The sequence below is a fragment of the Lissotriton vulgaris genome, chromosome 3_1, assembly GCF_964263255.1.
Source record: "Lissotriton vulgaris chromosome 3_1, aLisVul1.2, whole genome shotgun sequence".
NCBI lineage: Eukaryota > Metazoa > Chordata > Amphibia > Caudata > Salamandridae > Lissotriton > Lissotriton vulgaris.
The window spans coordinates 904,019,527-905,172,959 of NC_141689.1; the positions used below are offsets into that span (position 1 = coordinate 904,019,527).

At 44.6% G+C, this 1,153,433-nt stretch overlaps 2 protein-coding genes across 2 annotated transcripts; one reads left to right on the forward strand and one right to left on the reverse strand.

Annotated features, from left to right (window-relative positions):
- The first annotated feature begins 133,805 nt into the window (after nucleotides 1–133,805).
- On the forward strand, nucleotides 133,806–966,559 carry PGM5 (phosphoglucomutase 5). Its single transcript, XM_086961233.1, has 11 exons — nucleotides 133,806–134,691; nucleotides 286,992–287,154; nucleotides 344,033–344,179; nucleotides 391,232–391,357; nucleotides 395,823–396,013; nucleotides 411,006–411,160; nucleotides 599,313–599,428; nucleotides 741,533–741,668; nucleotides 772,103–772,286; nucleotides 889,931–890,065; nucleotides 966,080–966,559. Exons 1-11 carry the CDS (start codon nucleotides 134,434–134,436, stop codon nucleotides 966,167–966,169), a joined length of 1,701 nt encoding a protein of 566 aa, XP_086817359.1. The 5' UTR covers nucleotides 133,806–134,433; the 3' UTR covers nucleotides 966,170–966,559.
- A 128,563-nt stretch (nucleotides 966,560–1,095,122) lies between these two features.
- On the reverse strand, nucleotides 1,095,123–1,097,629 carry TMEM252 (transmembrane protein 252). The gene is made up of 2 exons (XM_086963068.1): nucleotides 1,097,321–1,097,629; nucleotides 1,095,123–1,095,883 (listed from the first exon to the last, which is right to left on the reverse strand). The coding sequence occupies exons 1-2, from the start codon at nucleotides 1,097,599–1,097,601 to the stop codon at nucleotides 1,095,601–1,095,603; spliced, it is 564 nt and encodes a 187-aa protein (XP_086819194.1). The 5' UTR covers nucleotides 1,097,602–1,097,629; the 3' UTR covers nucleotides 1,095,123–1,095,600.
- Nucleotides 1,097,630–1,153,433: the final 55,804 nt, after the last annotated feature.

Genomic DNA, 1,153,433 nt, shown 5'->3' on the forward strand with positions numbered 1-1,153,433 from the left:
CGCTCCGAACTGTTTCGAATGTTTACAGACACCCGAGAGCCAATCAGCTTAATGTGCGCACATCACGTGGCGCGCCCGGTGCGCGTACCGGGGCGCGGCCATAGATATATATATTTTTTTTAACCTAAATTACTCATCAACTGGAGCACATATCTTGAGACATAGCAAAGGCACATCGGGCTACCATTCCCTACAATTTTGCCAAGTTTGGTGGAAATCCATTCAGCCATTCGGGCTAAAAGTGAGGTCGACCGCCCTATTGAAATTAACATGGGGAAAACACGTTTTGGGACCCCCCTTTTATCTCGGCCCCCGCTTGACGAATCCCCCCCCCCAAACTTTCAGGGAAGGACCGGAGCGACGCGAGGCAAATTTGAGGAAATTTTCAGGCAGATTCCTCAACCGGCGCCAAAGTTATTCACAATAGAATGTTGAGATTTTGCATTGAAAATAATCCTAACTATAACTACCCACTGGCGACCAGTAGGTAATATATATGCTACACCTACATATCTAGGCTAGGTACATTTAGGCAGATTACGTAGGGTGCGCATTATATGAGTATGCACTATGGTAGAAATGTATCTGCTGTTTACTATATTGGTACTTGCAATTTATTTTGTATGCTTCTGTCTCCTGATTGTCGCAGCAAATATGTTTTACAAAAGACTGACGCTGGACCAATAAATACTTATTGGAACGTCCTAACCGCCATCTTGTGTATTTTCTTAGAATAAGCAAGCACAAGTGACTGAGCGAAAACTACTAAACCCTGATTCCTCAGGGATCGTGGAAAACAGTAGTCAAGTTTAGTGGTTGCCTAAAGCTACCTACAACACTGTAAAGTATAGGGATTGGTAGTGGCACTGTAGGGAGGTGTCCGGAAGAGGTTTGGACACTAAGGCCTCAGTTTAGGTCATCCAAAACGCACAGGTCCTGGGGATTCCTCGGACAGGTGCTGGTGTGTGTTGTGGTTCGGCAGACCTGTCCCCTTCCTCATCAATGTGTGTGTGCTGCAGCAAGTGGGATGTCTAGCGTTGCATGTGTCTACTCTCTTTCAGGCACCTTTATACAGACCCTCCAGGATTTCGCGATTTCGCGGTTTGCCGCGAAATCGGCACTTTTGTAAAAATGCCTCAATTTTTTACAAAAGTGCGTACGAAATCGGTTGGGCACTGAAGGAGGCACCGTTGACGTAGGTAAGATTTGACCCAATGTAGTTATTGTTTTCAAGAATCAGTGAGTTGCATCGGCAACAGACAAAAGGCTCACAATCCATCGAGTCTCAAAGACTACCTACCATACGGGTTTCCTTCAGCAGCCAGAGTTTGCACCAACATCCTGTTCCCAACTGTCTCAGATGATCACACAGACTAGAATTGGGAAGAACCCTAGATGGTTACAGTGTGAGACAGATACATTACCTCAAGCAGACAACACTGTTTCTTTCTTTGCAACCACACTTTATGTTCAGTCGAACAGGGGCTGACGGTTGAGAAAGCGACTCTTGGTAGAGGTGGTGAGACGGAGGTGTCAATCTTGATTGAGAATTAAGGAAACACAACTTTATCTTTTTTGCCGGTCGGAAGAAGCCAGCATAATAAGATATGCTGTTTAGTTCTTAGAAAGTATTGAGTATGTGGAATAGTTCTCTTGAATGACGGGGACCTTCCTTGTACTGCATTAATATGTAGCATATCCCCTTGAATATCTGTGTAGTAAGTTGCTCTCTTGGGCCATTTTGGCCGTTTTGTAGACATGTAATGGGGCCTCTTACATGGAACAGGAAAGTGGGTGTGCTTTATGTATGTTGAGAGCCGGGACATAGTGCGACATCGGCTCTTAGCAGCAAAAAATGCAGATGTAACACTGCATCTCAAACTGTGCAAATAAACGTGCATTCCTGTTCCATGTACAAGACACCGTAACATGCCTCCTATGTCAGCATGTTTCTGTCCTGATAGTTATATCCAAGTATTTTCATAAGCTATAGAACCATGTGTTTATATACATATATATGTATATGGGTGTGTAAATGTGTCTGTATGTGTATACATATGGTCAGTATGAGTATACATACGTGTCTGTATGTGTATACATATGTGTAGATGTGTATATATACATATATATAGATATTCTGATAGATTAGTGATCAATGACGTGGAGCTGAGCGCCTCGCCTCGTTGCACAAGAACTCTGCTCCATGCATTTTGTTCGGGGAGAGTTGTATACTATACATGCAACTAGACATAGTGGTTGCTAAGTGACCAGTGTTTTCGTCACACGCAAACACATTAGAGCCACTTTACAGAGGAGGCCAGTTAAGAGTGCTTTCAACTCTTTACTTGAACAGCATTGTAGTTGGAAGAGAGGGTGAGGAGATGATGTCTCCATGACCAGGGGTGTCTCCGACATCTCCATGGTCTGGGGTGTCTGACGTCTTCATGGTCAGTGGGGTCTCTGACTTCTCTAGGGTCAAGGGTGTCTCTGGGGTCTCCCTGTGCTATTGTGCTTGGCTGAACCTATGCTTCAGAATGTTACCACAAAGGAGGATATAGCAAGAAAAACTCCCTTGGACAGTTTATAATGCCTATTTCAAAGTTAAATACTCTACTAAGTCAGTTTACAATGATTAATGGCTGAAAAGGAATGATTAGGAGTATAATAAAGTGCCTCAAAAATGCCGCTAAATTTCCATATTTGTGCCGGTAAATTTCCATATTTGTGCCGGTAAATTTGCTAATCCATGCCGCTATATCCTGGGGGGTCTGTTTATATGTGGGTTTCGCATGCAGTTGCATGTGTAGTTTGCTTCTGTTATGTGCACACGCACCTGTGCAGTCTGCAGGAATCCCTTGTCTAGCTAGCACCGCGACAGAGCCTCTTCTGACACTGTAGGCCTAGGCAGGGGCAGGCACTGGTTACACCGCTCCCTGGCAAGGCAGCGATGATTCCTGCAGGAATCTGCTAGGGCAGATGAGGCAAAAAGACCCACTCTCAGGGGTTCATGCCGAGTAGGCACTTCTGGCAGTAGCATGCAAGCGCTTTGTCTCCTGCGCGGGACGGTGCATGAGCCTGCATGCAGGTTTCAGGGTTGCGGTACTGCAGGTGGCGCTGCAACCTTGTGGCCAACCGATGCACTGCACAGCGGTAGTGAGTGAGCTCCACGGACAGCGGAGGGCTGTGTCGCAAGAGATATCGGGTACAGGAGCAGTGGCGTCGTGAGGGCGCAGGTAACCACCCTTGCAGTAGCGGGCACAGCTCCAAGAATCACAGAAGGGCACTTTACTCCCAATAGGGGGCCCTGTACTGCCCCTGGTACAGCAGCATGTAAGCCGAGTCGGGAGTTGAAGGATGAGGTGCCAATGGGGAGAGAGCTTCCCAGCATGGGTGACTAACATTCCGGCTTCGTGGTCAGTGTGAGGTCTGTGCTTTCCTTGTAGTGTAGGCTGCACCTCTGGACAATGAAGACACAGGCGCACAGTGTTACTGGGATCACTGAGTTAACCATAAGCGTTCACTACGCTTTTATTTATACCTTCTGGCTGCGCCGGGCTCTCCGGTTGTGTAGGTGCAACTTTATATAGTACAGACCGGGTGGCACTCTACATTGCCCAGTTCACCAGGGTAGGTTGAATTCAGAAAGTAGGGGAGGAGTTCACATATTTTGCAATTGGATGGCTGAATTCGAAAGAGGTAACAAGGGCAGCGAGTTAAGTGATTTTAGGTATATATATATATATATATATATATATATATATATATATATATATATATATATATATATATATATATATATATATATATATATATATATATATATATATATATATATATATATATATATATATATATATATATATATATACACAAATAGCCCTTGAGGTTCAAGCTGGAGGACAAGGCACAGGCAGCTCCTTTTGTGGTTTACAGATTGATCTACCCACTGTGGATTTATTGTGACATTATCTGAACAATCAGCAAGCATCCACTTGGCTTTTATTGGTTGAACACTACATGTACCAGAATCCTTAGCGCTCATCAGGCGCATGAACACGCCCACTGGGGAGGAACTTTGAATAAAATTGTATCAGATGTTCAACTCAGCTGCTGTTTTGTTTTTATCGTCCGGCTCGTGAACAAGAACAGAAGGTTTGAAACGTGTCGAGCCACAAGTATTTTTTTCAAGTCAAATCAGCTTTATTTCGATAGGAAAAATATCTTAAAAGCATTACATAAAACAACAATTAAAAACCATGACGTATACAGTCCATTAGGTAGTCATTTAAAAATATGTACTTTCCAATAAATTAAATAAAAAGGTCTAAATACATGACACCAATTAAACAATTACTTTTAGCCGTTTGCATCTGATTGACCAAGCCCAGCCGAGATATTTAGCCACACCACAAGCATACAGGGGCCTGGTGTCAGACATCAAAATTCGCAAAGCTATTATATGATGTCTGGTACCTAGCTCCCTGCATAGGGATTTTAGCCACCTAGACCTTGGGGTTTTGTAAGCCGGACATTCAAATAAAAAGTGGGCAACAGACTCCACTCTGGAAATACAAAATATACAAAAGGGAGAGGTTTGTGCCGGGATATTCCAGCGAGCAGACAATTCTCTCAATGGTAACAAACCCACCCTAAACTTAAAATACAAGGCCCTATCAAAGGATTTTGAAATAAAGTCCAAATAAGGTTCACAGAGGGCCACATCCTTGATCCTAAGAAACTCGGTGGTTGTCCTGGGTTGCTTGGGATTAGAGTTTAATTTGTTGCCTACCCACTGCCAATACATATTTTTAAGAACAGCTGTAGGAGGAGCACTTCTGGATACCCAAGCGTCCCGAGCCCCAGATCATCAAGCAATGTTTTAACATCATTGAGCCACCTAATTTTAGACCAGCCGGGTATTGACAATATTTCCAACAGCCCTTCTGCATAACTGGCGAGTTCAGGAATCCTCCACAAACGAGCCCACAATACTAATGGGCGAAGTTGGGCCTGGTCTCTGATCGAACGGCAACTCATATCGAGCAACAGAGGCAGCGTAGAGGTACTCTGGGGGAGGGACATCAAATCCTTCAAAAATGTATTCTCCGATTTCGAGAGATGATCCCCAGAGTTCTGCCCCATAAAGGGCTGCACTAACTCCTTTTGCTCTGTAGATGTCTAATACTGGGGCAATAGGTCTAAATGAGGACGATCACTGCTCTTTGAGTAAAGCGCCCACGACCCTTTTATGGCCCAACAACATTTTCTGAAGGTGAGGACCCCACTGCATAGAATGAGATAGACGGATACCCAAGTAGTCAAGTTCCTTAACCCTTTCCAGGGGCACGAGCCACAAGTATATGATTGACTGTGGATACCGCTGGTGCTGCAGGTCCCCTGAATCTGAGGATAACCTTCTCTGTGGACATTCCTACAGGGGCAACCTTTTGATTTGGATATTGTGCGGCTTTGCTCGGCCGCGGGAATGGCCCGCTGCTGTGGCGGATCTGGGGCGCTCAGACTGCTGCTTGCCCATTCAGAATTGAAGGCTCGAGCTGGAGGACAAGGCACAGGCAGCTCCTTTGGTGGTTTACAGATTGATCTACCCACTGTGAATTTTTTTGTGACATTATCTGAAAAATCAGCAAGCATCCACTTGGATATTATTGGTTGAACACTATATGTTCCAGAATCCTTAGCGCTTATCAGGCGCATGAACATGCCCACTGGGGCGCAACTTTGAATAGAATTGTATCAGATGTTCAACTCATCTGCTGTTTTGTTTTTATGGTCAGGCTCGTGAACAAGAACGGAAGGTTCGAAACCATCCAGATTGAGAATAACGGACAGACACGGAAGTAGAGTCTTTGAGGAACCCAGCGACCTACGCAGATACTTACAAGGCCCGGCACCAGAGGAAATGGAGCTACAGAGCCCAGGAGCAAAGCGAAGAGCATCGTCGGACGGAGCTGAGGGAGAGGAAGAATGAAGCAAGAACAAAGAGTGATACAACACCAGCAAAGCCTGCGGAAACCCGAGTGGGACTACAACCCCAACTAACGCTATGCACTGACAATCGAGAAGACGTAAGGATAGCAGAACTCGCAACAACGCAAAGCAAGGCACGATATGAACCAAACTACCTCAGACAAACGCACAGTGGTGCACGCACACGGACACAACCGCATCTACCTCTGGGGGGAAAGGGCACAGCTGCCGAAGAAGAAGACAACCTGCTACAACCAGCTATAGCCTTTTTCACACCCTGTTACCCATGCTGATCCAGAACAACAACTAACAGTCGCTAACTGAACTAAGTGTACCACCACTATGCAAAGACACAAGGGCATGAGCGCTACGCCTTCCCAGCAGACATAGACTTGGGGGGGGGGGGGGGAGAGAGCGGGAGGACCCTTGCTGTCGCACACCCACAATTCCACAGGCGGAGGGTGGGGGGAGGGAGGGAGGGGGGAGGACGAGGGAGACGGGAGGGACATGTGGACCGGAAGGCGAATGGTACAGTACGTAAATGTGTAACTAGACTATCTTTTTCTTCTTATATCTTTTTCCCACCTATCATCCCACACCCCACACTCCACTGCCCGGGGGAGGCTCTTAGGGAGATCCAAGGAGGACAGACGGATCGACCAGCAATGCACCAGGGGAGGAACAAAGAACACAGCGATAACACAAAACCACCATGAGTAATGCACCAAGAACCAAACTAACTACAAACCTCAAGGTGGTGTCCATGAATGTTAAAGGCCTCAACCACCCAATCAAACGAAGGAAAGTACTCGACCACCTAGCCAAACTAAAAGGCGACATCTACACACTGCAAGAAACTAAACTCACAGAAGGAGAAGCTAAGCTTCTGAAAGCGAGATGGATAGGGGAAGTCCTCTGCTCGCCGGCGAACGGGAAGAAACGAGGGGTAATCACCATACTGAGCAAGAGGGCAAACCTAACCATAAAAAACTCAAGCGCTGACGAGGATGGGCGGATACTAATAACGAGCTTACTGAAAGGAGAAGAACGAATACACATAGCCAACATTTATGGGCCGAACTCCGAAGACAAAAAATTCTGGCAGGAGGTGGACACGAATCTATCCAATATACCTCAAGACGACCTCAGGCTGGTAGCCGGGGACATGAACAAGGTCATGGACCAAGCCACAGACAGACACCCGCACAGAACAAGCCACGAATCTCACAACACCAATACCCTGAAAGACCTGTGTACCAAACTACACCTTGCCGACCGGTGGAGGCTACAACACCCAAACGCACGCGAATACACCTTCTCGCACCCACACAACTCCTACAGTAGGATAGATTATATACTGATGTCCAATACACAGACACACCTAATTGAAGAAACCGAAATCGCACCAATAACCATCTCGGACCACGCGCTCATCACACTTTCATTAAACGGAAGACACAATGAAAGTCCGACAAGAAGATGGCGACTGAATGACGACATCCTGCGGAACAAAGAAAACGTGAAGGAAATTGAGGACGCTTTAAAGGACTACCTAAAACACAACGACAATGGGGAGATAGGGAAAAGCACCATCTGGGATGCCCTCAAAGCGACCCTAAGAGGGAAGTTGATTAACATCAAAGCAAGAATGAACCGGGGGAGGAACAAAAAGATCAGCGAACTAGAAGAGGAAATAACACAGCTGGAAAAGGGGCATTGCGCTAACATAACGGACAAGAACACCCTCACTACGCTAACAAAGAAGAAATACGAGCTGAACAAGATTCTAAGTGAAAGAGCGGGCACGTCGCTGACAAAATTCAAATCTGTAAACTAATGTGCCGCCAACAAAGCAGGGAAACAACTGGCGTCCTACCTGAAAGCAAAACAAAGGCAACACACAATCGCAGCGATAACAGACAAAACAAATAAGTCCCAAACGACAAACAAAGGTATACTCGAGGTATTCAGACAGTTCTACCCGGAACTATACACCGAAGACAAGAACTTAAGAGAGGAGGGCGGCGTTACCCTACTCAAGAACACCAACTGCCAGAACTAAACATAGACGAAAGAACATCGCTTGAAGCGGACATAACAGACACAGAAATCGAAGCAGCAATCACCCAGCTCAAACCAAACAAAGCACCAGGTCCAGACGGATACACGGCGAAGTTCTACAAGACCTTCTGCCAGCAACTAAAACCACTAATGGCGGAAGCATACACTCACTGTATACAGAGAGGCAAGATGACGGAGTCCATGAGCGAAGCAAACATCACAATAATCCCCAAGGAAGGGAAAGACCCACAATACCCGCAGAACTACAGACCAATCTCGCTCATACATGTTGACTGTAGGATATACGCGAAGATATTGGCCAACAGACTGAACAAGGTCCTACCAAATATCATCCACAACTCACAAGTATGATACATCAAAAACAGACTAGCGCAAGACAATACACGCCTACTGTGCCATCTCATCAACCACACAACACACAGCAGCGAGCAGGCAGTGATGATAGCACAAGATGCGGAAAAGGCGTTCGGCAGAGTCTCCTGGCCATTCCTTAACAATTGTATGAGCAGGTTTGGGCTAGGGGCCAAATACAGATCCATGGTGATGGCCCTATACAACGAACCAAAAGCGAAAGTGGTGGTAAATGGAAGCACATCGGAAATGCTCACACTGGGTAGAGGCACCAGGTAAGGTTGCCCCCTCTCACCAGGCCTCTTCCTTCTGGCGCTAGAACCACTACTAGCCAGAATAAGAGACAATAATGAAATAACAGGCGTCAACATCAAAGAAAAAACCATCAAACTGGCAGCATATGCGGACGACATCCTCATCACGACCACCAATCCGTCAAAGTCAATAACGGCACTAATGGACACAATAGGAGAATATGCGGAAGCCTCAGGATACAAGCTCAATAAAGACAAATCAGAGTGTAAGCCAATGAACATCCACACCACCAGAGAGGTGCTTGGTGACTCAGGACTGACACGGCAGACGAAACCACTCAAATATCTAGGTCTGCTTTTTGGGAAAGACCTCACATCCACACTACAACACAACGAGGACTCAACCCTGAAGAGGATAAAGGAAAGACTAGACCTATGGTCACCAAAATACATAAGCTGGTGGGGCAGGATAGAAACAATAAAGATGATGGTAACGCCAGCTATCAACTACACGCTCAGCATGCTGCCACTCCCGATGACAGACGCATTCCACAAAAAACTAGACAAGCTCATAAATAGCTTCATATGGAGAAACAAAAAACCGCGAATCAACATACAGAAACTGAGATTAACGAAAGACCTTGGGGGACTCAATCTAGTTAACTTCAAAACCTTTCAGACAGCCTGCCTAGCGAGGCAAGGAATCTCCTGGCTAGACAACACCCAAACCTACAAACCTGTTTGGTTAGAGGTGGAAAAGGACATTCTGGGGGGGCTAAACCCAGTAGCGCCTCTAACAGCAAACAGACACCCCCAAAGAACAAACCCGATACTGAGATACACCAAGGACGCACTGATGAAAATAGACAGGCGTATGGCACGGAAACTGAAGGGCACGACATGGGAGTCGATCTGGTTCAACACAAAGATAACCTATCAAGGAGCAACAATGCATAAATGGATCGAGAAAGGAATAAGCCTTCCAAACCAGCTAGAAATCAGACCGCTACCACTAACCTTCCAAAACCTGCAACAACTACACGAACTCCATAACCGAGAACTCTACAACTTCCTAAAAATCAAAACAGCCATAACCAAAGCAAACCTATGCAAGGAAGAACCCACCATCATCAAATACATGCAAACCCTCAACTCAGCAGGCCACCAAATGGCAAAGATATACAGGCTTCTCAGCCCATCCACGTTGTCACTGAACAAGAAAACAACAAACACATGGGAACAACTCCTAGGCAGTCAGTTAAACGACAGCGAACGATGCAAACTGTGGCGCTCAGCAGCAACAAACAAAATAACCCCACAACTAGCCCAGACAAAATTCTGGCTCCTCCACAGGGCCTACTGGACGCCATCAAGACTCCATAAAATTGGCATCACAGAATCTGGCAACTGCTGGAACTGCCGGATAGAGGAAGGAACTCTAGAACACCTTATTTTCAACTGCACGAAGGTCAAGAAGTTTTGGATGCAGGTCAATAGCTTTCTGAACGAGATTTTCAACACAGACCTAACAATCAGCTTTGTAAGCCTGGCCACAGAACATATGACAGCGGACCTAAACAGCAAAGAAGAGAGAGAGACCTACTAGACCTACTACTCACAGCTGCCCTAAAAATAATCCTGATGAACTGGAAAAACACGACCAAAGCAAACTTTAAAACGTGGATGAACTGGATCACCTTTCTCAGAGGGGCAGACAACATCACGGGGAAATTCTCAAAGGAACACAACTCGAAAAGGGACATGTGGGAGCTACTGGATGCACAGCTGACGAGAACCCAGCAAAAGACGCATAACTAAGGCCCCCCCCTCTTTTTTCTCTCTCTCTCCTCTTTCTCCCTCCTCTTTGGGAAAGATGAAGGCGAAGCGTACCACATTCTGTACTGTATATAAGAATTGCCAAATGTATATTCCACTTCTTTTATATTTTAATAAAAAACTTTTAAATAAAAAAAGAACATTCCACTTGCTGAGGTTCTAATGTTCTAAATTAAAAAGGGAGAAACAGAAAGGCAAAGATTCAAATCTTGGAGCAGAAGGCATATACCAGAAAGTATTACCCATGAGACACTTCAGTGTCTTCAATGAAACTCTCAACGTTCCAAAGTTCTTCTTTTTTTTAATTTTTTTTGCATTCTTTTTATTTCAAATGATTTTTATTAAGACAAGAGTTTTATATACAGAGTACAGTATATAGGGGTACAGTATGGGTAACCTGCGGGCAAAAATTGGTAACTAATATAAATAATACATTTCTAAGTTTCCTGCTATTTGCTTACATTTTCGTTTGTCACACAGAACATTTAAACACGTGCTTTTTTTATACCAGGAGGCGGCGCTGTTCGATAACTTAAACGCTTAGAGCAGCTTTATAGTCCAGCGCTGAAAAAGAGATCCCTCAAACACCCAAATAAGGGAATTAAGAAAACAACATTCCTTCTGCATCTCTCTCTTTGGTGCACACAAACTATCCCCTGGCACAGTCTGTCGACCTCATTTCTTGCTGGCTGCCGGCTCGTGTCGATGGCTGCGCTCTCTGTGGTTCAGCCTAAATATTATTGAATAGTTCCAATCTATCTCAGTTGTGTCAGTCTGAAAGACGTGAGGCAAGGAGCTCGGAGCGCGCGCTGGAGTTAGGTAATGTCTGACTGCGATACATTTCATGACATAGACGAGACAAAAACATGCCAGAAATTGATCACATCAGTTGGACATCAGAGACAGCTACTGTTGTCTCTCTTATTTCACAAGACACTTCAGAGCAAATACTGCTTCAAAAGTTAAATAAAAATAGAACAGGGAACAGATTCATTTGATCAAATGAGCACCGCAGCACTGGCATTTGTCGAAAATACCGCAACGTGCTGCGCGAAGAAAGGTCTTTTTAAACCGCTGGTTTTTGGGGAGCGTTACCTATTTTTCCTCAGCAGACGTTGATCCGTCAGATAAGGGCTTTAGGTATATATTTCTATAGGTTAATCCGCAGTATTTGGCTATCTCCACGTACCAATAAAGGGATAACCATAATCTGTACCAAATTCTGACTTATTGCTCTACCCTTTATTTAAAATATAAGCTTCATTCATAGAGCTTCCTTTCTACTACTCTTCCTTGAAGTCCCTCAACACATCAGGGCTAATGTCAACACTCACTATCCACTACCGCGTATCATCATTCGAAACCAATGACACACACCCATATCACATTCCTGTTCACAGCGTCACATCTTCATAGTCGCCACAAGAAACCTTGAGCCTCATTTATGAAAAGTGTCACATTGCTAGACAAAAACAGCTATGCTACACTTTTCAGTGCGCCCTCCTTGCGACACCTTGGATGTGCCATATTTCATCGACAGCGCTCCATGTCGCAAGGATTGAACAGATACCTCCGGAATCCTGACGTATCTGTTGGTGCAGTAATGACACATTGCTGGAGTGTGTTGCAAAACAGATGCAACTCCAGCAATGTGTCATTACACATGGGCGAGTCCCATGTAAAAGGGCCTACGTCACTCCTTACGCCTGCTGTGCAGCAGGTGTAAGGATTTGATGCAGTGAAGTCGTAGAAGTGGCCCAGTGAAATCTCATAGATTTTACTGCGCCACTTCTACGAGCCTTTTTTGTGTGGGAATGCCCACCCTGCACACATTATACCTGACGCTGGTATAATGTAGCCCAGAGCTTTACAAAGCGACGCATCTGCCTAGATGCGTCACTTTGTAAATAGGGCGCAGTGTGCTGCATTTTTTACGCCCCTGCAGTGTCACAAAAAAGTGACGCAACAACAGCGTAAGACCTCAAAAATAAGGCACCTTATCTCTCCCCAAAAGGGAATACAAAGCATTGAGCTCAGTCTTTATACCCATGACACATTTGTGGCAATTTGTAGCATCATCATGCCTATGAGAAGTCCATTCTGTTTGCAACACAGTGTCCTTCCCTAGTGATCACTTTGACTTCCACAACCCTCGCTGCACTACCTCGGTATCACTGAGACAGAATAGTCCCTTAAGATTCAGCAACACCGATCATGCCACCTTCTCCTACACACAATGGCTACTCATTAATGCCCTGCGGTCTATTATGGATCAAGGCAGACCTTTCCGTATTTCCAAAAGGTTAGAGACCTTTCTCATTACAGGATTAACATTATTATGAAAACTCCCCTGCTCCTCTGAATAGCAAATCCCCATATACAATTGGGGGCCTGCTCTATAATTTTCCTTCAAAGCTGGCTAGAGGGATTCAGGGGCGGCATTAAACCATAAGTATTCTGCCTAAGGCCTCCTTGATCTATTGCCCCCCCCCCCCCCCCATCCCAAACAAAACAAGCATTTACAATGCAATGGTCTCGGCAATATTATAAGTAGAGCTATTGGCATTGCTCAGATTTTTTTATTTTTTTTGTATCCCTAAATAAATGACATTGTCCTTTATATTGGCAATAGCTTAATTGCTTGCATATGCAAGACCTATTGCATTAGCAGAGAGAGAGTGAGGTAGTGAGATAGAGTAAGCTAGTTAGAGAGAGTGAGGTAGTGAGAGAGAGTGAGGTAGTGAGAGAGAGTGAGGTAGTGAGAGAGAGAGTGAGGTAGATAGAGAGTGAGGTAGTGAGAGACCGAGAGAATGAGGTAGTGAGGGAGAGGGATGTTCTGAGGTAGTGAGATAGAAACAGAGAGTGAGGTTGTGAGGTAGTGAGATAGAGAGAGTGAGGTAGTGAAAGAGAGAGTGAAAGTGAGTTAGTGAGATAGAAAATGAGAGGGTGAGGTAGAAACGCTATCTACCAACACACAAAAATGTAGCACTTACCTGTATATCTTAAACCAACAAATAGCAATTGTTTACTAGTATCAGTCCCTAACACCCCCCCCCCCTATTACCATATTATTATTCGTTGCTCAAATCCCTTGTTGCAAGAAGACCTGTTCAACTATAACTGTAGGCCTGGCTATCAGGTAGTGCTGTTGTACTATGGAGTGCTCTAACACCTATGCGGAAGGGCAGCATCATATAACAAGTTCAGCGCTCCTCGTTTTCCACGTAAGCCCTGCCTCCACCCCCTGCTGTCTTTGAATCGATGTCAGGGAATCTTAACGGACTTGATCCCACGGCATCCTGGGAAGTAGTAAAAGAACAAGTGGGCACATGTTAGTATGAACAGCACGGTTGACACAGGTGTAAGTTTCCAGGTGAGCACTGCCCAGGGGAGAGGGTGCACGCTGACTGCACCGCACAGCACAGTGGACGCCGACCATCACTCTGCCCTGGCGCTTCCTGCTCGAACACACAACTCGGTGCCCTTCATGGAAGCAATCTGACGGGGAGGTGACAGAGAACATACAGCTGCTTCCTTCCCATCTTATCGCCGAATTAGCTCCTGCACCAACGGTTGCCAAGTCCTACTCGAACCGAAGGACAGGTGCCACCGTCTGCCCGTCAAGGGCCCGGCCTCACACAAAACAGACGGAGGGGCAAACTTCACGGAGCATCTGCCCCAAGGAAATATTTCGGAGCAAAGGAGGACAACTAGAAAGAAGGAGGGAGGGGGGAAAACGCAAAGAAAGGAAAATTAATGTGTAGCTGCCTGGCGGCTCAGCAGATGTCGAAGCATGTTGTACGAGGCTCCAATAAGCTGTCGGAGCCCCACTACCAGGTGGCGCTAAGTGATTACGGCCTCTCCGGCTCTAAGCGCCATATTTAGAGTCTGTGGGTGGGGGCCGGCGGAGGGGGACACGGACCCCCGCTTGTGCCTCCGTTGTGCCTCCAGATGTTGGCAACTGGTCCAGGCGCTACCAGTCGCCGTGCATGGGTGGCAGCAGTTGGTGGCCAATCTGGGCCTGCTTCCGAATCCGGAGGTGCGTGGGGCGCCAGCAGCGGCTCCTGCTGGCCGCCGCTTGGGAGACGGCTGAGGCGAGCTTGGGCCTGGCCGCCCCATTTGTTTCACTCAGGTGTTACCAGTGCCTCCCACAAACTCTATTACTTCAAGTTTTAATTTAGATTAACCCGGGCACATAGGCTGTAGAATTCTGCTCCCTATTACTGGGAAGGGGGGGGGGGGGGTCCGATCCATACATATCCCGGGTGACACAATGTATTCTCGGAAATTTCTCAGTGAGTGTAGAACTGCTGCTTCGACTATACATTGCCGATTTAGGGCTTCTACAACATTTAATCCTCGTTCCCCTTTTAGAATCATTGCGGCCGCCATCTTAGGTGTGGGCGACGATAGCGCTCTAGTGTTCGGCCGATTGGGGGCCAGAACACGATAAAAGAGCCTCTGCCTTCCCTCTTTCCACCTAATATCGTGACTCCTGAGGCGGAAGCCCGGAGTAAGGCACTAGAAATTTATTAATGCTGATTACTAGCTTGTGTAAATTTTAAAATTGTCACTTTTGTATTTTAGAAATCGATCACTCAAAAACATTTCAAACACTGCTTACTTCTCCACGCCGCTTTCCCCTCCTGCTGGGCGCTATTTGCAGGGAATATTAGGCTGTATGAAGAGCCGATTTAGGGCTTCTATAACATTTAATCCTTGTTCCCCTTTTAGAATCATTGCGGCTGCCAGCTTAGGTGTGGGCGACGACAGCGATCTAGTGTTCGGCCGATTGGGGGCCAGAACACGATATAATGGATCCCCCTTCTCGCTCGCGCAGTGGGTGGGCGCGCCGATGGCGTGCCGGAGGCAAGTCCGTCTGGGCCCGTCCGGGCCTGGGCCGGGACCAGGGCTACGCACCCTGATCCTGTTCATACCCACACCATTCTCACCCGATACTCGGCATCTCGGCTGCGAGCACTAAACATCCCTACTACTAACTCATGCTGTCAGACCCTGTCACCCCCCAGCTGCCTCATGTCCATCCCTGTTTCATGCTCTGGATGTAAATACACTCTACCCCGCCCTACCCAGTCTACCCTTAACATCTGTCCCAGACCCAAGCTTAACTACCGCTTGGCCCTTCTTAATGCCCGCTCCCTCCCGAAACATAGCCTAGATATTAGAGACTTAATCGGGAGTCAGGAGCTGGACATTCCATTTATAACTGAAACGTGGGGTGACGAGGCTTCTGGCCCGGATTTCTGTGCAGCCACTCCGGAAGGTTATTGCGTGGTAAGACAGGACAGAACCACGGGAAGAGGAGGCGGATTAGCCGTTATCTATAGAATGACCTTCCAAACTAAAATCGAAGTTATTCCCAGAACCAACTGTGAAGCATGTACTTTTTCCATCATACTGAATCACAAACAAGTCTTCAAGGGAATTCTTATTTATCGCCCCCCCCGGTCCACACAGCGTTTTTTTGTCGACCCTTGGTGATCTTACGGAACTCTATTTGAGTTATCCGGATTATACCATGTTGGGGGATTTCAACTTCCATCTGGAAGCCCTAGGGGAGAAAGATACGGCCCAATTGATCACTGATTTACACTCTGTAGGTCTACAGCAGCTGGTTGCAACTCCTACTCATCAGGCAGGACACATACTCGATGGCCTCTTCACCAATAACCCTACTATTTCACTGATCACAGTTCTCCCGGTAGTCTGGTCAGACCATGCGGCAATCATCTTGACCATTCTGGCCCACAATCCTAACCCCCCCGCAAGATACTTCTCGCAACTCCATTACTATGAGAGCCTGGAAAAATGTAGATCTTCCGCTCTTGGCCAAAACCCTGGCTAATTCCTCTTATGAGCCATCACTAAATCCTATCCTGTTATCTAGTAGATATCAGGACTGGATTCTGGACGCCATCAATAAAGAAGCCCCGGTTAAATCTTTCAACCCCAACCGAGCTAAGCCATCTGCCCAATGGTTCACTGAGGATCTTCGGCTACAACGCCAATACTGTAGAAACTTGGAAAGGCGATGGCGCAAACATTATACCATCGCAGATAAACAAACTTATAAAGAGGCGCTTGCATTATACAAAAAAGCAATCGTCAGGCACAAGAGCGCTTTCTTTTGTGATCAGATTGAATCTGCTCAGAATTCGTCTAGAAGGCTTTTTCAAGTCGTTGAAGCCCTCTCCAATCCCCCAGTAGGCCTTTTAAACAAACCATCTCAAGACCTTTGCAATACGCTGGCTAACTTTTTCCTTACCAAGGTTACGAACATCTACTCATCTTTCTCCCCTGCAACGAGGTCCGATCATGCTGAACCTCTATCTCAGCCTCTCCCCCTCACTCCCTTCTTTTCTAATTTCCTTCCGACTATGGCAGATCAGATTACTATCCTAATCAATTCTACTAAATCTGGGTCACCTCTAGATCCATGTCCCACTTCTATCCTGTGCGCCTTAAAAGAGGTTATTACTTCCCCTCTTACAGACCTGTGCAATTCCATCTTCCAAACAGGTATATACCCTGAAACCTGGAAAACTGCGATCATCAAGCCCTTATTAAAGAAACCTTCCCTGGACCCCTCTGATTCAGTCAACTACAGACCGATTGCCTGCCTCCCCTTCCCGGCTAAAATCTTCGAATCCATCATGAATAAACAACTGGCGAATTTCATCGATGACCATCAGCTCCTGGATGACCCCCAGTTTGGTTTCAGGAAGGGCCATGGGACTGAGACGGCTTTGATAAAGGCCTCAGATGAGATCAGGACTATACTGGACCAGGGCGGGGCAGCGATCCTGGTTCTTTTAGATCTCTCTGCCGCCTTTGACACGGTCGATCATTCCATCCTGATCGACCGTGTCACCTCCCTGGGAGTGACCCATCATGCCAGGGACCTCATTGCCTCCTTTTTGGCTAATCGTACCCAGGCAGTAAAGCTAGGCTCCTTCTACTCTCCAACATTTACCCTACCGTGTGGGGTGCCTCAGGGCTCTGCACTAAGTCCCACTTTATTTAATATATATGTGGCAGACTTGGCGAGAGTCATTAAAGCTCAGGGTCTCCGCTTAACCACCTATGCGGATGATACCCAATTGGTGTTGGCAATACACAAAGATGGGCCAGCTGTGGCTGCAAGATTTCAGGAAGGAATGAGGACCATCAGTTCATGGATGTCTAGTAATTGCTTGAAGCTAAACTCTGACAAGACCGAGGTTATGACCTTTGGCAACCTTGCACCAGAATGGTCCTCCAGTGAAATGGGCCCACCCCCAACCCTGGTTGCCAAGGTCAGGAACCTCGGCGTTGTGTTCGACGATAAGCTGCTGTTCAAACACCATGTGAACAACGTGGTCTCTTCATCATTTTTCATGCTAAGAAAAATTAGAAAACTGCTGCCATACCTCCCGGCAGGAGCTGGGAAAACTTTGATTACCACCCTTGTCTTCTCAAATTGGACTATGGCAATGCCCTTTTTCTTGGCACACAGGAACAAATTCTAGCTAAAATGCAGTCCGTGCAAAATGCAGCGGCCAGAATTCTGCTTAATATCCCCAGCTCAACCACCATGGCCATACACCATTTGCATTGGCTAAAAGTCAAGAATCGCATAAAATGTAAAGCTCTTTGCATTGCTTACAAAGCTATTCATGACTCCGGACCAAGGTTCCTCAAAGATGCCTTTCGAGTTTATGCCCCACAAAGACACCTTCGCTCTGCTAGTACCTATTTGCTTGCTGTCCCGCGTACCAGAACTGCCAGCTGGGGAGATAGGCGTTTTCTAGTAGCCACCCCCAAGCTATGGAACTCCCTTCCTCTGCCCATTAAAACCAGTCCAACCCTCACTATTTTTCGAAAACTCCTGAAAACTTGGTTATTTGACCAATAATTTTAAGGTAGCTTCATCTCAGGAGTCCGATCTGCGCAGAGACACCCTCGGGTATTTGCGCGCAATAAAAATCTCAAAAACATAAAGATAAACATGTTTTTTTTGCTTGAATCAACAGTGCGATGGGGTGGGGGGTATTATATGCTTATTGTTTATATTGGTTTTGTTTTATTTGCAAGGCCTTTCATTATTCTGTTTTATTTCATAATTTGAGAAAAATGTCAACTCATGATACTGTACATTGATGCTACGGAAGTCTCTGGGTTACAGAGCTCCGCTAAAATGTGCATTTGACCAATAAAAAAATGTTTTAAAAAAAAAATCTTAGTGCCACAAACAGCGCAACAAAAGGTCTTGGCCTTACAAGGACAGGTTTGTTTATTAGAACTGCTCAAGATCTACTATCTTATTAATCATTTAAATGTTAAATATTCTCTATCTGCTAATATATTTTCAGCTAGACTGGAGAAGCTACTACCATACCAAAAACACCTTGACTGAGCAGGATTTTTCATAGGAAGGTAAACATGATAAACACAAAAAACACTGCTCATAATCAACGTGGTAAGAAAAGGAGGTAAGACACTGGTTTTGTTATCACTAGATGACGAAAAGCCATTATATCAGGCAGACTGGGGCTTCCTGTAGGATGTCCTTGAGAGGGTTCGATTGGACTTGCGCTTTATTCAGGGTATCATGGCACATTTTAGCTTGACTCATATTCTGAGTTATGGTAATGTCAGCCTACTTCATAAAATCGATATAAGAAGAAGGAAGAGTCAGTGGCTCCTTAAATCTCACCTGTTCTTCGTGCTAGTTCCATTTATACTGGTTCCATTTCAGCCGGACCACGATCCTCGTAGCCACATTGCACTATCCCGCTTCGTTACTGTAGCAGCCAACATTACACGCACTCGGCGGTTTCTCTCTGCCGGACAACGATCATCGCAGCCACATTGTAAGCTTCTCATCCATTCGGCTAACTACCCTGACCTCGCTCTCCCGAACACCTAACGTGCAATCACGCATTGCCAGCAATTATCCCGACCCATTCACGGATCCAGTAGGGGTTGATACCTTGCTCTCCCCTATGAATGCATCCGGTATTTCGGACCCCTGCCACGCACATACTAGCCGCCCTGGACGGGTCATTGTTCCTCTCCTCGTGACCTTCATTGGCAGTCTACCCCAAATTTCCAGTCCTCGCTGAACCTTCAGCCTTGGTTGGGACACCGTTCCTTTCCAATAGTTAATGGTCTCACTCCTGGTATCTTTAGCAACTTCTCAGGCATTTTTATTCGTCCCGCTTTTGTTCTCCGCTTGCATTATGAAGCTGCTCCCCACAATCAAGTGCTCAGAGGAAGGAAGGCAGGGCTGTTGTTGATTGGAAACTTCAGTAATGTCTGAAATGGCTAACCCGATTAAACCCAAAAAACAAGGAACGCACTTCTAACACATCAAGGTGCAATTCCTCTAAGTACCTTTGAGGCAGCAACCGCCTGGCTTGTTGTAAACTGCTAAAAACACATTTATGATGTAATCCTGTTTCCTTTTTTTAATTGAGTCAGTATTAATCAGATCAAACACACCATTGGGAGTGCAATGGGTACATTTAACTTTCTGCGGGAGACAAAGGAGAGCCCCGGAGATCAGTGGCAGAGGCGCGGCCGCCGGCGAGGCCCCAGAGGAGGGGAGCCCCGCTCTCGGCACCAGAGGAGATGTCCAGTAAGGCCCAGAGGAAGAGAAGCCCCGTGCCAAGTACCGGTGAGTGCAGCGACCCGGGTGGGGGCCTCGCAGTGTGAGGGTAGAGCGGCCCCAGCAGTCAGCGGGCCGCTCCCCTATCTCAAGGCGGCATTTGGTGATTTGGAGCCCCGAGGCTCCCTGGGGGACTCCACAGTGACGGCGGCATTTCTGTAGAGCCCAGGAGGGCTCAGGGGGCAAAGTGCGTGGCAGAGCCCCGAGAGGCTCAAGAGCAGTCTTCTTTCTCCCCCAAGCGGCCCCATGTGTTCACAAGCGCACTAAGAACGGCACAAACAGGGCGACAGAGGCTTACCTCATGTCCTGGTAGACGCTGCTCGAGCAGCAAAATGGCGTCCGGCAAGCTTCTGAATTTTTCGGAATTGGGGGCGTGGTTTTGTGGTTCTGAGTGACAGACTACGTCACTGTCTAAAGAACAGCAAAACTTATGCCCCCAAATCCGAAAAAGACGGAGCCTATTCGGAGGGACGACTCTCTCCTCCAATGGCTGGCCTCCGTTTAGGAAGCCAGCCAATGGAGGGAGAGACAAAAAGAGGGAGGGATAAAGCAACCCTCCTACTGACAATAAATCTCGGACTTCGGATATTACCTCGACCAAACGCAAAAAGGGTTTAATCAGCTGCATTTGACATCGTAGGAGTTAAAATAAAGCAACATAATTCGTGTACTGAAGCTTAAGTCCCCTGCACCCACCAGTCTTATCATCCTTCTTGGCGACGTCAATGTGAACTTTTCTTATCACTCTACCGGCACACTTCACACCAATGTAGAGCCTCCAGAAACCAATGTGTGTCCTACTACCATCCAACACACGATGTCTCCACCTGCTATTGACTCCTTCCCATCTGGTAACGTGATGTTACTCATTCATCGTAATGCTCCTTCTGTGGACCTTCCTTCCACTCATTTCCTCATCCTCAAAAGGAAACACTCTACAGATTTTATCCCACCATTCCTGAAAAAATACTTCATTGCTTCACACTGTACATCATTTGGTGTATTCAGAACAGTCTAGAAGAAGCCTCTGGAGCACACACCCCTTTGCACACCTCCTCCCTTCTTGCTTCACATCCACATTCACATCCTGGATCTCATCTAAAATTCACAACTTGAAACCCTGAGCTAAGCGCTCCTATGCAAATGCTCCGAGAAAAAGGTAAGTCAAAGTTTAAGACACACAGAGAATCTCTGATGACTAGATAATGCCACATCCTCATACTTCCCAGATGTTATCACCTCTCTTCAGCCCCACTCGCAACATATTGCATTAACTATGAGCAATCTTACTCCACCACCCTTACTCAACACATGCTTCTTCGTCAGCTAATGATTGAGCATCATGCTACTCAAAACCACAATAAGAGAAATCCATGCTTCAATGGCCACGTTTCTAACTCCACCCATTTACTCTCTCTACTGCCCTCCAACTTGACTCGGGTACACAGTCGCATTTAATCACACCCTCTGCCTATGAGCTAATGTAATTCATTAAATCCACCAATGTTTCCGGTGTTCCTGCTCACACGCTCCTCCCACAGATCATTAACCCTCTGTTTCTCTTCTTCACTAAATACCACACTGTTTGGTCTTCACTTAGACCAGGGTTGTGGAAAAAGCAATAGGCAGTTTTTGAAACATACTTGCCAACTGGTTGTTTTTTCTTGTGTGTCTGTGTTCTTTTTTTTACATGTGTCATTAGTATTATTTTTTAATTTTTATGTGGAACCCTAACTCACCAATGGGTTGTGTATTTAATGCTGAGTTTTGTCAAATTATATGTGCACACACTACATGTAATTGATACCATGTTTGTATCGTTATTTGTTGTGGTCTATGAAATTAATGAATAGACTTGAATGAAAAATAATAGGATTGGGAACGTTAAAAAAATGAGTTCTCAATTCTCTTTTGAACCAAATAGGAAAAAATAGATTAGTTTTTTTCAATCATAATGAGTCTCACATGTGATTTGAGCAAGTAAATTGTGAATTTTGATTCAGTACTGGCATGTGTGTTGTTGATAGTTTACTTTTAGAAATGGGCATTTCTGTGTGCTTATGTGTCTTTGTGCCTGCCTGATGTGTATTGACCATCTGGTTCTGACTTACAGGAGAGAGGGGATGTGCATTCACTGCAGCCTGTCCCTGGTGGGGGTTGAAGTGTGTCCTGCCCTGCTTGGGTGACTCAGTACTTGGCTGAAAACACCATGGCTGAATTTAGAGCAGCGGGAGGGGTTTCAACTTGCACCTGAATAGGCCTGGTCCTCATTCGGAGTGGTGGGAGGAGTAGCACCTGCACCTGAATAGGGCTGTGCCTGCTTTCCACAATGATGGCTCCACCCCCTGTGGTGTGTCTGGGGCCAAGGCTTACACTAACAATGGGGGTTGTTCTGCACTTGTAAAGATATTTTATTGTGCCCCTAGAACTGGTTTGGACTGGGCTCCGAGCCCTATGCCAGGGAAGAACAAAAACATATTGACTATAAGTACTGGGGCTGTGACCCCATGTCTGTTGAACTGGAACTGAAGAAGACACTGCATGGGACTTGTGGCCGGCAGGCTGCTGGACTGTCAGGAGGAACTGCCTAGGGACTGGACTCTTCTGGGAGTTGAAAGAAGGACTGTCCCTCTGTGCTGAGGCCCCTTGTGCTGGCCTGCCTGGCTGCCCTGCCTGGCTGCCCTGCCTGGCTGCCCTGCTGGCATGTCCCCAGCACTCTTCCAGGGTTGCTGCTGTGCCCTTGGTCCGGGCAGATCGAGTGCTTTGTTTTTTTTCGGCTCCTGGCCCTGGACCTGGGCTTGGAGTGTGCTGCGAGTTGCCTGAGCCACAAGCATGAGCTCCTGCTGCAGAAAAGCATGTGGAGTGCTTAATTGTATCTGTGCCCACCCACCAAAAGCACATGGTGGGCACTTCCAGCTTTTTTTCCTGTGCTCAAGAAGTGGACTCAATACCCCATGGGTGGCGGGCACAAAGGGTGTTGGGCCTTGAGGAGGCGCTGCGCCTGGTTGTGTGCGGGGCTCCCACAAGGGAGAAAGAAGCATCTGGAAGCCAGGCAGAGGCTGAGTCAAGTTATGGACGCGGCCTGACAGCAAGTGGAAGCAGAGCCTCATGGGCTCCCATTACCTATGAGCCTCCCAAGATGTGGTGCGGGCCCAGGAGCCTCAGGGGACCTCTGAAGCTGCCCCTGTCAAAGAGCTACGCCGAGAGTGAGGGCGGAGAAGCCAGCTTGGGTTGCCTACCGTGAAGCGCCAGACCTCGGAGTGGCCACCAGTGCCAGTGCTGATTTTCCTCAAGGGAGGGAGGGTAGGGAGACTGCCCTTGTAAAGAGAGGAGGTGCCTCAGGCAAGTGGGAGGTCGCAGAGACCAGCCTTTAGGGAGAGGGGGGCTCCCGCCTGGCAGTGCAGGTGCCTCCCTCCTTTGCTTACTTATACCGGAGGCATCGTGAGAGATCTCCCACGTATTTGGTGCCAGCAGCTGCACCACAAAGAATTGTGGCAGCTGGTGATTGTGTGCCCTGTTAAGGGCTTCCTCTTGCCCCTGTGGCCATCGCGGGTAAGCCCAAGATGGGCCCCTGCCGTAGTTATCTCTGTAGCTGCACCACGGGTCTGTGGGCAGCTGCCTCTCACTGTTGGGGGGGCTAGTTTGGAGGCCTTGTGCTGGGGAGGTCATAAGGATCACCGCCACCCTACGGGGGAGTGGCTGCACGGCCAGGAGGGTTCCTGGTACTTTGGGGACTACTGGATTGTGGCATCCATTTTCCCTTGCACATTGCCATTAGGCTCAGTGAACATGGTTATGCCTAATGTCTGATGTTCAGATGCATGTTGGGCTATTTGCCAAGGTAGGCATCCTATGCACCCTAATGGTGATCTCCATATGTCTAAAGTAGGCATGATGTATTTATGATGTATGCCCTGCTGCAAGTGTGTACTAAGGTGCACTGATGATTATGTGTATGCATAACGTATTATGCTAAGTGCGATCTTACCAGTAGTAACTGGTCAGCATAACTGTGATGATTATGACAATGGCCCGATTGGCCTAGTGATTGATGTAAATCCCTGTGAAGTCTTGACGAATGCCTGGTGGCACAGTGTAATATATGTGATTGCCCTCTAATGTGTTTTTATGGTTAATATTACGGCTAATTTTTTATATAATCTTGTGTGGAGTTTATTTTGTATGCCACTGCTGTGTGAATGTGTTGCGCAAGTGATTTACACATTGCCTATGGGATAAGCCTGACTGCTCTGCCAAGCTACCAAGGGGGTGAACAGGGGTTATATTCGGTGTGTAAGTCCCTTGCCCTGACTAGAGTGGTGGGTTCTGCCTGGCTTAGGTGCATACCCTGGCCAACCAGTAACCCCATTTCTAACAGACATTATCTTGTCATTTGGGTTCATACTACCAACATAGGGATGACACAAAATAATTTTCCGCAAAATTCCTAAAAGCGTCCACATTGTTTTTACTAAAAATAACACATATGGCTTAGTACAAAATCTGAATATTTATAATCGAAGTTGGCTTGCTGTGAAAGAGAACCTGCTGGTCGGAGTTGACTTAAATGTGCAGAAAATTGGGGGGGATCTCTCACTGTCCTATCTCATGCATAGAAATTACAAACAGCAAAGTCAGCAGTACACCAGGAAAATAAAAGTACACCAACTTTCTTAAATTACTTTGACTTAAATTTTAATTACATGCCTTAAGTTTCGACTGGAGTTAATGTGCTCATTGGAAATGTATATATAAGCTCATGGGAATCCATTCACATCTTAAAAATGCTTCAGTGCATTTTTGACAAATGTTAGTACCCTTCTTTAGGAGGCGCCTCAAATAGTGACTTGGGACGCACCCAGTCGCATATTATAAATAAATTATGTAGCCACTCATCTGTAACAACTTATTACAGTTGAGTTCTGACATCAGCAGAGTGCATGGCAAGTCAGGTCATGGAACATAATTAAAGCAGCTGTTTAAAGAATGACAATTAAACGGTGCTTTTCTTTGTTCTGCTAGAATTTTCTTGCTGTACAGTGAGAAGCAGAAAGGAGACTTTTATAGCAACATATGTATTTTGACACTCCTGACTGTATGTGTCTACACATTCTAAGCCATGGCACCTTTTAAAAAGAAATATATATTTTTGCAACAAATATCTAAGGGCTTTTATGATGTGTTTAATTGTGCAATAGAGTTTCTATTTTTATTCTTCATGTTTGCTAACAAGCTCTCTTTTTCAAATGAAAGAGCTATGCACCAAGGATTTAAGTGTGTTTTTTGGGAAAGGTGTTTATGTATTATAAGGAATAATCTACCCCCTGCCGTACATGATGAGGATTTTTCAAGTCACCTTAGAGTTCCTTAACCTTACAAAGGGTGGTCATGGAAGTCCTCAATTACTTGGAATATCGTTATATTGCATGTCAGGGGGTATTTTATCCCATATACAGTGGAAGGTATGATATGTGATATAATCTTGGATGGTAAAATCTTTTCCAGAGCGTCACTTTATTACACCTCATAACTGAACTACAATGTCCACAGTTAAGGCATGTAAATAGGTCCTAGGACCTTCAAGGGGAAATACTATAGCTTTGGAAACACTCTCCTATCTCCCTCAGCTCTCTTTGCCAGATATGCCAGAAGTTTTTGAGGGGCGGTTTCACGACAGACACAGCTTAAGGCACTTTCTTCTGGTATTAGCTATATTACATGCCTAACAGGCTTGCTTTAACTGTATTGATAAATGTTACAGCATGAACGTAGGGTCCTGAAAAAGAGGGAGGTCTGGGGAATAATAACACGCCTTCTGACGGTGCTGCTCGGAGGTTACTTTCCGATGGCATAACGTGATATTCAGATAGTCAATGTATTTCCTAACACCTCGTAAACGGTATCCACAGAGGCAAATCTATCTTTCCATGCAGGGGGTTTCCAGGAGAAGCAAACACTGGAATTCAAGGAGTCGTCATTCCATGCATTCACGTGCCACCACACCTGGTCACCGAAGTGATTTGTTTTCAGGACCTGGTGACATGCCTGCTCTTGACCAGTCTTGCTTTGTCGTATCGCAGTGGTGTCTGTTGTTATATCTCCGGGACTGTGTGTGGTGACTTGAAGGCATCTCAGATTCAGAAATGCATTGCTCGCAATGAGGTGCATTTTACGGGGTACACATTCTTTTGTAGCGTACGCAATTCTTTCCAGTTCATCTCTGGGGGGAGGGGAGGTCTCCTGAACAAGAGCACATCACTCACACATTGGTACCTCCATGCTAATTCGAGCACAACGTTCAGGGTCGCTTGAGGCCACAGATAAGACACTGCGTGCTTCCTCTGAGTGAAGAGAGCCGTGTGTAATGTATCTCCACTGCGGCCGTGAATGGGCTGGAAAGTCTCACAGAACAGTCACCAGATAGTACAAATGGTGCTGCAGAGAAGAAAATCTGCCAAAAACTGTGAATATCGTTAAACAAAGAGAGAGTAAAAAACTGTGAATAGACAACTAGAAAACGTCCCTGCTTGGTTATGCTTGCACAACCAGGGTCCGATTTCCAAAGTTACAGGATAAAACATGCAACTTGTACAAAATGTCTTTCCCTCCTACATGTATTTACTTTACAGTGCTGTGGACATGGTTGTATATCGGAACTACGTAAGCCATTACAAAGCATGACTTTACAATGCTGTCTTTACTGTGACCCGTCTTTACAACAAACAATCAGTTTGACTTAGGGGATAGCATTGGACTTTGGAGAGGTATAAATTACTATTCCAACTCCAGTCTGCGCATCAATCAATCAAGCAATTTATAAAGCGCGCTACATACTCGCGAGGGTCCCAAGGCGCTGGGGGGAGGGGGGCTGCAGCTAGTGGTCGAAGAGCCAGGTCTTGAGTAGTCTCCTGAAGGTCTGAGGGTCTTCTGTGTGCCGTAGGTGGAGAGGGAGGGAGTTCCATGTCTTGGCGGCGCGGTAGGAGAAGGACCTGCCTCCGAAGGTGGTTCTGTGGATGCGTGGGAAGGCGGCCAGGGAGAGGTCGGCGGAGCGGAGTCTCCTGTTTGGTGCGTAGAATGATAGTCAGTTGTTGAGGTATGCCGGGCTGGTGTTGTGGAGTGTCTTGTGTGTGTGGGTAAGGAGCGTGAGTAAGGCGCATCAGTGGAGAAAGCGTTGGAGTTCAAAGTCCAACATGGCTTCCCCTACTGCAAGTCGTTGTAAAGTCTTGCGTGGTAAAGGAATGCAGTGGTGAAGGTGGGTCATTGTAATGCCCATGTTGTACAGTCAGTACGTGGTTTAGACTTTGTTGTAAATGCTGTTTCCCCTTGGACATTAATGCATGAGCCTAAAGTATGCTTTTGGCACTGAAAGAGGCTGAAAATAATATAACTTAAAGGGAGAGTGGGAGAGGTATAATTCGATATACCACCCTCCCAACTAAGCACCGAACACAAAGTTGGAAAGCAGATAAAACAAAGAGTTCTAATGAGTTCTCCTTCCCTTGTGATGCCGTATATAACTACAATAGATGGGAAACCTCACCCATGTTTTGTGGCACGGGTCATCATCAGTGTCCTGTTTTCACCCGAAATAGTTTGTCAGGGTGGGCTCAACATGATGTGGGAGTTCTTGAGATGGAAAAGTACATGGGATAAAGGATCCAAGTATGTTTTTTAAATGATTTCTTGGAATCTCCAGATACATTTACTTTATTGTGGGTTCCAAGAATAAGGTTAGAAAACGGTGGTGGTGTCGGGTAATTATTTTTATTCCACTGCGGGGAATGAGATTTTGATACCCTTTTTGATCACTTAGATACTAATCTCATTCATCAATTTGGATCGATTGTTTTCTGTCATTGAGTAAAAGACCAACCCCGCATAGGTTAAATTAACCCCATAAACTGACGCAACTCTGAAGGACCACTTACGACTGATGAAGTTTTAAAAGTTTAATATAAAATCAGAATTAAGTGCATATACAATCCTCTCAGGATAAGATTCAACAAGTATACAGGAACTAGAAGGAACATAAATTCCCTAAAGAACCTCAGTCTACAAAAGAATACGATTAAAGTCAATTCAAGAATCAACAGATTAAAAAGCATAGACACAATGTGGTTCCGTTGCGTCATCTACAAAAAGAATAAACAAGTTAATTCTGTCCCTACTCTGTACTAGGTGACATCCCTACTTCGCAAGTTCCTTACCTAAAAAGGTGTCAGCAGTTTGACTTCCAAAGAAGTTCAAACTCTCTTAACCCCTAATGGTAACTTATGTTGAAAAGCAGTACCCTCTCTGCCTACCCATCCGCTCTCTAAGGGTCCTCGGCCTACTGCTCTCTCGCGCTCTGTTCTTTCTCTCTGACTTCTCAGGCCATCTGCTCAAGTCATCTGCGCTATCTTCTCCCCGGGGTACTGTCCCTAAAATACACAATCACAGTATGGGTGGAACGCCCCTTCGACGCCCACCACGTATTTTCCCCATGATGTCATTCTTTGCTCTTTCCATAGCTTCATCTCTTCACGCCGTCCGTTAAGTTGACCCTTCTCCTTAGACGCCATCTTCGTCTTCTTGCTGGTGACTTCATTTGACATTTCATTTGACACTTTCGGAGCAAAGTCTATCACCTCAACAGACCTTTATTCTTTACGACTATATTCTTAACCTTCTTTGGTCCTGTGAACGGTCATTTCTAAACAAAACTCAAATTCCAAGCGTCTCTTATCACATTTAGGCCATAAACTTCGTCCAGCATTGTCACCTTAAATCTAGCAAGACCTTTGACTCTTGTCTCGCACATTCAGATCAAGGCTATTCACGACTCCTGTGAGCCCACTAAATTACATACAGCGGACTACACTCCTGCGAACTCTTGGTCAGTTAGGTTAAAATCACACATGACCAAACCTTTTCTAACATTCCTACAAAAAGCTTTCTACACAGTATAACCTTTAACACACATTTATATATAATCGAATTCAGCAAAGCAATGATTACAAGTGAATACATTCTACATATAACGCAACATTTATATTCTCGTGCTTACACCATTTTATACATTCTCTGCACATTTCTTCGCTTTATGTTTTCGCCGTCTTTCTCCGTTTCATGATTACACACGTATATTCAGTTTTACACGTTCTACTGTTCGTAAGCATTTCTATACATTTCTATATTAGCCCACTATGTATACGGGCCTTTCTAATTCTAATACTCTTTATAGAATAGATACAGATACATTTCCTATTACATTGGTTACATCGGCTAATTTTACTACAAGTGTTAACTTCACGTTATAACTCCTACGTTATGCGATATGCTTGTAAATATCGTTCATACATATTTTTTATTCAAATTGCGCTCTCTCAGTTCCCCCCTTTGATGACCTCTAGGAGTCATCACTAAATGCAATTTGAATAACACCTTACACAGAACTAGTTACAATATTCCCTCTTTTTATCGTTTCGAGAGCTCTTAAACTCTTGTACTGTTGATCTTGCAAAGCAGCTAATCTCCTTTCTTGCTCTCTCATGGATCTTTGTAACCGGTTCGACCTATACCATTTGTACAGTTTCACTAACCCCAACAATGTGATTATGCAAATCAATACTATCAATATAGGTTTTAGTAAATACCACACAATGCTTTTACCAAGGTTGGCAAACCAACTTCCAACCTTTCCTTCTCCATGACCTACTTTCTCCCAAACATTTGTTTTTGATAAATCTTCGATTTCTTGATGTATCTCTGTAATGTTTTGTATGACTTTCTCAAGTGGTTTTGAATTGTCTGGAATGTAAGTACAACATTCTTGGACCTTCAAAGCCTTGCAGACTCCGCCCTCTTTTGCTAGCAGTACATCTAAAGCAAGTCGGTTCTGAAGAACCATTGCTCTAATCGACTGCATCTCTCCTTCTAGCATTAATGACCTTGCAGTACTTGCAGATAATCTATCTACAACTGTAGCCAGTCTCCTGATCTTAACATCGTTAAGTATTAAACCTAACATAGGAAACATTGCTCCAAATATGTCTCCAACTACTTCTGCATCTCCTATTTCCCTTTTCGCCCTTGTCGAAGCCTTTCCTTCTATGATCGCTAAATCCTTCGCATGATATATTTTGGGGAAGACAATTGCCAAATAACACGAACCATACCAATTGTCAGGCAGTTTTACATAGGCATTTCTTCCACATACAAAATATACATTAGGAATCGCTTGCATCCCTTTCATAAAATCTTTCGTATAGTACTCTAATCTAAAAGCATGTTCGCAATTTACTTCACCTACAAATACACTCTCATAATACGTCTTGCTTCGAGTTAAACATGACTTTCCTTTCTGCGTTCTATCCAAAGCTATTGGACCATTGCTACCTTTCTTCTTGTGTGCTTTTTCTTCTTCGGTCCAATCTGTTTTCCACTGTCCTGACACTTTCAGAATCTTCTGTCTTCTTTATCTGTCGTCTACTTGACCTATGAACTTTTTCTCTACTTCTGACACTTTGCAAGTCAGATTATTTCTACGTGCATATGAAGTATCTAGTGTATCCCAAGGAAGAAAGAACTTGGCTAATCGATCTTCCTTTTTATAATAGTCCCACTTATTCATTTGTTTATAATTCGGGACTTCAGGCAGTACCGAATCATAATTTGAAAAGTAGTACCCGAACCCTTCTCTACCATAAAATATACTGAGCAATAAACTACATGTTATCCCATATGTCATTGGGAGATGATGATATCTGATGCCTTCATCTACGGAAGCCGGCAATTGCATACATACATAGCATTCTTTGGCCTCCATGGCATCGATATACTCATACAATAGCTTGGCATATGCATTTGACCTAAAGTTTCCCTGTGACTCATCTACGTGTAACCTACGAGCTTCATTTGCCAGTAACGCCTTTTCACGGATGACATTGTTCTCCTCCTTCTTCCCAACAAGAGCAGGTTTCAAAGTCGTTACAGGCTTTACATCTGTTGTCTCTTTTTCACTTGCATGTCCTACCATGTATGATGTGGTAACTACTGTAATAATAAGAAAAATTACTACCGCTATTAGTGTACCTATTATGCATTTGGCTCTTCGGTTTGGGTTGCCATTCTCCATGTTATCAAAAACAGCGTAGCTCTTCTTTTGCGAAGAAAAGTTTTCCTTGCAAGTCTTTATTTTCTTTATTTGCCTCTCAGTCTGTAAAGTGCTCTTTATCAACAAAAAGTCTCTTTTCACAACAATGTCTTTTTATCTTCAGCAATAGACAACCCTAACCCTTCTCCGTCCTCTAAATGTAATCCCTAATTTTATTCTTCTTTCCACTCGGCGCTAGGTTATCTTCTTCTTTATAGCTTAAACACAAAAGTCTTTATGCATCTACAATTATTCTCGTACCTGCAGCTTTAATAACATGTTCCAATAATTCAAAACGAATGACTTTTTCTTCTTGTTCTGGTATTTGATGACCAAAAGTCGGAAACTGTAATCGATTTAGCACTAGATCTTTGATCCGACTTAGGTATGGGGGTATGGGAAGTGTGAAAGTCAGTAACCCCTCAGTCTCGAGTCCAGGCGTCAACATCCATATCTCCACTGCCATAAATGGATCGAGATCGATCACTTTCACTTCTTTCACTCTCCCAGATTTCTGTCCCCAAGACATCTGCTAGATAAGTCCACTCTGGGGTGGCGTACCTTCTGCAGGGCACACGTACCCTTCTTGATCTTCTCGGACTCTCAGAACCCGAATCTGTAGTTTCTTCTTCTTGATCTGACTCTTCAGAAATCGGGACAAGGGTTCTTTCTTGATTTTGTTTTTAAACTTGGCCTTCTCCTTCTCTCCGGCCAACTAGCTTCGTCACTCCTTGTCCTCCTGCTCCTTGTTCTTGGACTTGTCTCTTGATCACTCACAGCTTGTTCGGTATCTGATTCGAACTCCCATGTACTCTCTTCTTCTGAGACGACTTCGGTCCCACTGGTGTCCTGACCATCGTCGGTAGCCTGCTCCGACACAGGCTCAGCCTCTTTGATCACCTCTACAGCTTGGCTTTCCCCCTCTGTGGCTTCTCCGCTTTCTGCTGGATTCTCATCCGAGAGAGGAGCTGTTTCTTCCAGAGGTGTTGGCACTCTTCGGGTGTGTGAGGCGTGTATCCAGTTGGGCAAACCTCCACACTTTACTGCAGTGTTCGTAACTAGTATGACTTGGAACGGTCCTCTCCAGCGCACGTCTAGACAGTTCTTCCTGACGTGCTTCTTCACCAGGACCCAGTCCCCCGGACACAGGTCATGGCACAAGTCTTGTGCTGATGGAACCTCTGCAGCCTGGACCTGGAGGGACACAGAATTAATGGCATCAGATAGTCCCTTGCAGTAGTCCAAGATCAAATCGTCTGTGATGTTCAATAGCGCTGCAGTCGGAACCGATGGCAATCTCATAGCTCTTCCCATTAGCACCTCGTGTGGAGACAGACCGGTTTTCCTATCTGGTGTGCTACGTATGCTCATAAGAACCAATGGAAGTGCATCAGGCCAATTCAGGGATGTCGATGAACAAACTTTAGCAAGTCTGGACTTGATTGTACTGTTGATTTGTTCTACAATCCCTGAAGCTTCTGGTCGATAACTGCAATGGAGCTTCTGATCAATACTCAAAGCTGAACATAGCATCTTCACTACTTCGCTATTGAAATGAGTTCCTCTGTCCGATTCCAAAGAGGATGGCACCCCGAACCTCGGTATCAACTCTCTAAGTAACAATTTCGCTACTGTAAGTGTATCACACCTACGTGTCGGGTAAGCTTCAACCCATCTAGAAAATATACAGACAATCACTAAAACGTATCTGAGTCTATTGCATTGAGGCATTTCAATGAAATCAAGCTGCATTATATTGAAAGGCCCCCCAGACCTCCCAATGTGACTCAGTGTGACTGGTGTTCTCTTTCCTACGTTTAGTTGCTGACAGATCGCACAACGCTGACATACTGCTTCTGCCGCTACTCTAAACTTCGGATTAAACCACGTTTGTCTGAATACTCTCACCATGGCATCTCTACCTATGTGTGCTGATCCATGCAATTTCCTTGCCATTGGACTAACAAGTTCGTTTGGTAAAACTGCTCTCCCATCTGCAGAAATCCAAAAGTTCATTTCACTTTTAGTACATCCAGCTGTTTCCCAGCTCTTTTTCTCATCATCTGGTGCATTTTCCTGAACACATTTCAACTCATCCCATGTATCTACAGTGTCTAACAACATTGTCAATTCAATTCTTTCCTGTATTCCTCCCACTTCTACACTGGTGTGAGAATAACCTTGTTCTGCACAGTAACGTGCTACCTCATCAGCATAACGATTGCCTTGCGACACAAAGTCTACATTCTTCGTGTGCGCAGCGCATTTGACAACTGCTATGGCTGACGGACCTTGTAATGCCTCTAACAATAATCTCACGAATTCTCCATTCCTAATTGGAGAACCCGAGGAGGTCATGTAACCTCTTTGAGACCATAACTGCCCATAGTCGTGAACTACCCCGAAACCATACTGGCTATCGGTGTATATGGTGACTCGAATTTTGTTACCCGCCAAACAGGCACGGGTCAAAGCAATAATTTCAGCTACCTGAGCGGAGTGTACTCCTTCCAGGCAGGCGGCTTCCACAACTCTGGTAATTGTACAAACTGCATATGCTGCTCTCAGCTGACCAATATCGTCTCTTACGCATGAACCATCAACAAAGAATATTTCATCGGGGTCAGTCAATGGCTCATCTACGATATCTGGTCTCGGTTTGGTGCATAGTTCAGTCACATCAAGGCAGTCATGATCTGTACAAATTTCATCATCAATCTCATTTGGAAGTGGCATCAACGTAGCAGGATTCAAGACGGAGCATCTTTTTAGGGTCACATTCTCGGCAGCCAATATGACTTGCTCGTAGCGTGTGAGCCTGCTATTCGTCAGATGCTGAGTCTTAGTCCTGGTCATTAACAATTCCACAGAATGCGGTACGTACACCACTAACTGATGTCCCATTACCACACTTTCACATCGCTCAATGCTGACACCCGTTGCAGCTACGGATTTGAGACATCCGGGCTACGCTGCGGCTACTGGATCTAATGTAGCCGAAAAATAAGCAACTGGCCTACGCGCATCTCCGTGTATCTGGGCCAAAACTGCTAAAGCGCATCCTTCTCTTTCGCAGCAGTAAAGCAAGAATGGTTTTGTGTAATCAGGCATTCCTAAAGCCGGGGCACGACATAAGTCCTCCCTCAGCTGCAAAAACGCCATCAAACAATCTTTGTCCCATGGTACCGGATCACTTACTCCTTTGTGCGTCAGTTGTAGTAAAGGTTTTGCCTTCAGTGAAAAGTTGGCTATCAACTGTCGACAGTAACCGACCATGCCTAAAAACATCCTGACTTCTCTTTGTGTTTTAGGCGCGTTCATTTTCATGATCGCCTCTATTCTGTCTGGAGACACCTTCCGTTTTCCCTTTTCAATCCTGTGGCCCAAGTATTGCACTTCGGTCAGACAATACTGCAATTTACTTGGAGACACCTTGTGTCCGTTCTCGGCCAAGTGATTTAGTAAGGTAATGGTGTCTACCTTGCAAGCTTCCTCAGTTTCTGACGCAACTAGGAGGTCGTCTATGTACTGGACTAGAACCGAGTTCTTGGGCAGTACTAGACTTTCAAGATTTTTCTTCAGCAGCTGGTTAAAAATCGATGGGCTTTCTGTATACCCCTGAGGGATACGACACCATGTTAAAACGCGATTTTCCAGCTTAAAAGCGAACAAATACTGGCTCTCCTCATCCAAAGGAATCGAAAAGAAAGCCTGGCATAAGTCTATCACGGTGAACCATTCAGCTTGGAACGGTATCTGAAACAATATCACTGATGGATTCGGTACCACTGGACAACATGAAACAACGATATTATTAATCTTTCGAAGGTCCTGCACTATTCTGTATTTTCCACTAGGCTTCTGCAAACCCATAATCGGGGAGTTACATGGACTTCCCACGATCTCCTTCAGTATTCCCTGTTTAATCATGGATTCGATCACAGGCTTTATTCCTGCAATCGTCTCCGGTGTCAACGTATATTGTGGTATTCTCGGATACTCGGCATTGGGTCTTACCATGATCTTTACTGGCTCTACCCCTTTGATCAATCCTATTTCTTCTCCAGTAAAATCCCACACCTCAGCTGACACTGTCTCCTTCAAGTCCTGTGGAAGCTCCTCCACCGTTAGGGTAGGGTATAGTTCCACGCATTCCTGCGAGTTTACAACCTTAAAATCGGCATCCTCATCGTTGGTCTGCACTTCTACTCCTTCAGGTGTGCAATGTATTGTGCAATTTAGTTTACACAACAGATCTCTTCCTAACAGACATACAGGGCTAGAATCACAGATTACAAACTGATGTTCATCACTGTAATTCCCTATCTTTACTGACACTGGTTCTGTTAGAGGATTCGTCATCCTCCTGTTTGCGACTCCTACCACCTGGATCGTCTCTCCCGACATTGGCAAACCTGGGACTACCGCTGATCTCAAAGTGGATCGAGTGGCCCCCGTGTCTACCAAAAAGGTCGTAGAACATCCAGACACCTCAGCTTCTACGTATGGTCCTCTCTGATCTACCTCCAGGGCTGCTCCTAGAGTACAGTCTTCTTCCCTATTCACTCGTTGCCCTGTAAGAGGATCAACGTAGTAGCATTCTTCTCCTCCTACGAACAATGGCATTTGTCTATAGGTTTTTCCTCCATTTGTAATGCGAGGCGGTTGAGGGAACGGCGCTCGAGGAGTCTGATTCCCCCCTTTGATAAACTTTCCCTTCGGGACTGCTGTTCCCTTTACCATGCTGGGTTGAACCTCATCCTCCTCCTGTTCTAACTCCCCCGTCTCGACATTATAGGGACACTGGCGTCTCCAATGTCCCACCTCGTTACACTGATGGCACCTCGTTGTCTTTTTAAGTGTCGCGATATCTATTCTCGGTCTCGGTCTTTCTTCCTCATCTCTGTTTTGATTATTCTGTTTCTTTGCTGGTGTTCCTGTTCCCTGTTGCCGCTGTCCACCCTTTCCAGCTGATTGCATCTGCACCAACATCAGCTTTTCTTTAAGTTTCTTTGCTTTTGAGTCTATTTCGTCGCTACAGTACCTCGCATACCTCAGAATCTCATCTAACGGTTTGTTCTGCCAACAAATCAAATGCTGTTGAATCATTAGGCTTATGTCTGGTCTCAATCCTAGAACGAACTTCGACACAAACTGTCCTATGTCTTTGGGATCCATGACATCTAACCCACTGTACTGTTTGAATGCTTTCAGCAATCTCTCATAGAACTCGTGAACTGTCTCTTTAGGCTCCTGAGTTGTTCGATCTATCTTAACCCAGTCTATGTCCTGCACTGGCACTTTCTCCTTTAGCCATGCTATTACTCTCTCGTACTTTTCCATGACCCTATCTGATGGACCATTCGTCCTGGCATCTCTCGGAGGCTCACAAGCGGGCCATTCGACACTAAGCTTGCATGCCGTCCACAAATCTCCGGGTACTACGATATCAAACAGGATGTTCAAATCGATCCACAGTACCTTAGAGATCTTCACGAACCTCTCTACCTGCTTGTACCACTCCACGGGGTTCTCTCTTAACTTGGGGAAAGAATTAGTAAATGCCGCTAAATCCCCCCCTACTCCAGGGCACATGGACGTAGTTTCCGTTTGCGATTTCTCGCAAAGGGAAAGCTTCCATTCGCATTAGCTCTCCATCTTGGGACTTCGCAAGTGTACTCCTTCTGACGGACCCCCTCTTGGACCATCTTTCCTCCCATCTATCCAGATCCCTCCATATTCTGATACACATGATTAGTTCCCTTATGTGTACTCTTAGCCCAATCGTCCTACGCTCATCTAGATCCTGATCCGTGCAATTTAGCCTATGGTTGGCCTGTAAAGCTTTGGTCCGTGACATGTCTATCATATACCTGTCTGCTAATTCAGATAATTTTTCATGAGCTGATCTTGCTTTCCGAGTAACATCCTTTGATAAAAACAGTATTTCATCCGGTTCGTACAGCTCTAACCTTTCTATTGCCACTGTGCCGTCAATTATCTCATCCAAGTCTGATTTTAAACTCATTACATCAAGCCGTCTTGCTTTTATGTCAGCTCTCAGTACGTCAGTCCTAGGTGGTTCACTTACACCCCTCTCACCTCCACTATGCGCCCTCCGTCTAAGCACAGGTGAATTATGAGGAGTTCTTCTTCCATCTCTTTGTTCCCACCTCTCTAGATCCCAAGCTTTTCCATCTTCCCTTGGGGTATGGTGGAACGTTAATCCATTCCCCATCACTACATTCCGTCTTTTCGGCTCGGTTTCTCTAGATACAATATAAGATCCTCCGTGCTGCTCTGTATCACTGCAAACCCCTTGCTGTCTGGTGTCGCTCAATAAAATAAAGGGTCCTCCACGGTCCTCCATGTTCCCGCGATCTCGTTCGTGATCACCGGATGCATGGCGAGACGTTTCGCGACTCCCTATATTCCCCTGACTTCGTCCGTGATCACCGGATGCATGGCGAGACGTTTCGCGACTCTCCATGTTCCCGTGATTCCAATGTCGCACATTTTTGTCCGGGGCATGGTGAGTGCACTTGAAACTATTTCGGTACTCCTGCGTCTTTCGTTCCCCCTCACTAAGGATGACGCGAGGCACTCCCCCACACCCTGCATTCCTGTCGTCGCACATTTGCCTATTGCCACTGGCAGTATGGCAAGTATCTCCTCTGCTTCCTTGACTCCCTCCCTCCCACTCAGGGCTGCTTTCGCCAGCTCCGCAGTGAGAGAGGATCCTGTTATCCTGGTCACTCCATTCTGCTCCTGTTTCTAATCTTTTATTCTGAGTCTCTTCGGCAGCATCCCATTCTCTCAAATACTCCCTTAATTCCTTATAGGATTTCGGTTTCGGTCCCCTCAGATCCATCTGTCCTCTTTGGCCCCCCTGTTCTATCCAGGGACCCGTTGCGGAATCTAGTGGGGTACTCCGACTCATTCGTCCTAGCAACTGCCTCTGGGAATTGATCGTATTATTCCTTCCCTCTATCTCTGCCCTCTCTCTGTCCCATCGTGCCTGTTCCTCCTGCTGGACCCCCTCTGGGTTGTAGATTGACACTATAGGGCCTATGGTAACAGGAACTTGTAAAGCGTCGGGCATTTGATACGACCTTGCATGCTGTGTTTCTGGCACCTTCTGGACCACGAATCTTCCCACTACTCTCTGTTCGGGACTAGATTGAGGTACTTCCTCGCCTTTCTTGGCATCCCACTCTGTTACTGGGAGTGATTTATATTCCCCCCATCTAGCTCCGTCCCCTTGCTGTAATGCGGGACTTTCGGCATCTCTGTTGTACGGAGGTGGTCTATCTGTTAATAGTCTCTCTATCAGATCCTCATCTGGCTCGCTATCCTCATCTTCTTCTAGAGGTTTCTTTTCTCCCGTAGCTTCTAGCATTGTGAACAGTTTGTCTGCTTCTATCTTTTGCACCCTCAGCACCGTCTTCGGCAGGGATTCTTCTTCTGGTCGTCGATGACTAGGGACCTTGGGGTAATCTAGACCTGACCTAGGTTGTCTTCCTCAAGAAGAAAACCATCTTTCTCTGCTATCAACTGCGGGGAATGAGATTTTGATACCCTTTTTGATCACTTAGATACTAATCTCATTCATCAATTTGGATCGATTGTTTTCTGTCATTGAGTAAAAGACCAACCCCGCATAGGTTAAATTAACCCCATAAACTGACGCAACTCTGAAGGACCACTTACGACTGATGAAGTTTTAAAAGTTTAATATAAAATCAGAATTAAGTGCATATACAATCCTCTCAGGATAAGATTCAACAAGTATACAGGAACTAGAAGGAACATAAATTCCCTAAAGAACCTCAGTCTACAAAAGAATACGATTAAAGTCAATTCAAGAATCAACAGATTAAAAAGCATAGACACAATGTGGTTCCGTTGCGTCATCTACAAAAAGAATAAACAAGTTAATTCTGTCCCTACTCTGTACTAGGTGACATCCCTACTTCGCAAGTTCCTTACCTAAAAAGGTGTCAGCAGTTTGACTTCCAAAGAAGTTCAAACTCTCTTAACCCCTAATGGTAACTTATGTTGAAAAGCAGTACCCTCTCTGCCTACCCATCCGCTCTCTAAGGGTCCTCGGCCTACTGCTCTCTCGCGCTCTGTTCTTTCTCTCTGACTTCTCAGGCCATCTGCTCAAGTCATCTGCGCTATCTTCTCCCCGGGGTACTGTCCCTAAAATACACAATCACAGTATGGGTGGAACGCCCCTTCGACGCCCACCACGTATTTTCCCCATGATGTCATTCTTTGCTCTTTCCATAGCTTCATCTCTTCACGTCGTCCGTTAAGTTGACCCTTCTCCTTAGACGCCATCTTCGTCTTCTTGCTGGTGACTTCATTTGACATTTCATTTGACACTTTCGGAGCAAAGTCTATCACCTCAACAGACCTTTATTCTTTACGACTATATTCTTAACCTTCTTTGGTCCTGTGAACGGTCATTTCTAAACAAAACTCAAATTCCAAGCGTCTCTTATCACATTTAGGCCATAAACTTCGTCCAGCATTGTCACCTTAAATCTAGCAAGACCTTTGACTCTTGTCTCGCACATTCAGATCAAGGCTATTCACGACTCCTGTGAGCCCACTAAATTACATACAGCGGACTACACTCCTGCGAACTCTTGGTCAGTTAGGTTAAAATCACACATGACCAAACCTTTTCTAACATTCCTACAAAAAGCTTTCTACACAGTATAACCTTTAACACACATTTATATATAATCGAATTCAGCAAAGCAATGATTACAAGTGAATACATTCTACATATAACGCAACATTTATATTCTCGTGCTTACACCATTTTATACATTCTCTGCACATTTCTTCGCTTTATGTTTTCGCCGTCTTTCTCCGTTTCATGATTACACACGTATATTCAGTTTTACACGTTCTACTGTTCGTAAGCATTTCTATACATTTCTATATTAGCCCACTATGTATACGGGCCTTTCTAATTCTAATACTCTTTATAGAATAGATACAGATACATTTCCTATTACATTGGTTACATCGGCTAATTTTACTACAAGTGTTAACTTCACGTTATAACTCCTACGTTATGCGATATGCTTTTAAATATGGTTCATACATATTTTTTATTCAAATTGCGCTCTCTCACCTACATAGAGAAAGGTCTACCTTATCCTTGGGACCCACAAAAAAGAGCACACGTGTACATTACTCGATTGCCAGGCACACATCTGACATGCCTGAGAACCCTCTTGGAGGTTGGGCTCTTAAACTCAGGGTTGGCATGTTGCATGGTAGATTGTACCTTACTGAATTTGAGTTTGGCATCCGTTTCTTTGGACAGATATATTTCTGTTGGCTACAGTGTATCCTGCACATTAACATCTTAAAATAGTCCTTTTCGTGTGGTAAAATGATGCACTAGTGCTGAGACCATATGAGTTAGTGTAAATGTGGATCACAATGCATAAGAAGTTGTGTTGTCAAAGACATTCCTTTCGATTTCTTTTCCATTATGGACACACCCGCACTTTGGACTGTGGTGGATTACAATCTACTTGCATTGATCATTCTGAATACTGAGCAAACTCTACTCTAAATAGAAGGAGTGAACTTCAGCCCAGAGAATAACATGCCTGCCAAGTACCTGACACATGCCAAAACAAGGCCAAGTGGGCACACATTTCTGGCACACTCTGCAATGCAGTTCTGTGTCAATATTGTGGTCTGGTTGCAGAACGTGATACCATGAGCCTCAGTATCTGCAGAGCCGTGAAAAGAGGTAATGTCAGGATCTCTCTGTCATGGTTACCGTGCCCTGTAGCACTCAGTCGTACAGTGCTATCTTTGCCATGGGAGACACAGCAACTATATAGGGAGGTAAAGGCCTTCGCCTCGCAGCGGGGGACTCACTAGCTAAATCAGACCCTGGAGGTATGTGAATTTCCTGGCATCAGAGCATTGCCAGGTGTCTGTTGCAGAGTCTTATGTGCACGGGTAAGAGAGACCCAGACATGTCCTGTAACTGCTTCATGAGTAGCTATCATTTGGTCACAATGAATTAAATATTTCTCCTTGTTACGCCAGCCTGGTGTAGATGCACCATTTTGGCGCATGCTCAGTTTTACGGACTTTAGAAAATCTGGGCTTGCGCCAAAATACGTGGGTGGATGCACGGGAATACCTATGCTCCACCCATGTAATACCTCCCAGACGCTGGGCAATGCAATGCAGCGCAAGGCACTGGGTTGCATTACTTTTTGGGTAGAAGCCCTTGCTAAGGCAAGCAAATCTTGATTATGGGAGGCTTAGTAAATCCTGAATTACATTTTATGTTGGGCCTGAGCGGCACAATTATGACCCATGTTAGTAAACCTGGGCCAAAGTACCTAACCCTCTACTGGAAATCAGCAAATGAGCACCTTACACCCCCATATCCATAAAGAAAACCCTTGTCAAATACAGTATACATCTGAGCACACCTAACAGAGAATAAATGCACAAATCCTTAAGGTACAACAGATATTTGTGGATGTTGCACCCCGTGGCAAACACCGACGCACTCTAGGCTGGAGTTTTGCTCCACAGTGATTACCCCATGCAATCTTTTTTATTTTTGGGGCATACCCCTCAAAACCCTACTCCCCCTTCCCACCCAGCTGACAGGCATTTTGCCACCTGCATCTACCACGTTGTTTATTTATGCAGTGCAGTACAAGTGGCAATATGCCCATTGGCAAGAATGACGAGGCACAAACACTTTCTTTGTAGACTCTATCACAACATTTCAGAACGTACAATCCCAAAACCTTCTATGCTACAGACAAAAATCCAATTTTCTAAGGACATCCCAAAACAACCTCAGATCCATGAACTCATTAACATTCATAAAGCAAACGTAACACCTCTAAAATCAACTTGGAAGCTCTACAAGTGTGTGTACACAAACACTTCAAAGAAAATCTGCTCACCCATCATATCTCAGATCCTCTGCAGCTGCTGTAAAACTGCCTGGCACATACATACCCGAGAACGCTCACACACAAGGAGATACTTCAAGTCAGTATTGATCACACGATCAATCTATTGTATGTTAAAAAGATCATTTTGGCTTCCCACCAAACTTATGAAGGCTGGCCTTTCAAGCAATGATGCTCGATGGCATTGCCAGACAGAAAATGCCACCTATCAGCATATGTTGTTCTACAGCCCTTAATTCTGCAGTACAGACTGCTATTATAATGTTAACATCATCACAGCAGATTCAATCTTGCCTCTGAATGAACTTCTTTCTTTCCTCACGCCAGAATACGTTAACCTGAGACCAAACAAAACGTCTGGACTTCTCACTGCAGTTGCACTTCAAAGGATCAGGTGCATGATGACCTAGCACTTCTACAGATTTGAAAACAACTTGGCTGATAATGATTCAACTCAGTAATCATTAAGTCATGTATAGGCACCACTGGTACACTGTTTAAAGAGGACCACCCCCAACTGTCACATCAGTCGTCAGACTCAAGAAGTAAAAGGAGGCCTCTATGAAGACTAGAAGAAAATCTGTTCCTCTGTACCCCCATACATTCACCCCCTACAACAATGGCTCAGATGAAAGTCTTCTCTCCTAACCCTTCTCTCACCAACCTTTGCCTTACTGTGCTACACGTCACACTTCCTGGATGTCTCTATACACCTTCACCCCTCTTCACTACATGCTGAGCAGAAGAACACCCTTTGCTTAAAGCTCAATAACATTCAGGGACTCATTACACATGTCAGCAATGAGGCCCCTAACTTAACCTACCATCCTCAGACCAAAAACAACTGCCTAATACTATCCACACACACCCAGCACCAGCAACCAACATAACTATGGGCCTCATTATGATGGCTGTGGGTTGCTACTGTCAGCCTGTCCGTGGCGGTAAAAAAATAATGAATACTATTATAATAAAAATAAAAATAGATTAAATTACTTTAAAAAGAATATAACAATTATTAATATTTCAAAAAAGTAAAACGCATATATATTATTATATATTTTTATATACATATATGTAATCTAATAACATTACATTGATATTTTTAATTTATATTATATTTGCAAACTGTCTTAAATGTAATATGAAAAATAAATATATATACAAATAGCTAATAACAAAATATTGAAAAAAAACATTTTAAATCCCAAATAACAAACCCAATCGAAATTACATTTTTGACTTTACTGAAAATAAACAAAAATAAATAAAATATTAATGATTATAAATATTATAATTTTAAATAACCAAAAACATATTTATATAAATGTAAACAATATAAATGACAGTAATAAAAAAAATTAATACATGTACTATTCCCACTACAACAATGGGGCCTATTTGGATGTCGGTTGGGAAGCTGCTGACCTCTGGAAATCTCAGGTTTGAAATCCGACTGCCTTATTACAATGAAGGCTGTCGGATTTGAAACCAGCCGGTAATTCCTGCTGGCTACCGGCAGGCTTAAGGAACCAGTCAGCCAGTCGGAACTGGCAGATAATCCCTTAAGAACGGTGTTTTTGCCGTAGGGATTACAATGTCAGTTTCCAACAGGCTTTTCATGTTGGGCTTTCTGACATGTAAAGCCTGTCAAAGTGACTTTGGTGACCCCAGAAGGGCCCCCTGCAACAGTGCCCTACAGTTGAGGGCCTGGGGGGCACAGATTGTGCCCCCCTGTCAAACTCTGGACCTTTTCGCAGGTACCATTGTGGTGCCTGTCACGAGGTGCACAGATTAACAAAAACTCCCATTTCTTTATGGGAGCTTCTGCTGCGGCCTGTTTCCGACCGCAGCAAAAGCTCCCTTAGAGAAATGGGAATGTGCTACCGCACCATGGTGCCAATTACGATGTTGGTCGGAAAGCCTTCGACTGACAGTCGGATTCCCCTAGACCGTGTCGGAACCCATCTGCCCGAGTCGGTCAGAATCCATTCCGCCCAACCGATTATGAAGCTTGTGGTCGGAGTCATTCTGAATCAGTGCAATAGGAGAATCAATCAATCACAATCAATCAATCAATCAATCAATTTGGTCAGAGGCGTACCATACAGCTCTAGGGTCAACGATTCCGAACAACCGGTTACGATGTCTGATTCGGACAGCCTTTCTGACTCAGTCTGTCTGACACGAAAAGGCTGTTGGAAACTGACTTTGGGAGCCCCTTGCAGGCCCCCCACATCCTGGGGCATCCGGTTGGGGGCCGCGTGGGTACCCAAGGTACCCCTGTAAGACCATGAACTGTGTGGCAGGCACCCTGGGGTGCCTGCCATAGGGTGCAAGGTTTTCCGCAGACACCCCTTTTCCCCATAGGAGCCTGTGTTTTATGTCGGAACAAAGGCTGCCATAGACATCAATGGGAGTCCTTCCGGAAAGTGGCGGCTCCTCCACTAGGGTGAAGGAGCGTCACGCCATTGCTTTCTCGCAATGCGAGAAAGCCAAAACATAAAATGTTAATAACATTTGGTTATTACCATTTTATGTTTCTTTACGCATTGCGGGCGGGCTAGTGGGTGGAGCTGCCAGGGCAGTGCAGGAGTGGTTAGCCCACTCCTGTGCGCGCAATGACTGTTTGGTTGGCCCTCTGGGGCAGCCCAAACCAATCCTGCACACTCTTGCAATCCAACATGGAGAAAATGCCGACCCCTACAGACCCTGGCTGGGCAACGTCCCGACCAATCACAACGCTCCACTGGAGCGTTGTGATTGGCTTAGGGGAGGGAGGTTGCCTGCTTCCTGTTCCTGTAGGAGGAAGCAGAGCAGGAACAATGAAGATGCACGAACCAGGCGGCAGAAAGGTAGTTTACATTTTTTTTTTATTATTGCCGCCCACCCCTTCCAGCATGACCACCCTCCCAGCTCGACCCCACATCCGCCCACCCTCCCGTGAGCCATGCCGGCCGCTACTGCTGCTGAACGGTATTCAGAAGTATCATAATCGGTCTGGAGGAACCGCCGACTGCGAGTCGGTCACATTCTAAATCCGAGACACTGTAATGAGGCACCATGTGCTGTTGCATCCTAATACTGTGGGCGGGACAGCCAACGGAGATTGGTCGGTCCTGATTCTGCAACTGTCCACCCAACAACGTAATGAGGTTTAAGTGTCACACTCAGGAGGTGGAAAATTTACAAATCCCACTACAGTCACTGCAATAGTAGGGAAAGTGTTGGATTGCGGAGGAGTACAATTTACTATTCCCACTCTAATGAGTGCAACAGTAGGTAAAGTGTTGGATTGCAGAAAGAAAACATTTAATATTCCAACTGCAGATAGTACTACATAAGAAACAAACAAATTCTCTGCACAACTATAAAATAATTGCAAAAACTAAAAACTAAATTTAAATATAAATATTTAATAAAAAGCAAATATATTTCATGTAAAAATATTTAGAATAAATACATATTATGTTAAAAACATATCCTAAATATTTACAAACATTATTAAATTTTAAATCCAAAAATAAGTTTCATGTAAAAACTATTTTTATTTAAAAATCCTTTATTAAAATTATTTAATAATTACTTTTTATTTTATTTAAATCCCACCACCCTACAATACATACAAGCAACACCCTCAACCTTACCTAAAAAAACTATTTATTGACACTATTAATATATATATTTATCAACAAACTAATTATCAAGAAATAACATTTAATTAATATTTAATTAAATGTAATTTACATTACACCACATACCCCCAAAATATGCAACACACTCCTACATTTTGAAAAATACATTATTTGAACAATTAACATAATACATTTTAAATTAAAAAAACAATTAAAAATTAATTGTAGCCTAATTAAAAAATTATTTACTTCCAACCACATACCCCAACAAAACCCAAACCCATGCATAACATTCTAGTTGAAAAAATGTATTACACAGATAACATAATTAATTATAAATTAAATATTTATTATTAAATAAAAAGTAAAATATTAATTACTTAGAATTAATTTACTTTACCACCCTGTACCCCTTTAAACCCCACCTAAAATGAAAATTAAATAATTACACAATAAAAAGTTATTTATCAAATAAATAAATAACATCACTTAACAATTAAATATTAATTAATAAAAATTAGATGACTTCCCACCCTCTCTCCAATAAACCCCACAACCCACACATAGAATGTAAATTTAAAAACAATTATTTTCATTATTAACATAATTAATTATCAATTCATTGATGAATAGGAATTAACAATGAATTAATTAAAATGAATGAATCCCCACCCTATACCACTATAAGCCACTCTTAAAATGTAAATTATATATTTTTTTATTTTACCATTAACATAATGAATTAGTGATTAAAAATAATCTTAATTAAAAATGAATCATTAATTCATTATAATTAAATCACTTCCCACCCTGTGCCCATAAAAACCGAAATCCAGTGACAGTACTAAACATAACAAAAACTGCTTAAATTAAATTGAATACCTATTAAATGTTTTACAAATACATAATAAAATAAACAATTCTAGAAAATAGTACATCATATACATTTAAAATGTATATCAAAATACATAACAATAATTAAAAAGCAAAATTAAAACCAAATACATTTTTTGTAAGCTATGTTAATAACTTACATATTTAAAAAATTGCTATTACCTTAAAATCGATATTCATGACAAAAATATTTTTGCTATTTTGCAAGTCGATTTTTTCGTATTCACTATTTTGCCCCAGAACCGGCTGTCACTAAGGGACCCATTAGGATGTCGGGCAGATCGCCACTGCCATGCTGGTGGTGGCGATCCGCCCGACATCTTTGTCCGCCCGTCACCCGCCCGCCACCCATTTCTCCCCGCTATATTACTATGGCAGGGGGGGGGGGACCGCGGCGACCGGGGCGGAAAAGATTTAATATGGTGGCGGTGTCTATCAGACACCACCAGCCATATTAGTATGAGCTTTGGTGAATGCCTTTCGTCAGGTGGTCTTCACTTTGGGGCCCCCCTGCGGGCCCCTATGGTGAAGGTGAGGTGGGGAATGCACATGGCATTTGCATACACAATGCGGCAGGCACCGCACGGTACCTGCCGCTTTGTGTATGCAAATGCATCACATGCATTTTTAGCATTGTGGTGGGCGGTGCTGAGAGCACCGCCCGCCACAATGTTAAAAATGCAGTATGCGCCCGCCACTATGGCAGGCGCCTCCTAATACCCCCCACGGGACCCCGCCCTTACGGCGGGCGATCCCATAATCCGATGGGATGGCGGGCGGACTAAGTCCGCCCGTCATCCTAATGACCCCCTAAGAATCTATATTTCTGTAACAGTGGGAATCCAACCAATACACATATTATCTTTTGGAAGCTCCAAGGAACTGCTGAGTCCCAGTAAGGACTGCCGAAGTGCTAGTAATTACTCTAAGTGCATAGGAAATCCAGAATTTTCTAAATGTGAGGATCTGTTCTCACATGAACATTATAGTTGTGTGTTTAAATATTATGAAGGCATCTTGTGTGCTAGAAATGTTTCAAATAATTGATGGATTTTGGTAAATTTAGTTTACTGGCCCAGGCCTCATACACAGAACTGTCCCAAACGTTACACAGATCCACATTTTGTGGCTTTAGAACGCAGTTGCATCCTTCATGAGACACAGGACGGACCGGTTCAAGTATCACTTGGCAGGCTATTCCTCATGTGACCCAGAACTCAGGTTTCACAGATATTTGGGGCATTACCTTTAGACAGCAAACTACTCCTCATGTTTCACATATTTTGTAGGGATTAGCGTTGTAGCATCTTCCCCAGCCCGGGAGCATGCAAATGAATGCGACACACAAGGAGCTCTGTAACAGACGCCATCTTTATTCCTCCATGCACGATCACACACTGCATGCATTACATCATAACGTTTATAACTACGCCTGAACACCTTTCAGCAGACTACATAATTTCCTGTTTAGAGTCCTCCCAGGCCCACAAGGATCCTAACGCTCATAGAATCAAGACAGTACATCTCCCCCTTTATTAAATAAAAGTACAGACAGCATTAGCATCGCAGTTCCTCAATGAATCGTGGAGATGTTACCACTGGTCAGCCAGATTGAGTGGTATGAAGTAGTAAGGTGCACCTTCACTGTGCAACAATGACATAGGCTCAGGTGCTTGATCTGGACATTTAGGCAAAGTCACCTCACTCATGACATCAGTAGCTGATGAGCGTTGAGGTAGGTGTTTAAAGTGTGGAAAGTCCTTTGGAATGGACTTTACGGGACGATGCGCTGTCACCATGAGTCTTTCGCATGTTACAACCCTCAAAGGGTCGAAAGCAAACGGAGTGTCTGTTTACTGATTCCTTTTCTATTTGACCTGTAACCAGTACCCTTTGTTGAAGACTGTTTCCTGGGAGTGTCACCGCTGATCAGCATAAGTTTTCACTTTGCACTTTCGAGAAGTGTCTATGACACAAACATTATCGGCATCCAACGATTGGTCTGATGTCCATTGTGGCAGTTTGGCTCTGATGGCTCTCCCAAATAGCAAGGTGACAGACCTCTCACCAGTTTGGTAGAAAGGAGTTGATTGATATGCATGAAGGGTTTGACACAGGGCTTGGTGCAGATTGATTCCTTCCATCGGTGCTCGTTGAATTACTCTCTTGAGAGTGCCCCCGAAGCGTTCAACACCATTGGCTTAGGACCAAAGAGGTGTACTCTTTTGATGCTTGACATTTAGTCAAACAAGAAACTCCTTGAATTCTTCTTGATTGATAGGTGGGCTATTTAAAGATTTGAGAATAGCAAAGATGCACCATGCTGCAAAGATGTTGTGTGTGAGAAATTGGCCTGGTATATGATGCTCACTAGTTCTAGTGATCACCTCGTACCATGCCAAGCAACCCTTATGATGATCGGTTGTAAGTCAACCTTATAGACCAGTTATCCTAGTGGTAACGTGGACAAAGCAGTCTTAGGCTAAACTCTGAAAGGCATGTGAAGCCAGCTGTATTACCATACCCAACCCCCTTGAATACCAAATGAAAGGACACCACACAGATATATATTGAAAATATATATATATATTTATTAACTACAAATATCCCTGAACTCTTTATGAGCACAGAAGCACAAGCGTTAAACAAAACACAGTTTAAAATACACAAAAGTTGCACAATATGGATAAGCCCTAGGGGCCACCTAAACCATATACTAAAAAAGTGGTATAAGAGATGCCAATCGAAAAGGAAACAGGCCTAGGGCCTTGGGAATCGCTGGAGCTGATCGGGACTAGCAGTGACTAAGTCGGGAAAGGCCCGGGGGACTCTGGTGCAGTGTTTAAAGTGCACGCACTCACCAATGCAATGTCTATGGTGCGTAAAAGTTATAAAGTTAGTTAGGAACCTTCCGAGTGACCTAGAAAGCTGAAACTTAAGACACGGGCCCTAGAGGTGTGTACCAGTGTGGGAACACCGGCGTTGCTGAGTTACCTCACCCACAGGACGCGGGTGCATAGGGTCGAAGTAGTGTCGGGTTTCCTCACGCTGGTCGATGGTGCTTGGAGCTGAAGATGCTGCAGGCGGCTCGATGTGAAGAGTTCCGGTGGATCCAAGGGTGGATCTGAAGTTGTGAAGACCTGAAAGCAGAGGGGACAATGTTCAAAGTCACTAGCCAGTGACTACCGTGGAACCAGGATGGAACCAGGCGATGTCGGGTGCAAATAGGCGATGAGGTGTAGCTTCTCTCTGCAGCCACGTGGACACGAGGGGTCGAGGACATCCAGGAGTCAATCACAAGCTGTCCCACGCAGGCTTCTCGCTGTTGGTGGTGTTGGCAACTTGATTGGAGCAAACAGGCCTTGGCTAATGCCAGCCATGCAGGAGTCAAAAAAGGCTTATCACTCGGACCAGCAAGGTCAGAGCGGGTGCTCCCTTTTACAAGAGCGAGGGCAAGTCTGGAGCAACCAGACCCGCAGTGTAGTTTGTAGGTTTTGTTGCCAAGATGGCCGCTGACCACGTGGCAAGTGGCCGGGATGGCGCATCGAGTGGCACAATGCAAAAGGGCCCCAAGCAGATCGTGGAGATGCTGGGGGGCTGATCTTCAGTGCAAGGGCTGCTCGGTGGTAGGGCTTTTCAGTCCCCAAAGCACAACGTCGAGGGTGCCTCGGATGCTGCGCAGTCAGCTTCTCGGGGGTCTTTCAAGAGGTCCGGTCCCACGTCTCTCGGTGCCTCCACGGGTCCCTTCTTTGCAGGGACTGTGGATCGGGCTGTGAGAAGTCTGGGAGTCTGGGTTTTGTCAGGCTCTGGGCTCGGGCTCTGGCGGGAGGCGGCGGCAAAGCAGACGTCGAGTTGCTGGATGGTGCCTGTGTTCACAGGGTGGCCACTCCTAGACCACAAGGGAGATGCTCTTCAGTCTTCTGTGCAGCAGAATCTCGAAGTCCAGTCATCTTCTTAGTTTCAAGTTGATTCAGGATGATCTGAGGTGCTATGGCACTGCTCCCACTCTTATTCCCAATCTGAGGGGTGGATCACCTGCTAGGTCCCTCCTCTGGGTGGGACCAGGAAGGGGGGCGGTTACACCCCCTTTCCTTTGTCCAGCTCCTTGCCAGGCCTGGGTCTGGAAAGCCCCAGGACCGGTTTGGACTGGCTTATGCACGGGGACACATTGTGTGCCCCGGGCATGTATCAATCTATTCAGCCCTGTCCTACCCAATACACAAAATCCTGTCTGGGGTGGTGCTTGCACCTCCCAAGGCAGGAAACCCTTTGTCCAAGCCTCCCTCGCTGGAAGGAATCCCAGCAGCAGGAGGTCAGACTTGTGTCTGTGGTGGCAGCATCCATTTTGTGATGCTGAGGCTCTGGTTAACTTTTTTTGTAACATTTTTATTTTGCAGTATATCAGATAAAACAGTAAGGGGGTAGGGAGACAGTAAGAAGGGAATCAGGAAGAAAGTGAGAAGGACAGGCGACATACCGCCACAAAACCCCACACAGGGGGCGCAAAAATAGGGAGGGAATCATTCGCAGAAGAAGGGCAGCAAGGCTCCAAAGTCCACAAAGAGCTGGCAATAGTCCAAAAAAAGCAACGGAGGAGCGTCCGCTCAGTTCAGGCCCTTGTTCAGGACAGATATCCCAACAGTGGACGCGGCATCCTCGGATAGAAAGAGCAGCCCGGACTCCACCCAAAGCCAGTGGCCATCCCCACTCAGAGCTAGTCGCACCCAAAGAAAGAACAAAGAAGAAAGAAACAATTTCCCCAACGACCCCCCTCCCTCATCCCTCCCCAACATCGCCCTCCCCCCAGTGGCGGCAACCAGCAAGCATACAAAGCACTACAGACACTCTTGAAATCAAATTTGGAAGAGATGAAGGGACCGCAGCGCTGATGGACACACTGCTGAAGGCAGACCCCGGGACAGAAACCTCACAAGCGGGCCCCAGTGGCACATAAAGTTCTTGAAATTCCCTAGGAAAATGTCAGAGAGGCGTTCCATGCTCAGCAGACGCCACAATCGGGCATGCCACAAGGAAACAGCGGGGGGAGATGGTGACTTCCACGCAGCTGCTAGAGTCATCTTAGCCGCACCCAGACACAGCCACATAACATGCTTATCCGCCCTAGTCTGGTGCTCGAGCAGCGAGTCCCTAAGCCCTAATAAGACAAAGGCCATGGAGTCCGGGATCGGGTAACCCAAGATGTCCTTTATATGGGATAGGATCTCAGCCCAGAATGGCTTGATGGTGGGGCACTCCCACCATATATGGCTAAAGTCTCCCAACATCCCACAGCCCCTCCAACATTTATCAGAAGCAGTGGGGAAGATGCGGTGCAATTTAGAGGGATATAGGTACCAATCAAAGATGAGTTTCATATGTGCCTCCCTGAGGTCTGTAGAGTGATTATGTGCCGTCACGTCCCTCCATAGGCCCTGCCACTCACTAGTAGAGATGTCCCTCCCCAATGTGGCCTCCCAATGGTCTTGGTATCGCGGTCGTGGAGACACGGCAGAGTCCAGCAACAATTTGTAAAGGAAGGAAATCGCTCCCTTCATGGTGGAGGTGCGGAGGAGGAAGGATTCAAATGTCGACAAGGGTCTGGTGGCCGCATCGACCACCGCAGGCGACGTCGCCCAATGCAGAAGCTGGAGATTTCTGAAGCGTTCCGTTGGAAGAACACCATAATCCCGCATGCAGTTGTGGAAAGTGAGGGGTTCGACGCCATGGAACAAATGGGTGAGGGCTCTACAGCCACCCTCCCTCCAAGCGTCAAAGGGACCTTCTGTCTGAGCAGGGGGGAAGGCCGGGTTGAAATGAATCGGGGTGAACGGGGACGGGAAGGTGGTCCAGCGGTCGTCGCCGCTCACCGTGTCCCAGACCTTCAGCACTGTGCTCGTGGGAGTGCTAATGTAAGCGTTTTCGGGCCGGTCTGCCTTAGGTTTCCAGGCCAGATCCCAAATGGAGCGGCCTGCCACGCTCCGATCCATGTGGAGCCAATGCTTCTCCGACATCTGTTGGGACCACTCCACGATGATTCTCAGCTGGGCAGCTTTGTAGTACAAATGCATGTCCGGAAAGCCAACCCCCCCTCCAAGCGTGGGCGCCGCAGAACCGCAAACGGAAGCCGTGCTCGGCCCCCCTGCCAGACATATCGCAGCATCACGGTCTTCAATCGGCGAAAATAGTCGAGCCCGATCGGGATAGGCAAAGCCTGAAACAGGTATAACAGTTTGGGAAGGAGCACCATTTTAAGGGGGTGCACCCTGCCTAGCCACGAAATGAATTTAGGCTTCCACCGTTCCAGTTCAGTCTTAACGGAAGATAACATCGGGGGGAAGTTAGCGTGGAACAGAGCACCCACGGTGGAAGTCAACCGTACGCCCAAGTAGAGCAAGGACGCTGATGCCCATGCGAGCGGAGTAAGCAGCCGGGTTAGTTGCACCTCCCCCGCCGACAGGGTCAGGTTTAGGATGTAGGATTTATCGAAATTAACTTTGAAGCCCGCCACCTCCTCGTAGGCAGAGAGTACCGAGTGGACATGGGGTAGCGACAAGGCCGGGTCTCTGATGGACAACAGGACGTCGTCAGCAAAGAGCGAAATCTTATGCTGTTCGCCTGTGAAAGGAAGGCCCAGAATCCGCTCGTCCTCCCGCACCGCCAACGCCAATGGTTCTATACTAAGGGCGAAAAGTAGTGGCGAGAGGGGACACCCCTGGCGCGTCCCTCGAGAATGACGAAAACTCTCCGATCTATGGCCGTTGACCAGCACACGAGAGGTAGGGCTACTGTAATTGGCTTCAATCATCCTTATGAAAAGGGGCGAGAATCCGAAGGCCACCAACGTCTGACGTAAAAAACCCCAGTCGACGCGGTCGAAAGCCTTCTCCGCGTCAAGCCCCACTAGCACCACAGGTATGCGAAATCGTTCCGCCTTTTCGATGAGGTGGACGACGCTGCGCAGGTTATCATGAGTCTGCCTGCCCTTAATGAACCCGGATTGGTCGGGATGGATCAAGGCAGGCATCAGATCCTGCAGTCTACCCGCCAGTATAGAAGAGTACAGTTTGGCGTCCAAATTGAGAAGCGCAATCGGGCGATAGGATGTACAAGCAGCGGGGTCCTTCCCCGGCTTAGGGATAATGGTGATCAATGCTTCGGCCATAGAGTCCGTGGTCCTACCATCCACCGCCATCGCGTTAAAGAGAGAGACTAAGTAGTCACAGATGTTAGAGGCGAACGTTTTGTAGAAGAGGGCCGTATAGCCGTCAGGCCCAGGGGCCTTGTGCAACTTCAGGGCTTTAATGGCATCTAGGACCTCCTCCCGGGTGATGGGGGAGGACAGTAAGTCATTCCATTCGTTAGAGACTTTCGGGAGAGGTAGGCCTTCCAGGAATCTGGACTGAGCCTCCGGATCGAGAGCGTCACCCGAGTAGAGCGCCGCGTAAAAGCGCCCGAATATGGCTGCTTTGTCCGTATCTTTATGCTGAACAGAGCCCGCCCGGTCGCGAATCCCCCCTATATAATCTTTCTCACGTTTGTCCCGGAGTTGTCGGGCAAGATGGCGCCCGATCTTGTTGCCCTGGGAGTAGGAGGTGCGCCGAAGGCGCAAAAGAGTAAACTCCGCCCTGTTATTATAATGGGCACTCAGTTTCCCTCGTACCGCCGTCAGGGGGCGCAGTGTCACCCTGGAGGGGTTCGCCTTGTGGGCCTGTTCCAAAGAGGCCAGCTCCTTTTCAAGAGCCTCCCTCTCCTCGCGCCTTAGCTTATTCAAGTTCGCGTTGAGAGCGAGGCACGTGCCCCGCAGAGAGGCCTTGCACGCGTCCCACGTGGTATACACCGATGTGTCCGCCGGGGGATGGAGGAGAAAAAACTCATCAATAGCCTTGCGCAAGGCCTTACAGGACACCTCATCCCGCACCAGAGCTGCCGGGAAATACCACTTACGCCAACCATCCCCCCCAGTGGCCCAATGTAGTCCCAGAACCACGAGGCTATGATCCGATAGTGAGAGTGGAAAAATAGTAGCCAATTGAATGTCCCCCCGAAGAGCCTGGCTAGTCAAGATATAGTCTATGCGGGAGTATGATCTATGAACGTTGGAAAAAAAGGTGTAATCCCTAGTTTGTGCATGGAGAAAGCGCCAACTGTCGATTAGTCCCATATCACCCAACTGACGTTTAGTTTCATCTGAGAAGACACCAGTGTCCGCCCTGCGGGCCCCAGAACTATCCAAACCCCTGTCCCACACCATATTGAAATCACCCAGCAAGAGTAAGTGACCCTCCACAAAGTCCCCCATTTTGTCCAGTAGACCCTGCAAAAAGCCATTCTGACCCGCATTGGGGGCATACAATACAGCAAAAGTACACAGGCGGCCACGCAACACACCTTTCACCAGTAGCCAACGGCCTTCCTTATCCAAACTCACTCCCAGGGGCTGAAAATGCAGGGAAGCCCGGAAGAGCAGGGCCACCCCCCTATGTTTCGTGGGCGCAGATGCCCTGTAGATAAGAGGGAACTGTCTGTGGCGAAGCCTCAACTTGTCCTTCCTAGCCAGGTGGGTCTCCTGGAGGGCGACTACATCTAGGTGGTGATCTACAATATACTTCCAGAGCTTCTGCCGTTTCTGCGGGGAGTTAAGGCCCTTCACATTCCAAGTTCCTACGCTGATATGCAGAAGGGAAAGTTAAAACACCACGCCATGCATACCTCCATACAGCCCCATTGCTCGTACCGGTCTCGCACGTGAACCAGAAGCCGCATCCAAGGGTGACGAGCAGGCACAAGCATTCGAGGGGAAGAACCCATCCACAATCATCCCAAAGAGATCGCAAGTTCACCTCCCCATCCACGAGAGGCATCCACGCTGTCAGAGCACAGGGGGGCCATAGGAGTCACACCACAGAGCGATGTCCAAAAGACAGGAGTGAACATCAAAAAAATTGTTGTCAGCACGCATTCAGCACACACGGTCGCCGCCACTACCCCCCCAGTCCCCATCCCCAACCCAAACCGCCCTGTCATGACATCCACACGAAGAGCATTAACAAACCCACCCTCCCGCAACAACCCAAGAACCAAAAAAACAGGGCACAGGGCCCGCAACCTGTAATGTACAGTCGACAGTTCCAATGGGCCACAGGTCACACGGTCCACATCAGACTGGAAATGGGGTGGGGGCACCAGATCAGGGGCCCCCAGGACCAAGGCCTGGGGTGGCTTCTCCAAAAGTACCATAGTACCCCAGGGCCTCAGGAGTAGAGGCGCTCCGGCGCCCAACCATCACAGAAAGCAGGGATCATGCCGCTCCAGAGGTCTGCTGGGAATCCGCAAGGGTGGCCGAGGCCACCGACGCCACAGCCGATCCTCTTTCCTGCAAGCTCACAGAGTGGTCCGGGCGCAGCCGCTCCGGGGAAGCCCCAACCCGGTGCCAAGAGGACGAGCGACGTCGTCGCCGCGAAGGTGAGGACTGGGACGCTTGCGATGATGGGTCCTCCTCCAGTCCCAACAGCTCCCTCGCAGACTTCAGAGAGCGGATCTGCACCAACCTGTCCTGCCAGCGAAAAATAATCCGGAAGGGGTGACCCCAGGAGTAGGAGATGCCGTGCTCCCTCAGATAGGCAGTTACCGGCCGGAATTCCCTTCGTTTTTGAAGCGTGGACGCTGCCAAGTCTTGGAAGAGCTGGGGTCGATGGCCCCGAAAGTCCAAGTCGGAGAGTGTTCTGGCTTTCTGGAGAATGCGTTCCTTAGTCTGGAAGTCATGCACACACGCAAGAATGTCTGGAGGGGGACCCCCTCGCCTGGGCAGGCCCACCCTGTGCACCCTGTCCAGTTTGATCTCCCGGACGTCTTCATCGTCCAGAACCTGTATGAAGAGGGCCTGTACGTAGCCCCTCAGATCTCCAGCCTCACCGTCCCAGGGGACCGCTCTGATACGAATGTTATTTCTCCTGGAGCGGTTTTCCAGGTCCTCGGCATATGCTTGCAGGTTCAAGTTCTGGTCCGTAAGGCGAAGAACATCTTGCTGCAGCTGGTGCACGTCATTGGCCATACTTAAATCGTGGTCTTCCAGCACGGCCACCCGTTCCCCGATGCCATCCACGTCCCTCCGGACCTCACGTAGATCTGAAGCCAGTTGAGCGCGGAGCTCGGAGATGTCCTCCTTGATCGAGGCAAAGAGTTCAGACATGAAGGCCTTAGTGGCCGGAGCGTCTTCATCTGATTGTCTAGTCGAGCCACTTGCCCCAGGGGAATTCGGTGGTTGCGATGTTTTGGAGGTCCCCTCCTTCACCGTCCTCCCCTTACGCTGCTGTTGCGACATCGCGGCGGAGCAGCGGAGGCAGGGCCGCCTAGGATGCAGGCCGTGCTGGGGCACCCGCGTTACCAGCGGCAGCCGCCCAAGAAAATGGCGGCACAGGGCCTCCCGCCGAGGATGCCGAATTCTCCGCAGCACGGGGTCAGGCCTGGGGGGAGGACACCCGGGGAAGCCGGGCGGAATGCACCGCTCCTGGGCCGCGTGAGTCTGAAAAACAGTCCGTGGGACAGAGCGAAGACCTTACGTAGCACGTGTCCAGTCGCAGGCGATCTCACAAGACCACCACCGCAAGCCGCAGGGAAGCTGTAGGAAACGCCGGTGATGGGCCTCCCAAGGCCGAGCGATGTTCACACTGGAGGGGACCGGTGGGGTCGTCTCTCCGGTGGGCAGAGGCCATCAAGGGCACCGATGCAAGGGGCAGGCAGAACCACTCCCAGTTCGTCCGGGCCCGCTAGAGTTCCACCGTCCAGGCGCACGTGGCCAGCCGGCCGACAAGGCGTCCAACCGCGCAGGACACGCCACAAAACAATCAACTCGCTGCAGCAGGGGGGGTTGACGGCTGAGAAGGGCAGATGACACCCTCCGGTCCGCGAGGCCCCACCAAGTCGATGCCGTGCAGCTGCGTCCCACCGCGGCTTCACGTTCACGCTAGGCCGGTGCTCCGTAGGCCTCAAGCTGAAGAGCTCCCGGCGGCGTCGCTGAACCACTCCGGGACACACCGATGGTACCAGACCACTCCGCACAGAGCCGTTGATGTCTGCGGCTGCTCCAGAGCGGACGGAAGCCCCGCAGGCGGTGCTGAACAATGCTTAGCAGGTCGGGCGCCGGAGCGACTCGAAAGCACGTCTTACTCCGACGCCATCTTGGCCACGCCCCGCTCTGGTTAACTTTAACCGGGGTTAAGGCTACACACATGTCGTGTCCCTCTAGAAGGGTGGAATGCTATCCCCGTCGACAGAACTGTTGAGGGGATAGTATTCCAAATCGTATGACACCTTACTCGACATGTTTTGATATAGCCAAACCAAAGTTAGCATATAACCGCGAGGATTATAATGCACTTATGAGTATATGGTATGGCAATATCCCGGAACAGCTAAGGGAGTCATTCCCGACAGCTGCAGACAGGCTCAGCTCATGCTAGAGCATCATCTCGCATATTTCCAAGCACTCTGCCTCCAGGATTGATGAGGCCTTCCATAGGAGTGGCTGATAGGAACATATGTATCCAGTTAAGGTTAGATATAGGGATACTATATCTAAGTAAGAGGTGATTACACCAACTTACCCCAGCTGAGTGATCAGCCAGTTGTGTCAAATATGGAGGCCAGGCCAGGGGTGGGACAGTACATGCTGCAGCCCCTGATAGGCCTTGGAAACACCTATGCCCGGGGTACCTAGGGTACACTGTTACAGGGGCCAATAAGGTGAACCAGTTCCAATTCGTAATGCTTCTAGGGTGCATTGGCAGTAATTTAGAGAGAGAACAGCAGGCTGTGGGTCTGATTAGCAGGCCCACAGCCACATTAAGTCATAAACCAGTGAAGCAAAAAGCAAAACTTTGGGGTGACCATAGGATAGCAGACCCTACTCTCCTACATTGTGAAGCTGTTCAATGGCTTTGTTATAAGTTGTCAAGGATAGGTCTTCCACCAATGTAAAACACAACTATTCATCAAGACTACCATGAGATGATTCCATTTCATAGAGGCCAAAAGAAATCAACTGGAGCTTTCTCCGAGCCATGCGCAGGAAGGTTAGACATTGTCAGTGAATACGCTTCATCTTGGGGGATAAACAGTTCCAAACAAAGGTGGCACATTTTGGCTCCTTAACGGGTTGATCTAGTCGAGGAAACTACACTCAGTCTCTTAGAGCTCTTTTGGTGGCAACAATGTCACAATGTCCTTCATGGGCCAGCTCAATGACTTGCTGTCTCAGGTATGAAGATTCTCGAGCCTCTCAATATGATACCTTCTCGGGGAACGGATAGGTCATCCTGAGTTTTTTTAAATTCAACTTCATTAGCCAACGGTTGAATACTTTTTTCCAAGATTGCTTTGTAATGAGGTCTTTGTGGATGACAATGTCTTTATGTGCTTTGGGAGCAGCAATAATCCATTAAATTGACAGAGCTGCTGGCATACTAGATAGTTAAGTTGGGGTACTCTTCGGCCACTTTGGAAGTCAAACTGTGGCACTGTAAAGGCACTCATGAAAAGTAATCTGTAGGGTTTTGATCTTTCCCTGGCTAGTGTACAATCACATAGTCCTACTCGCAACCCCCACCTCTCGATGCAAGGAGGCATCTTAGCTTTTGGGTTTCCAAAGATAGTCAGCAATGCCTGGTGGTCTGTGATGACATTAAAATGTTTTCCATATAGAAGCACATGAAAATGTTCATAGGCCCACACTACGGCCAGACTCTCCAATTCTGTCTGAGAATAGACCCGTTCTGTTTCAGACAGTCATCTGCTGTCATAGGCCTCAATGGGTCTCTGAGCATTTGGATGGCCATTGTGTTGAGCAAGAATTCCCCTAAGCCCCACTGGGCTCATCTGATGTGATCTCAATATGTAACTTGGGATCAAAAAAGACCATTTCTGTTGCATTCTCAATCACATGTATTTTTTCTCTGAAACTGTGGTCGCATTCAGATGACTACAGGAATGGGACATTTCATTTTGCGAAGTCTCTCAATGGGGCACTCACTGTAACAATGTGGTGAATGTATCTTGAGCAATGACTGGCCATTTTACCTGGCTCGTAGTGCCCGGGTGTTGAATTGTCCTGGCTGTCCCTGGTGCTGAAACGTGAGCCACAGGTTTGCTGGTTTTACCGCTTAGACTATGCTGATGAGGAAACAGGTGCAAAATGTCGGCAACAGGCCCCTGAGGCATTGGGAGGAAGATACTGTGGGGTTCCCACAAGGCACAGCGTCGAACAAAGGTAGTGGTAGCCAGACTGGCCATCAACAAGCCTCAGCAGTGGTAAGCTGGTTATTTTGATGTCATGGAGCTGGGAGAAAATGATAGCCATTTGAAACTTCCTGGAGATTGGGGCTACTTTTCTCACTATGCACTAGCCCATTTACTTTTGGGCCATCCACTAAAACAAGAAGGTGGTCTGGTGGGCTAGTGCAAAGAGTGTGCACCATCAGGTGGTGTACAGGCACTGTATTATCCACTGCAGAAAACGGTAGAAGAACATTCAGCCTTGGACATACCCCATTGCCCATAAACAGCTTGGAGTGTCCTCCCTGCAGAAAAGTAGATGTAGCAACCACTGGGCTCTATGATGTGGCACATTCTTTCTGTGGCCTGTTCTGATTTGGATGGGAGCTTAAGGCCATGGAGAAGCGACAAAGGGGGTAAGTTTCATCACCTTTGAAAAAATTGATGTTGCTCATAACCCCTGTATTCAGCTTGATTGATGGAATCCTGCACCACAAACATGACAGATATTCTGCCCTCTCCGATTATGATGGCAGTGGGACTGCCAATGTCAGACATTCGGTGGTAGTCCTACCACCATTGCTCCATGCAGAATGGTGGGCGGGTGGAGAGACTATCCTCCTCAAGGAGCCTGTCGGACTGTCAAATGGTCTGCAATGCTTACAATGGTGGCGGTGCCTGCTCAGGCACTGCCGTAGGGATTAAAATGTCCCTTTCCGCCGGCTGTTTCATGGCAGTTAACCCACAAAAGGCTGGAGAACGTGACTTTTAGGCCCCTAGCGGGCCCCTTGGCCCTTCACTTTGGGCCCTGGGAGGCATCTATGGTGCTCCCCTAAACATCCCTCCACCATGTGTCAGGCACCTCAAGGAGGCCACATCTCCATCAGACTTTTAGGCCTCTGGTTTTAGCTAACCCCTTATGGTGGCTTTAGAAACAGAATAGGTCGCAATAGCTGCTCTTGTGACCACTATCACAACTAGCACCAGCTCCACCCTTACTCCTGCCCCCCACACTGAGCCAACACCCAGTCCTAAAATGGACGGTCGTCTCCTTCACCCCTGGCACGACTTTCCCTGTTCTTGTCCCACCAGCACTGGGTCAGATGAGGCACTGGAAGTTCTTAGGAATCTCTCTGTGGGGCAGATAGCATTGCTGTATGCCTTTCACTGTGTCAGTCAGCAACTATCAAAAATGATTGATATCCCGGAGGTCATGCACTCTGCCCTATCTAACTCAGAGGTCCTGTCTATGCTAGTGGTTTCTTGGATTCCAGTGCTGAGGGACACCTGCCCCTATTCCTCAACCTGCTGAAATTCCGTCTCCTGCCGCAATCCCACTATCTGCCACAATTACACCACTTATCTAAAATCTACTACCTATTCCAAATTTATCAGCGAACCAAATTCCTCAAACTTCCTCAATTATTCAACCTGTTTTAAGACTTCAACATGTCACAAGAATTTCCTCTCCAGAACACCTATGCCCTGCCCCTCCCATTTACATCTTAAAACCCCATCCTGTTCAAAAAAAGAAGTGCCCAGATTAACACTTAGGGGCTGATTATGATGTCTGTCGGAAGCTAGTCAGAAACTTTCTGACTGCGGTCAGAGGCTTTCTGACTCAGTCAGTTTGCGGTCCGACTGTCTGATTGCGATGTCGACATTCGGAGAGTAAACTGCCGTTGGGATAACAATGTCAGTTTCCCGCAACCTTTCCATGCCGGCCTGTCTGGCACAGAAAGAATGTCGGAAAGCAACTTTGGGGGCCTATGGTATCCCCATGTAAAATCCTGCACTGTGGTACTGCAAACGGAGAGGGTTAATAGAAGCATATCCAATCCTCTTCCACATTCAGCCAGTATCAGGGGCAATCAGACTCGTCCTGGATCTGAAATGAGTATGTTCTTGTGAAAGGTGACTTTGTAGTTCATAATCCCCTTTGATAAAAAAGGAGATTGTTTGACATCAGTATGTTTACAGGATGCTTATTTGCATGTTTCTATTAGAAAATCACATCAAACAGTTTTGCATCTCACAGTGGAAGAGGGCCAGTATTACTTCTAAGTTCTTCATTTTGGGATATTGTTCACTCCTAGGGTCTTCACCAAAGTTTTAGTATCCCTGGCCGCACTTCTAAATTCAGAGGGAACATTTGTCCATCCATACCGGCTCCATCAAAAGGCCTGCTGCTGTCACATACAAACAGGGTTCTGAAGGTGCTTCCGAAACAGGAAAATATCAAATGTAAGGCCATCTCGAGACTTAACCTTCATAGGAGCATGCTTCCAAACTCTGCAGGGAAAAGTTATGATGAAATCGTGTTGGATTGCCAAGATTCAGAGCCATATTCCAGACTTGTTGCCAAAAGAGACTCTAAGGGTGTCCTCATGGCTTGGAATACAGGGGTATCTTGTATCTATGATCTTTCTGGTAGACTGGGTGAAGCTCAATCCACACAAATTAGTTACATGAATTCTGGGACCCGAGTGCTCAAGGCCCGACACTCAGAATCACATTGCCTTAACCTGTGAATTCTGGGACCCGAGTTCTCAAGGCCCGACACTCAGAATCACATTGCCTTAACCTGTGAAAGGCAATCTGGCATGGTGGATGGAGTCAGATAATCTGATGCCTGTAGTTCTTCTAGGTCCTCCAGCTCTGGTGATAATCATGCTGGAGGCCAGCCTTTTAGGTTGGGGAACATAGTTGGAGTCACTACAAGTGCACAGATTCTGGCCTCTCACTGAAGTACAGAGGTCATCGAACTGGAGGGATTTGAAGCAGTGAGACAAGCTCTTCTGTTTTTTGAATTCCAAGTGAAGAGGAAAGCTGTATTGAATCAGACAGACAACATCACTGCCAAAGCTTAGATGAACAAGCATGGGTTGACAAGATCCAGGTAACTGAAGGAAATCACTCGCAAAATGTTTCACCGGGCACAGGGCTTCCTGATATCCCTGACAGCAATTCATATACAGGGAGGTGCCAATATGGCATCGGAATCTCAGCAGGGAAACTCCATCCTTCCAACACTTTTCTATGAGCCCAGACATATTCAGTCTCTTGTATTGTCGCTGGGGTCTGGCAGTGCTGGAATGTTTTTGCCTCAGCACTCCACGCCAATGCTCGGAGGTTCTATAAAAGGGAAAGGGACAATCCAGCTTGGGCAATAGATGCACTGTTGTGCCAGAAACCAAAGCGTCTGTTGTATGTTTTACATCCATTTCCCCTTATCAGATCCTTTCTAGTGAGAGTGAGAAGAGAGTAAGCTTATGTGGTTTTGATTGTCCCTCGCTGGTCCCCGTCCAATTGGTTCCCTCTCTCAATGATCATGAAAGTGTCTTCAAAATCGAAGCTTCCCATGATTCCGTCCACTCTGGACTTCCTAGTATTAAGGATAGACAACCAAAAGAAGCTTAACATAACAGTTTAAAGGTTGACAGGAGACAGTTAAAAGTACAGGGAGTACCATATGTGCTAATAGTTACTTTGCAAGCTTCCAGGAAATTGTCAACTTTGAGATCGTACAATAGGCACTGGGGATCTTTTTCATGCTGGTGTGATAGAAGGCACTTGTATCCTACCTCTGTCAGTTTAATTCTGATCATGGAGTTTTTGCGGGAAAGGTCAAGGTTGGGAAAAACTGTGGCTACCCTTACGGTGCCATGGGAAGCAATCCAGGCCTTCAGAGGTCCCTAGAAGAATCTGACAGATGAGGAGGGTTTGATTTTAGTTTCTTGAAAGGTTTATTGAATACTTGCCCTAGACCGTTTAAGACCTTTCCAACATGGGATTTGAATATAATTTTCGGAGCGTTAACAAAAACACCTTTTGAACCTAACTTGTGTATTGGCTCGGATTCAATTTCTTGCCATCAACATGTTCTCTCTGGCAAGGAGTTTAGGGGAATTAAGAGCATTGTTCTGTAAATTTCCATTTTGCAGAATCTTCCAGGACAGGGTGAATTTGGTTCCGGCATGTTCCTTTGTTCCAAAGATAAATCCTACCTCTCACAAGGACCAGGAGGTGTGTGGCTGCCAGAATTATTTTCCTTTTTCTGCTTTGTATGAGGAATGGAGGTTGCATTCTTTAGATATCAGGAAAGCTCTCCACACCCACTTACAGAAAGTTCAGTCTTTAAGAGGGTGGAGTCTCTATTTGTTAACTGTGGTCTGACAAAAAAGGGAAGATCAGCAAATCAAAATTGAGAGCGAGGACTAAATAAGCCAGTCCGGATCCCCTGGTTTATATGTAGTATCAATAAAGGACTAGCTTAGTTGTGTTTCGGGAGACTCACTGTGTACGTATGTCGGCAAACCAATTGGTTTGGTTGTTAGCCCTCACCCACCTGGCTACATCTGGCTTTCCTCAGGACCAATGAGTATGTGTGGGTGAAAAAATAAATTATATTAAGTGATGAGTGTTGTTAATAAAAGTGTCGCACTCGCTAAGGTGCTATACGTGTATAGAGGGGGATTCCCTCTGCTTTACTGTACACATAACATAAAGACACAAACAGACGTACAAGGTAGAGTCAATGAGAAAGGTATTCTTATAACACAACATGATGCCGGCTACTAAGGTGTGTGAACGACCTAGACCGGCAGGTAGAACGTGGCCATGTGAGTTGCATGGCAATTGTGAACATATAGCGATTAACACGGGGTGGGGGTGGTGGGATAAATAGCGAGGTAAGCATAGGGTGAGGAAAGCCAGATGTAAATAAAAGGCCTGGCGGAAACATGTAGACCACATAGGACGTGGGAGCCCATAACTTACTCCACTGCGTCCGACTGCCTTTTTATCTGCTAGCAGGGGCCCAGATATTAAAGTTATCCATATACCCTCGGGAACTGGGACCCACTGCATAGCTTTTAAATCACTTTCACACCCCCCACACAGCACACTCAGCAAGTATAACAGCTCCTCAGTAATCTGGAGTCGAAGCACACCCGGGACACATTCGGTGTCACTGTGATGGGCCCGATGATGAAGCATGCCACCAACTAGGTTGGTGGGTGAGGGCTTAACAACCAAACCAATTGGTTTGCCAACATACGTGCACACTGAGTCTCCCGAAACACAACGAAGCTAGTCCTTTATTGATACACACAAAAAAGGGAAGATACCAGCAACTTCTACCTTAAGCAGATGGATCAGATCCCTCACTGGAAAAGCATATGAGATTAAAGTTCAAGTTCCTCCATTAGGAAATCAAGGGAGGTGGACTCGTAGCATGTATTCTAATGTAGCGGAGTTACAAGGAGCTTCAATATCGGAATTATGTAGGATGCTACATGGTTTGATTATTCCACCTTAACCAGACATTATAGAATTTCAGAAGTAAATCACATTAATGATATGATATGAATTGGCTTTTATAGAGCGCAACTTACACTCCATGGAGCATCTTGGCGCTAGTCATCACGTGTCACAGATGAGAAAGAGGGAGAGCTGCCTAAGACAGACCAGAGGAGGGGGGAAGTATGTGAGTCGGAAGTAGAGAGTGAAGTTAAATTAACGCTAGACAGAGTGTGTCAGTGGCCTTGAAAATCCATGTTTTAAGGGCTTTTCGAAACAGGTTCTCTGATCAGACACATCTGGGGTGGGAGCTTGTTCCAGGCTCTGGCTCCTAGCACTCCGATGGATTTTCCACCTTTTGTGGTTAGTCTGAATTTGGGGACTGCCAATAGGTTTAGATTGGATGATCTGAGTGACCGGGAGGGAGTATATCTTCCAAACCTTTGAGACAGGTATGTGGGGCCCGACTGGTGGTAAGCTCTGAAAGTGATGAGTAGGATTTTGAATAACACTCTCTTGTGGATGGGTAACCAATGCAGGGTTTTAACTGCTGTTGAAGCAGATGATTTCCTGGGTAGTCTTAGCACTAGGCGGGCGGCAGCGTTCTGAACCATCTGCAATTTGTGCAGAACAGCTTTGTTGGAACCTGCATAGATGCTGTTGCAGTAATCTAGACGGGATGTGATGAGGGCCACTGCTACCGTCTTTCTGGCTGTCAGGGGGAGGAGGTCAAAGAACCTTCTGAGGCCTCTGATAATGTTGAAGCAGGACCCTGCCACAGTGCCTGCTTGTTGTTTGAAGGATAGGGCTTCATCAAACCTTATCCCGAGGTTGCGGGCCGACGTGATGGTGTTGGGTGGGACTTCGGCGTCTTGGGGCCACCAGTTATTAGGGGAAAAAAGGTTGTTTTGGCCAAAAGGGAGGATTTCAGTTTTGCCTGAATTGCATTTAAGGTGGTGAGTTCTCATCCATTCAAAGGTTGCGGTGGGACAGTCTCTCAGATTTTCTTCTGCTTTAGTTGAGTTGTTGTCCAATACAAGGATGAGCTGGGTGTCATCCGCGTAGGATATCGTACTGATGTTGAAGGATGTGATGAGTTCAATCAAAGGGGACATGTAAAGGTTAAAGAGAACCGGGCTCAGGCTTGAGCCTTGTGGTACCCCTGTTTTTAGAGTTTTTTCATCTGAGCAGTAGCTTCCTAATATGGTGACTTGTTTCCTATGGCTTAGGAAGTTTTTCAGCCATTAGAAAGTGGTTCCTGCTAGTCCCGATTCTGCCAGGCGGCCAATTAATACGGGGTGTGAGACCGTATCAAAGGCCGCCGATAGATCGAGCAGGATCAGGACAGCCTTTTTTCCTTGATCCAGTGCCATCTTAAGTGTCTCTACTGTATGTAGAAGGGCCGACTCCGTGGAGTGTTTTGCCCTGAAACCTGCCTGGTTGGGGTGTAGGAGGTGGTTTTCCTCCAGATGTTTGGTCAGCTGTTTATTTACTGCTGCTTCAGTAAGTTTGAACAGCAGTGGAAGCAGCGAGATTGGGCGAAGGTTAGAGAGCGTGGTGGGATCAGCTAGGGGCTTTTTCTGCAGCGGTTTTACAGCAGCAAGCTTCCATTCAGATGGAATGGCGGCAGTGGCCAGAGAGGAGTTTATGATAGAATTTATAGTTGGGTTTACCGTGTCCACCAAAGTGTGGAGCAGCAGTGGGGGGCACGGGTCGAAAGGGGAGCCTGATTTGCTGGAGAGAATGGCTTGTCGAGTTTCATCGAGGCTGATGGGGGTAAAGTTTTTTAGCTGAGGTTTACTGTTGGTTAGTCGTAAATTATCATAAGGGGGGGGGTTCTGGAGAGTCTGGGAAGTCTTTGGTGAGATTTAGTATTTTCTGTTCAAAGTAGTTTGCTATGGAGTTACAGAGTGCCAGTGAGGGTGGTATCTCTTGCCTGAGGATTCTGGGATTCATAAACTCATCAACTATTTTGAAGATTTCTTTCTGTTTGTTGTTGGACAGATTGATGACTTCTAGGAAATGGTCTTTTTTGGCGTTTTTTATCATTGAATGATATTGTTTCCTAGCGGTTTTATAGGCAAGAACTTCCATTGTATCATAGTTATGGCGCCATTTCTTTTCAAGGGTTCTGACCTCTGTACGTTTGTTTTTTAGAGCGGGGGAGAACCAGGGTGCTGACTTTTTATTCTGTTTTTTCCGTACTTTTTCCGAGTTGGCAGGACCGCAGAAGTCTGTGACCCATTTACAGAAATTGTTATAGTCGGTTTCAGTGCACCCGGTCAGGGACGGTTTAGATTCCTCTGCGATGAGGTGCAGATTGGGTGAGTTGGCAAGTTTTTTCCAGTCTTTCTGTATCGAGACATCGATTTTTAAGTTGGCAGTATTAGGTCTTTTCTTTTTGGTGGTTAGTTTGAAGGGGATTAACCAGTGGTCGGTCCATGTTTGGATCAGGGGAGTTTCGACGGTTAGGGTTTTGATGTTGGTACAGATGCAGTCTAATATATGGCCTGCTTTGTGTGTGGGCATTTTGGTCAGTATTTCCAGCCCCAGGATATCAGTTAAGTCGTTAAGCCATATTGCATTGGGGTCGTTGGGTTTATCTAGATGGGAATTTAGGTCGCCTAAAACTGTAAAATTAGCGTATTTCAGGGTTAGCGTGCTGAGTGCATCTTCGAAGCTTTCGAAGAAGCCGCTCTGAGGTCCTGGGGGCGATAGATTAGGGCTCCGGCGAAGGTGTTCTCCTCATTTATCTGAAAGCAGAATCCCATGCTTTCTGCCCCTTTTACGTCCGAGAGTTCGAACGTTAATGAAGTCGTTGGTTTAGTTGAATCCTCTATGAGGGAATAGAGGAGGGTTGAATTTCTGTTTTGGTAAAAGCCTGGATTTGTTATGCATACAATATCAGTTGTCCGGTGTTGTTGGCTTGCTAAATCTAATTTGTGATTAATTCAAGCAAGGGTGGGACTTATGGGTAATGCTCCAATTACTTACCGCTAATTGCATTACTCTGAGTCCTACTTCCTCTCTTTAATTCATACTCCTTCCCACCCTCCCAGTGAGAAACAACTGATGATTGTGTGTTGGTTGTGAGCTTTGTTATGGACAGAAAAAGTTGGGAATTAAGAGGCTTTTATAGTGGAAAATATATTGTGATTGCTGCCTGAGTGAGGCTTTATTTGTGCTGAATTAAAGCGGTGGAATAGGACTCTATGTAATACAATTACTGGTAAGTAATTGGAGCATTTCTGGGCATTAGAATGATGAATACCTGCACCCCATTCCTGGGGAGGCAGGTTTTCAAGCTCTCAAAAGTCGAAGGAATACATATACAGGCACTAAACACTTGATCGTACACTAGATCTTGAGCAGGGTACATTACATTATCAAACAGCAAATCCTGAACACGCCCTGACTGTCAATATCAGACATTCTCTGCAAGCAACGCCCTCAGTTGTCTAATGAAACCAGCTCTGCTTAACAAACAGTTTCAATTGTAGTTTGTTTTACAAGTAATCCATTGAATATATGATGGAGTGAAAAATAAAAACACGAATGCGAGCTTGCCGTAGTCTGAAAACACAATGACTTCCTGAAAAATCCTGGTGCTGAAGTAAGATAAAACGAATTGCTCAAGACACTTAAACGTGTTGCAATTGTTAATCTGCAGACGTTTGTGTGCTCAACTATGGTTCAGCTCCAATGTATTTACTACAATGCTTAGAAATTGTGCATGTACCCCAAACTTTCAAACGGTGACAAAATGAAATATCCCTTTGGCATGCCCACCAATGCCACATCTTCAAAGTGACCTGCAATCATCACATTGTAACCCCTGTGTTACATCATTCAGCATACATGGGCTAGATTCCCCAATTCGGCACTCTTAGTACATGCTTGCACAGGTAATGTTCACACTCCCTGTCAGCCAATCAACAAGTAATCACAATATTAACAGAGTATATATATATATATATATATATATATATATATATATATATATATATATATATATATATGTATGTATTACCTACTGGCGGTCGCCAGTAGGTATATATAGTTAGGATTTTTTTCCTATGGGATTTTTGAAAATTCTATGTTCAATAACTTTGGCACTTGTGGACGGAATTGGCTGAAGTTTTCAGGAAAATGGCACATTTTGTATCTGAGCAGCCCCTTAAAATTTGGGGGGGTTTCGTCAAGGGGGGGGCCGAGAAAAAAGGGGGGTCCCAAAACGCGTTTTTCCCATTCATTTTTCCATAGGGCGGTTGGAATCACTTTTAGCTCGAACGGCTGAATGGATTTACACGAAACTTTGCAGAATTGTAGATATGGTTTGCCCGACGTGCCTTTGCTATGTCTCAATATATGTGCTCCAGTGGATTTTGAGAAATTAACGTTTTAAAAAACAGATATATCTGTAACAGCGCTCCGGTTCGCGTACCTGACGCGTAACGGAACTTCGCGAAGCTGATTGGCTGTCGGGTGTCTGTCAACATTCGAAACAGTCCGGAGAGGCCGCCATCTTGTGTCAAAGGGGGAAATGAGCATAAGGGGGCAGAGTACATCCTCCCTGACCCCCTAGGTTTGATGAGGGGGCTTTAAAAGGGCCTCGCGGGGTTAAAAAATAATAATTTTTATATCTTTTTTTTTGCGGGGGGAGCGCTCGGTACGCGCACCGGGAAGCGGTCCGGGAAGCGTAATATTGGGAAAATAGGATGAAAGAATGTTCAAATATTGTATGTTTATTGACTGTTCTTTTTTTAATTTTTTTTTATTTAAGTACCAACATGTAGGTACCAATGCAGAGTCTAAAAATAAAAATACATTGTTTCCTTTGTAGTTATCTTGCATGTTGTTTCATAAGTTATTGTGGTATATGGAATTCATAGCGCAGTATGTCAGGAAAGCAGAAACACCATGAAGGCAGGAGATTATTATTATTATTATTATTCTGAGTTTTATATAGCGCCTGGTTACCATTAGGCATCCCAACGCTCACCAGAGAATGAAACTACCAGAGTAATGCGGGGGTTAAGCAGAGAACAAAAAGGTTTTTAAAAGTTTGCGGAACCGAAGAAGACTAGCTTCCGAACGTAGATGTAGGGGAAGAGAGTTCCACAAGGTGGCCACATTTATCGAAAACCTTCTGCCACCAGTTCTTGCCTTCTTCACCCTCCCTACCTGCAGAAGATGTTGGTGGTCAGACCGGAGATGATAAAGAGATGTTAAATACACATTGGAGATGATATAGTGGAAGAAAGGAAGTAACTATGAGCAAACTTAAAGTTGCACAGTATATTTAAAGTCTAATTTTACATTATGATCAATTTGCTACTAGTTTAAAAAATACATATAAAAATGAATAATGTCTCAAACAATTTTTGAATTATTATATATAAATTTATTTTTCTGATTTGTTTTCAAAATTAAAAAGAACTTCTAATAATTCTTTGTCAGAATTTGTCTCATTTTCAATTAGGAAATCCACAGATTCAACACATTGCAGAAGTTCTATGTCCAGTGATTCATCAAAGAATTCTGATTCATTTTCTGTATCTTGGTTGCATTCTGCAACAATATCCACGTTATTTTTTTTCTCTCCTTCCATTTTTGTGCTGTAAAATGAATTAAAAAAAAATATATCAGTACAGATAGGGCACTGTTGGGTTTAAGTACAGACAGGTAGTTTGGTTTTTTAAACAGTGATTTTTTCTTTGGGCAGTGTATGGTATCCGGCTGGAAGTAGAAATATCAAAAAATGTATGTGATAAAGTCTAAGTCAATTCTTAATTATACAAGACAAGCCTAACTCCATCCATAACTAAAACCGAGAAGTCTATCTTATTCTATAAGTATTACAGAGGGATAGTATATAACTATCAGAAAATGTTTTCCTAATTAACTTAAAGTGCAGAACATACTTCAGTTTTTAAAATAACATCTTACCTTTCAAATAGAAGTTTAAGTTCTCAGTTGAAATGCACTTGATATGTACTTCAGGAAGTAGTAGTCAAAATGGCTGTGTTTCTCTCTCTTTCTTTATATATATTCAGGTACATAACCAATCAAATGTCATGAAATAATAGAAGATATTGAAAGTAGCATTTTGATTTGTTGTCAATTCTAACAATGTATAAGTGTTTTTGTTAGGTAATTTACCTCAGGATATTTAGTGAGGCTTACAGCATAATTTTCTCAATGGAATTCCATCAAATTTGGGGAAATGGTAGGGACTGCTATGTAGTAGGGGCTATTCTATATTTGATGAAAGTGTCCGTAGTGGTTTTTCTGTAAATTACTTTCCCACCTTTTTTTATCGAGCTCTTACCGGTGCGCTCCCCGGTACGCGAACCGGCAGCGTTACGGGAGTCCTCCATTTTGAGTATCGGTAGAATTGAGACACAAGATGGAGGATAAACAATGTTCGGAATGGGTAGAAGGGGGCACGGTAGACACTTTGTGACCCTCTAGGTTTTCAGAGGGGGGATTAGGATGCTGATACATGCAAAAATAACAAAATTTAAATTTTGCGGGGGGGGGAGCGCCTGGTACGCGCACCGGTAAACGAACCGGGGAGCATACTTTGGTGGAAAAAAAATCAAAAATTTAAAAAAAGATAAACGTTTTGAATAATCAGAGGTAGGGTAGCTCTGAAAAGAGCTATTGGGTTCTGTCGCTAATTTAGGTACCTACAAGTATGTTCCAATGCACACTTTTAAATAAAGGACGAATATTCTATTCCCTTCATCGGGGAAGTGCACACCATCTCTTCTGAAGATGTCTTGAATGTTGTAACGCAATAATATTTACTATTAAAAAACCATTGAAATTCACTGAAAAAAACATAGGTTATAGAGCATATATAGCTAGGAATTAGCATTTACAAAACCACTGACCATGTCATGAATGATGTAATATGTGACATCATCAGCAGTGGATTGCGGGTGCGCGATATATAGTTAGTGCAACTAACTATATATGCGAATTTCAATGGTTTTGTGCGAGTAAAATAAGGTTTTGTAAATGCTAATCCCAAACTATATATGGTCTATAACCTATGGTTTTTTCAGTGAATTTTTATGGTTATGTAAATGCTAATTCCTAACTATATATGCTCTATAACCTATGGTTTTTTCAGTGAATATATATATATATATGTATATATATATATATATATGTATATATATATATATATATATATACATATATATATATATATATGTTCTAATGAAGTGATTGGATCATGGCTGTCAGTCCTGGTGCTTTCTCTAAGTCCAGTTAATAACCATACTCAATGTTTCCATCCAGAGCTGGATAAGCCCTAAAGTGAACTTCAGTTTCTCTGACAACAACAACCCAGCTTTACCGATGCAGGGCATTAAGTCCATGTTTTAATCATGGTTACTTATATCAATACTTGACATTGATATTGCAGAATTCTGCTACTTATATGACTTCGTGACACCGAACCTTGTATGTTTTTATTACAGGCTAGAAGATGTATGCACGGATGCAAGTGTGTATAGTGAGCTATTAGGGAAGATGTTTGTTTAATTTGTAATGTAAGTGGTGCTTCAATTTATAATTATTCAGGATACACTTAAGTTTCCGTATTTTTGGAAATGTGTGAAATCTGTGTAATCATTCTGAGCATTATTACAGCCCCACATGGCTTAACAAATAGATTTCAGTTCCAAAATCTGTTTTTTAGGTCGAGCCTATGTAGTTCATGCGCTGCTTAGCGAGGCATGCTATATCTAGAATATAGCCTTCAAACCCCGCAATTTGTTCCTCTTTCTCTCCTTCGTAAATGCCGGCTTTAGATTGGTTAAATAGCTTACTAGTCCCTCCTTATGGGCTTTTGTAATCTCCCATAGGGATTGCCCTGTTACATGTGCTCTTCCTTTTATCTATTTATTTATTTATTTATGTTGGATTTGTAATGCGCATGGCTGCCTAAGCGACGAGGCGTCCCACCGCAACCAGAGAGGATAGACAAGAGCATGAGAGAACAACCTAGGGATTAAACATCAAGAGTGGGGAAAAGCCAGGTCTTTAAGGCCTTTCGAAATGCCAGAAGGTTTAAGATGGCTCTAAGCGGGCGAGTTCCAGAGTTTTGCCACCAAAAAGCAGAAAGAACGTCCCCCAGCCCTCGCTCTCCAGACTCGAGGTGCACAGTCGAGCGCGAGGTCGGCAGATCTCAGCGAGCGCCCAGGCACACAGGGCACCAACAAATGGAATAACCCTAATGGGGCCTGGTGTGTCAAGATCTTATGTGAAATACACAGCGCCTTGAACTGAATGCACTTTTCGACGGGCAGCCAGTGGAGTTTAGGGAGCACATGCGCCACCGAGCAGGATCTAGGTAGTGCCACCAAAAGCAGCGCCGCCGCATTCTGAACCCTCTGTAGGCGCTTAATGCTTGCCTTATTAGCGCCCAGGTAGAGGGAATTGCCATAGTTTAGTCTGGACAAAATGGACGCCTGCACAATGGTCTGGCGTACTTTAGAAGGGAAGAAACCAAGCAAAGGTTTCAAGCCTTGCAGCAGCCCGAAGCAGACCGCTGTAATAGCTTTCGTTTGTTTCTCAAATGTCAATCCATTATCAAACCACACGCCCAAGTTCTTCACAGCCTCCTTAGGGAGAGGGGCGGGTTTGAGGCGGACCGGCCAGCACTGCTCGGACCATAACTCCCGATCCTTACTGAACAGCAAAATCTCTGAATTACTGGCATTACGTTTGCTGCCATCCAATCAGAGATGACCAGGAGATCCTCCTTGAACTTGTCCAGGTTGGCATTGCAATTCTTTGAAAATGCAATTTCCAATTGGATGTCGTCGGCATACGACACCAGGGACAGCCCCCTGCCTTTTGCCACCTCCGCTAGAGGTCTCACATATAGATTGAACAAAAGTGGGCTTAAGATGGAACCCTGTGGTACCCCCTGGTGCGGGCAAACTCCTGAGAGTAGAAAGGGGGTACTGAGACCTGGAAGGACCATTCTTCTAAGAAAGACCGGATCCAGTCCAAGGCCCCATCCCTGATCCCAACTTCCAGTAGGCGTTCAAGAAGAATCTCATGGGACCCGGTTTCGAATGCGCCGCTTAGGTCCAACAGGACGAAGGCCGTCGAATCTCCTACATCCAGCCTACTCTGAATGGTTTCTGACACTGCCAGAAGCACAGACTCAGTACTATGCCGTGGTCGAAAGCTATGCTGTGAAGGAATAAAAATGTTATTCTGCTCAATGAATTTAGATCGAATAGAATTCACATGCGCTTCCACCAGCTTAGCCAAAAAAGGCACCTGGGAAATGGGCCGATAATTACCGGGTTCTTCCGGATCCAGAGAAGGTTGTTTTATCAAGGGGATAACTTTGGGGTGTTTCAATGCCCGAGGTACGGAAGCTGACCTCAAAAACAGGTTGGCCAACTCTAAACTCACAGGGGAGATCGGTGAGTGAAACTAGCGATAGTGGGCAGGTGACATGGGGTCAGCTGGGGAACCTGATTTGATTTTTTGGCACAAGGCCTCAAATTCCGGGGGCGTCAAGGGAGGGAATGATGACAGGCAGTTGCCCCCCATGATAGCCCGCACTCCAGGCGCCACCCTCTCCATAGGAGGAGTCGCCTTAGAAAGACCCCGATAGATCTGCTCAACTTTGTTAACAAAGTGCTGCGCTAGTTCGTCGCACTGACGATTAGAAGCAATGATACTCTTTGAGCAATGTTTCTTTTTTGTGGCTTATCTTCTCTGGTTTATTTTTGTGGCTTCTACTGTGTATGCAGTCGGAGTCTGTTGTCAGTGCAGCACATTCACCCATCTCCACAACCCGCCCCCACCAACCCTTCCAGGTCACGGCTTACCAGTTGAAGATTAGATTAAAAAGGCATGTAAAGGGGAAAGCACAGGGCTATTATATAATATTCCATAGCATTGACACCAGCCTACATATGAAGCAATGCCCTGGGGCATACGGGCCCTGACTGTGCAGACACTGGCATCTCCAGTGGTAAACACTGCGGAGGACCCGGCGGCCTGCTGCTACTTTCAGAATTCTCCGTAGCACAGCTTCCCTCTTCCTCCTTCGTCTCTCTCTCCCGTCCTTCTCAGCCCTCCTCCTTCTCTGCCCTCCTCCTTCTCCCTGGTATCCAATGAGAATGTGTTATCGTACAGCTTCTACACTGGTATCCAATGAGAGTGTGTGGTTGGACAGCTCGAGAGTAGTCTGGCTCCACAAACATGTATCGTTCTTGCTCAAGTCAATGTTCCACATTTATTCCATGTAAAACAGACATTTAAATTGAGTCAATCTGGATCCAGTGCTGTAGCTGCTTCTCTGGTCTCATCTGTAATTTCGCCATTGTAAGTCCTTCAGACACTGCTATGCTAAAAGCGCTTTCTTTGTTCTCATCGGTAACTCCTTCTTTCAAAGTCCTCTAGTCAGTGCTGATAGCTGCTTCTCTGGTCTTGTTGGTATATTTTCCATTCTAAGTGCTCTAGGTAGTGCTGATTCTCTGGTTCTAGTGCTAGTTCCTCATCCTTAGTCCTCTGGACAGTGTTGCTAGGTGCTTCTCTGGTCCAGTGGTAATTCCTCATTCTGAGTCCTCTAGAGAGTGCTGCATCTGCTTCTCTGATCCCATGGGTAATTCCTCATTCTAAGTTCTCCAGACAGTGCTGCTAGCTGCTTCACTGGTCCCAGTGGTAATTCATTTCCTCATTATTAGTCCTCGAGACAGTGCTGCAGCTGCCTGGCCCGAGTGGAAATTCCTTATTATAAGTCCTCTAGACAGTGCTGTTAGCTGCTACCCTCGTCTTGTAGGTAATTTCTCATTCTAAGTCCTCTAGGCAGTGCTGCAGCTGTGTCTCTGGTCACAGTTGTAATTCCTCATTCTTAGTCCTCTACGCAGTGCTGCAAGCTGCTTCTCTGGTCCAATTGGTAATTCCTCATTTTAAGTCCTCTAGACATTGCTGAAGCTGTTACTCTGGTCCCGTCGATAAATCTGTATTCTACGTCTGGTAGACAGCAGCGCTGCTCGCTGCTTCTATGGTCCTATCAGTAATTTCTCATTCTAAGTCGCCTAGGCAGTGCTGCTAGCTGCCTCTCTGGTCCAAGTGGAAATAACGTATTCTAAATCATCTAGATAGCGGTGCAGCTGCTTCTCTGGTCCCGTCAGTAATTCCCACATTTTAAGTCATCTATCCAGCGCTGCAGCTGTGTCTCCTTTCCCAGTGATAATTCCGAATTCTTAGTACTCTAGGCAGGGCTTCTTGCGGCTTCTCTGGACTCATTGGTAATTCCTCATTCTAATTCCTCTAAACAGTTTTGCAGCTGCCTCTCTGGTCCAGTATGTAATTCCTCATTCTTAGTCCTCTAGACAGTGCTGCTAGTTGCTTCTTTGCTCCCATCAGTAACTCCCCCATTCTAAATCCTCTAGGCAGTGCTGTAGATGTGTCTCTGGTCACACTGGTAATTCCTCATTCTTCGTCCTCTAAGCAATACTACTAGCTGCTTCTCTGGTCCATTTGGTAATTCCTCATTCTAAGTCCTCTAGACAGTGCTGCGAGCTGCTTCTCTGGTTTCACCAGTAATTTCTCAGTGTAAGTACAATACTGCAGCTGCTTTTCTGGTTCTGTTGGTAATTCCCATATTTTAAGTCCTCTAGGCAGGGCTGCAGCTGCTTCTTTGGTCCTGTCAGTAATGCCTAATTTTAAGTCCTCTAGATGGTGCTGCTAGCTGCTTCTCTTAGTCGGTGGGTCGGTAATTCCTCATTTTAAATCCTCTAGACAGTACTACTACCTGCTTCTCTTCTCTCATTGGTAATTTCTCAGGCCCCAGTGGTGATTCCTCATTCCAAGTCCTCTAGACAGTGCTGCTAGCTGCTTCTCTGGTCTTGTCAGTAACTCCCCATTTTAAGTTCTCTAGGTAGTGCTGCAGCTGTGTTTCTGTTCATAGGGGCAATTCCTCATTCTAATTCCTCCCAACAGTGCTGCTTGCTGCTTCTCTGGTCTTATCAGTATTTCTCTCATTCTATGTCCTCTAGACAGTGCTATTAGCTGCTTGTTTGGATCCTGTGGTAATTCCTCATTCTAAGTAGTCCAAATAGTACTGCAGCTGCGCCTCTGCTCCCAGTGGTAATTCCTCATTCTCAGTCCTCTAGACAGTGCTGCTAGCTGCTAGCTGCTTCTCTGGTCCCTTTAGTAACTTCCCCATTCTAAGTCCTCTAGGCACTGCTGCAGCTGTGTCTCTGGTCACAGTGATAATTCCTCATTCAGTCCTCTAGACAGCTGCTTCTCTGGTCCCGTCAGTAACTCCTCCATTCTAAGTCCTCTAGGGAGTGCTGCAGCTGTGTCTCTGTTTTCTGTGGTAATTATTCATTCTTAGTCCCCTAAACAGTGCTTCTAGCTGCTTTTCTGGTTCGGTCAGTAACTCCCCCATTCTAAGTCCTCTAGGTAATGCAGTTTTCAGTTTTTTCAGTTTTTTAACATCTTTATTTAGAAGTTTTTCTTCATAAAAGACAAGCATATAAAATATGTACAAAAAACGCACAACAAGTATATACAAGCTTATACAAGCAATTAAAATTATCATGGATCTTGTTTAAAAAAATCAATTAAATAGCATAGAAAGACGATTTTACAAGAATTAATACAAATATAAAAAGACAATTCAGAAATGCTATCCAAGAGGCATAGGTTAAGAACAACACATTCGGCATTCAGCTATTGGCTCCTTGTAAACACCTTGCTCTGATAATCCAGGCCCACCCAAGATATTTTGCCACCCCTATAGACAGCCATTCAGCTGTGTTATATCTTTGGATTGACATTGCTTCATTGCTCACCCGGGTGTTTAATCTTTTACATATTGGTTTTAGCCATTTATGGCGTGGTGCACAGTAGGCTGGGCAGGCAAACAGGAAGTGCCCTAAGGATTCCTTTCGCTCATGACACCAGGGACAGAACAAGGACGGGTGGTTATGCCACTTATTAGTAAATTCTCTTAGTGGCAGCGTCCCTACGCGAAACTGATGATATAGTTTCCTATCGGTACTTTTAAGGATAGTGTCCCAATAGGTTTCTGTGTGTGGAACCACTTTATAGATCAGAAACGTACTTGTCAGGTTAGATTTCTCAGAAAGCGCAACCTGTTCCTCTTTAACTAAGGACCAGAAGAGTAGTTTAAAATCTTTTTTTGACGTGAAGATGTGGTCTCCCGGCTCTGTCCATAGTATATGGAGACCCATTCTAAATAGGGTGTTCTTAATAGATTTAAACCAGGGTATATCCCCTGCCCCTTGTATCGATCTCACATCCTGTATCTCTTTGGCAAACATGGATAATTCCGGAGTAGACCAGATACGTCTCCATAACGCAACCATCCTATATTGGGCATGATGTTTAATAGAATGGAAGCCCATATCTAGCATGAGTGGGAGTGATGGTGTCGATGGTGGAAGACTCACTAGATTACGAAAGAATTTGTTCTGGATTTTATCCAGAGCAGCCAAATCTACATTCCCCCATAGGTCAGCCCCATAAAGTATGGCGGTACTAATTTTGGCACTATAGATTTTGAGCGCCGGTAAAACTCTTTTGGTCAGGGAACAACGTTGTTCTTTCACAAGACACCCTGATAATCGTGCAAATTTTAGACTGAGTGCCTCAATTTGTTCCTTCCAGCGTAACCTGTAGTCGATAACAACTCCTAAGTATGTCATTACCTCTACTTGTTCTAAGCTAGTCCCATTCATGGTTACATGACCCCTCTGGAGTTTGTTCTTTGTCAGGACCATAAACTTTGTCTTAGAAACATTAATTTCGAGGTCATTTTGGCTACAAAAGTCCACAAACTTATTAATTGCTAACTGGAGGCCCATCTGCGTTTTTGCCAAGATTAGGGTGTCATCAGCAAAAATTAAAAGGGAAAATTTGGTCCCACCCAAGGTTGGCGCGTCTGTTGGAGTTGCTGAGAGGAACTGGACAACCTGGTTAATAAAGAGTAAGAATAGGGTAGGGGCCAGAACACAGCCCTGCCTCACTCCACGGGTCACAGGGAAAGAGTCGGTCACCTGTCCCTGGCAACCCCACCTTACTCTGGCAAAGTTTTCCTCGTGCAACCTAATTGTAAACTCGAGAAGGTCAGATGGTATACCCATTCTCCTTAATGCTGCCCACATCTTTCCTCTGGGGACCAGATCGAACGCAGATTTAAGATTCACGAACGCTGCGTATATTGTGCCTCCTCTTAAAAACATAGTCTTCCAATAAATCATGAAAAAATCTGAGTGCTTGGTCGACTGTGCTTATATTAGCCCTGAAGCCAGCCTGCAATGGAGACAGGATGTTTTCTTCTGTCATCCAAGACTGGATTCTACCCAGCAGCATTCTGGCAATTACCTTCTGCAGGGCGTCGATAAGACTGATGGGGCGATAATTTCCCGCATCAGTCTTATCGCCTTTTTTATACACAGGTAGGATCTCCGCCCCTTTCCAGGAATCAGGAATTCTGACACCTCTAGCTATGGCATTGGCTAATGTGGTTATATAGGGGACCCAATTTTCTTGATCAAACTTAAAAAGGTCCGCTGGGACACAGTCCATTTCGGGAGCTTTCCCATTCTGGACTAGTTTTAGAGCATTTGCAGCCTCCAATTCCATGAAGACTATCTGGTCACGAGATAGAACTACAGTCAGAGCACAGATAGTCTCTCCTGTGTTATAGGAGCTCAATTCTGTGTTACTAAACTGCGCCGAGAAATGCTTAACCCATGTCTCAGCCGGAACATGGTTGGCTGGGGTTTGCAGGTCCCCTGTCCCTCCCCATTTCACTACTTGCCAACATTTTTGCTGGTTAGTGGAAAGGCTGGCCTTATATAAATCTAACCAACGTTGTTCGTCCCAATTTATCTTTGCCTGTTTAAGCACCTTCTTATAATTTGCCCTTTCTTTCTTAATGTCTTTTGCTAGTCTAGTTTTAATAGCAGCTATCAAGGAGCTATGGGCAAGGCGGCAGGTCTTGTCATACCATTTAGCTCCTGTTTGAAACGAGCCAGTTTTCCTCCCTCTAGCTGGTTTAATAAAAAAAGTTTTAATTTTGTTGAAAAGGGACTCGTGGATCACCCCAATTTGTTCCAGTGACCCCGCATCATCTAGTAGAGGCGCCATCAGCTTAGTCGCTGCCGATACCTCTTTCGAAACATTATCAATGATGCCAGGATCTTCCAGAAACCTAGCCCAGCGTACCCTTCTGCAATCATTCGTAAGGACAGCCTCAGCTGTAATTAAATTTGTTGCACTGTTTCTCTGTAAGTGGCCATTTGCTGATAAGTTTATTACTAGGGGATTATGATCACTTTCTGACCTTGCGACTATTTCCATATCCTCTAGTAAACTCCAGAACTCCATCTTGATTAAAAAGTAATCAATACGGCTCGAGCTATGACAATTGTCGAAAGTGACATTTCCCACCAGGTCAGATTTTGTCCTCCCATTCGCCGCTCGTAGATCCCATTCTAGGCAAAGACCAAGCCACTGCATAACAGCCTCTGTTACTTTTTAACAGGTGGGATGGTCAAGTAGGCAATATTCCAAAACTGATCAGCTTCGCCATAGCACCCGTTATCCAGATTGGGGACAGGTTCAAATGTACAATTAAAGTCCCCAGCCACCAATACACATTTGTCTCTACCAATGGTGTTCAATAAGGGATCTAGGTCATCAGCAGTTTTAGATGACTTCCCTCCTGGTCGCCCCTGGCATATATATTAATTAAGAAGAGATCTTGGCTGGTTTCACTACTCAGTTTTAACCCTAGGATATCATTACTCAATGTGGGTAGGTCAGAAATCTTATAGCCTAGAGATTGTCTGATCCAAATAACAAGACCCCCAAATGGACGACCTTTTGGGCCTTTGCAGGCTGGTTTATAAAAGTTCAAATAACCAACCCGATATATAGCATCCACTGACCAACTTTCTTGAAATACAATTATATCATGATGTTCTACAAAGGACCCCCAGTCGGCTTCTACCAGTTTCCCCTTAAGCCCAGCAATATTCCAGGATAATATCTTAAGGGTAGGTACAGATGACTTAAGCGGTATATCAACAGAACTAGCATTCCCCCCACTATTCTCAAGTGTAAGAATATAACTTGAAGATTCCTCCGTCCCTTTCCTTCCATGGGGGACGTTTCCGAACTCGGACTCTAACGTATCCACTATATTTATAGTATGGTTTATTGAACAGTTTTCTGTAGCCCCAGGCGATCTGGGGACCAAGGGCCCATTGTTAAGTCAATCCACTCCATCTAGTCCCAATAGTGGGGCAAACCGGTTAGAGAGATGGGGCAGAAACATTGGATAGATTGGTGTTTCAGGATAATATCTATCTCTAGGTCTATAATTTTGAGAGTGGGGATGAGTTGTTTGGGCTCTGATAGAGTTAAGTGTAGGATAGAAATAATGCAGGGACAAAGTTTTTACATCGCTCAGTCTTCCATATCTAGGTTCCCTGCTGATATAATCAGCCACCCATGGCTCCCTAAAACTGATTACCACACAATCCCCCTCAAGATCTTTTTTACTGTACCCCACCCAGTCCACCCTCCTAACGTTGAGGATCTCTGTTTCAGACGATGGAGGGAGTGGACGGTTTTTGTTTAACCAAAATGTTACTTTGTTGTACAGATCTCTGTGTGTTTCCCTCTTACCCCTCCTAATAGGGCCACTCCAGTTAAAATGATGGTATAAGGAAGTGACTCAGGGGGGAGGTTCACACATTGTTTCCTGGGTACAGGTTTAGTCCTAGTCCGTATGCTTTGGTCAAAATGGCCAGTAGGTTTGGGTGATTTTCTAAGTGGGGGCTGTGGATTAGAAACAGTGGCAACCTTTTGCAATGGTGTACTCTCAATCGTCTTTTTTTTTTTATTAACAGGAACGGGTTTCTGCTGAGAGACTTTTGTGGTAGATGGTCCTGTTTTGGCTCTATTTTCCCTGTCCCTGATATTCACTGAGTTGTTCTGGAAAAGTGTCAAATCTGTACCCTTGGGAGCTGAGTGTATATGGATTCTTTTTGTTACAGCTATGTTCTCTTTTACTAGTAAGTCCAAAGAATCCATCTTGGTATTTAATAGCCTGGTCCGTTCAAATAGCGGTAGGAGTAAAGATTTGATCAGTAATTCTATTTTGGCCAAAAGAATACTTTCTACAATATTTACAGTAACATTATGTTCCTCAGGAGGGATGACTACAGTGGGTGTGGTTGTCTGTATGGGGGATACGTTATTAGCTCTCTGCCCCTTATTATGTCCCCCCATATCGGACGAATCTACACTTTTCCTTTTGCCTGGATTTTGCGTAGGCGAGCACTGGGAATTAGAAGATAAATTTGCTTGCTCCGTGCTTTGGGTAAGGTTAGGAGAATCAGAAAGACCAGTGTCATTGCGGGATAAGTCATGGTAAGTGGGACTACTATCAACTATACTATCTTGAGCAGTATTTATAACAACCCCCTCTGAGTCCAGATTTTGACTGATAGGTGCAGTTGCTCCTACTAAGTCCATATTTACTTTAGTAGAAACATTAGACAATTGGGTTAGTGAAACGGGGGAGACAACCTCATTAATTTTACCAAGTGAAGAACGTTTGCCCGTGATCAAGTCAAGTGATAAGCGTTTTTCAGCAAGAGCTATATCTTTCTCCAATATACAGGTGGTACGTTTAAAGAACTGATCAATAGTACCTGTAAAGGTGCCATTGGAGGTAGAAACCTGGACCTGCCTTTCCCTACCTGAGCATAGAGGCATTATGATACAGGACACCAAAGTATTCTTTCGCGTCCCACAGAATACAAAGCAATAAAGAGTACAACCCAAGTTAAATACAAAATTAAACCAACGATATGGCAGCACCAGTGTCCAAATAATGCAATAGATAAGCAAATACGTGTACGTAACAATAATCAGGAAATCAAAATGAAAGGTGGGTTGCCCGACCCGACCCTTACCGGCCCCTGACGGCCACAGACGGTTCCGCCCTTGTCCCGGGCTTCTCCCGGTCGCTCCTGCGTGCTCTCGCGCAGCGGGACTAGTCCAATGTGTTTATAGGTTCAGTGTGGGAAGGGGAGGAGCCTGCAGGGAGAGCGGCCCAGGTGGTTGCGATAGAGGCGGGCGGGCGCTCCTGGGACTGGTAGTCTTGCGCCTACGCTCGCTCGCAGCCCTGCAGTTTCAAACGCCAAATGTCACCACCACTGACGTAGCGTTTATTCAATCCTCATCAAACGTCGAGATGTTGCAGAAAATGACAACCCACACGATGCGGGACCCGCGAATCGGGTTCCGCGAGTTGCTGACTAAGACGAGGGAAAGGAAAGTTCCGCTTCTGCCGATAGGTCAGGCCACAGAGTATCCCAGCGAGGGTCCAAGGGTGCTGCCTTTTCTGATCCTTCAAAAGGGGAGGAGCCTGCAGGGAGAGCGGCCCAGGTGGTTGCGATAGAGGCGGGCGGGCGCTCCTGGGACTGGTAGTCCTGCGCCTACGCTCGCTCGCAGCCCTGCAGTTTCAAACGCGAAATGTCACCACCACTGGCGTAGCGTTTATTCAATCCTCATCAAACGTCGAGATGTTGCAGAAAATGACAACCCACACGATGCGGACCCGCGAAGCGGGTTCCACGAGTTGCTGGCTAAGACGAGGGAAAGGAAAGTTCCGCTTCTGCCGATAGGTCAGGCCACAGAGTATCCCTAGGTAATGCTGCAGCTGTGTCTCTTGTTCCCAGTGGTAATTCCTGATTCGTAGTCCTCTAAACAGTGCTGCAAATGTCTCTTCATACATCCACTACACTCCAAACAAAATAACACATAGGTAAAACACATTGTCATTTAAAAAGCCAATAGCTCTAACTTTCACAAATGTGAGACATATTGATTTGCAAATGCTTGTTGTATGAGATATTTTCAAAATTCATGGTGTTGACACTAGATGGAGAACTTCAGGGCATATCATGATGGGCTGAGTCAGTTCAGAGCAGAGCTGAGAACTTGTTTTTACGTGCCTGCAGTGTCTAAAATGAATCCATTTAATCTGATATTTCCCCAAGTTACCACATTATTTCAGACAGCGCATCTCTGAAACTGAAAGAATCAAACCCAGCTAACTGTTTCTAATATCTACTATCTAAAACATAAACTCTAACTTGGAGAAACATTGGCCTAAATGAATTCACTTTACACGCTGTAAGTGCACAAAAACAGACACCCTCTTTGCCCCTCGACAAATGTGTGCATTTGTAGCATGCATGTTGCCCATGTGTGGCAGTAGACCTCTGTGTGCATATGAGACTACGTACTAAAACAAGTGGAATCCATTTTGGAGACACCTGGTTTACCATGGGACAAGGTGGAGAAGTAGGACAGCTTTTCCAGACAGTGGAAATATATTTCCAGCATTCCTGTGGTTGGAGGGTAGAGGCGGTGGTGCTATAGTAATGAGAATATACAGAACTATCTTTAGAAATTCTGTGTCGACTTTGTTAGCAAGGGTTTACTATTTAGTTTCTTCTGTGCAGTACCATTTGGTAGGTGGTAGGGGTGAAGTGTGGGACTGCAATTTCTATTGTTCAAGGTAAGGAAGTTTCTAGGTCGGGCCTGTCCTTTTGTCTATTCCTGATTACTACTTCAGAGAGGCTGATGAAGCCAAGAGCAGAAACCTCCCACTTCATTGTGTTGTGCCCATGTTGTGTGGGTGCTCCAGTCTGGAGACAGCCCCAGTGTAACTGCTATGAGTAATATCATTTATCACAAAGGCTACTTGAAGAGCAGCCTGATAAGGACATATGACATTAATCAACTCCAAACTGGTTCTGCATTTAGAGACTGTCTAGAAAATAAGTATGAGTGGTACTCTAAATAACCCAATTGGGTCTGGTTCCAAGCTCTTTAATCAAGGGAGGAGTGCTCCATAGAGTACTTGAAGGACTGCTGTGTGACCAGGGCTGGTGTCTGCCTGACAGCCAGTCTCCTAGAGGTGAAAGGTCATCACCTGAAGTCTATAAGTTCTGCTGGAGAAGCTGTGGTTTGACCTAATTTTACCCAATACCCAGAAGTCTGCCTGCTAAGGGAGGAAAATAGTGTGCCCGACTTTCCAAGGGGAGAGAGTGCCCTGGTGGAGAAGCCCAGCATTTCCGAAGCCTGAGGAATACCCAGAGAAAGCCAACTGACCAACACAGCGAATTCAGGAGTGACCAGTGTCACAGAGGGTCTCCCAGTTTCTCACCAATTCCTGTCAAGAACCGCAAAAGTCTACATACAGCGGCACGCCAGCATACTGCAAGCTGCATCTACCTGGCAGTGTCTTGGTCCAGGTGGGGGATGGATTTACCCTGTCTTGTATATCAGGACCTATGTCTGAGCTGCCTCTACCTTGCCGTGTATCTGCCCAGGTCGAGGCTACATCTCTAAGGCCATTTTTCAGGTTGGGCTTCAACTGCCTCAAAATGAGCATTGCCTCAAGTCGAGGCTGCAATGTCGGTGACAAGCATTCACATCAGCCCAGAAATGGACTCTGACTGCCCAGAGTGCCCACACGATGCAACGGTATGCCAAGCGACAGCAGAAAAAGCATGGTGACTGGGCTAAGACAAGCCACTTCCGACTCCTTCATTGGCTGCCACTGAAAGTGCAGGCAATCATATCGGCCTCCGCCTGCAGTGAGACAGAGCTGCTAAGCTCTTGATGAAGGCCTAAAGACTGATTTCCTATCCACTATGACACTAGGATAAAAACCTGAGTAAAGAGTGACTGATTTATATTAGACTTAAGGGGAAATGTAATCTTCACCTTAAACTCATTCTTTCTGCTGTCATAGTTTTGGTGGTGGGCTGATCCAACTAGGGTTGCCAGGGTGGGAAAAAAAATGAAGAGGGACCACTCTGTATGCTGTATTGAGAATTGCTGTTTAATTTTAAAGAACTACCTCTTTTCAAAAGACATGCGCTGAAATGATAGTGAAATTATAGTGTCAGTCGGTTGATTATTGAGTTCCGAGCCCATTCCCCACACACTTCTCTCCAGAGAAGCCTGTCGCTGCTCGCCCTCGCTACCCTCCGAGTGAAGTGCGGAAAGGATTGTACTTATCTCAGTTTGCAGAGCCATAGTAAGATGGATCACAAGACACCAGTGGTAGGTAAACAACATCAGACCCCACAGTGGGGGCCCAATTGCCCCACCTAGCGAATACACCCACCAAACAGGGTGTGACAGTGGGTCTGTAATGTGAAGGTAGGAGGATATCCATGGCCACAAGTCCAGTAGAGCCCAAAATGTTATCCGGGACCAGCCTTTTCCCCTAAAATGGATAATAGCCACATCCCCTGCTTACTAAATGCTGATGACCTAGTTATCCTGGACTATACAGCTATTGGACTTTGGCACAAACTAACTGGGCTTAGCAAATACTTTAACAAAAACAGCTTTACAATTAATGCAGATAATACTAAGACAGTGTGGTCTTTTCCACTACGCAAAGAGTAGTGCGCGCATGGAGCATGCGGGTACATCCCAAGGAGGCACACCTGGGTGGTTCAAAAACAATGATTCCACTGTGAGGTTGATAGTTTTATTTTCATTCAAATTATATTTTTAGAAGTTGATGATATTTGTATTCATATCAATGACATTTGATCTGTAATCCAAAATTCATTTCAAGCATGTAGCTCCGATGCATTTCGGGCTAAAACGCCCTTTTTCAAGGAGCGCTGAAAGAAGAAGAAAGAAACTGTCGTTGGAAAAATGCAAGCGGGCTGCATAACGAAAATAACTTAAGTGGTGGGGACTAAGTGAAATAATGATAAGGTAAATTATCACATGCGTAAGAGTTGTAAAAGGAACGTGAAAAGTGAAGGTGACGAAAAAGAAGCTAAAATGAGTGAAATGTGCGCTTTAAAAACAAGTTGGAAATGGACGTTCAGAAACTGAGCACAAGTGTGACCAAAGTCGGACCATGCTGCCGTGATGGCGTGCACCGGAAAAATACGAGTGTCAACGCTGAACGCGTTGGTGCAGGTTAACAGATGAGGCGGTATAAACTTACTTCATGCGGGAAAACATGCGTCTCGCGGTTAACGGTGCTGGCGTTCTAGACGAGTGTGAGCTATGGGTGGTGTTTGTATAAAGGCGGAAGTGTGGTGAACATAGAAGAGGGGTGGGGTGTATAACGGTGGTGGCCATCTTGGAAAGGGAATCGTAAAGTGAAATAACCATTGGGAAGAATGCAAGTAACAACATCAAGATACTGTAATGTAATCACAAAAAACAACTATATTCGACACGGTCATTGAGTCCATTAGGTTTAAGGGTCTGCAGTCTATAAATCCATTCTAATTCTCTTTTTAAGAGAAATTTGCGAATGTCGGTGCCCTCTTTTTTAGAGACAGTCTCTAGCACAATGAACTGAAGTTGAGCGATGGTATGGCGAAATTCATTAAAATGTACGGCTATGTTAGACTTTTCATTTCTGGTACGAATGTTTGACTTATGTTCATTCATGCGTGTTTTGACTTTTCTCTCAGTTTTACCAACGTATAGTTGGCCGCATGGGCATTTGATAGCATAGATTAGGTTCATGGAATCACAGGTAGCGTTGACTTGTAATTTGATAGAGTTGCCTTTCATCGGGTGTGGTATGATGTTGCCCTTAATGATGCAGTTGCAGTTGTTGCAATTTTTACATGGTATAGTTCCTTTGTATTCAACATGACTGTCAGGTGTTTTTGAGAGAATTTCTTTTAGATTGTTGCTGCGAGAATAAGCAAAAAGTGGTGGATCTTGAAAGCATTCCCTGAAGTCAGGTTCCATTTGGAGAATAGGCCAGTATTTGAGAATGATTTTTTTGAAGGTATGGCTGATGGTTGAATATTTAGATACTAATACCATACGTGAGGTGGTATTCACAGGTTTTTTTTGCAGGCTTTCTTGTCTGTTTATGGCTGTGACTCGTGTGAAAGCATCATTAAGGATAGTGTGTGGGTAACCTCTTTCGCTGAAACGATTTTGCATTTCTCTCAATCTGATGTTACATGTGTTTTCATCTGAAACAATTCGTTTTACGCGTAGCATTTGGGAAAAAGGTAGGTATTTTTTAAGGGATTCTTGGTGGAAGCTGGAATAATGCAATGAGTTATTACGGTCTGTGCTTTTTCGATGTAGGTCTGTGATGATTTTCTTGTTGATTATCTTAACGTTGACATCCAGAAACGAAATTTCAGTGTCGCTCATTAGCCACGTAAGTTTGATTCGTTCACCTTTGGTGTTAAGTGTATTCAGGGATGCGTTGAGAGACTCCTTAGTGTCAGTCCACATACAAAACAGGTCGTCAATGTACCGGACGTACATTTTGATTTTGTCAAGAAAGTTGGGGTTGTCGTAGATGTATAGCTGTTCAAAGTTGTGCATGCATATATTAGCGTACGTGGGAGCCGCACAATTCGCCATCGCCATTCCTGAAAGTTGTAAGTACCATTTGTTGTCATGCTGGAAGTAACTGTGGTATAGGGTATATACCATAAGTTCCATTAAGAACGATTGCATAGATGGTTCAATGTCACTCTGTAGTAAGGCTTGTTCAATTGCTTCAATACCTCCTTGGTGTGGTATGGAAGTGTACAACGCACTGACATCAGCAGTGCACAGTATGATTGATTCAAGGATATTAGTGTCCACTTGTTGCAATTTCAGAAGAAATTCGGTAGTGTCCCTGATGTAACTCGTCATATTAATGACTAAAGGTTGTAGGTATATGTCGATATATTTGCCAACTGGTTCGTGTAGTGATCCTTTTGTAGATACAATGGGTCTGAAGGGAGGGTCTCGGAGATTTTTATGTATTTTCGGTGACATGTGTATGACCGGGCTTTTGGGGTGATTCCATGAACCTAATCTATGCTATCAAATGCCCATGCGGCCAACTATACGTTGGTAAAACTGAGAGAAAAGTCAAAACACGCATGAATGAACATAAGTCAAACATTCGTACCAGAAATGAAAAGTCTAACATAGCCGTACATTTTAATGAATTTCGCCATACCATCGCTCAACTTCAGTTCATTGTGCTAGAGACTGTCTCTAAAAAAGAGGGCACCGACATTCGCAAATTTCTCTTAAAAAGAGAATTAGAATGGATTTATAGACTGCAGACCCTTAAACCTAATGGACTCAATGACCGTGTCGAACATAGTTGTTTTTTGTGATTACATTACAGTATCTTGATGTTGTTACTTGCATTCTTCCCAATGGTTATTTCACTTTACGATTCCCTTTCCAAGATGGCCACCACCGTTATACACCCCACCCCTCTTCTATGTTCACCACACTTCCGCCTTCATACAAACACCACCCATAGCTCACACTCGTCTAGAACGCCAGCACCGTTAACCGCGAGACGCATGTTTTCCCGCATGAAGTAAGTTTATACCGCCTCATCTGTTAACCTGCACCAATGCGTTCAGCTTTGACACTCGTATTTTTCCGGTGCACGCCATCACGGCAGCATGATCCGACTTTGGTCACACTTGTGCTCAGTTTCTGAACGTCCATTTCCAACTTGTTTTTAAAGTGCACATTTCACTCATTTTAGCTTCTTTTTCATCACCTTCACTTTTCACGTTCCTTTCACAACTCTTACGCATGTGATAATTTACCTTATCATTATTTCACTTAGTCCCCACCACTTAAGTTATTTTCGTTATGCAGCCCGCTCGCATTTTTCCAACGACAGTTTCTTTCTTCTTCTTTCAGCGCTCCTTGAAAAAGGGCGTTTTAGCCCGAAATGCATCGGAGCTACATGCTTGAAATGAATTTTGGATTACAGATCAAATGTCATTGATATGAATACAAATATCATCAACTTCTAAAAATATAATTTGAATGAAAATAAAACTATCAACCTCACAGTGGAATCATTGTTTTTGAACCACCCAGGTGTGCCTCCTTGGGATGTACCCGCATGCTCCATGCGCACACTACTCTTTGTGATTTAAATTGGCGTTTCGACGGAAACGCATCCAAGGAGTGCACCCCACAGAGAAAACTACTTTCTTGAATAATTTTTCAACCTACAGCTGTGCACCCTCCACATACTACTTTTGTCAATTCCTCTATCCGCCGCGATTGAGGGTAGCACGCCACAACCATGCAGTTTGATGAAATCAGCAAATCTACCGACGCAAAAGCTCACACCCTTGCATACAATGAAGAAGAATGCCAAAGAATTTATTCTCTGATTGAAGAAGACATTAACCCGAGCACAGCTTCACGAACCAAGGAACAATGCCTGAAACAACTAATATACCTTTCAAAAAGACACATCAATCAGAAGCTCCACGCGAGCACACTACTGAGGTACCACAGAGCCCACAGAATCCAACGAGGACTTAGAATCTCCCTCAAACCTTCACTATGTAAGAATTCTAAAACATTTAAAGAAAAATGGGAAGGTATACTCAACAAATGCAGCCTTGATTTAATTTTACTTATTGTAGAAGAACTGTCAAGCATCCTCAAAGACCTTGAAAAAGAAATCACCGAAATAGACTCTGAACTGAAAGACCTTTTAACTACAGAGGAACTGAATACCACTTTGCAAGACATCAAAGACATGCTTGATAAACATACTAAAGAGATCAACGATCGTAAGATAAGAAAGTATCGACGAGATACTTTAGACTACAAACTAGACGAAGTATATTCTTGGGCTGAGGTATACGCCCAAAGACGCCGTAACCGACCTTTCAACACTCAAACTGACACATCATCATCAGGCAGTGATTCTACCTACCGACCTGTACGAAAAACTATTCCAAGCACTAACATCGATACTACTGAAAGTGCTCCGAACACTCAAACCAGCACATCTACCACTGACGTACAAACTCCATCCCAGGTTCATTTTTAGCGTCAGGCCCAGAAGTCACCAAAGACTCAGGAGGAGCAAGAAAAAAAAGACACGGAGAAAAGTCCACCATTAACCAGAAGTACAGTATCCAAGAAGGACACCAAACCGAAAAAAGTCACTTAGTTATTAACATTTCTGACACTCAGTTGACTCAACATCAAATCAACCTGTTAGAGAAAGGTACATCTTTCATTCCAGTAACACACACTAATCTACTTGAACTGGAAGTGTCCACTTTCAAACTTACGCGCAAGCTTCGTTTACGACACTTTTTCGATAATATCCTCACCAGAGACCCCAATCAAAAACCTGATCAACTAAGAGGATTACGACCATCAAGTACATACCAAGCCCCCAACAGTCACAAAAGTATTGACCTTTTCGAAAATCTTGTCCGACAAGAACTATCTAAAATCAATTTCAAAAGAAGATCTAAACACATCAATCTTACACAAAAGGATAAAAACACCTTAAAAAACCTAGCCAACAATACACAAATCAAATGTGTAAAAGCCGACAAGGGCGGAGCAATCATCATTCTGAACACCAGCCTCTACAACAAACGCCTACTTGAACATATTCAAGATGATAACATCTATCTGCAATTGGATTATAATCCGACTAACGAATTTCAAACTACCCTCTGGAACTTAGTCACCAAAGCTCATGAAGCTGGCATTATTGAAGACTGCACCAAAAATTACTTGCTCTGCAACCACCCCAAAAGCCTGGTCATACACATGTCACCGAAAATACATAAAAATCTCCGAGACCCTCCCTTCAGACCCATTGTATCTACAAAAGGATCACTACATGAACCAGTTGGCAAATATATCGACAGATACCTACAACCTTTAGTCATTAACATGACGAGTTACATCAGGGACACTACCGAATTTCTTCTGAAATTGCAACAAGTGGACACTAATATCCTTGAATCAATCATACTGTGCACTGCTGATGTCAGTGCGTTGTACACTTCCATACCACACCAAGGAGGTATTGAAGCAATTGAACAAGCCTTACTACAGAGTGACATTGAACCATCTATGCAATCGTTATTAATGGAACTTATGGTATATACCCTATACCACAGTTACTTCCAGCATGACAACAAATGGTACTTACAACTTTCAGGAATGGCGATGGGGAATTGTGCGGCTCCCACGTACGCTAATATATACATGCACAACTTTGAACAGCTATACATCTACGACAACCCCAACTTTCTTGACAAAATCAAAATGTACGTCCGGTTCATTGACGACCTGTTTTTTATGTGGACTGACACTAAGGATTCTCTCAACGCAGCCCTGAATACACTTAACACCAAAGATGAACGAATCAAACTTACGTGGCTAATGAGCGACACTGAAATTTCGTTTCTGGATGTCAACGTTAAGATAATCAACAAGAAAATCATCACAGACCTACATCGAAAAAGCACAGACCGTAATAACTCATTGCATTATTCCAGCTTCCACCAAGAATCCCTTAAAAAACACCTACCTTTTTCCTAAATGCTACGCGTAAAACGAATTGTTTCAGATGAAAACACATGTAACATCAGATTGAGAGAAATGCAAAATCGTTTCAGCGAAAGAGGTTACCCATACACTATCCTTAATGATGCTTTCACACGAGTCACAGCCATAAACAGACAAAGCCTGCAAAAAAAACCTGTGAATACCACCTCACGTATGGTATTAGTATCTAAATATTCAACCATCAGCCATACCTTCAAAAAAATCATTCTCAAATACTGGCCTATTCTCCAAATGGAACCGGACTTCAGGGAATGCTTTCAAGATCCACCACTTTTTGCTTATTCTCGCAGCAACAATCTAAAAGAAATTCTCTCAAAAACACCTGACAGTCATGTTGAATACAAAGGAACTATACCATGTAAAAATTGCAACAACTGCAACTGCATCATTAAGGGCAACGTCATACCACACCCGATGAAAGGCAACTCTATCAAATTACAAGTCAACGCTACCTGTGATTCCATGAACCTAATCTATGCTATCAAATGCCCATGCGGCCAACTATACGTTGGTAAAACTGAGAGAAAAGTCAAAACACGCATGAATGAACATAAGTCAAACATTCGTACCAGAAATTAAAAGTCTAACATAGCCGTACATTTTAATGAATTTCGCCATACCATCGCTCAACATCAGTTCATTGTGCTAGAGACTGTCTCTAAAAAAGAGGGCACCGACATTCGCAAATTTCTCTTAAAAAGAGAATTAGAATGGATTTATAGACTGCAGACCCTTAAACCTAATGGACTCAATGACCGTGTCGAATATAGTTGTTTTTTGTGATTACATTACAGTATCTTGATGTTGTTACTTGCATTCTTCCCAATGGTTATTTCACTTTACGATTCCCTTTCCAAGATATCCACCACCGTTATACACCCCACCCCTCTTCTATGTTCACCACACTTACGCCTTTATACAAACACCACCCATAGCTCACACTCGTCTAGAACGCCAGCACCGTTAACCGCGAGACGCATGTTTTCCCGCATGAAGTAAGTTTATACCGCCTCATCTGTTAACCTGCACCAACGCGTTCAGCGTTGACACTCGTATTTTTCCGGTGCACGCCATCACGGCAGCATGGTCCGACTTTGGTCACACTTGTGCTCAGTTTCTGAACGTCCATTTCCAACTTGTTTTTAAAGCGCACATTTCACTCATTTTAGCTTCTTTTTCATCACCTTCACTTTTCACGTTCCTTTCACAACTCTTACGCATGTGATAATTTACCTTATCATTATTTCACTTAGTCCCCACCACTTAAGTTATTTTCGTTATGCAGCCCGCTCGCATTTTTCCAACGACAGTTTCTTTCTTCTTCCTTCAGCGCTCCTTGAAAAAGGGCGTTTTAGCCCGAAATGCATCGGAGCTACATGCTTGAAATGAATTTTGGATTACAGATCAAATGTCATTGATATGAATACAAATATCATCAACTTCTAAAAATATAATTTGAATGAAAATAAAACTATCAACCTCACAGTGGAATCATTGTTTTTGAACCACCCAGGTGTGCCTCCTTGGGATGTACCCGCATGCTCCATGCGCACACTACTCTTTGTGATTTAAATTGGCGTTTCGACGGAAACGCATCCAAGGAGTGCACCCCACAGAGAAAACTACTTTCTTGAATAATTTTTCAACCTACAGCTGTGCACCCTCCACACCCTACTTTTGTCTATTCCACTACGCCCATTCAGCTTGCCAAAACCAAGATAGAGCAGGTGAATTCTTATAAATATCTAAAAATCTGTGCTTGAGTGGCCACTTTTCTTCCCTAAAAATAAAACTTCTACCCAGAGTTTAACGTGCTTCTGCAATTTGACTCTCACTTGGGGGGCCTATGTACCGAGCTGCTCTTAAATGCTTACAATGGAATTAAATGAGATTCATTCACTTTTTGAAGGTCTGCAAAGAGCAACACAGGATCTCTTAAATATATTGGGATTATCTGATGAAGAAAAGGAGTTTATCTGCCTCCCAGGTTAAAAATATTGAAAAGCCTTCTTGCTGGTGGGCAGGCATGCTTGTTGTTAATATGTCAATTGCATCCCTGCAGTCTGCCTTAAGAGAACACGTCACTGAAATAAACAGGACACGAGATTAAATGTACTTTAGTAAAAAAAACAATCAATTGCGAGCATTCGTCTCTGGCTTGGACATAGTGAAGCATTCCTCTATATGTCTAAATTACTAGAAAGAAGGAAACGAGATCAACTATTTTGATTAATCGGCTTAGCAGTTTAAAGGGCTGATGGTAGTGATTAAGACGAATGGCGGAACATTGGTATGTACACTCGATAAACTTTGATGCTAGGCATCTGGTTATGGGTTGCATATTATTTTAAGCTCAGTGAAAACAAATATTGCACGCTCTTTTTAAAAAGATGGAGTCGGAAATCGCTCTGATGCTTTGATGGTTATGCATGAAAAGCAATCTATAGATGTGGTTAAAGCGGTAGCACTTTTTAAAAACTGTACAGAAAATAAAGCGGCTTTCCTGATTTTACTGAATTTTAAGGCTCACCTTGTGATTTTATTGATTGTCTATTTCCGGTTTCTCTAAAACCGTTTCTAAAACAATGGTTTTTGATCAGAAGCATGCTCTCGGTCTGAATACAGAGCTTTCTTCTGCAGGAAGAGAAAGCCAATGTTATTGGCAACCCAGATTTTGATCCAAAGAACCATGAATAGTCAAGTCAAGTCAAGTCAGAAATTTATATAGCGCGCTACATACCCATAGGGTCTCAAGGCGCTTGAGGAAGGGGGGAAATTACTTGTCAAATATCCAGGTTTTAAGTTGCTTTCTGAATGCTAGGTGGTTCTGAGTAAGGCGAAGGTGAGTGGGAAGAGAGTTCCAGGTTTTGGCTGCCAGGTAGGAGAAGGATCTACCTCCCATGGTGGTTTTGTTGATGCGAGGAACAGTGGCAAGGGATTGGTTGGAGGATCGTAGCTGACGGGAGGGGGTGTAGAAGGACAGTCGTGTGTTGAGGCATACGGGTCCAAGTTCGTAAAGTGCTTTGTGTGCGTGGGTTAAGAGGCGGAAGTTAATCCTCTTATTTACGGGGAGCCAGTGGAGGTTTTTCAGGTGACCAGAGATGTGTTCTTTACGCGGGATATCAAATATGAGCCTGGCTGAAGCGTTCTGGATGCGTTGGAGTTTTTTCTGGAGTTTTGCGGTGGAACCGGCGTATAGGGTGTTTCCGTAGTCCAGGCGACTCGTGACCAGTGCGTGAGTGACCGTTTTTCTAGTTTCGGTGGGGATCCAGCGAAATGTTTTTTTGAGCATGCGAAGAATGTTGAAGCAGGATGATGAGACAGCGTTGACTTGTCTGGTCATTGAGAGTGAGGAGTCCAGGATGACGCCCAGGTTCTGTGCGTGGTCCGTCGGGATGGGTGCTTTTCCCAGGGCCTCTGGCCACCAAGAGTCGTCCCAGGCGGAGGGGGAGGTACCTAAGATAAGGACTTCTGTTTTGTCTGAATTCAGTTTCAGACGGCTGTGCTTCATCCACTCGGCTACTTCTTTCATTCCTTCGTGTAAGTTGTTTTTGGCGGTGTTGGGGTTCTTGGTGAGTGAGAGGATCAGTTGGGTGTTGTCAGCGTAGGAGATGATGTTGAGATTGTGTTGGCGAACGATGGCTGCGAGGGGGCTCATGTACACGTTGAAGAGGGTGGGGCTGAGTGACGATCCTTGCGGCACGCCGCAGATGACTTCAGAGGCCTCTGATTTGAATGGAGGGAGGCGGACTCTCTGAGTTCTTCCGGTGAGGAACGAGGTGATCCATTCCAGTGCTTTTCCTTGGATTCCGATGTTACTGAGGCGCTGTAATAGGGTGCTATGGCAGACTGTGTCGAAGGCTGCGGAGAGGTCAAGGAGGATGAGGGCGACTGTTTCTCCATTGTCCAGTAGGGTTCGAATGTCATCTGTTGCTGCGATGAGTGCGGTCTCAGTACTGTGTTTGGCTCGGAATCCGGACTGTGAGGGGTCGAGGGATTTGTTGCTTTCGAGAAAGGCGGCAAGCTGGTTGTTGACAGCTTTTTCGATGACTTTGGCCGGGAAAGGAAGGAGCGAGATGGGGCGGTAGTTTTTGAGTTTGGTGGGGTCAGCTGTGGGTTTTTTCAGAAGGGCGCTGAGTTCTGCGTGTTTCCAGCTGAATGAGATTTTCCCGGAAACTAGGGGTACGCGAAGAGACTTTAAATCCAGAGTCATGTGCTCAAAGGGTCTCAATGTGTGCTCGGCTTAATGGAAAGTGGTTTCTGTGCTCTACATATTTATCCACCTTTATGGAGAATGTCTTCATCGGATTTTTTCTCTTACATTGATTAGTCAGTTTCCTCAAACCATTTTGAAGGAGTGTCTTTTTTTCTCGAAATTACATTGTAATGAAATGTTTTTAATATTTCGTAACGTTTTTTCCAAAATATTTTTTTTAAAATGTACCTGCTTAACGTTTTCTACTAGTTGTTTAATATAATCAGGGTCATTCAATTATGTGATTGTATCGCCGTAATGGCATTTTGCGCATAATAATAGATTGTATGCTGGTGCCATATAATACATCATCTGATGCATAATCTTCAGATATTAACCGAACAAAATTTGTTTCCAGCTCAAACGTCTCAAAGTTTACTAAAAAGGTAGCAACACAAGTTTTTGAGCAGTGGAAACCCCTTTGCAAAGCTTACCTGGGCACCTTCCTATTGCTTATTGCTATATATCAGTGTTAAACTTGTAGTATTGAGGTGCAAGCAATGCCCAGACAGTGTTATCAAGTTAAAAACTTGCAAAATAATGAAGTAATACTATCAAAATATACAATATCGGCCACATCATTTTCCTTTTCTTGCTGCATAATTTACTCAATTCTGCTGCCTAATTCCAGTGGCTAAGATTACAATGAAGTATTTAAATTAGTGATAAGAGTAACTCACGCATTTCAGTTTAGCGTAATTAAATGGAATTACCTAAGAATTCCACAAGATTACACATAACTGTGTGACAAGAGTAGTTTTGCGATTAGCTCGCGGTCGCAAAATGTGCTCCTGATGTAGGATTTTCACCCAAGTAACTCCCCATCATCTAGCCCTATTTTCTTCTAGCAAAATGGACCCTCACGTCCAAAATAGACACGAGGATGCATTTTGTCCTGTGAAAAGAGCTAAATGCGGCAAAACATGAATAGAGAGCGTGAACGACTGCTCACACTCGCTAAATGATCTCTTCTAAAATGGACGCAAGGATGCATTTTGTGCTAAGAAGTAGCGCTATATGGAGCAGAAGACGAATAGCAAGCGCTATTCCGACCATGCCTAATTTAAATGTGAGGTGGCAAAATCATAGGCGGAATTTCCGGCAGGTTAACTGTCAGTGCTCAAGAAAAGCAGAAGAGTTGGCAGCACATCACACACTGCTGGCGGCTTTTAACTCTGTGTGTGGCTTAAATGGTAAGTTTAACTCCTGGGGGGCGTGGCTTCCGCCCGGAGAAGATGGCGGTTCTTCCTTGACTCTCCCGTGAGGCGGGGACGTAGACCCGACCAATGCGACTTTTCTTCATGTGACACAGAGTTTTCTCTGAGGTTTCTGCCTTAGGAGGGTTTCCTGCACCCGCTGAACTGCTTTTAGGTTTAAAGTATTTTATTAAGGCATAAAAACAAACACGGGGAGGGGATCAGGAAGTCAGGTAAACATACAGTATAAAAAGCAAATTATTGCAACGAGTCAGAAGAAAAAGAAGGAGGCAGGATGCCCCAGAGGGTAGCAGGCAAAGACGTAAGGCGATAAGGCATCGTGAACGACCCCCCTGTAGGCCCCCACTCCCTAGGCAAGGCCAAGCCAGAATAGGACTCCGCGACACAGTAAAAGAGAAGCATACCGTTCCACCAGCCCCCTGACCCCAGAAAAGAAGGAGAAAGAAAAGCAAAGAAGGAGAGGAAAGAAAACAACACCCCAACATCCCCGTCCGAAAGTCAGCATTAAAAGCATATAACTCCACTTCCCACCCCGACCCTCGGCCCCCAATCCGCACATTCACTCCGCCGCTGGCGCCGGCGGTGTCAGCCTAAGGAGGCGCAAGTACCGTGGACACGTAAGCTCGCGGAATTCCGTGGACAGCAGTGCCAAAAAGGGATGCCAGAGCTCCTCAAACTGGTCAACATTCCCAGCCACCGTCAGCGACATCTTCTCCATGCCCAGTACCTGCCAGAGCCTATGCAACCAACCAGTGACAGAGGGGGCAGTGGGGGTGCGCCAAAGTACAAGTATGTTCTGAACGGCGGAGCCTAGCGCAATCGCAATCTGCCTGCCTCTGCGGGATTTCAACGGGTACATCAGGTCATTGGGGAGGCCAAGCAAGACATACGCGGGGAAGCTCGATCTCAAAATGCCTATCCACCTCATCTAAGACTTCCTTCCAGTAGGCCGACAGCACCGGGCACTCCCAGAGAATGTGCGTGAGGGTGCCCTCCTGTCCGCAGCCGCGCCAGCAACCCTTATCGCCTATCTTGCGCATCTCGTAGAGCCGCTCCGGGGTGTAGTACCAATAGGTGGATACTTTAGTGAAGGTTTCCGTCAGCCCGGTGTGGTACGCAGAGTGCCTCGCCCGATATGCAATCTTGTCCCACTCCTTGTGGCTCAGGGTCCTGCCCAGTTCCCTGTGCCAGCGCTCCCTCCCTGGGTTATGGTAATGAAACGGCGGGGGTTGGAGAAACTTATACAAATCCGTGATGAGTTTGGCGTCCGAGGCCCGGGTTACCAACCATCGCTCATAGGGCGTAATCGAACGGGCAGCGACATCACGCACTGGGGGTTGAAGAGCCCAGTGGCGGACTTGCATATAACGCAGTCTGTCCCCTTCCGTCAGGCCAAACTCCTGTCGGAGCTGCTGGAAGGGGAGCACGCCCTCCGGCCCGTAGATCTGGAAAAGCGCTCTGCATCCCGCACTCACCCAGTGGGAAAATGCCCCCGGCTCCAGACCCGGAGTGAAGTCCGGGTTGCCAGCAATGGGAGTGAACGGCGATGGAAAAGTGGTGAGCTCCCGAAGCTCGCACACCGCGTCCCACACTCTTAGCGGGACCCGGGTGATAAAGGAGGCATAGAGATTAGGCGGGCGATGTATGCGCCGCAGGAACGGGACCTCCTGGAGGGTACGGCCTGCAACTGCCTGGTCTTGAAAGAGCCATTGTTTGTCCGACTCCCACCGGCTCCACTCCACCAGATACCGGAGCTGCGCCGCCTGAAAGTACTTCCGGAGGTCCGGGACTTCGAGACCTCCCGCCTCCGGGGCAAGCGTGGAGAGGACCCGCTTCATCCGAGGCCGACGGCCCTGCCACACAAAGCGGGAGATGTCTGCCTGCGTCTGCCGTATCCAACCCACAGGAGGCTGAAGAGGTAGAGCGCGAAAAAGATACAGGATCTGGGGCAGTATCGTCATCTTCACCGCTGCGATACGGCCCAGCCACGAGAGTAGGCCCTTGCTCCAGCGGTTGAGTTCCTCTTTGATCTTTTTGCCCAGAGAGGAATAGTTAGCTGCAACCATGGCAGGCAGGGAGGGAGCAAGCAAAATGCCCAGGTAAGGCACCGTGGAGGAGGACCACTGCAAAGGGAAGAGACTTTGAAGGTCCCGCCTGGCGTCGGCAGAGAGCGACACATCCAGTGCAGCCGACTTAGCCATGTTCATTTTAAAGCCCGCGACGCGGGCAAAAGCGTTCAGTTCCTGGACGCAGGCAGGGAGTGACCGCCTGGGGTCATCTAGGGTCAGCAAGACATCGTCCGCGTATAAGCTGACAGTATGAGTGTATTGCCCCATCTTCACCCCAACAGCGTCCGGGTTGTCGCGGATCCTCTGCGCAAACGGCTCCATATAAAGGGCAAAGAGGAGCGGTGAGAGGGGGCAACCCTGTCTCGTGCCGCGCTCAATGGCGAAGCTGCTGGAGCTGTGTCCATTGACACGCACTGACGCTGACGGTCTCCTATAGCAGTTAAAGACCATAGTGCGGAACTTCTCGCCGATCCCCAGTTTCCCAAGAACCAGCTCGAGGTAGGGCCAATGAACCCTATCAAAGGCCTTCTCCGCGTCGACCGATAGCAGCATCCGCTCCCCCAGGACGCGTGAGGCCTTTTCCAGCACGTGCGTCACCCTCTTCGTGTTGTCGACCGTCTGCCTACCGGGTACAAAGCCGGCCTGATCCGCCTCCACCAAACCCGGTAGATGTAGACCCAGTCTGGCCGCCAAGATTCCGGTGTAAAGCTTGAGGTCCACATTTAGGAGCGAAATGGGCCGGTACGAGCCGCACAAGGTCCGGTCCTTCCCCGGCTTGGGGATAACCGACACAGTCGCCGAGAGGAGGTCCGGTGGGATGGCACCGGGTTCGGAGAAGGAATTAAACAAGCGAGCCAGGAGAGGAGCGACAGTGGGACAGAAGGTCTTGTAGAACAAGGCCGTGTAGCCATCCGGGCCCGGAGCTTTACCATGCTTCAGCCGTGCGATCGCGGAGATGACCAAGGGGTCCAAGGCCGGGAGGGTCACGGATTCCAAATAGGCCTCAGCCTCTCCCGGTGGGGAAGGTTCTGAAGCGTACAGTGCCTCGTAAAAGGAGCGAAAGGTGTCTGCCACCTCTGCGTCACCGGAAACCGGGATCCCGTCCACTCCCACCAGCTCCTTCACCACATTGCGTTGCTGCGCAGCCCTGAGCCTATGGGCCAGGAGCTTACCGCACCTGTCTCCGCCGGTGTAAAAGGCGTGTTTCAGGCGCAGCGCTGCGTACTCTGCCCGATCTAGATCCAACGCAGAGAGGAGTTTCCGTGCCGCCTTCAGTTGCTTCCAAACACGAGGAGCCCCCGTTCTGCGGTGGACCTGCTCAAGCTCCCTAACCTGCGCCGTCAGGTCCTCCCTCTTGCGCTGGCGTTCCTTGTTTTCCGCCGAGGAAATGGAGATAAACTCTCCCCTGACGACTGTCTTCAAAGCCGCCCGCTGCGTAGCCAGGGACGTGTCAGAGTTGTTATTGTGGGTCAGGTAGTCCTGGATGACTTCCTCCACTCGCTTCACTACCGATTTCTTATGGAGAAGCGTGTCCCGAAGCCGCCACATCCCTCTGGAGGGGGGGGCCGCCGGCCAAGCAAAGACCCCTGAAACCGGCGCGTGATCGGACAGGGACAAGACCCCTATGTCCGCCGCTGTGGCGGCCGAGCGGAGCGGGCCGCTCACCAAAAGATAATCTAACCGCGAATAAGTGCGGTGTGCGTGGGAAAAATATGAGTAGTCTCTAACGGTGGGATGCATGGTGCGCCAGAGGTCATGCAGGTCCATCTCCGCAATCCGGTCCTGTACCGCCTTAGAAAGCTCCCCTGTCTGCGGAAAGCGCTGGGCAGACCTATCTAGAGTAGAGTCGAAGACCATATTCAGGTCACCCCCCAAGATAATATGGCGATCGGGCGAGGCAGTAACGTCCACCAACACCGATTCCAGGAAACGATCCTGGTGGTCGTTGGGGCTGTAAACCGAACCAACCGTAAGGGTAACACCTCCGAAGCGCATGCGATACACCAAAAGCCTCCCCTTCTGCTCAGCATGTTTATACAACACCTCCCCCCTAAAGGAGCTGGCTAAAAGAATGGCCACCCCAGCGGTTTTAGTCGCAGCAGAGGAAAAGAGTTGCGTGGGGAACTTGGCAGAGGGCAACCTATGGCAATCTCTGGGAAGCAAATGGGTCTCCTGCAGGAGGCAGATGTCCGCCTGCGACCCCTCCAACAGGGAGAGGATCGCCCTATGCTTCACGGGGTTATTCAGACCCTTAACATTAAGGGTCACTACTTTCAGGGGTGGCATCGCCTCCAGGGAAACAACGCGCTATGCAGCAGGCGGGGGATCAGCGGAGGGGGCGCGCGGGGCAGGGGCACAGGGAAGGCCAGAAGCGGCATTGCACATGTTCGGACAGTTTCGGACGGGACCCCCCCCACAACAAACCAACAGTGAAACCCCCCCAAAACCCACTCATGGCAACCAGCCAAAACAAAAAGCAGAAAACAGCACCCCATAGTCTCAGTCTAGCCCAAATGGGCGAGTCTGCAGAAAACAGTCAAGTGGACCTCCGGCCACACACCCCCCCCCTCGCCCCCCCAGCCCAGCATCGTTAAAGCTAATAGCCTCTCCCCCCGGAGAAAAGTTAGGCCGTCAAGGCCACACCAGTAGTTTCAGGCAAGTTCCTGGCTGCAGTCCTCAGGGCCTCCGCCATTTCAGCTCTGATGGTGGGCGAGTCTGGACGACTCGTTGGCGCTGACGATGGGCGCCTTCTCGACCTCCGTCGGCCCCGCCGCTCGGGACGCCGCTATGCGGGTGTAGCCCCTTCCTCCTCCGTAGCAGTAAGGCCCAGCACTCCGCAGACATCTTGTAAGGAGCGCAGCTGATGCAGCACCCCATTCCATCGAAAGATAAGACGGAAGGGGTGACCCCAGGAATAGGCTGTCTCGTGCTCCCGCAGAAAGTCCGTAGCGATGCGGAAAGACCTGCGCTTCTGCAGTGTGATAGCGGACAGGTCCTGATAGAGCGCCACAGGTCTTTCTCGGAAGGTCAGTGGTTGTTTCCTGCGGGCCTCCGCCATGATGCGCTCCTTTAGGGGGAAGTCCGGCAAGAATGCCAGGATATCAGGCGGGGGTGCCGATGACTGGCGTTGGCGGCCCACCCTGTGTGCTCTGTCAATGCGGATTGGGAAATCCGCTCCTTCCTCCAAGATGTCGCGGAACAGGTCCTGCAGATAAGCCACTAGGTCCGTACCTTCATCCGCGGATGGAACACCCCGCACCCGGATGTTGTTCCGCCTGGACCTGTTCTCGAGGTCCTCCGAGTGGGCCTGGAGCTCGACACATTGCTCCCGGAGGCGGAGGACGTCCTGCTGGAGATGGGTTATCTCCTCATCGCGACGTTGAGCCGCCGTCTCCACAGCATCGACCCGCTCGCCCAGGCCCTCGACCTCCCTGCGCACCTCCCGGACCTCTCCAGCCACCTCGGTCTTAAGAGTTTGAAATTCCTCCTTGAGGGAGCTGAACAAGTCCTCCATGAAGGACCGCGTGACTGGCGGCTCACCCACAGTTGCGTCCGTTGATGCCCGGGAGGCCCCCGGGGACGGCTGCGTCCTGTCGCGTAGTTGCTGGGTCCTGCCGAGCATTTCCGGCAAAGTGCGATCTCCTCGCGCCGCGCCACGTCTTCCAGTCATCTTGGGGCCCGGCAAAGCCCAGGATCAGTTGCTGGGGGCGAGCGCCGCCGCTCGCGGGCACCAGATGTGAGGCCCTCGCCGAGGACAAGGGTAGTGCGTCACAGGCGACAAGATGGCGGTCTGAGCCTGGGCAAGACGGCCTCCGGGCCAGTAGGGCAGGCAGCAACTCGCCCCATGTTCCCAGGGGGGGCAGCAGATGAGTTGGTGCCAGGACTAGCCGAGGTGCCCGTGTGAGAAGGGCGCGGGTCGGGGTCACTGGGCTCAGCCACACAAAGACAAGATGGCGGGAGGGTGGGACCCAAGAAGGCAGCCGGGCCAGCAAGTCCGTGGGCGACTCTCAAATGGTAACGAGTCCGGAAAATAGAAAACCGATGCCTCCCTACACCTCCAGTGGACTTGCCCGGCTCGGGCACCGCTCGAACTCCGCCATCCAGTGCCTCCAGGTTCGCAAGTCGTCACCCTTCGAGACCCCGGGAGGGGGGAGACCGCCGGTGCAGGGCTAAGGTCCGTCGCCCAGCAATGGTGCCCGTCACCAGGGCACCGGCCAGGAAGCCACCTCACTCCGCGGAGTCCGTCCAGTCCGCTCCCTCGGGATCTCCGGCTCTCCGCTTTTCAGCACTCGGGCCAGCCGAGGCGCGCGGACAGCGCCGCACTACGCTCCGCCTCCAGGCTCTTCTCCTCGGGGCGACCCGGGCTCTACTCCTCGGAGCGATCTCTGAATAAACTTTTCGGGAACTTCCCCCGGGGCCACAGAAATCAAAGTGGCACCAAAATGTGCCCCTCGAGCTCCGGCACAGTCCTCTCACCCGCGGTGCAGCCGCGGGGGGAGAGAAGCGCAGAAATCAGGGCTCAGGCCGAGCTGGGCCGGAGGAGCTACGGGAGGAAGCGTCCGCTCACCCCGCCATCTTGGCCACGCCCCCTGAACTGCTTTTAGAGGCTCTGCTGCCATGCTAAGAACTTTCGCCGCAATGTGAGTGTCTCCCGTACTACTGTGGCACAAACCGCCATTTTGCACTGACCGCCGACGGAGCACTGCTTCTAGCGGTTTAATCTCCTCTGCCCAAGCTGCTTCACGTTTGCCATTATTGGGTTCCCTCACATGGCGCTGTGCTCCGGTTTATAATTAGCGAGCCCGGAAAGCCTCATTTCACTGACAGCCTTTTTTGTGACTGAGTCACCCACGGATTGCCGCCACTTTCTTCAGGGTTGCTGTTATAGACGTTGCTCAGCTGTGTTCAGCTCACAATAATGATGCAGTGTTGGAGCATTTCTCACGTATTTCTCCCAGCTTTCTATACATTCGTGGCAATGTTTGATGCATTTTATGGCTTTCCCATTATTTTCAACTCAACATATGAGGTGCTAACTGCCGGCCTCTCCTCAGCTACAGCTTCATATTACCAACTGTCGCTACTTTTACTATTGTGACTCACCTTCAATGCTTTTTTACTACAATGAACCTTCGCTCTGCTTTCAAGACTGCCAACGTTTATCTTTTTGCATAAGTGTCTGCCTAAATGCCTTCACACTTAATGGTATATTTTACATTTACTGTTTCAATGTGCTACTGTACCTGTGCTATTTAGACGGCCTTATCAACAGTATTAGGTTTACTTTGGCTTTGTTTCTTGCATAGACCTGTCTCATTTAATTGTGCTTAGTGCTCTATTGTTTTTATTATCTAATGGTAACCTGCACATATTATATTCTCTATTCCTTGACCTTGCTTTTACTGCTGGTCTCGTATGTTGTGGATTCATATCCATTATTGTTATTGCTCTATCTTTTTTTTGATCTATATTGTCACTAGTAACTTTCGTGATTTTTCCGCTACTACGCATTTATGCTCCTTTCCTTCAGCAGACATTAATGTTGTTTTATGCCCTTAGAGTTTTGTTTTCTTCTTCTCACTGAACTTCATTTCTTCATGTGAATCTACCATTTACATGGGGAGACTCTCTAAGGAATTACATAAACCTTCCCCCTCTGCACGGGAATTTTTGGTTCACACAGGCTCTCGCTATCAGTGTTTATCAATGGAGGATGCACCTGACATGCCGTCTTCTAAGGCCTCATCAACATCATCTACTTCGTCAATGTCTAACACTAACAATGGTTCCATCAAGAGACTGAAGAAAGATCCTCCCCCTCAAAGCAGCCTACTTCAACTACAATGGATTTCTTATTGGACAAAATAAGGGCCTTGCATCCTTTCGTTGAGGAAACTAAATCCACCCTTCAAATGCTCTCTGATAAATGGTCAAATGTGGACAATCGGGTTACTGCTTTGGAACAAAATGTTGCTTCACTTGAATCTTCTGTATCCAAAGTGGATCCATTTTGTGTACAAATTTCAGTCCTTCACAAACCGGTTGAAATTTTGGAAAATAGGACCAGAAGGAACAATCTACGCATTTATGGCCTTGAGGAAATTTCAGGAGGGTCTGATCCTATTGCTTTTTTCAAGTCCTTTTTTCCAAAACTCCTTCACTTGCCGGAAGATACTAACTCAACATATAAAGAGCACATCGTTTAGGCTCACTCTCTGGTGGAATATCTTCTTCGGCTGCGAGCAGACCAAGAGGTGTTATCCTTTATTTCCTTGAAAACACCGACCTACTTCTGGTCCTATCCGCTGCAAAAGCCATGAATCGTATCACTTGGTCAGGCAACCCTCTTTACTTTTCACAGGACTATGCCAAGTCAACAGCAGATCGTCGTAAAGAATTTTTGTCTCTTGACCTCAATTATGTTCTATGGCAGCACATTTCCGGCTTTTTCACCCCTGCCTTTTTAAAGTGACTCTCAATAACAAAACCACTACTTATTAGGATCCGATGAAGTTGAAAAGCTTTCTTTATTCCCACAATGCTGACGGAATGGACTTTACCCTGCTTTGAGTTCTAAATAGTTTGCCTTTCTGCAACATTTTTCACTTTTTATAATTCTGTAGTTATAATTCTGGCCTGATGTTCATTGGTATTTTGTTATGATATTTACAGAATTTATGTTGATGTTTCCTCTTCCTGTTTTACCTCACTGTACTTTTTTATCCACGCAGGTATCCTCCCTGGGCGTCACCTCCTTTCCTTGTGTTTTCCGTCGGAGCCGTCCTCCCCTCCTGTCCTTCCCTCTGAGTTTTGGACACGTCATTGTTCTATGTGGCTTCCACCCTCCCACCTCTCCTATTTTCCAGATGTTATGTAAGTTACGTTTTCTTGATATAATCTTCTTACTTTTTGTCACTTCTCTTCTCCTTCTTACTTCTTGCTTATTTCTCTTCATTGCTTCTCCTTCTCTTCTGCCACTGGTTCATGCAGCGGATATTGGTTTCGTTCCATTCTGATATCTGATCATGCGCTGGTCACCATACACTTAGATGTATTGCACAAACCCACTCTTTCTCGGAAATGGCGCTTCAATAATTCCCTTCTTCTGGACTCGTCCTTCACATCCTCCTTCACCACCTTTTTCCATGAATTCTTCCTGTTGAACCAATCTAATGATGTTTCTTTTCCTGTAGTTTGGGATGCATTTAAGGCATCTGCCAGGGATTTTATTCTCAGATTCGTTTCGCGCAAACGGAAAAAAGCACAACAAATAACTAATGACCTTTTATCTAAAATAAAACGACTAAAACATTCTTATTACAGTTCACGGTCACAGGAATGTCTAACTGAGCTTATCAAGGCTAAATTTCAATTTAACAAGGACACCACGAACAATGCCTCAAATTTCTTATTACGGTCTAGTGATAAATTTTATGGTGGCCAGAATAAAGCTGGGAAATTATTGGCTAATTACCTAAAAGTGAAACGAAATAAAAACAACATACATTCCATTTTTGGTCAAGACAGTTTACTGAAGCATAATGATGATGAAATCCTGAATGAATTTCTCAACTTTTACAATTCTCTATACTCCTCTGAAACTTCTTCCTCTGATCAATCCATATCCCAATTCTTATCCACGATACACCTTCCTTCGGGTAATCTTCCCGATTTATCCCTGTTGGAAACAGACCTTACACAGAAATAACTTCTCCATGCCCTGAGTACTCTTAAAATGGAAAAGGCCACAGGACCTGATGGCTTTACAGTGGAATTCTTTACTGACTTCTCAAATTTACTTATACCCAAATTACATACCCTTTTGTCTACTTTTTTGACATCTGGCACTTCTTCTGGCTCTTTTTCGGACGCTCTTATATGCATTATTCCTGAAGATGGTAAAGACCCGCAATATTGCAAAACATATCGACCCATTTCTTTAGTAAATATTGATTACAAATTTTTTTCGAAAGCTTTAGCCCTTCGTTTGGAATCCTATTTACCTGATCTATTAGGACAGGAGTAATCTGGCTTCCTTAAGGGCAGATTACTTTCAGATAATACCAGGTTATTTTTTGACATTCTCTCCAAAACTTCACTCTTCTCATTCCCTAGCAGATATTGCTTTGGACCCAGAAAAGGCATTCAATAGGGTTGAATGGCCTTATCTTTTTCATACCTTGAAATGGTTTGGTTTTGGTCCCAAAATCTCTACTTTGATCTCACTTCTATATTCTCCTCCAAGAGCAGCGGTTTCGGCAAAAGGTGGTATCTCTCCATATTTTTCACTCGACAGAGGTGTAAGACAGGGATGCCCATTATCTCCATTTTTGTTTAATCTTGCTTTAGAACCTTTTTTATTGGGGATTCGCCAAAATGATGACATTCATGGTTTTACTTCCCAACAAACAAATATTAAGATGGCAGCATATGCTGATGATGTTCTATTGTTTATATCTCAACCTGAATTATCTCTTCCTGCCTTTTTTGGTGAGGTTCAGGCTTTTGCACACAACTCTGGTTACAAGCTTAACAAAGATAAGTGTGAAATTCTACCCCTTACTAAATTTACTTTTAAGAATCACTTTACTGATTCGGGTTTCGCATGGAACCCCAAATCTATTAAATACTTAGGTCTCCATTTTACACCCTCCCTCTTAGGCACAGTTACTCGTTGTATGGAAGATTGTATACAGAAAATTTCTACTCGGACTACGAGATGGCACCCGTTATATTTATCCTGGTGGGGTAGATTAGATATCATCAAAATGATGCTTTCTCCTATAATTCTATATACCATTTCTAATATTCCATTTTCTATCCCTTTGAAACATTTTAAGAAACTCATTCCATCATTTCTACTTTTCTTTGGGGACACAAAAAATCACGAATGTCTATTTCAAAATTGATTCGCCCCAAGTCAGAGGGTGGAGTGAATTATCCGGACTTTCCCCTATATCATAAGTCCTTTCTATTAAACCAAGCATCAAGGTGGTTGTCTGATCCCTCTATGCCTTCTCCTCTTTGGACTACTCTTGAACAGTCTTTTTATTTCACCTTTTTCTTTCAAAGAATAGCTCTCTTTTTCTCGTAAGCCACAATCTTTATCTACTCCTATCCTCAAACATACATATAAAATCCTCCCCTCGTATCTTTTTTCCTCTTTTATTGACCAGCTTATTTGTCATAACACTTTATTTTAATAAATAACATATTGTTCTTCTGGAAATCTTGGAGAAAACGATGTCTTATCTGGGTTCACCAACTGTTTGACCAAGGACAGATTCTTTCTTATTCACGTGCTGCTACCTCCTTTCATTTTCCTTCTATATTTCGTTCGAAATTCTCTATGTTGAACCTTGCTATTCAACTCGCCTACACTAAATACACTAGTTCCCCTACTACCTCTTGTCCTGACTCTTTCACTGTTTCTGCATTACGACCCTTGTTACTCCATGGCACCAGAGCTTCCAGAATTTATGCAATTTTACACGCTGCATCTCAACCACGTGTTAAAACTAAGACTGAAGTTGCTTGGGAAACTGCTTTGGATGTTTCCTGGTCTGTAGATCTATGGGACAAAATATGGATTAAACTACGTAAATCCTCCAGAGCTGCAAATACTAACCAAACACTCTAACTTATTTATTATCGCCTACTACTATCACCACTCACCCTCAGTGAGAGACATCCTGACACCTCAGATAAATGTTGGACTTGCTCCTCATCACATGCAGATTTACTTCACATGCTTTTTAAATGCACCTCAGTTCACAACTTTTGGATTAAAGTATGGTCCCAGATCAACCTTATCTTCTCCTCAAATCACCCTTTTTCTATTCCACACATTTTCTTAGGTAGTATTTCACTCATCTGGGAACATTGTACCTTTAATACGAGAATAATAGACCTGTTATTGGCAGTGGCCTTTCAGCAGATAACCACACATTGGAAAGATTCTACCAAAATATCGTTCTAGGCATGGTGGTATGCTGTCTGTAACAATCATAGACTAGACACAACTTTCGTTTACCCAATACATTTAGCCTCAAAACTGAGAGAAATATGGGATCCAGTTACATTATTTCTTGATATCAGTGCTAGGCGTTCTTTGTCTCGTACTCCCTTTCAAGAAGAAGTTGCCAAACCTCCATACCTTCCTCTAGATTGATATCTCTTTTTCTTTTTATTCTTACTTTTCTCATTTTACTCAAATGTTTCCTATTTGCTTAATTGTTATATGATTATAACTCACCAATTAGCTCTGCATTTTGTTTTGCTCTATTCAACTGTCTATTTTGATGCCACTTTCAAATGTTACACTGTATGTTTCTTTACATGCTTTATATTTTTATTTTTATCATATTTGCATTAATAAACTTGTCTTGAACTGAAAAAAAAAGTTTAACTGCTCTTGAAACCATCTTCGAGAAACCCACACAATAGTGTGGAACCACCATGATCCGTGTGCTGTGCTTGCGCAGTAGAGGTTATGTTTCTTTCGGCATCTTCAGTACATACATTAACTTAAAAAATCTTAGAGTTAATGAACATATTACTTATTGGTCATCTTCCATACCCTTAGGCACGTCCTCCTCATAGTAATCATTTTGGCACCCAGCATCAGACAGAGCCACTATCAAGTATTACTTTTATTGTTATTTACATCACAACCTTAAAAGCACCCCTCCTCCTTCCTTCTTTGCTGAGCTGAGCTGATGTAATTGAATTTCAGGGGCTATTAATAATACATTCAGGAGATAGGCAGGGAGGAAGTCATACCGCGATGTGGAGGACTAGCCTGAGGGTAATGAAGATTACTGGTAGTAAGTAGAAGGTTCATTCCCAACACATCAATCCTCCTCATCACATTAATAACTTGTAAGAATACACCTGAAATTTAAATGCACCACATTTCAATCATATGCTGCAATAATAAATAAAAAAACTTTCAATTTTAACAATTACTAGATTGCTGATTTTAATACAAAGTACCAACATTTTCAGATTTGTTGGAAAATAAATGCAACCGATAATGAGAAAAACAAATACCAGGGGGCTTATCTACAAGCCGCTTGAGCCACCGGTGAGTACTTTTTGTGACGCACCGCTGGCGCAACCTCCTGCCCCAGATTTACAAGGACACGTAAAGCCACCCTGCGTGGCTTTTCCTGTTCTTGTAAATATGTACCCCTTCTCACGTAACACTTTACGCAAAAGGGGCATGACATGGGTGTTGCTGTGGGTGTTCCCACGCAACATCCATGTATTCTGCAGCATTTCCAGATTTACGAGAATTCATAATGTTTACATTTCTCCTTGTTTTTTCCTCTTTCTAGGGGTGCTGAATTCTGCAGCACACATAGGAATTTCATTTTTTTGTTGTTCTTTTTTTTTGGAAGGTACCCCTTCCTGCACAAAAACAATCTCCCCAGCCTTGCACCACGGCGCAAGAGGGCCTGTGTGGCGAATGGCAGTCGATTGTGCACCAACGTAGGGGAATGCAAAGGGATACGTCACACTGTTATAAATATGACGCATCCCTGTGCTTTGAAAGAGCAGCAGCATGGCGCAGCCAAAGGGCTTGCGGGGCGGCAATGCAGCACTTTCTTGTAAATAAGGCCCCCAGTTTCTTGCTCAGTGGTTCCTGCCTCACCTTCCTTCTACTACTCCGATGCATCCTCCCTCGTCCCACATCTGCAGTCAATCCTAGAATACACACTCTACCTCTCTCCTACGCTCACTCATAACCTCACTCATCTGCAGGCAATAAAATGAAGTTACCCTAAATATTCCCCTGCCTCTCACCCCAGCATTGTCTACACGCCCATATTTCTAATCCACTCCAATCCTTTCTTCTGATCCCTCTACCTCCTCCTCATCTTTCAACTCTTCTTCTTTCGACTTACAACTATCCCATCAACTTGACTGACCATCGTGTAATCCCATTGAATCATTCCATTCTGTTGGCACTGTAAAGTAGTGTTCCACAAAAGACTTATTAATCATCAGACTATTCAAGAAAATGCAACTGTCTTCCATTTACTCTCAATTATACTGCTCCTTAATTACAAACCTGGCAAAAACAGAATAACAATTCTACCTCGGACATCTGTTCTAGACAACTTGTTTTCTCATTAAATCCATGGCAGCCACTGAGTCACTTAGGAAATACTGGTGTCTGACACCTGGAGGAATATAGAAGAATTATTGGAAGACTCTTGGAGCAACAAAAATAAGCAATTGCACCCATACAACATTCCAACATCTATACAGCCATCATCATGAAGGTGAAACGATTTCACTACTTAGGCCACATCTCAGAAGCCTCCTGCCTATCAAGAGAATTACTTAATATAGAGAAATTTGAAGCCTGAATGTATTGCTGAAATAGGAATTTATTTCAGGAAGTATGGAGCTGTCTAGCTGTCCAATTTGTGAGTGAAATTAAAGATGTCTAACTTACAAGAAAAAAGACAAGGTCATCTCCTTTTCAATCTCTTAACCTTTGAAGACATTATCAGTAACAGGAAAGCCGGTCTCAAACTGAAACACCCCTGGCCAATGCTTGGGTTGTCAACCACTTCTTGATTACTGGAGCTTTCTCAAGTGAACTCAATGTGACATACATAAAAATCATTCTAAAAGAAATGTGGCATTGATGCTACACCTTCTTCCAACTATAGGCCAGTATCATATGGCCAGTTCTTAGGCGAACTGATTGGAAGATCTGCTTTCAGTCAAATATCTGGATTCAGTGAAGAAATATTCTATGTTTGAACTGTAAAACTGCATTCCGCCCTGGCCGTGTTACTGCAGCAACATTAATTGTAACATTGGATGTTATCAAAACTACATTTGATACAATTGAGAAGTAGTACTTCTCCTTCTTCAACTTTCAGTGGCTTTGCTATGGTTCATCACTGCAAGCTCCTACATAGACATGATAACATAAAAGTACAATGAATGTCCCTTAAATGACAGTCCTCTCATCATTCAAACATGAATCCTGCGTACCCTAACACTCAAGCTTTTTTCTACCTCAGCTCATCTACTCATTCAATTTAATCAATGACTATGCCGGTGACAGATCATACTGAAGCTGTAAAGACCACCCTTTGAATCTAAGGCCCTAAAACACTGAACTGTGAGTTTGCTACAAATGAGCCTTTTAACCACATGTTGTCAACAGATAAGACCTTCACCATCATATGCAGTCAAACTTAGGTTTTTCTGGGTGATTATGGACTCAAATCTCTTGCATGTACTGCTAGTAAGTCATGTCTCCCAACAATGCTTCTATGTGTTGAGATGTCTTTTGCCAAATCTGTAATTAACAACAAGGAGCTTAGAGGGAAAATTAGGTCATAGGTCGCCCTCCACTCAATACTACCATCACAAATATGACCTAGACCGACAAGGCACCTAAAAATTATTTAGTTTCATGCTGTACCATACGGTGCAAAACTTTTGCAACTAACTCCTCTATTTTAATTAGTGAGGTAGGAGGCACAATGGCTGCGGCGTAGAAGAGCTCCGGGGAAGCGTTAGCCTTCCAAGCTGATCCGTTCATTAATCCGCATATAAATTGTACCTCAAAGACTCTCTCTGGTGCAGGGATACAGGCGACGGCCGCGGGCGAAATCCCCACCCGTACAAACATCGCGAATCACGGGCTGTGGAGGCTCGAGCTGCGGCAGCCTGCGGACCTCATGGGAGCCGGGGCCTCGATTGACAAGGTACGCCCGCAGGGGTGGACAGAGGTGACAGGGGCGCGGGCCTGGTGGTGTGTGGCCCGGAGAGGACAGCAGCTGTGAGGCTCCCTAGAGTTGCACCGGTGGCGGACGTTGCCTCGGTGCCCCCCCCCCCCTTCTGGCGTTTCATCCTCCCCCCTCTGGGGGCTGCATATTGGTGCATTTAGAAACAGCGTGACTGGTCAGTGCCGGGAGGAGCTGCCTTTGGCGGTGCTGTCGGCAGGTGCTAGGACTGACTCGGCGGGGCCCACAAGGGATCCGCAGCGCATTTGCCCAAGTTTGCTGCCCCAAAAAGAACAAGATAGAGGGACAACGATCTGCGAGTGCGCAGCCTGATCCTGATTGCCACTAAAGGCCGGATCGCGAACCGATGGTAGCGCCGGGGGGGCCTTTCCCAGACTTGGCCCATCAACCGGAGGGGGAACAAGTAAAGTAGGCGATTGTGGAGGACAGGGAGCCCAGGAGAGCTTCCCCCCCTTCGTCGCCGCTTGCACGCTTGGCAGTGAAACAACGTTGGTGCGCTTGGCTGCATGTGGCCTGCCAGTACACAGCTCCACCACCTGATTCAGTCGCAGTAATATTCGGTGGAGCACCCAGGACGCGAAGCCACAGGGGCACGGAGACTCGGTGGAGCTGACGAGGCAGTGACCCATCCCCCCTCCAATAAACCATCTGGTGGCAGTACAACGGGTGCAAGGGGCGCTCAGAGCGCACCGTCGGGCCACGTGGGCGTGGGTTTCCACGGCAGTTAGCATACCGAAAGTACCCACATAGTTTGGTGAAGAGATGGCGGGCAGATGCCCACGGACATCGCCCGCTCAGTCAAAGTTGGACAAGTATGCCTATAATAAAGATTTCCCACCACTGTCTGAGCGACCGGAGCAGGCAGGGAAGACCCAGGGGGGAGATGGCGCGCAGAAAGTTGCAGTGGAGGACATTATGGTCGCCCTCACCAATGTTCAATCCACAGTGGGGATAATATCAACGGATGTTTCGTTTCTCCGGGCTGACTTCCAAAAAATGACGGCCAGAGTTACAGAAGTAGAGCAGGCCACCAAAACTCTTGTCAAGGACCCAACAGCCTTGCAAAAAACAGTGTCTCGGATGGAGGCGGAGAACAAAATAATGGCGGCAAAACTGGACGATCAAGAAGGGCGCTCCCGCCGGAATAACATCCAAACTACTGGAATTCCGGAAAGTGAAGGGAACCCGGTGATGGATCTTTGTCAAGGATCTCATTAAAGCAAGGCTCCAGCCCAGGGGCCTCTCAACCTTTTTTTCAGTTGAAAGAGCACACAGAGTTCCTGGGGGAAAGCCTAAACCTGGGGAACCCCTAGACCTGTGCTGACCCGCATCTTCAACTTTTGCGATAGGACACCATACTGCAAACCGCCAGAGTGGTTCCACCTCTCCGAATCCAGAACTCTACAGTATCCTTCTTCCCAAACTACACGATGGCGGTCTCTAGACGCCAAAGGAGCTTTATGGAGGTTAAAAAGGAATTGAGGGCTAGGGAATTCCCTTACTCTGTTATTCCTGGCAAAGCTACGAGTAGTAGCGGACTGAAAAACATGGTTCTTCGACACGCCGGAGGAAGAGCATGACTGGCTTGAGGGCTGGAGACAGGTGAATGGAAACAAATGCAGGGAGAGGATGAGACCGAGGGCCAGGAACACCAGCGGGACGAGGGAGATCGACCGCAGCAGGATGCAGTTGAAGAATGAAACTCAACAACGCCTGTAATCGTACGTGCTGCACACTGACTGTGGGCATAGACCGGACATGGCCTACAGCGGACCTTGACTTGGACACTAAGCAGAAGACGTCTTTGGGAGAAGGGAAGGGCTACGCCTGTCCTTGGACTTCTCACCCCGACACGCTAGTACTTTTGGGGTTGGGACTAGGCACTCTGCTAAGTTAGGGAGGCGGGTAGTTCTGAGACCGTCTGGCAAGGAGGCAGGGAGGGGGGGGGGAATGGGTTGGTATCTTCAGATTTTTGTGTTCTTCGTTTTCTTTTCTATAGTGCAGTGGATGCCGGTCTGGGATGAAAGGGAAGTTCTATTTCTTCCACAATGTTTGCTATTTGTACTATTGTTCTGCAAGGTTTTCAGGTATAAGGCCTTGTTTTACTTTTTCCAGCACCTGAGGTACACACTACATTCCGTACTCTGTCGCGCATACTCCACCCACCATGGCAGCACAGGTTTCAGCCATCCCTGATCCTATAGGGCAACCCACAACTCAAGTGACTCCTCTATCAATGCTTACGTGGAATGTTCATGGTCTGGGAGACAAAATAAAGAGGGGTCTAGTTTTGCAGTGCCTGAAACGACATTTACCAATGGTGGCCCTACTGCAGGAAACACACCTTACAGGCGCAGCTTGCAAAGCTATGGACATATGGGAGTTTAGAATGGTGGTACACTCTGAGTTTTCGACTGGCTCCAGGGGGGTGGGTATTTTGATCAAAAAGCAATCCCCGTTCACAGTGCAAAACACAAAATCGGACGACAGCGGCCACTTTGCAGCCGTTATAGGTCAATGGGAAGGGCGGTCCCTTAACATTGTCTCTGTATACGCTTCCCCTGCCATACACGCAGTCACACTCCCAGCACTCAGTAAGTTCCTACTTGACCTTCCTGATGGGGAACTGTTGATCGGGGGGGATCTTAATGCACTTGTGGACAACACCCTTGACTGCCACCCAGCAATGGCACATGTCCATGGGGGGGCTCGTCTTGGGAGCTTTATGGAGGCAATGGGGCTCACAGATGTATGGAGATGGCACAACCCCACAGCGCGGCAATTCACCTTTTACTCAGGGGCCCATAACAGCTTGTCCCGCATCGACTATTTTTTAGCTACAGCGGGCTGCCTGCAAAAACACGATGGATTTAGGCCCAGATCTCTGTACTGGGGTGAATGTATGACATTGTTCTGCATTCTGTCCATCACCTGTGGTTTTTGCATTTGTCACCCCGAGTGGGATGGGTATGCTCAGACGTGAGTCCCATGCACTCCACACCACTGGATTCAAGCAAGCCGGGCTGAAGACTGCGCGAATGCCAGAAAACGGTCCTCGGAAGCTTGTTTCCGGTCCAGGGAAGGCATGGCTTGGCAGTTCGGGCTGGACTGTTCCCATGAGGCACAGGGTCAGACTGATTTGCATATGGCCATGTCTGAACTGGGGTGGTGTGGAGTGCAAAAAAACGATGGATTTAGGCCCAGATCTCTGTACTGGGGTGAATGTATGACATTGTTCTGCATTCTGTCCATCACCTGTGGTTTTTGCATTTGCCACCCAGAGAGGGCTGGGTATGCTCAGACGTGAGTCCCATGCACTCCACACCACTGGATTCAAGCAAGCCGGGCTGAAGACAGCTGGAATGCCAGAAACCGGTCCTCGGAAGCTTGTTTCTGGTCCACGGAAGGCATGGCTTGGCAGTTCGGGCTGGACTGTTCCCATGAGGCACTGGGTCAGACTGATTTGCATATGGCCATGTCTGAACTCGGGTGGTGTGGAGTGCAAAAAAACGATGGATTTAGGCCCAGATCTCTGTACTGGGGTGAATGTATGACATTGTTCTGCATTCTGTCCATCACCTGTGGTTTTTTCATTTGTCCCCCCCGAGTGGGATGGGGATGCTCAGACGTGAGTCCCATGCACTCCACACCGCTAGATTCAAGCAAGCCGGGCTGAAGACGGCTGGAATGTCAGAAACCGGTCCTCGGAAGCTTGTTTCCGGTCCAGGGAAGGCATGGCTTGGCAGTTCGGGCTGGACTGTTCCATGAGGCACAGGGTCAGACTGATTTGCTTATGGCCCTGTCTAAACTTTGGTGGTGTGGAGTGCAAAAAAACAATGGATTTAGGCCCAGATCTCTGTACTGGGGTGAATGTATGACATTGTTCTGCATTCTGTCCATCACCTGTGGTTTTTGCATTTGTCACCCCGAGTTGGATGGGTATGCTCAGACGTGAGTCCCATGCACTCCACACCACTGGATTCAAGCAAGCTTGGCTGAAGACACGCGAATGCCAGAAACCAGTCCTCGGAAGCTTGTTTCCGGTCCAGGGAAGGCATGGCTTGGCAGTTCGGGCTGGACTGTTCCCATGAGGCACAGGGTCAGACTGATTTGCATATGGCCATGTCTGAACTGGGGTGGTGTGGAGTGCAAAAAAACGATGGATTTAGGCCCAGATCTCTGTACTGGGGTGAATGTATGACATTGTTCTGCATTCTGTCCATCACCTGTGGTTTTTGCAATAGTGAGAACTAGAGCCTCTCGATCTGACTGGCATATATGTCTTTTACTGAGCAAGGTAAGGAGCTTTTCCTGCACTTGATAGAGTACACGTGGGCAGGAGTATGGTGGGGGGACAGAATAAATGCACAGTTGGCGCCAGATTCACTCCTACGTTGGAACATGCTGTATTGGGCTTTGCAGCAACTTCTTAGGGCTTCAATAAATCGGTGTTTATACAAAATCAGTACCAAAAGCATAAAGAAATAAAAGCTTATAGCAGTACGACATTTTAGTCCTGAAATGACTTTTTATGCATTTCGTGACTCTACATTAGAAAACTCTATATCCGGTGCTGGAATTGGAAAAAAAAAACATTTCTCTCAAGACCCACAAAGTGGGGGTGAGGGGGGTTAAGGTGTGGCAGAGGAAAGGGGGGGATTGCTCAGTGCGGAGCTTCAAAAGAAGTGGCTGACATTCAATTTATACAATAATAATGCAAAAAATCTCCTGCAAAGAGCTTGGCAACAAGGACATATAGGGCAGTAAATGTGCTCTGAATTACTTAATTGGTCACAAGGAGGCCGCATATAAAAATATAACCTACAGTCTGCGGAGATTATTGAAGGCCCAACAATTTGAGGGGCTTATCATACCTGTAAAATAGCTCTAGTGGTTAGCACAGTTCTCAGAGATTTCTGTTTTTTTGTCCAGTCACAGTTTTGACTCATAAACTAACATAGAGGGTTAATGCGCCTGCTGGAAAGCAGATTGTGTAATATGCATATCACAGATTTGTGTTTTATTTAGATAGGTGGGCTACTTTTTTCTCTAGTTCATATGTTGCAAACCTTCTAATAATGCAAGTGATCTATTTACCAGCATCAAGAAGTTGCCTGAAAACTGTAAGTCATGGGGAGGGCCACTTAAATTATGTGGTAGTGTAGCTCCAATTTATGTGGCAAGGTTTACTAAATTATGCTTTGCAAAGGGCCCTCCACTGCACACCAACATGTCGCCACGTTCTCAGTAAGTTTTGATGTGTTTGAGCTAGAAAAAAAAGAATTTCGGTTAAAATCTGCAGACTATGCAGCAGATGATGGATTATGTGGCAAAATGCGGCAAAACCATAACTATGCAAAAAAGCTGTGTCCACTGACTCACAAAATTCCAGTGGGTCTGTTCATGAGATTAAATCCTTATTTTTTTATGAATCCGTTTGTTTTTAAGATTACAAAGAAGGGTTCATCTGAGATGGAATATAGTTTTGTTAGTAATGACAAACGCAATCAATGTGTTATGTTTTATATGCTGCCTTTGTGGCCCTGATACAGAAAGAGAGTGCGTTCTTGTGGAGGAGGCCCTGCAGTTGTAGCGGGGGACCTGCACTCGTGAAGGGACCTCAGTGCTTCAGTTACCAATTGTGAAGGTTGAGCCATGAGTGCAGGACCCCCACCACGACTGCCGGGCCTCCGCCATGAGTGCGGGGACAGTTTGTGAATCGACCCCTGTGTTTCTACTGACCGTTTACTCTTAATATACAATGCGTACAAACATGGATGTTATACAGTTTCTACACCTCATAACCCTGATTGTCTGATGTACCTGTAAAGTGAGTTACTACTTGCGCATTTGATTGTGCCTGTATGTCTGATGTAAAGTACTCTAACATCCTACACTGGGATGAATAGAGGCATGAAAGAATTAAATAAGAAAAATTAGAAGGTGCAGTTTAGATCAATATTTGTGTAACTACTCATACAGATAGATAAATCTTGCATTCTTACAGTGCAAATGCATCTTTTACTTAGGGAGTTGAACAAAGTTAAATGCCTGCCAGCAAATCATAGTTTCTTTTAAGTATGTGCATCTTTGTTTTCCTTCCATTGCATCAGAGTCTAGGTGTTAGGCTCCAGATGGATCCCACCCAGGACGATGTTGAATAAAATGAGGGCTGGTGGCTCCTAAAATCAGGCCTTTGTTTTGGATTCAGATGGGTCATAAACTAAGAACTCCCCCCCCCCACCCCCCCTACTGCTTGCAGGTTACTGCTATGAACTGAATACAGGTAAACTTCACGCGCTGCTAAATTATTTGTTGGAGTCAAAAAATGACACCAGGACAAATTCAACATGTTTACCGGGTTCTACCAGATATCAGATCCGGCTCAAAAATAGCTGACCTAACTGGGATTCGGCAGGAACCCATTAGTTTCCAGCACTGTCTATACTGCTCTGATTTCAATTGCCTGTGCATCAAATCAAGTTTCTGCATTGTCCTCCTCTGTATGTCTAATGAAGCTAGCACATCCGATTGCTGTACTTTGGCTTCTCTGTGAGGGAAACAGACACTGCTGTTCCACACACCTGCTGTGTGAGGAAAGAAACATTTCCTTTTCTGCCTGTGATGTGCCTTTGTGTGTGTATGAGAAAAACGTCTGTGCTTGTGGCCATATTGTAGCCATTCATGTGGGTTAGAGGCTCTTGAGAAAATCTTTCCATTTTACAAAGCAGAAAACTGTTATCTTTGTCAATTGTTGAATTATAATGAGATATCCTTTTGTTTTTCTTTCCCTAAACCAAATGATAAACACAACACGGGATGGGGCACATGACACAATTGTTCACCCATGACTGAGAAGACCCATGTTGAAGCTGACATCCCTGGCATGATTTTCCCCTAAAGTGTTGCCTTCTATCCTCCTGTTTCTGCTCACTTCATTTTTGTCGGTTACAAGACTCTGCACACTTTACCACTGCTAAGTAGTGCTAATGTGCTCGTGCTCTCTCCCTGAACCATGGTAGCATTAGCTTAAACCCAACTAGCACATTATATTTACTGATAAGTCCCTAGTACACTGGCACTACAGGCACCCAGGCCTGTAAATGAAATGCTATTAGCAGACCTGTAGCACTAATTGTGCCACCCACCTAAGTAGCCTTTATTTTAAACATGACTCAGACCTGTCATTGCAACCTGCGAGTGCAGTTTTAAACTGCCAATTCGACCTGGCAAAATAAACGTTTTGCGAGGCCTAAAACTTCCTTTTTAATATATTTTTCATACATATAAGTCACTTCTATGGTAAGCACTAAATTGCCCATAGGGCAGGATGCAGGGTATATAAAAATGTGGACATATACTTTAAAATTGTACATATCCTGGTAGAGAAAACACTTACATTTATTTTTCTCTACTGCCAGGCCTACCTCTCCCATAGGATAACATTGGGGTCCCTTATTACATTTATTAAGTGCTAACTGTCGATTGAGAGCAAGTAGGAATTTCGAGTTTGGTATCTAAAAAATTCTATTTAAAACCCTGTTAATGGTAATGTCGGATTTAAAGTTGCCATTTTCTTGCCCTAGCCTGTATGCTGGGTGACATGACTAGACATTGCTGGCAGCTGGTCTTTGTGTATTACTTCTAGACTGTGAGACATGGGAAAAATAGGTGTTGGCAGAATGGGCCGTTACTGACTTGATGAGGAGGAGTAGCTGTCAACTACCACGCTTACACTCACAAAGTTTGACACTTGTCTTTTGTGACCCAGACGAGCTTGGGCAAAGGGCAGGGAGGCATGAAATTCCAAGCAGCTCTCTGGGGGGAAGCCTCCAAAACTTTCTCCTACTTCAAAGTGGTCACCAGACATAAATTATGGACCCTCAGGCCCAACTCTTCAGTACACCTCTGGAGCTGTGGAAGACTCAGAAGGACTGCTGTGCTGCTCTGCAGCAAGGGCTGTTTATCTAAACTGGTATAGAAGTTTTTGTTTGTTGTGTATTACTGTTTCAAGTGCTGCATAAATACATTACACATTACCTCTAAGTTAAGCCTGACTGCTTTGTGCCAAGCTACCAGAGGGTACAGCACAGGTTAATTTGGGGTTTGCTTGTGTTCCACTCTGACAGAGATTGTGGTTGCTGCTTGGGAAGGGTTTCACTCCCTTCACCCAGTAACCTAATTTCCTACTACCCAGTATTAGATAAGCACTGGCAATGCCAATGAGTCTGGTTTTTAAAGGAATGCTGTAGAGTAACATGAAGCATTACAAGTAAATAGTATGGGAATAGATATGTATTTGTGTGGATTTAAGAACGATAAAATAATATTGGTGAAGGTTAAAGGTCAAGTGACAGTTGTACTGTCAAGCCAGACCTAAACTTTCATGTAGGATAATGGCTGCCCTCTTACGATCTGCGCTGCTGTCAGAGAAAAACAACCTATATTCCACAGTTATCTAAGATAACCTTAATAGTATTCCAGTGTCATGTGTGTGCCCCCAAAGTTTACACTTAGGTAACAGGATAAATAAACAAAATGATCACAGCTGGAGGGCAAGCACTTTGTTTGTGAAAATACGCAACTTCTGCCCAATCACAACATGTACTCCTGGCTCCCAACAGGATGCTCAAATACTTGTCTGGCGCTGTCAAGCCAGATCATACAAAATAGTGGACAACAAATGTTTCTGTTCTAGCAAATAAAGAGCTATTACCTTCTGATTCTGTTGTGCTTACTCATGTGTCAGACAGATGTCTTTGTTCAGTGTAGCATGACATCGGCATAGATGAGTTGAGGAAAGTAAGATGCCATTATTGCTAAGTGCTTCACTAACCTCATTCAGGGCAAGCTATCTTGCCAGAAATTGATGCCCAAAAGTAATATTCAAAGAGCTCCAGGCTTTTTGTGACAGTAATCTAGAATGTTTCATTGACCTATATAAATGGGTGTTTATTCTTTATGAAGAAAGATACTGGTACTGCATTATCTTCAGCAGTCACTTGAATTGTGTGTTGCAAACATGTAATGGGATTATACCAAGCAGCAGTAGGCCGCAATGTACTTGGCAGTACTGGCTGGGTTATATCACACAGTGTAATTCATTTCAACATTATCTTTAGCTTTTCGGAATTTCATGTGCTAAGTGATACATTCCTGGTATTAAAAAAAACCCTGGGAGTTTGATTGCAGGGGCTTAATGTATTGTAGTATTTGTATAGCCTTACTATCCCTTTGTAGGGGCCCCAAAGTTCTTCCGTGAGTATTATCCTTTTCATTGCAAAATTGCAAAAGTAACTTCATATAAAGTGCAAGATACCCAGGCTGACGTGTTTCGACTTCCGCCTGCTACTGGGCCTCAAGTTACACCACTGTGAGACTGAGCAACCCTTTTTAAATGTCCATTTGCTATTTTCATGCCCAGCCGGGTGCTGGCAACGTCAACTCTTCTACCAGCTTGACTTGTTTTCCCCTTCATGAAACATAGGACCATTTTACTTATTTCACACCCCACTGTTTCATTTTCCGATTGAGCATATAAACATAACCATTGTGTTAACATTCCTGTTCGTTATGAAAGCCCGCAGAGTGTTGTTTAATGCAGGTACCCTGGTGTGAAACTTTTCAATGTGCGTTTTTTTCTTTCTTAAAGTGACTCGTGCTTGACTAGTCCTAATTATTTTGCTTCTTCCAATCATTCTGTTCTCTTTTTTATTAATGTTTCTGATTCATGTGTTGTGCATAATATGCGAAGGTCAGCACTCAATAAGGTTATTTATGGTACAATGGTGAAAAACTGGACTTATACACTTCACTAATAAGATATCATTTTGTATACTTCTCTTTATAGTGACCAGTGCTACAGTACTCTTCAATGTTTTCAGTATAGTGTTAAATGTTTGTACAGCTCAATATATTGCACATATAATAGCTGCACCCAATGAGTTACTAGTACTTACTTACAATGGGTAAGAGGGAGGTCTTACTCAATTAATTGATAACATATAATATTGCCTTATTCTCCATAAAGTGTCATGTGCTACAGTACTTGTTTGAATTTATTCTAATTCAACATTGCCAAATTTTAATTCATTTTATATATTAATCAATCTATTGCACCCGCTCTGGTATTATGGTCCTCTAAAAAAGTTCAAGTGCCTGATGGATCCAATAAAGTGCCACTGCATACACTGGTCAGATCGTTTTTCCCCTAGTTACAGCCACTTCAAAAGTTGGAGTTCCCCACATTATTGAAAAATCTTATCAATCTTTTTCCATAGCCTAATATGGGATCTTCAATAAGGTGCTAGGGCCTATGCATGATGTAATAATTTAAATAAAGTGTTAGTGCATACACTGATCATAAAAATAATCATTTCAAATGTCCACATTATGAGTCCCACACCTCATAAAAAATCATCTTATAGGGGATATCATCTTTCCACTCCATAATCTATGAGTAAAATATACTTTTCATGATAATTCATGTGATCACGACTGCAGCTCGAATGTTATTTAAATTTCATATTTTATGCCCCCAGTCCGCGTTCTCTCTAGGACTTCAGTCCCCAATTTCTATGATTAAAATGATCTTTGTTTAATATGATTCATTATATGTCAAGAAGAGTAAATCCTCTTCAACCAAATTACTCTTGATTATTAAAGATGCACATAAAGCTCAGCATCTGTGTTATGGCCTTCGGGACCTCTGTGCCCATTGAGACGATCAATTTATACTCCTCTCTTCTCAATTCTGTCTCTCTGTTCTCTCCTCTTACATGTGTTGGTATGTGTTTAATACCAAAATATTCAAATCCTTTCAGGAATCAATTATGTTCTCTTTCAAAGTGATTAGCCATGGGGTAGCTCCTATCTCCATTTCTAGTGGCTCGCACATGTTGTAGTAGTCATAGTTTCAGTTTATTGATTGTACTACATACATAATATTTGTTGCAGCCACCTTTGAATGTGTATACTACAAACTCAGGTTTGCATGTAATTCTCTCCTGTATGGTCCTTTCTCCATCTAGTGTTGTGAATGTTTTTTGATTGATTCCAAACTGACATGCTCTGCAAGAGCCACATTTTCTAAAAACCCTTGTTGGCCAATTCCTGTCTCCGATTGGTTCCAAATGACTTCTTGTTAGGATATCTTCCAAGAATTTGGTTTTCTTGGAGGTTATCCTAGGACTTTGGAGCACTTCATTTTTTATTAGATTCTCCTTCCGCAAAATGTGCCAGCTTTTCTGTAATGTTTTCCTTATGGTGGCTGGTGCTTAATTGTATTCCAAAAAGATTCTTTTGATTTTGTCCTTCTTTGATTCCTCCTTGTTTGGATGGAGTGCCTGCACTCTAGTTTTCTGCCTAACTCTCTCTTCAGCATCTCGCAGCACACTCATGGGATACCCCTGTTAGACAAACTTCTCTGCCATCTTTTTCATTTCATTTTCAAATTGTTCTTCCTTTGAGCAAATTATTTAAGCTAGCAGCATTTGGCTGAATGGAATACTCAACTTCAAAGCCAATGGATGCCCACTGATGGTTTGTAAGATGGAGTTAGAGGCTGTTGCCTTTCTATGGATGGTGGAGACCAAACCCTGCTTTGCCACATCCAAATTGACATCCAGGGATTCACCATGTGTCTTATTATTGTTGTAGGTAATTTGATGTTAACATCATTGTTAAGTATTTGGATGAAATCCTCCAGTAATGATATCTCTCCATCCCACAGGATGAATGTTAGATTTTAAACACACGTTCTGGGACTGCCCCACACTCCAGGGGGTACTGGAATACAGTCTATCGGACCCTTGAGGAGGTGACTGCCATCACCACTATGTCTACATGGGAGGCATGCGCACCCTGCATCTTCCGCAGGCGGAAAACTGAGAAAGTGCCATACTGGTTCCTACCTCTAGCCATCCTCCTGGCAAAGAGGGGTATAGCTATGCACTGGAGGACCCCCGTGGGACCACCGGAGGCAGCCTGGATAGGCGCCGACAAAAAATGGGGAAAGGTGGAGGAGGAAATACTTCGAGAGGAGGAAGTAAAAGGGCACCACAAACATCCTACCACCATAGACTAGGCCCAGTTGATGCACGCATTCACGCAGGTAACGCTTCCACCAAAGTCACAGGTGGCCTCATAACCCCAGAATCAGGTGGCCCCCTATGCCTCACTGACACGGCCACTGAAGGACTGGGCTTTTCTAAGACCCAGCGGTGCCAGGGGACAACACCTGAAACCTTCGTGGGTTACCTGTTCCGGCGTACAAATGACAGAGACACGGGACACTTCCTTCGGCGTCAAAGATCGAGGTTTATTTACTGCAGGGAACACAGAAGTCACAAGAAGTACAACACGTGTAGGTTCTAGGAGACTGCTTCAAATTACAACTGTGCATCGCTCCTTTTATACATATTTCTGTCATAGAACAACATGGCGAACAAAAGGTTACAACTTAGTTCCCACAGTAAACTTCAAAATGGTCGCTTTCATGTATTCAGGGTCCCGGAACATAATTACAGTAGCATCGCCGGTTCCCAACTGTAAAAGTACATTATCCCACCATTTGGTACAGTCCATTCCGACTGTAAACGAGTTAAGGAAGAAGTCAGAAACAGGTGCAAGGGAAGACAAAGATAGTCAACAGATTGAAAAGAGTGTAGGGGGGTGATATCGGAAACACGATTGCAGGATCAAAGGAGACATGCCTAATGAATGCACGGCTGAAACAATAGACCGGCACGGCAAGATGAGCCTCGAGCGGGGCCATCTGCCTTTACAGTGTCATCCCCCTCGTCATAAAGACACCCTCAAAGGAACACGTGTCTTCCGCAGGAGCTTGGGAATCCCAGGGTCACGAAGCGGACTGTGTCCGTTCGCTGGCTACTTGAGGGCAAGAGACAAAATGGCTGCTGTATCTAAAATGGAACCCGTGGGTTCAGATGAAGAAACCCACGAAACGGACGAACGGTTTAGGTCAGCATAGCGAAAACGCGTACACCCACTAAACTCGTCATTTGCGGTTCATAGATACCAAACTCGTCCATATTCGAACGAGTCGAAAACTCCACTTACAATTGTCACAGAACCTCACCACGACGCTTCTCAGTTGTCACAGAGCCTGCTCCCCCATCACCCATACTACCGGCCCAGCAGAGCGGTATCCTCCCATGTTCTGCTGCCCTATACCTTAGGACCAAAAAAAACCCTACTCCAATGCAAATAGACCGTCCCCCCGCTTCCCCCACCCCCCAAGTTTGTCCCAACAGTTACAACAGTTAGTAGTTGTTTTTGGGCGGGAGAAGATCTACCCTCCACCACTAGTTTATGGACGGACCCACTGATCTGTGGGCCCTGACGACACATACAGCTATGCTTCAGATTGACCTCGTTGGCGCTCTATAGAACAACTGCATGATAGATTGACGCGTCACAGGGTCACCACACCAACATACATAATGTGTCATATAACGCAGCAGATCTATGCCTGCCCTGTGGGTAGGCCACGGACCCTCCCGGGATCTCTCGATGTCTTCTACCGAACTGAACGATTTGCATCAACCACTCGGCCCATGCCTATCTGTATGATGAAAATCACTTGGTCTGTATTGATGCTGTATTCCTGTGGACATATACGAATGTACTGTATAACTACTTTCATGTTGATTGCATAATGTAAACTAAAACCCAATAAACACATTTAAACAAAAAAATCCCACAGGATGAATGTCATCTATGAAATGACACCAGAGCATGACCTTCTCTATAAAGACATTATTATCCTCAATCCACGCCACCTGATTCTCCCACCACCCTATGAATAAATTTGCATTGCAGGGATGAAGGAGGTGCCCATTGCTGTGCCCTGTCATTGGACGTAAAATTGTCCATTAACAAAGAACACATTGTGAGTAAGGCCATACTCCCAACATATCAATCACCATTTGGGTGTGCTCCAAGAACTTAATGGGTCTGGTCTTCAAGAGGTATTTGCATGCCGAGATGAGATCTTTATGATTGATAGATGTATAAAGAGAAATTACATCAAGAGTCCGCATAACATGCTCTGTTTTCCATGGTATGCCATCCAGTTTTTGTAAAAAAAAAACCATTGAGTCCCTTAGATATGAGGGTAACAATGTAACATAAGGTTGTAAGAATAAATCAATCAATTGTGAGCAGTTTTCTAATAGTGAGCCTATGGAGCATACCACAGGGCTACCAGTGGAGCTTCTATATTCTAATGGACTTTCGGTAGGAAATAAAAAGTGGCTACTCTGGCATATTCTGTTTTGAAATATTTATTCTTCTCCCATTCCAATAGATTTTCGTCATACCACATCTGGAGCTTTAGATGGAATTCCTTGTCCATTCCCTTCAGTGGATTGCATGAGAGACATTGGCAATGGACAGAGTTATTAAGTTATCTCCTAGCCTCCCTCAAATATAGTTCTCGGTCCATTAAAACAATATTTTCTCCCTTATCAGACGATTTTATGATAAGGGGGGATCTTTCTTCAGTGCCATAATATCCTGCCAATCTTTAAAAAAGTAGTTCCCCTGATCCTTTAGATTGCACCATGTATGTCTCAATGTATTCAAATCATTAATGCTTAGTTCATAAAACCAATCAATTTTATTGCCGGAGGTAGCTGTTGGCAACATTTTTCTTTTGTCTTATATCCACTCGGGTCTGGTTCATCTGTGATGAAGCCCATCTGATTCAATTTTTCGGCGTTAGTCATAGTTCTCTCCTAAGTGTTTTCCATGTGTTGTACCACTTCTCTGGTTTATTCTTCGACTACCTTGTTTTTCGGCTGTGACATGATTTCGGATTTCTGATCTGATCCATTCACCAGGTCTTAGATTTCCAATAGATCCGATATATCACTTAATTTAAAGGAGGAGGATTTCTGTTCCTGAGTTTTCCCGCTTTTATCTCTTTGGTCTCACTGAAAGAATGCATGTAATTTTAACTTCCTAATGTATTTATACAACTCTATTTGTGTATCAGAAAAATCGGAAACTGCTGTGGGGCAAAAGGTGAGTGCTAGATTTTAAATCCTTTCCTGATTGGGGCTGAGCTGGTTTTTCATAAGTTGATCACTGTAGATTTCATGCTCAATAAATTATTCATTTATATTTTTACCTCTCGGAGCTTGTTGTTAAGGTCACCAGCTGCCCTTCCAACAACACCCACAACAGCAAGGAACTCTTCAGCATCGTTAAAGAGCTCTCCAACCGCAGCGCCTGAAACAACGACATCACACCCTCGCAAAACCTCTGCGACTCCCTCGCCTCGTTCTTTCACCGCAAGATCGTCGACATACATGACAGCTGCGGCGCACAGACCAACCACCCGACCATCGAACCAGCGCACCCAACCGCCACCCTCTGCACCTGGAACCCGGTCATCACCGAAGATACTGCCTGCACGATGAGCGCCATCCACTCCGGCTCCCCCACCGACCCATGCCCACACCATATCTTTAACAAAGCCGACTCCATCATCGCACCCCAACTCCGCGATGTCATCAACAGCTCCTTCGCATCAGCCACCTTCCCGGAGAGCTGGAAGCACGCCGAACTCAGTGCCCTTCTGAAAAAACGCACTGCGGACCCCACGGACCTCAAGAACTTTTGGCCCATCTCGCTCCTCCCGTGTCCCGCCAAAGTCATCGAGAAGACTGTCAACCAACAACTCTCCGCCTTCCTCGAGACCAACGGATCCCTCAACCCGTCACAGTCCAGATTCAGAGCAAACCACAGCACCGAGACCGCCTTTATCGCAGCCACCGACGACATCAGGTCTATGCTCGACAACGGGGAAACCACCGCACTCATCCTCCTGGATCTCTCAGCAGCCTTCGACACGGTATGCCACCGCACCCTGATACGACGCCTCAGCGACACCGGAATCCAAGGCGCGGCCTTGGAATGGATCATCTCGTTCCTCGCCGGTAGAACCCAGAGAGTCCGCCTCACCCCATTCCAGTCCGCGGCTACCGAAGTCATCTGCGGCGTCCCACAAGGATCCTCACTCAGCCCCACCCTCTTCAAAGTCTACATGAGCCCCCTCGCGGCCATTGCACGGAAACACAACCTCAACATAATCTCCTACGCCGACGACACACAGCTGATCCTCTCCCCTACCAACAACCCGGACACCGCCAGAGCCAGCCTCCAGGAAGGAATGAAGGACGTCGCGGAATGGATGAAGCTCAGCCGCCTGAAACTGAATTCAGACAAGACGGAAGTCCTCATCCTGGGACCGTCCCCCTCGGCCTGGAACGACTCCTGGTGGCCACCTGCCCTGGGCACCGCCCCCAAACCCACAGACCACGCACGCAACCTGGGCTTTATCCTGGACTCCTCCCTCACGATAACCAAGCAAGTCAATGCCGTCTCATCGTCCTGCTTCAACACCCTGCGCATGCTCCGTAAAATCTTCCGATGGATCCCCACCGCAACCAGGAAGACGGTCACCCAGGCCCTCGTCACCAGTCGCCTAGACTAAGGAAACACCCTCTACGCCGGAACCACAGTCAAGCTCCAGAATAGGCTACAGCGCATAGAGAACGCCTCGGCAAGACTCATCCTGGGCGTCCCCCGCCACAGCCACTTCTCCGCCCATCTGAAGAATCTGCACTGGCTCCCCGTCAGCAAGAGATTCACATTCCGACTCCTCACACACAAGGCTCTCCACGACGCGGGCCCCAGGTACCTCAACAACCGCCTCGCTTTCTACACACCAACTCGCCAGCTCCGCTCCGCCAGCCTCACCCTTGCCACCGTCCCACGTGTCCGCAAAGCGACCGCCGGAGGAAGATCCTTCTCCTACCTGGCAGCCAAGACATGGAACTCCCTCCCCACCCACCTCCGGCTGACACAGGACCATCTCGCCTTCAGGAAGCAACTCAAGACCTGGCTGTTCGAGCAGTAGCAACCACCCCCCAGCGCCTTGAGACCCTAACGGGTGAGTAGCGCGCTATACAAATTCCCTGATTGATTGATTGATTGATTGATTGATTGATTGATTGGTTCCCTCTGCCTTTTGTCCCTCCTTGTTCTGCTCCCTTTTTTTACATTTCGTGTTCCTTGGTGTCCTCCCACTTGTCGCACCGACATCCATAATAATCGTAGTTACTGGAGAAAATACAATTGTTCTGCAGAAGCTTCATCTGTACTTGAGCCTGCCTTTGAACTCATTTCACTTTCACTGGGTCTTTCACCACAGGGTCTTTCCACTTTCTCTTTTATTCTCAGATAATCAAATCTTTTCGCGAAAGGGAATATTCGGCCATGTTGGTAATCCAGCCTGTCTCTAGTGAATTTCCATGCTTTTCTTTCCGTGGTCTGTGCCTCATCATAATTCTGTATGTTCTTTTCCATCTTCATCAGCAGATTCTTTATTAATGTATTCTTTTTCTGCATTTCGAACTCCTTCATGATCCGATCAATAATCGCGGTCTGCTGTTTCATCTTTATCTTGGCATGTTTAATCAGGGTATGCATTAACTTAATGGAACATTTACCCGTATTTTCACACCATTCTTGAATTAGGTCTTTAAGTGCAGTGTCCCATCCTGTTCACGAGATAGATGGGAATGTGGAAATAACACAACCACTAATCTGAGTTTGATTGGGAAACAAGATACCCAATAATCACTGAAAAATGAATCTACAGTCAATAATGCATGCTTGCGCATGGACACTCCACAAGCGAGAGTGATTAATCACGCAGTATGATACAGGCACATACAGAGACACTCCAAAAACTGTTCTTTATTTTCAGGTTGAACACCATAAAACAAGAGAAGAACCAGACTAAGGGCAAGTATATACCTGCTCGTTTTAGGTGCAGATTCCTGCACATCATCCTTAAAAATAGGTAGAACCTCAAACCACTGGGGAGGAATATTCAATTGCCCTGACGAAAGACATGTTGGCTTTAGGGTCATAGGACCATAATATCCTCAATACCCTATTTCCCCTCTTTTTTTTAATATCCCCAGTAACTCCACGAATAAAGGGATACCTTGGAGTTAAAGGAGGATTTTTAATCTTTAAACCCTCTGGTCTACCTTTCTTAAGTACTCCCTGAAATATGGTTGAGCCCACCCTGACCTTTAGGAGTAAGGGTGAACCCGATGATGAAGCATGACACTACTAGAGTGTGTGAGGGTTATATAACAAAGAGGATTTTTTTTCCATTCCTGCCCTTAAACCGATGGTGTACCACCTGAGGAGAGTAGTGCCCCACTTTTCATACACATACAGGGCTAGATACTTTGTTTGACTGGTATTAAGTAGGGAGGACGTATCCCTCCAGCACGTCTTCCAGCCAGTGGAAGAACCTCTCCATCCTCCTGACTTGGTAGAGGGTTTTCCACCCTTCTCCAGGTCTAAATGTATCAACTTTAAGTGTAGTGACCTCAAATATAAGAAGACTTACATCTGTTGTGAGGAGTGCAAGCACCAGCTAACCGGGTGCAATTGCAGGCCTGCAGTCACAGTGTAAGTGGTGTCAAATGGGGATATGTAACGTTACAATGCATGCCAATACATCGCATGCCATTGCAACCCCAAACTTAACCCCGATTTTCTGTGGGGGAGCGCTGGATGTTGGAATAGATACATTTTCTATTCCACCTCCAGTGTGTGCAACAGAAGGGAAGGTGTTGGAGTGAAATCCAACACCTTCTACCCACTGCTGCACACCTTTTGAGTTGCAACGGCATGCGTTGTAACAGTTGTGTTATAAAGGCTGCTTCCCATCTAATGGATGGCACAATAAATGCTGCGACCCATGGGAGAACCTGGTGTACCTATGCCCTGGGTACCTTAGTACAGCATACTAGGGACTTACAAGGGTACACCAGTGTTCAATTGTGGATGTACAGAAGTACTAACCATGGTCAATTTAGGGAAGAACACAGTGATTGAGGTCCTGATTAGTAGGATCCCAGTCAGACTAGTCAAAAACATACTGACACCAAGCAAAAAATGGGGGTAGCGATTAAAGCAAAGCCTACTTTTCTACAGGAAGCACACACTTTTAACGGGTCGAGCTCCAGGCTCTTTTGTTTCATTTGTGTTTAATGTGGAAGTCAATCATGTCTTCCAATACACAGGCGTGGGTGGAGTCTGCAGAAAGTTAATGGCAGCTCGTAATAGCATAATGTAAAATAGTGCGCTAGTGGAATGCAGTAGCCAAACAAATTAGTTTCATTGGCAAGGAATGGAAAAAAAACTGGATTATCTAATTTCTCCAGGAGACGTTGTGGCAGATCAAATATATATATATTACCGCCACATGACTAATAAACAGTACTTCGCATCATGGTGTACCTGGTAAAAGAACAGGACCTCATGTTTTTTAGTAAATCAAATCTCACATTTTGAGAATGACTTATTTGCAGTACTGGTCTGCTGTGTGAAGGGAGAATGGTTGACAGCATTTGATATCAGTGAACAAATGTTTAATGCACACAAAACCGCATCAGATTACACGACTCTGGCAGCGCAGGACAACAATTCACAGCCTCTCTTCGGCAGGGCTATTTTTGGGCCGCACCGCTGTCAGTGGCAGAGGGGGCCCGGCTCTGCGCCCTTTCTGGCAGCTCCTGCCCTCTTGTTCGAAGGTTCGCATTTGTTTAGGAGAGAGGGCCCGCTGCCCGCTTACCGGGGAGGGGGCATGGCGGGGTGGTAACTCGGCAGGGAAGGCAGCCTGCACACAGGGAAACTCCCACAGCTGAGGGGAAGGGAGTGTCGAGAGGAGTTTGACAGTCCGAGGAGCCTCGGCAGCCTAGAGGACATGAAAACGCACTTCGCCTCCACATTACGATAATTTCTCCTCAGTGGCTGTTCAAACAACTTGAGTTGTTTTAGGTACTACGCTCACTATTCGTAGGATAATATTTTACAACAGTGCATTGGTGCGAGAGGGAAGACCTTCAGAGACTGTGTGGGATCACTCGAGTGCCCGGAACAGAGGAACAATTAAGAACATTTTTTCTGTGGCTTCGGGACATCAGAAGTGCCGCCGCCCTCAGAGGAATAAACTTGTTTAATCGCTGGAAGCCTTGTACAGGCTTGGGAGGGACTAGCCCGGCAGTGGCAAGACCGCTTTCCTCAGAGCACAGAGGTGCAGCTGGGCAGGGCAAGTCGGCGAGCCCCCCGCAAGAGGCAGGCGCAGGAAGGCACCCGAGCCTGGCCATGGAAGGCACCCCCATCCCCGTGCTGACCGTGCCCACCGTGCCCTACGAGGACCAGAAGCCGGGCGCTGGCGGGCTGCGGCAGCCGGTCGCCCTCTTCGAGGGCCGCAGGAACTACCTGCAGAACTACATCCAGTGCGTGCTGTCCTCCATCGACCTGCGCGACCGCCAGGGCTGCACCATGGTGGTCGGCGGAGACGGCAGGTACCTGGGCAGGGCGGCCACCGAGACCGTGGTGCAGATGGCGGCGGCCAACGGGGTGAGAACCTGGGAAGCGAGGCATAGGTGGGGCGGGCACGGGGTGGGGCGTTTTGAAAGCGGGTCCGAGTTCGAGGGGAACGGGCTTGTTGATTCTCACAGGTGGGTGAAGTCAGATCTGATGTCTGGGAGGGAGAGTGCACTGGAATAATAATAATAACCTGATTTGTATTTAGCGCTGTATATCACACTTCTGTCGTTTCAAAGCACTGCAAAACAGATGGGATTATTGCCCAGTTTATGGTCCTTAATTTACCTACCTCGGCAGGATGGAAGACTGAGTCTGCCTTGCTGGGATTCAAACTCATGATGGTGAATGTTTAGCTCCCCTCAGAAGTGAATGTAGTTGATCTGTTTTGTGCTGTGCTATAGCTTTGCCAGGAGCATTGTCTCATAGAAGTCAACAGAAGTGATATGTTTTAGGAGTGTGCTGCAGATATGCTCGGGTGGTCCAATTGATATCCACAGAGGTGATCCATTTTTGGGAGCATGGTGCACATCTGTCTGAAATGGCGATCTATTGAAGTGAATGCGGGGGCTCTGTCTTGGTGTATTGTGTAATTCTTCTGGGCAGGGGAACCCCACTGAAGTCAGTAGAAGTGATCCCTTTGGAGAGAATTATACAGATTTGTTGGGAGGGTAATCCCATGGAAGTCAATGGATTTTATCCATTTTTGGGAGAGGGATACATGTTTCTCTAGAGGATAGCACCCAACTAAGCCGACCCATTCTTAGGAATGTGCTAAAAGTTTGTGGCTGCAGTTATGCCACTGAGATTAATTTAGGTGATCTGTTTTTAGGTGGGGTGTAATTTAGCTGGGAAAGGGATCTCACTGAAGTAAACTTAAGTGATTTATGGCAGGAGAAGGATGCATCTTTGCTGGAGATAGGTATGATCCACTTGAAGCCGATATTGATGTTTCATTTTTGTGAGCGGGGTCAGGATTGCTGGTAGGGTATTCCACTGAACTCAACAAAGATGATCCCTTATGGGGCCTTTAAACAGGTTTACAAGGTGAAACTGAGCCCAGTGGTGGTGTACTGTTTTAGGCAGCACGATGCAGGTTTAGTGGCAAGGTGATTCTATTGAAGTTGCTGAAGGGGTTCCAATTTTATTAGTGAGAAACCGGTTCTCTGGCAGGATGATCCCATAAAAGTGTAAAGAACTGATCAATTTTTTGGAGCCTGTTGCAGGTTTCCAAGGGTCTTGATTCTATCAAGGTTAGTAGAGCTGATCCATTTTGCCTTGTGACAAACCATTGTTGGGACTGTCACCCCCATTAAAAGGGAAGTAAAAGGAAATGATCAATTTTAGTGGCATGGCACAAGTTTGCTGGGACGATGAACACGCTGAAGTCAAAGTGATTTAGTGGGTGAATGGAAGCAAATTTGTTTGGAAGATGATCCCCTTGAAGGTAGTGGAGATGATATATCTTTTCGATGTGTGATGCAGATTTGATAGGTGGGTGAACTCACTGAAGTTAATGTAGGTGATAGGTTGTTTTGGTGTGCGATGCAAGTTTTCTGGGTGATCTCATCAAAGTTAATATAGGTGATGCATTGTTTCAGTGTGTGATGCAGGCTTCCTGGGTATGCAATCTCAGTGAAGTTGATGGAGGTGATCTATTTTTAGAACCATAATGCAGAGTTTCAGGCATCACAAACCCATGGAAGTTGATGAAAGTGATCTATCATTAGAGGTGTAGTGCAGGGTTCCAGGGATAGTGATCCACTTGAAATCAATTGAATTGATGCATTTTGGGCCATGAAATTCAGGTCTGCTGAACTTTAATCCAATAGAATTTTAGGGTAGTGTGCCTTGTTGTGTGAGTTCAAGGGGGGGTCATAGTCCTACATAACTCCCATAGTTTCCTACTATGAGCAGGAGTGACTTAGTCCTGAAAATTCCCGAGTAATTCAGAAATCAAGAGTAAGTCACACCCAGGCAAATCTTAGTGAATCAGGGCTCACTGAGGGCGAGTCCGGTCCAATTTCTGCCAACGCTCATAATTTCAGTCTGAACATATACAATAAAACACATCTACCCATTGTGGAGTGAGACTTACGTTTTTGTAGGCAACCTACATTTTCATATTTCTTAACAAGTTACTGTGCACTGTTGAAGTATTCCCTGCTACAATGCCAGTCAATGGGTTAATACAGTTTCTCTTGTTGCCCCAAAATCTCACTTGTGGACTTTTCCTAATGTTGCTGTGTGCTTAACTACAATAGTGTTTGGATAGTACACAAACACCCTATTAGGAGTGCCAGCACAGATTTTGAGACGCATAATTATCACTTAAATGTTGTTGCTTTTTTAAGAGAACTACTTTAGAAATTGATTTTGCATGATGCATGTCCTGTGCTGCTCACTCTAATTGGTGTTCTTCTCTCTCCCATGCCCCTGTTGCTATCTCCTATGTGCACTTCTCCCTCCATCTCAAGTGTATCTCCACCTCGCTTGCTTCTCCCCGCCCCATGTTGTCCTTACTCTCTCTTGCTCTTCTCCCCCTTGTTTCTCTCTCCCTCCTCCTTCACCTTCTCCTCTCACTAGTTATTCAGTTGCACCTTCAAATCCCAGCCTTTTTTGTATTTATGTTTTGCTTTTGTGCAAAAAAGTCTTAATTTTGTATGTACTGATCCAAGTGGTGTCTAATGTCTTGCATCAGAAAACAAAAAAAGCAAAGCAAATGATGCCCTCGCCATTCTGCTTGCGTGCGTTTACCTGTGACTCATGCATGTGCATGTGCTTTTTCATGCATGCACACAGCAGCCAAATGACGCAACCACAAGCAGTGGTTGCATCACTGCACCTTGTTTCTTTTTCTTTGTTTGCTGATGCCCCACAACATTGGAAAACGCATTTTGCCTTTTTTCTTAACACTGTGTAGCAGGGATCTTCAACGGGTAGCTCGGGGGCTACTGGTAGCTTGACGGTACTCTGGAAGTAGCCCCTGTAGTGCAGCCCAGGACAGTTCATAATTCAGAGGGTCTAGCTATATTAAAGAAGGCAAAGCTGCACATCTCTGTTTCCTTTGGAGTGGCCACAAGCCAAACTGATATCTGGGCCACAAACTTACACACAAATATTCAGTGTGAGAACCTGCAGTTCTTGCAACATGACTATCTGTCTTCCCTCTCAATTTAGCAAAGCCACAAGGAGAAAGGTCGCTTTGCAATCCCCACTCTAGCAGTCATAGCATACATGTTATGTGGGGCCATAAAATAAGTGCCAACAATAGCCAGAGTAGAGTCACTAAAATGCATGACTGCTGGAGACATAGTTGAAGTATGTGAGAAATCATCAACAGTCCTGTATGCAAGGAGAGCAGAGGCTGGATTGATATTGGAGACAGGTAACAAGCATGTTTGTTTCAGATGGTGGTAGCGGAGTGTGCATGTATTTATTTGCATTTGTTTATATGTTATTGCGTGCATGTGTACATATATGTGCAGTAGCATGGATGTGTGGTCTTTGATGTTGGCATCATGTCTCTCCTGGAAAGATTGTCTCCCTGGAAACCGTTCCTTGTTGGAGCGAACACCAAATGTGCCCAGTGCCTCCACAATAAAGGTTTAATATTGGAAAAAAGTGTAACTATTCCTGAAATAATGTTGACACTGACATAATATTGGTAAATCTAGACATGTGTTGGGCATCCCTGGACCATATTAGCAACTATCCAAGCCAAACTGTGTGAATGATTGGCCTAACTGTAGCCTTGTGTCAAATAATCATGACCATCTTTCGATCATTAATGTACATGACTGGCAAAATTGTGTCCTAGACATAATGAATGGCACTCTTGGGAAAATGTGGGCATCTTTGGCAATATGATGGGCAATACTAGCGGAGGCTCCTCCGCTAAGGCGGAGATCGTGTTTTCATTGCCTTTGAGCAGCAAAAGAAAGGAAAAAGAAAAGATTATAATTAATGTTATCATTTTATTTTGCCCACCTGCTGCGGCAGCTTGCGTGAGGGGGTCGGGCTGAAGAGCAGGGGATGAGGGTACAACCTTCCTAATTGCGCAATGACTGTTTGGTTGGCCCTCTCAGACCGCCCAAACCAGTCATGTGCACTTCCTCCCTTCTCCATGCAGGCTGTAAACATGCCCACCCCTATAGCCCCTGGCTGAGCGCCATGTCACAGCGCTCAGATCGCAATGCTGCATTGCAGCGTTATGATTGGCTGTGGGGAGCGTTGGAGCCCTGGTGCTTCTTCCTTCCTGTTCCTTACAAGAAGCCAGGAAGAGATCGCAGGAGAGGCTGCGGTGGCCGGCCAGCTGGCCGGCCAGAAGGTACCTGATTTTCTTTTTTACAGTGATAGTCCTCTGTCCTGCCCCTTCCCTTCCCTCTACACCAACCCACCCTCCGCTGCTGGTTCCAGGTTGCAGCCGTGACTGGGTAATACCTGAGTAGTTGGTACAGAATCTGTCATTGTAATGCATTTGTAATAGGGAACTCACACCCTGACACGTGGGCACCATGCATGAAAACTTTTTTTTGAGGAAAACATTGAGGTTTTTTTCTACAAGATTTTCTATGAGTGTGTTAACTCAAAATGGAAAGTGAATATCCGTATCATGTATTCTGAGAAACTGATATGCTGATGTTTGGAAATAAAATCATTGAACCACTGAGACATACTTCAAGCTGCTCTTTCAATGATAGTTCATACAGAGTTGGTCGAGATTTATGACTGTATTTCCTTTGTTCTAGTGCACACTTGCTACTGTGGCTGTTATTTCATTAGTCAAGTGTTGGTATTTGAAATTGATTAGGATTTCGCTGCCTTGGTATTAGTAACTCTGTCTTATGTGCTGGAGTGTTTGGTGTTCCAAGTAAGCATAGTTTTTTTTACATTCTAATCTTCACATTTGTTTAGCTTGAAGATATATATGGTCAAGATACGTAGATATGAAGTTAAGAATATGAAACATTTTTTTTATATGTATAAAATGCCATGATATTGTATTAATCAGTATTCTGAATATGATGTTTTGGTATGATGATCTTTTGTCACTCGATATTGTGACATAAATCGGGTTGGTCATTACCAGTAATCTTGCAAAGTGTGGTCATTATTTTGATACCTGACATGGTCACCACTGCCACCCTGTTGAAACAGATTAGTACCCAAGGATTATTTTTTTCTTCATCATGAGTAGCTCCCTATATAGAAAATATTGGGGACCACTGCTGTATAGCATTTCTAAAAGGCGTTGGCAGAGCCAGTGTGTCCCAAAGGGGAGACCTATTGGCTTTGCCAATGCTCGATATCTTCTTGTTGTGGAAAATGTTTGTTTTCACATCCACATGTGACCTGGATTTGTCATGTAAAGAAGTGTATGAAAGAAATAGGTACACAAGCAGACAGAGGAGGAGAAAGAGAGTGAGAAAGTGACGAGTTTAGTGAGAGTGAGTGAGAGAGTATAATGAGAAAGTGAGGGGGACAGAGTACACAGAGAAAGAGAGAGAAGAGAGATTATGACTAAATTATGGGGACAGTGGAAAAGGAAGGTAGTGAAGAGAGTAAAAGAATGAGGGGGCAAATAAACAGAGAATTGTGTATTTGTGGGAGAATATGACACTGACAATGGCAGAGAGAGTGAGCCCGAAAGAGGGAGGGAGGGAGAGAGTGATAGAGATAAACTGATAGTGTGTGAGAGAGAAAAGGACACTTAGAGTAGGGGGAAGAGACAGAAAATGAGAGGGAGAGAGAGAGAGAGAGAGATAAGAAAGAGGGAGAGAAAGAGACACAGAAGGAGATACAGCAAGCATTGGTAAATGTTTTTTTTGTAAGTTGTAGCTTGCTGAGTAGTTGTAAAATATAAGTTACAGAAAGTCTGTTAAAGTTATGTCTTATTTATGTACAAAATGGCAATATATTGTGCTGCTACTAGTGGTATAGTACAAGTAAGTAATAGCAACATTTTGAAAAATGAAATGAGACCGGAAAAAATAGAATCAATTGATGTAATAGTAAGTTTGTGTTTAGAAGAGCTCTGAAACTTTTGGGCCTGGTGTCACTGCACCTGCTACACCATTACAATCATGTCCCTTGTGCCTGCAAAATAACTGCACTTGTGACTGCCTGTATAGTAGTAAAACATGGTAATATTTGGTGTTTAAAGGGGTTCCTAGAGCTTTTGGCCCCAGTGTCACAGCACCTGCTGCTACATTGAAATCATGACCCTAGTGCCTGCAAAGTAACTGCACTTGTGACTGCTTGTTTAGTAGTTACATATAGCAATAATTGGCGTTTAGAGGAGTACTGGCAACTTTTGGCCCTGGTGCCACTGCATCTGCAGCACCATTCAAATAATTGCCATATTGCCTGCTAGATAACTGCACTTGTGACTGCCTGTTTAGTAGTAACACTTAGCAATATTCTGCGTTTAGTGGAGTCCCTAGAGCTTCCCAATGCCACTGCACCTGCTGAACCATTCAAAGCAAGCTCCTTTTAATTTCAAGATAACTGCAATTGTGGCCGCCTGCATAGCAGTAAAATATAGCATTATTCGGTGTTTAGAGGAGTTCTGACAACGTTTAGGCCCAGTGCCACTGCACCTGCTGCACCATTGAAATATTGACCCTGTAGCCAGCAAGATAACTGCACTTGTGACTGCCTGTTTAGTAGTAAAATATAACAATATTTGGTGTTTAGTGGAGTTCTGACAACTTTTGGGCCTGGTGCCTCTGCTTCTGCTGCACCATTTAAATCAGGCTCTTTTCAACTGCAAGGTAACCACAATTGTGACTGCCTGTTTAGTAGTAAAATATAGCAATATTGGGTGTTTAGAGGAATTCTGACAGCTTTTGGGCCTGGTGCCACTGCACCTGCTTTACCATTGAAACCATGACCCTGTTGTCTGCAAGGTAACTCCACTTGTTGTGGCTCGGTTAGTAGTAAAATATAGCATAGCTCTTGTATATAAACGTTATTTGTAGCATTCAATATTTATTACAACATTTAGAATTTGATCATTATGACCAAATTCATTAAGTTGAAAAAATCAATCCGATAATGCCTACAAAGTGCAAAGAAAGGTACTGAGGCATGAATAGGAAATGCCACAAACGTTTGAAGGCTAAAGCATCTGCTTTACACAACTAAGTAATAAAAAGCAAGCATTCCAGCATACTGGTAGAAGCTGTCTGCCTTTTCCGTGGCAAGAGATCCTGGGGCATATGTATTAAAACATTGTTTTGCAAGTCCTTAATAGCGATTTTTTGCGAATCGCTATTAAGGACTCGCAAAATGCAATGTATGTCGTAATCACATAGCTATCATATACCGAGACAAATACCTAGTCAAAACAGAGATACTCCCCTCCTTGTCCTGCGAAGCAGTCACTTTCACCATAATACTCAATCACTCACAATCCCGCGCAAAATTATCTTCCGATATGGGCACTTTAATAGAACCTATAGCAGGAGAAGATGCCTTCACCATCTTAGGTGATTTCAACTTCCACTTAGAATCCCATGAGGACCTTGAGATCAATCAATCAATCAATCGCGGCATTTATATAGCGCACTACTCACCCAGAGGGTCTCAAGGCGCTAGGGGGGGGGTCTGCTACTGCTCGAACAGCCAGGTCTTGAGTTGCTTCCTGAAGGCGAGGTGGTCCTGGGTCAGGCGGAGGTGGGTCGGGAGGGAGTTCCAAGTTTTGGCGGCGAGGTAGGAGAAGGACCGTCCCCCTGTGGTGGCTCTTCGGACGTGGGGGACGGCGGCGAGAGCGTGGCCTGTCGATCAAAGCTGGCATTTGGGAGCGTAGAAGTTGATGCGGCTGTTGAGGTATCCTGGGCCTTGGTTGTGTAGGGCTTTGTGTGCGTGGGTGAGGAGACGGAAGGTGATTCTCTTGTTGACCGGGAGCCAGTGCAGGCCTCTCAGGTGTCCGGAGATGTGGCTGCGACGGGGGATGTCCAGGATGAGTCGTGCTGAGGCGTTCTGGATCCGTTGGAGTCTCTTCTGGAGTTTGGCGGTGGTTCCGGCGTAGAGGGAGTTGCCGTAGTCCAGACGGCTGGTGACGAGGGCCTGGGTGACCGTCTTCCTGGTCTCGGTGGGGATCCACCGGAAGATCTTACGTAGCATGCGCAGGATGTTGAAGCACGACGAGGACACAGCGTTGACTTGTCTGGTCATGGAGAGGGAGGAGTCCAGGATGAAGCCCAGGTTGCGTGCGTGGTCTGTCGGTTTGGGTGCGCGGCCTAGGGCGGGGGGCCACCAGGAGTCGTCCCAGGCGGAGGGCGAGGATCCCAGGATGAGGACTTCCGTCTTGTCCGAGTTCAGTTTCAGGCGGCTGTTCTTCATCCATTCGGCTACCTCTTTCATCCCTTCGTGAAGGTTGGCCCTGGCTGTGGCCGGGTCGTTGGTGAGGGAGAGGATCAGCTGGGTGTCGTCGGCGTAGGAGATGATTTTGAGGTTGTGCTGACGTGCGATGTCCGCGAGGGGGCTCATGTAGACGTTGAAGAGGGTTGGGCTGAGCGAGGAGCCTTGAGGAACGCCGCAGATGACTTCGGTGGCTTCTGATCTGAACGGGGGGAGGCGGACTCTGTGTCCTTCCGGCGAGGAAGGAGATGATCCAATCCAGTGCCTTCCCCTGGATTCCGACGTTGCTGAGGCGCTGAACTAGTGTACGGTGGCAGACAGTGTCGAAGGCCGCGGAGAGGTCTAGGAGGATGAGGGCTACTGTTTCTCCGTTGTCGAGCAGGGCTCGGATGTCATCGGTGGCTGCGATCAGGGCGGTCCACAAGGATCTCCACTATCATTACCGAATTGGAGGCAGCGAACCTACTACAATTGGTGACCACCTCTACCCACAAAGCTGGGCACACACTAGATGGACTCTTCTCGAACAACAGTCTCATATCTATAAAAAAAAACTTACCTCTGATATGGACTGATCATTGGGCTATATTCTTTGACATCCAGAATAAAACCACCCTTTTACTGACAGCGCCATCCCCGCCTTCACAATTTAAATCTTGGAGCTGCCTGGACAAAGAGATCCTCCAAACACATCTTTCTTCCACCAACTATAACCCATCTCCAGACCCCACACTGGCTTCAGCCAATTACTCTAAATGGCTGAACAATGCCTTCAACGCCTTAGTACCTCGGAAAAAAATCTGTAAAAATTAGAATCCCCCCGACAGCCCTCTGGTTCTCCGAGTCCCTTAGAATGGAAAAACAACGCTGTAGGAACCTTGAGAGACGCTGGTGTAGAAACTACAACTGTAGAGAGAAGACCCTTTACAAGGAAGCTATATCCAACTACAAGCATCTCACTAACCTAGAGAAGAGTAAATACTACATTAGTCATATTTAGTCTTTCCTGTTTTCAGTTTCTATTTTTGGTAAATTCTGGTGGGGTTTTTTCAGTGTTATCCAGTGATTTCGATATCTAAAAAAACAGTGGTTATCAGTGTTTACACATTTTCGCGCCATTAAAAACAACAGAAACAGTGTTCTTCCGGTGTTTATGGAACTTTTTGCTTTTATTATTGCTTGCTTTCTGCACTGATATTGCATGGTATATAGACAGTGTACGTAAAGCATATAGGAGGTCCAAATGCATTTTTACAAATAAAACTTATCATAGTACACCATACAACACTTCTACAGTGAATCTTTCGTCATGCACGCTCGCTCTTTCCTTCTCATGTCAACTTTTATCTGTGAAAAGGCCCTCTCAAAATTGGCACTTGCAACAGGCAAGCCAAAATAGCCAGTACACAATTTGCTTTCTCTGGCCACTGGCATAGCTTTCCATGCCGATACTGGTGCATCTGAAGATTGTGATTCTATGTGTTGAACTGTGCGCATATGTCCTCTGAGGTATTGAAGCAATCAAAAATGAGGCAGCACTTTTGACACTCTGGAGAAAATTTCCCTTTACGGAAGGGATCTATAACTTGTGCAGAGTACCACAGTGAGGCTTCATTGACTGCCAATGCCATGATTGGTGAAGGGCTATTTCTCATACATTGTAAAATAAAAGTTCTTGAATTGCTACTCAACATTTCATTGCTTTCCGAGTGGCAGACACTCTAACATCAAACGTGTTGCAGTGCAAAAGTCACTAAAAGTGTCACCCAGCTTACTCTCAAGGAGATGTTTCACATCTACACAAATTATGCTGAACACTTGGCAGACAAGGGTGTTTACAGACCTTAGTTTTTTGTATTATGTCCACTACTGCAGTCATGCTTTCCTGTAAAAATAAGAATGCAGTAGAGTGTACTTTTTTTTAAATCGCCATCAATATGTGAACAAAGATCCTCACATTTCTTGCCGCTTGCATCATCACTCAGCAAAAGTTCTGTAAACGGTTACCACATGGATAATCTAGTATTCACGGCCTCTGGGACTGAGAACCACTGGCTAAGTGACACAGTTGGGATGAATATTTCTTTGATGCCACACAAAGCAAACAATTAGAAATATTTGTGTTTTAGTTCCCAAGCATAACAAAACAGGGCACCAGAATGGACTAAAAAGTCAATAGCGTTCTTCATTAACTCTGAAGATTGTAAAGATACTTACAGATTGCCATCTAACAAATGGCAAGGATCTCTTACTGGTTAGCACTTCAGCTCAGGTATCGATTTTGACAGGTCATCACACAACTTTTTCATATACGTAGCCAAATCACTGCAAATACAAGCAATATCACTCGAATCTTTGTTGAACTTGGTAAGAACCTTTTGCAGCAGCATTCCAAGTGACGCTGCATTCCCTGTTTTCCAAAAGTCTAGTGTCATGTATTCACCAGTATCCCAGATGCTCTGCGACTGCACTCTTTTCACATATATCGGTCACTATACCTTGCATTGAATATTTAAAGCCGGGTTGTTTGGCAATCCTCCTACTATCAATACTGACTCACTAGAAAAGGGGGCTGATGTATCAAGGGTTTTTATCCATTCTTGGTGGGTAAATGTGATGGTACATAATGGGAAATATTCTTATGAAACAGGGATGTGGAATTCCTATAGCCCGACGCCCAGGACATATTGTTTGGGGTCAAGGGCAACAAGTTTTTATGTGTATTTTGTCCTTGGAAGAAGTAGGCTCAGCCCCTTGCAGCACAAACCCTTTGGCTGCTAGTGTGCAGAACCACATTATGGATCAGGGAAGGGCACTGTCTGCAGTTACGGTAATATTTTTGTCCATATGTGAATGCTATTCAAACTTGCATTTATGGTTCATTAATTGAAAACCTTTATTAGGCCCTCTACGTAAATGTTGCAAGCTCTGACTGCACCTCACTCACAATGGTTCCAGTATAAAATGTGTACACACGTTTCAAAGTTTAGCAATACGAGACTATATCTAATGCTCCCAGCATGCTCTCCGATATGATGGAAATATTTGCAGAAGCTTGAAACCAAGTTTGATGATTCTTTGCTTTCAAAATATAATGTTGATAAAAAAATGAAAGCAGGAAAAAAAAGCAGGAAAAAAGAACATTTAGCTAAACTTTCTTTGCAGCATCATTTAGTAACGTGTTGGTGCATGCTAGTGTTTCCCAAAAATATTCATAATGGAAAATCAGTGTAACCATTTTCAATAAGATTATGGGAAACAAAAATAAAAAAGCATTGGCAAAGTCAGTAGGTCTGAAATTGGTGGTCAGCTTTTTGGTTTTGTTAATGTGTTACTTGTTTTGGCATGGTTTTTGTAAATCCTTATTGGTTTTAGGGCTGCCGGGCCCCTCACAATTATAACAAACATTGGCAAAAGCAAAAATTGTTTTTAGTGTGAAAAAACACACACACTGCTACACTAGTTACTGGCACTGAACAAAACTACTTTGTGTGCCGATATGCTCCTTGTGAAAGAGCGGAATGCTGTCCTTCACAGTGAAGTCAGTTGATACAGAGAATAACAGAATTTTAATAAACGCAAAAGGACTAAATTTGGAGCCCAATTATTAAATAAAGTCTCAAAAGTGCACCCATACTATATATCCTTGCATTACGTGCTGCTATACGGCTTTTGTGTATTCCCAAGAATTTACAAAAGTAGGACAAGAAATAGTACTTGAAGAAAATATTTGTGAACTGCATTTTAGCATGAGAAGATATGCATGTGTAGATTTTCTCATGTGAAAATCTGAGTGTTTGCAAATTCACTTTTCATCCAACCGCTTTTTTCCCCAACTCTGGAAGAAGGCTTACGTCTGCCTTTCCCAGGAGTACATTTCCAACTTTTCTCAGTATGGGAAAAAGATTAGAGAAGAGTTGTTGAAAACCCTTAAAACATGCAAGTTAGTAGGTTTGCACAGACTCAAAAGGGCATTCTAACCCTGGAACTATTCCTTACCACTACCTTCAGCCCCAGTATGTAGATCTGTGGAAACGTGGCAACATAAGGGCATTGCAAGTATTGAAACACTACTTTAGTATGAGCCCTTTCATAATCAGAGAAGCTATATCAGAGCTCTTATATAATGGGATTGCTGACATAATTTGTTGCCGCACTACATGGTACTAAAAGGACAAGTGGATTTTGTTACAGGACAAGTAGATTTATGAAGCAACCTGCCCGTTGGACAAGTAGATATATTAATAAATTCCACACCCCTGCATGAAACCTAAATTTTTCCTATCAGTGAAAGACTCAAACATAGCCAACAAATCAAATATGATTTAGATATTTCCTGATTCTCTACGGTTTATAAAATAAATAAACAACACTTAAAACATGCTTCTAACCCCTGTATCTTTAGACCAAAGACCGCAAAACTGAAAAAAGGATGAAGAAACAATATTTTAGTGACAACCCTAGACAACAAAACTCAAGCAGAGTAATGTTAGCCCAGTCTTTCTTACTGCTACCATATATAACAAAGTAACACTGTATTGGCCCATTCAGGAAAAAATAAAAACGACTCTTTCACTATGCTTTCCCTTTCTTTGAACGGCATTTAGTTTTGGTAATGCAGGTTTTTTTTTCAGTGTTTATATGTTTACACTGGTGAGGGCTATTTCCCTTCCGGTGGGGTTTTATCGGTTATTATAGGTTTAAACCTAAAACCGGACAGCCTAGTCATATTGAATCGGCTCAAGACTCTACAAAAAAACAATTTCAAGTCGTCACCAAATTATCAGGGTCAGAGACTAACCCTCCCCTAGCCCCCACTCAAGAAATTTGTTCCGCCTTGGCCCGCTTCTTCCTAGATAAAGTCAGCAACATCTACAACAACTTCACTTCTCACCCTAAAGCAGATCAGTCCGTCGCAACTTCACACAAAAGTGATACTCAGCCTTCCTTCACAAATTTCAGCCAATACGCCACAAAACAGATTATAGACCTCATTCTATCCACCAAATCAGGCTCCCCGCTGGACCCTTGTCCGGTCTCCATCTTAAAACTATTCCCTGACTTATTAGCATCAAATTTAACCGACATATGCAATGCCATGTTCATGACCGGCACTTACCCCGACACTTGGAAAAAGGCCATCATCAAACCGTTGCTGAAGAAACAACATCTTGATACTTTAGATCTCAAAAACTATAGACCTATCACAAGTCTACCATTCCTGGCAAAAATCTTCGAAAAACGAATGAACCAGCAACTAACCAAATTTATCGAAGACAACAGTCTCCTAAATGAAATGCAATTTGGCTTCAGGAAGGGCCATGGCACAGAAACCGCCCTCATTAAAGCTGCCGACGAAGTAAGATCCATCCTAGATCAGGGGGGCATGGCAGTCCTGGTGCTGCTGGACCTATCCACAGCCTTTGGCATGGTCGATCACGCCACACTGATCGATCGTGTCTCAAACATAGGTGTGACACACAAGGCTAAAGAGTTACTGGCCTCGTTTCTCTTCAATTGAAAACAAGCAGTTGCCCATGGCCCCTTAAAATCAGCACCTTTCTCCCTCCCATGCGGTGTGCCACAGGGTTAATTCCTGAGTCAGACATTCTTCAACATTTATGTGTCGGACCTGGCCAGGGTCAACAAAGCCCACGGGATTGGACTCACTACCTACCGGACGACACACAACTGGTGCTTACTATTCACAATGATGGAGGAGCAATTGCGGCCAGCTTCCAAGATAGAATGTGTGCGATCAGCACCTGGATGGCCGATAACTGCCTAAAGTTAAACTCCGACAAGACGGAAGTCTTGATTTTCAGAAAGCTATACCAGGTTTGGTCTCCGACATGGTGGCCAACCATCTTAGGCCCACCACCGCTGCCGGTAACCAAAGTGAGAAACCTAGGTGTCATGTTCGATGACAAACTCACCTTTCTATCACACGCCAACACAATTGTTTCCTCAGCACTTTTACACTCTCAGAATGATAAAAACTCCTCCCATTTCTACCTCCCAGTGCTAGAAAAACCCTAATCAGTACATTAGTAATGTCAAAAATTGGTTACGGCAATGGCCGGTTCCTTAACGTGCAGAAAAAGGTCACCAACAAATTTCAGATGGTAAGGAATGCCGCAGCCAGATTGATAACAGATACTCCCAAGTACCAGTCAATCGCATTGCAAGTTAGGAAACTCCACTGGTTACCAATAACAAGCCATATCAAATTCAAAGCACAGTGCATCGCCTTTAAGGCCTTTCACAAAACAGGCCCTCATTCCCTAAAGATGGCATTCTGCATCTACACTCCCAATAGAGCCCTGTTCTCTTTAATGGCCAACCTATTGAAGGTCCCCCGGACAAAGAAGGTTTCCCGGGGGGACAGAAGATTCGTTGCTGCCACTGCCAAACTATGGAACACCCATCCCACGCACATCAAAACTTGTCAAAATCTGTTATCCTTCAGGAAACTGTTAAAGACATTGCTTTTCGACCAATAAACCTACATCACTGGTCTCGTCCTCTAGACACTCCATAGCGCAGAGACACCCACGGGTATTTGTGCGCTCTATAAATGGCATAAAATAGAAAATAATATTAATTGCAATTCCTACATATTCCTTAATTGCAACTCGCAAATTGTGAATCACAATTAAGGAATACCTTCTCATTCATTCCTATAGACCTAGAGGCCCATAGGAATGAATGAGTAGATATTCGCAATTTTTGAGTACCTATTAGGTGCTTGCAAATTGCGAATGCAATTTCAAGGGGGCAAGGGTGTTAAAAGGACACCATTTTGCACCCCTGAAATATGTATGTGCGCAACATGGCACTTTGAAATTTTTTTAAAACTGAATTTTCAAAGAAATCGCTAATTACCACCAACCTGAAGTTGGTGGTAATTTGCGATTTCTTAAGCCCCAAAATCGCACAACTTTAGTGCTTCCTACATTGCATTTAAGGAATCGCAATTTGCGATTCCGTGATTCCTTTTTTGCTAGGGCATTTTGGGATGATACATCCCACAGGCTTTTTCCTTATAGTTAGGGATGTATAGAGGACAAGTGGCAGTGGAAACGTACATATGTGAAAACACCAGAAGGTACATGAACTAGAAAAATAGATATGTGAATAGAAGAACGTTGTTACACAGTAAGAGGCTTCCACGTAGTTGAAAGGGGCAGCAAAAGGTGCTAAAGGTTTGAGATTAAGAATAGTGGAAAGTTGAATCAGGATAAATACAGTGAGCTCTGGAGCTAGAGGTTTTGGGTTCACATGCAATAACTCTAAACATGTCACAGTCTGACATTGTGATTCATTACAGATAAAACTGAACATTTTAACTGAAAGTTGAATTAAAATAAGAATCAAATCTCCCAAAAGGAGGGACTTCTAAAAACGATCGTGGGTGAACATGAAGACGTCCATGTCCACGGAGAAGTCCACATCCACTTTTGCCAAGGTAAAAGTAGGTCAATGGAGGAGAGCTCTTATCAGTGGAAAAAAGGGCTCTGATGAAAAAAGAAACATCACAGCTTGGTGAGGAACAAATCATCAGCATGAAGCTCTTCCAATACTACCACCAACTGAATCACTCCCTCGTATCCTTTATAACATCACTGCCACTGAAGTGGCACACTTCAGAAGGTGCTGGAATGGGACTAATCTGGGGGGGTTGGACATTATGTGGAGTACTACACTCACCCATCTTCTGCTTTTATCATCAGCCCAGGGTGCACATCCTTTTACTGGGTTTGTCTACATCCAGTCTCAGCAGTCCATTCGGGGTCACTACTGCCTACATTTCAGAAGTCAATATTTCTGGCCTCCCATTCATGTAAAGTAGTTGTAGGTCACACACTTTCTCTTCCTGAATTTTAACGTGTATTGTGGTGCCCACTTTCTTCAGGCTTTGTAACTGACTTCCACTGCAACCCCATTCCCTCTTTTGTACTAAATTATCCTATTTCTGTCATCTTTGTTATGTCATTTATGAAATAGTTTGTTTTCTTTACTAGGCATGTAAGTATATGCTTTTGAAATGATACATTAAGATGTTCATCATTCTAAAAAATTTTGGGATTTGAGACTCAAAAGCACTACAGAAAGACATCATTTTCATAATCAAGTTGCTTAAAATTAATTATGCAAAAAATTACATTAAAAAGTGGCAGAGCTTCCTGGACTTCGGGAGGGGTATGTCTCTGAGGAACTCTAGTATGACCCCCATGCTGAAGTCAGTCGGGAAGGGGAACTACGTTGTGGGGAAGCATTTCTCGCAACCCTAGTTGCCAAAACCAATGGAGGTCCACTTGCAGCACACCAGGGCTGTAAGGTGCCACAGTGTGCCTTTCACATGATACAATTGATTAAACAGGACCGCTCAATTTGTAGGTCATGTCTAAACACACCTTTTAGCTGTGTGTTGTTGAGGAACTTATTATGACTATATCAATACTTTCAGTAGGCTTTGGGTCCGCCCATTGATTACCATTGGTTGGCTTTCTTGTGAATCTCATTTGAATGCATCTTATTGTAAGGCATTACTTACTCAGCTTTGCTTCATCTTCTTGTGCTTGTTCGTCCTCAGAGCATAGCTCCTTTATCACCCTTCTGATTGGATGAGTTGTATACTTCCCAGAGTCACACCAGGGAACTACGTGCTCTTTTATTTTCAGTACGCTCTCCAAGTGTGTTCGTTTTCTTGTTCTCGTCTCCATTTCTTTCGGTTTTAGCACTCAAAAGAAGCATGTGTGTTTTTGTGAACTTTCCTCTAACATACCTCCATGCTCTCCATGTTGTCCCTGTCCCAGAACTTAGCATCAGGTACTCCTCATTCCTGCTTGTAATTTGTATTTATTATTTCTTTCATACAACCCCACTACTAACTTCCTGTCGAACACCCAAATGTTACTTCACCCACCACGTTCCTTTTGCTTTTTAGTTCATGGTTTTTTAGGTTTCGCCTGTCGAAAGCTGCGCAAGCAGCGTTTCGCACAGGCGAAATCTTTTGTGTAGAGTATGTGTGTGTAGTCCCGCCCCTCTGTGAGTAGTGAGTAGTAGAGAGTAGTAGCGGGTGAGTAGTAGAGCGTTAGTAGAGAGCGAGTAGAAGAGAGTGAGTAGTAGAGAGTGAGTAGTAGAGTAATAGAGAGTAGTAATAGAGAGTAGTAGTAGAGAGTAGTAGTAGCGAGTGAGTAGTAGCGAGTGAGTAGTAGCGAGTGAGTAGTAGCAAGTGAGTAGTAGCGCGTGAGTAGTAGAGCGTGAGTAGTAGTGAACGAGTAGAAGAGAGTGAGTAGTAGAGAGTGAATAGTAGAGTAATAGAGAGTGAGTAGTAGAGAGATAGTAGTAGAGAGTGAGTAGTAGAGAGTGAGTAGTAGAGAGTGAGTAGTAGAGAGTGAGTAGTAGAGAGTGAGTAGTAGAGAGTGAGTAGTTGAGTAATAGAGAGTGAGTAGTAGAGAGTAGTAGAGAAGTAGAGAGTCTCCCTCTGGAGCAACTCTGCTGACCTGGTTCTCTCCCTCTAAAGCAGCTTTACTGACCTAGTTTCTCTGGCTCTACAGCAGCTCTGCTGACCTGGTTCTCTTACTCTAGAGCAGCTTTGCTGACCTGGTTCCTAGGCTCTAGAGCAGCTCTGCTGACCTGGTTCTCTGGCTCTAAAGCAGTTCTGCTGACATGGTTCTCTGGCTCTTAAGCTGCTCTGCTGACCTGATTCTCTGTCTCTAAAGCAGCTGTTCTGGCCTGGTTCTCTGGCTCTAAAGCACCCCTGCTGACCTGGTTCTCCCTCTAAAACAGCTCTGCTGACATGGTTTCTCTGCCTCTGCAGCATCTCTGCTGACCTGGCTCTTGATCACCTCTGCTGACCTAGTTCTTAGGCTCTAGAGCAGCTTTGCTGACCTGGTTCTCTGGCTCCACAACAGCTCTGCTGACCTGGCTCTAAAGCAGCTCTGCTGACTCGGTTCTAGGGCTCTAAAGCAGTTCTGCTGACCTGGTTCTATGGTTCTAGAGCAGCTCTGCTGACCTTGCCCCTTGGCTCTAAAGCAGCTCTGCTGACCAGGTTCTCTCGCTCTAAAGCAGCTCTACTGACCTGGTTTCTCTGGCTTTAAAGCCGCTCTGCTAACCTGGTTCTCTGGCTCTAGAGCAGCTCTGCTGACCTGGTTCTTAAGCTCTAGAGCAGCTTTGCTGACCTGGTTCTCTGGCTCTAAAGCAGCTCTGCTGACCTGGTTCTATGGCTCTAAAGCAGCTCTGCTCACCTGATTCTCTGGCTCTAGAGCAGCTCTGCTGACCTGGTTCTATGGCTCTAAATCAGCTCTGCTGACCGGGTCTATGGCTCTAAAGCAGCTCTGCTGACCTGGTTCTCTGGCTCTAGAGTAGCTCTCCTGACCGGGTTCTATGGCTCTAAAGCAGCTCTGCTGACCGGGTTCTATGGCTCTAAAGCAGCTCTGCTGACCTGGTTCTCTGGCTCTAGAGCAGCTCTGCTGACCTGGGTCTCTAGTTCTAGCGCAGCTCTGCTGACCTGGTTCCTAGGCTCTAGAGCAGCTCTGCTGACCAGGTTCTCTGGCTCTAAAGCAGCTCTGCTGACCTGGTTCTATGGCTCTAAAGCAGCTCTGCTCACCTGATTCTCTGGCTCTTGAGCAGCTCTGCTGACCTGGTTCTATGGCTCTAAATCAGCTCTGCTGACCGGGTTCTATGGCTCTAAAGCAGCTCTGCTGACCTGGTTCTCTGGCTCTAGAGCAGCTCTGCTGACCTGGGTCTCTAGTTCTAGCGCAGCTCTGCTGACCTGCTTCTTAGGCTCTAAAGCAGCTCTGCTGACCGGGTTCTATGGCTCTAAAGCAGCTCTGCTGACCGGGTTCTATGGCTCTAAAGCAGCTCTGCTGACCTGGTTCTCTGGCTCTAGGGCAGCTCTGCTGACCTGGGTCTCTAGTTCTAGCGCAGCTCTGCTGACCTGGTTCCTAGGCTCTAGAGCAGCTCTGCTGACCAGGTTCTCTGGCTCTAAAGCAGTTCTGCTGACATGGTTCTCTGGCTCTTAAGCTGCTCTGCTGACCTGATTCTCTGGCTCTAAAGCAGCTCTGCTGGCCTGGTTCTCTGGCTCTAAAGCACCCCTGCTGACCTGGTTCTTCCTCTAAAACAGCTCTGCTGACCTGGTTTCTCTGCCTCCACAGCATCTCTGCTGACCTGGTTCTCTGCCTCTACCGCATCTCTGCTGACCTGGCTCTCTGGCTCTTGAGCAGCTCTGCTGACCTAGTTCTTAGGCTCTAGAGCAGCTCTGCTGACCTGGTTCTCTGGCTCCACAACAGCTCTGCTGACCTGGCTCTAAAGCAGCTCTGCTGAGCTGGTTCTATGGCTCTAAAGCAGTTCTGCTGACCTGGTTCTATGGCTCTAGAGCAGCTCTGCTGACCTGGCCCCTTGGCTCTAAAGCAGCTCTGCTGACCAGGTTCTCTCGCTCTAAAGCAGCTCTACTGACCTGGTTTCTCTGGCTTTAAAGCCGCTCTGCTGACCTGGTTCTCTGGCTCTAGAGCAGCTCTGCTGACCTGCTTCTTAGGCTCTAAAGCAGCTCTGCTGACCGGGTTCTATGGCTCTAAAGCAGCTCTGCTGACCGGGTTCTATGGCTCTAAAGCAGCTCTGCTGACCTGGTTCTCTGGCTCTAGAGCAGCTCTGCTGACCTGGGTCTCTAGTTCTAGCGCAGCTCTGCTGACCCGGTTCCTAGGCTCTAGAGCAGCTCTGCTGACCAGGTTCTCTGGCTCTAAAGCAGTTCTGCTGACATGGTTCTCTGGCTCTTAAGCTGCTCTGCTGACCTGATTCTCTGGCTCTAAAGCAGCTCTGCTGGCCTGGTTCTCTGGCTCTAAAGTACCCCTGCTGACCTGGTTCTCCCTCTAAAACAGCTCTGCTGACCTGGTTTCTCTGCCTCCACAGCATCTCTGCTGACCTGGTTCTCTGCCTCTATAGCATCTCTGCTGACCTGGCTCTCTGGCTCTTGAGCAGCTCTGCTGACCTAGTTCTTAGGCTATAGAGCAGCTCTACTGACCTGGTTCTCTGGCTCCACAACAGCTCTCCTGACCTGGCTCTAAAGCAGCTCTGCTGAGCTGGTTCTATGGCTCTAAAACAGTTCTGCTGACCTGGTTCAATGGCTCTAGAGCAGCTCTGCTGACCTGGCCCCTTGGCTCTAAAGCAGCTCTGCTGACCAGGTTCTCTCGCTCTAAAGCAGCTCTACTGACCTGGTTTCTCTGGCTTTAAAGCCGCTCTGCTGACCTGGTTCTCTGGCTCTAGAGCAGCTCTGCTGACCTGGTTCTTAGGCTCTAGAGCAGCTTTGATGACCTGGTTCTCTGGCTCTAAAGCAGCTCTGCTGACCTGGTTCTATGGCTCTAAAGCAGCTCTGCTGACCTGATTCTCTGGCTCTAGAGCAGCTCTGCTGACCTGGTTCTATGGCTCTAAAGCAGCTCTGCTGACCGGGTTCTATGGCTCTAAAGCAGCTCTGCTGACCTGGTTCTCTGGCTCTAGAGCAGCTCTGCTGACCTGGGTCTCTAGTTCTAGTGCAGCTCTGCTGACTGCTTCTTAGGCTCTAAAGCAGCTCTGCTGACCGGGTTCTATGGCTCTAAAGCAGCTCTGCTGACCGGGTTCTATGGCTCTAAAGCAGCTCTGCTGACCTGGTTCTCTATCTCTAGAGCAGCTCTGCTGACCTGGGTCTCTAGTTCTAGCGCAGCTCTGCTGACCTGCTTCTTAGGCTCTAGAGCAGCTCTGCTGACCTGGTTCTCTGGCTCTACAACGGTTCTGCTGACCTGGTTCTCTGGCTCTAAAGCAGCTCTGTCCACTCCTGCAATCATCCTGACAGAAGAATGTCCTTATCTAATCACACTGCTGAAACATACGTGCTTGTAAACATATCCTGCTGTCAACTACTAGCACTCTAGGAACCCATTCACTGTCTATGCACTAGCAGAATGACTAAGGCATTGAGACAATACCTAAGCACTTATAAATTTACTGAGCACTCTGTATGCAGCATTGTCATCATTCTAGGTACTAGTTATGTTCTTATAGAATGACCTACGCACCAACACAAGTACACGAACAATATTCTGTGCACAATCCCTACAAACCTCTTAGCAGATAAATACTATTGGTACACTCCACTAAATACTGAAGTAGTACTCATGCAGCCCAGGATACCTCCTGTCAGTCTCATGCAGTTCATCAATCAGCCATCCAGCACTTTGTTCTTATTGTATCACTCTGCCAATACCTAAGCATTTATGGGGCAGATTTACAAGCCCCCTCCACCACCAGTAAGTCACTTTTTGTAAAGTAGTGATGGCGCTGGGGACTCCTCCATATTTACATGGAGAAGAAAAGCCACCCTGCATGGCTTTTCCTCTCCTTCAACATACGACCCGTTCAAACGCAGCACTTTGTGTTGAAAGGGCGTTCCATTAGTGTTGCTGCGTCTGTTCACACACAACACCCATGTACTAACACATCTCAAGTCTTACGAGAAATTGTAAATATGTAGAGACATGTGAATGGTGCGCCAACCTAGAGGTGGTGTAGCGAGGCATAACAAGGAGACATGTTTTAATTTCTCCTCGTTTTTTCCTCTTTCAATGCATGCTGCATTCCACAGCACACATTGAAGGAGGAAAATGCCTTTAGTGATTGTTTTTGTGTAGGAAGTAGACCCTTCCTACACAAAAACAATCTCCCCACGACACAGATATCCTTGCACCATGACCCAAGGGTGCCTGTGTCACTGCATGACTGCAGTTTGTGTGCTAGTGCAGAGAGAACACATAATGGCGACATATTCATGTAAATAGGTCACATCCCTGTGCTTCAGAAGTGCCGCAGTGCGGTGCAGCTAGAGAGCTTGCAGCATCACGCTGCAGCACTTCCTCATAGATCTACCCCTATAAATTCACCATACAGTACTGAGGCATTCTTTCAGTCAATCATGCTCTACACATACATTCAACCAAACTTTCAGGGCCCGATTCACAGAATTAACTTAAGACAAAATCCTAAACGTACTACTTTTGGTAGTCACAGAATGCACTTACTACTTTTGGTATTCACAGAATGCATACTACTTTTGGTATTCACAGAATGTATTTACGACTACTAACTTTACGTCCGCACTCGGGCCAGACCTTCTGGCCCGGAGGCGGAGCTTCTGGCCCGGAGGCGGAGCTTCTGGCCCGGAGGTGGAGCTTCTGGCCCAGGGGCGGAGCTTCTGGCGGGCAGTCGAGATTTAGCCGTGGCCGAAATCTCCACCTCCGGGTCGGAAACTCTGCCTTCAAGCCGAAAGCTTCGCCTCCAAGCTAAAAGCTCCTCCTCTGGTCTGGAAGCTCCACCTCCAAGCCATAAGCTCCGCCTCTGGGCCGGAAGCTCCACCTCCGTAAATCCATTCTGTGAATACCAAAAGTAGTAAGTGCATTCTGTGAATACCAAAAGTAGTAAGTGCATTCTGCGAATACCAAAAGTAGTAAGTGCATTCTGCGAATACCAAAAGTAGTACGTTTAGGATTTTATCTTAAGTTAATTCTGTGAAACGGGCCTCAGACATTACCGTGGAATTATGTTTTTTTTTTTTAAACCAGATAAGGTAGTTCTGAACTTTTTTTTTCTTCTGTTTTTTGTTTTCTATTATTTTGTAGTTTTTTACCAATGTTGTACTTTTTGGGTGTTTAAAAAAATTTAACAAAAAAGGAACTAGGTAAACCGTTACTGTGAGAAGTTGGCCTGGTATATAATGCTCACTAATTCTTAGTGATCACTTTGTACCATGCCAAGCAACCCTTATGATAATGGTTGTAATTCAACCTTGTAGACCAGTTATCCTAGTGGTAACGTGGACAAAGCAGTCTTAGGCTAAACTCTGAAAGGCATGTGAAGCCAGCTGTTATACCATACACAACCCCCTTGAATACCAAATGAAAGGGACACCACACAGATATATATTGAAAATATATATTGATTTATTAACTATAAAATCCCCTGGACTCTTTATGAGCACAGAAGCACAAGCGTTAAATCACAAGACAGTTTAAAATACACAAAAGTTGCACAATATGGATGAGCCCTAGGGGCCACCTAAACCATATACTAAGAAAGTGGTATAAGGAATACCAAGAGGAAAATGAAGAGGCCTAGGGCCTTGGGAATCGCTGGAGCTATTCGAGACTGGCAATGACTAAGTCGGGAAAGGCCCACGGGACTCGGGTGCAGTGTTCAAAGTGCACGCACTTTTCAATACAAAGTCTATGGTGCGTAAAAAGCACAAAGTTAGAAAGTTAGGAACCTTCCGAGTGACCTACGGAGTTAAAACTTAAGACACAGGCCCTTGAGATGTGTACCAATGCAGGAGCACTGGCGGAGCTGAGTTACCTCACCCACAGGAAGCGGGTGCACAGGGTCGAAGTAGTGTCGGGTTTCGTCACGCCGGTCGATGGTGCTTGGAGCTGAAGATGCTGCAGGCGGCTCGATGAGAAGAGTTCCGGTGGATCCAAGGGTGGATCTGAAGATGTGAAGACCTGAAAGCAGAGGGGACAATGTTCAAAGTCACTAGCCAGTGACTACCGTGGAACCAGATTGGAACCAGGCGATGTCGGGTGCAAACAGGCGTTGTCGGGTAGCTTCTTTCTGCAGCCACGTGGATACCCGGGGTCGAGGACGTCCAGGAGTCGGTCACGAGCTGTCCCACGTAGGCTTCTCGCTGTTGGCGGTGTCGGCGACCTGATCGGAGCAAACAGGCCTTGGCAAATGCAAGCCACGCAGAAGTTGAAAGATGCTGTTCACTCGGACCAGCAAGGTCAGAGCGGGTGCTCCTTTTCACAGGAGTTTGGGTAGGTCTGGAGCAACCAGACCTGCTGTGTAAATCTTCGGGTTTGTCGCCAAGATGGCCGCTGACCACGTGGCTAGTGGCCGGGATGGCGCGTCGAGTGGCACAATGCAAAAGGGCCCCACGCAGATCGTGGAGATGCTGGAGGGCTGCTCTTCGGTGCAAGGGCTGCTCGGTGGTGGGGGTTCTCAATCCCCAAAGCACAACGTCGAGGAGGCCTCAGAAGCTGCGCAGTCAGCTTTTCGAGTGTCTTTCAAGAGGTCCGGTCCCACGTCACTCGGTGCCTCCACGGGTCCCTTCTTTGCAGGGACTGTGGATCGGGCTCTGAGAGGTCTGGGAGTCTGGTTCTTGTCGGGCTCTGGGCTCGGTCTCCGGCGGGAGGCGGCGGCAAAGCAGACGTCGAGTTGCTGGTTGGTACCTGTGTTCACAGGGTGGCCACTCCTAGGCCACAAGGGAGATTCTCTTCAGTCTTCTGTGCAGCAGAATGTCGAAGTCCAGTCTTCTTCTTCGTGTAAAGTTGATTCAGGATGATCTGCTGTGCAATGGCACTGCTCCCTCTCTTATTCCCAATCTGAGGGGTGGATCACCTACTAGGTCCCTCCTCTGGGAGGAACCAGGAAGGGGGGCGGTTACACCCCCTTTCCTTTGTCCAGCTCCTCGCCAGGACTGGGGCTGGAAGGCCCCAGAACCGGTTTGGACTGGCCTATGCACGGGGACACCTTGTGTGCCCCGGGCATGTCTGATTCTATTCAGCCCTGTCCTACCCAATACACAAAACCCTGTCTGGGGAGGTGCTCGCACCTCCCAAGGCAGGAAACCCTTTGTCCAGGCCACCATCTGCCGAGTTTCGGTCAGCAGCAGGAGGCCAGACTCGTGTCTGTGGTGGCAGCATCCATTTTGTGATGCTGAGGCTCTGTTTAACTTTAACCGGGGTTAAGGCTACACACATGTCGTGTCCCTCTAGAGGGGTGGAATGCTATCCCCGTCACCAGAATTGGCGAGGGGATAGTATTCCAATTCGTATGACACCTTACTCAACATGTTTTGATAAAGCCAAACCAAAGATAGCAAATAACCGCGAGGATTATAATGCACTTAAGAGTATATGGTATGGCAATATCCCGGAACAGCTTAGGGAGTGGTTCCCGACAGCTGCAGACAGGCTCAGCTCATGCTAGAGCACCATCTCACATATTTCCAAGCACTCTGCCTCCAGGATTGATGAGGCCTTCCATAGGAGTGGCTGATAGGAACATATGTGTCCAGTTTAGGGTTAGGCACATACATACTGTACCCAAGTAAGAGGTGGTTACACCAACTTACCCCAGCTGAGTGTTCAGCCAGTTGTGTCAAATATGGAGGCCAGGCCAGGGGTGGCATAATACATGCTGCAGCCCCTGGTAGGCCTTGGATACACCTATGCCCTGGGCACCTAGGGTGCACTATTACAGGGGCTCATAAGGTGAACCAGTTCCAATTCGTAATGCACCTAGAGTGCATTGGCAGTAATTTAGAGAGAGAACAGCAGGCTGTGGGTCTGATTAGCAGGCCCACAGCCACATTAAGTCAGAAACCAGTGAAGCAAAAAGCAAAAATTTGGGGTGACCATAGGATAGCAGACCCTACTCTCCTACAGTTACCTTTTGAAATTCCTTCAAGAAAAGGGAGCAACTCTTCTGCCCAAGAGAAGGGGTACCACAGGTAAACAAAAAAGAGCGAAATTCTCTTGGGAAGATCAGAAAATTCACAAAAACTACTGATATTATCTAGTCCCTCATGTTCAACGCAACACACCATCTGTACACACTCAATCAAAAACCAAGGACCCTACTAGGCAATTATAATATCCACATATAATACTACAGAAAGAGTAATCCACTATTTCACAGTACATTAAAAACACGATATTATATACATATAGTAATGAGAGACACAAACAAATAAAAGTGCAAGCTGTTAATTACTTCTTATTTTGGTTGTTCCACATGGAAATCGTTCTATTATTTGTTCATATGTCCATAACCCTTATCCTGTATTGGACATAAACCAGTTCCTTGAATACAACCATGTATAAAACCCCAAAGGCGTTGACGCGTTTCGGTGGTCTTTTTCTTCATGTAAACCATCTTCTTCAAGACAAAAAATATATAATGGTCTCTCTTGTATTAAACCACGAAAACATCCTTTTTGATTCCAGGGATAGATCAGAGATTTGTGTCCTTCAGTTTTTTTGAGAGCGGGGCACTTTAGGGCTCCAAGTGCAAACTTACACAATCTTTAATTGGTGGGTAAAGCCCTACACCTCAGATATTTTAATGACGGAGGTCCAATCCTATCCAATCCCTTTCTAGTTGATCCTTTTCAGGTATCCAGAGTTTCTTTTGAATTTGAAGAGTTTCGGTATTGGATTAAATCCATGAACTGATTTGTTCAAATAAATGGGATCCCCTGTTGCCTCCACTTAGGGTGGGACCTCTCTAATTCTAACTGGCGTGTGCAGTACCTCTGGAATCAGGTGATTTCTTGTATAAAAGGCTATGGACATATAAACAAATAATAGATCGAATTCCATGGGAGCGGGAGTCGCGGACCAGTTGCGCACACCACGTAACATTGTACGTATATAACATAACTGAAAAAAACCACGCACTTTTCGCTCACCATACGCGGATCCTTCATGACCTTTCCAAAATGGCAGCTAGAATACGTGGACCCGGTGCGGTAGGTACGCTTTGGGTGCGCAACTCTCTAAAAAATGTTTTAAAGAAAATTATATAAATGTATTAAAATACAAAAAAAAACAAAATAACAATTTTCAGAAAAATATATAATGTTTAATAAATAAAATATTTATAAATAAACAGTTAAAAAACTGTAGAAATTCCGTACAAAAAATAGGTATAACTACTATTGCACTTAAAAATCAGCATTTAAAATTTTTTGAAATTCACAGAAAAAACCATAGGTTTCAGAGACGTTATATTTAGAAATTAGCATTTAAAAAACCTTTGAAATTCACTGAAAAAACCATAGGTTTCATGAGTGGTATAGTTAGCTGGACATTTCACTCGTGCCTCCATTATAGTTAGTTATGACCAAGGGCCCACGGGTCCGAAACGCGTCGTGCTGTTGTTGCCTCACCTGCACATTAAAATCTATTGAAGCCAGATCCTGTGGTCCATCTCTCCTTTGCTTCGCCGATCTGGATGATTTGAGGTGGCGCGTGGAGTTTATCTTTTGTATATATATATATATATATATATATATATATATATATATATATATATCGAAGAACGACCACTCCAGGTAAGGAAGGATCAGAGGACACAGCGGGGTCTGTTGGAAGCTTCCATTTAATTGTATGTGGACATAATGCTTTTCGGCACCAGCGTGCCTTCCTCAGACGTCCATGCCAAAGTTGAGAACTGCACCACCCCTTCATGATTCACGCTGCAGCCTTTGTAGTCAGGAAGTCAGCTACTCCTCCAAATCGCATGCAGCTGTGGTTCCGTGTGTGATGACCACAGCTCCCATAGTGCAACAGTTCGGTAAGTACCGAGGTGGAGTGGGGTTTTGGAAAGTCCTAGGTGAGTTCGTGCAAATTAAAATTATTGGAGTCTTCCTCGGGTCCCTGGTCGTTCTGCCACCGTCCCTCAGGATGAACGTAGCCATGCAGCTTCGGATACTGTGACCCTGCTGCCCCGTGCAGTCACGAGCCGCTCGTGCGGTGGACACAGGTCAGCCTGAAGTCTTGTGGCGGGACTGCGGCGTACCGATAACTCGGTGCAAGGAAAGCCCAGCGTTGCCACTGGAACCAGCAAAGACGCAGCCCTGCTTATAGAACGGGTCCTCCAAACGCGGTTGCCAGCTACCGCGTGAAAACATCGAAGAACGACCACTCCAGGTAAGGAAGGATCAGAGGACACAGCGGGGTCTGTTGGAAGCTTCCATTTAATTGTATGTGGACATAATGCATTTCGGCACCAGCGTGCCTTCCTCAGACGTCCATGCCAAAGTTGAGAACTGCACCACCCCTTCATGATTCACGCTGCAGCCTTTGTAGTCAGGAAGTCAGCTACTCCTCCAAATCGCATGCAGCTGTGGTTCCGTGTGTGATGACCACAGCTCCCATAGTGCAACAGTTCGGTAAGTACCGAGGTGGAGTGGGGTTTTGGAAAGTCCTAGGTGAGTTCGTGCAAATTAAAATTATTGGAGTCTTCCTCGGGTCCCCGGTCGTTCTGCCACCGTCCCTCAGGATGAACGTAGCCATGCAGCTTCGGATACTGTGACCCTGCTGCCCCGTGCAGTCACGAGCCGCTCGTGCGGTGGACACAGGTCAGCCTGAAGTCTTGTGGCGGGACTGCGGCGTACCAATAACTCGGTGCAAGGAAAGCCCAGCGTTGCCACTGGAACCAGCAAAGACGCAGCCCTGCTTATAGAACGGGTCCTCCAAGCGCGGTTGCCAGCTACCGCGTGAAAACATCGAAGAACGACCACTCCAGGTAAGGAAGGATCAGAGGACACAGCGGGGTCTGTTGGAAGCTTCCATTTAATTGTATGTGGACATAATGCATTTCGGCACCAGCGTGCCTTCCTCAGACGTCCATGCCAAAGTTGAGAACTGCACCACCCCTTCATGATTCACGCTGCAGCCTTTGTAGTCAGGAAGTCAGCTACTCCTCCAAATCGCATGCAGCTGTGGTTCCGTGTGTGATGACCACAGCTCCCATAGTGCAACAGTTCGGTAAGTACCGAGGTGGAGTGGGGTTTTGGAAAGTCCTAGGTGAGTTCGTGCAAATTAAAATTATATATATATCACAAAGTAATCCATACTAAAGAAAGAAACAGCACTCTAGGATGAAGATGATCTTAAGTCAGTTTAATTAAGACAGGCCTCTCTGGACAGAAGGACGCATTTCGGCTGTGCAGCAGCCTTAATCATATATCTATATATCTATATATATCTATATGCCTATCTATATATACCACCGCTACCCGAATGGTGATGGAAGTTGCTGATGAGTTAAGACCATTATTTCATGTGAAGCCGCTGTTTACTGAAACTGCGCCCTAAATCTCCAAAAGCTATCGGGATTTGTGGAGGATGTAGGAGCCTGCGGGGACATGCTTTAATATTTCTTGCCATTGACCATGGTGGTTAAAGATCCAACGTTTCCAGTGAGGGGAATTCTGGGATATTGAGTCATTTTTTAAGATCAAAAGGTTTCCTCCAATGGGAGTAAAGCAGCAGGCTCATTTTTAACATGCAGTGCGAGCACCTGAATGATCGGCATTTGAAAAAGTCAGTGTAGCTGAAACGCATCATGCCTCAAGAAATAAATCAGTAATCCCTGCAGACCTGCTGTGTTCCTAGTTTGTTCTGGGAAGAGAATGAATTTCGGAGGCATATATATGTCGGGAACAAAACAGGCTATGGTAAAAGCCGAGACCAAGAGACCCTGTGTCAGGAGGAATGGAGCAACCTGGTGATAGATGAACTAAACCTCCTTAGGGATTTGAATGCTTTGGGGACAACTAATGAGGATCTGAATACAGAAGCATCTTTGAAAGACATTGCTGATAGATTGGGCATAGACATTAACAGAACCACCAAAATGGAATTTAAAAAGAAATCATCTTTTGTCCCACTGCTTCCAAAAGATGCAATTGATTTGTTCTCTGATTGGGTCATCAAAGATCTAAAAGAAATCTCAATAGAATCAAATAAAAACTATGGAATGGGCACTATGGATAAAGAAAGAGACTATACTAGAATCATGGACAAACTGAAAAAAAGGACAGATATAGTAATAAGACAATCAGATAAAGGGGGTAATTTAGTTCTTTGGCCCTTTAACAAATATAACAACAAAGCCAAATCATAACTTAGAGACACTGTATGTTATCAATGGGTACCACAAAGCAATCTTGTGGAGGTGAAAAAAAGTACCATAAGGAACTATCAAGATGGAGGGGAAGAATATAACTATCTAGATTAAATAATCCTGTTACACCAGTATTGTATTTAATACTGAAAGTCCACAAGGATATGGTATCCCCCCAGGCAGACCAATAATTTCGGTCATTGGGAGTCTCTTTGAGACCTCATCTAGATACATAGATTATTTTTACAGGATGTTGTAAAGTCACTACCGTCCTATATACAGGACACAGGATTTTTTAAGAAAATTGCATGTGGTCCATTGGGAAGAGTCAGACCTCTTGATAACTTTAGATCTAGCCTCGTTGTATAAGAGTATTGCACATCAAGATGGACTAAGGGCTCTTAGACATTTTTTGGGAACTAGACCCATAAAAGTTTACTAACACTCAGAAATGCTGATCAAAATGGCCAAATTGTGTCTTGAGAACAATATTTTCCTTTTTGGGAATGATACATACAGGAAGCTAAGGGGTACAGCCATGGGCACCTGCTTCGCCCCCAGCTATGTGAATTTACACATGGGCTGGTGGGAGGACCAGGTAGTGATGGTCGATTCTAAAACAGAATGGCAAGAGAACATTAAGGTTGGGTGTTGTTTTATCAATGATTTATTTATTGTGTGGAGAGGGCCATTTGAAAAGGTCAGAGACTTTATAACAGATCTAAATAACAATGAGTTCAATTTAACCTTTACTAGCACCATCAGTAAATCCCAAATATATTTTTTAGATCTGAAAGTTTTTATTGAAGATGGGAAATTGCACACACGTACTTTTAGAAAACCGCCTGCGGGAAACTCCATCCTCCATTCAAGTAGCTTCGATCCTCAAAAATTAGAACAGAGTATCTCCTATGTGGAACTACTCCATATGAAGAGAAACTGTAGTGAGGTCAGCCCTCTAGAACTAGCTCAAACAGACTTAACAACAAGATTTAAGGAGAGAGGCTACTGTCAGAAAGTTCTAAACCAAGCATTAGTGAAAGTAGACGGGCTACCCAGAGAAGATATTTTATTCAAAAAAGTAAGAAAAACAAAAGGAAACAAAACACAGGAAGTGAGGATGATAACTGGTTACAATGCCTACCATGCAAGAGTGAGAGACTTCATGAGTAGGCATTGGCACCTGATTAAAGGGGATTCAGTGTTGAGTAGTCTGGTTCTGCGCAAAACCATTATTACATTCAGATGAGCCACTACGATGAGGCAGCAATTGGTGAAATACAGTCCAGAAATAATTGAGACAGAGAGCTATTTGAGGGCGAACCCAGGTTTTAACAGATGTATTAAGTGCAAGGAGTGCAAACATGGAGTAAACAAGAAAGAAATTAAATTGCCCTTTTTTAACAAACCTTGGAAAATTCAATGATTTTTTAACTGCAAAAGTGATTGTTATTTAAGTCCTCCTATGCTCTTGCAACAAGTACTATGTCGGAAGTACGATCCACATGGTTCATGTTAGGGTCCTAAGTATCTCCGGGCAGTGAAAAACGGAGACAAGACATACCCTGTAGCCCGACACATTAACAATGCCCTTGCAGGAAAAATAGAAAAATGTACGTATTTCGTAGTAGATTCAGTCCCCAAAAGTAGACGAGGTGGAAACCGCTAAGGCAAGCTTAGGCAGCTAGAATCTCGGTATATACTTATGTTTTATTGCAAAACACATGGAGGCCTAATTGCTGATGAGGATATGTATGTCCACATCGAATGAGATTCATATGATGATGACTGACCAAAGATTAGAAAAAATAAATTAATGAAGTCATTCTTGTGTAAATTATGAAGTGTAATTCTTGTGTAAATTATGTCAAGTTTGCCTGTGTACCATTTTAATGTTTTATGCCAGTCAGTCAGTCAATTTTCTTTATTCGATTATTTAAAATCATAAAAGAGCAAGCATTTTGCGTAACCTGGTTACAATACATTTCATTGAAGCACAAAACAATTTAACAAATCTAAAACATTCAATCAGTATTATTATAAAAACAGATAAGCTGGAATGCAGCACATAAATATCTAAAAAAGCTAAAAAAGAAGGGTTTATTAAGCACAATTCATTTAAGAAATGAGAAAGAGAGGGAATTCATTTGTCAAAGATAAAGTGCCTGTGCCTTGTGCGGTGCTTGTTTTTTCGTGCGCCTGCAACCAGAAAACTAGCCACTGAAAAAGCTACATGTACATTGGGGAGGAGCTGCAGGAACAACAGGGCTGGTTTAACCTGGATGAAGCCCTGATGGCGTAAAATAGGGAGCAGATAACTTTTCCTGAGCTCAGTGTAATGTCCGCAGAACATAATAAAGTGCATCGTGTCCTGTGTCGAGAAGTGATCACAGTCGCATGGATCGGCATCCTCGGGTCGCGACCAAGTTTTGAAGTTACCCAGTACAAAATGAATTAGTTCAAAGCGGAATCTCGTTAAGAGAAAGCGATGGTAGGAATTTGTAGTAAAAAAGAGGTAAGGTTCCATTCCTGGAGCTAAGGAAAGCGTGCAATGTTTCCTCACCATAGTCTTTTTTAGCTCTACTTCTTCCCTTTCCATGGCGTATAAAAGTGTCAGGGTGTTTTTGACTAATTTTATATCGCCATAAGTAATTCCTTCTGGAGAAGAAAAAAGCTCCGTTTTATGCAATTTATCACAGTGGTGGAGACAATCTTTTATGTAAGTGATCTAATTGTAGGATTAGGCCCCATGTTATTCATCCTTTTATGAAATATTTGAGGAAATAAGCCTTGAGACAGTTGAGCAAATTGAATATATATGAGAGATTATCATTGTTATGTGTAGATGAAGACTATATTACACTGACAGACAGCATTAAAAATTGATCTAATGCACTTGCACTTTACTAAATCCTAAGAAGTATCTTTCTGTCCTATACGTTCACCTTAAATTGCGATATTGTATGGAAGCACTAACACTTTATTATACACGAAACCACCATTTTTGAATATGCACTTTGCAGCAATAAGTGGTTTTATATATTTTATTGTTTTTAAGGTAATAGCATTTGCACTTTATCTAACAAATTCAATTTGCACGGAAGCATGTGCACTTTGAGAATTAGGAAAAGGAAAAAGAAATACTTCACATGGAATGGAGAATGGGTTCCATGCATAAGTAAGAATTTAGACCCTCAGCAAAATAGAATAGCTCTTGCACTTAGCACTTTGTACATTCTTTTATATTTGCACACTTTGAAGCAACGGCAGTTGAGACAACTGTATTTTCAATTTGTGCACTTACACTTCAAATGAAAAAAACGAAAAAAATACGAGTTAAATGCATCTTATATTTATAAGAGAAATGGATGCAGACATAGAAGTGACCTCTAAAATTAGGTACAGAAAAGATTGATTACACATGAGGGATATCCTTTGATACACACATGCACCTTAATTCACATATAAGGTACAAACCTAAAGTTTGTAATAAACACACACAAAATTCAGTAAAAAAGAAAAAATGTAAAATCAATACAACATTTGAATTTAAAAAAATGAAATGAATTGTAACTATTTGAATGATAGTAATTCAAAATATGTGTATATAATGAGAGTATTAAGAAGAAAGAAATAATGAAACCCGTTCCGTGTAGAGCAAAGCATGTTTATTTTAAAGTTTTTTGTCTATGTCCATGGGATCATGTGACAGGGTGTTTTTTGCAATAACTTTAAAAATTATCGCAGTATGTCAGCTCGCTGTGTGAACAAGGCAGTGGATCCTGCCGAAACACGTTACAGCCCTGTAAATGGAAAAATAAAAGCTTACTTGTATACTGGAATGGTGGTGTCGTAGTCTATAATTTCGTGTATCAGACGTGTTTGGATATATATATACATATCCACACTGCAATACAATGCATAACACTCCTTTGAACAGAGAAAAACACTGAAACCGCGGCCACGGATTTCAAGTGTGTTTAATGACACCACTAGGTGTTCAAAGGAGTGTTACGCATTGGATTGCTGTGTGGATATTTGGGGGTGGCTACCCCTGCCATTCCATGCTTAATTCATGTGCCGCTTCACCCCATACAGAACGCCCAAGCGTTTCGGTTTACGCCTTCAACTGGGCAACCCCGTTACCACAACCAACGTGATATTTAAAAAAAATTAATTCGACAAAACATGAACCTCTCAAATTTCCTGTTTGTTTGATCTAGACCACGTCCCATAATTATTCACTTCGTCACAATTCCCTGCCATATTGAATTATAGAATCCTAGTTCTTCAGCTCTCTTTTAGTATGAGAGTCTACATAGTCATTTCATATGCAAACAAGCATCCGTATTACTCCATAAGCATCTCGGACCTTTAGACATCTCAGACCTTTGAAACTCATTTCAATCCATATGCCCGGCCATCTCTTTCACATTATGAATTGCACATACATTGTTTTTATCAATCCATTAACCCCTTAAGTGCTGCTGACGGCCAATGGTCGTCAGCAGCGCTACCTCCCCAGTGCTGCGCACGACCATTGAACGTCCATTCAGCACTAGTTCTAATGGACAGCGCAGCACTGGGGAGAAATGTTTACACGCAGCTAAGGTGTTAAATATCCACACTGTACACATTGATGTTTTTTAAGGTGCAAATACATATTCAAGTGTTACATTAATAATCATTCAAGATTAAAACACCTGCATCAAATAGGATACTCTAATGTGATTGGGTTGTAAGGTCACTTCCCAAAATATAAAGATACGAATACCTCACAAAGTGCACATACAAAATGCGAACAAAGCACTACATTGGCCTGCGGTCCACATGTCATATATAGTAAAAAGACATCAACAAAAAAAGTAGATGTTGGTGCATAACAATTAGTACCTTAAGCAAACAGCATCATTCTACCACCATATATATATATATATATATATATATATATACATATATATATATATATATATATATATATATATATATATATATATATATATATATATATATATATATATATATATATATATCTTTACCCTAAGATGCCTCTGACATAAAGACGCCACTCCGTGACGGACGCTTGGCGCAGTTTTGCAAATAAAGAAGGTTGTACCTGTTCAGTCACGGAGTGGCGTCTTTATGTCAGAGGCATCTTAGGGTAAAAAAAAATATATATATATATATATATATATATATATATATATATATATATATTGCCAAAGAAGCTTTAGTTTCCCAAAGCAGAGAGGGTCGCACTCACCAAGGATGTTCAGTTTCAAAATTTATTTCATGTGGTATTCCATTGTTATGCTCCAAACCAGACAGCAAAACAAAGCGCCGACGCGTTTCGCAGCAGCCGCTGCTTGATCACGGCAATACCAATAATTTTCAGTTACTTGCATATAACATGTTTGAAAAACCAAAAGCATTACATCACTTCCTGACATGTGATCCACACACCCCTTGGGCTTATGGGACTTGTAGTCAAAATTATTTTCATAGTCTGTTATGTATTACACCATACACTTTAGGGGATTTTTTCTGTGATTGGCAACGAACCCATCCGACACATAACTATTTTTGGTATCTCAGTGTGTTACATCGTGCATTATCTTATTATATCCTATTAATACATATTTTTAATTTATGCAGTTATTATTATCGTACTCTTATATGTCTCTATTGAGTCTTGGATTATTTGATATGCACATATAATTCTTCGGACTGATTCAGCCCAAACGGGGTCATAGTCCTGAAGTTTAAAATGTGTCGGGATTCTTTTTGACGTAGTGTTCTCTCCAGATTTCCTCCTCGTTTGTTCTCTGATACTTGGTCAATGCCATAGAACTTTAGTAGTTTCCAGTACCCGTTATGGCTTGTTTCCATATGTTTGGCAATGGCATTATTTTTGTCTTTATTGGTGGTTGCACGTGTATGTTCAAGAATCCTTTTCTTTAATTCACATGTTGTGCTCCCTATGTATTTTTTCTTACAGGGGCATTCAACCACGTACTCCACATATCTGCTCTTGCATGTGATTAGTTTCTCAATTTTCCACATTTTATTGTTTGCCATTTGGACCTCAGATGTTGGCTTTGCTATTTGGCACGTCTTGCAATTATAGCATTTTACAAATCCCTTTGTTTTCAACCAGTCACTGTTTTTGTTTTCAGGATTGAAATGACTTTGTATAAGCCGATCTTTTAAGTTTGTAGCACGACGATATGTTATTGTGGGGTCTATATATATATAGATATATAGATATATATAGATATAGATATATATATAGATATAGATATATATAGATATAGATATAGATATAGATATAGATATATATATATATAGATATATATATAGGTATATTCGTGATCAAGGGAGCTTGACTCACGAAACGCGTTGATGGTACAGACTTAAATAAATAAGCTTTTGATAAAAACCTGCTCGTGAGTGCCTGGATGCTTTCAGTGTTAAAGACTGTGGAATCTGGAATCTTATCCTGAATATATATATATATATATATATATATATATATATATATATATATATATATATATATATATATATATATATATATATATAATTTTCCAAAAGCATTCTTCGAATGAAAGCGCACTCAAGCACCAGCTTAATTTCAGGGCAGGACTGCATTTATTCATGTAAAAGGTTAAAATCCATAGCCTTACACGTTTCGGGGCTCCAGTCCCCTTGGTCACAGGCAATTGACATGAAATTGGGCAGATTTATGAAAGCAGGCATGCGCAGCACGCGACTTTTAAAAGCTCTTCAATTGGCCACATTCAATTACAACGCAATGCTGCATGCTGGTAATGGAAGTTCATGACGTTTTAGTAAGGTTTCTCATGTCTTGCTTTTAGTATTACCTTTAGTGGGCTCTGTCCCATTGCAAATATATATATATATATATATATATATATATATATATATATATATATATATATATATATATATATATATATATATATATATATGTAGATCCAGCCCGTCTACGATAGTGCTTCACTGCACAGAAAGGCACACAGACCAGGAATCAGCACGCCCATGCAAAAGTCAGGTATCCAATGTTGTTTATTTAAATCATAGTGCGGTGGAAAAAGCTGCCATCAGACGCGTTTCGGGCACGCCTGTGCCCTTGCTCACTGACAAATGGCTAAAGTGAAGCAACACTATACATACAAGATGTTTCAAATTGCGCGCCAAACAAATTCATTGACATAGTTAACAGACTGCTTGCACATCAGTGACATATCTAAGCAACTGTGGACGCCATCTTAAAATGGTCCTTGAGACATAACGTTGCGCCTGATTTAAGTAGTGTGTTACGTCTTTTACTTGTTCATAAATAATAAAGTTTTCTGTTTCCAACATAAAAATTAATTATAGGAAAACGGCTTCAATCTTGTGCCACAATATACCACGTTATGTAAGTTGCATGTCACTTGTGTAACAGATAGTTGACCTCTCATGTGAAAAAAAAGAGATGCACCCTGCATATGTATACACACTCTTATAGAATTTAAACAGAATCAATAATTTGAATATTATATAACATTGCTTCGGATATTATTCGTACCAATACATGAAATAAAGCATGTATATATTTTTAAATCATTTCCGTTATCCAGTTATTGTTAGTACAAATACATTATTTCCAAATATATAATCCTGTAAACAAACTCAATGTTAGGATATATTCGAGAGGTATTACATACAGGGTTATGTTGGGATTTAAAACGAAGATATACAATTTTTTCTGTTGTAAATTCAACCCGATTTGAATATTCATGCCCAGATGGAGCTATCTAAAAAAGACCCATAAGGTCCATTCTATATACAATGATCTGATTCATGATTTGTTAAATGGTACAAATACATTGTGATTGTAACTTATAGATAAATCGTCATCCGAGTATAATACATGTCATGGATATTATGGTATAACTTCCCCAACTCACATGCTAAGGTCAACATCATGGTTTGACGTCCCAAATGACTGTGCCAGTCGTTATTTAAGATTGTTCACCCTAAGGTTAGCTCATTATTTGTTTGTGTCTATGTAACAGGCGCTGATTGTGTTGCTTGCGTCAAGAGTGCGTGAAATTTACAAACACAAAAGTGCAATAATTGAGGATCAATAAACTTATACATAAATAAGTGAAATAAAGTGTCGTGCTCTAATGCTTATGTGATAATTTTACATATAGTTTCAGTTAGTTACTCTCATATCCAAAAGGTCTAATTTATCACAGTGGGTTGTAGGCATTCACACATCGATATTAATGTATATATCTGCATAGATTTGTCCAGAATGTCAAAAACACCTATCTAAATTAACTAGTTAGTATACATAGATAGATAAATAATATGGAGAGCTACAGGAAATTATGCAAATCTTCCCCCATGTTTAGGCCCCCAGGGCTTTTGCTGTTCAGCAAAACTATGTACTGGGACTCAAGCTGCCTCAGTTTCTTTTCATAATTGCCACCTCTTTTACTTGTTACTACAGCATCAATGACATAATACTTTAGATGTGCTAAGTTTTTGTTGTGCACCATCTGAAAATGTCGGGCAACCGGATAACTTTGGTCTGCATGTAGGATCGCACGGAGGTGTTGCAATATGCGCTGGTGTACTGGTAATTTAGTGCTGCCCACATACTGCAAATTGCAGCTGCAGGTCAAAACGTATATTGCCAACTCAGTACGGCCGGTATAGTGGTCCCGTAGGGGGACGGGGTTGATGTCAAAAGGGGTGATGTATGATCTCGTATTGACCCCAAATTTGCAAGCTCTGCATGAGCTGCAACGGTAGAAACCTTTCCGTGGGGACAGCCATTTGCTGGTTTTGATGGTCTCAGGGCTGCTTCTGACTAAATCGTCTCTCATGGTATATGCACGCCTAAATGTAACAGTTGGCGTAGATGGCAAAATATCTTTGAGCACTTGGTCTGATAGGACAATTGGCCACTGCCGTTTGATGATTTTCGTGATCTGTCTGGACTGGCGACTATAACCAGTAACTAGTCTTGCCATGTTAGAATCTTCTAACTGTGTTGTCTGAACTTGATCTTCTCTATCTGGTTGTAGAAGATCTGTTCGTATCAGTTGGTTTGCTCTTTTAATAGCTGAATCTAACAAATTGGTCTTGTACCCCCGACAGATAAGGCGTGCCCTTGCTTCTTGTTGACATTTGTCTCTTGTCAACGGACAACTACAAGCTCTGTGGATGCGTAGGAACTCCCCATAGGGGATGCTCCTGATGGTGTGGTCAGGATGGAAGCTTGCTGCGTGAAGGATTGAGTTGCCGGAAGTTGCTTTCCTAAATAAGCTAGTAACAATCCCATTGTTTTTTGCCTTAATTTTCACATCTAGAAAACTAGCTTCATGGCGGCTGATATGGGATGTAAAATGTAAATTTAAATGATTCACATTTATGTCTTCAACAAATTGCTTCGCCATTTCCTCAGACCCTCTCCAAATGATGAAAATGTCATCGATATACCTCCAATACCTGTACACATTATTGGACCACATTGTTTTGTGTTGCACCCTGAGCACGTGTTCCTCCCACCAGCCAACGTGGAGCCCCGCGTAGCTGGGGGAGAAACACGAACCCATGGCGACACCTCTGGTTTGTCGAAACACTTCATTGTTAAACGTAAAGGTATTATTGTTTAAACAGATTTCAGTCATTTTAACTAGCATCAAGCTGTGTTCCAACAATTCAACCGGGCGCTTGTCCAAATAAAACTTCATAGCACGTAACCCATCCTTATGTGCTATGCTGGTGTACAAGGTAGAAATGTCAAGGGTGATGAACAAAAAATCATCCGACCAGTTAGATTGTCCCAATTGATAAAGGAAGTCAGTGCTGTCTTTAATGTACGCTGGCAGGCTGACCACAAACTCCTGTAAAAAAAAGTCAATGTACTTAGACGTGTTCTCAAAGACACTGTTAATAGCAGACACTATAAGTCTGCCCGGTACTGGTGTTTGTTGCTTGTGTACTTTGGGTATTAAGTACAGATTTGGTAGTACAGGGTGTTCCTTGTAGAGGTATTTGAATTCGTCCCTACTTAAGAGACCTTCTCTCTTCCATTTGAACAGATTTTGACGGTAAGTTTCATTGATTTTCTTGGTAGTGGCAACATCAATTTTGGAGTAACAAGCATTATCCCCCAATTGTCTATTTGCCTCTTCTACATAGTCTTTTTTGTTCCACAAAACCAAATTGCCCCCTTTGTCTGAGTTGTTAATTATGATGTTCTGTTCATTTTTCAGTTTTTTCATCAGGGTGACATATGGTCGCAGTTTGTAGTTAGGGTTTGAAACACTTTTCATTGTCTTTTTTTGCTGTTTTTTGATTTCATCAACCACTATATCCGAAAATACATCGATTGCATCTCGAGGCATAATGGGGTTAAAAGTGGAAGGTGGCTTAAATGGAGTCATGACCGATTGGTTGGTGGTATAGCCTTCATCTTGTGCCAATTCCTGAGTGCTAATGTCTTCAGTATTTTCGCCTTCCAGATTGTGCAGATTGCGCAGTAATCCCAGATCTCTTGTTTGTATTCCTGATGTTGTGGTCGATGTAATTTCTGCTTGTTGCTTTGTTGTCAAACCGGTTTTAACAGCAAAATATTTTTTCAACTTGATTTTTCGAATAAATTTAAAAATATCTATTCTGGTGTTGACATAGTTGAAATTGCTTTCAGGGGCATAGGATAATCCCAAAGCTAAGATTTGTTGTTCTGCTTTGTTTAGGTCTATCCCTGTTAAATTGATGATTGTATTGTCTGTTACTGCTTGTTTTTGTTCCTCCAAAATTTCTTTTTTCTCTGTGTCTTTCCTTTTGGTGGTTGCGCGTCGCCGTCGCTGTTTCCTGCGCTGGTTGCGCCTTTGTCTTGCATGATGTTTTGATTGCGTGGACGGAGTGATGCCTTGCGTTGTAGTCTCACATATTCTATTTCCTCTCCCAATGTCATTTGCCCCATATCCCCTTCTTTTGAACCAGAGGCGCCTTCTTCTGATTCTTCTTCATTTGGTACCAAACTCGCATCTGAAAGTGTGGTTTCTGGTTCACTGACACCAACTTCAACATTCCGTGTTGTTGTTATACTCTTTGTGATGTTAGAATTGCGCTGACTCCTCATTTGGTCAAATTTACGCGCAAAGGTATAGATTCGTCCTTGTTGGTAGTCTTCTTGATCCCTAGCAAATTTATACGCTTTGCGAGCTTTGATTACATTCTCTTGTTTTTTCAATCTTTCCTTCATTTCTCCAATTGTTTTTTTGATCAAATTTCTATCTTTATTGTATGACTCTTTAGATAGCTCCTCATTAATTCGTGATATTTCATCCAGATTTGCTTGTCTATCTATTCGAGCATATTTAACCAACAAGCATAGTAGGCGCATTGAGGCTTCAAGGTTAGATTCTGCCCAGTCTTTGAGCAATAGGGGATTGGGGTTCTCAAAACTTGGTACTAACATGATGCGCAATCCACGTGGTACTCGCCCCACTTCCTTATATTTTTCAAGGGATCGTATTTCCCACCACTTTGTTAGCTCCCCACGGCTATTTTTTTCTAAGGCTTTTAGTAGCGCTTTGACATTCGCATTGTCTTCAGTTTCTTTCTTTTTGTTGTGTGTTTTTGCCTGCCCTCCCACTGGAGGTAAATTTTGGAATAATTCCTCAAAAGCTTCCTCGCGCTCTCTTTCTTCTGACATTTTCGACCGCACAAGTTATATGAATGTTTAAATTGGTTGGAAATAAACAGGGTGTTCGGTAGTTCAAAACTCCCTTCGTTACGCCTTTGCCTGCGTGTACCTCCCCGACCTGGTCAGATATACGAAAAACAAATCACCGGCTCCTCTCACCGTTATAGCGGCTGCTCCCAGAAAGAATCCTCCGATTCTTCGGTGCTCCCACCTCGGTTACGCAGATATGCCGTGTTCTTGTATAGTTGCTCGTTGACCAGGGGGCTGACGATAGTTGCTCCACACCGAGCAGAAACTCCCAAACGGTCCGTTGAATTCGTCAGCCAACTTTAAGCGGAGGGGTCTGTGTAGAAACAGGAAACCGACCACGTATATATATACGCACATACTGCTGGGGTTAAGATCTGTCTCATTTTCCACCTACACCGTCTTACATACCCACCTATCTACAGGGAGGCACAAGGTTGTAGTAAAGTGCAAACACTTATTACAAATATGAACATTTGTTTAATTATAACCTGCAGTACATTCCACATCCAATTACCTGCCAGAGGACTCCAGGATCTAAGAAAGTAAAAGTGGCAGACATGTATATATATGTCAATTGACTCAATATCCCAATTCTATACAATGTCCTATGTTCCAAATTAATATAGATGTTAAAGTGCAAATGCAAATAAATATATATATGTAAAGTGCAAGTGCATATGTACATTCCAAAGTGATATGATTACATGCAAGCTCTCATAGTCATATAAAGCCTTTTATATGGCTGTTATTCCTCATCCGATTATCTGCCGGAGGGTTCAAGGATATAATAAAGTGCAACCCATTATATGGTTATTATTCCTAATATGGGAAAGTAGATAAAGTGCCATCGCAGAGATATGGGTTACATCTCCTTCCCTAGTAAAGTGCTAATATCAATATAAAGTGCTAATCTAATAATTATGCATAATTGTTCCTAATGCTTTGTAACAGATATTTATGTCTCAAGTAATATTTCATGTTGCTCAAATTATTTAAATAGGATTAAAATGTCAGTGCAGATGCCATGTGCAAATCACAAATATAAAATCTATCCAACATATATGATCATAATCTCCCCCTGGTAAGTTGTTTCAATGCAGTATGTCATCACCAGATTCACATATCAAGGACACAGCAATAATTTCATAAGAGATGAACATGCAGTTCTGCATCAAGGGTATGCCCCCCGGTTATATATACCTATATTACCTACTGGCGGTTGCCAGTATGTAGTTATGGTTAGGACCAACGTTTTCAATTGTCCATAGGAAAAGCATTTTCTGTTTTGCCAATAATTTTGGCACCACTTAACGAATCTTCAGCAAAATTAAAAAAAACACTTCCCCTTTTTGATTCAGCTCTGTGTTGAAAGTTTCGGGGTGATCCGTCAAGTAGGGGCTGGGAAAAAAAGGGGGACCAAACGGGTTTTCCCTATGTTAAGCCTATGGGGATTTTTCATTTTTTGAACATGACTATAGTCCGAACCACTGAACAGAATGACACTAAATGTGGCAGAAAGCTAGATGTTGGTCCAAAAAGTGTGCTTTTTGTGATTTGGTGAAAATTTGGTGGATCCACAAATTCATGGCAAATAAAAAAAAAACGTGGGCTCCCGTGCTTCTTTGATATCAAGTCCCAGGGTGGGCCAAATCCCAGGGGCATGTTTTATAATAATGTGGGGGTGCCCATGTGGCACCCCCATGCCCTGGGACTGCCTCCTCCCCGGGCCAAATAAATGAAGTGTTGCGAGGGGCCTCGTACAGCACCCCCGCTGCCCCAAGAACTGCCACCTCTCCTAGTGATGAAAATAGGCATGGCGGCGATGCATATGGCCTCCCCCGCAGCTCCGGGGACAACCACCTCCCCGAGGCTAACATTGTATTTATGGGGGTCCCAGCTAGGCTCTCCATAGCCCCAGGGTACACCACCTTACCTGGGCAATGAATAAAAAAAAATGCGGGGGCCTGTGTGCCCCCATCAGCCCTGGGGACTGCCACCTCCCCAGGTCAATGAATAATAAAAATGTGGGAGCTCTCTAGGCCCCACTGCGGCCCCAGGGACTGCCACCTCCCCAGAGCTAATGCTGTATTAATGCAGGGGGCCTGCTAGGCCACCCTGCAGCCGCAGGGTCAGCCTCCTCCCCGCGGCAATGAATAAAAAATTTAAATGCTGGATGGCCTGTGCTTCCCCTCCGCAGCCCCAAGGGGGCGGCCACCGCCCAGGGCCAATGGATAGTAAGAAATACAGGAGGCCCACTGGGCCCCCACAGCACCGGGGACCACCCTCTCCCTGGGGTAATGCATAATATAATTCAGGCATTCTGTTGCGGACCTCCGACCCTGGGGACCACCATCTCCCTGTAGCTGTGTCCTGTAATGGAGTGGCCCCCAACCTGGGGCCAAAGATGGCCCTGGGAACCACCACCACACAGGGCCAGCTCCTGGAATGTACCGGGTGCCCACCCGTGGGACATTGCAGTTTCCTACGACTTAGTGGAAGCATTGGCACTCCGTTAAAGCCATAGCACACTCTGCTCTGCTTTTAGTATGCTGGGGCAACAAAATGCTCTCTCTGACTAGAAGAGGAGCATAATTGCTTTTTGACAGAGGGAGCTGCATATTCAGCAACAAAGTGTCTGGATGCACTGGATGGGACCAGGGCACCCAGACTAGAGGCCGGACCTGGGGGAATGGGGTCCTGAAAATCGGCCTAAGAAGGGGGGCATGTGGCCCTCTCTCTTTATTGTTTTCAATTTAAAAATAAATGAATATGCCGGGCCCCAGGGATGGTATACCTGGGGCTGAAATTGGATTGGTATGGGTGATGCTCGTCCCCCCTCCCTTTTAGTTAAAACTAAATAAATAAAAATGAAAGCTGGGCCCAGGGGGGTGGGGTCCCCTGGGCAGAAATGGGCCCAGGGGAGGGGGGCACTCAGCCCCCCCTTAAAAAAATTAAAATTAAAAAATGCTGGCTTGGCATCTTGCCATAGGCCCTGGCGTCTTTCTCCACTGCTCTGCAAACATGCCTCCTGGCACACTGCTGGTTGGGGGAAGAAGTCTCCTTGAATGCTGAGGGTCCTTGGGGTACATCAACCCCTTCTATTACCGCCAGAAGTCCAAGACTGCGGGCTTGCTGAGAGGTCTTCGAAGGCCCCCCTTTCCCTGGAAACACCCACAGCAACACCCATGGAGCACCCCTACCATGCAGAGTAAGCCATTGCCTTGCTCAATATTTACAAGGCCATGAAAAGCCAAGTAGGGTGACTTTCTGTGGCCTTCTTAATAGGGACCCTCACACTGTGCCTTCGGAGTGGCACAACAGTGACACTCTGGTGGCATAAAAGTGCTGCAAGGGCATTGTAATTATGCCTCTTGGTTTCACCGTGGGCACCATACTTCTACTCAAGAAACCCATTGCCAAAAAACAAAGACTCCTGGTAACAACACTCTCTTTTATATAAAGTGAATTTGTTTATTCCAGAAAGTGAATTCAGAATTGCTGTTTAAGTCCTTATAATCTCGCATCTGAATGGTGGGAACACCCAGCACCATGGCCTTCCTGACTCCACACTGGTACCATTTAAGGGCATTATACATGCAGCACATCTCATTGAGGGCCTGTAGAAATAAAATCCATCACCCTCACACTGATGGAACTTCATTGGCTCACCTTGCAGGCCCACAACATCTTCAAAAGCAGGCATTTGAAAATGACCAACACTCCTGCGTATCATGCAGATAAGCTCAAGCAGGCTTTTTACATCTATGCACATGGGATCTGGAACAACCTCTCAATATCCATCATATCAATAAAAGGCTGCTCCATTTTAAGAAAGAGTTGAAGACACGCCTCATCAATCAACAATACAGCTCTGTGCATTAACCATCCATCACCTAGTTACCTTGCCTATCACTCCACTGCTTGTGACTGGGTTCCAGCTTTAGAAGTACCACATTTACACATACTTATAAAGCTCTGTGCTTAGTTCACAAGGCTTTTTAAAATTGTAGTTGGAATCCTTTATCTCGGAAACTCTTAATGCATAAACTGAGTCGCCGCCTTATATCCGAGAAAGCTTTTCTAGCCCTTCTTCCCAGATTTTGTCAAGCACTCTGGAAGGAAGAGTATTCTCAGTAACAATGAGAAGACTAAGGAATACCATCCCAACAATCTTACTCACAGAATCATCTCTGACTTTATTCAGGAGACGCCTGTAGACATGAGTTTTTACCACATTATAGCCTCCATCTTGTGGTTCATTATCAGAAACAGGTTTTTCTCACCATTTGCTGAGAAGATGTGAACGCTAATATACATTTGGGTAAACGCTGCATTGCATAACTACATGACCTTTGAAAAAAAGTACAAATCTTTTTTTTTTTTACATTTTGTTTGATGGATTCTGTGTGGTTGTTTCCTGCTGGCCCTAGTTATTCCTATATGCTATCAAAACATTTTCCTTCTTTAAGGTTTGGCTAAAGAGAAGTTTAAATCGTTCATAGAAGGAACACATTTGGAAGAAAGGATATCGCTGTTTTCATTTCTACATTGCATCCTAGCTGTCCAACCGGTCAGACTGGATGCTGCACCATGTGTGCACCCACCAATCATGAGAAGACAGTATCCAGTGAAGGCTTATATATTGAGCGCTGTTATAGGGACTAACAGCATTCAGGTGGCTAATTTCGAGCTGGTCCATGTGTCTAACCCCTTCAAGGCTCCTGCAATTGACAGGTGTTGAGTTGGTATTTTATTTTATCTTTAAACAAAATCTTAGGCAGTCATTGGGTCTGCCTGTTCATTTGTATTTAGGGAAATTTAATTTATTTCTACCACTTTTTGTCCACCCAACATGGTAAAACCTTGAAACCGGTTCCAGGATGCATGTTTCTGGTCCAGCGACGACCAGGCTTGGCAGTTCAGTCTGGACTGTTCCCATCTGGAGCAGGGTCAAGACTGATTTGCATATGGCTGGGTCTAAACTGTGGTGGCATGGTGAGCAAAAGAATTATGGATTTAACCCAGATCTCTTGACTGGGGTCAATGTTTTGATTTTTTCCGCATTCCGTCCATCATTTGTGTGTCTTTTGCTTTCTTGCCCTAAGTGCGCCGGGTATACCCAGACGTGGGTCCTGGGCTTACTCTGCCACTGGATTCAAGTTAGCCTGGTTGATTAGGAGTGAAACTCCGAAACCAGTTCCAGGATGATTGTTTCTGGTCCAGGGAGGACCTGGTTTGGCAGTTCGGGCTGGACTGTTTCCATGAGGGGCAGGGTCAAGATTGATTTATATATGGCTGGGGCGAAACTGGGGTGGCATGGTGAGCGAAAGAAAGATGGATTTAACCCAGATCTCTTGACTGGGGGTGAATGTTTTGTTATGCATTCCGTCCATCATTTGTGGGTCTTTTGCTTTCTCAGAAAAATTGTAGCAGCATGCCTGCTACAGGCAGTCAGAGCCCAGAAACAATATTCACCAATGCTATGTGCTTGTCCCTTTTAAAGTGGCACTATGCTATCATTACATTTGTAGATCAAATCAAGTCACAATTTGATATGCTGTCCTCAGGTGCCTGGGCTCCTGCTCACCTAATATCTCTTGGAACAATTCATGGTCATAACCTAGTGCCTGGCATTCTGTCTGCAAGGCAGCTTTGCCGTGGTTCAGTGTTCCTCTGATCTACGGTAATGCATGATCCTCCAATGGCAGTGAACCTGATATTTGGCACTCCCAACAATGTTTTCTGGTGTCACGGGGACCCACTCTGCCGGGTCAGATGCCTGATGGTGTCCAGCTGCCTTTGCCATTTGCTGGCCCATCCACCGACTCATGCCAGTGCCCTACACTTAGATTGCAAATTTTCTAAACCCTTTTCCCGAAGTAAATTTCAAGCTAGCTCATATAGTACGTAACTATTTCCATGTTGTCATTTGAAAGAATCATAGGAAAGAAGGTGGCCAATTCTGCTTCCGGTCCTATCACATTTTGGCTAGGTTCCTGCTGTAGAACTACCACATGCATACATACATGCATACATACATATATACATACTTACATACATACATACATACATACATACATACATATTTACATACATACATACACATATATATAAATCTGCAGGACGCAGAGAATGGAAACCAACACAGGCAAAGGGTGGAGTAGGTGAGGAGGGGCTGTGAGGGGAATAATGGTCAGACAAAGAAATATTGGTAGGCGGGTCCAGTGACAGGGAAGGCTAAAGAATGAAGCCATCAGACTTCTTCCTTCTCTTTCCACACTGTTTACATTCTGTCCTCATATGCAGCATCTCCCTAATAAATACAATTACATATGGGTCAGCAGTTTAAGGTTAAGGTGGGTGGAGGGAGAGGGTGGGCTTTTCATTTTCCTTAGTGGTTGGGCTTCTGAGAAGGCCGAGGCATTACGTTGTATATTGTCCGGCTCTGTCACAAGCTATTTTGTGTTATTTGTATCTTGTGAAGTGCAAATGTCACAATTTTTATGGTCTTTTTTCCCTGTGATAAAACAGAAGGAAAAGGATAATGTACTGTAAGGTTTTAATCCCACAGGCAGCTAACACAGAAGAGATTATTATTAATTAAGCTGCATATTTATTAGAAAATCACACAGCTCAGCAAGTCCCTTTGCCGGAATATGCTGTATTTAACATTATACAACGCATTACTGTCTTTTTGCTGTGCTGGCTTACCGCCAACACAGGCATACTTGCACCATGGTGCAAGGGTGTCTGCAGAATTCTGCAGCACACATAGAAAGAGGAAGTAATGAGGAGAAATGAAGATATTTCTCCTTGTTACGCCTCACCTGGGGAGGTGTCATTTTGACGCAGTCCCAGGTCTACCAGTAATGGTGAATCTGGGAATGCGTAAACATCCATGGGTGGATGTGTGGGAAAACTCATGTCCACCTAAGGAATGGCTTCACAGAGCAGATTGTTGTACATAAAGAAGTTCTTGAGTCAGGTATAAGACCAGCTGGATTTAATAAAGGTTAGTTCCAAGTTCCAGTTTCAAGTAAAAGAGTTAAGAAGACAATAACCCCACCAGGAGTGGCCTCCCTGCCACTCAGCCTGCCTGCCTTCAACTGCCACTACACAGACCAGCCAGGCACCCAAGATTCTTTGACGACATCAGGCATTCCAAGACCCACACCAGCTGGGCAGCAGGGAAGTCACCAAAGGTAAATATAACATATCCCCCTTCCTTGGGAAAACAACAATTCAGAAGTAGAAGAAGGAAATGTGTACACAATAAAAATATACAATGAAAATATACCATGCATTGTGAAAAGAAAACATTTACATTGCACTCAAAAGAGAAAGACGTTAACTCCCAAATTAAGCAATGCATTTTCATACTTTAACATTTACATAGCCCATCCCCCTCCCTCAGGGAAAAAAACAAGAAAAAAAACACTAACCAAGCAAACCGAAATTCATGAGGCACTCACCACCCCAAAAATAAAAACTCACCACATAGGGCACTGAACCCCCCAAACAAACTGCACATAGCACTCACCACCCAAAAATCTCACCACCATAGGGCACGCACCATCCTAATAAACTGCACAGGGCACTCACCACCCCATAAACACACCACTACAGAGCACTAACCACCCTAAGCATACTGCATAGAACACACACCACCATAAGAAACTCACTCCCAAAGACAAACTCCACATGGCACTCACCACCCCAAAAACTCACCACCATAGGTCACTCATCACCCTCAAACAAACTGCACAAGGCACTCACCACCCCAAAACTCACCACCATAGGGCACTCACCACCCTAAAACAGACTGCACGGGACACTCATGACCGTAGGGCACTATCCACCCTAAAAACAAGTACTGGGGTACTAACCACCCCACAAACTCACCACCGTAGGGCACTAACCACCCAAAATTTGTGCAGAAATAAACGACACTACTGCAGTCAACACCAACTACTGCACAAATAAAATGAGGCACTTACCACGCCAAAACACACAGCACTGGGAAACTCTCCACCCCACCAACTCACTACTGTAGGGCACCCACCACCCTAAAATAAAGTGCATTGGCCACAAACCACCAGAAACTATTAAATTACCTCAGGACACATACACTACCATCCTGACCTCACCAAAGTACAAACAAGTCCCATGCTCCGGTGAGCGGTCCCTCCCCGAGGTCTCCAATGCAGTAAAAACGCTGTCCTAAACTTGCCAGTAGCTGCAGTATTCCAAACTAGTTGCAGAACACCAGGGAACAGTTAGTATAAGGGATAGTTCCACCGAGTTGCTGACAGGACATTCACTAGTGTCTTCCAATCGTGAACTCCTAGAAACACATGCCTTCCAAGAACAAACAGCCTCCATTGGTAGCATCAAACTCACCAACATAGAACACTCATCACCCTAAAATAAACAGCTCTGGGGCACTGACCACCCCACAAATACACCCCCATAGGGCACTACCCTCCCTAAAAATCAGCACTGGGGTACTCACCACCCCACAAACTGACCTCCATAGGGCACTCACCACCCTAAAATAAAGCAGACTTTCCACCGTAAGGCACTATACACCCTAAAACAAACACTAAGGTACTCACCACCCCACAAATTCACCTCCATAGGGCACTCACCACCCTACAAACAGCCCTGGGGCACTGACCACCCCACAAACTCACCACCGTAGGGCACTATCCACCTTAAAAACAAGCACTGGGGTACTCACCACGCTACAAACTTACTTCATAGGGCACTCACCACCCTAAAATAAACAACACTGCGACACATAATACCATCCCACAAACTCACCACCGTAGAGCACTATCCACCCTAAAAACAAACACTAGGGTACTTACCACCCACAAACTCACCTCCATCGGGCACTAACCACCCTAACCAACCACTCCAAAATACACAGCACTGGGAAACTCTCCAGCCCACCAACTCACTATCGTAGGGCACTCACCACCCTAGGGCACTAACCACCCTAACCAACCATAGCAAGCACGCAAGGTAGCCTTGCGTGGCTTACTAAATTTAACTTAAGATTTGTGTTGCTCTTGCACCCGGTTGCATGGCACCAAAGCAACCCAACTCCTAAATGAAAATGCCCAAGTGTCTTTTGCTCGGCTTATATAGAAGCAAATGTATACATTTTGCAATATGTGTGGTCAGTTTGTTTCTGAAATGTCTATTTGCCTGCAGGACAAAGGACCCCAAAGTCTCTTGTGCTTGCAGTCGCAACCCCTTCATTTGTTAACTTTCTTCTGTCCTCGAGTGAAATAGTCCATTCTACTCTAGACCACTTCGGTTTGGTGGATGAGAGAGGGGGGATGCCTTTCACCAGTTCTTTGCAAGGTCTCTCTTCGCTGCCAGGAAATCGACTCCATTCAGGATCTTCTGTGCACAAACGTCAATTCAGCCCTCCATTATACCCGATAATGTTACTTTGGGATCCATAACTGTAGGAATATGTGTAATGTTTGCTAGAGTGCTTTGAATCTCTTGTCAGTATTGCTCAATGGTAGGGCATTTCTAGACCATATGATAAAAGGAACCATTATGGTCACCACATTTTGTGCACTCTGAATTTCATGCCCTACCAATTATCATCCATAGTCTATCAGGGCTATACTAAATCCAATGGGAATAGGGGAATTGGACCACCTGAGCTTCCATCCTGGCCTCCTGCCGCTCATCATTATCCATTTCACCAATATCCCTTTCCCATGCCTTCCGTACCCTCTGTAGGGAGTCTCGGGCATTTAGCAGGAGAGATCTGTATAAGCTCGGAATTCCCTTCCTACCTAGGGTTTCCATAGTGATTTTTACTTCGAGTGGATTTTACTCTGGCATCACTTTGAGGGCCAATTGCTATGTATCTAAGGTGTGGCGTAGTTGAAGGTATTAAAAATTGTGGGATTTATGTAGCTGAAACTCTTCACCCAGTTCAAGGATAGATATAACATGATCACCTCCTGGTGGACCACTGTTGCTTTTTCCATGTAGATCCCAGTCAGATCTGGGTACTGACCTGGTTCCCTCTGTCCTCCCTGCGCCGCTGCTCCACCTTGAGCAGGATTGGGGGTCTCTCCTCCACCCACCCCCAGACCTTGTGCGAGTGAATGAAGACTGGTGCTTTTTCCTTACATTTAAACTTTAACTTAGCTGTTTACAGAAGCATCACACTGAGTTTTTGTTTAACTTCTTCAAAGGATTTCCGCTGCCTCTGCACCATCTTAGTGTCATCGGGGGAAATCAGGATCTTGTGCCAGTCATGCTGGAGTGCTCTGATTTCTCACATTGTGTGGAGGATACGGTCCCTGCCTCAGTAATTTAAAAATCGGGCGAAGTTGGATCTGGGTAGAGCCCTAGGCAGGTGCTTCTGCAAATAAGCACGGTGTGCCTGTCAAATCAAAAAGCAACAATCCTTGTCACCATTTCACCTGCAGGGATCTGCAATTCATGAAATGTTTGGCGAAGGGTTATAACTGTATCATACAGAGTGGATATGCAGGTCTCCACCTTGGTAACCAGGCCAGTTGTGCTGCACAAGGCCAAATCTGCACCCCCCACCCCCCACTGAATATTTCAAGGCCAGGCATGTGGATAAGAGAACATGAGCAAAAGTGAAAAAATATGATAGTCTGTTCAAAATTCAAAAAGTGTGTATCATTAGCATGCATAACCGTTTCACTTTAGTAGATCAGATTATATCAGTGTATTGAGAAGTTTTTTTTTCAAGTTATAGTTTTCAAACTTCAATTTAGAAAGTTTCATTCTCTCCTTCCCCCTACCCCGCCGACAACAAGGCAGGTAGTGAACTAAGGGGCAAGTCAATTCTTATGTGCACTCTTTGGGTAGCCTGGGTTTATATTATACATGAACAACATTATGGTTTATTAAATTAAACACAAGACAAAGGTTTGTACAGCACACATCCTGAAGTCATGCATTTCGAGACCATCATGTCATAATGAAAAAGGAGGGAGAGTGAAATAAAACACTTTGTTTAGTATCACACAATATAGTTAAATGGAGAAGCCTGGATTACTCCCAGGTTTTTGGTTTCACATGGTGCAATTCAAACACTAGTTGTATATGCCTTGCTTCCCCTACACCCACCTTATTGTTAATCCCCCAAGCCTCAACCGTCACCCTACTGGCACAATGCGGTCCTCCATCAAATCACAGACCAAACTTTGTTGCCCTCTGGAAAATGTTTGCGAGTACCTATGTACTTTCATGTACTCCTTCACACTCTTCATGTCTCATGTTTCCATTTCTACTATACTTTTAGGTCTAACGAGGAATAGCTTCACCTCTTCCCACAGTTCTTCATGCCTCTACCCACTGTATAGTCATACAAATAGATATGCGCAGACACCTAATCAATTAATCTATCCTCGCACATGCAATGGTACATTGTCCTATGCTCCCACACATTCATCAATCGTCATCGCCACACTCATACCTTCACATGTGTGTACGTATGCATCTCTGAGAGTGTTGTCTGTGTACTTGAATACATGCACACATAATCACACACACACACACACAGAAGTGACTTTTAATTGATATAACACAATAAATAGACTTAAATGAGACAAATCTATTAGTTATAGTAATGTTTCTCATATATTCAGTCCCCTAAAAAGTGAGGACTAGTTCCTCCCCACAAAGCGACAAGAGAAAAACTCCTAAAACCAAATATCATGACAAACTACATTGGATTCTGTGTTATTGCCATGGAAGTGGTATATACTACCCAATGCTCTGTCTATTTGGTAAGCAATGACTGTGAAACCTCCAGTCTTCAGACCTCAGGGAGGCATGAAAACTGTATTCATGGACAAAGATGCTCCCTGATTCTTCTAAGTCTGTCTCCTGCCTTCATCATAAGTGACCAAAGCACTCACATTCCCCGACTGCAGACCACATTGAGGCTGAGAGATGTTGTACTCCAATGATTTAGAACATTGGCCATGCACCTTCAGCGTTTTTTTTCTTACTGTCTTTCCTCATCAAGCATTGGCATGGCCAAAAGGTTTCGCATTTAGGACCTTATAAGCATTTAGTTAGCAGCACAATATCCTTGGTGCAACAACATCAACTGTTGCGTGGATAAACACTTATAAGGTCCCAAAGGCGAGACCTATTGGCTATGCCAATGCTTGTTATTTCTTGTTCTTGGCGGAAACCGGGCTACTAGCAGGAGGGTCAAGGGTGAGTGGCAGCAAGGTGAGGAGTGAATGCCAGGGGGGACAAGGGTGACTGTCAGGCCATGGGGGTGAAGGGTGAATGCTAGAGAGGTGAGGAGTGAGTGCCAGGGAGATGAGACGTAAGAGTCAGGAGGGTCAAGGGTGAGTGCCGGGGAGGGGAAGGGTGAGTGCCGAGAAGGGGAAGTATGAGTGCCAGGGGTGAGGGGTAGCTGCCAGGCCAGGGGGGTGAAGGGCTAGTGCCACGGAGGTGAAGGTTGAGTGCCAGGTCAGGGGGATGAAGGGTGAGTGCCTGGGAGATGAAGGTTAAGTGCCATGGAGGTGAGATGTAAGAGTCAAGAGGGTCAAAGGTGAGTGCCAGGGAGGTAAAGGGTGAGTGCAAGGGGTGAAGGGTAGCTGCCAGGCCAGGGGTATGAAGTGCTAGTGCCATGGAGGTGAAGGGTGAGTGCCAAGGGGGCGAGTAGTGAATGCCAGAAGGGACATGGGGGAGTGTCAGGGTGGTGAAGGATATGTGCCAGGGAGGGGAAGTGTGAGTACCAGGAGGGTCGAGGGTGAGTGCCAGGGAGGTGACAGTTGAGTGTCACGGAGAGTCAATGCTGAGTGCCATAGAGGGAGAAGGGTAAATGCCAGGTGCGTGGAGTGACTGCCAGGCCTGAGGGGTGAAGGTTGAGTGCCAGGGAGGTGAGGGGTTCGTGACAGACTGCAAACAGTAGTGAGCTGGGGTCTAGAAGGAGGTGCAGAGATCATCAACCAGTGTGTTCCAGGCTGGGACGCACCAGTGCAAGGCCAGACTTGGGTGGATGCAAGAACCTCTGAAAGGCGGGTGCCAAGTCACTCGTAACCGTAGTACAGGAGTTGGGTGCGCAGGAGAGAGTAAAATCTTCAAACAAGAAACTATTCAAAATCTTGAAAACTCCCCTTTATGGTCTTGCAACCTTATGTGGAAAATAATTAGCAAATGAATGGGCTTACGTAGCGGACTTGCACCTTGTTACAGCAACTTATTGAGCTAACGTTTGCATTGCAAATAAGCAAAAGGTAACACAATTTGAATTAGTAATGGTAAGATTAGCAATGAACTAGCAGCAAGTTGAAAAAGCACCCCAGAATTGAACCAAGGAAACTGAATAATAACAAACATTGGCATAGCCAATAGGTCTCGCTTTTTGGAATGTAAGTTATTTTTTATAAGAATATTTTTTGTAGTGAGTTGTATTATTGTGTTGCGTTTGTGGTATTTATTGTTTTATTAATATTGGTTATGTAATTCTATGGTTGTGGTAGAAGGGTTGAGGGGTAGTATAGGGTTAGAAGAGGGTAGAAGGGTAGAGGGTTATAACAGAGTAGAGTGTTAGAAGAGGTATAGTAGAGGGCTATAGGGTTAGTAGAGGGTTTTCTTTTGTGAGACGGGAGTATTGGGCTTGTCAGAAACAGAAGTAACTGGCCGTGCTAATTCGCCACTCACTGAACCGTCTGCTGTTTAACTTATACTGTTTACCACATTCATTTTTATTAGTTTGCTGGCCTCTCACCTCAGTTTGCCATCTGGGAAAATAATTAAAAATAATTGCAGGTGAAATGGCAAATACATGTTAGATTATGTGCCAATGGGCTTACATCGGCACAATGCCTTCCATTCTTTGCCTACGGCAAACACCAGCCGCCATAACTCCATGAATAGAGCAGTTCTGCATCCTGCTGTGAAGCCCTAGCACACAGCACGCTCACACTCTTCTCATACACATCCAACACTTGACTGCCTCAAAAGTCTCTTCTCCCGCCCTCCCGGTGTCTGTTGCCGGATGGAGCGCTTAAAGGCCTATAATTAGGCCGTCGCATGTCAGCGTATTAATGTGGAAAAAAAAAATTAGGAGGTTCGCCTGAGGCCAACGAGCGCAGACCTGGTGCACGATCAAACGGAACACCACCGGCAAACTCCATTTCATAGCTGCCCCTCACAAACACCAGAAATCCCTCCCGACATTTCAGCTGCAACAGCACCCGGGTTGGCAAGGGATACAATTCACTAGAAGGGTTCGCATGTTTAACTATTGTCGATTTGAAGCAATGGGGAAAAACAAATTAGGAGGTGCGCCTGAGGCCAACGAGCGCAGACCTGGTGCACCATCAAACAAAACACCACCAACAAACTTCATTTCATAGCTGCCCCTCACAAACGCCAGAAATCCCTCCCAACATTTCAGCTGCAGCAGCACCCGGGTTGACCAGGGATACAATTCACCAGAAGGGTTCGCACTTTTAACTGTTGTCGATTTGAAGCAACGATAACATAAATCGTTTTTTTTCTCTCTATACATGTATTTAACAAGCATTGGCCGCACGCGCGCCTCTAACATCAAGTAAAAAAAAAAAAACAAGCCCTGGAGTTGTGTGTGCGCACGCGCGCTAAAAGCAGGAGGGATGAGAGGGGGCTGCGCGATTTACTTGCGGGAGCGATTATGGCGGCGCTCGCTCCCACAAGTAAATCGCCTCACGTGCTCGAGTTGCCATTGAAGGCAATGGAACACATGCACGTTTTTGGCTGAAAAGCCATGGCGATAGCAATAGACCTTTTTGCTTATGCAGTGCATGCGCGCTGCGTAGGGGTGACTTAAAAATGGGGGCAATATTGGTCTCCTTTTCACTGCTGACAGCCAAAAAAACAGGGTGTTGTGGAGGACTCGGATTCTGGTGGAATCAGAATTTTTAAAAGTCAATTTTTCATAAAACCTTTTTTTTAACAACTCTTTTGAACACACTAGTGTATAGTGCCATGCGAGTGCCACTGCCCTTCTCCTAAGACACAACCTCTGTGAAATAAACCGATTGGAATAACTGTTTGCTGTTTTAAACTAAGTGGGGCTTGAATGCAGTTTAGTATTCTGGTTATTGCTTGAAGAAGGCATAAGAAACCTGGTTTCCTTTGTCTGTACTACTGATATCTATGTGGATCGGAGAAAATGCATGGAGTGGTATGGTTGACAGGAGACGTGCAGGCTGCTTAAATATTGTAGAGATTGGATTGTCAAGCACTAGGAAACAAGAGTGAATGCCGAATAAAGCTAGAAACACGAACATTTTCACGGCGGACGCGGCTGTGAAAGTAAAACTGATCGCATGAAAGTGAAACTGATCGTGATCGCGCTACCTGGCTGAGAGGATGCTGATAGGCAGTGTGTGGCTGGGGGTGGGGTGTGTGTGGTTGTGGTTGTGGGTGTGGTTGTCGTTGTGGGTGTGGTTGTGGGTGTCGTTGATTGTGTGTGTGTATTGTGTGTGTGGTTGTGGTTTTGTGTGTGTGTGGGGTTGTGTGTGGGGTTGTGTGTGTGGTTGTGTGTGTGGTTGTGTGTCTGTGGTTGTGTGTTTGTGGTTGTGTGTTTGTGGTTGTGTGGGTGAGATTGTGTGTGTGGTTATGTGTGTTTATGTGTGTGGGGTTGTGTGTGTGGTTGTTTGTGTGTGGTTGTGTGTGGTTGTGTGTGGTTGTGTGTGGGTGAGATTGTGTGTGTGGCTATGTGTGTTTATGTGTGTGTGGTTGTGGTTGTGTGTGTGGTTGTGTGTGTGTGGTTGTGTGTGTGTGGTTGGCTGGTTGTGTGTGTGTGGTTGGCTGGTTGTGTGTGTGTGTGGTTGGCTGGTTGTGTATGTGGTTGTGTGTGTTGTGCGGTTGTGTGTGTGGGGGTGGTTGTGTGGTTGTGTGTGGTTGTGTGTGTGGTTGTGTGTGTGGTTGTGTGTGTATGGTTTTGTTGTGTGGTTGTGTGTGGTTTTGTTGTGTGGTTGTGTGTGTGGTTGTGTGTGTGGTTGTGTGTGTGTGGTTGTGTGTGTGGTTGTGTGTGTGGTTGTGTGTGTGGTTGTGTGTGTGTGGTTGTGTGTGTGGTTGTGTGTTTGGTTGTGAGTGTGTGTGGTTGCGTGTGTGTGCATGGTTGTGTGTGTGGTTGTGTGTGTGGTTGTGGTTGTGTGTGTGGTTGTGTGTGTGGTTGTGGTTGTGTGTGTGTGGTTGTGTGTGTTGTTGTGGTTGTGTGTGTGTGGTTGTGTGTGTTGTTGTGGTTGTGTGTGTGGTTGTGTCTGTGATTTGTGGGTGTGTGGTTTTGAGTGTGCTTGGTTGTGTGTATGTGTGTTGTAGTGTGTGTGGTTGTGTGTGTGTGGTTGTATGTGTGGTTGTGGGTGTGGTTGTGTGTGTGGTTGGGGGTTGTGTGTGCTTGTGGTTGTGTGTGGGGTTGTTTGTGTGTGTGTGGTTGTGTACAGGGGGAGGGGCAGAGGCAGGGAGCAAGCAAGAGGAAAGACAGATGGCCCAAAGGCTGTCGGTTCGCGCATGAACGCAAGCTTGTCACCTGCCAGCAGCACTTTGGGAACTCACCTACTAAAGTCTCTCCGAGCAGCGCATGCGCGCTGAATCAGCGAGACCTAAAATGACATGGATCCCCATGCATCATTCTGCAACACCCACAATTGGCTATCATATTATTGGCTATGGCTTCCAAATACATTATTATTCTGAAAGAATCAGAAAACAAAAGTGAAGCGAATGATTGCCTCGAACACGTGCAAAAATGGATGACAGATAATTGGCTGTGCATGCATGGTGCAAAACTTGACATCCTGGAAATCCTGAAACCCTTGCTACTATCTGGCCTCTTTGCCCGGAATTCCCTCTAATTTAATCGTAAATCGTTTGATTTATGAAAAAAACGTGCCTTGCTTCGAAACTTCGCCTTTACACTGATTCTTATGAGAGGTTAATACTGGTGTCCTGACATATTTTTTATCCTCACCTATATTTTTAATAGCCTGGTATTTGTATCGCCTGTTACTACTGCGTTTGAAAGGACAAGTAATAGCATGTAATAACAAGCATTTGCAATGCAATAGGTCTCGCATTAGGAAAGTTTGAGCTATTGGTATTGTAAATGGCACATTTTATTATTTGTGTTGGTTTTGAAAATAGCGAATTTAATAGCTTTGTCATTTACAATGCCAATAGTTTTAACTTCTGTAAATGTGACACCTATAGCATTTGTAACGCAATATGTGTTTTATTTAGGTGACTTAGATGTATTGATATTACAAATAGAAATAGTTTTACAAACAATTTAATAATTAATACTTAAATAAAAGTTATTGTAATTTATAATGACAGTAGCTTAAACTTTTGTAAATAACTTTTGTGAAGATTCTGTTCATTGTATTTTATTGTGACAAAAATCCAGGAACAGAAGTGAAATATTAACATATTTTTGTGACATTTGTAATCAAGCTTGAAACATTGAGAGAAAATTTGAACCAGTTGTTGAATGGTTGCGCAGATTGATGCTGTGGTGGCGCAGAGTGATGTTTTGGTGGCGACGAGTGATGCTGTGGTGGTGCTGAGTGATACTGTGGTGGTGCGATAGAGTGAGTGCGATAGATAGAGGGAGGGAGGGTGTGAGGGCGATAGATAGACAGAGTGTATTTATGTTGCATTGAGTAGAGTGTAAGTATGAGGTGTGTAATTATATGGCACGGAGTTGCATTATGTGTATTGAGAAGAGTGTAATTATGTGGCGTGTAATTATGTGGCACTGAGTGGTAATATGGGGAGTGTATGTTGTATTCCGTAGAGTGTAATTATGTGGCGTGTAATTATCTGGCACTGAGTGGTATTTGAAGTGTATGTTGCATTGAGTGCAGTGTAATTATGTGGCGTGTAATTATGTGGCACTGAGTGGTATTAGGAGTGTATGTTGCATTGAGTGCAGTGTAATTATTTAGCGTGTAATTATGTGGCACTGAGTGGTATTTGGAGTGTATGTTGCATTGAGTGCAGTGTAATTATGTAGAATATAATTATGTGGCACTGAGTGGTATTGTGTGGAGTGAGTGTTGTATTCAGTAGAGTGTAATTGTGTGGTGTGTAATTATCTGGCACTGAGTGGTATTAGGAGTGTATGTTGCATTGAGTGCAGTGTAATTATTTAGCATGTAATTATGTGGCACTGAGTGGTATTGTGTGGAGTGTATGTTGTATTCAGTAGAGTGTAATTGTGTGGCGTGTAATTATGTGGCACTGAGTGGTATTAGGAGTGTATGTTGCATTGAGTGCAGTGTAATTATTTAGCGTGTAATTATGTGGCACTGAGTGGTATTTGGAGTGTATGTTGCATTGAGTGCAGTGTAATTATGTAGAATATAATTATGTGGCACTGAGTGGTATTGTGTGGAGTGTATGTTGTATTTAGTAGAGTGTAATTGTGTGGTGTGTAATTATCTGGCACTGAGTGGTGTTAGGAGTGCATGTTGCATTGAGTGCAGTGTAATTATTTAGCGTGTAATTATGTGGCACTGAGTGGTATTAGGAGTGTATGTTTCCTTGAGTGCAGTGTAATTATGCGGAGTGTAATTATGTGGCACTGAGTGGTATTTGGAGAGTATGTTTCCTTGAGTGCAGTGTAAGTGTGTGGTTGGAGGGTGGTATTTGTGTGTGCGGGTGTGAGGGGGTGTGTGAAGGGGGTGTGTGAAGGGGGGAGTGTGAGTGGGAGGTGTGTGAGTGGGGGGGGAGTGTGAGTGGGGGAGGAGTGTGAGTGGGGGAGGAGTGTGAGTGGGGGAGGAGTGTGAGTGGGGGAGGGGAGTGTGAGTGGGGGAGGGGAGTGTGTGTGGGGGAGGGGAGTGTGAGTGGGGGGAGGGGAGTGTGTGTGGGGGGAGGGGAGTGTGTGTGGGGGGAGGGGAGTGTGTGTGGGGGGGGAGTGTGTGTGGGGGGAGGGGAGTGTGTGTGCAGGGGGAGGGGAGTGTGTGTGGGGGGAGGGGAGTTTGGGGGAAGGGGAGTGTGGGGGAGGGGAGTGTGTGTGTGGGGGGAGGGGAGTGTGTGTGGGGGGAGGGGAGTGTGTGTGGGGGGAGGGGAGTGTGTGTGCGGGGGGTGGGGAGTGTGTGTGGGGGGAGGGGAGTTTGGGGGGAGGGGAGTGTGGGGGAGGGGAGTGTGTGTGTGGGGGGAGGGGAGTGTGTGTGGGGGGAGGGGAGTGTGTGTGGGGGGAGGGGAGTGTGTGTGGGGGGGAGTGTGTGTGGGGGAGGGGAGTGTGTGTGCGGGGGGTGGGGAGTGTGTGTGGGGGGAGGGGAGTTGGGGGGAGGGGAGTGTGGGGGAGGGGAGTGTGTGTGTGGGGGGAGGGGAGTGTGTGTGTGGGGGGAGGGGAGTGTGTGTGTGGGGGGAGGGGAGTGTGTGTGTATGGGGGGAGGGGAGTGTGTGTGTGGGGGGAGGGGAGTGTGTGTGTGGGGGGAGGGGAGTGTGTGTGTGGGGGGAGGGGAGTGTGTGTGTGGGGGGGAGGGACAGTGTGTGTGGGGGGAGGGGAGTGTGTGTGGGGGGGAGGGACAGTGTGTGTGTGGGGGAAGAGGAGTGTGTGTGTGTGGGGGGAGGGGAGTTTGTGTGTGTGGGGGGAGGGGAGTTTGTGTGTTTGGGGGGAGGGGAGTGTGTGTGGGGGGGAGGATAGTGTGTGTGTGGGGGGGAGGGGAGTGTGTGTGTGGGGGAGGGGAGTGTGTGTGTGGGGGGAGGGGAGTGTGTGTGGGGGAGGGGAGTGTGTGTGGGGGGAGGGGAGTCTGTGTGGGGGGGAGGGGAGTCTGTGTGGGGGAGGGGAGTCTGTGTGTGGGGGGGAGTCAGCAAAGCAACTATAAGATTAAGTACACTAACTGTTAGCAATAAATCTTCCTTAACAGTGCGTAGGGCACGAAAAAAGAAAGGGTTAAATGCCAAAACCAGAAAGGAATAAAAAAGGTGACCTTTTTAAACTGTTGAGAATAGCGGCGCTACAGCAGCATGACGCAAAAATGCATTCCAGATATGCAGTTGTAATTTTAATTAGTGAAAAGTACTGTAGAGACCCATCTAGTTCTGGAGTCATCCAAAGTCCCAAGACCTTAGTCCAACTTTGCATGAGCATCAGGTGGCTTTTTATCCCGGCAAGGAATCCTTTCCTCTTATGTTGTCTCACAATTCTAGGGTCTTCCCAGCTGTCTCTCCCTTATGCAGGGGTTTTAAGTTAGGGGTGGAAAGTTTTATGGGCCAGGCATCCCTGGCCGATCCTAAGATGCCACATCATCTATCCACCCATGAAATGAAAAGGTGCATTTGTGGAGCACAACACTTGACCATAAAAGAGCATCACAACGCTACGAAATTCCACTTTCAGACACCAGCACTAAAACAAACCGAAATTGGGATATAACAAAAGGAAATATTCCAGAGGGGAGAGAGACTAAAATTATGTGTAAAGCGCTAAAGTTTCAGCTGTTTCCGCAAAAGAGCATGATTAGAAGAGGCTTGCAGAGAAAGAGGCAAGTTGTTCCAAAGCGTGGCCCCTATAACCGCTGCTAAAGAACCGCCACGTTTCTTAAGACAAAACCTTGAAGCTTGTACATCCCTGCCAAGTACCAGGCGTTAGACTAGCGCATTCTAGTGCATTGTCACGCATTACAGGTGCTTTGAGAATGTGTAAATATTAAATATAAGGTGCTGCAGGATTGAAGAATGAAAGCAGCACAGGTGTGCTGTTCTGCTGCTTTCTATGGAATGAATGTCATTACATCATGTAATAACAACGCGTAATAAAAGTTGCGTTGTAATGGCTGTTCAGCCTTTCTATGCTGCCTGCCCCAATCAATGTATTCACTTGGCCGCTCTCGGCGTGTACTTGTTACTATGGCAACCACGCTATGTGTTTAATTAAAGATAAATTGTGCTTTGGTGGCGCAAGGCTTTATTAAACTAATCTGCTCCCCATTGATTGGTTGGATGGTGCCTTGTCATTGAGTTGTCCGGAACATCTCACTGCTTGCTTGTAATTGGCTGTTTGGATACTTTACTGTGGCTGGAGACTGGCTGAGGGAAAGTTTGCAAGTTGTTTATTGGTTGGCCTGCTATATCACTGAGCGAATGTACGTCTTTTGGCAGTGGGCGGGGCTATGTTGATCCTGCTTATGCAGTTGGAGGCCTGGCCTGTGCACTAGAAGACCCCGATCATCTTTGATATGAGGCCATATCATGGGCGGTGAGTTTATAGGCTTTACTGTGACCCTCTGCACCTAGCGCTGCAGGACGGAGCTACTTCTCAGTATTCACCAAAAGCTTGGGGTTAAAACACCTTCCGAAATAGTCTTTGCACAACCTTGCTTGTGGGGCTCCTGTAAACAGCCCTTTGCAAGTGTACACGAGGGGGCATGCTCAACATATATTTGGGACAGTTACCGATTTCATAATTCTAGTGTTCTTAATGAATTCGCTCACCCTCCTATCCGTCCTGGAGAAAGTAACATCCATCCAAAAATTAAACAAGAAAGATCGTGATATATAAAAATACACATGGAAAAATCTCCTTTAAAATCCGAATGAAAGCAACCATTAACGTGGACACCCCTCCCTTTTATACGAAAAACATCAGCTGGAGACCTCGCTACCACAGGAAAAATACACGTTGACAGATTCTGAACCAGGAAGTCAGGCATTCTTGCCCGTGACATGGGCGGGGCCTGTGACGCGGCCGGAAGAGGCCGGTGATGCTCGTTGTTGCGGGGCTCCCATCAAGGACCGAGCCCCCCGCGGTAGCGTGAAAATCCAGAGAAGTGCCCCGCGTGTGGAGATGCGCCGGAAAAGAGCACGATGAGTGGAGGGGGGGGTCTGTGTGTGCGCGCGTGTGTGTGTGCGTGTGAGCCCCGTGAGTGGTGGGGGAGGGGGGTGAGTGCATGCGTGTGTGTGCCTGCCTGCCTGTGTGTATGCCTGGGGGGGGGTGAGTGTGTGCGCGTGGGAATGTGTGTGCGCATGCGTGACTTTGCCTGTGTGTGTACGCGTTTGATGGCCAGAAGCTGACTTGCGGTGAATGTTGAGAACAGGAGATGTGCACGGCGCCGGGCTGGGCGTGCGCGCCCACGAGGTGAAATCGCCGATGGAAAGCGCGTGCACATCCCCTGTCTCACATTCATCGGAACACGCCAACAAAAGATGTCTTTCTGCTCGACCTAAAAAGGTGTCAATGCCTACCCCATCGTTGAACCCACTCTGAGCCTCATTAAAGAGTGATCACCTGTGCAGTCTCAGAAATCAAATCCGTCTGGATACTGGGGCTATACAAGTACAGTAGAGTTTTTCCACTGTTCATTGAAGTGAAGACTTAACTTTTTTTTAAGCACGCGCAGGCTGATCTCAAACTTGGCACTATCTTCTGACAGCTGGAGCCCAGCTCTGAGTCCCTGCCATAGATGGCCGTTTTTGCACACGGTTCATTATTTCACACGAGGAATAAAGCCTGGTAATACATCAAGCGGGGATCTGTGGGGTGTCGGGTTTCACTCACCTCTGTGCTGTGTAAGGACAGTGAACGCTAATTAGCTGTCTTGTGGAGTCAGCACGAGTTTGCGGCTGGACAATTTGGGTGTTTGTCCGTGCAATGTTTTCTTTCACTCCTGCTGCAGCTTGGCAGCTGGGGTTTGTGTGACAGGAGCAGTGTAAGCATCCACTGGGGACCACAACTCTTCCCAAAACAGATGTACGCGCATAAATAGATCCTTAGAAGGACTTGCACTGGTGTGAATTGACATTTTTGGTCATAATTATTTATTATTTATCAAAATGTAAGGAACATTCACTTCATCCAGGGTTACCTCACACAAAGAGAACAGGATGTATTATTCACAAAATGAAAGCGTTAATTACTTTGTGCCACTCAAGGCCCCTTTACTGGAAAAAGGGCTCGTGCTTGCTGGTAGTATGATATGCATTAAAAACACAAGTGATCAGTCAAGAGAAATTAGGTACTCTTCGGAGAACAACCAAGTAGCCAAGAGGCCTTCTGGTAGTAACGCGCTTTATAAAACCCACTTTCATTTCATTTCAAGTCTTGGAACGTTAAAGTTACACTGCTTAATGAAATAACATCAGTGGATGAATAAATCCACCAAGAGTGAAATCCGTCCTCCACATAGAATGTGAGATCGGAGCGAACGAAAACCCGTTTTAGGGTGGGGAAGTCTTAGATGCTTCAGAACCCCAATAATGGTGTCTGGAGCACCGGGCAATACATATTTGGGCCACCTGTCCAGAGTTTGAATGTAATATCCATTTTGAGCTTATTCAAGCCCTAGTGATGCCAAACATTCTTAAATTATAGGATGAACTTTCGGAAACATGAAACCACCTAAAACCGCTGATATCTCAAACTGCCCCACAGCTGCCAGCCAATTATGCAAAGACGAAGCTGAACAAGCATTGATAAAGCTAATTCTTCTTGGGCATGGATCTAGATTGTTTTGTCTTGCTACAATAGTATTTTACAGGGAATTCAGTGTCTAAACAGCCAGTTTCTTCTAGTGTAGGAAGGACACAGTAAGAGTATTTGGCAGATTTTTTGTCTATTAGTGCATTTTCTAAAAATATGAGGGGAACATAGCTCTTAAAATTCAAACTTTAATTGCTGGAGATTCGTAACCACAAATTCATCACAGAGGGAAGAAAATTTAGAACGTAATTGACGAATGTCTGTAGAACAAGAGGAGAGGTAAAGAGAGATATAGGGCCAGATCCACAAAGGTAAACTTACACTGTTGAGTAAGTTTACAATTGTTTGCTATTCACAAAGTTATTTTACTAACGCTATCTTTACAACTACGCAGTCTCCTCACTTAAAAAGATAGCACTGTCTTATCTTTTTATGTGCGGAGATGCTCCAGTCGTAACTATCCTACTAGTAAAATACCTTTGTGAATAACAAGTAATTGTAAACGTACTCAAATCAATTCAAATCAAAACGAGTTTTCTTTGATTTCAGGTAACAAAATCATAAAAGCATACATACAGAAAGTGTAAGTTTACCTTTGTGAATCAGGCCCATAAAGTGGAAAGAGAGAGGAGTTAAAGAGAAGTAGAGGCAGAGAGAGGTTCAGAGGTGAGGTATAGAGAGATGCAAATTAGAGGGAGAGCAGCGAGGCAGAAAGAGAAGCAAAATAAGAAGAGGTATAGAAAAACCTGTCAGGTAAAGAGAGCAGTAAGGAAAACAGAGGTAGAAAGAGAGTGGTGAAGAGTGGAAAGTGACTTGAGGTGTACAGAGAAAAGAGAAAAGAGGTGAAGTAGATGACCCGCTCGAAGTAGAGAAGAGAGATGAGGTTAATGCAGAGCTGGTGGGACAGAGTGGGAAAGAAAGAGAAATCTGTGTGAGGTAGAATGAGAGGCAGAACCAGAGGTGAGGTAGAGTTACAAAGAGATTGCTAGCATGAGGTGAGAGAAGGAGAATCAGGTGGAGAGTGATATTGAGAGAGGGAGAGAGAGGAAGTGATAAAGAAAAAGAATAGAGGTAGAGACAGAGAGGTAGGTTTAGACCTATTGCTGCTGTGCACCGGGTTTAAGTCACTTTTGTGATGCAAACTCAGCACATAGGGCCTATTTATGATGGCGGTGGGACAGCCACGTTAGCCTGTCGGTGGCGGTCTCACTGCCGGATCACTAACAAAATGTCGAATACAAAAATATAGAATTACCAAAATATCGATGACAAAATATAGAATGCAAACATATCGAAGTCCTATCTACAAACAGGTAAGTACAAAAATATCGAATCAAAAATATCCTTAAAAAAATATAGTTAGTCAAAATATCGATATTTTTTTAACTGTCTTAAAAGTAATTTAAAATTAATGAAATATTAAATATAATTAACTAAAACAATCTTAAAATACTTAAATAACCTTAACATTTGAAAATAATTAACTTAAGGAAAAAAAAATAAACATACATTTTTAAAAATACCTATATATATTAACGTAATATTAATAAAACATATATAATATTTTTACTGTAGGATAGCAGGAAGGTAACATTTACTATTACCACTTCAGTGAGTGCAACAGTAGGGAAAGCGTTGGAAAGCGTATGGATAATAATTACTATTCCCACTCCAGTGAGTGCAACAGTAGGGAATGCGTTGGATAGCGGGAGGGTAAACATTACTATTCCCACTCCAGAGAGTGCAAGAGTAGGGAAAGCGTTGGATAGCGTAGGGTTAAAATGTACTATTCTCACTCCAGAGAGTGCAACAGTAGGGAAAACGTTGGAAAGCGAAGGGGTAAACATTACTATTCCCACTCCAGAGAGTGCAGCAGCAGGGAAAGCTTTGGATAGCGGGAGGGTAAATATTACTATTCCCACCCAGAGAGTGCGACAGTAGGAAAAGCGTTGGATAGCGGGAGGGTAAAAATTACTATTCCCACTCCAGAGAGTGCAACAGTAGGGAAAGCGTTGGATAGCGTAGGGTTAAAAATTACTATTCCCACTCCAGAGAGTGCAACAGTAGGGAAAGCGTTGGATAGCGTAGGGGTAAAAATTACTATTCCCACTCCAGTGAATTTAACAGTAGGGAAAGTAATGATTTAATATATTAATAAAAATAAATTAAATATCAATACCAATAAAACATTTACAATTAATTACCAATTTAATATGTAATAATTAATTAATTAGACATACAAATAAATATTAGTTATTACAAATTAATTACCTATTCATAATTAACTAAATAATTTTCAATAACAAAAACAAATTAATAATAAGATCTAATACCAATTAATAATTAACAGTAAATTAATTATCAATACACAAAAAGTATTTTTATTATGTAATTAATTACAATTAAATTACTTCCCACCTTATTCCCCTATAAACCCACAATCCGCAACAGAAAATACATTAATATAATTATCATAATTATTAATTAATCAATTAATACAAATTAAATACCAATTAAGAAAAATTAATTACCAATAAAAAATAATTAACAATAAATAAAAAACCAAGACCAATAAATAAACACAAATGATTTACTTAATTACAATTACATTATTTCCCACCCTATTCTCCTATAAACCCACAACCCGCTACAGAAAATAAATTAATAAAATTAACATAATTATCAATTAATCCATTAATAAAAATGAATTACTAATTAAAAATTATTAACAATAAATTCTAAATTAATACCAATAAATATATATATTTTTTAATAATTACGATTAAATTACTTCCCACCCTATTCCTCTATAAACCCACACACCCCGCTACAGAACTAAAACGCAAAATTAAATAACATATAATTCATCACTTAAAATAAATTACAAAAATAATATACGCTTTTCACACATATACTAACATACAAAACACTTTAACCCCTTGCATGCTTGTGACGGAACCGTTCCGTCACAAGCCTCGGGTGAGCTGCGCTTGTGACGGAACGGTTCCGTCACGGCCCACTCGCCGCGCCTGCGCGGCGCGAATTCCGCGCCTGCGCGGCGCGAATTCCGCGCCTGCGCTGACGATTTAATAGGCGGGCGGGTTCGTGACGGAACCGTTCCGTCACAAGCACAGCTCACCCGCGAGCCGTGACGGTGCGGAATCGCCGCGCGGCCGCCCCACCCCCTTAGCGCTGCGGCGGAATAGCCACCGCAGCGAAGGGGTTAAAACATGCGATATTATTAAAAATTCAATATATTTTAATACCTATATTATATACTTTGATATTTTGACTTTCTAAATTTTGAAAATCGATATTATATTACTTACCTTCTATTCAAAATTTTTCACCACTATATTGTGTCCATTCGATATTTTGTCCATTCTATATTTTCACTTCGATATTATGGCTATTCTATATTTTAAATTGGATAATTTGTCTAGTTACCCCCACTGCCATCAGGCCTTGGAGGTCCGCCCGACACATTACAATGGCGGGTGAATGGTTAGCGGTCGGGAAGAGCGATCGCCCCGCAACCGACGGGCTGAAGGAGCCCGTCGGTGCATTGGAGGGACTTGAATCCCTACAACAGTGGCGATGCCTGCTCAGACACGACCATAGGGATTACAATTTCCCTTTCCTTTTCTTCTCATTTTTCAACTTTCCATGTGCTCTGCATTGTAAGGAACACACGCAAAGTGAGAAAAGTATTAAAGGACAGTTTTTGTACTACAAGGCTCACTTTCCAGTACAAAACTTATGCTTTAGAGAAGCACACACCCTTGCACTATGGCACAAGGGTGTGCTGGTTGGCACGTGGCAGACGAATGTGTGCCAGCGTGGGTGAAAGAAAAATGCACCATATCTTGTAGACATGGCAATTTTTTTTTTCTCTATCTTTGGTGCAAGGCAGCGCAGCAACTTTGGCTACTGCACTGCCTTGCATCAAATATTAGTAAATCTGTGCCTTAGTAAGATAGCGAGGCAGAGGTAGAGAGAGTCGAGGGGAAGTAGTGAATGAATGGTGGGGTAAATTGAAAGTTGGCACTGAGAGAAAGTTGGAGTAGTGAGGCATGAGATAGTAAGGGAAATATGGTGAAAGGTGTATGTTTTGTGAGATCACGCAGATGAGGGAGAGAAAGTTGAGAGAGCGAGAGAACAGCAGGTACATTGAGATAAAGTGGTAGATAGAGGCAAATAGAAAAGGGTGAGTTAGAACAGGTGAGGTACTGAGAGGCATAAGATGAAAAAACTCTGATTTAATATAAATGCCACCAGCTGACTTCGAGCACAAGGGAGAAGACCAGGCATGCCCAGCAATCAAATGTAAAATTATCAAGTTTCCCATGGGCACATTGTAATGTTAGGGTTCTCTCATCAGCAATGAGGAGGAGCCAAAAAGGAGTCTGGAGAAGTATGTTTAGTCTTCACACCTCAGCACAGCCAGGCAACTGTATCACCTTACCAGTTACCTCTGGAGGCTGACATGGAACCTTGGGGGCCAATCCCAACTTCTGTGGATGCCAGGCCTGGGCCAACCCCCAGTGACCACGGGCCGGACAATGCTCCGCCACCTATGACAGAATGTCACACACATTTATTAAGGTTGGAATTAAGAAGAAACGTACTAGTGGCCCCACCCTCAAGGTCGGGCCCCCGACAATTGCCCCATTTGCACATGCTTAAAAGTTCTGAATTGTATATAACTACATGAACAACACCTAACCTTGAGATTATTATCAACATGGAACGGATATTATGGAAATTGGGGAACGTGGCCCGTGAGGTCTTGTGTGCAATCAGAACCATTGGCCAGTAGTACCATCCATTCGTAAACTGTACTTCCCACACATTAGACTACATACATTGTGCACTGATTTTATTCCGCTATATTTTTGTCATTCTTTCCTGTTTTCTAGGAATCTTCAGTGGTTAATTCTAGCTCAGATGTTTGATGTGTTTTATGCTAAATGGAGCAGAGGGGTAACAAAGGCTCACACTTGTAATGATGTGTGCATTCTAGTAGTTGGGCGTGGGTGGAGCTAAGGGGTTGGAGGAAGAGGAGGAGCAAGGACAGGAAAGGGGCAGTTAGAGTAGGGACAGGGACGAGTAAGGAGGCGCCGAATAAAGCTCCAAAAAACACAAGTAAGTGTCTCTCATTATTGTGCACGACGCTACAGCTGGTGACGAGGGTGGGATCCTGCAACCTGCCACCCCTGAACTAATGAGAAGAAACGTCCTGTCCCGGGCAGCACGAGAAAAGTAGTCGCCGTCGCAACACCTGTGCCCTACTGAAGCCGCCGCCTAAAGCCAGAGGCCAGCGGTAATTACCTCAGCTCCCCGATTCATCGATCGTGTGGAGCCCTGCCTGATCAGCGTGGTTGAGCGCTGAAAATAACTGAAGCCGTTCGCTGCTTCGCGCCAAAGTCGGGAGCTCACCCCGGATGCGTGTGACATGGCACACAGTTGCTGAAATGGCCAGAGATTAAAGAAATGAAGTCGGGAGCCCACCCCGATCCTACCTGGATGTTCCAGTAGCTCAAGAGTGTGGGAGGCGTCGATAAAGTGCTGCTGCCTGCAGGGCCGGCTGCCGGTGAGTCCTGGTGAACGAATCGGCCTGAAAGGAATGAATGAAGTTGAAATCTCGCGGGAACTGAGATTTCCTTAGCGGCAACCATCTTCTAATCAGGCAACCAATGAGACATCCCATATGTGCAGATTGCAAGCGGCCATTTTGAGGTCAGGCAGTGTAAGGGATCAACAAGCATTGGAAAAGAGTATAAACAAGCATTGGAAAGGCAAGCAAACAAGCATTGGCAAAGACCAAACAAGCAGTGGCAAAGACAAGAGGCAAGCAAACAAGCCTTGGCAATTACAAAACAAGCATTGGAAAAGCAAGCAAACAAGCATTGGCAAAGATCAAACAAGCATTGGCGAAGACAAGAGGCAAGCAAACAAGGAGTGGCAAATACAAAACAAGCATTGGAAAAAGCAAGCAAACAAGCATTGGCAGAGATCAAACAAGCATTGGCAAATATAAGAGGCAAGCAAACAAGCATTGGCAAATACAAAACAAGCATTGGCAAAAGCAAGGAGCAAGCAAAGAAGCAGTTGCAAAGAACAAACAAGCACGAGCTAGTGCAAAAGGGAACTAACAACAAGCACAAGCAAGTGGAACAGTGTTACCAGTACACACGTGCAAGAAAATGTCAAATTCGTCACACCGGAATAATGACGGTGCCGCAGCGACCGCACCAAGTGCGACTGGAGTTTCGCATCTGCACCCCCCCTGGAACCACTGACTCTGGTAGCTGGAGGGAGCATGGGAACCAGATGGCAGGAGTGGTTTGAGGACTTTGAGGACTATATTGAAGGATCAAAAGTCCCGGTAAACAGAGATAAATTAATCGCACTGCACAATTTTGTTGGGAAAGAAGTCAGCAAATTGATCAAAGAATTGCCGACAGAAGATTCAGGATCATATGACAAAGTTCGAGACGCGTTAAACAAAAAGTTTTTACACAAAAGAAATGTGGATTATGAAAGATGCATCTTTTGCCAAGCCCGTCAAGAAAAGGAGGAAATGATGAGCACATTCATAACAAGACTACTCCGACTATCTCGGTATTGCAACTTTGACACATTTTCAACGGAGGATGCCATCCGACTACGAATCATTGATAGTTGTCACTCGGAGACACTCCGAAGGCGGTTGCTAAGTAAAAGCCATAATCTCGATGAGATTGAAGAGATGACCCGGGTGCATGATCAAGCGGAGGAACATGCCAAAAGAATGGAGACAGGGCGTAGTGAAAGAAGAGAACAAGCATATCGGATGCAAGCCAACAGCACTCGCAGACGCTCGAAAGAACGACAGAGAAGGTCCCGGCCGGCGTCCCGTCACCAATATACAGGACGCAGATGCTATGAGTCTGGCCGGAGAGACAAGAAACAAGATCGCTCAAGAAAATGCTATCGATGTGGATATGACTTCCCACACATAGATGCGTGTCCAGCAATGGGTCAACAGTGTCGAAAGTGTGGACGGAAAAAACACTTTGAGGTGATGTGTGGAGAATATCGCAAGGAAAGAATGAATGAAGCAACAAGGTCATCTCGCCCTGACACAAGGCGACGTCATGCAAAAGCAGTGCAGGATTGAGCAAAGTCATCCTCCGGCTCTTCCCACTCCAGCCGAGAGTCTCAAAAGTCACAATGGATGAGAAGGTCGCCGTCGAGAGAATCTAGATCAGCATCTCTGGAATCGGAGTACACAGATGAGTATGTCAGCATGGTAGCTGATCCGGATCAATTGAAGAAATATCCTCGACTAGATATAAGCGTGGGAAAGCATGCAACCAAGTTTGTATTAGACAGCGGGGTGTCACTGAACTATATCTCCGTGACTGAATACAACAAAATGAAGCCACCACCCCCCTTGAGCCCGGCACATGTTAGTGTTCACCTGGATGTCGAAGAAGCCCCTTCCATGTCTCGGCAAATTTGCAACGACACTCAAACACAAATCCACCTCTGTGCCGGCATACATTCATGTTATTGAAGGCCCGGAGGCTGATTGTCTCCTCAGTTTACCTACTGCGTAGCGTCTCCGGTTGGTCGAGATTTTATACAGAGACAGTGATGATCCAGACATTATACACAAGTTCCCCAAATTGTTCACTGGGCTTGGAAAAATGAACAAGTGCCTGATCCGACTACATATTAACGAGCAAGTGCGTCCTGTGGCACAACATCCCTGACGAGTACCTTTTCATCTTCAGCAAGCGGTGGAGGATGAAATTCAGGAGTTATTAAAAACAGACATTATTGAACAAACGGACGGTCCCACACCCTGGGTGTCACCTGTAGTCATCGTGCCAAAGAAAGGCACGCCTATGTGTGGACATGAGGTTTCCCAACACGCCCATAGAGAGAGAGCGTCACCCAGGACCTCACTTGAGTGACATGATATCATCATTGAATGGAGCAAGAGTCTTCTCCAAACTAGATTTAAATAAAGGGTACCATCAGCTGGAACTACATGAGAAGTTGCGATATATAACAACATTCGCTACTCATTTGGGTTCATTTCTATATAAACTGCTGAGTTTTGGTATCTCCTCTGCTGCGGAAATATTTCAAGAAGTAATTCGTCAGACCATCCGGCACATACCCAACACGCTGAACTATAGTGACAACATTTTGGTGTATGGGTCAAATACCGAGGAACATGACAAAGCACTGGATCGGGGATGCCATGCTCTCCTGGAGGCTAACCTTACCCTCAACAAGGACAAGTGTGAGTTCCATCAATCCACCCTTAAATTCTTTGGACATGTATTCTCTGGAGCCGGGATGAAACCCGACCTCGAGAAAGTGACAGCACTCAATGACACCAAGAGCCCACAAGATGTGAGTGACATTCGATCTTTTCTGGGCATGGCGAGTTATTGTGCCAGATACATAAAAGATTACGCCACCATCAGTCACCTGCTACGAGCCCTTACCAAGCAAGGGCAACCATTCGTTTGGACCCCCCAGTGTGAGCCGGCATTTCAAGAAATTAAACGAGCTGTTGAATCAGCGGACAATTTAGTCCCAAGAGGAAGACGGAGATAACGGTGGATGCTAGCCCGGTGGGACTGGGTGCAATCCTGGCTCAGTATGACAATGACACAGATCAACGACACATTGTGGCTTACGCCAGTCGCAGCTTATCGGACACTGAGAAGGCCTATTCCCAACCCGAAAAAGAGAGCCTCGTGGTTGTATGGGCCTGCGAACATTTTCATGTATTCATCTATGGCAAACATTTTACCATGGTGACTGATCACCAGGTGCTTGTCACCATCTTTGGAAACCCCAGAGCCAAGATGCCACCTCGAATCAAACGGTGGGGTTTGCGTCTGCAGGAATACACCTACACAATAATACACAAACCGGGAAAATCAGGGAATCCCGCGCATTATATGTCAAGACACCCTCAAGCATCCCAGGCCTCACATCCATCGATAGCTGAAGAATATATAAACTTTGTAGTGCACCTAGCCCGGCCACCGGCGGTTCCCTTGGAAGCAATACCGGAAGCCACTGCGCAAGATGACATCCTTCAGAAAGTGGTGCGCCGACTGCGGACACATCACTGGAGACATGACAGTGAGGAAGAAAGGAGTGATCCTCAAGTCCGCCAAGAGATGCAGGCCTTCAGGCATATCAATGAAGAATTATCTGCCACCTCAGAGGGGCTCCTACTGAGAGATCATCGGATCATCATCCAGAGGCAGTTACGCCAAGGTGTCATCAACTTAGCCCACAAGGGCCACTGTGGAGTGGTCGCGACAAAAAGAGCTTTCCAAGAACGAGTATGGTTTCCACTGTTTGATCAAATGGTGGAGCTCACCCTAAAGGACTGTCCCCAGTGCCAACTGGTCAATCACGGAGATCCTCCAGCTCCTCTACAAATGACCAAGCTACCCAGTGGGGTATGGCAAGAACTTGCCATGGACTTTTATGGACCCTTTCAGTCAGGCAAATGTGTCTTAGCAGTAATGGATGAATATTCGAGGTTTCCAATAGCACAGTTTGTATCCTCCACCAATGCCTCCAGTACTATTGCCGTGCTAGATGAGGAATTCGCTGCTTGGGGCATCCCCAAGGAACTCAAGACAGATAGTGGTCCTCCTTTTAACGGGCACGAGTTTGGTGAGTTTGCGAAGCATCTCAACTTCAGACATCGCAAAGTTACGCCTCTGTGGCTCAGGCCAACGGTACTATTGAAAGATTCATGTAAACTTTAAAAAAGACATTTCAACAAGCTACCCTGGACAAAAAGGATTTTCAAGTGGCTCTCAATGAGGTCCTGAGTGCGTATCGAATGACACCCCATGTCACCACAGGCAAGTGTCCTGCCACGCTTATGCTGGGGTGACCAGTCAGAGAATAGACGGATTACCCGAAATGTTTCGCATTTTCAAAAGTGTACTCCTGCCATGAAAGAGGCTCTCAACAAAACAATGGACCAACGAAATGCAGAGAGACCTGATCAGGTGGTTGCAGTACAGAGACCTGAGACCCAGGCAGAAGCTGAGTCTGAAGATGCAGGTGTGAGTCTCCGCCCTCAACGGAACATTCAAAGCCCAGGCGGCTAATTGAAGAACTCTGATCAAGTCAGTTATTTCATTTGTGAACAAAGGGGGAGATGTAATGTTTGCATTCTAGTAGTTGGGCGTGGGTGGAGCTAAGGGGTTGGAGGAAGAGGAGGAGCAAGGACAGGAAAGGGGCAGGTAGAGTAGGGACAGGGACGAGTAAGGAGGCACCGAATAAAGCTGCATAAAACACAAGTAAGTGTCTCTCATTATTGTGCACGACACTACAACACCCTGATGGCACTTCACACATACTTAAGAGCAGCAGCGTTCCACTTTGTTCAGTCCTTGTTTAGGAGATATGCGTGCACTGTAAGAATGTCAGATGTGTTGATCTTTCCTGGTATTTACACAGAAATAAATAGTATTTATATAGTGCTTACTAGCCCTGAGTTGGTGTTGTAATAATTTAAATATCACAATTTTTTCCTGTAAAGCACTATGGGTAGAGGAAGTTTACGCTGACAAAAGGCAACATTGTTTTATGTGTAGCTTACAAAAGTGTGAATCTTCAGGAGGGTTTACCTGTATACTGAAAATGTGCTCCAATGTGCTCCAATGTACTCATGATAGACATGTTAAACATATATGTGAGGGTTTAAGATGCTACTTCCTGTGATGTCACGTGCCGTGATGTCATTTGCATACTGATTAACTAGATTAGTCCCCCACTTCTTTTTTTAGGACTTGTGCCCTGGATAAATTATATAACCCCGGGCAGCTAAACGTGTGGTGTGGTTTAGTTGTGGTAAAAAGACAAAGATTTTTTTCATTACATGCATTTGTTAGTTTCAGACCATGAATGCGGATGTCCAGCTGATAGACATGCCCAGGAGCAATTTGGACTTGTACACCAATCTAAATCAGATTTCCATTGCGCTATATGATGAGGGGGATGCCACACCCCAGCATCTGGCTATGTTTCATTTACCTCCATTGATGCCAGGGTCAGCCAGGTTTAGGCTTGTCTAGGCCAAGTTTCCTCGCCTGAGATATGTAAAAGAAGCCACCTGGGTTCAAGTAGGACCTCACTTCCCAAAACTTTGGCCATGATCCTCCCCATCCTTTGCCAGTAGTCTTGTACAATCAGGCGATCCCACAATATATGATGGATCATCCCTTCTTGGTCGCAGCCCCTCTGGCACTGCTCTGTCTCCGTCCGACTCATGCGATATAGTTTCTTTTTAGATGAGTGTGTCTGGTGTAGGATTTTCAGTTGGACCAATCTGAATCTGGATCTTATTACTACTTCCTTCAGGCTCTGTATCGCTTCCACCTGATTGTCATCATCAAGAGTTCCTAGGTCACCCTCCCATGTCTTCCTCAGTGGTCTGAGCAAGTCTATGAAGTTGTTTATTAGCTTTTTGTATATTAGTAATATCGCCTTGGAGGTCAGGGGGTCATTTAGATGATCTTCCAGGGGGATGCCTCCCCCAAGGTGATGTGTTTCCTAAGGGCATGGCCCAGCTGTACGCAATTTAACCATTCACCTTTTCCCATTATGCAATCCTATTGTAATGTGTTAAATTTAATGTATGCCTGGTCTCTCCAGATGTCCCCTAGCAACTCCAATCCCAGATGTTTCCATTTATCAAAGTTATTTAACTCCTTCACATGGCAAAGCAAGCTACAGTACCAGAGTGGGATCATTTTTGTGAGTTTCCCTTCCTAACCCAGTTATTTTTTTGCTGCGTTCCACTTTTACTACCATATGTGTGTGGGTTGGGAGCCCTTTAAGTCGCAATGCGTCATACAACAGGGGAAGACACCCTCTTTCTACCATGGCTACCCAAACTACCCTCAACGCCGGGCCCGACCAGTCCCCGAACATACAGTCATTAATGGTAACCAATTGTGAGGCCCAATAGTAGCTTTTGACATCTGAGATGGCTAAGCCTCCTTCAGACACCCCTTTTTCCAGTTTGTGAAGGACTATGCATGGGGTACCACTGTTCCAGATTAATGAGTGTAGTGCTGTCTCCACCCTTTGAAAAAATCCATGAGAGATCTGGTATGGAGTATTTTTAAGGACATATATGAGATGGGGGAGTGTCATCATTTAGTATAGTGTTGCTCGACCCATTAGTCTGAATGGGAGTGTTCGCCAACGCCTCGCATCTTTTATGGATCTCTCTATTTGAGGCAGCAAATTTCTATGGTAGACGTCTCGTGGGTCTCTGGTCACATAAATTCCTAGGTACCTAAAGCCTTGTGTCTCCACAGGGACCTTGCATCTGGTGGTAAGGTCAGGGACCCCGCCCATCAAAACGAACAGCAGGGATTTATCCCAGTTAATTCTGTATCCTGAGTAATTACCCAAAGATACAGAAAATCTGGAGTATCCTATCTACCGATTGACATGGCTTGAGGACGCATAGTAATATATTGTCTGCGTAGAGGGAAACACGTTCGTCCCATTCATCACTCGCTGGAATACCCCAAATCAAGGGGGTCTTGACTTATCCAGGCCTCTAGTGGCTCCAGAGCCTGGGCAAATAACAGGGGTGAGGGGGCAATCCTGTCTTGTCCCCTTCCACATAGGAAACTCTCTGGACTCCGTGCCTTTGACACGTACTCTCGCCAAAGGTTGGTGGTAAAGTCATTTCACCCAGTCTATGAATTTCTTACTTGGCCCCAAGTGACTCAGCACTGCGAAGAGATAGTCCCATTCCACACTGTCAAAAGCCATACAGGGTCAGGAGGGCCACGGGATCTGTTCCACCTCCTAAGGTTGAGCCTGATGCCCCTAAGGGGCATGAATCCCGATTGATCCAGGTGTACAAGAGAGGTGATAACTTAACACAGGTGTGTAGCTAAGATCTTGGATAGTAGCTTCACCGTATAGTTGAGTAGGGAAATTGGCCTGCAGGGGCTGCGACTTGTCCACTATTAGTGCTGTTCTCTGGTCGCAGGGCAGTGCACCCTTCTCTCCTGCCTCCCTTTGCATAGCCAGTAAATAAGTCGATGTTTTGCTCAGTGTACATTTAAACTTTCCACCGGTATGCCATTTGGGCCCACCGCTTTTCCTGATTGTACGGATCGAGTTGCTGTACCAATTTCATCTACAGTCAGGTCACCCTCTAGCATTTCCATATTGTCTGCAGTAGGCTTTGGTAAACGTATAGCTTTCAGGATTTCTGTACATTCCTCCTCCGTTTTATTGGTCCCTGGAGTATATAGCTCCTCATAGTAAGTAGCGAATGCTTCTGTTATCACTTCCCCAGTCTGGTGGTGTTGCCCCTCTGCATCTATAATCTCTGGGACCCATCTATTAACTGCCCTGCTAGGACTTTGCTGGCCTTGTCTCCCACCTCATATAGTCTGTGCTGGGTGGCCAAGGCTTGCGCCCCTGCACTGTCTTCCAGTATGTCCCTCAGCTCTTTTTGTCGCAGTTGGAGCTGGTGCTTCAAATCTGGTGTTCTCTCCTTTTTGCACTATACTAGCTTCTATATTGGATATCTCAGACTCTAGAGCTACTTTTTAGCTTTGCCTCTTTCCTGGATGCCCCAATCATGGCCTATGCAGATCCCCAAATGTAAATGTAAATGTGAATGTAAATGTAAATTTAGTGTTGCTTGTATAGCGCACGTATCACCCCAGACGTGGCATCAAGGCGCTGTAAGAATACCGCTGAGGAACCCTTCCTGGCCTCTCCCTGTGAATTGCCCACTCCTGGGCACCCCCACGGTGAAAACCAGGCATCCAAGTGCTGTTGGGGCCGTTGTGGAGATTAAGCAAGCTATTGCCCAGAGTTGCAGCGTGGGACCCATGATTAAATTAGGCACAGAGGCGAGAATTATCAGGTCCGAGGAAATTGAGCCCAAGACCCGCCGAGGCGGGAATTGAACCCTGGTCCCGGCCAGACCTCTGCATCAGGGTCTGCCGCTCTAACCATTGAGCCACACTTCTCCAGTTTGGCGACACTACCTTAAATGCCCCAATAGTGTGACCTTGGAGTACATTGAAGCCCTTTTTTTGGTGAAGAAGGGGTCAACTCCTTTCCTCATATCTGCTGACAATTGTTTGTCCGTTAGGTACCATGGATCTATCCTATGGGTAGGGCATAGTCCTTCCGGGAACATATTTCTACATCTCTCATTCTGTTTTCATGGGCCATTTTGGTGTGGGCCCATTCTGTCTCCCATCCTCCCCACATGGTTTTCTGCAGCTTCCAGTGTACTATGGGACTTGTGTGATGCATGGTGTTCTCCTCAATTTCACATGAGCGCTAAGTTTGAAAAATATGACATTATAACCGAAACCCCATATCCCCCAACTATAACCTGCCTTTCCCCTCCCTGCTAACCTGCTAACTCGACAATTTTCCCCCAACTTCCCGACTTGCAGAGAGCTTGTCGCCTATTACAGTTCACACTAATTACACTACTGGGGGGTGCCTAATCCACGCTGAGTAGTTATAAGCAAAAAAGCTTGTCTAAGACCCTTTCTTAATTCAACCTGTGGTTTACCATCTAGACCTCCACCCTGGAGCATTCACTAATTGCAGATAGGGGCCTATTCGCTTAGTGTCATTGTCCCCATTTGTAACAGTATCGAACTAGAGTCCTTTGCCTTCTACATGCGGTATCTCTTGGGTGTCTCTCACTTATCACAGCATGCCCTCATTCTACTCCCTGGGTCTTGTCAGCGTTGTGTCAGGCATCCGGCAAGGCTCCCAGTTTTCTTGTTGCAGTTGTGTCTTCCCTTTGTGGTTTAATTCTCTTCCCCCCCCACGTCGGGGGCCCGTACACCAACTCTCCAGCCACTCCCATTCTTCCTCAGGTATTGAGAAAGTGCCATGTCTTGCACTCTGATATTATATGGAGTCTGGCAGGGGAGAGCATCATGTATTTTATGTCTCTTGCAATTCAAGCTTAACGGCTTCAAAGCTCCTCTGTTCTTTTTGTACTTGTAGTGTAAAATCTGGAAAGAAGTGGATTTGTGTATTTTCAAAACGTATGTCACCTCTAGTCCTAACAGCTTGAAGGATCGCGTCAAGGTCGGGATAGTTAAAGATTTTGGTGATTGTTGTTCGTGGAGGAGCATCCGGCTTGGGCGGGGTCACCGCCATTCAGTGCACCCGCTCAATAAAGAAAAATTTGGCCAGTCTTGTCCACACTCGGACCCTCTGCCCCCTCTGGGACCACCCCCACACAGATGTTGTTTCTTCTCGCTCTCTCTTCTTGATCTTCTAGTTTAGCCACCAGTGTCCTGGCCTGCTGCGTCACGAACTTAGCTGGGCCTCCAACCGTTTGGATGTGTACACTGGAGTTGAAGTATTTACGGTCTCTGCTGTTGTGACCTTTTAGGTTAGTTTATGTAGATCTGCTCTAATCAGGGTGACCTCCATTGTCACCAAATCTATCTTTGGTTGTAGGGTGCATTTAAGGTCTACTATTGCTGCCATGATTTCTCCCAATGAGGGTTCTGCCACTGCTTCTCCTTCTGCTATTGTGGGGGTTTCAGAACTGCATAGTTGTCCATTTTATTAGACTGACAAGCCCCTGACCCCTTTGGTTTCACCACTTACTCTTGCTGTGTGTTTGCAGGCTCAATCTCCTCTGATATGTCCCAGATTCACAAGGCCAGTCCTCTGGTGGGTTTCCCCGGAAGCGTGGCTTAGGTGTGCTATGGTGTTGTACTCTAGTAGCCTGGTCTGTTGCCCTGCCTCTTGGGGGAGGGTGGGGTTTTTGGAGGAATGGCTGTTCCCCTCCACTGGGGGTCGCGGTCCTTGCACTTTCTTGGGCGCCAGAACTGGCAACCTTCCCTCAATGGGCACTATGGCATCTGTGGATATTTACCCTTTTTAAATCCAGGAGATTTTTTTTTGTAAGCCCCTCTGATTTGGAGTATAGCTGATGCCTGGGGCTACTTGGGTTTCGATCGCCATCTTGTTTATATCGGGTGGGAAAAGGGCGGCTCATCTGATTATTATTTAGTCTGGGGAACAGAGACCGATGCAGGTCCCAACCTTCCGGTAGTCCCTTAAGCCCTGTAGCTGGGCAGGGTGTTAGCAGATGCGTCCGGCGTGCCACTCGTTGCCTGGAACTTTGTCCTTATCTGTTCTTCGGTGCCCTCTGCTCCTGTTATGGCATCTCTGGGGGCCGAGCAGAGGTTCTCTGTAAGGCCAGATCCGGGCACCGCCCACTTCACCACTACAGCCTCACTCCAATCCTCATGGGTGCTGCCTTCTCCCCCTGCTGTTGATTTCTAACCACCTTCGGTTTCGCTGGGGTAGGTGATGCCTGGGCTCCCTCTCCGCCACTCAGAGCGGACGATTTTGGGTGCCAGATGTCTCGATTCTCCTCTCGGGTCACTCGTTTCCATAGCTGTGACACACCATCTTTCCTGGCAGGCCGCTGCCCTCCGTAGCCACCATACACAGAGAACCAATTTGTTTGGATTCCGTTGGTGCTTCATTGTCGGATTTCACCTCAAGGTGATCACGCCTGTCTCCGCTATTCTTTGTCGCAGGGCAGACGTCGGCATGTCCAGATGGAGTATGGATTACTGTGTCCTCTCCCTGCTTTAGCAGAGCTCTCCTACAATGCAGCCATGTTCGGTCGCGGCCATTCCACGCCCCCTAAAATAATTACATTTAATGTTCCATTATTTCCTATGGTGTTTTATTTTAACTCCCTTTCTCTTTTATTTTCTAAGGGAGGGTCCTGCAGTGTCAGTGGCAGGCCCTGTGTGGTGGTAGACATGTACCAGTACTGAGTTGGAGTAATATACTACTGTTTTGGGTCCCCTTTTGGCTGTAGTAATGTTATTGCAGTTTGTCAATAACAATAGGCTTACTCTTACGTAAGTGGGCGTGGGCCCCTCCCTAACCCTCTCTAAGCCTCTCTGTACTTTTCCCTACACCCCACCTGTTTAGTAGTAAATATGCGACATTTCCCAAGCTATCCCTCAGGTCCCTCCTACATTTACTACTAAGGGGCTGATTACGATGCGTAATAAACTGCTCCAACCCTTGGTCGGAGCCTTTCCTACCGCATCATAATCAGTAGTTTAGATTTATATCCGACTGGGAGAGCCTGTCTGCCATTGGGAAATCCTTCTTTAACCCCAAGGGCAGCTCTTTCCGCCCAAGGAATTACAATGACGGATTCTGACAGACTTTCTGTGCTGGCCTTTCCGACACAGAAAGGCTGTTGAAAGTCAAATTTGAGGGCCCCCAGTAGGGCCCCATGGGTGCAAGGCCTCCGGATGGCATATGAGGGGGCACCGATGGTGCTCCCTTGTTGATCCCTGCACCCTGTGGCAGGCACCTAAAGGTGCAGGGATGAACTGCACCTCTTCTCTTTACAATGAGAGCATGCATTCCGGTCCGAATGCATGCTCCATTGTAAAGAATAGGATTGCAACCGAACAGTGTTCAGTCGCATACTAATTTCTGGGTTGGGACCACCGACAGGAGGTCGCTCAGCTCCCAGTACCCAATCAATGTTGGATGGACTCAGGTCTGTCGGACATCGAAATCGGCCCCTTAGTAGTAAACATGTATGTGTGAGGATCTTCCCATAGCAAGATAGGAGAGATGAAGGTCGAGAATTACATTTGTATATATAGCATTTTGTAGACTTTAGTAGTACTGTTGTACTACGAAATGGAGTTTGTGACTAGGCCCCTTTGTGTGCATTCACAAAATTGGTATTGCACATACTTGACATCTCATCTTATGCTAATCACTGTTCCACTCCTTGGAATTCTGTCTCCATCACACATACTCACAATCTAATTATTAAAAATTGCACAAGTAACTTAGAGCCTGGTCCATGAAACCTTTGTTATTCATAAATTATACATATTATTTCAAAGTGTTGTATTTCGGGTCAGAATTCTCGACTTGGATTTGCACAACCAGAGTTGGAAGACACTTCTGACCCTACATCCCACTTTTGGAATCCTGTTTATAACAAAAGATGTACTACTTAATGTCCTGGAAAATTATGATAACTTTAGGTGGTATAATAATTGGGGTCAGAAGAACAGCGCTATGAGAGAGTATAGACAAGTTAGAACACCAGAATGTAGAGGAAGTTTTAAAAAAGTGATCATTCATTTGCACTAACATACTAACATTGACATTTTGAAATACAGCAGTTTTAGATTAGGGCTTGGATTTCAAATTAATAATAAAGGTGGAAGAATGTTGCTTTCACTTATTTTATTGGGTTATCATCTATATTACAAGAGAGGTGTCAAGTGCGCTAAAGGACTATAATCCTATTCTGATTCAATAATTCTCTGCTTGAATAAGACATGCATGTTGATTTCAACAAAATATTTATTCATTCTGGTTTTTTTCATTTTTATTTTTTTTAAATTTCAATTATGCATTTTATTGAGAATAATTAATTTTCACCATGTCATTTCATCATATGACAATCCATAATCTGTAACTGATGTCAAAAAAATAAATTCAGGATCTTTTCTCACCTAAATCTCAATGTTGACAAAAAAACTTCATGAAAAAGTAAAATCACACGTACCTGGATCCGGCAATTATCTCTACAAATCAATGAATTAATGTCCCTCTAAATGCAAATGCATTCTATAGCAATTTAAATCCCCTCACTATGTGATATTATCAGAATCAATAACCTAATGAGGCAAATTCCAGTTTAATCAATGCTCGTGATATTATCATGCATCAAAGCAAATTTTGCAGCACAAATTGAAAAATATTGACATTGGGTTCTTTTCCTGTGGTGAACCTTACTCTGTTTGTAGACAAAGAAGGGGGTTCCCCGAGGGTAGCTTTAGGATGTAGGCAGGTAGTAGGGGGAAAAAACCAATGTAAATAGAAAAGGAGAACACCCTGCCTTAGGATATAAAGGCCCTAACAAAAGGGTCCAACAAATATATGTAAAGGGGTGATTAGCCTAGGGGTTGACACAACACATAATAATCACATGGTCAAATCAAGAATGGACAATACAGTTCATATTTATAAATATATATATTTTTTTATTTTTAAGGATAACAACGATATAAATATAGAGTTTTTAGGTATCATATGTATATATAAGTCATAAATAAGACAAACATAGATAGGCAAACAACATAATTAGGGGAATTCTATCCTACCCAGTAACGGCCACACTTCACACACTCTTTCTCTTTTACTTCAATCTCTACCCACTCTTTCTCATTTAGTATCATTCACCATTCATACTACATTCATTCTTCTAGTCCTGGCGAGTACAACACAAGGATGGTTTAGCGTGTTGTATAAATCGGGGTGTTTAATCCAGGGAGATGGTTTTGACTACGGGTCCTGATGTAATAAGGACAATAGCCATTTTCCTGGAGACACAAGCCGACGCGCGTTTCGGTGACAGGCCAATGAGGCCGCACCTTCGTCAGGGCAAAGGGCAGTATACTGGGAGGGGGCACAGGTGAAAAAATCTGAAAGATAGAGAGCGAAAACAAATTTCATTTTACTTTTAGATATATGCATATGTTTTTCAAAGAATACTTCTGTGCTAACAACATATATTCTTTGCGATTTAGTATGCAATAAAACATTTTAAACATCTGAGATCACTGAGATTCAAGAAAATTAATTTTAACCATCTGATAAACATTGGAGCAAGGTTCCTACACTTGACCGGTGATTGCTATGCAATGTCAGACCCTCTAGATACACTCCCTAGGAGAGATTCCCTATTACGTGGAATCTAAAGAGGCATCAAGATAGCCTTCACTAAATGGACCATAGAGCACAATTCACAACAACACTGAATCTTCACTTTCAAACAGATATAAAAAAACTTTTTTTAGTATCAACCACATTCACATAGTTCATGGTACATACCAGAACTATTTTCTTTTGTACACACATGATCCTATAAATGAGGACAGGAGCGCGGTCCTGGAAAGGCAGATAGTTATGCTAATCCTGGTTTAGTCAATGGAGGTCTTAGTTAAAGGCTAAACCATTATTTACTATCTCTTTTTATCTCCATATTTTACCTGTAGGTGTATTTCATTCAGTTATTCAAGAGATGTCGGAGCACAGCTGTGGCTAGTTTTTGTAGGCAAAACTTCCGGTCGGTTCGGGTCCTGTAAGGGGGATAAATTAATATCATACTAGTTCAGACTGCTAAGGTGCTTCTAATTGGGCCAGGAATTTAATCGGTAACCCATACCCCTACTCAGCTTAAGGGTTATAGGTATGTTAAAACCCTTTTCTACATCCCTCTAGTTTTAAAAGGAAATCAGGGCTCCTGCATATGATCTGGTAGGAGGGAGTTGGTCTTTTACAAACTGAGCATGATATTGCGCTTTCATGATTAAGGGTACCTACTGTTATCACCAGCACCTCAGCGTCGTATTTTTTCTTTCAAGTGTCACAGAGATCATGCACACTTTAAACAATGATGTGCATGGTTCGAAATCAGAAAGCAAATCATTGCCCAAAAATGTATTGTGGAATCAAAAATTTGCTAGCATTCGCAACAAGAATTTTCAATTCTATTAAGGACATGGAGGCGAGGATTATGCTTCTCAATCTTTACTGCACAAACACAGCAGCCAAGGAAAATGCATATTTTCATAATAACAATATAACAAAACTACATCTCCCATGGTGCACATATGTATAGGCACGCCCCCACAGTCCATAAGAACCCTTAGCGTGCTGCCATCTTCCTCTTTCTTTGAAGCGAACAATAAGTCCCAACATGAACTTGGATAATTGCGTAACTCCTCCAACGTGGAAGAAACTGGTCTTCAAGCATAAGATCTTGTCAGCCGTCTTCGTCTAGTCAGACTTCTTGTCTGATCCTGAAACAAAGGAAATGAAACAACCGTAACCACTGAATATATGGGTGGATAAGCTTGTTACACTTAACCAAGACGGGTGGGATAATCCTTGCCTCCGTGTCCTTACTAGAATTGAAAATTCTTGTCGCGAATGCTAGCAAATTTTTGATTCTATTACAGGACCGGAGGCTTCAGATTATGCTAGTTTAACGCTCTTTAAAAACCACAGAAGTAATATCTCCCACCGGCTTACAATAAAAAGTCTTAAATGTCGATTCAGAGGACCAATCTGCACAACGCATAATGTCCTGAATGGTGGAACCTAACATGAACGTTTTTGACGCCATTGCGCCTCTCACAGAATGAGCACCAAAAATGTGTGTGTCAATGCCAGCTTCTTGCATTTGCGAAGCCACCTGGCAATGAGGGCGGCCGCCACAGGTTTAAAAGGTTTCTGCAGTGCAATCAACAATTGACGACAACCTTGAGGACTTAAGGCCCTCGTGCATTCCTCATATGTCTTTAAACATTGTACCACACATAATTTTTCATTTTCCAGAAAAGCATTATAATCAATATGCCTTGACAATGTTTTAGTACGACCTGTAATATGAAATGAAACCCCCTCAGGGGTAAATACTCTACCTGTAACGTCGAGTGCTCTCACATCCGAGGAAAGTCGCATGACGACAGCATCTGTTGCCTTCGCCAATGGATCCGGCCTCCAGCTGAAAAACTGGGGAATTCGATAAGTGAGTCTAGAGGCAAAGAGGTCCGTCTGGAATGGACCCCAAATCTTCTGAAGCCACCGGAAGACTTTGGGATGCAGCCTCCAATCACTGGCATCCCTTGTCTGGAATTCCAATCCGCCACCTGATTGGACCGGCCTGGGATATATTCTGCCATCATCGAGATCTGATTGGTGAGACAAAAATTCCAAAAATCTTTGGGTATCTGCACAAGAAGAGACGATCTCGTGCCGCCCAACTTGTTAATGTACCTCACCGCTGACACATTGTCCATGCGGAGGAGGATGCAACATGAGGTCTGCTTTGGGGATAGTGTCCGAATTGCGAATGACCCTGCAAGCAGTTCTAAGCAATTTATGTGCAATGAAAGTTCTTGCGGAGACCACCTGCTGCCCATTCAGATGTCCCTGCAGCATGCGCCCCAGCCCCATCGGCTGGCGTCTGACTCTATTATCACCTCTGGCAGGGATCCGAAGATTGCTCTGCCGTTCCAGGCGTCCACATGGCCTAGCCACCACTGTAGATCTGACCTGACCTCCTGAGACCGTGGAATGACGTCCGCATAAGACAGTCCCTTCTGAAGGTGTCTGATCTTTAGGCGTTGAAGGGCCCTGTAATGAAGAGGGCCCGGAATATCACTTGGATGGATGAGGCTAATATCCCCACTACTCTTGCAATCGCCCTGAGCGTGACTGTTTGACTGTTCAATAACTTTAGGATCTCCCTCTTGAGGTCCTTTAATTTAATTTCGTCTTTGGAAGGCATAGTTGTGCCGACTGCGAGTCTATCGTGAATCCGAGGAAGTCTATCACTTGAGTTGGAATAATCACCGATTTCTTCGGATTGATAACAAAACCTAGGTTCTGAAGCAGCGTTGTCGTAAGGACGAGGTGCTGCCTGAGTTGTTCCTGAGTCTGCGCCATGAACAAGATGTCGTCGAGGTATATTATGAGCCTTATACCCCTTTCTCTGAGATGGGCCACCACTGGTTTCATCACCTTGGTGAAGCACCAAGGAGCTGAGGAGAGCCTGAAAGGAAGAGCCAAATATTCGTAGTATCGGCCGTTCCAGCTGAACTGGAGGAACCTGAGATGCGAGAGGAAGATTTAAATGGATAGATATGCATCTTTGAGGTCTAGCCTGACCATCCAATCTCCTTCCTGCAGCAAATCCGCTAGAAGATGAATACCCTCCATCTTGAAATGGTTGTACGTTAGGAACTGATTGAACTCTTTGAGATTCAGAACTAGCCTGTTCCCACCTCCTTTCTTCTGTACAAGAAATATGTTGCTGCAGAAGCTGTGAGGCCCCTTGGAAGGTGCTATTGCATGCTTCTGTAGCAACTCTGCAATCTCCTCGTCTATAAAACTGTGATCTTGTCAGGAAAAATGGAGATTTGCTGTGGGACCTGACTGAAAAGGACAAGAGTTAAACTCTAACTGAAAACCCTGTACGGTTTGCAACACCCAGGAGTCCTGAGTTAGAGCTTGCCACTGACGAAGACAGTGTTGAGTGCGACCCCCCAAAGGAAGAAAGGAAAAGTCTACAACGCTCACCTGTGTGCTGCTGGGCCTTGAAGTTCGCCGTGTTGTTGCCGGACTGGAAACGCCCTCGGTTGAACCTCCTGCGGGATGGGTAAAAGGTACCTCCACGAGTGGAATCATAGTCATTTCTTCCGCGACCGGAGTCACCTCTCTGGGAACCTTGATATCCTCCACGGCCGGACGAGCAGCCCCCGCTTCGTCCGACCTGATTAAAAACATCCTGGTTGAACATTCTTTTTATCCCCGACTGCGCTTTGTCCAGTGTAGTAAAGGTACCGACGTACTATGCAACGTCCTTGACTAAGCGCTCCCCAAAGAGCTGTCCCGCCATAAGGGGACCGGGTCCCGCATCTGCCAGCTCCGTAAGATTGCTGTCCATCCTTATCAGGAGTGACTTCCACCGTTCTGAAGAAATAGCGCAATTCGCGTTGTCAATGAGGCATGTGGCCCGTTGGGTCCAACCTGCCAATATATCAGGGTCAACCGGGATGGAGAATTCCTTGGCCGCCAAGGCCATTTCCAGGATTTTGGCCAATGGACCCACAACATCCAGTACCTTATCCTGGCATCCCCGCCAGGCGCGGTCGATGCCGCGTTTGGGGTCCTTCGAGAACTTCCGTAGGAATGCCAACAGGCTTGCATCGATTTCGGGCATCTCCGCCACTTTGTCCGGCAGCTCAGGGCGCGGACATTCAGATTTCAGGCGATTGCGTACTTCCCTAGGGAAGCTTTTCCTCAGGTTGTCGTGGAGGTAGGCCGAGACAGCGGGGGTAGGCACCCAGTCTGGCGATCGGGGGTGCATGATATCAGAAGGATCAAAGCAGAAAGGGGTAGAAGGAGGATCCGCACCTGACAGCGGAGTTGTCTTCGCCTTCTTAGGAGGGGGAGGTTCCATCGAGGTGTCGGTGTCTGTATCTGTATTGGTAGTGGCAGTGTCGGTGTCAGTTTACATGTAGGTCTTAGACTTGGCTTTGGCCTTGGTACCTGAATAGGCGTGTTCCATCGTCCCACCAGCGGATAACGTGGAAAGAGCCTGTGCATGTGGCCACTGCACTGGTTTGCAAGAGCCCTGTTCGGATGTAGAAGCCTCCGACTTCTTCTTCTGCAGCTTTTTGTCGTAGCCGTGCCTCTTGGCGAATCCCTCAAGCGGTTTCCTGATAGGGCGCAGCGCCGCCGCTAAAGCCTGTTGAACAGTCTGGGGGACCGTGGTCTCCATAGCCCTGTTCACCGAGGACTAGACTGAGGCGCCCAATGCATTCACTAGGTTGTCCTCCAAAACAGCTTCCTGCTGTTGTTCATAAGTTTCCTCCTCAGCATATTCCTCAGGATATTGCTCCCACTCAGCCATTTGTAGGGTGGGGTGAAGCTACCATTGGTTCTTTACCAACAAATCAGTTGAAAGTCTATGAGTCTGTCACAACCACAAGGAGGGTAATGGGGGGGGGGTCAGCCCACCAGCACACAAAATATCTTACTTCACGACCCCCTCAGCAAAGCTGTAGTCAGAAGGGCCAGAGACCCAGGCCAATAATACAGTCCACAGAGCGTGTGCTCACTCTTTTGGCCAAGATTTTACTACCTGCAGCAGGCGATCACTAAGGCAGAGCAATGATCGTTCTGAAACACACGTTTTAATTCAGGGGATTTTTGCGCTGCTAGCGCGCCGCCCAAACGCGACCGAAAATAGCCCAAAAGAAGCCTAATTTAGTCAATTGAGGAGCGCGTTGCCGCCGAGAGCCACCCGGTGCCTACAGCGTCATAGGGTGATAAGGGGAACCCTTGCGCATGCGTGAGGTGCGCGCTTGTAACGGGGAATGCTTCCAACTGGGAACCAGGCTCAGTAAACAAGAAGCGGTATCAGTCTGCCCCCGGTCAACGACCGTTACATCTACATGCCCGAACCGGCGTGAATCTAGCCACAAGGAATGCGAATGACAGCGGGTGAAGCGCCGCTCTAGCTATAACGCGCTTTCCCGCTAAAGCACAAATTCCTTCAAATGTAGAAACACACCAGGCATACAACGGATTAACCTGACATTATCAATCGACTGAAATCATCATTTTACACAGTTTTCTCAATATATATCCACAACATGCAAAACAGCAGATGGAGGGAACAAAGTGCACTTATCTCGCTGTGAGCAGCAAAGAAAGAGGAAGATGGCAGCACGCTAAGGGTTCTTATGGACTGTGGGGGCGTGCCTATACATATGTGCACCATGGGAAATGTCGTTTTGTTATATTGTTATTATGAAAATATGCATTTTCATTGGCTGTTGTGTTTTTGCAGTAAAGATTGAGAAGCATAATCTGAAGCATCCGGTCCTGTAATAGAATCGAACTGCAGCTTTAAATTACGCTGTGCTCTCATGCAATGTACATACTAGCTAAGATGTAAGGTGCACTCCCTGGATGCCAAGCTGATAAAGTTAAAAAAACATAAGTAAGAAATCACTTACCAAAGTTTAAATCATAAATAAGTTAAGAAATAACTGCCCAGATGAAACCCAAAGTAAAATTGTAATATATTGGGCGGAAGTCAATTGTCACAGAAGCAATTTTGTTATTGACAGTTGCTACATCCTCAAATTAAGCAACATGTCAGTTAACACGGTATGTGAAAGTGAGGAGGAGGCAGAACAGATGTTTAGCAAGCAAAATATGCAAGGAACAAAGCAGGATCAACCAATGGATCTCCTACAAATGTTAAAAACTTTGGAGAAACTAAACCGTAAGGAAATTACGAAATGATGGGAGGTCAAGTCCCTGAAAAAATATTTGGAGGTGAACCGCGTTCCTCGTGGATTAGGAGTACTTATCGAACCAAGCTTTGAGAATATGGATCCAGATATGCCCAAGGAATGGGCAGCCAGCAATTTGGAGGCATCAACAAGACTAGTACATATCTTGATTAAGTATGCTGAAAAAGACAGACAGAGGATTCTGCAAGAAATTGAATTGCCTGAAATTTACCTCAAAACTAGATCGGAGAAAGAGGTGGTAGAGAAATTTAAAACCAATATGAAAAAAACACCAAAAAAACATGAGGACATTATCAAAGAAATAAAGTTGCAAAAATTCACCAGAGATAGAATTGACTCCAAGAGTGGGCCAGTGGCGTAGCAAGGTCAGGTGATACCTGGGGCGGAAAATTTCTTGCCACCCCTGGCTTGACAAAATGGCAAAAATAAGTGTTTAAAACACATCATGTTGCCATGTTGTCACTTGCCATTTTGTCACCCCTCAGTGATGACACTTGTCACCCCTAGCTTGACAAACTGGTAAAAATTTGTGTTTAAAAAACATTTGTGCCATGTTGTCACCCTCCCTCAGTGATGACACCTAGGGGCGGCACACACCCACCACACCTCCCTTCCTACGCCACTGGAGTGGGCAAATCTTCATGTTTGCCAGAAGATTTGACCGCCTGAGAAAACAGCGCCAGGAGGAAGGAAACAGAATACAACAGGAGAGAAGATTGACTGACACAGAAACAGAGTTGAGATCTGAAATTGAGACGGATAATGAAGATTTGAACAAGGGACAAGGGCAAGATGGAGCTATACCATTGAGAAAAATAACAATTTCAGATTAATTGGATTTGTTACGTTTAGACCAGCACCTGACGCTCAGACCATGAATACCAAGGTCTCAAAAGCAATCAGACGGAGGTACCGGCGGAACAAACAGCAACAAATAATCAGAAAGGCAAAACAAACATCAAAAAGTTATGGAAACAAAAGTAATGAGCTCAGAAACAGGCAGAGGGGGATCTATTGTAAACCACTCTAACTTGATGTTAACTAAAGCGGAGTAAGATATTCTATAATAGTGACTTTCATACTGCCCAAGAAACACATCTGATTAACCCCACACAAGATTCAATACTTTTAAATTCCTAAGGAAGCACAAACCTCTAAAAATACACACGTTATTGAAAGTCTAATCGCAACAATTTGGGCGGAGGAAAATACACCTAAAGCTCCAATGGAAATTGCTACTATCTCAGACCTGTCCCTATTGCAGACTCTTAAACAGTTACACATTGAGAGCGGATATTCTAGCTTGGAAACCAGCAGTCAGTACATTATACAAGAGCATAACATAGAGGTGGGAAAAGCTGCATCTACACTGTTCTGACCACGCTCTTGAGCAATGCCAGACACAAGAAGGACAATATAGATAGTTTTCACAAACTGATTACCGAAGGCCTAAAAAAGATTTGTAGAGAGACCAATGAGGGCAATGCTAAAAGAACTCCCAATCAATGGAAATTCTATGGGCTAGTGGAAAAGTTAAGAAAGAACAAAAATGTGGTGGTACGGAATGCCGACAAATGTGGGAACATAGTTTTATGGCCTCTCAGCATCTACCTCTAGGAAGCTCAAAATCAACTTGGGCAAAGAGACAGAATATGTAAACAAACAACTTTAACCTTGGCTCATTCCGAATACAGACAAGAGTTGGAACATTAGATGACTAATGGTCTGTTATCCCATGATGAATACCTGTACCTCAGGAATGATACTTCCAAGACTCCAATTATGTATCTATTTCCCAAACTCCATATAAATGCTATTTGCCCCCAGGGACGTCCAATAATTTCTGCAATTTGAAGAATGATGCAAAATACTCCCAAATACATCGTTTCTTCTTGCCAAACTATGTAAAAAATATTCCATCTTATATTAAGGATAGTGGTGACTTTCTGAAAATTATCTATAATGTATCCATTGATGATGACTTTGTTCTGATGGCATTGGACATAACAACTCTCTACACGGGCATAGCCCACTAGGATGACCTACAAGCCATTCAATTTTTCTTACGAGATAGGCCTGTTGGCCTTTATAACCATACCCAAATGTTGATTACCATAGCAAGGAGATGTCTAGAAAATAATTTCTTTCTGTGTGGGTGTGAACTATACCACCAACAGCGTGGAACTGCAATGGGCACCTGTTTTGCCCCCAGTTATGCCTGTTTACATGTAGGCTGGTGGGAGGAACAGGTGCTCTGCAGAGAACGTGCACAAATTTGGGATGAACACACAGATGTGGGCGAGATACATAGAGGATCTCTTTGTGGTTTGGAGGGGCTTGACTAGTTCTGCAGAACAATTAGTTAAGGTCATCAACAATAATTAATTCAAGTTAAGGTTTACACATGACATAAGTAAGAACAGCGTAACATTTCTAGATATAGAAGTTTATGTTCAGGAGGGTAAGCTGAAAACCAGGCTACTAAGAAAAAAGACAGCTGGAAATACAACGCTTCATGCTTCCAGCTTCCATCCTAATCATACCAAATTCAGCAATCCCTACGGCGAGATGCTGCGGGCGAAGAGAAATTGCAGCATGGGAAGATGCATGAAAAAAGTGCCAGGATGAGATGACTAATAGGTTCCTCCAGAGGGGTGGAGTTCTGGACTTTTTGGTTCCGTCCAGAGGTGTCAGGGAACAACACCCGAAGACCCCGGAGTTCCACCTGTCTTGGTGCACGAATAAACAGAAACACGGGCTTCTCGATGGTGGCGTCAAAGACCAAAGGTTTATTACTGCAGGGACACAGAAGTCACAGAAACTACGCATGGGCAGTATCTAGGAGCCTGTTCGATTTGTACAAAGAGGGCTGCTCCTTATATACTGAAAATTGGGCTTCGGGCAAATTCTTCACATGTTACTACATTCCCAAACCTTTGTGTCCTAAACAATAAATATTTGGCGTTGCACAGGAATCGTCGACAATATCTGATGATACAACATTACGAATGAGAGGTTCCCACTTTTCCATCATAATCTCATGTCAACTTTTCATTCAGGACCCGGACCGCCTCATCGTAAATTTCGTTACCTCCCCCTAATAAAGGCCCAGAAGCAAAGGAGCAGAGCCAGGTGCAGAAGATAGAAAAGCAGGATAAGAGATGTTTGTGGGTTGTAAATGGGCAAGGCTACCAGCTTCGGCCGCCTAATCGTGATCAGGCCAATGGACACGAGAACCAGTTCAGCAGGGCTGGCCTCGGGCAGAGGAGGCAGCCTTTTGCCGAGTCATGCAGCTACAGCGTGATCTGGTCTAAGGTGCACGTGTCACTAGAGAGGTGAATCGCCGGCTAAAGCTACGTGTCCTTAATCGAAATGAAGTAATCAAAGGTTATTGCGTATGTGAGGGCAAGAAACACAAAATGGCTGCCATGATCTAAGATGGATGCCATGGGTAGATCAGAAATGTGTTTGTTACAGGAGTACTCTTGCTCGTAGCGTAGCGAAAACACCAGGATATGCTAAATGGATCATTTGCGGTTCGCTGATACCAATATTATGTATTTCCGACAATATTGAAAACACGGGTTCAAATCGTCACGGAACCTCAGACCCTCCTTTTGCCCTTACATAGGCAATTACTCAGTCTATGTCAGAGTCTAATTCTATGTTCATCAGGTCAGTGACATGTTGTTGTATCATCATCCTTTCTCGCGCCTTTTCTCCAAACGCAGGTGGTTTTCTAAAACAGGTTGCAGCGCAAAGACTACACAGAGCTGGACCACACTGGATAATCAGGCAGCATGAGAATAGGAATACTAAGATGACACCAATGACCATCAGAACCTTCCATCCCCACGCTGAGATCAGAGTCCAAAACCACTCCATGAAGGACCAGTTTCCCTTGTCTACGTGTATAGAGTCGGAAATCTTGTGTAGCTTAGAGATCGCCTCATAGACTGTTGGAGCATTATTGGGAATAAAGACACAGCAGCTCGATTGGATCATTCTGCATACCCCACCTCGATCTGCAAGTATTACGTCTAGAACCATACGGTTCTGCAACGTCATGAGTCTATCCGCCTGAAGCTCAGCTGTCAAATTGCTAAGGGCACCAGCAGTTTCGGTAATAGTAGATTCAACTACCCGTGTTAGCTGTCGTATGTTTCTACTATTGGCCATAGGCCCCCAGAACGGAAGGAAACCTTTGAAGAAGTCTCCAGCTTCCTGACCAGCGGTATCTTCCTTGCTGAAGACACCTCTTGCTACTCTGGTCTTGTGGTAGTCAGACGAAGCAGTGTATGTTGGAGGCAACAATCGAGCAATATAACATGATCCTGAAAAGTCAGCAGGCAACCATGTATATGCCCTGTCTCGACAGATGAAGTAGGTACCCCTAGCAGTAAGAAAAGCAGGGGAAGAGTTAGACGGAAACACGTAAGTCTCTACGCACTCACTCCTCCCTAGCTGAGCTCTCGGATTTCTCCCATTTCCTCGCAAACAGACTTGACCTCGGTGAGGTACGACCCAGATTGGAGTGGAGCTTTTCCGTTTCCTTTCTCCCAAACTAAGGCGATACTCTGAAGAGTTCCAACTCAAATATACTCGTAATTCGTCTCTAGGGTAAGATGGAGTATTATTGACGTCCTTGATCATGTCAATAATTCCCTGGACTAAAGCTTTGTTGGCAGAGTTATATTTAGTGGAACGTGGTGGACGTGGAGGATAGGTTTCAAGGGCATAAGCAAAGATGGTTTGAAGGGCCTGAAATGATCCATTATAGCTGAAAGGCAAAACCAGATAGGGAATACCTTTATCCATAGTGTGGGGTATCAAGCCACACACCCAGCAGTCTGTAGTGTTAACTACCAGTTGGTGTTGGTGCACGAGTTGTACAAAAGTGTTATTGATAAATTCTGAGCGTCGAGCTTGCTCATGTTCAGGAAATGAGTGAAAAGAGTGTATGGAAGAGACAGTAGAAGTAGCAGGATCAAGGGGAGGTACTGTAGTTACTGGTACAAAAATCAAACTCATACCAAAGACGATTCCACCCACCAACGTTATCAAAACAATCAAAAATGTAATGGCACATTGTATCAAAAAGCATTTGCTGTGAAGAATTCTGTAAAGTCTGTTTCTGCGAACATAAATCACATTTTCTCGTTGCAGCGCAGGAAGCTCCATCTTCTACAATCCGCTCGCGACCACTGATGATGTGTACGTAGATGAAAATGCCTCTATCAGCCCTGGGAGTTCCCAGAACCAACAGAAAGATCGACCTTGTGTCAGACCCCTGCAGATTCAACTAGGCACACAGCCACGACCCTACGGCTACCCAGACGGCAAGGCAATTTTAAAAACAATAAAACAATAGCAAACTTCCTGGCTGAAGGCAAAAGTTCAGAATTTCAAAATATCACAATAGGCAGTTGCCTGCTTTATTTGTCCATATTACGAGGTCGTAAGTTGTATTTTAGTTTTGCAGGAACTGTTTGATCGGCAAATAACGTATCACTAGTAGCTGTTGAAATGTTCAGGTTCGCAGATGACAGAGTTTTCTCTGATGCAGAGGACAAATGTTCAGAGTTCAAAGGAGTCTTTTCAGGAGGAGAGTCAGAGTTCGGAGTGTCAGTTACCAATTCGGCATCGCTGAAAGGGATAAACTTGGGCGTTTGCTCGCATTCAGAGGCACCAATTCCCTTCTTCACCCAGTCGTCGTAAGGAAGTGGCAAAGGTACACGTTTGACATGAGTTGCGTGTATCCAGTGCTTACGTCCAGCCACACGAACGGCAGTTCTTGTTGCAAGCAGCACTTGGAAGGGTCCGACAAACTTGGGCTGAAGGTTCTTTGTCCTCGCGAAATTTCGGACCACAACGTGGTCGCCGGGTTTCAGCTGATGCCCTGGACTCTCCGGAGGCTTTGGCAATGCATCGAAAACCTGTTGGTGAATAAGACTCAATTTAGCAGTCAAGTCGTAAAGGTAATCGATCAACATAGGATATTCTAGAGAACAAAACTCCTTTGGCCTAGGCACTCCCCAAACATTTGCCGGACGGCCAAAAACAATTTCGTAAGGACTAAGCCCTACTCTAGAATGCACAGTTGCTCTCGTTGATAACAAAGCCAAGGGTAGTGCGTCTGGCCAGGACAAACCCGTGGATGCCTGTATTTTAGCTAGTTTTAGTTTGAGGGTGCCATTGTAACCCTCAACTAAACCAGCAGACTGAGGATGGTTTGCACTGTGAAATTTCTGTTTAATGCCCAAACCGGCACACACACTCTGCATAACTTTCCCTATAAACTCACTTCCGTTATCTGGACCATACAATCCGTGGCATTCCATACCTAGGGAAATATTCTTTGAGAAGAATTTTGGCAGTAGATAGGGCAGTATTGTCCTTTAGTGGATATGCTTCGATCCATCTGGAAAAAGCACAAACTACCACCAGGACGTATTTTAGATTATTACAGCGATCCATGTGTATGAAATCTAGCTGAATCTCTTCAAAGGGGCAGGAAGGAGGAGCGAAGTGACCAGCAGGAGTTGGGGTTCCCTTGCCAGGATTATGCATCAGGCATACCATACAATTTTTCACCACTCTCTCTGCACATTTACTGATCCCATCATTCTTCCAAACCGGAGCCAACATCTTACAGATTTCTTTAGAACTTATATGCGCTACTCCATGCGCCATTGTCACCACTGCAAGCACATACGCATCAGGCAACATCCACCGCTGTTGTTCTGACAAATCAATCCAACACCCACTCGAATCCAACTTGCCCGTACTTTCTTTCCATGCACGTTTTTCCTCCTCAGTTGCCTCTTTCTGAATCTCTTTCACACTTTCCACTGTATCCTCACACATTCCAGACTCGGAAATCCATCTTGCAGACGTAGCAACATACATTCTACTCATCATAACTCTAGCTGTCTGTTTAGCGTTCTCATCAGCAAAAGCATTCCCACAACCAACATCATCCGTGATTGCTTTATGAGCACTGCACTTCACAATTGCAACTTCAGTCGGCAAGGTTAGAGATTCCAACAAGTCGTTAACTAGCTGACCATGTTGAATCTTAGTCCCATGGGACGTAATGAAACCTCTTTCTTTCCACAAACGGCCAAAACTATGGGCCACGGCAAATGCGTACTGACTATCTGTAAACACATTCACTCTCTTTCCCTTAGCTAAAACACACGCTCTTGTTAGAGCTATTAATTCTGCAGCTTGGGCAGAATTCTCACTTACTCTTGCAGTCTCCACAATCGTACTCAAAGTCGTTACCGCATAGGCAGCAGTCACATCACCATTCTCCAATTTAAAGCATGACCCATCAACATACAACGTGCCATCTGGATCTGACAATGGGGTGTCTTTTAAATCAATTCGTCCTTTTGTCTCTTCCTCGGTTCTAAAACAGCAATCATGGGGTTCGGAATCACTCTACTCTTGATTAGTCGGCAACAATGTTGCTGGATTCAATACATTGCATCTTTTGATCTGAATATGACTTGCTAGCAGTGTCAGCTCGTAGCCAGATAATCTCGCACTGGTAAGGTGTTGTGTCTTGGTTCTGTTCATGAGTGTATCCACAGCATGAGGAACCATGACCACTAGCATATTGTTCATCACCAAACCAGCAGATTGTCGAATGGAAGCCGCAGCTGCCGCTGTAGCTCTCAAACAACTAGGTAACGCTCTGGCTACCGGATCTAATGTTGATGAAAAATACGCACAAGGGCGTTGTTTATCACCAAATTTCTGTGTCAGAACACTCAACGCACAACCTTCTCTCTCGTGAACATAGAGCGTGAATGGCTTGCTGTAATCAGGTGTGCCCAATACAGGAGCTGAACACAATGCTTTTCGTAACTCAGAAAAACTCTCCTGACATTCATCAGACCATGGCACCGGACTCGGAACATTTTTCCCAGTCAAAGCTACCAACGGTTTTGCTAAAAGAGAAAAATTTGGGATCCACTGCCTACAGTAAGAGGTAATACCTAAAAAGGCACGTACTTCTCTCTGTGTGCGGGGAACACTCATCTGCGTAATTGCTTTTATTCTCTCTGGGGTCAACTTCCTTCCCTCCTTTGACAAGAGATGACCTAGGTAGGTCACTTCTTGGCAGCAGTATTGCATTTTCGAAGGTGACACCTTGTGATTCAAATTAGACAAATGATGCAATAAGGAAATTGTAGCTGCTTTGCAAGTTTCCTTGTCATCGGCAGCCACTAGAAGATCGTCTACATACTGCACTAGAGCAGAACCTTGAGGAAGTACAAAAGAATCTAACTGACTTTTTAATGCCTGACTGTAAATGGATGGACTCTCACAATAGCCTTGTGGAGCGCGTTTAAACCTGAAGCTTCGACCTCCTAGACAGAAGCCGAAAATATCTCTGCTTTCTTCGGCTATCGGAATGCTGAAAAAGGCATTTTTCAAGTCGATGACTGAAAACCATGTGGCTGTAGCAGGAATCAATGTTAACAATGCAGTAATGTCTGGAACTACAGGAAACTGCGGGACCACAATCTTATTAACTTCTCTGAGGTCAATGACAAACCTATACACTGGAGGTTTTGTAGGATCAGTTCGTTTCAAAATCGGTAATACAGGACTGTTACAGACATTTCCTCTAGTTTCTTCAACCACACCTTTCTTAATCAAATCTTGTACAATCAATAAAAGTGCACGTTCACCTTCACTAGATATTTTGTATTGAGGAATTCGTGGAAATTTTACATTTGCTTTCAAAGTGACTACATATGGTGGAATTTCCAAAAGGCCTACATCATTAGGACCAGTCGCCCAAAGAGTATCAGGGAGTGAACGCAGCTCTGGCGGGAGTGCATCCATTGACAAATACATCGGAGAGGTGATTCTTTTACCCAATGTAAGCTGTACTCCTTCCGGAGAACAGTACAATGTCGCATATAGTCGTTTTAACAAGTCTAAACCAAGCAGATTTTCATTACAACCTGTCGTCAAAATCAGAGGTGCTTTCAATTGACACGGTCCAACAGAAATAGATAAAGGACCAGATATGGGGTTGTAAACAGGGGCGCCTGAAAAACCTACAGAAACATTTGTTGAGCCGGACAAAGGTGCGCCAGGGAGTTTCGCATGAATGATAGAACTTTTTGCTGCACCAGTATCCAACAGAAACGGTTCGACTACACCTGATGTTGCTACTGCGACATAAGGCCCACTCTGATCCACTGGAACTGATACTACTCCCTCTCTCTGTCCATGGCTGTCCTAGTACCCATTTTGCTGAAATCCCTCATCCACTTCACAATAGTCTTCAACATGATACTGTTGAGATCTATTTTGCTGAGCAGACTGTCCATTTCGTTGATCAAAGTGATTGGAAGGGCGGTCGTTCGTCTGTGGAGGCATAGCACCTCGTCCTCGACCTCTAGAATTTTGCACAAAACCACCACGACCTCTCTGAGCTGCGGCTGCATTATTTAGCGCTAGGACTGGACATTCATTTTTATAATGACCTTCTTTCTTACAGTACGCACACTGATTCCACTGATATTGAGGTCTTGGTGAACTATAATCTGTCCTTTGATACGATCCTTGCTGCGTATTAGTCTGATTCATACGAGGCGGATACGCCTGTTGCAAGAGAACTTTAGTCTTTAAATCTTTCGTTTTCTTATCTGATTTCTCTTTCTCCTCTTTATCCCTATTTTCATAATACTGTGCAGTTGCAAGTATTTGCGCAGTTGTAGAAACAGCCCACGCACTCTCGGAATCTTTTAATTTATTGCATAGTTCAGGTAACAAATTATGTACGAATTTATCGACAAACAGTCTCTGTCCTCCTTCTGTGCTCATATCCTGACCACTATGATCTACAAAAGTCTCTTCGAACCTCGTGAAAAAGTCGGAGACACTTTCGTCTTTCTTTTGCCTGCATGCGGACAACTTGTCCCAATTAACACGCAATGCGGGCATCAGAGTCTTCATTAAGTCGATTATCCTACCTGGAAGATTAGCAATTAGAGGTTCGGGTTTGGAACCACCTATTTGCTGACCATCCGCTGCAATGATAGCTGCCCAATCACCACCTAGGGCAACTGGATGATTCTCTTTACGTATTTTAGCCCAAATTGGTTGCGGAACTACATTCCCAAATAACATGTCGATGTCCGCCAGATTCATCACACAGGCCTCTACTGTCTGTGCTAATTCCTTATAGTATCCAGCAGGATTCTTACGCGGGTCTGGCAAGGCCTGCTTTACTGCTAACACTTCAGCTCGCTTCCACGGAATGTGTATCCACACTCTCTGGAATTGCGCCGGAGCGGCTGGAATACCATTAATAGCATCAGCTTGCACAGCTTCGCGCCAAATTGGAGGAACCTCCCTCATTGGATATTGGCGAGTCTGCTTCGTAATGCCTTTCTCTAAGTCTCTCGGTGAACGAAGTGATGGATCATTTCTATAACTTAAAATCAGTCCCATCGCTTCTTTTATATTTTGACCTACTATCATTCCTGCAGCAAACTCTTTCTGAACCTTAATTAAGTCTTCTAAATTCGATTCAGAGTCATCTTCTTCTAGTTCCTCACGTAAAAGAGAGCACATCTCGTCAAAAACATATCGTTGCGTTGGTTCATTCCATTGCATAAATGTATCTAGTACATCTCTCGTGCTATATCTCCTACTCTTCGAAATCCATCTGAGAGCCGTGGAATCTAATATTCCCCGTTCCTCAGTACTTGGAAGCTGACTACGTCTTTGTACAGAGTCAGAAGTAGGAGTCTTAATTAAAGTTTTATAGAGGGGAGACAGAATACTAGAGACAGAATCAGTGATTCTTCGACGAACAGAGAGCGGAGTCAACATACTGGCAGATGCAGAGAACACAGTAGCAGTTGGAATAGATAGCGGGACAGTAGGAGTATCGAGGAAGATAGCTTGTGGAACAGTAGGTGTAAGCGACATAGATATAGGTAAAGAAGTCGGCAACCCAGGAAGAGGAGGTGCCGTAGGAACATTCACATTGACCACAGGGGGTACAGGAGCTTGATTCTGAGGGACAGGAGCAGGAATACCAGGTTGTCCAGCAACCGGCAATTGAACATTCGGTACAGGTGGAGCCGTAGCACCTTGTGCATACGGTGGAGGTGACCGTAACAAATAAGACAACAGAGGATCGTTTTCGGGGTCCTCTAGTATCTTAGTTGTTTTCGATGGCAAGGCAGGATAGCACTTGTCAATCGCTAAGTTATGCTCTCTAATGGCCACCTCTATAGCCTTCTCAGACTCGTTAACTTGCAGCTGTTTAGCCGCTTGTTCTAAAGTCAACTCTTCTTGCTCTTTCTGTTCTTTCTTCAACTTTTTAATTTTTCTCCGTTTAGATTCTTTTCGCCAGTAACGGAAAGAATCAAACATTGCCGGCCGGGCTTTCTTCCTAAACAATTTCGCTTCTAAATTATCAAGGATTTCGGGTTCAAAACTACCATGCAGTGGCCAACTAAGGACACCGTCCTTTTCCGTGTAGCGGACCCATACCTCATTATAAGATATAGGACCCACACCATGCTTACAGTACAGATCATATAAGGGAGTCCCAATCGGAGGAACCAGACATGAGTCCTCCAACCGTGAATCACTTTTGCAACCAAAACAGGACAACATACAATTTCTCCGACTTACCATTTTGCAATCCGGAACACAGAACGAACAAAACAAGAAACAGATATGTGCACCTGAACCAAGAACTTAGGCCTACCAAAAACGAACTGATGTATCGATACCCAAACCAAACCAAATAGATTATCGTAACCAGAACAACCAGTGACAATCTTACGAAACCAAACCAAACCAAGAACCAAAAAGGATTTTAACAACCCTCACGAAGTAACCAGCTAGCAACCACTAAATACTTAACTGAGGCACTGAAGACGTCACCAAGGAGAAACTCGTCACGTTTCGCCATACTAAGGACTGCACCTCGGGTCCAAGACAGGGCGACGGTCAAGGCAACGGCCCACTGCAGCCGTCCTGAACGGGAACCCTCGTTGAAGAGAACTTCGGGCCACTTTTGCGATATGCCGGGATCGATGAAGTGGGGCGCCTCCCTCAGGAATCTTCACACGAAGCTTCTCGAACTCTTCAGGCTTTTGGACCGGTACCGAATGACGTCGCCCCACGTTGGGCGCCAATTGGAGTTCTGGACTTTTTGGTTCCGTCCAGAGGTGTCAGGGAACAACACCCGAAGACCCCGGAGTTCCACCTGTCTTGGTGCACGAATAAACAGAAACACGGGCTTCTCGATGGTGGCGTCAAAGACCAAAGGTTTATTACTGCAGGGACACAGAAGTCACAGAAACTACGCATGGGCAGTATCTAGGAGCCTGTTCGATTTGTACAAAGAGGGCTGCTCCTTATATACTGAAAATTGGGCTTCGGGCAAATTCTTCACATGTTACTACATTCCCAAACCTTTGTGTCCTAAACAATAAATATTTGGCGTTGCACAGGAATCGTCGACAATATCTGATGATACAACATTACGAATGAGAGGTTCCCACTTTTCCATCATAATCTCATGTCAACTTTTCATTCAGGACCCGGACCGCCTCATCGTAAATTTCGTTACCTCCCCCTAATAAAGGCCCAGAAGCAAAGGAGCAGAGCCAGGTGCAGAAGATAGAAAAGCAGGATAAGAGATGTTTGTGGGTTGTAAATGGGCAAGGCTACCAGCTTCGGCCGCCTAATCGTGATCAGGCCAACGGACACGAGAACCAGTTCAGCAGGGCTGGCCTCGGGCAGAGGAGGCAGCCTTTTGCCGAGTCATGCAGCTACAGCGTGATCTGGTCTAAGGTGCACGTGTCACTAGAGAGGTGAATCGCCGGCTAAAGCTACGTGTCCTTAATCGAAATGAAGTAATCAAAGGTTATTGCGTATGTGAGGGCAAGAAACACAAAATGGCTGCCATGATCTAAGATGGATGCCATGGGTAGATCAGAAATGTGTTTGTTACAGGAGTACTCTTGCTCGTAGCGTAGCGAAAACACCAGGATATGCTAAATGGATCATTTGCGGTTCGCTGATACCAATATTATGTATTTCCGACAATATTGAAAACACGGGTTCAAATCGTCACGGAACCTCAGGGGGTACAGTAAACTACTAATCGATGATGCCAGGCAGTCGGCTAATAAAAGGAAAAAAGAAGCGGTTATATTTCCTACTAGAGACCCAAAAGAAAGAAAACCTCAATCTTTTAATAACCTATAAAACACAGGATAAAGCACGTAGGGATCTAATGAACAAAAACTGGCACATACTGAAATCCAGATCCAGTCATAGGGATGACACTCCCTAAACAACCCCCCCCCCCAAAAAACATACCGTAGAGCACCGTCTTTGAGAGATTCAATTGTAAAGGAAGTCCTGAGATGAATCATGATCAAAGCTGGCTAAGACCATCCCGTAGTTTTAAGAAATGCACTCAATCTAAAGCTTGCAGAACAGGTAAAAACACAACTTCTTACCGTACTCCTTTCAGAAGAGAGGAGTTGCCGATCAAAGGAGCATATAAGTGCAAGACAGATTTTGCGATTTATATACGAACCTGCTCTTGTAATCTAAGATATGTTGGTAGCACAACCCTGCAAGTTCACAAGAGAATCTTAGAGCACATGAAGGCAATAACCAATGGGGATTGTTCTTATCTGGTAGCACGACACTGTGAGCTGGTACATCAGATGAATCCAGTGTGCATTCATTATTTTTTCATTGATGCAGTACCAGAAAGTAGGCGAGGGGTGGACCCACACGAAAACACTATGGGAACTGCAAACTAGATATATTATGATGCTCAACAGCCGTGTTCCAAATGGGTTAAACCATGATGAAGAACTGCATTTGTGTCTGTAAACCTTAAGTATGATAGTCATGTACAAACCATTTGGGTGTATAATCTGATGAGAGAAGAGCAGTAGATTGGCTTTGAATTTGTGTTTTTTGTTCTTTGCTTAACCTATACACTTTACCCCCACTCAGTTGATTGGGAAAAGGCAACTAGATGTTAAGAGGGTGGAAGTTAAGCAAATCAGCACTTGCCAAATTTGATATTGCACTTAGCACTTTTTCACCATCACTAGAATCAACTTTTTAACTTCAATTTGAATAAGTTATCTCCTCATTGAAAAAGGATGGAAATATGTTTATTGAAACAGGCACTAGCCCACTTTTTGCACACCCACCGTAATTAGATGAGTTAGTTGACATAGATGTAATCTCTCATTGGGCACTTGCATGGGAAGGTGTGATCAATCATGTCCATCTATTTTTATTTAAAATATGACGAAAAGTTGTTCATAATAATCGTGTTGCCTCTAATCATGATGTTATACAATACATTTTTAATTGTTATCTATACTGACATTGCGAGGTTTAAGTCTTTTATTAATGTCTACTTGAAAACCGAAAGTAAATAGCAGGTAGTAACACATATGTGTCATGTGACCAAGGCCGTTGCAGCAACCAAAACGCATTATGGCTGATTAAAGAAGAATGTGAAAATCCGCATTTAAGTGTGCTCCATTTGTCTCTAATAATCGCGAAGGCGAGGTTGATTGCAGAGTGGTGGAGGACGTCCTTGTGGCCCAACTATTAATAGTTAGGGGAAATAGCCCCTTTGGCTGCTGTTGGTGTCCTTGGAGGCGAGTAACCCCCCTATTACTTCCAGTCAGTTCCACACAGCAGGACTGCTAAGAGGTCTTTGGAGGCCATACCACCTTTCTCCACCATTCTGCAAATGCATCACCTGATGCACTACTGGTTGGGGAATGAAGTCCTCTTGTATGTTGAAGGACCTTAGGGCCAAGAAGCCCTCCTGGTACTTTCTGTAAGTCCTACACAGTGGGATGTCTGAGAGCTAGTCAGAGGCCCCACCCCCTTTCTCCACCACTCTGCAAACACCATTACTGCTTAAAAAACCATAGACATACACTGAAAAAAACCAAACCAAAGGTTACAGAGCATTTAGTTAGGAATTAGCATTTTGAAAACCTTAGAAATTTACCAACAAAAACAGTACCAGGGACGTTATAGTTAGGTAATGGAATAAAAAAAGAAAGTTAGAAATTCACTGTAAAAAAACAACAGACCGAGATGTCATAATTAGACAGGCTTCTCTCGTACAAAACTAGTGAAATTCAGCAGTTATAGTTAGCTGAGCTAATTTTATCTCACGCCCCCGCAATGCACTGCTTTTAATTCGCATTTTACATCACTCATGACGTGGTCTGTGACATCCCTAATGACATTACTGATGACATCTCAAATGACTTCACTGATGACATCATCCACAGAATGACTGACACACCCACTCACACCCCTATATTACCATTCATACAACCAATCCAACTTCTACACTACCATTCTCAAACTTATTCACACACCCATACTAGTACTTACACACCCACTCCCTTATTCATAGGTGTGCACACACTTCCACTCAGTCACCCATACAGTCACTCATACAACCACTCACTTAGTAATACAGCCACTGACATATCTACTCATACAACCATACAGCCACTCACACACTGAGTCAGTCACCCATAGAGCTATTCACACACCTACTCACTTATGTATACAATGAATCACAAAGTCACTTAATCACCAACACAGTTAAAAACACACCCATTCATCTATACCATCACCGACACAAGCATGTCCTCACCCATACAGCCACTCTCACATTCACTCACACACCCTAATGCTCACTCGTACACCCCATCACTCAGCTACACAGTCTTTCACATACCCAATTATTCACCCATATACCACTGACACATGCACTAAGTCACCGACACAACCATAAACACTCATTCACCCATACAGCCCCTGGCAAATGTACTCACTAACCCTTAAAGCCACTGACTCATCCATACAAGCAGTCACATGCCCCCTTACCCACCCACACAGGCACTCAGACACTTGTACAGGTACTCAGACAACCACTCACCCATACAGCAACTTATGTACCTACTCACACACCCATTGAGCAACTTACACACCAACTAACACACTGATACAGACCTTCACACAACCAGTCACTCACCCATCTATTTACTGAGACACCTAATTACTTACTTATGCAGCAGGTAACACAACCACTAAATCATTCATACAGGCACTCATACACTCACTAATTCGCCAATACACCTTGGTATATATGTTTAACAATTAGTAACTGCTTAAAATCAGTCATAGTCACTGGATGATGCCATCAGTGATGTAATCAGTGATGTCATTTGAGATGTTATCCATGATGTCTTCAGTGATGTCACTGACCATGTCATGAGTGATGTGATATGTGAGGTCATAAGCAGTGCATTGAGGGGGAGCGAGTTACAGTTAGCTCAGCTAACTATATACTGAATTTCTGTGGTTTGTATGAGTGAAACCTGAGCCTAACTATTAGGGGTGGGCGGAATTTGCGTAATCGCGTTACGCAAATCTCCGCGAAACGGTAAAAAATCTCCGCGAACAAGCCGAAATTCCACGCACACGCGGAATTGCTTGTTCGCGATACTTTTTTACTGTTCGCAATCGCTGGTTGCGTGCTCGAGGAGAAATATCTTGCAAACATGCATTCTGAGAACGCGAACAAGCAAACATTTCGCGAAGTTGCGGAACGCTGAATTTTGGGCAATTTTGCGTTGTCCGCGGAACGCGAAATTACCCAATTTCCACAAATTCCGTGAGCAGAACGGAATTTGCCGCCCAGGCCTACTAACTATAATTTCTCTGTGAACTTTGTTTTTTTCAGTGAATATATATAATATACATTACCTACTGGCGGTCGCCAGTAGGTAATTATAGGTAGGACCACTTTTCCATGGGAAAAGCATTATTTGACTTCCCTATAACTTTGGTGTAGTTCAACAAATCTTAATGACATTTCCCCCAAAAGTGCTCCAATAATTCTAGTTGTGCGTGAAAAGTTTCTGGATGATCGGTTAAGCTGATAAAAGGGTGGATGGCATAAAACTTTCCAATGTTAATTCCCACAGAGATTTTAGACACGACTACGTCCCGAAACGCTGGACGTAATTACACCAAATTTGCCAGAAGGGTAGCTTTTGGTCCAGAAAGTTCCCTTTTTGGTAATTGGTGTAAATCCGTTCAGTAGTTTTGGATATATTATAGAAAATCCTAATTTGTATATCTAGGGTCACAAAGCTTTCACAAATAATGGCGATAGGCTGCCAACACTTCAACCAAAAAAAATAAAGAAAATAAAGAAAAGGGGGCAGGGTAGGAATACCCTGACCCCCTATCTCTGGTGCTGTGGTCCCACAGGGGCCCTGTCAGAGCAGAAAAGCATTCCTGAATTTTTGGTAAGAAATGTAAAAAAACAAAATGAGTGCGGTCTCCAGTGTTTGTTTGGGGGCTTAATTGTATGTTGAAAGTTATGGACGGGGTGCACAGGCCCTCTGCCTAGGTCTTCTTTTAGATCTTGGGACATTCAACTCTATATGAAATAATAGTGAAGGGCCAAAGCCGCCAAATACAGATTTAAAACTGGGATGGAGGCTGTGCGGGCCCCCTTCTTAGGCATATATGACCTCGGGACCACCACCTCACCTGTGCTGACCCCTGTACCACCACCTCCCTCGGTCCGGCCTGCGTACGCTAAAGAAGGGGGGTGTTGGCGCCCCTTCTTGAGCCACTAATGGCCTTAGGGACCCCCAGGGCTGGCACCCATTCCCCATTGCAGAAAAGGGAAAACAAAGGGCAATAAAACGAGCAGAAAAGGCAAAATGGAGGACAGAACAACCAGCAGAAAAGGCAGAACAGAAGAGGGCAAAGCAGAGTAAAGAAAAATGAGCAGTGAAGGCAAAACAGAGGGCAGAAAAATGAGCAGAAAGTCAAAACAGGGCAGAAAAGGGAAAAACAGGGAAAAAGGCAAAATAGAAGGCAGAAAAACGAGTAGAAAAGGCAAAGCAGAGGGCAGAAAATCAAGCATGAAAGGCAAAACAGGGTAGAATAGAGCAAAACAGCAAAGAAGACAAAACAGAAGGCAGAAAAATTAGCAGAAAAGACAAAACAGAGGGCAGAAAAGCAAGCAAAGATGGCAAAACAGAGAGCACAAAAATTTGCAGAAAAAGCAAAATAGAGGGAAGAAGACAAAGCGGAAAAGGCAAAACAGTGGCCAGAAAAACAAGCAAAAAAGGCAAAGTAGAGATCACAAAAATTTGCAAGAAAGGCAAAATAGAGGGAAGAAGAACACGCAGAAAAGGCAAAACAAAGGGCAGAAAACAAGCAGAAAAGGCAAAACAGAAGGCAGATAAACAAGCAGAAAAGGCAAAATGGAAGGCAGAAAAAACAAGCGGAAGAGGCAGAGCAGAGTGTAGAAAACAAGCATGAAAGGCAAAAAAGAGCAGAAGAGGGCAACACAGAGGGCAGAAAAACGAGCAATGAAGACAATTCGGAGGGCAGACAAATGAGCAGCAGGGGCAAAGCAGAGAGTAGAAAAACAAGCAGCAAAGTAAAACAGAGCAGAAGAGGGCAAAACAGAGGGCAGAAAAGTGAGCAGAAAAGGAAAAACATAGCAAGAAACGAGCAGAGGAGGCACAATCAGAGGGCAGCAGGTAGACAGGCAGCAGAAGAGAGTGAACTGTGGGCAAGCTGGACAAGAGAACTGTCACAGAGGGACCTGGCACGAGGACCTCTTTAATGTTTAAAGAAATTAAACCACAATGGGAAACATTTACATATATAAGCATAGCAGATGCCCCAATTGAAGCTCCACTTCTGTACAGGACAAATTATCCTGACCTCCTGGGCTTGACAAAGCAAATCAAAGTTTGCTTTCTCGGCAATTCCACATTGAAAGACGATCTGAAATCCTTTGTGGAGGTGAATGCATCAGTGATCTACTGGACCACAATGTATAGTGACTGTGACGTTTGGGTTCTTTCTTGCCCTTAACTGGTGAGAGCAGAGTTCATGGTTCCTTTAAATGACTATGAGTATACAAATGTGCAAAATCACCTGAAGTTTCACCTGTTTCGCCCCGCCCCGTCCACTTCAGTAGTATGCAATGGTCTTGCTGCCTTTTGCCAGGATTATGGGCAGATTACCAAAAGGCCCTGAGTGATTTTCCCGCCGATTTTGGTGACCCGTTTTTTATGCTGAGAAATATGAGTAATCGCCACCAAACAAAGAAGCACCTACTTCATATAGTTAAGAGGAAGAACCTTGATTGGTGGAGATATACCTCTTTGTACTCTCATCGTCTTCTCTATAGGAAGATTCATTTTATCACAAATTTCTGGATAAAGACACAGCTGTACTATATAATATGCACTGGACATTTACCCAAGGAGGTAGCACTTAGTAATTGACCTGTGGACTCTTTTTGGCTAAAGGGCAGGTGTGGTTCCATTGTGGCCCAGTCATTGACAAGCTACTGACACTCCCACACAGACACTTAAACATCCACTTACATACTCATGCACTCACACACCCACTTACAAACCCACTCAGACACTAATACAACCACTCACAGACCTTGTTAGACACTCACATACCCACTTACAGACTTACTCACACACCCACTTGCAGACCTGATTGTTTGTTATCTATTCATCTATCATTTCTAGATCCGGTTTTTGGAACGTGGAAGTAATGAAAATGCGGAGACCTCAGGGTATACTCCCTACTTCAATTTATTGTTGGAATGCGGTGGCTTCCCACCATTCAGACTGCTTTTTAAAAAATGATTTCTATAAATTGTCCCACATTTTGCGTTTATTATCCTCTGTGTTACCGGCAGTTGGTTCGACTGGATTTGTACTTAGCGAAGCTGTGGCTTTTGTAAACAGTTTACTAGCTGCTTCCCGCTTCTTAATGTCTCTTGCTGTTGCCATATTTTTAATTGCAGCTCCATCTGAGTTGAATTTAGGCAGAGTTCTTAACTGCTGACATGTATGTCTTTCGAGGGAAACGGAGTATGTAGCTCCTTTGCGCTGCAATCCGTTTAGCTCCCCACGCTTACTTCTAAGACCTGAAATCGGAAAACACTGACAACGTTAGCTCACCTGTAGTGCTGCATCCTCAGGAAAAGAGAAAGTCCTCTGACTCTTCCTTAACCTCTTCCGCAGTCAATACATCGGCAGCTTCCATCCGGAGCGATCCCTTCATTTCAGCCAAAGTTGCAGGGGGCGGGCACAGGCTCACTTTTCGAAATTCCACCAAAAGATCAGCATCAGCCCAAGCCTCTTGTTACGGCGGGCAACACGGAAGGGTCGCCACTCCTAATATTTCCACACAATCCAGTGACAAAACTCTCTTCGTAAGAAAGACACCGGTGCCGTGGCCTCAATTAATAGACGTGTTTATTCGCAACACAAAGTCCCAACGCATTTCGGAGTTTACGTCACTCCTTTCTCACGGGCAAGGTTCAGTGCATTTTTTAGGTTTTGACTAGCGATGCATGCGTACGAAGTACGCATGTGCTAGAAAAAATCTTATGCTCTGTGTGTGGAGTCGGGTCTACGCCCCCTCCTCTCATTGGCTAGCTCCATAAATGGAGGCTAACGATTGGGAGTTGGCTCTGTCCGTCAATGCCGGACCAGATTTGGGGGCTTTCCCGAGAATTTTTGGCTTTTGGCTACGTCAGCCGAAAGCCTGTCCTCGGGAACGCCCCCGAATCTGGTCCGGCATTGAAGGCACCGGCTCCCGTTCCCGCCCCCCTACCGCTGCCTCTGTAGTTCGCCCCTAGCGCTTTGGGGCGCTTCATTGTCCTCGTAGCGCTTGGGAGCGCTTTTTGATGCCAATCCACGAGAGCCCACCTCGCTTTATTATTTACGACTTGATCGAGAGCCCACCTCGATTTCATCCCCGTGATCGCCGCCCACCTGCCTGTCTGAATCGGGCCGCCGCGCTGCCCGCGGTGACCCGGAAGTGCTCGGCCGGCCGGCCAATTGCAGCGCGGCCGGCCCTTTGTCCCGCCCCTGAGCTCGGGGGAAGCATGGCGGCGGTTACGGGGCTCCTCTGACCTGAGGGAGCCCCGGAGAAGGAGGAGGAGGCGCGCCTGGAGGAGCGGTAGCGGAGGGGGCGCGAGGCACATTGTCGGTGCCTGCCCCCGCCGCGGAGAAAGGAAGAGAGGACGAGTGTGGCCGGCCTCTGGGGCTCCCGTGTGCAGAGGGAGCCCCGAGTGAGGAGAGGAGCGGCAGGCGGAGACTTGCGGCGGGGGCGCGAGGCACATTGTCGGTGCCTGCCCCCACCGCCAGCGGAGAAGAGCCACCGCCCGGAGGAGCCGCCCCTGAGGCCCGGTGAGTCTGGGCTGGGGCCAAGACGCCTCCTGTGTTACTTGTTTTTATTGTTATTGACCTCAGACACGCGGCCCCTTTCTGCTCGGCTCCTGCCTCAGGTAGAAGTCACCATGTCCCCTGCGCCTCTGTCCCGTGCATCCCCGTGCGCCTCCTCCTTCCCTCTTGTCCTGCTCCTCTGCCTCCTTTCCCTCTGCACCTGTCCCATGCCCCTGTTTCGAGGGTGTCAGTCCCTCGTGCCCTTGCCCAGGTGCCCCCTGCCTCAGTGCCACGTGTCTCTGTTCCCTTTGCCTCCGTTGACAGTTCTCCGGTCCCCGACCCGGTGATTCAGCCCTGGTGCTCCTGTCCCTCCCCCTTGCCTGTCTCGTATGCCCATGTCCCGTGTGACTTTCCCGTGTGCCCCTGTCCCATGTGCCACCCCTGACCTGTGTTCCTCTGTTCCGTTTGCCTGTCCCATGTGCCAATGTCCCTTGAGACTCTGTCTGTGTGCCTACCTCATGTGCCCCAGCCCTGTTTACCTGTCCCGTGTTCCTCTGTTCAGTTTCCCTGTCCCTTGAGCCTGTCTGTGTGCCTGTCCCATGTGCTCCTGTCCCGTGATCCTCTGCCTGTGTGCCTGTCCCATGTGCCCCTTTCCCGTGAGCCTCTGTCTGTGTGCCTGTCCCATGTGCCTTTGTCCCGTTTGTCTGTCCCGTGTGCCCATGTCCCGTGAGACTCTGCCTGTGTTCCTTGTGTGCCCCTCCCCACGTGCGCCCGGTTCTCCCAGCTCCACCGTGCCTGCAGGGTGCCAGGCTGCCTACCTGGGGTTGCTGCCGGCCGGTCCCGGTGCGCTCCGGCAGGGGGCTGCTCCGATGGCCGTGTGTATCCGATGGCCGTGTGTGCTGAGTCCAGACTCCACGCCCCTGACCCCGCGGCTTGAGGTTCTTATCCCCTTTCGTTCCTGTCCCTGCTCTGTTTCCCTTTTCTCGTGTGCTTTATCACTGAACCATTTCTGCTTTAACTCTGAATTTTCTATTCTGCCGCCTCTCCCAGACCCCTGTCTTTACTGCCCTCTGTCCATCCTCTCGGCCTCACAGTGTTTGTCCGGGGAGTCACTCTCTGCCCGCTGTCCCTCTGTCTCTCTGTCTCTCTGTATTCTTGTATTCTTGTCATCTGCTCTGTGTCTCTCTCGATCTCTGCTCCCAGCCCTCATCTACTTCCTTCTCCCTTTGTTTTTGTTGACTCTCACTTTCCTTCTGTCTCTGATTTGTCTCTTCCCCTGGCCTTCCCTGTCTCAGCTCTCAGCGCTCATCTGTCCCTGCTGTCCGTCTCCTCTCTCTCTCTCTCTCTGCTTTCAGCCTCCCTCTCCCCTGGCCCTGCTCTCCTCTCTGTTTTGCCCGGCACTTGCCTTTATATAATCTCGCTGTAATTGCTTTTAATCGGATTATTGGCGGCTCTCTCCTCTCTGCTCCTGGATAGGTCTCCAGGCCCCACTCAGGCTCCGCCTGACGAGAAACATAATTTCTCAGCAAAACGCCCGTGTGTTTTACCCTCTCTCGGTTTCCCTCCGGCGTGTTCTGCCCCCCACCTGCTCCCAGATACTGGCCCAGTGGCACGGGCCCTGGTGCCAACCAGGAAAAGTGCCTCTGGTGACCCGGTTGGGAATTAAAATCTGAATGCAGTGGGCCTCTGGGAGCACTGGTGCCGCTGCACCTGCTGCACAGTGATAGCCACGCCGCTGCTAGTTCTCATGCACTGGGATGCCCCCTGATCCCTAGGCCGCACGGCTCCCTGCTCCCGCGGGCCCAGTCTCATGCAGGCCTCTCTCCTACAGACCTGAAATTCCTTCATGACCTGTGCGGTTCTGTACCCACCCTGGCATGGATGCCTCTTCCTCGTGCAAGCCCGCGCCATCTTATGCAGATCGCCACTCTACCCTTCTTCTCCCGAAGGTTCACTGCCCTCTCACCCTGCATCTCTTGCAGGGCTCTTGTATCTTCCCTGCTTCTCCCTGAAGGGTTACTGCCCTCTCGCCCTGCATCTCTTGCATCTTCCCTGCTTCCCCTGAAGGGTTACTGCCCTCTCGCCCTGCATCTCTACCATCTTCCCTGCTTCGCCCGAAGGTTTACTGCCCTCTTGCCCAGCATCTCTTGCAAGGCTCCTGCATGGCTCTGTGAGGGTGTGTGGAGGGCTCTGTGTGGCTGTGTGTGTGGGGAGCTTTGTGTGGCTGTGTGTGGGGGGGGCTTTGTGTGGCTGTGTGTGTGGGGGACTTTGTGTGGCTGTGTGTGTGGGGGGCTCTGTGTGGCTGTGTGTGTGGGGGGCTCTGTGTGGGTGTGTGTGTGGGGGGGCTCTGTGTGTGTTTGTGTGTGTCATTTGCGAGAGATAAAGCTAGTGGCATTGTAAATGACAATGCCATTTATTTATGTTAAAAAAACCATTAATAAAAATAATGTCAAGAGCAATGCCAATAGCTCTAACTTTAACAAAGGCAAAACCATTGCATTGTAAATGCTTGTTCTTTCTTTTAAAGTGACAAATGCTCCTTTTCAGTGCAACTTAATAAACATAGAAAACGTACTATTTTGGTTTACATGTGCTTATACCGATAAAGTTACGTTCAAAACTTTAACTATTGCAGACATTGCATCAAAATTAAGCTCATACGTTAATAACATGTGAGTTAATCGTAGCGACATTTTTAAATGACATTTTTAACACAAGCTATAAATCGCTTAAATAGATCATTCTCAATGTCGTGAGAGAGCAATGTTGCGCGCTAAGCTTTTAACAATTCCAAAATGGCCATTTCATTCATTGACCAAATACACAAAAAACACAATTCAACCCTAGTGGGTAAAGTCCTTATCATTATAAGTCATTTCCATTAATTCTGGAACAGTGATTGTCTCACTTCTTCAGAGGCTCGTTGTAACAGCCATCACGCTACCACAGGTGCTACTACCTTTTAAGCACAATATCCAGTCCTCATATGTGTATATATATATATATATATATTACCTACTGGCAGTCGCCAGTAGCTAGTTATAGATCGGATTGGCTACCATAGGAAATCCGCAACATTCTATTGGGAATACCTCTGGCGCCGGTTGAGGAATTTGTGTGTAATTTTCCACAATTTTGGCCAGCTCCGCTGCGCTCCTTCCCTGAAAGTTTCGGGGGGATTCGTGAAGTGGAGGCTGAGAAAAAAGGGGGGTCCCAAAACGTGTTTTCTCTATGTTAATTTCCATAGGACGGTCTGACAAGTCTACAGCCCGAACCGCTGAACGGAATTACGCCAAACTTGGCAAAATTGTAGGGACTGGTACGCAGATGTGCCTTTGCTATGTTTGGTGAAAATTGTTTCTGTGGTTTTTACGAAATTTAACTTCAAAAACACATATATATCTATAGGCGCGCTCCGAGCGCTCACCGGTGCGCGTACCGGGGAGCGCACCCAGCGCGCTACAGGAGTGCGCGAACGGTAGCTGATTGGCTGTCGGGTGTCTGTCAACATTCTAAACAGTCCAGAGAGTCCGCCATCTTGTGTCTCGGTAGAATCGAGACACAAGAGGTGAAAAAGAAAGGGGGAAATAATTAAAAGTGGGCAGAGTAGACACCCCCTGACACCCTAGGTTTTCTGAGGGATGCCTAGAAGGAACCTGAAGGGTAAAAAAAACTTTTTTTTTTGTGAAACTTTCGCGGGGAAAGCGCTGGGTGCGTTCCCGGGTACGCTCTCCGGTTCGCGCACCCTGAGCGTACCACGGGGAAAAACAGTGTAAAAAAAATTGAGTAAAAAAATAAAGTAGAGTGTTTAGAGGAAAGTGATGCATTGCTGGAGTGTGTCACAAAAATGATGCAACTCCAGCAATGTATCCTTTCAAATGGGGCTAGTCCCATGTGAAAGAGTCTGCGTCAGTCTTACGCCTGCTGTGAGGCAGGCGCAAGAAAATTGACGCAGTGAAATCTCATAGATTTCACTGCGTCACTTCTACGACCCTTTCTTGCGTCAATACGCCCCCTTTGCATACATTACACCTGTATAATGTGGCGCAGGGGTTTACAAAGTGATGCATTTACCTATACGCGTCACTTTGTAAATATGACTCAACAAGGTGCATTTTTTACACCACTGGTGCATCACAAAAAGTGACGCACCGGTGGCGTAAAAGTGACGTATGGCCTCATAAATGAGGCCTTCAGACTTCTACTCATGCGTTATATTTAATGTATGACGCATTATGTCGCAAGGAGTTCCAGATACATCAGTATTTCTGACGTATCTGTAAGCTCAAAAGTGATGCATTGCTGGAGTGTGTCACAAAAGTGACGCAACTCCAGCAATGCACCCTTTCACATGGGGCCAGCCCCATGTGAAAGGGCCTGTGCCAGTCTTACGCGTGCTGTGAGGCAGGCGCAGGATTTTGACGCAAAAGTGTCGTAAAAGTGATGCAGTGAAATCTCATAGATTTCACTGCGTCACTTCTACGACCCTTTCTTGCGACAATACGCCCCCTTTGCATACATTACACCTGGCGCAGGTATAATGTGGCGTGGGGGTTTACAAAGTGACGCATCTACCTCGATGCGTCACTTTGTAAATATGACTCAACAAGGTGCATTTTTTACACCACTGGTACGTCACAAAAAGTGACGCACCGGTGGCGTAAAAGTGACGCATGGCCTCATAAATGTGGCCTTCAGTCTTCTACTCTAACTTTTTCTTTCACTTTCTCTGTTTCTTCACTGCCTTACTCACCTTGTCTCACGCTCAATTCTCTTTATCAAGTCTGTATCTCCACTCTTTCCTAAAAATCATTGGTCTTTTCTTACCCTTCCACAACACCGTTCTTTTACTACATTTTCTTCACTTATCCACATTCCCTATGTTCACTCTCCTTCTCCTCACTCTCGTTCCCCACACTCACCTTCTTTCAGTCCCCCTACTTCACTTCCCTTCCCGTCCCTTTCTTGGTTTTCTCACTCATTTTCCTCTCTTCTCTCACTGCATTCCACTTCAGGTACTCTTTTTCATTTTTTTAAGAATACAGCTCTTTGATGAGAATTTGAGGTAGTTCTGAAAAGAACTTTTTTTTTCTTCTTTTTTCCTTTTTTTTCAATAGAAACAAAAACAGGGAATGGGAAACTGTTCAACAGAAGCAAAAAAAAAAAATCAAAATTAGGACGGGTTGGCAGCGGTGGTTGTCTATTGCTCGAACCATGAGCATAACGCTTTGTTCCCCATGACAAAGTAGCTGATCACATTTTTTGCATTTAATTATGGCTTCATTAAATGCAGGTTGAATGTTAGGGATCAGCTCTTCTGGTCGCCCCCTCACCGATGTAGTTGGTCCTCCGGTTGAAATAGAGGCAAAATCCCTGGGAGCCTCTTGTGCCAGAGCTCTGACACTCTCCCGGGCAAAGTTCTGGGGGTGCCTCCTCTCGACGTGGCGAATCATCGTGGAGTTCCCAAATTAATTTTTTTTGGTAGGGGTCACCCCGTGAGAGGACTGTATGACAAATCCGGCACCCCACCTTTGGAACATTTACTTTTTTTTAATCATCAGGAATGGAAAAAACTTCCATATGAAGTGTTCTTTTACCCGGGGCGGAGGAACCTCTTCATCAATAAATGTCTCTGTGTCATCTTCACTGCTGGATCTTCTGGCAGCCATGGTAATCCAAGAAAGATACAAGAGCAAAAAGTCAGGTCTTGCAGTCACAAAAGTGAAAGAAGAAGTGAAGGAAATGGGTGGGGACTTCATTCTTTGTAAAAAAAAACTGTTAGCAACCAATGAAAAGAGTTATTTTAAGGTCACATGACTTGACGCGCTTACGCTGCGATCACCGGAGCGCTTCCGGGGGCGCTTACGCGGCGCGAACGCAGGCGCTTCCGGGGGCGCTTACGCAGCGCGCCTGAGTGACGTTTTGATAGCTTTATGGAAATGTAAATTCATTTTCATTTCGTAAATCAAAAATACTGCTTTTATAAGTATGGTACTAAATGTCTTGCGTTAATATTTACTTTTCATTAAAAAAATGTTACCAAACGTAGAAATAGCGCTCTTGGTGCGCTCTCCGGAGAGCTTACCGGTGCGCGCACCCTGAGCGCCCCAGGAAAAAATTATAAAAATAAAAAAAACGTTGGAAAAATATTTTTCAAAAATACACAAAACAGCAAATAAAAAAAAAATCGTAGGTTACAAACTCAATATAGAAAGAATTAGCTTTTAAAAAACCTTTGAAATTCAGTGAAAAAATCAGAGGTTTTACAATCGTTATAGTTAGGAATTAGCATTTAAAAAACCATTGAAATTCACTAAAAAAGCCATAGGTTTCACATTTGTTATAGTTAGGAATTAGCATTTAAAAAACCTTTGAAATTCATTAAAAAAACCATAGGTTTCACACCAGTTATAGTTAGCTGAACATTTTACTCATACAAAACCATTGAAATTCCCACGTTATAGTTAGTTGGACTCACTATAACTTGCGCGCCCGCAATCCACTGCTGATGGTGTCACATTACATCATTCATGACATGGTCAGTGACATCACTGATGACATCACTGATGACATCTCAAATGACATCAATGATGACATCCTCTATGTGATAATATAATGCACCTCCTCACACTCTAATCTAATCTTTGATACATCCAGTATTGAATACAGACTACCATTCCTGAAACCATTGACACACCAATACTAGTTACTACATACACACTCACTGAGTCCTAGGTTTACACACACATCCACTCATTCACCCATACAATCACTCATACATACAGTCACTCATCAATACAAAACTATCATATGCACTCATACACCTATACAGACACTGACACACTACCACTCAACCATGGACTTACTTACAAACCTAGTTAGTCATGCAAAGAATCAATCACACTCTCATTTCCTCTTCTATACAGTCATACACACAACACCTTACTTATTCAAACATATACTAACACATACTTACTCTCTTTTACAATCACTGATACAAGTACACATTGATCCATACAGTCACTTACGCAATCACAGACTTTCATGTATAGTCATTGATATATGCCAACTCTCAAATGCACTGTGTTTTACATATGTACTTACTTGGACATGTAACACTGAGATATCCATTCACTCACCAACACATCAATGCACACAGTCAACCGTCCATACAGCTATTTCCACATGCACTCCTGAACCCATACACCAAGTGAATCGACTGCTCACACATCTATGCACAGTCACACACCTCCCAGCCACTCCCACACACACTCACCCTCACATACAAATACTAGGGCAACCAATCAATAACCCATATAGCCACTTATATAGCTGCTAATCAACACATGCAGCACCTTACACAACTACAGGCATAATAATGCACACATACAGACAGTTTAGTCACTAACCCATGTATTCAGTAAGACACATTTAATCACTCACTCATACAGACAGTCACGCACCAACTAAATCCTTCATCCAGACACTTATACACCCACTCATTCTTGAGTATGTAAAACATATTTAAACTTTACAGTAACACACAAATGATGTATAGAACTTTACAGAAACACAAAGGCACTGGATGATGTCATCAGTGATGTCATTTGAGATGTCATCAGTGATGTCACTGACCATGTCATGAATTATGTAATATGTGACATCATCAGCAGTGGATTGCGGGCGCGCGAGTTATAGTGAGTCCAACTAACTATAACGTGGGAATTTCAATGGTTTTGTATGAGTAAAATGTTCAGCTAACTATAACTGGTGTGAAACCTATGGTTTTTCCAATGAATTTCAAAGATTTTTTAAATGCTAATTCCTAACTATAACAAATGTGAAACCTATGTTTTTTTTTAGTGAATTTCAATGGTTTTTTAAATGCTAATTCCTAACTATAGCGATTGTAAAACCTCTGGTTTTTTCACTGAATATATATATATATATATATATATACACACACACAAACATACATATATATGTGTATATATATATATATATATATATATATATATATATATATATATACATTTATATATAGATATATAAATATCCCACAAAAGTATTGTTCCAACTTCCTACGAACAACATACCACTGCCCAAGTTCTTTTTAGCGTGTTTTTTATTTTAGAAATACAACTCTACCCTTTTCGGAGCAATCCGCTCCTTGCTGATGAGTAAAATTGTTGCAATTACATGCTGTCTTTAATACATTATCAGACCCACATCCGTGTGATATACAATGAAAACAGACTACTCCAAGAACTGCAATAACGAACTGCAAAGGGATTACATGTTAATACATTAATCCTTTTGATGCATTCATATCTTTTGCAAGAGTGGCACCTTAATATTTAAGACCTATACCTTCTTAATGGATTGCGGAGTAAACACGGTTTTATACTGTGAACCTTGCGTGTTATGTTGATAAAGCTTTGAATCACACAGCTTTATACAGTTTGCACCTTTCAGTTAACGCAAGGGATTGAATTATTGACCAACAATTTATTCGATAGTGTCAATACGTGCATTGTTGCAAAATCATGTGCCAACAATGCTTCCGAAGACAGTAGTACGCAGTGCGCTAAATTTGTGCATGCCGCAGACTTGACAATTGGAAATATAGTGCACACTAACAATTGTACCCCAGTGGGCATTTGACTCCCTATTTTCAAATATTACTTTGCACTAACCACCAAGAAGTCCACTTGCTCATCAACAGAAACTACAATTTTGCCCAAGTGGATTTCATAATTCATTTACATGAGGATTCAGATGTGTCAACATTTCATAATAACCCATTAATCGGTGCGATCTCTAAAGTGTTTCAATTCCATTTTCAGTTAAAGGTATATTCCTTATTTTGCCTTCCACTTGCATCACAATAAACTCTGGAGATCTGTTAAATTTATAAAATATGAAAAGATACATTGGACATAAAGTGAACCACCACATAATAAGGTTAACAACATATTTCTAAACCAACTGAGAACTCCCAGTACTTAGGGGTTGGAAAATACCAAAGCTTTCATGTGCAGAACTTTGTAAGTGTCCGTCAGAAATTTCAGAAATCTTGTGGTTAGCGGAGAGTGTGTCCCACTTAGGCATGCTGCAATTGCCTTTTGACATGTTTTTTCTTTTTCACAAATCCGTTTTTCGCCACAACACTCGCCAGTTTCTTTCACTTCCGGAGTGAATACGAGTAGATACTAGTGGGTTCTTTTGCGGTGGGTCTTCTCAGCTGCTTAAATTCACGCACTCTTCTGACAGCATGAACTCCGCTCCAACCATGTTCTTTATTCTTCTGGTCAGCAGTCAATCGTCGCCATAAATGTAGTAAATGAACTCTACAGCATAGTAACTTAATAAGGTGGTTTATTCTGGAGCACAGCATAGAATGACCCAACGCCTGCTGACCAGTCTGCAAACTGCCAACAAGAGAACACGGAGTGTAGAGATGCAAGGAATACAAATTCTGGAATGTGAGAAGTAAATAGAGAACAAATACCGTAGAGATGTGAGATACAGATAGTATTTACAAAATCCTGATTCCTAAAATACAAAATACAGGGGTACACCAATAACGCCTCAGTCCATTTAGTTCTTTCCATACCATACTACATGTAACAGGGATTCAAATTTGTAGTTACATAGCTTACAGTTCAGGGCCTCATTGCCAATCAGAAAGCCTTATTTGTAGGCTTTTAGGGGTATAATGCTGCATCTTAGCCTGATTAGGTCTTTTTTCAGTTCGCTGCTGGCAGGATAGATAAGAGGCCCTTCCATCAGACTGGTGAAAAGAAGTGCATAAATCCGCACCCACCTTTGTAGATGGATCCTGTTGATCCTCATCGGCGGATCTCAACCTTGAATTTCTCATAAGCAGCTTAGCACGTGATCTTGGTGGAAGGTTCAGAATAACAATTTCTTGTACACCCACGGCATTGCTGGGATTTGTGGCATATGCTTTCCATGCAAGCTTACTATTCTCCATGTTTGACCATATCAAGCCCCTCAGTGTTCGTGGGGAGGGGGCTGCTTTGAGCTTGAGATAGCAGTTTAGGTATCTGTTTTTCCCCATGATAGCTTGTTTAGTTAGGTTGAATTCCAGGTGAATTTGTGAAGACGCGGTGGGATCCGGCTGCTGAATTAGACTTCGGTAACAACGGCACTGCGCCTTGTCAAGCCGGGGATTATTAAGAACAAACTAACTCTCCTCTGCCATTGGTTTGATTCATGACTGATCATAAAAACCGTTTGACAAAGTACACTTTACATAAGTCATTTACCCTTGCAAATTATTACACTAGAAAGCGACCATATGGTTTCTCCAAACAGCACTAAGATTGTGACTATTAGCTTGTTTATTGTCCTCACCATGGCAACAAGGTGAGCCCTGTTAGCTGTCTGCAAACCACAAGCCTGCACATGAAGCTCTCATGCATACTGGACATATGCAGATTCTCATTACCACATTTATGGGTGATAGTTGTATGCCATTCGCAATTAAGAAAATTTGTTCTTAAGAAGGGCTTGCCATCATAAATGTGTTTGCCGCACGTTGCACATGGTGGTTGGTTTATTCTACGTAAGGCAAAGATGGCATGCTGTTCTTACTGGCCTTTGGAGCAAAGAGGTATTTTAAAGGGCTAACCCATGCGATAGGCCGTATTTTAGCTGTGTTTTAGAAAGGTTTTTACAATTGCTTTTCATTTTATTAACTACTTGTCACTGAAAATCCAAATATCTGCCTTGATCACATCTCTGTCCAAATCTAATTTCCTTTGATCTGACCTTAATATTCTGTCTAGGTACACATGATTTGTGCTGTCCGTTTTTCATGCATCTACACTGTTCCCACATTTGAATAGTTGTGTACTCTTTCCATTTCACATTTTACTTCTTTTTTTTACTTTTGTTGCAGCTATACCCCAACACAGGGTTTTGTGTTAAACACACAATTTGCTAATAATTTGTCAAACATATTTGATTGTATGAATAGGAACATAAAGTGCTAAAAAAAGATATACACCGTCTCGTGTTGATTCACAAATATTTTACTGTTTGCAATGCCAGAGTAAGTATTTCCACGAGAGCACCTATAGATGATACCCTTGTAAAAACTGCTACTGCTAATGTTTTCTTCACACAGTTGCAATGCCAGATTTAGCGATTTGTTTTACATCTTCATCTTAGTTTGGTTTAAAGTCATCTATCTTTTGTAAGTGTTTCATTCAATCTGTCTACCGAATTCTGTCTTGTTTATTGGTACCAATTAGTTTGTAGTGCTTTTCTGTTTTTTGAGCTGTTCTGTTGTACTCCGAACTAGGCACAACTTACTCTCGAATTTCAAGATGTAAGGCATTGCTACTCACTGACTGTTTCACTCGGCATTTTTTTAATGAATTATCATTTTTTGCTACTGGAAATTCACAAGTAAGTCACATCTAAGTCTAAATTAGGACACACATACTCACAGAAAGTGCCTTGGTATGGAAATTCAGGAGTAATCCAACCTAGGAGAGGAGTAGAGCACAGCTACACATAGAAAAATCCAAGTCAAATTTGACTCATATATCTCAACGTGCTGCTTTCAATTACGCTTAAGGCAGTATAAAAAGAATGTGATACATGAATATATTCTTTGATTTATGCATTCCTTTACTTATAACATTACCCTGTGCAATACATCCAGTTACATAAGTTCCACTGGTACAGCACAGATACTATGAAGTATAAAAATACAATGGCATAATGTGCAAAAGGCACAAACGATCAAGTACATGTGTGCCACTTGTAGCCAATTTACGTAATTTTTTTGATTTTCAAGCTGCCTACAGGATATGTGAATACTTTAAATATATATATATTTATGACATTTATTTATATATATTTTTGAAAATATTTAATATTAAATAGTCAAAATCTAAAAGTTAGACCCACTGGCTCGTAGGAAATATACTGAGGAGGACGCGGCGGTGCTATCTCTCGACGCCTCAATGGCATTCGATTCTATCGAATGGCCGTATCTGTTTGAGGTCCTAAATAAGGTGGGACTGGGCCCTAAATTCATAGCCTGGGTAAAGCTTCTATATACCGGTGTGCTGGGACAGATGAGGGTCAACAACTATACCTCCCGGACATTCGAGTTACGAAGGGGTACTAGGCAGGGATGCCAGCTCTCCCCACTGATACTTTCTCTTATGCTGGAGCCTCTTGAGGCCTGGGTGTGCAGGAACGTGAGGGTGCGAGGGATGCGCTGAGAGGCTGAAGTGGAGGATCGCATATCCTTGTATGTGGACGATATACTGTTATATCTAGCATCCCCGTACAAATCGATCAGACATAGTCACAAGTTTTGGCAAATATTCGGGATATGCGATTAACTGGCACAAGTCCGTATTATATATGTTGAGGTGGCCAGTCCCCCGACTTGCGGCAGACTGCACTATAGCAGTGGCGACAGAGGGGTTTCGTTATCTGGGGATCTTTGTCACATCAGACCCAGCTTGTTTTTACAGCTCCAATCTGGCCCCCCCTTTGGCTAGGCTACGAGCAGATATGAAGCACTGGCGGTCTCTGCCTTTAACACTGTTGGGGCGTGCTGCACACTTTAGAATGCTGGCCCTCCCTTGTTTTCTTTATATACTACATTACTGTCCACATAGAGTCCCAGACTCGTATTTTAGAGCAGTGAAGGTGAGATTCGTACGCTGATGTGGGATGGGAGGGCTTCCAGGATCGCACTACAAAAATTGACAAAAGGCTGGTACGACAGAGACATAGCACTCCCTGACCTTCAGTGTTACTATTGGGCGGCGCAATTGGTGACTGTTAACCACTGGGTGTATCATACCCCAGAAGACCGAGCATATGCCCTTGACCGTTACCAACCTGATCGCTCCGGATATCTGGGGGCCCTGTACACTACTGATAGGAAGAATAGGGGGAGGTACTTCGGACCTACCCAACATACACTGGAAATTTGGCGCATAGTTAATTCCCGGTTAGGGTGGACAGGCGTCCTTTCACAGGCCACACCGTTGTGGTTCACCCAGAAGCTGGGTATGCTGTGCTATCAGCCCGGGTTTGATAAGTGGGACCTCATCGGAATCTCAGCGGTAAGAGACCTGGTCCAGAAGGGAGCACTACTTACATTCGATGACCTCTAGAGGCAATACCATCTGGCGCAAGGAGAAGTCTACAGGTATTTGCAGATTAGACATGCGGTACGGGCGGCGTTCCCGTCTCTCAGCGATATACCATAATCGTCGCCACTGGAAGACTGTCTATTAGACGGGCCTCTCAACTCGAAGGCAATCTCTCTAACTTACAAGAAGTTGAGCAATAACCTAGCAGACACCTTTCCGAAGCTCAGGGAGCGGTGGCAAGATGACTTAGGTCCTTTACATGTTGTGGACTGGCAAACGGCTCTCATGTCCCCTCGAGAAGCTGCCATCACACAGAGATTCAGGCTGATTCAGCTTAGGATACTCCACCAATCATACATCACAGGGAAAGTGTTGGCGAGAATAGGAACCAGACCTGACGACCTGTGTATGAAGGGGTGTGGGCAACATGCCACATTTTATCATACCCTGTGGAGTTGCCCAAAGGTACGTGCCCTATGGGAGGGAGCCTCAGAACACATACAAACAGCCCTGGGAAAGGACATAGTATTAAAATCACAACTGGGACCGTTGAACATAAGGGAGGCGACTGACCTCACGGACAGAAATTTACAACACTGGGATACACGTTGGTGAAACGAGAGCTGGCTAGAGGATGGGGTGAGCGAACTCACCATTTGTCACCCTGTGGGCTAAAGAAATGGATAGATGCATGCTGGCAGAGACCCAGGTTTTTATTTCTCGGGGGTGCCTCAAGAAATGGGATAGGAAGCGGTCACATTGGAATACATATCGAGGGGATCCCTGTGTGTCGGCTACTGTTTAAATGGAGATGTATAGACAAGCGGGACGTGGGGAAATGTTAAATATGTAATGAGAATTAATGGCTGCTCAGTTTTTATGTTGACTATCTTGAACATGTCGTCCAATGATGTATGTATGGCTGTGATTGAAACCAATAAACAAATTTAATTTAAAAAAAAGTTACACCCACAATAAGGGAGTAAACACTGAAGATTAGGGGGAAATCTTCAAGGGGACAATTATGAAACAGCCTTTTCTATTTTACTTTGTAAAAACCTATGTTAGAAATTCAGCTTAACTCTTCCCATCAGTTTTCATGGTCCAGTTTCTCCATCATAGATAAGCTGGTGGGAATTTGGCCCATAGAAGTTTTAATTCTGGAGTTACTTGCATTGAACCGCGCATTCCATTGGGTAATGTATGAGATACAAAGGAAATATTTTTTAAGGTTTGTTGAAATACAACAAGAGAAACAAACTAAATAAATGATCACTGCAGGGTGTGGATAAGAATTATTTTTCTAGTAACTGCTTCCTTTTACAGACTAATGGTGTTGAAACCATGGGGTGCACTTCCTGGAGAGGTGAGGAAGCGAGCACAAACGCATGTCAGCTTGGCAGCAATAGCCATATTTTAAAGACCATTCTGTGTCTCCTGAGGTGTCATCTCCTTCAGCCAATGAATGCACTGGCTTTAGTTCTACTCTAATGAAATTTAACATGTGCCTGTGGACACCGTCCCAGACTGCTTGAATATTAAGGACTTATTCTAACAACTAACTGTATTTGTAATCTCATATAGAGGCAACTAGCAGTTGCAGCTGCTAGATGTAGTTTGCCCTCTGGTACCCTTGACACTTTCTCATGATCTCAGGGTCTGGATGACAGTGGCAGAAAGGGAAAGTGAACAGAATCCAAGAGGCCCTCACCCGGCATGTGTCAGGATGATTCCTATCATTTGTAAAGAATAGATCACATTCAAATGATCACCATCCGTAGGTTTGTCTACAACAGAGGCGGCTGGCACAGGTGAATAGTGGGGCAGTTGGGCGGGTGGGTAGACAGATGACGGGATAGGTAAAATTAAAACAGAATAAAACCACTTACCTTGCACTCACTGTTTTGTACATCCTATCCCAGGGGCAGAATGTACCAAAGCCTTTTTAAGTAGATGAATATCAGCAAACTTGCATGTTTGTGAGTTGTCGCAGCCATTTGAGAGGCTCATTTCTATCTTGGATATTGTTGGAGAAACTCTTGTCAAGAACGGGAATAAGTCCCTCTCTCGGGCAGTAATGGGAATAGCCACCTCCAAATTTGTTGGGTATTAAGAGGAGGGAGTTTCTCCTCACATGTTGATAGCACATTTATGCATGCTCAAATCTACACTTTTTACAACTGTACATGCAAACTTTCTTTTTCATGTGTGTAACATGGAATTTACAAAGAACTACTTCTGGGAATCTGCAACAACTGCAGCTTCCACAGCTAAAAGAAAATCAGAAATTTACAACAAAAGCATGAGAAGCAATTTTTAATGCCCTTGAGAGTGATTTGTTTGTTGGGAACTTTACATTAGCTCCAAGAGAAGGGATTTAAAAAGAATGACTTAACGGCTGATTTGGAGTTTGGCAGGCAGAGTTTACTCTATCAGGACGGCAGAGGACATTACATCTCGAGGGACGTCTGCACAATAAACTTTGAGATATCCGCTGGCTCTACAGACAGCTTTCTACATTGACAAGAACCAATGTCATTATGAGTCCTGTCAGTGCAGGAAAAGTTTGACTTACAGTACCATCAGCCATTACGGCCTCCCACTTTTGGAGTTTAAAAAAAAAGAAAAAAAAAATGCCCCCTCATCCGGGAGTTTGGGAATCATTTGTTTTTTTCCTTTTCCTCATTGTCAGTTTTTTCTTGGTTGTGACGAGCAGGAAATAAGGCATTACTTGCTGTCATCAATGCGTGTCCGCCCTAAACAAATACTTCCTTTTACAGCTCGACAGAGTAGGGGCCATGGAAACAAGATGGATGGTGTAATTCCCTTTTTTCCAATGGCCCCTAATGAGGTGGATGGACCGAAGTGTGGGGGCCAGGTACTCCATCTGCCAAACTCTTACCTCTGGCCCTAAATAGTTTCCAAAATCCCATTAATTCTGGCTACATTTTATGGACATCCAGTTAAATCTGTGAAAACTTAGTAGTTTATACATCAGCGTTATTGGGGATGAATAGTAGTCTAAAATTCATTCACTATCTCAGAAATTGAAGCTAGGAGTGATGGTAACCAATGCCATTTTCAAGGGTTCCGGTATTATGTATTACTGCCCTAATTTTTTTTTTAATCTTCAATTGACAGGGAATCTACAACAGCATTTCTGAACTTTTTGAATAGAACTCTGCTAGAAAGCCATCTGTTTCTGTAAGGTCAATTTTGTTTACCAGTTTTTTCGTTGCGCCTTGAACTCCTTTTTTAGGTCTCAGCTACAGGCAGCTGTTGCCTGGAGATCTGTTGTTTCCAATACATCACATACAGTGAACTATTGCTCAGCCTTATGCATTTGATTGGATAGTTTTAATATTTATTTCACTTACCTGCTCCTGATTCAATAGCTTTCATCCCTATTCTTATGTTTATTCCACCCATGAGTCTTTCAATCTAGCAGTGTCTTGATTGGTTGATGTGGTCACTCACTTGTGATGCCAGACCTGTATTGCAGTTGAAATGAGAAATTATTTTGCTTCCCTGGCCCCTCTTTCCCCTCTTTTTGTAACCAATTGTCCTCTCTTTTAAACCCCCCTGCATGCCCCACATCCCACCCAGTGACATCTACCCCCTCAATCCACTTATAATTTTCCACTACCCATGGCTCTATCAGCGCGCAGGGGGCGTGAAATGTTTTGTTTTTACCATTCCAAGATGGTAGCCAATGCATGCGCATGCATACACGGTGGGCATCTTCAAATTAATGTTTTATCTTAAAAGGTTCCGTTCATAGATGGCTTGTGCTAGGATCCACTGGGGCCTTCTTTGAATGGTGTTTCTTTAAATATCACAAAATGCTTTCAAAGACAGCCACAGTGTACACACACATGTGGTGTCCATCTTTGAATGCATTTTTAATATTTAACTAATGTAACCAATTTTCCTTCAACTTGTAAGTGTGTAGACAAGAGTGAGGAGAAAAAAATATAACTGTCCTATCCTTTTATGTGCAGTGTACTCCACCCCGAATACAGAGTTTCCACAGTCGTAAAATTATTGAAATAAAATTTAACTCGTAGTTTGTGAATATCCCAAAAAATAGTTACTTGGCACAAAAACAGGTTTACCATTGCGGCTCCTGCCGTCAGCATGTTTAAGGTATATTTTGACACTGCAGGGCCTTCAACACTCATACATTTGAGCATCTATTGACTCTCTATGCACTTAAAAATTTTAATCATATATGCATATCCCACCTGAAGAGGCTATGAGCTGTCCCTCTGGAAAAAGGTAATGGAAAGGCGTGGTTAGACAAAAGAGCAATGGTGACAGGTGCGGTAAGGGGTATGGTAAGGGAGGCAGCCTATTGGAAGAGGCTAGAGGTACATTAGAGATAAGAGACGAGAGATTGAGGGTATAATGTACCTGTTTAATGCCATCAGCGAAAATGTTCTGCTCTGTTAATGGAAGGCTGAATACACATCACACTTCACTGATTTGATGCTGCTGCTGTATGTCTTGAAGAGCTTTAAGTGAAATGTTACTGTTTTATTTACAATGTAGAAAACAATAACAGTATTTTTAAAAGATAATATACTGATCAACATTGAATCTGCTTGTACAGGGTAAAAAGTATATGAGGGATAAAGTACCCACGCCGTACATGGTAAGGATATTGCAAGTCACAGAGAAGTTCCATAAGCACTTATAGTATGTCAACTGATAGGTAATTAATCTTTACTAGTTGCATCACACATATTTTAACATATATCCTGAGCGGCCAATAATAAAATTAAGGCAAGGATTCTCAGAGGTATTTTTAGCGGTAGAACTTCACATCCCATTTACGCACCATTACCCACTCCGCTGTAATCAGGTGTCGTAGCACAACTGGGAGGCATTTGGCCTCCCGGTTGGGACACCGATGATGAAGCAAGACACCAACCAGGTTGGTGAGTGAGGGGTCTTTTAACAACACCCAATAGGTCTTCGCTCATGCCACAAACAGTGACTACAAGTATTGACACAGACATAGTGGGCCCGCCCACATTGTTTAAGTATTATAGGGTGTACTTTATCCCATATAATACATGGTCACACTATCTCCTTTCCCTCAAAACCCTTGGTGTGTAGCTCTTTTGTATGAAAAAGAGAGCATGTTTACATATATGAAGACTAACAATATAACCTCTAGTGCAAAATTACACATACCAAACTCCTGTTAGATATTTGTTTAAAAAAGATATTAGAAATAGTTCAATACAAGTCATTTAAAAAAAATAAAAAACAGCTGCAGTAGCTTGGAATGTTTAGAAACATGCAGAAAGATTTTAACTCTTCTATAATTACCTAAGGAGTGCAAAAAAATAAACATGTTCTGTCTGCTTTTCATTGTAAGGAAGAAAAATAGCCCTGAAGTAAAAAGCAACATTGCATTTTTGTTGCTTTGAACAGCCGCTCCGTAACCTGACCTGCCTTTCAACTCAGCTGCTGGCTCTGGCAGCAGCCATTGTGACATCAGAACTCGACTGTAGTAATTTATTACAGTTGAGTTCTGACATATTTTCTTTATATTCGGTGAATGGATACATCACAAGTTGCCAATTATACCGAAATTAGAAACAGGCGTTTACAAAGGGATTGCAAATTCCCATGTATTAGAAATCACTAAGGGCCATATGTAATATTTACTGGACACAAAATAGTGTTTGTAATTTATGGCCAGTATTTTTGCCACCAGTAAAGAATGTTAAGATCCAACCTATGTATGGTTCTTAAACTTTTGTATTGTAGTATTGTAAGTGGCAAATTCCTACTCACCATGATTGAAGGTCATCACAGGAATGATGGACTGCTGGTGTCAACAGACCACCATGTCAGTGATTGCTTTAAAAAAAAAGCAAACTTCTTTTATGAAATGCTGTTCAATTTTCTTTTTTCCTAAAAGAAATGGGATAGCATTTAAAAAGAAACGTTCTTTGTTTGTTTAACTGCCTCGTCTTAACCCGTTGACCGCAGTGCGAATTCCTCCGCGGTGCCGGCAAATTTCTGAGTGAGCGCAGTTCGGATGGCCCCTGACCGACCTCTGCACATGCCCACTGTGACGTCAGACGGCCGGTGGCTGTCCGATGCATGGAATGGGTTAAGGAATCTTTTTTTCACATTCACAAAGGGACCTTTCCTTTTTGAGAATGGGTTACCACCTCCTTTGTGATATCAGTAAAATATCAATGTTTTGCAACTGGAATTCACTCACAGAATGTTGATATGTTAGATACCAATTTGGTATTTGAAAGGGATGCCTACAATATGCCCCTTATAGATACCTAATTGGTATCCATTCAGAATCCTATTGTAGGAGTCATAAAAACTTTCTCACTCCTAAAATACGATTAGCAGAAAGGGAAAAAGCATTTTAAGTGTTGCAAACACTGAATTGAAGTGTTTGCAACTTTTAAAATGCTTAGTACTACTGGCCCTAAATGTTTTGTGTACTATTTTGGTAATCTATTCATAACCTGGGTTATTTTCTCTGCTGCGCAGTGACGGCATTGTGACACACAGTGAATGTGACACCAAAGGGCTTAGCATGGGGGATAAGTGAGGATATGATTGGTTTATATTTGTCTGTGGGTGAGCTCGACATTTCAGAAGAAGTTCCTGAATGCGTGCCTATGATTGCTTACACTGGATAATTCAGCTATGCGAGTCAGCATTTATTATAGGTACTCCAAACCGCTCTAATGTTCTTCAGTCTCTCACTTATTTAAGGTGAAGAATTATCATTCCATAGGACACCCCTGGAGATAAATGTTTTTCACCCTTGTTGTTTTAAATGAAAGTATTATCAGTCCATGCTCTGTGTTAGACCGGGCATCTTTGGCATGTTTTTCTCCTGTCTTTTTGATTTTGACTTCCTTTTTTTTGACTGTGTGCTGCATTTCGTTTTTGCTGGTTATAGAACTCTGGGTACTTTTCCATTGCTGTTCAGTGCTAAAATGCAAGTGATCCCTGTGTAAACTGTGATTGTGATTGTTTATCCATGATTGGCATATTTGATTTACTGGTAAGTCCCTAGTAAAGGGCACTGTGTGTGCCCAGGGCCTGTATGTTAACTGCTACTAGTGGGCTTGCAGCACTAATTGTGCCACCCACATGAGTAGGCCTGCAAACGTCTCAGGCCTGCCACTGCAGTGTCTATAAATGCAGTTTATAAACTGCCATGTCGACCTGGCAAGTGCACCCAATCACCAGTCCTAAACCTTCCCTTTTTCTACATGTAAGGCACCCCTAAGGAAGGCCCAAAGTAGTCCCATGGGCAGGGTGCAGTGTATTTAAAAGGTAGGACATGTACTGGTATGTTTTACATGTCCTGATAGTGAAGTACTGCCAATTTCGTTTTTCAATATTGCAAGGATTGCCTCTCCCATAGGTTATCTTTGGAGCTGCCTTGTAACCTCTTACAAGTGTAACTTTCAATTGTTAAGAGATCGAGATTTGGAGTTTGGGGTCCCTGAACTCACATCCATCTTATAGTGAAGTTGTTTTTTTAGATTTTTGCTTGAAAATGCCACTTTTAGAAAGTGGCATTTTCTTGATGTACCATTCTGTGCCTCTGCCTGCCTGTGGAATATACGTATGGTTTATACTGACAATTGGCCTGTTTGTGCATTCACTCTAGACAGCCACACAAAGGGAGCTGAGGTGTGCCCTGCATATCCTGATGGCCCATCATCAGGCTGATGGGTCTTCCTGAGCTAGAGTGGTGGGAGGAGTTGTCACTCACACAAAACTGTCTCTACCCCCCCAGTAGTGTTTCTGGAGCCAGGTTGGGTAAAGGCAGGGTCTCGAGCTGTGACACCATAACTTCAAAACACTTCTGGACTAAGAGAAGATTCTGTCAAGAATAACAGCTGGAGAAGGTGTAGGAGGGGAACTCCTACTGTGCTTGTTGCTGTGCTGATCTACTGCTTGCTGCTTCTGTCTTGGAGAGTGAAAGGACTGGACTTTGTTTTCAGCATCCTGCTTACCAAGGTTCTCCAAGGGCTTATCTGTGCTTGTCTCCTGTTAAGAAGTCTCAGGGCGATCAAGGACTTAACCTGAAGCCCCTGACCCACTCTGCTGGGATTTCTGACCTGCCAAGTGGTGCCAGTTCCAGTTCTGGGCACTTAGAGGTGGCTTCTGCTGATAGAAGAGAAGAAAATCCATGCACCGGTCTTCAGTAGCTGTTTTTTTTCACCGTAAGCATTCCATGCAGTTGAAAAACCAACACATTGCCGCAGCGCTGCAAAAGAATCGGCGCAGCGCCTGTCATGCAGCTCCAAGGTCACCACAGCCCAAATCCCGAGCACCATGTCTCTGGCGTCCGAGACACCCACTCCAACTCCGATGGGGCCCTGCTGTGCGGCTGAAGATTAGATGCATCACCTGTGCACAGCTAGGAAAATTGATGCAGCACCTATTGCGCTGCCACCGTATGGACCACAGCGCATCTGGATTTTCTGCGCATCGCACCTGTGCGCCAAGTTCTTCATCACTGTTGCCCAGCAGTGAGGAACGTAGGTCGCTTGTCTGGATATCGACTCATCACCTCCCCTGACAGTAATGAATTGATGCATTCCTTCCCCTGACAGTAAGGAACCAACGCATCATCTCCCCTGTGCTGCAATAAGGAACCAACGCATCACCTCCCCTGAAAGTAAGGAACCAATGCATCACCTCACCTCGGAGTAAGGAACTGATGCATCTCTTTGTGTTCCAGCACCTCACCTCCCCTGTGCCTGTTTTCTTCTTAACATTTTTATACAGCCCATGCACTTTGTGCTAAAAGTGACGCAAACAATGTTTTCTATGACTGAACGATTTTGAGCCATTTAAAAAGTGATACCTTTTCTGATGTATGCTGGATTTTTGTTGGTTCGGTCTTCTTTTACTTATATAAATATTGATTATTCATCTAAACTGGAGTGGTGTCTATTTGTGGTGTTTTTCCTGTATTACTGTGTATTTATGTAAAAATGCTTTAAACATTGCAACTGAGATAGTTCTGACAGTTCATGCCAAGCCACCCGGGGGGGAGCAGGAGTTATCTTAGGTGTGCAACTCCCTTACTCTAACTAGAAGGAATGGTCCCTACATGGACAGGGTGCAAGCCACTGCCAGCTAGAGAACCACATTTCTAACATTCTTGGAGCAGACTGTTGCCTTCAGCAAAAGTACTGTTTGCTAGAAAATTGTCCTCTCTTGTGAAAGGCTAACTAGTAGTGTAAAACATACCTTTCCTGGCACTCCTCCCCACAAATGTGGTGAGGGTCTGTAAAATTACTGCTATCCACAATTTAGATGTCCTCATTCCAAAATTGAGGCCTCTGTAAGTACAACCCAACATGTAGACAGGCTACAAGCCACCCTTACCTCCTGAGTGATGGAGTCCTCAGACAGTACTGATGCTCCAAGGAACATGCATATCTTTCCAATAAGATAACTGTTATTTCAATTTGTGACCGGTCGTGTTCTTATTTGTGGACATCAAATTTCTATTTTAACTTGAGTCGATTATGTTTACAAAATGAAGTGTTTCTGCATTATGGTAACCATGTGATTATTTGCGGTAGATGCAGAGGTCTATGCTGCTCTACATTTCCCTTCATCTGGACCTCGCCAGGCCCCTACTTTTTGTCACTATTATTCATTAACTAAAAACTTTGTAAAGCCAATTTTCTCGATCATGCTAGTATTGACATGTTGCACACTGAAAAATGTCATGGTCAGAATACAATATATAATATTATAACATAATATAATGTATATATTACACTCAGCCAAAGTTGCTGTGGAGCGTTGTATTTAACGGGAGTGATGTTACTTGAGTGCTCATATGGTGGTTTCACCATTTTTATGGATCTCCAGGCACTTCTGGATTAAACAGGGGGCCACTGATGCTCCCAAGGCCCCCTTCTATAGTACATATTGCACTGATGCACATTTGGCCCCTGTGCAATTTCAACAGATGTTGCCACATTTCATTAGAGACAGGGCCACAAGCTAGTGAGCAAATGCATTCACCGTTGTACCAACACCAAATCAATAATGTGCATCCAGGTGCAAAGAGAATCTTGAAAGACGCACTAAAGGTGCACTATCCAGAAAGTGGGCGCAGGTAGGACACACCTAAGGATGCATTTTTAGGAGCAGGCTCAGCAGGTCCAAGCATGGTCGCCAGGGATTGCAACGTTGACCCCTGACTTGCTCCTTACTACCCAGGCACTGCTTTTGCAACCCCTGGCCTCACAGGTGGCAACATCAGTGCCTGGAACACACAAGAGCTACACTTCATAATGGACGCTGTTTGGAGCTCCACTTGCCTGGTTTCTGTCAATTTATGTAAAAATAGTCAATAATATTATTCACTATTGGTGTAATACAAAATGGAGTACATTTGCTGGAATATGACCCTATCTTATTTTATTTTAAAAGTTTTATATAGCTCGAACATGACCCTTGCGGGTATCAAAACGCTTTATAGGGAAGATAGTTGAACAAAAGAACATTGTAAGTCAAAATTATGTCCTACGGTACAAGCAACTATTATGAGAGATACATACATTGCTCATGTGAATTTAGTCATGAGAAGAGATTTTACTTATTTTTTGAAGGAGGCAGTCGAGGGATTCAGTGTACTTTCTGGGGAAAATGCATTCCATATCCTAGGAGCGATTGCAGAGAAAGCATGGTTGTATGTTTTCTTTTTAACAAATCGTGGTTTCAGAAGAAGGTTAGTGGAGCTCCTGGAGGACCTGTTGCCACATGAGAGCAAAGGCTTCTGGGCCAGATAACTCGGAGTGTTGTGATGTAGGGCTTTGTGTGTCAGACAGGCGATTTTTAGTTGAATTCTTGCTTCAAAAGGTAGCCAGTTAGGAGCTCTAAGGTCAGGGGAAATGTAGCAGTTTCTTTTGGAGCTTATGATGAGTCTGGTTAATTGATGATTGTAGATGGGCCGTCTTAGATCTGGCAAGTCCACAGAGAGAAGCACTCCCATATTCAAGTCTTGGGATTACTAGTGCTTGAACTGCCAGTTTGAAATCGTTGGCAGGAAGAAAGGGTTTTAATTTTCTCAAGGTGTTTATCTGAAATTTAGGTCTTTTTGTTGCGGCAATAATGTGTTTCTGCATGTTTAGATTTCTGTCAAGAGTTATCTCCAGCGATTTCACTGAGTTGATAATAAGATGTTGGCAGTTGAGTGCTGTTAGATGTTTAAGCCATTCTTGAATGTTGGTAGATTGGTTGGGTGGAGCGATTATGAGGAATTCAGTTTTGAGAGTGTTTAGTTTCAGGTGGTTTTTGGCCAGCCATGTCTGAGTTTTTTTGTAGTGTTAAGTTGAGAGATTTGATGTCCTCCAGAGAATTGATCTTTAAATATATTTGTGTATCGTCTGCGTACATGTGATAAGGAATGTTTGAGGAGCTGAGAATTTCGGAGAGCGGTTCAATGAATAGGTTGAAAAGTGTAGGTGAGAGGGATGAGCCTTGCAGGACTCCTAACCTGACTAGAACGGTCAGGGACAAGGATTGATTAACATAGAATCTTTGTGATTTGTTTTGGACGAAAAAGGTGATTTAGTACTGACCCTGATAAGCCCATTCTATGTTTCAGGAGGTCTAGCAAATTGTCATGTCTGACGGTGTCAAAGGCCGACGATAGGTTGAGCAGGATTAGCAAACAGCCTTCGTTTTGGTCAAGGGTGTAGTGTGGCATCTACTATGTGGGTCATGGCTGTTATAGTACTGTGCCCTGCACGAAAGCCGTATTGGTATTGGTTGAGCCGGTTTAAATGGTCTATGTGGTTGTCCAGCTGGATGTGTACACATTTTTCTAAGAGTTTAGCCAGAGTTGGGATGTTGGAGATCAGGCGGTAATTATTTAAGTCCATGAGGTCAGCCGTTGGCTTCTTTAGGATGGGGGATACCTGCCCAAATTTAAGGCTTTCTGCAATGATTCCTTGAAGTGAAGAGGTATTGATAATCTTAGTCCATAGTGGCAGTAGCAGCGGTATGAAGTCTTTTAAGTAATTTGCAGGAAGAGGGTCTGTGAAGTGGTTGGAGGGGTTCAAAGCCATGACCGCCTTTAATATTGCATCTTCACTATAAGTTTTGAAGGAGGACCATGCAGCATCATTTTTGAGGGCGAACTTAGGTGTGCATCCGATTGGGGTTGCTGGAGGGGGAGATGAAGTGTCCATTTGAGTGTCAGTATGAGTTACTAGGGCGTTAAGCAGGTCCATCCTTATGTTTTCTTATCTGGAAACTAAGGTAAGTAAAAAAGGTTGTTAAGTGTATATTGTATGCATGTTTGCAGGTGAGAGTGTGTCTATGGTGGTAAGCGTGTGTGAATGTGATAGTATGTGTAAGCATCTGTGTGAGTCAATTAAAGGTCAAATGGTGTGCGATGTCACTTCCACTACCCCAGGCTTTTTGGAGAATTGACTTCTAAGGGTCTCCGCATGCAACCGATGCAAGGGAGTGGGTACAGTTACACATTGCACCTGCTTGCAAGGGAGTCTTGCTCCCCACTCCCCTCCAAAGGCAGGTTTGGACTTCCACTGACAATAGACAGACAGTCGGTGCTAGAACTGCTACTCGGAGAGCGCATTTTTATGTAATGAGACCCATAGTTACAGTATGGACTGGAGCAGTACCTGCTCTTGAATACCCTCTGAATTTCCCTAATTACACCCTGAACCCTGAGACCCCATCCCAGACCCCTTAAACCAGTGCTACAGAGTTATGTGACTGAAACTTCTTTGACAAATTTATTTTTTCAGTAGGTCAGTAAGTATTCAGTAGATTAGTTGTTATTTGGTGTGAGTCACTATAAACGGTCTGCAAACAGAGTGCAGTCATTTGGGTGAATTGTGTTCCTTTGACAAAATAATGACTTTCATGTGGGTTCTGAGCTTCTTGCAAGACAGACATCTGCTTTCATACTAACTCCCTGTAAACTGTACCCAGAGTGTAAACTGTATGCAGTACTTTCTTGAATTAACAACAAACCTGTATGCCCAGTGTTGTACAGCCTGCGGTGTGTGGAGGTGAGCTTCAAGCTTGTGAATGGCTATTACAAAAGTCGTGAACTGGAGAAACAATTTCACATTGTCTTTTTATTAAAAATCCTCCATTTTAATATCAGAAAGTGTAAAGATAATAGCTTGTTTGGACATGTCATATACAATGGAGCTACTGTCTCTTAAGGTGTGTGCCTTGTGATTTGTTGCTGCTCTGTCTCTTCATGTTGTGACAAGCAAGGGAGTAGCCAGAAAATGAAAATACCCTTACTTCAAGCTAAAGCTTTTATGGCATTAAGAAAATGAAGCAAGTTATCAAGACCTCCTCAGAAGAGCTCTCTTGTCGCTTAAATCCAACCATCTATCCATTCATCCACTCATCCTTCCATCCATCTGCTTATATCCATAATTTCACCTTTACATTCTGTCAGACATTCATTTTTTCTTCTATCATTTAGACTTTCACCATTCTGTCCGCCCATCCAGATCTAAACCTATCAATCCATCTCTAAAGCTATCTAGCCATCCATCCACTTTCCCACTTATCCATCTCTTCATCCTCCCTCTCACTCATGCATCCATCCTTTCAGTCATTCATTTATCATCCAATTTTTGACTCCATCCATCTATCCATCCACCCTTTGCCTCCATCCACCCACTCTATCACTTATCCTTCAACTCTTCCACCCATCCACTCATCCATCCATACTTTCATTCATACCTCCCTTTTACTCTTCCAGCCATTCTTTCACTCATACATCCATCTTTTCACTCATACATCCATCTTTTCACTCATACATCCATCTTTTCACCCATCCACAATCTTTTTTACTCATCCATCCTCCCTTTCATCCATCTATCCACCCACCCTCCCTTTCATTCATCCATCCATCCTTTCAAGTATCCATTCAGCCTTTCACTAATTCATCCATTCACTCTTTCACTCCACTCATCCTTTCACTCAGCCATTCATCCTTTGACTCACTAATCCATCCTCTCATCATCATCCACCCTTCCTTTAACACAGCCATCCATCCTTTCACGCACTCATCTATCATTCCGCTCATCGTCCATCCACTCTTTCCACTCAACCATCAATCAATTAACCCTCCATTTCCCTCATCCATCCATTCTTTCACTCTATCTGTCTGTGTCTGTCTGTCTGTCTATCTATCTATCTATCTATCTATCTATCTATCTATCTATCTATCTATCTATCTATCTATCTATCTATCTATCTATCCACCATCCCTTTCACTCATCCATCCATTCTTTCACGTATCCATCCTTACAGCCACCCTTTCTCTTATTCATCTATCTACTCATTCATCCATCCTTTCACGCACACATCCATCCATCCATCCTTTCGCTTACTCATTCACCTATGTCTGCACCGTTGCAGACAGAAGAGACCCATTAAGAATTCCACCCCAGCTGTAGCTGCTAAAGTTGAGGGTTTGCGACCTCCCGGTTCCATTATTTCACTCATCCTTTCATCCTTTCACTCATCTATCTATCCTTTCATCTATCTACCATACATTTAATTCATACGTCCATTCTTTCACTCACTCACCCACCCATCCATCCTTTCTTATTATCCATCCACCCTTTCATCCATCCATCCATCCACCCTCCCTTTCATTCATTCATCCATTCTTTTACTTATAGATCCACCCACCCTTTCATCCATCCATCCACCTTCCTTTCACTAATCCATTCATTCATTCACCCATCCATCTATCCATCCACCCTTTCACGTTATCTACGAGTCTTTGTCTGCCAAGATTCAAACATAAGAAGCCCATCAATAATTCCATCCCACGGCAGCTGCTAAAGTGGGTGGCATTGCCAACACCCCTGGCATGGATTAAACTCCTTAAATTACCTTTATAGCTTTATCACTGTGGTGATGCAGTTCAATGACAGTCAGCTCTATGTTATGATGAGACTAAGAAGCCTGTAAACTAATGTTGTTGATTTAGAACTATTCTGAATGTGTGTGCTGCCTGGAGGCCTCTGAAAATACTGTGAACTTACATTTATGATACTCATAAAATCTCATGAGACATGCTTCTGACAGCTCTCCAGACGGAGGGTAATACGTAGGCAATCCTTCATAAAAATTGGCTACCCTATGCAAGTTATGATTTGAAAAGATAATCCTTGCCTCACCATGCATTGCATTTGCTCCATTAACCAGCTTCCATGGACATTTGTTGCTGCACAACCTTGCACTAAAACATACTAAATTCTTGCTACTTCCTACATCTTGTTATACTCCTATGGTATTTTCTTTCCACCATCATTGCTGTCCTTTACCACTCAGTGCTGCAAAAAACTTTCTGGAATTCATCTCTCTCTACCTATGAGGTCTATACAGTTGTTTGGGGAACCAGTGAGATTTTCCACAGATAATTCCTAAGTGGAGTTGTATCTTGTCCCTTTGGAAATCACAGGCCTCAACATGTGTTTCGTCGTTCATCCTTGAATTGACCATGTGAGTGCCATTTCTAATATGCTAGGAGAACAGCGACAGGAGAGGGGGTGAGACATTCTTTCAAAACCTGTTTTACAAGGGTGTCCTCTGTGAAGCATAGGCAAGCTGTTCGCCGAGATTTCACCCAGCGGTGGCCGCTCATGTACAGTGAAGCGCTCTCCAGCCTCAGCTGCATTGGTAGGGCTGGAGAGAGCAGGCACAGACTCCCAGTCTGGCTGGGAGTGCAAGTTGCCAGCTCTCAGACCAATCCTGAAGCTGCTCTCATGCGAGAGAAGGCGGCCGCAACCTGGTCCGCCCCCTCCCACTACTTTGGCAGGGGACAGGCCGCTGCTGAGTTCACTAACATCATCAAGCCATTATCATTGTAGGATTATTAAGTATTTATGGACTATAGGACCAGCTACCTTACCCTGCGGCCATAGGTTATTCTTCAGCCTTCCACACACCAGCACTGCTGGGGCTGTAGAGTCTGAGCCACAGTTCCTAGACTCTTGGAACGCAGTCAAGGCCCCATAAGAAAAATGGGTAGGTAAGTACAAGAGCATTCCGACAGAATCTGTGGCCAGAGGCAATCGACAGTAGTGGGATAGAGTTGCTCTTCAACGATGTCCATTCAGCAGGCATGATCATGAAGCAGTGGAGAACTATGCCACGGCTGATGTTTCACAATCCTATATTCTATCCCTTAGCATCCTGGCACTTGTGAGTTCTTGGTCTTTCACATGGAAAAAGGCTACATTCTTCACATGCCTGAGGTCATTACTCAAAATAATTAAAACCGAATGAAATCATCCTCTGTGACTTTTCCCTCTGTTCCCACACTTTCTTTTCCGACACACATAAACATGGCCCTCAAGAAATACAGAGCTATGTAGTCTGTCCATTTTTCATTCTAAAATCAGACTCTGCATGGTTTGCACCTTTTTGTATACTTTCCTACTGAAAAGGTAGCAATGGACAATATTTAATTAAATTCCTTAAAGGAACACTGTAGGAAGAATGTACATTGAAGTACTTCACTAGTGCTTAGATTGGTGGACACCCAGATCTAGAAATAGATTTACATAAATGGCAAGTATTCAAGTGAACAGTGCATTACAAGAGAAAGACCAAAATCCATTAGTGATAGTATTCTGCTAATGAGAAAAAATATCAACAATACATTGAGTAACATTTCCTTATTAGTCAAGAATGAAAGTCAGAGATTCAAAGACATTACCTACCTCTTCCGTCTGGAGTACCGGGTTTTTATGGACCCGGCGGTGCCAGGGAACACACCTGAAAACTCCGAGTCCTTCCCGTTTCGGACTACAGAAACAGAGTCTTCTAGGTGAAGTCAAAGATCGTATTTCTTGGCTGCAGCCAGTAACAGGTATCCTAGAAGTACAACGGCATGTATGTTCTCAGGAGACTGCTCTCTTTTACGAAGCCAGCCCTTTTCTTTTATACAAAATAATGTGCTTTCGGCAAACATTCCTTATTTTACAGTTGACCATCCAAATGTTTTCACTACAAAGGAAAAGCAGAGTCATGATGACAAGCCCACATTTCTGTTTGTCCAGCTCATAATTAATTACCCGGCAAGGTCCAGTATTTCCATCAGATATCGACGGACCCCCAATAAAATCGGGCACCTCCTCCTCGTAAAGCAAGTCATAAAGCAAGAAACAGGGACAGGTGTGTGCAAGATTAGGCATGGTTTGTGTGCGATGAAAGGTTTATGATATGTTGTGCCTTGATACGAATCTAGCTCGGCCGCTGGGAGGGGACCTGGCTGAACAGGTTTGGCTTTGGGCAGTGGAGTCAGCTTGCCCAAGTCACAGTGGAGTCAGCTAAGGTGTACGTGTCCTTCGGACCAGGTTTTGGCTTCTAGTCATTTGGCTATGTGAGGGCAATCACAAAATGGATGCCGTTCACAAGATGGAACACGAGGGTTTGGAACGGAAATGCTGATTTCAGGGTGATTTCGTCACTCGATCATGGCGGAAATGCTCACGTATAGTATATGACTCATTACCGGTCTGTTGACACCACAATCGTCATGATGCGACGATGTTTATAACACAGGTCCAGAATTTTCAGTACCACACGTCTCCCTCGTCACAGTAACCATGGAGCACCCAGTGATCCAGACACAGCATTCACCCAATCAAAAAGGTCCTCACCCAAGATGGTCGCCCGGCAGGAAGTACCTGCCACCTGACCTATAAGGGTGGGACCTATGCAGGAAACATCCTGTTTTTTTCTCTGTGTTCCGCTGGAACACCATTTCCTTCTATGCGCGAGCGGTTTCGATTTCACCGGCTCGGTATGTATTAATTTTTTTTATAGTCATTTCGGGGAGTGCTATAGTGTCCCCGTTTTTGTGCGCCTCTGCTCTGGGGCGGCGATTGCTGGACGCTGCTCCCGCGCTGAGCGAGGGGAGCGGTTGCCTTCTTCGCTTTTATATTGCTGCTTTCCTTTCATTACCGCTGCTGCTCCCACGCTGTGCGCAGTGGTATTCTTTTTTTTTTTAACTGGCTGCTCCCTCGCTCAGCGCTGGGCCCAACGATGTTCTCTTTTTGCTGCTGCTCCTCCACTGGGTGCTGGGCGCAGCGTTGTTCTTTTGCCAGCTTTTTGCCGCTTCCCCGCGTTGAGCGCCTGGGGTGCGGCTGTGGGGCCTCTTGTTAGTGAGTGAGATGGGCTTACCTGCTCTCCTTGGTTTCCTGCTCCTGGCGTCCTCTCGGGCGGTTACTGTGATGCTTTGTAGGTTAGGGATGGGGCCTGTTGCTGGGCATCAATGTTCCCTCCCTATTTAAGGTTTTCCCCTCCTTCTTCTGGTTGTGTTTTATTCAAGATGAAGGGTTAACACTCTGGAAAGCGTCCTCGTCAGTCTTCTGGCTCAGATTCGGATCCTGTAGCTCAGCGCCCAGTGGGTGTGGACCTTGATGTGCTCCAGTCCATGATTGATAAGGCTGTGTCTTCTGCCTTAGGGGCTCGTGATGCACTGGTGCCTTTGCTACCTGCTGGTTCTTCTCTGCCTGTCCCCGATTCTGATGGCTTGGATGATGAGAAGCATGGCCGTTTTGTTAAAGTCGCTGAGTTGAAGGAGGTCCTGACGCACTTAAAGGACAATTTGGCTTTCCCTTCTGTTGCTCCACTGGCTGAGGATGAGGATTATTTCTCCCAGTACCACCGTAGGGAGCCTGACGCCCTTCCTGTTCACAAGGCGGTCAGGGGTCTTCTGTCTCGTGAGTGGGTGATGTTGAAAAGGCTGGTTTCCCAAGGTTCCTTGCTAAGAAATATCCTCTCCAGGTCTTTCTGTCCGAATTTCCTCCTAGTGTTAAGGTGGATTCTCTCATGGTGTTGCTGGTCCGGCTTTGTCTGGAGTCTCATGGGTTCCTGGTGAATGTCAGCAAGTCCCATCTTGTCCCATCGCAGCAGCTTCAGTTCATCGGTGCTCTCTTCAACACCAGGTTGGGGTTGGTGTTTCTGCCTCCAGATTGCTAGCTCCGTCTCCAGTCTCATCTGAACTCCCTCCAATCGAGCTCTTCAGCTTTCCCATGGACCTGGTTGCGGGTTCAGGGGGTCATGTTTGCCTCTCTCTTCCTGGTCCCTTGGGCTCGCAGACAACTCTACCATCTGGTGTATCACCTTCTAGCCCACTGGGATCCGATGTCCCTGGACTACGAGGCCTCTGTTCCTGTGACTCCTGCTGTGTCTCTCCTGCTGCAGTGGTGGTTGGTGCCAGAAAACCTGGCGAGGGGTGTTCTCCTGGATCCTCCCTTCCCTGTACCCTGACCATCGATGCCATCCCTTGGGGTCGGGGGGCCACCCTCGGTTCTATCTCTGCCCAGGGTGCTTGGTCCCCCGCAGAGAGCTGGATGTCCTCAAACTGGAAAGAACTGGCTGCTGTCTTCAGGGATCTCGTACACTTTGCTCCTCACCTGCGAGACTTGTGGGTTCGGGTCAGGATGGACAATCAGGTGGCTCGTGCCTACTTGAACCATTTGGGGGGCACTTGTGTGGTGGCTTGTGCAATGGTTTGTAGCCTACAGGTGCTTTGATGAGAATTGGGCACTAGGAGGCTCCTCCACCACGGAGGTTCCGACCAACACACGAGTGCCCTGGTGCACGTGGCCCGGGGCTCTCATTCCAGGTGCCGCATAGGCAAGCGCTCCAGTGTCATCTGCAGGTAGAAGAGTGTGGCAAGGGATCCTGGCTTCTGAGCACAACATAACAGAAAGCCCTCTAAAGACAGAACCCACACTCACCCAGCATGACCCTGGGTAATAGTGTCACAATGCCTTCTTGGGTTGGGCCCAAGAGAGACTAGGCCACCTGGGACCACCTTGGCCCTCCCATGCTTCATCACAGCACATCCGAGTTTGAGGGCCGAAGAGCGGCTCACCATGGCTTGCAAGGCTGCCTAGATGAGAAGGAGCTGTGTCAACAAGGGAATCTGTCTTCTTTCCTCAGAGCTCAAAGCATCCACGGATGCAAATCCCAGCAGACGCATGCACTTGTCACTTTGAGAGGTGAGAGGGGAGCTGACACCAGTTGCTTGGGCTTCCACTTGTGCACCCCGGTAGTCTTCGTGTGAGTCACTCTGCAAGGGGGGAAAAAATTAGGCTCTTTCTTTCTCTGTGGGTGGGGGGGGGGGGGCGCTCCTGCCAGTATGGCTCAGGGCTTCCGCCTAGGCAGGGGATGCTCAATGCGCACAAATCAAACCCAAGCTCTTTCTGGCAGTAGCAGGTGGCATATGGCCGATTTACAGGTGAGATGACCCTCTCTTATGACCAGGTACCACCTGGTTGCCTGGCCCGTAATGCTGGGTTGGGGGTTTGAAGGTTTGTGCGGCCTTGCCCCTGCATCCTGATGGCCCAACTGCGAAACTGCTTGTCTCCGCTACCACGGGAGCTGCTCATCTGCCCAGTGCTGTGGGTGGGGCTCCTGGGCCGAGAGTCTGGAAATTCTTTGTTTTAATCCTGGAGGCCTACTGACTTAGGGGAAGAAATTAAAGCCTCTGTGATCAGCTGACTTTTAATTTTTTCAGATTACATTGTACTTTCATGGATAAATACAGCTTCAAAGCTGTGAGATATTTCAGTTTTCTTGAAGTAAACCTTCTACCCTGGAACTCCCTACATCAGTAGAACACAGCTACTGGGTGATCTTCCGGTCCATATGATAGACTCAAACCTGTATAGGCAGTTAAATGAAAGTCAATTCTCTGCTGCGTCGAGAACACTGAGAAGCTGTCCAAAGTAGTTGTCTTTTAAACTAATCTTTTATGCTTATCTAAGAGTCCCTAAATCAGGGTACAGCAAAGTAGGTAAAGTACATAATCTGCAAAAAAATGTGTCTTGATCCAGTAACTGATGAGCAATTGTAAGCACCTACAGAACTGGAATGAAGGACATTCTAGTTGGTTCTAGTTGTATCTTAAATCTGGGCATTGATGTCTAGCAGTGACATGAGTTTCCCCTTAACACCATACACTAGGGCCTATCCCATCTTCAGAAGCATAACAAGTGATGTGGTCCTAATCACCTAGACATTGCTGCCTATGATAGAACAATACATCTATGGTATTCCCAAAAGTCTAACTTATTTTCTCTGCTACCTGTTCCTCTTCTTTCATCATGTTGTCCAGGCCTATGCCTTTTAACATACTGAATTCATGCTTGCATGTATTTGAACATTTCATGCTTAGGGCCCCATTAGGATGGCGGGCGGATCGCCCCCGCCAGCCTGGCAGGGGCGATCCGCCCTCCATCCAGGAATGACCCCCGCCATATTATAATGGCTGGGGGGTCCGCGGAGGGCGGAAAGACCGTCAACCGCTTTTCCACCCAGTCGACATGTCGACCGGGCGGAAAAGGGTTCTATATGGTGGTGGTGTCTTTCAGACACTGCCAGCCATATTATAATGTGCTAATATGAATGAGGCATGCAGAGTCTTCTTTGGGGGACCCCTGTGGGCCCCCATGGACTCCGGAGGGGGTGGCAGTTGCACATGGGGAGTACCTATGGTACCCCCCTGCCTTTCAAAGAACAACATGGCAGGTACAGCGCGGTGCCTGTCACGTTGCGTTTTGAAATGCACAACATATATTTTTAGCATTGCGGCGGGCGGTGCTTTCAGCACCGCGCGCCGCAATGTTAAAAATACGGTAAGCGCCCACCACTGTGATGGGCACATCCTAATTCCCCCCACGAGACCCCCGCCCGTATGGCGGGCGGTCCCTTTCACTGAGAGGATGGTGGGCGGACAAAGTCCGCCCACCATCCTAATGGGGCCCTTAGTGTGGAAACCATGAGACAAAGCAAGGCTTGTGTGTTGAATTTACAGTTCTGTCGATCTGTAGTCAGCTTTTCTTGGTTCTTTAGCTTACCTTCTCCAGTGTGGGTTCCTCTTTTAAGACAGTACATAAAAAACAACGGATGAAGATGATTGAGGATGTATTGGTAGGTATGTGTGGACGAACGCAGAATATAAATAACATGGACACTTTTACTTCATAGGCAGGACTGCCTTTTTTAGCCTTACTCATAGTGTTGATTTATGATGCATCCAGACATTCTGTGGGGCAATCATGCAGCCCTTCCAACGCGCACAGAAGGCCAATATTTCTGGACTAATCTCTTCATTAGGTAAAGTCTATTTTACTTATTTATTTATTTGTTTTAGTTCATTTATTGAGGGTTTTGAGAAACACTTCTCTCCACCCCCATGTGACCATAACACTTTAGGGGGTGGGCACATGTGAACTTTAGCAGGTGCAGGATAGTATACCTTATACACCCTGGAAATGGGAAACATAGTCCGTCTTCTAAAAATGAGTTATGCCAGTGATGTAAGCCAATGTATATGCCCCATAAGATGACAACGCATTTGGATTAGAGTATACCCCTGAGAGCATGGATGGAGAAGACATGCCAGCCTTAAGTATCTCAGCAGCCAAATCTTTAAAGACCAGTTGAGAAGGAATGTCACGAATAGGAATTAGATTACCCACATGCCAAGGAGAATAGGTGAGTCTTCAGGGATCGTCTTAATTTGGTAATTTGACAAAGTAATTTTCCAATCTCCAATGTAGTAGTAAGTCATTTTACAAAGAGGATCTCTAAAAGAAAAGTTCAGCCATTAAGGCCCAGTTTTAATAAGCAAATGTTTCAGTAATATTTACAAAGCCAACGCAAGGGGTGATTTGCAACACTTTGCATGACTTGGTAAAGAAATGTAACACAATGCAGCGGCATGCACCACGCTGCGTTGCATTTCATAGTGGTAGGCATTCCATGGGTGAGCATGGGCGTTCCCATGTATCCACCCATAGAATTTGGTCCAATCCCAGAGTTACTGAAATTAGTAAACCTGGGATTGTGCCAAAATGGTATGCCACCCAGATCTTGGAGTAATGAGGAGAAATAAGTTTACTTCTCCTTGCTAATTGCTCTTTCCATGTGCTTTGCTTTCTTAAGCACACGTAGAAAGAGGAAATTGCCAGTTAGGATTATTTTGGTGCATGGAGGGGTTGCTTTCTGCGCCAAAACAATCCTGGCTGTAATACAGGTACCCTTGCAGCACAATGCTAGGGTGCTTGTGTTGACGTTAGACAACACACAGAACGCCAGCACAGGAGGAGCAGGAGTGTGCCATATCTTAGTAGCTATGGTGCATTTCTGCACTTTCCATTTCTTGCAATGCAGTGTAGCAAAGTTTGCGAGCTGCTTTGCGTTGCATGAAACATTAGTAAATATGCACCTCCAACTCTCTAGTTAGTCAAGTTATTAAGAGGCATCTGTTGATGCACTTGTGGCTTCTGGTGAGTAGGTCAGGGATGAAATCTTCTGTGATGTAGTTTGCCTTATGCACAAAACAGTGAGTCCCAGATTTACTAAGGGATTGCGTCATGCAAGGCGACTCAAGCCCTTAAGTCAGATGTACTATGCCACACAGAGCCACCTACACAGCACAGTAATTTGGAGTCAAGCAGGGTAGCGCAAGTCCAGTGCTTAATTTGTTAAAAAAATAAGTGCAAGGGCTCTCATCAGCAGGCCAAGGCAGCTTGCACCACACATTGCCCTTGCCATGCTGCCTGCGGATGATAGTAACAACGACTAAGCATCATGCTCCTATACGTGTGACAATTCTGACTATTTCAGGCCCCCAAAGCTATGAGAATGGGTTGAGTAGCAGGTATTAGTCATTTTTAATGTATAGTGAATTAATAATCAACTTTTGTTGTGGTCATCACTAAATTAGCCCAGACGGTATACACCTGTTACAACGCAACTTTTACAACTACCTACTGTTACAACGCAACTTTTACAACGCATACCATTACAACGCATTGCGCTGGGGGGCGCTCTAGGATAGGGAATAAGTATAATTTACTATCCAACACCTTCCCTAGTGTCCACGGGGACTGGAATTAGAATAGTAAATTATACTTACCACTATCCAGCACCTCAAAGCGCTATGCGTTGTAATGGTATGCGTTGTAATGGTCGCGTTGTAACAGTAGGTAGTCGTAATGGTATGCGTTGTAACATGGTACATCCAGCCAGACACCACCATCTTGTGGCAGACTCACAAGTGTGGACAGTAAAGTGACAATGCCAAGCTCCGGAAACCACCAGCTCAAATTAAGCACCGTGCAAGTTACTCGCTTGCATTCCTTTAAAGTGGCAAGGCATCCCATGAGCGGAGCGTAGGTGTCCCTACAAATCTACCCATGTTTTTAGCACATTCCCAGATTTACTAACACTATTAAACCTGATAATGCGTCAAAATGCTTTGCCAATTTCTCCGATTTTTTCCTCATTGTATATGTGCTGAATTTTTCAGTACACGTAGAAAGAGAAAAATGCAGCGGAGTATTGTTTTTGTGCAGGAAAGTGCCCCTTCCTGCACAAAAACAATCCTGACTGTAGCTTAGGCACCTTTGCAGCATGGCGCAAGAGTGCCTGTGTTATTTCTTGGCTTTTTCTCTTCAAACCTTTACTCTGGATACTCCTTAGTGGCTGCTAAGTCCCCTTCATAGCCGAGGAAAGACCGCTGGCTGCAGCAAGTGAAGGGTCCATTCTTCTCAGTACACAGAAATGCCAAAACTAAAACCCAAATTATTTTATTTTTTAAAAGCATTCTCAAATTTAACATGTAAGAAGATGCATGTGTGATGGTGAGACTCAAAATTACTTCGATAACTTTAAATGTACCTGTGTAAAGAAGTTACAACTCTTTAAGACTGCTTTAAGCCATGTGTACATTTCCATGACAATGATCATCAGCTGGTGTAGTTATTTAGGCGAAAAAATATATAATTATTTATTTTAATTATTCATAGTCATGTGGAGGTGAAAAAGTTGAATTGTTAATTAAAATTTCCTACAAGTATTTGCTGCCAGTAACCGTTGTAAGAAAAGCATGATCTTTCCTAGGAAAAATCTTGCCTGCAGGAAGCAGATATTTTAAAGGCACTTTTCTTTTCTCCTAAAGGCAGATAGTGTCGAAAATATGTAAGTTTGCTTCTTGACAATTTTTTTGCCTTCCTCTACTGCTGAGATGTGGAAAAAATAAGAATGAGTGCCATTAATCATTAGAGTTCTTCGTTGTAGTAATTGCTTCACGCACAACAAGCATTGCAGGAGACAAAGGATCGGCTTTTAATGTCCTCCTACACCCACGCCATGCACTGCGACTCACTGTGGCAACCTGCTCACATTTACCACCTTCTGGAAGCAGGTGGTAAATGTTAATGGAATGGTTCATTGAATCAGGAAAAATCCAGGTTCGAAAGGTTGTTCCCAGTACCTTGAACCCTCATGGTACCCAGAATTGCAGACGAATTCAGAATTCAGTGTCTCCAACACCAGTATCTCCAACCCGTCATTTCAGCCGTCTCATAATAAGGGTTTCTGTGTAGGCTCAGTCCAGAAGTGGGTCAGAATTTTAGAACTATGGCTTTGCTAAAGCTGTAGTCGCAGCAGCTTCTCTCATTGTGAAGGGGCAAAGGGCTGTCATGAGGAAGTATTCAGTAGGATACTGCATCCACAACATTGCAGACATATTAGTGTCTCTTTAACCCCTTAACTGCGGAGACTATTCCGCCGCAGTGCTAAAGGGGAGGGGGGCCACGCGGCGCTCCCGTACTCGTGACAGAACCGCTCCGTCACGAGCCTCGGGTGGGCTGTGCTTGTGACGGAACGGTTCTGTTATGGCCCCGCCCGCCTAATAGAACCTTCAGCGAAGGCGTGGAATTAGCGCCGCGCAGGCGCGGCGAGCAGGCCGTGACGGAACCGTTTCGTCACCAGCACAGCCCACCCGAGGCTCGTGAGGGAGCGGTTCCGTCACGAGCACGCAAGGGGTTAAAAGGCTTGGGGATTGGTGACATATATACATTTGCAGCTATGTCTCTGATATACTTTGTATATTGTTTCCTGTACACGGAGCAGTTTTAACTTAGTGTTATGTGAATTAGATATTTGCCCCTTTGTTGGGGCAGCTGTTGCGCTTAATAAATTTAGTAACATAACATAACATAACATATAGTCCCTACAGCTAAAATTATTTATAAGCTGTCTTGACAGTGCAGCTGTCACCAGACAATTATGCGTGTATCACCAAGAGGGGGGCGTTGGCTCCACCCACATGTTGGGAGCCAGAAATGCCTATTTTAATTGGGCAGAATTTGTGTGTTTCCACAAAATAAAAGTGCTTGCCCTTCACACTGCTGTGATCATTTTGTTTATTTATCCAGCTTTATTTATCTGACCTTGAACTTTTAAGGGCACACACATGCCATTTCAATGCTATTAAAGTAACTTAGATAACTGGATACTTTATGGTGTTTCTCTCAGGCAGCAGCACAGATGGGAAGAAGGCAATCAACGCACATGGATTTTTAGGACCAGCTTGAAGGTGCATTCATAAGCCAGACTATTGGCATTTATTTGGGAGACCATTAGGGCAGTTGTTAAGAAGTTCACATAGCACTGTGAGCATGTACTATTAATAGATTAAAGGAAACAGAGCCTAATCTATTTTGTTTGCTAATTTAGATTGGCCGGTTGGTGATTGGTCAGAATGGAATCTTATCCACTCCTGCAGTTTCGTGTATCATCAGAAAAATCAAAGCTATTGGTGGAATTATTCTAACAGCAAGTCACCTTCCTGGAGGGCCAGGAGGCTATTTCGGAGTCAAATTTAATCTCGCCAATGGAGGTAGGTGTACTTACCGTAATTTTGTTTTCAGAATTTTAAAAACAGTTCTTCTGTTGAACATGTATATTAAAAGAGTGGACCTTTAGTAGAAGGTCTTATAGATGTTCTATGAATTAAGTTAGTATATGTTTTATACATCAAAAAGTCAGAACACTACTGCCATTGATAAGAATATTTCCCCCATGGCCCCACATTTGGTGGTATTAGAGGAAATTGAGCTCCACCTTATTAGAAACCTTTAGGTGATTTATATTATTACCTTCCTGTGTCCCGTGCTCTGGGTACCACCACTCAATAAGACAGTGGAAGAAACAAGCATATCCATTGCACGCAACGGTGTGTCAGAGCCACAGAGCACTGCTGAGCTGGAGTTCTTGGGTCACTCAAAAGAGGACCTAGCGGTGAGTCTAGAATCTAGACTCTAGATCCTGATGTTAGCCACTTGAATTTAGAACAGTGTTTTGGCCCTGGAATACCAACAGCCTGTGATTGTCATAGACTCACTCACGATGTACCTGCAGTTCTCCAGCATTGAGTCTTTACAGATCTATATGATTGAGCTGCTGCTGCTTTGATTGAATATTGAACATATTGGTGCTCTATATTTTTTTAATGCTTAGCACTACCACCTGTAATTCTGCAGGTGTTGTCATCATCTTTCACCCCTCTTATCACTCACAATCCAACAGAGGGACTGATTCTTCCTTAGTTGCTCCTTAAAGTCATATTTAAAGCACTGTTGTTCCACTGAGGACACTAAGGCAGTGTTTCCCAAACTGTGGGTCAGGTTGCAAGCCGATTCTTGGTGGGTCAGAAGTCCGAGCAATTAATAAAGATGCCTTTAATTTCTATATTTATCTACTCGTGTTTGTCGTGCTTCAAAGACTTCTGACAAATGGCTCCTTATTCTTTTGACATGGATTTGGTGTTTTCCTTCTCTGACTGCAAAGTGCGACGAGATTTTAAAGTGATTTATGTGGCAATCTTTTTGGAGTACAGGGAGTGAGAAAGGAAAGTAGGGATGTTGTTTTTTGCAATATACAACAAAATGTAAATATCTTTAATTTAATATTTTTTTATAAATGAATAGTTTTTTTTATTCAGCTGGTAGGAAAGCAAAAATGAAGCACAGTTTTGTAATTCTCAAGTATGCCATGAAAAATAGATTTTAATAGGATCAAAACAATCACAGCATTTTATTTGGTGATGCACAAATGATAAATATTCACAAAAACCCAATTTCTACACAGTATTATTTGAGTGCTTCATAGTTTCAGCAACAAAACTTGCATTTCTGTGCAAAGTTAGTGACAATTTCGTTAAAAAATGTGTTGTCTGTAAATGACAATACGCTACCACGCGATGCTTTAGTTACATTAAAACATCTCCATTCCTCATGTCCATTAAATATAGGTGGGTTGCAAACATCTTTTAGTTCTAAAAAGTAAAAGTGTGGTTCTAAACCACACGGCATTAAAAGATCAAATATCTTAGCAGACCTGTCCGACCGTACATAGAACTGGGAAATGTCGTCCCATGGAGAATCTGGATGTGGCGGTGTTTTAACGTATCATCTCCTCATCCTGGCGACTGAATTCTTCATCTTGGTCATTCTCCAAGACCTCTCCTTCCTCCTCCCAAGGTCGAAGTCTCGATCACTGTTCTGTGGATCTTCTTTGCTCATGTATCAAGGGATTGAAGTACAGGGTGCAGCACCCACGGTGGCACAGGTGTGTTTTTTTGTGGTGGTGATAACTGAGGTTTGGTGGAGGTGGTACATGAGAATTCTGTTGAGGTGCCCTGGGTGTGGCTCTTGCGGTGCATACAGATGTGTGGCTGAGGGGCTAGCTTCTTGACCACCTACATCATTTGATGTAAGGTGTTCATTAAGGTGATTACGATCTGCATCATAGGACGTTCTCGTGCATCTGGGATCATAGGGGTGCTCAAATTCCCATTCACAACTCTTTGGTGGAGGACCCTACAGAGCACAATTTTCATAGCCTTGCATGTAGTGGCAATGATCTTTGGTGTCTTTTCCTCATGGTGGCCTCCCATAATCCTTTTCCTCATACTGTGCCTTAAACATCCAGCTAAGTAGGGTATTAAACAATATTCACGACTTGATTGCTGACATCCGCCTCCAACTTCAAGTGCTGTATGTGGATTAGTAGATGAGTTGAGACCTTCAGTGGCATGATGAGAATAAGAGATTAGAACATTCATTGAGGAATGAAGGTAAGGCCAGATGTCTTTGAGGGCTGTTGGCGGAATCATAGACGGAATCACCGCCTGTATTGTATACAGTGGTGTGGTGCTTTCATAGTCAACATGGTCGATGTGGTAGTGATCAATGAGTTTCTTTGTGGTGAAAGAGTTCTCATCTGGATCATTGTTAATGGGCCTTTCTTGCTCAACATGGTAATGGCTGTCAGTGGGGTGGCTGAGGTCCTGCAAGTAATGTAGCCACCAGCAATGAAATTGACATTGTCCCTTGTGGGTTGCCAACATTAAGCCTTCTGTCAAAGAAAATTAAAGTAGGAGCAATGACTGCTCAGGGTGGCTGTTTTTGCCTTGTGCACATGTTCATCCTCAGACTTTTTCTAGGCATTCTTTGCAGAAGGTTTGGATTGCCCTTCATAGAGAGGAAGGTGGGAGAATTTTCTGATGAGCCAAGTTCTGAGAGCTTAGAGGAGCACTTTACATGGAACCATCCTCAGACGAACTGTCGTCCTCATTAGAGGGGATAATCATCTTCATTTTGAGGAGCTATAAAGCCAGCCTCCTTTTCCTGTCCTACAAAGTTCTTGAAGAAAATACCTTTCAGATGTCTCAATAAGACACTTATGGAACAGATATAGACATTAAATACATTGTAAGTGCAGATCATCTCCATAGATATGACTTGGTCTGCACGCTGAGCAAGATTTCAAGAGAGATCTCTTCCCTTTACTTGCCTTGATAGCAGCTGAAAAGGTTTCCCAGGGGTGAGACTATATCAAGGAAATAACCCAGAAGCAACAAAATGTTGGTTGAAACTGAAACTGGTACTGACTGTAGTCCTGGAAAGATCTGGTAGATGATAAAAATGAAGAAAAAAATTGGATTTAAGGTATCAATGAGTCGAGGTGTTAGTGTTTCTCACACATGACGCGGTAGAAATCTGTGCAACTGTGGCCTCTATGAGGAGTAGAGAGCATGGGACTTCCACTTCATTGGCTGATGTTTAATTGTTTGAAATGTGGATGTGTTAATAAAAAACACTGTTGTTGGGTCAGCTATTTTAGCTCTTATCTATTGCTATTTTCAAGTTCTTGGGATTCCAAGCCTGATAGTGGAGAATGATTCAAGCATGTCAATATTTGAAGGTTATCAGATCAGGGGGCACCTGGACACCTAACTTGCCACTTGTTGTTGGCCTCCAGTTCCTGATTGTTTAAGCCTCATCCAGCTGCCGCCTTTTGAGGAAGTGACACCCCTCTGCCCAGGTTTTCCTGCCCTTTTTTTTCCCACCCACCATACTTCTCGCCAACAGAAGCCCTGCCCATCGAAGGACCTACTTAATGCATGCTGCAGCACGACCGCATCAGTAGGCACCTGGACACCAAGATAGCCACTTGCCAGTGGGCTCCAGCTTGTTTCAGCCTGATCCCGTTGCGCCTTTTGACCAAGTGACACCGCTGCTGCCCAGATTTTTCCTGATCACTGTTCTTCCGGCTAACAGAAGCCCCGCCCACCCCAGAACCTACTTAATGCATGCATGCATCGTGACTGCACAGCGGATGCATGCAGCAAACGTGTGAGCCAGGCATGCTGCTGGTCTGCAAAGGCACGTTTGTCTGCACCTGTCCATGCCTGGAACTTCCCAAGTGCCAGGAACCATGGACCCATGATCAGCCGACACAACACCACAACCACAGCTGCCACCGAAGCCAATGAATGTTGCCACTACTCCTCCGCGACTATAACAACACACACTGACAAACATGCTGATTCCATGCACCCACAGCACCACGGTAGGACCTTTCCCCTGTACCCATTGTGATTTCACCTGCAACACCACAGACACTGAAACCACCACCTCCACTGTCCACCATGATCCTCTGGAAACACTCCAGCGAAATCTGGAACCTCCTAAACAGCAATATACCCTACCTTCTCTTCCTGCCCAAAGCATGGGTTAAACCAGCCTCTAACTTGGACATCGCCACAGCCAACCCTCCCACCCACAATATCATACACCAAGACTGACCCACAAACCAGGCGGAGAAATCATGATCATCTACAAGAACACGATTGACTGCACCACCTCCACAGACTCGGACACCAACCTCATGGAACACCTGCACTTAAATATGAATGGACTACAATGCCACCCTTAAGAGTCCACTGGGTCCCTGAACGGAATTCTGCAACTACAATCCAGACTTCATCCCGCGCCTCTGCATCAGATCAACCAACTACATCCTCCCCAGGGACCTCAATTTCCACATGAAAGACACCACAGAACCTAACATGCCCTCCTTGACAGCCTCAGCAACCTCAGACTCACGCAGCTCGTCCTAGGACCAACCCATAAAGCAGGCCACATCGTTGACCCTATTTTCTCCTCCAACAACAGGATCACCGCCACCACACAAACTCGCCCACATGGTCCGACCACTACATCATACATTTCAAGATACCTGCCCACCAATCCAACCCACCAGAAAAACCCAAAGCACCCTCTAGACACTGGGGCAACTCCCACCCAAACACAATGGGAACTTCGATGTCAACACCAAGCTCTTCAATAAATGCCTTGCCAACTGTGCCAACCACACCGCTCTCACCAGAAACAGTACCTACAGAAACAACAAGTGACCCAGCTGGTACACCAATAACCTCAGGGAGTCCAAGCACCACTGCAAACAACTTGAGAGAAAATGGAGACTCGACAAAAACACCACAGAAAGATCCACATCACCGGCATCATCAAGCCCACGGCATCAACACAGTATCCTACACTGATGACACACAGCTCATACTCTCCCTTGCTGACTCAACCAGCACTGCCAAAGGCAAACTTCGCCAACTGCCTGAGCAACATCTCTACTTGGATCAAAAATACCTATGTTCATCTCAACACAGATGATTTTGGAGCAACATGTTCTGATGTCCTTGTCATCTTTCTTGAAGTCACACCATCTTCTCCACGAACGTCAAGCAGGTTTTCGGGCGCATCATAGCACCGAATTGGTGATGCTTTTGGTGCTTGATGAGCTCAGAGGTATGGCTGACAGTAAAAAACCGAGTGCCCTGATATTATTAGATCTGTCAGCGGCATTTGATACTGTCAGCCATACCCTGCTTTTGGACAGATTGGCCGCGTTTGGGATACAAGATGTAGCCTATAAATGGCTGAAATCCTTTCTTTCTGAAAGATCTCAGAGGATTCAATTGGAGGATTGTACATCAAACCTGGGTACCCTGAAGTGTGGAGTCCCCCAGGGATCTTCCCTGTCCCCACTTCTTTTTAATCTTTACCTGCAGCCCCTTATGGACTCTTTAGTAGGCATGGGCTGTAAAACCTTTAACTATGCGGATGACACTCAGCTGTTACTCAGCATTGATAACACTGCATCCGCACAGACCCATGCTCAAAAAATACTTAGCTATACGGTGAATTGGATGACAGCAAATTCGCTGAAGATCAATCCCGACAAAACGGAGGTCCTGGTGGTTTCATCTGAAGCGTCTCCTTGGGGTGATTTGTTTTGGCTGCAAGGTCTTGGCCCGACCCCTAAATCCTGCACCAATGTTAAAAGTCTTGGCATTAAGATCGACCATGAGCTGTCAATGGTCAGCCAGATCTCCTCAGTGGTTGGGACCTGTACTAACTTAATTAGACAGCTACGTAAGTTAGTCCCTTTGCTTTCCCCCTCCACGCTCCGGACAATTGTCTCTGCCACAATCATCTCGAGACTTGACTGCGGGAATGCCCTGTATTTGGGTCTCCCCCAAACACTGATAAATAGACTGCAAGTAGTCCTGAACGATACAGCCAGGCTGATCTTTCGGCTACCTAGACGCCATTGTTATGTAAGCTACATTGGCTCCCCATAAAACAACGGGTGGAGTTTAAAAGTTTGTGCATTGCTCATAAGGCAATCTATGGTCAAGCACCGGCTTGCATTAAAGAACGTCTTGGAGTCTATAGACCGACACGATCACTAAGGTCTTCAGACACTCAGCTGCTGTCCTGCCCTTGCTATAAACTAGCTACGAAGGGTGGTAGATCTTTCTCTGTGGTTGTCCCACAGGTCTGGAACAAACTTCCTGAATTCCTTCGTAAATAATATCACTTGTTGCAGTTCAGGAAATCCTTAAAAACCCTCCTGTTCAGAGAAGCTTTAAGCTCTACTTAGTGGTATAGCTCTATGCATCTGTTTCTTTGTTAGCTTAGCTTCCTTCTGTCAAAAAGCGCCTTGAGACCTGTAGGTGATTTGGCATTATACAAGCTGTAGTTAATAATAACAATAACAATAACAGATAATACCGAAGTCCTAATCTTGTGCAACAACCACTCCCCCAGGGATGCCTCTTGGTGGCCCTCTGAACTTGGCCTCCGACCCACCTCCGCTGACCATGCCAATAACTTCGCAACCTCTCCATGAGCAGATAGATCAATGACATCTCCTCATCATGCTTGCACATCCTGTAAATGCTACACAAGATTTTCAGGTGAATCCCACTGAACACCAGACAAACAGTCACCCAGGCTCTTATCACAAGTAGACTTGATTACGGAAACGCCCTCTACATAGAAATCCCAGCCCATGTCTTACGCTGACTCCAAAGTACCTAGAACGCCATCGCCAGACTCATCCAGAACATCCCGCAAAATAACCACATCTCTCCCCACCTCAACAATCTTCACTGGCTCCCAGTCCAGGAAATATGTACGTTCAAGCTACTCATCAATGCCTACAAAGCTCTCCACAACACCAGCCCACCTTACCTCAACCACTGCCTCAACTTCTACCAACCCACCAGACACCTTTGAACTGCATCCCAGGCAAGAGCACAGCTCTCTTGCATCAAGAAGGCTAGAAGCAGAGGACGCTCTTTCTCATACCTCACAGCAAAGACCTGGAACGACCTCCCAAAACATCTCAGAACCTCTCCCTCCCTCATGGACTTCTGAAAAAACCTCAAGACATGGTTATTCAAGACAAAACAGGCATGATCTACTTCTCCCCCCTTGGGCCTGCCCTACTCGGTTCCTGGATACCCTCACGGGTGATTAGTCGAACTCTACAAATTCACATAACATAGCACAACATCATCACTGGTAGAAGGTGAGTTAAACATGTCAGTCTTTGAAGGTTATCAACACTGCTGAACTGGAGTTAGAGGTAAATAATTAAGGGCTAGGTGTAGTAAAAATGCTGCCGGTAAAACTGGTCCCAATTTGTGCACCAATTTTTACCAACTGCATTGGTATTTTACAAACTGCCCTACAGATTAATAGGTCGGTGAAGTACAGAATCATTGTGGATCACAAGTCAACCTACCTCATCAGCCTTCTTCATGAATAATAATGAGGTAGGTCGCAAAGTGGCACCCTTTGCTTTTCAGTATCATCACAGGGATGTGGCCTGCGTGGGTCAGTATGCCACCCTGTCCGTGATTGCTTTTAAATAAAGAAATCTATGTTTTCAAATGCAGCTTATTTTCCTTTTCATTTGCAAATGGGTTACCATAAAGAATCAGTGTTTGGGAGGGATGTCCTACACATGATCCTTCCAAATACCAATTTGGTATTGCTTCCTACACCTACCAATGATTCAGAAAACCTTTTCTGAATCGTTAAATGGGTTTAGTACATTTGAAAAAAGGTTTTTCTGTTCACAAACACTCTGATTTACTGAATCAGAAGTTTGTGAATGCTAAAACCCTTGGTACATCTTATCCCAAATTATTTATCTTGCTAAATGGAAATGGGTCAAATGAAGCAAGACAACTTTTGGAAATGTGCATTTTGACCCACACTGTCAAACCCTGAAAATATGCTCCAGATAAGAATTACAGAGAAAAAAAACAAATACAAATTGCAAAAGGGCGAAATGATTTTACACATTTTCTGAAAGGACATACCTTTAAAACCTGATATCGATTTTAGTGAAATAGTCAGAATTATAATCTGCCTATGATTTCGATATTGTAACTAATTTGTTGGCTTTCATGGAAGTGAATAGGGCTATGATAGAAAACCTGTGAAAATCATTAATATTTGAGCGTAGGCCTAAACATAAAGTGCAGATTTCTTGGTAGTGGAAATTTCATGGTTTACGATTAAGGTTAAGGTGCAAAATAAAAGCAAAATACATTTTTCCTTTTTTTTCTCCACAAAGAAAATCGTTTTATATATAGAGAAACGTCATCACATTCATCCCGTGAAATAAATTGGTGTGTTAAAGAATTGTTCATGCCCGCCTATTTCACGGCAATTGCTCGATTCTGATAATTGTGCTCCTACAATGAGTAATTGTGATATTACCATGAATTTAAAACTTTGTTTCTCCACATTTTACACAATAATTAGTTTGAAATCAGCCATGCAGAGAAGCAATACTACAGTATTGTATCACGCGATAACACCAATTTTATGCAAATAGTAAAACTGTGTTTAATATAGGAAAAATCACTTTACGCCCATTTAGCATGATTTTTCCCACATCCCGACCATCTCTAAATGAGGGACTAACGGTAGGTGTTCAAATAATTCCTCACAAAGTTTTGACTACGAATGTGTTCACCACTTTCTCAAAGTCTTCCCTCTAACACTTCTCTGGGAATGTATAAAACTGGGAAAAATCCTTCACTGTAACCAAGCTTTCTGCACTTAATAGGATCATCATTAATTGAATCCCCACCAAGCCTGATAACAATAATAGCAACGTCACAGACCTCACTGAACGGTCTCTTGAGAGGCATGGCCTTCATACTATGCATCCAATAGACAAACATATATGGCAGCCCTTGCAACATTGTATGGACTCTGTGACGTATGTAAATAGTGTCATCTATCAGATCATAGCTGTATCTTTTTGTCTAGACTCCATAGATTCTTTACCCAGTTCGACCACTTTTTACCCCAATAACTGATCTGAGCAGAGTAATGGAGGCAAGCACGTATGCCTGTGACATGCCAGACCATGCCCCTCTGGAAGTCACAATATCATGCCTCTTTTCCTGGTGGTTGACAAAACAAGAGTGTTGGAAAGTCTTAGGGGATGAGATTGAATGATACCTGCAAATAAATACAACTTCTTTTGACTCCCACTGTGGGAGGCGTTTAAGTTCGTGGCGCAGGGTACAGGACTGGGATTTACACTTCAAATGCAAATACGATAAGCAGGATTAGCTCTCTAGATCTGAATAAGTTCTAGAATCAAAAGTGACATATAGCAATGATGAATCAGACAAGCACCTCCATACCCTAAATCAAGCATGTATTACTTACCAAGAATGCTTGATGGATGAATCCAAGAATAGCTGGTTAGCTTCCCAAAGCAGAATCTATGTGCAAGAAGAAAAAGCAAACTCACACAATTCTACATTGGCTGAGCTGGAAAGGGAAAGAGAGCAGACACACAGGTAGTATATTGAATGAAGAAAGAAACTCACTGACCTGGTAATAACTCTAAAGCCTAGAGTACGAAGTACCTGATGCATTTAGCTCCACATTCAGGGATTCCCTCTTGTATGCCAAACAAGACACCCCAGATAGCTAATTAACTTGAGGAATAAATATCTGAATCCATTGCCTAGTTCCCAACGTATAGCCCTGGGTCCTGATGGTCCACCAGGTGAACTATATAAGTGATATTCCAGTCTTCTTACAAACCTCTTAGTAGAGCCACTTATTATAATAATAAAAAGGAAATTTTGCAAAGAGTGAGTTGAAGCATTTATAACTGCCCTTCTGGTACCAGGCAAGCCTACAATAAATTAGAGTCCTATAGGCAAATCTCACTCATAAATGTTGAAATCAATGTCTTGGCAAAAGCACTTGCATACAGTCTCTTAATGGTCATACAAGACCTAGGGCATTGAGACGAAAGTGACTTTATGCCACTGAGATCTACAGGCTACAATATCAGGTGCTTATTCAACACTGACAAAATTGATCAGGGAGGAGATCCTTTTTATTCAGTTTCAATGGGCATTCACTCTTGGGAATGTATACATGGTCAGCCTTCTTCACAAGATGAATTTTGGACTGAACTTCATCTCTTGTATATGGTTAATATAGAGCTGACCCACTGCTGGAGTTAGAATAAATGGTTTGCTGTTGGATCCTTTCCGAAAAATGAAGTGGCATACTGCATATGTGCCTGCTGTCATAGCTGCTTTGTGCACTGGCAATTGGGCAGTTTATCACTGAGAAGATCATTGGCTTCTGTTGGTGCTCAGACTTGGAGAATAAGGTCTTAGTTATATGCTGATGAACTCCTTATATACCTCAGATGATCTAGTGTGTTGGACTGCATTTCCAGCAATTGCTAAATGAGTTTCATGCATGCTCAGTCCTTACTGTAAATTTGACAATTTCAAATATCTTTTCTGTTCACCAGGCCAAAGATGCTTAGGTGTCGCTGAAGAAGTCGCCCATTGAGTTGTCACCCTGTTGTGTTAGAGACTTGGGTATAAACATAGCAAGCAGGAAAACAAGGTGTCTGCTGTAAACATCGCTCCTGTGATTGAAGGAGTGAAGGACATGCTCCATTGGAACCCTCTGTCCTTATCCCTGAAGGGGATGGAGTGACTCATTAGAATTGTGGTACTGCCTAAGTCTCTGTATATATTGCAAACCATTCCATATAAGATTCCCGCCTCATATCCATTCTAGGGAAATTTTTATAGAACAACAGAGTCTATGGCAAAGTGCTATAAGTTAATGTTTATCGGGGTTTGGGAGTGGCAGACTTTCTTTCTTCCATGCCGCACACCTTGGAGTCATTAATGACTGGATTATGTCTCAAGCTCCCACTCAGCTTATAGATTGGAACAAGGGGCCAAGGGCAATAACTCCTCCGTACACTTGTTGAGTGGTATATGCTCACCCGAATACCTTCTGCCAGCAACTAAAGTAGCACCCAAGGTATGGAGAGATGCATTGCCTTACATGTATGGAATGTAATCATTGATTTAGGAGATCCTGTTGTAGGAGAGCACTAGGCACTATACTGTGTTTTGATTGCTGGAACAGAGTGGGCATCACCATCCTGGTTTAAATGATGGTACACAATGCCATGAAGTAATTTATCTATCACCAGGATGAGCTCACGCTCATCCAAACACAGTTCTACTGATACCTTCAGATTCGACATGTCCTTAACCCATACCTTGACAAATTAGACAACCTGTCTGTTCATACCCCAGAGAAGATGAAACTGACCATGGCCACATTATCAGTCTAAATGAAAATCTCTAGAATATACAAGACATTAGCCATCAATACACTGATGTGTTCCACAAACTTTCAGACAATCATGGGAAGCTGATATTGGTCCCTTGTAAAATAAAGCATGGTGATCAGCCTATATGGCTCCAAGGGAAATTGTGATTTCTTCAAGATACCAGCTTAATCAATTCAAGTACCTGCACTGCTTTTACAATACCAGAAAAATATCCATGCAGTGCAGGAACTGTACAAAATTAAGGGGTTTTGGATGGCAGTTGAGAGAGTGCCTCGAGAGACCTTTGACCATCTCACCGCTCTAACCTCTTAAATTGCTCTTCTGAATATCGTGGATGATGTTGAGGCAGCCAGTATGCGGAAGCGTTGCTTGGATTGAGTCTAGTGATAGCCATAAGGGACATAGCACAGAACTGGAGACAATTGGAAGCACTGGCCACTAGTAAGTAAGTTGTAAGTATAAAACACTACCCATATATGCTGCCTGGTGATGCCCCCAGAGGTTTCAGAGAATATAGGGACAGTGTGAACAATCTTTTGATATTGGAGAAATGGATGAGGGTCATTACCCTCGATCTAGGGAGAAAAATTCCATTCTAAAGACAGGATACAGTGCGCTAAATTAATTGCTAGAGAATCGCTATTTTTTTTAAAGTTTATTTAAGTTCGAAAAAAAAGGTCAGATCAATGCAACTTATTCAGTTATGGAAAATTGTGAAAGTGCTATATTTTGATCATATGGATTCAATGATTATCATTTCCGGTGATTTTAATACACATCTTGTTTCGTACAAAAAGCGGGCAATTCATTCAGAACTCCTGTCTCAATGGTCCAATTGTGAGTTTATAAAATATATTCTAACGATTATGCATGATGGAAATCGCATACCAACATTTAACAAAACTGGTAGCACCTCTATAATTGACTATACAATACTTTCAGAGAAACTTTTTGATTTATTCCAAAGTTATGAGGTAGTCCCAAGGATTGAGAGTGATCACAATCCCCAAGTTATCTCTTTTAATTTTCCTTTAGATCATTTGCCTGAATCCAGGATTTTTAGAATTGTCCCCATCCCTTTTAACCTTAAAAGGCTGATATGGAACGATAAAACTGAGAAAGATATCTTGGAATTCCTTTTGTCGTCGAATTCTTGATGCACAAGTAGCTAATATCAAAGGGAATTCGATGGTTGCTCTCTGGCCCTGCCTGTGTGATGCTCTTTTGAATACATTTTCTAATCAGAAACCCTCTGGGGGTATTACCGTAAACCCTAAGAACCCAGGGTGGTTTTCCCACTGCTTACTGTACCTGAAAAGAACTCTTAATAAAACAATAAGATCATTGTATAGAAAAGCAAAAGGGACATCCTATTTTTCGATGTCCCTTAAAATTAGAGATTTGAATAAGGGCTATAAGAACGAAATCTGGAGGGCCAAACAAGCGTACTATGAAGAGACTTGGTCTAAACTACATTATGCTTCAAGTCTAAAGACTCGCGGCTATTCTGGGGTATTATTAATAACCTTGAAAATGGCAATTTTAGAAGTAATAGTGCCAATATTGATGAATTAAGTTGGGTAAACTTTTTTAATAATTTGAAAACAGTTTCTCAATGCCCACAGTGCGATGATGGTAAATGCTATCGACATCATTGCCAACCGGAGTCAGTAGATGGGGGTCCTCACCCTAGTGCCTGTGATTCACTATGTTCCCTTGACATTGAGTCATGGTCGGTTGATAAAGTTAAAAAAGTCCTAACCAAGAGTAGATCTAACGGAGCGCCTGGCCCCAATGGAATCCCAAATGCCATTTTTAAAGCTAAGATAACGAATTGGCCAGAGTTATTAACGCTCCTTTTTAATGATGTTCTTAAATCCGGCTGTATCCCGGAATCATGGCAGGGAAGCATTATTCAGCCAATTTATAAAATCAGCCCCCAGGACAATCCTATAAATTATCGCTTAATAACACTTACAGATGTGTATGCAAAAATATTTGCAAGTTGTTTGTTAGACGAACTGGAATCGTGGGCTCTAAGATAAGAACTGATTCCAAATTTACAAACCGGTTTTAGAAAGGGAGAATCAACTCTCACTAATTTGATTTTATTGACAAAATTAGGCGAAAGAGCAAAATGTAGGAAACAAAAATTGTACATCTGTTTCATAGATTTAATAGCCGCTTTTGATTCTGTCCCCAGAAACATTCTTTAGTTGAAGTTAATCAATTGGGGTATATCAGAAACACTTTTAAAAATGATCCAATTATTATACTCCGACACTTGGGTACAGATCAAAATTGGCGACGGTAGACATACGACCCGTCGCCTTGAAACTAATGTCGGCTTGAAACAAGGATGTGTTTTGGCTCCTTGCCTTTTTAATCTTTTTATGTCTGATCTCCCAGCCCATTTTAATGATGTCAATGCACACGCCTCTTCTGTGTTGGGTAAAGAGATCAAATATTTACAGTATGCAGATGACACCATTTTATTAAGCCAAACTGTTATAGGGTTAAAAAGATTAATAAATTCCTTTAATATATATGTTACACAAAATGGTTTAACAATTAACACAAAAAACTAAAATAATGACAATTGGAAAAGGTAAACCGGGAGTAAAGGAATGGAATATTAATGGTTTGGCTATAGAATGTGTAAAAACATATAAATATTTGGGAATCACATTTGATGATGGGTTGTTATTTAGGCCGCATTTTAATAATTTAGAGGCCAAAGGTACTTCACTTGCCTTTGCCTCTAGAAAACTGAGGGATAAGGTATCATGCCCCAATTACGATCACTTGCTGAAGGTCATGAGAGTAAAGCTAATTCCATCCTTGGACTACAATGGTTCAATAATCTTTCGAGGCAAGGATGCGAAACTGCTTGATGACATAGAAGTAAGGACGTATAAATCCACTTTCAGGATTCCCAGACAGATTACTCGTGCCAATTTAAGACTGGAATTTGGTCTAAAGAAACAGTTATTGGTCCAACAATCGACATATTTAAAAACTTTATTGGCACTGTCTCGAGCTGAAGAGGGCACGTTAGCATATGAGATTTTGAAGGGCGAATACTCGAGTATTGGCAGGATTATTTTTCTGAGTGTTTATGCAATTTTGAATGCCCACATTTAGTAGATGAAGTGAGGAGTAAAACGGTTTATAAAAAATCAATTAACCAACCTGTTGCTCTGCTGTCTGAAATAACAGATAAAGACTAACTGAGGAAAATAAATCACTTCTGGTCCACAGCTAACTCTTTTGATAAATTGTTAGTCCAACCTTATTTGCTTTTTCATTTAAAACCTCTGATTAAAAATAAATTCATGCTACTAAGGTTTGGCATGTATCCAACTAAAGAAGGAACCCCAAAATTGGAGAATAAATGGTCGTCGAATATTTGTAGGCTTTGCGGGCTTTGTGATGAAACCTTACAGCACATTGTAACTTTATGTCCAAAAATGTTACATGAGCAGAAGACTGTTTTAAAGCCTATTTTTAAAGAATTGGGAGTTAGAACTTGTAGGACTGCAATTATATTTTGTTTAAGAGGTGGCAATATTCGCATTATACACCAATTTGTTAAATTTATCTTTATAGCTGAAAATAAATTACTTAGAGTAGACATTTTAAGCAAATGATATATCCGTTATGGTAATGATATAAGGATTTCTATTGTTTTTAGGGAGTAGGTGGGCTATTTTATTGTATTTTTAATGTATTTTGAATCTGTGTAATTTTTGCAGTTCACACAAATTATTTTTAACTTATGTTGTAGTTTACCTTTTGTAATGTTCTACTTTAAAGGTAATTTAATAACTGTGGATGGCACTTTATGTATGATCAAATTCTATGATCTTGGAGGTCAGCACATGTGCACTTTATTTCCGGTAGGAGCATTGTATATTATACATCATTTTTCAACTAATACAGTCATTCGTAACTTATTGCTGCAAGCATAAGGCACTTTAGCTTTGTTGTTAAAAATCGAATGCACTCTTTATTCCGCTGCTAATTGTTACTGACAATCCGTAAAAATTGTCATTAATTGCACTTTCCTTTTGCTGCTAATTGTTATTGAAAAACTGTTAATATTTGCTGCTAGCACAATGCACTTTGGTTTTGGTGCCGTGAGCACATCACACTTTATTTTTTTGTTGTTAACTGTTATTGACAAATCAGAAAAAACTGTTAATATTTGCTGCTAGCATAATGCACTTTAGTCTTGTACTGGAAAATGGTTAAACTAATGTTGATCAACTCATGTTAAGGCTATCTGTATATGTTCACTCAGATTTTGCTCTAGATATGTACTTTTTTGTAATGATTTTAATCAATCAAAAAATACAATTTATGTACTTACCATTCTAAAGACATAGTATTTTTCCTTCCTCCTCAGTGCTTAAATTGAGCTGGTGGTTTCCAGTGCTCAGCACCAGCACCTAATTGTCAACACCAGCACTTATGACAGTCTGCCACATGGTGGCAATGTTTGTCTAATTTAGAGATAAGTACAACAGTTGTTTGTTAATACAATATGCATTGAGAATGACTAATATCTGGCACCTAAGACATTCTTATAGCTTTGGTGGCCTAAAACAGTCTGAATTGTCAGACTTGAAGAAGTGTGATGGATAGAAGTTGTGTAGGTACTGTCATTGGCAGTGCTGGCCAGGGCAACAGGTGGTGCAAGCTGCAACATACTTGCCGGTGTTCTGTGTTGGTAAGTTCTATTTGGGGGAACATAAATATCCACAGATCTTGATTTTCTGACTTAGGGTCTGTCATTTGCGCTAATTTGCTAAATTTTTTAGGGACCTAAGGGCAACATAGATATACTAAAACGGTTTGGAACACTTTCTAAGAGGCCACATCATTTATATATTTAGGGACTCAATTTTACAAAAAATTTATGTTGTGCAGCCTTGCAAGTCTTTTTGCTGTGCAGCCCTACCCCAATTTGAAAGGGCAGGAACCGTATTTACGAGATACGGTGCATTCCTGTCCTTTCCCACTGGGCGGGCGCCATTTTGGCTGCCTTTGCTAAAAGGTGCAAGGGTGTCTGTGCTGTTGACTTGATTATTTTTGAGCAGGAAGGGGCATCTTACCACACAAAAACAACCATGAGAGGCTTTTCCCTCGTCCTATGTGTGCTGCAGAAAGCAGCCTGCATGGAAAGAGGGAAATAAGGAGAAATTAAAGCACTTCTCCTCGTTTCGCCTGCTCTGGGGAGGCGTAACGTTTTGGCTCTGCCCAGGTTTACGTGATTTTGTAAATCTAGGGCAGTGTCAAAACCTATGGATGTTGCGTGGGAATACCCACCTCAACACCCATGGAATGCCTCCATGACGCAGATGAAGGCAAGGCATATCTACTAGGCCATGCAGAGCCTCGCAGGGTGCCTTTGCGTTGCCTCATAGATATGATTGATAGGCTTGCGCTACCGGAGCATCAAAAAAGGTGACGCTCTAGCAGTGCAGGCCTCCTGTAAATGAGTTTTTCTATGTATGACTTGTCGCTGTGTTAAGCAGAGTATCAGAAATTGGCGTATTATATGTGATCACATATAATTTTCTGTTCCTGTACAAACCGCAGAAAAAATTAGGACAAAAGTTACTAGCCGGAAGCCACACGTGTGTCTTCATAAGAAAGAACTTGTGATAAAAGGTCCTCGTTAGTGTACTCCTGCAGGCGCAGTCTAGCTGGAAGAAGAATAAGGGGGAGGGGCAGGGAAGGCGTTTCCTGTCCGTCTGCAGGAACTCACTGTACACCGGGGTGACAGGCAAACTGGACCCAGGGTTCACCGCTGTTATTGTAATCCGACTTCTGTTTGGCTGAAAGGATGGGTTGCTATGGTGAAATGTGTTTGTTTTTGCCGTGTCATGTATGCTCTGGCCGTTAGACCCACAGCAGCTTGGACAGTTATCAGGGAGATTATTGGAGAGAAGTCTTGGAGTTCTGGCGTGAGGTCATTATTTACAAATGAGATATTAGGAAGAGTTCCAAGGGGGTCATTGCTAAAATAGATAACATGGGGAAAGGAAGGCCTTGACATTAAAGCGAATGAAGTTACTGCACATACCAAGGGAAACCACACCAGCAGCAATGTAGTACAAAAGAGAGTAAAAAAGAAGGGAAAAAAACACTGTACGAACGACTAAAAACAGGACAGCAACATCATGCATCGAAATACAATGCTGATGACGTATTCAGAAATGTTTTAAGTATTGCATCACCAAACCCAATGACTGCATTTGGGGTTATATGCGTTTTTCTTCATCATTGCACATACTGACTGCCAGAATGTGTGTGTAAATTTATCAATAGTATGTTAGTGCGTCTTGACCGAGTATTAGGCTCCCTTAAGGGGGTGTAAACTACTGTTAATTGCCCGCATCTTAATCATGAGCCTAAGCTAAAACCTGTCAGCAGGTCTGCAGTAAAGTTATAACCAACCGCCCCCTGATGTGACCCAACACAGAAACATAAATGCATACGATAGTTCCGATTTAGCAAGACTTTGCTGTGAGCTACTCTCAGTGCTTTAAATGGAAAAAGATAAGTGCAGGTACTCAATAAAATGAGCTAGAGGTGGAGTGAGTGGACGGGACTAGGGGCGGGCTAAGGGCATGATGAAACTTAACGACTTCTATAATAGTTGCAGCACACACCAAAACACATGATAAATGTGTTTATATGAACAAAGCAGATGAACTCATTACACAAAATGAAAGAGAAATGCGATATGTCAACATTTCCTTTTGTTGAAATAGTTGCACCTTCTTAATGTCATGCTGTTAATTGCTGTTGTTTGGCACAATTCTATATATTTTTGAGCACGTGAGTAAGAAGAAACTGAAAATACCCCCACTACGAACCAACGCTATTATGGCAACAAGCAAATGAAGCAAATCATCATGACCCTCCCCAGAAGTTATCTCTTGTCTCTCCCATCAATCTATCCATTCAGCCTTTCATCCTATCATTTACCTGCTGGTGTCCACCATTTACCCTTTACATTCTGTAGTCTATTCAGTTTTTCATCCATCAATCAGTTTTTCACCATTCTGTCTGTTCACCCTTCATATCCAAACATATCCACCCATCCATCTTTAAAACTATCCATTCATCCTTTCACTCGTCCATCTCTTTATCCACCCTTTCACTCATCCAATAATCCTTTCGCTCATCTATCCATATACCCTTTCACTTCTTTATACCATCCACCCTTTCATTTCATCCACCCTTTCATTCCATCCACCCTTTCACTCAATCCCTCCTTCTACTCATCCATCATCCACCCTTTCATCCAACCACCCTCACTTTCATTCATCCAGCCAATCTTTCACTTATCCACCAATCATCTGTCCTTTTATCCAATCATCCACCCTTGTTCACCCTTCCATCCATTCACTCATCCATCCATTCATCCATCTATACATCCACCCTTGCTCACTCATCATCCACTCACTCACCCACCAACCCTCTCTACTGCGTTATTTATGAACCTTTGTTGCCGAGCAGATAAATGTACGCACAAAGTGCCACCCATTTTATTTAACATACCTCCTACGATTGTCTTGAATCTCTCTCTCTCTCGCTTTTTTCTTACAATAAACAGGCATACAAATGCAGGCAAACACACAAACATAAGCAGACACACAAAAGACTCCAATATGTTAAAAGCCATGTTATACGCTTCACCATAACAACAAAACGGAACAAGTGCCAGTACTGAGTACTATTAGCTAAATCATTTAATGTTTAGACCCCTGAAACTAAATCAACAGGTCCACACTGTTTAAAGTGCCATTGTTCATTTTTTTTGGCAGCAAGCTTTTTAATTGCTTATCAAAACCACTCTATACAAAATTTATATTTACAAAAAAACATCAATAACATACCTAGTGGAAATCACTACACACCAAGACACCCACAATCATTGAATACATCCCTTGATTCATTCCCTCACTCACTCAAACCCATTCAACCCACAAACCCACAAACCACACATACGCCTCACTAGGTCAGGCCAAACCAAGCTACTAAAATTTGAAGATGGCCACTTACCTGGCCTACTAAATAAAAGGTCAAACAACCATACAATAGCACTACAATCTCACAGTGGCGCACACCTGAATCAAAACTTTCACAGTCTACAATGTCCAACAATTATTTACAGTGCACCAGTGGACGGCCTAAGTGACAACTCGGTTGTTTGACAAAAACCAACAAAAAAGGGTCGACCCGTTTCGAACCCAACAAGTTGCAGGGTTCTCATCAGGACCGCATAATCTACAATAAAGAGAGAAACAAATGCTCTTATTTAGTTGGAAAGCATCTACATCTAACGAGTCAAGAAAACACCAACCACGGTGCATGCCAACTACCTGAGTCATGCGGCAGAATGAATCTGCTGTATCACAAATGCAGAAATGAGGAAGTGTCTAAAGGAAACAAATTGACAGAAAGACAGTCTTACAAAACATTGTTCACACACAAAATCAGTCCTCTCTAGTCACACTAAAAGAAGTTGGAAAGACTTACAGGGAGGTGTCTCCAGCTAATCTTCACACAAGTTTGAGTTGCTGAAATGCATGTACCTGTCAAACAAGGACCAGCGTTTTAAAATTGTCATAATCCAATCCAAAACGCATGGTACTACAATCAAAAAGACACATTCTTGTGGAGAAAAGTCACCAAGGCATACCTTATTAATGCAAAATTCCCGAGTATTTAGGGCGATCCTCGTTTGCTGTGTCCAAAAAAATATTCAACCCAAAACTGGAAAAGAAAGCACAGCGACTTTTTATTCTTTGGTGTACGTTACATCCGTTGAAATAATTGTTTAGTCAATCGTACCGCAATAATCACCTGAATTAGCCGATTTCAGAGCTTTAGAAAAACCGTCTGTGCATCTCACTCGACTTCAGCGTGTGACGCGAAGCATCGCAATGCCTTCTGGGATGACGCTAGCTGATGGGAAATGAAGTTTTAGACAGCTTACACCGCTGAACTTTATCGCCCAGAACAGCCCAGACCCCAACTGAAACAGACAACATCACCTGTAGCATAAAAGGCCACTTTATTCATAAGATCAGGCAATTTTCTAATATCAACTTATTAACTCTATATTTTATATATATAATATCGAAACCATACAATTTTGCACTTTAAGCCAAAACCATACATTTCTTTTAATGTTTATTCCTTGTAACTGTTATTTTCCAAAACCAAAACATAAGCATCATTTTCTGAATTCACCCCATATGTGAACATATTTCCATTTCCTTGTTTTTCCTTCCTTTTTCCCCCATCCTGATCCTCCCCCCACCCTCTCTCATGAAGGACGGTCAAGTCCGCTCTAGACATTGACCCCCCCTATTCCGCCTATGCACTATAACAGAGTAAATTGCCTGTCCTATTAGTGGCAGATAGACTTTTATAGACTCCTGGTCTGTTTATTGTTTTTTTTGTTTTTTAAAAGGGGTTGGGTGGGTGGGCCTCGCAAAAGACCCTCTCTGACTCCTGTCAAACTGCACAACAATGCGCTCGCGCCTTCTTAATTATCGCCCTGCCTGTCTCGCGCTCTGCTCCTTGCCCTTGACCAATCACGTTGATTGGTCTGGACCATCCGGGCGAAAATCCCCGGTGGGGGAAACACTTCGCGTTCGCCCCCCCGAGGATCCCATCGCCCAGAACAGCCCAGACCCCAACTGAAACAGACAACATCACCTGTAGCATAAAAGGCCACTTTATTCATAAGATCAGGCAATTTTCTAATATCAACTTATTAACTCTATATTTTATATATATAATATCGAAACCATACAATTTTGCACTTTAAGCCAAAACCATACATTTCTTTTAATCTTTATTCCTTGTAACTGTTATTTTCCAAAACCAAAACATAAGCGTCATTTTCTGAATTCACCCCATATTTGAACATATTTCCATTTCCTTGTTTTTCCTTCCTTTTTCCCCCATCCTGATCCTCCCCCCACCCTCTCTCATGAAGGACGGTCAAGTCCGCTCTAGACATTGACCCCCCCTATTCCGCCACTCAGGAAAAACCAAGGATTTTTCCTGACCCCACCCCAACTTGCACTTATCCTGTTTTTTTTGTTTTTTTGTTTTTTATTCTGCCCACCCCTCTTGCAGAGACCCATAAATCCACCTTCAACTCCTTAGATAACATGTCTCATATTTCAAGAATATAATAAGCCATTCCCAATTGAGTCAGATGCACGCCATCATCCCTAAGTAAATGGCCTTCTCTACCCGTGATGTTGTCATGCAAAATGGTCTGAATACCCATGGCCACCCAAAAAAATGTCATGTCCCTATTCAGTGTTTTCCTGGCTTTCTCCATTGCCGCTTGGTTTCTCACATTCCTACAGTGTTTTCTGAACGCAAATTCAGACTATACAATTCTAGTACCCCAGCCAGTTGTTATTTAGCACCGCTAGATCCAGCTGCATCTTCTTTATTAATGCTAAACCAGACAATGCTACTAAGTCATTTTCTCCCAAATGTAGGAGCAAACAGATGTAGGTCGCCTCCATCATATCTGATTTTTTCCAAGCAAAGGGAATAAATGTTCCAACCTCATTCCAACTTTACCGCACCAGTAAAGTTCGTGTCCAGCACTGGGGATGCCCAGATTTCGCTCGCAAATCTGGTGTGCAGCAAAAATCGCGGCCTACTTGATAAATGAAAGGCCTATAATCCATATTCTTTGTTTACTCGTACTCAAGCCCCTTATGTCACCTAAATGAAAGAAAATGAGTGTTGACACATGAACCTTTAATTAAACCACGTTTTTTTTTTTTTTTTTTAAAGTTCCGGACATATCTCGTACAGCACGCTGAACGCCATCTGCCTATCTTTTTAAATGCTCCCCAACCCAAAATCAATCTCGCCGCTTTCGAAGCTGCACAAATCCTGAATGAGTGAGTAGCAAATTCGGATGGGTCCCTACCTAGGAGTAACAGAGCTCTTCGTAGTACTTACAGCAGCTGATGGCTAGAAATCTTGTCCCTTGACTTGTGCACAAAAATCAGTCCATCCACAAAAAACTTGTGCAGGCTTAAAAACCCTCCACTCACCCACATGACAGCACCCTTCTGTGTGGCTAGTATGCAAATGTATCCGCGTAACCCGCCCTAGCTAATCTGTTGTTCACTTCTTCAACCAGATTTTAAAAACCTGCCCTTCCCAGAAAAACGTCAGAGCTCTCTAAAACAGCCCCCCCCCCTTAAACCTAACAATTCAGAAACCCGGAATGCTCCAAAAATTAACCATATCCTGCATAATCTGAACAATCTGACTACGTGGGAGTCATAACAAGAGCCCGGTAATTGAAACAGCACGTGCTGCACAACTCAGACGATATGGGAGCTCTTACATTAATCTGTTTGGAACCTCCTCTCTGCAAACCTTTAAGCATATATATATATATATATATATATATATATATATATATATATATATATATATATATATATATATATATATATATATATTTTTTTTGTTTTTTTTTTGTTGCTATGACACTGTTGACTGGGTCAAAACCCCAAAAGTTGCCCATAAAAGGGGACCCCGCTAAGTTCCCTGCTATCGACGTATGTAAAAACCCTTTATTAACTAACTCCAATATGAAGCCTAAAAGAAAAGGGGTAAACATCGGATCATTGTGTATGTGCTGGAAAGATATGCCATTAACTTATGAATTCATGCCATGCGAACCTGTAGCTTCGTTGAGTGGCCGCTGCACCTCTCGTTCCTGGTCCCCCAGGTGTGCACCCCCCACCGTATTCTTCCCCACACCCCAAGCCCCCCACCACTGCAGCTTACCCTTTGTAATTGCTCTGCTCTCCTCCGGAGATCCGCTTGAGATATCCGCTCGTGATTCTCTTGCTGATCCGGGGGTGCCGCTTCATGCAGATCGACCTGAAAAGATTTCGCAGATTTCGTTGACCCACTCCCCCACCCCCTTCCCGCTTCCTTACGTGTGACCACCTCCCAAGATCCCCAAGCACCTTCCGCACTTTCCTCTTCCCCACATTCACTTCAACTTCATTGTCTCTGTTCCACGCACTCTGAGGGTAAATAACTTGTTGGCTTCCTTCTATACGCTCGCCATGCCCCCCACCCCCCATCATATGCTCTCCAAATTTAAAAACAGGCCTTCGCTCTAAAAACCTGTCCGCCTGAGAGGAATCCGCTGAAAATTCCACATTTTAGCCACTGTGCGCAGCAGCCGCCCTGTTATTGTCCGCTGCTCCACTATCTGCTCCTACAATACCAACCTTCTTCTTCTTCTTCCTGGGATCAGTAAGCCTGTGCAGGGCACTCCCTTCCCAACTCCCCACTACCCCCTCTCTGCTATCCATGCCCCCCTTGTTGCTGTTGCCACGATGTTTGTCCTGCACCCGGGTGTGCTCAATCCACCATTTGTCCACTCTCACTGGAATAATCAACTAATGGTAACGCCTGCGGCACCTCCGTGCCAGCCTCCATTCTAACCTCCACCTGCTTAACAGCCTCCGGAGGGTGCACCGTGCTCGTAAACTGGGGAAGACTGAAAAATGCCACTGGCCTGGGCCATCCAGTCATATCCCTTCCCTATGTATATAGAGATAACTCTAATCACTAGTATATGCAGTAGACTGTTGTGCTCTCTACCATTCCTATGTGACTCTTAGAGTATATCCATTTGTATCCCTCCCCTATGTATATGGAGATGGCTCTAGTCACTAGTATATGCAGTGGACCTTTGTGCTGTCTGCCATTCCTGTGTGGCTCTTGGAGTATATCCATTTGTATCTCCTAGTGTGACTTTACATCTTGTACATTTGCAATGTTTTTCTGTTTGTATCCTTTATGTAACGCATGTAATCCTAAATCCTTATGTTTTTCAACTGGTCCTTATGTAAAGCGCTCTGACACCTTCGGTAAAGTTCGGGCTATATAAAATCGCATAAATAAAATAAATAATAAATACCGGCCTATCTGTGCCTGCAAAACAGTTTGGCTGTACTCCTGTACAGGCCACTGTCGCAGGCAACCCGCCCCTCCCAGAGACAGCCCTGAAACTCGCCCGGCAGCCTCGTGGACCAGCCAGGCCCCCTCAGATAACCTGAGGAAAGCGAACGCGCACTCCGGCTCCCCAACGCAGTCAGCTGGTTGCCTCTCAACGTCGGCGCCTTCCTTCCTCTCGCTGCACGCGCCCTCAGAGGCCCTCTGCTCTCCGCCGGCGGCACCCTGCAAGCGACCACTGCTTGCAGTGCTCCTTTCGCCCCATTCCTTCTCGGCGGCCTGATAGAGGGGGGGGGGGCGACTGCATCCACAGTTCCTGCCACCAAGAGGTCATTTCTGCCAGTTTCCGCTATCACTCGAAGCGCCTCTCTAAGCCCCTCGTGCGACACCATTTTCCCTGCTCCTCGGGAAAAGCTTCGGGTATCCCTCGCAAAAGACCCTCTCTGACTCCTGTCAAACTGCGCAACAATGCGCTTGCGCCTTCTTAATTATCACCCTGCCTGTCTCGCGCTCTGCTCCTTGCCCTTGACCAATCACGTTGATTGGTCTGGACCATCCGGGCGAAAATCCCCGGGGGGGGGAACACTTCGCGTTCGCCCCCCGAGGATCCCATTGGCAACCACAGTGCCGCACACATAGCGGCATGCTTGTCTTGTTTAGACAACTTGTGCATGAATCGGACAGTATTTGGAATCCCTGCAAATCTTAAGACAGCATTTTCGCTGACCTATATTGGCAACCACAGTCCCGGACACAAAGCGGCACGCTTATCTCATATAGACAACTTGTGGGAGAATCAGAACGCGCTCATTATTTACAACAATCACATTTTCCGCAAGTCCGACCAACATATTTCTGGTCACATTCTTCTCAAAACCGCTGTGGCAACAACTATCTGCCAGAGCCACTATGACCCATCACGAGGTTTGCTGAGAAAACACCGGGCGCTGGACAATAAAGTTTTTAATGGCCTTATTCTTTTGCACATTGGGCTTTCTTGCAGCATTGATACATCAACCCATATCCCGAAGTGCAAGATGATGTGCTGTAATTATCAATTATCGTGCCTAAGGCCAACGACCTGTCTATTACCTGCCTATCTATTACCAAATGCAGACCACATAATCACTACAGTTCAATGGAGCTAGACCCAAAGGTCTTATTCAAAACAATAATAATTCATGAACGAGTATTACAATAAATGGAGCATAGCCACATGCAGTTTGACCCAATGTCTGAGATAACAACTCTTCTGGCATACTAGTTATAGGACCTCTCTCTCATTCAGCTTAGCAATACCACACCATACATGACCTGATTGCAGTTTAAATATTTTGGAGACTTCATTCAGTCCATGGATGGCTGTATTGAACTTCATAATTAGTAGAGCTTCCTGTTGGGCAAGCCGGGCCTCAGCCGGGCATCAGTATCACCACCCGAGCATCTACTTCAATTTTAGATATTAAAGTCATTTCAGATCTCTTTCAGAATGACCTTTTAATTTCCAATGGTTCACCAGAGGACCATTTTCAATGTTTCTCCTGATTCTTGACTTGTGTTGTGTCACTCTTTGGCGAATCTCCTGGCTGTTTTTTTCCACATATAGTTTAGGGCACAGACACAGAATTCCATACACCAAGTTTTTTGATTTACAATTTGTAAATGTTTCATGTCTCCAATTTGTACCCTAGTGCGAAAACACTGCACCTTGCAGTGTCTGATCACAACATGAACAAGAACCACATTTGTGGTGTCCAATAATAGGGGCTAATCCCACCAGAAGAGTCACTCTTTCGGGTTTCGGCAGCTCTGTGCGTGCAATGTGGTTGGCAATGCCTTTCTCCTTTTTGAATGCAAAAAGCGGGGCTTGCATCAATGCTTTATCAAGATTTTTAACTAGATGCCAGTTTTGATTGATAGTTTTCTTCAACTGGTTGGCATTCGGGCAGAATGTCGTGACACACACTAGCCACTCTGTCTGTGGTTTCACTTTTTTCTCCAGTAATGTCTCTCTAGGCACCCACCATGCACGACACAACGCTTTCTTCAATAGTTTTTTAGGATATCCTCTGTCAGCCAAGCGGTCCCTCAGTTTATAAGCATGGAAGAAGTATTCATCTTTGAAGGAACAATTGTGACGAATTCTAAGAAACTGACCAAAGGGCAGATTTTGTTTCAGACCCCTTGGGTGATTACTTGAGTAATGTAGAGCCTTACTCCTGTCCGTTGGCTTCCTGAACAAAGTGGTAGCCAAACCACCCTCAGAGGGATATACTTGAACGTCTAGAAAAGTAATCCGGTTCTTTGAGGAGTTACAACTGAACTTTATGTCCTCGGTCCTGGCATTTAGCCAGCAGCAACAATCACTAAGTTGTTCCGGTGTCCCAGACCATATCAAAAACACATCGTCTATATAGCGCATCCAGTTGGAAATGCACTCTTGAAAGGGGTTGTTCTTATAGACTCATTTCTCTTCATATAGTCCCATGAATACCACTGCTAATTATGGCGCAAAAAGAGAACCCTATGGCGACTCGCTTTATTTGATAAAAGAAGTCTGAGTCAAAACTAAAGTAATTCTTTTGTAATGCGAACTTAGCCAATTCAATGATAAAATTTGTGGGTACTCTAGTAGGTCTCGCTCTTGTTTCCAGAAAATATGTCAGTACCCCTAAGGCATCTTCCTGAGGGATTTGAGTATATAGCTATACTACATCCATTGTTACAATGATGTCCTTAGTATCATCAAATTCAACTGTAGATAGCCTGTAGATGAAGGCTGTGGTGTCCCGTAAGTGTGCCGGAATATTCTGAATTAAAGGTTTTAGAAACAGACCAATATATTTAGAAATGGGTTCAATGAAGGAGTCGCACCCCGAAACTATTGGCCTCCCAGGTGGACTTTTTTCATCTTTATAAACTTTCGGCAGAACGTAGAAAACTGGGACCTTTGGATGTTTATTCTGTAAAAAGGGATATTCTTTTGGTCACAATATCCCTTGCTCAAAACCATTTCGAAGGATGTCAAGCAATTGTCCTTGAAGTTCCATAGTGGGATTCTTGCCCACCTTCTTATATCATCTATTGTCATCCAGTTGCCTCCTGACTTCGGTTGTATACTTCGAGGTGTCCCAAAGGACCACCGAGCCCCCTTTATCCACTTGCTTAATTACTAGCGAGGTGTCATTTTTCAGGGAGAAAATAGCTTCCTTTTGAATCTTGGTAAGATTGTATTTCACATATTGTCTGCGATTTTCAATTTTGACAATTTTGCTGACAAGACTGTTTTTTCAAAAGTCACCACTTCCTTAAGGATTTTGTTTGAAGGAGGACAAAATACAGATTTTTTCCGTAGGCCTGTAACTTCCGAATTACTAGGAATGAGGTTTTCATTGAAAAATGTTTTAGGCGGATCTTTCGGCAGACACCTCCCTGTAAGTCTTTTCAACTTCTTTTAGTGTGACTAGAGAGGACTGATTTCGTGTGTGGACAATGTTTTGTGAGACTATCTTTCTGTCAATTTGTTTCCTTTAGACACTCCCTCATTCCTGCATTTGTCATACAGCAGATTCATTCTGCCGCATGACTCAGGTAGGTGGCATGCACCGTGGTTGGTGTTTTCTTGACCTGTTAGATGTAGATGCTTTCCATCTAAATAAGAGTATTTGTTTCTCTCTTTATTGTAGATTCTGTGGTCCTGATGAGAACCCTACAACTTGTTGGGTTCGAAACGCGTCAACCCTTTTTTGTTGTTTTTTGTCAAACAAACCTAGTTGTCAATTAGGTCGTCCACTGGTGCACTGTAAATAATTGTTGGACATTGTTGACTGTGGAAGTTTTAATTTAGGTGTGCGCCACTGTAAGATTGTTGTGCTATTGTATGGTTGTTTGACCTTTTGTTTAGTAGGACTCCCTGGTACGTGGTCATCTTCAAATTTTAGTAACTTGGTTTGGCCCGACCCGTTGAGGCGTATGTGTGGTTTGTGGGTTGAATGGGTTTGAGTGAGTGAGGGAATGAATCAAGGGATGTATTGAATGATTGTGGGTGTCTTGGTGTGCAGTGATTTCCACTAAGCATGTTATTGATGTTTTTTTATAAATATACATTTTGTATAGAGTGGTTTTGATAAGAAATTAAAAAGCTTGCTGCCAAATAAAATGAATAATGGCACTTTAAACAGTGTGGACCTGTTGATTTAGTTTCAGGTGTCTAAACATTAAATGATTTAGCGAATAGTAGTCAATACTGGCACTTGTTCCGTTTTGTTGTTATTTTGACTCCGCCTTACTGAGTAGAGTCAAGGCCCTTTGGTGTTCTTTGATACTTTTCACCATTGCTTTTTTAATTGCCACTGCCAGGGGACTACCAGGATTCCTGCGTTTGCCCAAATACAGAGGATAGTGTGAATGTGGGTGACAGCACTGTACCTGAACGGACCCTGCGGTGTCGAGCACAGCGTGTAGGTGAGCACCGGACATTATTCAAATGAGCCCTGCTGAATAGCTCAGCTGGGGCTCAGATTGGGGCTACAGAAGCGGGTGCCTTGGCTGCCAGACAGGCTCCACTCCTGCTCATTAGCACTCTCAGCCAATGAGCCTACCTTTTCATGAGTACCGGTACTCTCCTTGGCAGTAGAGAAATGCCGGTACTCAGAGTGATAAATTTAAGAAGTGATGGTACTCCGGCCCATTTAAAGCCTTGCTACTCTTGTAGTTCCGGATTACTCATGAATTCCAGGAGTAATCCATGACTCCTGACTCACTACTGTAATTCAAGAGTAGACCAGAGGTATTACAATGGTAAGTCGCATCCATCTCACAGAAAAATCTTTGTGAGTGCTCACTGTCTCTTCCTGCGTCTGGTGCATACCAGTAAGCCTCAGCATTCTAAGCATTTTCCTTGCTGAGTCTATGCCAGCTTTTCTAGTCTCAGTATTATGTTGTGAACATTAGGTAAACTGACACTATATATTTCATAGATGGATTGTGCAAAGATTCATTACCCGGCATGCATTTTATTTAAAATTCGATATGCTTTCTATTTTGTAATATGAACTCAAGATAACGAGCAGTAGGCATGGCTGGTATTTCAATAGAGTGAAGTAAGGCACAGTATTATCCTCAAGGCCCCACTTATTGGCAGTGGAACAATTATATATATAATATATATATTATATATATCCAATCCAAAAGACAGTCAATAATCACACGCTCTCAGGGGTCTAGATACCAATACCAGGAGTTTATTTCAACGTCTGCGCATTTCAACACACGAAGTGTCATTATCACACAATTTGGTAGCTTCAAACAGACGTGCATATGTATACAAAACGTAATAGACATAGATGTTCAGAGTTATGTGACTTGCTTAATGCGGTAAACATTGCGGCCATTTTGTAACGTGAGTTTTGTGCATGAATTATGAACACATCCTCCTCAAATCTTTCTAAATGAACATTATTAAGGATATTTGTTACATTGTTGAAAATTGCAGCTTTCTGCCCCCGGCTTTTAGGTAATTTACATCATTGTAGCAGTGATACAGTACAACGTTTTACTTGCAATATTTACATAGTGTTTCAGAGATGTGCGCTACTATTCCAGGACAGTGCCAAGATCGTACCTTGTACACACGAGTATTTAAGAATGCATAAGACTCGCGTTTCACCATGATATAGACGTGATTTGGTTCAGGGGGGTGTGATTTCGTAGTTTCTATCCCCTGTTACATCATAGGGGATTACGGGCATGCTCTACATGAGGTAACACAGTGTTGCAGGTATTTATTTCAGGCGGACTAGTGCCTTTGAGTTTGCTTCAACTAGTGAAGGATGTGAATTGTGTAAGTGTATTTCCATAAGTCTGTTAGTAAAATAAGATATATTATTTTGAGGTACATATATTTTGGATGCAACTTCTACATGTGTTTAATGTGATCATTTCCTACAATGACATCCTTTCAATTATTTTTAAAACTGATTTAACATGTTCATATTCCTATATTCAGTGCCTGCTTTGTAAAAGAATAAGTGTTGGAGTCAAAAGTTTTACTCATGAGCCTGTGGCTGGTTCTCTTGAATGTTGAGGGTACAGAATACCAAAGCTGTGGAGTCTAGATTCAACCTCTTGCCTATTTCATCAACCACCAGACCTCCCTATCTTGTTATTTCACTCCTTCAGGTCTTTTTCATCCATGTTCTTTTTTCTTTGCCACTGAGTTTCTGTATTTCTCCTCCTTCTTCTTTCTCCTTTTCAAGTTTTTCTCTCTCTGGGTTAAAGTGTGATATTGAAATATAAGTGCCAGTCCCCAAAAATGAGTGCAATGGGCGACACCTGCAACTACCTGTTCAAATTGTCTATATAATGCATTATCATCATTCATGTTTAGTTGGAATTGTCAAACACACAAAAGGTGATGGGAGGCTGCTTACAATTTGTGTAACCACTGGCAATCACTCCGGGCAGCATTCCAACCTGTCCTTAATTGCCACCATGGCACCTTAGATTGGACCCAGCCATATGGAAACCAGTATTGACCCTGCTTTAATAGGAACAGTCCAGCCCCAACAGCCGGGCCTGGTCTTTGTTGAGCTGGAACACAAACAACCCAGGAAAGGTTTCACCTTTGTTAGGGCTCCTCAGTGGGGTATAGCTTGGTTCCAGTGGCAAAGTGCGCATAGGACTCACGTCTGGGCCTTGCCACATTTGGAATTGTTACATAGTCCATCAATGGTAAATAAAATACATCTAGCAGTCGAAACAATGCAATCATTTGTAGTGTCGTGGGCAAAATAGATGTTTCCCCACTGGAGCACTCGCCTTAAAATTATAACCCACCGCAGGAAACACGATTCTGCATGCAAATAACTCTCATTTGTAGTATACCTTTTGGTGAGTTCTATAGGGCGAGGCGAACATGCAGAACACTACAGGAATATGACATAGTGGCAAAACAAATGACCAGTAGATTCGCACAGAGAGGGTACTCCCCTATAGCCCTACAAAAAGCCTCTGAAAAGGCTAAAAGACTGAGTAGAGAAAAAGTGTTATTTGAGCCTTCGAAAATGACCAAAAAGAAGGAGAATAAAGAAGAAAGCAAAACACAAAGGTTCATACCTACCTATAACACCATACATGGAGAAATCAGATACATTTTAAAAAAGCACTGGCACCTTATTAGAGCAGATCCCCAAGTGAAAACATATCCAGAGATAACGTATAGAAAATCAAAATCCTTGAGAGACCATACAGTTAAAAGTGAATATCAAGAGAAGACGGGCACTCAAACATCAGAGAGAGGGATTTAGGAAATGTCTAAAATGCAAGCCATGCCAACATGGGGAGAACCTAACAGAATTGAAAACAGTATTTAATAAAACTATAGAGATACAAGGTTGCTTAAATTCTAAATCAAGTTTTGTTGTATATATTTTGAAATGGCAGTGTAAGAAGGTCTACATAGGAGTACAGCACTACCAGCCCACAAGAGAATATTACAGCACAGAAGGGCTATCATTAACAAATATAGAAGTTACCCGGTAGCCAGGCATTTTGAAAGAAACCATGAGAGTAATCCGAACTTGATGCGCTATAGCTGCATAACAGAAATTCCTACAAAAAATAGGGGAGGTAATAGAGAGAAAGAACTGCAAACATTAGAAGACATATTTTATACTTGAATTCGATAGCAAAGAGCTGAATGGACTAAATATTGATGATGACCTGTTTATATGCCTGCATTAATTACTGTTTTAGAGTTTGCACATTCAGGAAAAACATTTTTTTAGTTAGAATCTTAGGAGAAGGACAATGGTCACCAGCACTTCATTATCAAGCACTTTAAGAGTGTTGTATAAACACTAGTTTGAGCAATAGCATTTTAGAAAAAACGTTTTTTCTTAGAAAAATAAAATAAAAATGAATAAGCACTAAGCACTTATAACAAGAAGGCAGGAAAGTGAAGGCACATGTTGAATTTATGTATGTAAAATGGCAACTAAAAAACAATAGGCACTTGCACTTTAATTGTAAAAGGGAACTTTCCTTTTTGAGTGTAATTACATTTGTCTGTCATTCATTTATTCATCTTGAGGTACCGGGTTTTTAGGGACCCGGCGGTGCCAGGGGGAACACCCAAAGACCTCTTGAGTCCTTCCTGTTTGGACCACAGAAACACAGAGTCTTCTCCGAGATGTCAAGGATCGAGTTTTATTGGCTGCAACCAAGTAACAAGCGTCCTAGAAGTACAACAGCACGGTGTGTATATTCTCAGGAGACTGTTCGTTTTTACAGAACCAGCCTTCTCTTTTTATACACAAATATCAGCTTCAGGCAAGAATTCCTAGTTTTTTTTTTTCACAACAGCTTTTATTGAAAGTTTAGGCAGAGTATAAGTACAGTTCTCCACAGTCAGGAGGTCACTGTCATCAGTAAACAGGTAGCAGAAGGAATATACGGCCTAGACTTTTGGAATCACCCCCCTCCCAGCCCCCAACACTCTGCTAACCACCCCAACAGTAACCCCCCCCACTACCCACCCCTTATCCCACCCTAACCCAGTGCACGTGTTCACGTTCCGCCATAGTATACAAGTATTGCACAGTAGGCATCTGATGCCGTTCTAGGTCCCAAGGTCCCCTTCCGGGGGCTGTACATCATCCAAATCAACTGGTGGTTCCAAAGTCAACCCCCTGTAATCCGCCCACCACTTCCAGATCTTGTAATGCTTCCTGGGGCATCCCCTGGCCTCAAACACAGGCAATTCAAGCCCCATAAGAAAGTCCAGGCCTGATTTCCAGGCGCTAAGTGGGGGAGCACGGTCGCTCTTCCTGGCTCTCGCCAAGTCCCTTTTAGCCACAACTAGACCCAGCAACAGGAGGTGACGCTTGTAAATGTTTCCACCTACATTCTCTAGGACGTGAAGGAGACCCAGCCTGGGTGTACGAGGAAGGTCCCACCCCAGTACCTCCGACAGACAACTCCACACCCCATTCCAGAATCGGGTGAGACCCACACAAGCCCACACCGTGTGCAGCAGCGTACCTCGTTCAGTCCCACAGCGCAAGCATTCCGGGGTAGCAATGAGACCCGCCCTCCACAGTCTCTCCCTCGTATAGTAGGCCCTGTGTAGGTATTTAAACTGTATGAACCGGAGCCGCACAGCAATGGCGGCCCCACGGGGGGACTCAAGGGCCTCCCTCCAGTCGTCCTCATTCAAAGAACCAATATCAGTCTCCCAGGAGGCCTTCAATGACAGGAGAGAAGAGGAGCAGTGGGTGACTAACGTTTGGTATATTTTGGAGACTTTCTTATCTCCCAGGTCCCCCATGAAGAGCTTGGCCTCCACAGGGCTAAATTCGAGAAGTTGGTCCAGCCCCACCAGACTTGGTGCTAGCGCATGGCGGAACTGTAGGTATTTGAAGAATTGGGTCTTGGACATGCTGAATTCGGTGCTGAGGTCCTGAAAGGACTTGAGGGTAGTCCCTGCGAGGACGTGGCCAAGTGAGGAAATCCCGATGGCGTCCCAGCCACTAAACCCCGACAAGGAAGCCAGTGCGGGAAGCTGTCCGTTATTCCACAGTGGAGTTTCCGCCGTCAGCCTACCCCACCAACCCATGTGGCGCAGCGCCTGTCTCCAGATTACAAAAACTACCTGTGTGACCCGCGGCAATTTCTTCCGCCGCCTGGCCGAGAACAACAGTGTATGGAGCGTGGCATCGCCCATCAAGAAGTGTTCTAGTGCATAGGCCGGGTCGCTGTGGTCGCCGTACCACCACTCATTTAGAACTAGTAGGTGAGAGGCCTGATAGTAGGACAGGAGATCAGAAGTAGCCAGACCTCCACAGTACGTGGATAGGAAGCAGGTCCGCAGCGCCACTCTAGAGACGCCACCAGCCCATAGAAAGCGGCCCAGCACCGAGTTCACGCGACGGAACCACTGTGGATCAATTCTATACGGATGGTTCTGTAATTGATATAAGAGCCGCGGGAGGGCGACCATCTTAAAGATTGCGGATCTGCCGTAGATGTTAAGGGGCATGCGAGACCAGGTTTTGATGTCTGATTGGACTTTGTCCCATACCGGCAGCACGTTACGCTCCCATGCAATTACGGCGGACTCGGATAGAAAGACCCCCAAGTATTTTAGACCACCGACTGCCATCTGTAGGGCCGAAGCCCAGGGGTACGTCTCAAACTCTCCACCCAGCACCCACAGGGTCGACTTGCGCGGGTTGAGGAAGAGTCCCGATACTTCGGCAAAGACCTGCATTATTTCCAATATTCGAGGGCCGGAGCGGTGGAGGTCCGTCATAAAGAAGAGGACATCGTCCGCATACAGCGCAATTCTATCTGAGAGTTCCTCCCCCCACACAAAGCCACGATACTGCGTATCAGCGCGTACCCATGCGGCCAGGGGCTCCATGGCCAGAGAGAAGAGATAAGGGGATAGTGGGCATCCCTGCCGGGTCCCCCTGGCAATTGGGAACTTCTCTGAAATCGCCCCGGAGATGCGTACCGAGGCAGTGATGTCCGTATATAGCAGCCTAACATATGAGATGAACACCGGGCCCAGGTTGAGACGCGGCAAGAGGGCGAAGAGTAGGCCCAGCTGACCGAATCGAACGCCCTGTCAATATCAGCCAGCAACAGTGCTGCCCGCTCCCCGGTCACCCCTACAGCGTCCACCGCCGCCTGTGCACGCCTGATGTTGTGTTGCGTCGCTCGATGCGGCATGAAGCCCGCCTGATCCGGGTGGACCAGATCCGTGACATAAGGGAGAAGACGGTTCGCCAGCGCCTTGGCCAGTAATTTGGCTTCGAAGTTGAGCAGGGATATGGGACGATATGAGTCATGTCGATCTGGGGGTCTACCCGGCTTCTGGAACACCACAATTTCGGCCTGACGCCAGTCCGACGGCAGGCTACCACGCTCCCGCGCCACTTCTAACGCCCGTCTATAGTGCGGCCCAAGCTGCAGGTGGAATTTCTTGTAGAATTCGCTGGGGAACCCACTCGGTCCCGGCGCCTTACCCACGTTGAGTTGGCCCAGCGCATCCCCTAGCTCCTCCGCCGACAGGGGGAGGTCCAAGGCCTTCCTGGCTTCATCCGAAATTGCGCGGGGGGGGAGGTCAGCAATAAACTTATCAACAGCATCTGACGGAAGGCTGTCTCGGGGAGCATACTGTTCTGCATAGTAGGTGGCAAAGCTCGCTGCAAGGGTCGCGGCGTCCGTAATGGCGACGCCCTCCCCGTCCGTAAGGCCTGGTAATGTGAGTGGTTGCACCGTTTGTTGACATAGTCTGTGGAGCATAGTGCAAGACTTATCACCCCACTGGTATACTCTGCTCCGCGTAGCCAGCCAAGCTTGTCTGGCCTCGTCCATTAATACCGAGGCATAGGACTGCTGCGCCTGCAGGAGCAGCCGTATCGCCATTGTATCCCCTTCCCTCCGACACCGATTCTCCAACACTTCCACGCGCCCCGCAGCCGCGACAATAGCTTCCCGTCGGGTACGCCGGGCAGCAGCGCACCAAGCAATGTCTATGCTCCTCAGGGTGGGCTTCATGGCTTCCCAGACCGTCACTCCATCAACCCCTTCAACCAGATTCTCCTGCCAATATTGGGCAATCGCACCACGCATATGTTGTGTGTAGTCTGCCTGCTGGAGATGCCACGAGGACATCCTCCACCGAAACGGCCGGCGCGTCTTGTGCAAGTCAATCCGTACCGCGACAGGGGAGTGGTCCGACAGCCCGGGGCTGAATCACAGCTCGTTTCACCCTGTCAAGGAAGGCCCCCGGCGCAAACACACAATCCAGCCTTGAGAAGGAGCCATGTGCAGCGGACACATACGTGTACTCACGCGTCCTGGCATGCAAGTGTCTCCAGGCATCCACCCAGCCCAACCCCTCAATCATTGCTTTCAGCCGTGTGTGGGAGGTCGCCGCCAAAGCCCCCTGCGACGTCTGCCGATCCAGGTATACATCCACAACATCATTCCAGTCACCCCCTATCACAGCCAAGGAGTCCGGGATATCGGCCCACAATTCAAACAGTCTCTCTGCCAAGGACCATTGCAGAGGGGGAGGGGCATACACACTGCTAAACACCACTGGCTCCGCCCCAATCAGGCCTTTCACAAAGACATACCGACCCTGGGGATCAATCCAATGGCGTTCATGGGTATACGACAGCCTACGGTGGATAAGAATAGCCACCCCTCTCGAGCCCCTGGAGAACCCCGCATGGAACACTTGATGGAAACCAAACCGCTGTAGACTCAGCGCCTTCGTACCCAGCATATGCGTTTTTTGAAGTAGCATCACATCAGCTGAGCTTCTCTTACCCCAGCGCAAGACTGCCCCACGTTTGATTTTGTCTAACATCCCCCTGACATTCCAACTCAGAATCTGCATAGAGTCACTAGCTAGTTCCTGCCCTTGGGTGTCAACCATTGTCTCGATGGGAAAGTTTCTGAGGCCCCAGGGACCCGGCCTTGGCACCCAATACCATATACCTCAATACAGTAGAAAACACGTGCACCCCTTCAAACCCCCCACTACCCCCCCGTTACCAACCATCAACCCTGCCCCCTCAACAACCCAACTCCAATACTCCACCCCCCACCCCTATACCTCATGGAACACTGAAGTACCTGTCGCGGCATGGGGAGCTTCGGGCCCAAAACAGAGCGCCCAAAGCCCACCATACCAATGGATCCCAACTACTCCCCCCAAGTACCAGAACCGTCCCCAAGGGCCACCCCCCAACCGTGGGAGGATGAGGCCGCCCATGAGGTTAGTACCCCGAACCCTTTAGTACCACAATGTTTGGACCACAGGAAGAACGAGGCAGCCAGATGCCTCTCGGACCATGTCCCGTGCGCCATACCAGGGACCACTCCACCGCTGAAACCTCCACACCAGGCCCTCCGCAGAGACCACCAGCGGACGGGGTTAAACTAAGACGGCTGAAGACACACGGTGTTTAGTGTTCTTTCCCCGATTGGTCAGTGTCAGGTTGCGTCCCATCCAGAAGGCCATCACGGTACAGGGAGCGTCGTCTTGATCTGGATTTCCGATGTCGTTTGCCTTTGCCGGTGGAGTCGCCCCTCTCCTGCGACGACCCGCGCGATGGTCCAGAGCCCAGCCCCGGCTGGGCGTTTGGTCGGATCCTGACCGTCTCATCCGTCCACCTGAACACTTCTTCCGGGGAGTCGAAAAAGTGAGTTTTGGAGTTGAAGACAACGCGAAGGCGGGCTGGGTACAGCAGTGAATATTGAATTTTTAGGCCACGCAGTTTGGCCTTCGCCGCCAGGAAGGAATGGCGCTGCTGTTGTACTTGCCTGGTATAATCCGGAAAGATCATAATCTTATGATTGTCATACAGCAATGTCTCTTTGGCCCTCGCTTCCCTGAGTATAGTGTCTCGGTCGTGGAAGTTCAGGATTTTGGCTATAACAGGCCGAGGCCGTTCCCCCACCGGCGGTTTCTGCGTTAGGGCTCTGTGTGCGCGCTCGACTACGAAGCAGGGTGACAGGACATCTGGGGGAAGCCAGCTCTCCAGCCACCCTGTGAGGAAGGCATCCATGGGCCCCTTCTCGCAATCCTCCGGAAAGCCCACGAAGCGTAGGTTATTCCTTCGCGCTCTCCCCTCCGCGTCCTCCACGCGGAGAGCCAGCCCCTTCTGGATCTTGTCCATCTCCGCCACTTTCTGTTTGAGGGCTCCGACATCTCCCTCCACTGCTGTAATCCTGGTCTCGGTCTCTGCAATGCGGGCGACGGCGTTGCGGAGGTCTTGTCGCAACAGCATAACGTCAGCACCCACCGCGCCAATTTTTGCATCAAGCATGTCCCTCGATTGTGTGATGGCCGCCATCAAGGCCGCGTTATCCGGGCCAGTGTTCTGACTACCTCCGGTGGCCCCCGATCCCCCGCTGGGTCCAGTGAATTTGTCTATCGGCCCCTGCTTGGCGGGGCCAGTACCACCTCCGCCCCTGGTCATGGTTGGGATAGTTCAAGCGGGCTGTTCCATGCCCATGGCAGACCCTCCTCTTACTGCCTCGCAGGATTAAGGATGACCCACGGGGTGCCCCGCCGCGCTAGGTTGCCACTACAGGGGACCAGCAAGCAGCTATCGCCAATGTCACTCTGGGCCACCGCAGAGCCCCCAATCCCGGGCCCCCAGGCAGGGCACCCCACACCCAGAGGAAACGCTGCAAGGCACCCGGCTCCTCACCTTCACGGGACCGCAGCCTCCCAGGCCCCGCTCCGGCCACTACAGTTCTCTCCGGTCCAGCCCTCCACCACAGCTGCAGGCTAGGACGGGCACAGGCGATCACTCGTGGCCAGGGTAAGCAGGCGACACTGTGTCTCTGGGCCACACCAGCTACCAGTCCGGGCCAGCGCAGGATACATGCAGAATAAAGGCGCCCCAAGAAATGGCGCGGGCGCCGCACTGCTCCACTCCGCCGGTCTCTTCCGTGGTCAGGGGCCACACCGCAGGGGTCCACACACGTAGGCAATCGGGCGGAACGTGCCCTCTCCGCTACTGATGGTCCGGCTCCAGCCCCGACACTGCCACATCCTCCAGCCGCCCGAGGGGGCCCGACCTGCCCCGACCTGCCCCGAGGCCCGTGCAGCTCTTTACAACACCGCTCTCCCGCAGCCTCCCGCGGCGCCGGTAGCTCTCCAGGCGGTAGGGGACGCCGCAGCCCCCACTCCGGCTGCCAAAAGCCAACTGTCCCAGGGCCCACGGGCGGGGCCCGCCGGCGAGCACGCCGGCCGGCGCTCAGGGCCGTCCGCCGGGCCCAGCGTCTAATCGAGGCCCCGGCTCTCCACGCGGCAGGTAGGCCCAGTGGGTGTCGCTGCCAAAAGTTCCGCCAGCCAGGGACCAGGGATCTTGAACGCTGCACCGGAGGGTGCCCCTTGTTGTAAATAGCCGCTGTTGTTCCAGAGTGGCCAGTAGTGGGTTCGGGGATAGGATAAATGATAGGATTAATCACGGGCCGGCGGGAGCTCTAGAAAGCCACGTCCGCCATTGTCGCCCTCGAAGCCACGCCCCCAGAATTCCTAGTTTTACAGTTTGGCCATATACATATTTTCACAATAAAGAAAAAGCAGAGTCATGATGACAAGCCCATATTTTCGTTTGTCCAGTTCGTGATGGATTACCCAGCAAGGCCCAGAACTTCCATCAGATATCGATGAACCCCCAATAAAATCGGGCACCTCCTCCTTGTAAAACTAGTCATAAAGAAGAAACAGGGACAGGTGTGTGTGTGATTAGCCATGGTTTGTATGCGATGATCGGTTTATGACATGTTGTGCTTTGATGCTAATCTCGCTCGGCCATTGGGATGGGGACTGCCCGAACAGGTTTGGCTGGAGGCAGTGGAGTCAGCTCGCCCAGGTCACAGAGGAGTCAGCAAAGGTGTACGTGTCCTTTCAGATCGGATTCGGCCTTGGTCATTTTGACTATGTAGGGGCAATCACAAAATGGATGCCGCTCACAAAATGGAACCCGAGGGTTCAAGACAGAAACTACGATTTAAGGGTGATTTTGTCACTCAATCATGACGCAAATGCATAGGTATAATGTCCCAATCATTACCGGTCTGCCGATACCAAATTCGTCATGGTATGATGATATTTTCTGACACGAGTGTAGAGCTTCGGTACCATACAATAGCAGGGTCCAGAATTTTCAGTACCACAGATCCTCCTTTTGCCCTTATATAGGCAATAACCTATACTCATGCTAATCTGAGTCCAGGTCTGTGTGCATAAAGTCATTGAGATGCTGCTGTAGCATCATCCTGTTACTTAGTTCATCCCTTCATACAGGCTTCCTTACACATGATGTAGCACAGAGGCCACATATTGCAGGAGCGCACTGTACACACAGGCAGAACATGAACAGAATGGCTAAGACCATTCCAATGACTATTAGAATTTTCCATCCCCAGGCATATATCAGTTCCCAGAATCACCCCAGCAAGGACCAGTCTCCTTTGTCCACATGAATGGACTCCGAGATCTTATGCAGTTTGGAGATGGCCTGGTATACTGTCGTAGCGTTATCTGGGATAAAAATGCAGCAACTGGATTGGATCACTTTACATACCCCACCACGGTCTGCAAGTATGACAGGGCAACCCTGTTCTGAAGAGTCATAAGGCGGTCCGACTGGAGCTCCGCAGTCAAGTTACTAAGGGCACCCGCCGTTTCAATCGCGGCGGATTCAACTACCCTCGTCAATTGGCGAATGTTCCTGCTGTTCACCATAGGCCCCCAAAACGGCAGAAAACCTTTTGCGAAATCTCCAAACTCCTGTTCCGCAGTGTCGTCTTTACTCACAATACCCCTAACTGTCCTTGTCCGATGGTAATCTGCCTCGGCCGTGTAGGTGGGTGGCAACAGAAACGAGATAAAACATGTGCCCGAAAAGTCAGGGGGCAACCATGTGTATGCTCTATCATGGCAGACGAAGTAAGTACCCTTAGCTGTTAAGAATGAAGGAGATGTCTGAGACGAGAAGACATAAGTTTCGGTACAGACACTCTTCCCTAGCTGAGCTCTGGGGTTTTTGCCATTTCCCTGCAGACATAGGTGACCTTGGTGGGGTACTATCCAGATTGGGGAGGATTTCTTTGCTCGCTGGCTCTCACTCAAGGAAATTCCATATTTAGTTATATTCCATCTACTGTATGCCTTAAATTCATCTTTGGGAATAGTTCTAAACGTGTCGATATCCCTGCTCATATTTCTGATTCCCGCCACTAGTGCCTTGTTGCTCGAGTTTCTTCCTGTGGGACGTGGGGGGTATGGTTCTATGGCAAATAGGAACATGGTTTGAAATGCGGACAGAGAACCATAGTAGCTAAATGGCAGGACAAAATACGGGATACCCTTATCTGTCGTGTGTGGCATAAGTCCACATACCCAACAATTTGTTGTGTTCATTACAACCTGGTGCTGGTGTAGGAGCTGAACGAATGAGTTATTTATGAATTCTAATCTTCTGGCAGACTCGTGTTCAGGCAGAGGGTGAAAAGAGTGCGTGGAAACAGTAGGAGGAGGTGTGGGCTGTGTAGTGTATGCAAATGAAACTCGAAAGGTGAATAAAGCATAGCCCACCAAAAACATCATTATGCTACACAACATAAAAATGCATATTATTAAAAATCGCGTTTTTGCCATCACAGTGCATATTCTCGTTTCAAAGTTTGTTGATCTGGCAGGTCTCTCCATCTTGGGAAACTCCATCCTCTAAGTTGCTGCCCGCGGTGGGAGATTGATTCTGCTGAGAAGTGCTTCTGTCAATCCAGGGTAACTCCCTTGAACCAACAGAACTGTCGACCTAACCGTCTCCAGCTGCACTCCAAAGACTGTGACAACCGCGACCCTAGCAGCAGAACCGGATGGCGGTTCGAAAATCAAAAATGAGCAAGTTTCCTGGATGAGAGAGCTGCACAATCAAAAAGAAAAAACTTTTTATTTGTCCTTAGTCATAGGTCTTGGCCTCAAGTTATAGCGATTTCGACCAGGTGCTGTGTGGTCTTGAAACAGGAGTTCAGGCTCAGTAGTGTCCAATTGCATTGACGGTGGCACAGATCCTTGCAGAATGTTATCGCTTTCCCTTTCAGAAGTAGTTCCTTTCAAACGTGCATCACTGAAGGGTAAGAAACGAGGCACAGTCTCAGCCTCAGAGTCAGCAATTCCCTCCTGGACCCACCGGTCATAAGGAAGGGGTAACGGGACCCTCTTGCAGTGGGCGCCGTGCACCCAGTTCTTCTTGCCGTGGACACGTACTGCAGAGCGGGTAGCCAGCAACACTTGGAAGGGTCCGGACCAGCGAGGCTGCTCGTTCTTTGTTCGTTGGAAGTTGCGCACCAGGACCCAGGTGCCAGGTTCAATTGCGTGGCCTGGATCATCAGATGCTGGCGGGGAAGAACTGTGGACCTGTTGGTGTAAAACACGCAATTTAGTCGTCAATTCGTGCAAATAGTCAAGCAGTACAGGATGCTCAATTTCACTGAACCTGGTGGGCCTTGGCACTCCCCATATGTTGGCCGGGCGGCCGAACACAATTTCATGCGGACTAAGTCCCACTCTAGAGTGGACAGTCATTCTTGTAGATAGGAGCGCCAAAGGCAGGGCGTCAGGCCATTTAAGACCTGTGCTTGCTTGAATCTTGGCCAGTTTCAACTTTAGAGTGCCGTTATAGCACTCTCCTAATCCAGCTGATTGGGGGTGATTTGCAGCGTGGAACTTCTGGTGTATGCCTAGCCCCTCACACACTCTCTTCATCACTCGTCCCACGAATTCACTCCCATTATCACTCCAGACCATTCTAGGCATTCCAAATCTAGGGAAGAACTCTTTGACAAGGGCTTTGGCTGTGGACAAGGCAGTATTGTCCTTAAGGGGATACGCCTCCACCCACCTGGAAAAGGCACAAACAACAATGAGTACGTATTTCAGATTGTTGCACCTTTCCATGTGGATGAAATCTAGCTGCAAAACCTCGAATGGATACGTTGGAGGCGCAAAATGACCAGCTGGAGTTGGAGTTCCCTTACCAGGATTGTCCTTCAAACACACCATACAATTCTTGACCACATTCTCTGCACATTTAGGGATTCCACTATTCTGCCATACTGGAGCCAACAACTTACAGATCCCTTTCACACTGATGTGAGCCATTCCATGAGCCATTGTCACCACTGCAAGCACATACAAATCGGGTAACAGCCATCTCTGATGCTCTGACAATTCAATCCAACAACCATTCGCATCCAATTTACCCTTGCTTTCTCTCCATTCATTCACCTCTTTCTCTGTGGCTTCGGATTGGATAGACTTCACACTCTCAATCGTGTCTTCACACATGCCAACATCACCAATCCATCTCGCAGGGCCTGCAACATACATTCGACTCATCACATTCCTTGCAGTTCCTTTTGCAACTTCATCTGCAAACGCATTTCCACGACCAACATCATCCGTCACCTTTTTGTGTGCACTACATTTCACAATCGCAACTTGTAGTGGCAAGGTCAGTGACTCGAGAAGCTCATTTACTAACTGACCATGTTGGATCTTTGTACCATGCAACGTCAGGAACCCACGTTCACGCCACAATCGTCCAAAACTGTGAGCCACGCCAAAGGCGTATTGGCTGTCCGTGTACACATTCACTCGTTTTCCTTTTGCCAACACACACGCTCTTGTAAGTGCAATCAATTCTGCTGCTTGCGCAGAATTGTGTGGGATACGTGCAGCTTCAACAATCGTGTGCAATGTTGTCACAGCATATGCTGCAGTCGTATCACCATTCGGCAATTTGAAACACAAACCATCAACCCATAAAGTATCATTACATTCAGGAAGAGGAGTATCCTGCAAGTCTACTCTCCCTTTTGTCTCTTCTTCTGTCCTAAAACAGCAGTCATGTTGTTCGACCTCATCTGTGTCTTCTGGAATGGGCAATAACGTTGCTGGGTTGAGTGTGTCACACCTCTTTATGTGTACATGACTCGCTAACAGTGTCAGCTCATAACTTGACAATCGAGCACTAGTTAAGTGCTGTGTCCTTGTTCTGTTTAGCAAAATGTCTACTGCATGTGGGACCATAACGACTAGTGTATTATTCATTACTAACCCAGCAGACTGTCGAATACAGACAGCTGCTGCCGCACTGGCCCTCAAGCAACTTGGCAATGCCTTAGCTACCGGGTCTCAAGTTGCTGAAAAGTACGCGCATGGACGCTGTTTGCCCCCAAAAGACTGTGTCAGGACTGATAATGCACAACCTTCCTTCTTGTGGACATATAACGTAAAAGGCTTACTGTAGTCGGGGGTACCCAACACAGGAGCCGAACACAATGCATCACGCAATTCGTGAAAACTTTTCTGACACTCTTCAGACCACGGAATGGGTTTTGGTGTATCCTTGCAAGTTAATGCCACCAAAGGTTTGGCCAACAAGGAGAAATTTGGTATCCATTGTCTGCAATATGATGTAATGCCCAAGAAAGCACTCACTTCTCTCTGTGTCCTCGGGACACTCAATTTTGCAATTGCCTGTATTCTTTCTGGGGTCAACTTCCTTCCCTCCTTCGATAAGATGTGACCTAAGTAGGTCACTTCTTGTCGACAATATTGTAATTTCGAAAGAGAGACTTTGTGGCGTAGATCACATAAATGTCGCAACAATGACAAAGTGGCTTGCTTGCAAATCTCCTCAGTATCTGCAGCGACCAGTAAATCATCTACATACTGAATAAGGGTCGCGCCATCAGGTAGAACAATCGTGTCAAGCTGTGATTTCCGAGCCTGACTGAATATCAATGGACTTTCACAGTAGCCCTGAGCAGCGCGTTTGAAGCGGAAGCTTCGGCCTCCTAAATTGAAGCCAAAAATATCCCTACTCTCCTCGGCAATCGGGATGCTGAAGAAAGCATTCTTCAAGTCAATCACCGAGAACCAAGTGGCTGAAGCTGGAACCATAGTCAATAGGGCAGTGATATCAGGAACAACTGGAAACTGTGGCACAACAATCTTGTTCACTTCTCTAAAATCAATCACAAATCTATACACAGGTGGTTGGGAAGGATCCGTACTCTTTAAAACCGGCAGAAGAGGACTATTACAGATGTTGCCTCTCGTCTCCTCAATTACATCCTTCTCAATCAGATCGTAAATGATTGCTAACAACGCCTTTTCACCTTCGCTAGAGATCTTGTATTGGGGAATGCGTGGCAACCTTACATTGGCTTTCAATGTTATGACATATGGCGCTATTTCCAAAAGACCCACATCATTAGAACCAGTAGGCCAAAGTATATCTGGAAGAGAAGACAATTCTGTTGGAATATTTTCCCTTGACAAATGCATTGGAGAAACCACTTTCTTACCTAGGGTAAGTTGTACTCCCGAAGGAGAACAGTACAAAGTCGCATATAGTCTTTTTAACAGATCCAATCCCAACAAGTTTTCACCACAACCTGTTGTAAGAATGAGGGGTGCTTCTAATTCACATGGCCCAACAGAAAGGGACATAGGACTAGAAATCGGGTTCCTAACCGGGGCGCCAGAAAAACCTACTGAAACATTCATTTCGCCAGACAAAGGTGCGCCAGGGAGCTTTGAGTGCATAATAGAACTCTTTGTAGCACCAGTATCCAACAGGAAAGGCTCTGACACACCTGATGTAATCACCTCAACATAAGGTCCATTCTGATCTACTGGAACTGAAACAACTCCCTCTCTTTGTCCATGGCTGTCCTAGCAATCATTACCCTCATTCTCGTTCTCTGCATAGTAGTCATCAGCATAGTACTGAGCTGTCCTAGAAAATGCATTACTCTGTTGGTCAATGCTGTTCATAGAATTCTGAGGCGGAAAGGGACGAGCGTTCTGGGGGAAATTTCCACGACCCCTACCTCTAGGGGCTTGCTGAACACCTCTACCTCTTGCACCAGAAACACCATTCATACGTCGTAACAAAGCCGGACAACTATTCTTGAAATGACCCTCTTCCTTGCAATACGCACACTGATTCGGACCATACGGTAAACGCTGTTGAGAAGACTTGTTTCTTTGCGAGTTTCTCGAATACTGCTGAGGTTGCTGATAATCGTGCTGACTAGCAGTACGAGGTGGATAAGCTTGCTGGAGAAGGACTTTAGTTTTCAATTCTTTAGTCTTTTTATCTGCCTTCTCTAGCTCGTCTTTGCGTCTATTCTCATAGTACTGGGCTGTGGCTAATATCTGTGCTGACGTGGAAACAGCCCAAGCACTCTCAGAATCCTTCAACTTATTACACAGATCAGGAAGCAAATTATGTACAAATTTGTCTACAAACAATCTCTGGCCACCCTCAGTAGCCATATCCTGACCACTATGATCGACGAAAGTCTCTTCAAACCTTGTGAAAAAGTCAGACACATTCTCATCCTTCTTCTGTTTGCACGCAGACAACTTGTCCCCATTCACACGCAATTCGGGCATTAAAGTCTTCATATACGTGATAATTCTACCCGGAAGTTCTGCTACCAAAGGCTCGGGCTTAGAGCCACCAACTTGTCTAGCATCAGCAGCAGCAATATTAACCCACGTATCACCTAACTCTTGGTCATGATCTGCATGACGAATCTTTCCCCATAAAGGCTGTGGAACAACATTTCCAAACAACATGTCTACATCGGCTAAATTCATGATACAGGAGCTGGCAGTCTGTGATAACTCCTTATAATACCCTGCAGGATTTTTACGGGGATCAGGCAATGTCTGCTTTAGAGCCAAAACCTCAGATCTTTTCCAAGGGACATGTACCCATACACGCTGGAAATGTGGCGGAATTGCTGGATTCGCATTTGCATCACCTTTCCTCCAAACTGGAGGAACCTCTCTCATGGGATACTGTCGCACCTTTTTCCTACCTGGCATGTCATGCTCAGACAGTGATCGGGAATTGCTTCCCTTACTTCTATAAGACAATAACATCTCAATTGCTTGTTCAACATCGGCACCCACAATCATGCCTTCTGCGAACTTGAATCGCACATGGAATAATTCATTCATGTTGTACTCTCGATCATTTCCCTCCAAATCTTCAGAGAGGAATATACACATTTGTTCAAAAACATATCTCTGTGTGGATGCTTCCCACCGACGGAAGACTTCCATGACGGACTGAACGTCATACTTTACGGTATTGGTAACCCATTTACGTGCTAACTTATTCAGTACTTCTCCCTCTTGATAGTCAGGCAGTCGACTCCGCAACTGTCTACGCTCTGTTATAGGGGTCGTATTAGGCAACCCAAAGAAAGGTGAGAAAAGACCAGTGACAGTGTTTGCTACTCTCTGTCGAACAGAGGGAGAAACTGACGGAAAGGCAGAAACGCCAGAAAAGACAGGCTGATGTAAAGCAGAAGTCGAGGCAGTAGCAGAAAGAGTATTAGGATAGGCAGTTGGAGCAGTAGGCGAAATCGTAGAAAAAGTAGATGGAGTATGTAGCAAAGGCAGCGGCCCTTGAGAGGGCTGCGTCGGAGGAGTAGAAACCAGCTGAAGAGGAGCTGGTGATTGTATTAGGACCTGTTGTCCGACAATAGGGGGTTGTACAACCAAAGGTTGTTGCGGTGCTGTAGCACTTTGCGCATATGGAGGTGGAGAACTCAGTAGATGAGACTTTAAAGGATCCTTTTCAGGTGTCTCTTTTGATCCTTGTCCTTTACGTGGCAACACTGGGTAGCATTTATCTACTGCTAACTTCCTACTTCTAAGCGTTTGTTCATTCTCTTGCTCTTCCTCATTATCCCTGAATGCAATGGCAGCTTGTACCATTGACATACCTCTTTTATTTTTCTTTGCCAATTTCATTTCTTTCTGTTTGGCTTCTTTGCGCCATAGGCGAAAGGAGTCAAACATCGCCGGCCGGGCTTTCTTCTTGAAAAGTTTTACCTCTAGATTATCTAAAATCTCTGTGTCAAAGCTACCATATTGTGGCCATTTTAAAACACTGTTGTTTCTGGTGTATCTGATCCACACTTCATTGTACGTGATAGGGCCTACTCCATGCTTCACGTAAAGCTCATATGTTGGAATTCCAATCAGAGGAACCGACACGAGTCCTCCAATCGGGAGTCCCTACTACAACCAAGACAAAACAAGTGTCTAAGTCTGCTAAGACCAGACATCTTAGCTCTCTAGTCTAGCTTCAAACTTCAAAGGATTATCGAATACAATAGTCTCGTGAATACACGAGTCCCTCGGCTTTGGCGCTTGCAAGTTCCAAACCAAAGCGTATCTCAAGGATACCAAAACTAAGAATCAAACTAAGGACTGGGAGACGCTCCACTTATACTTAACTGAAGTGTTGATGATCGATGACGTCACTAGAAGACTCGTCTATCGTTTCGCTCTACCAAGCATCAATGGGTCCAAAACAGGGCGATAGTCAGGGCAGCAGTCCTTCGTAGCCATCGGGACGCGGGGAACCTCGCAGCAAAGACCTTCGGAACCACGTCGACATACAGGGGTCGCTGAAGTGGCTGGCTGTCCTCTGGAATTTTCACACGAAGCTCCTCACGAACATCTGGCTTGGACCGACACCGCTTGATACCGCCCCGAGTTGAGCGCCAACTGAGGTACCGGGTTTTTAGGGACCCGGCGGTGCCAGGGGGAACACCCAAAGACCTCTTGAGTCCTTCCTGTTTTGGACCACAGAAACACAGAGTCTTCTAGGTGATGTCAAGGATCGAGTTTTATTGGCTGCAACCAAGTAACAAGCGTCCTAGAAGTACAACAGCACGGTGTGTATATTCTCAGGAGACTGTTCGTTTTTACAGAACCAGCCTTCTCTTTTTATACACAAATATCAGCTTCAGGCAAGAATTCCTAGTTTTACAGTTTGGCCATATACATATTTTCACAATAAAGAAAAAGCAGAGTCATGATGACAAGCCCATATTTTCGTTTGTCCAGTTCGTGATGGATTACCCAGCAAGGCCCAGAACTTCCATCAGATATCGATGAACCCCCAATAAAATCGAGCACCTCCTCCTTGTAAAACTAGTAATAAAGAAGAAACAGGGACAGGTGTGTGTGTGATTAACCATGGTTTGTATGCGATGATCGGTTTATGACATGTTGTGCTTTGATGCTAATCGCGCTAGGCCATTGGGATGGGGACTGCCCGAACAGGTTTGGCTGGAGGCAGTGTAGTCAGCTCACCCAGGTCACAGAGGAGTCAGCAAAGGTGTACGTGTCCTTTCAGATCGGATTCGGCCTTGGTCATTTTGAGTATGTAAGGGCAATCACAAAATGGATGCCGCTCACAAAATGGAACCCGAGGGTTCAAGACAGAAACTACGATTTAAGGGTGATTTTGTCACTCAATCATGACGCAAATGCATAGGTATAATGTCCCAATCATTACCGGTCTGCCGATACCAAATTAGTCATGGTATGATGATATTTTCTGACACGAGTGTAGAGCTTCGGTACCATACAATAGCAGGGTCCAGAATTTTCAGTACCACAATCTATTTATTCAGAACTATTGGTTTTAATGGTACCATATTGATGAATTTATGCATTAGCATTGAATAATGACAATACAATATGTAAAACTAAACCTGTTTCAAAATGCCACCCACATTTGCCAAAATTTATGGCCTTGGGTGGAAAATGAATTGTCCTTTGTCTGTTAATCTACGGGATGGTAGATTATGTGTATTTAAAGGAGAGAAAGACCACTCTGCTCAAAACCATTACACTCTACACCACTGCACTCTGCTTCAATCTACTCTGCACCACTGCACTGACGCTACTATACTCTACTCTAAGCCTCTGCACACTAAGCCACTATCTCAGCACTATTGCACCATACGTCACTTTACTCTACACCACGGGATGCCACTGCAAACTACACCAATACACTTGATGCCACTCAACTCTACTGCACTGTACGACACTCTACTCGGCAGCACTGAACTCTCTGCCACTCTGCACCACTCTTCTCTGTGCTACTCTACTCTACGCCATTCTACTCTGCACCTCTCTACTCTGTGCTACTGCACTTTACTCTGCACCACTCTACACCACTATTCTGCCTTCTACACTAATGAATTCTACACTACTCTAATCTACTGTGCACTATTGCACTGGATGTATGACGTTACAACGCATACTTTTACAAAGCCTACCTTTACAACGCAATTTTTACACCGCAACATCCATTACAACGCATACCATTACAACGCATGCCATTACAACAAATTCTTTGAAACTACCTTTACAACGCATTCCACTACAACGCATACTACCTTTACAACGCGTACCATTACAACGCATAACACCAATTGCATGTAAGGTAAGTGTTGGATAGTGTAGGGGTTAAAATTACTATTCTAATTCCAGGGGGTGCAACAGTAGGGTAAGTGTTGGATAGTGTAAGGGTACTATGTGTTGTAATGCTATGCGTTGTAATGGTATGCATTGTAATGACTGCGTTGTAATGGCATGCGTTGTAGTGGTGTGCGTTGTAGTGTCATGCGGTGTAATGGTTGCGTTGTAAATGCATGCGTTGTAATGGATGTTGCGTTGTAAAAGTTTCGTTGTAATGGTAATGCGGTGTAAAAGTTGCGTTGTAAAGGTTGTTTCCCTATTGCACAGACACTGCACTCTATGCCATTTCACTTCATGCCTCTCTACTCTGCATCACTCTAGTCTATGCCAATGCACTCTACTACTCACCACTGCACTCTTTGCCACTGTACTTTACACAACTCTACACCACTCCACTCTTTAACACTGCACTCTATGCCAATGCCCTCCACACCACTGCTTTGTAACACTCCACTCTACCCTGCACTACTCCACTTTGCACCACTTCACTCTACTAACAATCTATGCCATGCACTCTATGCTACTGCACTTTACACCACTCGACTCCACTCTGCTCCACTCCACTCTACACCACTGCAATCATGCTGCACCACTCTATTCAATGCCACTCTACTCTACGCCTCTTCGCTCGATGCCACTATGCTTTACGCCACTACTTTATGCCACTTGCACTCTATCCTGCACCACTGTACTCTACCCTGCACCACTCCACTTCAATCTACTCTGAAACAATCTACTCTACGCCTCCGCACTCTATGCCACTCTGTGTCACTCCACATCTCTGCACTCTACGCTGTGCCACTCTATTCTAAACCACTGCACTCTACGCCTATTCACTCTACACCACTTTACTCAAAACCAATGCACCCTATGCCACTCTACCTCTGCCAACTACTTTGCACCACTTCACTTTATGCCCCTATACTCTACAACTTTCTACTATATGTCACAGCACTCTATTCTCACTACACGCCATGTCATTTTAAACCATTGCGCTCTGTCACTGCACTCTATTCTACACTGTACTCTACATCACTGTTCTCTGCACCACTCTACACTGCACCACTTTGTGACCCTGCACTCTACGACGCTGCACTCTGACACGCATGACTGCACTCTATGCTGCTGCACTCTATACGACGTTACAAATAAAGGGTTAAGCCAAAGGTACTGGGACCTGGGTAGTTCAATGTTACATGTAGGAATTGGTCCCAGTTGCTAAACAATCAATTCTAGTATAATGATTTGCGAATTTTTCAAAAAAATCGAAGAAAATCTTTGAGAGGAATGTTGTTTATTCACATCCTCTTCATAAGTTGATTATGCATACATTTAATCATAAATAATCACAGTTCTTTCAATGCCCAAAGAGAGGCGTGGGTGAAAGGAGTAAAGGGAAGGGGTAAGGTAAGTGATTGGTGAGGATCAAGGTAGTGAGAGAAAGTTTTACTGAGGTCACATGTGGTCACAAAGATACATTTTATAGTTGGACAGCACATGGGCATGTTAATATCGCCATAGTACAATTCTATACAAATGCCATCATATCCCAATAGTAAAAACACAGTCAAAGATTTCCTGTTGAGCTTGGGTAGGATATGTAAATGGAAGTAAGTCGACGTTTCGACCCCTGGTGGTGTAGGTTCACTTGCACCTTACTGTGGGGTCTTCATCAGGACAGGTGAGGTAGTGGGTCTGGGGGTGTGTAGGGACCAGGCTAGGGCACCAGAAACGCCCCTACATATAGTGTGGCATCTTGAAGAAGAAAAATCAAATAGGCCCGTGGGCTCCAATCAACCGAGCGAGCATCAACCTGGGGATCTGTAAAGGCCTCCCCAATCGTGCCTGGATATGAATCCTCAAATAACAAACTGCGGGGCTAAATCGTCTCGTGCTTTAATCGCGGACGTGTCTGATGGCTGCAGCTCACCACTTCCTCTGTCTATTTGATTTTTCTTCTTCAAGATGCCACACTATATGTAGTGACGTTTCTGGTGCCCTAGCCTGGTCCCTACACACCCCCAGACCCACTACCTCACCTGTCCTGATGAAGACCCCACAGTAAGGTGCAAGTGAACCTACACCACCAGGGGTCAAAACGTCGACTTACTTCCATTTACATATCCTACCCAAGCTCAACAGGAAATCTTTGACTGTGTTTTTACTATTGGGATATGATGGCATTTGTATAGAATTGTACTATGGCGATATTAACATGCCCATGTGCTGTCCAACTATAAAATGTATCTTTGTGACCACATGTGACCTCAGTAAAACTTTCTCTCACTACCTTGATTCTCACCAATCACTTACCTTACCCCTTCCCTTTACTCCTTTCACCCACGCCTCTTTGGGCATTGAAAGAACTGTGATTATTTATGATTAAATGTATGCATAATCAACTTATGAAGAGGATGTGAATAAACAACATTCCTCTCAAAGATTTTCGTCAATTTTTTTGAAAAATTCGCAAATCATTATACTAGAATTGATTGTTTAGCAACTGGGACCCCTTCCTACATGTAGCACTCTATACGACTGCACTCTACTCTGCACCACTCAACTCTATACCACTCTACTGCACACACAACTACACTCTACGTCACTACACTCTATACCACTGCACTGTGTCACTCCGGTCTATGCCACTGCACTCTATGCCACTGCACTATATGCCACTGCACTCTACACCACTGCACTCTACACCACTGCACTCTACACCTCTGCACTCTACCCTGCCCTGCCCTACTCTATGCCACTGCACTCTAAGCTACTCTGTGTCACTGCACTGTACACTAATATACTCTCCACCACTTTAGTCTAAACCAGTGCACTCTACATCACTGCTCTCTATGCCAATCTACTCTGCACCACTATGGGGAACATGTGTGCCCAGCCATGGGTCCCTTGCTTACTGTACCAGAGAACACAAATTGTACTTCAGCAATTAGGCCCAACATGCTAAAACTGGTCTGGGATTGCTTTTGTTTCTGTTCAGAGGGGAATGACTTAGCAGTTCAAACTGGACTTTTCTTATTGGATAGTAAACAAGGATGATTTTCATATGCGTGGTATCTAACTAACCTGCCACAGTGAGCCAAAAAATGAAGCACTGGAATGAGGCCCTCGGAATTTATCAGTGGCAGAGGTTATTTGGAGCATTCCACTAATCACCATTCTGTATTTCTCAGTGTTTACAGCTCTGTTCGCCATCATATTAGCAGTTGTAGTGGTAGCCTTCATCACTTCTGTGGTTTCTGCTGTTGTGGCTGCTGTTGTTGTACCTGTTGTTCCTGGGGTGGTAACAATTGTGATAAAAGATGCCATTCCTCCCGGGGTGACAGCAGGAGTTCCTGTTATTTTCCCTGATATTGTAGCTATTGTTATCATTGCCTGTTCCTGTACTGGTCATTGCAATTGTAGCAACTGGGGTTGCTGTTATTGTGGCTGTTGTTGTTGCTACCATTTTCAATGCTGTGGTACAAGATGTGGTTGCTGCTGTGATGCCTGCTCAAATTGCATCTATTGTTGCTGCTGTAGTCCCTGGTGTTGTGGCAGCAGTTGGTGCTGCTCTGGTCTCTGCTGTGGTGAAAGCTATTGCTGCTTCCATGGTCCATTTTATGATGGCAGTGGGGGTTTATAGTGCACCTACAGCTGTGTTGGATGCTATCATCTCTGCTGTGGTCCCTGCTGTGCTTCGAACTACTCTCCTGTTACTGCAACAGTGGTGGGTGTGGGCCCTACCGTGGTTGGAGCTGTGGCATTGCTCTGGTCTGTGCTGGCATTACATCTGTGGTCCCCGCTGTTATTACAGGTGTGGTCTCTTCTGTGGTACCTGCTGTGCTGATAGCTGTTTCTGCTGCAATGGCAACTGATGTTGCTGCTTTGGCCTCAGCTGCGAGGGTAGCTGTTGCTGGTGCTAGTGTTCCTGCTATCGTGGAAGCTGTGGTTCCTACTTTGTCTACTATGGTTACAGTTGTGTTCACTGTTGTTGTCCTTGAGCTACTGTTGCTGATGTTGTCCTTTCCATGGTAGCAGGCGTGGTCACTGCTGTAGGTCCTGGCTTCATTACAGAAGTGTTTGCTGCTATGCCCCTGCTGTAGTTACAGTTGTGGTTGCTACTCTAAGGCACAGTTGACTCTGTGCTTGGCCGTTCAGCAACAGATCAACAGGTATTATCTCCCCACAACTGACAATAGAGAGCATATATCCGGGATTCCAGTCTAGTTCAATCACAAGTATTATTTTGATTCAGTTGCTACTTTCACCTGTTCTGTGTGCTAGTGCTTGCTGACATCCCTTTGTGCTGTTTCGTGTTTTCTTATGCATTCTCTTTGGATTGTTACTGTCTCAAACGATGCTTTTTAGTGTGCATTTTCTGTAGTTTTTGTGTGTTGAGGGCATGTCTTGATTTTTTGACTATTATTAGGGTCAGCATCTTATTGCTCTCTGAGGTTAGGTTAATCTTAAAAGGAGCTAATATGGCTTGGTGGCAATTCATGTTCTACTCGTGAGCAGCAGAATTAATTCAACAATGTATTTATTTAGTACTTTCCATTGTGCATCTATGGCTATTGTTATTGAGCATTTAAAAAGATGTACACGGCACATTAGTTGTGTCTTCATGTATGAGATCATTTGTGTTTTGTCATTCTTTATCAAATGCAATGTGTTTCCTCCATATCATGTTGAAGAGACTGTGTGTGTGTCCGTGAGCACACCCATCAGACTAAAATATAGTTTACTTATTAAAAGGAACCTCTCAGATATATAATTTTTTGGGTGGACTCGCTTCTCTTTTCTGGTACAATAATTGGTGAGAGTTCCCCAAGTCTAACTATTACTGGGAGCTGGAAACTGACAGACAATACCACCGTGCTCTCCCTGAACTAATTTGTGGCCTGCATGAGGGTTCTCTGAACTCGGTGTACAGAGGAGGTTTACACTTAATTAGGAATCAAACCTAACTCTAATTTTGATTAATGAATTTACATAAGTTGAAGAATGATGGTTGTATAGCTTGAATGAATTGATAAAAGACAATCAGTTTGCAAGTAATTTTTATCAATATAAGTTGCATAACAGACTTGTGAGTACATTTTCAAACATTTTGTACTGGGTTAGCATCACAAAAGTGACGCAAACCAGCACAAATTCTTTTTTTACCAATTTACTTTCCAGTGCGAACCTTGTTTAGTAATGCAAAGGAGTGTGAAACTTTGCTTTGTGTTACGTAGCAGCAAGGGGGTGTTACATAGGTGGAACATGGGCGTTCCCATGGAACCACCCATGCCTTTTGATGCAAAACCTTATTTATAAACAATTGTAGAAAGAGTTTAGCTCCAAAAGTTAATTCCATTTGAAAGGAGGTGTTAAGGAGAAATGATTTTATTTCTACTTTCTTTTCCTACTTAGCATGCGTGCTCCACTGGGCAGCACACATACAAAGTGGGAAAAGCTTTTAAACTTGTCTAGGCATGGTATTTTGTACAGGAAGGATACCTTTCCTGTACAAAACTATGCTAGACTCACACACACACTAGAGCTTTGGCACTAAGGTGTGTTGCTCGTGCATGGCAGCGGAAATCAGTGCTGGTGCTGGGGAGAGGGGAAGAGAGAGCCATATCTCTGTGACATTTTGGAAAATATGGTGCTATATTTCAGGGTTTTAGATATCCCAGTGGACATCTCTAAAGCCAAATGTTTCTTCCACAAGAGCTGTGACTTGTGCTGTTATTTCAGTACTTTTTGTTCTGACTGTAATTACAGATTTCCTGATGATAGCAACTTTCCTAAATAGCTGCCTTTATTCAGTAGGGGATTTCTTAGAAGACCTATAAAACAGTATAAACCTTCCATAAACATTCCCTAATGCACTAACGTGTCTGCATATTTTTGTTTATGATAAGCACTCTGTCTAATTAATATTTTTAAATAATTACTATATTCTGATAAGGTCATTCATATTAGTGTGAGATGAAATAATGAAGTTACCTTCTAAGATGTAAACCCGTTTCACACCCGAAGGTGGCAGTTACTAGAGCATGTACATTAGTGCTTTCTTGTAACATATATACTGAGTACTTTTAAGCAGAATCACAATGTGACTTGAAAATGCACATACTTAACTGCAATGTCTTCTGTCTTCGTGCAATAGAGCTATTTATTTTTATTTTAGGTTTAAAAATTTGTCTGAATCAGCAGCTGGCTTTACGTTGATAGACTACATTTGCATAGTTGTATTACAGTACAACAAAAATGAATATGCAGTTGAAAAATATTTTAATGCAAAATTATTTTGATTCTGTAGTTCTACACAAAAATTGAAGAGAAGGCAAATTAATGAATTTTTACTTTAGATATTAATTAGCATGTTATTTACTTGCTTTACTTTAACTAATTGTCATGTACTATAAATAATTAAATTTTTTTAATCTTTCAGGCCCTGCCTCCGATGCAGTTGCTGACAAGATTTTTCAGATCAGCAAAACACTTGAAGAATATGCCATCTGTCCTGATCTCAGAATTGACCTGTCCCGGCTAGGACGACAAGACTTTGATTTGGAGAATAAATTCAAGCCCTTCCGAGGTGAGACGTTCATTTTTCTTTTTTTTTCTTTCTTTTTTTTATTGAAATCAGACAGAATACAGTAGGATATTTGGTAAAGGAAAAATAAAGCACAAAAAACAGAAGCGTAAAGGAACAGAAAAGCGATAAGCATATCCCGCCTGTGGAGCTCATCCTAGTCAAACATATTTCTTACTATTGAATCTGCACTTAAGTTAGCTTTGTTCTCCCTTTTCTCCAGAACGTTCATCAAAATTTCCACCATTAAATTTTCGATATCATTGGTTACGGGCACAATGCGGTCTATTCCTTTTACCCAACCCTGTGTCTATTTTGCTCCTCCATCCAGACAATAAGTGGCTTCCAGACTCTCATACCTTTTTTCATCGTTTTTGACCCTTTGCATTTATACAGAACGATTTCCTGCCTCCCAATGAATATTAGCCTGTTCAGCCATTGATGGAATGTAAGTGGTTCCTAATCCTTCCATACTGTGGCTATCAGGAGACGTGCTATTGATATAATTAAAAACACAAAATCCCTCTGTAGCGCATCAAATTGCAGCCTTGAATCATAGCCCAATAGCATCAATGTGGAGGACATCTTTATATTTCTCCCCAATGTCTGTAGCATAAAAGATTCAATCCCCTCTTTTAAATTACCTAGTTTTGCACGTGAATAAAACATGTGTACCATGTCAGCTGGTCCTATTTGACATCTAGGGCAACCATCCAATTCTCTTTTTCCCCATTTAAAGAGTTTCCATGGTGTGTAGTACAGACTATACACCGTTTTCTATTGTTGAGCCTTTAAGTTGGATGACATCAAGACATGTTTTTCCCACCTCCAACACCTTATGTATATCAACCTCCCCATCGTTTAATTTGCTTATCCAATTTACTTCTATTTTTTCCAAATCATCGGGCATGGATTTTAACAGCTCTTGATAGAAATCTTTAATTCTGTTCCTATAATTGCTCATAAGCTGCAGAATTGGTATCGGCCCCAAATTAATACTCTCTTTAGAGATTCCTCTTATGCAATTAGGAATTAGCAGATATTTAAAACACGAGTCCCGCTGCAGGCTGAACTTTTGTGCAATTTCAATAAAAACCACCATTTCTTGATCTGCCAAAGTAACAATCCCCATATGCTCCCATTTTCTGGCCATATCATCATATATAATTGGACGTAGGAGATCAGAGTGCCAAAGTGATGAGTACTTAGTAGACCTGCTTATCCTACAAATTTTCACACTCAATACATTTGTAGCCTTTCTCTTGATATTTTTTTATGTCGTCTTGACGTTGAAATATTCCACCTGCAGCTTCCCCAATCGCCAATTGGTAAATACTTGGCACTTCAGCCATATCATTTTGCACATTCTCGTAATAATAAAGAGTACCTAGATGTTGCAGGGCCATAGCCCAATAATACAGCTGGATATTAGGAGCATTCCACCCCCGATCGATTAGCTGAGTCAGATATTTGTAAGCACGTCAAGTTTTATTATAACTCCAAATAAAGGGTTTCCAGTAAGATGGCGGACGGACGGACAAAGTCCGTCCGCCACCCTGTAGGGGGCCGTACCGTCCGCCACAAGGGCGGAGGAACCATGTCCCCAATTAGGATGCACCCGCCACAGTGGCGGGAGCATCCCACATTTTTAACATTGCGGCGGACGGTGCTTAAAGCACCGGCCGCCGTAATGTGGAAAATGCTTGTTGTGCATTTTACAGCACAACATGACAGGCACCGCGTGGTGCCTGCCATGTTGTGCTGTGAAACGCAGGGGGGTACCATAGGTACCCCCCATGTGCACACCTCTTCACCCTGGGGGCCCTCACCCGGCCCCAAAGAAGGAACTGTATGCCTTTTAGTGGCGGCAATGGCCACGGAAAGTCATTCCTCCCAGGCCATCCTAATATGGCTGGCGGTGTCTGATAGACACTGCCACCATATCAGGCCTTTTCTGCCGCGGTCGCAAGGCGACCCCTGCAGAAAAGAGGCGGACGGTCTTCCCCTCCGCCATGGTCCCCCCCGCCATTGTAATATGACGGGGGGAAGAAAGGTGGCAGACGGGCAAAGATGGCGGGCGGATCGCCACCGCCTGCATGGCGGTGGCGATCTGTCCGCCATCCTAATGGACCCCTAAATTAGAGAACATCCCCTCAATTTTACGTATTTTTTTTTACCGCTAACTCTAGTAGGATAGCCCGGATTAAATATAAAATTTTAGCAAAGATTTCATTTTAATTACATTTATCCTTCCAATAATTGTGAGGTGTAAATGGTCTAACCATTTCAGCTCCCTATTAATTGTGCCCATCACTAGATTTATGTTTATTGCCCATAGATCAGTAATTTTAGATGTTAATATGACTCCTAAATATGTTGCTGACTCCACCACTCTAGAGTCTTGTAATATACAATGAGAAGAGCAAATAATTTGTGTCTTTGAGCTGTTTAAAAGATATCCCGATCTCCCCCCAAATTTTTCTGACAGCTTTTCTACTTCTGTAATTGCCTCTTGTGGAGCTGATGTTAGCAGGGCAATGTCATCAGCATATGCCACTGTTTTTGTCTCATATCTATGAGAAACTACAGGTTGAATTAAAGGATTATTCAAAATTAGGGAGATAAATGGGTCCAAATAAAATGCAAACAGGATTGGGGAACAAGGGCAGCCTTGATGAGTACCCCTTTCTATCTTCAGCCTCCTAGATGTATATCCCATTATTGTAATCTTGGCGTGAGGCTTGTAGTACAAAGCCTGTATTGCTCGAATAAGTCCTAGACTTAAACCTCTCTCAGCCAGTTTATCCCACAGATCACCCCAGGCCACCCGATCAAATGCTTTCTCTGCGTCCAGGAGGACCACAGCCACCGCTCTTTTCTCTACCATGGCGATGTCTAGTATTGATATTACTCGCCACGTGTGGTCTGTGGTCCCCGGCCAGTGACAAAGCCATGTTGCCATGGTGAAATAATTTCAACTATATTCTTTTGTAGTCGGGTGCCCATAATTTTGGAATATATTTTTGCGTCCGTATTCATGAGAGAAATCGGGCGATATGACGAGGGGAGCTCTGGAGGTTTACCTTTCTTTAAAAACACTATAACGTCTGTATCCTGCAATGACCTTGGGGGTATTCCATGATATTGAACATCTAAAAATAAGTCTTGCATAAGAGATACTATTTGTCCTGCAAGCATTTTACACATCTAAATAGGGCATTTGTCTGCACTTCTTCTACCGTAATTTCCTGCTCTAATTCTTGAGAGGTTTCAGCATTTATCCTAGGAAGTGGTATCGCACTGTTATTAGTATCTTCCAAATCCTCTTGATCCCCTTGGTCCCCTGTCAAAGGTTCTGCTTGATAAAGTTTATTATAAAATTCCTCGAAGATTCTAATGATCTTTTCTGGGTCTGATACCAATGCACCATTCGCATCTTGCATTTTTGATATATTATTTCTAACACTTTTTTTGTCTCGTTCTTGGAGCCAATATTCTCCCAGTTGTCTCTCCATATTCATACAATTCCTTACGATACATCTGAAATTTCTGGGCCACTTTCTCTTGAAAATATTGGTTAGTTTCAGCTTTAGCCAGTGTTATTTTACATAGATGTTGTAATAATATATTTTCCGCATTCTATATCTATTACACTCAAAGAACGCTTGAGTCCAGTGTTTGATATGGGTACAAAACTCATTGTCTAATAATAGTTTTTTATCAAAAGTCCAGGTAGTTTGCCTGTTCAAACCCTGAACCTCCTTTATTTCTAAAATTAACGGATTATGATCTGAATATAGCTGTGGGAGTTTTATTATATCCACAGTGTCCAACCATTGTGTAGGGGCAAAGAAGTAGTCTAAGCGAACACATTTTTTATGGGGATGTGAGTAGTATGTAAAACCAGGGTCGTTTTGTTGTTTGTCTACCCAAACATCACTTAGCCTGTGGGTATTTTTGAGTGAGCAAAGTGCTTTGAATACTTTAGGCTTCCTTCCTGCATATAGGTTTACAGCACAGCCCCCATCCAAATGCATATTGAAATCGCCACAAATAATCAAAGAGCATTACCAATGTGCTAGCTCAACCTCTAGCTCTTCCCAAATATGAGGATCGTCCAAGTTTGACCCGTATATATTTACCACAGTAAAACCCAAAGATAGCTCCATTATGGCTCATCGACCCCATTTATCTGACTTTGTTCGAAGGGCCGTACCACTACGATGTTTAGTATATATAGCCACGCCTCTCGTTGCTGTTGTTTTGGAGGAGCACACAGCTAAATTAATAACCTCTGATCTCCGGACATGTTTTATTACCCCATGCAATGTGTGTCTCCTGTAGGCACTGGACGTCAGGATTCAGCATAGTGATTAGTTCAAACACCTTCAGCCGTTTTACCTTATCATTCAGACCTCTGACATTTGATGAGCAGATCATATATTTACCCATATTTTCCTAGTAAGAATACCTTATATAACCATTTTCAGTAATTTTGAAATCTTTTCATAGTGCAGTACATCTCATTACACATCCAGCTGCATATATCTGATTTCTGTTTTTTTCTCTTGCTACCCGCCCACCCCCTGCCCCGGCTACCCCTATTACCCTCCCTCGCTTTCCACCCTTCCGTGACCCCAACACTCACCACCCCCTCCACCCCTGTGACTTCCCTCCCCTTCTCCCCCCACCCTCCCCCCTACGTCTAAGGAAAAAGGGCTTATGGCCCTAGCGATGGGGAGAGACTTCACTCCAGTCTCCGCTCTGCTCCAACATTTTAATCCTTAGCTACCACTTTCGGATGACAGCATACTAACATATTCATGTTCCATCTTCTGTATTTGCTCATTATCTTACCTAAGCTAGGCATATGAATAACCTTATTCTGAAATTTATTCTATGCTCTTATTTTAAAAATTCTATTTTAAATACATTGAAATTTCACATTTCAAAGAGTGTTCATATATTCCTGAGCTTGTATCTCAGATATAAAGAAGCGTATACGTCCCTTATATAGCACTTTCAGAGTTGCCGGGTTCAGCAAAAAGGCCTGTTCGCCTTTGTTTTGAAAGGGGGTGATTAGTTGTCTTAAGTGCCACCTCCTCTCCACTGTGTGGTGGCAAAAGTCTGGCCTTACGAAAAATTGAAATCCTTTGCCCTGTCGTTTCCTATCGGGTCTTGCCAGATCATATAGAGCCTCCCGGGCTAGAAAATTATTCAGATTGATCAAAATTGCTCTGGGAGGCTTTCCTGCTGATCTGTTTTTCCCCTCGGGCAGTTTAAATGGAAATCTATGGGCTCTCTGTATCTCATTAGCCCAATTCCACATTGTTAGCTCCGGGAAGGCTTCAAGAAAAAGTTCCTGTACAAACTTGCGGACATCCGTCCCTTCCACCCCCTCCGGTATTCCTAATATCCTAAGATTATTTCGCCAGAGCTGATTTTCTAAGTCCACTATCTTTAGTTGCATATCCTCTCGATCGGATGAGATCATATCTATATCGGCCTTTTTAACCAGCATTTGATCCTCTATGGCTGATATTCTCCCTTCTGCTACTTGCAATTCTCCTAACTGAGTTCTGCAGTTTACGGCAGGCCATGTGTGTCTTCTGGCCTTCCGAGCGTGTCTTTGCTCTATGTTCCACTATTAGCTGATACATTTCGGACAAAGATCTCATTTGGATTATTGGGTGTTGCTGTTGTTTCTGCCGTGGCTCCCACTGTTGCTCCTGGGGTGAGTTCTACATCAGCTTGATCTTCAGGTGAGGATTGCGGAGAGATAGATATTTGCCACGCTATGCTCTTGCCGGTCCCGGCTTGCAGTATGTCTGTATTTGTAGCCCTTTGTACCGCCGTTTTATTGAAAACCATAATGACATTTGTGGTCCTCTCCTCTGATGTAAAATCCATGATTGAGTCATTATGCCCACTTGCCAGACTAGTTATCGAACCTTATAAGGACTCCTCCTTCTGTCCTTCATCTTGGTCCTCATCCGAACTGTCTGAACGATTTGATAATGAGAGGATGGGTTCACTTGAATCACTCTTGCCGGTGAGTTTTGACCCCTTTTCTAGACTCAGCCCAGGCTTTGAGGTCTTACTATATTACAAGAGTCCAGAGCTTCAATGGGTTGCGCAATTGGTCTTGTCATCTGACTCCCCGTTCCTGCTTGATTTCCAGATTGATCCTTCTCTATTAAGTTTACAACATTCATTTGATTTTTTAGTTCCGGTTGGAGCTTTTGTTGACTCTCCATATTTTGCGCTGCTTTAATTTTATCCTTCCTAGTGGAAAACATTTGTGGGACTTTCTTGTTTTTTCCATCATTCAGATCACTTTTAGTATTCAGGCAATTTAGCTCTCCGACCACACCTTCCAAGGCTCTTTTTTTACTGCTGCCTCCTATCTGGGGGTCTTGAAGTCAACTGCCCAGTGGGGTATCAGACGATTCTAAGGCCTCGCTCTGCCTGCCGTGTCTGCTATCAGCTGCCGTACACTGTGAAGTGGGGACGTCAGAACTGCTCACCGCGGTATCGCCTCAGTATCCTCCGTTATTGTGCCCGCAGCTCGCTCCAGCTGCCACGCGGTCAGTTGTAGTCCAGCACATCCGTGGGACCACAATGCTTCAAATGAAATTTGCCACGACACTCCTGCTCTGCCTGGCGTGTCTTCTGCTGTCAGCTGGCGTACACACTCCGTCAGCCTCACACCTGTGATGCCCCTAACGCTGCTCCAGTTGCTGCGGCTCCATTGCACTGTGGAGTGGGGTGACAAAGCTGCTCACCACGGTATCCGTGCCCGCAGCTCGCTCCACAACACTCTGTCGGCTCCAATGGTTCCGTCGGGACCCAATCCAGCTCTTTCAGCAGCCGTCTCAAACAAACAAGTCATAAGGTAAGAATCTAGCTTCTTTCATTGTAGTTTCCTCAGTGCGACATCTTCCAATTTTGATTTCCTTTGTCGAGCAGAGAGGAGACACAGCGGAGCTAACCTCTCACACGTCTATCACGGACGCCATCTTTTTCCAAAAACAATAATAATAAATAAAAATTAGACATTCATTTTTCAGTGTATTTTGGAGGCACAGGGGAGAGACTGCGTTTGAAACAGTTGTATAGTTTGGCACAAAATGCACATGGCAAACAAATGAAACCCAAACCCACCCCTAAGCATGTGTATGAAATGGACATAGAGTGGACTCACAAAGACATTGCGGAGTATGTGAAGGTGTACTCCTGTAGTATTCTTTTATGTAGTACTGCATGTGAATTGACCTCAAATCATTTAAAATGGGAATATTCAGAGACTATTCATTTACAGTTAGTTTAAAAAGAAAGGACACTGCCCTCTGTGTAATTTTACTTATAGACTGTTTTTTTGGGACCTAATCACAATAGCATGTAAGAGTATGTAAAAGAGTACACCTGAATTGGTAGTTACCGTACATATAAATGGCTTTGCAAATTGTCTCCATTATATTTGCTTCAGAGACCAATGGAAATCCAAACTCAAAATCATAGGTTATTTTTGCTGCATTTTAACTTAATGTGTAAAGTTTCACCACATCATCAAAAGTAAAATGTAGGTCTCACTCGTGTTTGCATACAACTGTTTATTTTTTTTAATGAAAATCCACATTTACAGTTTAGTTTATTCACCACCTGCAAGTTACAAGTATAAGTAGGTTCAAAGTAAGACACTTCATGGGACCTCCAGGAATTTTTAATTTAACCTGTCAACTGAGACACTACAGTTGTCGCTAGAGAAACTCCTGGGAAAGACAACTCAAAGTACATCCATTTCGAACACAACAAGGGGTGAAGTATATGTACATAACTCAGACACGCTGGGTACTCACAAACAGTATATCTCCCATTTGTCACCAAACAACAGTGACAATCAGGAGAAACACGAAGCAAACATCGCCAAGAATCAATAACACCTCTTATGAAGGTCAACTAACATAAGCACCTTTTGCTTGTACTGTTTTATGGCACTTGGAAGAATGAAAGCCCGAGTTTACGTGGCAAGACTACAACTTGTGACCATGATGTCAAATACAATTCATCACCAGTTCATCCATTATTCTAGATTCAACTACCTTTACAACACCACATACCCACTGAGTGACTGACATCATTGTATCCTTCAATGATTTTTAGGTCGAGTCTAGAGCCAGCACGCATGCGCTGCTCTGCGAGACTTGCTGTGGTGGAGTAGCGAATGTAAGCCCGCCCAAGCTCCACCCATATTTGTCATTGGCTGTGTCATTGTCTGTTCTAAATGCTGGCTTCTGATTCGTAAATAGGATTGATAGTCCCCCCTTAGCACTGCCTCCTCATCATTAGTCACCTCCCATGTTGTTACATGGTACAAGTTATTTGGACTATGAGCACTATTTTCTTTAATGAGGTTCTCTTACTGCAGGCACGACATGTTTTGGTGCCTTCTGTACCTTCCACCTTCCCTCCTGTTGTCGTGCCTTCTTCCCACCGCCTGCCATCCCTCCCGTTGTCCGTGCCTTCTCCCATCCCTCCCGTTGTCTGTGCCTTCTCCCACGCCCGCCTTCCCATCGTCCGTGCCTTCTACTTCCCCCCCACCTGCCCTCTCTCTCATTGTCCGTGATGCCTTGCATGTGCAATGCAATAGGTCTTGCGTAAATGCGAAACCTATTACATTGCAATGCTTGTAACTGCTGCGATTACCAAACAAATCACTCAACTCAGGTGTGGTAATGGCTCATAACACTACCACATAGGTCATGAGTGCAAAGCATGAAATGCTAAAACTTCCCTCTTACAATATGAGTTGAACATTTCAAAGCCTTTCATGAAAATGATAGGCCTTTGCTTCTTTTCAGAGCACCCTAAACTAAATCACAGAGCAGGATGCACAGGAAAGGCACGCGTGCAGAAGAATATCACACAACGTTACTTTGTGCACATTTACAGTTCTTCCTTTGTTTCAGCATTACAACATAGAGTTTAAACATTTCTTTGAACAAAAGTACAATTGTTGCTTTATTTCAACACTAGAACATAAAACAAGTATTTATTTGCACAAATATGTATTTAAACTTTTTTCTGTATAACAGCACAGCCGATGAACCCCGGCTCAATCAATCCTCAATACATGACTTTAGTGCCCTGCTTCTCCCCCCTCTCTGCATAAGAGTCCAACAGCTCCTTCAGTCAGTACATTAGTGCCCCAGGGTAACCACTAACAGTATTTTCCTAATGTAAACGCACAAGATCTTTATCTAGAGTCACCGTTAAAGTAACAACATTGTTATCGCTTGGATGTCATTATCTCTGGTGTTATTGTTAAGCATCACGAGACTCACCAAACAGCTGGTGCCATGAGATGGATTTGTTTAAATAAAAAGGACCCATAAGAGGCTGGTTACAGCCGGTGGAGTGCTCCACACAGAAAATATACCCTCGGTAGCATTGTAGATTCGTGTGACATGTTCTTCATTGGACATGCTCTAGTTCTTAGCAGTACAGGGTCTCTTGCTTCACATCCCTCTCAAGACAGGTAGTATTTGTCAGTACGTCAGCTGCGTGTCCCTCACTACACTGTAGTATTCCCTTCAGGGCACTTCTCCCCAGGCACCCTCTTGACTAAATGCCACTTATTGCCTGAACATTTTTCACTCTTAATTTTTCTTCTGCACAACTTGTTTCCACTGGGACACTTCATCCACTGGAGCTAGCCTCTCCTCCAGCTGCTAAGCAGGTCTTGGTACAGCTTATACCGTTCTCAATTTTGTTAAAAAGATTCGGAAATTGGACTGATTGGTTTCATTTCATAATGCTCCTCACATTTCTCTGAGAAACAGCCTGAAGGTCTGTGCCATAGCTGCCAGGCCTAAACCCAGTTTTTCTCAAACCTGGCAAGGCACTGATTTAACTGCTAATCCAAGGTACTAATCCAAGATATCATAGTACCTTGCTCCCTTAGTTCAGCTCATCGCCGTTGCTACTTTGAAAACTGTTCATGTGCTAGGTATGCTTTATCCTTAGGATGCAAGTTGCAGGGATAATATACGCAGTTTCCAAGTAACACCCCACCTCAAGAAGCTTTTATCAGCTCATCTTTTGTACTGAGACACTCCGACTGTTACTCCAGGAACAATGCCTGGGACGGAGCTATCACAGCCCATCAATTTCAATCCTTCCACAGGAAGGGATGGAGAACATAAGAGCATACAAAACTATGTCAAATAATGTGAACTTCATCACACACAAAACTTGCATCAGTCCGTACAAGATACTCTTCATTTAAAAATAGGTCAGTTTTCTTCAATTTCTAAGAAGTTTTTTTTGAGTGGAATAATTATTTGATGATGTCTTAGCATTCCCTTACTTCTGAAGCAAAACGCAATTTCACATGAGCAATATGAAAAATAGTTAAAACAGAATATTAAATAATATGTAATTCCATATAAAAATAGGGGAAAAAACAGTAGATAGTGGTGAAGACGTTCCAACATCTGTGTGAAGAGTAACTGAACAGGAGAGGGAATTTACACTGGCTATGATTCTGAGACAGGCAGAGCAAAAAACCACACAGAATTTCGCACCGCCTGATTCATAGTGGGTGGGGGTTTCCCCACCCAGGTTTTATGGATATGGGAGGACAATTCCAATTTTTCTAGCTGGAAATTCCGCCTCGAAAAATTGTTTAAGGTTTTGGCTGCATCAGTAGCCAGGCTTCATTACCTCATGCCATGGGATTTTACTGGTATCTGCGTGCTATTGGATCAGACCTACTTACCACATGTGATTTTTACCATCGCTCCAGTATGCGTTTTGCCATCACTCAGGCCCATTGTATGATTTGGGTTCTATAGTAAAAGACAGTGCTGTACAAGAGAATACTACATTTAAATGCAATAAGGAATGTGTCGTTTTAAACAATGGAGCCTAGAAAGCAGTATAGACTAGCATACTTATTTTTTATTTTTTTTTATTTTACGGAGTGTTTTATAGCGCAGACTAGACCCAAATCGGGTATCGGAGAACTTTATATAGCACCAGTTGCATTACATGAGGACACATTCATTTTTTTTGTTAGGCACGGGGAGATTAAGTGATTTACCCAGAATCACAGGATGTTCAGCCTCATTGCTGAGACTCAAACACTGTTCCCCAGATTCAAGGTCCACCGCCCTAGCCATTAGGCTAACTTAAAATGCGGTGCAAGTATTATGTGGAGTGGTAGTAATGTTAAAAAGGGCATGAAGTACTATTAATGCCAAATGTAAACAAAAATAATGCAAGACACCAATTTTATCCATGAATGAAACGGGCATTATTGCCAGATGATCTCTACAGAATCTCCTTTCTGAATAGTGCCTGCAACCAGAGTAACACGATAGGCATAGTATTATATCTTCTAGTCAACACAAGGCCCTGCAGCACCTAGCTGGAAACAACTGTATTCAGTTTGGCAAGAGAAGAATTTATATTTCCCTAGTTTAAAAGTTTTATTGAATAAATATTAACAGCAATAGTAGATGTTAATAAATACAACAAAGAAAGCTGATAATGCATTGTAGCATTTCTTAACAATAGCACAATAAACCAAAAAGTAAATTGACCAATTATCATGCCATAATCAATAAATAAAACCGTTTTGTAAAGGGGTAAGACCAACATTGTTCTGTATTTAAGGAGTCAAAGAAGATACAATGTTTCTAATATTTCCCATATGTTAATTGGCCAAGATATGTGAGATCTTCCTCCCATATTAGCTACATTTTCGATCTTTCCCTTCCAATCATTATTATAATTGAAATGGTATATATCTTTGAGGCATTGGCTGGATCTGTCCCCTGGTTGAGATAGAAACTAATGTCCACAGAGACATTTGCCACACCAAAGGAAAATCTGGAAAGTTCTCAGAAAACTTGAACAAGCTGATTATTCTGAACTTCTAAATATTTGGGTACGCCAAAATATTTGTCTAACCTAGAAAAGGATATTCTGATATTCAGCCACGGCCCGTGCAGGTAAGAGCGGTGTGGCCGGGTGGGGGGATTTCGACTGATGACCACGTGGGGAAATTAAATAATCGATTTTCCTCCCTAGTCGTCAGTCAAAATACACCCCCCCCCCCCCACCCGGCTCCACTGGCCACCGCTCTTACCTACACAGGCCGCGGCTGCTGATATTGCTCTCAATAGGTATATTCAGATGATTTCCTTTTCATTCTAACTTTTCCATCTGTGAGCTTTAAAACTCTTATTGTACCATGTGAGAAATGCTATTAATCCCTCTCTTTTGACAGATTATTAAATCATTCCGGATGTAATATGTATAGGATCTGGAGGGATACCAATCTTGACTTTTGGGACATAGATAGATATTCATTGAAAGAGAAAAGTGATGTAGACGTTTTTGTCATATTTGCAGAGAAAGGTATTTCTTCTTCTTCATAAGAAAAGAATGATAAAATGGAAAGTTGGGAAATTGTACAACACAATTTCCCTTAGGAGGTTAAATAACAAAACTCTTGCCTGTCTTGAATGCCATAAAATGTTAATAATAAACTATCAATATTTCAAAAACGGATTTGGGTATTTTATTGGCAATTTTGTTTTGTTTCCTATCAGTGAAAGTATCTAATATCTGTTTACGGCCCCAACAAAAATGTAATTATCTCCACACACATTATATTATTTTACACTAATCTTATCCCAAAAGTTAACATCAAAACTATTAAATCTATACACATTTATAATTGATAAAGGAACATAATTTATTTATAAGTCAAGAAAGAATCATCTGCCTCCTAAGGGCCTGATTTACAGTTTGATGGATTGAACTCCATCTGTCAGGGTGGCAAAGAATATAACCTCTGCCATCTAGAAAGACAACTGCCATCAAATTTAGAGGTGACCACCCGCCCAGTAGTCATCTCAATATTATAAATGAACTGGCATTACTGCAGTCACTTTTAAAATGTTTGGTGGATTATCACCGTCAATTGTGAGAACTGTTGACCAAACTTTAAAAAAAAAATTTTCAGTCACAAATTCCCACAGCAAGAATTTGTGTCAGAAAAACAAAAAATAATTACCTCCACGCCCTGGGAGTTTTGTCCCTTTGTGTCGGTGTCATTATGTTTTTTTTCTGTTCCTAATGGGAAAAAAGAATTTCACCATTTATCCTAATTAGGACTGGCATTCTACTGTCATTGCTCTGGCCACCTCTCCTCTGTCGGGCTAGGACAGGAAGTTTTCTATCCCCGTACTCAACAGGGACTCTGTTGATGGAAAACTTAAGGTTTGCCTGTCTCTAAATGGCACAGGTGGACTATGGGTTTAGCGAACAAGATACTCTGTAGTGTTTGCAGTGAAGACTATTGCTAAACTCTAATTAGGGCCCTCAGAAAAGGCGTCGTGATTATAAAAGAGGACATTTAGTACATCAATGGTTCAACCAAATAACGGAATAGCAGCAAGTCACTCTGTTCTACAAGGAAATAAAAAGCACAACTGTATCATAAGCTGATATAAGTTAGTTGTCTCTGCATTTCCCAAAAGATTATTTGAAGTAAAAAAAAAACCAGTGAGATAAAATGAAAACAGCAGCATAGAAAAACGTTGATAGGTTCCTCCCATCTCACTGTCAGCGAAGATTCCCCATAGCCTGCAGCACCAAGGATTACTGCAAGACCTGGCCTTCTCTACAGGGTCACCCTCAAACTTTTTGCTTTCACCCCTCCTGTTTCCTAAACCTATTTTTGTTGGCTTTTAGGACTCTGTGCACTTTACCATGGCTGACCAATGCTAAAGTGTTTGTGCTCTCCCCCCAAAACATGGTACAATTGGCTTAACCCGGATTGGTACATTTAATTTACATATAAGTCCCCTGCATATGGCACCATATGTACCTAGGGTCTTTAAATTAAATGTTACACATGGATAGCAGCACTCATTGTGCCACCCACTGAGGGTAGCCTTTTAAAACATGTCTCAGGCCTGCCATTCTAGCCTGTATTGCAGTTTTAAACTGCCAATTTGACCTGGGAAAAGAAACCTTTTGCCAGGCTTAAACATTCTTTTTTTTGTAAAATTTTTATTTATAGTTTGCAAAGGTGAAAGTAGAAAAAGAGAGGAGTAGTAAAAGAAAGAACAAGAGAAGGGAGAAGGAGAGAAAAGGAACAGGCGACATTCTGCCACATAACCCCACACAGGGGGTGTGAAAGAGCATTATTGCAAAAAAAAAGGATAAAAGGAAATCCAGATTGTGTATCAAAAGGGACGGCAACCAGCAGAGACAACAGGAGTGCTAATGATATGGGCCTGCTGTCCACATTGTCCGAAGTGCGCATTGAAGTCCCAGCGGTTGGCGCAAAGTCCCCAGCTGGAGAAGAATAATCCAAGCACGATCATAATCATAGCGTCCTCTCGCGAAGGCATATCAAGTCGTAACAAGAGAAAAACAACAACCCCAACTACCACCCCGCCTCCCCCCTTCCCTCCCCAACCCCCACCCCCCACCCAGTGGTGGCGACCAGCACTCATGCAAGACAGCAACATACACACCAGTGATTAAATTTGAAAGAGATGAAGTGCCCGTAGTGCTGAAGGGCAAACTGCCGAAGGCAAACCACGTGACAAAAATCTCACCAAGGGGCCCCAATTGAACATGAAGTTTTTAAAATTCCCCAGGAAGATATCTGAGAGTCGCTCCATACTCCATAGACGCCATAGCCGAGCATGCCATAAAGAAATGGCAGGAGCAGTCGGGCTTTTCCAAGCGGCAGCCAAAGTCAGCTTGGCCGCCCCCAAGCATAGCCACATAATGCGCTTATCAGCCCTAGTCTGGTGTTCAAGCAGCGGGTTTCTGAGGCCCAACAAGACAAAGTCCATTGAATCCGGGAGTGGGTAACCCAGCACATCTTTAATGTGGGAGAGAATCTCGGACCAAAATGGCCGGATGGTGGGGCAGTCCCACCAGATGTGACTGAAGTCGCCCTTAAACATTCTTTTTGAATACAAATAAGCCACCCTAAAGTATCCCCTAAGCAGCTCATAGGACAGCGTGTCATTGTATTTAAAAAGTAAGACCAGTTTTTACGTTTTACTTGTTTTGGTAGAGAAAAACTTAATTTATCACTACTGTAAGACCTAATTCTCCCATAGGGTAGCATTAGGTTACCTTATTACGTTTTCAAGTGCTAACCTTTGATTGGGAACAGTAAACAATTTCCTCTTTGCCCTCAAATACATTTTAATTTAAAATCCTCTTTAGCAGTAAAATTGGGTTTTAGATTACAATTTTGAAAATGCATAAGAAAGTTGGCATTTACCTGCCCAGATTTTCTAAGGCCTTCTAAGAGTTTCCAGCTACCTGGGCCTGTTAATTGCTCCTGCATCAGGAATGAGTATTGGGCCCAGACACTGAACAATAGAACCTGGGTGTAGTTTGGAGAGTGCCATGCTGCGGTATGGATGGGGTGGAGCTATTACTTGCCCCAATTACATTTAAAAAGGCTGGCTTCAGCATGCTCACAAAGGTACTTGACACCAGCCTCTTGTCACCCTAGACCTCTTGGAGCCTGGCCAGTTGAAGGAAAGGTACGGAAGGAACATTCCAGAACTAGGTGTAGGGGGTGAGCTAGAAGTTTCTTCCACTTCAAAGGGTAGTACCAAGTATAAATAATAAACCTCTTTAGTCAGTAATCAGTACACTCCTGGACCACCTGGGCTTGCCCCGAAGCGGTCGCTCCCCCACGCTCCATTTCCTGCTGCCTGATCGTGTGCCTCATTGCTGCCTGCTACCCTGCTGCCTGGACCCGTGACCGCGCGCATTGACATAGCGCCTGGTATTGTAGCCTGCACAGAGCTAATAGTGCCCATTTGCGCAGCATTGCCGATTCAAAACTAACATAGCCTGCTCATTATAAAATTGAAATTGCATCTGCTGATTAATATTGTGCACGTTAGCGCTGCATTGTTGGGAATTAAATTGCTGTAGCCTGCTATTTGTTCATTGCCGGTCCTCGGCTGTGCCCCATTTCGCTTTTCAGCTTAAATAGCCATTTTGTTGTTGTTGTGTACACCCCTGGCCCGTGTCTCCTCCCCGCTCCCGCCTCCCAGCTGACCCTCCCTCCCACAGACAGAGTAAGCTCGTCCCTTCCTTCCTAACGCTGTGACCACCTGGGCTTGCCCCGAAGCGGTCGCTCCCCCACGCTCCATTTCCTGCTGCCTGATCATGTGCCTCATTGCTGCCTGCTACCCTGCTGCCTGGACCCGTGACCGCGCGCATTGACATAGCGCCTGGTATCGTAGCCTGCACAGAGCTAATAGTGCCCATTTGCGCAGCATTGCCGATTCAAAACTAACATAGCCTGCTCATTATAAAATTGAAATTGCATCTGCTGATTAATATTGTGCACATTAGCGCTGCATTGTTGGGAATTAAATTGCCGTAGCCTGCTATTTGTTCATTGCCGGTCCTCGGCTGTGCCCCATTTCGCTTTTCAGCTTAAGTAGCCATTTTGTTGTTGTTGTGTACACCCCTGGCCCGTGTCTCCTCCCCGCTCCCACCTCCCAGCTGACCCTCCCTCGCCCCCGCCCCCTCCACCATCCATATATGACAGATGCTTTTGCGCAGCGTTCACGCGCAGCGGTCGCGCCCCATGCGCGCCGAAGGTGCGCCAAAGGTAAGCCCATCTACGCCCGTCCGCGCCTGGACCGCACCCAGCGCCAGACCCCCTGTCCCCCGCAAACCACAATCATCCCGCTTAACGTATGACGCCGCCACCCTCCTAGCCCTTAACCCTGGACGCACACCACAATGCTATTAAACTGACCCAGGACGTACCCACGGTCTCTTCGCCTGCCACTCCTGCAAGTTCGCCTGCATCAAGACCCACACCAAATCCACTAACTCCAAACACAGCTCCGACCCCAACCACCTGAAGTGCATCCTGCTGAATACCCGCTCGGCCCACAGACACGCCACTGAACTCTGGGACCTACTCGACACTGCTTCACCGGACATCGCCTTCCTTACAGAAACTTGGATGAACGCCTCTTCAGCGCCCGACATCGCCATAGCCATCCCGGACGCCTACAAGATTATCCGAAAAGACCGCACCAACCAAACAGGAGGAGGCATCGCCATCGTCCATAAGAACACCATCAGGATCACGACCAGCCTCCACGATAACCTTGCAACCGCCGAACACCTCCACTTTCAGATCCACACCGACCCCAGGACCACACTCAGAGGCACCCTCATCTACAGACCACCAGGAACCCGTAAACAATTCAGCGAAGACATCACTGACTTCATCAGCCCACATGCCCTAACCTCCGAAAACTACATTCTACTGGGAGACCTCAACTTCCACCTGGAAAAGAAAAACAACAGCAACACCACCACCCTTCTGGACAACCTGGCCAATCTTGGTCTTAAACAACTTATTGACACCCCCACCCATATAGCCGGACATACGCTCGACCCTATCTTCACCTCCAGCAAGCACATCTCCTTCAACCACACCACTGATCTCCACTGGACGGACCACAGCTGTGTTCACTTCAGCTACAAAACTACCTCGACCCACAACCCCCCACAACCTATTCCACGAAGAAACTGGAACAAAATCTCCACCGACCAACTCCTCACATCACTCAACCAAAACCCTCCCGCCCTCTCATCGGACCCAAACCAAGCGGCCACCAAACTCAAACAATGGATCATTCACAGCGCTGACGAACTAGCACCCTTGCAAAACCACCACACCAAACAGGGTAGCAAAAAAGCCCCCTGGTTCAACGAGGACCTCAAGAAATCCAAGAAATGATGCCGTACTCTCGAGAAAACATGGAGAAAAAACCCAACCACTGACAACCTAACCACATTCAAGACAGCCACCCGCAAACACCATCAATTGATCCGATCCACCAAGAAATCAGCATTCAAGAATCGACTCGACAACAACGCCCAAAACAGCAAGGAACTATTCAACATCGTCAAAGAATTTACCAACCCCACCGCAGCCTCAGACGACATTACTCCCTCCCAAGACCTCTGCGACTCGTTATCCTCTTTCTTCTACAACAAAATTGCCGACATACATAACAGCTTTGAGAACATTTCCAAAGAACAGTTCACTCCATCTACCTCCGAACCTAAACCGCCCTCTAACGCCTGGAACCCAATCACCACTGAAGACACCATCCACCTAATGAACTCCATCCATTCAGGCTCGCCAACCGACCCCTGCCCCCACCACATCTTCAACAAAGCAGACTCCACCATCGCACCCCATCTCCGTGATGTCATCAATTGCTCCTTCAACTCCGCTACCTTCCCAGAAAGCTGGAAACACGCCGAACTCAACGCCCTCTTGAAGAAACCCACAGCGGACCCCTCTGAACTTAAGAACTTCCGCCCCATCTCCCTCCTCCCATTCCCTGCCAAAGTCATTGAGAAAGCCGTCAACAGACAGCTCGCCGCCTTCCTTGAATCCAACAACTCCCTCGACTCCTCACAATCCGGCTTTCGAGCCAAACACAGCACCGAAACCGCCCTTATTGCAGCGACAGACGACATCCGAACACTCTTGGCGAACGGAGAAACAGCTGCCCTCATCCTACTCGACCTCTCCGCCGCCTTCGGCACAGTCTGTCATAGCACCCTCATACAACGTCTCAGCAACATCGGTATACAAGGAAAGGCCTTGGACTGGATCATCTCGTTCCTCGCCGGGAGAACCCAAAGAGTCCGACTCCCACCTTTCATATCAAAGGCCACGGAAGTAATCTGCGGAGTACCACAAGGATCATCACTCAGTCCAACCCTCTTCAACGTTTGCATGAGTCCCCTCGCATCCATCGCTCGACAACACAACCTTAACATCATCTCTTACGCTGACGACACCCAACTGATCCTTTCCCTTACCAAAGACCCTAACACAGCCAAAACCAATCTTCACGAAGGCATGAAAGAAGTAGCAGAATGGATGAAAAACAGCCGCCTAAAACTTAACTCAGACAAAACGGAAGTCCTCATCCTAGGATCATCCCCCTCTGCCTGGGACGACTCATGGTGGCCATCGGCCCTGGGCACAGCACCCATACCCACAGACCACGCACGTAACCTAGGATTCATCCTAGACTCCTCCCTCTCGATGACCAGACAAGTCAACGCCGTCTCATCCTCTTGCTTCAACGTACTTCGTATGCTCAAAAAAATCTTTTGTTGGATCCCCACCAAAACAAGAAAGACTGTCACCCACGCACTGGTCACCAGCCGACTAGACTATGGAAACACCCTCTACGCCGGAACCACAGCCAAATTACAGAAAAAACTCCAACGCATCCAAAACGCATCAGCCAGACTCATATTGGACATCCCGCTCCAAGCTCACATTACCGGTCACCTGAAAGACCTCCACTGGCTTCCCGTCAACAAGAGAATAACGTTCCGTCTCCTCACCCACGCACACAAGGCCCTCTACAAACTAGGACCCGAATGCCTCAACACACGACTGTCCTTCTACACACCGACCCGCCAACTAAGATCCTCCAATCAAGCCCTCGCCGCAGTCTCGCGCATCCATAGATCCACCATGGGAGGAAGATCCTTCTCCTACTTGGCGTCCAAAACCTGCGTTTCTCTCCCCTCTCACCTCCGCCTTACCCAGAACCACATTTCCTTCAGGAAGGAACTTAAAACCTGGCTATTCGATAAATAATGCACCCCTTCCCCAAGCGCCTTGAGACCCTCTGGGTGAGTAGTGCGCTATACAAATTCCTGAACTTGAACTTGAACGTGTAGACATTTAGGAAGGACTGCCCTGCTGCGTAAGGCTTGCCTTGTTCCCTAAAGGAATGTACTGCTGCTTGAGGCTTTCTTTTGCTTTTCAGAGGATTGCCCTGCTGCTTGAGGCCTGCCTTGTTCTTCAAAGGACTGCCCTGTTGCTTGAGGCCTGACCTGCCTTCTGAGAAGGAAGACTGGACCTGCTCCCTTCATCTAATGCTAACCTGCGTAATTTCAAGGGTAGTTGGCTGACCTCCTGTTTTGAGCTGAACGGATACAACAAGTTCCAGAGGTCTCCCTGAAAGTGCCCAACGGACCTTCCAACTAGACCTACCTGTACCTGCCTGAGCCATACTGACCTCTGCTAGAGTGAGTCCCTGATCCTCCAACAGGTGCTTTCACTGTTCCTGGACCCTTGGCTGGCATCAGAGTGCACTCCCCTGAACAGAAAGGAGATATCCTGAAGTTGTGGGCTCTTTGCAACTGCAAATAGGACCATCCTCGCCAAGACTTTGCCGTCAATGAGGACTACCAATGTAAAGCTCTGGTGAACCCGACACTTCATGCTACAACGAATGCCAGTGACAAACGGCAATGCGATGCTAGACCTGCGGTTTGTGCTACAGTGTCGCCCATCTGCAATGCTCTCCCTGTTCCTCGTTGCAACCTCCACTGAGATCTGCATCTGCAATGCTCTTCCTGTTCCTCGTTGTCAACTCCACCAATATCAGGCATCTTCATGCCGGGCTTTGAGAAGGTAACTTTTTCAGTGGGACTAATCTGGTCCCTGTATCCGGCCTACTCTCCATTGTGGTCGGACTGAACTTGTGACTTTGTCCCATTGTAGCATACCAGATGATTCCTAGTGGCATATCCTCAGACACACACCTTCTTTGTCCTTTTAGGCGCTATTCCTAAAACTTAGAAAATTGCATATCTCCGATTCTACTGATTGGATTTTTATTATTCTGGTATCATTTAAGTCATTAACTTTCACTTAATGGCTTAAAACCTGCCACCAATCACACCTGCAGAGCTTGAACGCACATCCGTGGCTGGGAGAGTTAAATACCATGGATCAGAAAACAAAGCACTGTCTCTGAGCCCAGGAAATGCCACTGGTCATGACTGCTAACAATTTAGCAAGGATTAGCTGTCTGGGATTGTAGAGGAACAGTTGACAGATCAAAAGGTAGCTTTAGCACTACCTTTTTTGACTTGAAGATGCCAACGAAGGCTTTTCCTATTACTATTTCAAGTTCTGCCACCTATCACACCTCCAGAGCTAGAATACACATCATTGGCCGGGTACAGTTAAAGGTTCTGGCTGAGTGGACAATGGCTTGCCTCTGGGCCAAGGAAAAGCCAATGGGTTTTAAATGCTGACCATTTAGCAGGTATTAGCTATTCGGGACCAGATAGGGACAGTTGACAGAACAAAGGACAGCCTTAGCCCTACCTCTTTTAAGGAGGCCTTCTTGTATTCATCCCCAGGACACTCCTAGATAGTTAGGTTCCAGCCCCATTAGAGGGGAAACGCATCTTTGACCCTATCAGGTAGGGAATTGCCAAGAAGCTGAAGACAGGCCTGGCAGGTGGCAGCAATCATTGATAATGTGAAGCAAAGAGAAAATGCTGCATAAGAAGTAGGAGAACTGGGAGAAAATAGTTAGGATTGGGTTGTAGATTTTCTCCAATCACCGGCTATTTCATATGATAAATCTGGCACCTCAACCACCACCTCATCAGAACGCTCCTGGACTTAGAAAGACTTTATCTGAATAAGAAGGCCCTGGTGGGAGAAGAAGGCTGAGGTTTGACCCCTGCCTCCTGCTGGAATAACAGCACTCACAAAAGAACTCAATGACTCCCCAATCCAGCTGGCACCCAGTGCCTGGTGGTGCCTCCAAAGGCAGTGGCGTAGGAAGGGGGTGCAGTGGGTGCGGGCCACCCGGAGTGTCATCACTGGGGGGGAGGGGGGAAGGTGACAAAATTGCAAAAATATTGGTTTTAAACACATATTTTTGCCATTTTGTCAAGCTGGGGGTGACCAGAAATTTTCCACACCGGGTAGAACTTGACCTTGCTACGTCAGTGACCAAGGGTCAAGTGGTTGAACTCCTTTTTCCTGCTTCAGGCACAAAAAAAGCATGTTTGACTCCAAGAAGGCCCAGATACCTAAAAGGACTAGACCTCTGACTGGAGAGATATCTGTTCTGCAGAAGCCTGACCTGAGAAGCTAGGTGCTGTGGGACTGACCAGAATAAACTTTCCCAGCAGTTGGAGACTGTGTCTGAAGATAAAACCTTTGACAAAGGACAACCCACATGGTGTATACAACATATACTCCATTTTGATTGGTGTGAAATTGTTCTGGTTGTTTTTCCATAGTGCTTGACTTTTTATAGGTGCTTTTGCCTTAAAACGTTAAAAATTCATATTTCTGGTTTCACTTAACCCACTTCGATACCTTGGTGTCTTTATGCTCATTACATTTTTATTTATTTTTGTAATTTGGTTTGGGAATGTTTTTGTGTTGTTCTTTACTTTGGAATTGCTGGTGCGGCCTAATTTTAGCAATCGCTTCTCTGGGGCGTTGCCTGCTGCTTGTGCCATAGTTACCCAGAGGTTGAGCCGAGATTCTTTCAGAACTGTGCTTTTACCAAACAAGTGTGGGTTTTTCGAATTGTTAGGTGTAGCTCTTCCGAAGGTAATAACCCTATTTCTGACATATACCTTTTCATTTTTGGTGATTTATTTTTACATTGTTTATTAAGGCTCCTCATGCCAGAAGAGCTGTTTTAGAGTGTTTCTTCCCTCAACATAATCAATCAGGACCAGGGAGACTATTTAGAGGATGTGGGTGAGAGGGTATGAGATGAAGAAAAGACAAATAGGCAAATAAGAGTGCAAGTTTTCAGATATGTGAGAGCAATAGTGACTGAGGAGGATCATTTATAATTTGGTGGATGGTCAACCAGCCAGCTTAATCATTGGAGGCTGTGACCTACCTGCTTCTCTGGTAGAGAACAACCTGTCATATTTAGATATCCCCACCAGCCTGGTTGGATCTCTTTTCTGAAAGTGTATCTACCTGTACAGCGGAAGCAGCTTTGTCACTGTTAAGGCAGAGCTGGCAGTAATGCTTTTTCAGTTTGCTGGTTATTTGTTTTTCTTTTTGAGAAACAAACCCAAAGGCAGACATTTGTTTCTTGAAAAGCTAAATGGCTTGTGCTTGGAAGTCTCTGGTTGTTTTTCCTCCCTGTGGGTACAATGCCTCCCATGGTGAATTCAGGCAAGTAAAGCCAGTGGTGGTAGCCCCCCCCTCCCCTAAAAAGCTATCTAAATAGGACGAGACAACCATCACTATGACCTGGTGGACCACTGGTGACGAGGCCAGCTGCTCATTATGTGAAATTAACTGAACACCTGAAGCTCTACTGGTGAAAACCCAGCAGCTGCCCGATCTCTAAATTTGTAGGGGAAACCACACGGTTTTGTGACTGGAAACATGCTATTTCTGGCTTCAATCAAGCTCCACCCAACTGATAAGCACTAAGAAGGGTGAAACTGGTCTTGGGTTGGTTGTGCTCTGCTTCAAGGAGGAAGTGGCATAACAGTTGGGCTGGACAGTACCTAATGGATTAGGGTAAATACTCATTTGCATTGGGCTCCTTCCAAACTGAGGAGTCATGGAGTGCACAATAACGATGGACTAAGATTAGCCCGAGTGATTACTAGTGGCTGAGACTAATTCGAGCATTCCATCCATCATCTTTTTGTATACTTATGTAATGTCCTAAGTGGGTTGGCTATACCCAGACACCGGTTCTGCGCACAGTGTGCCATTGGAACTAAGACTGATGATCTCTAATAAGGGTGAAACCGGTCTCCGGTTGCTTGTGTTCTGGTTCAGAGAGGACCCAGCCTGGCAGTTCGGGCTGGACTATTCATATAGCAGCAGGGTCAAGACTGATTTGCATGTAGCTGGAAACAGACTGAGGTCGTATGGTGTGCAAAATAACAGACTGGGTTGTGAGCTGTGTGATTACCAGTGGCTGAGAATAATTTGAGAATTCCATCTGTCACATTTTTATATACTTTAGTATGACATTTATAGAGGGATGGGTATGCCCAGACTTGGGTCCTTTGCACACTGTGCACTGGAACCAAGCTATACCTGACTGATGACCCATATTTAGGGTGAAACCGGTCTTTTGTTGCCTTTGTTCCAGTTCAGAGAGGACCTGGCCTGGCAGTTTTGTCTGGGCTGTTTCTATTGGAGCAGGGGCAACACTGACTTGAATATGTCTTGGTCCAAACTGGGGAAGAATGATGTGCAAAGTAAAAATGGGCTTGGATGCCACCCTGAGAGAATACTAGTGACTGAGATTAATTTGTGTTCCATCCATCATTCTTTTATATACTTCATTCAAACCAGAAACAAGGCCTTCTCTAGTAAGAGGCTAAGGATGAACAGGTTTGTGCTAAATGGAGCACATTCCATACGGTGGGCAGAATCAATTATGATTCCCAATTTTCTTTACTTGTTTCCAAGATGATGGGCAGTAACTAAGTAGATTGGCTGGCCACAAACTTGAAGTCTTGTTCACTTTAGAAACTGAATGACATCCTCTCTTATGAACGTGAAATATTATTATTCTAAATATCTTCTATAAGAAATTATTTTTCCATATTGTTTTTATTTCTCATCTCTGTCACCATTTAAATAAAACAATTATAATGTTAAAACTAAAAGAAGCACGTAATAGGGAGATTCACAAAACAAACCTATTAGCAGAAATAAGGGTAAAAGAATGACTCTACACTTCCAATTGAGACGAAAGGCAGGTGACTTCGGATAGTGGAATCTAGAGCAGGCTTTTGTGTGACAGTATATTTGCCCCCTTACCCCACCATTGTAAAAACCAGCTACAAAACAATTCAACATAAATATTTTAACTAACTCACTTGCACTAAAATACAAGACCTTCACAGTTAAGATCCAATTAACAAGATACTTTTGTCTTCTGTGCATGCTGTATCTGTGCCTGAGCATATATATATGGAACATAACGTGATGCATGTGCACAAGCAGCTTTGCACTTATGCATTTCACACAGTTCTAAAGTTTATGACTCTGAGCTATGCTTGGGTGTCACTGGGGCTTATCTGTACACACCCATCGGATACAGATGGACAGAATATATTTGCAGGCAGCGCACTTCCCTCTACCCTTGGCCTGTCCTACTCAGGGCTTTAAGTGGGATAAAAAAAACGGAGGGTCTCTCACAGGGGCGTGGCCGATGTAATTAGGGCGTGACTTAAAATAAGTAAGCTAAACATCTGTGCTTAGTATAGTGTTCCCGCCCGACTGGTAATTCACTGCTTCTGTCATTGCATCCAGATATGTATTACAACAAGTAGCATTACACCTACAACAAGCAAGGACTATTGGTTTTTCCAATGGTTGTTAGTTACATAAGATAAATAAGCAACTGCTATGGCTTCGTTGTATAGAACATTAAAAATGGTTCCGCTCTGAAATGATGAGACTGTGAAAGAACTATAACGAGTCTCTTTGAAGTTACATCAAAGGCAGTGATGTGTGGCACTTCTGCAGAGTTAAGATTTTTTTTCACCCTGAGGGTGAGAGCAAAAATAGAGAGCCTGATAGGGACCCGTCTCAGCACCTGCTTTTTAGAAATGCTGGTGGGAGCTCTGGCAGGACCCGGCCCACTTAAAGCCCTGGCTCAGGCTAGTTGTAAGCCCCGGTGCGCAGGAGTTCATTTTGCTTCTAATTTAGGGGTAGAAATTAAAATATTTACATTTCATTGGGTTACTAGGACATTAGGTGTTCTCCTGTGGCCGCATGGTCCTAGTTCCTGAGCATTGAGACCCATGGCCTAGATCAGAGTAATGGTACCTTCCAGTCTCCAGCAGGAGTGCACCACCCAGACCACAACACTGCAGCTGTCACATTAGAGCTCCTACAAGACACTTGACACAGGTCCACCAGCACCGCACTAGGCCATAGTCAACTCATGAGAACTGACCAGGGTGAGGCTCAGAGAAGCTACACCTGACCCCTCCTGCAAACCACCCAGGAGAGACAACTCAATGCTGTGATCTCCAATCACTATGAGTAATGACCCTTGATGTCTGCCTCATGGTGCAATGACAAGATGTGGTTTACATTTACTAATCTCCCAAATGAGCTAATCCTTATGTTGTGAAAGTTTTATAGGTTCATGATGTTTCAAATAATTGCAGAGCTGACGTTGATAAACGAGTTACCATTATTTACAACATTGTTTTTCATTCCGCAATCATGTGCAAAGACCTGTATTCTGCTTTGAACGTTCGCACACTATTCTCTCATTAATTCAAAAATGTATTTTCTAATTACGTCATGTACTTTATGCACATCTTTAGAAGTAACCCAGTATCTAACATTTCCAGTGTTTAGTTGTTAGCGAGGGAGGTCAGTCAATGTCAGGGGACATTATGATGAACGCAGAGTGCCCTGCCCATGACCTTGACTATGTTCTCCACAAAGGGTAGATTTATCTCAGTTAGCAACGGGAGTGGCTTTGTATATGGGATTGGATAAGATCCCAGAGATCAGCAGAAAACATAATACAGCTTTCTCATACCCATACAAAAATGTCAGGGGTTTTTATTCCTGTTGGTATTTCTAATAATTGCCTTTGCTAATGTTTTATTTTTATTTCTATAATTAATTGCCATAATTTATACACCAGATTAAGATATTTGAAACATGTCTAATAATCATTGTTGCAGCATTCTGTGGCGAACCCAAGTGTATAAGTTACCCTTCCTTTATCGATCTCTTGTCGGCGAAATACCACAAGGTATTTCAGTGAGACCCCTCACAGTTTAACTAAATCTACAGGCCTACAAGCAATCTACATGGACCCGAGGCTCATCGGAAATTTGGTCTGGAGGTGAGGTGGAGACACAAAATTCCTTTTGTCTCACAACACCACAAATTATGTCCCAATTGCATGGCTTACACTAGAATGTTGAACGATTATGCACCTTCTATGCAGAACCACCCACTGAGGACGCCTTGCTCCCCATGAAGAACTCCTGGTCCACTGCAGTGGCTGAAGAGCACTTGCCATACACTGTGGAAGTCAAAGGGCTACTAGCTCTACCATGGACTGTAGAGTACATCTATGTAGTAGTTGAAAACCAACGTGTGTCTGCCTAGCTGCTCTGATTACATATTGCCTATTTTAGAAGTATTACTTTTGCACTACACAGTCTTATTCATCTGCACCAATTAGGTGGACAATGATCTTTTATTAAATATCTAACTGCCTTACATGTATTAAATGGATTATATCTGACTGGCATACATGTATTATTAAATGGATTACCTAACTTTACCATGGTAATATCTTGCCTTGACCAAAAAAAGGATAGCTGGTTGTGGGGAGGTGGAACACTCTTGTGGCATCTGTTGGCGGAAGTGAGGAAGTTACGAAACTCGTAAGCATGCAAGAAGCTCGTGAGCGGCCCAGAGTGGAAATTAACGGGGTCGAAATTCAACTGGAAAGCCCACTGAAAACCCCACAGCCACAAGACTGCGGGATTCTTGTCCCACGTTGCGCCAATCCCGCTCCGTCTCAAACCTGGGAGACGGTGAGGTGCGGGCGGGTAGGCAGCGGGAAAGAGCTGGCTTGCGAGTCAGTGTGGTTGCATTGGCTTGCCTTGTTTTCTTTTGCCCGGGAGGTGCACTAGTCGTGCTACCTACAGTTTTGCAATCCCCTGGCCCCGTGTTTTTCCAGCATAGAACGGGGTGGCGGGTGGGGTAGAGGCAGGGGAGAGGCCGAGCTGGACGACAAGAGCAGCGAAGAGCTGCAAGGAGCTTCTGAGTTCAGGAGCGAAGCTGGCGCTGCATACCCGATTTGACTGAGCTCTACCCCATATATTACTTCCAATATTACTGCAATTATTCTTTAAAAAAGTCTGGACTCCCCAGTTACCAGCCTGTAAAAAAATATTTTAGAGGGAATACCGAAATCCTCAGACAGAGTAGCAGTTCGGAGCTCAGAGCTAGTAGCAGTTCGGAGCTCAGAGCTGCGGAGAGCGTGGCTAATTGGAGTGAGGGGATAGAAGCAGCAGAGCAGCAGCAATAGTGGTAAGTGGTGTGCCATAAGCCCTATCCCCTGCTCTGCCACCGCTTGTGAGTCGGTGTGGCCCCCCAAACCATCTGTTTCTGCTTCTCCACCGGCATCTCCCTTTGCTATTCAACCTGCATTAGCTGCGTTTAGCAGTAATCAAGCATTCAAGTCCGCCATCTGCCACGTGTCATCACTATCCCTTTGCAGTAACCTCACCAATCATCACTATTTCTTTGCAGCCACACCACCTGCTATTACTATCACTCTGTTTGCCACCTAGATAGTATATTCATCTGGAAGTAACTGCATTTAGCAATTACCAACCGTGCCACTACTATTCCTCCACATGTTAAGCCGCTAAGGCAGCCAAAGCAAGGGGCAGCAGAGAAAAAGTAATTTTAAAGTAAGGGAATAAATAAATAAATAACAATGAGGTCGGGAAGAATTCAAAAACAAGTGACACATAAAATGCAAAAAAAGTTACCAGGAAGCTTAAGGAGGTTCTAAAAACATTGAAAAAAATAGGACAAGCATCAACAAGTATATTAATTTCGCCAACATATTCGTTATTTGGTAAAAATGTACCTTCCTAAAGGATCCAACCACAGTTATTTATTCAGAAACAGGTGAAACAGAGGGTCTACCGAACCCATTTATACCACAAAAGATATCAATAACTGAAATCCAGGATTCCAACATCAAAAAAATCACAAAATATGGAAAAGAACCAGACAATTAGCAATCAGGGACTAATCCACACACAAGTACATGCGTCAGACGGTTCACACTCCACTCCAAAATTAGTATTCAGAGAGGGATCACTTAGAGTATTGTCAAAAGATGAAGATCCTCAACGCGATGCCTCAGACATTACCTAGGGCCCAAATGAGGAATCCAATAAATCATGGTTTCATACAATATCATTTAAAACTAATACAGACCACGTTCAGGCACTAGAGGTTAAAACTAATAATGTAATAGATAATCGGACAGAAAATGTAAGTAGTGCAACAATACAAGACTATATGCAGCCAATAATTGAAATATCTGGCACACTGGAACAGTTTTCGCAAATAGGAACACGGAAAGAGCTTAATCAGGAGGCAAACCACACAAATGAAGCAAATTTGATAGAGTTGCTTGCTAGTCCAAAGGAAACAAGAGAAACAGAAAATAAAAAACAAAGGAAAAAGTAAGGGAGAAAGATATAACCTTACAAGAACACATGGAAGATGGTCCCGCAATAAAAACTAAAATGGGGAACTATACAACTGGGTTTACCTCGATGTTAAAAATTCTTGAAACAGCAATAACTACATTTAATATGCAGTCTGACAAGTTAGATATACAGATCGATCTAATGAATATAACAGCTACATATATTGCTGGAATAAACACAAAACTGGAAAATCTGATGGGTTTAATAAATAAGGAATGAGGTCTAAATACAGTAGCAACCAGTGAGTGTGCATGTGGCCCAATAATAGACAAGTTAAGCACTGTACAGGTGATTCTAAAAAGTATTCTAAATGAAAAACAAATAAACAACAATGATCAGATAAAAATAAATAAAAATAAAGATGGAACGCAGATAGATAATCAGCAAGTTCCGCCCTCTGAGCAATTAAAATCTACAAACGAAGCGCTTAGGTTCTCCAATGGAGGACTAGGAGTGGAGAGTAACAACATACAACAAATAAAACAACCACATGTCCCGATAGTTGAACTAGATAACCCTAAAACATGCAAGCAAAGCAAGAGGCAAAAGGAACAGGCAAGGAAAGCTAGAAAGAACAACAACGGTACAAAGAAAGAAATGCAAAGTGAGAATAGATTGTTCCATATCTTCGAAACAAAAAAAGAACAACCAGTACAAGTACAGGATAGCAAGTCTACAAATTACATCATGTAAAACAAGAATGAAGCAATCCCTGACCAACCTTCTTAGTGGAACTCAATGAGTTACAGCACAAGTACGGAGGAATCAATGAACAGAAGACAAACTAATCATGAGACACCATACAAACAAAGCACAATATCTGCAAGGAAAAAAACAAAAATTGAAAAAAAGAATTCTGAAACCCAAATGAAATGTGAAATGGTAATAGAAGGAAATTCCCCAAATATAAGACAAGCAGAGTCAAACGGCAGTATTGTGTTAAAGCAGACAATACGAAAGAGCCTGATCCATAACCAAATATTCTCCAAGGACATATACAATCAAAAAACAAAAGTAGAACAAAACAAATTAGTGGTAAATACGACCCCCCAGTTGCAAAATCTGTACAACTGTAATAAACAACAATACTCTGAACAAAATTGGAGTTTGAGGGGGTCCAGCAGAGGAACAAGCAACCAGAAGGAGCTCAGAACGAAAAAAACGTGATTAAAGTTAACACACAAAAGGATGGTGAGGTGGGGGAAAATTCTAGAAAGGTGGTGAAAGAAATGCAACATATATCATCTCTAATTGATGTAAATCAGGAGGATAGTTGGAGCAAGCAAATCATTCTAATGCCCCACTGCACCTCACAGGTACAACAATATATCCTCAACAGAGGAAACATAATGAGACTAATTGGCGGAATACCTGTACTAAAAAAACTCTCTCAAACTGATTTGTTATCAATTAAATTCATTCCTTAAGAAGAAAAGAAACAGATGGAAAGAACACTCTCAACCTGTAGAAATTTGGAAATTGTGCTATCTATCATTAATGCTAGTCAACAATTTGAAGTATGGGGTATGACACTTGCAAAACCCTTAAGACCTTGTTACCCTTCACCGTTAACAAAGTTTCCTAGGAAGCATAGCCTAGACACCGAAAATATTCCAGCATATTCTGTGTTTCAAAATGCCATAGGAAAAGTGGGTGACACCATTAACTTCAATAACAGACAAACAAAGGAACAGGGCCCAAACCAATTGGAATGGATAGCTGCAACTCTTAACGCGCTGAGAAAGGAGTGACTTGCTGACCAAGATAACAGTACTCATAATGACTGCCTAAAGCTTCTCTCTTGGAACATTGCTGGGGTAAAAAGTGAAATACAGGGAAGTATCCCCTCAATAAATTGCAAGAAATATGAAATCATTGAGTTACAAGAGACTTGGCCGACCGAGCCACAGGAAGTGGCTAACTATACACTTCATTATGTTGATGCCACAAGAACAACTCGTCACGGGAGAGTAAAATGCAGCCTAGCTTTGTACATTTCAACTGCAATGGCCATTCGCTCAGAACAACTTAGCACTACAACTTCTGATATACAAGTAATTAAATTGGATAATCTGTCAAAATATGACACAACAACCATAATATTAATAAATGTTTTTCTGCAACCGAATGTTAGGAAAAAACAATTACAGTGGGACACATTACTTTCAATAATAACAGATCTTAGACTTGAGAACCCAAAGTGGGAAACAATTTTAACAGGTGAATTTAACTTTAATCTCATTTACACCCCCAAGGAAGATGAGCAAATAGCCGTGCAAAATGAGTTCTAGTCAGTACCTTTACAAACGCCCTCAGCGGTAAGAGAAAGGGATTTAATGGGATAAAAAATTGTTTTGGACCTTGGAACACATAGGACTAATAATACTAAATGGAAGAACTGAAGATGACACTCCCCCATGTTGGATTTACCAAGGGTCAAATACACAGTCTATAATAGACTATACAATTCTAACTTTACCGTTATTGAATCAAGTGAGGAAATATATTCTCAAATACACCACTCAAAGTGATCACTCATATCAGCACCTTGAAATAAGAATTAATGATGTAAAGCACCAGGCGGCACCCACAGAGGTAGGCCACTTGACAGCAACTAATCTGAAACGTTTACAATGGTCGGCAGACACTCTACCAGAGCCACCAACATTAGCAAAAGATAGATGAGAAATAAACATAGATACAGAAAGTAGTCGAGAAGCAAATTGGACAGCTTTTACCACAAATCTGATGAGGCAGGCGCCCAAAAGCGATTACGCATGGAAAAAACAAGAAGTCTATCAAAAAAGCTTTAATATTAAGAAAAGAAATTAGAAAGGCAGACAGAAAGAATAGGCGTACCAATGATTCCTGTACCTGGGAGCATATAAAAAGTCTCAAAAAGTTATCCAAATAACTAATTTGGGAGGATCAAAAAATGAACCAGGAACAGTTCTGGACAAAGCATCCTTTTTGTGTAAAACAAACAAACAACCAAGTTTTTGGGGAAATAATAAATGAGATAACTAGATCACCGCAAACCATAAATAACACATGTGTGACAGAGTCGGCCTGGGTGGTTTACCTAAGTAAAACATTCTAAAAACATAAAAATGAGTCACATGCTTTGTCAATAATAATAGTCATATTGATACAGAATCTAAGCCATCGGAACCCATCAGAAAACTGACTAAAATCCTGGATCGACAAACAACTCTGGATAGCCAACGCTATATACTTTAAAAGGTATCAAAAACAATAAAATCAGGTCAAAGGCATGGGGCTCCGGTGTATTGTAGTTCCTATATTCCCAATAGGCTCTGTGCATTGGAATAATATATTCAGCAGTGTAGACGTAGGACTGAGGTCGACTGGGTCTCTACTGACTATATTAGACTTAAGGTTTGCCAGCTAGCTCAGAGGTCACTAGAAACTTTCTCGAATAAACGAGGAGGAGTTTATTCTCCCTGGATAGACAAGAAGGGATTAGCTTCTGACAACCATATAACATGACAACTTTGCTCCCTCAGAATAAGAGTGTATCTCTAGAGTCGTGTGAAAACAATAGACAGTTATTTCACTCAGTCAGAAGTGCATACTTAGTTTCACCAGAGTGCAGAGAAAAGAGAGACGGGTGTTTTCAATAAAAAGGTGTTATTTATTGAGCAGTCTTCTTTCTCATGCAAGAGAAATGAATTGCCATAAGTGCAATACTTAATATAAAGTAAAGTGCGTACAGTAAAAGGAGTATTATGAAATAATACTGTAAAAGCATTGATATGGTTTCTTAGCCATAAGATACTTTAAAATGGATAAAATATATACATACATATATACATTGACTAACGTACTCAACTGGTGATTCTATATACGCCTACCCCGGTGTAACTGACCTAAGCCTAATACTGGGAAGGAGTAAGTAAGTAGCAGTGTAAGTTATGTAGGTTTTGCCAAGGATCTGATTCAAGAATTCTCTTTAAGGATTTAGTCAGCTCCGTAACTGGGTAATAGAATGCAGGAGGTCTGGTATCTCTCTTTCAGGACTCGATATCCCAGCAGCCCGCGAAGGCGGCTGAGAACACCGGAGCTGGATTTTCTCGGCAGGAGAAAAGACAGCGCCTCTCTCAGTGCGTCAAAAGGGAGGGGCAGCGTCCGTGGGCTCTCGCATCAGCTGGGCTCTCTGGCAAGTAGATAGCTGCTCTGCTCCAAAATCACCACAGTGTGTTTGCTTAAGGCAGCGTTGGTATATTTATGCCTGAAAGGTGCCGGGTTTGACTTAAGGGTGGACATAAGATGTCAATAAAGATGTCACTAAGAACTGGCCGTTCTTACAGTGCTTCACACGAGTTCTGGGACGAAATCAAAACAAAAGCAAACGGGGATTTCCCAGGTAGCTGGAGGTTTGGTTTGTTTAGAGAACTCGTTGTGCTTTCTAGGAGTCGATGGGAGTAGCCATGCTGTGCTTTGGATTGCATGAGCTATTACTGAATATGAATCCGATTCTTATTCCTTTGTCAGGACATTATTGATTATAACCTCACAAGGGCATAAATCGGGAATATCGAATTAGGGTTCTAGATAAGAACACGACACCGGCACCAAATGGGATACCTCAGGCCATCATTTCAAGTGACCCTGACTGCTGGTCTATCCTATTGTCTGGACTATATGTTAAAATAGAAACAACGAATAGTCTGCCCATGAGTTATAAAGGGTCAATAGTTAACCCAATATTTAATGGTGGTGATAGATTGGATTCCGTAAAACTACAGGCTTATAGCTCTAATGGATGTTGTTGCCAAATACTACGCATGATTAATCATGGGTGACCTGGTGGAATGGTCTACTAAAAACAACTTGATCTCTTTGAACCAAACAGGATTTTGTAAAGGGTTTGGAACAACAAATGTACTTGTACTGACCATGCTAGCAGAAAGGTACAAACGTTTACAGATAAAGTCACAGCTTTGTTTTATCGATTTTAAAGCAGCATAGATCTAGGACTGCTGTTGAGCAAATTAAAGAATTTGGGCCTTCCTGGATCAATATTACACGCCATAATTCAACCGTACACCGGAGCGTGTCTCCGAATACAAATAGCAGATAGCATGAGACGATCAAGAGCAAACCAGACTGAGCTAGGTCTAAAGCAAGGCTGTATATTAGCACCACATCTATTCAATCTCTTTATGGGGGACCCCTCAACAAATGAGGTAAATTTTTATCCACCATGCTTGGGTCCATTATCTATAACGCATCTCTCCTATGTCGATGACATAGTTCTACTCAGTCAAACAAGAGTCGGCTTACAAAGATCGTTAAATGAGCTATCAACGTTTGCTTATGACAATGCCTAGGAAATTAACATTAAAAAAAGACCATGGGGCACATGCATCAAAGGTTTTTGCGATCGCAAGCGGTGTGATACGCAAAAATCGTCCGTTTGCGATTGCAAATTGGCCTTTGGAGATGCATGAAAGTGTTTCCTATGCACAATTTAAGAATTCGCAAATATTTGCAAATTCCTAAATTGCAATTGCATTTAAGGAATTGCAATTTGTGGTTCCTTAAATGCAATGCTAGAAGCACTTTCAAATAGCGATTTCGCTATTTGGGACCGCAAATTACAGACAATCTGTAATTTGCAAAAACTTGGAAACATGCATTAAAATGCAATTTTTAAAGTTTTAGGCTACACACACATGCATGCACAACATAGGTGCACATCACAATTTCAGGGGTGCAACAGGGTGTCATTTTGACACCCTTGCACCCTTGAAATTGCATGAGCAATTTGCGAGTACCCACTGGTACTTGCACATGCGCATGCAATCTCCAATTCATTCCTATGGGCCTGTAGGGTGACAAAGAAAATGGCTACATCACATTCATTACCAGAGGACAAAAGAACATTTGCCAAGCGGTCTCATGCCTGGATGGTCCTGCAGTTCTATAAAATAACACATCCGGCAGAATATCTAAACACAACATACTCATTCTATTTGAAAACGGAAACTCATGGCCACCAGGTCTGGGGTCTTACCAAGTTTAGGTGATCAGCCAGCATGGAAGTACAAGGGTCCCACAATATGTAACCTATGTGGTGCACTGAAGCAAGATTTTATTCATCTAATCTGCTTATGCCCCTCTTTAGAAGCAACTCAGGTGTGGTTATTGAAAAAGACTTTTAAAGATAGAGGGATCCGGTCTTGTAGACCAGCAATTTTTAAAGGCGTGGATCCGACAGATCCCTTTTTGAACTGTAAGAAGATGAAATTTCTTATATTTTATGAACAGCTATTAATGAAAAAGGACAAACAAGCCTCAGTTTCATTGACGGAATAGTTTTTATGAGCATTTAAATGCCCAGACCCTTTTTTCCCTAAACAGTTAAGAAGATGTAGTATGAGTTAAAAAGGGATCAACAAGACAGGTTTTTTAAGTGCATTAATGGTCCTTATATCAAGATTGAAAAGTATAGTAAAAGAAGTCTGTTTCATTAATATGATAATAGGAATTGGATGATGCGGTTCATTTTTAAATATTACAGATATGATAAATGATCCAAAGTCTGGTTTTAAACGGATCCAATATATTTATATTGAGAGCAGAAACGATAGCAGCGCTGTAGATTTTGTTATGAAATTCAATTTTATACATTTTTATTGCATGGAAATAATTGTCCTTTGGAAGATTGTTATGGTTTTTATTTAGTGAAACAACAACGTTTGGATTGGATTGGATGGCTGGTTGTGTAACTAGTTCTCAGATGATCAGAAGAGTGACAACCCCACTTTAATATACATCTTGAGTTTGCCCTTTTCTTTCTCCCAACTCAGTCCCCCTGGTTTCAGGTCCAAACAACAGCTGTCTGTGGACCTTTCTCCGATCTCAGTACATTGGTGTTCTTTCTCATTTGCCTCTTGTTATTTATACTCAGGACCTTTTCCAATGTCCCATGTTCTTAGAACATGAGGGGATAACATTAATGCCTGGTGTATCTCTTTACCAGGCTGGCCATGTGATTGAAGGCTGCTGTTTGATGGTGGCTGTTGTCTTTGGGAATTTCTCTCCCCAAGGTCTGGACTGGTGGTCCTGTGAGTTGGGTGCTGCTGGGCATCATTTTCAATTTACATCTTTCATTCAAGGACTAAATTACTAGTATTATGTCCAGCTGATTTCTACTATTAAAGACTTTAAAGACAACAATTCACATCCTTTCTTAGATTTTTTGGAAAACTGTTGTCTTATCCATGATTGGTTGGGGCTGGACTACTGCAAACATTTGTATGTGGGTCTGCCGCAATATCTTGTGACCTGAATTATTCAGCACTCAGCAGCTCCCCTAATCCTTGGGCTTAATAAGGATTCACACATTTCTTCTCACATTATGGCCCTTTATTGATTGCCTTTTATGAAACTTGGCCATTATAAATCTTCTGCCTTTGCCAACAAGCCATTCAACAGTCTGCTCCTTAGTACAACCACAATGTTTTCATCCTCTGTTGCCATTTAGATCTTATCATTCTGAGCTGCCATCCTTCTGGGATCCAAGGAGAATCAGGAAAGGTGACAAGGTCTTTTCTAGTGTCCTCGCTAGAATCTATCATTCTTTATCTTCACACCACTACTGTTCTTCTTCCTTTTTGAAATAACTTGAAATCCAGTTGTTCTTTTTACCGTAGAGACTGTTCTGAACATGGTAGTCAGTGTTCTAGTGCCAGGACACCAAGGTCCCAGGTATTTGTGTACTTTATAAAACAAAAATATTCAATAAAGAATAGGGAAGCTGATCTTCTATCAATGTAGATTCATGTGTGATCTCACTGTTGTATGGGCTGTCTATGACCCTTGCCTCTGCTTCCAACTCAGACATCATCCAAGCAGGCTCTTTAATCAACTCCTGCTAATTGGGCCCTCTTATATAACTCCCACAGCAGAATCCTAAGAAGTGATGGTTTTTGGGCCTCCATTATGCTCCAGTATGCCAACTTCACCTGCAATTTTACCTTTAGGCGCCTATTCTTAGGTAGGTAGACATGGCACTCTTCAATGCTATTGAACAATAAGCCACCTAGTACCAATAGATTGTCAGGGTTGAAGGTATCAGGGTAACTTTCAGATCAGGGCAGGGCCCTGCACCTGCCAGCTGAACACCCCCCTTCCCTCCCACCGCAACAACACCTGTAGCAAACTTCACCACAGACTTTCTTGGACACACAACTAAGGCTGCCTAACAGTGATGCAGTCCTCAGGTTTTCCTTTTCCACCTCATGACACAAAGGCCATAGGTACAGTCATATGCAGCCTCAATATTGACTCCTTCTCCATTCCATATTTCTGCTGCCCTTAATCCTCACTAAGATCTGCTAGCACCTTGCTTCTGGTTTCTATCATTTTGGGCTCAGGTGTCAGCAGTGCACCCATCTTATTTTTATAGCAGCAGCACCCTTTTACAAGCACCTTCATCCATGACCTTTGTTCTATCCATTTGAGTTTACGTCTTTAAACATGACAGAGTGCAGAACATGCTGAAAATGTCAATGTCTCTGGCATTCCAAACAATGGGGGTTGGGGTTAAAGTCATCACAAATTAACCTCTGTAGTTGCTTCCACTTTCTTGAAACTCCTGGGCAAGAACAGCACTAGAGATTGCCTTTCCAGTTCCATGTCCTGGTCCAGGAGCGGCCACTCGTATCGCAAAAGTGGGGCGGGGGTAGGGGAAACACACACACAAAAAAACAGAAGTAACAATAAAGAAAAAAAAAATTACATGCTCCGACGGCCACCCCTCTCCTCCTGATCCTCCCTTCCCATCCAGGAACTGTTGCACACTGCTCGGGCTTCCAGCTTCCCATCCCAGTGCTGCCCACATGTTAGGAATAGCATTCCCAGGATGTGTGCAGTGCTGAAATTTGTCTGAGTGCCTTGGTTCGGTGCTGAGACATAGACTGAGAGCCTGTGTTGCTTTCTCCACCCAGTTGTACAACAGAGCTCGGGTTGAAAAAGGTTAAGTGCGCATGATGATTTGAGGCCGGCCAAACTGTCAGGCACACTTGGCAGTGCCCACATCTGCCTGCTTCTCCCTGGTGCTGCAGCATCAGTATGGAAGGCCACACCCCTCCCTCGGCTCGCAGCCTGCAGGGCTAATAATAAAATGTTAATAAAAATGTTTTAGCATCATTTTATTTTTGTCCTTTGCCTCTGCTGGCTTTCAGCAGAGGGGGCAACCCTCCTCCGCCATAACGGAGGAGCCACCCCTGTCCTGGTCATACCCAGACTCATAATCTTGTAAAACATATGCCTTCTTTGCTATTTTTCAACAGGTCAGCTGCAGTATTTCTTGGCTATCGGCTCTCAATGATACCTTTTATACATTTGAATCAACTGCATTTTTATTGCCTATTTGTCCTATTCACTGAAAAATACAGTTACTGCTAGGAAATGATTGCTCAGTTTGGAAGAACCGGAACCCAGAACTGCATATTGGAAGCTGTTTAACCCCTTCCACACTCATGACGAGCTGGGCTCGTCATGGTGTAGCCTCCTCGTACACTGATGACGAGCCCAGCTCGTCATGAAACAATAGAAAATAGCAATTTCCAGCACAGGAGGGGAATTGCCTTAGCAGCCATGGGGTTAAGACATAAACCTCAGTGTTTCACAGTATAACCCTTTTCTATCTTGCCTGCATTCTGTCTTGAAATGGATGTGATAGACTCAAAGAATGTATGCTTGTGAAACACAGAGAACATTAGTTTGCATTCCATTTAAAGACTTCATGACATTTCAATAGGAAAACGAGCTCTTGCAGCATCTAGTGAACATTTACTTATTGCTTGTAGATCTGCATTCTGTAGATCATGTAAACCAATCGATTGCTCTGAATAATTTGGGGAATGTATATATCTAAGCAATGGGGAAACCCAGTCTCCCTCTGAACCTGGGCGTCTGTGATACAAGTAACAATTGGTTCTGTCGGGTCAAACATTCTCTCTGTAGTATTCAATATTCAATGAAACAGAGTGATTGAATATAAACGAACAAATTGAACACAAAAGAGAATAAAAGATTTTATCTCATTCATAGAGAAAAAGGGTTTTTACTTCATATTTGCAAATCTTTAAATAAAGTCAAGAATTTTCATGACATGAGAGCTGTCCAATAACTACATTAAAAAGGCGACGCATGTGGGCGTGATTATAGTGACATGGTGAGTGAAGTGACAGTGACAGGATTAGTGTATTATACAACAAGGTGGACCAATACTGTACAAGAAATTATACAAAGAGATATTGAAAACTAGTCAAACAACCGCTGTTCTTTATGCTCGAAATATAAATGCTATTCCTAGAAGCGAAGCTTGGACGTATTAATCGTACCAATACACGGATTTCTGCCGTTAGCCAGCAGCTGCAAGCCACAATGCAGTCCTGACTCTTCACGACGCTGTGCTTGGTACGATTAATACGTCCAAGCTTTGCTGCTAGGAATAGCATTTATATTTCCAGCATAAAGAACAGCAGGTGTTTGACTGTTCAACACCAACTTCGCGGAGAAGTTTTGACTGCCAAGGAAGTTTTATTCATTATCAGGTCACCCAGCCCAACCACCAGGTGGACCAAACCCCTGGTTTACTCTCCCCAAGGCTTTGGGGTTGAGGTTTGCGTACACCACAAGAAATTCAGGAGTACCGGCTGTCCACCGTGTTTGTTTTACGTGATTTGGGGAATGGTCTACTTTGTAACTCATATTCATAATTAATTGCATTTACCTACCATCACCATTTAACAAGCCGTTTAACATGATATTGTGGTAACGAAAATTTTGCTAATCTTTTTCCATCAATTTTCAAAAACTTCTGCTTCAAAACTTTAGAAAGTGATTAGTTACAGGAAGTTAGTTCAAGGCAGTGAGTTTCATTTGCCATCAAAAACATAGTCATTCTAGTTTACTATCAGCACTGTTCCTTGTAAAGCCTCTGGTGTGACATGTAGGATTGTACCTAATTTACAGTATTAATTTATCAAATGTTCAGAGCCCTTCCTTTTTTTTTTTTTTTTGAATTTTATTGTTTTATTGCAAGGAGATACAGCAATACATAGCTCATAAAGCAATAAGGCAAATCTTTCTTAAAGTATATATAGTATTATAACTTAAATATCAATATAAGTCTAACATCTTAATCATTTAAATCCATTCGGCAATTGGTGCCCAAATTTTCTCCCCAATACTCTTTTTTTAACCCCCTTTAACTTATAAATAGCGGATTCAGTATTATACATAAACAATAGTTTTTCACGCCACATAAAGAATGACGGCGGATCCGGGCTGATCCATTCCTTAGTAATACAAGATCTAACTGCAGCCATACAAAGAAATAAAAAATAAGAAATTGATCTTGACCTAGTAACAGTATGATCAATGCCTAGCAACAACAATTCCGCCGTTATCTTAATCTCACATTTGACAATAATAGATAAGAAGTTTTCCATGTGTTGAAACAACGTAGAGAGTTTAGGGCAAAGAAAAAACATATGCAGCTCATCTGCTGCAAATAACCCACAGCGGCTGCAGTTTGTACCTGTCGTCGTACTCCACTTAACAACTTTGCTAGGGGTATAATACAAATTATGAATACACATGAAATGTTGAGATTTCATCATCCCTGTTATTAAACAATCTGCAGCCATATTAATTGAAAGCAAAATATCAGCATCAGGTATACCAAGGTTATTAGCCCAATTTTAGCTGACATTGTCCTAAATCGTCTCCATATTCCTGAATTAAACTTGAGTAAATAGCTCCTATACGGGGTTTTTTTGGAAAAGTTCTAACAATGAAACTTTAACTGGGGGGATTAGAGGATGATTCTGTAGGAAACTTCGTAGTTGGAGAAATTTAAAGAAATCATTTCTTCCCACAGAAAATGTGTTCATTAAATCCTGAAATGAAAGCATTTGGTCATTATTAAACAGATCTCCCAAGTAGCGTATTCCTTTCTGTTGCCATCTATACATAATTAGATCGCAGAAAATTTCAGGAAGAAGGCCCTTTGATATAAGGGGAGAATAAAAGTTTAGTTTACGTAATTTCAAATGTTTTCGAACTTTTTGCCAGACTCCAAAAGCCGCCTTCAGTATCTTGTATTTTGTTTTTTTATGGTAACTGGGCTCTACAATCCTCAGAAAGCTGCCTTTGACTTTCTCGCCCATAATCATTTCGTAGATTGATGGAGTCTGAAAATTCAACACTTCTACTCTGTCTCCCAATATTAAAGGGCTTATATATTGCAATGCGGCAGAAAAATAATAAAAAAGAAAATAAGGGACATTCCATCCGCCGCATTCATTACTCAATATCATTTTCTTTGATGCTTTTCTATGACGTTTATAACCCCATAAGAACCAAAAAGTACTTCTTTCTTAATTTTTAAAGCAGAGCGGTTGGAATTCAAATGGAATTGTACGATACAAATACAATACTTTTGGTAAAATCAACATTTTTAAGATATTCAGTCTGCCGTAGAGTGATAAATGTAAATGGTCTAAACGCTGTAATGAAGCATTAATTTGCGTTATTATGGGATTTATATTGCGTTCTGGTATCTTCTCTATGGGCAGGGAGATCTTAATTCCTAAATATGTAACTTCTGGAGTGGTGGAGACAGTTGAGGGTGGTTTATCTCCTGAGCAAAGAATTTGTGTTTTCTCCAAGTTAAGTTTGTAACCCGAAAAAAGGCCAAATTTCTTAGCGATATCGTCAATGGCTGGTAGTGCTGTCTGAACATCAGTGGTGGTTATAACTATATCGTCAGCATAAGCTAACACTCGATAATTAACATTGGCTAGAAAAATTGGTTTAATTTTCTGCTCTAAAAAAAAATGGTTAATTAAAGGATCAATATAAAAACAAAAAGTAAAGAGGAACAGGGGCAGCCCTGTCGGGTGCCCCTGGTAATTAAGAAGGGCGAGGAAATTTGCCCATTAATGCGAATATACGCCTTAGGAGCAATATACAACGTTTTTAAGGCTTTTGTAATACCAGGGCCTAGTCCCTTCCTAGATAGAAGATCCCAGAGATAGCCCCAAGCAACCCGGTCAAAAGCTTTTTCAGCATCTAGAAATACAAGTCCTACATTAGACCGAGTTGCTTGGGACCAATCCAGAAACGATATCACTCGCCGAATATGGTCAGCAGTGTCTCTAGCAGGAATAAAGCCATGTTGAAAAATAGAGACTAAGGAAGAGATAATATTGGATAGTCGAATGTCAAGGATTTTATAGAAAATTTTACTGTCTGCATTTATGAGGGATATAGGACGAAAAGATGAGGGTAGTAACGGGGGTTTGCCTTTTTTGAGAAACACAGTAATTATAGAATCGTGCCATGATTGAGGGGCATTTCCCTGTTGAGCTCTTAGGCACAAGTCCAACAGTTCTGTTTTAAGACAGACCTAAACTGTTTAAAAAACTCTAGAGGGATAGCATCAGGGCCCGCTGCTTTTCCTGATGCTAGAGACATTAAAGAGTTCAATTTCCTCCCAAGTAAATGGTAAATCTAATTTCTCCTTCTCCTCGCTAGATAAAGTAATATTCAAAACTGGATCAACAAACTGGGTAATCTGATCAGAACAGTCTAACCTAACATCCTCAGTATACAATTTAGAGTAAAAATCACTGAATACTTTAAGAATATCTTCTATTTTATTAACAGTCGTTCCTGTTAGGTTATTTATTTTATCAATACTGGCAAATGTCGCTTTCTGTTTAGCCCTCTTAGCCAAATGCTTGCCAACATTTTCTCCAACTTCGTAAACATCTGTCCTAAAGGCAGAGACTTGTTGAGCAAATTTTGTAGCAAATCCCTGATGAATCTTGACTTTCAGGCTCATTAGCTCCTTTGTAATATTTTCAGTAGATAATCCCTTATTACATGCCTGCATGAGCTGAATCTCTAACACTCTTAGATTTTTCATTTCTAATACTTCTCGCATTCTAGCCTCCTTTTGTTTTCTTATTGAATAGCTCAGTGTTTCTCCCCGAACCCCGCATTTAAAAGCATCCCACACTATTTCCGCAGATGCAGTGCCTCTGTTGTGTGAAAAAAATTCCGGGATCCAGTTGCTCATATGTTCAATATAGGATGACTCATACAGTAATTTGCGATCAAAAGATCATGATCGGGGGGTGACAGGCGTAACTGCTTCAAACTTAAGAGTAATGGGATTATGATCTGAAATAATTTTTGGTAGCACCTCATATTCCACTTGAATGAGCTCATTATATAAACATTTTGATACAAAGAAATAGTCCAATCTAAAGAGTCTTCGATGCGGGCAGAAAAGAAAGTATATCCACACGTAGTTCCCCTTTTGTCATACCCTACATCCAACATTCTATAATCTTGAGTTATCCCTTTAAGTGCCCCAAATACCTTCTTCTTCCTGCCTTTATATGGTGTACTGCCATAGATATCAAATGTTTCATCAGAATGTAGATTGAAATCTCCGCAAAATATGATATTGGATGACCATTGAGCTAACTCCACACTTAGATGATTAAGAGCAGTAGGATCATCCATTATAGACGCATATATTGAACAGATAGTAATAATTAATCCTCCAAATTTAATTTCAGCAATAACCCATCGTCCTAATAAATCTTCTTTAACTTTTTTAAATTCCCCCAAGCCAAATCGCTTTAGAATAGCAACTCCTCTTATTGTAGAGCTCTGACGAGAGCACCCTACGATTTCTAATCCGAAATCTCTTAACCACCCTCTATTAGACCAAGCAATATGAGTCTCCTGTATGCAGACTATATCCACCCGCATGGTTTTGAGCATCTGTGCCATTATACCCCTTTTTCTTTTATCATTTAAACCACAAACATTAATAGAACATATCGTCAATTTAGCCATTATATTCTTTTAGTGATTTAGCACAGTTGAACATATAATAAAGATAACAGAAGTTTCCAAAGTTCGACACCTGCCTTAAATGGATCATGAGCTTAGAATGAAAACATCTTTCAGCTGTATGTCCTTGCACCCCAGAACAAAAAGTTTTTTCCCACCCACAACCCCCCCACCTCAGCCCCCCCAACCCACCCTTCCCCCAACACCCCCCCATCAGAAGCGTAAGGGCAACTGCCCTCATTGATGGTAAGTGAGTATGGGCTGTTGGTTCCGCCCGAGCCAGACCGACCTGAAAAAAGAAAAAAATATATACCTCTGACATAAAGAAGATAAGAGAAAAAGACATAAGGATAGAGCACCGTTAGAAGGGCCAACCTTTCAATCTAGGTATAATTGTTATCCTTAGCCTTTATCATATGACTCATTATTGCATAGATTCTAGAAATTGTTGTGCCTTAATCTCTGATACAAAATAGACAGTTCGCCCCTTATGCACAACCTTAAGCTTGGCTGGATTTAAGAGGAAGGCTTGTCCCCCCTTAGATTGTATTGGTGTCATTAACTGCTTAAGTCTCCATCGTTGTTGCACTGTTGCAGAGCAAAAATCTGGTCGAACAAAGAATTCGTGCCCCAGACCCTTTCTAGTTTTAGATGGCCTTGCCAAGTCATATAGAATCTCACGGAGTAGATAATTCTGCAAGCTTATAAGAATGGCTCTTGGCTTCTTATTTCCTGGCTCCTGATCATGTTTTTGATTAAAAGGAAAGCGATGAGCTCTTATAACTTCTTTATCCCAATCCCATCCTTTAAGATCCTGAAAGGCATCTGAGAACATCTCTACAACAAACCGTCGAACGTCTTTTCCTTCTGCTTTTTCTGCCACTCCCAATATGCGTAAATTGTTACGCCGAGCGCGATTTTCCAAGTCGATTAATTTCCAATCCACATCTTTTCTGGTGCTTTCAAGATCTTTAATTGAGGTTTTTTGTATAATTAATTCATCCTCTGCCGCAGATATGCAGGTCTCAGTTTCCTGTACTCTCAGATTAGTGTCCGTACTGGATTTAGCCAACCGACGAACAACATTCTGGAGCTTACGCTCCTTGAGTGCGAAGCCCCTCTGCTTTGGTTTCCTTTCTATGAGTCATAATCATTCTGTACATTGATGTCTGTAGTTTATATATCGACTTCAGTGTAACCTCTTCATCTCCCTCCAATAATTCTGGAGATTCAGGATCCGTTTCTACATTCGTACCAGCCCCTTCCCATTGCGGTTGACTAATAGGGCCTAGATTTTCAGCTGTTTTAGTTTCTATGATCCTACGGACAGTATTTGGGGCTCCTTCATTCAATAAGAAATCAGACCCAAGTAGATCTTCTTCTGAGATTTGGTTACAGTCATCAGCCCAGTTTTCCACAAGAGGTTGATCCTCGCTAAGTAGCTCTTCATCAGGGTCCCCTTCAGATGTTATCGACTCATCAGACATTGAAAAAAATTGACCCCCTGATTCAACAGAGTCTGCATCGTGCTGATCATTCGGTCTAGGCGAGACTTTAACTCCCTCAACAGCTTGACAAAGTTCAGATAATGCATCGTCACTCACCTCTGCTCCTGCTCTTTCTCCAGCTCTTTCTCCTTCCTCATCTGTTATCATTGCTAGGTTTACAGGAGATTTATCTAAATGGATTGCATCAGGTTTTTTAGAAGTAACACCAGATAAAACCTTGGAAAAAGTGTGCTCATTATCGCTATTTTTAGAAAGATTAGCTGCATTCTTCTTTCTAAATAGTTCAGGTATTATGGGCTCCTTAATAATCTCATTTGCCGTTACTGACGTCGATGCTGCTGTCGTTTTTTCTGTAACTCCTATAGATCCTGGCGTGATATTTGCGGAGTTAGCTAAATTAGTGGCATTTTTTTTTTAATCCTCTACCTTTGGGGGCCATAGCTGAGCCTTCAATTATTGTCAGTCTCAAGGAGCCTAAAAAAAAAACAGATTTTATTGAGTCAAAAAAAAAAAAAGAGAGAGACTTCAGCCTTCAGCCTTCAATCTCCTTTTAAGTTGGCTCCCCTTCTTTTTTTTTCCCCCTTTAACTTTCTCTCCACACACCTTTATCCAATGTTGAGATTTTCAGATGCAACTTAGTAAGAGCGAACATGAAGAGTATGTAGAGTATGTATGAAGCGCCACACTGTATCAAGATTCAATAGTAGAGACAGCTCACCGCTTGATTTAAATGAGGATCCAAGCTCCAGACATGTAATTGATCAGTACGAGCAATCCCAACCACTGTTACCGCTGTTGCTGCTACAACGTTGCAGCGCTGGAAAACGAGAGCTCTCAACTCAGCTCCCTCGATTTTTTTTGCCGACGCCCTCCGCCTCTCCGCCTCTCCTGCAGAGACGCCACAATCGCGTCTACGCCTGCAGCAAACAAGCACCAGCCACCGCCCTCGGGCAGCAATCCACAGCAGAGACGCCGCGGTCCCGTCCTCACTCAAAGCAGGCTTGAATGCAGCAGCAGCGTCCGGCCGCCACACCTGCCACGCGGTAATCGGGCACCAGCAGCGGCTGCACCAGAAACGCCGAGTCTGCTCACCGGATCACTGCAAGCGCCATAGCACAAAAGTTCGGAAATGCAATTCAGAGCTTCCCGGCAATTACTCGAGCAGCGCTTCAGCAGCGGCAGAGGAACGAGCACTAATTCGAGCCAGGTCGGGTCGTGAATCGGGCGGAAGACGCCGCAGCTCCTCACACGGCTGCAGTAGCGGCCGCCATCTTGCTTCTATCCCTCGTTCAGAGCCCTTCCAATGAACTTAAGCATATATTTTTTAATAAACTGAAAGAAAAAGTGAAATGTCTTACTGTAAATCCACCCCTCTATATCACCAGTCCCATTTTACACTAATGTACACTTTTCTGCTGTTTGCTCCAGTGTGGATTTTGTGTAAATTACATTCGCTTTCTTTTCACAGTGGAAATTGTGGACTCGGTTGAAGTGTATCTCAGTCTGCTTCGAGGTCTGTTTGACTTCAATGAAATCAAAGGACTCCTGACGGGACCTGACCAGCTGAAAATCAAGATAGATGCCATGCATGGAGGTAAGACATTGGAACCTCTATGAATCATTGATTACCATAGAAAGATGGGAAAATACTACGAAAGCATGGTTCACAGGCACATGTAAGATCGTATGTTTATTTGGAATGGAGAAAACATGGCTTAATCACACCGTATGTAACATTCCTGTTTAGATCTTCAATGCAAGAAATTGGTTTGGGCTATAGAATGAAAGTATATGGTTAAGATTTCAAGTCATGGGCTTTACATTAAAGTGTCTCAGCAGTGTGTTTGTATATCAGGAGGAGAGGGCATTCAAAGTGCTATATTCTTTATATCTGTTTGGAAAATATTCTTAAGAGACTATGCTGTGTGTTAAGTGTAAGGGAAAAAAACTGCTAAGATGCCTAAACCTCACTGGACGCGGAAAACACTTTAATTGCTATCTATGCCTGGACCTAATAATTGTGAGAGAATGCCAAAAGGAAGCAATATTTATATTTTTCAAATACTTGCTTTACATTGTATATATGCGGCTTATACAGGCAGGCACACACAAACATTACCCATCAAAGACCAGGTATGCATACCCCTGGGTGGGTTCTGATGAATTCGTAAACTCTTTTAAAGTTCAGTCGTTTTATTAGATTTTGACAAAAGTACAAACAATAAACACAGAGAGAACAGAAAAACAAACATATGAGAAAAAACTGAAACAATACAATCCAATTCAGAAAACTTTCAGGCATATACAGAATTTACCAAATGAGGTCAGATTAGTGTAACTTGAATCAGTATTAAGTTTCCCAGTCTGAAATTGGAGTATAAGAGAAAAAAATAACACAATGGAAGGACAGTTAATTAGATGATAAAGCAGCAATATGTCTAAAGAAGAAAGTAATGTAAAACATCTAAATTGTGATTTTCATAAAGCACCTTTAATTGAAAGAGATTTATGACAGCATATGCTTAGATACAGCTGGTAGAGGCAGTGGACGGGGTGCATGTTAGTTTGTGTCAAGGTGCTTATATTTTCTGCCTGAAGCAATCCAATGTATCCCAAATGGGACTTGTGCTAGATAACATTGTACAGTGTTGTACTAATATACTTTCAGTACTCCTGGTGAAGCACAACCATGCCCACCAGATATGTACTGAAATCTTATGTGCAGATTTCCAGTTACATAGAATTGCCCTAAGACCTATAGTTAACATGAGGTCAAGTAAATGGAAGCCAGAGGTAAGCCTGTTCTCCATAGTAGCGGCTCCTTGACATATTGTTATAAAACTGAGACAGTTACATTTGAAAACTAGCTGCACAAAAGAAAGTCAAAGATCTCTAGAATTCTTACAGAAGGGGCGATGAGTCTGTGTGATGGATCACCTACTTATTTATTGCCATGCCAACTGATATTAAAAGGGATACAGCGTAGTTTCTGTAGTCTGCCGGGCATCTATGTTTTATGTATCAACATATATTCTGTTTGTGCTAGTGCAGAGCTGACATTAATTTTCAATTGCAGTTTCCAAATCGAAGGCTCACTCTTTAAAGGCAAGTACCTGACCTGCTTTATGCTCCTTTCTCCTCCACTTTGCCTAAGTGGTGGACTTACGTTTAAAGCTAGTTGGGCAAAGAAGTCTATACAACTTAGAAACAAAAGGGCAGATTGATCAAGGATTTACAACAGTGCAAATTCATGAAAAGTGATGCAAACCTGTGCAAAGTCTTGATAAAGTTTTGCTATCAGGATCAAACACTTTTTTTGCACTGGAAACTAATGAAAACTAAAGCAAATAGCAGTTTGCACAGTTTTGTTTTGCTCAGTGTCAAGGGAATGTCCCATCAGTGTACATGGGCGTTACCACCCATTTCTTACGCTACGCCCTATCGAATAAAATTGGTAGACAAGGTTATGTGCCCAAACAAAATCCCTCCTTAAGGCAGGTGTTAACAATAAGAAAAATTTCAATTTCTTTTAACTTTTCACACATTTAAAAAAAAAATGTATTGGTAAAGTTTAATATAGCGCGAACTTGAGCCCGAAGGATATCAGAGCGCTTTACAATACTTTTTATAACAACAGTTGAAACGCATTGTAACCGTTAGGAACATAATTCAAAACAAAAAGTGAGACAACAATTTGGGGTGCTAACAGCGAAAGTACGTATCCTGTTAGTCGTGCACTAGTGAGGTATTGTGTCTTTGTCTGATTCAGTAATATGTCGACTGCGTGTGGAACTAATACTGTCAATCTAGATCCCAACACAATCCCTTCACTTTGTCGGATAGAGACGGCCGCTGCTGCAACTGCTCTAAGGCAGGAGGGCAGACCTCTGGCCACAGGGTTTAGGGTGGCTGAAAAGTAGGCGCATGGGCATTGTTTGGTGCCGTGAATTTGGGTCAGGACAGAGAGAGCACATCCTGAGCGCTCATGGGTGTAGAGGCAGAAGGGTTTAGAGTAGTCAGGTGTGCCCAATACTGGTGCAGAGCAAAGAGCGGGCTGTAAGTCTTGAAAGACATTGACATTGTTTCTACTGGTATCAACATTGTTATGCTTGCATGAATTATCTCATATATTGATATGAGAGAAAGGTTGTGGGTTTGCTGATTGGTCTGCACATCTTATGACAATCCGAGTCTACTGCCCCTGCCTCCCACCCAGCAACAGGGATTTTTCTACATCAGAGGGTGCTTCTGTGAGCTGTTTAAACTGTGTTTACAAGGGCATGTGCACTTTGTTTTTTGGCCAGCAGTGGGAGTAAAGTTTTATTCAAACAGCATTGTTAGATTTCAAGTTAGTGAGGCCCTTACCGGCTGAAGTCCAAAGTATGGGTTGAGCCTGTCTGTCTCCTAGGAGATTCTGAACAGGAGAAGCAGCTTCCAACTCCCTGGCCAGCAAACCTTGTCTGAGGTCGCTGGGACCTTATAAGGTCTGCTAGTGGTTGGTACATGTCTACACTGATTGGTGGTTGTATCTGGTGTTTCTATTGGATTAGGGTTAATGCCCTTATTGGTTGGGTATTTGAGAGTTCTGATTGGTTTCTGGGTCTGTGATTCAATCATTGTAGGGCTTGCTACCGCTATTTGGGGTTTGGAAGTACTTAGCCAAAAGAATAGCAAGCAATATCATGTAGGAAGTGTGGTTTTAAGCATGCTGTTTTTGATTTTAGCCTATATGGGAAGTGCATGATCAGGGCCGGACTGGGAACCCCAAGCAGCCCTGGCAATTTAGTTGGACCAGCGGAAGGGGGCGGTGCAAGTTTGAAGCACTGCTGCTTTTGTTACTGGGGGCAGATATTGCACCACCACTGCAAAATGAGCCCCCAGTAACAAAACTGGCCCCCATGACTACAACACTGTCCCCCACCCTTCCAGCGTTCCTGGGAAATGCCCAATGCATGCTATGGCCAGTCCAGCCCTGTGCTTGATGACCACCAAGGAGTTGTTATTGTGTTATGAGACACAGTACCTGTTGCTGTGATGGGTATGTAACAGATGTGCAAATTACTATTATAATAAAGACTAGAATACGTTATGTTATTTTAACAATTTCTAGAGCGCACAAATACCCGTGGGTGTCTCGGCGCTATGGACTGTAAGGAAAAAGCGGAGGAGCCCCTTATTGCTCAAATAGCCAGGTTTTTACTTGTTTTCTGAAAGATAGCAACGTTGGAATGGTCTTAATTTGCAGGGGGATCAGATTCCATAGTTTAGTATAGGCAGCTACAGAGAATCATTCTAGCCACAGGGGCTGCAGGATGCTATGTGTACATATAGAAAAAAGGGGCGTTGATCACAGAAGGTCCAGTAAGCAGACACAGAGGGTTCTTGGTGAGTAAAAGGATGCCAAAGGAAAGGAGCAAGAATGGGAATTGGTGACATGAGCAGTAGCCACGTATCTTTTTTTTTTAATAGAAGGATACTGCCAACAATCTCTAAAAGAGTTTGGATTTTTTATTCAAAATTCAGACCAATTTGAACTTCGTTCAGCAAAAAGTAAGAACTGTCAAATGATTACAAATCAAAAGAGATCTTACAGCTTGCTAAAATATTTAGTGGTTAATTTTTTGCTCCAGCAATACACTGCTCCTACACCTTTGGAGCCTCGGTGTTAGAAAATATTTAACTTTCGTCAGCCTTTCAGATGAAGGCGATATGATGTAAATGAATTCATGGAAATATATTCACAATAATTAAAATAGTCAGGATTATTGTCAAAGGCTTTGGGGAAGGGAAGTATTTTCATAGACCTACATAACCTTTCCAGGGTCTGAAAGAAAGAGCTAGCTTCATGTCTAGTTGTGAGTAATCACGTGGTTTATTTGTATCCTAAGACCCTTCTGATGCATGAAACTCATAGCAATTCCAAAATCAATCAATCAATCAGGATTCATGTATAGCGCGAATACTCACCTGTTAGGGTCTCAAGCCGCTGAGGGTGAGGGGTTGCGGAGTTGCGGGGAAAGGCATGAACTTTTGTAAACGACGATTTATTTTTTCCTTAGTGATGGGGCCCTATGTACGGCGGGTCCTCTGCGATGAACTAGGAGCTCCCGCCAATTCTGCCCTGAACTGTGTTCCACTGGAGGATTTTGGCGGGCAGCAACCCGACCCAAATTTGACATACGCCACAACGCTGCTGGACGCTATGAAAGGAGGAGAGTACGGGTTTGGAGCTGCTTTCGATGCTGACGGTGTAAGTCACCTTTACATGTTTTCAATTCCATACATCGTTTTTATGGTAATCCTTTTTTAAGATTTGAAAAACTCATAAGTGTGCATAGCATAATGCCATAACCTTCTCTCCACTTTCCTATTTTAGCCACTGATGCAAAGAAGAAGTACACACTATATTTTGTCTGAGTTTCTTTTCACATTTAAATAACAAGTTTATTGTGAAGTGTTCATTAATCAACCGCTTTATCGAAGGTGTGCTTCCATAATAATTTACATTCTGAATTATAATCTCCAGTTCTTCCCTCAAAAAACTATTAGGCCTAGACATCGCAGTGCATTGTTCACATAGGTTGTAAAAATTACAGTCCCCACCAATCTTAAGAATTGTGAAGAGATACGAAAGAAAGGTTACTGTAAGAAATTGGCATATTAGTGGCAGAGGGGGTGAAGCCACCTCAAATAATAGTCACAATCTTAGTCAAGGTGAATCACGAAAGTCACTAAATAAACCTATGCTCAACCCCCTGGCAGCTATGGCACAGAACAGCCAGGCTTAATCTAGAGGCAATATGTAAAGTATTTATGCAGTACTTAAACAGTAATAAAGTGAAGACACCACCACTAACAAAAGCCCAACCAATTTGAAAAAATAGAGAATATTTTAAAAACTACAATGACATCAAAATTACATAAATCCAATTAGTAGACAAGAGTTATGAATTTTTAAAGTTTGGGTTTAAAAATAGTGGCGAAAAGCATTAAGCACCAACTGCAGACAACTGATTGCGCTGGACCGTCACAAGGATAAGATTTAAGGCTGATCAAGATGATGCGTGGCTCAAATAAAAGGACTAGGTTTTTTTCCAGTCACAAAGTTACCTTTTCACTCAGAAACCTTTATGGAGCTAGAAAGTCTTCAGTAGGGCACTGTAGCTAAGCTCAAGGATGGGCTCAACAATTATTGGGAACTAATGCACGAGGTCTTGGAGTCGATCAGAGGCTGCTTGGCATCGGGCCCGGTGAAGCTGTCGACGAAGGTGGTTAGGGTTGCTTGGTGCTGCTCTGTGTCAAGTCCATGGAAGGCATTGATCGAGTACTGCTCTGTGTCAAGTCAGTAGAAGCTTTCAGTTAGTCAGGGAGGAGTACACTCAAACCACAGCAAAGGGTCCAGGACCTTGGGGACAGTACTTTTGGGGAGGACTCACTGCCACAGCAGCCAGCAGAGGGTGCCATAATAGGTCCATTTGGGAATAGTCAGCTGGCAAGCAGGAACAGGCCACTGGAAGCTTGTTGTAAATCTTTAGTTCAAACAAGAGCTCGGCCAACAGACCCTTGCAGTTACTTCTGGGGTCCTTGGTTTAAGGCAAGCAGATGCAGCCTTCCTTCAGGTACTTCAGACAACAGGACAGTCCTTCTGATTCTTTTTAGGTGCTGGAGTGATCTAAAGAGTGTGCTGGGGATGCCACATTCATGCCCAGTGCAAGCCTGCAAGTGGGGGCAACTTCTGGTCACACCCTACCAGTGAGGGGAAAGTTTCCAGGTTTTAGCTTACCTACACACCTTTATATCACTGCTTTGGCAACTCAGATATGTGACAATAAAAATGGGTAAACTCTCTCCTATGGGCACTCCAAACCAGTGGGGTAGCTCTCTCTTCCACTGGGTTTGGAGCCAAGTTGCCCAGAGCAACAAAGGAAGGGGGCAGGCCTGGTGTCAGGTTCATCTGCTTGTGAGAGGGTAGGCCTCTTTGAAGTGTAACTAGTCCTGGGACACATCCCCTCGGCCACCCTGTCAAGGGGAGGTCAACATTTCCCCACACCCAAGCCGTTTGTCCACTGTCTGGGAGCAATTCACATCTCACCACAGAGGCGCCATAAGCAGTTAGGTGATGGTAGAATACTGGCAGGAAAGGCCTCCAGAGTTTTAGGCAAAAAAAGGTAACTCTTCTACAAGTACCTTTTGCAACATAGTCAAAATTCGATTTTCCCACTAAATTTGATTGTGATACCTATTAAAATAGCCACTGAATTATATTTTAACTGCTTCCAAACTGAAATTATCATTATAAGGTGTTTTAACGCAATCCAGTGTTTCGTTATGGGTCCAGCTAACTATGCTGCAGTGAAAAAGAGCTTTTGGGGCCTTTTTATTATAAGGAAATGAATATTATGTATTTCTACATGCCCCACTTTAAAATATCATGCACCCTGTCTTATCGAGCAATATGGCCTACCATAAGGATAACTTATAAATATTTAAAAGGAAGTTTTAGGCCTATCAATAGCGTGATTTCTACAGATCAAATTGGCAGTTTAAAAACTGCACAGCCAGGCTGCAGTGGCTGGCCTTCAGGCATGCTTTACTGTGCTACTGTATGTTATGCTCTGCAGATTTGTAGAATGCACTATCACCCATGAGGGTATCCTGGTGCAGAGCAGGTGTTTATCTAGCCACACTTAGAGCCTAGTGGGACTACTCAAAAAGCCAGGTCTTCAGCTTCATGTGGAATTTGAGAAATGAGGATGAGTCTCTTATGTGTAGTGGCAGGTTGTACCACGCTTTAGGAGTAATGCAGAAGGCTCGACCGCCAGATTTGGTTTTCCATATGTGTGGGATTTGTGCAAGTAGGAGTCCGGACGAGCGGAGTTGTCTAGAAGGTTTGTGAAAGCAGATGCCATTGTTGAGGTATGCTGAGCCAGTGTCATGTAGTGACTTGAAAGTGTGTGTGACGAGTTTGAATTGCGCTGTTTTGTGAATGGGGAGCTAGTGGAGCTCCTTCAGGTATGGTGCAATATGAGTGCGGTGAGGAGGTTGAGAGTAAATCTAGCCCCCAAGTTCTGAATGGTGTGCAGCCTTCTGGTGTTTTTTTTAATTGATTCCGGCATAGAGGGGGTTCATATTGTCCAGTTTGCTTGTGACTAGGGCCTGTTTGAAGGTTTTCCAGGTGTTGATTGGGAGTCATTTGCAAATCTTCCTCAACATCTTCAGGATATGGAAGCATGAGGTGGTGACAGCATTGACTTGGGTGATTATGTTGAGGTTGCTGTCAATGAGGATCCGATGATCTTGCCATGGGAGGTGGGAGTGGGTGTTGGTCCAAGCTCTGTTGGCCAACAGTTGGAGTCCCAGGTGATGGGCTCTTCCCAAAGATCACAATTTCAGTTGTGTTGGTGTTCAGCCAGTGGGTGATTTCAGTCATGTAGACATTCAACTTGGTCCAGGTACTGAGCATCCACGGTGGGTGGGACAGTGAGTGCTGCAGCTCACTTGCAGCATTACATTTACTGGCCCTGGGTACATGTAGTATCATATACTAGCAGTGGCGGCTCCTCCACTATGGCAGAAGAGCATCACCCCACTGTGTTGAAGCAGTGAAAGAAGGAAAAGTAAAATGATTATGGCATAATGTTATTATCATTTTGTTTTGTCCTGCTGCAGCAGCTTTGCGGGCGTGGTGGGGTGGGGTGGCCTGCTCTGCTCACACAGCCTAGCAGGGACGGAGTGATAGCACCCTCCTGAGTGCCCAATGCCTGTTTGGCCGGCCCCCTCGGGAAGGCCAAACAGTCATGTGCACTTCGCATGTTCTCCATGCAGGCTGCATTACAGCCTGCGTTGAGAACATGCCCATGCCCCCAGTCCCTGGATGAGCGCCGAACCAGACCAATCACAATGCTGCATTGCAGCGTTGATTGGTCAGGGTAGCCTGGGTGCTTGCTTCCTGTTACCTTTTGGAGGAGAGACACAGCTGTAATCCCCTTACCCCCCTCGCCTCCCGCCTCACCACTCTGTGCCAGCCGCTACTGTGTACTAGGGACTTATAAATAAATCAAATGTGCCAATTGAGTGTATGCCAATTTCAGTGTGTGTTAAGGGAGAGCAGAGCACTTTAGTACTGGTCAACAGGACTAAAGTGTGCAGAGTTCTAAAGCCAACAAAAACTGCTCAGGCAGAAAATCTGGAGGAACACCACTCAAAAGATGGTAATTTCCAACGGTTACCTTTGTGCATGCAAAGAAAAATAGAATATGTAGGACTCAATACATCTGGAGCAACAAAATATGTGAGATTCAATGTTACAATCCATTGTAACGGATCTCTAGTGACCAAAAAGAAAGGATAGAAGACTGCTTATATGCAATGGGAATATGTGGCAATTTAGTTGCTCTTTAAAGACGTATAATTTTGTCTGTTTGAAATTAACTTTGGATTTCGATATAAAGTGCGATTTTCAAGACAGGTGTCTGTGGCTCAGCTCGTATTCTAGTCTCCGCCCCTTTGATCATGGCCTTAGTTTCTTAAAGTTCTCTTGTAAAGGCAGAGCCCAGGCCAGGAAAAGAAACAGCCATGGTGAGAGGAGAGAGGGCGGGAAGGGTCGATAACATTGCAGAGTGGCGGTCCGGATGCGGAAGCATGAGTACACTAAAGGGCTTATTACATAACCTATCAAGAGTGGGAGGAAAACACGAACTATGAACGTTGCTGCTACAAGCCAGCACTGACTTCCTCGTTACAACAATGGAGAATATTAGCACTCTATTTAGACGAATGTAATTTGATATCACAAGCACATTATCACTGACCCACTTGATTTATGTATTCCTTCCAGAGAAGTAAAACACATTAATCATAACATCACAACTTTACATCCAGGTGACATCACAGCAATGCATCACATGCAGGTGCATAGCTACCATTAGCTACCATTAGTGCAGCAGGTGCAGTGGCACCGGCTCCAGAATGTATGGTCTGTACAATGCTCCCCAATTACAGCTGTTCTATATATTACCAAACCAGGGAATGCAGTTTATTTTTTTCTTTCTTTTGTTAAGACTCATGGTAACTTTGCTATGCTACTGATCACCAGGGGTGGCATGTACGGCAATATAGCAGTGACAGATAGGCCAGTCTGACAAGTTAATGTGTGGGATGGGTTTGTGGCTGCGTGTGGGGCGGTTTTTATAGTGTGTTGGGCTGCTGTTGTGGCTGCATGTGGGCTGGTGTTGTGAACATCCTGAAATAAAGGCAGTAGCAAGCAGCACTGTGCAAACTCCGAATGCTCTTATGTCATTGCATGCAGTGTGAATGTATCATCTACATTTTGTAAGTAAAAGAGCAGGGATGTGAAAACCTCTTTATTACTTTGTCCTACCCCCTCCTGCAGTGTGTACTTTGGGCATTTATCTGGATTCCAAGATACCTCTTGGACCTCACGCAGCAAAAGTAACAAGCTCCTGCTTCATTCAATTTAAAATACTACCCTAGATTCTTCTGATTAGAGAAAAGGGATTCCATGCTCCCCTAGTGAATGCGCTTTTACAATCTCGTTTGGTGGGATCACGGTAATGCTGTTTATTTCTCAACACCTGTAAAAGTGAACTCCAATTCATACAAACTTCAGCTGCTGGCTTGATTGTGATTTACCTATGCACCACATATCTCTTGTCATCAAAACAAACATACTGACTGCCTGTACTAAATGGAATTGTGTTTAAGTCCATCATGTTCCTCGACAGGGCTGTTTATCTAACTTTTTCGGGTCAGTTTAGCTGCCAAAAGTCAAGGGACGCGCTCCCCATTTCTCCATGTCCTGTCTCTTCTCATATCCTTTCAAAAAACTGCTAAAACACATCTACTTACTCTGTATTTCCTTTACTTTCAAGTGTGCTATGCTGCACTCATATTCTCAGCACTAGGACACCCAGATGGGTCACAGAGTGGTTTATAAAAACTACAATAAAGTCAATCATTTAATCAGTTATAAGCATGGCTTAAGATCTAACTGTCAATAGTGACTAACAATCCCCAGTGCAAAAAAAATTAACTTTTCAGTATCACGCCTTTTCTGTTGCTATCTATTACATTTGTAAATGACTCTTCAGTCAGAGCTTGATGTAACCCTTTTAAGGGAGCTCTTTAAAAAGTTACTGTTTACTAATTTGCTGATTAAGTGGTATAAGGAAACAACAGGTTATCGTAGTACCATGAAACTTTGATGAATAAATACTTTCTAAATAATCTATAACATAGCATAACACTAAGCACATAAGGTTGCCTGATGGAGTAGATACATCCATTAAAGCGGGAGACATGGAGACAGAATCAGAGTCAATCTAAAAAAAAAAGTGGCTTTACCATCTGTGCCTTGGAAAACATCTCCTTGACCCACCTCCTCTAATCCGGCAACTTCCTTTTAAGGTTGCCCTTTAGTATGCACTTCCACCCCCAATCCATTGACCTAATCTGTAAACTGATGCCACATGGCTGCCTCCTTTCCCCCCGCTGCATCATCTGCAATTTAGAATTCATAATCTATTGTAAATTATGCATCTTGTAGACAGTGATGCATGGAGGTTCACCATCTAGGCAGGTAAAAGCAGATGTCTAGATAAACTGAAAATACTGTGATTGCATGGTCTGTTATTCTGAAGGAGTACATCTCAATTGGGTATTTTTTGACAATATTTTGAATTATTTGAATGAAGTACATTCCTGAATTTATTTTAATTGCTGAAAAGAAATGGGTGAAAGCTTAGCCACTGAAGTTTTGGAACTGCAAGACATTGCCTGAATTGAAAATAGCCAAGGCTTGTATGTTAGTTTAACATGTTGCCACCCTTCAGAATAATGTCTTTCCTGCTTTAAAGGTAGGATCTGCTTTAAAGAAAATCCAAGTTAATGTTAACATTTCCTTGCCTTTGAGAAGGAAACTGAGCAAACAGAGATGTTTAGTCAATTAATATTGCCCTGAAAGATCACCCACTATCCAGCTAAATCTCACAAGTGTCTGATCAGAGATATCTCTTGGGTGTAAGGAAAGGAAAAACAACTCCACGGGAGTTTGATGTTTGGAGTGTCACCTAGTAATCTTGTGTCTTAAGCCCTTTAAAAGTTATCTTTCCTGTAGGACAAATATGTCTCTTGGTTTGAAGTATTTCAGATCTAAAATTAGATCTTTGTACTTACTGGGATGACAAAAAACATAAATGTTTTCGCTAAGAAATGTAATTCCTCATGTCAAAGACAATGAGATTTAGAATACTTGCATATTCGCAGAATTTGCCACAAAAGATTAGCCTCATCTGTCTCCCGCTTAAGGATCTAGCGAACATTGTTTGCTTTTCACCACTGCTAATTAAAGATCAGGGAACCCTGAGAACAATTCAATCCATCAGTGATGATGACATAATAAACTTTTGGAAAGGTTTTTGACTGAAGAAGTCTTCCTCCACTGTAGTCCCAAACTATATCAAGAAGATAATGTTCCACTTAAACAACATTCTCTGAAACATCAAGGTAATTGCCTCACAATTTTTATTGTTCCTTGTTTTTGCATCAAGACAGTGTGACCCTTGCTGAACCAAATGTAGGTTTTACATTCTATGCTATTATTAAGTCAACAGGTGAAAATGCAGAATTTTACACAAAGTTTAAAGATATTATAGCACTGGCATTACTAAAAGGTAGCCACCATGTCCTTGGAACTGCACCCATTCCACATACTTTCTGATGCACTAATACTGTAATTTCTCCTCCCCTGCAAACACCCAAAAAACAGTCTCCTTTAATGTGCATAATCTACTAAAATTAACTAATTGGTGAACAAGTCATCACACTTGTTTAGATTCTTTGTGACATGGCTTTTATGTTCTAGGGCAGGGCTCACCAAAGTCAGTCCTCGAGGGCCAGATCCATGCCGGATTTTTAAGGAAACTGCATTTATCTAAAGTCTGGAATGGATTCGGCCTTCCAGGACTGTTCTTGGGCATGTGTGCATCGGCCTAATACAGTATGGTCCAGGCCAGATTTTACGAATATCAATATCAGATAATTGTACATGAAAAAAATCAGAAAGGCAATCAATTACATATTCAGGAATAGCCTGATAATTTTACATAGATTTGGCCCTCATGGACTAACATTGTACACCCTTCTCAAAAGTTATCCAAAACTGTGTCCAAGGCCTTTAGTGCATCAACTACAGCACTCATACTGTTACTTCCTTAGGAACACAATTCACCTTGTTTTAGTTGAGAGAGAGAAACATATAGAGATCTCTCACACACTACAAAAAGTCTTCACTTTTTCCACTTTCTAGTTTATGGAGTCATTGCGCCATTTAAATTGACAAACGTTTTTTTCCAAAGTTTCACTTCACTCCACAGACAATTTGATTAGCGAACATAAATCCCCAATCCTGAGTCACACACCTAACATGAGTGGAAGATTACGATTGTAAAGTGCATTTACCAGCACAGTGATTCCGCCAGTTTGATGGGTTTTGTACATTTGTGAGTGCTGAAGAAGGGGTGGGAATTTGGAAATTTTTGGGATGCCTAACATGCAGATGTAAGCATCTACAAAGTCACGTAGGAATGGGTATTTACACACTTATTGCAGGTAGTTCCCTACTCTGGGTTCACATGCAATCTGGCTCCTGCGAAAGTAAATTTCCAGTGTTAGACTGGGGCGTGAGCACTATAAATGTTTAATGGAGTCATAGATTAAGGTGTTTCTATATGGCAGGGGGTGTCGGAATTCTTCCTGAGGGAAAAAATACAAATGTGCAGATCAAATTTAAGTGTAGACATTTTCTAAGTGATGAAAATTCTGTGTGCATAATTGTTCTTTATCATAATGAGTATGCCTGGAAATCTAGATTGGTGTCACTTTCCAATATTACTTCTGTTTATTTTCTAAATCCTATGAAAATGTCAAATCTATTTAAGATGTATAAGTAATTTTCCAGGAGCAAATTTCTACAATTTTTCGATGGACCTTATGATTCTGTCCATTCTGATATGGAGAAAGTCCTTAAACCCTACTGTTGAATGTGGGTTGATTCTTCCAAATACATTTCTTAATATAATGTATACAGGGCCTGATCAGCAGGGTCAAGTTAACTAAAATGTTTGTATCCTTTGACAACAATGAACCCGATTAATTTCTCAACCAAGTATTTCGGAAAGTCAATGATAGGAAGGTCCTGGAAACTTGTGGATATGGCATTTTCCTTTCTGTTTGGACCAGGGAGGTTCCTTTATATATTTATATTTGGATGCTAAACCTATCCATAGCCTTCTCTATGCTTGAGATATGTGTGAAGTATGTGAAAGCAAGTAAATGCAGTGTGTAAAGAATAAAACCGAGACTGCACCTCTTGAAAGTTGGACTTGTGTTTTTTGCACAGTCACTGCGTTAGTTAGTATGGGCCTGTTTATGTCATGGAATATATTTCCCAAATTATAATTGATTTTAAATGTGATATTACCCGAAGTGAAAATCTGGACCCTTGGGCTTTAAAGTTCAACATAGGTATATATAAAAATTAAATATTTAAATAAAATTATACAGAAACAATATCAATTAGATCACAAGGATCAAAAGCAATTCATCAGCCAAAGTTGTCCCAAAGAAAGTAAAGGGTGCAGATAGCCACGTGTTACACTATCTAACAAAGCTTCAAGTTAGTAGTTGCATAAGTCGAGTCATTCTTGAGAAGGAGCTGAAAAATCAAACCTTCGGTGATGAAGAACAGTGGAAGCTGATGGTAGGTGTCAGAAAGTATCAGTTACAAAAGCTGTCTTGCAGTACCAAACTATAGAGAAGGTTCAATGAGAGTTTCAAGTTGTAAATGTTCTCAATCAATCGGAATTTAGAGCACAGCTAATCACCTTGGAGGGTAGCCAGGCACTAATCTCAAATGCATTTATGACTCTATAAACAGAGGGAAGATGCACATTTTTCATGTCAGTTTCTCAAGCACTGAAAACTTAATACTGCATTAGTAGTCTCCTAGATCCTTGTCTGCTAGGGTCTCTTCAACACTCTCAGGCGGGCATGAAAGGAGCCGTTCAGACAGTCCGGACCTCAGGATCAGTCCACTCCAAGTGTCCTGCAGGATTCATCCAGGCAGTAACCACCTGAGGCAGACCACAGAGCTTTCAGTGCTGTTGACTCCTCTGTTCTTGGGTTCCAGTCAGGAGGCTGATTGCAAACCCATAGCATTGGTAGAAAGCTCTTCTGAATTTTCCATAAAATCCCTGCTAAAGACCAGTGTCCAGATGTACGACCATTTTTTGCGGCCGCAAACAGGAGATCCTCCCATTTGTGTCTGCAAAAAAAGGGTAATGTCATGTGCAAATGCTATTTTCGAATCACTTGCAACTCTCGCGATTAGAACGGGGTGTCACTTCCTAATAACAAGTCATCATGCCATGTACTATTGTTTTGCGACCGCATTTGAAGCCGCAAAACACTCGCAGACACAGTTGTGCATCTCACTTTGCGAGTCGCAAATGCGACTCAATTTGCGAGTCGCAAATTGGTGGGTCGTATATCTGGCCCTAGGCTCTCATTTAAGGTGATATGACACTTATTCTGCTTGGAGTGTGTCTTGTGGCTGAAAATCTCCAAGATGTTTATGTGCTACAGACAAGGCTGAGACAAGGCTTCTTTGATCAGAGGCCTTTGGAGGCCAAAAGTCCTTTTCTTCTCTTCTTACCCCTGCTCTCTGAAGAACAAATGAATTTTAAAGACTCTCTTCAAACTACCGCCAACACAAATACACACACATGCTGTCACAAAATCCAACTTACTTCATGAGGCTGAATCGGGTAGGCAGGAAAGACTAATACCCAGGGCCCAATCCACAAAAAAGGTGACATCTGCACCTACGGGTTTAACACCTTCACATGGGTGCAGAATTTTGCCTTTTCAAATTCACAAAACCTTCTGAAAGTACACCTGGAAAGCTACAGTAGTCAAAGATTTTTAGGCATACTTCAGGAAAGCTTTTGTGAATTCTTGTTTTTGCTTGTGTTTTAGTATGTCTGCTGTCAAATCTGTACGCAGTGTACAATTACACCTGCTAAAATGACAATGCTTTCATTCATGTTTTTTTTCCCACAGGATAAATATATTTTCTAATGGAGAAGCCCCTTATCCTACACTCACACAATATTTGTGGTATTCCATTACTCTTTCTCAGCCTGGAATGGAATTTACCTTTGTCTGTCATGGCGGGAAAGAGTCATTTGGGAGTTTATGAATGGCCACGCACAGACTCATATGTTTTGTGGGGTCACAAACTTTCAAGACTAAACATTCCTTGAAATGACCACCCAAACATCTTGTGTGGAATTCATTCTCAGTTAATTTTCTGCTGTTGTGAGATAACATCATGCAAAAGGAACTGGATTTGTGACTGCAATGTCAACTTTTGTTAATTCCTTGCAGTCATAAATCCTGCCATTTGTGCTTGTAAAGCTGTTTTACTAGAGCAAATGGCTTTGTGAATCGGGCCCTCAGTTTTTATATGAGCGCACAACACTGACTGGCCTCACTCCCTCTTCCCTTGGCAGGACATTATGTTTAATGGGCCTTCCTAATTGAAGGCAAATATTTTACTTAATCATTTCCTTTTATAATTAAACTCCCTTTTACCTAGACAGCACTGTAAACTCCCCTGAAAGCAGCTGACTGAAAATTGAAGTAATCGTTATTTCTCTCATACGGTCTGAGAAAGCAAAAATGGAATTTTACATTTTGGACTGTACAGGTTGAAATAGATTTTTTACCTTGGACTGATTTCCAATAACCACCACAACGACCTCCACACCAGAAAAATAATTCTGTGAAAAAACGATGCTACCCTTTATGAGAGAAGGCTTCAGTACGGCTGAAAGCCTTGCTATTAAAAATGTTAATTATATTTAGGGCTCCCGCTTTTATGGCATTTATTTATCCATATTCATTTTGGTTTTTGTGGAAAAATTAGCTGAAATTAGTATGTTTCCACATTTATTTAACCGATAAATAAGCAGTCATGCTTAAATTTCTGGCAGGTTGCAAGGCTGTGAACACCCGCAGAAGAAAAATCAGTGGACTTATATGAACATATGCAAATTTCAATATCAACCTTGTGCATATCTACTGCTGTTAAGGCCACTTTACAAAAATTCCTTTCTTCTTTAACCCCCTTGTCTATCAATCCACACATCTATTGGTCTGGCAGTCATGGCAAACAGTATTTAGAATTACTCAAAATGCAACCCAATTTCTGTTTATACAATTTAAAAAAAAATACAGACAAAAAAAATTAATGTTTTCTGTCTGTGTTTATCTATAAAAATCAGTAAAAACGGAAAACAAAGAGCCTTAATTATATTTTGTTCTTAATGGACGAGACAACCTTTTTAATTTCGCCACTCTGTGGCGGACCAATTGATAAAAACTTAAGTTAAATTGCAATATCTCATTTAGAAGTATAGTTTACCTTTCAGTACCAGCCAACTCCCTTCTCAAAAACGTTAATATTTTAAACACAGCGCACATGGTTCTGGAGCTTTTTATCAGGCCTCAGAAACAACACACAGTTGAATTCACAAAGCCATGGATGGAACCCAGCTGTACAAATTTAAAAAGTGTACTTGTTAATTAAGTGCTAGGTAACAGTACAATGCTAAGGGATAATTTACTTGGGCCTAAATCTGCCCACAGAGCCATGGAGTCGGTGGTCAATGGTGGGAATACATTGCAAAGTTGGTGAGCACCCACAAACTTGTTTTTCACAAACATTTTCCTGGCCTATTCCTGCCCTGGATACAGTGTGATGGGGAATGTGTTTGTCCACAGGGAAAACTATTTGCACCATGTAGCAAAAAAGTTATGATGTGTTTAATAATCCACTTTTGTTAAGCATATGCATATTTGGAAATGTACTTTGTGTAGATAAAAACGCATGAGAGAACTCCTGGAAAGCTACTATAGTCATTTTTGTATCTGGAGTACTCCTGGATTGATTAATCCCTTCAGTGATTGTAGGGAATATGATCCAACCAACGGGCTTGAGCCCGTCGGAAGTGTAAGTCAATCCCTCTGACCGATGCGGTTGGACCGACCACATCATTATGCAGCGGTCGAACCGCTCTGCTGGATGTTGGTTGGACAACCACTGATGGCCTGTCGGTGGCGGTACGACCAATATCCTAATGAGGCCCATATATTATCAAGGCGCTACCAAAGGGGATGATGGACGGAGCTTTTGAGCAAATCAAACACTCACCCCCAGTCAACAGTTCTGGGTTTAATCCATCACCACTCTTTAGCTCACTCCACCACCCCAGTCCAGACATGGCCATATGCAAATCAGTCTGACCCTGTGCCTCATGGGAACAGTCTAGCCCGAACTGCTAAGCCATGTCTTCGCTGGACCGGAAATAAGCCTCCTGGGACCGGTTTTGGATTCATAATCCTCATCAGCCAGGCTATCTTGAATCCAGTGGTAGGGTAAGCAAGGGACCCACGTCTGGGCATCCCCTGCCAACATAGGGCGAACAAAGCAATACCAAAGGGGATGATGGACGGAGCTTTTGAGCAAATCAAACACTCACCCCCAGTCAACTGATCTGGGTTTAATTCATCACCATTCTTTAGCTCACTCCACCACCCCAGTTCAGACATGGCCATAGGCAAATCATTCTGACCCTGTGCCTCATGGGAACAGTCCAACCCGAACTGCCAAGCCATGTCTTCCCTGGACCGGAAACAAGCATCCTGGGACCGGTTTCGGATTCATAATACTCATCAGCTGTCCATCAACTGTTGTTTTTGCATTTGTCACCCCGAGTGGGACGGGTATGATCAGACGTGAGTCCCGTGCTCCCCACGCCACTGAAGTAAAGCTAAACTGGCTGTAGACGGCTGATAGCCAGAAACCAGGCCTAGGATGCTTGATTCTGGTCCAGGGAAGACATGGCTTGGAAGCTCGGGCTGGACTGTTCCCATGAGGCACACGGTCAAGGCTGATTTGTATATGGCCATGTCTGAACTGGGGTGGTGTGGTGAGCAAAAAAGCATGGATTTAGGCCCAGATCTCCTTACTGGGGTGAATGTATGACATTGTTCTGCATTCTGTCCATCAACTTTTGTTTTTGCATTTGTCACCCCGAGTGGGACGGGTATGCTCAGACGTGAGTCCTGTGCTCTCCACGCCACTGGAGTCAAGTTATCCTAGCTGAAGACGGCTGATAGCCAGAAACCAGTCCTAGGATGCTTGATTCCGGTCCAGGGAAGACATGGCTTGGCAGTTCGGGTTGAACTGTTCCCATGAGGCACAGGGTCAAGGCTGATTTTCATATGGCCATGTCTGAACTGGGGTGGTGTGGTGAGCAAAAGAAACAATGGATTTAGGCCCAGGTCTCTGTACTGGGGTGAATGTATGACTTTGTTCTGCATTCTGTCCATCAACTGTTATTTTTGCATTTGTCACCCCGAGTGGGATGGGTATGCTCAGACGTGAGTCCCATGCTCTCCACACCACTGGAGTCAAGCTATCCTGGCTGAAGACGGCTGATAGCCAGAAATTGGTCCTAGGATGCTTGATTCCGGTCCAGGGTAGACAGGGCTTGGCAGTTCGAGCTGAACTGTTCCCATGAGGCACAGGGTCAAGGCTGATTTGCATATGGCCATGTCTGAACTGGCTGGTGTAGTGAACAAAAAAACGATGGATTTAGGCCCAGATCTCTGTACTGGGGAGAATGTATGACATTGTTCTGCATTCTGTCCATCAACTGTTGTTTTTCTATGTATTATCAAGCTATTGACTAATGAGGAATCATCCTCAATAGCCAGACTCACACTTTAAACTGTATAAAATTGCCCCCTCCTAAAAAATGAAATGATGACTGCTGACTTTGCCAGGTCCTGTCACCTCACACATCCATCTTTCCATTGCAAGTTAAAACTAGTAGGCAATTGTCAGGTTGAATTTTTCAACATTGTATAGGGTTATAGTCTAAAACTTTAAGGTAACAATCGACAGATTAATACATTTTTCGAGTGTTTAGATGTTTAGATTTGGTATGGGAAAAGTATGTATTAAAAAAAACAAGCTGCTTTTCCACCCTTTGCTGGCTAAAATTTAAAGAAAATACAAGTTGTATCTTTCAAATGCAATGCCTTGACAAAGAAAAAAAAATGGTTCACACCTCTTTCTCCCTTCTCTTTTTCAGGATCGATACATGATTCTGGGACAGAATGGTTTCTTTGTGAACCCTTCGGATTCGTTGGCGATCATTGCTGCTAATATGCCCTGCGTGCCGTACTTCCGGCAGATGGGCGTGCGCGGCTTCGGCAGGAGTATGTGCACGAGCACAGCACTTGACAAGTATGTACCTTTCCGCCATGATTTTGGTGACCTACGCCGCTTAACGATGAAAACATATTGCAAGGCACTAACATGACGTGAAGTACGTGAGTGACGTGTTATCAAAAAGTGGATGCACGGTAATTTAGCACGAAGCTTTCACAATGCTTAGTGTTTGCAGCACGAAGTCAGAGTTAACTAGTGCTGTGTTGATTGGGGAGCGGGTCTGAGGCAGACTGGGAGTTTCAACCGTCTTGGAGGTGGATATAAATATATACAGTGATTGAATGGAAAGTATTTCTTCACGAAGAGTTTCTTGTGACGTGTAAGGAGCTCTGTTTCTGAAGAGGTGCATGAATCGAGTGTCAAATGAGTCAAAGACCGTTGCAGTGCAAATGTGCAAATATGGAATTTCGTTCTTGCAAGGGTATATATCATGCTGCATATATATATATATATATATATATATAACATAACATAGGTATTTGTAAAGCGCACGTTCACCCAGAGGTCTCTTAACGCTGAATAACAGATTACTGTACTCATTTTATCGACCTCAGTTGGAAGAAAGGCTGAGTGGACCCGCCAGGATTTGAACCTGTGACCATGAGGTCGCATTAGTCCACTGAGCCACCAGACCCGGCTATATATCTATGGCTGTCTGTTTGAAATTTATAATGTGGTGTGCATATAAAAATAATTGTGTAAACTTATGTGCTGCTGTGCTTCCACAAGGACATTTTTTTGAGAGTTTTAGAGGCCTTTTTTTCCTTATTGTGCTGTCTTTCTTTGAGGAACTAATGACCTGCATATTTGTCTACTAATCATCGTAATCGTTTGGTTCTTTTTCTTTGTGCATATGTCCCTTGAACTACTTGGCCTGTGTTCATGAGCCATGATGAGAATTGAAGAGAAAGTTTTGGTCACTAGCCTTACATTAACTGCAGACTCAGTTAATCTACAATAACAATCTAATAGTACCTGAAGTTTCCTCCTCTGGCCTCATCTGCTATGACGGTGGTGTCCTTGTTTGTCTTTGTTTTTGTATTTACTGAGAGGATGGAAGCTCTTCTTCCAGAAATGATTTACTTAGTGACAGAGGTGACAGCTAACAAAAGGTGTTGTTTGGGTTGTAACATAGAAGTAACTTTGAAATGATGAGTTGTAGGTGGTGGGACATACTACAAAAAGATGCAAAACGTTTACAGCATCCTTACATGACGTACATATTTACATAAATATGCCTCAAAGAGGGGGACGATGAACTGAGGCAATGGGGGAGGGGGGTGGCAATGGTGTTTTAGAGATTAGAAAGGGACGGTTCTCTAGTGTGCATCTGATCTGAGTAAGTGGGTTTCTCAGACCTGACTAGGGATGGAGTTGCATAGGAGGGGATCTAACAGGAAAACCATTATGGAGTAGTGTGTGTAGCAGTGAATTCTTTGTTACGCTATTCAAAGTCCATCTCTATCTATAGGAAGAGATCCTGGTTTACCTGTCGACCATTACAGATAGCTAAGTAGCTCAAACGGGAGGTCATCATCTTTGGCTGCAACAGGAGTCACTTTTTATCTAGCCTGCGTTTCCAGCCTGTAGAAAAAGTCACACACCCTGTTGTTATAATTGACTTGTAAATCACATTGGTAGCCAGATTATTGCAATAGTTATGAACTGCTATTTCCATCTCGGAAAACTGAAGCCTAGTCATCTACTGTTGTGATAAAAAAAACATTGAGCACACTGCACAGCGGGCTTCCTCAGGCCCATTGTGTGAGCCCCAAAGATCCAAAAAGCGGGTGTCAGGGTAGTTAGTGACCGAATGAACATGACTATGTCACTGAAGCCTGCAGTGTGTTGAATGTGCTCCCTGTCTCACCTTAGAATGCCTCAGTTATCTGGTGCTCTTATCTCTTTCCTGGGTTACATCCTTATCTTCCTTGTCAAAACCATTCAAGTAGTTAGGAAACTCTGTCATAAGTGCCCAAGTTCCACCTCTACTTTTGTTGTGAATGTGTATAAGACCCCCACTCTGTTGAACTTGCATCTGTTGCAAAACAGATTCTCTCCCTCACTGACCACCATTAGAAAACAAGCATTTGCAATGCAATAGGTCTCGCAGCATTAAAGTTTGAGTTACTGGCATTGTAAATGACAATGCTTTGCATTACATTTTTTTTTTTGGTGTCCGTGTGTGCAGGGCAGTGGTGGTGTCTGTGTGTGCATGGCAGTGGTGGTGTCCGTGTGTGTATGGCAGTGGTGGTGTCTGTGTGTGCATGGCTGTGGTGGTGTCTGTGTGTGCATGGCAGTGGTGGTGTCCGTGTGTGTATGGCAGTGGTGGTGTCCGTGTGTGCATGGCAGTGGTGGTGTCTGTGTGTGCATGGCAGTGGTGGTTTCCGTGTGTGCATGGCAGTGGTGGTTTCCGTGTGTGCATGGCAGTGGTGGTGTCTGTGTGTGCATGGCAGTGGTGGTGTGCATGGCAGTGGTGGTGTGTATGGCAGTGGTGGTGTCCGTGTGTGCATGACAGTGGTGGTGTCTGTGTGTGCATGGCAGTGGTGGTGTCTGTGTGTGCATGGCTGTGGTGGTGTCTGTGTGTGCATGGCAGTGGTGGTGTCTGTGTGTGCATGGCAGTGGTGGTTTCCGTGTGTGTATGGCAGTGGTGGTGTCCGTGTGTGCATGACAGTGGTGGTGTCCGTGTGTGCATGACAGTGGTGGTGTCTGTGTGTGCATGGCAGTGGTGGTGTCCGTGTGTGTATGGCAGTGGTAGTGGTGGTTTCCGTGTGTGCATGGCGGTGGTGGTGTCTGTGTGTGCATGGCAGTGGTGGTGTCTGTGTGTGCATGGCAGTGGTGGTTTCCGTGTGTGTATGGTAGTGGTGGTGTCCGTGTGTGCATGACAGTGGTGGTGTCTGTGTGTGCATGGCAGTGGTGGTTTCCGTGTGTGCATGGCAGTGGTGGTTTCCGTGTGTGCATGACAGTGGTGGTGTCCGTGTGTGCATGACAGTGGTGGTGTCTGTGTGTGCATGACAGTGGTGGTGTCTGTGTGTGCATGGCTGTGGTGGTGTTTGTGTTTGCATGGCAGTGGTGGTGTCCGTGTGTGTATGGTAGTGGTGGTGTCCGTGTGTGCATGACAGTGGTGGTGTCTGTGTGTGCATGACAGTGGTGGTGTCTGTGTGTGCATGGCAGTGGTGGTTTCCGTGTGTGCATGGCAGTGGTGGTGTCTGTGTGTGCATGGCTGTGGTGGTGTCTGTGTGTGCATGGCAGTGGTGGTGTCTGTGTGTGCATGACAGTGGTGGTTTCCGTGTGTGTATGGCAGTGGTGGTGTCTGTGTGTGCATGACAGTGGTGGTGTCTGTGTGTGCATGGCAGTGGTGGTGTCCGTGTGTGCATGGCAATGGTGGTGTCTGTGTGTGCATGGCAGTGGTGGTGTCCATGTGTGCATGGCAGTGGTGGTGTCCATGTGTGCATGGCAGTGGTGGTGTCCGTGTGTGCATGGCAGTGGTGGTGTCCGTGTGTGTATGGCAGTGGTGGTGTCCATGTGTGGCAAAGAACCTCCTCCTCCACGTCACTTTCACCAGTCGCATGATCAGCAGTGAAAGGAAAACATAATGCTTTTCCCCCCACTGCCCAGGATGTGGCCTCAGGGCAGGAAGCTGCAGACTGTGGAACTGGGGGAACCGGGTTCAGGTCAACATCCTGTGATTCTGGGCAGATCACTTAATCTCCCCATGCTTATAAACAGCATGTGTGACCTTGTGTAATGTAAATTGTACTCATGTAAAGCACTCGAAATACCTTTGGTTGATTTTTTGCGCTATATTTAAAAAACAAAAAAATACACTAAAAAGTAAACAAATAAAAAAGCATTAACATAAGTGGAGTGACAAATATATACAGGTATGTGCCTTCACGATCTGGATGCTCTTGGTAAACCGAAGCTGCAAACCTCACATCCGGCACACATTTTGTTTATTTGATGAGAAAAACGTTAAACCCAGACAGACTGCCGGAACAGCACTGCTTGAGCGAAGCAGAGAAGGCAGTGTTCACGGTTTACAGGCAGGGTACACGGCTATGCAAGTGAGCGACTTTACACCAGCATCCCCCCTTGAGCAATGGTAGCAGGCACGCCATCTATTTCAGGCAAGGAAAACGTCAAGGTAAGAAGATTCAACCCGCAGATTAACTAAAAGACCTTCAAAACCACTCTATTGGATCAAAATGTCAACATTTTCTACTTTAAAAGAGACGAATCGGTCGTTCCCCCTACACGTGAATGTTCCTGCGACTAATAGCACGTTTTTGTCCAAGTTGCACAAAAGAGTTAAAACAAGCGCTAGATAAATAAAAACAAGGTTTACAATCCCGGGCGGAAGTCAGGCAGGCCGGGGGCGGGACGTCAAGACACACCGGAAGCCCGGGCGGGCTTCCGTGAGGTGAGAGCCTCGCACGCACAGAAGGATGAGACCGCTGCCGCCTGCAACGAGCCCTCGCCTGGAGACGAGTACCGGTGAGTGGGGGCCTTTGCTGAGCTGCGAGGGCGGGGGGCATGTGTGTGTGCGTGGGGCGGCGGGGGGCTCTGTATGTGTGTGAGTGTGCGTGTGTGTATGTGTCTTGGAGTCTGTGTGTATGCGTGTGTGTATGCGTGTGTGTGCTTAAAAGAGCCCGATGACTGCGGCGGGAGGGGGGGAGTGTGTGTGTGTGTGTGAGCGAGCGAGTGTCTGTCTGTGTGTATGCACACGCATGTGTGGGGATGTGCACGGTGCGGGAATTGCTGCGAATGTGGACGGAGCCGACGTGCGCGTGCACGAGGTCAAATCCACAGGTTAAAGCGCGTGGCACCCTCTTGTCCCTAATTCCCCCGAAGTCGATGACTATAGTTGTCGAACTTGGACAGCATCCTACGGATGCTAGTCCAGCTCGACCTAAAAGGGTAGGGCAATTCTTTTAGGCTAGCAGACTCTAGGACGGATGCCAAGTGACCCATTTGGCTAGTGTGTGCTATATAAATACTGTCAGTCAGTCAAGCCAACGTGCAGCTAAGTCTGTTAGGATAGTGGAGTTTGGATATGGGGAAGTACTTATTTTTGCAGTTGTATATAGTGCGAACTCGACCTAAGGGTATTGGGCGCTTTACATGAGCACCAGTTGCATTACACAAGGACACATTCATTTTGGTAGACACGGGGAGATTGTGATTTGCCCAGAAATACATGATCTTGAGCCAAAACAAAGAATTGAACTTGGTTCCCCAGCTCCAAAGTCGGCAACTCTGGCCGTTACACCGTATCCTCTCCCCTACTTGCAGGAACTTTCATTGTTGGTTATTGGCTTCTTCTGAAGTAGGATGATAATCTCTTGTTTGATGACAATGAGTGTTTAAGGAAGGCATATGTCTATCTCTTATATTAGAGTACAGCGTGGCACTGCTATCCTTGATTAAAGTGGCTCTGTCTACTTCCAATGGAAGTTAAATACTTTTTTTTCTGGGTACAACTTGACGAACATGAGGTTCTGATCATGGGTTCAACATTGTGATGTGAAAGGTCTTGAAGGTATTGCAGGACTAATCTTTATTAGGGTTATTGTTAGGGGCTGGTCCTTATCAGAGCTCTCTTTTTATCAAAGAAATATTGTATATCTTCACCGTGCTTATGAGTGGTAGCGCTTGTTCATTGATTATGCTGCTGTTGTGATCTTCTGGTAAATGTGATGAAGTAAAGGAATTCCATTATTTAAATTGTCACCTGAAGGAAATGTTAAATTATACTTGGAAAAGGGACATTCCTAAAGAAGTCTGGGATAATACTACACTCTCAAAATTGCATCGAGCGAGACCATAGAAAACTACTATAGTGCAGTTATGCTTATTCCTTAGGCACAATTGATATCCTGAAACCTATACACTAATCTATCCGTTGCTTAGCCTGAATATTTTATAAGATAATTTTTAAGGGTTTGCAGGCGCATTGTGTCTCATGACAGGGTTAGGTTGTAAGGGGTTCTGGAGTTGCAAATGGAAGAGTAATTTATTTAAAGAATACTTTGATGAGGTTATGTTTGAATGATAAAACAGAGTTTTGTTGCATAATGAATGTTGCTGATGTTTTCGTGGGTTGAACACAACTAAAAGCCAAAGAAGGTTTTGGTTAAAAAGATGTGTTTCTCATCATCCTGTAGAAGAACTCATGAAAGCATGAGTGAAGACGGGTTAGTGTTGAATGTTCTCAATGACCCACGATTGAAGGTACTTAAAGTTAATGAGAACACTCATCAGAACTCAGCAGATTGCCTGTGTGGATGAAAAGCACATTCTGGTATTTCCTCTTCAACACCTTACCAACGTTTATCCTTGTTGTCAGGGTGTGACGCACTGCCCTCCTCACTATACTTATTTATTGCATCACCTCTGATTCCTTGGTAATATTGCCATTTCCTACAAGGATGAGTAATTATGTTTTTTTCTGTATTCTATATGCTTAAATGTAAATGTCAAGGTATTTGTAGAGCGCTCTGTCACCAAGCGGTTTCCTGGCGCTATTACTCATACTGCTGTGGAACCCCTCCTGGCTTTCCCTGTGAAGTGTCCACTCCTGGGCACCCCCAGGGTGAAGCCAGGCATCCTAGCGCTGTTGGGGCCGGTGTGGAGGTTAAGCAAGCTATTGCCCAGAGTTGCAGCGTGGGACCCATGATTAGAATAGGCACCGAGGCGAGAATTATCAGGTCCGAGGAAATTGAGCCCAAGACCCGCCGAGGCGGGAATTGAACCCTGGTCCCGGGCCAGAACTCTGCATTAGGGTCTGCCGCTCTAACCATTGAGCCACACTGTAGCTGATTTACGTGTTATCCCATTACCACAATATGCAGTGAATACTTGATCTGTTTTGTGTGCCAGCCTATATGTGTCACTCTCAGACCTGTCAGATGTGATTCATGCTCTACAAAAACACCACCAAAATAAATAAAGAAACATTCAATAAACATGCAACTAAATACATAAGCCCTCCCCCACCAAATTCCAGTTCAGCATTTTTGAAGAGACAAATCCAGACTAATGATCATCAGGGGATGGGAGTAGACTCAATGCTTTGGGTTGTCAGACTAAGGTCATTATTTACGGTTTGGTGGAAATAGACAACTTCTTTAAATTCCCCGCCTCACATAGACGTTTCCAGCTACAAAGCCCCAACTGGTCTTGCCTTCAGAAACTGAGGACCCAGCTGGTCATCCAGCACAGGGCAGCTGGACCATTCTTTTGATATTCCTGTCATTCGTAAGGAGGGGCCTTCCAATGCACTTCTTCCTGCCAGGGACCATCAAATATGGCAAGAAACATGATCACTGGCCCCCCATGCAGAGAGAGACATTTCCCTATGCATTTGGACCACTGATTGTTTTGTATTTCACAAACAAACCACAATTTTAGAGGCGTGTGTGTGAAATATCAGACACGCTAGCTGGCTTTGCAATTTTGCTGAAATGCTCCTGCTGCATCAGTGGAATCACATTCATCAAAATGGCTGCCATCAAGCCAGCTGTGATCTCTGAATGCAGCAGGTAGTCCTCCTGTGGAAGTGCAGGAGTGGGGGCTCCACTGCACCCGCAGCCTGGCAGGCCACCTGTGGAACTCACAAAAAGGCCATGTAGGCATCTCCATTCTTCAATGAACACCACACAAGTATTTTTTTTTTTGTTTAAGAAATTTTTATTAAGCATTGAAAAGTGATACAAAAAGCATGTCATGAAAAATTAGAAAAAAGTACATATGAGTATAATAATAAAGGACATCAATCCAGAGGAATTTATATATGAAAAAGAAGGGTAGAAAGAAATAGAGAAAGGGAAGAAGGAAAAAGAAAGAAAGAGAGGAAAGCAGGAGGAAAGGAAAGAGTAGAGGGGAGAAAGAGGAGAAAAAGGAAGTAAACAAAGGGATCATAGGGGGGACAAGGAGCACGCGGTAAGGGAGAGGGATTAGAGGAAAGATAGGAAGTGACGGGAAGCCATAAAAAATCGGATTTAATTTTCAAAGGAACAGAGGTAGAGGAGGCTATAGAAATTCTGTGTTCATCACAAATATAATTCCACCATGTGTGGACCGAGAGTTTTGAATTGTCTTTCCAACACGATAAAATAACTTTAAATGCAAGTGCAATAAATAGGTCAAACAATTTAGCAGAAGAGGGTGTAACAATATTAATATCTTCAGATAAAGAACCTAAAAATATGCGTAAAAAAGATAATTGTGATGAAAGAGATAACATTTTCATACATATATTCCAAACATCATTCCAAAAAGATAAAACAGGGGAACATTGGTATAGTTGGTGTTGTAGAGTACCTGTAACTTTGGAACAAGACCAACATAAAGGAGAAGAGGTTGGAGAAAATTTATGAATAGTAACCGGGGTAATAACAACTCTATGATAAATAAAAAGCAAGGATTGGGTAATGCGTGCAGCAACGGAGACTTTGAAGATTCTGGACCATAAACGATCCCACAATGCAATGTCAAGAGAGACATCAAGATCGGTTTCCCAAGCAGTCTCTACTTTAGATTTAGAGCGAACAGAAGAATTGGACAGTAAAAGGGAATATACAAGAGCAGCTTTAGGTTGTTGAGTAGAAAAGAGAGGATAAAGTGGAGTGACAGGAGTGAAAGAAGAAAAAGATTCGGAGGAAGAAGATAAAGAGGATAAGTGAGATTGAATAGCAGATGTTATAATAGAATATTCAGCGAGAAATGAGGGAGGTAAACTAAACATGTTTTGTAAAGCTGGAAAAGAAATAAGAGAGGAATCAAGGAAAAACTGATGTACAAACATTATATCCTTTTCTTTCCAGTGTTTAAAATAGAATGATTTACCTTTATATCTAAGAAATTTGTTGTACCAAACTACAGAGGATAAAAAACATTGTAGAGGGGAAAGAGTAGAGGAGAAAACATTTTGCAATGTAGATTGGGAGTACTTCAGAATGGGATATTTAGATATAAAGGTACAATTTGACATAAAAGTAACATGTTGAAAGGAGAAATCTTTTAAAAGAGAGCGTTCCAGAAGAACCCACTTAGGGACAGGAGTATCAAGGAAGTTGTAAGCCAAAGAGAAGGATTGTTTGATCAAAAAGGCAGAGTGATATGAGCCAAAATCAGGGAAACGAACACCACCTTCATTTTTAGGTCGAATTAACTTATGTAACCCAATGCGGGGATGTCTATTATTCCACAAAAATTTTGTGCATATAGAATTAATACGAGAAAAATAGGATTTAGGAATTTTGAAAGGGAGCATAGAAACTGTATACAAAACATGAGGGGTAATCATCATTTTGATGGTGTCCAATCTACCCCACCAAGAGAGAAATAAGGGGGACCAAATCTGCAGAAGGGATTGAATTTTATTAGTCAACGAATCAAAGGTTATTTTAAGGGTATCTTTTAGAGAGGAAGAGAACCATATACCAAGGTACTTAATTTTAGATGGGCACCATGCAAAATCAGTATTATTAAACATGTATTGAAAACACAGTGAATTAAGGGGAAGCACTTCCGTTTTGGATAAATTGAGCTTATATCCTGATATTGAGGAATACAACTGAACTTCACTTAAAAAGGGTGGGAGGGATGATTCGGGATTGGACATGTAAATGAGGACATCGTCAGCATACGCTGACAATTTAGTTTCGACAGAGGAAAATTTTATACCAGTGATATGGGGGTTGGAACGAATGCGCTGTAGAAAGGGCTCAAGACATAAAATAAATAATAAAGGGGAAAGGGGACAACCTTGTCTCGTGCCTCTGGTCAAAGAAAAGAATCTGGAAAATTGGTTGTTAACAAAAATACTGGCACGAGGGGATGAATAAAGGAGCTTAACCAAGGATATAAAATTTGGGCCAAAACCAAACCAATTAAGGGTACGGAACATATATTGCCAATTAATACGGTCGAAAGCTTTTTCAGCATCCAGAGAAAGTGCTGCCAATGGGGTTTTGACATTTTTACTGTGAGCAAGAACATTGGAAAAAAGACGAGCATTATCGGCAGCGAGTCTACCCTTAACAAATCCCACCTGGTCTGTGTTTATTAAGCGAGGGATAATGGAGTCAAGGCGAGAGGCGAGGATTTTAGCAAACATTTTACAATCATAATTAATTAAGGATATGGGGCGGTAATTTTTACATTGGGAATGATCCTTATCAGGCTTGGGGATAATTACGATGAGAGCATCCAAAAAGGACCCAGAGGCTTTAGCCTCCAAAATAAAAGAATTAAATAACTGAAGGAGTTTAGGGGCAAAAAAGGAATGGAAGGAGGAATAAAATTCAACAGGCAGACCATCAGGGCCAGGAGCTTTTGATTTTTTGAGAGAATGAATGGCCGTGGTGATTTCCTGGAGAGTAATTTCACGTTCTAAGTGCGAAAAGTCAACAGGGAGGGATGGAGGGGAGGGAAGGCCTTCAAAAAATGTTGTTAAGTTTACATCAGAGGGGTGAGTGTCATCTGTATATAGGGCTTGGTAATAGTTGTGAAATACTTCAGCAATGTCTTCATCGGAGGTAACTAGTTTATTGAGTGAATCATTAAAAATTGGGCCGACAGCTTTGCGTTCAGACTTGATTTTCAAATAATTGGCCAACATTTTCCCTGCTTTGTTCTGGCCCCCATGAAATTTGGATTTTATTTTAAGGAGGGTGTGACAGGCTTCATTAGTGATAATTTTATTAAGTGTTGTTTTGGCAAGAATCAAGTCCTGAAGGGCAGAAGGGGATTTGGAGGTGAAATACATGTGTTCGAGAGTTTTAATCTGTTTGAGTTGATCTTCATACTTTTGCTTATTAAGCTTCTTTTTAGCAGAAACATAGGAAATCGTAAAAGCTCGAAAAGAAGCTTTAAAAGCATCCCAGGTGTTAGGAATGGAGGTATCAGCGGGGTCATTTAAGGACAAGTATTCATTAAAAAACGCAGTACATTTTTTCATAAAAGTGGCATCAGATAAAAGAAAAGATTTACATTTCCAACGACTAAATTTAGAGGGGCTAAGGGAAAGATCAAGGGTAGTATATACAGGGGCATGGTCGGAGATAAAAATAGAACCAATAACAGATTTTAGAATGGAGGGAAGAAGAGACTTACTAATCATAATATAATCAATTCTCGAACGTGTATGATGGACATTAGAAAAAAAAGTATATTCCAATAAATCAGGGTTACACACCTTCCACGAATCATATATAGGACGTGAGGCAATGGCAGATTGAAAACTCTTATGAGATTTGTCAGGTTGAAATTTAGTCGAAGACAACCGATCTGAAAAAGGGTCTAACCACTGGTTAAAAACACCAGCTACTATAAAATCAGGGCAATCTATAGATGCAATGAGCAATTTAATGTCTTTCCAAAATTTGGGATCTGGACGAACAGGGCCATATATATTTAATAAAACCATCGTCTTGTTGTGTATAACAACCTTTGCCATTGCCCAACGACCTTCATCATCATTTTGAGAGGAAATAATTTGTGCATTTAAAGCCTTATGAAATAATATAGCAACCCCTCCTTTTTTGTTAACGGCAGGAGAAAACACAACCTGACCCACCCAATGTCTCTTAAGCTTAAGAGATTCAATGTCAGAGCAATGCGTTTCCTGAAGGAAAACAACCTGTGAATGAAATTTGGTTAAGTGAGACAATACCTTCTGACGCTTGACAGGGTGACCAAGACCTCGAACATTCCAAGAGACAAAATTACACATGTTGGGAGGAGGGGAGGATGGGCGACAAATGGAGGCGACATAAGGCGAGGAGATCACTACAGAGGGGGAGACAAAAAATAACAGTTAAACAGTGGAATCGTAGGACGCTCATTTTAAGAAAGCGAAGAAGAATCAAAAAATGAGGGAAGAATAATCGGACAAATAGAGAAAACAGTAGAGGCCACTTAAGAAGAAGAAAGCAAAGAAAAAGAGAGAAGAGAGAGAGAGAGGAAAGATACGTAAATAGAGAAAGAGAAAAAGGAAACAGATCAAGGCGCAAAGGCTTGATCTGAGAAGAAGACAGTAACCAAAACATGTGAGACGAGGGTACACCAGAGAGAGGACATGTCCCACGAGCACACAGGATACGGACATTATGAAAAAGGAGAAACACAAGGATGTGAGGAAAATATTAAACGAAGATAGAGAAGGAAGATAAGTTAAGAAAAGTTAAATAGGGTAGAATAGTGGTTGTAAAAAGAGAAAACAAAGAAAGACATAAAAGCATTAGCTAGCAGTGTCCATGGTGGAAGGCGAGACACTTAGCAGATATTCGCGAAGTTTCTGTGGATCATCATAGGACCTGGTACGACCATTATGTGTGATCTTGCAGAAGCAGGGATGGAGAATTCCTTACTGAATGTTGAGTTGTCTCATCGTAGGATGAAGGTTCAGGAATTCCTTACGTCGAGCATTTGTAGCAGAAGAGAGGTCCTGGGAAATGAAAATGTTATGACCAGACCACTGGAGACGACGTTTGGCCCTGGCGGCCTTCAATACAGCCATTAACTCTGTGAACTCCAAGAATAACATGATGATTCCACGTGGTTTGGAGGCATTGGAGTTGATGCGGCCAAGACGGTGTGCTCGTTGGATGTTGAGAGGATGAGTCGATGGTTGGAGTTCCAAAAGTTCCTGGAGAAATTTCCGAATAAAAGAGACCATGTCAGACCCCTCCAAATTTTCCGGAACACCATAAACGCGTAGGTTATTGCGTCTATTGCGATTTTCCAAATCTTCGGTATGAAGTTTGAGTTTGTGGATTTCTTGTTCCAATAGTGGAATCCGAGTTGAGAGGTCTTGGACATCGCTTACACGTTGTTCTAAGCTCAAAACTTTATTTTCCATAACCACCCAGCGCTCCTCAATCTGCTGAAGTTTAGCATTGGTAGCAGACATAAAAGGCTGAAGACCACGCACCTCTTCAAGGATGGAGTCCAGAACAGGATTAGTCGAAGAGTTAATGGGGGAAGGTGGATCATTTTTAGGCCTTTTAGGTTTTGTTCCGGTTTGCGACAACTTCGGCGAAGTAGAGACATTTGCCATGGTGCAGGATAGCAAAAGGGAGATATGACCAATAAAGTTGTAGAATATGAACTGGAGTGTGGATGCACAAAGATGATAGGGGCACACAATGTGGCAAATATAGGACGATGAGAAAAGGAATCGCCTAGTAGCGCACTATTTATCAATGCGAAGACACACTAAAAGCCACACATCACCGTAAAAGAAGCATCTACCAAGAGGAGCATAAGAACATGGTGGTAGAACTTCGTGCTAATATAAAGTGCAAGGCTAGAGGAAGAAAAGCCGAAACACAATAAGGCTGGTATCAACAGGGTAATGAGAAAATGCAGGAGGCAGATGGTCACTGGATATCAGGAGAGCAAGAGTCTTGAAAAGACGGTGAGGCAGTCACCACATTGCCTTTATGTAGCAGTAAAAATCATGGCGTTCAGGAATTCAAAATGGCGGTCGTTTACCACAGAGAATAAGCTACGCATTAGATTCAAGATAGACAAAGTGCACAAATTGGAAAGGAACTCACGACAGTCAGTAAATGGCTCAGCATCATACTTTGTCTCCAGACCAAGCTAATGCCAAAATGGAAGGGTGAATGCAGATGGTGCGCAAAGAAGCATTCTCTTCGGCGGCAAACAAAATGGCGGCCGCTCGCGTTACGGAGTGAAGAGAAAGTTACCGTTGTAAATTGTCTGTAGAATAGCGCTCGTATTGGCTGCAAAAGCGCTTCATCGTATGCTGCCCACCTTCCGACACCGCTATACAGCAGGAAATCCTTCCAAAATACGGCAAGACGGGTCCTCACGGCATCCGCAGGTTTGTCCGAAGCGGAGCTCACGGGGAAGACGTCCTCAGCCGCCGGCGCGCAAGCCACGCCCCCCAACACCACACAAGTATTAACTCAGTAAATCACAGAATAGAAGTCAAATTGCTGATCAATAAAGCTGAGGAGACTGCAAGATCATCCTCAGCATACAGATCTGACCAAATCTAACCCCTGGACAGCATCCAGCATAATAGTGTCACTTTCCTTGAGTGGGTACATTTTTTATGTTTGCCCCAGTACAATGGTATAACCCATCAAACCTGTAAAGGTTCAAAGGGTTGCGGTTCCCAATACAATCTACAGGTATGGCTCTCATTACACATAGGATGGCAAATACCATTGCATCCACCCTGCGGAGACACTACAAACATCTCTGAATCGAGCAGGGTTCATAATCACATTTCCCTTAATGCCCATTTTGTCTTTCTTCACAAAGGGAACACCAGCCAACCTTCATCTATTTCCTGATGTGATGCACTGAAGCAATCCTTTACTGGTCTCCATGTCACACCCAACTCCTCAGGTTTCATGATTCCTACTTACCCCTGAAGATGTTGTCCCAAACTGTCTTTTAATAGGGCCATCTGAGCTGCATCAGACTGTCACCATGTGCTTGACACTGACAGCCTCACAAATAACAGGAAGTAGTTGAGCAAAGTACAAGCTGAGGAGTTATACTCTGTATTATATACACTTAATAAAGATATGTCTTGCTGCACACGACTTTGCTTGTTTATTTTACTGTTTATGCTGCTGTGGACTGCTCCTTCATCAAAGGGTCTTAAATGTTCATGCTTGAACCTGCTTTAGTCCAGGGACACTGGGGTGTCTGGATAGATGATTGTAAATCAATGCACAGCCACACTAAGGAGGTTCTGGATCAATAACGAGGCCGCAGTGGGTGTGCTGTTGGGTTATGGGTGTGCTATTCCAGAGTTTGCAACACGCGGTACCCACAGTGGTCAGCGAGAAGCATGTGTCAACACACTACACAAGAGCAATGAACATTCCATTCATGGGAGCTGCCTTACATTCACAGAACAATAAATAATGCTACTGTAAATATCACCACTGCCGGTTTCTGTTCTGATCTGAAGAAACCATGAATTCAAAAACCTGACACAGCGGTGCTCCAGCAAATAAAGGAAAGGGCACAATGTGTCAGTCAGTCTTTAGAAAATGATCAGTGGGTAGTTCCTGACAAGTTCTTGGTGGACAGAACAAGGAAAGAACGTGAACTGTGTGCTCACAGTTCTGGTTCAACGTTTGTCCAAGTAGTTTAAACAATCTGTATGTTTACTTGCTCCACCTCCACCCTGGCTGTTAGGAGCAGCAGGTCACGTTGCACAGATAACATCTTCTTGGTTGGAGGTGCACCTCAAACATTAGGTGCTGACTCAGGGGCCGCTTCTCTGTTATGGCGGCTGAGCGTCGCCCCTCTGCTGGAACCAGCAGCCATATGTAAAATAAAATGATAAAGCAGTTATAAAACTGCTTTATTATCATTTTATTTTACTCCCGCAGCTGAGTCTTGCTGAGCTGAGCCATCAGGAGCAGGAAGAGTGGTGGGCTCGGGACACTGCCAGTGCGCATGTCAGTTTGGTCCCGCTGTCCACGGCCGGCCACACCGACATGCACACTTGGATATCTCCAGGCTATTGCTTGAAAATATCGTCAAGCTCTGGAGCACAGGCCAGCCCGCTCTGCCCCATCCCCACGCTTCCCTCATGCTGGGTAATACCAGCATGAGAGTAGCGTCTGAATTGGCACATAGAAGTCTGGGAGCCCGTGTGAGCATCGGAGCTGAAGAGGCGGCGAGGCAGCATGAGCCAGGCTGCAGGTAAATGTTGTTTGTTTTTATTTTTAATCCCCCAGCTCGCGCTGCCCCTTATTTCCCATGCCTGTGGCCTGTACTGGGTGCTGTCAATGCTGTAAGCAGAATGGAAAAGGTTGGAGGCCTGTAAAAGGGTACTGGCCTAAGTAGAACCTTTTACAAGAGGCATGACCTGTGTTTTCAAGGTGAGGCCTAGTTCAGGTGAACTTGAAACCTGTGCTTGACAATTTCATAAACAGAGCCCTCCTTCACACATAGCTCGGTTTATGTCAATATTTTCATCTTTATACAGCACCCTTATCCTAGGCCATTAGCAATAATTCTTTTGACAGCGTGCAAATTCAAACAGTGCGGAACATTCACATATTGGCAGTTACTGTCTGGTTTCTTGATTGCAGCCCTTTGAGTGCAGGTGTGATTGCAGGTTCTTTTTCTGTGCTGCAGGATGCTGCTGTTGATCACTTGTGCCAATAATGAGACTTGAGAGAAATGAGCAGGCTGCAGCATCTCTAGACTCGATGTATATGAATGATGTACATAAAAAAGTGGCAAAGGGAAGTACTTTCCAGGCGACAGCAGGCACTGTTGCAGTCAGGGAATATGGAGAAGGGCCCATCATATTAATTTGTTTCCATAAAAGCATAAAAGCGTGTGACAGTAATGGGCAAAGTATACAAGAAATATTGTCAGTAAACCTGCACATCATCGTTACCCTAATGTACAATGTTCCGCCTTCCTTGAGGTTTTGTGTGGTAAAGAGATACCTGCTGTGTCACATGTTGTTGAATCCCAGATTCTAAGTTTGACAGGGTAGGCATGTCCAGGGGCGGCCTTAGGCATGTGCAAGCTATGCACCTGCACAGGGCCGCCAAACCCCAGGGGCCACCACGTCAATATATATCCTTAATATAATAATCCTCTGAGGATGGATACATATTAGCGTGGCGGCCCCTGGCAGGGATTTGGCAGCCTCCGGCTCTGTTCCACTTCCAAACACCCTGACCCCCCCTCTTCACTGGCCTCCGCGCCTGTGTTCCTCTGTGGCCCCCTACCTACGCTCCCTGCCCAGGGCCACCATGAGCCTAGAGTAGCCCCTGGCATGTCTGTAATCTACTTCAATTTAGTTTAAGCATATAGTAGTTTTTTGCACTTTACATGCAGCAACGTCTCTATAAAGCCTTGTGTATTGCCTGTGCCACAAGGCTGCAGCACAGGCAGTCGGGCTTGATTTACACTTCAGTACACCAGCAGGCTGGAAGTCAGTGTTTGCAGCAGGTTTTCCATGGGATATGACTGGAGCGACCCTGATTTCCTTCAGTCCAGACCCATTATCCGGCCGGTTTACATTTTTCCGGCTCTCCCTTATTTTCTAATGTGCACAGTCTGTGGGGTTCATGGTCGAACTAACACAGAAAATAGGCCCGAGCACCACATTGAAAGTGCCCCCCACTAGCCCTTCAGATAGCTAAGGAAGTGTCCCACGTTTGTTTTAAACTTGTAAAGACGCCGAATATGTGCTTTGCAAGGTATGGGAGACTGCAGGCTTATTTACAAGCCTCTTGCGCTGCCAGTGCGCCACTTTAAATATGGGAAAAAGTGATGTCCCGGCAGCGCACGGTGCTTGTAAATAAGCTCATGCATGCATTTGTTTGTGCTGCAGGCAATCTTTGTGGTAATATCTGGGAAATCAAGAGTAAAACCCGGCCACCAGATCATAAAACAGGCCCACAAACAGCCAAAACGCAACGCATCCACTGATCGGTGAGACTAGCCCTGCTCTGGTCCTGCTCTGATCCCCTCTCTGGCAGTTAGAGATGTTTGGAAATTGTCTAACCTAAGGGTGGTTAGGGTTGGGGTAACTGTAGATTTGCATATGTCTGTGTATGTGCGCATTTGTGTCTTTGTGTATCTGTGGGTGCATGCACGATTATGCACACTTGTGTCTATAGCGGCAATTTACTGTGGAAGTGTGTTTGCGACTGCAGCTATAAGCGCAGCTTAAGATACTGTGGAACAAACAAATCTGGGAAGGGTGCAGTGAAATTACAGTGCATTGTCGCCGTCTGTACAGTCTGCCTTTTCCTGTTACTCTGGGGCACACCTACTGCTCATCAGGGTCGAACTGGAACAGAAAAACTGGCCCAGTGACCACAATAAAAGTGGTCTGTATTAGTGGATTAGAATGCCTATGTTTGCAAACTTAAAAAATATGGGCTGTATAAGTATTTTGCAAGACATGGAAGTCAGTATAGAATTGAGTTAGTTGCTGCAGGCGATATTTGTTTTACTATCAGGAAAATCAACAGTAAAAACCAGCCCAGCAAACCTTAAAACAGGCCCACAAACAGGCAAAAAACTGCCCACACACTGGCCTGTCAGTCCAGTCCGTCGGTCCCTGCCTGCCTGCCCATGGGCCTGCCCGACCCTGCTGCTCATCTCTGTACCTTTTGCTTTTGCTCCTTCCAACCCTCGTTCCTTTCTTTCTACCTCCTCGTTCTTACAATTCTATTTTGTTTTCACCTATCAGAACTAGGGGGGGTGGGCAAACTATGGGAGTAATGGGAGAACATCTTCCAAAAGTAGGAGGAAGACGATTGATGGACAAACGACTAGAATCATGGCATCTCACAGTGATCTCTGTGAGATTATTTTGGGATTGTTGGTGGAGGTGACTAGGCACCAGGGGAAATCTAAAGGGCCGTGGACAACGAAATGTAGAACTCTAAGGGGTGTCAAGGAGGAAGGTGTGAGAGGAAAGTCTGTTGAGGACCACAGCATGGTGAAGGTTTTGATAGTATAGAACGTGGGCGTAGGGTGAACCAAGTGGCGGTTCAATGGCTGGTGTTGAACAGTGGTGACTGTGGGGGTGATACAGGCAGAGATCCTAATTTTGTGAATAAAGGGGCCCCAATACTGCAGGTAAATGGGTAAAGTAGAAAAACATCATTTGAACTTGAATGGTCTAGAGGAGGAGAATGTAATGTCTCTAGGTGTTGGTTGCAAGATAAAGCAGCTGACCTCTGTGTTAGCCAAGGGGCTACAACTCAAGAATTCTTTATTAAAGTACACTTAGTCACAATAAAAATATAAAAGTACCTGAAATAAGTGTGCTCTCTTTGGGTATAAGCCAGTTCAACATGTTTTAAGGAGATAGCACAAGCACTTTAACACTGATTAGCAGTGGTAAAGTGCACTGAGTCCTGAAACCAGCAAAAAAGTAGTCAGCAAAAACAGGAGGTCTTAAGGCAAAAAGTTAGTGAAAAACCATGCCAAGGATGCAAGGTCTAACATGTTTGATTAGGTAATGCTGTTCTCTCGCCATGAATCAAGCCATACCTGCAACCAGAGAGATTCTATACTCTCATTCTGAGATAGAATTTACTGTCATTGTGTGGACAAATTATTCCTTTTTACATAACCCAAGATCCAAGCAGTACATTTGGAAGGTTTCATAGAAGCTTATTTCCGTGCAAACACTGTCCCTTCCAGAGTCAGGGATGGCAAGGTAAAAAAGTGCTAATTTGCAAAAGAGCCATTGGGTCCATGGTACCACTTCTGACTCACCTCAATGTTCACAGCTGTCATTCAAAAGTGGTTACAAACCATTGAAAGGTGTCACTTCAGTACATTGTATTTCCGTCTGTCATCTTTCATACATCTAGCTACTAGTGTAGTTGGAGCAATGTGTATCTCCTCCTATTTACACAAAAGTATATTATATACTCTGTCTCAGTGGCATTAGCATCGACGGAGGAAGAAAAATATCTTTTGTTCCTCTAGATTAGATTATATATCTCAGGGTCAGTGGTGACATAATGTAACATTGGGCCATTTTGTTTTTTTTATTGGTGCAACTAGCCACTTCGCATTTTAAGATTGTGTCCAAGATTGTCTCAGAAAAAAAAGATCTCTTTCCGTCTCGCCACCAGTGTTCCTGCTTCATATGCATCTGATTTCAAGTGTGAGTGTGTTAAGTCTTCTGATCTTCATCTCGGAGGAAACTGCTCAGTTTGTTATTCAGTACTACAGAAATAAGGATACCCCTCACTCAATTTCACTCTATTTCCAATTTCCACCTTTCTGTTGCAAAGTAATACAATTCAGGATGAAGCTGACAGCTCTTTATTAGTGCAGCACAGCATCTGCTTTCAGCCAGGCTGTCAAAAAAGCGAAATTAATCTAAGCATTATACATTCTAAGAAGGAACCATGGAGACAGTTCCTCAGTTAAACATAAACAATACACAAACCACATAGCTAATTGAATGTAAACTCATTACAAAGCACCTTCCCCATTAAAATACAGAAAGACAGAAAATAACATTGACATGTAATATTCTAACAGTTATAAATAAAATACCCATATGCTATAGAAGCATGTCTGTTCCTATCCCTTTTCCTCACCCTGTAAGCCACTGAATCTCACACATGCTCACTAAAGCCATTACTCTGCTGACTCACCACTTCACCCTCATTTTGCTACCCAAAACTTCATTTCTACCAATACTCTGTTGTGTCACTTCAACTCCAGTGTCCACTCTAATGCCCTCATTACCAGAAACATTCACAACTTCCCCCTCTGGTACAATTTTGTCAACCTTTAGAAACAAATATGTCACTCCCATCACAATGCAGCACACAATCCATTTAATCTAACTTTGTCATAGTTTCGCATTTAGCTACCCTCCTAACATTCCACACTTTACCATCTTCCAATACACTGCTGTTGGTAATCACCCTAATGACCTTCATCACCTTGCCATACTTGGGCTCACCTTTGTGGAGTATATCAGGTTTGAGAATCCTTATCCAATCTCCCACAACAGGCAGGGGTTCTTTAACATTCCATTTGACATCATACATTTTTTAGTCCTCCTCAGCTTCTCTTCCACTCTCCTGCTCACACCATCTACATCTTACTCCTGTCTGCTATTATCACACCTTTTCCTGAACCACTATGGACACAACTTGGAAATAGGATCTCTTCCTTTATGTAACTTGAACGGACTAGCTTCCACAACAGTATGAAGTGTAATGTGATACATCCACAATTTTTCCCTTAACACATTCCTCCCTTGACAACCACTCTTACGTTCCTCTACCACATAATCCTTTAGAACAGGGTTGAATCTCTCTACTAATCTATTACTGTGAGGTTCATATAACACAGTAGTGGCGTGACGTATTCCACATTGTTCGAGAAAACTCTTAATTTCTCTCAACTGAGTTCCATTATCCATCATTAAAACATCAGGACTTCCTTCTCTAGCAAAAGTCTCCTTAAAAAAACTCAATTACTACTTGAGAGGTGATTTTCACAACCAATTTTACTTTGGATCACTTGGATTGACAATCTTGCATCTCTAAAACAAACCTAGCTTCTTGAGGTAAATAAGTATTAGAAATTGGGGACTCTAGTTGGCAGTATGTTGCACCCTGTCCAAGTAGGGACCCTTTCTTTTAGTCAGGATAAGAGAGTTACACACCTGGATAACCCCTGCTCACCCCCTCTGTAGCTTTGCGCAAGCAGACAGGCTTATCTCAGAGGCAATGTGTAAAGCATTTGTACCCAAACAAATAGTAACACAGTGAAAACATTACAAATGGACACCACACCAGTTTAGAAAAATAAAGTATCTTTATCGAAACAAAACAAGACCAAAATAACAAAAATCCAAAATACATTAATCAAAATATCACTTTTTAAGGGTTGTAGAAATTCTGTCCATAGAAAACTATAGATGCAGTGTTTTTCACAAAGTACCTTAGGATGCGTCACAATTCACCAACCAAAACAGGCGTAGATGAGCGAAGCACCGGAAAACACAGGAACGTGTCAATTCCTAAGTCCGTGGGTAGGCGATGTGTCAGTTCTGTGCATCAGACTTCGGAAACTCGGTGCTCGGGACTAGGGCTGTGCTTATTTCTGGGGCCGCACACAGGCGCTGCATCGATCTTTTCAGGCGCCTCTCGGCAATGCATTTGTTTTTTGGCTGCATGGCACTTTGCGGCTGGAAAAATGTAGCTGGAAGGGCGATTCGTGAATTTTCACCAGGAGAAACAGCAAAACAACCTCCAAGGGCCCACAACTGGGATTTGTCACTCCCAGTAGTGGAGTTCAAGGATGCTGTAGGTGAAGTCTTTGTGTCCCTGAGACTGCTTAACAGAAGACCAGCTCTACATCAAGCCCTTGGAGAATCTTCTCAAGCAGGGTACACAGCAAAGTCAAGTCTGTGTCCTCTCCATCAGAAGCAGCAACTGCGGGCCAACCCAGCAAAGCACCACACAGGAAAGGGGAAGTACTCTTCCTCACAGTTTTTCAGCTCTTTGCATAGCATCCTCTTGATCCAGAAGTGTTCTAAAGTTCTGGGGTCAAGGCCCCACTACTTTTACTACTTTTAGACTTTGAAGTCAGCACTTCTCAAAGAAAGTCTCTCTGGCTTACCAGATGCAGTACTGTCCTGCCCTGGCCAGGCACACTGCAGTAGGTGGAGACAGCATTGTGAAAGGCAGACACAGCCCATTCAGCTGTTAGTGAGAACTCCACTCTATCCCAGGAAGAATTATCAGGATATGTAGGACACACCTCAGCTCCCCATTATGTGACTGTCTAGAGCAAATGCGCAAACCAGCCCCTTTCAGGTACAAACCAGTCATTGATTCCACAGGCAGGCAGAGGCCAGGGATTGTTAAACAAGAAAATGCCCACTTTCTATAAGTGGCATTTTCAAACACACAATTTAAAATCCAACTTCACTAAAATATGTGTTTTTAAAATCTGAGTTCAGCGAAACTAAGCTCCAAATCTCCATCAATTCCCAATAGAAATTTACACTTGTAAGATGTTACAAGGTAGCTTCAATGATAGCCTATGGGAGAGATAGCTTTTCAATGGTAAACATCGGAATGCACAGTATTTCACTATTAGGACATGTAAAACACACCACTAGATGTCCTACCTTTCACATAAACTTCACCCTGCCAAGGGGAGTATCTTTGGCCTACCCTAGAAGTGAGTTACATGTAAGAAAAGGAAAAATTAGGGTCTGGCAGGTGGGTGCACTTGCCAGGTCGACATGGCAGTTAAAAACTGCGCACATAGACACTACAGTGGCAGGTTTGAAACACGTTTGAAAGGCTACTTGTGTGGGTGGCACGTTCAGTGCTGCAGGCCCACTAGTAACATATGATTTACAGGCCCTGGGCACACACAGTCAACTTTACTAGGGACTTAACAGTAAATCAAACATGCCAATCATGGATAAACCTATCACCAATACAATTTTATACAGAGAGCATATGCACTTTAGCACTGATCAGCAGTGGCAAAGTGCCCAAAGTCCTAAAGTTTAAAAAAAGGGTCAGAAAAATAGGTGGCAAAAGGTCTAGGGATAAACCTGCAAAAAGGGCCAGGTCCAACAAGAAGAATATGAACCAGAAATATCAAAGGCTATTTGTTCCCAAATTAATTTCAGCCATGCAAATGGTTTCAAATGTGCAGGTACAGGGTTTTCTCACCATTAACACATTGATCACACTCTCTTACTTCCCTGTCTGCCATCCTGAGTCAGTCAGCTTCCCTAAAGTGTCATTTAATACTTTTGAAAAATTCTTAGTTACGTACTATTCTTCACTCACATCCGTAATAACTGACAATGGTTCTTTACTTCTGGGATTCAAAATTATTCTCAACTTCCATTGATCCATCCATCCTAATCCATTGACTCCTTTTCCAGCCACATACAATTTTATGTTAGCACTCCTACCTTTAAATTCAATCTTGACCCATTCAAAACCAATGATATCAATAGTGGTGCCATCAAAACTTTCAGCAAGTATATCAGAACTTCGTAATTTCTTAAGATCTAAAACATGTTCAAACTTCTCCATAAAGTAGTGTTTCGTGATGATGGTCTAGGGTGAGCCAGATTCAGCCATGAGCTCCAATTCAATGCTCAAAATCATAACTTTACACTTTGAGTTTTCCTGGTTAGGAAACTCTCTTCTCCAACACAGGAATAATTGACTGTCCGCACAATATCGTAATTCTCCATTTATTTCCCACATTCACATTTGGAATCCTCATTGCTAGCAATACTTGAAACGTTCCCTCTCTGTGGGGTAACTTTTTTTTACATCCTAACACACACGGGCAAAATGACCCACACATCCACACTTATTACACTCCTTGCCTATTGCAGGACATCATGCAAGCAAAGCAATATGATTATTACTACAGCATCTGTAACATTTGCCAACCTTCTCCACTTTCTTCCCAGAGGTCCCATTATTGTAGTGAGCATTGTTCACACTACACACATCAGTTTTAATCACAGTACACACTTCTTCAGGACTGTTGACATTTACACTGTTATTATTTATCGAAGACATCCATTTTTGTGATTGCTCTAATGCATTAGCAGTGGAGATGTCATCCTGCAATTTGGGGTCACCCAGGACCCATAAATGATCCAGTATTTATATTTTACTTCTGACATGTAGAACTATTTGATCCCTAATCATCTCATCTGTCATCTGACCAAAATTTCATGTCATATAAAGAGCCCTAAATGCAGTGAGAAATTAATTAAAAGATTCCCCTTCCATCTGTGCATGGGTATAGAATTGAAATATATTCAATGCGGCACTCATAGTGGGTTCAAACCAACACTCTGTCCTCAAAAGTGCCTCCTCATAAGCATCAATAACTTCTTGACCTTCCAACGTTATAACTTGTGGTAAATTTCTGAATACAACTTGACCCTCAGACCACAAACAATGGAGTCAAATGCTTGTCTTCCTCTCTGTTCCCCTACTTTCTCCATCAATGGCCATCATTTGATTCACACATTCTTCCTTCCACCTTGTCCATGGAATGGGAGGGTCTCCCTTATTCTGTAAATATTTCAGAGGAGGCTCAAACTGCATGATGTATATTTCACTCTCCAAAGAAATAGCACACAGATAAATATGAGTCAAAGACAATGAGATGGAATAGCAATAGCCCAACAACAAGTGTAAAATGATGTCCAGTGGACATATTCCACAGTAGAGCAATCCATTTTTTTTTGTAAACAAGAAGCAGGAAATATTGTCCAATGAACACTACAATAAGACCAATTTTGGATGTTTATTCGTCTGTCTCCTGACATACAATAGAATAGTTTATAGTTTCCACCAATCAGAGCGTGCGATACCCTCGAGCTGGTCATCCAATGAAAATGCAGATCAGCGCGCTCCACTCAGGATGTAGTATGCACGAGCTGGTCCCTCTGTGCTCATGAGCATGCTCCAGGTGAAGCACTTAAAAACGCTCCTCTTGCCAATCAAAACTGTGCAATGAAGCCGGTAACTCTGTGCTCTCAAGTGATCCCAAAACTCCCAAAGGTGGAAAAGAAAAGCAAGCCAGTCTCCTGTAGTATTAGTAGTTCATAAACTGTTATCACCAAAAGGTTCCTTTAAAGCATAACCAGGCAACCATAGTCACACGTTGAAATTGAAAATGAGTCCATTAATACAGATAGTATTGTTCCAGTGCTGCTGTGATGACAGTTACACCTCTACAACTCATCGCCAATTCAGCCAGGCAGTCAAAGAAGAAATTAATCTAAACATTCTACATTGTAATAGGGAACCATTGAGACATTTCCTCTGTTAAACATAAACAATACACAAACCACATAGCGAATTGTATGTAAACTCATTACAACACTATCCTTTCTCTTCCTGAATCACTGTTCCTTAAATTTACCTATCTACTTTGGGCCTCATTAAAAGGTCCTCTGAAGATGTGTTGGGGCTAGCCCCATTAGAATTATGAGTCCTTGGGGACCACAATAGGGCAGTTGCATTGCGCAGAGAATCGGCCTGGTAAAAGCAGATGGGGTCTCCAGGTGAAGTACCATGAGAAAATGAGGAACTTTAAGGAATTGGGATCATAATGATCAATTCCCCATATAGTTCCTCATTGTCCAGATGACTTTAACAGTGACACTGGTAATCACCCAGTAATCCTCCCACTCCACTGAGGAACAGGTAGCCCAAGTATCAGTAACTCTGGGACACAAATGCCGGCTGCATTACTGTGGCACTCAGACCTTAGGAAGCATACTAGAAATGTTCTATTCCTTTCACAATACTATGCAGCCTCCCATACCATTTTCTGGTTGTCCTTTCATACTGTATGGGGGTTCAGCATAGCAAGATGGAAATATAACACTGGAGGCAGCATCTGGTTTAATTGAGATGCTTGGATGAACTCCCAAAACAAAAGACTGCAAAAGGACACTTTAATCATGTTTTGTAGGACGTTAATTGGGACAACGTGTTTGACTTTAAAGAAGAGAAATATACCAGCGTACTTATATCGCTGAACTCCATCAAATGCTGCACATAGCGTAATCAGACTGTAAAAAACACTGAAACAAAAGCAAGACCAAAAGATATCTGCCAGCTGTGATGTTATGTGGGAAATATGTACATTTAATTTGTTAAATAATTCAATGATGATAGATTTGCAATCATAGTGAGTAATATACAGAAGAAAAGAGTTCAAATTGAAGCAAAAAATAACTCAGTTTCAGAAACAAGCATTGACAAAGTGAATCATATTGGTATATGTATAGTGAAAAGTTCACTAACATTGGAGAACAGTTACAGGAGAGTCAGAAGCAATGTATTCTTCTCTTATACACAGAGCAGGTACAATAAGGAGAGCAACAATGCATGGTTTCTTAAAGGCAGAACAATGTTCAATACCTTTAGCAAAGGTGGACACTTCTGAAAAACACAGAGGGCACATTCAGCACAGGAAGCAGTCGGTGGACTGTTTCCACACCTTCCCAGAGGAGGCACACCACATCATAGGCAGCAGCAGACCTAGGTTCCCTAATGCAGAACAGTGTATATCACAGGCTTCACCTCAAGATAAAGACATGGCTAAGCCACCAATAGAATATATCTTTGGACATACATTCTTGCTTTAAACTCTTTTCTTGGTTTATAATTGTTACTTAAGTGGTGTGTTTTTGGTTGTTTACAATCAATATTTGTCATACTTCATGTGCTGCTACTGTGTTATGAAGTGTTATGGATGTGGCCAAAGGTCTTGCGGAACCAATAGGCGGTGTCTGGGTTATTTAGGCTGCTGTTGTTGCCTGGCCAGTTATTTTGAGTGATTATGTTAACTGAAAGTAGGAGTTGGGTTGGAGAGTCAGCCACAGGTATCACTGGTCTGCCTTAGGTGGATGCTAGGAGTTTTGTTTAACACATGCATTTTCAACGTGCATAGTGTTTGTATCTGAGAAATAAAGTTATGATGAAAAGCATAGACCACCCTCCTACTGGCAGTGAGGAACCTCATGCTCAAGTGAAACAGCGTACTTTTGCCTAGTCATAGCACCAGTGTGTCTTGGTTTTGGATGTGGTTGACCAAGCTGCTGAGATTCGTGAGAGAAGCAAACACTTTACTGTGACCTCTTTTCCTTCAACAGCCGCATGTCAGCGGATCCTTCTAGAATAACCACCATGTCTCTGGGAAGCAAATCTGCCATCACATCATGGTTTTCCTCAGCATCCATAGTTGAGTGTGTTGCTATGGGCTCCGTCTACTAAAATGTACATTCAATCAACAGATCAGTCCTAAGGAGAATTAATGAGATGCTCAGACGTCTCCACTTAATTCTGGCAGTTTTTAAAATATCTCCGGTCCTGAACTTTCCATTGCCTGACTGGTCATGTGACTTCTTGCTTTGATATGTAGGATGTCTTTTGGTAATGTAATGGGTATTCTTGTGATAACTAATTTGAAAACATTAGATTCCTCTGCTGTCGGCAATCAGAATTGAATAACAGCTGCAACAACTCGATTACAAGGAGGCTCTAAAAACATGAAGCAGTCTTTCATCTTGGTTGCCCTCATTGGGAGGTTTTGTAATCTATACGAAATTAACAAAGTAGGACTTGATCTGCTCTGCAAAATTCCAAAATCAACAAAAAGTACACTCTCCTCCAGTGTTCTTTGCAAGCTCCTCCATTTAGAGATCTCCACTCCCAGGGTGGACATCTGGAGTCAGGATCTCCTTGCTGTGCATGGTTAAAGAGGATGCTATGGTACAAAGCGGTTGATTCTGTTAGCTGCTGTCAAGTTCAGTGATGTGACACTGGTGTAGTGTCACGTGAAGCACAGTAGCCTGAAGGGGGGGTGAAGGAGGCGGCTTCAGTTGCTTCTGCTACTGTTTTCAGTACCTTGTCCGCTTATCTCTGGGTCTGGAGAAAACCAAGAGAAACAGGAGAGTCAGGTGTACAGCACCCCTTCACCAACAGTCCAAGGTCTCCACTGACTTAAGAGGACCAGGAGTAAGTGAGGTGATGCAAGCATTCCTGCTGGCTAGCAGAGAATCAATTGAAACTAGTACTAGGGTTGTGCTCTGCAGAGGCTCTGTCATTGTGGCAGTATTGTTGCAAGCACATTGGTTTACCTTGCCCCATGAGTGAGAGAGAGCTGGCTGAAGATGCACTAGGTCAGCATTTAGCGGAGCCACATGAGTGGCTGTGCGAGGTGTGGGAGGATGTTAAGATACCAAGAAATGTTGGTATTTCAATGGATGATGTATGTAGCGTTCTAGTGGTCCGAGGGTCTCGGCTGAGCCCCGGAACCACTTGCACACATTGTAACACCTTCAGGCCAGGCGTGGCCTGAAGGCTATAAATAAACGGTAGGAAGTCGCTCGGGACTTCCTGTCCAACCAAACCAATAGTTGTGTCAGTGTCCCCTTTTATTATTGCTCCTCAGCGATAGCAGGCCCCTACATTTTGGCGAACGAGGGTGGGATCGTACATATCCCTACCTGCAGGCGACGTATGTGGCAAGTCCGGATCCGGAACGAAGCGTGACCCGCGAAGTCTTCCTTGAGGGCGTCGAAGCTGTCCCCACACGAGGCTGTGTGGCACTCCTCAGCCCACGAAGGAAGAAGGCACGTGAGAAAGACATCCCGGTAAGCAGCGTGAGCGGGAGCTGCGTCAGGCACCGGGCGGAGGAAGAACGCGAGATCGAGGCCCAGAAACGCCTCAGGAGCCGCGCAGAGCACGCGCATGCGCAGAAGCAGGGTCCGACGCCCGACTAGGCCCCAAGCACGCAGAAACTGACAGGAACACAAGCGCAGAGCAGCGCTTTCAACAGCAAGCGGGGGAAAGCATCGGCGAAGCCGATTTTAAGTGTAAAGAAAGCCCAGCTGCCCAAGGCACATAACTAGAAGCGGAAAACGAACAGTTAAAAAAAAAACATTGGTAAAAGCAATAGAGAAAGAGGCAAAACAGACAGTTAAATTTGGCAGCCATATCTTGACAAGGAAAAAAAAAAAACAACACAACAGAGAGACATTACAGGGACACGTTAATGCCAACAAGCACTGGCAAAACCAACAAACAACCCAACAAGCATTGGTAAAACCCAAAAATAAAAGGACCATCAACACCCACAATGTCTGTCCAAACAGGGGAAAACGTGGGAGAAGGCCCTTCAGGTAATGCAGGTGATGCTGCGCTTCCACAAAATGCAGCAGTGCAGCCTCCACTCCAACAACACCTACCAGCGCCGATACCAACCCAGCATTCATCACACGCGCAGGTGCAAGCATTACCACCATTCAGTGGATTGGCAGACCCGTCGACGGCGGCACCTAGGTGGGCAATATGGCTAGGGAGGCTAAATAACTATTTTATAGCCACCAGGGAAAAAGATGAAGAAGTGAAACGTTCATTACTACTTCACTTTGGTGGCGAGGAGATATACAAAGTATTTGCACACCTCCCGAACACCGGGGAATCAAACAACTACGATGCCGCAGTGCAAGCACTCAATGCACATTTTGATCCTCAACTTAACCCACACTATGAGAGATTCAAATTTAGACAGTCCAGGCAAAGAGAAGGTGAAAGCATGGATGCATTCCACGCACGCCTACGTGAACTTGTCAGCACGTGCACAGAGGATGATTCAAATAAAGAAGTCACAGCCCAGCTCATACAAGGGTGCAGAAACAAGCCCCTAAGGACGCTGATCCTCCGCCAACCAAAGATCACCCTAGAGGAAATCCTCCTACTGGCAAGATCGTATGAATTGTCGGATGTACGCTCCTCAGCAATGGAAGCAGTTTTGAACGCCAACGCGAACAACGGAGCGACAGTTAAGGCAGAGAGGGTCGATGCAATCAGCAAGTCCAGCCGAGGTGGAAGAGGCAGATGGCCAACCAGAACACAGAGACAACCACAATGTGGCTACTGTGGGCGTGAAGCACATGAGGCAGGGAGTTGCCCAGCATGCGGGAAGACCTGCTCGAACTGCGGGATCCCGAATCACTTCTCCAGCGTTTGCCGAGGATGAGGCCGAGGAAGGGGATCGTTCAGAAAGAAATCACTATCTGGAGCGATCCGCCAGCTAGAACTTGAAGAAGAACAATCACCACGAAGTGTGAAATCAACATACCAACGGTACGACAGGCTCGACGACTCCTCAGAAGATGAAGATGGTGAGTGCTACTTCGTCTCGTTCACAAATGAGCTGAAACAAAGACGACGGCCGCAACCCAAGTGCAACATACTCATAGATGGGTCCCCGACAACCGGGGTAATTGACACAGGCGCCACAGTGAATGTCATGGGCATCCAGCACTACAAGGCTTTAGATCCTAAACCGAAACTAGTTCCATCCAAGGTTCGAATATTCACATACGGCGGGAAAGAGCCACTCCCGTTGCGAGGCAAGATGGTAGTACAGGTAAAAGCAGAAGAGCACGAAGTCACTGCAACTTTCCACGTAGTGGATAAAGAAGCCGACCTTCTTGTTGGAAGCCACACGGCCGAAGACCTACACCTAATTGCATTCGCAAATGCCGTCAAAAGCATCCAAGTGGACGAGTTACTACAGCAATTTCCATCGCTGTACAAAGGATTGGGCATGATCAAGAGACCGCCAATAAAGTTACATATTGACAGAACAATACAACCCATCGCTCTCAGACACAGAAGAATACCCTTCCATCTTAGAGCAGCAGTAAAAAAGGAGCTAGAAAACCTGGAAAAACAAGATGTAATAGAAAAAGTCACTGGCCCAACCCCATGGGTTTCACCAATGGTGATCGCCGAAAAACCCCGTCAGCCTGGGAAGATACGCATCTGCATAGACATGCGCATGCCAAACAAAGCAATTAAACGAGAGAGGCATATTACACCGACAGTCGATGACATTCTAGCTGACCTCAACGGAGCACAATGGTTTTCTAAGCTCAATCTCAATGCCGGATATCATCAACTCCGGCTGGCGGAGGAAAGCCGCTATATCACAACATTTTCCACGCATCTGGGCCTGTGACGCTACAAACGTCTGAATTTTGGCATCTCGTCAGCTGCCGAGATCTTCCAAAACACGGTGAAAGAGATTTTATCAGGGTTGCAAGGCGTACTGAACGTAAGTGATGATATTCTTATCCACTCAAAAACAAGTGAGGAACACCACCAGCGACTACGTGCAACACTTAAACGGCTATAGGAGCATGGAGTCACACTCCATCAAGAAAAGTGCAAGTTCTTCCAAAAATCGGTGGAATTCTTTGGATACATATTCGATAACAACGGAGTGAAGGTGGATCCCCGCAAGTCACACGCCATAAAACACGCACCAGCACCATCCACAGCGTCAGAGGTGAGGAGTTTTCTAGGTATGGCGCAGTATTGTGCGCGATTCATCCCCGGCCTAGCCACCATAGCAGAGCCGCTTTGCAACCTGACGAAGAAGGATGCACCGTGGAAATGGAGTACAGAAGAGGAGGAAGCATTTACAAAAATAAAGGCAGCTCTGCTAGACACAACAACGCTTGCATATTTTGACACCTCAAGAAAAACGGAGATCCTAGTCGACGCTAGCCCGGTGGGGCTCGGAGCATTATTGACGCAGGAAGCAGAGCCAGGTGTATGGACCCCATTGGCGTTTGCCAGCAAAGCGCTCACAGCCACAGAGTCCCGGCACTCACAAATTGAAAGAGAAGCACTGGCAGTAAAGTGGGCCTGCAACCATTTTCACTTATATGTGGCAGGATGCCCGTTTCGATTAGTCACTGACCACCAGCCACTGATACCACTATTCAGAGGAACCGCTCCACATCCACCCCCTAGGATAGAGAGGTGGGCAATTCAAATACAACAATATCAAATGGACTTAATCTACAGACCTGGTGAAAAGAACCCAGCTGATTTTCTGTCCCGTCATCCGGCCGCAGATGGAATGGTACCTGAAGAACAAGAGACCTTGCTTGAAGAAGAAATCAATCTCCTGGCTCAGAGCGCATGCCCGCAGGCTATGTCCATTCCGGCGATAATCGAACATTACCTTCAAGACAAAGTGTTACAAAAGGTGGCAAACACCATCCGGACAGGAACATGGAATGGATTCTTAAAGGACAACAACGACTGGTCAGAGAGTGAGCGCTCAAGGATAGGCCAGATATGGAAAGTTCACAACGAACTAAGCATGGCAAAGAATGGACTGATCCTCAGGGGACGTCGCATAGTACTACCCCTCAGCTTGCAAGAACAAGCCACCATGTTGGCGCATGCAGGACACCAAGGAACGTGGTGGATGAAGAGCCGAATGAGAGAGAAGGTGTGGTTCCCAGAGATGGAGAACAGCATCGACACCCTAGTAAATAATTGCAGACTGTGCCAACTCACCAGCACTCCTGAAAACCCTGCGCCTGTCATCACAGAGGAACATGCCCCTACACCCTGGTCTTGGGTAAGCATGGACTTTGGGAGTTTCCCAGATGGGAGAACAACAGTTGTTCTAATAGACTCATTTTCCAAATATCCCATCGTGGAGTTAGCTGAGTCCGCCAGCTTTAGAAATGTACAGCCCATATTGAGCAAAATATTCGCCATGTTTGGTCGTCCCCAAATCCTCAAGACGGACAATGGGCCTCCTTTCCAGGGGAGTGAGTTCCGCGAATTCATGAGTACACTAGGGATCAAACATCACCGCATAACACCACAGTGGCCGCAAGCCAACGGTGAGGCCGAAAGATTCATGCGAACCATCAACAAGGCATTAAGGATAGCAAGTATTGAGGAAGTCGACCCAGAATCAGCACTACAACAGTTCCTGGGAGAATATCGAAGCACGCCGCACAGCACAACACAGAGAACATCGTGGTCGTTGATGTTCGCAGGGAATCGACAAGACAGTCTCCCGATGACAGAGGGCTGGGCACCAGAACCTTACAAATCCAGTGAGACCCAGCGGAGAAGGCTGAACAATGAACGGATTGACAAAAGGAGGAGAGCACAGAGTAGAGACCTAGCGCCGGGAGATACGGTGCTGCTGCGGACACGAAGACCAGGGGGCAAGTTCAGGACACCATATGAGCCCGAACCATGGGTCATCAAGGACACCAAAGGCACTGCAGTCACTGCACACAGAGATGGAGAGGAGGTAACCCGCAATGTATCCTGGTTTAAACGCATCCCAGCGGAATTAGCAGAAGCTGAAGAAAGCCTTGAAAACCACAATGATGACCAGCCAGTGGGTCGATGTGAAGAACAACCCAGGACAACACCACATGAAGGGGGACCGACTCTACCAGCACCAGTATCACCAGTGCAATCGCCGGTGCGAACGGCAACACCAGCGAGAGGAAGACAGATGTACCATCTCCGGCCTAACCCTAAGCCCAGTCAGAGACTAGCAGAATATATGTGCTACTCGTGAACAATGTGTGAACAACAGCAAACAAGAACTAACTTGGGAAGGGATGTAGCGTTCTAGTGGTCCGAGGGTCTCGGCTGAGCCCCGGAACCACTTGCACACATTGTAACACCTTCAGGCCAGGCGTGGCCTGAAGGCTATAAATAAACGGTAGGAAGTCGCTCGGGACTTCCTGTCCAACCAAACCAATAGTTGTGTCAGTGTCCCCTTTTATTATTGCTCCTCAGCGATAGCAGGCCCCTACAATGTACATGGTGGAAAGTGTGGAGAATGGCAGGGCTCAGGTATACTTTTCAACTGTTGGGAGAGTGTGGGAAAGCTGAAGAAAATGGGGAAGATGGGGAAGGTTCCATGCGTTTTGGTACATTTTTATATTTCAAATGTGGGTTGCTGTATGCAAAGGTGATGGAGAACGACAGCAGAAAGCCAGGTACATTTTTTGAGTGAAAGCCTTAATGGAGAGTCAGGGGATGTAAGAAGCACTAGCTACAGCATGAGAAGTTGAGCATATTTAACTTAAACATATTGCTTTTGTAAGTTTCAACAAAGGGCTGCTTTCTGCTACAAAGGCCCAAGAAGTGTAGACTACTTAAGCTTCTCTCTCATGGCCTCTGATGTCCTCTTGGAAGACTGGCCTGGTATTGAAACTTTGTTAAGCACAACTTTATATGGTTGTTATAATTCTCAAAACTGTAGCTCCATGTGACCTTCTGAAAGTCACTTGAACTCCCCTTATGTGTCCTTATGAAAAACTGGCATATTACCTTACTTATCAGTGTGAATTATTTGATGGTTCTTGGTCATTTACAGCTGTAACTATTTTTTTCTGTATTGCAAAGTGAGAAAAACAGATTTTGCCGGAAACTTCTGCCAGTTCCTATTTTAACCCCTCATTATATTTGCCATAGAGAGCTAGAACTGACCTATTTGAGTGACCTTATTTGCACGAGGCCTGTAATGCTGTGGTTGTCTGTCTGGCAGTCAGAAGCACCGCCGCTCACAAAAGATAAAACTGTCAATTCCTTGGCATGTGATAAAGGATTATTAATACACTGGTTAGCTTATGTTAAAAAGCACTGGGGGAATTGATATTGGTTATGTCTTTTCAGATTCCACCTAATGTTTAGATCAGGATAAGAAATGGGTGTGCTCTTTAATGTTTGCAAAGCTAGAGGAGGTCAGGATAAAGCTGAATCTTTAAACCCAATGGTTGCAAACTACATGAAGGTAAGTGATGAAGCCAGGACTATGACAAATTATATATGGGAACCCAGGAGTAACTGGGATGGCTCTTTATTATTTCGCTTTAGGGCTAACACACCTAAATACTTATTATGCTTCCCAGTTGGCTTTCAACACAAGCGTGATCTAAGGACATGCCCTTGTAATGGTACCTCAAAACAAACTATGATCCACCTTTTGTTTTTCTGCGACTTTTATCAGCTTGTTACCAACATGTTTGTAGTCACCTTGCTGAAGGCAAGAAATGTTAGACATTGTAGCAGAGCCTATCATTTTCTTAAACAACTTGAGGATGAAGAGTCATGTGTGTTTGTGTGGGTGACCTTCCTTTGTCCAGCCGTCCACTCATAGGTATCAATGGTTGTTTTAAAAAAAAACTTGAGTGTCTTATTTAAGATAATGCTTTGGATTGGAGATTTTATAATGTTGTATGTGGTTTTATCCGGTCCACTGCTTGTTGTGCACTAGAATTTATAAAAATATTTGGATTAATGTATTTCACTGTATTATCCTGACTGATTTTGCTGTTGACGTGCTTTCGCGGCTGTTCGCAGCCAAATAAAAAAATGATGAAAGAATTGTTTTTTCATTGACAGTGGTACTAGTTAGATTGTGAAGGCAAATTCTGGTTGACATCATACCTATTTTAGGAAGCAATACTTCATTAATTTTTCAGTGCAGCATCGTTTGTAACAATCATGAGATGCCCACTAAAAATTACATTAAAATTGTTTCCCATATTCCTCCCGGCAGGTTCTAAGCGTACTATAGAAAAGATGAAGTTGGACAGACAGTAGGCAATGCAGTTGATAGAATACTGACAACATGGGGGCCCAAGGTACTGATTTAAAGAAGAAGAACTTCAAGCTAGTTTAGACTAATCTGATTTGTGATCTATGTCCACTAATTTTTATCCATGTGGCTGCAAACTACATCAGTACTTATGTAACCCTGCATTACACACACGTTGTGTCTGGCATTATGATGCAACGCAGGGCAGCATGCAAAGTTGGTGTGCTGCATTTTGTGCACTAGAGAGAGCCTAACTGTGTCATACCTCCAAATTCTGGTCTCTTCATGCACTGGTTCACTTTGTGCGACCATGCACCTGCGCTGGAAACCTTGTGCAATAATGCCAGGGTGTATGCAGTGCGGTCTGCACCGTTTTTGTTCAGGTAAGGGGGCTCCTTTCTGCCTGAAAAGTAAGCTTAAGGCTATTTCTTGTACGCTTGTGTGCAATGAGGAACAAGCATTTGCAATGCAATAGGTCTCGCATTCGAAAAGTTAGAGTTATTAGTATTGTAAATAGCAATTTGTTTATGTATGTGGTAGTTTTGAAAATATCTAACTTAATAGTTTATTTATGTAAAATGCGAATATTTTTAACTTTTGGAAATGTGACACCTATAGCATTAGTAATGCAATATGTCGTGCATTAATGTAACGTGCATCTATTGATATAACAATGGTAGCGTCACTAGATTTTGGTAGGATAGAGGCAGTTTGTGCGAGAACGCGCGCACATTTTTTTTTCATTACTGCCACGCCCACTATCACCGCCACAGCAGGCAGCTCACTACGAGAGTAAGATTGCGTCAAGTCAGCCTGCCTACTCAACCTGACTCGTAGTAATTAGTATGCGTTACACGAGGCAGGTTAAAAATGAGTAAACAAAAGGCCGTGAATGCTGTTGCAGCCCGTGTGAATGTGCCCCTGCCTCTCGTCCCACGCCTCCCGCTGTCTCAAGTGAGCCCTTGTCAGTCTGTTCCCCACAGGTATGTTTAGTACTAATTTACTCTGGTAGTAGTACTGTACTGTCACGTCAGAACAGGGCAAGGGGCATGGTGTCTAGGAGACAACAGTAGGTGGGACGGGGAGGGGGAAGGTGTTGAGGACGAGCACGAGGAAGTTAGGTGCAATGTCTGAGGAAGGCGGCCCACGGGAGGCCGCAGGCATAGGGAAGGAAAATATGAAAGCGTTTGGAGGGATTGTGGGCAAAGGGAGCCAGGAGTGAAAGGTGTGCTCTTCCATGAGGTGGAGTGGGGGCTCAAGTATATGTGGGGTGGCGGGGATGCGAACTAGGGGTCTTAGGAATTCATAGAATTGTTAATGGTGGTACTGCATTGCGTGCTACGGCAGCCTTAGACACTTGCTTGTGGTGGCCGCGGATCATAGAACACCGGACTGTAAGACACTGGGTTGGGCTGGATTTTGGTAGGATAGAGGCAGTTTGTGCGAGAACGCGCGCACATTTTTTTTTCATTACTGCCACGCCCACTATCACCGCCACAGCAGGCAGCTCACTACGAGAGTAAGATTGCGTCAAGTCAGCCTGCCTACTCAACCTGACTTCTAGTAATTAGTATGCGTAACACGAGGCAGGTTAATAATGAGTAAACAAAAGGCCATGAATGCTCTTGCAACCCGTGTGAATGTGCCCCTCGCTTCGAGTCTCACGCCTCCCTCGTCTCTCGCTGTCCCAATTGGGTCCTTGTCAGCCTGTTCGCCACAGGTAAGTTCAGTATTAACTTACTTTGGTAGTAGTACTGTACTGTCATGTCAGAACAGGGCAGGGGGCATGGTGTCCATGAAACAACAGTAGGTGGGAGGAGGAGGGGGGTGTTGAGCAACAACAAGCAAACTCACCGCCACAGCCCGGCTTTACCAGGAAGCCAGGCAACCTTTGTTGGGACGGGGGCGGGGCCAGACAAAAACAGGAAGCAGGCGCTCCTGTGCCCGCCGGAGGATTTCCATGTTAGCTAGCGGGGCTCCCGTGCTCGTGGAGAGACCCGCGGCCCCCGCCTGTTAACCTGAATGACACGCTGGCTGCCGAGGGACACAAGAAGAACCTGGTGAGTGGGGTGTGAGGGGGATGTGTGCGCGCGCGTGTGTGTGCGACGGCGGGGGTGTCTCTGTATGCGTGCGTGTGTGTATGTGCGCTCGTGTGTGTGTCTCTGGTGAGGTAAGGGGGGGGAGCGTGTGTGTATGCAGTGTGTGTGTGTGTGTGTGTGTGTGTGTATGCGACGCCAGGGGTGGGTTCTCTGTATGTATGGGTGCGTGCATGGGCGCTTGTGTGTCTGTGTATGCGCATGCGTGTGTGGTGCCGTGCGCGCCCTCGAGGAGGAATCTGAGACAGCGACGCTCGTGCTTGAGCTCTGTCTTACATTCCTCCTAACACGCCAACAAAAGATGTCTCGCAGACAGCAGGCTTCGCCTGCTTTTTACGTCTGCGAGACCTAAAAAGGAGGATTTCCTCCTCATTCTGCCAGCCTCAAGTAGGCTCAGGGTTTTGGTATAAATCAATGTCTACAAGTCTTTAATTATATGGATTTGCCTCCAAATCCATGGATGGGTGCACGAGAAGGCCCATGCACCACACATGTAAAACCTCACAGACAGGTCGTGATGCAAGGCATCGCATTCTGCTCCATTGCATTACTTTTTTATACATGCCAAACAGGATTTTGTGCCTGGTCTGGCTTCTAAAAGTAACGTTAATGCGACAAAAAAAACCTATGTAAATCTGGGCCCCAATGCTTTATTAAAGTATCTATATTTGTTTTTCCTAATGCAATTTTGATTTTGAACCAGAAGTAGCATTTTTCACACCCTGCTTTACCAACACATTGTCAAGCTTTGCAATGTGTGTACATTAGAAACTGCAAACAATTTCTCTATAAATCTGATGTATTTCCTTTAGTTGCAAACGTGCTTTTTGGTCCTTTGGCAGCAAGGCTAAGAAAGAAATGAATGCACTATAGATGGAGGCTGACCTATCTCTAACAACCACGCAGTATACTTCTGTAATATTACCCTGCTGCTAAAATAATCTGAAGTGCGTTTAAGGATTAAATTAGACGCGCCTTGTTCAGATGCTGCCCTGCTGCCAGGGTATTTCATGCTCATCAAGTGAGCGCTCTACCAGTTCGTTAATGCCACGGTAAATCAGAGTCTTTATCTTGAGCATCCAGGGCAGTCGTTGTAGGCCAGAGTATATTTACAGAACATTCTATACGTTTAGAAGGATTTTTTTTATTTTATGTTCCTAGTGTGCTACTTAGTAGGAGAGGGGATGCAGCAACACATTTTTCGCAGCTGATAAGAACACACAGTGATGCTTCATATAACTCTTGATACGGGCATTGCAAAAATAATTATTTCTTATCATTTTTTATTTCGTTTTTGTTTCACTTTAAACATAGACAGAAACACATCAGAAACCTATGCTACCTATGTTAATTTAAATCATATTAAATTAATTCCCCATACTACCTCAATATATACATCCTCTCTTCCAGTCGTGGACACCATGTCTCCAGTCATGTGCTTTTCTTTTCAAATCGTTGTTATCAAGTTAGTAGTTCTACTAGGCAGGCGTAGCTCGTGTCAGGGAAGAGAGATGTGTGGGGGTGGATGGGGGATGACAGAGAAAAAAAATTAACTTACCTGCTCCCCTCCAGCATAGTGCACTTCTGCTCCTTTCCGCTGAAGGTTCAGGCTCCCAGACTGCCCTGCGGTCAATCATGAAGCTGCTCTCATGCATGAGAGCAGCTTCAGGATTGGCCTGAGCGCTATGAATTTGCACTCCCAGACAGTCTGGGAGTCTGCATTTGTTCTCTCCTACACGAAAATGCAGCTCGGGTTGGAGAGAGTTTACAAAATGAACAGGGGGTAGTGGTGGCATAAGAAGTTGCAGTTCAGATCAAGAAGATTTTTTGGGTGTAGGTAACGTAATATTATTTTGTGTTCTATACAACAAAAGTGTCAGTGGCAATCGAGGTAACAGGACACCCCACTACCTAGGGTGTTAATGCATGAAAATCTAACCAGATTCCTGTGCTAAAGCTAAATTTAACTGTTGTACCTCGAAAATCCCATTATTTATCTTTTCATTTACACTCGTATTCTGAGCACCAGTTATGCATACATTTCAGGCAGCTCAAATCACAGGAGAACACAAATTGTTGCATTAGAGATTGCATGAATTCAATGGTTCGGACCATTGTATATAAGTGCATTCTTTGATTAAATATTTGTTGTAAACATTTATATATGAAGGACAGCATAGCCTGGAGATTAAGTAAAAAACACACAACAGCCGAGAGAGCTCTAGTCCACATGACGGGTTGGAAGTCCTGAGACGACCCCCGAAACCATCATGCGCACTGATAAGAGTGCCCACCACTCCTCCTCCAGTACTGTCACCCCCCTCGCCCCACTCCCAAGACTCGGCACACAGCCACTTAGAAGAAAAATAAAACGATAATAAAATGCTCCTTTACCTTCATCACAAAAGCATTAGTGCATTTTCGTATGGTTAACCACATGCAAAACAGACATAATGGCATTGCCAGTTCTTGCTGGAACTGTTGCCACTGGAGAACATAAGCTTAACGGCCTACCAAAGGCCTCCAGGATTGTCTTTGAAGGTTAATGTGTTTGAATACTGCATATATGTCACTCACATGTACCTATTCATCCTGCAATACTACACACAACCATTATCTTCATTGATACTATGAATTTGAGATTCAACCTGGGTTTAAAGGAAGTTACATGTACATCTGCTCAAGTTCTTTTGAAGTCCATCTTTTTTTTCTTTTTTTTTTAACTTGTTTTTATTAAAAACTGCCTCCACTGTATCCAGTACAAAGGACACGCATTTACAATTTGGGATCTTATAAGCAGTGTACAGTCTGTGGTTTCCACATATCCTATCCTGTTACCAAACAGTCTCACCATTCCTTGAGCATACTATTTGTCAATTATAACAGTGCAAATACAGTTTATATTTTTTTGTTCGTTGGACCTATACTCTACATAACAAATAAACAACACTAATGATCATCCCAACTAGGGAATTAGGTCCCCTCCCCTCCCCAATCCAACTCCCACCCCCCTCCCCCACCCTCATGACAGCGCAGGTGGCCCAACCTGGTTAACCTTAGTAGAAAAGCTGGTGGTGCACTCATAACGAGCATTTGAATCATATGTTCATGGTGTGAAAATGTGTAGGGAGCGGTGACTCTTCAGGGTGTGTTGAGACGAGTATGGTGCTCTGTGTGCCATGCGCGCTGTCCGTCTCACTCTCATTTGTTGTTGTGGACATTGCTGTTAACATTTGTCCCCATTCCAGGAGATCACTCTCCGCATTGTCATCTGTCTTAAGACAACAATCCTCGGCTACCCCCCATTCCCATAAGTCTTCATTCCATATTTCCCTGCAGGTATACCTGGTTCTACCCAGTGAATAGCTATTTGTCGTTTTGCTAGGACCAGTCCCAAGAGAGTGAACCTATAGCGCATCTTTGTCCCTTTCTTAGGTATCGGAAGTACCCCCAGTTAACAATGCTTTATGGAGACATCTATGCGCACCACAGTCACTGTGCCAAGTTGAAGAACTTTATAGTTTATGAAAGGTCTCTGTGACGGAACAAACAATCTGTAATTTCATGAGAATATCATTTTTCAATAACATAGGCATTGTAACTATGGGTGTGTCGGTAGATACCAGACTGTACTGTAAGGAGGTATAATAATATGTCTGGCTGGTAGATTGCAAAATAAAAGGTTGGAGAGGTTTGCATCTTCTTCAATGGGGAAGACAAGCCATCTGTACATCTGTGTTTTCTGACCAGAATGGCAGCAGAATGAAAGATATTTTTTTGTTTTGGTCTTTTAAATAGCTTTGACACAGTACCATACTGCTTTTTTAGGGTTTTTGAAATGCTGTTAGATTGTAGTAGCCCAAACCAAAACTACATATTCAGGCATTACCATGAGCAGTTGAAGAGACATACCCTGTATATGAAACACTCCTGATGGCCTCTGAAAGACCCAAAGGTCTCAGCCGGAACAGCCATGAGCAGCCTTGTTCCATGTGTAGATAGATTTCATGACACTAGAATTACAATCAAATAATGATGTGCTTTAGTCTGGGGGTTTTCAGGTGCAATTCTTCTGTATTGATGTCTTGTTAGATCACAAGCCAGAGTGATAGGCCAGAGATGGGCTTTTGTGAGAGTTATTCGCAAAAGCCACATAGCCGCCTTTTCCCTTTTCTGCCATTATCACTTGCTGTTCAAAGAAGCACCTTGCATGACACATAAACTGTACTATTTTTTCTTTCTCACCCTCTCAAAGCCACCCCTATATGCAGTTCAGGCTTTGCAAATATAAAAAATGTTTTTAAACACCGCAGGCCATATTTATTACTTTAGTGGCGCAGGGCAGTGCAGCAAGTCACCTTGTACGCAGCCCTGCATCACAGGCAAAAGTCCTGAATGGACCGTATTCATGCAATACAGTGCATTCCTGTCTTTTCCCCTTGAACTGGCACTGATTCGGCAGCCTAGCACCAATGCAGGCACCCTTGCACCATTGGTGCAAAGGTGTCTGTGTTGTAGGCGTGGTTGTTTTTGTGCAGTAAGGGGTACCTACCTGAACAAAATAATCCTGAGAGGCTTTCCATGTGTGCTGCTACAGCACACATGGAAAGTGGAAAAAACAAGAAGAAATATACATATTTCTCCTTGTTCGGCCCTTCCTGGGGAGCTGTATCTTTTTGGCACATTCCCAGGGTTTTCAAGTTATTGTAAATCTGGGAATGCATCAAAATCCATGGGAGGTGTGTGGGAACACCCACGCAACACCCTTGACATGTCTTACCAGGGCAGTGTAACACAATGCTGTGATTTGTACTGTGTTGCATTACTCCATATTTTTAGAGCCATGCAAAGTGGCTTTGTGTGGCTTCAAAAATATGACTTGAGGTTAGCATCACTCTTGCACCTCATTGTGGGGTGCAAGAGCGACACAACCCAGGTCATATGTAAGGCTCTGTTTCTCTAGTCATCATACAAGTCCCTTCTGGAATGAGTAAATACCGGGCCAAGCAAAGGCCACTGGTCAATCAATCATAGCATTTGTATAGCGCGCTACTCACCCGGAAGGGTCTCAAGGCGCTTGAAGGAGGGGGGTCCGCTACTGCTCGAACAGCCAGGTCTTGAGTTGTCTCCTGAAGGCGAGGTGGTCCTGGGTCAGCCGAAGGTGGATGGGGAGAGAGTTCCATGTCTTGGCCGCCAGGTAGGAGAAGGATCTGCCTCCGGCGGTTGCTCTTCGGATGCGTGGTACGGCGGCGAGGGCGAGGCTAGTAGACCGTAGCTGGCGGGTGGGCGTGTAGAAGGTCAGGCGGTCGTTCCATCCAACATAGATTTTATTTCATGTTTGGTGCTAAGGGACAGGGGCAAAATAACGGCCCCATATATGCGTGATCATCGCATCAACCAGCTACAAATGTATTGAATACAATTATTCCACATAATTATTTAGCATAAATCACTTTTTTAAACATAATACTTGAAGTGGAGAGCCCGACATTTTAGAACTTTGCCACATGAGGAGAGGAACGACAATATAAGCTTTCAGAGGGAAGGAATGCCAGGCGATCATCTTCAAATCCAGTTTCTTAGACACTCAACCAACAAGAGTTTCCCCACATGAAACGTTACCAGGGATTGCTTGTGCCTTGACTTGGGTGTTGATGTGCAGCTGTTGGTAGCAGGTGGTCGGCATAACAGGAAGCACAAACATCAATGCTGTAAATCTCCTTGGCATTCTGGGTCAGAAAGTGAAACAGTCTGCAGATGACTGCATCTGACATTTGCAATAATCACACATGAGCATATGTTTGTGCATATGTGAGGCGGATTGTGTTCAACAGAAATGCAAATAGGGTCTGAGTTCATATTTACCTAGCAACACAGGGAATACAAGCACGTGGGTGTAGTTGGGTACTTATAGTATTAGCTCACGGGTGTTCGGTACTGAAGTGTCAGCTGCTCTCACGCCAGAGGGTGTTTGCTAGATTTTCAGATAGACAGTGCTAATGAGGTACACGCTACGTATGCTTTCATGCCAGCATAGCTAACTTTTTTTTTCTACACTCTCGAATGCCCTGTAGCCAGAAAGGCACTTTTTTTTTGTCTTTTATTAAAATTATATAGTTGGGGTGTTTGAAATCTTTCGACCTGCCCACAATGTTTGCGTTAGTGAGCACATTTCTGCATCACAATGGCTTTGCGCTTTAAGGATTTTATAAACCTCATTTTTGTAGCCTGCTTTTTTGAGACAAGTAGTAACATTTTATGGCCATACCTTTTCAGCTCCCAATGCTCCTGTCCAGCCGACAGGAGTATGGGAGAAAAGCAGAGGAGGAAGTGATCTCCTGGGTCACAGTGATCAGCCCCCTGTTGAAGGGCAGTACCCTTCGCCGTACAAATGCACTCCTTTGTAACCTGTTATCGTGAAGTGTTTTAGTGATGAACTTCTAACCACCTAACCTTGGAGTCTATTCCACTTGTTAAGTACTGGATGGTTAGAATTTTGTTATATATATATATTTATTTATATTGGATTTTATAGTGCATTCAAAAACAGACGTACTGTACCGTGGAAAAGTGGTGACCACACGTCTGTATTTTTAATTTGTTTCTGGAAGATATTGACATACTCCATCACGTGTGTTGTAAGTAGGAAGAACAGTGCTTGTGTCATCTATTCACAAGGCACATGTCTCTTTTCATTGGAATCTGGAGAAGTTTAATGTTGGTGTATTCAGTCCACCAAAATATGAACTGAAAGTACTCCTTCAAGTGATTGTGGTGCATTGGACAGATGGCCTTGTCCCAATGTGACCTGTCAATCCATCAACGTCGACAGTCCACCCTTGGTTGAACTATGATTTTCTCTTCCTGGAAAAAATGGTGAAACTCATAATAGAATCCATTCTGTCTAAACGATATGAACCCTAGGTGCTCTTCAGTGTTTTACGTGATTTTGTACATATGTGTTTTCGCTTTCCTAACTGGTGCATCACCTGCACTAATATCACTTTATTTATTGCACCCATTAATTTGGCATCAAAGACAACTCTGCAAACCAGAGAAAAAGAGGCTTGGAACATTCTTTAAGTCAATCATTGTATGACTGTCATTAAAATGACACTAATCTGTTGATTATTTTCATTACCTTTCTTCTACAACATATACTGTACATCTCATGGTATCCATAACACATTAGGTATCCTTACCTGCAGAGAAAACATCACACTCTTGTAGATTATCAGAAAGTGTTTCTTTAAAATTGTTAAAAGCACTAGAACAGTTAGTAAAGTTAATACCCTTAGGGTTATATTTATGACCCGGTTTGTGTCGCTCTTACACCACGCAACGTGGTGCAAGAGCGACGCAAAGCTTAAGGCATATTTATTAAGCCACATAAAGCCACTTTGCGTGCCTTTGAATGACTTTAAAAATATGGAGTAATGCAATGCACCACAAATCGGTGTGTCGCATTACTCTGCACCAGGAAGTCGTTTCTTGGGTGTTGTGTGTGAGTGTTTCCACACAACTCCCATCATTTTTGAAGCAGTCTCAGATTTACCAAACCTGGTGGGCCGGTAAATGTGCCAAAAAGATATCCCTCACCCAGAAGAGGCGTAACGAGGAGAAATAATATTATTTCTCCTTGTTTTTTTCCTCCTGCTATGTGTCCTGCATTCTGCAGCACACATAGAAAGAGAAAAAAGCCTCTCAGGATTGTTTTTGTGCAGGAAAGTTTTCCTTCCTACACAAAAGCAATCCAGCCTAAAACACAGGCACCTTTGTACCATGTTTCAAGAGAGTCTGCATTGGCGCTCGACTGAAAAAAAACGGCGCAAGGGAATGTGCCATATTGGATAAATATGGCAAGGTGACTTGGTGCTCTTCCTTGCATCACAATTTTCATAAATATACCCTGGAGTGTACAAAACTTAGTTGGCCGCTTGTTGTCTTTGTTACAGCATTTTTCTGCTGATGACAAGTCTGGGTTTAGTGGAGTTCAAGCAGTTCATGGATCAGGCAAAATTCACCTGTGCAGTTCACTTGCACGTGCGCTATTGCTCACCTTGAAACTCATGACCTGGACAGAGTTGTGCAACTAAAGGTTCATGCATGGACCTCATTGCAGAGAGCAAAATGCAGCCTTGATCGTCTTTACTCTCTGTGCGACTTTTGGAGAACTTATGCGCAGCCAGTGTAAATCTCTGTATCAGACCCAGGAGAACAACCATAGTTTTTTGTGTGCCAGCTCGAACTACTCAGCCAAAACATTCCATAGCTCCAGAGAAACAGCTCTTGGCTTGTGAATGCACCCTTGCTGTGTGGTCTGCTTTCTTTGCCTTTGCAGCTGGACTATGCTTCCATGAGATAGTTGGAACAACTGAGGCAACTTCTTCAATCTGTGCCCTTCGCCGCTTTTAGAAAAGTGAGCACTGTGGACACTGTGGTGCATCTTAAATACTTCCTGAGCTAGATCCCCTCATGCCAAAGTGACAAAATGCGAGTCCTCAGGCTTCTCTTATGGACACAAAGTCCCCGCTATGGGAGAAGCCTCCAAAAAAGCTCACACTCCAGTAAACAGTCAGGTCCTAAACTGGAGGACTCCACCAATATTGTCACCAAATTCACCACTGTCATCACCACAATCTTATATCAAGCTCATCCTACTCGTGCTACCAATGACTGTTTGCCTCTTCCCAGGAGCTAACCAGTCATCGGTAATCCCAGTACATCATTATGCCGAGGCTTAGTCTTTACGGCTCTTTATGCTCCAACAATCTCTCACTATCATTGTTTCCATTTTCTCATCCCATCTCAGCTTTGCATGTGGCAGGATCCGTGTGTAGCGCTCTGAGCACAGATTGTCTCAAACTGTGACTATTTTCCCCTCCACGTTTTATTATTCATTCAAAGTACTTGTGACAGAGAGATCATCCAGAATCATGACAGCCATGTTTCCTGTGCTTGTCCAGATGTGTTGCACATGAGGATAAGCACTCAAGACAGGCAATGAACTTCATTCAGGACTTCTGATTATTAAAATGTTTCCACTTACTTAGGAGTGACACATAGCAAGCTAATGCTGATGTGGTCACAATTGAATGGAATAGGAAATTACTTCCTGTCCACTCTCAGATGAGTAGCAACACAATAGTAACGCAGATCGCCGGTGCACACACCACAACAAAAGCACATATTTCAGAGGCATGGCACTATAAAGGCGAGAACTATTGGCTTTACAAATGCTTGCCTAGCCTGCTCAGAGGAGAACATCTTGAAAACAAAGACAACTGCTTTTGTTCAAGAAGTGGAATTCTAGAAAACAAATCTGATGAATTGCTTGACTAAATTGTTATATGATTCGTTCAAATTGAATGTTGAGTAACTATTACTAATGCTAGGGTCCCATGAACCAGTTCAAAATGGCTTCTATAACTGTGTTTGAAACTATTAAATGCAATTTCAGAAGTTATAACGTGGGCGCAGAAGAGATAGATTCAATTTTGAATATTGTTTTGGACATTAAGGCAACACATTCTGGATCGAGGTTTTCGTAGGAATAATGTTCTTCTTCTTACTTTATTAAAAATGATATTCCTGATAATTTTAAACCAATATGAGGCCACACAGAGCTTCATTTCGGGCCAAAAGAAATTACGTTGACTTGCAACGTTAGCGAAATCTGCATTGCTATAGGAATGGCTGGGTAAATATGACTCGACGGTGTGACCGTGAAGCATTATATGCAGGATTATATACTTATTATTTTCTTTATGCATGTTTATGATTTTTCTGAATGTACATCACGATTGTTCGTTATGTTCTAAACTGTCTTTTTATCTTTCCTTCCTCTATTTTCCCAATTCTGTTAGTGTTTTTCACTTCTCATTTTATAAACAAGCACTGGCATAGCAAGTTGGTGAGATGGTTTTATTTGTTTCAGGGGCGGCTGGTAGCCTTTGAAAGTGGTGAGGTTGGTCGAAGTGCCCACCGCTTTTCTAACAAATAAACTAAACAACCCCTTCCAACAAAAACAACCCCTCCCTTCAAAAGCCCAAAATAATCATAATCACTAAATAACATGCATTACACATTTCTAATAAATATAATAAAATGGTACTTATCCACAGGATGGGGAACAGCGTTTACAACGCAACTTTTACCACGCACTACCTTTACCACGCAACTTTTACAACGCAAGTCGTTACAACGACTTGCGCTGGGGGGGGGGTGCTGTAGGATAGGGAATGGTTTAATTTACTATCCAAAACCTTCCCTACTATCCACGGGGACTGGAGTTGTAATAGTAAATTAAACTATTCACTATCCAGCGCCACCCAACGCAGGTCGTTGTAACGACTTGCGTTGGAAAAGTTGCGTGGTAAAGGCATGCGTTGTAAAAGCATGCGTAGTAACGACATACATCCCACAGGATGCATGTCCTCCTCAGTGTTCTTCTGTAGTCTGATGCACAAAGAGCTCACCTTACCAATCCAAACACTGCTCTCATGCTGTTAACCAGCATGAGAAAAGTGCCGGGATTAGATGGAGCAGGTTGGCTGAATGTTCCTTCAGGCCTTGGAGACCTGTGCTTGTTCTCCAACCAGCTATCTAAAACAGCTGAGTTGGAGAGCTGCAAAGTGCGCATGTTAGGTTGGCTGTCATAAGCCAAACTGACATGCGCACTTTGGAGCATCCTGTCAAGCCACTGCTCCAGACCTCGGTATTCCCAGCATTTCACCTTGCTGTAACGCGCCTCTGTGAAAAATAAAATGTCAATTAAATATATTTTTTACACTTAGAGTTGCTCGCAGCGGGCAACACTCTCCCACTTTCATGAAAAATCACCACTGATTGGTTTATACTTTTCATAGTAGAAAAAAGTTAAAAAAAAGAATATATGCCACCACCTATATGCAGGGGCCATTTGCATGCAGTTTTTAAATAAAAAAAAGAAAATCAGATGTAAGTAGAATGAACAGTACAGGTGCTTCTCTTTCTGTTTACTTCATATAACAGGTAAACATGATTTTTATTGGTACAAAGACAAGGCACTATTAACTGTGGATTACTGTAATCTGAAACATAGTTTAACCACACTAGGACTACAATAGGAGAGAAAAAGTATAAAGAATCTTAAAAAATTGGCAAAGGAAAGTATTTAACCATGAGCTCTGACAGTGAAGAGCACTACTTTGTAAGCGGATAGCCCCATGTCATGAGGCTAAATGACGTTACTTACAGTGCAAGAAAGTAAATGGCTGAAGAGGGCTGTCGCATTCCGCGATGCTGTCTGCTGACGTGGGAAGTAGCAAAATATGAATGACAGCAGAACAGACCAGTGGAAGAATAATTAGGCCCAAATGCCCCTCTGTAGAAATATATTTTTTCTATATAGCACCGATATAAAATAAAATAGCGCTTTGTAGATTTCGAGAAGTTTTAAGGTTAAGATCTGTTTATGATTAAAAGTATGGTCTATGTTGTGTACATAAGTCTGTAGAGGGGCATGCATTTACTTTTACACCACCATTATCCTTCGTTATTTTAAGGTTTATCCTTTGCAGATAAAATAATGTAGAACTTCTTTCTGCATACTGATGAGGTACAGTGCCTCTGAGTCACAATTAAACAGAAGCACAGACAGAATGGGTAAAACCCGTGTAGTGATATAATATCTCAATGCTCAAACGATCCAATAAACTCGTTGAAATAGGCCCTAAGAAGAAGTCCAGAGCAAGCATCCTCCTACTCAGCATGTGAATGTGAGGGAAGGTGGTACGTGGAGGCCCAAACAGTCTTTCAGAGTGCTGCTAGCAGGGAGAAGGGCAACATCGCTTCTGCTGCAAACTCGCACTGATAGTACTTTCGAATATGATAGTAGTTTCGAATACCTAAAAAAATGTTTTTATCGTATTGAATTTCCGAGGGAGGGGGGCTCTGGCTGTGCTATGTCTGTGCCTATAGATGCAACCTCAAGAGCCTCCTTTGTGTCACAGACCCGTGTTCAGTGGGCATATCTCAGGGAATGACCTGCTTTACAGCCAGTATACAATAGGCGCTTAAAGAGATACATATTTGAAGGGAAAGAGGAAATTGGCACGAAGCAAAACGGAAATGTCGAGAAAACGTAAATCTTGCGAAAACAAAACTGCCGAAAAAGATTAGAGGAGAAACTCTGGAAAAAGAGAGAAAAGGTCGAAAAAGTTGAGCAGAACTGGGAACAGAAAAGAGAGGAAATGGAACAGGAAAAGTGCAAAAAGACAACTGAAGGGTACGTGAAAAAGGAAGGAAAGTGACATGATGTCAAAGACTTTGGGAGAACAGTATTCATGTATTGCAAAGACTGAAGTACGCCCACCCGTACATAGAAAGGACACCCAGGGTGCTTTGCAGTTGCATATACTTATAAAGGTTCTCCACCTGTGGCTTTATAGTCTTGAGATAGAGACATATACACACTAAACCCTTGTGCTTGCTTGGGGAGGGAACTGGAGGCCACGGGGTGTTCAGAGTAAGCTGGCCTCCAAGTAAGACATGCACACACAAAAGAAGCTACCCTGAATAGATATCTGATTCTATATATGAAAACTGGCGCACTACGCTCACTTATGTGGGGTGCCAGGCATCTCATAAAATGTGATGGACTGTCCTCACATTGCACCAGGTGTCATGCTTCATCATTGGTGTTGTGTCCACCCAGTGGGCACCTTGTAGCACAAACGATCACAGGACACAGGTTGGTGCACTCACAATGCTTTATTACTCTCTATGTGCAGCTGGCTGTATACACGTCTACCATCTTCGTCGTCCTGGTCAGATCTGTCCTCTTCCTGTCCCCTGACCGGATGTGGTGTCCGGTGACCTGGTCACCTCCCTCACGGCCCACAGGGTCCTAGTGTCTGCTGTCCCTACTGTCCGTCATTTGTTTGTCAGGTCATGACATCTCCCCCCTTGTTGCAAACAAACAGTTCGTGGTACAGTTCTACTAATCATTCCGTGTCACCACCATTTACATCATTAACTCGCCGTTGGGGGGAGGGAACGGGGGGGGTGGGGAGGGGGGAGAGAGAGAGAGAGAGAGAGAGAGAGAGAGAGAGACTCGTCGACCCTTCTACCCAGTCTCAGTTTGCCAGTCGCTCTTTCTCTTTGTCCTTGCTCTCTCCTCTTAGTCTTCTTTCTGTTCTTCCATTGTCCTCCTTCTGCTCTCTTTTTGCCGGCCTCTCGTCGCCTTGATCGTTGTTCTCTGCCCTCCGTTTTGTTTCTTGCTCCTTTCTTTCTACGGCCGCCCTTTGTTGTATTTGTTCTCTCCATTATTCTTTTTTGTTCTCTTCCTCTTTCTTTGTTCCCTGAGTCTTCTCTTTGCTTGCTCTCAGCATAGCTGTTGTCTTTTTTATATGTCATTGTTATAAGGCCCATCGTTTGGGCGGTGCTGCTGCTCATCAGGCATGGCCCTTGGACATCGCCTTGTAGAACATGAATGTCCTCCTTATTTATTTTGTCATTGTATCTCAGTTCCTCTGTGAACTTCCCCAAGTTAGTTACTTCTTTCCTTGCCCCCCCAAGTAAAAATCTTTACCTTGGACGCTCTCAGGGTCGGCTTTACTTCCATTCTCTCATACTCCGATGCACACATGACATTGCAGGCTGCACCACTGTCCAGTACAAAGTCTGTTTCATGCACTCCTACTCTTATCTTTGCATGGTCTGTCTTTCCTCGGGTGTTTCTGTCTGCTGGCTGTGTTGTTTCTCCTGCTTCTTCTTCCTCGCTCTGCTCGGTGTGCACCTCCGACATGTGATATAGTCTTTCTACTTTCTCTACTTCCTCTTCTTCCTGACTCTCGTGATGAACTCCTCCTTTCGTTGTCAACATACCTGACATGTCTTGTCGTCGATTCCTGTTGTCTTCCTGTTCTCCCATTGTCGTCTCTTAAAGGGGCACCTTGGCACATACTGGCGTAGTGATTTCTTCCACCACATCTTCTGCACGTCTGGCCAAATGCTGGGCATTGACCTCTGTGTGGAAATTCCATTCCGCACTTGTAGCATGTTCTTTCAGGTCGTCTCCTCTCTTTTTGTTCCCTCCAGTCATTCTTTCGTTGGTCTGTGCGATATCTGTTTGTCATAAAGTGTATGTTTTCTGTTTCAATGCTCTTCCCTCTTTCCATTTCCTTGGCATGTTCCGTTGCTCTCGCCTCTGCTCTCGCTAGTGACAGGATGTTCTCCAATGAGGTTGGTTCCTTAAGTATTCTTGCTCTGAATCCTGTGTCGCGACAGCCTTCTATGATCCGTAGCCTTATGGCTTGCTCGTTATCAAATTTGCCAAACTCACAATGTGTCACCAATTTTCTCAGCCGTGTCGCAAAGTCGTTTAGTGTTTCATCGACTCGTTGACATGCAATGGTAAAAGTATATCGTTCGAAGTCAATGTTTCGTTGTGGGTCGAATTTGGCTGTTAGGCATTTCTTTAGTTGGTCATATGTTTATGTTTCTTCGGTAGGCAGTGTCACCAGGAGTTCTTCAACGTCATCTCCTGCTAAGTTCAACAGTAATCCTAGTTTCTTTCCCTCTGCTACATCTGTATCTTCTGCATATCTTTCAAACCGTCTGATCCACTTCTCCCACCTTATTCCTGTTTGTGGCTCCGATAAGTTGAATGGTAGTGGTCTCCTGTATTGTGCACTGGGCTTGGGATCTGCCATTTTTCTTCCTTTTATCTCCTCTTCCCTCTTTTATTTCCTTTTTCTTCTTCTTCTTCTGTTCTTTGACTTTGTTTTCTTTACCCTTTTGTCTCTTTAATTCTCCTTTTTCCTTTTCTTCTTCTTCTTCTGTTTTATTTTCTTTTAATCTTTGTCTAGTTTTCTTTACCCTTTTGTCTCTCTGTTATTTCTTCTTTCCTTCTTCTTATTCTGTTCTTTTGTTTTTGTTTTTGGCCTTCTCTGGGCTTTCCTTGTCCTTTTCTTTAAGTTCTTTTGCCTCTTTTCTTCCTTGCCTGGCTCTAAAATGGCCGCTCTGTTCATTCCTATGGCTGTTTTCCGATTGTCCTTTTCTTAAGATGGCCGCAGCTCTTCTCGCGAGATTTCGCGATCGAAATCTTGCTCGCCTGACTCAAAGATGGCCGCTTCCCCGATCTCGCCCCTGATTGGCCCAGCCGCCTGACCCCAAAATGGCCGCCGAGACTCTCGTGAGAGCCCGCGCCTCTATTTTGAGATCGCGCGTGTTCCTTCGCGCTTACCACGATATTTGCCGGTGACTCCTCAGAGGCGGTCGGGTGGGCTCCGATGTCGCTTCTTTTCTCCCTGTTTATCCTGCGCATCCAGGGTGGGCTCCTGGTTCTTCAGACAGCGGGTCGATGGCGTTGAGATGCGCGTCGGCTCGTTTCTCACCCTTCGTCGCCAGTTGTCGTGTCCACCCAGTGGGCACCTTGTAGCACAAACGATCACAGGACACAGGTTGGTGCACTCACAATGCTTTATTACTCTCTATGCGCAGCTGGCTGTATACACGTCTACCATCTTCGTCGTCCTGGTCAGATCTGTCCTCTTCCTGCCCCTTGACCGGATGTGGTGTCCGGTGACCTGGACACCTCCCTCACGACCCACAGTGTCCTAGTGTCTGCTGTCCCTACTGTCCTGTCGCCCTGTCCGTCATTTGTTTGTCAGGTCATGACAATTGGCAGTCCTTGCTCTCTAGAAACCGCGTTTGATAGAGAGTGGGTCTGCACCTGAAGACAGAGAGGCACTTCTAAGAATTAAATGGGGGGGCCGTGAAAAAGTGAGAGGTTAAAAATGAATGCACTCGCCAAATATTATTTATTTGTTCGGTGTTTGCTTAATATTAAAAGTAAAGTGTGGGGACCTGGGGGTCCGTGTCGTCAACATGTTTGTCGTGTAGACCTGGAGGGTCCATGGCATTCATCAGGACGAGATATTAGGGATCCTATCTAATCTCTTAGGATTAAGATGTGGCCATCATGTATGATGAACTTTGTCAATCTCTACAAAATATAGGAAATTACTGTAACAATGTTTTACCATATCTTATACATGATGGTCTAACATCATAATCACTAATTTGGCAAGACATTTATGCCTCCTAGTATGGCTTTGTGCACTATATATCACTGTGATTTCTTACTTGTCCCTTAATCAGGGCCGGACTGGGAACCAGAACCGGCCCTGGCAAAGTGCTCGGCCGGCTCCAGGCGGGGGGGGGAGGTTGGGGGTGCGATCGAGCTCTTTGCCGTTCTGCAGCCCTGTAACAAAAACGGCCCCTAGGGGCCCACAACCGGCCCCCAATCTTGCGGCGCACCGGGGGGATTGCCCAGTGCCCGCAACGGCCAGTCTTGCCCTGCCCTTAATAAATAAATATAACACTAGTAGTTTCATTCATGGGCATCAATTATTTAATCCTTTGAACTACGATTTCCCGGTAGCCTTTCAAATGAGGTGAATGCACTCAGTTGGAGGAACATAGCACCTGTTCTTCTTATGTCTTTACCATTTTTTGCGTGAACACTGGAAATTCCCATTTCAGGTAGCGCTGCCACACACATGCACGTACAAGAACCACGCCCTCCGTCTCCTGTGAGACAATCTCAACACGGGCACACGAGCGCTGGGTATGCGGGTCACTGACGCAGTGCGCAAGACGGAAGCCTTTCACTTGGCAGCTTCTGTCCTGCGCGGCCGCACAGTGTTGCATCTTGAAAACAGCTGATCCAAATCCATGCAGAGTCCAGGTAATTAAGCGGACACCGGATGCTGAGCGGCCTAATTAAGCACCGCCCACTGCTCATTGCCGCACAGTGATGCTTCCTAAAACAGCTGATTAACACACACACACGGCGTCCAGGTAATCATGCGGACACCCGATGTTGAATGACCTAATTAAGCACCGCTCTTGGACAATTTTACCTAATTGACCCTCGTTCACTTCAGCTGGGCACCTATAAAAATCAAACTTCTCCGTTCACTTCACTACCAGCAGGGAAGAGGCGAGGACCGTTTTTAGGAGATCCACGAGCGACGCACCTTGAGGCAGTAAGGGTGTGATTGTGATGGATGGTTAAGACACCAAGGGTTTCAGATCACAGAACCCAATGTTACACTTATGAACGTGTGTGCAAATTTGTGTGCAATTATGTTTCTCTAATTTTTCTCCTCCCTACTCTGGGTTCAGAGTGTGACTAAAGGGGTCCCTCAAATCACCTCTTCCCATGGGGCATCCCTACCCCTGACCTGGGGTAAGATTTTGAGCTGGTCTCACAGTACATGATTACTTGGAAATATATGTGCACCACATTTGCATTGACACATGTTTCACGTCCGCAACACTGTTGATATGCATGGTGCCATTCTTAGTCTATATAAATTGCCTGAATAGCAATTCTTGACACTTTGTTAACCTTTATTTTACAGGTTTCAAGGAAATCCCTATATTTTGTAGAGATTGACAAAGGTCATCCTACATGGTGGTCACATCTTAATCCTAAGAGATTAGATAGGAGCCCTTACATCTCGTCCTGAGGAATGCCATGGACCCTCTGGGCCTACACGGCAGAAACATGATGAAATGGAGGGGGACCCCCAGGTCCCCAAACTTTACTTTTAATACTAAGCAAACACCGAACAAATAAATCATATTTGGCATTTGCATTAATTTCTAACCTCTCACTTTTTCACGCCCCCCCACTTAGTTCTTAGAAGTGCCTCCCTGTCTTCAGCTGAAGGCCCGCTCTCTACCAAACCCGGTTTCAAGAGAGTGAGGAATGCCAATGATTAAGCATGACACAAGGTGGTGTGTGAGGACAGTCCTTCACATTTTTTGAGATGCCTAGAACCCCACATAAGTGATCATAGTGCGCCTGGTTTATATATAGAATCAGATCTCTATTCAGGGTAGCCTCTTTTGTGTGTACTTGAGATAGAGACACCCTATCACATACATCCTGAATGCAATCCCATAAAAAGGCCTTAATATGAGTGCCTATAAAATAGGACAATTACTGCCTGGGGAATTACCATGAAAGCGGGGTTCGTTTGTCCTCAAGTGTGGATTCATTACATCATTACGTTGCTTGGAGTCGGAATGGGATCGATAGTAACTTTTTTCTACCTGTTGGTGGAACGATGCTACAGTGCAATGCTGGAGGGATAGAATATAGAAAGGTTGTTATTCAGATGGGGAGAGTGTGTTGGCTTGGGGATTAGGAGCTAGAAGGTGCTCTGAGGAGGGCTACTGTTGTAACCCTGTTTCTTGAATTAACATTGACTATAACTTGGCTTGCGGAGCATCTCTCAGTTGTGTTTTATGTTTACAGGGTTTTTTTTTTTGCAGTTTTATATAACGCGAAACAAAGGTATTATATAGCTCTACATGAGCATCAGTTACATTTACACAAGATCACATTAATTTTTTTATTTTTGTTTAGGCACGATAAGAATAAGGGCCACATTTACTAATCTTTCAGTTAACGCAGTTCAGCAAGGCAATTTCTTGTGCTGCGTTGCATGAAAGGGAGAGAGTAGAAATGCTCCATGACACACTTCTACTCTCGTCTACCACTGGTGCACAGAATGCTTCCTAGCACCAATGCAGTGTGTAAGAACAACAGGAGAAAACCCATAAACCTCGTTGGGATGGGAGATATCGTGTAAGCAAAAACAATTCCCAACAGGTATTATTCGAAGACAGTTTTGGTAGTGTATGCAATATGCATTACAGACAAGGAAAAACCAAGGAGTCAATTGATTTTCAACAAAAGTGGTATTATTTACCAAGAAGCAATAGGGAAATCTCACATGACAATACAGTTAGAACAGCACTGTACAAAGTGGATCATGTGACAACCCAGTGACACTTGGTGCAAGGTGCTATATACAGTTTAGTGATGGTGAATGTGCAAGTGCTAAAAAACAGCAGCGTGGTCGACGCATGAAACAAGATATTTACATCAAATAATGGCTTCTCAAAACAGATTGTAATCACTCAAAATACAATTATTTAAATAGAAGCGCAAAACGTGATATGCGTCGTATCATTCAAGCTGTACAGTCGACGGCGTTTCGATCCCCTTTAAATCGGGATCGTCATCAGGACAGGGTTGTCGATGGGAACAGTGCTGTGGGCAGAAAGGGCAGATTGAGCGGAGGAACCCTGGTTAGGACAGGGCGGGGGACGGGGGGGAGGGAGGGGGGAAGAGTGAGGCGAGTGGATTGGTGATTAAGTTACCTACAGGATGGTGAAAGTGTGAATGAGGTGTAGTGGGAGTGGTGGCCGGACCGGGAATAGACAAGTGTAAGTAGGGGGTGACTAAGGTATGATACAAACATTAAAAAGGGCGAGGGCGGGGGTATGGTTTTAACAACTTTGAAGTCAACAAGAAGGTCAACAAAATAGAAAAAGACATTAAAAATTACAAAGTTGAGAACACGTACCCTTATCTAAACGAGGAGTTCTATAACACCCAACAGAACCCCCCAAGGACACAGAACTGGGGCCGTTACAGAAACAACCAACGCGTCACGTTCTCTGTTTCCTCTAATAGCTCTGCAGACGAAACAGACGCAACATCATCTGGACCACAGCCACTTCTACCACCTGGTTTTTTAGGACGGGGCCGAGGACGCGGCCAACAACCGCCACCACAGAACCGCCAAACCAGGGCCAAACAATATCAACCTCCAGTGCCAGGGTACCGCCAAACCCGCAACCGATACTATCAATGGGGACAACCTCAGTAATTAACAACCAGGACGCAACCATTACTGCGATGCCTATCCCCATTTTCAATTTATCAGACCACATTCTGACCCCTGAAGAAACCAGACTTCTCTCGCGTTGTCTTTCATTTGTGCCAACAGTCAGAACCAACTTCCTGGTACTGCAATCTAATCTTTTAAAATTCTTTAGAAGGATCCGACTTAAATATTTTTTTGCCGATAAACCAGACACCGGAATGAACCAAATCTCTCAGTTTCGGCCTCCTTCTACCTTTAACCCTCCATCTAACCAAATGACACCCGAAATCCTGGCTTTTGAACGACTAGTCCTAAAGGAAGTTATGGATCTCAAAACCATTCCACGCTTCATCCCCTACAATCTGCCCTTTCTGCCCACAGCACTGTTCCCATTGACAACCCTGTCCTGATGACGATCCCGATTTAAAGGGGATCGAAACGCCGTCGACTGTACAGCTTGAATGATACGACGCATATCACGTTTTGCGCTTCTATTTAAATAATTGTATTTTGAGTGATTACAATCTGTTTTGAGAAGCCATTATTTGATGTAAATATCTTGTTTCATGCGTCGACCACGCTGCTGTTTTTTAGCACTTGCACATTCACCATCACTAAACTGTATATAGCACCTTGCACCAAGTGTCACTGGGTTGTCACATGATCCACTCTGTACAGTGCTGTTCTAACTGTATTGTCATGTGAGATTTCCCTTTTGCTTCTTGGTAAATAATACCACTTTTGTTGAAAATCAATTGACTCCTTGGTTTTTCCTTGTCTGTAATGCATATTGCATACACTACCAAAACTGTCTTCGAATAATACCTGTTGGGAATTGTTTTTCCATAGCACCAATGCAGGCACCCTTGAACCACGGTGCAGAGGTTCCTACGTCACAAGGAAAGTTGTTTTTGTACAGGAAGGGAAACCTTACTGCACCAAAATAATCCTCAAGGCATGTTCCACTTTTTATGTGTGCTGCAGAATGCAGCACATATGAAAAGAGGAGATAACTGGGAGCAAAAAAGATTTGTCTTCTCGTTACACCATCCTCTGAGACGTATACCAATTTCACACAATCCCACATTTACATACCATTGTAAATCTGGGATTTCATTAAATAAATCAGTGCATGCACGGGAATGCCTATGCTCTGCCCATGGAAAGCCTCACAGAATTAATTGTAATGTAATGCAGTGCAAGCCACTGCTTTGCATTACATTTCTTACAAATCCATTCAAGGCGGCTCAAATCATTTCTGGCTCTGCTTTGTAAATTTTTACCAGCAATTTGAATTATGGCTTTGCCACAAAAGTGGCACAACCACAGCACAAAATGTTAGTAAAACTGGCCCTAATTGATTTGGCATGATTCACAGGATTTTGAGCCAACACCAAGACTCGTACCTGGTTCCCCAGTTCCAAAGTCGCTAGTTCTGACCGTAAAGCCACACCCTCGCCCTGTTACAGTAAATAAAGTGATAGTACCACCAATTTTCCTCTGTTCCAAACTGGAAAACTAGGAATATTGCATTTTACCCTGTATAAATGTCTCCTTGTGGAAATTGTTAAGAGGAAAATCGCCAGGTCTGTGTGGTAATTACACACAATTTGTTTGTCTGGGCGCAAACTCCTGTGTGCGCTGGAATCGGAGTTGATGCAGTTTTGAAAGTTATGAAATACAACAAGAGTAGACACAATGAGGGTCATTATGTCTAATTACATACCAATGTGTAACCATTACGTTCACACCTTTGGCCAAAACCCCATTCTAAATGTACTGGAAGGAAATTGCAATATATTAACAGCAGGAAATCCAGCAATTTTTCTTGGTGTTTCACCTCTGACTGTCTCATTCTTGGCAGTCTAGAGTCTGCTGAATAGATGTTTTGTTTTTGCACCGGGTTTTCTCCATAATATATCCGAATAAAATGCCTCATGACACTAATGCGTATTCTGGCAGAGCAATGGTGATGTCTATAGCTAAAGCGTTTCAAAATAAGCATTGGCAAAATCAATAATGCTGTCTAATTTGCAAACATATCTATATGCAAAAATAACTCAGGCAAACTATAAAAAACAAGCATTTTCAATGTAATAGGCCTCGCATTTGCGAGCGTTTAAGCTATTGGCATTGTAAATGATAATTCCTTTAATTTATGTGTTTTGAAAAGCAGGACATATATAAAAGGCATTGTTATTTTTAATGCCAAGAGCTCAAACTCTCGAAAATGCAAGAGAACTATAATAGTGGCTGCGCCCCTTTTTTTAGACACTGCTCATATATTCAAGGTTACAGTGAGCAGCGTCTAAACAAAGGGGAGCAGCCAATGTTAAAGTGAAATCCCGTATGGCGCTTTCACCCAAGGTGAAAAAAATTATGAATTTCAAAAGCTTCTGTGCTGCGGCCTCTAAAGTGAAAGAGGACCGCACCATATATTAAATAATTAAATAAGCACAGCCGCTAAAGTGAAAGCAGACCGCGCCGTATATTAAATAATTAGATAAGCGCGGCCGCTATATTTAAAACGGACTGCGCTGTAATCAGAATAAATACATTACTATTAAAATAAAAGCGGGCGGGTGCTGTGATGCCGTGGGTGGAATTGGGGAAGAGCATTAAAGAAAATAGTGCTCACCAACTAATAAAGCAGACAATTTAACAACACCAGTAAAAGGTCCAGTCGTTAAGGGAGGTACAAAATGCAGGCAATGCGGTACCAAGGGTCGACTAACATGCCTATTAACGATTTGGAAGCCAGAGTTTACCAAGGACAATTACTCGAGACAAATAAAAATATGGGTGGAGAGTGGGCAGGGCTTCAAAGCCATACTCCACTACTGCATGCCTCGCAGAGCACATGCGCTGCCCAGGCTCGACCTAAAAATGAACGACCTCGAACAGCTACAGCTTAAACATACAGCAGTGCTTAATTTAAGTTGGTGGTTGATGGTGGGGGAAACCAGCACTTATTTTTGGGGGGCCGGAACTTATTTTTCTGCATCGGGCACTTACTGCGAGCAAACGACGCATATGGGAAAGACTGGGAAGAGAAAGATAGAAAAGCGTCACAAAGGTAGGAAATAGAAAGCTGCAGGAGGGAGCTGAAGGGGCAGGGAGTGCCTGTAAATGGATTAAAGAGGCCAAAGTTGGCTTTAGAAAAATGAGTATTCTGTGCGCGCACATTTAATTCCAGCAGCAGCGTGTTTCAGAGGAGAGCTTTGGGCACCGGCACGCTTTTATTTACAAATTAAGCACTGCCATACAGTGGCACTCAAAGACTTCTTCAGGTCAGAGCAGTACATCAAGAGTGTACTTAATAAAATCTAACAACTACCATAACAAGGCCCAGTGGGCAGCTGGTTAATCACCTAGGATTGGGGTATCAATAGACCGAAGAGTGCCGGAACAATCCCGTCACCAACCAGGTTCTGCCCCTAGACATCCCTTCTATATCTGCCACCATGGAAATATCCCGACAGTATCGAGGCATGTCCACTCTGCGGTCAATTCTCTGAAACTATAGTCCATCAAATCTGCATAATTGTTGCAAATTTTGAGGAGCTATATTAAGAGCAGCATTGAACTCAAGGGGGTTGTACCCAGGCCGTAATGGCTTGCTTTGATACCTCAGACGCCCAGTGGAAATGTGAGCTGGTGTGCTACCTGTCAAGACTAGAACAGAAAGTAAAATACTTCACAGGCTGCACAGCACACGGCCGAATCAGGTGTCTTAAACTCAGTATTTTGCACAACTCTCCGTCAGCACAGCCACTTTATCTGGACCAAATAAAACTGACTCACAGCCACAGGATTATGCAGGGCTAACTCTGAAGAAGGCTTTGGCTGTAATGCCAGTTTTATCGCCTCCTCTCCCTCCCGCAAAGACTTTGCCTGCACTGTTGTCGATAAGACTCGTCTTGAAAGCCTACCGTCCGGCAGGCGATAACAGACGTGGACTTGATCCGGCATTCTGACTGCCTCTTCTGTGTAAGACTCTGGCTGCACTCACCCTGGTGTGACCTTGAGCACAATTAACTACCGGTCTATCGTACACTTTAAACGGACTGACTTTTCACATGATCGGGGGGCGGGGGGGCGGGGGGGGGGGAAAGTTTTCTTACGGCTAACCAGCCCGCCAGAGAAGAAACTAAGCAAAGAGCTTTATCTGGTGCAATATTTGAATAGAGTTTGTATTTCTGTATTTTACTGCTTGATATATAGCATATTGTATAATTAAGCTATTTTTTTTATCTTGAATAACTAGCTTCTTTTAGCACTTGAATGCCTTTTTATATGAATAAGCTTGTTTTTATTATGGTTAGTGCAAATGTTTTAATCAGCTATGCACGTAAATAAAAGATGGATACAAATAAAACAAGCACGAATCACGTGGTGTCCAGTTAACCAATAGGGTCTCAAGGGCGGAGTGAAACCGTTTTTCAGTAAACGGCGCTCGGTCGTTCCGGCGGCAATCAGTGACGTCAGGAGAGTACGAGAGAGCGGAGTTTCGGTGTCTGCGAACCTTGGAGCATGGCCAGCAATGACCCGTGAGTACATAGAATGGGGGTCTTGCTGAGACTGGAGTTTGGGGTCTGGTATACGTGCATGGCTACATTTCTTAGCTATTGTACAACAAGTGCGGGGCTCCCATGAGTGAGGGAAGCCCCGCGCGTGTGCCAGGTGATACGGCGGAGATACCAAGGGAGTCGCGACAAAAGAGCCAGGTGAGTGGGGGGGGGGGATGGTGGCTGTGTGTGTGTGTGTGCATGTGTGTGCGCTTGTGTGTATGCAGTGTGTGTGCCTGCGTGTGTGTGTGTGTGTGCAAGGGTGTGTTTGGCTGTGTGTGTGTGCGCGCGCGCGATTGAGAGAGGCGAGAGGCTGACTTGCGGTGAATGTTGAACAGGAGATGTGCACGGCGCCGGGCTGGGCGTACACGCCCACGAGATGAAATCGCCGAGGGAAAGCACGTACCCTTCCCCTGTCCAACATTCCCGGCAAGTGCACAAAATAAGGTCTTTCGCTGGACGCAACGATTCGCGCTGCAAACACCAGCGAGACCTAAAAAATAGAAAAATAAATGAGTGACATATCAGCCAAGTGTCCTTCTTTACTGGTGTGATCACAGTCCAAGACACAGAATACTATCTTCTGTTTATTGAAGAAGGTTACGTGGTTGAAGAGATTTTTCCTCTATGACTTAATGAGGGTTTTTCTTAAATTTTGCAATGTTTGTGAACGTTCCAGCGGGAGGAAACATCCATTAAATGTAGAATAATGGGTGGCAAATACCACAAAGATCACTGACAGAATATTGGAGCCAAAAAATATCGTGTCGACAGAGTATTGTGTCCAAAATATCGAGAATGTAAGTGCAAATAGGTAAGTATAGATGTACTATTCTTAACTCCACATTTAGGTACCTTGAAGGTATATATGTCATCAAAGTACATATATGTGGAGTTCTATATAGTAAAACATTACTTACTTATTGAAATCTACCTTCACAGAGTTTTTGTCCTCGTTTTTCTGAACACCATATTTTGTCCCACGATATATTTGGGGTTCTTATATTTTGTCTAAACAACGTCTCCTCAAAGTTCATGAAGGGTTTTCGTAATGTAGAGTAGCAGTAGTTAGTGAGATCTAAGCCATATGTCTTCCTACTCCACACTCAAATGTACATGCCTTTTAAAATCAACATGAGATTTATTTTAGGTTTGGCTTTAGTCAAGTCACTTTGATTTTACTAAACTTGTAGGTATAATATACTCAACGGGGACTTTCAGCCAGCCTATTTCATCCATTGGTCTGTTATTGTGTCAGTCACATTTTTCTTTTGCCCATTACAGGATACAGTAAGGGGGAATGGATTCGCCTGCTGCAGTCCTTGGTGACTCTTATTGTGAGGGACAGCATTCTGTTTGTTCACAAGGAGCACTTCCACACACATAGGAGGTAGGGTACATTCAGAGTCCAGGGAATACTACGGCAAAAAATATTTTTGCTTTTAGCCAATATTTTATAGAGGCTAGCCCTTCAGCTTCACCAACAATAAAGTTTTGCAAAAACCACACCAAAACAAAACAATCACTGATAAAGCCAAACGCTGGCATCGAGCGCCAGACCTATTGGGTTTGTCGAAGCTTGTTTCTTTTTCAGGTCACTTACTTGTAATCCTAGTGGTGCTTTCGATTAACGTTTCCCCGTGGCATTACCAGAAAGGCCCTTTTATCGCAATTGTTTTCTGTGACGTTTTCTGAGAAAAGGTTCTTTTTTTCCTTTCCTGTTTGAATTATTCTTGGCAAGCTGCAATTTGTTCCCTTTCTTGTGCTCAAGCTGAAAGCGCAAAAGAGGAAATTATCAAGGAAAATGTGATAATCAGTGAATGCAATTCCAATGGGGAAGCAGCAGCTAGGCATGGAAAAAAATGTGTTTTTGCATTTAGCTTCAGTCATTTCACCTTTCATAACTGAGCGCGACCGCGTTCGAGCGAATAGACGGATGAAGTAGAAGTTCACGAGGGCAGCTCGCCGGAGATTCAGAAGAGGAAACACATTGAACTGTTGTTTACACGTGACGTGTATTTGTGCAGTTACTTTTGAACAAGGAGCCAATGAGGGGGCGTGTAGCTCACTGGGTGGTAATACTTTAGAAGTTACAAAATAATGCATATTCACTGCAGTCCTAGGGTGGGTCTGTCTTTCCCATGCACCACTAGGGCCAATGGACTGGCTACAGGGTGCCGGCCTCCAGCCCTACAGACTTCAAACCCTCACACATCTTCCTTCGGAGCAGACCTGTCGATGTTTGGGGCAGACAGGTGGGCTATGGCTGCCAGAATCTATATACCATCCTTCACCCAAGGTAGTAACAAGCAGTGACACCCAGTCCCTGAGGAAGGCACTCGGCTCCAACAAATTGTGGTTATGTCCATTAAAGGACTACTCTTGACTGTATGAAGTTATCTGGGTTGTTCTGGTGATGTCACGTTAGATTAGGTGCAAATTAGTGCTGATGTCTTTATTTATTTACATATTTGTTTTTTAAGGTGTTTGGCAACGGATTCAAATGTCTCCTTGTGGCCACTTCGCAGCTATTGAGGTCCTGAGTCAAAACGGTCTCTTCAAAGTGGTTAGGAGTGGCGCACTGGGGCTGCGTCTGTGGTCTTGTGACCCTGTCCTGAGGCTAAAGAGGCTATGGGGTAATTCCATTTTTCGAAGAGGGTTGGCCCCGGAGTGCACCAGATAGGGTCTGAAGGCATCCTTGAGAAGACTGGTCTTCAGTGCTCTTTTAAAGTCCTGCAGATAGGGCTGTTTTCTCAGACTAGGACTGAGGTTGCTGCAGATATTCAGCCCTGACCTCTGATGGTTTCTTTGTAGTTTGTCTATGTGCCTTACCCACAAGCTCTTCCTGGTGATCCCCAATGTAGACCTGGGCCTTTCCTGGACCAAGAAGTCTAGAGTTGTCCTGACTGTCCAGAAACCTACCAAAGCCATCGAGCCTCATTCTCTGGAGGTGGCAACCAGAGCTTCACTACAGCTGCCAAAGGGCAGAGCGATGCCCCTCTCTGGATGTGCTGTTTGCCATTCAAGTCCATTTGAACCATAGCCATGCTGTGTTAGGAGGGAGACTTTGGTTTGAGATATCACTCTAGGTTTAAAGGAAATATGTTCTGGGCAGTTTCAAATAGCTTTGACAATCCTAGGCAGAAATAATAAAAACCTATACCACTTTTTGAAGAGGGTGTTCTGGGTTCTTTGGCATTTGAGAGAGTATTACAGCTCAGAATTTCTTGGCATAAGCTTTTTTAGCTAAAAAAAAAACAGTACTTGAAATTATATTTTAGATAATCTTTGTCAAAGGCAGTTTGGTCTTAAAAATGGACATATGTATTTGAACTTGAAAGGTAAGGGTGGGTAGAGTGGAGTGGAGTAACGTAGAGTGGAGTGGCGTGCTGTGGCATGGAGTAGAGTGACATTGGGTTTCAGAAATGTAGAGGAGATCGGTATAGGATGGAGTGAACTATAGTAGAGTTACACATAGTAGAGTTGCCTAAAGTGGGGTGGGGTGGGGTGGGATGAAGTGGAGTGGAGTGGAGTAGAGAGGCGTGGAGTACAGTGGAGTGGTGTAGAATCAAGTGGCGTAGAGTGGTGTGAAGAAGGGTAGAGGAGAGTAAAGTGGTCTAGAGTGGAGTGGCATAGAGTGGAGTGGCATAGAGTGGAGTGGCATAGAGTGGAGTGGCATAGAGTGGAGTGGCATATAGTAGAGTGGCATATAGTAGAGTGGCATACAGCAGCATACAGTACAGTAGAGTGGCATAGAACAGAGTGATGTAGAGTGGAGTGATGTAAAGTGCCATAGAGTGATACTGTGTGGAGTAGTGTGGCATGGCATAGAGTCAAGTGGCGTGCAGTAGAGTGTCATAGAGTGGCGTGACCTGGTATAGAGAGGCCAGAGTGGAGTGGTATAAGGTGTTGTAGAGTAGAGTGGCGTAGAGTTGAGAGGCATGGAGTGGAGTGGTGTAGAGTAGAGTGGCATAGAGTAGAGTAGAGTGGCGTCAAGTACAGTGATGTAGAGTGGAGTGGGGTGGCATGGCGTAGAGAGGCACAGAGTTGAGTGGTGTAGATTAACATAGAGTACAGTGATGTAGAGTATATGGGTATAGATTGGAGTGGCGTAGAATAAAGTGTCATTGAGTGGGGTGGAGTGAAGTGGAGTAGAGTGGAATGATGTAGAGTGGTGTAAACTGTCGTGGAGTGGCGTAGAGGAGAGTGGAGTGGTATACAGTAGAGTGGCGTAAAATAGAGTGAGGAAAAATAGAGTGGAGTAGAGAGGCGTAGAGTAGAGTGGCATAGAGTGGTCCAGAGTGGTATTATGTGGAGTGGCACAGAGTAGAGTGGCTTGGAATGGAGTGGAGTCGTGTAGACAGGCGTATAATGGAGTGGACTGGACTTGAGTGGCATTGAGTGCTGTAGATTAGAGTGGATTAGAGTGGCATGGAGTAGAGTGGACTGGCATAGGGTGGCATAGAATAGAGTAGCGTAGAGTCCATGAACTGGCATAGAACAGAGTGGAGTGCAGTAGAGTAGAGTGGCTAGATTAGAGCGGTATGGCATAGGGTAACTTAGAGTGGTGTGTAGTGGAGTAGAGTGGCATGGAATGGACTGGAGTGGAGTAGAGTGGTGTAGAATGGCTTGGAGTGAAGTGGTTTAGGGTGCATAGAGTAAAGTCACAGAGTACAGTGACTTAGGGTGGAGTGGTGTGATGTGCCTTAGAGTGGAATTGTGTGTAGTAGCGTAGAGTAGAATGGATTAGAGTGGCATAGAGTGCAGTCAGGTAGAGTAGAGTAGAGTAGAGAAGTGTAGACTGGAGTAGATTGGTGCACAGTGGTGTACAGTGGCAAAGAGAGGAATGGAGTGGCATAGAGGATAGTTGCCTAGAGTAGAGTGGCATAGACTGGCATAGAGTGAAGTGCCGTAGATTGGCTTACTGTGGTGTAGAGTAGAGTAGAGTGGAGTGGTGTATACCAGAGTTGCTCAGAGTGGAGTAGCATAAAGTGGAGTGGCATGAAGTGGAGTGGCATGAAGTGGAGTGGCGTGGAGTGGAGTGGAGTGGTGTAGAGTGGAGTGTAGTGGAGTAGCATGGAGTGGTGCAAAGTAGAGTGGCATAGAGTGGTGCAAAGTAGAGTGCAGTGGTGTAGATTGGTGTTGAGTGGAGTGGCCTAGAGTGAAGTTTCGTAGATTGGTGTAATGTAGTACAGTTGTGGGTGTAAGTAACTAAAGCGGCAATAGATGCGGCAGATAGGGTGAAAACATAAATGAAAAGCTGTCGTATGTATTAAAAGAAAGAAAGCACATTGCATGTCCAGGAAAAATACAGAAAAGCCATCACCAACTCTGCTATCTCCCTGCATCTAATCTTCCATAATATATAAAAAATATATCTATCTCCCTCCAGCCACGTTTTTGGTTCGGAGAATGTATATTAGTAAAGTATTGTATTTCTCATGTGTTAATCTGCTCTCCCTGCCAAATTATAGGGTTTAGAAACAATGGCTATTGTGGTTCTCTTTTACCGAACCTGAAGCACATCTATTAATATAATGCCAATGTGTCATATATATATACACGCATGATGGCAGGGGCTGCTTTAAAAGTATATCTAGCTGTCCAACTTTTATACTTTTGCCCCGTTGCGCATATGTTCCCTTACTAATCTTCGTTCCGGGACGGAAGAGAAAAATAGATGCTATTATTTAGTTGCACATTATTTTTCAGTCTCTTATTTTATGTATATTGTTGTGTATTAATGTGTTTTTAATTAATTTAATCTCTTGATGCATTGTGTTTTTATGTACATTGATATTTTGGAATATATATGACCATATAATTAAAGAAAAAGCTTTTTACTGTACCTAGTTTGTAATTTTGCATATATCATAATTGACTAGCAGGGTCCGGGGCCGCTCTGAATGATTGTGTATGACTGAGGCCTGTAATTTGTTGGTGAGAAAGGCAGTATAAAACATGTGGATGTGAACACTTCTGTATTTCCTCTCCAAGAGAATTTCGTTTTTTATTTACTTGTGGGTACCCCCTCTCTTGGACAGTGGGGTCGCTCCCTTCTTTTTCTAAACAATCAGGTATAATGTAGCACAGGGGTTTACGAAGTGACGCATCTACCTAGATGCATCACTTCGTAAATATGGCGCAACAAAGACACGCTGGTGGCGCAAAAGTGACGCAGGGGCAGGGGCTCATAAATGAGCCCCCAAGTCTTTAGTTCTTTCCTATATTGTGTTTCAGATTTATGCTTTCTCAGATGCGGTGGCAACAGGCTCCAGGCCCAGGTACCTAATGCTGTTATTGTTTTTCCTCCCCTAGTTTTGCATCTGAAACTGGGAGGTTTGAGTAGTTTGGCTAATGATGACCTGAGGGTTCTGGTTGTACTGTAGGGGGTGAAGCTTAATGCGATGTAATGCGGTCTCAGTTTGAGTGAGATTCTGTGGGTGATAAGGAGAGTCTGGAAGAGTATTCTCTTGTGTAGTGGGAGCCAGTGAAGGGTTTGACACAGCAGATCGTAAGATACTGCTGAACAACTTCAAAAAATGTTTGCACGAGACCTCTTCCTCAGATCATCTTCCCTTGTGGATTACAATTTCAAATGTATGCAGATGATTAACAAATCCACATCCTTGTGAGAGAACTTTCAAACTAGAAGTATAACAACTTGTTTGAAAAACATCTGGGGCATATTTACAATATTTTGGCATAGGGCAGTGCTGCATGCCTTCTAGCTGCACTGCCCTACTTCTAAAGAAAAGGCCAGAAATGCACTGTATCTATAAGATACAACGCATTCCTGTCCTTTCTGCCAGCGCTGGCACACCAACTGCAACCGAGCGCCAACGCAAGAACCTTTACAGCATGGTGCAAGGGTGTCTGTGTTGTTGACATGATTGTGACCCTTCCTGCACAAAAAACAATCAAAGGAGGGGTTTTTCTCGTCCTATGTGTGCTGAAGAATGCAGCACAAATGTAACGAGGAAAAAACGAAGAGCAATGTAAACATTTCTCCTCATTACACCTGATTTGGGAAGTCGTTAGTTTTGGCACTGCCCCAGATTTGCACTAGGTTGTCAATCTGGAGCAGTGTCAGATACCGTGGGTGTTGCATGGGAACACCCACAGCAACACCAATGGAATGCCCCATCCATGCAGAATAAGTAATTGCCCTACTCCATATTTGCAGGGCCATGAAAAGTCATGCAGGGGGGCTTTACGTGGCCTTGTAATTATGGGCCAGCACACTGCACCGCCGGAGCGTTACAAAAGTGATTCTCAAGCAGCATAAAGGTGCCGCATGGGCATGTTAATATGCAATCCCACTATTAGATGAGTGAGCAATATTGTCACTGAATGAAGCAAAAACAAAAATTTGCATTATTGCACAACCCTGACAAGTAGCCTATGGTTCAGATAGCTGGAGTTAAGTGTTAGGTATTTTTTAACAAAGAGTATTCCTTTGCATACCAGTTCTCATCAGTTATCAAAAGTCTCAATCATCAATTTATGATGCTAAGAAGTCTCCTACACCTTCTTCAGTTAAAACACCAGATTACACTTGCCTGGGCTTGATTTACAATTTAGGTGCACCGTCCTTATTTGTGCAGCAGCAAACCCTGACCTGTTTGCATACTGCCAGTCCAGGACAGTGCAACCGATTATACTAAAAAGGTGCAGTCCTCAGTGCAGGTGCCAACTCAGACAGTTCATGCTCATGCTGAGGAGGACTCTTTAGTGAAAGATTGGCCCATGGTTTGAAACAGGAGCTCCATCTTTCGCCAGAGGCTGACCAGTCTCTGACTAAAGAGGGAGAAGGGCATCTCCTTGCAGTGAGTGTGAGGAGTTACTGCACCTGCCTGCAGGATGACGATTGGAGGGTCCCTCTGACCCCTTTCCACTCTTGCAGAAGGCACTCTCAGCCTGTGCCCTGACTGTATGCCACCTAATTTCTGGCAATCAGCCACCTCTAGACTTCTTTGCCATTGTGCCAGCATCTCTATCATGCAATGACGAAGTGTTCCCTAATCTGTATGAGGCACCGCTCCCATATAAATGGGGGAATGCACCTCGTGATTTTGATAGTACAACTGTGCACCAGCAATATCCATGTCATAAAAAGAGCTGCACAACCATCAGATTCTCCATATATAATGCTACAGTGCCCCAAGGGCATAACAAGTGGTTGCAAATGCCCCCCGGACATTCCTATATATATAGTGCCGCACTTGGTCTCTGGATGTTGCTTGACCGCTGCAACATAATTTACTCAGGCACGCACAAGAAAGATATTCTCAAATGATAGATGTTGCATATTCAGCCTAGTAGACCGTGCATCAGCCTGAAGAGTTCTGATCGTGTTCCCTATCAGTTGCCCTGAGAATGACAATCAAACATATTTACTTGATTTCCTGAACATAAGAATTTGGGTCATATCCTGTAGCAATAACGGATCAAACAAACTAAATCAGATTGCTCAGAGCATAGTAACTCATTAAAAAAAAGGAAAATGAACAGTCAGAACCCTAAGCAACCAGTCATGGCATTCACTACGCCTGGACCTGAGAAGCCAATCAAATATACCATCATTTTGAAGAAATGTGAAAACAAACGTTTGATAGAGGCTTTCTCTGCATTAATTAATGCTACAGGGACCACCCTTCCTTCGAATTTGAACCCAAGGTCTCATGAAGGACAATACTTTCTACATGAAGAAAATCAAAGAGCATTCACCAGAGACCACCCTAGCCCGGCTGATGTTCGTGCCGTACAGACACATAAAACATGTGCTCAGCTCTGCTCTGTTCATAATAAGACCACAAGCAAAATTGACATTTGCATCACACAGTTCATCTATTTAAAAATTGCGTATATTAAGAAAATGTTGGTGGTTTTATGACCAAAACATGAAGTGTGCTGTTCTGGGACTATTATAATTTTCGGTAGCAATAGCAAGGGAAATGAGAAACTGGTGTTACTACTCACTGTTTTTGAGCACTGCAGTCTGCTGCTCAAGAAGTAACCTGGAGATATTCCGAGTTAAGTATATTTTTTTTGCTAGACAGCTCAAGCTCATAAAAAGAGGCGCACAGCTGTGCCCTGCGTGAACGCCCGCATTCTTGATTCAGCACCCCAGCTTGGAAACCGGAAGAGGAAACCACTGCTTCCTGCTTCCTAGGCATGCGATCAGTGGCTGGTGCTATAACTCTGAGAATTTCCAAGTGGTCATATGAGTTTTAGATAGTGAGAAGACTTAGAAGCAGGCACACAGCTGTGCTCTGAGGCAGTGCAGCTGCTCATGACATGGTCCCAGGTCTGTTACCCCTGGGACAAAGCAGCGGGGATCGCTGTTTCTATTTTTATGCCATTTATGGCAAGTACACTGAGACATTTCCTGGTTTAGAAATTATCTTCATTGTCTACAAAAACCCCAGTATGGCACTCTCATAGAAGTAAGGATATAGACACAACAAAGATACCCTATCACAACTGTATCATGTGTTCATAACTTTGAACTTATTAAATCTGTTTTATAATATTGCTTGCTGCAATCGTTGGCATACACTTTCCTCTTATAATCAGCTCAGCTGCAAATAAAGGAAGGGGGCTGACAAGAGGCATTTATAAATATATATATATATATATATATATATATATATATATATATATATATATATATATATATCGTTTTCTATTTTACGGAAATATATTTTCGTAAATGTCAGTGAGACCTGAGTAGCACCCTCAAGGCAATGGTTAACGTAAATATTCAATTGCCTAGTATAATTTCACAATCAGAAAACAAAGAAAGAATACTAGACATAAACATAAAGTTGATATTTATGCATTTATATGATAGCCACATTTGATGTACTTACAACGATACGGGATAGAAGACAATTACACATGCATTTCTATTTTGAAAATCGTGCCCTGGTCTGACCATCCTGTACCTACCCTGGACATCCCTGCCCGGATTAGAGAGTTCTATTTTTTGTCGCCCTCAAAGAGCTCGTGAGCCCACGCAGCCACGTTAATGGGCGGTTAGGCCGCATGAAAGTGATCCAAGAAGGGGCCGGCCTTCAGTTGTTCATGGCTCACCGAGCCAAACAGCTCCAAGCAAGCTTTCAACCCGCGCGTGCCAAAGGGCCGGATCTGACGTCATTCTCTTCAATGCGGCTTTGTGTGTGTCATCAGGCAGACTCATTGTTGATATAATACACGTGTGCGACGAAAAAATGTGCTGGTCCCAGCCAAGAAACGTTAGGATCTAGGAAATTGTTAATATCATTCGGTGATGTGCCCTCAGAAATGATATTTCGCTGTGCAAGAGGTTTTTAGATGGTGTGGTGGTTCAGTTGTCTGTTGCAGCCCTTTGGCAGATATTCTAAAGGAATTAGGTAGGTACCGAAATAGTTCGGGATCATTGGTGCTTTCCTTGTGTGTGCTTCAAACCTTAAGGCCCAGTTAAAGAAAAAGTCATACATGTATGAATAAGTCTATGCTTTCTCCTAATTTTGGAGACATTTTATTTTTGGGGAATTCATGGAGGAACTTTAGTTTCTTCATAGTAGGTCTGGAGTTATTTCTTTAGTTTCAAGTGAAAAGTTATTTTTGTTATGTAAATGTAACATCTGTATGTTTTACGTGTGAATAAACACTCCAAAATGGGGCAATTGCAGTTTAAAACTTCTTTTTTGCCTTTACCGTGGGGAAGATATTATATTTATTGTGAAACTCTTTTCCCACCAATATTGATAGTGTTCCTTACCCACTCCCATCCTGGATACAAATTTACTCCTGCCAATGACATAAGTAAATCTCCAATACGCACAGTGCGAATGTATCATGCAAACGTCGTTGAAGTCCCACAATCTTGCAAGTTTGTAGGTGTTCACTTACTTTTCAAAACAATCCCGGTCTAGTGCACCCACTCCTCACCCCTTGAAACAGATTTGTGCACACACAAAATTATGTGTGAGTAAATTGCTGTGTGTATACTAATTGCGAGTTTACAACATAAAACAATGCATGAGTGCATCTAAGTCCATCTTAAATGAGTAAATGGCTTAATGAGTTGGAGTCTGCAGTAGTTAAGTTACTGTTAAATCGCAGTTTTTGAATACCGAAAAAGAGTAAACATACACAAAAGTGTACGTTTATCTTTGTGACTCAGGCCCTTAGTTCCTATCCTTCAGATTGCATTTTAAATGTAGAATTCAGCTCATGTCACTTGTGAAGATGCTATTTCCACGAATGCACAAAGAAACCAAATATTCATAACACAAGCAGGTCAGTATCGAAGAGCTTTAATGGTGCCCTGGCTAACATCTACTACTGATATACAAGTCTGCGGCTACAATCTGTGCAACGCTTCTTTTTTGTCTGCAATGCATTTGGGGGAATATCGACCATGGTGCTCTTTTAAGGTCACCCTAACAATACTAATGAAAGTAGATCATCAGGATTAGATCCCTAGTGTTCCAGGTTGGCCTTTGTCCAATCAAGAATGGCGTCTAGCATCCAATAAATATGAGGCTACCATGCACATGCCTGTTTCTTCCTAAGAACTACAGTTTCAGCCATGCAGGCGTGTACTGCTTAGGCCTTAACCAAGAAGTGTGTGGGCCCTGTTGTTAAATCTTGGACCAGGACATTCTCCCATCTGTGCAAATGTACTGCTTTGTTTAGTCAGACGCTTGAAATCTCTAAAGTTAAAACTAACATTTGTATCTTTTTTGAGTGCTTCCATATTTTGTTTTTATAATTGCAGTGCATAAGCTAAGGATACTGCAGGAGCTATACATCGATATTAATACCAGGAAATTCTTGAATTTGCCTTTTGGGCCCCACACATTAAGATGTGTGATGTATAAACAAAACTCTAAATCACTTTTAATAAAACATTTCGGTGCAGTGATAACCTGTGATTTAGCACTTATAATGGTAGCAACTCATTTTTTACGTCTCTAGCCTCCTGTAGGAAAAAAAACATAGAAAAAAATACTTACATATACACACACATAGAGATGCTTTGGGTTAACTCTCATCTCCCTTTCAGGAAGCTGTTGAAGTCTTTCCTGTTTCCTTGATCAGTGAGTAAGGGTAGATGTCTACATGCGCTGGGATGCCTATGGGTAGTACAAATGCGTATTTATTCATTCATTCATCATTCATTAGTCTGTTCAGTTGTCACTCACATTTCCTTCCACCACAGCATGTTTAAATATTTTTAATTTTTTTTATTTTTGAGTTTTATAGAGCGCGAACCAGACCCGTGAGGGTATCAGAGCGCTTTACAGGATTGACATGTGGTTTAAACAGACATAGGATGGGTGGATACAATTGGGATAAGAACAGGTAGATGCATTATACAAGGAAAGAAATAATAGGCAGTAACATATCCCGGATACAGTTGGGATGAAAACAGGTAGATACATTATACGTGAAAACAAGCTGTCTCAAATTCCCGGCTGGGATTCCCAGAAGTGCCGTGTAGGTATCATCCCAAAGAACCATGGGTAATGCCGTAATAGAACGAGAAACAAAGTCTCTGAGGTGATTGAAATGCAAGCGTTAGGAGAGGAATTTGCCCATAAGGAAAGTTTTGGCCTCCTTTTCAAAATGTGCCAAAGATGGAAGTCGTCTGATCATGGGCGGGAGTGAGTTCCATATTCTTGGGGCGGCCCCAGAGAAGGCCCGATTGTACTTTTTTTTTTCTCCGCAAGCATGCTGGTTGGAGCCCAAGGTCTCTGACGTACTGTAAGTTTCCGGCTCCTCCGGATATCACGAGTTTCTGGGCGAGAAAAGCTGGGGAATTGGAGTATAGAGCCTTGTGAGTGATGCAAGCCATCTTAAGTTGGATTCTGTCCTCAAGAGGAAGCCAGTTTAGAGCTTTAAGGTGGGGAGAGATATGATCGAATTTCTTTGAACCTGTTAGGAGTCTGGCGGCAGCTTTGAGGCAGGCTTTCAATGGGCCCAGAGTTCTTGGGTAGATCTGCGAGGGTAGAGCATCCATATTCTGTTCTGGAGATGACTAGTGCCTGGGTTGCCATTTTTAGGTTGGGGTGTTGAGGAAAGTTTCCAGGTGTCTTAGGTAGCTCAGGTGAAATCTGGCAGTTTTGGCCATTGAGTTGATATGGCCACGCATATTCAAGTTGCGGTCTAGGGTTATTTCCAGGGATTTAGCAACGTCCACAATGGTAGGAGGGCAGTTTAACGCTGTGATAGCCTAGATCCATTCCTGAATGTCTGAATTGGTTTTGGGTAGGGAGATAAGGTGAAATTACTTTTTTTTAGTTAATTTGAGCTGGTTAGATGTGAGCCAATGCACCTTCAGCTTCAAGGCCTCATTCAGGGAGCGAATGTCCTCAGGAGAAGAGCTGTTAATGTAGATCTGTGTGTCGTCAGCATACATGTGGTAGGCGATGTTGGCGGTTGTTGGCACCTCTGTGAGTGGTTCAAGGTAAATATTGAAGAGGGTAGGGGACAGGGTTGATCCTCGGAGGACACCAACCATGATCGTAGAGGGAGCGGATAAGTTACAGTTGATTAGGATTCTCTCTGAGCGATTCTGGAGGAAGGACCTAAACCATTCAAGAACGGTGCCATCCAATCCCATCTGGAGTTTGAGGCATTCCAGGAGAGTTTTGTGGTTGACTGTTTCGAAAGCAGAGGATAAGTCTAGGAGGACTAGGAGAAAGGTTTTGCTTTGGTCAAGGGCTTGGAGGGCATCATCCACGATGTGGAGGAGGGAGGTTTCCGTGCTGTGTCCAGGTCTGAACCTGTATTGGAAGTCATCAAGTAGGTGAAAGTTGGTAATGAGTTGGCTCAACTGCTGTTGCACACATTTCTCCAGCACATTTGCTAGGAGTCGAATGTTAGATATCGATATATAGTTGTCAGGGGAAGTAGGATCCAGCGTAGGTTTTTTAAGATGGGGACAACTTGGCTGGCTTTAAGAGAGTCAGGTATCGATCCCTGTAGGAGGGATGCGTTGATTATTGCAATCCAAGAAGGGATGATCGCCTGTGAGGCGACGGTTAGGCAGTTAGAAGGGAGAGGATCATTGTAGTGATTGTTCGGGCTTAGGGAGGATAGAATTTTCGAGACAGAGTGTTCGTCATAGACTTTAAAGATGGACCAGTGCGCTAGGTTTTTGGGTGAAGTGTGGGAGGGCAGCACTGAGAGAAGAGGTAAAGCCGACGTAGTTTAGGAGTGCGTTGGAGAATTAAGTTTGTTTCCTAGGGCAGTGATTTAGGGGTTTCTTTGGAGGTTTTAGCCAGTTTGTTAGATTGATATTTGACCAGGTCGAATAGTTTGCGAGGTCTGTTCTTGGCGTTCTCCAGTTCTGTTCTGAAGAATTCTTTTTTTGCGTTTAGAATTTTCCTATTGTAGGCGTTTCTGGACTGATGGAGAAGTTTTAGATGGGCTGCTGACCGGTCCTGTTTCCAGTTACGTTCTGACTGCCGGAGGGATCTCCTCTCGATGTTGAGGGAACCATTGAACCAGCGGTTCCTGTCTTTGATCTGGGTTCTTTTTAGTTTTAGCAGAGCAATGTCCTCGAGAATGTTGGATATAGTTGTGGAATAAAGATCAGTGAGGTTGTTGACTGTAGTGAGATGAGGGGGTGGGGTCAGACTCACAGCGGGCAGCCAGTTTCCCATGGTCAATGTTCTTGGTGTCTCTAACCCAACGTTTTGGAATAATGGGCTGTGGTGTTCAAGTCTTGTGGGTGCCAGGTAGAAGGAAGGTAATAGCGTGGTGGTCAGACCAATCACTTGGGTCTATAGGGATAAGTTTGGCCGCTGAATCCTTGGTGATGATCCAGTCTAGAGTGGCACTTTTTCGAGTGAGTTGGGAGTGAGCAGGCTTGGGTAAGGGCTTGGTCGGCCAAGAAGTCTCTGATGACATTGACGTGAGGGTCCTTGGAGTCGTTCTTGTGCAAGTTGAAGTTGCCATGAAAAATGTCATTACAGTTAGGAGAGGTCCCGGCTGTGATGATTTCCATGAGGAGGTCAGTGAAGGTGTCAGTCATGCCTGGGGTTGGTAAAAGATGTGCAGTCTGCACAGCTGGGTGGTGTTGTAGCATATGGCAAGTGCAAGGTAAAATATTGGCTCAGCTGTCCTATCACATTGGCTCAACTGGCCTAGCATACAACATTGGGCAGTGGACCAGCCTCCTTCATCCATTGGCTCACGTTTGAACTCTGAGTGATGGCCCTTTACATGTCACTTGTGCATAGTATGCACCTAAAGAGAATTGTACTCAAGTGATAGGCCAACTGAGCCAATATTTTACCACTGACAGGTCTGTTTGGCCAATACTTTATCAGTGTTACGGCTGGTGCACTAATAGTTTACCAATGCTTCTGTCTTTTTACTCATTATCCTTTATTATCTGTTTTATGTCATCCTTCTGTGTTTAAACTGTGTTGTCAAGTTAATTCAAGCTTGTATACATTTTCTTTGTACCAGAAAGAATGATATTTTCCTGTGATGTGCTTTGAAACTAAAAATGGTTTCTATACCTGTTCTTAGTACACCTGCTTCACGAGAAACCCCCAAATTATTCTATTAAATCTATTAATTATACAATGGGTATTTAAAAGAATGAAAATTATGATTGCAGTTGCGTGGCTGCCACATTAGGTGGGAGCATGTTTTCAAGGTTTGTGACATATGCTGTCACTAAAAAAGTTGTAACCATTGCACCAGTTTATGAAGGCCAGCGTTTTAGATGCTGCCTCCAACTTTGTTATCCACCCCCAAAACCATTGTTGTTAAAATTGCTGAATCCTACATGCTGCTAAGGCAGCTTTCTGGCCCTAAGGCCTTTATATCAAACAGCACATTGCAGGCCCTGTTAGCATTCATGTCAAAGTACCACTCATAGCAGATGTCAAAATTCAGCCATAATTAAACATTCAGCAACGTAATGCACCTACTTAAGTTATCTTAATGCTCTGATGGATGATGTGGCCTTAAGACCAGTCACCAACAATTCAGCTTCTCTGGCACAACTACCAGTATATCTTCAGCATTTCACATTTCTTTGGCAGGACCCTCTTCTCTTCTTTAAAGCGACAGTATCTAAAAGGACACACTACAAAGGATTTGAGGAGTATTCGAGGAATACTGCACATACTCAAGCTGGATATGTAAGCCCCCAGTAAGGTTGTCATTTGTTTGCAGTTTTTCTATTGGTCAAATAAGTAGATATTTCATCTTAAAAAAACAAATCTGCTAACAACTAACCTATTACTACAGCCTTGCATTGTTGCAGAACTGAATCTGTCACATGCTTACTCCCTAACACACAGGGCAAAAGTGAAAGTAAACAAGCCCCAACAGAAATCCGAGAAGCATTCATCACCAAGTCAACTGATGCTGATCTTCTGAAACCTTAATACAAAGCAAAAATATATATTTTCTGATCATTTCTTTTCAATATTATCTCTTTTCTTTCTATTCCTATTTTACTGACCAGCCGCTGCAAAATATTTTCAGTACAGAAGATAATGTAGTCTAATGTTTCCCAATCAAAAATATTGCTATAACAATGATTTTTGTGGAAAGCAGTGCCACACTATTATAGTTGACAAAAATCACATTGTTTCCTCTGTGACCATTATTGAGAGAGACAATACGCTTTCACCAGATCTTTATTTGAAATAAATTGTTACTGCTGACTCTCATTGTGTAAAAGATCAAATGATGGAAATAGGAGTTTATTCTCATTTCTTGTTATTGTTTTATGCTTTTTTTTCCCCCCGGAGTTTTATATAGCGTGATCTTGACCAGAAGATATCAAAACGCTTTACATGAGCACCAGTTACGTTACACAAGGGCACATTCATTTTTGTTAGACACAGGGAGATTACGTGATTTGCCCAGAATCACAGGATGTTGTGTCATTGCTGAGACTCGAACCTGGTTCCCCAGATTTGACCTTGACCGCCCCAGCCCAATCGGACACATCTTCTCCCCATCAAATTTATTCCCTTGACTAAAATTAATTAAAAGTTAGGAAACAGATTAATATCATCCCAATGTATTGAAAAATTTAGCAACTGTTCAGAGATTAACAGGCAAAGACATCAAAAGGAATAGTTGAGGGAGATACATGAGGTGTTTTGGCTGCCACAGTCGGTATCCATGACACTTCAGCATAGCAAAAGTGTGTCATTGCTCAGGGTTCCAAGAAATGTTTGACATTCTCTTCTCCTGTAGCTTAATCTTACATTTGGTTAGCATGAGAATTTGGGAATTTAAAAAGAATTCAGCAGCAGTCCTGGAAATCAGGGGGAGAAAGAGATTGAGTGTGTCTGGTGTTAAGTGGCAAGAGAGACTCTGAGTAGTTGTTGTCTTGTTTTGATTTCTGTTTTTTAATATTTGGTTTTCACCTTCATGGTAGTCAGTTCGATTATACACGTTTTCATTAATATAATTTTCCTGAAAGGTTCCATTTTGATATTTTTACATTGTTGGTATGTTGTAGTCAGCAGACATGTGTTTTGCCCCCTTCGTGACTATGTAGCCTGGGTCTTTTTCAAGGCTTGTCAAATAAACTTCAGTTCTTGCAAGTACTTTTGCTTTGGCATTCAAACAATCAAATTCATACAGGTCCTTACAGTTCTGACAAAATTCTCCGTCATGGGTGGAATCCCTGCGTGTAGTGTGTCCTTCTATGTTCTAACAGGAAGGAAGTACTGGACCTTGACACACATTGAAACTCCTGGTAATCAGTGTTCCTCTGCAGCTAAAACATGTCAAAATATTATTGCTTCCCCATATCCCCTCTGAAAATGCATTTTACTAATGTACTTGATTGATGTAAAATTGTTAGCATTTTAGGGTGGGATCTACCTGCAAATGTGTAGCTACATTCTTGTGAGTTTGAGTATGACCTCAAACTCACCACCTGAGCTCCCAGTGCAAATCGGAGTACATCACAATATAGGCTGGGAGGTGAACTCCGCTCCGCCCATGGAGTTTGCAGAGTTTTCTGCACTCCGCGTTACCTGGAACATCAAGTTGGGGAGCGAGGAAATTCTACCTCCCGGGGAGATACTTCCTCGTTTGCGATCGTCAATGTCAAGTTGGCGAACGCGAGCATGGAAAATCAATCTCCCGGCGAGATTTCTCAAAGCGGGTGGTCGGATTTATCATTGCGAGTGGTTGCGTATGCTCACGATGGCTCGCATTGGGAAGCCATCCGTTCACGTTGAGAAAGCAGCTGCTCGAGTAAAAAATGTACTTGAGCGGCAGAAAGGAAGCAGCACCCACTTATACCCACTTGTGCTGTGCATGTTGCCGTTCATGATGATTGCACAGTGCGGACAAACACCCAGTGCTGAAAATCATGCGAACTGCATTTATACAACACTCTCCGCCGCTTGCAAACTCCACCCAGGCTTAATCGCAACCTCTTCAGGGGCATAAATGCTATGATACAATTAAAAAAGAGACATGGGAGCATATTTAGTCAGATGGAAATTCAACCATATTGGAAGAATTTACATGTTAGAAAATCCCATTTGAACTAACAAAACCCACTGTTCCTAACTGAGTGAATCAAGAAGCAGGAATTCTGGAATTGAAATCTGTGCGGGGATATTGAAACGGAGGAAGACAACTGTCCAGGGGCGGCTCCTCCGCAATGATGGTGGAGCGTCGCCCTCTGGTAGAGCCAGCAGCTAAAAAATTTAAAGAATATTTGTTTATCGTTTTATTTTTAAGCAGCTGGCTCAGTCAGCGTGTGCAGGGAGGGGCGGGCCGGGGCATGGGAGGAGATAGGAGGAGTCCTATGTGCACTCTCTAAGTGCACATATATGTTTGGCCGGCAGTCTCAAGCCGACCAAAACACACATGCTCACTTAGGTTTCTCCGGCTGCATTGAGCAGCTGGGCTGGAGAAGCCACACAGACTCCCTGACCTGATTGGAGGGCTTTTTAGCCCACTCATGCCAATCCCCATTGGACAGGGAGTCTGATGCAGCCCCAGTACCTGCTGGGACATGGAAGAGGAAACACGCGACTGTCAATTCAAGGTACGTTTTTTCTTTTTTATCATACCCCCCTTCGCGCTCCCAATCCCGCGCACTGCCCCTTCCTTGCCCCACTACCATTTTTATGTGACGGCCGCCACTGCAACTGTCACAAATGCAATTGGCTGCAAATCAGAGAAGAACACATACTTGACTAGTGCATAATTTGAGCCAGTGGCTGCTGGAGGGGCCCACGCACTCATTTTTTAGGACCTTCACTTAATTTTCCAAAGAGGAACACGGAAAAAATAGAGACAAAGACAGAAAGTATCGATGAAAAATAGCTTACAAGAGTGACATAAATCGAAAGGGAGAGTCTGGTGGTGAAAGAAAGAGGCATGTGGTGAAACCAAGACTAAACTGCCTTAGTATCAAAGCCGTCGAGGCGTCTGCTTGTTGTGGAAACTGTTTTGTTTGGACGCACGAGGAAAAAGGAAAACTTATAAATGCAGTGCATCAACATTGAAAAGTGCTCTAGGGAATACTTTACATGGAAATACTTTTGTGTGAGAAACAATACTAAAGTCAACACTGCCATGCTGGAACTAACACTTCTCTAGTCGGCCAATAAAGAGTGCTGTCAGTGCTGATTTAGAGTGGAGCAGTTGGTATTGTTCAGCTGCAGCAAGTCTATTCTAAAACGGGCTTTGTGCTTATAGCAGGGCCTGCATAGTTTATGAGACAGATGTGTTCAGTGTTAAGCTGTAAACGGTTTTACTCTTAAGGCAATTGGACAACATGTTCAGATGGAAAGTGTTCCTCGTAAGAACAACACCTGATGATTCCTGGACATTACGAAGCACATGAAAGATAATTAGGCACCGCGTTTGCTTTGAAGAGCATAAGCAACAGATTGATGCAAAGGGAATTAGATTAGCACGTGACCGTACTATGAAGCAAGCATATCCCTCAAAAAAAGAATTCGAATTTTTTACATCAACTTACAGAGAATGCATAAAAATGCAGTGTAAGCCTCAACATTGTGCGTTTGCCTCAAGGGGAGAGTCTATAAAAGTTACATTATCAATCTGATATCTAGAATCTCTTACACTGGATGGCGCTATCATCTCTCTCTAGCTCAGGCCAGTGGAATTATGTGGCAAGGATGAACTAGATTATTTGACATTGCTGACTAAATTATGCAACATGGAAAGGAAAATTATGTGGCATAATGCGGAACGTTCTGTAGCGAAGGTATTTCTCTATTTTCTTATCTTAATACACATCAATACAATCTGTGCAAAATCCAATTTCATAGCACCAATTTAACACATAAATACAGCAATCATCATCTGAAAGGTGGGCTTTCAAATACTGCACTTCTGGTTAGTAACTTTTGTCCATTTGAGCTACAATAATTTTTTTTATTGAAATCTCAAAATGATGTAGCACATTGTGAATTATGTAGCAAATGCAGTAAATCCGTAATTAAATATTAAAGCCTGTGACTACGGTAAGAGAAACACATCATTCCAAATACCCCATCTCTCTAGATATTGTGGGCATGGTCTAAGTTTGTCCACACACAAAGCACAGAAATCGAAATACTGGGCCCCAGAAAATGTGTATGTCTTGACTTCGGCCTTTCCATCTTCAGTTCGAGGCATGGTATCTGTTGTCTTTGACTGTTTTTCAACTCATTATGATGACACCTGAAGATCCTGTTTGGAAAGATAGTGTATCTTTCTAGAGAGTTGAAAATGTGGTGTACCTTCTTATACCCCATTCCTCGTATGAAATTGATGATTAGGTAACCTAAAACCAGAACATCCTAAGCAGATAGTGAACTTTGCAAACCTGTCATTTGCTTTAGACCTACCATTTTTTACTGCATACAATATGCTTGTGTGTCCCAGTAAAGTAGGTCACCCTCAAAGTAATCAGAATATAGACCTCCACTCTAGTGGTCTTCACCTCTTCGACTTAAGGGTACCCGTTAGTGTTTCATTGTAGGCTGAATGACCGGAAGTCCTCAAAACTCATCATTCACTGTCTGGGGGAAAGCCTTCATCTAGGAAACACTTCCACAAAATCCCCATGTATCCAAAATATGAAGGCTGGAAGGTCCTGGATTGTGTCCTTTCTCCAACTCCGGACCCAATCTGTACACTTATCTTCCTTTTCTGCTCCTTGCACTTCACTTTCCTGCGGTGTCCCCCAAGGTTCTGCTTTATCTCCCCTTCTGTTCAATCTTTATATGCAGCCTCTGTTGGTCTCCCTCCGTCACTCTTCTGTTACCACTTTTAATTATGCAGATGATCTGCAACTTATTTTCCCTATCGACTCCTCTCCTCTCTCCTGCTCTAAATTCCAAACCACCATGCTCTCCATCTACGAGTGGATGAACTTCAGCCAGCTGAAGCTCAATCCTAGCAAGACAGAGCTGGTCCTGATCGGTGGGCCTTCACATCCTTGGACTTCCAACTTCTGGCCCCCTGCCCTCGGCCCCCCCCCTGCCCAGTTGACTCCGTGAAGAGCCTAGGTGTCGTCATCTCCAGCGACCTCTCGATGCGGCCGCATATCAATGCTGTTACCTCGGCCTGCTTTTTCCACCTCCGCAGGATCGGTAAGATCCGAAGGTACCTCTCTCCAGAGGCTCTTATTCTTGTCATCTTGGCCCTGGTTACCTCACGTTTAGACTATGCCAACTGTCTATACGTGGGGATCCCAGCTTACCATCTTCAACGGCTTCAACTGGTGCAAAACCAGGCAGCCAGATTAATCTTCCAGCAACCCAAACATCAACATGTCTCCCCGCTGTTAAAAACCTTGCACTGGCTCCCGGTTGCGCAACGCTGCATTTTCAAACTTGCTTGCACTGTTTTTAAATCTCTTTTTGTTTCTGCTCCAGCTTTAATTTCTTTCTGCCTTCACCCTTATGTTCCCCCTCGACACCTCAGATCCTCTGCCCACAACCTGTTGGTCACTCCCAGGTTTAGACGCAAGAAGCACGGCGGTGCTGCCTTTTCCTTTCTTGCCCCATCCACTTGGAACTCCCTCCCCCTCCCTATTCGACTCATCTCTGACTACCCCTCCTTCCGTAAATCTTTAAAAACTTACTTGTTTCGTCTTGCCCACGGCTAGCTGCCTACACCCCCCCACGCCATAGCCTACTGTCTTTGAGCGCCAAGAAACCAATTGGTGTATGTGCGCGGTATTACATTTTTATTAACATAACATAACATAACATATAACTGAGAGATATGCAATATTATTTGCCAAGCCTGGTAGTGCTCCAGGACTCCCTTCCTTCCTCCTAAGGTGCACCTGGTCAGTGCAGACCCAGCTTCACTGTAATGACCATAATTCCAGGAACAGTTGTGGTGCACATTGTATTGACGATGAGTCCAACCAAAGCAATATCCTCTCCTGCCTTGCCTGATTTTACTCATGCTATAAGTGACCTAGACACTATTGCTTTACTTCTGTGCCTGCCTTTTTACTCATGCTATAAGTGACCTAGAAACTATTGTTTTACTTCTGTGCCTGCCTTATATCACAGCACCTTCTGTGTGCAATCATCATTTCCCTAAGATGGTCCTCTTAACTGTGGGGGGATAGGGAAGCATTTTGTGCCCCTTTTGAAGCAGCAAAAGCCTTTCATAAGTCAATATGACATGCATTTCGCTGGACTGTATTTCTGTTTTGTGTGGAAATAACTGTCCTTTGTGTTGGTTGATATGTGTCCTAATGCACAGCATAGGTCAGGTAGGCTTTTATCTGTTGGGAAGTCTAATTGGGGTAGCGTCATTATCAGTGGTGATTTTGGCATATTATATTGGTCCGAAATTACAAAGTTTAATATTACATTAAAATATCCATTAACTACAGGCTACTCATCCTGATGTTTCCTAATATGTGTGTATTTAATTATTTTGTCAGGGAATGAGGGAGTGAAGGCGTTGGCAATTTGGTTCTGATAAGCAGAGTTTACAATGGCATTCATGAATGCTGCCTTGTCAAAAGGACAAGATGTCTCCCATGAGGCGCCCCACCCTTCACTCCTGGGCCATGTAAAGGAAGCTGACAAAACTGTCAAAAGAAGAGTAAGCCCCTCATTTTGCCAGAACTTTAGGCATCTCAGCTATCCCCTCTATTGATCAAAGATAATTGGTGTTTCGTAAATGTACATCATTTCTAAAAATAAAAAAATTGGGTATCATGTCTGGGCCGTGCCAAGAACCAAACCAACTCTGCGCCCTGTGGCATCTGATGGAGAGATGCAAGTTCAGTGGCTGTTGGCCAAATTCAAGGCCATGCTCCAGGTGACTTTGAGAAGTTATGGCAATAGCACTTGACAAGGCATTGCCTGTGAACGGGCAGAACCAGATATCCCTATGTTGGAAGCGGACCAACACTGTGCAAAGACTAGCTCCAATGAAAGAAGAACCATTAATATAGAATGCTGGTGGAAATAGACCTACAAAAAGGATGGAGCGTTCAAAGTCAAATTTAGGCTGCAGAGAAAACAGAGGCAAGATAGGCTTTATGGGAATCAGTGCGAATAGGCTGTGCTGTCTTCCATAGAAGGGAGGAGATGCTCAAAACCAACCTCTACAGAGGACATGTTTGGAAGGAAAGGACAATTAAATATGTCAAAAATATTATTAAAGCAAACACATATAGACTGCTCAATTAGCGCAAGAAAATAATGACTGACTTTTTTTTCCTACCTTCTGTTCCCACAAGCAATTACAAGGGAAGGCATTGAAGAGATTGAGCAAACTTACACAAGTGAGAGCAGGGCTGAGATCCGAGCTAAAAGGTGACACAAGGCTTACATTCCTTGGAATTGTTCCTACGAGGAAATCCTAGGGGAACCCAAAGTGAACGTACTGAGAATGTAGTCAGGTGAAAGGGGCATTCATTACCCATAACTTGAAAAGCCAATGCTATAGGCATGGAAAGACTTTTAATTAACTTGGTAAATCGCCTTAAGGTTAAACAAATGTATATAAAACATTACTACTATAACACGGTCTCTTGAGGCATAAAATTGTGAAAGGAATTCCATATACAACACCCCATACACCACCTGGAGCAGTCTCCCATTTTTGGAAAGTTTAAGAGTTAGAGAGTAGAAGGAGAGATCAGATTCTGGCTCTCAGGGAAAAATGTTTTAGGCACAATAAAGGTCTTGCTTTCATCGGCTTACTAAGAAGAAGCAGGACCTTCTAGAGATAATTACAGCATATCACACCATTTAAAGTGGATCATGACACTCAGTGAAACCAGTCTAGCTGCTGTTGCACAATCTCTTTTTCTTATATGTAAGACATTTGAGTTTTAGTTTAGGGGTGTGAGAACCACCTCAAATAATAATCACAATCCTTGTCAGGGTGAACCACTAAAGTCACAAAATCAATCTGTGCTTAAATCTCTGATATTGTGGCAGAAATCGGTCAGGCTTAATTTAGGGGCATTGTGTAAAGTATTTATGCAGGACCCAAACAGCGATAAAGTGAAAACTCAGCACAAGAAAGTTTGAATTAAAAGCATCTTCAAAAAGCACAAAACACCAAGCATGGTTATCTGGCCACACTAGTCTGGGTCAAAGCAAAAAGTTGCAGCCGACCACGGTGGAGTGCGGGTCGGATACAGGGACCATATTCATCCCAGTTGAAGTGCAGGGTCTGGTGCGGTTATCAACAAAGCCTCGCTCCATCCCTGACATGAGACTAAGTCTTGCCTCCCAACTGTCAGTCATTCCCGAAATCTCTGAGGAGGAGTTTGGCAAATTAACTAGGTATATTAAATCTGGCTCTCCGGCAGATCCCCTCAAGCCTGCCCAATTCAGAGACTCTTCTCTATTATGTCTGCCCCCGCTTCATAATCTTATTAATGCCTCTTTTTCAGCTGCTACCGTCCCAGTTAAATGGAAGCAGGCATGGATCTCCCTTATACTCAAAAAACCCTCTTTAGACCCTCTGAAACCTGAAAATGTCAGGCCTATTTCCCTGCTACCCTGGGCTGCGAAGATTGCAGAGTCCCATGTTAATTCAATCCTTACTAAAGTATTGAATGCCAATAACATTCTGGATGAAACTCAGCACGGGTTCTGCGCCGGTCATAGCACAGAGACGGCGCTCCTGGCTATGACGGAGCACCTTCGTTCCACTCTTGATCACGGTCAAACTGCGGTACTGATCCTATTGGATCTTAGTGCCGCCTTTGACACGGTTTCTCATCAGATCCTGCTCCACTGGCTTGAAGAGGCAGGGATCACGGATATGGCTCTTGCCTGGTTTAGATCTTTTTTGACCGATAGATCATTCTGTGTTTCCACCCCCCCTTCCTTTCTAGGGCACATGCTGTTGAACAGGGTGTTCCTCAGGGCTCGGCATTGAGCCCCACCTTGTTCAACCTCTATGTTCAGCCACTAGCTGCGGTCGCCAAAATGTGGGAACCTAAACATCGTCTCATATGCTGACGATACGCAGCTGGTGGTCACCCTTACGGAAGGTACCACCATGAACCATGTTAAGTTCAAAGCTGGTCTGGCTGCTGTGGCAGAGTGGATGACAGCTAACTGTCTACAATTAAACACTGCTAAGACAGTGGTGTTATTGGTCGGAAGGAACACCCAGCTATGGGTAGATCATTGGTGGCCATCTACCTTGGGGAAAGCTCCTACACCTAAGACGGAAGTAAAAAATCTGGGAGTCTGGCTAGACTCAGCCCTAAACTTCAGCACCCAAACGAAAAAGGTCGCCGCTACATGTTTCGGCATACTATGCAGCTTGAAACCTGTCTTGAAATTCTTTGACCCTGCCATTAGGCAGCTGATTGTCCAGTCTACGGTGTTGTCCAAACTGGACTACGCATGTTCATTGCTGTTAGGGGCTAACTAGTCTGAAATGGCCCGATTGCAACGCATTCAAAATGCGGCTGCCAGGGCATTAGTAGGCCTGCCTCGATTTAGCCCTACCTCTGCTACCATCCGGAAACTTCACTGAGTTCCAGTGGCTCAGCGGATACAGTTTAAGACCTTATGAATTTCGTTTAAAATCTTAAAACTGGCTACCCCCCAAAATGATGGGTACACTGCTGAACATGTATGTTCCTATGCGGGCTCTACGTTCGGCTGGTCATAACCTGGTCGATGTACCCCGTTTCAATCGAAGCAGAGCTGGTGGACGCTCCTTCCGTTTTTTAGCAGCAAAATCATGGAATGCCCTACCAGCCCATATCCGGGGAATGGAAGGCCTGTTTCAATTTAGGAAAGCCATCAAAACATATTTATTTCTTTTGAAATAACTCTTTTCTGTACGCCTATCTTATTGAACCCAGTTGTTTGTTTCTTTCTACAGGATTTAGCGCCAAGACGCCCCTTCGCTGGGGCAGCTGAGCGCTTTACAAGACTTTATAACATAACATAACATAACAAAGGCAGGAAAGTTCAGAGAGGTCAAAGTCAGGCATCTGATCCCGGAAAGGCATCAAAATGGATGGGCTGCTGCTCTGTGATAGCCCTGATGAAGCCCTTTTCCTTCGGACTGATATAATTTTCTCGAAGTCAAATGTCCTTCAGTGGGGCCAACCAGCAAGCTAGGTTGACAGTCCATTTGATGTTGAATGCTCTGGCTTTGTCTGTGGTCCCAGTCTCTAAAGGTTCTGCAGACAGAAAGTTGCCAAGACGTTTCTAAGTTCCAGATCTTGCGGTTTGGGGACAGACAGGATACTCCCTAACATCACCCAAGAGTACAGGACCTTGGGGTCACCAATTGAGGGTTAGGACTCACTCCAACTGTAGCCAGCAGCAAGCCCCATGGCAGGTCCAGTTTTTTATAGTCAGCTGGGCAGTTGCAAGGTATGGGCCTCTGGAGTCTTCTTGTGCCACTGTAGCTCAAACAGGAGGTCAGCCAACTGACCCTTAGAGTAATTTCTGAGGTCCTCAATTCAAGGTAAGCAGGTCCAGTTTTCCTTCAGGCCTCAAACACCATGGCAGTCCTTTACAGCTCCCAGAATGTTTGGAGAAAGGTAATGGGATGTCACATTTAGGCCCCGTGCCTGCCTGTGGTTGACGGAAACTTCCAGTCCCTCCCTAGACAATTGGGTATGTAAATAAAATGTTTATTGAGTTTTATATAGCAGGAACATTGCCTTTTCGGTTATCAGAGCGATTTCCAACATGGATGCAAACAGATAAATATATACAAGTGACCCTTTTGGGAGTCAGAGCACTGTACACCAGTAAAAGTAGACAAATATAAGTACACAAATGTGGGAGAACAACAAAATAAGTATAAGGACGACGAAGGTTGTTGTGTTTTGGAATGGTCCTTACCTAATATATGGAGTGTCATGGGAAAGGTTGCATCTTCATTGGGGAAGTACCCTGGTCAATAGTACTTGTTTTACTCTTCATTTGAATAAGGCAGTTGAGGGGTTGGTTCTGGTCTCAGGAGAGAGTGAGTTCCATGTTTTAGGGGCAGTTCCGGAGAATACGTGATTGTAGGTTTTTTTTTTTAAATTTGTAGGGCTTCTGTAGAAGTGAGCTTGTGCTTCTTAAAGTATGTTTGTTGTCTAAAAGAATACGTTTTTTGGGCCAGGTTAGTTGGAGTGTTGTGGTGAAGAGCTTTGTGTCAGGCAAGCAATTTTTAGGTGGATCTTTGCCTCATAGGGAAGCCAGGTGAGTGTCTTGAGATCAGGGGTTATGTGATCACTTTTTTTGGAGCATATAATGATTTGAGCTGCCACGTTAAAAGTTGCCTTCAGAGGTGCCAGTTTTGCTTCTGATAGACCCACGAGGGTAACACTACCATTATCTAGTTTGGAGATGGGCGGAATTAGAGGTCAGTTTACACTGTCCGACACTGCCAGGAAAACCCCGGAGGCAAGATGCAGTGAAAACTGCCAAATGCTCCCCTTGCTATGAAAGTGGACTCCCATGGCGAGAGGAGCATTTTTTTATTTGCTAAAAGAAATTCCTGCCTATGGATTTTCTTTTTGAAAAGAAAAAAGAAATGGTTTGGTGTACAGCTCCATTATGTTAGCGGAGCTCTGCACCAAACGTCAGAAAGTATTGCTGAGAATTGCCATCACAGCAGTTCTTGTCAAGGCTTTTTGAAGTTTGGTCCAAGGATCCGCCAACATGACGCCAAACAGGCAGTCATTACTAAAGCATTGCCAGGAATGGCTGTCACAGCAGTTCCTGTCAATGCTTTACAAATGACCGCCTCCTTGTTGTTCATTTCTAATTCTGGAGGACCGCATCTCCATTAGTGTGATGGAGTTATTTACCCCATCGACCTGGCAGATAAACTGGCTGTCCACCAGGAATTTAATAATACCCTAAGTTAACTCTCCATTTAAATTTTCTCCTATCTAAAAGTATTCACAAACAGCATCTTGCTCTTTTGCTCCAATAATTTAATTAGGTACAATTTTTATTTTTAAGTACCTCAGTGCGCAGGACTCTGCCAGGTGCTGCCAACGGCTACAATCCAGGCCTTTTACAAGACTCTCTTGCTGGGCTACTTGTAGTGCCATTCTGGCCTATGCGCAAGTGGCAAGCTAGAACCTGGAATGCTAACTTCCTGCAGCTGCTCGGACCCTTGTCCCCGAGCACCGTTCCGTGCAGCATAAGATAGATAGCGTGGCACCCCATCATGACTGGATTTAGATGAGCCAGGAGCCAATGCAGGCAAGTGCTCAGCTGAAATAATGAAGAGGCCTTACAGCAAAGTAAAATACAGGTTTAAACGGTGCTGGTAAGCTTCCTGGAGAATGGTTGGAATTACCTGATTTAGAATTTTGCCTTTATCTAACCTCAAGCACGTTTGAATTAGCGGATGATTCAGTAACACTGCTTCAAACTTTTGGAGAATATATATATATATATATATATATATATATATATATATATATATATATATATATATATATATATATATTACCTACTGGCGGTCACCAGTAGGTAGTTATAGTTAGGATTGTTTTCTATAGGGAATCCGCAACATTCTATTGGGAATAACTTTGGCGCCGATTGAGGAATCTGCCTGAAATGTTCCTCAAATTTGCCTCTCTGCGCTCCGCTCCTTCCCTGAAAGTTTGGGGGGGATTCGTCAAGCGGGGGCCGAGAAAAAAAAAAGGGGGGGTCCCAAAACGTGTTTTCCCCATGTTAATTTCCATAGGGCGGTTGGACTCACTTTTAGCCCGAACGGCTGAATGGATTTCCACCAAACTTGGCAAAATTGTAGGGACTGGTAGCCCGATGTGCCTTTGCTATGTCTCAAGATATGTGCTCCAGTGGATTTTGAGTAATTTAGGTTCCAAAAAATATATATATCTATAAGCGCGCCCCGGTACGCGAGTTCGCGCGCGGAAAGCTGATTGGCTCTCGGGTGTCTGTCAACATTCCAAACAGTCCGGAGCGGCCGCCATCTTGTGTCTCGGTAGGATCAAGACACAAGAGGTGGCAAAAACAAAGGGGGAAATGACCAAAAGGGGGCAGGGTAGACCCCCCCTGACCCCCTAGGTTTGATGTGGGGGCCTTAAAAGGGCCCAGCGGGGCAAAAAAAAAAAATTTTTTTTTCGATTTGCGCGGGGGGAGCGCCCGGTACGCGCACCGGGGAGCGTACCATGGGGAAAAAAGAATGACAGATTTTTTAAAAAATGTAGCATTTTCTTTATAAATTGGAGGTAGTTCTAAAAAGAACTGTTTTTTTTATTCTTTTTGTTGTTTTATATTTTTTTATTGTTTTTTGGGAAAATTTTGTACTTTTTTTGGCTTTTATGAACAATTTTATATTCTTTTTGTTGTTTTTATGGGGACAAACAAAAAACAGGGAATTGTAAACGGCTCAACTGGAGCAAAAAAAATCAGGAAATAATTAAGGTTTTTTTGGGCAATTGTGGTTGTCACCAGCACGGTTGATGAGTTTAATGCTTTACTCACCATAGGTAATTGTTTTTCCACAAAATATACAAACAATTTTGTATTGTCTAAACTGGGTTTGTATGTTTGGGACTATCTCCCTTGTCTCTGGACCCGATGGAGTGGGTTGCTTACTTTGGCAGGTGCTGGGAGAAGATTGGGGAGGGTTTCTGGTCATTTCTCGGACCTCTACCGCAGCATAGTTAGGGTGCCGGCATTGCATGTGGCGAATCATGGTGTTATTGCCAAAAGAGAACTTTTTGTTAGGGTTCCCCCTGGAAAGTACAGTGCCACAGATTAGACAAGTAATCTTTGGAGCATTTACTTTCTTGAGTTCCTTTGGGATTGAAAAAAACTCCCAGATAATGTTCTCCTTTGGCTTATATGGGGTAGTATTGTCAGGCAGGAACCTCCTCCTCTCCTCCTCCTCCTCTTCCTCTTCTTCATCTCCACCACTGTGGTGTTGTGGTGGTCCTTGTGGTGGTGGTGGTGGTGGTGGCTGAGATGCTCCTGCTGCTGCTGCTACTGTAGCCATTTTTCAGTGCAAATTGGTACTAATAGATTTCCAAACAGTTCTTCCTCAGTCAAAGGACAAAGTGAGAATAAGGAAAAAAGGTGGGGGCTTTCATCATTTGGAAAACAAAACTGTCCTGAACCAATGAAAAGTGTTATTTTCAAGTCACATGACCCGGGCTTTCATCATTTGGAAACCAAAACTGTCCTGAACCAATGAAAAGTGTTATTTTTAGGTCACATGACCCGACGCGCTTACGCTACGCGCCCCGGGGCGCGCCCCGACGCGCTTAATCTACGCACCCCGGGGCACGCCCCAGGGCGCTTATGTAGCGGGATCGTATGGGCTCGAGTGCTTCCGGGTGCGCTTACGCCGTGCGTATCACGCGGCTACGCGATACGTCATGATGATGTTTTCGTTCGCGGCATTAGTGCTAACGGGACTCTCACCGGTACGCGCACCGGGGCGCGCCGCAAGACTGCGCTTTCCGGTGCGCTCACTGGTACGCGCACCGGGAGTGCTCCAGGGCAAAAAAAAACAAACCATGAACAATATACATAAAGAAAATAGTATTACATAAATATACAATATAGGATTAATTATAAAAAATATTACAATTCATAGTTATTGTAATTTGCTATTAAAAAACCTTTGAAATTCACTGAAAAAAACACAGGTTTGAGGCCCTATATATAGTTATGAATTAGCATTTAAAAAACCTACGAAATTCACTGAAAAAACCATAGGTTTCACACCAGTTATAGTTAGGAATTAGCATTTAAAAAACCTTTGAAATTCACTGAAAAAACATAGGTTTCACACCAGTTATAGATAGGAATTAGCATTTAAAAAACCTATTAAATTCACTGAAAAAACCATAGGTTTCACACCAGTTATAGTTAGGAATTAGCATTTAAAAAACCTTTGAAATTCACTGAAAAAACCATAGGTTTCACACCAGTTATAGTTAGGAATTAGCATTTAAAAAACCTGTTAAGTTCACTGAAAAAACCATAGGCTTCACACCAGTTACAGTTCGCTGGAAATTTTACTGACATAAAACCATTGAAATTCCCACGTTATAGTTAGTTGGACTCACTATAACTTGCGCGCCTGCAATGCACTGATAATGACGTCACATATTACATCACCCATGACATGGTCAGTGACATCACTCATGACATCACTTCTGGTGCACCAGCCTTCCGCACACATGAACAGTGCCTGCCACAGCGGGGTTGCTCCCTCTTGTAAATATCAACTCCAAACTGCCAACGGGTAATCGTACCCTACTCCGCAGAAGACAGCACTCATGGGGGGAGTTCCAACAATGTATTTATTTTTAGGAACTCTGGACGCACAACATTTGTGTTTTGGCTAATCGCCTTCTTCGATGTTTTAGCCCGAAACGCCGGCGTCGCCATTGTTTTTTAAAGCATTTTTCCGGGCTACCGCAAAGGCAACAGAAGCAGTGGACAGACTGATACGGCAAATTCCCACAATGGGAGTGCCAGGGTCTCGCCATCTTTGAATGTCAATAAACTCAAAATCACTGCAAATATTATATACATAATGCATGAAATCCCAACAGTATCATCATATACCTTGGAGGTAATCATCTTTACAATCAATAATCGTCATAACTTTTAATCAAGCCCTGGATGGGCAATTTCGTCTATTATCATAAAAAGAAAAGGTATAACATCTATAGCGCATAGCAAATATTGCCAATTCATATGGCGACTGGAGACAGCCGCTCCATGTATTGTCTAAAATATTGGAACATTTCAAACTGGAGACAAATCTTACTCATTCAATGTTGGGAGATAAATTAGCATATCTTAATACAGAAATGTGAAATGCAGACACATAAAACCATCAAAACATCATTTTTCAGTTCCCCAAGTGCATGGCCGATTCCTCAGTGGTGTGGCTCACTGGTTAGAGGCGGCAGACCCGAGAGCAGAGAACAGCCTGGGACCAGGGTTCGATTCCCGACGCGGCAGGGTCTTGGACCAGTATCAGCGGACTTGATAATTCTCGTCTCGGTGCCTACTCTAATCAGGGATCACACTCAGCAACTCTGGGCATTAAGCTTTCCTCATCTCCACAACGGCCCCTCACAAACGCCGGGGATGCCTGGTTTCACCTTGGAGACTCCCAGGAGGGACTATCTCACAGGGAAAGCCAGGACGGGTTTCCCAGCGGTCTATAGCGCTACGAGGCCTGCGGTGCGGGTAGCAGTGCGCTTTACAAGACACACACAATCACAATCACAATCACTGCTATTCAAACCACGGGGCGTTTTACTCTGTAAATCAATGATGTATCGTGACTCCAGATGTGTAAGTCTTTGAATCCTGTCTCCCCCTCTGGGATGAATTGGTACCTGATCTACACAGAAATATGTCAGTAAATCGCTGTCACGTTTATGCTATTGATTAAAATGTTGTGCGAAAGGGTATGACTCGTCTGCATTAGCAGTTGCCCTCAAATGTTCGTGAATTCGAATCTTAGCGGGATGTATAGTGCTCCCAATATAGCGGAGCCCGTACGGACAAGTCAGACAGTAAACTGTGTGTGGAGTAGTGCATGTGAGGAACTTGGTTAATCTTTTCGGATTTTTTAAACCAGGAATATGATCTGACAATACACGTTTACTCTTCCTGCATGCCTTGCATTTACCGAAAGGGTAGATTCCATTCAATGCTCCAAACGGGAACTTAGTATCTGCAGTGTTTTCATCTAACATGCTGCTCCCCATATGGAAAAGCAATTTGCTTTGCTTCATTGAAGCAAGAGCAGGTTTCCCTGCTCTCACTTCAATGAAGCAAAGCAGTTTGCAATGGCAGGGTGGGAGCCGCGAGGCTCCTGCTCTGCCATTGCAAACAGCAGTGTCCTGGGGGTGGGCACCCTGGGACACTGGGGGGTGGCGGTCCCCAGGGCCTGTAAAAGGTTCCAGGAGGGGGCTGCGTGGCCCCCTCCCACATTTTTCAGAAGCCCTGGCGGTGGCGGTCCCGAGGCTGGGGGGCCTCAGAGCCCCCCCCCCAATTTTCTTAAGCCCCGGGGGTGGCAGTCCCCGGGGCTGGGGGGGCCTCAGAGCCCCCCCACCCATTTGTTTAAAGCCCCGGGTGGTGGTCCCCAGGGCTGCGGGGGCCCATGAGCCCCCTGCATACATTTAATTCTTGCCCCAGGGGGTGGTGGTCCCAGGGGCTGGGGGGGCCTCAGAGCCCCCGGTTAACATTTTAAAGTCCCGGGGGTGGCGGTCCCCGGGGCTGCGGGGGGCCCCTGAGCCCCCCTGCATATATTAAATTAGAGTTCCGGGGGGGGGGGGTGGTCCCCGGGGCAGTGTGGGGGGGATTGGGACCTCCCACACTCAATAATGCCCCCGGGATTTGGCCCACTGGGGGCAAATTTACATATTTTCCGCGGAAGACCGCGGATCTTTTTTTTTTTAAATATCGCTAGGATTTGCGGATCCTACGCGAATCCTGCGATTTAAAAAAAAAATGTTGGCCCTGGAGGTCCTTATTGGACCCTCTGAGTAGGCCTTGGGGGTCAGGGTGTGTCTACCCTGCCCCCTTTTCGCGTTTTGCATTGTTTGTTTTTGTTTTCTTGAGCCTCGGTTCTGTTAAGGAGAGGCCGGGAAGGGGATCTGGCTGGAACATTCAGGATCAACCTGGCTGCCGTATTCTGGGCTGCCTGTAGCCTATCGAGTTGTTCTTCATTGGCAGAAAGGATCAATCCGTTACAATAATCTAATCTGCTAATTACAAGCGCTTGGACCAGCGTTTTTCTTTGACTGTCTGCCAGATACGGGAATACCCGCTTCAGGAGCCCAATGACTCTGAGACAGGTTCCTGCTACCTAGCTTACATGATCTTTTAGTAGTAAGGACTGATCTAACCGTGCCCCTAGATTTTTTACTACCTGTTTGGGACATGGAGCAGGTCCTGGGTCAGGAGGCCACCACTCAGGTGACCAAAGGAGCGGGGCTGCTCCGAAGAGCATGACCTCAGTCTTGCCCATATTACATTGCAGGCAATTGGAGGTCATCCATTTGGATACAGCTCGCTGCAAAGGTGTTTTTTAACTGCTGGCGACAGTGTCTCGAAGGGAAACAAGAGCTGGGTGTCATCAGCATACGATATTGGTGTGAACCCATATTTTCTCACGATGTCCGCCAAGGGGGCCACATACACATTAAAAAGTGTGGGGCTTAGACATGAGCCCTGTGGAACCCCCTTGGTGAGCTCCCTGGAGATGGAAAAATGGGAGCCCAATGGGACACTTTGTGAGCGGCCTGTAATGAAGCTTTCCAACCATGACAGAGCAGTTCCGCCCATCCCTACTCTCTTCAGATGACCAATTAGAATGTCATGGGACACCGTGTCGAAGGCAGCGTACAAATCCTGCAGCACCAGAAACATAGAGCCTCCTCTATCCTGTGCCATCCTGATGGTATCGGTCACGGAGAGGAGGGCTGATTCAGTGCTGTGATTAGGTCTGAACCCAGATTGTGAATGGTCCAGACCGCCCGCTGCCTCAATGTAATTAGACACATGTGTATTGACATATTTCTCGGTCATCTTACTAAGATGTGGCAAGAGGGAATCGGGCGGAAATTAGAGAGGTCTGACCATGGTAGCACCGCATTTTTCCGAATAGGGTTCACTATCGCCTTTTTCCAATCACTGGGCACTTGCCCTTGTCAAAGTGAAGCACAGGCCAACCCTAAATTAACCTCTGCTCAACACTCAGCTTGCCAGAGAGCAGGCAGACTTAACTTAGAAGCAGTGTGTAAAGTATTTGTGCAACACTTCAAACAGTAATAAAGTGACAACACCACACACAAAAAAGATCCTACACCAAGTTAAAAAAATAGAAATTTCTTTAATAAATAAAACCAGCCCAAAATGATGAAAATCCAACCAGTAGGACTGGAGACATGCAATTTTGAAGATTTCAGTAAAAATAGAGCATAAAAGCACAAAGTGCCAACTGTGGATATCTGGCCATGCCACAAGTTTCAAGCCAACCACAACTGAGCATGGGTTGACTACATGGGCCCTGAACACAGTACCTTAAACCCTGATGCACTGTCTGCGCTGTGTTGCTTTGCGAGACTGCATGTCTTCTGGCGTCAGTTCTGAGGAAGCTGTTGGATGTTGTTTTGTGGGGCTGCACCGGTTCTAGAGAGCAGTGGGGCTAAGCTTGGCAGGGCTTTGCATCACTTTGCATTGGTTCTGATGAGCTGGCAGTTATTCAGCGAGGCTTTGTGTCGCTCGGCGTCGATTCTGATGAGGCTGGCAGCAGTGTGGCAAGGCTTTGCAGGGCTTCATATCCCTTCACACTGGTTTCCATAGGGACTAGAGCTGGGCTTGGTAGCAGCACCTTCAGGCCCACTTCCAAAGGTCAAGGACTGGGTAGCACCACTTGGCAGGGCAGGACTCACAGATGGCATAGTCTAACTGCTGGGTTCAAGGTTGTTGGAAGCCTGTTATGTGCATGACGCTTCTGACGAGGAGGCTAGCCAACAAGCCCTTGTAGTCACTCTAGGCCTGGCGTTAGATTTGCAGGTCCAATCCTTCTCACACATGCAAGAGGGCAGCAGGTCAGCAGGGCAGCAGCCCTTCAGAGCAGTAGCCCTACAAAGTAGGAGTCCAGCAGAGACACAGTCCTTTCAGCAGCATAGCAGTCCTTGATCTTGGCGGAGTATCCACAGGTCCAGAATAGTATTGACGATTTAGTATATGAGGTTCGATATGTATACCCTGTTGTGTCTTTTAAGTGGGGAGAAGCTTCTAGAGGCATGCCTTTGAAGTGCACAGTTGCGCTGCCTTCCTGACCCAGGCTCCAGACTTACTACAGGGAGTATACAGCTGTTTGTGTGGTGACAAGACCCAGCCATTCAAGTCTAATTGGGTCTGGGCCTAGCTCCTTCCTCCCATCCTGCCAGTGATGGGCCATCAAGTCACACCTAAGCTCCCCATTGTGTATGTCCATCTCGGAGGAATACACAAAGCCCAACTGTAAACTACACCCAGTCATGCAACCTAGAGACAGACTGCAGGAACCAGATGGCTTAGGCAAGAAAGGACCAACTTTCTAGAAGGGGCTTTTTCAAAATTTAAGATCCAACTTCACCATAAGTTAGGATTTTTCATTACAATTCCTGAGACACCAAACATGAACTTCTTACCTGGTTCCCATTTGGAAATTACACTTATAAAATGTAATAAGAAATGTCCAATTGTATTCTATTAAATAGGTAGGCCTTGAAGTAGTGAAAAATAAATTTGAGAGTATTTCACGACCAGGACAAAGTAAAATGTACATGTTTCACTTTTGAAATACAATTCACCATGCCCTATGGGCGTCCATAGCCTACCCCAGTGGTGACTTATATGCATTAAAAAGGAAGGTTTGGTCCTGGCAAAATGTTTCTTTTGCCAGGTCCACGTAGCAGTTTAATACTGCACACACAGGTTGCAATGGCAGGCATTAGACATGTTTAAAGTGCTACTTAAGTGGGTGGCACAACCAGTGCTGCAGGCTTAATAGTAACATTTAATTTGCCGGCCCTGTGCACAGGTAATGCTAGTGTACTAGGGACTTACAAATATATTAAATATGCCAGTTGGGTATAAGCTAATTCTGTCATGTTTAAAGGACCGAGCACAAGCACTTTATTACTGGATAGCAGCGGTGAAGTGCACAAACTCCAGAAAGCCAATAAAAACATTTCCAGAAACCAGGAGGGTGAAGGCAAAACATTTGGGATGACCATGCAGAAATGGCCAAATCCAACATCAAGAAGGTCTATCTTTACATCCAATGAATTTGTATTTGAGTACTGTATCTATGTGAGATTCTGAAGTGTTTGATACCAACTGGAAGAGTTAGGATCATTCACATATGGAGCTAACTGGGTCACCTTTTGGTCATGGCTGTGTACATATGAAAGAAAGTGGCATTGAACCAGAAGGATCAGTGTCCTAGGCATGTGAAGGAGGAGTTCACTTGAAAAAATCTTCCAGGTAGTAGTTTGGGCTGCTCCAAATATATTTACTCACCACAATGAGGTAGATGTTTGAAAGTGAACATCCAACTGTGGCTGTGGGTTAAGTAGTGCTATGCACGTTTTATTAGCAGAATTTCTGCTTGTCTACTAGTGAGTATGACTAAAAATGAGTTACCATACAGTACTGATTGATACATCATTACTATGTAAGAGCTGTAAAGAGGAGGAAGGTGTAAATGCTCAGAATAGCTACTTTGGGATTTTCATTACAAAGACAAAAAAGATTACAGAGGTTCACTGCAGACTACAATTTACATGTACAAAAGGTAAAACCAAAAAATGTTCGTCTTTCATTACTCCATTAGATAATGTCAATTATGGTCAGATTGCTGAATAGTCAGCATAGATTCTCTTTATTTGGATAGCACAATTTTTAGGCCATCATTTGTGCTATTTCGTCTGACTATGAAAGCTGTTGTTAGTACTGCCAAGGTAGACTCAAATATGGCTGTTTGTGGAGGAGATAGGTTCAAGGAAAGCCTGTTCTCTTGCAGACGTTCGGGTGCTCTTAGTCCAGAAAAAGACTGCTAGCCACGTTATTTAAAGTTGATTGTCATTACTGGGCACCTTGCCTTCTTTGTTTTTTGTATTTTGCTCTCAGTCTACAATGGCTCCTGGAGGGTCTCAGTGCACTTACTAAAAAAGAAAGATGATAAATAAATACCAGGAAGGTATCTCTTAATGACTTTTCTTAGCGTTTAGGTCAAGGCTTATTTACGAGAATCTGGGTTCAGGAGAAACATCTGTTGTCACGATACTGCACAGCACTGTTGGTATTATAGACATTTCTGTGTTAATCCATCATGCTGTCCACATCACCAGGGAGCCCTTGTTTGTATGCTTTAATAATGAGAGTGCTACCTTTCACAGAGTAGACACTGGTCTGGTATGACGAAAACCGGAATTGTGGCGTATTTCCCAGGAAATGTTAAGTGCCGTTCATACGTAAGAGTTAAACTTAGATCTCGTCATTTGCTCTCGGACTGCATATATATTACCTACTGGCGGTCGCCAGTAGGTAGCTATAGTTAGGACCTATTTTCCATAGAAAATCCGCAACATTCTATTTGGAATAACTTTGGCGCCGGTTGACGAATCTTAGCGAAATTTTCAAAACTGGTGGGGCGCTCCAGTCCGCTCCTATCCTGAAAGTCTTGGGGTGATTCGTGAAGCGGGGCTGAGAAAAAAGAGGGGTCCCAAAACGTGTTTTGCCCATGCATTTTTCCATAACTACCATTCATCGCGTCTACAGCCCGAACGGCTGAACGGAATTACATCAAATTTGGCAAAGTTGTAATTCTTGGTGCCTTTTGCTTATATGGTGTACATCTGTTTAGTAGTTCCTTAGAAAATTACAATTAAAAGTTCATATATATCTATGGCCTTGGTGGATCCATGCATCTTGCGCGCACTCTAAAGTGTCGTTAAAGCGGCCATAATGGCTTAATAATAGGCTTTTGAGAATTCGTGAAAATTCCAATAAAAGCCCAGATTTACACCGGAACATTTTAACGCTGTCCTTGATAATATGCCCTCAAGTTTGCTATGATAGGGCGAGAACCTCGGCTCTCACTCTTGAATAGCAAACAGCAATGTTGAGAAAATCTTCCTGTAAGATAACAAAGGATTTTAAAGTCTATTATCGCCATTTTAGTTGTAGTTTGCTGCCGTTAAAGTGGCGACAATTTTAACGGTGTCCTTGTTAATATGCTCCTAAGTTTTGTAATGTCAACAATCCCGTCTCACATTAAAATAGGCACGAAATATTTAGTGAAGTGCATTGTGAATTGTGAAGCAACACTGTCTAATTGTGATCGATAAAGAATTCGAAGAGTTGTGTACTTCTTTTGCTTGTAATGTACATAGGGGCAGATTTACAAGTCCCTTGCGCCACTATTGCATCACTTTTAACATGGGAAAAGTGACGTGAAAGTGGCGCAAGGGGCTTGTAAATCTGCTACACAGTGTTCTGTCTTAGTTTGCTTTCCTCTCTGTCATGTAGAGATTCCTGGGTAAATATAACGGTTTCTGTACAGCCAGTACCTTTAAACCCTACCCCCAAAGTGCTTACTGCATGTTACCATTGAAACAGTTCATGGAACATTTAAGTCTGCACACAGGTTACAAGTTCACCACACAATGTTGCTAATCTAAACAGTTACTTTGTTCGAGTTTTTAAAATTTTCCATAGGAACCGCTAATCGCAGCTACAGACTGGCAAAGAGCTGGTAAAGAGTTAGCCTCCGTATTATACTTCTAGTTATAAACATCATTTCTATTTTTAATTATTTAATGTTTTCTACGCATATAATTATCACACTAAATAATAGTGAAATGTCAGAAAAAGACGTATATACATTTTTTTAATTAACTTTTATTAAAACAATAAATAACTAGAAACGTAACTTTAAGATAACAATATAATAAACAAAATGTGAGTTGGACTCCAATGGAAGGAGGGTAGGTAACCTGCAAAACAAAAATGAAAATAAATGTTTAAAATTAGATCGATGTGACTGAATGAGGTCAAAGATCACAAATTAAGGTAACACTTGGCAATATTTGGTTATTTGCACATCTGCAGTGTGTCTGATACATTCCACTTCTATTATAGGCCCGCGTTGAAGAGGTGTCTGTAGGGAACTGCCCACTGCGTCAGATTTACAGTATGGACCAACAGGTCTTTAAAATGGTTCAGAGATCAGCTAGAATTAGGTGAGAGATCATGTCATTATGCAGGACAATATCGTTTAATTTGAACGCATTTCAGTGGAGGCATTGTGTATCTAGGCCACTCTGCTTACCTTGTGTAAACACTGTCGCGAACAGAGTTCACAACTTGAATTTTGCTTTGGTTCTACACTGCAGACTGTATTAAATTCAGCCTTGATTTTTTTATCTGCAGAGTGGACAGCAGCGTCCATAACTTTAAAAGAGAAACAATGTGAGCGAGAGAGAGAGAAAGAGAGAAAAAACGACATTAAAAGTGTGAGAGAGAGAAAGTAATAGATGGAGCAGGAGAGGTAGTGTTAATACTGGAGAAAATCTTCGTAGCTCACCTTTTTGCCTCCGTTGTGTGTCCAAGCACCTGCCGGTTCATAGTGTACCCTCAAGTTTAGTGATCTGAAACATAGTATAGAGTTAGTGATAGCAGAGTACATACAACTGCACAAGTATATTTCTGCTTTGTCTTTGGACATTCAGGATACTGTATTACATCAACTTTCACTGCAAGGTGGTATCTGTATGCTCTTTTTCTCCCAGAGTACTATACCCATGCACTCCCACTGCATAGCGGTGAGTTCTCATTACTGCGTACCCAGACTGTTGCACCCCATTGACTCCCAGAGTCCGGAGGTGAGTGCTTATTTTTGCGTAGTCAGACTGTTTCAACCTATACATTCTCACTGACTGGAGGTAATTGTACATTCCTACGCATCAAGCTGCTGCACGCTATCCACCCTCTTCGCCCACAGGTGACTTCTCGTTGCTTCAGAAACCAGCTTCTTTGTTCACCTTGTGCCATTGCCGTGATTCAAAGAGGGTCCACCACGTGTCCAAGCAACCTTCTCAGGCGTTGTTACATTGGCCACGAATCATCGCAGAATCCTCAAACGTTGAGCTTTGGAGTTGTTGGGGGGATGCCAATTTGTGAAACACAACCTGTTAGATAAAAAGGAAGATAAGATTGTGCGTCATTTGTTAATCAAAGGAGAGAGGAAGTGATAGAGTGACTCTGAAAAGAATATTCGCAGCTCACCTCTCTGTCACCGGTGTGTCTTCCACCACGTGCCGGGACAAAGTGCACCCTGAAACTCCACATCCTAAAGATAGTAAAAGAAAGATGTTATGATTGGTAATTGGCACTATGTTAGTGTAGAGTAGAATAACATCGCCCTTTCACACACCTTCCCTTCCGCATCAAAAATACAACTATTTGTACAGTTCTAACTTGTTTAATGGACTTCGATTTATGAAGAATTATTAGAGTAGTAATATTTTCTATCAGGTTGTGAAAACAAGTGGTGCGCAGTGATACACGTGGTTTCAATCATCACGAGCGACAGACTTTTCACCGACTATAAAAACTTTCCTGCTATAGGAAGAAAAAATACAAATGCAATAAGATATAAGGCTGTATACGCCTAAATCGCTACGCCGCCTTTTTGTATCCAGTCTGCTGCACCCCATCTACTCCCTCCGCTGCGCACCCAGGCCTCACTGCTCACCTATTATGCGCACAGGGTACGTTCTACATCATGTACTCCTGCTCTGCCATCAAGAAGTCTCACATTTGATGCAGAGTATTGATGTCGCTATGGCAAAGAACATACTTGTGCACCTATCTTCATTGCAGGTTCCTCACCTGCTGAGTCCTTGCGGCACCACTAACTCAGTGACCAAAGAGGCCACGCTTGTGGTGGAGGGCCTCTTGTTAGGTAGTTCGGGCGTACATAAGGCGTCTGAACCAACAGGATAGGCCATCACAGCGCATGCGATGGGAGCAACTCTAAAATGGCGTAGTGCACGTGAGCCCCGTCTTTTTTATTGGTAGGGTCACGTGCATAGTGACGCATGTGGTGGATGGGTGTGGTGTGGGTGTATACCAGCCATGAGGGAGTGTGTGTGTGTGCCGTTCTGACAACTAGACCTGGAACTAAGAAATCACTACAATGGAAATCTTGGGCATGTAGCGTTGTTGTGTTTTTCTGGAAGCGTAAGCGGAGTGGGCTGGAATAACATATTACAGAACACACAAGAGAGCAGACCAGGTCTAGGGGGTGTGTACTAGCAGCGGTGACCGTGTGGCACCGTGGTGGATGCGTGAGAACATGATGTTGAAGACAAAGAGCTGTTGCAACTAAAGGCTAAGACAATTCCCATCAGACCACCCATGTGGTGGAGTTTACGTCATGTGGGACTTGCTAGTCTTACCTTCCCAAGTCCGACCATGTAGTGCCGGTGTGGGAATGAATATCAAAAGTATAATCATGATGTGCATCCTAAAGTGATGTGAAAAATGTGCAGTTCCCAAATAATAAACAGATGGATAAAATGAACTACCCTGACCTCAGAAAACGTTTCATAACGAGGTCGGGTGTCAAGATTAAAAACACGCCCAGTAGCAGGACTACCTTATGGCGCTGTGCAGTATGGTCTGTAATGTGGTCGACATGTTTCAGCCGTTAGGGCAACTAACCCCAATCTTTATCAATAGGTCCTGAAGAAAGCCGGGTTAGTTGCCCTAACGGCTGAAACATGTCGACCACATTACAGACCATACTGCACAGCGCCATAAGGTAGTCCTGCTACTGGGCGTGTTTTTAATCTTGACACCCGACCTCTTTATGAAACGTTTTCTGAGGTCAGGGTAGTTCATTTTATCCATCTGTTTATTATTTGGGCACTGCACATTTTTCACATCACTTTAGGATGCACATCATGATTATACTTTTGATATTCATTCCCACACCGGCACTACATGGTCGGACTTGGGAAGGTAAGACTAGCAAGTCCCACATGACGTAAACTCCACCACATGGGTGGTCTGATGGGAATTGTCTTAGCCTTTAGTTGCAACAGCTCTTTGTCTTCAACATCATGTTCTCACGCATCCACCACGGTGCCACACGGTCACCGCTGCTAGTACACACCCCCTAGACCTGGTCTGCTCTCTTGTGTGTTCTGTAACTTGCTGTAGGGGAGTGAGCAGACAGGTCATTAAACATTCCCCTTGACCCTCCACACACCCTTTTTGTTTCTCAGTATTTAGTGCAACCTGATGGTTGCGGGTCTATATATTTCAGATGCAAACACAGTTCAGTTTGCACTTCTTAGCTCACCCAACTCAATTGTGTTTGGTGCCCTTCTGTCGACCTCCACTGACACCCTAGGATGATAAAAACCACCTTCATCATTGTGATATTATTCTACATGGGGTCTGGTCACTTTATTACTATACAGTGACCGATGATGGTATATATACCTTTTGACTTGTTCCAGGCACCACCCTTGTCCCTTTCTCTTACTAGTCAGCCGATGCTTTATTCCCCAATGAATGTCCCTTGAGACTTTATCTGACGCTACATATGCAAGTTGTACAAGTCAATATGACACTTGATCATATCATTCACTAATATTAAAAAATCATGTACTGTACAACATATTGTTAGTCTCCACTACTAGGAGATACGTGTTTATAACTTGACCTCTTTACTTCTTCAGACTGAAAGTGTATTTAAACACGGTGCTATCTGCCGGTTTTCGATTTTAGAAGAGCAATGTCTCTTTGGTGGTTTGCACTCGTGTTCTTACTGGTGCGTGTGCCCAATTATTTTACCATCTAATCCTAACATCATTAGAACCGGCAGGATTCTTTTATGGTATTCCGCCTCCTAAATTAGATAGACGGCGATATGCAGTTCCGGAGTCTCGTAATACAATGATTGCGCATGCGCAAGAGAATTGTGGCTGTTATTCTCTGCGCATGCGCGCCCGATCAGTGATTTCACCCGCGAGTTCGCCTGCCGAGTGGTTAGTTTTTTCACCACGGAGGACTGATTATTCAATTGAGATGCACTATGTTAGAACTGGCTATTTCTGGTAGGCTATGGCTGCTGCCAAAGCCAGGCAGAAACCACCAATCTAGTCAGGGCAAGGAAGTCACACGCCAAGATAACCCCTGCTCACCCCCTTGGTAGCTTGGCACGAGCAGTCTAGGCTAAACTCGGAGGCAATGTGTAAAGCATTTGCGTCAGCGCACAATAGCAACAACATTCTAGGTACACCACAAAAGAGACTCCACACAAGGTTATTATAAAAATACCTTTTGTATTGTAAAAGCACATCAGATAAAATCACACATATACATGGTGCCAATTGGCACGGGCAATATTCACATGGGATTATTCACAAGACAGGGCCACATGGGTCACTGTCATATTCAACACTTTCCGAAATAGAAATACTTGTCAGAAATTAGAATAAGCATATAAAATCACTGTAGCACGAAGTAACAGTTATGAATCACATCCAGTAACTACTGGGAACAGGTAAGGACACACTACGCAACCCTAAACCACCTTAGGAGCATGTCACGCAGGTACCCAGGACCTCACTAGGACCACCTGTACTAGAAAGAACAACCACCTAAGGATGAAATCCACTTAGGGGTATAGCTCAAAACACACTACCCATGATGCATGAATATACATTCAGAGGAGTAGCAAAGAACGAAACACATGATGTATAGACCTACACATTCAGCGGTGTTAAGGACAGAGCACATGATGTAATCACAATACATTCAGGGGTGCAGCGCAATAAGACACATGATGACTAAACATTCAGAGGTGCAGCGCATAAAAAGAAAGACACATAATGCATAAAACATTCAGAGGTGTCAAGAGTAAAGCAATAGCGCAAAAATCACATGAGGCCTAAAAACCTTCAGAGGTGCAGGAATAACACATGATGCAAAAGATCACATTCAGAGGTGCAATAACCATACCATTGCGCAAACTCACATAAGCCACCACCTGTGGCAGTCCCTAGGCCAATGGCCTTGTTGGGGCTCAGACGCCCTGAGTCTCAGTGTCAGGGTTGCGCTGCCATGCAGCGCCAGTCTCAATGTTCAAAAAGCCTAAACGTGGCAGGTGCCCACTAAGTGCTGGGCACCTGGAGAACAATAAAACTGCGCCACCTGAGCCACACAGGCTCTCAAAACACTGAGCCAAACGTTGGAGCCACACCGGCTCTTAAAGCAATGGTGCCCCCATGAGCCTCACCGGACTCTAGCCCTCACACTCAGGGACAGGAAGGGACGAGCACCGACAATATGCCCCGAAGTCCCCCCCTTTCGAATATGGCCCTCTCGGGAGCCAAACGGGCTTGTAAACATAATGCGGCCCCTCTGAGCCTCTCTAGGCTCATGCGCGTTGGGGCGACCCACTGCCAACTGGGGCCGCCCTTGAAGGCTTGGTCATGCGTTGGGGCGACCCACTGCCAACTGGGGCCGCCCTTGAAGCCCTCGTGGCTTCGTAATGCCAACCGGCGCGCTCGCAAGAGCCCCTCGCGGGCTCTGAAGTCACGGTGGGGCGACCCACTGCCATTCGGGGCCGCCCTTCCTCAGTGCCTCGACCGGCACCACGAGAACCCCTCTGCTCCCTCACGGAGCAGCAACAGCACTGCCCCCGCCTCACCCGGTCCACACGGAGCCCCCCAGCCCTTCAACTCACCGGGCCTCAGGGGCGGCTCCTCCGGGCGGCGGCTCTCTTCTTCTGGCCAGCGCGGGGCTCCTCTTCCACCACGGAGCCCCGCCGGGCCGCTCAGACGCTCTCCTCTCGCTGCAGGGCTCCCTCGGCACACGGGAGCCCTGTTAGCCGGCCGCCATCTCTCCGCGCATTCCTCCTCTTCCTGGGCCCGGCGGTGATCACGAGCGATGGGCCAATCCCATCGCGGCTCTCGCGGCGAGCCTCCCCGTGACGTCGGAGCCTCTGCGGGCCAGACAGCCAATCCTAGCGCGACTCTCGGGGGCAGGCCTCTTGCAACGGCCAATCAGAGCGCGGCTCCTGTCGGCAAGGGACCAATCGGGTCCCGGCCCCTTCGTTCTCCTCTCCTCGGCTCCCGATCGTCTTCAGGCCCACGGGCCGCAGCGGTGACAACACGGGGCAATGCCGGGTGGGCACCGGCCTCCATTAAATGCAGCATAAAAGCGCTACTAAGCGCTTGGGCCAGATAAAGTGCTCCCAAAGCGCCAAACACGATCCACAGCGCTACGGAGCAGGAAAAGCGCTCCTAAGCGCTACCAAGTCCAGAGAAGGCGCTCTCAAGCGCTTGGGGGAAATAAAGCGCCCCAGAGCTCTAGACAGCAGGCAGAGCGCTCCCAGGCGCTTAGGGGGGGAAGCACAGTGCCTCCAGGCGCTAGAACTCCACTCCAGCGCTCTCCATAGGAAAAGGCAGCCTCTCCATGCTGCCAAGGTCCCAGAGCTTCCCCCAGGGGCAAAGCCAAGTCCCCCCTTCAGCCCAGGCAGGGCAGAAGGGTCCCCCAGGAGTCCAGGAATCCAGGCACCCAGGGGCTGGGCAGCGCCCACCCCGGGTAGATCCAAGTCAGCCACAAGAGCAAGAACAAGAACCAGTTGGAGGGAGACACAGCTCCTTCTTATAGCCAGGAATGCCTTTGAAGTACTTCGTGCAAGGGACCCCAAGTGCTGGAATGTTTCTGGTTTACGTCTTTCCTGACAGCTTCAGGGCCAGAGATGACAGTGAGCCGTCAGGAAGGAGAGCTAGCAGGGTGGCCGACAGGCACGGCCCGGCACCCCCAGACGCTCTTTCCTCCCATCCCTGACAGCAGAGGGGCCTTTCATCCACGGCTGACTCAGACCCCCTCCTCTGGGGCCTTGCAGACCCTGCAGACCCTGTCCTACTCAAAACCGGACAGTCCATCCACCAGCAGGTCCAGGCACTCCTGGGCAGACTCACCAGCCAATCACATGCTAGCACCAACTTACACAATTATGCCAACTTCCAAAAGTGGTACTTCTAGACTAGACACAGGCATGCTGCATACATCATTTTGCAGCATTCATTCTCACGAGTTCACACATATCAAACTCGACCCCTGCACTCCCCACACAACAGGATCTACCATGGGCATACATATTCCCCATTCATTCCTATGGGAGGGCAGGTCACTCACTCTTCATACAGAGAGCTCAAGCACTTTACACTGTACCACAGTGAAAAAAGTGCGCAGAGGCCTAGAATCACCAACACCAGGTTCCAGAAACAGGCTAGGAAAAAGCAAAAAGTCTAGGGGTAAACCTGCCCAAAGGGCCGGGTCCAACACACTATATAAAGAGGAAGGGCGGTATTACAACTCGCCTCCACTTCCGCTCGTTCTACTCCCGGGGCACCGACGGATAGGTGAGCAGCGAAGCTATTTTACTATTTTGCAGTTAGGCTCTGCGTGGTAGTCTGGACAAGCTGTTGTGCCACTGAGGCAGCTAGATCAGAGGAAGCTAATATGGCCTCTATCCCCTACTGAATCTGGGTGGGGGTTAGTCTGGCTTCAGTGATTCCCTCCTAGTTATCAATATACATGAGCATGAGTGGCCCAGGGAGCTACTCAAGGGTGTATTTTGTATATCCTCTACTAATTCTAAAGTGCTGTGGCCTCAAACAGGTCTCCAGCCCACCCCCATGTGTTCACATACTTTATCCATATACAGTAAGGACAGTCGTCTTTAATTGTCTTGCATAGCATGCACCCGGAGACATATAGTAGTGGTATTACAGTGCCCTGAGATATGAGCTTTATCGATGGATGTCTATATCCCTATGCGTCACCAGGGATTCCTTGTGGTTGTCAGTGTTAGGAATGACAGTTTGACCACCATCATACGTTTGTTGGGTTTAAGTGTAGAGCTATTGGCTTGGGCGCGGTAAAGCAGTGCGCTTACTGTACCTTTTTTCTACACTGCAGAGCGGGGCCTCATACTCCCGAGCGGTTGCCGGGTGAGGTGAGGTCATCACCCACACAAAGCTGGGTGAGTATCACTGTGAGGAAATGCCTCTTTGTGATCAAGCTAGTATGTTTGTTATTATGCAAAATAGAATCTATTTTTGCAGGTGTGACAGCACGGTCTCTATGTGTGTACGTTGGTGTGGGTGTGTGTAACTTGTTTGTTTTTTGACACAGTGTCTTTTTGCTTCTTATGTTTTGATAGGAAGAAGATATACCTCTTTCCCATCTGTGGACACTTAAGTATACAAGTTCCTGATATAAGTGTAACTTTTCTAGTACATTCTTGTGATTGTCATTCTCTTCACACAAATATTTAGTAGACAGTTGCAGTAGCCAATCTTTATCAATAGGTCCTGAAGAAAGCCGGGTTAGTTGCCCTAACGGCTGAAACATGTCGACCACATTACAGACCATACTGCACAGCGCCATAAGGTAGTCCTGCTACTGGGCGTGTTTTTAATCTTGACACCCGACCTCTTTATGAAACGTTTTCTGAGGTCAGGGTAGTTCATTTTATCCATCTGTTTATTATTTGGGCACTGCACATTTTTCACATCACTTTAGGATGCACATCATGATTATACTTTTGATATTCATTCCCACACCGGCACTACATGGTCGGACTTGGGAAGGTAAGACTAGCAAGTCCCACATGACGTAAACTCCACCACATGGGTGGTCTGATGGGAATTGTCTTAGCCTTTAGTTGCAACAGCTCTTTGTCTTCAACATCATGTTCTCACGCATCCACCACGGTGCCACACGGTCACCGCTGCTAGTACACACCCCCTAGACCTGGTCTGCTCTCTTGTGTGTTCTGTAACTTGCTGTAGGGGAGTGAGCAGACAGGTCATTAAACATTCCCCTTGACCCTCCACACACCCTTTTTGTTTCTCTGGAATAACATATGCCAGTGCTGCGCGAGGCTGTGAACTATGACTCCGGAGCTATGGCCGTGGTTCCGTTGTGAGCTATATGAGAAATCCAGTGATTCAGGTGTCCTTGTTTTAGTGCTGATGTTACCCGGGGCTAAAACGCAAATGTGTCATTATATCTGTAAAGTCCCACAACATGGCAAACATGGAAGGTACGAGGAATCACTGACCCTATAGTTATCCATAGTTGCACACATAAAAGATGGTGGACATGACACATTTCTGCAAATATGAATGTTTGTTGTACATTCAGTGGAGTGTTGTAGCTGTAGTAATACAGGGCTATGAAAGCTTTAGGATGTAGTTTTTAGAACATGAAGGGCAGCTAATATACATATGTGATCATTCAGGTACACTGTCAAACTTAGTGTTGGAAATCGGTGTTCGAGGCGCGTCCACATCCTGTTATTGTAGAGAAATGACGTAATCTAAGCGAGCCTGAAAATGTACTGTAAATACGGTGCTCATGTAAATTGCTGATATAGTTTTGGGTCGACTTCGCGCTATATAAATATGCTAAAAAAAAGAGAAATAGCACACACTTATAAATTTACTATACACTTTCTTTGCAGTATTGTAATGATCCAATTTGTATTTTCGTATTTGTAGAATGAGCAAGAGAAAGTTGTATGATTGAAGTTTTTGTTACTGGCAGAGGTGAGAAGGTTGCGTAGGCTGTTTACAGTACAATATAATGTGGTAGGGTGCAGGAGCAGCATTTTACAAACATAATGACTACACAGATAGATAGTTGAAATGGGTACGGGCACATGTGCTCGTCTCCATTTTATTACGTTACCGTTGGTAACAAGTAGAATTGTAATCATGATATCATACACAGATATTCAATAATTAACGGTTTATGACTTCTGCTGTACAAAGGGAGGAGCACTATATGTGAAATAATACACAGAAGATTCTATCGTATAGGGTTCATGAGCTGTGATGCACTGAGGTAGGGTCGGTTTGTGTGGAGCCTGCGATGAGGCATGGGTTCCGGCAGACCGCACTGGAAACAATGTCTTTTGGCTACTGAATTTTGTCTTAATAAGGCCACGTGGCGATTATTTATGATGCACTGAGTTAATGGTACGTATGGTGCTCAGTGTGTTGCCTACTAGACTGCATCATTTGTAATCACGATTGAAATAAAAGATGAAACATGTATGGAATCCATTGTTGAAATATGTGTGTTTCAGGGACATTATAGTTCAAGTTGTGACCTGTGGTGTCCGCAGTGTAGACTACCATTGAGTGTGCCTTTGCACTTGCAGCGCACATTTTGTTTTTCAACTAAACCTAGGACTGATATAAATGAAGTTTTTGAAGGAAGGCTACTAAAGGGATATTTTGTATTTTTTTCAGGGACCTTATACTTTGTTTGGTTCTGCACTCTATAAATAATGAATGAAGAGTCAGTTTAATTCTGCTTGAATGTCATGTGGCGATGAATTATGGTGCACTGAGTTAGTAGTACCTTTGGGACTGAGTGTGTACATAACCTGTGATGATCCCTGGTCCGGGCAGGTCGCACTAGGGGTAATGTTTTTTGACTACTGAATTTTGCCTTAATAAAGCCTTGTGGCAATTATTTATGGTGTACTGAGTTAGTGGTACGTCTGGTGTTTAGCGTGTGCTCACCCTGCGATGATGCGTGGTCTGAATGGGCTGCACTCAAAGCGTTGACTGTTGCATACTGGACTGCATGTACTTTGAGGGGGAAAAAAGAAGTACCATCAATGGTTATCAATTCTTCAGCAACAAAATGATCAGAATCAGATGATTCTTCCAGTGGTGTAGCTGTTTTTGTCTCCAAAAAAGAAATTCAGGTTTTCAATGAAGAAAAAGTGAGGTTAAAATTGTGATCTGTGCTGTCTGCAGTATAGATTGCCATTAGGTGTGGTTTTGCACTTGCAGCGTGAATTTTATTATTCAACTAAATCTATAACTGATATAAAAGAAGTTTTTTCAGGAAGCATACTAAAGGGATATTGTATAGGTTTGATAGGTGTTATACTTAGTTTGATATTGTACTCTGCAAATAAGAAATCAATAGTCTATTTAATTGTGAGCTCGGATGACTGCAGTGTAGGCAGGAGGCAGCGGTTAGCAAGAGCCCACGGCCCCGTGGCGTTGAGTAGAGCTGCACAGTATTGGTAATTTAGCGTGTGTGCAACCAGCAATGATAAGTGGTACACAGAGTTAGTGGCACCTGAAGCAACAGTGTTAATAAAATCAAGTTTTCTTATAAATACTTTTTGTCCTTTTACCGGACTAAGTTGCAGTAGATCTCCAAAAACTATGATATGTTTTTCTTTAAATAAGATATCTGAGTCAATACGGCTACAGTATAGATTTAAAGCTTAATTGAAGTTGTGAACCCTGCTATCCGCACTGTAGATCGAATACAGTAGTCAGCAGAGATATCGACGAATGATTTTTGTCTCTTATTTTAACAAAATCAGAACACATACAGTACAATTGTCTCTGCATTAAAATAAATCTAGGTTGAATTCCCTATTGTCCGTAGTGTACATGCAAAGCTGAATTCAAGTTGTGAACCCTGCTGTACGCACTGTAGATGGAAATCATTAGTCAGCACAGATATCGACAAATGATTATTGTCACTTATTTTAACTAAATTTAAATACTTATAGTTCAATTGTCTCTGCTTTAAATAAATCAAGGCTGAATTTCCTACTGTCCGTAGTGTAGATGCAAAGCTGAATTCAAGTTGTGAACCCTGCTGTCTGCAGTTTAGATCGAAGGCAGTAGTTGACACAGACATCGAGGAATGCTTTTTTTGTCACATACTTTAACAAAATCTGAGGACAAAGTACAATTCTCTCTGCCATTAATAAATTGAGACTGAACTCAATGTTGTCTGTAGTGCTGATGTGCAACTGGTATCAAGCAGTAAACTCTACTGACCGCACTGTAGATCGAAGGCAGTAGTCAGCACAGATATCGCTGAAGAATTTTTATCACTTATTTTAACAAAGTCTGAGAACATAGAGTAGAATTGTCTCTGCCTTACATAAATCAAGACTAACTTGAATGCTGTCCATAGTGTAGACCTTAAGCTGAATTCAAGTTGTGCACTCTGCTGTCCGCAGTGTAGATCGAAGGTAGTAATCAATACAGATATAAGTCTGTGGTGCTGTGGCGCTGAGTTCGCAATGAGCCTGTATCGAGGAGGCACGTGGTCATGGCGGCAGCCACGTGGCAGGGTGAGGACCTTCGCTGTGGCGGAGTCTCTTTTCTTTGCAGAAGTGACCACGCCCAAGGCATAGTCTAATTATTTATAGTCTTACGCTGATGTTGCGTACATTGGACCAGCCTACTGCACTTCTGCTTCAGGGGGGGGGGAACAACACAACTGCATGACCGAAATATTCCCCAGTGTCTGAGATAATATAGTTGCGTCCACTATGCAGTACACTACACATATCAATAGTATATCTACACACGGAAAAGTTTTTGGTTTGTGTAGTGAATTGTGTATAGCATATCACCGGTAGTGTTAGCATTTTGTACATTATTGTTGATGTGCGAGTTCCTCCCCTTATACATAGTTGGTTGCCACATCTCTGAACATTGAGCTAGTGTGCTGTTGAGGGGATATATTATTTTGGGAAGGTTCGTTGTCATGTTTTGCGCTGCCTCTGAGGTAGTAGAGGGGGAGGGTTCAGGAGGGGTGCGTTGTACTGGTGGTGGCGCTGGGTATTGTGATTTTGTTGGGTGTGGGACGTGTCTATTTAGTGCCTCTATCACATATTCCTCTTTAAATATGGGTGTGAGTTGGATGTAATTCACGCAGTACATAGTCGACGTCCTTACACTAGTTAAATGTTGATTTTAATTTGTTAGTGTTAAGTGGAACTATTGCCTGTTTTTTTAGGTAGCATTGCAGATTTGGCTTCTTGTTTCAAATATGGGGAAGAGGTGAACATTATAATTAGGAATTGTCATTTAAAAACCTTTGAAATTCACTGAAAAAACCATAGATTTCAGGCAGGTTATAGTTAGGAATTATCATTTAAAAACCTTTAAAAGTCACTGAAAAAAACATAGGTTTCAAGCAGGTTATAGTTAGGAATTATCCTTTAAAAAACCTTAGAAATTCACTAAAAAAACATAGGTTTCAGGGGTGTTATAGTTAGCTTGCCATTTCACTCATACAAAACCATTGAATTTCCTCCATTATAGTTAGTTGTACTAACTGTAACTCTCACGCCCGCAATCCACTGGTGATTATGTCACATATTACATCATTCATGACATGGTCAGTGACATCACTGATGACATCTCAAATGACATAACTGATGACATCATCCGCGTGACACTCAGATACACCTCATCATACACTAGTATAACCGTTCATCAATCACTGTAAAATACAGAGTATCATATTTGAATCCATTGACACAGCAATACAAGTATATAAAAACCCACTCAGTGATTCCTAGATCCACACACACATCTAATCAATTACCTATAGATTCACTCATACATGTTGTCCATGATCAATAGAACACTACCAAATATACTTATACACTTATATTAACATTACACACCAGCACACATCCTATTCAGTTATGCAGTCATCCTACTCACTTTTGCAAACAATGTATACTATTTACATTTACTCAGCTACACACTTATACAAATAGCACTTCATTTATTCATATACATTCATACTTAGTGTGTTATGAAATCACTATTACAAATATGCAGTTATCTATACAGTCAATCATGCAATCAATAGGTTTTATGTACACTTATTTATATACAACAACTGTCACATTCACAGTCTTTTATTGTTTCTACTTTGTTGGACATGTACCTTTGAGAAATGTTTTTGCTAATCACCACACCCATAAAGATATTCATTCACCTAAACAAGTATTATAACACGTAGTCGTAACCTAATATACGTACTGAAGTAACTATTCACATATCTTTGGGCAGTCACAGATCTCCCACCGAAGTACACATACATTCACTCTCCATTACAAATAATCAGTTAACTAATCAATAATGAATATAGTCTTTCACATAGCTAGTAACTAACTGGTACATCACTTTACACAAAAACAGAAAAAGTAATACAGATATTCTAACAGTTTAGTGAGTATCTAATATATGTAGTGAGACACTATAAATTAGTCAAATAAACAGTCAATCACACTGCTACATAAATCCTCCATCCAGATATTTATATATGCAATCCTTCTTCAATGCAGATAGCTATATATATAATACATATTTAAATAACGAACCAAACCACTTTCACTGGATGATGTAATCAGTGATGTCATCAGTGATGTCATTTGAGATGTCATCATTGATGTCACTGACCATGTCATGAATGATGTAATATGTGACATCATCACCAGTGATTTGCGGGCACGAGAGTTACAGTTAGTACAGCTAACTATAACAGAGGAATTTCAATGGTTTTGTATGAGTGAAATGTCCAGCTAACTATAACACCCCTGAAACCTATGGTTTTTTCAATGAATTTCTAAGGTTGTTTAAAGGATAATTCCTAACTATAACCCGCTTGAAACCTATGATTTTTTCAGTGAATATATATATTACCTACTGGCGGTCGCCAGTAGGTAGTTATAGTTAGGGTTTTTTTCAATGCAAATTCTCAAAATTCTATTGTGAATAACTTTGGCGCTGGTTAACGAATCTGCCTGAAAACTTCCTCAAATTTGCCTCGCGGAGCTCCGGTCCTTCCTTGAAAGTTTCGGGGGGATTCGTCAAGCGGGGGCCGAGATAAAAGGGGGGTCCCAAAACGTGTTTTCCCCATGTTAATTTCCATAGGGCGGTCAAACTCACTTTTAGCCCGAACGGCTGAATGGATTTGCACCAAACTTGGCAAAATTGTAGGGACTGGTAGCCCGATGTGCCTTTGCTATGTCTCAAGATATGTGCTCCAGTGGTTTTTGAGTAATTTAGGTTCCAAAAAATATATATATCTATGGCAGTGCCCCGGTATGTGCACTGGGGAGCGCTCTGGGCGTGGCAGGCGAGGTGCACCTGGGAAGCTGATTGGCTCTCAGGTGTCTGTAAACATTCGAAACAGTCCGGAGCGGCCGCCATCTTGTGTCTCGGTAGAATCGAGACACAAGAGGTGGAAAAAACAAAGGGGGAAATGACCATAAGGGGGCAGAGTAGATCCCCCCTGACCCCCTAGGTTTGATGTGGGGGTCATAAAAGGGCCCGCGGCGCAAAATATATATATTTTTATTTCGATTTGCGCGGGGTACGCGCACCGGGGAGCGGACCGGGGAGCGTACCATGGGAAAAAAAGAATGATAGAGTTTTCTAAAAATGTAGCATTCTTTTATAAATTGGAGGTAGTTCTGAAAAGAACTGTTTTTTTTTCTTTTTGTTGTTTTATATTTTTTTATTGTTTTTTTAACATTTTTTACATTTTTTGACTTTTCTGAACATTTTTAATTTTTTTTGTATTTTTTAAGGGGAGAAACAAAAAACAGGGACTTCTAAAGGGCTCAACAGGAGGGAAAAAAAAGCGGAAAAAATTAATGTTTCCTTGGGCACTTGTGGTTATCCCAAGCATGGTTAATAAGTGTGATGCATTGCTCTCCATAGCATATTGTTTGTCCACAAAAAATAGAAACCATTTTAAAATTGGAAAAGTTTGTTTGTATAGTGGAGCACATCTCCCTAACTTCCGGTCCCGATGGGGTGGAAACATTAGTTTGGGAGGTGCTGGCAGAAGATTTGACAGGGTTTCTGGCCAGTTCCCTGACCTCTGCCCTAGCATAGTTATTTGGATGCTTTCGTATCATATGTCTGATCATCGTGTGGTTGCCGAAGGAGTATTTTTTGTTGGGATTCCCCCTTGACAGCTCCTGATGACATATTAAGCAGGTTACCTTAGGCGCATTTACTTTTTTTTTTGTCGTTGGGGATTGAAAAAAATTGCCAGATGATGTGCTCTTTAGGTTTGTAGGTAATATTGTCCTCTCGGACAAATCTCCTCTTCTCCTCCTCTTCATCCTCCTCCTCTTCTTGATCTCCACCACTGTGAAGTTGTGGTGGTCCTTGTGGTGGTGGTGGAGGTGGTGGTCCAGAAGATCCAGCAGCTGCAGCTAATGTAGCCATTTTCTACTGAAATAACTGCAGGTCTACCTCTCTCAAAGCAGAAAGTTAGAATGAGGAAAAAAGGTGGGGTCTTTCATCATTTGGAGAAGAAAACTGTTCTGAACTAATGAAAAGTGTTATTTTCAGGTCACAAGACCAGGGGTTTCATCATTATAAAACCAAAACTGTGATGAACCAATAAAAAGTGTTATTTTCAGGTTACATGACCCGACGCGCTTACGCTACGCGCCCCAGGGCGCGTCGCGTAAGCGTGTCAGATGCTTATGTTGCGCGATCGTATTCGCTCGAGTGCTTCCGGGTGCGCTTACGCCGTGCGTATTACGCGGACGCGGCTACGCGATACGTCACGATCATGTTTTCGTTCGCGACATTGGCGCTAACGGGACGCTTCCCGGTTTACGCACCGGGGCGCTTAAAAAAAGACTGCGCTTTCCGGGGCGCTCACCGGGGCGCGCACCGGGAGCGCTCCAGGGCAAAAAAAAAGAAAACCATATACATTTAAAAAATTGTTTTAAATAGAAATATAATATAGGATTCATTTTCTAAAATATTACATTTCATAGCTATAGATATTTCCTATTTAAAAAACTTTGAAATTCACTGAAAAAAACATAGGTTCGGGGCCTTATATATAGTTAGGAATTAGCATTTAAAAAACCTATGAAATTCACTGAAAAAACCATAGGTTTCAGACCAGTTATAGTTAGGAAATAGCATTTAAAAAACCTTTGAAATTCACTGTAAAAACCATAGGTTTCACACCAGTTATAGTTAGGAATTAGCATTTAAAAAAACCTATGAAATTCACTGAAAAAAACATAGTTTTCACCAGTTATACTTAGCTGGAATTTTCACTGACATAAAACCATTGCAATTCCCACGTTATAGTTAGTTGGACTCACTTTAACTTGCGCGCCTGCAATGCACTGCTGATGACATCACATATTACATCACTCATGACATGGTCAGTGACATCACTCATGACATCACTGATGACACCATCCTTGTGACACACTGACAGACCTCCTTTCAGTGTAATGCAACCCTTGAAACACATATTCAAAAATAGAAACTAACATTTTCAATAAAATGGAGATACCCATACCAGTTACAACTACCAAAACAGTAATTCCACCATCTATATACACATCCACTCATTCACCAACAGTTTTATATAGTCACTCATACATATACGCACTCATCATATGTAGTGATACACCTATACATCCTGTTGCACACCGACAGTCATCCAAAAGTTACTCACACATGCAAATAAACTATTGAACATCCATTTATTTGCATATACAACTATACACACACTTCCACCTTACTTCTATGGAAATTTACACATACTTACTCTCTTAAACAATCACTTATAGAAACACATACTTATTTAAACAGGAACTCTTACAATCTCTCGCTCTCACATATACTCACTTATATACATCAATACTCACATATACTAGATTAAAACATATGTAGTTACTGATAAAGACACTACTGAGACAGTTATTCACTCACTAACACACACATATACACACTCATCCACCCATACAGTCCTGCACATATTCTGTCTTCAAAACACATACAAACAGTGAGTCAGTCACCAACCAATGCAGCCACTTACACACAAAGTGAAACACTGATACATATATTTCAATATTTAAAAGTTACTCGCTAATATATGTATTCACTAAGATACACTTAATAAGGCAGTTAACTAATCGTTTTTTTTTTTTAAACATCCATTTACACACTTATTTAACCATTTATTCTTCCATCGACCTTTACAAATACATATATAAAACATATTTATTTTTCAGAAAGACACACATTCACTGGATAGTGTCATCAGTGATATACTGTGGGTAGCAAGGACCCCCTGATAAGGATAAATATCCTGGGACAGGGTAAATGATATTTGAAAAAACAATCCCAGGCATAAACTGAGGAAAGTACACAATAGATTAAACAAACAGACTAGTTCAGTTAGAAAAAATATTTATAGTTTAATTTGATAAAAAAGGGGATAAAAATTAAACACATTGATCACAATTGATAAAAAGACTGATACATATGTATTCACAAATTAGATAAAAGGAAGGTTAAGTGGTCTCCAGTCAACGCGTTTCGACATATACAATATGTCTTCATCAGGACATTAACCATGAAAAAACTCTGTAAGACATAATTATTACATAAAATTATTATAGATGTAAAATTACTATCACATGATTACTACTGAACTAGATTGACGTTTGTTTGCAGATTCTATTGGTACATAGTACATTCTTCATTCCAAATTTATGGTAAACCGCTCTAAGAAGACAACAGATTTGACAAGCTACCTATATTTACAAATGGCTGTTGGAAAGATACAAACACAAAAATTGATTTGGCATACAATACACTCTGATTGATCAATTTAGTTTAAACAGGATAGGGTTGTAATATATGTTCAAAAGCTACATAGGAAGACACCTTGGGTGCAGGATGATGTACATTTGCTTAAATTGTCTAGATATCGTTTTGGACAAGTTGCAAAACAAAAGAAAGTTATACTTGTTGGATAATTTCTGTTTAAGGTGTTTCGCATTATGAACATTTACCTGTTTTCATTTCAACTTTAATTAGTATAACTGTTTTTAAAGGAGCATAAGCACATATTCACTCTCTGTCAATATATAAGTACAATATACAGGTAAAATACAAAAATAGATGATGGCATCTTTACTATAATGTGTACAGATGTCTATCACTAAACTATTTGTACAGCCAGTAGCAATAATCTACTAGAAGGAGGGGAGCGAAAAGATAAAAGAAAAGATAAGAAAAAGTAAAGTAGATAAGTGGTGTACAGTTATTATTATTATTTATATTATACCTGTCTAGCTAAATTAAAGTAACGCTCTTTTATTTAAAGAGATGGCCCATTAGCCGTACTGAAAATTATTGCATTCTTACCTATTGTACTTCAATATTAGGGGACAAGTGTTGAATCTGTTCTTTAGTATGTTCAACTTGTTGGAACAAGGTCAATAAATCCTAAAGAAAAAGATATGGTCACTCTAATGCGTAATTTAATAAAAATAGATGTCTTGGGTCAGTGGAAAGGTTTGTGTTGGCCTTTTCTTATTATTATTCCATCATTCTTACCCTAAAATTAGAGAATTATTGATCCCACACTCTCGATTCCGGACTTTAAAATTGGAGGCACAGTAGTTACTTAAAGGGCTGTTTGGGCTACCTATCAAGACAAAAAGTAGTGCACAATTTAGATTCGGATATAAATCACGAATACTCTGGTAATTATCAGAGTATGGCTACCGTAGCTTACCGTGTGAGAAAGAGGAGGTCACCTCTGGGGAGTGACAGTAGTTGTTGGTAGCAGCTATATATGAAGGCAATAGTTGCGGTAGTATGATTGGGCAGCTGCAGAGCTCCTAACTGAAAGAACAGTTGTATTTAAATTACGCTTTTAGGAACTTGGTGTATACATGATATTGAGGCTGGTGCTTCACAAATCGGTAACTTTAACATACCTTTCTAAATGTGATGTGGTAGCCCTCGCCAACACCGATAAATGTGGAAAGGCGCCGGGTTTTGAGTCAGGATACTACAGAGCGGTAAGCCCTATCACGGTGTAAAGGGGCGCACCAATACCCAAATAAGTCCTATGGGTGGAGGACAAAGAGTGATATTTTAAATAGAAGGAGGCTTCCAAAGGAGTTTGCAGAGATGGTTAAGTGCATGCTAAAGTCGCTTACCTTGAGCGTTTAAGAAAAAAGGGGGCGCCACTTCTAAATGAGGTCGCATTCACTTCTGCACGTATGTGATGCCGCCTTGATAAAAACAATTCCTGTTTAAGACAAAAGGCGCTTTAAGTATGACCTACGTTTGAGCAAAGGTTAGAAAATTTAACTAGCCTAACCGGAGATTAAAGAGGCTTACCGAGAACGCTGATGATAGCCAGCTACATCCGGGGGTCTGCCGACGAGTCAGTTTCCAAAAAGAGAGCGACTTTGGTACGTCGACTGTGGCGGGCTTTTATATGCGCGTTGTTAATTGGATAAGCTTTCCTTTGCGTGTTCTTTAAAGGGGACCGGGCTATATTATCGTGTGGTCTGTCAGTTTATTTCGCACCGGAAGCAAAACATTGGTAAGAAACACGATGCAGAAATGAAAACAAAAATGTTTCGAGGGGTAAACAATTATCTTTAAACAATGTAGTGCATATATATCGACTCCATGTTTTGATTTCCGGACGGCAAATAAACTGGATTTATACATTTAGATTCGAATAAATTTATATTTTTAGATTAGAATATATTTATTTTGAAGAAAAGGGCTATAAGGTTAGTTACCTATGTGTAACCATATATTGAAGAAAAGGGCTATAAGGTTAGTTACCTATGTGTAACCAACCCTAGGTCCTGAATGGGAAATTTCAGCAGTTTAAAGTCAGGTGATCAAAACAGAAGGTTTATAAGATAGCATTCTCCCAGGGTAATTCATTGTTGAGTCCCCGGGTGAAAGTGTTGAGGGAGAAAATCCAAAACACTTCGCGTTTCTTTCGTATCTGCTCTCCTCCCTTATTGTTAGGAGTATTAATTTTCTCAAGTATACGCCATCTCAAATCAGATGGGGCATGATTGTAGTCATTATAATGAGCAACAAGAGGTGCAGATACTTTCTTGGTTTTGATAGCGGACCTGTGCTCTGTTAGCCGGGTCTTTATAGGTCTGGAGGTTTCACCCACATACCCCAAATTACAGGGGCACAGGAGCAAATACACCACATTGCTGGTGTTGCACGTCCATAGATCACTGGCTTTGAAGTCATAACCATTTAGTTGAAATGATTCTCCTGTTAGGATGTCCTTGCAAGATTGACAAGAACCGCATCTAGAGGTGCCTTTCACTGGATTGGATCCTTGTATAGATTTCTGTATAAAGGGAGGCCTTTCTGAGGTACCTATGTGTCTTGATCTTACAATAAGATCTTTAAGGTTCTTATTTCTGCGGTGCGCAAACATAGGTTTCTTCAATTTGGGTTTTGAGTGCTCTATGTTTAACAGGTGCCAATTAGCATTTACTATCTGCCTGATGGTAGCATTCATGGTAGAGTGTCGTGTGACACACACCAATTTCTTTTCCTGGGTCTCATTTTTAGGTTTCAAAAGTGCATCCCGATCATAAAATCTAGCTCTCTTATAAGCTTGTCGGACTAATCGATGCGGATAGCCTCTATCCATAAATTTTTTCTTCATTATTTCAGATTGTGTGTCGTAGTCCTTGATGCTGGTGCAATTGCGCCTTACTCTGAGAAACTGTGAAAATGGTATTCCATCTTTTTGGCTCCTGGGATGGTAGCTCGAGAAATGGAGCAAAGTATTTCTCGAGGTGGGTTTGGTGTATAGATCTACTTCTAGTTTTTTATCTCCGTTCCTGATGTATATATCTAGGAATTCTACTTTTGTGGTGTCAAACCTAGCAGTGAAGTGTAGATTTTCATCTGCAAGGTTGATCCATTCTAAGAATTCCACAAGAGTCTGTTCCCCACTGGTCCAGATGAAAAAAATATCATCAATGTACCTGTACCAGTGGGAAACAGACTCGTAGAATGGGGCCATCTCATTGTAGATGTTACGTGCCTCAAAAAGAGCCATGTATATATTTGCTATCGAGGGGGCCATGGCCGCCCCCATGCTGACACCCTTGATCTGCTGGTACATACGATTACCAAATTGAAAAACATTCTCCTGTAGTGCTATTGACAGACACTCATAGACAAATTGTTTGTTGCACGGTATTTGGTGGAGATCAATAAACCACATGGTCGCATCTAAAGCGCCATTCTGCGGGATGTTACTGTATAGCGCTTCAACATCTAATGTAACAAGGAGGTCTTTATTTTCATTGAATGTTAAGTTTTCTACTTTCGTTATTATCTCCCCAGTGTCTTTAATGTAGGATGGAGATAAGGATATGTAGGGTCTTAAGATGTTGTCAACATACTTAGAGATTGCTTCAGTGGGGGTACCAATAGTGGACACTATTGGTCGATAAGGTGGATCATGTTGGTTCTTGTGCATCTTAGGCAAACCATAAATGCATGCTAGTTTGCCTTGAGAGGTGTTTAAAAATTCATATTCTTTTTTAGTTATAACTTTTCTGTCTAATGCTCTTTTTGTTGTTTCACGAATCTTTCTCATCACTCTATTTGTTGGGTCATTTATAACTTCCTTATAGAAAAGGTTGTCATTGAGCATCTGGAGCATGTTAGTCTCATATGTCTGGCAGTCTATAAGGACGATACCACCTCCCTTATCGCTACTTTTTATTATTAGGGATTTGTCATTTTTCAGATCACTCAAAGAGTCATGCTCTTCTTTTGTAATATTGTACCTTGGTTTAGGTATGAACCTTAAGGCCTGTTCTAATTTAGCAAGAACCACCTTCTCAAAAATGGCTACCTCAGGACCTACCTGATCCAATGATGGTGTAAATGTAGAGGGCAGGGCTACAATGTTATTCACAATTTCTTCATTTTCCATTTCAGTCCTCGCTAGAAAGAATTTTTGTAATCTTATTTTTCTAAAAAATGAATGAACATCCTGGTATAGTTCAAATAAATTGACATTCGCATGGGGTACAAAGGTCAAACCCTTTGATAGTAAGGTGATGTCTGAGATTTTGAGGTTATGTTTTGATAAATTAAATATGGGGATCACATCCATTGTCTTTGGTATTGCCTGCTTCGGGTTTCCAGATAATGTTGAGGTTGGGGTTCCATTTGATGTTGATAAGACTGATGTTGGCCCCGGGTGGTGGGTTGAAAACGTACCCTCTGTCGTCCCCGTTTCCCTCCTCGGTACCCTAAAAAAGGCTGGCGAGTGTTCCTACGGCCATTTTGGGGGTTGTAGTGACCATCGTCCGGGTAATTCTGCTCATTGTCTGATTCGGGATCCGACGAATCAGTGAAGTTATTTATTCTTTGGTGGTTATAGTTACCATCACCTTGTTGGTTATCAGGTTTATAAAAACCTTCACCTAAGTAGGGATATGCTCGTTCCAAGGTGTAGAACTTTTTATCCTTGGCGAATTTCTCTTGCTTTCTTTTGGTTAGGTACTCAGAAAAGGACAAAATATCGTTATTCAAGGATTCAAGTTGTTTATCTGCGTCTGTTAACACTGTCGACGTCTTAATTTTATTTTCTAGCTCTTCTATTTCTTTTTTGATATCTGAAGCTATTTCCTTGGAAGTAGATATAATAAGGATCATTAAGTCCCTAGAGCACCTACTAGCTATCAGGCTCCATTTGTGGATAAAGGTCTTAATGTCCACAAATAATCCAGGGATATTTCTAACACGTAAGCCTAAAGGAATGATGGCAGATTTAAGGTAATTTAACATAAACTCACCATGAGCTTCTATCCTTATTAGTTTCTTTTTTAAGTTTGACAATTTAACTAGGTCACTATTGGTTTGCGGTTTAGACATAAAGTTGGTGCCTACTGGTATACTTGTACCAACAAGGGTAGCGAATTCGTCATCAGAAAAACCAAATGTTTCCATGTGAGCCATATTATGTACTTATCTTTATAGGATATAGAAGATGGATAGACGAAAAAAAGAGAGAGAGGAGGTATGAATCAGATGGTAGATGGAGACAAGGACCTGACAAGATACATATACTGAGCGGTAACTTAATAGGCAAAAGCACAAGACAGGTCCCACACGGAAACCGTGGGTAATATACTGTGGGTAGCAAGGACCCCCTGATAAGGATAAATATCCTGGGACAGGGTAAATGATATTTGAAAAAACAATCCCAGGCATAAACTGAGGAAAGTACACAATAGATTAAACAAACAGACTAGTTCAGTTAGAAAAAATATTTATAGTTTAATTTGATAAAAAAGGGGATAAAAATTAAACACATTGATCACAATTGATAAAAAGACTGATACATATGTATTCACAAATTAGATAAAAGGAAGGTTAAGTGGTCTCCAGTCAACGCGTTTCGACATATACAATATGTCTTCATCAGGACATTAACCATGAAAAAACTCTGTAAGACATAATTATTACATAAAATTATTATAGATGTAAAATTACTATCACATGATTACTACTGAACTAGATTGACGTTTGTTTGCAGATTCTATTGGTACATAGTACATTCTTCATTCCAAATTTATGGTAAACCGCTCTAAGAAGACAACAGATTTGACAAGCTACCTATATTTACAAATGGCTGTTGGAAAGATACAAACACAAAAATTGATTTGGCATACAATACACTCTGATTGATCAATTTAGTTTAAACAGGATAGGGTTGTAATATATGTTCAAAAGCTACATAGGAAGACACCTTGGGTGCAGGATGATGTACATTTGCTTAAATTGTCTAGATATCGTTTTGGACAAGTTGCAAAACAAAAGAAAGTTATACTTGTTGGATAATTTCTGTTTAAGGTGTTTCGCATTATGAACATTTACCTGTTTTCATTTCAACTTTAATTAGTATAACTGTTTTTAAAGGAGCATAAGCACATATTCACTCTCTGTCAATATATAAGTACAATATACAGGTAAAATACAAAAATAGATGATGGCATCTTTACTATAATGTGTACAGATGTCTATCACTAAACTATTTGTACAGCCAGTAGCAATAATCTACTAGAAGGAGGGGAGCGAAAAGATAAAAGAAAAGATAAGAAAAAGTAAAGTAGATAAGTGGTGTACAGTTATTATTATTATTTATATTATACCTGTCTAGCTAAATTAAAGTAACGCTCTTTTATTTAAAGAGATGGCCCATTAGCCGTACTGAAAATTATTGCATTCTTACCTATTGTACTTCAATATTAGGGGACAAGTGTTGAATCTGTTCTTTAGTATGTTCAACTTGTTGGAACAAGGTCAATAAATCCTAAAGAAAAAGATATGGTCACTCTAATGCGTAATTTAATAAAAATAGATGTCTTGGGTCAGTGGAAAGGTTTGTGTTGGCCTTTTCTTATTATTATTCCATCATTCTTACCCTAAAATTAGAGAATTATTGATCCCACACTCTCGATTCCGGACTTTAAAATTGGAGGCACAGTAGTTACTTAAAGGGCTGTTTGGGCTACCTATCAAGACAAAAAGTAGTGCACAATTTAGATTCGGATATAAATCACGAATACTCTGGTAATTATCAGAGTATGGCTACCGTAGCTTACCGTGTGAGAAAGAGGAGGTCACCTCTGGGGAGTGACAGTAGTTGTTGGTAGCAGCTATATATGAAGGCAATAGTTGCGGTAGTATGATTGGGCAGCTGCAGAGCTCCTAACTGAAAGAACAGTTGTATTTAAATTACGCTTTTAGGAACTTGGTGTATACATGATATTGAGGCTGGTGCTTCACAAATCGGTAACTTTAACATACCTTTCTAAATGTGATGTGGTAGCCCTCGCCAACACCGATAAATGTGGAAAGGCGCCGGGTTTTGAGTCAGGATACTACAGAGCGGTAAGCCCTATCACGGTGTAAAGGGGCGCACCAATACCCAAATAAGTCCTATGGGTGGAGGACAAAGAGTGATATTTTAAATAGAAGGAGGCTTCCAAAGGAGTTTGCAGAGATGGTTAAGTGCATGCTAAAGTCGCTTACCTTGAGCGTTTAAGAAAAAAGGGGGCGCCACTTCTAAATGAGGTCGCATTCACTTCTGCACGTATGTGATGCCGCCTTGATAAAAACAATTCCTGTTTAAGACAAAAGGCGCTTTAAGTATGACCTACGTTTGAGCAAAGGTTAGAAAATTTAACTAGCCTAACCGGAGATTAAAGAGGCTTACCGAGAACGCTGATGATAGCCAGCTACATCCGGGGGTCTGCCGACGAGTCAGTTTCCAAAAAGAGAGCGACTTTGGTACGTCGACTGTGGCGGGCTTTTATATGCGCGTTGTTAATTGGATAAGCTTTCCTTTGCGTGTTCTTTAAAGGGGACCGGGCTATATTATCGTGTGGTCTGTCAGTTTATTTCGCACCGGAAGCAAAACATTGGTAAGAAACACGATGCAGAAATGAAAACAAAAATGTTTCGAGGGGTAAACAATTATCTTTAAACAATGTAGTGCATATATATCGACTCCATGTTTTGATTTCCGGACGGCAAATAAACTGGATTTATACATTTAGATTCGAATAAATTTATATTTTTAGATTAGAATATATTTATTTTGAAGAAAAGGGCTATAAGGTTAGTTACCTATGTGTAACCATATATTGAAGAAAAGGGCTATAAGGTTAGTTACCTATGTGTAACCAACCCTAGGTCCTGAATGGGAAATTTCAGCAGTTTAAAGTCAGGTGATCAAAACAGAAGGTTTATAAGATAGCATTCTCCCAGGGTAATTCATTGTTGAGTCCCCGGGTGAAAGTGTTGAGGGAGAAAATCCAAAACACTTCGCGTTTCTTTCGTATCTGCTCTCCTCCCTTATTGTTAGGAGTATTAATTTTCTCAAGTATACGCCATCTCAAATCAGATGGGGCATGATTGTAGTCATTATAATGAGCAACAAGAGGTGCAGATACTTTCTTGGTTTTGATAGCGGACCTGTGCTCTGTTAGCCGGGTCTTTATAGGTCTGGAGGTTTCACCCACATACCCCAAATTACAGGGGCACAGGAGCAAATACACCACATTGCTGGTGTTGCACGTCCATAGATCACTGGCTTTGAAGTCATAACCATTTAGTTGAAATGATTCTCCTGTTAGGATGTCCTTGCAAGATTGACAAGAACCGCATCTAGAGGTGCCTTTCACTGGATTGGATCCTTGTATAGATTTCTGTATAAAGGGAGGCCTTTCTGAGGTACCTATGTGTCTTGATCTTACAATAAGATCTTTAAGGTTCTTATTTCTGCGGTGCGCAAACATAGGTTTCTTCAATTTGGGTTTTGAGTGCTCTATGTTTAACAGGTGCCAATTAGCATTTACTATCTGCCTGATGGTAGCATTCATGGTAGAGTGTCGTGTGACACACACCAATTTCTTTTCCTGGGTCTCATTTTTAGGTTTCAAAAGTGCATCCCGATCATAAAATCTAGCTCTCTTATAAGCTTGTCGGACTAATCGATGCGGATAGCCTCTATCCATAAATTTTTTCTTCATTATTTCAGATTGTGTGTCGTAGTCCTTGATGCTGGTGCAATTGCGCCTTACTCTGAGAAACTGTGAAAATGGTATTCCATCTTTTTGGCTCCTGGGATGGTAGCTCGAGAAATGGAGCAAAGTATTTCTCGAGGTGGGTTTGGTGTATAGATCTACTTCTAGTTTTTTATCTCCGTTCCTGATGTATATATCTAGGAATTCTACTTTTGTGGTGTCAAACCTAGCAGTGAAGTGTAGATTTTCATCTGCAAGGTTGATCCATTCTAAGAATTCCACAAGAGTCTGTTCCCCACTGGTCCAGATGAAAAAAATATCATCAATGTACCTGTACCAGTGGGAAACAGACTCGTAGAATGGGGCCATCTCATTGTAGATGTTACGTGCCTCAAAAAGAGCCATGTATATATTTGCTATCGAGGGGGCCATGGCCGCCCCCATGCTGACACCCTTGATCTGCTGGTACATACGATTACCAAATTGAAAAACATTCTCCTGTAGTGCTATTGACAGACACTCATAGACAAATTGTTTGTTGCACGGTATTTGGTGGAGATCAATAAACCACATGGTCGCATCTAAAGCGCCATTCTGCGGGATGTTACTGTATAGCGCTTCAACATCTAATGTAACAAGGAGGTCTTTATTTTCATTGAATGTTAAGTTTTCTACTTTCGTTATTATCTCCCCAGTGTCTTTAATGTAGGATGGAGATAAGGATATGTAGGGTCTTAAGATGTTGTCAACATACTTAGAGATTGCTTCAGTGGGGGTACCAATAGTGGACACTATTGGTCGATAAGGTGGATCATGTTGGTTCTTGTGCATCTTAGGCAAACCATAAATGCATGCTAGTTTGCCTTGAGAGGTGTTTAAAAATTCATATTCTTTTTTAGTTATAACTTTTCTGTCTAATGCTCTTTTTGTTGTTTCACGAATCTTTCTCATCACTCTATTTGTTGGGTCATTTATAACTTCCTTATAGAAAAGGTTGTCATTGAGCATCTGGAGCATGTTAGTCTCATATGTCTGGCAGTCTATAAGGACGATACCACCTCCCTTATCGCTACTTTTTATTATTAGGGATTTGTCATTTTTCAGATCACTCAAAGAGTCATGCTCTTCTTTTGTAATATTGTACCTTGGTTTAGGTATGAACCTTAAGGCCTGTTCTAATTTAGCAAGAACCACCTTCTCAAAAATGGCTACCTCAGGACCTACCTGATCCAATGATGGTGTAAATGTAGAGGGCAGGGCTACAATGTTATTCACAATTTCTTCATTTTCCATTTCAGTCCTCTCTAGAAAGAATTTTTGTAATCTTATTTTTCTAAAAAATGAATGAACATCCTGGTATAGTTCAAATAAATTGACATTCGCATGGGGTACAAAGGTCAAACCCTTTGATAGTAAGGTGATGTCTGAGATTTTGAGGTTATGTTTTGATAAATTAAATATGGGGATCACATCCATTGTCTTTGGTATTGCCTGCTTCGGGTTTCCAGATAATGTTGAGGTTGGGGTTCCATTTGATGTTGATAAGACTGATGTTGGCCCCGGGTGGTGGGTTGAAAACGTACCCTCTGTCGTCCCCGTTTCCCTCCTCGGTACCCTAAAAAAGGCTGGCGAGTGTTCCTACGGCCATTTTGGGGGTTGTAGTGACCATCGTCCGGGTAATTCTGCTCATTGTCTGATTCGGGATCCGACGAATCAGTGAAGTTATTTATTCTTTGGTGGTTATAGTTACCATCACCTTGTTGGTTATCAGGTTTATAAAAACCTTCACCTAAGTAGGGATATGCTCGTTCCAAGGTGTAGAACTTTTTATCCTTGGCGAATTTCTCTTGCTTTCTTTTGGTTAGGTACTCAGAAAAGGACAAAATATCGTTATTCAAGGATTCAAGTTGTTTATCTGCGTCTGTTAACACTGTCGACGTCTTAATTTTATTTTCTAGCTCTTCTATTTCTTTTTTGATATCTGAAGCTATTTCCTTGGAAGTAGATATAATAAGGATCATTAAGTCCCTAGAGCACCTACTAGCTATCAGGCTCCATTTGTGGATAAAGGTCTTAATGTCCACAAATAATCCAGGGATATTTCTAACACGTAAGCCTAAAGGAACGATGGCAGATTTAAGGTAATTTAACATAAACTCACCATGAGCTTCTATCCTTATTAGTTTCTTTTTTAAGTTTGACAATTTAACTAGGTCACTATTGGTTTGCGGTTTAGACATAAAGTTGGTGCCTACTGGTATACTTGTACCAACAAGGGTAGCGAATTCGTCATCAGAAAAACCAAATGTTTCCATGTGAGCCATATTATGTACTTATCTTTATAGGATATAGAAGATGGATAGACGAAAAAAAGAGAGAGAGGAGGTATGAATCAGATGGTAGATGGAGACAAGGACCTGACAAGATACATATACTGAGCGGTAACTTAATAGGCAAAAGCACAAGACAGGTCCCACACGGAAACCGTGGGTAATATACTGTGGGTAGCAAGGACCCCCTGATAAGGATAAATATCCTGGGACAGGGTAAATGATATTTGAAAAAACAATCCCAGGCATAAACTGAGGAAAGTACACAATAGATTAAACAAACAGACTAGTTCAGTTAGAAAAAATATTTATAGTTTAATTTGATAAAAAAGGGGATAAAAATTAAACACATTGATCACAATTGATAAAAAGACTGATACATATGTATTCACAAATTAGATAAAAGGAAGGTTAAGTGGTCTCCAGTCAACGCGTTTCGACATATACAATATGTCTTCATCAGGACATTAACCATGAAAAAACTCTGTAAGACATAATTATTACATAAAATTATTATAGATGTAAAATTACTATCACATGATTACTACTGAACTAGATTGACGTTTGTTTGCAGATTCTATTGGTACATAGTACATTCTTCATTCCAAATTTATGGTAAACCGCTCTAAGAAGACAACAGATTTGACAAGCTACCTATATTTACAAATGGCTGTTGGAAAGATACAAACACAAAAATTGATTTGGCATACAATACACTCTGATTGATCAATTTAGTTTAAACAGGATAGGGTTGTAATATATGTTCAAAAGCTACATAGGAAGACACCTTGGGTGCAGGATGATGTACATTTGCTTAAATTGTCTAGATATCGTTTTGGACAAGTTGCAAAACAAAAGAAAGTTATACTTGTTGGATAATTTCTGTTTAAGGTGTTTCGCATTATGAACATTTACCTGTTTTCATTTCAACTTTAATTAGTATAACTGTTTTTAAAGGAGCATAAGCACATATTCACTCTCTGTCAATATATAAGTACAATATACAGGTAAAATACAAAAATAGATGATGGCATCTTTACTATAATGTGTACAGATGTCTATCACTAAACTATTTGTACAGCCAGTAGCAATAATCTACTAGAAGGAGGGGAGCGAAAAGATAAAAGAAAAGATAAGAAAAAGTAAAGTAGATAAGTGGTGTACAGTTATTATTATTATTTATATTATACCTGTCTAGCTAAATTAAAGTAACGCTCTTTTATTTAAAGAGATGGCCCATTAGCCGTACTGAAAATTATTGCATTCTTACCTATTGTACTTCAATATTAGGGGACAAGTGTTGAATCTGTTCTTTAGTATGTTCAACTTGTTGGAACAAGGTCAATAAATCCTAAAGAAAAAGATATGGTCACTCTAATGCGTAATTTAATAAAAATAGATGTCTTGGGTCAGTGGAAAGGTTTGTGTTGGCCTTTTCTTATTATTATTCCATCATTCTTACCCTAAAATTAGAGAATTATTGATCCCACACTCTCGATTCCGGACTTTAAAATTGGAGGCACAGTAGTTACTTAAAGGGCTGTTTGGGCTACCTATCAAGACAAAAAGTAGTGCACAATTTAGATTCGGATATAAATCACGAATACTCTGGTAATTATCAGAGTATGGCTACCGTAGCTTACCGTGTGAGAAAGAGGAGGTCACCTCTGGGGAGTGACAGTAGTTGTTGGTAGCAGCTATATATGAAGGCAATAGTTGCGGTAGTATGATTGGGCAGCTGCAGAGCTCCTAACTGAAAGAACAGTTGTATTTAAATTACGCTTTTAGGAACTTGGTGTATACATGATATTGAGGCTGGTGCTTCACAAATCGGTAACTTTAACATACCTTTCTTAATGTCCTGATGAAGACATATTGTATATGTCGAAACGCGTTGACTGGAGACCACTTAACCTTCCTTTTATCTAATTTGTGAATACATATGTATCAGTCTTTTTATCAATTGTGATCAATGTGTTTAATTTTTATCCCCTTTTTTATCAAATTAAACTATAAATATTTTTTCTAACTGAACTAGTCTGTTTGTTTAATCTATTGTGTACTTTCCTCAGTTTATGCCTGGGATTGTTTTTTCAAATATAGTGTCATCAGTGATGTCATGAGTGATGTCACTGACCATGTCATGAGTGATGTAATATGTGACGCCATCAGCAGTGCATTGCAGGCGCGCAAGTTATAGTGAGTCCAACTAACTATAATGTGGGAATTTCCATGGTTTTATGTCAGTAAAATTTCCAGCTAACTATAACTAGTGTGAAACCTATGGTTTTTTCAGTGAATTTAATAGGTTTTTTAAATGCTAATTCCTAGCTATAACTGGTGTGAAACCTATGGTTTTTTCAGTGAATATATATATATATATATATATATATATATATATATATATATATATATATATATATATATATATATATATATATATATATATATATATATATATATATATATATATATACAAGCACCCACACACCCACCAAGGGACAAATTAAGTAGGTGTGTGTTTGAGGAATCCTGCTTTTCAGTTTCTATATTGCAAGGTGATTCTGTGGTGGCGTTGAGGTAATTTCGCAAAAATTAAGTTTGCAATTTATTCTGAAGATTTTGTTCATTAATGTCGCAGCAATACCGGCTCAAACTCCGATTGGATTGGTTGAAGGTTTTAAGGGGCCAGCAGTTTACAATACTAGAAATAAGCTGACTGACACTAACGGAAAAAACTTGGGAAAATGCCATTGTGGCTCTGGAGTAGTACGATGCATCTCTATCTTGAATTATCTTGGAGTCACGCTTAGCGACTTATGTAATCTTCGATTGGGTAGGCTTGGAAAAATGGTTTGTCGCTAGCATTAGCTTTCAGGTGATTCTGTGCCAAACTTTGCAGTCAACCATGACTCAGACATTACAGGTTATTTCTGTAAAATTGTTACCATCAACAACTCACAGAATTTAGGATTACAAAGGAAGTGCTGGTTTTAAGAGAGTTTTTCGACCATCAGGAGATAAATTAAACAGACTGTAAAACAAGTTTGAAAATCACCTTCAGAAACAGGAGCTTACCTTGTAAAATAAGCTGCAAGTGTCTTCGACTGAGTTTAAAGTCTAAATGGGTTTTGATTTTACCTATGAGTTTTATTTCTGAAAATATTCGTCCACATTAAATCTGCCAGGACAACACCCACCAGTTACAGTCAGGGCAATTACACCGGGGAGAGTGCAGCTTATTTTAGTGAGGCGCAACTTCTTAACAGGGTGGACAGCGTCCACCCTCTGAAAATAGTGAGTGGACGCCGTCTACCCATGTGTATCCCCTGACTTGTGCCCTGGCTAGAGCTGACTGCTGTCAATGGCACCCTGCACAATCCTTTTGGCAAGGCCAGGCCTGGAACCTACATCTAGCTGCCTCGTTCTTTGCTTAAACAGTGGGAAAGCCGCGATAGCAGATTAATGTTGTGTGCTGTCTAGTGACAGTAGGCCTGAAGAGGCATACACTGGGGCCTGCATCTCACGCAGAGCCTCGGGTCGCATACCTCGGGAGAGGCTCCAAATACCGGGCTCTGTTTCCGACTCTTCCCAGCGCGCGCATCTTATCTGTCACACGTTAATGTCCTGGTTATCTGTGCCCCGTCAGGCTTTGAATTCCATTGCTTCCCACTCCATAAATACAGGGAAAGCCGCGCTCGTGCAACACTTGCCCATATAAGGGCCAGCCTTTGTTTGCTTCTGCTCTGATTTCTGTGTGTACACACGAGACCTTTTAAGGGCAAGCAGTGCTAGCTCAGTGAAGGTTTCCAAGTGAGAGCATCCTTTACTGCAGCTGCAGACTTCTTAGAGTGTCAGGGTTGCGAACCTAAATAAAAAAAATGCACTCACAGTACAAAGATTCTATGGTGTAACTGGCTTCTCCATGGGCTCATATTTTCCCTTGTAGAAAAAATAGAAATATATACTTTCATGTTTTTTTGTGTGTTATTTTTGCGGCGTGCAAGCTACACCCATAATTCATTGATTAAGAACGACGTATTAAATCCTGTCTAATGCTAATATGCGCATTTATGTTAATTGCAATCTTTACAAGCAGAATTTTCCTTGATTTATGCATTTGCTCACAAGAAAGTGTAATATTAAAATTTACTAGAACTATTGTGCATTTATGAGATGAGTCGGGGTTAATATCTTTTTCTAGGTCTCTCCTGAGTCAGCGCATACACTGTTGCTTGCGAGTCATTTTGTTTACATAAAGCCTGCCCATTCCTTGCCATTGGTAGGCTTTATCATCACTCTCATTCCTTGCTTCTCTTTGGTCAGCGCATGTCCGCTTCACTGCCCCTTTCTGTGTTTGTCCCTTTCCTGGAGCATGGGCCAAATACTGCTTCCTTTCCCAATATCTTTCCACTACTCTAAGGTGACCAGATTTGATAAAAACCAAAAACTGGGAAATGCTGCAAAAATAAAAGGAGGACTATAATTTTACATCAACCGAGCACAACAGAATGACAGCACTAATCAGCATAGAAACACAGAATAGGTACTAAGAAAATACATGAAATGCTATTTTTAAACCCAGTATTAAACCTGCTAATTAAACTACTTTCTTATAACATCTGCTAACTAACCCTACTTTGGAACACCAAAAATTGCCTCACGCTGTTTTCAGTCGGCCCTCTCTAAATACCAGGACCCAAGCAAAATTTGACAAAATCTGGTTGTACAGTTGGTGAAAAAACAGGACTGTCCGACCAAATCCAGGAGGTCTGGCCACCCTAAACTAGTCGCACTTTCAAAGCGACTTTTTTTATTTTAGTTGCAGCACTCTATAACAGTGATAGAGTGCTTGTGCTTTCTCAAGTTGTTGCTTCCCTAACCCTGCCTGTGTTATGCTTCTCCGCATTCTCCCTGCCTGCCGTCCCTCTTGCTTTGCCCCATCCTCCCTTCCCAACATTCATGTTGCTTTGCTTTCACCCTCCCTTACCGCTCTCTATGTTGCTTTGCCTCCATCTTCCCTGCCCGTTGTCTGTATTGCTTTGCTCCCACGCACTCTCTTTCTGCCATTGTTGTTGCTTTGCCCAACCCTCCCTTCCTGCCATATGTGTTCTTTGGCTCCACTCTCCCTCCCCGCTATCCAAGTTTCTTGGCACCCACCCTCCCTGCCCCCAGGACCCGGCAAGCATTAAGATATCAGCCCCTCTGGTTGCGTCATTGTATTTATCACCTCTCCCACCCACTCTCCGTGTTGCCTTCTTCCCCTCTGTGAGTTGCCTGCTGACCTGCCCTCCCTCTCGCCAGCAAAAAACTTGCAATATTATCAACCTTTCTATGAGTGTGTCTATGCACTCTCTGTAAAGACAGGATTGAGTGTTGTGCTTCAGTCCGTTGGACAGTGAGAATCTGAGAAAGTGTACACTCTTCAGAGGAGACTGCACACTCCTGTACCTATCTCAGCAATAGACCTGAAAATTGTTGCCAAGAGGGAAATCAAAATTGACAAGTTGATGCACCAAATTAAGTTTCAATCAGTCAAGATGGCCACTTTAGTGATGAGTAAAGTTAAAACGAGATCTATACCTGTGGACTTTTAACAATGTGTCAGAAGTTAATTCTAAGCCTAGTGTTAACCCAAACTTGTTAAACAACCAGTCTTAAGGAAGAAACCTGGCTTATCTATTGCTGTAGGTTAGTTTTTAAAACCATCATAACATCCATCAAGCAGATGGGTTCAATGCATGCCCACCCCCTTGATGATTTGGAAGTTGCCTTATTGACATCATGCCACTCTTTCCAGCTTTAGGTCTTGGCAGCCCAGTTGCACTGACCCTGACCCTCACCTGTAGTCCGAGGCTCCTCTGAAGTCTGAGCGGTGACCCACCTGCAGTTAATTGAGCAGATGGGTGGTGGGAAGAAACAGTTAAGGAAAAGCCATGAACTCAGAGCTTACAGTAACAGGAAGCAGGAGATGAATACCAATGAGCTCAACCTCATAGCAGGCCTGGCTGTATGGGGTATAGCTGCTGCAAGAATTCTGATTTCCGGGAGTGCGCTAGACTAACAACACCATATTTCCCGGTGCCGTACCCAATTCTCCTACCACACAATACATCCACACACGGATTGGCTAATAGGCCAGGTTTAAACAAGCGTTGGCAAAACCAATAGTTCTTATCAATGTAAGAGCTATGGCTTTGTCAATGTGCCTCTTTTAGTAATGTTCTACAGAAGTGCAGCTGCTGTGCAGCATAGCTGAAACAAAAAAAAAACACGTATCTTTGCCAATAATTGTTTGTGATGAAATGTGGTATTACCACATTTGAATGAATCAGTACCTCTACATTCCACTAAATAAACAGAAGGCCCAGTAGTGAGAATATTGCACATGTCCGTTTTCAAACAATGCAAAGGAGGCTCTTAACTGACTGAGTAGAGTTTTCTGGCTGAAAGATGGAATATTTTGTGTGGTCTTTTAAGGGAGTTTTTCTTTCTTGGCTAATTTGAATGAGGGGTAGAGGAATGGACATGGGTATTTTTCAGATTTTCTTAGTTTACATTTGAAACATGCTATAGTAGAATTATGATTCTTCACATTCAGTGTGATTGTTTTAAATAGCTTGTTAGAAAATTGCTTATACTCCAATATGTGTGTTTTTCAAAATGTGTGTGCACCTATTTATTTTATTACATTTACATAGGACTGGTGCTTGCTGGAGGGCGATCCAAAGTGTTATATATGTGATGATATGTGCTGGAACACACTGTTTGAATATCAGTCAGTGCTGAGTCCAGGACAGATGCAAACAGAATTTGACCATAGTCTCCTGTTGTTTCTGAGAATGGAGGCCACGCTAGAATAGACTAGATTACTGGAGCAAAGACATCTGAATCCAAAAGTATTATCTAAGAATGGCAGAATTATAACATTTGACTTAGATAATGACAATTCAACTGAGAAAGGCTCTGACTCAGAGTAATCCATAAGCGAATTTCCTTTTAAAATTCTCTTGGCTTGATACAAAGTGGGCTGGTTTTCCTACAGCCAGTTTTTCTGGTTAAGGAAATCCATACCCGATTTTTGTAGATGGTGATTCTGAGCAGACATTTTGCATGAAACTTCGGTAAACAATAAATCCCCCAATGCTTCCCCTTGTCGGAACATTTTTAGTTTCTGTTCACCCCTCTATACCTGACTCACTCTAACTTGCACTCCACATAGAGTTAAATGTAGGCATTTACATCTACAGAATTGGGAATTCTGCGTGGTTTTGTGACTGGTAATTTGTTTCACACAGTAGGTCCCCACTCCATGCGTCTTAACTAAGAACTAGATGGTACAGGGGAGTATTCATTGCATGGTAATGGTAAATCTGCAACCTAATTTACCATTACCCCATGGCCATCCAACTTGTAGTCAGGGCACAGTATGAAAACTGGAGCGATACATGACTTATAGAGACAGAGGAAGGCGGTTAAAACTGATGAAGTCAAAAGACTAGAAAGTAAAAAAAAATCCCTTTAGTTGGAAAGGGTATTAAATAAGCATGCTAAAGACATGGTAACAAAGAGATAAACACAGTAAAGAAACTTCAAATTGAAACACGAGCACACCAGATTGTCAAAATGTCATTTGCAACACAGTTGCAAATCATGTATCACTGCAAGAAATATTCTTTACTTCTTTACAGTGTTTCTAAAATGCAGTATTCCAAAGCTCACACTGCAAGGAGAACACCTTGCGTTGGCACTTGCACAGTTAAAAGAAAGACGATTTCTGCTATCTCCTGGCACCATTATCATGTGAAGGTCTTTAATCAATTCTCCATTTAACCATGATAATGAGGGGCCAGAAATAAAAGGGTTAGAGTATGAAATTACGTATTGCTGCTGAAAGGACAGAAGGATGTACATTCCCTTGTGCTGTTTGGATGTGACTGACTTCTCAATACTCTCCTCTCGCCAGTGAAAGGTCGATAGCAAACAAGGAGCATGAAGGTCAGAAGGATTCTACAAGGACTGCTCCTCAGGAACATACCTTACCAGTCTATGAACATTTGCTATTTTCCTTTCCTCCATCTTGAGTTGCATATCCTTTGTAACTCAAGCTATTCTTGCCATTTCCCCAAAAATGGAGGATGCTGGTTAGGTAGGTTTAGAGTATTCCTGACAACTGATTTTAATAGGAAAACATAGAACACTGGATGGATTTTTCCAGTCTTGAGGCAAAAGCAATTTTACTGCAATGGGTTGAATATTGTAAGGTACAAAAAGGCCCCATACACACTTGTTTTAGCTTGCCTTGTTGCATTTAAAAATGTGGTTTGCAGGTAGGAAGCAAAGATGATAAGCATAAGGATTTTAGAAAGGAGAGTTTCCTAAATTTGAATGTGTGGAATGTATACAGGCAAATTAGGCTAAATCAAGGAAGGTATGCAAAATATCTATCTGCTCACTTGTGAAGCATCATAAATTCTGTTTGAGATTCTAACTTAACGTCTCAGTCTGTCTATTAGTTTGAAGATAATAAGAGGTTAGAAGTGAAACTTGCCTTGTGTACGTAAAATATCACTTTCCAAAATTTATATATATATATATATATATATTACATATATTATTATGTTTTCCGTATCCATGAGGTCAATAAGCTGAGAGAGATAAATACCAACAAATTCTTTAGATATGGGTAGGACTAGCTACATAATGCGTCATCTTGGTAGTATAAATGATTAATACAGTACTGGTAGTCATTCCTTCAGATGAAGGTAATTGTGTCATAACCTCTAAGGGTAGTTGAAATCAAACTTGATATGGAATGTGTTGCATTAGTCTATCTTTCGTTTGACTTTTTGAAAATGGCATGAATTGCACAAGTACATGCATGAATGTACATATTTTCTTCTATTGGACGCCCAAGTCCTTTGTGACTCCAAAATTCAGCACTATGGGGCCTATTCCGATGTCGGACGGAGTCAGGTCCGTCCGACTTCAGTCAGGAGCTGTAGCCGACCGACCTGCTGTCGTTGGTTATGGCCCTGCAAGTACGATGCGACCGAACCCTGTTCAGTCGCATTCGTGTGCTTCGCAATGGAAACATGCATTCCGAGCGGAATGCATACCTGCATTGTGTAAAGCAGGGGTGCAGTTCATCCCTGCACCCTGTGTTCGGCACCCCAAGGTGCCTGCCACTGGGTGCAGGGATCAACAGAGGGGCACCGTAGGTGCCCCCATGCTGCCATTTGGCGGCCTCACACCCTGGGGGCTCTGCTGGGGACCCCCAAAGACAGTTTCCGACTGCTTTTTTGTGCCGGAAACACTGGCACGAAAAGGCAGTGAAAAACTGCCATCGTACTCCTTCGGTCGTAAAGAGGCGACCAGGGAAGGATTTCCGGACGGCAGACTGGCTCTCCGAGGCCGTTGTAAGCCATCCGGAAATCAGAGTCTGATTCCATTCCGACCGAGCCCATCAGAATGGCTCTGTCGGAAAGGAATCCGGACGGCACATACCGATGTGGTCAGTCCTTCCGACCGGAATCGGAATTGGCCCTTGTGTGTAACATGACACCATTGCAAGATTCTCTCTGTGTTGGGACAACTACTATAATCAAGGTTCTTTGATATAATAACAACTTGTGATGTATGGTGAATAATTTTCAACATTATCAGACTATAGTTTGTAGTAATTGCTCTTGCTGCAATCGATCTTGTGAGTCTCGGAGATGATATATTGCTGTCTAATAGGCATAACCTGTTGAGGACAAAAAAAATTGTTTGTTGAAGATTGGTTTAGCTGTGCTCCGTAACAACCCAATAGCTGCTACATTTGTTTCTCCTCACTGATACGTGTGTGTAAACTGAAACTATGATAATACCATTGACTAATAAACTAAACATTGATTTAAATATGTTAGATGTTGCACATTTTTAAGATTTGTATAAATGACGGTGTGTGAGATCATTCCAAAAAGTGCCTACAGTCAACGAAAGTAATTCTAATTGACTAAAGTTCCTTCCTTATGAAAATAAAATAGATTTCAGCAGATGTCAAGTACCAGGAATGAAAAACCATTTTCTGTTGTTCTTTGACACCCCTCTGTTTGCCCCTAAGCAATAGTTGAAGCATTTGTCGCCACATAAAATGAATCTCTCTCTGAGTTGAGCAAATTATATGAGCTCGGACTAATCGTTATTTTAGTTTGTTAAATAGCTGTTTATTCTCTGTATTCCATTGAAATGATTTCCCTTTCTTGGTGAGATGGGTTAAAGGCCAACATTGAACAATCTTGAATATATGTCTATAGAAATTCAGGAAATTTCGTTTTCTCTGTACTTCTTAGTCATTTTGTGGCATCACCCCATATTAAATTGCTTTAGGTTTCTGTTCCTTCATTGCAAACTCTGGCCTCTCTTGCTGTTGTGAAGTGGTAAGCTTCTGGTTGGCTGACTAAGCATTGCTCTAGGTTGACTTATACTCTGTTATACCGTAACCTATGGAGCACTTGTATTACGCATTTCAATGTTCAGTGAATGTACAGGAATACATGAGACTACATATGCTACTACATTCCTGCCTAGGAGATCTTAGAAGATCTCAATGATGAATCTTTGGAAAGATGAGGGTCCATTCCAAAGCCCAATTGGTATTACAAGGTACTCACATGGACAGAGTGGGAACAGAAACCAGCACTGGCAATTCCGCACAGCTGGCTCGGGGGAGGCGGGGCGGGTGGTTGGGGCAACAGGGGGAGTGTTTGCTAATGAGAAGTGCTGGCTGGGGTGGGAGCGAGGGAGGGTTTGCTAAATTCAAGCACTACTTCTGCTTATGTTGCAGGGGGCTGATATTGCAACACCGGCCACCAGTAACAAAACAGCCCCCCACGAGTCAAAAACCAGCCCCCCACCCTTCCGGCCCATCCGGAAAACGCCTTGTGCTCGCTACAGCTAGTCCAACCCTAGGTACTCACAGTGACCTGCAAAAGGCATAAATGTATAAACATGTTCTCATGAGCCTGGACAATGCAAACAGGAGCATGTTCAAAACCGCCCTGAGATCCTACTAACAAATTATTTGGACATCCTAACTCTCCTCTGTGTCGTACGTCATCAATGCCAGCACCAATAGAAGCAAGGACATGTTTGCCATTGTGAGATAATTCCTCCACCAGCAGATGTCTTAAACTCAATCACTCTCTTGCAGAATCTCAGAAATAATCCCTCTCTAATTTTCAGCAACAAATCTCCACCATTTACAGCAATTTCAACCTGCAACAAGACCCAACTGACCTTGCCAAATGCCTCCTGATCTATCCAAACAACCAATGCTAATCACAATCAACATCCCAGAATGAAGTCCATCCACTCAGGGCTACATGGGGCACCTTCCCTGACCAACGTTTTGTCCTGAAGATGGTCCCAAGGATCTGTGCCACCAGGGACCGAAACGTCGACGTATGAACACCGTTTCTGCCTAAATCATTTAATTTGGTTTTACACACCAATTGAATATGTGTAATGTATTCCTGAACATGGTTATTTGTTAAACTCATGTTTAATGCGAAAGGTGTTCTCTCTACCACTCAACATTGTTTGAATTAAGTGGTAGTTGATGTTGCCAGAAACCAATTGATAAAAATCTATGCATTATTAAAGAACTATATATTTTTGATAAACTTTTGTTATCATTACAAGCTCCTGTGACAATTACATAATTAAGTGTTCATTGATATGACACGATCAAATAATCAAGTTGTTGTATAAATGATTCCTTTAGGGACTCTCTCTTGTTATTGTTATTGATGATACCCAGTCCCTAGGGGATTATTGGGTGGCTCTATTGTTTTTGAAATTTTTGATATTTGGTCACAGACACCTAAACTGGAATAGCCAAAGGCTGCTGTGATTCTGAAGAAGCTGCAGTCCCTGATCTGTGAGACATGCCATACAGGAGCCTCAAAATCCAGCTGCGGAGAGCTGATTCAGTTTTTTTGCCTGCTCCAAATCCAGATGCATCTTAGACTTTAGGTGGGGAATTACAGTTGCATAACTATATTGGCTGTTAGGTAGTGCCATATTTGCCCTTTACCTCAAAGTCCTTGAATCTCTATTCACTAGTGAAGGAGATCTTTCCCCAACCTCTGTTGATGGGGGCTAGGCTAAAATCTGCAATTCTGATGTGATGGTGTTTGCTGATCTGCTGTTCTGATGAATATGTATAAAAGTGAGTGGCAACTTCTTCATCCATGGATTGTGTATCAAAGCAAATGGATTTGACTAGTTGGCTTGACTTTGAATCTTTGTGAAGATTTGTTTTGTTTGGTTCACTGATAGAATATCGATGTTAAAAATATCAATGTTCAAAATATCTAGAAAAAAAATCTAGACTACAAAAATATCAACTCCCATACCTCAACAGGTAAGTACAAAAATATTGAATGAAAAATATTGATGTGAAAAATATAGATGTAAAAAATATCAATTTCAATGTATCTAAAATAAAACAATATATTAAATATATTAAATATTAATATTCATTTTAACAAAATTAATTACATTTAATACACATTTTTAATACATATAACATATAAACTTAATAAAATAAATAAACACACAAACATAATTTATTCATATATATTTAGTTTTCAAATAATAAACATATCTTTAATTCATTTTAAAATTATATAAAAATAAAATATATATACATTATTAAAAATTAAAAATTATATATTCTAGAACAAATTAAAACATTAAACAATGAAAACATAATTAAACTTAAAATGCCCAATACAATCAGTGCAACAGTAGGGAAAGTGTTTGATAGCAAAATAATTGTTTACTAATCCAACTCCAGTGAGGGCAACAGTAGGGAAAATGTTGGATAAAGGCCCCTTGCTGTGGAATTCCCTTCCACCTCAGCTGAGACAAATTTCCAACCTCTTCTCCTTTAGGAAGAAACTAAAAACTCACCTGTTCACACAAGATTAATTTGGCCTTTCTCTCTGTCACCCCCTCAATAAAGTTTGCCCTACTTATACAGAAGCTACGCGCGGAGATACCCCTTCGGGGCTGATTCAGGCGCGCTACAAGAATATAAATAAATAAATAAATAAATAAATAGTGGAGGGGTAAAAATTACTATTCCCACTCCAGTGAGAGCAACAGTAGGGAAAGTGTTGGATAGCGGATGGGTAAAAATTACTATTCCCACTCCACTAAAAGCAACAGTAGAGAAAGTGTTGGAGAGCGCAGGGGTAAACATTACTATTCCCACTCCACTAAGAGCAACAGTAAGGAAAGTGTTGGATAACGGAGGGGTAAAAATGACTATTCCCACTCCACTGAGTGCAATAGTAGGATAAGTGTTGGATAGCGGAGAGGTAAAAATGGCTATTCCTACTCCAGTGAATGCAACAGTAGGGAAAGTGATGGATACCGGATAATGTTTTTTACTAGTCACACTCAAACACTTAAGAAATATATTATATATATATTTTTTAATAAACAATATTAAAAAATATATATATTAGACATATAAAAAGAACACATATTATAATATTAATAACATATAACAAAATCCTACAAATATTATATAAAATTAAATAATAAATACATTTACAAAAAATAATTCTTTTAATCTAGAAAATACAAAACAATTATTTAACACATACATTATTTATTTTATTTCCTACCCTATAACACCACACCAATAACAAAATGCTTCAAAAAATTTAATTTTATTTATTTACATAATTAAAATAATTAATTATAAATAAAAAAATATAAATAATAAAAAAAACGAATGCAGATTAATTGACTGTACACACTTTAACATTATAATATCCACAACACACACCTAAAATGATAAAATAATAAAGCTGAATTTAAACTTATTGTAAAATTAAAAACTATTACTATTGACAACTAATAATTAAATATTTACATTTTATATAATATCCACCCTTTACCCATTTAAAAGTAAAAACAACACACAAAAAATATACATTTACCAAAAATAAATATCAAATAATTACATTAATTAACAACTATATTTAAATTAATTAAACACAAATTACTTCCCACCCTTTACTCCTGTAAACACCACAACACACAGCTAAAATGTATAACACAATTACCATAAGTAATTACCAATTAATTAATTTAAATTTATTAACAATCAATTTTTAATTTATCAATTAAAAATAATTTACTTCCCACCCTTTGTACCCTTTACACCTATAAAACCCACAATACACAAATAAAATGAATAACACAATTACCAAAATGAATGAAAAATTAATTAATCACTTCAACCATGGAGACAAAATGCAGCTATGTGAGGAGCTTAACTGAAAAATTGTCGTTGTCAATGTTTCTAAACAGAATTGGGATATGAGAGCAGAAGACATGATTTTAAAGCCCTGGTTCTCTGTATCATTTCTGTGACTGTGTAATAGGCTGGGTAGAACCGGGTTTTAGTAGACAGGAAGTTATGGCGCTCAAGCACTATTAACGTTATTTAGTATTTAGTCAAAAGGTAAGAATGGTGCTGTCAGGAAGGGGAGACCCTAAAACCCTAAAACCCTTCAATCTGTGTAGAAAAACCACACAATCACAATTTAGCAACAGTCCGGCGCACTCATATAACATAACAAACAAATCATATGGAGGAGTGTTAAGAGCAATAGGCCCAATCCAACGCTAGAGTCTTTGTTTTTTTTCTTCTTTTTAATTGGTCATCAGACATAAGTTACATACAGCCAGCCGACACGTGTTTCGTCGTAGAAAACAGTGTTCTACAACTCTTCAGGGCTCTGTGGCTGAATCCAAACTTGGAGAACCCACATCCGGTGATAATTCCAACCTGGCAGGGTAACTAATATCTGGGTAATCAGTGTTCGAGAAAGTAATGCACGAGTGCGTGCTCTTTCCAGGCTATGTCCCGAAACAGAGACCGCTTTCTGGCGTCTTCTTTCATTACCAGGATTTATCCGGTCTTTTTCCTACTCTCTCCCTTGTTACACGTTCACTGTTACACCTATACTGGAACTATGAAGGATTATTTTTGTACTGGCGTCACTTCTTGACTGATCTACCTATCAGCTTGTACTCTTCCGTTCTTCAACAGTGTCTTGCTATCCTTGAAGAAGTGGTCAGGGGTGGTTGGAGGGCTTGACCGGCAAGGCACTGCAGTAAACTCCTTGTCTGGCCCTCGACCCTAATACTTGCCACAAAAGTACTGGCAGACCCTCCTGGCCTACGAGGTTGCAACGTTACTCACAATTGAGCAAAGACCCTTCCAGTACAATTGCTCTCACCACTGCTGCCCCTCCTGGCATACAGGGTAGCCGATCTTGACAAACACAAGTCTCACACTCCTTGCCCAAATCAGTTCAACAGTGGCCCCTCTGACATGCAGGTTACCCGCAGGATGGTGAGGCAGGGCTGCCACTTCCTGAACATCGCTCCTCACACGGCTGAAATCACTGTGGTCCTCTCTTGGTAAACTGTCTCCGAACTGTTCCTGCACACAGGGGTTGTATGACATTACAACGCAAGCTTTTACTACGCATGCCTTTACATCGCAAGTTTTACAACGCATGCTGTTACAATGCCTAGTGTTGAGGGGTGCTGGATAGTGAATATTTTAATTTACTATTCCAACTCCAGTCCCCGTGGATAGTAGGGAAGGTATTGGATAGTAAATTAAATCTATTCCCTATCCTAGAGTGCCCCCCAGCGCAATGCGTTGTAATGACATGCGTTGTAAAACTTGCGATGTAAAGGCATGCGTCGTAAAAGTTGCGTTGAAAAGGATGTTCCCCGCACACAGGCAATGACCCAAGTGGTGCTCAGCCGTTCTCCTCACACGTTGTTCAGGGAGCCCTCTTATTAGGGAGCCCAATCATACCTCGCTCCCTCTAATACTCTCCTCTTCCTCATAGGGCACGCTGGTCTAGGCTATCAAGCAGGCGCTAGTGCTGCAGGCTCCAGGGCAGGTAATCTTGTTTTTCCCTGTGTAATGTGCCCTCGCCCAGCAGGGAGACTGGCAGGGCTTTGCCCCAGTCCTGGTCACAGGCAGAAGTCTTGGAGATCTTTCCCTTCTCACACAGCCCATTGGACTACTTGGCAGATGACAACGTTTTGGGTCTCAACCTTACCTTATTATAGTCCATTCCCAGACACCAAAATGTAATTTAGAGTCCTTGATTGTTTGTGTAGGGATTCTGCTTCTTTTGAAGTGGACACTTCTCGCTTTCTTCTTTCCTCATAAGACTGTCTGTAACAGCATGGAAGGCTCTGTAAACAGTGCTTAATTTGAGCTGGTGGTTTCCAGTACTCGGCACCGGAACTCAATTGCCAGCACCGTCACTTATGATTGTCTGCCACATGGTGGTGCTGTCTGCCTAATTTAGGTATGAGCACAATAACAGCTGTTTATTGATTCAATTTACATTTACAATAATTAAAACCTGTCTCCCAAGCCATTCCTATAACGTTTGGGACCTGGAATATTATGAATTGTCACACCATTTGTAACAGTAGGTGTGTTGGCACTTTTATTGGCAGCGTTGGCAGGGGCAATGGATGGTGCAAGTGTCCTCCAAACAAGGGCCTTGGCACTAATGTTTTTTACAAAGTAAGCCCTGCTGTGAAGCTGATTGTCTCACAATACAATTGATGGGAGTGACCAGAGAGTTCACACCTGGATGTCAGCCAAAATTATATGTGAATTAAAAGGTTAGTCCCTGACTCCCAGTCCTACTCTTTATAATTTCCCATATCAGCCCCATCTCCCATCCTGAGATGTGTCCAGGCCCTTTCTTTATGATCTATCACTGAATCAAAGAGCAGTCTTTTGAAGTGTAAAGGTAGTCTCTTCCTCCTTTCCTCCGATGTGTGTCCCACCCAACTCACAGGAACGTAGCAATACGCAAATCTGTCTGGGGGATTCCTCTCTTCCTCATGTCTTCGCCAGCAAGGCCTGGGCTTCCGAGAATTGAACCCAGGGTCCTCCATGTAATGTACCATTAGTCAGTGTACATTCACAGCACACTTACCGAGCAGCACTGTTACCATCACAAGTACACATGCATTCAGCGCACACATTCAGTCTGCACGCACTGTACAGAACTGAAGCTTTTCAATACTGTACCAGGATATACTATCAGGAACCTCTCACCATGTGCGTGCCACACACTTTTAATCCTTCATGTATTGAACTTCATGCAAGCACACACACACCCAACACATGCTTTCACAGTCTGAGATTTACTCCAGCTACAGGCGGCAGTGACTTTCCTTCCAGGATGGAAAAGCGAAGGGATCACCCCACACTTGCTGTGGGTTGTAGGGGAAATATTTTCACCAAGAAGAAAATGTTTTCTTATGGAGTCAAATAAATATGTACGTTGGCACAGGAGGCTCCATTTTACCTGTGTAGCGTTCTCCATGATGGGAGAATAGGAGCCATTTAGAAAAGCCACATAAAAGTCCCAGAAGTACACCCACCTGAAAATCTTCTCTTTGCACAGCTTTCCTGATACACTATTAGGAATGCTTATAAAGCCCTAAAAAATGTAAAAACAGTTCAGGGAGAGCTCTAAATATCCGCATAACATTTTGTTTTTGAACAGGGCCCAGTAATGTTTATTTTCTTCATTTCGGGTGCTAAAGCGGCGATAATCTCTTATCGCCCTCCTTTGTAATATGCCCCAGAATTTTTCCCACATTCTCTTCCACCTCTGTCAGGAGCGTTGCCCCACTGGCTCAGAGCTAGCAAGTGAAAAATAAACAGATATTTTACTATTGTTTTATTTTTAGCTTGCCGGTTCTGAACCATCGTATGCAGGGAGGAGTGGTGCTGAGGCATGGGAGGGGAGAGGAGAAGTGCTATGTGAACTTCTAACTGCACATGTGTTTTTGGACAGCCGTCTCAGTCCGACCAAACACACACGCGCACTTGGGTTTCTCCAGCCTGGCTGCATTGGGCAGCTGGGCTGGAGAAACCCCACAGACTCTGAGTGGAGCATCTTCTCAACGCACTCAGGCCAATCCCTGCGCTTCTTTCATAGAAGAGCAGCGCAGGGATTGCACAGGGAGTCTGTGACATTGCCCCAGTGCCTGAGGGGACAAGAAAGTTCACTGAGGCACGATGGCACGCCGAAGGCGGCAAGCAGGTTTAGGGAAGTATTTTTCCCTTTCTAAATATTACCCCCCCAACCGCCCATGTTCCCCCACCCCTGCTCCCCAACGCCTCCTCCACCCGCCCCACTATCTCCTAATTGTGTCGGTCGCCGTGTCTCTCCTCTCCTCCATTCTATGTTTATACTTAACACAGAGATACAGAGGGTTCCACTTTGTTGATGATGTTTTAAAGACAGAGTAGGAGAATCCGTTCCAAGTGGAGTACCCAGTGCAAATGCTGTTTTAAAAAAAATCTAGAGACCTTCATTCATTCATTTAGGTTACTGTAGCATCATCGACAGCAGGAAAATCATATTTAAACTCAAAATGTTTGAACATTTGATGCAGAATATGAAATTGCCCTTAGGCTGATGGCTTCAATCCAAAGTTATACATATTTGGAAAACAGTCTAGTATTCTGCCATTTCTAGGATGGTAATTCAGCCCTGATGTTACTTTTGTTAGCATCTTTTTTATGCATTTAAAAACATAAAAAGCAGAGCACGTTATCTTTAAGTTGCTTAAGTTGTAAACAGAAATTGCAAAATTATAAATTAGTCTGCTGTGGTTTATTTCACTGAAGATATCACGTTACAGGTTGTTCCCGAGTTGAGACTGCAGTGAGCAAAGACCATGATTCTGTACTGGCAGCTAATGAAGATGACACGATATTTAAGCAAACACACAAACATTTCTTATTCTTAGTTTCGACCGGTTTGAACTTGTTTTAATTTAACAGAGAGAGAACTGATCCACAGCTCCACAATCACCTCTTTCTACAGACCTTGTGTTGCGCATATACCACTTACTGTAAGCTCTTCAGCACACAGCAAAGTGTGCTGTAAACATACTAAGAGTAGCCCATCTCTCATTGGCCAACAACCACGTACAGTAACCAATTATATTACAGCCATGTTTTGTATTGGTATTTATGTAGCAAAAACCTAGCTTGGAAGCAACTGAGCGCAGAATTTTACTTAGGGAAGTGAGAGATGATTTACAAGATCATTTTCATCAAGTGGGGATTGCACAAATAGAATTCACTCATCAAATTTTTCTAGTTGAATCAAGTGCAGAGGGCAGGATTCCCACCTTGTCCCCAAGTTCCATAGTTGGCAGTTCAAACCCCAGTGCTGCATCTACTCCTTACTTATAGACTCATGTAGACTTTTGCCGGTGAAATCTCTGGGGCATATTTACAAGGGGATAATACCACCGAAACGCTATATTTTGTAACGTTCCGGTGACGCTGTGCCCTGTACCATATTTACAAAGTGGCTTAAAACCACTTTTTGTGGCTTAACACCGATTTGTAAATTTGGTACCCTTTCACACAGGCATCTGCGTGAAACGGGCATGCAATGGGCTTTACTGTGGGCATTCCACCGCAATACCCATTGCTTTTTGATGCTGCCCCAGATTTACAAGGAAGTGTAAAGCTGAAGCTGCACCAAAAACGAATGCCATGCAATAGCAGGTGTTAGAATGGCACAACAAAGATAAATACTTTTATTTCTCCTCGTTTTTGCTTTTTCAGTTTGTGCTGCATTCTGCAGCACACATGAAAAGAGCAAAAGCCTTTAATGACTGTTTATGGGCAGGAAGGTGTCTAGTTTTAACACCACCGCTAGGGAAACCACAGGGGTGCGCTGTAGTCTTGTAAATACCTGCATTTTGGAAATGTCGGAGCGCGGCGCTACCAATTTTGGTGCTGCTCTGCACTCCTACATTTTCTTGTACATATGGCCCACTATCTGGCGGTTTGGTGATGGTATATCCTTTACCCTACTGGTGGTGGAAATTCTGCAACATTTTGTGTTCCTCACCATGGTAGTAGCGGTTTCTATTTTATGTTTTTAAACTTGATTTGCACCACAGCAGTACTGGTTTATGTGCACTAACTTTACCTTACTGCTGTTGGCTCCTTCCCTGGTCCGCCACAGGGGCCTTTAGCCAATTGCGCAGAAGGAAGTTGTGCTGCTGCTGCTGGCCCAATTCCAGTCAGTTAGAGGGTTAGTGTTGCAGAGATGGAATGACAATAAATACCTGATGGGTGAACGGATGTGCAGCAGATAGCCTGCTGGTAGGATGCTCCATCTGTGTGATGAGCAGTGCGATTTTATGTTTTTTAACATGATTTGCACCACAACCAGTACTGTTTTATTTGCACTAACTTTACCTTACTGCTGTTGGCTCCTTTCCTGGTCCACTGCGGTGCTTTTAGCCGATTGAGCAAAGGGGAGTGGAGATTCTCCTGATGACACACTTCCTGCCAGTTAGCAGGCTAGTAGTGTTGCGGGGAGGAATGGGCATAAATTCCTAATGTGTGCAGTGGATGCAAGCAGCGGGCGCACTGAAGGCGTGCCAAAGGCAAGCCCATCTGCGCCTGGACTGCGCCGTGCGCCAGAACCCCTGTCATTTTTACTGGGGAAAAGGCCTCTAAACTCACTTACTCCAGAGAGAAGCATTTAAGTATGTGAAATTAGGGCAATCTATCAGGTTGCCACTCCCCCATTGCTTTTAGTGAGCTTTATTACAACAGTATTAGCAAATGTCCATTGTGTAAATTTCAGGTTACCTCTTTTATGCCGACCACTAGTGAAGCCAACAAATCTCTCATGATCCTTTTTCCCAAAGAATTGACTGCTCCTAAAATGGCCAGTCATCTACGGTTTCTTATTAATACCAGATCGCTGGTCAAAAATAAAGTCGAGGCTGCAGAGTGTATTATGTCCCATGGGCTGAACAAGGTCTTTGTGACAGAGACCTGAGCAAAGGGATCATCTGGTCCTTACTTGGCAGATGCCATCCCTCCAGGGTACACCATTAGTCTACTTGACAGAACTGGCAGAGCAGGCGGAGGGATGGCAATTATGCACAAAATGACATACATGTTTCATGAAACCTTTCCACAACTGGTGCCACTGTGAAGCATTATGTTTCTCTTTAAAACTACCGCCTACCGAATCATTTACAGGGATCCTAGTTTACAGGCCTCCTGGCTCTAGGTCTACTTTCATTTCAGAGTTTTTCCACGTAATAGAATCCTATTTAGGCAAAGACAACATTACTCTTCTGGGGGACTTCAATTTCCTTTTGGAAAATGAGATATGCAAGGACTCTCGGGCCTTCAAAGACATGATGACATGCTGTGGTTTTCCGCAATAAATAAGGGCACCCACTAATGAAGCAGGCCATATTCGGGATGGCATCTTTTCCAATGATCTTAGTCTTAGGGCCTACATGCCTCTTCCCCTCACCTGGCCTGATTATGCGGTTCCCTTTTGCCTCACCTGGCCCATCACATAGGATTCTGTTCTGGGTGGAAGTAATAGGCTCCTTAAAAGAAATTGGAATGGGCTTAATGAAGAATCTTTATTCCAGGCCTTGAACAACTGCAAGTGGACAGACTATGAAGATACAGAATTGGCAGCCAGCGAATTTTTCTCTTGGCTTACTTCAGCCATTAATTACGTGACCCCATTGAAGGAAACCTATATCAAGAGGAAGACGTCTACTTCTCTGTGGTTTCCGAGAGACTTAAATTGCTTAGGCAGGCCTATTGTCATCAAGAATGAGCTCGGCAGAAGTGCTACGACTCTCATTAAAAGGGCCAGGTATTTAGCCATGTTGGCAGAATATAAAGTGTCTTTTAAGCAAGGGAAATCTCTTTGGTGTAACCACAAGTTTGCATCAGCTAAATCATCAAGAGATCACTTTACGTTAATTAATCTTCTATCTGCACCTTCAGATTCCTCCAGTGAAGAGGGTTCCCAGGCCTTTTGGAATCACATGGCAAACATTTTTCTCACCTAAATTCTTGATATTTATAAAGATCTTGACAATCTGAATTCTGAGACAACCACTCCTGCCCAACTGGACCCGTATGTTGAATCAGGTCCATCAGAGGCTATGATTACCAGAGAGAACCCTGTTGCTCTCCTGTCCAGTTTTGCTCCTTTTACTTACGAACGGAGTCATATCTCCTCAGCCTGAATTCAGCTTAGTCACTTGAACCTTGCTCACCCAGGGTTGTGCAGCTGAGAGCTAATGGTAGGTATTGTTCACCATTAAACAGCAATTCTGAATAAGGCTATTACTTCTGGTTTCCACCCCCAAATCTGGAAAAAAGCTGTTGTTAAACCTCTTCTCAAAAAGCTCAATCTGGACCGTTCTGATCTAAAACTCTATCGGCTGATTTCATTTCTGCCTGTACTCACCAGAAAATTGGTGAAACACCTGAATGTCCAGATGATGACTCATATGGAACAACATCAATTGCTGGATTTCTCTCAGTTCGGAGTCAGGAGTAACCATGGAACTGAGACTGCATTGGTATTAGCGGTCAATAATATCCATTCCTTGGTGGATGCGGGGCAGGCTGCAGCACTGATCCTTTTGGATCTATACTTAGCCTTTGATACATCTCTCCTATCCCGCTTGTTGCTCAGCTGAACAAAATGGGTCACAGATTTAGCACTGAAGCTCTTAGCATCCTTTCTGAGTGAGAGGCCTCAGACAGTTATTGTAGATCAGTTTTAGTCAGAATCCACAAATCTCCCATGTGGGGTTCTTCAGGGCTCCTCCCTGAGCCCTACAAGTCACTAAGGAAACAGAGGCAGCAGCTACCGATTTGAAAAACTGCATGCATGCAGGGTCCATATGGTTGGGAAAAACTACCATAAACTTAACAGAGACAGGACCGAGGTCTTGATCTTTGGTAGCCAACCATCCATATGGAACCATTTGTGGTGGCCGGATATGCTGGGTAAATTACCCATCCCTAAAGACTCTGCAAAGAACCTTGGGAGTTCTGGTTGGCAACAATCTATCCTTCGATCTTCAGGTTAACCGGATAGTTTCAACCTGTTTTTGGGCAATCAAGACTCTTAGGAAGTGTTTCTATGGATTTTCTTCCAGACACGTAAGCAGGTGACTTTGGCATTGGCTACATCTAGGTTGGATTATTGTAATGTTGTATATCTGGATATTAATACGACTGTCGCATCCAAAGGGCTGCTTGTCCAAAATGTGGCGGCAAGATTGATTCTTGATGTTCCCAAATTTCAATCAGCATTTGCAGGGATTAGGGAACTGCATTGGCTGCCGGTAAATAAATGAATCATCAAAGGCTCTATGCATGGACCATTTGGCACTTCATTATACGGGGCCTGATGCCATTAAACGTTTGTTCCATCCATAAAATTGTGATCTGCAGGGAAAAATGTGTTGCTTTTTCCTTAGTACTGAAAGGCTAGTTGGGGAGGCAGAGCCTTTTCCAAGGCCGCATCTAAGCTTTGCAATTCTCTTCCTCATTACATCTCCAGTTTGCAAGCTCATGTTCCTTTTCCTCAGACCTTAAAAGCCTGGCCTTTTACTATCTAGCTGATTTCCGGGGCCAGAGTTTGTGAAATTCTTCCTCCTTTCTCTTCCTAAGACTAACCGCTATCAGCGCCTTGACGCCTTCAGGCATTTGATGCGCTTTACTAATTGGGTTTCATTTCTCCTTTCATTTTTAAACATGGTACCAGATCCAGCACTGATGATGGGGTGGCAGAGCCACAGCTGCCTTTGATGGAGTTGCAGACTAAAAAGGATCGCTAGTGCAGTCTCTACCAGCTGGTTGTCCACATCTCAGCCAACTCCCAAATAGGTAGGATCTACTGCCTGAGGCGTAGACAGGAGAGCTATTATGTTTAGTTGATCCTCCATTACAACCCTTCTCTAAAACACGTTGTTCATTCTTGGAATAAAACAGTCAGGGGCTGCTTCTCTGTTTTGTTAGATGAACGTCACCCCACAAAGAAAAACCCCAGGCCAGAGATGAGAAATAAAATGGTAATACATTTTATTTATGACCATTTCAAATTTCAGCAACTGACCCGTCTCGAACTGGTTGACAGGATGGGGCGGGGCCAGTGCTGCCGAGTGGCAGCAGGGAGCTGTGCCCTTTAAAATGTGCATTTCTCTTTGGCCCGTTGTCTTGCGACAGCCAGCCATGTGCAAATTATACTTCTCTAACCTAGCGGTTAGAGAAAGCACAGCCTCCAGTGCTCTTGAGAGCAATGAGTGAGGCCGCTCCCTCAAATCCTGGTGCTGCTCTCATGCTGATGAGAGCAATGCCAGGATTGGTTAGGGAAGTTGGCTGGGTGCCACGTAGGATCCTGCCTTCAGAGAAGACCAGAAGGAGGAGGACATCGCGGAGGAATGTAAGTGTATTTTTTGTGTGTGTCCCCCGCCTCACCACCCTCGATACATGCCAGCTGCCACTGGAAACAGTATTAGGGAACACATGGCTATGTGACATATCATCCTGCCGCTGTAAACTCTGAGCACACAGAGGTCCTCATTGCTTCTGGTGCTGGGAGTGTTAATTCTGCACCTCCAGAGTTAAGGATACTGGGGATCCCATTGACTCAGAGGGTGCAGAATTAAAATGATTTACAGATTAAATTCTGAGAATCCCCTGAGTAATGAGGAATTCGGTAATTTTGGCTCCAATTCTCTCAATAACGCCTCATATTCCCCCGTGGAGATCACTGGGGGGAAACATGGCATCCCTGTGGTGTTTTCCATGGACCTCTGTTTCTCTAAGGAGTCAGGAACCTGTAATGAGATGCAGAATGTCGTGCTTCTGAGTATATGGCACATGATAAAAAATCATGAATTTCTTTGTCCTTTTTTCACAGACTCCGAAATGCAAAGACTGGCTCGATGGTCTTGCACCACCAATTGTAATTATTGTATGGAAAAATTATATGATTATTGGTGGACGAGTTTTCCTGGCAGAGGGACTTGGTTCTCGGAATGTTAATGTGTACATTGTGTTCTGCATGTAACAGACGATTAAAATGATGCACCATTGGGTAAGAAACTGGTGTTTTGAAACTCACTTCACTCACAGCATACACAGAGGCAGGTACACCTCGTCTCCAGCCACGGCCCGTGGAGGGAGTTCGGTGGGGCAGGGAGGCGGTCCAGGGGAGGGGCAGGGTGGGGGGTGGTAAACAACGGAATATGGATAATTGCAGGTAAGTAAACAATTTAATAAATAAAACGAATTTCGTAGCGCGCGCTGCATCGCATTTTGCAAACAGTAGTTCATTAGTTTAATATGCATTAAAATAATTAATACCTGCCGCACAAGCCATTCTTATAGCTTTGGGGTCCTGTTTTAGTCAGAAGTGTGATACTTTTAGGAGTGTGACAGTGAGTAGTTGTGTTGTTGCAGTCAATGGCAGCACTGACAGGGGCAATAGATGGTGCAAGCTACAGTGGCCTCCTGACGAGAGGGCCCTGGCACTCACTTTTTAATTTTGTTTTTTACAAATTAAGCACTGGCCCCAACCCCGTCACCTCTTGGTTGTTGTTCCTTCTCAATGTCAACCGATGCACTGCCTGGCACCCCAAATACATACTTGCTGCCCAGTGTACTGATCCAGATGTGCATGATGCTAGAGAAAGGCTAACAGCTTAAGGAGGCTGAACAACCTGTAGCGGCTGGTACCGGGCATCAGTGGTGAGGTGGGCATTGAGGGGAGGTGTTAAAAAGGTGGGGGGGGGGGGCGGGGGTTAAAAAATAAAAACGGAGAAAATAAAAAAATAATACACATACCTTGCCGGTGGTCACCTCTCCTCCGTTCTTCTTCCTCGAAGGCAGGAACAGGAAGCACCCCGGCTTCCAGAGTCCACTATCCAATCATGATGCTGCTGATAGCAGCGTCGTGATTGGTCTGAGTGCTGTGGATTAGTGCTCAGGTTGGGACTGGGGGCCTGGGCATGTTTCTCACCAGGCTCTGCATTGCAGCCTGTTGAGGAACATTCAGAGTGCGCATGACTGTTTGGCTGACCCAAGACGGTCCGTCAAGCAGTTATGCGCACTTGAGCAGTGCCTATCACTCCTTTCCCGCTCTTTGGGCAACGCAGCCCAGTCCCGTCCCACACCAGGAGATCCGCTAGGGAAAAATAAAATGATAATAACCTGGCTTTATTATCAATTTATTTTTCTTGTCGGGCGACGCTCCTCCATCTTAGCCACTGTGAAAAACTCCTGTTTTCTGTAAGCTGCTGCGTGGGCTGAACCAACATGTGACTGACACTCCAACTGAGAATGGCCTAAAACAACTGGACCCAAGCCTCTTAATGTATTTGAATTAAAATTAATTTAGATGTTGTATTTTGTGGTTAGAAATTACTAATAAAAAGCAGTTGTTGTCAGGCCAGACCTAAACGTAGCTGGACCTGCTGACAAAGGTTAGCAGCAGATTTAGCGTTGGACGTCAGGATACTCTGCATCTTATAGATCTGATAGCCCGGTGACCCAACGAGGTTTCAGTGGACATGTTTCACCCAAGGATGCGTACATTTGAAGTTTGTTCATGATGTCTGTTTAGACAAGACCCATAGCACTGTTCTGTGTACCGCCTCTTTGGTGTTTAGATTGTTTGGACAGATACTGTAAACCTAGATGAATCCATAGCTGCTGCTGTGCTGAGGAATGTATATGTTTATCATGACAATTCGTACTCTCTCATTGCAGATTATATGGAACAGGCATTTATTATCTTGGAATAGCCAGCCCATTGTCTTTGCCATTGCAAGGCATTTAATGTCTATGTGGAGGCTAAGACAAAAAAAGGTGTCCTCTCAATGCTGTTGTCCATTTAACGTTTTAACATATTTTATTCTGGTTTTTATTATAATATATTCAGTCAGACATTTCTTATTTGCTTGTATTTCTATCTTGGTTTTAACCCCATCGTTGCTGCCGTCGGCCAACGGCCGTCGTGAGCACTACCTTGGTAATGCTGCACACGTCCGTTGGCCGGCGTGGCCCCGCCCACACAATAGAACCCCCGCACTGCGGCAAAATTATCGCCGCGGTAAAGGGGTTAATGTATTTCTGCTTTTATGTATTTATGTTACTCTTTAATGGCCTTTTAGGCCGAAATAAAGATAATGGTTGATTTGTTATAGAAGTATTTTCCTTTATTTCTTACCAAGAGTTATATTGTAATGTTTTGTAAAGTTAGCTCAGAAACGCTGATGGTAGACTCCTGAGAATCTGCAGGGTTGTCCAATACTGTATGCATGCATGCAGGTTGGTTATTTGTGATGCAAAGTAGGCCTCACAAAGTCAGTAAATGCACGCACACAAGCGCTTAAGCACACCCATACTCATATCACACGCACACTCCCATCACGTACATTTGGCCTGTGGCTGGGTCTACAGCATCTGAAGCATGATATAATTACTAACTGATATATGAATGCACAAGTGGTTCTCAGTGAGGTTTGCCCCAGCCATCTTGTCCTCCTCGCTAGCCCCTTATGTCCGGTCCAGTGCAATGGTATGCAAAACTCGACAGGATTCACCATCATCCCTTGCTGAGCTCATCAGATTCTACAAGCTCATCTTCCCATGGCACCTGCAGACACATGCAACTCATCTTAAGCAATGCAGAATCACCCTCACCCAGTCATTCACTTGAAGCAACCTGGAGTGGCAACATGGTATCTAGCACACCCTGTTTATCTTTCTTTTATTGCCTTCCCTTGCAGCTTAAGGTGTGCGATGCAGTGGCAGTCGGCCTGAATCGTGGGTGGTGAGGCAGGCGGCGTGGTGGGGGGTTGGCATGTGCATGGGTTGCGGGGGTTTGTGCAATGGGAAGTATATATATATATATATATATATATATATATATATATATATATATATATATATATATATATATATATATGAACAAACCAATCTTCAAAAAAACCACACTCCAGTGGACATGAAGACACGGACCCAATGGTTGCAGGCAAGGAGATTTTATTTCAAACCTCTCCGGTTACGCGTTTCGAGCAACTTGTGCTCTTGGTCACACACCGCGCACCTGGTCAGCAGCAAATTTATACAAATTTTTTTCTTTGTTCGTGATGCTCCACCCAATCACGTGAGTTCCAAAGGTGTAAACATAGAAAAAACACGTATCTCATTGTACATATACGTGAACACCTCTCAACTATATATCAGAGTTGATAATAGCATGTTTGAAAAATTATATCTGCATGAATGCATTTACAATGTCATATAAAACCATAGCCATGTATAAGACATACTAAATATGTACAAATCAATTCTAATTCTATATACAGATGTATCCATGTATTTTATAGCCTCATCTCTAGAAAAATATAAATATATTTTATCTATATACACTATACCTTAATCTTACATTGTACAAAAATATATATATGTAAACAAATATACATATTCCTACTCCTATATATATATAGCATATATATATACATATGCTTCCCTTGCCGCTGTGTTCCAAGTCTCTGCTCCTGCTCGCTTTGTGGGACAGGAAGAACAGCCAGTCTCCCCTGACCAATCACAACACTGCAATGCAGCGTTGTGATTGGTAGGCACCGAGGTCCACCTGACCAATCACAAAGCAGCAATGCAGCGTTGGGATTGGTTTTGATCGTCCTGGTTCGCCGCTCTACCAGGGAATGGGGGCCTGGGCCTGTTCTCCAGGTAGGCTTGTATGCAGCCTGTATAGAGAACTGGGAAAGTGTGCATGACTCAGGCAGCTCAAACAGTCATTACGCACTTAGGAGTGGGCAAACCAAGAGCAGAGGAGTCCCTCCCACCCGCCTTCCCACCCACAAAGGAAACATAAAGTGATAATAACTAAAAGTTATTATAATTTTAATTTTTCTTTACTTTGCACTGCTCAAAAGCAGTGGGTCGATGCTCCTCCGCCGTAGCGGAGGAGCCGCCACGAGTGCGATGACAATCCAGGCGAGGCTGCTCTTGTCTTTCTCTGATTTTACACTCCCATGGGTTAAGACTGCCTGGTTCACAATGGCTTGATGACATTAGGCAGTGCTTAGCGGTGGGAGGCATGAATTCTATCAGTAGCCGCATTAGGACAAAAATATTATTTCAGTTTTCTGGGAAACTGTTTCCAGGAAACACTTGATTTTGACACTAAAGTCCTAATTTAGTCAGGCATCCAGTGCAGCTAGACAGCAGCATACTTCCCTCCTCACCTGCTCCTGTGCCCTCCACTTCTTTGGCAGAACATGCTCTGTGTCTGCACATCTAGCTCAGCTTCCTTTTTTCCTAAACAGCTTGCTCACTTATAAAATACTTTAAAAAAGGAAAGCACAAACGTCCACTGTTGTCTGAAACAGAGTTCTCTTTCTGTAACTTTTAAAAATTCTTATTTTTCTCAGTGTCTTCAAATTCATAGAAATTGTATAAGGGGCCACAGAAACGATGGCTCTAGTGCTTTCCTAGAAGCGCCATTGTCTGTTCCAGTGTTAACCCCACATGACTTTGTGGTGGTAACACCACTGTTTATGGGGAAACTACTGGATGAAGGATGTGATTTTAGATTTTAAGGATACAGCAAGACTGAATCCTGGACGTGATGTCCCCTGACATTTCCATTTAGTCCTATAGTCCCAGATAAATTAGAAACAAGTGTCGTGCTTGAAGAAAATTTGTCCTTGGACCAACTAGTCTGCTTACCTGTCTGAGGACTGTCCAGATGAAGACCTGCGCGATCTCCAAACATGCCGACAGAGCTCTCCATTGAATATCTAACCAGAAAAGGAGAAGATCTGATGAGCGGCTACAGCTTGAGCAGGCCAAGCAGGGTTTATCAGCCTGGTAAGGACACTTCATTGCACTACACCAGGGTTGCTTTAAAACAAATACACTCCTTTCATCATTTCCAGAATGTTCTAGTCCACCTGGCATGGATTTAAAGATGTGGCACGCCACCTTCCAGGTCTTGCTGCTGGGAGATGTGCCGTACTTGAGGTCTTCTCAGACTATGCCCCATCGACCAGTGGTCCAGCAACTGTTCGCAATCTTCTAGTAAGGTCACAAGTATCCTGAAATAAGGAAATTATGCTGAAAACATTGTACATGTTTTGAGTGACTACTGTGCAGTAACCAGCCTGGAATAACCAGCATAATTATGTATATTCTTTATTTACACAAGTATAGTTTCAGGAAATATCAGATTGAGTTATAGGTTACAAGTCTGAATATACAGGAAACACAAAGAGGCAATCTTTTCCTATGTTTCTAGGCCCAGCTCTCAGTAAACATATTTCAAGTTAATGTATATGCTCAAGATATCAGAAACACCACAAAGACGCTGACTCAGTGCAGAAAACACCATCATGACACAGAGCCAGGAGCATGGATCTTCCCTGCACCAGCTCTGCTCTCAAGTGGTGTAATTGTTAAGCATATACTCAAAGTGACACAACAACATGTGGTAATATTCCCATTGTCGATCAGGGACGCAGAAGAAGTGGAGACTAAAAACCAACAGTATGTTATCTTATTACTCAATGTTTAATACTTGGAATCCAGCCTTTCGTTTCTGGATTCATTTCAGCTGACTTTGTATTACATATTTAAAATAAACATTAAAAAGGTTATAGTTTTATTAATCAAAATCATTACAAATTTCATCATCTATACACTTCTTTAATTGAAGAAGACGTTGATTATAAAATTGGTAATATTGAAATGGTGTCTAAAACAAGTGCTAATAGCTTAATTGTTTTAATGCTAATATCTTTCATTCCTTCTTCCAGTAAAATATGACATATCTCATCTTGACTAAGCTGTCAAAATGTTACTGCAGCCTATGAATATTTTAAATCAAAAACATTACAAAACCACTGCTGTCACCAGATCAACAACACGCTTTGATCATTCAATTTTGCTGTCCTCAAAACAGTCAAAGGGATTTTCAAAATTATTTTACAATAGTCAAACAATTGCCCTTGACATCAAGTGATTTGCTTAAATCAGAAGTTTATTTTGACAGTCTTTTTATGTTGCAATACAAATTTACAGATGGAATTATAAATTCCTTTTTTAGATGAAAGAAAACACCAAAGTGACTGTGCTCAGCCAGTACTTCAGTCTTACTTTTTTAGCATACCTCTTTCGACAGCAATGCTTGCACTCACTCACTCACTCATCCCTCCAGAGCATGGGTACTCACAAACATTTGCCCAGGCGCTACAGAGTACGGTCTGTGGTGTGACCAAGGGCCGTCTTGGTGCCAGATGGGTGGCGGTAGGGGTCTGGGTGGGGCAGGGATTGTTGTGTAAGAAGGTAAATGCTTGCCTTTTTATTGACATATGTTTCTGAATATTGGTGTTCAGCCACTAAACAGCAGTTCGTGCTGCATTAACTGGAGGGGGAGGGAGGGGGGGCACATGTAAAGGTCAAGAGGTCCTCAAACAGCCCCTGGCCCGTACTTTGAGTATCACTGATCCAAAGGATAAATGCACGTCCTGGTAACAATGGGGAAAGTGGTCTGATCTTGGCCAATTTGGAAAAATGATTTCACCAATCCTTATCTATCTAATAATACTATTATATCTACTACTATCAAAGGTATATGTCGGTAGTCTGCCATTTTCTCTTAGAGAATCGGTTCTGAGTGAAGGAAAAGTGAGAATCATGACGGGGCATCAAGATTGGGAGGCAGCTCCAACCCTTTATTGCCCTTTGGAGGCACACGCTTCTCCTGTAGAAGTGAATTTAAAAAGTGAAGCCATTAACCAGTGCCGATTAAAGCTCTAACTTATGCGGGCGCAAGTGTAAACCAACAGAAAGTCAGCAAATTAACCTCAGGTTACAGTTGTGTAACATATAAATGCCTGATTAGTGTTATAGGAGTCTGCTCTTTTCATCATAACTTTTCTATATTAACTATTGGGCTAATCTGTAGTTTCGTGCTTTCAGATTGAATTTTAGAACTAAAACGGTCTGCTAAACGAAAATCATCATACCGTGGGAATATCATTCTTTCATTTTCTATTCCATATTAATTATCCTCGATACGTATTTTCAGTTTTTACAGGTCACCTATAGTCGTGTTTAATCTTTTCCTGATATTAACTTCTTGCGACCATTCATCTGACACCTGCTTAGTTTGCTTGCAGGCAATATTTTTTTTTTGCCTAGTTACTGTGTTTAATAAAGCAAAACAGTGGTATTGAAGTGACTCCATTTTGTTTGATTAATGAGTAGGTTTGTGCGAATTTAGATTTATTTTTTTGGGCAGTCATAACTTTTAAAGTTTGCAAAGTGTTTTGTTTTCCGCTTCAAGCAAATCCTGACCTGTGTGACCATTAAAGCTGGAGACAACACAAACGTCATGATACTACATACGATGTGGTTCGATGAACATCTAAGGTCCTGCTTGAGGAAGGGATGGTGCCCTCCAATATACTCACTCAGTCACATTATTATTTATTTGGCAGTTCTGACTGCCACAGTAAATGCTGTTATCTCCATATGTGGAGATAGTCAGCTAGATTCATGAAAGGAAATTGCGTTCGCAAAGGGCCAGATTCTGAGAATCTGGCCCTTTGCGAGCGCAATTTTTGCATTTGGGATTCATCATCCCAAATGCAAAAATCGCTATTTGCGAAATCGCATATTTGCGAGGAATTGCATTTAAGGAATCTCTATTAGAGATTCCTTAATTGCAATTCATTAACCAATTTTAAATTGCGAATTCGCAATATTTGGCCGCTATTTACCACGAAGTCTGACTTCGTGGTAAATAGCGAAAAAATAGAAAAATGCACTTTAGTGCATTTTTCTCTGTTGCATGTTACACACACACATGTCCTTTGGACATGTGTGTGCACAACACCTGTGTAAATTTGCATTTCAGGGGTGCTACAAGGTGTCCTTTGGACACCCCTGGCACCCTTGAAATTGCTATCTTATTTGCGATTAGCAAATTGCTAATCGCAAATAAGGAATACTCCCCATTAAATCCTTTTTTTTTATTTAAAACTTTTTTATTAAAATATAAAAAGAAAAAAGTAGAATATACATTTGGCATTCTTATATACAGTACAAATGTGGTACGCTTCGCTTTTATGTGCTCCCTCCCGAAGAGAGAGGGGAAAGGAAGACAAAGAAGAAAAAGAAGGGGGGGGGAGGCTTAGTTGTGTGTCCTTGGTTGGGCTCTTGTCAGCTGCGTATCTAGGAGCTCCCACATCTCTTCTTTTGAGTTATGTTCCTTTGAGTATTTCCCCATTATGTTGTCTGCTCCTCTGAGAAAAATGACCCAGTTTATCCACGTTTTAAAGTTGGCTTTGGTCGTGTTCTTCCAGTTAGTTAGGATTATTTTAAGGGCCGCTGTGAGCATTAAGTCTAGTAGGTCTCTTTCCTCTTTGCTGTTCAGGTCCGCTGTCATGTGTTCTGTGGCCAGGCTTACAAAGCTGATTGTTAAGTCTTTGTTGAACATTTCGTTTAGGAAGTCGTTCACTTTCATCCAAATCTTCCTGACCTTAGTGCAGTTGAAGATGAGGTGTTCAAGATTTCCTTCTCCTCTCCCGCAGTTCCAGCAGATGTTTGATTCTGTGATGCCAATTTTGTGGAGTCTTGATGGTGTCCAGTAAGCTCTGTGGAGGAGCCAGAATTTTGTCTGGGCTAGTTGTGGGGTTATCTTGTTTGTCGATGCCGAGCGCCAAAGTTTGCGTCGCTCGCTGTCGTTTAACTGCCTTCCCAGGAGTTGTTCCCATGTGTTCGTTGTTTTCTTATTCAGTGACGATGTGGATGGGTTGAGGAGCTTGTATATCTTTGCCGTTTCGTGGCCTGCCGAGTTTAAGGTTTGCATGTATCTGATGATAGTCGGTTCTTCCTTTCTTAGGTTTGCTTTCGTTATGGCTGTTTTGATTTCCAGAAAGGTGTAAAGTTCCCGGTTTGGGAGTTCGTGTAGTTGTTGCAGGTTTAGGAATGTTAATGGTGACTGTTTGGTTTCTAGCTGGTTTGGAAGGCTTATTCCTTTCTTTATCCATGTATCATTGTGCATTGCTGCTCCTTGGTACGTTATCTTTGTGTTGAACCAGATCGATTCCCATGTCGTGCCCCTCAGTTTCTGTGACATACGTTTGTCTATTTTCATCAGTGCCTCCTTGGTGTGTTGCAGTATCGGGTTTGTTCTTTGTGGGTGCCTGTTCGCGGTGAGGAGCGCTACGGGGTTTAGCCCCCCTAGGATATTCCTTTCCACCTCTAACCAAACAGGTTCGTAGCTTTGAGTGTTATCTAACCAGAAGATGCCTTTCCTCGCTAGGCAGGCTGTTTGAAAGTTTTTGAAGTTCGCTAAGTTGAGTCCTCCAAGGTCTTTCGTTAATCTCAGCTTCTGTAGGTTGATTCTAGGTTTTTTGTTTCTCCAAATGAAGTTGTTTATGAGCTTGTCCAGTTTTTTGTGGAATGGGTCCGTCATCTGGAGCGGTAGCATGCTGAGGGTGTAGTTGATGGCTGGTGTTACCATCATTTTTATTGTTTCGATCCTTCCCCACCAGCTTATGTATTTGGGTGACCATAGATCTAGTCTTTCCTTTATCTTCTTCAGGGTTGACTCCTCGTTGTGTTCCAGTGTGGATGCTAGGTCTCTCCCGAAGAGCAGGCCTAGATACTTGAGCGGTTTCGTCTGCCATGTCAGCCCTGAGTCGCCTAGCACCTCTCTGGTAGTGTGGATGTTCATTGGTTTACATTCCGATTTGTCCTTATTGAGCTTGTATCCCGAGGCTTCCGCGTATTCTCCTATTGCGTCCATGAGTGCTTTAATTGATGTAGACGGATTGGTGGTTGTGATGAGGATGTCATCCACGTAGGCCGCCAGTTTGACATTTTTTTCTTTGATTTTATGCCTGCTATTTCATTGTTGTCCCTTATTCTGGCTAGCAAAGGTTCTAGCGCTAGGAGGAAGAGGCCGGGTGAGAGGGGGCAGCCATGCCTGGTAACTCTACCCAGTGTGAGTGTTTATGATGTGCTGCCATTAACTACAACTTTCGCTTTCTGTTCGTTGTACAGGGCCATCACCATAGATCTGTATTTGGTCCCTAGCCCGAACTTGCTCATACAATTGTTGAGGAATGGCCAGGAGACTCTGTCGAATGACTTCTCGGCGTCTAGTGCTATCATCACCGCTTGCTCACTGCTGTGTGTTGTGTGGTTGATGAGATGGCAGAGTAGGCTTGTGTGGTCTTGCGATAGTCTGTTTTTGATGTAACCTACTTGCGAGATATGGATGAGGTTTGGCAGGACCTTGTTCAGTCTGTTGGCCAGTATCTTTGCGTAGATTTTACAGTCAACATTTATGAGTGAGATCGGTCTGTAGTTCTGCGGGTATTGTGGGTCTTTCCCCTCTTTTGGGATTATTGTGATGTTGGCCTCGCCCATGGATTCGGTCATCTTGCCTCTCTGTATGCAGTGAGAGTAAGTTTCCGCCATTAGCGGTCTTAGTTGTTGGCTGAAGGTCTTGTAGAACTTTGCCGTGTACCCGTCTGGGCCTTGTGCCTTGTTCGGCTTGAGCTGGTTGATGGCTGCTTCGATTTCTGTGTCTGTTACGTCCACTTCCAGGGCTGTTCTTTCGTCCGCAGTGCGTTCTGGTAGGGTGGTGTTATTGAGCATTGCTGCGCCGCCATCTTCTTTTAGATTCCTGTCCTCAGTGTAAAGTTCCTGGTAGAACTGCCTGAATACCTCGAGTATGCCTTTGTTTGTCATTTGGGACTTATTCGTGTTGTCTGTTATGGCTGCGATTGTGTGTTGCCTCTGTTTTGCTTTTATGTATGATGCCAGTTGTTTCCCTGCCTTGTTGGCAGCACAGAGGTTTATGGATTTGAATTTATTCAGCCACGTGCCGGCTCTTTCACTTAGGATCTTGTTCAGCTCATATTTCTTTTTCGTTAGTGTGGTGAGGGTATTCCTGTCCGTTATGTTAGAGCAGTGCCCTCTTTCCAGCTGTGTTATTTCCTCTTCCAGTTCGCTGATCTTTTTGTTCCTGCCATGGTTCATTCTTGCTTTGATGTTGATCAGCTACCCTCTTAGCGTAGCTTTGAGGGTGTCCCAGATGGTGCCTTTCCCTACCTCATCGTTGTCATTGTGTTCTAGGTACTCCTTTATTGCGTCTTCAATTTCCTTGATATTGTCCTTGTTTTGCAGGATGTCGTCGTTTAGCCACCATCTTCTCGTTGGCTTCTCATTGTGTCTTCCCTTTAGTGATAGAGTGATGTGCGCATGATCAGAGATTGTTATGGGTGCAATTTCTGTGTGGTCGATTTGGTGTGTGTGTGTGTTAGACATCAGTATATAGTCTATCCTGCTGTAGGAGTTGTGTGGGTTCGAGTAAAAGTTGTATTCACGTGCCTTTGGGTTTTGTAGCCTCCACGGGTCGGCAAGGTGTATTTCGGTGCACAGGTCTCTCAGGATGTTGGTGTTTTGTGATTCGTGGCTTATTCTGTGCGGGTGTCTGTCTGTGGCCTGATCCATTACCCTGTTCATGTCCCCTGCTACCAGCATGAGGTCATCTTGAGGGATGCTGGATAGCATCGTATTCACCTTTTGCCAGAATTTCTTATCTTCGGAGTTTGGCCCGTAAATGTTGGCTATGTGTATCTGTTCTTCACCTCTCAATAGGCTCGTTATAAGTATTCACCCTTCCTCGTCTGTTTTTTACGGTTAGGTTTGCCTTCTTGCTCAGTATGGTGATTACACCTCGTTTCTTTACGTTTGCTGGTGAGCAGAAGACTTCCCCTATCCATCTCGCTCTCAAAAGTTTCGCTTCTTCTTCTGTGAGCTTGGTTTCTTGGAGTGCGTAGATATCGCCTTTCAGTTTGGCAAGGTGGTCCAGTATTTTCCTTCGTTTGACTGGGTGGTTGAGGCCTTTTACGTTCATGGACACCACCTTGAGGTTTGTGGTTAGTTTGGTTCTAGGTACATCATTCATGGTGGTTTGGTGTTGTCGCTGTCTTCTTTTTTCCTCATTAGGTGCATGGCTGAGTGTTTTGTCTGTCTTCGTTGGATGTTCCTAAGAGCCCCCCCCCCCCGAGGACTGGCGTGTGGGGTATAGGGTGATAGATGGGAAAAAGATAATAGAAGAAAAAGATAATATAGTTACACATTTACATACTGTACCATTTGCCTTCTGGTCTGCCTGTCCCCCCTACCCCCTCGTCCTCCCCCCCACCCTCCGCCTGTAGAATTGTGGGTGTGTGACAGCAAGTGTCCTCCCGCTCTCTCCCCCTCCAAGTCTATGTCCGCTGGAAAGGAGTAGCACTCTTGCCTTTATGTCTTTGCATAGGGTTAGCACACTTAGTTCAGTAGAGGATTGTTAGATGTTATTATCAATCAGTATATAATACAGGGTGCGAAAAGGATACAGCTGGTTGTAGCTGGTTGTCTTCCGCCGGGTAGGTAATTGCCGTTCCCTTTCCCCTCTTGAGGTAGATGTGGTTTGTCTATGTGCGTGCAACAAAGTGCTTTATCTGAGGTAGTTGCTTTGTATCGTGCCTTGCGTGGCTTGAGATTTCTGCTCGCTTAAAAGTTCTCTTGATTGTCAGTGCATGTAATTGCGTGTAATTGCGGGTTCTGTGGGTGGTCTATGTGTGTTGTTCTTTTACCTTGTGTTATTCTCCTTCTCCCTCGGCTCCGTCCGACAACGCTCTTCGCTTAGCTCCCAGGCATTGTAGCTCCATCTCCTCTGGCTCCGGGCTGTGTAAGTATCTCCTTAGGTCGCTGGGGTCTTCAAAAAGTCTGCTTCCGTGTTTGTCCGTTATCCTCATTCTGGACGGGCCGGCAAAGGTGAAGGTGATGTTGTTTATGCGCAGTTGATCTCGCAGGGCTAGGAACCCTTTTCTTATTTCAACCGTGATTTTTGAAAAGTCTTGAGTGATTGTCACCTTCTTCCCATCGATCAACATTTGCTACGCCTTTCCTGGCTACAGTGAAAATCGCTTCTGTATGACTGGCTCGTAGAGGCTTGCAGATTATTGGTCTCGGGATGTTGCAGTTTGCCAGTTTCTTAGCTGGTATGCGGAAGGCTCTTTCGATCTCAAAGGGCCTATCAAAACTAAGGCCTGTGAGCTTCGGGATTATGGTCTCTAGCATCAGGGCGCATGCACCGGGGGTGTCTTCCTCTTCTAGAGGGATTCCCAGCAGTCTGATGTTCCCTTTGCGGCTTCTATCCTCTTGTTCCGCCATTGCTCTTTGCAGTGTCGACGTTCTCCTGATCACTAAGCCCAGGTCTTTGTGCATTGACCCTGTGCGATCCTCAAGATGGCTCACCCTTTTCTCCACTTCATCTAACCTTCCATTAGCTCTGCTTTGCTCGGCCCTTATTGCTATTAGTTCCATTTGGATGTTATCCACGGTCTTTTTTGTGGCCTTTGTTAGGTCATTGCCCTCCGTGATTTTCTTCAGTTGCGTGTCCAGCGTTATCGTTTCGTTGCCTTGGCCGTTTTGTTTCTTTGCTGGTGAGTCTGGAATATCATTTTTGCTCTTTTTAGGATCGTTTGTGATCTTCTTATCATCCTTCCCTGCCATGGTTTCGAAACCTCTTCTGACTTGATATGTCAGAAGTCTCCCTTCTTTCTGTTGCTGTTTGGTCGGTTCTGCTTTAGGGTCTTTTGCTGCTTTGGTGGTTTGGCTGCTAAGTGGGGGCAGGGTGCCTTCTCTGAACCTGCACGGCCACTTAATGATACGGGTCCTGGTCTTGGCCCCCGCCAGCCTCTTTGCGTTTGCGTGCCCTTGCAAGCCCCTGCTGAGTCTCGTGTCTCCTGCACAGTCTGCCGCCCGATTGTCTAGGCTCTCTTCTGTGTCTGTCCGCCCCGCACTCAGGGGGTATGCGCTGTCGTGTGAGCGCTGGTGCTCTGAGCGTCTTGTCTGGGCCCAAATTGTTATCCGTGCGCTCCCCCCCCTTGCAGCTCTGTCTCTTGGGGTTTCGCGGCCTCTCCTCACCTTCGGGTGACTGCCGCGCCTGCGCTTCCTATGCGCTTATCTGTTGGTTGTTGCGGCTATTTAGTGCATTTGCGCTTCTTTGTTCATTTGCCTTCTTGTGCCAGCGTCAGCCCACCGAGCTTCACCCACTCGGGTGTGTTGCTGGTTTGTAGTTTCCTTCGTTATGTCGCTGTTTACCACTGTATTAAGATGGCCGCCGCCAGCTTCTTTCCATCATCCAAGATGGCTGACGTTGTCTCGGCTGGTACTGCGGATTGTTTTCGCCTCTGTTCTGCGGTGCGCCTGAGTGTTGCAGCGTTAGGTCTCCGTCTGCCCTTGCTTCCTCTCTCATCTATGCCGCCGTTTCCACTCACCGCTACATTTAGATGGCCGCCGCCAGCTTCTTTCCCTTATCTAAGATGGCTGATATTGTCTCGGCTAGCCCTACGGATTGTTTTCCCTGTCGGCGGTCTCCCCCTGCTCTGCAGTGCGCCTGAGTGCTGCAGCGTTAGGTCTGCTCTTGCTTCCTCTCTCGTCCGTGCCGCCGTTCTCGCTCACCGCTGCATTTAGATGGCTGCCCCTTTCCTTCTCTCCCTTTACCAATATGGCCGTTGTGTCTCGGCTCGCCTCCCTATTGTAGCAAGATGGCCGCCCTTCGCTTCTACTCCTTTGCCAAGATGGCTATGTTTGCATTCGGTGGGCCTGCGGGTTCCGGTCGCTGCTCTGCGGCCCGTGTCGATCGTTGAGCGTTGGGCTTCCTTTCGCCGGGGGCACGCGCTTACTTGGTTGTTGCCTCCTGGCGGCGTTGCTTTTGTTCTGTCTGTCGCCTTCCGTGTTCTCCTTTCTCCTTCCAGAGTCCCGCCGCCATCTTGTGATCGCTGCTTCCTCTCCCGTCTGTTTCGCCTTCTTCACCGCCGTTGCCTCGCTCTGTTCCCTTGTGGTTCTTTGAGCCTCGCGTGTTGTGCCGCTTAGGTTCCTACACGCTCTCGTCGCTTTTGGTTGCGTTTCTTCCACGCTAACCTTCCTTGCGCGCCACTCGTTACTTTGCATTTGAGCCTTCATGGCATTTAGTTTGTACTGCTTGATTGTGAGATTTTGTAATAAAAACCTTTAACTTTGTTGGGTTTAATGTTGAGGAGGGTGCCTTTTTTAGCTGAAGAATCGCCAGAGGTAAATCTTGGAGTGTTTTGAATTATGGGGTCCTTTTTGCGGTATGGGAGTTCTACCCTCAGGCAGGGCCACTGGAATTATGCAATTCTGTGGCTACATCCTTTTCCACATAATTATGGATTTGCTGCACTTGCCACATAGTCCATCATCTTCTGCATAATTAGCAGATTTATAAAAAGGTATTTGTTTGTGGCTCAAATGGATCAAAAGTTACAACAAGCATTGGAAATGCAATAGGTCTCGCAGCATTAGAGTTAGTGCTTTTAGAATTGTTTATGGTTTTTTTTTTAAATCTTTAGCATTTTTGTTTCCTGTAGCCAATGCTAAAGAATTAAAAAAAAAAGCCATAAACATTTCTAAAAGCTCTAACTCAAATGCTCCGAGACCTATTGCACTGTGTGAGGGTGAGGGGTTGAGGGTGAGTGAGGGTGAGTGAGGGTGGGTGAGGGTGAGTGAGGGTGAGTGAGGGGTTGAGGGTGAGTGAGGGTGAGGGGTTGAGGGTGAGTGAGAGTGAGGGTGAGTGAGGGTGAGTGAGGGTGAGTGAGTGAGGGTGAGTGAGGGTGAGGGTGAGTGAGGGTGAGTGAGGGTGAGTGAGGGTGAGTGAGGGTGAGTGAGGGTGAGTGAGTGAGGGTGAGTGAGTGAGGGTGAGTGAGGGTGAGTGAGTGAGGGTGAGTGAGTGAGGGTGAGTGAGGGTGAGGGGTTGAGGGTGAGTGAGGGTGGGTGAGGGTGAGTGAGGGTGAGGGGTTGAGGGTGAGTGAGGGTGAGTGAGGGTGAGGGTGAGTGAGGGTGAGGGTGAGTGAGGGTGAGGGGTTGAGGGTGAGTGAGGGTGAGTGAGGGTGAGGGGTTGAGGGTGAGTGAGGGTGCAGGGTTGAGGGTGAGTGAGGGTGAGGGGGAGTGAGGAGTGAGAGTGAGGGTGAGTGAGGGGTTGAGGGTGAGGGGTTGAGGGTGAGTGAGGGTGAGGGTGAGGGGTTGAGGGTGAGTGAGGAGTTGAGGGTGAGTGAGGCTGAGTGAGGGTGAGGGGTTGAGGGTGAGTGAGGGTGAGTGAGGGTGAGTGAGGGTGAGTGAGGGTGAGTGAGTGAGTGTGAGTGAGGGTTCAAATCGGTATTTGGGGGGTAGCTTTGAAATCAGTAGTCTTCGATCTGAACCGGGTGTGTTGGAATGTAAGGTGTCTGGCAGTGGATTAATGAGTCATGACCTGTATTTAAGACACTCTATCACTGACGCTTTGGGAGCTTACGGGATTATTGCCCCAGCTACCATGTCAGCGAGGGAACGAGAGAAGCACCGGGAAGCCAGCAGCTCCCAGTGCAGGATATGGGCTGCCACGGTATACAAAAAGAGAATGATAGTAGGAGACTCGTAAAGTGCAAAAGGCATATACGCGCACAGACAATTATATAAAATCGGTCCACCAATGGTGCCAAAGTAGGAGATTGCGAGGGCGTTAAAGATAAAAATGCAGCTGCGACGAGGGGTGTTACTTTGAGTAAAGGATCAGGCGGTGCAAAAAAAACATCCGGGCAGGGTAACCGAGTGCTCACAGCCGAGATGCAACGCACTTTGAGGGTCGGGAACAGAGTTTAAATATTTAGCGCTGGGCGGAAGCCAGATAAATAAGAAGATGGACTATAGAGTAGCTCCTCCTCTTAGATTAACTAACAAAATATACAGAGGACAACAAGAAAAGAAACAAAGCGGGCAAAAATGGGGGCCATGATAAAATGGTGTAGAAGATTACATATGCAATGGTCGAGGCCAATACCCCATAACAAACCGGGGATGAAAACAAAAGGCATGAACAAAAATGCGACACGGCGGGAAGGGGAGGGGGCGGAGCGGTTAAAATAACAAACAAGACGGAGGGAAGAGAGGGGAGGGGGGAGGAGAAATGCGACACGGCGCAGATTGTACGAAAACTTGTATAAAATGGTGGCTTTAAGTTTAGTTGTGCTTGAATGTTACGGTAGGTGTATTGGGCACGCAGCTAACATCAGACACACAATTAAGGGGCATTTTAGCAAGGGAAAGGTGTCTTAGTAAATAACGAATTGCGTTTTTAAAGCATAGAGTAAAAAAATGCCTCTCCGTACTTACGTTGTTGACATGAAATTGCACGTCTCGGCCGGAGCAGGGGGCGGAGCAGGGAGAGCGGGCTTTGGAATGTAATTGACACGGCCGGCCGGTCGTGAAACTGAAAGCATGGCCGGCCGGCCGTGAAAGCCTTTGATGCGGCAGGGGAAATGCGAGACGGCGGGAAGGGGAGGGGGCGGAGCGGGTAAACAAAGACGGACGTGCACGCGCTTTTAAACTCAATGCGCATGCGCATTGAGCTTAAAAGTCACGGGCACTGCAAGGAATCGCCACGATTCCTTGCAGTGTGGATAAAGAGTGGATAAGTCCCAATAATCTCGCTTGCTCGATGCGCATGCGCATCGACAGGCGAGACCTAAAAACTATACTGCATGTGTTGTTGTGCAGTGGTAGGCAATCTGTTATGCAGAGGCATGCATTATACTGCATGATATGCTTTTTCTTTCTGCATAATTTAGTTAAGCTTACCACAACATTTGGCCCTCCACTATGGCATAATTTCAGCAGGCCTAGTCTCGGGCCCTTGTTTTTATTTTGAATAAAGTCCTGTTGCTACCATAAAACCAGAGAGGGGCCCTGCGTAACGGTTGTGATCCAAACCCCACAAAAGCTTCTGACCAGCCTATTCTCACAGAAGCTGAGGTTCATCTTTCTCAAGATGCTATTTCACTTGATTTGCTATGAATAATTATTCTGCACTAGAACAAAATGCAAAAGCTTAAAACTGCAGTCAACATTAGGCTCCAGATTCGTTATGGTGACTGTGCTGGTCAACCTCATATGTTTGTTAGCCAGAAGGGTATCCATTTTGGGGCTGTTGGATATGTGTATTTGTATTAGGGCCACAAGAAAAAGGTTAGCCTTCTTTGTTGAAAATTAAAGCTCTAGCTTATCCAAGGAGACAGACACAATCACTCCATCTGTATTTTTGCGGTCGATTTACCCAATTCACAGATTTGCACGTAGTCACGATATCAGTGTGACAGAATATTGAGGAAAAAATATTGAACAAAATATCAACAGATAATAAGTCTAGAGTGGTACATCTATCCTAATGATGCATTGTTATTTGGATTTGAAAATATCGAGAGACAGAAATAACTATAAAAAAATTGTGATAAAAATATATTGTGATGCAGAAATATAATTGTCTAGAATATCTGTTTTTCAGGTCAGTAATATCCTTGTTAAGTATATTGTTTTTGTTAATATCGTTTTCAATAATATCGTTGCAAAAAATATTGTTTATTTAATTATTTTGATGTGTTTTAGTTCATATATTATTTTTCTGTGTTACTGTTGTTTGTATAATTGTTACAATTTTTTTTAATATAGTTTGTCATTTTAAGTGACTTTGGGCCTGATTACAAGTGTGGTGGTCCATCAGTCGTGAAACTTGCAGTGGCATGGCGGGAACTGCCACAGTGGCATCCAAACGCCGCATTGCAAGTGCTGCAGTCCAACTGGCACAGGACCACCACAACCAACAGGGATCCATGATCCCTTTGCAGTGGCACGGAGGTCTGGCCCAGCAATATGTTGGCGGTGCTGCTGCAGTACCACCAAGCATATTATGAGTTTCCTCACAGCCACAGTTTTCATGGCGGTGAGCCCTCCATGATAACTGTGGCAATGAGGAAATTATGGGACCACCAAAGCACTGTCTGCCAGACCACGAACTAACTCGTAATCTAGCAGGCGATGTGCGGACGCGGTTTGCGGTGTGGGAGCTGGGCTGTTGCATGGCGGCCTGCTCCCACACTGCCAAAATTGTAATCCGGCCATTAGAATTTTATTTCATTGCAAATAATAATTTATAGTGTCATTGCAGGTTGTTTGATTTGTAGAGGGATAGGGTGGGAAGTTCACTAAGTAATAATTAATCATTATCTACCCCCTCCGAACTCAAACACTTTCTCTACTGTTGTGAGACTGGAGTGGAAATAGTACATTTAGCCCGTCCAAAGTCCAACGCTTTCACTACTGATGCACAGACTGGAGTGGGAATAGTAAGTCTTACCCACCTGAAGTTCAACGCTTTCCCTTCTGTTGCACAGACTGGAGTTAGAATAGTAAATGTAACCCCTCCGAAGTCAAACGCTTTCCCTACTGATGCACAGACTGGAAAAGGAATAGTACATTTAATCCCTTTGAAGTCTAGCACTTTCCCTACTGTTACACAGACTAGAAGAGTAGTAGTAAATTTAACCTCTCCGGAGTCCAAAGCTTTTCCTACCATTTGGAGTGGGAATAATATATTTAACCTTCAAAGTCCTACATTTTCTACACTGTTGCATAATTTTAAGTGGGAATAGTATATCATTTAATCCCAGTCTCCAACAGATTTCTTAATATTGGTTAAATATATTTTTTATTAATATTTGTTTAGAATTAATAATATTTGTTTATATTTTTATTTGTTTTTAAATGTTTATAATATTTGTTGTAAATGTCTTGTTTTATTTTAAAAAATGCTTTATTTCATTTGTTAGGTCATTTAGTTAATGTTTTGGAATTGAATTGTTAATATTTCTTCTGCTTCGTGTAAATGTAAATAAATAAATAAGTATGTATATATGATTTATACATATATGTATACATAATGTGCCTTTTATAGTAGTACATTTAAAGAATTAAACAAAACAAATATAATGTAAAATATATTTTTTTAATTATTGTGTTACATTATATGTGTTTGTATATGTATATAAACATACCACAACGAAGATACTCCTTCCGGACTTCCAGGGACCCACGGAGAGTGGCACGCACGCCTGCGGAGTAACCTGACTATTTAAATACCTTCTCATAACTTTTACACTTTGCGCGCTCTCAGGAAAGAAAGACCCAGCATCTCATCAGTATAACTGCTGTTTATTCACACAACACGTTTCACCTATCCCAAGGCTTTTCACGTGTAAGGAACCAACCATTATCCGCAAACATAAATAACGAATAATGAACAGTAATGAAGGACTTTCACATATCTAAGCAGCCGACATATTGGAGTGAAGGAGTGGTTCAATCTGTACATTCTAAATAATGCCATTATATTACAATTCATGTCGATAGCACTAAAGCAAACTCGATAATGTTGCATTGTAAATTATAGCAATCTAAATCATAATATTCTCATATACCATAAATATAAAAACATCTTAATGACCTTAATGTCAGTCTCAAATACATAGTGCAAATTCACAACCAACAAAATAAAGCCGCTAGTCCATTTGCGCACGAGTGTGCTGCGATCTACGCTGGGATACATGCTGTGATGGTTGTATAGATTAAACACCACCGAAACGCGTTGACGCCCTAATCTATGTTGTATTCGGAAAGGCCAACAGGGTTATGGTGATAGGGAATCAAATCTCTCGCTTTCTGTTGTCCTAATTGTATCTGAAATAACAATTTTTAAGACAAAGTTTGTCTGTTTGTCTCCTGTAGTCCTATGAAAATGTTCTCTCATTTTTTAATTTGATGTTGTATAAAACCCTCTTTGGAATAGCCTTTTTATGAATTTGTGTATTAGGGAATACTGTTGGTTTTTAATGAGTAATAAATATTGTGATACCTTTTTTGCATATTTGTTACTTTCTTTGTAAGTGCTTTATTGTTCTTGTGTGTTGAACGGCGAATTACCGGGCATGTGAGTTGATTGATGTGGCTTGACTGAATCTCCAGTAAAGTGATCCTAAAGGGAAACCTTTCTTTTTTACTATTTAGGATATTTAACTACAATAATTAATAGTCTGTCGTCTATGATTTTCCATGCCGACCAATGTCACAGATATGTTGCTTTCCTCCTTGCAGTAAAACAACATGCACGCTATATGTAGTAAACTGTAGTAAAATGCCTTCTCATTGTAACTGACATAGTAATAAGACTACTACACTCACCTGTATATATTTCCCCCATGACTTCACAGCACGCTATGTGATCAAGGCTGCATGTCTGACAGCCGAAACGTGTCATTTGGACCTTGATGCTTGAATAAATTTCTATCTACTTTCATACCAGCTACTGATGTTGCGCTGTTGTGGATGCTGATGCCTTGGGATTTTGCAGGAATATATATATATATATGTATATATAGATATAGATAGATAGATATAGATAGATAAATATAGATAGATAAATATATATAGATAGAGATAGATAGATAGAGATAGATAGATAGAGATAGATATATAGAGATAGATAGATAGAGATAGATAGATAGAGATAGATAGATAGAGATAGATTGATAGAGATAGATATAGATAGATATAGATGGTTATAGATATAGATAGATAGATATAGATAGATAGATATAGATAGATAGATAGATATAGATAGATAGATAGATATAGATAGATAGATATAGATAGATAGATATAGATATAGATAGATATAGATATAGATATAGATAGATATAGATATAGATAGATAGATATAGATAGATAGATACAAATATATTGTATATCTATATATATATATATATATATATAAGTCTTTTAACAACGTTAATGTGAAGCAATATTTGTTTGAGATTTTTGTACTTACCATTATAAGGATAGGGAAGTTATATTTTTGTAAATTATATTTTAGACTCAATATTTGTGTTACATGATATTGTTGATTCCTATATTGTGTCAGTGATCCAGTGCGTAGATGTGGAGTTAGAAATTGTAAATCTATACTTTCCTATATGTACTTACTTTCGAAATGTTGTCCCTCGATATTCTTTCACCGATATTCTTGTACTATGATATTGTTAGTATCCTTATTCAGTAGTACAACCAATGGTGTCACTCTTTGCTCATGGTTGAGCTGCAATTTTCCACAAAGGAGGTGAAGGTTATTGTTATTCCATGAGAATATATACACCTAAAAGAAATAAAGTCCATACAAAAATACCTAAACATTTCAACCTGTTAAAAATTCTTAAATCCAGCTAAGTTAATGTCCCCCAAGATTGTAGTCCTTTACTGTTCTATCTCCAGTACTGCATGTTTAGAATCAAGCACTTGATAGTTGGACTAAAGGAAAGCCCATATTTTTGTAGATAGTTATAGTTGTATGGTTATTATTTATTTGCAGTCTATCGGCAGATTTATAAAACTATTTTGGATCTAAACTTACAATAATGGTAAAAATGCCTCTATTTACGTCTATCAGTAATTCGCAAAAAAAGTAAAAGACTGTATTTTTGCACAATGCACTACATTCTCCCGGTGCCTCATCTATGCTATGTAGATGGACGTACACAGAGAATAGGAGCATATGATGTTCCTAGGAGTATGCCCACTGCTAATGTATGTGATCTGCAAAAAGTAATAAATGAGTACTTTTATGAGTAGAGGTGTACTATTTTGGGGGGGAATTTGCACATATATTTTTTTAGTATATAAATACATAACTCATCCCAAAAAAGTAATATGTTTAAGGAGAAGAGGTCATAAATAATCAAAACTATGGTGCTTCACTTATGAGTGATGATCAGAACTTTTTATAGGCCGTATTCACAAATACTTTTAAAACCCTCAACCATACAGGTTCTCCTATACACATGTAGATTTACGAGTTTTGAAAATTAAGAAACATTCCCCATAGTGTGCCTGGAATGCTGCATGGATCGCAAATTTACAAGTTTTCTACTGGGAATGCCATGTAATCCTTGCTATCTTTCCATTGCAGAACTCTGTGTTTTTTCACAGAGAAAACTGTCTACTCGTGGAGGTATCCTATCCTCTATACTCCCATGTAGTCCCTCCAACTTCATGGGTGTCCCGTCCCTTTCCCAGACTTGAAGACAAGTAAGTTGAGCCCTTTTCTGGAATAAATCTCCAATCCATTTCAGTCTTGAAAAAAGTCTCAGAGGAGTTTGTGAAAGTAAACAAACTCACGAGTTTGTGGCATCTACATGCTCTCAAGACAATCCACGCATTGATTCGCCTTTTTCCCACTCCTTTGGTTGGATTTTATGTGTAGTATGTAGTGGTAGTATATAATTGTACAATAATAAAATCATTTACACTTGCCAGGTATCCTTTTGTGGCGAAGTCACAATTGTAAATTTAGAGACATGAACAGCAGCCATGCTACAGAACAACATGGCTAAAAAAAATTGAAAAAGACAATAGCTCTCTTGCAGATGAGATTTGTTGGCTTTGTCAATGCTTGTTAGTACTTATAAGTCACCCTTAAGGTGTGTCCTAAATGCCCAAAGGACAGGGTGCATGGTATTTTAAAAGTAAAACACATATATTTAATGTAATATTTACATGTCATGTTAATGAAAAACCTATGTCAAGGCTGGCTCTCCCATAGGTTAACACTGGTTTTCAAGTCAGAAATCTGCCCTCAGGCCAACTGCTCTCAAAGATACTTTATTCTTTGATGGGAGTCACTTTGCACATTTTAATGGAGCTGCGTAAATCTAATTACTGTCATGAAAGGAGAATGAGCCTGGCAGAACCAGTTTGAGGACTGTCCAAGCTTCAGGAACAGATAAAGAACTTTTCTAAGAAATATCTTTGGGAAATAATTGCTAAAAATCAATTAAATAGATTTTTGATTCTGTATCCCTTTCCCTAGTCATATTATGAAGGTAGACCTCGGGCCACATAGAAATTCTGCTCCAGCATATTTCGTAAAATAGTTCTTTTGAATCATGTTACTTTTGAAACATGCCAATTCCATATTTAGCATATCCCAGTTATAAACGTTATGCACCCACAAATTGTGGGTACTGAAGCACCCCTTATGTTCGACTTAGTTAGCCCTGAATCCATAATGTATATCCATAAGGTATACCCTCTACCTCTACTCTCTGACTCATTCCAAACCCCATTCTTAGACTGTGATTCCCAAAATAAGCCTTTCTAGACTCTTTCCTCTTCTTCCAACACACTATGCATCATCTCAAACCTCTTTTACTATTGAGATCTCCCAAACACACCTTTCTAAACCTGTCTCTCAGACTCTTCCCTCTCCACCTCCCCTTTACTCATCCCAAACCTTCTCCTGTTGATCTCCAAATAAACACTTTCGAGATCCTCCCCTCTTCTATCCCTCCACTATACTTTTCAAACCAACTAACAGACTCACATGTCCACCACTCAAATTGATTTCATATTTCCCTATACTGATCCTTTTTGGGTTCCGGTGTAGTGTGCTACTCGCTGAAAAGTGCTTCAACACCTCATCAGGGGTAGCAAGCACTATACAAAAACAAATCTTTCCCTCTTCTATCCCTCCACTATCCTTTTGCAATCCAAATAGCAAACTTACGTGTCCACTACTCAAATAAATTTCATACTTCACTATACTAATTCACCACTAATTACTTGTGGGTTCCTGAGTAGTGTGCTACTCGCCGAAAAGCACTTTGATGCCTCGTCAGTGGTAGTAAACACTGTATAAATGCGATTACAATTACATTTGCAATAAGCATAGGCTTACTGATGTAAATTGCTTTGTGAATAAGACCCTAGGTATTTCGGATGTTTGGGGCGTTCAGAGGGCCACTTAATGAGTACAACCCTTAGCAGAATGCTGGGTTGCTGGCACATTCAGATATAAAAAAATTACCTTCCATGCTTTGGCAGCATTTAGGTTGCTTTCAGCAAACTGAACATTTAATTGTATGCCATTAACTACCCTGCTCACATTTGATGGTACATATATGCCAATAAACCTCCTGTACACATTTTACCTTGCTCAGCCTCAGCCAAACATAGAGAGAGGCGCCTACTGTCTACACTACTGCTTTATTAAAAACAAAGATGAAACTAAGAAAATCAGGGAACCTGCTGTTCCAACCTAAGGCTGTTTCCAAAACATGGCTTTATATGTACTGTTCACAAAGGGATGCTTTCTTGCTCTATCCTCTTAATAGCACCATATTAAGCATAGGGATCTTGCTGAGATGTCTCAGGCACTAAAAGGTTAGGGATCCAATTAGCAAGGATAACGTTTTGGGGTGCCCTCCCCAGCTCAGGTATATTTGAAAAGTTGCTAAAACACTATTTTTGTAAGGTTTTCTGCTGCTGACCTCTGTTCTGTAGATTTTATGGCGCAACATATTTTTTTCTTTAGCTGGTGGACTTTCCCTTCGATTGAGCACTTAGGGCCTGATTACGAGCTTGGTGGTGTAGCAGCAGGCTGCCACACCAGCACGCCACTGCCACACCACCAAACTCGTCTGCACACCACCCGCCAGATTACAAGTTCATTTGTGGTCTGGCGGGCAATGCTATGGTGGTCCCACAGCGTGCGAGCCTTTCAAAGGCTCATATCTAAGCCTTAGAAATGAACCGCAATGGGAGTGCCAAAACACGTTCCTCCGCTGCATGGACTGTGCAGTCCACGCCGTGCAGGAACAGGGAGTGCATACTGCCAGAGGGGCACAACATGTGCCCCCTGCATGCACCCACAGGCCCGGAGGCAACAGAGGGCCCCGTAGGGCCCTCTTAGTTTCCTAACCGCCACACTTTTCATGAAAACTGTGGTGGTGATGGAAACTCGAAATATGCTTGGTGGTGGTGCTATGGCACCGCCTGCATATTGCTGCCTATGACCGCTGCACAACTGCCACAGGATCACTGATCTCTGGCGGTTGCAGCGGTCCAGTGGCAGTCCAACCACCCAAGTCGTAATAGGGTGGGAGGAACGCCAGTTGTGGGGGCACAAACCGCCACCACGACTATGGCGGTCCTATGGACCGTCAAAGTCATAATAAGGCTCTAAGTAGGTCTACTGTTAATTGCTTGATGAGCCCTGGAATCATCTGATATGTTGGGTATCTGAATATTGGACCTTAAATCTTTTGGAAATGAGCTGACTAATTCAACTTGTTGTCCAGTGTATTCCTCTTGATTTATCACTCTGTCCTCCATTACTACCCATAATAACTTCATAGCCGAGATTCCTAGTTGGAATTTTCGTAAAGCTTGAAACACCCAAAACCTCCAAAAAAAAGCACTTTATGAATCAACATTCTGCCAATCATTGACAATGAATGAAGTAGCTGCTTCATTGTTCAGCCAAAAGTGCTGCGGGGCCCATCAGGGAAATGAGACACTATTCAAATGCTACACTACATTGCTAAGTGATGATGCTACAAACACACTGGACACTGAAGAGTAAAGGCTTTCAGAGCATATATTCTAATGTTGTAAAGAGATAATGGAGTAAGTCTGTTGCGTTTGACTTGGCTTAAAACCAGACTAGTGAGCAAAACCAGCTTAGTAATCAGTCGGTACACTTCATTCCAAGTGCAGCTCACCTCCCATGACCCTGAGGAAAGACTGCTAATCTTATCCTGAATTGTGCTATTGGATACCGCTACCAGGCACATGAAGCAGTTTTATGCTATGATGAGCATGTACCGTGTTCTAATTTCATATTTCCATTTATTTTATTCTGCATCCAAAATGCATTAATTTTAATGCACCCTGATAAGAGTCAACGAAAAGGATATTAAAACAATTACAAGGCTGAACAATCTTCGAGCAAGAGAGACAAATGCTAGGAGGACAGCCATTCTTTGTGAATTCAATAGTATATTGATGATGAGATCCTAGTGAAAAAGGAGATGTGAAGTTTGAATCGGAGCAAGGATCAAGAGCATGTTTCTAAGAAACCCCTAGTAACTTAGGTTGCTGTGCTGTGTTGCATGAAAAAATAGTACATTTGCCCCCTTGTCTGTACCGAAAGGTGTCGCATTGGATAGCATTTACTCTGCATCACACTATGCAGAGCATGCACCAGTACACCTACATAAGTGCTGCCCCCTCTTTGTGTGAAGCTGCTATACTCTGCATAAAAACAGTGCTACTGTGGGCAGTATTGAAATGCCCTACTAGAGCCCATAATGGATTCTATGTCAGGACCGAGGGGGGAGGATAATGCAATTCTCTCTTTACTTCATTTATTAGTTGTTACATAAATCAACACGTCAAACTACTTTTTCCATGAACCATAGGAAAAAGAACTACAACAATCCATGTCCTTCATAGAATGTAAACTTTCCTTCCTTCACGTTAGATTGGAAATGTTATATTCACCAACGTGCGGCTCCATAGCCAGAGAAGTGCTTAGATGAATGCATTGAATTCTCATTTACATAGCACTTTGAACGAACCACTGCGCATAGTAGCCGTGCTACAATAAAAATGTCAACTTAAAATATATTGCAAAATTATTTTGACGATGATGCAATGCTAGTACCATTTAAGTTTATTTAGAAATACTGCATGATCATGTATGAAAGAGAAACACTTTTCAAGGCATATGAATACAACATATTAATTCATCGCTTATCTTTATATTTTAAGACGTTGGCGCATATCCGCATTTTATTTTAAGGTTTTACTGTGCTTTGCTCTTCCCACAATTTAGAATGTATGATGCCAAATGCTTTACAAACGGCGCCTGCAGGTCTATCAAATTCTACGCCAGCTCTATCTTAGACAACCATATGGCAATCAACACTTGTTGCTAAGCAAGTAAATCAATATAATGTTTCATATGACTACAATTTATATAAATATAGAGACATTAAGAAAACATTTGCACTGTTTCCAACATTATCTTTATCACAATTCTGCCCCAGGAGCATGAATAGGGCAATATCCATGATAAAACTTCAAAGAACATATATGTATCTAAGTCTTGCATGAGTCAAATTTATGCCAGATCTTTTCCTGATTTTACTTTATCTTTTCCCATATTCAACTCATACCCAATAATCCCAGTTACAATAATTGTTCGATGCAAAAATGCATATTTCATATTGTTTATGGAAGTATCATATAATGTTGGGTGTTTAATATCTGGTAATTCAGTGTACATTACCCTCTTTCAATAGTCTGTTGTCTGTCTTTGTAGTTCTCAGCACCATTTGTAACACAACAATTCAATTTGACACATTAAGCAGCATCTTCTGGTTGCACATTCACAATCTTTTTGTCCAACATGTTTAGCACTCTAATAACATTTTCTCACTTTTCCCCTTGTTCAAATTAATTGACTGCTTCCAAGAATTGAAATCAAATGTTATGAATACCCTGATGCAAACAATTAGCCTGCACTGCCACCTGTGCTTTGGTATTATTAAACATAATTGTGAGCAGCATTGGTTAAGAAGGGGGACAATAAGGACAGAAAAAACACAAGTGTCAGTACACAATAGTGTGGTGGGACTAAAAAATCCCAATTAACTGGTGACACTACATTTCAGAGTTCAGATCAAAGCATTAACCAAAATTAGCTCTGGGTCAGCCAGAAAAGCCAGGTCTTGAGGCTCTTTCTGAAGCTGTGCAGGACAGGGGAGTGTCTGATGTTGACTGGGAGCTCTTTCCAGGCTTTGGCTGCGATGTAGGAGAAGGCCCTTTAACCTGCTCTGGCTCTGCGGATGCACGAGGTCACGACTAGGGCGAGGTCGGCGGAGTGGAGGTTTCTTTTGGGTGCGTGGAAAGAGATTCTTTCGTTGAGGTATTTGAGTCCGATGTTGTGGAGGGATTTGTAGGCGTGGGTGAGTAGCTTGAAAGTTACTCTCTTCTCGACTGGCAGCCTGTGGAGGTCTCGCAGGTGCTGTGTCATGTGCTCATGACGTAGGATGCCGAGGACTGGTCTGGCTGTGGTGTTCTGGGTGGTCTGGAGTTTGTGTAGCAGGGATTCATTGATTCCAGTGTAGAGGGCGTTTCCATAGTCCAGTCTGCTAGTTATGGGTACATGGGTGATGGTCTTTCTTGCTTCGGGGGGATCCACTTGAAGGTCTTGTGACGGATGCGGAGGGAGTTGAAACTGGTGGAAGTGGCGGGGTTGATCTGGCACATTATGGTGAGGGAGGAGTCTAGAATGATACAGAGGTTCCGGGCCTGATCTGTCGGGGTGGGTGAGTTTCCGAGGGTGGAGGGCCACCAGTTGTCCCAAGCAGTGGGGGGGGGGGGTCCAGGGATGATTACCTCTGTCTTCTCTGAGTTGAGCATTAGGCAGCTGATGCTCATCCAGGCTGCAACATCTTTCATTCATTCCTGGAAGCTGAGCCTGTCTCCAGGCATCTTCATAAGGGAGAGGATGAGCTGGGTGTCATCGGCGTAGGATACTGTGCTGAGTCCATGCTGTCTGACAATGGCAGCGAAGGAGGCCATGTAGATGTTGAAGAGTGTGGGGCTGAGCTATGATCCTTGGGGTACTACGCAGTTGATCTCTGTGGGTTCGGAGAGGAAGAGTGGGAGTCTGATCCTTTGGCTCCTGCTGGCGAGGAAGTAGCGGATCCAGTCGAGGGCGGTTCCCCGTATGCCGGTGTTGTGGAGTCTGGCGGGAGACGGTGTTGAAGGCTGCAGAGAGGTCTAGCAGGATGAGGGCAGCGGTGTGGCCCTGGTTGAGTAGCACGCAGATGTCGTCTGTGGCAGGGAGGAGGGTGTTCTCCGTGCTGTGGTTGCAGCAGAATCTGAACTGGGAGGAGTCGAGGATGGCGTTCTCTTCTATGAAGGTGGTCAGCTGGGCGTTGACGAAATTCTCAGTGACGTTTGCTGCAAAGGGAAGGAGAGACATGGGCCAGTAGTTTTTCAAGTCTGTTGGGTCAGCCGTGAGTTTCTTGAGGAGGTGCTTGACCTCAGCCCACTTCCAGTCATCAGGAAGATGCTGGATTCAAAGGTGGGCGTTGATGGTGCAGCGTAGCTCAGGCGCAATGGCGGCAGCAGCTCTGTGGAAGATGTGGGGCAGGCACAGGTCCATTGGGGCTCCTGAGTGGGTGCTTTTCATGGTCGTGGTGGTGTCTTCGGTGGTAACCGGTGTCCAGGTGGTGATGGTGGGGTGGCTGTCATTGCTGGAGGGGAGGGTGGTTTCAGGAGTCTGTTCGCTTAAGTTGTCATAGAGGGCCTTGATTTTCAGGTGGAAGTAGGAGCCGAGCTTGTTGCAGAGGTTCTGGGATGGTGTAACGTCTGTGGCTTCGCTGAGGGTTTGGTGAACTGCTGAAGAGTTCCTTTGAGGGGGCGTTGTCTGTCGGGGTGGCTTGTCTGCGCAGCTGGTGATCAAGCGGTGTAGTTCTGTGGCTGTAGAGTTGCCGTCGGTCATGGGGGAGGGGGTGGTCATGGATGAGGGTAGAGTTGAGGAGCTCCTCTGTGGCATTCCTCCAATTTCTTTGTGATGGGCACGGGGCGGGCTTGTGTGTGGTGGTGGTGCTGAAAAAGAAGTGTGTGCAGTGGTGGTCTGTCCAGAGGGGCTGTGAGGTGTGGCTGAAGTGGATGTTTGTCCCTCCTGCGAAGATGGGGATGAGGCTGTTTCCGGCTTTGTGGGTGGGAAAGGTGAGGAGCTGCTTCAGTCTGAGGTTGTCCAGGTTGTCCAGGAGGGCGGTAGAGTAGGGGCCGCTGCGGTTCTCGAGGTGGAAGTTCAGGTCTCCGATGAGTATGTAGTCAGTGGAGGCAATGGCGTGGGGTGCGATGAGGTCGGCAATGATGCTTGAAAAAGGAGCGGGAGGCCCAGGGGGTCTGTACGCGAAGGTGCCATGAAGCGTGGTTCTGGGGCTGGTCTGGATGTGTAAGTGGAGGTGTTCGGTGTTGGAGAGGGAGTCGGTTGCACAGGAGGTGGAGAGTCGAGGGAGCTCTTGTGTGTGATGTCATATGAATATTCATTTTACTAGATTTCTGAACCAGTGAAAATTACCATTGTTCTGTGTTTTATGCCAAAGACTATGCTCCTTGTTACTATGCATGTGAATATGGCAGTCATTGAACTTCCTGTTCTTCTGTATGTGCCAACAACTAGGCCCATCGTTAGAAATATCATACCAATATATACCTGTTTCATTAGATTAACTGTGGCCAGCAAAAATCAGTGCCCTATGGCCTCCTGTTGAAGTCTTCAAAGCAACATATCTCATGACTTAGAGCAATGTCATGCATTCATGTGTTGAGTGAACAGACGATACTTAGCAAAGGTGGTGATACGGAGGTTGGTACATCCCGCACTGTTGCTCCCCGTATGGGGCAAAGAGAACTTCTGTTATGCTAACAGGTGACACAGAGTTTGTGGCTGATTATAAGCATATGCTGCCGCTGTCCAGTCCTTCTCTATGCATCTACTCAGACTACCTGTGACCTAAGTATTCAGCTTAACTAAGCTAGAAAATCACTGTTGAAACAGTCACCTGGCCTCTTATTCCTCACAGTTGCACAATAGGTTCTGGGAGTGGTGAAACCAGCAACCCCGAAAATGTATTGATAGAGCTCCCAGGGATGCTAGCACGTTCAGCCTTAAGCAATAGTTAATATTTATGTCATAATGCTGATAAGTAGTTTGATCTTGAATATTCAATTATGCATTAATAAAACAATATCTTAATGAGTTAAACATCCCTGCCAAGAGCTCTATGTAATATCTTTGCTTCTTACTGGTTTCAGATTTTGCACACACAGCAATCCCTCATGACTCTCTTGATTTCATTTCCAGGGTAGCAAAGTCAATGAAAATCCCTGTCTATGAAACCCCAGCTGGATGGAGGTTCATTGCAAATCTCATGGACTCTGGGAGATGTTCCCTTTGTGGTGAAGAGAGCTTTGGAGCAGGTAATACAATATGTCACAATATAGACCATTCATGATATCAGTTCATTGAAATGTGAAAGTGCTCATTGCCTGGACTTGTGACAGGATGTAATTTATCACAGCAGGCATCAATGAGACACAGGGAGGAGCCTTGTTCCCATTCGGCATGCTCCTAGGTCCTAAAACCTTCATGTTCATAACTGTGTGAAAAACAATTGCATCAGTGGAAATGTGGCTGTTTAGGACACCTGCCAGATCTTTTTTTAAAGCATACATTTAATTTTTCAATTCTAGTTTTTTTTCCTTTTATCATTTTTAATATTTGTATCATAACACTGAACGTCTTGCTAAGTTCCACGATGTCATCGGAAAGTTCGTGATTTGTAAATGGACAGTTTGCTCTCCGTGCCCTAAACACCAGTTATTTCACGATTATCTAAGCTGCCATGAGTCTATGAAGTTAGCATAGAATGTACATATTTTGCTCTTTTCCGATTCCATCAGAAATGCTAAATATATAGAAGGTGTAACACAGTTCATTCTGACATAAAGATTACATCGCATCACAATCTATTTTTCTTAAGAATAAAAGTGCTTGTTGTTAATTTACTCTATATTTTTTTAATCTGGGTGGAGTTCATAGAGTAAAGTGCAAAAAAAGCTCTGCTGTGCTACATGGAGCTCCACAAGTGGCGGAGTGTGTTAGATAAATGGCGTTCACAATGATTTTCAGCGCCGGGTGGTTGTCCCCACTGTTGCAATCATCGCAAAACGGCACCATGCACAGCGCAAGCTGTGTGCGTACACATAGAAGTTGCAACTCGTCATTTTTATGATTTAAATTTCTTTGTTGTTACAGTTATAACATACAGTGATGGCTTGATGGCCTGAAAACCACAGGCCGCGGTGAATACATTTGTGTAGTAGCCCCATAACTTCCCCGGACCCGGGGACCTGCTTAGAAGTATGTCAGAAATGTGCCACTGTCTCCCACATTCCACTCTGAATAAGCATCCTTAAGTATGTGTTGTGTTGACCTCCAACAGGTGAAGTAGGCGTAAGTATTTAGGACATGTGAGTTCGCGAAATTCTGTTGTCAATTGTTTAAGAATGGCTTCCAGAGCTTGGGGAATGATGATCCTTCATTCATTAGTGTGAGGGTGATTTGCTCCATCCCCATTATGTACCACAGTCAGTGTAGCCATCCTGGATGATTGGGAATGTGAATGGTACCCCATGGCACTAATATATTCTGAAGGGCTGCCAGTAGTGCTAGCCCAATGTGTATGCCTCTGCTGGGAAGAAGAGTGTGTTAGGGAGACCAGAAAGGATATAAGCCGGGAATCTGGGTATTTCTGTTTCTAGGTGTGTGTCTGTCCTTAAGAACCTGTGCCCAGTACGGTGCAAGTTTTGGGATTCCCATAGTATGTGTAGTAGTGTGCCAGGAGATCCATATTGGCGCCAGCAGTCAGGTGATCTAGATGGTATGTGTTTGTGTATTCTGATGGGGTGAGATACCAATATATTATTTGCCGATTCAGTGCCTGGGACATTACAGGCTGTGTGTCGAGCACAGTAGTGGATATCTTTCCTTTCTTTTAGAGACAACTCCCTGACTCCCATCACTTCTGGCCTGGGGATTTGGTGGTTGTGCTCTCCAGGCTTAGGAGCCAATACAGATGGGTGATAAGATGTGTGCTAGGTGTGCTAGAAAGCAGCCAGCGTTCATATAGGGTAAGATGTTGTTGCGCCCCATGTCAAGTTGTGGGTTACATCACCCAGTGACGAATCTGGGTGTAGTGCAGCACTCACCTTCGGGGAGTCTGTGCTCTTGGGGAAGGAATTTAAACAGGATGGGAACCTCCATGTCGAACATGTGTCCCACCGATCTGCATCCTGCTTGGTTCCAGCGGTAGAACGTTGGGTTAGTTAGGGCCGTGTAAAATCAGAATTCCATACTATTGGTGTCGAGGGAGGGGAAGGAGGTGAGGTTCCTTTGAGTCGCCACCATGTCCCATATTGCTAGTGCTGCTTTGGTGATTGAGGAGAGCTAAAAATTGGGGGGCCGTGCGTTTTTAGGAAGGAAGGGTATTCTCCACAGGGGTCGCCCTGCACGTGCCCTTTCTATAAAGAGCCAATGTTTTCTGACTCTGTGCATGGTGCCACTCTACAAAGATTCTTAGTTGGGTGGCCAGGTAGTACCGGACTAGGTCCGAAACCCCTATGCCACTCTCCAAGGGGGCCCATAAGCTAGGTCTCTTTGGAGTCAGGGACAACTGTAGGTCCAGACAAAGCAATTGAGATTTTCCTGGAGGGAGCGAAGGGAGCCCGGTGGTTCAATTGGTAGTACATGGAATAGATGCAAGATCCAGGGTACAACTGACATTTTCATTGCGGCTGTCCTCCCAGGCCAGAAGAGTGGTTCCACCAGCAACTAAACTCGGAGTGTACCTGATGGATCAGTGCAAAATAGTTGAGCAACACTGTCTAGGAAATTGTGGGGGCGATTTGGAGTCCTAAGTATATGGAACGTGGCCCACTGAAGAAGAAAGGATTGTCGAAGGGCGACTAGGGAGTGTTACTGCAGGGTTAGGTTAAGAGCTTGTAATTTATGGATATTTATTTTAAACCCAGCTATTTGGCCAAATGCTGCAAGCTCGTCAAGGAAGGCCGCTAAGGAGGAGGCTGGATTCTCTATGGTCGCCAATACGTCGTCCGTGTGTTCTCCGGGTTTGTGACAAACCCGGAGAACACAGGGACGACATCCCATCCCCTTCGTAATGGCAACAAGCCGATAACCTAGGACAAGCGGATTGGCTTGCCTATATTTAACCGACCGCATACCCGCGTCGGACCCTGATACCCGCAACACATTACCTTGACGCTCGAAAAAGCATATCCTTCTTGCGTCTATCATTACTCACACCCGATTAGGACCGGGTTGGAATTATCACCGGTCCCACGATACTGCCTTCAGCCTAACTTCGACAGCCCTGAAGTGTCACGGGTCTACCCAGATATGGACGAAACACGTGTCCGCTGCTTTCTTGTGAAACAAATACTCTCACCGGATAAATAAAAAACAAACAAGACAATAACATTGGAGTTTGATCTTATCCTTTCATCGAATGTTACAACACCTTACCTATGAACAAACTCAGGTTGTGTGCGCTTGACTTTGCTTAGTATATAGAGGCTATTGTGATAGTTCTAGAGTCAATTTGTAGTGAGTATGCAAACATCCTCCCCCTTAGTTCGGCCTCTTTAAATAGTACTTTTCCCCTGAAGTGTCGGGAGACCAGGATGGCCACTCCCGCTGTTTAGTTCAAAATAGATGAGAAGTACTGGTGAGGGAAATGTTTGGAGCGGAGCCTATTTTCATCGTGAGGGAGGAGGTGTGTCTCCTGTAGTAGGCAAATGTGTGCCCCTGCATGCTCCAGGTATGATAAGATAGAGCTTCTTTTCAGGGGATGATTGAGGCCTTTAACATTCAGTGAGAGAACTCTCAATTGGTCTGACATTGGGCAAATGGGTGAGATTCTTTACTGAGGCCACCCTGGAGCGAACGGGAAGTCAGGCGGGAAACGTAGGTGATATGCATTGCATTAGGTGACAATGAAAGTAAAGGCTTGTGTAGGTAATTCCCGGGTCCAACCAAAAGTGAGAACAATAAAGCGCCCACATTTTCGGCAAAAAACAACAACAAATTAAAACTGGCATGAGTAAATGTAAAGTCCATTTCTGGTAAGTCGATTTTTGTTCACAATTTGAGGTTCGTGGGTGCGGCCCCCCTCCCCGCCCAGGCCCCACTACCCAAAGCTAAAGCTGTGTGGTAAGGCAGAAGTGGAGGAGAGAAAAGGAGCAGAGCAGAAAGATTGAGCGCAAGACCCCCAAAGGTAAGCCCTGCATAATTCAAGATGTTGCTGGTATTGAGGATGCTCCGGATAGTGAGTCTATGACTGCCTGCTATTCTCTGGCTATTGTTTCAGGGTTTGGGCTATACTCGGCCAGGGAGGCTCCGACGGCCCCCAGTCCCCGGTTGCTCATCCCATCCGATTCCCTTCTTTAGCTCCACTTATGCGAGTCACTCTTCAGGTCCAGTGTGCGGTGTGCTTCCTCCAATGATCGAATTTGGTGTAGTTTCCCTTCATGGTGGAAGATTGGGCAAAAGTGAATATCCCATGAGTAGCTTACTCCTGCCGCATGGAGGTGAGCAGTGATAAGAAAAAAAAACAAGAACGTAGAAGGCTTTACGCTTCTGGAGGGTCATGGCTGCGAGGTCTTGATATAGGACCGGATGGTAGCCTTGCTAAATAAGGGATGTTTATCTCTGACCCGCTGGAGGATCCGCTCCTTCAAGGGGAAATCATGTACACACGTTAGGATGTCAGGCAGTGGGGCTTTGGGCGAGCGTTTGAGGCCCACTCTGCGTGTCCTGTTGAGCTTGATTTCCACCTCAGGGGTATCCTCCAGGATGGATCTGAAGAGTTCCTTCACAAAGGAGGTGACATCTGATCCTTTGGCCTCAGATGGGACCCCTCATATGCGGATGTTACTCCGGCGTGATCTGTTCTCTCAATCTACTGTATGAACTTGGATGTCCAGGTGCTGGTCCATGAGGCGAAGAATCTCTTGTTGGAGTTGCTCTATTTCTTCCGCCCTGCTTGTTGTATGGTCTCCCAGCGTGGAGACTCTCTCGCCAAGTCAGTCTAGGTCACGCCAGGTTTCTTTCAGTTCCTGTGTGAACTCCTTCCTGAAGGACTGAAGATATTCAGACAAAGAGGTGAACAGCGATTCCAGATAAGGACTAGTGATCAGCTCATCCGGGACCCCAGCACCAGAGAGCTCTTCTAAGGGCATTGATGAAAGTGTATCACCCCCGGTTTTCCTGTTGACTTTAAGAGCAAGTCCTTAAGGTTGCGATCCTTTTTCCCCCTTGCAGCCACCATGTTTAGGATGGATGGGGTTCCAGGAAACAGTTAGGAAGGGAGTTATCAAAATGTTTAGAGGATCTGTTGTGGGTGCGAGGGTTAGCCCCGGTGCCTGGAATTGGATTCTCTGCAGGTTCAATCTGGATCTCTGCTGTGGGGCAGGCTGTGCCTTGGAGTTGCCCCAATGTGTGTGGCCCAACCCAGTCACCGCCACCGGCCCGGGCTTGCACCCAATGTGACCAGCCCTACTGTCTCATTATTCTGACACCCTTTAAATGTTTGTGGGATTTGTGGGGGGTTACTAGCTGGAGGTGATCCTCAGAAGCTGCCTGCATGTACCGCTTTGCTCCAATCGTGAGATCAGAAAGGGGGCAGCTTGTTTCCCCTCACTAGGGGCCAGGGTATTTTAGCTTACTTTGGTTCCCTCCTGGATTTAAGCTAGCCTGGCTGATGACTGCTGATAAGCCAGAAACCGGTCCCAGGATGCTTGTTTCCGGTCCAGGGTAGACATGACTTGGCAGTTCGGGCTGAACTGTTCCCATGAGACACATAGTCAGACTGATTTGCATATGGCCATATCTGAACTGGGGTGGCGGAGTGAGTTAAAGAATTATGATGGATTAAACCCAGGTCAGTTGACTGAGGGTGAGTGCTTGCAATGTTCAACACTCCGTCCATCATCCCCTTTGGGTTTTGCTTTGTTCACCCTAAGTTGGCAGAGTATGCCCAAATGTGGGTCCCTTGCTCACTTTGCCACTGAATTTAAGCTGGCCTGGCTGATGATGGCTGATTATCCAGCAACCGGTCCCAGGATGCTTGTTTTTGGTCCAGGGAAGACATGGCTTGGCAGTTCGGGCTGGACTGTTACCCTGAGGCACAGGGTCAGACTGATTTGCATATGGCCATGTCTGAACTGGGGTGGCGGAGTGAGCTAAAGAATGATGATGGATTAAACCCAGATCAGTTCACTGGGGGTAAGTGCTTGGAATGTTTAACCCTCCACCCATCATTCCCTTTGGTTTTACTTTGGTTCCCTCCCCCAGCAGCCAGAGTCAAGATTGTGGGGCCATTTAGGTTGTTTTACAGTGGGTCATCCGTGTTCCAATGCTTCAATCCCTGGTTCGAGCCTTCCCAGATAAGGCAGCCCCTTGGAGGGCCAAGCAATGCTCTTGCAGGTAGGCCTTGCTGCTTAGTTGGGGGGGGGGGGTCACCCCCAAGTGGGCAGCGACTAGCACGGGCCGGTTGCTTTTTCCTATGGTCGGGTGGGGTGATCGTGCCTTTCTCCCTTGTGGGATACTACTGCCGATGCAGGTGCACGGAATCCCTTGTGTCTGTTGTCCAGGAGGCCCCCTCCACCGGGGGCAGGATGTGGCGCCAAAGGCCTGGGGCGTTCTCTACCTTCCTCCAGGGCCACTCCTCCCAAAGACCCTCTCTCCACCTGCTGGGTCAGCCTTTCCCAATGTCGGATGGATCCCCAGTCAGGGTGCTCGTCCGGGGCACCGGGGACCCCAGGGCCTCCCTCTGGTTCACATCAGCCACGGCTCTTCCCAATTCCCTACTCACCTCGGTGCCCCCAGTGCAGTCAACCAGTCTGAGGTAGCCTAGCCTTCTCTCAGCTACGCCAATTGTGTCTGCCCCTTCAGGAGTCCGTCTGCTTTCCGCTGCTCTGCCGGTTTGGCCTGCCACCAAGATGGACACCTTCCTGCACATAAACAATCATGCATGGCATTTTGCTGTTTCCCTGTGTGCTGCACAATGCAGCACACATAGAAACAGCAAAAACAAGGAGAAATAAAGCATTTCTAATCATTTCGCCATTTTAAGACCAGGTATTTTTGGTCTTGATTTTGGTGATGCCTCCTGTTCGAAATGGGATCCCTGGCTGGCCAGGGCTTGCGCCAAAGTCAGTCAGAGACCACCACTCCTAAGTCAGGGCAAGGGAGTTACACGCCAAGATAACCCCTGCTCACCCTCTAGGTAACGTGGCGCGAGCAGCAAGGCTAAACTTGGAGGCGATGTGAGTTAAATATTTGCGCACGCACCCCAGCAACAACACCCAAGGCCCACCACAAAGGAAACTCCACACAAGGTTATATATAAAAATAGCCTTTGTATTATACCAAAACACATTAGATAAAACACACACTTTACAATGTGCCAACAGGCACGGGCAGAATTTACAGGGGATATGTACAAGACAGGGCCACAGGGACCACTGTCAGGAATAAGCACTTTAAGAACTTAGCACTAGGTAGAATTAGCACTTAGAACATAGAATATAAATCACTGTAGCACAAACATAGGACATAAAGTACACAACCAGTAACTACTGGTAACCAGAACCTCACTAGCACCACCTGTACTAGCAAGAACAACCACCTAAGTATCACAATACCTGTAGGGGTATAAGCATAGGAACATAACACATGATGCATAAACATACATTCAGCGGTGTAAGGAAGGAAAACACATGATGTATCAACAACACATTCAGAGGTGTAAGAACAAGGCACATGATGCATAAAAACACATTCAGAGGTGCAGGGAAGGAAAACACATGATGCATTAAACAACACATTCAGTGGTGTATTAAAGAACAATTGCGCCAACTCGCATAAGTCACCACCTGTGACTGTCCCTAGGCCAACTGGCCTTGTTGGGGCTAGGACGCCCTGTGTCCCAGTGTCAGGGGCCTAAACGTGGCAGTTGCCCACAAAGTGCTGGGGAACTGGTGAAAACAATGGTGGGGACAACGTTGGAGCCTTCCAGGCTCTGCACAAATAAGAGGTCCCCCTGAGCCTCTCAGGGCTCTAAACAAATGAATGGCCCCTGTGAGCCTCGCTGGGCGCTTAACCAAAAATGGTTTTCTCCCTTATGAATTACTCAATTTCTTAACTGCTTTGTGGCTCGTTGTATGATAATGGGATTGGTGAGCAGCCTGAACTTTCACCAGTTACATGCCAATAAGTGGGGAGTGAATATGCCCATGATATGTTCGTGTAAACCACACAGTATTATATTGCAAGGACTGAAAAGATGTAATTATACAATCAAACTGCATCTCTGGACATATGTTTTGTCGTGCTAAGTATAGTAATTCAAGCCTCAATGCCAAAGGGTACCATGTTCTCGAATTTTGCTGGGAGTAGGTCAAAATTATAATAGAACATACTGCATGCTAAATAATTAGAGGTGTTAGTACAAATATGTTATGCTTATACATACTACTTGGTATAACTTTAAAAATGTTGATAATGTTTAACCATACACTTTGAACTGTATATCAATTGTGCCATGCATGAGAATTTTAATAGGCAATTCGGGTACCCGAGGCTGCCTTGGGGTCCGTGTAGTGATTTTGAGCTGCACCACAAGCGTGTAAAAGTCAGACTACAATGTCCAGCATTCCATAGGAGCCGTCCCTGGGAACACCCGTTTACCCTATGACCCGGTTCTTTAAATCTCTTTGGAAGGCGCCGCGCTTAACTCACTTACAGAACTCTGCTCGTAATTGATGGATTGAATTTCCCTGACAGAAGTAAGTCCCTCACGCAAACGCTGAGCGCGTGTTTTCATGACTAAATTGCCGGTTTCAAAAACATGAAACTAACACGCTGCCGCCCCTTCCCTTTGTTGCAGCGGGCTTCGGTAAAGCTGACACCGTAGCCGGACAGAATTGGATTCTGCTTTCCGTGTGCCTCACTTTCATTTAACCCCCGGCGCTCAGGTAGGAACGTTTTCCTTTCTGTGGCTTAGGTGGCTGAGCTTCATTTTTTATAAATAACACGCGCATTTACCCTGGAATTGTTTCCATTTACTTACTTAGCCCACCACATCGGCGCGGCAAGCCATGAGAGCTGCATACCCACCCTGAATGTGTTCCGCAAGGCGGACACCACGTTTTCAGGCCATCCACGTACCAACTGCAGGTATGATCTACCCCCGTGAAGGGCGCATGTTATGTATGACTGCTCTATTTCCCCACATACAACGAGCTATTGATTGTGCTGAGTTTTCCTTATATTTCCCTATATGCCTTTTCAGAACTGATTGTTTTCTGAGAATTGCCCACACTACGGCAACGTCCGTGCCAGTGCGCAGGTAATTTTTTTCCCTTGTTTCTTTGGAGTCAGAGGATATATTTTAATGGTACTATGATATACAAACCTGAAACCAACCCTGTATGTTTCCACAGATTCATTTTTCCCAGTCCCTGTCCTGAAGAGAACCTACAACACCCTGGTTCGAAACGCGTCGACACCCCACCCTGTGGCAACTTCAAAGGGTGCCGCTAGGACACAATTAATTCCACTTTATTGGACCCCTAGCTGTGCAACCCCATTTAAATATCTGACCACAGGCTTTGGTAGACAGGCAGGCTCTCATTTCCACCTTCATCCCGCCTGTCCCCTGGGTTCATAGTTCTAAGGACTGGTTTTCTTTCTTGTTGTTTGCATCAGTATTGCACTATTCAAACCTGCAATTGAATTGAACCAATTTATGTTTTATTGTCTTGTTGTGTTATTATTTGTTTCGTTTGACTCGAGAGTTGTAAATAGTGTACATTTGTAAATTTGTATTTTTGTAGATACCGTGTATATGAACCTACTGTCTTGATGGTCTTTTGTTTGTGCCGGTGTATTTTGAAACCTTAAGAATCTGAAAAAAAGATAAATAAATGTGTTCTGGAATATAAATACAGTGGTCACGTAGTACATATAGACTGCGTGCCTGTAAGATATTGTGTTAAATTGTCCTGTCCAGCCACCCCTTTCTGTTTTTCATAACCAAAAATGGGGGCACTAAAGAGCCTTTCAGGGCTCGTCACCACTTTGCCCCCTTAGCTCCACTGGGCTTTAAGTAAAGAAACGATGCCTCGAGCGTCTCGTGGGCTTTGCAGAGCAACTCGAACTGCCCTCTGAGCCCCTCCGGGCTCTAAATTAACAATGGCCACCGTTGGAGTTCCTCTCTGGGGATTTGCACTTCACTTCTGCCCCCCAGGACGTTGGGAACTCGTCGGCTCAAGAGGCTGTGGCCTAATCCCGTGGGCGACCCCTCTCAAGGGGGCTCAGAAACAACTTATGCCCCCGGGGCCCTCTTGGGAGTCAAACAACTGTCCTTGCGATGGAGGGGAGCGGTGGGCACCGACAACGTGCCCCGACGCTCTCCTCTTCCCTAATGGGCCCCACTCACCGGCTTCTCCTGGGGTAAGAGGCAGTCTCCGCTGGACTCCCTCGGGAGCTCCTCCGGTCTTGGGGCGGCTGGCGCTTTTCTCGCCGGTCCCGTCCCCGAGCACTTCTCGCTGCCCTCTGGGGCTCTCCCTCGCTGTTGGGAGCCCCGGGGGACGTAAGGCAGCCTGGCTCCTTGTTTAGGAAACGCGGGGATCTTCTCAGACACCGGAGCGCGGGGTGGGCTCCCGTCCGCTTCCGGTTTCGAATAGAGCACTTCCGGGTGTCCCTCTGTCCCGCCCCCGGCCTGCCTGACTTCCTGCGGTGGGCCGGGCGGCGGCGGGGATGATTTTGCAGGGCAATGCTGGGTGGGCACCAGCTTTAAAGATAAATTAAGCGCTCCCAAAGCGCTCGTGAAAAATAAAGCGCTCCCTGCGCTAGGGCACAATTAAAGCGCTCACAGGCGCTTGTGAGCACAAAATATAGCGCTTCCAGGGCTAGGACAAAATAAGGTGCTCTCAAGCGCTAGAGGTCCAAATAAAGCACTCCCGGGCGCTAGGGGCCAACAAGCCCAGCAAAAGTCCTCCAGGGATGTAGCAAGGCAGGGGGGGCAAGGCAGGGCCAGGGGCCAGCTCACTGGCCCTCCAGGCAGGGAGGCAGTCCAAGTGGCGGTTCCTCCTAGCACCAGCACGGTAGCAGCCCCCCTCAAGTAGGATCAGGAAGAGAACCTTTTGTTAGGGGACACAGGCCCTTCTTATACTTCAAATTCCTTTGTCTGTAGGTGCAGGGTGGGGGAGAAACGAGTCGCAGCTGGTTTTGGAGCACCCTTGATGGCTCAATCACCCTTTTCATTCACTGGCAGGCCTAGGGTCATCAGTCGCACCACAGGGGGCGGAGCCAGCATTGTGTGGGGAAAACCCAGCCTCATTCAAGACACAGGTGCACTCCTCCCCTCACATCAGCATGCTAATCTCAGCACTCACCACTGGGCAAACCCATCCAGACATCCTGGAGCCTGGAATCCCAGCCAGCTCCAGCCAATCACACTCCAGCACCCTCACAGCACACGGACAGCCATGTCTAGAAGTGGCACTTCCCCACTAGACACATACACGCCGCACATACCATTGCGCAGCATTCACTCTCACGAATTCGCACATACCAAACTTGAGCATGCACGCCTCACGCATCAGACATTCCCCATGCATTCCTATGGGAGGGCAGGCCAACCTCACTCCACGCACTCAGAGTGCGCACGCACTTTCCACTGGGACACAGTGAAAGTGCGCAGAAACCAAAAATCACTACCACCAAGTCACCATTAAAAGCAAAACGTTCAGGGGTGAACCTGCCAGAATGGCCAAGTCCAACACCTCCTATTTACGCCACCCTTCTAAATAGGAGGCACTGTCAAAATCAATGGGTGTTGCGCCCACCGCAATACCCATAGCCCACCCCTTTCATGCTAAATATAGCGTGAAAGGGTGCCTAATTCACTAGGTGGCTTTAAGCCACATTAAGTGGCTTAACACTGCCTTGTAAATAGGACAAAACCTGTATTGCCACAGGAACGTCTTTAAAAGTGGCGTTCCTGTGGTGATAGGGGCCTGTAATTTTGCCCCTTAATTTCAAGGCAGAATTGATACCGAAGGAATTTCAAACACTGTTAGACCTGACATCCTTGGCGTGGTTTCCCCAATCGTTTTATCTCTGCGTCCTGTGATTTTTTCTGTCTGCTGGATTTAATTTTTGCTGGTCTAGATGCTTTGGGCCCTTTGCCACTGCTGATTAGTGTCAAAGTACAAGTGTGCCCTGTATAAATTGTGTTTATGGATTAGTGTTTCGTTTACATGCTGGGCTTATTTGATTTACTGGTAAGTCCCTAGTACAATGCATTGTGTGTGCTCAGGGCCTGTAAACCATATGCTACTAGTAGCCTTGCAGCACTGAGTGTGCCACCCACCTGAGTAGCCCTGTAAATGTATCTTAGACCTGCCACTGCAGTGTCTGTGCACAGTTTTAAACTGCCATGTCGACCTGGCAAATGCACGTACTTGCCAGGCCCTAACCTTCCCTTTTCTTACATGTTTGTCACCCCTAAGGTAGGCCCAAGGTACCCCCATGGGCAGGGTGCAGTGTATGTGAAAGGTAGGTCATGTACTGGTGTATGTGACATGTCCTGTTAGTGAAATACTGTGTATTTAGTTTTTCACTTTTGAAAGGCTATCTGTCCCATAGGATACCATAGGGGATACTTTGTAACAACTTACAAGTATAACTTCCCATAAGTACAAGATGGAAAGATGGAGTTCAGGTTCTCAGAACTCAGAATTTAATGACACATATTTTAGTCAAGATGGTTTTTAAATTGCGTGTTTGAAAATGCCACTTTTAGAAAGTACAAAAAGAACTATTGATGGACAGAATGCAGGACAATGTCATACATTCACCGCAGTACAAAAATCTGGTCCTAAATCCATCGTTTTTTTACTCCCCATGCCATTCCAGTTTGGACCCAGCCAGATGCAAATCAGTCTTGACCCTGCGCCCATTGGGAACAGTCCAGCCCGAACTGCCAGGCCAGGTCCTCCCTGCATTGGAAATAAGCATCCTAGGACCGGTTTCGGGCTTTTACCCCTCTTCAGCCAGAATAGCTTGATTCCAGTGGCATGGAGAGCACGGGACTCACATCTGAGCATGCCTGTCCCACTCGAGGTGACAAATGCAAAAAGAACTATTGATGGACAGAATGCAGAACAATGTCATACATTCACCCCAGTACAGAGATCTGGGCCTTGCTTGGCAATTCGGGCTGGACTGTTCCCATGAGGCACAGGGTCAAGACTGATTTGCATATGGCCAGGTCTAAACTGGGGTGGCATGGTGAGCAAAAGAATGATGGATTTAACCCAGATCTCTTGACTGATTTGTTCTACATTCCGTCTATCAATTGTGTGTCTTTTACTTTTAGAAAGGGGGCATGTTCTTGCTTAGCCATCCGGTGTGCCTCTGCTGGGTAGTGTATTGACTGTCTGGTTTTGGAATGATAGGAGCTGGGAATGTGCATTTACTGTAACAGACACTGGTGGCATTGAGGTGTGTCCTGCCTTTCCTGGATGACTCAGTGGTGGGCTGAATAGACCTGGGTTACATTTGGAGTAGTGGGAGGAGTTTTCCTTGCACCTAAATAGGCCCTGTCTCCTGTACACAATGCTGTCTCCACCTTCTGCCACGAAGCTGGACCAGAGAGTACAGAACTGGTTTGGACTAAGCTGAGAGACTCTTGCCACAAGAGAACAAAGGTATAAATATTGGAGCCCAGACCCCAGAATTTTAGAACTCACTTGGATCAAGTAACCTGCCAAGAACAAGAGCTGGGAAAGGTGTGGGGAGAGACGGACACTTTGCTGTGTGCTTTGCTGTGTTGGTCTGCAGAAGCTGCTTCTGTGTTGAGCAGAGAAGGGACTGGACTGAACTTTCTGTAACTTTTTCTACTGAGTATCTCCAATGGCTTGAAGTAAAGCTTGCCCTCTGTTCTAGAAGTCTCAGAAATAGTAAAGACGTCACCTTCCTCTGGGTACCACCTTGGGGACCGTGCGTTCCAGTTGCCACAGAGGGAAACTGCAAATCAAAGCCGTCACTGACACCGCGGCCCGCTCCATGATCTGAAGACACCGCAGAGGGCTACGCCGCACTTTGCACTGCAACCCTGGTCTCCCCAATGACGATAACTGTCGGCACGGAGTGTTGCTTGCACCGGGACCTGTAGGCACCGCACTGCCTCAGTTCATTCTGCTGCCCTGGTCTCACCAACGGCGAGGCTGCAAGCTGACATCAGCACCACTGCCTGCACTGTGGTTTGGGGGCACCGCTCGCAAGTCACACGACAAACCGCCCCTTCCCACACACTTCAGTCTGGGCCCATTGACGCCAGCTCCCTTTGACCAGCACTCCTGCCTGCACTGTGACCTGTCAGCAACGCAACAAGCAATGCCCCACTTCGCACAGCCACAGGGTCTCACTGATGCTGCTGGACATCTAGCACCTTAGCCGCTGCCTGCACCACAACCTGAGGGCACTGCACGCCACACCGCTCAACTTCACACTGCAACTGCGACGGTTGCCATAACCAGCCCGTAACAAAGCGGTCGGCCAGAACCAAAGGTACCGTTTACAAGTCTTCTGACACCGACACCAGTCTGCACTGACGTGGTTGACCAAAACTGTTGGATTTGGTTGTTTTCAGAACCGCAGTAGCACCGGACATAGCTACTGACTTAAAGGAACTACATTTTTAAGGTTATTCTTGCAAAGTGCATATTTTTTCTATGGTATTTGGATTATTTTGTCGTTTTCATCTTGTTTGGTTTAGCTAAAGATTACCTATTTTTCTAAACTGGTTTGGTGTCCATTTGTAGTGTTTTCACTGTATTACAGTATGTGTTCCCAAATGCTTTACACACTGCTCTGAGATAAGCCTGCCTGCTCATGCCAAGCTACCAAGGGGGTGAGCAGGGTTGTCTAAGGGCGTAACTCCCTTACCCTGAATAGAAGCAATTGTCCCTACATGGCCAAAGGTGCAAACCGTTGCCAACTAGAGACCACCATTTCTAACGCACACTATCCAGCTAGTGGTCAGGGGACTCATTTTCTTTGTTTTGACTAGGGCCATAGGAGACCCTGCTATACAACTACTTGGTATGCAACTATGTTTATCTGAGGTGGAGGGTATGTGCCATGCAGCACATTAAAGAGCTATTTCAAAAATATATTAAATATCAACTGATTTACAAAGGTAAACTTTCGCTTTTGTGTTAGTTTACTCTTTTGTTGGTATTCACAAACTACTATTTAATTTGACTCATAAAGTCTCGAAATTCGAAAAATTCTATTAGTAAAATTAAACTCGTAGTTTGAGAATACCAAAAAAAAATAGTAAATTTACATAAAAGTGTAAGTTTACCTTTGTGAATTAGGCCCTGCGTGTCTTCATCTTGTCTCAGCATTCATCTTACAACCAGCAGTAAAAGTGTAGGAAGACAAAATAATTAAATGCTAAACAAAATAAATATTAATTAGATGATGTAACAATGGAGAACGAAGACGTCAGAGACATCAAGCTGGGTGGTAAAGCCAACTCCAGTTGGCCACGCTCAAGCCTCTAAACTGTTTTGTTATTTCTTCAAATGATCACATATTCTATGATTTGGAGCTGTGTTATGATGAAAAGAGGGCACAGCGACTCTTTCGCATTTCAAAGGCACATTTGCACTGTCCGCTAATGTAAACCGGTTGTGGGGCCTTTCACTAGCGTGCAGCTCTGTTTCATAGCAGGCGTGTTTCGTGGCGCACTCTGTTTAATAAAGCTCTCCTTTTGCTTTATAAGGGCAGGAGGCTTCGAGACGCTCTCGCACGTTCGGCTCCTCGGATTTGCTTTTCTGGCAATCGTTTCACAGAGCGGAACAGCTGCTTTAAAGCGTTTGTAGAGAGAGAGAGACGTTCTTTGGCATTCCCTTCTTTAGTTTGCTGCTTTGCTTAACGTTTAAAAGTAAGATTCGCCGCCATTCAGAGGACAGGGGCAAGACCATGAGTGAATGAATGTTAATGCGCACGTGGCTGATAGCGGAATTTCACATGGTCAGACATATCCTAATTAATTAAAATGCATTCAAATATGGTGTAGCAAGAAAGAAAAGAGCAAAACGAAAAGCAAAAGCGTGTTGGCTTTAGCATTAAAAAAATCGCCCGTGTCAGTCTTGAACTTAAATATTCCACATTTTTCACAACTGTGAAGCCTGAAGGCTGACACTCAGAATGCTGTATTCTAGATGGCCACGCGCCAGTCAACATGTGCTGCTAAGACGTTGAATGTCATACAATTGCATGATTGTTTTTGGAGGAGCAGGAAAGTCACTTATGTGCAAAATGGAGTCAGTATAACCAGGGGGAGTTCCCCCAAGGCAAGTCTCAGCGTCTCTCAGCCTAGGAGGATGAAGGCCATTCAACCTGCATCTACCAGGATGTTTGTGTTTGTGATGTTGATATGTTTGTGTTCATATCTTTGGGAAAAGGAGCAATTGGAGAGATGCATTGAGGAGTGCCTTCTAACCTGGTGGTTTAGTTTCTACAAAGGCCTTCTCCCAGCAGTAACAGCTAAACACTCCTGCTGTCCTTCCCCAAAAGCAGCATGAACAAGCATTTACAATGCAATGGTTTCGCCTTTGGAAAAGTTAGAGCTATTGGCATTGTAACTGACAAAATTTATATTTGTGTTGGTTTTGAAAACAAATAAATGGCATTGTCATTTACATTACCTGCTCCACAGCCTTCCTCAGCGGGCTTTACATGCTCTTTTGCAGGGAGGGCCCCTACGAACTTAGAAGGTGCACAGGGCCTGCACCTGCCCAAACATCTAGTCCGCACTGCTGTTCTGCAGTAACAGCTCCTAGGTTTTCGGAAAGGGTATGGCTGTCCCCCCTCTGTTGGGAGGTTACAACCCTCGCGTTTGTGTCTGCATCTAGTATTAGATTGTAAGGAACCCACCATTTCACGCAGCAGAAGTCTGTACTCCACACTCGGGCACTTGATATTACGCGGGAAACGAACGCCCAAACAGATCTGTGAGGGGAGTAGTGCCTTTGTTCACTGTTCAGGTGAAGCCGGCCTGAGGAAGTGGGCATGTGCCTGGTGTTCAGTGATAGGTAGCAATCCCACCGTCCTGATCGGGTCTGAACCTGTTGAGTATATATTGACCTGAATCTGCTGCTCATTGGTCGGCAATACCTCCTCTTGTACGGGACTGCATACTGGCCCGAGACTGACCTGAGGCTAAGTCAAGTCAAGTCAAGTCAATAAATTTATATAGCGCGCTACATACCCAGAGGGTCTCAGGCGCTTGGAGAAGGGTGGGGAATTATTTGTCAAATATCCACGTTTTAAGTTGCTTTCTGAATGCTAGGTGGTTCTGAGTAAGGCGAAGGTGAGTGGGAAGTGAGTTCCAGGTTTTAGCTGCCAGGTAGGAGAAGGATCTACCTCCCATGGTGGTTTTGTTGATGCGAGGTACAGTGGCAAGGGCTTGGTTGGCGGATCGTAGCTGGCGGGAGGGGGTGTAGAAGGACAGTCTTGAGTTGAGGCATTCAGGTCCGATTTCGTAGAGCGCTTTGTGTGCGTGGGTTAGGAGCCGGAAAGTAATCCTCTTATTGACGGGGAGCCAGTGGAGGTTTTTCAGGTGTTCAGAGATGTGATCTTTACGCGGGATGTCTAGTATGAGCCTGGCTGAAGCGTTCTGGTTGCGTTGGAGTTTTTTCTGGAGTTTTGCGGTGGTACCGGCGTAGAGGGTGTTTCCGTAGTCCAGACGGCTCGTGACCAGAGCGTGGGTGACTGTTTTTCTAGTTTCGGTGGGGATCCAGCGAAATGTTTTTTTGAGCATGCGAAGAATGTTGAAGCAAGATGAAGAAACGGCGTTGACTTGTCTGTTCATCGAGAGTGAGGAATCCAGGATGACGCCCAGGTTCCGTGCGTGGTCCGTCGGGATGGGTGCTTTTCCAAGGTCCTCTGGCCACCAAGAGTCATCCCAGGCGGAGGGGGAGGTGCCTAGGACGAGGACTTCTGTTTTGTCTGAGTTCAGTTTCAGACGGCTGTGCTTCATCCATTCGGCTACTTCTTTCATTCCTTCATGCAGGTCGGTTTTGGCGGTGTTAGGGTCTTTGGTGAGTGAGAGGATCAGTTGAGTGTCATCAGCGTAGGAGATGATGTTGAGGTTATGTTGGCGTGCGATGGCCGCGAGGGGGCTCATGTATACGTTGAAGAGGGTGGGGCTGAGTGAAGATCCTTGTGGTACGCCGCAGATGACTTCAGTGGCCTCTGACTTGAATGGTGGAAGGCGGACTCTCTGGGTTCTTCCGGTGAGGTGATCCATTCCAGTGCTTTTCCTTGGATTCCGACGTTTCTGAGGCGTTGTAAAAGGGTGCTATGACAGACCGTGTCGAAGGCTGCGGAGAGGTCGAGGAGGATGAGGGCGACTGTGTCTCCATTGTCCAGTAGAGTTTGAATGTCGTCTGTTGCTGCGATGAGGGCGGTTTCAGTGCTGTGCTTGGCTCGGAAGCCGGATTGTGAGGAGTCGAGGGATTTGTTGGTTTCGAGGAATGCGGCGATCTGGTTGTTGACCGCTTTCTCGATGACTTTGGCCGGGAATGGAAGGAGTGAGATAGGGCGGTAGTTTTTGAGTTCGGTACGTCAGCTGTGGGTTTCTTCAGGAGGGCGCTGAGTTCGGCATGTTTCCAGCTTTCCGGGAAGGTTGCAGAGTTGAGGGAGCAGTTGATGACGTCTCGGAGGTGCGGTGCTATAATGGAGTCTGCTTTGTTAAAGATGTGGTGAGGGCATCGATCTGTGGGGGATCCGGAGTGGATAGAGTTCATCAGACGGATGGTGTCCTCAGTGGAGATTGGCTTCCAGTCATTGAGGATGTTCAGGGGGGGTGGGGGTCCTGCAGGGGGTTGGGTGGGTTGGTCTTCGGGTCGGTTGTCGAAGCTGTTGTGGATGTCAGCAATTTTGTTGTGGAAGAATGAGGCTAGGGAGTCGCAGAGGGCTTGAGAGGGGGTGATGTCGTTGGAGTTGGCTGAGGGGTTGGTGAATTCCTTGACGATGTTGAATAATTCCTTGCTGTTGTGGGCGTTGTTATCTAGTCGGTCCTTGAAGGCGGCTTTCTTGGCATTCCGGATCAGTCGGTGGTGTATGCGGGTGGCGTTTTTGAAGGCGTCCTTGGTGCTGGTGGTTGGGTCTTTTTTCCAGGCCTTCTCCAGGGATCGACATAGTTTCTTGGATTTCTTAAGATCATCGTTGAACCAGGAGGCCTTCTTGCTGCCTAGTTTGATTTGTCGTTTTTTCAGTGGTGCTAGGATGTCGGCGCTGTTGGATAACCATTGGGTGAGGTTGGTGGCTGCTTGGTCTGGGTTTGAGGAGTGGGCTGGGGGGTTTTGAAGAAGCGATGATGAGATCTGGTCGATGGTGATTTTGTTCCAGTTTCTTTGCAGAGTGGGTTGGGGGTGGTTGTTGGAAGTGAGCTTGTTGTAGGTAAAGTGAACGCAGCTGTGGTCAGTCCAAAGGAGAGCTGTGGTGTGGCTGAAGGAGACATGTTTGCTGGAGGTGAAGATAGGGTCGAGTGTGTGACCTGCGATGTGGGTGGGGGAAGTGACAAGTTGTTTAAGTCCGAGGTTGGCGAGGTTGTCCAAAAGGGAGGTGGTGTTGCGGTCGTTGTTCTTTTCAAGGTGAAAGTTGAGGTCTCCCAGAAGGATGTAATCCTCGGAGGGGAGCGCGTGTGGAGTGATGAAGTACGTGATGTCTTCACTAAATTGTGCGCGGGGTCCTGGTGGCCTGTAAAGGAGGGTGCCTCTGAGTGTGGTTTTGGGGTCGGTGTGGATCAGGAAGTGAAGGTGTTCAGAGTTGGCGAGATTGACGTCTGAGCTGGTTGAGATGCGGATGGATTTCTTATGGATGATAGCGATGCCTCCTCCTGTGTGGCCGGTACGGTCCTTGCGGATGATCTTATAGCCTTCCGGGATGGCAATGGTGATGTCTGGGGCTGATGTGGCGTTCATCCATGTTTCTGTTAGGAAGGCGACGTCCGGAGAGATGGTGTCTAGTAGATTCCAGAGGTCAATGGCGTGCCTGTGGACCGAGCGGGTGTTGAGCAGGATGCATTGTAGGTGGTTGGGGTCGGATATCTGTTGTGTGTTCGTAGATGAGGAGTTGTTCTTGGTGCCGTCGAACTTGCAGGAGTTGCAGGAGAAGGGTCCATGGGTGTGTCCAGGAGCGGCTTGGATGCAGTTGGGGGAACGGCCGGGGTTAAGGGCTAGGAGGGTGGTGGCATCGTAAGTAATGCGGGAGGGGAGGACATTACGAGGACCAGGGGCTCTGGCGCTGGTCGCGGTCCAGGCGCGGACGGGCGTAGACGGGCTTACCTTTGGCGCACCTTCGGCGCGAATGGGGCGCGATCGCTGCGCGTGACCGCTGCACGAATCTACAACTGTCATAAGTGGATGGAGAGGGGGGAGGGGCGAGGGGTGGTCAGCAGGGAGGCGGGAGTTGGGCGGAGACTGGTCGGGGAAGGCACAGGAAGCAAACAACAACAACAACAGCAATCCCAAAATGGCCTCAGCCGATATCTAACCAGAATGGGGCACAGAAGTCGAATAGCGCGATCTGACCAACAAAGGCACCGGTGAGATCAGGCAGACAACAGCGACAGCAGCGCTACAATATTCTAGATGCCAGGCGATCAACAGCAGCGTTGCAATGCAGGCGGAACGCCAAGACACACCAATGCAGCAGCGCTACAACACCCTAGATGCCAGGCGATCAACAGCAGCGCTGTAATGCAGGCAGAGCGCCAAGACACACTAATGCAGCAGCGTTACAATATTCTAGATGCCAGGCGATCAATAGCAGCGTTGTAATGCAGGCGGAGCGCTAAGACACAGCGAGGTTCCTTCCTTAAGGCAGGTAAAGTTACACTCTGTGGGTACTTGCGTAAGAGCGAGGTGGGGAAGCAGAGGCACTTCAGCAGGCAGACAGGAGCGGGGAGCAGCGTCTGGAGCGACCGTGTCTGTTGAAAACTCGGCCCGGGGCAGACGAAGATATTTGAAACTGGGTCTGTGCTGAGTGCTTATCAGCAGGGGCATACAATGGTCTGTGTCTAATCTTCAGGCGTAGGTAGCAATCCTACTCTATATGAGTCTGTGTTGAGTGGTAATCAGCTGGGTCATACACGGACCTGGGACTGTGCTGAGTGCTAATTGGCAGGGGCACACACTGGCCTGTGTCTAATGCTCAGTGGTAGTTAGCAGTCCTCTTGTATATGGGTCTGCGTTGAGTTGTAATCAGCAGGAGGGCACACTGGTCTGTGTCTATTGGTCAGGCGTAGGTAGCAATCTTGCTGTATATGGGTCTGTGCTGAGTAGTAATTGACAGGGGCACACACTGGTCTGTGTCTAATGCTCAGGGGTAATTAGCAGTCCTAGTGTATATGGGTCTGTGGTTGGGGTAATCAGCAGGGGCACGCACTGGTCTGTGTCTAATAGGCAGGCGTAGGTAGCAATCTTGCTGTACTACAGTCCGTGTTCAGAGGCTTTCTGCAGGAGCATATAATGGCCTGTGTCTAATGGTCAAGGATTGGTAGCTGACCCCGCTGTATTTGGGTCTGTATTGAATGGTAACCAGCAAAAGCATATACATACTTGTGACAGACGAAAACACTATATGCGTTTTGCAGGATATGGTGGTCTGCATACCCTGCAAAACACTTATACAGTGTCTCTTAAGGCTGCAGGCAATGTGTGAGGTAATATTAGGGGGATAGATTATGACAACCTAGGACTGTCCTAGCCATTCCAGGACGATCGTACGCCCTATTTTGGCAGCCTTGGCAATTCATCGCTCCGGCTCCATGCAGCACCGCTAGCGGGCTCCCGAAAAATACTTTGGAGCCACGCACTCAATGTGTAATAAATTAGGCCCAGACCAATGGAGCAGAAGTGTTTTACTAGAGTGCTCCCCGTAGACTAGGCCGGAGGTCAGAGAAAGCGCTTCATGCCAGCGTCCCATCCACTTTAAAGACGCTGGCAGGGGCTCACAGACTGAGAAGTGCGGAGTCAGCACTCTGGCTGTGCCGGTATCGAGCTCTTGTAAAAGGAGCTCCTTCCTGCGTGTGGTTGCATTCCCCCCCAGCCCGCCAACAATGTTTGCAGAGGCCTCCAGGGGTCACTAGCAGGCCTTGGAGTGGGTTACTCTGGATAAGGCTCTTTGGAGTGTGTGTGTCAGAAATCTTTCAAAAATAACAGACTGTAGCTCAACGCTTTCTTTCCAAAGTCGTGGGCGTTCTCTGGCTGTTGCTGTTGGAGAATACATTTGGAGTGTTTGTCTTACGAGGGTTATAGCTCATCCACCCCCTCCCACACGGAGGGACTCTATTTTCATATTATCTGACCCATGAATCCACTTCCCACATGAGTTTGTCCTGCTGTTGTAGCGCTATATACAAGGGATGTATGACGTTACAACGCATGCTTTTACCACGCATGCTGTTACAACACAAGTATTACAACGAAAACCTTTACAACGCATTACACTTGGGGGTGCTGGATAGTGAATAGTTTAATTTACTATTCCAACTCCAGTCCCCGTGGACACTAGAGAAGGTGTTGGATAGTAAATTAAAACTTTTCCTTATCCTAGAGCGCCCCCCAGTGTAATGCGTTGTAATGGTTTTTGTTGTAATACATGCGTTGTAACAGCACTGCGTGGTAAAAGATGCCTTGTAAAGGTTGCATACCATATACAAGCGTTCAGTCATGTTTAAGTACTTTCAATTGTTCGAAGTAAAGGTAGTTGGGCGCGGGGAGCATGATGAGCACATGGGGTGATACCTACTCCTCAAACTCCACAGATGGTCATTCTCCCAGCAGGCAGCGTCTGGTAACACCGCCCTGGCTTGTCACGGGGAGTCGGTCGGAGCTGGCAGGGGCCCCTCTTATCTGCCTCTTACCTGTGGATCAAGTCTCGGCTGACCGCAAGCACTTTTCTCGCCCCTCCACTAAAGGGAGTTTGTGGGACTGCCTCCTTGCCTGTACTGTTGGTCTGTACACGAAAAGGTGCTCCACTTGAGGCACGTTCTAAGATATATGTTTAAAATAGGCAAGATGCGAGGGCTCTTCCATCAATATTAAAATTACAGTTCCACTCTGAAATGATGAATATCCTAGTATGTTGTTAATAGGGCGAATACAATTGATTACTTTTCTAACCTACAAGGAGGAGTTAAGACTGCGAATGTGAGGGTGGGCATAGTTGGGGGGGGTCCTCTGTACACAAATGGGCAGTGCGGGGCACCATAAGATGAAATTCGACGCTACCTGTGAGAACAGCAGCGTGTTCCACATCCTTCAAAGTCCAGCCTGTTCTCAGTAACACCCTGCCCGGGAAACACCAATTACAGCGATGTTAATACATCGCTGTGCTATCGCACCGCGACTTTTACATCACATCATCCTTTACATCGCAGGCTTTTACTACGGATGCTACAACGGCGCAATGCCGTTAACATCGCACGCATGCGATGTTACCCGATGTTGGGAGGATGTATTTTTGACGTAAAGAAATATAAGGATGTGCCAGCAATTAGGCAGTTGGGAGGCTGTGCAAGAACATTGGAGGATAATAAAGATGTGCCAGCAATTAATTGCACGCCTTTTGAATGATGCAATGTTTTTATTGCAGGAGGCTGTGGAAATATATTTTTCTGGCATTTGGGAGGCTGTGCAAGCAGATTGGAGGATAATAAAGATGTGCCAGCAATGATTTGCACGCCTTTTGAATGATGCAATGTTTTTATTGCAGACTGTCAATATGTGGTATGACGGATAGCTCTGAATAAAGACGTGCCAGCAATTAATTGCACCCCTTCTATCAATGAACTTGAACTTTTTATATACAATTTTGAAAAGACAGTGCCTACCACTAGTGTGGTGAGTGGCTGGGTGGATGGATGGATGAATAGATGGCGGGTGAAGGAATGGATGGGTGTCTGGATGGATGCATGGATGGATGGGTGTATGGGTGGATGATGATGTGTGTGTGGTAAGTGGGTGGGTGGATGGATGGCTGGTGGATGCATGGATGGGTGCTGGGTGGGGGGTGGATGATGGATGATGGATGGCGGGTGGAGGAATGGATGGGTGTCTGGATGGATGCATGGATGGGGGCTGGGTGGGGGGTGGATGGATGGTGGATGCATGTGGTGTGCTTGAGCTGTAGTCCCCTAGGCTCGGTGTGTGGTAGGAGGGAGAGGGAGCTGTAGTCCCCTTGGCTCGGTGTTGGGTGCAAGGCTTCTCCCGTCCGTCTCTTCTCCCGGCCGCTGTCTCTCTCTCCCCCGGCCTCTGTCTTTCTCTTCCCCGGTCTCTCTGGGCCTGTCCGGCGGCCGGTCTCACTTTCCCGCCGCGGTTTGGAAGAGGCAGTGGCCCCGGTCTCCTCTTTCCTGCAGACCGATGAGGTCGGAGCGGCTGTTTCCTCTCTTTCCAACATAACGAGGCTCCTGCGGGACCGTGAGAGGGGGCGACCGTCTCTCCTGTCAGGTTGCGGGAGTGAGAGGCCCCCAATGGGCAGGGGCAGGTGTGCTGCGGTCGGGAGCCGGGGGCCCGGAAGTCACTCTAGGAACTCGCTTCTCATGGAGAGGATAATGAGTGTCTGGGACAGAGGCCCAGCAAGAAAGGCTTCAATGACAGAGAGCAAGAGCGCTGAGAAGCCAGGGGCCATCTACTGCATGCGCTACAGCGCCTCGCCACAGGGCACTAGGCGCTATATGAATGCAATTACAATACAGTGGAAGGGTGCCAGTCCAGACTTGCGAACTGGTGTAGCATTTTTCAACCATCATTCCGTTAGTGTAGCCTGTAGTGCCGCTAATAAAACAATTAGTTACTTCTTCCAGCGCCTAGATGACACGCCTCTTATAGAATCGCAATATTATCAGTGCAAGATTACCAAAGTTTACACAAGGACACGAGTGCTCTCAGATCGAAGGCTTAGAGTCGCAATGGGTCTTTTTCTTAACGAAGGTTTACCATAACAACACGTGCTTGTATAGCACAAGTCACTTCTGCTGAAGTATCTAGGCACTACACAACGTTTTGAACAAGTCATACCAGCCAGACGTGGCAGTCATTTCACTGACCTGAAGCAGATGAAAGGCTGAGTCAGGCCCACCATGTTTTCAAGCAGGTGATTTTGGTGTGTCTGCACAGATCCGCACTAATGTCAGTAATACTTTCTTTTTGTATAGCGCTTCTTACCGCATTTCTGTCGTTTCAACGGCTGGAGAGAACAGTTTACTATTATCTACAGTATTAGTAATCAATGTGTTTGAGGCGAGCCTTTGACTTGCGGCGCCATTCTGGCAGCATGTGCAGCAGGGTTGTTAACGCACTGAGCTACCTTACCACTCTGAAACTGAGCTGTTCTCCTTCCTTTTGGCCTGGGGCATTTATCCCGCGCTGGCTTCCAGCGCTGTGTGATCTATAGCTTGCTTGTACCCGGTGCCATTTCGTTTTGCTCGACGTCAAGCTGGAACAATATTTCTGTGTGTTTCATTTTGTTGCGTTTTTTAATATAGCGCGAACTTGACCCGAAGGTTTTGAATGAGAATTAGATGATGTCATCTCGAAAGGCACAATGTTTTTGCAGCAATTTGCCTGGTCACAGCTCCTAGCCTCCCTGAATAAAAAAAAGTGCACAATTGTTATTTTATTATGTCGCTGCAGCTGGGGGGGGATAGATGGTGCCCATAGGGTCACACCTAAAAAACAAAAAAATACAAAATAAAAAGAGAAGAGTTTGCGTTGGGGGGATGGGGCGGGGGAGTGGGGGCCAGAGGTTAGAGGCGGGGTTCACACGGCAAATAGCAAAAAACGCGTTGTTTTGCCATGCGATTTAATGTTCAGCAGGATAATGTGCTGGCCAATGGAAAGCTATGCAATAGCGTTGCAACTGATACCGATGTGGAAGAAGGCGATGTAATGGTCGGTGCGAGGTGATAGGCGTGGGGTAAAAGCAGGAGATGACTGTGTCCGCGATGTAACGTCACAGAGGGAAGTAGACACGAGGGTGGTGGAAAGGAGATATAGAGGAGAAAGAGGAAAGACAGGCAGAGACTGGAGAGGGGGAAACAAACAAACAAGCTACTGCCCGGCCGCCATCTTCAGAAAAACGACGAAAACAAACCGTGACGACAAAAAAAAAACTGAAACTGAGCTGTTCTCCTTCCTTTTGGCCTGGGGCATTTATCCCGCGTTGGCTTCCAGCGCTGTGTGATCTATAGCTTGCTTGTACCCGGTGCCATTTCGTTTTGCTCGACGTCAAGCTGGAACAATATTTCTGTGTGTTTCATTTTGTTGCGTTTTTTAATATAGCGCGAACTTGACCCGAAGGTTTTGAATGAGAATTAGATGATGTCATCTCGAAAGGCACAATGTTTTTGCAGCAATTTGCCTGGTCACAGCTCCTAGCCTCCCTGAATAAAAAAAAGTGCACAATTGTTATTTTATTATGTCGCTGCAGCTGGGGGGGGGATAGATGGTGCCCATAGGGTCACACCTAAAAAACAAAAAAATACAAAATAAAAAGAGAAGAGTTTGCGTTGGGGGGATGGGGCGGGGGAGTGGGGGCCAGAGGTTAGAGGCGGGGTTCACACGGCAAATAGCAAAAAACGCGTTGTTTTGCCATGCGATTTAATGTTCGGCAGGATAATGTGCTGGCCAATGGAAAGCTATGCAATAGCGTTGCAACTGATACCGATGTGGAAGAAGGCGATGTAATGGTCGGTGCGAGGTGATAGGCGTGGGGTAAAAGCAGGAGATGACTGTGTCCGCGATGTAACGTCACAGAGGGAAGTAGACACGAGGGTGGTGGAAAGGAGATATAGAGGAGAAAGAGGAAAGACAGGCAGAGACTGGAGAGGGGTAAACAAACAAACAAGCTACTGCCCGGCCGCCATCTTCAGAAAAACGACGAAAACAAACCGTGACGACAAAAAAAAACCCCGCCCACACCCGCATGACGTGGGCAAAAGCCTAAAATTCTCGGGAACGCCCCCCGAATCTGCTCCGGCTATGACGGACAGATCTCTGTTCCAATGGCTAGCCAATGGAACAGAGAGGCGGTGACCAAGCCACATACTGTTCTCATTAGATTTCGCCTGCGCCGAAAAGCTGCGCGGTGCGCAGCTTTCGACAGGCGAAACCTAAAAAGAAGATCTCTGCTGCCACATCCTTTGCTGGTGCTTCTCCCGCCCCAGCTGCAATTAAGAACCTTAAGGGAGCCTGTTTACAATATCAATCTTGTAATGTTAATGAGGGAGAAGGCCATCCCTGCTGGACAGGGCTCAGGCAAGTAGGGCAGGAACCTCAGCTTTGACTTAAGATCCAAGTTTATAAATACCTGAACATGTATTCTCACTAAGCTAGTAACTGCTGAGGTGGGAAGAGTGGCAGAACAGGTTGCTTCGTGTAGGTGTTATATTTACAAAGCTACGAACTGATTCTTTGCAAGCAGGAATATAGAGCAAGCAGATTTTTCAGTTAAAAGGCAGAAGACTCAAGAAATGTTTCATGGGTCAGAGAAAACATTGTATAGAGCTAGTCGTATAAAAGGTTTAATTCACGGAGCAGAGCAAGAACATTCTGAGTTCAGTGCTTAATTTGAGCGGGTGGTTTCCAGTGCTCAGCACCGGCACTTAATCACCCTGACCAGCACTTTTCATGAGCACCAGTTGAGGACACATCCACTTATGGGGTGATTAAGTGATTTGCTCGGAATCACAGGATGTTGAGCCGACACTGAAACTCAATGCCAGCTCCGAAGTCAGCAGCTCTGGTCATTACGCCACATCCTCTCCCCACAGTAGTCTGGTGTTGTGTTCAACTGTGAGAGGAAAACAGAGGGCATGGAGTCAGGTAGATATATTCTACTGACCTTTATTATCAATTTCCTCTTTTGTACATTTTTTCTCTACTCCTGATAGAACTTATCTTCTCCCATCTTGCCCTGCTCTGTTTCACTCTAGACTGTCTTTCTGCCTTTCATCTCTTGTCCAGTCCTTGGAACAGGAAACAGTGTTAGCTGTATTAGCGGTGGACTCAAGAGCATTCTTTGCCACAAGAGGCTTTGCTTCATGTGTTTCTGTATATTTGGTGCTGGGTCTTTCAGCGCTGGTCTCTGGAAAAGAATTTGAAAACGACCTCACAATATTTTCCTTTGCAGCACTTGCTTCATTCTTGTCCCGCCTCCCTGTGCATACCTTCATGGAGGTAGGCAGTCCACATCATTCGCAACTCCTTTTCCTCTCTTGTGCATTCTTTCTTTTGTCTTTCCCCACAGTCTCATGACAGGGACTTCTGGTTGTTCTTCTTGCAATACTTCCTTACAATGCTGTTGTATGTTGTTATCTTCTATCGTTTCTATGACTTTAATCTTTTTTGCCTGTGTCTCCCCTTTACCGTATACTTTGGTCATGTGACTGATATCCCCTAAGGCAATAACTTTGGAGCTTTCCTCTTAAAGACTCAGTTAGACATGCTTCAACTACTTTTGATCTGATGGCTTCCTCCTCTTACTACCTGTTAGATTGCCAGTGTTCAGCCGCGTAGCTAGGGGGGGGCGGGTGGGCGGTCCGCCCCAGGCGGCACCTTTTTTGAGGCGGCTGAGGCGGCCCCCGCCACGGGGGCGGGCCGGCACTCTCACTGACTGACTGGTGGAGGCCCGGCCGAGGCCCGTTGCGGCCGCGGAGGCCGGTGAGTTGTGACTAGGGCGGCGCAGTGATTTAAGCACACCATGCATTTAATTATAAATGCAGTTCGGTTGTTTCCACTTCACTTCCGATTCGAAGCAATCACACCATCATCAACACAGGGCTCCCACCTCCCAGCCTCGCTCACAGGGCCGTCAATCAGGTAGCGTGCGTGGTGCGCACAGCTGCAACCAATGACGGCCCAGTAACATTTTGGGCCAACCCTCTCGCCGCCGCACCGTAGCCAGCCAGCTGAGCCAGTGTGACCTGTGACGCGTTACGCGCTGCAGCTGCACGCTCACCGCCCCAGCCCCTCCCGTCGTGTAGAGGAGTGACTGTGGAGACCACCACCACCATTCTTCTTGCCTGGCCTGGCCAGGGCCCTGCTGCCCTGCCCTGTTCAGCACTTTACAGTACTGTGCTGTCTCTCTGTGCTGTGGGCTGTGGCTGCGGGCGGGCGGCACTCTGCGCAACACAGACACACACCAAGTGACCAAAATAATTGAGGTGAGAGAGTCGGTCGCAGCGGGGCCCGGCCGGGGGGGGAGTCGAGTCGAGTCTAATGATGGGGCAGACATACCAGGGTGGTGGGGCTTGATTGCTGAGTTTCAAATCGCTATGTGTGACTGTGACATCTTCATAATTTCAGTGTAATAATGAGTGACATTTCAACTACTATGAGTGACACTGTCTTGCAAGCAGAATATCATACAATGAAGACGCGGGAAACGTATAAATATTTGAAATTAGACTCACTTGAGCATAGAGAAAGTCTGAGAAGATCTTAAAACTGCTGCAAATGCCAGATTTGGCTGACTCACAATTACGAACTAAATTATCAAAATCATGTCACACCTACTAGCAATCTGAAACCTTGGCAGCTATGAAAGAGGGTGGGCATCACTTCACATGACAAAGCTTTGAAGACCATGCCCATACTTACATATTTCATTAAAGTGTTGATAGGAAGTATGTGTTTTATTCTATTGCTATTTAATTGCTGCCCTTGTACAATGCTGATTGTATAATAAACTCGTGAATTTTGTATAGAATAATGTATTGACTAATAAGGAAAAAGGCGACCTGCTTGTGTGGTGTCCCTTTGTAGTGTTCTTCACTGTGTTACTGTGTATGATCATAATGCTGTACACACTGCCTCTGAGATAAGCCTAGCTGCTCGTGCTACGTTACCACAGGGTTGAGCAGGGGTTATCAAAAGGTGTAGCCCCCTTACTCTGACTTAGGAAGAAGGGTCCCCACTTGGACAGTGGCCAGCCATTGCCAACTAGAGACCCCCATTTCTAACAAACAACCATTGCGATTTTGAGAGGAGTAAACCTCTCAACCCATTAGATTCCCCATGTTAGACTAATGTTCTGATTTGTTACCTTTGCCTCAAATTGTAAAGCACTCTGATATCCTTAGGGTTCAAGTTTGCGCTATATAAAACTTTATAAATAACTAAATGTAACTTTCATGATCGAGGTAACTGTTAGCAGCAATACTACGTGTCTCTCCTCGGAGACTCTGACTTCTTTCAAAGTGCTCACCGTCCTTTTTCCCCAGCACCCCCCCTCTCCCCCCTCCCAAGGGGCGGCAATCTGAGGGGTAGCCCCTGCCAGTGTTCAACTAGTCTTATTAGCTGGTAAATAAAATCTTCCATGAACTGTTGTCATGTATTGAATAGCTTAATTGAAGGTGTATCTATCATGAGCCGCATTCTGTTTGTGTATAAATATTACATTCAGAGTTACACAAAGATTTAAAATGCCTATGTCTTTGATACTGACCATTCTCTGATAAGTCTAAGATATCTTTTCCAGCTAGAATTTTCATTTATATTGATTATTGACCAACATCTGTTTTCCCTAAGGCCTTGAAGAATCATCAAATTCTTCTCTCCGGTCTTTCCATCCCAGCCTGATGCTGTTTCCTGGAGTTATTAAGAACGATTCTAGCGCCTGCAGAAATGCAGTGAATCTATGTTTTATTGAACGATCAGCTGTTGTTTGTTTATTTGTTGTGCCGTTGTTATGAATGTACTTAGGTCAATATCTTGGTGTATTCCTTTTTTTTGTAATGTGACTGCGGCCAAACATAAAACACTACTGCTGGTACAGTCTTTCTTTATTAGTAATATTCATTTTTTATATATATAGCTATATATTTTTTTCTCAACTAACAAGATGTAAAACAGAAAAAATATACCAGTCATTACCTTTGTAGGAGAATCATCGTACAGAGTCTGCTCAACAGTAGTAGAGTTGATAATAATTTTAATAAAACAGAGATATGAAAATCTATTCCCCAAAAGAATGGTATTTCCCCATCCCATGTGGGAACTGTCTTTCTTTGCCAACTATTGTATGTGTATGGCTAGGGGTCACATATTTTTCTTCTCCTTTACTTTGGTGGGCCTCTGCTGTCGGTTTCCACTTCTTCCATTTCTAAGCCATAATAGCTCAACCACGGTGCCCATATCATAGTGAACTTTTTGAGGGAAGCTTCTGGCTGCATACTTTGTCTTTTCAACCCCCATATAGAGGTCAATACTCATTCTCCACTCCTTTAGGGTGGGAATATCTGATGTTCCCCAATATTTAGCAACATCCCGTTTAGGAACTATCAACCCCAGGTTATATAGTAAAAGATTATATCTGGGGAGGGCGTCTGTGGGGATTCCGAGTAATAGATATTTAGGTTCACTGGTGATCTGCACGTCTAGTATATCATTCAGCTCTTTTATAATCTGAGCCCAGTATCTTTGGAAGGTCTGGCAGTCCCATAGGGTGTGAATGTATGTACCTCATTCAGTGCCACAACGCAGACAGTTTGGCAACTCTGCTCTCCCCATTGTATGTAGCTGGGACCTAATAGACCCTATGTAGGATTTTGTATTGAATTAGTCGAAGTCTTAGCTTAATGGCCACTTCTCTTGCATGGATCAGGGCTCCCTCCCAGTCAATATTTTCCAATGGGCCTGTAGTATCTTACTACTTGGACCGCAGGGATTTCAAATTATCAGGGATGTTGTTAATACATGTTTTGTATGTTCATGAAACTGCCTTGGAGGTGATCTCTTCTTGCAACAATCTACCCTCAAGCGGCGCATAGTCAGGGAAGTCTGTTGTGTCTATTTTCCCTGTTCTCCAGGCATGCTGCAATTGGAGGTATTTGTACATTTACATGTGTGCTAGCTGGTACTCAGTTTGAAGTGCCGAGAAGGGGATTAGGTCACCTTTTAGTAAGATATTGCCCATATTAGAAATTCCAACCATGTCCCATTTCTTAAAGCCACGTAGTTTCGGCACTTCAGGCAATTTCCTACCTTCCCAGAGTGGTGTCGCCCTCATTTCCTTTTTATTCCATTGCATCTATTTCTCTGCCCCCCTCCTCCATGCCTGTATTGCTCTTTGTGTAGCGGGTAATAATCCCTTAGTTCCTGGACCTCCATAAATATAATGTAAGTAGGTATGTTTCGGGAACTGAAGTCTTTCTAAAGCATATATTGGGTGGTATCCCACTATATGTCCCCATTCATTAATTCATTTCAAAAATCTTTATTTCGGTAAAATTTTTACCATAAAAGACGTTTAGAACATTCATTTAAAAAAGTTTTTTTTTTAAATGGAAATTTATACAGTATAAAATCAAACATTATCATTAAAAGACAGAGTTCCTTGTTACAATATCATGTCCTTGGTGCATTGAGGTCAGTTGCCAGCCCTGAGACATTTTCTTCTCAGACACCAGATAGCACCCAGGTATTTGGCCACTGCAAACACAATATAGTCAGTCAGATTAGATTTCAAAACTCTGAGGGCAGCCAAACACTCCACAAATCCCAGATTTCTGCATAGGGGAACTATCCATTTCTTACGAATCTCTCGGTAAGCCGGACAGAAAAAGAGTATGTGAAGTTCAGATTCGTCAGACGTTCTACATGCTGGGCAGATACTGGCTGATTGTTCGCTCCATTTGCTTGTGAATGCTCGAATAGGGAGAGACCCATGCCTCCACTGCAAATATAGTTTCCTGAGCGAAGGAGGATGCAGTTTATCTAGAGTTGGTTCAAAGTTGTAGGTATCCTTAAAGCATATGAAAGAATCAGTCAATGAATCAGGTTTTTGGTGGTTTAAAAGTTCCATTAATTTACTGTCATGATATGCCTTAGCTAATTTCTTTTTGGGAATAAGTGGGCAAGTAGCTAATGGATCAGACCACATCTTCGAAAGTCCCAGACCCTCCAGTTCTGATTTAATAAATTTAAGCCACTTAATTTTCCCAGCATTGGGCATGGCGAGCACCTCCTGTAATCCCTGTCTGTAGCTGGTCAATTCTGGGGTTGCCCACAGCCTGCGCCAGTAAGCCAGAGGGCGAAAAGCCAGTTCTTCGTCTAGTGGTCGCAGCCCCAGGTCCAACCTAAGAGGGACAAGGGGCGTACTAGAGGGGAGTCCTACAACCCTTCGAATAAATTTGTTCTCCTCTTTCACCAGATCTAATGTTCCTACATGGCCCCAAAGTTCACACCCATACATGGCAGCCCCCCTTGCCTGTATCTTGTAGATCTGTATCGGAGGACCTATGGGCCTGATCGATGATTTGTTATTCGCCAGAAGATTCATGATGCCCCCGAGTATTGGATCAATTTAAGGAGTGCTTTCTCCTGATGCGTGTTCCAGGACAATCTATCGTTTAACATGACACCAAGATACTCAAAAGTTTTCACCCTCTCAAGTCTGCTCTGTCCAATTTTGGGGCTGAAGCGGAATTTCGGTGGGGGGTTGAAGACCATGAATTTGGTCTTTAAGGTGTTGATTTCTAGACCTTGGTCCTCACAGAAGTCCGCAAAACCATCAAGGACACGCTGGATGCCCGTTGCAGACTTTGAAAGCAGCAGGGTGTCATCGGCGAACATGACAGCCGGCACCCTAACACCAGCTAGTTTGGGAGCGTCAGAGTTAACGACCCCGTTTAGGTGAGAGATAACCCCGTTGACGTAGAGGCAAAACAGGGTTGGTGCAAGCACACAACCCTGTCTTACCCCCCTATCAACGGGGAACCTATTAGACAGTGCCCCCATCTTGCCACACCTCACCTGTGCAAAATTGGCACTGTGAAGACGAACAATCATCTCCAACAAACCCTCAGGGACACCCAATTTGGCCAGCACCTCCCAAAGCTTTTTTCAGGGGACCAGGTCAAAGGCCGCCCTCAGGTCCACGAATACAGTGTAGAGGCTGCCACCCTCCAGCTGCACCGTTTTCCAGAAAATGAGGACAAGCCGGAAGACCTGGTCTGTGGTTGAGACCTTCTCCCTAAAGCCAGCTTGGAAAGGACTCAGGATATTACGTTCCCTCATCCAATCCAGCAGGCGGTTCAGCAACAGCCTGGCAAACAGTTTTTGTGACACGTCTATCAGGCTCATTGGCCTATAGTTGACTGGGAGTAGAGGTGACCCCTTCTTAAAGATTGGGACTATCTCTGCCCCCAGCCAAGTTGAGGGGATTGGCATGCCATTCAAGATTGAGTTAAACAGCACCCTAAGGTACGGGGCCCAAATTTTGACTTCGTGTTTGTATAGGTCCCCAGGCAGCCTATCAAGACCTGGCGCCTTTCCAGCAGCCAGGGCCGTGATTGCCATAGTAACTTCCACCACGGTGAGTCCATCCATGGGAGCTACGCTTTCGATGGGTTGGTGCATTATGTCTTCTGATGGGGTCACCAGTTGGTCCCTGTTATGTGCTTTATATAGATTTTTAAAATGTTCCTCCCAAACAGAGGGTGCTATGTTTGCTTCTACTGCCGCCAGGGGTTCAGCTGAGCCGTGCTTAACGATTTGCCAGAAAGTTCGGGCATCTCGTGATGCAAGGGCGGCTGTCATTTCGGACCAGTTCCCCTCATCCCATTCTATTTTGGCACTGCGAAGGGTTGACTTATAAGCCAATCGCTTTTCCCTGATTTTACTTGGGGTATCTCGTATTTTAAGGGACTCTAGTAATGTGGCTTTTGCTCTCCTGCAGGAAGCGTTGAACCATGTGACTCTTTTCTGCTTAGGCTTCTTCGGCCTAGCCACAGGGTTCAGCACTTCTGCCAGGTTGGTGCATAGATCAGAGTGAATAGCACCAAGCGCATTGAGCTGTGCGGAATTAGGAAGCAAAGGAATAGATACCTCGGCTTTTTCTAAAACGGAGGGCTCCGTGTCATCGACTGGGTGGTGCATGCAACCCTCAACCTTTTCTAGGGCAGGGACGACTAGCGCATACAGCCTTTGAATGTTAGACGGGTTATCCAGCAATTTTGCCCATTTAATTCTACGTCTATTGCTGGATAGTGCTAGATCTACCTGATGTGCTAAATTTTCTTCTGCCAGAACCGTGTGTGACCCCTGGATCTCAAATCTCAATGAAAGTAGATTATGGTCACTGTCGGACCTGGCAATTATTCCAAAGTCCCTCACTTTATCCCAATCCCTCGCTGAGACCAGGATGTAGTCAATACATGACTCATATCCAGGTCTGTTGAAGGTGTATTTTGGTGGGATATCCCCTTTGATTCGCCCATTGCAAGCCCTCAGCGAGTGGTAGAGCGTGAAAGATGTTATTTGGGTGGCGAGTGGTGTCCAAGCCTTTATGGGGGGGCCCACCAAAGTGGGGATGTCCCAAAGTTCATCCTCTTCACTTGTTATACCTGCCAGATGGTCCGGGAGAGGTTCGTACTGGGTATTAAAGTCTCCGCCAACAATTACAGAAGAGCAGAGAGTAGTGGAGTCTAGGAACAACGCTAGATCCTCGATTGTTCCCGAGGTGGCTGCTATCCCAACCGCTCGCGAATATACATTGATCAGTGTTACTTTTGAACCACACGTCCATTCCAGAGATACACACTGGAAATCTGCTGAATTAGTTTCCAGATATGTAGCCCTACAACCGAGATGGGAACCCACCCAAATCAAAAGGCCCCCTGATGGTCGACCCTTTCCACCCCATTTTGCCTGGATCTCAAAGGAAGCATATCCTGCACGGGGGTATTTTTCCCTGACCCACGTTTCTTGAAATAGGCATATGTCATGCCCTTCAATAAGTTCCCCCCACTCAGGAGAATCTAATTTATTAGCCAGCCCGGCGACATTCCAGGAGAGTATGGATATTACTCCAGGAGCCTCCGACGTGTCAGTGGTAGCTAGCGTCAGAGAGCACTTACGTAGGCCGGATTCGCCTTGCTGGGTAGGGGGGGGGGTATGACTGATGGCACTAACTTTGTTTTTGGCATAACCTCAGAGGAGAGGTTGTCCTTATCACTGGGATCTAGTTTAAACTTATCAGAGTTGTTGGTTTTATCCTTGGTAGGCTTGAGTGTTATAGATGCCCTACCCTTATGCCTGCCTTCCCCTGCAGTTTGATTATAATTCCCCAGCTGATGTTGTAGTGGGGGAGAAACAAATCGGCCCAATTGGGATTTTAGTGTGATAAGAGCTGGTCGGCCCAAGGGATAGATGAGACGACTGGATAGGTCAGGTACTGGTGGAGTGGTAGTGGGCCTATGTGGAAGTCAGTCCACTTCCTCGAGGCACCCATATCTGTTAAAAGTCGGTGCCCCGGTCCACCCACCATGTGTGTCTGACCAATAATTAGGTAACCCTCCCCGGCCACCTTTTCTCTCCGGGATCCAGCTCCAATTCCCTCCCAAGTTCGGATATGACACTTCGGCAGGAAACCAACTATATGAAATTCAGGAAGGCCTTAAAAACCTGGCTGTTTAATATCTAGAACCTGAACCAATCAAAGCACTGGATCACCAGCGCCGGGAAACCCTTTGTTGGGTAGCTGTTGCGCTATATAAATGAAATAAAATAAAAATAAATAAATGAGGTGGGTAGAAATAAGTAAGGGGTCTAGATGCTATAGGTGAATTTGCACTATTGTAATTCCAGGAGTATATGGCATGCGCAGTGTTGGGATTCTCAAATGAGACAATTACGCAATCGCCACAAATGGACTTATGTGAGGTGCCTACCCAGGGGTCCCTGCGCACCATGAGGATTTTACTCCTCAGATGGTTCGGTATTGGCCTGTTGACATTAAGCCAGTGGATTACTTTGTTCTTTAGTGAACCAAAGTCTTCCTGCTGGTGGTAAGTCAGTTCCGGCACCCCTGTCAGCACAACTACATAGGGTCTTACCTCAGGGGGAAGATCGACATAACCCCTGTGGCGATTTTTGTTAGTGTTTACTCTCTGGGTGGTAGGATAGTTGTTGTTGTTACCAGTAGCCCTCGGGATGGCCGATTCTGTCAGGGGTGATACAGGTTGGCCTGCCGTGGCTGGCGGGGGTGGTAAATTGTCAACCGCCGGCTGGTTTATAGCCACCGTTGCCCTGTTGGCAGAAGTATGTGTAGTAACCTTATGCCGAGGTTTTGGGATTGGTTTAGCATTCGGGGCAACAATAGGGGTAGCAGCAGCCGGTGTTATAGCAACAGGTAATGATGTGGTATTAATAGTTCCCGGGGGTTTAACCTTCGGGGCAACCGAGGGGATAGCAGCAGCTGATGTTTTAACAACAGGTAGTGATGTGGTGTTAATGGTTTCCTGTAAACAAGTTGTTTTTTTGTCATGCATGCTAATAGTTGCTAGGTTCAAAATACTTTTTTCCGTCTCCAGCAGCTGAGTTTCTATGCGTGAAAGTCTCACTTCAAGGGGGGTTAGGAGTTTTTTAAGTGTTTCCCACACAATTGTTAAAAATTCCACATCCTTCCCTTTTATAGTACAAAGTGGAACCCCACTAGTTTCACTTTCTATTACAAGATTATAATTTTCATGTGTACCTGCCGATTGTACAGAGCTGGGTTCTAATCTTAGTTCAGGTGGGTATGTACTACTCGCTGGAAAGGGATCTGGGGGTGCCTGGAGTGGTGCCTTGGTGGGTAACTGAGCCTTCGCTATCTTGGCTTTTTTTCTTGAGTATGCCGAAGTATTATTACGCTTCCTTTTGTTATATAGCCCTTTTTGTGGGGTATGGGAATTCCCCCCCCCCGCCCAGTTCCATGGATTTAGGGATTGGCGCCGTTTCTAGTGGGCCCCCCTCAACCTCCTTCTCCGGCCTGGCTGCCCCACCCAATGAAAATCTTAAGGAATTAGTGGATGCAAGTGGAGACCCCCCCTTAGGTATAGATATCGTGAGTGCTAGTGGCGGATGGATGTCTGCCTGTGTTACAATCAAGGTAGGAGCAGGACCAGTTGGGCGATCAGGTGTTTTAGCGAAGGCAATAGGCCCTAAGGAGGATTTTTTGGCCGCAGCAAGCTCCTGTGATAGCCTCCTTGCTGCATCTAGTTCGATGGATACTCTATGTTGCATTTTAGCAATCTCCGTGTCAATGGCTGTGTGGGTCCTGGTGAAAAAGTCATCTAGTGTACCGTTTTTCAGCTTGGTCTTAGCTGCCCTGTTTCTATACTCACGGGTTGACATAGTGCTTGGTCAGGGTGTTCAACAGACAGTGCGAATATTGTAGAGTGTTAGGGCCAGAGAGAATGGCCCAGTCCAGTCTCTCCCAGCCTCTAACGGCCCGCTCTTTGCCCGGTCTTCGCCCCGAGCTTCGTCCCGCGCGCGGGAAGAGGCTACAGGTGTAGAGACTGCCTCGCAGTCCCGCAGCGGTCTGGGCGGTGAGGGCGGTTCCTGGAGTTTGCGGCAGCAACTCTCTGAGGAGAGCCGCGTCCAAAGTGAAAAGCGATGAAATCCAACGACGAGTGAGTCAATCAGGATGAACAGAAGCGCCCAGCCAGGTCAGCCCCACGACTCCGCTTGTGAGTAGCACCCGCGCAGTGGGTGCTGCGAAAGTTTATGGAGCACCGGGTGGGGGGCGGGGCCGCTGCTGGAAGCGGCTACAGGTGTAGAGACTGCCTCGCAGTCCCGCAGAGGTGTGGGCGGTGAGGGCGGGTCCTGGAGTCTGCGGCAGCAACTCTCTGAGGAGAGCCGCGTCCAAAGTGAAAAGCGATGAAATCCAACGACGAGCGAGTCAATCAGGATGAGCAGAAGCGCCCAGCCAGGTCAGCCCCACGACTCCGCTTGTGAAACCAGAGATATTATGTGTCCATGTCAAACCGTCCAGTGGTTGAAAACATTCCTCAAGGTATGGGCCAAAGACGGTATTGCGATTGGTGTCAGCAGGATCAGGAAAACCGGCTAAGCAATAAGGAGTCCTCTTTGGTGAAGCGAGCCATTAATTACAATGGGATGTGCCGCTCTATAATAGGCATGTATATCTGGTAGTGCGATCCCTCCATTATATTGACTGCGTTGCAGCGGCTGAAGCGCCACTCTTGGATGATCCCCATCCCACAAGAGTGTGCGAAGTTCATCGTTAATTATGTTGATAATTGCTCCCGGGACTATATGATATGTGTTCTGCAGAATATAAAGGAGCCTGGGGAGAGAGATTATCTTGTACATGGCTGCTCTACCCAGTATTGTTAGAGGTAACCGCCGCCATCAGGCCACATCTTCTTGGAATTCCACTACTATTTTCCTAATATTTTTCTACAAGCAGTCCGCTTCATTGGTGGCAATGAAGAGCCCCTGGTATCTAAATCGCTCCCTGACTATGTGAAGATATTCTGGTAGTATGCACGTGTCAAGGTTACCTCCTGCGGGGTATAGATTTGACTTGTTCCAATTAATACTATATCCGAATAGTGACCGTATTCTTTAAACAGGTGTAGCATTTGTGAGAGGGTCTCATTTGGATTGGTTATATAGAGTAGGATGTCATCTGCATACAGAAATATCCGTTCATCTTTAAGACACCTGCCATTGTCTCAGAAAGCACTAATCTCTGGATGGGTTCTAACTACACATGCTAATGGTTCGAAAACCAGGGAAGGTTTATGTCTTTCTCTAGATGTATTAGCTTCCTCTTAAGCGTCTCCGCTTAGTGGAGTTCCTCCCACCTGTTGCTCGCTATGACATCTTATATTTTGCCTTGTATTACTGGTTTATAGGCTTCCCCTATGGTCATCGCCGTGGGGAGCTGTACCCTCATTTTCTATAAAATAGAGGAAGTTTCTGCCTTAATTGCTTCTTGAAGCATTTTGTCCCGCAATTCCCATGTATTGAGCCTCCATTCCGAGAGCTGCCCAAATCTCCTGCCCGTCTCCTCAGACCAAAGCGGCGAATGGTCGGATATTCCCCTTGCTAAGTACTCTATCTTTTTAATGTTATTTATCTCTCCCGTCGGAGCAATAGGTATTCAAGTCCAGAAAAGACTTTGTGTGCCCCAGAAAAGTATGAGTAGTTACGGGCCATTGGGTGGTTGTGACGCCAAAGGTCTGTCAGTCCCAGTGATATTGCAAATTTGGCCATCCGAGTGGGCTCGCGAGTCCAAGTATTTACACATGTACGGTCTAATCTAGGATTACTCACATCATTAAGGTCCCTCCCTATTATATGTGTGGAGGGGCCAAATTCCAAAAGTATTTTAGCCACAGGATCTAGTGTCAGACTCGGGAGTCTTGGTGGGGCATATACACTAATTAGAGTCAATTGCCGCTGTCCCCATGTTCCCTGGACTGCTACAAATGTCCCATTGGGGTCAATCCAGGCCCTTGCTGTGTGAAATAGAGGCGTTTTCTTAGTTAATATCGCGACCCCTCTGGCTCCCAAGGAAAAACCGGCATGTGCTAGCGTAATGTATGTTCCCCTACCCAAGAAAGCACAGTGCAGGCCCATTAGATGCGTCTCCTGCAAGAAGACTATATTGGGCTTAAGTCTCTTTAGATATTTCACAACCAGTCCTCTCTAAACCTTATTTCCCAATCCATTGATGTTCCATATCAATGCCATGTATCGTTCCTCACCCATCTCGCATGGAAATCTTACTTTGTCCCTTATTGGGGGGTGCCTTTCCCTATCTCATCTCCTATCGCTCTATGTATGTCTCTGAGTTCCCTACTGCTGACTGGAAAAGGAAAAGAAAAAAAAAGAACACAACCCTTAACAAATAAACTATCCCTACTTTCGAATCCCCATAACCTATCCCCACTCTCCTTCACTACCGGTACCCATCTTCTGAACTGTCAATATGACAACTCATAGGTATAGTGTGATAGGTCTGTTTCCCCGCCCTCAAACCTAAACTACTTAATTATTACAAGGAAACACAAAAAGGGGATACAAAACTGCTTAGTTCATTTCGCCCAGAAAGGCTGAGCGTATTAGTTTTCTGTGGGAGGGGGTTTGTCACCCAATTGATGCATCTTCTCTCGTGGCTAAGCCCCTATTTCAGCCTTCGACACCAGCTCCACCTGATGGCTGCTGATGCACCTCTGGGTTTTCGGTTTCAACTTCTGGTCCTTCCAAGCAGTTGATTTTTCGTAAGAGCGGGTGGTCGCTATGCGTATCAGCGAGGTAGTCATTGTTCGATATTTTGTTGTGGGGATTGTCCTGATGTCCTGAACCCCTTTTACTGGCTTTGGATTGGGTCGAATCTCCGTCTCAATCAGAAATTTGCATATTCTACTGCATGTGCATGTGTAGGGGTCCCCTTGTGAAGCGTCCCCTTGCGTGTTCTGTTCATTCCAGCCGGCAATCGTCTCCTTTTTCCTCTTTGAGTTGGAGGATCCAGCCTTTTCAGAGTATCCTTAAGTGGTGGACCAGTGCCTTTCATCTCCAATCTTAAGGAGGTGCGCTCCTCAATTCAAGTCCACACTGCTTCTGGGGTCTGGAAGAAGCAAGGCTTGCCCTGAAAGATGACTTTTAATTTGGCAGGAAAAAGTAGCTTGTACTGGAGTTGCATGTCTTGTAGCTTCATCTTTATTGAGATAAATGTGCGTCGCATCTCCTGCACATCACATGAATAATCAGGGAAGATCATTACCTTAGTATTTGTGTATTTGATTTCTCTCATCCACCGAGATTCTCTCAGGATCAGGTCTCGGAAATTTAAAAATTGAGCTATCAATGATCTAGGGGGGGGGGGCCCAGGTGGTGGCCTAGTGGCTAGCTTTCGGTGGGATCGCTCGATTATGAAACAGGGTGAGAATCTCGCAGCTGGGAGGTAGTCTTTAAGCCGGGTCAGCAGGAGGGTCTCTGGGTCTCGGCCCTCCGCTCCCTCAGGAAATCCTATGAAGTGTAGATTGCTTCTTCTTACCCTGTTTTCTGCATCATCCACCCTCCCCGTCATATCCTTCATGGGCACCTTTAGGTTAGAGACATCTGTTTTTAGTCCATGCGACGTGTCTTCTACTTCCAAAATACGTGCCTCTGCCTGGGTCACTCTGTCGGAGACATTACGCATATCTTGACGCAATAGGGTTACCTTTTTGCCAACTTCCCTTTGATGGCCTCTCTAGAGGCCTGAATCGCTTGTAGGAGGGTTGCTCTGTCTGGTGGTCCCTGTAGTTCCCCCTCTACCTCAGACGTTGGGGGCATTACTTTCGTGTATTTATCCATTTTACCTTGTTTGGAGGGTTTGGGTTCTTTATCTCTTGCCATTTTGTGATCTGTCTGGTGGGTAGGTTTTTGAAGATATCCCTCGTATTCCCTCTCATTTTACTCTGTCTTTGCTCTTAAGTGTAGTTGACAAAGCTTCAACCACTCAATGTCTACACTTGGATTACTGCCTCTGGATTTCTCTGGTTGTTATCTTTCAATCATCCCCCATTTCTACTGTAGCACTGGACTATCCTGGGCAGCACTGGGAGAGGGCACAGGAGTGTGGTTACTAGTGCGTGTGACCCGCCAAGGGGCCACTATATCGAGGAGGGGCTCTGTTGGTTTCCCAGACCGCTCACCTGTCTTCAATCAGTTGCACTATGTGTCCGGCCAGTGGGGGAATCAAAGTTCTCTAAGTGCTCCTTTTTTGCTATTCCAATTAGTGGCTTTGACAAGGGACTATGGGGTCCCCCCTATCAATTGCCTTCCACAGACTCTCTCACCAGCATGTAGTTTTGGTCTGCGAGCCACACAACTTACGTCGCTGGTCTTCTGCTTACTCCCCCAAGCACCCTGACGCCCCTCAAGGGGGGAATCCCCTCGCACTGTCAACCCTGGATCTCCAGACTTACCAATGGGGAGTCAGGCGGGGGACGCCATTGTGCCCTATTTTCCTCGCTGATCAGGCTTCTCCTGAAATGCAGAACACAACATTCAACTCTCTCCAAATATCCAAAATGGAGGCCAGGGATGGCCGCTCACTTCACTTGGCTCCCGGCGTATCTCCTGTCTACACGCTAAGCCAGGGCAGGGTTCCTCAGGTTATCTGGCCTTTTGGTCCTCGGCCAGCCATTACTCAGGGAGCCCAGGTAAGGGGCGGGCCCGAGCTTCCCCTCTGCTTTCCATCCTGGGCCCACCTGGCCTCTGCAACCTGCTTCTTTGATGGCTTTACAGACTTTCACCCCCCACTGTAAAGAGGGTGGGGATCAGTCTCTGCAGAGACATGTGCACCAACGGTATGTCTGCACTCACCACCTGGTTGATCAGGCTGGAGACTCCATCTTGACCTCTTCTTTCCGCTGGCCGGCACTTCAAGGTCCTCTTAGGATGCAACCAGTAACATCCACTCCTCCCTGGTCACATGTTATCGAGGCCGGGTATGGTCTCTTGTTCCTCGTAGTCCCTCTCATCTGCACGTTGGATTGGAGCGACGCTCCTCTGGTGATCCGGCCTCTCGGTCTTCCACCAGCCACTCCTCAGGTAGGGAGCACACCCGGAGCTCCTCCACAGTGTTCTGCCTGGGGCCTTATGGGCCGCTGTTGCCTCACTTCTCCACCGGTGTCCCACACATTTTGTTTCTCTCCTCCACACAGGGGTTTGAGAGCTGCCACTCCAGCAGCTGGTGTGTCCGTCTCTGTGAGATCACCACACTCCTGCCACCAGTCACTTTCGTCGGACATTGCAAGCTAATCCACCCGATCTGCCATTTTGCTCCGCAGCGGCTCGCAGTTGTGACTTCCTTGTTCTTCCTCCTCTACGCTGATCGGGTTACCCCGGTCAGTCCGGCGAGTATCTCTGCTTCATGTAGGGAGCTTCGGCTTTTATTCAAGAAAATATGTTATGTTTCCTTTGCGGGCGGGAGGGTGGGCTGGGCTGCTCTGGTCACAGAGCAGGGCAGGGGCAGAGTGGCTTACCCACTCAATTGTTCAATGACTGTATGGTCAGCCTTCTCGGGCCCAAAGCAGTCAAGCGCACTTCCCTATTCTCCATGCAGGCTGCATTATAGCCTGCATGGAGAACATGCCTACCCCTACAGCCCCTGGCTGAGCGCCATGTAACAGCGTTCACACCAATCACAATGCTTTCTTACATTTCTAAACCCCCGGTCAGCCCCCACGCAACTCCCCACAACCCCCCACAACACCCTGAACTTGCCTCCCCACCATGAGCCATGCGGCCGCCCCTGGACATAGTCCTTGGTGACACAGTACCTTATCTATTTCAACTTTGGCAGAGCCGGTAACACTTGTGCTATAAATCACAAGGCAGTAGCTGCTTGGTTTGGTGTGCACCGATCATGGCCCACCAAGCAAGGATGTCACTCTCCATGTCCTGGCTCATCCAACGCAGTTGCGGTCTGCAACTACTGGATCTGTATGCACTGGTTTAGATCAGTGGCCTAGCAAGGGGAGTTGATTTGGAAACTAGACAGTTTCTTGGTCACCACTGGTGTTAAAACCCCTTCTTGCACTGCTTGAAAGCAGTAGCGTGACGCTCCCCCACCATAGCGGAGGAGCCACCACCGACTATATCGTACAAAGGGATATCGTACAAAGGGGAGGAGGGGCGATATTCAACAGGGGATGGAAAAGGCGAAAGCATTGGCTCAGGCCAGATTGGGCATCCCATGGAAAATCAGTGTTCTTAACCCCCAAGGGAACGCTGGAAACCTTTCAGGACTTTTTGGACTAAAGTTGTCCCACTGGAATAGTTAAGGTTGAATCTCCCACCAGTGTCAATCATATTACAGAAGCATAGTTTAATGATTGCTGAACTCTGATATATATGAACAGTACTGAGTTGCAAGCACCTTTTTATTTTCTAAAGAAAAGCATTGCCTGGTCACATTCAGGACTATTCATGAAGGTAAATTACACTTGTGAATACATCTACATATGTAATTTGCTCTTACACTTTTGAGTAACTTTACTACTTTTAGCCAGTCACAAAATCTGAGTGTAAGGTTATTCAAAAAGTGTAACGTAGATGTATCCACCGCATTAAAAAGGCAGTGGAAGCTAACTTACATGTGTGAGTTACTACCAAAAAAAAGTAGCAAATCTAGCACCAGTCATGGTTGGTGCAGGTAAGCACGGTGGTGCAGGGGGGGAAGTCGACAGACAATGGAATAGTATTTATTTATTTATCTTATTTTCCCCATTCTGTCGTCTGTTGACTTCCCTCCACACCCCACCCCACTGCGCTTTCCTACACCGGCTGCCACTGTCTAGCACCACACATGGCCAACCCCTGGGTACTGCAACACCCTTCCATAGAAAATATTGGAGATAAGAATTCAAACTATAGGAAATACCATTAAAATAAATTTGAATTTTTAAAATAGTTAAAAATATAAATAGATATTTAATACTGAAAATTATTTGAAAAAATAGTATATATTTTTTATGAAATAATGACATATTTCAACAACTTTTTCTATTTAAATATTGTGGTAAAATTGTATTTCTTTAAAATATAATTTAACAACATTTAATAAGGTGTACACATTACTTGTAATAATAATGAATACTTTCTTTTCTTTAGGTGGGAATTTATTTTTTTGTTTAAACTTCAGAAAAATAATTTCAATATAATTTATTATATTTGCATAGGCTAAATATTGAATTCAAAACAAAGCTAATGGTGCTGTATTATATAATAATCTTACATTTGAAATACATGTATAAAGTAAATGTACACTAATATTTATTATAAAATACTCTTAGTACTTTTTATTCAAGATTAATAAGCTTTTACATTTTTCTATACTTCATCATGTGGAGATCTACAGCACATATGCAAAGTCTCCCTATAGCATGGTTTGTATTATTTATAAAGGGCATGTGTTAGAGAAGCCCCAAAAGGCAAGTATAGAAGAAAATTAATTATAAAACAGATTTTTGCAGAGACTGGTCTTTATGGATTTCTTCTATTGTTCGAGCCTCAGAATTAGTTCACGTTAAGTCGTAACAAGTTCCAAAGGTTGGAGTCCCTGACCCTAAACTTATGATCTCCATGTTCACACTTATGTTTTTAGATATGGACATAGGATCTTATTTTCTGAGCGTATTTCTCTATTTGATCAGTGATGTTTTATCCTTTACTCTGTATATTTTGGTCCTGAGTCCCAGAACCTATTCTGCTGCTGCTACAATAAGAATCATTCTTTGTTTGCTACAAACGAGCTACTTCCACATTAGAGCATTGGAGCTCCACTGAAGACAGTAGAATGGTTCAGAACTAATCATTGCTAGTATAGACCTTCTCCTCCAACATTCCAATGTTTCTTTGTGCTTCTCCCTTTTTAATTTAAAACATTCTATCCTCAGTGGGTGGAATATTTAAAAGCCTTATAGCCCTTGTGCCTCAAGATAAACCGGTTGTTAAAGGTCCTCCCTTCTTAATGGGCCAACACCTGTGATTTGAGGACATTTAACAACCAGTGTACCCCTCAGCAGTGGGCTGCAAGGCAGTTTGTAAATATCTTTTTGTGCTTACACATTTTTATTCAAGCTCATAGCTGAAATCCCACAGTACAGTCTTGATATCCCCATTCTACCACCACCCTATGCTCCACAAAAGGTGCATGCAATCAAAGCCATCTGCACTATTTTGTATATATTGATTCCAGCGGATGTCTCTCCAACCTTTCTTTACTGTGATGGCAACCTTCTATTTTAGGGTTCGCCTACTGGACATCTCAAGTTGTCTGGTGCAAAAGATATATTGTTATCTTGCAGTAGGCTAACAGCCTACCCATTGCTCACATTGGTTGGCTTTATTGTCACTTTTATTCATTTACCTCTTATTCAGTGACCTGCTCTCATCTTCTTGTGTTTGTCCCTCCGATGGAGCATTTCCATTTTACAATCCTTTTAGATTGTTTGATTTGTATTCTTCTACTCTACACATTCAAAGGAACTACTTTTTCCTTTTTCATTAGGCACTCCACGTGAGTGCATGTGTTTTCTATCTCTCATATTCATGTGCAACTCCCCACCCTCCTCAAATGCCTTTCAGACTTCTTGTTGTTTTATCTCCTCCACATTTTATATAAAAGCACAAGCTATGGTGCAGAAAGAGTTTTATGGCTCTGAGGGAAGGGCATCTGCTGCACTGACTGAGCTGGGATCTGAGGCAGAAGATGTACATCGTATTACTCGTGCCTGGGTTATTACAGAGGACCAAATGGTCAAATTGTATGCAAAGTAAGCATTGTCACTTACATTCTGACATTCCCTTGTTCTTTTGAAATTTTGTTCACTTTGCTAAGTGAAAATTATTTAAAATATAAACCATGGCATAGAAAGATAGAAAATATTGAATTCAATGTGCAGTTTTGATATACCATAATAGATAGACCCTAATCAGGCGTCTATCAAATACCATGATTGGCTTTTGGACGCACTCAATCAGGCGGTCCCCACCAAGGTAATTTTTCCAAACCGTTCTACTAAATCTGCTGGATGGTTCTCAGAGGAACTTAGACTGCAGAGGCAGCACTGCAGGAACCTTGAGAGACATTGGCGAAAACACTATAATCCTCACGACAAACTAAGCTATAAAGCTACCATAGCCATTTACAAGCGTGCCATAATCTCTCATAAAAGGGCTTATTACCTATTCCAGATAGAGCTCGCACAAAATTCCTCTAGAAAACTGTTTCAAATAGTTAACATCTTATCCACCCCTCCATCTGTTTCTGCAATTGAGACATCCCAAGACCTCTCAAACTCCCTAGCCGATTACTTCACTAGCAAAGTCACCAACATCATTGCTACCTTTTCCTCATTAGCTCATTCCAAAGGCTCTGACCCTCAACCCATTTCTACTCCGGCTACTGGTCCTACTCTTTCTCTGTTGCATCCTGTCCTCGCTGAGACAATCAACAAATACACAGCAACCATTACCTCAGGTTCCCCGCTTGACCTGTGCCCTCCATCGGTACTTAATTCACTCAGTGGACTCATTACACCTCCTCTCACTGAGATTTTCAATTCTATGTTCCTTACGGGTGAGTACCCACAGATTTTGAAGAAAACAATAATTAAACCTCTGCTAAAAAAACCTTCACTGGACCCTTCAGAACTAGCCAGTTACAGACCCATAGCCTGCCTTCCTTTCCCAGCAAAAATCTTTGAAGCACTCATGAACCACCAACTTTCAGATTTCATTGATCAACATCACTTGCTGGATGATACCCAATTTGGGTTTAGAAAGAGCCATGGGACAGAAACAGCAATGATAAAGGCGGCTGATGAGATCAGAACTATTTTAGATCATAATGGGGTGGCTGCACTCATATTGCTTGATCTCTCCGCCGCCTTTGACACGGTCGATCACTCCATCTTGATCGACCGTGTCTCAGCACTGGGAGTTAACAATCTAGCCAGAGACCTTATAGCTTCCTTTCTGGCCAACCGCTCCCAATCGGTGAAACTTGGTACTTTCTACTCGCCCACATCCACACTACCCTGTGGAGTACCCCAGGGATCCTCGCTAAGTCCAACACTATTTAACATCTATGTGTCGGACCTGGCGAGGGTCATAAAAACCTATGGGCTGAATCTGACTACCTACGCAGACGACACCCAATTGGTGTTGGCGGTCCATAAGAATGGTTTGGCAGTTGCAGCAAGATTTCAGGTGTGGTCTGACATATGGTGGCCCACTGACTTCGGCCGCCCACCAGCACCGGTTGCCAAGATCAGGAACCTGGGGGTCATATTCGACACCAAATTAACATTTATCCATCATGTTAATACTGTGACCTCATCCGCTTTCTTCACCCTCAGAAAAATCAAAAAACTACTTCCCTACTTACCTCCAGCTGCAGGAATAACACTGATAACCACCCTAATATTTTCAAAACTGGACTATTGCAATGCCCTCCTGCTAAATGCCCAACAGCAGGTTGTGGATAAACTGCAATCAGTCCAAAATGCGGCAGCTAGGGCACTTCTTTCCATCCCCAAATACCAATCAGTTTCGGCGGCCATACGTCAACTGCACTGGCTCAGTCAGAAGCCGCATAAAATTCAAGGCCCTCTGTATTGCATATAAGGCCATTCACAACTCAGGTCTTCAATTTTTAATAAATGCCTTCAGGATTTACACCCCCAGCAGATCTCTCCTCTTGGCATCCAACTTCCTTCTTCCTCTTCCTCGCACCAGAACAGTTGCTTGGGGAGACAGACGTTTCTTGGTAGCCACGGCGAGGCTATGGAACACTCTCCCTGTCTTCATCAAAACCAGTCCATCCCTTCGAATTTTCCGAAAACAGTTGAAAACGTGGCTCTTTGATCAATAATTTCACTTTTCATCTATTTCTTGCAACGTATAATCCTCTGCGCCGAGACCCCTTCGGGTATTTGTGCGCAATACAAATTTAATAAACATAAACATAAGCATATGTGTTTGTTTTTCCACGAGTATTTTGAAATATTTTTTCTTTTACCTTTTTTAAACAATACTTTACGGACAAACATTGACAAGGCCAGCACTGCACTCACATTAGAAATGTGAGACCTATTGGCTTTGACAATACCTTCAGCTTTCATCCAAAGTTATTTACAGTCGACCTTCAGGCAGACACCCACTTTTATCTGCACTGCATATAAAACAAGTTCCTTCACCATCATTTTGCATATACTTTACTTATTGTATTTTACTGTTACAATTTTACATAAATGAGGATATGTAATGAATAATAAGTGAGATAAAATAACTAAAGAAACTGACTGCCTAAAACATCACCCACATTTCTTGTATCAAAAACATGTTATTAGAAGGGGTGGGTGTTTTGCCACCTCAGCTTGGAGCACGGAGTTTGTAAAAAAAAAAACCTACAGCCAGTGGAGAGGAGTTTACTGGTATGCTCAGCACTCAAAGCAGGTAATGTGCGTTGAATTCAAATCATGATTTGTGATTTGAACTTTTTTTGAAGCCAGTCGCTGTCTATATGGGGATCAGGTGTTTTTTTGAGAGGTGAGTGACGTTCTTTGTTCATTGATCCTGGTAGCTGTAAGGACTGGAGCAGTGGTCGAAGTGGGCGGGAACGGCAGGGAACGGCGTGCCCCTACTTCTTTAATTCTGAAGATTTCGTTCCCCTACTTTTTTATTATGAACATGCGCCCCTGGACGTCAGAAATATTCTGTTCGTGGACGGGCGGGAAGCAGAAATGGAAATGTCTCCGTCTCTTACTTCCTGCCCAGACAAGACAAGGAAGGTGTCCGCTTCTGCTCTGCCGCTGGCAGCTGCCCCCTCTTTCTTACTCCTATTCCCTCTCGTTCTAACTCCTTCTCACTTTTCCGAAAACCATGAATCCAGAAATGGTTCTCACCGTCTCTTCCTGTCGTCCATTTATACCCCTGTGAAATGGATGCAAAAAAGAAAACCACTTCTGCTGGAAATGCTGTTTCGACATTTTTCTATTCCAAAGTGCAGCCTTGGAAATAAAATGTTCAAACTCAGAAAAATAATTAAATAAAGCAAGATGGAGTGTTTTTAAAGTGGCCAGATAATTTTTTTCAAACCCCAATACATTAGTGCCACTTTACTGAGTTTGCCAGTAAAGCGCTACTTTTGTTTTTTTGTCTTTCAATTAACACCTCACTTCTCCTCGTGTATGTCTGCCGATCAGAGTGAAAGAAATGCTTCACAAACGGGCTCATGGGAGGCCCCCCTCCAGGGGCGCCCCCCCCCCTCCAGGGGCCTCTAAGGAATGGTGTGGGAAGGCCATGGGGAGGGTACACCTCTCAGACAGCCAGTTCAGAGACTCGGCAGGGACCCCATTGTCAGCACTATAGCCCACACAAGTTTAACTCAGCCCCCAAGCATTCTCACACCTTCAGTTCGAAATGGGCTGTACAAGAGGTGCTTGAGGTGGCTGAGAGGAGGAACTGCGGCCCAAGGCCCAAGTGGAGTCTGCACAAAGGAGCTTCCCCGAGATCAGAAGGTGTCACTTATGAAGATTTCAGGGGCCTCCCACATTCCCTTTTGCCCAGGGCCCCGAAAATCCTAGGACTGGCCCTGCCTGGAGGTACTGCAATACCTGGTTGATGGGTGGATTAGAAAACGAAATGTGTACGGCGGCTTTGTGTTCACAAATGTGGTCTGTTTAACCATACTGCTTACGTTTTGTAAGCATATAAGCAGTGGACATTGAAATGGGTCCTTTCTGGGCCCTGTAGTTATGTCCTTAACTTTTCAGGCAAAAATACTTGTTGATTTCTGAATAATGACTGTAAAAGCGTAAAGTTCACAATGTTCCTGCTTACATTTTACATGCTTTATTAAATCTTTCATTCCTTATGAGTTTTTGCTTTTTCCAGGATGTAGTTACTTTTTTTTTTAGGCAGCATATTGCTCTTGCCTAGTGTGTAATTTGAATTTAGTCGCATCCAGTTATTTATAGCAGGTCAAATTGGATTGTTGCTGAAGGCAGTATGAGTTTCTCTCAGTGGGGCAGTATGCTGTTCAGTGAGGGAGCAGATGTAGCACTGGGGGCAGAGCTGCTAAATTTAAGAACTGGGGAACCAGGTTCAGCCTTCATGAACAGTCCCCCAGACCACTCTCCTGAGGGAGCACATTCCCATGCCAGACCCTAGAAGGTACCAGAAAAGCCCTGGTGTGTTAGCACCATCAGGTGGACCCTAGCAGTGGCAAGTTTGGGTTCACCTTAGGCTTGCCCACCACAATCCATACTGAAGTTCACCTTCAGTCTTGCGGGCAGGCCTATGAAGCAGCACACCCTAGAGCAACAATGACTCTGTCACTGAGGTCACAGGACCCCTGAGAAGAGCTGGCTCTAGGGCGGTGCGACTGGTGTGACCGCAACAGGCGCTGACTTTCAGTGGGGGCGGAGTAACTTATGGTTTTAAAAGCACTTGCTGTCTCCTTCCTGGCCGCCAGCTTTTTCCGGCAATAATATAAATGTCATAACTGATGAATAAACTTCTTCCTAGAGCGAGATCGGAGATTTGTCTAGTGGAAGTTTTGACTCATAGAAAGATAGCACAGAGGGTTAATGTGCCTGCTGCAAAGAAAATGTACCAGGCCCATCACAAAGTGCACATATTGTAAATAGGTCAGTGGGTTACTGTTTTTGTCAGTGAGATCCTTTTGCTACTTGCAGTATATAAGTTAAAATCCTAACAAAGAACAGTGAGCTACTAACTTTCATCTAAGAGCTGCATGCAAACTGCCAGGTATAAACTAGAGCTTTATGGTTTTTTAGGTCTCGTGGAGATTTACAGCGCGAAGCCCCCCACACACACCCATACTGTTAGGCACTGCTGGGAGTCATGGACACACCCCCCACACCACCCCATGCTGTTAGGCACTGCTGGGAGTCATTGCCACACCCCCCACACACAGCCATACTATTAGGCACTGCTGGGAGTCATGGACACACCCCCCACACCACCCCCATACTGTTAGGCACTGCTGGGAGTCATAGCCACCCCCCCTCATACTACGTTTTATTTACCCGCTCACTGACAGTTGGGGGCTCCTGTTATGTTCTCTGCAAGGCAAACCGAGGGCCGATTTAGGGCTCCAATCGGGCACAGATAGCCTTCCCGGGGGCGACGACGTTGGCCCCCATCTTGGGGGAAACGCAGGGTTTGCACACTAGCGTTCGGGCGAATCACGGCCCGGGCGCTATAATTTGGCATCAGCAAGAGGAACAGAGCAACTCGCTTTTAATAGAAGTACTCCTGAGGCGGAAGCCGGGAGTGAGGTTTTATTTTGTTGTGTTTAATTTTCCCTGCCTGTATGCACTAAGGATTTTATCTAAATAGGACTAATTGTGCACTCGCACTACGTTTTATTTACCCGCTCACTGACAGTTGGGGGCTCCTGTTATATTCTCTGCAAGGCAAACCGAGGGCCGATTTAGGGCTCCACTCGGTTACAGATAGCCTTCCCGGGGGCGACGACTTTGGCCGCCATCTTGGGGGAAACGCAGGGTTTGCGCACTAGCGGTCGGGCGAATCACGGCCCGGGCGCTATAAAATGAAGCCCATTTCCCGTCAGCACAGCGGGCGGGCGCAGCGAGCGCGCCGATGGCACGCCAGAGGCGCGCCAGAGGCGCGCCAGAGGCAAGCCCGTCTGGGCCCATCCGGGCCAGACCGGGCTTAGGGCCAGTCATTATGCCTGTTGCTCCTAATTGGCAGATAGTATATTCTAGGGAAGAACTCCTGCTGCTACAAGATAAGAATGGTCTGTGGTGCCGCCAGTTTGAGAGTTTTGATAGACAATTTTGTCGGTGTAAACTCTGCCCGGACTCTATCCCAGCGAGGATAAATGGCAAGGAGGTCTGTAGGGATCAGGGGATGGCATTATTGAATTGTAGATCGCTACCAAAGCACGCAGTAGAGATTAACCTACTGATGGAAGAAGGCAACCTCGATGTGCTTTTCTTAACGGAGACGTGGTTATCCTCAAACTCTGAGTTTGATATCACCACTGCTCCTCCAGGCGGATTTTTCATCCAGAGTCATCATAGGGACCGAGGGAAGGGAGGAGGGCTTGCTATAATCTACAAAGATACTTTTATTTGTAGAATTGAGGATGGTGACATCTCAGACGCAGAAAGTGTCCGTTTTAACATCCAAATAACTCCTACCAATTCCCTTTCAGGATTCCTTATTTACCACCCGCCGGGTGACATAAAACAGTTTGCAGGATCCCTGCTGGAATCCACGCTAGCGGCCGCAGCTCAGTCACCCAATTTTCTGGTTTTGGGAGATCTGAACCTGCATTTTGACGACCCTAATGATAAAGTGGCCTTAGACCTTAGTTTGGACCTTAATGCCTTCGAAATGGAACTTCTAAATAAAGAGGCTACTCACATCTGAGGACACCTGTTGGACCCTATATTCTCAAATAGTAACCAGCTTATGACTAGATCCCCACTGCCCGTGCCATGGTCTGACCATTTTGTAGTACCATTCTCATGGAAAATGTGCACAGAAGAGAGAAGTGCATCTCGCTCTCGTACACTACAGAGAGCCTGGCCTAAACTATTGGTGGAAGAACTGACACTTGCCTTAGAACAAACGGCCCCTGTGGTAGAATCAGATCCTCTGGTGGCAGACATAAGCTTCCAGAACTGGCTTAACAACTCCCTGAACTCGGTACTGCCTACAAAATGGTCACAAAAAAAAGTAGTACTATTAAATCACTGTGGTAGACTGCAGAGCTCAGAGACCTTAGAAAAGCCTGTGAAAAATTGGAGCGTAGCTGGAGGAAAGACTGGGCAGTTAACAACAAAGCCTCCTATCGGTCTGCCCTGAGACTATACAAAGCTGCCCGACAGAAAACTCAGGCAACTTTCTTCGAGAACAAAATTAACTCATTCGCCAACTCCTCGAAGGAAACTTTTAAAATTGTTAAGCAACTTCTTAAAGTCCCTGCCCCGATGATTGATCAACAATATACCGAAGCAAGGTGCAACCAATTAGCGGAGTTCTTCGACACCAAGATACAAGGAATTCTTGATAGTCTACCACAGACTATCACCTCTATTGGTGATGACACTTTTCCAGTCCCGATTACCGGCCCTCGGCTGGATGCCCTTAGTCGCGTTACCAAGGAGGATTTTTGTAAAGTGTTATCCTCCCTGAACAGTGGTTCTCCATCTGACCCGGCGCCTATGTACATCCTTCAACAAATTGCAGACACTATTGCCCCTCTTGCAACAGAGCTGTTAAACTCCTCATTTATCTGCAGGGTGGTCCCGCCCAGCTGGAAACAGGCCAGAGTCAAGACACTCCTAAAGAAACCAGGGCTTGATACCTCCGATCTATCCAATTTTCGCCCGATCTCTTTGTTACCTGGTCTGGGCAAAATTGCAGAAAAAATCGTTAATCAACAGCTCTCAGGGTTCTTAGAAAACAACGGACTGTTGAGCGATTCTCAAACAGGTTTTCGCCCGGGACAGGGCACTGACACAGCCCTTATAGCGGTGGCAGAGGAGGCAAGGTGCATCTTAGATTCAGGAGGATCCGCAGTTCTGATCCTCCTGGATCTGAGTGCCGCGTTTGATACATGGACCATGAAATATTAGTCCACCGTCTCGCTAGATTGGGCATTACAGGATCGGCCCTTAGATGGCTTGAATCCTTCTGGAATGAACCATCATTTAGGATCTGGGAAAATGGTGTTATGTCCAAATCTACTCCCCTCCAGTGTGGAGTTCCCCAGGGCTCTTCTTTGAGCCCTACCTTGTTTAACGTTTATATGGCCCCACTGGAGGAGGTGGTTGCCCCCTTCGGGATTAAATTCGTCACCTACGCAGATGACACCCAATTAGTCGTATCGTTGACTCGACAAGAGGGATGTCCGGATAATCTTTCGGCCTGCCTTACCGGAATTTTCTCTTGAATGACTGGCTCAAAGCTCAAATTGAATGGAGCAAAAACTGAGATCATGATCCTGGGCAACCAATTTACATCTCTCCCCAAAGCCCTCTGGCTTCCCTGTATGGGCAAGCTGCCTTTGCCAAAAGAAAAAATCAAAAGCCTAGGGGTGTGGTTTGAGCCCGAACTAACCTTCAGGACTCATGCTCAGAAAGTCACTGGCGTGTATTTCGGCCTGCTTCGAGCAGTGCAGAAAGTTCTCCCTCTCCTGCCTTTCCAGTCTAGGAAATTACTGATCCAGGGATTAGTCTTATCCAGACTGGAATATAGCAACGCCCTACTCCTGGCAGCTCCGGAAGCCACCATTAATATCCTGCAGCGGGTGCAGAACGCAGCAGCCAGGATGCTTTTGGGAGCTCCAAGAAGAACGTCGGCCAAACCATTGCTGAGAGCTCTCCACTGGCTTCCAGTTCGTGAGAGAATTGCCTTCAAATCAGCATGCATTGCCCATAAGACACTCCAAGGCAAAGGTCCTCCGGTTCTTAGGAGCCTGATTCGCCCCTATAGACCCTCTCGGGCCCTCTGGTCGGACTTGGAAAATCTTGCCATAGTTCCAAGAGTGAGAAAGGCCCGCACAGGAGGCCGCCGCTTTTCTGTAAATGCGGCAAAAAACTGGAACGTTCTCCCTAGGCATATTCGGACCGAAACCAGTTATCTCAAATTCCGAAAGTCGCTTAAAACTTTTCTTTTCCCTAAATTCCCTTGAGTTCCGGTTCCGCTTTGAGTTTCTTTCTGTTATTTGTTGGGTTAGCTCTGGGACGCTCTAGGGCAGCCATGCGCTTTACAAATCAAATTTCATTTCATTTTATTCATTTCATTTCATTTCGCCAGAGACCTATTGTGAGCGACGCAGCTTTCCAGGAGACCGCACCTGGCCACGCGCAATTCCTCTGCCAGAAGGCGATTTGAGCGGGCCACACACATGAGAACGCGCTTGCTGTGGCCATCTCCTGTCTCCTGGAAAGCCGTAACACACAGCCACACCTCTCCCTGCACGCATGCACACACACACAAGCGCACACACACACACGCACACACACATAGACTCCCCCCCGCCGCACACACAGAGACACACACACGAGTGCACCTATACACACGAACACGCACACACACATATAGACCCCCCCGACGCCACCAAACACATACACACAGGCGCGCGCACACACACAAGCGCACCCCCCTACAACTAAGCACCACTTACCGCCATTCTGGACTTCTACAGCCTCCGCGGGGCTCTCCCGCAGGCATGGGAGCCCCGCATCACCAGCACTGCTTCTCTCTGTGGCACTCCGTGGGCGCGTGTGCGGGCTTCTAAAGACGGAAGTCCCGCCCCATGGAAGGTTTCTGTTTCGCTCAAGTCTTGTTTGTTACAAGCATTTATTCAGACGGGAATTTCCGTGTACATTGTGAGACATTATTGTTGCTGACATGTGAGCCGCTTTTATAGCGTTTGTTAGTTTTACGGTCCCAATGCTTAATTTGAGATAAAACAGGTGCCGGGACTTCAGTTTCCTAATGCTTAATTTCAGATAAAACAAGTGCTGAGACTCTCTTTCTCTGTATCCTTCTGGGTCCTATTTCTTCTTCCTTGTTTTTAGTTTCATATAGCGCGTACATGAGCAGCAGTTCTGTTACAGACTGGACACATGCATTTTGTTAGGCACGGGAGGGGGCAGGGGTATTAAGTGATTTGCCCACTATCACAGGAGACTCGAGACCCAGTTCCCCAGTAAACCACTCTATCCGTTAGGCCACATGAAAGAGCTATGCATTATAAAACGTAAAATATGGAGAAATACCATAAACAATTAATGTTGGTCAGAGTAGAGATCAGGCGGCGGCGAGATATGAAGAGGCGACTTTGGAATGCATTTTTCGCGCGACCTCTATGAGTCGGTTCCTTCCCCCACGGCTGCCTTCCCCCGGGATTGGCGTGAGATTGCGGCATCATCCGGCTGTCTCGAGCTGTTAGTGGGGGCGCCGTGGCATGACCAGCCCTTGAATAGTACGGCCTGCTCTGCAGCGCTCGGCAAAACATGCGGGACTGGGACGTCCTCCTACAAACAGGGCAACTTAGATTAAAAAACAAAAACTCAGCCCCAGACTGCAGCATGCCGCTGCGCTGCATGAGGATCTTTTCTGAATGCCACCCTCCCTTCACCACCAAGACAAACCTACAAGGAGGGCGGTGACAGAGACCTAGCCCCCACCCCTCTGGAATAGCTTTGAGGATAAACACAGCCCTGTGTGCCTGCTAGTTTGAGAACGCTAAGCTGTTTGAAAACAGTCTACGGGTTCTCACAATCAGTGGAAATGCGAATAAGATTAGGGACCTTAAGATCGATGTTTGTTTTCGGTGTTTGCCTGGAACTTGCTTAAAGGTCATTTCATTGTGGATGGGCCTGTGGTAGGACTTGATCCCATTCCGTCTTTAAATGTCCTCCACACCTCTCAACCCACCTTGTTCCCCAAACCCCAGTGTGCTGCCCTTCCTCCTACAACTCTCCTCCAAACCTCACCACCTTCTCTTTCTTCCCTCTTCACACCAACTAACCAACCACATATTATTTCTCCAATCTAGGTTGGTTGCCCACAGTTCTCCTCCATGCTTCACCACAAAGTCTTCCCCACACTTCACTCAGCCCCACCACACCTCTCCTTCATGCCCCAACATATTGTCCTCATGCCTCTTTTATGCCTTACCACACACTCCACCACCATCGCGCACCACATTGTCCTGTTCACTCTTCGCTACACCTTTTCTCAATCCCACTTGCCTCACCTTTCTTCTATTCTTCTACCTCTCTCACCTTTCCTCAGTCCTCCTGTATTGTCTCACCTTTTTTCAATCCTCCTGTTGAGGAAATAGAAATTTTTAGGTAGTCAGTATGTCCCCCACTCGCACCCCATCCATACACACGTGCCCCATGTATGTCATATAATTCCCTTTCCGTGTCTGCCATGAAGACGCATATGCATTTGCGTCCAACGTTAACATGTCAGTTATTCAGTTCTCCAAGAAAACCACGTTAATTTGGCTTTTAGGCCTATGGTGCCAACGTCTTTACATGGTGCACTTTTAAATAAAGCACACGTTCTCCACGTTTTTCTGGCTCAGCCGAGCCAGGCCCTTAATTGAGGCTCCGAGTCTCTTCTGTCTCTGAAAGCTGCAGTTTAGGTATGCATCCCTGACCTCTACCTTACATCCTGCCCAGACGAGCGGTGCCCGGCTCGTCCTGGCCTGCCTGCCAAGACGGTATTTTGCCCATAGTTATCTGCTCAGCCTCCGTAAAAACACATTCCAGTCTAGTGAAATAGGTAAACATATTCCCGGCTGCAAAGCAAAGGGCCCTGCCTTCCTGTCTCCATGCTAGTAATTTACTGCACCCGTTACCATGGTAGGCCCATGTCCCCCGTACATTGCATGAAGAACCATATGCACGCACTAGCATTCAGTATTGAACGGCCTCTGCCCGAAAGACCTTTTACTTCAGATAATACATCCTCTAAACACAAGATATTAGATATGCTATAGGTGCAGGGCGTTCTGACATCCCAGACACCAGTCTCCTCTACTAGTGCTAAAGTCAAGCCCCAGCTCTCCCCAGTTACACGTCTACACCACGTCATGCTCGGTTGCGCGCGCATCCGTGGCAAAGGTTTCTGCTGACCCTGCAAACTTTCTCTAAGCATCCACCTACTTGTGACGTTTCTCTGACTCGTCAAGTGCACGCCTTCTTTTATGCCAATGTGTTCTTATCTTTCCCTTTTCACTTGTTACGCCTACTATATTCATTTCAATTATACGGTTTTACTATATATAATGTGTGATGTTAATAAAATGTTGAATATCCCTTCCTGAACCTTAGTGGTGATGGAACCCGATGTCCAGTGTCTCAAGATACTTAATTAAAGCCCGTATGACTCTGATACCACGGACTCTGCCTCTCATTTGATTGAGCTATCCTTATTGTCATTTAATGTATAGAAAAATAGTCCCGGTAATTTTATTTACCACATAATCTGGCGCCCGAATAGGGACCCCTCCCCTTCCCCACGCGCCGGCGATGTAACGCAGGCCCCTCACCCCTTCTACAGCCGTGACAGAATCCAGTGCACACCTGCGGGTTTTCCTGCTATCTCCCTCAGGCCCACGGAGGAGACGGAGACTGCGACCCGGCATCCAGACGAGGCGGTGAGCAATGTGGAGGATCCCGACCAGAGCCCCAAGCCGAGAGAGCAAGGTCCGAGGTATCCGGAGGCCCACCTGTTCCGAAGCGCATGCGTAGTAGCAGCCAGATGTCATAGCAGTCCAGTCCAGTCCAATGTCGAGTTTCCGAGGCCTTCAGTTTCTGCTTCCCGGTGAGTACCGTTGTTGGGAACGCATCTAGACGGGTTCATTAATTTGTGCCCGGTCAAGACGGGTCTGGGTACACAGACCCGGTCCAGACGTGTTCACTTAGGTGGATACGGTATGACGTGTCTCTTTATGGGACCGGTATGTCTGTACTGTTTTCAGCAGTGCATCTAGAAATTCAGTATTCTAGTAACATATCTCGAGATTGTCAGAATTGTGTTTTTATGTACTAGATAGCATCTGTTCTGAAAATGTTTTAATGTGTTTAATGTCGTGGTATGAATGATTGTTTGCAATCTATTACTGTGTTTATTGTGTTCACGTTCAAGTCAGTTCAAATATGCCACTGTTCTCGAAATTACGTCAGATAGGAACCAGGAAAGGTATACTCGAAGAGGCAGTTCCCGTCCCGCCTAGGGACACTCCCGGACATTTTATGTACCATAAACATGGCTTAGATGCCATACTGTATTTAGACTTATGGGTTGACTACACCAAGGATCTGGAAGAGAAGTATAGATGGCCTGTCTCAGGGACATGGGATGCTGAATGCAACATGAGAGTAGAAGAAGCATTATGGAAAAAGAAAGCCAGACAATCCCAGAAAGATGCCATAGAATTATGGCGTAAAGAAGCGCATAGAAGAACAGAGAAAGACATCAGGAAAGCAGAGAGAAGTAGAGAAGAATCCGAAAAAGCTAAAGAAAGAGATCTACTAGAAGAAGGTGAACGAGTTCACGCAGAACAATTAGACAGACAAAGAAATGCCCTTATTACAGGTCTTTATCCTGTTCTCGCCGAGGGCCTGCCTAAGGCGACCCCGGAAGTACCCCGTAACTTTCCGCCACCATTGGTCCCGACTAAACTCCGTCATAAACAGACCGCAGCAGACATTTTCCTTTCTTCCTATTTAGATGACGTTGCACCAGAGTATACCAATGCACGTGTACCACCTACTAATAATAATCTTCAGCCCCCTGTTCATGACACGATTCCCCCCATTGTTTCTTCCCCTACTGTCTCTCCTGTCACTGGTCCTGGCAATCCTTTTACTCCGCTTGCAACCCAGGGCCAACCCACATTACCTACACCTACATTACCAGCTATGACACCACCAGCGACAGCACAGCCCGTAATAGTTGACGGTCACGCTTAGGGAGGAGCAGTAGGAGGTCCCCCTATCACCCCGCCTCAAGTAAAACGAACAACACTTAGAGAAGCAGCATTACAACGCACACCAAAAGTAACTACATACGCAGCCCTTAAACAGTACCTTACTGATTGCAGATATGATCCAGTACCAGGCGAAGACCAGATGATACTATATTCAATACGTTTACGACGGGTTACAAACTATTTGACTATTTTTCCAGATATGAGAGAACATTTAGATAACATATATCACTTTATTAGAACGGGGGAGAGACCAGAAAGTATTCACGAGGCCATGGCACAAAGGAAAGTGGAGACGCAAAACATGATCTTACAGTTTTTGATAAATTGTTTGCTAAGGGAACAAGATCAGCCAGGTAAAAGTAAAGAAGAGATGAAAGTCCTGATAAAATGGAGTGACAACATAGCTGATGGTAAACATAGTAAACAAGGTTGTATCGAATCCATGTATAGAAAGATTTGTAAAGAAATTCTAGACATACACGCAAGGGAAAAAGCAGCGAGGGAAGCCGAGAAAGCGGAGAATGAAGTCTCAGAGGACGAAGATATAGAAGATATAGAAACCGAGAGCCCAGATAGAGTAGCGTATGTAGGTAGGGCAAGACCTTTTGACAGACCCATACGCCCAGAATGCAAGAAACGTTTCCTTTCTCCCATACCAGAACAATGTTCTCTTGAGCATCTATTTCAAGCCACTGATAAAGTACTGAAACAACGAATAGGTTACAGTACCATGCGTGAACAGGAACTAGCACGGTCAGCAGTACAATGGGCTGGAAATTCTACTGTATATAAAGATGATTCAGTAGCGCAAACATTTTTTAATCTTTCCCCAGACGAACAGCGATTAGCTGGTACGTACATGATCCAGCATCTCATTACACTATATGAGAGTCAGCATTCTGATCCAGGTCCCCTATATAATATATTGGACGAGTTACTCCTAGGTAGATGGAGAGGCCTAGGTACCGATTTAATTAATATCATTCTAGAACAACGACACAAATACAGAACTTTCCTGACTCCACATTTTGTTCCCGTTCCACCCCCAGTACGGAAAACATTTTACATAGACAGACAGAATCCCTTACGAGAAGTTCATCCCGTTCGGAAGACCGACAGTGAGCTTGAACGAGTATTTGTTTACACCCCTTTATCGAAAATAGAACTATTGGAAATGAAAAAATTAGTGCCCTGTCACGATAAAGATCCAGCAGTGTTCCACTGTGAATTAAAAGATATGCTCCGCATGGGGGAGTATACGTATCCCGATATTATTAAAATGTTAAAGGTACTGTTGCCAGCAGGCATTTACGAAAAATTGAAGGAAAAAGAGTGGGAGGTGGGAGAGAAAAAGATTGATTGGGCAGAATTAGAAAACGAAGACAATACACGAATCCCAGGTACTGGTCTTGGGGAAAAAGCCAAAGCATTACCCGAGTTATTAATACAGGTTTTGCCAAGATTACTAACTACGAAAAAGGAGGACTGGGATGCAATCTCAGCCTGCAAACAGAAACAAGATGAAGACACTAGTGACTTTTATTCCAGATTCGAGAAATGTTTCATTATTAATAGCGGCCTGAAAACAAGTAGTGAATCATACCCACATCTTTTTGTGACCAAATTAGTAGAGAATTCCTTACCACAAGTTAAAAATAGAGTACTGAAAGTCGAGAGTACATGGCAAGCAAATAGCCCTTCTCAAATGTTACAGATGTTACAGTATCACCAGAACCGAATTAGAGAGGAACACGAACACGAACAGAGACGTATTAAAGACACGAAAATGAAAGTACTAGTTGCTCAGTCTGTCCCAGCTGACGGTCAGAAGAAGGGTACGGCACCGCCAGGTCATTCTGCAGCTCCCGTTAAAGGGAACTGCAATTATTGTAAACAGCCAGGTCACTATATAAACGAATGTACCGTTCTGAAATACAATATTGCTACAGGCCGGACGAAAGAAAGACCGCGTCCTCCTAGACAAGAACATGTTCCGCAACATATTCCACAGAACACGCAATCTCCACAGAATACACAACAGACAGTAGCTGTACCCCAACCCATTGCTGCCACCCAACATGTCACGCAACAAATGTACCAGTATGCACAGTCAGATTACCCCGATTATCAGCAGTACTCATGAAACAGCCTAGAGAGGGAGGTTGGCTTGCCCCTTATCGAGGTTCCTGTAGATCAAGAGGGTCCCTATGTACACAGTCAGGTATTAGGGAAAGACAGAAAATTTTTGATTGACACAGGGGCGAGCAGAACTACCATCAGTCATGACGAGGTTCCAGGGGCACCCTTCTCAGGCTCACAGAATGTTTCCCTGGGTTTTTCAGGCAAGCCTATTGTTAATGAAGTGTCAAAGCCAGTTTCCCTAGAAGTTGGTCCATTGTCCCGTACTACAGACTTGTTACTTACGAAAGCGTGTCCTGAAAATCTGCTTGGTATCAAAACGTTGAAAGCACTAGGAGCAGTGATTTGTTCTCCGGAAGGAGTGAGATTGTTTTTACGTGATTTTAAAGGACATTATGTGTTGAGAGATTTTGATCCAAGATTGCAGAATGTACCACAGCATTTATGGGCACAAGGTCCGACTGATGTAGGTTGTATGCACAATACACCATATCGTGTTACTCTAAAGCAAGGAGTTGTACTACCCCGAATCCGACAATACAAATTACCACCTGAGGCTGTAGCAGCCTTACTGAAAATTATTGACGAACTCATTGCACAAGGAGTTGTTGTAGAAACCGACTCCAATGTATGTAATTCTCCGATCATTCCGATTCTTAAACGAACTGACCCAAATGCACCACCGGTCTACAGATTGATGATCAACCTTCGAGAATTAAATAAATGCATAATACCCCAGTACCCAGTGGTCCCAGACATTTCTTCCTTATTGACTGCCATTGATTCCGAGGCAGCGTTCTTTACTGTCATCGATCTCAAGAACGCCTTCTTTAGTGTCCCCATCCATCCGGAAAGCCAGTATCTTTTCGGATTCTGTTTAAATGGCCGAAGCTTCAAATTTGCACGTGCTCCTCAAGGGTTCACGGAAAGTCCTAGTATTTACAGCCAAGCTCTGAAACGACAACTAGACAGTATTCACATGCCTACTGACACTGCCCTACTCCAGTATGTTGACGATCTGTTAATAACAGCACGGACCGAACGTGACTGCGAGCGTGCGTCACTGACTGTCTTGTATTTCTTGGCCGAAAAGGGGCATAAGGTGTCCCCTTCGAAGCTACAATTCTGTGCCCAGCAAGTGGTATACCTTGGACACTTGCTGTCCAAGTGGGGTAGACAGTTGACACCAGACCGCATTCAGTTAATTGCACATCTTCCACAACCCAAGACACAAAAGGAAGTACGGGCCTTCATTGGCCTCACTTCTTACTGCAGACAATGGATCCCTCAGTATGCATATCTAGCCAAGCCACTCATACAGTTGACAACACAGGAGGCAGCGACTTCGACTGTCCTCCCTTGGACTCAGGAACATACACTTGCTTTTGATGAATTGAAGAAAGCCCTATGTCAAGCACCTGTTTTAGCGACACCATGTTACAGCAAACCTTTTACACTTTTTGTTACTGAACGCGATGGCACAGCATTATCTGTTCTCACACAAGATCAAGCAGGAAAACACAAGCCTTGTGCTTATTTTTCTAGTACATTGGATCCAGTAGCCCAGGCTCTGCCTGCGTGCCTGAAATCAGTTGCAGCAACAGCTTTAGCAATCAGACAAAGCGACCCAATAGTGTTAGGACATCCCCTGACAGTACAGGTTCCACACTCCGTGGAAGTTCTTCTGAACCGAACCCAGACACAGCACCTGACCATAGCACGACTGACAGGATATGAATTGACATTGTTTCAGCCACACATAGAGATCAGACGTTGCAACACTTTAAACCCTGCCACGTTGTTACCCTCGAGCACAACTGACCCTACACCACATGACTGCGTGGATGTCATTAATACTGTTACAAAACCAAGACAAGACTTGACAGACATTGCATTGCCCGACCCAGACCTGACACTTTACGTGGATGGTTCATGCATGAGAACAAGCACAGGAGAGTTAGTGGCCGCATATGCAGTGACCACTGAAACTGAAGTCATAGAAACACATCGTTTGACACATTGTCTGCCCAAGCAGCAGAGCTCATCGCTCTGACCCAAGCCTGCATACTAACCAAGAACCTGAAAGTAAACATATATACGGATTCACAGTACGCATTCGGAGTCGTTCACGACTTCGGTATCCTCTGGCAAGAAAGAGGTTTTTTAACTTCTCACGGCGCCAAGATACAACATGGTCCCCTCATTCAAGCTCTTTTAGAGGCAATCCACTTACCTGCATCCATTGCTATCATGAAGTGCAAAGCACATACAAAGGTTACTGACACCATTACCCAGGGTAACGACCTGGCAGATCGAACAGCTAAACTCACAGCTCAGACTCAAACAGACATACCGACTGATCCGACAAAGACTGACGTATCATCACAGACACATTGTATGACAGTTAAGGATCCCACTCTAGATGTACTCGACATACAGACACATGCCACTCCAGACGAAATCAAGAAATGGACTGAACAAGGAGGGATCCAGACAGATCAGGGATGGATGACGAAGGGAAGAGCCACATGGTTTCTCCCCGACTCTATGGTTCAAGTTATCATAAATACAGCACATAGTCCAGCACACTTAGGAGAAAAAGCCATGTTAGACAGCATACAGAATATATGGTTCAACAAGCATTTACGTGCAGCAGCAAAACAGAAAGTGCGTACCTGCATGATCTGTTGTCAGTTCAATCCAGGCAAAGGCATTCCCGTGGAGCAAGGTGGATTCCATCCTCCTGACCACCCTTTCGAAGTCCTCCAGATGGATTATATCCAGATGGATCGGTGTCGAGGATTCAAATATGTCCTCGTAGTTGTATGCGCCCTTTCCAGATGGACAGAAGCGTACCCAGTCCCAGATTATACAGCCGTGACCACTGCCAAACAGTTGGTCCGTGAATTTTTCCCGCGATACGGCTTGCCCCGTGTCGTGTACTCAGATAATGGACAGCCATTCTCGTCCGAACTCATGAAACAGGTATCACTCCTGTTAGGTTACCAGTGGAAATTTCACTGTGTACGACACCCCGAAGCAGCTGGCCTTGTCGAGAGACATAATCAGACTCTGAAAACACGGTTAGCGAAGGTCTGTGCAGAAAAAGGCGTAGATTGGATGGTAGCCCTGCCGGTTGCCCTCTTTTACATGCGTATGGTAGCTCATTCCAGAACCGGACTATCTCCCTATGAGGTAGTCTTCGGCAGACCTCCAAACATGTGGGGTACGCCTATGTCTCGTAAAATTACTGATGTTGATAGGAACATGCTGACAGATTACCTGGCTTCCTTGATGTCTGCACTACTCTCTTGTCGTTCACAGGTCGCGGCTGCCTTCCCGGACAACACCCAAGTTAAACCGCATGAAATCGTTCCGGGTGACCTGATCTGTATTAGAAATTTTGATCGCACAAGCCCACTGGAGCCCAGGTGGAGGGAACCGAAACTGGTGTTGATGACCACGAGGACCGCTGTGAAGGTGGAGGGAAGAAAAGGGTGGCTCCATTCCAGCCACATCAAACGTTTTCATGGACTGTGTCCAGAGACTTTTCCCAAGGACTGCCCTGATACAGACTCTAAACTCCCACTGTTAGAGAAAACTCCGCAACAGGAGTATAAAAGTAAACTAAGGTCTAGTAAGTCAGACAGCGTTTAATTGTTTAAGTCCCCCCCGGGTGAAGCGGTTAGACAGGTTTCTGACATGTATAAGATAGACCCAAATAGTCAGAGAGATAGGCGAATCGAAAAGAGAGAAAAATATTGCAAAAACCTACACAGCAGATGCGTCATTACTTTAATCATTATGTTTGTTCTGAGTATCTCGATTATATGCATAGGCTTGATGCTACATGTTTTCTTTCCTCCTCTTGGTTCACATGTACATACTTCCTCTAATGACACCGTAGAGCACACTTTCAGTGACCTGCCCCCTCATGAGCTGTCCTATCGATTAGCAATGCGCAACAACACTTTCATTTGTATGTTACACCATACTCACCAGACCAGCAATGCCACAAATTGCTGGGTATGTGGCCGACTCCCACCTTATCAGAAATACAAGGGAGCTCTGCCCCTCTTTCCCTACCCGTTTACACATAATGGTTCGTGCGGAGCATGGTTTGCTTTAATGTCCTCATTAGACAGTAAGTCCCAGGTTTCCAAAGGAAATTGGATATGGGGGAACCTGAATACAGTCATGAATAAAGCATGTTTCCCAGACGCAGACGGTCTTCCCCAAAGGATAGGGACCGATCTAGAAAATGAAGTGTATGAATTAGGTAATTATTCCCTCAATCTCATGATTCTGAACGTTCAGTCCGAGACTAATTCAGACTTGCCGTTCATAACAGTTTTACCAGTGAAAGGCGAATTATGCGTTAGAAAGAATGGTTCAGTACATCTAGGACACAGTGATTGTAATACTGTGGTCGAATTCAGCGATAAAGGAAAGTCTACTTTCAAAGCCTCTCGCCATTCCTATTTTATTTGTGGCCAGACAGCTTATGTACACCTGCCCCTTGATTGGGATGGAACGTGTTATATTGCGTTCCTATTACCACCTGTTTTTCTAGCCCCACCTGATTATCATCGAAATTCACGCCTTGTACATGTCAGACACAAGAGAGACCTTCCTCCTGTTATCGATTATTCCGAATCAGCATGGGATCAGTATAAGGATTATATCAAAGGATACTTCTGGTTCATAGGTCCTGTTCAGAATAGTAAAATAATCCGCAGGTTAACAAGAACCCTTGAAGCAGTAGTGAACGAAACTACGTTTGCTTTAGGTAACCTGACCGAAGAGCAGTCTGCTATGAGACTTGTTGTTCTTCAAAACCGCCTTGTTCTTGACGTCATCCTGGCCGATAGGGGCGGGGCTTGTAGAGTGATCGGATCCAGTTGTTGCGTGTTTATTCCTAATAACGCGCCGTCAGTGTATAAAGCAATAACCAGGCTTCATGGAATAGCTCACCTGATACACCAGAATCCTGGCACCTGGACATGGTCCGGTTGGCTCTGCAGTGTGATATCCGCCTGGGGATGGAAAGTACTGTCATTCCTAGGAATAATACTGCTTATTCAATTCAGTTGTTGTCTCTGTCTGCAATGTGGGCCAGCGATTTGCGGCTTGTGCGCCACAGCTTGTATTCCCCGTCCAAGTTCACGTTCCCGTTCCCGAATGAAGAAAGAAGAGCAAATGATGTTATATGAACAGATAGATGGTCTCATGAAGATAGACATATCCTAAAGGGTGAAGTAGGGACCAAAGGAGGGAATGAGGAAATAGAAATTTTTAGTTAGTCAGTATGTCCCCCACTCGCACCCCATCCATACACACGTGCCCCATGTATGTCATATAATTCCCTTTCCGTGTCTGCCATGAAGACGCATATGCATTTGCGTCCAACGTTAACATGTCAGTTATTCAGTTCTCCAAGAAAACCACGTTAATTTGGCTTTTAGGCCTATGGTGCCAACGTCTTTACATGGTGCACTTTTAAATAAAGCACACGTTCTCCACGTTTTTCTGGCTCAGCCGAGCCAGGCCCTTAATTGAGGCTCCGAGTCTTTTCTGTCTCTGAAAGCTGCAGTTTAGGTATGCATCCCTGACCTCTACCTTACATCCTGCCCAGACGAGCGGTGCCCAGCTCGGCCTGGCCTGCCTGCCAAGACGGTATTTTGCCTATAGTTATCTGCTCAGCCTCCGTAAAAACACATTCCAGTCTAGTGAAATAGGTAAACATATTCCCGGCTGCAGAGCAAAGGGCCCTGCCTTCCTGTCTCCATGCAAGTAATTTACTGCACCTGTTACCATGGTAGGCCCATGGCCCCCGTACATTGCATGAAGAACCATATGCACGCACTAGCATTCAGTATTGAACGGCCTCTGCCCGAAAGACCTTTTACTTCAGATAATACATCCTCTAAACACAAGATATTAGATATGCTATAGGTGCAGGTCGTTCTGACATCCCAGACACCAGTCTCCTCTACTAGTGCTAAAGTCAAGCCCCAGCTCTCCCCAGTTACACGTCTACACCACGTCATGCTCAGTTGCGCGCGCATCCGTGGCAAAGGTTTCTGCTGACCCTGCAAACTTTCTCTAAGCATCCACCTACTTGTGACGTTTCTCTGACTCGTCAAGTGCACGCCTACGTGTACGCCTTCTTACACGCCTTCTTTTATGCCAATGTGTTCTTATCTCTCCCTTTTCACTTGTTACGCCTACTATATTCATTTCAATTATACGGTTTTACTATATATAATGTGTGATGTTAATAAAATGTTGAATATCCCTTCCTGAACCTTAGTGGTGATGGAACCCGATGTCCAGTGTCTCGAGATACTTAATTAAAGCCCGTATGACTCTGATACCACGGACTCTGCCTCTCATTTGATTGAGCTATCCTTATTGTCATTTAATGTATAGAAAAATAGTCCCGGTAATTTTATTTACCACACTGTTTGTCTCAGCTTTCTTCTATTTTGACTTCTCTCATCTTTCCTCAGTGCTCCTGATTGTCTTGCCTTTCTTCTGTTCTTCTACTTCTCTTATCTTTCCTCAGTCCTGCTGGTCTCACCCTATCATCCCTAGGTGTTAATGAATGCTTATTGAATGGATTCATGATTACTTAGCACAAACCTACCTGAGCAGAGCCAAGCTCTGCACTTTAGTGAATGTTGCGAGATCATGCGAAATCACATACATTAAGTGGAGATTTACTTCTTTTGAATTATACAGGTGCATCACAGGCTACACATTTACAATTGTAGGCACAGGGAGATTAGTTGCAGTGCTCAGTCAGACTAGTTCTAGCCTGCGGTTCACCAAAAGTACACTGAAATAAACAGGGCACCAATATGCTAATCACTTCTAAACTCGATTTATACGTTCCCCTTCAGATTGACGAGCATGTACCACTGGTTTGATTAGTACTATATTTGGGTGTTAAGTTGGTACTAATGAGGTGCAGCCAATGCCCAGAAAGTGCTACCAAGTTTAACAAGTATTTTTTCCCCTTTTGCGTTTTGGGACTTGTCTTATTTGTGGCTCGTTTCTTCTTCGTCCTATCAACCAGACCCCTTTGGTCAGCAACCTACTACCAATCCCTCCCTACTACATCATTTAGTTCCCTGTGTTGCTTCCTCGTGTTCTCCCCCTGTGCCCTCCTTTCCACTGCCTTATCCATAAGGCGCTTGGAGGTGACATGACATGAAAGGAGTGCTAACCGCTATAGCTTCAACCAGCATCACACTGTCTGTGTAAGGTTCACTGCATGCATTGACAGCAGCGTAGCCAGTGTGTCCTGGGCCTTGGAGCAAGTTAGGAAATGGCCCCCCTGGATGCGGTTTGTGCGCACCTTCAAACCGCCCTTACAGTACAAGCACTGGGGGAGGGAGGCGGGTTAGCAGCGGGTCTCTCCACATGTCTCGGCTCGTTATGCTGGGGATATCACTGTCGGAGCACTTAAGAGATTGGTTGTAAAGAGCGCTGGCCGCCCGCTACAGTGTTTACATTCTTTCTGCTCCTGCTGCGCGGGTCCCAGCATGATGGGGCATCAAGTTGAACACAAAGTCAGATATGCTGCTACAGTCCGCTCAGTGTCCTCAGCGATTCACTGTTTCCTATAAGGGGAGTGCTGGCTAAAAAGGTAGCTAAGTATTAGGGGCAGATGTCCTTACTTGGCTGATGGTGCAGCGCTGTCGCAAGAGTCCCGCAGCTACCCCAAGTGAGTGTTCTGGCTCTGCTCTATTGAATTAGGGTATGACCCCAGGCCTCCACAATGCCGTGCTGCTACACCCGCGAGACATCCCAGTGGGTACAATCACTGTGTTACCTCAGGGGTTCTGAGGCTTCTTTGCTTCTCCGAGCTCTGCTGAGTGGATCTGGGGCACACTAGACCAGCTACTGGCCACCGTCTGACTGTTGTAGCTGCAGGCCACCCCACCGCATTGATGGCACCCACTGCCCTCCTGCCGCATGGCCTACTGCGCACTGGGGCGCCCTGGGGAAACAAGTGCTAACTGCCGATATGGCACACTCCGTGCCCGCAGTGATTCCCAGTGGTCTTAAAGGAACACCGACTGGAAGAGTATTCACCAGGGGCAACCTCCCTTATTTGGCTGGTGGAGCAGTGCTGCCATAGGAATCTGGCGGCCGGTTTCTTCCCCGCCCAGTCAAGGTGGGCCCCTAGCCCTCCGCAGTGCTGCGTCACTATCCCCAAAATATGTTCCAGCGGGAGCAGTCACTCCCCCTGGGGGCAGGGGAGTTCCACTGCCGCCTTCCCTCTCTGGTCCTCGTTGGCTGGATTGGGGGCACCCAGGTTCCCCACCCGCGGCGGGCCGTCCCCTGTCTCTGTGTGTGCCAATCTGTTCCCTGTGCCTGTGTGACACCTCTGTGCATTCTTCTGTGCCTTCGGCTGTGTGACCTCGGTGCCTCCCAATGCACTCCTCCTGGACTCTCCTGTATCCTCCTGTGTGCATCTATACACCCCCGTCTAAGTCCCTCTGTCTGCCCCAATCTGCCCCATCCCTTGTGTTGCACCTCGCAGCCTTGCTTGTGTGCGTTCCTCTCTCCCTCCGCCGTGTGACCTCTGTGCCTCCCTATGCCCTCCTGTGTCCTCCTCTACACCCCCCTGTCTCCATCCCTCTGTGTGCACCAATCTGCCCCCTCCCTCGTGTTGACCCTCTTAGCCTCTCTCGTGTGCAGTTGTCTCTGCCTCCCACTGCCATTCACAAACAATGTTTATATACCAATTGCAAATTTAAAAAAAAATTAATGCAAAGCATTGTCATTTACAATGCCAATAACTCAAACTTTAATGCTGCGAGACCTATTGCATTGCAAATGCTTGTTCCCTAAGCCTTTGCTTATCCTAATGTTGCAAAAAATGTTATTTTTGACACAAATCAATAATGATTTTTAAAGAGAACCCCCAATCATGGTATTAAGTTTTAAATTCTGAGTTTGTGTTTCTCCAGGCCAATCACTATTAAACTATACTGTCTACTAGTATGGTTATCATGTGACTCCTACACCTTGTAGTCCTTTGTCTTATGTAACATTTCCTATACAGTCATTTACACACTTAAAATTGATTATCTCTGTGTTTATTGCTGACAACAGAAACTCCATGGCTCGGAAACAAATGGCTTGGGCTTCCACGTTTAAGCATTTTTGGGACATTCTGTGATTAAAATAAATTCACAAAGTGGAATATGTTTCTAATGTCAATAGCTCATATTAATCGTTAAATAATCATGTGTATCCATTGGTTGAATTACATAACATAATAAGCTGTAACGGGTCAGTGAAATGCCACACAAATACTAAAGATTGGGATGTTTTGCGCATCCCGGCCACACCTCTAACTACGCCCACTGATCCAATCCTCAGGTTATTCTTGCCCTCTGATTCTCCGCCCACAGTTCCCCTACTTTTTTTCCCCCACTTCGACCACTGGACTGGAGGCTTTGCAGATTGTGCACAGAGGGGAAGTAAGGAACATGTTGGTGACCGGAGCAGGTTACCCACGCCCCACTTTCAGAACGGGAAGCTGTCCTGCTCCCGGCTGTTTTCCATTATCCCTGAAGATCGGAGTCCTAAAGGACGAACCCGGCACCTTCCACACCCTAAAGGATAGTGTTACCGTCAGCAGTGAGAGCCCAACCCGCGAAGAGCAGCCTGGGGCCCAGACTCACATGAGCAGGCGGGAGTAGTGGGAAGCCAGCAGATAGGGGCATTGATAGAGGGTTTGGGGAGACTGAGGAAGGGAGAGGAGGTTTACAAACCATCTAGAACCGCTCTGTGCACCACAACGACGCTTGGCTTGAGTGGAGTCAGGGATAAGTTAATTTGCCTTTTCTTGATGAATAATTCAGTCAACCCTGTTATTTAAATTGGTCCAACTCCTCTCGCATAATTCCACTTGCCTTAGCATTACGCTGCGGGATAAATTGACGGATGAGGGAGAAAGCATGTGCTTTTACCTGGACGTGAAAACCTTAGAACAGCTGATGGAAGGGTTGATGTCACACATTGCCTGGTAGCTTTCGTCACTCTCCTTTGCGGTTTCCATGTGGTATGCATAGCCAGAGAGAACAATGCCCACGGCACAGAGCAGAAGCCTGAGCTTCAAGTGCCAAGTGTGCCTCCTGGGGATAATGATGCGCTGCTGTCTCGGGTGGGCATTGTGTGCCAGTGTAAGAGTGTGTGGGTGGCTTCCTGCACAGCTCATTTGCCTTCTCCTCCCTCAAGCCTCCTCACTCAATGTCAGATATGCCATTGTAAGCCTAAATTTGTGTTGACAATGGCATATATGTGGGAGGCATGTCCTGAGTGTGGATTTTTCAAGTGTTGAACGGGCTTTCAGGAGAGGGGACAAGTGTGGCCTGGTATGAGTCCCAGTACACATTCCGTGCACAATGCACATTTAATTTACCTTGAAGGGCACTCCTGCTCATTAAACGCACGTGCTGCTCTTCCTACGCTCCACACTAAAAACTTCTCACCTTGGACCGGATATTTTTATAACTCCATAAAATTCCCTAGGACTAGAACTCTGTGACTTCCTCCCACCACTAGTTATTAAATTTCTATAAAAGAAAGACTCTGGCTCCCACATACTTTTGCCAAAGAGAGCTTTGCTTTTGAGTACTAAAACTCACCTGTAAAGTATAAAAAACACAAAAGAAAGCGCATGGACAATCTTTCATATGTTGACCTTGCAGCCCTTATTCATTCACGTTCTAGGATCTTCCTAGCAACAATTATTGCAATAAACTTAGGCCTTAAAATTAAGATGGAGCTTTCAAATTTACTTCCAGCACATTTAATTCCGCTGCATTTATAAAGTCATGCTTAATTGTCTTTTTCAGACATAAACAATTAGGGACAAGAATTTTTCCAGTTTACATTAGGTTGCAAACATATGGCTATGATCAACTGCTTGTACCCCCCAAAAAATGGCAAGCCAACAAGGTTTTTCAGCTCAAGTTGAAAAGTCTTTTTAGAATGTAAGAGAAATTAAGGATATTTTGGTAATGTTGTAATATCAAATCAGCTGCCAAAACAACTCTGTGCATCATCCAGAAAGACATCTCAAAGTATAAGTGCAGATTGTACCAGACAAGATGGCAAAGTGAGTTAAATGTTGCTTTGATATTGAGATTACAGGACTGAACCTGCCAAGGGCAACTCAGCTCTCTATTCTTCGATGGTTGGTGAGCTGATTGCTATTGTATAAAAGAAATGTATTATTAATTGATGTTATTAGACACATCAAACTTAACCCCCATTTCTCAGAAATTCAGTTGACATTTTGCAGCATTTGTGACACGAACTTTAAACATTACAGGGAAACTGGATTTTGCGCATGAATTGAGAACAAGAAATGCAAATTGTGGTGGTTGACAGTCCTAGTCCTATGAATTGTAGAAACCTGTTGCCTGATGGATTTGTATATACTTTACAAAATGCTTTCTTTGAAATGCGTTATAGACCCTGTAGGCCTGAGAATGAAACTGGTCCATTGTCAACACCTTTGTGAAAGATATCTGGAAAAGACATGCTATTCTACAGAAGTGCACATTGGAACTAACCCAGAAAACCTAATCCCTTACTAACATATTGCCAGACTCTAATCAAAATGGCAGCAGTATGGGCAGAAAAAGAAAAAAGAAAATACAGAAAATAAGAATAATTATTGTGCACTGTTTTGTTCGCATAATGTGTATTATTGTCTAGCAGGTGCTCAGGGCATATGTATATATAATCAATTGAGGCCCTAGTAGTAATGCCCAAGCTCCCGATTTCAAAGGCAGTCATAGCAGAAACAAACTGGATAACCGCCCTCTTTCCTACAGAATATATGTAGTAGTCCTCCTAGATTCTAGGTAGGTCCTTAACTGGGTATAGTTTGATGTGCCCGTGCTACATATTTTCGTTGCCAATTCAAACTTTTATGTTGTTGTAACTTAATGAAGCCTTTACAAAAAATAGTTTTGCAGAAAGACTTGGGAGGGGATTACTGCATATATTCTCAATTACAGGTAAATTAATATTTTTTATAATCCCAATTCTAGATAAATGAAGCAACATAGAAAACCTATGTTCTATGTAAAGAATTTTCATTTTGTATGGGGACAGTAGTCATTTTGAATAGGTCAATTCTAAATATCAGAGAAAGGGAGAGGTGCTATTTTTTTTTAAAGAGACACAGTACATGTTGAAGTAATGGCTTCAAATTAGATTGCCACATTTCATTATAGTTGGTCAAAAGTTTAAGCCCCAATCAGTATGAATTATTCATTCTTAGGTGAGACAAAAATGGGGGTAAATTGGCTACCAATAACTAGGAGATTAGAATTTCAAACGTAAATGTCTGGTCAAGATGGACAACTGGACTACTCATTCCTTACTCGAAAATGCAGAGTACATGGCTCATCAAGCAAAGCATATAACAAAGGAAATGTAAAACCTCCATGCGTTACTTCTCTTTGAATACCGAAAACCTAAAAAGGAAACCATAGATAAACTAATTTGCCGTTTCTACAAAGTGTAATGATTTCATCTCTGCAATAAAGGGCTTGGCAACCCACATTTTACCTGTAACTTGTCAAATCTACCAACATATGACTCTGTTGAAGGCTTCATTGTACCCAATAAGATCATAGCCAACAGACTTTCTTTTCATTGAGTGATGTGACATATATTAACAACCAAAGGCCTAATTACAATGTCGATCGGAAAGCCTTCGACTGCTGTTCGTAGGCTTTCCGACCAACATTGTAGGCTTCAACTCCAACTGCCGTATTACAATGATGGTGGTTGGAGTTTAAACTGGCTGGAAAATCCCATCCAGTTGTGACAGGCTCAAGGAGCCCGTCGGCCAGTCAGAGAGGCCTCATAATCCCTAAAGGATGGCATTTCCGCAGTCGGAATTATGATGGCACTTTCTGACAGCAGTTTCACGTTGGCCTTTCTGACATGGAACTGCTGTCGGAAAGTGTCTTTGTGGGCCCCTCACAGAGCCTCCTTCCTCCTGGCCCTTCACATTCCTGCACCTGGTGGCAAACACCGTGAGGTGTTATGTTATGTTATGTTATAGATTATTTATATAGCGCCTATCACCGCCGGTCTCTAAGCGCTTAACAGAAGAACATAACACACTGGTACCCAAAAAAACCCTCAGCTGTTCCATCGCCTAAACTGGCATCAATGTCTTTCTGAATAGATGGGTTTTCAGTTTTTTTCTAAAGGGTAGTAGCTGTGATTCTTCCTTCAGAATGGCCGGGAGCTCATTCCACAGTTGCGGGAGAAGCACAGACAGGACCCTGCCTCCTCTGGTTTTTAGTTTGAACCTGGGTTGAATCAGATTGTAGGTTTTTCCTGAGCGCAGAGGTCTCCCAGGAACATACCTCTTCAAACGTTGCTTAATGTACTCTGGGGCTTTCCCAAAGAGTGCCTTATGGGCCACACAGAGACATTTAAACTGAACTCGAAATTTCACTGGAAGCCAGTGCAACTTCTGAAGCAGGGGAGTTGCGTGCAAGTTTCTGGGCAGGGAGTGGATCAGCCTTGCTGCGTCGTTATGTACTACCTGCAGCTTCCTCAACAGCTTCTGTGGCAGGCCGAGATATAAGGCGTTGCCATAATCAAGTCTCGAGATGACTGTGGCAGATATGATCGATTGCAGGGTGGAGGCAGATAAGATGGGGACTAGCTTTCGTAAATGCCTCAACACACCTATGCAAGATCCGACCACAGCAGAAACTTGAGGGGCCATCGAGAGGTCCGCATCGATCCTCAGCCCCAGGCTTTTTACCACTGACCCAGGAGAAGGGGTGGTTCCCAACTCTGGGGGCCAATACAGGTCACTGCAGGGATTCTCTCGGTTGCTGATCACCAGCACCTCCGTTTTATCAGCATTCATTTTCAACAGATTGTTAGTCATCCAGTTGACTGTGAAACTGAGCAGGTTCCTCACTGATTCCTGGGCCTCTTTAGTGTCTTCCAGCTGGACCAATAGCTGGGTGTCTTCTGCGTAATTGAAGATTTCGCAGTTCATACGCATGAGCTCCTCCACCAGCGGTTGTAAATAGATATGCCTGCCACCTTGTCTAAGAATGTGTCAAAACTTCAATTTTACAATGGGCTCTTGTGCTGCAGTCGGTTAAGGCCCGCCGCACAAGCTCCCATTGAGAAATTGAAGTTTTGCGACCGCACCATGTGAAGTTGCATCCTAATTGCAGTGTCGGAACAGCTGACCTGAGGTCAGTCGGTTCCCCATTCGCAGCGATGTCAGTTGGAGCAACTCCGACCGACATCATAATCAGGGCCATAATTGGTATCATGATCAGGAGCAAAGGTTGCTTCTTACCTACCAAAGGGACAATGACATTGATTTAGGGGGTCACCTGAATTTTAGAATAAGGTTTTTTTCTACTGTCAATAAAGAGATAAAGTGGTGTTGGGCACAGTTTATTGAGCCTACTGATATTTTCACGTGGCCACAATGGAGGAATTAGACCAGTTATCCTGATTACTAGCAATAATGTTACCCCCCACACACAATGGTGAAATCTGCGTAGGTGGCATGGTCCAAGTTGTGGGCGAATTAGAGTTGCTTAGGTCTGACAGAGCACCTCAGGATGTAGTTAATACCAGAAAAGGTTAAGGTGGCAAACCCCAGCCCTTAGTCAGTCTTACAACCTCAAACTCTATTCTTAAGTGGAGAGTTTTTTTTTGGCTAATGTTAGATCCCTGCCTAAACAAGCAATTGAACTGTGGGATTTATTGAACTCCAATTCCCCCAATTTAGGTTTCCTCACTGAGACCTGTCTCAACACCAGCTGTTGCCCTAGCCCTCCATGAAAAGTGCAGTATGCTCAGATTGGACAGGAAGAGTAAAGAGGGTGGAGGCATTGCCATCATGTACAAAGATTCTACTCTTTGGCAGCGCTCAAACAAATTGGTGCCCGGACTGGTGGCCTGCTGTGCTGGGCCCAGCTCCTATCTTGAAGCTGATGGCAAAAAACCTGGGTGTCTGACTAGACCACTCTCTAACTATGAGATACCAAGTCATGGCCACCTCAGGCACCTGTTACCACATGCTTATCCTTCTCCGTAGAGTGTTCCAGATGCTTCCTCTATCATCCTGCAGAACCCTGATTCAAGCTTTGGTAGTCATCCGTCTTGATTACTGCAATGCTCTTCTTGCATCTGCTAACGAATCCCTCCTAAATAGATTGCAGGTGATTCAGAATTCAGCAGTTTGCCTGGCTCTCAATATGCCCCCTAGATCCTCATCCCTGTGATTGCTGAATCATCTCCACTGGCTTCCCATCCGCCAGAGAATCAAGTTCAAAAGTTGCTGTCTAGCCCACAAGGCACTTCATGGTGAAAGCCCAAGCTATCTGGCGGAAAAACGTAGGCTCTACCTTCCTGGCAGATCTCTTCGTCCCTCGCTACAGAAAACTCCAAACTGGGGGCAAAACTTTTGCCTATCTGGCTCCGAAATATTGGAACTCATTGCCCCATGAACTGCGTAAGTGCACCAATCTCCTCCTCTTTAGGAAACTCCTAAAGACAGAACTTTTCTGTTACTGATCGCTTTGCCCTGGCATACTCCTAGTCTTCAGCACATAGATACCCCTACAAGGGTGATTCCAGCGCTCTACAAATTCCTTAAAAATACAAATCACAAAAAAATCTGTAATCCAGCCCAGTGGGTATTTAACTGTTAGAGCTATTATCAACCCAGGTGGAGGAGTGGAGGGCACTGGCTGATACCCTACTTTATACAGCCTTCAGGTAGAACCCGCTTACAACATTGGCCACAGTCATAACAAAGCCAAATTTCAAGCCTTTTGTTTTCATTTGACAACCTAATGCGTCCTTGGAGTTGTAGCATTGGTTTGCTTTCGCTGAACTAACTAAACTGTTAGCAATATTTTGTATGAGGAAAGCACTGGGCTGCAATGATTTCTAATATAGAGTGACTTCTTAATCCTAACCCTGCTGCATAAGTCCTGCTTCAATGGTGCTACTTTCTCAGCCAAGACAGCCAAGCAACACTTAAGTTAGTCAGGCGGTCACAGGTGGTCAGCACTGGCACTTATTTGTCGGAGCTGGAAGTTCTTTTGACCCAGAGCAAGAGAGGCAGACAAGTTGTCATTCGCTCCAGACTGTGATGCCCGGGGACGTGGAGCCCTCCGAGGCCTCGCCGCTTGAAGATAGAATCCTAGATACCCCCCAGACAGCACAGAGGGACACCCAGGAGAACCGACGGACAGAGCGGTGTTCCACTTACCTGAGCTGCAGCCAGGTGGGGTGATGCATTATCCTCCTACCGAGTAGTCTTCTGGAGGATATTTATTATGACCTGGAACCAACAGGTGATATAATTTATATTTCTATTCAATATTGTAGTAGCAAACATACTGGTCCTGAAGAAAGCAGTGGCTAAATAGTCCCCACAAATGCTAAAACATGTCGACCTTTCCTGCAAACAGATATTTTGTTAAATCTGTTCGTATTTCACATTGTTTTTAAGTTTTGGAAGAATTGAGAGATACTATTAAAATCCCCCTTCCACTAATTTCTCTCCAATTTTATATACCTCACTTTTTCACTTTTTCACTTCTGCACTGCAAATCAGTTACCCCTCTACACACTAATTTCGGTATTCCCCACTTACACATATATCTATCAATGGTTGAGCATCAGTCACAGTAACATCCGGTGGCAGATAGCATACTCACCTGTGTATAAGGAGAACCCATATGATGATAAAGGGCGGTACCGAGCGGGAACTGATGGGAATTTTTTCCACACCCTAGAGACATTGTGTTATGCCTCTAGGACACATTGATACACCTTGTTTCACCATTACCACGTGGACATTTATTAGTTGTGTCTCGGTTGTTTTACACAGTTTTTTTCCTGACCCTTAGACACTTCCTGTTATTACAGTGTATCCTTTGGGCGTGTGTCTATTTGCTGGTCATTAAACTTGCCCTTAGACCTCATTTAAACTGTTGTTTTTGTAGAATCCTAGATGGCCATCTCCCCGAAAAAACGATTTCCCTAATTTAAGCTAATCAATCATAGAGCTAATACCCTTGAAGTATTGAGAGCTAAGTGGGTCCAGGATGGGATAGAATTAGACGATGAGGACTGGCAGATGGCAGTGTCCTCCCCAAGGGAGGTTGCTACTCCGGCTCGACTGAGGCTGGTTCAACTGAAGGTACTACATAGGGTCTATGTCACAGGACCCCGGCTGGTGCATATGGGTCCGTCAGATTCTGGTCTGTGTAGACTTCAGTGTGGTCTGACTGGTTCCTTTCACCACATCATTTGGGAATGTACGCATATTACCGAGTACTGGCGCAAAATTCACGTCACCATACATAGGGTCTTGGGGGTCTCTTTGATGCCGGAGCCAAGGATGTGCCTCCTAAATATATGGGAGCCTACTGACATAAATTCTGCACAGACACAGTGGGTCACGCTGGGCTTCATGATAGCTGAAAAAAACATTGCCCAACTATGGGGAGTCGCACAACCTCCCACCTTGGAAACATGGGAAAACAACCTAGACTGGTGTATGTTTATTGAAAAAACTGTTTATCTAGCGAGGGGACACCCTAAGAAATGGTCATTGGTATGAGGACCATGGAATCATTACAGAGGAGAGATTTGTGTGCCACCTACAACTGTTGAATTTGATGTACCCTCTTCCCCATGATGTCCCTAATCATGTACCTATGTATTCTTTTTCCCCTGAGGCGCTATCGGCGGTATTAAAAAACAAATTTCCTTTTTTGAAAAAGGAAATTTGTTTTTGAATGCTTGTTAACCATTCCTTTTCCAAGTAAAAAGGGTATCTCCCTCCACATTTAGCTATCGGTGATATGACATTACCTCTGTACTGTGGATTTTTACTGACAATGTGTTTAATAAAAAGAATTTAAAAAAAAGAGAGGCAGACAAAGGAGAAAGAAAGAGCAATTGGAAGATAGGAGGTAGTGACAAATGGAGAAGGCAGGGATGTAGAGAGGGATAAACAGACACAATTTCTACTGTGGTGAAGTGCAGGAGGTGGAATCAAGACTAGACAGCCATGATATTCAGATAACTCAGCATTTGCAAGTTTCAGTGACCAGCATCTAAGAAAACACTGGATTCCTGCTTTTATGCTATATACAATTAAGCGCATCAGCAAAAATCTGGAGCCTACTACCGACAAGAGTAAGGATAATCAAAAAACCCTATGGGGCCTATTCAATGTCAGTTGGAATTTAAAACAGCCGGTCATTCTGGCTGGATTCCGACGGGCTCAAGAAGCCCATTGGCCAGTCGGAGACCGGCCCGTAATCCCAATGGATGGCATTTCCACCGTTGGGTTTATGATACTTGGTTTCCAGCAAGCTTTCCATGCTGGGCTTTCTGACATGGAAAGCCTGTCAGAGTGCAAGATTGGGGGCCCCTAGCCGGGCCCCTTTCTTCTTGCAGCCTCTGGTTGGGAGTCGAGGGAGCACCTATTGTGCATCCCTGTTGTTCCCTGCATCGTGTGACAGGCACCCTGATGTGCCTGCCACATGGTGTAAGGATGAACACAATCTCCCATTTCCCTATGGGAGCTTGTGCCAGGGCTGGTTTACGGCCGCAGCACAAGCTCCCATAGGGATATTAGAGTATGCGACAGCACCATGTGCAGTCCCGATTCCGCGATGATGTCGGTCGGAGGCAACTCCGACCGACATCATAATCGGCCCCAAAGTATTTCAGAGAGTGGTACACCAAACACATGACAATCTCAGTCAATAGCTTGATCAAAGTAGACTAAGAAAGTACCTATTTGAAACCTGATGTTGTTTTTTAAGGCAATCAGCTACACTCCATGTAGATGCTTATTTGAAAGGCTGGTTGCAGCACTCAGATGGACCATGTACATGACTGTTTATGCCTCTCACACAGACCACACTACATATTCACACTATCAGATATGCACAAATTATGTGGAAGCCTACCCTCTTACTTCTCCGAAGGTGGTATGTAGCTGCAAGCCCAGCTCAATCAGCCTATTATCCCTTTGCGTCAGTCCATGCTAAGTTATGCCCAGCCACGTTTACCATGACACAACGTGACCACTCCACTGAACCTCACACATGACACTTCCCATGTCAGCTACACAATAGACTTACACTCTACCAACCATGCAGGCAATCTGAGTAGCCTCCTGCTAAACCTTCAGAAGTTCAGTCTATCTTTCCCTAGGTATGAAATATTATACAAATGCAACAATACAATACATTAATGGGGCATGGAAGAGCAGCATACTAGATACTCAGAGGTCAGAATAAATAAAGTGTCTGTCAAGGAAGATGATGAGCCACCTCCACCAGGGCCGACTAGGAAGAGCCTGCTGAAGCACAAGTATCTAATGTGCCCAGACTGGTTTTATCAAAAACAGTTTCTACTAGGTGTGCTGTAGAGCAAACAAACTGTGTGTAGTGTGCTCCATGAAGGAGTAATTAAGCAAAGCATGATATAAAGTACACAGCCATTTGCCAATTTGAATGAGAAAGTAGAGTTCATGGCCGAAACCTCTTAGGCATCTCTCAAATAGAACATAAACGTTAGCTTCCAGTACAGCGTTCATGGTTCCTGGCCATTTCTTTTATTTCATTTTACAAATCTTCTACAAAAGTTCTCTCTCTTAGGACTTCTGGGATTGTAAATTATTTTTCGAATTTACGAGTCAATTTTGAGACACTTTGGGGTATGAGTAAGACAAATACTAAGATATAAAAGCTTCATAACACCTTACCTTGACCTTACACGTCGATATAATATTCCATCTTAAAATTAAAAGCTGAATGCACACTACATTGGCGAAAGTACAAGAGAGAGTTGAATTTAGGAACTTACATCCATCCACATGAATTTCCCAAAAACACAATCATCATATATGCTCCAAATAAAACCGCAGTCCCTTTCGTTTAACTAGCAGGAATTTTCGGTGCCAGTAGGTCTGTTTTTTAAAGAGCTAAATCTTGCGAACACAAACATGCACAAGCGTGCATTTTTGCAGCTTGTGATTGCATATGTTAGCACTTTAAATCCAAGCCTCTTGACATTGCCACAGACATTCACTTGAGATTACTAGTCCAGCCCTTGCTGGCCAGTGTGTGACTTGATCATGCTAAGGTTTTTCTCAAGTCGTTTGCCATTTTTCGTGTCCTCGACCTCTTACATGTAACTCTTAAAGTGAAACGTAGACGAACAAGAAAGCAAGAAGGTTGTTAAAGATCCACTGTTAAATGTTCTGGAGTGACATCCCCCATCTTTCTGGAAGTCTTCGTAAACATCCGAGTGTTGGTTACCTGCTAGTATAGTTGCAAATACGACAACAGCAGACCTGGAAGAAAAGACAGGTTGGGACTGTCTAGAAAAAGAATGTTAGAGCTTCTGCAATGTTTGGAATAAGGAAGAATTTAGAACTCATTTCCTTCCTTTCAAGTGGATGTGGATGCTGAATAGGGTGACTATGCTTACAAAAGTGAAAAGAACACATTCCATTGATAGAGGGAACGGACTACAGGTTGAGTGTCAATATAGATGAAGGACTACAACATTAAATATGACAAGTTGTCAGCAAACAACAAAGTACCTGCGTTGTTCTGGGTTGCCAGAGTCTATAACTTGTATCTGTCAGTAGCCGGACAGTTTGCTGGCCCCTCAGTGTCCTTTCTAACAGTCCTCACCCCTCGGCATGTTGCTCCCAGTTCAGTAGCAGTCTTCAGCCCTTTGAGTCTCTCCCAAAGCAAGACAGAGGTGCCCCTTCCATGTTCTCTCATGCATATCTCTCAACCTATTGAGCCTCAAAAAAGTGGAAAGTGAGGCGCTTGTGGTGGCCAATACTGATTGACAATTTTTATTGAAGGATGAGAATACCTTTAAGGGCAGGTGACGACTTTAAAGTCCGGAAGCAACATGGGCGTCCGCAGGGGGGGCAAGGAGGGGCGCTTAGTCCCCCCCCCCCCCCCCCCCCCCTGGAGCTCCCCTCCTTGCCCCCCTGCGGACGCCCATGGATGCAGCCAGGCTAATGGCCTACGCTGGATAAAGGATCGCTCCCTGGGAGGGCACAGCTCCCCACAATACCTCCTGTCCACTTACCAAAAGTCTTATTTTATGTCCAGACAGCATCGTAAAAAAACGTGACATTTTGAGGTTTCCTCAGGGACTTTTGCAAGACTATGGCCTTTTTTTTCCCTCTCGTTTTCCTTCTGTTTGTGTACACTCTCTTACTTCGTACCTAAAAAACACTTTTTGTCGCCGTCAGTCAGAGATTTCAGTTCCTTCCTCAAAAAATGTAGTTTATCTCAAACTGAAAGACGCGTAATAGTGTATTTTTCTCTAACAGATATCTGTGCGATGGACGCACGTACTTTTGTTTAGAGTTGTATATTTAAAACATTTGTCTCTTGCTTTGGAAGAAAAGTGGTGATAAGTCTACAGACCTATCGTATTCTGTGCTCAAAGGAAACGAGCTAGAGCTTTTCTCCGTAATTCTGGGCCCTGCAGGGAGCAGAGGTGTTCCCTGTCAGAGGCCTCAACTCCCTGGTGGGGTGCCTCACACTCCTCCTCGCAGCCCCTCCCGCCCATTTTCATTCTGTCTGTGGTTGATTATCACATACAGAATGACAATGGCCAGTTTGAGCACTTCCCACCCTGGAACCTCTAAAGCAAAGGAAAGGAGGACCTTTATCTCGCTATGAAACTGTTAAAGAAATGTAAATCAATCTGTTTTAATTATCTTTAATGAAAGAGAGAGATAGAGAAATGTTTGTGCATGTCTGTCTGTATACAATAATAAACACAAACAGCTCCAATAAAAATACAAGAGCCATTTAGAAACATACCAGACTGACTGGAGGTAGCAGTAGAAAAGATTTGATTGTGCCAGTAAAGGTGAGCAGTAGGGGGATGTGAAAGAACAGTAGTGTGTGCATGTGTGCGCTGTCCTGGGGGTTCCCACCCTTAACACCACCAATTATGAAAGATAGATCAGTAAAAGGATGGATTGGTGAGTGAAAGGGTGGATGATGGGCGAGAATGGGTGGATGGATGAGAGAAATGATTGATGAATTAGGTGAAAGGGTGAATGAATGGATGTATGGATGACTGAATGGATGGACGGGTGGAAGAGTGGATGGATGAGTGAAAGGGTGGCTTGGGTAAAAAGGTAAATGGTTGGATGGATGAGTGAATGGAATTCATGAGTGGAAGAGTGAGTGGATGAATGAGAGGATGGATTAGGTAAAAGGGTGGATGGATGAGTGAAAGGATGGATTGGGTGGATGGTTGATGGATGGATAAGTCAAAGTGTGTCTGGATGGGTGAAAGGGTAAGTGGTTGGATGGAAGAGTGGATGGATGGCTGGAAGAGTGGATGGATGAGTGAAAGGATGGTTTGGGGGAAAGGGTAAATGGTTGGATGATTGAGTGAAAGGATGGATTCGGTGAAAGGGTGGATGGATGATGGATGGATATGCAATACCTCAAAAAGACCTGCACAATTGCTCAAAGCTGTGCGCATACTGAAAAACCATGAAGTACACAATTGTCTCAACCTAATATAAACTTATTTTGACTTGTACTTAAGTGGTTGTCTATTTGCTTATTTTTATACTATCGCGCAACTTCCTCTGAAGTGTTTGTAAAACGTACTTTTTGTTCCGATTTGTCCTCAATTTTGACCTTCTGTCCTGAATTTTCATCCTGAATTTTGACCCTTTGTCCTGAATTTTTACACTTACCGTCCTGAATTTGCAGCCATGCCGGTTGGTCTCCCTACATTAACTGGTGAGTTCACTTCGGGGCGCTGCGTTCACACATGAAGCCACCAAAAGTACAGAGTTGCCCAAATGTGTCTGCAAAGCATTCACCAACGCATCCATGGTACTTACAATGTGAAACGCTCAGATGTGCAGATCTGGACAAGACTGAAGCCCAGAAGCATGGCTGAAGCATGCACTTCCACTAGTAGGGAAAAGACACGCTGCAAGCCGCGCAGGAACCATGAGCCTCCTCCCCCATTCCACAACAGGGATTTCTCAAGAAATCTTCTGCGTGTAGGAGACGCTTTTGTTGACGATCTTCATCTCACATTGAAGCAACCCCTCAGCCAGGGCTTTAAATGGGCCAGATCCCCCAGGGTCACAGAGGACGTTGCAACAGGTCCTTATCGGGCTCTAACGTCATGCCCTTTATTCTGACATAAACAATGATCGATTTCTAAATAATGTATGTAAAAAGGCAATCCATGTCCGCGATTAAGTTCCTGTTTGTGTTTGACGTTTTACTTAATATTTCATTCCCTTAGAGTGTTAATGATTTCCCGGATGTTGTGTTTCTGTATTTTTTCTGTGTAGCATATCACGCTTGTAAAGCGCCTACTTTGATCAGAGTCTAAGAACGAGCAATGGTTGAATGCTAAGCATCCGAGAATGTGATTTTTATGACCCCTTCTTTGAGGCCCAGAACCAGCCCGCCTCTGAACGGTTTCAGCGACCCTCCCCCCCCCACCTCCTTTGTTTTCTTTTAGACTGGTACCACCGAGGTGATATCCTTGCCTGAAGGCAGGGATTTCACCTAAGCACTTGATGTGTTGTGAATGTGAGCATGAGGTGGGAGTGGGGAGGTGTGCACAGCAGGGGGAAAGGGATGGCCAGTGCAGGTGACGCTTTTCTTTTGTATAGGAATTTCCGCTGGCATCATAGCCCACGGTGTGCTGTCTGTGCACTTGTATAAATGTGTATTCCATACAAGTGCACAGACAGCAAAACCTGGGCTATGACGCAAGCAGGAATTACTTTACAAAGGAAAAGCGTCACCTGCACTGCCATCCCTTTCCCCCTGCTCTCTGCGCACTTGTATGGAATACACATCCACAGCGCTGCTCACCAGATGAATGGTGAACAGGACCATGGCTCTGTCTCCTTTTGCATCCAAGGGCACCGACGAAGAAGTAGAGGAGCCCTGGCAAGGAGAAACTAGGAGACATTTGACCCACATCTTTCTACACAGTGAGACCTTCGGGAGGGGCTGGATACCAGGACGATAGTGCTGCTGATCAGCCCGACTCCACTGAATAGTATCAGAAGAGCAGGCAGCAGTTCTTAAGTAAGTGCCAGTAACTTTAATGCACTCTACAGCATCAGCATTACCTACTGGCTGCGTATCTAGATTACTCTAAGTGAACGGTGTTCTAGACTTACATGCATGGAAACGTCAAGGAGGACAGTCCCCTCCGAATATGCAAATGCAGTGTAAGCTTGTAGTGTTCAGCTTTTGGGGTGGGTTAGGGATTGGGGTGCCAGGGGGTAATTTTAGGGTTCTGAGTGGGTATGAGTTTTGGGGTGCCAGGGAGTCATTTTAGGGTTCCAGGCGGGTATGGGTGTTGGTGTGGCAGGGGGTAATTTTAGGGTTCAGTGTGGGTATGGGGTTTAGGGTACCAGGGGGTAATTTTAGGGTTCAGAGCAGGTATGGGTTTTAAGGGGCCTGGGAGTAATTTTAGGGTCCAGGGTGGGTATGAATTTTGAGGGGACAGGGGTAATTTTATGGTTTAGGGTGGGTATGAGTTTTTGGGTGCCAGGGGAATAATTTTAGGGTTCATGGTGGGTATGGGTCTTGGGGTACTAGGGGGTAATTTTAGGGTTCCTGGTGGGTATGGTTTTTGGGGTATCGGAGGGGTAATTTTAGGGTTCCAGGTGGGTATGAGTGTTGGTACCCCAATGGGAAATGTTAGGGTTCAGTGTTGGTAATGGGTTTTGGGATACCAGGGGGGTAATTTTGGGGTTCAGGGCGGGTATAGGTTTTAAGGGGCCAGGGGGTCATTTTAGGGTTCAGGGCGGGTATGAGTTTTGGGGGGCAGGGGTAATTTTAGGGTTCAGGGTGGGTATGGGTTTTGGGGTGCCTGGGAGATAATTTTAGGGTTCATGGTGGGTATGGGTTTTGGGGTACCAGGGGGTAATTTTAGGGTTCAGGGTGGGTATGGGTTTTGGGGTGCAATGGGGGCATTTTAGGGTTCAGGGCGGGAATGGGTTTGGGGGTGCCAAGGAGACAATTTTAGGGGTCAGGGCGGGTATGGGTTAATGGTTTTGGGGTGTCAGGGGGATAATTTTAGGGATTAGGGAATGTATGAGTTTTAAGGGGCTAGGGGGGTAATTTTAGTGTTCATGTGTGCTCTAATAGTTGTCCAGTTTCAAATGCAGAATTCACCACTTTTCTTCTCAGTTCGGCCTGACCATTACCCGATCCTGATTATCTGCCATTTTAGCCCCGCCCCTATTGATTAACATTAACCACGCCCCTTCATTTGCCAGGTTTGCCCCCCCCCTGGAAAATTTTCTGCGGATGCCCATGGGAAGCAATTGGCTGGTTGAGTCATGTGAAGTAAGTCCATGGGACATTACACCCCCCACGAAAAACAGCAAGTTGAAATATATGTTTTTATCCCTCACAGTCTGCAATGTCTGTTCCTAAATCCTTTTAAAGACTGATGTGTTCCTGACAGTGTCAGCAGCACCTCCTCAGTTTTCCAGTGCTAAGACAGTGTGCTGCACATTATATGCTTTTCTCAGTAGCATAAATGACTATCCAGGAAAGACCAAGCAGCACCCCCTGAAACATAGTCCCCTCTGTTCTCCTCAGCCATTTTTCCAAGAGCCATCCCCCTCCTCCTCTGTATTATGCTCTTCTTTAGGGTGCCCTTCTCATCTTCCCTCCAGTGCTTCATTTGAGCCAGTGGTTTCCGGTGCTCAGCACCTGCACTTAATTATCAACACAGGCGCATTTCATGAACACCAACTAATGACACCTTTGTTTATGGTAGGCACAGGGAGATTAAGTGATTTGCCTAGAATCACAGGACGTTGAGCAGATGCTGAGACTCAAACCTGGTTCCCTAGTGCCGAAGTTGGCAACTCTGGCCAATATGTCACACCCTCTGCCCACTTTTATGGTTACTAGTTGCTTCTGTTTTCAGTGGCGCTAACAGGATAAATGGGCTGGTGCAATCTGCCTCCTGGCGAGAGCCTGGCACTTATTTCCTTACAAATTAACCACTGCTCCTTTTCCATAACACGAACTAAAGGAATAAGGTTGTTCTTGTATTGAAACAATGATCCAGCTTTAGATTTTCATGGAAGTGGACAAGCACTGCCAGGCACCAAGTACCTGCACTTATTTAATTTAAAAGGAAAAGTACCAGTATCTTTAAAGTAATAACTTTAATGAGGTAGTTCCTGCACTTCTTAGAAGCAAACTAGTACTCTGGCATAGTGAGTACCTGCACTTCTATATTTTCATTTTAAGCACTGTATAAATGCAATGTGTTGGGTATTCATTTAGAGAAGTTAACATAAGTAATGCTGTCTTCAGATTAAAAGACTAAATTACCCTTAACATATGGCAACCTTAAATGCAACCTATAAATGGCTCCTCCTCACATCACACGAATGTGGTGTGGCATGGGCTACAACTCCTCTAAAGAGGAGGCACTCTTCGCATGGGCGCTTCCTATGTGAACTACAGGAGTGAGTGAATACGCAGACTGCAAAGAAGGAGAAGAAAGAGTAGGGAAGAAACTCAACCCTAGCATGAGAGTGTGATCAAAATATGTTTGCTCTCTGTTGCCTACTGTACAACTAAAACAATCATACCCTAACCACATACTGACCATGAAACAGTCTGAATTTGGAAGAACTCGGCAATCTGCTTATCTCCACCTCAGTTCTGGCTATGATCAAATTTGTACAAACACACTATGGATGGCTCCAGAGAGCTTTTGATCTCTAATATCTAAGTATAACAAAAGAAATCACAACCCTTGGATGAATGCAGAATAAAAAAAGATCAAACAAGAAAATTCTAAGCTTCAACGCAACTGGCTCAAAACAAACAACACTGAAGACAAGATATGCCTGCACAGACATAACAGAATATATAAGTAAACAAACAAAAAAGAAAAAAAACAATACTATTCATACTGAAGTGAAGTAGTGTGGCTCACTGGTTAGAGGCGGCAGACCCGAGAGCAGAGGACGGCCCGGGACCAGGGTTCGATTCCCGGCGCGGCAGGTTTCTGGACCAGGGTCAGCGGACTCGATAATTCTCTCGCCTCGGTGCCCACTCTGATCAGCGATCACACTCGGCAACTCTGGGCATTAGCTTGCCTCATCTTCACTAACGGCCCCACCAGACCGCCGGGGATGCCTGGTCTCACCCTGGAGATACCCATTAAGGGATCATCTCTCAGGGAAGCCAGGAAGGGTTTCGCAGCGGTCGAAGCGCCTTGGGACCCTCCGGGTAAGTAGTGCGCTATATAAATGCCTATACATTTACATTTACATTTACATTTACTGACTCTACAATGAACAGTGTGCCAATAAAATAACTCGATAAAATACTCACTGAATTCTGTAAGCCAAAATGCACAGAAGCTACCAATCGCAGTTCTCAACATTTTAATGGTAATCTGGCTAACCATACACATCAAAAGCAAATATGGTGGATACCTACTTCAAAAACACAAAAAAACAACAGTCCAAACCTGTTTCAGAAAATACCCTCGATCCAAAGGCAAACAAAGTAACTACACTCTTTCAAAGAGCTATCAACATCTGAATTTTTGCATCTTGTCAAAGCAAGCAAGTCAGCCGGCTGTCCCTCTGAGCCAAGTCCACCTCAAATCTTCAAAAACATTCTACTATTGACTTCAGTGGTCATCCCAGTAAGAACATGTCAACAACTCCTTAATGACAGGAGTTTTCCCAGAAGACCTTAAAAGGCATACATACGCCCCTTTTAAAAAAAAAAAACCTGGACAATCGAGACCCCGACAATTACAGACCCATAGCAAATGGACAATTCCTAGGAAAACTTATACAAAGAGCAGCTTTAGTCTAGATGTCATAATTCATTGAAGACAACTTCATACTTTCTGACTTCCAAACTGGGTTATGACTAGGAAGAGACAATGAACCAGCCCTAATCTCTATCTGGTATGACTTTAAAAACAGAATGGATCGGAACAGAGTTGCTGCTCGTTTTCTCTTGGACCTTTCAGCAGATTGAGACACAGTGCATCATAATTCAAAGGCTTAAGGATGTCGGAATAGAGGGTGCAGCTCTCATTTGAATCATATCCTACATACACAACAGAACAAATATTATACACACCCTCTATTCTAGTCTAAATCATACAACATTAAAGCAGTAGTCCTCAGGGCTCACTTATATCACCCATGCTTTTCAAAATCTACATGAAATCATTACCAGATCTGACCAATGAGTTTAACATCACTTGCTGTAACTATGCATATGACACACAGATACTCCAGATATTGGAAAGCCAAAAGGAAATCAAAATATAAAAACTCTTAGAATGCCTCCGGGCTGTTGACCAATGAATGACATGGAGCCACCTCAAATTGAATGCTTCTTAAACTGATATACTCACCCCTGTGGCAACTGGAAGACATAGGACCCTCTCTGTTCCTGGTCTGAAGATCTAGGACCACCTTCAAAAATATCTCGGTAGGTAAAAAATCTTGGAATTTTCAGGGACACCAAATTGTCATTGAATCCACAAGCGGATACGGTAGCCAAATTAAGCTTTCTCACAATGAAAATACTGTGCTGCATCTTCCCGCACCTAGGATTCCCACACAAGGGTCAATCTACCATGTCTCTGGTCTATCAAAACTAGACTATGCTAATGGTCTGTATCATGACTCGACCTTGTCAACTATGAGAAGACTACCTCAAATTCAGAACACTGCTGCTAGACTCTTCCTATGGGTAAAGCCACAAGCTCAAATCTCCCGTGCTTTGAGGGTGCTACACTGGTTATCAGTTGCAAGGCAAGAAGATCCTCCTTCAAGCTGCTTTGTATCACACACAAAGCAATATATACAATAAATGCATAAAAGAAAAAATCATGGGTGGAACATCTTTCTCCGTTCAAGCACCCAAACTATGAAATTCCCTACCGTCAGACATAAGATCAACAGACAACCATCTCCACTTCAGAAGATTAGTCAAGAGCTGGCTCTTGCCCACATGACGACTACAGTCACAATTCAAGAATGTACCACAATAGTGGACTCAGACATGACAAACTATAATCCCCACAGTATGGAAAAGAGCTGCAGTTGTACAAGTACACATCATTGTACTTTGAAATATGCCTCCTGTTATAAGTAGGAACATTTATATAAGGGAAACTATATATCACATCACAAGATATATGCGTGTATCAGACCATGTCAAAATTGCTGCTTCCATGTACATACAGGTGCATATACAGAGGGTTATACCTGCTTCTAATTACTACAATAAGTGACATGCGTATATTTATGTCTAGATATGTTAACTACAGTTATCTGAAACGATAACAAATTTACCACAAGATACATGTGGACAGCAAACCATGTAAATATAACCGCTTCAATGTACATATGGGTATTTATATAAATTTATATAGAGGGGTTTAATCAAGTAAACATAACTTTAGCAACCATCATGTGCATGTATAGTTATTTACATTTTGCTATTACATTTTTTTACTTCTTCTCATTTTCTATTCCATTCCTATCATACTATTCCTACTCCAAAGCATACTAAACACGCATGAAATCAAGAGCACAAACCATCACAACTAATGCACAAGAACAAACTAAACAAAAATTGTACTAACCTACTCACTGCTAATCTTGGGTTTCAGGGTAGCGTGCTGCTTGCGGAACATGCAGTTCATTGCCTTTTCAGGGGTTGCAATTGCTACATAAATATATTCTCAATTCCAATACCAAAATAGACCACAACATGATATCTCACGGAACTGCGCAGCACAATATTCAGGACACCTCCTCATACAAGACCACAGGGCAACAGCAGATCAAATTAACACATCAGATTACACTCAAGCATTGGGCACTACAGCAAATTACATCACCTGTCATACACAAACCTAACTCAAAACAATAATGTAGTATAGCACATCACAAAAGGCACTTGACTGAAAATGCTCAAGCCTATTTGAACCTCCATGCTGTCCAAAAGGAAACAGTCAAGCTGTGAGCCAATCACAGATGAAAAACTACCGCCAATTAAAATGGCTCATACACCTCTGTAGCTTCTCCACACGCTGACAATGACACCAGACATTCGCAGGGACATGCAACATCTGCAAACTATCAGTCAAGAAGAAATCAAAGCAAAGCTTGATGTGAGGCAGCAGAAACGTATCTTCAGTATGAAATCACATTTCGTAGTTTATTTTTCTTGCATTTGGTGGCAACTAAGGTATATGGTCATAAGGGCATTGACACAGGTGGGAATTTCATAACTGGACACTTTTTTGACATAACAGTCGGAACTGATATACTTAACAGCAGTGCCTAATTTGTAAAAGAATGAGTGCCGGTGCCGAGCTCTGCTCAGAAGCCCGCGGCTGGTTCAATGAAATGCCGGGTACTGAATACCAATTCTGTGTAGCCTGACGTCCAACTCATGCCTCTTTGATCCACTACCAGACACACCCATCCCCTAAATCTTTCTCTTGCTGGTTCCTGCTTTCTCTCTTCCTGCTGGGTCTTACATCTTTCTCCTCCGTCATGTTTCTGCTTTGTACGTTTTTCCCTCTGTTGCTTGAGGCAAATGTGATGTAAAAAAAAGTGTTGTTCCTCAAAAATTAGTGCAGTGGGCCCCCAACCCCAGCAACCACCAGTGCAAATTAAGCCCTGCCTAGCAGTGTGACCCCTCTGAACCATCGCTTTACTGCATACACACAACTTTCACATTTGTCACATTGTGTTCACCTTACAAGCACCGCGCCACTTTATTGATTATTTAAGGGATTTTTACGTGTTTGTTCTGTAAATAAGTCTCTACGATTTTCACAAAAATATTGATTATAAACAGGTTCCTAGTGAACCACTGTTTTCTTTATATATAACGGATGCTAAAGAAGCATTTCTCTAATGGAATTAAAGCTACCATTGAGGTAATGATTCTTTTGCATCCTTAGCACCCCTATCACTTCGCTGAAGTCATGCCTCACCATGGAAAGGAGTTCCCGGCTGCATCCTCCTCCCTAGAAACGCATTTAAACTGTTCTTCTAAGACATTTCAAATACAGCAGTATTACACAATAACTAAATGAGCTTCCAACATAGAACATTCCAACATCCTTCTGGATTTGTCAGCGGCCTTTGACACGGTCGACCATGCCACCCTAGTCGACCGTGTCACAGCTCTGGGCATAAGCGGTCCGGCCAAGGATCTCATTTCATCTTTCCTGGCAGACCGTACCCAGACTGTAAGGCTGGGAGATTTCTACTCGCCCATCTCTGCACTCCCTTGTGGAGTTCCACAAGGTTCCTCGCTAAGTCCCATGCTATTTAACATTTATGTAGCGGACTTAGCGAGGGTAATAAAGGCACATGGAATACGGCTAACATCTTATGCAGATGATACCCAGCTGGTCCTGGGCATCCACAAGGACGGCTGCACTGTGGCAGCCAACTTCCAGAGAGCGATGCTTGAGGTCAGTACTTGGATGGCCTCTAATTGTCTTAGACTCAACTCGGACAAGACCGAGGTTATGACCTTTGGAAAACTCTCTCCAGAATGGTCTCCTAACTGGTGGCCGGAAAAGCTCGGCCATCCACCTGTCCCAGTGGAAAAAGCCAGAAACCTGGGAGTCATTTTTGACAGCAAGTTGGTCTTTGACCTTCATACAAACAAGGTTGTGTCGTCTTCATTCTTTATTCTGAAAAAGATTAAGAAGCTGCTGCCTTATCTCCCTCCCTCAGCTGGGAAGACTTTGGTTTCTACCTTAGTCTTCTCCAAAATGGATTATGGAAACGCTCTCCTTCTCCATACCCAGAAGCGTGTCATAACAAAGCTGCAATCCATCCAGAATGCGGCAGCCAGGATTCTCCTGAGCATTCCTCGCCGCAACTCCACCACTCTTGGCATTCGTCAACTCCACTGGCTGAGAGTTGAGAGCCGCATTAAATTCAAGGCCCTCTGTATTGCATATAAGGCAGTACACGACATAGGACCCAGGTTCCTGACGGAAGCCTTACAGCCATATACTCCTGGACGGCAATTAAGATCGGCCAATACCAACCTCCTCACTGTGCCACGCACAAGAACCGCCACCTGGGGAGATAGACGTTTCTTGGTGGCCACCCCAAAACTCTGGAATCTTTTGCCACATTCCATCAAATCTGCCCCGAACCTGATGAGCTTCCGCAGGCTCCTAAAAACGTGGTTATTTAACCAGTAAAAGGATGACTGACCCCTGTAGCTCCACAGCGCCGAGACACCCCAGGGTATTTGTTGCGCTATAAAAATTACGTAAATAAAATTACGTAAATAGAATACATCATTCTACAAAGGAAAGAATGCATAAAAGAGGAACTACTTTTATTTCCTGTGACTGCTTCAAGCTCCATCTTCAGACGAATGTATACATCCTCAAAATGCCTGACAAGAACCAATGGATGAAGGGGATCGGCCCAAAGCCCCTTTCTGAATAGTTTAGGTTTTATTGTAAATGATATATAATCTATTATGTGTTGTGTTTTGTGCTGACAGATAAATGTGACTCTCGTTCAGACCGGTGGGTTTGAAGGGTTATATTTTCTTGTTATTTGGCCTTGTATATTGCAGACCGTACCTTAAGCACGTTGAAACATTGTATTTCTATTTTTCAAAAAGACTTTAAAACTATTTAACACTGAGTCTTCGATATTCTGTGGCGAAAGGCCTGTTTCTGTTATTCTCAACAAACATTGAGTATTCGTGGAGTTGCCATCTTGGTAAAAAAGGGAATTACGTGTATAATAAGATCAATTCAGACTGACCAAACAGGCAGATGGATTATTGCACTATTGGAATTTGAGGGGGAGAAGTTGAGGTGTGCTTCTTATTATGGTCCCAATATAGATGATTCTTCCTGTTTGGTAAAGCTGCAGGACAAGCTAATCATGGGAGATCCACCATTTATTATAGGGGGAGATATCAATATCTTGGTTGACCCAGTGAAGGACAGATCTAATGTTAGTCGTGCTATAGGAACTCCGAGAGCCCGAAGGGTTATGAAAAATTTAATAGCAAACATTAATTTAGTCGACCTATGGAGAGCAAAGAAGGGGGACATGGAGGGATTTAGTTTTTTTTGTAAGAAGAATCACCATGCTTCCAAAATTGATTACGTCTTAGTAAATAAAGAAAATATAGAGAATGTAGTCAACATATCTGTCTCTCCAACCCATCGGTCTGACCATGCACCATTAGTGTTTTTATATTCCACTACGATAATCCTGCAACAGGTTAGATGGACCCTAAATAGGCCAGCGCTTTTGGACCCTGGAATAATCCAGGCAATTAAAGGTACCGCTTTGGAGTTTTTTCTCTATAATCTTGGGTCTGCCTCGGAGGAGCTTGTTTGGGACACCTATAAAGCGAATCTGAGGGGGTCTCTACGCAGCCTGATAAGTGTAAAGAACAAGCGTAATTTCCTAGAACTGCAGGTCTTGAGGGAAGAGTTTCTTCTTTGGAAGAAAAAAGGAGCCATACTTGCCAAGATTACGCAAAGGATTTGCAGAGTATAGAGGAAAAACTTGAGGAAGCAAGAAGAGACCTACGGTCCTATTCAGACCAGAAATGCAAGGCACAGTGGAAGGTTCGAAATATGAAAGTCTTCGAATACGGGGAGAGAGCAGGTGCTTTATTGGCATGACAGGCACTGATCGATAGGGCCAAGAATATTATAAGTGAATTGCAAATTGACAGTATAGGAACTAAATCTAGTGAATATTCAAAATTGTCTCCTATCTCGCTTCGCGAACCTTTATAAGGAAGATATCGATCCCCCAAATGAGGCAATAAGATCATGGTTGATGATTACCTCCTTAATCTTACTTTTTAGGCATTTGTACTTGCCCATTCATATCCGGAGAAATTTTGAAATAATGCTAAGACGTGGAAAACCTCACGCTGTAAGTAAGTGTACCAGAAAACGCCCGACATTACCATATGAGCCACTGCCGCATAGCGAAAGAGAGCTAATGCCCCTTTTTACCGTCATAGGATTCAAAGCCCCACTCAAAATAAGATAGAAGGATAGTCCTAGAAGACACCTCTGTAAGTAACATTAAGTCAATTTGAAAAGGTTATGCGTCTGGAAGTAGTGTGTGTTGATATTGTGCTTTGAAAACAGTTGGTTGATATAGAGTAGTAAATCTTGTTTTATTTTTGCAATATAGTCTCTGGGAGCAATTAAGCACATCAGTAATAAGGTAAGAGACTTGATTAGTCTGTCCATAAACAGATAAAAGAGGCCAAGGGCACCCCCGAGCTGACACACCTTTGTAATTTTGTTTTACAGCTATGTGATTCTGAAGAGAACTCCCCTTAATCCAGGGAGTTCGAAACGCGCAGACCAGTTCTTCATACAGCTTTAGGAATATTCATATATGATATAAACTAAAAAACTACTAAAAGTGATTCCATGGCTGTCAATATTCATGTGAAATGTATATATTGTGATGATGTATAGGAAAAATGTGTAGATAGATTGTGGTGTGAGTGTAGGAATGCATGGGAAAAGTGAGAGAAGTAGAGAGAGTGCTTGTAAAAAAAGTTGTTTTAGGATATTATAAGGTGCAAATGTAAATTCTGTGACTACAAAAATATACATAAAAAGTAAAAATTGTTTTGGATATGTGAAAAAAGAAAATAAAACAAATTGATTTATTTCAGACTGAACAAGAAGTCTATGGCACATATTGTATAAGGTTAATACGTCCCTTCTAAAAAAACAACCAAAATAGAGTGGCAGTACTTTCAGTTATTTTGTTGGATAGTTACTTGAGGCATGGCCTTACTGCTCTGAAGCCCCAGCCCAGTGTTGGTTTCTGTTCGTCTCTTGTGAGGCACTGAGCGAAATGAGATCATGACAAGGTGCTTGAGGGATGTACTTGAGTTGAGGATACAAAAATGAATACCTATTTCTGGTATCTTTTCAGCATTGATAAAATATGTGGGCACACACGTGCACAGAGTACAATCCTGACTGTTCTTGCCCTTTGTCAAGATGTATTGCCCACACTGTGCCAAGAGGTTGCAGTCTGGTATCTGTAGTGTCTGGGGAAATGCTTACTAATTCTGTTAGCGTTTATTCCATCGTAACCATGGTGATAAAAGTGGAGCCATGAGGTTCAGGAATCTGGCATGTCAATCATCGTACATATACTTATTAAATAAATATTGGCTTCCTTCTCATTCAACCTCTGTATTGTGAGCACTGCCTCATTCATATACACAAACCCAAGGGGGAGTTGCCATTGTTGCTTCTGAACGCAGGAAAGGAGCCCTCCCTTGTTTTTACTACAATTTCTGCTATGCTTGCACCAACAACATTTGACGTTTGTTTAACCTTCCTCCATAAATATTTGTCACACAAGGAGTTCTTAAAGGTATTACCAGAGTTATGCTACAAGAAGATCTGCATAACGACGACGAGATTTACATCAGATCCAGCCATTTGTGACAGCCTGAACAGGGCATGTAGAATTGTGCCACAAAGCATGTCTGCACTCTGGTTGTCATCGGGTGTTCACAGTATTCCTGAGAAGTAATACTGCGGATTAAATGTCCCAGGTTGCAGTATTACTTCTTCATTACGAGCTCCCAGGTTCAAATATGGGACAGCTCCAATGCCTAAATGCAAAACTTCTAATCCTTTTTTTATAATCTGCATCAAACATAACTATTGTATTAAAATGCACAACTGCACAAGGCAAGTGTAGCATAATTTTAAAAAGTGCTTGTCGTGTTAATAAAATATTTAACTAGATGAACTCTCCCACATAGTCATGTCAAAATGTAATGCTTTTTAAATAGGATTCTTTCTGACAGGGCTGCAGTGGGCTAAGTAAAGAGTATTCAGGCGAAAGTGATTTATTAGACAGTATCTGTTAAACAGGGACACAGCAATGTAGGAGGACAAAGTGAGGTGGCGAAGCATGAATCTGAATTTAGAGTGACTTTAACTATCAGAAACTGATGCTGTATAGAACTTTGTTGTCTCAGGCTGTATGGGTGGGTAGATCTTTGCAACCTTATTGGCCACTCACTGAGATTTTGGTACTGCATAGGTATGGGCAGCCGGGTGTTCATGCTTGCATTAACCACCTGGGAGTAGCTTTGGAGTGGAACGGATAATTAGGAAAGGCATTGGGGACCTTAGGGGTCTGGCTCAAGGAGCCCTGGAGACTTGAACTTGGTGCAATCCGAGTACTTTGTGGTTGGTGCCCCTCTGGACGCTTTACACTAGTGTTGTTCTGGATGGAGGCAGCGGCTGTTACCAGTGTCTCTATGTCCAAGAGAGGAGGTAAGCGGCTGGTGACCAGTGTTGGTTGGATCCTACCTGAATGCTATTTGAGTGTTTTATCTGTTCTTTTTAATTTCTCTGGATTACATTTGGGTATTTTATGGGTGTCTTCCCTGCCAACTGGCCATTAATACTGCCATTGCCCTTGGTTTTTTGTTGGGGTGGTACTCAATCCACCAGTGTTAGACCTGTCAGCCCTAGGTTGGTCTTACCCCATTTTTTTCACCCTTGCCTTGTTTTTCCACCATCTTTTTCGTTGGACCTAGGTCTCTGGGCGCCTTACCACTGCCAATCAGTGCTAAGGTGCAGATGCTCTCTTCTAACAAAATGGCTGCCACAGGCCCCTGCTACTGCAGAGTGGGCTTTTTAAACCCACACTAGTAGTGAAGAGCAGGCTGGGACATTAGGATACAGTAGCAATGCCATCCCGCCTTTTCTGCCCATAGCCTAGACTGTGGAAGCTCCTGGAACCTTCCGGAATAGGGAAGGGGTCACCCTTTGCAGCCTTTAGAAAGTGGGCACCTGACCTAAGGGTATTTAGGGAAAGGAGGGAAACCGGCTTATCAGTTGGGGCATCACTGGACCTGGGGGAACCTCTGCAGGAGTTTAGGCGGTAGGGCCTAGGGGAGGAACCTACACCACTGGAATTGACTGGGCCTAGGCACTGCTTTCCAAGTTAGGTGAGGGACTCTACCAAGCCCACTGATCTGGACCAGCGTTGGGGAACCCGGGGACCACCTCCAGTGAGCCAAGGGGCCCATCCTGCCTCTAAGCCACCAACTCAACCCACCTTCTTTTGCCCCCAAGAAACTACCTAAGAAGGGCGCAGAAACCATCAAGCTCCACAAGGAACCACTTACCTACAGTGAGGACTGCTGGGGGATCAACCAGGTAATAGCGCTGCACCATCCAAGCGCTTCCCTGACAGAACTGTGCCCCTCTGCGCTGTCCTGCATTAGCTGCCCAGAACTGCTGTTGAATGCCCCCAAAGCACTGTCATTCCCAAGCGCTGTACTGCTCAGAGACTGCCTGTGTCCTCCAAGCGTTGAGACTACCAAGCGCTGTGCCCTTGATGCGCCGAGCCCCTTTAAGGCGCTGTGACTGAATCGCGCTGCATGCCTGACTCCCCGCCGCAGCCCAGGTCTCATCGGTGTGCCCTTTGAAGTGCTGACCCTTCCAAGCGCTGTCACGTCCGAGCATGGTGCCCCTTGAAGGGCTATTGCCTCTGGAGGCGCTATCCTGCCCAATCACTGCTGCGACCCAGGCACCTGCACCGTTGTGGTGGGAGCCCTGAGCCTGTCTTATCACCGCCGCTGCCCGGGGCCCCTTTGTTGAGGTGCCCGCTGTTGCCTGCATTCCCGCCGCGGTCCCCGGAGACAGGAGAGGGCCGCTGCGGCATCGAGGAGGCCCGCGCCGGGCCTAGTGAAGCCGAGGAGGGTGGTATCACGTGGCTGGGGCGCCGGCCATGTCACCAATCGCGACCCGCCCGCCACGCACGGATTGGGCCTTGCCGTCGGGCCAACTGGAGGGCGCTCCCTGATTGGCGGCGGATGCTGCGCCTGCCCAGGAACCGCGCCCTGATTGGTTCCTGGGCTGTGGAGAGACCCGGAAGGCCCGGAGCCACCCAGATCTGCGTTGGACCTAGGTCTCTGGGCACCTTACCACTGCCAATCAGTGCTAAGGTGCAGGTGCTCTCTCCTAACAACATGGCTGCCACAGGCCCCTGCTACTGCGGAGTGACCTTTTTAAACCAACACTAGTAGTGAAGAGCAGGCTGGGACATTAGGATATAGTAGCAATGCCATCCTGCTTTTTTTGCCCATAGCCTAGACTGTGGAAGCTCCTGGAACCTTCCGGAATAGGGGAGGGGTCCCCCTTTGCCGCCTTTAGAGAGTGGTCACCTGACCTAGGGATATTTAGGGAAAGGAGGAAACCGGCTTGTCAGTTGGGGCATCACTGGACCTGGGGGAACCTCTGCAGGAGTTTAGGCGGTAGGACCTAGGGGAGGAACCTACACTACTGGAATTGACTGGGCCTAGGCACTGCTTTCCAAGTTAGGTGAGGTACTCTACCAAACCCACTGATCTGGCCCAGCGTTGGGGAACCCAGGGGACCACCTCCAGTGAGCCAAGGGATCCATCCTGCCTCTGAGCCACCAACTCAACCCCCTTTCTTTTGCCCCCCCCCAGAAACTGCTTAAGAAGGGCGCAGAAACCATCAAGCGCCACAAGGAACCACTTACCTACAGTGAGGACTGATGGGGGATCAACCAGGTAACAGCGCTGCACCATCCAAACGCTTCCCTGACTGAACTGTGCCCCTCTGCGCTGTCCTGCATAAGCTGCCCAGAACTGTTGTTGAATGCCCCCAAAGCGCTGTCATTCCCAAGCGCTGTACTGCTCAGAGACTGCCTGTGTCCTCCAAGCGCTGAGACTACCACGCGCTGTGCCCTTGAAGCGCCGAGGCCCCTTAAGGCGCTGTGATGAATCTCGCTGCATGCCTGACTCACCGCTGCAGCCCAGGTCTCATCTGTGTGCCCTTTAAAGCGCTGACCCTTCCAAGCGCTGTCACATCCGAGCGCGGTGCCCCTTGAAGCGCTATTGCCTCTGAAACGCTATACTGCCCAATCACTGCTGCGACCTAGGCGCCTGCATCGTTGTGGAGGGAGCGTTGAGCCTGCCTGATCATCGCCGCGGCCTGACGCCCCCTTCGTTGAGGTGCCCACTGTTGCCTGCATTCCCGCCGCGGCCCCCAGAGCCAGGAGAGGGCCGCCGAAGCATCGAGAAGGTCCACGCGGAGCCTAGTGAAGGCGAGGAGGGCGGTATCACGTGGCTGGGGTGCCCGCCACGTCACCGACCATGCCCCGCCCACTGCGCACTGATTGGGCCTTGCCGTCGCTCCCACTGGAGGGGGCACCCTGATTGGCGGCTGACGCCGCGCCTGTCAACGAACCGCGCGCTGATTGGTTCTAGGGCTGTGGAGGGACCTGGAAGGCCCGGAGCCATCCCTTATCTGCGGGGAGGCCCAGGGAAGAGCACCGAAGCCGCACGGGCCTCCCCTGACCGGCCCACCTGACAAAGGGGCCGGAATTAAGGTGACAATCCCCCCGGAGGAGGGCAACGACACCAAGGGATAGCGGGGCTGCTGTGGAGCCCCCAGGATCCCGAGAGGCAGCCCCGTGACTGCTCCTCCCCTGCTGGAGACTGCAGCTGGGCCCTGTTGGCCCTGATTAAACCTGTGTTGGCCCACCAGCGCTGAGGTGAGAGGGGAAAGTGCCACAGGTCCCCTGAACTGGGCATTAGCCCCACTGGTTGACTCTCTTTGGTGAAAAAGTTAACCCCTGGCTAGGGGAGAGTTCTCTGAAGCCTGTCCTTAAGAAGGAAACTTGGTTGATGTTATTAACATGCCATGCCAGTAGGGGTTCTTGTGTTTAATGACCCATTAAATCCTGTTTTACTGATTATGCTGAGGCTCCATGTTGTTATTTAGACCTACCTAATGAAATGTTGATTGAGTTCTCAAGAAATTACGTACCTCTACTTCTACAATGAAATGTTGCCTGAGGAATTGATGCTTGGTTATCATAATGAATTACGTACCTATACTTCTACCATGAAATGCTGCCGGAGGAATTGATGCTTGGTTATCATAATGAATTACTTACCTGCAATTTGACAAATCTAGATAAAAGCATCCTGTTTTAAAATGATTAGCTGGTGTGGTGTCACGTTACTGTGTGCGTTCCCTGTCTCAGTGTGAGTGTGTGCTGCACTGCTACTTTACACTTAGCTTTCGGGTGCCTTCTCGCTTGCGCCAAGCTACTGCAGTGGAATTGGTGTCCCCAGTTCTTACACCCAGCATGAAAACGCCCACTAGAAGCACTAGCGCACCCGCACTAGAAGCACTAACAGCAGGTCGCAGGACGGCCTGGTTCGTCATTGCCCAAGCTCCCCCTTGATTCTATTAGTCCAAAAGTATGGGGGAAGAAAGTATTAGAAGGGGAAGCTGCCCATCAATTGACCCCGAAGTTTATGTCCATAGATTGAATGCTAGAAAGGGCAATAGGGGTTGTGAGCACAGAAATAGCACTCTCTGAGAGGAATGGGAGAGGATGTGGTCTGACGGCTAGATTGCCAGCTTTGGTGCTGGAAACCAAGGCTCGAGCCTCGTGTCGCGTCCACATCCTGTGATTTTGGGCAAATCACGTAATCTCCCCGTGCCTGGATGTGTCCTTGTATAAGGTAATCGCTGCTCATGTAAAGCACTCCAATACCTTCGGGTCGAGTTTGCGCTATATAAATCTGCAAAAAATCTTTTTTTTTTTTAAATAAAGCCATCATTGAGAGCAACCCCTACCAACCAGACCCTCATCCATTGTTGACAGACATAGCAACAACAAGCACTGATTCCAGCCATTCTCTTGGCTTTGCTCCTATATCCACCATTCTACCCAATGCTTTACCCATGATTACCAGCCTCTCCGCTAATAAAAAACTGAATTCTAAGAGGACAAATTCTTTCGAAGTCAACAAAAAAAAACAGTTTCCAAACCTACACTAGCCACTCAACATAAACTCACTCATAAGAGGTCTGTCCACTTTGATGTTTTACCCAATTTCTCCTTACCACCAGAAAAAGAAGTGTCTTCCTCTGAAGGAAGTGACCCAATTAGGGTCACTCTGGTCACTCACGACCACCTCTTAGCCTTCCTCACAAATGAAGAGTCGGTCAGACAGTAGAGAATACAAACCAAAGGTATTTATTAAAGGTACACTCCAGTGGAGTCCGGTCTGACCAGCCTACTTGGATTGCTGCAGAGGGACTGGCTTCAGCCAGCATGAAGATACATCAAATACATCTCAAACCAATGAAAGCACCACCCAGAATTGAAAGTTCCAGGCTCACATAGCTAAAACAAAGAGGTACAGTAGGATAAGTTTCAACTCTAAAGCTGGGTACACGCTATCTATAATTGAAGGTCGTCATGCCCGTGCCCGCTACTGGGCTGGTGGGAGAAAGCCTCTATCTAGAGGGAAAGGTATGTGCTAACAAGGACAATGTACTCAGTGAGACAGCATTAAACCTTGAAAAAGAAAAAAACAAATGGAGACATTTCTCAGCAAGCTAGGGTTAGTTTCAATCAAGGTTCAAAATGGCGGCTCAACTTAAAATTGTGCAGCAAATGCTAACTTTACATAGAGTAATATGCAAGCAAAACAAATGCATAACATTTATGTTTCAACACCTCTTCTCAGAGTTATGACAGAGTAGTTAGCACTATGGAATGCTTCCTGGAAAAATGTAGGCATATTTTAAAAGCTGAACTTGCTCCCTTGCTTTGCTGACTGGATTTGATTAAGCATAAATTAGAGGGCATTATCAAAAAGCAGTTGCAATCCATGCCTGGGAACTGGTAGCCTTCAGCTTTAGATATAGTGCAATCAAAAGACCTAGGGCCCCAGTTAAGTAATTCCACTCTACTTCATCACCAACCACGTTGTACTCCAGAAGTTGCTCACGACCAAGCAAAAATGACCAGTCTGGAGGTGCAGTCCTGTGGCAGCATGAAAGGCCCCATGGCTAAAAAGCACACTATGGTTAACCGAGTAAGCCAAACTGGAAGGTCAATCAATCGTTATCAGCTGCTTTCCCTGGAATGTACGCCATACTTAATAATTTTAAAAGACATCCCAGTTCTTCCGCCACAGTCCAGTGAAGTAGCACTGACCTTAAAAAACAAATCAACCCATTGGCTTAAAACAAATTCAGGATGGGCAGAGGATCTATCACAGGTAGTGTTGTCTATAAGGAGGGCTCCATAGATAGAAATATATTCTAAGGACTGACCGGGAGATTGTGTCTTGATCAAATTTAAAAGACCACAAATCACTGAGTTACTATTACAACACTTACACAAGATACCCTCCCCATTGAATGGAATAAAAGCCCTTCCTTTAGGTTACTTTTGTAGACCGGCACGTTTTTTTAATGGCCCCTTGACCTCAAATTTGGCAGTGGCTCGAAATAATAATTTGGAACAGAGGCAGTACAATGCTCCCACTCAGAATTCTTTTGAAGTGCTTTCCCACCTGGATTAACAAGAGAGACTGAATATGAGCGGAATTAGTGGTGCCCCAGAAAAGCTATCAAGAGCAGAGGTTAAATTGCCCAAGACATTTGAGGCACCGGTGGCCATAGCTACTGTGGCTCCCTATAATGGGCAAAGTGCCTTTCCGAATGCCTTGTTTTAGCAGATATCGTGCCAGAATCAGTCACTGAGTGCCCCCTGGGAGATCAATCACAAGTCAACAATCCTGACTGTTTTAACTAAGAACCTTATTTTGAGCTCCAATGGACTGCCAGAGCCACGATGGCAGTGCGGTTACCGCCACAACGGTGGCCTGACTGCTCTATTACAAGTTGGGCGGTCGGACCGTCAAGGGCCCACTGATTATGCAAGGGATCCACTATCCCTGGTGGTCTTGCAGTGGTCTAAGGCCCGTATTATGGTGGTGGTGTGGGTGCGGCACTGCCAAGCATATTAGGACTTTCCTCACCACTACTGTTTTCATGGCAGTGAGAAAAGTGTAGTGGTGAGGAAACAAATGGGGACATAGAGGGCTCCCTGTTGCCTCTGCACCATGCTATGTATGCAGGAGGGCACATAGTGTACCCCTATGTATGCATGCACCACCAGATGCTGCAATGCATGAACTTGACAGTCCATGTCCTGTAGGAAAGTGCAATGGTTCTCCTATTGTTGTGCCTTGCTAAGGCTCACGTATCAGCTTAGCACTGCACTGCCATGGGCCAGCCACCACAGGACCACTCGACCTGGATTCCAGTCCAAATCCAGTGGGCTGTCTCATTATGGCTTTAGTGGTGTGGGTGGGGCACTGGGGTGGTGGTCCACTGTGACATACTGACAAAGTCATAGTAAAGCCCTTAGTATCTTGGAACATAGCTGGTCTGTATACCATGGACGTCATTTAGGGGTCACCAGCGGTCGCAGCTGTGACCCCTGGCTACCCCAGGCACTCTATTTGCGACCCCTGGTCTCAGAGGTGGTAAATTCAGTTCCTGGAAAATACAGACCGCTCTTCCTAATGGATGCTGTTTGGAGCTCCACTTGCCTGGTTTCTGCAAAAAATATTAATTATAGTATTCACTATTAGTGTGATAAAAAATGAAGTACATTAGCTGGAATATGACCCTATCTGGAGCTAAGGTAAGTAAAACATTTTGTTAAATCTATGTTGTATGCATGCTTGAGGTTGAGAGTGTGTTTATGTCCACAAGAGTGTGTGAATGTGTTAGTAAGTATATGTAAGCATGTGTGTGTGAATCAAAGTAAAGCTGAAATGGCATCCGATGTCACTTCTGCTATCCCTGGAGAACTGATGTTCATGCTGAATCTCAAAGCAGTGGCCCATGAGTGGTCAATGTATATTGCTCAATTCGATCTTTGTATGTTCAAGGAGACATGGTTGGCCCAACCACTATATACATCTGCTTATATTACCTACTATATAAATGCAATTCCTTCAACAAGTGGTAGGGCTTCTGGTGGCCTATTGACATGGATCAAAATTGATGTAAACCTTCGTACGGAGCAATTGAGTATTGACTCACCGGATATAGTTTGATTAAAAATGTAAATGTTCAATGGAATTAGTTGTATTGTTTTACTGTGTAGCTAAAACCGAGACCTAGAAATTCGGAATCCCAAACTCTATCTAAACTGTGGTGCTTCATCAGCTCAATCAAGTCCAAATGTACTATTAATGTCAGGGGAGACATGAATGTCTCTTTTGAGCCCATATATGGTCTTGATTTGGTTACAGTAGAGGGAGACGGGAGTTGGGGTATTACGTCCCTTAGTATTGTTTTGTTTTCTGTGTTCAACAGCAGCCTCCCAATTTCCACGCTTTGTCATATCAAATGGACTGTGGGCAGACAACAGTAGGTCAATTTCTGACAAAGACAGTTGCCCAATATTCAGGAGAAGGTCAACTAGATCCAGAATTGACTACCTTTTGATCTCTGTCTCAATGTGGTATACATTGATAGACTTTGAAGCAACTGACAGGGTAGGTAGTGATAACTATCCTTCACACTTAAAGCTGTAGTGTTCCTATAATTCCAGCTGTTGTGCCCATTTTGAACAACAATTGCATGTGTAATACATGACCATCAATTTTGGGGAATTTGAAGCTTTAATCCAAATGTATAACTCATTTGCCAAGGTTCTTTCACCTTTCAGTCACTTTTCATTCCTGCGGGATTCCTGTTGTCAATGTCCATGGATATCTGGTTGATATGGTAAAATTGGTGTTGTCAAAACCTGCAAGAAAGAGATTGGCTTTCACCGAGAATCAGAGTTCTGGTAGAAATACCTAGTAGTTCACAGGGGACTGTAGTAGCTCTAAGAAAGTACTTGTGAAAGCAATTAAATCAAAAGCCCCAGACGAGGTTTAAAAAGCCAGAGCCCATTATAGGGAAACATTACGGAGAGCGCAACGTAACTGGGATGACTCTAATTGGAGTGATTTAGTAGAAGCAGCTAGGTCTGGTGACAATAGATTGTTTTGGAAAATAATAGCCCATGGGAGTGAGCACTCAAATCCAAAGCTAGACTTTTACTAATACCAGACAGTCTGGGAGGATCACTTCGCTAAATTATATGAAAAGATGCCTAGTGAACCAAATGCTCCCATGCTGCCAGACCTAGCACCAGGGGATCTCCAATACACCCATGAACAGACAAAGCCCTCTATAGTTGCATTAAAATTGGGTAAGGCACCCGGGCTGGACAAAATCCTGGGCAAGTTACTGTACCATGACCTATCAGTTTGGGTACCTTACGTAAACAGCTTCTGCAATGCCATCGCCCTTGGGTGCTCTGATTCCAGAAACCTGCAATGGTGCTGAGATAATCCCTGTACACAAAAAGGGGGATCGTTTGAACCTGTGTAACTATAAACCAGTAAGTAGCTTAGATATCCTCCACAAGGTCTTTGCAAGACTTATACTGGATAAGCGTTCTGACTGGATGATTGACACCGAGATCTTGAGCTCTTTTCATTCAGGCAGGGTTTAGAGTGAAAGTTACGATAGATCAAGTCCTAAGGCTTATTTTAATAGCTTGGAAATGCACTAAATTAAGTGATGGACATCTACATATTGCTTTCGTAGACCACAGGCCTGCTTTTTACCTAGCACCTAAGGGGTTGTTATCGGCTACACTTAGGAACATGGTGGTCCCTGATGCGCTGTTTGCTTTGCTGGCAAGATTACACCATGCCAACTTTGCCCAAGTCGCATGGGGCCCACAGGGGCAACTGAATGACTGCATCCCAATATGTAGAGGGGTGAGGCTGGGATGCATTATTGTCCCTACTCTCTTCTCACTTTTTGTAAATGATGTGATAAGGTTTTTACAGAATGGTAACAAAGACACGCCCAAGCTTGATGGGGTCTGTGTTCCAGCACTCCTATTCGCAAACAATACCCTCCTAATTTCCCAGTCTGCTATGGGCCTGCAGTTATTATTGAAGAACTTCCATGAGTTTGCCTATCCAAGGTTCCAGAAATAGATGCTGTAAAGACTAACTACATTATAATCAGGCCCCATAAGTCCTTCAGGAACGCTATGTCTTTGAATTGTAGAGTCCATCTTTAATTTGGAAAATGTGGGCATTATGCTGGACAGTGGACTGTCTTGGTCCCCCCATATTAATAAGCGAAGGGCAGTCATTCAGCACCAAGCTTTGGATATCAATAAAATACATAAGACTTCCTACTCTAGAGCTTTACTCTGTGCTCTGTAAGTGTACAAGCTAAAAGCCCAATCAGCTGCACTCTATGGAGCTGAAATTTGGGGGCAAGTGAACTCTTGAGTTATTGGCTCTAAGTAAGAACATGTTTATGTGCTCTCTCCTGCATCTCCCTAAGAGAACTCTCCTTATTCCGAGGGATTCAGTTGTATCACATAAAAGGGTAGGCTGTATTGCCAGATAAAGGCCTCTCCTATACTGGGTGCGGCTTTGGACGACAGAAGAACTTTTGCCTTATAGAAATGCAGTGAAAGAACTGCTAGCCCTTGATAAGAATATTCCCTTCCCATGGTTTAGACATATTAGGCAATGGATCCTAGGGCTGGATCTTGGTTGCTTCTGGACTCACCCAGAAGAGTCAACACCTTCCTCAAAAAAGCAACTTAAAGCGTCCTATTGGGATAACACCATGGCCAATCTTTCCTATAACTGTACTTTGGGGAAACGCTATGAACCCCCTGGAACATCCCTACTTCCAGATCAACCCCAAAACAACTCTCTGCGGACCCCTCATCTACAGCCATCTGGCTTACCCGCTCCCTTCACCATCAACATAGTCAACCTCATTGCACCCCACACCTTCACTTCCACAGACTACATACTACTCTGAGACCTAAACTTCCACCTGGACAACCACGATGACCCCAACACCACTGCCCCCCTAGAGAACCTCGCCAACATAGAACTGAAACTGCTCGTCACCGCCCCCACACACACAGCAGGACACACACTCAATCCCATCTTCACAGGAGGAAACTGCGTCTCCTAAAGCTATACCATGGATCTGCTCTGGACGGACCACCACTGCATGCATTTCTCCTTTAGAAAACCCATCGTACACAAGCTCATGCACCACCCCCCTGCAGAAGCTGGAACAAAGTCACAGAAGTACAGCTCATCACCCCCCACACCAGTACCCCACCTCCAACGACACCAGACGCTAACACCCTGGCACACAACTTCCACCAATGGATCTCCAACTGCGCAGACACTATTTCTCCCCTCAAAAAAGCCACAGGGCGACACATCAAGAAAGCAAATTGGTTCACCCCAGCACTCCAAGAAACCAAGTGATCATGCCACCGGCTCGAAAAAACATGGAGGAACAGCAAAACCCCAGAAACACGCACCGTCTACAGAACAGCCACCACAGCACACCACTCATCAAATCCACAAAAAAGAATTTCCTCCAAGACAGAATCCTCACCAATGCCCACCACTCCAAAGAACTTTTCTCCATCATCCAGGAATTTGTCAAACCTGGCAGCGAAACTACAGAGATCCCAAGACCTCTGCAACGGACTGAGCACCTGATTAAACCTGTGTTGGCCCACCAGCGCTGAGGTGAGAGGGGAAAGTGCCACAGGTCCCCTGAACTGGGCATTAGCCCCACTGGTTGACTCTCTTTGGTGAAAAAGTTAACCCCTGGCTAGGGGAGAGTTCTCTGAAGCCTGTCCTTAAGAAGGAAACTTGGTTGATGTTATTAACATGCCATGCCAGTAGGGGTTCTTGTGTTTAATGACCCATGAAATCCTGTTTTACTGATTATGCTGAGGCTCCATGTTGTTATTTAGGCCTACCTAATGAAATGTTGATTGAGTTCTCAAGAAATTACGTACCTCTACTTCTACAATGAAATGTTGCCTGAGGAATTGATGCTTGGTTATCATAATGAATTACGTACCTATACTTCTACCATGAAATGCTGCCGGAGGAATTGATGCTTGGTTATCATAATGAATTACTTACCTGCAATTTGACAAATCTAGATAAAAGCATCCTGTTTTAAAATGATTAGCTGGTGTGGTGTCACGTTACTGTGTGCGTTCCCTGTCTCAGTGTGAGTGTGTGCTGCACTGCTACTTTACACTTAGCTTTCGGGTGCCTTCTCGCTTGCGCCAAGCTACTGCAGTGGAATTGGTGTCCCCAGTTCTTACACCCAGCATGAAAACGCCCACTAGAAGCACTAGCGCACCCGCACTAGAAGCACTAACAGCAGGTCGCAGGACGGCCTGGTTCGTCATTGCCCAAGCTCCCCCTTGATTCTATTAGTCCAAAAGTATGGGGGAAGAAAGTATTAGAAGGGGAAGCTGCCCATCCATTGACCCCGAAGTTTATGTCCATAGATTGAATGCTAGAAAGGGCAATAGGGGTTGTGAGCACAGAAATAGCACTCTCTGAGAGGAATGGGAGAGGATGTGGTCTGACGGCTAGATTGCCAGCTTTGGTGCTGGAAACCAAGGCTCGAGCCTCGTGTCGCGTCCACATCCTGTGATTTTGGGCAAATCACGTAATCTCCCCGTGCCTGGATGTGTCCTTGTATAAGGTAATCGCTGCTCATGTAAAGCACTCCAATACCTTCGGGTCGAGTTTGCGCTATATAAATCTGCAAAAAATCTTTTTTTTTTTAAATAAAGCCATCATTGAGAGCAACCCCTACCAACCAGACCCTCATCCATTGTTGACAGACATAGCAACAACAAGCACTGATTCCAGCCATTCTCTTGGCTTTGCTCCTATATCCACCATTCTACCCAATGCTTTACCCATGATTACCAGCCTCTCCGCTAATAAAAAACTGAATTCTAAGAGGACAAATTCTTTCGAAGTCAACAAAAAAAAACAGTTTCCAAACCTACACTAGCCACTCAACATAAACTCACTCATAAGAGGTCTGTCCACTTTGATGTTTTACCCAATTTCTCCTTACCACCAGAAAAAGAAGTGTCTTCCTCTGAAGGAAGTGACCCAATTAGGGTCACTCTGGTCACTCACGACCACCTCTTAGCCTTCCTCACAAATGAAGAGTCGGTCAGACAGTAGAGAATACAAACCAAAGGTATTTATTAAAGGTACACTCAAGTGGAGTCCGGTCTGACCAGCCTACTTGGATTGCTGCAGAGGGACTGGCTTCAGCCAGCATGAAGATACATCAAATACATCTCAAACCAATGAAAGCACCACCCAGAATTGAAAGTTCCAGGCTCACATAGCTAAAACAAAGAGGTACAGTAGGATAAGTTTCAACTCTAAAGCTGGGTACACGCTATCTATAATTGAAGGTCGTCATGCCCGTGCCCGCTACTGGGCTGGTGGGAGAAGGCCTCTATCTAGAGGGAAAGGTATGTGCTAACAAGGACAATGTACTCAGTGAGACAGCATTAAACCTTGAAAAAGAAAAAAACAAATGGAGACATTTCTCAGCAAGCTAGGGTTAGTTTCAATCAAGGTTCAAAATGGCGGCTCAACTTAAAATTGTGCAGCAAATGCTAACTTTACATAGAGTAATATGCAAGCAAAACAAATGCATAACATTTATGTTTCAACACCTCTTCTCAGAGTTATGACAGAGTAGTTAGCACTATGGAATGCTTCCTGGAAAAATGTAGGCATATTTTAAAAGCTGAACTTGCTCCCTTGCTTTGCTGACTGGATTTGATTAAGCATAAATTAGAGGGCATTATCAAAAAGCAGTTGCAATCCATGCCTGGGAACTGGTAGCCTTCAGCTTTAGATATAGTGCAATCAAAAGACCTAGGGCCCCAGTTAAGTAATTCCACTCTACTTCATCACCAACCACGTTGTACTCCAGAAGTTGCTCACGACCAAGCAAAAATGACCAGTCTGGAGGTGCAGTCCTGTGGCAGCATGAAAGGCCCCATGGCTAAAAAGCACACTATGGTTAACCGAGTAAGCCAAACTGGAAGGTCAATCAATCGTTATCAGCTGCTTTCCCTGGAATGTACGCCATACTTAATAATTTTAAAAGACATCCCAGTTCTTCCGCCACAGTCCAGTGAAGTAGCACTGACCTTAAAAAACAAATCAACCCATTGGCTTAAAACAAATTCAGGATGGGCAGAGGATCTATCACAGGTAGTGTTGTCTATAAGGAGGGCTCCATAGATAGAAATATATTCTAAGGACTGACCGGGAGATTGTGTCTTGATCAAATTTAAAAGACCACAAATCACTGAGTTACTATTACAACACTTACACAAGATACCCTCCCCATTGAATGGAATAAAAGCCCTTCCTTTAGGTTACTTTTGTAGACCGGCACGTTTTTTTAATGGCCCCTTGACCTCAAATTTGGCAGTGGCTCGAAATAATAATTTGGAACAGAGGCAGTACAATGCTCCCACTCAGAATTCTTTTGAAGTGCTTTCCCACCTGGATTAACAAGAGAGACTGAATATGAGCGGAATTAGTGGTGCCCCAGAAAAGCTATCAAGAGCAGAGGTTAAATTGCCCAAGACATTTGAGGCACCGGTGGCCATAGCTACTGTGGCTCCCTATAATGGGCAAAGTGCCTTTCCGAATGCCTTGTTTTAGCAGATATCGTGCCAGAATCAGTCACTGAGTGCCCCCTGGGAGATCAATCACAAGTCAACAATCCTGACTGTTTTAACTAAGAACCTTATTTTGAGCTCCAATGGACTGCCAGAGCCACGATGGCAGTGCGGTTACCGCCACAACGGTGGCCTGACTGCTCTATTACAAGTTGGGCGGTCGGACCGTCAAGGGCCCACTGATTATGCAAGGGATCCACTATCCCTGGTGGTCTTGCAGTGGTCTAAGGCCCGTATTATGGTGGTGGTGTGGGTGCGGCACTGCCAAGCATATTAGGACTTTCCTCACCACTACTGTTTTCATGGCAGTGAGAAAAGTGTAGTGGTGAGGAAACAAATGGGGACATAGAGGGCTCCCTGTTGCCTCTGCACCATGCTATGTATGCAGGAGGGCACATAGTGTACCCCTATGTATGCATGCACCACCAGATGCTGCAATGCATGAACTTGACAGTCCATGTCCTGTAGGAAAGTGCAATGGTTCTCCTATTGTTGTGCCTTGCTAAGGCTCACGTATCAGCTTAGCACTGCACTGCCATGGGCCAGCCACCACAGGACCACTCGACCTGGATTCCAGTCCAAATCCAGTGGGCTGTCTCATTATGGCTTTAGTGGTGTGGGTGGGGCACTGGGGTGGTGGTCCACTGTGACATACTGACAAAGTCATAGTAAAGCCCTTAGTATCTTGGAACATAGCTGGTCTGTATACCATGGACGTCATTTAGGGGTCACCAGCGGTCGCAGCTGTGACCCCTGGCTACCCCAGGCACTCTATTTGCGACCCCTGGTCTCAGAGGTGGTAAATTCAGTTCCTGGAAAATACAGACCGCTCTTCCTAATGGATGCTGTTTGGAGCTCCACTTGCCTGGTTTCTGCAAAAAATATTAATTATAGTATTCACTATTAGTGTGATAAAAAATGAAGTACATTAGCTGGAATATGACCCTATCTGGAGCTAAGGTAAGTAAAACATTTTGTTAAATCTATGTTGTATGCATGCTTGAGGTTGAGAGTGTGTTTATGTCCACAAGAGTGTGTGAATGTGTTAGTAAGTATATGTAAGCATGTGTGTGTGAATCAAAGTAAAGCTGAAATGGCATCCGATGTCACTTCTGCTATCCCTGGAGAACTGATGTTCATGCTGAATCTCAAAGCAGTGGCCCATGAGTGGTCAATGTATATTGCTCAATTCGATCTTTGTATGTTCAAGGAGACATGGTTGGCCCAACCACTATATACATCTGCTTATATTACCTACTATATAAATGCAATTCCTTCAACAAGTGGTAGGGCTTCTGGTGGCCTATTGACATGGATCAAAATTGATGTAAACCTTCGTACGGAGCAATTGAGTATTGACTCACCGGATATAGTTTGATTAAAAATGTAAATGTTCAATGGAATTAGTTGTATTGTTTTACTGTGTAGCTAAAACCGAGACCTAGAAATTCGGAATCCCAAACTCTATCTAAACTGTGGTGCTTCATCAGCTCAATCAAGTCCAAATGTACTATTAATGTCAGGGGAGACATGAATGTCTCTTTTGAGCCCATATATGGTCTTGATTTGGTTACAGTAGAGGGAGACGGGAGTTGGGGTATTACGTCCCTTAGTATTGTTTTGTTTTCTGTGTTCAACAGCAGCCTCCCAATTTCCACGCTTTGTCATATCAAATGGACTGTGGGCAGACAACAGTAGGTCAATTTCTGACAAAGACAGTTGCCCAATATTCAGGAGAAGGTCAACTAGATCCAGAATTGACTACCTTTTGATCTCTGTCTCAATGTGGTATACATTGATAGACTTTGAAGCAACTGACAGGGTAGGTAGTGATAACTATCCTTCACACTTAAAGCTGTAGTGAAGGACTGGGTTCTTTAAGACCCAGCGGTGCCAGGGGACAACACCTGAAACCTTCGTGGGTTACCTGTTCCGGCGTACGAATGACAGAGACACAGGACACTTCCTTCGGCGTCAAAGATTCAAGGTTTATTTACTGCAGGGAACACAGAAGTCACGACAAGTACAACACGTGCAACTTGGGGAGACTGCTTCAAATTGGTTCTGTGGATCGCTCCTTTTATACAGATTTTACCCATAGGACAACATGACACACAAAGGTTTACAACCCGGTTCCCATAATTATCCCCCAGAGGGGTCGCTTTGGTCACTTTGATACATACAAAGTCCGGAACATAAGTGCGGAAACATTTGGCGGTTCCCAACTGTAAAAACCCATCTTCTCAACATTAGTGCATTCCAATCGGCAGTAAAACAGATCGAAATAGGAACAGAGACAGGTGCAGAGGAAGACGGTGACAGTGGGGAAATCGGAAAGGGTGTAAAAGGGGAGGTATCGGGAAACATGAGATACAGGCATCAAAGGGACGTGCCTAATGAGATGCACGGCTGAGACAATAAGTCCGTGCGGCAAGATGAGCCTCGAGCGGCGCCATCTGCCTTACAGTATCATAAAGACACTTATAAAGAACATGTGTTTTCCGCAAATCTCTTGAGAGTCCCAGGGTCGCGAAGCGGACAGCATCCGTTCGCTGGCTACTTGAGGGCAAGAGACAAAATGGATGCCGTATCTAAGATGGAACCCGTGGGTACAGATGAAAAACCCACATAACAAACGAACGGATTAAGTTAGCACAGCGAAACTGTGTACACTTACCAAACTCGTCATTTGCGGTTCATAGATACCAGACTCGACCATATTCGTGCGAGTCGAAAACACCACTTATAATTGTCACGGAACCTCAGACGCTCCTTTTGCCCTCATGTAGGCAAGCACTAGTCAGAATCATATTCGATATTCATCAGACCATTGAGATGTTGTTGTAGCATAGCTCTGTCCAACCGAGTCCCCTTAGTAGCAGGTGGCTGTCTCGTACACGTTGTAGCACAGAGGCCACATAAGGCAGGACCGCACTGCACACAAAGGCAACACGTGAACAGGAACGCCACAACGACTCCGATGATCGTCAGAATCTTCCAACCCCAAGTCGACATCAGGCCCCAAAACCACCCAAGTAGCGTCCAATCCCCTACATCCACGTGTATGGATTCGGAGATCTTATGCAACTTCGAGATGGCTTGATAGACAGTTGGAGCGTTATCTGGAATGTAAATGCAGCAGCTCGAATGGATCACCTTACATACCCCACCTCGATCTGCTAAGATGACATCTAAAACCATACGGTTTTGTAACGTCATAAGCCTATCCGCCTGAAGTTCAGTGGTGATATTACCAAGGGCACTGGCAGTAATATTAGCTGTCGATTCTACCACTCGAGTCAACTGTCTCAGGTTCCTACTATTAACCATAGGTCCCCAAAACGGGAGGAAACCCTTGAAAAAGTCTCCTGCCTCTTGACCGGCAGTATCCTCTTCGCTAATTACGCCTCTCACAACTCTAGTCTTGTGATAATCTGCATCTACAGTGAACGTCGGAGGCAACAAGTTTGCGATAAAACATGAGCCCATGAAGTCAGAGGGCAACCATGCATACGCACGATCATGACAGATAAAGTATGTACCCTTGGCAGCCAAAAACACAGGGGACGAGACCATCGGTAGAATGTAATTTTCAGTGCAAGCACTCTCTCCAAGTCGGGCTTTCGATCTTCGGCCACGACCTATTAGACAAAAATTACCAATGTGGGGTACGACCCATATCGGAGGCGAGCTTTTAAGCTGTTTTTCACCAGTGAACACACTATATTCGCCTCTACTTAGGACCCTATAGGCTTGTACCTCTTCTTCAGGAATAAGCGAGGGATCATAGATATCGCTATCTAAATCCTCTATTGCTATAGACAAAGGTTTTTGGTATGAGGTAGGACCAGAGTAGGGGGAACGTGGTTCTCGAATGGGGTGGAAACCCAGTGCGCTTCGAAACATTGTTTGAAATGCTCGAGCAGACCCTTGGGAACTATACGGTAACACCAGATATGGAATTCCCTTATCCGTAGTATGTGGCATCAACCCACACACCCAACAATTAGTAGTGTTAACCACTAACTGATGCTGGTGAAGGAGCTGAATAAAGGAATTGTTGCGGAATTCTGCATGTCTAGCCTGCTCGTGTTCAGGTAAGATATGAAAAGAATGAGGAGATGCAGTGGAGGTAAGTTTAGGGTCAGGGGTAGGAGTAGGTATATCAGAAGGTAAGAAATAAAACATTGTGTAATACACCCCACCCGCCAGTAATGCAGAAACAGTCAAAAACAATACAAATATTTGGAATTTAAAGCATTTGGTACGACTGAGTTGCCGCAGCTTGAATCTTTGCTCTTGAGCTCCTTCCAAGTCCGTCAGCTTCGAAAATGTCATTCCCTACGACCGTCCGCAACGTTTCTTGACGCACTTCGTTCTGTGTAGCAGTAGTCAATCCCTAGGAGTTCCCAGGAACCGACGGTCTTTAACCTAGTGTCAAGACCTACTAACCAGAAGGAAGTACGCGCGCGGCCCTACGGTCTTTATTTCACAAATATATATATATATATGCGAAAACAATGTCTCTCAGCTGTGGAAGCAAAAATATGAGGAACGAAACTCAATGAATATATATACAAAATAATTACAGTAATACGAGTGTTCAAACTGATCGTGGAGAACGGGATAATGCAATTGTCAGGGGACAGAACAGGATCTTTTATTAGTCTCTGGTGCTAGATCGCAAAAAGTATCGGGTTTTCCCAGGACGTGTCTGTTCGGCAAACAAAGGATCGGTTGAAGGGACAACGTCCTGTTGATCAGCTGAATGTTCTGGTCTTGAGTCCTTTGCTGTCAAATGTTCAACGGTGTCTTTCTGCCGCGCTGAGGATTCTCCGACAGGTTGTGCGTCACTGAAAGGTACAAACGCCGGCAATCCTTCGGTTTCAGTTGATGCAATGCCTGTCCTCACCCACGAGTCTGCTGGCAACGGGATAGGGACTTTCTTCGTGTGGGTGGCGTGCACCCAATTCTTCCGCCCCTCAAGACGAACTGCAGTTCTCGTGGCAAGGAGGACCTGGTAGGGTCCAGTGAACCTCGGGTCCAAGTTGTTCTTGCGCGAAAAGTTGCGCGTCACCACCCAATCTCCGGGCTGGAGCTGGTGGCCTGGACCCTCCGTCTGCGTCGGCAATGCTTCGTGAACCTGTTGGTGAATTAACCTCAGTTTAGCAGTCAAGTCATGAAGATAATCGATCAACATTGGATACTCAAGATCACAGAAAATACCCGGTCTAGGGACCCCCCAAACATTAGCAGGACGACCGAACACTATTTCATAGGGACTGAGCCCTACTCGGGAGTGTACAGTTGCCCTTGTTGACAGTAATGCTAAAGGTAAAGCGTCAGGCCACGAGAGACCAGTCGTAGCCTGAATCTTTGCTAGTTTTAGTTTAAGAGTGCCGTTATACCCTTCAACCAAACCAGCTGACTGGGGATGATTGGCGCTATGGAATTTCTGATTAATTCCAAGGCCCTTACACACACTCTTCATCACACTACCCACAAACTCACTTCCGTTATCTGACCACACGACTCTAGGCATTCCATACCGAGGAAAATATTCCTTCAGTAGGATTTTCGCAGTAGACAAAGCAGTATTGTCTTTGAGAGGATAGGCCTCGATCCATCGGGAGAATGCGCAAACCACAACTAAGACGTATTTCAGGTTATTGCATCGCTCCATATGGATGAAGTCCAATTGGATCACTTCAAAGGGACATGAAGGGGGAGCAAAACTGCCAGGAGGAGTTGGGGTTCCCTTACCAGGATTGTACAACATACATACCATACAATTCTTAACCAAGCGTTCAGCACATTTCGTAATACCATCATTCTTCCACACAGGAGACAGTAATTTACAAATACCTTTCGCACTAATATGTGCTACCCCATGCGCCATAGTCACAACAGCCAACACATACGCATCCGGTAACATCCATCTTTTCTGATCAGACAAATCAATCCAACAACCATTCGTATCCAACTTTCCCGTACTTTCTTTCCACTTCGTCTTTTCAGTCTCGGTGGCCTCATTCTGAATTGCTTTCACACTCTCGATAGTGTCCTCACACATACTGGATTCTGTGGGCCACCTAACCGGGCTCGTCACATACATTCGTGTGCTAAGGTTCCGGGCAGTCTCCTTAGCAGTCTCATCCGCAAAAGCATTACCACGACCAACATCATCCGTCACCTTACGATGCGCACTACATTTAACAATTGCCACTTGCTTAGGCAACGTAAGCGCATCCAAAAGATCATTCACAAGCTGGCCATGCTGAATCTTCGTACCATGCGATGTTAGAAAACCTCTCTCTCTCCACAACCGTCCAAAACTATGTGCGACGCCAAAGGCATATTGGCTATCGGTAAACACATTCACACGCTTCCCTTTTGCTAACGCACATGCTCTAGTAAGAGCGATCAGCTCTGCAGCTTGGGCAGAATTCTGACGTAATCTCGCAGTCTCAACAACAGTATTCAACGTTACAACAGCATATGCAGTAGTCACATCGCCATTCGGCAACTTGAAACATGAACCATCCACATACAGTGTACCGTCTGGGTCTTCCAATGGGGTGTTTTTAAGGTCCACTCGACCTTTTGTTTCCTCCTCTGTCCTCAAATAACAATCGTGTTCTGTTATTTCATCTGACTCTGAGCTAGTTGGTAACAAAGTTGCCGGGTTCAGAACGTTACAACGTTTTATTCGAATGTGGCTTGCCAACAGCGTCAACTCGTACCCAGACAACCTCGCACTCGTCAAGTGCTGAGTTTTCGTACGATTTAAAAGAGTATCGACTGCATGCGGAACCATCACCGTAAGCATATTATCCATGACCAATCCTGCTGATTGTCGGATGGAGACCGCGGCTGCCGCCGTCGCTCGCAAACAACTCGGCAACGCTCTAGCTACCGGGTCCAAAGTCGAGGAAAAATATGCACATGGACGTTGCTTACCACCAAAAGGTTGCGTTAAAACACTCAACGCACAACCTTCCCTCTCGTGAACATATAATGTGAACGGCTTGCTATAGTCAGGAGTACCCAACACAGGAGCCGAACACAATGAATCACGTAATTCAGAAAAACTTTTCTGACATTCTTCCGTCCATGGTAAAGGAGTCGAAACATCCTTGCACGTAAGAGCCACTAATGGTTTCGCTAGCAATGAAAAATTAGGAATCCACTGCCTGCAGTACGACGTAATACCTAAAAAGGCACGCACATCTCTTTGGGTTGTTGGCACAGCCATTCGCGCAATCGCCGCAATTCTCTCTGGGGTCAACCTCCTTCCCTCCTTCGACAATAAGTGACCTAAATAGGTTACTTCTTGACAACAATATTGGAGTTTAGAAGGCGACACCTTGTGATTTAACTCGCAGAGATGTTGCAGCAGCGATACTGTAGCAATTTTGCAAATGTCCTGAGTATCGGCAGCTACCAATAGGTCATCGACGTATTGGATTAAGGCCGCACCAACCGGCAGCGTAAACGCATCCAGTTGACCCTTCAAGGCTTGACTGTAAATCGATGGACTTTCACAGTAGCCCTGAGGAGCGCGTTTAAACCGGAAGCTGCGTCCACCAAGGGAGAAACCGAAAAGGTCTCTACTCTCTTCTGCAATCGGGATGCTGAAGAACGCATTCTTCAAGTCAATCACCGAAAACCACGATGCAGAAGCTGGAATCAGAGTCAGTAGGGCCGTGATGTCAGGCACAACAGGGAACTGAGGAATCACAATTTTATTCACCTCCCGTAAATCGATAACAAAACGATAAACAGGTGGTTTCGAAGGATCAGTACGTTTTAGAATGGGTAGTACAGGGCTGTTGCACACATTTCCCCGTGTTTCCTCAATAACGTCTTTCTCGATCAAATCATAGATGATTGCTAACAGTGCTCGTTCACCATCAAGAGAGATACGATACTGGGGAATACGTGGCAACCGCACATTAGATTTCAACTGAACGACATATGGTGAGATATCAAGCAGGCCCACATCATTGGGACCTGTTGCCCACAAAGACGCAGGAAGAGAACTCAATTCCGGTGGAAGCTTATCGAGAGACAAGTACATAGGAGAGACAACTCTCTCTCCCAACGTAAGCTTTACACCCGCAGGAGAACAATGCAAAGTCGCATACAAACGTTTAAGCAAATCCAGGCCCAAAAGATTTTCACCACAACCCGTGGTTAGAATCAACGGAGCTTTGAGCTCGCGAGGCCCAATTTTAAGGGGCAAAGGGCGCGAAACTGGATTGCTAACGGGGGCGCCAGAGAATCCAACGGAAACATTTGTTAAGCCAGACAAAGGTGCGCCAGGGAGTTTTGAATGCTTTATGGAACTTTTCGCTGCACCAGTGTCCAACAGAAAAGGCTCAACGACGCCCGATGTAGCAACTGCGACGTAAGGCCCTCTCTGATCAACCGGAACTGATACAACTCCCTCTCCTTGTCTTTGGCTATCCTAGTAATTACTGTCGTCAGTTCCCTGATCGACGTAATAATCGTCTACATTGTATTGCGCAGATCGTCCTTGTGACGATCCACGTTGATCAAAACAATTATCGGAATTGGATGAGTTATCCGAGCGATCATTCTGAGCACCACGACCTCTGCCACGTGGAGCCTGCTGCGAACCACCACGACCTCCTCTAGATGGATTACCACTATTACGTTCGTTTAGAACAGGACAATTAAATTTGATATGTCCCTCCTGTCTACAATAAGCACATTGATTGTACCCTAACGAGGATCTTTGGGAAGAAGAGTCATTGCGAGATTGTGATCGGTTCGATTGCGACCGCGATCGATTTTGTTGCGAAGTAGTCTGATTAGAACGTGGAGGATACGCTTGCTGAAGCAACACTTTAGTTTTAAGCTCTTTCGTTTTTTTATCAACACGGTCGTTCTCTTCTTTCTCTCTGTTCTCATAATATTGTGCTGTGGCCAATATCTGAGCTGAAGTAGAAACGGCCCATGCACTTTCTGAATTCTTCAATTTATTGCTCAAATCGGGCAATAAGTTCGAAACGAATTTATCTACGAACAACCTTTGACCACCCTCAGTGCCCATATCCTGACCACTATGATCAATGAATGACTCCTCAAACCTCGTAAAGAAGTCGGAAACACTCTCGTCCTTCTTTTGCTTACAAGCTGACAATTTGTCCCAGTTCACCCTCATAGCTGGCATAAGAGTTTTCATTAATGTTATAATTCTTTGAGGAAGGTCAACAATCAGCTGGTCGGGTTTAGCAGCAGCCGTTTGTCCGGCATCTGCCGCTACAATGGCAGCCCAAGCACCACCTAATTCATTCGGATGGTTTTCATGACGAATCTTAGCCCATACCGGTTGCGGTACGACATTGCCGAACAACATATCGATATCGGCAAGATTCATTACCGTAGCATCTACGAGCTGCGATAATTCTTTGTAATACCCTGTAGGATTCTTGCGTGGGTCAGGCAAAGATTGCTTCACCTGCAATACTTCCGAGCGTTTCCATGGGAGATGTATCCATACTCTCTGAAAATGCGCCAATACCGGGGGTTGAGCATTAGGATCAGCTGGTATCCAAACCGGTGGAACTTCTCGCATAGGAAATTGACCAGACTCGTCTGGCTGTCTTTCAATATCCTCAACAAACAAGGCTTGAGGTATAGGAGTGGGACGAAAAGATAGCAACCGTTCAACGGCTCGTCGAACGTTGGTATCCACTATCAGTCCAGCCGAAAACTGAAGCTGTAAATCAGACAACGCGGTCAGCACCTCGTCAGGTGCGTCGGCCGATATCTGATCACGAAGGACCTTGCACATTTCCTCGAATACAAATCTCTGGGTTGGTATATTGAACTGACAAAATGTGTCGAGTACAATACGGGGTGGATTTCTAAGGGGGTGCGTCATCCAACCCATCGCCATATTATATAGCGAAGCACGTTCCCTATTACCTGGAAGCTGGCTACGTCTCTGAGGACCATCTGAACCAGCGGACCCAAGAACAGGTCCAAGCGAATGAAAGAAGCTAGCCGCAAGAGGAGAATTACGACTACGAGTAGAGGGAGAAGTATAGGACACAGGACTAACAAGTGAAGGAGTAGAAACAGAAGCAACAGCAGGAGTTAACAGAGCAGGAGCAGTAGCATGAGCAGGAGTATGTGGAAGCGGAGGAGCAGTAGGGATAGCAACAGACAAAGAAGCAGGAACAGTCGGAAAAACGGGTGCAGGTTGAGAAACAGGCGGAGGAAGAATAGGTGCAGGAACAGGTACAGGGGGAATCACAGGGGCTGTGGTACCCTGTACGTACGGAGGTGGCGACTTCATAAGATAGGACATTAAGGAATCCTCAACTGGCTCATCCTTCTTTTCCGACTCCGTAGGCAAAGTAGGATAGCATTTATCTATAGTCATACGCTGTAGTCTGTCAAACACTTCCTTTTCCCTAATCTCCTTATCATGCTGAAACTGCTCTGCTTTCTTTACAATGGTACCAGCACTATCTCTCTGATTTCGCTTAGTCTGTCTGATTTCTTTCTGTCGGGCTTCTTTACGCCACAACCGAAAGGCATCAAACATGGCCGGCCTTGACTTTTTCGCAAACAATTTACCCTCTAGATTATCTAAGATCGGGGCCTCGAAGCTACCATGTGGTGGCCAACGAAGGTCACCATCTTTCTTTGTATATTTGATCCAGTATTCATTAAAAGTAATCGGGCCTAGCCCATGTTTACTGTACAGTTCATAAGTCGGGGTTCCAACCGGAGGTATCGGACACGAGTCCTCCAGTCGGGAATCCGTACCACAAGGTCTGAAACAACTAAACAAAGTACTGCGACCGGGCATCTTGCACACTAGCCGAGTTTCACAAACTTCAAGGGTTACGGGATTTACCAAGTCCCAGCAAAGAACAAAACCCTCGGTTTTTGGCGGCTGCAGTCGTCAAATAACACAACAAAGTACGCTAGCAAAGTGTCACCGACAAAAACACTCACACAGCGTAAACAACAAAAACACCCGCTAAAGTGTCAACAACTAAGGACTCTGGGAGCGACCCACAAATACTTAACTCAAAGATCGATGGCGTCACCAGGAAGGCCCGTCAATCGTCTCGCTATACCAAGGTCTACGCCAGGCGCCAAAACAGGTTTACAGTCAGGGCAGCAGTCCGTCGCAGCCGTCAGGAGGCGGGAATCTTCGCGGAAAAGTCTTCGGGCCACTTGTTTCGACAACAGGATCGATGAAGCGGAGTGCACTTTCCCTCGGAGATTTCACACGAAGTTCCTCACGATCGTCGGGCTTGGACCGGTACCACTGATGCAGCCCTACGTTGGGCGCCAACTGAAGGACTGGGTTCTTTAAGACCCAGCGGTGCCAGGGGACAACACCTGAAACCTTCGTGGGTTACCTGTTCCGGCGTACGAATGACAGAGACACGGGACACTTCCTTCGGCGTCAAAGATTCAAGGTTTATTTACTGCAGGGAACACAGAAGTCACGACAAGTACAACACGTGCAACTTGGGGAGACTGCTTCAAATTGGTTCTGTGGATCGCTCCTTTTATACAGATTTTACCCATAGGACAACATGACACACAAAGGTTTACAACCCGGTTCCCATAATTATCCCCCAGAGGGGTCGCTTTGGTCACTTTGATACATACAAAGTCCGGAACATAAGTGCGGAAACATTTGGCGGTTCCCAACTGTAAAAACCCATCTTCTCAACATTAGTGCATTCCAATCGGCAGTAAAACAGATCGAAATAGGAACAGAGACAGGTGCAGAGGAAGACGGTGACAGTGGGGAAATCGGAAAGGGTGTAAAAGGGGAGGTATCGGGAAACATGAGATACAGGCATCAAAGGGACGTGCCTAATGAGATGCACGGCTGAGACAATAAGTCCGTGCGGCAAGATGAACCTCGAGCGGCGCCATCTGCCTTACAGTATCATAAAGACACTTATAAAGAACATGTGTTTTCCGCAAATCTCTTGAGAGTCCCAGGGTCGCGAAGCGGACAGCATCCGTTCGCTGGCTACTTGAGGGCAAGAGACAAAATGGATGCCGTATCTAAGATGGAACCCGTGGGTACAGATGAAAAACCCACATAACAAACGAACGGATTAAGTTAGCACAGCGAAACTGTGTACACTTACCAAACTCGTCATTTGCGGTTCATAGATACCAGACTCGACCATATTCGTGCGAGTCGAAAACACCACTTATAATTGTCACGGAACCTCAGAAGTGTTCCTATAATTCCAGCTGTTGTGCCCATTTTGAACAACAATTGCATGTGTAATACATGACCATCAATTTTGGGGAATTTGAAGCTTTAATCCAAATGTATAACTCATTTGCCAAGGTTCTTTCACCTTTCAGTCACTTTTCATTCCTGCGGGATTCCTGTTGTCAATGTCCATGGATATCTGGTTGATATGGTAAAATTGGTGTTGTCAAAACCTGCAAGAAAGAGATTGGCTTTCACCGAGAATCAGAGTTCTGGTAGAAATACCTAGTAGTTCACAGGGGACTGTAGTAGCTCTAAGAAAGTACTTGTGAAAGCAATTAAATCAAAAGCCCCAGACGAGGTTTAAAAAGCCAGAGCCCATTATAGGGAAACATTACGGAGAGCGCAACGTAACTGGGATGACTCTAATTGGAGTGATTTAGTAGAAGCAGCTAGGTCTGGTGACAATAGATTGTTTTGGAAAATAATAGCCCATGGGAGTGAGCACTCAAATCCAAAGCTAGACTTTTACTAATACCAGACAGTCTGGGAGGATCACTTCGCTAAATTATATGAAAAGATGCCTAGTGAACCAAATGCTCCCATGCTGCCAGACCTAGCACCAGGGGATCTCCAATACACCCATGAACAGACAAAGCCCTCTATAGTTGCATTAAAATTGGGTAAGGCACCCGGGCTGGACAAAATCCTGGGCAAGTTACTGTACCATGACCTATCAGTTTGGGTACCTTACGTAAACAGCTTCTGCAATGCCATCGCCCTTGGGTGCTCTGATTCCAGAAACCTGCAATGGTGCTGAGATAATCCCTGTACACAAAAAGGGGGATCGTTTGAACCTGTGTAACTATAAACCAGTAAGTAGCTTAGATATCCTCCACAAGGTCTTTGCAAGACTTATACTGGATAAGCGTTCTGACTGGATGATTGACACCGAGATCTTGAGCTCTTTTCATTCAGGCAGGGTTTAGAGTGAAAGTTACGATAGATCAAGTCCTAAGGCTTATTTTAATAGCTTGGAAATGCACTAAATTAAGTGATGGACATCTACATATTGCTTTCGTAGACCACAGGCCTGCTTTTTACCTAGCACCTAAGGGGTTGTTATCGGCTACACTTAGGAACATGGTGGTCCCTGATGCGCTGTTTGCTTTGCTGGCAAGATTACACCATGCCAACTTTGCCCAAGTCGCATGGGGCCCACAGGGGCAACTGAATGACTGCATCCCAATATGTAGAGGGGTGAGGCTGGGATGCATTATTGTCCCTACTCTCTTCTCACTTTTTGTAAATGATGTGATAAGGTTTTTACAGAATGGTAACAAAGACACGCCCAAGCTTGATGGGGTCTGTGTTCCAGCACTCCTATTCGCAAACAATACCCTCCTAATTTCCCAGTCTGCTATGGGCCTGCAGTTATTATTGAAGAACTTCCATGAGTTTGCCTATCCAAGGTTCCAGAAATAGATGCTGTAAAGACTAACTACATTATAATCAGGCCCCATAAGTCCTTCAGGAACGCTATGTCTTTGAATTGTAGAGTCCATCTTTAATTTGGAAAATGTGGGCATTATGCTGGACAGTGGACTGTCTTGGTCCCCCCATATTAATAAGCGAAGGGCAGTCATTCAGCACCAAGCTTTGGATATCAATAAAATACATAAGACTTCCTACTCTAGAGCTTTACTCTGTGCTCTGTAAGTGTACAAGCTAAAAGCCCAATCAGCTGCACTCTATGGAGCTGAAATTTGGGGGCAAGTGAACTCTTGAGTTATTGGCTCTAAGTAAGAACATGTTTATGTGCTCTCTCCTGCATCTCCCTAAGAGAACTCTCCTTATTCCGAGGGATTCAGTTGTATCACATAAAAGGGTAGGCTGTATTGCCAGATAAAGGCCTCTCCTATACTGGGTGCGGCTTTGGACGACAGAAGAACTTTTGCCTTATAGAAATGCAGTGAAAGAACTGCTAGCCCTTGATAAGAATATTCCCTTCCCATGGTTTAGACATATTAGGCAATGGATCCTAGGGCTGGATCTTGGTTGCTTCTGGACTCACCCAGAAGAGTCAACACCTTCCTCAAAAAAGCAACTTAAAGCGTCCTATTGGGATAACACCATGGCCAATCTTTCCTATAACTGTACTTTGGGGAAACGCTATGAACCCCCTGGAACATCCCTACTTCCAGATCAACCCCAAAACAACTCTCTGCGGACCCCTCATCTACAGCCATCTGGCTTACCCGCTCCCTTCACCATCAACATAGTCAACCTCATTGCACCCCACACCTTCACTTCCACAGACTACATACTACTCTGAGACCTAAACTTCCACCTGGACAACCACGATGACCCCAACACCACTGCCCCCCTAGAGAACCTCGCCAACATAGAACTGAAACTGCTCGTCACCGCCCCCACACACACAGCAGGACACACACTCAATCCCATCTTCACAGGAGGAAACTGCGTCTCCTAAAGCTATACCATGGATCTGCTCTGGACGGACCACCACTGCATGCATTTCTCCTTTAGAAAACCCATCGTACACAAGCTCATGCACCACCCCCCTGCAGAAGCTGGAACAAAGTCACAGAAGTACAGCTCATCACCCCCCACACCAGTACCCCACCTCCAACGACACCAGACGCTAACACCCTGGCACACAACTTCCACCAATGGATCTCCAACTGCGCAGACACTATTTCTCCCCTCAAAAAAGCCACAGGGCGACACATCAAGAAAGCAAATTGGTTCACCCCAGCACTCCAAGAATCCAAGTGATCATGCCACCGGCTCGAAAAAACATGGAGGAACAGCAAAACCCCAGAAACACGCACCGTCTACAGAACAGCCACCACAGCACACCACTCATCAAATCCACAAAAAAGAATTTCCTCCAAGACAGAATCCTCACCAATGCCCACCACTCCAAAGAACTTTTCTCCATCATCCAGGAATTTGTCAAACCTGGCAGCGAAACTACAGAGATCCCAAGACCTCTGCAACGGACTGAGCACCTTTTTCTACCTCAAGATTAAGACGCTCTACGACAACTTTGACAACCAGGAACTCTACATCACCTCAGCACCCACCCCCAGCGACTCCACCCAACAGACCATATTAACGTGGACCCCACTCATGACAGAAGACACCTTAAAGATCATGAAGAGCATCCACTCCGGAGCACCCTCAAGCCCCTGTCCCCCCCACATCTTCTACAGAGCCGTCACGGCCATCGCACCCAAACTATGCCTGACCATCAACTACTTCCTCCAGACTGCCAAATTCCCCGACAACTGGACACATGCCAAAGTCAACCCCTTCCTAAAGAAACCCTCCACAGTCACGACGGACCTCAAGAATGTCAGGCCCATCTTACTGCTTTCATTTGCAGCCAAAGTCATCGAAAAGGCCATCAACACCCAGCTAGCAAACCTCATAGAAACCAAAAACATCCTGGACATATTCCAATACAGATTCCGCAGGAACCACTACACCAAGACCGCCCTACTCGCTGCCACAGACGACATCCGCGACCTCCTCGACCAGGGACAAACGGCAGCCCTCATCCTCCTGGACCTCTCAGCTGCCCTCAACACCATCTGCCACCCCACACTAGCAACCAGACTCCATGATGCCAGCATCCGAGGAAAGACCCTGGACTAGATAAGCTATTTCTCACAGGGAGAGCTCAGCCAGTCAGACTCCCGCCCTAACTCTCAGAACCACATGTGGAGTACCCCAGGGTTCCTTCCTCAGCCCCACCCTCTTCAACATCTACATGGCCCTCCCCGCAAACATGGTCAGAAATCACAGGCTCAACATTGTCTCCCATGCTGATGACACCCAGCTCATCTTCTTCCTCACCAAGGAACCCAACATCACCAGGCACATCTTCCAAGAAGGGATGAAAGCTGTCGCCACCTGGATGAAGGACAGCTGCCTGAAACTCAACTCAGAGATAACAGAAGTCCTCATCCTTGGCTCCACCCCCTCAGCATGGGATGACACCTGATGACCCCGCCCTCGGAAACCCCACCACCCCGACAGACCATGCACAAAACCTCAGCATCATACTGGACTCATCACCCGCTATGAACAGCCAGATCAATGCCGTATACCCATCCTGCTTCAGACAGATCCCCTTCAAATCCAGAAAAAGGGTCACACAAGCCCTCATCACTAGCAGACTGGACTACGGCAACACCCTCTGTGCCGTAATCAACAAAAAACTCCTTTGAAAGCTCCAGACAGTCCAGAACGACGCAGCCAAACTGATCCTAGACATCACCCTCTGCAACCACATCACCCAATACCTCTGCGACCTCCACTGGCTACCCATCAAAAGAAGAATAACCTTTAAGCGCCTCACGCATGCATACAAGGCCCTCCAAAACATCAGACCAGCATACATAAACAACCACCTCTCCTTCCACGCACCCAAGAGAAACCTCAGATCAGCCGACCTCTCTTTGGCCACCATGTCAAGCATCTACAAGACCAGAAAGGGGGGAAGGTCCTTCTACTTCGCAGCCAAGACCTGGAACGACCTCCCCCTCCACCTCCGGCAAAGCCCTACACCTCTCAAGTTCAGGAGAGACCTCAAAATCTGGCTCTTCAGATGAAAACATCACCCTTTGAGCTCCATGCCCCCACCACCACCACCACCCCCATTGCCATGAGACCCTCACGGGTGAGTAGATGCGCTATACAAACCCCTGATTGATTGATTACATCGGTTTTGAGGCAAAGGACCGTATTTAGCACTCTTTTGTGTATACAATTGTTTAAAAACTGGTCTTTCGGAGTACAGGTTGTACAAGTTATCCACAACAGATTTTTTGAAGGGAAGCCTATGCACTTTTATTCTGAAACCTATTGCTTATGAAATGTATGTTCCTTGCCCCCCCCCAGAGTTATCTCTTGCCCTTATTGAGTTCAAACCTAACATTATTACTATTCTCTTTTTAAATATTTCCTTTCTCTTAATTTTATTGATCCAGTATTTTAGCTTGTATATTACTGTTTTTAATGTTGCTATATGCACACACATTTTTAGATCCTTAGTTCCACATTAGGCATTCGTTGGACCGCACCGGAACCGTAAGAACTATGATACGGTCTACACACCTACTATACGTTTTACGAGACATCGGCTGTACTCAGTGAACTTGTCTTGCATTTAATGCTTATATTGTATTTCTATCATATACATTAGGGAATGAAATTTCGAAATAAAAACTTTAAACTGAACGAATACTGCATAAGTCATAATCCTACATCACTCTTAAAAGTATGACAGTATGTTAGGGTTCAGTTAAAAGAATATGGCAATAGAGGCCTTCCTTACAGCCAAGTAACATGCGTTGCTCTGCATGGACCACTTGCAGAGCAAACTGAAATGACGTGAGAAGGAAATGTGCTTCTAAAACACACCTAATTGCAAAAGCAAGGACCAGCCGTTGCAGCTCAAGAATACAGATGTGAAGATTCAACAGTATTCTGTGAAAGTGGGCAACTATCATGGAGTTCTCGCTACTGATTTTACTAATATTCATGGGAGGAATTGTTCCAGCCACTGTGTGAGAAACTTGTTGTGGCGATAATTGTTCAGACCCTGGTCAGGTTATGGCTCAACCGCTCAAAACCTAGAGCAGCATCCCTCTTTGGGGCTTGATAGGGACATTAGCCACCTGAAGCACAGGAACCTCGTGCAGGGCACAACATTCACCACGTCACGACCCAGAAGTCAAACAGTAAGTGAGAGATGCAAAACAACACTCACACAGCATAGGGACAACATGGCGTAAGCCCCACAAGCAGAGGAAACACTGTACAGCAGAGCGTTAGAGACTAAAGTAACTAGTTGTAAAAGCATCATGATTACAACGAAGATATTACATACTTTCTGCAGTAACCAATTGTACCTGCGTTTGGTCGTAATAGTTCTTTTTATATTGATTTATAATCTGAAAAAAACCCATGGTGATGCAAAACTCTACAGGCGAAGATGTGACAATGGCAAGAAAACATATTTCCTGTGATTGCCTAGTCTAAGCAGTTTCCTGCCTTTCCTTTACTCTGGTTTTTTCGTTGGGACTGCAGTTAGCTGATTCTTTTCTATTTTTATACTTGACAATTTATCCTACCCCTTAAACCTTTTCATGCCGTGGACTATAGTAAAGACAATTATATCATTGAAATCTTATGTTCAAAGTAAAAAGGACCCAGAATAAGTTTCAGGGGCCTTACAATAGAGCAGGATGGGCGTGTTTTATCGTAACACTAGCACATTTTGGCTTGGAAAAATTCAGCAAACTTCGAACAGGATCTTATGGAAGTCTAAACTGCAAACTAAATAGCAGTAGAACCCAGTAAAAACGACATAAAACTAGAAATTGGAACTTATATTTAAACCTTTTATTGTTGACAGAAAACACAATGTGACCAATTCACAAAGAAATGTGAGAATCCACTCTTGTACGTTTATAAGAGTGAGCCTGGGGAGCTTAGACAGTCACAGGCTCCCAGGACTCCTGGAAAACCTTTGGAAATTGCCTTTATCGCTGGTTTAAAGGTATTTCTGCATGCACAATTATACAACAGAGTGCAGTTCAACATGTCATTGCACTTATAGATTTTTTTCTCCAGGGGAAAAATATTTCCCTACAGCCCTCCGATTCCCGGGATATTTCTTCTAAATTCCCAACCTAGAAACAGTTTTGCTTATTTCCTGGGTGGGAATGAGCAAAGAAAAATATGTTAATATCCACAAATTCACAAGTTTGTTGGTATCCACAAAGTTTAGAGGACATTTTAATCCTGGAACACCCACTCCCAACACAGTTTCACTTCCACATATTGTCATAGCATTCAGAAGTATTATTGCATGTCAGTTTAAAAATTAACGTTTCTTAAAATATAAAACAAGAATGTATACGTGCCAGTCATCGCATTTGCATGTGTAAGCTAAGCTTACACAGGTAAAAGGGCCCAGTGTTTCACTTTTATAGAAGAAAAGTGACAGGGGAAAACTATGAATGCATTTCTATTTAAACTAATTTGCCTTTACAATACCAGATATAATAGTATTTTTATTGACATGAATGTAGTATGTAGCCAACAGGCAGGCTTTGATCCCTAGAGTTCCATAAAGGCTTCATGGAAATGATGGACAGAGCAGTAAACTTGTATAGAGAACTCTGTGCATCAGTTTCTCAACTTCAGATATTTAAAACATATCTATCTTGGTTCTTGGACTCAGACCCTGCATGTATTTACAAACACATTTTTCAGATCACTTGCTTTTAGTACCGATGTCTGAACTCTTCTGTTCTTGCCACACATTGGAGCGCAATTCACAAAAACATTTTTGAGTACGGGAAGTAGAGCTACAAGAGTTCTCTTTTATGTACTTTTACGTACATTTGTGAATTGACACCCAAAAGACCAACTACGTATTAGTAATGGTGCAAAGCGGGGACCATCTCTTCTATTTGTTCTGACTGTATACAAACATTTGCTAAATATTCCATTTTAGCTGTTTTGTGGCCAATTCACAAACACAAGCAAGAGTGTGTTAATCAGTACAACAGATTGACTCATGTATGAATTCCTAAATGCCTTTGAGATGAATTTATGATGTTTTAAAGCATACATTCACCACGCATGGAATTACAATGGCCGCTTTGCTACCACGCATGCCATTACATCGCCATTACATCACAAGTCGTATCAACGACTTGATGTAGGAGGCTCTGGACTTAGAAATAGCATTAATTATTATTCCTACTCCAGTTTGTGCAACAGCAGGGAAGGTGTTGGATTTAAAATCCAACACACTCCCTGGTGTTGCACGCCCCCTACACGCAAGTTGTTGATACGACTTGCAATATAATGGCACGCGTGGTAACACCACAGTTGTTGTAACAACTGCGTTGTAAAGCCAAGCGTTGTGGAAACAGCGTTGTAAATGCTGTTTCCCCTTTGAGATAGGCCCCAATGTTATGGCATTGACATTTTCTTGTTGACAATCTCTTGTCGTGTAAGTGACTTTATCTGGGGACGACCAGTCATCCTTGCTTGCCATGTTTGTTTGTTCAGAGAAGCCATGAGTTTGTCAGTGCACTATACAAAGTATATATTGCATAACATTTTAAAGGCTTCATTGGCTAGTTTGTGCTACAGATATCATTCAAACGTTGGACAAGATTGCATCTTATAAAGTATAGGAGTTAGGAGTCTTACAGCTTTGTGGTCACAGTCCCTGGACGCATGACACACGTAGGGTGCTTGTTCAGGTGTTTAGAGAAATCTGCTGGACTAAATTATGCCTCAAGTTCAAAAAGCAGTTCCTGACAATTTCCAAAAAGTGAATGCAAAAAATAGAGGACTACATACCTGTCGCCAACTGATAATAGATTAAAGTAACTAGTATGCAGAGTGAATGTTTTGGGAAACAGTCCCGATTCACAAAGACTTTCGGTGTTCACAAAGAGCATTTACTACTTGTAAATGCCCTTTGTGAATTCTGAAAGTTGTAGAGTTCAACATTTGGTATTCACAAAGGGTATTTATGAGTAGTAAATGCCCTTTTTGAATACCAAAAGTCGTAAAGTTAGACTTTGGTCTCACTTTACCTTTGTGAATCGGGGCCTTTGATTTCTGTCAGAATTCATGGTATTGAGGCAGTTGGATAAAAAGAGGACATTTTAACAACCGTATTGGCTGCTTTAATGATAACAGGTGTCATTATGTCTGCATTTACGGTGAACCAGTTGTTGTTTGTTCTCCATCCATTCCATGCCTCCCATGAAGAAGGGCTACATGTGTTGTGTACGGGCCAATACATGTGTCAACCATATAGGTTACAGACATTCAGCTCAGATTAAGCCACGAAAAATCACAGCTAACTCCACTTTATTTTTGATGCTCACAGTGCATCAACCCAGGCAGGTTTGGGTAGCATTAGTATTTACATGACTTCTCTTCCACAGCAGTTAAAGCTGTTGTCAAGCAATTTACATTATAAATTTAAATGCAGCGGTCCCAGTTTACACAGGTTTACAAAAAATGTGAACATGTTTGCTGCAGGGTTACTCTGATGTTTGGAGCCAATTTGCAACTTTTTCAGCAAATCCTGACGTAGTCAAAGAAAGTTATGACAGTTGTAGATTTCTGCATGTGAAATTGGAACTTGTGTATTTCCAAATGCATAAATCAAATGCAAACGTGCATCTGCATTTCTAACTTTTATTTTCTTTCCTCATGGGGAACTTACTTTTCCCCATTTATACTACCTTCTCATACATGCCCAAAAGAACAGTTAATGTTGTGCTCGCCTGGAGGAATACTTTGTGGAGCTCCAGCTAAAGAGCTGCCTACACATTATTGGCTAGGTTTCATAGACATATCGTCCTCAATGGAGAAATAGATGAGGTTTCTTCATAGAAAAACCATGCCATTGGCTGGTAATCTGAACCCCTCACTAGCCTCTGTTCCACCCAGTGTAGCTTTAGATACTATTGACCAGCAGTGGTATCCAGCTTGAGATCTTTTTTGTTGGTTTTCCTGTGTTCTAAAATCTGGACAAGAGGCAGTTTTAGTCTTTACAATTACAACCTTACTTCTATGTAGTATCACTTTTTTTAGGACATCTATTTAACCTTTTGGTCATTTACATTGGTAGGCTGCGTAGGCATTGAGAAGGACAGATTGATCAAAAGAGATGGATGTCCCATCCACCGGGGCTCTCTGTCTTCCTGACTCATTTAGAGATGGGGGGGGAGGCGGGATATCTCTGTTTCTGATGATGGAGTTTGATCCTCCTCTGGCATCAGAAATACCTCTTGGCAGCATACCTGCTGGAGACCCACTGGTTACATGGCCTCAACCCTCCCACATCTATTTTGGATGCAGCCTAACACTATTGTATTCCCTGTCTTTGACCCAGACGGGTCCAAAGATGATATTGAAAAAATGTTAAGGGCACTGATTGAATAATGGCCTGCTTTGGTTGCTTGCCTATGGAGAACAAAAATTAATGACCTGTTTACCATGTCGGAATGGGATTGCTGAAAATGAGTCTCCTAATATAGCTTAGTCACAACTGTGACTTTTGATATGCCATAAGAACTTGGAGACAAGGGTGGATGATATCAAATATTATTTTTAAATGTTATTATCTTGGTCCCTGTCCCAGCCAATGAGCACTGAAACCAGCATGGATCCATTTTTATGTCTATTAATTTTAAGTCAAACTCAGGATAGTCAAGTTCGATCACAGCATGATCCTCATTTCCATATTAGAATATCCAGCGCTGACCCGTGTATGTAGCTGAGAGTGCAGTTATTCTGCTTGTTCCCCAGTCACTGAACCCCGCAGTCCATTCACATGATCTTGGCCCACGAGTATCTTCACTTAATTTTCTTCTGAAAAAGAGACAAAGAGCAATCACTTTAGGAAATGTTGTATCATTATTTTAGGGATAACCAACGCCTACAGCTTCCGTGATTCCAATGCAAGGACATCCAGTGCTCATTCTCCCTTCACCCAATGATTTGTGCTAGTTCCCATTTACTCCGTAACTTTCACTCCATTGCACACATGTTGTCTGGAGTGTTCACATCACACACCAATGTGCCTTAGGTTCCTTCTACCTTTCCCCGTCACTTGCTTGTGGCAGCGGCTCCTGCTGGAACAACAGTAGGAGAGAATTCAGCGTCTTCTTCCCTGGGTTACTTGAGTTGTTGTGTGATCCCAGTCTAGCTTCCCAGGGCTCTAGTCTATACTGTTTCCTTCCCTATTGCTGGCAGGCTACCTTTTTATCCATCCTCCTGTCTTGTTAATCCCAACTCTGCTCATTGGTCCTTCTCTTCCAGTTCCCATATCTCTGGTTCCACTCTCCACTCACATCCTCCCTTTGTCTTCTTCACCTCCATTGTGCTTCTGCGTCATCCTCTTCGCCTTCACCCCGCATCATGCTGACTCCTCCTTTTCATCCAACTACCTGGAATTAGTTTACTTCTTGCTTCCGGCGTCATCCTTGTTTGTCTCCTTCCTTAGTCCTACTTCTCTCTCACTGTCTTCCACGCTGCCAGAGCATTAAGCATACTTGTACTTGCTCGTGTACCTTTGCCACTGCACAGTGGGGACAAAGCTCCATTTTTTTCGGATACTTGGATAGCTTCACTTCCATCTTCTGGGGTTGAACCTGCTCATAATCATCTAATTTGCCTTCATTGGTGTCAAAGGTACCTGATCAGGTGGGAAGGGGCCATCCTATGGCGATTGCACTGATGCCACTGTAAATTTAAATTTATGCTTCAGCCAACTGATGTATGAAAATTACGTTTTTGAACTGGCATTCAGGACAAATCTCATTTTGCACTTGTCAAACAATACAATTGTCAGTGCACAATGACACCTGCATCAGTGTCATCTAAGGAATACAGAAATGGCTGGCTGTGAGCAGGTGGGAGTTACAGTTTGTTGTTCTGGAGTTTGACGGTGCAAAGGGCACCCTTGGAGAGGGAGAAAGCACAAGATGAGCTCGAGCTACATAAATGGTACGATGCAGAAAGCCAGTGGGCAGTGACTCTGTTTGGTCAGGTAATTTGGTATGACTGTTGTTTTTTCCTGGTGGGAGTTGAGTAACAGCAGGCATTAAAGTGTATGCTATTTCTATTGCCTAAGAATTATACGTTTGTCTGCCTTTTTAAGCCTGGCATTACATAGTTTGTTAATGTCAACTTTGGAAGCACACATCTGTGTTGACTGTGCCTTATTAGAGGTCACTGATTTTGTATCCATTTACTTGTGGTTATATTCCCTTCCTCTCTTGCTTGGCTTTCTTGCTTTACAGCAGTTTCTCTACTGCTGTGCCTCACTGTAGAGAGCATATCATTTAAGACCTCATCAGGGCTTCCGTGAAAGACAAATGCCAAATGGGTGTTAAGGAGAGCAGCTGCTGTACTGAAAGACTAAAAGACTCGACCGCGACCAGCACCAGGAACCCTAGACTTCCGAACCGCAAATGCTGCAACCCAGCTGCACTCTACGCACTCCATCCAGGCCGCAACAACAACTGCAAGCCAGCTTCACCAGCCGACACAGATGGTCCCTTCAGCTGTCACCGCTTCCGCCACACCTGCAGCTCTGCCAAGACCACAGCACTTTTTGCCCTATGTGGGATGGGTATGCCCAGAAGTGGGTCCCTAGCTCACTGTGCCACTGGATTCCAGCTTCCCTGGCTGTTGAAGGATGACATACCCTGAAACCGGTCCCAGAATGCTTGTTTCCGGTCCAGGGAGGACCTGGCTTGGCAGTTCAGTCTGGACTGTTCCCATGAGGCGCAGCATCATGACTGATTTGCATATGGCTGGGTCTAAACTGGGGTGGCATCATGTTGAGCAAAAGAACAATGGATTTAACCCAGATCTCCTGACTGGGGGTGAATGTATGATTCATTCATCATTTCGTCCATCATTTATTTGCGTAAGACCACAGACCTAGCACAACCCACCCGCAACAACGCAACAGCACCAAAAACCCTGCAATGCATCCTCCTCAATGTCAGATTCCTCCACAAACACGCCACCGAAATCTCGGAACTCCTCGACAGCACAACCCCGGACTTCGTGTTCCTCACTGAAACCTGAACTAATACCACCTCGGGACCCGATATCGCCACCACCATTCCCCAAGGATACAAGATCTCCCAGAAGGACCAACCCACCGCCTTGGGGCGGGGATTGCCATCTTCCACAAATCCACTGTCCAACTGAGCACACTTTCTGACAAGCCCACAGACCTGATGGAACACCTACCCTTCAAGATATAGGCCAGCCCTGCCACCACCCTCCGGGGAACCCTCATCTACCAACCCCCCGGACCCCGAGGACCATTCATCAACGCCATCATGGACAGCATCACCCCGCAGGCCATCGCGTCCTCCAACTACACCTTGCTGGGAGACCTCAACTTCCACCTCGACAACCAACAAGACCCCAAAACCAAATCTCTCCTGGATAACCTCCACAACATTAGCCTCCGCCAGATCGTGACACAACTCACACAGTCAGCAGGACGCACCCGCAACCCCATTTTCACAACAGGAAACTCCATCACTTTCAGCCACACCACTGAACTACCGTGGACAGTCCATCGCTGCATACATTTCTCCCTCAGTACACCCACCATCCACAAAACGCAGCACCTGCTCCCATTGAGAAATTGGACCAAAATTACAGACGACCTGCTCACCACCAAACTTGGCAACTCTACCCGAACGATCACGGACAAGGACGACCCCGAAAACCTGCACAGATGGATCTCTGACTGCGCCAACACCTTAGCCCCCCTCAAGAAGAACAACCACAAACATGCCAGGAAAGCCAGCTGGTTCACCATCGAACTCCAGGAGTCCAGACACACATACCGCCGCCTCAAGAAGGCCTGGAGAAACTCCAAATCTACAGAAGCCCACAACAACTTCAGAGCCGCCACCAACGCCCACCACCAACTCATCAGGAATACAAGAAAGAAAGCTATCGAAGACAGAATCCCAAGGAACGCGCACAACAGCTCTTCAGCGTCATCAAGGAGTTCACTCAACCCATCAGTGAATCTATAGACATCCCTCCCTCACAAGACCTCTGCGACAAACTCAGCACCTTCTTCCACCACAAAATCAAGAACATTTACAACAATTTTGACGAAGATAGCCAACACACAGAACCCACCCCAACCAACCCCGACAACTTGAAGCCAACGATTGACAGCTGGACAACTCTCACCGATGAAGACACACTGAAGATGATGAAGTCAATCCACTCCGGGGCCCCCAGGGACCCCTGCCCCGACCACATCTTCAACAGAGCCACCTACACCATCGCCCTGATGCTTCGCCACACCATCAACCTCTCCATCGCAGACACCAAACTCATCCTCTCCCTATCCAACGAACCCAACGCAGCCAAACACAACTTTCAAGAAGGCATGGAAGCAGTCACCAAATGGATGAAGAGCAGCTGTCTACAACTCAACAAGGACAAAACGGAAGTACTCATCATGGGCCCACACCCCGATGCATGGAATGACACCTGGTGGTCCCGTGCCCTAGGAAGCCTGCCCACCCCCACGGACCACGCATGCGACCTCGGAATCATCCTGGACTCCAAACTCAAAATGGATCGCCAGATCAACTCCGTCGCATCCTCCTGCTTCCACATCCTCCACCTCCTACGCAAGACCTTCAAATGGATCCCCCCTCAAACACAGAAAGACCGTCATACACACCCTAGTCACCAGCAGACTCGACTACGGCAACGCACTCTACACCGGAATCAACAAAAACCTCACCTGCAAACTTCAAAACATTCAGAACGCTGCCGCCAGACTAGTCCTCAACCTGCCACGACACTGCCACATCATCCAGCACCTGCGTACACTCCACTGGCACTCCATCGAGGCAAGAATCACCTTCAAGATTCTTACCCACGCACACAAAGCCCTCCACAACACCGAACCAGCATACCTGAATAGCCGACTCTCATCCTCGCATCCGAACCCCAAAGGACCCTACAATCAGCCCAGCTCTCCTACGACATGGTCCCACACACCAGGGAGTCAAGATCACAAGGCCGCTTCCTCAGGGCCAGAGCCTGGAACGCCCTTCCACTCCACCTCAGACACACGACCTCACTCCCCAACTTCACGAGGGCCCTCAAAACATGGCTCTTCTCTTCAATAGACGGCCTCCTTGATGTACTGAACCCGGCGCCTCGCACTCCCCCCCCCCCCCCCGCGCGCCTTGAGACCCTTACGCGTGAGTTGTTGCACTCAACAAACCCATGATTGATTGATTGATTGATGTATGAATGTGTTAGTGAATGAAAGCATGGATAGAGGAAATGGTGAGTGCATGGGTAAGTGAACTGCAGCAGGGAGTAGACAATAGCTCATATCCACCAAAATGACAGCACCCATTATGCACTTACTGATAGTCGTACCCATCCATCCATATATTTCCTCACCCATTTATCCACATACATACTCACCTCTTCAACCAGTCACCTAACTGTGCATTCAACCATCCATTCACCCATTCACTGATCTGAGCATTCCCTCATCCATTCATCCATACATCTTTACTGCACTCATCCATCTGTTCATCTACACTTTACTTTAAATTTTCATTTATCCACTCAGACGACAAAAGGGCTGGCTAGAGACTCCTGTGGGAAAACAGCGGGATAGCAACTATCACAATACAGCTATCAGAAGAGCTGAAACAAGGGAGCAGACATCCAGAGCAGGTTCTAGAGAGCTGCCAGCAGGAGAGCTGAAACGAGGGAGCAGATAGACAGAACAGGTGATTTAGAGCTAGCAGCAGGAGAGCTGAAACAAGGGAGCAGGCAGCCAAACAGGTGGTAGACAGCTGCCAGCAGGGGAGGTGAAACAAGGGAACATACAGCCAGAACAGGTGCTAGAGAGCTGGCAGCAGGAGAGCTGAAACAAGGGAGCAAACAGCCGGAAGAGGTGCTAGAGAGCTTTCAGCAGGAGAATAGAGTGAGAAAAGGAAGGATGGCAGACAGCAGTGAGCAGTGATAGTGTATGAGGCAGAAAGAAGGTGGGAAACAGAGTGCCGAAGAAGCATGTTGCAAACAGCATTCACTAGGGAAGCCTGAAGCAGGGACTATTTAGAATAAAAAGCAACAAGTAGATTTAGCTACATTACCAGACCTTCAGATGAGGCTGTGTTGGCAGAAGCAATGAAGAAATTTAGAAGTTTCCTTGACTACTTCACCCACTTCTGGTGTGTATTAAAAGATGAAACACTTTTTGCATCCCCTCAATATCCACAGCCAGTGCAGGCCACAGCAGACCATTAGTCGAGGTAGAGAAGTCCTAGTGAAAGTGCACAGCAGACCCTTAGTTGGGACCTCTATGCTGGTGGTAGAAATGTCTGAGGAACAGTCAAATGCATGGAAGTAATTTGGACCTACCGTAAGGACAACTGCATCAGAGCTGCACTTCCTGGCTCAAGGAGCCATCTATCCATATGTATGGAGTAATAAGCACATTAGAGAAGAGCTGTCTATTGTAAGTAAACATTTAGCCACCAGCTATGTGAGGGTGATGCAAAGGGTTGGGCCTGGACTGTTGGATTTCGCAGAGAATAAGAAGGAGAATATTTGAACCCTCCCAGATCCAGGGGCCATTACCGACAGAGTCCTGATGAAGGCTAAGTAGGTTTCATTTGCGGGTCTTGAGCGTTGACGAAGTTAGTAATAGGAGATACTGGGGGGATTTTGCAGTAAAGTCCTTGATCATGGGGACTATTTTCCGTAACTAAAGTTAAAATAACCCTTGTTGTACAGTGAAGGAATGTCTTCTATAAAACACTATGGAGCTCAATGATGCTTACTGGCTTGGGTAAATTTGCCACATTCTTGTCACCACAGGTTCTGACCACCTCAGAGAGAAAGATGGACTCTGGGCAGTACTCGTTTGGCTTTCCATCCTCGCATCAAGAAAACAGAGTGTGGAAGAGATTGTGAAAGACCACTGGGCAAAGTTTGGACGGCACTACTTCTGCAGGTAATGTTGCAGCCCCTTGAATATACAATTTTCAATGGATGCTAATGAAAAATAACAGCATAAAAGTGCGTTTGGTAATGTGGTAACTGTGGAACTAAGGTGCTTAAGCAGAAAAAACAAGGAGTTCAATAAATGAAACCCGTAAAGGATGTACTCTCCATGGCCACCTTTCCAATATCAGGTGAGGTTCAATTGCCTTTTTCACACCTTTCAAGTGGTGTGATTAAAAATGGTGGTGAAGGTCCACTGAGTTTCCAGCCAACTGCGATTTACCTACAGAGCAGCCAGCGCTAAGAATTCGGGGAGACCTTCTCAAAGCAATAGCAACCTCTTTGGCCAAGCTGGTGCTCCTCTAATAAGGTACAATTTCATAAATATTCCCTTTCTTCGTTACTTGCTTGTGTGACAATAAGTTGTTTACTGCCAACTGCACAATCTGTATCTCAATTTTTCACTCATAAATCATAGACAACCTGTTAGACCTGGCACTTCTTGGTGTGATTACCCCTGACTTTTTGCCTCTACCGCCGCTATTTTTGACTGGCTTAAATGTTTTGGACATTTCGCCATGCTAAACAGTGTCAAAGTGTAAGTGTTCCATGTATAAAGTAATGGTAATTGGTTGTCCATGATTAGTATGTTTGCCTTACTAAGTGAAGTCCCTAGTGAAGTGCACTATGTGTGCCAGGGCTGGTAATGCAGCTGCTACTAGTGGGCCTCCAGCACTATTTGTGCCACCCACACAAGTAGCCTTAAATAAGGAACTCAGGCCTACCGTTGTTGGGCCTGCACGCAGTTTGTTAAACAGCCATGTTGTTCTGTCAAGTGCACTCACTTGTCAGACCTTACCCTCCCCTTTCTATGCTCATCAGACACACCTATGGTAGGTCTAGGGTACCCCCTGGACAGGGTGCAGTGAATGTGAAAGGTAGGACATGTACTAAGGTGTGTGTCATGTCCTGACAGTGAAATAATCTCCATTTTCGTTTTCCACTGTTGAAAGGCCATCTTGACCATATAATAGAATGGGAAGGCTATGTAATATGTTTTCCAGCCTATCTTCCCAAGGGCTTACGATGGAAAGATGACGTTTAGTATGCCTGAACTCACAATGTAATACCACAGCTTTTTATGAAGGTTGGTTTTGCATTGTGTGTTCAGAAGCCACTCTTTTAGAAGTGGCTGAGTTTTTTGCTCTAACATTTCTGTGTGTCTCTGCCTGGCTGTAAATTGACTGTCTGGATTTAAAAACGATAGGATCTGGGAAATGACTTGACCCAGGGGAGGAGGTGAGACAGCAACAGGCTGGCCTGCATCTGGAGTGTAGGGGGAGGAGAAGCCCTTAGAGGTGAAGAAGCCTGGGTTGCTGCTATAAAACAATTGGCCCATCTCTTGCTGAGTGATTGAGAATCCAGACTCCCGCTAATCAAAAGGAGAGGTCACTGGCAGGGAGGCAACCAGAACTGGTTTGAACAGGGGGCAGTTCCCCCTGAAGCACAAAGACTTCAAAGCCATTGAGGGGTATAACTGTGCGAGCTGAAGCCCCTGTACTTTTTAGAATGGCTTGATCAAGTGTGAACAAGACTGGAGCTACTTCGTGGTAAAGAGAACCTTTGCCAAGGAAGAAACAACTGAAGAGATTGAAGGATAGGACTGGCCCTTGCTGTGTGCTCTGGGGCTGCCCTGCAGGTTGCTGTTTCAACCAAGGAAAGGCTAAAGGGACATTGATGTGTGCTGTGTCCCCCTGCTTGAAGGACTTTGCTGTGTCCTGAAGTAACTATGCCTTAGGTGAGCTGGCTCCCTGTTTGGAAACACAGGAACATAAAAGTTTCGAGGAGAGTCTCAGCGGCGCTGTGGGAGCTTGCTGTTGCAGTCTGAGACCCTCTTAAGAACTGCCTGTAATCGTGGGCGCCTGGTGTCCAAGTGAGTCTCAGTGACGCTGTGTGCTTGTGCTTTGTGCAGCACTGAGACCTTCAGGAGGATCGGCCTGCAATAGTGAGCACCTGGAATCCAAGCAAGGATCAGTGACGCTGTGTGCATGTGCTTTGTGCAACCTGAACCCCGTTGTGAGGATTGTCCAGTGATCGTGTGCACCGGAATCCAAGTGACTCTCATTGACGCTGTGAGCGTGTGCGTTGTGCACTGTGAGACCTTCGTGAGGATTTGCCTTGTTATTGTGTACACCGGAATCCAAGTGAGTCTCATCGACACTGTGAGCGTGTGCGTTTTACACTGTGAGACCTTCGTGAGGATTTGCCTTGTTATCATGTACACTGGAATCCTCGTGAGTCTCATCGCTGCTGTGTGTGGGTGCTTTGTGCACCGGAAGACTTTTGTGAGGATTCGCTGTGTTATCGTGAGCACAGGAGTAAAGAGAGTCTCAGCGGTGCTGTGCTTGTGATTTTCGTGCAGCCTGAGACCTGTGTGTGAAGTGCCCAGTGATCGTGCAACAGGAGTGAAGGAAGACTCAGCGACGCTGTGTGCGTGTGCTTTGTGGCAGCCTAAGATCTTCGTAAGTCCAGCGCCCCGGACCGCCAGTCACGGAGGAGCTGTCTTGCCGGCCCGAGCCACCGTTGTCATCTCACAAACCTGCTTGGAGGCCCAGACGCTAGATGAGGAGAGGAGAGTGGGTAAGCGTCTCCAGGTAACATCTGTCGACTCCTGGGGCGGGGCGCGGGCTCAAAGGGAGGCGCTCTCGTCCTCTCTCTCGTGTTGGCAGAGAGAGCCTCTGCTTCGGCTCGTGTCACGGGCTGTCTTGCCAAAGGGAGTGGTGGCATAGGGGCCGGAGCGCGAATCTGCTCTTTGGAATTACATTGTACTATGTTGGGGGCAACTGTGAGAGGCTGACTGAAGGTCAGAAGAGGAGGCGGTGAGACCGCCTAAGGCCCGGTGATCAGGGCCTGAGTGTACTTTGTAGTGTACCATTTCTGACAGCAGAGTACCTGACTGACTTATAACACTTTGCAATATTTCTGTATAATGAACTACTTGATTGTCGTATGACGCATTGTCTTGTTCCTGCATAATGAACTACCTGATTAGCGTATTGTGCATTGTATTATTCCTGCATAACGAATTACCTCATTAGTGTATACACATTGCCTTATTATTGCAGAACGACATTTCTGGTGGTTGGGTTACGCATTGCATTGTTTTACCTTGCAAAGTGCCTGATTGTTGCATTACACATTGCATTATTTTCATTGCAGAGTGTCTGATTACTATGTTACGCATTACTGTATTTTTACATTGCAAAAGTATCTGATTCTAGCATTATGAACTGTATGACATGTAGTTAGGAGTACAGGAGAATGTTTAGAAGTGCTCATTGACATCGCCAGAATATACAAGGCCTGGCTGGCCTAACAACCGGCCAGGAGAAATATTACACAACCGCATATGTTGGTTTTATATTGTGTGGTCTTATCATATATCTTTTTACATAAAGGTTATACTCGTTTTATAAAACTCGTGTGGAGTCTATTTGTGATGTCATCATTGGGTTATTGTGAGCGTGGTTGTGAATACTTTACAAACTTGCCTTGAAGATAAGTCTGGCTGCTCGTGCCAAGCTACCGAGGGGGTGAGCGGGGCTACATCAGAAGGTGACCTTCCTTTCCCTGACGTTGGAACGCAGGTCCCTACTTGACCTAAGGTACCTACCTCAGCTAACCAGGAATCCCGGGTCTAACACTACCTATATATTTTCTACCATGCAATTGCAAACAATGGATGTGCTGGCAATTAGCACCCAGTGCAGAAAGGCCCAATCCCAATATTGTTGTATATGATATGTAACTGAACATCTTTCAAGGTGGAAATACAATGTAATGTTAGACCTGTTGATCTCTGGCCTGAGATATTGTGGAGGACTGTATGTTGCATGTTAGCCAGCTCTATGCACTGAAGAAGCATGGATACAACTGAGAATGAAAACAACCAATGCACAGTCTGGCAGTCCAGCAGGTCTGTCCTGCTAATGTCTGCGTTGTAATGTGAGGCTGTAATCCTGGTTTTCCTACTTGGACCTGTAGTTATTGATAGAAAAGCCTTTAATGTGGCAACTGAAATGTTAAGAGCTGGTCAACTGTGCTAGACCAGAAGATTGTAGGGTGTTTGGAGAACATGCAAATTATGGTGGAGTATATTTTGCTACTTTTATTATGTTTTAGTATGTGACTAGTGAAATTGTTGTTTTTTCAGGCCTCTCCAACACATTAGAAAATCTTCTTAAAGTGTTCAGAAGATATGTCTATCTATATGCTGGAGGGACCGGTCACTATAAATTGTAAGATTGAGAAAGGGATTGGTGAATAGCTTCATAGTAAGTGATCAACAGTTAATTCTCTGGATCATACAATTGCAAGACTCTAGTTGGGTAGCATTGGGTGTGGCTTTGATTAGAATTTTGAATCATTCAAAGGGAGTTGAGGTGAGATTTCGTTCTGACTAGGAGCCAATGACGCAAACATTACTATAGGCGATAAGGGTGCTTATTTCAAATGAGCATCAAACTACAAGATTGTGAGACAGTATGAATTTTCCCAGGGTCCTCCTAGTGAGCCATATTTGGACATTGTAACAGTAGTCCTGGTGAGATGTTACTAAAGAAAGGGGCAGTTCAAGGTTATAGGGAGAAGGAGGATAGGATTGGTGTCTTCAGATGGTGCCCAGCTGGGATGGGCATTGCGACTGACCCACAAAGACCAAGCTGATGAAAGGCACAGAACTACAGTACATTGTTGTGCCCACGAGCAATATACCTCTGTCTTCTGGCTTTTTAGTCAGAACATTTTATTTGCAGCACCTGTTGATTTACTTATCACAGCTTCCTCATGATGTGTACGATTTTGTTCTTTTGATAAGCGGTATATCTGCGTGTAATCATGTAATAACCAATGTTTTGGCCATCCAAGATTTAAGATATCAGGCCCAGGAGCAATGAAAAGATCTGCCAGGCAGACTAAACTTTGAGGTATGGAATCAAGTTTGGCTCTGAATGGTTTGAGAACACCACAGTGAGATCTGTGAAGGAGATACCATTTGTTTCAACATACAATCTCAAATTTTCAAGCAAAACTGTATTGTTGATGGTGGGAAAAACTGCTTATAGGTCCAGTACTATCAGAGAACACTCTCTCTCTTTGTCACAAGTTGTGAGTCTCTCTTCTCGGATGCTCGCTGTCTTGATCTCAGTCCTGCAGCAGGAATGGACAATAGAGTGGAAGTATTTAAACTCATTGGTTTTTTTGTGTCAGGGAAAAGTGTGATCACAATTGTCTCCATTATCTTTGTGCTGCATTTTTAGTATTTAGCCCAGAATGAGTCTGTCATTAGAAAATATCTCTGGTTTGTCCTTTGGTTTATGAAAGAGGTATCAGTGCCATGTTTCGTCTTGCAAGGAACTATGCCAGCAATTTTAGATTAATTTTTAAGGTGGGTGATGATCAGAGCTGCGGCTGTGTGGCTCAGATTAACAACTGTGCATTGCACGTCATAGGTGGCGGAAGAATATTTCACTAAAAAGCATTATGATTTCTGACATTTGTGTACGACCTAACTGAAGTGTGGTGGAAAGAGGGGGTTTTACTATTCCACCTTCCCTGAAGATTAGAAAGCCTTTGAGGTAAGACCTATTCAGTTCCTACAGTATACCAAGCTAGCAGGAATTGCCCGGGAGATCTGGACAGAATTCCCACAAATTCCTGAGACACTAAAGGGATTGTTGACTATAGGGTATGCTTGTAGGCAGGACTCATTAATTAAGAAATTATTAAAATTGCATAGAGAAAAGATTGCCCTTAAAAGCAAGTTGATATCCGTGTCCAATCATGGCTGCTGAATAGGCAAAGGCTTCCTCGCAGATGTGGGCAATATTGAGCAATACTCACATTAAAATACTTAAATTTAATACTGTTGGACTTGGCCCTCTCTGAGGGGAACCTCCAAAATGTTGCCTTCACCCTCATGTGTTATGAACCTGTTTTTATTGACTTTAAGAGTAAAGTGCTTTTGCTCACTTCCTTAAACATAGTGGAATTGGCTTACAACAAATTGGCACATGTAATTTATTTATAAAGTGGTACAACATGCATCTAGGGCCTGTAAATTAAAAGCTGCTAGTGGGTCTGCAGCACTTACAGTGCCACCCACTTAAGTAGCCTCTTTAAACATGTCTCAGGTCTGCCATTGCAGCCTGTGGTGCAGTTTTAAACCGTCACTTCAACCTGGTAAGATAGACCTTTTCCTAAGCCAAAACCTTTCTTTTTATTACAACTAAATCATCCCCAGGGTGGGCCATAAGCAGATTATAGAGCAAGGTAGAGTATATGTAAAATGTTGAACATTTACTTTTGAGTCTTACATTTCCTGGCAGTGAAAAACTCTTAAATGTGTTTCTCACTTCTGAAAGGCCTACCTCTCCAATAGGATAACATTGTGTTACCTTATTGTATTTAATAGTGATAACTTTCAATAGGGAGCAGGTAGAAATGTCAAGTTTTGTTTCTAAAGAATTGTAATTTAAAACGCTCTTTAATGGAATAGTTGGATTTTAAATAACAATTCTGAAAATGGCACTTTTAGAAAGTTGGTATTTTTATGTCCCAACCATGTGGTGCTCCAAGCCTGTATCCTGGATCACATGACTAGGTGTGGCTAGTATTTAATCTTTGTGTATAACCTCCAGACTGTAAGACAAAGGGGGATTGTTGTTGGCAGGATGCCCCAACTCTGACTTGATAGAGGAGCAGAGATGTTGCCTACCACATTTGCACATAACAAAAAATCTGCCTCAACACACTCACAAAGGGTTTCACACTAGTATTTTGTGGCCCCAGACAAACAGGGAGGGAGGAAGTTGCAGACACCTTAGGGGGTGGGAGCCTGTAGTAACTTCTCCCACTTTAAAGCTAGCACAAAGGATAAATAATGGTCCTCAGACCCAACTCTTCAGATTGCCTCTGTATCTTTGGACTCTGCAAGGAAGAAGGACTACCCAGCTCTGAAGTCTGCCATGCTGGCCTGCTTGCTGAACAAGGGCTGCTTTACTACACAAGGCCTGAATGCTAATGCACCAGGACTCTCCTGCTGCTGTGAGGTGCCCAGCTGAATGTAGCCTGCCTGTGTGGACCCAAAACTCCAGTAAATCTCCAAGGGTTAGTTGTCTGACCCCCTGTTCAAAGCCACAGGGACATAAGAGGCTTCTTCGACATTGATGCATCTCCACGAAGCCCTCCATATGACTCTGGCCTAGCGTGATGTAGCTGCTCCTCGATGCATCTCAGCACAAGCCCTGGCAAGCACAAGCGGCTTTTTCAACACCGACACTGCTCAACGCTGACACCGGCCCAGTGGAAGACATCGTGTCCCCTGCGCCAACACATAATAAGTCTCCGCAAGCCTGGCTTCCTCACACAGGATCTCGCACCGCTGACCCTCATCAATGGTCATCGACTCTGGTGCTGCCCGATGCATCTCAATGCCAGACCTTCCATTGCAGCTCCTCGTCGATGGCTCCTCAATGCTGCCCTGACCATCTTGATGTAAGCACTTCACATCTTGATGGCCAGGCCCACAAAGTACTTTCCCAGCAGACTGAATTCAGTCTTATACCCGGCCCATGGTCCATTGCGGTCGGATGGAACTTGTGACTTAGACCCAGTCTACCGCGACCCGATAACTGTAGTTGGCATTTTTTACTAATTGGCCAGTGTTTTTTTGTTGTTTTGGTCTAAAATTTAGTACATTTTACTCTATTTTTTTTTATTGGTGTGGGATTTTTTTTATGGTGTGCTTTCACTATATTACTATTTAAAGTGCAGTATAAATATTTCACACATTGCTTTAAGTTAAGCCGGACTGCTTTTGTGCCAGCCTACCAGAGGATTGAGCACAGGTTAATTTGAGGTTGCTTGTGTTTCCCCCTGACAAGAATTGTGGTAGATACTTGAGCAGGGTTCCGGGTACATCCAGTATTAATGAGAGTTTCAGACAAAAATTATTTAGGGCCTTTTTCGTAAAGGTAAATTTGATGTTCAGCATATATGTAAAATAATGTACCCTTTTTCACAAAGGGATTCCTGACAGTTGCAAATCAATTGTGACTGTGCTGATTTCTCTGCGACTAGTGTGAAGAAATCCTCAGTAGTAAATCCCACTCAAGGGGTGGGAAGTGGGCAATCCAACATGTGGTTGCCTTGGAAGTGTGTGAATGTCCTCAAAGGTACATTCCCTAACTCCTTACTGACCTCTTCTCACCCGCGAAAGGGAATGAAAATTTACTCCAGCCAAGGGCTGTATAATTCCCCTCCCAGGATGGGATAGTGAAGGTATCAGGCACAGATGTGTGTGACTGTAAGGGAGACTTTTTCACAAGATAAAAATATTTCAACATGAAGATAATATGAGCACTTGAACATTCCATTCTCTCTCTGTGGAGTTTTCACTATGAACAACTTTATAATGAGAGAAGAGGAGCCTCCTCTAGAAGTACATCTCAAATCTGCTTACCAGTTGCTTGCCTGAGATAGTTTGTAGATGTTTTAGAAAGGAAAAATGTTGATGCCAACAGTGATGTAAATCTTCACCCGTACTTTGACATTTTTTTTTTACAAGGCCCCTGTGTATGATTTTTTTTAATGAATTCAATCAACACTTTGTTCCAGACAACCTTGACTCACTGAGAAAAGCAGTACATTGGATGATTTTTTTACAAAGATCTTCTTCATGTCAAATCTCACTTGTACCTTCCAGCTAGGAAGTGTCAATGTGACTGGACTGGTGCAACAATCCACATTTGGCTGGACACATAAATCAGTTAGATGGTTTTTTTGGTTCAGTATTACAATATATTGTTTACAGTCTGACGCATTCTATGTGCAAGTCTGAGCCTAGGGAACGTACAGATTCTATTGAGAACCTACCAAGATGCAAGGTGTTTTCCGCAATTTCAATATTAATAAATTCTCTGACCAAATTAGGACAGTTTATTCTGTGTAAAGGAATATGTGGTGACTTGACTTTAGTATATTTATTTCTGGGTTATTCCTGGAGAAAAGCAGCTCCATGGGATGCCCGGAGTGCTAGAGTCAGCCCACAGCAACCAGTTTACCTTGTCTTTGTGGAGAGCCTCCTGTCTAGTCAGTGTTAACGATTAATCATTGGGATATTCATTTAGAAATCCTCCACAAAAAGATGGTGACTGAACATCGTAATCAGAAAGTAGATCAATGCCTGCATTGTTACATTTCTGATGGCTACTCAAATTGTGTGGAGCTACTACAGGAGAATCAGTTTACCCATAACAACAGCTTTGGCAAGTTTCATTCAAATCACTCTTTCGCCTTTATTAATCAAGTTAATAATAATATGTGGTTATGTGTCATCTCTTCAGCATCCAGCATTAAAAGAGAGTGAGGACATTTTTAGCTACAGAATATGGGATGTCTTAGGCTTTGTTATAAGGCTTCAGTGCTGAGTAGAGTTTCAAAATTGGTGGAACTAGATGGGCGAATGAAATCTACCAACCACCATTCAATATCTGAAGTTAAATTTCCAAATACAGGTGATGGGTAGTCCCTCTTAAAAATTCTAACAATATCTTTTTCCATTAATAGTATATTAGTTTAATGAGTGAATTTGAGTTTAAAAAATGTTTCTGAAAGAATTAGGAAACAAGCTCAATTGGACTGTTGGTGGTAGTCTAACGTAAATATTTCCTGATATTGTTACCCCAAGGAATGGTTACTATTATGCTCCTCAAACTGCCACATCCTATTAACTGAGTCATCAGAGGTGTGAAATGACCATTCCAACCCACTCAGCACAACTCCACAAGATTGTTACTGCATTTTCCAATGATTGATTGTTCACTAAGATGTCCACATTGTGTAGCACTGTCTGCCCTCTGAAAGGATACAGCATATCCTGAGCCTTATTTCTTGCACATCATGTTATGCTGAATTACGCTGAAACTAGAATCTTTGCACAGTACTTTGATTATTAGTCAAAGTTAACTAATCAAAACAGATTGAAAGGGCTGCATATATATTTACATAAAGTATTGGAGTTTATCAGAGCATTATATCAGCTGGCTCTGCAGTAAAGGGAGCAGAACCATGCAAAGGTAGACTCTTATTGAGAGTATATCTTCTAAGATTTAGCAATCACTGAGTCTTTGCATTTTGATAGTCATCTGTCAGGTGCACAGAAATCGAAGTTGCTTTCTTAATGGAGCATGTCTTCTATACATTGTGAAAGCCTCCATGTAATTTCAGGATATATTTTAAATTATGGAATTAAGCAGGTTGGCAGTGATAATGGAAAATATGCATTCACTAAAAATCCCTTTGAAGTCTTTTAAGACTAAGGCCCCCTTTATGTTACCGCTATGAGTAGTTTGGTGTTTCCACACATGAAAATACTGGGTCCAGAAACACTGGAGCCGGTTTACCAGGAGTGTAGAGGTAAAATCACAGATGGAGAGTGTAGAAGGGCAAGGCACCACATGCCTGTCCATCCGTGTTGTACAGGGAAGCAAACAATGCTCCTCCAGAGAGGCCACAGGCTCGCCAGTTCCTCAAGGCACCTTCGCTTCTCCCTAAGACCCCAAACCACACCTTCTTGCCCCCAGATATTACAACTTGCCCAGAGCAGGTGGTAAACATCAGCTTTAAACTCATTAGAATCAGGAAAAACCTGTGACAAAGCACATGGTAACTTCCAGTGCAGCAGGTCAGTCATTATTCCTCGTGATACTAGTTAACTCAGAACTATCCCTTGACATTTATTATCTGGAAATAATATGACCTTCTCCATACAAGACAAACCCACCTCCTTTAAAAAACCTTTTTTTACAGTAGTTGTATTTGTTACATTGATTGAACTAAAGGGGACTTTATGGTTCAACCGGACTTCTGGGTAGTTCCTGAAGCTGACGTAAACCACATACAAGGGATCAGGGTTTTGGCAAAATGTTTCATGACCAAGAAGTGGACACATGGTTTTAAATTCTTAATGGTCACACTTCATCTGATTCCTCAGGAAATCTGAACTTTTAATGGGCCAAAAATTAAGCCTTATAGACCATATCATGATCAGTATCAAAGCATGGATGACAGGGCTGTATATGTGGATATCATTTTGACTTGATGGTTAACGTAAACTACTTATGGCACTTTGTACTGTTAACATTTTAAAATTAGGTATCCATGATAGGGTTAATAAACAATGTTTCCCTGAATTGAATCCATCCGACCCTAGAAGGGCAATTAAGCAATGTATGGAATACAGTAACATCTTTTCATTACCCGTAGAATGAGGGAATACAGTCTGACTTAGATAATCTATTATTGGCAAGTAGAGGAATTGATAAATTGGGGTAAAAACCCTGTGCGAGCTGGTAACCTTGATTGAGACTGTTGGAGCAGGAAGAGGGTGTTATCCCAATCTCTAGTACAGTACCATGAGTCTTCGGACTCATATGCAATCTTTGTAGAACTAAGACAGAATTATTGATAAATATATCAAAAAAAGTGTGTTAAACAGCAACCATATGTGAGAATATAAACAAGCCTCACTTGAGAAGAATTATAGAAAACTTAGGCACTTGTATCCTCTGAGCTTAATATCCCTAGAAATGATCTGGATTTGTGTATTGAGGCACAAGAACGGGTAATGCACTTTACAATGCTCAATGCCCCTCGCACAGTTCATTCTAAACTCCAAGAAAGCTCAAATATGACAAGAAAAAATCATCTTGAATTTGTTAGCTTGAATATAGTTGATCTGGAGATGGAGTATGTTATTATGGCCCAAAAATAGAATGGAGCTCCTGGCCCAGACTTTTCTCCAACTGATCTTATTAAAGCTGCGTCTGCTCATTGGGTCCAAGTAATCAGTAAAGTTTTTAACTCCATCTTCATGACTGACATAACTAGTTCATAGCACGCTGCAACAATTGTGCAAATACATAAGAAGGGGTTTCACTATAATCCTTCATATTTCCTCATTTGTATGTTGAATGGTGCTGGAAAGATTTATGGACCAGTCCTACTCAATCATATCCAAGAATGAGTCGATGCAAAAATATATTGGCTGATAATCAGGTAGGTTTCTGACAAGGTATCCGAACAGTTAACCATGCTATGCATTTGTTTTTAATCTGCACAACATATGTACAGTTTAGGGAAGCTCCATTTCCTTTAACATTTATTGAATTAAAGCCAGTTTTTGACTCAGTCTCTAGAAACCAATTTTGGCTCGCATCGGAACGGAAGGGTCTAAATCACTGCTTGTTAAGCTCTTTTCAGATTCTCCTTAGGAATACAATAGCGTGAGTGTGCTTTGTCCAAATGGGGAGTGCACTAAGAGCTTTTCGGTGCAGGTGTATGCTTTGGGTGTGCTGTAGTCTCTTTACATTTCTCTCTATTTTTGAATGATGTTGGTACATACGTGGAGGAACTGAATTCTGATAATCCCAAACCCTGCATCATGAGAGTTCCTATACTATTGGTCGCACATGTTGTTCTCCTTTCTTTAACAGCCCTCTCTATACATAGGCTCATTGAAGGTTTTGCTCAGTATTGCCTGCAAAAACAGCTGATAATATATGTAGCTAAAACAAAAAATTATGAAATTAAATGTTGCTTTGAAGCATTACTTTTTTTGTCAACAATGAGCTCTTTGAATGGGTAGACAAGTTTAATTATTTGCATATTCGTTTTGATATGAGGCTAATCTAGAGTCAGTGCAGAGATGAAGCAGAGGCAACCCTAAAGCAAGTCACAGCCTATATTATCAGATGCAAACAAAAGATAGGCCTTTAGTCATTAAGTACTTGTTAGACCTGTCAGCCTTGGGGTGTTCTTCAGCCAATGTTTTGCCTTCTTCCCTCCTATTTTGCTGAACTCATTTTTGCTGGCCTAATAATTCTGTGTACCTCACACCACTTTACCAGTGCTAAAGTTTTTGTGCTCACTCCCTAAAACATGGTAAAACTTGGCATATGTAATTTACTTATAGGTACCTAGTAAACTGGTATACTATTTATTCAGGGATGGAAAGTTAAATACTACTTGTCTGCCTGCATCACTTATTGTTACCCACTCAAGTACCCATAAAACATGCCCCATGTCTACGTTTGCAGCTGTTGGCAGATTTAAAACTGACAATTCAACTTGGCAAACCCCCCCTCACTTGCCAAGCATTTAACTCCTTTTATATCACATATGTTACCCCTAATTAAGGCCCTAGACAGCTCATAAGGCAGGGTGCATTGTAATTAAAAGGTTGGACATATGAGTTTAAGATTTACATAATCTGGTAGGGAAAAACTCACAAATTATTTTTTCACTACTGTGATTCCTACGTCTTTCGTAGGATTTACCTTATTACATTTAATAAGGGATAACTTTTGATTGTGGGCAGGTGTTTGGTGTCTGAGGAATTGTAATTCAAAACCCTTTTTAATGGTAACATCAGATTTTAAATCACAATTGTGAAAATGCCATTTTTAGAAAGTTAGTAATTAACCATTTGGTGCCTGCAACCTGCTCCAGGTTCTCATGACTGGTGTAGTTGACAGTTAAACTTTGTCTATTCCTCCAAGACAGTCGCACAATAGAGGGACTAGGTGTGCCTGGATGGGCCATCTTAGGCAGGATGGATGACCCAGTTCGATGCATCTTTATGCCAACTTTGGCCCAGCTTGACGTATATCGATGCAGGACCGCACCTCGCAGTTTCTGTTCAGCTGCTTCACAAGTGGCAACCCAGCATGATGCATCTCGACACCAATAACCGGCACATCTGGACTCATCTTGCCTCCGGCACCAAAGCATCCAAACAGAACTCCTTCCAGTACCAGCAGACTCACCGACCTCTAAGCAGAGCTGTCTCACATTTCTGCACTTGTTTGGCATTTCCCCTGACACTGACGCAGCGCAATGAATCTTGGTGCCGGGCAGTGCACCACAGCTCCCATTGATGGCTCCTGGATGTCAATGCATTGCAGGCCTATGCAGGACTTTGCATTTCGATGCAGAGGATACAAGGTACTTTGTCAGCAGACTGAACTGAGTCCTGTATCCAGCCCTTTCTCCATCGTGGTCAGTCTGAACTTGTGACTTTCAGACTTTCACCTGGTATCACCCAGTCAGATAACCACGAGATAGTGCTTAGTGCATCTATGTGCTAAACTTTCCTTAAATATTTGAAATTGCATATCTTCAATTCTACTGATTGTATTTTTTACATTTTTGTCTCAAATAATGTATTGAAACATACTCACTTTTTCTAAATTGGTTTGGAATTTATCTTGTGTTGTGTTTTCACTTTATTACTGTTTGAGTGCTGCATAAATACTTTACATATTGTCTCTAAGTTAAGCCTGACTGCTTTTGTGTCAAGCTACCAGAGGGTTAAGCACAGCGTAATTGAGTGACTTTTTGTCATGGAGGTCGTGGAGAAGCGTGGCTCAATGATTAGAGCGGCAGACCCTGATGCAGAGGTCTAGCCCGGGACCAGGGTTCAATTCCCCGCCTCGGCGGGTCTTGGGCTCAAAATTCCACGGACCTGATAATTCTCGCCTCGGTGCCTATTCCAATCATGGAGTCCCACTCTGCAACTCTGTGCAAAAGCTTGCTTAATCTCCACAGCGGCCCCCACAACGCTAAGGTTGCCTGGCCTCCACCTTGGGGGTGCCCAGGAGTGGACGCCTCACAGGGAAAGCCAGGATGGGTTCCACAGCGGTATTGGTAGAAGCGCCTTGAGACCCTTGCGGGTGAGTAGTGCGCTATACAAGTATCAATTTATTTACAATTTACTTTTTGTGGTTCACCTTGATAAGGAGTGTGGCTGTTGCTTGGGTAGGGGTTCACCCCCTCAAACAACAACCCAATTTCTCATGGCACTTTAGTACATGTATATACATGGAAAGCAGTAACTGCATCCATCTATGGGGCAGAACTTTGAGGTTACATGGATACTACTACCTTACCGAAGACCAAGTAGCATTGTTTGAGGTCACTAGTGCACTTGGGCCAATGAACTCCCTTGATTGCTCTTTATTTGGAATTAGGCATCACATCCATCTAAGATATTATTATTCTTATCTCAATTCTTTGTGGGGTCCACTTGCTTACAAACCATCAAGTGGGTACTAGTTTGACATCTTTGATGGAGTTGCTGTTCTATGCTGGTGCAAATGGTACAATGGTCTAGTCATGTTTGAAACACCATAAGGTTGCTTGATCTTGAGACCATCTATGATGATCCTTCCACTATGAATTCTGATACACACTTGAGAACCAAGGAAACACACTGGCAGTATAAAATTAAGGATATTAGCAGTAATGTTGGGAATGAATCACTGGCACATAGATTTGTTCTATTTAAAAGCCAGTTTAGTCTTTGAGACTTATCTAGAAAAAGTTTACCCTTAAGCACTAAACACTTTATATAATAAGTTCGGACTCTGCATGCTTTCTCGGAAGACATGTACACCTAAATGGAATAAGGAAAAAGTTGGTGGTTATTGCTGCAATTATTCAAGGGGGTATAGTGAAACTATCAAGCATTCCATGTTGTTTCACGCTAAGCGGACAACTGTACAAAATCTTAACCTTATATGGGCTTATTTACTTGCGCCGCTGCTGCATCACTTTTTCCCATACTAAAAGTGACGCACCAGTGGCACAATGGGCTTCTAAATAAGCCCCATAGTGTATTAGATTGTTCTAACGATTTAGCTATGTGCTACAGAAATGATCAATCAGCAATTTACCAAGTAGTCACTATTTATATTTGGACTGCTTGGAACATGACTGGTAGACTCATGAACAATCGCATGCTCTACTCGGCGATCATTTCTTATTAATGCTTACTTGAGAAGCTTGATTTGCTCTTTACCCCATCATTACTATTGGTACTAAGCAGCTCACTAGAGAAAATGCCCAACAGGTTTACAATTTTAAGATTGCACAAATACTAGTTAAATAAGAAAGTATCTAATATCTATCTAGATACATTTTTATTATAATTGTGCTAATGAATAACTTTAAATTGAAAAAATGCATTGGCTAAATTTTTACTGCATTGTTATGACATGCTAACTTTTTTAATGTTTTATTGAATGTATTGTTAATGCTAATGTTTGTTACTGTTGTACATGGGATCGTAGGAAAAAAACCTGTTGAGAAATATAGTGTCTTTAATGGTATTTAGCAATCTGGAAACCTTTGGGTGTCAAGAGGAAGGTGTCCCAATGTTGAGTGATTAAGATGAACATACTATACTGTACAGCTTCACACCTTGTAATGCACACTGTGAATTTCAAAATAGAAGAACAGCAGAACGCAATGTACTAATGTCAAATAAATAAATTACTTTTGGGAAGGTGGAATTTCTCCGAAGAAATGGGCATTGATTTTCTTGTCATTTAAGGCATTATAAGTGGTTGCAATATACAGAAAGTATCCCTTTTTGGGTGAATCCATTCTAAGAGTGAAAATAAGATCGTTACTCTAAAAAAAGGAAAGAAAATCAGCATTTACACCACTACAAATTGTACACTTCAATTTCAGAGTGAAAGAAGTTGGATGAGTGTTATCCTACACTATTTCCCACAGAGGCACAGTTCATAATATATTTTCTTGAAACATAATTCCCCGCCCACAGCAAAAGAAACATTGATTGAATGTGGGGAGAGCTTGCCAATGCTGCTCAAGGGAGCACTCATGTTTTTGGGAGTGTAAAGAGTTTGAGCTCAGGGTTATTTGGCAAGATTTATGGTTGCTCTGAATTGGTGAAGAGCTTATTCGTATTTGGGACCATTTGGAGGGAGAAAGAAGTCTCAGGACATTGACCCTTTCTCAGTAGTTGGCCCTTAAGGATAAAGCAAGTTGGAAAAGCTTCAGATGTTAATTGAATTGTTTAAATATAGAAGATGCTAGCCAGTAGGCAGACAAGTGGAATTTCAGGTTGCTTATGACAAGCAAATAGAAGTATCCTGTGGGATAAGGAAACAAGCATTTGCAATACAATAGGTCTCACGTTTACGTTAGTTTGAGCTATTGGCATTGTAAATGACAATTCCTTTTATATATATTTTGTTTTTTTAATTATAAATAGAAGGCATTTTCATTTACAATGCTAATAGGCTAAACTCTCGCAAATGCGAGACCTATTGCATTGTAGATGCTTGTATAAAAGTGTGTGTGTGTGGAGGGGGGTTGCAAACAGAAGGTAGCATAAGGAACACAAACGGGGAGGGTGGGGGGGAAGCAAAACTGAGGGTGCGGATGTGGGGAAGCAAAAGTGGTGGCACAGTGGGGGAAAGGGCAGGGAGGGCATAAATAGACAGAGCAATGTGGCGGGCAGGGAGAGAAATGTGTGAAGTGTTTTCTTCTGAAGCAGCATCTGCGCTTTCTTAGGAAACAAGGCAGTTCATGCCCCCCTGCCCCCCTCCACCGGGCTTACGTGCGGGGTAGAGGAGCGAACAGAGCTGAGATGAAAAAATGCCTTGACTTCTGAAGGGGGAGAGCGGAGAGCGAACAGGAGTAGTCTGCTGGGAACTTGCCTCGCCCTTTTACCAGCGTTTCTTGTGAATGGATAGCTGTTTTAAAGAATGCTGGTTAGAGAACAAGCATTTACAATGCAGTAGGTCTCGCATTTGCGATGATTTGAGCTATTGGCATTGTAAATGACTATGCCTTTTATTTATGTGTCCGTGAACCAGCAAGCAGTGTGTAGTTTAGGAGTAAGGCTCAGCACAACACATCCTGCATGCTAAAACACATCGCAACGTGAAGACACCAACTGAGAAGAAATCAATCACAATATTTCTGCCCTTTATCTTTTAACATCCTGGTTAAAACTGTGTTGAAAAACCGCAGCATGAAGTCACCAAGGGTGGGGATTCGTTGAAGCATTTTTCTCTTGAAAACATAGTGGGGGTATGCAACAGTGCAAATTGGCCATTCTTTCCTAGAAATACACATGAAAATCCCTTGGCCATAAATTTTTATCGGTAGCCTCTGCACTCCATGGGTTCGAGAGCGTAAATAGGCCAGCAGAGGGCATCCGCACAACAAATCAAAGCTAACAAATCGCACCTCTAATAGTAGTCGCATGGAGCCTGAACCGTGCCCAGCAGAGGCACAACTAGAGTCAATTCAATTCAATTCAAAGAATCTTTATTCGGTGGTTAAAAATCACCATAAAAGCATACACATATTTACATGAATAAAAAGTCATTAAACATTTTCAAGATCCTTATACAAAAGTATTAGTGTTAACATGGAACACAAACAGAAGAATATATCATTTTAAAAAAGGTAAAATCAGAAACATTTCATTCAACTCCCCTAGTTAGCCTTAGACGGACCGCTACCTTAATAAAATTCATTATACAACACAGTGTTAAGGGGTCCGATGCTTTTTGTAAAAAGACTAATGCCTCCCTTGCATGTTCCAGTTTAGCTTTTTTTAAAACATTTACAAGAAATCTGCGCCTGGGCATTGTATAAAAAGGACAGAGTAAAACAAAGTGAAGGGAGTCCTGCGGAGACCTATTGTCGCAGCCGCAGGATCCCTTCTGTTCAATTGATGTTGCAAATCCTGCTGGTGATGCCAACATAAAAGGGAGTAGGTTCAGTCTAAAACGACACATCAAAAATCTGTCCTGTGCGTTATGCATAAGGTACAAATATGGCTCCATTCCCTCAACGCTCTTCACCAGGTTGTGGGCCCTCACTGTCTTTTTAAGCCCTTCAGCCTCAGCTCTGCGTTGACTTTTCAACTCTAGGAAAGTTTTCCTTACTTGCATCTTGTGCTGGGCTACAATTGTTGCAGGGTAAGTGAAGAGATTCCCAAAGCCTATTTCCTCTAGGGCATTCTTTACATAATTGAGCCAGGGAATACGCATACATTTGTCCCTCTCTAAACAATCCGATAAAATTTCTCTGCTTAGAGACGCATCAGGATTAACCCAGATTTTTAACCAGGCCACAATTGGCCTGAGTTTTACCAAGTCATCTAGGTGTGGCCTCCCTAATTCCCTGTGTGCTATAGAGCCAGCAGTACTTGGGGGTACCCTCAGGATGGATTTTAGATATTTGTTTTCTTCCCGTTGGATTCTTGTGATATTAACAAAGCCCCATACTTCTGCCCCATAGATTACTTTAGAGCATGATACGGATCTGTACAGGTTCATCACCTGTTCCGGGCTCCATCTGCCTAACCTCCTGCCGTAGCTTGCTATTGCCCCATTAGAAGCGATCATTTTACTACAACGCTCCTCCACCAGGGAGTTAAACTGTAAGGCCCCATCAAAGGTTACACCTAGATAAGGGAACGTTTTAACCTCTTCTACTATGTGGCTTCCTATTGTGTAAGTGAATTTAGAGGAGGTTTTTCTTCCAGCCAGGAGCACATAGGATTTGCCCAGGTTGACAGAGAGATCTAGGGCCCCCATAAAGTTTACAAATCCGTCGATCAAGATTTGTAAGCTCCTGGGTGTGCGTGCAATCAGGACCGCGTCATCTGCGTAAAGCAGAACAGGAATATGACGCGACCCCACCCTTGGGCAATCTGCCTTTAAACCTAACAGATGCTGTTCCAAATTGTTAATGTAAAGGGAGAACAAAAAAGGGGCAAGAATGCAGCCTTGCCGGACTCCACTCATACAGGGAAAAGAGTCGGTCAGACCCCCCTCCCTGTTAAATCGAACCCTAGCCGTGGTGTCACTATGCAGTTCCCTAAGAATGTTAATTAGGCCACTCTCTATCCCCATACTGGACATCATGTTCCATAGTTTCTCCCTGTTGACGTGATCGAATGCCGCTGCCAAATCCATGAATCCCTTAAAGATCGATTCATCACTGGCCATGGTATATTTGGCAGTCAGCATATAAAGGTTCAGGCATTGATCACTAGTGGACCTCCCTGTCCTGAATCCATATTGGGTGTCCGAGAAGATGTTGTTTTCTTCGGTCCACTCGGACAGTCTATTGCGGATCGCCCTACCCAGGAGTTTAGCCGATACATCAATCAGGGAGATAGGGCGATAGCACTTGGGATCGTCCCTATTGCCCTTCTTAAAGATCGGCACAATTATAGCTTTGGACCAGGACGGTGGCAGACCACAGGTAATGGCAGTGTTTATGACCCTAGTCATTAAAGGGGCCCAGAGTTCTATGCTGCTCAGAAACAGGTCGGGGGATTCCGTCAGGGCCCGGGGCTTTGTTTTTGGTCAGACCCTCTATCCCAGCAGTAATCTCCTTGATAGTAAATACAACCGTTGAAACCTGGGTTGCAAATTCAGGTGGCTCTACGGGAGTACCGGGCTCATGATTATACAGACCCCTATAGTGAGTGACCCACTGTTCTGGAAGAATATTAAACCCTATCTCCGGGGTATCGTTTTCCTGGAAAGTGGGTTTGTTGATGATTCTCCAGAAACCCGCTAAATCATTTCTTTCCCCTGCTTCTCTTAGGTCTGCCCACGCTTCTGCCTGCAGAGCGAGTTTCCTCCTCTTGGTCTCTTTCTTATATTTCTCCCTGCACGCCTTGATTTTTTGGGGGTCCCTTGGTTTAAATTTAAGGCAGCTTTTGAGCTCCCTCAGTGCTTTGGAGCAATCTTTATCAAACCATCGAGGGTTACCGTGGTTCCTTGTGGGCGCACTAGTTTTAAGTAGGCCATCAATCAGATTTGCAATCTGATCGAATGCTTCCAGTAGCCTTGATCCGTGGACTTCTATGTCTAAACAGTCATTAATGGCAGTTTTGCCAGCGTCCACCAGGGCCTTATAAAACTTTTCCCCATCTATTTTGGACCACTTTAATCTCCTGCCTTGATCTGTAACCTTCTCCGTGATTGTGCGATGGTCTCTCCTTTTTGAACCCACCCTATACAACAGCTCCAAAACAAGTGGGTTGTGGTCGCTAAAACTGCTCCATTCAATCCCTACACTAATTGTCTTATTTAGCAGGGATCTTGAGACCAGGATATAGTTGATGATGGATGAGCATCCTCTACCCTTGAATGTGGGTGGGAGTGTACCATCCTTCTGTGTGCCAAACATGTTAATAGTATGTTCAAGATCATACTTGAGCCGGAGCATACTGAAAGCTAACCCTATCGGTGTATGGGAAAAATGCGGCCCCTTCTCCCTGGGGCATTGGGACCAGTCTGTGTTTGTTGGGACCAATGCCGGACAGAGGTGGCAATTAAAGTCTCCCATGACCAGCAGCGCATATGACTGCCCCTTTTTCTGGACTGTTGTTTCCTGACCCAGCCTATGATCCAATTCAGCTACAAGTGAGGTATGGTCTCCCGCTATCTCGTTATTATAAATATTGAAAATAATGAATCTTAGCCCCTTCCCGGAGAACCGAACTGCCTGAATCCTGTGGGAATTCCAGCCTGGGGAAGACCAACTGCCCGGGAGGTCTAAATCTATGTAAATGGATATTCCTCCCATGGCTCTCCCTGATCTTGATTTTTGCGCGGGTACAAAGAAACACTTATACCCCTGCAAATGAAAGTTGTTCTCCAGGGCCCATGTCTCCTGCAGGCTGATTAGGTGGAATTTTCTAATGTAATCAAGCCACTCTTTGTTGTTAAATTTGCCTGCCAAACCTGCAATGTTCCAAGAAATCATTCTCAGTACCTCACCACTCTGTTCTGTTCCCCCTTGGGGCCCCAATCGTGTCTCCCGCTCAGACCCTTGTATATCCAGCCCATGTCCCCCTCCTGTACATTCAGTATTTGTAACCCTGGGCCCGTCTACCACAGACTTCCCAACCCTGCTAGATGGAGTTTGCTGTGCCAGGAGGCTTTGCTGCTCCGGCTCCTCTACCAAGGCCCCTTTTTCCCCAACTCCTGGGGGGGCAGTATCTGTTTGTCAATCAACCCCCTCAAGACCACTCAAACAATTGAACCGGTTGAAAGTGTGAAAGGGTGGCTCTGGGCGGCTAAAGAGTGGCCTGGGGTTAAATTCATGATGTCTTCCCCTCCGACCAACCCTCTCCCAGTTATCATAGGTTTGAAACGGGTGTGCAGGGGCGGGGATAGGGGAAAGAAGAAAGAAACCTGGAGGGTTTGAATAGTTGATACCCGAGATCTATTCTTTCCTTGGCATATGTGAGAGACAGTTCCAGCATCCCTGAAGCTCACCAATATGCAGTCCCCTATTATGGATTTGTGTGTTCTCCCCACCCATGGCACCCTTCTAACCATTATTATTTCATTATTTAGATGTACCGGGAGGGGTCTGTTCATGTTTAGCCACTTGATTACCCTGCTTTTTAAGGAGCAAAAATCCTCAGCTTCACCCGCTTCAAGTGGGGGGACGCCCGCCATGACTACCGTAAAATCGTTTGCCTCTGGGGGTAGATTAGGCCTACGTGGCCTGGGGAGAGGCTTCATTAAAGGTGTCGGTGCAGCACTGTCTGCAGGCTGTGCCAGAGGGACAGGGTCTACAGGAGGAGTGGGCCTATTAGAGTTAAATGGCTTGGTTGGTACAGGATTAGTCCTCAGGGGCTGTGGAGGGGCCACAGCATTCACAGCCTGTGGGGGAGCTGAGCTCATTGCGCTATTTGGGGGCTGCTGGGGAGCGTAGGAGTGGAAGTGAGCTCCTGAGATCTTCCCTGGAGGCCATCCGGGATTTTCATGCTACTTAATGTGGCCTCCAGGATGGTGAGTCTGATCTCGACCTTTTTAATGCTTTCGCTGATTGGTAGTAGTAGCGACCTGAGGAGGAATTCCATGTTACCTAGCGGGGCAACAGAAAGGGGGACATTAGCAGTGTTATTACCTGTGTCTTTTGTCAGGGCGGGGGCCATAGCAGCCTGTACAGTGGGTTTGGGTTGTAACTCATCCGCTAATCTCTCAGTCGGTGTGAGGAGTTTTGATGACCTCCCAAACTCAGAGTGGGGGATTTTAGATTTGTTTTTGCCCTGGGCACCCCTTGACTTCCTCCTACGTTTGTTTGGGGGGGCCCATATACTCCTTGTACAGCGGCTGGCTTGGATTTGGCTTTCCTAGCTTTCGGGGCTGGGGGGGGTTGAGAAATTAAGTCAATGGTCGCTCTGCTTGGGCTGGTGGCTGGGGTTAGACTCGTAATGGGACAAGTGGGGTTTTCGTGCAATCCCTCAGCAGGAGGGGGGACATCGTCTATAGAGGTCGACTCTTCACTGAGCGAAGTAGAATATTCACCAAGGGGCCTATGTTTCAAGTTATCTATAGAACGTCTCCGCTCTGCCCTGAGTCGGATTAAGGTGCTCTCCTTATCCCCATCACCCACAGCCCGAGGAAAGTAATTATCTAAGGTCCTGTTTTTAACCCCTCCCTGCTTCATGGGGGTGCCCTCCCTTGCTGGAGACGGCATTTCAACAGAGGTTTGATGGTATTAAATGGGAGCTATATCGGCTAATAGGACCAGGACTCAAATATCTGAAGCAAGAGAGTAGGCCCAGCCCAGCCTACTCCGGCCTATGACGGCCTTAGACAGTCCCGCCCTTGTCCCGGGCTTCTCCCGGGACGCTCCTGCGCGCTCCCGCGCAGCGGGGATGACTAACACAATTTATAGGGGGAGGAGTGAAAGGGGGCGTGTCCAAACAGGGAGAGCTGCCCAGGTGACTCGCAGGTCAGCAGGGACTCCTGGGAACTGGAGTCCAGTTGCCAAACACGCTCGCAGCCCTGCAGCACTTACGCCCACAGCAATCCTTTCAGTCACCTGCACCCAAGAGTCAGAGCCCACGAAGCGGGACCCGCAGAGCGGGTCCGGCGAGGAGCAGCGTTTTTGGAGGCACACAGGGTTTCACAGCACAAGAGCACTACGCCAGCAGCAAAGGTCCAAATCCCATCAGGGGAGGCAGTAGCAAGGCGAGTCCCACGAGGTTAACAGGTCCGGTGAATTTGAGCAGGCTGATGGGGGCGTGTCCAAACAGGGAGAGCTGCCCAGGTGACTCGGGCAGGTCAGCAACAGCAGGGACTCCTGGGAACTGGAGTTCAGTTGCCAAACACGCTCGCAGCCCTGCAGCACTTACGCCCACAGCAATCCTTTCAGTCACCTGCACCCAAGAGTCAGAGCCCACGAAGCGGGACCCACGGAGCGGGTCCGGCGAGGAGCAGCGTTTATGGAGGCACACAGGGTTTCACAGCACAAGAGCACTACGCCAGCAGCAAAGGTCCAAATCCCATCAGGCGAGGCAGTAGCAAGGCGAGTCCCACGAGGTTAACAGGTCCGGTGAATTTGAGCAGGCTGATGGGGGCGTGTCCAAACAGGGAGAGCTGCCCAGGTGACTCGGGCAGGTCAGCAACAGCAGGGACTCCTGGGAACTGGAGTCCAGTTGCCAAACACGCTCGCAGCCCTGCAGCACTTACGCCCACAGCAATCCTTTCAGTCACCTGCACCCAAGAGTCAGAGCCCACGAAGCGGGACCCGCAGAGCGGGTCCGGCGAGGAGCAGTGTTTTTGGAGGCACACAGGGTTTCACAGCACAAGAGCACTACGCCAGCAGCAAAGGTCCAAATCCCATCAGGCGAGGCAGTAGCAAGGCGAGTCCCACGAGGTTAACAGGTCCGGTGAATTTGAGCAGGCTGATGGGGGCGTGTCCAAACAGGGAGAGCTGCCCAGGTGACTCGGGCAGGTCAGCAACAGCAGGGACTCCTGGGAACTGGAGTCCAGTTGCCAAACACGCTCGCAGCCCTGCAGCACTTACGCCCACAGCAATCCTTTCAGTCACCTGCACCCAAGAGTCAGAGCCCACGAAGCGGGACCCGCGGAGCGGGTCCGGCGAGGAGCAGCGTTTTTGGAGGCACACAGGGTTTCACAGCACAAGAGCACAACGCCAGCAGCAAAGGTCCAAATCCCATCAGGCGAGGCAGTAGCAAGGCGAGTCCCACGAGGTTAACAGGTCCGGTGAATTTGAGCAGGCTGATGGGGGCGTGTCCAAACAGGGAGAGCTGCCCAGGTGACTCGGGCAGGTCAGCAACAGCAGGGACTCCTGGGAACTGGAGTCCAGTTGCCAAACACGCTTGCAGCCCTGCAGCACTTACGCCCACAGCAATCCTTTCAGTCACCTGCACCCAAGAGTCGGAGCCCACGAAGCGGAACCCGCGGAGCGGGTCCGGCGAGGAGCAGCGTTTTTGGAGGCACACAGGGTTTCACAGCACAAGAGCACTACGCCAGCAGCAAAGGTCCGAATCCCATTAGGCGAGGCAGTAGCAAGGCGAGTCAAATTTCGGGGGGCTAAGAAAAAATTTCGGGGGGGCTGATTCTTCAAGAAAAAGGCAGAGTAGAGCTGCAAGGGCTTTAAGCAGGGGGGAACATCAAAGCCTCATTAACAAGCAAAAGGTATTTAAAAGACCTGCGAAGTACTCTGGTGTGGCTGTGTGTGTGCCTGAGAAGCTGTCTCATCCCGGGCTAACACACATGACAGGGGGGCTGAAGCCCTTTGAGTCCAATGGGCGTTGCGCTCCTGGTGCCCAATAACGGTGCAACCTTTTCCACCAGCTGGGCTGAGGGTGTAGGGAGAGTACAGGCCTTTCGCAGGCAGTCTGCCATGTCACCCACCAGAAGAGGGAGTCTTTTACCGCATCAGCCCGAGAGGTGTAGCTCTCAACCTCACAGCTCCTGCAGCTCAATGCGGTCTCAACGACTGCCCCAGTATTTCATTTATATGGCGGGACGGGGAGGGTGAGCTTGGTGTCAGGGAAAGCGAGAGGCAAATTTCACAGTTTATTTTGCCAACACAAGCAGTGCTCTCCAACGGAAGACAACTTCTTGAGAGGTTTCAGAACGCAAGATGTGGGTAATGTGTATATGGTTTTGTGATATTCATTTTGTTGAAGTCGCCTTAGGTACTTTTCCGCCTTACTCAGTACTGCGTACTTTAAAACAAGAATCTCCATAAGGCTAACTCAGTCTGTTATCGTACCATACTAAAACAAGCAATATTGCTTAATATAAATTAAAAAAAACATGTGTTTTTGGACGGAACACGAGCACAGAGACTTCGCAGCAGAACGACAAGAAAGATTGCCATTTTGGATAATCGAGACAGGATGCCCACGAGGAGGGATGGTGGGTTGGTGGGGTGCGAGGTGTGTTGGGGGTGAGAGCGGCGGCGCTGGTCTCTTCGGGGACTCTCTGCCTAAACAGGCACACAGCTACTTCAAACATGAGCCCTCCTGTTTCATCCCAAAACGCATGTTAAGAAAGCGTGTGCCGCAAGCATGAAATGCCTGAAGCAAAATGACCCATGTAAGAGGGCCAGTCACCATGGGCGTAACACACACGTGCAAAGGAGGGACAAATTACAAAATTCACCACAGAAAAGAAAAGCAGTTAGAAAGGCACAGGAAAAATCAATTGAAAGTGCTAGGTGTGGCCAAACTCGTAATATAGAATATTGCATGCCTCGCAGAGCAGCGCATGCACGCTGACTCTAGGCTCGACCTAAAAAGCACAGCTTTAACTCGTTCCTGACAAACACAGCAGAAGCAGCAGTTAAAATAAGGCATGAGTGGGAATCACTCCCAGGCGGTGACTCAGATTTAATAGTGTTTTATTAAGTTAGCTCGAAGCTCACCCTCCATGAAGCTTGTACTGCAGAGATGTAAAAGTGAAAGTGCAGCACTCATGGGTGCCATGCTGAGCCAGGAAAACACTGCACTGTGAAACAGAGTGGGAGGGGGGATGAAAAATTACCTTTGGCCATGTTGTCAGCTCGGAAGCGGTGATGTGTACACAACATGCGCAACCGTTTTGGGAGAGGGAATGATCTACAGGCGATGAGACAGAGTTTATTAAATGTTACTAGCTGCTCTTCACATCCCACATCCATGAAGCGTGTGCTGCAGATATGTAGCACTGGCAAATGAATTTGCCAGGAACCCTTCAGCCTGCGGCAAGTAAAGAAAGCACGTATAAGCAGAGGTGGTCACAACAGCGTACAAGCGACTCTCCTGCAATAAGAGAGGCTCACTAAAGAATATAGTGCTTTCAGACTAAAAACAACATACTTTGTAACAACCTGTTGCGATGCGCGCTGGCAGGACACGTATTTTGTGGGCCTCTTACAGTGCACAGGCATAAGCACCCCAAATCAGACACTGTGAGACTTAGTGCCTATGTTTTAAGTTATCTTTAAATCAGTGGGGGGTTGGACCACTTGTCCTGCCAACCTGGATTACTCAGGTATTCGGTACGTCCCTTTGTAAAAAACCCTCATACACTCGAGATGGAATCGTGGGTAGCGGTATATCTTGATTCTCCGCTGAATTTATCGAGTGCCTGCATAATCACAGGGTTCTTTGGTATGCAGCCTCCGCCCGGAGGTAGTCATCCAAGGTTGTGTGCAGTAGTGTCCAGTGATTAGTGAAAGTGGTGAATTTAAAATAACTCGAAGAGCCAGAGCGTGAATTTTATTATTCTGGGTTCGAGCTAGTGAAGTTGAAAATATCCATGGTACGCGATCTGAGAATTATTAGGGTTCTCTTTGCTACCTATTTTCGTGGGTTAAAAGGTCGACATGTTTCAGCCCTTATTCGTCAAAGTGATCGTCGGGCTTTCTTCAGGACCAGGTGAGGAGGTGAGAAGGGATCATTAATATCCCCTTCCTTATGAGGTCAACTTTTGTGCCTCCGCACGTGTTAATACGTGCTTCCACGGGTGCCTTGGGAGTCTGTTGGGAGGTCTTATCTGTAGATCGGGTCCTGGACGGCAGAGTCAGCACAAGTCGCAAAGGAACTGCACCCTTCTGTGGCGTAGCGCAACTGGAGCGATTGTCTTGTCGATGTGAAGCTTGATGGGGTCACATTTGATGCATCCAAGACCCTTGTAGAGCTCGGGAAATTGGTCGAGCAGCTCTTCTACTTAGTGAGTCTGGACACGCCTGGCAAACGAGACTGTGTGACTACTCAGCAGTGTGTCCACCCTAGCTGTCAATTACATGAATAGTTGTGGTGACCTTTAGGTCATCAGCTTTGACGGGGATCAATATTTTTCCCTTCAGTGGCAAAGGGGTGTCTGCTCCATATGCGTATATCCTGGTCCGTGAAGGGGTAACTGGTGGGCAGGGTCGCAGAGGTCGGTATTGTTGGAGGCCCATAACATTTACTGATGCTCCCGTGTTGATAACGGCCTTAACTTCTGTGCCTGTGATCTGGATGGTGCAGGTGGGCTGTGATTGTCTGCGTCGTTTGAGCTCCTTCGCAAAAGATATGAGGTATATTTCCCCATCATCCTCCTCTGAAGATGAGTCGACTGGTCCTTGGTGTTTGGGGCCGGTTCGTGATGTCTCTTCTGGTGGCATGGCTGTTGCTAAAGATAGTTGACGTGCCACCCACAATGGTGGTTTTTGGCTTCTGGTGTCGTGGCCTCAATTCCGTCATCAACACACGGTGGCATAGTGGTTGGGGGTTCCGCAGTAGGTGCAGATTTTGCCTTGTGTGGGGCAATCTTTGGCAGCATGTGGTTCATAACCGCAGTAGCCGCACTGCGATTTGGGCGTGTCCTATTTTGTTCTTCGTGTTGTGTCGGCTCGCGGTCTTGTTCTGAGGGCATCCGCCTGCTCTGTCTTGATTTTGTCTGTCCATCCTGGGGGCTTGATGAGTGCTTTGTCCATTTCAGTGGCCCTGTCTGCTGACAGGTCGTGGGACCTTGCTAGTATGAGGATGTCTTCCAGCGCAATTTTCCGTTGGCGTAGGATGAGTCCGCGTAATGTCTTGTCCCTGCACCCTTGAATAAGCTGCGCTCTAATTTCTTTCGGTTGATCATCTTCAGTGCACGTGCTCGCGTGTTCACTCAGATGTGCGTAGAAAACATCCATTGACTTCCCTTCTCTTTGACTGGCTTGTTGGAGTTTGAAACGTTCAAAATATGGGTTGAGTTGGGGGTCAAAATGAGCATTCAAAGCGGTGACTGCTGCGCCATAATCTGTTGCCGCCCCTGTGTTCGGTAGGTGTTTGAAGAGCTTGGAGGAGAAGTGACCGTTTCACTGCTTTGTCAGTTTCTCTGGTACCGACAGAGTAGTTGTCGAGGCGTTCGATCCATATCTTCCATCTGTGAGAAACCATGGCGGGGTCCTCCAACTCGCTGAATGGCGGCAGCACCCCTGACGCCGCATGTTGGAATGCGACATGGACCGGGGCTGGGGCATCATCTCCCATGGTGGTGCTTGGTACGTTTCCCCTTACCCAATGCTGACGCAGAGGACGGCAGGAGCAGAGAGGCGTGGGTGGTCAGAGGCTGCTACTGCTGAGTGGTCAGTGAACAGAGTGCAGGCGGTGGCTAGTGCCTTTAAATAGAGGAGACAGCAGTGTGGCATAGGTCGTTGTCCCTCCCACGCAGTGAGAAATAGCCTGTGTAGCACTGGTAAGCTACGGGGCCTGGAGCCTGGTGATGACAGACCAGAACTGCTAGTGTGCACGTCAGGGCTGGCAGCAAGATGATGTAGCGCAAGGCCAAAAGCAGACAGCAGCCAGGAGGCACTTACATTACTGGTGAGTTGCACGAGCATGGCTCCTTGCCCTGTGCAGGGTCTTGTGGCGTGATGCAGCAGAGTTGACTGATGAGGGGCCCGAGCACGGCTCTTTGCGCTGTGTGGGGTCTCGTGGTGTGGTGCCGCTGCGGGCATGCACTTACGGGCCATTAGGGAAGCCACCAGTGCAGCGTTGTTGAAAACCGCTAGCGCGTCTCCTCGCGCTCGGCAGGGCCGCGGGGCACAGTGTGGCTGCATCGGGTGAAGCCGGACAGGGGGACGAGGACTGCAGCCCCCACCCTCGTCGCCAGTGTTGCGATGTGCGCTGGCAGGACACGTATTGTGTGGGCCTCTTACAGTGCACAGGCATAAGCACCCCAAATCAGACACTGTGAGACTTAGTGCCTGTGTCGAAGTATCCCCCGAGCTGGTTCTTCCCATTTATTAACTCCCGCATGGATGACGTGGATGCGTGTCTGTATGTATGTGTTTCCGGTGCAGAGCCAGAAACGCGAGAGCGCTGACCGCTACACAACCAAAGTAAAAGGGCCGGTCCTCATGGAAGATTACAAATGAAGACACAGTGGTACTATGGAGGGATTAACAAGCCTATAAATGAATCAGAAGCCAGCATTTACGAAGGACAATGACACAAGAAAATGACGAATATGAGCGGAGAGTGGGCGGGGCTTCAAAGCCATACTTCACTACTGCATGCCTCGCTGCAGCGCATGCGCTGCCCAGTCTCGACTTAAAAAATGAGCTATGTCTGTCATTGTTACATTAATGAGCAGACATGTTGATGTGCCGCCACGCTTGATGATCTTTGTCTGCTCTTATTTTGCATGTAATTACATATATGAGGAAAGCAAACAATAGATATCAATTTTGACAGCTGGCAGGATACCTAAAATTCCATTTTGTGTTAAAATCTTTTCACATCAGATTTGATTATGAGGCGTTGGAACCCAGAGCTGCCTTCTTCATCATGAGAGACGTGGAGGCCTTGATCACAGAGAAGTCATTCCGAAGTCAGCAGTTTGCTGTTGGCAACAATGTTTACACCGTAGAAAAGGCTGACAGCTTTGAATATGTTGATCCTGTTGATGGAACCGTGTCCAAAAAGCAGGTACGGGAATTACTGATTCAGTAATTGTAAATATGTCAAGTAGAAGAGAAAGACACTTGGATTGTACTATGATATCCATGTCATCACTGTTTATGGTAAGCTTTCATTATTCAAGAGTCTGTAGAATACTGAAGAGTGCACATTTATTTTTGGACAGAGTCAAGTGGTGGCAGTAATATCTTCAATTTAATTTATCATTCTTCTGCTTAACTGAAACCTTCAATAACATCACTCTGGCCACTCTGGTATCTCTCAGTCTGCTCTTTCTAAATGTCCTCATCTTGCTGGTTTCAGTAGTGGCGTTGGAAATATTTATCATTCACCAGGGATTCCAGTCACTGACCTGCCTGATCTTACTGCTTTCCTTTCCTTTTTTACTTCCTTTCCTTTTACTTTCTTTCCTTGTCAGAGTTTAGTTCACTTTCTCTGAAGGTTATATATCTCTTTCTTTAACATCTCTCATTTTATGAGGTGACATAATTGTGCACCAAAGTTTTGCTTCCCTGTACACTATTCTCTCGTACTATGTGTTTTCCTTCTTATGACCTCTGACTCATGGTCTAGAACCCCAACCTTTAGAATATGTTTCATTGTTTTGCATAATTCATTTATATGTTATATCATGTTATATATATCATATGCTATGCAAATGTCTTCTGCTGTGATGCATCTATTTTTACAATAGTGTGCCTTAGTTTCGTACATGCACCATATAAGTATGGTTTTGTTGTGAACTAATGTTATAGTGCTGCTTTCCTTGCAATAAGGTGTATAAAACAAATACAAGAAGTTAGTAAGTCCTATAATTGAATACTAAACAAATTATCATGCTGTTGTTCTCACACTTATGATGAGGGTGGCAACACCTTCTAGTGCAAGTTGTCCTTTCTGTGAGAATCGACACAAACCCAGCACAATACTCTGACTGCAGCGAGAGAGGAGTGATTTTTCCAGTGAGTCCCATCTCCATGGCCATATGGCTTCTTATCCGGGTACTTCTCAGCACAATGGCTGGGCTGCGCATGCCTAATCCATACTCAGCCTTTGAGCAGGTATGCAACTTCAATTCTCAATATGGCAGATAATGTAGGGCATATTTGCGAATAAATATACTGCTTGTTTTTTATATTTTGTGTATTTTTCTTTATGATGACTTATATAAGTGAATCTTGCAACTGTTTTGTTACATGTGTTCTGTACAAAGTTGTCATATAATAACGTCCAGTCCCTGGGATACCCTGGTGTGGGCTAAGGTAGGTGACCAGATACCTGCAGAGATTCCAGCAGGACAGATTGTCCATCTGAATATTTGCCCTTACTCTGGTCTAGACTGAGCATAGGGTCATGGGGTACCTGTCTAATTTATTTGTTCTCCACAGCTCATATGCATAACTACATGGTCTGGGTGCCAAGAAGATTTCAAGTAGGTCTGATTAAAACCTTTGACATACATCAGTAGAATATCTTTGTTTCTCCTTGCCAATCCTAACCTTAAACTCTATTCTAATCATAACACCTCTCCTTTTCTTCTTCTTCTAAGCTCACATAAGCAAATCTATATAACTACCCCATGCCTCTTGTCTCTTGCTCTTATCTTGACATAGTCATCTACCCCAGTTACACTGGCTGTCTTGTCCCGTTTGGTGCTTTAGCTGTAGTCCTTCATCTCGTTTTCTTCTTCTCTGACCCCTCTCCTTCGTCCCTACTCAATCACCTCTACTGTCGCTCAAATTATTCTCTATTCAGTCAACATTTAAATCTTGATTTCATTCCCATTTAATGATGACACTCTTTAACCCCATCTATGCTATCTCTATTCGCTCCTAAGAGGTCTTTTCCATTCATGACTCTTAATCAATCAATCAATCATAGCATTCATAAAGCGTGAGGGTCTCAAGACGCTAGTGGGGAGGACGTTGCTACAGTTCAAAGAGCCAGGTTTTGAGGAGTCTCCGGAATGTTAGGAGGTCTTCGGTCTGCCCCAGGTGCATGGGGTGGAGGGGCTGCTACTGTTCGAAGTCTCCTGAAGGTCAGCAGGTCCTGGGTTTGTTTCAGGTTGATGGGGAGGGTGTTCCATGTCTTGGCGGCGAGGTGGGAGAATGATCTGCCACCGGCGGTCACTCTTCGATGCGGGGGACAGGTGCGAGGGTGCGGTCTGCAGATCGGAGCTGGTGGATGGGGGTGTAGAGGCTGAGTCAGCTGTTGAGGTACGCTGGTCCGGTGTTGTGGAGTGCCTTGTGTGCATGGGTGAGGAGCTTGAAGGTTATCCTCTTGTTGATGGGGAGCCAGTGCATGTCTTTCAGGTGGGGTATGATGTGGCTGCGGCAAGGGATGTCGAGGATCAGAAGTGCGGAGGTGTTCTGGATGCGTTGAAGTCGTTTCAGGAGTTTGGCCAGGGCTCCTGGGTAGAGTGCCTTTCCGTAGTCCAGTCTACTGCTGATGATGGCCTCGGTGACCGTCCTTCTGGTTTCAGTGGGGATCCACTTGAAGATCCTGCGAAGCATGCAGAGGGGTTTGAAGCAAGAGGAGGAGACGGCGTTGACCTGTTTCTCCATGGAGAGGGTGGAGTCGAGGATGTTCCCTAGGTTGCGTGCATGGGCGGTGGGTGTAGGGGTTGCTCCTAGCGTGGTCCGCCACCAGGAGTCGTCCCAGGCTGAGGGGGTGGGTCCGAGGATGAGGACCTCCGTCTTGTCCGAGTTCAGCTTCAGTCGGCTGTTTCTCATCCAGTCGGCGACGGCCTTCATTCCTTCGTGGAGTTTGGTTTTGGCGATGTGGGGGTCTTTGGTGAGGGAGAGGATCAGCTGGGTGTCGTTGGCGTATGAGATGATGTTGAGGTCGTGCTGTCATGCGACTTGGGTGAGCGGTGCCATGTAGACGTTGAACAACGTTGGGCTGAGGGATAAGCCTTGGGGTACTCCGCAGATGATCTCTGTGGCATTGGAGCAGAAGGGGTGGATGCGGAATCTCTGAGTTCTGCCAGAGAGGAAGGAGGTGGTCCAGTCCAAGGCCTTCTCTTGGATTCCGGCGTTGTGGAGGCATGTTCTTAGTGTGTGGTGGCAGACCGTGTCAAAGGCGGCTGACAGATCCAGGAGGATGAGGGCCGTGGTTTCTCCATTGTCAAGCAGGGTCCTGATGTAGTCGGTGGCGGTGATGAGGGCAGTTTCGGTGCTGTGGTTGCTGCAGAACCTGGACTGGGACTGGTCTAGGATGTTGTTCTCTTCGAGGAAGCTGGTCAGCTGTTTGGTGACGGCCTTTTCGATGACCTTTGCCGGGAACGGGAGCAGGGAGATGTGTTAGAAGTTCTTGAGGTCCTTGGGGTCCGCCTTGGGTTTCTTGAGTAAGGTGTTGATCTCTGTGTGCTTCCAGCTCTCCGGGAAGGTCGCTGTCTCGAAGGAGATATTGATGGTTTTCCGGAGATGGGGTGCAATGGTACTGCTGGCTTTGTTGAACATGTGGTGTGGGCAGGGGTCTTCCGGGGATCCGGAGTGGATGGTGTTCATGATCTTGATAGTGTTGTCGCCGTTGATGTTGGTCCAGGCGAGCAGGAGTCAAGGAGTCTTGTTGGTTGCCGGGGGTGACGGCATCAAAGCTGTCGTGGATGTCTGCAATCTTGCAATGGAAGAACGTGGCCAGCGAGTCACACAGGTTTTGTGACAGAGGGATGTCGTTGGTGTTGGAGCTGGGGTTGGAGAGTTCCTTCACGATGCTGAAGAGATCTTTGCTGTTGTGTGCGTTGTTGTCTAGGCGGTCTTTGAAGGAGGTCCTTGTGGCGGATCTGATGGGGTGGTGGTGTCTGTGGGTGGCGTTCTTGTGGGCTGTGTAGCTTTACGGTTTTCGTTCACAGATCCAGTTTTTTCCGAGTCTTTGGCAGGTTCGCTTGGAGGCCTGGAGGTCTTCGTGAACCAGCTGGCTCTCTTGCTGGTGTGGGTGCTGGGGGGTTTCTTGAGCGGGGCGAGGCTGTTGGCGCAGTCGTCGATCCATTGTCTGAGGTTGCGGGCTGCGGCGTCGGCGTCGATCTGGTCTGCGGGTGGGCTCTGGGCGAGGGCAGTGGTTAGCTGGGTGCGGTGGTGTGTGGTGGGTTTCCTGAAAGTGAAGTGGATGCAGCGGTGGTTGGTCCAGTGGAGTTCGGTGGTGCAGTTGAAGAAGACGTAGGAGCTTGCTGAGAAGATGGGGTTAAGCGTGTGGCCGACGGAGTGGGTGGGTGTTGTGACCAGTTGTCTGAGTCCGAGGTTGGCGATCAGAGAGGAGGAGTTGGAGTTGTTGTTGTTCTCGAGGTGGAAGCTCAGGTCCCCGAGGAGGATGTAGTCTGTACACTCTTAGCATTCACAAACCGACTTAGTCATATATTACTCCTACTTTTAAACTACTCCCAAAATGGTTATCAAGATAGTTAACAGATGGAAAATCTAATCAGCCCACTGTGATTTTGCTCTACTTTAATGCCTCCATCCCTCTTTATCCCCCTCTACTGTAGACCAAAATCTTGTCACTTCCATCTCTACTTATCCACACTGACTTTTAACACTATTCAACCAGCTTCTTACCCGCTGTGCTACTGATCCATCTTCTCTCATCCCACTTTCAGCTTCCAAAATGTTACCTATTCTAACTTCAAAAATTGTCAAACTGAATGTGCAGCCTGTCAGAGGATGGATGCAGGCTATCGGTTGAGAACGCCATAACCATACCCCCCTTTCCTCTTCCGATGACAGGCATGGAAAAGCAGGAGGAGAATCGCTAAGCAGCAGAAGCCGACGAAAACATCGTGAGACGCAGTGAAACGCTGTGGTCCAGGGGAAAAAAGCGAAAGACTCGCCAGCGGGACACCTTGTAACCCCGGGTAACAGGAGACAGGGGGGCTTAGGAGCAATCTATGAGCAATACGGGATCTACGGAAACACGCCAGCGGGAGCCCGGCAGAAACGGGAAACAGGGTGCCGGAGCTGGTGCAATACAGGAGCTGAGTCGAGGCTAGAAAAATTCACCAGAACGAGTTTGGAAAAACAGAGCAATTCAGGAGCTGAGTGGGGGAAGGCAAGCGCCAGAGTGCTTTTCCGTTGGTATCTACAATACTGCTTCACGGAGGCAGAGGTGCCCATTTTTTCCATATTTTCCATTTTTCCCAGCATTGCTATCAACATGTTACCATCAGTCAGGCTTAATATTACTTGGATTGGCTTACCAGCTAAAATCTTTACATTCCATGAGCCTGGACAATCTCCAGGTGCAGTCTGCTGTAGGCACCCATGCTCTGTGGAGGAACCACTCTTATGTCATTGGGACCACCAGGTTTCTCTCCAAGAGAGGGTAAGTGTACGCATTTTTCTCTTATTGGTGTATGGGAGCATCCTATGCCACTTGGCTGAGGGTCACTGGGGGTGTGTTCCAGGCATTAAGTTTGACTCTTTTTCATTTGCTGGAGCTACCTGGTAACTCCAGTTTGCGAAATCTCACCGAAGCTGCCAAAGGTACAGCAACAGCTCACGCTCTCACTGACTTTCCAAGTCTGGGCCAACGGATTAAGAAAGTAGTAGGCCAGGCTGCTGCGCAAACTCTCAGAAGGGAACTGGATCCAAATTCGAACTTGGAAATTGCTGAGTTGGCAAGCTCTGAGGCCGCCAAACAAGATCATCTAGAGAGTTTCTCTGTGGACCTTGATTCGAGTGCCAGTATTAGCCCTTTTCCTACTGCCTCTCCTAGGGTAGGTACTTTAGACTTGTCAAAGCCAAAGACAGTGACGCTGGCTGATCCTCCTGGAGAAACTAGGGATCTCAAAAAGTATCCCTTATTTTTCAACGCCAAGACCGGCATGCCCTCAGCAGTGCAGGAGGTGGCAGGAAATGTACTTTTGTCAGTGGATAACTCTTTGGTTTTAAGTAAAGATCTGAGTCTTAGGGACCCCGCAGATGACAGTCACTCTCCCCTTCCTTCGGCCTCCTTACCTAAGCCTTCCTCCGGGGTGTGTTTGTCTGCACAATCTGAACGATCAACTCCTATGAATGAAGCCCCGAAACCCCTTCCAGAAGCTAGATCTTTGGATCTGTAGGTCTCGCAGTCTGAACCCCGGCCAGAATTAATTCAAGACAATCCCTTTCAAGATAATAGATCATTCTCCATGCAACGGGATGCTAAGAGCCAGCTTGATTCTGGAGGAGATCCGAGATCTGATAGCATCACAATCTGCGGACATAGCTGTAATCCACGCCTGTTTAACCAAAATAGAAGACAATATGGCTCAGGTCCCGGCGAGTCTTCTTAAGGCAGAGACAAGAATTTCACAATTGGAAGACCAGGTTTTGACCATGAACAATGAAATTGCCACCTTCCAGAGCCAGAAGACAGCTTTGCAATATAAACTAGAAGAGTTAGAGAATCGCTCTTGATGCTCCAATCTCTGTATTCTTGGAATTCTGGAGGGCCTCAAGGGACAGCAGACCTTACCATGGGTGGATTCATTCATTAAAAAGAATTTCCTTCCGGAGTTTAATGCAGACCTAACTATTATGCGAGACCATCGGGTGCCAGCACATCTCCCCCCAACGCCAAATTCCCACGGACTATTCTGGTTAATTTTGGTGTTTTCAGGGTCAGGGAACAAATATTGAGTAAGGCCATAAAACAGCGACAGTTCACCTCAACAGAAGTCCCACTTTGTCGTATATTCCCGGATGATAAGTCGGCTTCCACAGCTAAAAAACGGAAAGAATTTGTAAAAATGTTGCATTTGTTTAAAGAACAGGGAGCGCAGGCAATGATTGCTCAACAGAGCAAGCTAAAAGTGTTAGTAAAGGTAGGTTTCATGTCTTTTGCAATGTACATGAATTACTGCAATAAATCTTGTTGGATTCAGCCTAATGGTCTATAGATTATATTATGTTAATATAATGTTAAAGTGTTGATGTTATAAGTGACCATGTATTATGGTTTCCTTTTCCTGTTGCTCTTTTCAATTCCAATTGCTAGCGCATATCCGTAGATAATTGCATATAGTTAGTTATCTTGTTTAAGCTCCTCATTTTTCCTTCATAAAAAAAAGAAAAATCTTTTTTCGAGAGGGGCTGGAGGGAGACCATTAGCACTAGGCACCAAGTCATAGTGCCAGTCAAGGGGGGTGGGTAGCATGCCAGCTGTGAGCAGGGACGGCGATCTGCTCATGGTGACGTTGGGGGTTGGGTGGGGTCACGGGGCTGGAAAAGGGAGCAAGGGGAAAAACGAAAAACATTTTTTAAATCCATATATATTCATTTTCAATCATTTATAGACTCATATTTTTTCAGATTTCAGACAGGGGCCTTTGATCATCTCTGTATCCTCCCAGCACATCTCTATTTATGGTATTAGGCTGTTCAGATATTACCTTACCTGTTAATGGATAAAAAGAGAACTTTGAAAATAGTTTCTTTTAATGTTAATGGACTTAACAACAAAAAGAAAATGCGGCCCACTGAAGCATGGATTAAGACAGAAAATTCAGCGGCCATTTTATTACAAGAGACCCACATATCAGCTGGGGAATTAGCAGATTTCTCAATCTTTAGGTCCTGGGCAGCTTATAGGGGTTTCTCTTAATCTTCGGCATCTCAAAGGGGCACGGCGATTTTTCTTAGTAAAAAACTTCCAACCAAACTTTAAATGATAAGAACGGTAGGGGGCAGACTTTTAACACTTGCCAGCGTATATACCCCAGTGGAAGATAACCCTGTGCCATATTAGGAACTTTTTCAATCATTAATCCAAGTACCTGGCAAATTGATCGTAGGGGGGGGGGGGGATTTCACTTTCTTAATGGATCCTAAAATCGACTTCTCCGCTCTGTCCAAAAAACAGTTAAAACTTAAAACATCAAGAACTCTGCTAAATTATAGCTTGACTATGGATATTTTGATCCCTGGAGGGCTGCATATCCAACTAAGATTGCCTATACTTGCTCCTCAGGTAGATTTCGTACTTCATCACGCATTGATTTTTTTCTCACTTCCAGGAGATTGATTTTTAGCCAACAGAGAATCCTACAGAATGGGTTTTTGGATCATGCAATGGTGATTCTTGAGTTAGAGCTAGGTACATACACCATGACCCCTAAAAGATGGATGTTAAATAGGCAATAATCAGATGAGAACTGGGTACTTTTTATTACATCTGAGATTATAGAATTCTTTGAGTGAAATTATGACTCAGCACCTCCACATGTGGTCTGGGACTCGTTCAATGCTATCCATCGGGAAGGATGCTGATAGTTGTAGGAAAGCCAAGGAAGAATAGCGAACATTAGAACAAAAAGTGCAAAGGTCCTTCGAAACATTCATCATCAGTCCTTCAGCTTTTAACCAACAGCAGCTGGATTAGGTTATGCGGGATCTCAGTGAAAAATATGTAATCTTTTTATCAGCATCACAGGCAAAAAAATCTATGAATAAAGTAACTATACTGGGAGGTTTCTTGCATGGCAGGCAAAAATACAGGCCGTAACTTATCAAATAACTGCATTGTAATGTCCTATAACTGCTTCTCGAATTGAAGACCCAGTAGCAATAGGGGATATAATGTTACAACATTATAGGAGCATATACGGCCAACAACAGACTATTGATATGACAACCTTGAGAAATTTTCTTCTGAAGCATGTACTTTCAGATGATGAGAAATTAAACATGGCGAGTCCTTTCACAAAAAATGAACTGGAGGATGTGATTAAAAATCTTCCAAATGGTTAAGCCTTTGGGCCATACAGCCTCCCAGCGGAATTCTTCAAAACTTTTACTAGTACCATTTCAGATTATTTTCTACTGCTGGCCAACTCAATCTTAGAGGGTGGGGTGATACCATTGTCATTTAGAAATTGGAATATAGTCAGTTTAAAAAAAAAAGGCAAGGATAGTAAAGATCCCAATTCCTATCGTCCCATCACGCTTTTAAACTCTGACTATAAAATAATCACTAAACTTTTAGCTAATCATTTTAACCGAATTGCCTCGCACTTGATTCACCCTGAACAAAATGGGTTCATTGCTGGGAAGCAGCTTGGCACTAATACGCATTATTTAGCGAAGCACTAGATTATTTTGAGACTAGGAAGATACCTGAGCTGATCCTCCTTTTAGATGCCAAAAAGGCATTTGACCTAGTTGTCAGGGAGACTTTATTTCTTATTTTGGCAAATTTCAGCATACCTCCTGAGGTTACAGGATTGGTTCAGAAATGATATCTTAACGAGAAGGCACTGTAATTATTAACCCCACAGCAGTCGGCCAAGTTAAGGTTAAATGGGGAACTAGACAAGAATGTCCATTGTCCCTTGTGCTATTTGCCTTTTTTATTGATTCATTGGCAATTGCCATCAGGAATAGTATGGATATCTGTCCTCCACTGCCAACTATGGCTAAATTGAAGTTATATGCCGACGATATCATGCTTATTATAAACCCCGAGGAGGAGGTCTAAATAACGATGTTTGACATTTTTTAACAATTCGAATTGCTTGGCGGATATGAAATTAATTAAAAAGAGACAGGAGTTATACAGTGTGGCGGAGCACCGATGGATTTCCACCCTGATATTCTTTCCTGTTTAAATACAAAACCGAAAAGATATCTTGGGGTTTATTTTTTGGCACAAATTTCTGATCTATAAGATTAGAATTTTGCCCCACTTTTACGAAAGGTCCAGGATCTATTCTCCCGATGGAATTCACTCCCATTAACCATTCTGGGCAGGGCTGCATTGATTAAAATGTCAGTTCTGTTTAATTTCCTCTTTTCAGCGATTCCCTGTGTTTTAATGAGTTCCTTTTTTAATAAAATAGTCTATGTTTACATCTTTTTTATGGGGAAAGAAAGTCCCCGAATTGCACTTAGCACTTTATATGAGGATTTGGAAAATGGTGCATATTTTGCACAATACATGTCCAGATTTAAGCCAGAACTGCAATCAGGTATTTTTATGAATTATTCCATGAATTTAATTTGTAAAGAAAATCAGATCCACTGCCCACTAACAATTGTCAAATCTCCTAAATTAGTACGATATAAGTGCATACAGTGGTTTTTCCATAGACGTCAGGCCTTTTTTAGAAGATATTCTATTCCTGTAATTAACTCTTCAACTCCTTTATCTGACCCTATTTTACAATCTGGTAAGAGAATCGTCGGTAATCACACGAAAATGGGAAAAGGCTGGATTTGGAAAAATGTCAGATTTTCTAAGGAATGATAGATGGCTGAATATAACTGAAATGTCTTACTCAATTCCAAATGATTTTCTTCTTCTTGGCTTATATAATGTCTTTAGTAGGTTTTTAAGCAAACTAGATCTGGTTCAAATCATTATCGAAAATCCTTGGTTTATGATCTATTAGAAGACATTACATTCAAGAAGCTGGGGGAATTGAAAAAGTACTTAGCCTCTATCAAAGGCATTGGTTTGGCCATAGCGAAATGGGCAAAACATGAGGAGATGGAAATTACAGCGAATATGTGGTCAGCAGTTAATAATTTGGATTTCTGTACATTGAAGGGAGCTAATTGGCATAGGATGTTGTTTTTCAGTAAATAGTTACTCTATGGAACTACACTTTTTCTATCTAAGATTTATTCCAAAACAATCTGCACAGTGTTTCCGCTGCCTTAACCATCCTTCCGCCAATTGGATACATATTATATTACAATGCCCCTTGATTCAGAGGTTCTGGAAGGACATTTTTTACAATCTGGAACACAAATGTGGAATTTTTACAAGTTTAAATACTCGGTTAATAGTATTTGGTTACCACCCAGACCTTCTTCTTTCAGATAGGCTGATTAAATTATTATATATCGCAATGGCTGGCGCAAGATCCTTTTTACTTCAGAGATGGAGAGCAGACGCCATACCATCTAAATATGAATGGATTTGGAAAATGAAGCAAGCAAAAAAAGTGAGCAAGCTTATGCATTAAGAACAGGTGGACTAAAGAAGTTTGAGAGGGTCTGGGCAGGCTATTTTCATTAAGATCTTAGTATTTAGCCTATTTCAGAGGAGGGATTCTTAATATGTTTGACTTCGATGCATAATAATACTTGTATGTTAATCAATTTTATGACATTTGATATTTTCCATACATTTTTGCCATATCAAGGAGTACAGGATCAATCAGTATTTTGAATATATTCATGGATCTGTATGTACATGTTTAAGATTTGAACAATTGTTTAGTGTGCAGTAATCATTAGCAGTGGATCCTGTTCAAGGATATAACATGTGGGTCTTCTGTATAAATTTTAGGATATACTATTTTCCACTTAATTGGTCCTATTTAACAATTCTATATTGTTTTGTTGATATATTTGATGAATGTTATGGATGTATTTATGGATAAAAATTATTTGTTGTATGGATTTCAATAAAAAAATGTAAAAACAAAATTTGTCAAACTTCCATCATTGTTTTTCCAACATGAACCCATTTCTTCGCCCAGACTACTTTATTTCTCGTCTCCGTCTGTATCTAATTCCATCACTGCTCCAACTGACTATGCTTCTTCACAACTTATATCCTTTATCAAACTTGTAGGAGTCCTTGCTTAGGCACCCTCATTAGCTTATTGCAATCTATTACCATTTTCCAGTGTAAGAGAAATTGCAATACTCAGAGTAATGTGTAGAAGTCTAATCAGGATTTGATGCAAAAATTGCCAGCAAGTATTGAAAATAAAAAAGGCAATTTTCGTTTCAACTGGCTGGAGCTACATCTTCGATCCATTAGGGTCTTTAATGCTAATCTCCATACATTTTGGTGCTACATTTTGACACTTTTTCTCAATGCAAGTGAACAGAAGTGAGAACATGTGACAGAAATGAAACTTAGTGACAGGCACTAATGAGCAGATACCAGTATCTTCTCATGGGAAGAAGGCGACAATACTTTGGCAAACAGATACAACTAAAAAGAGCTGACTCTACTATTTTTTAAACTCCTTGCTTTGTTGTGCCAACTAAAGAACCAGACTAAGCTTTGCTAGAATGGTACAGCAGAAATGTGCAGTGTACAATATGGAATAACAAAACGAGAATTAAATTGAAATGCATGTAAATGTTCAATTAGTCTAAGGCTTATGTGGTCTTCAAACAGGTCAAAAAAAGAAATCACAATTATTTAATAAGATGTACCAGTCCAAATTAAGGCACACAATGTCATTTGCATTTTCATAGTACGCACGTTAGCATTAAGGCATATATGCAGGTGAATCAACGTTTTCACCTGATGCCTTCAAACACGTTACTGTTCTACCTAAAGAAACCCAAACTTATCTCAGTTTCGTCTGCTATTTCCCACTCTAGGTGGGCCTGTGTCCAGAAAATAGGCAGGACCATCATTACTGGAATCTTTGTTAACATGTCCGTTAAAAATGAAGGAATATGGGATTGTGCTATTATTGTATTTGTTACTTCTGACCTCACGTAGGGGTGGTTTCCTCGGTCATCTATTGTTCTAGTTGTATTACTTTTATGTGATGCATTAAAGAAGTAGCTGATCTGTTTGCATGCACTTGTGCAAATAGAAAGAGCTGAAAAATGCACATTTTGGGCGAGTGGGTCAAGTAGTGTAGGCGTTTTCTGTACCTTCAGCTAGAATGAATTTGCTTTATAGAAAACTTCAACAGCAGCACTCCAGTCACTGTAGCGATCTCAGAGTCTGCTCTTTCTCATTCTCTTCATATTGCTAGTATCATCTCTGGCATTCAAATATGTATTATCCATAACGAAATTGAGCCACTTCCCATTCCACTGATTTACTCTGTCTAAGTTTTTTTGTGCTTAGTTATATAGTAGTATATACTACTAGACCTCTTACTGGAGTGACATGTTGCTCTACTAGATCCTTTCCTCCATGTTAGGGCAACTTTATTCCTTCTTGCCTATCTTTCTAGTCTACAGCTCTACCTCACCATTTCCTCCTCTTCCCTTCTCACACCAGCTAACTCACATGAATGTGTGATGCCTTTTGTCTCTTGTGTAGGTTTTGTGTAGTTCCTACCTATCCAATGAGCCTATGTATTTGTTGGACAACATAAACTGGGTGAGGTGCCTAGGCTGATTCCTGGCACACCCACAGGATATGTTGGCCTGGAGACCAGTTAGCTCACTGTGCCACCATAAACCTCCCTAACCTTACCAGGGAGAGAATAGATTCTGGCAACCACTGAACAATTCTGACCCTCAGGAATTGTGGAAACTGTTCAGTATCTTTTGCTTATCACTTGTTTTTTTCTTGTGATGAGAGAAATATACAGAATACATAGTAGGACGTTTTCAATAGTTATATAGCACCAACATTATTTTGTTATAGAATACATGTGCTGTGATAATCAGTAGACAGAAGCAGATGAAAGTGATTACAAGCACCAAAAGCAAGCATAAATAGTAGATACAGTTCTACCACTGTGCTAAAACAGTGTATATATGCAGGCATAGAAACAATGCAGTAATCAGGTGTACTCCTACTATGAAAACCCTACTCTGAGTGTACCTAGAGTGTGTGTAGGTGTTTAGGCAAAAATACCCCCAGGGGACGATCCAACCCCATTACCTGTTGGGAGAGAATGTAAGACCCCGTCTTGGTCACAAACAGGACACCCCTCATGGAGATGTCAGACCGCTGTATGGTGAAGTCTCAGCATGCAGGGACCCTCGGTGTCAGCTAAAGCTCCTCTGCAAATCTATTGGGATGCTCATTATTTATAATAGGAAGCAGCCCTGCGATGTATGTGTGAATTAGCGATGTTATGGATATGTAGATAGCCTTGTTGCCCCGTCGATGGAGATAGGATGGCATTTATTCATAGTGTGTAAAGAGGCCTAGTACATGATGTTCAAGGCATCGTGATAATGTTTTGCAAAGCCAGATGTGTAAAGTAGTTTCAGAGAAACTAACCCAACATTGTCGTGCACACAGCATATCATGAGGAAAAAACTTTTAAAAGTTAAAAACTACTCTTAAATTCATCTAAAAGCAAGCTTTCCTTTACAATATTCTTATAAAAGCCAAAAGTCATTATACCATTTGAAATCCCTACCACTCAGAAAGCCACGGTGCCTAGAAAAATAAAACAAAAACGGACTACATAAGATGGCCGACGAGTAGGAGCCCCAAGGAGCTCCCGGTTTGGGATTACCTTTTGGTAGTTATCCCCGTATAAACTGCTCCCCCGGCACCTTACCTGCTCGCACTGAAGCCGTAGTGTGCTGAAGTTTACTGAAGTTGACCGGGGCGCCTACTGAAACACGGCAGCTAAACTTAACAGCCATCCTACCTGCTGACCCATCGCTGCGGTGGCCCTGGTACTGCCTGCTTTTCCTGCTCTGCTCATTCGCCAGTGCTGACTGCCGGATCCTCCCAGGTCGGTTTTACTGCTGTGGGACCAATTGCAATATGGCGAGCCCATGACTGCCTGGCTCTGTTGTCTCCTGTGATCACGCGCAATATGGCCCTCAGAAGATCTGGATCTCAACACCTACTTCGCAGGATCTCCTCGTTGCCCAGCTGAACGGCCGCCATCTTGCAGGACCTCCCCTGTGGCTCAGCAAAGTGGCAGACAAGTCACTGCCGGCTAACGGCGATCTCCTGGATGTGGCTGAAGTTGCGGCTCTCTGCCCCCCCCCCCCCCGCAGCCTCTAGTTCTGCAGCTCCATCCTGTTTGGATCACGCTCGACGGACTGTTGTCGATGATGACAAATGCCCCCTGCTCTCTTACTGACTTCTCTCTGAGTCCTACAATCCCTACCTGGATCCCGGTGACCCGGCAATGAACACCGATCACCGGACCTCCAGGCCAGTGCGTGACCCCCGGCTGCAAGCTCTCGGCGAACTCCGCTTGGAGCTTGCGTCTCTCGGCAGCTTCCCCCATGCCAGCACTTCCGGGGATCAGATTGGGTCTAGTTCCTGCTGGACTAGAGGTGGGTGATTGAGGAATATTGTTTTTAATACTAATACTGTCTGATGGTTGCCTGGACCCAAAATGGTGGCGCCTCGCCACTTCGGGGATCCCTGTTTCCCCTCATTACTGTCGCTGCACACTAGATTGGCTCTCATTCTGGACTAGAGGTGGGTGAATGAGAAATATTGCTGTTAATGAGACTACTGGTTGATGGTTGTCTGGACCCAAAATGGCGCCTCCTCGCCATTACGAGGATCTCTGTTTCCCCTCATTACTGTCGCCTCACACTTAACAAGACAATAGTAAATACCTTATGAGTCACTAACGTTTCCCAGCCTATGTGAATGTGACACATACCCAGGACCTTGCCCCAACTAACACTACAATCGGCTCGCTGCCTAACCCTAAGATGGCAGCTTTATGAGCACCTTGTAATTGCCTGACCTTAAAATGGCAGCGTAATAAATCAACATGACTACCCTTATTCCTGCTAGGCTTTGAAATCGCCAATGTATCCAACAGCTTCTCAAGCCCAGTTAGCTGCTGAAGCCATGTACTGACTCCCAAGTCTCTTAAACCCGTCTCCCTAGTGCCTCTGCTTTACTGCCCCGGAACAGGACCCCAGAATCCCTTGTGGTCCGGTGAGCTACGACGCCTACTAGCCCTTATCCGCCTTGTCATTACCCAGGACCGAGGCCTCGCGACTGGACTAGTGTCTCAGCTCTCCACTGCAGCCCTACCCTTGCATATGGCCTCCTCCGATCATCGCTAGCACACGTGGACCTTTGCTCCTCTGATCAGACAGTGTTTCAACTGCTTAACTGACCTATGTTGCTGCTATAGTACCCACCCTAGCCAGCATGGCTGGGCCTAGCCTAAGTGCTTCTGGGGAAAACCCTCTTACTCTGGTTTCCCTCCCAATCTCTCCAAAGTCGCCGTAAAACTTTCAAGCACTCCACCCTGAAGAGTCACCCTGAGACATTGATGTCCGACCTACGTTACAGCACGGACAATGGCACAGCCATCAACTACCTAATCTTCTACTCCAGAAGAACCCCCAACTGGCGCAAAACCTTTGTGCACCTCCTCAACGTACGTGCAACCAGGAACCTTCCACATGGCACTAAGCTTGCAATAGCACCCTCCGCAACCATGCAAGCTGACCTCACAATCACCCTCTACAAAAGTGGCATTGTCTTGATCCAAGCCTCATCCAGAAACCTTAACAAATTTGCAAGCATTTTTACCAACCTCAGTAACCACGTGCACAACACTAACAGCGTAACTAACACTTGCACCGACGACCCTCTGACCAGCCTGCCTACCGTCCCTCGCCACCCACTATCCACCCCTCCTAGGGTTCCCAACCCAGATCATCCCATCCCCTCTTGCACGGCTCCTGACTGTACCAGGAGAATCATCCTTGCACCTCTGATCCTCTCCCCGCTAGCTCCCCAATCTAACTGTGAGTCTGATACACCTCCAAACACCTGCGACACAGATCGAACCTGCCCGCCCAGATCACAAACCACCTCTCTAAGAGTCTCTACCACCGCTCTTCCCAACATCGCTAACTCATCGCCTAGCCTTGCCAATAGACTAGTCTCCAGACCTTTGGTCTACTCCCCGCCAGCCCCACACGCTGACCATGAGACTGGTTTGCCGCTGGAAACCCACGGTACAGGTCGATCTACCCTTTCTACTCGGTCTCCTATGCATGCCAATACTAGGGCTCCAGAACTACTGGCCCCTGCCCTCTAACGCCTCCCCCTTACAGGGAGTCTGATAGTACTGTCCCAGAGCTACTGTCCCTGCCTGCTAATGCCTCCCTCCTGTAAGGATTTCTAAACCCTGCACTCCAGAGCTGCCAAACTAACTCAGAGTATCCATATCTCCATACTAGATCTAATGAACCTCCTTCACCTCGCTGAACTCTCCTTCGCCAACCTCAAAACCCAGTGGAACTCCACCCCCCCACACCACAGAGATCTCCAAGCACCCTCCACTGTTACCCTTGAGACATCTTCGCCCTCGCAAGCAACCAAGCCACCTCTCAGAGGAAGAAGCCCTAGCTCTCGCCCTCTCCTACAACTCTACACATGCCACCCCTAGTCCGCTAGACCTCACTGAAGAGGAAATCCTTGCCATCCCCAGGGACTACAACTCTGCCCCAATTACCCTTTACCCTTTGCCCGCTAGATATGAGAGCCGAACATGCCATCGCACACTCTCTATCAACACCAACAGATCGGCTAACCTCCGCAACAGAAGTGTGGTCAAGAGCAACTTAGCGCCTGTACACTGTCCACCGTGATTCCCAACACTCCCCCTGATTCCTCTCTGTCTGGCCTTTTAATCAACTGCCAATCTGCGTTTAAGCTCACCGTTGACATTGCTGCACTCATCCTGAACAAAAACTTCGACTTAGCAATTCTAACAGAATCATGGCTCAACGATTCTTCATCTCCTTGCCTGGACCTCTTAGTCCCTCCCGGCTATACCATTGCCAGGCAGGACAGGCAATTTAGCAAGAAAGGAGGAGGCATCGCCTGGATCTACCGCTCTAACCTCAGTGTCACAGTACTTCTGGCGGATTCCACCGACTCTTGCGAATACCTTGCACTCTCCATTTTTAGCAACCCCCCCTATTGTGCAATTTACACATCATTTATCATCCCCCTGGCACAAACAACTTCTTCACTGACCACCTCATGGAACTTATTACTTCTAAGTTTTCCTCCAATTCAAAAGATATCCTCCTGGGTGATTTCAATTTGCATTGGAATGACCCCAAGGACCCTCATGTCAACGCCATCAAAGAGCTCCTGTCCGATCAAGCCCTGACCCAAGCCTGTTCACTCCCAACACACTCGAAAGGGGCCATCCTCGACTGGATCATCTCTAAGGAATCGACAGTCAAGCTTATCTCCATAGACCAGTGCGACTGGTCTGACCACCACATCATTGCATTCCTACTACCTGGCACCCACAAGATGAGGGCACCACAACCAGTGATTCCTAAATGCTGAATTAGAGACACTAGAAACCTGTACCACAATAAACTGAAAGCTCGCTGCAAATCTGACCCCCCCCTTCGCATTTCTCAATGGTCAATGATCTCAATAATTACTACTCTGCAACTATCTCGAACATTAAGGATGACCTTGCCCCACTAAAGCTAAAAATAACCCAAACCAAAGACAGGAACCCCTGGTTCACTGGATCCCTCAACAATGAGAGGAGATGCTTTCGGCAATCTGAAAGAATCTGGAGACAGCACCCCTCCACCGCACATCTAAAACTTCTCCGCCAGGCCAGAAATGCCTACAACAAGAACATCCTTAACTCTAAAAAAGAATTTTTCAGATCCGAACTTGAGAACGCCAAGAACAGACCTTGCAAGCTTTTCGATCTGGTCAAACACCAATCCAATAATCTGGTCAAACCCTCAAAAGAAACCCCCAAGTCTTTAATATTATCTGAGGAATTCTCCTCCTTTTTCGCTGACAAAGACGCAGCCTTAGAAAATGAACTGCCGCCACATAATCTCTATCCCTTGCTGGCCTGCCCCCTCCTCCTGAGATGCCCCCACGGACTTCACCTAAAAATCAAGCACTTTGGACTGACTTCTACCTCGATGACGAAAACTATGTATCTAAAATCCTATTGTCCCTAAACCCGAATAACCATTTTAACGGCTCGCTCCCCAACTGCCTAGCGGCCATCGTCTAATCTATTATTACTAGCTGGACTGCAATAATTAATGGGTTCCATTCCTGACTCTCTGAAAGTCAGCCAAGTCCTCCCCATTTTGAAAAAAACGTCGCTGGATCCAGCCATCCCCGACAATTTCAGACCTATCTCCAAAATCCCCCTCTTAGCCAAAGTGTTGGAGAAGTGTGTACAACAGCAACTAAGTCAGCACATCAACAACTTCCACCTTCTCGATGACTTCTAATCTGGATTCAGACCTGGGCACAGGACAGAAACGACCATGCTCCACATTGTTGACGATGCCCTGCAAGCCCTGGGCCAAGGGAAAACATGCCTTCTAATCTTCCTACATCTATCCTCGGCCTTTGACACGGTCAACCACGAAAATCTAATTGAATGCATCAAACTCAGGATGGGTTCGGTTGGCTCCGTTCTAGAATGGTTTAGATCCTTTCTCCAAAACCGATCGCAGCGATTCCTAATCAATTGCAACCTGTCTGCTCCCTCGCCGGTCAAGATCGGAGTCCCTCAAGGATCAACCCTGTCCCCTACCCTCTTCAACGTTTACCTTGAACCACTTGCCGAAGCACTACGCACAGCAAATATCTCCTACCATATGTATGCTGACGACACTCAGCTCTACATCAAAGCCTCTTCTCTCTAGGATATTCTTTCCCTGAATGAGGCCCTGAAATCAACCATCCATTGGCTCACCTCCAAACAACTTAAAATCAACGCTAAAAAAACAGAATTTCTCTTAATTTCCCCTCCAAAAACCAATCCCGAGATTCAGATATGGATCAAGGCTATTACAGCCTTAGATTGCCCACCCCATCGTGGACTTAGCAAATTCTCTGGGAATAACTCTTGACTGCAATTTGAACATGCAAGACCACATCAACTCGATGGCCAAATCAGCCAGATTCCACTTGAGCTACCTCTGGAAACTGAAACCCTCCCTTGACACTACCGACCTAAAAAGTGCAGTCCAAGCGCTACTAATCTCCAGACTGGAATATGGCTGTTCCACTCTCTCAGGTTTACTCAAGATCTCCCTGGCACCCTTAAAAGCCTGCCTTAATGCTGCCGCCAGACTACTTACAAACTCAAATGAATTTGACCATATCTCTCCACACCTAAAAGCTTTGAACTGGTTTCCCCTTGAGGCCAGAATACAACTCAAACTGGCTTGCATCACACACAAGGCTTTATACTCAAACTCCCTGCTTATCTCACAGAGAAACTTGTGGTATCCGGCGGAATCAGAAACTCCTGGTCCGCCAGAGACCTCCTACTCCAACCTGCATGGTTCCCGGAAAAAAAACCTTTTAACCGGCCTTTCTCTGGATCCGCTCCAAGAATATGGAACTGTCTCCCGCCCGCCATCAGAAGAATCCCTTCTCTGGCAGGTTTCAAAAAGGAGGCCAAAACCTTCCTTATGGGTAAGTTCCTCTCCTAAATGCTGCCTCCTACCAACACATAGACCTTGACCAACTACCGACTAGCGTCTCCCTTCGGAATACCGAGCTACCTCATCAAGAAATCTGGGGCCTTATATGGAGTTACTTAAATGTGAACTCTTCTACCCTAATGTGATTCCTTGCCTATTGTACACTGCTATGATACCCTGTAAAGCGCTCTGATACCCTAACGGGTCAAGTTCGCGCTTGATAAAACAAAAACAAAAAAAAAATATATATATATATATATATATATATCTCCTTTCCTCCTTGCCTCGGAAATTAGTCACCGCCTCCAGACCAACGGGTGTCTCGTCTGATCAAAGACCTCCGATGCCGGGTCTTTTAAATAATGCCACAACGAGTAGAGAAACCACACGCTGACGAGACCATGTACCAGACAAATTAAGTTTTATTTGTCAAAACCCCGGACGCGTTTCGCCTGACCAGCAGGCTTGTTCACCTAAGGTACAATGCAAACCATCTCCATTTTAAAGTGCAAAAACAAATTGTATTGGGTCACGTGCACGGAAACAGAAAGTCAGGTATGGAAATGGAAAAAAGACTTGTAGTTCATTCCATTACGTGAATTGAAAGTTAATAATCATAGCAAAGCACAAATTAATTGACAAATTAAAAGACAGCAAATGACATATATATACATTCCAATCTAAAATAGCGATTTAAATGCAGCATATCGGGCTATATCAAAATGTTGTCAATAGTCCGTTGAATTACGCCCAAGTGGGCTTAAGTGTCATTGACGGATTTATGCAGTTTTTTATCACAGTGCTGAGTAATTCGCAAACAATAATGCCCAAGTGGGCAAATATGACATAACAGTTTCCAACGTGTACCCGCAAGAAATTGTGCCACCCTTGAAAAAAATTGTGCAAAATAAGATAAAACCTTCTTCATTGTGGGAGCGGGGATCCTGGGCCATCCTCCTTCCTCTTATGAACGAAATAATTGTACAGCAGCTTAAAAGCAAGATTACAGGTATAGACTAGATCGTACTGTCTAAACATCCTTATCTAAAGATGTGTTTTTAAATCCTCTTCCAGGTTAAGACCCCCGGGGGCCTTGGCATTGAGTTCCAGTATATACCTGGACTCAAGCCGTCTTAACTTATGCAAACGATCCCCGCCCCGTGTGCTGTTAGGGATGGAGTCAATTACAAAGTAACAGAGCCCTGTTACATCCTGATTGTGAAATGTCTCAAAATGCCGGGCTACCGGGTAGGCTGGATCAGCATGCTTAATGGCTCTCATATGTTGCAGGATACGCACATGGACTGGGTGGATTGTGCTGCCTACGTACCTAAGCCCACATGGGCACTGAAGCACGTAGACAGCATAGTCCGTTTTACAGCTAAAGAAACCTCTAATAGATTTGAGTCTCTTAGATATTCCAGTTTGATAGGTGCGGGTATTAACTCCTGCAGTGCAGGCTTTGCACTTAAGGCATTTGATAAAGCCAGGTTTCCTTTTCAGCCAATCCATCCCCTTCTTTTGTTGCTGGGTGATTGCCGGCAGCACATTAGACACCAACATTTGTTTGAACGATCTGGCTTTTCTGAAAGTAATCTCAGGTCTCTTTTGTACAAAATCTTCAAGTACCGGATCGTTGGCTATGAGATGCCAGTGTTTGCTGGTTATTTTTTATATAGATGTGGGTATCCAAGAATGTTACTTCTTTGTTGTTTATTTGGAATTCTTGCGCAATGGGTTTTTCATTTAGCCCGAATTACGAGTGTCTCACAATGGGATTCTGGGAAAAGGAAATAGCCTGGGCACCCGAAAATGATCAGTTCACATGCAAAATTAAGTGCTGGATAAGGTTTATAGATGACCTCTTGATCATCTGGGATGGAACCAAAGAAGAATTCCAAGACTATTACAAAATCATCAACAGCAGTATGACAGGGTTAACCTTTACATACGAAATAAACAACAAAGAAGTAACATTCTTGGATACCCACATCTATATCAAAAATAACCAGATCCACACGACGTTGCACAGAAAAGAAACAGCTACCAACGCAACATTAGAGGTGACAAGTTTCCACCAGACCTCCTTGATCTCAAGCATCCCATATGGGGAGTTTCTTTGCATCCGAAGAATATGCAGCGAAGACTCTGAATGGCAAAAACATAGTGCCTCAACAAAACAAAGATTCAAAAATCGCAAATATAATCAGGGAAACATTGAAAAATGTTGGAAAAGAGCTAATGAAAAACCAAGACAGGAATGCCTCAAACGATCGGAAAAGGAAAAAAGCGATCAAGAACCCATCAGACTTATCACTGATTATTCAGAAAACAGTAAAAAACTCGTTCAAATCATGAGAAAAAATTGGAAGATCCTACATTTGGATGACACTGTGGGGAAACTAGTGGGGCAACACCCAGTCGTAACATACAGGAGAGCACCGAACTTGAAAGATCAATTGATTCACAGCCATTGTAAACCCAACAAAAAGAAAGACTGGCTTAAAACCACTGGTTTCGTGAAATGTTACGGTTGCAAAATGTGCCAAATTGCCAAACAAACAAAGGAAATATCATTGCGCAACAACAAAAAATGGCAGATACGACAATTAATTTCATGCAAAACTGAATTCACAGTCTACGGAATTGAATGCCCATGCCCCCTCATGTACGTAGGCAGTACCAAAGGAGAACTAAAAAAACGAATAATGGAGCATGTGAGAGCCACAGTACATAAGGACAGAGCCAACGCAGTGGCAAAACATATGGAGCTAAAACACAACGGAGATTGGTTAAAATTGAAATTCTTTGGAATTGAAACTGTCCCAAAGAATATACGTGGAGGAGATCGCGAAAAAATCCTGAGACAAAAGGAGTCTCGCCACATCCTAAATTTTAGAACTTTAAGCCCGCACGGCCTGAACCAATCAGAAGAGTTATATATTCATCTCTAACATGGACAATTAAGAAACAATACAAGTGAACTGGTGAGGTTGAAAACCATTTCTAAAACAAGACTTGATGACTCAAAAATAAGGGGATCCTGATTGATAAACAGCTGTCAAATCCCACTAGAGGGATAGGAAAAAGTAAAAAGTGTTGACTAAAACAATGTCAGATATGATCAAACGTGTATGAAAATTACTAAATAAGGGGTCCTTATTAACAAACAGTCAACAAATCCCACTAGAGGGATATAAACGGACTAAAGATAATGATAAATCAGTACATTAGTCATAAATAAGCACAAAAAGCAATATGTTGATTGATGTCTTTTGATTTTTCTTGTTAAATGGTTTAATTTCACTTTAAAACCCTTTTTAAGTATAATTTGTCAAAAAACCACAAATACCAGAATGCCTAGCGACTAAAAACAGGATGTGATGTAACATCTAACACGGAGATTGCTTTCAATGTGTTACCAAAACTTGAGTAAGTGATCGTGAGCAAGGTGCTAGGAGCACTGAAACGCGTAGATCATGTTGTTTTCATTGCTGAAGAGATCTAAATAAATCAATTTGTGGAACTCAGAGGGAGTGCGCCCATTACTTTTGTCCAAGCGGCGAAGGAGTGTTAAATATATATATATATATATATATATATATATATATATATATATATATATATATATATATATATATATATATATATATATATATACATATATATATATATATATATATATATATATATTTTGAATCTTTTTGTTTAAAAACATGGCAAATTGTTTGCACACCAAAAGAAGCCAATTGTTTGTGTTCTGAGTGGCAGACACAACATTGCTGTTGCCCACAACCGCAGACGACAATCCCAGAAGTGCACCTTGAAGCAGGTTTATGTAGCAAAGGTGATTCTATCCAGTTCCCACAGCAGCCGCTGAGGGAGGGACTGCATCCTGTAAGCGTATCGCAGAGCCAGTATCCATTTCACTAGGAGCCAAAGCATTCCAGGGTGGCTCAAAGAATGTATTCGTCAGCAATGGAATATGCTGGATACAACAATAGTGGCGCAACCGATTGTGATCCTAGTCATAGGTCCAATACGTATTAGAGGCTACATAGTAGACAGCGGAGTACAGGTTGTTTGCTGTGAAGCCAAACGGGCCTGAAGGACAAGAACCAGTGCTCATTCAGTTTTCAAAGTTGAGGTGTGCCGAAGCAGTGTACCATATGCTCACAGCATTGCAGTGTACCATGTGCTCACTGCATCACAGCACAAACAGTGCTGTCTACATTCCAAGTTGAACTGGGACATCCATTGTGGAGCAGAAAAATGTAAATTAGGATTCCCACCCTGAGTAGCAGGACAAGCGGGAGTTCTTTAAAAATGGTTCCCAACATGGAGTGTATTCAGAATGTTATAACTCCAAAAATCATCTGAAAGGTGCTGACCAGTCCAAAGCCATTACATTTTAAAAAGTGAACTATTCCCTTTGTATCAGACATATTAAAGATACGGCGAACCAGCTCCCCAAAATGCAGCGGGAATTAGTGTGGAGTATTGTCTGTATCTCAGATGAGGACCTTGCAACTTGGAGATCAAACGTCTCTCTGGCTGAAGTTAAAGCTACATCCTTTCGAAAAAGCATGGCTTACAGTTTTCTCAGAGAATCAAAGCGTATGTTGGAAACATTTATCGAAGGCTACAGAGTTGCCTTTGATAAATGACAAATAGGACAAGCTCACAACCGAAGCATTGCATGCTCAATGAAAAGAAATGTCCTTGCAAACTAGGGACCCACTTAAGGCATCCTCACAGTTGAAACCAGTAAGGTAAACTTTCTTGTCCCCATTCCTGCATCTAAAACTGAATGATAATTCCCTATACTCGGACATATAACCTTCCCCTAGCGCTGCATCTCAGTCTACCTGTTGGTATTGGAGACAATATTGGAATTGGAAAGCCATGACCGGTAGGGTGATTTAGTCATGGATAATCCAGTCTGTGGATAGTGTCTCAGCCACAGTGACAGGTAATGGGTCTAATTTCTCAATGTGCAACATGGTATATTTAGCACCTCTGTGTGCCATTGCTATCTGCCTTTCTTTTTGATCATATTCAGAAAACAAACTATTACTATTGATATACTGCCATAGCACATGGCCAGAACGTAATGTTTGCAATGTCCAACTTAGTATTACAATTGAACGTAATTTTCCACATCTCATGGTATGTTGCAAACAAGGAGTGCTTTTGACGTGTGTTCCGGGGACCTAATAGAAAATCCCTGAGATTCATGTCATCAGAAAGAAGGGACAAGTATTGTTTCACCTGGGAAAGTGTTGAGGTTTTTAGCCAATCAAAGCACAACTTCCCAACACTATATGACATCACCAACCCATGTGTTCTATTCGTACATATTGCTGATCAGGACTATTGATTCTGCTGCTAGGGAATCTAGATTGACACCCATTTGTGTCCGAAGGCCAAACCAACTAACCCTTCCAATTAGAGTCTGATGAATTAAAAGAACCATTATGTATCATGGTATCTAGTGTATCCTCATCGAAGTGTGTTAAGTGCTGCCAGTTCTCGAAGCGGGAGAATGCAGTAATGCGAGGTGTGTTCAAATCCTTCATTTTTACTATACCCAGACATGAAGGTTGTTGCACTGTTTTGTTCAGGAAAATCATTTGATATGATACGAGGCATGCTCTAAATAAAGCCTCAGTTCCCTGAACCTGCCAAACTTTCATCCCCTAGACAAATTTTGTGTTTATGGTGTCTTCCTAAAAGTTGAAACCGTGTCTAAACAATTGGTAAATAAAGAAAGCAGAGTATATCAGCTTGGTGTTTGTTAGCACATTTTCTTTGCAGGTGGCAGGTTTAGGTGCAAGCCTATAATAATAAGAGGCTGGGTCTGATGTGTCAAAACTGGAAAAATAAGCAAACTTCTGTGTAAATGTTTCTGAACTACCTTTTGGCAGTGTTGGGCAGTGTTCCCATTGAGTGTCATTGTAAATAGTGTGTGGGATACTAGCTTTGTATAAGAAATAGTGACCATAATGTTGATAACAGAACATGTCGCCAAAATTAGATGTACCATCATAGAATTCATCATTAGAAAATGCAGCTGATTGCTCTTGATCTGCAAGCAAATTTTGCAGTTTCAATGTCCCACACATCAGAGAATGTACAAAAGGTGATGATATCATTTACATAAATCTTAAACAAATATGAAATTTGCAAAAGTTCAGTAGGACCATACACATCATATGATACCCTCTCCCATACTATTCCATCAGGAACTAGAACTGTTGTAATGTTCACCAGGGACAGGTCCCTTAGTTCACGGTGTGATGATGCATGTGATTTGAGATCCAAGTGCCTTATTCACAAGCCTATTGCACCGCCGGTGTGTCACTTTTTGTGATGCATCGGCAGCGCAACCTGCTGCCCCATATTTACAAGGACACATAAAGCCACCCTGCATGGCTTTACATGTCCTTGTAAATATCACCCCTTTGGGGGCGCTAGGTGGCGCTAAACCAAGATGGCCGCACAGTAGTGAGGCTCTTGCCAGATCGAGCCTCTGAAATATCCTTCTGACCATCCTGACCGGGAAAAACTGCCCAGACACCTTGCCATCGTGTCTGTGACATTCCACGGATCACAACGGTGCTGGAATCGTCAAAATCGACCAGCCATAGGCGGAGATATCCACCAAACTTCCGGGAAGCGGACTGAGGTAATGGTTCGAGTCCTGCCCATCGGAGGGATCAACCTACTGGGAAACTCAGAGGCTCTGAGGCCTCCTCGGAACTGCGCCGCCAACTAATGAGGGAGGATATCGACATTGTCTAGATACCTGCGCAGGCGACTTTGCTGAGTGAGGACCTTAAGGTGAGGACGTTGGGCCCTGCTTGAGGAGGGGGAGAAACAGAGAGCGCGAATTTCAGGACCGCGGGCGGGAACTGCCGGCTTGCTTCATGGACCCGACTGCTGTAAGGTATTGCGGCCGGCGCTCCACTACACGCTGAAGGAGCGGCTGGGTCGGTGCATGCGGAGACTGGGACACAGTTAATGCCAAGCGCTACACGGCACTCTGCACAGCAGCGGAAGACGAACGGACCCGCCCGCCCACCAGCTGCGGCCTCCCCGCGGCCTACAAATTGCCAGAAGCGACCTGCAATTGTCCCTGAGGCTTGGAGGCCAAGACACGGAGCCAGCGAGGCCAGAAACACAGTGAGTGCCAAAGCGCTAAAGAGCACGCCGCATTGCCTCAGCCGCCGACGGGGCCTAACCGCTCTCAAGCTGCGACCTCCTTGCCGCCTACTTACGGCCGGCAGCTGCCTGTAAATTTACCCCAAGGCTTAGAGGCCTGCAATCGACAGTGGGATTGGCCGAAGAGCACCCGGACCCACGGGCATAACTGCGGCTCAGATAGGAGATTGGGACACGGGGGGATTAATAAACATAGCGGACTGCTTCCCAGACAAATAAGGGTGCCTAACCTGCCCCTCGCACTACCCTCCCGGGCGATGCTCTGGCCCAATAACTCCACCGGCCCCTGATTAAACTGACTGCGGCTCACGGATCACCTGCTTGCCTTGTGGGGGTTACCTGCCTAGCACGACGGGAAGAAGCCTCTCCCCCCAACCTCATACCCTGGCGTGCTTCCTCCTCAAGAGGGCATTCAGAGCCCTATCAGGTCAGTAAGCTGCTGCCTGAACGTGGGGTGAAGGGAGGAGCCCTGGGACCGTTATCAGTCTATACCTGCGCCACCCAAAGTCGCATGGTGGCTTAAAAGAGAGACATACTAGCTGCAATTCGAGCATCTGCCAAGGGCTCCATCAGACTGTGGAGTGACACCTCCCTCATCTAAGCTGGCCCCCACCAGCTGTGACACTGCTTCCCCTTGCGCACACCTGCTGATGTCTGGACATAGTGCACAGAGACGCTACACGGAGTACTTCTGTCCCGTAGCCATCTCCAGCCCAGATTGAGGCTATAGGGGACGAATTGATAAGCCCGCTGTCCCCATCTATGTATCGCTGCATGTGAAGATAACCTGCACCAAGGAAGACACCACAGACCGGAACTGCGCCCCGAGCGCCACTCACGTGTGTCGCCTTCACCTCATCTTACGGAAGGAGTACTGTCTGCGGACCCATTCGGCCCCAGATCCTCCCGGACAATTGGACAGGGAGCCACCTCGCTGCGCGCTGGCTGCTACTGCCACGCCGGCCTCGCGAACGCAAAGACGCAACATGGGCCGAAACGATGCCAAACAAACTAAAATACCGTTTGAAACTAAGAAAAACCCCAAGGGTGCACTGGAGCTGGAGGGCAGCCCTACCGCCCGAGGACCCCCGGACGAGGACTGGAAAACCTTGCTGATAAGCATGCAACAGAGCTTATCTAACATCGATTCCAAAATTGACACAATAAACACTCGCATGGACAGCGTAGTCACAAAGCTGGAACAACAGGACACCAGAATCAAGGACGCGGAGGATCGGATCTCTGAATTGGAGGATGGTGCCACCTCCAATAGCAGACAAGTGACCCAAATGGACAGGCTCCTAAAAATCATTGCGGATAAGAATGAAGATTTAGAAGCGAGGTCTCGGCGCAACAACATTCGCATTTTGGGCCTTGCGGAGTCCACCAACACGGGGAAAATGGAGGTGTTTATCGAAAATTTGGTCATCGAACTCTTTGGTAAAGAATCATTCTCCTCGCACTTAATAGTAGAATGTGCCCACAGATCCTTAGCCGCACGCCCACCACCAGGGGCCCAGCCGCGCCCCATCATCGCGAGATTCCTAAATTACAGGGACCGGGACGCAGTGCTGAGACGAGCAAGAGAGATCGGCACGGTGGGATACTGCAATACTACGCTCTCCTTCTTCCCTGACTTCACCCCGGCGGTACAGGAGGCCAGGAGGAAATTCTCAGGAGTGAAGAAGAAACTTCAAGATCATGAGATGACCTACGCCATGCTATATCCGGCAAAATTGAAAGTTTCCTTCCAAGGCAAGCAACATTTCTTCCAAAACCCACAACAGGTGGAGAATTTCCTCAAACAACACAGAAAAAAAGACAACACCAGAGAAAGTGCTGAAAGACATCGTTCCAGATCCCCCTCGCCCATGAACCAGCAAGAATAACATGCGGCCATAACGTCTGCTACGCCTAAGATGAGTGTTAACGAGCAAGACTCCAAAAATCTGGTGAGGTACACTTTAAAACTTTTGCATGAACCGGATTATATAACTCTTTGTGCTCGATCGCCCACCTCCGTCCCACGCAGAGAGACCGGGTACATACCTGGCTCCTAGTGGGTGCAAGTAGGGAGGTGGATGGCAGTTTGGGTGCCCCTAGAACTGACCCCCGATGGGCAAGCCCCAATACCCCCCTTCTGCAAGAAGAGTAGGGGAATTTGTATCATTATTTCTGTTTCTAAGTTGGGGAGAGGGCGGGATGGCTGGGGATGGGTGGGTTCCAAATTCCCGGCGGGTTGGGGTTGCCGGAGTGGGAGGGGAAGTGTTCCAACACGTTGCTTGCATGAAAGCACTAATTGTCATTCATTCCTGTTATTGGGCATGCCAAGAAGGAAGTTGGGGATCACGTTACATATTTGATGCCAGATGCTATAAAAACATGGATGTTGTAGACCTTTGTTTTACATGTTTTCTGATGGACATATGGGAGACGTAGCTAGACCGCAATCTGCCTCGCAGTTCCAGATTGCCTCCTGGAATATATGTGGGTTAAATAACCCGAGGAAGAAGAGACAGATTTTGGGATATCTAGACAGACAGGGAATATCCATTGCTATGCTGCAAGAGACACACATAACTCCAAATGGATCCCCCTCATTCGCTTCAAAATGGGCAACGTGCAAGGTGTTCTCATCTTACTCTAACTACGCTAGAGGGGTGGCAATTCTTGTACGACGGGGGACGAATTTTACTCCGGCTGGAACTGAGATAGACTCCGAGGGACGTTATTGTATGATCTGGGGGAAATTACACACACATACAATATTGTTTGCATGTTATTATGGCCCTAACACTGATGACCCGACTGCCCTTTTCACATTGTGGGGGAAAATACAGACCCTGGGGATAGCTCACGTGGTACTAGGGGGGGATTTCAACACTGCTCTAATACCTGGGACGGACAGGTCATGTCCGCAAGCCTCTCACTACAGAAATACTCAACAGTCACTACTGGGTATAGTGAATGAACACCACCTGGTTGATGCGTGGCGACACCAACATCCCACCGCCAAGCAAGGCACTCACCACTCAACTTTCCACTCCACATGGGCCCGCCTAGACTATATATTCTTGTCAGCAGGTCTGTCCCCATGGTTGACCAAGGCACACCACCTGGCGCGTACGTTCTCTGACCACTCACCGGTCCTATTGTCCCTGCAGATTCCCCTCATCATGGCCCCTTACCTGAATTGGCGACTGAACCCCGCACATCTTACGGATACTGCCTTCGCTGCTGAATTAGAACAAGACATCACAGAGTTTTTCGAACGAAATGTTAATTCAGTTTCTAGTCTTACTACTGTGTGGGAGGCCTTCAAAGTGACGATAAGAGGGAGTTCTATAGCCAAAGGAGGGGGAGTTCTAAAAGCACTGCGAGAAGACTTACGCAAGTTGGAAATCGAGCTCAGACAGCTAGAGCGAGAGATAGCTCAGGGAGACAGAGGCCGCGCAGCTCAGGCTCAGCTTCGGGAAAAACTGAATGACTACTCTGACTTGGCAGATAAAGAATGCAAATTCCTGGGGAAGTCCTTCACTGCTCGATCATATGGAGAGGGAGACCGGCCAGGGAAAGCGCTTGCTTCTGCAGTTAGAGCCCCTAGGTACCAAAATTACGTCTCTACTCTACTAGACAAACACAACATACCACAACGAGATCTCAAAGAGCAGCTCCGAGTGCTAACTGAACACTACACATCGCTTTACACCTCACATAGAACTGACAACATCAACTTGCAGGAATACCTGGAAGACACCGCAATTGCCTGGTTAGGACCGTCCCAGCAAAAATTCCTTCATCATGAGCTTGAACTGGATGAGATCAAGGATGCAATCATGTCCATGAAGTCCGGGAAGGCGCCAGGATCGGATGGCCTACCGATTGACTTTTATAAAACCTTTATACACGTGCTAGCACCCATACTGAAGCAAGTCTTTTACGATGCGTTAGAGGAAGGCTCACTCCCGCCTACAATGCGAGAAGCACTAATAACGTCATTGCTGAAACCTGGTAAACCACCAGAGCACTGCGATTCATACAGGCCTCTCTCATTGCTAAATACAGACAGTAAGATTTTAGCAAAAGTTCTCGCTGCGCGTCTCAACCTCCTTATGGAGCGGCTCGTTCTTCCAGACCAGGCAGCGTTTGTCCCGAACCGCGCTACATCCCATAACTTGCGTACTCTCCAAGCGGTGTTGCAGGATATTACTCCTACCTGTAAAGCAGCTGCTGTATTCCTGGACGCCACAAAAGCGTTCGACTCCCTGGAGTGGGATTACCTTCTTGCACTGCTCGAAAGGATGGGTGTCCCCTTTACCTTCTTAGACTGGATTCGGCTGCTATATTGTAAACCCCAGGCTACGGTGTTGCTAAACGGTGCCTGCTCTGCTCCATTTGAGATTCAGAGAGGCACCCAGCAGGGCTGCCCATTGTCCCCGATACTTTTCGCGATCGCCATCGAACCCCTAGCCGCTAAACTCCGACAGCACCACAAACATCGCTCCCTCATTTACCCGGAACGGCAACTTCTAATCGCGTTATATGCAGATGACATGACCCTCTATGTGGACAAACCACAAGAAAATCTCAATCCCTTGCTACGGGAGATAACCAAATTTGGGGCAATAGCGGGGATACAGATAAACTGGGCAAAATCGGCCATGCTCCCCCTGACTGACAAGACCGAGGAATTTCCTCTAGATTACCCCCTAGTGTGGGAATCGGAGGAAATAAAATATTTAGGAATCAGAATCACAAGAAACCGGGAGACCCTTATCAGAGCCAATTACGGAACAGCACTAGACAAACTGACAGACAACGTAACCAAATGGATACACCTCCCACTGTCCATGGCAGGTCGAATTTCCCTTGTAAAAATGGTGGTCCTCCCCAAACTGTTGTATCTTTTCACTAACATTCCCTATAACCCCGGCTCATGTTTCTTTCGCGCCCTCGACTCTCAGATGTCGCGCCTTATCTGGGGAGGCAAACAGGCCAGACTCAGTCTGAAGACGCTAATGCTTCCCTACCACCAAGGAGGGTTTGAAGTCCCAGACTTCCGAAAATACTATGACTGTGCCCAAGGGCATTTCGCTGCATACTGGTTCCATCCCCTTCCATTCATGGCCCACCTGGCGGTTGAAGATGGGTACATGGGACCGGAGCAACCTTCGGGATGTCTTTACACAACAGTCAGTGTGAAGGATAGGGACCCCACTACGGTAGACTGCACTGTCAGGGCTTGAAAACGTATCGCAGAGCATATGGAAGTGCAATTCTTTTACTCACCTTTGATGGTGCTGGCACACGATCCCAGAGTGAGCGTTGCACGTGAAGAAATTGGACGCAAGTTCCTCGCAAAACTCGCTATGTACACTTGGGGAGATCTCTACCTCCAAGGTACTTTCCGCACGGTAACGCAGCTCTTTGGAGACAGCTCCCCCACGATGATGGATACTTTCCTTTATGTTCGACTCCGGCAAAACATTAAATCCATCACACCCAACTCTCCGGATGAGCCGGAAATCATGGCACCTCTGCATTCCCTACTCCAGGCAGACACCCCAAAGAATGTGGTCTCTATGTTGTACAAACACGTCCAAATAGCTCCATCACCGCCCCCCCTCAGAGCTAGACAAGATTGGGACGCTGACCTGGACGATCCTATGACGGACGAGCAATGGGAGATGAGCTGCTCTCATACACACGCCGTGACAGGCAATGCTCGCCTTAGATTGGTACACTATAAATTCTTGCACCGGCTCTACTTCACGCCTGCTAAATTGCACCGACTGGGTCTCGGAGACAACGATCGTTGTCTTAGATGCGGCAGGCCTGGAGCTGACTTCATACACCTAGCATGGAAATGCCGAGCAGTTGCCTCATACTGGATAGAAGTGTTTGAGGCTATATCGGAAATGATCGGCATACCCATGGACCCTTGCCCAAAAATAGCCTTACTCGGATACACTAACCCGGCATTAAAAACACACCGAAAATTCTTTGCACTAAGCCTCTTATTGGCTAAGCGACAAGTGGCGTGTAGATGGGGCAGGGGAAGGGCGCCCAAATTTAAGGACTGGCTTAGTACTATGTCTACGTGGCAGGAGCAACTCCACAACTACGCTGCCCTCTTACCTCATAAGTCACGCCCCAAAGACCTGTGGGGTCCCCTCACTACATATCTGCTTCAGGCACAAAATAACGACGAATCCGAAGAGGAGGACAGTGGAGGGGTGAGTGGCAATAGCCGCGCCACCGCCCCTCCCCCAGGGCCCACACCCTCGCACAACGCGGCAATATGACTCCACACACACCCCCTAAATTTCTTCCCCCTGCTAGGAAATGAGTGCCCCAGAACCCACATGAATAGGCACATGACACATTGCCCGAGACACCCTCGAACACAAGCCACCAGCTGCACAGGAGGAGCGGATTGCGAGGCGGATGCCCCCCCCCCCCCCCCCCCCTCTGTCTTGTCTTATTACAGCTTGTCTCACACCAGGAAACACTCACTACATCACATTCATGTCATGGCACAACATCGGATTCTTTGAATGGTACCAAAAAGTTATACCTTCCCTGACAATGAGTGACGTTTACGGAGTGCGTGATTGTAATACTGCGAGTGCCCGGCACTACAAACTGTTACAGGACAACATACTTGCACTCCACACTACAAGATCCACCACGCCACATACTTCGTATGGTGGCCTCATTAGGGGAAGGAAAAGTGAATAATATGTTATAAAGTTGAATTTTTTTTTTTTTTTTAAATAAAAAATAAAAAGTAACCTCAAGACTTTGTTGCTTATAAACTGCATTGTGATCATGATGTTCAGATGAAAGCTTTCTCTATGGCCCACATCTAGATACATCGCGGCCGGCCCGGTTGGGTTGTAGGCGGCATGCTGTGTTAGTGGTATACCCCCACCGAAAACGCATATACATCTTCATAGGGCATGTCATAGCTGCCGGCCTACTGACGTGGGTTGTAGGCATTAAAGCAGTGTACTATGTGTTATTGACCAATAAAGGTTTTAAAAAAAAAAAAATATCACCCCTTTACACTAAACACTTTGCCTGAAAGGGGCATGCCATGGGTGTTGCTCTGTTGCTGTGGGTGTTCCGACCCAACACCCATGGCTTTTGCCGTATTTCCAGATTTATGAGAAATCGTAAACTTGGAAATGCGTTAGAATGTTATGCCTCCCTAGGGGAGGCATATCGAGGCACAACGAGGAGAAATGCTTTCATTTCTCCTCGTTGTTTTCCTCGTTCTATGCGTGCTGCATTCTGCAGCACAAATAGGAAGAGGAGATAACCTCTTGTGATTGTTTTTGTGCAGGAAGGTGTCCCTTCCAGCACAAAAACAGTCATCCCTGTGACGCAGGCACTCTTGCACCATGGTGCAAGGGTGCCTGCATCGGCGAATGTCCGCTAATTGTGCATCAGTGCAGGGGAGAGCAAAGGAATCCATCATATTGTTGTAGATATGCTGCATTCCCTTGCTATGGAATTAACGCATTGCGGTACAGCCAAATGGCTTGTGGCACCGCCTCACGTTAATTCTCTGTATATAAGGCCCAGAGTTCACAAGATGTACTGTGGAGCATTTTAGGAGATAGTGTACATTCAGAAGTAGGAAAAAGACAGTTAACAAACCAATCCAAAGGACCAGGAAAAGTAATCCAATTGTAATCCAAAGATGTATCCATGGAGCAACAAAGTATGTCTTTTTCAGTCAAAGATAGAGATTATAAACTCACAGCTTGAAAGGGAGAGGCGGCAGTGGCAGCTCAGGATCACTGGAATCCAATGAGAAGTCGTTATAATGTACGAAGTAGCCAGGTGCTGTCCGGTCTATTTTTGGCAGCTCTGTAGGTTTTGTAGAAACAGGAGATGACTCGATCTGTGTCATATTCACAAAGATGCAGTAAATTTGTCAAATTGAGGTTTCTATACTTGCTGATTGTACGGTTGGAGTTTCAACAGGGAGAAGTAAAATTTGATTGTTGTTTACAGCTTCTCTTTGGAGAGTGGAGTCTTCAGGGATTATTAAAGCTTCCATCTGAACTTCCTGTATAGTAGGGAGAGGAGTGCGGTGACTACCCGGGAGCCCACGTGGCCTACTGTTGAGTATCGGCCACATAGTGTGGTTTGATCAGATCAATTGAGACAAACCCTTTGTCCCGGCAGCCTGCAAGGGGTGGAAGAAGTACACTTTTAGTACCTTTGACAGCCAGGAGAGGTACAGGTAAGATAAAGTCTGGGTGAGGTTCCTAGACTGATTCCGGGCACTCCCACAGGATGTATTGGCCTAGAGAACATCTAGCTCACTGTGCCACCATAGGTCCCCCTAATCGGACCAGGGAGCGAATAGTGTCTGGCAACCACTGAACATGGCAACCCTGACCCCCTCAGTGACCGTGGAAATAGATCAGAACCTTACGCTCAGTCACTCCTGCTTTCTTGTGCTCAGAGAAATATATAGAATATACAGTGGGACGTTTTTGATAGTTTATTGAACCAATGTTATTCTGTTATAGAATACATGTCTGCGATAATCAGTAGACAGAAGTAGATGAAAGTGATTACAAGCACCAAAAGGCCAAATAGCAGATACAGTTCTCCCATGGTTCTAAAACAGTGTATATACAGGCATGGAAACAATGCAGAAATCAGGCGTACTTCTACTATGTAAACCCTACCCTGAATGTACCTATTGTGTGTGTAGATGTGAAGCCAAGAATCCCCACAACAGATGATCCAACCCCATTACCAGTTGGGAGAGAATGTAAGACCCCGTCTTGGTCACGAACTGGACACCCCTCATGGAGATGGCAGACGGCTGCATGGTGAAGACTTAGCATGCGAAGGCCCTCAGTGTCAGCTGAAGTGCCTCCTCTGCTAATGTATTGGGATGCTCATTATTTATAATAGAAAGCAGCCTTGCGATGTACGCGTAGATTAGCAATGTTATGGATATGTAGATAGCCCTGTCACCCCGTGGATGAAGATAGGATGACATTTGTACATAGTGCGTAAAGGGGCCTAGTACATGATGTTCCAGGCATTGTAATAATGTTGTGCGAAGCTAGATGTGTAAACAAAGTAGTGTCAGAGAAACTAATCCAACAATGCTGTGCATGCAGATGTGTGTAACAGTTCATGGCCGAAATGTTATTGTGAGGACAATGCAAGAAATAAGCTGCTTCGCTACATGGGTCTTCCCCAGGAATATAACACAGGTAGTATTTTGTTATATTATCCTACCCTGCGCGGCCATCCTTTCTGTGGTCCCACCCTCATCTGTGTGGTGCGCCCTTTACCTTTCTGTCTTGCACCAATATCTGTACACCAAAAGTTCTGCTGCTTGACTTCACTTTTTGGACTATCAAACCAACTGTATGACCAATTTGAGAGAAACAAGGAGCTGAAATTAATTCAATGCAATATTTACATGCACCACGTGTTTTCAACAATTCCCAAAGTGACAGAAATACCCCAGGGTTACAAAAGATGGAAACTACCTAACGCGAATGAGAAGACAATCCCATGAGTGGCAGCATGGTATATTGAATTGCAGTCAATAAACACAGTTCTTGGGTCTTATAAAACCTATGATGCAATAAGCAGCATTGTGAAGATTTAGGACCTCTTTAGGGCCCTAAAACTGAAGAAGCACAAGACCCTTTGATATGGGAACAGGGCCTGTTTCCAACAGACTGGAGTTCAGCTTCTGACCGACTATCCACGTTGGAGAATGGACCTCTACACTAGTGCAGATGCCGAATAATGGGCAAGAATTATTTTACATGTGGGACAGTTTCAAGGATGTAGATTCTAGGACAGAAAAGAAAGGAATTTAGACATTTGACTGTGTGCCAAAAGGCTCATCTTCCCACCCTTGGCTGACCGAAGCGGGTCCTTGGGGACATGAACTCTTGTAGTGTACATAAAAGAAGTTAATCAGAGCAGGCTTGTCTGCATTAAGATATCTACTTGGACTCAAATGGAGAATTCGGGGAATGCAATTTAGTATTCATTAAATGCAGATATAATGTTTAAAGTGACACCAGATTGTAAATGCTTGGGATCACTGTTTCCCTCATGCATAAAACCTTAGCAGACTGTCCCATGCTCCATGATGACTCCCTTTACATCTGTTCTAAAAACATGCTGTTATTCTCTGTTTTCAACAGTATATCTTCATTGAAGCATCTTAGAAATCCTCCTAACCCATTTACCCATCCCTCGTTTTCCACTGAATGTGTGTTACTCGAATACCATTGTTCGATTCATGCTTGACATAAAGAATGTGCCCTAATTATTATTTACAAAAATATCCCTCCATCGGTGTTGTTAATAGGCAATCTAGTAGGACCATATTTTTGTCTGAGATTTTAAAGACATGATAATTATGGCAGACGAAATTTCTGTATACAATATTCTGACATACAACCCCAGTGTCAGCTTAAACCAATCACTTTACATGCACCCCTTCTTCCACAAGTCCCAATTGACATAAAATGTTGTACTACAATCCAGTTAGGTTCATGCTACATAAATGTCAATTGTGATGGACATAGAAAAAATACAAACACCTAACTGGCATGCTACTCTGTGCTAAATCTCCAGCCTGCTATTTATGCTTACATGCAGTCATTTCACACTTTGTTGCGTGAATTTCATGCTGTGCTTTATCTGCGCACGTCACCTGCACAACTCCTGTCTCCATCCTTCCATATTACCCATGAAAGTGGGGAGAGGATGCGGCGTAAAGGCCAGAGCTGCCGACTTTGAGCTGGAGAACCAAGTTCGAGTCTCAGCAGCGGCTCAACATCCTGTGATTCTTGGCAAATCACTTAATCTCCCCTTGCCTACCATAAATGAATGTGTCCTTAAATAGTTCTCATAAAAAGCGGCAGTGTTGCTGATTAAATTCTGGTGCTGAGCACCGTAACTACCTGCTCAAATTAAGCACTGCCTATGCCAAAACTGCCTTCAAATGAAATCAGATTTTACTTGTTAGAATCATTATTATGGTCACGTGGCTATATGCACGAACTGTAAATTTTGACCTAATGAAAAAAGGAAAGAAACTGACCACCCTGCAGGATAAACTAAGGTGACAGTTATTTGATGCCACAGTTCTGTTTTTCCTTTAATCCAGTATTCCCACATGGAATAAAATTCACACAAGAAGGTCCAACAATCACTGCATAAGGAACACCCAAAAGTATTTCTATGTCTTTTCCTTCTCAGGTATGGTCACTGCATGATAAAACATAGAATATCAACTCCCCAGCCATCAGCTCAGTTCCACCTGAAGTACAACTCACTGGTATAAAGAACATACAATCACATAAAATCAGATTTGCGGGTTAGAGTGGTGAAACAATGATGCACATTCCCCTCTAGTTGTCAAGATTTTCTGAAACTTTAGTCCTACTACAATTGAGAGGGAAAGGGTAGTGCCTGAGATGTTTCGCTCAGCTCTTGCTTCCTCCCAGTCCACAAGGAGGCACGGGCTGAGCCAGAGCCGGGCAGTAACCCTTATCCAGGCTCAAGACTTGCTTGGTGTGAGAAGTTGGCCTGATATATGATGTCTCCAATTCTGGGGGCACCTTGTATCAGTCCAAACAACCCTTATGGTGTCTGGTTGTAAGTCAACCTTATAGACAAGCTATCCTAATGGTAGCATGAACTAAGCAGCCTTAAAGGCTTAACTCAAGAGGTCGTGTTAAGCAAGCTGTTTTACCAATCACAATCCTGTAATATCAAATGAAAGGACACCACACAAGTTATATATTATAAAAATATATGTATTTATTACTAGAATAATCCTCTATACTCTTTTTGACTCTAGAAGCACAAGCGTTTAAACAAAAGCACAGTTAAACATACAAAGTTGCACAATTATGGATGAGGGCGGGTGGCCACTCAAACCATATATTAAGAAAGTGGTATAAGAGATACCAATCGAACAGTGGTTAGGCCTAGGGCCTAGGGAATCGCTGGGAGCAGTCGGGACTAGCAATGCTGAAGTCTGGAAAAGCCCGCGGGAATCGGGTGCAGCGCTTAAAGCACACACATGCACCAATGCAATGTCAATGGTGTGTAAAAGTTATAAAGTTACAGTTTAAGGAGACTTGCGCTTAACCTAGCAGGATGAAACTTTAGACACATACACTAGAGGTGTGTACCAGTGTAGGAACACCGGCGTTGCTGAGTTACCTCACCCACAGGAAGCGGGTGCACAGGTGCGAAGTAGTGTCGGGTTTTGCCACACTGGTTGATGGTGCTTGGAGCTGAAGATGCTGCAGGCGTCGAGACAAGAAGTGTCCGGTGTGATCCAAGGGTGGATCGAAGTTAAAGATGATCTGAAAGCAGAGGGGACAGAGTCTGGGTCACTCAGCAGTGACCAGGGTGGAACCAGGAAGGAACCAGGCAATGTCGGGCGCTTTCAGGTCGCTGTTGGGAAGCTTCTCTCTGCTGCCACGTGGACTCCGGGGCACCGAGGATGTCCAGGAGTGGATCACGAGCTGTCCCACAAAGGCTCTCGCTGTCGGCAGTGACGGCTTCCGGATTGGAGCAAACAACCCTTGGCAAGCGCAACCCACGCAGGACTCAAAGATGGCTTAATACTCGAACCAGGAGGGTCAGAGCAGGTGCTCCTTTTCAGAGGAGCAAGTGCAAGTCTGGAGCAACCAGATTCACAAGTTAGATTTCCAGGTTCGTCGGCACAGGGGCCACAAGCCAACGGGCAAGTAACCGGGCCAACGCGTTGAGCCAAAAGATGCAGAAGGGCCCCACGCAGCACTCGGTGAGTGTGGAGGTGTGAGCTTCGGTGCAAGAGAGACTCAGGGCTGGCGCTTCTCAAACCCCAATGCACAGCTTCGAGGGTCACTCGTGGGCTGCACGGTCAGCGTCTTGTGGTCTTTCCAAGATGGCGGGCCCCACGCTTCAGGTCGCCTCCACGGGTCTCAGCTCTGCAGGGACTGTGGATCGGGCTGTTAGAAGGCAGGCACGCTTGGTCTTGTCGAACTCTGTTGCTCGAGTTCCGGCGGGAACTGCAACAAAGCAAACGTTGATGTGCTGGATGGTGCCTGTTTGCACAGGGTGGTCACTCCTTGACCACAAGGGAGATTCTTCAGTCTTCTACGTCGAGTAGGATGTCGAAGTGTCATAAGTTTCAGTCAGGATAATCTGAGTGCTTTGGCACTGCTCCCATACTTATACCAATCTAGGGGGCTGGATTACCTGCTAGGTCCCTCCTATGGGTGGGACCCAGGAAGGGGGTGGTTACACCCCTTTCCCTTTGTCCAGGGTTGCGCTGAGACTGGGGCTGGTGAGCCCCAGAACCGGTTTGACCGGATTATGCAAGGGGAAGCCTTGTGCTCCCCAGGCAGTGTCTGGTTTCACCCACCCTGCCCCAATACACTATCTCCTGTCTGGAGAGGTGTAGCACCTCCCTGCGACAGGAAACCCTTTGTCCAGGCCTCCTCTGCCAAGTTTCGGTCAGCAGCAGGAGGTCAGACTCGTGTCGGTGGCAGCAGCGTCCATTTTGTGATGCTGAGGCTCTTTTAGAAATCAACCGCGTTTTAGCAAAGGAACATGTCTTCTCCCTCTAGAAGGGATGAATGCTATCCCCATCGACAGGACTGTCGAGGGGATAGTATTCCAAATCGTATGACACCTTACACGACATGTTTTGATAAAGCCAAACCAAAGTTAGCACATAACCGCGATGGATTATAATGCCCTTAAGAGTATATGGTATGGAAATATCCCGGAGCAGCTTAGGGAATTGGTCCCGACAGCTGCAGACAGGCTCAGCTCATGCTAGAGCACCATCTCACATAAAACCAAGCACTCTGCCTCCAGGATCGTTAAGGCCTGCCATAGGAGTGACTTATAGATTTATATGTGTCCAGATATAGGTTTAGATATAGGTATACTATATCTAAGCAAGAGGTGATTACACCAACTTGCCCCAGCTGAGTGATCAGCCAGTTGTGTCAATTTAAGAACCAGCCAGGTGTGGCAAAAGCTATGCTGCAGCCCCTGGTAGGCCTTGGATGCACCTATGCCCTTGGCATCTATAGTGCACTATATAGGGGCTGACAAAGTGTCCAGTACCAATTTGGTTATGGAGTCCATTTTAAGGAGAGAGCAGATAGCCTGGGGCCCTGATTAGCAGGGAACCAGGCCAACTAAGTCGAAAACCAGCTAAACACAAGGCAAAAAATCTGGGGTAACCATAGTCAGGTATCCACCTTCCTACACTTGGCTTACCCACCTCTCTGGCCTGTACAAGCCACCAATATAAAATTCAAGTAAAAGGGGCTACCTGATTAGATTTAACAGCGATGAGGCTACCAGCTGTGTTTTGAAATCAGAAAATGCTTAAACTGTTGATCTCGCGGACAAAAACCTACATTGCCATGATTTCCTTTACGTGATAAACAGAATAAAAGAGTTATTGCTCTAAAAGAAGGTTTTACCCCAGTCAACATTCCAAGAATTCATGCTTATGGAGCATTCGGGTGTTCAACCATTCTTATGATGGGGCTAGTGCGCTCACAAAGAGCTAGGCTAGGTTAACAAAGTGTTAGGCCTCAATTAACATCTGAATATTTTTTCAGAAATGGTGAACGGCAGGATCTTAGGCTGGTTGCCATTTAACTTCAGGCTGGTTTCATTGTTCCAAATCTCCAGACTGCAAATACACCTTTACATCATGCCCTCATTCACAGGGTGACTAACTAGTGATCTAACATCTGAAAGTCAAGAAGATGATCCGAGTCAGACTGGCTTGCCTTTTGTTGACATTTATGACAGTCCTTCAACATTGTTCTAGCTTGCCCTTTGTCCTCAGCTACCAAATTGGCATCACTTAACTAACAATACACCTGCAGGGCAGCCAGGAAGCAGATAAACATCAGAGCGCCTACATGCCCTTGGTAGGGGTGCAAAGTGCATGAAGTGACTACTTAGGGCCAGATGTACGACAGATATTTGCATGCGCAAACGTGTCTTAGACCCGTTTGCGCATGCAAAAATCCTTTTGGCCATGTACAAATCCTATTTTGCGAGTGGCAAAAATTAGCAACTTGCAAAATAGTGTTTTGCGACTCACTATTAGGAAGGGGTGTTCCCTTCCTAATAGTGACCCCAAATGCCATGAATGACTGGTTTCCAACCGCAATTGCCTTTGCAAAACAGTGCAGTTTACGACCCTTCACAGAAGGGTGGTAAACCACTCACAAACGGGAAAGGGTCTCCAGGGGACCCCTTCCCCTTTGTGACTGGGACCACTACCTGCCCTTAAAAAATGAAACTAAAACGTTTAATTTTTCTTTTTTTAAATTCATCCTGTTTTCCTTAAGGAAAACGGGCTGCATTAAAAAAAAAAAAACTTTATTGAAAAGCAGTCCCAGACATGGAGGTCTGCTGAACCCAGCAGTTTCTCTCAAGGAGGAATCCGCCGCTAAAACATGTATATAAGATCTAATCACCAACATTAATCAAATATTATACACACTCATTTATCACATATTTTAACACACTGAACTCATATATATGTAAAAATAGGCCAAAATGTATTATGTTGATTCCCAATACATGAACAAGAAATTGTTTAAAAGCAGTTTAGAAAACAACAGCACTGTACAATCAATGCATACATTCTCAAGTTGTCACTCACTTTTACATTAAAATGATGGATCAATATACCCTGAGAGATATGTAATGTTGCATTATACCCAAAAATATTGGTCTCCACAGAGTACAGGTATACTTGAGAAAGAGAACACAATTGCATCCAATTAGTTTCAGATACTACAAAAATTTACATAAAAATATTTTCGTGAAAGACGATTGTATATTAAAAAAGTTGTCGACGCGGCGTTTCGGTGGACGAAAATCAATACACCACCTTCTTCAGGACTGTTACTTATTGACAACAATTATCGTTTTCGTATAATTGTTCAGGCGCAGCATATTTTACATTACATGCTCCTAAGTGATAGATGAGTCAGTCCTCTAGTTGGTTCTTTTAATATGAACCTCAAATATGTATGTATAAAGAGAGTCAAATTCCTCTAAAATCAGGGAAACCTCAAATAAGAAATACCACTCCCAATAATTTTTCATTCACATGAACACAGACGCAGGGACGGGCGTTTGGTTGAAACGTAACCATCTTGATATCGGAAGGGTGTTAACTGACAAGTGAAACATCTGGTGAATATACCGTAAATGCACCCCTCATGCTTACATTTTAATGTATATACCACAATGAAATGATTGGGAGTGGATTTCTTATTTGAGGTTTCCTAGATTTTAGAGGAATTGAGTAGGGGATTCCTCCTTGCTGAAACTGTAACTTACCCTATCCCCTATGTGTAATAACAATATAAATTGTGATGTACTACTGACCCTGAAGAAGTTGCTTCAGAACGAAACATCTTGACTTCTTGGCTGCCTTTAAGAGATGATATAATAATTAAATACATTTTGTGGAACTATTTGAGGAACACTGTACCTGTATCTTTAACAACAGAGTGCTCACCAGTTCAGAACAGTAGTACTGATACCTGCAAAAAGTATGCTTAAGTGAGGAAGGGTGAATCTGGAGACTAATTGAAGTCTTAGAGCAATAAGAAACTTGGAAATTAGTTGACATTGTGACCCCATATTGAGATAGCAATAGTATTGTCAAAACCTTTCGTTAAGCTGGAGGCCACATATGATCTATCCTCAAAGACTGAGCATTAGATAGCTAGAATACTGCCAGATTTTTAAGCTGTACACATAGAGATCTCTATGAGTGTAGTCTTTCACCTTGCTGTGATGCCCTTTGTATCAAAGACCACACAGTCATTACTTGTAATCTGATCTACATCACATCAAGTGATTTTTCTTAATTGTGTGGGAAAGCATCTAGATCATGAAGGTCCCTCTATATGTAGCCTTCATCGACCTGGAAGCCACTTTTGATCTGGTTCCCAAAGGGTGTCTCTGGGACTCTCTCAGGTCAACGCGGGTTCCTCCCTACCTGGTGTATATTCTAATGACGCTCCACGAAGACAACTTTCGCCCAGTACAGTGAGTTAAGGATGGGGAGTTAACAGAGAGAATAAAAGTGACATAAGAGGTGAGGCAGGGTTGCGTTCTTACACCAACACTTTTTTCTTAACGGCACGTTTAACCATCTTCTTTACTGCACCCCTGACGCACCCAAACTCGTTAGAGTCCCCATACCCAGCCTGTAGTTTGCAGATGACATGCTGCTTATTTCAAGAATGCCTGTTGATCTCCAGAAGTTGGAAGTAGATTCCAGGATTTTTGTTACTCTATAGGGCTGGAATTTAACTAAAAAAAAAAACCTCATGATCTTTTGGCCTCACAAATCCTTCCTGAGGAATCTATTACTGGGGGCTACAATCCCGAAGAGGTGAAATCATTCGATTACCTGGGCATTAGAATTAGGAGCTAAGAAGTGTAAAGCAATTATCCTGCACAAGTCAGCTGCAATCGGGAGGAAGCAAAGGGACTCTACTCAGAAGGTGGTTACTCCGGCAATAGTAATCTATAAGGTCCCTTTCCAGTCGGCTGCCTTATACAGGGCCGGGGTTTGGGGGGATGACACCGATGGATTCCCTATCAATCAGGAAAAATCACTGTTTACTCTTCCTTCTGCAAGTCACGCCACATGTCCCTGTATAGTTGAACATAGCTTTAAATCAGAAAAATGACCTGGTATCTTTGAGACCTTTGGCCTACTGTCACACATTAAAACATTGATGTATAAATTGGGGTTGGAAGATCTGTGGATGAACCCATCTGCTATCAATTCATATATGAAAGTTCACTTGAAGAAATCCTTTTGGGGGTGCATAAATACAAACTACCTACATAATGCTGACAACAAGAGCCTTACTTGTAGGTTCTTGTCCATGAAACCCTCTCCGAGCTTTGAATTGTGTCTTAACGAGATCATGCCACAGTGGGCCAAAACACTTTTTATTAAGTTTAAGCTTTGCATGTTCTCCCTGAATAGTTTTTCTCAAAAATGGAGTAAAGAGAGTACCGTTTTAATGCAAATGAAGTGTGCCTAAAATGCTTCCGACATGTGGAAAGCATAGAACACGTTTTGTTCAGTTACCTGTTGCTCACTCTCCGAATTGTGAGTACATTTTTGATGGCAGTGGGTGTGATGAGGAGGCGAAGGAGCTTCGTGATTTAGTGAAAGTATGTGATGTGACAAGCTACTAGAAATGTGAACTTGGGTTGTTTATCATTGTATGCACATCGTAGTCATCTGTAGTGCCCTCTTGGTTAGTTTTAAATGGTGTTAAAATATAATTGAAAGTGGCAACTGCAGGTATTTTTATTTTAGTATGTCAGATTATTCGTTTTATGTATACTGTATTTACCTGCAGTGCCCAAAAGTTTAATTAATTGACACCTTAAATTTAGCTACAGGAATCAACCCCATTTTCTTTAGCATGGATTTCATTTAAACTTTATAAGTTTAGGTTGGCTCGAGAGACGATATGCACTTAGGCACACACAATAAATCTGCGTGACAGACTGACCCATTGAGAGAGGGTTTTTCTATGTATCGTAATGTTTATGCACTGAGGGTTTTGAATTATAAATGTAATGAATGCGGTTGGCCATAGTGCTCATTAATGATAATACAATGAGCGCTCATCGTCCCCTGTATATTTGCACCCACTTTTGCTCACCATCGATCTGTTATTGAGGGAGGGCACGCCAACATGCCATGAAGGATGAGGTTTTAAATTAGAAACCTAATGCGTGTACTGGTTTTAGGAATACTATGACACCATAATGAGTGGTTATAGCTCCTTCTATACTTGTACTTATCCACTGAGTTTCAAACGATTCGTGCATATGGATAATGTTGCGTAAAGTAATGGAATTTTTATAAGAGCAACTGTAGATGTTTTGTTTTAGCATGGGTTGCTGTGAGAAAGTGCCCTCTTTCTTGCATGGTATTCCCCACTTTTTGCTGAATTGCTGATGTTCTTTGACTGAGTGTACCCTGGGCTCCTGCTAATCAGGTACCCAGGGCCTATTTTACTTTCCTAAAACTGCATTGAAGCCTAAAATCCAATTGGCATCTCCGGCCACATGTCAACCCCTGGTAAATGGTTCCATATGTACCCATGGCACTGTGACCAGAGAAGGCCTCTAGAGGCTGCAGCATTTATTGTGCCACCCTTAGAGGCCCTGTACTCTGACACTCACACACTGTCTTTGCAGGCTGCATGTCTTGGTGCAGAACAAAGTGAAGAGTCACCATGGCACACATCCCTGTGTGCCATGCCCACAAATGACTGTCCTGGCATAGATGAGTCACCCCTCTAGCTGGGTGCATTATGCCAGTGGTGAGGGTACCGGTGCATGAGCCCTGTACCCCTACAGTACCCAGGGCCATTCACGGACACTGTAAGTGCAGTGCTGCCATTAAGAGTATATGGTGTTGGGAGTTTGTCGTTAAGAACTCCACAACACCATAATGGCTACATGGAAGACTGGGAAGTTTGGTATCAAACTTCTCAGCACATTAAACCCACACTGATGCCAGTGTGGCATTTAATGTAAAATGCACCACAGAGGGCATCTTAGAGGTGCCCCCTGAAACTCGACCCACCTCTAGTGACCTGACTGAGTGGCTGTTTAGGCTGCCACCACCAGACATGTTTCTGGACCCCTGGGTCGAGAGCTGCTGCTCGCGGGGGCCTGAAACAATGCACATCCTAGGACGAGGGGCCAAACCTCCTCCCCCCAGGATGGGCAGAGTTCACAAAGGAGAAGCTTCAAAGGAATGCCACCTCTGTGAGCCTCTCCAGGCCATTTGCTGCTTTCAGCAGCTGGTCCCCACTACATGTATTAGCCGTTACCAGGAGGCGGCGTTGAGGACAGGACCAACTGATGGCCTCGCTGCATAATGTAAAGAGCACAGGGGCATAGAAGATGGTGGGGGGAAGCCCTTCATGTGCCTGCCTCACACAAGCAGCGGCTGGCTGGCCTCTTTCCCCCCTCCCCCCCATACGGACCTCCGAGGCCGGGCGCCCACCAGATTCTGCTTCCGTACCTGTGAGCGAGCCGCCGCCACACGACGTCCCTAAACAGAGAACATCCCACTGCAAGCATATCTCGACTCCTGCTGTGACGTCCCGCTGCACCCCCTCCATCTGTCCCCACTTACTGCAGACAGTGGCTTGGCACTTTCATTGTGGCACCATCGATCTCTGGTGGACCCAAGCCTGCACACTCCTCCTACTCTACTGGTCCTCCGGGCGGTTAGGTGGGGAGCACTGCATTGGCACAGATAGGAACTTACCAACAGCCCTGACAGAGGCATCCGGCTGTACGGCCTAGACTACACGCTACCCATCGTGCTCTCTCCTCTCTGTTAGGCCGGCTGGGACCTGCTACATGGTCCCAACTCTCTCCTCCTCCTGCTGCTGTGCATAACTTGCCTGACTCATTGTGGTATCTGGATCTGTCAACTGCGCTATGGGCCTGTCCGTCAATCTGCATCCACACTGTACCATTGAGCTGTGGCATGGGCCTGCAAAGACCCTAAACAGAGAACCTTGCCCTTTGGGAAACTAGCAGATGAAACAACTGAAGAATCTCCCACCATGGCGGACAATGTTCAAAGTGTGGACTGAGTAGACGATCCTCCTTCACTGGCTGCACCGATGCTCCAGGAAATGAGAGCAGGTTTTAAGGCCCTCGATGGGAGATTTGACGCAGTGGATAAAAGCCTCGCTGACATGGGGGCTAAAGTCCAGGCCCACGATCGTCGCCTGGATATTGCAGATGTCCGCAACTCAGACATGGAGGACAGCGTGGCGCAGTCATTGAAGCACCTGGAGAGGGTGGAACGAATAGTTGCAATTAAAAACGAGTACCTGGAAGCGCAAAGCCGGCGTAACAACATCTGTATTTTGAGTATACAAGAGACTGCTACTACAGGGAGGATGGACTTATTCGTGTAACACTTACTATCTGAGTTGTCAGTAAATAGGCCTTCACCCGGGGATCTGTCATAGAACTTGCACACCGATCCCTTGGTCCCAGGCTTAAACCTGGCCTCCCTCCGAGACCCATTATTGGGAGGATCATGAATTTCTGTGATCGATATTCAGTTCTGCGCCTTGCCCGGTAATGGGGGGACAACATCTGGCAGGGCTCCAAACTTTCCAGTAATGGTCCAAGATGCCCGCCCGCAAGTTTAATGCGGTGAACACCGCCCTTAGAAACTTGGGATTGAAATATGGAATGCTATACCCTGCCAGGCTAAAAGTGGATGTGGAAGGCCTCTCCCACTTTTTCGACAATCCGACAGAGGCGCAGGAATTTTGCCACTCTTACAAGAGGACCAATAAAGGGGCCAGTACTGGAGAGGTAGGTCCCCCTGCTCAGCATATGGGCTTTGATGCCAGTATGGAACTCCTTTCGAATCCAGGGACTGGTTGACATGGCATTATTAACCTCTCATCTTGACTGTGTCATAGTAATGGATAATGCACGCTATTCTGTTTTGTCATACGTTGGTTGTCCGGTCGACGTGGGGTTGCCACCCCTCAAGGTGTACAACTTGATCTTGTTTCAGTTTTTGTGGAAGTGCCCTTCTAGGGGTTCTTCATACATTCGTAAAGTTTTTTGGCACTTCCAGTTGAATGTTTGGTCATGGTATTGCCTTACTTGAGTCAGGGTGAGACTGGGTGGTGGGAGGTAAGAGGGAAATTTGCACTGTTTACGCATTTTCAATTATTCTTGTAAAAGGCAGACCCCAAGGAACTTAAGAACTTCTGGCCCATCTCCCTGCTCCCATTCCCGGCTAAAGTCATTGAGAAAATCGTCAACATGCAACTGACCCGCCACCTGGAAGACAACAACATCCTAGACCTGTCCCAGTCCGGATTCAGACAAAACCACAGCACAAGACAGCCCTCATCGCCGCCACAGACGACATCAGGCGCCAACTAGACAATGGCGAAACATCAGCCCTCATCTTCCTGGACCTGTAGGCCGCCTTCGACACGGTCTGCCAACCCACTCTAAAGACACGCCTCCTAGAAGCCGGAATCCAAGAGAAGGCCCTCGACTGGACCACGTCCTTCCTCACCGGCAGTACCCAGAGGGTCCGCCTCCCACCCTTCCGATCCGAAGCCTCCGACATCATCTGCGGCATCCCCAAGGGCTCATTCCTCAGCCCGGCACTGTTCAACGTCTACATGGCCCCCCTCGCACTAGTGGCCCTCCATCACGACCTCAACATCATCTCCTACGCCGATGACACCCAGCTCATCCTCTCCCTCACCAAGGACCCACACACCACCAAAACCAACCTCTACGCGGGAATGAAGGCCGTTTCCGACTAGATGAGGACCAGCCGTCTGAAGCCAAACTCGGACATGACGGAGGTCCTCATCCTCGGATCCACCCCCTCAGCCTGGGGGGACTCCTGGTGGCCGACCACACTGGGAACAGCACCAACACCCACCGACCACGCACGCAATCTAGGATTCATCCTCGACTCCTCCCTCTCGATGTCTAAGCAGGTCAACTCCGTCTCCTCCCCCTGCTACAACACCCTCCGCATGCTCCGCAGGATCTAAAAGTGGATACCGACCGAAACAAGAAGAACGGTGACACAGGCCCTCGTCAGCAGCAGAATGGACTACAGAAACGCACTCTACGCAGGAATCCCAGCCAAACACCTACGACGACTGCAACACATCCATCGTCAACATCCCCCACCGCAGCCACATCACCCCCCACCTGAGAAACCTATACTGGCTCCCCTTCGACAAGAGGATCACCTTCAAGCTCCTCACCCACGCACACAAAGCACTCCACAACTCCGGACCAGCCTACCTGAACAGCAGACTCGGCTTCCACACCCCCACCCGCCAGCTCCGCTCTGTCAGCCTCGCCCTTGCCACTGTCCCCCACATCCAACGAACGACCTCCGGTGGCAGATCCTTCTCCTACCTCGCCTCCAAGACCTGGAACACCCTCCTTACCCACATACGGCAGACCCAAGACCTACTCACCTTCAGAAGATGCCTCAAGACCTGGCTCTTCGAGCTGTAGCAGCACACCTCCCCTCCCTTCAGCACTTTGGGACCATCACGGGTAAGTAGCGCGCTCTACAAGTACTTTGATTGATTGATAGAATGTCACACAATATTTTCTTAGTTAGCAATCCACTCACGTATTTCTTGATGTACACTCACTGTGGCACAGCTGGGTAATACTGCTGGACCCTCTGGTTTGTCCCTTATGTCCTGGAATGTATGAGACCTTAATAACACCTGCAAGCGACGCCAGGTGCTCAATTATCTATTGCGACATAATGTTCACATTGCCTGTCTACAGGAAACACATTTATCCAAAACCGATACGACCCGCATGGCAGCTAGTTGGGGGGCGCACAGATACTTAGCTAATTACAGTAGTTACGCTAGGGACGTTGCCCTCCTAATTCATAGAGAATCCTCTTCAGCCCCGGCAAAGTGGTAGAAGATGGTGAATGCCGTTTCCTTATTGTCACAGGCACACTCGTGGGTCACTTTATGGCCTTGATATTGTTAGATGCCGAGAAGGCCTTTGATTCTTTAGAATGGCAATTTTTTCTCTCTGTAATGCGCTGCATGGGGATGCCATCGGGCTTCATGGCCACTACTGCTCTGTTATAAAGCAAACCCATGGCAAGGCTCTGTATAAATGGCACACTATCTCAACCCTTTTCGCTGACACGGGGCACGCGACAGGGATGTCCTCTTTCCCCCCTTTTATTTATATTGACTATGGATCCGCTGATTCAACATTTTCAGGAGCGGCATCTCCACCAGGGATTACAATTTAACACAGGACCCTTATTAGTCTCACTCTATGCAGACGACACCATTCTTTATGTGCGACACCCGCAAGACAACCTCGAGCCGATCATCAGAGAAATACTTGGTTTGCCCGCTTTTCAGGGCTGGGCATCAATTAGCACAAATATGTAATTTTCCCGTTAACGGCTAGTACGACTCCATGGGATTGTGGCTTCCCCTTGAATGGTGCCATGATTCAGTCAAATACCTAGGTATCCATGTATACTTAGACATTGCAAGTATTATAAGCTTGAATTATGGACGTGCTGTAAACAACTTGGAAACGCAGGTGGAACGCTGGCTACGCCTACTGTTATCAATAGCAGGCAGGGTCGCTATACTCAAAATGATAGTGCTCCCCAATTTTTTTAATCTTTTTAATATCATTCCCATCCCATTCACTAAGAATTTCTTTTTATAATAACTCACACACCTCATTCGACTGGTATGGGGGGGTAAGAGGCCTTGCATCCGCTGGCAGGTACTTACTCTTCCATGTGACAGGGGGATACAGAGTTCCCGATCTCCACTTATAATATCTAGTGACCCAGTGTAGCTATATTGCGTGGTATCATCCAATTGTGCGAATTCCATTTTTGACACCAGTGGCTGACCTTGTGCTTCCTCGAAAGTTGTGCTGCCGAAGGGTGTCACTAGAGACCCGTGCGACATACAAAACGTTTCCACTACTAGTTGGGCGTGGGACAGATTACAGAGACTGCTTGGAGCTACCATGCTGTATTCACCAGCCCTACCTCTCCTGAATCCTCTCTGGCTCCCTGTTACGGGTTAAACGCTTGTACAACACACTTTAGCCAAATTTAACATTACAAGGATAGGGGATCTATATCCAAACAATCACATTTTCTCGGTGACTGACGAAGCCCGATTCCATGACCGCTCCTTTATGGATAACTTTGTAATGCAATAAATTCGCTCACAATTGAGAGCCACGTTAACCACTTACCTGATTGCACCGGAATCTATTGCCTCACTAACACTGATAATTGAGAGCAAAACAGGCACCCACCTCATTGACAAACTGTTAAGGTCCTGTTCTAGTCTGAGGCGGGTGAAAGATGATAGGGTGCGCACTGCATGGGAACAAGATCTTGGCCGTCCCATTACAGATGAACAATGGGAAAAGTGCTCCATGGTAACGAGGGAAATCTTCCTCAACAGTAGACATAAACTTATTCACTTTAAGTTCTTCCCCCAGCTCCACCATACCCCCGCCATGGCGCACAAAATAGACCCCTCCAGATCCCACCACTGTCTGAAATGTTCCGCCCCACACGCAGACTTTGCCCATCTTACATGGAGTTGTCCCAAATTACAGACATATTGTGAACAAATGCACAACATGCTGTATGCCATAACAACACTGACACTCATCCCCACACCAGAAATTGCACTCCTGGGGCACACTGTTAACTTTTCTAAAAAGATCAGGAGATTTGCGGTCCTTGGGTTACTGCTAGCTAAACGTGCAATAGCGGTACTATGGGGCCGACGAACTACACCTACCTTACAGGGGTGGTTACGTAGCCTGTTTTATTTCAATGTAAACTGTGAACTCTACGCTAACCTTATGCCTAGTTCTCTTCGCGCCCTAAGGAGATCTGGGGCCCATATAAAACATTTATTGAAAAGATGCGCCAGACTCCTGCCTCTCAAATAGAAAGTGGTATAGTCCGGGAGGGAGTGGGATGAGGAGACATGACTCCGAACATACTACTGCCTCATTGTTGAGGACAGACTAGGGGGTATACATCTACATGTTCCGATACTGTGAATATCATACCTGCCGTTGTGCCTAAGCTCCATTTTATCATATTGTATATATGTGACAATTGCTTCATTCTATGATCTCTGACAGTGTATCACTCTAATTTTCTTTCATCTATTGCTGTATAAAAAAATGTGAAAATAAAGATAAAAAAAAAAAACTTTAGCTCATGAAATCCCCCTAGCTGGACATCTGGGCCAAACCAAGACTTGGGAACGGCAAGCTAGCCACTTTTACTGGCCCCAGATGTACCAAAAGGTGAAGGAGTTTGTCAGTTCCTGTGTTAACTGTCAAGCCAGTGGCAAGACAGGTGGCCACTCAAAGGCCCCGCTGATACCACTGCCTGTGGTGGGTGTTCCCTTTGAAAGGGTAGGTGTGGACATAGTGGGTCCACTTGAACCTCTCACAGCCTCCGGGAACAAATTCATTCTGGTGGTAGTGGATCATCCCACTAGGTACCCTGAATAAATTCCACTTAGGACTACTACAGCTCCTGCAGTAGCCAAAGCCCTCATTGGTGTCTTCACCCGGGTAGGGTTTCCTAAGGCGGTGGTTTCAGACAGAGGTTCGAACTTCCTGTCTGCTTACCTCAAATACATGTGGAAAGACTGTGGAGTGCAGTACAAGTTTACTACACCCTATCACCCACAAACCAATAGCCTTGTTTTACGATTCAACAAGACATTAAAAGGCATGATTATGGGGCTCCCTCAAAAACTCAAAAGGAGATGGGATGTCCTCTTACCAGGCCTGCTTTTTGCTTACAGAGAAGCGCCACAGAAGGGAGTAGGCTTTTCCCCCTTTGAACTTCTGTTTGGCCATCCTGTGAGGGGACCACTCTGTCTTGTAAAAGAGGGTTGGGAGAGGTCTCTCCAAGAACCCAAACAAGATATTGTGGACTATGTGCTTGGCCTAAGGTCCAGAATGGCTGAGTACATGGAAAAGGCATCCAAGAATCTTGAGGCCAGCCAGGAGCTTCAGAAGCACTGGTATGACCAAAAAGCTGCACTGGTTGAATTTCAACCTTGGCAGCAGGTGTGGGTTTTGGAGCTAGTGGCACCAAGGACACCCCAGGACAGATGGAGTGGCCCTTACCCTATCCTAGAGAAAAAGAGTGAGGTCACCTACTTAGTTGACCTGGGCACAAGCAGGACACCCAAAACGGATATCCATGTGAACCGCCTCAAGCTCTACAATGACAGGGCTGGCATTACCATGTTGATGGTGACTGATGAGGAACAGGAAGCAGAGAGTGAACCTATCCCAAAGAAGTTGAGACCTACTTGTTTGGCACTTGCTTCCTAGTTCAAACTGATCACAGATCTCTCAGATGGCTAATGCAAATGAAAGGTGAAACTCCTAAACTGTTGAGGTGGTCCATCCCTCTACAGGGAATGGGCTTTTGAAGTGGAACACAGACCAGGGACTGCCCATTCCAATGCAGTGCACTTTCCAGGATTTCCACTTAGACAATGAAGACTCTCCAGGGGAAGGTTAGTCTCACCATCTTTCGTTTTTGGGGGGGTTGTGTGAGAAAGTGCCCTCTTTCTTGCATGGTATGCCCCCACATTTTGCTGAATTGCTGATGTTCTTTGACTGAGTGTGCCCTGGGCTCCTGCTAATCAGGTACCCAGGGCCCATGTCCCTTCCCTAAAACTGCATTAAAGCCTAAAACCCAATTGGCATCTCTGGCCACATGTCAACCCTGGTAAATGGTACCACAGGTACCCAGGGCACTGTGACCAGTAAAGGCCTCTAAGGGCTGCAGCACTTATTGTGCCACCCTTAGAGGCCTTGTACCCTGACACTCACACACTGAGTGGGAGGCTGCATCTCTTGGTGCAGAACAAAGTGAAGAGTTGACATGGTACACATCCCTGTGTGCCATGCCCACAAACCACTGCCCTGGCATACATGAGTCACCCCTCTAGCTGGGTGCCCTAGGCCAGTGGGAAGGGTACAGGTGCTGAGCCCTGTACCCCTACTGCACCCAGGTTCATTCCTGGGCACTGTAAGTGCAGTGCTGCTGTTGTGAACCATTTTAGGACACTATTGTAAATTTCCCGATTCATGCCCTTATATAGGTATAAATTAAGCCTGGGCAAAGCACAACGCTATGCTCGCGTAGTTTGCGCAACTTCACACTACGCAAACTGCCTGTCCCACAGTGCAAACATGCGTAGCGTAGTGCAGTCATTTTTTGCTTGCTCGCGGTCCTCAACGTCAAGTTGGCGACCGCGAGCAAGCAAAATGACATCCTCGCAAGACTTTTTCCTTGTTCGCGATCACGAGCATGGAAAATAAACTTCCCGGCGAGATTCTCAACGCGGGGAGGTCAGGTTTCACATTGCGAGTAATCGTGCATGCTCGCGACCGCTCGCGATGTGAAACTACCAGTCCGCGCTTGAGAAAGCTGCAGCTCGAGTAAAAATCTACTCGAGCGGCAGAAAAATACAGCTCGCACTGTGCAAGATGCCGTTTTCAATGATTGCACAGTGCCGGATGCTTGTCCGCACTGTGCAATCATTGAAAACGACATCTTGCACAGTGCGAACATGCTACTACGCAGTTCGCGTAGTGCTACGCGTAGCTCACGTAGTGTGAAGTGCACTTTGCGTAGCTACGCGTAGCGCTACTTCGCGAACTACGTCCACCCCTAGTATAAATCACTATGTCCTTATATAGGCATAAGAATCATAACCATATTTAGACATAGCTCATTTATTCCAAATACGGCTGGGCTACTTCCACTAGATCCGAAAATCTACAACGATTTCTTGGAAAACTCAGCTTCAACGACTAGGGACTTCCCCTTGCTCAAATACTGACTTGTCAAAGAACTCATGGTGTTTTCAAAGAACTGAGAGTATTTAATGATGTTATTATGTCCACCTTTACGTCAAAGTCGGAAACTTCAAGGTATAAATATGCCCACACTTGCCATAGCAAACACGCGGTGGTTTGGAGCAATTCGACTATCTACTTGCCCGACGCGCCCTGCTACTGCAAGTGTCAAAGGAAGCCGACCCTCCAGCAGACGCACTGAGAGAGACGCTGTCTTTTCTCCTGCCGAGATATCCATCTCCAGTGTTTCCAAGCTACCCTTGCGGGTTGTTGGGAAATCGAGTCCTGAGCCTGAACATCTTCATTCCAAATTAAGGTACGGAGCTGATTAGACCCCAAGAGAACTCTTGGACAGATTCTTGGCAAAAGAATAATCTATTTATTCTACACCTCACTTCTTCCCTTGTACTAAGATTAGGTTAGGTACACCAGGGTAGGCGTATTTTACGATTTAAGTTTTACAATTGTAGCAGTTCATTTCTTATGCTTGAGAAAGAAGACTGTTCAATAAATCCTTTTATTGAAAACACCCGTCTTTCTATTTTCTCCACACCTCTGGTGAAACGAAGCATGCACGATTGACTGAGTGAAATATCTATCTATTGTTTCCACGACTCTGAAGATCAGTTTTATCTTGGGGAAACAAAGTTGGCATGTTTATGCAGTTGTCAGAGACTAATCCCTTCTTGTCAATTCGAGAAAGCTTCTAGTGACCTCTGAGCGAGCTGGCACTCACAATTAAGTCTAATAAATTCGATAGAGACCTAGTAGACATAAGTCCTACGTCCCATCTATAGGATATATTATTCCAATGGGCAGAGCCTATTGGGAATATAGGAACTACACTACATGGTGCCCAACATTTGGTAAGGCACTAATTTAAAGCTAGATACTAGAGTAACTCAGTCGTGCTTTTCACAGAGACCCCTTTATCCCGTAAAAAATCCAATAGACATCTGGAGTGGGTTAAAGGATAAAATATCCGCCATAAACTGAGTAGGACGAACAATCCTTTGTATTAGATTTGGTTTTGTTCAACGTTGAAGGATACAGTGTTCCAAAATATTGTGCACCTTATCTTTATTTCATTGAAACTTGCTTTGCAAACTTATTAAACAAAATGTCAGACAAAGACAATCCTGGGGGCAGTGGAACTGCAGTAAATGCAAACCAATCAGGTTTTGACACTACAGGTTTCCGACATGACGATGCGGATGCTATAAACATCCCGGAAAATGTGCAGAAAGTCATAGCTATAAAGCGTATAGAAAATGGCATATCACCAAGAGGTGGTAAAGTCATATTTGTCATAGAGGCACATGAATATCGGCAGACAGAGGTATTCTATTCATGGATTATCTTTCCACAAGCAAATCCAACAACACGTGTTCCACTTTTACAAGATGGAGGAACCTCCAGCGAAATACGCTCCTTTCGAGGACGTTGAAATTCCACTAACTTACCAAAAGCATCAGCTCTGGTTTAAAGGCGCCCTACAACATCAAAATCACATTACCAGGCTCGGTCCACTAGGTAGACCAGGAGCAACATGGCCGGTACTAGCCAGCTATACACCTCATCCTGCCATAGAACAAGTGACAGGTCCAGAACTGTTAGCTCAGCTACAACAATTAATTAAAATACATAGACAATTGGTACAATATGTCATGCAGACTTTAACAGTCCAACCTGCTATAAGAATTCCACAGCACACTCTTCATCAGGGGAACACAAACAAACAGCTATTCTATTAGCTAACATTAAAGGTGAAGCAGCATCGGTGGCAATCCGCCAAAAATTGAAAGAACTCAATATTACTGAGCAACCGTATGAACTTGCCAGAATTATTGAAAAATCCTATGAAGAACTAGGAAAAGATAGTTTGGGAGGGAAACCTGTAAAGTCCGAACTAACAGAAAATTCTGAAAAAGTTTTTATCAAAAGCAATCTAACTAATCCTAAAAAGAAATGGGAAAATAGTAGGCAATCACTTCCTAAAGAGAAGCGCTCTGTCTAGAGGTAGATCTCCTCAAAAGGAGTACTCTGAAAAGAGGTATAACCTTAGAAATAGGGACAATTTACGAAAACCTGATAGATATCAAGATACTGATACACTATCCTCTCGTACCTTTCAGACTTCCTCGCAGAAATCCAAAAGAAGAGGACGATCAGAACACAAAGAAGAACGCGTGAAGTTCAAAGACGATCAACACGTTACAAAAAATAAGAAAACTCAATTCTCCAAAAAGAAGCTAGCAAGTATTAAAATCAGACCTGCCGAGGATCTTGAGGACACAACTCAAGAACGGGGAGTGGGCCCAGACAATGCTGGACAGCGCAGCAGAAGTCACCATAGCTCGCAGGATCCCTAAAGATCATCTGGAGACAGTGGATCTCAATGAATACATTCAGGTTGAAACTGCTGACACCCGGGTTAGTGTACCCCACAAGTTATACGAAGTAACACTCCGGATAGAGGGGGACATAACTAGGAAAATAAAAGCACTCTTTTGGGAAAAACTATCCAAGGGTTATGACATTCTTCTGGCTGAAAAAGACTGTCCACCTGAATTTGTCAGGGAGTGCCCACATGGCGAAGAGATCATTATGCCAGCCTTCTCTAATCATAGTCCTATTCATAAAAAAACACCTATGCCAGAAAATGGGCTGGGGCCCAGGCTCTAGCATTATATAAAAATCCTGTGGGATGGGATGAGGACTCTCCTCACCAGAAAATCCAGTTAAAAAATCAACCTACTGCTCAGACGCAGTATCGAGTAAAGCAAGAAGCTAAAAAACAGGTCAGGGAGATCTCAGATCAACTTGAATACCAAGGGGTGATTGAAACATGCACCTCGTCAATGAACAATCCTTTTTTCCTGTCTCCAAACCAGATGACACATATCGTCTAGATTTGGCTTACAGACATTTAAACTCTTGCTGAAAAACCTTTGCAGTACAAAATGCACACAGTGCAGCACTGATGAATAACATCGTGCGGAAAAAATATAAAACTACATTAGATATTTCAAACGTTTTCTTCTGTCAAAACATTGCACCTGAAAGCAGGTACTTGACCGCTTTCTCAATAATGGGGACACAACAACACTTTTGTCGTCCCCCCCCAGGGATTCAAGAACAGTCCTGGATTATTTTCAGCCAGAGTAACAGAGTTACTACAAACGTATGATGATGAGGCATTATCTTATGTTGATGACATCTATCTTACAGATGATGACTTGGACAGGCACTTGACCAGGATGTACACCATAATACTTGGATTCGCCTCTGAATGGTATAAATTCAACTTTAAAAAATCAAGAATTGCCCACCTCAACGTCCGATTCTTGGGATAAGAACTTTCAAGTGAAGGCAAAAGCTGGCAGCAAACTTTTTAGAAAAATGTGCGCTGCTCCAACCTCCAAAAACGCTGAAAAATTTACAGTCAGTACCTGAATTTCGGAAGAACTTACATTCTAAACTACGCAGAAAGGGTTAAACCTCTCTACGAACTAATCAAACCTGATTACAAGCCTACTAATTGGACTCAAAAACACACAGAAATTTTGCGTTCAGTACAAACAGACATGTTAGCGACAAAACATTTACAAACACGCGACAATGTACGCAACCTTGTAATCCGAATCATCCCAGGGAGATGCGGATTCACATACCTAACCTTTATTGAAGGTGAAAAGGTACCAATAGCTTACAAATCACACTTGTACACACAAGCTGAAATGAAATTCACTTCAACAGAAAAAAGTCTGACAGCGGTTCAAACTGCGGTAGCAAAGGAGAGAGCCCTCACAAAGGGTAAACGCATTAAAGTCGTTACACCTGTACCTGCCTTAGAGGCAGTGACAAAGGCAAGCATTCCAAATGCAAAAGCTCTACATCTGATATGGATACAATGGGTTAATTCTCTTGCTGCGACAGACGTTGAATACGTTTTCGACCCTTACTTGAAGACACAAGAATTTCTCCAATACAAACAAGAATGTCCTCTGCCTACTGAAATTCTGCCTCTAGAACATTACGGTTGTATAATATATACAGACGGATCAGCACAGCCCGCAACTGGGGGTAAACAAGCTTATAGTGCTGCATGTGTGATTGTTAAAGGTCGCTGGTGCGATGGTAAATTCAGACCTATGGTCACAAAAACTCAATCTCTCGGAGACTGTACACCTCAGCAAGCTGAACTACAGGCTTTCAAGATGGCGCTTGAAAATAACGAGCTTAGGTTGGGACTAATCTTAGCAGCACACGAAGGGCTTGCCTCTGCACACGCAGGTGTTTCTGCCACAGTTTCATTGTTAAAACAACAATACTGGTGGCCGCGCATGAGGAAAAAAAACAGAAATTATGTTTTGGAATGTGAAATCTGCCAGAAAATGAAAGTTTCAACAGTGAAACGCCTGGCGCAGACGCCCCTTCTGATTTCAGATAAATCACTGGCGTGTGTTTACCTGGTAAGAAAAGGGGGATTTCTTCCCTTGGCGGACAACTGAAGTTACACAAACATGATTGTCTAGGTCAGCTAAACACATGCAATAAATCCTGCACACTATAATGCACCCACACAATAACAGTATAGTTTTGATATTTATTAAAAAAAAGTTTTTTATATACTTCTGTATATTACACTACTTAAAAACAAGCCATTGCGCGCCTACATAAAAACAGTTTACAATTTCATTGACATCATTTTATACACATCAAAATTACAAACACATTAAATCACAAATAATTTTCAATAACATTGATTGGTTAAAAAGAGACAAATATCACATTGGGGGAGAGACAAACAGACACTTCTTATTGGTCTTTGTATTTTGCACATCTGGAAACCTGGTATTCACAAAAACTAAACCTGGACCCGTTATATATCTTGTCTACAGGATAGATTTGGTTTCTTGATTGTGCAGCAGTGGCATTGACGCGTTTCGATGGCTTTTATAGATACTCTGCCATCTTTTTCAAGACTAAATAATCAGTCTCTCCTGCTTATAGGCACTGGTTGGTTGCCACTTACAAGAAATTTCCTGCAGATAAACATATTTTTGTGAATATCTTACATAGGTGTCCTCTTATTTCTCTTACACATTATTGCTATCAGAGTCAATACATTGTTCTACCACAAGTGACTGCATCTCACTTCATTTTTGTACAAAATACTATAATGTAACATCCTAATCCTTTTGCCACAATTTGATATGGTGCTTTTGAAGAACAATGGTTCAGGGTAGGCCTCAAGGGGTCCTTAGTAGAAAGTAGAACAGGGAGCGAATACTTAATAAATCGCTTGGGAGCAGAGGTAGTAGGTACAAGTAGGAGTATTTTATTTTACTCTTTTCTCAAGGATATACATAAATAGTCATACTCTTTTTCAGGTGCTCAAGTGAATAGTGTGGTGCAGGAAGTGACATAAGTGATCAAAGTGAACGGACTGTCACACAACAACAACAACAAGGATAAAACACACAATTATATACAAATGGAGCTAGTGAAATTCCTTGGGTAGGTCGACGGCGTTTCGATCTATATAGCTTTTAGATCTTCATCAGGACAAATGAGCCTCCTGAAACTTGCCTTTGCTTGTGTAGGCAAGGGAGATTGTTTGGTGGTGCAGCTGCTTAACTGCCGTGGTTCCCAATGGGAGATTGTATTGTATTAGAAGGTCTTCTAATAGTAGAAAAACAAGTAGCGCTCAGTCACTGCTACTGGGACGAGGGTCCTACTTGAGATAAGGAATTTTTTCAAAGGATTCCGATTTAAATAGATGGGGTCCTTTTAGCGCGTTCGTCGCTATTGCATTCAAATTATCCAGATGCCTGAAACTAATTCACTCAGGTTTCCGGCAGGAGAAGGGGGGTCCGAGTACCGCTTCCGAGGTTGCTCACAATTTGATATGGGACACCTCATCAGAGTCATGTTGGCAAGTTATCAAGACTGCATATTAGACTTTGTTCTATGGCTTTTGCATTCTATATATACATAACTTTTCACCACTAACCTGATGGTATTTTATCACAGATTATTTCTACCCTCCTCCTTGTAGTGAAACACATGGTTTCTATTCCCACAGGTGACTGCATCTCACTTCATTTTTGTACAGAATACTATATTATAACATCCTGATCCTTTTGCCACAATTTGATATGGGACACCTCTCATCAGAGTCATATTGGCAAGTTCTCAAAACTGCATATTAGACTTTGTTCTATGGCTTTTGCATTCTATATATCCATAACTTGTCACCACTAAACCTGATGTTATACTATCACAGATTGTTTCTACCCTCCTCCTTGTAGTGAAACACACATGGTTTCTATTTGGGGGTAACTCTCTATAATCTCCATGGCCTCTCCGCCCTTATTACCCTGCGTAACAGTGATTTTCCAGTTCATGTATACTATCATGCCTAGTATAAGCTGGCTATATGATGTTGAAAGGGTTTTTTTGAACACTCGTATCTTTTACCTGGTTACATCACCCTTGATCGTATCTCTAGGATTTCTCTTGCGTCACCTTTTAGGTCTTAATGCATTCCTTCTATAACACAAAAAGATGCCTTCAATGTTCTACTTCATATATCTCATTGGCATTTTAACATATTGTATTAACCCAACTGTGGTCCCTTACAATCGGATGGCAACTATAAATACATCATGGTCGCAGTGGATTCATGCACAAGATTAATTTGGATGTGGCTTCAGCGATCGGCTGACGCCCAAACTGTTATAAAAGATTTGCGAGTCTTTATCGGCACATACACAATCGGCACGCTACATACTGACCAGGGTCCTGAGTTTAGCTCTAGGGCTTACAAGGAGGCCATGGCCAGCTTGGGCGTTGCATTGCGATTTTTGAGTCCATTCCATCCTGAGGGAAATTCGGTTGTGGAGAGACAAAAACGTGACATAAAGCAATCTATAACAGCTAGGGTATTAGGTTCGGGTGACGGGTGGGTCAAACATCTAATAAATGTCCAACGAAGGCTTAATAACCTGCCAAGAAATTCTCTGGGTGGAATCACTCCATATGAACTCCTTTTTGGTACTAGAATGTTGGTTGAAGACCTTGATCGTCATACTTCAGTGGTGGAACAAAAACCCTTTGACATCAAAGATCGTTTGGCTGTTTTACAGGACTTAAATGAAAAAATAAGAAGTCTAAGCAACACCAGCGAAAGGCCAACGACCACTGATGAAAAACCACCTGTCCCAGCAAGACCAGTCTGGATTCCAAAGATTGGGGATCTGGTCAGGGAAAAAATAGCGGACAAGAAGGAATTTGGGCCTTCTTACAGAAAACCAGTACCAGTTCTAGCAGTCCACGGATCAAGAGCAGTGCAACTGCTGCCCCTTGTTGGAAAAAAGGAGAACCGGTCTGTATCATTTGACCTGGTAAAACCACACCATGTGGCCGATAATAAGTAGTAGGTCCAGGGGGCTCCCACGATGTAGCAGATGACCAAATCTTGCTACTATCCAAGAGGTTCAAACTGAAAGACTCATCACCTTTGAAGATTCTAAAGTAAGAAAAGAAGGACTATGCAACAAAGCAATAGAACTTGTGCCTCTTGAAACCAAAATAAGTTTGTCAAGAAACTCCCCTCTACAATGAAACAGCGCCAAGAAACAAAACTTTCAAGGAACAATTAACAGAATTTGGTTAAGAGCTTGCAAATACATATCTGGTTTCACTAGGGGTTGAATTTTGGATTACATTAGGTGTATTTTATCTACTATGGCTCATGCTCGTTTTAAGTTTGGGAAGGCTGATAGATGGAAAACACATTGAATGGACACAGCAAGTAAGAACATCAACTTGCTACGGCAACCACACAAATCATCTCATTGTGAACAATGAGCTCTGTCATCAGTAAACCTCACAGCGGTTCCTCTACCTGGTGGAATAGCATGGGATGGGCCTGATTATAACATTTAAGGCCCTGTCGAGCTGCTGAAAATTCCATACCAATGTAAGATTTCCTTGAGTGATTTCGTTTTACCCAGCACATTTTCTGAAGATTGGGACTTTGAAACTGTTAATAAAATGATGGCAGACTTAGAAATGTCAGCAACATTTAGAAAATATGAATACTTAGGTTCATCTAATTATGAAGAAATTTATTGTTTTATTCATTTTGGTCATCATTACTTGCACAAATGTGCAAACCCTAGAAATGTTTAACTTATAATCAATGGGAACAGTGCCCAACACCTCCAAAAGGTAGTTCTAAAACATTTTAAAGAAAATTTCCATATTTTACAGGTTTTAATGTTACAAACCCAGAAAGTTTTTACTTACAAAATGTTAATAAGACAGGCATAAAAAGTATGTTGACAAATACTAAACAAATTTCTTCTGCAGCCTTTTTTGCTCAATTGTCCACCTTAGGCTTTGCCTTTTGGAAAGACAACATTGAGACAAAAACTGTTTGGGGCACAAAAGACTGGCAGGTACAAGGTTTAGAAGCATTGTTCAGAGCCTGTATCATCCCAGAACAAATGATGTTCTTAAATGACACTTGTCTTGGCCTGGCTAAGATAACAGATTTAAACAGACCGTCCATACCTAAACCCACACCTGATAGTAATTTAACTACAGATGAGGAGGTAGACGTACATTACATTTTACTACAAAACAGAACAAATCCTAAATGGGAAATTTTTTTAATCTGGCCCACAGACACGAATATCTGTCAAGATAGATTCCTGAACAAGACACAAGGGTTTACAGTAACTCGGCCAGATCCAAGATATATCCAAAGACAACATCCAGGGATAATAGCAACTTATAGTGTAGGAAAACTATGCCTTGAGGGGCTGGAGAAATCCACACTTCCAGAAATAAAACAACACGTATCTTTGCTTAAAGATAGTGTTTATTTACGAGAATTCTTACTGGGATCTCGTAATCCACGCCATAAACGTTTCATATACGCCGGTATATACGCTGCATACAATGAAGCATGGAAAGTCACGCAAATGGAAACAGCTGAAAGAATACGAGAAATTGATTGTATTAATTTAGAGAAAGTATTCTCTGTAGTTGACAATGGTTTAACAACTCTGTCGTCCAGAATGTATTCTTTGGACAGCATTGTATCCTCTGCCATTGACATAATGGAACAGGACTTGCTAATGTTACAACATGGCCGGTCTCAATTACGTTCTATAATACTGTTAGGCTGGATGTTACAAAACCTTCGTTCTGGCTATGTGCCCTGGCGTCTAATCAACACTAAGTCATTGTTTACTGTATTTAACCTTAGATAAAACAAATCTCTTTGGCAGATAGGGGAGCAGACTATACGGTGCTGAGCATAGAAAAACCTGAGAGATTACCATTGACCGTTTCTGAGAAACCTTCAGTTGAATGGATAATACAAGGCACCATCACGATACCAGTGACGATTTTCCAGTTTCAGTATTTCTTAAAACACATACCAGCAGGCCTGTATGAAAGGTTGGGTAAAGAATACATTAAGTCAACCTGGGATTTACCATACACACACAAATGTTGGAGTGGGGGAAAGGAGGTATTTTAGTGGTAAAAATTGTAAAAACTCACTAAGCGGTACACTTTAATGGCAAGGTGTTAATTTGCACGGAGCCTGCGAAGGTTCTTCCAATAAACTTCTTGCCCACCTGCAAGTTTCGCCAGCAGCGGCGATAGATCCAATTTTTAGGCAGCTTTCCAATGGTAGCTACATTATGTTAAATGATCACAGCTGTTGCGGAATGATGCCAGGAATAGTCTATCTCTTTGGTGTGTCAGCCAGGGTCACTTGTTGTATGCAAGTATTGTTTCCAAAAACCAAGACAGACGGGGAGTCAACACTATGGCCTTCACTGAACATCTCTTCTATACGAATTGATACTTTAAGCGGAATGAAAGCCATTCTTTTGCAAAACACGGTGCCACTGACCTCTCCAGAGAGACGTATGATCTGCAAGTTGCAAGGACTTCTGCAGGGATACATGAATTATCAACAAACTGCCCAGTACATTTCGCAGAAATGTTAGGTCGTATCTTAAACATGTCTGATACCAGCGGTATTGTACATGTATTTAAGATGATTTGTTCGGGACTGTTTGCACCCTTTGAAGCAGTCCTGGGCGATTTTGTTTGGTGGCCTGCCTCTGATTTTGGGACTCGTAACAGGGATCTTATTTTTATTCCTCCTGCTCTGTTATATCAAATCCGGCCACCAGCGATACCCAAGTGAGCATGGAGAATGCGCTCCGGGGCATGCGGTATCGTGACAGAATAACTTCGATTCTTGGCTTGGCTCGTTTGAGAGATCTGAATACCACATGGTTCCTGTCATTCAGACCAATCTGGCAAGATTGCATCTTACCTTTTCTACGAAGCCTGCTTTGTGGAGAGGAATGCGTGTTAGAGATCTGTCTAACACTGCCATCGGCATTGCCAACGGATGTTGACGCATTACTGGGTCCGGTAACGGCTCATGTGTTGTGTTGCGCCCAAAGGCTACCAATCCTGATGACGGCATTCATTGAGATCTCACCGGCAAATCCAACTGGATCAACAGGCACACAGGTACCACCTGCAATGAACATTGCTAATGCGGCTGACGCTGACGGCGATGCTTCACATCTGTGTACAAGTGACCTTCTTAATGAAAAGGTTGAACTTTCATCTACTGTGGTAGACGATTTCTTTGCCAGCCTTGATGATTTAATGTTTTCTCCTGACACCGAGAATAACTTATGAAATAAGTACACAGCGTTCTTATGAACTCTGCAATTCGACCTTCACTTTTTCAAAACAAAAACTTTCAAGTTTGGAACTTTATTTCACTTCGATTTAATTTTACTTTTTTCCAAAACTAACTAAACTTTGGCACAAAGTGATCTGCTTAAAGTAGAACTATTCTTAGAGAACAAGAATTCTTTGACTACTTCCTAGAAACCATATTGACCTAATGCACAAACCAAAATAGCTTGTATATTCTGCTATGGGATGGTCTTGACTTCTTTCTTTTCTGTATCTAGAGCCATTTCCTAAAATGTAAATTTCGTGATTAATTTGGTTAGCATTGCTAATATCTTATCATATGCTTACAATGAAATCATTGCTTTTAAATGCATACTGTACAAATGCTCATTTTTGTTTATGACCATTTTTTAAATACATTTCATGTATTTTTGGGTGGGATTGTAAAACCACATGCTTTAGCTTATATGTTTTAAGTACTTGGCCTTAGATGAACATGATAACGTGGAGTGGCTGTTGTGAACCATTTTAGGAAACTATTGTAAATTTCCCGATTCATGCCCTTAAATAGGTATAAATCACTATGTCCTTATATAGGCATAAGAATCATAACCATATTTAGACATAGCTCATGCAGTCCAAATACGGCAGGGCTACTTCCACTAGTTCAGAAAATCTACAACGATTTCTTGGAAAACTCAGCTTCAACGACTAGGGACTTCCCCTTGCTTGAATACTGACTTGTCCAAGAACTCATGGTGTTTTCAAAGAACTGAGAGTCTTTAATGACGTTATTATGTCCACCTTTACGTCAAACTCGGCAACTTCAAGGTATAAATATGCCCACACTTGCCATAGCAAACACAGTGGTTTGGAGCAGTTCAACCATCTACTTGCCCGACGCGCCCTGCTACTGCAAGTGCCGAAGGAAGCCGACCCTCCAGCAGACGCACTGAGAGAGACGCTGTCTTTTCTCCTGCCGAGAAATCCAGCTCCAGTGTTTCCAAGCTACCCTTGCAGGTTGTTGGAAAATCAAGTCCTGAGCCTGACCTACTTCATTCCAAATTAAGGTACGGAGCTGATTAGACCCTAAGAGAACTCTTGGACAGATTCTTGTCAAAAGAATAATCTATTTATTCTACACCTCACTTACTTCTTCCCTCGTACTAAGATTAGGTTAGGTACACCGGGGTAGGCGTATTTTAGAAGCACCAGTTGAGTACTTTTAGCCTCTGTTATTTATGTATGTATTAATTTATGGTCTAGGAACCATACAATGCTCTTAGAGTATTATTTTATTCTACTCTTTTTACTGTATGCATTATATTTTGCAACCAGTTTTACGATTGTAGCAGTTCATTTCTTATGCTTGAGAAAGAAGACTGTACAATAAATCCTTTTATTGAAAACGCCCGTCTTTCTATTTTCTCTATACCTTTGGTGAAACGAAGCATGCATGATTGACTGAGTGAAATATCTATCTATTGTTTCCACGACTCTGAAGATCAGTTTTATCTTGGGGAAACAAAGTTGTCATGTTTATGCGGTTGTCGGAGACTAATCCCTTCTTGTGCATTCAAGAAAGTTTCTAGTGACCTCTGAGCTAGCTGGCACTCACAATTAAGTCTAATATATTCGATAGAGGCCTAGTAGACATAAGACTGGTCCTACCCCCCACTTTAACCGGCAGGAAAAACAAGTGAGGAAGAGAGGTGTGTCTACCTCTGCCAACTCCACCCCTAAGGTGGGGGAGGCGAGGTGAAGCTCAACCTTGAGTCCCCGCCATCTTGAGGATGGGGAGACCCAGCCAACCAGGGACAGGCTCCTGCCCCCCTCCTACTGGAGAGTGGCAGAATAGGGGGTATACCCACCCAAGGGAAGGGCCCCATTGGTCCCTGGCTTTTACCTACCTGTAACACCCCTAAATTTTGTATTTATTGGTACCCTGAACCTTCCTTGCTCATATCCAGCAACAACAAGAAAAGAAGATAAGAAGAAGGACGAAGAGCCGTTCAGAGCTAACAAGAGGACGGCGGCCACTGACTTGACCGCAGCCCTAAAGGCCTGTCTGCCCTCGAACCTGCTCCTGTGAAATCCTGGTGTGTCTTGCAGCCAGCAACCTCAAAAACCTTGGAGGACCTGTCTGCCTTCACTTCAAAGATTGAATCTCCCGTGAACACCAGACTTGTTCAAACTGCAGCTTCTGGTGCCAGCTAACCGCGAATCCAGCCCACTCTGCTTCTGCCGAACCCGGCCCGAGCTTGAGTGGAAAACACCACGAGGAGGTCCCCCATGCGGTCCTAACTCAAGATCGCGTGACCCCTGACCTGCCTAAAGCCTCCAGACGACGCCTGCAGCCTCAAAACAGAGGACCCCCCTACCGCGACCAGAGCAGGAAAGAAAATCCAAGGTCCCAAGGCACCCCTGCACCCGACGTCCCACTGCCTTGTGTGGCCTAACCAACGGTGCCTAACCAACCCTCAACATCCCAACTTACCCTTCGAAGTGGTGGTCGCACTTGGAAGATCCTTGTCACCGAGCCTGCAGTGTTTCTTTGTCCCGGAGGTTCTTCATTGGAAACAACAGAGCACCTGAGCTCAAAACAGCACCCTGCACCCGGCCGCCCTAGTGCCCCTGAGGGTGCACCTTTGGTGCTACTTTGATCCCCATCTTGCCCTGCGCTAAACCCTAGGTGTTTTGCTCCCACAGCCTAGTGGCCTGCTTGCCAGCAGCCACCAACCGGAGACACTCTATCCTCCATAGGATAACATCGGGCCTCAACAGTCTGCACCCGGCCGCCATAGTGCTGCTGAGGGTGCAACAACAGTGCATCACTGACCCTGGAAGACCCCTGAGTCTAACCCCAGAACCTTAACTCCCACAGTTGATTACTTACCTCAGAACCGTTGACCTGTTTTTCCTCCATAGGATAACATTGACACTTTTTCTCCAAAAAGTTTCTGTGTGGAGTTTTGAAACCTAAAAATATTCTTTACAAATCGCACAAATAACCAAAAGGTGTTTACTTACCTGTTTCTAGAAAATGTCCTAGTGCTGAATCTAGGTATCCAGCACTAAGTTAGAAAAGTAACATGAAAAGTAACTTACTCGCTATATTGTAAAGCCCATTCTTTTCAATGTACTGCTCCAAAAAGTTTCTAAGTGTGGAGTTTTGAAAACTGCAAATATTCTTTAAAAATCATGCGAATAACCAAAACGTAATTCCTTACCTGTTTCTAGGAAATGTCCCAGTGCTGAATCTAGGTATTCAGCCCTGAGTTAGAAAAGTAACGTAAAAAGTAACTTATCGGGGGAGGAGCCAAGATGGCGACCTGATCGGACGTGTAGTCCCTCGGCTCCGGAGACCGTCTCCTTCTTCGTGACTATCCTGTCGGTGATCCTGTTTTTAGAAGGCACGACGTGGAAGCCGATGTGCCCAGGCATCATGCGGTGCAATCCTGAGGCTTGCGACTTTTTGCAAGTGGGAGCAGTGTCCGACTGAAGTTTGCGGCCCGCAGCGGACCCGAGTCCGGGGCCTCGAGTGGACGCTGGGGCCGGCTGCCGGGTGATCAACACCGGGCGTCAGAAGCGGCTTTGACCCGGTCGGATCATTTACGATAAACGCGGCCGAATTTGGAACGTGTGCTCCTTTGGACTGCAGGTACTGCGTTGGTTGTGCCTGGCGAACTATCCGCAGAGATTGCATGAGTGCAGTTGTCCACATAGCGACTGCGGACGAGTGCTTGACCACTACCCTGCTGGCGGCGGGAGGTCCCCGATCTTTCTACCCCCTCGATGTCGGGCGGAGCGGCTCGCTTCTGGAGCACTGTTTACGGCCTCTTTTTGGACCTGCTTACTGCCTTTCCTAGAGCTGCACGCCTTTAGCCAATATTACCGGCCCTGCATTACTTGAGGTTTTTTCCAGTGGTGTTCACGAAGTGCACAATGGAGGGCAGCTTCGGAGAGACTGTGTCATGGAGTGATGGTAGATGTGTGGTGCGAGGCGACTTGACCGGGGAGGCACATGGAACTGCTCGGGGTTATGGAGATCTATTGGCGGCTATTGTCTCCCTTCACTCCGAAGTGCTACACTCTGCTAAAATCCTGATCAACAAGGTGGACGTTCTAATAAGTGATCGTGGATGCTCTAAAATGGCCGCCTCGTTAGACAGTAGCAGGGTTCTTTGTTCTACGTCTGACCGCGACAAGATGGCGGCGTTGCGTAGCGGTGCCTGCCCAGCGACCCCAGACCCCGGGGTGCCTCTTGCTACTGCTGATTATTGCCCTGGCCGAAATGGAAAGTACGGTCTGCAATCACGACGAGTGTTCTATCCCAGCACTGTATCCCCATCTACCCGGAGATCGCTCCAGAAGGGGCCTGACACTGAGACTTTCATCCTTGGATCGACTTCGCTTTGTGCCACGGGTGTGACGTACTCCTGGCCCAGCTGGTTCTCATTGGCCTTGTATGTACGGGACATGGTTGAGTGCTCGAGTCGATGTTCCCCGTTTGGACTATCGTATACTTCTCCCTGGATTCTCTGGGTTTCCGTGGTTAGCAGTGGTGGCGGAGAAAGGACGGGACAGGGGTGAACATTTATTATTATGGTCTGGGGATCTCCTGTTGCTGACCTGGGCATGTGGGTGGTGTGTTGCTGCTTTTGACTGTGCTATGTGTTGATTCTGCATCTCTAATTTATCCTGATTTTACTGCTTCATATCACCGGGCTTTTTCCTCTGTGTTGTTGCTGGCTTTGCGGGACGGTGGGGCCGAGGGACGGGTGGTGGGCTCCTCCCCACCTTTCTTTATTTTTGAGAGTTATAGATTAGGATTCTTTTCTTACTCTCTATATTTCGGGACTCCTTTTACTGGGCGACAGGCACATTGCTAGGGGGGGTTGGGCCGTAGCCAGCTGCATTTGTGCAGGGTGGGGGGTGGATAGGGGGGGGGTTTGGTTTTTTCTTTTAGGTTCTATGGGCCCTCTATTCTTTTTCTTTTTTCTTTTTCTGGGTTTAGACGTTTTGCATGTGTGATAGGCAGCGAATCTGGCATTTTATTACAGTTCCTATTTGTCAATCCTGCTCCTACGACGCCAGATCTAACTCGTTGTTCTTCGATATCCTGCTTCTGTCTATCCTACAGGGAAAATCTTTAAAATTAGACCTCATTATTCCTGTTACATGTCCTTAGCACCCTTTTTGTTGCAATGTACTGTATTTGCTAGCCCTCGGGCTCGTTGCTGTATTGTATGTGGTTTTTGTCAATAAAGGTCTTCCAAAAATTTAAAAAAAAAAAAAGTAACTTATCTGCATTTTACTGAAAAAGCCTATTCATTTCAAAGTACTGTATTTGCGAAGTGTTGCATACTACTGCTTCCCTGTAAATCAAACAGAGTACAATTTCTATTGCATTTTCGAACAGTTCTATATCAAGTAACTTATTACTGAAAAGTATTTAATGCTTACCTGTACCAGGCAAGCTTGCTTGGTTCTAAAAATAAACAACAGTATATTTTTATACAAACGCAATTGGCCTAGAGTTCAGATCTTGTGTGTGAATTCATTTGCTGACTGAGTGTGTACATCAAATGCTTAACACTGTCCTCTGATACTGCCTTACTGCTCGACCAAGTTACCACTATTAGAGAGTAAGGTTCTATCTAACTTTAAACTCTGCCTACCTCTGGGGACACTTGGACTCTATACACCCTATACCTCATTTGGTGCAGTATAAATAGATCCAGTTTCTTACAGTTGCACTTTTATTTTTTACAACTTGTGTTTTTTCATGGCGCCAATTGGGACGGCCGTGAGATGTTAGTTTATGTTCATTTATTTATTTTTGAGTTTTATATAGCTCTAGCTAGACCTGAGGGTATCAGATCGCTTTACATGTTATGTGTAAAATGTACTCGAATTACATGCTATGATTAGTGTGGGTCAGAATAGTCAACAAAAGAGAATCAAGCAATGCAGCCTTAAGGTAGTCAGAACAGTCGCAAAGGTATATAACAATACAGCATTAATGTAACGGTGTTTGAAACAGATTGGGAGGCTTTCTTCTTCCGCTTTGGAGGTATAAGTAAAAGTGAGTTGGAGTTTCACAAGGCCTGGCCTCTCCCAGCTCTTCATAGTTTAATTTCTTGGTATTTTGGGTTCTTTGTATGAAGGGCTTTGTGAGCGGTAAAAGCTGTCTTGAAGGTGCATCTACCTTCAATGGGATGTCAATAGAGACTTTTGCGGGCAAGTGATTTGCAATTAAACCGTTTGATTCCTGTGAGGAGTATGGCCGCCACATTGACGTTTGCTCTTAAGGGAGCAAGGTGACTTTTCAGAGTTTCAGTGAGGATGGCATTGCTGTTGTCGATTTTCGAGAGGACTAGTGATTGTTCTATTCTCTTCAGCTCGTCATGGGAAATAAACGGTTTGATTTTCTTAAGATGTTTTACTGTATAGAGCGCTTCTTCAGCTGAGTTGTGTGATGTTTTTTATTGTATTATTTGCTTTGGTTCTCGAAATGAAATAGTTATACAATACAATGTGATGCAATTTCCTGAGCTGTCATTGTCAGGTTAAAGGTCCTGTGATGTCATCTTCTATGATGTCCGCATTATGCCAATTAACATGTTTGAAACCTGAAAACCCCTCTGTCTTTCTCCTCATACAATGTTTGCAAGTCACATAGAAACCAACTGGTCAATTGCAGTTTCCTGAAAACTATCTCTCCATTGTTTAGAATGACTGCAGTGCTCTACAGTTCTATCCCTTGGCCCAGGGCCTCCAGTGTTGTTGGAGTAACATGGGCTGTAAAATCCGCATTAGAGTTCGTGGAGATATTCACGGCATTTATCCTCGAAGGATTTACTCGACAAACTGCCCTTGTCCTATGCCTTTCATGTCACTTGCAAGATGAGAGAGCACAGAAATGGAAAGAGATTCCTATGACCTTACTCTACCCTACAAGGAATTCTATTAATTGCAGCCATATGTTGTTTTCATTACATAGCTTCGCTGGTTACTGGTGTGTAACAAAATATTTTTACATTGTAAATCTAAGGAGAGAAGCTAAACTGTTCTGAACAGCACTGACATCGTGTTTTCCAAGGAAAGAAAAAACTAAACGGTTCTGAACAGAGCCCCGTGCAGTTCCAATAAACCTATTCGTAGAAAAAGAGCAAAAACGCTGCATTCTGGATGTTCCATTTCATGCACATATGTCAGGAGAAACCTGGAAAGCCTTTCTCCCCTCTTGTCTTTAGCAGTGTCACTAGAGGAAATGAAGGGGAGAAGTTATGGGTGCCGGCGTCATCATGCTGTCACCTTTGCAAATGGTTTCCCCTTGGCACGCGCGCCTGTTTTTAGCCCGGGAGCCCGAAGGGGCCTTTGTAGTGGCGGCTCTGCCGCGTGCTCAGCTGTGGTCTGGCGCTTCACGAATGTCCACCTCCTGGAGATATATATCAGCTGCCGGGGCCCTCTGGTGCCGCTGCATGTGTGTGTGTGGCCGGTGGCTGGGCAGCTGTCAGCGGGAGCTGGCATCCGAAGGCGGAATAAAGATGCGAAGCAGAAGGCTGAGGGGGCAGCAGCAGAGCAGGCTTGCCCTTTGATAAGGTATCTGCAGCATTAGACACAGCGGCTGGGATGAGCAGGCGGTTCCAGCATGGCGGAGCAGGTCCCCGGACAGGCTGTGGATGCGGTTAGGGTCTGAAGTGGCATGGCATTCACGGATCATGAGTTCATGTTTCGCAGCTGGGCGGGGAGTGAGCCTCAAGGCCTCGCCTCATCAAAGAAAACAGGCACTGGGGAGCAGTTGTCTGAGGGGGAAATGCAATGCACTGAAGGCAGACAAATCAAGCTTGGGAAACGGTCGTTTTCTGTTTATTTAACCAAATGCATTAAACATAGAACATTTTCTCATGCGCACCCCCTGGCAAACAGCAAAAAATAGGACGGATGAAGGGCACAACCTCTGCAAATTTTCTAAAATGGAAACAGTCTGTGTACTCACCACAGTTTTGCCTTTGTTCATCACCCTTATCCCCCTTGCCGTCATATAGGGGCCATTGAGCCTACTTTGACAGCGCCTGTGTCTGTCCTCTTTAGCCATCTCCAATGTAACATTTGCTGGAGCTGACCATACCTCAATATGTATTTTTCCAAGACCTTAATCCGCACCCATGCACTGTAAAAACCTCTCTACCATAATAGTCATATTCTCTACCTAAATTCACAAAGTATTCTGTCACCCTTTTACAAAGTCTTCAACTTCAACACATGCATCCTCTTTTTTCTATTCCAAACCAGTATTAGCTCCTACTACCATCATCAGCCTGGCTGTCTCACAACCAAAAACAGAGCCATACTTGAGTTTTTCATCCTGCTGTGCAATGCAGTCCTTTACCTGTTGTACTTTACATCTCCAGCAATATCGTTACATGCATTCTTACTTCCAACACTGCAGCTTATGGTTCCCACCACAAACTATGCTCTCCGTCGAATTTCTCCACCTTTAATTTCAAAGGGCCTTGCATTGAATAGTACTCCAACTGGAACTGTAAGCAGTAGCCTCCCTTTTTTTCAAGAAAGCCTTGCAGGCCCGCTCTATGGAAGGCCCCCAAAAAAGATCTGTTACGCCCATATAATGTAAGGCCATTTGAAGTAGCAATATGGTCTCTTAACACCGAACGTCTGAGAAACATAGGCGCTTTAATGACAATTAGTGTATATTTATCCATTTATACATTGTTTAACTACACCACAAACTGATCTGGTGGCATGTGCTGCCTTTGAGTACTAATGTACGGTATTTTATGCTAGTATATTACTGTTAGTGAATAAATGTAAATACAATAAAAAGTAGAATCTAGAAGAATTTAAGGTAGGAAGGAGAGGACAGAAAGAAGTTTTAGCTGTGAGGGGCAAGTTGAGATTGGGGTGAAAATACAGTGAGTAGATGGTGTGGAAATATATGGTACAGCGGATGCAAGAAGACAGGGCTATAGCAACGCTTAAGACAAATATCAATTGGCTAAGGAAAATAATTGCTCTAATTATCAGCTGCTCCGGTTGGTGGTAAGAGGTGAAACTTGTGGACAGATTTGGGGATCATTACACAAGTAGGGAAGATAAAAATGTAGAATGCACATATTGGCTAAGTCAGTGGGGGAAGGTGACTATCCACCTTGAGCATGAAGAGTCTGAGAATGAGGGTGTGCACAAGGTGTTTTTTAACCCCATCGCCTCGGCGCGAATTTCGTCGTGGCGCAAATTTTGGAGTGGCACAAGGGCGTGAGCGCGATGCTCCGGTACTAATGACGGCTCCACGCAGTCAGGAGTCACGAGCGGCGTGTGCTCATGACAGCGTTGAGCCGTCATGACCCCACCCACTCACTAATTTACCCGCACAGGCAGGGAATCAGTGCCGCATGGACAGAGCGGCAGAAGCATGACGGCTCCACGCCGTCATGAGCACATGCCACCCGTGGCTCATGACGGCGTGGAGCCATCATGAGCACGCAACAGGTTAATGACTATGATCCCTCAGTTTTGAAAATATATTGTGATACGACCTTGAGGAGCGGTTCTGTACTTAGGAGTGGCTGGTGGATTGTTTTATGGCCGAAAATGCAAGCGGAGCCTGCATGCAGGATGCACTGTTCCTAGGAGAAAATATTCTCACAAAGTACACATATAATAAACTGCTAGTAAATCAAAAGATATATACCTAGATATTATCAACATAAATTTTATTTTTCACAGTGATTATTCAGTAATAATCCTGCCTTTTTAACTCATCTTCTGGTTCATACAATGATAACTTTACATAAATCTATATGATTGATAACAATAGCAAAATACAAATGTATGTGTGACTTGATGAGCCACTATAATTTCAAGTTCATCCATATGTAGAAATGACATTAAATGTAGTTGCTAGTTGTCGCCCGATGCATTTCGGGAAGCCCTGTTCCCTTCTTCAGGGGCGAGTACCTAAAACAAATATAATACAGAGAAATGTGTGTGTCAAAAAAGCTACTATTGCAAATAAATACACACTATACACAGAGAGGAAAGAAGAAATCACTTTCAAATTTTGTCATTAGGAAGATCTTCAGTCGTTGAAGCATATGAACTGTGTTGAGCTAAAAAATCATAATGCATATCCCATAGTGTAAACACGTAAAAACATTCATATTATGTTATTATACTGTAGTGTCGGTCACTAAGTATGAATAACCAACAGCGCGATTATGCTAAGTTCAATGACTACATGCGAGCAAATAGGGGAGTGATAAACCTACCAATAGAAGGATGGTGAATGGTACGTTATCTGGGTCTATCCCTGGTTTGAGTCACGTGGAAACACTGTAGAAACATGAAGTAAATGAACGACTTATGAGCTTGCGGTGTTCCATCAAAGAGGTAATCTAAATATGTTAAAAATCAATGGCTATGTGACCGACACTACAGGTTATGATATATACTTGTCTATTTCATATGGAATCTGCCTGGTTTTTTCAGTTTATCCTTAGACCACACACATTTCCGAAGTTGTATTTATATGTTACTGTTTGTGAATAATGAGCAGTGTTTTCTACTTATGTGCATTTATGTTGATTTATTAACATTCTGTTCTACCATCAGATGGACAGTATAATAACATAATATGAATGTTTTTACGTGTTTACACTATGGGATATGCATTATGATTTTTTAGCTCAACACAGTTCATATGCTTCAACGACTGAAGATCTTCCTAATGACAAAATTTGAAAGTGATTTCTTCTTTCCTCTCTGTGTATAGTGTGTATTTATTTGCAATAGTAGCTTTTTTGACACACACATTTCTCTGTATTATATTTGTTTTAGGTACTCGCCCCTGAAGAAGGGAACAGGGCTTCCCGAAATGCATCGGGCGACAACTAGCAACTACATTTAATGTCATTTCTACATATGGATGAACTTGAAATTATAGTGGCTCATCAAGTCACACATACATTTGTATTTTGCTATTGTTATCAATCATATAGATTTATGTAAAGTTATCATTGTATGAACCAGAAGATGAGTTAAAAAGGCAGGATTATTACTGAATAATCACTGTGAAAAATAAAATTTATGTTGATAATATCTAGGTATATATCTTTTGATTTACTAGCAGTTTATTATATGTGTACTTTGTGAGAATATTTTCTCCTAGGAACAGTGCATCCTGCATGCAGGCTCCGCTTGCATTTTCGGTCATTGTTTTGGTACTATGTAGCCAACATAGTCTTGCAGTTTGCACCCTTAGTTTATTTGGTTAAATTGACATAAATTTGAGTGCACCTCTTTTCTTGTAATTGGATTGTTTTATGGCAGCACCATGCTCTGCTTTCATGGTTTAAATAGCCTAGTCCATTAACCAGTGATAGGACAATGGAAACGCACACAGCCATTCATGTTCGTTTTCTCAGGAATATTAAACATATAACTGAGGTGTAGGAATTCTGCCTTCTCTGCATGGTCAGCCAGAATGTTGCACCTGTTGTTGGAACCTATATTTTTGCTGATATTTGAACACTTGCACTTTACTGCTGCTAACCCGTAGTAAAGTGCCAGCGCTGCCCCTTCAAACATGATTGGATTGGAATACTGCTAATTAGCATATTTAAGTTAGCAATATGTCACTAATATATGGTACAAAGTACACACATGGCCTGGAAGTTAAATGCCTCGAATGGATTGCAGCACCAATTATGCTATCCACTACAGTTGCAGTACAAACATAGATTCAGGCCTGCCTTATTAGCCTCACTGTACTAGGGTACAAACTACAATTCGACCTGTCAAAATAAACCCTTTGTCAAAACTTCCCTTTTAAATATTTATAAGTTCCCCCGTGTAGACCTTGCAGCCTTCAAGGCAGGGTGAGTGGTATGTAAAAGTAGGACATGTAGAAAGTTAATGTTAACATGCAGTTACAGAGACTAGCACCCAAAACCTATTTTCACTGTGGCAGGCATAGCTGTCCTATATAAAAAAAAACAAGGGTACAGATTAAAATATTGATACTGTATCTTGGGAATGGGACCAGTTAGGAAAATAATCAAACATCTATTTTAAATAGTTATTGAACTCTACTTCAATGCTGAGGTTGGATTTTTAATAAATATTTAAGAAAAGGGGAATCCCTATGGCGAAATAACACTATAACATACAAAGGTAAACCGCTGTATAATCCTTCTTGGATCAGGAAGGGAATACACTTCCCTCACCACCTCTACGAGGGCCAAACACCACTCACATTCAAGGAATTACAGGATAGATTTCAACTCGAGAACATTGACTTCTACTATTTTCTACAAGTTAAGGTGGCCCTAACCAAAGCAAACTTGGGCAACACATCCCCCTCACTCCCTGGCCTTTTATCCACCCTTAATAGACTTGGCCACCAGGTTTCCAGAATGTACAAAATGATCAAACCACAGACATCTAACCTGGTCTCTGCATTACAATCCTATTGGGAATCATACTCCTCCACTCCCACATCTGATAACGAGTGGGCCAGAATTTGGGAATCGACCACAAGACACAAAATTAGCCCAACTCTATCCCAAACTAAATTCTGGCTCCTACACAAAGCCTTTTGGACCCCCAGGAGACTTTTTCTGCACAACATCAAAGACAATGACTCCTGCTGGAACTGTTTGGAAGCGGGAGGAGACCTTGAACATCTAATATTTAAATGCCCCCGGGTTGCCACATACTGGGACAGGATATTTGACTTTGTTAACAAAGCCCTGCACGTTTCTCTCCCGAGAGAATTTGCTACTCTAGTTATGGGTTCTTCCAAAGCTGTCACTTTAAATGAAAATGACAAAGCCCTACTTGATCTTTTACTGACGGCGGCGGTTAAAGTCATAACGTCCAACTGGAAAAATACAGCCAAAGCCTCCTTCCCCCATTGGCTCAACTGGGTTTCTAATCTCAGGGGTGCCGATACCATTGCACTTGCCTCTCACCCCTGGCGCCCACAACACAGGAAAATATGGGTCTCACTTGACGCTCACTTTGATCTCTTCAAACCTCCGTGAGGCACCTAAAACATTGTTGTGGCAAGCAATTTCTCAATATGTCATTTGATGGCTGTGATTCACCCTGCTGTGCTATATGACCGATCTGCCCGCTGACATATGCCTTCGTGTTGTACGGACTTGATGCTTGATTGTCATTTTCTTTATTTACCTGGTATATTTTTCCCCCCGCATGTTATGTTTACTCCATATTATGTTACTTCACCGCCTCTCGGTTTATTATGTACGTGTACCATGGACTTTATCTGCTATTATTTGTTCTGCTCATATCAATACCAAACTCTCTCAATAAAAAACTCTGTGAAATAAAAAAAAAAAAAGAAAGTTACCTTATCCCTGCTGGAAGTTCTGGGAGGCTAATTTGCATGGCTCTCCAGTGTCTCCCAGCTGGTAGTTAGCATTAGATAGGTGTGAAATAGGTGTAAAATTCCTCTCAGGAACAAACAATAGGTTGACCTGAATGGGTAGGCATGACTCCTCTGAGTTCAGCAGAATATGCAGGGTGTGGGCCTCTTTTTAATCGTGCAATATCAAATATTGCTTTACAGGTCTGTTGAGCCACACATAACACTTGGAGCACACTTGAAGGGAGAGAACCGGATGACAAGACAATTCATGTGTATTGATTGTCTGGCTGCTGAAGAACCGGGCTTTTGTCCTACCTCTCTTATGTCTCTGGGTTTGTTATTAATACAGTGCCTGCTCCAAAGCTTTAGATGTGGGAGGACACTAGGATTACCATAGTACACTCCTCAGTCACACCCCCAGACTCAAGAGCCAAAGTTTAGTGAGCTCAATGACTTTTGACAGCTTGAACTTGCCCTAAAACAGTTGATTTTGGGCCTGTTTGCCAGAAGGCAAAAATGAAGTATTAAGAACGTTGGTAGGTCAAGGCCTAGGAATATTTGCTCCATTGGTTAGTGAGGGGCCAAGAGCCACCTCCACTAACTAGCTAGTGTGTGGCATAAATGTAGCACCTCCAGGGACCCACTTCAGAACAATTTCAGGACTTGCAGAAGATCAGAAAAGGGCTGACCTTCCTGTCTGTGACTTAAGAGGAGACCTGAAGCACTGGTTTAGCTCCCTTTTGTACCCAGGACAAAGTAATGGACTCCAAGGGTCAGTTGGGTGACCTCCTAAGTGACTAAAGGGAGACAAACAAGCAGCAGGAGGGCTCTTCTTGGAGGTATCAGCTGACCAGTGACAACTTGAACTGGACTGGAGACTGCTGTTGGCTTCTGTGGGATATCCTGTGAGTCTCTAAGAGCCACCCCTGAGGTACTAGGGCCTTATAAATGTACTACTGTGATTTGTTGGGAATTAAAAGAGTAACTCAGAAGGTAAAATCTGTGACCAGGGTGAACGTAGGTGGTGTATCGACCCATGCTGCATTGCGGCTGGCCTCAAATCGCACTTTTTGCTTTTTGGCACAATTTGTACTTAAAACTTTAAAAATTCTTATCACTTTGTCCCCTTATTGAATGTTTGTCATGCGGATGTCATGTTGTTTATTACATTTTACTCCATTTTTCTAATTCAGTTACATTTTTTATTGTTTTACATTTTGAATTTATTACTGTTTTGGTTCTGAATTAGTGCTTTACACATTTCCTAAAGTTTAGTCTGTGCCATAGCTACTAGGATGTTGACCTCAGGTTAATTTAGTGACTTTGCGGGTTAGCCCTGACAAGTCTGTGATTATTCCTTAAGGTGGGTAGTCACCCACCCCAATTAATAATCCAGTTTCTTACACAAGGCATAGCCCAATTGTGGTTTATTATATCACATAGGTTCTATTGTAGTTTAACCTCCAAAGTCAATTTTTTAGCATGCTGGGTCAGAAGACATGGTTATTTTCACCCTATGGTCCGGATACCCTCCACCTGGGAAATGAGCCAGGGGGAATCCCAGCAGCTCTCTTATATCCTGGGGTGTCTTTGGACAATGGGTACGGTTATCCTCTTCCCTGGGAGCCTTATTGGTACAACTTCCCCCTTTGGCAAGGAGGATTCCACTAACTTTGAGTAGCTGTTAATGCCAATGCCAACTCACAGCAGGTTCTGCAGTGCACACCACACTGATATAATTGAATGAAAGGAAATAAATGAAATAAAATGTATATAGCACACTCCAACATGCTCCATAGCCCCACCGGGAAAAACCCAATGCAAAAGAGAGAGTGAAGAATAATATGAAAAGAAGAGCATCTGATTTATGAGGACACAGAAGAAACTAATCTAAGTGGGAAGAAGCCACGTTTTAAAGTGTTTTCTGAATGAGGAGAAAAAATTGATCTCTGCCACGTGGATTGGAAGTGTTTCATAGCCTGGCAGCTGTGATGAAGGAGCATTTTGGAATTTAGGAACAGTAAATTTCCTGCTTGAAGATGATCTTAAGTGCCTGGTCATTCTGTACCAAGGAAAGGATGACCTAATGGTAAGTGAGCCCTAGAGGTGTAGGGCTAGGTAGGCTTTAGTTAGCAAGCCTGGCCGACGACGGCTGAAATGCCAGAAACCGGTCCCCGGTAGCTTGTCTACTTTCTGGTGAAGAATTGGCTTGGTAGTTTAGTCTGCCCTGTTCCCATGATGCACTGGGCCAGGGACAGACTTATTTGCATATAGCCAGGTTCTGAACTGGGATGGTGCAGTGAGATAAATAACGGTGATGGATCAAGCCCTGATCTTTGGACTGGGTAAGAGTGGTCTGCTTAATTCAGACACTCTGTTCATCACCACCCCCTTTTCTGAATCGTTTTTGGCCACTATAGGTGTGGCAGGGTATACTCAGACATGAGTCCCTTTCTCACTGCACCATCAGGATTCAAGCAAGCCGGGCCGACGACGGCTGAAATGCCAGAAACCGGTCCCCGGTAGCTTGTCTACTTTCTGGTGAAGAATTGGCTTGGTAGTTTAGTCTGCCCTGTTCCCATGATGCACTGGGCCAGGGACAGACTTATTTGCATATAGCCAGGTTCTGAACTGGGATGGTGCAGTGAGATAAATAACGGTGATGGATCAAGCCCTGATCTTTGGACTGGGTAAGAGTGGTCTGCTTAATTCAGACACTCTGTTCATCACCACCCCCTTTTCTGAATCGTTTTTGGCCACTATAGGTGTGGCAGGGTATACTCAGACATGAGTCCCTTTCTCACTGCACCATCAGGATTCAAGCAAGCCGGGCCGACGACGGCTGAAATGCCAGAAACCGGTCCCCGGTAGCTTGTCTACTTTCTGGTGAAGAATTGGCTTGGTAGTTTAGTCTGCCCTGTTCCCATGATGCACTGGGCCAGGGACAGACTTATTTGCATATAGCCAGGTTCTGAACTGGGATGGTGCAGTGAGATAAATAACGGTGATGGATCAAGCCCTGATCTTTGGACTGGGTAAGAGTGGTCTGCTTAATTCAGACACTCTGTTCATCACCACCCCCTTTTCTGAATCGTTTTTGGCCACTATAGGTGTGGCAGGGTATACTCAGACATGAGTCCCTTTCTCACTGCACCATCAGGATTCAAGCAAGCCGGGCCGACGACGGCTGAAATGCCAGAAACCGGTCCCCGGTAGCTTGTCTACTTTCTGGTGAAGAATTGGCTTGGTAGTTTAGTCTGCCCTGTTCCCATGATGCACTGGGCCAGGGACAGACTTATTTGCATATAGCCAGGTTCTGAACTGGGATGGTGCAGTGAGATAAATAACGGTGATGGATCAAGCCCTGATCTTTGGACTGGGTAAGAGTGGTCTGCTTAATTCAGACACTCTGTTCATCACCACCCCCTTTTCTGAATCGTTTTTGGCCACTATAGGTGTGGCAGGGTATACTCAGACATGAGTCCCTTTCTCACTGCACCATCAGGATTCAAGCAAGCCGGGCCGACGATGGCTGAAATGCCAGAAACCGGTCCCCGGTAGCTTGTCTACTTTCTGGTGAAGAATTGGCTTGGTAGTTTAGTCTGCCCTGTTCCCATGATGCACTGGGCCAGGGACAGACTTATTTGCATATAGCCAGGTTCTGAACTGGGATGGTGCAGTGAGATAAATAACGGTGATGGATCAAGCCCTGATCTTTGGACTGGGTAAGAGTGGTCTGCTTAATTCAGACACTCTGTTCATCACCACCCCCTTTTCTGAATCGTTTTTGGCCACTATAGGTGTGGCAGGGTATACTCAGACATGAGTCCCTTTCTCACTGCACCATCAGGATTCAAGCAAGCCGGGCCGACGACGGCTGAAATGCCAGAAACCGGTCCCCGGTAGCTTGTCTACTTTCTGGTGAAGAATTGGCTTGGTAGTTTAGTCTGCCCTGTTCCCATGATGCACTGGGCCAGGGACAGACTTATTTGCATATAGCCAGGTTCTGAACTGGGATGGTGCAGTGAGATAAATAACAGTGATGGATCAAGCCCTGATCTTTGGACTGAGTAAGAGTGGTCTGCTTAATTCAGACACTCTGTTCATCACCACCCCCTTTTCTGAATCGTTTTTGGCCACTATAGGTGTGGCAGGGCATACTCAGACATGAGTCCCTTTCTCACTGCACCATCAGGATTCAAGCAAGCCGGGCCGACGATGGCTGACATGCCAGAAACCGGTCCCCGGTAGCTTGTCTACTTTCTGGTGAAGAATTGGCTTGGTAGTTTAGTCTGCCCTGTTCCCATGATGCACTGGGCCAGGGACAGACTTATTTGCATATAGCCAGGTTCTGAACTGGGATGGTGCAGTGAGATAAATAACGGTGATGGATCAAGCCCTGATCTTTGGACTGGGTAAGAGTGGTCTGCTTAATTCAGACACTCTGTTCATCACCACCCCCTTTTCTGATAGGCTTTAGTTAGTGCCTTAAAAATCACCCGTTTCCCGACTGGTAGCCAGAGAAGATTTTGGAGGCCGTCTGTCACTGAAAGAAGTTTCAAAATGTTCAGTATGAGATGTGCAACCCAGTTTTGAAACATCTGCAGTTTGTTCAGGGAAGTGCTTTTGATATTGAGATAAAGAGCATTACAGTAGTCTAATCAGTAGTCTAATATTTAGATGTTCGTAGACCTACGAGCATCTGTGAAGGCATAGTTTGCCAGTTCCATCCTCCAAATTGGTTCACCGGTGGCTGCGTAGGACTGTTGGCAAAAATAGAGGTCATAAGGGATACTCTGTCTTGTACTTTTCAGATTTAAATCAGTCAGATATTGCTAAAAGAGGAAATCCTCAGACTTGCCATAGAGGTGTCTGATATCTTCGAGTCTGATTATGCTTTCACATAGACCAGTAGAATGGAAAATAGCAGAACCATTCAGTTTGTGGATGGCAGAAGTAGTAACAGATGGAATTCCACAACGGAGATTTATTCGTTTTAACAGCTAAATTCTTGATGGAGTTGATTGCCTTATAATGTTTTTTCCTGGTAACTAAACAATCATAGATGTAATACAGTTCTGTCTCATTTTGGTAATGAAACTTATTTGAGGACATCCTCAAAGGTTCTTGGTTTGTAGGCAGAAGTAATGTGCAAGCCATTTATTGTCCTTGAGTATGCAGAACCAAATTCAATTTAATTGTGCCACAGAATGCCAGTCAATATACATTGCTTGCTTATTGTGCATGAAAAATTCTTCAATGAGTGGTTTCCAATTGGTGCAAAGATCACGGATCCCTTTGTACGGGAAGATGCTAATGCTCATTTAGGGTTTTTGCATCTTTTAAAAACAAGCATTTGCAATGCAACAGGTCTCGCATTTGCCAGAGTTTAAGCTATTTGCATTGTAAATGACAATGCCTTTTATTTATGTTTTAAAACCCAACACATAAATTAAAAGCATTGTCATTTAACAATGCCAATAGCTTAAAGTCTCGCAAATGCGAGACCTATTGCATTGCAAATGCTTCTTGTGCTTCCGCTGCCGCCTGCCTCTCTCCTGTGCTGCTTCTCAGGTTTTTAGTGTGAGGGGGAGGGGTGGGGGCTGAGCCTTCTTCCAGTGCTTCTGCTCAGTTTCAGCTGCTCTGAAAGCACCACACTGAGAAGGAAAAGCAATTAATTAATTAATTAAATACAAGCTCAGGCTCGGGTGAACAAACAATGCAAAAGTCAGGAAAGTGAAAGCACGCATGGCGCACTGAATGCAAAAATCGGGAAAGTGAAAGTGCACATGGCGAATGTAAGGAAAGCACGTCCTGCCTGCAGTACGGCAAAACCCATTAAATTAAATAGTGCATACAGACTAAATAAGCCGTATCGTGTAGCATCAGAAGTAAAAGGGCCAGTCGCCATGGAAGGTTTCGAATGAAGACAAGGCGGTACTAAGGAGGCACTAACGAAGCAATGAAGGTATCAGATGCCAGCATTTAACCCCTTCCATGCTCATGACGGAACGGTTCCGTCATGAGCGTCGGTTGAGCTGTGCTCATGACGGAACGGTTCCGTCATGAGCGTCGGTTGAGCTGTGCTCATGACGGAACTGTTCCGTCATGAGCCGATAGGCTCATTAGAACCTTCAGCACAGCGCGAAAATTCGCGCCGCGCTGAAGGGGTTAAGAAGTATAACAACACAAGCCAATTAAAAATATGGGCGGAGAGTGGGCAGAGCTTCACATCCCTATCCCAATATTACATGCCTCGCGGAGCAGCGCATGCGTGCTGCCCATGCTCAACCTAAAAATAACAAAGGAAGTTTCTCTACACCTTTTTAGGCTTTAATGGGACATGGTCAGCATATTAAGTGATGGTTTTAGGATAGTAAAATGAAAGCATTGAAGTGGGTCATTTGAATATCTTACCTTCAATTTAGTGCCTGACTTAGAATCCAGTCTTTCAGTTCATTTTAAGGAAAATACAGGCCTCAGTATTAGCGACTATGTGCAATGTAAATATGGCCAATCCATTTGCAAAAGTACATTCCTAATTCATAGAATCAAGATTTGCAAAATGTTACAAAATGGGATTCGTGAATGCAAAATTGTTGCCAGATTGGTGGAATTCCTGTAGTCACAAATGTAATGTTTGGTTGATTTGTGGGCCATCTTACGTAGGTTTACTTGCAAAAGTAGTGACCACCCACAACTTGTAGGTTTGTGGTAATTCATACACCCTTACTGGTAGTTCTCCACCATGGAACTGCTTGAAAATATATTCCTGTCAAATGCAGGAGTATGTATTTTTACAGGACAGGAATAGTAAGGAAACACCCCAGTAGCCCAATGGGGCAAAAAAGAAGAGTTTCTTCATAGCGAAAATATTTTCCCCATACAGAAAATGCACACAGGCATCACATTTATGTCTTGTCAGCTTTCCAACATTTGAACATTCTTCAGGCATACATGTTAAGCATTAATATACCCAAAGGAACCTACAACTGCTTTCTTAAGTACTCTTGTGAGCCTTGTCAACATAATCTTCATAAAAGTCTGAAATGTGCGCCAAAAGAATGATATATCCTTTTGTAGAACATTTCCAAGTTTTTGAGCTGGCCTCTGGTGAATTGGGCCCTGAGTATTCATTGTTTGTATCTTCATGTTGTCAGCTTAGATTCTAAACAGAATAGATGCTCCATGTAAAGCATCAAGCTGGCCAGCATAAATCACAGCAGCAGAATAAATAGTAAGCAGTCTGTCGTAGGTGCATACAAAAGAATCCATAAAGATACTTTCATAGCAGCAGAAGTTATTCCTTGAATGAGGACAGCAAATCAAGATTAGGCCAAAACAATGAAGACTGTCTCTCTGGAAGAAAGGCGATTAAGTGTAGGCCCAAGTGAAATTTAAATTATACCAGAGTAAATTTCATAATTTTGATAATTTAGCATTATGTGAAATTGCCAAAACGATGCCATTACACCATGTTGCATGATTGCGCTGCTGTTTGTGACAAAATTATAGTGCAGGAGTGTGGGAATAACATAAACAACCAAAATGTGAGCTACTGTTGTTCAAAGCTATTGTGTTTTTCGTGCTAGTTTTTTAGTGCGAAATGCACCCTTGCATCAATAACTGACACAAAAACGCATTTTGATTGAAATAACGGGTCTTTATTTTGTATATTTACTCCTAATTTCAAGTAATCCTCCCACAATTTCATGTAATTACGCAAAAGGAAATGATGTGAATTTCACACAGTTCTAATTTAGTTTTTTCGATCTGCCATTGAAGAACATATGCAATTGAAACAAGTGGTTGGAGGAGCAAGCATTATCAATTTCTATGCTATTCTTATTTAGTAGATATAATTAAGGTCACCGAAATTATGCAATTTTGCCGCAAGTGTAGTTCCACAGAATTGTGAATTAACAGCACTTTCCACATAACCCATGTTCTGCTGCATACTTTGCACCTTTGGAAAACATTTTGGGGCATATTTACTACATAAGGCAGAGCACGGTGTTATGCCACAATTGGTAATGCCACGCTCTGACATTCTAAATACGCAGGGATGCGCTGTATTTACAACAATTCAGTGTTTCCCCTGGCGCTGGTGCTAAATTTAGCTGCCTATCTCCAACGCACGCACTCTTGCACCATAGAGCAAGGGTGCCTGCGTTGCAGAGAATGATTGTTCATGTGCAGGAAGGTGTCCCTTCCTGAAAATGAATAATCACTAATGGCCGTTTTCTCTTTCTATTCTGCAGCACACGTAGATACAGCAACAGCAAAAACGAGGAAAAATTAATCATTTTTCCTCCTTGCGACAGTTTAAAACCAGGTTTTCCCTGGTCTTATTTTTGGCGCTGCCCCATGTTTATGCGAGCCTTCTAAATAGGGGCAGTGTCAAAAAACAATTGGTGTTGCTGCAGAATGCCCACTGCAATACCCATTGCCCACCCCTTTCACGCTAAATGCTGCTTGGAAGGGGCATTATTTACAAGGTGTTGTTAACCCGTTTAGAGCGTCGAACGTTCAGCGCCCAGTGCTGAACGTTCGAATAACGGGTGGGGCCGCGTCGGCCAACGGACGTGCGCAGCACTACCAAGGTAGTGCACGCGACGACCGTTGGCCGACGGCAGCGCTTAAGGGGTTAAGCCACACTAAGTGGCTTAACACTCCTTGTAAATATGGCAAACAGGTTATCACCACCAGAACATCAAAAAAAAGGGACGTTCTTGTGGTGATAAGCCCTTACAAATGTACACCATTATTTATTATTTTTAATGTATATTGTACTTTTATGGATGTATCTACTCCGAATAAAGATCATTTGACTTTGACTTTGACATTGTTTCTACCTTATGTGGGTTAAAAGTTAGTAAAAAGCATCCAAAAAGATTATGTGCAGAGGCAAATGATTTGCAAAAGTATAATCGACAACTTTCAATTGCAGATTGCTGCATTTTTATGCTAGCCTGGTGAAACATTTGTTCAAACAGTATAAATGTGTTAAAATAATAAAAAGACTGAAATAATACTGCTACAGAATGTGCTACATCATTTTGAATAATCTGTTGCTACTTAATTTAGTCAACCCTGCAGCACAATGCGGTCCTCCATTGCCGCATAATTACAGGGACCCTCAATAGACTCCTTCTTCGAGCCTTGCACGTATATTACATGAATGATATTAATATATGGCACAAAAACGAACAAAGTGCCCCAAAAAATGTAATTATCAGTGGGTTTGCAGCTTTTGCTTGAGTTACTGAAACCTACAAAAAGAAATAAACATTCCTTGCAGGACATTAACCCCTTGCATGCTGCCGCGATTCTGCCCCTGTGCGGCAAAATCGCGAGAGGGCGGGTTCATGACGGCCCCCAGCCATCATCAGCACACGGGTGCCGTAGTTCATGACGGATGGGGGCCGTCATCAGCATGCAAGGGGTTAAGGTGTATATTTAACTATGTTTGTTGTTCATGTTGTTGACTGTAATGATTAAACACTGATTCACATTAATAAAGTTAGAGCAGTAATGCTTGGTAGTTCTTTGTTACAGTTGAAAGTGAAAGGAGGCCCAATCATCTTCCGAGATAAAAATATAAATTATAAAAATCATTAAAATTGTTATTTATGGGGGGGCGTGGCTTGAAGGGCAAAGATGGCGGACGTGGCTCTGTAGAGCTCCCGCCGGCCCGACCTTTATCCTGGTGCACTTATCCTTCCCCAAACCCGTGTTAGCCATCTACACATCGGCGGAGGCTGCTGGAGCTGGGGGGCACCCTCCGGTGGTGCTTTTGTGTCACCCGATCGCCAACGAGGGTCCCTGTCTGCGGCGAAGCCTGCTGGGCCTACTGACCACAAGTGAGGCCGGGGCCTCGATTTTGGTGGGACCCGGGCTGCAGGCGCCGGACCTCGGGCGCAGATCATCGGCGGGTCCAGGGGCTCCGGAGGACACTTCCGCTGCGGAGCGAGGTGCAGACGGGGCATTATTCTGCCAGGTGCCGCTATATGAACACAGCTGGGGGCCACACAGAGGGGGCACTGCTGAAGGGCCCTGTGGATCCCGGTATCGTCAGGACAACTGAGGTCAGTGTGGCGGCGGATTGAGGGCCTCGGCGCCGCGTTCAATCTTGTTGCGGTGAGCCCCGTGTGGTGCCCTGTGAGGTGGTTGGCCCGGAGCCCTGACCCGCGTCACCGTTGGGGGCGCCTCGTCCCCCCCGCTTTGAGGACAGTGCAGCCCGTGCTGTTTCGGCGCCTACTCAGACCCGGGAGAGGGGGCCCGGTCCGGGTGCCAGGCTGTACTCGCTGCCCGCGGAGGTGGGGTGCTCAGTACCCGCGGGGTACCGGAGGGGCCCCGTGACAGTGAAGAGCCGGACCGGCTGCCCCATTTGCTACTGGGGGCTCTGGACACTGTTAGGAGCCGTTGGCTGTGGACGGGGGCCGCTGTGGAGGTAGGCAGATCCGGTGAGGAGTCCCAGGTCCCTGGCCTTACCCTGAGTGGCGGCTGGTCTGAGGCGTCGGAGGAGGGGAGACTGCCGGGACACGGAGAGGCCCCATACAACTGCCCGAACAATGACCAGAGGTGGAGGCGGCACGGGCTCCGCCAAGCAGGGGCCGATTGATAAGTTCACTGGGCCCAGTGGAGGGTCGGGGGCTGCCGGGGGGGGCCAGAATGCCGGGCCAGACAACGCGGCGCTAATGGCGGCCATCACACAATCCAGGGACATGTTAGATGCCAAGATTGGTGCGGTGGGGGCCGATGTCATGCTCCTGCGCCAAGACCTTCGCAACGCTGTCGCCCGCATCACGGAAACCGAGACCAGGATCACAGGAGTGGAAGGTGATGTCGGTGAGCTGAAACGGAAGGTGGTGGAGATGGAGAGAATCCAGAAGGGACTGGCCCTTCGCGTGGAGGACGCGGAAGGGCGCGCAAGACGAAATAACCTGCGTTTCGTGGGCTTTCCGGAAGATTGCGAGAAAGGGCCCATGGACGCCTTCCTGACGGAGTGGCTGGAGAGCTGGCTCCCCCCGGACGCTTTGTCGCGCTGCTTCGTGGTGGAGCGAGCCCATCGGGCGTTGACGCAGAAGCCGCCGGCGGGGGAAAGGCCTCGGCCGGTCATTGCGAAAATCCTTAACTTCCACGACAGGGACACTATCCTCCGGGAGGCAAGGGCCAAAGAGACATTGCTGTTCGACAACCACAGAATCATGATTTTCCCGGATTACACCAGACTGGTACAGCAGCAGCGGCACTCCTTCCTAGCTGCGAAGGCTAAGCTGCGCGGCCTGAAGATCCAGTACTCATTACTTTATCCAGCCCGGCTTCATGTGGTCTTCAACTCTAAAACGCATTTCTTCAACTCCCCGGAGGACGTTTTCAAGTGGACGGACGAGACGGTCAGAGTTCGCCCGAACCCCCAGCCGGGTCTGGGTTCTGGGCCATCGCGTGGATCATCTCAGGAGCGGAACGATTCCGCCGGAAGGGGTAAACGATCTCGGAAGTCCCGCTCACGACGGCGTTCCCTGTCCAGGGGTGGCCCGCTGAGCGAGACGCAGCCTGATACCGACCAATCCGGAAAAGAAAACTGACTATGGTGGGCATTCATCTTTCACTGCTTTGCCCGGCTCCACCGATGGATTCTGTTGGGGGCCCTGTCCGGAGACTACAACGGCGAAGCGGACGACGACCGGTGCAGTATGACCTGGGCCATGGTGGGGCTTGAGGGCCTCCTGATGGGTAGCGTCTGACTTTCGTGCTCCTCATGTGCTTTGGATGCTTGGTACATTGGGGTTTGGGGTGCTTTCTTATGGGCTGCCTGATCCTCCCGCGACTGGGGGGTGGCCCTAAGGGAACGGCTCTGATAGTTGGGGGGGGTATTGTTGGGATCCATTGGTATGGTGGGTTTTAGGCGCTCTGTTTTGGGTCTGAAACTCCCCATGCCGCGACAGGTACTTCAATGTTTTATGAGGTATAGGGTTGGGGGGTGGGGAAGTTGGTTGTTCGGGGGACGGGGCGGGTGGTTTGGGACTGGGGGGGTGGTGGGCGTTCTTCAGGGGGTGCACGTGAATGTTGCTGATTTGGTTTGTATGGTATGGGTGGCCTGGACTGGGCTCTGGAGCCCTCAGAGACTTGCTAACTGTGACTATGGCTGACACTTCAGGGCAAGAACTTCCTAATGACTCTATGCGCATAGTGAGCTGGAATGTCCGGGGAATGTTGGACAAAATAAAACGTGGGGCGGTGCTGCGCTGGGGTAAACGACACGCAGCAGATGTGATGCTCCTTCAAGAAACTCACATGTTAGGCACAAAGACCCTAAGCTTGCAGAGATTTGGATTCCACCAGGTGTTCCATGCTGGGTTCTCCAGGGGCTCGAGGGGGGTGGCTATCCTCATCCATAGGCGGCTGTCCTACACGCACGAGCGTCACTGGCTCGATCCTCAGGGTCGGTATGTGTTTGTGAAGGGGACGATTGGCTCGGAGCCGGTGGTGTTTGGCTGTGTGTATGCCCCCCCCTCTGCAGTGGTCCCTGGCGGAGAAACTGTTCGACATATGGGCTGAGATCCCCGACTCCCTGGCTGTGATCGGTGGCGACTGGAATGATGTGGTGGATGTGGGCCTAGACAGGCAGAGTGCGCGAGGGTTGGCGGTAGCTGCTTCCCCTACGAAGCTGAAAGCAATGATTGATGGACTGGGTTGGGCGGATGCCTGGAGACACTTGCATGCCAGAGCGCGTGAATACACATATGTATCGGCTGTGCATGGCTCCTTTTCCCGGCTGGACTGTGTGTTCGTGCCGGGGGCCTTCCTGGACAGGGTGACGGGAGCTGCGATTAGGCCTCAGGGGCTGTCGGATCACTCCCCTGTTGCGGTGCAGGTCGACTTGCGCAAGTCCCGCCGGCCGTTTCGGTGGAGGATGTCCTCGTGGCACCTACAGCGAGTGGAATACACACAGCATATGCGTGGTGCGATCGCCCATTACTGGCAGGAGAATTTAACGGAGGGAGTTGACGCGGTGACTGTGTGGGAAGCCATGAAGCCCGCTATACGCGGCATAGACATTGCTTGGTGTGCAGCGACCCGTCACGCTCGCCAGGAGACCATTGCTGCGGCGGCTGACCGGGTGGACGTTCTAGAGGGACAGTGCCGGGGAGGGGGAGATGACCAGGCGGTACGACTGCTTCTGCAGGCGCAGCACTCCTACGCCTCGGTACTGCTGGACGAAGCTCGCCAAGCGTGGCTAGCCACGCGGAGCAGGGTCTACCAATGGGGGGATAAATCCTGCACCATGCTCCATAGGCTCTGCCAACACACATTACAACCGATCACCTTACCTGGCCTTACTGACGAGGAGGGGAACGCGATAACTGACCCTGGGACCTTAGCGGCGAGCTTTGCGCGATACTATGCAACGCAGTATGCCCCTCGTGAGTGTCTCCAACCGGAGGCGATCGCTGAGTTCCTTGTGGAGGTTCCCCCCCGGACGGTCTCGGACGAGGCGCGGGAGGCCCTTGACCTCCCCCTGACGGCGGAGGAACTGGGGGACGCGCTGGGCCAGCTTAATGTGGGCAAGGCACCGGGACCGAGTGGGTTTCCCAGTGAATTTTATAAGAAATTCCACCTGCAGCTTGGGCCACACTATAGACGGGCATTGGAGCTGGCGCGGGAGCGGGGCAGCCTGCCGCCGGACTGGCGTCAGGCCGAAATCGTGGTTTTTCAGAAGCCAGGTAGGCCCCCCGATAGTCACGAATCCTATCGCCCCATTTCCTTGATCAACTTCGAGGCCAAACTGCTAGCCAAGGCCCTGGCTAACCGTCTGCTCCCGTACATTGCAGATCTGGTGCACCCGGATCAGGCAGGCTTCATGCCGCACCGGGCGACGCGACACAATATTAGGCGTGCGCAGGCGGCGGTGGACGCAGTGGGGGCGACCGGGGATCGGGCGGCTTTGCTCCTAGCAGACATTGATAGGGCGTTCGACTCAGTCAGTTGGACTTACCTCTTTGCCCTTCTACCGCTTCTCAACTTGGGGCCGGTATTCGTCTCCTACGTGAGGCTGCTGTATACAAATATTACCGCCTCGGTGCGCATCTCTGGAGCGATCTCAGAGAAGTTCCCGATCGCTAGGGGTACCCGACAGGGTTGCCCCCTCTCCCCCTACCTCTTCGCTCTGGCCATGGAGCCACTGGCCGCACGGGTGCGCCTCGATGCCCAATATCGTGGCTTTGTGTGGGGAACAGGCTTCACAGACCGCATTGCATTATATGCGGATGATGTCCTTTTCTTTATGACCGATCTTCCACGCTCTGGCCCCCGGATACTAGATATGATGCGAGTGTTCGGAGAGGCTTCGGGACTTCATCTCAACCCACGTAAATCGACCTTATGGGTCCTGGGCGACGAGCCAGAGACGTACCCTTGGGCCTCGGCCTTACAGGTAGCGGTCGGCGGCCTGAAATATCTAGGTGTCTTCCTATCGGAGTCTGCTGTGGTCGCGTGGGAGCGCAACGTGCTGCCGGTGTGGGATAAGGTCCAATCGGATGTCAAGGTCTGGTCTCGCATGCCCCTCAATATATATGGCAGATCTGCCATCTTTAAGATGGTTGCCCTGCCCCGGCTCCTTTACCAACTACAGAACCACCCGTACAAGATCGACCCGCAGTGGTTCCGTCGCGTAAACTCCACACTTGGCCGGTTTCTGTGGGCGGGGGGTGCCTCTAGAGTAGCGCTGCGGACATGCTTCCTTTCCACCTATTGCGGCGGTCTGGCAACCTCTGATCTCCTTTCATACTACCAGGCTTCCCATCTACTGGTACTCAACGAGTGGTGGTATGGCGACCACAGCGACCCAGCGTACGCGTTAGAACACTTTTTAATGGGCAATGCCACGCTGCATACTCTGTTGTACTCGGCAAGACGGAGAAGGATGCTGCCGCGGGTCACCCAGGTGGTGTTCGCGATTTGGAGGCAGGCACTGCGCCGAATGGGTTGGTGGGGCAGACTGACAGCCGAAACTCCGTTGTGGAATAACGTCCGGCTTCCGGCGCTGGCCTCGTTGTCGGGGTTTGGTGGCTGGGACGCCATTGGGATTTCCTCCCTCGGCCATGTGCTCGCCGGGACCACCCTCAAATCCTTCCAGGATCTCAGATCCAAATTCAATATGCCCGCATCCCAATTCTTCAGATATTTACAATTTCGCCATGCGCTTGCGCCGAGTCTAGTAGGACTGGATCAGCTCCCTGAATTCAGTCCGGTGGAGGCCAAGCTCTTCATGGGGGACCTGGGTGATAAGAAGGTCTCAAAAATCTACCAGACGCTGGTTACTCACTGCTCTTCCTCGCTCCTGTCCCTGAAGGCCTCCTGGGAGACGGATGTTGGCCCTTTGGATGAGGATGACTGGAGGGAGGCGCTTGAATCCCCCCGTGGGGCTGCCATTGCTGTGCGTCTCAGGTTCATACAATTTAAATACTTACATAGGGCGTACTTCACCCGGGAGAGACTGTGGAGGGCGGGCCTCATTGCCACTCCGGAATGCTTGCGCTGTGGAGCTGAGAGGGGAACGTTGTTGCATACAGTGTGGTCCTGTGTGGGTCTGACTCGCTTTTGGAATGGGGTGTGGAACTGTCTATCGGAAGTGCTAGGGTGGGATCTCCCCCGTACACCCAGATTGGGCCTCCTCCATGTTCTCGAAAATGTCGGGGGTAACATATATAAACGCCACCTACTGTTGCTAGGGTTGGTTATGGCTAAACGGGATCTGGCGAGAGCCTGGAAGAGTGATCGTGCCCCCCCACTTACTGCCTGGAAGGCGGGCTTGGACTTCCTTATGGGCCTAGAATTACCTGTCTTTGAGGCCAGGGGGTGCCCGCGGAAACACTATAAGATCTGGAAGCGGTGGGCAGATTACAGGGGACTGGACTTGGAACCCCCAGTTGATATAGAGGATGTGCAGCCTCCGGATGGGGACCTGGGGCCCTAGGCCATTACCCGATACATACATTGCCTTGCTTGTATATATGTGAAATGTGGACACGTGCACGGGGCTAGGGTGGGATAAGGGGTGGGTAGTCGGGCAGGGAGTTGGGGTGTGTTTTTTGGGATGGGTGGGACATGGGATGGGGGGGGGGTTTCTTCAAATCTAGGCTTCTGTTCATCCTGCTATTTGATTAATGTGGATGGTGTCCTCCTGATTGTGGAGTACTGTGCCTATGCTCTGCCTAATGATTCAATAAAAATGGTTGTGGCCATCTGCTCTGTTTTTAGAAGCACTTTGCCAGCAGATATTCGTTGTTTCGAGGTCTTGAAAATAATGTCTTTGCTTGAGGTCAGATCTGTTTTTGTGTTGGCAAAATCCCCTACCATAAATTGTCACCCCTTCAATCTTCATCTCCCGGCTTCTCATCAGTAATTCCATCCCCCCACCCCACCCAGGGCAACGGTTGCCAAGAATTCTTTGTTTTCCACCACTCTGTTTCATTTGCCCATGATTTGTGTAGCTCTAAAACAATGCATCTATTAATCTTAGGGCACTTATGTAACAGTGGGCATCAATGGAAAAGCGCCGGGGAACACTCTGTCCATTGCCAGTTTCATGAGTGCAGAAAGTTCTACTCTTAGCTGGAAGGTAGTTACAATGTATTCTCCAACTATTCAATTTACTTTGACTTAAAACTGTAGCTTCCAGAAATGTATTCCATTTCTGTTGTCAGAGCTTTTGTGTGTTACCCTTACCATTGCCAAAATGTGGTCTCTAGATGAAAGTAAGATTGTAGTCACTTTTCTCATAATTATGCCTCTATTACAATACACAGGACGGTGTGCCAATCAAACAAGCATTGGCATAGTCCACAGGTCTCGCCTATGGGAGGTGTAAGTAGTTTTGCTGAATATGAGGACACGGTGTGGAGACAGGGAGTGCATGCCTATTAAAGAAGGGGGCAGGCAAAGGTGACCATGGTGATTAGCAACTATCAATGAAAAGTCACGTAAATCACATCATAGGTACTTGCTATGGAAATATGCGTAGGCTTAGAAAAATCTCCCAGTGGATCCACAATGACTCAAGGAAGCCACTGATTCAAGGCTTGATCATAGGTCGTATTGACTATGGTAATGCCTTGCTGGCCTCAATCAATGAAGAACTCTTTTCCAGGTTACAAGTCCTGCAGAACACAGCGGCCAGACTGGTACTGAACCTCCCTTCCAGGTCTCCATCAGCCCCTAGCCTGAAACACCTCCATTGGCTTCTCATAAGGAAACGTACTTGTTTCAAAATCCTCAGTCTAGTACATAAAACTATGCACAGAAGAGAACCCAGCTATTTGGCAAAAAAACCTTAGCTGGTACAGGCCAACGAGGATGCTTAGATCTAGCACTAAATCCTTTTTTACTTCATTCAGAGTGTGTACCACAAAAAATGGCGGGAGATCTTTTTCCTTTCTTGCCCCCACTTTCCGGAACAAACCTCAATCCCATCTGCTCTCTATCAAAGAGCATAATAAATTTCGCAGAGAATTAAAAATGGTTGTTTGATCATTAGTAACATCCCATCTTTCCCTCAGCATGTTCTGGAGTCGTACGCAAGCGCCATGAGACATTCGGGTGATCTGTGCGCTCGATAAATATACTTAACTGACATGGTGTTTATGGGAGACAGTCAGCATAGGTTACAAGTGTTTAAAATAAGGAGGAATCTGACTAAAAAGAAGACCAGGAGGAGGTCCCGTGGTGTGGGGGAAGAGGGGGCATGAAGCAAACCCGCATTGTGGCGTTAGTAGGAAGGATAGGCTGACAAAAAGAGCAACCCTGTGTTGCCTAAAACAACATTGCACACTCAACTTCACCATATTACTGTTACGAGTTCTTTGCAGCAGGCACATTAAAACCCTCTGCACTAGGGTCAAACCTGTCACTAGATAAAACTCTGATCTCTCTCCAGGCGAAAGATTATTCACCAGAGTTATCTTGACATTTTTATTGATGCCTGAAAACTGCTGGATACACAAGAAACTCCTCAGCAGATGCTTTTCAACCCATATGTTATTTCTAAACACAGTGCTCCCCCGAACTCCGTGTCAGGTGTAGTTTTACCAGTCCTACCCCCATGAAGCTGGCCTGGTGTTCTCCAGTATTATATTTGTTGAAAATGCAGAGTAAACTGGTGTAGTAAAGATTGGCGGGGAATTGAGGGTGGGGGGTGGGGGATTCTGAGTATCGGGCAACCGGTTGGTTGTGTGAAAATTTCCACATGATATGGAGGCAAAGAGTGTTGGTTCGAAGATGGATAAGGAGCTGTGATGTGTACTGGGTAGAATGTAAGGGTGTGCTAGCTGAAGTGAAAGCATTAGTCAGATAGAAAGACATGGTCATCCTATGTGCAAAATTAAATTTGCACATAGGATTTCACAGGGTCTGCAGGCGTCTCCAGATTGCCCAAGTATCAAATATAATGAATTCGTTGAAACACGAGTGGGGACATCTGTACTGTTCCAAACATTTCTTTATTTAATTGGTACAGGTTTCTGTGCAGTGCATGGGTTTTCTGTGCTACTGAAAGGCAAACAGGGCAATACAAGGATTTGTAAGGGCATCAACTAGGGTTTATGGCTTCTGGGATCCCGCACAGTCAAACCAGGACTTGCATTAAAAGAAGGCATTTATGACTTTTACAGGTAAATCTGCCCCCAGAAACTACCTCTCTACTCACTGGCTGTTTGTTCTCCTTTCACTCTGTAGAGCACTTTTCTGCTGCTAGAGTATGGTTGCACCAACACATACTCATACATACATTTATAGAAAATGGTTGCGGAAAACTGTTCTGGATTAGAATATTGTACCCATCCATATCGTCTCATGGCTGCATGATGGTACAACGCATGCTTGAACAACACATGCCTGTACCACGCGGTCTCTATCAGGCATGCCTTTACTATGCTTATGGCTCATGGTAAAGACATGATGAGTAAAGAGACATGCATGTTGAAGATCATACCCCTGTCCCCTGATCTGTCAACTGTCCCTTTTAGTCCTACCCTGAGCCCAAAACATTAACGCCGCGCCAAAGAAACTACCTCAACCCCAGCTTCCCTGCCATGAGCTCTAAAAACTGTCCCCTACATCCCTAAAGTGCCCCGCCCTGAGGCCTAAAACTGCCCCTAGACCGTAAAACTTTCCCTTTTCCCCCACCCCACCCTGAGCCCTAAAAACTGTCCCCACGTCCTAAAAACTACCCAACACCAGCCCCCCACATTGAACCCTAAAAACTGTCCCAATGCCCTAAAAACTACCCGAACCCAGCATTTAATCAACGCTGACCCCCTCCTGAGCTCTAAAAATAACACCCCACCCAGAAAAAGTACAACCCACCCCCTCACGACCCAGCCACAGCCCCACTTATTTCACTGCATCGTCTCCCAATCCTTCCTCTTCCTGTGCCAACCCATCCTATTTACAACTAGACCGCACATTGCCTTAACCATATGTGTGGTTAAGGCATATGCATGGTTAAGGTATATGCGTGGTTCGGCTTTTGCACGAAAATAGCACACGTGACAGAGCCTGTGTTGTTAAGGCTGCTTCCCTTGCCTCGAATATTGTGTACACAAATATGCTCCCATTGTGTGTAGATTTTCTATTATTAACTGCAAGGGGTCAATATTTTTCTGAAATATACTTAGGAGAGAGTTTTCTTGTCAGACGATATTTCTGAGCTCAATATTCTGATATTAAACCCTGAATACCAATCCTAGGTAAGCAAATACAAACTATAGGCGCAGGGTGATATTTTCAAAACTCTGTTCAGTGTGGTGTATGCCAGCATCTCATTAAACCAATTTATATTGTCTGTAAACCTTTAATTAATTCCGTATTCAGTACAGATTTGGAACCCCCTGTCCATTGACTTCGGACTAAGGGCCTCATTTATAAGTTGGTGGACGGTCCGTTGTTTGCCAAGGGGACAGAGTAAGTTTCTATAAACCCCTGTGGAGGGACGGCCCGCCACATCTATAATTGACAATCCAGCATTGGCAGGTTCCTGCTAATGCATTCCACTGCTTAGTGCAGGGCTACTTTAGCATGATGCAGCCCAGCACCAAACAGTTTTCTTTTTATATTTTCAAAAAGAAAATACAGAAGCGGGATTTTCATTTTGAAGATGAAAAATGTATGCTCTCTGTACGATTGGAGTCTTCTCTCCTGACGAGGGGGTGCATTATTAGCATTTTACTGTCCCTCTGGTTGTGATGGACAGTAAAAAAGATGGCTATATGCCCCTCATCCCGGTTAGTTGAGCTAACATATAGCCATTTCTCTCACGGCCTGTACTCCATTGGCCTGTTGGAGAGGTTTGGGTATGGCGGTGATGGAGTAATCACTGCTGTAGCCATACATATGGTCCACCTGCACCTCAATCGGAGGGGCGGACCATCATGTTGGTGGTATGGATTCTCCGTCACCTTCCGGACAAAGTGTCCTTACCACCAACATATAAATTAGCCCCTAATTTTGTATTTCACCCTCTTTAAGAAGGATCTGAAGATATGTCTGCTCACTGATCACCATTGACACTGATCTGACTACCATTATAACATAACACGTGCATTTCTGATAAATACATCTTACCCTTAGATTAATCAACAAGTAAATATCCCCAGGTGCCAGACTGGAATTGGTAACTCAAAATTACGTCATCCTGCATGCTGACAGATGGCGCAGTGCAGCTATTCACTGACTTAGTTCCACTCAGGAAGTGACAAACATAGTACCATGTAAGTGCCCCTCATACTTCCTTACATCAGTTTTTCTTTCTGTGTCTTTAGATGCCAATCCGGACCTTTTCTTTTTTTCTTCACTTCTTGAAAACTTTTTTACTCAATTATTATTTTCTTTAAAATTCATACAGTGCAAAAACATGTAATCCTCTACAGCAGCATGGTTAAAACCTTGTAGGCACTGTCACAAACAGATGTCTTTGACAGATTTCGACGAGGCACGCCTTTCCTGTTTGGGCTCTGTGACAACTGTACCCAGATGAATCCAAAAACCACCTGAGAGAGTAAAGAAAAGCTGCATGTGGCAAAACACCACAAGAATTTAGACAGGTCCAGCTCCCGGTCAAAGTAGAGAGTGCACACCAGCTCCCAAAGTTGTTCCGGTGGGTCATCACGGTTGAAGTCTTTGAGGAAGTACAAAAAGAAGTAGAAGTCCAGCCGGGGCTCACGTCTTACCGCCACTAAAGAAAAGTGCATGGGCGTCATTGTGCCTATCTTCTGTTCCACAAAGGAGCAGATTCAAACCTTGGCCCCGATATACCCCAGATTTCTAGGTCCATCTGTGATGTTACAGCAGATGGAAGCTTTTAGAGAGACCATGCTGAACATGCTTGGTACAATTTCACCTCTTTCTAGCGCACCTAGGGCATCTAGGCCCCAAAGTCGCACAATGGCCTGAAATTGGATTACAGTCATTGCACCATCTGTGCCCCTTGAACCAGCATTGAGTTGTTTTGGGGGAGTTTTTAGAGCACAAACTTGATCTGAAGGTATCAAGTATCAGAGCACTTTACATGACCACCAGTTTCGCTACAGACAGGCACATTAATTATTATTATTTTTTGTTAGGCACAGGGAGATTAAATGATTTGACCAGAATCACAAGATGTTGAACTTCATTGCTGAGACTCGATCCTGGTTCCCCAGATTTGAGGTTGACAGTCCTAACCATTAGGCCACATCCTCTCCCCAACACACCACAAGGGTTCTCCGCTGGCATCAATGCCGACATTGGGACGAGCACCAAAATGTTTGTCGGTCCCTTGTACGTTGACACTGGCACCAACGCCACTAGAGGAGAATCCACAACCTATTGTTGTATACGACTCTGTGCTGCATATGTTTTGACTTTGACTGAGGCTGCCCCAAACCCCATGTGGAGTAGCCAATACGCAAACCCTCTGACTCGGACTCGATACCATTACCGTGCAGCCATGCACAGATGCTGCACCAACATTTTGGCTTGAACTCTCACCTGAGTCAGCTAAATGTATGTGAAAATAGGAATGAAGGGAAAGAGTTTGCACCATCCTATGCTGAGGACAACTTGTATGTAAGTCTGCAAGATGCCAGTGGATTAGATGCTGGGTTGGTTTTCCCTTTCGTACCAGCGACTGAGGAAAGTGCAGTTTCAGAGAATTACTTCACAAACTTCCCATGATACCCGCCTATCCCAAGCCAACACCCATGCACCATAAAGAGCCTGCAGGATTAGCTTACCCGGTATAACTTTAAGCTTACCCTGTATTACTTTAAGCTTACCCTGTATATCTCCAAGTCATACATCACCATAGACCACCACTATGCGACCCCCAATTTTTTAACTCATCATCCAACCTCGGAGAATTTGGTGGTGCAAGTGTCCACCGTCCACCAGTAAGGTGAACTCCTAATGCCTTTTCAGTATCTAAGTATGTGGAAACATTTGGTATGAGAATGTTTTTACCAGCCAGCCAGCCATGCTGTTGGTCAAATCGGTACAAAAGGGGGTGGTGGTGGACGGAGCATCTGAATCAATCAAACACTCACACCCAGTCAAATGATCTGGGTTGAATCCATCACCGTTCTTTAGTCCCCTCTGTCACCCCAGTTCAGACATGGCTGTATGCAAATCAGTCTGACCCTGTGCTGTGGTGGCAGAGTGGGCTAAAGAACGGTGATGGATTAAACCCAGATCTTTTGACTGGGTGTGAGTTTTTGATTGATTCAGATGCTCCGTCCATCACCACCCCCTTTTGTACCGCTTTTGGCCGCCATAAGTGTGGCAGGGTATGCTCAGACGTGAGTCCCTTGCTCACTTTGCCACTGGATTCAAGCAAGCCGGGCTGAAGACTGCTGGAATGCCAGAAATTGGTCCTCGGAAGCTTGTTTCCGGTCCAGGGAAGACATGGCTTGGCAGTTCGGGCTGGACTGTTCCCATGAGGCACAGGATCAGACTGATTTGCATATAGCCATGTCTGAACTGGGGTGGCAGAGTGGGCTAAAGAACGGTGATGGATTAAACCCAGATCTTTTGACTGGGTGTGAGTTTTTGATTGATTCAGATGCTCCGTCCATCACCACCCCCTTTTGTACCGCTTTTAGCGCCTTAAGTGTGGCAGAGTATGCTCAGACGTGAGTCCCTTGCTCACTTTGCCACTGGATTCAAGCAAGCCGGGCTGAAGACTGCTGGAATGCCAGAAACCGGTCCTCGGAAGCTTGTTTCCGGTCCAGGGAAGACATGGCTTGGCAGTTCGGGCTGGACTGTTCCCATGAGGCACAGGGTCAGACTGATTTGCATATAGCCATTTCTGAACTGGGGTGGCAGAGTGGGCTAAAGAACGGTGATGGTTTAAACCCAGATCTTTTGACTGGGTGTGAGTTTTTGATTGATTCAGGTGCTCCGTCCATCACCACCCCCTTTTGTACCGCTTTTGGCCGCCATAAGTTTGGCAGGGTATGCTCAGACGTGAGTCTCTAGCTCGCTTTGCCACTGGATTCAAGCAAGCCGGGCTGAAGACGGCTGGAATGCCAGAAACCGGTCCTCGGAAGCTTGTTTCCAGGCCAGGAAAGACATGGCTTGGCAGTTCGGACTGGACTGTTCCCATGAGGCACAGGGTCAGACTGATTTGTATGTAGCCATGTCTGAACTGGGGTGGCCGTGTGGGCTAAAGAACGGTGATGGATTTAACCCAGATCTTTTGACTGGGTGTGAGTTTTTGATTGATTCAGATGCTCTGTCCATCACCACCCCTTTTGTACCGTTGGTCAAATCGAGCTGCCTGTTGGCTCGCTACATGCATGCACTCTGGGACATGGTTGGTGAGATCTTGCTGTGGGTGCCAAAGATTTACTGGTGTCTTTGGCTCACACCATTCAGGGTGGCTAGGATGTGGCTCAGTTTGTCATCAAATCATGTCTAGACACCACTGATTGTGTATCCATGGATATTGGGACATGTGTAATGCTTAGGAGCCATGCCTTATGTGATCCACAGTCTTCTTGGGGGCTGTGCAGGCACCTCCAGATGAGTGTGAACCTCCTGATATTGTTGGTGTTCTAAATAAACCTGACAAAGTCACACTTGACTACTTAGCAGAGGCTTTCCTTCATCAGAGCCAGCTGTGGTTTGGGGCATTATCTCCAAATTAAAAAGTCCAGGACATGCATGCTAGGATGCCCAAGTTTCAGCCTCTATAGAGGGGCTCAGGGTCTCCTGCTTACCAACCATCCCAGATGGAACATGTGAGCACTACAAGGGAATCTGAAGTCTCAGTGGGCCTAGCACCATGAGAACCTGTTAGATTCCATCCAGATTTACGGAGGAGACATTAAAATATCTGCATTGTTCGCTGATAGGCCGCAATCGGACTAGCTGCAGACCCTCTGCCAATCCCACCCAAAGTTGACAATGTGAGGGATGTGTCAATACTGGGTTAGGAAGGCCATCTAGGAGAGGTGGAGATCTGGTGTCTGGTGCACATTCTCACAGGCAACACCACAGGTGTGTAGTACTGTAACAAGCAGGGTAAGGAGAGGTCCTGGGTCTTGTGCCAGGAGGCTATGCACCTCTATAACTGGCTCATTCATCAGGGCATCTCCCTCAGGTTAACCCCCTGCAGGGATCTTCGAATGACAGGGTGGACAAACTCAGCCAGTGATGCCCTGTGGATAATAAATGGCGGCTACAACTGGCGGTGATACAGGATATCTTCAAGCAGTGAGGAAAGCCCTGGTTTGAGCTGTTTCCCAATGCTGACAACATGCAGTGTCAACACTTTTGCACATTTAAGTTCCCAAGATGGCTCTCTTTCTGAGACGCATTCTAACTAGAGTGGAGCACAGGGCTTCTGTATTCCTTTTCCCCATTATCCCTCCTGTTTTAAGTTCTTAGGAAGATCACACATGACCGGGTCTGAATCATCTTGTTGGTTTCAGATTGGCCCGGAAGATTTGGTACCCAGAGCTTCTAGGCCTATGCATGTGTTCATCAACCAGGCTGCTGCTTCGTAAGATCTTTTGTTGCAAAAGCAGGGCAGGGTCTTGCAGTTGATCTCCTTTGATTACCCCTTGAAGTCATTGATGGGCTCTTGGCAGCCAGCAACCCTTCCACAAAATCAGTGTACATCAGGAGCTGGGATAAGTTTGTAGCTTTAAGCATCACCCACCAGGCAGACCCATTGTAGGCCAAACCTTTGGCTGTCATGTTCAGTTTATCTTTGGCCCAGTACGAACTTGCAGTGGACTCTGTTAAAGGGTTACTGTCAACCCTCTCTGCCTTTTTATGCCTTCTGGACCAGCCATCCCTTTTCAAAGCACATGTTAAGAACTTGTTCTGAATTCCTAATGAAGGTAGTGACATCTTTTCATGTCATACATGTAACATAGAGGGGGAGAGAGAGAGAAAAGGTGGATTCGTTCTCCCTAAATAAATGTATCAAAAACAACATAGAATCCACCAGGGGGTTGGAAGTGGTCCCTAGTATGGTGGGGAGCACTATGTGTTTTTAAAATACCCCTCACACACCAAAAGGACCCTTGGTGTCATGCTTCATCATAGGGGTCTTCGCACCCCTCTACGGGATGAGGCTTGCTACGACCTGCGACTATGCTGGAGCACTTATACACAGATTATGTGTGGTGTGTGTGGGTTTTTGTAGTGGTCGGTGAGTAGTGAGGTTTGAAGTGTTAAGTGAAAGTTAAAAAGCACCTGGCTCGTGGGGTGACACAAAAAAAATGTATTGGCCCCCGGGCTGGGGTGCTTTTAAAAGGTGTGATTTGAGGTTATTAATGCAGTATGATGTACATTAACCTCCTATGTGCGTCAACATGTTTCGGAGTCCAAGACTCCTTCTTCAGGATGGGGGTGGCACAAATCCTCACCTTACTCACATATACTAAGAAAGTGTATTTTATAGAAAAGTGTACAATATGACTATATTGTACCTAATTAATTTGTAGTAGAGGTTGACACGATTCGCGAACCTGAAAAAAAGACATGGAAAAAGTAATGCACCGCAATCATAATGCAATATGCCCCTCCAGGTACTGTCACCTTAAGGATAAAAAAGGGGGGGTGAGGGATTGATGTGGTGGGCAGTCGATACCTAGACAAGAATTTGTCATACTATTAGGAATCGTGCCTATATAGGAAAAAAGGAAAAAAGTGGACAAAGACAAAACATACATTACACAGAACATAAAACACACACTTTCTTTTTTTTTTTTTTAAACACCATCTATGTTATACTTGTGGTTTTGGCATTGTAGTTTATGTGGTTTTTAAAAAGAAGGTTGTCTTTACAGATATTTTTTACATACTCTTTTCTACTGGTGGTTGTACCTCATGAGCCTCAATGCGTCATAGGGGACTCAATTGAGCCATTGTTGAGAGTAAGGATAACGGATCACAAGCGTGCTGCTTACAGGTTTTTTGGTTGTGTCCTTTCTAAAACTCCATTTACTCACGATTACGAAGAGCTGTTTCCGCCTGTTTCAGCCCCTGCGCGGCTCCGCTTGGTATGCGGGATTGTATTGTGCTTGAGTTTAAATACCCCTCCTCTATCTCATTAGTGCCCATCGATTGAAAGATTGAAATCGGTAAATGCCCAAATATGGGCACTCCGGTGTTCTAGCAGACACCGTGTCAGCGCATCTTTGCTTTGCGCAAGAGAGCCCGTCTTCTGATAGTGTCTCTGTAACCGCGCATGCGCATTTCCGAAGAACGTGTTGTTCTGTTTGGCTCATAGCATAGTCTGTGTATATGTGCTCCCGCGTAGTCGCAGGTCGTAGCACGCCACATCCCGTAGAGGGGTGAGAAGACCCCTATGATGAAGCATGACACCAAGGGTCCTTTTGGTGTGTGAGGGGTATTTTAAAAACACATAGTACTCCCCACCATAGTAGGGACCACTTCCAACACCCTGGTGGATTCTATTTTGTTTTTTCATGTCAGCATGCAATCACTCTTCCTACCTTCTTAGCTCTACCTCATCCCATGAAAGAGGTGGAGAAACTTCATCTCTTGGACCCTGTGCTTCCTGCGCCCATCTGATGTGAAGGGAGGGAGAGTGTATCAGCTGGGACTCTCCGGTCCTTTGCTGTGGCTGCATCGGCCGCCTGCTTGGTGATCGTGTGGGTCAGGTAGCACTGGGAGGCTGCTGGCAGCGCGGTCTCCGGGAGGATGCCTGTAAGTGCCTGAGACAGTCTGTGTGTGACCAGGTTTTCCATCCGGTCATGCCCCATCGGAGAAACCCCAATGCTCTGCTGTCTTCCCTGGCGTGAGGAGGAGAAAAGTGGCACACCTACTGGGCGTGTGCATGGCAGTGAGGCCGGTATGCTATGCAAAGGAGGACAGTGGCTGCCCCTGCACTGAATGCCCCATGTCTGCCTACTGTCTGCGCAAGGGAGGGCATGTTTTCCGGGAGTATCTGAGCAGGATCAGAGCGCAAATTTACATGGCAAGCAATTGTGGCCCACCCTCCATCTCTGCCTGTATCCTCCCCGGGACCCGTGCCCATGCTGTTATCGCCACGCCTGTGTCTCCAGTGCTGGTGTAGTGTCCTGCATACGGCCTGCAAGGAGGAACACTACGAGCCAGCTGCACTGCATCAAGGGTACATGCAGAACGGAGGAGGGGCGAATGAGTCAGCCTCCCAAGTTAAAAGCACACATTGCTTTATCTTGCCACTGTGGGGCGGTTGCAGTGCCCTGGGCTGAGTGCACATCACGCGCACTCTCAGTCAATCAACCTAGTAACATTTTGGTACACCTCACCTGTAACAGAGAAAGCTGCCTGTGTGAAACCCGGCAGCTGAAGCACAGCATCGCCTGCGAGAGTGAGACAGCCTATAGCAGAAAGAGGGTTGCTGTGGTCTGGAAGGAGGAGCGGTGACTGAATTGCCACCTAGTGGCCACTCTATATCTTCATTCTCCCAATGCTGGTTACCGAAAAGGTTCTCGCCGAATGTCATGAGGCAGAGAGGGCACGTTGGTGAACTTGGAGGTGTGGTTTGCTCATGCAAAAACTGTGGCCAGCCTGGCCATCGAAAAAGAAAACAGGAACAAGGTGACTTTAGACCAAGACTGCAGTTTGAATTAATCGCTTTGAAGAACAAACACAAGCTTGCGCGCCTTGCGCAGCAGCAGGGGTAGGGGAGAGAGGAGGGGGCCTGCACTATTCCCTTGCGGGAGCGAGCAGCAAGGTGCGATAATTGATAACATATGGCGCCAGCTGCTCACTCCTGCAAGGGAATCGCCAAACGTGCACGCGTTGCCATTGAAGGCAATGAAACGCGTGCACGTTTTTGGGCAAAAAAGGGAACTGATGGCTAAAGGTCTTTTTCCTATGCAGCGCATGCGTGCTGCGTAGGCGAGACCTAAAAGGAACCACGATACGTTCATGGTGTGAAAGATTCCTGCAGGCTTGACCATTCTCAATCTATTCTCGACTGGAAGAGATTCCAAATCATTCAGACCCACACGAGTGTGACCACTTGCAACTTAACAGTGTTTGGTGGAGAGCCCTCAGTGGAAGGCCCTTACTGATCATTTATGGGGATTATATCCCCTGGATAAAAACCAGGTTGTGTACCATGCTTTTCTACAGCCCAAAAGTCAATCCTCAAACTAAATGCAGAATCTCACAGGTAGATCAAGGTGAATGTGCAGCATGGATGTGTGACTCGGTTGAGTGTGATAGTAAACAAATGGCAAAGCCGTCTGCAGACTCCGAGCTCAATGAATGGCCTAATTCAGTCATTGAATGTGAGGCAAACTATCCAATGTCAGTGATCAAGTCCCTCCTCTGACTTTTACAACATCACCTTGGTCTTGTAATTTTAACTTTAACTTTTCCCCTTATGTCTTCACCTCCACCATGTCGTATTAACTTTGCACCGCCAATTAACAAAACTAAGACAGTGATTTAATCAAGGCAAAGGCTTTGAACTTTGATTTTGAATGCCATTCTGCACTACAATTTGTTTTGCTTTCTGTGTCACTTGTGTCCCTCCGTTTGGTTTGATCAACATGACTACTACAAGTAAAGGTAAATGTAAATCTCATGTGGGAGGTATTTCATTTTGAACTACCCCAGACATACTTCAAATTAGCTTGATCTTTTGGAGTTCCTAAACATTGGGATAGTCTCCTTCTTCCAAAAAGTTTGTAATACTTCATTTCAGAGTTTGTATGCTGCACCTACTTGATTTTGGCTTTATGACTATTAAAAGTGCCCTTTGAGACAGCTTTTTATGCCTCATCAGACCCTTGTTTTCCAACAAATTGTACTTAATATGTATAAACAAAGGGGCTTTCAGTCAGTGAGCTTTATCAATTGGCCTGTTAAATTGTCACGCAAATCTTGCTCCTGCGCCCCACAGTATACAACATGGGGCAGTGGGTCAGTCCACTTCATCCTGTCGCTCCTTTCATGCTGAGTGGCTGTACAAAGCCTGTGCACATTGTTCAGACAAAATAGTCCTTTCTCCTCAATTGCAAAGATGGTTTAATGTATGCTTTTAAAAGTAAAAATTTTTATTTTGACTTTAAAACCCGTATTTTTATTTTGCCTGCACTCCTATTTTTTCAAGTTTATGTGATAAAGATCCTGATATACAGTTTGGCAGATGTGTTACTCAATCTCATCTCATCGGCATGGCTTTCCTTTCTATCTAATTACAAGTGCATTAAATCCTAATGCACTTGTAATAAGGAGGATGGGATATCCGTCACATTTGCAACAGAATAGCTGTCTGCCAAACTCTAAAGGCCAAACATGTTTAAGTGACATTAGAACATTGGAATGTGGAGCATTCCATTGAAAACAATGGAGTGCTCCGTGCTTCTACGGGCCGGTAAAGGCCCGCAAAGCAACAACTGAATTTTGTTTTCACAAAGGCCTCTCAGATCCTGAGGGGATTTAAACACCCTCAGGCTCCGAGAGTCCTTTGTTTAATTTGTTAGAAAATTCTGCTCTCTAGTGGCAGAATGTTCTAATAGCCTTATAGCCCTTCGTGCCTGGGCTATACCGGCTATTAGAGTCCCACTCCCTTGTTAAAGGCCCTCACCATCAGCTTGGGCCTTTAACGCTGGAGGGGACCTTTAATAGCCAGTATAGTCCGCTACGGCGGGCTATATTGTAACATTGTAGTTGCCTGCAATTTGAGTAATAGGTTAAGTGGTGACTTTTTCTTTTCTCCTTCACAAATAACAATAATAATAATAATGAAAAGCATGGCTCAACTGAAAGTGATGTATGGAGTTAAACATGCTATATGTGTCCTGTGGAATGTTCTGTGGAGCTAATTTCAAAACCATGAAATCAGTTCTCCATTGAAGCAGAGTCAAGACTGATTTGCGTAGTCCAAACTGAGGTGGCATGGTGTGCAAAATAACAATGGAATTGGGTGTGTTCCAAGTGATTACCAGTGGCTGAGATTAATTTAAGCATTTCATATATCACTTTTTGTATACTTTCGATATGCTAACTAGGGTCCATCTTAAAGACTACCACTTTCTGGCCCTGCATATTCTTGACTCGCCAGATTTTGAACTGCTTCAGAGATGGTTTGCCTCTAGTTGATGAGAACAAGGGGTGTGCAAAATTTGCATTATTTGCTTTTGTGCAATTAGGCAAAAAAGTAAATGAGTGAAATGCAAATCCATTGTTTAGTGCTATATTTGAGAGAAAAATGCATTCTGGGGTACATTTTGGCAATGAGGACACCTTTTGTGCTAAACAAATAAGGTGAAAAGTTCAATGCAATCCAACTGCTGCAAACAATTTTCTCTTGTGTTCTGATTGTTTGTGTTGTTTCCACGCTCCTGTGCTATAATTGTGCCTCGAACTATGTCATAATTACTCAATGTGGTGTAATTGTGTGATTTTAGGCATTTTGAGTTACAAGTGTGGTGCAAATTTACCACAATTATGTAAATTACAATGAAGTGGTTTACATTTCTCCTGGGCCTAGTAAGGACCTACTTGCCCCTCCTTGTTCTAATTTCTAGCAATGCTGGTGCAGGTTGCAAATTGCAATTTTTTGCCCTTTGTGTTTAGAATTCAAGATTGATAATCTCCTTAATGCGTGCACGGTTGTAACAGACATTGTTGTGGTACATTGCAACAGTTTTACTCTACAACATTTCTCCTGAAGCGACCAGGCTTTGGAGTACCCCGAATTGTCTGTTGTTGAGCATTCCTCTTCAAAATTAATGTACCATGTAAATATTAATTCTCAATACCTGTTCAACCTCTATATGCAATTATCTTGGGGCTACATATTTTTTGGTAGTCCTTACATCCCCTGAAATGTAAAGGGATCATCAAAGAAGTGTGGTTTAGACTGTGAAAAAGAGCTTGTCCTTATGAAGACCACTCAAGAAACCAATGAAGCTCAAAATGTCAAGTAAGCACATGTATTGACTACAAAATGATCTGCTACCTAACACTGGTATCTAGAGTATACCACCTCCCTTTGATCAGACGTTACTTTTATCTCAAACACACAGGGCCAGATTTGGGAATCAAAATCAGCCCTGACAAAAATGCTCAATGCAGCCCATTCTTAATCACTCCACCAATATCTCCCTTTTTAAATCCACTCAGCCCTTCCCACCCTCTCCTTCTCTCCTCCTCAGTTCTCCCTCTCTGATGGCTTTCTCTTTACCTTGCCCCTCCCTATCTCTCTTTCTCGTTCTCTCTCTTGCAGCTGCCCCGTGCCTGCTACAATTAACCTCATGGAGCTAGGGAAAGTGGCTGAGGAGCCAAGAGCGACTCCTGCCCTAATAGCCAGCCTCTGGAGGCTCCAGACAACCACGTTAATACCTGGTGGAATGAAAGGCCTCATCTGCCCTGCAAACACATCCATTTATTGCTTTTTAAAATATTGTTTCAAAATTAGCACAATTTGCTGCACTACCTCACATTACACTATAGCTTTTCCTCAGCTTTTCATGTACCACAATTTACATTGATTGCTTTTTGCCTGTTTTAAATGGAGCCTCTGATTAATCTGGAAATATAGGACCTCATTAACTATATTTTGACACACTGCAGCGCAGCAAGCCTGAATGCTGTGCTGCTGTGTATGAAAATAAAAAGGGAATGCACCATATCTACAAGATATGCCGCATTCCTGTCCTTCGCCCCTGCACCTGCGCACAAACAGCAGCCGTACGCCATTGCAGACACCCTTGCGCCATGTTGCAAGCGTGCCTGCATTGCAGGGATGATTGTTGTTGTCCAGGAAAAGACACCTTCCTGCACAAAAACAATATTTAATGGCATTTTTCTCCTTCTATGTGTGATGAAGAATGCAGCAAACATAGAAAGAGCAAAACACAAGGAGAAATATGTTTTTTTCTTCATTGCGCCACTCCCAGATTTGACACTTTGTAAATCTGGAAATGTCAGATTCCATGGATGTTGCATGGGAACACCCACAGCAGCACCCATGGAATGCCCCTTTCACACAGAGTAATGATTGAAAGGGGCTTATATTTACAAGTCCATAAAGGGTCATGCAGGGTGACTGTACGTTGCCTTGTAAATATGGGCAGTCACACTGCGCCACTGGTGTGTCAAAACAAGTGGCACAATGAGCTTGTAAATAAGCTGCAAACTGTTTTAATTCAGGTAGTCCCTGATCATCATAAGATTCTAGAAAATGATGTTTTCTATTTCCCTCATAGGGTCAGAAAATATATGATCCGCTTATCTCATTGGAACATTTGTTATGATGAACTCCTTGTGCCTGATTAACAAAACTATTGGCATGTTCATGTTTAGCCTACACTCACAAATAGACTTTTTTATTTACTTATTAAATTACGATTGTGTTCACTAACCTAATTTGGCCTTTTTAAGTTCTTTATGTATTCACTGAATTCTTATTGTAGTTAGTTATCGCACATCTACCATTTACATGTCTCAGAGGAAAACCTTATTGTTTGATTCAATATTCCATGTGTAAATGAAGGCTTTTTGTCATGTTATCACTAGTGGTTTCTGATGCCTGAACATAAAAACTGCTCCAGCCAGGTTTCTGGGTTTGGATGCTTTAACATTTTTAGAAATTGAGGAATGTCATCACTGTGTGAGCAGTAAGAATTGTCTAACTCTACTGTCTTTAACTCAATCAATCAATCAGCATTTGTATAGTGTAACACTGTCACCCCTAGGGGTATCTGGGTGCAGAGGGTGCCATGTCTTTCGTAGAAAAGCCAGGTCTTCAGTTCCTTTCTGAAGTCCGCTAAGGAGGGTGCTTTTCGAAGGTGGAGTGTCAGGCCCTTCCAGGTCTTGGTGGTGATGTAGGAGAAGCCCCCACAGTGGCTGCGTCGGATGCAGGGCGTATACGAGGGCGAGAGAGGAGCGCTGGTGTCTTGCGGGTAGATGGTAGTCGAATGTTGATGTAGGATGGTCCCTGATCATGTAGATCTTTGTAGGTGTGCATGAGGACCTGCTATCTCTTCTGGATTGGGAGCCAGTTGAGGTTTTTTGAGGTGATGGTGATGTGCATTTAGGGAATCCCAGGATGAGGCTGTTGCAGTGTTCTGTATTGTCCAGAGTCTTCTGAGCAGCTGGGAGGCACAGAGAGCGTTGCAGTAGTAGAGTCGGCTGGTAACGAGTGCCTGTGTGATGGTCATTCTGGTGTTGATTGGGATCCATCTGAAGATTCTGCGGACCATGCGGAGGGTGTGGAAGCAGGAGGAGGTGACTGCGTTGACCTGTTGTTTCATGGTCAATTGGCTGTCAAGGATGATGTCAAGGTTATGCCCGCGGTATGTAGTCGACATACGATGACGAGAAAAACTTAAATAACAAAAAAAGAAAAACGCTTACCTTGCACTCGCCACATCACCAACTTTGAGCCCATGTGCGTTCTCAGTACAAAAGAACAAGTGACAGTGCTGAGAAGCAAGACCCACCCCACATAAAAGCCTGGTCTTATTTTGTTTTGGGAGCAGTGGTCATGAACATGTATGCTAATTGCTGCTTGCAATTTAGAGAAACACATTTAAGAAAAGCATGTGTGCTTAGAGCAGGAGTGGAGAGGCAGTAAGTTGTGTTTCTTCTGCAGAGTATTGTTTGTATGCAACACTTTGCTGAGCACTTTGGCTTCCCATGTACGACTTAACAGTAGTAGAAATAGAAGACGAGTACCTGATGTTTTCCGTTATTATTTATTTATTTTGTACGTGCTACAATCCACTGTTAGGTATCTTCGAAGTAGGGCTGCTTGAGTATTGACGCTTTGCTTTGGATCTGTGATGCAGATCTGGAGACACTAGCTCATTTAGGCCTAAATGTACCCAGTGTTGCGTGGGATCTCACGTCATGCTATGCAATTGTGCTCTGGGCTTGTAGGCTTTTATAATGTTAAATACATTTGTGCACTGCTTTGCGTCGCTTTGCACCACATGAGCACCTGCACATTAGTAAACAATCCCCTTGCCTGAAAAATTGTAGCGCTGAATTGAGCGAAGGACAAAAAATTGTGCAGCACTAGCTTTAGCAAATGTTGCCTGGCGGTGATGTCATAGGGGCGCTCATATGATAAATGGCTGTTCTGCATGATGCTCAGCTTTGCACTATAATTCCAAGGCGCACCATTAATGTCTAGCTTAGGATTTATACTCTGGGTACAACCTCCAAACTCAAAATCCTACATGTAGACCACCACGCCGGGTTCTGACATATAAGATGTGTGCTTAAATGTAAAGTAAGCAATTTACATTCTGTACAAAAACAATGATTAATAGTATGTTCCTCTTTCTATGTGTGCTGCAGAATACAGCAGGCATAAAAAGAGGAAATACTAGAAGAAATAAAAGTATTTCTCCTTGTTGCGCCATTCCTACACCTCCTCTGGTGAGGCATAGGATTATGATGCATTCCCGGTTGTACAAAATGTTGTAAATCTGGGAATCCATCAAATTCCATGGATATTTTCGTGGGAGCACCCACAGCAACATGCATGGATGCCCATTTCACGCAAAGTAATGCGTGAAATGGGTCAGTATTTGCAAGGCCATGAAAAGTCAAACAGGGTGGTCCTTACGTGGCCTTATAAATATAGGCAAGCCTATTGCGCCCAAAAAAGTGACACTCCAGCGGTGCAATGAGTTTGTAAATATGCTCCCCAGAGCTTGAACGATCCCAACTCGGAGTTACCAGATGAATCATATTATTCAGTTTGTCTGCTGAAAGAAGTGGATGTTATTTGGACAAAGACTGACATCTAGTGGACTAGTCTATTGTTTCAATTTAACAACGTTTTTAAACTCCAAAATTCTACAAAAAGACTCAAACCATTCTGTATTTTGTTTTTAACACCAATGTGTTAACCCCTTCGCTGCGGGGCTAATTTCCCCACAGCGCGGGGGGGAGGGGGGCCGCGCACGAAATTAGCCCCGCGTGTGAGCGTTCCACGGCTCATGACGAGCCTAGGCTCGTCACCAGCACACGAGCACCGTGCTGCATGACGAGCCTAGGCTCGTCATCAGCACAGAAGGGGTTAATGTCTGCCTAGATTGTTGCAAAATTCCACGAGTATGCTATTTTTTGTTTATTCGTATATATGTCATTAAAAAAGAAGTGTATAATCATCAAAGCAACCACGAGTTGTACACAGAGCAAATTCCACTACTATTTCCAATTTCAGCTTCGTCAAAACTATTTGTCATTGAGCAGTGGCAGCTGCTCTCAATGCCAAGTCTTGCGGCAGCGTGTTGGAAACACCCAAAAAAGTGATAACAAAATAATGAAAAGAAGTCTAAAAGAGTACTTACCTGCTGCTGATGGCCGCCACCTTATCCTCTGCTCCTGTCTCCATTCCCCACAGCAGTCCACAGGCATTGCATGGGCTCCCAGATGCCAATCCAGACACTGCTCTCATGCTGGGAATACTATTACGCAGCATGAGAGTAGCACGAGGATTGGTCTGAGCAGCTTGGTTTGGCACTCAAACTGGGCCTGGGAACCTGTTTCTGTTCTCCACCTGGCTGTGCACACAGCTCAGGTTGGAAAAAGTGCTGTACTAAGACAGCTGGCTAAACCCACATGTGCTCTTATGTTGCCCACCAAACCTCCTTGCTTCTGCTGTCCATCAGGATGGCTTAGCCCGCCCTAGCACTTGGCTGGCTCTGGATCAGTGAAAAATAAAATGATAATATTATTGTTTTATTATCATTATTTTTTTCACATTTGCCTCTACTGGCTATCAGCAGTGTGGCGATGCTCCTGCGCCATAACGGAGAAGCCGCCGCTGTCACTGAGTGCGTTAGTATCTCATAGACAGGCATTTATCTGAGCCTCTCTAAATCAACCTTGCTGTTCTTTCTTTTTTGTTTGTTATCAGTACCTCCATTGTAATTTACTTCCCTCCACATTGTACTTTTTGTTAGAAGTGGGAAAGCCACTGAAAGCTCGAGCCAGACTCGCTTTTGAATCCTGGCTGTGGCGCAGCTTGAAGTCCTGTTGGAACTCGAACCCAAAACAAACCGAGCTTTCAAGTGGCTTCTGCCTGCCACCCTGCATCTATATGGGATGTGAGATACAGTCAGAGCTGCATACTTTGGAACTGGAGAACCAAGTTCAAGTATGGGCGTGGGCTCAACATCCTATGATTTTGAGCAAATCACTTAGGACCTCATTTATGAAAATGATTGCATCGCTGCGTGAAAACAGCGATGCAACAGTTTTCACTGTACCCTCCTTGCGACAGGATGGATACGGCGTATTTAATGTACGGCACTTCATGTCACAAGGAGTTACAGATATGTCAGTATTTTTGACATCTGTAGGCGCAAAAGTGGTGCATTGCTGGGGTGTATCTGAAAACAAGCGCAACTCCAGTGATGCGTCCTTTCACATGGGGCAAGCCCCACATGAAGGGCCTGCATCAGTCTTATGCCTGCTGTGAGGCAGGCGTAAGATATTGACTCAATAGAGTCCTAGAAGTGGCGCACTGAAATCTTAGACTTCAATGTGCCACTACTACGAGGCTTTTCGCAGAGTAACGCCATTCCCGCATACATTATACCTGGCGCAGGTATAATGTGGTGCAGGGTTTACAAAATTATATGTCACTTTGTAAATAGGGGCAACATGGCACAGATGTAGGAGATTTAATCTTTTTCTTCTCCCTCCTCACTTTCTATGCACTGCTTTTCATTATAAATCAATACAATTTATTGAACACAAAAAAAAGTTAGACCAAATGTTGACACATGACCTCAAGATATGTTGAAAAGTTATTCCAGCCACAGCATACAGCTTAATGTGAATCTGAAATGTCAATAGTCAGTTATTTTAATTGAAGCTAATATAAACAGAATTGATAATGGGTCCTTAATAACATGTATCGACTATTCTGGGCCCTGGTTGTGATGGCCCAAAACATACTCTTTGATTCGCCGGAGAATAGTCAGCTGCTTATAATACACCAATGGTGTTAAAAGTGAATCTACCTTTTTGCATGAAACCCGATGTACGAACAGTACCTCAAAGCGGATCACAATAGCCATCTAACTCTTTCTTCTATGTCACTCTTGCAGGGACTACGCATATTTTTCAAGGACAGCGCCAGGATTATCTTCAGGCTCAGTTCATCTGCAAGTTTGGGCGCCACCTTCAGGATCTATGCAGAAAGTTATGAAAAGGATCCGAGCACACACGACAGGGAGCCACAGGTAAGACACCGGCAACAAACGACGCCTCTCGAGATATCCACGGTTTATTTTCAATACAGGCGCCACTGTCATTTTTCGGTGTCTAAAAGTGTTTTTTTTTTATATTTCTTGTTAAATTGAATTCTCATTGTTAAATCTGGCGTCAGGCAGCTACTTTTGTTGTGAACATGACGAAAATGGCCTTGAGCTCAGCCCCTTCAGCCATTGGTTGTTTGAAGTGTCCATCACATATTCTTTTAGCCCACAGGAGTATCGCGGAGGTTTATATTTTGAAATGGTAAAGTAGTCCGTCTCCCATATCACAGCTTTTCTTCGCAGCTGATCACACAATAAAGCCTTTGCTGCCACATTGATAGTGTGGGAGCTATGCTGTTCGATCAAGGCTGTGCTGAGTTTTCCCAGGAGCACAAGCTGAGAGCAGCTCTATTAGGACGAGCTGAGAAGCAGATGCACAGTGTACAGGTTTTCTGCTGGCACGGCAGCCGTGATTTTCACCAGCTGGGCTGTGTGACCAGAAGTGGCTCCAATACCTAGAATATAGCAATAGAGTCACTATATGCATCTTTGGCCGCCACACCTGCTGCCCCCATATTCACGCACCACCGCTGTTCAGTATCTCAAACCTCTCGCCATGCCACGTGGGTCACACACCTCTTGTTCATGGGAATTCAAGAAGCCACTCTGATACATTTGCACTAACACCTTTGTGTGCTCTCAATGCACACACACACACACAGGTTTTTGGATATCAGTCGGAAAGCCTCCGACAGGCCCGGACTCGCCGTAGCGGGCACCGGGCAATCCCCCGGTGCGCCGCACGGGTGGAGGCCGGTTTTGAGCCACTGGGGGCCGATTTTGTTACAGGGCCTTTTTTGCAGCATAGCCGCAAAATCGGCCCTGTAACAAAATCGGACGAAAACCGGCCCGGCAAAGAGCTTGGTGGCTGGCCGAGCACTTTGCCAGGGCTAGTTTTGGTTCCCAGTCCGGCCCTTCATCCAAGGTTTCAAATCCGATATCCTGACTACAATGACAACAGTTGGATTTGAAACCGGCCTGTCAATCCAACTGGCTTCCGACGGGCTCAAAGAGCCCGTTGGCCAGTTGGAACCGCCACATAATTCCATACAAACGGCATTTCCGCAGTATGGATTATGATATCCATTTTCGACTATATTTCCATGTCAAACTTTCTGACATGGAAAGCCTGTGAGCAAACAAATTTGGGGGCCCCTAGTCGGTCCCCCTTCTTACACTGCCTCCAGTTGGGGGCCGAGGGGGGACCTATGGTGACTCCCTGTAAATCCCTGCACCGTGTGACAGGCACAATGAGGTGCCTGCTACACGGTGCAGGTATTTACAGTGACTCCCTGGGCCTGACCAAAGCAGTCATGCGCACTCTCGCTTTTTCTCTATGTAGGCTGCATGCAGCCTACATAGAAAAATGGCCTCCTCATAAGCGCCCAGCTGGGCGCCGTCCCCACCAATCACAACGTTGCCACTGCTGCATTGTGATTGGCTTAGGGGAGGGGAGAGGAGGGGAGGGGAGTGGAGGCAGGCAGCCTGCTTCCTGGCATGAAAGCAGGAAAGCAGCAGGAAAACACGGGAGCAGCGGGACCCGGCCAGGAGCGGAGGCAGCACGGGACCCAGTAAGGTACGTGCTGGGTCCCCCACCTGTGAGTCATGTCGGCCGTGACTGGGCCCGACTCAGAATGTGCCGAGGGGCCCCTGCTGTAAATCTCATGTATTCATAGGTTTTCGGGTAAATGTACCCACCTACACCGCAGGCACTGCAGGGGACGGCTCCATCCATTATGCCTACCCAAAGCGTCTGCCTGTGCCTTGATTTCTGTGTAAAATAAAATGCCCAGGTTAAGGTGGGCATGGGTTTAGGGGCATGCGTAATTATGGAAATCAGAAAGGGAGAAAAAAAAGAGCCCTTTTTAGGTAGAGGTACTATCTGGTCTGCCGAAGGCAGAACCGGAAGTACCGAGATTTTATGTTTCTTAGAGTGGACTATTTGTCCCGCCTCTGTTTTTGCCTCTCTCACATTGGCTGGCTTCCTAAACGGAGGCCAGCCATTGGAGGAGAGAGCAGTCCCTCCCAATAGGCTCCGTCCTTTTCGGATTTGGAGGTGTGTTTGGTATTCTTCTTTCCACTTTTAGGCCACGCCCATTCAGAGAACACCGAACACGCCCCCGAATCTGAAAAATTTCTGAAGCTTGAGGCTGCCATTTTCCTGCTGGTAAAGTTGAGGTAGGCTGCTCTTTCCTCGTTCTCGCCGTCTTTTTTCCCGCCCCCTCCCGCTGTCCGTGTCTTTGTTCCCATAGTATCCCGCCCCCCACCCGCTGTCCGTGTCTTGGTTCCCGTTGTATCCCGCCCCCCTCCCGCTGTCCGTGTTTTTGTATCCCGCCCCCCTCCTGCTGTACCTGGATCGCCACCTACGCCGCCATGACCCGCTGCCGCTCCACTGGGTGGCTCCTCCCAGAGCTCGCTGTTGTGCTAAAAACCTCCCACCTTTCTCTTCTGAAAGGCATCTATGCTCTGACCCCGTGTGCCGCCGCTGATCGCAGCCGCCGCCACACCGTGTCCCCAAAGGACCGCCCCGCACCCTGCTTCCACCCATCTCCGAGGACGAAGTGCACCGCCCGCCTATCAGCCCCCATTGAGCTCCAGGGACCCGAGTGAGTCATTCGTACGGTGCGTGCCCTTGAGCGTTTGCTCCGCACCGTACCTTGCTGCGGAGGCCGCACCACACCAGCTGACCAGCTTGTACGAGTTGTACCCGCTGCTGGGTGCCCCCGCGCCGCCTCCCCTCCTTGCCTGCTCCCTCCAGTATCCGGCCCGTGTCCCAACGCCGGTAAAGTGCGTTGATCTGCCCCTCACCAGAGGGAATCCCGAGGCTGCACCACAGTCGGAGGAGCTGCCCTGTACACGGAGTACGGGCCGCTTTAAAGTGGCCTTCCCTGCCGAAGGATTTCCCAGAAGCTGCGCATCGAAGACGCCAGGACACAGACAGCGCCCCTGACCGCTCGCAGAGCCCATCGGAGGCCCGCTCCAGCGCCACACCTCCTAACGCCGCCACGAGCCGAGCCCCCCTCAAGGCGCCCTGCTGAGCCTGTCCCGGTCCACAGCTGTTCCCCGCATTTGTCCGTGGCAACCCCCTCCCCTTTGTGCAAGGTACTGTAACGTGTATGTTCGAGGGCGCAAGTCGCGGACTCGAAGGTCCGCCCCTCGGGGACACCCTTGCTGGCTGTGAACCCCTTGCAGGGCCGGATAAGCTGCTGGTGCCCCAGTTCACGAAGCGCACAGAGCAGCGCCTTGAAGCCAAGCCTCTTTGAGTTAAGAATCTGACCTAAAGCAAATTTTAATCAAGAATTCTGTCGCAATCGCTTTTGAGGGCATTTAAACCTGTCCCCCCTTTTTTTATGAAAGACGCTTTGCTGACAGAGCATTGTTTTAAGGAGATCTGAACCTAGAGGGTGAGCAGGGGTTATTCTTAAAGGGTAGTTCCCTTGCCCTGACTAGAGGGGAGGGTCCCTGTTTGTCACAAGTGCATACTTGCGCCAACCAGAGACCCCAAATTCCACACCACTCTCTTCCCCCACACCACTCTCTTCCCGCACACCTCTCACTACGTTACTCTCTCTCTCCCTAACTCTCTCACTAACATTCTCACTACCTCACTATCTCTCACTACCTCACTATCACTCACTATACTACACTCTCTCACTAACTCTCTAACTCACAACTCAACTCTCTCTTTCTCACAGCAACACAATATCACTACAACAGTAACTATCTCACTCTAACACACTACTCAAAATTCACTCTCTCTCTATCTCACTACCTCTCTAGCACTACATCACTCTATCTATTTCTATCTCACTCTCACTACTTCACTATATCACCACACACTCTCAAAAAATAACTACATCACTCTCTCACTACCTCACAACTTCACTCTCTTTCTAAATTACTAATTCACTCTATCTCACTACCTCACTCTCAAATACACTAAGGCCCTTACACTCTCTCTTTCACTACCTCACTATCTCACTACATCACTCTGTTTCTATCTTTATACCTCACAACATCAGTAACACTCAATACTTCACTCTCTCTTTCAATACATCAATCTTTCTCTATCTCACTACCTAACAACATCACTCTCCATCACTACCTCACTCTCTATCTGCCTCACTCTCTCACTACATCACTCACTCTCTATTTCAATACCTCTCTATCTTGTTACCTCACTCTCTCCCTGCTAATGCAATATGTCTAAGGCAATATGTAACACATATGCAAACACTTAAGCTATTGACAATAGAAATGACAATAACATTTACTTAGGGATAAAAAAAAAATAATAAGCAATGCCAATAGCTCTACCTATAATATTGCCGAGACCATTGCATTGTAAATGCTTGTTGTATATTTGTCCCAAAATTTCCTCCATTTCTAGTTCCGGAAGTGACTAAATAGTGGCTTTTGATACTGTAAAAATAATCGAGATTATGTGAGTAAACAAAATTTTGTACTGCTCCTCTTAGCAAGGGTGTTATTGGTCGTAACGCAAGCTATGTGAATGGGCCCCACCCCAAATAGTGGGCTAGTAACTGACAAACATATTTGGGGTCCCGAAGGCCTCTTACACCCCTGGGCCCTGGTGCCACTACACCTTTTGTACCATTGATACTGCGCCCGTTGCTGTTCCGGTACTGATCTAAGTTCAGGGAGATGTGGCTTAACATGGACATCGATAGTAGGGTGTAAGAGGACCCACACCTTTAGTGTTCCCCGTCAGCATAAGACTTTGCCAGCAGGTCAGAATGGCACAGGTTATTAAACGCGCCAGTCTCGGACACCGAGAAAGCCTGAACTCCACCCTTAGTAAATAAAGGCAGGTTTTGCGGGGGGCATACTTATGGCTGAGTAGTTATCTGGTGGGTGCTGGGAAATCTCTTGGGTCGGCGATGGCGGCATCATTTGATCCTGGGGACATGTGCTGGTAGAGTGGAAGCGCCTCGTTCACTCACACGGATGTCAGATACAATTAGAGGCGCAACTAGAGCCACATTTCGGGGGGCCTAAGAAAAAATTTCGGGGGGGAGGGCTGAAACTTTAAGCAATAGGCAGAGTGAAGCTGCAGGGGCTCTTGGAAGGGGTGACACAACATCAAAGCCCCATTAACATGCATATGGTCTTTTAAAGACCTGTGAAGTGCTCGGGTGCGGCTGTGTGTGCACCCGGGAGCCGTCTGAGCCCGGGCTGCCACACACGACGGGGTGTGAGGGGGTGGGGGAGGGGGGGCTGAAGCCCTTTGATTCCAATGGGTGGTGCGCGCCTGGATACAATTGATAGCATTGTTTGGGTATTGAGCTGGTTACATTTTAGAGAGTGTTTTACATTGCGACGCTTTGGCATGTTTAAATGTGTCACGTTTAAACAATGCATGATTTGGATGTGACTCGATTAATAATTATAGTCACAATCGGGAAAAGTTTGTGGATCCTTACATTCTTTTGGAATGCTTGCTCGCTAACACACTGTGGTGGTAGTGAATGCGTGTCGAAAAGTAGATGGAATTAATTTGTTTGAGCAACATCCCATATGGAAAAACACTCACCCAACGTGGGCATCCCCATACTGTATTTAAAAAAGAAACCATAATTTGTTGCGTGTGAAACGAGTGCACATTTTAGTGCATGAGAAGAGTTGTTTGATCATCGACAGATTGGATTCTTAATGTTGTAGGGGCATTCAACCGATCATGATACCACATATGGCATATTTATTCAGGTCGGACTCAAGGCACAGCACTCACCCCCCAATGTTTACACTCACCCAACTTCAAACGTCACCAGCCACCACTGGTCAGAACCCCAGTATTGATGAGTGTGTGAGGGAAACACAAGTGAAATTTGAAACAATGGGCTCCAGCAGTGAACTGTGAAGCACACATTTGCAAATATACAAGTAAAATATGGTATTAGTATGGTGCAATGAGGTCGTCTTTTACAGCAGACAATTCCCCTCTCACAATGGCATCTCACATGAGTATCAATATATCACAAGTTGCCACCCCTGGACAAATGCCTCAGGGGTGTCCTGGGACAGAGGATAGGCCTTTTTTGCTTTTCATAAATTAAGATGCTTAATTTTAAGACATCTTTACGGCTCCACACTGTGCCTGTTTACTTTCTTATATGATTGTGTGATCACTTCATTATAGAAATGAGTGTTACTTCTCCATAAGGTGCCGTTCTGTCACGTTTCACTGGAACACATGCGCATGGGCGTAGGAAGTGTGGGGGACGCGGGGGATATATCCCCCCCAGATTTTGGAGTGGGGGGACACTGGGGACAAGGGTGGGCGAGACGAGGGGACAAAAGAATTTCCCCTCTCTCTCCTGTCTGTGGCAGGGCCATTAGCGCGTGAAAGCACTACCTAATGGCCCTGCACTTGACCTGCCTGGAGTCAAAGAGGTCACCCGCCCTCTGCCCTTTGTTATGCTGCAGGAAGGCTCGGCGTCCTGGGAAGGGCAGAGAAGGGGAAAAAACTGTCTCTTTTCCTTCATAGAGAGAAAATATGAGAGGTACCCCTTAACGAAAATCAAGGGAAGTAGGGTTAGCCAACCAATGCGAAAAGGAGAGATTCACTTGAACAGAAATAAAATTTGTAAAACTTTAGGGACGAAAACAATTACAAGATTCACGTATATAAAAAAAGACCACAATTTATTGATCATACAATAATTAAAAAAGTGGACGGTTTGAAGACCACTTGACACAGATTTTTAAAACAAAGATAACAATAAAAATACCTGACATTTAATATTGACCAGCAAAATTGTTACATGGAGACAGAAAACAGTAAGATATTGAACTCATACAATACTAAGCGTATATTCAAACTCTATTTCTGACACCAATGTTGTGCACACAACAATACAGTGTATCAACAAGAATATCCGAGTCGTGAATTATACTGAAGAATGCGTCGACGCGTTTCGGTGGTTTCCCACAATTCTATCCACCTTTGTCAAGACTACAATTGGTATCTGTCGTAGTACAGGGTCAATATAATCTCCCTTTAAATCCGCTTTTCGATGCTGTCAGATATCCATTATTTTCCACGATAAAATATGGTGTAGGCAACGAAATACTGGCTTCATATGTCCGTTTTAAAATTGCGTCTCTTTATCGAGTTTCAGGTAAAGAGTCCTGTTACTAGGGTGCTTAAACGTTGGCAGTAGTCATTCCAAATAGTTAAGCCTCGTAGTACACTTTTCTTTCTTTTTAAAAAAACCAGGGGCGCTTACGTCATGTCCTTGCGACGTGAACAAGTGTTTCACTATTGGATCGCAAAGGACTGCCTGCTTCTCCGGTTGCGTGAAGTCTTCATTGGTGTCAGAAATAGAGTTTGAATATACGCTTAGTATTGTACGAGTTCAATGTCTTACTGTTTTCTGTCTCCATGTAACCATTTTGCTGGTCAATATTGAATGTCAGGTATTTTTATTGTTATCTTTGTTTTCAAAATCTGTGTCAAGTGGACTTCAAACCGTCCACTTTTTTAATTATTGTATGATCAATAAATTGTGGACTTTTTTTATATACGTGAATCTTGTAATTGTTTTCGTCCCTAAAGTTTTACAAATTTTATTTCTGTTCAAGGGAATCTTTTCCTTCATACCCATTTCTGCCTCTGTCTCGCTCCTCCTTAAGTTCTGATTTCAAGAGGTCTCATGTACTCTCGCTTGCATCTCTTTTCTTTATTTGCTCATTTACTGACCGTTTTATAATCCCAAAGAAAAACCTCGGGACGGAGAGAAAAAAAATGAAATACCTAAATTAAGCAATACAGAGTGGTCAGCAGACAGGCCAGATTGGTATTTACACCCACACATATTAAAACCACTATACAGAGTTTGCCAGTGAAAGCGCTTTCTTTTTTTTCTTCTTTCTTTGAACAACATTGTTTTCCCAGGGTGGGGAAGTGCACTATTCCTAAAGGGACTGCAATACCTGGTTGATGGGTGAAGTGGAAATGTTTAATACAATCGTTGTCAACTGTTTTAATTATTTTAGCTTATAAAATGTGTACTGCGGCTCTGTGTTCGGGGATGCGATTTTTTTTTTAAACCAAACTGCTTACATTTTGAAAGGATATAAGCAATGGACATTGAAACGGGTCCCTTCCTGGTCCTGTAGCCATGTCCTGAATTTTTCAGGAAAAATCACTTACTGATTTCTGAATAATGAGTTTAAAACTGTTAAGGTAACCATGTTGTTCCTGAATACATTTCACATGATTTGCTTATTCTTGCATTCCTTATGAGAGTTTGCTTTTTTCAGGGTGTTTTTCATTTTTTTTCAGGCAGCATTTTACTGTTGTCTAGTGCATAATTTGAATTTAGTTGCAGCACAATTCAGTTGTAGCTGAAGGCAGTGCAAGTTTCTCTCAGTGGGGCACTATGGTGTTCAGTGTGGGAGAGGATGTGGCACTCTGGCCAGAGCTGCTGAATTTGGAACTGGCGCACCATTTTCAGCCTTCATAACCAGTCCACCAGACCACACTCCTGACCAAGCTCATTCCGATGCTACACCTTAGGAGGACCGATAGACCTTAGAAGCCCTGGTGTCTTAGCACCCGCAGGTGGACCCTAACGGTGGCAAGTGTGAGTTAACCTTGAAGGCTTGTCCACCACAATCAATACTGCAGTTCACCTCCAGTCTTGTGAGCAGGCATATGAGAAACACACCCTAGATTGACAGTGACTGTCACTGAGGTCACAAGATCCTTGAGGCCAGTCCACCGCTTACATTGGTACCTCTATTGGCCTTTTTCAGCAGTAGAGGTGCAACTTACCAGGGGTTGGCAATGTAGGATTTGCATGCACACCAAACTTAGGGGGTGATTATAATGGAGGTGGAACCGCCACATCACCCCGTCAGTGGCGGTCCCACCGCCATCGGTGACTGCATCTACGCCAACCATATTACAATGGCAGGTGGTTCCCTGGTGGTTGGAAAGACCAACCGCCACGCACCCGACTGGCTCCTTGAGCCCGCCAGTGCGGCGGAGGGGCTCGTGGTTCCTACAATGCTGGTGGTACCCAACAGGCACCACAGTAAGGTTTACGATACCTCTTACCCGCCAGCCTATCCATGGCAGTTCACCCACCATGACATTTTGGTGGAAAGGGACATTGGAGGGCCATAGCGGGCCCCTTTCCCCCCGTCCCCAGACATGGGACCAGGGGGGCATCTAATAAGCCCCCCTACATATCATTGCACCATGTGGCAGGTACCGCATTGTGCCTGCCACGTAGTGCAGTGATATATGTAACATGTCAGTTTTTACATTACGGCAGATGATTCAGCCAGCAGCACCTGCTGCAATGTAAAAGATACTGCAAACAAAACAGGTGATGGATCGAATGTGGATCAATGTCACACATTCAACCCAGTCCAAAGATCTGGGCCCAAATCCATCGTTTTTTTGCACTCCACACCACCCTGGGTTAGACAATGGCGATATGCAAATCAGCTCTGACCCTGTGCCCCATGGGAACAGTCCAGTCCGAACTACAAAAGCCATGTCCTTCCCAGAACGGAATCAAGCATCCGAGGACCGGACCGGTTTCGAGGTAACACCTCTCATCAGCCCGGCTAGCTTGACTCCAGTGGTGTGGAGTGCCTGGGACCCACGTCTGAGCATCCCCAGCGCACTTATGGCGGTATTGCAAACAAAACAGGTGATGGACCGAATGTGGATCAATGTCACACATTCAACCCAGTCCAAAGATCTGGGCCCAAATCCATCGTTTTTTTGCACTCCACACCACCCTGGGTTAGACAATGGCGATATGCAAATCAGCTCTGACCCTGTGCCCCATGGGAACAGTCCAGTCCGAACTACAAAAGCCATGTCCTTCCCAGAACGGAATCAAGCATCCGAGGACCGGACCGGTTTCGAGGGAACACCTCTCATCAGCCCGGCTAGCTTGACTCCAGTGGTGTGGAGTGCCTGGGACCCACGTCTGAGCATCCCCAGCGCACTTATGGCGGTATTGCAAACAAAACAGGTGATGGACCGAATGTGGATCAATGTCACACATTCAACCCAGTCCAAAGATCTGGGCCCACATCCATCGTTTTTTTGCACTCCACACCACCCTGGGTTAGACAATGGCGATATGCAAATCAGCTCTGACCCTGTGCCCCATGGGAACAGTCCAGTCCGAACTACAAAAGCCATGTCCTTCCCAGAATGGAATCAAGCATCCGAGGACCGGACCGTTTTCGAGGTAACACCTCTCATAAGCCCGGCTAGCTTGACTCCAGTGGTGTGGAGTGCCTGGGACCCACGTCTGAGCATCCCCAGCGCACTTATGGCGGTATTGCAAACAAAACAGGTGATGGACCGAATGTGGATCAATGTCACACATTCAACCCAGTCCAAAGATCTGGGCCCAAATCCATCGTTTTTTTGCACTCCACACCACCCTGGGTTAGACAATGGCGATATGCAAATCAGCTCTGACCCTGTGCCCCATGGGAACAGTCCAGTCCGAACTACAAAAGCCATGTCCTTCCCAGAACGGAATCAAGCATCCGAGGACCGGACCGGTTTCGAGGTAACACCTCTCATCAGCCCGGCTAGCTTGACTCCAGTGGTGTGGAGTGCCTGGGACCCACGTCTGAGCATCCCCAGCGCACTTATGGCGGTATTGCAAACAAAACAGGTGATGGACCGAATGTGGATCAATGTCACACATTCAACCCAGTCCAAAGATCTGGGCCCAAATCCATCGTTTTTTTGCACTCCACACCACCCTGGGTTAGACAATGGCGATATGCAAATCAGCTCTGTCCCTGTGCCCCATGGGAACAGTCCAGTCCGTACTACAAAAACCATGTCCTTCCCAGAACGGAATCAAGCATCCGAGGACCGGACCGGTTTCGAGGTAACACCTCTCATCAGCCCGGCTAGCTTGACTCTAGTGGTGTGGAGTGCCTGGGACCCACGTCTGAGCATCCCCAGCGCACTTATGGCGGTATTGCAAACAAAACAGGTGATGGACCGAATGTGGATCAATGTCACACATTCAACCCAGTCCAAAGATCTGGGCCCAAATCCATCGTTTTTTTGCACTCCACACCACCCTGGGTTAGACAATGGCGATATGCAAATCAGCTCTGACCCTGTGCCCCATGGGAACAGTCCAGTCCGAACTACAAAAGCCATGTCCTTCCCAGAACGGAATCAAGCATCCGAGGACCGAACCGGTTTCGAGGTAACACCTCTCATCAGCCCGGCTAGCTTGACTCCAGTGGTGTGGAGTGCCTGGGACCCACGTCTGAGCATCCCCAGCGCACTTATGGCGGTATTGCAAACAAAACAGGTGATGGGCCGAATGTGGATCAATGTCACACATTCAACCCAGTCCAAAGATCTGGGCCCAAATCCATCATTTTTTTGCACTCCACACCACCCTGGGTTAGACAATGGCGATATGCAAATCAGCTCTGACCCTGTGCCCCATGGGAACAGTCCAGTCCGAACTACAAAAGCCATGTCCTTCCCAGAACGGAATCAAGCATCCGAGGACCGGACCGGTTTCGAGGTAACACCTCTCATCAGCCCGGCTAGCTTGACTCCAGAGGTGTGGAGTGCCTGGAACCCACGTCTGAGCATCCCCAGCGCACTTATGGCGGTATTGCAAACAAAACAGGTGATGGACCGAATGTGGATCAATGTCACACATTCAACCCAGTCCAAAGATCTGGGCCCAAATCCATCGTTTTTTTGCACTCCACACCACCCTGGGTTAGACAATGGCGATATGCAAATCAGCTCTGACCCTGTGCCCCATGGGAACAGTCCAGTCCGAACTACAAAAGCCATGTCCTTCCCAGAACGGAATCAAGCATCCGAGGACCGGACCGGTTTCGAGGTAACACCTCTCATCAGCCCGGCTAGCTTGACTCCAGTGGTGTGGAGTGCCTAGGACCCACGTCTGAGTATCCCCAGCGCACTTATGGCGGTATTGCAAACAAAACAGGTGATGGACCGAATGTGGATCAATGTCACACATTCAACCCAGTCCAAAGATCTGGGCCCAAATCCATCGTTTTTTTGCACTCCACATCACCCTGGGTTAGACAATGGCAATATGCAAATCAGCTCTGACCCTGTGCCCCATGGGAACAGTCCAGTCCGAACTACAAAAGCCATGTCCTTCCCAGAACGGAATCAAGCATCCGAGGACCGGACCGGTTTCGAGGTAACACCTCTCATCAGCCCGGCTAGCTTGACTCCAGTGGTGTGGAGTGCCTGGGACCCACGTCTGAGCATCCCCAGTGCACTTATGGCGGTATTGCAAACAAAACAGGTGATGGACCGAATGTGGATCAATGTCACACATTCAACCCAGTCCAAAGATCTGGGCCCAAATCCATCGTTTTTTTGCACTCCACACCACCCTGGGTTAGACAATGGCGATATGCAAATCAGCTCTGACCCTGTGCCCCATGGGAACAGTCCAGACCGAACTACAAAAGCCATGTCCTTCCCAGAACGGAATCAAGCATCCGAGGACCGGACCGGTTTCGAGGTAACACCTCTCATCAGCCCGGCTAGCTTTACTCCAGTGGTGTGGAGTGCCTGGGACCCACGTCTGAGCATCCCCAGCGCACTTATGGCGGTATTGCAAACAAAACAGGTGATGGACCGAATGTGGATCAATGTCACACATTCAACCCAGTCCAAAGATCTGGGCCCAAATCCATCGTTTTTTTGCACTCCACACCACCCTGTGTTAGACAATGGCGATATGCAAATCAGCTCTGACCCTGTGCCCCATGGGAACAGTCCAGTCCGAACTACAAAAGCCATGTCCTTCCCAGAACGGAATCAAGCATCCAAGGACCGGACCGGTTTCGAGGTAACACCTCTCATCAGCCCGGCTAGCTTGACTCCAGTGGTGTGGAGTGCCTGGGACCCACGTCTGAGCATCCCCAGCGCACTTATGGCGGTATTGCAAACAAAACAGGTGATGGACCGAATGTGGATCAATGTCACACATTCAACCCAGTCCAAAGATCTGGGCCCAAATCCATCGTTTTTTTGCACTCCACACCACCCTGGGTTAGACAATGGCGATATGCAAATCAGCTCTGACCCTGTGCCCCATGGGAACAGTCCAGTCTGGGCCCAGATCTTTGGACTGGGGTGAATGTGTGACATTGATCCACATTCTGTCCATCACCTGTTTTGTTTGCAATTGCCGCCATAAGTGCGCTGGGGATGCTCAGACGTGGGTCCCAAGCACTCCACACCACTGGAGTCAAGCTAGCCGGGCTGATGAGAGGTGTTACCTCGAAACCGGTCCGGTCCTCGGATGCTTGATTCCGTTCTGGGAAGGACATGGCTTTTGTAGTTTGGACTGGACTGTTCCCATGGGGCACAGGGTCAGAGCTGATTTGCATGTCGCCATTGTCTAACCCAGGGTGGTGTGGAGTGCAAAAAAACGGTGGATTTGGGCCCAGATCTTTGGACTGGGGTGAGTGTGTGACATTGATCCACATTCTGTCCATCACCTGTTTTGTTTGCAATTGCCGCCATAAGTGCGCTGGGGATGCTCAGACGTGGGTCCCAGGCACTCCACACCACTGGAGTCAAGCTAGCCGGGCTGATGAGGTGTTACCTCGAAACCGGTCCGGTCCTCGGATGCTTGATTCCGTTCTGGGAAGGACATGGCTTTTGTAGTTCGGACTGGACTGTTCCAATGGGGCACAGGGTCAGAGCTGATTTGCATGTCGCCATTGTCTAACCCAGGGTGGTGTGGAGTGCAAAAAAACGGTGGATTTGGGCCCAGATCTTTGGACTGGGGTGAATGTGTGACATTGATCCACATTCTGTCCATCACCTGTTTTGTTTGCAATGTAAAAGATGGGCACGGCGAACGCCATAGTGGCGGTCGCATTGTAATGCCTTTCGTGGGGCCGCCACCTTGAAGGCCAGTGGTCCCATTGCCCGATTCGATGGCGGACGGACTGAAGTCCGCCAGCCTTTGTAATCAGCCCCTAAGTTTGCAAACTTCATGGTCTCTGCTTCATGCACAAACACTTTTAACATGTGCAGCCTTCTTTCGGGCCACTGGAGTTATGCAGCAATGGGGGTCAAAATTATGTTGCAGTATTGACTAAATGATGCAACAATAAAAAGGCTGCAGTGTGATGCAGTGCATTTTATGATAATTTATTATTTTAATATATATATACATACTAACAGCCTCTGCAAAGCTTTTGCCTCATTAGTACCTGTGTAACATACAAATGCAGCAGAGGAAAAGGTGACCAGTCAACCTTTGCAAAGGGCCCTGCACTTCACAGAACATAAGTCACATACATTTTAGTAATTTTTGATCCGTTTGAGCTACAACATTGTTTTGGGTCAAATTGTTAGATTATGCAGGAGATGATGTATTATGTGGCAAATATGATACATTCTCTCACACATGGGAGGGGAGAGGGTCTACACACAACTCTACCACCCCGAACCCCGTAAAGTAAATATAATAAACACGAAGAGGGGTGGAGAGGAAAGAAAAACATATAACAAAGCGTACAAGTAGTGACACAGTTGTGTATTATGAAAAACTGCCCTCACTCACACATTATTGCAAATATGATACAGCCATAGTTCAGTAGAAAACATGTTTGCACTTAACTTAATTTTGCGCCAGCATTGTAGTTGATCAATTTATAAGTTCCATGAACCCAAAAGTCGAGTTTGGGCACAATTTGCATTTTAAAAGCAGTCCTACAACACAGGGCTACTTTTAAACTGACCTTAGGCTTCAGCAGTGCACACATGCAAACACAGAAAGGGCTGCTGGCCTCTAAGCTGCCATGCCCTATTATATTCTTGGGACTTTAAGGTAGTTCTAATCTCCCTGCCCTATTATGAACTAGGGCCTTATAGGAGAGGTCATGCCAATCATAGGGGTACCCTAATCCATAGTGCACCCTAGTGTATGTAGGTGTTTCACAGTATCTTTAATCTCTTTCAGAATAGCACTGGCCCTGTGCCTGTTCAGGCAGAGGCCAGGGTCAGTCAGAGGCAGGTACCACCAGTACCAGTCAGCAAAACGTTAGGGAGGGTTCTCTTTAATAATCAGAATTGATTTCTATCATAATGAACCCATTTTCCAACTTTAGGATAAGGAAACACTGGGGAAAAATCACAATGTTCTAATCTATACCTTGAAGTTTTCATGCAGCTCTTTGATGATGGTTAATAACTCACTGTTCAATGTTAGGATTTTAACTTATAAACTGCAAATACCAAAATAATCTCTCAGACAAAAGCAGTAACTCACTGACCAATTTACATATGCATTTTGTGATCTGCGTGCTACACATTCTTTGCAGCAGGCATATTAACCCTCTGTGTCTACCTTACCAAGAGTCAAAACTTCCACTAGACAAACCTTCGATCTCTCTCAATAAAGAACATTAATCACCAAAGTTATCTTCACATTTTTATTGTTTTCTGAAAATTGCTGGAGATCAGGAATGCAGCAGCAGGTACTTTTCAAATCATAATGCACTTGCAAACACGACGCCCTTACCCTAAGTCAGCGATCTATGTTTGCTTGGTGCAGCAAGATTCATATACATGGTTCTTTAACATTTGGTCTGATTACTATATGAATGTAAATATCAATAAAGCATACATGAAAACTGTGACAACATGCCTGCTTTTCTCAATATTTCATTTCGAAAGTATGCAATTGTATTTGTTTAACCCCTTGCATGCTGATGACGAACCCCAGCCGTCATGCACTACGGTGCTCGTGTGCTGATGACGGCTGGGGTTCGTCATGGCCCGCCCCTGTTCATTTGTTTACAGCACAGGGGCGGAAACGGGCCAGCAGTCAAGGGGTTAACGGGCGGTGATTTGTATAGGGTCACTGGAAAGTCCACAAGGTTGTCCCTGTCCCCCCCAGAATTTTAGTGTCTCCTACGCCCCTGCACATGCGCCCTTTGTCTTTGACATGCCAGTGTGTGACATGTAGCTCTCTCGATTTGTCTGTGTGTCTGCTCCACAATGTGTTTGTGTGTCCCCGCACCTTGGTTTTTTCGCGGGTCTCTGCTCTTTAACATGTTGTCTGTGGCCACTCCTCCACATGACTGAGAGTCACTGCCTCATGATGCGCCTGGTGTTCCTGTGAGTGAATCAAGTGTGCCCGTTTGCGACGCTCTACGATGTCTCGTCTGTAATGGTCCCATGACAATAATAACTTGCTTTTATCAGTGGTTTATCCCGTAGCCTTCCTTCTTTCAATAACAGGTTTAGCTATTAACCATTTCTATTCAATGTATCAGCAGAAGGAGGCATGAGGCTTGATTTGGATTTGCCGGTGTCCAGTGTGGTGACCCTGAGGGTTAAGGGTTTTCCTAATCCACGACATGCAGGTGTGCCATGGCTCGGTGTGCCCAACCCTCATGTTCCTGTGAGCGACTGGCCCATTGTGTTCTGAACGCAGTTGAACCCTGGGGTGCCCTAGTCTGCTTTGCATGAATTCAGTCGGATATGTCCATGTATGCCCGAACCCTGGTGCACGTGTTAGACTGCTCCTGCATATTCTAGTGTGCTCTATGACGTACCTTTGCGAGACTGCACCACAATGTAGTGTGTGTCACTGCTGCCTGGTATGACTGTGCAACTGACTCAGGATACGCCTGTTCACTTGTGTGCTTGTCTGTGAATGCTTGACCATGGATCAGTGTGTCGGCTCCTTGGCTCTCCTGTATCTGCCTTTGTACTGATTTCTCCGTAGACTTTTGGTTCCTGTATGACTGTCACTCGGACCTGGACCTATCGCTCTGACCTTATACACTTTCATTTCACTTCCAAAGGCAGAAGAGAAGGGACTTGGGCTTGGAAGTGCTAGTTCAACAGGTTTAATGACCTGGTACCCAGTGGCGTAACACAGCCCCCTGCAGCCCCCACGGTGCGGGAGGTCCCCAAGGCTCCAGGGCCCCCCCCCTGGGCACAGGACTCTGACCAGAGAGCTTCCATTGAGTCCGGAGGGGGCCCCTCCACGTACCTTGCAGGGGGGGGGGCCCTCAAGTTTCGTTACGCCAGTGTAAGTACCCACGGTGACATGGACTCTCTGAGAGAATCTTTATTTCCCACAATACTCCAGTGGACTGGGGCCTTAATGTGGTAACTATGGGTGTTGTAAGACTGTATTGTGAGCAGTTTGGAACGGGCAATGATAAGTGGGTTGTTTTACTACAGTGCCAGTGGAGCCAGTTAGAGACCTCACACAGATACATTCTGTGAATCAATATTCCAGATCATGGCCGTGGCCCGGAAACAGACTTCCTGTAACCGAAGGCACTAATAGACTTTTTCACTGTGCTGACCCGAGACAAAAAATCAGTTGGACTGCAACCACTCCACAATCCACTGAGCAGCATCTGAGTGAGAGCTAACAATCAATCACAGGACTAATACTATACTTTAAATCCTTATGGAAAGACACTATCAGAAACAATGAACCCCAATTCACCGAAATAGAAGGGGTAGTAGAAGTGACATCACATGTTCTTTGACCTTCAATTTAACTCACACACACATGCTTACACATGCACAGTTTCACACTCTCTCTCACTAAAAACACACACTCACCACCAAGCAAGCAAACAACATACATTGAAAAGCATTTTCTTTTACTTCCCTCAACTGTCAGGGAAGGTCATATTTCAACTAGGTTTACTCCATTTATTTCGCTAATGGTGCATAATGAAAAAAACAAATAAAACCAGCAAAAATGTTGAGATGTTTCTTTTATGTACACTTTGATATGAAGACTTTCATAACCCAATCATGAAATTGGGAATTCTGGCATCAAATTCTTACCTAATTAGTGCAGAGATGTATGTGTATACAGTTGAATTTGTGTGCTAGTTTTGTGCTAACAGTAGTCTTCAAACCCCCTTTGCACTTAAAATAAACTTCTCTTAACATTTTTGTAATTTTTATTTTTTGGGTCTGAATCCCAGAATGGGCATTTTAACCATTCGCTCCTGAGATTGATAAAATAGATATCTCGGAGTTCATGAAAATTTTCTATTTTAGCACTACAAAAATAAAAGATTTGCCACGTCAATTGATTTATAAAATATTTGTTATATAAAAATGATGAAAGTGAAGGTGAAAGGGAAAACAACAGCCAGATATGATAGCCCAGATGGATAATGTATCCACTCTAGGGATCTGTGTTTCATGCCACGGTCATGGGTTATTCATTCTGGATGAACCACTCAGCCTTTCATCCTTCGTAGGTTGATAAAATGAGTACTATTGACCTTAGAAACAATTAACATCTGTTGTTGCTCAGTAGTACTAACTGACGGACACCCCACAAATATGCCTTCCATCTCTATGTTAACAATTCAAAAAGTGTTTCCAGTACTTAAAGAGAAGCTTCTGCCACAAATAGGTGCTATGTCCCTCTGCAAAGTATTTACTCAGTGTTCTAACATTGCCTCCAATGGGTGGACACTATTGATCTACATTGGATTTTTTCATTGCACAAAAGTTGATATTTAACAGCACGCGCAATGGTATCTATTGTTCTCAACCTCTCCACTACACCTCATGCTTATGGCACTTGCCACACCTTGCTCCACCTCGAGCAAACCTCTCTCATATTCGATATAGTTCAAACTTCAAGAAAAGACCTTTCTCGCACTAGCACAACCTAAAAGCTTGGTGGAAAAGCAAGCATTACGAAGCACAAGCGAAATGTCCAGCGCCACAGCTACTTAACAAGGAAAGGCTTAATTGATGGAAGTTTATTCCAAAGCTTTATTTATCCTGGGAACCTGAAAAAGAGAATGCTGTGAGAGTTTCAGAACTCTTTGTGGATATTAGTGCTTTAGAAGGTTGCCATAGTCAGATGGGGGGTTCTTGTAGTAGATGTTATGGACAAGGCAGAGGATTTACACCTGATTCTGTAGTCCAAGGTCAGCCAGTGAAGCTTATGCCTTTCAGCCATCACATGATCATGTGTTTTTAGTTTACTGACCAGTCTGTCTTAATAGCCCTGAATATTCTGGACCCTAGCAGTTTGAGCTGCTGGTAAGCCAAGAGTTAGGGAATTAAATTATCCAACCTAGGTACAATGCAAGATCATACTACCATAGAGCCGGAATCACTTGGAAGGAATAGTCCATTTTTCCTATGTGTCTTCAGTAACCCAAAGCAGGGGGGTAACAACAAGGAAACTATGATGGATGAAGGCCATATTCTCAGAAAGAACCACACTCAATGGATGGGCCTTTGCCAAGGGGATTGATGGGTCACCCATGGATGAAGGCAGTAAACAGTTGCTCCAGGAAATTTTCTCTAAAATAAAGTAAGAGCTCTGGCTTGTCAATGTTAAGGGGTTGGAAGTTGGGCCCATCAGTTTCTGGACAGTGTCCAAGCAATCATGCACATTAGCTCAGAAGTCCAGCAGTTTTTGGTTCAGCCGGACCCGGATCTGTGTGTCATTCATATATGAAAATACTTGGCATGCAGATGAGTGGATAAGGCACAGCAGAGGTTGAACACAGATTACATTGCATCAAGGCCAATATTTGATCATAACTGGAACTTAGAGTTACCATGTAGTACTAAGGTGTACACTTCATGCATTCAGTGTGTTTGAGAGCAAGGACATCACCTTCTTATGAAAGCAAGACAGTTTTTTTCTGTTTTATATAGTGCAAATTGGAAGGTATTGGAGCACTTTACACGAGAGGTCACACAAGGAACTTTTTTTAAGGTACAGGCAAATTAAGTGATTTACCCAGAACCACAGCATGTGGAACCAAAGCCGAGACTTTAACCAGGTTCCCCAGTTCCAAAGCTGGCCACTCTGGCAGTAACGCCACATCCTCTCCCCAGTTATCTTGTGTACTAACATCACATCCTACAAATACTGTAAATGTATTGATGCTGATGGTGTATAAATATAAAATAACTAAAGAAATAACCATACATTACAGCACCGTCCAATGATTTTCAAAAACATCTGGGAAGGGTGGGGAGGGAGGCGACTTATCTCAAATATCTTGAGCTATCAACTTACAAACAGATAAAGCAGCAGGCCATTATAGTCTGATTTATGTCCAATAAAACCCCTCTGTGTGTATGCAGTGGGGCTGCAGTGTGCTGACGGTTTATAGAACAGCTGTTCATAATAAAGACAAATATACAAACAAAATACAAAAACAAGATGTGTGTATGTGTCTTAATCTCACAGCTGCTTTGTTATCTACAGCAAAGCCTGATCTCCCACTATGTGCACTGTCACACTATGACCTAACATGGCCCACGACCAGCTACCCAGACGCAAAGCATCAACACCTGGATACATTTAAATATTTCTGGTGGAAGAAGAACTGTATGTTCTATTCCTCATGAGGCAAGAGGGAGCCCTCCAACTCCCAATGCTGTGAGATGTAGAGCTTCCAACACAAATTGGCCCCATTTATGGAGACTCTGTAAACCTCGGCGTGTATAACTTATGTGTATTTATGGTGCACCTAATGCCCAAAAATAATGTGAGGTAGTAAATCACAATTATGTCAACAAAATGTTGGCACATGGCCATTTATGCGAATTCTGTATAGAGAATCCAATTTTACAGCCCTTGGGTGACACTTATGGACAGAAACAATTTGGGAACCATATCCTTTCACCCCACAAGTTCATGTTTTTATGTCATACATGAAACCTTTTTCTATTCATGCAAGGAATTTTGGTGAGATGGTCATATAACCTCTAACACTAATTCACTGTGTGGAAAACATTCAAAGTCAACAGTCCCTTTGCAGGATGTTCAAGCCAAGCTCTAGCAAAGTCAGCTTGGCTTACATAAACAGCAGTTTTTGAGGTTGCAGCGGTACCCCAAAAGAAGACAAGCTCTGCAACAACAGAGCACCCCACAATGGCAATGACGATGGGAGCGGTTTACCATAGCATTTATTTTATTTATTTATTTATTTATAGCACTCATGGCTACCCCAACAGGGTTTCCCCGCGCCGGCAGAGAAGGGAAAAACTGGGACCCAAAAGTTTAAAAAAGCCAGGTGTTAAGCATCTTCTTGAATGTCCCATAAGGGTTCGAGAGGCGGATTTGGAGGAGCAGAGAGTTCCATAGCTTAGATCCTAGAAACCTAAATGACCATCTGCCTTGTCTAGTCAATTTAACTTTAGGGATAGTGTCAAGATTTAGTTCACTTGACTGAAGCCTCCGCTTAGGGATATAAGGGCAGACCAGTGTGCGAATGCATGGTGACCTGGCTAGGCGCAGGGCTTTGTAAACATATAGTGAAGATAATTAAATGTCATGTGCTTAGTTATAGGGAGCCAGTGCAAACAATGAAGATATTGCAAAACTGAAGCATGGTGAGGAATATTGCAGAACCATGTGCCGAATTTTAAACCGTTAGCAATCACCTTATACAGGTCTTTATAGCCCCCTTCACCCACAAGTTGGCCACATTGCCATAGTCCAACCATGAGATTATTAGGGCCTGTATGATAGTTGTTTGAGACTTGGAGGGTAAGAGCCACAGTTACTTTCACAAACTTCTTAAAAGGCCAACACATTACACAACAATCTTAGTGGTTTGCTTTTCCATGTTCAACTTACTGTCCAACTAAAATCCCAAGTTTATAACTTCCTGCTTAGGGGTGGGAGAATTGCTTAATTCCTCAGGTCAACAGTGAGGGCCCGATAGCAAGGGTTGATTGCCAGAAACCAGCACATCTGTCTTGCTTCCGTTGAGTTTCAAACAAAAAAGCCTCATGCAATCTGTTTATTTATTTTATTTTATTTATAAAGTTTTATATAGCGCAAACAAGATCCTGAAGGATATCAGAGCACTTTACAAAAGGATGAAAGGAAGGTAATAAATGCAATATCGACATCAAGTAGGAATAACAAACAAGAATAATGACATGATTACAAGACAAAGGGGCCAGAGGCGAGTAATACAATCAACATGTACATAGCGGGCTACGAGGGGGGCACACGATAAGGCAAAGAAGAACAGCATCAACTGAGGGTCTAATGGTTGTTGGATCAATGACTTAGAGCAGATGATCCTAACCCAATTAAGTTAAGAACTTGTTCATTAGGAATCTTTTGGCTTCCAGTTTGAAAGCAATCGTGGAGGAGATTATGCGAACTTCCGGTGGAAGAGAGTTCCATATCTTCGGGGCAGCGCTGGAGAAGGCTCGGTGGCAGGTTCCCTTTTTTGCTAAAGATGCGTGGTTTCAAGAGGAAACAGTTAAATTCTTAAAACAGTTTACCAAATTAGAGGCAGTGCCAGTACCTGGTGAACGAGAAAATATGACAATTAGCGCGTCATCAGCGTAGAAAGGATTTGACAGTCCTTAGTTCGCCACTATGTATGTCAGAGGGTGCACATAAATACTAAATAATGTTGGGCTCAATGAGGAGATTTGAGAGACTCCATGTGGTAAGCTACAAACCAAAGATTTGCAGGATTGAGAGAAACCCTGAAATCAATGATTTTTCAGGAAAATTTGGAACCAGGCAAGAGCAGTACCTTGAATGCCAACCTCTGCTAGTCAGCTAATAAGCACCCTATGAGAACCAGTGTCAAACTCATCACTTAAGTCCAGAAGAACAAGGGTTGTGGTACCTCCTCTGTCTAGCTCCTGACTCAGGTGTTCCGTTACTCCTAGCATAGCAGACTCTGTAATATGTTCCAGTCTAAATCCAAACTGAGAGGGGTGCAGTACATCATGAGCTTCCAGATGTGCAGACAGCTGGATGTTAATGTGCTTCTTGATAATGTTTGTGAGGAGAGGTAGTCAACACATTGGGCAATAGTGTGCCCAATTTTATGCCTCTAAATTAGGTTTTTTAGTAGTGGCAAAATCAATGCATGCTTCTATGCTCTCAGAACCAAGACTCATGACAATGAAGTGTCCAGAAGATCAATTAAGATGGGAGCCAGAACATCACTTACTGACTTTAGCTGTACTGAAGTTAGAAGATCTGACGGGGCATCTGACTTAACTGCTTTTAACAAAAATTAAATCTGCACAAATTTAAAATCCTGCATGTTTCAAAGAGTATATGTAACAGTATGATATCCTGAATTTGAGCCAGTGCCTCATCTCATGTGACCTGTTTGAGGTGTCAGAGTAATGTTTCACTTAAGCATGGACACACTTACAGTACAAAATCTACTGTATGTGGACCGTATTAGCCTGTGGTTCTCACTGCTCTTCTGTCTAATGCGTGGTGCGTGCATTGTTCTAACGGGATCTATGTGAATTTAAGAAAAAAACAAAACTGAAAAATTTGGTTCTGACAACCCGTATCTATCAAACCGATTTCCTCATAATCTTCGTTTTGAACTGAATTCATAAGGCAGAAGAAACCCAGCCAGGTGCAATTCCTTTTGGATAACAATCACTATGTGGCAGGTTTGTTTTGCTGTCTTTTATTTTTGGCCCTTTTTTCTCCTGCAACAGCACATTTGTTGCATGCTCTCTCGCTTGCGAGAGAAATTGTATACAGCAAAGGAGTTGCAGCCTACCATTATTTAACATTAGTTGAGTCCATTGTCACTCTTATTTGCTGCCTTCTAGTAGGGCAGAGTGTGCTGGCTTCACTTCCTCTTCTTTCAGCTGGAGCATGGACCAAGTACTGATTGCTTTTGCTTGATTGCTGTCCTTTTGCTAATCGCACTGTAATTGAGGTACTACTTTGAATTTTTTCTTCATCCCTGTTGTCCTTGTTGAACCTCTTGCCATTTGTAGCTATGTATTACTAAGCCACAATGTTAGAAATGGGGGTCTCTAGTTGGCAAGGGTTAGCACCTTTGTCCAAATAGGGACCCTTCTTCCTAGTCAGGATAAGGGAGTTACACTCCTAAAATAACCCCTGCTCACCCCCTTGGTAGCTTGGCATGAGCAGTCAGGCTTATCTTAGAGGCAGTGTGTAAAGCATTTGCACATAACCAACAGTAATACAGTGTAAGCACTACAAAAGCACACCACACCAGCTTAGAAAAATATCCAATATTTTTATATACTTAAAAGAAGACCAAAACAATAAAAATCCACAATACAGTACTTAAAAAATAGTTTGTTTGCAAGATGTCTTTAAATTGCAAAAATATGTTGAATGCACAGTTCGTACGAGTCGGTAGCTCGGTCCGAGGATACCGCGATGCTGAAAGCAACAGAGTCTCACAGTTCCAGGTGACCGCATCGGTAGGGGCCAGCAACAGCGTGAACACTCATTAACAGTACCTTTCTTAGGGCGGGTCACATGGAGGTGTGAGTCGGTCTTGGCATCCATCGCGGTTGTGATGCAAAGTGAAAGCGGTGCAAGGCGCTGTGTCCTCTTGATGCAGTGCGAGCAACGGCTCAGTGACGATCGTCCAAACATCATTGGTGAGACCAAGGCTTGCGGTGTAGAGCGAGACGGTGCTCGATGTGGTGCTAGTAGGTTGAGATGCAAGCGACAGAGCTGGTTGGCAGGAATTGGTCTTGGCCGAGCAGGACAGCTGTGCGTGACGAGGCTTTCATGGGTGTCGAGCTAGTGGTGTCCGTGTCTGTGAGAGAAGGCCAGTGAAGTGAAGCGAGGTGGTGCGGGCTGCGGAGTCCCTGGATGCGGTGCAGGCAGCAGCTCGGTGATGATCGTGCAGACGGCGTCGGTGAGACGAAGTCTTGCGGTGCAGGGTGAGACGGTGCGGCCTGCGGTGCCTTCAGGACACAAGGCCAGCAACCGAGTCGGTGACAGTCGGTCGCAGTTCCCTCTTCTCTATGGCAACTGAAACAACGGTACCAGGAGTGGTACCCAGAGGTTTGTTAAGTCTTTGCAGTCCCTGAGACTTCTTAACAGGAGGCCAGCTCAGTTTCAGACCCTTGGAGATACTCGGCACAAGTAGAGAAAGTTCAGAAAAGTCCTTTCACTGCCCAAGGCAGAAGCAGCAGCTGCAGGCCAACCCAACAAAGCAACAACTCAGCAAAGGGGCAGTACTCATCCTGGCAGCTCTTCCAGCTCTTCAGCTTTGCAGGTGCCTTGATTCCAGCGAGTTCTTAAGTCTTGGGGTCTGAGCCCCAATATTTATGCCAGCAATTCCTTTGTCCTCTGCAGGCAGAGGGGCCTGGACCTAGTTCAAACCAGTTTTGGGTGCATCCTGCCAGTGGGCACCTTCTTCCTTTGTCAGTGTGGGTCAGGGCCCTCAGACGCACCGCAGGAGGTGGAGCCAGCATTGTGGAAGGCAGGCACAGTCCTATTCATACCCAGTTGCTACTACTCCCACCCATCTATGTGCAGATAGGTCTATTCAGCCCTGTGCTGACTCACCTTGTCTCCTGGAGTCTCCCCCAGCCCCTGTCACTCACAAACCAGACAGACAATACACAAGCTAACAGAGGCAGGCTGGATGGTTAGGTCAGAAAATACCCACTTTCTAAAAGTGGTATTTTCAAACACAGAATGTTAAAACCAACTTCACTAAATGATGTATTTTATCATTACGAGTTCAGGCATACTAAACTCTAATTTCCACCATGTTCCCTGGGTCAGCTAGGATTATAGGATGTTATAATCAAACTGCCCACTCTGGCCTATGGGGAACAGGTAGCCTTGCAATAGTGAAAAACGAAGTAGGCTGTAATTCACTATCAGGACATGCCACACACACCAGGGCATGTCCTATCTTTCTCATACAATGCACCCTGCCCAGGGGGGTACCTTGGGCCTACCTTAGGGGTGACTCACTTGTAGAAAAGGGAAGGTTTAGGGACTTGCAAGTGTGGACACTTGCCAAGTCCACATTGCATCCCCAGGCTGCGCACAGGCTCTGCAATGGCAGGCAAGAATTGCACTTTATGGGCTGTCTGCTTGGGTGGCATAATCCAGTACTGCAGCCCACCAACAGCATTTGATTTATAGGCCCTGGCACTCGCAGTGCACTTTATTAGGGACTGACACATAAATCAAATAGGCAATCATGGAAACACCAATCCATAACACATTTTATACAGGAGCACTTGCACTTTACCACTAGACAGCAGTGAGGAAAGTGTGCAGAATCATTACACTAGCAAAAACAGATGAAAAAACGGGAGGTCAGAAAGCAAAAACTCAGGGGAAACATGCCAAAAGATGCAAAGTCTAACACACATACACTACAAAGAATCTCTTTCCTTCTTTAAAATTATTGTTTATTGTGACAGCAGATGTTATCTGCTTCAGAATGCATTATCACTAAGACGTGGGCGCAATTGGTTTCTTTATGTTACTGTTCTTTTTCTTTTCCAAACATGGGGAGATTAGTTGATTTGCTCAGAATCACAGGGGTATTGTGCTGAAACCTAATAAGCATTGGGAAAGCCAATAGGCCTTGCCTTGGAGCCAATTGACTCTGCCATTACCTATTGTTCATACTGTGCACAACGAGCAATGATTTGTAGTCATTCTGTAGAGCAGTGTGGCTGCTGGGTAGAATGGCTAAAAGTAAAAATAAAGAAGCCTTTGCAAAGTCAATAGGTCTCCCTGATGGGCAAGCTATTAGCTTTGGCAGTCGGGCGTGGTTGGCTAACGGTGGGAAGGGGATTAAAGGACGATTTTAAAAAGCCCAATAATGTGGCCATCGCTGGCCCCTTCATAGCACCTTTTATGTCGAAAGTGCAGACTCTGGGGCTGCTGGCAAGACGCATGAGAAGAACCAGAGATGGGATAAGAAGAAACAGGGATGGGGTGGGCATAGATTAAAAAATATATGGGGCAGATTAGAGGGGGGAGAAGAAACAGGGCTGATGGCATGGACAGATGACATTGGAGAACCAAATTGGGAACTAAAGTATGATATCCTATCCTTTAATCTCTAAGCGCGACATGTGCAAAATACACAGTGGCACATAAGTCTTCCGTCCAAGCTGCAATGTGCTCGACTTTCCTCTGTGTTATTTGAAATTGTGCGGCTGGAGCGCCAGGTACTACCTGGATTCCATGCAAGCAGAAGATGGCCAGTATAGGGGCACTTTAACAAAGCTAATACATCTGTGCTTGGCCTGTGTACCACTGCAAGAAAAAGAAATGATACATGGCAAGCACTGCCCAATGAGAAGGCAACAAAGAAGAGTGACAATTGTGCCAACTAAACACAAGAGTCTTGCGCTAGTGCATGGCCTTGCAGTCTCAACCCAAAAAACGGACTATGACTCATTCAGAGCTACTGCACTTTAAAAAAAAGTATGTTAGCCCTGGCTGTATCATAGCTCTTTTTTAGGTCGAGCCTAGATTCAGCACTCAAGCACTGCTCTAGGGAAGATCTGTGGTAGATTGGTCTGGGAAAGAAGCCTCGCCCACAGCCCCGCCCCTACCATGCCCATACATTTAATTGGCTTGTGTCTTTGTCCTTCTTAAATGCTGGCTTCTGGTTCCTAAATAGGCTTGTTAGTCCCTCCTTAGTATGGCTATGTCGTCATTTGATTCCTCCCACGACTACTGGCCCATTTACTTCGGTTTGTACACCGTAAGCACTATATTCTTTATTGAGTTTGTCCTACTTGAGGCAAGAGGGCATGTTTTGTTTACTTTCAGCACACTGTGCGCCTTTTCAGTTTCGAAGGTGCCGGGACAATCTTGACCGATTGTTTCTATATCTCACGTCTCTTACGTAGAAGGCTTATTTTTTATCCTGCACCGAGTGAGCTATGGCTTTTCTGCGACTAATAGTTGCTCCCCACAGATTATTCATGGTAGATTGTGACGTGGATAACAGTAGCTGTCCTTGATGTTACAATATATATTGTGACTTCTCGGTCCAGTAGCCATCACCTGTAGCATCATGAAAGCCAATGACAGCTCATTCCAGTGAAGTCTTCCCCCCGCTGCCACATTAGCCGGTGACATTTTATTATAACCGCATCTGTCTTTGGTGCTGTCGCGAAAGTCTATAGTATCTGTGAACAGCAGTGGATACCCACGCTCTGCTCACGACCTTAGGCCCACCCAGCAGTAATTCATTTACTAGGTGTTTTATTCTGAAACACTGACATGCCACCTCCCTTAACCTCCACTGCATGCACAGCCCTGCCAGGGGCAAGTGCGCCTTTCCTTTAGAGACCGGTTTCTCCGTGGTGCAGGGCATGGTGAGGGCAGATCCGTGGCGTGGTAGAACAGATGTGCTATGGCGTGCACAGCAGTGAGTGAGTGGTGACTGTCGTATTGGTTCTTTCACTCCCTCCCTCCATATGAAGGGATTTCTAGCGAGCCTTTGAGAACAGCCTCGGCAAACCGACACAACAATGACGTTCAACAGGCCCACAGAAGGTGGTCCTCTCAGGACAGGATGGAGGGGGGGCACAGGGAGGGCGGGGTCAGATATCTTGAAATAAAGCGAACAAAGTAAAGGACGCTGCATTCAAGCCCTCTACTGGTAGCCACCCTCCAGGGGAGTTTACAGTCTGGCCTGTCGCTTTTTGTTGTGCGTTAATTACACAGTGACTTAAAATGTTCAGAATGCAGTGACCAAGGAGTTCTGGGAACTATCTTCTTGTTTTTTCTTGCAAGTTTGTTTGTGCTTTGTTTGTGGGCTAATAGAGGATTGAGGCATTTGGCCTGCAGAGTATCAAAAGGGAAGGCTGCAGGCGGGCACCATTGCATTATCCTTGATAATTTTGCTCATGGTGACTACCTGGTATACACACTGGCTGGTTTTATGATGTCCATTCCTTCAGATAGCTCCCTGCCACACCTGCGTGGAACCCCAGGACTATTCCATGGCTCGTATTTAATGCACATGCCTACAGGTAGCGCCTCTGAAACTCCTCTATGGATGGTTCGAGACTGCTCATCTAAGGGCTGCGTCCTTTCTCCGCCGGTCACTTTGTAGTCTCATATGCACTGCGGTTTAAATTGCACGATGCCCATCGATCCACAACTGTGCACCTGCATGAATGCACAAGCATGGCCCCTAATACACTGTTGCAATGACAGGGTATGAGCAGGGCCACTGGAATTATTGGTGACTAAATTGGTGACTAAAAAGGCCAATTTTGATTCATTATGAGGCTTGTTAGTCCCTCCTGGCTACCGCCTTGTCTCCATTTGTTACCTCCCATAATGTTTGGACCTTTTACTTGGCTGGTAACACAATGCCAATAGCTTAAACCCGCCTAAATGAGAGACCTACGTCGGCTGCACAACAGCGTTATTCAAGGGGTAGGGTTAGGACTGCATTCACCAGGCTGCAGCAGTCAAAGATCTCCTGAGCTCAAACCCAGGGCCGGACTGGAAACAATAACCAGCCCGGGAGCGGGGATGGTGTGTGTGTGGGGGGGGGGGGGGGGGGGGGGGGGGGAAGGGGGGGGGGGGTTACTGTGCTAGCTAAAAGCACTGTTCCTGCTTTTGTTACGGGCCGAAATTGTAGCTCTGCTGCAAAACCGGCCCCCAGTGACAAAACTGGCCCCAACAGGCACAAAACTAGCCCCCACCCCTCCAGCCCACCTGGGAAATGCCCGGTGCCCACTGCGGCCTGTCCGGCCCTGCTTAAACCTCCCCCTTATAGCAGCCATAATCAGATTGCTTCCCGTTTCTTGTGCCCAGCACGAGGTGTAGATAATCAACAACAAAAAGTTTTATTTTGGATATTTAGGGGGCTCAATTACAGTGAAGCCACCATTTCAGCAACCTCAAGGCAGGCCTCCACGCTCCTCATGCCGCTCAGTATCTGGAGGATGTCAGTCCTCTTTGCTCTTCTTCTGCTAATCTGTATAATTTCAGTCATTAAGATGCTGACCCTATTTACTGTATGAACCTAGGGGGAGGCATGATTATTAACATTAACAAGCATTGGACAACACGAATAGGTCTCATCTATGTGACCTATTTGCTAGAGTTTGCTAATAGTTTTATGGATTTAGCAATGCTGCACAGCATGCCTGATGCTGTACAGCATGGGTAATAAACAGGAAGAAAAGCTTACACAGTCGGCTGCGTCATTCTATAGGCACGTGCCCTAAGCATGGGTATACTTGAATGTTTCTTTTTCTTTTTCTTTGCTGACCTGAATTTAAACAATAAAAAAAGTAGTACAAGAGGCTGGGGGAAAGAATATGGGTTGAGGAAAAACCACAGGTGGGAAAAAGCTGCACACAGGGCGGAATCACGAGGATCTGTAGCAACAAGAGAGCAGGGGTAAGCCACACCAGAAGACAGGCAGAATCAACACTGTGCGGAGGGGAAAGTAACACAGAGTATTCCCCTCAGACCCCAAGCATCCTGACTCCATTTATATAGACTTCCTTTTAATATTGAGATTTTTCTCTTTTTAACTTTTGTACATTGTTTTTAATGCAATGGTTTTGAGTTAACAAGCCGTAAAATTATTCATTCATTCATTCATTCATTCATTCATTCATTCAGAGGGTGACGGTGGAGGAAAGCACCACAGATGGTGTTAGAATGGAATCAAATGGAGAGAGAGAGAGCACTGTGGACGTAGTTAGAAGCAAACAAACAAGAAAGAGCACAACGTAAAGTTAAAGTACACGGGAGAGCTGCTTGAAGGACGAAGCTGTATAAAAGTGAAAGCGTATGTAAGAGCGGCTCAAATGAAAAATGTAACTTTTAAAATGTTATGATAGGAAATGTGCTTAGAGAAGTGGGTAAACATGCTGAATGGTGAAATCACATATACTCTCATAAAATGCTTAAAAGAAATGTACTGGGAGAAGTGGGTAAACGGAAAATGCGGGAAGCACATGCACTCATTGAGTGCTCTTAGAAAAAGAGAAAAAAATATTCCCAAAAAACAGACACTGGTGGAGGGACAAATAGAGCCAACCAGAGAGATGGTCATTGGGCTACGGTCCACGGGAGGGACAAACACTAGATGGATGGGCTAAAACAAATAAAGTCATTGAATAGAAAGCAAGAAATTAAGAGTGACAAAACAAAAATCCAATGGAAAGAAATGGACGGAGTTTCTTTCCATGTTAGCTATCAACATGTCCCCAGTTAGTGTCTTTCCTTCCCATATGCTTATGTTTCTACTTTTTTCAAGAAAAACAGTGAATTAATATGTGATAGTTAACGTTTATTGAAGTTAATGTGCTAATGTAGTCTATAAAACAATACAAAACATTGCCCGTTAGTGGCTTTGCTTGGCCTCAAAGATATGGAGTAAGACAAAGTAGCGTAAGTCCCTGCCTTGCCTTACTCTGCGTCGAGGAGGCGTTTCATGGGCATTGCAGTGGGTTTGTTCATGCAGCACCCATGAATTTAGACGCTGCCCCAGATTTACGTAATCTCGGAAACCTGGGGCAATGCCAAAACCTTGCACCTCCCCAGAGCAGGTGTAACAAGGAGAAATATTTGTATTTCTCCTCATTTTTTTCTCTTTCCACGAGTGCTGCACACCTAGATGGAGGAAAAGCTTTCAGGAGTGTTTTTGTGCACAAAAACAACCCTGCCTGCAATGGAGTCACCCGGTGCAAAGGTGCCTACATTGGCGCTAGGCAGCAAATTGTGCACCAGCACAGAGGGAAAGGAATGCGCCTTATTTCATAAATATGCTGCACTCCTGCCCTTTCACACTGGTGTAGGGCAGCGCAGCAGGAAGACTTGCGGTGCTGCTCTTCGCCAATTCCCCATAAATGAGGTCCTTAGAGCAGAGCCACACCCTTGGCTGCGCTGTGGCTTGGTGCTGTCTATGTATTTACTGTCTCGCCCACCTCTGCGCTACATCTTTTGAACTCTGAGCTAGATCAGTCCTAGTTTAGGGTCTGTTCATGTAAATTACTGTAGCAGGACTAAATAAATGGTAAATATTCCAGTGTACCGCCGGTTTTTATGTTGTCTTTGACCTCTGATTACTGTTTCTGAAGGGAAAATGTACTGTTTACATTTTTTAAATAGCACTAGATTTTAATAGGATCATTTAAACTGTTGGTTCTGCATGGGTGTAGTGCTCGCCATTTCCTCTGTGTTCTCTTCTTTTGTCCTCATCTGTTAGAAGCATTTTAGGAGATGGTAGATTTTGTACTGTTTTTAGGTCTCGCCTGTCGATGCGCATGCGCATCGAGCAAGCGAGACTATAGGGGCTCATCCACTCTTTATCTAACTGCAAGGAATCGTGGCGATTCCTTGCAGTGCCCGTGACTTTTAAGGTCAATGCGCATGCGCATTAAGCTTATGCGCATGCGCATTGACCTTAAAAGTCACGGGCGCGTGCACGTCCGTGTTTGTTTACCCTTGCCTACTCTCTCTCTCCCCTCTCCGCCCCCGTTCCGCCCCCTCCCCTTCCCGCCGTGTCGCATTTCTCCTCCCCCTCCCCTCTCTTCCTTCCGTCTAACTTCCTTCCGTGTAACCTCCTCCCCCTCCCCTCTCTTCCTTCCGTCTAACTTTCCTTCCGTGTAACATCGCCGCAACGGTCACATCACTCGTCTTTCCTAACACTAAGGCTAACCCTCCGTCCTCCAAGCCCACCCCCCCCTCCCCCGGTAACACTCCACGCGGTTTGCGTCCCTCGCGCAGCTCACCCGCTCCGCCCCCTCCCCTTCCCGCCGTGTCGCAGCCTACAGCAAGACTGACGCTTTTCTTGCATGGCGTAAGTCCATCCGGTTCTGCTGTTTATGTGTGTCTGATACTTTGATTCAAACAGTTTTAATTGGAATAGGAAATGTAGGAGATTGCATAGAAAGCCATACTGGATTAATTGCACTCACAGGACGTGGGAAATACCGTGATCTTTGCACGTGGTGCTTTATTTGTCTTCGTTCTGTTGCTGCTGGTAGCCCAGCGAGTCAGTGCTCATGGCCCCTGCATGCCCCCGACCAAGAATGCAGTTGAATTGTGACACATGTCTAGGAATGTCCCTTATCTTCGGGACAAGCGAACCATAGATGGTTCTAACCGTTAAAGCTGTATCAAATCTCTCCCTCAAGCTCACTGTCTCGATGCTGCCTTTGCGTTTACTTTCCTCTGATGTGGTGCGTTTGTGTCTGTCTGCAGATATTTGTCATGTGAGTCCAGCAGATCACAGCTCTAGGCTGTGCTTGTTTTCCCAGATGTAGTATGCTTGCTTTGCACAACCTGAATCTGCTTCTCAGTGGTGTTATGTTACTTGAGAATACTATAGCGCTATATTACCATTATTATGATCTTGAAGCGCTGTCTGGCTAGGTACATTCAAGTCCCGCTTTCGATGATTCAGCCACAGGCTCTTATTTCAAGAATACTGCTGCAGTTAATATTTCGCATATATGTTTGACTATTTTACGGCTTGGTGTGTGTGATCAGAGATAGATACCTATTCTGCTGTCGTCCATCTAAAAGACCGAGCACCCCCATCAGCAACGAAACGCTGAAGTTCTCAGCCAACCCTGCCAAGATCTGGAAGTTTTACACAGTTCATGCATCAATACACAGGGGTAGATTAATGGCCTTATGGTGAGAGCCTGTGTGCGACCGGGAGAGGCTGTCTCCCCTCCCCCAACCCACTCCAAGAGCATGACTGTGCTTCTTGTCAAGCAGCTGCCTCGCCATTGACTTGTCTGCTCCGCTGAACGCATGCTTTCCAGGTTAATTACTGCCCCGTCGTTTAAAAAGCAGACATCTCATCTACGAAGGATCATCTTCCTCATTCAATCCAGTCAGTTTCTCTCAGGCCTGGTTTCTTTCACGCCTTTTTTTTGAAGTGGGTTATAATTCGTCAACAATGAAACACCTTGAGTTGTTCATAGATGTGCACACACACGGCTACATATTTGAGGATTTGCGAAAGTTAAACAAATAATTTGATGGCAGCATCAGCACCAAACACACAAAAACGGACATTTTACAGCCTTGATGTTCACTTGGAGATCGTGTGTGTATTTGCATCCTTACCGGCACAGCACTGTCTTTGATGTGGATCTGACCCAGGCTTTATTGAATGAAATTACTGCTTTCATCGCGCAGGAGTCTTGTTTCATGCATCCATTGTCAGTTCCATGGAATGCAGCCTACAGCAAGACTGACGCTTTTCTTGCATTTAAGTCCGTACACCTAGAGATGTTTGTGCGTCCCCAAAAAGTACTGACTTCAAGAACATGGTAAGCATAAACGTGGACTCATAAAGGGTGCTTTCTGTGTGAAGCTGCCCTGCGCCTGCTGTCAGGTCAGATCCCAGGGTCGAGTGTCCGTGTCCAGGGATGCTCCATGCTCGGCACAGTACTTCCAGAGCCTAGGTGATGTGTGGTCGTGTGTCAGGTAACGACGGTGGCTCTAAAAATAGATGTGATAACCGAGAGGGGCAATAGGAGCTCGCAGTGATAACTTTTCAGTGAAAGGTGAAACTAGGTCAGCAGCCCAGTTGCGTAAGCAGCTGCTCTGGATTCCCTGCCCGCATGTGAACTCGTTGTGTAACTCGCATGCTAACAAAGACATCACATGGGCCAGGCTCAGGAAACTGCCGAATTTTAATGACTACTAACTCGCATCTTCTGCTCTGCTTGTCGAGCAGTCGTCATTTCCATAGAATGACTACAGAACAGTACTAAGTATCAGGGCCCAAACTAAAATTGTTATATTTATAGTGGGCTGCGGAAATCATTACATTGCACACTTCTCTCTTGAAAACATGCATGGCCACTGCTTGCTGTGTAAGATCGCTGAATATCACCGACGAGGCCATCTCCACGGATAATGGGAAGACAGGGTGCTTCCTGGGCTAATGATCTGGTGTGAAACAGGCAGGCCCAAGCTGTAAACTCGACTTCTCAAGATCACGGAATGGTGGATCCTGATAACAAACTCTCTCTCCCTGTGCTTCTGTACTTTTGTTTGCACGGATTAATGGGACTTAACAATAGGATGCTCTATGAAATAATGGACGTTTACATGGACAGTTTAAACCCCCTATTGATTCAGTATGTGTGCTCACGACCCAACTTCTGCACCGTATGATACTTATTGCATAGTAAGCCGCAGCAGTACATTGTTTTGGATTACTAAAAAGCATTTTGATTTCGTAAACTTTGAACGTTAACTGGTAAGGATGTCTGGTAATTCACTCACCCTCACTCACCCTCACTCACACTCACCCACCCTCACTCACCCTCACCCACCCTCACCCACCCTCACCCACCCTCACTCACCTTCACCTTCACCCTCAACCCCTCACCCTCACTCACCCCCACTCACCCTCAACCCCTCACCCTCCCTCACCCTCAACCCCTCACCCTCAATCCCTCACCCACACTCACCCACACTCACCCACACTCACCCCCACTCACCCTCACTCACACTCACACTCACCCACCCTCACTCACCCTCACCCTCACTCACCCTCAACCCCTCACCCTCACTCACCCTCAACCCCTCACCCTCACCCACCCTCAACCCCTCACCCTCAACCCCTCACTCACCCTCAACCCCTCAGCCTCACCCTCACTCACCCTCAACCCCTCACCCTCACTCACCCTCACTCACCCTCACCCTCAACCCCTCACTCACCCTCACTCACCCTCACCCTCAACCCCTCACTCACCCTCACTCACCCTCAACCCCTCACTCACCCTCAACCCCTCACTCACCCTCAACCCCTCACCCACCCTCAACCCCTCACCCTCACTCACCCTCAACCCCTCACTCACCCTCACTCACCCTCAACCCCTCACTCACCCTCAACCCCTCACCCACCCTCAACCCCTCACCCACCCTCAACCCCTCACCCTCACTCACCCTCACTCACCCTCAACCCCTCACTCACCCTCAACCCCTCACTCACCCTCACTCACCCTCACCCTCAACCCCTCAGCCTCACCCTCACTCACCCTCAACCCCTCACCCTCACTCACCCTCACTCACCCTCAAGCTAAAGATTTACAAAAAAACCCATAAACAATTCTAAAAGCACTAACTCTAATGCTGCGAGACCTATTGCATTTCTAATGCTTGTTACCAATAGAGTTCCAGGGTGCCCCATTTTCCACACATGCGCAGTGTTAGATGCTTACTTTCTTTTCTCCACTCTAAACAGAAAGAAGAAAATAGAAACAAGCATTTCCAACACTAGTAGGTCGTGCATATGAGGCTTATTGGCTTTGCCAATGCCTTTTAGCGATGCTGGCAAAAAGGCAAAAAATAAAGCCATGATGATACTGCCCAAATGGCTTAATCATATTCAGATGCACACCAACAAATTGACATGGGCACCATTTAAAAATGTTTTCGTCCTGGTGCCTCCCTCCAAAAAATGTAAAAATTATAGAAAAGGACATTTAGCATGGGAGGCAAGGGAGTAGAAGGTGGGAGGAGCAATTAGAAGCGGCAGGGAAAGGGAAGAAAATGCCACACATGAAGGAGAACAACACGGTGCAAGGGAAGAACCACAGGAGCGAGAAAGCACCACAGAGAGAGCATGCACAAGAAGGAAGACAGCAACATGGAGCGCAGGGGGATGGGTATTTGCTAGAGTGGGGTGAAGTACAAGGAGAGAGCTGGAAAATACATGCAATTTCATTAAGTGCTTAAGCAAAAAGAAAAAAAGTAACTCCCCAAAGGTGTGCAGTGGAAGGAGAGAAGCTAGTCAGTCAGAGAAATGGTAAAGAGGCTATGCTTCAAGGAAGGGACAAATACAGGCAAGGCAAACCGGCACTTGGACACAAGGAAATCCATTAATCAATAAACGATCAAATGAGACTGAAAATAGAACCAACGCATTGGAAGCAATGGGCTGAATGTAAGACCCTGTAAGAACGTGGTAAGCCCACAACCAGACAGATTGTGCTCTCTGGTAAGCTCGACCCAAAAAAAGGTGATTTCTTCTTTAAACAAAGGTCTGCTCACTTTGCACTTTCTTACTCAAATATTTTCAGGGAGCAGCATCTGCAGCCACCGAGGCACATGCTGGCTTTTAACTACAGCATTTGTTCCCCCTGTGAGTGTGCAATTTGCCCTACTACACCTCACCCCACCCCGAAACCCTGAGAAAAGAGGTTTCGTGATAATTCCTGTCACAGTAATTTCTGTATCTTTTTTCCTAGAAAAATCCCCTTCCACTTGGTCAGGAAATATTAATTTCTCATCCACGAGGTGGCAGCACGTGTGTTTCTACTACAAATCACATATCGAAAGCTGTAGCCTCAAGAGGCAAAAGTGACATCAGGGTTTCGAGTGTGCAGGTTCAGCCGGACCCAGCAGTAATTAAAAACGGACTTTAAAATTGGTCCCTATTGGTCTCTGTATTCATGTCCATAACTGTACAGGCAATACACGAATTCATTTCTCAGCAATGACTGTAAAAAAAGCCCTTGATTCGGTAGTAATGTTTGTAGGAGTTAACAGTATCCAAATAAGTGTTTTTTTCTTTTATTTACAAAATAATAGGCAAGGAGGCATCGGTGGTTACTCATTGTGGTGCAGAAATCTGTGTTTAATCAGCTGGTGATAGCTTTAAATCATCACCAACTATCTTAGGGATTTAAGGTGCCTGCTGTAGAGAAGAATAAGTAACCTAGACTTAAAATATATGAACCCTACTCAGAGAGTACAGTGGATTTCAGCGTTTTTAGCAGAAATCCTTGCATAGGCAGGAAATTATTGTCAATAACCTGGTAAAGAGTTCAGCAGTTTACGCACCTTCTACCTACATAGAAACAGCTAGGCATGCATTCTTGCATGGCTAACAAAACTTTAATTTTTTCAGAGGTGAGTAAAATGAGTATTCGTAATTAAGATATATTACGTAATGCTAAAACAAATGACAGTAGACTATAAAATCGGTTTTTATTCGTATAATTAAACAAAAGAACCTCCATAACTATGTTTCATTATTCAGTTCACTGTCCAAACAATCCTTGAAACCGACCACGATTTTGAAAAATAACTCTAAAATCCACAAAAATATATTTAAAATACCAAACTGGAAACTGTTGACTTTTTCAGGACTCAGAGCTCTCAGTAACCATGCTCTGCACACTGGTTCCTATGATTAAAAATACTGGTTTTGCTACTGAAAGTAATGCCAAAAAAGTGTTTAATGCAACGTTATCACCACAATTAAAACTGTGTGCGCCACCAAAAAATAGAAGTTACTAGAATACTAACTAAAACTCTAATTACAGGTAACAGCATCACTTTTGTTTTGTAATTCATCAACCGCAGGGGTAGCAGGTCACTCCAATAGCATATCAAGGTTGAACGACCGCAAGAGAGCTTTGTTTTATTGTTCTGGATTTCTAGAGCCTCATTATTATGACTGGAGAAGCTCAGGAGCCGAATCAAAAATATTCGTACTGCATTTCCTTGCATCCCAAACTAAAGCAGCAGTGCCTGTCCTACTGTAGCACATAGAGAAAGATTCATAAACACAACCTATGTAGGGTTGTGACAATATTCTTCAACTCAACCAAACCAAATTACTGCTATTCACCAACTGAACACATTCAAACCTCCACTTTCATCCAATTCCACAACACTTGGATTCAACCTAATGAGAACATTACCAGGAGCACCAAATGGTCTAGTGCCAGCTCCACTCTGCTAAAGAAAGTGAATCCATTCCTCCCATAAAGGTGACTTGAGAACCACCGTTCAAGCCCTTGTATTTTTCCATCTGCATAGTAGAAACCCCCTGCTTGTGGTTTTCTCAGACTCCACACTGAACCTCCACTTTTACGGCTATCCTACACACTGCAGCATGCCTCATCAAATCCCTGAAGAAATAGGACCACATCACCCCCCACTCTACTGGAACCCCAGTAAATCCCCTCACCAGACTTCACATCTCCAAAACCAGCTGTATCATCCACAAATCCATTATGACCCTCGGCCAAGACTGTCTGGCTGACAACCTCACCAACTCCAGTGGCTCTCTTTACAGCTGCAATGAAAACACCATCAGTATGAAGAGGTGCAAACAAGGAAAGAAAATAAGGCAACATGCATTCTCTATCAATGCACCCAGGATTTGGAACAGCATCCCACTATCAAACAGAGCTGTCCAACTCAGCTCCAGCTGAGGAAAAAGCAGGAAAACATGTCTTTACAGACCACTACATCAAGATACAGCAACAGTACTCATCCACTAGTAGAATTCAGCAACCAAAGGGATCACTCATTGGCTATGTGTTTGCCTTTGACACTCTACAGTGCTCTTAATGACGTTCCAACTCAGTTAACATTAAGGAGGGTCAGTTTGTAGCAAAGGGAGAATGTGGTGCTCCAATAGTCAGACACCACTGATAAAGAAAAATGTGCACAAATCAGTTTCAAAAATTCTCAATTTTGCAGATGTATTCAAATATAAAAGCTATCATTACAGAAAGCAAAAGTTAATCATAATCAGGGAATTAGCATAAGTCAAACCATAATTTGTCCTAAATGCAATATGTGTGAGGAACCCTCGCTGCTTCAAATGATCATTAGTTTTCCCTGTTCGGACTTCGAAACATAGCTAGCAGAATAATAATTAGAGGAATGCCTCTCTAAAGTAAAAAAACACTACTTCTAAATGTGGAATGGTGCACTACAAAATTAAAAAAAATCAAAAATCTGAATGGGAATGACAAAAAATCTAAATATTTAAAGCAAAAAATCAAAATCCTAAAGAAATGATGTGTGCAAATCCTTTGTAATGTTTCAGACAAGGACAGCTCAAAGAATCATGACAAGTCCTTATGTAGAGAAGTGGTTGTAAAATGTTACTTTTACAGCAAACTAATCAAACTGTTAATTTCTAAACCACTGAACTTGCAAATGATTTTCATTGGACAGGAACATGAGAAATGAATTGTTCTGCAGATTCATAACGAGGAGCCTTGAACGAAGGTTTGGACATTAACCTTCAAAGCGTTTCAAATCAAATACATCTTCTCAGCTAAGGAAGTTGAAAGTAATATCTGTGCACAAAGAGGGACAGAAGCTGCTAAATATCCAGGATTTTCTGAAAAGCATATGAAAATACGCTTGTGCACATTATTTAACACAGCAAAAACCAACATAAGGTCTGGCTAATCTGCAGTAAGGCCAAGTCTCAAAGTTAGAATAACAACAACAATTGCCAATACTGCAATTCACTTAGATCAAACTTAAGTCATGAAGAACAGACTCAAACTGGTTCTTCGAAAGACTTATTCTTTTGAATCAATCCATTTATTTTAAATTAGTAATCAAAAGACACATTTTTTAACATCAACTTAATCTTCGTTATTCAAAAATCACATTAAGTATACAGGAGAGGAAGAAGAACAGGGAAAAGAATCAAACCTAAAAGTGTTTGCATTCACTAATGCCACTAAATTATAGCATTCATTCACTCGTGTGTCTACATTCATACTCGTATATACAATTTTTCAAGCATCAGGGGAAAGTGTTCAGGAGAAAGAAAAAGAAAAAAGGGAGGAGCAATCAAAAATAGCTAAAACTCTTTTCTATAGTCAGATGATACATTTAGAGGAACACATTTATACTTTTAGATAGTAGGCCATCTACATAACTGTGCATATTCAAACAGTTTATTTTGAATTCTTAAAATGATTGGCCGAACACGATGATGGTCGACGCGTTTCGAGTTCCTTATGAAAGGGAACTCTCTTCAGGACCTCAGAATGGTGCTGAAAAACATAATGGAGACCTTTGCTTACTTAGTTGTATGACAAATAGCAACCAAACACACTCCAGGACCGGAGCATTGGTCTCTTACCTCTGCACTTTCAGTTAAGTATATGATGGTCTGACTGGTGTCATTCATTCACTGCAAAGCAATCGCAAAATAAAGACGTAACGATAAGGATCTATCTAGACTGGCGCTTTCTCAAATGTGTGTGACACAAGTTGGTCTCAATCCTTACTTGTGAATGATCTCAGTGGTTTCATGAAGGGAGCTTCAGTCGTACGTGCAATTTGAAATTTGATCTGGAAATTGCTGCAATGTAAACAAATGCTTTATATAACATTTTTTAACACAAGCACCTTCAGAAATGAGGCTTAGGTCTGCTAACTAAACCAAACCTATATTAAGCATTGTTTTGTAATGGAAAAAACATTTTTCACAGCCGCACCTGCCGCTGTCTTTTAACTCATTCACATTAGAAAAGTACTACCAAGGTACATACATAATGTTTTATATGTGTGTTTTATGCCTGCACTTGACTGCAACATCTGCAGGTCAGCCATGCCAGTTCAGTGAATCATAGTACTATCTGTTGTAATTCATTTTTTTCGCCACACTTTAGAAAGCATCTCTGATGTAAATCTTAATATTATCAAGCATCCTCTTGTTGCTTTTCAGGATTTGTTACATTTGAGTGAAGCATCTTGTCTAGCTCTTACTAAAGTGTGCATGTGTTCAAGAAATATAGGAGTGTAGCGTGCTGCAGGCCTGTTTGCGCCTGAAACATTGCTCCCAGTGAACACTGAGCACACTCATCCCCAGGCCGCTATGGTGTCTCTGTGCTCATGGTCACACATACAGGAGTTCCAAAGGTCTCAGGGGGGCCAATGCATGAAAGACAACAATGGGGTCCTGGAATCCAGCGAGGAACAGGGGATGTTGAACTTATGCTTTGTAACAAGGATGTCCCATGCGTAGAGGTGATAAAGTAGACAAAGCCGAGCAGTGTCGTTGTACGTTATTTATTAAGCACATGACATCAATGATAGCAGCCCCACCAGGAGCAGCCTGCCTGCTGCTCAGCCCATCTTTCAACTGTCAACACTCACACCAGGCACCTGAGCATTCCACTCATGTCCATCACACCAACATTCCAAACAGAACACTCACACTTGCTGAGCAGCTAGGAACCAGGTAACAGGGAACATTATAAACACAACATGAAGATACAACATGCTTCTTCTTCATTCTCCTAAAAATCATTAAGACATTCTTAAAAGGAACATGGGCAAGCCTGAAAACCAACCATTCTCAGGATGGTGGTTTGACTATAGAGAGTGATTTGCAATCTCCAATCCAAGGTAGAATTAGAGTCTTTTCCAGTGATGTTAGATCCATTTTAACCATATATAAAAAAAGAGACAGTAACTGGAGGAGGATACATTGCAACACATGGTAGTTCTCAATCAAATCAAGAGGGTACCCATAATTTTAAGAGGTTAAACCAGACATCCTGCATTGATTACATACTTTTATCCTCAAGACAAGGCCACATCTGAAGGATATGACAGCCTTAGGGAGAGAGGACAGTGACCATAATGCACTAAAACTAGAGCTGAAGGGCCTTTTGCCCTCTGGACATAGTAGGGGGGAGGGGTTGTATCTAGCCCTCTGTGAGAGATAATTGTATCCAAAAACAAAAAGGCACTGGAATGGGAGTATTTAGTGGGCCATTCCGATCTATTATCATAGGTGTACTCCAAGGTGGTTCGAACCCTGAAAGCAATGAGTGACCCGGTGCACCAAGCAAATAGCCCCAATTTGATCATGGCTTCCTATGACAAATTGTTTACGTCACTGAAAGAGCTGTTTTTGAGAGAGCCTTCAAAAACAAAACTGCAAACCCCCCTCGCACCTCTGGTACAATGACCAGTGTAGAACAGCAAAAACCTCCCTACTTAACTCTCTAAAAACAAAAGGTTAGCATGATATCTCCCAAGCACTAAGGAACTATAAAGAAGCCCTTGCTCGAGCCCAAGCTAGGTGGGAGGAAGAGGTGTGAAATGGCTTGGTCGGAGCAGCTAATGAAAGAGACTCCAAGGTCTTTTGGGGCATAATGGCACACAGCAGTCGCCATGCAATCTCACTTGTGAACTTTCATGTCCAGCCCCATACTTGGTTGGACCACTTTGAGAAGCTCTATTCAGGCAGCGGAACAGGGCATAGTGATATTCCAAGACTGGGCCTTCCGGACTGCATAAAACAGGGACCCCTTGTGGGCTCTATCACCGACCCATACAAGGCCCTAAATTCTATAATGCTCAGGAAGGCACCTGGTCCTGATCTCCTACCTGCAGATATATATGCTGCTGAGACTGATGTTTATCTTGATGTAATAACAAGAGCTATCCTAGAGGGTGGCCCTATCCCAAGTTCCTGGCAGGATGCTGAGATCGTCCCACTATTTAAGAAGTGTCACTGGGATGATCCCAGTACTACATACCCTTCAGTCTCATTGATGGACTACAGAAGTTAGTCTGTCGCCAAGTCTTGGAGAAGATGCTAGACTGGGCCTCTGAGAATGAAATCCTCTCTGAGTATCGGGCAGGGTTGAGGCCGAAAACCAGTACACTTCACCAACTATTGCGCTTCAGCAGATATATACTGGAAAACGGTAGTATTGGGGAAGGGCCACTTGTATATGGCATTTGTAGATTTAAAATCTGCATTCGACCTGGTCCCGCACCACAAACTATCAGAGGTAGTAGACAGCATGGGAGTCACAACCTGAGATGTAATTATAAGGCTGCAAACAGATAATTGAGCAGGAGTCAGATATGGGAATAGAGGGGAACTCATCGACTCTCAAAATTGGAAAAAGGGTCCACCAGGGATGTGTCCTAGCCCAGCACTCTTTTCTCTGTATATTAACGACCTGGTTCACCATCTAGAGATCCTGGAAAATTATGCCCTGAAAGTTGGCACAGCCAAAATTTCCATCCTATAATTTGCGTATGACACACTCCTCATCTCAAAAACCCCTTCATGGCCGATAGGTCATATTAAATCACTTTTTAGAGTTTTGTAGTGAAAGATGGCTGAAGCAAACTATTGACAAAACTAAATGTATGGCTTTAAACTCACATAGAGAGGTGAGGTACAGGGTACGCAACTTGAACAGTTGCAAAATTGTGTTTACCTGGGAGTAAATGTGTCTCATAACTTCGGCTGGAGGGCCCAGATATCTAAGAGCATTATAAAACTGCAGCAGGAAGTTGAGGTTGTCATTAAGATGGTAAAGAGAACCATATCTAGGATTCTCTCCCCTGCAGTAAAAATCTATAAAGTTAAATTGAAAAATGCAGCCCTATATGGCCCTGACATTTGGGGTCACATAGGAGCCAATGAGCTCACCATGGTGGAAAATAAGTTCCTTAGAGCACTAGTTAATCTACCTCAAAGTATACCCTGGCTTCCACTTTTGTTGGATCTGGACCTTGCTCCAATTTCTTTTGCTGGGACCCTTACTGTTCTGGTATCGCCTTTGATCCATCGCTGAACTGGAACCCTATAGACGTCCACTCAGGGAACTTATAAGCACTAGGGGTCACTTAAGAATTGCTTGGCTGGGCTATATCAAGAACCTACGTTATACCCTAAACCTTCAGACACTCTGGGATAACCCAGATGAAGCTGCTGACACTCCAAAGCAACTGATCAAGGATAGAGTTAGAGACAACTTCTGGAGCAAAGAGCTCAAGTGGTGTACGTCAAGTAGTCTTACGGATAGATCCCTTGACCACAAAACAGGCCCAGCCTATGAGAACTCCTTTGATGCGATATTGGGTCCTCTACCGACGCAGCTGTACCTAAAGTTCAGATGTGGCTCCTTACCCATCCACAGCTACGCTGCCCCCTGCAGATGTAACCAGGGCTTGTATAGTCTCTGCCCGTCCTATAGGTTTGGCCAGAACACGCATCATTATCTCTTCTTTTGCAAGATGTACAAGCTCCCCCCGATAAAAGGTGGATACTACTACTGTGTAGAATACTAGGTATCAGGCAGCACGAGGTGGCTCTAAGAATTTTGAAGTCCGATACCAGGGAAGTAGTAGTAATTGGGGTCACCAAATATCTTCATGCTGCATGGCTCATACGGAAAAGATATTTAGAGTTTGCAGCCAGCTTGTGGAATACCACCAGAAGCCATTTGATAGCTCTGAGGAACATTTTTCATGTACTTAAGTGTGTTTGCCTTTTATTCTATACCCAAATGCAATACCATCACCAAGAAACCGTGCTCCATGCTGATCTAAAGGCCTACTTGTGTTTGCCATCTTTGCACACAAATAACTGATGCTAGAGAAAGTTTAGAACTGTGAAATTGTACTCTAAACACGATTGGCCTTTTCTTTTCCTTGATTTATAGTCTAACACATATCATTATGAAGCACTCGAGATGTACTTTTCTCGAATGGACAGTTTGCCCTTTAAATATTTTGTGTGTCAGCGCTTTGTGCATTCTATGTGTTTATTTCATATTCACCTTTCCTCCTGACAAGGGGACAGTTGGGCCCCTTTATTTGGAACTATATCACAATAACCTAATTCAGAGGAAGGTGCAGAGAACAGACAAGAAACCTTGCAATCAAATAATTTGCCATCTATTATGGTAGAACAGACTGCGCAATTTTTGAGATCTAAGAAATAATTGATGGTAAACAGTGGTTGAAGTGCATTACAAAAAAAAATATAGAAACTGTGATGCTACGCACAACGGTGGTGGGGTAAGTGAGCGTGGTGGCATGATCAAAGGCGTGACAAAAAAAACCCAATATATTCTGTACATTTTTGGGGGTTTTCACCTTTAGGTAACTCCATATAAAATAACGCACATCTTAAATGAAAATTAAATGAACATTATGTTAATCAGTGGGAAATGCACTCTCGTACATTATGAAACCTCTATTAGTTTATGCACTTCACCAGAGAGCCACAGAATTGAATCCTGGTTGATGTAGTGGAGAATTGTGACTTGCGTATGGTTAGTGCTACAAGGTCCCAGTCCGTGGCAGAAAGCATTGTGAACATGTAAGTCATTAGTTTAAACTTGCATTACATACAGTATATGAGAGGCTGCTACAAAATGTGGAAAAAGATTGAAGATTTAAAAAAGTTCTTCCAAAAAATAGATTTTAGTAATACCCAGACTGTACATAGTGCACATTTGTTTTATAATTTCCTTTTAAAAGCACACACTTCACAGCTTACCTGGTGACTCCCTTACAATGCTTCTCAAACAGAATAAATGTGTGTCATCGGGAAGCTTCAAGTGATTCCATCAATTAAAGCCAATACCGGCTTCCAAGCACCCTTTACATTTGCAGTTTGACCATTGCACACATTTCTTCCAGGAAAGCAGGGACCCTGGCAATCTGTCTTGTTTAGCTGTCTGTCCCTCCCTGGGTTTCACACTGCAGGAGGCTCAGAACCTTATTCTGTAGCTGAAGCATTTCGGCTCTCTAGGCGTTTGGGGACTCCGGTCTTTTCACAAAAAGTAGGGGAACTGTTTTTCTAAAATGAAAAGCATGGGCATGTTGTGTACCTCAGATTTCCCCCACTTCGCCCACTGATTGTAAATGAATACAGCATGCTAGCTACTGCTTGCAAAGGGAAAGACAAAACATGCTGTTGGGCTCATCAGAAATTGCATCACAGGCTTTGAATGCTGCAACAGAATGTCCTGTCTCGCGAGATTTACTTGGACAGACATGTCCCTGTTGCTAGAATGACGCAGTTCCTTCTAACCTACACAGCAACATGAGAGCACAATCAGAGTAGGCGAACATCTTGTTCCCTCACAATACATCGTCATCCCCACAACATGTTGGGAATGACGGCACAGCATCTTGTTTTTTCAATGTTCTTTCTTGTTAGTAAATATATAATATGAGTAACATATGTGAGAACACCCTGCAATGAAAGCCAATGACCTTTAGTAGGAACACCTTGGCTGCGGTTAATAGGTAAGAGAAATTGCTGCCAGCAGATACGTCACAGAGGATGTTGCTGGTGTCCAATTCCAGAGCTTAGGAGCCACCACTCCCCCTTCTATATGAATACTTCCTTCCTTATTCCAGTGACATAGTAACCTGTCAGTAAATCAGTGACATGCATCAACGCTAGTGCGTCTGAGAAGGTCCAGCACACACAGAACACTTACATGACGATTAGGAACACTGGACACGTGGCGGGTTTGTTCAATCATGCGTTACCGCCATTAGGCCCTGTAAGGTGGATTGGTATTAGCCAGAAGCCCGACTCCCTTGAGAACCCTTAACCCCTTGCCTGCGGGGCTAATACCCCCACTGTGCAGGGGTGGGGGGCGTGCACAGCCCCCCGGTGCTCATGACGAGCTCAGCTCGTCATGGCCACGGTGACCGTGTGCTCCTGACAAGCCCAGCTCATCACGGCCATACCCGTTTCTTTAGAACGCTCAGCACAGCGGGGGAATTAGCCCCGCGTGCGAGCGTTGAGGCCGTTATGACGATCTCAGCTCCACGCGGCCACCGTGGCTCATGACGAGCTGAGCTCGTCATGAGCATGGGAGGGGTTAATCAGTGATTACTTCATACATGTGTTCTGCACTGGCACTCATTTTTTGGGGGACTGTGATTTATGTTTCATCATCAGACTTTGACCCAGAGCACGAGAGAGAAAACCAGAAAAAGGAGCAATAAGAAGGAAGCAAACAATGGGAAAACCATTGCAAAAGGATAAAGCAGAGATGGTAAAGACTCTGCAACAATTATATAAAGAGAAAGAAAGTGTAGGGTGGGTGATGAAAGAAGATAAGGTAAAATCAAAACTAGGCAGCTGTACTATTTGCCAACCCAGCATCCAGCACCACTGGAAGGGACTCCTAAGAAAAACTTTGGGGCCCTGCAATTATATTTTTGCAGTTTACGAACAGTCCGAGACTGCAGCACATGTTCAAGGATTGTTTTGCAATAGGATGCCACAGCATCACCCTCCATCAGCAGACAACAATCTGCCAGTTGGTGTCATTGGAGGCACTTGACAAGAGTTGGGAACCTATTCCCTTGAGTCCGGCTCAGCATTGACTGTTTTGTCACAAGCTTATTACTCCCTCTCCACCTTTACTGATTCCCAGGCTTGTGTTTGTGTACATTTTGTGTGTGTGCTTGGTGCTGTGCAGTGAGGCATACAACAATTCTATTTTAAACAACCCAGGCTATGTTTTTGTTTTTCCATGGCCCGGTAATGGTAAACAGAACAAGCATTTGCAATGCAATAGGTCTCGCATTTACACGAGTTTGAGCTATTGGCATTGTAAATGACAATGCCTTTTATTTATGTTTTGGTTTTTAAAACATAAATAAAAGGCATTGTAATTTACAATGCCCATAGTTTAAACTTGCGTAAATGCGAGACCTATTGCATTTCAAATGCTTGTTATATCCAGAGCTCAGTTATAGTAGTTGCTGTATATATGAATGTAAATACGTGTACACAAGGTATGTATTCCTATGTAAACCAAACCTACATGTACGTCAACTTGGTGTCTGGAAATGCAAAGCAGTGAATTCTAATGACAATAAATAAGTCTGCATTGAAAGCATACATTTAATCATTTGTATTGCAAGAAACAATGGGCAAATATGGAAGGTTCGAAACAGCGTCATTTGTAGAGACTCGATGTACCTATCGCCAGGGCAACTCTACCAGTCTGTGACAGGTTATTCAAAGAAACAAGCTTGCCCACATACCTGTCGCTCGTAACTACACTGCTGGGCCTTCACAAAGGTGCTTGACAACATTTTTTATGGTACATGGACAATTAAAAGTTGTAAAGGCAGCAGGAATTAACCTCTGAAAGCATCAAAATGGAGTTTTACCTATAAGAAACAAAAAGATTGCACCATCATCAGGTCTGGTACTGGGCTCCAGAGCAGTCCATCAGGCCACATGCAAGCTAACTGATTGCTGACAAAGTCTGAAAAACTGCCTTTGGTAAAAGAAGGTGATTAAAGGCTTATACCAGAGATGTATACATGTTTTGCAGATGGTCTCGCTCAGGAGAGTTCACCTGGATAGAAACGTTGGGAAACAAAACCCCACATGCATCATTGTTTCATTTTGCACTTCCTAATTTGCGATTTTTAGGGAATCGCAAATTAGGAAATGCAAAATGGGATGCATGTACATTTGTGCAAAATATTTGAGAATCGGTAAAAATCGCAATTTTTACCGATTCTCAAATATTATGCGAATTCCAAAGTGCGAATTCGCACTTCCCAATGTTTCCTATGGGCCAAGGGATCAATGGGAAGGCTTTAACAAATTGCGATTTTCATTTTGAAAATCGCAATTTGTTAATGCATTTCATGGGTGCAGAGGGGGGTCCAAAGGACCCCCCCCCTGCACCCCTGAAATGTATTTTTCGCATCATGTAACCAAAACACACATGTCCTAAGGACATGTGTGTCCGTAACATGACTGCTTAAAAAAAGCATTTTTAAGCATTTTTACACCTTTTTCCAAATTTACCGAGTGGTTCAACCACTCGGTAAATTTAACCCCCTAATTGCGAATTCGCAATTTGAAAAATATTCATGCATTTGCTTTTAAGAAATCGCATATTTGCGATTTCTTAAAAGCAAATGCAATTTTAGAAATCGCAAAAATGATGCAAATTCTAAAATTGAATGATGCATTCCAAAAAGCTATTTTGGAGTCGCAAACGGCCGATTTTAAGGAATCGCACCGTTTGCGATTCCAAAATACTTTGATGCATGTGGGGGAAAGTGTGGAAGAGACTTAATCGATAGGGGGAGGAGATATATTTGATGTCTCAGTGAAGTGAGCTGCAGGAAAAGAAGCCATGATGGAAACCACAACGTACTGGTCACAAACACACCTGTCAAAGTGCACAGGTAGGGTTCACAGAGGTGGGATGATTATCCCAGAGGATGCGACAATGTAGCACATTGACACTGGATAAAGGTAGTTGATGTGACTGATAAAATGTTTAACACCGATACTCCCCCTTCTCCCTGTCTTCATTCTACATCCGTCAAACTATCAACCATATCCTCTACATTCCAAAAGGGGTAAACTAACCTCATTAGCACTCTGGGCCATATGTATGAAACGTAGGTTTTGCGATTCTCAAATAGCGATTTTTAGAGAATTGCTATTTGAGAATTGCAAAATGCTATGTATGTAGGATTTGCAAATAATTTAGCGAATCCTAAATATTCCTTAATTGCGAATCGCAAACTGAGATTCGCAATTAATAAATACCTCCCCATTCATTCCTATGGGCCTAGAGGCCCATAGTAATGACTGGTAAGACATTCTCAATTTGCGATTCTCAATTAGAGAATCGCAAATTGAGAATGCAATTTCAAGGGTGCCTGGGTGTCAAAAGGACACCCTGTTGCACCCCTGAAATGTGCATGTGTGCACATGTGGCACACATACATGCCCTAAGGGCATGTATGTGTGCCACATGACACTTTGAAAAATGCAAAAGTGTGCATTTTTCCCAACGTGAAGTTGGTAGTAATTTGCGATTTCTTAAGGCCAAATTGCAATTTTTCTGTGCTTCTTACATTGCATTTAAGGAATAGCAATTTGCGATTCCTTAAATGCAATTGCAAAATAAGGAGTCGCAAATTTTGCGATTCCTTATTTTGCGAGGCAATTTTGCTTTCATACATACCATTAAGCCTAATTGCGCTTGCAAACGCCGAAATTCTGCGAATTCCAGCATTTGCGATCGCAATTTGGAATGATACATATGGCCCTAAGGCAGCTAGGCGGGCAACTACCGCACCGAGGGCACGACTCGAGTCCCCAAACCCAGAGACTTGATGTATAGTACACTGGAACTGTGCAGCGGCTTTACTTGATGGTAGGAGAAACAAGTCACAAGTATACATGAAAGCAAAGGTTCCGACACTGACACAGGGTGAATGGACACATTTGCACAAATGTGGTAATAATTACATTGGTGTCCCGGCCAGTCCTCGAAATGCTTGTGTCCAACGTAAATACACATCTTCACCACACTTAGAGAATAACATGTCAGTGGAAGAAATTGTACTCGTTGCAGTCGCCGCCTCTCTGCTTCACAAAGAAAACATTGATGTGTGCTCCAGTTTACCTACTCCGGGTAGGGGTAATGGACTGCCTTATCCTCCTACTGTTTCTCCCGCACTGAGCAGACAGTGGAGCACTCCAGGCAGGTGTTAGCACATAGCGAGGCCTGCAGAGAGGAGCTGCGGATGGAGAAGTAGAGTAGGGCGCCTTCTCTTGAGTGAACACGCAATACTGCCGGGCCATTACTCACTCCCCGCCAACATATATCAGCAGGGAGGCACTGAAGCCCCATTGCTTGTAATTGCATTCAGCCACCGACGCCGCCACTTGTAAAACCTACCGCCTTGAAGTAAAATATGATTAGAGTGCTCATGCTGCCGCGGTTGATGTCAGACTGCGCATGGCTCACTATATATGTTACAACCGCTCACAGCAGTGCAGGCTGAACTGAGGCAGCAAAACGAGCACTTCATTGTGCTGCTGTTACCTGTGCTGCTTCAAACTGTGCACTGCAGTGCCACACTTCCGTACTGCCGCCGGCCCACCTATTGTAGCGTCTGTATGACGCAAGTCTATATCCTCCTTGTTTCAGCAGTAACTATTGAGCAAAATCAGACTGACTCATGACATGAGTGCTGAATGCCATGGTGTCTGAGTACCAAGTAACTCAACCGACCCAGACCGTAAGCCTAATCATACTTAAAGAAGATCAGTGCAGATAAGGAATGTGCAAATAACGCTGCATTTTTGTGGCATGTCTAAATAAGAAATAACGAAAGCAACCACATACAGCCATGCAAGAGACATCGTTTCGGGAAAAGGGTCGTCTGCTAGCCCGTCGCTGCTTTCCCAACAAGCATTTGCAATGGAATTGGACTCGCAATTACTTGAGACCTATTGGATTGCAAACAGGAGTGCGGGCGGGCAACAAGGCACGAACGGGGGGCAGGCGAAAAAGGCATCGGACTGCGGGGGGCATGGGAAGAAAGTAGTCTGTGCAGTAAAGGGGCCAGTAGCCATGCAAGGACATAAATGAAGACATGGCCGTCATAAGGAGGGGCTAACAAGCCTACAACCAATTGGAAGGCAGCATTTAAGACACAAGCCAAATAGATGAGCGGAGAGTGGGCGGAGCTTCCACACTAAACTTAATACTGCATGCCACGCAAAGAGAGCAGTAGCCTGATGAACTGCTCAAGAGATCAGTGCCAGACCTGATGATGGTGAAATCTTTCTGTTTTTTATAGGTCAGACTCCATTTTGATGCTTTCAGAGGTTAATTCCCGCTGCCTTTTTAAACACATAACCTACTCTTGTACAAATGTTAATTGTCCATGTACCATAATAATTTTTGTCAAGCACCTTTGTGAAGGCTCAGCTGTGTAGTTACGAGCAACAGGTACGTGGCCAAGCTTGTTTCTTTGAATAACCTGTCACAGACTGGTAGAGTTGCCTTAGCAATAGGTACGTCGAGTCTCTACAAAATACGCTGTTTCAAGCCAAAGAACCTTCCATATTTGCCCATTGTTTCTTGCAATACAAATTATTTAATGTATGCTTTCAATGCAGACGTATTTATTGTCATTAGAATTCACTGCTTTGCAGACACCAAGTTCACGTACATGTTGGTTTGGTTAACATAGGAATACATAGATTGTGTACACGTATTTACATTCATATATGCAGCAACTACTATAACTGAGCTCGACAATGAGTGTTAATTTGCCATTTATTCACCAAACATTCAATATTAACACCTTGACTGATAGCGGTTATCCCGCTGTGTGCTGGGATTTCGAAAATCCCGATTAACATGACGAGCTGAGCTCGTCATCAGCATACGATCGCCGTAGCTGATGACGAGCTGAGCTCGTCATCAGCATCGAAGGGGCTAAACATGCACCATCTACTCATGATTTGTGAGGCCTTTCCTCTTGGTAGGGATGTGATTAGGGCTTAGTTGGTGTTATGTAAAGAAGCTGCTAATATTTTCATCAGTGCGCAGGGGCCTCAGATTGTATTGTACCCCTACAACTGGATAACCAAGTTACCCACTTTGCGTTGTTTGTTCTCCAAGGGTTTCTAAGTTGAGCAGTCAAGAATCACTTCAAGAGATCGTATTAGTACGTTTTTTAAGTTGTAAAGAGTATATTTATTATAAGAAATGTGCTATAACCAAAAGATACTTAAGAAATAATACATTAGAATAAAAAAGCAACTGAGTAATGGGAAAGAGGAAAGAAAGGAAAAAAAGGGGAAGTGCGTACACAATTCATATGAACTATTGTCTTATTATAAGCATAATATAAATACTGAAATATATAACAAAAGGTACATATTAGAAAAATAATATGGTCAGGAGTGGGAAGTCAGAGAAGTTGAAGAACTTCTTGCGTTCTGGGTGAAGGTGCAAAGGATGAGTTTGCAGAGTTATCAAGGAACTGTGTAACTGGTGTCCAAAGGTGCTTATCGTATTACAACAAGACATAATGGGTGTATTAAAGCAGTATCTAATCGATGATTATGACAGACTACATACCAACACACTTTAGATGATAATTGTAGAACATCTTTCCAATTTCGAGCAATTTGCTGAAAGGCAATTGCTAATAATAGTTCCAATATTTTCACATTGAATGAACCATTTACCCATACATCAGATAAACTTCGTAAAAATACATTAGGAACAGAGTAAGATATATTGTAATGAAATATAGAGGTAATCTGGTCCCAAACTTGTTTCCAAAAAGCAAAAAACGGAAAGACATGTGCATAGTAAGTGCTTCAAATAAACTTGTTGAACTAAACAATTCCAGCAAGTATCCAAAATATCTTGGTTAATATTATGTAAGAATTCTGGTGTCATAAAAAGCCTATTGTTTATGAAAAAAAGTATTTGTGTTGTGTTTGCCACTCTAGAGGATTTCCTCATTTTAAGTAGTAGCAATTTCGAACAAAGCACACAGCATGACACAGCATCCACAAAAAATGTATTCTAAATGTCGAGTCTCAGCTATATCTTTTGAAAATAAGAGACCTTTATTTACAGAATTGAATTGTACTCCAATGCAAAATGGAATAATAAAGAAAATTAGAAGAGTATACCACCTTCAGGGGCTTAGAGTCCATGTTTTATGAGATCACGTAATTCATTTAAATTATGCATCTCTGGGTGGTGTTATCTTATGTAGAGAGGCTGTCAGTTGTTGACAGTCACCAGAAACCTCAAGGTATCAATACATTTACTATACTTTGGTTATATTCCCCTGTTCAGTCGAAAATGGTCCCAAACAAAATGCTACAATGTATAAATGATACTGTGCCCTTTGTTCAAGTCTCTCATCGGTCCTAGGTGCAAGAGAAGAGCAATGAATTGGGCTTGACCCCAGAAAGTTGTTCATCTGTCACAAATTGCGTGAAGGACTACAGTGTTTTGAAACCACAACACACTCTGCCCAAAGTGAAATAAGGTATCCATATACAAAAAAAACCTATGGTTTTATGTTGGCAATAATTGAGTCAAAAATCGTGCTACCAGTGTTAATAGAGCTACCGATGGTCAGTGGCAATGGGGACACTGGACACAACTCAATTCAGTTGGTGCTCTATTGGTGCTGTAAATAGGCTAGCATTCACAATAGGTGACCTGGCACTCTCTTACTTTAAGAGCCTGAATCCTATGAAAGCTTTGTCATAGTTAAACTTTTCAAGTGGTGGTGACATACGCTGTATGTAGCTGGGCATCCCATGGGACTAGAAGGTTTCCAGCTGGAACCAGAAAGCCAGAACGTCAACCAAAATTCCAGGATAGAAAGTACAGTTGTCCATACACCATTTGTTTAGTGTTCGCCATTGATTTTTAACCATCCGTTGAAGTCACCATCCAAAAACTGGCTCTGCCCTCGAGAACAGGATGTAGACAAGTCACAAGTACCAGATGCAGTAGAAAATGGTGGCCTTGACATTGGTATACAGTATAGCAGAATTGATGTCTTATGGTAAGATCCATTCATCAGAAGAGGCATCAAAAACAAGAAATCATAATCCAGGCTGTAAGCTCTTGACACTGTGACTAAGATGAGACCTTCAGAACTGGAGGACACTCTTAATTAGGCCTCCAATTTGAGGCAAAATATGCCAGAGGCAACCTATAAAGTTAACAGCATATCTCCAGGTGAGAACTCGAGATCTTGATGCAGAGTTCCAGATGAGACTACAGAGCTGTCTGTATATGTCGGACCAAAGGAGGCCTTGCTGGTAATGTTTGTACTGTACAGACATAACAAAGCTTTCCTTTTCTGCTGATTTTATTTTGAGTCCTTGTTCACCTTAACATTCCTTTTCCTCCTTCTCTGACCTTGTCATATTGTTTATCCACGTTGATAGTATCCAACACATATGGAAAGTGAACAGTGCTAAAGGACAATGGAAGCTTGCACTGTTGCTGCTCTCATGTAACCTTTATGTGCGGAAGTGTAAGAGAAACTTGCACTGATGCTGCTCTCCTGGAAACCTTATGTATGCGGGTGTAAGAGAAGCTTGCACTGTGTGTGTGTGTGTACGGGAAGCTTGCACCCTGGAACCCTTAAGTGTGTGATTGTAAGAGAAGCTTGCACTGCTGCTGACTCATGGAAGTTTTATGTGTGCAAGTGTAAGGGAAGCTTGTACTGCTGCTTCTCTTCTGGTACTCTTCTTTGTGCCAGTGTAAGGGAAGCATGCCCTGCTGCTGCTCTCCTGGAACCCTTCTGTGTGCAAGTGTAAGGAAAGTTTGCACTTCTGTTGCTCTCCTGTGACACGTATGTGTCTTAGTGTAAGGGAAGCTTGCACTGCTGCTTCTTTGTGCCAGTGTGTGGGAAGCATGCCCTGCTGCTGCTCCCCTGTAACCCTTATGTATGCAAGTGTAAGGGAAGCTTGCACTGCTGATGCTCTCCTGGTGCTCTTCTTTGTGCCAGTGTAAGGAAGCTTGTCCTGCTGCTGTTCTCCTGGAAACCTTATGTGTGCAAGTGTAAGGGAAGCTTGCACTTCTGTTGCTCTCCTGTGACACGTATGTGTCTGAGTGTAAGGGAAGCTTGCACTGCTGCTTCTATGTGCCAGTGTAAGGGAAGCATGCCCTGCTCCCCTGTAACCCTTATGTATGCAAGTGTAAGGGAAGCTTGCACTGCTGATGCTCTCGTAACTGTTCTGTATAAAAATGTGAGGGAAGCTTGCACTGTTGCTGCTCTCCTGACACCTGTATGTGCACGAGTGTAAGGGAAGCTTGCACTGCTGCTTCTTTGTGCCAGTGTGTGGGAAGCATGCCCTGCTGCTGCTCCCCTGTAACCCTTATGTATGCAAGTGTAAGGGAAGCTTGCACTGCTGCTTCTCTCCTGGTACTCTTCTTTGTGCCAGTGTAAGGAAGCTTGTCCTGCTGCTGTTCTCCTGGAAACCTTATGTGTGTGAGTGTAAGGGAAGCATGTCCTGCTGCTACTCTCCCGGAACACTTCTGTGTGCAAGTGTAAGGGAAGCTTGCACTTCTGTTGCTCTGCTGTGACACGTATGTGTCTGAGTGTAAGGGAAGCTTGCACTGCTGCTTCTATGTGCCAGTGTAAGGGAAGCATGCCCTGCTCCCCTGTAACCCTTATGTATGCAAGTGTAAGGGAAGCTTGCACTGCTGATGCTCTCGTAACTGTTCTGTATAAAAATGTGAGGGAAGCTTGCACTGTTGCTGCTCTCCTGACACCTGTATGTGCACGAGTGTAAGGGAAGGTTGCACAGCTGCTGCTCTCCATTAACCCGTATGTGTGTGAATGTAAGGGAAGCTTGCACATCTACGGCGGGTGCAGTGGCTTTTTTAAAAATGCTAAGGATATTTTCCTGGATGTTATGCCATGGCCATTCATGTTAAGTTTTCACTGCTCTCACTCTTCTTTTGTTTCATGGTGTTTATTCGAACATAAATGTTAATGGGCTTTGAGCTTTTAGAAAAATAAGTATAAGGTTCTGTAATATTTAAATGGGGTTAACCCTTTTTTGTGTGTGTGTTTTTGTGTGCGTGCGCACATGTGCATGTGTGTGTGTGTGTAGGTGCGTGTGTGTGACATGTATTTGTGAATGTGTCAACACAGAATTTCTGACAAAAATTGGCTGATGGAGCAGTGAGAAGGGGCTTTGCTATTTCGGAGCAGGTGATCAGGGTGTAGGGTCTTACAGTCAAATATTGACACTAATGGCAGATACCTGCAATCGCAGTTGGAGACAACTATTTTGAATAGGTCAGTCTCTAACAAAGTTGCCCCATTACCGCACACTACACAAGGTTCAAGGTTTTTATTAGAGATTTAGAACTTACAGTGAGATCTACAATATATAAAATTCACAAAATACATTAATTAATTAATACAGCTATAAGAAAGAGCTAAAACTTTAAAAAATATTACAGCACCTTAATTCATTGACTGGACAGTTTATCATCCCCATGGCAGTTTTGGCAGTTGTAATTCCAATATTTCAAAAAAATTATTTTTTTATAAATCTCTGGTGGTAGACCCTTAAAACGGGACAGATAAATATAACATGTTTGATAGTCTGAACCCCATTATAACAGAAAGGGCAAAGTCTTTCCTCCCAAACTACATTCTGCCATGCATCCGTCACAGTTTTTAACGGTAAACATTTGAACCTGCAAAGTATTATACACCTTCGCACACTGTGTGCCAGGTTCCAACTCGACTATTGATGGAATAAGAGGATTCCAAGTTGCCTTTATGATAGGTTCGGTTGCTTTGGTCGCCCTATTACTTACAGACAGTCAATACCAAAATAACATGAGTGTTTGTTAAGTGAATTTTAGTGAGCTTAATAATGTATGCGTGTAGACACAGTTATAGGTAGAAGTTATAAAAATATGTATGTTTTTTTCGATGTATTGACGTAAAAGTGAAGTCTAAAAGCGTTCAAATGCTACTTTTGAATTTGATTTCCTCTCTCCTGGTCTGGTTCTCGAGATTTGTCTCTGCAAGCCTTATAACCATTTTCTCTCTGCTCTGTCGCCGTTAGGTAGAAAAGCGAGAGCCTGGCTCTTGCAAGGTTTCGTTATCCTTCACAGGGCCGGCCCTAGGCATGTGCAAACTGTGCACCTGCACAGGGCCGCCAAACCCCAGGGGCCGCCACGACGAGGATCGGATCGGAAGAATCATTCACTGGAGTGGCGGCCCCCTCAGGGGCGTAACACAGGCCCCAGCGTTGCGGGGAGGGGGGCGGGGCGTGCTCCAGGGGGCCCCTTAGTGAAAGCAGCATATTTTGGTAATTATTACACCGCCCCCGGTAGTTGCACCTAGCTTTGGCCTCTTTATATTGGTGCGCAGATGTCATCGCCTCCGCGGTTGCGCGGTCTTCACCCTTAGGGTGGGGCTGGCCTGGTGAACGTAGGCATGCGCATCGCGCAAATAAAAGTGCGTGCATGACTGGTGAGGTGAGGAATCACAGAAACCGGAGATCATTGATAGGGACCGGGCTGCCGCCGGACATAATTAATTAGTTCTAGCGCCGCCGCCTGGCTCGCCTTGCAGTCTTCCCTGTCTTCTGCCGCCCGCAGGTGAGTTTCCGACGCCTCCGAGCCAGGAACAAGAAGTCCGTGTCAGAGGGTGGGGGTTGAAATTGGATCGGATGCATCATGGTGCGGGCGGCCGGGGTTAAATAAGTACAATGTAGTATAGGCCCTCGTTCCGTTCTGTGCAATGCAGACCCCGATGATTGCTCAAGTTTGAGAGAGGGGGGGAAGATGGTTGCAGCTTGTGCACCATCGCGTGGCTGCAATAAATCAAACATTTTATTCATGACGATTGTCACCTTTGCAATCATCATTATAAAAATGTTGGACTTATTGCAGCCACGCGATGGTGCACAAGCTGCAACCATCATCCCCGCTCTCCTCTCAGTCTCAGAAACTGCACCCCAGCGCCGTGAATTGCAGAGGGAGTGGCATATTTCAGGACTGGAATCTGAGGAGGCAGGCGACCGGTCGGTCAGCCCGCCCCCGCGGTAATTAACCCATCGCTACAACTCGCGGCCTGGCAAGCTGCAGTAAGGTCAATCTCCCTGGGCATGTATGCAGGCTCGAGGTTGCCAGTGTCTAGTTTTGAGTGTCCATGTTGGTGCTGTACAGGAGGCGGGCACATTAAAAAGTAAGGAGAGGCTTAGGAGACCGAGATTATTTAGCCGGTGGTGTGCATCCCACTACTAGGTTTCTGTAAACCAGGCAGAAATGCGTGCGCGGAGCTCCGTAGAAAAGTTTCATAATTTAAAAAGCGGCAGAAAAATCTGGTCTTAATGTTGTTTTTGTTTAATAGAGAACCACATATTTACTACTGAACTAGACTTATGCAAATCCCATTTGATGTATTTATTGTTTCTCATAACACTGTGCATCGCCTTTCGGTTACTTCAAAGAACTAGGTATTTCCGAAATTTACATATTTGTAATAACCTAAGAAATAGCTAACTAATGTGTCTCTCATAAAGGATGATGAAATGAAAGACATGTTATCCCAATTCATTTACTGCCAGTTACTACCTGGAGGTCGAATTCACCCATTAAAAAAAATCACTGCTGCTTCCTTATTTTTGCCCTCTTCTCTGCGCTAGGATACCTGTATAGTTAGCAGTGCATTACTAAAACTGTTACTATATTGTAAACCGAACGTGAGCTACCCCTAACACAGCTGCATCAGGCTTATAGAGTGAAAGTGCTATCTGAAGGACCTCGAATGGGGGCCCAAATTTGCTGCATCTCAATGTCCGGCCATTATCTTGCATTTAGATAAAACCACACACCTGTGTAGGTGTGTGCCTCAAAGAGCCTGAAACTGCCTTGTCGGTGGGCTCTGTAGTTTGGCGCCATAACGAAGGCCATGAATCCAGCTCCACTAAAGAAGTTCCTGTAGACTACAGTTTTTAAATTATAGAGCAATGATACCATAAGCACTCTTCATTAAGATGTTATGGAGGCTACACTGCTGTAGTGTAGCCTCCATAACATCTTAATGAAGAGTGCTTAATGTATTATTTCTCTATGATTTAAATACCTAATAAGAAAGGCCTTTGGTGCCTCGGTGGGCACTATGATTGCAATCACAATTAAAATGACGCACATAAGCAATGTAAAAAACTTGGCAGCAATGCCGCAGGTATGTGCGCACATTATTTCAAGTGCTTGTTGGTAAATGCAGTCGGCTTTTTGGCATCCGTGCTCCGTTTGCATCTTGGGGGTAATATTTTAAGTGGGTCTCTTCTGACACTCATACTAGCTGTTGGTTTTGCTGTGAGATTACTTCACAGCTCCTGCCTCAGCCTGAGGATAATGCAGTATAGTGCCTGTCCTTGCGTGAGTCAGTGTCACACATAGGCAGCTAAGATGGATCCATGTGTTGTAACTGTTCATATTGCGGCTGCCTCACATCCTGTTGGGTCGGAGGGTCCTGGAGTCCTCGTGCTCTCCTGATTGATTACTGGCAGGGAGGGGGCCCAGTGTGGGCAAAGGCTGGCGCTCTTAGGGACGCCTCTGCAGCAGGCAGCAAACTTGTATTTCGTCTCTCCAGCAGTGTAATGTACTGCCCTTGTATGTCGGGGTGAGTACGTTTGGACAGGAGGTGTCGCTGCCATCTAAGAATCATATGTAATGGAAATTAAGAGAAAGTGAATAATGCTAAAATATCTAATTACTTGGCTTAACTAGTGTCACCTTCCTGAGCTCCTCCCCGTCCAGACCCCCTCTTCCGGGGCCCCCACCTACGCTCCCTGCACAGGGCCACCATGAGCCTAGAGCCGGCCCTGTCCTTCAGTTTGGTCTGACGTTGCACTCCTAAGGATGTGCCTTATTCCCTATCAACCATTTGGTGTTATTTTCACCAAAAAGTACAATTTATTTAATGCTGCGAGTGTAAATGTTATTTTCGGAAACAATCTTTGTGCTTCCTGCCTGACTGCACATTAACAGCAATATTGGCTACTTAAGTAGCGCGGGTCACTGAGGTTTGCCGAGCTAAAGTTACTGGAGGCGAAATCACTATTTCACGTGAGTTCAAACTTGTCTTGCAAGGGAGGTTGACTTTGTAATTACGCAACCAAGTTATTTTTAGCTTGTACTATGGACTTCTTTTTCAAAACATTAATTTTTGCTCAGAGTGTCTTGTAATCTATTATGCTGAATGAGTGGAAAATGACGCACTTCCTGCATTGATTTTTGGGTGGAATCTACCAATAACTGTTCACACGTGAATGGATCGTCAGGTAAATACAGTTTGACAGGGCCCTACTTCCAAATACTGTTCCTAATCTATCCCCCACCCCCGTGCTATACCAGCAAAATCTTGTAGTCCTAACCTGGTTGCTAATGTATGATGTATTGTAATATATGAAATGAGATGTCTTTTTAGTCACCCTTTTCCTTTTCCTTTTCATGAAGATTGTGTGTTTTTCATGATACACTCTTGTCAGTGCCTGCTGAATGTTTATGTGTTCTCCAAAGTAAGGGGTCGAAAACCACTGGAAAAAGTGCTCCGCGGACCTTGAAAGTGACTATAGGGAGAATTGGGGTAATTTAATTTGAGACATGCATGGCATATGGCGTACCTCTTCCTAATCCTTCAAAACAAAATATATTTCGAATTCAGCTTGCTCCTCACGTTAACACACCAAAACCAAATATACCATACCACAACTGGGGGAGGTACTCGCAAATACAGTAGCCCTGATTCAACACTGTCGTCAGCCAGCTGGATGTTCTAGCCTACATTACAACACCCTCCCCTCACCTACACCTCAGCTCACAACATGGAACCCACAGGCATGCACACTTACAAAATCAGTTACCCCCCCCCCGAGCTCTCTAAAAAATCCGCCAAACTCTTTAAACACAACTTGTTGAAGTCCCAACCAGAAACCCCCTTTGCGGACCCTTACTTCTCTCTACACAATGGGGTCACCGATATCATTTTCTACACTAAGCGTAGAGCACAATGGAGGAAAGCCTTCCTAACCTTACTCACGATCTCCGCCACTAGGAAGTCCACTCATGGCCTAGCGCTTTCCATTGCACCATCCCAACTCTTCCCAGCGACAGCAACCATCACTATTTACAACAACGGTACTATCCCGACTCAATCCACGGACCGGAGTCTAAACCTGTTCGATAACTTGTTCCCACTTTCAAAGAACATGTCTCCAATCCTCCGACTCCTGCCCAACTGACCTCCACTCCTAGCACCCACGACACCACAGCGTCATCCCACTTAGCCAACCGCCCACCTCCAACCCCCAACCTCACTGCCAGCTAGGTACTCGGAACCTCACGCCTCCCTCCACCCTACTACCCCACCCACAAGACCTTTCCCCCTTCGACCCTGGGCGCCACTCCCACTCCTCCACCCCCCCTACTCCTAGTCACTCCTCCTCCCCCACCATCCCTCCCCCTGCCACTAGTTCCCTCACCTCCCCCACCATCCCTCCATCTACCCTAGCACCGCATCATACCGACACACCCCTCCTCCCTCACCCCAGTATTCTAGACATGCACTCACCTGCTGTAGTAACCTCACCCTCTCCGTTTCCAGGCAGAGGTCACTCCTCTCCTTACAACGCCCCCACCCTCACTCCCCCTTCCTTTTCCCATACACCTTCCATACCACTGCCAGCTAGGCACTCAGAACCTCACGCCTCCCTCAACAATACTCCCCCACCCAACAACAGGACCATTTCCCCTCCCAGGACCTTTTACCATTCCCACCCCTAGTCCCCACTCCCACATCACCACCCCTAGTCCCCACTCCTCCCCCACCTTCCCTCCCCCTCCTACCACCAGTCCCCCCACCTCTCCCACCAACCCTCCCCCTACCCTAGCACCGCCTCATAACGACACACCCCTCCTCCCTCACTCCAGTATCTTGGACACTTAATCACCCTCTTTAGAAACCTCACCCTCTCCGTCTCCAGGCAGAGATCACTCCCCTTCTTGCAACGCCCCCTACCCCCACTCTCCCTTCTCTTTCCCATACACCTTCCCTACGCCACTTGCTCACCTTGTACTCTGAACCCCCTGATTCTAGCCAACCCCCCTATGCTCCCATCCCCAACACCACCATTCCTAACACCACTTTGGACAAGATTATGTCCACCCTTCTCCAAATCAAGGAAGATCTTCATACCTTCAAAGAGTTGTTCTCAAATCAACCCAGACACCCCTCACCCACCAGTACCCTGCCACATAACAAGTCCCCCATCCATCCTACACACTCTCGCAAACAAAGCTCTCCATACTGGACCTCAATCCCCGCCCGTAATTCCCCCACCCGCCCTCGACTAACCATCAATCTACTCTTGGGGTACGACATTCGCTCCCTCCTACGTTCTTATGATCCCGGTCTCCTGACCCACATAGCCACCACACACTGTCCCATCCCCACTATCCACTCCAACCCACATAGGTCCCCCACACATAACAATAGAGGTACCGTCCCCAATAACCTTAAAAAAGTCTCCCTCACTCTAGACCCCTCCTCCTCCCTCGTCACCCCGCGGCTCAAGCGCACACTACTAAACTGCAGATCTGCCCCTAGACATGCTTCTGACATAGCTGACCTCATCAACGCACTGGACCTTGACCTGACCATTCTCACTGAAACCTGGTTAACAGAATCCTCATCGCCACTCATTGACATTCTAGTACCCCCAACTACCACATCATCAGATTGGATAGGTCTGGCAAGACAGGCGGTGGAATCGCATGCATTTATCGGAGCAACCTCTCAGTTACTAGAGCCACTTCCCCTATATTCTCCTCTTGTGAACACATTTGCCTTGACGTCATTAGCGAGGGCAAACCAGTATGCTCTCTACATATCATTTACCACCCACCAGGGGACAACCTCACCTTCACCCAACAACTCATGGACATGATCACAACCAACTCCGGTCGTCAAAACACTCAAATATTCCTTGGTGATTTCATGATTTTAACCTCCACTGGAATGATCACAATGACGCGGTGGTAAATAGTCTCAAAACTCCCTCAACGCTCTAGACCTCACCCAAATCTGCAACAGCCCCACTCATGACAAAGGCTCCATCCTTGATCTAATCATCTCCAAAGAGGAATCTACCCAACTTGGGGTCAATCTAACCTTGTGACTGGTCTGACCACCACATTATCACATTCTTCATCAACGAAAATGTTAAACTCAACCCGGCTCAATCCACCAAACTTAAGGTCTGGAAAAGAGACCTGAAGAAACTCAACCCCAACTCATTATCTTCCCCCAGCTACAATCTTCTCCTACCCCCTACCAGTGCCTCAGACATTCAGGCTCTCACTGACAACTACCTCAACTCAATGACCTCAATTATCAATGAGGTCACCCCCCTGCAACTTAAGAGAGTCTCAGTTAAGAACTCAAAACCATGGTGCCATGGTATGCTTAACGAAGATAGACGAGCCATGAGACTGGCAGAACGCAACTGGAGATCAGCCCCCTCGGCTATGCACCTTAAAACACTTAAGGAAAAGAGAAACGCCCACTTTAGGAAAATCAAACACACGAAAGCAGATTTATTTCGCCACCTGCTTAACCAAGCAAAAAAACGGCCAAAAAAACAGTTTGAGTTAATCAAAATCCAATCCAAGGAACAACCTCAACAATCACATAACACGACTAGCACTCTATCGTCATGTGAAAAATTCTCTACTTTCTTTGTAAATGTATGTATAGGCATTTATATAGCGCACTACTTACCCGGAGGGTCCCAAGGCGCTTCGACCGCTGCGAAACCCTTCCTGGCTTCCCTGAGAGGTGGTCCCTTAATGGGTATCTCCAGGGTGAGACCAGGCATCCCCGGCGGTCTGGTGGGGCCGTTAGTGAAGATGAGGCAAGCTAATGCCCAGAGTTGCCGAGTGTGATCGCTGATCAGAGTGGGCACCGAGGCGAGAGAATTATCGAGTCCGCTGACCCTGGTCCAGAAACCTGCCGCGCCGGGAATCGAACCCTGGTCCCGGGCCGTCCTCTGCTCTCGGGTCTGCCGCCTCTAACCAGTGAGCCACACTACTTCACTACTTTAACCTAAAGACAGATAACATCAGGAACGATCTCCTCAATGATCTAAGCCTTTACTCCAGCCCCCTCAGTATAGCACCCATTGAATCACATCTACACATAAGAAACGATAGGCAAAATGCTCAGTACCCTGAAACCCTCTAATCACCTCACGGACCCCCTACCTGAAAACGCTGTAAAGGACTTCATCCGACTGCTTCTCCCGCTTTGGACCAAAATTATTAACAGCTCACTTCAACAAGGACTCATCCCCAACTCCCTCAAAGTGGGACAAGTTTCGCCCATACTTAAGAAACCCACAGCAGACCCTACGGACCTAAACAACTACCGTCCTATTTCCAATATTCCTACCCTGGCCAAATTGCTGGAAAAATGTGTACACCTCCAATTGATAAAACACATCGATCAGTTTGACCTCCTCAACTCACACCAATCAGGCTTCCGAGCAGGACACAGCACGGAATCAGCCATGACACACATAATCCATGACACACATAATTGATGACGCACTTCAAATCTTAGATCAAAACGATACCTGCCTCCTCATCCTACTTGACCTCTCATCAGCCTTTGACACCGTCAAACACGAGAACTTACTCGAGCTGTTGAATATCAGAATGGGTCTATCAGGGACTGTACTCAAGTGGTTTACCTCCTTTCTGCATAAGCGGACTCAGAAATTCATGATCAAAAACACGATGTCCTCACCCATTCCTGTAACACTAGGTGTCCCACAAGGATCCTCCTTATCCCCAACATTGTTCAATCTATTCATGGAGCCACTCACCACACTGCTGCAAGCATCTAATGTACAATTTCACATGTACGTAGACGACACCCAACTCTACTTCAAAATACTATCCCCTGAAGACATCAAACTACTCAACACAACGCTTAGGAACACACAGACATGACTGGCCGATAATCATCTCAAACGGAATTCCTTCTAATAGCACCTCCCGCTAAAATCCCAATCACTCAGGCTTGGCTGAAACATCTAACTGCACTCAACGTCCAACCTACCATCGTGGACTCCACAAAATCTTTAGGCGTTACCCTTGACGCCAATCTCAATATGCAACATCATGTCAGCAAGGCAACTAAGGGAGCTAATTTCCAAATCAATACTTTGAGGAAGCTTAAACCCTTCCTCCCAACCAATGATTTCCAAACCGCAGTACAAGCCCTAGTTATTCCTCGGATAGACTATGGAAGTGTCGCCCTCTGTGGTCTCCCCACATCAACAACCGCACCACTAAGAGCCTCTATGAACGCCGCGGCGAGACTTATCACTGGATCAAAAAAGCGCTCACACATTTCTCCTGACTTAAAATCCCTGAACTGGCTGCCTTATGAAGCTAGAATCCATCTGAAAATCGCTTGCATGACACACAAGGCTATACACCACAACTCGCCCAGCTACCTCACTCAGAAATTGACAATTTCAGTTGGTTCACGAGCCACAAGAAGCACACAAAATCTTCTTCTGACACCACAAAGATTCCACAACGTAAAAAACGTATAAACGCTCCTTCCCAGGATCTGGAATGCCCTCCCTCCAGAAACCAGACTTATCTCCTCCATGGCATCTTTCAAAAAAGAAGCAAAATCGATCTTCATGGTTAAATTCCCCTGAAGATAAGCTATGGAACTCTTGAGAATCTTAATCTATCCTTTTACTACATGTATGGACTGATCTACTATGTACCTTGTTACCTTACCTTACTTTGCTCTCCACTGATAACCTTCTGCTCCTCTGTGCACAAAACCTTTGTTAATCACTCTCTTGTTTTTCTGATCCCATGTATGTGTAAAGCGCTCTGATATCTGCAAGGATCTTGTTTGAGCTATATAAAACTTTTAAAATAAAATAAATAAAAATAAAATTGGTCCTCCTACCATGGGTAAAACCTGACAGAACGCAACAAAGACTATCTTTGTGAAGACCGGTGTGTTATGAGGACCAGTCCCCATAGTGTGTTTGGGTACTTTCAAGCGAGTGTATCAAAAAACTAAAAGTGCAGTTATATTTTCCTCGGTCCGCTTTATAACCTACCCCAGTATCAAAGCATGTGCGGAGTTAAAATCGAAAATGCCCACTTCATTGTGGTCAGTGGGCTTCTTTATGATAGGTATGAAATGGTTTGTGTGTGTATGTGTGCACGCGCGCATGTGCACACCCATGTGCATCAAGTCTTCCCATCCCTCCCAGAACTGGAATATTAATCATGGAGGAATTGAAAAGATGAGATAAAGGCGTGTCTATAAATTTTGACAGTAACTTTATCAAATCCAGGAGGCCGTTTTGGATTTTTCAGAGATTTTTTCGGTTGATTCATTCCTTCTAATTTGACAACGGAGACAGCCATTGCCTCTGACGTTGTTGTCTTCTTTGATAACGTTGACATGTGGATTGGGACGTCTGTCAAAGTAGTCCATTCGAGAGTTGCTTTTCCTCTATGTTCCAAGGCTTATAATGCACATTCATAGTACATTCTTTATTAAAAGGTCTGCACTTGCTGTTGATGTATTTGGGAAAAACAGGGATGGTGAATTTTTATTGATTTGATTAATAAACATCTGAGTTTGTCTTAGGCTGTCTCAAACATGGGAAGAAGAAACATTATACCCTAGGCCCGAACTTTTCATGACCTCGCTCGTCATCAAAAAGCCTAAAAAGAGAAACCTCTCCTATAAGATGTTGCAGTTGCTCCTGGTGTTAGCAAGGCGTAGGGTGGCTATCACTTGGATGGGATGTAGAGCCCCTGAGATGTCGCTATGGCTTAGGGACGTCAGTGAATGGTCATTGGCGGAGGAAACACATATGCAACACACACGCAGGGATGAGAAGCTGCAGGAGGACCTGCTTGTGTGGAGGGTGATGTGTGCTGTGGGGATTTCAGGTAGCGACTCGGACGCCACCAGTGCTGAACTGTTTACCCCAGAGGGGTCGGAGTCCGAGGGAGAGGGTGGAGGGAGCGGGGATGGGGGGACTGTACTGGAATAGTGTCCTGCTAGTAACACACGTATAATCCCTGTAGTCATTGTAATTTGCTCTGTTTCCCAAACGGATCTGCTTCTGACTTTGATACCTGTGCCCGGATGGGCCCTGTTGAGATGAACGGACTATCTACGCCTGTGTTCTTATTGATGCCAAGTTTCTGGGGGGACTGCCTTGCTGTTCTTATATTACATTGAAGTTTTCATTCAATACCAATGTCAAAACGGGATGATATAATTTCGCCTCGCTGTTAAAACGGCATACATGTCGCTTCACCATGACCACGGAGTCCATGCATCTGTTACCATGCTGCCGCCCGGCCCCCGGGATGTGGGCTGAATGGCTGTGTTCTTTCTGAGTAATGTTCAGGTCCTCGAATCGAGGATGCATTGAGTTATGGTTTAATCCGATGTCTGTCTTGTCATCACAATAAAAACAAATTATATAAAAAATAAAATAAAAAAAAGGAACATCAAAATGCATCATACAAAAGATAGTTACGGACAATTGTATGTTAGGAGTGGATCCTATTTTTCCAGAGATGGCCCTCATAGGCTTAAAGTGTACAGCAGTTGCATTGGGAGACCTGAGAAATTATGGATTAGGTAGCTGCAAGGGAGGAGTAATGCCAGGTTAGAGGACACCACAGACACAGTAAGTGTACTCATATGCTCCCATGCAAACCCATGCAGTCAGACAGACGCACACACATGCACACATTTATTTTCGGCATACTACGGTAATAGGGTTCTATTATTCTACCTAACGGAGCATAGTACATAAGGCTAATGACCAGAGTCAAACTGGACCGTTCACCTTCATGTTGTCCGGGTACAGAAACGTTAAGCCTCCATGAGGGTTAACAAACTCATTAAAAGTTTACTTTACTCCTAAGGTGCAACATTTGCCAAGGGTGATAAGGGAACCTTTGCTCTCAAGCACTGACTCCATTATTTTGCTTCATTAGGGTTCAATGATCTACTAATTTATGGGAGTCTATTATTTAAACTCTAAACATGATAAGGGAATCTAACCCAGTGGGAACTAAGTTAATTCTGATTATTTCCTGTAGCTGAGCTATTGGGAACAAGGAAGAAGTATCTGATATTGACAGACAATTACACAATGTATGCTTCCTTGATCGATTTTTAATGTCATAAATGTGACCTAATTGATTTTGTTGTTGTTCTAAGTAAGTGAAACTTTGCCAGTGTAGGCATTTTTTTCAAATACCCTAATGCCAAGGTTTCAAAGTGCATGTGATTTGCTTTGAAACCATGCACTGTTATATCTCAAGATAGCATCATAGCCACTGGTAATTGTTCTGGGGAATTTAGGTGGTGGAGGGGCACGGGCATCCTGACCTGCACTGGCACATCTAATTCGTGGGTGTGTGTTTCCTTGTGGGTACTTGCCTCCTTCCACTATGTGTTTGGCTGGCATCTTCAGAGGTTTTTTTAGAAAGCCTCAAGCTAAATTCCTATTTAATTTTGTAAGGATCGGCATCAACTGTTTATGAAATAGGAGTTTTTTTCAGGCGCGACCGGTACAGGTAGGAGCGGTGGGGTGGTGGGCCACGGCGGAGCAGGGCAGAGCAGGAGGTCGCCGACATATGACGGGATAGGGAAAATAAAATAAATACCCCACTTACCTTTTGTTCGCAGCATCGCCCAGTCGGCGATGCAGCGAGCACAAGATAAGTGGTTTTATTTTATTTTTTTCCCCATGCCAAGGAGGCCACAGCTCACTTCTTCCTCCGGTGAGCCCCACTTTCAACACTCTCACTGCCTCAGTCTCTATCTTCTAACATTGCTCTGTTGTCTGTCCCCTAAGTCTTTGCTCTAAGAGTCTATCCTCTCACCTCTTTAATTGTTTTCTATCATCTTTGTCACTCTTGGTGTGGTACCTTATTCCCTGTATTTATGATTTGCCCTCTATTCATTCTAGTCCTGCCCTTTTCCTCTTCACTTTTATCCATGCTCTGCTCTCTCCCCTTGATCTTGGTTCTTTACTATCACTCTTCTAGCAGTGATTAGCTGTGTCTCCGTTGTATCATTTGGCAGTTTTTTCCTGTGTCCTGTACTCTACATCCTTTCATTCTATCTTCTCTCTTCTTAATTCTCTCTTCTTCACATCATGGCTGCTTTCTCTTTGTATCTGATTTGCTCTCCTTTTCTTCTACTTAGCTCTGTCTTATCTCTCTCCTCTCCTGTTGTTTCGTTCTCCTCTTTACTCCTGCTCTCTCTCTCATCTATAACCGTGCTGCTGCCTGTGACCCGTCGTCAGCCTGTACATGTCCCTGTTATTTTGAACTCTGCGTTTTCCTGTTGTCTTTCCTAAAGAAGAGGAAGATGCCATGTGTTTTACTTTCTTACCTACACTGAGTGCAAAAACAAAATGTACACCAAATGATAATGCTTTTATGCATATATTAATCAGTGCAGTATAACTGGGTTATTTGCAGAACAGGGAGCTGCTCGAGCACAGCAGGTGATGTCACTGCCAGTGCAACCTGTAATTAGTAGGTCCACGGATGGTGACGGCATCAGTATCCACTGCTCAGCTTGCTGTGACCCTGCCTGCTACAGCACAGGCATTGTCCCCAGCCATAACGCTGCCAATGCCGGTAAGTATGGCTGTGGTGCCTATTGGACTCAAGCACGCTCAGCAATTACCATGCTGGGGTGCAGCGCACAAATCCTACAGGTGATGCCAAGGCGCACTAAAGTTGTGTTGGGCCACAGCCGCATCGAGCACGTTGAGGATAGCAGCAATGCAGGGCTGCAGGATATGCTAGTCTTTCTACGCAGCAAGTGGAAAGTCCACACTTACTTTAGTTTATTCTTCCTCAAGAGCCCTCACTTTCAAGTTCCAAATGCGTTCTCGCAGCTTGCTTGCCTCAACTCCGCCATGAGCCAGCACCCAGCTGCAATTATCCAATGGGATGCTTAGGCTCAGGCAGTGGCAGGGTGCAGCAGACTGGGGGAATAGAATGCAAGACATAGTTTGTCGATGACTTCTTGGATTTGTGATCGGTGACACACAATCATGCCAGCCTGGACAGGCATATGCTGGCCTGTCTATAAACATTTACCAGCCAGTCACCTTGCAAGTATGTTATTATTTTTATTTTGAATTTGAGCATTTAATATTGAGACCACCACCTGCAGGGTCAGAAATTGTAGCCCCGGCCCTGTGAAAGAAATGCCGGTGCTGAGCACCTGAAAGCTCCTGCTCAAAGTAAGCACTGAATAATTCAATGTGTGTTAACACTTAACAGTGGCTTCTGAAGTGTGTACTTTCTAGCCTTCAGAAGCAAAGCCAATTTAGCACCAGGATAAAATGATTTGAACTTTCACATTCAAATGACCTTAAATTGTGCACAATCTCTTTACAACCTGGCTGTTGTTTTGTGATGGAACCTATGCTCTCGTAGTTTAGGTGGCAAAATGTTCATTTGGTGGGGTCACAGAACGATCTGCCTAATTCATAATTATTAGGCAAGTCACAGTTTGTGACCTCCTGTGATTGACCATAAACACACGTAAGGTGACGTGCATGGGAAAGCAGACCACCATCCTTGCCTTCAAATTCACAACAAGGAAACATCTTTGGGCCTCATTTATGAGAAGTGACCCATCGCTGCGTGAAAGCAGCGATGCGTCCCTTCTCAGTGCGCACTCCTTGCGACATGATGGATTCGTCATATTTACTGTATGACGCATCATGTCACAAGGAGTTACAGATACGTCCGTATTTCTGACGTATCTGTATGGCGCAAAAGTGAGGCATTGCTGGAGTGTGTCACAAAAGTGACACAACTCCAGCAATGTGTCCTTTCACATGGGGCAAGCCCCATGTGAAAGGGCCTGCGTCAGTCTTACGCCTGCTGTGAGGAAGGCGTAAGACTGATACATCTGCGTCCTAGAAGTGGCGCAGTGAAATCTTATAGATTTCACTGTGTCACTTCTATGACCCTTTCTTGCATCAGAACGCCCCCATGCATACATTATACCTGGTGCAGGTATAATGTGGGGCAGGGGTTTACAAAGTGACGCATCTACCTATATGCATCACTTTGTAAATATGGTGCAACAAGGCACATTTTTTACGCCGCTTGTGCGTCACAAAAAGTGACGCACCGGCGGCGTGAAAGTGATGCATGGCCTCATAAATAAGGGCAATTTTTTTTAAGCAGCCTGTGTTCTTTAAAGGAGAAGGTGCTGCTTTAATAAAAAATTAAAAAATCTTTCTTGAGGTGACATGAGGGAGAGTAAGCAGTGGTCCCCGGGCCAATGGTGTACGTCCTGGGGCCATCTTACGTAATTCCCTACATTATTAAGTGGAAGCTTCCCATTTGCGAATGAGTTACCACCTCCTATAAGGTGCTTGTAGGGTTTCAATTGTTTACAACCACAACTGTAGTCAGAGACCATTGTTACATTTCATTGTAAATTGTTGAGGAAACCAAAAGCCCCTTTTGTATAACGTCCTAATTGGGATTCAGAATGAGTCGCAAAACACATATTGCAATTCAGAAATGATTTCCCGAACCACAATAGATGTGTCATATATTGTAAAAAAACACGTTGTTGTTGCAAATCGTGTGATTTTGCGAACTGCAGTGTTTGTGACCATAAAATTGACCCAGGCAGCACGAGTTTTGGAGGCGGTGGCCGTTCCCCCTCCCCCTACCTGCGGCCGTAGTGGCTGCAAGAATCGGGAGCACCCTGCTCCTCTAACCCAACCCTCATGCTCTTACCTGCGCCTTAGCGGCCACATAAATCGCCAGTAACACCCCCCTCCAACCCCTGCTCTTCAATCAGGCCACCACAGGCGGCAAGCGCAGAGGCCTAGCTACAGCGCTGAGCATTTTGGACCTGCGGGAGTGCAGGAGTTGTCAGTTGGTGTAAGGCTTGATTTTGCAAAGGCTGCTCATGATGCCTATATATATATATATATATATATATATATATATATATATATATATATATATACATATATATATATAACAGTAAAAAAAATATATATATATTTGTGCTGGTGAGTAATGTTTATATTACTGTTTAGAGATTAATGTTTGGTCATCAAATTATTATATTTAACATATTTTAGTATTTTATATACATTCAATCTGATGAGTTAATGTTTATTTTATCATTTTCATGTTAATATTAAATATTTTAAATTAAATCACAGTTATAGTATACATGAAATTACCTATATATTTTTAATGAATAATATTCCTAATACTATCCCTATACTTTCCCCAAGGGAGATCTTGACCTCAGTGGTGGAGCTCTCAACCAAATGGAAAAAAGTTGCTAGTAGTAACTCTTCAATTGTAAATTCTGTTGTAGGAGGCACACCCTTTAATTTAGTAGGGTGGGGATATGGAAGATGTAAATCTCTACTCTGAAATAGTGAATATCAAAAGAATGTCGTATACATAAATAAGCATACATGTATATATTTGCCTTTGTGAGTGTGGCCCTATGATTTTTTAAAGGCAATTTATTTAAGAGGAAATTCATAAAAAAATCGCCCTCATTTTTTTATCTTTCATAAGTGTTACTACTATGTTGGATGCATTCATTCAATAACATATCCCTCTTTGATATACATTTACAAAATGTCTAGGAATCTCTTTATAATTTTTTGCTCCTAACATCACTGGAACCACTTGCATCTGTGAACTCCAAATTATGTAGAGCAGCCATTGACAGGGCTTGGAAATATGAAAAAAAATCTTATACCTTTTGATCTACATTTAAAAAAACAAATGATTTTCCTTTCACTATCTCCTATTCCCAAACCCGTGATTTGTACTGCAGAAGTTGAGATGTTATACCTGGTCCCTTCAATCACAAGAAGTGTGATCATATGGGATTTTACCTACATGTGAACAACGAAAATCAGAAGCATGCCTCTTACCTAATGGAGAGCATTTAGGTTTGGGGGAGGGCTTTAACCAACATGTAAAAGTCCACTCACATAATGCAACCCATACAGTAGATTTTTCATTACAACCACCATCCAAGTAACATGGAAATGAAAAGCCTTCCTTGAATATATCACTGCCTAATAACCACCAAAATCTTTGACCTTAGCCAAAACCTATCCACTCTTAGAGCACACCTACAACATTTATCTTTTAAGAAATGAAGATGGTGTTTTTTGAGAGTCCATACTTTGTGAGCCAGTCTACTATGGAGATTGATGGCAATTCTCACATTGTGTTTCAAGCATACTGCCATGCAGTCCACAAAAAGAAACAGGAATTAAATAATAGCAGCTGGCAAATCAATAAACAATGCACTGGCTGTTCTGATAATAGCTCACAATCTAGAACAAATGGCAGAAGACTAGCTCTGAATCTAACTGAACATGCTGCACAATCCATCTAAGTGCTATCAAATAGGTTAAGAAAGCCCAGCCTCCTGCAGACTGCTGTGGATACAGTTCTTCAGTACCTACTAAGTGATGCTAGTAAATTCAAGGTGTGGGCGAACCCCATGAGAGTCATCACACTTTTGAACTTCGCTGCCAAGGTAGGAGACCACGGACGGTGGTCTAGCCCACTTCAGGATTATGAGCACTGAAAGCTCCCTTTTGCCAGAGGCGCTGAAATCAAGATCTTGATAATGAGAAAGGTCAGCAAAATCAAGCTCTCTTTCTTTTTTCCCTTGGACCTCAAGCTGTGCAATGTGAATAGGGCCAGGAATGCTGTACAGATTCTTAATAGATCCAACCTCTTTCCATTCTTCCAAATTAAGCAGCATCATTCCATTCCTTTGCAGTGGGACAGTGAAAGTGTGACCTCAGATCATTATAAGCAAGGTGAAGTTGTTGGCCGTAGGAGCACAGCAGGTGTCCTGGTGAGGGAAAAAAACCAGAAACGTGCTCTGATAGCGATATCCGAAGACCCATTCTTAAGTAGGAAAACGGGTGCAGAGAGTCACTACATTGTTTATTCGCTCTATGACAGACGCAACAAGCAATCTATTCATTGAAGGAGTTTTGACATCCAACCGCGAATGGTCACGCGCCCACGTGAGACATTGAGATTGTTCAAAAGGTAAATCTGGGAATGGGAGCAGTTGTGTGAAACCATGAGTAATAATTAAGAGTGCATGGAAGGACTGCGACACGGAACTAACACATTCATTCTCCGTCAAATGGTTGGGGAGTTAATCCCCAAAACAAAACCCATGCAAATGGGAAGTTTATAGTCTCTGACTACCTGGTCCTTATATTGAATTTCAGAATGAGGCGTATTTGTATTTTTTATTTATTTATGTATCATTTATTTAATAGCATCTCGATAAGAAACATTTTACCAGAGCAGCACTGACTATTCAAAGGGCAGTGAGGGTCACAGGATTAGCCTAACACTGCTAGAGTAACAGGCAGATATTGGTTGACTGGGCCTGTTGTGTGGTGATCACAAGGTGAATGAAGTAGAATTGTCTATGATCAGGAGCAGAGTAAGGATAAGTCGGGAACTGTCAATTTGCCATGTAAATTTTACTGTACAAATGACACCAAGACCTCAACTGACCGCCTCGGTCAGTGAACCTGGAAAATCATGTCCTAACAGGAAGGCAGCAATGGCTATTTAGGAGCCTGATTGAGGGATGGCTGATAATGCAAACTCCTCCCTTTGTGGAGGAAGAGCTGGAGCCAGAGGAGATTCCATGGGAGCAAATTTCTCCGCCAAAGGGATAATATGATGGGGAAAATTCTGCCAATGAATTAACTAGATTTAGTAATTCATCCACAAATACAGCATTTTTTCTACCCACCTAACTCTAGAGTAGGATCAGAGCATTGCTTCAGTGAAATAATCTCCCTTAAAAAAAAAAAAGGAATGTGTATTTTTCACCTAGTAACTTTCGGCATATGTTATCAAATGAAATATAATTGATGCCTCTAGTTCCGTATGTAGAACATTGTAAATTACTTTGATGCCAAAATGGCGTTGATCATGTTAAATACAATCTAGTGATAAATATATATTGTTTATAAAACCTGCCTATAGGCACAGGTGTTTACTGAAGGCTTTAATTTTGTATGAATTTTCTCAAGGTTTACCGCTTGATATCCTCTTTTCTCCCACAGGCGGTGCTGGGTCCCCTGATAGCCATTGCACTGAAACTATCTCAGATCCACGAGAGAACCGGGCGCAAGGGCCCCACTGTCATCACCTGAAGCCATGCTGGAGCACGCACCGAGGGCCAAAAAGCGAGAGAGACAAATTTTCTTTGACCTTGCCATTGCTTCCATGTTATCTGTTTATGACTGGTGCCTAATGTTAAGTTTACAACTGTGTCCATTTTAAACTAGCCGGCCACATGTGTTATCGACCATACTAAGCGGCAGGTGCCCGCTGAGACACGGTCATGGCCGATACAGCATGTTATGGCTGATCCTATGATATTGACTGAATTGCCATCTGAAGGCAACAGTATGTATTTTCTGTTTTATTTTGTCTGTTTTTGATTGAAAATAGGAGTCACAAACAATAGGACACAAACACAAAAACAATAAAGATAAAACACCTTTCATACTGCTAACCGCAATAGTGTGGTGGGATATGAAGACTTGAGCCATGTTTTGTTTGCTTACCACTACCTGGACGTGTGAGAAAGGTTTTCAGTTTAAGAGGCAGGCTTCAGAGGGTTATAAGCTGCACTACAGCTAAAGTAGAGAAAATATATTTTGTGCCCATGGCAAGCATTATTGCATACTTGGCCCTGACAATTAGAGGTAGAATTTGACTTCAAGAAGGAAAATAGTCATCAAGGACATCTGGTCATCCAGGATAAATTTGAACTTAGGCCATCCTTAAGAGTTTAGCGGAGGATCCATTGTACCAAAATCATGGTTCCCTAGGTTGAATTAGAGTTGAGGGACAGCTAGGTTTCACACAGGTGAGCTTTAGCTTGCTCCGCCATCTGGAAACTTTGACCAGCTCTTCAAATTAATATTTCTTTGCCTACCGATATTTAGGTCCTCTAATCAACCACTGTACATCAGAAAACCTGCCCTCCTTACAGCAGGCCTTCAGCCATACATGTTTTCTGTTCACAGTCGCTATTAAAATCCCACTCATACCCAATAGAAACAAACCAAAACAAAAAATGACGTGCAATATTGGGAGAGAACTCGAAGCATGTAAATGCCATTAATATTTGATTGTGGTTCGGAATATTGATTATAGAATATCGATCAACCGAAATAACCAACAACAAAAATACATATGGTTTCTGCATATAGATCCACTATTCATAACTACAAATCTGCCTTCACTGAAGACATATACATCGTCAAGGTACATATATGTGGAGTTGGGTATAGAAAATCTGTACATACTTACCTGCCAATATTTTGATCTTTGATATTTTGGGCACAGTATTTGGTCATACTCTGGGCACTTTCTATTCTAGTGTATACAATGCTGAATCTACAGCTAATAATTAGATTTTTATAAACAGCCCTTACTTTAGGGACTTGTTTCTGAACATCAAGGTAACTGCAGAGTAAGTCTCAAAAACATGGCAGACAACCCACCGTTCAGTTTTGCTGAAAGTGTTTATGATGCACCGGAGGAAGCACTTTCAGCAGAACGATCTCTGACGATGCTGCGTGGATCTCAAATTTGTGCTGATGGTCCTTTTTCGGGTGGATGGAAGAGAGGGCATCTGCCATGTCGGTGGCCTTGTAACCAGCTATTGACCCCTTGTACTTAAAATGAGTCACTTCATCTTCACAAAATTATGTTAGTTTCTATATGTATATATATATATATGCACAAATACACCAAATTACAACATAAATGTTAGGATGTATTATTACAGAGTGACGTAAAATTCATGCCCACTCAAAAAATAACATTTAATCATTATTGTTTTCCATTTAGCTAACATCATTTTGCCATTTTGCAAGCAGCACCAAATTAACGTTTTCAACATGAAAAAAAAATCTAATTTCACGCAGTAATATACTTGCTTAGACTGAAGAACCACAGCCAATTGCTACCTTAGTAATACCTTACTTTAGCGTATTCGTTGTATTGCATGATCAAGACTTGAACACTGAAAAAGAAAGTGTGTATCCATCCAACTCAATTTTTGTATGTCGCTAATAATGATTGGCAGGGAGCAGTGCTCAGACAGTAGTTTCATTAAGGATCCCACAGACAGTGCTGGAAAGTAGGGGGATCGCACCAGATCCTCTTTTCAGCTGCTATTTTTGGGCCGGATCTGGGAAGCAGCCAACCCAGGGAATTATTCTGAATTGGTCCTGGTGTTATTTTCGGACACCAGGACACAACTCAGCAGCCGCCGCACATTGTCTGCATTTTGTTTGGTGAAGAAACCTGCAGGCAGCGAGGGGGCTTTTCTATTTTCACTTCTAGCTGGGCACAAAGTCCAGATTTAAAGGGAAATCAGCCCTTCTTTTGTTCTCCTATCATCCTAGCTGGGAGCCATCTGGAGCCTGTCATCTTGATGCCAACAAAATGGAAGGAAACAAAGAAACGTAACTTAACACTTCACAAGTACTTTAGAGACACTATGACTTGGCCGCTGGTTTTTCACTTTATTCAACCCTCCTATGTAAGAGATGTGCTTGGACTGTAAGAATGCAATATATATCTGTGTGTGTGACTAATTACACTAATAGTGATTTAAAAGACACCTACACATTTATTTATTTATAATTCTTTTATAGCATTACTCATCCCTGTGTAGGGTGACAGAGTGCTTCACATGACACACAAAGGCACAATAAATCATACAAAGTGTAAATCATTGTACTGGAATTGTGACTTAAGACAATAAGGGTTATAAGGTGTAGGAATTACAAATGATCCATACTTGTAGACATTATATGTTAAGAAATGGACGGTCAGGAGGAACACAAAGTCAGGATATAACACTTAAAGCAGTGATTGGCATTGGATGCACTACCATGACTTTATTAATACCTAGAGGAGGGCTTATTTGCACTCTTAGAATAACAACAGGTTGAGGACAAAAATAAGGATCTAAACTCGTGAAATACAGTTTGCATGCAGCTCCTAGAAGCCGGTAAATAGTTCCCAGAGATATTTAGAAGAATTGCAATTTATGAGCTGGAAGTAACAAAATGATCTCAGTGTCAAGCGCAGTAGCCCACTTACCAACCTACAGAAAATAAAAATATGGGTTCTGAATGTTAGAAAATTTGCTTTGCAGCAGTCAGAATAACACTCTAAGCTAGTCAAACCTGTGATTGGACAAAACACAGAACTCTCCCAGAACTACAGTAACCACCATAGTTATTTTGCCACTATTATCATAATCTCCACACAATTGCTGAGCACACAAAGAGCTCTGTAGCAGGTGGCTTAACCGTGTAAGATATTTATTTTAAAAGGCAGCCTCTCTTTGACCAATTAAGCTAGAACAGATTTGCTGTCACATTTGTTGCCAATATCTTTGCAGCAGCTCTTTTATAAATAAATGTATACGTTGACTGTCATTCTCTGCTTTTCAAGCTTCACCCTTTGTGACTCCCCTTCCCATTTTCTCTGTCACACCTAGACCCTTAATTTATGGGTTCCCAGAGTACATATTTTCTAATTTCAGCTCTGCCCATGGGTGATTGGTTGTAATGACCAGTGCATATACCGGTGGTGGCTGCTACTTAATGGTTTTTCAGGGAGTGGGTTGTGGAGGGGAGGAAGGTCAGGAATAAAATAAAGAATTAAATGACTTACCTGCCTGCCAGCCGCCGCCTCTTGGTCCTCTCCGCTCGCTTCCTGGACCCTAGGGGCAGTAAGCAGGAACAGAAAGCACCCAGGCTTCCAGACTCCCCTAGCCAATCATGATGTTGCATTACAGCAGCGTTGTGATTGGTCTTAGGGCTGTGGTTTGGCGCTCAGATGAGGACTGGGAGCCTGGGCATGTTCTCCACCCAGGCTGTACAATAGAGCTGGTGGAGAACATGCAAAGTGCACATGACTGTTTGGCCAGCACAAGACGGCCAGCCAAAGTGTCATGCACACTTTCAAAGTGCCCACCGCTCCTCCCCCTGCTCCTCTGACACAGCCCAGTCCGCCCCTAACCAGCTGAGCAATGACAGAGCAATAAAATATTAAATACAATGCATTATTATAATTTCCTTTTTCACCTGCTCAGAGAGCAGTGGGGCGATGCTCCTCCGCCTTAGAAGGAGCCGCCTCTGGCATATACCATCTTTTTATGAGGTGACCCTGAGCCAAAGCATTTTGAACTTTTAGTGTCAGATTGTTTTAGGTTTGACTAATAGTCCTGCATTGAAAATTATGGTCAGGAAGCCTTACTTCTTTCTTTTACTTGTTGCGACAGACAGACATGACGCTTGTCCGAGTGTGCAGGACATTATGGGATTGCCAATTTTTTTACCTCCGTATTTATTTCTTTGATTTATAAAGTGCCTGAACCACCCCCAAAGGGGTATCTCCACGCTAAGGGAGGTACTGCAGAATGGCACAATCAGAAAAGAGTAATTCGAAAAGAGCTCAGTTTTAAGGAGTTCCCTAAAAGAAAGATAATCTGGGCTTTTGAGAAGGTGGAGAGGGAGTTGATTCCAAAATTAGGGAGCGAGGTAGAAATAGGCTTTACCTCCAGAATGAGCTTTCCTAATGCGGGGAATCACAAGCAAGGATTTCTTGCCCGATAGTAGGGATCTACTTGGCTGGTATGGAATACGTTTTTCAAGTTTTTCAATACCTCAGTATTGGACTTTTTAAATATGAAGACTATCTCACGCAATCTGCAAGACATTTTCTGCTATTGAAATAAGTGTTTTAAAGTGAAACTCACACTGCACTGCAGGGGCGGCCTTAGGCATGTGCAAGCTGTGCACCTGCACAGGGCCGCCAAACCCCAGGGGCTGCCACGCCTTAATATAATAATCCTCTGAGGATGAATACATATTTGCGTGGCTGCCCTTGGCAGGGATTTGGCGGCCTCAGGCTCTGTTCCACATCCAAACACCCTGACCACCCCCCTTTTCACTGGCCTCCGCACCTGCGTTCCTTCGGGAGGCCCCTACCTACGCTCCCTGCCCAGGGCCGCTATGAGCCTAGTGCCGCCCCTGTGCGCTGGTTGCTCGTGTGCACACATAATTAGAAGGCAGATCCATACAAAATAATGTGTGAGTTTAAATACCTTAAATCCTGATGGTCCGATTCGGGATCAGCGGACATTAGAAATCACAGACTGTTAGGAGCTGAAAATTGGGCTTTTACAAATAAATAGCTACATAATGCAAAGCTCACCCCAAACTCTCAGTAGGTATTTGTATACATTTTGAGTTACCCTTTCCACTAAAAAAGACACGTAAACCTACTCCGCTAAAAGGCAGCATATTTGTGTCACATGGTGGATTAGATGTAGGGATTTTGATGCGAGGAAAAATAATTTCCTTGTTGAGAAAGAAGGAAAACTATTTAAAAAATGAGATAATACACAATTGCACTTATGCGGGTTTTCCTCCAATTCAGCGGAACTTGCATCACATGAGAGGAGTGTTAATAGTAACCTGCAATTTACATAGGTTTCCAGACATGCTTTGAGGAATATTTTTGAATCCCAATAATTTGAAAATGGATGATTGAGTTATATCTGAATCAGGCCACTTAGATATGCTTGTCAAGTTAAAGTCCGAGCAGCTGACAGCCGCTCTTTGGTGCACTGAAGACACTAACGCAGACATTTAATAGACAATCTCATGATTTTAAGCTTCATTTGGTTTTTACATCTCAGGTTGAAGACCAGAAGCACGAGTGTACACTTTGTCAGTTGCTTGCTGTGCTTAGATGTTTTGCTGTGCTGGTTGCAGGGAGAACCCACTAAGATTTTTTGGGCTGATTCTAAAATTATAAAACTCCGCAAGCTTGTTTTTTTTTATAACCATGTGCAATTTACATTTTTTTAAAAAGCTCCATAAAGTCTGTGGCACCACCACACTTAGCAAGTAGGACGGTTTTATAAGAAAGAGCGGTTTTATAAGCCAGCAATGATCCACACCTTGAGTCAATGGCGCTATGAGAGGACTACAGCTTTCGACACCACAGTGGCATGGAAGGGTGTGAGACTGTGGCTTTTCATAACATTTGATTTGAGGAGAGTTTCCAGCCTTTCCCATGGTGTTAATACATGCACACTGCCAATAGCTATCACAGCCTTCACGCAAGTACAGAGATGTTTATATTTTTTTTCATCCACACGACACTAGAAGAATAATCCAGTTTGGAAAGGCATTGTGAAAAAGGAAGTGTCAGAAGTTTAGATAAGGCTTGTAATTCCAGAATTAAGCAATATTTCCTGGAAGATCTACTCTCCATTATGTTACAGAATAGTGTTTCACTGGTACTTAAGTGTGTTTTTTATGCGCCTTGCCAAATAGGTCAAACGACTTGGACATGTCAGCTTACATCGAAAACAACAAAAGAAACTCATATACAATGCTCCTACAATTATTTTTTGACATGTGTCTGTACATTAGAGTTAATGAAGCAGAGGCCTCAGTGTCACCCTTATGCTCCGGTTCTATTACGATGCACTTGCTAAATGCCAAATCAAACAAAAAATACATGATTTCGCAAGGAGCAAGAACAAATATGGAAGGGAGGTGGTATGCAGCGGGGTATCTTATTTCTAAATTCTGCAAAATATTTTTTTGCTTAGGTATTGCCTTGTCTATTACTACTAGAACACTCTAGTACTTGGGTCAATATTTAACCTTGGGTTTATGGACTGGGTTGCACAAGGTTCCTCCACTAGGATGGAGGAGCGTCGCCCCACTGCTCTCTCGCAGTGCGAGAAGCAGAAACATAAAATGGTGATACCTTTCCATTATTACCATTTTATGTTTAGTTGTGGGAGGGCAGGTGGGCAGGGCTGCTCTGCAAGCAGGGGAGTAATGGTGTGCCCACTCCTGTGGGCGCAATGACTGTTTGGTCGGCCCTCTGGGGTCACCCAAACCAGTCATGTGCACTCTGCCCTTTCTCCAAGCAGGCTGCAGAACATGGCCTCTCCATAAAGCCCCTGGCTGGGCGGCGGCCCCACCAATCACAACGCTGTCATTGCAGCATTATGATTGGCTGAGGGGAGGAGAAAGAGACTGCCTGCTCCCTGTTCCTGCCAGAGGCAAGAGAAACAGGAGCAGGAGCCGAGAAAACTCGTGACCCGGCCAGCGGACAGGTACGTTTTTTATTTATTATTAAATTAACCCCCACTCCCCCCGCCCCCTCACCCCCTCCCCCACCCACGATTAATGCTGGATGCAACTGCTTTTAAGTATTAATTCCTTGGCTACTATCACAAATACCCTGAAAACAACATCCATTAGACTCTAAACCATTCCAAGAAAAGACCCATCAAGGTGTAGAAAGACTATATTGGAGGTTGCCTCCAAATGTAAGTCTCTATTTAACTGAAACTAAGACTCCTTCCAATATGATATAACCCACCCTCAATACCAGAACCTGTTTGTTAGTATTCTCTTGTAAATGCTGCAACCCGAACTATTACCAGGACCAGATAGATTCCATTGCATTACACTAACCCATATGCAGTGCTTCTGAAGAATCGCTTTCTCAGCTAGCCTTTAGGAAAGCTTGACAACATTACAATTACGAATCTGTGCGTTGGCAGGCGCTGAAGGCCAAGAAAATAACTGTGAGCCCTACACAATCAGGGTATCTGCAAATACTGGAAGCTGAGCAAGCACTTTTTTCCAAAATGATTGATGCATTATTGCATAAACCTTTTTGCCTGACGCCCTGGCCATTCAAAACCAACGAAATGTTAAGGTTTGCACAACAACTAGTGTCAAAGTTAATTCACTTTTACATAGTTGATAACTGGTCTTGATTGATGGGAAAATAAACAAAAGTAGACTAAATGCGTTGCATTGTCTCTAAATGCCTAAAATGCCAGTATTTCCCAAATATCTTCATACCAAAAATCTGAATACTAAGATTTTGCACAAAAATAATTATGAAAAAAATGTCTTTCTCAGGTCAGGTCAAGTCAGCTTTATTCGACAATTGTCATAAAAGCAAGTTCAATAATAAAAGTACATGTGTAAACCTTTAGTATTAAAACCAATATAAAACCATTATAAAATCAAACTATAAATATCATAAATAAATAGGTAAAATCATTACAAAAACTGTACAAATGTACAAAATATTACTCTCAGCAGGGGTACTTAGCCTGCGACTTTATGTAATGTGTTATTCATTCAAAAGTCGGGCTCTAATCGACCATGCCCATCCTAAGAATTTCGCCACGGCTATATACACAGACATATTAGGACTGGTCCGGATAAGTCTAACTGCAAACATTCCTTTCCTTGTTCCCAATGACCTACACATCGGTTTTAGCCACTTCCGTCTCGGCGCTGCATACAATGGGCACTCGAACAAAAGATGACCAACAGTTTCAGTAACATCTGTGCAAGCTGGGCAAGCCACCTTGCCCCCACAGGACCATCTATTTGAGAAAGCCCTTATAGGGAGACTTCCCACTCTTAACTGAAAGTAGAGCTTTCGGTCAAGAGGTTTCGTAATGACATCCCAGAAGTCCTCGAGCTTGGGACAATCTTTGATTTCTAAGAATAGACCTGTAAGAGACTGTGAAGGAGTAGTACTAAAAATCTTTGTAGCCACCAAGTTCCAATACAAAGTCTTTAACGTCTTCTTCGGTGGGAACCTGGCGTGCAATGGGTCCTTCCACAGTTCGCCTAGTCCTAGCTCAATCAAAAGATTTTGAATGTGTCCCAGCCATTTAACTTTCCGGGAACCATCGCTATTTATCACGTCCAGCAGACCACTGGGGTATGTTTCCAGTTCAGGTGTAGTCCAAATACGCCGCCAATATAATATAGGGCGCAAAGATGCGATTAGGGCTATTGGTGATATACCCATATCATAAAACAGGGGATTCAATGGGGTACTTTGTGGTAACCTTATTAGTTTCCTGAGAAATGAGTTTTCGGAAACAGTCATCCCCTTTAGCCTTTCATTTCCCCACATTTCCACACCATAAAGAGTAGAACTAACTACCTTGCCATTGTAAACCGCTAACACCGGACTTATTGGTTTGGTCAAGGACCTAGAATGCTCTATAGTCAAAGCTCCTGAAAGTTGGCGGTGCTTCAGGGTAGCCAAATCAATCTGTTGCCTCCAGGAGAGGTCCTGTTGAATACAGATACCCAAATAACTAAATGCCTGGACCTTCTCGAGTGGGCCGCTACCCATATGGACAGTTCCCCCGTTGGCTTTAGGAGCATTAAAAGACATATACTTAGATTTGAGAACATTAACTTCCAAACCACGGGCGACACAGAAATCCTCGAAAATTATCAGAGCCTTCTGTAACCCGCTCGGGGTTTTAGAAACTATAAGACAATCGTCTGCAAACATTAATATGGGGATTTTACCCCCAGCGAGAATAGGAGCATCAACATTAGAATCAATTAAAATTTTTGCAACATCATTTATATATAAAGAAAATAATGTTGGTGCCAGGACGCAACCTTGGCGGACACCTGTTTCTACCGGGAACTGTGGTGTAACATTACCGGGACCACCCCACCTAATCTGGGCAAAGTTCTCCTGGTGGAGCTTACTTATTAAAGACAAAAGTTCCCCTGGCATTCCCATTTCATTAAGTACTTTCCATAGTGTATGGCGAGGGACCAGATCAAACGCTGCCCTTAAATCTATAAAGGCAGCATAAAGGCTGCCTTTGCCAATTAGGACGGTCTTCCAGTATAGCATAGTGAAATGCATAACTTGGTCGACCGTGCTAACGCAAGTTCGAAAACCAGCCTGCAAGTGAGACAAAATGCTATGCTCCCTTTCCCAGTCCTGAACCTTATTTAAAATAAGCCTACCAATGATCTTCTGGGTAGTGTCGATCAAACTAATTGGTCGATAATTTCCAGGCTGGGATTTGTCCCCCTTCTTGTAGACTGGAATTATTTCGGCCCCTTTCCATGAGAAGGGGACCGATGCTCCCCTTGCCACTGCATTTGCCAATAGTAATATATATGGCCCCCAAGAATCCCTATCCTGTAGAAATAAATCAGCTGGGATGCCGTCTATTCCTGGCGCTCTACCAGGAACAACGTTATCTAGTGCCAGCTGAACATCCCCCAGGGTAAAAGGATCCTCAAAAAAAGGTGTAGAAGACACCTTTGCAGAGGAATCTTGCCCTGCTGCCATCGCAAACTGAGGTTTAAAATGGGATACCCATTTGTCCTGCGGAACCCAGTTCTGTGGTTTATCAATGTTACTATCCATACCATTCCTATAGATGTTCCAGAACTTTCTAGGATGTTTATGTTGTCCTGCTTCCTGCAGGTCTGCCCACCTCTGCTCATCCCACAAACGCTTGGCTTTATAAATGGCCGATTTATATGCTGCCCTCGCTACACGAACATCTATACTCGAGCCATTTTTAAGGGCTCTACCTAGCTCCAGGCGAGCCTGCCTGCAATCCACTGAATACCAGCGTGGGGAGAATTGTTTACAAGAACCACTTTTTGGGGAAGGCTTGACAAACACTGTTCGTAGGTCCTTAAAAAAAGCCTCATGTATCCTGGTTAAACTATCGTTTCCAATAGTGGGACGCTCCTCACTCACTGCCCCCTTCAAATCATTTGTTGCCTGAATAAGCTTATCAGCTATAAATTCTACGTTCTCCTGATTGACTATGACTTTGGTCCAGCGGACGTGACGCATATCGTTAGTGATAACGACGTCCGCCTGGGTAACTGCATCAGACACCCTTTCTGACGCAGCTGGTGATTCCCAATAAGATATTTTAACCGATAGGGGATTATGATCACTCTCTACTCTGTCTATAATTTGCATATCCTGCAGATGCCTCCACAGACTCAGGCTGACAAGAATATAGTCTATTCTACTCTGCTGGGGGCCAGTCTTAAATGTACTAGCTCCCCCTTTATCACTCGGTGTTCTACCGTTGGCAGATCTGAGTCCTTTGTTTAGGCAGAGAGAGTTAAGTTGAATAGTAATTTGGGTCCATCTTTTAATGGGTGCTAAATCCAGTTTGGGGACCCCCCATGCTCTATCTTCTTCGTCTAAAAGGTCCCAATTGTCGTTCAGGAGAGGTTCGTACGTTACGTTAAAATCTCCCCCTATAATAATATTGGTAGGGTGGAGAGAATTACTTTCTAGATGTTCCTCTAGAAGTGTTAAAATTTCCGAGTTCTTTCCCCCGGTACTTCTTGCATAAACATTATATATGTAAATAGGGTCTCGTTTCGCAAACTCCAGCAAAAGGACCTGGAGATCCCTGTGCTTGGAAGGAATTACCTTAACCATTACAGCGAGGTCTTGTTTGATCCAGATCGCCAGGCCGCCAAACGGGCGACCTTTCCCTTTTTTTTCTGCTAGGACTCCATAATGTCTTTCTGCATCTTAGACCAATTGCTGCTGTCTTTCAGATTTTGAAAAAAGATTAATTGTTTGTTATGGCTACCTTCTTTTAAGATTCAACTTTCGTGAACTTTCATGACCATTCTCCTTTTCATAGAAAAAATTGGCATTTTCAATTAGCATCATCCACCATGTGGTGTTTGGTTCAGAAGTGGAGAGACACTGTGAAAAAAGTGCAGTGAAAAACATGTTATCCAAGTCAAAGTTAAGGAAGCTGAAACACCACTTTGTGTTCAGCTTCAAAGAAGCCCAAGAGAACCTGGGACCTTTACTAGCCCTTCAAGATCTCCCTGAAACTATAGACACTGTCATTGGATCTTCATGTAGTGCCAGTAGTAGGAACAAATGATTATATATAAATATTGACCTAGGCACAGCAAACCTTTTATGTCCGTTGACTTTCTCCAGTGGCATAACAAACGACCCCAGTGTGGGGTGCCTCCGCACAATACCCTGACCTGAGAGCTCCTGAGTGAGTCCAGATGGGGTCCCTATATGCACTTTGCAGGGGGGGGGGCAAGTTTCGTTATTCCACTGGCTTTCTCAGTCAGTCAAGTTCACTTTATTCGATTTGTTAAAAATCATAAAAGACTTTAAAACATTTATATACAAATTTACAGATTTACAGGTTACAAAAATTTACAAGGACCAAGCAGGAGCATTGCATATAACACTAGGACACAAAAGCAATACAGAAAAATTATTATGGTGATTGTGGTGGTGCAGCTCAAATAGCTAGGTAAGGTCCCTCAATACCACCAAATGTGTTTTCATTCTATGAGACGCCACCAAAAAACTAGCTACCCCAAATATGATGTCTTTCTCATCAAGGACTTAGTATGCACTATACATCCTTACATGGTGATCCTAAATTAATTTAAAAGATAAATCCAATAAAGCTGATTCAGGTAATTTCCCCATATCCTTAGCACTTTTAATACCTAGCTGGGCATTTCACCTGAATTCATTCCCAATTTGACACGCAGTTCTTTAAATAGGACTATGGATGTTTTATAATTTTAACATATATCCCGATTTTGCCATCATTTTCTATCAACTGTACTACATAGCACATTGACCTTCCTCAATTGAAAATTAGTATAATGGCGTTATCAATAAATGAAATTATCTTTCAGTCCTGATTATTTGTTACGCTAGAAGTGTTATCATTTCAGAGGTAGAAACAAGTTTTATAGCAATATCTAGTTGTATGGGTGAGAGTGAGAAACCATGGAGAATTTCCTGATGCAGATTTTACTCTACAGTAATCATTCCGTTCATTAAAAGCTTTCAACATATGAATGACGTTTAGAGAAAGATGCAGGGAACATCACACTTTTTCTCAAACTCGTTTTCCAAAGAAAATCCAGTTGACCTTGGTAAGAGACTTTCCAAGTCCTACTAAAGCAGGGTTCCCCAAAGTGGGTCTGGAGGGCTGGCTCCATATCAGACTTTTAGCATATCACCATTTAGATAAATGTAGTTATCTTAAAATTCTGGCATGAATTCGGCCCTCCAGGACTGACTTTGGAGAACCCTGATTTAAAGGGACATCAATGGTACTAGATTAGATTTATCGAGTTCTTTAAGCCAAGAAAAGCTTCAGGTTAGTGAGGTTTTAACAGTCATGCCTGAGTGCAACTTATACTGTTGGAGATAACTATTTATTATCTAGCTGCATATATTATACCTAAAACTTCAAACCTATGTTTAGGAGAGATCAAATTAAAAAAATGGAGTACTTGCTTAAATACTTGACTAGGAGAGTAAGACTCATTTTACTTACAGTTAGTTATCAGTCCTCCTAGTCCAGTTGTTTCTTGTCACAATCCTTCCTTATGGAGTGGTTCCACCTACAAAACAGGAAATGTCAGTCAAAACTCCTAAGAAGGCACACGTCACAGCACAAAATGGTACCATGAGAAGGAAGTCACCCAAGAGGGGAGGAAGCCCAGGAAGGAGACTAGCCAGGCTGTGAAGACTGGACATCACCCTACACAGTAGAGCCCCCCCCCCCCAAGGAAACCCAGTCAAGTAATTACCCAGAGGCTGTTCCCATAAGAACGCTGTTCGACATGATCAATCACCCTTGCCCTCAAAACCTAGAGACCATGGGGGTACCGACACCAAAATAGAGCAACAGACAGAGAGAAGAGGAGCATGTCTCAGACCCTTCAAAGGGAAGAGCCTCCAAAAACATTTGTGTCCCATAACTACTGTATCACAGACAAAGCAGGCCAAAACAACATACAGCCAAGAAAGCACAGGAGCACTCAGGGTCACTGGAAGGTCTAACTCCACTCTCTGTCTGAACAGAAACTGTCAATGCACCCAGCAGAGAAGGGCATACGAAGGAGAGAAGAGGCAATCAGGATGCCTGACCAAGCACAAGGTCCAAAAAAGCAGAGATAGGTATCTGCTTTGAGAACCTGCACAAGATGAGCCCCTTCACTGTCTCCCCACACCAGGGCTACTATCAGACACTGCATGAAGCCATCCATACAGAAACACCCAGAGTGTCAGAGTGCACAGAGACTGAAAACAGCAAGCGGCTTAAGAGGCAGAGTGCATCATGGCAGAGCTCTCCAGGAAATATCCCTGGAATGCCACAGAACCGCAAACACTGCTGTCAGAACCAGATAATGGCAAAGCAGTTCCCACATGACTAGCAGTAAGTTAAGACATTGCAGACCAATCAGAAATAAGGGAAGAAGGACAAAGGCATTTCAAGAAACTTATAGGTGCCAATGGACACCTTCAGCCTTGGAGGAACCCAGAGAAGATGATCCCAAGGGCACACCACTCTGACACCCTGGCGGAGCCCCAGCCCAAAACCTACTAGAACAGGCTTCCTCAATGCATGGTAAGTTAGAAACTGAACATGCATCCACGTTGCTGTAAAAACGAAGTGTCTCCAGCAGAGATTAGAAACATCAAGATCTTACCAGAACGCCCAGAGGGACTGACCAGATCAGCAGGTACTGAACCAAAAGGGATCCGAGCTGACACCCAGTCCGAGGGATTGACACTTGGCAAAAGGCAACTGCCAAATGGGAATTCAACATGCCTGGGCAACCATAAAAGAGGAGATTGCACAATGCAGACAAGGATAAAAAAGGTAGCAACTATAGGGATACCCACAGAGACAGCCAGGAGACTGTTGAAGAAACCTCCTAGTTGATAAAGCCAGACCGAAAAGAACAAATTTCTCCTTACCGTGCAGTGCAACCATTAGCCCAGGGGGGTTACCCTCATTCCTGGATCAGTCATCACAGGCAACTACCATACAAGCTGCCATCCAGTATTATAGAAGGTCAGCAGAGACATTGGAAGCTGCTGCAGAGATCCAGGACATGCTCCAGATCATCACAGTAGAACACAGCAGCTGAACACAGAGGAGCATGGAGCAGGTCACCAGGAAGAACCACCCCAGAAATACAGAGTGCCATCAGGGAAGATGTCCAAGGGATCAATCAAGCAGTGGACAAGAAATGGAGAAGACTGGAAAAGCTTGGGTTATACACAGGCCAGTAAAGGGCACGCCAAGAGAGCCAGAGCCCACAGCACCATGACACCTTTATTGAATAATGCCTCTACAGACCTGGACTAGGGACTACAACTGGTGTTCAAACAATGGCAGACACATCTGCCCACTGAGACTGTATTCAGGTCCAGTGACCTGCACTCCCAAACTGGACAGGTTAATCTACAGTTATGCAAACAAGAGGGCAGGTGGAAAGACAAACACTGCCCCAGGAATTAAGGGCTGCCCACATCCCCAGGACAGCAACATCTGGCATGCAGGAGCACCCAACAGAACATCAGTTTGCCAACAGCTCCTTTATGACGATAACACAAACATTTCTAGGCCTTTAACATTGTGTTGACCTCTTTTTTTTGCAGGGTTGTCCCCAAAGGTTTTGCCTTCTTCCTACTAATTTTTCTGACCTGTTTTTTGCTGGTTTTAGCACTCTGGGCACTTTACCAGTGCTAAAGTGCAAGTGTTCTCTGTCTACATTGTATTGATGATTAGTTTATCCATGATTAGCATATCTAATTTACTAGTGAGTCCCCAGCAAAGTGCACCAGGTGTGTCTAGGGTCTGTAAATCAAATGCTACTAGTGGGCCTGCAGCACTGATTGTGCCACCCGCATGAGTAGCCCTGCAAACATGTCTCAGACCTGCCATTGTAGTGTCTGTGAGTGCAGTTTTAAACTGCCATTTCGACTTGGCAAGTATACCGTCTTTCCACGCCCAAACCTTCCCTTTTACGACATGTAAGTCATCCCTAAGAGAGGCGCAAGGCAGCTTCATGGGCAGGGTGTGGTGAATTTAAAAGGTAGGACATGTACAGGTGTATTTTACATGTCCTGATACTGAAATAATGCTAATTTCATTTTTCACTACTGCAAGGACCATCTCTCCCATTGGGTAATATGGGGATTGTCTTGAAACATCATTTAAGTGTAATTTCCCATTGGGAGAAGATAGAGATTTGGAGTTTGGGGTCTCTGAACTCACAATTTAAAAATAAATATTTTGGCGAAGTTGGTTTTTAAATTGCGTGTTAGAAAGTATCACTTTTAGAAAGTGGGCATTTTCTTGCTTAGCCATTCTGTGCCTCTGCCTGTCTGTAGAATACACATTTGGGTTGGCTGACAGTCGGGCTCTTCTGCATTCACTCTAGACAGTCACAAAAAGAGAGCTGAGGTGTGCCTTGCATATCATGATGGCCCATCACCAGGTTGATGGGCCTTCCTGAGCTAAAGTGGTGGGAGGAGTTGTCACTGACACCTGAATAGGGCTGTACCTGTCCTCACACAAAGCTGTCTCCTCCCCCACGTAGTGTGTCTGGAGCCAGGTCAGGGAAAGGCAGGGTCTTGTGCACTACTAAGACTTTCATTTGAAGTGTGCCTACTTCAAAGGCAGAATGGGGTATAAGTGTGGGACCTATGAACCATTTCTGGACTGAGGACATTCTGCCAGGAAGAAGAGCTGGTTGCTGTAGAAGGAACTGCCACTCTGCCTGTTACTTTGTTGTGCTGGCCTTCTGCGTGCTGCTTCTGTCCTGCAGGTGAAAGGACTGAACTTTGCTATCTACAACCTGCTTCCAAAGTTCTCCTAGGTCTTGTGTGTGCTTGCCTCCTGTGAAGCCCCAGGGCTATCAAAGACTTCACGTATCAGTGCCTGAGCTCTTCTGCTGAGAGTCCTGACTTGCCAAGTGGTGCCACATCCAGTTCCTCGGCTCTTGGGAGTGTAATCTGGTGATCATAAAGAGAAAATCCATGCATCGACTCACAGCACTTGTTTTCTCAATCGTTCACTGCAAAAGATTTACCCATTGCCTCTGTCTACACCGAAGCGTGGTTCCCGTTGGAAACATCAATCACAGATTTCAGTGCAGGCATCCGTTCACCATCGCACCCTGTAAGAAAAATCACCACAGCGTGAGTCCCAAGTACTGTGTCATCAACGTCTATGGCATCCACTCAGACTCAACACCTGCCCGCGGCTGAAGAATCAATGCAGCACCTGCCTCGCGGCTGCAAAATCGACACATCGCTTGCATCGCTGCTGCCCGTACCAATGCAGCGCACCTGGATTTTTGACGCATCATCTCTAAACGCCGACTCTTCATCGACACCTCAGAACAGCAAGGAACCGAGGCCTCGAGTCCGGAAATGGCACATCACCTCTCCTGCCAGTAAGGAACCGACGCATCACCTCCACTGTGTAGTAAGGAACCAACGCATTGCGCTGCTTTTCTGGTGCCTCACCTGCCTTGTGCCTTGCAACGTCTTTGATTTTTGACTGATCCAAGGTACTTTGCGCTTAAACAAACACATCCATTGATTTCTATGGACTAAACTTGCTTAATCTTTTAAAAGTGATATTTTGACTTTTGTATGTTGGATTTTTATTGTTTTATTCAGAAATATATTGCCTATTTTTCTAAAGCGGTGTGGACTCCTTATGTAGTGTTTCCACTGTGTTACTGTGTGTGTAGATACATATGGTTTACACATGGCCTCTGACATAAGCCTGACTGCTCCTGCCAAGCTACCACCAAGGGGGTGAGTAGGGGTTATCTTAGCTGAGTGACATTCTTATCCTTACTAGAGTGAGTGACCATACTTGGAGAGGGTGCAAACCACTGCAACTAGAGTCCCCATTTCTAACATTTGGTACTGCAAGCCATCAAGACACTCCACCACACCGGAAATGTGATGGAAAACCACATGAATTGTATGAAATGCACCAACCAGGGAAAGGTGGCATACTAAGCCGACCACTAATGCTCAACCTGGTGACCTCACTAAGCAGCAACTATCAATATTCAATAAATGAAGAATTGCACATATTCATCTGGGTTGTGGTAAAAGTATCAGAAACACAAAAAGTGCCAGACACAATTGAAGCACCAGGATTAGCAAGGAAACTGGTATTGAAGCAACCCACAAGCCTCAGCAAAGGACAGGAGAAGGCTAAAAGTCCATCAAGACTACACGTCAGACACCCTACATACTTTACAATCAGACAATCGCTATAGACACATCAAACACTATACAGCTCTAACATGCCAGTGCATTCCCAATCCCACAGACTAAACCAGAAAGCAAGAAAGTACCCTCATGACTCACTGATTACCACTTTATACAAAAGAGGCAAAACGCAATGTTTAATTCGAGGCTGTGGTTTCTGGTGCTCGGCACCGACACTTTATTGTCAACACCGGCTCTTACAACGGCCTGCCACATGGTGGTACAGTTTATCTGATTTTGTGAGGAGAACAACAACAGTTGTTTAATAATGAAATATACATTAAAATCCCTAAAAGCTGCCACCCAAAGCTATAAGAATAGCTTGGGCGGAATGTGTTAGTCATTTATAATGTATATTTAAAGCCTGAATTGTGACACTTGTATGGGCGTGATGGTTAATTGTGATGGTACTGTCATTGGCAGCGCTAGTGAAGGCAATGGGTGGTGCAAGTTGCAGCAACCTTTTGACAAGGGCCCTGTCACTTATGTTTTTACAAATTAAGTACTGCAGAAAAGAAAACTAACTTAGCCAAGACATGTTATGCCTTACCTGCACTGTTCCCAGCAGCAAACAGCATTTTTAATAAAAAATCCTGCAAAAGCTGGCTGGACATTGCTTTAGGGGTAGCAAAGTGTTAAATTGATGAACCACACATCAATTAAGTAGAAAGTGGATTTAATAAAATAGCAGAGCAGGTACACAGCCAGACAGGTAGCAGTCAGGAGTAACTGAACACATTGGAATACAACTCGTAGGAACACTCTGAGTGGAATGTAGAATGAACAGAGTTAAAGCAACATACCTGTATTACACAACATAACACATCCCCCTTTGAACATTATAGAAAATAAACTTATAACTTGTGCCCGACACCACCAATTGGTTGAAAATGTAGAGATTCTTCAAAATGTCTAAAATCAGATAAGTAGCATAGTTCCAAGCGTTAAAGAGAGATTACCTGTGACCGCGCTGTAAATCCGACTTGTGGGTGTCGAAATCGGCAAATTAAACAAAAAAAACGTCTTCCGTTTTTTTTTAATTCATACCGAGTAGGCCTGCCCAATCCAAAATGGCTGCCACGCATCATGTGATGCGCCACGTTCTCAACGTGAACGTATGACGTTACAAACAAGCAGCGCGACCTCCAGATAGAACATCCAGGCTTGAGGACACGCGCATTCGATGTGCGTTTTGAATCAGCAACGGTGAGCGCTCGAGCGCAGCTGTCCAAGCGCATGCAATATATCCAAAGTAAGATTAATAATAAAATGTCAGTGAAAATAAAGCGTCGCTCACCAGGATTTCTTGCGCTAAAACGATTGCTGTCCTCAGCGCGCTGTTTAAAAGTAGTAACGTCGTCTCTGCTCCACGTCGTCCACTAAGAAGGTCAGAATTTCAATAAAAAGCGGTACACAGGCTTCTCAGAAATGTAAAAAAAAAAATTATCCCGATCGTCGCCAGTTGTTAAATTGATGAACCACACATCAATTAAGTAGAAAGTGGATTTAATATAATAGCAGAGCAGGTACACAGCCAGACAGGTAGCAGTCAGGAGTAACTGAACACATTGGAATACAACTCGTAGGAACACTCTGAGTGGAATGTAGAATGAACAGAGTTAAAGCAACATACCTGTATTACACAACATAACACAAAGGTATATATCCTTAGGCACTGGAAAACATCTAGACTCCATACACTACACATTTGGTTACATGATATGCATACTATGGCGACCTTTGAAAAGCTAATTTATACGATTAATGAAAGTCTCCCTCAATTTGAAGAAGTGTGGGGATGATTCTTAAGGGGAAGGACGCCTCAGCCGGAAACTTGATCAACCAATGCTGTAGAACAGTCCAAAGACTGAGCATCCTGGGGCAGAATGGCTACTGAGGGTGAATGCCACATTGGGAACTCTGAGTGATCAGTTCTCTCTCTTCCATTTTGTTCTCTGCCCTATCACTGACCTCTGAGGTGACGGACACATACCCCTAGGTCCTGGCCACGGGCAACAGCTTGTCCTTGTCCTTGTCCTGTCTTCCCTCTTTCGAGGCAGAGACACACTCTGAATACCATGTTTTGGTCATCTTCCTTTTCTTTTTAGTGTCTTCTTTAGTAATCAGGCTATTGCTTGCTTTTTTCGTTCACATTTCTGGGGGTACCTCCAGCCCATGAGGATGGGGGTCTTACGAAACATGATTCTATACGATCTCTACACTCTGACTGAGGCAGGCAAATGTACGTGACACTGATTATTGCTAAACATGGGCACACCATGCCCTAGGTATATCCATGACTTGTATCAACTTTGATTTGTGTATTATGTAATATACTGTATAATTAACTACAATACTGTTATTTTGATGCCTAAAAATATATTAAAGAACTATGAGACAAAAACACCTTACAAATCTGTAAGTACGCTTAGGAGCAGACCTCGCTGACTCCATGGCAGGCTGCTGAAGCTCCCCAAGAGTAAAGGAGAACCAGTACCACTTCAAAGAACCCATCAGCTTTGGAAAAAAACATGTCTGGAATGATATCCATGGAAGGGAAATCAAACCTCCCTTGTTGATCCTGCCAGTAGCATATGCTTGTCTCAAACATTACGCCATAGACATGTAAGTGAACATAGCTGGTACAGTGAAACAGTGAATGGCTCATTAATTTAGTTATGGGTCCCTTGATTACTCTGACACTCTTTTATTGAAGGACCTGGAGCCTGGCCCAAAGCCTAAACGTGATACCATTTAATGAAAATGGCTAACAAGCCATGGCAGGTACCACCAACAATCTGGCTGCACTATCTATGATGATTCAGCAGACAATTCAAAGGAGAAGGCTTCTGAACTCTTGCTTTATAGATTTCAGCAAAGCCTTCGGCCATGAAAAGAGAAATCTGCGGTTGAAAAAACTGGTGAGGTGGCACATACCGTCAAATCTACTTTGAGCAATTCAGTTAATATATACGGACATGTGGGTGTAGGTAAAGCTAGGAGCCAATCAGTTCACCTCAGCAAACTTCACGCCCATAACGGCCTCAACCCAGGTTATATTCTTGTTCCATTACTTGTAATTGAAATGTTGCTGATCTAAAGACCCAGCTTGATGCAGTTCACTCCCATCCTCCCAGAATTGGCATTTGTCACATTAATTCAGTAAAATATGCAGACGGCGTCACTCTTCTCAATCTTACAGGGCTCAGCCTCCAGAATCTTCTAAAAAGATGATCAACAAGTACTGTCAAGAAAACCAAATGAAAGTAAATCTTGGAAAAACAGAAATAGTCCTCTTTGGAAGAAAAGTCAGTAAGACAGGCTCATAGCATCTTGGTGAAAGTCGACTTGGAAAAAATCTCCAAATACTGATATCTAGGATATGGTTAGAAAAATTTGGGGTGCACCAACAACACCTGAACTCTCTCAAATTGAAGGTATCCTCACACTCCTTTTGCCTTCCATGCTCTGTTGTACAAAATCAGACCCCGTCACTAACTCCTATTCTTAAAGTGCCAAAATCAAAGCTTATTTCTACCTTGTCATGTGGTACAGAGGCATTTCCTGGTGAATTATGTTCTCTTTTAAACATGTCTCAATGTGAAATTTGTAGACTGCTGTTAAAATGATTGCAAAATTCGTCAAAAGCACCTACTAGAACTAGGCCTGATGGACCAACATGTGACTCTAAAAACATCGGGGCATATTACTAAGATTAAGCGATAATTATCGCTTAACGCGGTTAACGGCAATATTATTATCGCCGAGCTCCGCCGATTTTTATCGCAGAGAAACCTTGCTATTATCAAGGTTTATCTCAAAAGCAATAAAAATCGGCTGAAATGCATGAATATCGCTGAAAACTCCGCGATATTCATGCATTACCGAGCTAATGCTCTTAGCCATGTTATCCACTTACCATTGGATAACATGGCTAAGAACTGCTCTGGGCAGGAGTTAGCTTTTGGAGATATTCGCGCTTAGCGCAAATATTTCCAAAAGTACGCCTTTGTAGGTAATAGGAGATAGCGATGTTAGCGACTGTTTACAGTCGCTAACATCTTGGCACGCCCACTTTTCTTGTCATTAGCTATAAATATCACTGACATGCAAAGTGGGCCCCAAGATGATCGCTATCTCCCACTAGCTGTCGCTAACTGGTGTTAGCGACAGCTTGGTAGACCGATAAAATTATTGCCGCTTTAGCGGGAAAAATTCCCTCTAAAGCGGCGATAAGGCCCTTGGTAATATGCCCCATCATTTTTAAAGTACACATAAAAACCGATATAAGCCCGGAATTTTACCTTGAAACATATCTGGGAAGAAATTAAGGGGCGTATTCTCAAGAAAGGTGATAACATTATCGCCGTTTTAGTGGCAGAAAACTGCTGCTAAAACGGCGATAATGGGCTTGATAATATGCTCGATGGAATTCCAATTGAGGCACATGTTAGATATGAATGACATCTAACATGGGCTTCAATTGGAATTCCATAGAGCATATTATCAAGCCCATTATCGCCGTTTTAGAGGCAGTTTTCTGCCGGTAAAACAGTGATAATTTTATCGCCTGTCTTGATAATATGCCCCTAGGTCAGGACGTACCAGTGCAAAGAACCCATGGTTGACCTATCTGAACACAACTTTAATTTCGATGTGAGACAAAGGCCTGTGGGAATCTGATCTCCCATTCGCTTCTTTTAAGATTCCTTTACATAACCCGGTAATGCAAATAGTTTTTGCGGCAGATAAGTCAAACTTTATAAAAATGAAGCCGTGCATGGTCCCTAATCATCTCCTGGAAAACTTCTCGCCCACAGACATACTTAGCTGAAACCTTCCAAGCGTGTTAAAAATCAATAAAGTATTTTTTTAATTTTTTTTTATATAAAATAAGGCTAATGCAATTACGCTTCTGACTTCTGCCGTGTTTTCACTTTTTTCTGAAATAAGCGAAGCACCCACTCACATGAATGCAACATACAACAGGAAACTCGCTTCTGCCATGTTCTACGGAACGAGCATTGACTATGGTTAAGACCTGTTTTCTACCAGTTTGGCATTGGCACTCGTCGTCATGCAGGGCCAGACTGGGAACACAAACCGGCCGTGGCAATTGAGTCGGGCCGGCCGCAGGAGGGAAGTGTGGAAGTGGGGGCGCCACTGCATCTGCTTTTGTTACAGGGGCAAATATTGCAGATGTGCTGCAAAACCTGCCCCGGGTAACAAAACCGGACTCCAGGGGTCCAAAACAGGCCCCCACCCTAGCGGCTCACCAGGAAAAACGCCCGGTGCCCACTACAGCCTGTCTGGGCCTGTCGCCATGTCGTCATTAAGCAAAGCGCAATGAGGAGAAATACATGTATTTCTCCTCGTTTTTCTTTTTCTATGTGTGCAGCATGCAGCAACAACAAAGAAAGAGGAAAACACCTCTCATGATTGTTTTTGTGCAGAAAGGCCTGCCTTACTGCATAAAAATAATCACCCATACTACACAGACACCCTTGCACAATGGCGCAAGGGTGCCTGCATTGATGTATGGCAGTCCGTTGTGCGCAAGACCAGGGGAAAAGGACTGGAATGCGGCATATCTTGTAGATACTTCGCATTCCTGCCCTTTTCATTTGACGCGTATCAGCGCAGCAGGGAGGCTTACTATGCTGCTGTGCATCAAAATATTGTAAATGAGCCTTCAATTTGTAAGGCTTCACCTGTTTTACGATGAACTTGGCACTCAAAGCACTTTTTTTCTGTAGACAATGCACAATATTGTTCTTTCGCACTTAGTTTGCACTTCAATGGCAATAATATCTGGGAAGTATATTTCCTGTTTGTTTTTTTATTAAATGGTTTCAATTAACTGAAATAAATTATTTATCAGTCAATATCAAAACTCCATATTTCCCCAATTACGGAAACAGGAATACGCGATGGTATGTGCACAGACGGGAGAAAGGAGTTCCATTGACTTGGTATACTACGCAATATACAGTTTTCAGTGTCTTATCTTACTGAAAAAGGATAACAAATGTTTTAAAATGAATATGCAGTAGATCAGAGCAAACACCATAACTATCAAGCAGTGAATAGAGACAATCCAACAACAAAGTCCCAAAAAGTAACCAAGAAGTCTATTGGGCTGCCTCCTATGGGGTTCCCATCCAATACCCAATACCCAATTCAATATCACCCTGAAAGATACGCCACAACACTCTCCAAAACCAGCCTGGATAGGTAGGGAGTGGAACTGCAATGGAGCAGAGACATATGCCAGAGCCCAGCAGTGGCTTCAACCAAAGGGCCATGAACCACTAGGAGACAGGAAATACAGGTGGATGCTGGAACTTCAGGTTCTACATATGGCACCTGGTCCTAGGTGCCAGGGGCCATCATTGTCAGCAGTTTGACTGAGGTTTTTGTCTAGGAAGTGGAGCCACCTCAAAAGAAAGGACTGTGCTAGAAAGAGGGGCATAGAAATAATCATAGTTTTCAGAATAACTTTGCAACTAACGTTTGTAAAAAATTTGCCAAATTCAGGAAATTCACAATAATTAGGATTTTTCAAAAATGACTGTTCATGACGTTTTTGAAAGTCTTCTTAACCACTTTGCACATCCCTGTTATTAAGCTGGTATACACACTTGTTCTACTTAGCATCTCCTTTAGGGGAGTCGATCTGCCTTATGAAGACTCAAGAGAGACAGTAAAGTCACGGGCAAAGCACTGTCCACAAAGACACACTTGGTTATTTAAGATCTCACCAGGCTGAAAAGGGCATCCCCTAGTTACACTTGGTCACTTACATATTGAAATCTAGATACGTGCAGCTTTCTTTCTATGCCTTTAAAATCATGAACAGGCCCTCGCCATCTTTTACCTCCTCCTTCACTATTTGTTTGATGCGCTTAATAAATAAAATAGACATTACTCTCTTATTGAACCATGCATGCAAGAGTACCACTTATCATGCTTTCTCTTGAAAACACAGAGTAAAAAATATTGTCGAGCCTTATTCTCCAAAGGAGTCTCCTTCAGAAAAAAACATCAACCCGAACAAATACTTTGGCATGTCAGATGGGAAGCTTAGGGCTTTTGCATTCCAAGAAAACAGCCCTACGCTGTATAAGATCAGCATGGAAGTTGAACGTCCGTCTGCTCACAAAGTAATGTGTATGATGCACAAGTTGAAGGCAGCCTTTTGTGCCACTGGTTGCCATGGATGCCCGAGGCAGGTGGAACGGACAGCTGTGTAACCCAAGGAGTCTTGACTGCCTCCACCTTGGGCAGATGCTTCTTGTATTGATTTGGCTTCAAGATCTCCGTCCCGCCTCTCACTGGGCAGCAACAAGTGTGCCTGCGGTAGGCTGTGAGTCACATGCCCACATGACAGGCATGTACACGTGCAAATAGTGCCTGCAGGAGCAAGCTTTGCACACACACACCCTGTGCACAGGTGTCATGCTTGAGAGCATACCACGACTTCTAAGCGACCTGCAAAACCCACATACATCCCCAGCAAGAAAGAAGCTCAGAAATTAAGCAATGCTTAGTTATAAAATGGAAATTCTCACTCTGTGTTTTGGAAAAAGAATACCCACACGTGGCCTAGTATGGCTTGTACGATAGCAACTAATACTATAGTTTAGGCAGATGCATCAAAGCAAGTGAAACCAGAAAATACTGCAAACCCCACCACAACACAATATATAAAATAGAGCAATAAAAAAGAAGTCAACCAAGCACAAAACATGCAATACAAAATATGTAGTGAATAAAGTGAATTCTTAATCCAACGGTCAAAGACTATTTCAAGGTAATGAGAATGAGGCATCTATTAAAGTCCAAGCACATTTGGCAATCATGACGTTTAGAAGGTAACTACTCCATTGAGTTAGTGTGTAAGAAATTGATCAGTAATGCTCCACAAAGCATTATCACAGCTCATCATCGTTGGATATAAAGGTGGCACTGTTACACAAAAGTTACAGCAGATCCTCTTCTTCCTCAACAATGTCTCTACTGAGCTAATTTTCAACCACAGTGCAGAGATAACCAGCCGCGGACCCTGCAGGTAAGAGCGTTGGGGCAGTGGGGCTGGGTTGGAGGGGGGTTTCGACAGACAACCACAAGGGAAATAAAATATTTAGTTAATTTTCCTTCGTGGTCTTCTGTCAAATCCCCCCCCCCCCCCCCCTCCTGAAACCATCCCACCGCTCTTACCTGCATGCGCCGCAACTGGAGATATCATCTCTACTTGGCGTTGGATTTTTCGCTTGCATACTTAGGTGTGAGTCACACAAAATCTGTGAAACTTGCCACTTATGGGACGGACACCCTCATAAGGTGGCCTCTTCTAAAGCAAAACATTAAGGAAGGTAAACAGTGTAGAAAAAGATGTTCACTTTATTCCAGGAGATCTCAATATTCTTAGATTCTTCCGACAAAGGTAATTTTTCTGCTGCAAAGACTGGCTTTATCAAGAAGATCTGAAAGTGGCTTTATAGGCACCCACTATAAGAAAGCACCTGTCTTAGTCGCTGTTCAACCTCTAACAAACGAACCTCATATTCCGCTATTGGACCTTCTAGGGCTTGCATGCTTTAGATGTTAGGAAACTTCAAGACCCTACAACCCCTACATACCTCCCTTTTCAGGAAGGGATGTGATTACTATCATCACATATTGCAAGGACTTCCCATATGTTGCTTGTTGACCAGTCAAGCTTCTAAGCCAAACCCTACCCTTATGGCCATAAATTAATGAAATATCAAGTCAGAAGTAGGCAGGTGGTCAATGCAGTCCAGCTATCATCTTTCACTGTTTAAAAATGTAAAACAACAATAAGTGATGGTTTTTGTTACAAACCTGCTCTATATTGTACCAATATTTTGAAGTTGAAAATGCATTTTCATTTACCAAACATGTTTCCAGAATTTTTGACAGTCGAACAATAAAATTTGGAAATGGGGACGTTTTTCTGTAGTTAGTTGTCTCACCTTTCCATGAGTCTGCGTGACGTCAGTCTTTGGAAAGATACTGCAGCTCTGCTTCCCTCCTGCTGTGTTGAACTAGAACCCCTCACACGTCTACATTTTTTAATTTATGTTTGCTTTATTTGAGGAAAGAGTGCCACCCGCTTTCATATCAAGTGTCAAGATGGCTTTGTGCAATTGGGCTGTTTGTGAGTGTGTTACTATGTATTGACATTGTCAAGTTTTAAGTGCTAATTAGATAGTAAATGTTGCCCGAAAGAAACCAATCGGCTTTCTTTCTTCACTTTCTGTTGAAAATAGCTATGATATTGTATCTAATAAAGTGGAATGCTATACTTGGTGGTCTTTTTTTGAGTGTTTTGTCTAATTCAAGAGTTGCTAAAGTTCTTTCAAGCATTTTAATTACAATCGAGTTGCATGACGCCACAATGTCTGTATACATTGCCTTCGTTGGCCTTAATCGTGTTGGTTTTTGTTTTGTTTTTGCAATTAACAATTAGAATTAGTAATTGCTAATGTAAGTCTCATTAATGGTCTGAAACTGAAAACAATGAATAATGAAAACAATGAATAATGCAAACATAAAAATGCTGAAAAAGTGTATTTGCTACATTTTTGGATCTGTTTTAATGGGATAATTAGAGGTGTCTAAAATACAGGCGGGAGGGCCTGATCCACGCCACATTTTTAGAATAATCATTGTCCTTTAGATTTATTGAATGCACATTTATCTTATCTGCCTGTCATACATTTAATGGGAGAGTACCGGCACTTCTCAGGATCAAGCAGGTACTCTGGATAGTGAGTACCAGCACTTTTGTAGGTCCATTTAAAGCACTGTTTAGCCAGCGGCGGTACATCCTTTAGGGAAGAGGAGCGTCGCCTTTCCGGCTGTGAGCGCAGCAGGAAACCAACTCAAATTAATTAATTTGTCATTTCCACTTGATGAGTGCCATTGGCGAGAGTGAGGGCGGAGACTCCCGCTGATTGATTGGCAGCAGAGATTACATGAACAGTGCTGAGTACGCATGTCAGATTGGCCGGGTGTCTTGCGATGGCCAACTCAACATGCACACTTCTTCTGCACCTATCCAGCAGCTGTTTAAACAACAGCCGGGGGATAGCGCAGACCCCCAGTCTCAGAAAGAGTGCTGGGTTAGCCTGCTTCATCCAATACTGCAGCGGCTCTCTTTCAGAGAGCAGATGCAGGATTGGTAAGGTGTGCGTCGGCGTGAACTGGAATTTCCATCTGACGTCGAGTCCTCCACCTAACAGCAGGCAGCATCCTCAGAGCCTAAGTAGAACCGCCAACCATTGTTGCATACCCAGAACCCCTGAACGGAAGCACCACTGCAGCCAGATGCACAGCAAGCAAATCTTCAGGTGAGTGGGACAGGCGACCCGGAGTTCGAAGAGTGTGGCACCCTGCCCTGTACTCAACCTCTCTGGAAGTGTGAGTGAGGCTATAGGCACCAGTGTGTCCAAGAGCACAAGTGCGCTCTGAGCCATTGGGATATGTATAACCCGGGACTCTTCCAAATATGCCATGACTGTCGACTCTCTTTTTTCTGAGAAAAACAAGGGGGACCCTATAATTGGCTGTGGACAAAGGGTTTGAGTCAGTTTCAAAAGGACAACGGTCCAAAGCAATTTCGAAAATATACAGTAAAGATAATAAGACCAGCCGTGATGAGCTGCTTATATTTTTATCCAAGTCCAGCTGGACATGGATTTTATTTTCATAACAATAGTGGAATTGTATAATGCATAATAGACATTTAGAGAGCACAATCCTCTGCTTTTACCACAGAACAGAGAAGGTGAAGAATAAAGAATAGTTGTAAGGAGAAGAAGATATCGCAGGCAAGAGAGGAATGAGCAATCTGGACACTTTTGAATTGATGTTACAAGTGTTTTGCCAGAGTAGTACATACAGGAATTTGATACACAATGGTTTTACTGTATAACTACTGTAAAAGGTCGACGTTTCGATCCCACGCTCAAGGGTACAAGGGGATCATCATCAGGACTGTACAATTTAAGTATGCCTGGTAAAAACAATCATGCGCCTCCTCGATGAGGGGTGGCGTGTACTGGAGTAAACGCTAAGTGCTCTAGGTCCGGCCAACAGTGGGCTGGGGTGCAGTCAGTATATTCTTGCAAAGGGTAAAGTGTCCGTCCACAATGGACGCCGGGTTTTTTTTGGGCCGTCAATTAATTCGGCATTCACGGAGGGAGATTGACCACGGCAATTGTCAGATGAGCAACCCGTGGAGTGGAGCCAGCGGTCCTAGATAAGGCTTGAATCCGCGGCGTGAAGGAGCTGTGTCCTCGTATACACGGCTGGCTGGTGCGGTGACCTGGTTGTGTCGACTCTGACAGAAGCTGCTGCTACATTAAAATAGGAAGAGGCCACTTGAGCTTCCGAAACTTATTGAAGAATACGTTTTTGCCGATGGATGTCCTTTTCATACTGACTCGCCTCCTTATTTCTTGGCATGTCCAGTTTTTTTTCAGGTAATATCACTAGTTGTCCCATCTATTACTCTGTATGTCCAGTCCCTTTTCTAGTACTATTCTTACTTACCAGATAGAAGTAAAAGCTTAGGCGTTGTCCATCTTGGTTCAGAAATGGCTCAGACACTAAGTTAAAAGCAGCGCAAGATTCAAAACATCTCACAACTTTGACACTTAGAATTAGCTCTGTCTCAGACGAGAATCGGTTAAATCCAAGATGTATAATTGTATGGATAGCTCTGCTGTATGAGGTGCTTGTTAGGAAGCTCTGTATAGCGTAAGATATAGTGCTCAATATGCTGTCTTGAGGTGTGGGTCAGTACGATCTATATAACTCGAGCATTCGAGCTGCGTCACTGCACCATTGTTTTATGAGATGACAGAAAGCACAGCTTAGAATAGTAGTAGAAGCTATAACCAGATTAAGAGCGCACAGTAAGGTCCCCACCTAGAACGGCACGTACACTTAGCTTTGAATTGTGTTACCTGATTTGTTTTTATCTCTGAAATGTAAAGCCAAGACAACATAAAAATGTCTCGGGTTACACTTGACCTCTCTCCCCGAGAAGTCCTCGCAGCTCATCCAGCATTAGTCACTCGCTACTATCCCAAGCAAAGAGCTCAAACAAAATGCTGCCCATCAAACGAAATAAACCCATTGGATTTGGGCAGCAACTACAACACATTTAGTGATGTGTTGTAAAAAGTGTAAAGGACACATCTAGTCTGTTACGTGTAGGTTTATTGTAGACACAGCCAAGCCCACACCTCGCCAGCTGACCAGATCCTTCAACTGACAAGAGTGGAACATTGACATACAAGCTAGAATACTCACAGGTACTCTCAAAGACTAGGGAAGTGGAAACACAAAGAAAGGCCTAATGACAACAGGTTGCCATGTTAAGAGAAGCACAATATACAACACATCTTCCTCCTTTACATAGAAAAAGGAAATAAATAAATCACAAAAATGAAGCTCAAAGTATGGAAGACAACAACAATAATAATTAAGACCGGTAGGAGGTATTCGGCGTCTTGAACTTTTAAGTGTGTGAAGGCAAAGGAGCGTTTAGGGGTAAAGAGTGTCAAGGTGAGGTGAGAGACATCCCCCAAAACAAAAAACAGGCATCATCAACACCTACTTCCCTTAGACTGACAAAAACAGGAAAAGACAGTCCACTTTCTCCAATCTGTCCTCGTCCAGCAAAAAACAGGAAGAGACAGTTCACTATCTTCAATCTGTTTCTGTCCACCACTGCTTTCCGCTCCAAGTTGAAGATGAACCGCTAACAGATGCCTCCATGCTTTAGATTACCAATATCTGAATTTAATTTTCCAGAAGAAATTATTGAAGTCCGTTCTTTCTCTATCCTTTTTTTGGATGAGCTGTCCCGGTTCTGATTCTCTATCTCCAGTTCTGAGTCTCTTTCTCTGGTTCTGGGCCTCTTTCTCTGGTTCTGGGCCTCTTTCTCTGGTTCTGAGCCTCTTTCACTGGTATTAGGCCTGGTGTTAGGCCTCATACACCACTTCTGGACTCTCTGTCTCAGTTTTATTTTTAGGTTCTTGGTAGTGGGCACTCTGCCTAGTCTTGCTTTTTTTTTCTCTTTGATTTTGGGTTTATGTCCAAGTTCTGGGTTCTTTGTCGCCATTCAGGGCTCTCCGTCCTAGTTCTGGAACCTTTGCCCCCATTTGGTACTGGTTCTGGGACCTTTGACCTTTGTCCCAACTCAATTCTGGTTCTGGGACCTTTGTCCCCTCTGGTTCTGGGACTTTGTCCCTTCCTGATTCTGGGAACTTAGCCCATTGCCGGTTCTGGGACGTTTGTCTCCTCTGGTACTGGTTCTGGGAACTTTTATTCCCTCCTGGTTCTGGAACATTTGTCCCCGTAGTGAGCTGCCAGCTTCTTTTTATTTTCCATGCTTTAGTATTTTTATTTTTTTTACTGTTGTGATACTAACACTTTCTTTTATGTCTATTACATTTAAATAGTCTTCTTTTGTTTCTTCTGCGGCCATATCATCGCTGTCTCGGTTCTGAGCTCATGGTAAGAGATCTAACACTATAATCTTCCCTGCATTCAAAACAGGTCAACATGGAATTTTATTTTATTTCCCCATTGACCACAAGACTTTCCCTTAAACTTTGGTTTTCCAAATGAAACAGTAAATGCAGATTTTGAAACAACAGACAGCTTTCCTGTGTCTGTAAGAAATCTCTAAGCACATTTAATTTCATTTCATTGCAATCGAATGTAGTTCTTTTCAACAGCTTTTGTAACTGCACTCAGATATGGAATGTTGAAGTTTCTCTCCTGTGACCCAAGACTCCATCCTTTGATGTGCTCGAAGCGATGCGGATTGCACTGCACGTTGAAATGGTTGGAGAATGCTACTGTTTCCGCTGCCTGCTGTCTCTGGCGTGCATTACTGCTGTAGCTCTGAAGCCCCGGAATATTCATTTTTTCTGTCACAAACATTGTTCACCTTTCAGTTAAGATCAGTGGCGTCACTAGGGTTGGTGTCACCCGGTGCGGGTAACTCATGGTGTCACCCCCTCACAACTTACCGGATGGACCAACTCACCCTCTGCCTGCACCATGTCCCCTCTGTCTGCACCATCTCTCCCTCTGTCTGCACGATCTCCCCTCCGCAACACAATTTCACCCCCTGCCTGCACCATCTTTCCCTCAGCCTACACCATCTCACCCTCTGCCAGTACCATCTCCTCTCTGCCTGCACCATCTCCTCTCTGCCTGCACCATCTCCCCTCTGGTTGTACCATCTCTCCCTGTGTCCACACCATCTCCCCTTCGCCTGCACCATCTCTCCCTCTGCCTGCACCATCTCTCCTCCGCCTGCACCATCTATCCCTCTGCCTGTACCATCTCTCCTTCCGCCTGCACCATCTATCCCTCTGCCTGTACCATCTCTCCTTCCGCCTGCACCATCTCTCCCTTCGCCTGCACCATCTCTCCCTCTGCCTGCACCATCTCTCCTTCCGCCTGCACCATCTCTCCCTTCGCCTGCACCATCTCCCCCTCTGCCTGCACCATCTCTCCCTCCGCCTGCAACATCTCACCCTCTGCCTGCACCATCTCTCCAATGCCTGCACCATCTCTCCTCTGCCTGCACCATCTCTCTCTGCCTGCACCATCTCACCCTCTGCCTGCACCATCTCACCCTCTGCCTGCACCATCTCCCTTTCTGCCTGCACCATCCCTCCCCCTCCGCCTGCACCATCTCTCCCTCTGCCTGCACCATCTCTCCCTCTGTCTGCACCGCCTCTCCCTCTGCCTGCACCATCTCCCCTCTGCCTGCACCATCTCACCTCCGCCTGCACCATCTCACCCTCTGCCTGCACCATCTCTCCCTCTGCCTGCAATAGCTCCCCTCCGCCTGTAACATCTCACCCTCTGCCTGCACCATCTCCCTCTCTGCCTGCCTTATCCCTCCCCCTCCGCCTGCACCCGGGGCAATGCAAAACACAGCCGATATTACAGAAAGCGATTTCTTTTAACTACGACGGTATTACTTGGAATTTGTCATCTGTTTTTGTCTGTGGGAATTTCAATCTTGGGAGCTTTCTGGGAAACTTCAGTCCATTGTCTGCCTGAATTCAGTGACTAACAATACCGAACCCTCTCATTTCAAGTAACCTCTTCCGTTCCCAGAAAACTGTTTTTATACCCGAGCAGTGTTTTTCTTTGACTTATATATGCCCAATCAGTTTAGCACCTCGATCTCTGCACTGCAATGATTTTTTTTGTGCTTGCTTGTGGTGTTTTTCTCGTGATGGTTTTAAAGTGAATTGCTTTTATTTACATCATTAAGCTCCTGCCGGCCGCAGACTGAGCTGTGTTACATACACAGCCTAACCAGATGGATGGTGTCACCCCATGTCAGGGTGTCACCCGGTGCGGTCCGCACCCCCCGCACCCCCCTAGTGACGCCACTGGTTAAGATAGCCATATGAAAACCTAAACTAGGTGGCACAAGTCATCAAAGCATTTTCAGTATAAAAGCAGATGATTTCATAGGAACAGGTTTGATTTCTTAGCAGAACTGACCTGCTTCGCTTCATACACCTCTAAAACAGCAGGGGACAGGGAGGACAGAAGATGGAATGGAATTTAGCCAGAGGCTGCACTTCGCGGCCAGGACCCATTTCTTATTGTTTGTTGTTGCTGGGCAACATTTTGATGACGCAGAATTCGTGTGTGGAGAAGAAAGCGCGTGACGCTGTTACCTGGCAACGTTCATATTATGCAGAGATTGCGCATGCTGATGGAAGCGCGCACACACAGTAACTGACTCACGTTTTGATCGTGACGTCAGGAGTGCCACCACCGGTTTTTCCTTCTGTTCTCGTTATGTGCTAAAATTGCCGACGATCTTCAAACACCACCACGGCTCAAACCATGCCTCCGATCAGTACATTTTAGATTTTCTGAGTGCTTGACCCTCATACCATGTCCCGTCGTTGTTAGCTTCAAAATGACTGTTGTCCTCACTTTTCAAAGTAGCAGGCCCGATTTTCACCCCCGATCAACACTTAATAGCGGGACCCGATCAATGAGCCCGATCACCATACCTTATAAGCGTGAATCCTCAAAGTGGTCTGATCCAGCGTCACTATAGAAATTCTGTCACACATGCGTCACCATTCACTACCTAATACTCACCATACTAATCAATACCAAGGCCCATACAACTATGACAGAAAATCATGAAGCTGAATCATGTGGCCTAATTAATCAACTTATTCAAACTCATATGTACAATATTTACAACTGCAGTATAGCATTTTATTCATAAGTATAAAGAAGAAAACATTTAACTAGACCACTTTGGCCGTTGGTTCTAACTAATGGTAACGACTAAATAATCAAGACCAGCTTGACGTTTTAAGTCTTTTATTTTTAAAGTTTCAAAGTTTCAAATCTTTATTAGCTCATTTATTAATTTCAAGTATTTATATTAATTCAGTTTTAATCATTTGATTATTGGCTCAAAAGGTCCGGCACTTCAACATTGCACAGAATTAATGAATTAAAATAAACATCAACCCTAAATCCCTATGTTAAGCTTTCTGACCTGAAAAGAAATAATCATTTATTAAGCATTCATAGCTCTTACGTGTTTAAAGGAAAAACGGACAGCACTTTGCCCTCAGGAAACAGTCAGCCCCGCTCCCTTCAAGAGACCAGGTTTTTATACCTATTCTTGCTCACTAATCTAACTAAAAATTATATTTTTGTAAAAAGCAGCAACCTAATTGGTTGTCATCCATCAGACCACCGAGAGGCCAACGCATCAGTACTAGTGACATCATTATGTCATTGTCCATTGACACGAAGCAGCACTGACTTCCCAGAGTCGCAACATTAAACTAAATGTTCATGGTTATTTCCTCCAGGATTTTAGCCAAGCTGCTTCTACACGCTTCCTTGGCCTTGACGCTTTTGCTTTCGGAGCTTGACGCACACATCATCCATTGTTTGAGCTTCTGCACGTTTCCGTGGAAGTTTTTCAATGAAAGCACCATCATTGCCGTGCTCAGCTCCTTTTAGTCAGGCCAACCAACTTTTCATTAAGACTAGGCCTCAAACCTTTCACTCGAGCTAGTATTTAAACAAACACAAAAAGGTGATTAATTCAAGTAAAATAAACCCTTCTGTTACCCACCCTCCATTGCTAATATTTTAACCCATTAGTATATGTCACCTAGCAGAAGAAAACAAATAAAGCAGCACATTTAATATCTACCATTCTTCTTAAAGTCCAGCTGGAATCTTTATATATCTGAAAGAGTAAAAAGATAGACGAACAAAACATAGATAAACAGTCACAACATTAGACAAACACATAAGCACAGATAATGAAAGCACATGCCATAAAATGATCAGCCGCATTAATAGTGACAAAGACAATAGGACAAACAAGACAATATTAATCATGTGTTACAAGACAAACTCACAAATGCAACATGAGCACATAAATGTTAGACCCGCGTGTTTGTGAATGCAAATTTACTCTAAGTTGGTTTAATAACACAAACCATGCAACAATTCATTAATAAATTAGTTCATGTTACAGAGAATTAACTTCGCTAGCCAGAATAAAATGAATTCTGAAACTCGCTCCATCAACTCCCTCATCTGGTGATTTAAAAATCACCAAACAACACCCAAAATTTTAGGAAAATTTTGAACCCAATTTTTAGAGACGTCACACCTTAAATTCTCTCAGTATTAGTTTCCCTAAACCCCTGTTTCTGCTGTCTGGTCAACACTTTCAAACTGAGCCCTTCGCATCTCTTCTAACTCATATTCCTTCTCCTGTTCCTTTCTGAGTTTGTAAATCCTCCTCTTTTCTTTCTGATGCTTCTTCCTCTTGTGAATCCTGCAACTAATTTTTAGAAACAATATCACTATAATGATGACAATTACTGGATAGAGCACTTTGCCAATGATGGAGCCACCAATTTCTGAAAACCATTCTTTTATTGCCTCCATTCTTTTACCTATTCGTTCTGTGAAACTTTCTTCTGCCAGGGGTTCTATGTCTTCATGAAACTGTGTAATATTCTTAATAAGCGACTCTATATTCCGACTCTTGTCAGGAATATAAGTACAACAATGCTGGACATGTAAGACCCCACAGACTCCTCCCTCTTTTGCAAGCAGAATGTCTAATGCAAGACGATTCTGCATAACCATACTTCTAGTAGCAACAAGTTCTGTATTGACTAATTGGAAACCACTTGCAGTATCTGTTGACAATCTATCTACAATTGTTGAAACCTTTCTGATTTTGATTGAATTCATGGTAATTCCCACCATAGGAATGACAGCACCAAAGATGTCTCCCAGGACTTCTGTAAAACTTTCTCTTTTGTACCTATTCAGATGTTCACCAAATTCAAAAGTACCCTTTTCATTTCTGTCAACATGAAAAATTTTGGGAAAAACTAATTCAAGATAGCATGTCCCATACCAATGGTCTGGGAGGCTAAAATATGCCTTATTGACACAAATAAAATAAATTGCAGGAAAATTTGGACCCTTACCACCTTTAAATCCCCATCCCCCTATGATACGATAGGTATCCTCACATTGACTAGCACCCACAAAAAAAGTTATCATAGAGTGTGTTATCTCTTCTAATGCAAAATTTACCACTAACTGGTTCATCTATATGAATAGCTGCATTCGTGTTAACACCATTTAGTTTAGCATCCTCCATTTGCCAGTACTTGGACTTAGCATGTTTAAGCATCTCATTTCTCTTGTAAACAGCCCTTCTCTCCTCAACCATGTTCAGGAAAGTCTTTTCTTCTGCTCTCATTTTGCATGTTAAATTATTTCTATAAGCATACTCGAAATTAAGTTCATTAGTAACTAAAAAGAATTCCCTCATCTGTTTCGCAGGTTTTACTTTGTTTAAGCTATTTACAACTTTGAGATTTGCAAAAACCTCATCAAAATCTGAGTAATAGTACTCCAGACGACCAGTTTGATAAAACAGGCTAGCAATTACAATGCAAGTAATGCCATAAGTGAGAGGTAACATGTTATAAGTAACCCCCTCTGAGACAGAAGCAGGCAGCTTCACACAGACATAACAATCTTTAACATTCATTACTTTAACATATTCAGACAGAAGCCTTGAAAATGAATTGCTAGAGAAATCTCCAACAGATCTATCTTGATGGATCTCTGGATTATGCTCAATAACTCTGCTAGACTTGCCAGCATGTTTCTCATGTTTAGTCTCTACCTTACTTGTTATGTTAGCCTTAAGTTTTTGTTTGTCAATACCAAAAGGGTACACTACAGCTAATATTAACCAAACTAAAATTAATAAAACCACACAAATTGAAGACATTTTGCAACATCTTCTCAAAATAGAACACCTTGAAGTATCTGAATTAGGCATTTAAAAAAACGATCAAAATTGAAAAACAAAAAAATTAAAATAATGTAAGTTAACTAAAATGTAAGTGTAAAAGTAAACTATACCCCCCTTTTAATTTTTTTTTAAAAAGAACCCTAAACAGCTTTTCTTCGACCTTGCGTCACATGAATATGTGCTTTCCAGCTAAACACAATTTCTTCGACCAAAAGTCACCTAACACATTTTCTTCAGCCTTATGCCAGGAATCAAAACCCTTATCTAAAACTAAACAGCATCAGTCATTATCACTAGCTTCTTCCAAGTCTTCTTGACTGCTACTCTCCACCTCAACTATTGGCGGTATTATAATGTATGTCCACTCTGGGGACTTATACTTTTGATTCAGCTTTATCACACTTTTTGTCTTACGAGTGATCACTTCAATTTTCTTATTATTCTCGTTTTTCTTATCACAGTCTTCTCTCTGACTAGATACTTCGTTGATCTGCTCTTTTGATTTCTTCACCAGTTTGAATTTCAAATTATCTTCAGGCCAAATATCTCCTTTTCTCAAGATTTTCTTCTTTGGCACGTTTTCGTTACATTCAGCTTTCCAAGCTCTTTTTCTGAATTTTCTTATTTCAGATTCTTCATCACTTACATCAGTGTCTGTATCTGAGACTTCAAATCTGTACCTAGGAACTTCTTTACTCGGCAGCTTCACTCCATTAGGATCATCCTTATAGCTGGTACTTGGTAATTCTTCCTCTTCTTCAGGGATCACCTTTAGCTTCCCAGTTTCAGGTTTCTTGCTCCTGCACACAGAGTTACTTCTTTGCCTTTCAATACTCTCCTGGACTAGATTTCTGTCTTGCTCAGAATCTTCTGCTCCTGAATCTTCTTTTTCTTTTTGAGATTCTTTTTCTAGCAGATCTTCATCAACTCCTTGATCTCCAGTTTCGATATTCAGATCTTCTTCATTCAAGTTCTGATTCTCATCTAGATTTTCTTGATGTTGATTTTCTTGCTGATCATCAGTCTCAGGATCTTCAGGGTCTCCTTCTGAATCTGAATCAGTTGTTTCTCCACTATCTTGATCAGGATTCTCAGGAGGTGGTACACGAATTGTATGGCTCGCATGCACCCACCTTTTCAGCCCTTTATACTTGACTGCATTTGTTGTGACCAAAATGACTTATCTTGCTTTTTGCCACCTTGGTACTAAACAATTTCTTCTTCGATGAACTTTAGTCCTCACCCAGTCTCCAGGCAACAAATCATGTGCTTGTTCTTTCTCCTTTGTAATTACATCTGTTCCCACATGATGAAATACAGAATTAACTACATCAGAAAGATTCTGACAGTATTCAATGATTGCACTATCATTAATACTCAATAGTTTGCCAACTGGAACAAATGCTTGCCTCATTACTCTACCCATTAGAATATCATGGGGACTAAGGCCTGTCTTTTTCTCTGGAGTTCTTCTCAAAGACATCAGAACAAGTGGAAGAGCATCTGTCCACTTCACTCCTGTGGCTAGACACATTTTTGAAATCCTGTTTTTGATAGTTCCATTTATCTGTTCAACAACACCTGATGCTTCTGGTCTGTATGCACAATGCAGCTTTTGCTCAATGTTTAAAGCTTCACAAATCAATTTCATCAATCTGTTTTCAAAATGGGTTCCGCAATCACTTTCAAGGGTTACTGGAAATCCGTACCTAGGTATGATCTCCCTCAAAAGCAATTTTGCCACAGTGACTGAGTGTCGTGATTGGCAGTAGTGTAAGCTCCAAGAACACCACTAACCTTGTCCTGTGGCCAAGCAGAGACGATATCTGACGCTAAGTCCCTTATTTCCTCACAATACGGAACCCAGCAGAGAATATATACTACTCTGTCAGACTCCGCACCCCAGAGGAAAAAAGGGAAAGAGGATGAAGGTGTGTTCCCCCGACTTCTCTCTGGGACTTGATTTACTCTTCGGGCTTGGTCTAGTATACCTTCAAGGCTGCAAGTGGGATGACAAAACACACAATTACTCATATACTCACTGACCCCTGTTTTTCCTGTATTGTGCGTGTGCCTTTCTTCACTCACCAGGATTCCTCTATTCCCTTCCTTTATTTCCAGTGTAATCCCAGACTTATCTCACTGATGCCGATAAAAGAAAGTCCAAAACAAATGCAGGTTCAGGAGGCTAGTACCAAAACACGTGCCTCTTCACAGCACTAGTCCCCTTCAAGAAAGTCACTTCCCTTTCACTCGTGCTCCCTTCTTATTGTTTCCTTCACAATATTGGGGCTGGATTATCCACAAAAAGATACAGTGTCACTGGCACAAAGAAATAATAACGTTGGCTTTTGTAGCACTACAAATGTCTCGAATACAAAGAGCAGGCGATTTTACTCCGGAGATTCAGTACCTGCTTAACTACACAAAAACCTTGCTACAAACTAACAGCGTTTTTCCATGAGCGCGTCCAAAATCCGGTCGCGTTACAGAAATAGAAACGCTTTTATTTTTCTCGCGTGTCAAATCAGAAGCGTCTCGCGCCTCACAATAACACCGCGGCTACACTTACTATCTAGCAGAAACAAAGTATCCAGTTTCCAAAGCTTTCAGGACAAGTAGAGAAAAGGCGAGCCCGCGCTTTTCTCACAAACAATCAGAATGAGGTTACAATACCAGCCGGTATTCAGGCACTCGAAGTCAGGACAAACAGGCTTCCAAAAAGGCTGTGCTCTTCTCGCTGGGATCCGGCGGGGAATACCATCCGCCCTCCTTGATTCTCCAACAGGATTAATTGACAAGCACTTTCCCCCTAGAAAGGAAGTGCTTATATCCCACGAGGAAATCCCAGGGCAGTCTGGGACTTGTAGTTAACATGACTCTTCCTGTTTTCCCTTCATACCTGGAATTCCGCCCTCGGGATTTCAAAATCGCCACAGAACCCCCTCTCGAGGACTGCCGTCCCGGCGGTCGTCCAGGCTTCCCAGGATACTTTTCATGAAATTGCGCGACCAACTCAGGACAATTCAGATTGGCCAATGGCTCCCACGTCCTCTCCTCAGGCCCGTAACCCTTCCACCCAACCAAGTATTGGATCCTACCCCTAACCATACGGGAGTCAAGGATAGCCTGTACCTCATATTCCTCCTGCCCATCAATGTCAATAGGAAGTGGCCTATCCAGAATTCTCGCACTAGCAGGACAAGGAAGGAGGAGGGAAACATGAAACACAGGATGAATTTTCCAGGAATCAGGGAGGGACAACCTCATAGCTACAGGGTTAACAACCTCCACAATGCTGTAAGGCCCCACATACTTAGGTTTCAGCTTGTTTTCCCCTTTCAAATGGATGTGCCTAGTGGAAAGCCATACCCTGTCCCCCACCCCATAATCAGGTGCCGGTGATCTCTTCCTGTCAGCAAAGCGTTTCTGGGAAGATTGAGCACTCGCCAAGCTGATGCGTGCTGCCACCAACACCGCTTTGAGATGGGCATGATGTTCATGAATGCTGGGCACCGGGGAATGCACGGGCACCTCAAAGGGAAGAGCATTAGGATGATAGCCATACAAACAAAAGAAAGGAGAACAACCCAAGGTGGAGTGTATGGCATTATTATATGCAAATTCAGCCATCCAAATCAACATTGTCCAGTCCATATCATTTTGCAGAGCAAAGCAGCGTAGATACTGTTCCAGCGTCTGGTTCAGACGCTCCGTTTTGCCATCAGTTTGGGGGTGATAGGAGGAAGAGAGTCGAGCATCGACATCCATGGTCTTACAAAGAGCCTTCCAGAATCGGGAAGTAAATTGGGTTCCACGATCCGTAATGAGCACGCAAGGAATACCATGTGCTCGAACGATATGTTGCAGAAACACCTGCGCCAGTTCAGCTGAAGCAGGAAGACTCGTCAATGGAATGAAATGACCCATCTTTGTCAAATGGTCGACGACCACTAGGATCACGGTCTTATCATTACAGGGTGGCATTTCAACTATGAAGTCCATCGACACTGTGTGCCAGGGTTTAGGAGGTACAGGCAGAGGTCTCAGGAGTCCCATGGGTTTGACATGGACAGATTTCCCTTGCATGCAAACAGCACAGTTTTTGATATACTGTCTCACATCATCTCTAAGGTTGGACCACCAGAACTCACGTTCTACACCAGCAATGGTCTTGTAGATCCCCATATGGCCTCCTAAGGGGGAGTCGTGTATCCATTTCAAGACTTGTAGCTGCAAGATCTCAGTGGGGACATAGATAGCGGACCCATGGTAGGCAAGATCATCATTTTCCATTCGATGTTCCGGATCTTCTTGTATCCATGCTTGTACATCCGACTCTGCAAGAGCTACTCTCACGTCGTCCAAGAAATCCTGTGTAGCCAACAAGGCGATGGCGGATAGGCGACCACTTGTTTCTTTCAGGATAAGTGGGGGCTCTTCCACTGTTCCTGCACTTTGGTCTTCAGTTTCACCTATGCGAGACAGGGCGTCCGCTTTACCATTCTGTGGCCCAGGTCTATACTTGATAACGAAATCATAATCTGAGAAGAATAATGTCCATCTCAATTGCCGAGGTGTAAGCGCCTTCGCGGTTTTCAAGAATAGAAGATTTCGATGGTCTGTGTAGATTTCCACCGTGTGAACAGCTCCCAATAGGTAGTGACGCCTTTCCTCACACGCCCTTTTTATTGCCAGGAGTTCTTTATCGGAGATGGAGTAGTTAATTTCACAAGGCGTAAGCTTCTTGGAGAAAAAGGCAACAGGATGCAGTTGACCAGTGTCAGGATGGCGTTGTGAGAGAATACCTCCTATTGCGTATTGCGAAGCATCTGTTTCCAGCACAAAGGGTATTTGAGGATCCGGATGGCGAAGGATGGGAGCTCGGGTAAACTGATCTTTCAGATACTGGAAGGAGATAGCAGCTTCCTGGTTCCATACAAACGGAGTATTTTTTCTCAACAAGCTGGAGATTGGATGGATTATCTTTGAGAAATCTTTGATGAACCGTCTATAGTAATTGGCAAAGCCAAGGAAACTCTGAACGGATTTAACATTTGTAGGTGTACTCCATCCGATGATTGCCTCAATCTTACTTGTATCCATTTGAAACCCATTGGCATTGATGACATATCCAAGGAAGGCAACCTCCGTGACATGAAACAGGCATTTTTCAAGTTTGGCATACAAGGAATGATGTTGCAATTTCCTGAGAACGATCTTCACATGCTCCACATGTTCCTGAAGTGTCGATGAATAGATTAAAATGTCATCGATATACACGATACAAAAGGTTTCCAGACAGCCTCTTAACACTTCATCCATGAAATATTGGAAGGCGGCAGGGGCGTTACAGAGCCCGAAGGGCATCACTCTATATTCGAACAACCCAAACTTTGTTCGAAACGCCGTCTTCCACTCGTCTCCCTTCTTGACTCTGACCAGGTGATACGCCCCTCTTAGATCGAGCTTGGTAAAGAAACGGGCACCCTTCAATTGATCCAAAAGCACCGGAATAAGAGGGAGCGGATATCGATTCTTAATGGTCATTCTATTGATGGATCTGTAATCGATGCATGGCCGTAACTCGTCGCAGTCCTTCTTCGGGATGAAAAACATGGGGGATGAGGCAGGAGATGTTGAATGCCGAATAAAACCTGTAGCCAAATTCTCATCGAGGTAGTTCCTCAGATACAGCGTCTCCTTCTCAGTCAAGGCATATACTCGACTACAAGGTATGTCTGCTCCCGGAATAAGTTCAATACGGCAATCATACACTCGGTGTGGAGGTAATTCCGTTGCCTTCTGTTTGTCAAACAATGACCGATAAGACTTGTATTCTTCAGGAAGAACCGTGGCGCAACAAAAATGTCCTCGGGTACACTCTGTTGCCAAACACACAGAAGGCGTGATATTATTCTTTTCCAGGTCAGGCAAAGCTTGCCTACAATTCTCTTTACAATATTCCGATGACAGAGTGATGGTACGCGCCGCCCAACTAACCTTGGGATCGTGAAGGGTCAACCACGGCATTCCAAGGATAAGCCGGAACTGCGGTGCATCGATCAAATCGAATTGTATATGTTCCTGGTGATTCTGGTTCGTCTGCATCAATAACGCACGTGTATGATAGGACACTGGGCCCGATGACAAGACTGTCCCATCGACCGCTTTCACTAATTCCGGTTTGTCCTTCTTCTCACAGACGATTCCTATCTTCATCGCATATTCTTGATCGATGTAGTTGCCTGTAGCACCTGAATCTAATAATGCATCGATTTCCATAGCTTCACGAGAATTTACCCACAGGGTGACCTTCAGGTTCATATGAGCTACTGCGGGATGCAAGGTGTTCGCAAGTATTGGTGAGATCGTTTGTAATTGACAACCCAAGGCAGAGACCTCTTCCTGATTTGGGCGTTCTAGTTTTCCGCCGGTCGTCCTGCTTGAATCATCGCTTGGGTATTTGGCCCTTGGAATCTTCCCGGCAAGGCATTTCTCGCCCTACAATCCTTAATGAAATGGCCTCCCTTGCCACAATACAGGCATTGCTTCAGTCTTCTTCTCTTCTCCTTCTCTTCCTTTGAGAGGGGTCCCCTTATACCTCCGATCTGCATAGGCTCTACCCCAACAAGGCGATTTCGGATGCTCCTCTGTGGTATTCTTGAACCGGGGATAGAAGAAACGTCCTTCTCCTCTGTTCCTATCACCCCTTCTTTCCAGAAGTCGGTGGTCCAATTGGACTGTCAGGTCGATCAGCTCTTCACAGGTAGAAGGGAGCTGCACTACTTGTGCCAACACGTCTTTAAGCTACCCTCTTAGTCCTTGATAGAAGATAGATATTCTTTTCGCCGTGGGCCACTCTGTTTCAACCACTAGACGATTAAACAAAGTGATGTAAGAAAGCAAGTCTTGAGACCCTTGGCGCAATGTTAATAGCTCTCTATCCAAGGACAACATGTGTAGCTTCCTATCAAAAAGTCTTCGTAGTTCTAAACAAAAGTCCTCGAAATTGTGCAGCACAGGATCATTTCTCTCCACCAAGGGTATCGACCAACTAGATGCATTGCCTCCCATATACGACATCATGAACGCCGTTTTCGCACCATCTTCCTGGAACACCCCTGGTTTACACAAAAAGTGTAATCTACACTGGTTCAGGAAGGTCTCAAACTTACGGGGATCCCCATAGAACCTTTCAGGGGGCGCAAGAGGAATACCCGTGCTTTGTATCACATGCACGGTGGGTACAGTGTCAGGAGGTGAAGAAGTGTCTGAGGAGGACAGAGAAACCCCCCCCCTTCAGCTCCCTGAGAAACAGTAGATGCAGGGGGTTGTAATGTGGCTGGCTTGATGTAAGACGCCCCTCCTGTATGTTTACGTGCTAACCCTGCCACTTCTGTCCGAAGCACCCCCACTTCCTTATATAACACCTGATTCTCCGTTCTAGAAGTAGTGACCTCCTGTTGCAGAGCAGCAAGGCTCTCTACCACAGACTTCAACACACTTTCTATATTCATCGTCTAGGCCGGGCTCGTACACTTAGGCTTGTCAATCTGTCGTGATTGGCAGTAGTGTAAGCTCCAAGAACACCACTAACCTTGTCCTGTGGCCAAGCAGAGACGATATCTGACGCTAAGTCCCTTATTTCCTCACAATACGGAACCCAGCAGAGAATATATACTACTCTGTCAGACTCCGCACCCCAGAGGAAAAAAGGGAAAGAGGATGAAGGTGTGTTCCCCCGACTTCTCTCTGGGACTTGATTTACTCTTCGGGCTGGGTCTAGTATACCTTCAAGGCTGCAAGTGGGATGACAAAACACACAATTACTCATATACTCACTGACCCCTGTTTTTCCTGTATTGTGCGTGTGCCTTTCTTCACTCACCAGGATTCCTCTATTCCCTTCCTTTATTTCCAGTGTAATCCCAGACTTATCTCACTGATGCCGATAAAAGAAAGTCCAAAACAAATGCAGGTTCAGGAGGCTAGTACCAAAACACGTGCCTCTTCACAGCACTAGTCCCCTTCAAGAAAGTCACTTCCCTTTCACTCGTGCTCCCTTCTTATTGTTTCCTTCACAATATTGGGGCTGGATTATCCACAAAAAGATACAGTGTCACTGGCACAAAGAAATAATAACGTTGGCTTTTGTAGCACTACAAATGTCTCGAATACAAAGAGCAGGCGTTTATACTCCGGATATTCAGTACCTGCTTAACTACACAAAAACCTTGCTACAAACTAACAGCGTTTTTCCATGAGCGCGTCCAAAATCCGGTCGCGTTACAGAAATAGAAACGCTTTTACTTTTCTCGCGTGTTAAATCAGAAGCGTCTTGCGCCTCACAATAACACCGCGGCTACACTTACTATCTAGCAGAAACAAAGTATCCAGTTTCCAAAGCTTTCAGGACAAGTAGAGAAAAGGCGAGCCCGCGCTTTTCTCACAAACAATCAGAATGAGGTTACAATACCAGCCGGTATTCAGGCACTCGAAGTCAGGACAAACAGGCTTCCAAAAAGGCTGTGCTCTTCTCGCTGGGATCCGGCGGGGAATACCATCCGCCCTCCTTGATTCTCCAACAGGATTAATTGACAAGCACTTTCCCCCTAGAAAGGAAGTGCTTATATCCCACGAGGAAATCCAAGGGCAGTCTGGGACTTGTAGTTAACATGACTCTTCCTGTTTTCCCTTCATACCTGGAATTCCGCCCTCGGGATTTCAAAATCGCCACACTGAGTCATTGTGACGAGTTGGGAAAGCTTCCACCCATCTTGAAAACAGACAAACAAACACAAGCACATATTTTAGCTTGTTGTGCATCGGCATGTCAATGAAATCCATCTGTAACCTGGTAAATGGACCACCCTCCCGTCCTATGGTTCCCATGCTTACAACAGTCTTCCTATTCGGATTCATCTGTTGACAGGTCAAACATCTTTGGCAAAGTGACTCTGCAATGATTCTAAATTTTGGACTGAACCATGTTTCTCTGAATAGTCTAATCATTGAATCTCTTCCTAAATGCCCTGGACCATGGTACATCCGTGCCATGTCAGCAATCATGCAGTTTGGCATTACAGGCCTTCCATCTTTGTAAACCCAAACTCCATCTTCCTCTCGCTGTCTGCATTCTGCTTTTAACCATGTGTTTTCTCTTCATCTTCTGCCTCATCTTGTAATTCTTTTACCCCCTGCCATGTTTCAACTACAGATATTAGCATGAGAGAATTCAACATGTGACTTTTGTCTTTTTCCCGATTGATTGAATAATTGTTCTTTGCGCAGTACCTGGGGATCTAATCCGCATAAGCGTTGCCTTAAGTGATGTAATCCTCTCCCTTCCTGTGAGCAGCACACTTGACAACAGCAATTTGCTCTGGTAACTGAATGCCATCGATCAATCTCTTGATCAATTTCGCATCTCTGATTGGCGTACCCGCAGAGGTCAAATAACCTCTTTGAGACCATAGCTGTCCATAGTCATGAACTACGCCATATCCATACTGACTATCAGTCACTGTGGTTACCTTTTGCCAGCTGCTTTTTCACAAGCTCGAATTAGACCAATTAGCTCTGCGATCTGAGCAGAACTAATTCCATCAAGAGGTGAACCTTCAACAACATCTGAGACTGTGCAAACTGAATATGCTGCTCTCAGAATCCCTTCATCAGTTCTCAAGCAAGAACCATCCACAAAGTACACCAGATCAGATTCAGGTAAAGGAGCATCTTTTATGTCCTGTCGAGGTTTTGTACAGTAATCTACAACATCCAGGCATTCATGATCAATGTCATTTTCATTATTTACCTCAGTAACAACTCCATCTGCCAATAATGTGGAATGATTTAAGTTCACACATCTTGCAATTGAAACATTATCTGATCCCAAAATTGTTTTCTCATATTTTGTCAGTCTGCTACTTGTCAAATGCTGAGTTTTACTTCTGGTAAGAAGAATTTCAACTGAATGAGGTACATATACTTTTACAGGAAATCCCATAATGATACCCTCACTTTGTTCAAGACTTACACTTGTTGCAGCCACTGCTTTTAAGCAACCTGGCAAAGCTTTTGCAACAGGATCCAAAACAGCTGACAAATATTCAATTGGCTTTCTCAGTTTCCCATGTCTCTGAATCAAAACGGACAATGCACATCCTTCCCTTTCACTGCAGTACAGTTCAAATTCTTTCTCATAATCTGGCATACCCAGAGCTGGAGCTTCACATAAGCTTCTTTTTAATTTTCAAAATCTTCCAGTTCAATTTTTGACAATCTGATTGGATCTTTTATGTCTGCTTTAGTCAGTCTTTGCAGTGGTTTCGCAATAACCGAAAATCCACTAATCCATTGTCGACAGTAACCAACCATTCCCAGAAACATTCTGACCTGTCTTTGTGTTGTCGGAGGCTGTATTGCTCGAATCATTTTAATTCTTTCAATTGTCACTTGTCTTGTTCCTCTTGCAATTCTGTGACCAAGATATTTTACTTCTTGTTTACAAAACTGCAATTTCGCAGGTGACACTTTATGTCCCTCATCTGCCAATCGATTTAAAAGAGTAATGGTATCAGTTACACAATTTTCTCGTGTTTTTGCTGCCACGAGCAAATCATCAATATACTGTACCAGTGTAGAATTTCCAGGCAATATCGGATCTTCCAGAGACTTCTTTAATAACTGATTAAAGATAGATGGACTCTCAGTATACCCCTGTGGGATACAACAAAATGCTAAAATGCGATTCTGGAACCTGAATGCAAAAATTTGCTGGCTTTCGGGATGCAATGGAACTGTAAAGAAGGCATTACACAGGTCAGTGACCGTGTACCATTCTGCATCATGCGGAATCTGATAAAGAATTACCGCAGGGTTTGGAACAATTGGGCAGCATGGAACAACAATTTGGTTAATTTTTCTCAAATCCTGAACAATTCTATATGTTCCATTTGGCTTTTTAATACCCATATTCGGTGAATTACATGGGCTGCTCTCAATTTCTTTTAGCACACCTTGACTTATGACTTTTTCAATCACTGGAATGACACCTTCAATTGTCTCAGCTTTCATTTTGTATTGAGGAACATTTGGAAAATCTATTCCCTGCTTTACAGTAATTTTTACTAGATCTACATTTTTCATAAGACCCATGTCATTCCCAGTTAGGTCCCACATTTCTGGATTAACTGGCTTTTTGAGCTCTTCTGGCAAATTATTTTTGTCAAAAACAGGAAACAGTAATTTCTTTTCTTCATCAACCATCAACATTGTCAATATATAAAGCCCATCTTCTTCTGATGTTTGCATTTCAATGCCATCAGGTGAGCAATATATCTTGCAATTCATTTTGCATAATATATCACGACCCAACAAATTCACAGGACTGCTGTCACAAACTAGAAATCTGTGTTTATCTTTGTAATTTCCAATTTCTACTTCAACTGGTTCTGTTAAATTTGTTTTAGTTTGCTGATTAGCTACACTTACAACTTGGATGGACTCACCAGAGAGAGGAAGATTTTCTATTTCTGCTGATCTAACAGTAGAACGGGTGGCACCTGTATCCACAAGGAAAGGGATATCAACGTAATTCACTTTACCATTCACAAATGGACCAGACTGATCTACCTCAAGAGTGGGTCCAAGCACACACTCTTCTTCCTCTCTCAGGCACCGTCATGAATAATCTTCTGATGAATCACTCTCTTCCTTATTTTTCAGCCAAAATTGGGAAGCATTTGACATGTTAACTCTTGACACATTATTTACCTGATTACCTCCACAGAAACCTGTTTCGGGTGAAAACCTCTGAGCATTAGCACTATTAGGAAATGGTGCTTGTGGTACCTGACTTTGCTGAATTTGTCTCTGCTGTATCTGGTTCTGCTGAATCTGGCTCTGCTGATTTGCTACCTGTCGCTGTAGCTGTCGCTGCTGACTTAACTCGTTTAACTGGTGCTGTAGATGTTGCTGTTGCTGCTGATTTAACTCACACTGCACCTGTGGATTCAATGAATTATTTTTAAAATTTCTGGGCGGGTTTTTACACTCGCGTTTCCAGGGTCCAATTTCGCCGCAATTAAAACATGGGAGCTTTTGTTTTAGCTCTTCAACAATTACATTAAATTTAGGCTTGTTATTATTATTAAAATTATTCTTAAATTTGTCTTGATTCTGCTGCTGCATAGAAGCTAACTGCTGTTGTTGCTGCTCTGCTACCTTCACTTGTGCCCACATTGCTTTTTCTTTGAGATTTTTCTGCTTTGCATCTATCTCGTCACTGCAATATTTTGCCTTTCTCAGGATGTCATCAACTGAAAGTGATTGCCAGCACACAATCCCGTTTTTAATCATTTCACCGATTTCAGGTCTCAGGCCATAAACAAATCTGTAAATAAAGTGGCTCATGTACTTTTCACTTAATTTTTCATAGCCACTGTACTGTTTGAAAACTAACAGTAACCTTTCATAAAATGAATGTACTGATTCTTTTGGTTCCTGATTGGTTCTGTCAATTTTAACCCAGTCCACTTCTTTCGGGGGAATTTTCCCTTTCAGCCAATAAATTACTTTATTATAAATGTCCATGACATCTTTTGATGGGGCACCTGTAATTGTGTCTCGGGCAGGTTCTTCTTTTGGCCAATCCACAGAAATTTTGCATTCTGTCCAAAGATCTGATGGGACAACAATGTCAAAGAATCCATCCAGATCAATCCACAGAACTTTTGACACTTTTATAAATCTGTCTACCTGTCGATACCATTCAACTGGCTTCTCTCTCAAACGAGGGAAATCATTGGTAAACAGCAGAATATCCTGCCTGGACAAAGGAACATGCACATACCCTCCTCCTGCTATTTCCCTCATTGGAAATTCTGAAACCACTTTGTTTCTCAACCTTTTATCCTGTTCTTTATTCTTTGACCATTTTATTCTCCATTTACCTAATTCACCTAGTTTTCTGAGAAAACTTATTAATTCTTTTATATGGGCCATTCTTCCAGCAGCATTGAGATTGTCAATATCCCTTTCAGAAAAATCCACTCTGTAGTGTTTCTGCAAATGTTTCTGTTTACTCAAATCAATTTCCAATTCAGCAGCCATTTCTTCCAGTTGTTCATACCTGTTTTTCGTTTTCCACTGAATACTCTTGCAAATAAAAAGAAGTTCATCATCCTGATACAATTTCAAACTGTCAGTACCAATTGTGCCAATAATCAATTCTTCTAAATCAGCTTTTAATTCTGCAACATCAAGCTTTTTATAATCAGGAGCTTCTGGGGACAATGCATTTTGGGTTAAATCTATTCTGTTTAGGCTTCTCTCTGACGGACCTGGATCTGATTCTGCCACAGATGGTGTTTGCGAACCTGACAGACTCCCATTTAGAGTTAAATTTGGCATCATAGATTTTTCTCTATGTATTTCTGAAAGTTCCGAATAAAATCTTTCAGTCACTTTTTGAATTTCTGCATTTAATGGAACTGTCAAAGCAGAATGTCTATTTTCTCCTTGATCGAAAACTGGTACAACAGGACCAATAGTTACTGGTACTGTCACTGCTTCTATGCTTTTTGTCAATTGTTGAATTAAATCTTCCTTCGCTTTATTGTAACTAGAAATTTCTGGCATGTCAGCAAGTATTCCTTCCTGATTTCTCACAAAATTATTTTCCTGTTGAGGAAATCTATTTTCTCTGGGTGTACTACAATTATTTATTGACCCTACTCTTTTAGGTAATTTTAAAAATCTGGGAGAACCTTCCTCAGCTTCTCTAGGAGGTGCACTTGGAGACGTTCCTGTAGAAACCCTCGGGGTAGATTGAGAATCTACTTGATAAGGTGGTGGTTTGCGTTTAGTAGCATAAATGTCTTCTAAAACTGCATCATCTAATTCCTCATCAAGTTTCTTTTGAGCTTTCTTTTGTTCTAGATCTTCAGTAATCATTATTCTCACTGGATACAGACCATCATACATGTCTGCCTTTCTCCAGCGTCTCACTTTGTCTTCATGTGTCTCTCTATATAGAATATACTTTGAATTTCTAGGTGCTAAGCATTTGCTTTCACGCTCAAGTTCCATCATCTCAACTTCCCATTCAACCAATGCCTCAAATTGTGTAGGTCTAGGCTTCGGCACAAGATCCATCATTTTTCCTCTCAAGTTTCTCAAAACTTTCATATTAAATGATCCATCTTCCGGCCAGGCTAATACGCCATCATTTTTAGTATAATGCATGCAATTGTCAAACCAAATTACAGTATGATAGCCATATTCGCCTTCCATATAGGCTGCGGGTGTTTTGCACTTATGAAGTAATTTACCACCACGCGTTTCAATTTTCTTGTCAGGTTTAAACAAATTTTTCACTTTCTGAAACCATGAAGGCTTCTTTTTCTCACTATCGTTCCAATAACTCATGTTTTAAATCAAAATCGTTTATTCCGTAAGCTTCTAAATGTTCTCTTGGTGTTCCGCTATTCCAGCCAATCCGTGCGCGAAAGACACCAACAAGCCAATCAGGTTAGTCTACGTCACCACCTTGCTCAACCAATAGAAATACAGTATTCAGAACTGACCAATCTGGTGCCAGCTCGTCACTGTCACGTGAACCAATCGGTGTGCTTTCTGTGACGTATGTTATCCAATCACAGCGAGAACCGAAATGACGTACACTGCCGCTGCAGCTTCTCTGCGTGTTACTCCGTAAACTCACCCCTCCTTCACAAAAAATTTTCACAGCGCCATTTTAAACAATGCTTTCCAATGTATTTTAATTAGTAACCACAAATAAACAAACCACTTATCTGTTTCGCTAATAAAGTGATAGTTTTACAAACATTCAGAACTTTCTTCGCATAAAATAGACAACGCTATTTCTATACGATCATTCGCGCATTCATACGAAAACCCTATTCATACGCACACGAAATCTTGGCAGGACTTGAACCAACCACAGAAAACGTCAAATGTTAATAAGAATAGACGACGCTATCTTACCCTTCTCTCAAGCTTGGATAAATTCTATTACTCTTTTCACAAAAAGTTTTAAAACAGGCTCACCAGGTCCCTATGCTTAATGCTACGATTTCATAGACAATCCTCACTATTACATTCGACCAGTCACATCTAAGGTCCCTAAACGTGTGTTGTACGTCCACAACACGTGATATATTCTATACCACAATTTTGAAACAGAGCAAATGCACTGTGTAACTCTTCTAGTCACACTACTCTTTGCCGGCAAATAACCAGTAATTTTTCACACTGCTGGAAAAATCCTTTCGACTACATACAACAAGTGAACAAACCTAACAACATATTTTAGATATGTATCCTATGTAATTTACATTTAACATGTCAGTTACCATAGTAACCGAACTCTGCTACCAAAAGAATTGATCCAGCGTCACTATAGAAATTCTGTCACACATGCGTCACCATTCACTACCTAATACTCACCATAGTAATTAATACCAAGGCCCATACAACTATGACAGAAAATCATGAAGCTGAATCATGTGGCCTAATTAATCAACCTATTCAAACTCATATGTACAATATTTACAACTGCAGTATAACATTTTATTCATAAGTATAAAGAAGAAAACATTTAACTAGACCACTTTGGCCGATGGTTCTAACTAATGGTAACGACTAAATAATCAAGACCAGCTTGACGTTTTAAGTCTTTTATTTTTAAAGTTTCAAAGTTTCAAATCTTTATTAGCTCATTTATTAATTTCAAGCATTTTTATTAATTCAGTTTTAATCATTTGATTATTGGCTCAAAAGGTCCGGCACTTCAACATTGCACAGAATTAATGAATTAAAATAAACATCAACCCTAAATCCCTATGTTAAGCTTTCTGACCTGAAAAGAAATAATCATTTATTAAGCATTCATAGCTCTTACGTGGCCAAAGGAAAAACGGACAGCACTTCGCCCTCAGGAAACAGTCAGCCCCGCTCCCTTCCAGAGGCCAGGTTTTTATACCTATTCTTGCTCACTAATCTAACTAAAAATGATATTTTTGTAAAAAGCAGCAACCTAATTGGTTGTCATCCATCAGACCACCGAGAGGCCAACGCATCAGTACTAGTGACATCATTATGTCATTGTCCATTGACACGAAGCAACACTGACTTCCCAGAGTCGCAACATTAAACTAAATGTTCATGGTTATTTCCTCCAGGATTTTAGCCAAGCTGCCTCTACACGCTTCCTTGGCCTTGACGCTTTTGCTTTCGGAGCTTGACGCACACATCATCCATTGTTTGAGCTTCTGCACGTTTCCGTGGAAGTTTTTCAATGAAAGCACCATCATTGCCGTGCTGAGCTCCTTTTAGTCAGGCCAACCAACTTTTCATTAGGACTAGGCCTCAAACCTTTCACTCGAGCTAGTATTTAAACAAACACAAAAAGGTGATTAATTCAAGTAAAATAAACCCTTCTGTTACCCACCCTCCATTGCTAATATTTTAACCCATTAGTATATGTCACCTAGCAGAAGCAAACAAATAAAGCAGCACATTTAATATCTACCATTCTTCTTAAAGTCCAGCTGGAATCTTTATATATCTGAAAGAGTAAAAAGATAGACGAACAAAACATAGATAAACAGTCACAACATTAGACAAAGACATAAGCACACATAATGAAAGCACATGCCATAAAATGATCAGCCGCATTAATAGTGACAAAGACAATAGGACAAACAAGACAATATTAATCATGTGTTACAAGACAAACTCGCAAATGCAACATGAGCACATAAATGTTAGACCCGCGTGTTTGTGAATGCAATTTACTCTAAGTTGGTTTAATAACACAAACCATGCAACAATTCATTAATAAATTAGTTCATGTTACAGAGAATTAACTTCGCGAGCCAGAATAAAATGAATTCTGAAACTCGCTCCATCAACTCCCTGGTCTAAACTTGAAACCGGGATACAATCTTTGCCCCGGATAAACACATTTAAGGTGTAAACCAACCCTGCGAAACACCCTCAGATAACACTGGGGCCCGATCTTTGCCCCGATCACCTCATTGGATGGTGTCAATTATCACTGACAAACAGCGTTAAGTAGCAACGGGGTCCGATCTTTGCTCTCGCTCAGAATTGCCAAAGTACAAATACACAGACTTGTGGTAATCACGCAGATCAATAATTGACTCCAGGTTGGAGTGACATATTAAGTGCTTGCTTCTTGTTTTCTTTTCTTAGTTTTGTATTTTCAAGTTTTCTTTGGTTTCTCGGCTTTCTTTCTAAGTTTCCTGTTTCTTTTGGTCACATTACTGGCAGCAGATGGGTGGACCGCCGTGGGTTCTTGGTGCGAGGTGCTGTTTGAAGCTGTGATGATTTCTTCTCTGGTCTGGTCCGCCAAATTGTCACCAAATTGTTGTAAGAAGTAAAAAGACACTTCTATTTAGTTACATGTAGGTTTATTGTAGACACAGCTGAGAACACATCTTGCCGGCTGACCAGACCCTTCAACTGACAAGAATGGAACACTGACATACAAGCTAGAATACTCTCAGGTTTTCTCAAAGACTAGGGAAGTTGAAACACAAAGAAAGGCCTAATGACAACAGGTGGCCATGTTGAGACAAGCACAATATACAATATGATGCCCTTGAAAAAAAACACATTCAATTGAACCGTGTGTAGCGAGAAACATCATAAAAGCTAACTTCACTGCATCTGTACCTCTCACGGTATTATTTCGCAGGAGCTCGTATGGTCATGCTCCTGAGGGCATGCACATTTGTGTGTGCGAATAGATCAAAACAGAGAAAAATTATGATAATGTCATAGGATCCCTATGGAGCAAAGTTTTATGGACAGATTAAGTATAATATATCCGGTCTGCTCAGGGTAAGTTGTGCACAGATTCAACTATGTGCGCCAGATTTAAGCGCTGCATCTTCGGTGTTCCTTACCATGGCACCTACAGGACAAACAGCACACATACGTGACTTACCACCCATTTGCCCGCCCTACCACTCTCGGTAGTTGCAGAAGCCCTTGTGTTTAACACTATACAAATCCAAACATATGTAATTATACTCTGATCTGGTCTAGCCAAAACGTCCCTGCTGCAACCACAAAAAAGATTGCTGGCGTTACCGACGAACTGTTAAGATTGTTTGACAGTAATGAAAAATGTAATGTTTCACTAGATATCATAAGCAAAACAAACAAGGTGAGCTCCCATTCCTATATTTTCAAGCTTTGAACTGTATTGGCCAAATCTCATGTTTCTTCTCCATCTGTAAACCTGTTGGGTGCATTTATATAAATATTTGCACTCCTAATCTCAGTGTTTCTAGTGCCATTTGTCCTTACAGTTCTATCCACTCACTCATATGTACTAGAAGCCGACTATCCCTGCAGAGTATTTGCAAACAGAGTCGTAATCTGTCCAAAGTGTGTGGTAGCGCAACCAGTGTGTCATGGACCATAGTGCAAGGAAGAAAATGGACCAGTTGGCTGCTTTTGATAAAATACAGAAATGGTCAGGGTTCAGTGTGCCCCTCAGGCCACTGGGCCTCAGTGCCACTGCACCTGCTTCACTAATGGAAATTACGTCCATGAAAGTGTGATGAGTCCGAGACCGCTCTTTGCCAAAAGTCCCACACTTCCCCATGATGATGGTATATTCAGTGGTCACTTGAAAAACACAATAGGAGATGCTTTGTTAAGATGAAATGATCTGAAATATGGCAGTGGTGTTGTTCCTAACTAATGGTTTGTCTCATTAAAAATAAAAAAAATCAATATTTGTTATTTGCTGTCATCAATGAAGCACAAAAGTATGCGACACATGGCTCTGCCCACACATGCTCAAAGATTAGCTCAATTTCAAAATGTGATCTATGAGGATCATTTAGAAACTCCAGCTAATGCTTTAGATAGGGTGAGGTGTTCCCTAATTTCCTAATCAAAAGATTTTGCTCTCAGGAGCATGACAACCAAACATTACAAATATTTACAGTAGTTACTGGGAGTGTCATAGTTCTACCGCACATACACAATAGATGTCCAGAAATATCTTTGCTGCTCCAAACCAGCTGCAGGCCATTACAAATCACCAAAGAGGTCCGTTATCACAAAAAGCACAGGGCTTTAAGTTGGCCTGGTCCTTTTGGGTCTCAGTCCAAGCAGTAATTAAAACTTGACCTTGAAATAGGGCCCTATGACTCTAGTTTTAAGGGAAAGAACACTGTTTGATTTGCCATGGGGATTGTACCCAGACCCTTCCTGAGCTTCAGAAGGCTGTATGAAGATGAAAGATTGTGCCAGGTTGTCTTGAATCCAGGACTCCAGAAGAAACTCCAAGGGCCCGTTGGTCAATCTCCTGTTTAAGGTACAGGCACCTAATAAATTACCACAGGCCTTTCTGCTTTACAGCTGACCAAACCCAAGTGGACCTGACTTAGTGGCCACTTGTGCACTATTCTCTGTAAGATACAACTCTGGCATAAACCTACAAGGTGTGCTTTCCCGCCCACGGGTGACACCGTTAAACTTGGTTCAATGCCCCAACAATTAATGCTAAAGAGTTTATTTTGTAAGTCCTGCAGAACACTATTCAACGTGTTATTGACAGAGAAATATTGCTTTTGGGTCAATAATAATCCCATAAAGGGACCAGGAGCACCATGGTAACAGTAACTAACCTATTTCATTATTTACAATATCACACACACACTGCACTAAGAAGAATGAACAAATTTAAGTTAAAGGATTTATTACTACAGGAAAATGTATTTCTCAGTGCATCTAAAACAACTACACAGAACATTATAAAAACAACACATTTATGTTATAAATACCAAGAATAATATGAACATTCCTAACATTGTTAAAATGTTATCTAGAGCCTAAAAACCTAAAGTATACTTCTATGTGCCACCCTAAGAGAGTATGGAAGGCAGAGCAACGTGCAGTTTAGAGCTTTTTTAGGGAGAAGAGATGCACTGCATACTTTGTTGACAGCAAAGGCTGTCTCCAGCAGTGGAGGCATGAAGAAAGTCTTCTCCATGAAGGGTGAACACAAGCTGTGGTAGCAGTCGGTCGGTCTTCCTCCGGGACTCAGCTTTATCAGTTTCAGGTGAGATGTAACTCTGCAAAGTGTGCTGGTAGTAAGTGAGACCTTCCCTGGCAGAATCTCGGGTGATAATCTGGGCAAAGGACCTCTCCTGACAAGTGGTCAAGTGGTAGTCCTTATATACTAAATCTTATCAGAAATGGGAATTTCTAACATAAGTTTAGGAATGTCTGACATAGAGTACTGCATCAAGGTGTGTGTCCCAGATGGCATCAATTCAGACTACACTATTTTAGTTATAAGTCTGCATGTGTTCTTATTCAACCTTGACATGGTAAGGCGTAGACATTTGACCCAGACACATGTTGCATCATATGTTGTATCTACATCATCAATCAAAGGATTTGATGCTTTCACAATACTAAGAAAGATAAGGTCTGGCAACATCTATGTCTAAGGGCGGACATGACAATATTCTGCATAAATCAGGAAAATGGCGACTGCCATTGTTTTAGAAAGGAAAGGTGGCAAATTCCAATAACAAAGTTGGAGTTGGTGCCTACATAAAATGGAGTCGGACCTAAGGGCCTTTACTTCACATTGGACCTGCCTCGGAGTGACGCAGAGCCTCGCATTGCAGCACCATGCCGCTCCTGCACCTAAGACAGAAGGTACAACTCCCAGTGTACGGAACCTAGTGCCAAACCCGGTCCACGCTCCATTGTGGTCAGACTGAACTTGTGACTTTGTCCTCGGTCCTGCGCAACCAAAGTCCCTTTATTGGTGCTTCGCCAGTCTTGGCACTATGTTTACCTAAAAACTCATAACGTCGGTTCTACTGATTGGATTTTTGACATTTTGGTGTCTTTTTATTTATTAAAACACTCTCTATTTTTATACATTTGTTTGGGATTGTTCTTGTGTTGTGTTTTCACTATATTACTGTTTGAGTGCTACATAATTACTATACTCCCTGACTTTAAATTAAGACGGACTGCTTTCTGTAACGTTAATTTGTGCTTCACTCTGACAAGGATTGAGATTATTCTTTGAAGTGGGTTCCCACCCCTTCAGTAAATAATCTAATTTCTTACAGTACACCTGACCCATTCGCTCAGTCACTCCCTTTCCTATTACCTCTTTCCACTCACCCTGGTACATCTCTAACTGATAATAACTGCTCACTTGGAATTATTTTCTAGGCCTCACACTCATGGTCTCCCTTTAACTCCTATCTGTCTACTTTTCTCCTACTCAGCCTATCATATATACTCTGTACTTAACATTTGCCTTCTGCTTTCTCCTTGTTACTTACTTTCAGACTATATATTTCCTATCATTTGTTTCATATTGATCTTTATCATTAACTACTTTCTATTTCACTCTTTTTGCTTTCTTCCTCGCTTTTTTTCATTTATTTTCTTTCTGATTTGTGTAAGGGATGGGGGTATTAGTTGAGGAGGGTGTTAACCCACTTCAAATAATAATCACAATCTTTGTCACTGTGAACCACAAAAGTCACCTATAAACCTGTGCTTAAGTTCTGGTAGCTTGACACCAAGCAATAAGGCTTAGCTTAGAGATAATGTGTGAAGTATTTATGCAGTACTAAAACAGTACTTAAGTCAAAATGCAATTCAATATAAATTCCAAAATGAATTAGAAAATTATAGTACTATGTAATAAACAAAATGACACAAAAATTACTAAACTCCAATAACAAAAACCAACGTTATGAATTTTTAAACGTTTAAGTAAAAATAGCACCAAGAATCACAAAGTGCTCATAATAGTCAATGGATGAGGTATAACAGCACCTAGATGCAATTTGACGCTGGCTCGGGGGAAGCACAGGTCAGATACACCAACCAAATTTTTCCTGGTTAAAATCTTTACCTGCTGTCTTTAGTCCCTTATGCCCCAAACCACCACAGGAGTACACTTCTAAAGCCTCTCAGGACCTCAGGGGCGACACCTAGGGGCTCATTTATGAACTTGTGATGCAGTGCAGGTCAGCAAGTCGCCTTACTGCGCTGCACTGCTTGACAGGGAAATGGCAAGAATGTGCCGTATTTATGGCAATACAGCACATTCCTGTCATTTCCCTTGCACTGGCACCCTTTTAGTAGCCTAGCGCCAACCCAGGCACCCTTGCACCATGGTGCAATGGTCCTTGCGTTGTATGCAGGATTGTTTTTGTGCAGGAAGGAGCATCTAACTGCATAAAAATAATCCTGGGAAGCAAATTCCGATTTTTCTATGTATTCTGCAGCACACATAGAAAGAGGGAACAAGCATTGGCATAGCCAATAGGTCTCGCCTTTGGGACCTTATAAGTATGTAGTTATGCAGCAGGTCCCAAAGGCGAGACCTATTGGCTATGCCAATGCTTGTTTTAACCCTGCAAGCCAGTAGTTGAAGATAGGACCGATATCTGAACAGTGACTACCGCAGGATGAGGGGGCATTCACATCTGCTCAGCTGTATTCTGGGTGAGAGGAGGCATTGACAGGTGGAAGGTGAAGCTTCAGGGTGAGGAGAGACAGGTCAGGGAATTATGGAAAGGGAAAGAAATCTCCTCCGCAGGGTCATTCTGGCAGCCTTCGGATGCGGAGTCTTGAACCCGGCTCTGCTTCGTAATACTGCTGCACTAGGGTTACGGTGCATCTTTTTGGTTTAATATTTATTTTTTCATGTGACCTTATGTAGTGCTGACATGAGCCCATGGGAATTAAAAACGCTCGTCAAGACCAAACATAGAAAGAAGCAAACCAAGGTAAAAGCATAACATTAAAAAAGTATGGACAACCCGGTAAAACTGTGGTCAAGTGCAAATCTAAGAGTAAAACAATGACAAGGATGGGGTTGGCACACAGCTCATGGCTTTGTGCGCTGTGCCACGCTGCCAGGCACACGTGGCCTGACCATCAGATCGGCTTGGCAATGTGCCAGCAGCCATAAAAATGCTCCTCCTTTTAACAATGGGTTGAGGAGTTGGAAGGCGGTACACCCAAAGTGTAATGCCTGAGCAGAGAGCAGCAGTGCCCATTGTTTCCGTGCCCACCTGTGCGAGGCTGTCCTATCTCTGACCGGAGTCCTTCAACACGCTCCTGGGTGGATTTCGGCAACGAGAACGGGGCATTTGTAAAATGCTATTTTCAAGATAATTACGGCAAATACAATTAGTAAATAATCCCATGCTGGTGCATAATGCAAATCTGTACAAAAAAATAGTTTCAGGCTTAAAGGAGTCAAAAATTACAGAAAAAAAGCCCAACATGTGGTTTTGTGAATAGTAGACCCTTTGTAAAGGTTACCTCATCACCTTTCAGGTGTTTGTAGATACAGGGAGGTATAAAACGGCTAGTAATTAGGTGAACACATCACCCAGACCATATTTAGGTACGTTTTTTTGGCAAAATAGTGAAACAATGCAGCTACAGTATGTGTGGCATTACGCCGCATAATAGCAAGTTGGCTTTTTATCCACTTGTGAGGTATATTTTCCAGTTCAATCACACCACTCACTACTGTTCTGGGTATCAGTATAAAAAAAGTGGAACGGAATGGTTATATCTAGTGCTCATAAAGAAATGTGATAATGGTTATTTCTATATTTAATTAGACGAGACTGGAGCGGCAATTGCTGATGGTTACTTTTTTCATAATCAAAGCGTCATGATTCCATGTGACTCTATATGCATTTTAATGTTTACAGAGTACTTTGGTGTCCGCCTGGATTTGGACTGCGCTACACAAAATGTTAAAATTAAAATAAATACATAAATAGATATCATCACTTCCACAGGTGATCAGTGTGCAACTGCACCACACTAAATTTTATAATAAAAATAAATACATAAATAGATATCATTGCTTCCACAGGTGATCAGAGTGCAAAAATGCCCGGTGTGTGGTGGGGGGGCGAGGTGCAGAGAGCACCACTGTGAACATTCTCCACTCTACAAAGCATTCATCATTTTAGGGCCTGCAAGCTTTCCCCCATCTGCAGCCATATGCTGTATCAACATTGCTCCCATTCCTTGCCTGACAGGGAGAGCACGGAGTTCATGTGCACCTAATGCAGCCTTTCTCGGGTAAACAGAGACAACTGGCAAGGGCTCGCGGCTATGGCCAGATGGATGCCTTTACAATGCTACCAGGGCCTCCGAACGTGCACCTCTGCTGAAGTCGTACATCTGCTGAAGTCCGCACTGGACCGGAGTTCCAGAATTTCAATGTGGAGGTCCATCACATCCCCTGGAAGGGCTATGGCTCAGGGCTCTGCACCCGCACTAGAACAGCTGGCCACAAGCCAGCCACCACTCGAGAAAAAACTCCATGTCTGGAAAAATGGATTTACTGACGGGGAGCTAGACCTGCCCTGGAAGCCCGTGTGGAGCCGACCGAGCAAGAGGATTGTCAAAACAGATATGGCGGAGCCGGCCTGCCCTTTGTAAGACAGGCCCGGAAGTGGTGCACGCGTGCGCTTGTGCCCGCCGCTGCAGGAGAAAAACATATGGCAGGCTGCGAGTAACCGCCAGACGTAGGCCGTGAGCGGCTACAATTCCAGGCATAGGTGGGACATACAACCGCCTTTGCCCAATCGCATGCTGTCTTTTTTCGAAAGACGCACGCATAGACCAATAAGAAAAAGACAAAAAAAAACCACATGCACGAGCATGCAAAGTGATTCCAAGAGGTCTTATTTCTTGGAGCAGCGCATGCATGCTGCGTAGGCGAGTCCTAAAACAAGAGGAAATAGACAAATTTCTCCTTGTTGCACTTCCCCGCGTCCCCAGATTTACAAGTTGTTGTAAATCTAGGGATGCGTCAAAATCCATATTAGTTCCAAGAGAACACCCACTCAATGCCCATGGAATGCCTTCCTAGGGTAGAGTAACACAACACAACTATTTGTGCTGCATTGCATTTCTCCAGATTTGTGGAGTCACTCACTTTGCGTGGCTTAAAAAATCTGACTGAGAGTTTCGCGTCATGCATGTACTATGTTGCATGGTGCAAACATGATGTATGCCTCTCATAAATATGCCTCTTAGAGGCTAACAGGTTGGCAGATAGTGGCCACAGCAGGGTCCAATCTAGGCAGGTGCAGGGAAAGTCAAATTGCAGCTTGATGTGTCACTGCCACTTTAACAGGAGGTCAGACTTATTATGACCATTGGAGCCCACTTCTTTGTCCTGGTGAAAAAAGGGAGAGCAGGTCCATTCTTCGGGGATCATCTCAGGTCACAGACAGCATGGCAGATATTCTTCTGTTCTTCTCAGATCCAGAATGCATTCCAATTTCAGGTTCTGGGGTTGCGACTTTTATACCAGAACCAGCCTGTGGTAGAGGGAAATCCCCAAGTCCACTCCCTAAAGCAGTTGTGGTCAATTGTTCCCTTCTCTCTGGGTTTGGCTCCAGCTTGGCTAGTCAAACAAAGGCAGGGTCTGGCCTGTGGCATGTTCTTCTGTGTGGGCTGAGGCAGGCCCTTATGTAGTCCCTCCACTAGGAAGCCAAAATCGGTCCGGTAACACCTGTACACTGGCAGTAAGGCAGTTGTGGGTTTAGGCAGGAAAATAATAACATTCTAAAAGTGTCATTTCCAAAATAGTAAATTAAAATTCTACTTTACCATTAACTTGTTTTTTAAATTACTATTAAAAGTAGATTTGAAATATGTTACTAGCCTCTCCCTAACTCAATCTAGCCCTTACTAAATGTAACCGGGTAAACTAATGTTAGCCTATAGGAGGCCAGCCTTGTCATGGTGAAAAACTAATTAGTGTTTTTTTCACTGCGAGGACCTGTAAAATCTAAAATACAGATGTCCTACTTTTTAAATACCACCCGCCCTGCCTAGGCGCATTTAAAGCATACATTAAAGGTGACTTATGGTTATTATTATTATTATTAATCGATTCTTGCTATAGTGCATGGCTACCCTTAGGCATCCCAAAAACAAGGAGGTTTATGCCTGGCAAAAAGTTTATTTTGCCAAGTTGAAATGGCAAGTTTTAAACTGCGCTAAATGCTGCAATGGTAGGTCTGATACATATTTTACAGTGCTACTGTAGTGGGGGGGGGGGGGCGCACAATTAATGCTGCAGTCCATCTGTGCATTCAATGTACAGGCCCTAGGTACATTTAGTACCATTAACTATGGCCTTATAAGTAGATTAATAATGCCAATTAGGTGTATGCCAATGTACCTATGTTTAGAAGGGGGACTACATGCATTTTGGCAGGGGTAAAGTTCACAGAGTCCTAGGGCCATCAAACATGAGTGCAGAAAAAGGAAGGCAAAACTTTGAGGGTGAATCTGCAAAAAAGACAAATCTCCAACACACTGTAATTGTATCTAATTTTTCGATACAACTGTCTGTTACTTTCTGCTGCTAGCTCCTTGACGTCCATTTCACTGTATCTCCCTAATACCTTTTGAGAAATTCCCTTCCCATTCTCTTTTATCTCAATGTTCTCTTCCTCTCTCTTTTATTCTTCCTCTTCCTACCATTCCTTGGTGTAATTCACTCTCTTTGCCACCCTCCCTTCTTCTTCTATTTGTTTTTCTTTGTAACCATGTCAAGTCCTGTGCTCCTTCAAGCCTAAACCTTGTGGTCCAGTTGAAAATTGTATTGGTGGCTAGGGCACAAACATAACTTCAAAACTTACAACAGGAGCCGGGGGCTGCAATAGAGTTCAGGTATCGTACAGACAGCAACAATACAATTTAATTCACAAAACAGCAGGTACTATACATGTGCAATAATGCAAGTTTCAAATCTAACAAAAATGTTTATAGCACAAGCAGGACTGTATTATTCCCTTACACATGGAAAGGATTAAGCATGAGCACCAGCAATGCAAGCTTAGCCACAAATAGTAGGGGTTCTGCAAGAGAAGCAACAGTGACAGTTTTCACACAGAAATGGCACAGCACATGGAGCAGCAGTCCAGGCTTCCATGCATTTCTTTCCTCACACATAAAACATGGGCAGCTGTAGTCCAAGCTCTCCTACCATAAAGAAGGAATCATATGGGCAGCAGCCATGAAAAACTACTTTGAAACGAACTGCACATGAAGTAGCAGAGAAGGTCTGCTTCATAAAAAAGTATAGAACAGAGAGCAGCAGTACATCACTTGCAAAACGGTAACAGGTACATCATGAGGAGAAGTTGAACTCTACCACAAAACAGGAGCTGTATGAGAAGGAGAAGAAACTGAGGCAGAGCAAAAGGGCCCACCCTTTATATGCCGCAAATACATCATTAATACTTAACAGATATATGACATAAACGTGCACTTAGCACATCTTTCTTACGTGATTTTAAGTTTAATTTAAGTGTTGCACTTGACATTATTTTTAGAGTGCATTTATTGTAGGAATAGTAAACTTACTTATACTAAGTGTTTCAATTGAATCAAATGAGAAATTAACAAACCATCCTAACCTTACTTAGAACGAACTTATTATATAGTTGAAATTCGACTTTCATAATGTGTGCTTCAATACCCTGAATGACATTTATTGATTAGCATACGACATAAAAACCGTTCTTGACATTTCCAGAATGTGATTTCACTTAAAACGATGAAAGAGTAATGTAATGTGTGCATTAATATTTCCCATATTTTATTTAGATATAGTTCTTAGCCATACTTACACGATTATTTTCAAGATTTACAGAATGTTACATGTAAAGTGAATCTAATGCACTAGAGATGTGTTCATTTGTGTTTGAATGTGCACATGGACATTAAATGTGCACAATTGAGTTACCGCTTTAAACTTGTCCTGACTAGGCCTGTATTTCACCATGCTGCATAAATGTTGTTTTCCATTTTTGCTAATGTGACATCTCTTGCAGTTATTCACATTGTTAATTTGAGAATAGATACATTACCGTACTAGCGATAGAGGAGAGAGCCTGAGAAGAAGACCTTGACGGAAGAACATGAGGAACCAGAGAGTTGACAGAAAGACCTATTCATCAATTTTGCAATCTAACCTATGCATGAGAAGGAGATGTCTTTCCCATGACCAGTGTCAGACTTTCCCCGATGTTGCAGTCTGCAACATGAGAAACGGACAAGAATAATGGACCCCCGATGATGCGTACAAGGGGGTCTTATGTAAAGGACTTTGGGGCATACTAGCTATTTGTTACTTCTATGTGTGTTGCATTCTCCAGCACACACAGAAGTAGCAAATCACCATTATTTAATGATTGTTTATGTGCTGGAAGGGACACCTTCCAGCACATAAACAATCAGTAATGGCTTTTTGCTCTTTCTATGTGTAGCCAAATGGGGTGCCTTGTTAATTGAATTTGATTTATGTCTTTGTTAACTCCCATCACCTCTCAGTCGGACAAAAAGGTTTATCGGAGGACCAATGGTAAGAAAGTGGGCCGATAAAATGCGGGGTCAAATCCAAATATGAAAAGACTGTGCAGCAGATGTACAAGACGTTCAGGAAGTAAAGCATCAGTGCAAGCAATATAGATTCAGCATGGGTAGCAGGTTATTCAGTCGCCCTCCTTCCCAAAGCAATTTCAGTATGGAAATTAACAAAAACCATCTACCTCATAAAACAGAGGCAGCACAGAAATTAAGCGGAAATGAAAACTTACCTCACAAATAAGGTACTGGATGGGAAGCAGTTTCAGTCACACAAAACTGAGCCTCATTATAGTTGGACTGCAAATCATGTTTCAGGGACAAACTTCCGTTTTTGGCCAAATATTGATTATATCTCTTATGTACATGCCAACATTTTAAAAGAGGAAAGTGGAAGATTTAAAGAAAAATAAAAAGTAGAAATAGGAGTATGTATTTCTCCTATTGACTTCTATTAAATGTAAGGCAATTCTAGGCAGGAGACTGCTAAAATTAAGCTATTTTTGCTTCATGTATGCTCTTGGCCAAGTAGCTCCTAACTGATGTTTGCACTCCCGATATGCACAAGGTAAACCTAATACAAATTGTATGCAGGTGCTAATCAGGTGCAGACACAGCTAGTGCTCATAGGAATGGGGTAGATAGCATGTGCATTGAGTGTTGTCCCTGATTTCTTGGCCCAAAACATGGAATGGTGCTGTAACGTTTCACCCACTAAATACGGCACCTGGTGGTATGGGTGCAAAACTTGCAAACCCGGATTGTGGGCCACATAGAATAAGGCCCTTGCCGTATGGGTGGCAGTAGAAAAAGTCTCCTTAACAATATGACAGCCACTGGAAGCAAGCAGCAGTGCAATCTTCCCTGAAGAATTATATATAGTTTAGGCTTCAGCTGTGAAGCCTACCTCACAGCACAGACATTGTAAGCAACATTGCTGAGCTTGGTGTGCACAGCTAGGAAGCCACCTCATGTCATATGTGACACATTCAGCCAGCCCATGCTTTTTATCCTACAGCTTGTTTGCAAACGAAAATTGCAAGTGTAGTGTGCATATACTTCCTACATTGTATCAGTTCTTTTTGTTTTTCCTATATTTACTTTTGAAAATAAAAACCGTTTGAACAAAAAATAAAATACAAACAATTAGAGCCAGAGATATAAACAATGTTGGGTTCTAAGTAGGTAATTAAAAACTGGTTTAGTGCGAGGGGTCAGTGTAGGAAAGTGGGTTTCTGTTGCAGTAACCCCCCCCCACACACTTTTTGCCAGACTACTGTTGCACTTGACTTGATGTGGCCTGGGGTCCTGCCAATCAGGTTCCAAGGGCATGTGTTCTTTCCCCAAAACTAACCCAATTGGCATTGCTAACACAGGTCAGCCTAGTAAATGGTACCACAGGTATCCGGGCATTGTGACCTGGGAAGACCTCTAAGGCTGCAGCACTTATTGTGCCACCTTTAGAGGCCATGTACCTTTACACACACACACACAATGCCTTAGCAGGCTGCATGTTTTGATACAGAACAAAGTGAAGAGTCGACATGGCACACATCTCTGTGTGTCATGCCTACAACCCACTGCCCTGGCATAGGTCAGTCACCCCTCTAGCTGGGTGCACTATACCAGTGATGAGGGTACAGGTGCATGAGCCCTGTACCCCTACTGTCTAAGTCCATTCTTAGACTTTGTAAGCGCAGTGCTGCCATTAAGAGTATATGGTGCTGGGAGTTTGTCATTATGACCTCCGCAGCACCATAATGGCTACACTGAAAACTGAGAAGTTTGGTATCAAATGTCTCAGCACATTAAACCCACACTGATGCCAGTGTGGGATTTAATGAAAAATGCACACAGAGGCCATCTTAGAGATGCCCCTTGAAAACTAACCTACCACTAGTGTCCAGGCTGAGTGGCTGCTTTCAGCTGCCACCACCAGACATGTTTATGTGCCCCCGGGTCGAGAGCCTGCTGCTCTCTGGGGCCTGAAACAACGTACATCCTGGTACGAGGTGCAAAGCCTCCTCCCCCAGGATGGGCAGGGTTCACAAAGGGGAAGCTTCAAAGGCTTGCCACCTTTGTGCTCTCATCAACTGGTCCCCACTGGTTCTGACCCCTACTTTGGGTGGGAGAACCGGGGGGAGGGGAAACAAGTGAGGAAGAGAGGCGTGCCCACCTCTGCCAGCTCCACCCCTCAGGTGGGGGAGTGAAGGTGAAGCACAACTCTCAATTCCATGCCATCTTGCAGAGGGGGGGACTCAGCCAACCAGGGACAGGCTCATGCCCCCGTCCCACTGGAGAGTGGCATAATAGGGGGTGTACCCACCCCAAGGAAGGGTTCCATTGGTCCCTGCCTTTTATCCTCCTGTAATGACCCTAAATCTAGTATTTAGGGACACCCCTGAACCTTGCTTCCTCAGACAAGAAGAAACTACAAGAAGAAGAAGACAAAGGACCGAATAGCCGTGCAGCAGCTAATAAGAGGAAGCCGCCCGCTGACTTGGCCCCTGCCCTATCGGCCTGTCTCCACCTCAAACCTGCTCCTGCGAAATATCGGTGTGTCCTGCAGCCAGCAACCTTGAAAAACCTGGACAACCTGCCTACCTTCATCCACAAAGACTTTGTCTCCCGTGAACACCGGATTTGTTCATCTGCAACCTCTGGCCCCGGCCGGAAACCGCAAATCTGCACCACTCCCCTAGCTCCGCTGAGATGCCGCCATAGGGAGTCGGAGTTCCGCAGGGTTCTGTGTTGAGCCCGACCCTTTTTAACATCTTTATGACCCCTCTGGCGGCACTGGTGGAGTCTTTTGGGGCCCAGATTGTTTCTTACGCTGATGACACCCAGCTCCTCTTCACGTGTAGGAAAGGTGAGGATTTTGACGGAGAGAGCATTCGGGAATGTCTCGGTGCTGTTTTCAATTGGTTTCAGCAGAACAGCCTCAAATGTAACTCTGATAAGTCGGAGGTGTTGTTCTTTGGTTGTACCTCAGACCCTGACTGGCGGCAGGCTTGGTGGCCGGTGGATATGTTCCCCCCAGCACAGGCATCCCAGCTGGCAAAAAACCTGGGAGTCAAGATTGATAATGGTCTGACGCTGAGATCTCAGATCCTCGGTCTTACGGGCACATGTTTCGGCATTCTCAAGATGCTCCGGAAGTTCCTTCCTCTGCTCACAGAAGAGCACAGGAAGATTACGGTGCAAGCCTTAATTGGCTCCAGATTGGATTACGCCAACGTCCTCTATCTGGGTCTTCCGGAATATCTTGTACAGCGGTTGCAGGTCGTGCAGAACTCTGCTGCACGCGCCATTTTTGGCCTTCACAGGCGAGCCAGAGTGTCCGGCCTTGTGCAGTCGCTCCATTGGCTGCCTATCCGGAAGCGGATAGTTTTTAAGGTGCTGACCCTGGCTCATAAAGCGCTTTTTGGCTCGGGAGCAAAATATCTTCAGCGTAGGCTGGTCTTTTACTGCCCGGCTCGATCTATGAGATCTGAATCTTTGTTTCTTGCGGCGGTTCCCCGAGTAGAGAGGGCCCGTATTGGGGGGCGTTCCTTTAGACTGAGGGCAGCACAGCTCTGGAACACTCTGCCATTGGCCTTACGCGGTACCTCTAATCTGCTGTCTTTCAGGAAGGGCCTTAAAACCTGGCTTTTTACCCTTTAGTATGTTTCACTCTGTTGTCAATGACTGTTTTTATCTGTTGTTATGTTTCTCCTGTTATGAGCTGCCAATATAAAGCGCTGGGACACTCCAATGGAGTAGCCGTGCGCTATAGAAATTAAATTTAACATAACATAACATAACATAACTCTGCACCCGCCGTCCACGGCCCAAGCTTGAGTGGGCAAACACCCCGAGGAGGTCACCCCGGCGATCCTGAACCAATATCCTGCAACCCCTGACCTGCCTCACGCCTCCAGCCGACGCCTGCAGCCTAAATCCAGAAGGTCCCCCCAACCGCGACCCGAAGCTGATAAGAAGATTCGACCCAAAAAGGCACCCCTGCACCCGACGCCCCACATCCTTGTGTGCCCAAACTGATGGTGCCTAACCAACCCCTACCTTCCCCTTTACCTCTCGAAGTGGTGGTCGCACCCAGAAGACCTTCGTCCCCAAGCCTGAAGTGCTACATTGCTTCCCCATTTGCCCTGAGCTAAAGTCCCGGGGCTTTGCTCCCACAACCAAATGGCCTGGTAGTCAGCGGCCACCAACCGAAGGCCCCCATCCCCCATTGGATAACATTGGGCCTCAGCACTCTGCACGCAGCCGCCCTAGTGCCGCTGAGGGTGTAACAAGAGTGCATCCTTGACCTTGGGGGACCCCTGAGTCTACCCCCAGAACCTCAATTTCCACTACTAAATACTTACCTCAAACCCAATAACACTATTTTCCTTCATATGATAGCATTGACTGTTTTTCTATGAAAAGTTTCTAAGTGTGGAGTTTGAAAACCTAAAGAAAGTCTTTAAAATTGCACTAACTACCACATTGATTTTCCTTACCTGTTTACAGGAAATGTCCCAGACTAGTATCCAGGTATACTACTCTGAGTAAGAAAAGTAATCTTACTTACCTGTATTTTACTGAAAAGCCTATTCAAATCTATTTACTGTATTTACAAAGTATTGCGATTCTCTGAAACCATACTGTGAGTCAAAACAAAGTACATTTACTATTACAAATCCAAACTGTATTACAACTGTATATTTACTGCAAAGTACTTATCACTTACCTGTGCCAGGCTTGCTTGCTTCTAGAAAATACAATAACTAAAAGAATATTTTTATACACAAACAATTGGTCTGAAGTTCAGAATTTGAGTGTGAAAATTCATTTGCTGACTGAGTGTGTACAACAAATGCTTAACACTGTACTCTGATACTGCCTTACTGCTCGACTACACTACCACTAATAGAGAGTGAGGAGCTATCTAACTTTACCTCTGCCTACCTTTGGGGTTCCACTGGACTCTGTGCACACTATACCTCACTTTGGTATAGTATATACAGAGCCAGCTTCCTGCAGTCAGCCAAAACGCTCACTATGTGAGGGGCATGGCAGCAGGGCCTGGATTCAGTGGGTCTCTGAGATACCCCCACCCTTGTCTCAGGGAATCCACACACACACAACCTCCTTTTCTGTCCTGACGGCGAGAGAGGCCTTGCAATCTCAGCAGTCACTGAAAGTGAAACAAAGTATAGCCCTAAAATGAAAAAGGCGGGGATTGGGAGTGGAAAGCCAGATAGGAAAGTGACAGTATCATTCATTAAAGTCCATGTATTGCACACATTTCAGACTATATCTACTTGCTATATAAAAACATTCCAAAATCCCCTGAATATTGGAATAAATTAAAATGTCTCAATTCTTGTGAAGAAGAGAATGTAAACAGGTCTTATCGGAGCCCGTTTTGCTTCTCCTGGCACTGTCTTTGTGGTTTGTGACACTAGGTGTTACGAGGACAGTGGCAGGGGACACTATGGGTAAGCCAGGGGTCGCCACTGAGACCCCTGGCAACCCTTAAATGATTCCAACGATGTGAGAGCGGTACCTGCCCACCCTCCCTTCCACTGTCTCTCTCTGCACCTCAACCCCGCTCACATGGAGTAAGCCAGCCTTTTCCACTGACCTTATGTCTCTCCACCTCTCATTGCATATCGCTGTGACAGGCATTAAACTCTGCACACACACACATCATTGCCTATCCCACTCTTCCAGCCAATGTTTCTCTCATAGCAACAAGAAAGGCTGTGAAAAGGTTGATAGAGAAGAAAGGGTAGCCGTCCTTATCCCCCTATACGCAAAGAGGAGTGACTGCCCTTATGTCACAACTAGGGGTGGGTGGTAAACTCTGCTCTTCCGGTGGAGTTCGCAGAGTTTTGCCACTCCGCACTCCACTTGGTGCACAGAGTTGGGCATAGACTCCGCCAACCACTGGGGGTGCGGAGTTTACTGGGACACTCAATAGGAACTAATAAGTAGATATGGGAAGACTACATATCATAAAATCCTATGGGATCGACTTGATCAATTATGCCAACGACACCCAATTGGTGTTTTCCCTTGAAGGGAAACATGCGGTGTCTATGGATACATTCCAGGAATGCATGCGTCGGGTCTCCGGCTGGCTTAAAGCAAACTCTCTGCAATTTAACGAGGGGAAAACGGATGTAGTCTACTGCTCGACGGCTAAATTGAATCAGCAATTACCGTTTGAGCTCAGGTTTTCCCCGGGGCCCGATCTTTGTGTCCCAGTTAAAACAGTGCGTCATTTGGGAGTACTGTTTGATGAAAATCTTCAAATGGTATCGCAAACCAACAAAACAATCGGTGTATGCTTTGGCCTGTTAAAAACACTTAGACAGATTCTCCCTCTCCTACCCAATGAGGCTAGACCCCTGGTGGTAAGGAGCATAATCTTGTGCAGACTGGATTACTGTAATTCCCTATATTTAGGTGCCCCTTCATACATCTTGCAGGGGCTGCAAAGAGTCCAGTCTTTAGCGGCTAAGCTGCCACTCAACAGACCACGCAGTTCCTCCACCACAAAGGCTTTGAGAGATCTCCATTGGCTGCCGATAAGGGACAGAGTTACATTTAAATCAATGTGCATTGTCTACAGAGCACTGCACAGTATGGGCCCCCTATCAGTGCAGGAAAGATTCACATGGTACAAGCCCACTTGGCTCCTTCGCTCCTCCTGTGTGAGTCTGGCAACAACTACTAGATTCAAGAAATCCAGGATGGGAGGCAGGGCTTTTTGCACAGTAGCATCACGGCTGTGGAACGAGCTGCCCCAGAACATCAGGCAAGCCGACTCTCTGATATGTTTCAGAAAGAGCCTAAAGATCTGGCTATTTGCTAAAATCTGAGACTCCGGTGCCCCTTGCCCAGCCCTGCTATCTTCCGTTTCCATCTGATTAGGTTTTCTAAAGCGCCAGGATACCCGTAGGGTGGCAGCTTGCGCTATATAAGAGCAACATTCAATACAATACAATACATTTCCCAGACTGCTGGAGGCAGTGTCACTGATGAGAGCATGGCTAGCAATTCCAGAATCCCGGGTAGGAGGGCAGATGCTGTTGGAGGAGGAGGAGGAGGAGATCCCTACCTACAAGAGGGTGTGCTGCTCATCGAGAGAGAGGCACCTATGCACTCTGCTCAGTCTCCACGTCATCTTTTGCTGCCTCCTCCCGAGGTCGACTTGCCACAGGTATGTCCTGCTAGGGCAGCGGTGCCAAGGTTGCCTCTGCCACTGGAAGGTCCCCGACACCCCTGGAGCACTGTACCTGTTTCAAGGTGCTGGTAATCGCAGAGTTGGGCGTGGGCAAGACCAGCACCAAGCACTATGTGCACAAGCACTTCTCACAGCACAACTGTGCCACCATCAGTGTCGACTTCGCCCTGAAGGTGTTCAGTCAGCTGGGACAGCAGGACCCTGGTGCGTCTGTAGCTATGGGACATCACAGCTGAGGCCCCACCTCCATAAGTGTGGAAAGTTTTCAGTTATCCTAACCTTTCAGCCAGCAGCATTTTGAAATGAGGGATTTCTAGTTTTCATGATACTCTTGGCAAGATGGTCAGAAAATCACCAGCAGGGGGAAGACTTTCATTTTCACTTCAGAGAGTGGTGAGGGGTCCCTTTGTCCATACGGGGTGGTCAGTAAGAGGACTCCTGCTCTTACCTTTGAAGGAACCATTGGGCCTCCCAGAACTTCACAGAAGATCGATGAAGGCTTTGGATCTCAAGTAATCCATGAAGGCGGATCTCTTTCAGCCTCAGTTCAGTACGTTTTGGAGGGAGAGGAAGATGATGGACTGGCACTCAGAGGTGCTCCTTTTCAAAATGATGGGTGACCTTTCATATGTCTCAGACTTACAAAAAGTTGTAGGGTTAGAAGGTAATGGCCATCTATGTAGTAATAGCTGCCACTACAGGCACCATGGGCTCCAGTGCAAGCAAGGATATTAACAGACTACCAGAATGGGGTTACAGTGGGCCGCCTTACACCCGCACAACGCTGGACCTACCGCACTATTGATAGCTGTGCTTATAACAAAAATCATATTCAAAAGTATCACTATTGTGCATTAGGGTAGCATAGCCCTATTTTGAGCGCCAAGAGGCCCAGAGCTCTTTTAGAAAAATCTAAAGATTTCCCAAAATCTCAGTACCTCTGGGATTCTCGTGAGATTGGGTCAGGGTCAGTCAGATGTCAGGCAGGCACCAAGGTCTTCCATGCAGCTGTGGTCATGCTGTCAGGGTCTGTGTTTATTTCCAGAGCACAGGGCCCATGATGAATGTTGCTTGCCTTCTGCTGTTGTCCTTCTATCCATTCCCAATCCATGTGGGAGGAATCTCTGCTCCATGTGGGAGTAAATCCACACGTAAATCTCTGCTTCAATTTTGTACCTATGGCTCTCTCCCATCAGTGTCACTCCTAATACAGCTTCACAGGTAAGCCTGCTGCTTGAACTCCCTGGTCCTGACAGTTCTTAGTTCCATTTTAAAGGCCAGTGTTGTGTAGTGAGTACTGAAGAGCTCCCCTCTCAGATGTACATAGCAATACTTGTGTATATAGTGCAAACCTGCCTGTAAAGCAACAAGGCGCTTCTATTGCAATATTTGTACGAAGCGTTAGCTGGCAATTTCTCACCCATTATTCATGACCTGGCCATTCACTGCCTACCTTCCAGATTAAGTTAAAACTCATTGTAAGCCGATGCGCAAGGTGCGGGAGTGCTTGGTAGGTTAACTGCTAATGGTGAAGATAGTACTTCGCCTGCTCACAGAACTCTGTGGAATTTTCCTGAGTTTTTTGATAACTCCATAGAATTCCACGGAGTGAAACTCTGCTAGCTCTGCCTAGGCCTAGTCACAACTCACATGTAATAAATTAGTACATTCGAGCAGTAACATCACTTTCTTATTATGGAATGAAGTACACCCCAACACTATATTACAAGGATATTGAATGTCACAGAGCCTCCAGGCTGAGTGCCATTACCAAGTTCATGGAACTAAGAGATGGCTTGCAACCAATGCTTAATTTCTAAAAGAATGAGTGCCGGTGCCCAAAGCTCTGCTCAGAAGCCGTCGGCTGGTGCTATTACATGTCACCTCGCTGAATACCAAGTTCAAGTTCAAGTTTTTTATTTATGTTTTGGAACTCGTGAGAGGTCCACATAAAATTTTTCATCTACAATAACAATCCAATATTACACAGAAAAAACAGCAAACATATTAATACAGATCAAAAAACATTTAAAAAAGTTAAAAATTCTTGAACAAAACATTTCATTGGGGGGCTTAAGGATAGCTTCAGAAAAGGCACTGGCAGATAAAATACCAAGTTTTAGGCAAATTGGTCTCACCCACTTACGATGAGAGTTTGTCAAAGCCGGACATATGAATAAGACATGAGTGAGATCTTGGATCGAGTTGTTACACAAGGTGCACTTGTTAGAGGAACCATTCCACTTGAATAAAAGGTTATTCAGTGGTAGCATATCTTGCCTTAATAAAAACCAAAAACGACGAATGCCGTGGGGAAGATTCCAAGTAGCGTAGAGTTGCATAGTTTTAAAATCATAAGAATTAATCACCGGCAGATCACCTTTCTTTGTCCTTATCTGGTCCCTATCCAACGAGAAGCTTAACTTCCACGTTGCTAATTTTAAGGAGGCTTTTAACTGATATAGGGATAAAGAAAAAAGGGTAGATTCCTCCAATTGCAATAACGTGACCGCCTTTCTGAAGTTTTTTACAATTGGGGAAAACTCCTTTAAAGGACCCAATAATTCCTTCTGAATAAGGTGTCTTAATGTGGCTGGTTCACATTTAGCTAGGTAAAAAATCCATCTTACTATCCCAGCCAAGCCCTGAACCCAACTACTTCTCATGCCATACTCAAGCCTAAGAGAGGCCGCTGAGCAGGCAGAATTAACAGAGGTTAGTTGTCGCAGGAGTCTGCCTTCAATAGTGTGGATAAATCCCCAGCTACTCACATCAATAAGTTCAGTGCCATAGAGCAAGGAAGCCGGGATTTTTGTGCGGAAAGCTTCGAGCAAATAGGGAAAATGCCGTTTTCCTGGGGCTTTGTAGAGTGCATTTAAGCCCTTACCCTGCATCAGGGCCTTGCGCATGTTATTCTCAATATGGGCCTTGTTACTCATATTACCACATATTATTTTCCCTAAAAACGTATAGGATTTCACAATTTCTAACTTTTGGCCGCCTATTGACCATGCGAAATTCCCATGAGAGTATCTTTTTTTTCCGGTCAAACACATAACCTTGCTTTTAGAGATGTTTATCTGTAAAAAATGCAACTCTGCAAAGACATGTAATGCATGCAGACGATTGTTCAGGCCTTTTGGTGTCAGATCTAACAACAGTATATCGTCAGCATACATTAAACATGCAGTAGCTTTATCTCCCAATACAGGGGCAATATCACTACTCAAAGACAAAACTTGGGGGAGATCATAAACATAAAGAGAAAATAATAAGGGAGCCAACAAACATCCTTGTTTAAGACCATTGGCAGAGGGGATGGTATGTGACAGGCCTCTTTCCCCTCCCATCATTATTCTGCACCAGGTATCCGTATGGAGGTCCTGTATTAAATCTAACAGTAAAGGTGACATGCCTAAAGACGATAGTTTCCTCCACAGCAGGGGTCGGTCAACTTTATCGAAAGCTGTGGAGAAATCTATGAAGGGTGCATATACTTTTCCACCTCGGACCGTGATGTATTTATCCATTATCACTTGTAAAGCTGTTAGATTATCCAAAGTGCCATGGCCTTTGCGGAAACCCGTTTGCTCAAATGGAAGAATGTTACTCCGATCCACCCATTCAGTTAACAATTTCAACAGGCATTTAGCAAAAACTTTGCCGATGGCATCCAGGAGGGCATTCTGGCGGTAATTTTGAGGAGAAAGTCGATCGCCCTTTTTGAAAAGGGGCACCAAAATACTCCCTTTCCAAGAGGGAAGGACCGACCTGCTTAAAAAGCAGTGGGCAAATACAGAAAAGAGTATTTTACTCCATTTTAAACTACTCTGCTTTAAGGCAGAAATAGGCAGCTCGTCTGGACCCATAGCCCCAGACGAACGCATTTCCATTATTGCCTGTTCAATAGACTTTTCAGACGGAGATTCCTCTATGGCCGAATGAACCACCTTAAAACTTCCCATGGGAAGAGATTCACCATTACTTGCATAAAGGTTTTTTATATGGTCAACCCAGATTCGTTCCTCAATAGGGATGGGGGTGGGACTCGTCCTTACACCACAACCCCTACCTATTAAAGACCAGAACGTTCTTGCTTGGCCATAAAAGGTTGCCTCCCTCAGTTGTATCCAGAGTTGGTCCTCCCTATCTTTACGTAATCTGAACTTCAACCTTTTCCTTCTTCTTTTTAGTAGAGCTATACATCGAGATCTTTCGGGGAGAATATTCAAATATTGGTTGCTTACCAATTTATTTATTTCTTTATTCAACAAACGAAGGGAGCTGGGAGGAGGGTTCGGGAGCCTTTCTCTTTTAGGTTGTCTGGCTAAAGAGGTCACTTCCACCAATAGGTCAGAAAAACGTTCAATTTCAACACCATCCCAATTGACCAAATCAGATATTGCAACATCAAGAATGCTCTCCAGCCCACTAAGGGCCTTTATATCCCAAAACCATCTCCCCGATAAACCACCGAAGCTGACCAAGTCCCTGTTTAGCGACCAACGGTCAGACATAGGAGGTAAAATGTTTAAAGAGATGGCCAAAGTAGTATGGTCGCTGAGACACGTTTTAGAAATCACAAGATCATTCAATAAAATAAAAGCAGAATTATCCACTATTAAATAGTCCAATATTGATTCTCCCTGGTATGATTCATGTGTGAAATTTGCCGGAGAATCAGAAGGAAGTCTTCCATTGACCACAATCCCATCCAACTCAAATACCTCTTCCAAAAGCAGTTTCCCTCTTTTATTTGTTTTAATGTTCCCAGGCAAAACAGCTTGGGGAATGTGCAGAGATTCTTCCCTATATTTATTTCTGAATAAAGACAGGCTTGAGTTAGAAATTTTACAATTAAAATCTCCAACCAAGATTATGTGAGTGGATGGAGTTTTCTCTCGCACTTTCTTGGCATAGGAAAAAACTTTCTTCAAAATTGGATTAAAATATTCATCGGGAGGAATATACACATTAATCAAGACGAGCGGAGAAGGAATTTCCACATTGTCAAGACAGAATAATGTTACTGCCTGAAACAAGTTACAGGGATCCAAAAAATGTGAAAAATTCCATTTTATCCGGTTTGATAAACAACAGGCAATACCCCCTCTTGCATGGCCTCTAGATGAAGAGGAGGCTTTACCCTCCAAAACAATATAATCACTACCCACAATAAGATTTTCAGTGCGCCAAGTCTCTTGGAGACAAATCACACTGGCCTCAGAAGAAAGGAGGAACTTGATTTTTTCAGAGTTATTCTTTAAGCCAGCTGCATTCCAGGACAAAATTTTTAAATTGCTGCTAAAGATCAGATTGAATTTCCTGACTCATTGTGGGTTTTTTCGCAAGAACACCCGGCAGCCAATTCCAACGGGAGCTCTTATCATCATTTTTACTACGTACCGAAAGAGGAGGAGGATTCATTTCTGATACGCAGCAAATATTTTTAGATAAAAAAAATGTTTAGGTCATTGTAAACGTCAAAACGTTCTTTCCTACCCAGAGCAATAGGGAAAAGAGGGGTGGGGGAACATGTTCCCCTTGAGGATTTAGATAATCTATCCTTCAAAACATTCCCCCAGAAAGGCGTAACATCAATCCCCCTACTCTGAAAGCTCTCAGAACACTGAAGAATCAAATTTACAATGAGCTTAGAATGGAACTTAGCCCTTGTTAGAAATCTGCCATCTGTTTTAAAAATAAAGATCAGATCTATATCTGAAGATTGGATTAATTCCAATTTTCCGGACTCATGGAAACATTTAAGAAAAGCAGCTCTATTCAAAATACAATCTGCCTCAAACAGGGGAGAGAAATCAGGGATAAATGTATTTATGTTTTCCTCTTTCCTGAAATCAGTGGTTCTGCTTGTATCCTCTACACCTACCGTCAAGCCAGAAAATGACCTAGCCAATGGGTTAAGAACTGACAAACCCGTATCCAAAGGATTATTAATAGTCACCCTCAAATGACCTGCCCTAAGTGGCTCCCCCTCAACAACATGGAATCCACCCTTTGCAACATTTGAGACGATAGAGACAGGATTAGAGACCAATAGAGGAGAGGCTGGAATTTTTTTGATAGGAATAGTAAGTAGTTCTAAGGGAGGAGTTTGGGATAAGTCATGAATTACTTTTGAATCCCCCAGCATATTTTTAGCCCCACTTGGGTGCCCCTCAGAAACATCTTCTTTAATGGAAATTTCCTGCTGGGCTTCAAAGAAGATTTTCCTCCGCCTATTTTTTTCAATCCTGCGAAATAACTTCCTTTTATTTCTTCCCTTCTTATTTAATTTCCCAATTTTACCTTTTTTCCCACTAGCAGCCGCTTCCGAAACTGCCCTGTCTTCCTTGCCATTCTGTTGATTAAAAATCGCAAAACATTCCTTTTCCTGCCTCACACTCAAGGCGGCTGGAGCTACAACTATAAAGCTATCGTGCTCCACCACACAATTAGAGGCAAGTATACGTATAGGAGAGACCAACTTTTCACCAGCTACAGACACTTGGGGGACATCGGAGGTAACAGGTACACTCTCTGATAATGTGTTATTCGACCCATCATCCTCCGGGGAACTGACATCAAAGTTAACGGGAGGCACCTTCTCCTGACGATTATTTAATAGCACTTTTAGGATTTGCGTTACCGTTTCCAAAACACAATCCGAACTCCCTACAAATTTCTCCAATAAAGATAATATAGAGGAAAGCAGGCATTCCAATGAAATCAGAGACTCGGAGATAGGTTTATCAGATCTAACAGGGTTAGAGACGTCTAGACCTGTTATGTTAAGGACGGGACACATTGATGTGCTGTTAGCGAGAGATTTATTGGAAGGTGTACTACTGTATAGTTGGAGGCCAGATGGAACAAATGTTGCCGGAGTCTTTGCAAGATTGGAGATCCTGCTAGACTCATCGGCAACATAGCGTTTATAAAGCTCCAAGTCCATTTCGGAGGATACGGATTTATTACTATCATCTTCTCTCTGAACTAATAAGCTGGAGGTAGATTTTTGGATAGACCCACTAGGGCAATGTTTAGGGGGATGTACAATGGAATTGGTAGGGGGGTTATGAACTAAGGCCTTCGCACTTTCACTTTTAAGATTATTCTCATGGGTACAATAAGGCTTTGAGGGCAAAGAATCCATCTCTGCTGCATCATTTATATGAGTTTTGACCTCTTCTTTTTTGTTTGTCACTGATAATCTCTCGGAAGCGCAAAAGTCCTTTACAGGGAGTGGATCTATCACATCCTTACTAATTTCGGCCTTATCATTCAAATTGGGTTTTGCCATAGCCGCCTTATTCGAACCCCGTTCCCAGAGACTGAATAGCTGGCAATTTCCCTTTAAGTGTGTTGTAAGACCATCCTTATTTCTAAGTGGGTTAGAATTAGTTTTGGAACACGCTCTGCCCAGCAGAATTCTCCCGGACCTTAGCTTTTTAGCGATCATCCTTATGCGTGAACCTGGAGACTCCTAAATACAATACAACCTAATAGAACTTTCAATAACTCATATATAATGTGTCAGACCACACAATTAATTAATGAAGAGGAAAGTTAGGGGATAAGCCCAGCTCCAGCTTTCCTCAGCCTCTGAGGGCCTCAGAGGGTCCGCCCTTTGTCCGGGCTTCGTCCGGGTATCGTCCCACTTCGCGGAGAGCACTGACTGCTTATGTAGCCCTCAGCAAATGAGGGGGCGTGGCCGCTGCGGGAAGAGGCTACAGCTGATTCAAAGCCTCGCAGTCCCGCAGCGGTGAAACAGCAGGCAGTAGCACTCTGGGAAAGCGAGTGCGGCGCTACAAATCTCCTTCCTTAGCCCCAGCAATAGCAAAGCCTGTAGGACTCCCAGTCCTCTGTGGAATGCAGCAACAAAGTTCAGCGACGATGAGTAAGTGAGTGAGTGGCACCCGCGGAGCGGGTGCCGCGAAAAGTTATCGGCTCAGCAGGCAGGGGGGCGTGGCCGCTGCGGGAAGAGGCTACAGCTGATTCAAAGCCTCGCAGTCCCGCAGCGGTGAAACAGCAGGCAGTAGCACTCTGGAAAAGCGAGTGCGGCGCTACAAATGTCCTTCCTTAGCCCCAGCAATAGCAAAGCCTGTAGGACTCCCAGTCCTCTGTGGAATGCAGCAACAAAGTTCAGCGACGATGAGTAAGTGAGTGAGTGGCACCCGCGAAGCGGGTGCCGCGAAAAGTTATCGGCTCAGCAGGCAGGGGGGCGTGGCCGCTGCGGGAAGAGGCTACAGCTGATTCAAAGCCTCGCAGTCCTGCAGCGGTGAAACAGCAGGCAGTAGCACTCTGGGAAAGTGAGTGCGGCGCTACAAATGTCCTTCCTTAGCCCCAGCAATAGCAAAGCCTGTAGGACTCCCAGTCCTCTGTGGAATGCATCAACAAAGTTCAGCGACGATGAGTAAGTGAGTGAGTGGCCAAGGCTGCATAGTCTGGAATCCACCTCATGTCTCTTTAATCCACTACCAGGCACATCCTGCCCATTTCTTTCTCTCCTGCAGGTTCCTGCTTTATCCTTTTGTGATGGTTTTTCCTATTTTCTCTTCCTCATTCTTTCCCCTTTGTGTTTTGTTCCCTCTTTTGCTCTCTGCAAATGTCTAATGAGGGAAATTAAGTGTCACTCCCCAAAAGTAACTGTCAATCGGCAAACACAAGTCCAAATTAAGCACTGAGTGCAACCACTTTTTATGTACTGTTAATGTTCAATCATAAGTGAATCCGCTTATGTATTTTGAGCAGGTTGCCATCTACAGGCTCCCTCACTGAATTTTTGGACTTAAGTGGTCCTAGATTAAGTACAAATTTAGGAGAGAGAAATGAAACTGTTATTGCATCCTTCAAAAGCACCACCAGTGTCATGGTTTCACGTTAATCATGAATGTATTAGTCGCTAATTATAATACCTTATACGATATCAATGGCATAAATGTTATTCATCCTTAATACACTGTGGGCATGCTTGACATACCTATGTGTATCTACAGCATAATGGTAGCAATCACACAGTGATGTCCATCCTTCAAATATTGTGGCCATTCTTGCCTAATTTTGGCCTCTCTGGTACAGGGATGATGAAACTTTCAAGCATATTGTTAGAAATGGGATCTCTGGTTGGCTAAGGCTATATCAAAAATATCCATTGTATTCTCAAAACACATTAGAACAGTAAACACATACTGTACACTGTGCCAACTAGCACTGGGCAATATTTACAAGAGATTATGCACATCTGACGGGGTCACATGGACCACTGTCAGAACCATCACAAAGCGAACTTGGTAAAAGTAAAATAGATCATAAACATACAACCAGTAAACACTGGTAACCACTGTAATCAGCATCAGCCTGTAACATAAACTACATTATGCACAGTCCCATCAGGTGCAAATTACATTCTACGCCACCTCACCAGCATAAACACGTTATGCCATCTCTCACAAGTCTAAACACAGCAGACCCTAGCCTCCTACGCATAACTCACATTAGGGGCATACCTCACACAGTGAAACATAATCTCACTAGCATAAACCATAATATGCTAACCAACCTCATAATCCTAAAAGGCTACATTTAGAGGTATAACACAGGGTGAGTAAAACATATTATACACAATACATTTCCTAGCACCACATCATATCAGCTCATAAATCACAGTAGGGCCTGGCGCCCTATAAATCTACCAGTCCCCCTGGCCAACTGGCCCTCTCCAAAGGGGCTCAAATGCCCTGTGTCCAGAATGTCAGGGCGCGCTGCCAATGCAGCGAAATCCAATTGCGCCACTGCGCAAACCTAAACGTAGCAGCTGGCACTAAGTGCTACGCAGCTGGGTCAGGGATGGGGCAAAGGAGTGCATCCCACTCCTAACTCATAATCCATGTCCCCCAAAGAATTGCGCCTAAACGGTGCAGCTGCCCACTACTTGCTGGGCAGCTGGTAACATCAAAATGAGGAAGGCCTGGCACCACTTTGCCACTCCTGTCCCTCTCAGGGACTATTAAATCAAAACTGCGCCCATCGTTGGAGCCACCTAGGCTCTGAAAGACCATCAGCAACACATTGGAGCCATCTAGGCTCTGAATCAACTTGTCCCATGAAACGTGGCAGCTGCCCTCTAGCAAGCGGGACAGCTGTAAATGATACTGGGGAACCGGCACACGGTGCCCCATTCGCCCCCACATGGTTTTAATTAAACTTGCAACCTCGGTGGAACCACGTAGGCTCTGAAAACAGTGGCACCCCCACGTTGGAGCGGCCTGCTGCAAGGCGGGGCCGCTCAGAATGCAGATAGGACACTGTGCCTTGATCAGGCACCAACAGTACACACCCAGAGCCCCCCCAGACCGCCTTCACTCACCGGGCTGCTCGTTCCTGGCGGGGGCTCCTCCTCGTGCTTGGTGCGGCCTGCGGGGCTTCCCTCCTCCTACGGGAGTCCCGCTTGGCCTCCACCTCCAACTGGCACGTCCCTCTTCACCAGGGCCCCCTCCAGGGACCCGGGACTTCTCAGTGGAGCCTGCGAGGCTCCGAGAGACTTCTCTCGGCATGTGGCAGCACTTGCAGGGCTTCCCTCTCCTCACAGGAGCCCCGCTCTGCGCTCTTGTCACCGGCGGGCGGGACTTCCTCTCCCGACCCAGCCCCCGTCCCAGGCAAGGCTTGCCTGACTTCCAGTGGGCAGCGGCGGAGATTTCTTGTAGTCGGAAAAATGAGGGGTGGGCTCCCTTGTGATTAGAAACATAAAGCAGGGCGGGCTCCTGCTGAACCACTGGCACCAGAAACGTGGTGGGCACCCGTAACTAAATGCAGATAAGGGGGGTGGCACCCCCAATCACGGCATGACGGGGGAATCCCCCAAAGGGGGGGGTTCCCTCCCGAAGGTCAAGCAGCATCGCGCTGCGCAGCCCACGCTGCTCCTTAGCTGGGCAATTTAAGGGAAAATACAGCGCTCCTCACTTTGGCCATAAGGCACCCTGGGGCAGATTTACAAACCCCTTGCGCCTTTTTTACGCCGCCGTTGTGTCACTTTTGTGACGCAGCGGCGGCGCAAAAGATGCGCATTGGTGCGGGGTATTTACAATGAGATGCGTCATGTTGTAAAGCTCTGCGCCACAAGGAGGCGTTCCAGCGCAGGGGGGGGGTGTTCCTGCGCAGGAACGCCTCCTAAAAGTGGCTGAGGGAAATCTGCTGAAGCAGGCGTAAGGCTTGACGCAGCATTGGACAGATGGGGCACCCCGAGCCTTGCTGGAGCTGCGTCGCGCTTGCGACGCAACTCCAGCAATGCGCCGCCTTTACGGCACAGATGCGTCATGTATCTGTGCCGTTTTTGCCCCATGGTGCAATGCATTGTAAATGCGGCACACCATGGGTGGCGGAGCTGCGGCGCACAATAACTGGCGCATCCCTGGGGATGCGCCAGTTATTGTAAATCTGCCCACTAGTAGGCATCAGAATATGGCGCTCCCAAGGCGCTAGATAACAGAGACAGGTCTCTGAGTCCATGGCATCAAGGAAAGCAAAGGGGACCCAAAGCAAGAGATCCTCCAGGCATTCAGTGGCAGGGCAGAGACCAGGGGGGCAAGCCCTCCTCTGGGCTCCAGCAGCAGCACTCCCCTGGCAGATTCAGCACTCAGGTACAAAACAGAAACATGGGGTCACAGCCCCTTCTTTTATACACCTAATCCTTTGTCTGAAAGGTGCAGGCAATGGGAGAACCAGGTACAACTGGTTCAGGGAAACTCCTGAGCACTTTGTTTTGCTCAGCCCCTCTCTCCCTTTCATAGGACAGGCTAGGGACATCAGACGCACTACAGGGGGTGGAGCCAGCGTTGTGGAGGGAAGGCACAGCCCTATTCAGGTCCCAGTTGCAAGTCCTCCCTCCCATCTACATGCAGATCTCCCTATTCACCACTTGGCAGACCCATTCTGGCTCCTGGAGCCAAGCACACGAGCCAGCACCTGTCACTCGCACGCCAAACTGCAATTCACATCGCACTGCATACAGAAATGCCAACTTCTAAAAGTGGCACTTCTCCACTAGCCACAATCCAATCAATCTGCGCACACCATTGCACAGCATTTATTCTCACAAGTTCGCACATACCAAACTCGCCCCTGCACTCCTCTCACATCAGGAACTACCAGGGACACTCGTATCCCCCATGCATTCCTATGGGAGGGCAGGCCAGTCTCACCACACATCCACAGAGAGCGCACGCAAGTTTACACTGGACCATAGTGAAAAAGTGCACAGAGGCCTAAATTCACCAACACCAGGTAAGGAAACAGGCTAGGAGAACGCAAAAGGTTTCGGGGTGAACCTGCCAAAAAGGCCAAGTCCAATACAACCACCTTCCAGCCAAAACGCAGGGCAGACCAATCACTCCCTTGATGGGCTTCCCTGCTTTGGGCAATAGAACACGGACGTGGGCCCGCAACGCCAGGGATACCCTTCAGTTCTGCGCCCCTCTGAACCCATTTGGTTCCCTCAGAACCAGAACTCTCTGGCCAAACTAGGATACCTCACTGGTATTCTCTAGTTGTCCACAGCCAGGACCCGGCCCTAGGCCATCCAGATGTCACAGGTCCTGTCCAATCCACAGAGTGGGGGGCAGTTACCCCTGGCACACAATAGCCATTCTCCACTCTCCCTCTCAGGGTAGTTCCAAACTACCACTGATCCTTTAACCTAGGGTCCGCACCCTCAGTCTGACCAGAGGTCACGGGCAAGAGTGCCCCACCCTACCTCTACTTCTGGGGTTCCGCACCCTCGCAGGGAAGCACCCTCCAGAACACAACTCTCCCACCAGTTCAGGACCTCTCTCCATCACTGGCCTACTGCCTGGGATCTACATTCACCGGATGCACCGGGGTCAGCGGCGAGGACTCCCTCCCTCTGCACGCCCTTCAAGAGTTCTGCACCCTCCCACTGTAGAGCAGGGTCCTTTTTCCTTTAAGATGGGCCGCACCTGCTCTCAGGGTAGTACTACCATACTCAGCCAGGGACCCTGAAGATCCCGGCAAGGCCTGCACCATCCCTTCTGGGAAACACAGGGTCTCTTCACTTTAAGATGAGCCCCACCTGTGTTCACAGGGGTACCCCTAGAAGGCAACCCGGCCAGGACGCTGATTACAGATGCCCTGCCTTCCAGGTCAGGCTACAACCCGAACCTGGCTTTCCCCTCCTCGGGGAACGACCTCCAGGGGCCCCACAAAGGGTTAGCACTCTGGACGGTCAGATGCCTGACGAACCAGGACTTCACGGGGAGCACGCATGCCCTCCCTTGAGGGTGACACATAACTAGTTTGTTGTGCGACAGTCTGCCTGGCTCTAATCTCGCAACCTCCTGTCCACCTGACAGGGCGCAGAGATCCCCCAGGACAGAAGTGGCGTCACCCTGGTCACTCACTGGTGGCTCAGCCCTTCTGGCTGGCCCCTGACCCACGGATTCTTCCACTGGGGACTCTTTCCCCCTCTCACCCCTCAACCAGGACTTCAGCACCCTCCACTTAGGAGTGGTGCTGCCCAACACCAGGACCGCTGGAGCTCTGGTTACAGACACTCCACGTCCTCTAGACACAGGAAGATCCTCCTCAAATGACCTGTAAGTACTGCCTAGGCCCCCGACCTGGCGCTCCCTTAGGGAACCCTCCAGGCCCTGAGACGGGGTTTCGGGCCACCGTGGGACTCCTCGTCCAACACTCACTCCGTCTCCACTGAGACAGGACGTGAGCCCCTACACCCCTCCCATTCTATTGGGGCCTAGCTGGGCTACACTGAACCTCTTCCCCACACAGGACCAGAAGATACACAAGCCATTCCTTTTGGAATCACTCCCCAATGCTTCTGCAGGACCTCCAGCACAATGCCAGAGTTCTACCTCCCGTGCAAGCTCCTCTTCCCCAAAATAACTCACACCCACTCATCCAGTGCCTCTGCAGGACCTCCTGCACACCACCAGAGGTCCTAGGAAGCTTGTTTCCGGTCCAGGGAAGGCATGGCTTGACAGTTCGGGCTGGACTGTTCCCATGAGGCACAGGGTCAGACTGATTTGCATATGGCCATGTCTGAACTGGGGTGGCAGAGTGGGCTAAAGAACGGTGATGGATTATAACCACATCGGTTGACTGAGTGTGAGTGTTTGATTGGTTCAGATGCTCCGTCCATCACCACCCCCTTTTGTACCACTTTATTTGCCATAAGTTGGCAGGGTATGCTCAGACGTGTGTCCCTTGCTCACTTTGCCACTGGATTCAAGCAAGCCTGGCTGAAGACGGCTGTAATGCCAGAAACCGCTCCTAGGAAGCTTGTTTCCGGTCCAGGGAAGGCATGGCTTGTCAGTTCGGGCTGGACTGTTCCCATGAGGCACAGGGTCAGACTGATTTGCATATGGCCATGTCTGAACTGGGGTGGCAGAGTGGGCTAAAGAAGGGTGATGGATTATACCCAGATCTGTTGACTCGGTGAGAGTATTTGATTGGTTCAGATGCTCCGTCCATCACCACCCCCTTTTGTACCGCTTTGTTCACCATAAGTTGGCAGGGTATGCTCAGACATGAGTCCCTTGCTCACTTTGCCACTGGATTCAAGCAAGCCTGGCTGAAGACGGCTGTAATGCCAGAAACCGCTCCTAGGAAGCTTGTTTCCGGTCCAGGGAAGGCATGGTTTGGAAGTTCAGGCTGGACTGTTCCCATGAGGCACAGGGTCAGACTGATTTGCATATGGCCATGTCTGAACTGGGGTGGCAGAGTGGGTTAAAGAACGGTGATCGATTATAACCACATCGGTTGACTGGGTGTGATTGTTTGATTGGTTCAGATGCTCCGTCCATCACCACCCCCTTTTGTACCGCTTTGTTTGCCATAAGTTGGCAGGGTTTGCTCAGACGTGAGTCCCTTGCTCACTTTGCCACTGGATTCAAGCAAGCCTGGCTGAAGACGGCTGTAATGCCAGTAACCGCTCCTAGGAAGCTTGTTTCCGGTCCAGGGAAGACATGGCTTGGCAGTTCGGGCTGGACTGTTTCCATGAGGCACAGGGTGAGACTGATTTGCCTATGGCCATGTCTGAACTGGGGTGGCAGAGTGGGCTAAAGAACGGTGATGGATTATACCCAGATCTGTTGACTCGGTGTGAGTGCTTGATTGGTTCAGATGCTCCGTCCATCACCACCCCCTTTTGTGCCGCTTTGTTCACCATAAGTTGGCAGGGTATGCTCAGACGTGAGTCCCTTGCTCACTTTGCCACTGGATTCAAGAAAGCCTGGCTGAAGACGGCTGTAATGCCAGAAACCGGTCCTAGAAATCTTGTTTACGATCCAGGGAAAGCATAGCTTTGCAGTTCGGGCTGGACTGTTCCCATGAGGCATAGGGTCAGATTGATTTGCATATGGCCATGTCTGAAATGGGTTGGCAGAGTGGGCTAAAGAACGGTGATGGATTATACCCAGATCTGTTGACTGGGTGTGAGTGTTTGATTGGTTCAGATGCTCCGTCCATCGCCACCCCCTTTTGTACCGCTTTGTTCGCCATAAGTTGGCAGGGTATGCTCAGACGTGAGTCCCTTGCTCACTTTGCCACTGGATTCAAGCAAGCCTGGCTGAAGACGGCTGTAATGCCAGAAACCGCTCCTAGGAAGCTGGTTTCAGGTCCAGGGAAGGCATGGCTTGGCAGTTCGGGCTGGACTGTTCCCATGAGGCACAGGGTCAGACTGATTTGCATATGGCCATGTCTGAACTGGGGTGGCAGAGTGGGCTAAAGAACGGTGATGGATTATACCCAGGTATGTTGACTGGGTGTGAGTGTTTGATTGGTTCAGATGTTCCGTCCATCACCACCCCATTTTGTACCGCTTTGTTTGCCATACGTTGGCAGGGTATGCTCAGATGTGAGTCCCTTGCTCACTTTGCCACTGGATTCAAACAAGTCTGGCTGAAGATGGCTGTAATGCCAGAAACCGGTCCTAGGAAGCTTGGGCTGGACTGTTCCCATGAGGCACAGGGTCAGACTGATTTGCATATGGCCATGTCTGAACTGGGGTGGCAGAGTGGGCCAAAGAACGGTGATGGATTATACCCAGATCTGTTGACTGGGTGTGAGTGTTTGATTGGTTCAGATGCTCCGTCCATAACCACTCCCTTTTGTACCGCTTTGTTCGCCATAAGTTGGCAGGGTATGCTCAGACGTGAGTCCCTTGCTCACTTTGCCACCAGATTCAAGCAAGCCTGGCTGAAGACGGCTGTAATGCCAGAAACCGGTCCTAGGAAGCTTGTTTCCGGTCCAGGGAAGGCATGGCTTGGTAGTTCGGGCTGGACTGTTCCCATGAGGCACAGCGTCAGACTGATTTGCATATGGCCATGTCTTTACTGGGGTGGCAGAGTGGGCTAAAGAACGGTGATGGATTTTACCCAGATCTGTTGACTGGGTGTGAGTGTTTGATTGGTTCAGATGCTCCGTCCATCACCACCCCCTTTTGTACCATGTGGCAAGGTGCAGCTGCTCGAGCCGCGATACACTTATAGGGGGGATGGGTTGAGCTTACAGGCAATAGGTACATGGTTGGGCCCAGTATCTATGTGTAGCACTGTGTACCTGCCATCATACATTGTGACCATGTTTTGCTGGGGGCAAACAAGGCCCGGTGTTATAAGTCAGAAGCATATGCTACAGCGTGCCATGTGTGCATATGTTGGGATGGCATTGAGTACTTATGCTCATTTAACTATTTATATTAACAATATGACAATTCTGCTTGGCATCACATTAGATTGTGCGCTGTTTAGGGTGTCATGGTTGGGAGCTGTTGTGAATCTTCGTTGTTGAGCTACATTGCGGATGTACTGTCTTCGCTACGGGACCTTTCAGAAGAGACATCTGTGTCTTTGCTGGCCTGATGACTCCACATAGTGGCCGCCGTTTGCAGGGCATCCGCCACACCTGCAGCACTTGCTCTGGGCTGGGCATGGCTTGGAGCTGTGTAGGGGCTCTCCCTGGGTCTATGCTGTTGTTACTGTGTCGTCTGTTCATTGAGGTGTGGTGCCCTGCAGCTTCCAGCCAGTTCCACGCCTCCTCTGCTGTGTTGAGGAAGTGAATGGAGCTATCCATGACTACACGGAAGCGGGCTGGGAATAGAAGGGAGTATATGATGTCCAGATCCCGCATTTGTTTCTTGACTGCTAGGAATGTACCCCTTTGCTTCAGGATCTCCAGGAAGGAGTCCGGAAAAATAGGACTGACGAGCTGTCTACCCTGACCTCCTCCATCTTTCATACCTCCCGAAGAATTGCATCTCGAACTCTAAAATTGAGCAGGTGAAATAAGAAGGACAGGGTTCAGCTCCCGGTGGCGGCTGGCACGAAGGCACCCTGTGTGCTCTTTCTATTGCAAAGAAGGTGGAAAGCGTATTCGCTGGCATCAGGGATTTCAGCCATTCCTCTGTGTATGCCACTGCATCGAAACCCTCTGTTTCTTCAGGTAAGCCCACCACTCTGACGTTATTGCGGTGGGAGCAACCTTCAGCATTATCTATTCTACGCTTCAGCACATGCAGGCGCATGGTGAGCTTCCGCACCACGGTGGTCACAGCTTGGGTGCTTAGGAGGATCTCTTCCCGGTCTACCTCGATTTCATTGACTCTTCCTGCTAACTTACGGTACTCTGCATGTAGTAGAATAAAGTCCAACATAATCTTGTCTATGCGCTCTTCCAGGGGCGTGCGAGTTTGTGTCAGGGAGACTCGGATCTGTGTCACTGCTTGGAGCACTGAATCTATCTTGGATTCCAGCATGGTGGCCTTTGAGTATTCCGCTACCTCCTGTTATTGCTCAGGCTGCTTAGCGGTTGACACTGACTGCGATGCTGCCATGCCCATTCCTGTTTGGTGTCTGCCCACCTTTTTGGCTGACGGTACGCAAGTTATGTATGACTTTGGTATCAGGACAGGCTGAACCGCAGTGTTTACATACACTGTGGAGCTTCGGGGTTCCTCGTCTCTTGGGCCCCGCTGCATAGGGGAATGAGCTCATGCAGCATGGGTAGTCACTATACATGTCAGCACGTTGTGTTCACCTTTCCAAACAACTGCTGCAGTCGCAAGGCAAGGCTCAACTATACTTCTTCACTGCGGTTCATTTTGCTGTGGGTTGGGCTATTACACTTTGCAGATAGTGCATTCTCCAGATGTAACTGGGAGCCCGGAGCTCAGCTGGTGCAACAGGTATCTGTCCCCATCAGGAGTAGCAACTGTAGTGGGGCCTAGGCTCAACACATCCTCCGGGCCATCTTGCTCGCTCGCCACAGGAGTAGTGTGTACTGCTTCATCTAGGTTGTTACAGTGCGCTGTGTACTGTCCTGTTATCACTACTTAGGATATCTTCAATGAGAACCCACGATGTATGTACCCGGCGTACTCTCGCCTCCGTTGCGCCGCATGTATTCAGGTGCTATGCGCAGCCACCAGCTCCTGACCAGGCTGAGCCACAAAGTCCTTCTGCACTGTGCTAGCTTCCGTCCCCGGGTGTCTGCCACCCGTTAGGAGGTGATGTGGTATGTTTTGCTATTGCACACTGCTCCCAGCATCATCTTGGACCCCGATATATGAATTTTCTTTGATTCCGCCTCCCAAATCGTAAGTAGAGCGGGTCAGATGAACCCGCTGCGCTGATGCCGCAGGTACTAGAGGCAACAGTCTAGTGCTGGTTCATTGGGCCTTGTGCTTGCTCCCACTTGCACTTCTAGCTGTTTCAGTCACGGTTAGGCCAGGGCTTTATATAGCCCCCAGACCCTTTTAGGCAATTTACTGCGTGGTAGGGCACCTTGCCAGATCCCGTCTACTCCAGGCAATACAGTTCACGTCTTAGCAGCAGCCTGGGCACAGCTGCGCCAAGAGTCTCGTCCTGATGGGGGAAACTCAGCTTCGAGGAAGGCACATGGCATGTGTCTCTCACTCGCAGTTGTGCTCTGCCTTATGTCCATGTCTCGCCTCCTGCTGAGTGGGCCGCCAGTTGCCGGTACGGGGCGCCCGCAAGCGGGTCTAGGCTCAACTCAGCCCCTAGGACCCCCGTCAGATGGGGGGGTTAGGGGGGGGTTGCCTGCAAAACCCCGCCCCCCGACTGCCCGGGGGGCGGGGTTTTGCAGTTCATTGGGCGGATTTTTGTAAATTGGGCTGCTTTTTAGTAGCGCCCAATTTTTTGTATACATTTTACCTGACTCCTCCCACGGCCACCATTTTAGTTTTCGGTGACCTGGAGGCCGGGGTTTATAGTGTCTCAGCGCGGCAGGCCGTCTTGACTTGGTCCTGGGGGACGTGGCAGGGCCTTCTCAGCCGACTCATCAGGCTTCCGCTGGTGTCGCAGCTATTGTCGTTGCTTGCATGACACCCAAACGGCCTAAGCTGGATGCAGTGAGTGAAAGGGGCCGCCCGCGCTTTCGCAAGGCCCCGGGGTTGAAGTCGTGTCCGGCTGTGGTGCGGGAGGTGGGTGCTGAGGCCCTGCCGCAGCCAAAGGTTATGAGAGGGTCTGTTGGGCAGGCGGAGGCGTTTCCTGCGCTGTTCGATCTTCCCTTTGCTCCGGCGCCTAAACCGCGAGCCGTGTTCGCCCATGCGCAGTGAGTGTGGCGCGGGGGCGGGGAGGATCAAAGAAGCGCTCTGCTTCTGTGTCCATGATCCCTGTCTGTGGGGCAGCGCAGGGGGGAAAAGCGTGGGCGAACGGGAGGTTCGTGTTCACGCGTCAGCAGTTTTGTTCAGTGGCGCGCCGGGAGGGAGAGTGCGGGGGCTTGTTAGCCCCCCTCCCTCTGTAATGGCTGCAAGGCAGGTATGTGGGAATGAGGCACAAGGGGCTGGGCATACTTTTATTGTTCAGCCCTCTCCTGTTTTTGGTTCCCCCAATGCGGGGGGGCGAGCATGAATATAGTAGGTCTATTGTACAGGCAGGGGTTTCAGTTGAGGCCCCCCCTTTAGCCCCCTCCTTTTTTCCCCCCAGGATTCTCCAAGAGGGGAAGTGGTAATAGTGCATAGTGGTTCAGTGGGGGAAGGGGAGTGTGCACAGGTGGGTGGGTGGGACATATCTCCACGTCCAGAGTTGGTGTCTGATTCAGGTCTTATGCACCCTCCTTCTCATACTTGGGCTTTTGGTGGTCAGGCTTTTGGGGGCTCTGTGGGTCCCGAGCAGGTGATGGTAGGGCTCGCTGAGAATATGGGTCAGGGTGGAGAGTCTAGGTCTTGGGAGGGTTTGGATATTTTTCCATCTTGGTCAGAGGGGCTGAGGGACGCTGGGGTTGGGGATGCTGGGATAGATATGAGGGGTCAGCAGTCTGTTCAGGGTGTGAGGGTCTCTCCTAGTCGGTCTGTGAGGGTTCCGAGTAAGTCTGTTGGGACTCGGGAGTCTGTGGAGGTAGGTAATAAAGCTCAGGGAGGTCAGGTAGTGGGCCCTGCGGCTTCAATAGTTCAGGCCATGCTAGATTGGAGCAGTGACGATGAGGTGGGCAATTCCCCTCCCCCGGCGGTGGCTGCACGCGGGGCGGAGGTTCTGCAGTTTAGACAATTTGAGCCAGTTAAGAGTGTAGGGCCTGGTAGGGGATTTTCTAGTGGTATAAGGGATTTTGGAGTAGGTACTTTTCAGGGTCCCAGCACATCGGTCCGAACTTTCTCTCCACAGGTTAGGGAGTTTCAAGGAGCAGCAGACTCGGTAGGGCGAAGTGCGGCCCACTGGTGCTGAGGAGAAGAGAGGGTGGAGCCTGGCGCGGCGCATCCCATACTGGCGGGAGATCCCGGCGCGGTCAGTAAATGTAGGTCTGGCGCGACCTCGCTGGCCTCAGCTTCTATACCTTCACGTCGGACGGAGTGGACGGCAGGAAATGCTTCAAGTGTTAGTCAACGTATTGGGGAGTACCGGCGGGAACAGTCGGCTCCTCCTTCTGGTGTACTGAAAGGGTCCGGTCAGGCCCGAGTTGGTTATGAAGGGTCCGGTAAGGCCCGTGTTGGTTATGAAGGGTCCGATAAGGCCCGTGGTACTGTGTCAACTGCTGGCCCATCGCAGATGTAATGTAAATTAATGTAATGTAAGTGGACATTTCTATAGCGCACTTATCACTCCAGGGAGCATCTTGGCGCTGTGACCAAAAGGCCAGATGGAAAAGGCTGGTCAAACTGCTTTTAACAGGGGGCCCGAAAAAAACTTATACTAGCTCTTTGCCTGCTGAATCCGTGAGATTGAATATCCAGGTCTTAAGTGATTTTCTAAACTGACTTTCATAGTCGATTTGACGTACTTGAGGTGGAAGTTTATTCCACGCCCTAGGCCCGATCACTCCCAGGGATTTCCCTCCCTTTGTGGCAAGCCTAAACCTGGGGACCATCAGCAAGTTCAGGTTAGAGGATCTGAGCGTACGCGTTGGCGCGTAGCGCTTAAATCCCTTCTAAAGGTATATTGGCACTCGGAGTGAAAGGCCCTGAAAGTATTAATCAGTATTTTGAACAAAATGCGCTTATGTATGGGCATCCAGTGAAGAGCATTGAGCGCTGCCGAGGCAGATGACTTCCTCCGCCATCCCAATACAAGGCGAGCGGATGCATGTTGGACCATCTGAAGCTTGTGCAGGGCCGACTTATTTGATCCTGCATACAAGCTATTACAATAGTCCAATCTTGAGGTTATAAGTGCAACCGCTACCGTTCGTCTGGCTGTTAACGGGAGTATATCAAAAAATTTCGTAAGACCTTTGATGATATTAAAACAAGTGCCTGCCACTGCCAGCGCTTGTTGTTTAAATGACAAAGTGTCATCAAACTTAATTCCCAGGTTGCGGGCAGTGTCAATAGTGTTAGGGGGTACTTCTACGTCCACCGGCCACCACTGTTTTGGGTCAAACAAGTTTTGTTGTCCAAACGGCAAGATTTCGGTTTTCCCTGCATTACATTTAAGGTGGTTATTCCTCATCCAATCGAAGGTGGCAGAGAGACAGTTTTTAGATTTTCCTCTGCTCCCACCACATCGTTGTCCAAGACTAGGATTAGCTGTGTGTCGTCCGCGTACGAAATTGTACTGATCTTATAGGATGAAATGAATTCGATCAGGGGAACCATATAGAGATTAAAAAGTGTAGGGCTCAAGCTAGAGCCCTGTGGCACCTCTGTCCTTATAGCTTTCTCTTCAGAGCGGAACTGTCCTAGCATAGTCACTTGCCGTCTGTGTTTTAGAAAGTTCTTCAGCCACTCCAAAGCTGCTCCTGCTATACCTGATGTTGCTAGGTGGTTTATTAATATGGTGTGCGAGACCGTATCAAAGGCCGCCGATAAATCAAGTAAAATCAGGACAGCCTTCTTCCCCTGATCTATGGCGGCCCGAAGGGTCTCCACAGTAAACAGGAGCGTCGACTCCATCGAGTGCTGTGCTATAAACCCTGATTGGTTAGGGTGTAAGATATTGTTGTCCTCCAGAAACCTGGTAAGTTGCTTATTAACAAAAACTTCTGTTAGTTTGCATAGTATCGGGAGTAATGAGATAGGGCGGAGATTTGAAAGGATTGTCGGGTCAGCTAGCGTTTTTTTCAGCAGTGGTTTCACTGCTACAAGTTTCCATTCCATCGGAATCTTGGCGGAGGAAAGTGAGGAATTGATGATGCTGTTGATAATAGGGTTTGCCCTCTTCAATATGGCACGTAAAAAGCATAGGGGGGCAGGGATCAAAAGGCGAGCCCGATTTACTAGATAATATCGCCTGGGGGGACTCCTCCAAGCTAATAGGGCAGAACGCCTTAAAGAAGACAGTGCTAGTATCCACCCGGAACTCCCCATCAAAGGTGGATAACACCGGCTGGGGAAAGTCTTTAGTGATGTCTAGTACCATTTGCTCCAAAAAATTGGCTATGGTATTACATAGGGCCAGTGAGGGTGGAATTTCCTGCGAGAGTATTTTAGGGTTCCTCAAGATATTAACGATCCTAAAGATCTCTTTCTGTTTATTTTTGGTGGATTCGATGGCTGCCGTAAAGAAGGCAGTTTTTGCAAGTTTAATCAAGGCATGGTACTGCCTCCGAGCTGTTTTATAGATACTAAGATCTTCCATGTCATACATTCGGTGCCACCTTCGTTCCAACACTCTAACTTCACCTTGTTTCTCCTTAAGCGACCGTGAGAACCATGGAGCAGACAATTTCTTGCTGCAGGGTGGCTCGTCTGGACCTATGGGGTCCATCTGCGTACTAAGTTCGCAGATCCAATCACTAAAACGTTTATTATCTGTTAAAGTATGGCCTGTCATAATGGGTTTACTTTCATTGGATCTTCTCAGGAGATCAGGATGCTCTATGATCTTTTTCCAGCCAGGTTTCACACACCCGCTGGTTTTATCAGTACTTTTTCCTGAGACATTACCTTCCACTTCAAGATCAAACGGGATAACTTTATGGTCTGACCAAGTTTGGACGCGTGGGAGTTTAACTTTCAGTGCATCTAGATTAGAACAGATACAATCCAGAATATGCCCAGCTTTATGTGTGGAATCCAAAGTGAGTAGTGTGAGCCCAAGAAGATTCATCATGTCTCTAAAACAGACCGCCCCAAAGTCTGTGGTAGAGTCCAAGTGGAGATTTAAATTGCCCAAAAGCGTGAAATTGGAGAATCGAAGGGTCAGGTTACTAAGCACCTCCCCAATGCTCTATAAAAACTCCTTTTGCTGGCCTGGTGGGCGATACACTAAGGCTCCAGAAAAGGTAAAAGACTCATGAATCTGTAGGCAGAAACCCATACTTTCTGCCCCTTTGATATCTGATAGTTCGTATATCGTGCACTTCATCGTATCACGATATATGATTGTGAGACCCCCCCGCGTTGTTCCTGTCTATCCACCCTCTGGATTAGATGGCCTAGCGGGAGGGCCTGCACAATATCCGGGTTACACCAGTCCTTCAGCCATGTCTCCGTAATAAAAAGCCAGTCAAGCTCTCCCTCTACAATTAAATCAAAGATGTGCTGCCCATTTTTGCACATTGACCTGGCATTTATGAGTCCCCCCGTAGGTGTTTCGGCCAGCTTTTTCCCTTTAGTGCTGGTTCCGGGACAAGCACTGTTCTACATTAGCGGCAGCTAACTGGTCCACCCCACTTGGCCACATTCAGGGCCTGATGGCACCAAATAGGGTGTTTATTCAGTGATAATATGAACTCCCTTGTCATATGTTGACTTAAATGCAGTGCAGCAGCATACCCGGCCCTCGGCCCGGCGGCGGCGCGGACGGGCGCAGACGGGCTTCCCTTTGGCGCCCCTTCGGCGTTCCAGCGGCGCGCCCGCTGCGCGCGGAGGAGCCATTAGTTTTGGACTACGATGAAGATAGCCCTGAGGAAGGGGAACTGTGTGAGATGGAGGTTGGGGGGGGCTCTCTCATGCTTCTCGTAGTTTTTTGCAGGCCCCGCCAGTGACACCGCCCAAGGGGGCTACAGAGTCTGGACCGAGAAGAGAGCGCGGCCCCTCGGTGAGGGTTCCTCGACTGGTGGATAACGTTGAACATGTGTCATGGCGATCGGTGCCTGGTCAGGCCCCCTTGTTAGAGCCAGGTGAGAGTTCTGAGCCACGGGCCAAACCAAAAATGGTGTCTGTGGGAACGGGGGTGAAGAGGCTGGGTGTGCAAGTGAAGGAAAATTATACAAAGGTTGTTATGTTTAAGATCAGGGGGTTGGTACAAGGGAGGACGAGGGAGGTTTAGGCACTAAGGTGGACAGTGGTGTGAACACTGAGGAGGTTGCCATAAGCAAGGATACGTTACATAGCAAGGAATTAAAAATCAGGAAGCTGCCTTACATGGGAGTGACAAAACCTCTGGGTGCACACTTGATTCTGGCCACTAAAGAAAGGATTTGGAAGGGCGAATATGTTGAAATTTTGAAACTGTTACATAGGGAGGTTCGCTCCAAAGAAGGCTCTAAAGAAGAAGAATATGAGCTGGCTAAGCGCCCGAAAGTGCCTTTAACTATTGAGATTTGGACTGCAGCATTTCTGATTTATGCTAGCGTTTATTGTGAAAAATTCCCGAGCGCTGCTTTGCTATTTTTAAATACATGGATGTGATACGGAAAGCTCAAATTACTGGCAGTGGTTTTGCTTGGGCATAATATGACGAGAAGTTTCGGGCTCGCATGGCATGGGATCCGGAGGCAAAGTGGGGGGAATTAGATACTGATTTACGGCAGCACACGATGGGTGCGTCAGCAGGGGGTAAGACAATCTTTACAGCTAATGGTCTGCCCTTAGTTTATCGGCCCTTTCAGGGGAAGCCCACGTGGGGTGGGAAGTACTACAATGGCACAGACAGGAGTCGGTACATGATGGATTTCAATAAGATAATGAAACAACAAGGATGCCAATACTGAGTACTACTCCAAACCATACCATAATCATCAGGCTAACAACCAATAAATTATTAACCCTGTGTTGGATTTAATCCATCAATATTTATTTCTTTTTTTGTAAATTTCAAAAGAACACACATAGTAGAACATGAATGTATAAATATGTGAAAACACCTAAAAGTTATTTTAGGGAACAGACGTACACAACAAAAATAAACGGACAATTATTATGACCCATTCGCACAAAGTTCTCACATTCCTGACTCAAATCGTCTTCATGTCAAACTCACACACATTCAGACTTGCACAACCAGACACGATATACAACAACAAATAATAATAAAGGGGCAATGTCTTCGTATAAATCAAGAGGTTTTTGAAAATGCCATAAGGGTTTTTATAAAAAAGACCAGCAAACTAAATATGCATCACTACTCAAAAGCATAAATCAGTAAGCAATTTGTTGACATAAACTCAACAAACAAGGTCGACGCGGGGATTTCAATAGGGGCATGTGCACCAGGGAATATTGTAGATTCAGGCACGAATGTTCCCAGTGCGGATTAAAAACATCCTCTGGTCAAGTGTTGGGGCGCAGGGAACTCAGGCAGCCAGCAGTGGTCGCGGCCAGCGGCCAGTGCTCCAGGCACATCACAGCAGCCCAAGTCTTCTAGAGGGGGAAAGGGTCCTCAGGGGTCTGGACCCAAAGGCTCATACTCTGGTTAGAATAGATCAGTTGGCAGAGGCACTGCAGGGATATGAGGATGTGAGAGGTACAAAGCTGTTACTGGAGGGTTTTGGTGAAGGATTTCGCCTTGGTTACAACGGGCCGCGTCAGCGGCGTTGGTCAAAAAATTTGAAATCAGCTGAGGAACACAAAGATGTAGTGCAGGGGAAACTGGACAAAGAAGTACGAGAGGGTAGGATGGCGGGTCCCTTTGATAATTGGCCTTTAGAGGACTTGATTGTGTCTCCGATTGGGGTAGTTCCCAAAATGGAGGCTGGTCAGTATAGGTTGATTCAACACCTATCATGGCCGGAAGGGTCTTCAGTCAATGATTTTATTGATGAGGAGGCAGCCTCTGTGTCATATTCCTCGGTTGACGTAGCAATGTCACTGGTCGTGACCGCGGGCGCACCTGCAGAAATGGCAAAATGCGATATTAAATCTGCATTTCGACTGCTTCCAGTCCATCCAGATGATTGGAATCTTCTGAGGATGCATTTTGCTGGTAAATGGTACGTGGACAAAGCATTGCCAATGTGTTGTTCTATGTCCTGTTTCCTTTTTGAATCCTTCAGTACCTTTTTGCAATGGTTTTTCACTCAGCGCAGTGGCCATGAGCTAGTGACGCACTACTTGGATGATTTCTTTTTTGTAGGTTCCCCTGGTTCTACAAAGTGTCAAACAGCTCTGGACACATTTCAGGAACTCATGGAGTTCATTGGTGTGCCATTGGCGCCGGAAAAGACAATGGGTCCTTGCACGACCATGTCTTTTTTGGGTATTGAAATTGATTCAATGACCATGCAGGCTCACTTGCCCATTGAAAAGAAGGTGAAAATGTTGGAGCTTTTGGCAACCAAGCTGCAGAGGCAAAAGGTGACAGTGAAAGAAGTGCAGGTTTTGCTGGGCCATCTGAATTTTGCGTGCCGGGTGGTCAGGGTGGGGAGAACTTTTTGTAGACGCTTGGGTCGTGCTTTGTCTGGCCAACACTTACGCCATCACCATGTCCGGCTGTCAGCGGGAGTTAAAGAAGATCTTCGGATGTGGTCTGTCTTTTTGCAATCTTTTAATGGAGTTCCTTTGGCCCGGGAGGAAGACTGAGGTGTGGAATGTTCAAATTTTTTCAGATGCGGCAGGCAGTGACGGTTTTAGCTTGTAGTGGCAAGGCAAATGGTGTGCAGAACAGTGGCCTGAGGAGTGGAAGACCGGTGGGAGGTCCATTGCCTTTTTGGAACTTTTCCCGGTGTTAGTGGCTTTAACGCTGTGGGGACCGGATTTGGCCCATAAGAAGGTGCTTTTTCGAATTGACAACATGGCTGTGGTGGACATCATTAACAGACAGTCAGCCAGAGATGAACAGATTCTGAAATTGCTTCGTGTCTTTGTGTTGGGTTGCCTGAAATTTGACATCAGTTTTAGGGCTTTACACATGCCTGGAGTGAACAATGACATTGCGGATGCTTTGTCTCGTTTGCAGTGGGAGAGATTCCATGGGCTTGCCAAGGACGTGGACAGAACTCCGACCCCAATGCCGGAACATCTGTGGTCTGTAGGCAACGTAGGGTCATACAGCTGGTGGTAGGTTCTTTAGCGGTTTCTACTCGGGCGGCTTATGCACTGGCTTGGAATTAATTTTTAGCGTCAGGCGCATGCAGACGGGAGTCTGATTGGCAGAGATCGGAAGATGTTGTACAGTTTCTTCTTGATTTAATGGATAACGGTCTGTCTAGAGTGACGATAGCTGGGAAGTTAGCGGGCATTGCCTTTATGGGTAAACTCCTTTAGGGATACACTCCTTCTGCAGGGGAAGTGGGGAAGAGGATGTTGGAAGGTTGGGCTCGGGAGCAGGGGTCAGAACGTCCTGTTCGATCTCCTTTGTCGTGGCAGACTTTAGCCAGGGTGGTTGAGGCATTGCCTTTGGTGTGCAGGGATTCTTTTCAATCGTGTCTTTTTTCTACACTCATGGTGTGGATGTTTTTTGGGGCTTTTCGGGTTTCGGAGTTGTTGGGTTCCAAGTTTATTCAGGGTCTTAAATGGCAAGAGGTTCATTTGTCTGATAGAGGTGTACATATTTGGCTGCGTAAGTCTAAAACAGATCAGAGGAGTAAAGGAAAAGGTGTATGGTTATTAGCGTCCTCCCCCCCGGGGACTTGCCCTTTACAGTGGGCACGGCGTTGGTGGGTGTTGTCTGGTGGGGATTTTGAAGCCAGTATTTTTCAATCACTCGATGGGACTCGGGTCTCTGAATATCAACTTCGGATGGTGCTTCAGAAAGCTTTGCGGAGTATAGGTTTGGATGAGTTTCAGTATGGTACTCATTCATTTCGGATTGGGGCTGCAACCGAGGCCTATCAATGGGGATGGTCCAGGCGGGATATCTTGCGCTTAGGGCGTTGGTCATCTAATTGCTTCCAGCGATATGTGAGGTCTGTGAGGGGGAGTGCTTGCGTCATCTGCTTTGTCATAAGTCTGATGCTGTTTTTCTCTTTTCAGGTTCTGTGGCTGGCCCCAGCGCAGCAGAAATTACCATATGGATTGTGGGGCACTCTTTTGTAAAATGGGCTCACGTTCAAGCTTGCCAGAGTTACTTTGGTTCATTATTAGGTTTTAACAAGCGTTTGTTTAAGGTGGTTTGGAAGGGTAAAGGAGGGATGTTGTGGAGGGAGTTGATTCCTGCTCTAAATTCCTGGATGGTTGGGGGTCGGTGCCCGGATGTCTTGTTAATTCATTTAGGGGAAAACGACTTGTGTGGAGTTAAGGGTGTGGTTTTGTTGAGGGCCATGAAAAGAGATCTAACGCTTTTGAAGGAGCAATGGTTAGGTTTCCATGTGCTATGGACAGAATTGGTTCCTCGTAGAGTTTGGAGGGGTGCTCTCAAGCCTAAAGCAGTAGATAGGGCACGCAAAAAGATTAACCTGGAGGTTTCTAGATTTTGTAGAGGCTTAGGTTTTGGTAGGGTTCTTCATAGAAACATTCGTTTTGATACAGTCGAATTTTTCAGGAGCGATGGTGTTCATCTATCCAGAATGGGGTTGGATTTGTATCTGTTGGAGCTCAGGGAAGTTTTGTCTCGTCTAAAAGTTCAGGATTTTTCTGGTTAAGGTGTACAACACTAGTATTTCTTTCTTGTTGGCGGTTTTTGGGGGGCAGAAAGAGGGAGGGCAGTATTCCTCCCCTCCCGCTTTCTGGGTGGCGGGGGTCAATGGTGTTTTTGCCAGGATTGGCAGGATTGTGGTGGTTCGTTTGTTTGGTTGGGTCGTTGTCGGGGTGAGTTGGGCAGGCTAATTTGTTGGAGTGGTTCCTGTGGTTGGGGGAACAACGTTGGTTGAGGGGCAAGCCGGGGATTTTGTATATTAGTATGGGGGATGTGTTAAGTTTAATTGATTATACTGGAATTTGCATTGTTGGTATTGTATAATGTTGTAATGTATGGGTGGGGGGCGGCCAATGACGTGTTAGGGGTGGGGGCGGGGACTGGGGGTTGAGGAAAAGTTTATTTAGTGAGGTATAGTTTTGTAAGGCATTTGCCGAGGTTTATGATTGTTAATGTGCACCTGTTTCAATAAAAGCGGCCTTTTTCACACAGTTCATGGCTGGTGGTCTGCTTACCCCCCCACCCCTCCCTCCCAAGGGGGGCTTGGGGGGTTGCAGACTGCAGGGAGGTCCCCACCCCCGGGCAGTTTGGGAGGGTCGGGGGTGGGGTTTTGCAGTTCATTGGGCGGATTTTTTGTAAATTGGGCTGCTTTTTAGTAGCGCCCAATTTTTTGTATACATTTTACCTGACTCCTCCCCCGCCACCATTTTAGATTTTGGTGACCTGGTGGCCGGGGTTTATAGTGTCTTTGAATCCCTCCCTCCCTCCCTATTTATTTTTGGTTAATTTTCGTTTAGATTTCCTTCTTTTTCTGAGGTGGTTTTTGTTGGAACAGGTATGCATGGGGTTTGGTTTTTGTATTGTCGCTTGGAACAGGTGCTGGTGCGGGGGTCAATGGTGTTTTTGCCAGGATTGGCAGGATTGTGGTGGTTCGTTTGTTTGGTTGGGTCGTTGTTGGGGTGAGTTGGGCAGGCTAATTTGCTGGGGTGGTTCCTGTGGTTGGGGGAACAACGTTGGTTGAGGGGCAAGCCGGGGATTTTGGACATTAGTATGGGGATGTGTTAAGTTTAATTGATTATGCTGGAATTTGCATTGTTGGTATTGTATAATGTTGTAATGCAGAGCTTTCCAAAGTGTGTGGCGCGACACGTTACTGTGTCGCCTCCCATCTGTGGGTGTGTCGCGCAACAATGACCTCTGCAGCCAGATTAGGGTGAATGCTTTTGCAGTGAGGAAGAAGAAGCAGGAAGCATTAGGCGAGCGTGAGCCCTTGTTCCCTTTGCTATGGTGACCTCTGCTCCCCGGGTAAATTTTCGAAATTTTCAAACTCTGTTTAGGCTTCTCAGTTGAAATAGAACCCGTTTCAGAGGCACAAGCCGAGCGCGAGGCCTTGTATCCTTTGCTACAGTGACCTCTGCTCCTCGGGGTAATTTTGTAAAAGTTGAAACTCTGTTTAGGCCCCTCGAGTGCGCTGGTTTCTGAGCTGGGCTCCAGTTTCCTGCAAATGTTCACACGAGGGCGGCAAAGGTCATGTAAAGCGCTCCAATACCTTCCTACTGGATAATGCTTGCCCTTTGGTACAGAACAATTAAAAAATGTGTGTCCTTGTATACATTAGGCAGAATTATGATCAATTCAGACTTACTTATTACTTTCTGCTCCTCTTCAGACCCCATTTCCAGACATCTGTGTTCATATCTGGGATGCTGCAAAATGTTGCTCATAACATGGCTCTAGGAGTCAGACATAGAAAAGTAAGTAGACCTGCTTACTAAAACTTAATGGTCTCCATATTTGGCAAGCACAAATGAGTTGTGATGGAAGGGATCTATATTAACCTCATTTGCAGCTGTCTTTTTAGAAAGTGAAATACAGAAATTGATTTACGTAAACTTTTAATAGTCATTATTGTATTTATGTGAGCAAGCTCACGTCGACATTAGGCCCCAAAACCATCCGAGTAGCGTCCAATCACCTACGTCCACGTGTATGGACTCGGAGATCTTATGCAACTTCGAGATAGCTTGATATACAGTTGGAGCGTTATCAGGGATGAAAATACAGCAACTCGAATGGATCACCTTGCACACACCACCTCTATCTGCAAGTACAACGTCTAAAACCATACGATTCTGCAACGTCATAAGTCTATCCGCCTGAAGCTCTGCTGTCAAATTACCAAGGGCACTTGCAGTTATATTAGCAGTCTATTCCACCACACGAGTCAATTGTCTCAGGTTCCTACTGTTAACCATAGGTCCCCAAAACGGCAGGAAACCCTTGAAAAAGTCTCCTGCTTCTTGACCGGCAGTGTCCTCTTTGCTAATAACGCCTCTCACAACTCTAGTCTTGTGATAGTCCGAGGCAACTGTGAAAGTCGGTGGCAACAGATTCGCAATATAACAGGTGCCCGAGAAGTCACGGGGTAACCATGTATATGCACGATCATAACATACAAAGTATGTACCCTTGGCAGTCAGAAAAACAGGGGAAGAGAGCATTGGTAAAACGTACGTTTCAGTGCAAGCACTCTTCCCAAGCTGGGCTCGCGGATTTCGACCAAGGCCTTGCAAGCAGAAATTACCAAGATGGGGTACGATCCAGATCGGAGACGAGCTCTTAAGCTGTCTATCACCCACTGACATGCTATACTCAGCTTCACTCAGGTCCTTGTATGCTCGCACCTCTTCCTCTGGGATAAGCGATGCATCAAAAATATCTCTATCTAAGTCAACAATCGCTCTTGCCAAAGGCTTGTGGTACGGGCCGGGACCAGGATCTGCAGAGCGTGGCTCTCGATGGGGGTAGGAATCTAGTGCGCTACGGAACATAGTTTGGAATGCTCGAGCTGACCCCTGGGAGCTATAAGGAAGAACCAGATACGGAATACCCCTATCCATGGTATGTGGCATTAACCCACACACCCAACAGTTAGTAGTATTCATCACCAACTGATGCTGATGTAGGAGCTGGACAAAGGAGTTGTTCATGAATTCCGCACGTCTAACCTGCTCATGTTGGGGCAGAGGATGAAAGGAGTGTTGAGAAACAGTGGGAATAGATTTCGATTCCGAAGAAGAAGAAGTAGGTGAAACAGAAGGCAGCAACGACTGTATTCCAAAATACACTCCACCCACCAATAGCATGGAAACAGTCAGAAACAGCAGAAATACCTGAAACAGAAAGCATTTTGTTCGTACAACCCTATGCAACTTTGATCTTTGAGCTAACATCCTCTCTACTTCGGACAGCTTAGAGAACTCCATCCTTTAAAAACCGTCCGCAATGTTCTTGACGCACTTCGTTCTGAGTAGCGATTATCAATTCCCAAGAGTTCCCAGGAATCGACAAAAGTAACCGACCTAGTGTCAGGAACCTGCTAAACAGAAGGAAGTACCCGCACGGCCCTACGGTCAACCCGGATGACAGGTTTTCTTAAACTAACATTTAATTTTAATGCAAATCTCCTAGCTGTGGAAAAAAGAATACACATGGAAAAACTCTCAAGAATTAATAGAGGATGCAATTGTTCATAATGTTCGTGGCAACAATAAGGGGTAATGTGAATTCAAAAGGGGAAAAAAAACAAAAAGGGTTGGTTTATTAGTCTTTGTCACGAGAACGAAGAAAATATCGACTTCTGCCAGGTCGAGTCTGTTCTTCAAACAATTGTTCAGATTGTGAAACAACGTCCAATCGATCAGGCGACAATTCAAGCCTCGAGTTCTCCAATGCTGATGGTTCAACAGATGTATCTGGCTGCAATGAAGTGTCTCCTACAGGTTGAGCATCACTAAACGGCACAAAACTTGTTGGGGTCTCTGTCTCCGTTGCGGCAATCCCAGTCCTCACCCAAGAATCCGCTGGCAAAGGGATCGGAACCTTTTTGGTGTGGGTGGCATGCACCCAATTTTTCCTGCCTTCCAACCGAACCGCAGTCCTTGTGGCCAGCAGGACTTGGAAAGGACCAACAAATCTCAGCTCCAAGTTACGTTTTCTGCCAAAATTGCGGGTGACGACCCAGTCACCCGGTTGGAGCCGATGTCCAGGACCCTCTGTCTGTGCCGGTAGAGCTTCAAAGACCTGTTGATGAATTAACCTCAGTTTAGCAGTCAGATCATGAAGATAATCAATTAACATTGGGTACTCAAGACTATCAAAGGCCCTAGGCCTCGGGACTCCCCAAATGTTCGCAGGACGGCCGAACACAATCTCATATGGGCTAAGCCCTACTCGAGAGTGTACAGTCGCCCTGGTCGATAAGAGAGCCAGAGGCAAGGCATCAGGCCATGACAAACCAGTCGTAGCTTGAATCTTAGCAAGTTTTAGTTTCAGAGTGCCATTGTACCCTTCCACTAAACCTGCTGACTGGGGATGATTGGCGCTATGGACTTTTTGTCGAATTCCAAGGCCTTTACACACACTCTTCATCACACTCCCCACAAACTCACTTCCGTTGTCCGACCATACAATCCGTGGCATTCCATACCGAGGAAAGTATTCCTTCAGCAGGACTTTTGCGGTGGACAGGGCAGTATTATCTTTAAGAGGATAGGCCTCAATCCATCTGGAGAACGTGCAAACCACAACTAAAACATACTTCAGGTTATTGCATCTCTCCATATGGATGAAGTCCAGTTGGATAACCTCAAAGGGACATGTAGGAGGAGCAAAATGGCCAGGTGGAGTGGGGGTGCCCTTGCCGGGATTGTACATCATACATACCATACAATTCTTAACCACTCTCTCAGCACACTTAGCAATACCATCATTCTTCCATACAGGGGACAACAACTTACATATATCTTTCGCGCTAATATGTGACAAGCCGTGAGCCATAGTCACAACGGCTAGCACATATGCATCCGGTAACATCCACCTCTGACATTCTGACAAATCAATCCAGCATCCATGCGGATCTAACTTTCCCGTGCTTTCTTTCCACTTAGTCTTTTCAGTTTCAGTGGCCTCATTCTGAATCGCTTTCACACTCTCAACAGTGTCCTCACACATACCAGTCTCCCCAGGCCACCTTACTGAACTCGTAACGTACATTCGGGTTGCAAGATTCTTAGCTGTCTCTTTAGCAATCTCATCCGCAAACGCATTACCACGACCAACATCATCCGTAACCTTTCGGTGCGCGCTGCATTTAATGATTGCCACCTGCTTAGGCAATGTAAGTGCGTCCAAAAGATCGTTCACGAGCTGTCCGTGTTGGATCTTCGTGCCATGCGATGTCATAAATCCTCTTTCTCTCCACAGACGACCAAAGCTATGTGCAACGCCAAACGCATATTGGCTATCTGTAAACACATTGACTCGCTTTCCCTTAGACAAAACACACGCTCTCGTCAACACAATCAACTCTGCCGCGTGCGCGGAATTCTGACTCAATCTCGCAGTTTCCACAACCGTACTCAACGTCACTACAGCATACGCAGTCGTCACATCACCATTCGGTAACTTGAAACACGAACCATCAACATACAAAGTACCATCGGGGTGTGCCAATGGAGTGTTTTTTAGGTCAACACGACCCTTCGTTTCTTCCTCAGTTCGTAAATAGCAATCATGTGGTGGTACATCATCTGATTCCATATTAGTCGGCAACAACGTCGCCGGGTTTAGTACATTACAGCGCTTTATTTGTATATGACTTGCCAAAAGCGTCAACTCATAACCGGACAACCTTGCGCTCGTCAAGTGTTGAGTTTTTGTACGATTCAAGAGAGTGTCAACTGCATGCGGAACCATCACCATAAGCATATTATCCATGACCAGTCCTGCAGATTGCCGGATGGACACCGCAGCTGCCGCTGTCGCTCTCAGGCAACTCGGCAATGCTCTAGCTACTGGGTCCAAGGTCGAGGAAAAATATGCACATGGACGCTGCTTACCGCCAAATTGTTGCGTCAAGACACTCAACGCACAACCCTCTCTCTCGTGAACGTATGGTGTAAACGGCTTACTGTAATCAGGAGTACCTAACACAGGAGCCGAACACAACGCATCACGCAATTCAGAAAAACTTTTCTGACACTCTTCAGTCCATGGCAAAGGAGTCGGAACATCCTTGCACGTGAGGGCGACCAATGGCTTCGCTAGCAATGAAAAATTTGGAATCCATTGCCTGCAGTATGACGTAATACCTAGAAAGGCACGGACATCTCTCTGAGTTGTTGGCACAGTCATTCGAGCGATCGCTGCAATTCTTTCTGGGGTCAACCTTCTTCCCTCCTTTGACAATAAGTGACCTAGATAGGTTACTTCTTGACAACAATATTGTAGCTTAGAAGGTGACACCTTGTGATGCAAGTCACATAGATGCTGTAACAGCGATACTGTAGCAGTTTTGCAAATCTCTTTAGTGTTAGCAGCCACTAGCAAGTCATCAACGTACTGAATCAAGGCCGCACTAGCTGGTAGCACAAACGCATCAAGTTGACTCTTAAGAGCTTGGCTGTAGATCGATGGACTCTCACAGTAGCCCTGAGGAGCGCGTTTAAATCTAAAGCTGCGACCTCCTAATGAGAAACCGAATAGATCTCTGCTTTCCTCAGCAATCGGAATGCTAAAGAAAGCATTCTTCAAATCGATCACTGAGAACCAAGAGGCAGAGGCTGGAATCAGAGTCAGTAAAGCCGTAATATCAGGCACCACAGGAAATTGTGGAATCACAATTTTATTTACCTCTCTTAAATCAATGACAAAACGGTACACAGGAGGCTTGAATGGATCAGTTCGTTTTAGAATAGGTAACACAGGACTATTACACACATTTCCCCGAGTTTCCTCGATAACATCCTTCTTGATCAAGTCATATATGATCGCTAACAGCGCTCGTTCACCATCAAGAGAGATACGATACTGGGGAATACGTGGTAATCGCACATTTGATTTCAATTGGACAACATAAGGTGATATGTCCAGTAGGCCCACATCATTGGGACCTGTTGCCCACAAAGACTCAGGAAGAGAACTAAATTCCGGTGGGAGCTTATCAGTTGACAAGTACATAGGAGAGATCACTCTCTGACCCAATGTAAGCTCCACTCCCGCAGGAGAACAGTACAGAGTCGCATATAGCCGTTTCAGCAAATCCAGGCCCAAAAGATTCTCACCACAACCAGTAGTTAGAATCAAAAGAGCTTCTAGCTCACGAGGCCCAATTGTAAGGGGCAAAGGGCTAGAAACCGGATTGCTAACGGGGGCGCCAGAGAATCCAACGGAAACATTCTTTAAGCCAGACAAAGGTGCGCCAGGGAGTTTCGAATGCATGATGGAACTTTTCGCTGCACCAGTGTCCAACAGAAAAGGCTCAACTACGCCCGATGTGGCAACTGCGACGTAAGGCCCTCTCTGATCAACCGGAACTGATATTACTCCCTCTCTTTGTCTGCGGCTGTCCTAGTAATTACTGTCAGCATCGATATCATGCTCGACATAATAGTCATCCACATGATACTGTGCAGATCTACCAGATGATGAATCGCGCTGATCAAAACAATTGTTCGAGTCTGATGAAGTGGTAGAACGCTCATTCTGATTTTGAGTGGCACCACGGCCTCTACCACGCGATGCCTGTTGAGGACCACTACGACCTCCTCGAGCCGAAACACCATTATTTCGGTCACGTAAAACCGGACAATTAAACTTCAAATGGCCCTCACCTCTACAGTATGCGCATTGATTATATCCAAGCATAGATCTCGGTGTAGAGGAATTAGTACGCGACTGCGTCCTAGAAGACTGTGATTGCGATCTATTTTGTTGCTGTGCATCGTTTTGATTCGAGCGTGGAGGATACGCTTGCTGCAACAGAACTTTAGTTTTAAGATCCTTTGTTTTCTTATCCGCACGATCATTTTCCTCCTTCTCCCCATTTTCATAATATTGAGCCGTGGCCAATATTTGAGCAGAAGTAGAAACAGCCCACGAACTTTCAGAATTTTTCAACTTGTTGCTGAGTTCAGGCAACAAATTCGAAACAAATTTATCAACAAACAGTCGCTGACCTCCCTCAGTGCTCATATCCTGACCACTGTGATCGATGAATGCCTCCTAAAATCTCGTAAAGAAATCGGAGACACTCTTGTCTTTCTTTTGCTTGCACGCGGACAGTTTATCCCAGTTAACTCTCATTGCTGGCATAAGTGTCTTCATAAGTGTAATAATTCTTTGAGGCAGAGCCGTAATTAACTGCTCAGGCTTAGCCTCACCAACCTGTAATGCGTCAGCCGCTACAAGTGCGGCCCAATCACCGCCTAACTCAGCTGCGTGATTCTCTTGACGGATTTTCGCCCAAACCGGTTGCGGAACCACGTTACCAAACAACATGTCAATGTCCGCAAGGTTCATAATAGTAGCATCCACAAGTTGGGATAACTCCTTATAATAACCTGCCGGATTTTTGCGGGGATCAGGCAAAGATTGCTTCACCTGCAAAACTTCCGACCGCTTCCATGGGAGGTGTATCCATGCTCTCTGGAAGTGTGCCAAAATCAGGAAACGAATAAAAACATGGCTCTTCCCCTAGTTTTCCCCCGCCACATCCACCCCCCCATAATCAATTTCCCATTGCTTCTAACTCAGGAGTAAGCTTTCAGCGCCAGGATACCTGCCAGGTGACAGCTGCGCTTTATAAGTGTTTTAAATAAAATAAATAAATAAAATGGCAGGGTTAGCAGCAGGATTACCTGGCATCCACACTGGAGGAACTTCTCGCATGGGATACTGACCAGGTTGTGCCATCCACTCCTCAGTTTCGTCTTTAAACAGTGCTCGAGGTTGTACTATAGATCTAAAGGATAGGAAGCGCTCTAAAGCACGTCGAACATTACTACCCACAATCATACAGTTCGAAAACTGATTCTGGAGTTCAGTCATTTCGGATGGCACGTTGTCTACCTCATCATTATCCCACTCCTCTCGTAAGGATTTACACATTTCCTCAAACACAAATCTCTGCGTGGGCTCATTAAATTGGGAGAACGTCTCACAAACCATGCGCGGGGTGTATTTAACGGGATACCTAATCCATTTACGCAACATTTTCACTAACGTATCACTCTTCCTACCACCAGGAATTTGACTTCGTCTTTGAGAGACATCAGAAATATCGGACCCGAGGATCGGTCCAAATGGAGAGTAAAGATTAGCAACCGCATTAGGTATGCGACTAGGGACAGAAGGAGAAGAGGAGAGAAGTACAGGGGCAACAACATGAGGGCTAAACGTAGGAGCAGTAGGAGTAGCAAAAAGAGCAGAAGTAGCGGGAACAGCAGACTGAGAAGGTATAGGCAGTGGAGTAGTAGGAAGAAGGGCAGGTAAGGGAGCAGGGACAACTTGAGGAACAAGAGGATTCGGAAGGACAGGACCAACGGCAGGCTGACCAGCAGCTGCCGGAACGACAGGTTGAGGAACAGGAGGAACCACAGGGGCTGTAGTATCCTGTGCGTATGGAGGTGGTGATTTCAGTAGATAGGACAACAAAGGGTCCTCTACCGCTTCTTCTCCCTTCTTATCAGAACTCGACAGTAAAACAGGATAACACTTATCCACCGCCATGTGTTGCAGTCTAGCAAAAACTTCCTTTTCCTTCTCTTCTTTGTCTCGCTGAAACTGCTCTGCATTTCTCATCACCGTAACGATACCTTCTCTCTTATTTTTCTTAATCTGCTTGATTTCTTTCTGCTTGGCCTCTTTGCGCCATAACCGAAAGGAATCAAACATGGCCGGCCTAGATTTCTTTTTAAACAATTTTGCTTCGAGATTATCCAAAATTGCAGTTTCGAAACTACCATGGGGTGGCCAACTAAGGACACCATCGTCTTTAGTATAGCGGATCCAATAATCATTATATACGATGGGACCCACTCCGTGCCGACTATAGAGCTCATAGATCGGAGTTCCAACTGGAGGTATCGGACACGAGTCCTCCAATCGGGAATCCGCACCACAACATTTAAAGCAACCAAACAAAGTACTACGGCCAGGCATCAAGCACACTAACCGAGTTTACAAACTTCAAGGGTTATCGAATTACGATGTCCTCGCAAAAACGCAAGACCCTCGGTTTTTGGCAATTGCAATCGTCAAATAAAACCCAACAACTAAGAACCAACAACTAAGAACCACAAATGCAATGGAACCATGCAAACAACCAAGTTTAAACAACAACCAAGGACTCTGGGAGCGACCCACAAATACTTAACTGAAAGAGCAATGGCGTCACCAGGAAGGCCCGTCTATCGTCTCGCCGTACAAAGGACTACGCCAGGCGCCAAAACAGGTCGACAGTCAGGGCATCAGTCCGTCGCAGCCATCAGGAGGTGGGAATCTTCGCGGGAAAAGTCTTCGGACGACTTATTTCGACAACAGGATCGATGAAGCGGGGCACACCTTTCCTCGGAGATTTCACACGAAGTTCCTCACGATCGTCGGGCTTTGGACCGGTACCACTGATGTCGCCCCACACTGGGCGCCAACTGAAGGACTGGGCTATTCTAAGGCCCAGCGGTGCCAGGGAACAACACCTGAAACCTTCGTGGGTTACCTGTTCCGGCGTACAAATTACAGAGACACGGGACACTTCCTTCGGCGTCAAAGATCAGCGTTTATTTACCGCAGGGAATACAGAAGTCGCAAGAAGTACAGCATGTGTAGGTTCTAGGAGACTGCTTCGAATTGCAACAGTGACTCACCCCTTTTATACATATTTTAGTCATAGCACAACATGGCGAACAAAAGGTTACAACTCAGTTCCCACAGTAAACTTCAAAAGGGTCGCTTTCATGTATTCAGAAGCCCGGAACATAATTACAGTAACATCGCCGGTTCCCAACTGTAAAAGTACGTTATCCCACCATTAGGTACATTCCATTCTGGCTGTAAACGAGTTAAGAAAAGAGACAGAAACAGGTGCAAGGAAGACAAAGATAGACAACAGATTGAAAAAGAGTGTAGGGGGCAGTATCAGAAGCACGATTGCAGGATCAAAGGATTTGTGCCTAATGCATGCACGGCTGAAACAATAGACCGGCACGGCAAGATGAGCCTCGAGCGGGGCCATCTGCCTTTGCAGTGTCATCCCCCTTATCATAAAGACATCCTCAAAGGAACACAAGTCTTCCGTATGAGCTTGGGAGTCCCAGGGTCACGAAGCGGACAGTGTCCGTTCGCTGGCTACTTGAGGGCAAGAGACAAAATGGATGCCGTATCTAAAATGGAACCCGTGGGTTCAGATGAAGAAACCCACGAATAAGACGAACGGTTCAGGCCAGCGTAGCGAAAACGCGTACACCCACTAAACTCGTCATTTGCGGTTCATAGATATCAAACTCGTCCATATTCGAACGAGTCGAAAACATCGTTATGATTGTCACGGAACCTCACCGTGTCACTAGGTGGAGATTGTCTAACAGGTGTGTCACCAACATGAAAAGTTTGGAAAGCTGTGTTGTAATGTATGGGTGGGGGGCGGGGCCAATGACGTGTTAGTGGTGGGGGCGGGGACTGGGGGTTGAGGAAAAGTTTATTTAGTGAGGTATAGTTTTGTAAAGCGTTTGCCGAGGTTTTTGATTGTTAATGTGCACCTGTTTCAATAAAGCGGCCTTTTTCACACAGTTCACGGCTGGTGGTCTGCTTAGCGCCCCCCCCCCCACCGCTCCCTCCCAAATTCAGCGCGGACACTGTGCGCCTTCCTGTTTACAGGCCTCTGTTGTGTGGGATTGTCTATTGTGCAGCGGCGCGGTTTTCCATGATTTGCGCACTCCCCTGATGTTTGCGCTTCTTATTTCTGGCCAGACACTTGGACCTTCAAGCTACGGTTTCACCGCCACCAGCTCTGATGCACAGCAGCTCGGGAATTTTCAGTGTTTGCCGGTTGACTCTAGATCTAGATGAGGACTCCCTCAGCGTCTCAGCTTTTCTCCATTGTTCTGGACTCGCCTTCCTGTTGCGCATTGGTGTCAGCTGCGCAAGTATCTAAATTTGATGTTTCGATGGCATCAGTGGCTGGAACATATGAGCGGATATTCGGGCCTCGATGCGGATCCGCTTCTAAGTGCGACCACCATCTCAGCCAGTTAGTCAAGCCGCCACCAGTGTTTCAACACCTCATTAGAGGTAGCAAGCGCTATATAAATGCAAACCTTTTGCCCTCTTCTATCCCTCCACTATCCTTCTTAATCCAAATAAATGACTAACACATCCACCACTCCAATTACTTTCATATTTCACTATACTAATTCACCACTAATTCTTTATGGTTCAGGAGTAGCATGCTACTCACCCAAAAAGCACTTTGACGCCTCGTCAGGGGTAGTAAGTGCTATATAAATGCATTTCCAATACAATACAATACTGCCTTGTGCGAAGTGCAGAAAGTAGTGCAGTATATACTTAGTAATAGGCGCCAGCCGATGGCGTCACTGGCTGTCCATACGCTAAAACTGGTTGTTCTGCATGACAGAGTTATGTGATGTGCCGCTAAGGTGAGTTTGCACAATCTCCTGTAGGCTTTAAATGGCAGGTGCATCCTTAATTACATATTCCTGGGTAGACACCACCAGAGGGGACAGTCATGTAAGATGCATGCTGTAGGTTAGAGCACAAATGATATGTAGCTGTATCATGGATTATAGCGCTTAACTCCTTGCTTGTGCCCGCTTTTCTTAGGTGTTGCAATTTGGGGTAAAGCCAGATAATGCAATTAAGTAAATCTGGCTTTGTGCCAAACCCTAAGGATTTTGTGCTGGCCCGCCCCAGACAACCCTCCACTCTCGACAGATTAACAGGATGGTGGCGCAAATGGGTTTGGGCCCGGCACCACGGTTAACATTCAGTGCAAAACATATTTTGCGCATGAAAGTTCATTAATTGCTGCTGTTTGCATCACTTTGCAACGTTTTATGTTGATTAGCATTGCGCCAGTGCAAACCCTTTGTAAATATTACCTAGGTTTTTTCTGTGAATGAATGTTTCTAATCTTTCTCTTAATTTCTCCCACGCTTTGCACGCCTTTGCATCAAACAAACTCTGTTCCAAGTTCCCAGCAATGTGCACTGGAAATACAGGAGGATTACAAATAACTGGTTTCGGCAGCCTCCCAAGAAGGAACTCTACCAGACCTTCATAAACTCACCAGAAATGAAAGTACCTGCTCAACATGCATTCCAGATCAAAAGCAGGCACAGACTTGAGAAGTTCATCAGAAGCACATTCTGAAAACTAAATTAAGGCTATTCAGTTTAAAGCCAAATAAAGAGGTGCATTTATATTTATTCTGGAGCTCAAAAACATGCCAAAACCCATAAACAATTTATGACAACCAATACGACCCTATCAGAAGAATGGCTTTAAAGAAACTTGCCCAGTGTTTTTTTTTACATTTAGCCTCCCTTAATGCATACTGTTAATGTTGCATACCTTTTCCAATTGTATTCCTGATTGATCTGCCAACGTCTGACATACTGCAAATCTAATTATAAATAGAATAGCAATGCCTCGTGGAGGTTCAAGACCTACAGCACCGATGTCACATGCCTATATGCCCCCAGAGTGATGTAGCAAGAGATACATGATTTCATAAATATTGCAGAGATGATTAAAGGCTAAACATTCACTTAACATTGCACGCCAAGCATTAAATATGTTCCAAAAATAGAAATGAAAAAAAAACCGAAAAAAGGAAAGAAAACCTCAACAAAAAAACGAGCCAAATCATTCATCCCAACATTTCCAAATTTTCGAAAATCTATTTAAAAATCCAATTCTCACTGCATAAAGGTTTTCGTATAATTTTACCCTCCACATTTTTTCCAAAACATTGGCTAAGAGTAGAGATTTCCCTGAATTTCAAATGAGCTAAAATCAGTGATCGTGCTACTAGGGTGAAAATGAAAATAAATTGACACTGCCCTATCGAGATCTCAGGCTGTTGTGTCACATTGTCAAAAAAACACCATAACATACGGTAACCAACTTCAGACTCGATTTGTGACTAGTTACTGATAAGATCTACTTCCAGAACTTAGCCAATAAAGTGCAAGTGAACCCCATATGGAGCCAGTCCACATTTTCATTCTTGCACATACAATATGAACTAATGTCTGAGTGTAGTACAGCATCCATGAACTGAAAAAGGACATTCCCTTATAATTAGCTGCTCGAATAACCTTGGAAATCAACTGTACTTCCTCGATTATTGAAAGTGTTTCATCGTGGGGCGAGTCTGCCCAACGATGAAACACTTTCAATAATCGAGGAGGTACTATTCACCACCCCTTGGAAATACCAAACACCCAGGTGTGTTGTTCTAGAATGCATCTCCACAGAACTCACTAAGAACTTTATTGAGTACAACACAACACTGTACCTCCAGAGTCACGGGACCAGTATGGGCATCACTTTTGCTCCCAACCTGGCGGGCCTGTATGTCCATCACCATGAAACAGATAAAATCCGACACGCAGGCAACCCTTTCAGAAGTAACATCCTTATCTGGAAGATGTATATAGATGAAATTTTTGTCCTCTGGCAGGGAGACTTACAATCTGTGACGGAATTTATGACATGGCTCAACATCCAAAACGCCTTCTTAAAATTCACCAGCTCGGTCTCAAGTGAGTCCTTGGTGTTCCTGGATTTAATCATCTATCCCGAAGGCGGAGCATTGAAAACCACCACTCACTTCAAGCCCACTGCCAGAAACTGCCTCTTGAGATTCAATAGTTTCTTCCACGGCATCTCCGGGAGAATCTCCCATACGGCCAATTCCTCCGTTTATGGAGGAATTGTACAGATGTAGCCAAATACAAAGCCCAGGCGACAGACCTAAAAATCAAATTGCAACAGAGACAATACCCAGACCGAGTGATCAACACAGCAATGAAACGAGCCAGGAACAACAACAGAGAGTTCTCCAAAATCATCAATAAGCACTGGCGCACATTGCTATGTGGGGGACTAGATTTTGAGAAACCTCTTTTGGCACACAGGTGAGGGAAGAACCTGAAGGACGTTCTGGTCCATACCCGTCCGCAAAGAAAACATTCAGAACAAGCGACACTACATGGCATACAAGGGCACCACCCCTGTGGTAATTGCAGTAGCTGTCACTTGACCAAGAAAGGGTAGAGAGGCCTTCAAGGGATATAATTCATAAGAGAGATCAGTTGTTCGATATGCTTTTAGGATAAAGTTAAATAACCTAATGTATCAATCATATAATTAAATACACACAATCAGTTTGTAAAACACATAAAAACATATAAACGTATAAACAACAAAACACAAGGGTGTATCAAAAAAGAATTTTATCAAAGAGTTCATTGAATCAGCAGTAAATCAAAAAAGCAGGTAAGGAGATGCTGATATGAATAGCCTAGTGGCAAATAATCAATAATACAGCAAAACCTAGAAAAGACATCTATCTCAGAACACAAAGTGAATCAAACACTGTAGAGATAAGATGTGGGTCGACGTTTCGGTCTCTCTACAACACAATTATCGAGACCATCTTCAGGACTGTTGTCATTAAAACACTGCTGTAAGCTGTGCTGTAATCTAGATTGAATGGGATACCACAATGTTGGTCTCAAGGTAAAGATAAGCGTTGGAAACCGGACGGATGCCTACGAAAGGAACACAATCGTCCCATAGATGAAAGCGCCACGGATATACTGGTCGATCGATTCTGGATGGCAAATGGCTCAAAAAATGAAGTCTCTATGACATGGAACTTGTGGACCAAGGATCCTTTTTAGCATATAATATCTGTGTCCATAAATATGGAATCTTGTGAGCAGACGCAGTTATCCAAATAGTAATTACTGGGCGGTTGACAGTATCGTTTCTGTGTTATCTGGGATACGAAAGTCGGGTCAAAATCAATTTGACTGGAAACACGGGGAAGGCCTTCCCCGTGTTTCCAGTCAAATTGATTTTGACCCGACTTTCGTATCCCAGATAACACAGAAACGATACTGTCAACCGCCCAGTAATTACTATTTGGATAACTGCGTCTGCTCACAAGATTCCATATTTATGGACACAGATATTATATGCTAAAAAGGATCCTTGGTCCACAAGTTCCATGTCATAGAGACTTCATTTTTTGAGCCATTTGCCATCCAGAATCGATCGACCAGTATATCCGTGGCGCTTTCATCTATGGGACGATTGTGTTCCTTTCGTAGGCATCCGTCCGGTTTCCAACGCTTATCTTTACCTTGAGACCAACATTGTGGTATCCCATTCAATCTAGATTACAGCACAGCTTACAGCAGTGTTTTAATGACAACAGTCCTGAAGATGGTCTCGATAATTGTGTTGTAGAGAGACCGAAACGTCGACCCACATCTTATCTCTACAGTGTTTGATTCACTTTGTGTTCTGAGATAGATGTCTTTTCTAGGTTTTGCTGTATTATTGATTATTTGCCACTAGGCTATTCATATCAGCATCTCCTTACCTGCTTTTTTGATTTACTGCTGATTCAATGAACTCTTTGATAAAATTCTTTTTTGATACACCCTTGTGTTTTGTTGTTTATACGTTTATATGTTTTTATGTGTTTTACAAACTGATTGTGTGTATTTAATTATATGATTGATACATTAGGTTATTTAACTTTATCCTAAAAGCATATCGAACAACTGATCTCTCTTATGAATTATATCCCTTGAAGGCCTCTCTACCCTTTCATTTAACTACCCAAGCCCTCAAGGGTGTAACTGGGTTCCTCACCCTCTGTGAACCACTTGACCAAGAAAGCAGCTAGTTTTCAGAAATGGGACGACATGGGACCAAAGAAAATTCACAAACTGTAACAGCAAAAATGTGGATTACTTGATCACCTGTCCCTGCGGCCTCGAGTACATCGGGATGACCACAAGAGCAGTCAAAATCAGAATTAATTAGCACAAAAGTAATGTCTGTAAGGTTCACAATTAGTGATTGGTTTTGCTTGTACTCGGTTTTTCTAAGGACATGCTTCGGGTCATCATGTTCCGTTGCTGATCCTGCCACGTCAGGTTTTTTCGACAACCTTTTGGTTGATTTTAGTCTCTCAATAAAAAAGGCGGTTGTTGGTGCAAGTTTTCTGTTCCTGGATATTGAGGCATATATGGTTGAAAAAACGGCATTTGGTTCGGTCTTTGCCATCTATTTGTTCTTCGTGGCCGTTGATAGCGGTAGTTGTTTCTTCCTCTTTTCGGAGTCAGATCATCTGAACTTCCTTCTGAGGTATCCGATGAGTTCCACCCTCCAGATTCATTGTCAGAACTTGGGTCTGGTGCTTTATACTCTTCTTTAGAGTAGGGGTGCATTCTTTCTTGACTGAATCTTTTCAAGTCTTTACCCAGTTTCTGTAATTTGTTCTGCATTATGAATTCCTGTGTTTCATTCATTTCCTTGTTGATTTCTTATAACCTTTTTTTTATATATGTATATAGCAGGGTTTATTGCTTTTTCGAAAAGCAATAGTCCCCTTTCTAGCTCAAATCATCGCAACACGATAAAAATAAAAGAAAGCCGGAAACGCACCTCCGCATCCAGGGGCAGAGCCAGCACCAGACGCGGAGTAGTTCCCAAGTGCGGGTGAGATTATCGGCAACAAACATCTGAAAGCGGTCTTTTGTTAGGAGTACGGTAAAGTAAAAACCTGCTTTATACACTTTCTCCTTTCAGCTTAGGACCAGTGAGTCCTTGTGCTCCTGTTGAGACGTGGTAATAATCTGTCAAAGGTAATTATACTCATATCTAATGTTTTCGAACCCTAACAGCATAAATAACTAAGGCAAAAACTAAGAGTTATCACTGAGTTCTTAACAGCGCTTCCGAATTTTGAAGTGATAAGACTTAATCACAACTTATAAGCAAATTACCGTGATTAATAATGAAACAGAGCATGGAGATATAGTACAATCTTTACCTCCATAGATGATAAGTATTGATCAACAATGTCACCATGTTATTTTTAATGTTACCTCCGTTTTTAGCAAAACATGACGGTCTTCATATGGACTGTTGTCATGAATCCTTACCTTATGCAAGAATTATGCATTTTTGTTTTTGTATACCTCAAATAGACAGTTATCGATGAGTGCTGAATTTGTACCCCCATACTTTTTCTGTGTTTCTCTTGATTACAGGCACATCATACCTATTTAGAAACAGAGTGGCAACAAAAAACCACTATATACTGCACAAATTGTGTGAGAAAAACATTTTTAATTCTATTTTGTTTGTCCTGACAAATGCCCCTTAGACCCGGCTGGGCGAGATAGGGCAGAAACATGTTGACTTTGTCTAAAGTGATATAAAAAGATCCAGTAACACGATCTATGATTATACCCTTTGTTTTTAACAACACAATTTCATCCCTGGCAATTAAATTTTAAACCAGGTGAAAGCTTGTTTTTTGTAAATATAATCTTTTCCTCTTGGGGGTATGTACATATCTCTGGACACTACTACGCTACACCAGAGGTTGCCTCAGGTTTGAGGCTGGCATACAGCACGAATTTGGGACACCCAATGATAATGCCATAACGCATATGTGGGTGGAAAACGATATAAATCGCAAAGTAAACATAGCGTTTATGAGGGTGATCCAATTAATCTACTGTAACGTAGTTACAAGTGTCCATTCTCTTTTGATTATGTGGTTTCTCCTTTCCCTCACATCCAAAGTAGGCCTACTAAAAATCTCCCGGTGCAACAGAGACTTACCTATTGCCTGAGTACTGAGCAGCACCACCTGCACCCAAATAGTTACCTCATGCCACTCTGGCCCCTAACATTTATAGTACTCTCAATATGGTCAGTGCCATCAACCCCGGGATATTAATGAACAGTCGTTTATCCCTAGGCATAAGCATTTAACTGGTGATTTTTTAATCATTATTTATTTAATTCCCCAAGAATTTGAGGACAATGCCCTCTGAGGTACTTAATCATCGCCAGGGATGATATATATCACCTTTACATTTTTATTCCTTGAGCAATAGCATCCAACTGTCGAATTTGAATTAACTAATTAATTGATTCCCCCAGTATTATCGACCGGGGCATTTAATTATCAGAGCTTAGTATCCACACTACACCTTCGGAAACGAAGGAGCCACATACAAACGCTGCATAAAGACCACCCGGCCGATGCGCATGTGCGGTCAGAGAGACACGTGGTCCTCGCATCAGTACAAGCGCTTTGACAAAGACGCTATATGACGGGAGTTGCACAGGCGCAATGACATTGCGCTCCCCAAACACTACCGGGCGTGAGACCGGCACGGCAACTTCACCATACACGTGGGCCGGATTAACCATATATGGGCATTGTTATCCCTTCCGGATATTCGGGCAATTAATGCTTAATGGGCCCGTCAATCAGGTTTAAAAGGCGCGAAACCTAGCCTAGCACCCATTCAAAGCGGAGCCGCGATGTGGCAGCAAGGCGTAGAATTCTCCCTCCCAATCGTGAGTACTATAACGGGCTAAAAGAAGCAGCTACTTCAACTCTGTAAGAAAGCAATCTGAGTTGTCTCTTAACTTACAGGATGCAGATTGGCACGATAGTCCCCCAACGGTAGGAGGCTCATGAGGTACACCATTTTGTGGCAAAAAGTAAGCATTTAAACAACTTTATTATCCTCCTCCCAGTACTAGAACCACCAGAGTCACAGAGGTTAAAACAATTAGAGCGTGTGTTTTATGTTTTGTATGTCTTGTCTCTGTCCCTTTTTTACAGGGCGCACATTCACTATTAGAATGACAATATCTGTCTAGTGGTTGCTGCCCACACACTTTTTTCTTAGGTCACTAAACCTGGAGTAATACAAACAGTGAATGGCTACAAATGAACTATTATTGTTTCCTTCCTGTGTTTTTCCTAGGTTCGCTATTAGCAGAAACCTTCATGACAATTGCTTTAGGCACATATTAGCCTTTATTTAGATTTTCACTTTTCTGTAAATAACAGATTTTATGTAGGAAAACGTGAGTAAGGTAGGGATTTGTGCACCCCGTCCTGAAGAAGGAGTTCCACTCCGAAACATGTTGACGCACACATGAGGTGATGTACATTGCATTACATTAGAACCTCTAAATTCACCTTTTTAACAGTACCAGCCCGGGGGGCCCATTAACATTTTTCTGAGTCCACCCCACGAGCCAGGTACTTTTTAACCATCACTAAAAGTCACTTCAAACCCCACTACTCACTCACTATTACAAATAACCTCATGCGCACCTCACATAGGGGCCCATTAGGATGGCGGGCGGATTGCCCCCGCCAGGCTGGCGGTAGCCACCACCAGCCTAGTGGGGGCAATCCGCCTGCCATCCGCACCTAAATTCCCCCCGCCATATTAGGATGGTGGGGGGGACCGCGGCGGAGGGAAATACCGTCCGCCGCTTTTCCGCCCCGGTCGCAAGGCGACCGGGGCGGAAAACGTTTAATATGGTGGCGATGTCTATTAGACACCGCCAGCCATTTTATGATGGGCTCAAAAAGATACCTTTCCGTGCGGAAAGGCATGCGGTCTTCACTTTGGGGGCCCCCTGCGGGCCCCCATGGTGAAGGGGGGGTGCGTGGTGCACATGGGGGGGTGCAGTTAAGTGTCACCATACTAATTTAGTTGTGCATCCCCCATTACCCCTTTTGCACATGGGGGGGGGTACCTGTGGTACCCCCCTGCATTTGCATACACAATGCGGCAGACACTGTGCGGTGCCTGCCGCTTTGTGTATGCAAATGCATACATGCATTTTTAGCATTGTGGCGGGCAGTCCCGTTTTCCGCAAGGGTGGGGGCGGGCAAAGTCCGCCCACCATCCTAATGGGGGCCCAAGTCTTTAAAAAGTGGTCCAGTGTAGCCGTAGGTAGCACCACGCCGCATCCCATAGAGGGGTGCGAAGACCCCAATGATGAAGCATGACACCAAGGGTCCTTTTGGTGTGTGAGGGGTATTTAAAGAACACCAGTCAACAAAGGGAGAGACAGGGTTCAAGGGCACTCTTAGTCCCCAATCAGTAGATATATCAACAAAAGAAGAGTGTCCGTCAGTAAGGCGTAAGTCTGATCGAGATAGCACGTATAGAGGCCAGCTGTGGTTGGTCAGAAGACTGGACCAACTTTCAAGAAAAAATTCGTGATCCCTAGTGGTGACATGCTTCATCATCGGGTCCACTCGGGAGATCGAGTACCTCCCGAGTGTGCTGCGACGCCAGGAGACTGCGGAGCAGGTTTTTGTGAGAGTGAAGAGTGAAAAAGGTGTAGTTAAAAATGTCAGCGGTTGTCCCAAAAAATCATTTATTCACTGGTCAACTTGACATATTAAAATTACGAGCTATGTGCAGGGAAACTATCCAAAAGAAATACAGGTGTTTCCCTGTTAGGGGAAGGTCAACATGTTTCTGCCCTTTAAGTGTATGAGTTTACAGGGCTTTCGTCAGGACCAGTAAGCGGGTGTTACCTCAACAGGTATAGGCGCGCTAAGGCCTACCCTGCTGTAGGTAGTGAAAGTTAAAACAGTGGCACTATGTGTAAAAATAGGTGCGTGAAAATACAAACCAAAAGGCTTGGGGATTTACCTCTTTTGCGAGGAGCCCAGAAGTTTGTATTCAGTATGAACCACGCCCCATAGATTCAGAGGGGGGGTGGGAGCGACAATGGCACACCGCCCGCAACGCTCAGCACCCTCTCGGCACCTAGCTGTCCCCGCATCCACGAGATCCAGCGGAGACAGCTAGGTGCCTGACCTGTTGAGGTTGACATTTTTAACTACACCTTTTTCACTCTTCACTCTCACAAAAACCTGCTCCGCAGTCTCCTGGCGTCGCAGCACACTCGGGAGGTACTCGATCTCCCGAGTGGACCCGATGATGAAGCATGTCACCACTAGGGTGAGTGAGGGTTTCCTGAAAAAATCACGATTTTTTTCTTGAAAGTTGGTCCAGTCTTCTGACCAACCACAGCTGGTATTTAAAGAACACTACATGCTCCCCACCATTGTAGGGACCACCAACACCCCCCTGTGGATTCGTTTTCTTTATATAAATATTGATTATTTAGAAGACATTCATTTTAGAAGCAATTTGCTCAAACGGTTGGTGCTCCTAAGTAGTTTGGGCAGATGGGATACGTCTGGGTGGTAGTGCGAAGTTTTCACATACATTTTCCACTGTGCAGCTTCATGTGTCAGCAGAAGAAAATTGATCCCTGTCAACGCAGTCTTTGGTCTCAGTGTCATTTGTATCATTCCTAAACAACTGGCATAACCAATAGGTCTCGACTTTGGGACCTTATAAGTGTTTAGCCATGCAACAGTTAATGCTGTTGCAGTAAGGATATTATGCTGCATAACTAAATACTTATAAGATCCCAAAGGCGAGACCTATTGGCTATGCCAATGCTTGTTACCAATGCAACTTGGCCGATAATCATCATTGGTGACTTCTGCCACTGATCATCATTTTTAAATTCTGCCATTGATCATCACTGTTAAATTCTGCCATTGATCATCATTGGTAAATTCTGCAACTGATCATTATTGGTAAATTCAGCCATTGATCATCATTGGTGAATTCTGACACTGGTCAAGTAGCTTCCACTGTGAAACAGTCAAAAATTATGGTCAAGCAATAGGATTTTATGTCCAGGGTCATAAATGAGTATATAAGTACCAATGGAAGGAACATAACTACCAAAGGAAAGAACATAACTACCAAGGGAAGGAACATAAGGGAACCGTTTGTATACACAAACAACACAACACCATGAAAGAAGACAGTAAGACATTTCATTCCAGTCCATAATTTTTTTAAGATGGAGTAAATTCACTTTGGAGAGCTTTGCAAGATTTGCTTTAACTTTAAGCCTTTCATTTTGAGACTTTAGTAAGTCACATGACATCATTCAAAAGCCCTGATATTGCTTTCAGGCATTCAGTTTTGGTTACCTGAGCCTCTGCCTCACTTAGTTCATCTGCCACGTCAATAATAAATAGGTGAGCACTACAAAGACTATTGAAGGATTTCAAAGGCAGTTTCTACTAGCCCATGGCCAATACCAAAGTAACAGTTCCAAAGGTGATCACCCGACCCTGTAGACCAGCTGTTCTTATCCTTTTGACTACTGTGGCCCTCCAGTGAATTATTTATGGAACCCAGGAACCACAAAGGAGACACTATTGGAAGCCAGAGACCCTCTGGACTAAGCAATTTCTATAGTTGAACCTCAAAACAATACACAAAAGTAAAAAAACAAGTATAAACCAAACAAATGTTCAAATATTGATATATTTTGTTTAATTCACAATCAAATATAGAAAATGTTTTCATATTTTCAATGTTACTTTTTAATTTGTATATACTTTAGCAATTTTAATTTATTCATTTTAATATTTATTTTTGTAAAGCATCCGAGGACTCCCTGAAAGAGGCATCGTGGACCCCCAGGGGTCCCCAGACCACAGGTTAAGAACCACTGCTGTAGACTATTCCTTGGGTCAATTTTCACAAAAATACTGTTGGAGTATTATTGCTACCTCGTATAGTGTCACACAGCAAGTCTGATTCTCAAACCAGCTTAAATGATTCATGTTACAAACACTTATTTGGCGAATGAATAAAAAATAAAGTTTCCCAACTTAAAAACATTCAAAATCAGTTAATTTACCTTTCAAAGTAGGAAACTCAACTTTTTCTTCAAATGCTTTCTGCTTCTTAACCACCAGTCGCCAACAAAGTGCAATGTTGGTCATATGATTAGCACCTAGCTCCAGGAGACAAGTCAATTTATGTTACTTTGAACCTCTTTTGGCAACTCATCCAGTTGTTTCCCTTTCTTCAAATAACTTTTTTTTTAACTTGCACCTGCCAGAACTACACCTTCAGCCCTCATAGGCTGGGTGGCAGAGTTCACTACTACCATCAACTATCGTGGTACTCTTGCTTGTGCTAAGAGCAGCACTTTTGGTAGCAGAGATAAACAAGGGACTACATGTCTCAAGAGGTTTAGCCGGCATGATGGACTGCCAATTACAAAAGGGAACTACATCCAGCCATCAATGCTCTGACAGTTTAAGCGTCGCCGTGGGTGCTGTGGTCTCTCCGGGTGGAACTCCTCATTCAGAGAAGCCTGAATAGAGCAGCAGATCGTTCTTCTTGGTATGAGACCCCCTGTTGTTGCCAATACACACACTTGTGCTGATCCTCACTTTTAATGCTGTGCACATGCACTTTTGCCCATGACTCTGAACAATGGCGTAACGAAACTTGAAGGAACACCCCTGCAAAGTACATACAGGGGGCCCCCCAGGCTCCAGACCCAGTCAGAAGCTCTTGGCTGCTGCCCGTGCACAGTGCCGGAAGCCCCCCCCCCCAGCACAGAACCCCCACACCTACCTCAGGGGCTGAGGGGGCTTTTGTTACACCACTGCCTTTGAACTGCTGGACGTGGCGTGGTTCATTGGGACATGACTATGACCACGGGTGTTAGCAAAACTTAATTGTACACAAATATGCTCCCATTGGAACATTCTGTAATACTGAACACACTGCAGATATTGAACAACTGCAGTGTTAATAATCTGGACATATGCACATCTAATTTTAAATCAAATAAGAATGCCTCGTGGAGGTTTAAGGCATACAGCACAGCTGTCACTTGACCATATGCCCTTAGACTCTTAGAGTGACTTTTCACCAGTCAAACTATTTTCAGAAACTTTAGCACATGGGGCGTGCTATTCATAGCTCTGACCGCAGGCTTCTGTGCAAAACCTTTGGCCTGCACTTATTGTTTAACAAATTAAGCACTGGGCCCATCCTTATAATGAGAAAGTAAACTTAAAGTCCCAGCATCCATAGTGCCTAAGGGCCAGATGTACTATTTACTGCTTGTGAAATACCTGCCGTAATTTGCAACCAATATTTTTGTGCCTATAAATAATTCTCTATACCATCCTATATACAAATTGGTCACTTTGGAAAATTACAATTCGCAGTGGGTCACAATCTGACTAACCTCATTAATATGCATGAGGTAGATCACAAAATGTGATTCTCCGCCATTGGAGGCCATCCCGGGTACTGATTAAATGGAAGCCAGAGGAAATTAGTGGTGGACCTGATCTGCAGCTGGTTTAGACGTTGAACAGAAGTATGGGATAAAGGGCCCCTTCATAGGGTCAGTGCACATAGTTGTAATACCCTCGGCAAGTGGTATTCCCCTTTAAAGTTCGCCCACTCACCACAAAGACCTAATAAAAAATATTTTTCTTTGTGGTACAGCCCTATTTCATGGCCGGTGCCTGAGGTGATTGCATACGTTGCCTTTTGGGTCAGCGCAGTGCTGTATCTGTCAACGTTTCCCATCAGTCAGTGCGCCACAGGTTTGCACGCATGCTCAGCTATGCAAATATTTACACACGCTGGCCTTGTCACTCCGTGCCACATATGCAGCGCGCAACAATTTTTCTACTTATGGAAAGTTTAGCAATATGCTGATATGCCACACAGCGAAGTCAAACACAAACAAAGGGTTTTTTAAAGAAAACTTCTTTATTGGAAAAAAGACAATAGAAACACTGACCATACACGTAAAGCAATCCACATGAACTCTTAAACAAGTCCTGTGGAGATACACATCTGGCACCTGATGAATGAACAGCACCTGCACTGATCACACTCCCAGGGAACAAAGCATGCAGACCTGACAGCCAAAGGGGGCGGGGTCTCCTGTGATGCAAAGCCAACAGGAAACCGGCTGCTGCGACCATGACTCAGCAGTGACAAACACCTAAGTTTAATTTTGCTGACTCGAGGATTCCTAATGCATTACCATTGCCTAAATGCAAAAATACAGTAGAATGACTTTATAATATGACCAATGGGCGTTGACTATGAGCACGCGCACCCCCCCCCCCTGTGGTTTTACACGGGAGATGGGTCTTTGTTCTGCTTCTGTGTGGGGTAATAATTCATTTTAATGAAAGGAACAAAGTAAACCACGATTCTTCTGTGAACAAACGTAGGAGAATCCATACATGTGGTTCCAGCTCAGTTTTAGTTTAAAAAAAAGGCACATTGCAGGATAAGTAAACTAATAGTGCATTACAAAATGGCCAATTTCATACCAACACAAGTGGTCTGAAATCAGTTGGCTCATTGCCCATCGTATATACATGTATGTATGTGCGTGTGTGTGTGTGTATATATATATATATATATATATATATATATATATATATATATATATATATTCAGTCAGTTGCAGGCACTCCAAGTGAAGAAGACCAACACGGAGCTGATGAATACATGCAGGTCCTGTCCTTACGCTGGTGGTGTTTGGACGAACAGGAACGGAGTGTGAGCGGGTACTCATGCAGGATGAGGCCCGCTGACCAGGAAGGTGACCACAGAGCGGGGCACGGGTTGGCAGCAAGTTTTCCCCTCTACCCACTGGGGAAAGAACTCATTTATTTTTGGACCTCTTGCACGCCCACTGAGGTAAAACTACACGCGCACTACAAGAGCCAGATGGCCTTGCATGAAGCCACGCCCGGGAGGCAGGCTTCTGGAACACCGGTGCGCGATTTAGTGCAAGCAGCTTCCATTTGACACTCGCCGCAGATGAAGGGAAGCCATTCCCGAAACGCGTCCGGCGTTTTAAAAACATTGAAGGGGTTTCTGCTGTTTTTCCTGTGCTGGCAGGCTGCCAATAAATCCTGTATTCATCAGCTCCGTGTTGGTCTTCTTCACTTGGAGTGCCTGCAACTGACTGAATATATATATATATATATATATATATATATATATATATATATATATATATATCACCCTTTTTTGTTCTCTTATCTGTTTCATCCAGAAGTTATCAGGCCTAAAAATTACAGTTTTTGTAAACACTGAAAACGGTAAAATATTAATTTATGTAAACGGCTTGCTCCGCCAATAAACATCTTGTAGCAAGCTTCCACAACAATAATACTTTAGGTATGCATAAGAAAGTAGTCACATGTTTATGTACAAGAATCCATAAAAGTTCATATCTGAGACTGAAAGCTCTGATACACAAGGGCACTGCCCCTGTTAAAATATAAAACTGTGCGTACGTCGCCTTCTGCAACTCTCTATCTTAAGTGACACGTGCTACCGGGTGTGGGAGACCGGTCCCACCCTCCGTCTACATCCGCGGCACTTTATTCCAGTACCTTCCCACTGGGTGTCACTTGCACCTGTCAGTACAGGTCTGGCTCTGAAGTCTGTGAGAGTGCTTGCATTCTCAGCTGTTCTCTGAAAGGGTGGCAGTGTCAGAGAGGACCACGGAGCACCCGGTGCCTGCAGCTGGGCTCACCCTGGACTGCTGATGCAGCGATGCTTCATACGACGGTGGTAGTTCTAAACTCCCGTCTGTTTCCTGTATGACCTCCAGGCTGCTCTCGGTGTACAATGGCGGAGGAATATTGTAACTCTGGTCCTCCTGTGTGACGTAGTCGCTGCGTGCGTCACGATGCTGACTCTCCAGGTCCTGGCTCTCCTGATAGGATGGAGGGTAGAAGTCCGGCCTGAAGGAATAAAGTAAACAGGGTTAATCACTCATTATGAAAACAAACCGACAACTTCTGTGTTATAAGAGCAGAGGTACAACACCAAAAAGCTCAGCACAACACCGCGGTAAAACAAATCCAGTTGACCAGTAGAAATGTTTGAACAGGATTTATTTGCAGCAGTGTGTCCCTGAATATGAAACCACAATATCGGTAGGACACAATATCGGAGACAGAATATCGAAAATAGAAAATTGACAAGTAAGTCTAGCTTTTCAATACCTAACTATACATATATGTATGTACTTATGTGGTACATATATCTTCAAGGTATGCAGATGTGGAGCTAGGAATATACATCTATCCTTCCCTATATGCCGTTACCTTTCGATATTCTGTGTCTCAATATTCTGTCCTCGATATCCTTGTACCATAATATAGCTGGTGTCGATATTCAGTAGGACAAAACTTTTGCACCATACACAACTTTTTAACATTAAACGATGCATGACCACTAACAGAATTAAAGGAAACTCTGATGATTAAATACACAAACTAACTGAATCCAATAGATATTATTAGGCACCAATAGAACCCAAATAATTAGAAAACGGTCCCAGGAGGCACCTACACTCAACTGGGCTCTTCTCTAGCTGCATGACCATGTACACTTTAGTGTGGCTTATATTTGCATTTACCGCACTGCTAAATGTAATGCTGGCCCAAAAATAAGCACTTTAATCTAATGTCAGATGACACTGCAAAGTGACGTAAAAGGGTGCCTAGGCCAATTCTGGCTTCTACTCGTCCATTTTTATAACAATTGAAACCAGCCAGGCATATAATCCTAAATAAATGTGTTGTTACTTACATTTTTCCTTCTTTTGAGGCTGCATGGCCTGTCATCTACCATTAATTATTCATTCATCCCATGTATGTATATACCTTTCTCTGCTCACTATCCACATGAGTAGGACATAGGCATTCTTGTCCCAGCTCAAATGGCCAAGAAACTCTCTTTATATTATATTGGTCAGAAAAGGTAAATTTTAAGGCATGTGCAAAAAAAATGCAATGATATCCTAATGGCTGCAATAGAATCCCAAAAAGTAATGTAATTTTAGAAGTTATGTTTAATGACTTTTCACTGTGTGTAAATGATCATCAGAGAAGAACCGGTGACCTAAAATGACGTCATCACTTTTTATAGGCACATTTCTGCCTTCCCTTCCTATGCGTTACTGCACTTGCTTTGTAATGTTCGGCTGGGGCTTCCTACGAGATTTAATTCCAAAGCTATGTTGGGGGCTTATTTCTAAGGCAAGGCACTTCTACATGCCACCAGCAGGAGTCGTCAGTCTGTACACAGTAATAACCAATACGGCTACAGCGCTAGTCACTTCACCGCGCAACGTTGCTTAGGCGTAACAAGGCACGCGTGCAGCGGCGACATACCTGTCCACTGTTTCTATGCGCACCTCCCGTGGGCGCGGGAACTGCCTGAAAACGGAGTGGAAGAACCTCTTCTGGTTCGCCTCGTGGTACGTGGTCCAGAAGATGCCGCCCAGCAGCAGGACGAAGCCCAGAGGGAGCAGCGCGTAGGCCAGCGCCATCTCGCTGCCGCAGTTGCAGGAGTAGCCAGATGACACGTAGAAGGCTCCCAGGCACACCAGGGAGAAGCCGAGGATGAGGAGAGAGAAGCGGAAGACGGCTAGGATGCTTCCGCGGAACTCCATTGCTAGAGCAGGGCGGTGCGCGTCTCGAGACTCTGTTTGGTGAGCACCCCTGCAGGGCTTCTTTATATGGTCCAAGCCAGCGTGGCCTTTGGACAAAGAGAAAGTCGTGCGGCCTATTACGGGCCATTCATTAACCGTTAAATGGCACCCCTCTCATCTAATATCCTCCGAGATTAACTTTCAGTCATAAAAGTACTGAACGCGCAAAACAAAAACTTCCTGTCAAGCCCATTCGTAGGAAGCGGCCTGTCAAGCATGACGCTGATCCTGACAGAAGGTCATGAACTTGAAGCTAGAAGAGCCATGTCCTGCTCTCAAGGCGCATCTGCCTGAGCTGAAGCACAGTTCTGAGCAGAAGATTGCTGAAAACTGTTGACACCCTTTTTGATCCATGCTCCCTTTCAGTGGTTACTGTACAGGGTGTAAATAGGCGGATTGCACAAGAGGAAATCGGTGCAAAGTTATTTTGAATTTATCTGATCCATTGGCTCCTGAGAAGCGGTGTGATATGACTAATCCGTGAAATGTAACACTATCAGCCACAGCTGCAAATATGTAGCACATTTTCTCGGTATGTGAACTGAGCAGTTTATTGATTCATACGTGCAAATATGATTCTACACGTCGCCAGTATCAAATTGCTTTATTGATGGAAGGAAATCTAAAGTCATTCCAACCTCTACAAATGCAAATTAATGAATTTGCATATTTGTGAATGTACACATCTCGGCATATGTTAAAATGGACAAATTATCAAGTAGGGGAAACCTTTACATGTCACTGAGCCGGGATGAGAAGAAACAACAATCCCTTTTCTCCTTCTTTTGAGATCTGTGTTGGATTATGAAACCCATGCTGCCATTGCTAGTAGAGACCATGCGCGGCTCCTCTGTAACCCAGGCAGTGGTCGAAGTGGGAACAAAAGTAGGGGAACTGTGGGTGGAGAATCAGGGGGCGGGAATAACCGAAGATTGAATCAGTGGGCGGAGTCAGGGGTGTGGCTAGAAATAGCAAAACATACAAATTTTTAGTACGTTTAGCATTTCACTGACCAGTTACAGCTTATAACGTTATTTGATTAAAACAATGGATAAACATGTTTATTTGAGGTTTAATTCAGGAAAAAGCAAACACTCATAGGGAATACAGGTTGATGTAAAGCGTGCGAAATATAAGCAGGAACAACATGTTACCTTAATGCTTTTACTCTAATTGTTCAGAAATCCATGATTATTTTTTGTCTCAAACATTGAGGACATGAATACAGGGCTCCTCCTGTACACATGTGTTAAGCAGGGCTCAGAGGAGAAAGGGACTCTTCAGGAGAATCTAGACTCACGGAAACCCACAAAGGCTCCTTCATATTCATGTCACCCAGCTAGCTGCTCAATCATAATATAGCAAAAAGAACAAATGGTGGACAGAAGGCAGAACAATATCATACATTCACCCCAGTACAGAGATCTGGGCCTAAATCCATTGTTTCTTTGCTCACCATGCCATTCCAGTTTGGAGCCAGCCATATGCAAATCAGTCTTGATCCTGCACCCAATGGGAACAGTCCAGCCCGAGCTGCCAGGCCAGGTCCTCCCTGGACTGGAAACAAGCATCCTAGGACTGGTTTCGGGATTTCAGCCCTTATCTGCCAGGATATCTTAATTCCAGTGGCATGGAGAGCACGTGACTCATGTCTGAGCATACCTGTCCACTCGGGTGACAAATGCAAAAAGAACAATTGATGGACAGAATGCAGAACAATGTCATACATTCACCCCAGTACAGAGATCTAGGCATAAATCCATTGTATTTTTTGCTCACCATGCCATTCCAGTTTGGAGCCAGCCATATGCAAATCAGTCTTGATCCTGCGCCCAATGTGAACAGTTCAGCCCGAACTGCCAGACCATATGTATTCAAGTATCCTTTCATTCGGGAAGTGAACACAAAGCAGTACCCACTGAGCTATGCACATAACATATTGCTCTTTGATATGCATGGTACATGTTCTTTGCAGCAGGCATATTACCCCTCTGCGCTACCTTAAATGAGTAAAACAGCCACTAGACAAAACATGCTCCCATCTGTCTCCAGCAGGTACATTGATCACCAAAGTTATCTTGGCACTTGTATTGTTGACAGAAACCTGCTGAATATACAAAGAAATTTGCAGTGTTTTTAAAACTCCTGCACTTGTACAAAACCCGTCCCCCCAAACTAAACTGGCCCCTACCCTTCCAGTTGCCCTGGGAAACGCCTGCTCCTGCCCTTTCTCTGCTCCTATCTAGTCAGTACCCCTGCTCATGCTCGATCAACACTCCTGCTTCGTCAATTCCCCTTTCCCCTTCCTTCTCCTGCCCCGCCACTTCTCCTGGCCCATCACTTCTCCTGCCCGTCACTTCTCCTGCCCCGTTCACTGCTCCTGCCCCATTCACTGCGCCTGCCCCATTCGCTGCTCCTGCCCGTTCACTGCTCCTGTCCGTTCACCGCTCCTGCCCGGTTACTAATCTTGCTCATGCCTAATCACTGCTCCTGCCCCATTACTTCTACTGCTTCGTCACTTCTCCTGCCCCGTCACCTCTCCTGCCCATCATCTCTCCTGCCCATCACCTCTCCTACCCATCACATCACCTGCCCATCACATCACCTGCCTGTCATGTCACCTGCCTGTCACTTCTTGTGCCCAGTCACCTCTCCTGCCATGTTGCCTCTCCTTCCACGTCACCTCTCCTGCCCTGCCGCTTCTCCTGCCCCATCATTTCTCCTGCCCCGTCACTGCTCCTGCCCCATTCACTGCTCCTGCCCCGTTCACTGCTCCTGCCCCGTTCACTGCTCCTGCCCCGTTCACTGCTCCTGTCCTTTCACCGCTTCTGTCCTTTCACCGCTCCGGCCAGGTTACCGCTCTAGCTCATGCCCCGTCACCTCTCCTGCCCCGTCACCTCTCTTGCCCATCACCTCCCCTGCCCCATCACCTCTCCTGTCCCATCACTTCTCCTGCCCTGTCATCTCTCCTGCCCTGTCACTTCTCCTGTCTGTCACTTCTCCTGCCCGGTCACCTCTCCTGCCCAGTTACCTCTCCTGCCCAGTCACCTCTCCTTTCATGTTGTCTCTCCTGCCCTGTCACTGCTCCTGGCCCGTCACTTTTCCTGCCTCGTCACATTTCCTACCCCATCACTTTTCCTGCCCCGTCACCACTCCTGCCCGTTCACTGCTCCTGTCCGGTCAGCACTCCTGCCCGATCACCGCTCCGGCTCCATCACTTCTCCTGTCCCATTACTTCTCCTGCCCCGTTCACTGCTCTTATCTGTTCACTCCCCCTATCCGTTCACTGCTCCTGCCGATTACCGCTCCTGCCCATGCCTAATCACCGCTCCTGCCCCTTCACATCTCCTGTCCCGTCACCTCTCCTTTCCTGTCACCTCTCGTGTCCCGTCACTGCTCCTGACACGTCAACTCTCCTGCCCCGTCACTTCTCCTATCCGTTACTTCTCCAGCCCGTCACTTCTCCTGCCAGTCACTTCTCCTGCCAGTCACTTCTCCTGCCCGTTACTTCTCCTGCCCGGTCACCTCTCCTGCCCTAGTACCTCTCCTTTCCTGTTGTCTCTTCTGTCCAGTCACTGCTCCTGCCCAGTTCACTCTGTGTACAACATTGACAAATTACACAAGGTGTCAAATTCCCCACAGTACTCTGTCTGGGGAAAGCTCCTCTGTAATCACCAACTCCGATCCCACTGGCACTTGATATGCTAAAGGCAGAGGGCGGCGCATTGTCATTCGAAAGGAGATAATCGGCCTCAATCGGAATGACAATGAGCCTGCCCTCGGTCTGTGCTAGATCAGGGAGGGGCTGCTGCAGCCTCTGGAGTTCAACAGAGAACTGTGAGCAGCCCCTGGAAGCTGAATGAAAAAGTTATTGTTTTCCGCCCCAGGACGATACTTTGAAAGAAAGAAGTAGGGGAACGGACTGAAATAATTTTTAGAAGTAGGGGCACGCCGTGCCCTTCCGTCCCCGCCCACTTCTACCACTGAACCCAGGGCAAGTTCTCTACAGATGGTCCCCTTCACTTGATGGGCCACTAGCCCTGGGGGGCCACAGACCCCCTCAGGATATTGCGGCATAGATTTGCAAATTTAGGCACATAAAAAAGGAAATTTAGAGGCACAAAAATGGAAATTTAGCTGCATTACTGCGGCTCTTTATTTTAATCCTAATCATTCCTTTTTAGCTTTAAATCAATGTAAACTGAATAAGCAGAGTTTTCCACTGTGAAATAGGCATGTTTAAAGTGTCTGCGGCTATACGGAAGCACAGCTCCAATCTTCACCTTGTGAGAGGGGGATCCTATTTCTCCCTGGGGTGTTCTAGCACCCATGAATGCCCCCCTGTCTGGGCACGTCTGCCTCTTGGACGCATCCAGAATGTGCCCTGGGGTGTTACCACTGTAACTTATAAGTGTTCCATTTGCCGTTTCTGAACTCTGCTTTTTAACTTTCTCTGAAGGGCGAAAGGCTGCCGCACCCAGATCTTTGCTCCAGGTGCATTCACCACTTCTCTATCCTTGCAATGCAATACATCAAGGATCTTGGAAGGAGGCAGCCTAAAATAAAGAAATGAGTACCCACATTACCTTATCGTATGATTTTCACCCCTAATTAATGGAAAAGTGAGGTCGCCGTGCCTCACGGACGCACCCAGTTATTTCCCAAGAGTAGAAAAAGATCCTCCCCCCTTTACGACCTCCTGTTATTAGCTTTTTTTTTCCTGAGGTTTTTATATAGCGCAAACTCAATACAAAGGTATTGGAGGGGTTTACATGAGCACCGGTTACGTTACACAAGAACACATTCATTTTTGGTAGGCGCAGGGATATGAAGTGATTTGCCCAGAATCACAGTATAGTGGACGGCAGGCTCGAACCTGGCTCCCCAGCTCCTAGGTCGGCACCTTTGGCCCTTAGGCATAGTATACAGTTGGCCTGTCTCTAGCAGGACGGGAGGGAGGGTTTTAAGTAATTATGTTGAAAATGTGACTGGAGTAATGCAATTACCAGTAACTAATTGAAGCATTGGTAGATGCAGCCGAATACTGAATGGATACAGGTGACATGTAAGGGAAAGTGTCAGGAACTTACCTTTGCATAAAATGCACTGCCACTGAATCACAGAGTACCAGTGTCCGATTGGTTGTTATTGACTGGTTTACGCCTGATGAACAGATCAGCATGCACTTGTAAAAGGAAAGAATGAAAAAAAATGAACAGGGGAGTGCACAGCATGCAACTTATGAAAACGAGACTATGCACAAAGGCAGAAAAAACGGGACTGGAGGCAAACTCGAGCACAAGGTTTTGTGCTGTAGATATAGTACTGAATATTACTTAATATGTCGAAAAAATGAGTGTATAGGCCCAAAGTTTTTCTCAGGAGCTGGCCACCGCTGCTGACAAACACCAAAGCAGCCAAATATCAGAGCTGCCTCATGTTGATGCCACCACTTGTCCCTCTCTTCCACCACCTTACACTTCCTGTGTACCTGCTGTTGCCGGTTCTTACTTTATCCCAGCATTTTTTTCCTTTGTCTCTGTTCTCCTATTTTGAAGTCAGGTAATGGTGATCGGCCCTATAGCGCTCACACTTCCGAAAGGCCACTCTAAAGCACCATAGGGAAATGAGGTGACATAAAAAGAAAGGAGCTGCGGACAAAGGGTGAGGAGACAAGAAAGAGCCAGTGGAGATGGGTAAAAACAGAAGGACCAGGGGGAAGAAGCACTTTTGGTTGAAGGAGAGAGAGCCCCCTTCAAAAAGCAGAAATGACAAATATGAGAGTATCAGAGTATCCGCATCTCCTGTCCTCCACGCACTTCCAAGCTCGCAACCCCTCCTTAAAGAGGTCACCACTAAAGTTGCCAAGTGGAGTTTTATGCCGTCCTTATTAAAGCCGGGCCTCATGGAGCGCTGCGAGCAGTATTTCGGTACGACAGACCTGTACTGGGTGTTGGGATTGAAGGGGGAGACGTCCTGCAAAGCAGAGATCCGACGCGCCTACCATCACGTCTCTCTGAAGGTGCACCTCCCCAACCGAGTCCCCAAGGAACAGAAGGAAGAGGCCACATCTAAGTTCCAGACCCTTTGTAAAGTTTCTGCAGTTTTAAGTGACAAGGAGCAGCGGGCAGTCTATGACGAACAAGGAATTGTTCACGAGAAGGAGAAGTCTCAAAAGAAGACAGAAACTGGGAAGAATATTGGCAACTTCTTTTGAAAAAGATCACTACAGAAATGGGAATTTGTAATGCGCACATCTCCTCTCACAGCTTGGCCAGGAGGAAGCAGATATTGGACGGCGGCGCATAGTGACGTGCGCGCGCACAGACAATAAAAGGGTATTGTTTGTTTTGGTGTCTCCCGGTAGACACTTCCTCTTGATCGCTCATGACGAGGTCAGCTCGTCATGAGCCACGGCGCCCCGGTGCTCATGACGAGCTGAGCTCGTCATCACCGCGCCCGTTAGATGGAACGCTCGCACGTGGGGCTAATTCCCCCACTGTGCTGAGCTTTCCATCAAAACGGGCGCGGTCATGACGAGCTCAGCTCGTCATGAGCACCGGAGCGCCGTGACTCATGACGAGCTGACCTCGTCATGAGCATGGGGGAGCTGTACGCGCCCCCCGCCCCCAGCACAGCGGGGGAATCCAGCTAGCGGCGAATGGGTTTAGTAAATATTGTGGTCAATATTGCAAATATTGCGGCCATCGCGCTAGTTAGCCGACGATTTCGCAATTTTTTCGTCAATCGTGAAATCGCGAAACGCTGGAGGATCTGACTAATGAGGTACACCCAATGTCCAGAGAGTGAAAATAAGTATAAAAATGACAAATTGATGCAGTAATACTATCACAAAATATGCTGCATTACACTGCATACTTTGCCATTACTTGCTGCGTAATTTACTCAACCCGGCTGCATAATTTGGCCCTCATCTAGCTCATTATTTTAGTGGCCCTGATCATAATTGACTCTCTTTTGAGCATTCCATAGACTTGTACAATTATTTATCTTGTTTTACTGTTGAGCGATCAGTGAACTATTACATTCTTTTCTCTTGCAATCAGTTCTCTCAAAGATTCTGAGGGCCAATTAATTGAGTGTGAGGCTTTTCACCAGTTTATTGGATTAGATCAGAGCTTGCAGCTCAAGTAAACTATTGGGGTGTTCTCCCCTTCTTGCTCCACTACTTGATGTTGTTGTCTGGGGCACAGGAGCAGCAATACTGCACCACCTTTCCACACCCCCAGGTGCCGCTGTTGTCAAACGAAGGCTGCTGATGCAATAGTCGACTGGAAATCAATCAAGATCCACTAATCACAACTCTTATTGTGCATGACGAAATAGAACTAGCACAAAACTGAGCACCAGCTGTTGATCTATATTTGACACCTAAACCCTGAACAGGCAGAATTTACTAGGAAATAACTTTGCCATTTAATAAGAATGCTAACATATATGAAGCTCTTAATGGAAGATTAAAATCGATCGCCAAGCTACACAAAAGCCCGGGGACAACCACAGAAATTGTCTTAAGCTTCCAAACCCTGATGCATGTGACCTCACAATCACAATTGAGACAAAACAACATCAATAGACATAAAGCAAACATCAGTCTATGGTTCAATGATGAGTGCCTATAGAAAAACAAGTATTAAGAGAGTAGTTGCGAGCAAGGTACTAAAGTCCATCAGGAGAAGAAAAATGTAGGAACCTCAGAAGAGGTTGCAAACTTTGGATAATTCACAAAAAGAAAACTGTGACAAAAAGTCTGGGGCTTCATTAAATCGACTTTAAAAATGAAAAATACAGGAAATTTTGGGACTAGATAAATTGGGACTGTGAGGGCTTGGCATCGAACTTGGACTCAGGAATTGGTCCCAGCAACAAGTGGATGCAACATTAGCCATCCATCTACTCACCTGCTAGAAAAGACAATGTAAAAAAAAAAAATTGAAACATCCCCTCGGCGTCACCCATCAATCTGGATATTTAATTTACAGATGGTGAAGTAACAGAGGCAATTCTCATTCTAAAAAGCCCTCAAAGCACCAGGACCTGACAGAATCTCCACAGACACATTTAGATCAAATGCCAAACTTTGGGATCCACAAGAAAATGTCTGCAATGCTGTCCCTAAATCAGGGAAGGTCTCCAGCTGCTGGAAATCAGCAATACTAATTTCCATGTGCATTTTAGACTAGGTAATGAAACTATCTTAATTTCATCAAGTGTACAAAATAGAAGAACCCACCCCAATTGCTGGTGTTTGCAGACTTAAAAATGGCATTCGTCTCAAAGGATAGAAATCTGCTATGGAATACACTGAATGATTAAGAGATACCTAATAAAGTGCTATGCACCCTACGGTATACAGACAAAATATGGAATCAAAAATACCGAATTGCACTAATATCGAAGTGAAAATATAGAATGGACAAAATATCAAATGGACAGAATATAGTCAACAAAAATATCGAATTTAAGGTAAGTCATTTAATATCGATTTTCATAAATATAGAAAGTTAAATATCGAAGTATATAATATAGCTATTAAATATATCGAATTTTTAATAATATCAATTTTTTAAAGTGTTTTGTATGTTAGTATATGTGCGAAAAGTGTATATTTATTTTATGATTTATTTTAAGTAATGAATTTTATGTTATTTAATTTTTGCGTAATTTAATTCTGTAGCGGGTTGTGGGTTTATAGGGGAATAGGGTGGGAAGTATTTTAATTATAATTAATTAAAAATTTAAATTTATTTATTGGTATTTATTTTGAATTAATTGTTAATTAATTTTTAATTGGTAATTAATTAAATTTTAATTGGCAATTAATTTTACTTAAATGATTAATTGATAATTATGTTAATTTTATAAGTTTATTTCCCGTAGCGGGTTGTGGGTTTATAGGGGAATAGGGTGGGAAATAATTTAATTGTAATTAATTAAATATTTTAATTTATTTATTGGTATTTATTTTGAATTAATTGTTAATTAATTTTTAATTGCTAATTTATTAATTGGTAATTAATTTGTATTAATAGGTAATGAATTTTAATAATTAATTTGTATTTGTATTTTAATTGATAAATTATTATATTATATTAAATTGGTAATTACGTTTAATAATTTTTTTATTGGTGTTAATATTTAGTTTATTTTTATGAATATATGAAGTATTTACTTTACTTTACCCCTATGCTGTCCAACGCTTTCCCTACTGTTGCACTCTCTGGAGTGGGAATAGTAATTTGTACCCCTACGCTATCCAACGCTTTCCTTACTGTTGCACTCTCTGGAGTGGGAATAGTAATTTTTACCCCTACGCTATCCAACGCTTTCCCTACTGTTGCACTCTCTGGAGTTGGAATAGTAATTTTTACCCCTACGCTATCCAACGCTTTCCCTACTGTTGCACTCTCTGGAGTGGGAATAGTAATTTGTACCCCTACGCTATCCAACACTTTCCCTACTGTTGCACTCTCTGGAGTTGGAATAGTAATTTTTACCCCTACGCTATCCAACGCTTTCCCTACTGTTGCACTCACTGGAGTGGGAATAGTAAATTTTTACCACTATGCTATCCAACCCTTTCCCTACTGTTGCACTCACTGGAGTGGGAATAGTCATTTTTACCCCTATGCTATCTAACGTTTACCCTACTGTTGTATTTACTGAAGTGGTAATAGTAAATTTTACCCTCCAGATATCCTACAGTAAAAATATTGTATATAATTAATTAACATTATGTTAATATATATATGTGTTAAAAAATTAAATTGTATGTTTGTTTTTTAACTTAAATTAACTATTTAATACTTTAAACATTATTTAAGTATTTTTAAGTATGTTTTAGTTAATTATAGTTATTATTTCATTAATTTTAAATTACTTTTAAGACATTTTTAAAAATTCGATATTTTGACTAACTATATATTTTTTTCCTATATTTTTGATTAGATATTTTTGTACTTACCTGGTTGTAGATGGGACTTCGATATTTTTGCTTTCTATATTTTTACTTCGATATTTTTAGTATTCTATATTTTTGTATTCTATATTTTGTCAGTGATCCGCACCCTACAATGTCTGCATCGAGATACTACAGAAAGAGTAAAATATGGGGCACTAGATGAATGTGTACAACAGATTTCCTGCTACAAATGTGCCAAGTCTGCATTGTAGCACCAACTTTATTGAACCTGCATATAAATGTTCTGGGCAAATTCCATAACGGCTTACTTCAAGATGTCCCGCCAACTGGAGGTGAAAAAGTTCCTGTCCTCCAGTACTGATGGTACAAACAGAAATAGTAATGCATTGTATATTGCAGGGCTTCGAGTGCTCCCGTACCACCACAAAATTCACTATCAATATGGAGGAAACAACATTTCTGGCCCTCAACCAAAACTCCCACTAAAAAGAGCATTGAATGTCAGGGGAAAACTTTAGAATATGTCTATGCCATTGACTAAGTAGGCGTTTACTTTGATAACAAACTGTCATGGGTAAAGCAGTTGGAGAAGAAAGTCACAGAAATGTTTTACAAAACGGAAGCAATTTTGCACTGCAAGATCAAATTTGGTGCTGAATCAATACATTTCTTAATCTTAAGTACACAACAAGATAGTGGCAACCTCTACGCTATATAGAGCCAAATTGTGAGGCTATAGGTGAGTACCAGACTTGGTAAAAACTGAGAATAATTTTCTGCGGCAGACGTGCATGGACCTGGGGACCCCGATGGATGCAATAAAGTAAGAACTTGGTAAAATTAGCATCAAAGGCGTAGCTGATCATAAACCTGTTCTCTTCTGTGCTAGAGTTTGGACCAACCCTGCTGCCCAAATCTATGTAAACACTCTCACAGAGTCATGCAAAAAAATCCTAGAAATGATAGTCTTTCCAACCGTCTGGAATAATCAAGGCTCAATGTCTAAACCTAGTGTGACGCTAATCAAAAACAGCTATAGAAAAGTCACTCACCAAAACCAATTTACAACAATCAGAAAAGAAAACATGATGCTGACATTTCTGAATGTAAAAGCCTAAAGTAACTTTGAATCTTACCTAGAAAATCTCACACCTGAGTTGAAGAGAAGTCTGAGTGTAAAATTCCTACAAGAGGTTTTTTCAGTCCTTACTTTTACAAAAAAATGGTCCCCTCTTGTGAGCACTTCAGACCTTATGCCTGAGGAACGAACCAGTATTAACATCAGAGAACAAACGCAAATAAATATCTTTTTAATAACAGTTTAATTGAAGCCACTATTTTATAAGAGGTTTATTTTTTATTTTTGTATGGCTGAAACAAAAATGAAAAACTTTTTAAAAATAAATTTACCATAATGTAGATGCAAAAAATATGAAGGCCTGAGTGGCAGTCTTAAAGTTGCCTTCCTACTATAAGAAATGGTTTCCCTTTCTTCAGTAGAGAGAGCTGACACCAGGCTGCCTTATTTTTCTTGGTCAGTGAGGTCAGTGCCCATGATAAAAACCAAAAGAATTGGCAATGGATGAAAGTTGGTTGTCTTATGACTACAGGTCCATGTCTTTGAGCCTCGTGTGGACTAGTTGCTTCTAATTGTTCTTAGCCTATAGAAAGAATTCACTTTTAGCAAAATTGAGTTTCAGGTAAGTGATAGACAGTTAGATCTGGATGAGGTTCATAGACTATTTGTGGTTTTAACTGTATAGGGTGGTAAAATCTAGCACGTAAAGTTGTATGGTGTCATCATATTGATGAATTCTGATGCTGTTATCATTGAGCTGAGTCTCAAGAGTCTTTATGTAGAGGTTGAAGATGACAGGGACAAAATGGAACCCTGAGGGACTCCACAGGTTTTACAGATCCGCTGTGACCTGGATGGGCCAAGGTAAATAAACCAATGTCAGTTTAATATGTAGGATGATAACTAGTGAAGGGCATTTCACATAAACCCATTTGAGACTTCAGCGAGAGTGAGGTTTGAAGGTTCAAATATATCAAAGATGAATTAGAAATATCATGAGGCGGGGGCTGTTTTATCTGTGGTAAGGAAGGCATTGTCTATGATTTGGAAGTTAGCTTCATCAGTGCAGCACTGACGGAGCTCCTGTAGTTATGTAGTCATTTAGAAGATGGTTGGCAAAGATGTGATCTTAGAGTTGTATGTAGGCTGCTTTCTCAAAGATGTGATAACCAGAAGGAGACTGATGGGCCATAGTTGGTGAGGTGAGCTGAGTCTGCCTTGGGTTTCTTCAGAATTAGGAGTATCTGACTTGTCTTGAGAGCTTCGGAAAAAATGGCTGCGTGAGCAAAGCATTAGCGATGATAAGTAGAGGTGAGAAACCTTCTCCAGAGATGAATTTGATGAACATAAAACATACCAATAGGCAATGGCTTTGAGAGTGCAAAAGATGTTGGTATAGCCGACAATGGTTTGAAGGAAGACTGTTGTGGGATGCAGCAAGGAGAAGTAAGTGACAGCGAGCAAGGAGGATTTGTGTTGTTGATGCGTTTTTTTATTTCCAACTACATAACTTTGGGTACATCTACACCTTATTCTGCTGTCTAACCATAGGTCTTGGGTATTGGGCCTTGTTTTCCATCACAGCCCTATCCAGAACTGTAGAAAATGCTATTGTTGCTCCAGCTCTACTGTTGGCAAAATACTTCAGTCACTTGTAGCACACACAGTTCATGTCTCATATGGTACTACAGCATACCAGTCAACTTATGTTCCCTCATTTGCATGGGGGTACAGCTCAAAGCCAAAAAGGGAATCCTCTTTGTCCTGGTACATGATTATATTATGAATAGATGTGCACAAGCAAAGACCTCCCAAGTGATGCACTGAATGTTTCCTGTTTGAGGAATTCTGATTGTTTAGCAAGGCTATTCAGAGGTTTGGTGGGGCAGGTAGGATGACGAGGGCCTTACCGTGAGCACAGTGAAGGGAATAATTTCAGGGAACGCACGTCTGGAGTGGCAACTGGACTCTTTCAAAAGGTAGATGCAGTACACATACACTGTCAGTAATGCAGGGGTTGTGGTAACAGGATATATGCAAACACCAAACTTGTCTTTGATGGTGACCCTGAGGACTACCACAATGATGTGTGTATTCTATTACATTCTATCCCTTCTGCAAACCATCACACGCCCTAATATGTGTCTGAGGGCTCAGATACAAACCCAAAGAGCTGTGGGTTCATCTGCTATTCGCCAGTTGTATGAACCTATTGTTCACATGCCTGCCAAATGGAAACACTGGAGCTGTACGCCACCTTCTCCACGGCACAAAACAAACCTGAGCCAGAAAGAGGTGAGGATGAGCTGAATTACAAGAGATCATGACTAAAAGGATTTTACACCTTAATGTATTGTGCAGGGAATTTCTTGGCGCGCTTTTGCACTTGCGTGTACTAGCTACTTGTCCCAAGTCACTTCCGCACATTACTCTGTTTACCAGTGTCAGGACTTTGATACTGTTGGCAATGCCACATCTTACAGCACAACCCCAACCAAAGGAGTGGATATTGATACTGTTGTTCCATTCACCTCGCTGCTGATAAAATGGGGTCACTTTATTTTGCAGCACACTCTGCTCACGTCACATGTGCCAGCAGAGCAGGTCCACTCCTTTGACTAGGACATTATTTTAATGATCATACTTTTAGTGGTGTTTAATAAGCAGTCTCGACCTCTGACAAAGTAAACAAATATGTTTTCCTGCATTTCTGCCCTTTTTAGAAACTTTGAAACTATGAAGAAATCATAGCCAATAGATAACTAAATTAAGATAATGCCCTATCAATATTCTTTTTTGGGTAAGTTAATTTTGCCTACGTTGTAGTTAATTCACATTTTGGTATTGAGCAAATCGCCTATATTGCATAATTCCCTTTAACTGCCATACCAAACAGAATGCCAGTGATGGAGCAAGGATTCGCACGTAAAGCGACTTGCCCTCACTCATTAACCTCACCTAACGTATAATCATATTAATCCAACTGTCCGTCGTTTATTTAGCATTTTTCCCCAACACGCGGGTGTCCCCAAGAGGCTTGCCTGTGTGTCTTTTCATCCTTACAATGCTTGCACTAAGGAAATGGCTGCTTTGCAGAAATCTAGTCTGCGCATGCGTCGGTCATACCCATGTGATGTGACGCACTCGCATTTTGGAGGGATTGTATTGCTCATGCGCACTGATGCAAATATGGCCGCTTGTCTCTCACCACGCTCTCTGCTTGCTACCGCTGCTTTCGCCTATCTGTCTTTTCGCACTAAACTTTAATACTATAGATGTTATAAAATAAGGGGTGTGTTTAAATCTATCACGGTATACAGTGTGATCGTTTTTATGTATGATTCTAATTTGTTCTCGCTTACTTTTCATGTATCGCGTCTCTGGGGGCTGGGAAGTACATGAGCTACGCCATAATGAAGCTCCTCTGAACCCTGCCATGTGACCTGGGAGAAACCTCACTGCGCAGAAGCTAAAACAAGCCAGCTGGCTCCTGAAGCCCAATGCGCCTGGGAAACCTCTCCAGGAGACTGAATTCTACCTTGACCGAAGCAACACTGTTGCTATATGCTATGCACTTGTATTGTCCTCTGTATTCCTATGCCTGGGAACGTGAACCCAAGGGGCGGGTGTGTAAAATTTAATAGTAATGATGGGAACACTGAATTCTAGGAGGTGACAATGACCAAGTCACCTCTCCTGATCAATCATAATGTGGGAAACTGTCACTTGCAACATTAGTGGGTGGTCTAAGGGTCCCCAAACAGTATAACTGGCCTAGTGTAGCGTAGGAAAATTGTCCGACTTGTCCGAGTAGCAGACCTGTCACTGACCCTACGATCCCTATAGGTGATCACTCTAGAGTGCTGCGGAGCACTCTGTCCATACTTTTCCACAAGTCCCTAGGGGTGGAAAATAGTCTTAAGTGCTGGCGAAGCACTTTGCTGGGAAAATTCGAAAACCCAATCGGGGTTACTGGCGGATTACTTGCAGAGAGGGGTAACGCAGGCGTTGCATCCGAAGCTGTGGGTGTTGGTCGTACCTTGGTGAGCCCAGTCCTGACCCAAAACCTGAGGGGTATCCTGTCCTGACTGTCCGTGAGCTGTACCTGCTCGCATTCTGGTATTCCATTCCTTGAGGGTCCTTGTCCCCGTCTTCCCAAACTGACCCGTGGCCAGGGTTAGTCCTCAGTTCTATCTAGGTAATTATTGATCTGTGGGTTTACATCATCCTACAATCTCTCTCTCTCTCTTTTTCTCTCTCTTTTCCTTTCTTAATAAAGCACTCTTGCCTGTGATATTGCTCTGTCACCTTCGAATGTGCAATACATGCTATTGTTTTATTTAGAATTGTTCCAATTCTCTCCCCACCTGTAGGGTATTATCGAATTGTCGTAGTATATCAGTGTGTTCCAATTTTTCCCTTTCCTTTAGCATGATTGCAGTGAAATTCAGTAAGAATAGAACAACTAGCTTAGTTAAGTACTCATATTAGGTCCTGTTTTCATGTCCCTTGCCCTAGTTTAAGTTTGCGGTGAATAGCCCATTACTTTTCAGTGTTCTCGATTTTTCTAATGGTACTTGCCTTAATCCATAGTTACATTGTGGCATTAGTTTTAACACTTGATGTGTTATTGTGTATTTGGCTTATCATCTTGGCATATTCATTCTGAAATCTTTTGATAAACCTTTAAAACCCATCAGGTGTCTGTGGTCATTTACAGTAAAGTGTGGATAAACGTACTTGGTGTATGTAAAGTTTTACTCCCTTTAGGAAACTTGTCACCTGTCCACTGCTAGCTCCTGAATCCGTCAGGAGTAATGTGCCTGTGGTAAGTCAGGTACATGAATAGTAAGTGGTGTAAGAGTCACCCCCCGAATTACTCATAGTGGCGTGCAAGAAATCACCCGGTTCACGCAAACTCAGTCCTTGTACTCACGACAGGGCCCAGTGCGTGGGGAAAAAATTGGTAAACTTGTGACCCGGGTGACCTGCGCGCTCTATCAGTAATTTTCTGGTAGCAGTAGTATGGTTAGGACTAGCTAAGATAGGTAGACAGGATAGTTGATAAACAAACCGTGAAAATAAAATGTGCTGCTGAAATTTCTATTGCATTAATTTTATACTGTGCAACTGTTTAAGGATTTGTATATGTATGTAAATGATTTTGCATTGCTGCTATAAGTGTTATATGTAATATTAACAAAGAAATTGTTTGTAAGTGTTCAGTGTAGTCCGAATCCCCGGGGAGGTATATAGCTAACGGTGAGCAGAATCCGGTTAGCTGGAAAAGTCACTTGTTGTGAGTCATTAGTGCAGGGTTAGGAATACCTGGAAGCACTAATTAGGACCTTCTTGCATCTGTATAAGTGATAGCTACGAGTCCGTTATAAAACTTCCATTGTGATATCACCTAGTAAGGGTCACATACGGGAGGAGTAATAGGGTCTCCGAGGCTTGAATGCTAAGTAAAATAGTCCGCTGGTGAAATTCTGACTCAGTATATATCCCGGAAAGAAGTGGATGAGTCAGAGGAGTAACAGGTTCTATATTGCTCGTGTGAAGGGTTAGGCAAAGAAGTCTATCCAGAGTGAATGAAAAGTAGACAGAAGTGGTTTACTAGTAGTGAAAGAAAATTTTTCTACCTGTTTAGAACACTCAAACACAGTGGCAGACGTTGTGTGTTGTTAACTAAGATTTGCATTCGCACTTTAGGAAAAGTTAAAAGTTTCCGTTACCTTGTGAAGGAGGGAGTCGGTCGGAAGACTGCTCTGACGTCACTCCGTGCCGCGCTGGTATTGGTCAAGACAGCGGGTGTGTAGTGAAGCTGAAACTGTAAGGGAGGGGTGAGTGCCGGAGCGTGAGACCTCGTCTCGCGAAAAGGCCGCGCACCCATTGGGCAAGGATTTTTGCAAGCACAGTGCTGATTGGTTGCTAAAGAAATAAAAGTCGCACTAGCATTGGAAGCTCAAAGGTAAACAAAATTAATCAACAGGAGCTTGAGAGAAGTATAGAAAGGTGTATGTGGTATCCGGAGTTTTTACCTAATCCACAAAACTTTGGCTTCTATAAGGAACAGATTTTACGAGGTAGACCGCACATGATGTATGGAGTAAAAAGAAAAATGTCATTTGCCGATAAAGTAAAGAACTTTTTTAAAACAGACAAGCCCATTAGAACGAGGGAGGGGGTGATCATCCCTCCCCCGAATACACCTGCTTCCTTCATGATGTTCGAAAAAGGGTATCATACCTGTGTGTGGCTATAGAATTGGGCAAAGTATACTGCAGATGATGGGATTCTAGCATTTCCTATTGATGGTACATTTAATGGCAGAATCCTGTTTAATTTGAGGACCCGCATGAATGAACTACATCCCAGACCCAGATTAACCCAGTATGAAGCCTTAGAAGAATGGGAAATTGAGGCTGTGGAAAGAGATAGACCCCGGATGGACAAGGGAGTGAGCAAGTGGTATCCGAGGGTCCATAGAGAAACCAAAGAGCAGAAAATGAAACATTGGAGACAAAGCATGATGGTGGAGGGGTTGTTCCCAATGATGGGGGTATTAGAACAAAAGAAAGGGAAGTGCAGAGAGAAGACTCATCACTTAATGGCTGGGGGGGACTCTGAAGATGAGCACCTAGAGGATTTATTGATGAAGAACCCCCCTCCCTATGTTGCAGAATCAGAGCCCCTGAGTTCACCAAACCCGTTTTCAAAATATCCGAGATGTCGGAGGGATAGTGAGACAGATGGAACCGGAACGGATAGTAAAACCAGTGAGGGGGATGGGTTTTGTAAACCTAGCTCCACGGTCCCAAATTACCGCCCGTTTGGGGAAGATCCACCACGGTTGGTTACTCCGACTGCCCCAAGTATTTACCCTCCCTTGGTACCGCAAGTGTTGCATGACAATTCTGCAGAAAAGGCTTTACGAGAGCGAGAGAAGGAAGCTCTAGCTAGACAGCGAGAGGATTTGGTTCGGACCATAGCCCAGATACATCCCCATCCAGATTCCCTGACCATCCCAGTAACTATTGGGCCTGCTATTCCTCTTTACGGGGATAGACTAGCTAGTCCTCGTCCTCCTGTCATGACCCCAAACATGCCAACTCCTAGCATTCCACTCCCGAGAAAAGAAATGCTCATAGATGATGATCAAGAAAGTGAGTGCGAGTCAGTGGTCCTGATGGATATGCCCATTAGGGAATCTAGAGCAAGCATGCCAGGTCCAAGAAGTCAGAGTAGGGCAAAAGAAGTACAGATTGAAAGCACATCAGGGGTTAGGAGTGCCACAGTAGTATCTCCCGAAGAACTGGACAGATGGACCAAAGAGTTAGAAAAAGAGACCACTCCCCAACCCAAACAATTAGAAATTTATAAATTAAGGATAGAAATAGAGGAGTTAATGGCTGGAAATGTAGGATTAGAAAGATTAAACTCCTTTAGCGAAGAAGAATTACTGTTCATCAGCAAAAATCTTACCCGGAACGCTAGATTGCTCCATGAAAGGTTAATGGACACTGCCGCAGAAATGGGAATCGATGTCAGTCGCTCCAAAGTCCTTCAGAAACCCTACAGAGTAGATTTTTCAGACAAAGATTTAGAGAGCTTGAATGTGGTAGGGAAACAGATCCAGATAAAAGAATTACTGAAACTCCTACAGAAATGGGGGGATGTGGGAAAATGGAGAACCCGGTGGGCAAAGAAAAAGGAAGACAGTAGGGCTAAGTCTCAAACGTCAGAATATGTGCTCAAAGAAGTAAGTCCCGCAGAAAAATTGTGTCCCATGAGGGAGGTCCCGGGGGGAAAATACGTCCATGTTCCTTGGTCCAGACAGGATATTGTGTCATTTACAAATGACTTTCCAAAGTTACGGGAGAAACCAGTTGATTGGTACAGACAGGTCGAACGCTTCATAAAAGTTCAGAAATGCCTTTTAAAAGACCTGGATGGGTTTTTCGACATTGTGGTACCTGTAGACTTATGGACCGAGTGTAAAATTGAAATTGATTGGCCTAATGATGAGTACGTGAGAGACCCCAAAACCGGAGCTCCCTCACCAGAGGTAATGAGGAAGTATGATCAAGTCATACAATACCTCAAGAAAAAGGTACCCGCAAAAGAAACAGATTGGACCCGGATAGATAGAACTACCCAAGAGCGCGACGAAACTGTCCACTCCTTTTATGAAAGGTTGCTACAAGTGTTCAAAACTTACAGTGGGATCGATAATGTGGACATGAAAGACATGACCCATTTCAGTTACAGATTCGTGCTAGGATTAAGGCCTGAAATATCACAATGGATTCGAGACAATAAAATCAGTTGGCAGGGAAAGCCCATAGATGATGTCCTAAAGTACGCCAAGTACTGCGAAGATGAAATAGAGAATAAAAAGAAAGCCCTCAAGGAGAAGGTGATGTGGGCACAAGTGAAATTGGCTGAACAGCAAGAAAAACAGTTAAGTAAATTGAATTCTAATAATAATGCCCAGAATACCAACGCTGGGGGAGGAGGAAAGCCCCGGGTAAAATTGAGTCGGGAAGAGGCTATGAAGAAATTCCCCTGCCACTGGTGTGGCCAGATAGGGCATTGGAGAGACGAGTGTCCACACCTACAGGCCGGTAATGCCCCTATAAATGGTTTAAATCCACAGGTGCAGAAAGAGGGGACGAAAAGGAACCAGCAACAGGTAAAGCTACCTCCAGTACCTCGCGCTCCTAGACAGAATTATAAAAATCAGGGTCAGCAGAATGAAAGGGCGGAAATATGGGAAGGAGAGAATGAGAGAAATGCAGCAATTCCGCAGTACTTGTTAAACGATACGTTCCTCTATGATGAACAAGATTGACGGGGCCTGAGGGGGGAGGATAAGGAGTGCGTACTTGGCGCCTCCTTACCGGTAGACCAGACTGGACCATACATTGAAGGAAAGGTTGAGGGAAAAGACGTCACCTTTCTGTTAGACACTGGTGCTACCCGGTCCACTGTGAGAACAGTGGATGTTCCTAACCTACCCCTCTCGGGAGAAGCAATCCAAGTAGTGGGTGTCTCCAATCAAATAATAAGTACTCCAGTGACTGAACCTATGGAAATTTCCATAGGAAATTTTAAAGAAATGCACAGATTTGTTGTCTGCGATTCCAGTCCTGTGAACCTGCTAGGACGTGATTTGTTGTGCAAAATGAACTGCACCATCTTTTGCACACCAAAAGGTGTCGAAATTCAGACCCCCGATGAAGATGGCTTGTATAAACTGATGTTAGTAAGACCTGACTCTGACTTTAGACCCTTGTCCATTGAAGACTTACCTGAAGAGCTCCAGTTAAGAGTGGTACCTGAAGTATGGGATTTCACGGGAAAAGATGTAGGCTTAATGGCAAATGTGGACCCAGTTAAAATAGCGATAAAAACAAATACTGTATACCCCAGAACAAGACAGTACAAAATGAGTGCAGAAGTAAAGGCAGGAGTCGCAGTTGAGATTAACAGGTTGCTCGAAGCAGACATCATACAGGAAGTAATGAGCAGTCCCTGCAATTCACCCATCATTGGGATTAAAAAGCCTAGTGGAAAATACCGAGTAGTGCAGGACCTGCGCAAGGTAAACCAAATTGTTGTACCTTGCTGTCCCATTGTGCCCAACCCTGCAGTGATCCTATATCAGATTCCTTGGAATGCGGAATGGTTCACTGTCATTGACTTGTGCCATGCATTCTTTTCCATCCCATTGCACCCAGAAAGCAAGTTCCTTTTTAGTTTTGACTTTGACAGCCATATCTATGTCTGGAATCGTGTCCCTCAAGGGTACACTGAAAGTCCATCGATTTTCAACCAGATCCTAAAGAAATGCCTTGAGTCCCTAGTGCTGCCCAGAGAATCCGTTTTGGTGCAGTACATAGATGACCTTTTGGTGGCATCTAAGACTCAAACTGACTGTGTCACCGACACCATCGCCTTGCTGAATCACCTAGGAAGGGGAGGACATAAAGTATCCCCTGACAAGTTACAGTTCTGTAAAAACTCAGTAAAATATCTGGGGCACCAGATAGAGAAAGGGATCCGAAAAGTCACCACAGAAAGGATCAAGATAATTAAAGCAATGGACCTACCCCGAACTCAGAAAGAGGTTAGAATGTTTCTAGGAGTTGTGGGGTACTGCAGGCTGTGGATTGTGGGATTCGCAACTCTAGCAAAACCTCTGATAAAAATGACCAAGAAAGGAGTGGAAGACCCAGTCAGTTGGGACAGTGAAAGCATGTCCGCTTGGGTAACATTGCGAAATTGTCTATGTACCGCTCCTGCATTGGGTATGCCTGACTATTCCAAGCACTTTGAACTGTTCTGTGATACAAGAGAAAATTGTGCGCTCTCAGTCCTGACCCAGGAGCATGGGCTGGTCAGGCGTCCAGTGGCCTACTTCTCGGCCACTCTGGATCCAGTGGCTGCTGGATTACCAGGATGCCTGAAGGCAGTAGCTGCTACTTGCGTCAGTCTAGAACAGAGTGAGAATATTGTCATGGGACATCCTGTCACCGTATATGTTCCACATTCTGTTGTAATTCTACTGACAAGAACCAAGACTCAGTATCTCACACCTAGTCGGCTGACTAAGTATGAGAGAATTTTGATTGGTGCTGAGAATGTAACCATTTCTCGGTGCAATGTCTTGAACCCTGCAACTCTGTTACCTGTTCCTCTGGATGTAGACGCCGAGGATGAAATGGAACATAACTGTATTGATCTAACAGAATTCAGCACTAAGCCCCGTCCTGACATCCGAGAAGTAGCCTTGCTTGATGGGGATCTTACAACCTTTGTGGACGGCTCATGTTTAAGACATGAGAGTGGAGGTCTGTGTGCTGCCTATGCTGTAGTCACATTGACAAACACCATAGAAGCCTCTTACCTATGCGAGGTGAAATCTGCACAGGTAGCAGAGCTCATCGCATTGACAAGAGCCTGTAGGAGGGGTAAAAACAAAAGAATAACTGTTTATACCGACAGTCAGTACTGTTATGGGGTTGTTCATGACTTCGGCCAACTATGGTTACAAAGAGAATTCATGACTTCCTCAGGTACCCCTATCAGAAATGGAAAGGTGGTACAAGAATTACTGGAAGCTATTCAATTGCCCAAAGAATTGGCTGTGGTCAAGTGTGCGGCTCACCGATCAGGAAATGATGATGTGACAGCCGGAAACAGATACGCTGACCAAATCGCACAGTTTTGTGCCCGACACCAAATGTCCCTCCAAATTGGGTTGTGGGGTGGACACAGCTGCCAACTGATGTTGTTTGATAATGTGTCAACGTGGGATGAATTAAAAGACTTACAACAATTAACAGACAGGGAAGAAAAAGGCAGATGGAGTGAGAATGAATGCAAAGTGAGGAATGACGGTGTGGTGGTAAACCCAACTGGAGTGCCTGTGCTGCCAGACAGCCTGATAGATCCCATGGTCAGGATGATACATGAACCAACACATATGGGAAGGGACGCAATGTGTCGTGTGTTTGACAAGGTGTTCTACAATTCAAAGTTCAGGAACCAGGCGGAAAGGTTTTGCCAGAGGTGCCTAGTGTGTCAGCAATTTAATGCAGGAAAGAGGACTGTAGTAGAACAAAGTACCATCGGAAAGGCAGTAGGTCCCTTTGTCAGGATGCAGGCAGACTTTATAACAATGCCCAGATGCAAGGGATATAGGTATGTCCTGGTCATAGTGTGCCTGTATTCCCGGTGGGTGGAGGCTTACCCAGCAAAGAAAAATGATGCCCTGACTGTAGCCAAATTATTACTCAGGGAGTTGATACCTAGGTATGGAATTCCTGAGACGATTGAAACAGACCAAGGTGGGCATTTTGCCAACGAGGTCCTAGAAGAGCTCTGTAAGGCCTTTAAAATGAAGCAAAAACTGCACTGTGCCTACCACCCCGAGGCGTCTGGGGTGGTTGAACAGATAAATGGCACGATCAAGTCCAGATTGGCGAAGATGTGTGATTCCACCAAAATGAACTGGACAGAAGCTCTGCCCCTTGTGCTGATGAGTCTGAGAAGTATTCCAAATCGAAAAACAGGCCTGAGCCCCCATGAGGTACTAATGGGGAGAGTGATGCGACAAGCATGGGTACCTGGACACAAACTGCTAAGCATTACTGATGATTTGGTGCTAGAATACTGCAAGCAACTGGGTGACCAAGTGCGTTCTCTCTCCCACCAGATTGGAGAGACAGCTGACGACTGGCCCAAGACTCCAGCACATAAGCTACAACCAGGTGATTGGGTGGTGTTAAAGAAACACACCCGGAAGAGTTGCCTTGGACCAAAGTGGGGAAAGCCAAGACAAGTGATCCTTGTCACCACTACTGCTGTAAAGTGTGCTGGTGTACCGAAGTGGATCCATGCCAGCCACACAAAGCGGGTAACCGGAGAAAACGCGACTGAAGCTGAAGGCAGCACTGCTGAGGAGACTCCCGAAGAGAGTCCGGATCTCGCTGACATCGAACTGCCGAGCACAAGTCGAGACGTTGAGTGGTACCCTGCCGACGACCAGGTTCATGATCCAATACGAACCAGGAAATATTCCTACCTAGACAGTGAGTGGGATAGTCCAGGTGAGACAGAATTAGAGGACGAAGGTCAGGTCAACGAGACTCACATCACACCTGATCAGGAAATAGACCAAGTAGGGACAGATCAAGACATCAACACTCCTCCTGAGACTCCGGAATCTGGAAAGGGACAGATAGTGGTCAAAGTTGAAGTTCATGCGGAAGAAAATGAAGGGAACGAAGTGCATGAACCAGAGCAGATAGAAATAGATGAACGTGTTCAGGAATCAGAATCCAGTTCACCTGAAAGCAAAGAAAACATACAAAGCGAACCTGAACAGGGCCAGCTTAAGGACCAGGCAGAAGAAATAGATGAAAGACCTGGAACTAGTCAGACAGGAAGGGAAATAGACTCTGTCAAACTCAAAGAACGCATAAAAAGAGTGCACGAGGAAGGCCAAGTGTCCTCGACCACTGAAAGTCACAGAAGCAAAAGTACACCCAGGTACGTCAAAAGGCTAAGACTCCGAATAAAAACAGTCGAGGAAAAACTGAAAGACCGTAAGAGGGCTGAAAGTGAAAGAAAAGCAGCCCGAGGCAAGTCACTGAGAAAGAGCGACAGAGTGAAGAAACAGAACAGACTGTATCAGAGCCCTGAATGGACATACTTGGTGCTGGAAGAAATTGATGAGCCCAATCACAGTGGCAAAAGTGACGAAGAGTCCGGTACTGATCGGAGTTCTGACGAAGACCCTCCTTGAGACAAAACCGAGTGAACTCTTGGTGTAAGGAGACAAAGAGGGGTTGCAAAAGCCACCTGTAAGCTAAAATGTCTGATTCAAACGTAGCTGGAAGGTCCAGATTTGGGTGTTGTAAAACTTGTTGTAAGATATGCTTATGTAGTGTAGCTATGTTAATAGTGATGTGGATAGGACTAACAGTTTTTATTCCTTTTATGATAAGTAAAGATCCTAACTTGTCCCCTACTGAACCTGAAGTAATAGACACAGACGTTGTACAGACTGCAGAAACACCACGAAGCTTAGAACGACGTGACAACCCAGTTAGTCAGAGACACACACGACAAAATTTAGAAGCATCAGATGAGGGTGAACTACATTTTCACAAGATGAGAAACCGGACACATTTAAATGTTTTTGCTAACCTTTTAGTGCATTACGTAGAAGCTATGGAAATAGAAGATTGTTATGTCTGCATGAAGCTACCCACTTCTGTAGCTGAAGGTGTGACATATCACCACCTACCACTAACATACGGAATTTCCTGTAGTATATTGGCAAGCTTGTTTTACAGAAGCACTTTGCAGTACTACTATTCAAATGCTGACGTAGTCTTTTCCGAACTCCCTATTAGGGGACACCTGAACCTTGTACATATTAGAAGCGAGGTAACCCGGTATATGGGAGAATATTTCCTGACTATAGGTGACATAGACTTAAATGAAGCACGACAGGCTAATCTGACCTGTTCCTTGCAAGAGCAGGAAAAGATGTTCATAAAAATGGCAGACAGAAGGAGAGAAAAGTTTCAGAAAAAGGCAAATGACGAAAAGGATAGAGTCCCTAGGTGGGCAGAACATATGGATAACACCTCGCAAGGCGAAGCTAATCCTGCTTTGTTACTGGATTTTGAACGGAAAGGAAAACTTTGTCTCCATAGAGAAAGGACAGAATATTATAACAATGTATTCATTGGTTCCAGCGAGTGTGAACATAATTATAAAGTAATTGGAGGTTGGGGTTTCAAAAATGGGTCAGAACCTGTGTTTCCCGGAATATATTATATATGTGGGAACAAGGCTTATTTTAAATTGCCGGATCACTGGTATGGAAGCTGCTACTTTGGCATTGTTTTCCCGAAAATATACCATGTGAATAATGCTGCTGGAAGCAATGATGAAGACACTAATGGCTTAGTGCGTAGTAAACGTGAGAGTGTAGGAGAAATCATAGGTGATATTTTTAGTGCACTGATACCTGGAATGGGGGTAGTTCTGAACACACACAGAATCTGCAAATTGTCTACAGTAGTGGATCGGTTATCTACTGACACTGCTGCTGGATTCCTGCTGGTCAATACTGAGATGGTTGCGATCAGATCAATGGTTTTGCAGAATCGCCTTGCTCTTGATACCTTATTGGCAAAAGAGGGCGGAGTCTGTAGAATGCTGAAGGCGCAACATTGTTGCACCTATATACCTGACAAAAGTATCGAACTTAAAAGATATGTAAAGAATATAACTAATTTGGAAAAAGAGCTCAAACCATTGGAGGTTGACAGTGCCTGGACGAGACTGACTGGAGGTCTCTCCTCAATAGGTAGTTGGTTTTCTAACTTAGGTAGAAATCTTCTGTGGAAAATACTGATGCCAATAATTGGAATAGGTGTGGTTGTTCTGATCATATTCATCTGCTGTAAATGTCAAAAATGCAGAAAGTATACAGTGAATAAGAGAGGAGTGAAAAGAAACATTGATGAATTAGAATTAGAAGAATTGAGGAATCAAATCTACAAGAAGGTAAAGAATCACCACTCTCATAGAGAAGCCGAAAGAAAACTAAACAATAAATTTGTCGAGATTGAGATGAAAGATATGGATGAATGAAAGTTGGCATCTGTTTCCTTAATGTAGTGATGATAGTAAATATCATCAAAGAGGGGATTGATGGAGCAAGGATTCGCACGTAAAGCGACTTGCCCTCACTCATGAACCTCACCTAAAGTATAATCATATTAATCCAACTGTCCGTCGTTTATTTAGCATTTTTCCCCAACACGCGGGTGTCCCCAAGAGGCTTGCCTGTGTGTCTTTTCATCCTTACAATGCTTGCACTAAGGAAATGGCTGCTTTGCAGAAATCTAGTCTGCGCATGCGTCGGTCATACCCATGTGATGTGACGCACTCGCATTTTGGACGGATTGTATTGCTCATGCGCACTGATGCAAATATGGCCGCTTGTCTCTCACCACGCTCTCTGCTTGCTACCGCTGCTTTCGCCTATCTGTCTTTTCGCACTAAACTTTAATACTATAGATGTTATAAAATAAGGGGTGTGTTTAAATCTATCACGGTATACAGTGTGATCGTTTTTATGTATGATTCTAATTTGTTCTCGCTTACTTTTCATGTATCGCGTCTCTGGGGGCTGGGAAGTACATGAGCTACACCATAATGAAGCTCCTCTGAACCCTGCCATGTGACCTGGGAGAAACCTCACTGCGCAGAAGCTAAAACAAGCCAGCTGGCTCCTGAAGCCCAATGCGCCTGGGAAACCTCTCCAGGAGACTGAATTCTACCTTGACCGAAGCAACACTGTTGCTATATGCTATGCACTTGTATTGTCCTCTGTATTCCTATGCCTGGGAACGTGAACCCAAGGGGCGGGTGTGTAAAATTTAATAGTAATGATGGGAACACTGAATTCTAGGAGGTGACAATGACCAAGTCACCTCTCCTGACCAATCATAATGTGGGAAACTATCACTTGCAACATTAGTGGGTGGTCTAAGGGTCCCCAAACCGTATAACTGGCCTAGTGTAGCTTAGGAAAATTGTCCGACTTGTCCGAGTAGCAGACCTGTCACTGACCCTACGATCCCTATAGGTGATCACTCTAGAGTGCTGCGGAGCACTCTGTCCATACTTTTCCACAAGTCCCTAGGGGTGGAAAATAGTCTTAAGTGCTGGCGAAGCACTTTGCTGGGAAAATTCGAAAACCCAATCGGGGTTACTGGCGGATTACTTGCAGAGAGGGGTAACGCAGGCGTTGCATCCAAAGCTGTGGGTGTTGGTCGTACCTTGGTGAGCCCAGTCCTGACCCAAAACCTGAGGGGTATCCTGTCCTGACTGTCCGTGAGCTGTACCTGCTCGCATTCTGGTATTCCATTCCTTGAGGGTCCTTGTCCCCGTCTTCCCAAACTGACCCGTGGCCAGGGTTAGTCCTCAGTTCTATCTAGGTAATTATTGATCTGTGGGTTTACATCATCCTACACTCTCTCTCTCTCTCTCTCTTTTTCTCTCTCTTTTCCTTTCTTAATAAAGCACTCTTGCCTGTGATATTGCTCTGTCACCTTCGAATGTGCAATATATGCTATTGTTTTATTTAGAATTGTTCCAATTCTCTCCCCACCTGTAGGCTATTATCGAATTGTCGTAGTATATCAGTGTGTTCCAATTTTTCCCTTTCCTTTAGCATGATTGCAGTGAAATTCAGTAAGAATAGAACAACTAGCTTAGTTAAGTACTCATATTAGGTCCTGTTTTCATGTCCTTTGCCCTAGTTTAAGTTTGCGGTGAATAGCCCATTACTTTTCAGTGTTCTCGATTTTTCTAATGGTACTTGCCTTAATCCATAGTTACATTGTGGCATTAGTTTTAACACTTGATGTGTTATTGTGTATTTGGCTTATCATCTTGGCATATTCATTCTGAAATCTTTTGATAAACCTTTAAAACCCATCAGGTGTCTGTGGTCATTTACAGTAAAGTGTGGATAAACGTACTTGGTGTATGTAAAGTTTTACTCCCTTTAGGAAACTTGTCACCTGTCCACTGCTAGCTCCTGAATCCGTCAGGAGTAATGTGCCTGTGGTAAGTCAGGTACATGAATAGTAAGTGGTGTAAGAGTCACCCCCCAAATTACTCATAGTGGCGTGCAAGAAATCACCCGGTTCACGCAAACTCAGTCCTTGTACTCACGACAGGGCCCAGTGCGTGGAGAAAAAATTGGTAAACTTGTGACCCGGGTGACCTGCGCGCTCTATCACCAGCACATGTCTAACTTACAACAGTTTACAAAATCATTCTGAATATGTTCAATGCTTAGATCAACATGCTACATTTTGTGAACATCCATGAAGACATGAGCTTGGGGGCATGGCAACCTTTTTTTTATAAAGCTAAATAAAGTTTAAGAAATTAAAATGCAGACATATGTAGATTCTGTATTGAAAATTAATTTATCTCTGAAGTTATAAACGAAGAACCATTCTCATCAAAGAAATGGATGAAATGTATAATTAAGTCCTCAAGAGAAAATTGAGTTGAATTCAAAAGGATATTTTGAAATGTATTATACCTATTCTATTCTCTATGTTATAAACAAGAAATGTGAGCCTAAAAATCTTGAAAGTGGTGATATGGACAAATTCGTGATATGTTGAAAATGTAAGACTCGCTTAAGAGAATGAGCTATGCAAAGGAGGAGCAAGAAAGAAATAAAGAGTAAACATTTGAGATTGTAGAAAGGGAGAAAAGAATAGGAAAAATATAGTCCTGGAAACAAACAGAAACACAAATGGCATAAAGGGAAGACAATTACAGATAGCAAGATCCACAATAATTTACTCAATACACCACCATATTGAAAAGTACGTAAAGGAAATTTAACAGCTACAGTTCGAAAAATACTTGGCATTAGCTATAGCAAGAACATATCACAGCGTTAAGAAATTCAAATCTAAGGTAGACCTCTTCTGTTACGTGTGAAATGCTATGGTATTGATTAAAAAAAACTGGAGCCACCGGGATGAAACAGATGCCACACAACATGAAACATCAACATCAACATTAGTGAAGTAGTGTGGCTCGCTGGTTAGAGGCGGCAGACCCGAGAGCAGAGGACGGCCCGGGACCAGGGTTCGATTCCCGGCGCGGCAGGTTTCTGGACCAGGGTCAGCGGACTCGATAATTCTCTCGCCTCGGTGCCCACTCTGATCAGCGATCACACTCGGCAACTCTGGGCATTAGCTTGCCTCATCTTCACTAACGGCCCCACCAGACCGCCGGGGATGCCTGGTCTCACCCTGGAGATACCCATTAAGGGACCATCTCTCAGGGAAGCCAGGAAGGGTTTTGCAGTGGTCGAAGCGCCTTGGGACCCTCCGGGTAAGTAGTGCGCTATATAAATGCCTATACAACATTAATAAAAAACAATTAAATGCCTTTTCAAATGCACTATTATGATTGAGACAAAACAGAAATCTTTATTAATTCCAAGATATAGTCAATAACATGGAACATACAAAAATTGAAATGAGTACCTGTCATGCTGTAGACACCACCCTGCAAAACAGCCAAAGATAAAGGGCATGACGTTTTCTATTAATGAATTATTATCGAAGGAAGTACATTGTATGTAAGGAGATTCAGCAAAAGCGGAGACCTTGTGGTGGTTGGATTACAGGAAATGACTGACCATGTCAGAGGTGAGGGGGCGCTATTGGTGGACGGTCGGTGGTTCTTCATATTTAAATGGGATGGGAGAACCACAAAGGGGGCTCTGCAAAGAGGTAAGCGTTGAGCTTTTTCCTGAACTGGACATTAAGGGCAATAGTTAATAGAGTTAGTGGCCCAGAAATACAGAATTAAGTTGCCGCACCAAAGCAAGAATTTGCCATAGTTTACTATCAAAGAAATGTTGCCATTTTAAAAACCTAAAATTGATTGTGATAATGTCAATATTTTTTTTAATCTTCTGTTTGTCAGGAAAAAAATGAGAATGGTACATGTAGACTACCCCTTAATCCAAGCAACTAATTTAAAGAGATGACTGTCCCAGAGAAGAAGGCAGTTTGACACAATTAATGTAACACCTTTAGAATATTCTCTACAAAAATAGATATGTGATTAGAGCAGACTCACCCTCTCTGAAGGCAAAAGGCACACAGATGATGGATGGAATGCAATGAAAATCAAACATTCACCCCCAATCAAGAGATCTGGGTTTAATCCATCATTCTTTTTCTCACTACGCCACCCCAGTTTAGACCCAGCCATATGCAAATCACTCATGATCCTGCTCCTCCTGGGAACAGCCCAGCCTGAACTGCCAAATCAGGTCCTCCCTGGAACAGAAACAAGCATCCTTTTTACATTTGTCAACCCGAGTGGGATTGGTATGCCCAGACATCGGTCCCTTGCTCTCCATGCCACTGTAGTCAAGCTAGCCTGATTGATGAGGGGCGAAACCCCAAAACCGGTCCTAGGATGCTTGTTTCCAGTCCAGGGAGGACCTGGCTTGGCAGTTCGGTTCATGACTGATTTGCATATGGCTGGGTTCAAACTGGAATGGCATGGTGAGCAAAAAAACGATGGATTTAGGCCCAGATCTGTGCACTGGGTTAGATGAATGACATTGTTCAGCATTCTGTCCATCAATTGTTCTTTTTGCATTTGTCACCCTCTCTGAAAGCAGCCTATAAATACGTTGGCATAAGAGAAAGCAAACCTCATTTTCATCAATAAGACAAATAACAGAACGTTGGCAATATAACCACATAAGGGGGCTTTTATTGGCATTTGAATGTGTCATTAGCAAGTTTGGAAATTTGGTTATAAAAGCAATTTGGCTTCATATTTGTCTGAATACTCAACAAACCATTCGATATTTGTGCAAACATTTTAATATGTCATTTATTATTGCTAACAATAGTAGCTGCTAGTAAAACACCTACCAAATTCACTATTTGTTGTAAACAAACCCTCAATTAATAAACATGGCTGCTCAAAAGGAAATTAACATTTGTATATCATTAGTATTTTAAATAGCTCAACAAAAATGTACATGCACAAATAGAACTATTGCCAAAAGTTAAAACTAAATGCCAATTTTTCTCCTTTTAGTAACATTGTCCTTCGTGCACATTTTGCCATACACAATAATACACGTGATACAGCATGGAGACTAAGAATCTTTCTTAAGGTGTATCCCAAGAATAACTTTTTTTTCCGACATCCAGATAATTTTTCTTTGTGAAGTGGACTTTTATCATGTTAAACCTCCTTTTTTGTGGTTTATACTTTGATGAGCACATCTTTTGTTTGATCTCACCCACACTGGTTATATGCCTCATATTTACTGTTTGCTTGCTTTCACATTCAATTTTGTTGTTTCCCAACTTCATTTTCTATTCATCCAACTTAAAACGTATCATTATTTTTAAGAACTTGTTTATTTATAATCCCATATCTGACTTTGTCATCCATCTGGATCACAGCACCCTACTTCTCATTGTACCCCTTCTACTTGTATGATTTAACTTTAACAATCTTGTCTCTACTACAATATCTGTTATGGAAACATTTACTCCCTTCTATCTGCTCCTGCAACATTTTGTCTGGCTCCAAGACACAAATTATTTTTCAATGTCTGTGGCTGATTCTCAAACAAATGCATGCAACATAACCCAAGTTCACAGTTTGCACGTGCGTGGCCGAGATGGGTATGTCAACCTACCTTAAACCTGTGGGGGCTTCCAGGGGTGTATTCGAGGAGTAGTTAGGGCAACCTATGCAATTTATTTTACACATACTGATTATGAATTTCATGATGAACCATATTTATTGAAACAATGGCTACTCTGTGTGGCATGTGATGCAGGTTCTGAAACGTCCACTTTTTGATAGGAAAACTACCAAGAGGGCTCTGTACTTTCTATTTACACTTAATTTGTTGGAATGATCCCCTAATATACCAATTATAGACCCATTTTAGATGATTTTGACCCAATTAACAAATTCATGTAAAAGTATGTGAAAGAGTATAACAGGAGTAGTACTTTACATAATTCTAAATATGTGTATGCACACAAATTACTTTTGTAAATAGGCCCTACTGTATATTGCTGGGACTTCACCATCCGGCACAACCTAGCAAGTTTAACCTCCCTGTGGCACACAATTCATGAGCCCCACTGCCCCCAAGACTGCAGATCCACTATATTCACATGTGCCCACATTCTAGCATAACTCGTACACCAGGATGGGGACTTTATGATGCTGTTCGCTCACAACTAACTTGTTACGCTTGAGGTAAAATAGCATTAACTGCACCCTGGCCTCTTTGATGAAGATACTTGCCGGGGTGCATCGCAACCCTCCATGTTAGATGTGAAGGACATCTAACATGGGCTTCAATTGGAGCATATTATCAAGCCCTTTATCGCCATTTTAGCTGCAGTTTTTCGCCGCTAAAGCGGCGATAATTTTATCGCCTGTCTTGATAATATGCCCTTAGTCATTCTTTGAGACTACATGGCAAATAGTGCATTATAAAGCATAACATGATTTGGGGGCTCTCAGTGAATTTTAGCACAGTGAATGACAAATGTTCTATTTGAATACACATTAGGCAGGTAAACCTGCTGCAATTTGCCACACCAGATTCTATTTTACATCACAAATTGTAGACTCCAAACACTCTGGGCCAGTTGTGTCAACCTAACTAGTCTTAAAAAACCTTTTATTTCACCATCCTTTCACCAAAGGAAGGTTTTGAAAATTGGAAGCAAATAATGCAGTTTAAGCTCATTTATTACTAATTAATGTGTTCATGTTTCATTTATCTGCACACAATACTTTTATGTTAATTTCTGAATATGATGTTAGTATAGTAAACAGCTTTGTAGCTGTTGGGGGGAAGCTGCCACATATCCTAGCTTTATAGTACAAAGCATGTTGAAGATAAAGTATTTGGTACTTTATGACAACTCCCACCAAATATTTTTGAATTTGAAATGTTTGGGTAGTCATTTAGCAAGAAACACAACCCATGTTTGATAAGATTTACTCTATCAGCATACATTAAGGATAGAAACTGATGACACAGGCTTGATTATAGATGATACTCCCACATCACCGATGGGTGTCAATATGGGATTACCACGGGTAAGAGATGTCTTCCTAGTTTTCCATTTGGCACTCATCGCACTGGACTCAGTACCCCTTGTCTAAGTGAAATGATCAGAAAATAAACAGAGCTTTAGAAGTCTTATCCATTTTTTACATTCTAGTCCTTCTACCTAGCCACTGGACAGCAAATAAGTAGCTGATTTGGCGCTATGATGCCACCAAAGCTATTGCTGCTTATTTAGTGAATATATGCCATGGCAGCTCAGGGCTGACATTCAAACCTGCAACATACCCCTGAACACAAAGGGGAGCAGATTATTAAATAGCAATAACATTCATGAAAATAATTTGCAACAGTACTCAAAGAATGAAAATATATTTACTGATAATAATGTTTGCAGATTCCTATTGAAGTCTTGTGTGAAGCAAATGACATATGAAATAAGACTTCTTGAGGTGGAAGCTTAGTAGCAGAGTATGACGAAGTAATCCCAAAAAGGACTTTGGATGCATGAGTCTGTGGTCTAATAAGAATGATGGGGCTAAATTAGAACAGTTGAAAAACATTTTGGAGTAATCATAGTGTGAGAAAAAGACTGGATTGCAGACAAACTAGTCTCTGCTTTGTAGTGGCAGGCAGGAAATGAGGCACAACCACTAGGACCTGCAAGATTAATCCCAACCTCATTTGAGTTAACAGATTGGCTCATCAGAGCAGGAAGCAATGACTGCAGACACAGAATACCTCCACAACGTATTATCCATTTTAAGCACTGCCCCTCCTGCTAACATAGCTTACTTCCCTATAAACTATTGCAGAAGACCAGACAACCATGCTGGCCTCTTTCCTCAAAGAAGCCATCTAATGCACATGTTAAGTTAGATATTATAGGGGTCTCAATTTATCCGGTGTGATAAATAGCATAAGTTGTGAGTTTTGTCTGAAAATGGGACATAAGATACAGATTTTAGTATTCTCTGCCCCAAATCCTGCATGCTTTTTTATTTACAAGGCCATATCCCCCAGCAAGGTTTTTCCCAGGTACATTTGCCAAGGGAAACCTGTTGTTGTTTACCTAGGAAAAATGTGGGGCTTGCGATGTGGATAGTGCTGTAACAGGAGCTACCATACATTTAGAACCTAATTGGTGGCTTTAATCACTTAAGTTCATATAACACAAAGTTTTAAGCATGGTACAAAGGTGGACACTACAAATTACAACACCTTAAAAATATATCTCAAACGTTTTTGAAAAGCATATTTTTTTATTTTTTTTGCATTTTCAAATAGAAACACATAAGCATTACACATGCATGAGCAGTCGTTGGGCACACACAATACAGATATTATTGCAGCACAGTATAAGGGTTACAAATCAAATGACATATGAGACGAGCAGAAATATGACATCGAGAATAAACAAAAACTTAAGGCGGGATTGAGTCATGGAAAATGATACAGGTGGTGTCATAGCCATCAAATATCAGATATAGGGGGGAGGAGCTACTACGGCAAACAAGATGGCTGCTTATGCTCCCGGCTCCGCCGACCTCCGTATCCCGCCGCAATATCCTGCACAATATCCTGATTTTACGCCCAGCCCCTGCGTGCATGAACAGTTCCTCACTCCGATGGTGAAATCTGGGAATTTTTATCGGCCGGTTTCACGGAGTTACACCGAGTTGAAGATTTTGGCCTACTCCAGCAGTGAAGCCGGGGCCTCGAGTATCTGCATGGCCGGGTGGTAGTGCAACAACAACGGCTGAGAGACCCAGGCAGGGTCCGGTCGATCGTAGTGGAGGCTTCTTTTGCTCCCGAAATTGGCAGTGATTGTTCTCTTTGCTCAGCACTGATGGAGAGGTGACCTTGCTTGCTACTGACGGTGGGTGGGGGTTCCCGTCCCGCGGACCCGGTGCCAGCTCCCTCTGGGGTTTGTCGGGTCGGGGCCCCGGCCCGCGACGTTAAGTCGGGTGATCGTGGCTGTGGAGAACGACGGGTTACCGTCCACGCTTGCCCTCTCGTGATCCCTGTCTGTCCCCCCCGGAGACACCAATTCACTCGGGAGGTGATTGTGATCGGTCTCGGGCGTAAGACTATGGACCGAAATGTGTCTGAGCCATTGCTGGGGTCATTGTTGGCAGAACTCTGGGCGTTTCACTCACAAGTGACTGTCTCAATGAATAAAATGGATGCAAGCCTATCTGGGATGCTGATTATTCTACCGGACCCTGCCCCACTATTGGAACTGCCATCTGTAGCCATTCTAGCCGCGGCCATTTTGACTCACTGCGAGGACCCCGTGGGGAAGCGAGTATTGGAACCATCGGATGAAGCCCTGGAAGATGGTGTCCCAGAGGTCGTGAGTGTGCTACCGCACCTTCCACCGTTATTGACTTTGGAGGTATTGGCTGGCGTCCTACCCCCGGAGACTTGTGTTGTAGAGTCCTCTTTCATCTTGTGGTCGTCTCCCCCCTTTTTGGAAATGTTACGACCCCGGGGCAAGAAACATCGGGCCTGTCTAGTTGGGAGAGGGAGACTTCCTGCGCCTGAAGCTCTCGTGGACTTACTTGCGGCAAGTGGTAACGGATTGACTCTCGATGACTTCCCTCTCCTCTATGACTTGCTTGTATGCCTTTGGGTCTCGCCGGGGAGGGTTCGTGTGCTGGTTCGGAAGGGTCAGGGTTGAGATCAATCAACTCGGGACGGTTTGAAATGGTATTATGACTGTTCGATTTGCAATGGTTTGATTAAAGAGGCTGGGCGGTGTATCACGGTGTCCCCTAATTTCTCTTATAAGGGTCGCTCCACATCCGTCTCTTTGCGATAGGGGGTGTCTGTTTCTGGCGGGGGGACTAAGGGGCTGGGGGCACGTACTACTAGGCCCTCCTCCACTCTTCTTCTTCTTTTCCCTTCTTTTAGGGTTTTAGTTATTTAGGGCGACAGGCACGCTGCTAGTGGGGTTAGGCTATAGCCATCGGCAGGGGTGCAGGGTGGGGGGTTGGAGGGGGGGGTTATTTTGCCTTTCTTATTTTCTATGGCCTTTTTCTCCCTTCCCTTTCTTCCTTTCGGGTCAGTATCGTCTGTGCTTTTTTCTGATTACACTGTGTTCTGGAATTTTGTGCTCACGCTTCCTATGTTAATCGAACTTCCGGTCGGCAAGGCTCTGGGAACCGGCGCTTACGAACCTGTATACTGTATTGTTGTTCACTTCGATCCATAAGCATTGGTGCCAGGGTTCCTCATATGGTTGTTTCTAAACGTATATCCTGTTTCTTGGCCTGTCCCCCGTCTCCTTTTGTTTGATTGTATGGCACCTGATCCGTCTATTTATATAATATAAAATGAAACCATTAATATATCCTGTGACCTATTCATGCGTTCCAATACAAGTTTCATCCTGAATCGCTGCCGGACCTCAGTGCTGTCGGCTGATGAGCTGTGTTACAACGTGCTATGATTGGTTTCACTTATGACTAGCGGCCGGCCCCTGCGGTTGTAGGCCCATACTTGTACTTTCGGAATGTTGCAATAAAGGTTAAAAAAAAAAATATATCAGATATAGTTAGCAGATAAGAAGTAAGAGGACTCCATGGATCACAGGGTTTCAATGTTCTGGGCAGTTCTTCAGCATAGCAAGTGAGGATGCCGGCAATATACCATGTCCTGCAACCAGCACTTAATAGTCGGAGCCTTTTTACCTCTCCAGCATATAGAGACTTTAAGTTTGACAAGAGCGCTATCGCCGCCAATTTCTTAATAGAGGCCTTAACAACGGTAAAATTGCCCAGCAGACATAGTTGGGGAGTGCAAGCTATAGTTGTCCCCACCTTTAATTGCAGAGTCTTTGTGACCTGTTCCCAGAACAAATACACTTTCGGGCAAGCCCACCCCAAATGGCAAAAGTCAGCATCCGGGGTGCCACATCTTTTACAGTTAGCGACCTCGCTTAAACCATATTTATACAACTGAGCAGGGGTATAGTACATTTGGTGTAAATATTTAAAATGTACCAGTCGCAGATTACCATTTGCTGTGAGCTGCCCTGTCTGTTTACAGCAGGCGCCCCAGTCTTCATCAGAGAGTGGTTCAGGAAGAGATGCATTCCATTTTTCTAGCGAGCTACCACCTGCATCAACCCCTTCTTTCTGCAAGGCCCGATATAATCACGTAACTAGTTTAGCTCGAGTCGGGGTGTTGCAGAGGAGCTGCTGAGCCTGCAGAGTTGGGGGTTCAGCCGGAATTTGAGGATATAGCACACGTGTAGCTGAGCGCAATCTTGTGTACACAAATGTTTGCATTGCAGCATTTCTCCCATCCCCGAGAACGGTGGCGGCCTCCACAAACCGACCCTGAGGAAATGCATCCGCCATAATAGACAATCCCATTTCATGGAGAGTTTTCAGTGTACTAGTTTCCTCTGTCACTGAAAGTGCTGTATGATGCAGGAGTTGCATATCTGGGGCATAGAGTGTCAATTTACGCGCACGTTTCCCCAGTGCCTGCCACTCCCGGGCTGTGTTTTGTACTGTATCTGTTTCTCCTTTGTCAAAAACTCTATGTTGGTTGGCTATTATGGCTTTAAGCGGTATCAGGTGTACTGCTCCGGCCTCAACCGCTACATGTGGTATATAAGTAGGAGCCTGCTGCCAGTAGTAGGCATAGTAAGCCTGTGCGCAGAGAAAATACAACTGAAAGTCTGGCGCAGTGAAACCGCCCATCTCATAGGGGAGAGTTAAGATTTCCCATTTAACTCGAAGCTTTTTACCACCCCATGCAAGCGAGATTAATAAAGAGCGAAGTGTGTTGAAAAAGTGACTTCGCAAGTGCACAGGTACATTCAAAAATAAATATAGAAAGCGCGGAAGCATCACCATCTTCATCAAAGCTATCCTGTCAGCGAAGAACAGCGGTAGTGCTATCCAACGAGTCACTTGTCCCTCAAGGCGTGTGACCGCTCTCCCAAAATTGTGTTGAACAACCACCTGCGGATCCCGGTGGACCCAAATCCCCAAATACTGGGTCGCTGCACCATTCTAATGGATAATCTAGTGCCATCTGTGGTGTGCAATCTGTGAGGGGCAGTATGAGTAATTTAGCCCAGTTGATCCCAAGGCCAGAATGCCATTCGAATCGTATGTATTCTTGGATAAGCTGTGCTAAATGGGTCGCTGGCTCACGCACATATAACACCATGTCATCTGCGTACATGGAAACTGCCAGGGGCCGCTGGTGAAAACGCAGCGCAGCCTGAGTGTAGGGCTGTCGGGGAAAACAGGCCAATGGTTCTAATACTAGTGCAAATAGCAAGGGAGATAGTGGGCACACCTGCTGCATGCCTCATTGTATCTGGAAGGGATCCGACATATGGCCATTAATTCTTACTCGTGCTACAGGATCAGTATACAATAATTTAATCCAATTTGTAAAAATGAAAGGTACCCCAATTCGATGTAAGATCGCGAACATATACTTCCAGGATATAGAATCAAATGCCCAGGTGGCGTCTAACAGTACCGCCACCACTGGCAGGGAGGGTTCCAGTACATGCAATACGGCAAACAACGTAAGCAAATTATGCAACATAGATCTGGCATGGACAAATCCTGACTGATAAGGAAGAACCATAACCCATAGAAATAGTCGTAGACGATTGGCTAACTCCTTTGCCAGGATTTTTACATCAGTGTTTATCAATGACAGGGGTCTGTATGAATCACACCTATCTGGTGCCTTGTCAGGCTTCAGTAGGGTGATCACCAATGCTTCTCACAGGGTTGGTGGGAGACTCTTTGTGTCATATGCTTCTGTTTACATTTCAAGAAGGATAGGAGCCAAAACATCGACGTATTCTACAAAATATATAAAATTCGGCTGGTAGGCAGTCAGTGCCCGCCGCCTTGCCATTTGGGAGTGCAACTGTGGCCTTGCGAACTTCCTCTAGTGTTAGCGGGTGCATTAAAAAAGTCTTGTTCGTTGCGCGAGAGCCATACCAACACTATGTCATCTAGATATTGCGCTACGTCTGCATCTGTTGCCATCTGCTGTTTTTCATACATGGAGTTATAGTAGTTTGCAAACGTGTGAAGTATACTGGGCGAGTCATAGTGTGCAGTGTCACCTTTCATGATAGCCTTAACTATATTATCCGTCCTCGCGAGCCTACTATCCTGCTAGCTAGTGTTTTAACACGCCTGCCACCTTCGCCGTAGTATCTAGCTATGTGTCTGCACGACATATGGTGTATTTCTTGATCAGCTGCCTCATCATATTTGGAGATCTTTGTTGAAATACTTGCTAATACAGCAGGATCTGCAGTGGTACTGCATTCATGTTCCAGCCTACCCAGCTCTCGCTCCAATTGGCTCATGGTGCCATGCAGGGATTTCAAGACTCCAGCCTGTAGTCAAATGCATGCTCCCCATATGGTCACCTTGAACTCCTCCCAAAGTGTCCCCACACATGAGACTGACCCAGTGTTATGAGAGAAATAATCTGTGATAGCTTTGCGAATGCTTTCGCAAAAAACTTGGTCGAGCAAGGAGGAGGGCTGGAGCCTCCACTGGAACTGTAGGGGATTATGTGTCTGCAAAGATAGAGTGAGAAGGACTGAAGAATGATCGGACAAGGTCCTAGGAAGGTGTCGGACATGGAGAGTCCAGGTAGCCACATCATCGGTGACCAGCGAGTAGTCAATGCGGGACCATGACTGATGGGCATTGGAATGACACGTGCCTTCTTGTGAATTTAGATACCGTAGGCACCAAATATTTGTTAGGTCTAGATTGTGCATACCGTTGAGCACTGAGGATGCTGCTTTTTTCAACATGTGCTCCGCTGTTGAACAACAGTCAAGTTCGGGTGATAACACAACATTGAAGTCCCCCCCACATATGATGGTCGACGGAGAGAGTTTGTATATTTTACCCCATAATGTCTCATAAAAGGCATGGTCGTCAGTGTTGGGTCTGTAAACGTTGACTATAAGTACTTTTGTGCCACAAAATCATGCCCTGCACCAAAATGTAACGCCCTATCACATCCTCTTCTACATGTATGAGATCAAATGGGATACCTTTTTTTATCAATATCATGACACCTCTCGAGGAAGAGGAGTAGGAAGCAGCCAGTCGTATCCCCGCCCATCTAGATGCCACTGCAGAGATAGTGTGTTTGGTAAGATGGGTTTCTTGCAAGAGAGCAATTTGGACCTTGTGTCAGTCCAGATAGGATAGCACCTGTCTAATATTTTTGGGGTTATTGAGACCTTGAACATTCCAGGTCAGCAACAAAATCCCTTTAGATTCCGCTATTCTCTGTGGAGTACAGTATAACAAAATGTCGTCTCATAGAGTGCATTGCAGTACTTGCCCTTATCTGTTGATGTTGTGCTTCCCATGCAGTGTTAAAAACATATAAGTCACCATCATCTCATCCCTCCCACTCCAGCAACAGAACAGTGCTGAGAATCCCTCCCCAAGCAACCAAACAACATCCATGCAACCGCATGTCGTAATACAGGATGTCCCACTTCGCTGGAGTCCTAATGGAACCGTAACTTTGGTGGGGTACTCCCTATCTGGGGGTCACCGGTAGCTGTTTTCCCCCATGTGGTATTAGGGGGTGTTCGAGGGGGGGCATTGATAATTATCACATCCACTGGTCTATAAAAACATTAAGAGAGTTCAGAGATAAACATAGGCTACATCTGACTACATGTACACAATTCTGATAAGAGTAAGCAGTTTCTCCGATCTCATCATACATATATAGAAAAAACATTACAGTGTACAATAGGATGTGGCTAATATACCATAGTAAACAGAAACTTATAGAACAGACAACATTACAGTAGTGATAACTCTCTGTAAATCAGCAACCTGCATTTACCCCCTATGTACCACACAAGAATAATCTCACATGCTCAGTCCTCAGCATCGGCATCCGCTCCCGATGTTCTTATCGATTCCTGCCATTCAATCTGGCGCACATAATGTAGGGCGTCTTTGGGCGATGTGAAGATTCGGGCTTTCTCTGCATTTTGTATGCGCAGCCGCGCAGCATATAACTTAGCATACGGAATCTTGAGTGTTTGCATTTTCTTTTTCACAGCCTGAAATTCTCAACGTGCTTGCCGCACAGCCACCGTGAAGTCCGGGAATAGCTCCACTTTCATCCCCTGGTAGTCGGTAATCCCTTTTTCCCTGGCTAGACGCAGGGCCGTATCTCGATCGCAATAGTTCAAAAGTCTCTCTATTATGGGGCGTGGAGGGGCTACTGGCACAGGTTTAGGTGCTAGCGAGCGGTGAGCTCTCCCCACAATTAGTACCTTTGAAAAATGATCCGCTCCTAGCATATCTTTAAGCAGGGTCTCGATGTGTGAATCCATGAGGCCCGTGTTGGTTGATTCCGGGATCCCAGTAATGCGCAGGTTGTTCCTGCGAGAATGGGCTTCAAGGTCCTTGTTCCACTCTTGGATCAGTGCTAGGAGCTTCTCCATGTTGGAGCATGAGGCAGACCTCCACCCGGTCTTCAGTCATCGTGATACGCTGCTCCGCCTCCATTATTCGCGAACCATGCTTATCAAGCTTCGTCGCCATACCGTCCATTCACAGGTTGAGGTGGTCTAGCTTAGCATCATGCATTCCAGTTTGTTGCTGGCACCCGACTCCAACTCCAGTTCAGTGTTGGATGTAGCTGATATTTGGGATTTCGACAGCCTCTGGGTTCAAAGTTCAATTTCGCCTGTTGCTTATCCGTCCGGCCCATGATGCGATTTCCCCCTTGGGGCTGTTTACAGGGCGCCACTGATTGCTGAATAGTGAGTCTATGTGCGCCGATCAGCGTACCTTGCTGATGAGGTTCTCGCGTTGCTGGTGATATCGTGGCCCTATGCTGCGTGCAATCTTGCGCAGATGTAGCTCCCTACCATACAGGCGATCTTATCTGGAAGGGCTCAGCGCGGGTCCCAGCTGCAGCAATAGAGTAGTTCACGCCACCTAGTGCCCCTTGCACCACATGACAATAAACAGCCACAAGTAATGTGTGGTCTCAGGCTGTCCAGGCGATGTGGGTATTGTGAGTGATGTAAGGGACAGGTCACATCCTGACACAGCACCCCAGGTGGACACTGTGATCGAATCCCCACGCCACTCACCTAAGTGAAATAGTCCCAAGGTGCAATATCTTGAAGGAGCCGCAGGATACTGGGCAGTGTTATGGGCAGCAATAATGAATTTAGGCTCCCCTGGGTTTAAAGGCGCCCATGCAATGTCCACTGTCTCCTCATGATGAAATAAGGGATACTGCTCCCTCCGCAATGGCAGCATCAATGGGCGAAATGCACTTCTAGCACTTTGGCACACCAGGCGTGACAGGCCTTCCCCTCAACAGTCATAAAAGCAGTGATGTGAGTGGGCCACGTTCAGCAGGATTCCAGCGCTCCTCAATTGGGGTCAGCGGGCCGCAGGGTGACCTCCGTGCGGCAGCAGCGTGAACCAGGCCTCAGCACAGACAAGGAAGTGGGCCGCTCAGCCGTGCTCCGCACCCTCCCCCGTAATATGCAGAACGCACCAGGCTCCCCCGGCCACTAACAGTACCTCAGGGCTCCGCCAGGCAGTCTTCGGAAGCGGCAGCGGCGTAGGCGGGAGTGTGCACAGGCCAGAATCACTCCACCTCACCACAGGCTTCAGGCGGACCGGAGCTCCATGCGCCGCCGGCTGGCACAAGGGGAGTACGGGTAGCTGAGCAAGGGATCCAAATCCTACCACCAGTCATAGTGGGATCATTTTGGTTTTAGCACCACCGAGTCTCGGCACTGCAGAGGAGGAGTGCAGCAGCGTGGCATCGGCCGCAGAAGCGGCGGTTAAAATCCAGAACACCCCGTAGCCGCCATTTTGCCCGGAGAGAACTTCTGCAGCCAGCGCCGAAATGAAGCACAGGACAGTGCCAGCAAGGCGATCAAAGTGCTCCTAGTGCAACAAGGCGTCAGAATCTGTAAGTGTTGCCTGTGGATGGAGTTGTTTTTTCAGGATAATGTGCGGATTGTTCCTTCGACCAGTAGAGCAGCACTAAGGTGAGGCCATTTTGCTCCGGGCTCTCTAGCGCCCCCATTTGAGAAGCATCATTGATGGTGCTTCTAAAGCTGTATTTAAATTTGAATGACTAGCCATGACTCCATAGAACACAACATAATTAAGATATCTGCAAGTGCTGTGATTTAAAAAAAAAAGCAACATAACTGATGCCTTTTTGTACTTTTGATACTTTTAGTAATAGGGGTACTAGTATACAGCACATTGTAAACTTAGCATTGCTTGAAAGCTGTTGAAGTTAAATATATACATTTGCGTTCTACATTACACAGGCTACAGGATATTTTATAGTTTTGCATGATTGGGTTAGCTATTTTATCAATCCAGGAAGGATGAAAAGGTAAAATATCTTTGTTAGAATTCAAATTCAAATCCATGTCCAGCGGGCTTTAGATTTGGTTGAGTGACTGAAGGTTCAAGCCAGGCTCGCCTTGAAGTCCTCTTAGACCCTTAAGACCAAAAGGGCAAAGTTTGCTTGAGGTTTTTCACTGCCACTCACACTCTAACCCCATGCAGCAAGAATTAAAAACAAAGCATTGACCTGTGATGTAAAACAGGAGAAAGTAATAACCATCTAGTGTTTGAAATTCACATTGAGAAATCAGAAAAACTGAGTTAAATCCCAGCTTCCTTGCATGACTAAATGGTATGATCCTAGGCAATATTTAATTTGACCATACCTCATTTTATTTTTGCACATTGCAGCACCTTGAAATATGTGAGCACTATATAAAAACATCTTGCATTGGATTTAATAGTCTATAATGGTTCTACATGTAGGATAAGAATCAAGGCCACCTTTAGGGTGCACATGATAACTGCCTTCCCTCTTAGTGGCTTATTTATGGGATTTTGGCTTAGGGCAGTGCAACAAGACACCTTGCTGTGCTGCCCTATGCCAAAGTGAAAGGGCAGAAATGCATCATATTTTTGCAATATGGTGCATTCCTGTCCTTTCACCCTGCGCTGGTGCCATTTCTGCAGCCTAGTGCCAACGCAGGCACCAGTGCACCATCCTGTCATTTATCCATCCATACTTCCCCTCATCCATCCATCCTCCCTTTCTCTTTCCATTCCCCTTTCATTTAGACATCATTTCACTCATCCATCCACCCAACAATCCATCCACTGATGAATCCATCCATTGACCCTGTCTCCATCCACCTAACAATCTATCCACTCATCCACTCATTAACCCATCATAGGCCATATCACTCATTCATCCATCCTTTCTCTCATCCATCTACCCTTTCACTCATCCATCCATTCTTTAGCCCATCTACCCTCCCCTTCACTCACTCATCCATCCTTACATTCACCCTCTCACTCATCCAATCATCATCCATCCACCCTTTAACTTATCAATTAATCAATCTATCCATCCTTTCACTCATCAATCCACCATTTTACCCATCCATCCACCCTTTAATCCATCCGTTCACCCTTTTGCCCATACATTAATCCTTTTACCCATACACCCACCATTCCACCCATACTTCTAATTATTTATCCTTTCTCTCATGCATCATTTCACTCACTCATCCACCCATCCTTTCTTCACTATCCATCCATTCACCCTTTCACTCATCCATTAATCCTTTCACTAATCCATCCAGTCATTTACCCACTCCTTCAATTACTTACTCACCCACCTTTTCACATTAATTATGAGCTAAGCCTTTTTCTCCAGAGTTGCAGAGAGAAGAGGCCCATCAAGAACTTCACCCGCTGTATTTCCTTATGCAAGGGGTTAAGTTGGGAGAGGGTTCACTATGCCCCTGCACATAGGTAATCTGAAAACTTTGAAGTCATGCATGATGCCCAGTGCCAGGACCTGCGGTGTTTGTAACATGGTGTTGTTTCCAGGCCATTAAGTGGGTTGTAAAAACGTGGGGGTCTCTCCAAAGGGCATGTTCAATTTAATTAAGGGCGTGGCTTAAAACACAGTAGCTAAAAATCTGTGCTTGGCATAGTGTGCTGTTCAACTGGTATTCTGCTACTTCTGTTATTGCATCCAGAGCTATAATACATCACACCTACAACAAGCCAGGACTATTGGCTTTGTAAGTCTTTGTTAGTTGCTTAAAATAAAAAAGCAGCAACTATGGCTTTGTTGTATATAATATTGAAAATGCTTCAGTTCCAAAATGATGACACTGTGAAAGAACCATGAACCCTTCTTTTAACTTCTTTCGCTGGCTTCTTTTCATGAACTGGATTCTGTACATTTCTTTCATTTTGCGAGGTGCAACATTTTTCTTTATGTTCTGTTAAAGCAGAATGTTCTGCCCTAGACCAAGGTAGGAGGAGGCCCACCACATGCTTTAACAACCCAGACTGGCCCATTGTCATTCTGTATGTGACTGTCAGCCGGGAGAGAGAATGACAAAGGGTGTGGTGGGGCTGCTCTTGTGCTCAGAGGAAGGGTGCGACGCGGCCCCATCAGAGAATTGAGGCTTCTTGCAGAGGATTAGTGCTATTCCCCAATGTGCAACATTACATACAAAAGGCGTCCGTAAAAGGGATCTTCACAGACAACAGACATGAGATCCAAATCAGGGAGGGTCCCTGAAATTTACCGTTGGTTGGTCTCCCTACTTTAAGGTCAGGCTGCCATGCACCAACTCCAGACCGGAGTGACCCAGCTCACTGGGGGGGGGGGCTGAAGCCCATGTTGCCAATGGGTGTTGCATGCCTGATGGCATGTCAGTCTGCAAGACGTCATTAGCCCAACAAGCACCAACCTGTGTCTGTTTGCTTTAGCCTCCCAATGTTTCTAAACCCACTAATGATGTTCCCTAGACACACAGAAGATCAATAGTCACATGGCTGGACTGGCTGTAACAGACGGTTGGTCACCCTACATTAAGGTCAGGCTGGCAGGCACAAATTCCAGACCAGAGCTACCCAGCTGATGGTGGGGCTGAAGCTTGTTCTGACCAATGGTTGTTGCACGCATGATGGCATGTCTGTCTGCAAGACTTTATTACCCCAAATGGTTCTCTGCAGGTCGACAAGCACTAACCTGTATCTATTTGCCTTGGCCTCTCAATGTTTCTAAACCCACTAATGATGTTCCCTAGACACACAGATGAGCAATAGTTACATGGCTGGACTGGTCGTAGCATGCATCGGGCATTTCCTCGGTAGGCTGGAAGGGTGGGGGCTTGTTTTGTTACTGGTGTCCGGTTTTGCAGCGATGCAGCAACATCGGACCTCAGTAACAAAAGCAGCAGTGCTTCACACTTGCACAGGTCCCCTTCCCCCCCTTCCCCACGGGGGCTGGTCCTGCCAAAATTGCCAGGGCTGCTTAGGCATCCAGTCCGGCCCTTGTCACACGCTTCTTAAAAATGTGTGTGGATTCTGAGATGCTGGCAACATACAACACTTGCCTGCATTGGAAAACCAAGAACCCTTCATTCACCTGGAAAACAAAGACCTACACTACGGAATAATAGTACTTCAGAATCAGGTCGAAAATTATTTTCATATACCAATTATATTTATAAGTCCTGCCTTCAGTAACTATATGTTTCCAAAACTCTTTGCTCGAATTTTAATGAGAAATTCGACATGAAAAAAAACCAGTCCAACCTGCAGAACGTATAACATTATATCATCAATAATAAAGAAACAAATGAAAATGCTTAGTAGACTTGTACAGTACACTACTTAAGTTGACAGACTTCACATGAAAACATAAGTATTTGAATTGTAGAAAATATTTACTGTTTAAAATATTTTTATTGGGGGCGGGACTTAGCTGTCTAACATGGCAGACATGCTTTGGCGCAGCTCCTGCAGCCTGCCATTAACCCCTTCACTGCGGGGGTAATTCCCCGGTGGTGCGGGGGGTAAGGGGCCGCGCGCGGCGCCACGGTGCTTATGACAAGCCCAGCTCGTCATAAGGCACAGTGGAGCTGTGCTCATGACGAGCTGGTCTCGTCATGACTCCGTCCACTCCCTTAGAACGTCCGCACAGGCGTGGAATTCGCCACGCGTGGGAGGGGCGCGGCCGTTATGACACGCCCAGCTCGTCATGAGCACAGCTCCACTGTGCCTCATGATGAGCTTGGCTCGTCATAAGCAGGCAAGGGGTTAATCAAGACATTTATCCTCCTTGTAAGTGGGCATCCTCCTGCCTCGAAGCTTGCAGATACCTGGCTATACTGTACCGCAGCTACAGTATACTCCCTGAACCTGCCCTGTCAATTTTGTGAGGTGGGGACCTAGCAGCGTGGCGGCCTGGTGACTGCGGGACATGCTGCCTACCTTATCAGCGCCCGCTTGTTGACTGAGCATCCTCCTGCCCTGGAGCCTGCGACTGTCTGGTGATTTTGTGACGCAGTTATAGAGGACTCCCTGAACCCGCCCTGTCGAGATTCTGTGGTGGTGACACAGTAGCATGGCGGCCTGATAACTGCGGGACGCAGTTACCAGACTTCATTACCCCAAATGTCAGCGCCCACTTGTTGAATTGCTTGGTGCAACGGCGCCGCAGCTGCAGACCCTGAGCCTGCGGACCCGATCCTGGAGGATCGGGTTGAGTCGTGGCGCGCTCGCCTCTGGGCCCTCCTGCAGATGAACTGCCTGCTAAGGAGCTCCCCGCTGAAGTCGCATGGGGGAGGCCTGCGCTTGCTGTGTGGCACTGTGGGAGGTGCCTCGAGCGCCCCCATACTGACGGTCTAACTAAGCCTGCGGAATCCTATCTGGACACCACCGCTGACCTGGTGAGTGGAGTCTGTGGGCGGCAGTGGGGACCGCCGTCCCAAATTAAGTAGTGGCAGTTGCATGGCAGTAAGCCTAGGGAGAGAGGCCGTGAGCGCTCGGGCCTGTCCATGCCTGGCGGTCCACTGTGGTGTGTAGGCGGGAGACGAGCGGACTTTGGGGCCAATATTGGGCGTATCGACATCTTGCTGGATCACACTTGGGGTTTGCAACTGGTGGGTGGGCGGCGGGCCCCCCCCTGCGGCGAGTGCTGGCATCAGAGCCTTGGCATAGGTCTGAGTTGAGGAGGCAGCAGCCATACTTTGCCTCCACGGCACAGTGGGGCACTTACTTGAACCTATGCCTGCCTTGAATGACTATGCTAACACCTGATGGACAGGCTAATATCGTAGCCCACCTTGCATGTACTTCTGGAGCCTTGCATGCTTTATAACGCAGAGCGCCATCGTTATACCCTTTGCACTCCCCACCATCCTATGTGCCATCCTGCTGCTCTACTCCTCTCCTGAGTGCTGTGCATTGTGCCAGTGGTTGTGGGACACTGACATACAGCCTGTACTGTTGCTGCATTGTGGACTGGGAGCTGGGCCTTGATGCCCATTAGGGGAGGCTGTGGTGCCTAACTCAGAATGATAAAATACATCTTGAAATGAAGTTGGGTTTAACATTCTATGTTTGAAATTACCACTTTTAGAAAGTAGGTATTTTCTTGTCTATCTATCCAAGCCTGCCTCTGCTAGGTTGTGTATTCCCTGTCTGGAGTTTGAGTGACAGGGGCTGGGGGATTCCAGGAGACAGGGCGAGTCAGCACAGGGCTGAAGAGAGAGATCTGCATGCAGATGGGAGGAAGGAGTTGCACTTGGGACTTGAATAGGGCTGTGCCTTCCCGCCACAATGCTGGCTCCACCTCCTGTGGTGTGTCTGATGTCCCTGGCCTACACACTGAAGGGAAAGCAGGAGTCTAGTCAACAAAGTGCTCCAGGACTGACAAGAACTGGTTTGGACTAGGCAAAGGCCTCTCTGCCTTCAGAGAACAAAGAGAAAAGTAGTATAAATATTGGGACCCAGACCCAAGAACTTTAGATCACTTCTGAGAATGAAGACGATCCTTTGCTGAGGAGAAGTACCAGGAAGCTGAAGAAGGAGACTACCCCTGTGCTGTGTGTTTGGGGGTTGGCCTGCAGTGGTTGCTTAATTTGCCAAAGAAAGGTGAAAAGGACTGAGTGTGCTTTCTATCAACTTGAAGAAGAATCTCCAAGGGCTTGAACTAGAGCTTGCTCCTGCCTGAAGTCTCAGGGATACAAGACTTCACCAACCAGTACCCCCTGAAATCCCATGCTGGGAATTGAAGTGCCTGCTGTTGTGCTGGGCCCTCTAAGAGACTGTGTGTCACTGGGAGCTGGAAGCGCGACGCAACAACGAGAAGCATGTCACCGCCGCAGCCGCTGTCATCGCATCTCTGAGGAAGCGAGCCGCCGCTGTCATCATCGCTTCGCCGAAGCGCGGGGCATCACCGTAGAAGCGGGACGCTGCCACAGAGGACATTGTCGCATCACCGGAGAAGTGCGTCGCAGGGCCTGTCGCGGCTCCAAAGATCATCAAGTTGCCACCCAGCCGTCGAGCGTGCACACATCACACCAACGTTGTCGCAACGCAACTGAGACGCCATTTTGTCACATCGCACCGGAGTAGAGTATCGCATCGAGGTGCCAACTTTTCGCATCGCACCGGAGAGCAGTAAGAAACTGATGCATCAACTCCCCACACAGTAAGGAAGAGAGCATCAACTCCCCTACACAGCAGTAAGGAACCAACGCATCCACTCCACTGCGTGTAAGGAACCAATGCATCAACTTCCTTGCGACCCTTTTGTTTTCCTTGCATTACGCATTTAAGGTACATTGAGAGTAAAGTGTCGCATTTACAACTTGAGAGACCTGAGCTATTTTATAACCTTTGGAGACTATTTTTGAGTACAATATTGTGGATTTTTGTTGTTTGGTCTTGTGTTAAATCTATACAAAAAGACTTGTTTTTATAATATAACCTGTGTGGTGTCCATCTGTAGTGTTGTCACTGTGTTACTGTATGTGTTCACAAATGCTTTACAAACTGCCTCTGAGATAAGCCTGCCTGCTCATGCCACGATACCAAGGGGGTGAGCAGGGTTTATTTTAGGAGTGTAGCCCCTTACCCTGACTAGAAGCAAGGGTCCCTATTTGTCACAGGTACCTACCTATGTCAACTAGAGACCCCCAAATCTAACAAGACCATTCACAGGTATCTCTACTCTTGTCTCTGGATCCCAGGTGCTCCCCTTTCAGGTGGCGTCTATCAACATGGCTGCTACATGATGATAAATACAGATCGCATATCCATGGATTCCTAGTGGACTATCTTTTATTAAACACGGGTACAGTAGACTCCCCAGTTATTTTGTTGGAGGAAATGAAGCCCACTCTTAGGGGAGAAGATATTGCCTTTTGTACTGCGAAACGCCGACAGCGCCGTGACAAATTGCTACAAATTGAGGCCCAGCTGCTCGATCTGGCGCGTGCAAGTAGGGACACAGAGGGGCGTATTACCCGTAGGCAACTGTTGAGCATGCAACAGACATACGGCAGAGAGATCCTGGACGAGGCCCGGCTTTGTTGGCTCGCGATCCATAGTCTTATATATCAGTGGGGAGAAAAATCTAGTGCCGTGTTGCATCGTCTGTGACAATGTTCACTTTAGCATCTGATCTGCTACTACTCACTCTAGAGCAGAGGTCTTCAAACTTTTGGATGCCGAGACTCCCCTGCCAACATTTTCAAACGTAAGGACCCCCACCTGACAAAACATTCTAAACCTCTATGTTATGAGGAAGGTGAGGACCAAATTATGCGACAGGCTTGCCTAAATTGTGTGAGTAGAAAATGTAAATAATGTTCTGTGATGCTGCGTATTTTGGGGTAGCATTGCTATATTATTTATGATTTTTTTAAACACAGTAATACTGAGGAAAGATTTCACCCCATCAGTACCAGTTTATAACCAAAATACAGCAATGAACATCAGAAAGATGTCTAGTCAACCTCTGTGAAGGGCCTCCCAATCCGCAGGAATACGCGCTGCCACATTAGAAGTTAACCTGGCCATGGCCGGGAGCACCAAGGGTGCATTCAATCCGTGGCGGTCTTGTGCAGAGTTAAACAGTTTACCCAAGCCCCTTTCCTCTCACCCCTTTCCTTCCATCCCTCTCTTCTCTCCTCTCTCAGCCCCGGATCCCTCTTTCACATTGCAGGCAGATGGTTATTAGCCCCAGGACACCTTTTGGTAACAGTAGCGCACTAAAAATGTAAATAGGCAGAAGCAGGGGATCCACTAGACCCGAACTTCGGGGGGGGGGGTTAACACTCCCAGCCAGGGCTTGTCCAAGCACTGGTCGCACATGGTGCCAAAGTCTTTCCACCTTCTCCATGAATTTCCTCACTACAACTCACCAACAATACACCTCATCTCTCTAAGGCACCTGTCTGACAAACATTTCATTTTTTATAGCGTTACTCATAGTTTACTCACACTCAGTTCTGTGATGTGCATGGTACATCTTCTTTGTACCAGGCACTTTAACCTTCTGCACTGTGTGGGTGACAAGAGTGCCCATGTGACTGCACGGTGAGCAATGCAACAGTGTGAGAGTAGGGTAAAAGGAGGGACTGCAGGGTGAGTTAGGTGACCATATGAATTTGGGTTTGGCTGTAAGTGCAGAGTGGGACGAATTAGTGCATGGTTAGTGATGGCCTTGTTTGAGTGAGCTACAGATTGAGCAGTAAGGGGGGGACAGGTGAGTGGAGTGTCACATGAGTGCAGGGTGAGAAGTGTGCTCGTGTGATTGAAGAGTGAGGTACAGAGTGAACAATGCAAGCGAGTTTTTAGTGCAGAGTGATCACTGTGACAGCAGGGTGAGCGGGTGAATGGTGTGAGTGCATGGTGATCACTGTGAGTACATTATGATCACTGAGAGTGCAGGGTGAGTGGGTGAATGGTGTGAGTGCATGGTGATCAGTGTGAGTGCATGGTGATCAGTGTGAGTGCATGGTGATCAGTGTGAGTGCACTGTGATCAGTGTGAGTGCATTGTGATCACTGTGAGTGCAGGGTGGTCAGGTGAATGGTGTGAGTGCATGGTGATTGGTGTGAGTGCAGGGTGAGCGGGTAAATGATGTGAGTGCATTGTGATCACTAGGTGCAGGGTGAGTGGGTGAATGTTGTGAGTGCATGGTGATCAGTGTGAGTGCACTGTGATCAGTGTGAGTGCATTGTGATCACTGTGAGTGCAGGATGAGCGGGTGAATGGTGTGAGTGCATGGTGATTGGTGTGTGTGCAGGGTGAGCAGGTGAATGATGTGAGTGCATTGTGATCAGTGTGAGTGCATTGTGATCAGTGTGAGTGCATGGTGATCAGTGTGAGTGCATGGTGATCAGTGTGAGTGCATGGTGATCAGTGATGGTGCATGGTGATCAGTGTGAGTGCATGGTGATCAGTGTGAGTGCATGGTGATCAGTGTGAGTGCATGGTGATCAGTGTGAGTGCATGGTGATCAGTGTGAGTGCAGGGTGAGCGGGTGAATAGTGTGAGTGCATGGTGATCAGTGTGAGAGCATGGTGATCAGTGTGAGTGCATGGTGATCAGTGTGAGTGCATGGTGATCAGTGTGAGTGCATTGTGATCAGTGTGAGTGCATTGTGATCAGTGTGAGTGCATGGTGATGTCTGTGAGTGCATGGTGATTGCTATGAGTGCATGGTGTTCGCTATGAGTGCATGGTGTTCGCTATGAGTGCATGGTGATCAGTGTGAGTGCATTGTGATCAGTGTGAGTGCATTGTGATCAGTGTGAGTGCATTGTGATCGCTATGAGTGCATGGTGATCAGGGTGAATGCATTGTGATCGCTGGGAGTGCAGGGTGAACGTGAAAGTGAAGGCAAGAATGAGAAGTGAGTAGTCTGAAAGCAGGGTGCATTCCCAGAAACTTGAAACGTAGAGTTTCAGATATAAGTTAAACTATTGCTATAATGGCATTAATCAGGGTTCGAGGGTGGACGAAATAAATAATGTCCTGATCCTGCAACAAACTTCCAGTCTAATGATTAGGGTTACCAGCTCATTATTTTGATGGCCCAGAAATAAGCAATCACCTACAGCTGTATTTTTTGCACTTATATGTGAATACTTATAACATCAAATATGAATAGAAAGCACTTTTAATTGTGTTCTAGGGATGCCTCAATGATCCATGACTAATAATTAAAGAGAATAAAGACAGAAAAGTCACATGACTAATTAATAAATAGTTTTTTTATTTATAACTCAATTTAGTGTCAAGAGCAGGTCTCTGCAGGATCTTTAAACAACACATAGCAGGCATGTTTCTTTTGGCAACACAACTTTATATTTCTTTTCATTAAATGCATTCTCACACTACAGCAGTAAGTGTAAAAATATAAATGTAAGGAATAAGCAGAATGGAGGCCCAGGGGGTACGGGAACCATGAAAAAACTAAGCTTTGGTAATCAGTTAACAAAGGCATGTAAATATGCTAATGGTCTTTAATGACCTGTGAAAAACTCCGGAGATAAGACTCCAGACACTGCCAGCCGAGGCCCCAGGAGCGCGAGCTGCACTGCAGCAGCCCGGACTGAGACACAGGATGGGAGAGGAGGGGGGCTGAAGCCCTTGAGGCCAGGGCAGAAGTGACACTGTGAACGCGACCCCCTTTGCATCGCTCCACGGCCCCCCTGGGGGTCACGCCCCACAGTTTGAAGACCCCTGCTCTAGAGTCTGCCTGGTTGTCACATAATATCGGCATTTTAACGCTTACCTCTGGTTTACCTTATCCTTTTGTTTTTTCCCCCCTCTACTTAGTCTCATTTTTCCACAGGCAATTACTCAGGTATGTAACCTAATGTCCTGATGATGATCCTCTATTTATGTATGGATCGAAACGTCGTCGACTCTTCGACACCCTAACACTACTATGATTATTATTTCAAATGTGTAATGGTGTCTTAGTTTATTTGTGGTTTTCAAATTGTTGAAATTTCAAGCAGTAAGTTTTGCCTGAGCCTTTCTGTCGGTTTCTTGCTTGACGCAAAACTTCGTTCCCACTTCATTGTCTATCCAAAATTTTTGTTACATTAAAGAGATTCCTGTCCGGTTTGACAGCATGATATAGATATAATTGTATTTCTGTATTCATCCTGGAATCTGGACACTTTACCACTGCTAACCAGTGTTAAAGTGCTCTGTACTTAAATCATGGTCACATTGCCTTACCCACAGTTGGCCTTCTTTAATTTACTTATACGCCCCTAGTAGAGTGCACTATATGTACCAAGGGCCTGCAAATTAAACGCTACTAGTTGGCTAAGGCCTGTGTGTGCAGTTTAAAATGCTATTTCAGCCTAGCAAGTTAACCTACTTGCCAGGCCTGAACCCTATTTTTTAATACATACATACGTCACCCCTAATGTAGGGACTAGGCATGCCTATGGGCAGGGTGCAGTGTTTTTAAAAGGTAGGACATGTACTTTTGAGTTTTACATGTCCTACGCAAGGCCTATCTCTGCCATAGGTTAACATTGGGATTGCTTTAAAACATCTTTTAAGTGTAATTTTCTACTGGGAAGGGATAGGGATTTGGAGTTGGATGTCTATAGACTCACGATTTAAAAATACAACTTATGGTGAAATCGGAATTTAAATTGTAAGCCTTATAATGCCACTTTTAGAAAGTTATTCAGAAAAGGGGGTGGTGATGAACAGAGTGTCTGAATTGAGCAGACCACTCTTACCCAGTCAAAAGATCAGGGCTTGATCCATCACCGTTATTTATCTCACTGCCCCATCCCAGCTCAGAACCTGGCTATATGCAAATCAGTCTGTCCCTGGCCCAGTGCATCATGGGAACAGGGCAGACTAAACTACCAAGCCAATTCTTCACCAGAAAGGAGACAAGCTACCGGGGACCGGTTTCTGGCATTTCAGCCGTCTTCGGCCCGGCTTGCTTGAATCCTGATGGAGCAGTGAGAAAGGGACTCATGTCTGAGTATACCCTGCCACACACATAGTGGCCAAAAACGATTCAGAAAAGGGGGTGGTGATGAACAGAGTGTCTGAATTGAGCAGACCACTCTTACCCAGTCAAAAGATCAGGGCTTGATCCATCACCGTTATTTATCTCACTGCCCCTTCCCAGCTCAGAACCTGGCTATATGCAAATCAGTCTGTCCCTGGCCCAGTGCATCATGGGAACAGGGCAGACTAAACTACCAAGCCAATTCTTCACCAGAAAGGAGACAATCTACCGGGGACCGGTTTCTGGCATTTCAGCCGTCTTCGGCCCGGCTTGCTTGAATCCTGATGGAGCAGTGAGAAAGGGACTCATGTCTGAGTATACCCTGCCACACCTATAGTGGCCAAAAACGATTCAGAAAAGGGGGTGGTGATGAACAGAGTGTCTGAATTGAGCAGACCACTCTTACCCAGTCAAAAGATCAGGGCTTGATCCATCACCGTTATTTATCTCACTGCCCCATCCCAGCTCAGAACCTGGCTATATGCAAATCAGTCTGTCCCTGGCCCAGTGCATCATGGGAACAGGGCAGACTAAACTACCAAGCCAATTCTTCACCAGAAAGGAGACAAGCTACCGGGGACCGGTTTCTGGCATTTCAGCCGTCTTCGGCCCGGCTTGCTTGAA

Bases quoted from the DNA above. Each gene is read 5' to 3' on its own strand.
- PGM5 (XM_086961233.1), top strand. From the start codon at position 134,434: ATGGAAGGCACCCCCATCCCCGTGCTGACCGTGCCCACCGTGCCCTAC. The intron at 411,161-599,312 runs GTATGTACCTTT...TTTCATTTCCAG, and splicing joins ACGAGCACAGCACTTGACAA to GGTAGCAAAGTCAATGAAAA. The intron at 599,429-741,532 runs GTAATACAATAT...TTGTCACCACAG, and splicing joins TGAAGAGAGCTTTGGAGCAG to GTTCTGACCACCTCAGAGAG.
- TMEM252 (XM_086963068.1), bottom strand. From the start codon at position 1,097,601: ATGGAGTTCCGCGGAAGCATCCTAGCCGTCTTCCGCTTCTCTCTCCTC. The intron at 1,095,884-1,097,320 runs GTATGTCGCCGC...TTATTCCTTCAG, and splicing joins CGCATAGAAACAGTGGACAG to GCCGGACTTCTACCCTCCAT.